The 1,027,459-nt window shown below is 43.6% G+C and overlaps 8 protein-coding genes and 1 pseudogene across 17 annotated transcripts; 4 read left to right on the top strand and 5 right to left on the bottom strand.

The window, feature by feature from the left end:
* The first annotated feature begins 1,999 nt into the window (after positions 1 to 1,999).
* Positions 2,000 to 8,237, top strand: SF3B6 (splicing factor 3b subunit 6). The gene is made up of 4 exons (XM_048499341.1): positions 2,000 to 2,158; positions 3,954 to 4,072; positions 5,580 to 5,718; positions 7,028 to 8,237. Exons 1-4 carry the CDS (start codon positions 2,129 to 2,131, stop codon positions 7,115 to 7,117), a joined length of 378 nt encoding a protein of 125 aa, XP_048355298.1. The 5' UTR covers positions 2,000 to 2,128; the 3' UTR covers positions 7,118 to 8,237.
* Positions 8,238 to 12,912: 4,675 nt separating this feature from the next.
* Positions 12,913 to 53,092, bottom strand: FKBP1B (FKBP prolyl isomerase 1B). The gene is made up of 4 exons (XM_048499327.1): positions 52,936 to 53,092; positions 49,572 to 49,619; positions 17,181 to 17,293; positions 12,913 to 13,615 (listed from the first exon to the last, which is right to left on the bottom strand). The coding sequence occupies exons 1-4, from the start codon at positions 52,970 to 52,972 to the stop codon at positions 13,487 to 13,489; spliced, it is 327 nt and encodes a 108-aa protein (XP_048355284.1). The 5' UTR covers positions 52,973 to 53,092; the 3' UTR covers positions 12,913 to 13,486.
* A 14,554-nt stretch (positions 53,093 to 67,646) lies between these two features.
* Positions 67,647 to 105,000, top strand: LOC125434228 (WD repeat and coiled coil containing). The gene is made up of 3 exons (XM_048499313.1): positions 67,647 to 69,662; positions 101,959 to 102,079; positions 103,935 to 105,000. The coding sequence occupies exons 1-3, from the start codon at positions 67,755 to 67,757 to the stop codon at positions 104,099 to 104,101; spliced, it is 2,196 nt and encodes a 731-aa protein (XP_048355270.1). The 5' UTR covers positions 67,647 to 67,754; the 3' UTR covers positions 104,102 to 105,000.
* A 9,643-nt stretch (positions 105,001 to 114,643) lies between these two features.
* Positions 114,644 to 181,218, bottom strand: MFSD2B (major facilitator superfamily domain containing 2B). 5 transcript variants are annotated; one of them, XM_048499268.1, is made up of 15 exons: positions 181,159 to 181,218; positions 155,116 to 155,241; positions 153,035 to 153,127; positions 152,597 to 152,721; positions 146,737 to 146,860; positions 144,137 to 144,215; positions 140,433 to 140,599; positions 138,786 to 138,876; positions 138,571 to 138,692; positions 137,152 to 137,235; positions 133,307 to 133,387; positions 128,888 to 128,997; positions 126,472 to 126,615; positions 120,214 to 120,390; positions 114,644 to 116,144 (listed from the first exon to the last, which is right to left on the bottom strand). In XM_048499268.1, the coding sequence occupies exons 3-15, from the start codon at positions 153,092 to 153,094 to the stop codon at positions 116,087 to 116,089; spliced, it is 1,422 nt and encodes a 473-aa protein (XP_048355225.1). In that variant the 5' UTR covers positions 153,095 to 153,127; positions 155,116 to 155,241; positions 181,159 to 181,218; the 3' UTR covers positions 114,644 to 116,086. The 5 variants fall into 5 exon arrangements, with proteins under 5 accessions (XP_048355225.1, XP_048355196.1, XP_048355216.1 ...); XM_048499239.1 differs by lacking the exon at positions 181,159 to 181,218 and adding an exon at positions 164,636 to 164,785; XM_048499259.1 differs by lacking the exons at positions 126,472 to 126,615; positions 181,159 to 181,218 and adding an exon at positions 164,636 to 164,785.
* Positions 181,219 to 181,421: 203 nt separating this feature from the next.
* Positions 181,422 to 210,225, bottom strand: UBXN2A (UBX domain protein 2A). Of its 2 annotated transcripts, none has more exons than XM_048499289.1 (7): positions 210,112 to 210,225; positions 200,650 to 200,700; positions 194,896 to 195,034; positions 191,174 to 191,283; positions 185,856 to 185,993; positions 183,314 to 183,469; positions 181,422 to 181,625 (listed from the first exon to the last, which is right to left on the bottom strand). In XM_048499289.1, exons 2-7 carry the CDS (start codon positions 200,688 to 200,690, stop codon positions 181,433 to 181,435), a joined length of 777 nt encoding a protein of 258 aa, XP_048355246.1. In that variant the 5' UTR covers positions 200,691 to 200,700; positions 210,112 to 210,225; the 3' UTR covers positions 181,422 to 181,432. The 2 variants fall into 2 exon arrangements, with proteins under 2 accessions (XP_048355246.1, XP_048355256.1); XM_048499299.1 differs by lacking the exon at positions 210,112 to 210,225 and adding an exon at positions 209,009 to 209,108.
* Positions 210,226 to 220,648: 10,423 nt separating this feature from the next.
* On the bottom strand, positions 220,649 to 257,652 carry LOC125434191 (WD repeat and coiled-coil-containing protein-like). 2 transcript variants are annotated; one of them, XM_048499219.1, is made up of 5 exons: positions 257,498 to 257,629; positions 247,456 to 248,499; positions 229,592 to 231,514; positions 226,972 to 227,089; positions 220,649 to 221,564 (listed from the first exon to the last, which is right to left on the bottom strand). In XM_048499219.1, the coding sequence occupies exons 3-5, from the start codon at positions 231,482 to 231,484 to the stop codon at positions 221,284 to 221,286; spliced, it is 2,292 nt and encodes a 763-aa protein (XP_048355176.1). In that variant the 5' UTR covers positions 231,485 to 231,514; positions 247,456 to 248,499; positions 257,498 to 257,629; the 3' UTR covers positions 220,649 to 221,283. The 2 variants fall into 2 exon arrangements, with proteins under 2 accessions (XP_048355176.1, XP_048355183.1); XM_048499226.1 differs by lacking the exon at positions 247,456 to 248,499 and having other exon boundaries at positions 257,498 to 257,652.
* Positions 257,653 to 271,952: 14,300 nt separating this feature from the next.
* On the top strand, positions 271,953 to 363,095 carry ATAD2B (ATPase family AAA domain containing 2B). The gene is made up of 29 exons (XM_048506088.1): positions 271,953 to 271,966; positions 272,300 to 272,363; positions 288,589 to 288,743; positions 292,622 to 292,668; positions 293,558 to 293,711; positions 295,680 to 295,782; positions 298,185 to 298,293; positions 298,668 to 298,784; positions 299,567 to 299,642; positions 300,438 to 300,536; positions 302,084 to 302,195; positions 302,562 to 302,677; positions 304,496 to 304,670; positions 309,074 to 309,162; positions 310,378 to 310,537; positions 312,009 to 312,099; positions 319,612 to 319,923; positions 326,522 to 326,654; positions 329,395 to 329,581; positions 330,096 to 330,281; positions 332,240 to 332,375; positions 334,001 to 334,197; positions 336,887 to 337,046; positions 339,007 to 339,129; positions 344,630 to 344,764; positions 350,615 to 351,304; positions 351,474 to 351,577; positions 357,726 to 357,854; positions 359,702 to 363,095. The coding sequence occupies exons 1-29, from the start codon at positions 271,953 to 271,955 to the stop codon at positions 359,741 to 359,743; spliced, it is 4,215 nt and encodes a 1,404-aa protein (XP_048362045.1). The 3' UTR covers positions 359,744 to 363,095.
* A 5,323-nt stretch (positions 363,096 to 368,418) lies between these two features.
* Positions 368,419 to 946,014, bottom strand: KLHL29 (kelch like family member 29). Of its 4 annotated transcripts, XM_048499182.1 has the most exons (15): positions 945,751 to 945,882; positions 866,412 to 866,493; positions 772,472 to 772,783; positions 722,057 to 722,176; positions 628,659 to 628,800; positions 626,814 to 627,356; positions 519,209 to 519,347; positions 495,725 to 495,924; positions 488,105 to 488,364; positions 440,059 to 440,257; positions 427,753 to 427,935; positions 425,194 to 425,374; positions 415,801 to 415,994; positions 398,985 to 399,129; positions 368,419 to 371,201 (listed from the first exon to the last, which is right to left on the bottom strand). In XM_048499182.1, the coding sequence occupies exons 3-15, from the start codon at positions 772,730 to 772,732 to the stop codon at positions 371,018 to 371,020; spliced, it is 2,751 nt and encodes a 916-aa protein (XP_048355139.1). In that variant the 5' UTR covers positions 772,733 to 772,783; positions 866,412 to 866,493; positions 945,751 to 945,882; the 3' UTR covers positions 368,419 to 371,017. The 4 variants fall into 4 exon arrangements, with proteins under 4 accessions (XP_048355139.1, XP_048355153.1, XP_048355145.1 ...); XM_048499196.1 differs by lacking the exon at positions 866,412 to 866,493 and having other exon boundaries at positions 945,751 to 946,014; XM_048499188.1 differs by lacking the exon at positions 722,057 to 722,176.
* Positions 946,015 to 1,014,413: 68,399 nt separating this feature from the next.
* Positions 1,014,414 to 1,027,459, top strand: part of LOC125437965 — a 72,966-nt pseudogene continuing 59,920 nt past the window's right edge.

Genomic DNA, 1,027,459 nt, shown 5'->3' with positions numbered 1-1,027,459 from the left:
CAGGAGAGAATGCTGCTAGAACACGGCCATACAGCCCGGAAACCACACAGCACCCTAGTGATTCCGGCCGTGAAAGCCTTCGACAATACATTATATATCTTTGTGTTTTTATGGAAATGTGGAATTAATAAAGCTTTATGATTGAAAAAAATAACTTGTAATTGCTAACCTGAAATGGTTTAAAATTCACCTAAACCCCTCTGATCTTTTATTTATTGATTTAAAAAAATTTCTCCCCCATTCCATCCCTACCTCCCCACTATTTACAGCTTGGAAAGAAAGCGAGCTTTCATCTGGGAGGGACTTTTGACAAATGCTTTATAGTGTACCTTTTTATTTTAAAAAAGTTACAACAGAGGGAGGTTACAACACAAAAAGTTACATCAAAAGTTACAGAAGTTACAACACAACAATGCATCAAAAGTTACAGAAGTTACAACACAACAATGCAGGGTCGGGGAAAGAAGGAAGAGGAATCTTTTTAAAAGGAAAGCAAACCCCCGTTAGCTGTATAGCCCCTTCCATTCCTATGGAGAGAAGATTACCTAAGGAGGGATGCAGAAGGAGAGAGTTAAGAAACTAACTGCGGGAAAGCGGAGAGAGCTATTTTTTCTGCATTTACCTGGAGCAACCATCACCCACTGACCACCATCGCTCTTGCTTGCAGGGCCCGTTGGCCGCTGCTTCTTATCCTGCATGGTCCAGTTGCGGCTCCTGCCTCCTCCAGTAGCTAAAACCCCACCTTCCCGCTCAGCCCTAGAGCAAAAGGCGGGTCCCTCAACAGGAAGAAACCGAGGCAGCGATCCAGGCTTCTGCTTTCGCTACATGAGGTCCAATTTCCAGCCCAAGAGCTCAGTTAGAGCCACTTTTTTTGCAGCCCGCGTCTGAAGTCAGAAGAGGGTAATTTGCAGCATTGAAAAGCGTGGGTGAAATCAGAGCTCCTTGGAAACAGGAAGCGGGGGAGGCGCAAAGTTTCTGACGGTGGGAAAAAAAGAAGGCAAACAAACCTAACGTGGGCATGCTCAGTCTCTCCTCCTGACGCCACTGCCTTTGCTCTGCACGTCTGGCAGTCCAAAAAGGGGATCCCTCTCTGTCCCCAGGACCTGAATCAGGTGAGCAACTGCAAGGGCTTATTACGTGACAGCCAACATTTAGACGTCAGTTCTTTCGAAAGGCGTTTGCGAACTGGATGGAAGAAAAATCTGCGACCTACTTTATGCAGATCCACTTTGGAGGGAGGGAAGAGAATGAGATGCAACTTGGAAGCCCAGGCTGGCTGGGGGGCGCCTTGGCTGGCTCCCGAGGCCCCTCTTGGACCGAAGTTTACATGGAGGGAGAAGTCACAGATCTGTCTTCTACATCATGATTTGGACCTTTCCCGCCAAACTCTAGACTGCTGCAGTCAAACCGTGCTGTATGCAAGCGAGTGCAAAACAAGCACTGAAGTTAGTTATTAGTTCCAGCACATGTCCGAGCAACCAAAGTAAGGAATATATTTTTCACGCCAAATCAAGCCCCTCTACCCTACTACCTGCCCTATTTTGTTTGCATGCATGAAGCTCTAGTAGGATGCAATCTCGGGCATGTCCAGCCAAAAGGTTTCGGCAGCCCGGAAAGTGAAGTCCCAGAGAGCTAACATTAGCCACAATAGACACGGCTGACCCTCACCCCCGAAAAAGTGGTCTGACCGCATAGGCGACAGTGTGCTTGATGGTACCCACCCACCTGCCCTTAAATCTTGCCAGCATCATTGCAAGACGAGGCAATCATGTATTACCTCGGAGGGGAATCGAGGTCACAATTATTTCAAAAGCAGAGAAGAGGGGGAATGCAGAGGAGGGGTCTTTAATATTCCTTGTATTTTTGCCACTCTTGCCACTCATTTGAGGTATTCGACTCGGAACCCGAAGAATGGAGTGTGTGGAACGCCTCCTTTCCTTTATCTCTATGGGCCCAACGAAGCTGGGGAGGAGCGGAAGGGGGTGAATCCCTTTCCGAGGGTGACGTAAAAGAACGCGTGCGCAGTAGAAGCATCACGAGCCCTTTTCTGTCGGTGGTCGCGGCCTTTGCGGAGGTGTCTCCCTGTGTTCCCGAAGACCGACGTGAGGACTCTACCTAGGCTGTCACCATGGCGATGCAAGCGGCTAAACGCGCGAATGTAAGTGCGAGTCGCTCCCCTGCTCCCCTGCGCGGGGACGGCCATTTTGTGGGGGTTCCTGCTCCCTCTGACCCCAGCGTCTCAGTGGCCATGAAGGCAACCTTACTACAGAGGGGTGGGCAAGGGCATTAGATTGACGGGGGCTGATGGTACAGGAGGGCGCTGAAGACTCGTTACATGGGATTATCTTCAGCCAAAGACACGTGTTCTTGTATGGAAATAAGTGTCAGGGGAGGCTTCGTTTCCCCAGTTGTACTTGGGGACGGAGCCCAGTTTAGCTAACATGTTTATATATAGCCCGGGATGTGAAAGGTTTTATAATTGATTTTATATGTAAAAAAATAAAACCATAAACATAATATAATTACAGCTATAACAATATATAAGTAAATAAACTTTCAAGATAAAGATGACAAAATGTGTGTGTGTGTGTGTGTATTGTGAAGGTTTATTCCTGAAGATTTATATATGTCTCTCTCTGTGTGTATGCATACGTGTGTGTGTGTGTATGTGTATATATATATATATATTCATATTCACCCACACACTTATATATACATGCATATGTATATATATAAATTTCATATATACATATAAACGAGTCTTGACATTTATAATTTTCTAAGTTATATAACGCTATTTTTATATATCATTATTTAAATAGTATAACCGTTAAGGTTAGTCTTCTTTTAAAGGTCAGAATAGGTAAAATATGTGCTACACATTAATTATATTAGCTACAAATCAAACAGTTGCCCTTCTAGCTAACATGTGACGGTTGGTGCTTTTACTTTGATTGCACTCTGCAGTGGACGTTTGCTGGGCAGTCATATACTGTTGACCTAACCTACCTCAGAGGGCTGTTGTCCGTATTGGGGGGGAGTCTCTGCTGGGGAGAACGATGAGGTATAAATGAAGGAAATGAATTTGTTACAGGGAACTGTGATACCCAGAGTATACCACTGAATGTAAAACCTGGTTTTCCTGATCATAGCCTGGAACTAATCACCATACAGCACTGTAATTTTTAAAAGGAGATGCATGGTCAAAGTATACCTTTAAACCTGAGTCTGCCTCCTTCATAAATGAAATGATGTATGGGTGTCATTTAAAGGGCCAAGGGGGTTTGTTGGTGGGGAAAACATTGAACTGTCTCCCGCTTGTTTTCCTTTAGAATTCCCTCCTAGTTGTAATCATCTGTTTTCAGAACTCAGCTTAGAGAAAAATATTTGCAGAAATGGATGGGGAGGAGGATAAGAACAGTAGAAAGATGATTTGACAAACACACACACCATGTGGCCCTTAACATTGTACCCCTTTTTGCACATAATCCAGATTTCATAGCCTGGTGTCTGTAAATTGGTGCTCATTTAAACCAGTGAGCCTAAATGTATCTTACCTGTCCATGCAATTGCAATTTTAATGAAGAGCTTTTTTGGGGGGGAGAATCTATTTTAAAACTTATAGCAAGTAGCAAGTATAAGTAGATCAAATTATCCTGTTGCTTCTAAACAGCTGTATTTAGGCCTGCGAGAGTGACACTGTATAACAGGGTGGGGAAAGGAAATGTTGAGATTTGCCTTTGCTTGCCCCTGCACAGTGACCTTGGACTTCTTGGTGGTCTTCCATCTAAATACTTAGGACTGACCCTGTTCAGCTTCTGAATTCTGGCGAGATCATGCTAACCTGGGCCATCCAGATCAGGGCAAGAGTAACCTAGAAATGTTAGAACAGAATACTTGTCTTCCAGAAGCCTATTCTTCTGTTGCTAATTTTCTGTTTCCTCAAATCCTAGATTCGTCTGCCTCCTGAAGTCAACCGAATTTTATACATCAGAAATTTGCCATATAAAATCACAGCGGAAGAAATGTATGATATTTTTGGAAAATACGGACCTATTCGACAAATCAGAGTGTAAGTCTATAGAGCGTTCTGAAACTGAGGTTAACAGTAGAATTGTCAAAGTGATGTACTTCAGCCTGACAGCTTTCTGGGCATTATTTCAGCTTTCTGTGTAAAATAACACAAGGGACAAGCTAAAACCAAATTTGTAAATCAAGGAGGGTATAGAATGACAGAAGAGGAAAATATATCATAAGCTATGCAAGCCTAGAATTTAAGTGAGATATTTCACAATACAGATCTCAGAGTGGAAAGATTGAGGTCACATAAAGAGGCCTTAAGTTAAAAGGAAGCACTAGATCTATAAGCGGGGTTGTACCCTGCTTTTTCCTACTGTAAAAATTTCAAAGTGGCTTACGGTCCGTCCCCCCCCATACATACCTTGTGAGGTAGATGGAGCTGTTCCAAGAGAACTGTGATTGGCCTAACTTTGCCCAGCAGGCTTCATATGGAGGAGTGGGGAAAAACCTGGTTCTCCAGATTAGAGTCTGCCACTCTTAATCACTACACCACATTGGCTGTCCTAGGAAAATCCTATAATGGAAACGATGCTTTAAAATTACGCTGCAAGTATTTCTTAGAAAACAAGAAAATTTGGAAGATGGTAAATTTGGGGTGGAGGGGGGGGGAACAGTTGAAGAAGACTTTGCCATTTAAAGTGACATTGCAGAGCAGCATACCACTATGGTAAATCATTAAGAACTGAGTCAAAGTCATGACGTGTATCATAGAATGACAATATACCAATTTGATATGCTCTTTTATCTGCTTCTAATTGGCAAGAAAATATCATTTTCAGTTGTTAGCCAGCAAAAGCAACCATGCCTTCTGGGACTACCATGCCCAACTCCGTACTCAGGTTGTCCTTCAACAATTGTCCTCTTAACTCAAATGGTAAAATTACAGAATTTGTTGTACTTGGTCTGTAAAGGCATATGGAGCCCTGAAGGCTGATCCTGTTTTCTTCATCCTACCTTTTTAACCTTTTGAGCCTTGTTACTCTTTTTGGCCACATGCTGAAAAAATGTAGTTGTCTCGGTGCAGTTGGTCGCTTCACTGTTAGGCTTTACTTGATGCTTCTTTCTTGATAGACCTTGATAAGAATCTTTGTCTGCGTGTTCAAAGTGGATATACAGTAACTTCCAATTATGTGCAGCTAATTTCAGGCACATTTATTCTAACCAGCTGCCACTGATTTCGATAGTTCTTACTGTCAGGCTACTATTCGAGGGATTGTGGCTCCAATGTTTTTGTTGTTAACTTCATTAACTGTTTGAGACTTAAGGAGAATTGTAAAATACACAACACAAAGACCTCCAGTAAACTGTGCAGTAGGACTAGAATTAAAGAACTGAGGGAAATGCCAAAAGGGCAAGAAAAATTGTCTGAGAAATCCAAGTATCAGCGCTTTAAAGCACTTAATGTTGTACAGTGACACTTTTTCTTCTGTCATTTCTGATTTCAAATGGAATTTGTACTCATGTCCTTAGTAAATATTAAATCTGTGCTTATCCTACAGAGGAAATACTCCCGAGACTAGAGGAACAGCTTACGTTGTCTATGAAGATATCTTTGATGCCAAAAATGCTTGTGATCATCTGTCAGGATTCAACGTGTGCAACAGATATCTTGTGGTCTTGTACTATAACGCAAACAGGGCAAGTATATGAACTCTTCCTTAAATAATTCATCGTTGTTGCCGTATAAGATGATCTTTTAAATTTTGTTTGAACAAAGGCATGGCAAGAACGGTACTGGAATAATTCAGGTTAATAGCGACTCTCCTGTGCTTTCGGTGTAATTCAAATGACTGACAACTGGTTTGGAACATCTCTGTAATGGCATGCCTGCTGGTCCTGATAGAGTGAATCCTGGGCACATGAAATTAGTATTTGTGAGGAATAGTCTATGTTTTGCGTTTGTTCAGGCTTTTTGGAAGGCTGGGAAGCGTTAAGAAGAAGGGAGATTCGATTGGGCCTTTGTTCTAGGCAGCATGTAGAGTTAAAAGAATGAATTCCTGTGCATACAAATTCCAGCTGCTGTAGTTACGTTAGTTGACGAGAAACACGAAAGCAAGTTCCATGTTATCAGAAGCCTCTTTTGTTCTGCAGAGGCAGCATACATAGGATTCCCAAGAGGTCTTGCACACAGGTTCCAAACAGTCTGTGTGCTACTTAACTTAAGCAGGGTTGCTGCATCACATTCTTTTGAACTATGCCCTTAGCCATAATGCTTGTTTCTAACACACTAGGTTCCTTAATTTGTTCAACTATGTAAATGAACATTATACTCCCTGCCCTCCCCTCCCTCCCTCCCCTTGCATGCCACCCCTCCCTCTCCCTCATAAACCGGTCTCTGACCCCCTCAGGAGATCGACAGCAGGTTGCCCCCAAAAGGGAAGTGGTTTGCCTGATACCAGAATGGAAGGAATAAACTTTTCTGCCATCAGGGAAGACTGCTGTGGAGGGTGGAGCGTGGAAAAGATTTGTGATCCTCATTGCAATGCTAGATTCAGTTATTTTTGTCATGCTGACCTGAAAGAGTTTTAAAAAACTTCCCTCCTGGGTTATGTGGAGGTGTTTACTTGCCACATACAGTTGAGATGGTGGCCTTTTACAAGTTGATAACAATTTGTACTCCGCATCCTGTAGACACATTCAAGTTCTCCCCATTGAATGTTGGATCCTACATTAGTTTATTTAATTGTTTTCAATAAATGTTTCTTTCAACAACTGGGACCTAAAGCAATGGCAAAAGGCAGCCATCTTGTACAGTCAACTTCTTGGTGTAGCATCAATCCCTTTCCAAAAGCCCCGATTCACTTCTGAAGAATTAAATACATGTGTTTGTCTTGAGACATAGTGAAGTATAATGCATCTTAGTTTCTTGATGTTCGTAAAGATAATTGGTTAAATGGGAGATTTATTTATTGCAGTTTGTTCACAATATATTTCTGTTTTATTTTAGGCATTCCAAAAAATGGATACAAAGAAAAAGGAAGAACAGCTGAAACTCCTGAAGGAGAAATATGGAATAAACACAGATCCGCCAAAATAAAACCCTCGGCCTTTGTGAGGGACCTGGGTATATGGACAAAGTTATCCTTTGTTATTTTCTGGACAAAAACTTCCCCACAAATATGTGTGTCTGCTTTAAAGCACTGCAGTCTTTAGTGCTTAATTTTCTTTTACACAGAACACAAGACATGATGATCCCAGAGGAATTTATAATTAGCACGTTAACTCCAGTATGTTTTTCTGGTTGGCATTTCAGTATGAAGATTCACCAAGGCATTTCATTTGATGAAATTCCCTGCAAATCAGAGGTTTATACAAAGGTGTTATGTGTCGTGAATACACCAATTAACTGTTATGAGACAAGGAAACATTTTTTTAAATTGTGTTAAATGTCATAAGAGCATATACATATAGGCTGACTGCTGGCTGTTCCCCGCCCTCGCCCCACTCTGGTGTGAAAAGTTGCCCCAGAAGTGCTCTCGCTTTCCCCACAGAAAGCAAGAAGCACGTTCGGGGCAAGAGGAAGCGCGTCAGGTCAAGATGTCTTGCCCCAACATGCTTCCGGTCCCACTGCACACCCCAGCACCAGGAGGTAATCAGCCATATTCTTCAAGTTTGTGTTAGGTTTCTGTCAGAAGGGTATCTGAATACTTTCCTTGACCAGAACGCTTTGTATTACCTTGAGTGATTCAAACAGGATGAGCTTACGTGGGTATGGAATGAGATGTGGGGAGGGGCCCCTGTTCCTCTCATGTCCACTCTTGCTGGTAAAGTACAGCTTAATGATGCTTCCCCTGCAGCTGAGGTTGCCATCTTCCAACCGGCTCAAAACTGTTGTATTTTTAAGATAGGCTGTAGCTGACAGGAGCCAGGTGCCTGTACTTCTTTCCATAATAAGTCTGGCAAAGTGGACCACCCAAGCAGGCTAAAACTGCCCGATACTTCCATTGCAGGCTGTACAGATAGAGGAGCGCCAAGATGGGACCATCATTATAGCTGTTCTTGATTAAGACAGGTTTGGTTAGTCTGTTTGCTTTTCTCACGTGGAAGCCCAGTTCATTTGGGGCTAAGGATTTGTTTTCCGCTTCTGTATACCACCTTCCTTTTTATTTGCTAATTTTGTCATGAACTTGTAATTAAAATTGATTATGTGGTCCTGAGAAATGGATGTTTGTGTGTGTATGTTGGGGGTGGGGGTGCATTCAGGTTGGATTTTTTTTCCTCTTTACCCTCCCATGAACTTCACAGAAGATAGCAATTATACCATATGAAAGGTTAAAAAAAATATTATACAGTGCTATCCTGAACCAGCTCCAATGTGGTTTTAAAAAAAATATATTCTCAGACTGTAATGAATCTTCCCCCTCTTAACATTTTCAAGATAAAAGTGGTGATTTGGGTGGGGTGTGGTTATTTCCCTGCTAGAACAGGGGTCTGCAATTGGAATTGTAGTCCATGAATGTCTGGAGAGCCACAGGTTGCAGACCCCTGTGCTAGAACAATAGTTTTGTGATTTATTTGGGAGCATTAATTCTGAATGCTCCTTTTGGGGTGGGTTTGTTTTTCTTTATCTTTCCAAGCCAGTCAGAGCTCGGAAAGTGTATGTGATATCAAAGGCAACGTATACTTAATAAACGTTGCTGTGTTGAGATGACAGGTAAACCAAGCAGAAGTATCAGCATTCTGTGTGCAATCACATATAGAGACATCCCTCTTCTGAAGGCAACCCAGCTGCTGCTGTTACCTATCAAGTGATACCATTTGTTAAAATTTCTGAAATCTACCATAACTTGAAACATCGTAACTGATTTCCCAAGGGAAAAGTTTGTTAGCTGAGTCTAAGCATTGCCCTCTTTGCTACCATTACAGTCCTTGAGAAAATTACAAAATCTGTTTTTTTTGCACAAATCCACACTTGGCAAAGTTCTCACTGAGGCTTATACAAAGGTGTTATGTTTATATCTCTTGCAATAGCAGAATTTAGAGTGAAATGATATAAAATGAATGAACATTTTATGTTTAGACTACAGTGTTGCCTGTTAACATGGAGGTCCTGATCCCATTCTAGTCGTACACGCCGTCTCAACGACTGCATCAAAAACTTCCAACTTCCACCGTGGGGCTGGGCATTACAATGCAACTGTGAATCCTGCTTGACTCTTGGAGCTCAGTGTCCATAGTAATCTTCTGATCAGTCAGATTTGATTGGGACACATTTGTTTAAAGTAGGTGCTTTCTAAAGTAGGCTTTCTTGCTATCAGCCGTGTCTCCCCCCCTGAAATTATTCACAGAAGATATTGTTAGTAACAGGAGCAATAATTATTTTTGTGAACTGTACTACACTGACTTAAATGGCAGAGACATGAGAGTTGAATAGAGATGCAAACAATTTGTAGTGTGTGGAAGGAATGACAGAACCACAATAAAAGCCGAATTGTGACAACTGATACAAGCTGCGTGTGATTAATAATTATCGATTCATTTAAAATGTAAACGTTTCTGACCTTCACAATACTAGGGGAAACTTGAAACTATACATAGACCACTGATACTCCCCCCACTCCTTCCCCAAGTGCAGTGTCTGCTTAGGGGCTTCCTGGTACCCCCTGATTTCTTGAAAACAACATCCAAGCTTCTTGAATAAACAGGAAAAAAAGTTTGTGAAGCTTAGGGTCATTTCCTGACAGCTAACTGGGTAGTTGAGCAAAGAGGTCAGTCTGAGCAGCTGCATCACAGCTAAGGGCTTTCACATTGGCCACAAGTATACTTATCTCTCTGGGCTTGAAATCTTTCTCAGGGACTGTGGAGAAAGCAAAATTCCTCTCCCCTCAGAAATGAAACCTAAACAGCATTTATTTGTTCAAGCAAGTGTAGGAAGTATTGCAGGAGAGCCCAGGAGGTGTTGCCTTTGTTGATTTTGAAAGCCCCCAATAATTTGTGAAATGCCTTACATGTTATGACTGGCCCTGCCCCTGTGGCAGCTATTTTGTTCTTTGTCAAAACTGTAAATGTGCCCATAACTCAGCAAGATTGAAGACAAGCTGCTGAGTGCTCAGGAAGCAGAGGGCATTTGAGTGCAACTTTAGTCTTTATTTGTTTCGCGCTGCCTTTCCAGGGAACTTGCCCGAGACAGGTCACAAAATAAAATATAACACACCATAAAAATTGTAAATGAAAACCTTGTCCATGAATAAAAACATAAAACATTAAGCAGCTTAAAATGTATTTTAAACAGTTTTCAGACCAAAAATCAGATAACAAAATTGAATTAAAATCTACCCCTTTAATTAAAGAAGAGTTTGGATTTATACCCTATCTTTTTCTCTTATAAAGAGACTCCTTTCCCTTCCTCTCCTCACAAGACACCTTGTGAAGTAGGTTGGGCTGAGAGTTCTGAGAGAACTGTGACTAGCCCAAGGTCACCCAGCAGGAATGTAGAAGTGGGGAACAAATCTGGTTCACCAGATAAGAATCCACCGCACATTTGGGGGAGTGGGGAATCAAACCCGGTTCTCCAGATTAGAGTCCACCTATTCTTAACCACTACACTAAGCTGGCTAAAAATAAATGTTTTTGGCTTGAGCCTAAAAAAGAGTTAGTGTCTGGTGAGCCTCAAAGGGAAGAGCATTCTATAGATGAGGTACCACCATTGAAAAAACCTTAACCCTTGTCACCACCTGACTACACTACAGTGTCACAAGACCAGGAATGGGGGGGATCCACACCTGTTTTATAAATCCTGGGTTCCTTTTTCCAGATACTCAAAAACTGCTGGGTTTTCAAAGATTTTATTGGAAAAAAACCCAGAAAACAAGAAAATATTCTAATTTATTGATTTCTCAGCTAACAGCATGATTCCAGGCAGGTATTGTTTTAGACCTGGCCTCAGGAGGTGCTTTCTCCTGCCCGGTCTGGATTAGAATATTCTTTGTTCCCTCTCCTTGGTTTTCAGGTAAACTCCATTTTCTGGCCATACTGTAAACCACTTCTTTGTTCTGTTTGGCTACTACCTTCCTTTTGGGTAATTTATTCAAAGCCTTTTGGTTTCCTATCTGGAGATCAAAGGCTCTTGTCAGGCTAGTGTGAATTTGCCTGATACTGTAACAAGAGCAACCTCTTCATACACATACAGCAGGATTTGTTAAGAAAACCTTAGCTGGCAGGGTAGACAAGATAGGAGAAGGTGGTCCTTTGTGCCCTGCCCCCAATCCAATTATGTCCTGAAAGGTAAGAACCAAAACTGTGGACTAGGCCCAAAAACAGATTGGTAACCAGCACAGACCTTTCATTTCTAGAGCGATATGGACCCTGTATCCCACCCTCTGATAGTAGATAGTAGTCCAGCTACTGTATTTTGAATCAGCTGAACTTTCTGGACAGTTTTCAAAGGCAATCTCATATACAGTTCATTGCTGTAATATAACCACAATGTGATCAGAGCTGGGACCAGACCATACTTTTCAAAGAAGGGCTGTAGTTGGCATAGGGCCAAAGTTGACACAACATGCTATGTACCACAGACTGAAGCCTCCTGCCATAGGCCCAGACCCCCAAACTATGGACGTGTTCTTTTGGGGGAGTGCAGCCCCCTCTGGAACAAGCTGACTCCTCAATGGCATTAATGGTATGAACTACATGGTATTAAGGTGCATCCAGTGAACTTTTTGCTTGATCTTACCAAATCCCCCTTCTTATTTCATCCTGTCCCATGTGGGTTTTGTCTATGCAGCTCCCTTGATTCCTGCTGCAGCCTTTTGGTGGTCACCAACAGAAAAGTTAGTTGGATGTAACCCTTTGTCTAGCCTTAATGGACAACTGATGTTGGGGTTTTTTATGCCTACTGTTCTTTGCTTCTCCTTGTCATAGATAATTTGACTCTGCCCATTTTCTTCCCATTCATTCCTCAAAACAGTGCCATCAGAATGACTTGGTCCAGAGAAAGGTGTGAGGGCACATAGGGCTATTAGATTAGGCTTTGGTCTGCCTCTAGTAAATATTCAGATAACCTAGTGGTCTCACTCAGCACAAGGCAGTTTCATGTGTTCATGATTTCATCTTAAAATTACTGGTTGCAGAGTTTGCAGAATTCCAGTTAAACTTTATGTTTGATCCAACTGTTAATAGATGAAAAAGAAAACATTGGATTTATAGCCTGCTTTTTTCTCCTGTAAGGAGTCTCAAAGTGGCTTACAAACTCTTTCCCTTCCTCTCCCTGCAAAAGGCTTTGGCCCCTTCCGCACATGCAGAATAATGCACATTCCAGCCACTTCCACAACTGTTTGAAAGTGGATTTTGCTATTCCGCACAGTAAAATGCAGCTTCACAGTGCACTGAAAGTGAATTGAAAGTGTATTATTCTGCATGTGTGGAAAAGGTCTTTGTGAAGTACGTGGGGCTGAGAGAGGTGGGGCTGTGACTAGCCCAAGGTCACCCAGTAGGCTTTGTGCGGAGAAGAAGGGAAACAAATCCAGTTCACCAGATTATAGAGTCCCCCATTCATGTGGAGCAGTGGGGAATTAATCTGGTTCTCCAGAATAGAGTCCACTGCTCTTAACCACTATACCAAGGGTCTGCAACCTGTGGCTCTCCAGATGTTCATGGACTACAATTCCCATCAGCCCCTACCAGCATGGCCAATTGCTGGGGCTGATGGGAATTGTAGTTCATGAACATCTGGAGAGCCGCAGGTTGTAGACCCCTGCACTATACCATGTTACTGAACCATTCCAAAGCCACAAACTGTTCAAGAAAATTCATAAACACTGCGAATTAAGAATGCTTCTGTTTACCTTTATGACTTCTGAAACCCAGAACGAGACAGAGACAAAGCAGAAATAAAGTATCAAGATTTTTATTGTTCTTCTTGGAATTTTTTTTCCATCTGAGATGTTTTATTTAAAACAGCAGCAAGCAGAACATACAAGTTGAGAAAAAGTGGCAGCGCAGGTAACTTGGTTTGGCTAATGCCCATTCATGTACAACCTGTACACTTGATTTCTGAGCACCCCGTGTTTGTGTTCCTTTATTTTTTTTTTAACGTATATAGTAAGGCAGCGGTTTTTCAATAAGTAATTTCTTTATACATTAATAGTCATGAGTGTGTTTATATATAGTTCCAATCACAATTCTGAAGTTTCACATGCAAATTAAAACAAAATTTACAACTTAAGAATGTTACGTCGTTTTTTTCTGTCTCCACAGCAAAAATAAGGCATCTAAACAAGGACAAATACATACACCAACAACATTCTTTAAAAAAATTAAGAAAGTGAGAAAACAACCTCAAATAGAGGCATTGTTGGTATGACTGCGGGAGTGGCAGAAATTCCAGTGGAGATGTTCCCCATTGAAGGAAAGGGGGAAGAGAATGGGACGTTATTGACAGGTGTCTTCAGTCAGTTGCTCTGAGTTACTCTATCCTAAGTAGCTCCACATCAAAAATGAGAGTAGCATTTGGGGGGATAACTCCAGGATGACCTGTGGCTCCATATGCCATGTCAGGTGTGCAAGTCAGTTTTGCTCGTTGTCCCAGGCTCATCTAGAAGAAGAAGAAGAGTTGGATTTATATCCCCCCTTTCTATCCTGTAAGGAGACTCAAAGGGGCTTACAAACTCCTTACCCATTCCCCCTCACAACAAACACCCTGTGAGGTAGGTGGGGCTGAGAGAGCTCAGAAGAACAGTGACTAGCCCAAGGTCACCCAGCTGGCGTGTGTTGGAGTGCACAGACTAATCTGAATTCCCCAAATAAGCCTCCACAGCTCAAGCAGCAGAGGAGATAATCAAACCCAGTTCCTCCAGATTAGAGTACACCTGCTCTTTTAACCACCACGCCACTGCTGCTCCTAGTAGTGAGATATTAGCAATGCAGAGGAAGAAAATGGAAAACTACATCAGAAAACCTGTTTACCATCAGTCCTACACATTTTAATCATTATATCTGATTCTGAAGTGGATCCTAAAGTGTGAATCAAAAAAATACACACATTGGAGTCAGGAACAGACTGGAGTGGGATCAAGGGTTCCACCAACCTGAGTGACCCCCAGGTTTGCATAAACATCTGAAATCTTAAAAAATAAAATAAAAAAAATATAAGCAATACCTATAATTTTACAAAACAAACATTCACTATTTGAACTGAGATTGTTCTGAGATCTCAGTGACCATTTGAGGTTGCTAGGCAACCACAACTATATCGCTGTGCTTTCCAAGCCATGTTTTCTGTCAGCCAAAGGCAGGTTTGGAGAGACAAAATGGGTAAAAGATGAAAGAAAGAGAAGGAATCTTGGAAAGAGAGAAGAGAAGCGGAAGCACAGAGAACAGAAAAGGATAAGAGGGAAGGATGGAAGGTTGATAAATAAGGGCTAGTTGATTTGTTAGAGAGAGAAAAGCAGAAAAGAAGAAGAGGCTGGAGAGACTGGGAAAGAGGAAATAGTGTAGGGATGGGGGAATTGGGGGCAAGAAAATGCCCACTGCAAGTCACAGTAGGTCTTCAACTCATATATGCTTACTTTAAAAGGCGGAACAATTTAATTGAAGGCAGAGGTAAAGACTCTTGTTCTTCAAAGACCACATAAATACAGTAAAAAATACTACTTTTAGAATCTAAAAGTCTTAGGGACGAGGGGTATAACTGAAGTAATGCAATGCAAAAGAGTAGCCTGGCAATATCTGTAGCAAAGTGCCAATAATTTTTAGTAAATAGCATAGTGTGTTGCAGTAATGCAGTGGATATTGGACTGGCACATGTTTATGAATTTCTAATCTTCCATGGAACATGACACTAGATGGAGCCAGTGGATAGTAGTTTGACAAACTGAAGTTTGGGACGTATAAGGAATTGTAGGAAACCTATGAGCAATTCAGTGTTCTGGAAACAATGTAGATGGATAATAATTCATTTCTAAGCAATCACACCCTTCTGATTAGGACTGCAGTGTAACTTTCTCTCTCTCTCTCTCTCTCTCTCTCTCTCTCTCTCTCTCTCTCTCTCTCTCTGTGTGTGTGTGTGTGTGTGTGTGTGTGTGTGTGTGTGTGTGTGTGTGTGTGTGTGTGTGTGTGTGAGTGTGTGTGTGTGTGTGTATAAATTACTGGGGGAAAAACCCTCTTTCAAGGCACTTAGGGTAGCAGACATTGTTCTCAGATTTTATCCTCACAGCAGTCCTGTGAGGTAGGCAGAGGTATCACAGTGTTTGACTCAACATCAATCCACAAGCTTTATGTCAAACTGTGGACCTGAGCCCTGGTCTGCCAGACTTCAGCTTGACACTCTACTTTCTGCATGACACTGGCTCTTCTAACCGTGAAATATTTCTTGGATGTCCTCACTGATTGCATTTGTAATTGCTCCATGTCCGTCAAATCATGCAACAAACCTCTCATTCTATCTGAGGCTCAGAAATCAGAAAATCTACTAAGAGACCTGTTGATCCTTGGGCCTTATTAGCATTTTTATTTCTGAAACATTACAATTCCATTCATTATATTACATACTAGCTTGTAAAATCGGGCCATTTACAATGTGTTGAAACGAATTTGGTTATATGCTAACATTCATTTAGATCAGTGGCAATTTCACAAAAGCTGCAATCCTAAGAACATATTCCTGGGAATAAGCCCCCACACTGAACAAAACCGGATGTACTTTTGAGCAGATTGGTTAGGATTGCTCCCTAAAATGTTCACTGCTTAGAAGCAACCCTTCTAATATTTTTTAAATAAAGAATGATCATTTAGATTTCATGAACAACGACCTTGCAGTCATGTGAAACTAGGGTAGATCCCATCCTCCTTCAAGGGACCTTCCGCCAACCGAAGGATTATTCCTCCAAAGGAAGAGTCACTTAAATTGGCTTAAGCAAAGTCTCCCTGGGCTGGAGGAAGGTTCCAAACTTTGTACAGTGGAATGGTAGCGTAAGAATAGGATTCACGCCATTATTTCTTAGTCTGATATAAAAGCAAGCTTCTTTCAGGCACCAGATCTGGTTTTTATAACCATGATATGATTTTAGGCAATGGCTACAGCTCTCCTGTTGGAGCCATTGTGAACAGGTTGTTGGGTTTCAAAATGGGGAAACCAAAGTGCAAATCTTTCCCAGTCATGAATTTCACTGCGGTGGGCCAGCCACTGTCTCCCAGCCAAATCTTTTTTTGCAGGATTATTGTGAGAATAAAAGAGGGAATCGGAGAACCAACGGACGTTGCCCTGAGCTTTTTGGGCAGAAGTTCTTTGTTTTTTTGTAACGTCATGACAGCCGGAAGCAGAAGATGGGGGTTGGCCCAAGGAATTACCAGTTGCCTTCAAAGGTATTAATCTGCAAGCAGAAATTTCTCCATGTGCAGAAATTGAAGGGGAGGCAGGGGAAGACTCCAAAGAAGCAATCAATGCTTCAAAAGCCCCTTCCGCACATGCAGAATAATGCACTTTCAATCCACTTTCACAATTGTTTGCAAATGGATTTTGCTATTCTGCACAGTCAAATCCAGCTGCAAAGTGGATTGAAAGTATATTATTTTTCATGCATGGAAGGGGCCCAAGGGTACAACAGCAACTCCGAATGTTACTGAACTGATCGTCTTCCTGCAGAAGATATTTCCCTCAGCCGTTGTTCCGTACTGTATTGTTATCAGGGGGTTACCTAGAATATTTAAGTCTTATTCACATGACAGTTTTAGTCCTTCCCGACCATGTAACTAACTGAGTTTGCGACAATTTTTGTCATGCTACAGAAAAGTAATTAGCTAACTAGCCTGAAATGGTGCCATTTGATTTACACTTTTTTAGAATGTTAGAAGTACAGCAAATGCTTATCCACCTGAATTCAATCTATGATGAAAACTATGGTAGTCAAATCCCACCTGACTTAAATCCACAGATCCCCACAGTTAACAGTAGTAATGGATGAAGGCGTGTGCTAAGGTTCAAAGATATACCACACTGATTTTTGCTTATCTTCACACTAACAAGTGTGCATACATATACACAATTAGAACACGCTCCCCAAGAAGGTGATTTTAAATTCCTTCTCATTCATGATGATGATGATAACTTCTCACTATGATTATTCATTCTAGCTGTCCTGAAAAATAAAAATATTTTGTACCTGTGCAGCTCCTTCTTCGAAGCCCTTAATGACTTCTTGCCTGCCGATCTTGAACTTGAAAGGCTTGTTTCGGTCACGGGAAGAATCAAACTTCTTTCCGTTCTGTAACATCCCTGCCAAAGAAACACAAACAGATCTAATTCCAGTTGAATTTAGTACTGCAGTGCAAAAAACAAACAAACAGTGTCTGCTTGGGGCAGGTTACCTGCTTGAGGGTAAATTCTTAAGACAGCAAACTGAAGCCCTAGGACCGTGGTGGCAAACTATGGCACTCCAGATGTTCATGGACTACAATTCCCATCAGCCCCTGCCAGCATAGCCAATTGGCTGATGGGAATTGTAGTCCATGAACATCTGGAGTGCCATAGGTTCGCTACCACTGCCCTAGGACCTTCTAGCTTCAGAGCCCAACACCTGTTGGCTTTCGTAAGACTTCTGAACATGCCTAGGGTTGCCAGCCCCAGATTGGGAAACATCTGGAGATTTTAGGGGTGGAGCCTTAAGAGGGTGGGGTTTGTGGAAGGGAGGTACTTCAGTGGCGTATAATGCCATATAGTCCAATTTCCAATGTGGCCATTTTTTCCAGGTGAACGGATTGCCTGAAGGTCAGCTACAATCCCAGGAGATTTTCAGTCGCCAATTAGAGGTTGGCAACTCTACTGTTAATAGTAACTACCCTTCAGGTAGATCAGAGAGGGCAAGCATCTCAACTACATTTCTATATATAGTGCCCAGTCAATTTTCATCGTTTTGTGATTTTGTGGTGTGATTTGTTCATCACTTCAAAGTCATATGACTAAGACTACACAAATTCACAGATATATTGGTATAATGCTTCATGGTGAGTGGAAACACTACCATTAGTACTGCTATTCAATGTGATATCACCAGGTCTTGACCCATGAGTCTTAGTGGTGAGAGACGGGGAACCAGGCAACCCTATGTCTAAATACAAACAAACAAACAAACAAACCTCCTTGTTTTCGAAAGGTTAGGTTGGGTAAATCTGCCGCCTGAGCTGTGGAGCCCATGAATATTTCCAATGGATGTGCTGTGACACTATAATTATTTTAGTGGCTGGTGGGAAGGCCTACAATTCTCCATCGGACCTGAGCCCATCTAGTACTAAATCTGCACATCTTTGAATGTTGTGCTCTCAGTACTGTACTGTCCTGGCCAAAAAAAGGAACATAAAAATATAACTGCAAATGACTGCTACAGCATAATAGTAGCACTGCTTGGATGTGGCCCAATAGCCCAATAGTAGCAATGCTTGGATGTGGCCCAAGACTCTGTACATAGCAGTTATTATTTGTTTGATTCACTGGTTTAGCTGACCCATTCCAGTCTTTATTTGTTAGCCATAGGCCTTTCAAATTACATAATAAATCTACAGTTTAAGACACAATCCATTTTAAAACCAAATTATATACACAAATGGTAAAACATGACCTAAAAGAATTTACAAATTTTCAGAACTTATATCTTATAATTTGTTGTTTAAACTACAACCTTTCTGTGTTCTAAGTTTGGTAGAAAGAAACATAAATGTAACTACCCTGTGTGTGACTTCCTGAAAAACATCGGCCATCATGAAATACACTTTATTCTCCTCAGTACCAGATAGTTTATCGAGAATATTTTAAAGATATATATTCCTAATATGATTGTACATAGGACAATGCAAAATGTAGTGCTGTACATCTTCTATCTGGTTTGAGCCACAAACACAAATAAGTTGTTCCTTAGGACTCTTGTGGAATCTACCATAGAGATAGTTTGATGGAAAAGTATGAAATCTTAAGCTGGTAAATGCTCTTCTTAAATTTGAGTTCGTTAAATATGAGAAGCAGAGGGTCTGATTACTATTTTTCTTAATTTTGGGGAACCACGGAACAAAATCCGTATTGGCAGCACTCATAATATCCTTTCGAGAGTCTTTGTTAAATAGCCAATCTCTGATTCTACCTGGCTCCCCTATCAAGGTGGATTCCAGAGATGGAATCTCATAGATGTTGAAGTTTAGCTGACCCTCTAGTTCCTACTATGCTATAATAAGAGTGCCCTTACCCTTCAAATCGCAGACTATGAATGAGTGACAAATTTCTTACAATTACGTAACCCTCCCAGCAATGCTGTTGCCTACTCAAGAGTCATCCAGACAACTGGCAGTCCGGCCAGGCGGCACAAGGCTATCTAGTTACAGACAAACAAGTTGCTCGCCATATATTAGAAGAATAAGATGATACAGTAACGGTTTTGCATTTTTAAATTACTGGAGGTAACACAAAATTACTGGAGGTAACACAAAACACAATCACAAATTTAGCAGGGGTTTCAATGTTATGAGGCGGATTTCTACTTTTCAGTGTAAAAAGAGGGAAAATATTAGAATCCCACTACGGTAAGTCATAAAAATATACATATTTCCAAAAAGATGCATAGAAAACAACTATTTCACACAGAACTTCAGAGGTTATTATCTCAAAGCAGTTAACCTTCAGAAGCAATCCTAGTCAATACAAACAACAGCGACTTTCAACTGCTTTTCTGTTCCTAGTCATTTACAAGTCTTATTGTCTCTCTGATAAACAATAAGCTCTATCCAATACAAAACCTGTGTTGTTTATATTAGTGGAAAAGCCAAACTTTACACGTCTTTGCTACTGCACAGAAATGTCATAGTAGCACTAGCAAGTGCGCAATAAGGCTGGTTTCACCACACAACCACTCAATATGGTTGATCATTTCACCACATGAGCACCACTTCCGCACACAGCGAGCGTACTATATAAGCAGCAACCGCCCCAACGTGCCGAGCTATCTGAATCTCTCACGTTTTGTCGTCTTTTTAATGTCGTACTGGTACAAAGTGTTATTAGGACATTAGCCCAGGATAGAGGGCTCTTTCTCGCTCAACAATGTAACAAGGGTGCCATAAACATCATTGTCGTTTAAATTTGAGGAGCACCAATAACATGCAGCGTATCAGTTTTACTATAAATGTTCTATATACCGTACGGTGAGCACTATAATATTGTTGTACAGCAGCAGGGGGAGTTGATGGATCAGACGTCTTTGTCAGAAATTATTTATTTGAGCGGTACGTAATGTAGGTCATTCTGTCATTATTGCCTGCAGTTTTCCATAGAGAATTTCTCTTGCTTAATGGACGTAAGAGGAAAGACTCACAAAAACACTGATTTGGGGACAATGCCCAGGGTAAATAAATCCACACCAGTTTTGTGAGTATTCTAGACAGGGAAGGGGTCATGAACCCCAGTCTTAATATGCAAACGTTTAAATCAAACATTTCTTAAACCCTCTTTTTAAAGCCCTTTATATAATAATCACTGATCATTTCTCGGCTTGAAAACCCATGGTTGAAGTTGGTTGTGACTAAATGGCACGTTCTTTTTCAAGAAGGCATGTTGAAAATGGGGACCTGGCCACCCGCTGAAACAACTCCAGAGCTCTTTCAACCAAGGACATGGAATGGACATAGATCAAATGGCAGCAGTGGCATAGTGGTTAGGAGTAGGTGCATTCTAATCTGGAGGAACCGGGTTTGATTCCCCGCTCTGCCGCCTGAGCTGTGGAGGCTTATCTGGGGAATTCAGATTAGCCTGTGCACTCCCACACAGGCCAGCTGGGTGACCTTGGGCTAGTCACAGTTCTTCTGAGCTCTCTCAGCCCCACCTACCTCTCAAGAGTGTTTGTTGTGGGGGAAAAGGGGAAGGAATTCGTAAGCCCCTTTGAGTCTCCTACAGGAGAGAAAGGTGGAATATAAATCCAACTCTTCTAAAGGTGGGATAATCCTCTGCTATACTATACAAGCATGAAAACACTTTTGTGTATTCTTTTAAAAACAAATGGCCAACACTATCAAAGTTCTCTTCCCCATTCTGAGCAATTTCTGCAGTATGATCTTGCTGTTTCATGAGCCCTTTCTATATTTTTGTTTAAATAATAAGTCATGTGAAGCCTGGCCCCAGTGAACAGTATGGCACTTTCAAAGGTATTGCCGTTTTATTGATGCTGAGTCAGGCTGGACTTCATTGGTAATCTGTATAGGGACCACTGCAGAAGAGTCGGAGTAAATAATTTAAAACAAATTGTCTGAAGCCTTTTTGCAGTGCTGCAAAATACACCTCCCCTATCTTAAAGGGGGGGGGGGGGTCCAGACTAAACTGCAGAGGAAAACAACAGCGAGTGTACTGTATAAGCAGCAGCCAACCCAACATGCCAAGCTATCTGAATCTCTGTCTAATGATTTAAGGCAGGGGTGTCCAACTCTAGCCCTCCAGATGTTCATTACAACCACAATTGTACTCCATGAACATCTGGAGGTCCAGAGTTGGGCACCCCGATTTAAAGTAATTAAAAACCTCCCACCTCCAAAAAATAAAAAATTCCAGGGTAGATACTTATATTACTTGTTACTAATCAAGCCACAAAAGGTACCCACAACACTTACACAACTTACATTCTACACAGCACTAATAATGCCACCAACCTTTTGGATGAATAAAAATCAGATTTTGCCCCATGATTTAAAGGTGAAATTATACCACCGCAACAGAAGTGCTGTCTTAAAGATGGACATCAAGATTCCAGCTAGCAGAAGAAGAATAAGAGCTGTGCATTTCCTATCTTTCAAAGGTAACATGGGGGGGGGGGAGCTTTGTTTATATCAGGGGTTCCCAACTTTACTGAACTTACAGGCATTTCTGGAATTCTGACATGGCATGGTGAGTGTAGCGACAAAATGGCAGCCACAGGAACCAGCCACAAAATGATTGCCATAGCTCACAGGTGTCAAACTCGTGGCCCTCCAGATGTTGTGGACTACAGTTCCCATCATCCCCTGCCAGCATGATGCTGGCAGGGGATGATGGGAACTGTAGTCCATAACATCTGGAGGGCCGCGAGTTTGACACCTATGCCATAGCTTAACTTCAGTAACACAGGGCAGAGCTTTGTACTTTGGTGGTACACAGCCAATCAAATCTTCAATAGTCAATTAGAAGCCTTGCAGGGCAAAAACCCTACGTAGCTCCACCCACTTTCACTCACTTCCTAAAAATGGTGCTGGCGGGGCACATTGGGGACCCTTGATCTTCATAATTCAAAAGTATGTTTCCACTCTTCTCTATTGCAACTCAAAGTGACAGTCACCACAGCTTGATAGAAAAGATCTGGATAGTCAGTCATATCTCCAGTGGCTTGGATCCAAAGAAGATCCCCTTATACAAGTAGACATTACTTGAATTCACACAAGAAGGGGAGTGATTTCTGCCAGTTTCCCATCCACAGCACTCCCCCATCTGACACTGCGCAGCATCAAAAAGATTCCGTGCGGGAAGGCAGAAATGATGAATCCAGGCCATTATATTTTTGTGAAATCAGAGATGCCAACCTCCAGGTGAGACCTAGAGATCCCTTGGAATTGCAGCTTATGTCCAAAATACAGAGATCAGTTTCCCTGGAGAAAATGGCTACTTTCAAGGGTGGGCTCTATGGCATTGTATTTCACTGAGATCCCTTTCTTCCTCAGGCTCCACCCAGAGGTGGGATCCAGCAGGTTCTCACAGGTTCCCGAGAGTAGGTTACTAATTATTTGTGTGTGCCGAGAGGGGGTTACTAATTGGTGATTTTGCCACGTGATTTTTGCCTTAGTTGCGCCCCTCCTCTCAGCAGTAGCGCGCAGAACTTGAAGCAGTCTAGCAGGAGGTGCACCGGCGTGCGTGGCAGCCTGCGCCTGCGTGCATTCGTTTCCCGCCCAAGGACCGGCGCAGCGGCTGCGTCCTTGCCACAGCCCCACCCAGCAATGCCCCGTCCCCGGAATGCCTGGCCACGCCCCCGTCGTGCCCCGCCCATCCCCATTGGCGCTACACCACAGTTTGAATCCCACCACCATGGGAACCTGTTACTAAAATTTTTGGATCCCACCACTGGCTCCACCCCCAGGGGAAGGGAATTGGCTGCAGGGTTGCCAGATCTCTGTTGGAAACTCATGGAGATTTGGAGACAGAACCTGTGGAAAACAGGGTCCACACCACTAATGCCTTAACAAATACTGAATGTGTTATTACAGCCAATGAATATTGAACCTGCAAGTTAAGGCTGAAGCAAAACGTTTGGTTACACTATGAGATGTGGCTGCAGAAGTGACAGACGGACTCATCAGACAAGCAAACTGACAATCCCTGGGGCGGGGGGAATCTTCAAAAGACAGGATGAACATCTGCTGAACTCTGAATATAGCTACCACAGTTTTGAACCACAGTCGTAAGTAATTCTATAATAGTTCTGAGTCTGACTTTATTTTGGGTGCATGTATTACGGAAGTCAATTTGCAAGGGGCAGGGTCCATTCACTATTTTCCCAGTGGAATCCTCATGCCCTAAAGAAGGTCTTGACCGGGCCTTGTATATGAAATGGAGAACATGACATCTTGAGGTTACGAGACTGTCTATTCTGCCACCTGCTATTAATAGCGGTCGCCGTGAGCCAGTCGGGCCTTTTACAACCCAATATGGCTTCAGGCTTGCCTCTCACAGACACTGGGTGCAGGTTTTTGCAGGGGTTGCAATTCAGTGCTCTTTCGTAGGTTCTTATTTGCTCCGAGTAGCACGTAGAGAATTAAGACATTGCTGAGGCTTCAACAAGCTGGCTTTTGAGAGTTCAGCTGCTAGCCCATCTAGCAACCCTGGATAATGCGTCCATAATTAACACCACCAAGGTTCCATGTAAAGGGGGTTTTAGAACTGAAAAAGGGGTGTGATTGGATTAGGTGGCAGCTTTTCAATTACTTCAGATCATGTGCGATAAAGCATAATTCACCACAAGGAGGAGGAGGAGGAGGAGAAGAAAAAGAGGAGGAGTTTGGATTTATATCCACCCTTTCTCTCCTGCAGGAGACTCAAAGGGGCTTACAATCTCCTTGCCCTTCCCCCCTCACAACAAACACCCTGTGAGGTAGGTGAGGCTGAGAGAGCTCCGAAGAACTGTGACTAGCCCAAGGTCACCCAGCTGGCGTGTGTGGGAGTGCAAAGGCTAATCTGAATTCCCCAGATAAGCCTCCACAGCTCAAGCGGCAGAGCAGGGAATCAAATCCAGTTCCTCCAGATTAGAATGCACCTGCTCTTAACCACTATGCCACTATGTCAAAGTATCCGTGACAATTTGAACCATTTAACAGGGTGAACTTCTGAAGCGGTTTTGCACAGGGAGGCTGGTTGAAAACAGTTTCGTATTGCGTGCATCTCTGCATCACTGTAATCGCGCTATGTGGGAGAAATAATGACAGCAGCTTTCTTTGCCTTCAAATTCAGTTTGGCAGAGTTATATTCAAATTATGCCTCCTAAAAGATTTTTTTAAAAAAATCTTCTCCAACTGTAAAACAGAAAGGAGAAAATGTTAAAAAGACAAGAAGAGAAAGAAAGAAGAGGGAGCGGGATGCTGCGGGGCTCATTCACAAAACTGTACTGGGACTCCAGCAGAAAACAAAGTGTCCCAGATGTCTTCCAGTCTACTGATAACTGAGCCATACTTTCGACGCTTTCTGAGCCATTTTTAAAAATTATAGTCCACCTCTCTCCCTGACATTCAAGGCATATTTCAATCTTGAGGACCTGCCTTTTTAATCAGGAACTCCAACTTCTGGTCCAAAGAACTGGGGCTGCATGTTCACCTGCCCATTTAGGTATTATCCCTACTAAAGTCCAAATGGCCTGTTACCTAAGGGTACTATTTGACCCAAAACTAAGATGGGCTTTTACCAGAGCCAGGTGCAATTCCTTCCCATCAGCCCTCCTTCAAGGGCGCTTTTCGAGGATTCCAATACAAGACAGGGTGTGTTCTTGTTGTATTAATACCCCTGAAACGATGTTGCATATTTTGTTTGATTGTCCTAAATATCTTGATTTGAGACCTGATTTCCAATGTGTCATTCCCCCTTCATCAAGGAATTCTACGCCTAACATATGGGCTTGTTTTTTGTTAAATAACAGTTCAACCGAGATCTTGGAGCTCGTTGCTGAATTCCTGGGAAGGGTTTTGGATTGTTGATCCTTTTTGGATTTCAGATGTTTTATACTGCTTCTGGATTTTATATATAGTATTTATAGATGCCTATTAAAGGTTTATGAAATACTGAATCTTGGGGATCACTTACTTATGTCCTGGCTTAGGCCCTTTCCGCACGGGCCAGTAAAAGCTTGGGAAAGGTGGGTTACATGAACCTGCCCTTGCCCCGGCCTGTTGGCATGGCTGGCTATCTCATGGAGGGGCCACGGAAGGGTCCCATGGACAGCTAGTGCGTTGGCCGGGGGGGGCACGCCTTCACATGAAGGCGCATTATTTTTTTCTTCTCTGCCTTCGCGGGAAGGCAGAACTGACCCCCGACATGGCCCGTTTCCCCTGTGTGGCTCTGCAGATGGGAGCCGAGGAAAGGTTTTTCAAGAATCGCAATTTTCGTGATTCTCTTGTTCGAACACACTTCTTGTTTGCTCAGCCGTGGCTGCAAGGCACGTTAGAACAAAATAACCCGGGTTAGGGGGGCAACCTGGAGTGGATCTGCGTTAGGAGCGACATCCATGCAAAGTTCCCCCAACTCAGGTTTTTTACTGGTGTTATCCCAGTGTAATTGGCCCATACGGAAAGTGCCTTAGTTTCTTTTCACTCTGTCTTTCTCAAAATACTGGTTCACATTTTTTCCTTATTGTGCCTATGAAATTTATAAGTTATGAAAAGTGATTATATAAATAGACAAGTATCTAGAAATGTAACCATGATTATTCAGTTCTTTTCCTTTGAGTCCCAAATGCTAACTGAAAAGAAACACTTTACAATACTATCTATAAGTTTGCCAACACAAGTTTAGGCTCCTTTGTGGCCACCACAAAGAAGGTCCAGCTATGAGCTTTAGGTAAACCTCTCTCTCACACACACTAGGCACACCTTAAACAAGGCTTCCATTACAGGTGAAAACGGACCATAAAATTCCTGTGGTGTGATAGAGACATTACTTGGCTGCAAGAGTCAAAGCTGCAATAGGATTGGGCTGTGAAGGCATTTAAAATTGATCAGGTGCATCTGCTAGAAAGGGGTGATATGGTTGTTAAAGTTACGTACCCAAAAACTGTCATTTTTTTAAACACTGCCTTGTTAGTGCAATCATTGTCAGATTGTGGTGTCAGAATGCCAAATTACATCATCCTTCCAGAAGAGGCGCCAAAGTCCTCTGACCAGGTTACTGAATCCGGAGCCAAGAATAAAGCATCCCAAACATGTCCAAAATGAACTGAGAGTTCTGAAAGCAACAGCAGGTTATTGATTAAAGGAGAAAACACTTTGCCATTCCAGGATGTTGCTTCAAGAGACACAATTAATATAAGACATCCAGATCCCAACACTCAATGAATGTGTGTGAACCTCCATGATGGAGCTGAACATCTGGACCATGACATCTATCCGTGATAAGCATTTGAGCCCTCTAGAAGTCTGGCACCAGGCCTTGTTTCAGGAGATGGCCTCTTTGGTCGAATCCCCACTACCGTCTTAGCCAGGTTTCAGAACACAAACTAACCAGGTTTGAAGGACGACCTCCCCATTGCTTGTGTGGCAGATTCCGTTTCTGGCGCTCGTTCTCCCTGTTAATCTGCGTTCCGGCAGGACCTGGTTGCAAGTGGCATAGACCCCATTAACACGGTTCAGAGCTGATCTGAGGGGAGGGATGAGGGTTGAAACCCTGACTCGTTTCCCGCCCTGGAGTGTGACACAGAATTCGGGCAACCAATCAGCACCAAGCGATGGCGCACACGCAGCCTCCTTCCTTGGTTTCTATTTCCACTTTGTGATGTCGGCCAGTGCAGAAGGGGATGCAAACATTAAAACCAGCTTCAAACCACGTAATCCTTTGAACTTATTCATGGGTTTACACAGGTAACGATTAACCTGTTTTGCACAGTTCAACAGTTAAACGTTAAACTTTTACACACTGGTTTTTTTTTTATCACACCCTTACAATGTACGTTTCCGCAGTGGGAAAAGGTCCCGCCCCATCAAGGCACGCCAGCCAATCAGGGGAGACCGGCGAAGCGAGCTTGCCTGGTAGTGGGGATTGCTAAGAGTTCTGCAACCGGGTGTGTCTGCTGTGTGCTCGCTGCAGTGGGGAGGGAGAAACTCCGATGAAGAGGACACAGTTTCACAACGAACAGGTTTGGATCTGCATGCAAATTTCAAGTGGGGATTTGACCTTTGGCTGCTCATTACTCCAGGAATACCCAATGTTGCCCTCCCCCACTGTTGCCCATCAGAGAGACTGTTGCCTGTTTTCCTTTTGGCCAGCAGCAAGTATTGCCCCCCGCAAGCCACCGTACCGGTTATCTGCTTCCTGTTGCACCAGAAAAAGTAACTGCACCATCTGTGACTGTGGCAGAGTAGGGGTGGGTAGGTCTTTTCTATCAGTGCCAGGCCAAAACTCCCCCACCCCTCGTCTTTGTGGTGTTAGTTACCCTCTACTCCCCTTGTTTTCCTGCCTTGCCTGTTGTAGGTATTTTGTTGATTGCTGTCTGGCCTAATAATATGGGGTTTTCAGTGCCGTTGTTGTTTTGAAACTTACTAACAGTGTAATCTCAAGTAGAGTTACCCCTTCTAAGCCCGCTGACTTTAATAGAAGGGTATAATTCCATCTTGTGAGTTTAGTAGGTTTAGGTCGCATGTTTAGATTTTGGCGTTGTTACGTTGGCTTTCTTGATTTTCATTGTTGCAAACTGCTTCTGGCACTCTGACAGAAAAATGAGACAGAACCGGTTAAGTAAATAATGTATATGGCATGCTTAGCACATGCAAAAAGTGCCATGGTTTGGATTGTGCATACATTTTCTGATTTCAGAAGGGGGAAATTTTAGCTGAAGAAGAAGAAGAAGAAGAAGAAGAAGAAGAAGAAGAAGAAGAAGAAGAAGAAGAAGAAGAAGAAGAAGAAGAAGAAGAAGAAGAAGAAGAAGAGGAGGAGGAGGAGTTTGGATTTATATCCCCCCTTTCTCTCCTGTAGGAGACTCAAAGGGGCTTACAATCTCCTGGCCCTTCCCCCCTCACAACAAACACCGTGTGAGGTGGGTGGGGCTCAGAGAGCTCCGAAAAGCTAGGACTAGCCCAAAGTCACCCAGCTGGCGTGTGTTGGCATGCACAGGCTAATCTGAATTCCCCAGATAAACCTCCACAGCTCAAGCGGCAGAGCGGGGGAATCAAACCCGGTTCCTCCAGATTAGAATGCACCTGCTCTTAACCACTACGCCACTGAGGCCCTTCCTCCCTTATAGATCCCTACTTCCATTGACATCTGGAGACAAGGTTTCAGAATCTTGCTGTGGGAGCCTTCTGAGAGCCCATCTCCAAATGTCAACACCCCTGCCCCCCTCCCGTCGCCTTGGCTTGTGGACCAAGAAAGCTTAGGCCGGATCTAATCCCTATATAAATGTGAAGTGTTATTACTGAGCGTTCCTTGTGATATGTTTCCAAATGCCAAGCAGGCCGGTGGCATTCTGTCTCAATGTGAGCTTCATTTTCATTTTTGTGGTTTACTAGCAGCTGTTGTTTGGTAAGCTATTTATCAGCCTAATGAGCTCCCAGATGTGGAGGAGGCAGCTACAATGCCGAGCGATTCATAGCTTTTGGGGATTCCGCATGAAATTTTAGCTTGCGCTCCCAGAGAACACTCCAAACAGGCTAAACATGTTGAGGGACTGCTGTGCTTAACTCTTTTGTTCCTCCCCACCACCCTCCTGAATCAGTCAAAATAGGAAATGCAGCCCTGCTGTTTTATATTTCTGTACTAGGTTGACACCACAGACCAGATTCCTAATGGTACAGTCTGAAACAGAGTTATTCCTTACTAACTCCACTGAAGGGTTAGCAGGGTATTTAGGATTGCACTGTATGAAAAGCACACACCAAATCCAACAGAAGTGATTGTCTTCAGCACAAAATGAAACTCGGAGACTAGTCATAACAGGCTTTTCAGTAGTATCTTTTCCCAACATATGGGTCCCCCCCACCCGCCCACCCATTACAGCCAAGGTGATTTGACAGGGCTTAACAGAGCTTGAGCCAAAAGGGAAGGCAGAGTATTTTATTTTAATAAGTAATAAACAAACATTATATGTCCCAATGCTATATAGATTGGGTTGCCAGCTCTAGATTGGGAAATGCCTGGACATTTTGGGGGTAGAGCCTGGGGAGGGTGGGGTTTGGGGAGAGGAGGGACCTGAGCAGAGTCCGAGAGAGCGGGAACTGTGGCCGGGGCATGCGTAGACTCCCACACCCCACCACGCCCTGGAATGCCCCTGCCACGCCCCCATCTCCCTTCGCACTACGCCACTGGACCTCAGCAGAGTATAATGACACAGAGAAGCTATTTTCTCCAGGGAAATAAATCTTACCTGTCCGGAGATCAATTGTAATAGCAGGGGATCTCCAAATACCCTGTGGAGGTTGCTAACCCTATATATATAAACAGGGACAAACTGATTGTCATTCCAAGGATTAGTGCCTCCGCATGCACGTTATTGCTACCTCTTCTTCACTTTTTGTCCATTTATTCCAGTGGTGGCGAACCTATGGCACTCCAGATGTTCATGGCCTACAATTCCCATCAGCCCTTGCCAGCATAGCCAATTGGCCATGCTGGCAGCGGCTGATGGGAATTATAGTCCATGAACATCGGGAGTGCCATAGGTTCGCTACCTCTGTTCTTTGCTGAGCAGGCATGTTCATATAAGGCATTTAGAGGTGTTTTATGGTCAAGAGCTCCTTGGGCTGAAACAGCAGGATTCTTGAGTAACAGGGCAACCCTAAACACAGTTGGGCTTAGAAGGGTATTAGGCTGCTTAAGGTTGCACTGTAAGACATTTTTGTTCTACTTGGATTATCAAATTATAATTGCCAGCTTTCAACCAATACTCACCCTGCTCTTCCAGAGCAAAATAAATTGTTTCCGGGTTGTTTAGCCAAACAGCCTAGTCATTAACATAGGGTGAAATGTCTAGTAGAATCCCACGGTGTTTCTCCATTAGGACATATTCACAACCTGCCTGAATATCACCATTTTGCAAAGCAGAAAAGGTGCCATCACTACTCCAAAGGTCTGCCAGGAAGTGCAGTACAATCTTAGAGTCAGTCGCAATGTTCCCATTTAATACTGGAGATGTCACTCTCAACACTTCTTCAAACTTGAGGAAATTAGCCATGCAGATGGAGCATTACCAGGTAACAATTTCCAGGAGACAATTGGAGTTTGCAAATTAGAAGGCTTCAAGAATAGTCACCCTAAATATTTGAGGGGAGAAGAGTAAGACAGTATCGATGGAAAGTAATAAAAACACTGTATTGTTGAAAGCTTTCACAGCCGGAATCACTGTTGTGGGGTTTCCGGGCTGCATGGCCAGGTTCCAGTAGCATTTTCTCTTGATGTTTCGCCTGCATCTGTGGCTGGCATCTTCAGAGGATCTATGAAGATGAATGAAGAGGATCCTCTGAAGATGCCAGCCACAGATGCAGGCGAAACGTCAGGAGAAAACGCTACTGGGACACGGCCACGCAGCCCGGAAACCCCACAACACTCTAATAAAAACACTTGTTTTTCTGAATATATCAGTTTCTATTTTAGGATGACACTCAAGCCTGAAATGCACAAGACCAAATGGCTTTGCGGCACTGGTTCCAGCTCTTCAAAATGCCCTCGATTTGAAAAGAATGTGAAATCTAGGGATTTATCCCCTGCGTCCACAATTAAATGCTTGAATCCCAGCTGCCATCCTTCCTGATACATCTAAATCACACACAGTTATGGGGGGGGGGGGAGACTTGTAAATCACAATTTCAAGCTCGGCAGGAGGCTTGGGAGGGTAATTGAGAAGCTCTGAAATTCCACCTGCTAATTACACAGCAGCTATGTATTTGCAAAGGAGCGGCCTCACGCTGCGAAATTTGGCACGGTCGCTGAAGACACTCCACCGGGACAAATCTGCCTTCTGCATTGACTGACCGAGGGAAGGTGAGTTTGGAAGGGAAACTTCCAAAAGAAGCACATGGAACGGGCAGGGGCTAAAATGTCCGTCCCCTGCTGTTCTCTTGAGCCTTGTCATCAGACCATCTGGTAGAAAACTGTCCTCAGGAAATTCCTACCTAGCTTCAAGAAAGGCATCACTTCATACTGAGAGAAAAGAATCCATCCTCAGGCAGTGAAAAAGGCTGACTTGTTTTAGGCTGAGCTTTCCCTGGCGCGGAGCCACACATGCCACGAAAGGTTTAAGAGAACGCCTCAGCTTCTGCCTCTGTGCCAACAATAGATACAAGCAGTAAAAATATTTACAGAACTAAAGTGGGATGGGACCAGAAGGTGGAAAGCTAGGCTGGTGCTTAATATAAACACCAGAACACAATTAGAGAGCCTGGTGTTCTCATATCAGCCCGTGCAGAGCGTCCGCACAGGCAGCCCCTGACAGACAGGGAGGAAGAGTGACTCAGTCCAAAAATCCAGGTCACCTCCTAACACAACGTGTCTTTTCACACATGCTGTTCAGCCCAGTCTTGTCTTCTCCCCAGTGGATATATTAATAGCAACATGTTCATGTGGTACATACTGTAAGAGCACCAGCACTTTCATATCAAGGGTAAAGAAAGAGCTATAAAAAAACAAAGCACAGCCGAATTGGTTTGGCACAGTGTCGGCTTTGAGATGGGCAAAGGATCGCCTCCACCCTGCTTCCCCTGGAACACTATTATGCCGGGATTTTTTAAAAGCTGGTTTTGTGTGAAGAACGGTCTAAACCAGGGGTGGGCAACTATGGCCCTCCAGATGTTTGTGGACCACAATTCCCATCAGCCCCTGCCAGCATGGCCAATTGGCTATTCTGGCAGGGGCTGATGGGAATTGTAGTCCACAAACATCTGGAGGGCCATAGTTGCCCACCCCTGGTCTGGGTTCACCTAGGTTTCATTAGAAGACTCGCTGCTCCTCCAGATAGCTCATTTATCCATAATTCCCATCAGCCCCTGCCAGCAGCCAATGCTCTCATGCTGGTATGGACTCGATGGGGAATCTCTGGTGGGTAGGTTCATGAATATATGGAGGGCCGCGAGTTTGACACCCTTGATCTAGGCCCTTTGTCTGCTTAGGTCTGCTCCGCAATGAGCCTACATTTCCTTCAGGGCAGATTTTTGGTTGCGCACACATTCTTCCCCCGTCCCGGACCCACCGCGCCACAGATCAGAGAAGCCCCACGATGCCTAAAAGTGAGCAAAGTCCCAACTGTTCACCTGCCTATGCAGGGACGGTGAAGCAGAGTTGCTTTGGGTTCTCCGATCTACCCCGACTTCTTCCACCCACGCAGAAGCAGTCCTGCCCACTCCTTTGCCAGCATTTCCTAGATATTGATGGAGTTTTGCTTTCTTTAACAGCGCTTAACAAGGTTACCCACACTGCTTCCCCAAAACTAGGTCTGAGGTTTAATGCTAATAATCGAGCCCAGTGGCCCAGGCCAGCCTAGATTTGTGTGTGTGGGGGGGGGGGTGACTTTGCGCGTGCCCACAGAGAGGGCTCTGAGTTCGCCGCCACTGATGTAGTCACAGAATGCATCCCCATACATTGCAATGTAGCACTTTCCCGTACTTCTTGCTGGTTTTGGTGAAGCACATGCATACCATTGGTCATGAACTATGGGTCACTAAAATACGTGACTATGTTCTTGTGATGCTTGAGCTCCCCTTGTCTTGTCCCACTTGAGTTCTGTAAATGGAGAAGGCCTATATGTACCTCACAAACCATTAGCCCACTCACACTAACTAAGGCCATGGATGCAGACTACACAAAATGGAGAAGCATTTTCTTTCACCAGTGGAGAGCTATGGACTAGTTAGAACTACATGCAAGATTGTAATGTCAGAGGTGGGATCCAACCAGTTCTCACCACTTCTCTAGAAGTGGTTACTAATTTTTTCTGAATGCCAAGAAGGGGTTACTAAAGCAACCTCCATGCCCAATAGGGACTGGAGGTGCGTGTGTGCGGCGGCGCCACTGTTTGAATCCCACCACCATTGGAACCTGTTATTAAAATTTTTGGATCCCACCACTGTGTAACGTGTAATACCTAGTACCTTGCAGACTGCATGCACTTGTCCAAAGAACAGGAAGAAAAACGGAGGGAAAGAACTCCACTGAGCCCCCTAGGAGTCCCTGTCACTATATGCCCAGAAGACAGGTTATGTCCTAGATTTCTGCAGTGTCTGTATAATACACGAAAACAGTGCTTTCATACTCATTGCTCTCACATATCTTCCACAGGTGTACCATTTACTCACTGTCACAAAACTATTTTGCTATATTGCTAATATTTTAAAAAATGTAATTGGACATGTCTTTGGACCATGTAACCTAAGAGCATCACAACAGACAGAGCCAACGTTATGTACTTTGAAGTCACACTGAATTCAAGTGAAAGCTTAAACATGCATTCAGTTCTCGCTTATTGAAATAAACGGGACTGTAATAAAAGGAGCTTAAATTAACCAGGGTATACCCAGCTTAAAAAAAAATCTGGACTGGCTGTTTGCTACATATAAATGCTTACAAACAGCCATGAATTCTATTAAAATATTACACAGTTTCAGGAATGTGACTTTTAACATGCAGATAAATCAACTAAAGTTTTAGTTGATTAATCTACAATCGAAAGACAAAGTCCTCATTCTGATGAGGGTAAATTTTTATTGGTTGGACTGAGAACTAACGGCACCACCTTTTAAAAAATGAGGTTATGGATTCTGATGTTCTGCTGCCGTGAATAAAAAAATGTAAAAGGAAATATGACAGATCAGAGAACTCAACAAAATGACAGAGGATATGGTGGAAAAAGGATTGCAGTATCTCAGTGTTAAGAGTATTGTGAGACATGTTAACAGGAAGAGGAAGCAGTATGAGGTAGACTGCTCTTGTCAGATCTCAAAAGCTAAGGAAGATCAGCACTTAGAAAGGAGACCACCAAGGAAAATTCTGCTGCAGAAGAAGAAGAAGAAGAAGAAGAAGAAGAAGAAGAAGAAGAAGAAGAAGAAGAAGAAGAAGAAGAAGAAGAAGAAGAAGAAGAAGAAGAAGAAGAAGAAGAAGAAGAAGAAGAGGAGGAGTTTGGATTTATATCCCCCCTTTCTCTCCTGCAGGAGACTCAAAGGGGCTTACAATCTCCTTGCCCTTCCCCCCTCACAACAAACACCCTGTGAGGTGGGTGGGGCTGAGAGAGCTCCGAGAAGCTGTGACTAGCCCAAGGTCACCCAGCTGGCGTGTGTGGGAGTACACAGGCTAATCTGAATTCTCCAGATAAGCCTCCACAGCTCAGGCGGCAGAGCTGGGAATCAAACCCGGTTCCTCCAGATTAGATACACAAGCTCTTAACCTCCTACGCCACTGCTGCTCCACAGAAGGCAATGACAAACCACTTCTGTAGCAAGAGGGAAAAGTGCTCGGTGCACTGGTGCATCCTCCGCCCCTACCCCGGAACGCCCCCGCCCCGCCCCTGCCACACACCCACAGGGGCGTGCGTCCGGTGCATCACGCACCCCCCTGCCCACTTGGAGCTACGCCTCTGAAAGTCCCTTGCTGGGGTTGCCATAAGGCAGTTGGGACTTGACGGCATTTTTGTGGAGCTGAGCATGCCGGAGTACTTCCAAGCAGAACATCCAGCGGATCCTATTAAGACACCAAGCATTTGAGCAATTCTCTCACCAGTTCTGGAGCAGTATTCCATTGAAATAACCATATTGGCTTTTAGTGGCATCTGTTACATAATAAAACCCTAATGCAGATATTTTTCCCAGGTACTCAAATATTACACAGCCAACTGGGCACGCTCAACAGACAAAGAAATCAGAGCGTAGTTTTAAAAGGCACTATTTAGAATCAGGTATTCCACAGTGAAAAATTAGTATCAACTAAAAATGAGAACAGCGCAGTTTTCCAAATACACACAGCTACCATTTTTGATGGATAGGGACTCTGTAAAAGCTTGAAGATAAAAACAACCAGAAAAAAAACCCCTCTATGAAAGAAAGCTCTGAATAAGCATAAAGGTAATAAAATCACACCAGCAAAGCACTGTATGAAATGTAATGAAATCCCCAGAGGCTTCCATGGAATATAATTTCAACTAAAATTGCAATATTGCTTTCTATAACTAGTAATTCTGAGAAGCACTCTGGCTTGTTTTTTTTTGAAAATGTGTTGTAATGATTTCCTCGCAGGCTTGATTCCGAGAATGAACAGGACAAAAAGAAGATAAGTGGTTATTGGCGTTTTTATTTTAACGTTCGGTATTGCCAATGGGAAGACCTCTCGTGAATGACTAACCCTCTCCTAAGCCAATTCAAACTGGAATAAAAGAGGCACAGTGCAGTACTTTTACTAAAATACCCCATTATACAAAAAGCAAAGGAAGAAGAAGAAGAAGAAGAAGAAGAAGAAGAAGAAGAAGAAGAAGAAGAAGAAGAAGAAGAGGAGGAGGAGGAGGAGGAGGAGGAGGAGGAGGAGGAGGTTGAATTTATATCCCCCCTTTCTCTCCTGTAGGAGACTCAAAGGGGTTTACAATCTCCTTGCCCTTCCCCCCACAACAAACACCCTGTGAGGTGGGTGGGGCTGAGAGAGCTCAGAAGAACTGTGAGTAGCCCAAGGTCACCCAGCTGGCGTGTGTGGGAATGCACAGGCTAATCTGAATTCCCCAGATAAGCCTCCACAGCTCAGGCGGCAAAGCGGGGAATTAAACCCAGTTCCTCCAGATTAGAATGCACCTGCTCTTAACCACTACGCCACTGCTGTTCCTGAAACAGAAATGGTTGCACCTGGAGTTACAAAATTTATAGATCAGGTTTATTCAGACGTATGTCCAGGCTAGCCTGATCTCATCTAGTCTTGGAAGCTAAGCAGATTCAGATCTAGTTAGCACTTGGATGGGAGACTACCAAGAAAGTGCAGGGTTGCTACGCAGAGGTAGGCAATGGCAAACCACCTCTGAATTCCTCTTGCCTTCAAAACCTCATGAGGGCTCGCCATAATTTAGCCACGACTTTTCAGCACTTTCCACCCCCAAGTCAATGTAGTATAATCTGAGGCAGATGGACAACACGAGGGTTGCCAAATTCAGCTTGGGATGTTTCCAGATATTTGGGAGAGCAGAGTTTGAGATAAGAGGAAACTGCCCTCCTACGCTGCCATTTCCCTCCAAAGAACTGATCCCTGTAGTTTGGATATCAGTTCTAACTCTGGGAGAACTCTAAGCATTCCCTGAAGGTTGGCAGTCCTAGAGGGCGCAAGATGGCGCTGTTAGAAACACTACTTTAAGTGGCACTTTGACTGCAAAATCCCAAGCTTTCCCAAAGCTCAGAACTCTCAGAATTACTGCCAATAGTAAAAGGATACACTACGGACACTAAAAAACTAATTTGCTAGTACTATAGATTATATAGCAGGGAGGACTTTTGAGACCTCCAGATGTTAGGGATTGCTTCCCATCAGCTCCCCGCCACTGGCTGGCAGGGGCTGATGGAATTGTAGTCCATAACACATCCGAGGCCAAAGGTCTGCCAGCACGGCCAATTGGCAGGGGCTGATGGGAATTGTAGTCCATAACATCTGGAGTGCCAAAGGTTCGCCACCACGGTTATATAGCGACCACAGCGGAACTGCTTCCCAAAGAGGTCTCCTTTGAGGTCTTGGAGACAGTAATCTCCCCGGAAAGGTTGTGGGAATGAGTATTCACAACCAGCCCCACTGATCTTCGATGCAGCCTGTTTGGGGAGTCAGTTGCTTGGCAACACACCCAAGAAAGTCTTTTTGGTGTAGATAACAAAGACGTTAGCTGCAGGGTGCCCATGTTACATATAATCAAATAAAACATTTTGCCTGTAATTTATCTCTATAACATTGTCGAAAACTTCACAGACAAGCATGCTGACCATGTGAGGCAACGCTCCAGCAAAGTGTACTTCAGCCTGCGGATTCCCAGTTTTAATCAAGGAGTAGTGGTCTACACATTCCTGATCTGGGGACTGGAGAAAGGTCAAAAGCAAACAGCATGTAACCCAGGCAAACTCCTCATGGTTGACTGACAAAGATCTGTCTTTCATACATTTACCAGCTGCCTGAACAAGATGCAGTTTCCAGATGCAAAGTCCGGTTGCAGGAACTTAGCAGGTACCTGTTCACCATTCATGTAGAGAGCCGTAAAACTGATGTTATAATGCAGTGATGGCGAACCTATGGCACGGGTGCCAGAGGTGGCACTCGGAGCCCTCTCTGTGGGCACGCATGCACAGAGTTCATCATGTAGCGGGTGGAAAATCACCCCCCCACACACACACACATCTAGACTGACCTGGGCCACTGAGAACGTGTGCGCACCACGGTGAACAGGGAGGACTCGGCTGGTGGGCCTGGTACCTGTGCTCCAGGTGGCTGTTGCCTGAAGGGGGGGCGCAGAGGAGGCAGAGATGCTATAGAGACACAGAGCGGTGCGCGTGGGACTTGCTGGAGGCTAGAGCAGGCTGGCCCCTGCTCAAGCGGGTGGGGCGGAGGAAGAGGGAGCAAACCTAGTTTTTCTAAACTAAAACCTCAGCATTCAGGTTAAATTGCTGGGTTGGCACTTTGCGATAAATAAGTGGGGTTTGGGTTGCAATTTGGGCACTTGGTCTCAAAAAGGTTCGCTATCACTGTTATAATGGTTCAAATGAGTTTTTATTATGGGCCCCACCAAAGGAATCATTATCTACTAGTCCAATAACTAGCAGCAAAGGCAACAGCCCCAAAACAAATTATCCTGGTTGCTGACACAGCTTACTGCAGGGATGCCTAATACTTTCATGGCTTTACGGTCCACAGGGTATTTGGCATTAGCTGTAAAGAGCGCCTCTGTGTAACCTTAACGGATACCGGGTCTACTCTTACTGTCGTTATAAAAAAGGGAAGCAGACTAGATTTGTAACCTGCTCTGTTCTGTTCTGATCATCCACCATGAGGCAAAAGGCATCCTCGTTGCATGTCAGTTCACTTTTGATATCCACTCCATTTAGCATCAGCTTTTCTTGGAAAAACTGGTCACTGTGGAGGTGCCCCAGCAAATCTATTTTTCTGCTTTCAGTCACGAGGGCTGCTATTTTAATAAACCCTTCATTATTTCCGTCCAGGGCAGTTGACTCATGTTCTCTAGGTGTGTCTTTGTAAAAACAGGCCTGCAGAAAACTGGGTTGGTGGATAGCATGTCATTGCTATAACTGAGCACTGTTTCTACAAAGGCCCTGTAAGGATAGCAGTTGCTAGATTGGGAAATGAGTCTGTCTCCCAATGTCACATCCAACTGGCTTAAGATGGAGCTGATAGGGTAGTTCACTAGACTCACCCTTGCATTTCTGTTGAGGTTTGTTCCATCTTCTTTCTGTCAAGATACATGAGGTGTAGCCCAGAGGTGTACTGGGCCTAAATGGCGCCCGGGACATGACCGTCTCTTGCGCTGCCCCCCCCCCCCCCGGCCTGGCTCCCAGCGCCCCACTTATGGCAGCCAGCAGGGAGGCCGGGGGGAGGGGTTCGGCAGCGGACAGACCAGGCGGGCAGTTCAGGCACCACAGCGGCAGGCCAGCTCCTTCCCTCCCCAGCCTCCCGGGGGTGAGCTGGCCTGTGGCCACGGGGGCCAGTTTGGCTGGTGAGCTGCACCCCAGCACAGGGGGAGCCACTGGGCACCAGTTTAAGTGGTCACACCACAGGAGAGGCCGGGCACGGGGACCCGGCTGGTGCCCGGTGCCCCCCATGTGATGAAATGGGGTGCATTCAGGGACACGGGATACCTCATGTGTGGTACACCCCTGGCCAAGCCCCTCTTGTGACATTGATGCCTTCTTTTTCTTGTCACACAGCTTAATGTAGGAACAAACACATGATATGTAAGAGACAATGGCAGTTGTGCAAGAGAACTGGTATGGCTTCAAGTGCCACGTTTCGGAGGGCTGCGACATCCATACGCCAGCATATTTCTCGTCTGGTGCCCTGGGGATAGCAAATCCACTAGCGTGGGCCTGCACTCCCTCTGCCTCCACTCCCTCTGGATTGGGTTGTTAGAGTCTTTCAGCAAGAATTTTTCCACAGTGCATCTTATGCTGATGTAAAATGCTGAGCTATTCCGCTGAGCTTTTTCTAAAGGCCAGCTGGACTGACATCAACTTTTACTGGCCTCCTGGGGGTTATTTGGGGTTTTAAGTCACCATTTTGTCTATTTTCAGCTGTTATTATATTATATTTCCTTTTATAGTGTTTTAGCATTTTTTATTGTTGTTTTAACTGAGGTTGTTTTATGCTGTTGTATTGCCGCCCTGAGTCCCTAAGGAATGGGCAGGGCAAAAATTCAATAAATAAATAAATAAATGTCAAGGCGCTGAAATGGCTCAGTTAATATGTTCAACAAGACAGTATTCAGAAGCTAGAGCCAATACGCACGCTGTTCAATTTCCCAAAAACCACCACCTCATTGGCTGAAGGTTTCCAATTAGAAAGGCGCTCTGAGCAAAATCCACATTCATACCTTTTAACAGGACCAAACACTCAACACCCTAAGCTGCCCAGCCTCTCTCAGGTGGCTAAACTAGCTGTACTACGGCAGAGCAACAGACCTACCCTCTGAACCGATTTTAATTACACCAATATTGCCCCCATGTTATCACCTCTGTGGATAATCTCCAAACATACATGATATTTCACACTATTATGTACTATTCAAACATAGGTTGTCCTCATGGGGAGAGACAGTGTGTGACCACAGCTACCAGCCCCCCAGCTAGAGGTGCAGCCTTTCTTATGGAAAGGTTTCTGTGCCTTCATGCAAAAGCACAAATTCAAACATTTTTTCTGCCAGCGAGGAGATGGGATGGAAGACTCTGAAGCTCTTGAATTGCTGCCTCTCCTGCAGCTGTTAAGAGGCACAAGAGCCCTGCAACCTTATCCACGGCATACCCTTCCAAGTATCTCAAGCTTAGTCGCAGCATTAAGGCCCGTTGCTTAACACCATCGCTCTGATTTACAATGGCTGACACAGTACTCTGGTCTAAAATAGAACTTGGACATGGTTAATCAACCGGACACAGCTGCTAAGGAAACTAATTGAAGCCATAGTAAGACTTCAGCCTTCCAGTTCTCCCAGTAGTTGATCACTGTATCTAATGACTATGATGGGGTGCCCCTCCATACTGATCACAAGAACAGTAAAACCAAACCACCTTTGCAGAACGCTTGAGGGACTCCCCAAGAATGTAAAACAACATGGCCCGGTCAAACAAAAAAAACCCTGCCTGAGAAGGCCCACTGCAAAAGGCAAAGACTGTTGGGAGAATCTGGAAGTTAGTTAAACTGAAAGAAAACAGTAAGTCACTGGAAATTGCCCCGCTCAAGCTCCTGAAAACTTTTAAATTCTTCAGGGGAGTTTTTTTTTTGAGCGGAGGGGGTACTTTCCAAATTGTTTTCATTTTCTGCAATTGCTTACCCGACCCCAACTAGTTAGCTTTAATCCACATAAAACAACATTTTTGACGGGTGGTTCACATGGATTCATGTCCTTAGCTGCAAAGCCAAATAATATTGTCTTACTTTTTACCCAGTTTAAATAAATATGTAAACTAAATGCATAAACTAAAAGCCGGTGAGCTTTCTGTGGCAAGTTTTTCTCAGCGCTCTACTCTTTTTTTTCTTCCCGTCAAGTCACAGATGCCTTATGGTGACCCTGTGGGGGTCTCAAGGCAAGAGACGTTTTGGAGGTAGTTTGACATTATTTGCCTCCACGTAACGACTTTGGTGTTCCATGGAGGTCTCCCATCCAGATTTCAGTTAGGAATGTGGCTGAGAGTATGTGACTGGTGCAAGCCAGTTTTCATGATGGCAAAGTGGAGATTTGAACCGGAGTTTCCCATATCGTAGTCCAACACTTATTTACTTCACAACACTTACTCACAACGCTGGCTCTCTAGCAGCTAGCAGGTAATAAACTTACCTACTCTTTGTCCCCTTCCACACATGCAGAATAGTGCACTTTTAATCCACTTTCAATGCACGTTGCAGCTGGACTTTACGGTGCGGAATAGCAAAATCCACTTTCAAACAAGTGTGGAAGTGGATTGAAAGTGCATTATTCTGCAAGTGCGGCAGGATGATGTCATCATTCATGATGTTATCATTCTATGTGTGCTTCCTTGTCCTACATAGTTCAAAGATGATGTACAGGTAAGCACTGAACATAATGACATTAGGACCACTTCTTACAGTCCTGCATATTTCACTTCTGGTAGGTTCTTAGCTGTTACTGCCTGTTTAACAGATTCAGCATTAGTCAGTCTTCCTAGCTGAAATATATGTATTGATTTGCAAAGTTTATAAACTCCTTCACACCCTCTATTGCCTTTTGTCTTTTCTAGAAAGGACTTTACTGAGTAGCTGTAAAAAGCTTTATATTAAATCCTCTACAATTCCATACAATGAATTCACAGAATGGCCTCAGAGCATAATAATAGCTAGCTTGCACTATATGCCTTTTTAATAACATATTTTACTGTACTGGAATTAATGTAGTTCTGTTATAGTTGCAAACAACACAATGAACATAATGAAAAAATAAGAAACATTAATTTATCCTGAAGGATTCTATTGATGCAGCATGTTGCTCAGTACAAAGGTGATTGGTTAAGCACATACAAAGATTTCCAGGAGTCAAATAAAGGTTTGGTTTAGAATTTGAATCACAAGAGATGGAGAACAATGGCACTAACAAAGTATAATCTATACAGGCACATATTTGTTTAAATAAAATATATTGGGAAATTCATTTTTAAATACGGGATTAACAATAAATTCGCCTCTCTGCCTCTTGGGTGGTATTTTCCTCAAGAAGATCCTAGCATTGAAATCATGGAGTACAGAACTATTTAGATCTATACCACCGTTTTCCCCATTGCCACAATGGATAAAGAAACATTATATATATTTCTCAGTGAAGAGTTTATTTTATGCTAGTTTTTGCAATGACCACAGCAGCCATTTTGGATAAGGTTTTATTTGTTTAAAAGTGATCCTGGGTAAGATTTGTTGCATAAAGGATAAACTCAGGTATTATATACCCTAAAAGATAGCTCTGTTCTTTTTAATTTTGTTGTGTCACTCTGTTATTAAGAGATTCTCTATCATCATTTTATTTCGGGATTGTTTTAAATTTGTTTTTTGTATCCTACCTGTATCGTCTTATACTCCACTGCTTTAAGGTGCCACTGGATTTTTACTTTAAAGAACAAGCAGTTCAAGATACTTTCCTCTCACATTCCGACATGGTTTCAATCCAAATTGCAGTGATGTTCTATTTATGGTCCTAAATCTCATTGCTGTATAATACTAGCCACTAAGCTTGCCAATTATCACTAGATGAGTCTTACAACTGTACGCAAACCGACTCTTTAATCTAGGAGAGAAGATGTTAATTTGGCAGCAAAGACCTTTAGATGTGTGTGGGAAAAGTGCCATCAAATTGCAGCCAACTGATGGTGACCCCAGCAAGGGGCTTTCAAGGCACGTGAGAAGCAGCGGTAGTTTGCCACTGCTTTCTTCTGAACAGACTTCCTCAGTGGTTTTGTTGGCTTATTTAACTTAATATTTAGCAGAGTAGCGGAATAAGACACCATGAGACAGTTGCTGGTTTTTATATAAATGAGTTTACTTACTAATAGGAAGGGTTTACACGGAAGAAAATAAAGAACAGCTTTCTATCCTAGCACTAATCCCACATGGTGCCTACCTAGCAAGGCAGAGATTCACCTCTTGTGGTGATCTCAACAATGTGGCATCCTGTATCTCGCGTGTGGGTGAGACAAAGAAACATATTTCACTTTATAACTTCTGTCTATGTGACTTGTCTCACATAGGCAATTTGGGAAGAGGGGGCGGGTTAGCTGACCAATAGCTTAATCAATGAACTGGCCATAAAACTCTGACCTCAGTATCTAATTAGAATGCACATAGTTAACCCCTTCATGTCTGAATTGTGACAGACACTTGCAAATCCCAACAGGTTTCCCTTCCAAGTACCAACCCTGCTTAGCTTCTGAGATCTGACAAGATTGGGTTATGCTGCCTTCTCTACCACCTTAAGACACAGTAGGGACAATAGTTCAGTGGAAGAATACATGCTTTGAAGGTAGATTCATCTCTAGTGAAAAGGCCTTTATATTGGAGGCCACCACTATGGTCCTGGACTCAGCTCCTAATGGAGACCCCCTCTCTCCAGTTTGTAGAGGTTTATCCGTTTTTTAGATTCAATTGTTTTGAGAAGACTTGTTGAATACAACAAATACTCCCATTAACAACTAAGATCCGCTGTTCCCCTCTTAAGGGAGCTGAGGAGTTAATGGCTGAACGCCATCTGTTTTAACTGAGTATGAATTAGGAACGCTGCTTTTAACTGTTATGAATTTTTAGTATTTTATCCTGTTATCCGCTTTTATTGTGATGTAAACCGCCCTGAGCCCTTTGGGGGAGGGCGGTATAAAAGTGGAACCAATAAATAAATAAATAAATAAACAAAAGAGCTCAGGCAGCAGAGCTGGAAAAGACCTCTCCTATAACGTTGGAGGACTACTGTATGAATATATATTTCTGACCTAGGTGGACCAAGGTTATGACTGGACATAATGCGACTTCATATTTTCCACATGGTCCAATAAACGTCCACCATAGCATAATGGAATACAGAATGACAGAATGTGTTAGTTTGCAGCAGTAACAAGATTCTTGTGGCACCTTAAATACTAATAAGATTTTGTTCCAAACTAAGCTTCTGTTGTCTAAAGCAGGGGTCTGCAACCTGCGGCTCTCCAGATGTTCATGAACTACAATTCCCATCAGCCCCTGCCAGCATGGCCAATTGAACATCTGGAGAGCCAATTGGCCATGCTGGCAGGGGCTGATGGAAATTGTAGTTCATGAACATCTGGAGAGCCGCAGGTTGCAGACTCCTGGTCTAAAGCATAACTTTATTGACTAGAGCAGTAGTTCTCAACCTTCCTAATGCCGGGACCCTCTAATACAGTTCCTCATGTTGTGGTGACCCCCAACCCTAACATTTATCCATTTTACAGATGGAGAACTCTGATGCAAAGAGTCTTAGGCGACTCCTGTGAAAGGGTCGTTTGACCCCCAAAGGGGTCCCAACCCACAGGTTGAGAACCACTGGACTAGAGAATACTGTCAGATGCAAATTCAGAGATCCATCTCCAATTGCCAAGTATGAAAAAATCCAGGTTTTTAAGCAGATTAAACCCTTCTCCTCACAACTATGTCCCAGGTAAAACAATATATAGTTGGCGTATGTATATTTTGAGGGGAATGGAGGAGGACCTAATGTCTGCAGATGTGTATGTATCTGTATGCATGCACATTTCTGCTCTATTTCTCACCATGTGATTCAATTATTCAATAAAGTACACGGTGGTGCACATTTCCTATTAAAGTTTTGCTCCCTTTAATTTATTCACAGCAGCCTCTGAATAAAATATGGTCCATTATCTACACTTCTTTTCCCCGTTCGCTAGAAAGTCGGGGGGGGGGGAGGGGGGTTGACAATAAGTTGCTTCCCTTGATAGCATGACCAGACTAGCAAAAGCTTGATTTTCAGTCCTATTATCTGTTCACTATATTTCTCATAAGATACTCCCTGAAAATAATGAACGCATGCTTAGGAAGCCAAATGGGAAATGTTATTGACTTCACTGGAGATTTTTCAAGTCAACCAATTGCTTCTGTGTGGTCTCAAAAGAATGTGTTTCACGCCGAACCATCAAATTGCTTTTCTTTTGCTGCCACGACTGGCTGAAGAAAACAGAAAACAGTCGCGATGTTGTTTTCACTGATGATCAGCTATCACTAAAGTCCTCACAGAAACAGAGGCAGTTCATCTTTCAAGGCACAGCAGTTTAAAGAGATAGATGGCTTAGCAGAAACGAATTGGAAAGCTCTGCCATACAAAGAAAAAAATCCCACCTGGGCTTACAAGATGTCTTGAAACCGTGCTCTGTAAAAACAAAAAAAAACTCAAAAGCAAGTACCTTACAGCTAGGCAGGTTTTAGCTGGCTTGCCTTTTCCAGCACAATGTCTGGGGTTGTGCAATTCTCTTTAATGTTAGCTCCAGTTGTAATTTTCACTGCATATGTCACCCAGACAGCTAAGTCGTGACATAAAAAGTGTATTAACCTCTTAGCATAAGCATTTATTGTCATTGTGCACGCACAACGAAATTTACAGCAGCATTCCTCAATGCACACAATTTCAGACTCATACATCATACTCATACAATTTCATACAATACATCATACTCATTCAATTTCAGACTCATACATCATACTCATACAATTTCATACAATACATCATACTCATTCAATTTCAGACTCATACATCATCCTCACTTTCCCCTTCCTCCACCCATCCCTACACAGCCCCAAACACATCAACGCGAAGCCGCGGAGTTTAACATAGCCACAGCTCTAGAGTAGAAGCTGTCTCTAAGCCTCTTTGTCCTAGTTTTGATAGACCTGTATCGTCTGCCAGATGGTAACAGTTCAAAAAGAGAGTGTGCTGGATGAGACGGGTCCCTCAGAATATTTTGGGCTTTTTTTAGGCTTCGGGAATTATAGAGTTCTTCCAAGGAGGAGAGAGGGCAGCCGATAATCCTTTGTGCAGTATTGATCACCCTAGTGGTGTGTGTGTGTGCGCATTCTTTTCTTGAATGAGACAGGATACACTCTGTGTGGGCCAGGCCCGATCTGCCACGAAGAGTGCAGAACAAATGCATTAACGAGAACCTCAGTGAAAAGGCAGGAAGCATCTTGAGCGCTTCTCTATCACGTCTGGATCCTTCCTCTGGCTTCCAGTTGCCACTGCTAAAGCTTCTGGACAAAGAGAGGCAGCAGCCAGGGACCCCCCTCCCCAAAGCCTCGGCCTGGCGACAACCAAGGACTCTCTCCCCAGCTTTTATTTTTCTCACTGTTATTGTTGTGAATATAAACTGCTCTGAGAGCACTTGTGTTGAAATATGGTACATTAATGCAGTGAGTTACTTAGAGCAAGACTGGTGGACAGCGTTCAAGTCTTTTTAGGCAGTTCCTAAAGACACGTGGTACTTTGGTGGTGGAAAATGCGGTCAAGTCGTGCCCGCCTCAGTGGTGGCCAGAGGGACAGAAAAGCCTTTAAGAGCCTGAAGCCAAGAAGCCTTTCACATCTGTCGTTTCCTAAAATTCATACAAAAAGCTGAAGAGAAAACATAGCAGGATCTACACTGATTCTCCCTTGGAGTTTTACAGTCATTGCTGCTGGCTGCTTTCCTGCCATTCCTTCCTTAATTGGTCCATTGGCTACTGAACAGATTTTCAAAAAGATACATAAAATTCTACACTTCTCTCCTTTTTACAGCTGCCCAGCATTGTGGTCAGGGGGAAAATAAAGCTAAAAAAAGAGAAAGTTTCACATTTGCATCAATGCACAAACACTACGGAACTAAAACTGCACCAACTGTGACACGCTTGTAAATGTTTGCAAAAGCAGATGTGTGCAACACCAGAGAGCCACCCCAGTAATGCCAGCAGGACAAACACACAACTCCCGTTCATTCTGTCCTGCAGAGGACAGCCCAAAAAGAGGCCGGACACATGAACAGGCAGGACTAGTTTGGTGCTCAAGCACAAAATGGCCACCACTGGGTCATTTGGGGCACCAAACTGGTGGGGATGTATCACGAAATTAAGCTGGGGAGGGCCATGCTTGTTTCTACAAAACCTGGGTCCTTTTTTCCAGATACTCTGAAACCAGCTGAGTTCTCAATGATTTCATTGAAATTAAAAACAGAAAATAATAACATGTTAATACGGATATTTCTCAGCTGAATGGCAACATTCCTTCAGGCTTATTTTAGCCCCCTCGAGCTCCGAGATGCACACACGAACTCTGCCTGGAGTAGAACCTTCCAAGTCTTTGTCCCTTACTTTCCAGGAAAACTTGCTTCCTGGCATGAGGCAATCTAGCCTTTGATGTATAGGGCTTCCTTTTGGTTACCACCTTTTGGTCCTCCATCCCGAGAGCAAAGAGCTCGTCAGGCTAGTGTGACTTTTTCTAATACAGTTACAGATACAGTTACAGGACAATTTCATCACAGGGTGACACAAGGCAAGGGAGGCACCCCCCCCCCCTTGTATCACTAGTCTGGCTCCAAGGTGGAATGCAAAGGTGTCGCAGAAGGAGAACACTTGGTGTAGCAATACACCTTGAGGGCCCCCTGCCTGAACATATCCATGAAGGTGTCCCACATTCAGTACAAGGATAGCTCTCCCATTCATGTTTCTTTTATTGGGCAAAGAAAGGCAGGTGGAAAGGTTAGTTTTCATCCAGTGTCATTTTTCCTTAGCCAAAAGGGATCAGGAGGCAAAAGAACATAAGAACATAAGAACAAGCCAGCTGGATCAGACCAGAGTCCATCTAGTCCAGCTCTCTGCTACTCGCAGTGGCCCACCAGGTGCCTTTGGGAGTTCCCATGTAGGATGTGAAAGCAATGGCCTTCTGCGGCTGTTGCTCCCGAGCACCTGGACTGTTAAGGCATTTGCAATCTCAGATCAAAGAGGATCAAGATTGGTAGCCATAAATCGACTTCTCCTCCATAAATCTGTCCAAGCCCCCCCCCTTTTAAAGCTATCCAGTGCTTAGTGGCCTATCACCACCTCCTGTGGCAGCATATTCCAAACACCAATCACACGTTGCGTGAAGAAGTGTTTCCTTTTATTAGTCCTAATTCTTCCCCCCAGCATTTTCAATGAATGCCCCCTGGTTCTAGTATTGTGAGAAAGAGAGAAAAATTTCTGTCAACATTTTCTACCCCATGCATAATTTTATAGACTTCAATCATATCCCCCCTCAGACGTCTCCTCTCCAAACTAAAAGGAAGTCCCACAATTCCCCTCTGCAGCTACCTCTACAGGTACACATATCAGAGCCAGTTCTCCAGCCAAGCTTCTTGGGGAAACATGATAGGGAGGATCTCAATGGACTTGGTTTGCACCCAGCCTTCAGCAACAAGGGAGATAACAGTCATCACCAGTCTCTGCATCGTTGCCATGTGAACCTAGAAAGCAGTGGTGTGGGTCCAGAAAGTGAGGGGTCCCTCTGTTTTATCCACAAAATACCTTAAACAGACCCTCCCTGACACATATGTACTGTCCACGACATTCTGAAACCAACACTGGCATGCTAACCAGAGTCACACCCTTCTAAATCCATTGTGGTCAATAGATATAATTCTGCTCAGGTTTGCACTGCCTCTTCCCATCATCCAGAGCTGTTCCCTGCAAGATGGTTACTTCTTCCCTGGACCTCCACAGCTGTTCAGTAGGGGCACCGTACAGGATGAACAAAGAGCAGCAGTGGAATTGTATGTGCTACACTGAAGAGCATAAACTTCTGCTTTCATTTCAGAGAGGACAATCTCCCCGTGATCCACCTCTTATCAAGAATGATTTGAAGGAATGTGGGGGGGCCCCACGGGGGGGAGGAGGAGGAGGAGGAGTTTGGATTTATATTCCCCCTTTCTCTCCTATAAGGAGACTCAAAGGGCTGACAATCTCCTTGCCCTTCCCCCCTCACAACAGACACTCTGTGAGGTGGGTGGGCCTGACTAGCCCAGCTGGCATGTGTGGGAGTGCACAGGCTAATCTGAATTCCCCAGATAAGCCTCCACAGCTCAAGCGGCAGAGCCGGGAATCAAACCAAGTGATCCACCTCTTATCAAGAATGATTTGAAGGAATGTGGGGGGGCCCCGGGGAGGAGGAGGAGGAGGAGTTTGATCATATCTCCCCTCTCCTCCTATAAGGAGACCTCAAAGGCTGACAATCTCTTGCCCTTCCCTCACAACAACAGACACTCTGTGAGGCAGGCCTGACTCAAGCCCAGCTGGCATGTGTGGGAGTGCACAGGCTAATCTGAATTCCCCAGATAAGCCTCCACAGCTCAAGCGGCAGAGCCGGGAATCAAACCCGGTTCCTCCAGGTTAGAATGCACCTGCTCTTAACCACTACGCCACTGCTGCTCTTGAGGGGGGGTGAATCAAGGTATTTTTCATACCACAGTTATATGAATTCATGTCAATGTAAGTAGTCTCTTTCAACTTATCCAAACATTTGAGACGTTGCCCAACCAACGTGGATACATGAGCAACATAAAGCCATGTTCTAAAACAACAACCAAAAAACAACCACCACCACAACCAGCAGTCCCTTCAAAATGGACCTTACCTGTATAATGTACCACACACGTCTGACCTTTCTTTGGAAATGTCCTTCCTGTAAGCAATACAAAAACATTTATTTTTAAGAATGCATTCCATCAACTGTTTAGAGAACTGAACAACGAGAGGGAGAAACAAATGAGAACAGACTTGAGTTTACTTCTAACTCTGTCCAAGGCAAGACTTTCTCCAAGATGAAAAAAATAAAATAAAACAGCAGTTGAGTAGCTTGGATTTGGTGGCCAAAAGGTAGTTTCTGGAGTAAGAAAACCAAGCTGGAATGAAATGTAGATGAAGCTGAAGCATCACAGCTATTCACCCTCACCTTGTCAGAGTAACTTCTGACATTCAAGGAAGAGATACAAACTACAGATCTACAAACATCATACTACTGGCCTTATTCTTTCACTACTGACGTCAGGTCAGACGTTTTCCAACTTTTTTCCCTCAGGGAACAAATTTCCACCTCAGTCAATCTTCCAAGTAACCCTTGAATTTCTGTTGTGAGTTCTGGGGCAGATTTTAAGATGCACTCTCTGGACATGAGAGGTCTGTTAGGCATCATTTCCCCAGCCAAACTGAAAAGACATCATAGAACATGCTCATAGTTTCCCGCATCTGTACTCTGCAAAGGAACACTGCTTAAAGCAGACAACCTATGAAGCAGAAAGCTTGCTCACCATTACTGATCTTCTCCTGAGGAAGGAAAAGTGGTTCAGTGATGAACCACCTGCCCAGTATGCCAAAGATCCAAATGAGATCCCAGGCATTTTCAACTGAAGGATGTTGGAGAAAGGTCCTTTGCTTGCCTGAGAGCCAGAGTGGGGTAGTGGTTAAGAGCAGGTGGATTCTAATCTGGAGAACCGGGTTTGATTCCCCACTCCACCTGAGTGGCTGAGGCTTATCTGGTGAACCAGATGTGTTTCTGCACTCCTACATTCCTCCTGGGTGACCTTGGGCTAGTTCAGGGGTCTGCAACCTATGGCTCTCCAGATGTCCATGGACTACAATTCCCATCAGACCCTGCCAGCATGGCCAACTGTAGTCCATGAACATCTGGAGAGCTGCAGGTTGCAGACCCCTGGGCTAGTCACCATTCTTCAGAACTCTCTCAGCCCCACCTACCTCACAAGGTGTCTGTTGTGGGGAGAAGGGAAGGGTGCTTGTAAGCCACTTTGAGTCACAGGAGAGAAAGGTGGGGTATAAATCCAAACTCTATTTCTTTTGCTGCTGCCGCCAGGCATGGTACACAATGCTCAGCTAAATGACCTCACTCTATATGGCCTCACTGTCTGTACGGCAGCTACATTATGTTCATCCAAACCCCTGATAAGCTCACTGGTAAAGAGCTCTCAATAAACTCATGAATTCTCTGGAACGTATTTTTTAAACATCACAATTTTACAGAAACAGAATCTGGCAAACAAGGAATTAAAAAACCCTTAGGAAGAAAATGCTACCAACAAGAAGTAGATCAAGCAGAAGAAACATTACTGCTTTGAAATATCTTTATCCATCTATCGTCCTTTTAAATTTTCAAAATATTTTACTGACCTAATCTCATGGAAAATTAAGCAGGGATCCACAAATGTAATTGCCAGGTTGGCAACAGTGACCAGAGATTTTTAATTTTTAGGGACCACTAGGGAAAGTCCCCATGTGTACTCCACCAGGAGAGTAACAACTTGTCAAAAAACTGCCACCAAGGAAGCATAGACACTCCCCCCCCCCCAAATGGCACCAATCTACAGCTTGTGCTGGGATGCATCAAAGAGACATAGGTTCAAGGGGTGAGGCTGCTACCAACACCCTCCCTCCATACACACCTTTTTTCCCTCTTTCTGGATAGACATCAGGTATGAAAGGGATGCACTTACTTTGTCTATACAGGCCAGGATGCAAGAATGTCAAGTCCTTCTGGCTACAATAACTGGCTAACTTAACCAGTCAAAATGTCTGGACCACTGTCCATACATTCATAATTATACTAAAGAATTAGGGGATGATAGACCAGCCAAGATGAACAGCGGGCCCATAAGGAAGTGGAAATCACGTCAAGTTTGTCGGGTCTCGCCTTTGCTCAGCTATTCTCAAGGACCCGTGCGATATCTTCTGGTTCAAACACCTGCAAAGATGTCCTACCGCAAGCTGTGTTCACTGCAAGAATCTACATGTGTGTCAATGTGCGAAGCACAGGTTGTTCTCCTGGCAAAGATCGGGCAACAGGAGTAGCCGTGCATCCTCATGTGGTCGGTTTGCACTACAGCAGCTTTTCAGAGCATCTTCCCAGTCCTTTGCATCGTTTCTCACAGAAGTTAAACGCTTTGCTGCTACTGCAGTAGCAGCAGCAGCAGCTTCCATGAAGGAGAAAAAATCTCCAGGTTGCCACTGAAAAGCGAGCCTCCTCTCTCTCTCTCTCACTCTCTCTCTCTCTGCTGAATGGCGATGGTCACATTTTAAGGGGGGAAGTGCAGCGTACTATAATTTGCTCTTGTTACTAAATTACTTCACCGCGCTCGGATTTATGCAGCTGTCAGCAAATGCCATTTAAATATCCCTAATCGCTGGCGGCGGCTGCCGAAGGAGCACAAGACTGCAGCCTCCTGAGCCCCACAGAGCTCCCAGGGGCTTCTGTCCTTGTCACGTTGCCCCAGACCGAGTCACTCCAGCAGGTTCCAGACCAGGGAAGTCGGCACTCTCCCCTCTGTCTGACAGGAGGGGAGATGTTGCTCTTAAACACACACACACACACACACACACACACACACACACACAGAGAGAGAGAGAGCGAGCAGGGTTGTTTTGGGTTTTTTTTTTGGTATGGTTGCACTTTCCCAGTCCTCTTAGACCCTTCTGCATTTCAGTTCTGACCACCCTCCCTGGGTCTCCCTCCTGACGTCCCCAGAGTGACCCACCTGCTTCATCCTGCTGCACAACCACAACCGTGCAACGTTGACCTGAGGAAACCAGAACCCCCCTCCCCCACAGCTGGAACAGACTTGGCCCAGGTGGCCAAAGCGGACGAGAAGAAGACCCAGAAGGCCCTACTGGCTAGAGAATACTGAGGAGGGCCTTGGTTCCTCACTGTAGGTCTTGTGCAACAGGATCGAGACCCACCGCATCGCCCTCGATTCAGATTATGGTCCACCTTTTTGCAAGCGCGCCCCTTCTCATCGCAAGCCCCCCACCCCCCATTCAACCTCTTCCCCCACATGCCCATGCGTCCCTTTCCTCCTGACCAGAGATTCCCACCCCGCACATTCCCACCTGCAGTGACGGACAGATCCCCCCTCCCTTCGGCGCTTGGATCCCTAAACCAACCCATCTTTCTCCCTAACCCCCAAAGAAAAGGAGGAGGCGGGTAACCGCACCGTCGCCTGGCGAGATGGTCTCCACGTCCACACCCATGGCCTCCGCAGCAGCACTCCCGCCGGGGCGCGCTCCCTCCCCGTCCACCTGCGCCTTGCAAGGACTCTGCCTGCCTCAGTCCCGGCTCAGCCAGACCCTCCGGCGGAGGCATCTCCCCGCCTTTGCCCAGCCGACCGAACGTCCGTCAGCGCATCCAGCCAATGAGAAGGCTGAGGGGGAGGGCCCCGTCTCTCCGCCGTCCAATCTTCCCGCTCACCCGGAGCGAGGGGCGGGAGCAGAACTCTCAGACTCCACTTCGCCGGACCCGGGCTTTGTGGCGCGCGCGAGCGTGTAGAAGTGCTCTCGAGGGGTTGACCCCGAGTAGGTTTCCCTACTGCACAGCCGTGACTCAGCTCTGCTGGGTGCCTTGAGCCTTCCGCACCAGTGAGATGGCACTGCAGACGGTGTTAGGAGGGAGGGCACGGTTGTGGCAACTATCTGGTGCTGCAAAAATAAACAAATCTGTATCTGCCTGCAGCAAACGTTGAATCCCCACGCCCAGCTACCGTGCGAGTCTTGAGGTCATGGATAGGGCCTGTAAGTCGCAGTCAACTTATAGCAACCCAGTAGGGTTTTCAGGGCAAGAGACTGTCAGCACAGACCCTAGATTCCAAACAGTCTCAATGGAAGACAGGAATCTTCTTTTGTTTAAACATTTATTTCAGATTCCAAGCAGTCTTAATAGGAGACAGGACCTAGATTCCAATCAGTCCCCATGTGAGACAGAAAACCCTTTAGTTTCCAATCAGTCTATATGCAAGACAGGAATCCTTCTTTTTTAAATATGCCCTGGTTCAGATTTCACCCAGTCTCAATGGAAGACAATGAAACCTGTTAGCACAGAGAGAGAAGTTCCCTTTTTTACCTCAATGGAAGGCAGGGTCTCCCATTTGCCTTAAGCCAGGATACCAAGTTTAGATCTTCAAAGTAAAAATCGAATTAATTTTATTCAGCTCAAAAGGGTCTGACCAGCACCAAGAGAACATCACACCAAATGACAACTATCAGAGCTTCTTAAAGCATTTTTCAGGATGTGAGCCAAGAGTAAAAATGCCTACTAAGCCAGAACATTAATGGATACTTTCAACATGTCGGAATCTTCATTATTCTCAAACAATGAGAACACACACTTCTATCAGGCTCCTATCTTGCAAACTAATGTTGCCAAAGAAGCGGGTTAGAGAAAGACCTTTGTTATGTTACTTCTATAACTGAATACAATGGAGTTCTCTTTTATTCTGCTTAGTAATGATTTCGTGCTGGCAGCTTACAGCGTTATGGCAGACATGAAAATGATTTTTGCTCAGGTCCTGTTACGTGCTCTGTGACCAGTATAGGGGCTGGTGGTTACAAGACTAACAGAGGTGGCTTTTGCCATTCCATTCCTTGAGAGCCCAGCGCAGTGTAGTGGTTAAGAGCAGGTGCACTCTAATCTGGAGAACCGGGTTTGATTCCCTGCTCTGCCGCTTGAGCTATGGAGGCTTATCTGGTGAACCAGATTAGCTTGTGCACTCCATCACATGCCAGCTGGGTAACCTTGGGCTGGTCACAGTTCTTTGGAGCTCTCTCAGCCCCACCCACCTCACAGGGTGTTTGTGGGGGGGCGGGAGGAGATTGTAAGCCTCTTTGAGTCTCCTTACAAGAGAGAACCAAACTCTTCTTCTTCCTCCTCCTCTGCATAGCAACCTTGAGACTCCTTGGCAGTCTCCCATCCAACTAGGGCCAACCCTACTTAGTTTGTGAGATCTGATAGGATCAGGCTAGCCTGGACCATCCAGGCAACCAAACCAAATTCTTTCTTCAAAAAAATAAAATTAACTCTGTAAGTTAAGGAACAGTAGATGGGATGCTAGGATCACCACAACATGAGGGGAAGGGCAGGCAAAGGTTTTTATGAAACTCAAGCGCCTCTTAGAGATGCTTAACAGAAAAAGTATTGGTAGAGGCTGAACAGTTGCCAGTAATCCAAGTATGAACTATGGTAAGATTTGTGACATTGTGCCTTAACACAATGGTTCAAGCTGTTGCTGTGTATATGGCTTGTGAGAACTGGTGTGTGCCATTTCCTAATGAAGGACTTGTGACAGCAGGCTTTTGGGCTGCAGAAATTTTATGGATTATATATCAACATGTGAATTATCAGTAAACACCAAGCAATATGTATTCAGTTATACAAATTAACTTTCTTATTCTGGCTCTTTATTGCTTTCTCTCTGTAAATTCTGATGGAATATTGCTCTTTTTTTTAAGTTGCAGACCCCTGAGCTAAAGGGAGTGTTTGATCAGCACAGTTGGGTAGGTGAGGTAGCTGGAGTTTGGAGTACTCACTACCAGTGGCAGCATGGACCAAAGTACTAGCTGCCATGAACTTTTTTTTAACAGAATGTTTTTGTTCTAAAATCAAACTTTCCTTCTTTAAATGAAAGATGGAATGTCACTTTGTAAAAACAAACAGTTTTTGCATTCTTAAGCGGAGTTAGTGCTGAAACTAGCCAGTTCAGTCTCTGGCCCAGACTATGGCTATCAATACAATGTAGGGCTTGAAGACAACAGGTTTTACTTTCCACAGGACATAGATAACACATTCCAAGTAATGTCCTCCTGGTACCTGTTTTGGCCAAATAAAGTACTTAGCTTTCAAGATCTGATTAGATCAGGTCACACTACGCCGTGCCCCCCCCCCCCCTCCCACAGTTAATAACTAGGCATATAAAAAGTGGCTTTGAGGACCAAATTGCTAAAAGCATCAAGACAAACATTAATCATTTCTTTAAACATATCCAGAGAAGCAGTCGAGCTAAACAAATTCTTTGCATCTGTATCTAATGTGGAAGGTATGGAGCATGTGCCCAGGACAGAGCTACTGTTGTCAGGAAAGGAATCTGAAATACTGAATTAAACTGAGGTGATGAGAGTTCTAGAGGTAAAAACAACAACACATTTCTGGGTCCTGATGGTATACACCCAAGACTTCCTATGGATCTCAAATGTGAGATTGGCGAACTACTAACCCGAATATATAACTTGTCATTAAAATCAGCTACTGTGCCAAGACTAAAAAGGTAAAGTTTCCCCTTCAGTCATGTCCGACCCTGGGGTACCACTGCGAGCAGTGATTTCATAGGCAAGCCATTTTTGTGGGGTGGTTTGCCATCGCTTTCCACTGCTATTCTTTACCCCCTAGCTATGTGCTAGGTACTCATTTACTGACCAAGGAATGGATGGATGGCTGTGTTGACCATGAGCCAGCTGCCAGGATATCTGACACACAGGGGGCTCAAACTCCTGACCATGTGAGTGGCAGTACAAGCACTTAATCACTACGCCACGCGGCTCCTGTGCCAAGACTAAAGAGTAGCAAAAGTTACACCAGTTTTTAAAAAGAGGTCTAGAGGAGAACCAGGTTATTACAGGACACTTAGTCTAATTTCTGCCCCAGGCAAATGAGTGGAAACTGTAACCAAAGATAGAATTATTACGTGCATAGATGAACAAAGTCTGCTGAGGAAAAATCAAAGGCGATTAGAGAGATTCTTAGAGGATAGATCTTTTAGTGGCTGCCAGCCATGATGACTAAAGAGAATTGCCACATTTAAAGGCAGCAAACCTCTGAATTCCAGTGCCAAGAGACAACATTAGGGGAAGGCCTCAGCCTCTACGCCCTGTTGTTGGACTACCAGAGTAACTGGTTGTCCACTGTGTAAGACAGGATACTGTAGTACAGTGGTGGCGAACCTTTGGCACTCCAGATGTTATGGACTACAATTCCCATCAGCCCCTGCCAGCATGGCCAATTGGCCATGCTAGCAGGGGCTGATGGGAATTGTAGTTCATAACATCTGGAGTGCCAAAGGTTCGCCACCACGGCTGTAGTAGAAGGACCACTGGTCTGATCCAGCAGGGCTTTTGTTACGTTCTCCCCACCTCTGTATTTTATCCCACATTGTTCCCAAGGGCCTCCAAAGTCTTATGAGCTGTTTTTTGGTTGATGTAAGCCAGTGGTTCTCAACCTTCCTAATGCCGCGACCCTTTAATACAGTTCCTCATGTTGTGGTGACCCCCCAACCCTAACATTTATCCATTTTACAGATGGAGAACACTGATGCAGAGAGTCTTAGGCGACCCCTGTGAAAGGGTCGTTTGACCCCAAAGGGGTCCCGACCCCCAGGTTGAGAACCACTGATGTAAGAGGAAGGAGAGATTCTTTCCACAAGCAGAACATTCTGGGTTTTTTTAATCCCACCCAGTATCTTAATTTTAAAATCAGATAACAGGTCAGCAAAATTAGTGTGCACAGAGAAAACTCACAGCTGCTGAAATGAATGTATCAAGAGCCTCTCAAGTTCCAGACTTGGTGGACTGTGACCGTCTGTCTGTCCATCGCAGGGCTGGTGGCAGCACGTTGCTCTGAGATTGGTAGCTTGTTGCAGGGATGTTATTGCCTCTGGTGCAATTGTTATGCTTTATGCACCTTGCTGAGAGGTGATAATGTCACATTTCCCCTCTGTGGGGCAGGTCTAGGAAGGGTGCTGGTACCACACAGGAATCAGAGGTACTCTGGTGTCAGCGCCTTAAGTTTAGGCTGTCAGCATATTAGTTGATTTTTCTTGTGCGATCATGCTGAAGAAAGCTAGAAGTTAATATTGGTGTTCTCTGTATTTAGTCTGGATGTCTTCCAATGAGTCTGGTCTGTAAGACACACACACCCCACATGGGTAAACAAAGAGCTGTTGTGAAAAGAATTTGGACTCGGGAAGTCTCTGAAGTATTGCAGTGGAATATGTGACCTTCTACAGAGTGACCCTGTTTTGATCCCAGATTCCCTACATGGAAATGGGGAGTAGGAATGAACAAAATGTTTTGTTTGTTTTCAAATGTGAGTGCATGGGGTATGCCTGGTACTCTCTGTCCAACTTGAATTTGTTATGTAAAAAATTGTTTGTCCATTCTGTTCTTCAGAAGACTGGCTGTCTGAGTAGTCACGCTGACATCAAGGACCAAGCGTGGAAGGTGCAGTAATCACACCCATGAAGAAGAAGAAGAAGAAGAAGAAGAAGAAGAAGAAGAAGAAGAAGAAGAAGAAGAAGAAGAAGAAGAAGAAGAAGAAGAAGAAGAAGAAGAAGAAGAGGAGGAGGAGGAGGAGGAGGAGGAGGAGGAGGAGGAGGAGAGGAGGAAGAGGAGGAGGAGGAGGAGGAGGAGGAGGAGGAGTTTGGATTTATATCCCCCCTTTCTCTCCTGCAGGAGACTCAAAGGGGCTTACAATCTCCTTGTCCTTCCCCCCTCACAACAAACACCCTGTGAGGTAGGTGGGGCTGAGAGAGCTCTGAGAAGCTGTGACTAGCCCAAAGTCACCCAGCTGGCGTGTGTGGGAGTGCGCAGGCTGATCTGAATTCCCCAGATAAGCCTCCACAGTTCAGGCGGCAGAGCTGGGAAACAAAACCCGGTTCCTCCAGATTAGATACATGAGTGCTTAACCTCCTATGCCACTGCTGCTCCAGAAGAAAGTGTAAAGTTCAAATTTACAAACTGAGGTTACAGTCCTAAGAAAGATTACTAAGAAGTAACCTCATGCTTGGATACAGTCCTTGTTTTCCATATTTCTATAAAAATACAGAAGTCTCTAGTTCCTATTAGTAGTTGAAGTCACAGAGATTTTTATGAGGTCTTAGCTTGGCTTAGGAACTTGACAATGATCTGCCAACACACTTATCACTGGGGTGCTTTGTGGTTTCCGGGTTGTATGGCCATGTTCTGGAAACCACACAGCACCCCAGTGATTCCAGCCGTGAAAGCCTTCGACAATTCACTTATCACTACCACATCTGTAATGAGAGAGAGAGAGATTATCCAGATATCACTGATATATTATTATTATTATTATTATTATTATTATTATTATTATTATTATTATTATTATTATTATTATTATTGATACAAAACAGTTATACACAGCAAACAAGATCAATATGCTGGATTTTGTATTACATCACACATCGGACACTTCCCAAGCATCTAGGACTGTGTGATGTATCGACGAATAATGCGTGCAGAGCCGAGTAGGGTGGCCTTTTGCAGCTGACATATGGTGATTTTGTCAGCGCCAATTGTTTTTAAGTGCCGTTCAAGATCTTTAGGCACTGCACCCAGTGTGCCGATCACCACTGGGACCACCTTTACTGGTTTGTGCCAGAGTCTTTGTAGTTCAATCCTTAAATCCTCGTATCGTGTAAGTTTTTCCAGTTATTATTGTTGTTGTTGTTGTTGTTGTTGTTGTTGTTGTTGTTGTTATTATTATTATTATTATTATTAATTGATTGATTGATTCGATTCGATTCGATAAACCGCCCTACCCCCGAAGGGCTCATATGATGGTTAAAAATAGAGTTTTAATAATTAAAACAGCAGATACTTTATTCTTTGGGGTGAGGTTGCCAACTGGTGGGGGGAAAATTCAGTTCCTTCAAACAGGGCAGGCAGCTCAATCCATGGAGGAAAGGGGGGTGGGAGTGGGGAATTTCATGGCAGCCAGGAAATGAAGCGGCACAGAAACGAGAGGGAATAAACCAAACCCATGACCCCAAAGCTCGCTGCTGTGCATCAATGGGCTACACCTGCATTTTTGCCAGTGTAAGTCACCAGCAGCCAAAGGGGGTGTTCTCAGGCTGAAAGTCCCGAGGAAGCCGACTAACATTGGCTCCATCCCCAGGAACTCCCTTGGAATGCTTCCACCAGCTCCTGTGGTAGAAGAGTGCAAGCATAGCAACAGCACAACAGCAGTGGCGTATCTACCTAGGGTTAGGGTACCACTCTTCTGGTCACCTGGGGGCACAGAATCAGCCCCCCACGTGACCAGGAAGTCCTGCTGCCTCGTAATTTTTGCATGGTTCAGCCCCTTCCCTGCCAGTCGAGGCACGCAAAAACGAGGCAGCAGGACTTCCTGCTGCCTCTAAGTGCCCTCAACCCCACCATGGACACCCTGGGAGCCCAGCCGGCCGAGGGAGTCTGGAGGGGGAGGTGGGCACCCTAGACCTTGCCCATGTCCATGGTGACATGGGCGGGGTTGAGGGCAGTGGGGGTGGAGCCTGGGGCATCAGGGGGGAGCTGGAAGGGCAGAGCCTGGGGGCATCCTGGAGACAATTTGTCTCTGGGCGCCGTTTACCCCCGGTACGCCTCTGCACAACAGAGCCATGCAGTGCCCTGCTACTGCCACAAGTCCCCCTCTCGACAACCGAAGGGCCATTCACACTGCCTGGACTGGCAACCTTGCTTTGCAGATGTGTCATAAAAACAGCACATTCAAAGATAAAGTGACATTTTCAAGATAACTTAACCATTATATCATATAAGGCATTATGACCCAGGTTTAAAAAAAAAACTTTGGAAAGTTTTGATATGCTTTTTTTTCCCTCCAAGAAATCTGGGCTCAGGTGTCAGCACCTTCCGATAATTGAGGGTTTTAGAATGTATAGCTCCCTGGCAATTAAACATAAAAAAACAGCCGGGGTTTAGCAATTTGTATTAGGGTGGACCTATCAGTTGAAACTAAGGTGGTAGCTCAAAATTGCTCAGATTATGTCCTGGTGCTGTTGTTAAAGAGTAACTACGTTCGTTCTTATTTATGTATTATTGTCTACATTCCCCCTAAATTGGCACTGGACTGAGATAAGAGTGTGTTTTGGGCCAACTTATTTACATTGTTTGAAGATCTAACAGCTCAATATTCCAAAGTTCAAGTTATTATATGTGGAGATTTTCACGTGAGAATAGGCCCCAGTAGGTGGACTGCTGAACTGGTTCTTGAGGAGCAAGTTTCAGTGAACAAACCTGGTTTGAAATTTTTAGACTTTCTTTCATTCATTTATATTACACAGAACGAAGTATGACAAATCTTGGGGCCCATTTTCTTTTTTCCCCCACACAGCACACTAGTACTATAGATCATATAGCGATCACGGTTGATCTGCTTCCCAGAGTGGTCTCCTTTGAGATCTTGGAGTCAGTAATCTCTGATTATAATCCTCTGTGAATTATATTTAAATTGGACAAAGACCCTTTTATTCCCACAGATCCTAATTTGAGGGAGGCAGACTTTGGAAGACATGGGAAACCACAGTGGTTGGGACATCTTCAGAACCAAATAGCACAAACTTTGGCCAGTGCGGAAATGACATTGGGTAGTAATGATATTATACAACTGGGATTTGATGCTATTGGGTTCTATGAAAAGGTAGCTGTTTGAAACCATTATTTAATGTTAAGAAGACATAACCTCTCTGAAAATTCATGGTTTGATCTCAAAAAGGATATTGAAGAGAGAGAAAAAATGCAGAGAAGGGCAACGAGGATGATTGAGGGATTGGAGCACCTTCCTTATGAGGAGAGGCTGCAGCATTTGGGACTCTTTAGTTTGAAGAGGAGATGTCTGAGGGGGGATATGATTGAACTCTATAAAATTATGCATGGGGTAGAAAATGTTAACAGAGAAACATTTTTCTCTCTTTCTCACAATACTAGAACCAGGGGGCATTCATTGAAACTGCTGGGGGGAAGAATTAGGACTAATAAAAGGAAACATTTCTTCACGCAACACGTGATTGGTGTTTGGAATATGCTGCCATAGGAGGTGGTGATGGCCACTAACCTGGATAGCTTTAAAAAGGGCTTGGACAGATTTATGGAGAAGTCCATGTATGGCTACCAATCTTGATCCTCCTTGATCTGAGATTGCAAATGCTCGGGAGCAGAAGCAGCAGCAGCAGAAGGCCATTGCTTTCACATCCTGCATGTGAGCTCCCAAAGGCACCTGGTGGGCCACTGTGAGTAGCAGAGTGCTGGACTCACTAGATCAGTGATGGCGAACCTATGGCACGGGTGCCAGAGGTGGCACTCGGAGCCCTCTCTGTGGGCACGCGCACACAGAGTTTGTCATGTGGGGGGCAGAAAATCACACACACCCCACACACACATCTAGGCTGGCCTAGGCCACTGAGCACAACATGTGCGCACCTTGGTGAGCAGGGAGGACTAGGCTGGCAGGCTTGGTGCCTGTGCTCTGGGTGGCTGCTGCCCGAGGGGAGGGGCACAGAGGAGGCAGAGATGCTAGAGAGGCACAGAGTGGTACACGCGGGACTTGCTGGAGGCTAGAGCAGGCTGGCCCCTGGTCGAGCGGGTGGGGCAGAGGAAGAGGGAGCCAACCATTTTTTTTATAAACGAAAACCTCAGCATTCAGGTTAAATTGCCAGGTTGGCACTTTGCAATAAATAAGTGGGTTTGGGCTACAATTTGGGCACTCGGTCTCAAAAAGGTTCGCCATCACTGCACTAGATGGACTCTGGTTTGATCCAGCAGGCTCCTTCTTATGTTCTTATGATAGAGAATGCAAACAGGAAAAAATAAAGCTGCTGAAGTATATCAGGTCTGTCAGGAGGGATAAGGCTAAATTCCAATTAAGTCAGATAAGAAAGGTAAAATCTCAACATAAAGAGCTGTTAAAGAAGGGGGGAAATGCTAACTTCTTCCAGAGGTTGTAGAAAATAAAAATGAAACCCAATTTTGGGAATTCATTAATCTGGGTACCAATAGTCTATCTTGCTGCCCAGGTTCTTCAATTCAAGGAACCACTTGGTTCGATTACCACTCTAAGGTTTTTGGAAGTTCCACAATAAGTTCAGTAACCCAGGAAATTCCCATGACACATTCCAACTGGCATCCTATAATTGGCTTCCAATAACAGAGATTAAATCATTAATAGCATCACATACATCTGGAAAATCACCAGGGGAGGATGATCCTCCCAGAGTATCTTAAAGTTTTTGCCAACTGGTGGGCTCCATTATTGGCAGGAATTTTCACTCAAATAAATGATTCTGGGAAATTACCTAATGGCTGGATTGTTGCCCCAATTTATAAAAAGGGAGATAAAAATTATCCAAAAAAGTATCGACCAACAAATCTTTTAAATATAGCGTTGAAACTGTAGAGTAAAACTCAAACTTGAGGAATGCGTGGAGAATAACAACTGTATTAATCCAAACCAAATTGGATTTTAAAAGGATCGCACAGCCTTAGAGTACTGCTAAGCTCTGTATTTTCCCGCCGCATCTGCCATGAAGGGATATTCAAAAGCTTTGTACGTTGCCTTTGTAGACATGGTGTTGGCTGGCTCTCTTTTGGTAGAAAATGATAAATCTCAATATTGATCAACATCTAGTTTACCTTGTAAGACAACTTCGCCAAAATACTTCTGTAAAAGTGAAGGTAGGAGTCCCTGAAGTGCTGACTAATGAAATACCAGTCTGGAAGGGAATCAAACAAGGTTGTATGTTGGTTCCTATTTTGTTCAGTCTCTTCATTAATAATATTGTGGGGAAACTGGAGGGATTGGAATACATGTCCCCTTCAATTAATCAGTTTAAAATGTCCATTTTGATTTATGCTGATTATATGGTGTTTATTTCAAGAAGCAAAACTGGCCTTGATAGACTTCTTGACAAGCAGACCTGCATTGTAAAGAGGAAGGGCTACGCATAAATTACTCAAAAACCAAGGGGATGGTGTTTAGATGAAGACCCCAAAAAATCGGTTTGGAGTATCTTGGACACACTGATCAAACAATGCAGTACCTGCAAGTATTTAGGAACCAAATGAAAGAAACACATCAAATGAACGTAATTCAAAACTGCCACTTAGTGCATGTTCTAAGAAAAATCACCCCCTGTTGATGAAGTCTGGAAAGAAAAAGAAGAGTTTAGATTTATACCCTGCCTTTCTCTCCTATAAGGAGTCTCAAAGCGGTTTACAAATTCCTCCCCTTTCTCTCCCCCAGAGGCGTTCCTCCCATTGGGCAAAGTGGGCGCCAAAAATGCAGATTCATTGTGGGATTTTTTGTATTTTCATAGCAGTAATAAAACATTTTGAAAGCATTTTGAAAAAATTTTAAAAAAATATTTCTGCTGTGTGGCATGGCTCATTGCTGTGTTCAGATTTGTGAGTTGGGGCATGTTCTATAATGTGATGGCAACTTTGAAATGACCTGGTGGAAAAAAATCATTGTTTGGTCATGGTGGGGGAGGGTGGCTGCCAATGGGGGGGCATCAAACTCAGGTTTTGCCCAGGGCTCCAGTTTGCCTAGGTACGCCACTGCTCTCCCCACAATAGAGGTGGGGCTGAGAGAGTTCTGAGAGAACTGTCATTAGCCCAAGGACACCCAACAGGCTTCATGTGTAGGAGTGGGGAAACAAATTCCATTCACCAGATAAGAGTCTGCCACTCATGGGGAAAAGTGGGGAATCAAACCTGGTTCTCCAGATTAGAGTCCGCCGCTCTTAACCACTACTACACCATGCTGGCTGAACTGGAAGAAATCTCCCCCACATTTTCTAGACATAAGTGTGTCACAAATAACTACACTAAGTAAGTGTGGGCAGACTGATAAAGACTGATAAATCATTTTGTACATTAGTAACTTTTTGTGTGTGTTTATTTGCAAGCCTGCTTTGACTAAGTCCAGTATTTCTTGATTGTTTGCGTAGCTAACAGAAGCACCACCTAGTGGTTGGTTTTATCTCTGCTAACCAACGTATTTGTCAGGTCAAGTTTATATGCATAATTTTGCTGTTGAACACATGCCATATTCTCCTCAGGGGGTGCCGGAGGGGGGAAAAAAGTAGGAAAGTGGCAGACGGCAAGTGGGGAGGGAGGCGGTGGAGCTGGAAAACAACAAGGTGGAATGGAAAGTGGAATTGAAGGCAGAGAGAGAACAGGGGCCAGCATAGCAATGTACAGCATTTCTCCTGTGAATCCTTGCTGGTTCACAATTATCATGTATATATGATGCTGCTTCTGCCTTTGGCTCACCTGCTCTAATGGAACAGAACAGATTGTTAATTCTCACTGCTACTGAAGGATCAGGAGGAGCGATATTTGGCTGAGGGGGAAAAAACCTTGTATGGATGTATAAAGTGCCATAGAATCATGGCTGACTTATGGCGACCCCCAAAAGGGGCTTTCAAGGTAAGTGAGAATGAGAGGTGATTTGCCATTGCCTTCCTTCGCAGAGCCTTCCTTGGTGATCTCCCATCCAAAAACTGATCTGACACGACTGGGCTACACCATGCTGCCTTCCCTCAAAAAAAAAACCCCGTACTTCAATCCTGAGAAAAGTAAAGCCTGGTGAGACTTGGAAACGGACAGTTATTAACAAAGGAGTTAATGATAATGGACATGAAATATATTGCATTTTTCCACAGTGGTTTAGAGATTCTTTGGATACCTTCTGACATCCTTTTCTGCTCATCACAGGTGAGCAGTTGTATCGGAAAACTAATCTCAACCGATCGTAAAACTCTGTAATATCCAAGTGTGTGAGTTGTATTCTACCACATGATAGCGAAGGAAGAGTTTTACTTCACTCAGTTTTGTCTGCACAAGAGCTACTGTAAAATCAAGTGCTAAATTTAATTTGTGATCTGTGTTGCTGAATGCAAAAATCAAACGACTATCAGAGGTTGTGACAGAGTCCCAACACCTTCTTATCTTCTGCAGGCAGGGGACCACTCATTGGATTGTCCTGTCAGTTTTCCCCACCTTTTCCCCTTCAGGGACTGAGGTGCTTCAGAAAATGATAGTGTTTGGTTGAAAGCATTTCCCCTCAGCCCTGTAACACACCCAGAAGGTGAAGAATACCGGTTGACTTTATTTATTTCCAGGCACACTCCTCACTAAAATAAATACTGGAGGCAGATTTAAACTTAAACAGATTAAAGATTTATTAACAGATAAAGGAGATAGTAGAGGAAGAAGATGGATAACTTGGAAAAAAGAATAGATAAGGCAGGATAAATATACATTTATTTTTGGCAGAGTATCAGTATTTAATTGTTAGCTCAGCACAGACACAAGAATACTTGTTCAGTTTCAGTTCTCATTACAATTCACCTTATACATTCCTCAGTTTCTTAGATGTTTCACAGATTGTACCGTTCCCTAAACTTAAATGTTCAGGCTAGTGTTTTGTTCACATACAGGACCCCAGAAGAATTGGTACATATTTCTAATGCCTTCACTCAGCCCTCACAGTACAGTTAGAAGACTCTCAACATAAACATAAAACAAACTACTAACCAAAGCAAAACCCCAGACCTCGGACCAATTGGTATATAAATCCTTCCCTCTCTGGAATATTCCTCACTGGTTTATATGGCCCTTCAGCTTGGCTCCTTAATAAACCTCTCCACCAGTCCTTCCAGTCTATGTATGCTTGCTTTCACCACAGCTCGCAGGCTGATATCAGTAGCAATAAGAGGCATAGCAAGGGGGGAAAGTGCCCAGTGCACTGGTGCGTCCTCTGCCCCGCCCCAGAATTCCCTGCCCCTGCCACACCCCACAGGGGCACGCACCCGGTGTGTTGCACCCTCCCCATCCCATTGGAGCAGTCACACACTTTGACTCAACTACTCCCCTCAGAGTTATTATACTTTTAAACACAGTTAAGGCAGATAGCTCTTAACAGGAGGGACGCTAAAGACCAGAAGCCCCCAGACATTCTTCTGACAAGGGGTTAACCTCCTCCCCCCTCTGCATTATACAGTTACTTGGCCAATCAGAGTGCAGGAGACCACAGCCAATCAAGTGGACCCCCTTCTCCTAGGCCTTTCTGCCTCACTCTGACTATAAACAGTAAATTGTTTTAGACAAAACTACACTTTAAAAAAAATCAGACTTCCTTACAGCCTATCCCAGAGGCAACATGATTTTGACCAAAGAAGGTCATTACTAGGGGGAGGGCGTGCTGAAATAAAGCTTGCGTGCTTCAGCAAGCTGGAACGTGCTGCAAGATCCAACCCAATGTATTAATGAAGTGCTAACACGCGTGGACTACATTCTTTTCAAAAGATCAGAGTAAAGCAGATTTAGGACAGAGCAATTTGTGGATGGATGAAACCCAGGAAAGGGACAATTCGAGAATAACATTGTGTGGATGCTCCCCCCTCCCCAAGTGCTCCATTTTGGAAGCCAAGGTACAGAAAATCCTCCAAGTGGAAGCACCCACAGTGCTGCTTTTGACCAAGCTTGAGGGCCACATTTCCTCTTTTTAGAAAGAAAAAGTTCTTATGCAACATTTCAATTTGAACCAAAGGGATACCACGAGAAGAGAAATAAAGACAAAAGAAGGAAAGCTTGTAATGGGTTGGACGTCATGCAGAGAAGACACCCCCAGTTTATGTTTCTCTTCTGTTTGTTTCCCTGTCATTTCCATTCATATAACGTTGACAGAACTCTTCCCTTTATTCTTCGAGGATTTGTTTAAATCTTCTTAGTCTTCGCTTTGGAAGCTGTCAGAGCAGACGTGTCAGGTCATTATTTCATGCTGCAGTTGGATTACCCTCCAGTATGTAGGAGCCTTCTGTTCAACAGAAGGAAAGACCTTCATTCACGGAGGGTATTAGGCTACTATTTTTAAGTACAGTCCTGGCTGCAGAGTTCAAAATAGGCTCCCAGGCAAATGACATCAAAGAGAACAGTAGTTAGGTAAACCTCATTAGACATCCCATGAGAGAGCTAGCTCCGCCCAGAAAAGGGTTAACGTAAGAACAGCCTGGATGTAGTTCTATACTTAGAGCAGCAGAGTCACGCAGTAGAGGACACCGTCTGCTTCAAAGAAAGAACCGCAACTCTCCATCTTGGAAAGCGTTCTTCAGCCAAAGAGGGTTTCCTTCGTCAAGCTGCTCTAATGAATCCTGTGGAATTTCTACTTTGGAGGAAGCCACACCGCTGTTGAACGATGGAGCTGGGGAAGGCTAAACTTCTGCGAACCGGCCTTAATGCCTTGTACCAAGCCATACACCCTGAGCACGGGATCGCCTGGACAGATGGGAAGCAAGTGGCGCTGACGGCGCTGCGTTTTCACAACAAAGAACTGAGGTTTGGTGACTCGAGTGTAATTGGCCAGTTTGAACACGTTCACGGGCTTTACTGGGGGCCGTGTTATTCGGCCAACGCGCCTGCTTTGCTTGCTGTTCAGCATAAAAAGCACATCAGTGTTTGGCAGCTGAGCCACAATGGCTCAGAGAAGAATAAGCTCTTGATTTCGCAGACCTGTGAAACCGGAGAACCGTTCCAACTGCTCCCCCAGGGCTGCGTGTGGCACCCAAAGAGGGACATCTTGTCCGTACTTACCAAACGGGATGCTTCTGTTTTATATGCGGTTCGTTCGGATAATTCTAGAGTTAAAGCAGATATAAAAAGCAGCGGTCTCATCCACTGTGCCTGTTGGACGAAGGATGGCAATCGCTTAGTTGTTGCTATAGGCAGTGCTCTCCATTCCTATATCTGGGACGACACTCAGAAAACACTGACTGCTTGTTCCTTTTGCCCAATATTTGACGTTGGGGGGTACATCTGTGCTATTGAAGCTACTCTGGATTTCCAAATTGCAGTAGCTACTGAACTTCCTATTGACAAGATCTGTGGCTTAAATGCAGGTATCACGTTTGAAATGCCAGTAGGTGTTGAAACCAGCTCCTTAACTTCACAGTCGACACAAGTGCTGGGGGATGAGGAATATTCTATGGACCACAGAAGGAAGTCTGTAGATTCAGACAAAGCAACAGTCGATTCAGTAGCTTCATCTTCCTCAGGCCCTGTGGATTTAACCCATCTCCTCGCAAACCACCGAAGATCTGATCCCAGTCCCCTCATTCCTTTGAGAAGAAAGGATTACCCTTCAGGATCTGGCCAAGATTCATCGTACTTGATCCTAGTGACTTTTGAAGGAAAGGTGACTACCACCAGAAAAGTAAGCATTCCAGGCATCTTGGTCCCCGATATAATTGCTTTTGACTTTCGAGCTCAGATTGTGGCAATAGCCTCCAATACATGTAATATTGCTTTGGTCTATTCAGTGACATCATCGTGTATGCCCAACATTCAACAAATCCAGCTTGACAAAAATGAACGACCCAAGGGCCTATGCTTTTTGACAGACAAACTCTTGCTAATTTTGATTGGCAAGCAGAAATTCACTGATCCCACACTTATTCCGTCATCTACTTCAGAAAGATATATTATCCGGCTGATGGTCAAAGAGTTAATATTTGAAGAAGAATCATCGGCGAAACCGGATGCCATTCGAAGCCTACCCTTCAGTTGTGAGCCACCTGTGAATATTCCTGGGAAAAGAAAATATTTTGAGAATCTTGCGTCAGAAGATCACGTTGGAGGACGCGCGCTGTTAATACCTCGTAGCACTCTTATGCAGTCTCCTGGCCAAAGAAGACAAATACTGGAAGAAGCAAAGAGTCCCAGTTATGAGCAAAGCTCATCATCCAGCGTGAGTGATTTGGATGATAAAAGACTTGTGGGTGACCCCTCCGTTGCGCTAGAAACTTTGGATGCTGAACCAATTAACCGATCAGTGGCCTTGCTTGGTCTCGGAACACCTACCAGGTTTTCAAACAGGTCAATGTCTGCTAAAGGGTTGCACGAGACTTTAAATTCTCCTAAAAATAACATTTTGTCCTGTGAAAAAGGAACGAGTCACATATCCAGGAATCTGGAAAGATTATGTGGCAGCTTCAGTGACTTACAGCTACGACTTCTTGAACTAATAGACTTCGCTAAAAATGGGAAGAGACTATCTCCAGCCTACCCATCTTCTCAAGAGCCACCCGTTGTGTATATTACCTGCCAGGTAACCATGTTTATTTTAAAACTTTCTCTTAGGTAAACTGGTATTCTTGGAGCTTTTAAGCTGGTTAAGAGGGTCAGTTTAATTAGCTGTTTTTTACATGATTGTTTGGTGGATTTGAACTGAACAATTGTTACGTCTGATATCCTGCAGAGGGAAATCCAGGAATTGTTTTCCTTTACTGTTCAGATTGCCATCAAAGTTTTACATATCAATACATTAGAATGTAACTGCCTTGCTATTCATTGGCTGTTTCCGCACGGCTACGGTAGGGGTCGGGTCGGCGTACATGACGCCGACCCGACCCCTCTGGGACCGTTCGCAGCGCTGCACCATCGTCAGGTCAACCTATCTGCCCTGCAGCCCTCCAGCACGTCGCAGAGGCCAGGAGACACGCCCCCCTGCCCTGCGCGACCGCTCCGGAGTCGCAGGGCAGAGGGGGCGTGTCCCCAGGCCTTGGCGACACGCCGGAGGGCCACAGGGCAGGTAGGTCTACCGGACATGGGGGGAGGGAAGACGCCTTTGAGCCGCTCCTGTTCGCACGGCAGCGGCTCCAAGCCGCCGTTTTCCATAAACCTCGCTTGGGAAGTGAGGTTGGAAAACGGCGGCTTCGCGCTGCTTGGGCGGCGCGGCTGCGAAGCAGCTGCACCCTCTGTGCGAACGGCTCCCTGGGGATGGCGTTTTTGCCATCCCCAGGGCGCTGTATACGGCCCGTGCGGGAAGGGCCATTGTCACAGCTGTTTGACATCCACATGTGTAGCTTTTAAAATTCCCACTTTGTCAGTCTAAAAGATCCAAAGCAAATTATTAGAGCTCTTCATAAGAAGATATAATCTTCAAATCTTTGTGGATTAAGAAATATATGCTTGAGATACATTTTTTCCTTAATAGTTTATATATTTATTTATTCTCCTTATCACCACTATTATGCAAATTGGCATGGATGCTGGCACTTAGGGACTTACCCCAGCAGCCAACCGCCACAGTGCCCAAACCCAGCAGCTGCTGGACCTTGTGGTGGATGCCCACCACTGCAAATACCTGTGACAGTGTGGAGGTGGGCATTCTGGGATTTTTCCCAACAGTGGTGTAGCACCCACGGGACGGGGGCGCAATGCCCTGGGCAGAGGCATGTTGGAGGCATGGCCGGGCAGTGGCAGGGGCGTTCCAGGGTGTGGCAGGGGCTGGTGGTGCCGCAGCAGGAGTGCAGGGCATGTGTGCGCCCCAGTTTCCCCTTGCTCCGCCTCTGGTTCCCAATGCACTTTCAGCCCGGAAATGCCCTCTCCCAGCAGTGCAGACTTATGCCACCAAAAAAGGTGATATAAGTCGTTCAGAAGAATGGGGTACCTGTGGAGAGGTGAGTGTTTTCTCCCTCTCCTCTGGCACCAGTGCTGCTGATCCCCCCTTTGGAGGCAGCATCATGGCACTGTCCCTAGCTGCCGCTCTAATAACCTGCTTTGGATTGGGCTGCCGGTGTGTTCATGTGAAAAAGAGCTTTAAACACCCTTGGATGTATCAGGTTTCTCCATCAACGAATGACCTGACAGAAAGGTTGAGTGACTTTTGTATTCCAGTGCGTGTTTGAGTTTGACCAGATTTTCTGGTTCTTAAACCGTGCGACCTTTCAACATTGTTATGCTCCAAAGTCTGACTCTGCATTATTCTCTTACTTGAATTACCAGACAAGAACTGCAGCGGGTTCTGGTTGGTTTTTGATTAAAGTTTCAGCAGCAGAGTGCATTTCTTTTACTATGTCAGAGTTGATTTGAGTTCATTTTGTTCAAGCCATTTTATCCAAAGAACAAGGAGACATTTGCGCCATGACAGCCGTTGTGTCACTGAGGACATGGCTGCAATTTCTCTGAGGCCCTCCTGCCTGCTATCTCTGCACCTGCTTCTAGGCCAGACATTCTAGGCTTTGCAGGGTCACGTCTTAATCACAGGTATTGTTCTCGCAACATCATATTCTAAGAATGGTAGGAATGGCAGGAAGTGGATGAGAAGGCAATGGAGAGAAGGGGACCCTGGCAGAGTTGAGATAAGCCACAAAGGCCCAGAGCAAGCGGAGCTAGATCTCAATGCCTGTCCCCACTTTGCATCAGGGATGGATATCAGTAGAAGCCCAGTTATGTGAGTCTGTATCAATTATTCTTTGCTGCAGCACTTTGTGTGCTTGCCTGTTTTACACTGACTGTCCCTAAGCTGCTGCATATAAGTTTTCAGTCCAAGTGAGATTCATTTTCATCCACAGTTTTGAGCTATTCTTTGATTAGGTATATTTAAAAAAGAAAGAAAGAAACATGCACAGTCCAATCCAGAGGATGTGAATCCCCCTCTGGAGGCAGTGTGGGCTTACGCCAGTGGATTTGCCCTCTCTGGGTCACTTATGTCAACAGAGGTGCAAATCCGCCAGTGCTCAGCCACTGTGATGCCCTGCAACATCTAGCCACGACACCTGGCCTCACACCGGCTCTCTAACGCCATCCCAAGATATGCTGGTGTAACCTCAGCTTGTGCGTTCTGTGGGGCAGAACTTGGAAGGAGTTTGCAACAACTAAATGTTAAACAAAATTGTTTACTTTCTTTAACATATGACAATTATCAAACATTAACATTTAACTTAACACTCCAAGGTCCTGTTCAAGTTTCATTCCATGTCCTTCTAATTACAGTCTGATAATGCCAAGTCTATTCTTCCTGCTGGTGGTTGGCTCATGGAGGTTTGGTGAACTGGATTCAAGATGCTGAAGGTCCCCAGAAAAACTCTCAGCATTTACATACACAAAAACCCTTAAACAAGGTGTTAAGGGCTTATAAAAACCAATCAAGGTCCCCGCCTGGTAGCCTTGCTTCCTCCAGCCTCATGAGTTCTGCAGCCTTCTGCTTCTTTTTCAGACTCCACCCCTTTCTGCGTCATCCCATTCTTAGCATAGGGGTTACTCTGGCATTCCAGGGGGTAGGGCCAAACTTCGTTTCCAGAGCCCGCTTGGCCCCCTACGCCAGTGGAGTTGCCAGTGGAAATACGCCCCGATTTTCATGGTGTATCTCTCTTTCCTGCTATGGGGGAATTCTCCACTTTTTTTCTTGTTTAACTTCTGGAGGGGGTGTGGTGGCGCTGGAGCGGTGCCATCCACGCCTGCCTGCCAGCTCTGGATTGAGTTGGCAGAGACAAATGTAAATTCCTTTTTTCTTCTTTTTTTTGCTGGGTTAGTAGGGCTTTGTGGAAGAAAATATAAAGCCCTAAGGAGTTGCGGGGAGGGGGAGAGGATGATACTGAAGAAGGTAGAAAAGCTATGAGAAATGGAGGAAAGAGAATTCACTGGGCTGCTGTGTGGTTTCCGGGCTGTATGGCCGTGTTCTAGCAGCATTTTCTCCTGACGTTTCGCCTGCATCTGTGGCTGAAGATGCCAGCCACAGATGCAGGTGAAATGTCAGGAGAGAATGCTGCTAGAACACTGCCATACAGCCCGGAAACCACACAGCAGCCCAGTGATTCCGGCCGTGAAAGCCTTCGACAATACAAAGAGAATTCAGTTTGAAAGGTGTGCAAGATGGTGTTTAGCTGTTTTTAGCTAATTCATAAAAGAATCACTTCCCAGCCATCTCAGGCAAAGTTACAAAGCAATCAATAATATGGCTGTTGTGGGTTTTTTGGGCTGTGAGGCGTGGCCTGACATTTTCCCCCCTTAATAGTTAGCCTGCATCTGTGGCTGGCATCTTCAGAGGCATGTCACAGTGAGATGTGTTTCTCCCTGTAGCACAGTGTAGATTCCAGTTGATTCTGGCCTTGGTAGCCTTCGACAATACATTGATTAATAAAATAATTAAATTAAGACTGCTAAATACAAGATAACCACAACCCCCATTTCAAATTCAGCTGCCTTTACTGCCCAAAAACCTGCTTGCAAAACTACAGTAAAAGAAGAACAATAAGTAAGGAGTTCAAGATAAAATTGTCATTGTATTTCCATAGTTGTCCGTACGTTCAAACAGCATTCCCCATTTGTTCAGAAGCTGTAAACCTTTGGATGGAATAAAGTGTGCTAACTTAATTGTGCATACCAAATCCCAAACTGTTTCTATTCACTCTTCAAGTTGGGGAACAGAAGCTTTTTTAAGGGAACATAAAACACCAGACATGCTCTTTGACATCACGACTACACAGTTCAATAATACCAGTTCTAGATTAAAGGGAAATTCAATTTCCATAATTTCCTCCAATTTTATCCTACACATAAAACAATTTTAGATAGGAGAACTCCAGATTTTACCGATTTCCTTCATTTATACCTAGGGTTGCCAGCAGTGGTGGGATCCAAAAATTTTAGTAACAGGTTCCCATGGTGGTGGGATTCAAACAGTGGCGTAGCGCCAATGGGGCTGGGTGGGGCATGACGGGGGCGTGACCAGGCATTCCAGGGGCAGGGCATTAATAATTTCTCTGTTACTGTAAAAAACTCTTACTGTAAAAAAAAGTTCCTAATTTCCAGCTGGTATCTTTCTGTCCATAATTTAAACTCATTATAGCAAGTCCTATCGTCTACTGCCAACAGCAACAACTACTTCTCCTCTAATTGACTGCCTGTCAAATACTTAATACTTTCAAATACTTAATTTTGTTTCTAGAAATCAAAAGAAGGATACTTTCCTTAAACAAGGAACTTTACCATATTTCTAAAACATGTTTTTAAAACAGCCCAACAGGGAGAATTATCCCGTTTTCTACCTTCGCTAACCAGCCACATAGGAAACAACAGGACTTTATGATTTTTGGACCTAATGGAATTTCTAATGGAAAAGCAGACCCAATTAGTAACCCACTCTCGGCACACACAAATAATTATTAACCTACTCTCGGGAACTGGTGAGAACCTGCTGGATCCCACCTCTGGTTGCCAGCTTTGGGATGGAAAATACCTGGAGAGTTTGGGGTAGAGCCTGAGAAGGGTGGAATTTGGGGAGAGGAAGGACTGTAGTGGGGGTGCAGTGCCAAAGAGTCTACCTTCCACAGTGGCTACTTGCTCCTGGTGAACTGATTTCTGCAGTCTGGAGATCAGTTGTATTCCTACAACATCTCCAGCCACTAGCTAAAGGTCGGCAACCCTATTCATACCTCATCTCTCTCCCCATTGGTGGCACAAGAGGTTTGCATCATTCTCCTTCCTTCAGCTGTATCCTCACAACAACTCAATGAGAGAGATTGGACTGAGAATATGTAACTGGACCAAGATCATCCAGCGAGTTTCCATGGCAGACTGGGGGTCTGCATAGAGGTATCCCAGATTCTAGACCACAGGTATCAAACTCGCAACCTTCCAGATGTTATGCTGGCAAGGGATGATGGGCCTCGAGTTTGTCACCTGTGTTCTAGACCAGGGGTCTGCAACCTGCGGCTCTCCAGATGTTCATGGACTACAAATCCCAGCATGGCAGAGGCTGATGGGAATTGTAGTCCATGAACATCTGGAGAGCCGCAGGTTGCAGACCCCTGTTTTAGACCAGCACTCTAGCCAACATACCACACAAACTCTGTTTTCCCATTTCTGGTAGCTAATAGAGATGCTCATATTTTTTAATGATGTCCCACATCAAAAAAACCCTCATGCTGGTAGTAAACTTGGACATAAGAGAAAAATGTTTGATAGCATCTTCTCCTTGATATACATCATAGGTGGGTAGTACAGTCCCTGTGGGGGCAGGTTTGTGGTGGCCAGGGACGGCGCCATCTCCGAAGGGGTTTCAGGCGGTGCGGGAAACAGAAATTACAGAGAAATCTCCAGTCGCCTGAAAATCCTCATAGAGCCCAAGGGCCCATGCCACACTTTTTGGTGGTGTAAGTCAGTGGCCGGCAGAGGGGTTGTACCCGGACAGAAAGCCCTTTGGAAGCTGACTGTCATGAGCCTGACTAAAGTCAGCTGCACTCATGGACCGCCCCCACCCATGCTAGTTCATGTGCCAGAAGAGCACCGGTGCAGCCACAGCTTCCAGGATCTTGCGCCATAAGGCCACATGTCCCCCCACCGCCAGTGTATTTGTCCCTTACCCCAGTAGATGGGGCACCCACATCAGTGCGCCCTCAGTCCAGTTCCAGGAGTCTATTCCCTCCCCCCACCCAATAAGGCATTTTCTTTCTTTTTAATGTTGGGAAGCATTGAAACGTACGTGCCTACCTGCAGTCTACAGCAGGACAGTCTAGATTTCTATTTTCTCAAGCTGAGTGTAAAAGAGTTCACCCTACCAATTTAAAGAAAGACAGTGAAGTGAAAAGCTGGCTAAGACAACACAAGGTAGCCGTGTTTTTTTCAGATACATATCTTACAAGAACCATTTGGAAAAAGACATGTGTGCAGTATTTTCCAGCATAAGTAACAATCACTGGTAAGCATATCCAGTCTAAGTGTTCAAGGTGAAAGGTCTCCAGCACTCCAGAAACTGGAAGGGTAGGGCCTAGTGATGTCACATTACTTAGTATTACTAATGGAACAGAACCAGAATTGCACCATCTGTGAAAGTGCATTATCCCAATGATACAGTTTTGATGGACTATTATTTATTTATTTATTTATTTACTTACTTACTTACTTACTTACTTACTTACTTACTTACTTATTGTTTAGATTTTTATACCGCCCCATCCCCAAGGGGCTCTGGGCGGTGTACAACATAAAATCTCAGTACAGTTTTAAATATAATTGCTAAAACCTTTAAAAAACAGCGATAAAAACAGTAAGAGGCATCCAACAAAACCCCATATTTAAAATCCTCCCCAAGAGGGAGGGACGGCGAGTCCCATTAGATAAAGAGGGGCCCAGATGTAAAGAGCCAAAAGGGGGGGGGGCACCTTCAGCGGCTGGTCCCTCCAAAGGCCCGGAGGAACAACTCCGTCTTACAGACCCTGCAGAACTCACCAAGATCCCGCAGGGCCCGGACAGCTGGAGGAAGAGTGTTCCACCAGGTCGGGGCCAGAGCCGTAAAGGCCCTGGCCCGCGTGGAGGCCAGCCGCATCATTGAGGGGCCAGGGACCACCAGTAAATTGGCCTCAATCGAACAGAGATTCCATGCAGAGACATATGGGGTGATGTGATCTCGATGATACAAGGGTCCCCGGCCACGTAAGGCCTTAAAGGTCAGCACCAACACCTTGAAGATTTACAAACCCCCCACACACAAAGTGAAAATTAACTGTGACAAATGTAAAATGCAATTGTGCCATTAACGTGAAATTATTGCATCCCATCTCCAATGGACATGCGCAGCAATTATTATAAGCAGACAAGCACAAAACTCTTAAAATAAGACATCAAGTGAATGGCTGGCCTTAGATTTTAACATATTGTCTTGAGAATGAACCTCAAAACCTAAGAGCCAAAGGCTGAAACCTCCCAACCCTGTAAGGCACAGGTGTCAAACTCGCGGCCCTCCAGATGTTATGGACTACAGTTCCCATCATCCTTTGCCAGCATCATGCTGGCAGGGGATGATGGGAACTGTAGTCCATAACATCTGGAGGGCCGCGAGTTTGACACCTGTGCTGTAAGGCGTTATACACTAGCAAAAGGTATCCAACTTACTTTCTTTAGTTTTAGTTTACTTTCTTAGTTCTTTTCTTAAAAATTCAACACACTGTAGCTGTAACCATATTAAGCTCTGCATAAATCCTCTGCACTTTCTAAAATACACCTTTCTAAAAATATATTAAGCTGTCAAGAAAGTGAAGGGTACACGGGATCATTGCACTAAAATGCAATTACCTTCAGCGTAGAAAGTTATCATAATAGAATAGAATAGAATAGAATAGAATAGAATAGAATAGAATAGAATAGAATAGAATAGAATCTTTATTGGCCAAGTGTGATTGGACACACAAGGAATTTGTCTCCGGTGCATATGCTCTCAGTGTACATAAAAGAAAATACATTTGTCAAGAATCATAAGGTACAACACTTAATGATTGTCATATAGGTCTAGTAAGCAATCAGGAAACAATCAATAGTAATAAAAACATAAAATGTAAAATCATAAAATAAAATGAAATGTCAGCACAGGCTATAGTCATACAGTCATAATTGGGAGGAGATGGGTAATAGGAATGATGAAAAAAGTAGTGCAGTAATTATATAATAAATATATAATAAATAGTTTGACATTATCGAGGGAATTATTTGTTTAACAGAGTGATGGCATTCGGGAAAAAACTGTTCTTATGTCTAGTTGTCTTGGTGTGCAGTGCTCTGTAGCGACGTTTAGAGGGTAAGAGTTGAAACAGTTTATGTCCAGGATGCGAGGGGTCAGTAAATATTTTCACAGCCCTTTTTTTGACCCGTTCAGTATACAGGTCCTCAATGGAAGGCAGGTTAGCAGCAATTGTTTTTTCTGCAGTTCTGATTATTCTCTGAAGTCTGTGTCGATCTTGTTGGGTTGCAGAACCAAACCATGTAGAAGAGGTGAAACTGCAGACACCAGAAACTGCAGACACCAGAAAAACTATTAACAACAACCTAGCGACAAGGATAACTAAATAAAACAAACAAGTAAGTTTACAAAACAGCTCAGACCTGGATGGTCCAGGCTAGTCTGACCTTGACACATCCCAGAAAGCTAAGCCGGGTTGGCCCTGGTTAGTATTTGGATGGGTGACTACCAAGGAAGTCCAGGGTTGCTATGAAGAGCCAGGCAATGGCAAATCACCTCTGAATGTCTCTTGCCTTGAAAACTCTACAGGGTTGCCATAAGTTGACTGTATCTTGATGGCATTTTCCATCTCCAAACAAAAACACACTCAAGTGCTTACCTCTCTGCCCCATATGGCTACTAGCAGCAGTGGCGTAGGAGGTTAAGAGCTCATGTATCTAATCTGGAGGAACCGGGTTTGATTCCCCGCTCTGCCGCCTGAGCTGTGGAGGCTTATCTGGGGAATTCAGATTAGCCGGTGCATTCCAACACACGGCAGCTGCGTGACCTTGGGCTAGTCACAGCTTCTCGGAGCTCTCTCAGCCCCACCTACCTCACAGGGTGTTTGTTGTGAGGGGGGAAGGGTAAGGAGATTGTAAGCCCCTTTGAGTCTCCTACAGGAGAGAAAGGGGGGATATAAATCCAAACTCTTCTTCTTCTTCTTCTTCTTCTTCTTCTTCTTCTTCTTCTTCTTCTTCTTCTTCTTCTCGAATAAGCATGTCACAAACGATTAAAGACTTCTGAATCAAGATCTCATCCTGAGGCCTTCTCTGCACCAGTCCACCTGCTGACTTAGAAAATTAGGATCAGTTATTGAATTACCAGCACAGCTTCCTGTAATATCCTTGGGTCCTTTTGCAGAGCTTCCATTTAATTAGTGACCTAATCTAGTCCTAACTTAGCTTTTGAGAATGAACAGGATCACTGTATAAACCAGAGAAATCATGGAAGAGAGGAAGGGTGGGGAAATATGTTTTAATGGAAATGAGATCATCAGAAAAACAGAAACATTTTGCTTTTAAAAATGACATTGATTTGTTCCACAATAAATCTGACAATATTTTAAAGAGTACCAGCTATTACTATTGTACGTATGAGTCCCTGCACTGATACTTCCACTGGGGGAAAAAATAGAAACCAGATAGAATTGAAGTATGTGGGGCAGAGGTGGGATCCAGCAGGTTCTCACAGGTTCCCGAGAGTAGGTTACTAATTATTTGTGTGTGCTGAGAGGGGGTTGCTCGTTTGTGATTTTGCCACGTAATTTTTGCCTTAGTTACGCCCCTCCTCTCAGCAGTAGCGTGCAGAACTTGAAGCAGTCTAGCAGGAGGTGCACCGGCGTGTATGGCAGCCTGCGCCTGCGTGCATTCGTTTCCCGCCCAAGGACCAGCGCAGCGGCTGCGTCCTTGCCATAGCCCTGCCCAGGAATGCCCCACCCCCAGAATGCCCGCCCCCGCCCCCGTCGTGCCCCGCCCAGTCCCATTGGCGCTACGCCACAGTTTGAATACCACCACTATGGGAACCTGTTACTAAAATTTTTGGATCCCACCACTGATGTGGGGGATTTTATGCCTTTGCCTGTTTTGTATGTGACTAGGCCGTCATTGAAACAGATTAGTAGCTTGCTCAAAGCCACAGAAATCTAAACCCCTATCTTCTAGATCCCACTGGCACTCCATATAGACTTTAAAATATAGATATATGGTTATTTTAAAACATATTTTAAATAGTTAAAATTGTAAATTAGTAACAGGTATACTTGATTATGCTAATAATGAAATAGCTAGTAGCCACATGGGGCAGAGAGGTAAGCTGCAGTACTGCAGTCAAAGCTCTGCTCACGACCTGAGTTCGATCTTGACAGAAGTCAGTTTCAGGTAAACGCCTAAAGGTTGACTCAGTCTTCCTTTCTTCCAAGGCTGGTAAGATGAGGTTGATAAGATGAGTACCCAGCTTGCTGGCGTTAAAGTGTAGATTAGGGGTGGCCAAGCTATGGTGCTTCAGATGTTCAATTGGCCATGCTGGCAGAGGCTGATGGGAATTGTAGTCCATGAACATCTGGACCACCATAGGTTGGCCACCACTGGTGTAGATGATTGGGGAAGGCAATGGCGAACCACCCTGCTTACTAAATGTCATGGTATAAGGTCAATACTGACCTGGTGCTTACAGTGTCACCTTTCTAAAATAAAATATGAACATATTTTAAAATAAATGTTATTAAAGGAATTATGGTGCAAAATCAATTTTATTTATTTATTTATTTTTCAAACTTATATACCGCCCAACCCCCGAAGGGCCTGCAGTACTTAACAGACACTCCCTATTCTCTTTACTTTTATGATAATTATATCTCCCACTTGCACAATAATACCAGCTTTTTGAATGCCACCATCGTAGGAATATCTAAACAGTATTAAGGCTTCACACAGAGAAGACTTTTGTAGTCCTAACGGTTAGTTACGTAACAGGGAAACATTTGTCAGGTTTGATTTCTCCTGTCACAATTATGCAGCAACAAGGGAAGTTACACTTGTTATAGAGCAGTGGTTCTCAACCTGTGGGTCGTGACCCCTTTGGGGGTCGAATGACCCTTTCCCAGGGGTTGCCTCTCTGCATCAGTGTTCTCCATCTGTAAAATGGATAAATGTTAGGGTTGGGGGTCACCACAACATGAGGAACTGTATTAAAGGGTCAAATTGAAATAATAAATAAACCACTGTTATAGAGTATGTAGAAAGCATGTGGTGGTATAAAATAGCTGATTTCTGAAGACCATAATGTAGGCTGACCAGACGTCCCGCTTTTGGCGGGACCGTCACGCCTTTAAACAATTTGTCCCACGTCCTGCGGGTTCTGCAAAATGTCCCGATTTTTGGGAGGCTGCCGCACTGCCTTCTGGGACGCAAGGCAGTGCGGCAGCCTCCCACGCGCCCGGCCGCAGGAGCGCCCGGCCTTCTGGGGCAGTGCACTTCTGCAGTTGTGCGCGCACCCAGGCGGCCACTTCCCCGTCCCGGATCACAAAGGTGACCATCACCTTACCATAATGTGTTCTTTCAAGGGACAAAGCAGTAACCAATGCCGAGCCAGCCTTGCTTCTGTGCTTCTCAGACAAACTCAGCGGTGAAGCTCCCAGGGGACAGGGGGTGCGTGACGCACCGGGCGCACAAATTTGGGTCACGTGGGGGGCACAAATCCCCCCGGCCCCTCCCTCTTTCCCCCGCCCCCCATGGCGCCCCCCCACGCAGCACCCCCACCCCCACACACTTGCTTTAGAAAACCAAACAGGTTGGAGAACAGGCCTTCCTGTACTAGTGGGAACTACATTTCCCAGGGTCTCCTGGGAAATGTAGTTCCCACCAGAACAGGAAGGCCTGTTCTCCAGCCTTTTCAGTTTTCTACAGTAAGTGGGGGGTTTGAAAACGCATTATTTTGCATGTGTGGAAGGGGCCACAGAGTACTCCTATCTCCCCCCACTCATTGCTGAGGCAGCACTCCATAGGGAGCAGTATCTGGGAGCCGCTGTGAGCCTGGAGTGGCTCCCAATGTCTGCTGCTACCACAGTTTAGGCAATGAGCAGCTCCCAACATCCACCACTGCACCCAAGCCTGGAGTGGCTTCAGACATCCATCACCAATGTGACCAGGCCTGGAGTGGTGGGGTAGGTTGCTGGGAGCTTCACAAGAGAAGTGGGCAGTTTTTAGCCTGTTCCTCCTTCTGACTACAACTCCTGGAGCAGCATTCCACTCTGCTCCACTGTTTTTTTTGTTTTTTAATTTTTTTTGAAGGAGGAGGATTGCAGTGGAAAGGGAATGGTGGGGAAAATTCCTTTTGCAAACTCACTCAATTTCCAGTTCTACAGGATCCAACCCTACATAAGGGCGGGGGTGGCTGCGGCTGCAAAGGGGTGTGTATTGCGTAATACAGTGTTCTCTCAACCCTTGTGTGAGTTTGAAGAGTGATAGGCTACAGATGAAACCTGACAGTATATCAAGACATAATGCACTGCAAATAATACAGGCTAATCAAATCAGTGAGCACAGAGGATCAAGTGAAAAGCAGCCAGAACAAAATATCCCTTAGGTAAGGCTGATGATAGCTTCTCCTTTGCAATCCAGTCAGGAAAGGAAACGATTTGCAGCAAAGAAGCGAAAGCAAAGGAGGAATATTTAACTCGTTCTTTCCAACTGCTTTTGTCCTGAATCTCATCCTCCCTGCACCAGCTTTGTTTATTTAAATTTTATTAATTTATTTAAAATCTAATCTGGAGAACCGGGTTTGATTCCCCACTCCTCCACCTGAGTGGCAGAGGCTTATCTGGTGAACCAGATGTGTTTCTGCACTCCTACATTCCTGCTGGGTGACCTTGGGCTAATCACAGTTCTTTGGAACTCTCTCAGCCCCGCCTACCTCACAAGGTGTCTGTTGTGGGGATAGGAAGGGAAAGGAGTTTGTAAGCCACCTTGAGTCTCCTTACAGGAGAGAAAAGTGGGGTATAAATCCAAACTCCTCCTCCTCCTCCTCCTCTACCACCACCACCACTACTACTAAAAGGGTTTTATGCTGCCTTTCCACTCAATCAGAGTCCCCAAGGGAAGCATCTGAATAACAAACATTAACATGATACAACAATGTAATAAAAATACATAAACAAACAATACCAGAACCAGGGAGAAGAGCCAAAAAACCATTATTTGGGAAATGCCAAACAAAACAGCCTTCAGCTGTTGGCAGAAGACACCAACAGAGAGAGCCAGACAAACCTCCATGGGGAGGGGGGGATTTCCAAAGTTTTGGTATCATGACCAAGAGAGTCCTTTCTTGGGCTGCCACCCACCTGGGCCTCAGATGGAGAAAGCAACTAAAGCAGGAATGACCGAGAACAACCAGAGTGAGGGGTAGGTTCATATGGAAGAAGGCAGTCCTTAAGGCAGGGCTGTCCAATTATGGTGCTTCAGATGTTCACGGACTACAATCTCCATCAGTCCCTGCTGGAATGGCCAATTGGTCATCAGTCCATGAACATTCTTAACATCTGAAGCGCCAGAGTTGGACACCCCTGCCTTAAGATATGTTGGTCCCAGGCCATACAAAGCTTTATAGGTCAATACCAGCACCCTGAACTGAGCCCAGAAGCAAACCGGAAGCCAGTGTAGATGAAAAAAGAACTGGATTGATGTGGCTCTTAAGATCCACTCCAGACAACACTCGGGCTGCAACATTCTGCACCAACGGCATCTTCTAGACAGTCTTCAAGGGCAGCCCACACATAGCATAATGCAGTAATCTTACGTAGAGATAACCTGGCCATGCATTGCAGTAACAAGCTCTTCTTTGCCCAGGAAGTGCCATAGCTGGCTTACCAGCTGAAGCTAATAAAAGACACTACTACCACTGCTTATCCAATAGGAGGCCCAGGGCAGAAGCACCCCCAAGCTATGAACCTGCTCCTTTAGGAAGAGTGCAACCACATAAAGAACATAGAACAAATAAACCAGTGGTTCTCAACCTTCCTAATGCTGCGACCCTTTAATACAGTTCCTCATGTTGTGGTGACCTCCAATGCTAATTTATCCATTTTACAGATGGAGAACACTGATGCAGAGAGTCTTAGGCGACCCCTGTGAAAGGGTCGTTGGCCCAAAGGGGTCACAACGCACAGGTTGAGAACCGCTGAAATAAACCATTTTGGGGTCAGACCTTTCCCATACACACTCACACACTGGTAGCAACTCTGTTTTGTCAGGATTAAGTTTTAGCTTGTTAGCCCTCATCTATTCCAAAACTGCTCTAGGCATCTGTTCAGTTTCCACAGTTTCCCTGGGATCTGCTGGTAGTGCAACCTAGAATAGAATAGAATAGAATAGAATAGAATAGAATAGAATCTTTATTGGCCAAGTGTGATTGGACACACAAGGAATTTGTCTCCGGTGCATATGCTCTCAGTGTACATAAAAGAAAATACATTTGTCAAGAATCATAAGGTACAGCACTTAATGATTGTCATATCTAGAGCTGAATGTCATCTGCATACTGATGGCAACTCAGGCCAGATCTCCAGATGACCTCTCCCAGCAACTTTATATTTGGTCCAATTCAGATTAGGTGGGGGGGGGGGATGGTGTTTGGGAACGGAGGAAGGCCCTGCCCGCATGTTTGCCCCCTCCACCAGCATAAGGGACACCCATGCTGGTAGAGAGAGCAAACACGCCAGCATCCATGTGTCACATAGCTCCATGGCGGCTAAATCCAGATGTGGGTGCTGCCAGGGAGCTACGTTGTTTGAGCAAACACCAGCACGGGGGGGGGGGGGGCTGAGGGCGTTCCTGGAAGTGGAGATGATTTTAATTGGCTTCCATCGACACTCCATCCCAGGAACGCTGTTCTATGCAGCTGCAGGCTTATGTCCCCTAAAAGTGTGGTATAACCAGAGGTGGGATCCAGCAGGTTCTCACAGGTTCCCGAGAGTAGGTTACTAATTATTTGTGTGTGCCAAGAGGGGGTTACTAATTGGTGATTTACGCCACAGTTTGAATCCCACCACCATGGGAACCTGTTACTAAAATTTTTGGATCCCACCACTGGGTATAACCCTGTTTAGGCTTATGGGGTGATTCAGGAAACAGGAGGATTTGTACAATTCCCTTCTTTCTGTGCCGCTTGAAACCCCTTTGGCAACACCTTCGCCACACTGTTCACAGCAGCAATGCTCCTCCCACATCTGGATTGCGCTGATAAATGTTGAAAAGTATGGGGTTTATGGTTTCAATGCTGATATAGACAAAAGCAATTGAGGACCACTGTAAGAATGTGCACAAAATTAGTATAGAAGGTTCTCTTTGGCTTGAATTGCTATTATGAATGAGCCAACGAAGAAAATTAGTATTCAATGTAGCGTCTTTCACAGACTTTATAGATACTTGGTCCCCGGTATCCAAAGTAAACTAAAGGAAATAGGAAGGTGAATTCAATAAAGCAGGGGTCTTCAAACTATGGCCTTCCTGATGTTCATGGACTACAATTCCCATCAACCTCTGCCAGCATGGCCAAGTGGCAGGGCTGATGGGAATTGTAGTCCATGAACATCTGGAGGGCCATAGTTTGAAGACCCCTGTATCCAGTGAACTCCAGCAAGATTGAGGCAAATTTTTACAAAACAAGGGAGGGCAGTGGGCAGAGAGGAGACTGAGATTGAGACTGAAAGAGTCAATAGACTGGGCCATGGAGCTGATGTATCAAAGTCATCTCATAAATCAACAAATGATTTTTATAATCAGGAATGCAATTTTGAACTGGATTGAAAACATAAAAGAAGTCATGAAAACTGATGAAAGAAGTCATAAAAACTGATGAAAGATGAAGGCACTGTGATTCTGCTTAATAATGTAATAGGCTAGTTGAACAGTTTTCAAAGCTGAGATTTTAAAAAGACCATTTAAAAGGTAGTAACACGGTAGTCAAAGCAGGAGATGATTAATACGCTAGAGTAATTGAAGTCCAAAATAACAAGGTAAAAGAAAGGGTATATTTTGATAATGTTCCAGTGGGGCTGAATCGACACAAGCAAAGATTCTGAGGCCATTTACACATTTGTAGTCTGCTTCGCATTGAGCGTACATTCCCTTTGGGTTGGATTCTCTGTCACACATGTGTTTTTCCCCCTCCCGAATTCACTACACCTCAGATCAGAAAATCTCTGCAGTTTCTAAAACCTCTGAAAGTGTGACTTTTCCTCTCACTTTGCAGGGAAAGCGAAGGGACACAGCATGCATTGGGCTTGCATTAGGGTTTCTCACTTCTTCCTGCCTTCCCCTGTTCCTCCTATAGTTTGGGGCAGTAATTCAGAATGACTGGAAGAGCTTTCTCCTTTTTTTTTGTATTTTAATACTTATAGTCTATCACTGGGGCAACAGACTGGTGAAATCTACAGAAATTTAATGGTCTAGCAAAACAAAGCTAGATCCAAACTAAAGCAGATGCACACAAAAGTAGCAGCCATCTCCCCAGCTGGAGGCTGAACCGAGGGAACAGGTGAATAAAATGGCAGATTGGATCGGCTGGGGAAACTTGGCAGCTGGAAAATCTAATTTTTTAAAAAACTGGGAAAACCCACTACAAAGCTGACGGCCACAGGTGAAGCACTGCATGCATAAAGAGTCTGAATGAAGGCCAACCATCATGGATTTAGAGACATGAAACACAAAAGATTTTTTGTCTGGATGACACATCTTGTCCATTACTAATTCCATAATATTCTATAGGGGTCTCTGTGGTTAGCAATCTGATTAATTAATGCAGTCAGACTCTCTACAGGAGATCGTGGCACGTAATAGATGGGGCTTGGTTTGGTAAAGATCTTTGTTACTTTTGATTTATATATATGGCTTTAACAGTTTGTAACTGCAAAGGAGGAAGAGTTTTATCCTTGAAGCAAAACAGGTAGAGAGAACTCTCTAAAACATCTTACAGAGAACAGATTTGGGTGAGAAGTTGAAGGAGGTGAGTTATTCAGGAAAAAAGGTACATTTAATATGACACAGATGTTTTAGAAGAAATAAAGGAATTAACTACTTAGTCATTCCAGATCACTTAGCACAGGACAGAATAAAAGGCAAGCAAATAAACTAGTAGTGACCAAGTTTTTTTCAGTAACTAGTAGTGACCAAGTTTTTTTCCAGTATGGAATAGTGTCATGATAGTATTTTCCGTAAAGTATTCTACAAATGCACCTTCACACCTTGGAGTATCTTTGCCTCTAGTCAGCTGAGCCAGGAAATATGTGGGCGGGCCAGAGAGGCAAACATGGCTCAGCTGAAGGTTTAAGGTCAAAGATGCTCCCCACCCCACCCCCATGCAAAATGTCACTATTCCTGCCTACTCCAATTGCAAAGACAGAGGCAAGGGGGATGTGTGGTGAGTGTGGTGGCTGTTGACCCAAAACTTTCTGGAGCCTGTCTATCGGTTAGATGTGAGCCCTCCCATTATAAACAGGCCTCTAGGAACCCTCCTACTCCTGTACAAACAGCCACAAATATTTGATGCTTGGTTAACTAATGCACACCTTGTCCGATATAGGAAGACGCAGACACAGATTCTTGGTTGCCGTGGGAGAGAGCTGGCGGCGATTCTGCCGATAGCTCTCCCTGGTCACCTTTTATTACATGCTTATCAGTAGAAAGACAATAGGGGTTGCACTGGCAACATGACTGATGAATGGTGTTTGCTTGTGAGTCTGCCTAGTCAGCGTTCTATAAGGCTGAATCCACATTCTGAGGGTCCCGAGGTGGGGGTCATGCCGTCTCGTGATGGGAACCGCCCTGCCGGGAGCATTCTCAACCAGACCATGACGTTTCCCTTAGAGCTCGCCACCACCCCACATCCGTGCACTTGGTACTTTTTTGCAATTCAGTTTTCGGCAGGATGAACACCTAAGTGTAGTGATCCACAGGATTGGTGCAGGGCAGAGGCGTAGCTCCAAGGGGACGGGGGTGTTGCGCAATGCACTGGGCGCGCACCCCTGTGGGGGCATGACGGGGGTGTTCCAGGGCGGGGCGGAGGACGCACCAGTGCACTGGGCGCTTTTCCCCCTTGCTACGCCTCTGGTGTAGGGTATCAGAATAAGCAGCATGAGACTGTCCCAGGCCCCAATATTTTCACTTTTAAAAGCTATGTTCTAACCTGTAGTCATTCCTCTCAGGAAAATTCAGATTTGCCATGAAATAACCTGAGTAATTTCAGGCAACAGATTCCAGTGAGGCTGCCATTTTGTTATTTGTTTTGTTTTGTCTCTGACTCAGAATAATTAAAAAGAGGTGGTTCACAGTTTTACTTTTCATGTATGAAAATGTCACTATGCTGAAGCTAATTCAGACTGGTAGTTTAGTTGCTCTTATATATACAATACATGAGAATGGAAAAGCAGTGGCGTCTTGCTCTCTCTTGATACAGGGATGGATAACATGCCAGCTTCTGGACTCCTATGAGATGCCCTTAAAACGCTTCGGCTGCAATTCATCAGGGACTAACATTCCTAGCCTGTCGACATACAGAATTTGTTGTGTGCACCCAAGAGAATTGTCAGAAGGCACATGGTGTAGATGCAGCTGTGGGTCTTGTCAGTGTCTGGACAGGAGACCTCCGGGGAATCCTGTGGATACTTCCATGTGTTCCATGATGGTAGAAATAAACAGCGCAGTCAAATTTTGTTCTCTGCATTTTTAATACCGGAACCTTGAAAACTAGTTGCTAGTGCTTCCTTTTTCTTACAGTTCCTGCCCCTCAAAATATTGTGCAGGGATGCATGTGAAATAAGAATCACAAGAAACATGTTAAAAGACCAGAAGATGTAATAAGAAGGCCAATCAGAAAAGGAAGGGCTTTCCTGAGCAGCAGAAATTTTAAATTGCATTGTACAGGCTCAAGAAAATGTGCATCTGTGATTATCATTGTCATATCATACTAATCCAAGAAGCTCAGATCAGCGGATGCAGTGACTCCTTCCTTCATGTTATGCTAACAAAGGACCTGTGATGCGGATTAGGCTGAGAAATAAAAACAGATCCAAGGAGCCTCATGGCAGAGAGGGGCTATGAACCCAGGTCTTCCTGGCTGCAGTTCCATTTAACCACTATAACCGCATTGGCTCATACAACGATAGCAGTGATTTATTTACCAAATGGGTGGGCTACTTTAGCGTATCATTTCCAAGATGCTCACATTAATATTTCATACTAATTTCATATTATTTCATATTAATATGTGGACTAAAAGCTATTGACACAGACTATAAAGCATGATATTTACAGGCAGAATAATACCGTCCATTTTATCAGGAGCCACATTAATAAGTGAGACTGGGTGGAGGCAGTGGTGGGATCCAAAAATTTTAGTAACAGGTTCCCATGGTGGTGGGATTCAAACTGTGGCGTAGCGCCAATGGGGCTGGGTGGGGCGCGACGGGGGCGTGGCCGGGCATTCCTGGGTGGGACTGTGGCAAGGACGCAGCCGCTGCGCCTGTCCTTGGGCGGGAAACGAATGCACGCAGGCGCAGGCTGCCACGCACTCCGGTGCACCTCCTGCTAGACTGCTTCAAGTTCTGCGCGCTGCTGCTGAGAGGAGGGGCGTAACTAAGGCAAAAATCACGTGGCAAAATCACCAATTAGTAACCCCCTCTTGGCACACAGAAATAATTAGTAACCTACTCTCGGGAACCTGTGAGAACCTGCTGGATCCCACCTCTGGGTGGAGTCCAAGGGAAGTGTCCAGTGAAATCAAGACACTCGTATGAAACAAAAATAGGAGGAATTACAAATGTGCAGTCATGGTTTTTACTGGCTATAACAAAGAGTTTGGTCTTGATGGATACAGCAGATTTTTGACTGTGGCTGTTCAGAAGAGCAGCAACAAAATTTCAAAAGAACAACAAACAACTCTGGCAAATGAGTGGCTAAAACCGGCTTTGGATTTCTTTGTTATCAAATTTAACACAATGTACTAAAGGCAGATTCAGAAAGAAAGGTTTTTTGCACGGTACTTGGTCTCTATTTAGTCTGTTTTGGGACTATGGAACTCTCGGTGTAACACAGATAATAGTGTTTAAACTCACACCTTTTTTGTTTGTATATTGGTTTGGAGCCTTTCAAGGGGTGTTTCCTTCTGTCAGAAGACAGAGCCTCCACTAGAACAACTGATCGTCTAGATCAGGGGTCGGGAACCTGCGGCTCGCGAGCCGCAAACGGCTCTTTAGAGCCTGTGGTGCGGCTCCACGCCCCTTCCTGGGCAGCGTGGGATTTCGCCCCCTTCCCCTGCGCAGAGACTGCCGCCGTGCCGCCGTCCCGACCGGGGGGAGAGAAGAAAGCGGCCTCCGCGCCGCCTTCCCAGAAGAAAGCGGCATCCGTTACGCCGCCTCGAGAGAAGAAAGCGGCTCCGCCGCCACCCCCCCCCAGAGAAAAGCGGCTCCGCGCCGCCGCCGCCGCCACCCCCCCGAGAGAAGAAAGCGGCCTCCGCGCCGCCGCCGCCGCCGCCAACCCCCCCAGAGAAGAAAGCGGCTCCGCGCCGCCGCCCCAAGAGAAAAAGCGGCCTCAAGCGCCGCCGCCCAGGGGAAGAGAAAAGCGCCTCGCCATCCGCCACTTCAGGGGAAGAGAAAAGCGCCTCCAGCCACCGCCGCCTCTTTCCACCGCCGGCGGCGAAGTTCCAGTTACCGACTTCTGATAAGCGAAACCCATCAAAAAAATCCCCTGCGTTGCCAACTCCAGGGCTGAGCTGGGGGGATTCTGGACTGTTTCGGGGATTTGGCGAGCTGGTGCTGGCTTTTTTCTCTTCCAGGGGGGCCGTGGAAGAGAAAAAAGCCAGCACCAGCCGTTCGCCCAAAAATCCCCGAAACAGTTGGCAACGCAGGGGATTTTTTGATGGGTTTCGCTTATCAGAAGTCGAACACCGCCAAGGTCGAAGAAGGGAGGGGGAAGGAGCAAGGAGAAGGAGGGAGAGCAGAAGCAGCAGCCGCAACAGCTGTCCGGCCGGTGAAAGTGAAACCTGCCCGAAGGTGGCTTCCTGCACGCCTCGAGAAGAAAGCTGCCTCCGCCTCGTCCGCTTACAGAAGGCGGGTGGGGGAGAGAAGAAAGCGGAATCCGCGGCTCCATGAATTTTCTTTTCCGGGGAAAATGGGCCCAAATGGCTCTTTGAGTCTAAAAGGTTCCCGACCCCTGGTCTAGATCGAGCCCACTGTTTGTGATTTGTAACTGCTTTGATCATTTTATGACAGAAAAGGTTATAATAAATATCTTAACACACATGTTAAGTGGCTGGCAGCTTGCTTCTGAGTATTGGGGACCCATATGCATTAATGACCTCCAAAATGTCCTCTCGTTAACAGCCTTGCTCAGGTGTTGCTAACTGAGGACTGTGGCTTCCTTGACTAAGTCAAACTGTGTTTTATTTGGTCTCCCTCTTTTTCCACTGCCTTCAACTTTTCCTAGCATTATTGTCTTTTCCAGTGACTCTTGTTTTCTCAAGTATGTTGCTTTATTTTCAGTGTCATGCCAAGTTTGCTTTGTATAATCTTTCTATAAATATATAAAAAGAGATGGAAAAATCAAACGATATAACTTCAGCAATTTTCCCCTCAGTTCCACTTAAGATGGTTGAAAACCAGCAGCTTTTGTATATAGTACTAGCAATAAAGCCCATTATGTGAAAAAAAACCACAACGGGCTCTAGAAAATGCTCCCCACCCAATCAGAAGCCTCCTCTAACAAATAATAGAAAGGAATACACAGCTTCCACTCTGGGTTCTGCAGTACCAAAGAAATAGGCCACTAGGCCAATCTCTTCACTGTGAAGGGGGTCAAAAAATACAGACCCAGCCATTAGTCAACACCTTTCATCCTCGTTTCCCCAAATGAAAACCACTGCAGCCAGTCAGGTACAGCCCCTGACAACTCACATCAGAGTTTCTCACATGAAAGGCTGCTGATTGGTCACAATGCCAGGGAACCCTCTCTTTGGCCCCCGGTGCCCAAATAGCTCACGATCACCCCCCTTCAGTCCTCAGCAGAGGATCCACAGTAATGGCCAGTACCTGAACGCCTTGGTTGTACAGCTTGTTGATTACTACAGCAATAAGATAAAGTGAGTCGTTTCTGTCAGCAGCCGCCATCTTAGCTCCTGGCTCCAGTTCTGAAGGGTGTTCAGGGTTCAAACTGACGCCTTGTAGGGGCAGTTCAGATGCCACTGGTTGCCTCAGATATTACTCTCAGCTGCTTATGGACCTCATTGATTCAAAGCTGTTGCTCTGGTCATGCCCTCTGCCTGTATAGTTATTCAAAAAGTGACTCGTCGCCAATATTCCTTGCTTTTTATATAATAGGATGTTGATGTGCAGTATGTATTAACAAACATTTTTCATTTTAACAATGGCAGTGTGCAGCACCCTAAACTTTACTCTCTGAAATGCATGGTCCACTACAAGAAAAATTAGGATCTCATACCTGTCCCTCCTCTCTCTAAATCCATGGTGGCGAACCTTTGGCACTCCAGATGTTATGGACTACAATTCCCATCAGCCCCTGCCAGCATGCCCAATTGGCCATGCTAGCAGGGGCTGGTGGGAATTGTAGTCCATAACATCTGGAGTGCCAAAGGTTTGCCACAACTGCTCTAAATGGTTTTATTCAGATCATACAGTAGTGACTATGGTTAATATATGTGATTTTGTTTGCAAAGTGGCACCCATATATGCAGAGGTGTATCTAGGGAAAATGTAGCCTGGTGCTAAATCTGAGTATTCTGCTGCTGCTGTCCCCCCCCAAAAAATATGGGCAGCCACCCTCCCCCACCACAACCAAACAACGTGGGTTTTTTTGCACCAGGTCATCTCAAAGTCACCATCACATTATAGAACATGCCCCAACTCACAAATCTGAAAAAAGCAACGGTCCATGCGACACATGGAGGAGAGGTGTGGGGGTGATTTTCTGCCCCCCATGTGACTAAATGGCCATAGCCCAGGGACATTTGACCCCATATGTCCCCCTGGGCAGTATGCCCCTGCCCATATCCTTTTCACAATTTTGTAAACCTGTGTCTCAGTCAGACTGCTTCAGACTGGAGAGATCCTACCTAGAACTATTTCCCCAACATATATTTTTGGCATGGTTGACCTTAGGAACATTCAGTCCTGTGCCTTTCCAACTATTGTTTGATGTGATGTATTACAGACATTGGTTGGCCACCTATTTCACTGATTGTGAGTGTCAGGTCATAATAATAGTGTGTATAGGAGAATCCTGGAAATATAACTTCTCCCTGATAAAAGGAAAGATGCTCTTTATGTGAGGATACATATAACTTACAGAGATAAGCAAACCTATCAGAGGCACTGCCATGCGAAGTAGGTGTGAACAGAAAATAGGATTTGAGCCCTAAATGAGATTAGGAGACATTTATTTGTACTGAAGATTAATTAAGATGTTGAACAGATTGCCAAAAAGAGAAACTGAAGAGGCAGCTGTGCCTGTGAGGCTCCTGAAAGACATTTAGAAGTATCCCATATTAAAGTGGAAATACTAATAAAACTAGATCCAGACTGGTAACTGGATAACTTCTCACGGTTTTGTTTTGTTTGCCCAAATTCTCACTGAATTTACAAAACTACAGTTTGTGAAGGGCCAAGCAGGATGTAAACATGATTTACAGATGCTGGTAAAATTCAGAAATGTCGCAAGTACCAATTTCTTGACATAAGAGAACTGGAAAATCCCTTATTTAGAAAGGAAGTAATGAAGCCAGCATCACAGTGATGACAGAAACAGCAAGAAAATATGGGTGAGGCTGACTTTACACCATAAATATAGTAATAAAGACAAAATATTGGGGGGGAAGCTCCTTTTACAGCAGAATAGACATTTTAATATGTTTCTGCCTCTGTTGCATGGCTACTTCTTCTTTCAGTCAATATTATTCTGCCTCTTTTCAGCCCACAGAACTTGCTGTCATTATTAGAAAGGGAACCCAAAGATCTCTCCACCAAATCTAGTCACACTGTAATTCAATACAGACCAGAATTAAATCACAAAACAGAGAGAGTCCTGTGGTCTGAAATGAATGGGGTCTAACTTCATAGAAGCAGGATCTTCCGTGTGCAAACAAAGGCAGTATCACTAAGATTGCAATGTTTTGTATGAAGAGGGCAGGCGAAACAAGCCATTTACAACCTTCGTTACATCTGGGGATTTACGGCAGATGAGCCAAACACCCAATGCCAGCATCATGGGATGCAGTTTGGTTCCAGTGTTTCTGGCCAGATTACAGTTCTAATTTCTCTCCCAGACACCTCTTTTTATTGAAAGTTGTGATGGAATACTACTGTAAAACCTAGCAGCATCACACCTACATGGTAAAAAAGGGTCTTTGATCAAGTGGTCTTTGATCCACCGGATGGGGAAATCAAAAGGCCATGGAAATGTACCCAGGACAGGAAGATGTCCAAATAAGGCACTTCAAAGGTTTTTGGGACCGCATGGCAAGGGGGAAAGTTTTCTTGGTGACTAAGAACAAAGACCTAGGTGACTCTATCATGGGCTAAGCTAAGAGAAGCACCTCTGGGGTGGATGTCCCGAGAGATCCATAAGAATGTATTCAGCTGAGCAATCTGTGTAACTGCATTTTATTTTATTTATTTTATTTCTGTTTTTCAATAAAAATCCTTGAGAACTCAGCTGGTTGGAGTTATTGGAGAAAAGGACCCAGATTTTATTGAAACAAGCTTGGCTCTCCCAGGCTTGGTTTCATGATAAAAGTTCATAAGCATTTTTTACATAAAGACTTTGTGGAGGTTTTAGCACTCAAGTCACAACAGGTACCTGCCTCTGCCTGACACTGTCACAATATCTCATCTACAGTTCAGGCCAGCTCCTAGCTTATCCCAAATTCAAGGCTGTTTACAGCAACAACAGATGTAATAGCAATGTATCAACATTCCAGACATCCAAATATCCCAAATATCAATTAAACTGGATCAGAAACTGAGAGCCAGAGTGATGTAGTGGTTAAGAGCAGCGGACTCTAATCTGGAAAACCAAGTTCAATTCCCGACTCCTCCACATGAAGCTTGTTGGGTAACCTTGGGCCAGTCACAGTTCTCTCAGGACTCTTTCAGCTCCACCTACCTCACAAGGTGCATGTTGGGGGGGAGGAGAATGGAATGAGCTTGTAATCCTTGTTGGGACTCCTTGTGGTGCAGAAAAAGTGAGAGATAAAAAACAACTTTCTAACTCAAAAAACCATTTCAGAGACTCTCTGGAAAGCGGATGATGAAACCTGAGTTTCCTCTGGCAAACTGATGTCTAGTACTGGAGTTGTAACTGAACTGGTATGCATTTTTGCTGAAAATGGCCAAAGGGTACACAGTCAGCAAGGTCTGTTGAGAAGGCTTAGATGGCTTTTAGAGGAGGATGAATACTGTACACTGCTTTGCAGGCACTCTATTCCCATGTTCTCTACCTTCAATGAAGGCAGACTGGGCACTTCCTTCAGCTGGTCTGTCGTCTTCACAATTCTTTTCCCAGGCTGTTTCTCTACCCTGTTATACATCTCCATATATGCCCTCAGTTCCCATTCTTACCCCTTCTCCGTTCATCCCTCTTGGCGATGTGCGTGTATTAAGTGCCATCAAGTTCCTTCTGATTTATGGAGACCCTATGTCTTCCAAAAATGTCCTATTGATTGCAGACTGAGTGAGAGCCGTGGCTTCCTTTATCAAGTAACTCTACCTCAGGTTGAATCTCCCTCTTTTCCTGCTGCCTGCTACTTTTCCTTGCCTTATTATCTTTCCTGTAACTCTTGGCTTGTCATAATGTGCCCAAAGTATGATACTCATTTTAGTCATTTCAGCTTCTAGGGAAACGTTCAAATTTAAAGAGTTAATATCAATTGTATTTTTAAATGATGTAAGCCACCCTGAACTTACAAGGGAAGGGCAGCCTAAAAATGTAATAAGTAAAATCCTTGCTTTATTTGATCTGGAACCCACTGATTTGGGGTTTTTCAAAGCTGTCCACGGTATCAGTAGAACGCTCTTCTAAAACCACATTTCAAAGGAATCAACTATATTCCTGTCAGCTTTCTTCACTGTCCAACTTTCACACCCATACGTAGTGTAACGATGTGTTGCTGGTGGCCATTGTTTCACTTAAGAATCTTTTCTAGCTCTTTCATGGCTGTCCGCCCCGGCCTCAGCTTCTTTCTGGTTTCTGAGTTGCAGTCTTCCTTTTGGCTGATGATGGAGCCAAATAACAGACAATTTTGAACAATTTAAATTTCTTCACCAGCAACCTTAAAACTGTATAATTCTCTTGAATAATTCTCTGATAATTCTTTTGACTTTGTGGTGTTCAGCTGCAATCTTGCTTTGGCACTTTCTGTTTTAACCTTCATTAGTAATCATTCCAAGACTTTGCTTCTTTCTGCCAGTAATGTGGTGTCTTCTGCATGGACGTAGGTAAGGGGGGGGGGGGGGGTTCTCGGGTTTGAAAAAAAACCCCATCCATGTCCGAAGCTCCGCCCCTCCGTTTGTGGGTTTTAAAAACATTTTACTGCTTTTTTTGTCTTCAGCCTGCAGGGGGCGCATTGTTTGGGCTAGCAGCACCAAAATTTCAGGGATTGTTTGGGGGACTCTCCCGATGATACTACCCGGGTTTGGTGAGGTTTGGTTCAGGGGGTCCAAATTTATGGACTCCCAAAGGGAGTGCCCCATCCTCCATTGTTTCCAATGGGAGCTAATAGAAGATGGGGGCTACATCTTTGAGGGTCCATAACTTTGGACCCCCTGAAACAAACTTCACCAAACCTGGGATGTATTATCAGGAGAGTCTCTTATTGATGCCAGCCAGGCTTTGTGAAGTTTGGTCCAGGGGGTCCAAAGCTATGGACTCCCAAAGGGAGTGCCCCATCCTCCATTGTTTTCAATGGGAGCTAATAGAAAATGAAGGCTAAATCTTTGAGGGTCCATAACTTTGGATATCCTGAACCAAACTTCACCAAACCTGGGATTTACTATCAGGAGAGTCTCTTATTGATACCACCCAGGTTTTGTGAAGTTTGGTCCAGGGAGTCCAAAGCTATGGACTCCCAAAGGGGGTGCCCCCGTCCCCCATTGTTTCCAATGGGAGCTAATAGGAGATGGGGGCTACACCTTTGAGGGTCCATAACTTTGGACCCCCTGAACCAAACTGCACCAAACCTGGGTGGTATCATTAGGAGAGACTCCTAAAGATACCCTAAATGTTTGGTGCTGCTAGCTTAACAATTGCACCCCTGACAGCAGGCATCCCCCAAATTTCCCCAAATTTCCCCAGATTCTCCTTTTAAATCCACCCCCTTCGGCATGGATTTAAAGAGAGAATCTGAGGTCCTCAGTTTAGAAGAAGAAGAAGAGTTGGGATTTATATCCCCCCTTTCTCTCCTATAGGAGACTCAAAGGGGCTGACAATCTCCTTGCCCTTCCCCCCTCACAACAAACACCCTGTGGGGTAGGTGGGGCTGAGAGAGCTCCAAAAAGCTGTGACTAGCCCAAGGTCACCCAGCTGGTGTGCGTGGGAGTGTACAGGCTAATCTGAATTCCCCAGATAAGCCTCCACAGCTCAGGCGGCAGAGGAGGGAATCAAACCCGGTTCCTCCAGATTAGAATGCACCTGCTCTTAACCACCACGCCACATTGAAAGTGATCCTGTTTCAGGGTGGGGGATAATCCACCCCAAAACAGCATCACTTTCAATGTTATTTAACTAGGGACCCCAGATTCTCCCTTTAAGGTGGATTTAAAAGGAGAATTTGGGCTCTCTAGTTTAAACACCATTGAAAGTGATGCTGTTTGGGGGTGGATTCCAGCATCACAGTGGCTGCGGGGGGGGGGGGGGCAAAACTCAGATTTTGCACCAGGCTCCATTTTCCCGCTATGCCTCTGCCCAGAGTGGAGGGGCAGGGCAGGGCAGGGCAGGGCAGGGCAGGGCAGGGCAGGGCAGGGCAGGGCAGGGCAGGGCAGGGCAGGGCAGGGGAGCCTGCCATCCCCAACCTCGGAGAGCTGCTTTTATAAGCGCTAGGCGAGGGGCGGGGCTTGGGGAGGCGTGGCCATGCCCTAGGGGTGGGTGGGGGTGGCCCCCCCCGAACCCCCCCCCCATAAAAAATCTATACCCACGTCCCTGGTCTTCTGCATAACTGAGGTTGTTAAATGTTCCTTCCACCAATTTAGCCCATTCTTAACCTCCCCATTCCCCCCTACCTTCTCCTCGCCCCAAACATCAAGCCGGGCTGGGGCCCTCATGGCTGATAGTGAGTCCTGTGTGCCGATTGGTGGGAAGTGCGGCATCAATTCATTCCACCCCTTAGAATTGTGTCTAAGAATTGCTCCTGACTGAATACCCTTATTTCAGCTTTCTCGATCAATACACTATAGGTTGTCCTAGTGCACAGAAAGTTTATGCTTAGCTGTTTGTCCTCACAGCCAGTGGTGGGATCCAAAAATTTTAATAACAGGTTCCGATGGTGGTAGGATTCAAACAGTGGTGCTGCTGCACACACGCACCTCCAGTCCCTATTGGGCAGGGAGGTTTCTTTAGTAACCCCTTCTCGGCAATCAGAAAAAAATTAGTAACTACTTCTAGAGAAGTGGTGAGAACTGGTTGGATCCCACCTCTGCTCACAGCCCTTCACGTTCTTCTACAGTCACTACAGCAATTCATTCTATACAGTGGTGGGATCCAAAAATTTTAGTTACAGGTTCCCATGGTGGTGGGATTCAAACTGTGGTGTAGCGCCAATGGGGCTGGCCGGGGCACGACGGGGGTGGCAGCTGGGCATTCTGGGGGTGGGGCATTCCTGGGTGGGGCTGTGGCAAGGACGCAGGCGCTGCGCCGGTCCTTGGGCAGGAAACGAATGCACGCAGGCGCAGGCTGCCACGCACGCCGGTGCACCTCCTGGTAGACTGCTTCAAGTTCTGCGCGCTACTGCTGAGAGGAGGGGTGTAACTAAGGCAAAAATCAGGTGGCAAAATCACCAACTAGTAAAACCCTCTCGGCACACACAAATAATTAGTAACCTACTCTCGGGAACCTGTGAGAACCTGCTGGATCCCACCTCTGATTCTATAATTGTAGCCTAAAATTTTAGTGAGGTCCGCCCATTACTGGGTAAAAGAGTTGCTTGTAGATGCTTTGCCAGACCCTGCCGGAAAGCCATATGCCAGATGTTTCTATATAATGCTTGACAGTGTAGTTTTCCAAAATAAAAGTCATGTCATACTTTTTTATGAGGAACTTTTTATTAGAAAACATCACCAAACAACACGCAAACTTTTGAGACTGCCGAATGTAAGAGAGAATATGAAAGACATCTAGAGAGAAAACAAGGGAGGCTCCTGAGAGAAAGGGAACTGGACTTCTGTTTATTCTGTTGTTGGTGAGACCTCATTTGGTGCATACCATCAAGATTTTGCGTTTGTCTTTTAAAGAATGTTGAAAAAAGCCAGGCGCATGGTTTCGCACTGATGTTTACTTTCCATGAAACGGTTTCTATGGCTGATTCCGCATGGGCCAAAAACAGTAGTGTGAAAACAGTGTGAAAATGGTGTAAAAGGGTTTAAAACGGTGTAAAAGAGTTTATACTGTTTTCCCACTGTTTTCCCACCGCTGTTTTTGGCCAATGCGGAATCAGCCTATGACATCAAGAAGACATGCTGGCCATTAAAAAAGACCCCCTTTTAAAACAGAAGTATATAACTACAGATTTAGGACAGGGTGAGCGTAAGACTGCAAATAGCAAGCAGCTACTGCAATGAAATTAGAATATGGTTAACAGAATAATACGAGAAGGAAATATCACTTGGTAAGCTAGATTTGAAAGAAGTTTCCTGCCACAGCCACAGTGCAAGTTTTAAGCTTTTTCTGAGGACAAGGGAACTCGCCCCTGGAAGAGAGGCTGCTGGGAAAGGACAGTTTATGCTAAGGTTGCCAACTCCAGGTTGGGAAATTCTTGGAGACTTTGGGTGTGGGGCCTGGGGAGGACAGAGTGTGAGGAGGGGAGAGACCTCAGCAGGTGTAATACTATAGAGTCCACCTTCCAAAGCAGCCATTTTCTCCAGGAGAACTGATATTTGTAGTCTAGAGACCAGTTGTAATTCCGGGAGATCTCCAGGTCCTACCTGGAGGTTGGTAGCTTAGCTCATTGTACCTTCTCTATCAGGCAGGGGGGGAAGTAGAAACAGAGGCATCCTGCTTTTCTCCTGCCTTACAGAAACTGTGATCTTGTGTTTATTCTCATGCTTGCTCAAAAGCGTGGTCTGCCCCCCGCAAAATCCAATACAGTACAATCTTGAGCGATCCCCCTCCTCAACCTGTCCATGGACATTTTAATAAGGATTCACATTCCCAAACTAGGCCGTAGGAGTTTTTATAGGTTTAATTGTTTGCCACTTTATATATTTGTATTAATGATTGGTATAGTTATAACAACCCTTTAGGCATTAGTATGTTTTTAAGCATGTTGTACGCCCCCCTGAAATAAGATAAGAAGCATTTATTGCCATTGTGCATGCACAACGAAATTTACAAGCATTCCCTGATGCACACTATTTCAGATCTCACACCCCATCCTCACATTCCCCTTCCTCCGATCATCCCTACACAGCCCCAACCACATCCGCGTGAAACCATGGAGTTCAGCAAAGTCACAGCTCTAGAATAGAAGCTGTCTCTTAAGCCCATTTGTCCTTGTTTTTATAATCCTACATCGTCTGCCAGATGGTAACACTTCAAAAAGAGAGTATGTCGGATGAGATGGGTCCTTCAAAATATTCTGAACTTTCTGAGCCTGACGCTGTCAAACAAACAAACAAACAAACAAACAAACAAACAAACAAACAAATAATAGCTCGAACTACTCAATTTTCAACAATATCTCCCAACATCCAGCTTTCAAAAGGCAACCTGTCAGCATGCTAATGCTACCATCGCCACAAATTCTTCATCCCTTCGAAAATAGTACCCACTTTCCACGTTCTCTGGAGTACTCAGAGGTAGGATCCAGCAGGTTCTCACCAGTTCCCGAGAGTGGGTTACTAATTATTTGTGTGTGCCGGGAGGGGGTTACTAATTGGGTCCGCTTTTCCATCTCCACGCTCTCGCCTCCCCGAGAGGCATACTGCCTTTGAATGTGAAGGTTCCATATAGCAATTGCAACTAATAATGTAACTCCCTGAACTGGGTTAATCCCTTTCAGGTACTGCAATTCATTGATTCTCAGCCTTTCGTACCTTTTATCTCACCAGTCTCTATCAAAGAACCTGTGTGTTTCACCATTGCTGTGTTCAGATTTGTGAGTTGGGGCATTTCTATAATGTGATGATGATTTAGGAATGACCTGGTGCAAAAAAAATTTGAAAGGTCGTGGTGGGGTGGCTGCCTATGGGGGGGCATCCAACTCAGGTTTTGCCCAGGGCTCAGGTTTGCCTAGGTATGCCTCTGTTCCCTTTGCTGAGGGGGGGCTGGCGAGGGAACTTGTTACTAAAATTTTTGGATCCCACCACTGGGAGTACTGCATGCTTCTCTCATGCACTGTTCTTTCCCAGCTACCCTGCTCTGGCACCCCGTGTTACTTTGCACAACCCTGCAGGATTCTACACCAGATGGGTATGCCACTTCTCTCCTCTTACCCTAGCGTCACTTCATCTCGAGCCCAAAATAACTCCTGGCAGCACTCAGCCTTGCAGCTCCTTTTCTGTAACCCCGTCACTCTTGTAACCAACACTTTGGAAGCTCTGTGACCTTTGGCACAGTGGCTGAAGTGTTGGACTGGAATGCAGGAGACCCAGGTTTGAGTTCCCATGGAAGCGTGCTGGGTGATCTTGGGCCAGTCTCACAATTTAGTCTAACCAAGGACCCTTCTGCACACGCAAAATAATGAATTTTCAAACCACTTTCACAACTGTTTGCAAGTGGATTTTGCCATTCCGCACAGCTTCAAAGAGCATTGAAAGCAGTTTGAAAGTGCATTATTCTGCATGTGCGGAATGAGCCCAAAATCAAAGGGTTGCTGTGGGTTTAAAATGGAGGAACAGTATAAGCTGGTTTGGGTCCCCACTAGGGAGAAACGTAAGACACAAATGAAGTATATAAAACTTGAAAAATGAAGACAGTTTCGTGCCCCTTCCCCTCACAATGTATATTCAAGAATACAGACATCAAAATTAATTACACACTGGATGAGGTTATTTATAGGATGTTTAACAGAAATTAATGGGCAGGAACGTCTCCAGCATTCTAACAAGTTGTTTCTATTTTTTTATGTTATGCGCCTGAAGAAGCATTTTTCACGTGGGGCTGTAGTTGAAGAAACAAGAACTGTTCTCCTTTGTGACGGTAAAGTTCATCTGAATCTAGTCCAGCAACTTTTTGATCTGCCTGTTGTTGAAATGAAACATGGTAGGTTCCCTTTATTGCTCTTTTTTTAGACAAGTGTTTTCACAGTAAGACGTCTTGTTTGTGGAATTTCAGTGATACCATTAAGAGCTCATTTTTCTGTACATTTTCCAATGTTAACTGTGTTTGCTGGAGTTTAGTTTGGCCTAGCTTCAGAGCTGAATATTTCCCCTGAAGACAAGCTTCAGACACACTTTCCTAACACTGATCAAACCTTCCACAGTTGCCCTCTGGGTAGCATAACTGAGCTATGTTCTAGGTCTGTATTGAGTATGCTGAAGATTTCAGGGGGAGACGTGGCACGTAAATTTCATCTCCCCCATATAATTTTTCACAGGCTGTCTCTATTACTGATAAAGATCTGTGCATGCTCTGCCTGACCCGCCCCCATTTCTGCCAAAACTGTCTCACTCGGGGCTAGTGTCAGGGTAGCATTAGCGGGGACACTATTATGACTGTTAAAAAATGGTCACCTGTTCACAGCCTACAGCAGAGCTGTGCAACAATCCCATAACCAAAACAATGATTACTGCCTCCGCTAGCAGACTAACCAACTGGAATAATAAATGTATAGAACATTTTGCACAGATCGTTTTCTAGATGACTTTATGCTCTCCTCTCTCAGGAAAGTACCACACACCTAATACTACAAGCTACAAGTCTTTCAAATTTTTATGCTTCCATAGCTTTGGATTAGTTTAATCCATGCTGAGTACACAAGGAGCTCACTGATCTAATCTTCCAAACTCCTGTCTTTACCACCCACCTGTAATTTACTTGTGAAAGCAGAAAGCATCCAGGAAAGGACATATCTTCCTTTTATACTGGTCCTTAAACAATCGAGTCCATGCTGATGTGTGCTTAATTATTTGCCCACAGGTGTCAAACTCGCAGCCCTCCAGGTGTTATGGACTACAGTTCCCATCATCCCCTGCCAGTGGCATGCTGGCAGGGGATGATGGGAACTGTAGTCCATAACATCTGGAGGGCCACGAGTTTGACACCTATGATTTACCACTTCAGGAACAGGTCATTCTTCATCCTGTTTTCTGTAAACTTTTCTGCAAGTGACTGTTCAGATAAAATAAATGGTGAGTTTTTCAAAGTTCTGTGAGCTGCGTATAGGAGAGCAAAGAACTAAAAAGCAAGGGAAGAAAGAATAAATAAATGGGAAGGCATTCCTGACTGGTAGGATGTAACCTTACTGAATTTGCCCACATTTTTCATTTTAAAAAGGTATTATTTATGTTGTTTACAATCCACTTTCTCACAGAGAGTCAAGGCTGATTACATATAGTTATCAGAATAATCAACAAAAGGGGACATTCAGTAAGCCACTGTCTCTAATTTATCCAAGCAAGTTTGTAATCCATTTTGTATAGTACAACCATCCTACCAGTGACGAAAAGCCCTTTTTCAGTAATTCAGTTTTGCATAGTTTGGAGACAGCCAGGAGAGCGAGAGCTTTCCTAACCCCTCTGACAGGCCATTCCAGAAGGCGGGAGCCACGAAGGAGAAGGCATGTGAATAGTAGACAGTTGTTGATTTTGTCCATTAGCAGGCTGGCACCTGCAGAATTCCCCTGCAAGAGGCAGTCTCACAAATAAGAAGGGGGTGATTGGCTTTGTATGTGACTGCCAATACTTTAAACTGAGCCTGGTAATAAATGGACCACCACTGGGGGGCCTGCAGAACGAACGCAATATGTATGTTCTGTTCAAAATTTCAACCAGAACAATTACTGTTTCAATCAATAAAGCTGTGCAATGCTGTGATATAAAATGGAGTGGGGAAAGAATGGATCTTTGTTGTAGGTTGTACACTTATATCCTGGTGTTTTGTTTTCTTTTTCATTTAGGTTCTTCTTGGATTATTCTTACAGCAGATGGTGAAGGCTTTATTCCACTAACATTTAAAGAAAAGCAAGAAATAACAGTAAGGGACGGGAGTGAGAGTTTGGAATCCTACGGAAGTCAGTCCTGCAAAATAAACATTTCTTCTCAGCCACCAAACAGTGTGACATAAGGAGGAAACTACATTTTAAAACAAGTTCTCCAAAATAAACCTGCATGGTTAGAAAATGCCAGCAACAGGACTTCTGTCTGCATTTTAACTATAGTTGCTGTGCTTTTGTTTCACAGTAGCTAGTTTCTTCCAAGTGCTGCATTCTGCAAGATCAGATTTAGAAAACCTGTCACTCCTGAAACTAAGATGGAACGAAGATACTATTGTTGTCAGCCTGACTGATTGGCACACGGTTTTGTTTTAAAGGCTTTACGGAAATCTGAAATATCGATACATTGGCAAAATAAGTTTTCAAGATTTTCAGATTTGTCGCATGGCATGATTCCCACAACGGCAGCCCAATATACAGAACACCAGAAAGAGAACTATAAGCACAAAAAGCTCCGAAATAACTCTCTGAAGCAAATTTTCATGCACACAGTTCCAAGAAATAATACAAAAAGCACTATGGGAGCTTTAACAATCATTTTATTAAGATCAAAAAGATAAAGCAGAAGAATCATTCCATTTCCTAAACAATTTCTATAGTAACTGGGAGAAGAACGAGATTTAACTGCAGGTGTTGGACCTTCATCATTTCTAAGAAGAGTTCCAGAAAGACATGCTTACATTACAGTTTGCAATATGGAAAAGAAGGCAAACAATAACCTTGTTTGTGTCCCTTTTTTGTACAGATTCATTTTCTTTCAGATTGTTTTAGACCGTTTCACAACTGATTGTTCTCTTCATGGGTGTCACATCTTTTTAGCAAACAAATGTACAATTTATGAGTAATCCACATGAAGAACAAATATGTATTTGTTTTGCCTCAAACTGGATACATATGCATTCTTCACATGGATGGGCAAGTGTATGTATTGTATGTGTTTTTTCCAATGTGGAACTTAGATTATGAAATAGTAAACATTTTTGAAATTATAAATAATTGTCTTTTTGAACATTCCTGACAACCCTCTTTATATTATAAATACATATGATGCAATTCATATTGTAGAATACAATTCATTGCTTCTGAAAGTTCTTCTGTCATTGCAAACTTTCCTGCTACCTAAAACCAAACCAAAACCCAAAACATTTAGCAGTTGTATAGTAAGATTATCATAGCATGGACCTTTAAACCAGAGGAATAGCTGAGCTAAATTGTGCCCAGTGCGCAGTGTGCTTTTTGCACCCCTCCCAGGAGTTTTATCAGTTTCCAGGCCCCACCCCTTTTTGACCTGGATCAGTCATGGTCAAGGTATCTTTGCCCCCTACGTCAGGTAGCCCTTCCTGGTGTTTTTCTAGCATTTTTAAGTCCTCCAAATCAATGATACCTGCTCAGAGAAGGGGAGAAAAAGGGGAGGGGGAGGAAGGAGCCATTTCCTCACAATTACCGAATAAATGATCTAGATGAGCCAATTCTATAAAACCCCTGACATGATTTTAGGGAAATCATTCTCAAGAGATTCATTCATAAGGATTTTTCTTAAGATTTTCTTGTTGTTTTCTTGCTATTCTTCTGCCTTAGGCTGAATAGCCTTGTATTGTATTGTTTTTTATACTTGGAACTGTCTATAGCTGAGAGAAGAATGGTTTTATTATTATTTTTCCTTTCAATGAAATTTAAAAATCTCAGCTGTTTGAGAGTATCTGGAAAAAGAACCCTGGTTTTGGTGCGTTATTGGTAAGGTACCTGGCTTTGGATAATCTTTCACACGAGGTCAATTGCTTCTCCTGGAAGGATGGAAGAACATCAATGATGGCTTCAACACCAAAGGACAGGGAAAAACTCGTATGCCCCTTTGGCCAAGCAATTTTGGAGGCTGGATAGTTGTCATACCACATAGAACAGTTCATACCAGAACTTTTCTGGCTCAAATAGTCATACCTGGATACTGGAGTTAGCTCATTTTAACTAAAAAGTGAGGTAGGTGAAAAGGATTAGAAACAAATATGCTTCTTTTTTTCTCCTACTCCTTCCTTCCTTTTCTGCTTCATTTTATCAGGGCTCCTACTTGTGGGATCTATTCTAAGCACATGTATTTAAAATTCGGCTTGCAGCCTACCGGTTTCTCCATTTTTCTCAATATTTATAATGAATTGATGCTTTAGTTTAAGGTACATCCATCAAACATATCTGTAGTAGCTGCTTGAGCAAAACATATCCACCAAGCCCAGACCAAACTCCACTTATCCTGACCCACAACGTGGACACATGATTACTCTGAACATTTCTGTACATGAAAACTGACCAGCGCATAAAGAGTTCAGCTTGTATTTCTAACAACTTTAAGGTTCTCACCATTAAAAAAGTCAGATACTCTTTGCTTTGTCTTTAACAAGTTTAGGATTAAAAACAATTCAGCATCTCCCCTTTGTAGTAAAAGCTTCCCCTGTATTTCAGACTCTCACACAGCTGAGCGGAAAAAGCATAGAAATGTTGCACGATTCCTTCCTGTCAGAATTCAATACCAAAAGTTGGCCTAGCAGCATCTTCAAAGCTCAACCTGAGAAATCCAGCTTTTCCCTTCCATTTTGTAATTTTTGTAACATCTCCCTGACAAAGAATTCCATAGAACTTGAAAGGTATTGCATAATTTTGTTCCTTTTTCTTTGCTTTGCCTTTAACAGTTGTAAGATTAAAAAACGGTTTATAGTGAAAGCTTCCCCTACTGTATTTTGGACTCTTGCACAACTGAGAGGAAAAAGCATAGAAATGCTGCACGATTCTTTCCTGTCAGAATTCAACACTAAAAGCTGGCCAGCAAGGTCTTCAAATCTGGACCTGAGAAAAGTAGCTTTTTCCCTCCATTTCGTAATTTTTGTAACATCTCCCTGACGAAGGATTCCATAAAACTTGAAAGGGATTACATATTTTTGTTATTTTTCAATAATCAACTGAAAGTTTGGAAAAGGGGGAAAGTAGAAGGTTGGTAGATCGTTAATGGCGATGGAACAATCCTCACAGCGACCACAATCACCTGAAGAGACCTCCATTTCTCCCGACCCCCCTTCATGACAATGTGCTTTTTGAAGAAGAATACGAATCATGGAAGGTGACCAACGTATGCGTGAAGAGGGAGTTTTTGCCGCAAGGGGCGTTTGTTGAATCATAGAGACCAATAGTTAGGTAGAGTGACAGTGACGAAAGACCATAGAAAAAAGTCACCCAGCGTGTCTTGACCCCGCCCCTTGTTGTCGGATACCATCGGTGACGGCGTTCGAAGGAAGGCCTCCGAGGTCCAGCACTCCCTGCCGCGGCCCGGCACAGGGCGTGGTACTGGGACAGCTCCATCACCTCTTCCTCAAAGCAATGCTAGGAGTGGATTGAGCAGTCGGTGGGCTCAAGAAAAGACCAATGTCGTCCTACCCAACAGCCACCAGATCGCGACTCTGTTGAGGTGGAGGGCATGGAGGTATGTGTGAGGAAAAGCCACGTGGGCGGGCGCAGGTAGAGCAGAAAGGCGAAAGGCATTAGGAAGAAGAAGAAGAAGAAGAAGAAGAAGAAGAAGAAGAAGAAGAAGAAGAAGAAGAAGAAGAAGAAGAAGAAGAAGAAGAAGAAGAAGAAGAAGAAGAAGAAGAAGAAGAAGAGGAGGAGGAGGAGGAGGAGGAGGAGGAGGAGGAGGAGTTTGGATTTATGCCTCATCTCAAACATAAGGAGTCTCAAAGCGGCTTACAGCTCCTTTCCTTCCTCTCCCCACAACAGATACCTTGTGAGGTAGGTGGGGCTGAGAGAGTTCTGAGAGAACTGTGAGTAGGCCAAGGTCACCTAGCAGTGGTCATGTTTAGGAATCGGGAAACAAACCTGATTTATATCATTGTTTTATATGACAGCTGTATGAAAAGCAACTGAGAAGACCTCATTTGTGATAGCACCCCGTCCTCCTGCCCCAGCAATAAAGGGTTCTTGTTCATTAAAGTAGCCCGTGTGCATGCAGATCTAGCATATTGGTGAATTATGTCTAAGCAGACGCTGCGCTGGCAGGGAGGTCGCCGTGTGGAAATCCCCTGGCAAACGCAGCAAGATTCTTTGAAATCTTACGGCAGGCATTCGGCGCATTATCATGGGTAAGGGCTTTTCACTACTAATGTGTGCATGAGGTGCCGTGTAGCCGTCAGGCCTCAAAATAAGATCAGCGAATGGCGAACCAGTAAAAAAGGTTCTCTCCTTTGTGCCGTGCATAAAGTAGGGATCCTAATTTGTTTTTGTTACCATGGGTATGGAAGTAAGTTCGTTAGTCTGTGTGTCGCTTGAGGTTAAGTAACGCAAAGGGGATGATCTTGTTATGTGGCGCAGATACATAATAGTATGCGGTCTTCCCAGTTGACTTAGAGCAAACGCAAATCTGTTGCTCAGGTTTCCAGCCACAGTAATCTCCATACAGTTTCCCACAGGGCAGCTTGGTTGCAAGCTTGTGCACTGGGGAGTGGCGTGGCGGGGTACCTTATAATATGCCCCCAAACTTCAGTCGCCTCTGTGGTTCTGTCAGTCAGGTAGGTGGTATTTTCACACTGCAAGAACAGTATATAGAACGCATCAGAAAACACCAAGCACAACAACATGGCAATCCTATGCCGAGTTATTTCAGCCAAAGCCCACTGAAATGAATGGGCTTAGACTGGGTTTAGACCCTCTAGGATTGCACTGCAACTTTACTAATTTCCACTCGTTTGAAGTGTAGCTTTTTTACTTGTCAGCTAACTCACAAGCGCTTTAGATGATTTCCAAATTGGCTGTTGATATTAACGCTATAGACAGCTGCAGAGTCATTCCTTAGGTTTAATTAAGAAAGCAGGTTGCTTGAAAACACAACTTGCTTGGATTAATTTATCGTGGCGTGTCAACATACCGTGTGTTGCTGTCCGGTTTTCAGAAGAGATATTTAGAAAGCCCTGCAGGGTACTGCCCTCAGCTGAAGTTCAAATAAAGAATTAAGCAAAAAAGATTAAAGGTTCACATGATCATAAGCTGCAGTCTTCTGTGGCTTGCAGCGTTGAGTTACATAACTGGTGAATGGAATGGCTCGTAAGAGCTGCGCTTCTCACAGTTTCTGAAATTACTTGCAACGCCTGCACAACAGCTACCACATTGCTGTAAAATATGAGAGGTATCATTGACTGCAAAACAGCTGCCTAGCCTCGTAACCCAATAATAGTTTGACAGTTTGGGGTTTGTGTGTCATTTGGAACGCTAGCAGGACCGCTACGGGAAGCAGGCCTGCCTGTTTTATCTTTGTTAAAAACAGGAGCAGGTCTCCAGTAAAGCTTGGAGCAGATCCAAAGAAACTGTTTACGCTTGACACTGGCATAAAATAACGGCCTAATCGCCTGCCTGCTTTTCTTGAAATGCATTGTCCGTGTGTTTGAGAAGACTTTCAGCTGCATAGGAGCCCCAAAGCTTCCTTCCTCTAAGGCAGTGATGGCGAACCTTTTCGAGGCCGAGTGCCCAAATTGCAACCCAAAACCCACTTATTTATTGCAAAGTGCCAACATGGCAATTTAACATGAATACTGAGGTTTTAGTTTAGAAAAAATGGTTAGCTCCAAGGTACGCGTTACTCAGGAGTAAGCTAGGTGGCTTTTGTAGTCAGTGGCTTTGCTTTGAAGCAACCATGCAACTCTTCCAACGGGTGTATCACGACCCTAGGAAGGTTAACTCAGAAGCAAGCCCTATTGCCGAGCTTGCTCCCAGGTATAGGATTGCGCTTTAGTTCTTTGCATGAAAATCAGTGGGGTTTAACAGCGCTTAACAGGGTTACCTACACTGCTTCCCCAAAATTAGGACTTAGGTTTAATGCTAATAATCAAGCCCAGCGGCCCAGGCCAGCCTAGATGTGTATGTGGGGGGGACTCTGTTTGTGCGTGCCCACAGAGAGGGCTCTGAGTGCCACCTCTATTACCAATGCTATATGTTTGCCATCACTGCTCTAAGGTTTACATAGAGGAAATATTGTTTTCAGCTACTTTAGGGAACTATCACTGTTGGCTATATCAGTAGCTATTGGACCACTTAAGACGGTTTTGAGAAATGAGCGAATATTGCATCCCTCAACTGAAGTAAAAGGCCAAGGAATGCAGGCACAAAGAGATGAGAAACAATGAACACACTTGCTGTCCAGAAACACAAGTGTGTGCCGTCGTAGGACTCAAAACAGGGACACCATCTCAGGCATCTGGTCAAGGAAAAACCAGTGCTTGTTTGTTATGCCACAGCTCATTTTAGGCTACATTTCCATATACCTCTGAGTTTCTCTGCCACAGAGATGGGCTGCAGCTGAAAAGATGAGGGAATCGGTCCTGAGTTAACAGTTCAGCTGAGGCAGCAGATGGGAGATGGATGGAAAGGAGGAGGAGAAAGCAAGGGCCATGGGAAGGAAAGATTGGGGCAGAATCCTACTTGCCTGCAATTATTAAGGGCCCCACATTCCCACCATTTTGTGAGGGTCTTCCTAGTTGTCACTGATACCCTTTTATGAAAGATTGATTCTGTTTAAGATATGACAACTTGGTTTTTTAACTGAGGGGATGCATGCTGCCCCATAAGAGTTTTGGAATCTAGGTCCATTTTGAACTATAAACTTTCCCCTCAGTTTCCAGGTGTTCTACAGGTAGCAATCTGAGAGGCTAGTGTTGCGGAGCACAAGGAGATTATTGAGATGACTGAGGCTGGATTAATATATAAACAACTGAGAAGATTTATTTATTTATTTACAGGTTGGGTTTAAAGGAAGAAACCAGCAGCACAGGTAGACCTGGCTGAGGCTCAAACGTTTAAACTGGTTATGATTTCAAAGAATAGTTAGACTTCAGAGAATAGCTAAATTGGTTATGACTTCAGAGGATAAGCTAGAGAATAGTTGGACTTTCAGGCACAAACAGACTTTTAGGAACTAGCCACAAAGTTGGAGCCTCTCTCTCATACAGGATTCTACCCACACCAGCCTGAAGAAGAAGAGTTTGGATTTATAAACCCCTTTCTCTCCTTTAAGGAGACTCAAAAGGGCTTACAATCTCCTTTCCCTTCTCCCCTTGCCAGCAGATCAGCCCCCATGCGCAACCCACCACAGAGCCAGGCCAGAAGGCAAACCCTTCTCCCGGTTCCCACCAAATGCCTCCTAAGCTTTCAGCCAATCACACAATGCTGTTCTAAGGCTATGCAACCACAAATCTATGCCCTAAGGAGATAAGTGAACCCCGTCCCGTCTATACAAGGGCTCTACCTTAAATGAAATGTCCTGATGTGAAATCTCCCGCCCCCCCAAAACCCTGAACAAAACGTGACACAGCTCAGCAAGTTCTTGCTATGGCTCCATTCACCCGCAGCGGGTCCAAAGCTCCCCTCCAGACGCGCCTCCCCAATAAGTGAGACCAGAAGATCGTAGTTTCCGGAAGCAAGTGGTGAATGGAGTCCAAGTCCAACAACATTGTTTGTAGCAGCTGCACGCTCTTCACTGCAGGGATGTCGTTCTCTCCCAGCTGTAACACCAACGCATGAGGAGGCTTGAAGATTTCCAGCTTGTTCCGCAGGATGTGTAGGAGGTCATGCCAATGCATACCTCTTTTCCCAAACCAGAGCAGTCTGGATTGTTGGTGCAGGCCAAGATCCTGACCCAAACCTGATGAGGCTCCGTGTCTGCCAGCCCAGAAAACGATGCTGTGGCCAACCACCCAAACGACTCTCTGGGACCCTAAAGAATCTGATAAACAATGCAGGTTAGACAGGGCTACCGGGCGCAGAACCTTATTGATGTGAAAATGGCCTGATGTATGTTTTGTAGGCCGAAGAGTGCCATCTCCCTACATCCGTGACTGCTGACTGGGACTCCCAGCCCTGCCACAGTGGACGCCGCCCCAATCCGAAAGGAATGGAGCCCAAATGATTCAGGGGGGAGGTGCAGGGCAGACAGGCAAAGCCTCAGCACTGCAGCTAGCTGGTAGCGTGATAGGCAAGTCCCGTCCACATGCATAACTAAAGGGCCACCTCCTTTCGGGCGGGCTGCCAAGTAGGCTGCCACGTCCTTCACTGGGCAGGGGTCAGGGGCTGTTGAGGCCTTCATGGAGATGCAAGTGCCCCTGGCCTGCTGGTCCGTCTTGGACTGCTTTCTGTTAATAAATTATTTGGCTATGGCCAGTTTTATTACCCACACTATATATATTGTCTGGCGTATTATTCTGTGAATTAAGTTACCGAGCAGGAAGGGCCACACCCCTACCTGCAAACCCCCTCCCCCAACCGCTACATTACATGTTTGATTTATAATTGTTAGTAAGCTTGATGGCTGATGATTCTGAAATGGTGTTATTGTTACTGTACCCTTGTAAGTAGGTGTCTGAGCTGCAGTTTTGGGAGCAAAGCGGGTAAAGGCACAGTTTTGAGGTCGGGGATGAAATGGGTGCTACCATTGGCCTAGGTCACCCTGATTTTCTGGGTTAATATGATCATTTGCATCACAGCTTCATAGCTTGCTTAAATAGAGGCAGTCAATTCCCAAAGCATGTCTCCATAAATGAATAGGAGCCACCGGGGCCTGTTCCCACAGTATCTCTATCAGTGAGTTCCACTGTAATAGGAGAATACTGGAACTGAATGTAGTACAGTCTTCCTTACACAGACCACTAGTCAAAGGTATACTAAATTATTTGTACATGCAGAGTTGGGTGTCTACATGTATCCCCCGCCCCCAAGCTATTTGCATTTTGCTGCGGTGATGACTTCAAAAATTCTCTAAGGGGCTTTCCCCACTGACAGAGTTGAACTGGTTTCTACCTAGGTTCGCCTCAGTGAATCCCCACTGCCACTGAGCTCAACATTGTTTTGTCTCAGCCCCCCCCCCCCTTCCTCAGAACTGCAACATCCTTGTCGCAGTTATGAACTACACTTTTCTGCCGGAACAAGGTCAATACCGCTTCGAAGCTTCGAAGTGGGGAAACATTGAAACGACACCTCATCCATTCAACCAATCACGAGCCACTTTTGTGGCATGCGCAGAATGGGAGAGTCGTGGCGGGCAGAAAGCGCATGTACCTGTAAACTATAAAAACTGTAAAAAAAAAAGAACGCTCCCGTTTCCTGCCATAACACAAGCGCCAATCACGATCGAGGAGCAAAACAGGCACCAAGATGATCCCGCCCACTTAGCTCGGTATTTTTGTTTACTCTTGAGAGAACGGAGTAACTGTTGTTCTGGGTTAAGTCATTGAAAGAATGCCCAAGTTTGGAGCTGCTATATGCTCTTAAATGAAAACACCAGACTGCGCTTGCCCCAAAAGGCGAGGGGGGAAACATGAAAGGCCCAACACAGCTGTTCAATGACTTTATCCAAAAGTCCCAATGCAATGGGCCCCTTAATTATTCTAGTCTTGAAAGCATACAGCAAATAATGCAGGTAATCAGGTAATGCAGGTAATCAGGTAATGCAGAACCTTAACAGTATAGGGATTTTTCTATGCTGCTTCAAGATGTGGAATATGTACTCTGTAGGTGAGCATTTAATTTTTGGGGCACAGACACTTGAGTTCCCCCTCCCAGTTTGCAGTTCAATCTTAAGCAGCTTTGCACCTTCTACATCCATCAAAGTCAGTGGGTTTAGAACTGCATCACTACACAAGATGGCATTGATAGAAAGAGAGGGGGAGACTTTCCGAATTTTCTTAATGTGAAAATCAGCACGGTGAGTCAAAACACTTGCTGCTTTGTTGAACTGCAAAACTCCTAGTTTTTTGGCTTTGGTTCTAGCTCTACTACTTCTTTTTTTCCTTCAATGATCATAAAAGTCTTATAGGGGTAAAGGACCATCTTAGTGATGCAATATCACATTCTGAGAATGTGCATTCTGGGAGAGCAGGCCTTTTTCAATGATATTTGTAGGCTATGATCCACTAGCTTTTTGTACAGCTCACCCCCTACCCCTATTGAGATGAAAATCCTTGAACCTATCATAACTCTCATTTGTTTCAAGTGCAATGGGGTGTTCCTGACAGGTTGTACTCTGAATATGTCAAATGTAAAGGTACTCAACATTAACAGTATTCGACTTTAAAAAACCTTCCGGAAGTCTTGCACAGAGAATTTTTAAAACCGCTCTAACTAAAAAGTGCATAGACGTCAACCAATTAATGGCAACCATCATACAACATTGCATTTTTGTGCAATAAGATCTGTGCCTTTAAGAATCATTTGCTGGGTAGAACTAAGAGAACCAGGCCTGAAGAGTTCTTCACAGAAAAACTCCAGGAAAAGGAGGGTCTCTTTGCATGTAAACAGAGAAAAGTGAGGAGAACCCTCTGCAAGCCCACTGTGTAGAAAAGAGTTCCAAGGTAAGTTATCCATGTGTAATGGGCCAATATATTTCACTATGTGGTATTTAGACATTAGGACAAGTGGCAAAGGGCAAGTCTGTGCCCAACAGAAACTACTTGGAGAACATGATCCTTTAACCTGTAATTTGATCAACAGTTTTTAAGAAGTATCCATTTTCTTAGTTCCAGGTGATATCAGTTAAACAAAATCCAGAGTGATAGCCTTGATGGTCTGCTACAACCCAAAGTAAAAAAGAATCATATATACATAAACCTTTAATAGGCATTAATAAAATACAGAATCAAAAACAAACAAGCAGTGCAAGAATCTGAAATACAGGGAAGGATCAACATACCAGAACCTTTTCCAAGAAATTTGTAACCACCTCCAAAATCATGGATGAGCTATTATTTTACAAGAAACAAGCCCAAAGATTAGGAGTAGAGTACCTTAGCAGAGGAGGAATAATACAATGAAAATCAGGTCTAAAATCAACATATTTGGGACAATCAAATAAAATGTGCATCATCATCTTAGGGGTACTGGTGCAATGAGAGCAAACCCGGTCTTGTGCAGGAGTCCTCAAAAAACGCCCATGAAGAAAGTCTGAAGGGAAAGAGTTGCATCTAGCTCTAATAAGGGCCCACCTTTGTTTGGCATTGAAGAGAACCTTTAAACAGTAGGTCATTTGAACTTTAGTGGGGATAATACTAAAATATATAGGTGAGCATGAGACCCCGGCTTTTTGAATCAAGCGTTGGAGTTCTTGACTAAAGAGATGGGATTTTATTGTTTGCAATATTTTGTTGGAGGCTAACATGAGAAAAGAATCCCAGGAAAGGCCTAGGGCAGGGATGGCCAACCTATGGTGCTTCAGATGTTCATGGACTACAATTCCCAGCACCCCGTCATGGCCATGCTGGCAGGGGCTGGTGGGAATTGTAGTCCATGAACATCTGGGGCGCCATAGATTGGCCACCCCTGGCCTAGGGTAATCAGTTTGTTTTCAATGTGGATCCACCACTCAGAGCGTTGGATCTCAGGAAGGGCCAAATGAAGATAACTATTTGCATCGGTAGAGAAACAGAGTCTGGTCAAGAATCTGAAAGTGAGGAGACAGGCTCTTGTAACTAGTAGATGTTGGTCAGCTTCTAGACATAAAGTTGCATATGTCACGCAACATGGGACTCCGAAAATTTGATAGAGAAAGCTTGAAGTACCTTAAAGGCTAGTCATTATTGTGGCCTAAACTTTTGTCAGTCAGAGTGTGGTCTCCGGCTCATGAAAGTTTAAGGCTACCGTAAATCTGACAGGCCTTTAAGGGACCATAAGACTCTTTTTATTTCAGTATTTTCTGCAACATTCCCTGCCAAGGCTTAGCTTTCCGTCTCTTTGAGGACAAGATGCCTTCCTCAAGATGATACTGTGGTTGTGGCTTAGAATTAAAGATAATCACCTGCTGCATCTTAACTAGCAGCTCCTCCAGAGCCCCATGATACACTGTTTTCATAATAACAAATCCTAAACAATTTTCTTCTAAGCTATTCGCCAAATTATCATGCATTTGGAAGCTGCACAGCGTTGAGAGAAGGTTCCAGTGTTGCTGAGGTAAAGCTTCATTGGGTGTAACACAGAGATTGTTGTCCCGTTAAGCTCTTCTACCAGGCTAGGGTTTTCCTTGCCACAAATGGCTTCTATTCAGGCCTTCAGACCGAAGTGTTTTCTTCAGACTCAGCAAGATTTTCAATGCTTGGATGAGTCTGCCTGTTTAAAAAAGGCAAAGGAATTACTTATGAAGAATCATGACATTAGTTCAGTTGGGTATAATATGGTAGCATTAAGACACCAAGAAAATCCATTTTGACTTTGGGGAAGAGAGGCTTTGGGGACGACGCAAATGGGTGCCAGGGAATCCATTAGCGGTTACCACACTCAAGATCTCTGTACTCTTCGATTATTGTTTCTTGGAAGATATTTTCATTTGATTTGCAAGGCTGAAGTGGTTACAAATGAAAAGGGATATAATTCTTAAAACACTTCCGTTATAAAAGCTATTATGCAAGAGATATGTATTTATTTGCATTTATTCCCCGCCTTTTACCACGGTCTTAAGGCAATAAAAACCATGCAAAATTCAACAATGGTAAAACCACAATAAACCTTCATCCTAAAAACCCTAAAACAGTGATGGCAAACCTTTTCAAGACTGAGTGGCCAAATTGCAACCCCAAACTCATTTATTTATTGCAAAGTGCCAACACAGCAATTTAACCTGAATACTGAGGTTTTAGTTTTGAAAAATGGTTGGCTCCGAGGCGTGCGTTACTCAGGAGGAAGCTTGGTGGTAGTTGGTAGCTTTGCTTTGAAGCAACCGTGCAACTCTTCCAATGGGTGAATCACAACCCTAGGAGCGTTTACTTAGAAGCAGGCTCCATTGCCAGCAACCGAGCTTACTCCCAGGTAAAGGATCACACTTTAGTTCTTCACATGAAAATCAGTGGGGTTTAACAGCGCTTAATAGGGTTACCTACACTGCTTCCCCAAAATTAGGTTTAATGCTAATAATCGAGCCCAGTGGCCCAGGCCAGCCTATAGATGTGTGGAGAGGGGGGACTCTGTGCGTGCCCACAGAGAGGGTTCTGAGCACCACCTCTGGCACCCGTGCCATAGGTTTGCCACCACTGCCCTAAAACAATCAAAAACCTCACCCACTTACTTACCCCACCCACCTACAAAAAGGGCGGGTGCATGAACACCTCAGGAACCCCTCCACACTGGGAGAAGTCAACCAAAAGTTACCGTAACTCGGATTCAAGTCAAGAGGGATAGGCAGCTTAACAGCTTATGATACCCTTATCAAATGACTGACTACCTTATGCGGAGTTTCTACTGAGGAAGACTATTTTTTGTAAAACGTGGAATACACGCAGAGCCGGTTTAAGATGCTCAAACGGAGAGAAATGAGAAGTCTATTTGGATGACCTCCAAGACTTGTGCCTAATTGCAATTTTGTTATGGACAATTGTTTTTGTCTTTATGGTCTAAGAAGAGGAGGAAGCTAATATAATCGGACTACATAAATTGGAAGGGCTAACACCCCCAACCTCCACAGTCTTAATGGGTTCTTGGATGTTTGTATATTTAATTGTATGACTAAATTGTATGTTATGAGTATGAGTAAGAATTGTATGTTTTTGATAACAGGCATTTGTTATGTGTTATGTTATTGTTATTAGGCAATAGTGATAAGTATAGTGATATACTTATCAATATATCTGATATACTAGGTATAGTGATAAGTGGGCAGCAAGCGGGGGACGTTTATAGGAATCACACTAGCACAATAAATGCACTGTGCACTTTATATTGAGGCTTGTGTATCAGCAGGATATATCTTTGTGTTTTGGAACTTATCCACTATACGCCATTGGATATTGGAAGTCGACCAAATGCCCAGGTGAAGAGGATGGTCTTTGCCAGGTGTAGTAATGCACCGCTGACCCAGCAGCACCGTTCCCCACTCTCATCCCCTATGGAGTCACGGGTCATGAACTGTCTGGCTCAGTCATCGGGCGAGGGACAATGGTCTTGCCCCCAGGTGAGGATTAGGCTCAGACGCTTACGCTCCTCTCCGCACGTAGCCAGGTGAGATCATGCATCACATGATGATCTCCAGGTTTCCCGGTCTCCCGCTCATCTCCCTACCCACCTCCTTTACACGCCCACAATGAAACCCTAATAAAAGGTGCCAGAGACCAGCACAGGGAGAGTTGTCGCCTCTGTTGCTGACGCCCACCAGATGGAACCTCCCTATTCCTTAGCTGACGACTCCCAAGTGGGATGACTACAAGCTGGTACGTAAACCCGGGAATCCTCAACTCCACCCTGCTCACCGTCGCCTCGTACGAAGTCCGCTGGATCGGCGCATCCAGGGACCACCGCTTCGGTGACGCCTGTCCTCTGGATCGGCGCATCCAGAGACACGCCCTAGGACACTCTCGTCGGACGGAACACCGGTGGAGTATGGGAGCTTGCAGCAGGGCTTATGACAAGCACGCGAACGAACTGAAAGCATTAGCGAAATGCGGCAGGGTCCCCGTAAAGAAGAGGGAGCTGCGAAAATTGGTTGAGGAGATTGAAGCTCAATGTCCATGGTACCCGAGGGGACATTGAATCTTAAGGACTGGAAAACATCGGGCGCTCTTCGCGACAGAGCCTTGCGCCGATGTCACTCTCCGCTACTGACGTGGAGACACTGTGCCAGGTCGCCATCAGCCTGCAGACCTATGGCTTGCTGTAGGTCAGCCTCCTTCGATCTTTCACCTTCACTTCAACCCCGAATTTTCTATCCGCTAAATTGGCGTCCTCCTTTCTGCCCCTTTGCTCCTCCGCCCATTTCAAATTCTCCGCTGCTCAGCCGCCTCCTGCTCGCCTTGTTTTCGAAACCACCTCCGTAATGGCGCTGGTTTCAAACTCGCGAGCTGCATAGGAGGAGAAACCCCTGGACGGAAGACGATGCCGATATTCTGCATTGTGCCCCGTCCCATTTCACAGATACCGAGGGGATGGCATTGGTTGTCAGTATTACCGCCCTTAAGCTATAACATCCTCACTGAGCTCCACAAGCGATGCGGGGCGAGGAGCCACTAGCCCTACGTGAGAGGCATGCTGGAGGCAATCACAGGAATCACCTAATGGTTCCGACGACTGGAAGACCACCTCGTGATGCTCCTGAGCTCCCTGCACAATTTAGGATCTGGGGTTCCGCCAGCAGTGCTTCAACAGGGTGCCACCTCTGGCGCCCGATGCCTCACCAACCCCAACGATCAGATTGTCCCGTCTGAGGCCACCCTTACGGTCGCCTCTGAGTGCTCCACCAGATGGAACCTCCTCATCTACGCCCTATTCATGTGCGACCCTGCGGGGATGACTACAGCCAGGTACTGAAACTCCAAGACAGTAGGTGCCTGGCGAACCTCAAGAGGGAGAGCATTCCAATGTTAGGGGCTACTGTAGAGAAGGCTCTCCAGGCTGCCCCTACCTCCCTCACTTCCAAAGGGGCAGGACAGCCAGGTGGGCCCCACCCCCTCCGACCTCAGTGCCCAGGCAGAAATATATGGGCAGATGTGCTCTCTCAGGAACCCAGGACTAAAGTCAACATTTAACCAGATATGACTTTCAAAGGTCTTTCTTCCTAAAGTAGTAGAAGTATTGTGGGTAGAAGTATTGTAGTAGAAATATTATTCTCACAATACTAGAACCAGGGGGCATATATTGAAAATGCTGGGGGGAAGAATTAGGACTAATAAAAGGAAACACTTCTTCACACAACGTGTGATTGGTGTTTGGAATATGCTGCCACAGGAGGTGGTGATGGCCACTAACCTGGATAGCTTGAAAAGGGGCTTGGACAGATTTATGGAGGAGAAGTCGATCTATGGCTACCAATCTTGATCCTCCTTGATCTGAGATTGCAAATGCCTTTGCAGACCAGGTGCTCAGAAGCAGCAGCAGCAGCAGGCGGCCATTGCTTTCACCTTCTGCATGCGAGCTCCCAAAGGCACCTGGTGGGGCACTGCGAGTAGCAGAGAGCTGGACTAGATGGTCTCTGGGCTGATCCAGCTGGCTTGTTCTTATGTTCTTAAGTGGGGAATTGGCATTACATATTGGGACAACACAGCAGTATAGCACTTTTACATATTCACACACACAACATGTTTGTGTGTGTCTATATATTAAAAAGGCTAGCCCAAAAACAACTGCAGGCTTCTTACCTAAGAGAGAAAAAAAATGCAGTAAAGAACAGAGGCTTTTTCGCTGATACAAAACCAACCTTAGCATTTCCAGGGCATATTTAGTTTCTTTTCGACTCTTTTCGTTGATTGGATAGAAGATGAGTATGAATAAGCCTAAGAGAACGAGGCCGGCAGGGACTCCTCCAACCAAAACTTTCAGCATGGTAACCACATTGTCGGACTGTCTGCAGATTCCTGATTCATAACCAACAAACCTATTAAAAACACACATGGCTGTTACGGTCTCATCTCCATTTGCCATGAAAGCCCTCTCCCCCTATTTTGAAATACTGCTTTCATTTCTTTCTGCTGTCTCTCACTGGCTCAAGGGAGCAGTCTTGTTTTCTCCCGGGTGGGCCTAACACATGCCAACAAACAACATGCAGTGCAAACGACAAGTAATGCAGAAAGGTAAGTGCTTTCAGATGGAAGTTAGTGAACAAAGGTTGCAGAAAGAGACAGTGCAACTTTCTGGTCTCCGTTCGTGTGGGCACGGTTGGAGGAACAAATCAACCAATATCCACTTCCTGTGGTTGACATTCCTGGCTGCCCGGTTCCACTTCTGCGGAATCAGTTTCAGCCTCCACGTAAAGCTACGAACATGTATACTACTAGCTCCATCAGCTTGCTCTCAATAATTGGCAAGCTATACGCTAAATAATATTGGTCAGCCAGATACCCATTGCTTACATGTTAGTGTAAACAATGACTTCAGCAACTTGTTTACATATGAGCAGTTAACCCTTTTATAACTGAGTTGTGATAGACAAGGGTCTATCAAGCTACAAGGGTCAGTGCTACAAGGGTCAGTGCTACAAGGGTCAGTGCTATCAGTCACAGACCAGGAAAGGTATTTGGGCGTCTTAGTTGATAGTTCCATGGGAATGTCAACTCAGTGCATGGCAGTTGTGAAAAAGGCAAACTCTATGCTGGGGATAATTAGGAAAGGAATTGAGAATAAAACTGCAAAGATTGTCATGCCCTTATATAAAGCAGCGGTGCGACTGTACTTGGAGTACTGTGTCCAGTTCTGGTCGCCGCATCTCAAAAAGGATATCGAAGAGATAGAAAAAGTGCAGAGAAGGGCAACGAGGATGATTGAAGGATTGGAGCACCTTCCTTATGAGGAGAGGCTGCAGCGTTTGGGACTCTTTAGTTTGGAGAGGAGACGTCTGAGGGGGGGAGATGATTGAAGTCTATAAAATTATGCATGGGGTAGAAAATGTTGACAGAGAGAAATTTTTCTCTCTTTCTCACAATACTAGAACCAGGGGGCATTCATTGAAAATGCTGGGGGGAAGAATTAGGACTAATAAAAGGAAACACTTCTTCACGCAACGTGTGATTGGTGTTTGGAATATGCTGCCACAGGAGGTGGTGAATGGCCACTAACCTGGATAGCTTTAAAAGGGGCTTGGACGGATTTATGGAGGAGAAGTCGATTTATGGCTACCAATCTTGATCCTCTTTGATCTGAGATTGCAAATGCCTTAGCAGACCAGGTGCTCGGGAGCAGCAGCCGCAGAAGGCCATTGCTTTCACCTCCTGCCTGTGAGCTCCCAAAGGCACCTGGTGGGCCACTGCGAGTAGCAGAGTGCTGGACTAGATGGACTCTGGTCTGACCCAGCAGGCTAGTTCTTATGTTCTTATGACACTTGCAAAATACCAACCCTCTTAGGTCAAGCTGGCTCAGGGCCATTATGTGCACATCGTATATTGTCAAATATAAGACTCTGCTATTCCTTTAAACACTGGATGGATTTTGTGCTCTGTTTTGTTGTTCAAAGACACCATGAGTATGCAGTTTTTTATTGTAGTGAATGGGTCGGTTTAAATTACAACTGAAAATGGTTGTCTCTCTCACCCCTCAGTCTATTCAATCCAATTCTCTGTTCCTGGTTTCAGTGGCTGCAGACAGAGAATGTAATTCGCAGAATGGCTGGTGGATTAAAGGCTCTATTGCACTCTGGTTAAAGATTCCAGATTCTGGAAAGATTTAATTGAATTGATTTTTTTTAAGCTGGCTAGTAGCAGTGGTGAGATTCAGCCGGTTCACACCAGTTCGCCAGAACCTGCAGCTAATTGTTTGTGGAGTTCAGCAAACCGGTTGTTAAAAGTGGCTTTCAGAGTCCCGGAGCAGTCGGGCGCCTTGTCGCCCGGTAGCTTTGAGGAGCTAAAAGCCCCGTTGCCCCCTCTCCCAGGGGATGGGGAGCAAGGGGGCTATCAGAACCCCAGAGCAGTTGGGTGCTTTGCCGCCTGGCAGCTGTGAGGAGCTGAAAGCCCCACCACCCCCTCTCTCAGGGGAGGGGGAGTGAGGAGGCTTTCAGAACAGTGGCAGCAAGGCCGCATTGCCTCCCTCCACCTCCACAAGAAGTTCCTCTGCAGCAGATAAGTAGGCGACAGGGGGGCGCACAGCGCGGTGGGGAACCAGTTATTAAATTATTGGCATCTCACGACTGGCTAGTAGTAGCAGGAATAGTAGTAGCACCAAGCCTTTATTGACATATAAGATGATGCAGGTAAAATACACAGAAAAAAAACAAAAACTAGATTTAAAACAATCCCCAAAGAGAATGCAGCTTTTCATGTTCTGCTTTAAACGCAATCTGTTAATCGACCCTCTTGGAAGTTCTGCTGGGGTTTGATAACATCTCAGACTATGTGGCAGAATCAGCCAGCTCCTCCATGCAATGAGAGGGGTGTTGCCAGGCAAATTGGAAGCGGAAGGTGGTGAGCTGGGGCTCTCTCAAGGGAAAGGCAAAACCCAAAAACTGGGTTGGTGGCCATGGTTTAACCCAGAGGTTCTCAACCTGTGGGTTGCGACCCCTTTGGGAGGTCGAACGACCCTTTCACAGGGGTCACCTAAGACTCTCTGCATCAGTGTTCTCCATCTGTAAAATGGATACATGTTAGGGTTGGGGGTCACCACAACATGAGGAACTTTATTAAAGGGTCGCGGCATTAGGAAGGTTGAGAACCACTGGTTTAACCTATCTCACCTGGCCAGGGATTACGCAGGATAGGGGAATGGAGACAGAAGGAGGTGAAAAGAACAAACTCTGGCTGATCCATCTCATCATAGGTAGCTTCCCATCCAAAGCTTCCACAACTCATGCACATTTGCAAGTGTCTTAATAGCTATTTCTTTACTTCATGTATACACCACCTTTCTTTCCCATGGGGATGTAAAGTGGCTTACAACATTCTCCTCTTTTCCATTTTCTCTTCACAACAACCCAATAAGGTAGGCTGGGCTGAGAGCATGCAATTGGCCCATGGGAACCCAGCAAGACAGAAGCCCCTTCCACACATACAGAATAATGGACTTTCAATCCACTTTCACAATTGTTTGCAAGTGGATTTTGCTATTCTGCGCAGCTGCAAAGTGGATTGAAAGTGCATTGAAAGTGCATTACTCTGCATGTGCGGAAGGGGCCAGAGAGAGGATTCAAATACTAGTCTAACATTCTAACCACTAAACAACACTGGGCTTATTGATAGCATTGTACAAGCATGTGTGCGGCACTCATTTGACATGTGCATATTCTCTCACAAACACAATGAAGCACATATACATATATAGTTCTCTCTGTGTCTCAAATTCAAGCAGAAGTTTGGCAATAATGAGAAAATGTCTATGCAACAAGGAAGAACAGCAGCAGCAGAGTCATGTAGATTATGTTTGCTTGGCCAGTCCTGAAAAGTTCCCTTTTCTAGAGCAAAATCAGCCTCCCAAAATTGAGCCAAACCGATTTTTACTTATCTTTACATTTTCCAGCTATTAGCTATCTGGAGCACTACTGTCCTATTTTAAGACTTCCACGAGTTATGACATGCTTTAAGCAAAGAAAATCGTCTACTACTTAAAAAAATCTCTCGGGGACATTCTATCCTAGGCAATAAAAGCCGCATCAAACTGGAATGACTTAAAATGCGCACAGAAAGATAAGAGGCAAATAAAAACATTTAAGGTAAAGCTCAGAACGTACAGGAGGGAACTGCTTGTTTGAAAGCATTCCATGGTGTAAACAAAATTCAGAACATCGCAGTTGTATCCGGACTGGCAAGACAGATGCTCCATTGGTAGAACATTTTCAAACATTTCAACATAGTGATACGGATTTACGTTTCTGTATAGTTTATCACTTGAATGATGGGATTTACATAGGTAATGTAGAGAATAAACTTACAGATGGAAAACAGATATATCTTTAAATTCCAAACTGATAGAATAGGGCTTAACAAAGCACTTGAATTCTCATGCCATTTGTAGGATGAAAGACAGCTGTACAGGTGATTTCAATTAGGTTGATTTCAATGGAACTCGGACATGCAGTCAGTAAAGAAACAGGAAGGTGTAAATGGGAATAGGCAGCTCAGGGCAGAGAGCCAGTAAGTAGCGGACTCTAAAAGTTATTTATGTAAAACAATGTACTGGGGTTGTGTGTATATATGTACATGTATGTATACGTGTCTTTAATTTCAGATGTATCCATCAGAAGCCTCCATGATTTAACTGGATGATCAACTACACTGAAGAAGATATGCGAAAAACGTCTTATACGCGCGAAACGTTTTTGTGTATTTATGTGAATGGTGTATTTTTGTGAATGAAATTGTATATACTTGTGAATGAAGCTTTGATTTCGGAATGGACATTTGGTTTGAATGGACTATTGAAAAGTATTGAATACTGATGGAATGAAGTATTGTAATGTGATTAAATGCAGATGTCAAGCTGATTATAAAAATTTATGAAGTATATGAAAAATGAATACATTAATCTGAATGCAGCCTGGGTGCAACGGGTGTTGATGTGTTTATTGTAAACAAAATTCCTACATAGATGAGAAACACTTCAGAGAGAAGGTTTTGAGCTTAGCTTCCTCGATGATAGGAAAGGCTGCCAAACAAATGCAGAGCTTGACGTGTTATAAAGCAGAAGGTGGCATAATAGAGCATCAAACTAGGGCCCTGGAGACTTTGGGTTTGAATCCCCATTTTGCCATGGAAACTTGCTGAGTGACATGAGGCCATTCATACACTCTCAGCCTAATCTACCAGGTATCCAGGATAAAATGGAGGAAGGAAAATTATGCTAGCTGCTTTGTGTTCCTACTGGGGAGAAATGCAGGTTATAAAGGAAGTAATAAATAAATGTACAGCTCATAGGGTGCATGCAGCCCAGCGGACCTTGGTTGTGCAGCCCAGTGGACCTTGGTTGAACAACAGTGGCGTAGTGGTTAAGAGAAGGTGCACTCTAATCTAGAGATCTGGATTTGATTCCCTGCTCTGCCACTTGAGCTGTGGAGGCTTATCTGAGAAACTAGATTAGCCTGTGTACCTTGGGTGACCTTGGGCTAGTCACAGTTCTCTGGAAGTCTCTCAGCCCCACCCACCTCAAAGGTTGTTTTTGGGGGGTGAGGAGAGAAAGGACATTGTAATCCCCTTTGAGTCTCCTTACAGGAGAGAAGGGGTGTGTGAATAAATTCAAACTCTTCTTCAGATGAGAGAACCAGCTCCCAGCTTCAGTTTGGCATTCTGATCCTACCGCACTGAAGAAAAGTCTCGCCTGGTTCCAGCAGAAGAAGGAGGTTTCCCAGGAGGGGAAGAAAGGATCAGAACAGCCGTCAATTCGGCAATCTGATTCCTCACCCCACCAGGGAAACCTCGCACACAGATGAATAGAAACGCTTCCTAAACGAGGGATCAGAACCCCCAAATCGCAACTGGGATATGCCAGCCAGCATGGTGTAGTGGTTAAGAGCAGGTGGACTCTAATCTGGAGAACCAAGTTTGATTCCCCGCTCTTCCACCTGAGCCGCGGACTATTATCTGGTGTACCAGATTTGTTTCCCCACTCCTATACGCGAAGTCTGCTGGGTGACCTTGGGCTAGTCACAGTTCTTCAGAGCTCTCTCAGCCCCACCTACTTCACAAGGTGTTTGTAAGCAGCCTTGAGTCTCCTTACGAGAGAGAAAGGCAGGGGTATAACTCCAAACTCTTCTTCTTCATTTTGATTCCTCCCAAAAATTAACTGGCTGACATCAGAGAAGCCTGAGGTGGGGGTCAAATCACAGTAAGCATTCCAAATTTCTCCCTTGCATCCCAGAAGCTTTAGTCTCATTCACAAACACCTGAGGTGCAATGGGGGAAATTTCTCTACTGCAAGTCCCCACAATTCAATGAGGAAACACATTGAAGGTGAGCATTATGAGCTGCCAAAGGTTCCTATTTTAAGCAAAAGGAAAGGAGAGTTTGAGCAGCATCTTCTTTGGATTAATGGAACTACTCACTCCAGAGAGGATGCAGAAATGCCAAGTCCAATTGCTGCTGACATCTTCGTAAATAAGACGTATGAAGAATAGAAGATGGTTTCATGTCCGGTTGAATGAGGATTCTGCAAGCGAAAGTGGTCAACCACATCAGGCAACATGGACCTTTAATCAACATTTAAGAAAAAAGACATGTCACATATTTCTGTGACATAAGATTTCCGTGACGTTCTGTGCTTGCCTACTTTTTGCCCACATAGACGTTTTAATGGCATAATTAAGAAAGCCTACGTTTTAGTTTTAAACAGAACATCCCTCACCCCCGACCAAGGCATTGCAAACTGGTTTGATGAGGTTATTTGCATCAGAAGTCTTTTTCAAAGACTTCTCTCAAGTTAGTGGGCAGAGATTAGGACTGCTGCTCAAAATTAAGCATAGGTAAACCAGACCGGGACCACGTTCTTAATTCACATCCAATTTAACTGCTTTGGCTGATAGAATCATAGAGTTGGAAGAGACCCCAAGGGCCATCAAGTCCAACCTCCTTAAATGCATTTGGGACTCTTTAGTTTGGAGAGGAGACGTCTGAGGGGGGATATGATTGAAGTCTATAAAATTATGCATGGGGTAGAAAATGTTGACAGAGAGACATTTTTCTCTCTTTCTCACAATACTAGAACCAGGGGGCATCCATTGAAAATGCTGGGGGGAAGAATTAGGACTAATAAAAGGAAACACTTCTTCACGCAACGTGTGATTGGTGTTTGGAATATGCTGCCACAGGAGGTGGTGATGGCTACTAACCTGGATAGCTTTAAAAGGGGCTTGGATAGATTTATGGCTACCAATCTTGATCCTCCTTGATCTGAGATTGCAAATGCCTTAACAGTCCAGGTGCTCGGGACAACAGCTGCAGAAGGCCACTGCTTTCACATCCTGCATGTGAGCTCCCAAAGGCACCTGGTGGGCCACTGCAAGTAGCAGAGTGCTGGACTAGATGGACTCTGGTCTGATCCAGCTGGCTTGTTCTTACGTTCTTATGTTCTTAATGCAGGAACACACAAATAAAGCACTCCTGACAGATGGCCATCCAGCCTCTCCTTAAAAACCTCCAAAGGAGGAGACTCCACACCACATCTGAGGTAGTGCATCCCACTGTCGAGCAGCCCTTACTGTCAGGAAGCTTTTCCTGATGTTTAGGTGGAATCTCTTTTCCTTCACCTTGAACCCATCACTCCTGGTCTTAGTTTCCGCAGCGGCAGAAAACAAGTTTGAGACAGGTTCGAGACAGCCAGAACAATGGGAAATAAAACTGAAACGAAGTACACAAATAGCCTCCCTGGCCATTCGAAAGCCCTCCGAAGGGGAAAACAAAGTCACGCCACCCAAAAGGCATAAGTTCATCCTCACTGCCACTGGCATTCCTGGGGCCAAAGCCCAGTGAGAGACAATTAATGTCAGCTCTGCCTCCGGGAATGTCCCCGGAATGCCCTCCTATAAGTGTTGGCCTATAAGTCAGACTGATGCAACTCTGGAAGCAGCAGAAGCCAGAAACAGGCTGGGCACTGCAGAGCTTGGTGGTTTGCCCTCCTGGCCAGTGTAAAGGTAAAGGTAAAGTGTAAAGTTTTGCCCTCCTGGCCAGTGTAAATGCCACTTGTGCCGACCAGGAGAGCAAACTTATTGGTGCAAGCCTGCATCCCCTCCTACAGCTGTTTAGATCCCCCCCATCTGGATTGGGCTGTTAGATTCTAAGCCCTGCTATAGGTTTGACTCTTTCCTAGTCCTGTTCACATGTCTGTTTTTAATGCTCAAATATGGCCCTGTCTTCCTAATACAAATAATCTGGAGGGAAGCAGACACTCACGCCTGTCACATTTGCCGATCCCCTCCCAATTTTTCCCTAGGGGAAAATACCATGATGGGCACAGATGTTCTCAATGTCAATCAGCTCGCACAGCTGCTTCCCAGTGCCTTGCAGTGAGCCTGAGAAGAAGGATGAGGAGGAGAACGAGTTTGCATTTATACCCACCCTTCTCTCCTGTAAGGACACTTAAAGGGGCTTACAATCTCCTTTCCCTTCCCCCCCCCCCAACAAAACACGCTGTGAGGTGGGTGGGGTTGAGAGAGCTCCAAAGAGCTGTGACGAGCCCAAGGTCACCCAACTGGCATGTGTTGGAGTGCACAGGCTAATCTAGTTCCCCAGATAAGCCTCCACTGCTCAAGTGGCCGAGCAGAGAATCAAACCCGGTTCTCCAGATTAGAATGCACCTACAGAGAAGCAATTTCTGATCCTGTATGCATTCCACCTGGTTGCTCTTTTGTAGACTGAGTGTACTAAGGCTGAGGATTCCGCTTGTTTCTCTTGTTAATTGAGAACTGCTAATATCACCTTGACACCTGCACACAAACAAATACCAGGATGTGCCTCTCCTCCTACCATGGCAACAGCAATGATGCCGCAATGCTCAGTCCAGATACACAAGCCGCTGCGTAAGCTACCGTCAGTTTAGGGACTGTCACCAACATGATCACAAAAGGAATCATCCACTAGAAAAGAAAATGAGAACGACATCGGTTAATTGGACCGTTTTCAACAGATCACCCTGACAGACGCAGAAAGGTTTCATATGACTCAGTCCAACTATCAGATGACATCGATGGCTTCAACTAACATTAAATACCGCAAAACGTGTCTGCTAGCGATCCAGTCCAGAGAAGTTAGCAATCAGAACCAAAGAAAAAAAGGTACCAAGAAGTTATAATTTGTTCCAGCCTGGAAGAATTTTCCATGAAATATTCAGAGCTATAGTCAATTCTTTGTTTATGAACTCATCTTGCAGTGACTTTTAAGGTTTCATCAGTGCTCTCCTAAGCTATCACATTCAGAGCCTTGGACCGTCTTATCTGTGAGACCACCTCTCCTCCTATGTTCTGCCGTGACAGCTTTGCTTACTGGAGCAGGACCTTCTCAGGGGCCAACATGCAAATGGGCAAAATCAACAACTGCCTGTATATGTTCCTTCTCCGTGGTGGCCCCCATCTTGTGGAACAGCCTGCCTGATGATGTCACAAAGGTTCCCCCTCTCCTGGTTTTCCGCAAACAATGCAAAACAGAATTATTCAAGTGGGCTTTTCCACACAGGTAACAGAACTACATTGTACTAAATGATTCACAAAGTTGCTTAGAAAAATTATTAGGAACTGTGATCTATAGCACTGTGTATAATTTGTTGAAACTATGATTCTACTATGGAATTCGGCATCACTTCATAAGCAATTTCTTATATTTTACTTCATTTCTGGTTTTAGACTGCTGGTCAGTCCTACAACCCTAATCCTATTGCACTGTTTACTGAATGTCCTAATTGTTTATTGAATTGACTCAGTATAATGTGCCTTGAGCCCAAGTCAAGAAGGTGGACTATAAATAATGTAAATAATGTCAAGCAGCAGAATCATTTGACACAATTTATTTCACAATTTCACTTGATTGTTAAGTTGATTAAGCATCTGTTGTCAGCAGTTTTTGGTTCAGGGTGGATCCCTCTCAGACACACACACACACACACCCCTTTCCACTATACTGAAACATATTTTCCTCAATTCCTCCTACTTGGGACATTAGCAGCTATACATTATAAAGACAGACATGACCACTCTAGGTACATCATTATTTGCTGCTGAAAAAACATTGTGCCCACTAAGGACAAAGTGGGGATATAATTGAAGTCTATAAAATTATGCATGGGATAGAAAATGTTGACAGAGAGAAATTTTTCTCTCTTTCTCACAATACTAGAACCAGGGGGCATTCATTGAAAATGCTGGGGGGAAGAATTAGGACTAATAAAAGGAAACCCTTTATAACATAAGGGGCTATTAAACTGCGCTGCCACCTATATATATATATTTCAATATAGCCCACTCAATACTGATTTTAAATGGACACCACCTCCCTTTTGTTTGGGGAACACACAGACAGAAAAATAAAGACTGAGACTGGGTTTAAATGGAACAAAAACGTAACACGTTTATTGCTGGCTTTACAAAGGCTTCTCAGGTAAACTGGAGAGGAAACAAGCGTGTTGGTTGCAGAGAAAGTTTGTTTAAGCTTAACGGTTGAAGAGAAATATTGTTTTAACGCTTAATGGTTGCAGGCACTTCACTTAAGTTTCAAAATGAACACTCGCAGGTGTCCCTTTACTTCAGACTTTACTTCAGATGTTACTTCAGATTTTACTTCCTAAAAGATGTTTCTTAAAGATGTTACTTTAGAGGTTTTACACTCTCTTCAAAAATAAAGTTTTCAGTCCGAGGTTCCTTACCACAAAATAAAACACCCAGTCTACGCCCAGTGGGATTCAGGCATAACAGCCTCCCTCTCCCACACTCCCAAAATCTGGCTTCTCTGCCACAGGAACTGGGCCTCCCAAGACTGGTGCTAAATGTGGAGGACAGACCTACAGAATTTTAGAGGTTTCCCTCACAAACACAAAACAAAACACCTGAGGGCGGACACTCTCCTCCAAAACCCAGGGTTTTAGCTGGCTTAATAGCTTCCGTAGCTATTAACAAACAACAGCCGTGAGAGATCTGGCGGATTCACCTCACGCTGCTACAAAAAGTACCCGAGGGCACAGAAGCTCACACAGAGCCAAAAAGTCATAAAGACCAAAAAGCAAGACCCCTTCAGCACTCGCGCTGACAGTATTTATACTATCTCCGTTTTTTTCTCTGGCCAATCAGGGCTGGCCAGGGCTTAACTCTTTCAGGGGCGGCTCCACCCTGTAACCTGAATGCAGGATAAATGCATTCGTCACACCCTTCTTCATGCAACGTGAGTTTGGTGTTTGGAATATGATGCCACAGGAGGTGGTGATGGCCACTAACCTGGATAGCTTTAAAAAGGACTTGGACAGATTTATGGAGGAGAAGTCGATCTATGGCTACCAATCTTGATCCTCCTTGATCTGAGATTGCAAATGCCTTAACAGCCCAGGTGCTCAGGAGCAGCAGCAGCAGAAGGCCATTGCTTTCACATCCTGCATGTGAGCTCCCAAAGGCACCTGGTGGGCCACTGCGAGTATCAGAGTGCTGGACTAGATGGACTCTGGTCTGATCCAGCAGGCTCTTTCTTATGTTCTTATGAGAAAACGATCTGCCAATCATGCCAGATGGCATCAGGTGGCTGAGTGATACAGCATATGCTTTGCATGCAGAAGGTCCCAGGTTCAATCCCTGGCATGTCCAATTTAAAGGATAAGGTGATAGGTGATGGGAAAGACCTACAGTTCTGGACAGCTGCTGCTAGCATGGGTAGAGACAGTATTGACTGTGACAGATCAATGACCTGACCAATTAGAAGGCAGTTTTGTGTGGGCCACGATCAACTCTCCACAATTTAAAATTTTTCTCATTGTTATACATTATACACTGGCCACCCATGCACAGTTCATGCCCTCTCATACTACCCAAGATTAGCAAGAGAAAAGGTAGTTGTGCAGAGCTTGCTTACAACGTCTCATACCTTCCAAGTGGTAGACAATCATCTAGACAATGAGCCCTAAGGAATGAGCATCTATTTCAAGCACTAAAGAGAGACAGCGAACAACAGAGCCCTGGACGGCCAGCAAGGAGCAAGCACCCACGATACTTGTGTTGTCAGCAATGAGCAACAGTCCCAGTTCCACCACAAGAGAGCACTCCAGCAATGCAAGAGCACAATTTGCTTGTGAGCAGATGAATGACGAGACTGGCAGCAAACTGTTTATCTACCGTACGGCCAAAGCACTCGGATGTTTTTTGCTGCAAAAATGGGTCTGGACAATAAGGAGGGAAGCATGGAATAACTGATAACAGGATCAAGCTAATATTCCCACAAGTTCTGCAGACAGAAGTTGTTAAGAAAGGGAAGCCAAGTTGCAGCTGATGTAGTTGATATCTGCAGGAAAATTATCTCAGGAACCATTGTCTGTTAACAAGTAAAGGGTTCTTTCCCCCACCCTGGACACTCCAACAGGTATATATACTCCACTTGCTTTCCTACTATCAAATCCTCTGAAGATGCCAGCCACAGATGCAGGCGAAACGTCAGGAGAGAATGCTGCTAGAACACGGCCATACAGCCGGAAACCACACAGCAGAGGATCCTCTGAAGATGCCAGCCACAGATGCAGGCAAAACGTCAGGAGAGAATGCTGCTAGAACAGGGGTAGGGAACCTGTGGCTCTCCAGATGTTCAGGAACTACAATTCCCATCAGCCTCTGCCAGCATGGCCAATTGGCCATGCTGACAGGGGCTGATGGGAATTGTAGTTCCTGAACATCTGGAGAGCCGCAGGTTCCCTACCCCTGTGCTAGAACATGGCCATACAACCCAGAAACCACACAGCACCCCAGTGATTCTGGCCATGAAAGCCTTTGACAATACATTAAAGTCTGTTTCTTTGTTTGAGCACATTGCACCATGTGAGACAAGGTGCAAACTATGTAGCCAAGTTAGTGCTAGAATAGAAAGTTGTTCTTTGTTTCATGTAATCCTCCCTTAACAGCAAATTCATTTATATAAAACCAGCAACTGTGTATTGGTCTCTTTTATGCTACTCTGCTAATTATATTAAGTTAACATCAGGTAGGTGGTGCCGAGAGAGTCCTGAGAGAACTGTGACTGGCCCAAGATCATCCAGCAGGGTTCATGTGCAGGAGCAGGGAAACAAATCCAGTTCACCAGAGAAGAGTCAGCCGCTCGTGTGGAGGAGTGGGGAATCAGCCCTGGTTCTCCAGATTAGAGTCCATCACTCTTAACCACTGTACCACGCTGGCAAGGTTGCAAGTCGTGTCACAACAGTCTGCTTACCGAGATCCCAACCGCTGCTTCCTTTTTGCCAAAACGCTTCAGGAACCATTGCCAGAAGGGCATACTCAGTACCGCTGACACCTGAATAAAGAAAAAAAACCATGTCAATAGAGATGTGCTTATTTATATAGAGAGGCAAGACTAGCCTGTGATCAAAATGAACGTTATTGGTCTAAAGGGACTGGAGTTGAGTCCGGCAACAAAAAAGGTAACTTCCCTTTAACTGCTGTGGATATTTCCTCAGTGGATGACAGTTGTTCAAAGATGTTTGAGCACATTGTTTGAGCACATTGCACCTGATGTCTCACTGATGGCTTTTTATAAAGGACCCATCAGACCTTGGAGATGATGACCAACCCCCAGAGAAGGACAGATTGTGCAAAAGCTCTCACTTTGAGACTTGCAGAAGGTGGAGATAGAAAGAAGCAGACTGACACAGCTTTAGAGTTTACTGAGGAACTCTGGAAACACACAGGGCCTTTTTTTCTTTGGGATCCTACGTGGGATAATGGATTGGTTGCAGGGATACCTCTTTGCTGCTCTATTTGTATATTAGTAAGTAAAGCAAATATTTATTTCAATGTTTATATCCTGCCTTTCTCCGTAGCTTAAGGCAGCTTGCAATACATAACCGTATATACTCGAGTATAAGCCGACCCAAATATATGCCGAGGCACCTAATTTTACCACAAAAAACTGGGAAACTTACTGACTCGAATATAAGCCTTCAAACTTGACTCAGTGGCAGCTAAAAACAGAAGATTTGGGAGCAAGATGAGATAGAGTTGCTTAACAGAGTTTGTATTAGGGATTTCCAGCATGCTAGGAACACAAATGAACCACTGTTTTCCTCCAAATGTAGAATAATTCTGGGATTCATAGCCATGCCAGCCTAAACTTTGCTCCAAAGAAAGTCTTTGTCTTCGGCAACATCAGTATTTGGCAGTAAAGTACTGTATGAAGAATTGTATTCACCAAGAATGCAATGCACCAATAACCCTTAGGAGAGAAATGCCTCGGTTTCTTTTAACACACACACACACACACACACACACACACACACACACACACACACACACACAACCTAGTTGTAATGCTATGCAGGCTATCCTTACAGCTTTTTTTTATGGCTCTCTGGTGAGTTAGAAAAAAAAGCAGCAACATGCTTACTGGATTCCCACAGCAGCGCCAGCTCTGGCCACCATCTTGGAATTACCGTATATACTCAAGTATAAGCCGAAGGGGGTTTTTCAGTATAAAAATGTGCTGAAAAAGTTGGCTTATACTCAAGTATATACGGTAGTTAAAAACTAAAGAACCTCATATATACTTCTCATAACCAGTATTACAGAAGACATTTCAGTGTTCTTTCCCTTCATCCAAAAACCAGAACAGGTAACAAGAGAGTTGTGGGTTTTCCAGGTTGTATGGCCATGTTCCAGTAGCATTCTCTCCTGACTTTACCCCTGGCTGGCATCTTCAGAGGATCAGGTAACTGTGCAGGTAACTGCTGCCCCTGGAACTTCTTGCCACTTGGGAGAAGCAGGGAGTGTGCAACGCTGGTAATCAAGAGGATCAATCAAGCAGGAATTATGCCAAATAAGGATACTTTTCACCCTTCAGAAGGGAACAGGGCAGATCACTGGGCTGCCTAAGGAAAGTCTCATCACGTCAATTTAATAAACATTGGTCAAGGCAGTAATCAACCGGGCAGCAAATAATTAGGTTCTCTCTTCAAAAATGCTAAGCAAATTTCATGCCTGTCCAACTTCCCAGCCCAAATTTAACTTGCCTTTTTCACTGATTAAATGAAAATGGTCTCTGTGGGATAACGGGTTCACAGGCAATAATGAATGTGCAGAAACACGACGTGAGAAGTGTTATGAATTGCATGGATGAAATTTATGATGGGGTCATCGGGAATTCCCATTCAGTTAAGCATCGAATATCAATCTGTCTTTCTTCCAAGGCAGAATTAGCTTTTGTAAGTACATGAACAGATTAGAGACACATTTAAATGATTATGAATTGGCCACCCGTTTGTCCAGATCATTACCAAATAAGGGAGTAGCAATAGTCTCCATAATGCCACAAAGAGAGTTTTTATCCCGGTAAAAGCTATTTCGCCTTCGAACTAGATTTCAGAGGCTGAGCAGAATTAACACCATTAGCTATGGAAAATTAAATCATCATTGGCTTCCTACACCTTCATGGTTTGCAGAGTAAAATAAAATTTATTGGCTTGGATCAGTGGTGGGATTCAAATAATTTAACAACCAGTTCTTGTTGAGCGGGGGGGGGGTGTGTGTGTGTGTCAGTGTGGTGCCACCCCACCTCGCTCTACTGGAACCGGCTGCCCCCCCACTCGCTCAACCTCCATCAGCAGTGGCACTGGCTGCGGCTTGCCACTGGCTGCTTCCGCCTCCTCCCTCGATCTCCATCGATGGTGGCCTGGTCCCTGGCCACCGTCGATGGAGACTGAGGGAGGAGGCAGGGCTGCAGCAGCTGCGGGGCTGTGGCTTGCCGCTGACTGCTTCCACCTTCTCCTCAGTCTCCATCAGCGGAGGAGGCGGAAGCAGCTGGTGGCAATCTACGGCCCTGCCAGCTGCTGTGCCCCTGGCTGCTGAGCGGGAGGGCACAGTGGTGGGGACGCGGGGCGGGGGGGCACAGTGGTGGGATTAGCTACTGGTTCCACCAAAACAGTGCAAACCAGCTGAATCCCACCACTGGCTTGGATCCTTATCTTTTCCTTCTGTTAGCATAGTGCTCTCCTCCTTTGTGGAGGTGGTGTGCCATTGTGCAGAAATACCCTTCACAACAGAGTATTGGCTTTGCAAAGGAGGATCGCACTGGGCAAGCAGAAAGGACAGGGTCGAAGTCACAGTTTGCCAAGTCTTGATTGCTGTGAATAAGGCTAGCTCCATGGTTTTTAATAGAGACACTTATGATTTGAATCAGGCACTTTTCTTTTTTTTTAAAAAAAGAACCCCAGTGTTAACTGAAATTGGATATTTCCTTAAGTGGTCATTTCACTGGGTTTGGGTCTCAGACTAGTGCTCCACAGGATGTGTTATGTTCACGTATGCCAAACAGACATGGCAAACTGCACCTTTCATAGACTGAGACAAAGGCCCCTTCCGCACACGCAAAATAATGCGTTTTCAAACCACTTTCACAACTGTTTGAAAGTGGATTTTGCTATTCCGCACAGCTTCAAAGAGCACTGGAAGCAGTTTGAAACTGCATTATTCTGCATGTGCGGAATGTGCCAAAGTAAAAGAAGATGAAAGAACAAGAGGAGGAGGAGTTTGGATTTATATCCCGCCTTTCTTCCTGGAAGGAGACTCAAGGGGCTTACAAACTCCTTTTCCTTCCTCTCCCCACAACAGACTCCTTGTGAAGTAGGTGGGGCTGAGAGAGTTCTGAGAGAACTGTGACTAGTCCAGGGTCACCCAGCAGGAGTGGGGAAAGAAATCTGGTTCACCAGATAAGAGTGCACCGCTCAGGTGGAGAAGTGGGGAATCAAACCTGATTCTCCAGATCAGAGTCCCCTGCTCTTAACTACTATACCAGAGAGAAGTACTTAGACAGGGACGGTGACAATTTTAAAACTTGGCTTTCTGACGAAGAGCAAGAATGGCAATAATATTGTGCTTAATGTTCAGAGAGGAAATACTGTTTGTTGCCTTTGGACCAATGGAAGAACTGAGATACTGAGTTTGGGTCCCTTTTGAGAATTAATTCCCCTTAAGAGAGTCACAATACCGCCATGTGGCCCTGTATGTCATATTATGAAAATAGGACAAGACACAAGCAAGAAGATTCTGCTTGGTCCACACACTTACCAAGATGGTCATCACTAAATTCTGGAAGTGGCTGCGAAGATTGACCGCATGGGTACAAAAGAGGACAAAGTTGCCTTGTTTGAGCTTGTGAGTTGATGACAGAAGCAAAACAAAAATGGCGACAAAACATCAATTTAAACAAATGCAGAACCACTCTGATTGATTTGAGTCAAGAGTCCCTCATTTATAATTCATGCACTTCCTCGACAAGAGTGCACACAATGACTGGCTTCCATTAACAATTAAAGCATATTGGTTTGCTACCTCAGTATTACCTCATGAGTATAATCAAAACCTTTAGCCATACAGGACACAAAAGGCTGAGGTGGGGGGAAGAAACAGTGAAATGACTGGCCTTAACCTTCTGTTCTCAGCACATATGTAAGGACAGAGATCACTTGCTAAACAAGAGATAATTTTTTGAAGCCAGAACACAATACAAACTTAGAAGAAGAAGTTTGGATTCATACCCCCTTTTCAAAGGGGCTTTCCTCTCCCTGCCCCCCACAACAAACACCCTGTGAGATGGTGGGCCTGAGAGAGCTTCAAAGAACTGTGACTAGCCCAAGGTTACCCAGCTGGCATGTGTGGGAGTGTACAGGCTAATCTGAATTCCCCAGATAAGCCTCCACAGCTCAAGTGGCAGAGCGGGGAATCAAACCCGGTTCTCCAGATTAGATGGGAACTAAACTTCCCAGGAGACCTGGTGAGCCCCAAGGTCTCCTGGGAACTGTAGTTCCTCAGGCCATTTTTACTGAGAACAGGCCTTTTGCAGCCTGAAAAAGTTCTCAAAAAGGAAAGGAACTAAGGTAAGTGTGGGAAGGGGGGATGCCAGGGGGGGCGCCGCGGGGGCAGGGGGAAAGGGGGAGGGGCCTGGGGGCAATTTTCCACGCTCCCCAGGCGTGCGCCCGGTGCATGGCTCAACCCCCCGCCCCCTTGTAGGTTTGCCACTGTTATTGGTACAGTGAAGTCCTCTAGGCATTCCAGTCCAAGAAATAAAGACAAAAATCAAGGCCTACAGATGTTTGCATCTATTCCTCCACTTCCTCCTTTAGTGAGTCAAATATGTGATGATGAAGGTCAGCCTGGAAGTCCTGCCAATCATTTGTGTTGCTAAAGATTTCAAAAGTCAAGTAGGCATACCACATGGTTTCCATGAGCGTACAGGTACTTAGGTTAGCAGAACAGCACATCGTGGAAGAGGGAGATTTTTGCATACCACATGCCTCTCATGAGCACACAGGTATTTATGCTAGCAGAGTGGCACATCTACAGATGGAAGGGTTTAGAACCATGATTTTGCTGTTTCCAAACTGTGCATTTTGCTCTGTTCACAATGCTTTTGATCCAACCTCCTGGAATTCTCTTAGTTTGGCTACAAGCTAAATTGAGGCAAGTCCTCTTATGAACTACTATTACCTGAACAGCTGTCGAGATCAGCAGAAATGATGCTGTAAGTTTCATGTATGGTCCACACTTCATTGTGAGTCTGAGTCCCTTAAAGAAAGGGACTGTTTTGTCTGAACTTAAGGCATAAGGATCTATAAGGAGTGGAATACGCGTCATAAAATGGTGCCAGGCTTTTAAAATGTATGTATCATAGTGAAATTTGTATAGGGATCAAACATACGTACCATCTTTTTCTTTCACTCCAAAGAAAAGGATAACAATGCCAAAGAGGTAGATTCCTCCTATGACCCCTGCTGCGATCATGTAAACATTTCTCTTTGAAAACATAAAGGGGGGGGGGGGAGCATATTTCAAACAAATGAACCAAGAGGGAAAATTACTTATCACATCATAGTTACAACCACTCCCCCCAACCTCCACACCCCTAATATTTTAAAAGAGGACATGTTAAGCAGAGATATCTAATTTTTTAGCCATAGCCTCAGAGGATGACAGGACTCTCTCCAATATCAGGGCACAGAACCAGATGCATCAGTTGCACTCTACCTGTTCCGCAAACCTCAGAAACAAGATCCAAGTCTCATCTGGTGCTGTTTTCCCAAACACAGGAGAGATTGGCACTGACAACAAGTTTAAAAGCTGTCTGTTGCCTTATAGATGACCAAGTGCTACAGGTTAATGAAGACTGAGAGAAAAATAGTCAAAAGAGAAAGGCTGGAAGAGATGTGTGTGTTAAGAAGAAGAAGAAGAAGAAGAGTTTGGATTTATATCCCCCATTTTTCTCCTGTAAGGATACTCAAAGGGGCTTACAATCTCCTTTCCCATCCCAAGTCCAACAACAAACACCCTGAGAGGTGGGTGGGGATGAGAGAGCTCTGAAGAACTGTGGCTAGCGCAAGGTCACCCAACTGGCATGTGTTGGAGTGCACAAGCTAATCTAGTTCCCCAGATAAGCCTTCACAGCTCAAGTGGCAGAGCGGGGAATCAAACCCAGTTTTCCAGGTTAGAGTACACCTGCTCTTAACCACTACGCCACTGCTGCATAAGCTTTTGTGAGTAAGAGCTCACTTCTTCAGTGACAATGGAATCTGACGCAGGAAAAGCTTATACTAGAACAAATGTTAGCCTTTAAGCAGCCACTAGATGGCTATTTTGTTTTGAAACAACAGACTAATACATCCACCCTGGCTCTCTAAGGGCCAACAAGTCGCTTTTGACTCATGGTGCCAAAACATCCCGTCCTTAACTGCCTTGCTCAGGTATGGAAGACAACCCTAATTTTTCTTTCCTTTTGGAGAAAGCTATGTTTAGATATTTGAAGGGATGTCATGTTGGTGAGGAAGCAAGCTTGTTTTCTGCAGCTCCAGAGACTAGGACCAGGAGTAATGGGTTCAAGGTGAAGAAAAAGAGATTCCGCCTATACATCAGGAAAAACTTCCTGACAGTAAGGGCTGTTCGACAGCGGAATGCACTGCCTTGGAGTGTGGTGGAGCCTTCTTCTCTGGAGGTTTTTAAAGAGAGGCTGGATGGCCATCTGACAGGAGTGCTTTGATTGCAGGGGGTTGGACTTGATGGCCCAGGGGGTCTCTTTATGATTCTATGATTCCAATGGGCAATGGACTTGTCTGCTTTCCTGGAGCATGTGGCAACTGCCACACTAATGTGAAGAATGCTCAGAAGAGGCACAGATCCCATGTCAAAGAGCGACAAATGGCTGCTGAGCCACTGAGTGAGCACCACAGGATTAATGTATCTGTTATAATGTTATTACCGTTAGGAGAAATCACAATAATATTTTATGCAGCAGAAGAAAACAAGTGATACTATTGCAACTTGCTTAGATATTTTCGGCAGTCTGTGTGTATACTTACTCCATGTGTCAGGCTGAGAATGCCAGAACTGTTCTGTTGCAGGCTGGAAGAATTTAAAAAGCCTACACTTGAATTCTGGCTACAGTGCTTTGAGGCATGAGCGCTGGCTACTATCTGTCCCTGAAGCGTAGCTCCAATTAACGTTCCAAGAGCCTCCACTGTAATTCCTAGAAACAGAAAGAAAAAAAACCCACATTCCTCAATACAGGAAAATGATGTTGAGGCTTAACTTATAATGTCACTGTGGTGTTTTGATATGTAAATATTGTGTGTTTTATTTTCTGTGTCTCATCTGGGCTTTTATATGCACGTTTCTGTGGTTTAAAAAGGCAGGCCTCTAGAGCAGCCATTCTCAACCAGTCACCTTGAGTAATTATCCCGATTAAGATTGAAGAATTGTAATCTGAAGAAGAATCTATCGAAAACGGTTACAGTAGCGCAACCTGTTTATCATTGGATATTTAATTGACGGACTTGGCTCAGACCGGTCCGCATTGCCATATAGACCTACTTCTACTGACTGGAATGCAGTATATGCAGCTATTGATAAGTGATTGATTATCTTCAAAGAAGAGGTCCCATCCAAGTACCTATATGGACGAAGACATAGGACCGAGTGAAGAAGACATTGTTTAGTCACCTTGACTATGTTGTAGGGTGATGTGATATGTGTAGTATTGTAAGAAGTCTAGGCTCTGATGTTGTTTGCACTTTTCACTGGTTGCACTTTATGTATTTCACTTTATATGTGGGCTTAACGCAATTGATAAAGTAGCGGTTGATGCAGCGCGTTTGTTGTTTGTGGTGGTGGTGCCGTGAGCATGTCCCAGGGGTACCGCGGCAACACTACCGCCCCCCTCATTTTTGTGGTGTCTCCCACTGGTGCCAGCAAGGACATGGAGCTGGCCCATGGGGCAGGGCCTGCCACAAGGTCAGCAGCCACCCCCACCCCCCGTGCTTCCCTTCACCCTGGGAGGGGAAGGTGGGGTGTGTGGCAGGCAGGGGCACTAGGAGGGGAAGGTGGCGGCAGGGGTACCGTGAGATATGAAGAGTGAGGTCAAGGGTACGCTGACCTCGAAAAGATTGGGAAACACTGCTGTAGAGTAAGAAAGCGGGGGGGGGGGGTGCTGGATGGTGATTGAAGTGTGTTATGACTGTTATGACTGAGCTCCACACCACCTCCAATGAGCTTCCCCAGCGGTGTGGGGAAGGAAGAAACTCAAAAACCCACCCTCGCCCAATGGAGATCTATGTCCTTACACACCCCTTATGTACCCAAAAGGATGGCACAAGTGCAGGACCAGTGCCATGTGTTACGTTGTTGCCAAACCCAGGGTAGAAGCCAATCAACATTGGCTTCACCCCTGGAAACACCCCCGCCACACCAACACAGTTGGGGGCAGTGCAGGAACACCAATGCAAAACTGGGTGCTGCAGCCAAACATTGCAGGGCACCACAAAGGCTGGGCATCAGTGGATTTGCCCCTCCGCTGGGGTAAGTGACCCAGGAGGGCATTTCTGCTGGCATAGGCCCGTGTCACCTACAGAGGGGATTCTTCCCCCTACATTGGACTGCCTGTGGCCAATGAGAAAATAAGCTCTTGTGTCTTGGTCTATTGAAGGAACTTTAGAGAAAGAAGAACTGTATCTATCTGAAACCATTACATTTATGAACTTTACTGAAACAGTTATACTTCTAAGTGAACTCTATTTGTGTTAAAAAGAAAACAACTGTTTTATTTAGAAAAAAAGGATCCCCTTTCATTTTTTTTTAATTTTTACATTTGTATCCCGCCCTTCCCAATAGGGCTCAGGGCGGCAAACATCAATATAAAAACAGGTAAAACAATACAATAAAACCGGTGTGAACAACACCATATCATATAAGGCTTTAAGCAGCAAAACAGTAAAAGATGGTGATAAAACCATCGTCAGAACTACCCTCACATGCTGACTGTTCTGTTTATTCTACCAAATGTAACGAAGCCGTTCTATTTTTTGGGTTCAACTAAGAAGTCTAAGCAAGAGCTTTTGGTGGCAGCAAAAATGAGTAGGGAACTCTAAGGAAGGCAAGGAAGTAGTATAAAACAATTTGCCTTAGAACACTACAAAGAGATGCCTTAATATGTGTTGATATATAGGTGTCTCAAAAAAGGACTAAAACATTACAGGTGCTTTATTAAATTCCAGCTAACACTATGCAGCATTTAGTCCTAAAATTGGGGGGTGGGGGTGGGCGGCACTGGATTACGTATGATAGATGCTTGAGTGTATGTGTAATTTATTTTCTAGACAAAAGCGCTATGACTGCTGAAACTCTATCTTGTGGCAGAAGCTCCACTAGGCAAAAGCAAGGGTTCTAGTGCGTACTTAGCTTCCACGATACATGAATTTTGCTGTTTGTTTAGGATAAGCATAGCTCTTCTCTTCTATGTAGTGTCGAAGTTTCTGGGATTAGTTTTTGCAGAAGTGGGATCCAAAGAAAAGACAATCAGAGGGGTATACAACGATATTTAGGAACAGATTGGAGGCCTGATAGTTGACTGTCTTTCCTTTATTAAAACAAAACAGAAGTCCAGCTCCACTTTAAAGATTAACAGCATTTACTCCTAGAAGAAGAAGAGTTTGGATTTATATCCCCCCTTTCTCTCCTGTAGGAGACTCAAAGGGGCTTACAATCTTCTTGCCCTTCCCCCCTCACAACAAACACCCTGTGAGGTGGGTGGGGCTGAGAGAGCTCCGAAAAGCTGTGACTAGCCCAGGGGTCTGCAACCTGCAGCTCTCCAGATGTTCATGGACTACTGAGATTCCCTGCTGGCAGGGGCAGGCAGATGGAAATTGTGGTCCATGAACATCTGGAAAGCTTCGAGTCTGAACAGACTGGACTAAGGTCACCCAGCTGGTGTGTGTGGGAGTGCACAGGCTAATCTGAATTCCCCAGATAAGCCTCCACAGCTCAGGCGGCAGAGCGGAGAATCAAACCCAGTTCCTCCAGATTAGAATGCAACTGCTCTTAACCACTACGCCACTGCTGCATAAGCTTTTGTGAGTAAGAGCTCACTTCTTCAGTGACAATGGAATCTGACACAGGAAAAGCTTATACTAAAACAAATGTTAGCCTTTAAGCATCCACTAGATGGCTATTTTGTTTTGAAACAACAGACTAATACAGTGATGGCGAACCTTTTCGAGACCGAGTGCCCAAATTGCAACCCAAAACCCACTTATTTATCGCAAAGTGCCAACACGGCAATTTAACCTGAATACTGAGGTTTTAGTTTAGAAAAAACGGTTGGCTCCGAGGCACGCGTTACTCAGGAGTAAGCTTATTGAAGGAACCGTGCAACGCTTCAAATGGGTGGGAATCACGATCCTAGGAGGGTTTACTCAGAAGCAAGCCCCATTGCCAGCAACTGAGTTTACTCCCAGGTAAAGGATCATGCCCAGGCCAGCCTAGATATATGTGTGTGTGTGGGGGGGGGGTGATTTTCCACCCCCCCGCCCATATGATGAACTCTGTGCGCGAGTGCCCACAGAGAGGGCTCTGAGTGCCACCTCTGGCACCCGTGCCATAGGTTCGCCATCACTGGACTAATACATCCACCCTCTTTGGAATTTCCATTATTAACATGAAGAAATGAACACATTTTCATGTCAACACGGTAGGAAGAACCTTTAAGAGGCAGTCCCTCTATAATACTCACGGTATGCTGTTGCTGAATCTCGATTCTTCTGATCTGGAGTGAGAAACATGGTAAGGGCACAATATGGTACCTGGAAAAGCTGTAGACAACAAAACACACATACCAGTCAGGCATGCTCTTGTTCATGGTAACCACAGGACACCTGTACAGTTGGGTGCAAAGATTCAGTTCATTACCAACTTCATTGCTCCTTTCTTTCTCAACCTCCAAATAGTTATTCATTCTTCCCTGAAAGCATAGCACAGTAATCCCTTCCGCATTGCGACTTTCCCCATCGTGGTTTTGATATATCGTGGGTCAGCATATTAAATGGGAATTTTGGGAGAGTTTTGTGGAAGCCGCAGATGACACGCAAATGACAGATGACAGCGGACAACACAGAAATCGTTTAGGAACTCAGAAATGCATATAATGTATGTATAGTATTGTATCATGCCAACATATTTTATCTTTTAATACCATAAATATACACAATTTCTTATTAAAAGGTAAAAGAAAAGAAAAAAAATCAGACTTATTCTCTGGTTCATAGGGAGGGCCAAATTTTTTTACACGGATTTCCAGGATGTGGGGGACACCATGCCCCTAACCCCAGTAATGTGGAAGGGATAGTTGTATAAGCTACCAGGAGGACTACAACTATCTTCTTTTGTTTTAAAGCAAGGGAGATGGAGTAATCAATGGACCAGAAAAATACTGACTTTTTCAAATACAACACTCCTATTTTAAGCCCTCCCGAAAATCCCAACCTTAAATCTTTCAATAGGGCTAAGTCAGAAGAAGGAGAGGCATCATGCAAAGAAACTCAGTCCACTATAAACCACACATGTGGTTTGCTTCTCTGAGATGAAGTGGATTGGCAAAGAAAACAAACAAACGATCCTCTGAAGATGCCAGCCACAGATGCATACAAAACGTCAGGAGAAAATGCTACTAGAACACGGCCAGACAGCCCGGAAACCACACAGCGCCCCAAACAAACGAACAACAATATTTGTACAGAAAAACCAAATCATGTAAGCAAGTTACATGCACCAGATGAGTTAAGAAGGCCATACACATATAAAACTATTCTACATGCTGCCCCCTGCCACTGAAGCCCATATTTTTTTTTGTTAAAGTATAATTAAAGACAAAAAAAACTAGATTTCTGCATTCTTTGTTTTTATTTCCTAGGAATGATTCTGTATTGTTCCATTCTATGCTGCTATTATGGCGGGTATATTTACACTGATAGAATTTTCTTGGGTCTCAAGGATATCCTTATACGGCATATATATTGTCTCTGTAAAGCTGATTTAAAATAATTTCTAGGTGGCCTCCGACAGCAAGAAAATCCAGGCTCAGCAACTCAAGAATGTTATAATAGCACACACTTACAACCCCAATACATATAACACCTGGGTAGAACTCTTTATTGAAGTATACATTAAAAACCCTAAAATACAATAAAACGGTGGACATGCCCGACTTGACTGCTCAGATTATTGATTCCACCACAAGTACAATCTGGTTCTTGTGTCAAATCAAAGAGCATACAAGTATATTAGCTCAAAGTACAAAGGTTATGTGAAACACTGGGGGGAGGCAGGCATTACCGGGGATAAAAAAGCTCTCAGGGAAATCCCAGGAGTCTACCTAAGATAGCACTCTGGCAACAGCATTCACAAAGTCTCCTAGACTTGAACAGGCACAGGGGAGCCATTAAAGGCATGAGCGAAAGCACAAACATGTGTACAGAATGTACATTAGATGGAAATATGCCTGAAAATACATTCGTGAATAGCATTTTACAAGGGCAGGATGCTCCTTCAAAGAATAAGAAATCATTCTAATGCACTGTGGTTTCATGACCTGTTTCTATACAGGTCATACCAATGGAATCATCCAATATAAACAAAGAATATTAAGTCCTGGGGCCATTAAAGAGCACTTACAACTGCACCTCCTCTTAGAAAGATGTAAGCCAGCTGCAGGAGGAGACTGAACAATCGCTGAGAAGTCTTCTGCTTCAGCTCTTTGAGAAATTACTCCACACGTGCACACGAGGGACCAAATGGAACTCAGCAGTGCCATTTGTGACCTTATGAAAACTATCCAGAGATCTTTAAAATGTAATGTCAGATGTGCGACAATTAGAAAATGGTGGGCGCTTTTCATTAAGGGCTGAAACAAAACCTGATGATGCTCCGTCATTCACATTCATTCACGATCATCACAAGTTACTGAAGGGCTCAACTGCACAGTGGGGATCCAAAATCAGATCTCCTGATGTGTAATTTTCACTTCAAAAAGCGTCCATGACAGGAGAGAAGTGGACACTTCCCAGTAGGGGGAAAAAGATACAATACATATGTCTTTTCCCACAACTGTGTCTAAATGTCATGTAGCTGTCGACTGAGGTAAAAATTACATGTTGGGAGATCTGATCCAGGACCCAATATGAAACATCTAAAGGCACCCCAAGATTTAAATTGGCCTATCCACAACCCAAACCCATCATTCTACCTCCTGTGTCAGATACTGTTCATCAAGAATGATCATACAGTGGCCAAACAAGAGCCTTTTATTACAACTGTAGTGAAGATTAATCAACTCACTGTAGTCAAAGCCTGGAAAAGGGAGTAGAAAGCCAGATGCCACACAACTCTTCCGGTTATGAAGGGAGGCAGGTACCACATGAAGAAATAGGACGCCATGATGAAAGGGGTACAGCCCAATATCCTGGAATATAAATAATGTGGCACACATTCAAACACAGATATGAAGCTCTTTGAAAGCCAAAAAAGTTAAACAAAAACAAGGATAGATAGATAAAGTATTTATTCGGTCACTGACCCACAAATAATCATTTTTTGTTACCATCTGTTCAATAGTTCAATCTATAAAAGTAGATATTCCCTAACAACTGCAGTGAGGCTATTGCATAAAATAAGAGCAACCACTGGGGGAAAAAAAACTTTAGGTCTAGCACTGACCATCTTCACCACTTCACAGAATTGTAGTTTAAAGATTATGGAGGGTTTCACAGTTTTCAATTTTTATTAATTCATTTATTTTGGCTATTCTACTATGATTTGGTCGGGAAAATGAAGTGAAAGCACAGTCATCCTGTGTGGTTGTTTTTTTTAAATGTGACTAAAGATTTGCTAGTGCAAAGGAAAAGAAGATTTACTAGTGATTTATATGAGGACAAGAGATCCCATTCAGGGGCAGACTTAAATGCTGTCCACCCTATTATGATGCTGTAAATATCTCTCAGCAGAAGTTGAAGAAGCCTTCAACTTCTTGGGAGAAGGCTAAGCCAAGTGATATCTTTCAGGATTCTTACAAGATTATTGGCGATGAGGACACACATCTGGGTACACGGGCCTTCTGCTCCTCCAAAGGAATTCCTGTCACATAATTTAGCATTTGCATGGACTCCCTTCCAGAAAATATCAGCACCCCAAAATTTTAAGTTTTAAGAACTCAGGTTTAGTGGTAGATACCGGGTTTCCCCAAAAATAAGACAGGGTCTTATATTAATTTTTGCTCCAAAAGATGCATTAGGGCTTATTTTCAGGGGGTGTCTTATTTTCCCCCCATGATTTTGTGCCCCCCCCCCACATGACCAGATCAGCTGCATCGAAAAACCTGTAACTAGGGCTTATTTTTGGAGTAGGGTTTATATTTCAAGCATCCTCCAAAAATCCCGAAAAATCATGCTAGGGCTTATTTTCGGGATAGGTCTTATTTTCAGGGAAACAGGGTAGTTAGAATAACCCCATTCATTGGGACTTCTAGCATCTCTAGTGAGCTCTTCTCATTCTACCTTTTGTGCTTTGTTTCGTTCCTGTTGATCCCACATGCACCAATTCTATTTTGCATCTTTTAATGTAACAAAATTTCCACTCCTACAATCAATCTTAAAAATTGGAGATGGATGGTCTATTACTGTACATGATCTTTGGCTAATGGCACCCAATTAAATACACACACACACACACACACACACACAACAAGCATCCTTGGAACAAAAAAGTACCTGAATACATGAACATGCCAAACCAGAACAAAGTGTGTGTTGGGGGGCAGGGTGGGGTGTGTGTTCTTTTGATGCCAATCACACACTTGAGTACATGAAACTTGTAGTTTACAAAAATTAATTGGAGGCTCTGGGGACAGCCTGCAGATGGAATTGCAAGGGCACCCACCACATCAAAAGCTAAATGTTAAGCCACTTCAGATATCAAACAATGGGACAATTGTTATGACAACTTTCTAATTCCCACCTCCCCTCACTTAATCTTAGCGACTGGGGGAAAAGAAAAACACCTCCACAGTTTGGAAGGCGAATCGTATAGATTTTCATCACAAATGCATGTGTCACTACATGGAGAGAAAGAGTTCTATCGAAAATAGCTTTAGACTTTGGTATAGTGATGAAATTATACAGTCCTTGTGATTATTTCACACAGAGAGAGTAGGGAGTACCTGAAAATCTCCTGATCATGTGAAATTCGGCATCTACCTCATGAGATTCAAACAACTACAGTCTGTTACATTTTTGCCTCTATTCATAGATTCATCTTTTGCACATATTAATGCATTGATAGTCCGCTCTTCTTTGATTCTTTCCCCTCATGCATCCCTAAAACTAGCTCAGTGTTTTCCAACTTTTTCAATGTCATGGTACCCTTGACCTCACTCTTCATATCTCACAGTATCCCTGCCATCCTCCCCCCACCTTCGCCTCCCAGGGTGAAGAGAAGCACGGGGTTGGGGGGGGGGAGTGGCTGCCAACCTTGCAGCAGGCCCTGTGTGTGCCGAGAGGGGGTTACTAATTGGGTCTGCTTTTCCATTAGAAATTCCATTAGGTCCAAAAATCATAAAGTCCTGTTGTTTCCTATGTGACTGGTTAGCGAAGGTAGAAAACGGGATAATTCTCCCTGTTGGGCTGTTTTAAAAACATGTTTCAGAAATATGGTAAAGTTCCTTGTTTAAGGAAAGTATCCTTCTTTTGAGTTCTAGAAACAAAATTAAGTATTTGAAAGTATTAAGTATTCGAGAGACAGTCAATTAGAGGAGAAGTAGTTGTTTCTGTTGGCAGTAGACGATAGGACTTGCTATAATGAGTTTAAATTATGGACAGAAAGATACCAGCTGGAAATTAGGAACTTTTTTTTTTATAGTAAGAGTTTTTTACAGTAACTGAGAAAGTATTAATGCCCCGCCCCCGGAATGCCCGGCCACGCCCCCGTCATACCCCGCCCAGTCCCATTGGCGCTACGCTACTGTTTGAATCCCACCACCATGGGAACCTGTTACTAAAATTTTTGGATCCCACCACTGCGCAGTACCCTTGGGACATGTTCACGGCACCCCAGGGTACCTTGGAACCCTGGTTAGGAAAAGGAATCGCTGAACTAGCCTCTGAGGTAAGTTGGGGAGGGGAAAGAGACAGAGAGACAGGCTAGCTCAGAGTCATCCAATCAGCTTTATGGCTCTTTAGGAGACCTGAATTAATGTACTGTTACTAAGTTTTTAGATGTACAAGAACAACTATGCAAGAGATGAGATCTCTGTACCGCCTTAACCTTAGTATGCCCCTTTTTAGTCCACCCCATGGTTTATGATACTGAGCCCAAATCTGCATTTATCTATGTTAATTACAGTGACTCCAGGAAAACACAAATTAGCTCTTCAGCGTTTAAACATGGCTCTTAAAAATAAAATGATATTTAGAGATGACAAACTGCATTTCAGACAAGCTGGGGGAAAGCCAAGAGCTTTATATTTTAAGCATGATGAACAGATGCAACTAATTCCCCAGAGCATGACCTCTAGCGACAGAATTTTCTAGTGTTCTTGTAAAGCTGCTGCCACACAATGTAATTAGATGACCATGGATACAAAAATTTGAATGAACAGACAACTCAGCTTAATTCCTTCAAAACTCTACTTATCTGCATAATACTTTCCCATCATCCCATTTGCACTCTGTTCCTGTCATTCTTTTTTTTTGTAGTAATGAACTGCAAAACAAAAACAAAAAACCTGGGACCCGCATATCTCCAAAACCGCATTACGCCAAACGTTCCGCAAGTGAATCTGGAGTCAGCAACTGGTGGTCCACGGTCCTGCTAGTATCAGACTGGCCTCGACCAGGGCCAGGGCTTTTTCAGCTCTGGCTCGTACCTGGTGGAATGCTCTGCCACCTAACATCAGGGCCCTGTGGGATTTAATGCAATTCCGCAGGGCCTGCAAGGCAGAGTTGTTCCGCCAGGCTTTTAGCTGAGGGCCGAAACCGAAATCATTATCCTTAATTGCATTGCTGACAGCCCTAAATCACTGAGGGCCCTCCCCAAACCCTGCCTTTCTCAGGCTCCAACACAAAAATCTCCAGGCGTCTCCCAACAGGAAGCTGGTAACCTACTGCCTACTAATTAAGATCTTCCAGCAGAGGGCATTCTCTATCTGTCTCCGCCCACAGAGATGCAGTCTAGGGCAGTGGTGGCGAACCTTTTAGAGACTGAGTGCCAGGGGCAGAGTGAGGGGAAACTGCACCTGGGGCATGAGTGCACCCTGTGCCCCTTCCACGCCCCTGCTGTGCCCTGGAATGCCCCGGAATGTCCCGAAACACCCCTGCCTTGCCCCTGGAACACCCTTGCCACATCCTCGCAGGGGCGCGCGCCCAGTATGTTGCGCACCCCTCACCCCCTTGGCACTATGCCACTGCCAAGTGCCCAAACTGGGGCGACAGCTCAAGTGCCCACAAAGAGGGCTCTGAGTGCCACCTCTGGCACCCGTGCCATAGGTTCGCCACCACTGGTCTAGGGCAAGAGTCAACAGAAAGAGGCTTGTAGAACACATACCTCATGACCCACCACATTACCTCTGGCTCGGCCGAGTGAAAACTTTGAGACATTATTTTTATAATGGACATGCTGTTGGCCACTGCAGCTGATTGTGTCTTATTCCTCATGTACTTTTCATGAATTTAATTGTATATTTGCTTTATAAGATGTCTCATGAACCATGAATTGAGTGGGCTTTTTCCCCACAATACAATTATTTCAAATAAAAAATGAACAAAACAATGAATGAACAGAGTACAAGGAGGATTTCTGTCAGTTTTCTCTTCTGGCTACTGGCTTGCATATCACATCCTACTCCACGTCTGTAAGAGGCAGTGTTTTTGGAATGCTGAGAAATGTAAGGGGACAGAAGAAGAAGCAAAGATCTCTTCTTTGAAACTGAATTCTGAATGAGAAACTTGAATTCTGTCAGCACTATGATTTTATTTTATTTATTTATTTCCTTAAGCTTTAACATATATTGTTTTAGAAAACCATTAAGAAATTAGGACTGGAGAAAAATCAATACTCAGAATTGATGGACGCAGTTGTAACAAAGAATGCTATGGATTCTATGGGTATTTAATTACATTGTTGCAATAGGTTTTGTTCCTGCATACAAATAATGAAATTAGTTAAACGAAGCTGATAATTAAGATAGTCATGATATACAGAGGTGGAAAAAAATCTGATGAATTATCAAGGAACCCTTCCAAATGGAATAATTAATACACACTAGAAGATCTATTGAAGATAAGAGAATATAGAAATAATACATTCTGGAAAAAACCCCAAAAGGTGAAAAGCAAACAACTGGAAAATTGACATTGTGTGCAGGAAGGTTTTATTGAGAAATCGACACACAAGTACACAAAGTGAAACATTTATTTATTTATTGAAAATAGCAACGAACAAAAAATTCAGAAAATGAAATGTATCATCTAACAGAATAGCAGATCATAATGATATTTCCCAGAGAACTTGAATAAAAATGGATTAAATCAAAAAGCAATAGAAATTTCCCTACATATGGCCCCACCGCACAGATTTTTTGATCTGTACTCTGAAACTGTGCTCAGAATTAGCTGTAAAGCTGTACTGCTTTTAGTCTGTGAGACAGAGGTGTAGTGGGGGAAAATGATGCCTGGGGCAAAATCAGTCCCTCCCCCAGCCACACCTCTGCTATGCCTGCAGTAACAGCAGGGGCAGAGGAATGTTGGTGCAACATTCACCCACCCAACAGTCACCCACCAGTGGATCCAGCCCTCTGCCGGGACAAGTGCCCAGGTAGGGCAAATCCACCAAGGTGGCCCTACGTCACCTCCAGTGATGGGTTCAGTCCCTACTTTTCAATCGGGTTGTTATCTGGGAACAAGCCTCACCGAGCAGAGTGTGGGGTTGCACCCACTCCTAACTTTGTGCTAGATCATGACCTCGTTCTTTTAGAGGTCTTAGTTCCTCGGTGTTTTTTCGATGGTTATAAAAAAGCTGCAAAACTCCAAAAAGGGGATTAAAAAGTTGGGGAGAAGTCCTTTTTAGGGAGCACGCATCCTCACTGAACACAAAGAAAATGCAAGCTGTAAGTAAAAAATAAACCAAACCAAAGGGCCATTCTGCTTACCAAGGCATGAGTCGGCCAATTTTGGTCCATTTGCTTTTGCTAATGAAAAAGCCAGCAATGGGATCTGCAATCGCTCCACAGGCTTTCCCGACAGACAGCACCAGAGAGGCATGAAATGGAGTGATCTGAAAGAGCAAAGAGCACAACCCGCTTTATGCAATGCTTCTGTGACAATTAAACGGCACACAATCACTTCCAACGAACCAGATTTCAATGCATTAAAATATGGCAAGAATGTTATTATTGGGTATTGTGAGTAAGTATTTTTTAAAATCAGCTAGTTGATTCCAGGCTATACTTTGGCTCATTTGTTCCTGTTTGACAGCCTTTAATGCCCAGCATGTGTTGTTATATACATATTTATTTAAATTTCTTTCTATTCTTTTCTTAGAATATAATCAAGACAGCTTTCAAACGGATACCTCCCTGATATTCCACCTTATTACAATGGCAAATTAGAAATATATTTGCAGCCAGCTTTGGGGCAGAGACATCCATAAACGGGTTCCCTGTGAAGAACTTGCTGGTGGTCTGTGAAATAACAACAAAATTGGGAGGATAGTTAAAGTCTTTCCAGAAAGAAGTAGAGCAACACATGTAGAATTAAAACCCAGATCCATCCACATTCCTTCGCAGCTTTAAGAGTCGCTTGCTAGCAAGTAGGCATTGCTACTTTTTGCACAGTCTTGTTGCTGAAATATTGCTTGTCAAGAAACTATTATTCAAACCTCTGTTTTCACCAATTATTTGACAGGAACATACAGCTCAGCTAAAGCACTGAAGAAATTTTAATTCTGAAGCCTTTCAGGCAACCTCCCACGCCAACTACACAAATATGGCAATCTGCAAAAGGCAAGCCATCTCAAAGGTTTAAGAATTCCTGGTACATAGTATTTGAGGACTTGACTCATGCATTCATCTCAGCAGCATGATTGCTTCCCACACCACTGTGGTAGGGAGTTGCTGATCTTTGAAGAGAATTTAACAGATTTCCAAACACTTCTGACCACAAGATGCTTTACTTTCCTGTACTTTCATCACCTGAGAGAATACAAATATCCACTGTAGCCATTACGCAGCTTCACAGAAAGTATTCAAATTTATCCTTAATTTAAGCCAGCAAAAAACACATTTTTACACAAGATAACAAGCCCAATTCGGATCAGGGCTGTGTGGGGAAGGGCCTCCTGCCTTTCACCCTGCCTCAAAGTCCTAATCCGAATTGGGCCCTGCCGAGCTTTGAAATGGAGTTCTCACTGGGAACTCACAGTTGCAATACGGCTGCAAATTCCCATGGGGACCCACATACATCATAGCTTGCTGGAAAGCTAGCAAATATTTATTTAAAGAATGAAAGTGTAACCTGCATAATTTAGATATGAAAATATTACCTCAGTGGGTTAGTTATGAATTTTAACATCTTAGGCCCCTTCTGTACATGCAGGATAATGCACTTTCAATCCACTTTCACAATTGTTTGCAAGTGGATTTTGCTATTCCACATAGTAAAATCCAGCTGCAAAGTGCATTGAAAGTGGATTGAAAGTGCATTATTCTGCATGTGCAGAAAGGGCCCTAGAGAAACACTGTAAGCCCCCTGTCTTCCCAATGTGCCAGAGATCCACACATTATTGGATATTGCACTATTGTAACCATTCACGTCTGAGACTTCCCTGTCTAGGCAGGGAAATCCAGGAGGTTAGTGATTTGCAAAAGTGCAACAGGAAATATGGATCCCATCAATCTCCATTTATGTGTTCTTGTACTAGTGTGGTTACTGCTGTTTTATCCATATTTATTCCCATACAAGGAAATGCATGGTAAAATTTCCCACCTATGACATGGGTACCTCAAACACTGTGGCAGGCAACCTCATAGGCAACACAGCTCCCAAGGAACCAGGGAGAATATTTACAGAGAATAGCAGCTACCCCTCATGAGTACATGTGTAACAGAGATTGGAGTTTGCAGCAGAGCACCACAGTCCGTGATACAATGAAAATGATAATGCAACAATTTTATTTCCCATTCCACCCAAAAGAGAAACACCACAAATGACTTACTGAAAAGCAAAAAGTCTCTGTATTGTTGAAGGCTTTCACGGTTGGAATCACTGAGGTATTGTGTGGTTTCCGGGCTATAAGGCCACGTTTCATTAGCATTTTTTCCTGATGATTTCGCCTGCATCTGTGGCTGGCATCTTCAGAGGTTCACATTTGCTGTGGCTGGCATCTTCAGAGGAAACCACACAACACCCCAAAAAGCCTTTGCAATCTGAGCAGCTTGGAAGAAAGGCAGAATCAAAATGTAGTGATTAGACTGGTTAAAAAAGAGGGCTCATAATAACTTCTTCAAGTGTTTCCATGGCTTTTTAAAAAAGATGTTGAAGAACAAAGAAAAATGTTGACAAGTGGAATTATCTGAACAGCAAGCAGAAAGGCAAGAACTGGCAAAAATGTGCTCTATGTAGTGGCTGTAGCATGCTGAGACAGTTCCATGCTTCATGAATTGCAAGTTACCTGAGCAATGTCTAAGAGATAGATTTGCAGGAAAAAGGCTGTGGCGCTGCTGGCAACTTGGTTTGGAGCCCCTCCAATGGCGTAGGACAGCTTGCTGCACACTGAGAGCTTCTCTTCATGTCTCAGCTGGAAAAATAAGAGACAAAATCACATGTGTCAACCAATAATATACTAACATTTTGAAATAATATTATACCCAACATTTCACAAAGCTATGGATATACACAACTCTTTCCTATGGTTTCCCCATTATTGATGCAGTAACCCTGGCAACGAGGCTTCCATATGATGAGTTTTCCCATGATTCTCCTGCCTAGTTTAGGGGCAGTCATTCTTCTTCTAGGAGCAGCAGTGGCGTAGTGGTTAAGAGCAGGTGCACTCTAATCTGGAGGAACCGGGTTTGATTCCCCTTATCTGCCACTTGAACATAAGAGCATAAGATAGATAGACAGATAGACAAGCCTTTATTGGCATTCCAAAATACAATAAAACAATTGTCCATAAAAAACAGATAGATACAGCAGCCATTCAGAGTCTTATCAATGGTTTAGTCCAAATGGACTCATCAAAAGTGCCATTCCTATACACCTCTCCACAGACCAGACTGAAAACCCACCAACAGAGCCCAGGCATCACAACAGCATACAATATCAACACTCCACTATAAAACACAGAGTTTGTTAGAGTGGCACCTAACACAGAACAAGGGATAGGGGGCAAGGAAATGGGCAAACAATTGATTTGACTCCCATAGGTTGTCACAGCCTTCAGTTGTCACTCCATCTGGCAATCAATAACAAAACTACGGCATCTCTCAATGAATCACCCACAGGTTATTTGGGTGACCGTGAACCCAAAGGTTGCTGGCAGAGGTAGGCACTGTATAACTGTAGCAAATAGTTAAAGTGAGCAACATTGTTGTTGTTATGGTGATAGCAATCTAATGCTTAATATCCATCTAGCATTGCGTCTATAGTCTTTAAAAGATATTTTGCTACGCTTTCACAAAAGTAAGGATCAAGATTATCTAAGATTAAAGGAATCCTAAGAGCATCAGTTAAATGATTGTATAGGAGTGAAGCAATGATGGGTTGGGTCATTCTGATCTTGGCAAATCTTGCACAATGAAACAGAGTGTGCATAAGAGCATAAGAAAGAGCCCGCTGGATCATAGTCCATCTAGTCCAGCACTCTGCTACTCGCAGTGGCCCACCAGATGCCTTTGGGAACTCACATGCAGACTGTGAAAGCAATGGCCTTCTGCTGCTGCTGCTGCTGCTCCCGAGCACCTGGTATGGTAAGGCATTTGCACTTGAGCTGTGGAGGCTTATCAGGGGAATTCAAATAAGCCTGTGCACTCCCACACACGCCAGCTGGGTGACCTTGGGCTAGTCACAGTTCTTTGGAGCTCTCTCAGCCCCACCCACCTTACAGGGTGTTTGTTGTGGGGGGGGGGGAGGGAAAGGAGATTGTAAGCCCCTTTGAGTCTCCTTACAGAAGAGAAAGGGGGGTTATAAATCCAAACTCTTCTTCTTCTGCCACACTATTGGGGGTGATTTTTAAAGCATTTTTTACTGGTGATTGATATGTTGATGTACCATTATATCTGCAAACTGATAAGTCAAATGTTGGTGGGAAATGCCATCGAGTTCCAGCTATGGTGATCCACCATGACCTGCTTCTAAATAGCAAATCTGGACTTCCTTGGTAGTCTCCCATTCAAGTACTAACCAGAGCGGACCCTGCTTAGCTCCTGAGATCTGATGACAATAGGCTTGCCTAAATAAACTCAACACCTCCTTGTGGTGTGGGGAGTGACTGGCTGCTAGAGGAACTGGAGTAGGGGAACAAATATGTATGGGACTGAAAAAAAATCTGGACTCTCCCAGCCAAATAGCATTCATGCCAAGACAAGCAAGCCATGTGTTAAGTGGCGATATTTTCAACACATGTTGCAGTTAAACTACTAATATGTTTACCACAAACATGAACCACTGTTTTATTGTGGTTTATTCCATGGACTGCCCTAGATTTTGGGGGGGGGGGGGTTAAACCCTGAAAGTCCAGATCTAAACTTTTTCAATAAATCACTAGAAATGTGGTAAATACACCTTAGCCAATTCCAGCATCTTTTTTTAAAAAGCACATTTATTACAGATGCTGGGTTGTATCCAGCCACACAGAATGGAACTACCCTTTATCTCTTTCCAACCCTACCCCCACTTACTCCCACCCAAATTCAAAGGATCCCTGGAAACGATGAGAGAATCTCAGGTAGGACTGACTCCCCATGAAATTAGAAGGTTGTCACTGTTTAGGTTGTCACGGTAAGCTCCCTCTCTGCTCAAGGTTGAGGGGAAAGAACGATTTTTGCTGATTTCCTTTTCCGATTATGAATAACCACAGAGCCCGGTGGGGTGAGTTCATTGAGGGCTACTGTTTCCCCTCCCTCACCCAGGGCTCTGATTCAGGCCAAGTTCACCCCTACTTGACCTGGAAGTTGGGGTGGGTAGCGTGGTGGCCAAGTTTGCAGATGATACCAAATTATGTAGGGTGGTGAGAACCACAAAGGATTGCGAAGAGCTCCAAGCGGACCTTGATAAATTAGATGAGTGGGCTCAGAAATGGCAAATGCAGTTCAATGTAGCAAAATGTAAAGTGATGCACATAGGGGCAAAAAATCCAAACTTCACATACACGCTACAGGGGTCAGTGCTATCAGTCACAGACCAGGAAAGGGATTTAGGCGTCTTAGTTGATAGTTCCATGGGAATGTCAACTCAATGCATGGCAGCTGTAAAAAAGGCAAACTCTATGCGGGGGTTCATTAGAAAAGGAATTGAGAATAAAATTGCAAAGATTGTCATGCCCTTATATAAAGCAGTGGTGCGACCGCACTTGGAGTACTGTGTCCAGTCTGGTCGCCGCATCTCAAAAAGGATATTGAGGAGATAGAAAAAGTGCAGAGAAGGGCAACAAGGATGATTGAGGGACTGGAGGACCTTCCTTTGAGGAGAGGCTGCAGCGTTTGGGACTCTTTAGTTTGGAGAGGAGGCGGCTGAGCGGGGATATGATTGAAGTCTACAAAATTATGCATGGGGTAGAAAATGTTGACAGAGAGACATTTTTCTCTCTTTCTCACAATACTAGAACCAGGGGACATTCATTGAAAATGCTGGGGGGAAGAATTAGGACTAATAAAAGGAAACACTTCTCCACGCAATGTGTGATTGGTGTTTGGAATATGCTGCCACAGGAGGTGGTGATGGCCACTAACCTGGATAGTTTTAAAAGGGGCTTGGACAGATTTATGGAGAAGTCGATTTATGGCTACCAATCTTGATCCTCTTTGATCTGAGATTGCAAATGCCTTAACAGACCAGGTGATCGGGAGCAACAGCCGCAGAAGGCCATTGCGTTCACATCCTACATGTGAGCTCCCAAAGGCACCTGGTGGGCCACTGCGAGTAGCAGAGAGCTGGACTAGATGGACTTTGGTCTGATCCAGCTGGCTTGTTCTTATGTTCTTATGTTCTTATCTGCTGTTCCTTGAGAAAATCTCTCAGAACTGTAGTCTTAGTTCTGAGAGTTTTTGATAGACCTGGAATTTATCAACATCAGCAATGGAGCAGGGTCTAGTCCCACTCCACCACCTGCATGTCATGGGATAGGGCATAGGCTAGACAGAGAGAGAGCATTCTTGCATCTCATCCTACGTTTATAATACAACCCAAAACTACCCCAGGCCTGCCCTGGCCTACCACCACAGGGATCCCGGACCCCACCCCAGATCCTGACTGGGCGACCGCTCCACATATGAATTAGGAAAACAACTATCTCAAACCCTAAACCAATCAACACAAAAGAAAAGTTAGGGCTAGCTTGTTGCTGTCTGCCACCCAGTTCCAGGCACCCACTTTTTAAATACAAGATCTGAACACCACCCTTTGCCTGGCTGACTGCCACCCCACCAGGCAGTTGTGGATACAGTGCCAGATAGATGGCTGGCTGAAACTCAGGACACCAGTATCTGGTAATCAGACCCACATACATGACCAAACAATCACAAAAGCCAATAGTACCATCACAAATTTCATCAGCAATTGAACAGAATAATCTCAGCGTATTACTCAGTCTACAAAAAACCACGTCACTCAGGTAAACCTAAAGAACTTTAAAAGTCTTAACAAAATTCACAGGCGGCACCAACGATAGCAGGGAGGACCAGCCACTGCCCCCACCAGAAGTCCAACAGAGTTCTCAAGGGAACAGAGCCGAAGCACGGCTGGAGCAGTCAAGGGAGGCAGAGACGGCTTCTGTGCTCCATTTTCTGAAAGCCTGAAAGCTTTCCAGTTCACCCCCGCTATCACTCAGAGTTTACAGACAGAAACAGAAATAATCTGCTTGTTCTCAGTCAGAAAACAGAAGCAGGCGCAGGCAACGAAGGCAAACGAAAACTATTTTCTTTCTACATGTAAAATACTGGGAGCCGCCCTGTTTCAGCTTCTACCACTGCCCACGATTCCTGGAGGCCTGGTAACACACAACCAGAAACACCTAAGTCTACCTACCTCTGCTTTTCACTAACTTGGCTTACTTACTAACTCACTAACTTAGGTCGATTCCCCACCCACCATTAGATACATGCTCCTCACGGCAAATACCGCGGGGTCCTGCAGCACTCCCCACTACACCAGCAGCGACAACGCAGTCACCCCGATTCTGCCGCTCCTCCCACCCCTCAGCGCGCGTCATGTCGGATCCTGGTCGGAAGTACACCTTTTTAAACCACACACCGAACACTGAGCAGGGGTCCCCTCCGCTTTCACTTTTGAAGTGGGGAAAGGGCCTTAATCACTGCACTAAACTAAACTGAACTTTATTTCCCGGAGCTCTGGGCGTTTCCCCACTTACTTTGGTCCAAAGGTTGCTGCGCACAACTCCCAGCGTGCGCCATTCCTAGCGCGCTCCCGGGCTTCCCCACAACCCTGCGCTCTGTGTGGGGTCATCAAAAGGCACCGTTTCAAAAGGCGCCAGGAATTACGCACGCTGAGGGGCCGCGACAGCGGCAGCGTTGGGGCAGCTGTGCTGTTGCAGCCCCTGTAGTGGGGAGTGCTGGGGGACCCCGCGCTACTTGAGGAGAGTAGCACGGGGCTTAAGGTAAGTGGGAAAACGCCCTCAGTCAGTCAGCCTTCTCCATGCGGCAGCCATCTAGAACCGTTCTCCTCAATATTGCAAAATTAAACACGTTAATAAGCACTTAATGGTGAGGAAAGTAATGTAGTGGGGGAAAGTTGTAGAAGCTTCTATGAAGTAAAAAAATTGCAGCTTTTTTGTCAATCCTGAGGCATACTTTGCAGTGTCTAAAAACAAAACAGCATTAATAAGAAAAGCATCCTTATAACAAACGTAAAATGTTATATTTTCAGTAACAGAAAAAATGCTATTAGCTGCCTGCTAAGTATTTGTGCACTTGCATGGTTTTTATCAGCAACGAGCAGCATCACACGAGCGGCCGTTGGAGGAAAGTGGGAAGGAACTTGGTGCTCTGAAGATTAAATTCCAAGCTGCTGAGCTTATCCTGGAGACAATGACGACCCAACAAGACACAAAATTTTCCTTTTGGTATCCGTCTCAAGAAAACCTTTCAAGTTTGCAAAGCACACTTGCATCCCTAAAGAAAGGGATTTGGGGTTTTTAAATTTAATTTCAAACAGTTTCCTTCTATGGTTCTCACCTTGAAAAAAAAAAAACAAATGAGAAGAGGTAATTTCTGACAAAACCTTTGAAATCAGTCGAATGAGTACACATTAATTCACTGCTGCTTTCCTGACCTTTTCACATTCAACCACCTTCAGTTTCCTCTGCATGGGCTCACTGAAACCTACATAACTTCAAATTCCACTTTTCTTCTCTTTAGTCTTTAATACACAAAATGGCTTACTTCTTGGACTAGCTGGACACAAACTGTGGGGATACTTGTGTATGTTTTCCTACATCAACTGCCATTTGTTCCCCACCATGGCTTTTTCAGACCAAAAAAGCAACCCTCTAACCCAGTGGTTCTCAACCTTCCTAATGCCGCGACCCTTTAATACAGTTCCTCATGTTGTGGTGACCCCCAACCCTAACATGTATCCATTTTACAGATGGAGAACACTGATGCAGAGAGTCTTAGGCGACCCCTGTGAAAGGGTCGTTCGACCCCCAAAGGGGTCGTGACCTACAGGTTGCGAACCGCAGCTCTAACCCTTGGCTGCCCCTTACCTGTCCAACATAACATCTACAAAATGCCGCTGGACCTTTTCTAGGGCCCATTTTGACGCTTTTCCATCAACTAATCTAATGGGCAGATTTCAAAAAATCCCACGGTATAGGAGATTATGTATTTGTAACTCACGGGAAGTGGACTCTGTATTACATATTCTATTGCATTGTGAACTCCATAAAAGGGAAAGGGAGGCTTTAATTCATCCATTGTTCATTCAATACAGAAATTTAACTATAGCTAATTCCGATTCAGTTCTTGTGAGAATGTTACTTGAAGACTGAGTTTCTTTTATATCTCGGCAGGTAGCTAAATTCTGTATGCTGGCACATAATAAGCGAAGAATCATGTTAGGACCAAGAGCCAGACCACATGATGGTGACCGCAATAATGCTATAAGCTGATGATATTTTTTGTTTATAGACTTATACCGTGGATTTCTGTACAAATTCGATTTTTCTCTTTTGTTTATTGTTCTTTCTTCTTCTTGTTCTTCTTTTCTCTTTTTTGCTGGCCTAATGGCCGTAATAAAACTGACTGACTGACAGCTCTAACCCTTTTAGCTGTGGCTATAAAGAAGCCAGCATGGTGTAATGGTTATTAACAGCGGCAGACTCTAATGTGGAGAACTGAGTTCGATTCTCCACTACTCCACATGAAGCCTGCTGGGTGACTTTGGGCCAGTCACAGTTCTCTCAGAACTCTCTCATCCTACACAGAGGCAGCCAATGGCAAATTACCACTGTACTTCTCTTGCCTTGAAAACCCTATGAGGTCACAATAAGTCAGCTGTGACTTGGGGGCACTTTCCACCACAAGAGGGCAAAGGTATATCTCCACAACAGAAAGTACCAAAGCCTTATGAAAGGTAGTAAATTGTTGCTGTATATCACTATAGTGTTATAACACTGTAGTACTCAAGATACCTGACCTAGATAGGCCAGGCTAGCCAGATCTTACCAGATCTTGGAAGCTATGCAGGTTTGGCCCTGGTTAGTACCTAGATGAGAGACCACCAAGGAATACCAAGGTGGCTACACAGAGGCAGGCAATGACAAACTACCTCTGCAAATCTCTTGGCTTGAAAATCCCAAGGTGTTGCCATAAATCGGCTGTGAGGGCACATTTCTCCACCACCAATTTAACTACTGAAATTTGTTTTCTAGCCTTAAAAAGGTCTTTGGTTGTGTGGGGCAGAGGAGAGAATAGCTGCTGCAAGTAGGAACGGAAAGATAAGGAAAAAGTCATTGCTGCTGTTGGGATCTTCAAAAACAGGCATCTCGCCATCATCAGACATGCAAACATGATAATTATGTCAAATCAAGCAAACCAGGTGAAAACCCAGAAAGTGGATGATTACAGGACAATGTTGTTCGAATTTCTACCTCCCTCAATGCCCAATCGGATGCCAAACTCCGGGGGTAGGGCGGTTTATCAAATCGAATAAATAAATAAATAAAAATAAATAAACTGGAGCAAAACCTCTGCGTCATTTACACATGCTACCTAAGATGTAGTCGATGTAATTTACTGACATAACGTTATGACCTTTAGTGCCAACCGTACCTTAAAAACCCACAATGGTCCACATTTAGTCTGAGGGAAAAAAATTATCTTTATGGGCACTACAGGCACATGCAGAATAATGCACTTTCAATCCACTTTCAATGCACTTTGCAGATGGATTTTACTGTGCAGAATAGCAAAATCCACTGGCAAACAATTATGGAAATGGGTTGAAAGTGCATTATTCTGTATGTGTGAAAGTGCCCTATGATTCCCCAAGGGGAAAAATATTTCCAGAGAGGGAATCACCTGTCTGTTGCTGTAAAAATAAACAGGAACCCTGGGACATCTTGAAAGTGACAAAAAATTGTTCCGGTATAAATATCCACAAGAGTCCATGTCTTCAGATAATATTGGAGTGGATTCTTGTCCACAAAAGCTTGTGCTAGAATAAAATAGACTTCAAAGTTCCACAAAACTTCTGTTTATAGTGGAAAATGTTAATTTTTATTTCATTTCCCAAATGATCTTGATCTCAATGCTTAACACAGACTGACTGGTTGCAATGGGCTCATGTTGACCCTGTAGGGCGTTAAAGGCAAGGGACAGGTGCTTTGCCATTACCTGACTCTGCATTTCAACTGAGGTCCTCCTTGGTGGCGTCCCACCCAACCAAGGCCAATCCAGTCGTTTGGTGAGATCAGGCTAGCATGGGTCATCCATTTCAAACAATAGGCTGTTTACCACTTTATTATAACTCCAAAGCTTTATTATAACTCCAAAGCACTTTCCAACTCTTTTGGCATACTTTTTATATGCCTGGCAGAGATGTCTAGTTATTCTGAGATCATTTAGTTAGCCTCCCTGGAAACTCTCTACAATGGGGGGGGATGTATTTTAATGTGATTCTTATTGCTGTTTTTATTGTTACATTTTATTCATGAAGTTTTACTGTGGTATTACTTGTTCTTTAACCTTTGTAAACCACTTAGAGATGCTAGTGTGAGACATGGTATAAATATTACAAGAAAATAATGGAGGGAAGAGAAAATTATTTTGGATTAATTCCAAGGAAAAGGTCATTATCTTGAGTATCACACTAATAAGGGAGAGCAAGACTACTTTTAATAAGTGATTCCTGGAGATAAGTTGATAATTTAATGAAATGGTTTCTTGTGAAGTGGAGAGTCGATGGGATTCAGAGTCCTTCCACACATGCAGAATAATGCACTTTCAAACTGCTTTCAATGCTCTTTGAAGCTGTGTGGAATAGCAAAATCCACTTGCAAACAGTTGTGAAAGTGGTTTGAAAACGCATTATTCTGCGTGTGCGGTAGAGGCCATAGAGTCAGACTTCAGAGGGAGAGGCCATTGCCTGAATTGGGATTTATCCAAAATTTACACTACCCCACCCCAAACTGAACAACGATTTAGGATTTTAATCCATTTTTCAAAACCCTACAACACCTCATCCATTACAGGTGCTTAACAAAATTAGTGAACGATCTTGTCACTTAATTTTTTAAAAAAAAAAACCAGCCTTCCATTTAAGATAACCACTTCGCACCCGGTGCTTCCCGCATTTGATGGCCCCTATCGTGTTATTTTTTAAAAGAGCTCTTGCATACAAAGTCTGCATGTGAGGAGCCACTGCACTGCATCTGAAGAAGTGGGTTAATGCTTAGTTTAGGTTGCAAATAAAACACTCGGTGCAAAACTCCAGTTCAATATTGCAACAGGACTCACCCCTTCTGCTGACCCCGCTACCATTTGCTGCTGCTCTGGGGGCAATATGAGCTCCGGGCCGGTCTTGTCCAGGGCTGCGTCCCCCCTTCTTGCAACTCTATCCATATCCGAAGCCGCAGCTGGCCTCCAGCAATTCGCCCCGAGCTTTGCCAGCTCTTGGGCGGGACCCAGATTTCATCTCGCAGCAGTAGCTGCTATATGCGGGGCTGGAGGGCGGGGGGGCGGCGGCTACTGCAGCCAACTCCCAGTCCCCCCCCCCCCCGCCCCTCGCAAAGTACATCTAAGAAACTGTGTGGCATCGTTTGGGAAGTTCAACTTCTGCCTTCTCGTGTGCATTTCTTTCCTTCCCGCAAATGCAAAATACGAGATGTTAAGGGGAATGAGACCCGTTCGCAGAGGAAGCCCAACGCTCTCCCAGGTCTTCAAAGGCAGCCAGTCGCTCTTAACATATTGCCTCACTCCACACCGCCATGCGAAACGTTGCTGTTCCTAATAATGGCGCTTAAAACCGCTGCAAGTTTTTGCCATGCAGGTTTGGGGCGGGGGAGAGGGAGCAGTCTGAGCGTTGAACCCGCGCACGGAAACTGCCTCAGTTCTGCGTATCTGAAGAAGTGGGTGCATGCACACGAAACCTTGCTCTGAGAATAAAACTGCTGGTCTTACAGGTGCCACCAGATTAAAAAAAAAAAGTTTGAGTCTCTGTATCTGCTGCTTTCTCCAGGGCCCTCGGAAGGAGGGCTTCTCAAGCGCGGGAATCCAATTGCAACTCCAGTCGAAACCCCTGCCGAATTAACGCCCCTCAGGCACTGTTCATCCCACTATCCCACTGTTATATAACATACTAGCGGGGCCAGGCCACGCGTTGCTGTGGCAATTGTCCTTCTCATCACAGTCCAACCCACACAGATGTCCATGCAGGTCCAATTATCCCCAGCATAGCCCTTTGGGAGCAGCAGTGGCGGAGTGGCTAAGAGCAGGTGCAGGCTGATCTGGAGGAACCGGGTTTGATTCCCAGCTCTGCCGCTTGAGTTGTGGAGGCTTATCTGGGGAACTCAGATTAGCCTGTGCACTCCCACACACGCCAGCTGGGTGACCTTGGGCTAGTCACAGTTCTTCGGAGCTCTCTCAGCCCCACCCTCTTCACAGGGTGTTTGTTGTGAGGGAGGAAGGGCAAGGAGGTTGTAAGCCCCTTTGAGTCTCCTACAGGAGAGAAAGGAGGGATATAAATCCAAACTACTCCTCCTCCTCCTCCTCCTCTTCTTCTTCTTCGTTTGGGGTGGTCAAATGGAATCCCTCTTTCCCTTTTCAATTCACATTGTTATATGGTGGTGTCTTGTTTTTTTAGTATAAGGTAACCCTTCCCATTCCACAACGGAACTGTCCAGAGTGCAAATCCCGCTGTCCATGAGGCTGGTTGACACGCACAGTCCTGGCTTGGGTAAGGTAGAACTGGGGCAAGGAGGCTATCCCAGTCAGGCAGCAGAGGCAGGGTGGTGAGGCGCTCGGATCGAGGCTGGGTTCTTAAAGGGCCATGTGCAAAAGAAGCGGAGCCAGTAGTGTTGGTTCACCCCCACCCCACAGATTTTCTTAGAAGAAAAAGGCAAACTCCAGCTCGCTTTTAGTGAAAGAGAGCTGTGGCGAATATGGGTGAGGAAGTGGGTAAGGGGTGGTTGGATGTGCATTGGAGGGCAGAGTGAGGTGTGTGAGGATGAGCCGGATGTGCATTGTGTGGTAGCAGTGGGTGAGGCACAGAGAGTGAAAGTTACCTGCGTGTGGGGGGGGGACCCCACCTGACATCTCACATGGCAAAGTGTGTATGTGTTTAACTTCCACTCGTATTACCTAACAGTATTACCTATTTACTGTTTTCACTGCTCATCTCTGCTCATCTGGGCGAACATCCTAAGCCCTCATCCCAAGCCCTCAAGCCACAGACAGACAGGCTGCACGAACATTCTAAGGGTGACAGTTAAACACAGCCAGCTTCATGGCCTGGTGCGCCAGGAAAAAGACGTTTTACCTGGCTCAGGTATGGACTTTTGGCGATTTGAAGGTCTGATTACCTGGCTGCAACAGGGAGAGACGTCATGTGAAAATTTGGGGACGATCCGTCCAGCCGTTTCGGCATTAGGGAGTCACCAACAAACAGATGGTTAGCTTTTTATATAGATAGATAGATAGATAGATAGATAACATTATCCCACAGTTCATGTGCAATGGAGCTGCTGGGAGATGAAAGGCCATAGCGTTTGCAATATTTCCAGGACAGGTTGGAGCAAGTGCTTCTTTAAAACACACATCCAAACAGTATTGGCGGCGTGGCAGGGGCCTGAGAATTTGATATAGTGACAAGATGGGCTGCGGATTTAATTTGTCTTTCTTCAGCCATTGTCACGATTAAAAACCACTGCTTTCCCCACAATATGACTTTCAGAGGGATACCCCTATCTTTGGGATCCTGTTACCCATTACAGAAAATAAGAAATTATAGTGTCTAATAAATAGGTTCCCAGCCTTTAACTAGTGGGCACTTTTGGACTCCTGAGAACATGTAAACTAGTGCCATAACAAAATGGCTTCCACTCAAGTAGGTTGCCAACTCCAAGTTGGGAAATTCCTGGTGATTTGGGGGTGGAACCTATGGAGAGTGAGGTCTGGGAGGGACCTCAGCATGGTGTAATGTTACAGAGCCAATCTGCCCTCTAAAAAACAGCTGTATGGGAATTGATCTCTAGTAGCCTGGAGATCAGTTGTAATTCTTGGAGATCACCAGGCCTCACCTGGAAGTTGGAAATCCTACTGCTTGGTAGGCAACTTAGTGGTTTCCATTAAGGCAATGTCTCCTGGGCTCTTCTGAAGCACCTTCCTATCCTAGTGAAGTGTAGAAAAACCTAGAGTGCTCTTTGGTCTGGAGAACAAGAAGGGGGGCCCCAGGAAGCCCAGTAGCAGGCAGCACAGCTCTAGTGAATCATTGGTTTGTTTCAGAGACTCATTCAGAGTTTCTGAATAGCCATCTGAAACCTTAAGAATTAACAGTAAATTGTTATTTTGTAGGTGATTAGTAGTGATTATTTCCAAACTGCAAACCAGAATACTCTCACCCCAACATTAAGAAATACCCAGAGGAATTACAAACGTATGATATTCTACTGAATTGGGTGTCCTTCCTTGCTTCCGTGGTCTTATTTAACAGAAAAGTGATTTAGGAGACAGAAATGTAGTAGAATTAACATGCTTCAGAATTTTACCGCCGCGACGGGCGGGCGAACGGTGAGGTCCGGGCGATTGCGCCGACCGAAGACACTGGGACCGTCCGCATGGACGGTCCTTGAAGAAGTTAGCAGCCGGGCGCCGCTGAGCCGGGTTTCAGCCGATTAATTCGGCTTCGACGCCACGAGGCCTGGGGACGCTTCCCTGCTCCTGCGCCGCTTCGCTCCAGCGCAGGGTAGGGGCGGTCCCCAGGCCTCGGCGACGCTACCGGAGGCCCAGGGACAAGGTGAGTGCCGGTGGGGAGGTGCATGAAGCCGCTGCCGCTCACCTCGGCAGCAGCTTACGCCGGGCGCTTTCAAAAAGAGCTTGGGAAGCTTGGGGAAACGCCGCTTCAGGTCGCCGGCTGGCGCGAAGGGCTGGGCGCTGCTGCTGCAGCTGCGCCTTCAATGGTAGACATGCCTGAGACGGTGTTTACCGTCTCCAGGCCGCCATGAATTGCCCGTGTGGAAACGGCCTTTGTTTAAATGACAGAAATGTGAGTCGTGATTGAAGACCAAAAGGAGGATATGAAGTGGATAATAATTTTTTGTCAATGTCTTATTTATTGTAATTTTAAACATTCTGAAACTGTGATTAAGACCCTGGCAACATTTTAGCCTCTAGTTTTATTCTTACTGTCTATTTAATAGTTTTGGTGTTGAAGTATCATTACTTTAATATTTATATTGATTTTTATATTTTAGAAGTGTTTTAATGATTGTTATTATAGTTTTATGTTGTGACCCACCCTGAGACACAACATAAAAATATAACAACAATCATAGGCCGGGATAGAAATCAAATAAATAAATAAACAAGTGTTTTTAGGAGCTGGACAGGGTCAAGTAAGGCATTTGCCCAGCAAGGCTTCTGATTGACTTTTGGGGATCTGATTGACTGTGCAGGGTTGCTGTTGTTTTTTAATCCACCACCACATCACAAGGATTTGCACTGTGTTACTGAAATTAAGCTGTGGTAATTTGCACATCACAAGGATTTGCACTGTGTTACTGAAATTAAGCTGTGGCAATCATTTTGTGACTGGATCTGCCTCCCGCAGCAGCCATTTTTGGCAGCCATTTTGTTGCCCCCACTATGCTGTGTCAGAATTCCAAATGTGCCCGTAGGTTCAAAAAGGTCGAGGATCTCTGGTCTAGAGAGAAAAGCCCAGAGCTGGATGCTGCTCCAGAAACGAAGAGATAGAGTAATGAGAACTACAAGAACAAAAAAAAACCCCTACGAGAAACTATGGCTCCTTCTGCACACGCAAAATAATGCGTTTTCAAACCACTTTCACAATCGTTTGCAAGTGGATTTTGCTATTCCGCACAGCTTCAAAGAGCACTGAAAGCAGTTTGAAATTGCATTATTCTGCATGTGCAGAATGAGCCTATGAGAAAATATATTCTACCTGAACATTAGGAAGAACTTCCTGACGATAAGGGCCATTCGACAGTGGAATATGCTGCCTTGGAAGGTGGTGGAGTTTCCTTCCATGGAGGTTTCCAATAGAAGCTGGATGGCCATCTGTTGGGAGTGCTTTGTGTGTTCCTGCATGGCAGGGGGTGGGATTGGACAGCCCTTGTGGTCTTTTCCAACTCTATGATTTTATGATTCAAAAGAACTCTAGTTCAGAGAGAACAGAAAGCCTCTGAGGTCCTAAATATGCTAAGTGATTGTTTACAGAGTTTATATTCCTGGTCTCGTTCTATCAACATTGAGCAGACTGACAGACCCTGGTGTGGAGAGGAACAGGAATGGTGGTGCCAATGGGAAATGGTGCCCGGGTATCTCAGTGCAATCTAATTGGTGAAAAAGATAAAGGTAACTTGTCTGTGCTGGTGGTCGTATCAAAGACGAGATAACTCAAGTATTCAATAGAATCCCTGCTCCCAAGATAGGAATTCCCAGTGGCAAGTGTTTGTGTGTGTGTGTGCGTGTGTGGTTGCTGCTTCCACACTGGATGTTTAGCCTGGAACATCCCTTGTTTGCCCATTCAGTTTTAAGCTACATGTCATGCCATTGCACTCCTGAGATTTCTGTATTGTTATGCCCTTTCTCTGCCAGAAAGCACACTGCTCAAATGCCAGGGGCCTAGGAATGGTCATCACAAGAGGAAGGGCACTTTGGTCTTTGCCACCAGTCAGATGCAGAAGAAAGTTTGGGAATCCCGTAGGCCCTAATAGACTCCTACAGGAACTGTTTAGAAAGCATGTACATGGTGGACCTCTCTCATCCCGTCTCATCCAGCACACTCTCTTTTTAAACTGCTACCATCTGGCAGACGATACAGGGCCCTCAGAACTAGGACAAAGAGGCTTAGAGACAGCTTCTACTCTAGAGCTGTGGCTATGCTAAACTCCGCTGCTTCATATTGATGTATTTGGGGCTATGTAGGGATGGGTGGAGGATGATGATGTATGAGTCTGAAATTGCATGAGTCTGAAATTGTATGAGTCTGAAATTGTGTGCATCGAGGAATGCTGCTGTAAATTTCGTTGTGCGTGCACAATGACAATAAAATGCTTATGCTTATGCTTATGTTATCTTTTTTCTTTTATTGATAAAATGAGAAGAGCAGTAGTAGCAGTTTGGATTTGTACCCAATTTCCTCATTTGTAAGGAGATTCAAAGCAGCTTACAAACTCCTTCCCTTCCTCTCCTCACAACAGAAACCATGTGAGGTAGGTGAGGCTGAGAGAGTTCCACAAGAACTGTGACTAGGCAAAAATCACCCAGAAGGTTTTGAGTAGGAGTGGGGAAACAAAACACCAGATTAGAGTCTGCTGCTCGTGTGCAGGAGTGGGGAATCAAACCTGGCTCTCCAGATTAGAATCCATTGCTCTTTATCACACTGGCTCTCAATTAGCACAGGTTCAATTTTGTGCCATAGAGGAGGTGCCAGGCACCAGCTGGCTGACCCTATGACAAATCCTATGAAGTAGTCTGCCTCTGCTACCTCCTAGTTTGGGCAACCCATGAGCAGAAACTTAACTAGGCTTCTTATATAGGTGTAAAAGCAACCCCTTATTCCTCATCAACCTGACAGTCTCCATTGAAATAATTCAGCCTTTTTTTTTCTAGAACCTGCCTTCATTTTAGGAGTAGGAACGTGGCTTATGCTACCACAGTCCTCTTAGTATCTTAGCAATAATTCATCTTAGGTTACACCCTTCACTTGAATTAACTTCGAAGGGTGTAACTCTTAGTACAGTTCTGAAAATGCCTTATCCACTCTTTCCTTTCTGTCACTATCACTCAAGGACAGAACCTTTTCTGAGCCCAACCTGTCCTTACTTAGGCAGGGGATTATTTCCTGAACGATGTACCAGGAAAAAAAATTTCTGTTAAATGTTCCCATTCAACAACCTGTAGAATGGTGTTGAGGGTAAAATGTCTGTGATGTATCCCTTCAGAACTGGTAGTTCCTTTTTGCCTGGAAAATTTAGCTTTTTCCTTGCTGCTCATGGGCTCCAGCTTACTCTAACTTGAGACCAAGTTCAAGTCGGGATTTTCCTCTTCTAATATTTTCAGCTCCAAATAAAGATATGCCAGAGAAGCAGACAAAGTGCCCCCCACCCCAGAACATATATTCTAGGCACTGGCCTGGATAACCCAATCTCATCAGATCTAAGAATCTAAGCAGGGTCAGACCTGGGCCTCTTCCGCACACGCAGAATAATGTGTTTTCAAACCACTTTCACAACTGTTTGCAAGTGGATTTTGCTATTCCGCACAGCTTCAAAAAGCATTGAAAGCAGTTTGAAAGTGCATTATTCTGCATGTGCGGAAGGAGCCATAGTTAGTACTTGGATGGGAAGACCACCAAGGAATTTCAGAGCTGCTATGCAGAGGCAGGCAATAGTAAACCACCTGTTAGTCTCTTGCCATGAAAACCCTAAGGGGTTGCTAGAACTCAGGTGCAACTTGGTGGCAAAAAAAGAAGAAGAATCCAGAGTATGTATAGTTGCTTAAAAGAATGGCAAAGTAATATTGTTAAGCTAAGATATATAAATGTATGCTGCACTTCTGCAAAAGTGAGTGGGGTCACTCTAATCTGGAGAACCAGGTTTGATTTCCCGCTCTGCCACTTGAGCTGCGAAGGCTTATCTGGGGAACTAGATTAGCTTGTGCACTCCAACACACTCCAGCTGGGTGACCTTGGACTAGTCACAGTTAGCTCTAGGGTCAGGCTGTCTCAGGAATCTGTTCTCTATCAGCTCTTCACCAGCATGGCCAATTGGCCATGCTGACAGAGGCTGATGGGAATTGCAGTTCCTGAACATCTGGAGAGCCGCAGGTTCCCTACCCCTGTTCTAAGTTCTCTCAACCTCACCCACTTCACAGGGTGTTTGTTGTGGGTGGGGGAAGGGAAAGGAGATTGTAAGCCCCTTTGAGAAGGAGGGTGTATATAAATCCAAACTCTTCTTCTTTCTCCATAGTCATTTTTGTATGCCTCTCAATGAAGAGACAACAGCCCTGAATCTCTTCCCTTGGCCCGGTTCCAAATACATCTTCACATTTCAGAGCTATGTTTGAAAGAAAGGTTCTGTTACACTGGAGGCAGGAAAGAAATAGCAATTTGGAAAAACAGATTTTAATATATATATTTTTCTACAAATGTCAACAAATACAAAGATTGCTGCAAACACAACCACTCTCCTTTTGAATACTGTGCCTCAACTTTCTATTTGAGTATTGTCCTGAAACTGCTACAACAAAATTGTGTGCAGATCGTGCTCAAAGAACATGAACAAAGTTTAGTCTTAATCACATCTCATTAAAAAGAACTGAAACAATCCTAATCATTCTATCAGCATAACATCTCTCCATCCAAACCTCAAATATCTGAAAATCATGGCAGGCTTAAGGGCACCTCCTTGGTTGCAGAGAAACATCTCTTTGCTGATCAGTCAGTGCTGTCTTCAGGTGGAATTTATGGTTAGAAATGGGTCTGAAGCCTGTTAGCTAAGACACGGGTGCAGGAGGAATAGTAACGCTAGTTATCTACAAAACCAGAAGGAGGAAGGCAGGGGGTACACATGAGGCCACGAGGGGCACTTTTGCTCACATCCTGAGCTCCATCATATCTTCTCGCACTCTCTCAGGACCATTGTTTTCAAATACTTGAGATGTACATGTATTCCCTATGCTTTTCATTTGAACAGAAATAGTTTCTATCTTTAGCTTTTTTTAACAAGCCTATTCCAACTCTGCTGTATGAGATTAAGGCACTGAATTCAAGCAAGGATTACACTGGCCAAGCATGGTGCAAGGTTTTGGACATAGATGACGATAAGCAAGTTGGTTGTCTTAACAGTTTAAGTCAATGCATAGTTGCATAGAAATCTAGAGGATAGTCGAGGAGGTCCAGTTATCCCTTCCACATCGCTGGGAGAGGGGTGCAGTGCCCCCCCCCCCAATCTGGGAATCCATGTAAAAAAATTTGGCCCTGCCTTTGTACCAGAGAATAAGTCCTAATTTTTTCTTTTCCTTTTAACTTTTAAAAAATTGTGCATATTTATGGTATTAAAAGATAAAATATGTTGATATTATACAATACCATATATATATTATGCATTTCTGAGTTTCTAAACTTTTTCTGTGTTATCTGCTGACCTTTGCATGTTGTCTGCGGCACTGCAAAATTTTCAAAAATTCCCATTTAATTTCTTATGCTGACCCACAATATATCAGAACCACCATGGAGAAAGTCACACTGTGGAAGGGATAATTTCATATAAGATACCTCTCTGTCCATACACGATTCACGTCTAGCAATTTGTTTTGTACAGTCCAATGATCTTAAATACATTCATTCTAATGTCAGAAATATCATTTTTAAGTCTACAGGCTTTCAAAGCAGGAATCTGTATCTCAGCTCTGCAAACAGTTATTAACATGAAATTGCGCTGCCAATTTGGTGGTAAATAACAGCAAAAACTACTGAACTCTTGACACCAAGTATTATCACATAGAAATGGTTCCTTTAAAGTTAAAGTAGGATTCACACTTCCATATTGTTTTCAATACAGGGTGACAGGCTGAGGTGCAGTCTGCTGAAACCAACTGGATTTCCTACACAGAAGGGATCACAATGTGGTCTTGCATATACATGTGCTGTTATCTCCATTAAAGGATTACAAGGATACCTCTCAATGCAAACCAGGCTATGTGTGGATAGAGGAGGGGTTCCCAACCTTTTTTCACTTGTGTACCCCTTGACAACCCATTTCCTTAAAACTGTACCTCCATATTAGAAAACCCATTATGTAATTTTTTTCCACATACCCTTAAACACTCTGGCATGTAACCCTGGGGGTATGCGTACCCCAGGTTAGGAACCACTGGGGTAGAGCATGCAGGAACCATTCCATGATGATTATCCTACCCAGAATATTACCTCGCAACAAAAATAGCTGCTATGTTCAGTCCTGGTAAGTCTAAGACTTATCAGAACAATCCTGTGTACTCGGGAGTCTGGGCAAATCATGGAATTCTAAATACCTTCCTACATCTCTGGCATTTATCACTGAACATCCATAGTTTGAATTTTTTTGCTGGTGGTGCTACTATGCTTCATAATGAGCTGGTGCAGCAAATTCTAAAGTCTGTTTCTGAGTCTGATACCAAACCAGTTTAGTAAATACAGGCTATACCCTTTTCCACTGAAAGTTCTAAGTGTGGTCAGTAGTGAGGAGGTGGAAGAGTAGTGTGTTTCCGCAGTAGAAAATAGTCCCACTGTGCTTGGCTTTTGGGACAAGGGGAGGATACTGCCAGACCCAGCTTGATGTCTGAGACAGTAGGGCACTAGGCACTATGTCCCAATGGGAGCATTCTACAAGAAAGAAGATCCAGGATGAAGCGGCAGATGAATTCACTATTGCACTGAGATCTTTTGGTGGAAAAGAGAATAGTAAAAACAGTCTGTGGAGTGGCTGGATCCAAAGGTAGTTTTCCACTGAGGGAAGTCACTTCCACCAGTAGAAATGAGCATACCTGCTTCTTCCCCCTCCCAATGCATTCTACTGTGCTTTTCCAAACTCTGCTCCTGGGAGTCAGGGTCCTCCAAAAACATGTGATAGGTGAATTGGAGGACTGCGTTGGGGGGGACAAGGGAGATTAATCAGTGGAAATTGTCCTCTCCAGTTGTTGGAAAAGGACCTTTGCATCCAACTCACAAGATCCCATCTTGCTCTTTCTGTATTTCAAAAAGCAAACCCTACTCATGTACAAAGCTTTCCCAATAGCAGGCACTTATTTTTTAGACATCTGTAAAAAGAACAGACAGTGACCAGCAGATTTAAGAAACACACATTTCCAGAACAGTGGAAAGCCAAACACAAAGGAAATTGCTATTTTCTACCTTCTGAAGCTGTCAGTCATTTGAATAATTCTACATATTCTGTGCTTCCTTTTTAGTCAAATATGAAGTTTTCTAAAACCTTACAGTTGTACGCTACTTCATAGTCAATGTAAAAGATCATTGTTCAATATACATGTACATATAATTCAGTATATATACAATGTATACATACACAACTTTGACAATCTATGGCTGTTTAGTGATTTCATGCATATTTTGCTGTACTCCTGTGAAAACATGAACATTTCGGCATGCATAAGGGCCACACAAGATCAAACATTCTGTACAGAAGTAAGAACGTGCTGAGGTTTTGAGCGACGAGTGCAGAGATGTATTTCACTGCGTGTCCATACAATGGGTTGTCATCAATTCATGTCAGTAATTAATATATATTTCATTTTTATACAGATGGACAAAGTGCAAACTGCCAGAAATATTATTACCATACCTAATAATACCTAATAATCAAAGGCTGCTGCCCCTGCAAGTATATATAGATAAATCTATGTAGTAAGGTCAGCCATTTAGTTTGCAAACCCCAGGTTAGCAGAAAAACCTTAGTTAAAACACACACGCATAACATACTAATTTGGGAGTTGCAAAACAAACCAAGTGATATTATAGCATGGGATGTAGAATGTTTAATTGTAGGCTACTAGTATACTGTAGAATTTTTAGTAGAATTTTGTTACAGTGGAACCAATAGTGTTGTGTTGACATTTCCATGTGTATTTTATTTTATTTTTATCTGTAGACATTGCTTTGGGCTAAAGAAAAATGGTTATCTAAAACAAAAAGTGCTCAAAAAGAATGAAAAGAAAAAAAGAAGAAACTTCATTTGTTTTGGATATTAGTCTCAGGGTAAGGGATATTAGTCTCAGGGTAAGTGTTTTGAAACAGGTCAATATTTCTTCGGTAGGCACTTAAGTAATGAGAAGAGATATAGCCAAAGGTTATTATGGCTCCATTTTCAAAATAATTTAAACTAACCTCAAAAATGTATACAATAAAACAAAAAAATAATTTTAATCTTCCATTAATTATTGTAAAGAAATAACCAGTTGACAACAAAAACCTTAACAAATTGCTAACATACATAAATCCTTTTACCAATGTGGCAAATAAATTAATTCATACACAACAATCACTGAGTAACCACATATTCATTGTGTGTTTTGTTTTATCATATCCTTTGGCTAATGTGTGTTAAATTAATCCATACACAGCAATCATAAAGTATCTGCCACATTGGTCAAAGCAATTTATGGATAGTAGAGCAATTTTTCATGGCTTGTACAGTCTACTTGTTATTGAAATTAATGGAAGATAAAATTCATTTTAGTTTTGTGATTTCTCTTTGGCTATTTGATCCCCCCTTTGTTTCTGATTCCATTTTCAAAATGACAGAATACTTAGCGTATATATGGAGCTTATCCAGTTCAATTCTGAAAATTCTCTTCATAGTTCAACTCCTAGAAGCCCAATGTATGAAGTATTGAATTTCATATGGAAGAAAAGTGGGACAGAAATGTACTCAAGCAAAAAATATTGGATGATTCATGCTGTCAACTGTTCAATAAGGAGTCAGGTCAGGTAATAAGGAGTCATGATTATTGTAGTTACAAAACTATCCCCCTTTCACTCAGCCTGAAGAGACTGGGATTATGAAAATAACACTGATCCATTCTGAACAGCACAAATAAGATGTCCTTAGAATGTCTCAAAAAGAACCGTCTGCTTTTTCTTTCTGCATAGAACAAATTTTCTGCATAGAACAAATAAAATGTCCTTTAAAAGTTTTTAAAAGAACCCCTTGGCTTTTTCATTCTGCATAGCGGATGTTTTATTTTCCCCGCCTTCCTCGCCCCTCACATTTTCGCTGCAGTTTGCACCCACCAACTTCTGCAGCTTGAGAATCCTTGCTGCTGCCATTTGCTGCATATGTTTCCCATGCAGGTTTTCTCTGCTTGCAGCTCATCCGATTGTTATTTCCTTGTAAAACGTTCATGAATAAAGTTTGTTTTCCCTAGTGACCCCATGCACGTATCGTTCTTTCCTTTTCGTATGTATGTTTAGAGGGAGCTGTATTTGTAGCTACGAAGACACGGATAAGAGAATTGCAGCCACTCAGAGAACTGCTCTCTCTCTCATTAAGAAGCATTGGGTAGACCTGTCCTCCACGGACTGTGTTAGCTTTTTCTTACTGCTTCTTAATGGAAAGGCAGACTGTCCTCTGTGAGGCTGCGATTCTCTTATCCGTGTTGTCGTAGCTACAAATACAGCTACTTCTAAAAAAAAGGAGGGAAAAAGACATTCACAGGATTGCCAGAGAAAACAAACTTTATTTATGAACATTTTACAAGGAAATAGCGATTGGATGAGATGCAAGCAGAAGAAACCTCCATGGGAAACGAATGCAGAGACTCTCAAACTGCAGAAAATGGCACGAGCAAGCTACTGCAAAAATGAAAGAAAGTGCTCTAATGGTGGGGAGGTAGAAGGCAAGAAAAGGAAAACGTTGTATGTGTTCACACAGCCAAGCAAAAGACATTTTAAAGAGGACTCCTGGGGGAAAAGTCCACCTTTTAGCGACTTTAAAAAAAAGACACTGAGCTGAAATACGGGACATCTTAGGGGAAAAGCTGTGTGGACTTCCTCTCCAAGATGCCTTTTTTTAGTATCCTCAGGATGTCTTATTTGTGTTGTGCAGAATGCTGACTTTTCAGTTTCCTTCTCAAGGAACTATTCTTAGTGCCACTCAAGGATGGAGGAAAGGAAAAACTGGTTTCTCGTCCTGCCAGGAGAACTTATCTAGGAATCACAAAAAGCCCTCCCTTTCAGTTAATCTAGGATGCTTCTAGATAGACATGATTATCCACGTATGGTTCACATTACGGCTGCAAACGCAGAGGCATTCACAATGACAAGGGAGAATCCAGACAAAAGTTTTTCCTGTTCTTTCTTTGCTTCATCCCTCCAAGGCACCATTCCCTGACACTAGAGGGCTTTATGAGGCTTAAAAATTGGTAACAGCTGTACTGGTAATATACTAGTTCACAGCTTTTCAGAAAAAGTCTCTAGCCTTTTTGCTGCACAATTATAAGAAGAAAAATACCAGCTGCAAATTTCGTCTTCTAACTCTGCAACTAAAAAGGCCAGAGACTTAGTAGTGTATTTAGGGGAGGCGAAGGAGTCCTGAGCCATAGGCATCACTTCTGAAGGCGCATTTTGCAGCCACCCCCATTCCCACCCCCCAACTACACCTGATCGGGAACTCCCTGGCTTTAAACCAAGCATGGCTGGAGTCAGGCTTGGATCTAGCTCAAAGCCTGCAGAACTTGCTACCCAAAACAACACACTTCTTCATTTAGGAACTTAATCTGAACATGCACTGAGACAATATACTGAGACTCCACCATCTTACAATGCACATGAAGGATCTACGAGTTTGGAATGTCCCCATATGGAATGGGTGCAGGAGCTCCCCAAAGCTGGACTTCTTAATTAGCTCTTTCAAGCACTAGGGGTATAGAGCACTTCTCTATTCTTCCAACTCGCAATGCTTCAGTCTCAAGCACTTAGAAGCAAGTGCTATTAAGATCAGTGAAGCTTACTCTCAGGGAAACAGTTTAAGAACCAGATAACATGGGACCTTGGATACTTACCAAGAGGGTTCCTTCTTCTCTGAGGTGAGGAGGGCATCTTAAATCTTGGGTGTTTCCCACTAGCCATTCAAGGAGGCAGGACTAAACTTATCACTTCCTGTCTCCTGAGCTCAGTTTAGTTCCCTTCTTGCACAGGGAGAGCAACTAGGAAATAGTTGTTTGCAGCAGCTATTCTTTCAACCTGATTTTTGTTCATTTTCCTCCTCCTTCCAAGGTCTATCCTTGTTGGTGCCAGAGAGATATTAGTCCTTTGTCTTAATCTCTCTCATGCTTCCTTTTTCTTGCTCCTCTCCTCTGCTTGTTACGTCTCCCCCACAGAGGACCCAAGGCTTTGGAGCAGCTCAGTGCAGGCAGCTTTCTTATGAGGACGCAAACCCAGACCTCCTGTCTGCTTCGCTGCTGGGAGACAGAACGGTCTCCAAAAGCCTCAGAGGAGGCAAAGGAGAACAATAATGGCCAAAAAAGCCCTCGCCTCCAAAACAAAAGTGGCAAACCACACTGCAGCAAAACGGCATGAAAAGGGCCTCAATGGAGAAAATGGCCCCAATGGAGAAAATGGCCCCAATGGCTGCCATTTTGGCCCTGAGCTGAAACCTTAAGATAATCTCTCCCCAAACCAGATAAAGTAAATGGAGCACTCATGATGGTGTAGCATATTACTACCGCTCCCTTCTCCTGAGGTTGCGGGAGGGCAGGCATCTTGTTCCAGTGACATTACAAAGACAGTCAAGAGAACCCTAAGGGAAAAACTGCAGCATATTCAGATGTCTTCCCCGCTGTCATCATCCATTCCCATCCATCCTCATCCAGGGTTTCCCACTGCTTCCCCCTAGGATCGCTTCTGAAGACTCCTATTGATTGACATAGGCTCAGGGAGGGACAGATCGAATATTCCTGGCAGTGGCCCACTAAGGCAGCAAGGAAAATCTCATTCTCAGATGTCTACCCCAGCCATTCCCCAAGAAACATTACTCTCTATTCGCTATCAGTCAATGAAAAAGAGGAAAGGGAATTTTCCCCTGAGGATGAGCCAGCAGTGGAAGAGCAACCAACTCCAGGCCAATAGTGAGGGCCTATCCCAATGTTTCCCAACCTTTTCAACGTCATGGTACCCTTGACCTCTCTCTTCATATCTCACGGTACCCCTGCCATCCCCCCTTCCCCTCCTAGTGCCCCTGCTTATCACCCCCTCACCTTCCCCTCCCAGGATGAAGGGAAGCACTGGGGGGTGGGGGCGGGAAGTGGCTGCTGACCTTGCGGCAGGCCCTGCCCCCCTTCCCCCCAGGCCAGCTCCATGCTGGCACCGGCAGGAGAAACCACAAAAGTGAGGGGGGCTGGTAGCGTTGCTGCAGTATCCCTGGGACATGCTCACGGCACCCCAGGGTACCACGGAACCCTGGTTGGGAATCACTGGCCTATCCCTTTCAAAGTGGCACACTGTTTGAAGACCAGATAGAATCATGGTAGAAACCAGAGACAAGAAAAAGACCCTGCCCAGAAATCTATAGAAGGACGGCAGGATACTTTTCGTGCAAACCTCCTTTCATTTCCATCACACTTTTCTTCGGTCAATGCCCTCCTCCTCAGAGCAAGAAGTACAAATATTTTCCTAATGACACAAAAATTAAGCAAAGACACAAGTCTGCAGAAAAATTTCAAGGCAGGCAGCTGCCTCTTTGAAACAATGACCTCAGATACTGCAAACGCTTCTGCAAAGATGGCCATTAAGATTAAATCTCTGTTTTAACCTACCATACATCTTTTAACATGGTGATGAAAGACTGATAAGACATACTGGAACAGAAGGCTAGAATTAAAACCAAAGGATAGTCCTCACCCCAATAAAAGTGCAAAGAAAAATTACAAATAACTTAATATGTAAACAAAAAACTCTTATGATTATTTTCCTTGACTAGAGAAGCACAGCAGCCTGAATACCCCAGAAGCAGCAGCTTGTCAGAATTCAGAAGGTTAGCAGGGTCAGTCATGGTTAGTACTTGGTTGGGAGATTACCAAAGGAGACCTGGTTTGCTATGCAGAGGAAGACAACGGCAAACCACCTCTGCTCATCTTGCCTTCAAAACCCCATGAGTTTGCCTGGAGCTCATTGCAACTTCACGGCACTTAATTATAAATTAACAGACAAGTCCAGCTGGCCAACCAACACAGACCTGTGTTGTTATTTTTTAACACTTATTTACATTCTATTCAAGCCCTTAATGTGAAAATGAATCTGAAAATACCTTAGGATGGAATCGATACAGCCCACACCACCTGCTGATTCCGACAGCATGGCAGGTGATGTACACTACACAGAGATATTGCCATTAATTTCTTTTTTGGGCGTTGCTTAAATATAGCTCAAGTAATAGCTGGCCAGTCGGCAAAGTGAAGCTAACTCAGCTGGGAAACAATTGGGGGAGGGTGCGTCTTGTCCCCTCTTGTCTCCCGAGACTGTTCAGCAGCAGTAGCAGCTCGCTCTTCATGATGTAACGCCAATAATCCTGACAAATGGTGCTAGGACACGCTCCTGAAAGGCTCCGTACTCTTTTTGAGTCTCTGAACGACAACTGCATTTTTCAAATTGGCTTTCTCCAGCGTGAGAGATTCGTCCAGCAACTCTCGAAACGGAAGCGTCGTCGTCATCGTGAACGGACTTCTTCCGCGGGGTCCTTGGTAATTTATGATAAAGTCTCTGATGTGGCTTATTCTGAGGGAGGGGGAAAAAAAGGAAAATACTGTTAAAGAATAAAAGGAGCCAGGAATTGAAATACAAAATGGCATCAAATATATTGAAGCCCTTGAGGCTGGACCAGTGAGCCAGTTCGTGGAGCGATCTGCCTTCCTTTTCTTTTCCTCGTATAAGCCTTCAAGAATCTTCCTAACTGACCTTTTGGTCTCTGCTATGTTTCCTTTAAGCAGAGACTTGGGGTTTGGTCTCCCATCCAAGTACTAACTATGACTGACTCTGCTTAACTTCTGAGTTCTGACAAGTTGCCTCATTTGATCTTAGCTTCTGTTCACAAATCTAGTCCCTGCTTCATACACAAGCAAATGAAGCATTCATGTTTAAAAGCTCTTCAGGCCTTAAAGTCCAAGCCAGTGAGTTCAACAGGCACAAAATACATCTGCTGCTTCTTTGGCTTCCAAACTGAAGTGCTTTTATTTTGGAGCAGTCACATATACACCTCCCTCATTCAAACTATATGTCCACACACAAGCCTCCTATTGCCCTCTGTTGTCATCCTGCAGCCATTGAAGGATGAGAAAAGAGGTGTTAGACTGAACGAAAGCAGCATGAATCCCCCAGACTGGCTTGAAATCATCAGCGTTTGGAAGCTCAGCAAGGTTAGCCATGGTTAGTAGTTGGTTTGAAGACCACCAAGGAAGACCTGGGTTGCTGTGTAAAGAGGGCAATGGCAAACTCCCTCTGCTCATCTCTTGCCTCGAAAACCCAATGAGGAGTTGCCATGAGTTGGTTGTCATTTGGCAGTGCTTTGTTATTATATTATTAAACTGAACAAAACACTGGAATTAGAGTAATCATTAATAAGGCATAGCATGAGCCTTGAAAGTTTGTAAGGCTATGTTCTCACTTACTGTAACTTCTAGGGAACACAGGAGAAACCAGCTGAGGCAACTTCCCTTCAGGAAGTGATGAAAGTTCTGTGCGCCTGAGTGGAATGTAAGAGGCCACAGCAGGCCTGGGAATCCATGTCATCACTTCCTGAAGGGACCAGCAGCAGCCTGAGAAAAAACAGATAGTTGCTGGGAGTCCCTTCAGAAGGAACTTTCCCCCGGGGCTATTGTCAGAATTACACCCTGAGGGGAAGGCAATATCCAGGTTGAGGAATTTGTCTCATCAGCCCCTGAAGAAAGAACCAATGAGATGCACCCATTTTTACTCTTTATCATTTTTGTCCTTCCAAGTATTCAAATTGTAACCCACTTTGAATGTTATCACAGAAAGGCATTGTACAAATAATCAAATAGTAAATTCCTGTTCAAGTAATATAGATTCTGGATTTGAAGTCAAATCCAGATTGTTAACCAGTATTTCTTCTCATGAAGAACAATACTCATGCTGAATGAAGTCTGAAATGGAAGGATGCTGACAGCCCAAAGTTTGATACATTTTTCTTCTGTGTATTGTAAAATTATAAATTATGCTGTTTGCTTTTCTTATTTTGCACTTTTAAAATTTATTTTAAATGCATTTCTAATTTCGTCTAAAATGCACTTTAAAATGCACTTCTAGTTTTGCACTTTTCAGTTCTAACAGAGGCTGAAAATAACAAAAGGCTTATTGGTGTGCTCAAGGTAGCTTGGACTGGAGTCCGATACACATGTCACAGGTACATATTACTGAAAGACTGCATGAACAGGATCAGTGCTTACCTGTGCGTAACATTAAATTTTTGTACTATTCTTGTTCCATCAGCTAACCAAATCTGGACATTAGTGATAGGTTCTGAAGTGTTTAGCACCACTGTTGGTCTTTTTTCAGTTTCGTCAACTCCTTGTTTTGCTTTAGAAATTATTTTTGGTGTGGCACTGAAAGATTTTTTTAAAAGAGTCATATACAGACAAGAAGATAAAACGTCCTCAAATCATGTAACAGCCCTTTCCCTGCCTTGCCTCTCCCCGCCCCCGCCCCACCCATTTTCTGACAAATCAAAAATGCTTTGAATATTGTTGCTCTAAATCCTATTATGGCTTGCTTATGGATAGACTGATCTCAATAGCAGGTAACAAGGAGGCGATCTAAGATTTGGAAAGTTTAAGGAAAAAAATACAAAGTTGGATTGAAAAAGAAATCCCAGTCTATATTTACTCAGTCACTGATTTCTTTTTAAAAAGTTAAGAAAAGCAAAGCAAAGAATCTGAAGAAACTGCAAGATGAAGAGTTTAAAGGGATTGCTAGTTTTGAGGCTTTTCCAGTATAGTCGCCTTGCCAGAATTCATTATTTCAAACTTTTAGCACGTAACTATCATTTGCACTGGTCTCAACATGATGAGTTCCACTATCAAGAGTATGTATCCTTAAATTCCATTTATAACCTTCACATTAAAGGAGGACAAGATTTTATCTAGGCTGCTAACAATCGAGCTGTAAAAAGAATTAGTGTTTTAGTGTTAATATTTGGCACAGAAGAAACTGGGAGTCCTTATGGAAAATGTGCCTTGTACTTTAATGAATATTTTTGTCTGTGAGTTTTGGTGTTGTACAGCTGATTAAGGGCTAATAATAAAAGAAGAAGCAGAGACCAGTGCTACATAATCCAATGGACCACATGAAGCTCCCTTATATTTATTCAAACCATGGGTCCATGCGAACCTTCTCCCTCCCTCTCTCCCCTTGCATGCCACCCCTCAATTCCTCCCTCACTACCCTTCCCTTGCATGCCACCCCTTCCCCTCCCTCCCCTCCCTCCGCTAGGGTGGGTGGACCATGTCCAGATGCCGGACCCCCTCCCTCCTCTCTCTTGCATGCTCTCTCCCTTTCTCCCTCCCCTTCCCTTGCATGCCGCCAATGGCATTTTTAAAAAGGACCACATGAAGCTCCCTTATATTTATTCAAACCACGGGTCCATCACACTCAGTACTGTCTACCTCGACTGGCAGCAATTCGTCCAGGTCTTAGCCAGAGGTCTTTCCCATCACTTACTTCCTGATCGTTTTAACTAGGGATTCCAGGGATTGAACCAGGGATTGAACCTTCTGCGTACCAAGCAAATAGTCTATAACTCGGGGGTCTGCAACCTGTGGCTCTCCAGATGTTCATGGACTACAATTCCCATCAGCCCCTGCCAGCATGGCCAATTGGGATTTGTAGTCCATGAACATCTGGAGAGCCGCAGGTTGCAGACCACTGGGCTAGTCATAGTTCTTCAGAACTCTCTCAGCCCCACCTACCTCACAAGGTGTGGGGAGAGGAAGGGAAAGGAGATGGAAGCCACCTTGTGACTCCTTACAGGAGAGAAAGATGGGATATAAATCCAAACTCTTCTTCTTCAATTGCTATGCCAGATCTTGTGCTTACTGTCCTCCTGACATTACTATGGTGCCAGTGAACTGCTGCTCAACACCCAGATACTGACTATTCTGCACAGCAGTAGCCCAGAACTCAGCTTTAATAATTCAATTAGCAAGGAAGCAAGCAAGCCTTTATTGGCATAGACAACAGTACAACAATAGTAAAAAACTGATTTAAAAAAACATATACAGTACAGGAAATAAATGTTGTGGAGGGAAATCTACTGGCATTTAGTAATTTCCAGGAGAAAGTCTGCCACTATCATACAGAGAGAAGGATCAGGATTGTCCAGCAAGTAGTGTAATCTAAATAGATCGGGGAGATCGGGTAAATGTAAAGGAGTAAGATTCACATACTTGGATCTGATTTCCTTGAATCTGAAACAGTGTAGTAATTGGTGGGCCACAGATTCAACTGAGCCATCATTACATGGGCACAATCTTTTAGCCTTTTCTTGCTTGTTAAATCTGCCATGTAACAAGGCAGAAGGCATAACATTAAACCTGGCGAGCAATATGGCTCTCCTTTGAGCAGGGTTTATTAAACAATACAGGTAGTGTGCCGTGGCCCTGTTCAAATGGGAGAGAAAAATACATGGGGGAGCATGTTTTCTCGGCTACGGTAATTAGGGTAGAGAACTCTATCCAATAGTTGACCTTTTAATTTTCTATAGGCTTCTGAATAGGACAAAGGGCAAAGTGAATCCACTGACAGTCCAATAGAAGCCATTTTTTCTTCGATTATGGAAAACCAGGGGTTGGAATGGGTGTCAGAGAGCATTAATAAATAATTATCTTCTTTCCTCATTACAATCAGAATCTGGATTGGCAAGATAAAGCTAAAAAGCCAACTCAAAAATACAGAAACAGAAAATATTCATTTCCCCAAAACTGAAATGCTCACCTTCCTAACCTGTATCCTTGTCCAGTGAAAGCGTGAAATACTGGTTTCTTCAAAGTGTACACTTCATCCTTCTTATCATCCACTTTCACATCAACCTCTTCTTTATCAAATATCTTCTGCAACTCAAGAGGTATCTCTCTTTGAAAACAAAATCAGGAGGGGGGAGTCACTATGCAGATCAAAACAAGATGGCTGTTTCAGATTTTGAGACAGCATGAAATGCAAATAATTAAAGGATGTGCCACTTCCTTATCATAATTAAAGCCCGAATACAGACACACAGAGAGACCTTTGTTTCTAAATAAGCAAAGGCAAAATCGCCAAAATAAAAGCTCTCCTCAGGATCTAGGTATCTATTGCAAATACACCTTAGGTCAAGTGTAGACAATTGCAGCACACACTGAGATAAGCACCTGAGACTCTGCCCACTCTGAAACTGTCTAGCCAGGGACAACACTCTTATCTCTCTGCCACACATTTGCTTGCCAGCGCACCAATATATTCCCAGATAAATGCTGCAAATTTTTGGCACTTAGGCCAGAAAGATTGTCTATCCCTGCCTCTGGCAAAGGAACAGCTCTGGCAAAGGAAATGTTCAGGATACATTTAACATGGCATTTGCCCCCTCAAATAAAGTTTCTACCTATATAACTGATGATATTCAGTGTAAGCCACTGGGCAGAGAACCTTTAGCTCACCCCCTTACTTATTGTTCAACATCTGTACGAATGGAAAGGATAATCCAAAAATATCACAGGATATTTTATAGTGGTACAGGCAGTCTTCAATAACTTAAAGACATTGGGATATCATGAAGTTGAATGAGATGGAAATATCATCCATCCTGACTCTTCTGGATATTTAAAAAGATCCAAGGTAATACCGTATATACTTGCATATAAGCCGAGTTTTTCAGCCCTGTTTTAAGGCTGAAAAATCCCCCCTTGGCTTATACACAAGTCCTGCTTACCAGCTGGCTCTTCAGGCCTCTGCTGAGGCTGGGGGCATGGCTGGGACGACCTCCCTGCGGCTGCACAAGCCGCTTGTTGCTGCCCTCCTGGGAGGGTGAGGGGGAACCCTGGCTGGCTGGGCTTCCTCAAACCCTGGGAGGCAGAGGGAGCTCCTTATTTGGGCAGTGACTCCCCCTGATGTCATTGCCCAAATAAGGAGCTCCCTCCACCTCTGGGCTAGGTTTGAGGAAGCCCAGCCTGCCAGGTGGAAGGAGCTCCTTATTTGGGCAGTGACTCCCCCTGATGTCATTGGCCAAATAAGGAGCTCCCTCCACCTTCTGGTTGCCTGGGCTTCCTCAAACCCAGCAAGGAGGTGAAGGGAGCTCCTTATTTGGGCAATGACATCAGGGGGAGTCACTGCCCAAATAAGGAGCTCCCTATGCTTCCCACCTTCAGCTTATACACGAGTCAATACCTTTCCCCAGGTTTTGGTAGTAAAATTAGGTGCCTTGGCTTATACACGAGTTGGCTTATATACGAGTTTATACGGTAATTTTCCTGATCTCAATCATTACAATGAGAATCGAGAGCAGCCAAAACCTTAAAGTAATAAACTTACTTTAAGTAAAGCATTGGTAAAATGCTTTACCAATGTAACCAACCAAGAGTGACCGGATCCTACGCAAGCCTATAGCATTCATGTCAATTTTCCTGTACATTGAAGAGGCCTGCAGGTATCTATGTACAACCTCATCCCTGCTGAACGCTCACAAAGGCCAGAAGAGTTCCCTTTCATTTTCCTGAGGTGTCAGCAGTATTTAGAATCTGTGCTCTGGCAGCCAAGAACAATGAAGAAAGAAAGCTGGCATTTGAAACTGGCCTGATTAAAACTACAGGACAGTTAGTTTCTTTGCTAGCATGGCGGGGACCGCACTGGAGAGAAAATGTAACTTTCCACTGTACCCATACACAAATGCGGTCCCTTTTCCTACACAAAAATTAGAAATGGACTTTCAGGGGAACAAAAGATTCTAGGTATCAAAGATCACTCTGAACTGAGATAGGAAGGTGAGTATGGTACCTGAAAAGAGAGGTGTGAGCCAAATAATCCAACAAAGAACAAAACACCCTCCAATGGCCAATGTTGTGATTAATTATAATGTGATATGAAGTGCAACAAAGTAATATGGATATCACCTGTTACAATGATCAACTAAGCCAGCCATTCTCAACCAGGGTTCCGTGGTACCCTGGGGTGCCGTGAGCATGTCCCAGGGGTACCGCGGCAACACTACTTCCCCCCTCATTTTTGTGGTGTCTCCCACCGGCGCCAGCAAGGACATGGAGCTGGCCCATGGGGCAGGGTTTGCCACAAGGTCAGCAGCCACCCTCCCCCAGTGCTTCCCTTCACCCTGGGAGGGGAAGGTGGAGGGTGGCGGCAGGGGTACCGTGAGATATGAAGAGTGAGGTCAAGGGTACCCTGACCTCGAAAAGGTTGGGAAACACTGAACTAAGCACTGAAAATAACTGTTAGAAACACAGTCTTTAAATAGTTACTTAGGAGGGGTGAACACTCCTATTCAACAATTTGTTTCAGACCGCTCAAAAGCATTGTGCTGTATAAAGCCACCACTTTTTACTTGTGTGCTATAAAGTCTGTTCCGATGTTCTTAGAAGGTAGTATTCACTTGTGGTCGCAAGTATCCTCAGAGAGCCTTCACAAGAGTCCTCAAATTGCTTTCCTTGCAACACTGCAATGCTCAAGGACAGGAGCCACCTGTTGCCATCAGACCTGGATCGCAGACCCAGGTTTTGATGTTTCTTCAGTGATGGCAAAACACCTTTGGTTGTATAGGACTTAACCATCCACAGGTACTTAACCCTGTGCAATTAAGTATCTGTGTCTGTTGAGGTGAGTATGTACCCTTACCAAATGACCATTCTGTCTTCAATACATTCCATAGACGAGTTTTGCTTCACACTCTTATGTTCACCAGTGGCCATGCCTGAGGTTTGGAATAATGCCATTTTTAAGTCTCATCTCCCTCCACCCCCATCCCAATGTTGGGTGTACCTGTGGCCTAATCTGCTTCATTCCTCCCTGCTTTTTACTTACAATGCCCCCTAAATCAGGACAAAGTGCACAAATCTTTATAGCAATGTAATGCATCAAGAATTTGGTATGAATGCAATGGCAAACAGCAGCCACAATGCTAGAAGACTTGGAGCAAGGAGGTAATTCGTAACAATATAAATAAGCTGGATTCATTTGGGGAAACACTCTCTTATCCCAATCACAGGAAAGCCTAGTGCAAAAGGGTGAGACACATCTCAAGGGGAAACCATGAAATGAGAAAAGAGAGGCTAGAGAATAGCCATGCAGCACTTCTAGCTAGAAAGGGCTACCGTAAATTATATCCTCGGTAGGAATGATCAACAGCAATCGTGTGAGAAAGAATAAGGTGAGAAAGTTCTAGAACACGAATAAACGGAAACGAAGCAGACTGTGTGGATCATGAAAGATGGCCACTGTCGTAGCTGGTTTTATGCCTTCACTCTGACTGGAATCCTTATTGTATGTGGTTTAATGTCTGTACCAAATGCCTAACAAAGGTTCTATACTGTAAGTGGAAAAACGAGTGAAAAATCCTTACCCAGACGACACTAGCCCTGTTCAAAAGTTATAGTGAATGTATGTAAAATCTGTGTACAGATTTTCCCTACACACACCATGAGTACCGTATATACTCATGTATAAGTCGAATTTTTCAGCACATTTTTAATGCTGAAAAAGCTCCCCTCGACTTATATGCGGGTCATTAAAATTTTGTGCGTGTTTTTACTTTGCCGGCCAGCAGGGGGCGCAGTTTTTATGCTAGCGGCACCAAAATTTCAGGGTACCCTCAGAAGACACTCCTGATGATACCAGTCAAGTTTGGTAAAGTTTGGTTCAGGGGGTCCAAGGTTATGGACCCCCAAAGGAGGTGCCCCCATTCCCCATTGTTTTCAATGGGAGCTATTAGTAGATGGGGCTACCCTTTTGAGGGTCCATAACTTTGGGACCCTCTGGTGCTTACCAAGCTTCACCAGAACCTGGCTGGTATCTCCATCAAGGAAGGAGAGTCTCTTTATGATACCAGCCAGATTTGGTGATGTTTGGGTCAGGGGATCCAAAGTTATTGACCCCCAAAGGGGATGCCCTATCCCCCATTGTTTACAATGGAAGCTAATAGTAGATTTTCCATTTCTGATAATATCCTTCTTAAAATCTAAGTTGGGTTACATTTGGACATACAGATGATGATGAGGAATCCAGTTTTGGAGGATTTTAACTCTTGTGTTTTAGCTTGGTTGCTGGTTGAGCTAAGGTTTTTTGTACTTTTAAAGTTATTGTTGATACCATATTGTTCTTGTTGACCCTCTTTTCCACTTACAGAGCCAGTTTACTGTTTTTCTTTGAAATAAATATTCAAAAACATTTAACCTACTGATGCCTCAATTAATGTAATTTATTGGCCTCTATTTTTATTTTTGAAATTTACCAGCAGCTGCTGCATTTCCCACCCTCGACTTATACGCGAGTCAATAAGTTTTCCCAGTTTTTTGTGGTAAAATTAGGTGCCTCGACTTATATGCGGGTCGACTTATACATGAGTATATACGGTAATTCTCATGTTACATCCAATACATGATTTTAACCCCACATTAATCCAGGTTTCATTTGTTATGTGAAGGTGCATTGGGTCTTTGTTACAAACAGGTGTACACACATACATACAAGCTACATGTGCATTCACTGTAACATATAAACAAGGCTACTTAGCAAATTTTGCAATGCCATCAGTTAATTACTCTTTTGTTCCAGGAACCGTTTGAGCTCCACCGTTAAGTGAACACCTGGTTCTCTACACTGTAGGTGTATTTAACTGAAGCAACCAATTTAAAGAAAGGATATTGATCTGGACAATTCTAAAGGACTGTGGTAATATTGCATCAACAGGCTGCCAAATGTTCTCTTCTACAGCATCAATAGGCAATATGGATAGCAGATGCAATAAACTTAAAGAGGCCAATCCTGCTGCTTTTATTTGCTATTGTGCCTTATGTTTATTATGTTTTAATTTTCCTCTTACTGCTAGCTGCCTAGAAAAGCCTGTTGCGAAGCAGAAAGAGAGCACAAGCATTTGAAAAACATGAACAAATCACCCGGTGTTGTAAATTAGCACAGCAACTGTGCTATTAATTCACAGTATTAAGACATTTTATGATCAAGAAAAACCAAACGCACATAAGGCCTAGAGAACAAAGGCAGTGTACAATTTGCCTTTGCCTTTGTGCAATTTGGTTTGGTTCACAAAGGGTACTTGCCCTTTTTTGATAGATTCCAAGAACTGCTGATTTGCAGCGTCTTTATAACTTCGGAGTTCACCATCGTTCACCGTGAATCCATTTTTCCATAACTTAATAGTGGTATCGGCCTGTAAAACAAGGTCACAAATGAGCAAGAACAAGAAAAGATTCATACAGTTTAAGCAAAGGAGGGATTCTTGTGAAGTCTCTATCAGTCACACAGACTTTGCGGCAACTGGGCGTAGTCCATCATTGGTAGGTGCTGTCAACAACATTGGCAGGTACTTTCAACAAAGAATTCATATGGCAAAATTCCTCTCACATCAGGGTTGGAAAAATACCCAGCAGTATCTAAACCTGCGAATTCCAAGAGTTCTCATGACAACGATGTTGGAATGTATCTTACTATTCCACTGAGCAAAGCCTGAATTTTCCTCTTACTCAAGTGGCCCTTCCCTTAAGTGGGAGGAACTTCCGCCAGCCTAAAACAACATGCATGCCATCAAGAGGATATTTCAACTACCAGCTCATACTTCTCTTCCCCACAGTTGCAGTCTCTTCTAAAATGCAGGAAGCATCATTACCAGTGGCTAAACTGGCAGTACAACTTTGCAACACCCATGTGGTTGCTGCTTCCCTTCCACATCTTTGACATGTTTGTACCCAAGCCTTTCTGGGCTTCATTTATTCTTGGGTATGCTACATGAATTTTGGATCTTGCTTAATGCATTGTTTGTGCACAATAAAGCTATGAGGACACCAGTTTCCACAGGCAAAAAACGAGAGAGAGGACACAGTCAATGTCTCACTAGACTTACCGACACAATTCAACTTATACACGAAGTACAGCGGAGACTGCAGCAATTGAGTTGACACCAGACAAAGGAATAGAGGCCTAGGAAGTTGCACCTTCTCCCTCCCAAATTATTATTTAATTATTATTTATTATTTGTTTAATTTGGTATTCCGCCCCATCCCCGGAGGGCTCTGGGCGGTGTACAACATAATCACATAAAATACAAAGAACAAGAGGAGCAGGTGTATTTAACCGAAGCAACCAATTTAAAGAAAGGATATTGATCTGGACAATTCTAAAGGACTGTAGTAATATTGCATCAACCTATAAACAATACCTAACATTAAGAACTCAATCCCATAACACTAAAATACTAAGTTACAACAGCGATTACTAAATTGTCCTGCAAAAACCCTTACTTAAAAATCCTCCTAACAAAAACAACACTGTACCAAGAAGAATACCATCCCTTTGGGGAGGGGTCATGACTCAATGTTAAAGCATCCGTTTTGTCATGCAGAAGATTCCCGGCAGCTCCAGTTAAAAGATCAGGTAGCAGGTGACATGAAAGACCTCAGTCGGAGACCTCAACCAGTCATTACTGACCCTGACAGATAGATGATTTAATTCAACATGAGGCAACTTCATGAGTATGTGTTCAAGTATGTTTGTCCTGGCCTCAGCCATTAGTCAGAGAAGAAGAGATTGTTTCTACCTTTTCTGTCAGAAATAGCCTGCTGCAGTTGGCAGTTGCCTGACACTGGAAAGGATACTCCAGGCTCTGTCATCAGCCAGAGGGATAATTCTTGCTTTGATTATTCAGCCTGGCCCATTTGTATAGAAACTAACAGTAAAATCTTGGGTGGTGTGTGGTTTCCGGGCTGTATGGCTGTGTTCTAGCAGCATTCTCTCCGGACGTTCCGCCTGCATCTGTGGCTGGCATCAAGATCCTCTGAAGATGCCAGCCACAGATGCAGGCGAAACGTCAGGAGAGAATGCTGCTAGAACACGGCCATACAGCCCGGAAACCACACAGCACCCAAGTGATTCCGGCCATGAAAGCCTTCGACAATACATTTAACAGTAAAATCCATTGTACGAACAAATACAATAGGCTCTCAAAAACTGTTGGTAGGTTAACAGTGCCCTCTAAAGGGCCAACTGCTCCTGCCTGTCCTCACCCCTTGGCCTGAAATCACCAGCTCCCTCCTCTTCCTGGACACCTTAACTGGCACACTAGGATTAAGGGCAGCCACCATGGGGAGGCAACCCCTCCTTCTTTTCCTTCCCCCTCGGCCCCAAGTCATCAACTCCCTCCTCTTCCCGGACACCTGTTTCTCTTCCCAGATGCTCAGTTGCAACCCTCCCACAGACAGAAGCCAACACCTGTGCCTGCTCCTCCTCAGGCAGCTTCAAATGGTACAGTGACTGTAATTATTCAGCATTGGTGAGAAGGGCAAGAGCAAGAATGAGTAACTGCCACATTCTGCTGTTTTGTTTGTGCAGTTTTTTACCCGTTCAGTGAAAGCCCGGCCCCCAAGCGGCGTGTGCATGGCAACTGACGGGAAGTGAGTCGTGCATGGCGATTGGCTGAAAGTGAGTTGTTGCCACCACGGCTAGTCTTTTATATAGTAGGATTCTTTCAAACTGATCTTCCTTTCTTACCATTGTCCTCTTCTCTCCTTCCCTCGAGCATTATGTCTTTCTAGTTGAGAGCAAGGCCTATCACTTTATTAACAAGCTTTGGGAGACGAGAGTTGGGAAATGCAAAAAGAACCAAAAAGAACCTAACCAAAAAGAGGGAGTCTTAGAGTAATCATTAGAAAAATAAGGTCAACCTACATTAAGCAGTTTTTTTCTTCAGCTGGAGGCAATTTGAGAGCTACCTCTATGATGAATGACTACAGATTTATGGCAGTTTACTCATTTCAGGTTCTCCCAAAGTATACAGAGAATGGCATCACTGAGAATTGAATCACCTCTGTTCTCAGGCTTTCCTAAGGAAAGACTCCATTATCAAGTCAGTCTTTTGTTGGAGATATAGACATATCCCTGTGCTGCCTTTTTAAAGTTAACTGTAATGTAATCTGGGTTACAAACTCACAATACATCTACAGTGTACTTGAACTAATAATCCTAGCAAAGCTCACAGGACTGGGGCCTAAAAATCTAGAAAGCTTTCATTCCAGATATGTACATTGACAGGAAAATTTCACTGATATGCAGTCTTTGTGCCTCATGGGCTTCCTTTGGATATTTGACTAAATTATAAGGAGCCACCACAGGAACATAAATCACATCATGAAGGAGCAGTAATTCTAACTGCTCTCACTCTCAAACTATTTCAAATAAATGCTGAAGGGCCCACTTCAAAAATCTAGATAGGAATTTCATTTAAAATCTTCACACAATTAATGTGACTAGGACCAGGAGTGATGGGTTCAAGGTGAAGGAAAAGAGATTCTACCTAAACATCAGGAAAAACTTCCTGACAGCAAGGGCTGCTCGACAGTGGAACGCACTACCTCGGAGTGTGGTGGAGCCTCCTTCTTTGGAGGTTTTTAAAGAGAGGCTGGATGGCCATCTGACAGGAGTGCTTTGATTGTGTGTTCCTGCATTGCAGAGAGTTGAATTTGATGACCCTTGGGGTCTCTTCCAACTCTAGGATTCTATGACTTGAAAACCCATATATATCTTGACTGCAGGCAGCTTAAACAATGAAAAGACATACTGGATCCCCAGAGCAATAGCCAAAGGGACATGACCTTACTTGGATGCTTGCCTGCAAACATCACACCGTTTGGAGACCTTTAGCCCAATACAGATGGCCCCAGCAGATATCATGCCAAATTACCTTCAATGTTTTTCTGATGCATTAACATCCTCTGCTTTTCCCAGAAAAAAACAATTAATGAGTACCTCTTATGAAACTAAACCCACTTACTTGTTTTTTAACATTTGTCTCGGAGCTGCATCGAGCTTCAGCTTTCTGAGCTTCTTCGAAAAGGTTATTGACAAAAATATCACAACCTTTCTGCTCTGTGCCATTAAGAATTTGGTCATCAGTTCTTGGCTTGCAAAGCCTGTAAAATAACAACAAAATCCACTCTAAAGATGCTTGTGAGGCCCCCTGTTTGAACAAAGCTACATGACTAATGGCTAGTCAGCTGCATTAAATCTGAACCAGCCATTCTTATTACAAACAACTGCCAAAAATGCCAGAAAACTGTATTGTTGAAGCCGGAAAACTGTTTGTGTCCCTTGTTCTTAACACCGCTTACTAAGCTATCACAGATCAAGTAAACCATGAAAGAGGATTTCAGTCCCTAAATAACACTAACAGCCAAAAGCCTAAGCATGGGTGCTTGAAAGCAACTTCAATCCATTTCAATAGAATTGGCTTCCAAACTGTGAAGACAGCAGCCAAAAAAAAAATTATAAAAGGTCGGGAAAGCCACAGAGCAGTTTACTCTGACTAGAAAGTTTACTCTGACTAGACGATAGTCGGAGAAATGACAACCTAGGAGCCAGGTGGAATTGCATAAAGGAGGGGAGGATAAATAATCTTGGTTAAGCTAGAACCAAGATCTCATTTTCAATGACCCCTTTTTCCTCTTAGCAAGTCAGTTTCCTCATTAACCAACTCACCTACCCTGTTTCCCCAAATATAAAACATCCCCTGAAAATAAGACGTAGTAGAGGTTTTGCTGAAGTGCAAAATATAAGGCATCCCCTGAAAGTAAGACGTGGCAAAGTTTTTGTTTGGAAGCATGCCCAACGAACAGAACACAGAAAAATAAGACATCCCCTGAAAATAAGACATAGCGCATCTTTGGGAGCAAAAATTAATATAAGACGCTGTCTTATTTTCGGGGAAACACAGTACTTTCATCATGCTGAGGGAAACAAGCATACCTTATGTCTTCCTTAGGCTGCTTTAAGATGCATTTGTTCTTTTGCAAATTAATATTTTGGGTACACCTAGGGAGTCAGCTGAATATCCAGAAATCCCAACATAGGATGTGCCCAGCTCCCATTTAGTGTTTTCATGTCAGGTACTTGCTATGAAGCTTGCGATGAAGAGGAACTCTAACCTCCAAGGAATCATGGAAGTGGGAGCAAGTAGAGGTAAAATGATGGGGGAAATCTCGCTCCAGAATTCAATATGTTCTTATCGGCTTGAGCGAGCCAATCCCTCCAATGTGCTTGAAAACAAACAACAGCACAAATTTTCAAATGCCTCCTGGAGCTAGCCCATTTCTCATCGGGCTGGATTCTGAGGAGCATTCTGGTGGCTAAATTTAGAAAGTTGTTTGCTTCTGAGTATCTGAGGCAATTCTCACATACATTTTTTAAGCATCCGCTTAGTCTGTAGATGGCCAGGTTTTTTACAGGGATAATGTGAAACATATATAGCTCTTTCCTACTATCTATCAATAGGTGGAGATCATTGTCAAAGAATGAGCCTCATTATAAATGCATTCTTCGGCCTCAATTCTCCCCCACCCTCTAATTTTCTTTAAATTGCCCAGGTGGGCTATCTCCTTCACAGTTTAAATACTGGACAGAAAAGCAGGAAGATCTTCTACTCTTAAGAGAGCCAGCATGGTGTAGTGGTTAAGAGCACTCTAATTTGGAGAACCGGGTTTGTTTCCCCACTCTGCCATTTGACCTGTGGAGGTTTTTCTGGTGAACTAGATTAGCTTGTGCACTCCAACACATGCCAGCTGGGTGACCTTGGCCTAGTCACAGTTCTTCTGAGCTCTCTCAGCCCCACCCACCTCACAGGGTGTTTGTTGAGGGGGGAAGGGAAAGGAGTTTGTAAGCCCCTTTGAGTCTCCTTACAGGAGAGAAAGGGGGGATATAAATCCAACTCTTCTTCTTAATACCTTCAAAACAGTTGTTTACACTGTTAAAAGCTGCCACTTCTCAGTTTAAATTATATAAATTGCGGGGGAGGGAGGAGGAATTCATGCTATTATGAAGCGGCCCTATTTTCCATTTAAGCAGCTGTTTTGCAAATATGAATTAGGAAAACAGGGGCTTCATCCAATCCTAATTAATACTTCTTAATAAATGTTTAAGCAGCCCTATATCCCTCTTAAAGGAAATTAATGAAGTGGGGAAGAAAAATCAATGCCAGAGATGTACACATGATCTTCACATCCATTTCTACCACCCAGCTGTCTGACCACACGCAACCAGCCAACCGCTTCACTACTCAAGAAACATCTCAAGGGGAAGGAGAGAGAAGAAAAGGTATTTTCACTCTCCTGTGATTTCATGCAGAGATATATTAAAGGACCCTGTTACATTCTTCATTCAGCATCATTAAGACCAATACTTGTTCACTGTAAAAATGTTACATAAAGAACTTAATACCTGACCAATCTGCCCTGTTGGAGAAGATCTTGGTTTATGTAAAAAGACACACAACATTAATATTCCAAAGTGGAGAAATTAAACTGCTCCATGAAACATTTACACAAGCAAACTCTCAGCCTATCCAGTTCACAGCCCGTTCCCTGAAACTTCTGCTACATCCCAGAATAGGGTCAGAAATTTCCCAAAATGGGATGGGAAATGGGTTTCAGAATGCTACTTCTCTTAACAGGGTGGCAGTACCTCTCAGACCTGAGAATGGATGGTGTGGAAAAATGCATTTTTCTTTGGGGATCTGAACCGGGCCAAACCTCCACTTTGCCTTTTGAAAAAATCTTCTCTGTTGGCTAAGAACAGGCAGAAGGGGGGAAGTCAATTTAATACCTTTCCAGCCTCACCTCAGTCACCCTTTTAGAAATGCTGATCAGTCTAGCTAGAGTCAATGGGAGGTCCAGCTCTTTCCACCTCCAGATGGACAGGGGGACAGAGATTTGGAAGAATGGCAAGAAAGTCTTCAGGAAGACAGTACTGGAAACTGTGGGAAAATTTCTTTGACCGAGCCTGATCTGGTCAGTGGGAAGAGACTGAAGCCTGCAGCTGTATCATTCTAGAGTGGAGGAACCATAAAACAGGAAATATGCTAACCTGGGAAAAACAATTTTGAGGCTGTTCTTGAACAAAGAATTTTTTTGGAAATGATACAGCTAGCAATTAATGACGAAAAACATGTTTTAGCAAGAACTGTGCCCAAGATTACCACCAGCTGTAGGGTACAACTGTAATGGTACTGTCATTCTCATGCCAATGTTGCTGTGTAACATTCTGCCCTAGGGTTGCCAGCCTCCAGGTTGGGACTGGAGTACTTCTGGAATTTCAACTAATTTCAGACTACAGAGATCAGTTTCCCTGGAGGAAATGTCAGCTTCAGAGGGCAGGCTCTTATGACATCACATCCCTCCCCAAACTCTACCCTCCCCTGCTCACCTACCCTACCAGTTACCAGGATTTCTGAAGCCAGAGCTGGCAACCCCCAGGAGGTCAACTGGGTGGACAGAAACTTTGGCCTTTTCCCTAGAACTGCCTACAAATTTCCAAACAAAGACAAAAACCTCTGATCCCATCCAGGAAGCCCCCCCTCTCCTTCCTCCAGGTTCCATCACACAGGCAAACAGCTTTTGCTCCCCCTTTTCAATGGACCTAAGAGGGCCCTTTTCACATTCGTCTCCTTCCCTACTGACCAAGCAGCAACCACTCAGGACACAATTATGCCCCCCCCCCCACATCAGCTAAACACCATTCCAATTCTGAAATCACTATTATCCACCCAGTCAATCCATCTCACCATTTTTTCTACCATCTAGCCATGACTGAGTAAACATTTTCTAGCATTGCATGGAATAGCCTGCTCTTGTCATCAGATGCAGCTGGAAAAGGAGAGAGGGGGGAGGACAGAGAGAGAAAGACATACCCTAGACAACCCGGGTAGGTTTGACCAGCTGACCTATCAAGAAGAAACTTCTAATAAACTGATCAGTCAAATATTAAAGCATTAGTTTATCAGAAAAACTGAGAGATGTTAATCACAGTGGCCCCTTCCGCACACACAAAATAATGTGTTTGCAAACCACTTTCACAACTGTTTGCAAGTGGATTTTGCTATTCCACACAGCTTCAAAGAGCACTGAAAGCAGTTTGAAAGTGCATTATTCTGCATGTGCGGAATGAGCCAATGTCTGATATACTGAATATACAACAGTAGTTAACTGTTACCGTGAAAGAATGAGACGACTTGATTATCTTTTTTTAAGGATCGTTTGGTAAGGTTTTCGTAATGGTGGACTGAATTCACTGAACTGTTCTTCTTGGATTTTACCCTTTATAGCCTGAAGCTATAAAGCACATTTGTAAATCATTCGCTCAAAAGTTAAAAAAAAAAAAAAGGAATCGCAGGAACTTTAAAAAAAGAAAGCAGTTTCTAAAGGTAACTGTGCCAAGCTGGCGGCATGCCAATTCTTCCCCTTTTTGGGATGCCTGCATTTATTACAGAGGGCTACTATGAAAAGCTTCACTACACAGCAAGATCTTCCCTCACTGCTGCCAAACTAGGGGGTAAGCAGCCCTCCCCCCTCCCCTTGCTACCACAGGGAACCATAATGCATTTTTAACAGGTAATCTTAATAAAATATTTGACTAGTTAACTGACTGGTGTTCAAATGCAAAATCCTTTAGTAGAATGGAAAGATACCACAGCTGCACTACGCTTTCAGCCCATCAGATGTGCCACCTTGCTTTGGTTTGCTGATCCCCAGGGCTGTCACAGAGTGTGCACTGCACAGCATCACCAAGTTATTACACTGGGCAACTGCTATGATTACAATTACAAACTGCTGGTAAATTGTCCTTTGAAATGGGCATCAAGATTTTATCTAAGCCCTTTTGTTTTTTATGTATGGTTGCCGCAGCAAGATTATGTGTGCAGAAATGGAAAACTCCAGCTGTTCCTACAACCGAAGAATGGTGGGCGAAGATACTAGAGTCGGCCGAAATGGCCAAATTAACTTCTTAAATTACTAATTTAATTCACTAATCAATTTGCTGATTAAAGAACATAATTAAGTTCATGGACAACTGGAAACCCTTGATAGAATACGTAGATTAAACAGGGAAAAAAAGCAAATTGCTTAGTGGTTTGGAAGGTGGAGGATTGTTAAATTAAGATCAAAAAGTGAGACTTTTTAGTAATAATGATGCTAAAGATTTGATCTGATTTTGATCCTCAATGGCAGTGGTTCTCAACCTGTGGGTCGGGACCCCATTGGGGGTTGAACGACCCTTTCCCAGGGGTCGCCTAAGACTCTCTGCATCAGTGTTCTCCATCTGTAAAATGGACAAATGTTAGGGTTGGAGGTCACCACAACATGAGGAACTGTATTAAAGGATCGTGGCATTAGGAAGGTTGAGAACCACTGCTCAGTGGAAAGTTGCTGAAAGTGTAGGGTTTAAGTGTTAATATTCAATGTAGAAGAAACTGGAGGTCTATATGAAACAAGTACCTTCTGTTTCGATGAATTTCTGTTTCCGTGTATATTTTGAATACAATTTCGATTTTGAATACAAATTTTTAAAACAGGAAAAAAGATTTTATCTAAGCCACAAATGCAGTAATGAGTGGGTACATAGTAAGCAAAACAAAATTACTTTTACAGTGAGATTTATTGTACTTACAGCATTTTAAGTGCATTTTACATACAATAAAACCCATGCTTACAGAACGGAAGCAGCAAAAGCAAATCAACCGAAAACATTTACTGCTTACCATTCTTGTTTCACACTTTCAGTTTTGTTCACTTCTTGCATCTTGTTCTGCCTAACAATGAGAAGAAAAACAATTATAATAACAACTGGCATTTTCAGTAATAGGATGTCATATTGACATTTGCTCTCAGGGCCAAACCAGACAAGACACCACAAGTTTCATATCAGAAGTGTATGTTTAAAAACTTGATTATCAGGCACAAGTGGGCTCAGTTTGGGTTAGGAGAAGAAGAAGAGAAGAAGAGTTTGGATTTATACCCCCCCCCCTTTTCTCTCCTATAGGAGACTCGAAGGGGCTTACAAACGCCTTTCTTTTCCCCCCTCACAACAAACACCCTATGACAGTGGTGGCGAACCTTTGGCACTCCAGATGTTATGGACTACAACTCCCATCAGCCCCTGTTAGCATGGCCAATTGCCCATGCTGGCAGGGGCTGATGGGAATTGTAGTCCATAACATCTGGAGTGCCAAAGGTTCGCCACCACGGCCCTATGAGGTGGGTGGGGCTGAGAGAGCTAGAGCTGAGACTAGCCCAAGGTCACCCAGCTGGCATGTGTTGGAGTGCACAGGCTAATCTAAATTCCCCTAATAAGCCTCCACAGATCAAGCGGCAGAGCAGGGAATCAAACCCGGTTCCTCCAGATTAGAGTATACCTCCTCTTAACCACTACGCCACTGCTGAAGGTAGAGTTGATGAAGCCTTCTTTGGGAAGGGCAGGATGGAGCCAATCACGAAATACTAAAAGGCAGCAACTAAAACATCTTTCTGCAATGAGTGCTAATGGGTGCTTTCTGGAAACACCAACATTATATTTCTTCAGCAGAGTGGATTTGATTTAAATCACAAGCAAGTAGAACTAGAGTGAAATCAATGGCTTCCTGTACCCTTTTACAGCCTGCTGCCATTACAGATTTTCACCTTCAGGGAGATAATATGATAAACCTCATGCTATACACACAAAGATCCCAAGACTTATGGAGCATTCCACTCAAAAGGTTTCAGTTTCATTTTTACTGTTTACCACCACCACCCCTTCACATTTAGCTCCTTTTGCAGAGCTATTCTACTCCAAACCATCTTATACTCAATGTATTGTCGAAGGCTTTCACGGCTGGATTCAGCTGGTTCTGGTGGGTTTTCCAGGCTGTGTGGCTGTGGTCTCATGGATCTTGTCAGACTTTTCTCTGTGATACACCTCTGAAGATTCCAGCCACAGACGCAGGCGAAACGTTAGGAACCAGATCCATGAGACCACAGCCACACAGCCCGGAAAACCCACCAGAACCAATCTTCTAATTGAATTTGTTGAAACTTAGCACTTAAGGGGCAAGGGTTGAGTTTGAGTATATAATTTGCACAGGAATTATGGAATTAGGGTCTTTTTCTTAACTTCGTATATTTTATAACAAGTTTGCTGTAAAGAAGAAGCAAAACTCTTCTCTGAAAACTGCAAAACCAACTATCAATTTGTTCTAAATAGAAAAATTGCCCAAAATAGTCTTACGGAACCCTCTGAAGAGCATGACATTGTGAATGGATCAATGGAATTAATTTACCACACAAATTAAACATTGCATGACAATATGGCCTCATGCATAATTAAAACTAATCCATATTTCATAATGAATAACATTTGCACTATAATGTATCTTAAATAGAACATTATTTAAAATGTTTTCCTCAAAAAGCATTTTTTTTAAATTTGATTGAAATCTAAAAAAATCTGATTTTAAAATGTTTTTAAATCATTGATTTGTATCAACCCAGCTCTTCAGAAGATTCTTCTGAAGCATTACTGGCCCCAATGAGATGTAGAAAAATCAGGATTGGCTATCTGCTTTGCGGAATAAGGAAATGGGTACCATGAATCTTATTGGTACGTGCCATGATAGTAGGGCTGCCAGGCCTTTGTAGAATTTGCAGCTCCTCCCCCCCACCCACCCCCAGCAAACAACATTTTGGGTAGAAGTGATTTTTACTATGGACTTTCCCCAAATACTAGAGCACCCCTGTGGTCATCAGTGATGTGATATGACTTCCAGAACATTCCAGAGGTGATGTTTCAACTTTGCTGACAACAGAGAACTAGGCCTATGTTTATAGGTTTACTGCTGGTAAATTCTTTTTTTAAAAAAATGATTTAAAGTTTATTGATAGTTCATTATCATACAGTTCATCATACAATCATTTATAAGCAATTAAGCAAGAGTTCCCAAGAGGAAAGAAAGAAAGAAAGAAAGAAAGAAAGAAAGAAAGAAAGAAAGAAAGAAAGAAAGAAAGAAAGAAAGAAAGAAAGAAAGAAAGAAAGAAAGAAAGAAAGAAAGAAAGAAAGAGAGAGAGAGAGAGAGAGAGAAAGAAAGAAAGAAAGAAAGAAAGAAAGAAAGAAAGAAAGAAAGAAAGAAAGAAAGAAAGAAAGAAAGAAAGGAAAAGAAACATGAAGGAAGGACTTCTAGCTAGATTTACATATCTCTAAACTCAAAGAAGAAACATTCTAACCTTAACCATCTTAAAGTATGTGTGTGTGTGTGTGTGTGTATGTGTGTGTGTGTATATGTGTGTGTGTGTATATATATGTGTGTGTGTGTATATATATGTGTGCGTATATATATATACACACACACATATATATATACACAAAAACTCAATAATATACAATTTGTTACATTCATGAAATTTCTTATTGCAATTTACTGCTGGTAAATTCCCCCAACAGCTGACCAAATGTCACCAGGGGATCCCTTGCCCCTTGCAGGGATCTGGGAACCCTAGGCCTTCCACTAGGGCAGGTAGCCTCCCTCTGGCAACCCTAAGTTGTCTGCTGCCACTCAGAACAGTGGCAGGATAATATTTTTTTAAGGTAATGTCAACTATACTGTTGTGTCACTTCCAGGAGAAACACAGGATCGGAGTAGCTCTAGGAATCACCATAAACTCCACAGTTTCCCACCAAAGCGATATAGAGGCATAGCCAACATCGTATCTTCCCATGTGCCCACTCTCAACCTTCCTGCTGGTTAAAGACCACTGAACTAAAAAAAGGAAACAGTAATCTCAAAGGCCCTGGAATATTACATGGAACTGCTAAACTTGACCAGCAAAAAACAAACCAAGAAAAATAATGGGTAATCCTCTTCTTTGAACTTTGAGAGGATTGTGGGCAGGGCCCCTTTTAGAATTCTCAGTCAAAGCACAGCTATATTTTTTCCAACAGGAATTCTTTGGCATAAAATGTTTGTGCAGAGCTTCATAGACAGGTTGAAGTACATATATGATAACCAGAGAAATATAAATAAACAGCATTTATTTCGCATTTTAAAGAACTAAAAATGCTTTACATACATTTATTACCCTACTGCAGTTGGTGGGCAACATATAAGACAACGGCTTAGCCATAAACTTTATGGCTGGCTTCAGGAAAAATCCAAAAAAACAAGAGCAAAAACTGTGGTTTTTTTGTCGGCTGGTCCCATATTGCTTTAGTGTATTCTCTGATTTCCATATGCATTTTTATACCTTTAATTCCCCCCCCCCCCCCCTGGGTCTTTTGAGACCACTTTTACCCCGGGGTTTTTCTAAAGCTTATTTTGAGTCAGCTTTTTCCTAGCTCATAATATCTCTATTGGTTTTCTTTGTCCCACTCAGCTCTAGCCTACTTTTCAATGACTGGATTGTCATCTTTGTCAAACCACCCCCGTCTCTCTCCAGACATGCGATTTCATTTTTTTTTTAAAGAAAAGATTTTAAAATAGCAATATAACACTGTAGTGTTGCCATGGTAGGTTAAGCAGGTTCTCTGAATTCCCAGCTTTCATTAAAAAACAAACAAATCTCCAGTCCTTTCCTCACAGAAATATATTGGAAAAACATATTTCCGTAAGGGGAGGGAAAAGAAACTTAGAAATAAGAAAAAAAAACCTTAGAAATAAGAAAAAAAACCTTAGAAATAAGAAAAAAACCCTTAGAAATAAGAAAAAAACTTAGAAATAAGAAAAAAAATGAAAACTGGGAATTGTGACGCTAGAGTGTTACGGTATAATACTATTTTAGGGTCATTTTTTCCCCCAAAATAAGTACCGGTAAGTGCTCTGATGTCACTGATTATGAACACTGCCCTTTGAAAATCCTCATCATTTAAGCCACGTGTGGAAGAAAATAAACTGACTCTACAACTATAAAAATGCACCAGGCCAGAAAGGGGAAGCGGGGAGAAGAATCCTGCCAAAACAGATTCCAATGCTTGTGAATCAACTCCCTATAAAATCAGGAGTAACTCCAGTGTGCAGAAAAGGTGTGCGAAATACCTTTTATTAAGACAAACCCAATGAATTAGAACAAATATCTCATCGGACAGACTAAAAAGGTGCTACATGGATAGTGTTCTTGGCTTTTGGGCTTTTATTTTGGACAGTATGACTATAGGCCACTAGCTTGAGCGAACAGAACACTGTGACCTGAATTTGACTTCCATACTTTGTCACTAGGAATAAAAATGTACACATGAACGGTCTCTATTCTGCACGTGCCAAATCTGCAGAACTTGTCTGTCAACAGAACGAAAGTGGATGCATGCATGGATGTGCCAGTTTTAAATACTGCACAGTTGAACAGTAAGACCTGCTTTGCTTAAGTTGGATATATATTAAGGCTTTAGTCGTTCCACTCTTTGAGGAACAAAAGTCCTTAAAACTACAGGCTTTCTTTAAAGAAGCAAAACAAAAACATTCTAGACTTAAATCCAGGTCTTCTATATCACCTTGTGGGTCTTATCCCATACCCACATGAAGTTAGAACTCTAGTTGCCTATCCAGAGTGACACGTGGATACTCAAGTGCCTAAGGAACATTGTAGGAATGTGTCGTTAGAACTGTGACTCAGTGGCCGCAGCAAACCTCCGGGAAGAAAAAGCGTCACACAAATATGCTCTGCAGCAACGGCATTCTTTAAAGGTGACAAACAAAAGCAGCCCGACAAAAGAAGAACTCCTAAAGCAAATAGAACCCGCCATAACCGTCAAAAATAGGTAAGCTACTACTCTAAGTTGCCCTGTAAGGTTTCAGTACAAACTCCCAAATCAAATAAACTCAGCACAACTGCCTGAAATAGGTTAACTACCACCTCTAAGAAGCTTGGCTGCTAAACAACAAGAAAGCCATCACCACCAAACCAAGAACTCTGCTTCAGTGGTTTGAAAAAATGATGACTGAATTACAAATGCCTAATCGAGCTGTCGATGCTATCTTCCATTGTTCTGCTACCTTTGGTCTATTCCCCACAGGGAAAATATCTTAGGATTGGAACAGAACCATAAAATACAAGTACCTTTTTATCCGGGTCTGTCCCTCCCCACCACAGCCAAGGTCTCGGGTTATTATTCTGCACGTGCGGAAGGGCCCTAAAAGCATCTGGAGGAGATCTCTCCAGAGGTGACTTATACATTTTCCAAATAAATTAATTAAACTAGAGAGCTTCTACAATGGTTTCCGTTTTTGTTGGTTTTTTGCAGTCCAAATTTTGCCCATTTACACCAGAGGCCCGTGGGTAAGATGGCGCCCAGTGACAACTTCCTTGACCCCTACCAAATGTTTTCAGAAAGTGGAGACGTTGCCCAGTAGGGATTCTGAGTGGCTACTGGAGATCTGTGGCTGCCTCCACAGTGTTGGTGTACTACTTTGCCAGCTGCAATCAGGTTACAGCAACCTCCTTCGGTGACCTACCGACATGGAGGCACATTCTTTCAAGGCAGAGGTCAAGTTTCCAGGGGGGGAGGCAAACAAATAGAGTGTTCCAGTCCAGGATTGAGATCCAGAGTTTCAGGCAGAGAAGTGGTAACGGTTTGGCATTGGCTATACTTGTGGCCACGCCCTAGAGCACCCCCCTAGGAACCCTTTATAGCCCTGCTCCTAGTGCTTCAGCCATAGTCCTGCAGCAACTCATAATCAATGTTGGTAGGCAGCTGGTGCTGGGGCAGGAGGCAAGCACTGTGCTGCCTCATTTGTAGCTCCGTTCTCAGCTTCTTTTGGCGCTGCTCCACAGGTGTAGGGAATCTTGGAGGGCTGGGAGAATCTGCCTGCCTTTCATTTGCAGACTCAAGGCTGCGGTGGGCATGATTCTGTTTGCTGCATGGCTGACTTCCTTCTGCTGGCTCAGAACTAGTGGTGCGGGGCCAGAGGTGAGATCCAGCAGGTTCTCACCAGTTCCCAAGAGTGGGTTACTAATTATTTGTGTGTGCAGAGAGGGGGTTACTAATTGGGTCTGCTTTTCCATTAGAAATTCCATTAGGTCCAAAAATCATAAAGTCCTGTTGTTTCCTATGTGGCTGGTTAGCGAAGGTAGAAAACGGGACTTTATGATTTTTGGACCTAATGGAATTTCTAATGGAAAAGCAGACCCAATTAGTAACCCCCTCTCAGCACACACAAATAACTAGTAACCCACTCTCAGGAACTGGTAAGAACCTGCTGGATCCCACCTCTGCCCCAGCCTTAAAAATTATCTGCTTGGTCTATGTAAATTGCAGAAGGTTATGGATAATATAGTATATATGATGCTGGTAAAATATGTGGGTATGCAAAAACTTTGGTGGGATATAAATGATGTCTAGGCTACTAGACAAGGATCTGAAATGGTTGTTTCCAACTATTTTTGTTTCCTGCATGGCGACTTGAGCAGAAAGCAAGTCACTGTAGTATTCAAATGCTAAGCAACTCCTGCAGCTTATCATTTTTGCCACTACCCTGACCATGATGAATAATCAGTAAGGGGTCCATGTGTGTTTGTGTCCGTGTGTGTGTACGAGCATCAGACAGAGAGGATAAAAGGCAAAGTGCTGTCACCCGTCTCTTACAATTTATTGGGCTGCACAATTTCTCACTGCCTGCCACAGTCACATTTTAGCATCTGTCAGAGGGCCTCTGCAAATCCCTTTGGCAGGCAGAAAAGCACAATGGACATGCAAATCACTGAAGAAATCAACTTGCTGTGAGGCTCCCCTCTAATGGCCCCTCCCTGCTTGAAAAATGGTTCTAGAGCCGTGGTGGCGAACCTTTGGCACTCCAGATGTTATGGACTACAATTCCCATCAGCCCCTGCCAGCATGACCAATTGTAGGGGCTGATGGGAATTGTAGTTCATAACATCTGGAGTGCCAAAGGTTCGCCACCACTGTTCTAGAGTCTAGACCAGGGGTAGGGAACCTTTAACACTCAAAGAGCCATTTGGACCCGTTTTCCATGGGAAAAGAAAACACTTGGAGCTGCAAATAATTTTTGACATTTAAAATAAAGATAACACTGTATATATTGGGGGTTTTTACCCTTTACTCCGCTCATTCTGTGAAGTGCATGGATGCGTCCGCCCTGCTGACTGCAGGGCGGGCAAGGATGGGGCCAGCGGCTCGGCTCATGGAGCCGCAGTGCAAGGGCAGAAGAGCCGCATGCGGCTCTCGAGCCGCAGGTTCTCTACCCCTGGTCTAGACATACCCTCCAGCACAGGGCAGAAGCAGGACACGCCTCCTGGAGCAAATTTAAAACCAAATAAACACTCCAGTTAAAAAAGCATCACAAAATCACCAACAGGACTGACATATTGTTGTTCCCCAAACACAGACGAAATCGCCCAGACTAACCCAAGTTGATCAGAGCTCAAAAGTTAAGCAGAGTCAGCCACTGACAGGAGACCGCCCACGAAAACGAGGGCTGCTACACTGAGGAAAACAATGACAAACCACCTCGCTCCTCTCTTGCTTTGGAAACTCTATGCTGCGGGAACTTCATGGGGTCACTGTAAGCTGGCTTCATCTTGACAGCACTTAATCATTATTTTCTCTTCAATGGGGCCTCAAAGCAGCTGACAACACTGGTCGCTCTTCCTCCACTTTATCCTGCTAACAACCCTGTGAGGTAAGCCAGGCTGCATGTGTGTATCTCAGTGTTTTCCAATCTTTTTGATGTCCTCCACTTTATCCTGCTAACAACCCTGTGAGGTAAGCCAGGCTGCATGTGTGTATCTCAGTGTTTTCCAATCTTTTTGATGTCACGGTACTCTTGACCTCACTCTTCATATCTCAAGGTATGCCTGCCATCCTCCCCCCCACCTTCCCCTCCCAGTTCCCCTGCTTGCCACCTCCCCACCTTCCCCTCCCAGGGTGAAGGGAAGCAGGGGGGGGGGGGAGTGGCTGCTGACCTTGTGGCAGGCCCTGCCCCCTGGGCCAGCTCCATATCCTTGCTGGTGCCTGCAGGAGACACCGCAAAAGTGAGGGGGGCCGGTAGCGTTGCTGCGGCACCCCTGGGACATGCTCACGAATTGCTAGCCCAAGATCAAACAGCAAGCTTCCACAAAACAGCGCGGGTTCTAGCTTACCTCTTCCGGATAGCAGTCCAACACTCAGACTGCGATACCCATTGGACACCATAGCTTCTGAAGACATTGTAAAATGGTGCAGTTACGAAAAAGAAGGACATGCGGGTGACCCAGCGGACAGCACACCACAAACAACACTTAATACAGCCATGGGAAATTTACCGGGCGCATCAGGTGCCTATGACGCTCAGGCAGCTGCATTCAACCCAGTTCTCACAAAAGCAGTGTGGGCACATGAAAGAGAGAGAGAGAGAATTCTCGCAGCCGTGAAATATTGCACATCAAGCGCGCTTGGAAAAATGCAATATTCTATCACACAAAGGCGAAAATGCCCACCGCTGAGCAAAAGAAAAGGAGCACTTTTTACACAAAGAAGTTCCTTTGAGTCGTCTTCATAGCAGAGAGTGTGAGGCGAAGAGAAGGAAGGCCTTCTAGGCGTCTACCCCGCAGTACAGCCGCGCCTCCAGATCTACACCGGGAAGAAACCCGCAGGTTTCTGAACGACGAACAACATTTGCGCTTCCACCCATTCCGATCCTAAATCAAGCCGCGCAACCCGAGTTTCCTTGAAACCAAACCTGACGAAAGCAGTGTTCGCGCATGAAAAAAAAGAGAGAGAGAAAATTCTCGCAACTGTAAAATAAACAAAACACTCCCACACAGGACCGGCTTTCCTTCTCAAATGCGCGTACGCAGGGAGCGCGGTTATAAACTTCCGCAACTTCCAACCCGACAAGCAGAGCAAACAAAAACTGCAGGCAAAGACACCCCTCGTCCGTCCGGGCGCGGAGCGGAGGTGCGATCCTGGGAACATCCACCGCTCGCCCGCCGACCAACAAGAGACACAAACAACCCCTTTCCTACTTCGCCAAATGCGTTACGCAGCTGCCGCCCTTCACCGATCCCCTCGCTACCCTCCCCCCGGTCCTGGGCCGACGCGCTGAGCTCCCGAGCTTGCAAGTCATGCCCCCCGCCGGGCGCCAAGGGCGATTGGGGCGCCGCGCCACACTGACCCCGGCACTTTTCGTTTCCCCACTCCCAGGAAACCCTCCAAGCGCCCCTCTTCGGTCCTTTCCCTCCCCGGTTTCCCCGATCTTGCCCACCTGCCCCGGCTGCAGGGAATCCGGACCCGCAGCCGCTGCGCTGGCTGCAACGTGCCCAGACTATTGCGTCCCCGCGCCGGCGAGCCAAGGCGCACACGCCTCCATCCCCCAGGCCGGGCGGCCGCGACAAGAGACGCCCCTTCCGCCTACGAGAGGGAGGCCCCGGCTGGGAAGTTGCAGGCGGGGCCCTGTCGGTCTGCAATGGCTCAGTGTTGTGTTTCAGTAGCCAGAGGCCGCGCGCGGCGCTCGGCAGGAAGGTGCTTCCGGAGAGGCGCATTCCGGAGGGGTTGCTGGTTCAGACTCTAGGGCTGCTTTGCAACATTTATTCCAACCTAAGATGAGCCGGCGTGGCGTAGTGGTTCAGGGGCCTGACTTGTCCTGGTCTTGCAAAAGGAGGAAGGAGAGGCCGATGACCCATGCCCTCACTCTCTGGTGCAAGCAAAAGTCGCACCAGAAGTGCTCTTGCTTTCTGTGCCCCAGAGAGGGAAAATACGCTGACATGGTCCCACACCACTCCCAGCAGCACTCCCAGCATGGGGCTGTCAAGTTTTAAAAACACCTGCCTCTTAGATCAGCCATTGCTTGAATTAACAGCTCTCCATGAGCACTAATGACATTCATTTTTATGAGTTACATCATACATTTCAAGATATTATACCCATGTAATTATCTGAATAATCTCATACCCTGAGATTTCTACCACATTATCCTACTTTTGAAGTTATATAAGCCAATCCTTTTCAGTTTTTTTTACTTCTGTCTCATCTGGATGCTCCAAATGAGTTATAACAACATATTTTTAAAGTACAGTAAGAATATAACACATCAAGAGTAAATGATGTTTACCACGCCCCCCCCCCCGCTTTAGTTAGAACGGTCATAGCGATGTTATACCGATCACTATAACGATCGCTATACCGATCGCTATACCGATCGTTATAGTGATCGTTAAAGCAATCGTTATAGCGATCGTTATTGTGATCGGTATAACGATCGTTATGATGATCGGTGTAACGATCGCTATAGTGATCGGTATAACGATCGGTATAGTGATCGGTATAGCGATCGCTATGGCCGTCCTAACCACAGCAGGCTCAGGGTGGCGTGGTCATTAAAGTGATCGGTATAACGATCGGTATAACGATCGCTGTAACGGGGGCGGGGAAGGGGTCGGCTCTCCCGATTGGCCGACGCGCGGGGCGTGGCGCAGGAAGCCGGTCGGTGCTTGGCTGAGGCGTGCAACGCCCTGCCGGGGCGAGGTGGGCCGGCCGCGGGACCTCAGAAGCAGAAGGGCCGCTGGGGTCGATCGCAGAGCTGAGGAGCCGCTGCTGACCGGGGGCGCGCGAGCTGAGCGGGGCCGAGGGGCTGGCACGCGTGCCCGGGGCTCCCGGCCAGAGCGGGAGGGACGGAGGCCCGTGGCGGCAGCGCCGCGTCCTGGCCGAGCTGAACCTGAACTCTGGCCCCGCCAGAAGGGAGGGCAAAGATCGCCGCCGCTGGCCTCGGGCTGGCGGGATCCTAGCGCCGCCGCTGCAGCTGGCAGGGGGAGAGCCCCCAGGAAGGCTTGCAGAGCGCGAGGGAGGCGGGGGGGGGGGGGCTCGTGAATGGGGGTCAAGGTTGGCAGACGGGTGGGCATTGGGCAAGAGGGAGGGGTCGCCCGGTTTGCAGGAGGCGTGGGGTGAATTAGCCCCAGAGAGTGGGGGAAATGGGCCAAGGGGATGGAGGGGAAACCCTGCCGGCTGTGTGCAAGGGGGCAGCCGGACATTTGGCTTGGTGCAGCGGCTGCTAGAGAGTCTGGCTGGCTAGGATCTGAGTTCAGATGCCCCACCGTGGGGCTTGCAAGGGTGAGTCTGGGCCAGCCCTCCTCTCTTAATCTGACCAGCCCCGCAGAATAAAACAGGAGTCCAGTGGCGCCCGAAAGGCTGGCTGCATTTATTCCAGCATCAGCTGCTGCTGGCTTCCCGAGATGCACTGAATTTTTTAAAAAAGAGGGGGGGTGTAAACTCATTGGGGCCAGCCCAAAACAAGAGCTGATGGAGTCTGTCATTAGCTACCATTGGAAACAATGGGGGATGAAGGCACCCGCTTTGGGAGTACATAACTTTGGACCCCCTGGACCAACCTTCACCAAACTGGGGTGGTATCAGCAGCAAACCATCCTGATGATACTACCTAGGTTTAGTGAAGTTTGATTTAGGGGGTCCAAAGATATGGACCCTCAAATGGGTAGACCCATTTACTATTAGCTCCCATTGGAAACAATGGGGGATGGGGCACCCCTTTTGGGGGTCCATAACTTTGGACCCCCTGAACCAAACTTAACCAAACTGGGGTGGTATCATCAGGAGTGTCACCTGACGATAGTCTGAAATTTTGGTGCCACTAGCCTAAAAACTGCGCCCCCGGCAAGCCAAAAACCAAAAAAACACCTTAAAAATACAAAAACCCACGAACGGGAGGGCGGAGCTTCGGACATGCAATGGGGGGGGGGTCTGAACCCGAGAAACCCCCCCTTACCTACGTCCTTGGGTTAAGAGCAGGTGTTGGCTGGTCCTCCTTACTGTCACAAATATTACACCCATGCGTACTCCAACTCACTAGGTGAGTATCATTTTAACATTATCTTGCTATCACAAATATACAAAAAATGTTTAGTAAGCACACTGTCAGGTATGGCTATAAAACCTCTAGATTAGGTTTTTATTTCGGCAGTCCTTTGTCAAGCCAATAATTGTTGTACAAAGTATTCTTTTTCTTACTCCTCTAGGAGCACAACTGTTTTTTCTTACACTAGATAGTTTCCAAACTGAATTTCAAGTTTCACTTCAAATGGCTCTTCTTTAAATAGTCCTTTAAATAGTTTTTAAAGTGTTTTTTGGTTTTTGGCCTGCCGGGGGCGCAGTTTTTAGGCTAGTGGCACCAAATTTCAGACTATCGTCAGGTGACACTCCTGATGATACCAGCCAAGTTTGGTGAAGTTTGGTTCAGGGGGTCCATAACTTTGCCCCATCCCACTTTGTTTCCAATGGGAGCTAATAGTAGATGGGTCTATCCATTTGAGGGTCCATATCTTTGGACCCCCTGAATCAAACTTCACTAAACCTAGGTGGTATCATCAGGATGGTCTGCTGCTGGTACCACTCCAGTTTGGTGAAGGTTGACCAAGGGGGTCCAAAGTTATGTACTCCCAAAGTGGGTGCCTCCATCCCCCATTGTTTCCAATGGAAGCTAATAGGAGATGGGGGGCTACACCTTTGAGAGTCCATAATTTTGGATCCCCGCACCAAACTTCACCAAATGTGGGTGGTATCATCAGGAGAGTCTCCCAAAGGTACCCTGAAAGTTTGGTGCTGCTAGCTTAACAATTGTACCCCTGACAGCAGGCACCCCCCAAATTTTCCCAGATTCTCTTTTTAAATCCACCCCCTTCGGCATGGATTTAAAGGGAGAATCTGAGGTCCCCAGTTTAAACATTGAAAGTGATGTTGTTTCAAGGTGGGGGATAATCCACCCCAGAACAGCATCACTTTCAATGTTGTTTTATCTGGGGACCTCAGATTCTCCCTTTAAGGTAGATTTAAAAGGAGAATCTGGGCTCCCTAATTTGGGGGTGGATTGGGAGAGGCAGGAAGGGGCGTGGCCTCTCCCCCGAACCCTCCCCCCATAAAAATCTATACCTACATCACTGTCTTAACCACTACACCACGCTGGCTGGCATGCCCTATCCCAGTTTTGATTTGGGGGTTCTGATCCCTCTTTTAAAAAGTGTTTCTATTCATCTGTGTGTGAGGCTTCCAAGGTGGGGTGAGGAATCAGAATGCTGAATTGACGGCTGTTCTGATCCTTTTTCCCCCTCCTGGGAAACCTCCTGCTTCTGCTGGAACCAGGCGAGACTTTTCTTCGGTGGGGTAAGATCAGAATGCCAAACTGAAGCTGGGAGCTGGTTCTCTGATCTGAAGAAGAATTTGAATTTATTCACACACCCCTTCTCTCCTGTCAGGAGACTCAAAGGGGCTTACAATCTCCTTTCTCTCCCTCCTTCCCAACAAACACCCTATGAGGTGGGTGGGGTTGAGAGAGCTCCGGAGAACTGTGACTAGCTCAAGGTAACGTGTGTTGGAGTGCGGGCGTGTGCTGGAGTGCACAGGCTAATCTAGTTTCCCAGATAAGCCTCCACAGCTCAAGTGGCAGAGCGGGGAATCAAATCCGGATCTCCAGATTAGAGTGTACCTTCTCTTAACCACTACGCCACTGCTGTTCAACCAAGGTCCGCTGGGCTGCATGCATCCTGTGAGCTATGTGTTTATTTATTACTTCATTTAAAACCTGCATTTCTCCCCAGTAGGAACACAAATCAGCTAGCATAATTTTCCTCCCCTCCATTTTATCCGGGATACCCGGTAGATTAGGCTGAGAGTGTATGAATGGCCTCATGTCACTCAGCAAGTTTCCATGGCAAAATGGGGATTCAGACGCAGAGTCTCCAGGGCCCTAGCTAGGTGCTCTAACTATTATGCCACCTTCTGCTTTATAACACGTCAAACTCTGCATTTGTTTGGCAGCCTTTCATGTCACAGAGGAAGCTCAAAACCTTCTCTCTGAAGTGCTTCTCATCTACGTAGGAATTTTGTTTACACCATGGAATGCTTTCAAGCAAGCAGTTCCCTCCTATGCATTCCGAGCTTTACCTTAAATGTTTTCATTTGCCTCTTATCTTTCTGTGTGCATTTTAAGTCATTCCAGTTTGATACGGCTTTTATTGCCTCGGATAGAATGTCCCTGAGGGATTTTTTTTTAGTAGTACACGATTTTCTTTGCTTAAAGCGTGTCGTAACTCGTGGAAGTCTTAAAATAGGACAGTACTGCTCCAGATAGCAAACAGCTGGAAAATGTAAAGATCAGTAAAAATCAGTTTGGCTCAATTTTGTGAGGCTGATTTTGTTCTAGAAAAGGGAACTTTTCAGCACTGGCCAAGCAAACATAATCTACATGACTCTGCTGCTGCTGTTCTTTCTTGTTGCGTAGACATATTCTCATTATTGCCAAACTAATGCCTGAATGTGAGACAGAGAGAAACTATGTGTATATATATATGTGCTTCATTGTGTTTGTGAGAGAATATGTTTTTCACTCCCACTCAGTTTCCCTCATCACTGTAGCCCTTGTCTCACCTGCCTTTGTCTATCTACCATGATCCCCTACACAAGCTCAAACTACACAATTTTCACCAGCAGCAAAAGTGGTTGGCTCTTCCATTGTGGTTTATGCAAGATGATGTTTGGGAAATCTAGTAAAAAAAATGGGCAATAGCAACAAATATTTGTTGTGCTTTTCAGATCAGTGGCTCAATTAATTTTTCATTGTTAAAAAAAAAATCTACCTACCTGATATTAACCAGAATCTTTTATCTGTAGGCATACAATACATATGTTAAAAAATACCCCACCACTGAAATACGTTCAACTGCGTTAACAATAGTGGACTTTGACAGGATAGCACTTATGAAACAAAATGGCAGAAAAAAAAATGGGAGCGCTCTCTGGTTTCAGCATCTTCATCCAGCATGGTGTAGTGCATAGGTGTCAAACTCGCGCCCCTCCAGATGTTATGGACTACAGTTCCCATAATCCCCTGCCAGCATGATGCTGGCAGGGGATGATGGGAACTGTAGTCCATGACATCTGGAGGGCCACGCATTTGACACCTGTGGTGTAGTGGTTAGGAGCAGCGAACTCTAATCTGGAGAACTGGATTTGTTTTCCCGCTTCTACACATGATGTCTGCTGGGTGACCTTGGCTACTCACAATTCTATGGAATTCTCTCAGCGCCATCTTCCTCACAAGGTGTCTGTTGTGAGGATAGGAAGGGGAAATGAGTTTGTGAGCTGCCTTGAGTCTCCTTACAGGAGAGAAAGGAAGGGTATAAATCCAAACTCCTCATCCTTTGTCATTTCATTGAAAATGCTGCGGGGTGGGGTGGGGAATTAGGACTAATAAAAGGAAACACTTCTTCACGCAACGTGTGATTGGTGTTTGGAATATGCTGCCACGGGAGGTGGTGATGGCCACTAACCTGGATAGCTTTAAAAAGGGCTCGGACAGATTTATGGAGGAGAAGTCGATCTATGGCTACCAATCTTGATCCTCCTTGATCTGAGATTGCAAATGCCTTCGCAGACCAGGTGCTCGGGAGCAGCAGCAGCAGAAGGCCCTTGCTTTCACATCCTGCATGTGAGCTCCCAATGGCACCTGGTGGGCCACTGCGAGTAGCAGAGTGCTGGACTAGATGGACTCTGGTCTCATCCACAGGCTAGCTCTTATGTTCTTATGTGTGTTCAGTGCTATTCCACATGGGGACTATGCTGACACAGGCCAGCCCCAGAGAACTGACCAGAAGACTTCTGGAAGATTTTGAGGGCTTGGAGGGCCATTCTCACTGCCCTCTAGAGCAGAGAGAGGGCTGGTTTCTTGCCCAATCATGTGAAAGGAAGTGGAGAGAACACTCCCCATCATTTCACTTTTCGCCACCATAGAGACGACTTGCTTCACTGAGTACATCAACTAACCGCAGTACATCAACTTTTTTCTCCAACTATTGTGTCATTCAAGAAGTGTTCCCACTGTGGCAGTAAGATGGTTGAGAACAGTGAGCATGAAGAATGCCACTTCTGTCTTGGCAAAACTCATGTCTCTGATACATGCCCATCTTGCTGCCTTTTCAATCTGAAGGCTACACATGAACTTTGAGGCTTAAGGCCATTCTGTGGAAAAGCCTCTTTAGTGGATATTCCCTCTAGTAAGTCTTCAGGTATATACTCTTGGGCTCTTCGCTATCTAGGATTCTATCTACACCGTCTTCTGATGTGGCTTTAGTGAACACAATGGGCTGCTTCAGAGCCCTCTGTTAAGAAGGTTAAAAAAGTAACTTAGGCCAAGCCACTAATTTCTTAAACCTGGGACACATCACTAATGTGTTCGCAGTGAGATTCCTGTTTGTCCATTGGAAGTCTCTTCTCAACACTGATTGCCATCAAGCCCTATGGCTGCTTTGTCAATCTGATTCTCCAATTCATCAACGTGATATGTCTTGACATCAATTTCTCTTGTCTTCTTGACACCAAGGTTCTCTGTGTCATCCATCACCTTGATGGCTTCCACTGAATTCTTGTTGGAGTTCCCATCAGAGTCATGATCGGAGTCCAGATGTCTGTAGTCAAAGCTATCACTCACCTTACCTTCTTCCATTGTTGTTGTCTCCTATTACGGACTCTGCCGCCCCTGCCAGTCCCCAACGTCTTCGCCATGTGAAGACACCTTCCCCTATGTTCAGCGTCCTCTCCTTGTCGAGAGAGGATGCTTTCAAAGTCCTTCTGTCACCCTTGGATTGAGAGAAAAGGTCCACACTGGGGGGCTTATTGGTCTGATCAACTGCAAGGTTTCCATCATCCCTGTCAGTCTTACTATTGGGGATGTATATGCCCCCATGTGCTCATTTGGACTTGCCCCCTCCATGTCATTTCTCTTCTTGTCATCTGTGATTGTCAGTCCCAACAGTCTTTGCCATTGAAATATGAGGATTCCATCCTTTCCTTGCATCTCCATTAAGATCCTGTCAACACTCATGCTTCCAGCTCTGATGGTGAATCTGAGGACACTTCTACGCCTCCTTCTGAAGCCCCATCTTCAGTTTCTCCAACTCTGTTCAGATCAATTAATTCTAATGGCTAAGGACTTGCACAGTGCATATGTTCAGTGGGATTTGAAAAACTCACATCTGATATGAGTATCTTATACGGTTCTGATCTGCTATATTGCTTTTTCTATAGCAGGGGTAACCAAGACATTCCTGCTGCCCTGAAGGCTTTTGTGGCTAGAATTGGTTCCCTGTTATTGTATGGCTCCCCCATCTGGATTTCCGCAATAAATAAATCACTTAATGTATTACATTCCAAGTTTCTTTGGAAACTAATGGGGCTCCCTAGATGTGTGCCTTACATTGTGCTGTGTATAGAGATGGGTCAAATTGCTCTTGAAACTTTGGTATGGATGAGGGCCATAACATTTTGGCTGCATATACACTTTCAAGCAGGTTCTAATAGCTATATTTCCTCTCTGTTATCAGATCACTTCATTTCAGAGTGGTATACTTTGATTCTCAGCAAGACTGAAGCAATTGGCTTGCCTTTGGAATCACTTCTCATGCTTACGGATGTGGAAGCCTGAAGGTTAGTCAAGAACAATAAATTAAAAAATAAAATAATAAAATAAATAACAACTAAAAGTAATCTCCAGTGATGTTTGGCAGAACCACTGATAACATTTTTGTTGCTTTCTTGCCAGAAGACCAATCTGCCCCAAGCTCCGCCCAGCATCATTTTATCAATGCAAACCTGCTCGGCAGTTCCACAGAGAATGCACACAGCTGCAAACAATCTGAAGGGTATGATTTCAGCAAAGGTTGCAATTTAGTCATCCTCTCCATTGAAGTAATTCAGTTTTCTTCAAAGGATTTTTGCATGGGTTTGCAGATTCTCTCAAAGTGTCATTTGCCCAGATTGGTTTTCCCTTGGCGCTTAATTTGCAGTTCGGAAAACATGAACAATTCTATGTCACTTCAAGAGTGTTTAAAAAAAAAATCTTGGTGAAGGGCAAAAGCATCTTCCCTTTTGAAGCATCGTCCCGGTATTTTTGCTACGTTATGTTTAATGTTTGTATTAACAGGCATGTGTTTGAAAGGTTTTATTCATGCATGCTGAAGGACTTCTTACCCTTCTGAGAAGATGCCAGTGTTGTCCAGGCTATTAACGACACTTAAGAGAACTTTTGACGTCATCACTGCAGCAAAATACAAATGGCTTTTGCGGTGGGTGGGGGTGATACATGTAGACACCTAACTCTGCACCTACAAATAATCTCATATACCTTTGACTAGTGGTGTGTGTAAGCAAGACCGTACTGCATTCAGTTCCAGTATTCTCCTATTATGGTGGAACTCGCTGACAGAGGTACTACTGTGGGAAGAACTTTGGTTCAGTTAAGAGGGTGGCTGCTATGCATTTGTGGAGACCTGTTTTGGGACTTGAATGTCACTATTTAAGCAAGCTATGAACCTGTGATTGCATGACATGGTCGCGGCTTCTGTGCAGCAATATCAGCAGGTGGAAGATGAACTTAATTATTTAAGGCAGTGATGGCGAACCTTTTCGAGACTGAGTGCCCAAATTGCAACCCAAAACCCACTTATTTATCGCAAAGTGCCAAAGCAGCAATTTAACCGAATAACCCCCTGCTGTAGCCTCCAGCAAGTCCCACATGCGCCGTTCTGCACCTCTCTAGCATCTCTGCTGCCTCTGCCCCCTCCCCCCCGGGCAGCAACCACCTGGAGCACAAGCACCAGACCCGCCAGCTGAGTCCTCCCTTCTCGCTGAGGTGCACTCAATCAAGTCCAGCGGCCCATGCCAGCCTAGATAGGGAGGGGGCAATTCCCCCCCCCCACATGACAAACTCTGTGCACGCGTGCCCACAGAGAGGACTCTGAGTGCCACCTCTGGCACCCGTGCCATAGGTTCGCCACCACTGATTTATTATTATTATTATTATTATTATTTTGAACTTATATACCGCCCCATCCCCGGAGGGCTCTTAATTATTTAAGGAGATTGGCTAACGTGAAGGAAGCACCATAACTAGAAATCTTCAAGAGACGCTACAATGCCATTTATTCAACAGGGCTTTTAATGGAGAACAGACTGTCAGAATCTTGGGGGAAAGGTTAATATGGAGTGTTATTCTACTGGTTATAAGTGTGTCCAGGGACGGAACTGCCTCCCAGCACCCAACAGCCCACTCCACCCTCCTTCCAGTCACAGATGCCTGCCCAGGGACTGCAGAGCACCCCACAACTGGTAGCCTGGCCCTTGGGCTTACCAGCAAGAGCAGGGACCTCAAGGAAGCCAGAAGCCGGGAAAAACTGCAGAGAACTGACAGGAGGGGCTGAGCAGCAGGGGCAAGCCTCAGCAGGATGGAGTCAGCACAGCCCTGGCCAAGCTGCAATAGCAGTCTTCAGCAGTCTCAGAGAGTGGGGCAGAGCTGGCACAGCCTCAACCAGGCTGCAATCAGGGGGAAAGGTCAGGGAAACTGAAGGGCCAATCCCAAGCTAGCAGGACTCGACAGACAGCCCACTGGCCACTAGTAAGCTGGAGCGGAAAGCTCCCAGAAAGGAGAAAACCTCCCAAGAGGGATAAAAGAGGAAACTTCCTGAGAGCGATAAAAGGGAGGTTGGAGGTGGGGAGGGATGCCAGGGGGGTTGTTTGCAGACAGGAAAAGGATAAGAGGAATGTCATGTGTGGAGCCTAGGCACAATATAACAGGAGTGACCAGAATTAAAGAGCATGTAAACAGAAGTCAGAGTCATCTTCAATTATCCTGAAGGTAGCCCAGATCTTACATGGTCAGGATGGCCTACCCTGCAGGGATGGAGGGCAAAGGGGATGCTCACAAAGTTGTAATGTTTTAACTATTGACTTGAGTAATGAGGAAATGAGGGATATAAATATTTTAATAAATAAAAGTTACATTCATATAATGATGCAGAACCTTCAGTTGCAGAGTTTCCTGTAACATATGCCTCACACATATGCCTCAGTCCTCAAGATTAACTGAAAGCTACATTAATGTCCTATTTTCAGTGTGGTCTCCACTGAGACTTCTCCTGAGATAAATTCTAAGGGCAAACCCCCCCCCCCCCCCATACCTTACAATTTTGGCAATAACATTTAAATGTGTTCATTAATAGAAAAAACATTTCTAGTGGCGTTCTCCTGTAATCTGGAAATGTACATTTGTTTGAAGCAAGTTTTAGCAAACCAAAAGCAATTTTTTTCTCAGCTGCAGAAAACATGCAAACTTGGTGTAAGAACTCTAGAAGGGGAGTGTTTTAAACGCTTTACCAGCTAAGTTGCTCAGAAGAAAGGCCAGGCTAATAAATATTTTAAATAATCCTCTAGTTTGGAGTAAATTGCAAAATGTGTTAGAACACTCTGACAATACTTGAGAAGATCTAGAAACCGGTCAAATGTCATACACTTGTGAAAGCACAACTCATCCAGTTTTAATTATACGCAGCTGAAGGGCAAACTAACAAATTGTCCTAGATATGAACAGTTTTAGTTCAAGTTATGAATTAGGGCTGGTTTGGTCAGTGGAACTGCTGGTCTCTAGACTCCTGGAAGAATGTTCTCGCAGTACTTCCAAAGAACTGGTGGACTGATCCAGGCTTTGAGAGGAAAGCTTTCTGTAGCTACCGGCTGAGTTGACAATGTCCAGTGATTTGGAAGAATGAATGCTATCTTGGTGAGAGTTGGCACAAGCGTCTCTGACGACTATCTCCTGCAGCGTGCTGAAGGTCAGTGGAATAAAGCCCTCGCTGTCTGCGGTGAGAACAATCCAAGACAAGTCTGTGAAAGACATGACATAAGTGATTTTTCCAACGCAGTTAACATAAAAACTGGGTTTAATTCTTCCTTCTCTGTATTAGGTGAGATGGCTGCTCCGGCCATCGCCATCTCCATCCAAAGTTACATTTTACAACATGTGAACAGCTCAATATGATACACAAGCTGCTGACTGGCACTGAATATCGGTTTCTCAGCTCATTTTGCTTAACATTGCCTGTAAAAACACAGTTAAAAAAAATACATCTCACCATGGCTTCAACTGAGAGTCACACCTTTAAAAAAAATTGTTATTCAGCTTGCAACAAAATCAAACAGAGAAGGTTTCTTGGCTGGACGCACACAAGGCAAGTTTAATCAACAACAGGTAACTATTTTGATACTCGGACCCAAAAGAGGCCTGTCTACCAGAGAAGGTTTAGGGTGCCAGCAAATAAAAGGGAGGAGGAAAATAAGACTAGTACTCGGCCCAAAATACTTGCTTGTATCCTGCCGCTCCGTTCAGAAGAACATAATTCATCCCCCTAAAATGTTCTTCTCTGAAAACCTGAGTTACTATTTAAACAACTACATGAACATCAGAGACAAATCAATTGGCACATTAAAAAGTAAACAAGGTGCCATGTACTCATCACAAGGTGATCAAAACAAATTCACTCACAAAAAGCTGGGGTTTCTGCAGTCTGTATTGACTTCCCAGTTCCAAAGAAGAAAAAATATTTTTATAAATATGCCAAAAGAACCCTTCTTTTCGAGGGCATGAGGGAAATAAACAAGACCCTAGATCAGCCATTCTCAACCAGGGTTCCCTGGTACCCTGGGGTGCTGTGAGCATGTCCCAGGGGTACCGCGGCAACACTACCGCCCCCCCCCTCATTTTTGTGGTGTCTCCCACCGGCGCCAGCAAGGACATGGAGCTGGCCCATGGGGCAGGGCCTGCCACAAGGTCAGCAGCTGCCACCACCCCCAGTGCTTCCCTTCACCCTGGGAGGGGAAGGTGGGGTGTGTGGCAAGCAGGGGCAATGGGAGGGGAAGGTGGAGGGTGGCGGCAGGGGTACTGTGAGATATGAAGAGTGAGGTCAAGGGTACCCTGACCTCGAAAAGGTTGGGAAACACTGCCCTAGATGAACAAAATAGTGAGAGCAGAGTCCATTAAAAGAGGTTGAGGGATGGAAGTAGACCCTAAAAGCTTACAGAATTGTGAAAGGGGAATATTTGCATGGGGACCAATTTCCAAATTATTACTGCCCACACCCAAATTTTCCACAGACCTCCTGTTTGTTTGTTGACTTCTGTGGTGGACAGGAGGCTGCCCTGCCCCTGAATGGAAAACCAGCCCCTCAGATGAGCACACAGGAGTGCTGTGCCAGTATCCAGTCACCTTCGAGAAGGGGTATGATGTTGGAGGGAACACAGAAGGAGATGGAGTAGAGTTCTGCCTCATGGAGAGCTTAGGTCTGGCTCAGGAAAGAAGACAGAGTGAAGGCTAGCTCTTCCTGGTAGCGTGGCAGAGCATTTAGCTCTATCTCTGTGAGAGAAGAGAGTGTTTGATTGTTAGGCCTGTCTCTGGTGATGAGCAGACCCTGTACAGTTTAGTCTGACTCTGGGAAAAGGGCAGGCTGCTGTGCATAGAATCCTTTGTGTGAGAGGATCCAATCTAGTGGCTAGTAAGAAAAAACCTGTTGGTGCCTGAAAGAATTCTGGAACAATCTAACTACACTCTGAAGCCGTGACTAATTTAAATGTATGTGTCTCAGCTGGGTTTCTACTTTGTTCACCTGGAGACGTGAGCTGCTGCTGATCTGGTCCTTTAAACCAACCTGTAACTAAATAAATCTTCTTAGTTATATTCAGATCCTGCCTCAGTGATAGGAGTGCATGATTGTTAGGAATATCTTCGGTGATGAGCAGACCTTGCACAATTTACTCTGACTCTGGGGGAAAGGCTGGAGAGGTGTAGTGGTTAAGAGCAGGCGGACTCTAGTCTGAAGAACCAGGTTTGATTCCCCACTTCTCCACCTGAGCGGTGGACTGGTTTCCCCACTCCTCCACATGAAGCCTGCTGGGTGACCTTGGGCTAGTCACAGTTCTGACAGAACTCTCTACCCCTCAAGGTGTCTGTTGTGGGGAGAGGAAGAGAAAGGAGATTGTAAGCCCTTTTGAGTCTCCTTAAAGGAGAGAAGGGGGGGTGGGTTATAAATCCAAACTCTTCTTCTTCACGCTGGTGTGGGTGGAATCCTGTATGAGAGAGAAGCTCCAACTTTGTGGCTAGTTCCTAAAAGTCTGTTTGTGCCTGAAAGTCCAACTATTCTCTAGCTTATCCTCTGAAGTCATAACCAATTTAGCTATTCTCTGAAGTCTAACTATTCTTTGAAATCGTAACCAGTTTAAACGTTTGTGCCTCAGCCAGGTCTACCTGTGCTGCTGGTTTCTTCCTTTAAACCCAACCTGTAAATAAACAAATATTATCAGATGTTTATATATTAATCCAGCCTCAGTCATCTCAATAATCTCCTTGTGCACCACAACACTAGCCTCTCAGCTTGCTACCTGCAGAACACCTCGAAACTGAGGGGAAAGTTTATAGTTCAAAACTCTTATGGGGCAGCCTGCGTCCCCTCAGTTAAAAAATCAAGTTGTCATATCTTAAACAGAATCAATCTTTCATAAAAGGGTATCACTGACAACTAGGAAGACCCTCACAAAATGGTGGGAATGTGGGGCGCTTAAACAATTGCATGCAAGTAGGATTCTGCCCCAATCTTGCCTTCCCATGGCCCTTGCTTTCTCCTCCCCCTTTCCATCCATCTCCCATCTGCTGCCTCAGCTGAACTGTTAACTCAGGGCCGATTCCCTCATCTTTTCAGCTGCAGCCCATCGCTGTGGCAGAGAAACTCAGAGGTATAGGGAAATGTAGCCTAAAATGAGCTGTGGCATAACAAACAAGCACTGGTTTTTCCTTGACCAGATGCCTGAGACGGTGTACATGTTTTGAGTCCTACGATGGCATTCACTTGTGTTTCTGGACAGCAAATGTGTTCATTTTTCTCATCTCTTTGTGCCTGCATTCCTTAGCCTTTTACTTCAGTTGGGGGATGCATTATTTGCTCATTTCTCAAAACCGTCTTAAGTAAGAGCAGGGATTGGTCCAGTAGCTACTGGTATAGCCAACAGTGATAGTTGTAGTTGAAAGCAATATTTCTTCTATGTAAACCTTAGAGCACAGGTGTCAAACTCGTGGCCCTCCAGATGTTATGGACTACAGTTCCCATCATCCCCTGCCAGCATGATGCTGGCAGGGGATGATGGGAACTGTAGTCCATAACATCTGGAGGGACGCGAGTTTGACATCTGTGCCTTAGAGGAAGGAAGCTTTGGGGTCTTTTCCAGCTGAAAGTCTTCTCAAACACACTGTTGTCTTCCTTTCCCTAAGCCAGTACCTTTTCATCCACACGGACAATGCATTTCAAAAAAAGCAGGCAGATGAGTAGGCTGCTATTTTATGCCAGCGGCAAGCATAAACAGTTTCCTCGGATCCACTCCAAGCTTTAGTGGAGACCAGCTCCTATTTGTAACACAGGCAAAACAGACAGGCCTGCTTTCCGTAGTGGTCCTTTTGGGTTCCAAATGACACACACATACCAAACTGTAAAACTATTATCAGGTTACAAGGGTAGGCAGCTGTTGTGCAGTCAATGATACCTCTCATATTTTACAGCAATGTGGTAGCTGTTGTGCAGGCATTGCAAATAATTTCAGAAACTGTGAGAAGCGCAGTTCTTACGAGCCATTCCATTCACCAGTTATGTAACTCAACGCTGCAAGCCACAGAAGACTGCAGCTTATGATCATGTGAACCTTTAATCTTTTTTGCTTAATTCTTTATTTGAACTTCAGCTGAGGGCAGTACCCTGCAGGGCTTTCTAAATATCTCTTCTGAAAACCGGACAGCAACACACTGTATGTTGACATGCCACGATAAATTAATCCAAGCAAGTTGTGTTTTCAAGCAACCTGCTTTCTTAATTAAAACTAAGCAATGACTCTGCAGCTGTCTATAGCGTTAATATCAACAGCCAATTTGGAAATCATCTAAGGCGCTTGTGAGTTAGCTGACAAGTAAAGAAGCTACACTTCAAACGAGTGGAAATTAGTAAAGTTGCAGTGCAATCCTAGAGGATCTAAACCCAGTCTAAGCCCATTCATTTCAGTGGGCTTAGACTGAAATAACTCGGCATAGGATTGCCGTGTTGTTGTGCTTAGTGTTTTCTGATGCGTTCTATATACTGTTCTTGCAGTGTGAAAATACCACCTACCTTACTGACAGAATCACAGGGGCAACTGAAGTTTGGGGGCATATTATAAGGTACCCCGCCACGCCACTCCCCACTGCACAAGCTTGCAACCAAGCTGCCCTGTGGGAAACTGTATGAAGATTACTGTGGCTGGAAACCTGAGCAACAGATTTGTGTTTGCTTTAAGTCAACTGGGAAGACCACATACTATTATATATCTGCGCCACATAACAAGATCATCCCCTTTGCATTACTTAACCTCAAGCGACACACAGACTAACGAACTTACTTCCATACCCATGGTAACAAAAACAAATTAGGATCCCTACTTCATGCACGGCACAAAGCAGAGAACCTTTTTTATTGGTTTGCCATTCGCTGATCTTGTTTGAGGCCTGATTGCTACACGGCACCTCACGCACACATTAGTAGTGAAAAGCCCTCACCCATGATAATGCGCCGAATGGCTGCCGTAAGATTTCAAAGAATCTTGCCGCATTTGCCGGGGGATTACCATGCAGCTACCAGCGCAGTTTCTGCCTAGACATAATTCGCCAATATGCTGGATCTGCATGCATACGGGCTATTGTAATGAACAGAGCCCTTTGTTGTTATGGCAGGAGAACGGGGTGCTATCACAAATGAGGTCTTCTCAATTTAAATCAATTATATAAATCAGGTTTGTTTCCCCACTCCTAAACATGACCACTGCTGGGTGACCTTGGGCTACTCACAGTTCTCTCAGAACTCTCTCAGCCCCACCTACTTCACAAGGTGTCTGTTGTGGGGAGAGGAAGGGAAGGAATTGTAAGCTACTTTGAGATTCCTTACGATTGAGAAAAGTGAGGTATAAATTCAAACTCTTCTTCTTCTTCTAAAACTTAGCAAGTCCAATATGCTATATTTTTTCTGAGAAGCACAGGATCATTCTAAAAACGAAACCCTGATTTCTGGCACCTTCACACATCTTAATCAAAAATATAAAAGAAATATTTAAATTTGGGAATAGAACAATTGTAAAACTCCAAATAGTAATTTTTGGCAAGGACACACTGCCTGCGTTTCAGACTGATCCAGTCTTTTAAATACCACACCAATGATTCCGAGGCACTTACCGTGCTGCATTTCAACGAGACACAGGTTGAAAATCTGCTGAACTACGTTGAGACGGAGTTTGCCATCACAGAGGATAACAGCTCGCTTTTCAAGTGTCACGGTTCCAGAGGAATCCTTCTGTAAATAAAGGATAAATGTTTCAGGGCTAATTAGCTTTACTTCAATCTGTTTGATGCAACCAGGCTGATCTGCATATTAATCACCTTATTGGGTGACAGTTGTGCAAAGTCAAAAAAACAAAACTGTATGTAAAAACATCACAGCAGCATCCTTGGAGATCCTTGAGGTATTAGATCTACGTGTGCTACCAATCAATCAGTACAGTCAGCTCCAGAGGCGTATCTAGGGAAAATGTAGCCCGGTGCAAAATCTGAGCGCCCTCCCACACCATGACCAAACAACATTTTTTTGCACCAGGTATTGAAGTCAGGGTATGAATTGGGGGGGAAAGGAGGAGAGGTGTTGGGGGTGATTTTCTCCCCCCCCCATGACTAAATGGCTGCAGCCCGGGGACATTTGACCCCATATGTCCCCCTGGGCAGTACACCCCTGGTCAGCTCAGATTTTGCTAAACACGCGGCCAGGTTGGGAGAGAATGGCTTGAATACCAGCTACCTCTGTTCTCCTGACTTCAAGAGGCAACAGGTACAAAACTAACACTGCCTATCATCCGCTGAACTAAAGCATGCCGTCTGCTGCTTTGTGCAGGGATCTGAGGACCAGGGCAATGGATATGCAAGCAGATATGGTCTAGATAGGACTAGAAATATCATTATTTCTGGTAAATAGGATTATTTCAGATGTTGTTATGTACCTAGCATTCCTGTCTGTTACACGAATTAGAGGGTTGTCCCATTTCAGATTGGAGAATTAGAAGGGACAGACCTCGCAATGCGAGAGGACAGGCTACAGGATCTTTCCCACTGATTTATACAGGGGGTTTTAACTTTGGAAAGCTGCAGGAAACCAGTTCTTTGAAGACGTTTTAACAATTTTATTAAAGAACAAAAAAAAAAGACGCACACAGTTTTGGCAAAAATGAGCACGCAAGTAGTTTTTAAAAGCCTAGGATTTAGTTAGGGATTAAAGATAGGTTTGGAATAGCACAAGTCATTGGGGGGGGAGGGGGGAGGTGACATTTGCCTGATTCAGAAGAGGAAGCTCCAAGGAGTCAGAATCCAACGCCTGCGTTGGATACAGAGAAAGAGGCGACATCTGGCACACAGTGCAACAGAACCAAAGGAAGTTCAGAAAACACTGGGCAAGGGGCATTTGTTTGGGTAGGCTAGATATAGGAAATGTTGGCACCCTGGCAATGCTAAGAGAGGCAACCTTCCTAGACAAAGTGGAGTTCCATTCTCAGGAGAGAACAATACAGCAGAAAATGGCTCAGATGAGTCAGAGCCAGGGATAATCGAGCTGTTCGTTAGAGTTTAGGTAGAGTTGATTAATTTACAACTCAGAGTATTCCAATTCATAGTAAGGTTTGGTGGTCCTCTGGTAGTTGTACAGGAAGAGTGCAATTGGATTGGCTAGGGAGGAAAGGACTCAGGAAAGCTGACTGTGTTAAGGCTAGGAGTGTTCACATATCCTTTGTGGTTGAAGAACAGGTGTGTCCTTCCCAGGGCTGCAGCTTTTGTAATCCAGATGGAAGCTGCAGGAAAGGTATTGCTTGCTACTCTGCATAGCTGATTAGGAGGACGGGGTGGAGACACAATGTTGCAACCTGAGGCCCCTCTCTTCATATCAAAATCAAGAATTAAGATCTGGCATCCATCTTAAGTCTAAAACAGGGGTCTGCAACTTGTGGCTCTCCAGATGTTCATGGACTACAATTCCCATCAGCCCCTGCCAGCATGGCCAAGTGGCAGGGCTGGTGGGAGTTGTAGTCCATGAACATCTGGAGAGCCACAGGTTGCAGACCCCTGGTCTAAATTGTCTAGGACACTAATAAGTAGGACACCGCTCAGAAACAGGTACCCCTGCCTTGTCATGGGCTTGTATGCCAATGATGCAGCTGCCTTTGAAAGAGAGTTAAGACAGATTGATGGAGGTACATTGGTGGCTGCCAGCCAAGGGTACTAAAAGAAATCTCCACACTTAACCAAAGTATATAAACTTAAAGAAACATTCACATTCTGAGGCAGTTAATTTCTGAATACCAGAGTTAGAAACATTAGGGGAAGGCCCTGGCCTCTATGCTATTTGTTGGACTCTTTGGGTTAATTGGTTGGCAACTGTGCGAAACAGGTTGGTAGACTAGAAGGACCACTGATCTGCTCCAACCGGACTCTTCTTATGTGCCTCCCCAATGAGAAATTCCCAGATTCAACTTTATGCTTGTCCAGTATCCCTAAGGCTTATACTAGGGATGTCCAACTCTGGCTCCCCAGATATTCATGGACTACGATTCCCATCGGTCCCTGTCAGTATGGCCAATTGGCCCCTGGCTTACACAATCAGTTTTAAATGGTTTCCCACCCTTTCCTCTGTGGCAGGCCAACCTTCTAGACAAAAGCTAACCTTCCCTCTGAAGAAGGGAAGCTAAACTACTAGTTTTTAAAATGCAGCTATAAATGCAAAGTATGTAACCACAGATGCCTTTTGTTTGCAAGTTACCTGGCAAGTGATATTAATGAAAGAAGGTTCACGTGAAGATGGGTACCCTGGCAGAGATTTTTTCCCAGGTTTCAGAAGCTCAGCTAGTTCATAAAGCTGATGCTGCAACTCTGTGAAGCTGCTACACAGTCTTTCGAGATTTTTGGGTAAGTAACCGTCTTCTTTTCCGCTTCGCAAAATGTTATCGTTTGAGGGATTTAAAGTTTCGGGAGATCTCTGCACTTGCTTGTTTGGAGAAGCAGATATGTTGGCTGTTCCTGAAGATGCCTGAATCCCCTGAAGAACCAGTGAACGGTTTGTTGGTTCTGTATCCAAAGTTTCCAGGATTTGGGGGAAATCCTTGGAAGCATTCTTCTCCTTTAAATCAGGTGCGCTCATCAACAGGTTTTGTTCATTAGCAGGACTCTTAATTTCTTCAATGAGGTTTTTTTTACTCCTGGGAGAGTGAATTACTGTGGAGCCTGGCAGTAGCAATCCATCACTCAGAGGGTGAGTGTCCAAATGAGTTTCAAGGGCCTCTCTTTTCACAGACAGGTTTACAGAACCAACTGGGGCAGCGCTGGAAAGCGCGCCAGAACCCTCTTTGCCTACGACTTCTTTGATCATCAAACGGAGAAGGTACTTGTCTGATCGTGAGGACGGAAGGAAAGCGGGATCTGTTAATTTCTGCTTCCCAACCAGAATCAGTAATAGTTTCTCTGTGAGGAAACACAATCCCTTTGGCCTCTCGCTTTTCTCCAGCTGCATTTGTTGAATGTTGGGTAAGTGGGATGAAGTTAATGAGTAAACCAAAATTACATTACAAGTGTTGGACGCAACAGCCACTGCCTGATTTTTGTGGTCAAAGGTCATGATGTCCGGGACCAGGATGCCCGGGATGCTGACTCTTCTGGTAGCCGTCACCCTTTTTTCAAAAGTCACCAAGATCAGGTGCGAAGCGTCTTGGCCACTTCCTGTTAGGTAGTCCTTTGCTCTTAGATGAATGAGAGCAGTGTTGTCCGATCGGGGTTTGCTTGGAAGAATGTGAGTTAGATCTACAGGAGAAGATGTGACGGTTCCAGCAGGCACAGCCTGTTCTTTGTCTGCTATCTTTTTCCCATTGTCCAAAGAGAACTCTTCTTCACAGCTCAGTGAGGTAGTTTGTGAAGGAACGGAGTTAGACACGGCATCAGCTTGGATTTCAAAGGACATCCCTGCATTCAAGCTACATATCTTGTCTAGCGGAAGTTCGGTAGCAACGGCCACCTGAGAAGTTAAAGTAGCTTCAACGGCGCAGACGTAGCCTCCTACATCAAATACTGGGCAAAAAGAGCACGCGTTCAAAGTTTTCTGATCGTCGTCCCAAATGTAGGAGTGGAGGGCGCTGCCTATTCCAATCACCAAGCGGTTGCCTTCTTCGGTCCAGCAAGCACAGTGGATGAGCCCAGTGCCTTTGATGTCTGCTTTTACCCTGGAATTGTTGAGGCGAACCGTGTGCAGGACAAAAGCGTCCCGTGTGGTTAGAACAGCCAGGATTTCTCTCCTGGGATGCCACAGGCAGCCCTGGGGGAGTATAGGAAACAGCTCGCCGATTTCACTGATTTGATAGACCATGAGCTTGTTTCTTTCCGAAGCGCTGTAGCAGAGCTGCCACATCGTGATGTGTTTTTTGTGCTGAATGGCGAGGAGCGCAGGGACATCTTCAGAGCATAGTGGCCCCCAGTAAAGCCCATGGACGTGTTCAAATTGACCCACCACATTTGAGCTGCCAAATTCAGGCTCCCCGTTATGTAGGTAGAAAGAGGTCAGTATCACTTGCTTTCCATCTGTCCACGCAATGCCGTGCATAGGATGGATGGCCTGGCATAAGGCATTGAGGCCTGTTCGCAGTAGCTTCCCTTTGCCTAGCTCCATTGTTTGTTTTCAAACTCCGGTGGGAGAAATCTGTAAAAGAGAACAAAAATTCATTGTTGTACATAGCATTTCCCAACTGCCCTTTGGAAATTTATTTATTTGAGTTAGTTGATTTCTATTCGGCCCTTCAAATGCATCCCAGGGCGGGTTACAACAGATGGCCATGCTAGCAGGGGCTGCTGGGAATTGTAGTCCATGAACATATTAAGGGCCAGAGTTTGACACCTGTGCCTTAAACTGAGCCCATTAGTGAACTGGGAGCCAGTGCAGATCCGGCGTAATATGCGCACGGCCTGGGGTCTATGCAGCCAAGTTGCGGCACACTGCGCCATCTCCAGTTTATGTACAGAATGCACCAGCTCCAGCTTCCTGTATGTACAGAATTCCAAGATCAAACAAATGGATCATATGTTATGGGATAAAGAAGAGTTCATTGTAGCATGGCTGGCATTTTGTTTTACCTACGCCAAGCTTGCCAACTTGCTCCCTGTTTGTCTGGGTTAGACCTTGCCACACTGATCCATACAACGGTCTCTTCCAGACTGGATTACTGCAATTCACTTTACCTAAGGCTACCCTTGAAAACACTTAAGAAACTGCAAGTTGTTTAGAAAGCGGCTGCCAGGCTACTGAGCAGAACATCAATCTCAGCTCATATCACTCCAATTTTGTGGCTGTTACACTGGCTGCCAATTAGTTTCTGGGTGTTGATTTAACTTTCAAAGCCCTTTAAGGTCTGGGATCCTCATACCTACTATCAAGTCCAACCCCCTGAAATGCAGGAACACACAATCAAATAACTCCTGACAGATGGTCATCCAGCCTCTCTTTAAAAAACCTCCAAAGAAGGAGACTCCACCACACTCCGAGGTAGTGCATTCCACTGTCGAGCAGCCCTTACTGTCAGGAAGTTTTTCCTGATTTTGCGTGGAATCTCTTCACCTTGAACCCATTTCTCCTGGTCCTAGTCTCCGTAGCAACAGAAAACAAGCTTGCTCCCTCACCAACATGGCATCCCTTCAAATAACTCAGCATGGCTATCATGTCAATTCTTAACCTTCTCTTCACCAAACTAAACATACCAAGCTCCCTAAGTCTCTCCTCGTAGGGCATGGATTCCAGATCTTTTTCCATTTTGGTTGCCCTCATCTGGACCCGTTCCACCTTGTCAATATCCTTCTTGAATTGCAGTGCCCTGAACTGTTCACAATATGCCAGGTATCTAATACCTATTATCTCATTTATGTTGTGTTTAAACTTATTTATTATGACGTTGTTTAAATTATTGCTGTGAGACACTTTGGGTAAGCAGCAACTAAATAAATATAATTAAGAAAAAATATAATATACTGTCCATGTGCTTCTGTTGCCTTCAAGACCTGCTTGTGAGTTTCCAAGCAACTGGCCGTCGACATCTGAAACAAATGTGGGACTAGATGGATTTTTAGCTTGATCTGGCCAGGATCTTTTTTTTTTTAGCTTTTTTGTTTAGAAATTTGAAAAGTTATAGCTAAAGATCCATAGTATCTAATAGTATCAGCAGGCTACATAATGGTTAATTAGATGAAATCTGTCAACCACTAATGCCTATTGTCATCAAAATATTATCCTAAAAATACAGAAAAAAGTCCCCTTTGGATTAAAAAAAATGAAATTAGGGGGAAAGGGGGAAAATCGGGTACCATATTCTTCTATTTCGAGAAACAACGTTTCATGGCTTTTGCAATGGCCTGTGGTTGATTACATCGGCTTGCGTTGCAATGCGAGATGTGCACATGTAATAACTTTTTCAAGTTGCTTAAGAATTGCTGGCTATTTTTCACTGTAGAAAAATTCTGACTGAGTGCTACCTCCACCAATTATGGCACAAGATTGCTTCTTGAAAGGACTCTGTAGAACTTTTGTATGACTACACCTCTCTCCCTTTTTGCCTCCAAAGGTTTTGGACCAAATTAACACAGCCGCTTCATATGTGGTATATAAAATGCACCTCAGTTGTTTTAAGGATACTACTAAAAATGTGAAGCGTGAATACCACAACCATGAACACACAGGCATCCTACCGACACACTTCTCGGAAAGACAGGAATAAACAGCAACTGCTCCCCTAAGTTCATGTTTGGTGTCTCACCTTCATTTATTCTATATAATATGTAAAATGGTCTTGAAAACCTAAACCCAAGAAAGAAAAAGGAACACTTTCTGTTAGAGTTGCCCACTAGCTGGATAATGACTAGTGTGGATTTACTGCATCTGGATCCCTCTTCCAGAAAGATGGAGAACAGTGGTTCTCTTGATTGTGGTGGGTTTTCCAGGCTGTGTGGCCATGGTCTGGTAGATCTAGTTCCTAACATTTCACCTGCCACTGTGGCTGGCATCTTCAGAGGTGTATCACAGAGGGAAGTCTGTTACACGCTGTGTCCAGTGAGAAGGGAATGTTTTAGTGGGGTATATATTGTCCATGTCCCAAGGTGGGGAACCAATCAGTAAGTGATTGGGTAGAACTTGCTATGCAAGTGGTTCTCTTGTTGGTTTTGGACCTAGATAGCCCTGTCTCATCAGATCTAGGAAGTTAAGCAGGGTCAGGGTTAGCATTTGAGTGGGAGACCACCCAGAAGTCCAGGACAGCTATGCAGATGCAGGCAACAGCAAACCATCGCTTACTGTCTCTTGCCTTGAACACCATACGAAGTCATCGTGATTGGCTGCCCTTGAAACACACATTGGGTTTTCAATTACATTTTAAGTATCATGACTTTTTATATGTATGCAGTATGCCGGATCGCTGATTGTGTGCGTGTATGTGTGCAGCCACACATGCATGCAATCAACAAAAACTCTAAAATAGCTCCCTGCCTTGCATTATGCCTGGATATTGTCTCCTCATCTGGGTCACAATATTGCAATGAGTAACAAGGAGTGCCTTGACCTGGATGACCCAGGCTGATCTGATCTCATCAGATCTCATAAGCTAAGCAGGGTCAGCCCCGGTTAGCACTTGGCTAGGAGACCACCAAAGATGTCCGGACTTGTTATGCAGAGGCAAGCAACGGCAAACTGGTCCTGAAGGACCTGCCTTGAACATTTTGTGGAGTCAGCCTAAGTCAGTGGTGACTTAACAGCTCTTTCCACCACAGCAAGGAGGAGACTTGTTCACTGGTCCAGGTGGCCACAGGAGAAGGGGAAGGTGGATCTGGCGGGTGATTGTGCACAAGGCACACCGCTCTCAAGTGAGCCCCTCTCCATCACCAGTTGAAGCACCTCCTGCTTCTACCAGATGGAAAAAGCCAGGGTTGGACTAATGGAAAAAGCCAGGGTTGGACTATTCCTTCAGGAAAGAAAGAAGCAGATGGGTGCCACCAAGAACAGGATTGGTCTCATTGCACCCAAGTGTTGCCAACTGAAGGTCAGGAAATTCCCGGAAATTTGGAGGTGGAACCTTGGAAGGGCAAGACTTTAGCAGGGGATAGCGGAATAGGGTTGCCAACCATCATTTGGCGCCCAGAGATCTCCCACTATTGCAACTGATCTTCAGACATCCAAGATCTGTTCCCCTGGAGAAAAAAAAGCTGCACTGAAGTTTAGATTCTAAGGCATTAATCTCCACAGAGGTCTTTCCCCAAACCCTAAATCTCCCCAAATCTCCAGGTATTTCCCAACCCAGAGCTGGCAACCCTAGAACACCGCCCAGCCTCCAAAGCAGCCAATTTTCCGTAGTCTGGAGATCAGTGATCATTCCAGGGGTCCCAGGGCATACCTGAATGTGGTTAACCCTTGCTTTATGTGGGTGGTCCCAGGGGTGCATGCACACAAAACCCTGCCTATCCCCCAGTAAGCTACATCCCTTTGATTGGGGCCCACCCCTTCTCAGACCCACTCCCCACATTCCACCAAAAGCACCAGGGCTGGTTACTTGCAAGGCTCTTTGTAATCAGCACACCTTGCTCGCTGCATGCTAAATACCAGGGGGCATGGCTTGGCTCTCCTCACTGACCTCTTCTACCTTGGCATCTATACAGGTTCCACTTAGAATGAAAAAGTGACTTGACGGGGGGGAAGGTTCCACAGGATTGTTTTTCAAGGGAGACAACGTGAAGGCGGCAACTCGGGCGGGAAATATTCTTCCCCTTCCGCTACAGTGGCAGTTCTTAAGGGGCTCGACCGTACCAAATATCCCACCAAACCATCAACCATCACCCTGGCCCCACTTCAAGTTCCTTGGAGCTTTGGCCCCGCCTTCCAATCATCTTAGCCTTTCTGCTTTACCTGCGCCCGCCCGCGTGGCTTTCCCTTACACATACCTCCATGCCCTCCACCTCAACAGAGTTGCAATTCGGTGGCTGTTGGGTAGGACGACATCGGTTTTTTCTTGAGCCCACCAACTGCTCAATCCACTCCTAGCATTGCTTTGAGGAAGAGGTGATGGAGCTGCCCTGGTACCATGCCCTGCACCAGGCTGCCACAGGGGGTGCTGGACCTCGGAGGCCTTTCTTAGAACACCGTCACCAACGGTATCCGACAACAAGGGGCGGGGTCAAGACGAGCTGGGTGACTTTTTTCTATGGTCTTTCGTCATTGACGCTCTACCTAACTATTGGTCTCTATGATTCAACAAACGCCCCTTGCGGCAAAAAAACCTTTCACACGTACATTAGTCACCTTCCATGATGCATATTCGGCGCATGAGTAAAAGGCACTTCGTCATGAAGGGAGGGTGGGAGAAAGGAAGATTTCTTCAGGTGACTGGGGTCGCCATGAGGAATCTTCCATCGCCATTAATGATCTACCAACCTTCTACTTTCCCCTTTTTCCAAACTTTCAGTTGATAATATTTTTTAAAAAAATCTCCAGAAAAATAACAAAAATATGTAATCCCTTTCAAGTTTTATGGAGCCCTTCGTCAGGGACATGTTACAAAAATTATGAAATGGAGGGGAAAAGCTACATTTCTCAGGTCCAGATTTGAAGACCCTGCTGGCCAGCTTTTGGTGTTGAATGTTGACAGGAAGGAATCATGCAACATTTCTATGCTTTTTCCTCTCAGTTGTGTGAGAGTCCAAAATACAGTAGGGGAAACTTTCACTACAAATCGTTTTTTAATCTTACAACTGTTAAAGACAAAGCAAAGAACAAGAAACAAAATTATGCAAGATCTTTCAAGTTCTGTGGAATTCTTTGTCTGGGAGATGTTACAAGAATTACAAAATGGAGGGGAAAAGAGTCCATTGGATACTTACCGTGAAGGGCTTTTCTACTGGAGGGAAGGGAAGACATCTTGCTGGAGAGATATGCTCGTCACCACTTGCAGGAAGGCAGGGACCAATTAGAATTCTTTTTGCCGCCTCTTCCTGTCTGGGTCTCCACCTCTCTTTCCTCAGTATCCCGTCTGACACAGCAGTAGGAATGAGACCCACTCAAACATCCACTCAACATAGAACGGATCAATAAAACTATCACAACATTGAACACAACAATAACTACAGCATGTATTGGCTCCATCCTACCCTCAACCTATTTTACATTGGTGTTCTAAACTTATCATCGGAAAGAAATAGAGACTAGGGAGGGAGCTTAAGATGTCTTCCTTCCCTCCAGCAGAAAAGCCCTTCAATGTAAGTAATCCAATGGACTCCTTTCTACTGGGGAAGACATCTTGCTGGGGACCTCCCCGAGCAGTGTTCCCAATTAGGGTGGGTCTCCTTTAATCTCCCATGATCGCTTTCAGAACTCTCTTGCCAAAGGCCACCTCCTTGTCCTACTGCTAATTGAGCTGGAGCTTATAGTGTCTTAATGTAAGGAGGAGATAGGACGCACCAGGTTGCTGTTTCTTTGCATATCTCCCTCCACTGAAGCCGGTTTCTTAGGAGCTGCATTGGTTGCTGCGCCCTGATTGAGTGTAGCGGACACCTCTGGCGGACTTGGTAGGCCGCTGGCTTTGTATGCGCTCAATTATCAAGCTGCTTTTAAGGCAGAACTGATATGGCTGCCTTTGGACATTGGGGAGTCCCTCCTTTGGGGGGCTGGAATGTTGATAAATAGGGTTTCTGATTTTCTGATTTGCCTTACAGATCTTATCAAGAAGGCTTTAAGCTCTTCTGACATCCAGAGTATGCCATAAGTGTTCTTTCGGGTGCTCTGGGTTTGGCATGAAGTTGGGAATCGTGATGTCTTGTCCCCTATGGAACGAAGAGTTCACTCTTTGGGAATGAACCCCTGGTCTGGTCTCAGGGTAACTCTGTCTTTGTGGGAAGATGCATATAATTTGGAGTTAGCAGACAGAGCTTGGAAGTTCCGAGACCCTCCTGCCTCTATGTGGATGGCTATTAGGAATAAGGTCTTCATTCTTACCCACTTCATGTTTGTGGTTTGGATTGGTTCAAACGGCTGTTTTGTGTGAGGGCTGTTAGCACTGTGTGAAGATTCCAGGATGGGGAATCTATGCACCGTGGGAGGGTTGTAATAAACTTGGACTCCCCTGAGGAAGGCCATAAATGTCTTTTTTTGTGTCGTGGATGGGCTGCAAGCATTTATGGCTGGGCACACTGTTGCTATGCCGCTAGCTGCCTTTTCAAAGTGGAGCTCTTAAGCCCAAGGTCAAATCCACGCTTGGAGGAATTCTAGGAGGTTCTGTACAGATGGGTGTTCCGGATTCACAGCGCGGACATGCGCATCTACTTCACCTAACGCCTTCCATGATGAGTTGTAGATGTTAATTGTGGAACGCGCATTGCTGGCTGCCAAGATGGTGTTAGTTACACCTTGTTGGAAAAAACCCTTTCGATCAATCGCCTCCTCACAAGCCACGTACGTCAGTTGTAGCCATTCTGGCTCTGGGGAAGCTGGATCGGACTCCTGAAATAGAAGATCGGGTTCCGGCACAAGTGCATTGGAGGTGCTATTATCATTTCTGAATCGGAAGAGTACCAGGGTCTCCCTGGGCCAATTTGGTGCTATCAGTATAGCCGCGTTCTCTCTTGTTTTATTTTCCTCAGCACTCTGGGTATTAGCGGAAACGGAGGGAAGGCGTACATCAGCCCTATAGGCCAGGGTGTTGTCAACGCATCCGCAAGCTCTATCGCTTCTGTGGTTGAAGAAGAACCTGGTCATGAACAGCTCCACTTCTGGGTGTTGTTCGAGATGCTAATAGGTCCACTAGTGGTAGTCCTAGTTTGTTTGTGATCCTTCTGAAGATTCGCTTCGGGGTTGAGTTGCCACTTCCCTCCTCTGGATTTGTTGCCTGCTCCAACCAGTCTGCTTTTGTTTCTTCTCTCCCTTGATGTGCTGTGCTTCCAGGGACAACATTATTCTTTCCCTGCCCAGTGGAGGATTTTTGTCGCTTCCTCTGGGTGGAGTAGTTTTGACCTTGGATCCTCCTTGCTTGTTTATAGTACATTTTTGCCGTGACATTCGTTCGTTCCTTGACTATCACGTGCTTTTTTCCTGAGACTGGGTTGGAAGTGTTCCAACGCTTAGGAGAATGGCTCTTTGTTTCCAGTGCAGATTTATGGGCAATCTGGATTCCTTGGTGTTGACCAGGTGTGTCCTCTGTACAAACTGTTCTGTCTAGGGTGGCTCCCCAACCCATGAGGCAGGCGTCTGTGAAGCATCCTTGTGGCCTTGAGTTCGCGGAAGATATTTCTTCCTTTGTTGAGGTTGCTTTGTTTCAGCCACCAGAGGAGGCTGGTTTTGACCCGCCTGTGGGCAGAATCAGCTTTTTTGTCTTTTTTTTCAGGATGATGTCTGTCTGGAACTGTCTCTAGAAAAGTTCTGTTGGCAGAGGTCTTTGCGTGGAGGCGCCACCATTGAGACAAGTCTATATCACCGGCCATATGAATAGGCCCTAGAAGGCTCTTGCCAGTTGCAATAATGAAAGTGCTGTCTTGCTGCAATTACCTTTCTGGTAGCCTGCTTGGATTTTTTGATATTTTTTTTCCCCGGGGATGAATAGGAGCATCTGCTCTGGGTGTCTATCAGGGCCCCTAAGTGATCTTAATCAAGCTATGCTTGGCGGCGGGAGCTTTTTTTTTTCTCTGCTTTATGAGGGAACCCGTGGTTGTTGCAGGACCTGTTGTAATTGTTTCTATAATCCTTGACTCCCCTGTTGGAGTGTTCCTGGATCGGGACCAACATATCGCCTAGGTAGGTATATGTATATGTGAATCCCTCTGTTGTCTGAGCAGAATGATGGGGTGCTAGGTAGGATTTTTGAGAACGCTCGTGCGCGGTCGCTTAAGCCAAATGGAAGGGTTCTGTACTGTAGGTGCCTTTCCTCCCCACCTCGCAAAACCTGGGAGGAACTCTTCTGTGGAGGGGTGGATCATGACATGCAGGTATGCTTTTTCTGCTAAATCCAGAGACGTCTAGAAAGTCTCCGTCGGTTGTAGGGCAAGGGCTATGGACCTTTTAGTGTTTCCATCTTGGAATTTTTGGTGTTTTTTTACAAATTTGTTGAGGTGTCTTAGATTCAACATTGCCTCTGTGGTCCCCTGGATTTTTTGGGGACCGTGAAAGAAGTGTGAATATATCCCTAGTGATTTTTTCCCTGCATCGAACGCTTCTCTATAGCCTGGATATGGACTGTGTAAGTGTCTCATGGTTTGTAGTGTTATTTTTTTGCCTTTTTTGGGATCTTCTTTTTGGACAGTGGGAGTGGACAAAGCGATTCTTGGAAATTGACCAAAGCCTCTATTGTGTAGCCATGGCCTTTGTACCTGGGCTTGTTGTACCCATTTGTCCATCGCAGTGCTGCCTGCCAGTGATGGCTGACTTTTGACAAGGCTTGACTCCCCACTGGGGGTCCAAGGCCATTGCTTGTTAGTTACGATCTGGCTTGGAAGTTCCTTGGCCTTGCTTTATTGAAGGGGCTTAAAGTTAGTTTTGTTCCAAAAGGAACCCTGGCTTTCAGAAAACTGCTCTGACTGTTCCAGCTGGGACGGTGCCTTCCTCTGGGGACCCTAGGTAGGGTTCTTCTGTGGGATCTAAATGTTGTTTTTTTGAAACATTTGGATTTCTTTCTCTTGGTTTGACAGATTTGGGCATTGCCTCTCTTTTTGTCTTCTTTGGTTTCTATGAGCACCTGGTCTAGTTCCCCTACCGGTCATTGCTTCCCAAAATAAGAGTAGGTTGCCACAACATGCTTTTGATTGTGTATCTGTGTTGCCAAGGGCTTAGCCAGGCATTTCAGCGCTGCCTTATGCCACTCATGTTGGAGGCCATAGTCCTAGCTGTTAAGGTGATGGCGCCCATGGTTGCATCTAAGAGAACAATGCTTTTTGCTATTAGCACTCCTCTCTCAACTCCCTTCTCTCAGGGCCGCTTTCAGCCGCTTCGGGAAGCCTTCTAGGATTCTTTTAGCCACTCCATGGCTGCTCTGGGACACTGTGGATGCAGGTGGTGTTAGGGATTTGAGTATAGCTGCTAACCAGTCATATGAGACTCCGCGCAAGAAGCAGCTTCCAGATTCATGGTCAAGAGGGTCTTTAATGGGATCCCTCTCCTTCTTTGGCTACTAGTCCCCCCCTGTGTAGGTATGCTACTGGGGAGTTCACGGGAGGGCTCTTGAGCATAGAGTGAAATGGGAGGGGTAATAAATAGGTCTTTTTGAAGGTGGCTGGTAGTGCTTTCCTACCAGCCGGGTTAAGCCATTCCTTCTTGATACGCTTAACGTAGTATTCTGGCACTGGAAAGAATTTTTCCTTTTTCTTGGGCTGGGGTCCTCTCCTCGCTTCTGCCAGCTGCTTCCTACTCTTTTATGGCTTCTCCCCTTACCGGGCAGTGAAGCTTTCTACCTGTTTCTTGGCTCTGGTCCTTTCTGCCGCTGAGCCTGAGAAAGACTCCTCTGGGGAGCCGAATGAGCCGGAGTTGCTCATGATAAGTTGTCTGCCAGTCAACAAGACACACACACTTCCCAGTATATGGGAAAACAGCACTAACAATTACACATACAAGGTTGTTTGGGAAGGGATTGTCTCACAGACACACACAAAAAACAGTATTGCAAGTGGAGCCTAGCTGTAACGCTGCCAACCCTGCAAAGGCAGGAACAAATACTGAGGAAAGAGAGGTGGAGACCCAGACAGGAAGAGGCGGCAAAAAGAATTCTAATTGGTCCCTGCCTTCCTGCAAGTGGTGACGAGCATATCTCTCCAGCAAGATGTCTTCCCCCCCCAGTAGAAGCTGAATTTCTCAGGTTGAGCTTTGAAGACTCTGTTAGGCCAACTTTTGGTGGTGAATGCTGACAGGAAAGAATCATGCAAAATTTCTATGCTTTTTCCACTCATTTGTGTGAGAGTCTGACATATGACAGGGAAAGCTTTCACTACAAAGGGGAGATGCTGAACTGTTTTTAATCTTCCAATTGTTAAAGACAAAGCAAAGAGAATCTGACTTTCTTTAATGGTGAGAACCTTAAAGTTGTTAGAAACACAAGCTGAACACTTTATGTTGAGCAATGCACTGGTCAGTTTTCATGTACAGAAATGCGCAGAGTAATCATGTTCAGAAGTGTGTCCACGTTGTGGGTCAGGATATGTTCAGTTTGGTCTGGGCTTGGAGGATATGTTTTGCTCAAGCAGCTACCACAGATATGTTTGATGGATGTACCTTAAAGCATCAATTCATTATAATGAAACCATTTCTCTCTCAGCTCTAGACAGTTGCAAGTATAAAAAAACAATACAATACAAGGCTATTCAGCCTAAGGCAGAAGAAAAGCAAGAAGACCACAAGAAAATCTTAAGAAGAATCCTTAGGAATGAATCACCTGAAATCGTGTCGAGTTTTATAGAATTGGCTAATCTAGATCATTTGATCAGTAATTGTGAGGAAATGGCACCTTCCTTCTCCCTCCCCCCCTTTTCTCCCCTTCTCTGAGCAGGTATCATTGATTTGGAGGATTCTAGTGGGTTGTTAGAACAGACCGCAGCCTCAGATGTTTCAGGAATCCGATACTCCCATCAGCCCCTACCAGCATGGCCAATTGGCCATGCTGACAGAGGCTGATGGGAATTGTAGTTCCTGAACATCTGGAGAGCCGCAGGTTCCCTACCCCTGTGCTAGAAGGACATCAGAAAGGCTATCTGACCAAAGGGGAAAAGATACCTTGACTGATCCAGGTCAAAAAGGGGTGGGGCCTGGGAACTGATAAAACTCCTGGGAGCAGAGAGGGAGGTTTCTTCTAGCTGGTCCACTGAAGGAAACAGAGCACGTGCCTAGGCTCTGGAGAGAGCAGCCATTTTGGGACGATGTACTTGCCTGGGGAGCTGACCCAGCCTTCCAGGTAGTGGGAACTTTTGAGGACTGTAACCTTCTAAGCTTAAGAGCTTACCCTATTGTAACAGCTCCTAAGGTATTATAGAGTAGCAGGGACCTGCAGTTTCTAGATTAGCTCAGTTGTTTCCCATCAAGTTTCCCGCCAGCATGGCCAATTGGCCATGCTGACAGGGGCTGATGGGAATTGTAGTTCCTGAACATCTGGAGAGCCGCAGGTTCCCTACCCCTGAAGAGCAAGGGATAGAGTATTTGCATTTATCTCTAAGTTGTTTTTGGAACCCCTTGCTTGATCTGCAGTGCTAAAACAAACTTGTAACATTTTATTTTTAGTAAAAAACTTTTGAACCTTAGATGTGGGGAATGGTTCTCGTTACCACCTAGGCTACTGCCATTGTGGATGCGCTACTGGATTAGGAAGACCCCAGGAGGAGGGCTGGCAGTTGTCAAGCAGCTGTTCCTCCAGGGCCTCCAATCTGCCCTGTGGAACCCAGGAAGTGGGAGAAACATGGGACTGATGGGAATTGCAGTCCATGAACCTCTGGAGTGCCAAAGGTTGGCCACCCCTGTCCTAGTCTGACACCTCAGCCACTACACCACTCTGGCTCCTCGTTTTCCTTATGCTTGGGTTTTAAAAAGGAAACTAACTAGAACACTGAAATTGGGCCAGGTGGCAATCTTATTGTGTGGTGATCATTCTTTGTTTACACTGCCATATTTCCCTTTGTTCCCCTTACTAAATTAGGCTGGACTTTTGACAAACAGTATTCTCCTCCAGGGGTTATGGGTTTTTTTTTAACAGGAAGTCATAATTTTAAGGACCTAACTAGCCCTGGAATTTCATCTCAGGATTTTATGGCAAGTGTGGATGCTGTTGTGTGTGTGAATTCTTACACACAACTTTTGCCTTAACAAAACAAACAAAAAATCCCACTGACAATGGAAGACTGCCAGAGGCCGCCGCAGGGGGTGCTGGACCTCAGAGGCCTTCCTTAGAACGCTGTCACCGACGGTATCCAACAACAAGGGGCGGGGTCAAGACACGCTGGGTGACTTTTTTCTATGGTCTTTCGTCATTGACGCTCTACCTAACTACTGGTCTCTATGATTCAACAAACGCCCCTTGCGGTAAAAAAAACCCTTTCACGTGTACGTTAGTCACCTTCCATGATGCATATTCGGCACATGAGCAAAAGGCACTTCGTCATGAAGGGAGGGGGGGGGGAGAAAGGGAGATTTCTTCAGGTGGAGAGATCCGCCTCCAGGGCTCCGCGTCCTGAATAGGCTCCAATCACTCAGCAACCGGCAAGGAAGGCAGCTGCAAAGTTGCGTGAACCGGCCAAAAAGAAAAGCCACGCCAAAGGCGGCAAGTCAGACGGAGCCGGAGGAAGAGCGGGAAATCACGCTGCAGGCACTAGCAACTCATACAGGGTCACAGGAGGTGCGGATGGGGACAATCGGGCTGAGCATTGCCACCGCGCGGACTCCCCAGGCAGGGGAGAGGAATGTGCCGGCAGCTTGCTGCAGCCAGCAGAAGGCACCAGTATCTCATTCCAGCTCACCCTGGTATAGGTAAAACAATATTGTCATGCTTTTCTAACATACATAATGCACAGCTCTGTTGCGAAAGGATGCAAGCCATCTCTTTGAAAATGAAACGTGGAGGATACATGCTAAGCACATACCGCTTACTGTACATCAGTCTCAGATCTACAGTTTTCGACATACCAATCAAGATAAATGTATAGGATTGTATAGAAATGTGTTTGCTGGCATTTGAAAATTCCGTGGCATCGATTGCACACAGCCAGAAGTGGAAAGAGACGCCAACGTTTCTTGACTGGAAACAGCCGACCATTTACCACTGGAACTAACTATGACTCTTACCTCTCTAACGACAACTCATGCAAATCCTCAACCAAAGCCAATGACTTCCATCCTGGCTCCTTGCACCAAATGGTCTCCTAGGTGCAAACTCGCTTTGGATAATGCAGGGTTCGAAGGGTTGCTGTCAGAGTCCCTCAAAAAATGTCTGATATTTCCTCCTTAGAAGGGTCTCTGCTGGTGTATGAATCCCTATCATCTTGGATAAAGGCCACTCTTCCTACCAAAGTGCCATACTCAGCCGCAGGACAGAAAACATCCACGTGGTTTGATGAAGAGTGCTATCAAATGAAAGCACACCTCAGAGCCCTTCATCGTATCTTCGTAGAAAATGCGACTGCCAGATCATATGATGAATACCAACAATTCAAAAACCAGTTCCAGAAAGCCTTGATTATAAAGAAGAGGCAATTGGTGCAAAAAAACTGGGCCAATCTGATTGCCACAATCAATGCCAAGAACACCAAACAATTTTGGAACCTCGTTTCAAAGGGCAGCTCTTGCAATTCCACCGCATTCACCTCGGCCTCCTCTATCACCTCTTCAACATGGTGGGAGCACTATAACAAAATCTTCTTTGACCCAGAATCCAGTCAACCCAATGTGGAGCTACTTGCTCTTGAAGACCTGCCCAGATGGCCTCGAGTCACTACCACCGATGTATTCCGGCTCATTAGAAAACTCAAACATGGAAAGGCCCCTGGTCCGGATGGCCTATTCCCTGAAATCTTTACCAACTATGCTGGAAATTGGGCTCCTATATTGGCTGAACTTTTTTCATCAATTGATAATAGTGGTCAATTACCCCAAGATTGGACCAAGGCCACCGTTGTTCCAATTTTCAAGAAAGGAAATTATGATACACCTTCAAATTACAGGCCAATCAGCCTGTTATCTATTCCAGGGAAACTGTACGCGGACCACCTCCGCGAGAAACTCCTGGAATGGGCCATTCCTTTACTTGGTCCTGAGCAAATCGGTTTCATCAAGGGCCACTCCACGTACGACCACTGTGTGGTACTGAGGCACCTCGCCGAGAAATATGGAAAAACCAAGAACTCCGGGCTATATGCCGCGTTCCTCGACTTGAGGAGTGCCTTTGATTCAATCCCCAGGCAACTTCTCTGGAACAAGCTAAGTGCGCTGGGGATAGAGAAGCGTCTACTTCTTCTCATCCAAAAACTCTATACTGCCACCACTTGCAGCATTCGTTACAATCCTACTGGCTCATGCACCCCCAAAATAACTTCTAATAAGGGTGTCAAGCAAGGCTGTGTCCTTGCCCCTTTACTTTTCAACCTGTTTCTACAGGACCTCCCAAATTCCCTTCCAATTGCTCGAGCTCACCCTCCCATCCTTGGCAACGCACCCTTGGCCACTCTTCTATATGCCGATGACACGGTTCTACTCTCGCGCACCAAGATAGGCCTGAAACGTCTACTCCACACCTTCGCAGACTACTGCGAATGCAATCAACTCACAATAAACTATGAGAAGACCAAAATTGTGACATTCTCAAAATCGTGGAAGCCATCAGCATGGTCTATCAGTGCGAACAGAATTGACCAAGTCAAAAGTTTCAACTACTTGGGAATCCGTTTCCAATATAATCTGAATTGGACCGAGCAGTACAAGCACATCTCCCTCTCCACCAATCAGTGCACGGCAGCAATTAGGCGGTTCTTCTACTCCCAAGGGGGTCAATGTGTCCCAGCAGCTGTGAGAGCCTTTGATGGCAGACTGATTCCAAAAACCTTGTATGGTGCCCCAATCTGGCTAAATCACAATCTAAAGCCTCTTGAGTCTATACAATCTAGCTTTTTTCGCAAACTACTTGGAATTTCGAACACCGTGTCATATCTCTCTTTATGTTCGAAATTAGGTCTAAATCTTCTCAAAACACGTATATGGCTCTCCTCGCTTCGATACTGGCTGCGCCTCCATTTTCGATCAGAACAGGACAGCCTAACAAAGCGAATGCTTTCGGATTCCTATCTCTCCACTTGGAGTCTTCTGATCAAGAAAAAAATTAATTCGTTAGGCTTCGCTTTAGATTTCTTCATAAACATGGACGAAGCGCAAATAGTCAAACTTCTGTCGCTAAGGCTACTTGACGCCGAAAACCAACTGCTTTCTACTCAGCACATGAAGGGCATTTTACCAGAGGGCTCCTACCTTCCCTCCTTCAGTAAAGGGCTACCAAGGTATTTCTACAATATCTCTTCGCCGTACCTCTGACGTACCTTAATGCTAGCCCGACTGAACGTCCTACCCTCAGCAGTCCTGAGCGGCAGATTTCTCCAGATCCCATACCAACAAAGAACGTGTCCTTGCTCACAAAAAGCCATCGAAACAATCGAGCACATCCTCCTAGATTGCGAACTATATGCTTCATCTAGAAGACAATATATAGACCCATACACTGAGAACTATGCCTACTCATCAGACAAGGTCAAATCTTTCTATCTGCTTTGTGATCAGTCTCCTCAGAGATCCCTAGACGTTGCCAAATTCCTGGCGCCGGCACAACAGATTCGACACAGATTTTAGTTTATTTATTTATTTATTGTTTTAACTGCTGGAAATGTCTTTTACTTATTTTATTTACTTATTTTTACTTGATTCTCCTCAACCTCTCTGTTGTATTTTAAACTCATGCCAATAAAAGGTTGATGATGATGATGATGATGACTGGAAACAGTCGTGCTCGTGCTGCTGCTATCCTGGTCATCTTCATTTTTGCTCTAACCATAACCCTCGTGTGGTGGTCAGCGGACACCGCACAGCCAGCCACGTGCGGCAGAGGGTGGCACGCTTACCTGCAACAGGCTCGTCATCCTCACGCAGGCTTCCCTCCACCTCAATTGAACTCCTGTCCAGCACCATCTGCTCCTCTTTGTCTGCTTTCTCACGTCCACGTCCGAGTGCGCCTTCTGTTATTAGGAAAATAGAGCGTGCACTGTCCAGGTCAACACTGTCATTGCAGAAATAGGGTAGGGGCGCGGAGGGCAAGGGGTTCGTGCACGCGACTCAGGAATCATGGTACATTGGGGCACTCGCCCTCTGTCTTGGTCGCCTGCAGGGCACACCAAATCTGCCTCATGGCAAGGAAGTCTGGCAATCTGCCAGGTGGGGGTGCACCACGCGTCCGTCATGTCGAAGAAATCCATCCTCAGAGAGTGCCACTTAACTTGGAACCTGCATGGCGGTCCTGTGATACCCTCTCTGCCCAAGACCAGGGAGAGAATCTTTCTGCGCTTCCTGACCTGCCACCTCGCATAACGTTTGCCGAGTGATCCCGGTCCCGTGTAGCCTGCAGCAGCAACAGTACTTCAGCTGGTTGCCACAGCGCCCCATTCCTGTCTCCCTCCATACTCACAGACGCTGCTGCTGGCCTCGATCTACAGCCCAAGGGTACCCTTAGGCACACACCGCTGGTTTTGTGTCCATTCGGAACAGATTTGGAACAGATGATCGTGTCCATGTCCTGCTCGCGCGGACGTCTTCATGTCGCCACTATGATCTCTTGTTTGTGGACTTCTGTTTCAAGCGTTTGGCTTTGGATGGCATTATTCAACGGACTGAAGACTTCTGTGCTGCAACGTTTCCCGCAACACTAATGTGAGCACATGCACAAAGTCATTACTGGGTACCGCACATCTGTCTCTGATCATGTGTTGCAATGTCTGAAAAGTAGTCCAACGTGCGTGTGGTGGCCAGAACTCCAGACAAATACCACAGAAGCAACAAGATATTCATGGCAGCTGCTGCGTTGTCAGTACATGCCACCAGCTGTCAACCTGCTGTGATGGTTAGGCGCAAGTCCCCTTCTGCCCGCTTGTGTGCGCCACACGAACTGCAACCTAAACAATGAAAAAGCATAACTGTAAGGTTATGCGGGATCATGCCGACTTCTCTCACATTTGGGGTCAATCTGAACGGTTGTGAGCCTCAAGCAACAGTACATTTGGGGTTTTCAGAAGTCTCTCCCATTCCCATGGTCGGGAACATTCGCTCCTTTTGCTCTGTGCGAAGAAAAACTTCGTCATCAGCTCTGTGACTGTCTCATCCTTGAAAGTATGTGTGCCACAACCATTGATATTTGAAGCAAATATTGCTATGCGAGCTCACATCACAAATTTTTCCTTTCCTTTTTCAGGATCACTTTTGTTCAAGAGTCTGGTTGGCAATGAACACCTTTTCAGAATGGATTTTGCAGATATGTGAACAAAATTTAAAAAGATATGTGAACAAAATCTAAATTATGCAGATTACACTTTCATTCTTTAAATAAATATTTGCTAGCTTTCCAGCAAGCTATGATGTATGTGGGTCCCCACGGGAATTGGCAGCCATATTGCAACTGTGAGTTCCCAGTGAGAACTCCATTTCAAAGCTCGGCAGGGCCCAATTCGGATTAGGACTTTGAGGCACGGTGAAAGGCAGGAGGCCCTTCCCCACACAGTCCTGCTCCGAATTGGGCTTGTTATCTTTTGTAATAATGTGTTTTTTGCTGGGTTAAATTAAGGATAAATTTGAATACTTTCTGTGAAGCTGCGTAATGGCAACAGTGGATATTTGTATTCTCTCAGGTGATGAAAGTACAGGAAAGTAAAGCATCTTGTGGTTAGAAGTGTTTGGAAATTTGTTAAATTCTCTTCAAAGATCAGCAACTCCCTACCACAATGGTGTGGGAAGCAAACATGCTGCTGAGATGAATGCATGAGTCAAGTCCTCAAATACTATGTACCAGGAATTCTTAAACATTTGAGATTGCTTGCCTTTTGCAGATTGCCATAATTGTGTAGTTGGCGTGGGAGGTTGCCTGAAAGGCTTCAGAATTAAAATTTCTTCAGTGCTTTAGCTGAGCTGTATGTTCCTGTCAAATAATTGGTGAAAACAGAGGTTTGAATAATAGTTTCTTGACAAGCAATATTTCAGCAACAAGACTGTGCAAAAAGTAGCAATGCCTACTTGCTAGCAAGCGACTCTTAAAGCTGCGAAGGAATGTGGATGGATCTGGGTTTTAATTCTACATGTGTTGCTCTACTTCTTTCTGGAAAGACTTTAATTATCCTCCCAATTTTGTTGTTATTTCACAGACCGCCAGCAAGTTCTCCATGGGGAACCAGTTTATGGATGTCTCTGCCCCAAAGCTGGCTGCAAATATATTTCTAATTTGCCGTTGTAATAAGGTAGAATATCAGGGAGGTATCCGTTTGAAAGCTGTCTTGATTATATTTTAAGAAAAGAATAGAAAGAAGTTTAAATAAATATGTATATAACAACACATGCTGGTTATTAAAGGCTAGCAAACAGGAAGAAATGATCAAAAGTATAGCCTAGAATCAACTAGCCAATTTTTAAAAATACCTACCAACAATACCCAATAATAAAATTCTTGCCATATTATAAGGCATTGAAATCTGGTTTGTTGGAAGTGATTGTGTGCCGTTTAATTGTCACAGAAGCATTTCATAAAGTGGGCTGTGCTCTTTGCTCTTTCAGATCACTCCATTTCATGCCTCTCTGGTGCTGTCTGTCGGGAAAGCCTGTGGAGCGATTGCAGATCCCATTGCTGGCTTTTTCATTAGCAAAAGCAAATGGACCAAAATTGGCCGACTCATGCCTTGGTAAGCAGAATAGCCCTTTGGTTTGGTTTATTCTTTACTTAACAGCTTGCATTTTCTTTGTGTTCTATGAGCATGCCTGCTCCCTAAAAAGAACTTCCCCCAACTTTTTAATCCTCTTTTTGGAGTTTTGCAGCTTTTTTATAACCATCGAAAAAACGCAGAGGGACTAAGACCTCCAAAAGAACGAAGTCATAATCCAGCACAAAGTTAGGAGTGGGTGCAACCCCACCCTCTGCTTGTTACATAAAGCTCAGTGAGACTTGATCCCAGATAACAACCTAATGAAAAAGTAGGGACTAAACCCATCACTGGAGGTGACATGGGGCCACCTTGGTGGATTTGCCCTGCAGAGGGGTGGATCCGCTGGTTGAATGCAGCGAAGAGTGTTGCACCAACATTCCTTTGCCCCTGCTGTTACTGCAGGTGTAGCAGAAGTGTGGAGGGACTGATTTTGCCCTGGGCACCATTTCCCCCCTGCTAAACCTCTGGCTCACAGACTAAAAACAGTGCAGCTTTATAGCTAATTCTGAGCACAGCTTCAGAGTGCAGATCAAAAAATCTATGCAATGGGGCCATGTATAGGGAAATTTCCATTGCTTTTTGATTTTATCCATTTTTATCCAAGTTCTCTGGGGAAGATCATTATGATCTGCAATTCTGTTATTATATAACATTTCATTTTCTGACTTTTTTGGTCATTGCTATTTTAAGTAAATAAATAAATAAATCGCTGTGTGTACTTGTGTGTTCATTTCTTAACAATCTGTTCAATAAAATCTTCCTGCACACAATGTCAATTTTCCAGTTGTTTGTTTATCACTGTTTGGATTTTTCCAGAATCTGTTATTTCTATATTCTCTTATCTTCAACAGATCTTCTAAAACAGGAGTCTGCAACCTCCGGCTCTCCAGATGTCCATGGACTACAATTCCCATAAACCCCTGCCAGCATGGCCAATTGATCATGCTGCAGAGGCTGATGCGAACTGTAGTCTGTGAACATCTGGAGCACCGCAGGTTGCAGACCCCTGTTCTAGTATGTATTAATTATTCCATTTGGAAGCGTTCCTTGATCATTCATCAGATTTTTTTCCCCACCTCTGTTTACTCATGACTGTCACAATTAAGCTATCAGCTTCGTTTAACTAATTTCATTATTTGTATCCAGGAGCAAAAACAGTGGTGGGATTCAAATAATTTAACAACCAGTTCTGAAAGGACTCAGAGGGATTACAACCAGTTCTCCGAACTGGACAAAAAATTAGCTGCCAGTTCTACCGAACTGGTGCGAATAAGTAGAATCCCACCACTGAACAAAACCTATTGCAACAATGTAATTAAATTTATTTTATTTATGGTTGGTTTTATATACCGCCGGTCCCTCGAAGGGTTCTGGGCGGTGTACAACAACATAGGATACAACAACAGATGGAGCACATAAACAAGATACAAATGATAAATAAATAATATAGGTTCCGTTGACTATAAAATATTAAAACCCATTAAAATACAGCATTTCAGTACAAAGATTACCAGCGTCCACCATAAAATCCACATTAAAACCCTCCCAGGAGGGGAAGCAATGGGTCCCATAGGTGTTAAGGGCCCTTCAAAAGCCTGGTGGAACAACTCGGTTTTACAGGCCCTGCGAAACTCACCAAGATCTTAGCACCACCAACTTCCACCAAGGGGGAAAATTTGAACTATAATCCCCCATAAAATCAGAACATTCAAACTGTACATAAAAGGAAAGGGACGGGGGGGGGGGGGGGTTGAAGGAAAAGAGAGGCCAGGTGGTTGGAACACCATTTAAGTCCTTATGCATAAGACTGACGAAACAACTTTGTCTTACAGGCCCTGTGAAATTGTACTAACTCCCGTAGGGCTCAAGTCTCACTTGACAAAGCATTCCACCAGGCCAGAGCCAAAAAACTCTGATCCTAGTTGAGAACAGCCAGATAACTTTTGGGCCAGGAACCATCAGGAAGTTGTTATTCGCCAAGCGCGAGACTACTTTGGGGGATGTATTGAGAGAGCCGGTCCCCCAGCCACGAAGATCCCAAACCATTTAGGGCTTTGAAGGTTAGTGCCAAAACTTTGAACCTGATTTGGTACTGCACCTGGAGCCAATGAAGCTGGCGGAGCACTGTGTGGATGTTCACCTGCCATGGGGTCTAGTGGCAAAGATGCAATGGGGCAGGGGGCATCGTGCCCCAGGCGTGCGCCATTGGTATCACGTGGGGTGGAAAATAACCCCCTGGACCCCCTCCCAGAGGTGTGGGTGGATCGGGGCAGGGGATGTGCATGGGCAGATCATGCCCAGGTGCAGTTTCCTCTCCCTCCATCCCTGATGGGAACTCAGTAAGGACCCTAGCAGCTGCATTTTGTACCAGATGGAACTACTGGAGCAGGTCAAGGGCAGTTCTGTGTACAGCGAGTTGCTCTAGTCTAGTCTAGAGGAACATGTTTAATTAGAGCATGTTTAACTTAGAACAGTCTTTTAACCATTGCCTGGAGAAAGTATGTTCTTTCTAAACTAGCAGTTTGCCAGACAAACAGCTGGCAAATGGGTCACATTATAACTTTACAGTAAACATTTTGTTAAGATTCTTGAACATCTCTGACAGACTGATTTAATTGGGTTAAAGCCCCTTGAAAATAACACAACATTATTTCTGATCCAGCTATTGCTTTTAAAGGGCCATTCCAATAATGGCCAGATTACCATTTTTCCCTCTTCCCTGTACACAGGAACAAAACATAGATTCTGAGAATCTATGTATTAGAGTAAAAAGTTACAACAGAACGGTTCCCAACCTTAAACTGGTGTTTTCACTGACAATAAACACCCTTTGCTAGTAATCTGGTGGAAAATCAGGCTTGTTTGTCATTTTTAGCATCTGAGGTGCTGTGACATTGCATTGCAATTGTTGATTTCAGCATTGTAGTTATTAATTGACCTGAGGTACCATGAGCCCATGCAACAAGGAAGGGCAGCCTATAAATCAAATAAATAAAGTACACCTCATTAAACAAATAGATCGGAGTCCAATAGCACCCCTTCTGCACATGCAAAATAATGCACTTTCAATCCACTTCCACAATTGTTTGCAAGAAGATTTGCAAGTAAAATCCAGCCGCCAAGTGCCTTAAAATGGATTGAAAGTGAATTATTCTGCATGTGCGGAAGGGGCCCAAGAGTACTATTTCACAAAAAGGGAAAACCAGTTCATTCGTAAGGATTGCAACTTGTTACAAATAGGCTGTGCGGAATCCAATCAAGTTCCCTTCCTCAGAAAGCAGGAGGCATTGAAAACCAGCAAAATATGAAGCAAAACAATCCCCCAGGTAGAAATCGCATCCAAAGACCCATCGAGAACAACCACTCCCTGTCCCGTTCGCTCTGCTTTCCACCCAGTGGCGTACTGCCCATTGGGCAAGATGGACAGTTGCCTTTGGCGCCGAAATGTTTAGTCACGTGGGGGCACCATCTTTTTAAGCCCCGCCCACTCTGGACAGTGGTCCACAAGCGACAAGCCACCAGAGCTTGCACCAGAAGCGGTGTCCCGAGAGCGCCCAGCCTGCACGACCCATGCCCGCTCAGGCAAAGGCCCCTCCTCCTCCTCGCCGTGCACTGCTTCGGCTCCTCCCCGCCATCCTGGCATTCCTGCTTCGCCCGCCCGAGCTGTGCCTTTTGTCTGCGGACCAACTTGCCCCCCGCCTCCTCCTCGGCCAGGCTGCTACGCCCCCCGTCCCCACCCCGCCATCCGCCACCGCCTGTGTCCCGTTTGCCGCCTGACAGGGCTTTGGGGCGGGAGGGTCCTGCGGCTGCACCATGGAGCCATTCACCGCCACCGCCGGGTGAGTGGGCAAGTTCCTGGGGGGTTCCGTCTGGCCGCCTCACCTGGGCGGCCTCCTGCTCGACGGGGCTCCCCAGCCCAGCAACTACAAAATAAAATGCTGCCTGTGAAGTTGGTGCTATTGACAACTGGCAAGTTATTGGAGGACCCAGTCCACCAAGAACACTTCCTGTGATATGCACTACCAAAATGGGTGCAAGATGCACAAGAAACCTCACTCCTAACACTTCAGTTCTAACCACACTTGCTAGGCAAGAACCACTGGACTCTGTGGGATGCTTTGGTAAGTAACCATGCTTAAAGTTTTGAAGTACAGCGCATTCAAAGGGCAATGGGAATTGTGCCCATCATTAGGTACTGCTTAATAATGATTTCTTCCACCAGCAAATTCAAACTTGCCATAATTATCTTGCCAACATGGTTTCTGTTCAGACATAAATAACCATCTAGTGCCATGCTCCTGGGAAAAAAAAATCAGAGGTGCACATGGTTGCTTTTTAACATGAAAGATTTCAGGAACTTTGCATGTATAGTGTGACCATCAGTGTCACATTTGGAGTAGATGGGAAAGATGCACAAGCATTCTAGCCACTAAGCAAGGAAAATAGGGGAGTATATAATATGAGCCTTCAAGAGGCACTTGCCACCACTCAGCTAGGCTTCAGCATCCTTTTTTTGTCTTCGTTCCATCTCTCTGCTCAGAGCATGATCTCCACATACATCCTTAAGTGCACGTATAAAATTTATGTACAGGTTTGTGAAGGTCAGAAAAATAATGTGGAAGGTTGAATGCAATCCAGTGGCCGCACTTTGACCATTCTCAACCCTTCAGTATTATGCTATTTTGATAGTAAGAGTTTACATAATTGTATTATGAGAGCGTTGTAAAATACACCCAATTGAAGATACACCCCTCAAACTTAAGGTAGGAGGACAGCAAAGAGGTTCCAATGGATACTGCCAGAAAACATTCACTGCCGTAGCATGCAAGTTCTCTTTGCGGTGTATCATAGCTTTTAAAAAATCTTACGTTGAATGAAAGTGCATACTGCTTTGGTATTGTGTTAGTAAAGCAGTTTAACTTGTTTAAATAAAAGTGGGCTTTCTGATCATGTATCTTATACGTTTTTTGGGTGAAAACAGCCTAACCCGGTACATGCCAGTTCCTTCTACAAATAAGGAAGTTATATTAATTCCAATATATATAGTATTTCAAATGTAAAAACTTAAAGAGTATGCTATCCTGCTCCAGTAAGCAAAAGAAAAAAGGGAAGATAATTGTTTATTTATATCATTTTCCAGTAATAAACACTGCTGATATAACCTTCTTATGAACCAAATCCATGAAGTCCATATTAATTTCAATCCTAGATTGAATCCTTTCAGTTATCCCAAGGGTTCAGTGTAGAAACATTTTGAACTTTCCAAGTTATAGGCTAAGGTACAGGGAGTCATATGGAGAGTTTTTACAGACATGGTGAATTTTCAGGAAAAAAATCTCTTCAGACCACAACCTTCACAATGTGGAGAATGTTTATACTGTGATTTTTCAGAAAATTTATCTTCAGACTACAACCCATTCAATGCAGCTGGAAAACAACTGGATGAAGGCTTTAGCTGCCTAGTACACTTTTTGGCTATCAGCCCAACTATACTACAAGTATGAAGGGCTATTTCAAATAGTACAACTGAAATGTGTGGAAGAAAATTTTCAGATGCTGCAAAGTACTGTCATTCTCTAGTCCAATTCAACAACAAAGTGACTTGCAATACAGGTCAACACACTCTTATTTTTGACAGGTTGAATGGAAAGGCAGATTCTGCTATCTCAATTTGCTGAGTGGGGAGAGAGGACCTCAAAAGCTCGATTTTAGAGTGTCATACCTGTATTGTGCAGTAAATACAGAAATGTTGTAAAAGAATCCCTAAGATCTGAACTCTTGGTGTTTTTATTAAAATGTTTAATATAGGTTTGTGACATGTTTAATGCAGGTTTGTGACATACCATGGAAGACGACCGCAAACTTATCTTCCAAAAATCTTTGTGTTTTATTCTGAGTATTACAAGTTATTTGCTAAAGACTACATTATTCTAAGTTGTTCTAAGACTAAGTTTTCTAATTTATTGTTATTTCTAAAGACTAAGTTATTGTAAGACTAAGTTTTCTAAGTTATTACGTTATTTTCTAAAGCAGTTTTCATAGCAGTAAAAATTTTTTTTAAAGCATTATATTTATTTATTTATAGTTAAATTTATAGACCGCCCTCCCCCAGAGGGCAACATTTTGAGAACGTTGTCAAAATTTTTGATTTCTGCTGAGTGGCATGGACAATTGCTGTGTTCCGATTTGTGAGTTGGGGCATTTTCTGTAATGTGATGATGGTTTAGAAATGACTTGGTGCAAAAAATCATTGTTTGGTCGTGGTGGGGGCGGGGATCCATCTCACGTTTTGCCCACTGGCTCCAGTTTGCATAAGTACGCCACTGTTTCCACCCCACCCCACTCGTAACCAAACATTTCCCCGTTTTTTAAAGCAAGAAAACGGTGGCCATTCCCCCGTCGAAACTGGGCAAAGTTACTAACATTTTGCAACTCCTAACTCCCCCCTCCCGCCAGCCCCCAACAGCCAAGCAGGTTGCCGCCAGAGGGGGAGCTTCGCCGAATCCTCGCCTGCCTGGCACCAGAAAGCCTGGGCGTCTTGTCTGCGCCTCCTACACAGTCACACACGTAGTACACAGGGAGGGAGGGTGAGGGCAGGCAAGAAGCAGAAAAAAAATAATCATCATCATTAAAAAGACACGTACGAATTCTGTTTCTTTCTCAGCGGCCGTTCCCAAGCGGCGAAGGGCCTTTGCAAGAAGCCTCCTTTGCAAAAAGGTTCCTTAGTCTTTCCAGCTGCAAACCCAGGCAGCTCCCAGCCATCCCACACCTCCCTTTGCGTCGAATTGCAAATCCCAGCCCGCCTCTTCCTTCGCAGCGCAGCAGCAGCCTCCACATTTCTCACATCCTCTTTGCAACCCCCCCCCCCTTTAAAATAAAGGCGCAAAGCGGCGACTCAGTCGAACCCGGTGCGAATCAAAACAAAACACACATACATAACATGCACAACATCCCCCCCCCCGGGGGGGGGTGTGTGTGCCACGCTTGCAACTCCGTGGAATGCCAATAAAGGCTTGTCTATGTCCGCACGCGAACCCCAAACACGGCACCCGAAGCAATGACAGAAAGCAAAACAGAGCGGGCGCGGGAGTTTGCATCGCCTCTCCCCGGCGGCTGCTGCTGCTGTCAGGCTTGCGGGGCTGGGAAGGAGGACAATCCCGGTCCCCGTGCCCGCCACCCCCGGAGAAGCGCTGCTTCGCCTCCTCACCCGGGCCGAGTCCGCATCCTGCCCGGCTGCCGCAGCCGCCGCCGCTGCCGCCGCCTTGGCGCTGGTCCGGGACAAGCGGGTCCGGGAGGAGATGAAATGGCTGCCGGACCCCGGGAGCGCCGCCGCCGCCGCCTTGCCGGAGAGCCGCTGCTGGGAGCTCTTGCGGGTGTTCACCATGGCCCCGCCGCAACCAGGGAAGGAAGGAAGGAGGGAGGGGAAGGCGGCGCTGCCGCGGTCTCCTCGGCCGCCTCCGCTTTGGGGAGCGGCGCCGCGGCTGCTCCCGCCGCCGCCGCCGCCGCCGGGCGAGGAACAAGGGCCCGAAGGCGAGCGGAGCTCCTCCTCCTCCTCCTCCTCGGCTCAGTCACACACACCAACTGGCCGCCATTACTGGCTCCCTCTTCCCTTTCTCTCCTCGGACCGCGGCCGCGACGCTCGCCGCCGCCGCTGGGGGGCGCCCCAGGACGCCTCCGATCCCTCCCTCCCTCCGCCGACACAGGAGGCAGGCCGAGCAGTTGCAGCCTGGACTTCCGGCTGGAGAGAGGGGGGGGTCCAAAACTGCAATTAACCCCCTCTTCTATAATTTCATAGATTTAGTTGAGCATAGGGTGGATTTAGCTGCAAACCTGCACACGCTTAATTTAGGGAGTGAAAAGCGCAGCACGGGTAGATGCTGTTCTGGCTGGTGTGTTGTCGCAAAAATAATTTAAAGCGTCTTGTGTTGCTACAATGTTTTTTACAGGATGAACTTTCATGGACCCATTTTCATCAGGTGCAATAAATGGATCCTCGCTGGACTGTTGTTTTATGCAAGCGTGCACACACACACATATACACACATACCACAAACCATGATGGTTTTTATGCCTAATAAATATCTTTGGATTGGATTGGAATGTCCATCTGGCCTCCATATTTTCTCCCGATCCGCCATTCAAATGGACTGAAGCTGTCGCTCTCCTGTGGCACATCACGATCCGTTGCAAAAGAGTGTTGCCATCTCTGGTTCTGATCCATCTGGTTCTCTGGCACGCAGGTCACAGTCTTCGCATCGACATCTGGAACTGGAACCGCCTCTGGACCTCTCGTGGTGTTTTTGACAGTAGTGATTGTGTAACACTGTACAAGTGGGACAACGGTCTGAGTTCTTTGTTCCCACAAAGCAGAGTCCTTTTCTGGCATCTCTACACAGCTCACTATCCACAACGTTGGAAACCCAAGGACTCTCAGGTGTAGGGTAGGTCAGCTGTCTCCTGCAGTTCTTTCAGGAACTCATCCTGCCTCTGGTCTTCTTGGCACTGCTATCCTCACAACAACCCTAAGAGGTAGGCTAAAAGAGAGTGCGCTTTGTGGCTGCGTGGGAACCAGTTTAGTCCAACACTGTAACCATCACATCATTCTTACCCACTTCCTACCTGGCTTCCTACCTATTTCTTTCAGGATAAGCCTCATTGTATTGAATAGAGTTCTCTATTGTACACAGTTGTAAACAGGGAAGGTATGCCATCTGTTATCTTTGGTTCTCCCAAAATGCAGAAAGTTGTTTCTGTGCCAAAGAAAGGGGATCATTATTTCTCTCCCCCCTCCCCCAACACAGATGTGCCATCCCTGTTACTTATGGATGCCAGCTCTGGGTTGGGAAATTTCTGGAGATCAAGGGTTGTGCCTGGGGAGGGCAGGGTTTGGGAGAGGCAAGGACGTAGGTAAGGGGTTCAGACTCTCCTGATGATATCACCCAAGTTTGGTGAAGTTTGGTTCAGGGAGTCCAAAATTATGGACTCCGTAAGGGAGTGCCCCCATTGTTTCCAATGGGAGCGAATAGAAGATTGGGGCTACACCTTTGAGGGTCCATAACTTTGGACCCCCTGAACCAAACTTCACCAAACCTGGGTGGTATCATTAGTAGGGTCTCATGAAGATACTCTGAAGTTTTAGTGCTGCTATCTTAATAATTGCACCCCTGACAGCAGGCACCCCCTAAATTCCCCCAGATTCTCCTTTTAAATCCACCCCCTTCTTGCCAATGCTTGTTTTCTTTCTTTCTTTTATTCTCTCAGTGCCTAATAAAGGTTATTATTATTATTAAATCCACCCCCATTGGCATAGATTTAAAGGGAGAATCTGAGGTCCCCAGTTTAAACATTGAAAGTGATGCTGTTTCAGGGTGGGGGAGAATCCACCCCAAAATAGCATCACTTTCGATGTTGTTTAAACTGGGGATCCTAAAATCCAGCTACAAAGTGCATTGAAAATGGCTTGAAAATGCATTATTCTGCATGTGAGAAAGTGCCCTTGGCCTCACTTCCAAAACACCTTTAGAAGGTGATTTTGCATCAGTTCAGTAAGCATCATTGTGGACCTTCTGCTCTAGGAAAATGATAAAAACAAGGAAAGTCTACAGTTAACTTTAACATATGCTGATCTTAAGAGGGATATGAAGGGTGATGGACACGCTTGGAAAGACAGCACCCCTTACCTTGTGGTGAAGGTGGTGTATTAAAACATTTTGAAGGCGTTTTGAAAAAGTCAAAAATAATTATTTCCACTGAGTGGCATGAATCATCCCTGTGATCAGATTTGTGAGTTGGGGCATGTTCTATAGTGTGATGATGACTTTGAAATGACCTGGTGGAAAAAATCATTGGTTGTGGTGGGGGAGGGTGGCTGCCAAACTCAGGTTTTGCCCAGGGCTCCAGTTTGTCTGGGTATGCCACTGCCTCAGGGTATAATTCTGACAATAGCCCTGGGGGAAAGTGCCTTCTGAAGGGACTCCCAGCAACTATCTGGTTTTCCTCAGGCTGCTGCTGGTCCCTTCAGGAAGTGATGACATGGGCTCATTCCGCACATGCAGAATAATGCACTTTCAATCTGCTTTCAGTGCTCTTTGAAGCTGTGCGGAATGGCAAAATCCACTTTCAAACAGTTGTGAAAGTGGTTTGAAAATGCATTATTTTGAGTGTGTGGAAGGAGCCATGGATTCCCTGGCCTGCTATGGCCTCTTACTTTCCACTCAAGACACATAGAACTTTCATCACTTCCTGTAGGGAAGTTGCCTCAGCTGGTTTCTCCTGTGTTCCCTAGAAGTTACAGTAAGTGAGAATGTAGCCTTACAAACTTTCAAGGCTCATGCCATGCCTTTTTAATGATTACTCTAATTCCAGTGTTTTGTTCAGTTTAATATAATAATAATTAAGTACTGCCAAATGACAACCGACTCATGGCAACTCCTCATTGGGTTTTCGAGGCAAGAGATGAGCAGAGGGAGCTTGCCATTGTCCTCTTTACACACCAACCCAGGTCTTCCTTGGTGGTCTTCCAACCAACTACTAACCATGGCTAACCTTGCTGAGCTTCCAAACGTTGATGATTTCAAGCTAGTCTGGAGTATTCATGCTGCTTTTGTTCACCTCTTTTCTCATCCTTCAATGGCTGCAGGATGACAACAGAGGGCAATAGGAGGCTTGTGTGTGGACATATAGTTTGAATGAGGGAGGTATATATGTGACTGCTCCAAAATAAAAGCACTTCAGTTTGGAAGCCAAAGAGCAGAAGCAGCAGATGTACTTAAGCCCTGTTGAACTCACTGGCTTGGACTTTAAGGCCTGAAGAGCTTTTAAACATGAATGCTTCATTTGCTTGTGTATGAAGCAGAGACCAGATTTGTGAACAGAAGCTAAGATCAAATGAGGCAACTTGTCAGAACTCAGAAGTTAAGCAGGGTCAGTCATCGTTAGTACTTGGATGGGAGACCAAACCCCAAGTCTCTGCTTAAAGGAAACATAGCAGAGACCAAAAGGTCAGTTAGGAAGATTCTTGAAGGCTTATACGAGGAAAAGAAAAGGAAGGCAGATCGCTCCGTGAACTGGCTCTCTGGTCCAGCCTCATGGGCTTCAATATATTTGATGCCATTTTGTATTTCAATTCCTGTCTCTTATTCTTTAACAGTATTTCCCTTTCCCCAACCCCCCCCCCTCAGAATAAGCCATATCAGAGACTTTATAATAAATTACCAAGGACCCTGCAGAAGACGTCTGTTCATGCTGACAACGTCGCTTCCGTTTCGAGAGTTGCTGGACGAATCTCTCACACTGGAAAAAGCCAATCTAAAAAATGCAGCTGTCGTTCAGAGACTCAAAAAGAGTACGGAGCCTTTCAGGAGAGTGTCCTAGCACCATTTGTCAGGAGTATTGGTGTAACATCATGAAGAGTGAGCTGCTAGTGCTGCTGAACAGTCTCGGGAGACAAGAGGGGACAAGACGCACCCTCCTCCAATTGTTTCCCAGCTGAGTTAGCTTCACTTTGCTGACTGGCCAGCTGCACGTAGTAGGCTATAGGTTTATATTCTTTGTTACTTTCTGCACATGCTCTCTCTAGCAGTTCGTTAGCCATGCAATACCCAAACGGAAGCTAGCTGAAGGGGCTAGCTGTTTAGACAAATATTTCTTGTTTTCTCCCAAGTTACCTTATCCTTCTTTTATAGTTAGTAAACTTTGTTTTAGTAAGCCAGGGGTCCCCAAACTACGGCCCGGGGGCCAAATGTGGCCCCCTGAAGGCATTTATCCGGCCCGCCAGTGTACATGTAAAGCGTGCAATGAGCATCCATTCATGTGCAGTGGGGGCCGAGGGAGAGGAGGAACCGGCCCCAACGCTTGACTGTTGATTACCAGATTACATGATGGCACCCCCAAATCTCCATGAATTTTCTGACCCAGAGTTGGAAACCTTACATGTGGCAATGCCTGCTCCGCCCTTCCCTCTCAGCTACTCCATGTGTTGCTCTCAGGCTTTCTGTTCCGCCTCACTCCCATTGGCATCAGCCAGGCTGGCGAATCGCTCGCTGGCTGCTAGGGAGGAAAGAACCCAGGAAGATACCTGATCCTGGGTTAGATGGAATGTTTCATTGGGAAAGTTCTGCTTTTTTTTTTAACAGGGGAAGGTATTCCACAGCCTCCCCAACAATATTTGGAGCCCACCCTGTACTTGACATACTTTGGTCACTGTTCTAAAAATAGACCATGACAGAAAGGCTGAAAGGTGAAATCAAACATTTTACAATCATTTGTGCATAGGAATTTGTTCATAGTTTTTTTTTTGTCCGGCCCTCCAACAGTCTGAGGGACAGTGAACTGGCCCCCTGTTTAAAAAGTTTGGGGACCCCTGTAGTAAGCAATTGACTCTGCCTCATTATTGCGCTAACTCAGCTCTACAAATACACCTACAGGAAGCTTGTAATCTTCTTGCCAATTTCAAAAATACAATACCAATATTTCTCTCATAGCATGACTCACCATTTTGTGAACTTTTAATTTTCATCTTTCAGTTCCCCTTCTGCATGGGGTGGGGGGGGGTGGGGTACAGCCAACTTCTTTAAAAAGGTTGACAACAAGAGGCACGTCCTCTGTTGTCTGTGTTTTCTGGGATGTGAGATCACACTACTGTAATTGAAATGCCACAAGAAGGCTAAAGAAAGCATATGGGGATTTTTTTTTCCAATGGCTTTGCAAGAAGGCCTTTCACTTTTTATTACCTCATATACAGTTCAGTTGTTCTCAAGGGATCCAGATAGACTTGGCCAAGTTTAGTATAGTTAATCCCTGAGTGACTCCCAAAGGAGCTGGAAAGGTAACTTTCCTCCCTTAAATCACTCTTCACAGATCTCTGAATCATCTGTGAGTGAAATGTACCCAGTGAGTAACTTGCTTTGCAGAGAACAGTGGAAGGTTACTTGGTGTTGCCACAGTAACCAGTTAGATGATATTATCTGGACAAGGCGATATACCCTTTCCATTTATTAGCACATACAGTACAGAAAAGTCAGATGCAACTAATGATACTACAGTCATGTGGTGACTTTAAAAAGAACTCTGCTTTTTTAAATAGCAATGCTATATGCGCAGTGTTTTGAAAGGGGTTTTCTACCTTTTTTTGTTTTTGTAAGTAACTTTTGAACAATTTCATAAACAGATTAGAATACATGCATCAGGAAAAAAATAATTGTGTTGGACGATCAGTAGAACTGTGAGAATGAGACTGGAATCGTCACATAGCTTATTCAAGCACTTTTCTTTACGCCATGTTTGGTTCCTGTTTCATAAGACATATAAGACATTAATATAAACCAGATTAGCTTTTTAAAAAGATAATTTGTTTCTGGGATCTTGTGTGCTTTCCTATGTGCAAGAATCCTCTGATTTTTGGGGTACAAGCTTTCAGTTGTGAAGGGAGTTTTGACTCTTGGAGGCTGATACTCAAAAAATCTTGTTTGCCTATAAGGTGCTACTCAACTTGAATCCATTTGTTCTTTTCACAGATAAATCAGGGGATTCTTGCAGATTCTTAGAAACTGCCCTGAGCCCATAGAGGAAGTGTGGCCAATAAATGAAACAGTCCATCAAACAAACAACAACAGTAATATTTTATTCATGCCAGGCCTTACATGGAGTGATACCAAAGTAGTCATACTGGAGCAGTAATGCCATTTAAGGTCCCTTAGACATGGGGTGTTTGTACTGGCTTGGATGCTATTGGGGGGGATGCTATTGGGAGAGGTTTTTCCCCACTTCCCCACAACTTTGTGTTTCTTCTATGTACCTCTTAGGCCCCGCCCCAAATTTCTTATGATTTTCCCCAAACATGCTTTGTGGTGATGTTTTGTGGAAATTTGCAGTAAAACCAGGGTGGCACCTAAGTAGACAGTAAAGTCCATATCGTCTTGTCCACATTGGTACCATTTCTTCATCTTCTTTCTCCCATTGTGGTTATCATTTTTTAAACAGGCAATTCACATGTCATTACAACAATACTAGCAGGGTACCTGTGCTTTGCTACGTGTTGGTGATCACAGCGTCTGTATGAATTTGTTGAATCACCCTGTAGTGGGTGCAGCAGAAGGAACAGGTTGCTATGTGCTGAGGAGCGTGGTGTTGGATAGCAGGGCCCCCGTGGGTCGCTACGTGTTCATCAGAGGAACTGGGAAGCCAGCTGAAGTGCCTTGGTGCTCAACTGTCACACGTGGAATGTTCGGGCAGATGGGCAAAGATGAATAGGAAAAACAGAAAACAGTTAATAACTCGTGTTGACTTCAATATTTTTGGAAATCATTTCTTATTGAGTGCCTCGGGCACATGAGGAACCGGCGTGCCAAATTTCAAGTGCGTAGGTTTGGCGGTTTCTGAGTTCCGTTGGCGAGTGAGTCAGTGAGTGGAATTCACTGATAGATAGATAGATAGATAGATAGATAGATAGATAGATAGATAGATAGATAGATAGAGAGAGAGAGAGAGAGAGAGAGAGAGAGAGAGAGAGAGAGAGAGAGAGAGAGAGATAGATGTCAGGTTCTTTGAATTCCTAGTTTTCATTTTAAAAAATGAACTCTCCAGCCCGTTTTATTGTGGAGTCTCGCAATTAAAAATGCAAGTAACTTATCCTTTTAAAAACGACAGCCAGAACTTCACAGAACCTGATACACAGCTTGTTAAAAAGCTGTAACAATAAACAACTGCCAACTTAAAGACAATGGAAACCCCCCTGGATGAGGCATGGGGAACATAGACACACTGGAGACCAGGGCAGTGAAAATCAAGGTAAATCTGCTGTGTTGTAGTCCTGTTGTTACAGCATTGCATAACAGCATTTCATCAGTACTAAGGATGCCAGTCTCCAGGTGGGACCTGGAATTACAGCTCCTCTCCAGACTACAGAGATAAGTTTCTCTGGAGAAAATGGATGGTTTGGAAGATGGAGTCTATTGCATTGTACCTCACTGAGGTCCTTGTTCTCCTCCGATTCCATCCCCAAATCTCCAGAAGTTTCCCAACCTGGATCTAGCAATGCTACCCTGCACCCTTGTCCCCCTGGAAACCTTAATCAGCACTCAGGGTGGCAATGGGGAAACCATTGAAAGCCCATCCCAGTGTGAAAAACATCCAATTCCTTGAGTGGTGCTATTGCAGAACCATGTATCTTTCTGCACTTCAAGTAGCAAGGCAGCTGTCTGACTTCAATGTCTGTTCATTAAACTCAGGTTGCCAGTACCTGGAGATTTTGGTGGTGGAGCCTGGACTGTATGGTTTGGAGAAGGAAGGGGGGAAATCTCAGTGGGGTACAATTCAACCTCTGAAGTTGCCAATTTCTCCAGGGGAACTGAACTCTGTAGTCTGGAGGCATGTTATAATTCTGGGAGAACTCTTGGCCCTGCATGGATAAGAAACCTACGTTAAACAGAGTTATTCCTCATCAGAAAAACATAGATGCCAAAGTTGATGTTGCTACTTACTATATGAATTCGACATTTGCTGTTGATATGAAGCTGTCTCACATATATGTTCCAAGTTCTCAAGCAAGCAGAATTCATTGGAGCTATGCCCAGAGGCCCTTTTGGGATCAAGGATCTTTTGTATTACGGCAGCAGAAACATATGGTGAGGGGGAGAAGAAGAAAAAAACCACCATTTCTTTTTTCTGAGCAGCGTGAAAACTAAATTAACTAAAAGACACAGTGACTGTCTGTGTCAGTGTGTCAGTTTATTCTAACACAAATGCATCTTGACTTGAAAATGCATGTTGGAAGATTGGTCCTCTTAACGTGACAAGAATAATAATTTTTTTCCTTGTTGCAGTAAACAAAACCTTAACGATAGTGTAAATCTCAATCGCTCGGTGTGATTCTTTAGCTAATGGTTGCTGGAAAATAGTAGTGTGTAGTTTTTTAACCAGGGTGGCTTCCATTCCTAGCTTCCACTACTAGCACAAAAATTAGTACAGTCCCTGTGTGGTCCATTAGTAAGGTAGTCAACTTTTTTAAACTTTTTAAAAAAGTTTAATAATAATAAATTATAATACAATAAAATAACCCACCCTGCCCTACCCCAAACAGCCCATCTTCCCCCTGCTGGATAAAATAAAGGAAAAACACTAAAAAGAGAGACAAATGACTTTAGCATCAGAGCCTGAAGCCCTTGATTTGGTTTGGGTTGGGGGGTGGGGCGAGAAGGTGAGGGCAGAAAAGTGACTGGAGTGGAACTAGAAGATTTTTGCCTTCCCCTGCAAAAAAAGAATAGAGTAACTACTCAATTCCTATAAAATTCAGCTGGTACCAGAGGGGCTAGGGGTGTTTCAGGAGGGCTGCTTCCTGTCCAACAGGGGCGCTGTCCCTGTTTGTGTCCTGGAATGCTGGTATGAGGAGCATGATTCTGCCCTCAAGAGGCGTCTGGGTTCCTTTTACTGCCCAAAGCAAGGAGCTGGGGCACACCCTCGGCAAGTTAAGTTGCCAACTCTGGGAAATTCTTTGGGGGTCAAGCTTGTAGAGGGCAGTGTATTAGGAGGGGAGGGAGCTCAGCAGGTTTCCCCAGTAGTGGGATCCAAAATTTTTAGTAACAGGTTCCCATGGTGGTGGGATTCAAACTGTGGCGTAGCACCAATGGGGCTGGGCGGGGCACGATGGGGGAGTTGCCGGGCATTCCGGGGGTGGGGCATTCCTGGGCGGGGCTGTGGCAAAGACGCAGCCGCTGCGCCTGTCCTTGGGCGGGAAACGAATGCACACAGGCGCAGGCTGCCACGCACGCCGGTGCACCTCCTGCTAGACTGCTTCAAGTTCTGCGCGCTACTGCTGAGAGGAGGGGCGTAACTAAGGCAAAAATCACGTGGCAAAATCACCAATTAGTAACCCCCTCTCGGCACACACAAATAATTAGTAACCTACTCTCGGGAACCTGTGAGAACCTGCTGGATCCCACCTCTGGGTTTCCCCCCTCCAAAGCAACAATTTCTTCTATGGGGACTGATTTCTGCTGGCTAGAGATCAGCTGTAATTTTGGGAAATTTCCACACCTCACCCAGATGTTGGCAACTCTGCTTGTAAGTTTCAGATGCCCTGGATCCTTGCTGTCACAGAGAGGGATCTGAAGCAGGTCTACTCTGAAGAAAGCTCCATTCTACTCTCAGGAAAGCATCTTCAGGTCTACAGCCACCCTTGCCCCTTTCACCTCCCTCCCAAGGGAGCCAGAGATTATCAAAAGATGGGTTTCAAGCACCATTTTAACAACCGGTTCTGATGAAGTGGTGGGAACCTGCTGAATCCCACCACTGGCTTCACCCAAAGGTACATATTCCTTCAGGAATGAGTACTTGGAAGTCATTGGGCCCAAAGGTTCTTTCCACCACTTAGTAGGGTTGTCAAATTCCAGGTAGGGCCTGGAGATCTTCTGGAATAACAACTGACTTCCAGACTACAGAGGTCAGTTCTCCTGGACAAAAAGGCTGCTTTCAAGAGTGTACTCAAGGGCACTATTCCTGATTTCCCTCCCCTCTCCCAAATCCCTCCCTCTCCTGGTCAACCCTTAATCCCCAGAAATTTCCCAACCCAGAGCTGGCATCCATAAGTTACAGGGAAGGCACATCTGTGTTGGGGGAGGGGGGAGAGAAATAATGACCCCCTTTCTTTGGCATACAAACAACTTTCTGCATTTTGGGGGAACCCAAGATAACAGAAGATAACCAAAGATAACAGCCTTCCCTGTTTACAACTGTGTACAATAGAGGAATTCAGTACAATGAGGCTTATCCTGAATGAAGCAGATAAGAAGCCAGGTAGGAAGTTGGTAAGAATGGTGTAATGTTTACAGTGCTGAACTAGACGGGTCCCCACTCAGCCAGAAAGCTCACTCTCTTTTAGCCTACCTCATAGGGTTGTCGTGAGTGGAGGCATAGCTAGGGAAAATGGAGCCGGGGGCAAAATCTGAGTTTTGCACCCCCCCATATGGGCGGCCTCCCTCCCCCACCACGACCAAACAACATTTTTTTGCACCAGGACACCATCACATTATAGAACATGCCCCAACACACAAATCTGAACACACCCAGGGCTCCCTAGTTTAAACAACATTGAAAGTGATGCTATTTTTTGAAGGGGGGGGATCCACCCTGAAACAGCATCACTTCTAATGTTGTTTAAACTAGAGAGCCCAGATTCTCCTTTTAAATCTGCCTTAAAGGGAGACTCTGGGCTCCCTAGTTTAAACAACATTGAAAGAGATGCTGTTCAAGAGGGGGGGATCCACTCTGGAACAGCATAATTTTCAATGTTGTTTAAACTAGAGAGCCCAGAGTCTCCCTTTAAATCCACTCCAAAGGGGGTGGATTTAAAGAGAGAACCTGGGGAAAATTTGAGGGTGCCTGTCAGGGGAGTAATGTTTAAGCTAACAGTACCAAAATTTTAGGCTATCTTCAGGAGACTCTCCTGATGAAACCACCCAGTTTTAGTGAAGTTTGGTTCAGGGGGTCCAAAGTTATGGACTCTCAAAAAGGTAGCCCCATCTACCATTAGCTCCAATTGGAAACAATGAGGGATGGGGCACCCCTTTTGGGAGTCCATAACTTTGGACCCCCTGAACCAACCTTTACCAAACCTGGGTGGTATCAGCAGGAGACTATCCTTATAATACCACCTAGGTTTAGTGAAGTTTGATTCAGGGGGTCCAAAGTTATAGACCCTCAAAAGGGTAACCCCATCTACCTTTAGCTTCCATTGGAAACAAGGGAGCATGCGGGCACCCCTTTTGGGGGCCCATAACTTTGGACCCCCTGAACCAAACTTTGCCAAACTTGGCTGGTGTCATCAGGAGAGTCTCCCGAAAAATCCCTGAAATTTTGGTGTCGCTAGACAAAAAACTGCACCCCCTGCAGGCCAAAATGGAAAAAACACAACAAAATTTCAAAAAGCCACAAACAAACCTGCAATTTTTGCGCCCCCCCAGAAGGGAGCGCCCTGGGCACAGGTCCCCACATGTTCCCATGGTAGCTACGCCCCTGGTTGTGAGGATATCAGGGAGAAGAAAAGAACCATCTATGCCAACTCTGAGTGCCTTGGTGGAAGAGTGGGATACGAATGCAGTAGATTGCTATACTCTGTCCCACCGAAAGATAAAAGGAGATTTGTATATTCATCCACCACTAACTGGACCTTCTTTGCTGTAGAATGCTCTGCTTGGGTTCTGGACTAGGTTCCACCAAACTGGGACACAAGCGTACCATTCTACAGCAAAGAATGTCACTTGGTGGTGGATTAATATACAGATCTCCTTTTATCTTTCGGTGGGACAGAGTATAGCTGTCTCTGAACTCGCTTGTAACTGCACTTTGAATAAAAGCATAGACAAAGTCACGAGACCAACGTAGTTCCTATGTCTACTTCTGCATTCACGTTCAACTATTTTTCCACTCTAATCACCAGTGCTAATTTGTGATATTTCACTGGGCGCTATAATAATATAGTTATTCTTTCACTTGTGGACCCGCCCCCACCATCATGGCTACATGCTATTCCCTTATCCGCAGAAAGCTTCCTAGCAGAACCCAGGATTCCCTGTAAATTATAGATCTGAAAATGTATAGCTTACAGACATCAATTCTGCATCATTACCTTTCATCCTGCATTTCATCATGTTCCTGACTCCGTGATTCTGTTTTTTTGGTCTTTTCATGTTTCCCATGTAAAATATCTGTCTAGTGAGGAGACCCTAAATTTCATCTGAAGAAGGAGATTTATATTGGGAGTTTAAAACCCCACATAAATGGTTAGAGATGGAAGGGAGCTTGAATGTCTCCTAGTTTACACCCCCCTCCATCCACAAGAATACACCATCCCCAGCAGAGGGCCTCCATCTCCTGAGGCAGCCTGGCCCAGTGCTGAACAGTTGTTAGTTTGGATAGAGCCATCATGGTGTAGTAAGTATGATTTCAGACTCCCGCCATGGAAGCTTGCTGGGTGACCTTCAACCAGCCACACACGTTCAGCCCTGACTAGTATTTGGATGGGAGACCTGCAAGCAAATTCCAGTGTCATGATATGGGGGCAGGCAATGGCAAACTACCTCCAAACACCTCTTGCCTAGAAAAACCCTACCATGAGTCAGCTGTGACTTGACAGCAAAAATGTTTGGATGTTGTAGGGGGGAGGGCTCTTTGGCCTGGGCCCCACATTCAAAGGGGATCTCAAACTTAGGTATTTATTGTATGTTGTTTGTAAAGTTTTGCTTCTTGCTTTGATTCACACTTCTATCAGACACATTATTGTTGTTGTTGTTACTGTTGTTTTTGCTGTTATTATTGTTATTGTTATTAGGGGCTTAAAAACCCAAAAGAAGCCTGGCCCTCTCTGGATCTCTAAGTGCCTTCTAAACAAGGCTACCTAGAGGGGGTTGCCAACTCGGGGTGGGAAATTCTTGGGGAATTTGGTGGCAGAGCTTGAAGAGGGTGGATTTTTGGGAAAGAGAGCAAGCTCAGCAGGGATACGATGGTGTAACCTCTGTCTGTGGGTTCTGTGGGGCAGAACTTGGACAAATTAAAAAAACCCAAAATGGTTTACTTTCTTAACTTATAACATCAAACATCAACATTTAACATCACACTTCAAGGTTCTGTTCAGGTTGCATTTTCAAGTCCTTATATTTACAGTCTACTGATACTGCCAAGTCCAATTCTTCCTGCAAGTGGGTTGGCTCCTGAAGACTCCAAGGGCTTGGTGAACAGGATTTAACATGATGAAGATTTCCAGGAGAACTCTCACCCATTACAAACGCAGGAAAACCCTTAACAATAAACTCCAACGTTTACAACATATCAAAAATAAACAACTACCTTCCCACTAGTTCCCAACAACATTGCAGCCACCTTAACAAGGTGTTAAGGGCTTATACAAATCAAGGTCCGACTCTGGTAGCCTTGTCTCCTCCAAACTACATGAGCTCTGCAGCCTCCTGCTGCTTTGAGTCTCCACCCCTTTCTGGGTCAACCCATTCTGAGCATGGGGGTTACAATGGCACAGAGTCTGCCTTCCTCACTGCCACTTCCTTCCAGGAAAATCACCTCTGTAGCCTAATTCTGGGGGAACCCAAGGGCGCACACCTTAAGATTGGTAACCTTACCAGGGTTTTTTACATTTTGTCTTGTTCTTTCCTTCATCTCATGGCCCCTTGGCCTTGCTGGTGTGTATGTGTGTGTGTGTGTGTGCACTCTTACATAAAACAACAGTCCAGCGAGGATCCATTTATTGCACCTGATGAAAATGGGTCCATGAAAGTTCATCCTGTAAAAAACATTGTAGCAACACAAGACGCTTTAAATTATTTTTGCGACAACACACCAGCCAGAACAGCATCTACCCGTGCTGCGCTTTTCACTCCCTAAATTAAGCGTGTGCAGGTTTAGAGCAGCTAAATCCACCCTCTGCTCAGCTAAATCTTTGAAATTGCAGAAGAGGGGGATAATTGCAGTTTTGGACACACACACCCCCCCCCCACACCCCCCAGCAGCCGGAAGTCCAGGCTGCAACTGCTCGGCCTGCCTCCTGTGTCGGCGGAGGGAGGGAGGGAGGGATCGGAGGCGTCCTGGGGCGCCCCCCAGCGGCGGCGGCGAGCGTCGCGGCCGCGGTCCGAGGAGAGAAAGGGAAGAGGGAGCCAGTAATGGCGGCCAGTTGGTGTGTGTGACTGAGCCGAGGAGGAGGAGGAGGAGGAGCTCCGCTCGCCTTCGGGCCCTTGTTCCTCGCCCGGCGGCGGCGGCGGCGGCGGGAGCAGCCGCGGCGCCGCGCTCCTTCAAAGCGGAAGGCGGCCGAGGGGACCGCGGCAGCCTCGCCTTGACCCCTCCCTCCTTCCTTCACTTCACCTGGTTGCGGCGGACCATGGCGGTGAACACCCGCCAAGAGCTCCCCAGCAGCAGCAGCTCTCTGGCGGCAAAGGCGGCGGCGGCGGCGGTACTCCTGGGGTCCGGCAGCCATTGTTCATCTCTCCCGACCTGCTTGTCCCCGGACCAGCGCTGGGCAGCGGTGGTGCAGCGGCGGCGTTGCGGCAGCCGGGCAGGATGCGGACTCGGCCCGGGTGAGGTTAAGCGAAGCGCAGCGCTTCCCAGGGTGGCGGCGCACGAGGGACCGTGGGATTGCCCTTCCTGCCCCCCCGTAAGCCTTGATAGCAGCAGTGCAGCAGCAGCCGCCGCCGGGGAGAGGCGATGCAAACTCCGCTCGCTCCCGCGCCCTCTCTGTTTTGCTTTCTGTCACTGCTTCGGCTGCCGTGTTTGGGGTTCGCGAGCGGAGTTGCAAGCGTGGCACCCCCCCGGGTTGTGCGTGTGTGTATGTGTGTGTGTTTTGTTTTGCTTCGCACCGGGCTCGACTGAGTCGCCGCTTTGCTCCTTTATTTTGGGGGGGGGGGTTGCAAAGAGGACGTGAGAAATGTGGAGTGTGCTGCTGCTGCTGCGCTGCGGAGGAGGCGGGCTGGGATTTGCAGCTCGATGCAAAGGGAGGTCATTTGAGGTGGGATGCCTGGGAGCTGCCTGGGTTTGCAGCTGAAAAGGCGGCGGGGGAGGTTGCAAAAGAGGGACCTTTTTTTTTTTTTTTTGCAAACGAGGCTTCTTGCAAAGGCCCTTCGCCGCCTGCGCTCGGGAACGGCCGCTGAGAAAGAAACAAAATTCGTACGTGTCTTTTTTAGCATTATTTTTTTTTCTGCTTGCTCGCCTGCCCTCACCCTCCCTCCCCGTGTACGTACGTGACTGCAGAGGGAGGCGCAGACAAGACGCCCAGGCTTTCTGGTGCCAGGCAGGCGAGGATTCGGCGAAGCTCCCCCTCTGGCGACAACCTGCTTTGCAATTAGGAGCGGGGGCTGGCGCGCGCGGGGGAGTTAGGAGTTGCAAAATGTTAGTAACTTTGCCCAGTTTCGACGGGGAAATGGCCACCGTTTTCTTGCTTTAAAAAAATGGGGAAATGTTTGGCTGGGGGGTGGATGGACAACAGAGGGGGTGGATGGACAGCAGAGCGAACGGGACAGGGAGCGGTTTTCGATTAGTCTATGGATGCGATTTCTACCCGGGGAATCGTTTTGCTTCATGTTTTGCTCGTTTTCAATGTCTCCTGGTGTCTGAGGAAGGGAGCTTGGTTGGATTCCGCACAGCCTATTTGTGACGAGTTGCCATCCTTACGAGATGAACTCGTTTTCCCTTTTTTGTAATATCGTAATCTTCCCCAGGAGGGACGTGTAGACAATTCACTTTCTAATCCCTTTTGCAGCTGGATTTTACTGTCAGAATGGCGGTTTGAAAAATCCAATTGCACCAACACAATTGTGGAAGGCGGATTGAAAGTGGACGAAAGTGAATTATTATTTTGCCGAATTCTGGGAGGGCCTTTGAGATGCCACTGGATTCCAATCTACTTGTTTAATGAGGTGAGATTTATAGGCTGCCCTTCCTTGTTGGATGGGCTCATGGTACCTCAGGGCAATTAACAACTACAATACTGAAATCAATGCAATGTCTCAGTGCCCCCAATCCTAAAAATGATACGTAAGCCTGATTTTCAACCAGATTTCTAGCAAAGGATGTTTATTGTCAGTGAATACACCAGTTTAAGGTTGGGAACTGATCTGTTGTAACTTTTTACTCTAATACATGGATTCTCAGAATCTACATTTTGTTCCTGTGTACAGGGAAGAGGGAAAAATGGTAATCTACCCATTATTGGAATGACCCTTTAAAAGCAATAGCTGGATCAGAAATAATACTGTGATATTTTCAAGGGGCTTTAACCCAGTTATATCTGTCTGTCAGAGATGTTCAAGAATCTTAACAAAATGTTTACTGTAAAGGTATAATGTGACCCGTTTGCCAGCTGTTTGTCTGGCAAACTACTAATTTAGAAAGAATGTACTTTCTCCAGGCTATGGCTGAAAGACTGTTCTTAAATATGCTCCAATTAAACATGTTCCTCCAGATTAGACTACAGCAACTCGCTGTACACGGGACTGCCCTTCACCTGCTCCAGTAGTTCCATCTGGTACAAAATGCAGCTGCTTGTGTCCTTACTGGGACCCCATCAGGAACGGATGGAGAGGAAATTGCGCCTGGGGCATGACCTGTCTGTGTGCGCCCCCCACCCTGATCCACCCCTGCCCCTAGGAGGGGGGGGGGTCTGGGGGCGATTTTCCGCCCCAATATTATGCGCTAATGAAACGATGCCTGGCCCGTAGCAGTACCCTCAGCCTGCTGCCGCCTTGGCAATAGACCCCGTGGCAGGTGAACATCCACACAGTGCTCCGCCAGCTTCATTGGCTCCAGGTGCAGTACCAAATCAGGTTCAAAGTTTTGGTACTAACCTTCAAAGCCCTAAATGGTCTGGGATCTTTGTGGCTGGGGGAACCGGCTCTCTCAATACGTTCCCTAAAGAGCTTCGTCCTTAAAGAATAACAACTTCCTGATGGTCCCTGGCCCAAAAGTTATCTGGCTGTTCTCAACTAGGATCAGAGGTTTGTTTGGCTCTGGCCTGGTGGAACGCTTTGTCAAGTGAGACTTGAGCCCTACGGGAGTTAGTACAATTTCACAGGGCCTGTAAGACAATTTCACAGGGCCTGTAAGACAAAGTTGTTTCATCAGGCTTATGCGAAAAGACTTAAATGGTATCCCAACCACTGTATTCTCTTTTCCCCTGTCCCTTCTTCCCCTTTTATTGTACGCAGTTTTGAGTGTTCTGGTTTTATGGGGGATTATAGTTCAATTTTTCCCCCTTGGTGGAAGTTGATGGTGCTGGGATGTGGATAAGCACGTTTTATCTATTTTATAGTTTTGTCCAATTTATTGTTGTAAGCTGTCCAGAGCCCGCATGGGGTAGGGCAGTTGAACGAGCAAATAAATAAATAGATAACATTATTTCTGTACTTAAAAAGCACAAGGGTTTGTTAAACAAGTGGTTCCTTAAAATACCTCATAGTTGTGAAGAGTGGCATTGGCTACTGTAGATGCAAGCAGTGTGTAAACATGGCAAATTTCTCCTTGGGTCATACAGTTTCCACAAGGCTGTTAGGACTGGTTCATGTTTCTGAATTGTCATAAAAAATATGTGTATTTTGTAAGGTATAAAAGGCAACACAAGGATGTGTTCTGCGAATGTACATTAGGTGCCCTGTGTACTTATGTTGGACATCTTGAACGTGCTGCTTTTCATATTTGTGAAATACACTTTTCCCAATTCACAGCTTACTCCCTATGTTGAAAAATGTAGCATATAATGTAGCCCTCACGTTTAAATCCTTTTGTACTATCAATCATTCCTTTTTATACACTGTCTTTTACTTCTGTACTTTAATATTTCTAATTTGTTATCCCAGTTTATTACTTGACCTTTGACACCATTTTTTCTTGCTATTAAAGTATGGTGTACACTACCATAGGGTTAGGGGTTTCAGAGGGTAACCGTGTTAGTCTGCAGTAGAACAGTTAGTCAATACTTGTGTCCAGATATCACCCTGTAGACCCAACAGCATTTTCGCAAGCTGAATAAAACTCATTTATCAGTATCCTGGCAACAGGAAGATTTGACTCTGGAAAGCTTAATGCCCAGAAAATCCCTGTTAGAAATTTCCCTAAGAAAGATGCTACTTTGACTTACATTTGACTATAGGGCTACAGTTTATTTAAAATATTTGTCTCTTTCCACACACTGGGCCCAAGGGGGTTTATAAAAATATGCAGGCGTACATACAGTTGTTGAAAGCCATCAAACCATAAGACTACAGTGATCATGATAAAAACAGCAAATAGACATTACAAGCATTCTTTCCCTATCCAGTTACAACCAACTGATAACAACTTGTTCGGCTTTCAAGGCAAGAGATGTTCAGAGGTGGTTTTCCATTGCCTGCCTTCCCATCCAAAAACTAACCAGGGCTGACTGTGAATAGCTTCTAATATCAGATGAGATTGGACTAACCTGGCGATCTGGGTCAGCGCCAAGCAATATTGTGCTTGTTTAAAGATTGTGAAAAGGCGAAATCTTTTAAGAACCTTCTTTTGGGGAACAGTGAAAAGGAATAACAATAAAATTGTATTTAAGCTCACCATCACATATCTTAGAAATGATGAATGTAGGCAGAAGTTATTATAGTGAAAATTTCAAAGTTAGTTGCATTCGTCAGGAATTCATCAGCTTCCAAAGCATTTCTAATACTGCATTTGGCAGCCATCTGTGATTGATTTTCTGAAGAAAAATCTGTGTGCATCCAACACTGTTTACCTTTTAAAAGATGTGTATTTTCTTAGGACAGTTACCTATTTTTACACTCTGAGTGCCTTCAGTTTTTTTTATAGAGCTTTGACTGTCTTTTTATTCAGTTGTACAGTAAGTAAACTGACTGCTATTTTGGTCTCACATAAATATACGTTTTATTTGACATACCAGAAAAGCTTTGAGAACGGATTCTGGTTGTACACTAAAATGGTCTGTGCTTCACAATACCTTGGGGGTTGAAAGACTTTGGCTGGTAAAATCTTATTTCAGTAGAAGGTCTTGGCTGTGAGACAGCAGTTTCAAGTTGGTGTGGAGTTTTCTACAAGTGTAGAGATTCCCCTGTTCCTACTGTGCAGTTGAAATCATTCATGGGTACATTTTTTAAAAATAAATAGAACAGAATCAAAAAAAATCCTCTATAATGGGAAGCTCTTTTAGGTTAAGTTTTCGCGGGTGTTCTTGTATATAACAAAATTCTTCAATTTGTTACTGTAGTTTAGATTTGTTTTTAGCCGTTTGCTGCTTAGAAACCAGAATTCTGATCTGTTTTGTGGAAGTTACATTATTCTCAGAGATAGAAGTAATGACATGGAAGCGACACCTGTCATATTGGGCTGCAATTAAGCTTCACTTCTGTGTCTCTTGAGTGTGGTTTGGTCGTGGCTACAGGTGAAAAAAACCTATATGTGGATTATTTTTATGATGGTTTATTAAACATTCCTAAATAATGTTTTTGATATTTTCTATACAGGCTTCCAAACAAAATGATGTCGCCCTATGAAACTGTTACCTAGAACTCTCACATATTTAGAAATATGTTTGAAACAAAATATAGTTGAATATTGGTTGGATTGATAATCTCTGCTATTATTATTATTTTATAGAGTTTAATCCAGCAATGTCAAACTGATTTGTAATGAGGCTGGATTTGACATAAATGTGACTTGATCAGGGTAGATTCTGGGAGGTGGAGCTGCCTTAGCTGGTGAACTCCAGCAGACCTGCCAGTCCAGACAAGCACTGGGGTTACGATTGACTGCCTCAGCTGGTGAGCTCACAGTTGGCTTGCCAGTCGAGATCTACACTGGGGTGCGGGGTAACAGCTTCACCAGCCCAGATTAGCATAGTGGGAAGTGGCTGACCCTGGGGGGGCGGGAAGGGTGCCTGGAGTGGCCAGCAGGGGTCTGCAATCTGCTGTTCTCCAGATGTTCATGGACTACAATTCCCATCAGCCCCTGCCAATTGGCCATGCTGGCTGGGGCTGATGGGAATTGTAGTCCATGAACATCTGGAGAACCGCAGGTTGCAGACCCCTGCTGGCCAGCCAATATCAGACTCCCCAGGACCAATCAGGAGAAAGGGGGGTTGCCTGAGCTGGCATATGACCCTGATAAGCCCTCTCCAAGGACTGGATCTGACCCCCGGGCCACATATTTGACACCCCCTGTTTAATCTTTTTTAATTGTGCCTGGTTTTAAATGTAAATCACTTGTTACCTATTCCGAGCCCCACTGTAAGGGAGGAGCAGGATTTAAACCTAAACAAATAAAAGGCATTTTAAATACATGTGCAATCATTACTTTTTGCAAATATTATCTAATTTTAATAACTGCAGCTGCAGTTCTAATCAACTGGAATCAATTAGGATTTATTTCCGCATTAAATACAGTTGGGTCAGGCTCTGAACTATGTGGTGCCGAAACTAAAATGTTGCTTCATTTATTTAAAAGAATTGTTTCGCCATTTGGGGAAGGGGGTTTGGGCTCTGAGGGATTGTTTCAGTACTGGAGAAAATAATGTTTTGCAATTCAGATTAATACATCCCGTCAATAGGCAGATTGCTAATTTAGTAACTGTAGTTGCTACTAAATGGATCAATTAGATTGCTGTTCAGCTGAAGAGGGCATTGTAGCTTTATATTAGTACTCAGTAGAGATAATGATTGTATTTTCTTCATTGATCAGTCAAGTCAGTCATATAAGCAGGGCAATTTGGAAGAGAAGTGTCATTGTGATGTTTTGTAGGGTCACGCAGATATTGACAATATCCTAAATAAGCTGCTTTGTTTCCTGTGATCACTTTCTTTTGGTTCATTATACATTTAGCTAATTTCATAATCTTATGTGATTCTGGTGTAAAAATTATTGTACTAGAGCAGGGGTAGGGAACCTGCGGCTCTCCAGATGTTCAGGAACTACAATTCCCATCAGCCCCTGCCAGCATGGCCAATTGGCCATGCTGGCAGGGGCTGATGGGAATTGTAGTTCCTGAACATCTGGAGAGCCGCAGGTTCCCTACCCCTGTACTAGAGCTTTGTAAATGATGGTCGTTGGAGAACGAGAGAGATGAAAATTCACACTTCTCATTATTATGAGGTTTGCAAAAATCTAGATCATTAAATATGAACAATACAAACATTACAAAGTAATTGTGTAAATTATAACACAGAGAGCCAGCGTGGTGTAGTGGTTGAAGTGGCAGGCTCCAATCTGGAGAACTGGGTTTGATTCTCCACTCCTCCACGTGAAGCCTGCCGGGTGACCTTGGGCCAGTCACAGTTCTCTCAGCCCCACCTACCTCACAAAGTGTCAGTTGCGGGGAGGGGAAAGGAAGGTGCTTGTAAGTCACTTGGAAGCTCCTTAAAGATTAAGGAAAGCTGGGTATAAAAACCAACTCTTCTTCTAAATTTCAGTTTCAGCATTTCCATTAACAAGCGAGGTGACTGAATTTTTGTAAACCACCATAACCATTAGGAAAGGTAGCATGATGAGTTGGGGAGAAAAATCTTGATATGCGACAGAATTTTTGGTGTCTAGAGTCTTCAATTATCCACAGATGCCTGATGCTCTTCTTTTTCAGACATTATTTTTGTAGGTATAGTAGTATAGAGTTGGAAGTGGAAAACTCTTCCAAGGTGCTGATTTAGGACTGCTACGGATCTCTTAAAATACCTTCATGGGTCATCAGCCGGAGTCTTTACCTTAACAGTAGTTGTTCTATGACTAATCTATCCTTAACAGATACCTGTGAAGCGGCTTCTTGAAAAATCCCCAAGAATGAAGTTCCATCACTTACTAGAAATCTTGTTTTGTACCTGATTTCTAATAGTCATTAATCTTTATCTTCCTGCAGCTTAAATCCCTTGCTCCTTCTGTCCTTAGTGGTTGTGATTAACAGTTGTTTTCCCCCCTATTCTTTTTGACATACAGTAGTGTTTAAAACAGTTACTACGTCCCCTGTTCTCTCATTTTCTGTAGACCATGAAGTTCATCTTTAGTCTTCATGTGATGCCCTTTTTATACCTTTTATCATTCTTGTTTTCTTCTGGTCACATCTGAACTATACAGTCTGTGTGGTTTAACATTCTTCTTCCTCTTGGTAATTGATGAAGTTACAAGGTTGTTGGAGTCACCGGTGGAAAAGTTTAATTAGATCACCCTTGCCGAGCTACAAATCCCAAGTTTCTTTGAAGGAAGTTCTGGTACTAGTTTGAGCTTCTAATATAGTTATGTCACCCCTGATTAATTTATAGGACAGTGTTTCAAATAACGTCCGCAGATAAGAGCAAAACCAGACAGATACGCAGGCAATACAAGAACATGAAAACTGCTCAATTGCCAGTTTTTCCTAAAGTTCAACAGACTTTCATCCCACCCCTCTTCAAGCTGTGTCTTTCCTTCTAGGAAAACAGGCATGAATTCCTCATGAATTCCTCTCTGCGAATAGGATATGTTTGGTGGAGAAGCAAGGCAATTTTTTTGTGGATAAATGGCACAGAGGAAGGATGTTCAGTAGTCTATCTTCCCGCTATTTTATTATTTTGCTTCTGACTGCAACCTCTACTGTTGGTTTGCTTTTCGGTATCACCTTTCTCTCCCCCCAAAAAAGAAGAGAGAAATCTTATTGGGAAATAGTTTGCCCATATCGTATCTAGCTTGCTCTTGAGTTATGTCTTACAACATCCTTAGAGGGAGCGATTGTGTTTTTTTTTTCAATGGAGAACTTTTCAGTGTGAATGCAATGATTTATTCTGTGGAATTATGCTTGGAAAGCACAAATATTTATTTTTGTCAAATTATTGAAATGTGTGGATTTGTTAACCTCAGTTTCCAAATGTTTTGGAATGAATTTTTTTTTTTAACGGAACGTTCTTAGTGCCTTCCAAATGCAGTATGTTCATGTTTTGATTTATTCAAAAGGGATTGTTGTGAGAATTCGGGAATACTGTTGCAGCTCAGGAATCCTGTAATGATATTCTGGAAGAGAGGTTGTGTTCATCCACAAGAAACCAGAAAGGTGTTAGAACAGTGAAACTGTTATTTTAAAAAAGCACAAGAAACTGGCCATTGTTATAGTATAATAATTTATAGTGACAGTATATTTGTAGGCTATGAGTTCTAGCTTGCTGAAAATTCCAGTTTTTACAATTATCTAATTATTGGTGCAATAGTTGCTTCATTCAACAAATTCAGTATTGCTTTCGTATCCATTGATTTTCAATCACTTTTTTCCTGCCATTAAATATTTCAGGCCCATGGGCCCAACTTCTTGTGTCTTCCTATGTAAACTTTTTATATGCTCCTAGGTACTGTTTTCAACTTTACTTTATTCTCTCAGCTGGTAGCCAAGAGAGCACAGCAATTTGCAGTTGCCTCTCTTTGATAGTGAATATATTCATAATTTGCAGTTGCAAACCTCTTTGATAGTGAATATATTTATAATTTGCCGTTGCAAACCTCTTTGATAGTGATTATATTCATAATTTGTTTGCAGAAAATCAAAGCTTTTACTCTGACATACCAAGTATATTTTACATGCTGAGCTTATAAATTATAAATTTTCTATTATGAAAAGCAATCAAGCTTAGGATTTGTAAGAAAGTATGGCACATATTTCAGTCCCCTTTCCCTAATTTCTATTCTCTCCCCCAACTTCATAATGTCCAGAAATGTTACATCATCCTGTGTTGTCTAGCCCACATGTTTTAGCATAAGGTTATGTATTCTGAAGAGTCCGTGTGTCTGATGAAGTAGGCTGTGGGTCACAAAAGTTTGAAATACGGCAGGGGTGTATAAGCCCTGGCATGCCAGCCTACAGTGAGAAACCAGGTCATCCTGCTCGGTCCCCAAGGCCAGGTCTCCACCCCAGTATCCAAGGCACTGCCGTCATTCGTGGGCATGGATGAATGCAACTGACGAAGCTTATGTTTGTCATAACCTCCCAGACTAGACCAGCCACAAGCAGAATCTGAGGCAAATCCCGGAGAATAGTGTCGGTAGTTTTGAGGGTTGACATGCTCCAAATGTGTCCGGCCAAGTACAACCTGATGTCCCACCCTGTTTTGCCTGCAGGTGCTAGCCAGGCAGGCCAGAGTCAAGGCAGGCAGCAAGCAAGGTGTAGTCCAACAGTTCAGAGTCAGGGCAGGGGCCAGCAAAGGCGTGGTCAAGGCAAGCCAAAGTCAAGGCACAGGCTGGAGATCAGGCAGGCAGGCTGAGAGCTGGAGGGCAGAGGGAGACGAGGCACATGGAGCGTACCAGGAAGTACACTTGTACCAGGAAGCACCCGGGCAGAGCCAACCCCAAGGTAGGATTTATATAGGAAGTTCTGGCTAATGAGCTTGGGATCCTGCAAGAGCTCAGTCCTCCTCAGATGCAGATGCCTCCATCTCGCACAGCCTTCTGCCATACGTAGCAGCAATGTAAGCCCTTCTCCTTTGGCAGATGTAGCCTCTATCTTTGTCTCCTTTGAGCAGCTGGCTCGTTGCTTGGCTCTCCCAGCTGCATGGCATCAGGCTTTGCCTTGCCTTGCAAGGTTGGGCTTGGATCTGGCGCTGCTGCCTGCATCTTCTCACGAGGAGCCAGCTGTGCCTTCACTGTGTCTTCAGGTTCTACGTCAGAGTCCTCAGTGTCCAGACTTCAGAGACTGGCTCATGACACCCCTTGCATTTGGTTGCCCGGCATGCCAGAGCCTTCTCAGGTAGATGTCACACTTTATTGGTACTTGGCCTAAAAAAGGTTGCTCACCCCATAGAACACTGTGGAAGCAAACTTAAACAGGTCCACTCAGAAGCAAACAATATGATAAAATGGGCTCAAAATCACAATGAAACAATAACATTAGAACAATTGAATAAATACTGGAAAAGCATATATAAATACACCCCAAATACAGACTTAATGGGAAAATAACTTAAAGATGTTGCATAACCCCGCTAGCCTTATCAAAAATAAACAAAAATAATTCACCTTTATGCTGGAAATGCCAGCAGGAATTTGGTACATTTTATCTCACACGGTGGACTTGCAAAAAAAATCAGTAAATACTGGAATCTGATACATTCACCAATTGTAAGTGTAATAGGAATTCATTTTCCAATGCAGTCAATTGCCTACCTCTTATGTCCAGTACTTTCTTCTAGTAATACATTAAAATTTTATACTCATGTACTGTTCCATATGATAACTGCAGCGAGAATAGTTCTGGCTCAACTATGGAAAATGGAACGATTACCAACAATAAAAGATTGGAGGAATAAAGTACAACAGCTATATCCTATAGATAGAATGGCACATCAGATAAGGAAATTACCTTACGAAACCTATAAAGAATATTGGGAACCATGGACGAACTATATTAATAAAAATAATGATGTTTTGATTTCACCGGCTGAATACTAAATGGAAACCTACCTTTAAAAGGTATACTAGAGAAGTACAACTCTGTTAAGAAAACTCTGTTAAGATAAGTTAGTTACATTAGATTAGGAAAAGTTTAGATAAATTAGTTAAGATAAATACTATATGAGTTTGATAAATTTTTGATTTCTACACTAGATAATCTAATCTAATAATCTAAAAAAGATATGCAACGTTTATCAAGATGGATTGGGACAATTATATTGTGATATATGGAGATGAATGTTTTCACCTTTTAAAAATGATTAAATAATTAAATGCGAGTCTAATGTTACTTAGCTATGCTTAGTCCCATACAGCACTTTCAGGACTTTGGACTTCTTTTGCTAGTTGTTAAGATGTTTCAGGACTCTTTGTTGTCTTTGCATTTAAACTAGCTAATGATTCAAAGAAGCAAGCAGTGTGCTGTTGTTAGCATATAGGATACTGTGAGTTCCATCTTATTCCTTGGGCCCATATCTCATCAAGGATGAGATATGTAAATCTGGCTTGTACACACTTTTGCTGAAGTAGATAAAACAGAGCTGCAGTTTGTTCTTCTTCCATTTCTGTCCTGTTGACTCAGACCATATTTGAAGTGGGAATCACCTTTGTATTGTTTGGATATGAAAGGAAGTAATTGTAAAGTTTTTTTAAAAAATACTTCATTTATTGTTTGTTTTTCCTGCTGAGAATCAAGGAGAATTACAAAGTGATTCCAAACAAAACAGCACAGACTTCAATAAACATTGCAGTGGGACTAGGATTACACAGTTGTCTAAGGCACGTCATACCATAATGCAGAAAGACAGTTACAAAAGTAATGTGATAAAAGGACAGTGATATGTATGATAAAGTTGGCAGTGGACTACATTATGAGGTAGATTGGCTCTTTAAAGGAGGGTATGACCCTTACTTTTCAGGATCTGAGTATCAAGCGCTTGGATCCCAGTGTCGCCAGTAATACCCCTCTCCGGGGTCTGAGGAGCCCTTCCTCCAACCTATTCCAGGGCTTCTGGCTGCAGTTGAGCTTTACAGAAACCATGGCATAGGTTGGCAAACTGGTCCTATGTCAGGCCGTAGTTACATGGGTGCATCCTCCTTGACTGTCCAGGCCCTCACCCTTTTTATATCTGCCCAATTGCCCTTCCCCAATCTTTCGCGCCCCCCCCCCCCCTTCATAGAACAAAATTGGTATCTTACAGGCAATGAAAGTGGGAGGAAAGTTGTCTCAAGGGTCCAGATTTTGTGCAATAGGATTAATATAAAAGTTGAACAGGAAGGGGCCAACAAGCAGCCCTGTTTGACACCTGTCCTTAAAGGGATTTTGTTCATAGGTAGACCTCACTCACCTGCTCTAATTTTAACAGTAGTGTTGGAATAAAGTTTCCTCAAAAACCTTAATAACCTATGAATGCTGGCTTTATCTAATTTGAACCTTCGTCCAGAGCAGTCAATACAATGAAAGGTTGAAAAAATGCAGCAAGTAGTTGACTATTCAATTTTTTGGTATACTTCTGAATCAGGACCAGCAAGGTCATGAAGTCATCGACCATACTATGTCCCTTTTGGAAGCTGGCCGGTTCAGGGCCAAAAAGATTAACTTTGTCTGGGCAGTCTTCCAGTTTAATAAGCAGATGATGTGTGTATAATTTGGAATAAATGTCCAGAAATTTTATAGGATGGTAATTGGCTGGGTTGTTACTATCACCTTTTTAAAAAAGGTAGGTGCTATGATGATTTGTTTCCTGTTGGGATGTACTATAAATGAACTGTTGATTTCAGTGAACAGTACAGCTAAAGTGGGGGACTCCCAATGTACATTTGACTTGTATGCCTCTGGCGGAACCCAATTCTCCCCAGGAGATTTACTAGTAGTTAGTGAACCAATCAACTGACACATTTTGTGAATGAAACTGGATCCCAAAATGGGAGAGGTTCCACATCTATTACAGTATATTCAGGTGAGGGCACAAGAGAAGTGGAATTACCGTATATACTCGAGTATATGCCAACCCTAATATAAGCAGAGGCACCTAATTTTACCACAAAAACCTGGGAAACTTATTGACTCGAATATAAGCCTTCGAACTTGACTCAGTAGCAGCTAAAAACAGAAGATTTGGGAGCAAGATGAGATAGAGTTGCTTAACAGAGTTTGCATTAGGGATGAGCAGCTTTCCAGCACTCTAGGAACACAAATGAACCACTGTTTTCCTCCAATTGTAGAATAATTCTGGGATTCATAGCCATACCAGTCTAAACTTTGCTCCAAAGCAAGTCTTTGTCTTCAGCAACATCAGTATTTGGCAGTAAACTACTATATGAAGAATTGTATTCATCAAGAATGCAACACACCAATAACCCTTAGGAGAGAAATGCTTTGGTTTCACCACCACCATCACCTCACCACCACCACATCACTCACTCACTACCCACTCCACCTCACCACCACTCCACCTACCCACTCACCACCACCACCACCTCACTCACTCACACTCTCTCTCTCTCTCACACACACACACACACACACACACACCCACACACCCACCCACCCACCCACCCACACCCCTAGTAGTAATGCTAGGCAGGCTGTTTTTACAGCTTTCTGGTGAGTTAGAAAAAAACAGCAATGTGTGTACCGGATCCCCACAGCTCCAGCCACCATCTTGGAATTACCATATATACTTGAGTATAAGCCGAGGGGGGCTTTTTCGGCATTAAAAATGTGCTGAAAAAGTCGGCTTATACACGAGTATATACGGTATATTGAATTGAAAGGTGATTAATCCAAGATTCTGCAGAAATTGGAGTAATTTATGATAAACAGTTTCAGTTTCTTGAATGATCAGTTGCCGGAGCCTCTTATATTTTGGGTAGATAGTAAAATCCAACTCTTTCCATCAGGACTTAGTAAAAGAAAGTTTTTTTCTTCAAAACTTTTAATGAAAGTGGACAGTAACTGAACATGAGAAACTGTTTTCACTAATCTGACTCTGTATTGAAGTGAGTGGAGGATTTGCCTCATGTGTTTGCACTCATGATCAAACCAGGATTTCTTTAAAGGGACTCGATTAGCAGGTCCGTGAATAGTTATCAGCAATGATAAAAAGATGGGCTTTAATATTATTATCCAATCTGTCGTTCCAGTTAAGCCATAACTATGTGGAAATAAGCTTCTTAACCGTGGTGTACTGATTAAGAGCAGGTGCACTCTAATCTGGAGAACCGGATTTGATTCCCCGCTCTGCCACTTGAGCTGTGGAGGCTTATTTGATGAACCAGGTTAGCTTGTGCACTCCAACACATACCAGCTGGGCTACTCACAGTTCTTCTGAACTCTCTCAGCCCTACCCACCTCACAGAGTGTTTGTTGTGGGGGGCGGGGGGGAAGGGAAAGGAGATTGTAAACCCCTTTGAGTTGTGGCGGGGGAGGGAAAGGAGATTGTTGAGAAAGGAGGGATATAAATCCAAACTCTTCTTCTTAAGTGGTGATTATGTTGTGGAATATGAACCATCACTTTTCTGTCCTGGACAGCCATTGCATTTGTGCAACGTCTTCACCAAAATCAGTTCAGGCTGTTGAGTTCTCATTTAAATTTATTCGGATAGTTTGACGTCTAGTCTCCGCCAAACTATTTCTCAACCTCTGTAGGATAAAAAAAAAGAATTAAAGTTGACCACTGTTCAATAAATTTTTAAAAAATCAGTAGAACTATTTGGTAGAAATACTTTGCTTTCTTGTTGCATAGTTTTTTTAAAAAAAATCCTCTGTATTTAGTTGTCCCTGATTTTAATTCCACTTGGGCGTCGCTTGTTGCTTCATATCTTCAGGCAGTGATGCAATATTTCTATCTTGTCTTCTCCATCCATTTGAGCTTTCACACCCTGCTCAAACAGGTTTCAAACCTGTTGTGTAGGTTCACTTTCTACCTTGCACAGAATTACTGAGTATGTTTAATAATGGATTGACCTGCATCACTCATACTACAGTTTGGGCACACCTTTAATAGTTCACGAAGCATGTATGGACATGGCTGTGGTTTGGAAGTTTATCAGTAGTTTAATGGTTTCACATGCGTGTGTATTTACAGTGAGCTTGAATTACGGATTTTTCTCCACATTAGTTGATTCGAGATGGACCTATCATGTGCATTTATTCTACAGCTCCCGGATTTTTGCTTCCAAGTTCTAATACTTCTGAACAACCTATAAATTATAGGTTTCTAACTGTTTTTGGAGAAATCCTGCTTCTCTAACAAGATTGGTAATCCTGGACAGTCAAGTTTGAAAGACAGCTTGTTAGCTGTTTCTAATGCTGTTCTGCACTGTGCAGCTTGCAAGGTGTATTCATAGAGCATCCTCTTGATTCTCACTGGCTAGAAACTTTTCTGGTGCCTAAGAGGAACAGAATGCGTGTCTTAGAACGCACTCCTATCTTTTCTGTGTCAGACATGCAGGAATATCACAGCAGAATTATCCATATGGAAAGAGTCCTCGAGGTCAGAAAACATTTATTTGGCTGAGAAGAAAAAAATGTTGATGACTCCTCTGAATTTTAATAATTTGATATCTTCATTGCCCATCTTTAATGTTTGAGGTTGCATCTATAATGAGGAAGAAGATCTAAATATTCCTCTGTAGAATGACAGGCGTTCTTTGAACACATGCAAGTTCCACAGCACTTGTGCAAAGCAGTGTGTGATCCTTGATATTCTCGGGAAACTTGCTCTTTGGTTAATGTCTTACCCTCTTCAGCAGGTGTGTCCAACTCTGGCCCTCCAGATATTCATGGACTATGATTCCCATCAGCTCTTGTCACTGGCAGGAACTAATGGGAATTGTAGTCCATGAACATCTGGAAGGCCAGACTACAATTCCCATCAGCTCTTGTCACTGGCAAGAACTAATGGCAAAAGGCCATTTCTTTCGCATCCTGCATGTGAGCTCCCAAAGGCACCTGGTGGGCCACTGTGAGTAGTAGAGTGCTGGACTAGATGGTCTCAGGTCTGATCCAGCAGTCTCGTTCTTATGAATTGTAGTCCTTGAACATCTGGAGGGCCAGAGTTGGACACCCTCTACTTTGTATCCAAATGCTGCAACTTGCCAAGAAAATCTGACACAATTTCTTTAAAAATCTGTGTGAACTCTCAGTTCCCCCATATCTTCTTTCTAGAATTAGTCTTCCAAATTTTGGCTTGGGTGTTGGTTGTCTTTGGCAAAATTTCCCGTGGTTTGATAAAAAGTAGCAGTGGCCTGAGGTTTTCTGAACTGGCATTGATTTCTTTTTCCCGAGAGGGGTAATTGAACACATGTATGTACTGGTAGGAGCCAAATGGCATAAAATGAGATAAACGTTTGCTTTTTCCTCCCCTTCCCTAGAGAGATGAAGGTAGTGACGGCAGCTTGAGTGACAGCCACATATCTCCTCCAGCCAAACGTACCTTAAAACATGCTGATTCGGTATGCAAAGACAAATCAAAATCTCGCAGTACTGGGCAGCGAGAAGAATGGAGCATCTCAGCTGGACAGTCCCGGTAAGAATGCTAAACAGTGTTTAATTTTTTTTACTTGGAAGAGTTATCTGAAACTCTGCTGTAATATGATGGCAAAACTGTCTCGCTTAGTCTTGGAACTTCACATGAAAAACGCATGAAAACACTATCCTTGTGACAGTCTCCCATCTCCCTTTTCTGACTTGTTCTTTTCTGATTGTTCCATAATAAGGGAGACATCCAAAAATGTGGAGAATGATTAGTCTGTAACTATGGGATGGAGGTGGGCACAGGGTACTCTTATTATGGGTGTAGCGGTTAAGAGAGGCGGACTCCAATCTGGAGAACTGAGTTTGATTCCCCACTCCTCCACATGAGTGGCGGACTCTTATCTGGTGAACTGGATTTGTTTCTCTGCTCCTACACATGAAGCCTGCTGGGTGACCTTGGGCCAGTCACAGTTCCCTCAGAAGTCTCTCAGCCCCACCTACCTCACAAGAAGTCTTTTGTGGGCAAAAGAGTTTGTAAGCCACTTAGAGATTTTTTACAGGCGAGAAAGGCTGGGTATAAATCCAAACCCTTCCTCTTCTTCTGGATTAGAGTGTAGGGTGGGGAACTTGGCATGGTGGTACTGTTTTTGTTGACATCTCGTTATTTTTTTACAGCGTGGGATTGTACCATTAAGCACTGGCTTTAGCCAGAGCTTTTTACCTCCATGTACACACATGTGCATGCGCACACATACACACATGTAAAAGTGCACATTCCACAGTTTGTTGCTACTTTGTCCACTGATTAGTTTTTCTTCATGGAAAAATAGCATCTGCATCTTTTACAGTATAGTCCTGAGTGTGTGTGGAGGGTGGAGGGTTAGTTGCATTGGGGATGGCGTAGCCATGGCACAACCATGCACTGTGGCTGACAAGCTGACAGAGATGGTCCCTCACCCCTGTAGAATCGTTCTATGTAACTTCATGGGCGGCACCTATTGTTTTGCTAGCATAAGTCTGCCTCAGCAAATGGGGACATTTCCTGGTCAAAAGGGCTCAGGAAACTGGCTAAAGCCAATCCCGCCCCTGCGAACTGTCCCCTTTGGCACCAGCGTTGGCTCCTGTGCTGGAGGAGTACTGGTGCCATGGCAGGACTGGTGCCCGAGCGTAGTGCTGCCATGTGGATTCCCAACAGCAGCATGCCTCTGTGCTGGTGTAAATACTCCTCAAGCTGGCACAAGCGGCATTTCTGATGGTGTCAGGTTCATGCCGCTTCCTGGGGAGGTTTCAACCCCCCACCCCATGCCAGAATTGCACAGCACTGTAAGTCTTACAGACTGCAAGTCTTTATGCCATCTGCAGTTACTCAAGACTTCAGTGTAATTCTGTTCGTTCACTGTAGTATGGCCAGTTATTAACTCATTTAAAGTTCTCAACGTAGTAGTGGAAATCATGTGATCATCAGCACGTCTGCTTCACATTTCCCTTTCTGTTAACCATGTCTTTGACCTACGAGACTGCTGTATGACTCGGGCCCAAATTGACATAAATTAACTTTTCAAGGCAGTTGGCCATAACCACATATGACTCATGCAATTTATCCTTGACGTGTTCTCCTTGAGAGTCCTTTTGTCCTGCTTTATGCAGAAGGGATGCTGTGTTTTTGCGCTCATACGTAAATGCCGTATGAAATGCAGAAGCCTTCAGAACTGCAGAGATACTCGCCTAATATTTCTCATTTCAAAACTGATATGGGAACTTGGAAGTCACATGAGAGTGTTATCCATGAGTTTCTGGATTTTGTAGTAGGTAATTTGTGTGAGTCCTGCTTCAAAAACTAGTTGCAGGAAATTTGAAGTTCAGCGGACTTGGGAACCTGCAAATTGAACAACCGAACAACCGTTACTAAAGGTGGGAAATAATCCGATACACTGATTGTAATTTCTGGAATCAGCATCTAAACAACCTTGCACTTTGACCTTCTATTACCCAAAAAATCAGTCCAAGTGAAAAGACGATTGTACCTACCAAAAAAGGGGGAAAACGTATCTCAGTAATGGAAGAAGGAATAACTATGATTCCCCTATAATAGTCGCAAGAAAAAACTAATATGTTCATGGCACAAGTACATTGGATTTTTGGGCGAGAGCAGCACTGCTCTCTGGCACTTGTGTGAATAAGATAAATATTTAACCTTTGAGAAGAGACAGAGCTAAGAACTCTTGTTATGCAAGTTCAATATCCTTTTTGTCAGATTGTTTTAAGATCAAACTTTGATCTGAGTAATCACTTCTTCCTTAGTCTGACTGTACAGCTCCTTTTCCAGTTGTCCGCTGATGAGTTTTAAATTGGTTTTCCAAGAGGCATAGTGGGGTCGATTGAGCCCGCCCCTCTGCTTCGCAAAGTTTGAAGCCTTACCCCAATCTGAGGGAGTCTTCCTATCATTGGAGGAGGCTGGGTGGTGTACATCTAAGCTGCAAACTAGCACTCCTACAGGTCATCTGGAGGCAGTTTTGATGACTACGAATCAAGAAGGGCGACCAACATGTGATTTAGGATAGAGCAGGGCTGACGGCGAATACAGTTTTAGGATTTGCTATATCGGGTGTCCAACTCTGGCGCTTCAGATGTTCATGGACTTCAATTCCCATCAGCCCCTGCTGGCACGGCCAATTGACCATGCCAGCAGGGACTGATGGGAATTGTAGTCCATGAACATCTGAAGCGCCAGAGTTGGACACCTCTGTGCTATATGCCAGCTGCAACCATGACACTGATGTCCCCCAACTGTTGTCATTGAGGGCCTAATTACCCATTACAAAGACCGTGTGTCCATCATGTCCTTGTTGACCAGATGTGCTATGGGACATTTGTGCTTGGAACCTCATTCCAAAGCGTATGAAAGGACTGATTTGCTTAGGGCACAGGTGTCAACCTCGCGGCCCTCCAGATGTTATGGACTACATTCCCATCACCCCCTGCCAACATGATCCTGGCAGGGGATGATGGGAACTGTAGTCTATAACATCTGGAGGGCCGCGAGGTTGACACCTATGGCTTAGGGGCTATTATGTAGGAAGAGAGAGGTTATGCCTTCCCATCCCTTTCATTGTCTTGAGGGAGTCATTATTTGTCCCACTGAGTAAACTTGTGTGTCGCTCTTCATACACAAAAATTTCCCCACAGGGGAGAATGTAGATCCTTAGGGCCATTCCAGGTTAGTCAGATGGCATGCAGGAAGTTAAGGTCTGCTGTTCCTGTGCATGCCTGGGAGTTCCGTTTTGAGTGCATCATTCCCAGACCATTTCTCGGGAATGGGATGAGTTGAGGACTATGTAATGTGTTGTTAGATCTTTAGGAGAGTCATTTGTGTCTTTTCTTTTCCGTGTGTTCAAAAGAAGTTATGTCCAAAATAGTAGTCCTGCGTGACTTAAAAAAAAAAATTAGAACAGAACATTAGAGCTTTATCAAGACAGTCGGTTCCAAAGTACTCGACGTCTTGATCAGGCACCAAAATACTCCAGTCTGTGGTGTTCTGAGCTGATTAATAGTATTCTGTTATTAACTTCACTTTTGGCTCAGCTGTTTGCTAGTGTACATTCTTAGTTCTGTATTTTGATTCTAGAAAGGCGGAATGTGCAGTATATTAAGAGAGGTAATGCTTTTTAAAAACTCCCAACTCAGTACGTTCCCTCTTAATTAAACCACTGTAATTCACATAGTTGGATTGCACACACTCTATTGTTTCTTATCGGTAAAGCTACAAATGTGATCTACGTCTCACAGACCCTGTGAGGATGAACAAGGTCAATACTGATGTACTTTGTGTTGGTCCTATATGAAGCTATAGATTATGTTCAGCATTCAACATTTTGGGGGCACTTTTATACAAGTATTGTGTAAACTGAATAATATTTAATTATTTCTTAGGTTAGCTTCTCAGTCTGGTGCTACCTTACCAAATGGGCGTAGTTTATGTAAGTATCTCATATTTGATTGGTGTTGATTATAGTTCTCCTCTATAGATATTTTCGGCATGCTTAATTCCATTGTGTCTGCTGCTGTTCATTGCATGCCATGCTTTATTTTGCTACCGTGTTTCCTCGAATATAAGATAGTGTCTTATATTAATTTTTGCTCCCAAAGATGTGCTATGTCTTATTTTCAGGAGATGTCTTATTTTTCCTGTGTTCTGTTCGTTGGGCATGCTTCCAAACAAAAACTTTGCTATGTCTTACTTTCGGGGGATGCCTTATATTTCGCACTTCAGCAAAACCTCTACTATGTCTTATTTTTCGGGATGTCTTATATTAGGGGAAACAGGGTAGCATGCTCACAGATACAAGAAAGGCCACTAATAGGATTTCCATTTCATATCTTTTGCTTGACTTTTGGGACACTAGTTCACACAAGAATTAGTAGCATCATATACTTTAAGCCTGCATAGGTGTCAAACTCATGGCAGGGGATGATGGGAACTGTAGTCCATAACATCTGGAGGGCCGCGAGTTTGACACCTGTGCTTTAAGGGTAGTAGAGCACTAGGGAAAAATATGTACATATCGAAAAATAGTAATGAAAAAATGAGCGGAAATGTAGGAACTATCCCTGAAAAGATGGATTGTTATTATTATCTTCATTAATTCATTTTGTATACCACCCCTCTCCATATGGGCATAATACTAAGTCATCATGATCTAATGTAAAAGAAACGATTCTGCAAGGAATAAAGACACCTAGCCCTTTGCTTACGTCTGTGGTTATGTTCCTTGTATTTCCCTTTTTATTCCTGCTGAGCAGTACTCCTGTAGAATTCTCATTAAAATGTCTTTTCTGCAAATGAAAATAACAGCCTAAATCTTTCAGCTCTCAAAAGCTGTTCCCTTCGAGGGGAAAAAAAGGGAGACGGGGACCATGCCTGTATAAATGGAGGCAGAGAAATCAGAAAAAGTTGCCGATCCAGAAAAAACAGATTCGAAAGTTTGAATCAGAGCTTATTATTTGACCAGCTGGTAAACAGGTATGTAGCAACACACTAATAATGTGAATAATTTGCAGTTTTGAGCTTTGTTCTGCAAATGTTTTGGTGTTTTCTTGGTGCATTTAATAGTTTAAAATAGTTTAATATTGTTTAACAGGAATTCCTTGAGCTTTTGTATCTTCCTATGGTTGCTTGCCAATCTCTTCAACATATATCCTTTTAACAACCTGTGGACTGAATATTTTTAAAAAAATTACTCAAGGTTTTATTATGCAAGTGTAATGCTAAAAGCAGGTGGTTTATTTTTGTCCCATGTATGGTCTTTAAAGAAGGTACTCATTGTCAACACAAATGACTTCTCTAGTACTGTGTTTCTCCGAAAATAAGACAGTGTCTTATATTAATTTTTGCTCCCAAAGATGTGCTATGTCTTATTTTTCTGCTCCACAGCTGCATGCTCTGGTGTTCTGTTCAACGGGCATGCTTCCAAACAAAAACTTTGCTACGTCTTACTTTCGGGGGATGTTTTATATTTAGCACTTCAGCAAAACCTCTACTATGTCTTATTCTCAGGGGATGTCTTATTTTCAGAGAAACGGGGTAATATGGAGATGTTTGAACCTTCTGAGTTCCACCTGGTAAAGGCCAAAGTCTGTATTTACAACATGAAACCATTCAGGGGGAGTGAGATTGGTCAGGTCAGTACAAGCCAGCAGGTTGTTATAGCCCCTTTTGAAGTTTCTCCATCTTTCTATAGCTATAAGTGGCTGGGTTCTCATAAGGATCCATAAGCTTGCTGTTTTCTGCTGTTGCAGATTTCTACCCTCTAAGACAGGGGTGTCCAACTCTGGCACTTCAGATGTTCATGGATTACCAATTCCCACCAGCCCCTGCTGGCCTGATGGGAATTGTAGTTTATGAACATCTGGAGTACCAGAGTCGGACACCCCTGCTCTAAGATAACTGAGGCTTTAGATAATCCCACCTTTTCCAGGACGTGTGCATTCGTACATGTAGGTTGGCTAGCATTAGCTGCCGCAGCTGGCTTCTGTTTACCAGTGGGGAATCATGGTTTGGATTTTGGCTACGTCCCCATTCTGCCTTGAGTCAGTGGGTGGCCTTGGGTGAATCAGTATTTCTTTGCCTAATCTCCCCTATTGGATGGTTGGTAAAATGAGTGAGAAGAGCTTGTATCATGCTGAGTTCCATGGAGGAAGAAAGGGCAGGGTAAAAATATGATTAATAATAATTACTAAGCATGCGTCTGCCTGCATTTCCATTTTCTTGCTCTTTTTAAAGTCTGTTTTGTTGTATGTTTGGGCAATATCTTAGTGAAAACTTGGGTAGAACAATTTTTATGACAGTTACTTTGACACCCGAGTACCTCGGGGTAATGCACACTTGATCCTGACTGGTACTTGGTTGTCTTCCTATCACTATCACTGCTGTTTACCCTTATTTACCAGAGAGCCAGCGTGGTGTAGTGGTTAAGAGCAGGTGCACTCTAATCTGGAGAACCGTGTTTGATTCCCCGCTCTGCCACTTGAGCTGTGGAGGCTTATCTGGTGAACCAGATTAACTTGTGCACTCCAACACATGCTGGCTGGGTGACCTTGGGCTAGTCACAGGTCTTCGGCGCTCTCTCAGCCCTACCCACCTCACAGGGTGTTTGTTGTGCGGGGGGGAAGGGAAAGGAGATTGTAAGCCCCTTTGAGTCTCCTTCCAGGAGAGAAAGGGGGGATATAAATCCAAACTCCTCCTCCTCATGCTGGATTGCAGTGGGCATTCTGTGAATTGACCTCTGCTTGTTCCAGTTCTTAAGCAGGGGACTTCCGCGATGTCAGAACAAGTTTTGACCGCTTACTTTTTTTCTGCACACCTACGGAGCTCAGTTTCATTAAGCCCTGAATCGTGTCCGTGCTTTGCTGATAAGCACCTTAGCACGGAGCTCTTACGAAATGTGTGCGGTATGCGGTTTTATTTCATACAAAGTCTTAAATGTTTCAGTACTGCTGAAGCGGTTCTCCAGGAAATGGACAATATTAACATCAGACGGAACAGGCGATCTGGAGAAGTGGAACGGTTACGCATGTGGACGGATACAGAATTTGTAAGTTCAGATTGGGCTTTCGCTCTACGCAATACTTAAGGTATTGCTAGTCATAAAACATCAACAAACTTATGTCTAATAATATATTGTGCTTGATACGTTTGTGAATCAAGTATAGCCATAGGTGTCAAACTCGCGACCAGATGTTATGGACTACAGTTCCCATCATCCCCTGCCAGCATCATGTTATGGACTACAGTTCCCATCATGGGAACTGTAGTCCATAACATCTGGAGGCCTGCGAGTTTGACACCTGTGAAGTACACCAATGAGAACAGTTTCAGCAGTGGGATGGAGGACCTTTGACCCAGGCTGGGGTGAAAATAGGATCCCTTTTATAATGGAAATACATGGTACACCATGCAGCAGCACGTCTGCTTACAGGCAGCACCTTTCGGGAACACATCCAGCCTGTGCTGTGGCAGCTGCATTGGCTTCCAGTAGAGTTCCGGATCATCTTCAAGGTGTTGGTGTTGACCTTTAAGGCCATTCACGGCCTGGGGCCATCGTGGATTCGAGACCGTGATCACCCCATATCAAGCCCCTAGGGCGGCCTCTCGGATCTCAAGTGGAGGCCAATTCTATCTGGTGGTCCCTGGCCCTCGGGTAATGTGGTTGGCTCTCCCATGGGTCACAGGGACCTTTTACAGCTCCTGGCCCCGCCTGGTGGGAACGCTCTTCCTCCAGTTGTCCGGCCCCTGCGGGACCTTGGGAGTTCCATCGGGCCTGGGTAAGACGGAGCTGTTCCACTGGGCCTTCTCGGAGGATCCAGCCGGGCTAATAGTGCCCCCTCGCCTTTTAGCTCCCAACAACATCTGGGCTGGGCTACAATTACATCACTGAGACTCGCCATGCCCCCCTCCACCGTGGGGAGGGAGGGTTTTTATATTATTGGACCGCTGGACGCCACTCTATATCTTGAATTTTAACCTAAATCTAACTTTGGGCTTTAATTTGTGAATGCATTGGGAGTTTTTATCGCTGCTTTTAAATGTTATTTAATTATACTGTTTTAAATGCTGTACACCGCCCAGAGCCCCTCGGGGATGGGGCGGTATAAAAATCGAATATAATAATAATAATAATAATAATAATAATAATAATAATAATAATAATAATAAAAAACATTGCCAACTGCAGCAGTGTAACATTTGGCAAAACAAAAATTGGCAGGGATTCTGGCATAGTCTGTTATTAGACTGACCCATCTGTCAAGCTGTGCTGTTTGCAAGGGTGACGCTGGTGTAGATGCCATGAATACAGACAACTAACAATGCCTTGTCTGTTTTTGTGGATAATGAAGTCCCAAAACATACCGTTGTCCTGAATGGTTCCTTAAGGCGACATCAAACATAGAACTTCACATCTAAAGTTCTGTCAGAAGAACTAAAAAGTATTTCTTAGTGTGATCCACTAAGCACGTCTTCAGCAAATTTCAAGCAACTTTTAAAGCATCATGGCAAATGGTGTGGCTAAATAGAAGCCAGCTCTTGAGGCTGTGAGATTTTCTGTATTACAATTTGGTTGTTCTGCAGTCTCTACCCCCACCCCAAGTGATTGTGTGGGTTGCTAGGAGGTGGTGGATCGATGTTACGGAATCTCCCTTTCTCTTGTCTACTTCTATGGCCCTGATCCCTGGGGCAGTGACATTCTGCGCACCACGCTGCCATGTGTTGGCAAGACTGGAGAATATGAACATGCTAATTAGGGGGGGTGTTGCCTGATTGGTTCCTTACTGCTAAATGTGCCCTCTTTGGTGTGGCTGCATACTTACGTTCAGGAGTCATGTTAAGAAGTAAAAGATTTGTTTGATACAAATAAAAGATTTGTATGTCTAGTTAAATAATAACATGTATATATAGATATAGATTCTTAATATTTTGGTTGATTATAATTTGCGTTAGTTGTTAAGACAAGGAAGGGAGGCTGAAATATGCAACACTGCATGTATTTTGCCTGTGGTTTTAGAATCGCTTTGCCTCTTTCTTTCCCCTTACCCCTTTCGCTAGGTATTATCCAGTTATCTATGTACCTGAGAGCCAGCGTGGTGTAGTGGTTAAGAGCAGGTGAATTCTAATCTGGAGAACCGGGTTTGACTCCCTATTCCTCCACATGAGTGGCAGAGGCTTATCTGGTGAACCAGATGCGTTTCCGCACTCCTACATTCCTGCTGGGTGACCTTGGGCTAGTCACAGTTCTTATGAACTCTCTTAGCCCTGCCTACCTCACAAGGTGTCTGCTGTGGGGAGAGGAAGAGACAGGAGCTTGTAAGCCACCTTGACTCTCCTTATAGGAGAGAAAGGTAGGATATAAATCCAAACCCTTCTTCTATCTTGGAAAAGGCCCTGCAGCACGTCCGTCATTCAGGTTGTTGAACGTGATGCAGTTTATTCTTGTTCTAGGAAAACATGGATATGTATTCACGTGTAAAGAGGAGGAGGAAATCATTGAGGAGAAACAGCTATGGAATCCAGAACCACCACGAAGTTTCCACTGAAGGGGAAGAAGAAGGTAATGATGACAGAGGTTAGCTTGTTTTGGTATATGCTGCTGCAAGTAACTGTGCCAAGAAGACAATATATGGGTACTAGATCCTGTCAGCACAGAGGTGCTAAGATTAGATCTGTCCCAAAAAATGAAATCTGTTGCCTAAACATTATGTTAACTTCCTAACGCTTATTGGCTTTTCCAGTTGATTTAAAATCTTATCATCACCCATTGGGAAATTTATGCCGGTAAATTAATGGAGGAATACCATTTGAGCTAGAGTATTACACGTTTTTAAAAAGCAAATCATCAATAAAGTTATGAGCCTTTTAAAAAAAAAGTTATCGAAGAATTGTTTTTGAAATTGGACACCATTTCTTTGGGTCTCTCCTTTCCAGAATCTCAAGAAGAAGATGGAGATATTGAAGCTGAGGAGGCAGAGGGAGAAGAAAATGATCGTCCCTATAATTTGAGACAAAGAAAAACAGTGGAAAGATATCAGGCACCTCCTATAGGTAAGAGAGAAAGGGCTGAAATCTAATTTCAGTCACAATGGATGTAGCCTATTATAGTAATTCTGACATTTAGTCAGCTAACTTTACCGGTATCACATTCTAAGGCCTTCTGTTCGGCTAGATGACTTGTATCTCACACTGTTCACTTTCCTCTGAGGATTATTTTCATTTAGCAGCAGAGAAATCTCAACAGCCCCACCCTTCATCTGACTAGAAAAATACTGCTCATTTCTGTGTTTCGTCAACTGCATGCTTTGTAAGTGTATGGTGGGTAGGATGGTTCTCTTTTCTGTTAGGCAACTCCGTGCAGTTGTGACTTGTTCAGTGAAAACCACATAGGTATGATGCATTTTGGCGTTTACCATTATACGTTTGGAACTATTTTGATGATGCTTCTCCCAGCTTGTGTGCGCCTTGGGATGAGGAGATGGTTTTGGGCTGACTCGATTCTTACCTGTTCCCACTGCAGGGGACTCACAGAACCCTGAACTTCTCTGCAATATTATTTGTAGTAGTCTAAGGACTAAGTTACTGCGTAAACATTTTGGATGCAATCCCATGGGAATGGCGCCTACTTGGCAGTCGTTGGGATTTGAGGCAACAGATGACATTGGAGATAGGAGGAAGATGCTGGGGCTTGACTTTCTTACATAAATAACTGGCTTGTGGGGTTTTTTTCACAATACTTAATAGTAAGGATTTGTTTAGATCTCTAACAGAATTCTATGCAAAATTCTCCAGTGTTGTAAAACAGTCTCTGTGACTCTTGTACTATTATTCAGTGCCAGCCCACCAGAAGAAAAGGGAAAATGCATTGTTTGACATCCACAGGTCTCCTGCTAGAAGAAGCCACATCAGGTAAATGATGCATTTTGCACATACATGTTCACGGTTTATGGGTGTTTTAGAAAGTTTCTGGCCTAGAAAAGCATTTAGCAGCAGTTGGCGTAGTGATTAAGAGCAGGTGTACTCTAATCTGGAGGAACTGGGTTTGATTCCCTGCTCTGCCGATTGAGCTGTGCACTCTAATCTGGAAGTTTGATTCCCCGCTCTGCCACTTGAGCTGTGGAGGCTTATCTGGGGAATTCAGATTAGCCTGTGCACTCCAACACATGCCAGCTGGGTGACCTTGGGCTAGTCACAGTTCTTCTGAGCTCTCTCAGCCCCACCTACCTCACAGAGTGTTTGTTGTGAGGGGGGAAGGGCAAGGAGATTGTAAGTCCCTTTGAGTCTCCTTACAGGAGAGAAATGGGGGATATAAATCCAACTCTTCTTCTTCCGAATTAAGCAACTGTATAAAAATAAAAAGATAAGCCTACGCACTGTGATACTTTAACTTTGTTAGTTAGATATAAAGAGGCTGGAAGTTTTATTGCATGGTAGTAATGCAGAAAGTCTTGCTTTGGTTTTTTCTCCCTGTCATACTTCGCATATTTTCTTTCTCATGTCTAAACTGTTCTAAGAACTATCAGACCTCTCTAAAAAAGAATGTACGAAGGCAAGAATTCTTAGTCTGTTCGCCGCGTTTGTTCTTTATGGAAACTGAAGACAGCATAATCTTAAGATTTGAGTGTTTTACTGGCATTTACTTTTAGCCAGGGACAACAAGAGTACATGCTGTTCCTCACTGAAATGTTTTTGTTGTTTCTGTAGGAGAAAAAAGCATGCCATTCATAGCAGTGATACAACCTCATCAGATGAAGAACGCTTTGAAAGAAGAAAATCTAAGAGCATGGCAAGGGCAAGGAACAGGTACGCTTTTTTTTTCTGCTTTCAAAATTAAATTGGAAAAACAGCTGCGGGGAGGAGTCGATTCTGTAAGCTTGACTGAGTCAAACCTGACTGAGTCAAACTTTTATGATGAGTCAAACAATTGAGCCAATCATCTAGCTCAGTATTATTTAATTTGACCAGAAGCTTTAAGGATAGGACAGCTGACTGGTGTGATTAGAGCCATCTTTTCCCATATGTTCCTGCCCAGGAATTAAGCTCACAGAGAGGGTCCCTCCTGATTTTCCCGTTGACCAAAGAAGTTAAACCAAGGGGGGGGGGGGAGTGCATGAGAAAGGGCCTTTTCGGTGGCGGCCCCACTATTATGGAATTACCTCCCTAGGGAGGTGTGCCTGACCCATTTACTTTAAGCCTTTAGGAGATGGTCAAAGATGGTTTATTCAGGATATCATTGGATTAGTTTCGGGTTTTTCCCCACTATTTATTGTAAATGGTGATTTTAATTTGTGGGTTTTTGGTGTATTTCCTTTTTATTCTGTTTAGGTTATTCATATTGTAAGTTGTCTAGAGTCCCAGAGGGCAGGAAAGGGGACGAATAAACATTTTTAATAAATAAGTGGAATATATCCCCTTTTTATATATATATAGGACCTGCTAATCTTCATTTGCATGCTGTTTTCTCTTTCATGCTGGGGAGGATCCATGACTCACTGGCAGAGCAACTGTTTTGCATTCACAAGGTCCCAAATTCAACACCCCCCACCCCCATCTCCCAGCATTTCCAATTGAAAGACTCAGTAGATGATATGAGAGATCTGGATCTGAGATCCTGGAAGGCTATTGTAAGTCATGGTGGGCAGTCGTAACTTCCGTGGACCAGTGGTCGAACAGAGTATAAGGCAGCATCTCTTGGAGGTGGAGGACATCTTAGTGGGTGATTTCCACCCCATCTCAGGGAGGCAGGAACAAGAATTCCATCACTTCCTGCTGAGTCTTTGTGTCATTTTCCCCCATGAGAACAGATACATTTTTCAGATGTTTGCACATATTGTGCAACCTGTATGTGGCTTAAAAGAAAAATAAAAGTCACTAAGGCAGCAGTAAAAGCAAGGTGACTTGAAACCAGTGGCAGTGTAGTCAGAAAAAAGGTATCGTGAAAGTGACGTTATATTAAAATCAATTTAAAATGAAGAAAATGACCCTGCTTTATTCTAGATCTCAGGATTAAATTGAGACATATAAAAATCATCTGGAAATATTGGGGTATATCCAACCACCTGTGGACTTTGCAGAGTGGGAGTTTAATACTTCCCCCTCCCGTTGTTGTCTACTGTTCTCGCCCCATTCCTAGAAATCAGAAGACCGCAGGAACAAAATTGGGGGTAAAGTGGGAGGAGGAAATAATCAGCAATCACGTCCCCTTTCACAGAGTCTTAAGTACCATTAAGTCCTTGAAACATGCATGCTTGGGTATGTTCCATTTTCTGCACATGTGCATGACTTCCTTCAATTGTAGCCTTGCTCTGCCTCAAACCAAATTAAGCCTTGTTTGGGTTTGTCCCAAGTAGATGTCTGCCTATGAACTTCAGAGCCGAAGACTTGGCCAGTGGAATCCTTCGCGAGCGAGTGAAAGTCGGTGCGAGCTTGGCGGATGTAGACCCGATGATTCTCGACAAATCAGTACGCTCAGTTTGTCTTTCTATCTGTGCGCCTACTAAAGAAAATGAGTTAGAGTATATGAGCAGATTGTAAAACACACAATAAATGTAAGTTAAATAGCATTAATTAAATCAGTTTTTACAAACTGCTTTTTGTACATGAGTCATTGTGTGTCCTAGACCAGATTGGGTAATGTGTGTTTTGCAAGTTGTTTTGAAGGAATAATAGCATGAAATAGACAAAAGAGACAGTGAGATTTCACTTTACAATTGTTAAAAACCAATGCTTGATTATTCTCGTTAATTGGTCTTGTCGTGAGCGGGGCCTCTGGCCCAGTACCAATTGAATGAGACACCAGTACAGCACAAGTTGTTTTCTTTTTCCTAGGTGCGCTTTGACAGCATAGGGGGTTTAAGCAACCACATTCATGCACTTAAGGAAATGGTTATATTTCCTCTTTTATACCCTGAAATCTTTGAGAAATTCAAAATTCAGCCACCGAGGTAGGTGTTTTTTTAATCCTTTGTAATTTGTTTGTATTGTATTTTTTTTTCTGAGGGAAACCTCAATCTTGCTTTATGAAGCAGAAACCAGCAACTGTGAATCTTTTTGCCATGAACAGGCCATAGTGAACGCACCTCCTAGCCCTCACCCAGAGCTGTGAACCTGGAAGTGAAATGAGTGCAGACGGAAGTAAAAAGACTAGCTGGCACACTGAGGAAATCATCCCCCATTCTTTAAGGGAGCCATCTTGGAAAGTTAGTTTCCCAGTTGTTGTAACAAATAGGAAAGAAAATAAAAACAGGAATTGAGTATTTGTTTTCCTGTCTGCATGTGTACATCAGGCTTTTTGTGAAGGGCAAGTTTTTTCCAGATGTGATTTAAAAGCCCATCAGCATTTTGGATTTGTCTTTGAAAGATTGAATTTTTTTTTTAAAAAAAAGGCTGGTGCAAAAAATCAGTAGAAACGAGATGAGATTCTTTTTGGGTCCTTCAAAGCCTTTGACAGAATTTCAAGAGGTTATCAAGAAGCAATACATGGCTTGGTGACCTGACGTTAGATCTCACACCTTCAAGGAATAAACAGACTCTGGATTCTTGATCAGAAGTGTTCCTTGAAAGGCCACGAAGCACACAGCTTGAGAAAGCCAGTTCTGCCAGACCTGGCTCAGCTGGCCCCGAGAGATTCCCCCCTCCTGTTTTCACAAAGAATGTGTGAAAGGAGTTATTTTGGAGCTTAGGCGCCCCAAGGTCGGGGCTAGGGAACAGTACAGCCACCTGGCATGTCTACCTCCATGAGACAACAGGCACATCCTGTTTCCTCTTCGAAGCAACCCATAAAGATCAATAGAAGCTAAAGGAAAGTCCCTTTACATAAAACAGGCTGGTTGCGTATACCCTGTGACAATTCCACTGAAGCGAGAGTATCCTTCCATCACCCAGATACGATCTCTGTCAATGCAAATTGTTACAAACAGCAATGAGCTAGGAAAGCCCCTCAATCACCAGGCACTGTTCCGGACACCTGACATGTTTGTATAGTTGGGAGATAGCCAAGGCAAGAGCTTTTTTTGACAGAAGCGAAATGGTTCAATTTGCTCGGGTGCTGTGTGGTTTCCGGGCTGTATGGCCGTGTTCTAGCAGCATTCTCTCCTGACGTTTCGCCTGCATCTGTGGCTGGCATCTTCAGAGGATCTTCTGAAGATGCCAGCCACAGATGCAGGCGAAACGTCAGGAGAGAATGCTGCTAGAACACGGCCATACAGCCCGGAAACCACACAGCACCCCAGTGATTCCGGCCGTGAAAGCCTTTGACAATACATGGTTCAGTTTAGTTTTGCCAGTCTTGTCATGCATTTGTTGATCTTCTCCCCTCCTCCCCACACCCAGTTTTAGTAAACTGTTGAGGTCCCATTTACGTATAAGTTGAGATATTTTAAGCTTATAATTCAAAGGAGCATTATAATGTTCATCTCCGCAAAACAACCTTTGGCAAATCATCTGATGTAGGTTTTAGTGTATGATTCTTTTATAGTATGAAACAGCCAACTGACCTGATGAATTAGGCACTGGCAACACCTGAAAAGCATGTTTGTTTTGGGTTCAAATTTCCATAGCAAGAATTTTCTTAAGTAGTTTGGAATAAAGAGAATTTATAACTTAAAAAAGAGAACGTTTTCCTTTGTAGATTGTAGTCACTTGCTTTTTCCAAAGCGTTCTGAAAAGATGGATAGTCATTTTCTCTAAGTGGTTGGCAACTATAAATATCATGCAAGACAGCAAAGAAACAGTGATTACAATGTTTGTCCATTTATCTTCAGGGGCTGTTTATTTTATGGTCCTCCTGGAACAGGTAAAACTTTGGTAGCTAGAGCTCTGGCTAACGAATGCACCCAAGGAGAGAGAAAGGTTGCTTTCTTTATGAGGAAAGGAGCAGACTGTCTCAGCAAATGGGTTGGAGAATCTGAACGGCAACTCCGACTCCTGTTTGACCAAGTTAGTACTCAATATTTATGTTCAGTTGTTTCTTTCTGGGCTGAATGTGAACAGGGAGGTGAGCCAACACTTTCAATAATGGCTGAAAACATTCTTCTTGCAGTGCATTGTGGGATGGGGTTGGCAGAAGGGCACGAAGGCTGAACAATAAAAGAAACATGCCACATTTTCCGAACTTGTTGTCATATAACCGAATCAGGTTGGCTACTGTTACGACAGAATATGGAGGAACAGAATGGTTTCTGATAGGAGTATAGTGTCTGGATCGAGGGATGTAATTGTACCTCTCTATTCTGCATTGGTTAGACCTCACCTGGAATATTGTGTACAGTTCTGGGCACCGCATTTCAAGAAGGATATTGACAAGCTGGAATGGGTCCAGAGAAGGGCAACCAAAATGGTAAAAGGTGTGGAATCCATGGCCTAAGTCAAGAGGAGAGACTTAAGGAGCTGGGTATGCTTAGTTTGGTGAAGAGAAGGTTAGCAGGTGACATGATATCCATGTTTAGATATTTGAAGGGATGTCATGTTGGTGAGGGAGCAAGCTTGTTTTCTGCTGCTCCAGAGATTAGGACCAGGAGTAATGGGTTCAAGGTGAAGAAAAAGAGATTCCACCTAAACATCAGGAAACACTTCCTGATAGTAAGGGCTGTTCAACAGTAGAATGCACTACCTCTGAGTGTGGTGGAGTCTCCTTCTTTGGAGGTTTTTAAACAAGCACTGTTTAAGAAGTGCTTTGATTGTGTGTTCCTGCATTGCAGGGGGCTGGCCTTGATGGCCCTTGTGGTCTCTCCCAACTCTAGGATTCTGTGATTCTGTTTTATCTTTCCATCTGTACAGTCTTCTTCACACAACGTGTGATTGGTGTTTGGAATATGCTGCCACAGGAGGTGGTTATGGCCACTAACCTGGATAGCTTTAAAAAGGGCTTGGACAGATTTATGGAGGAGAAGTCGATCTATGGCTACCAATCTTGATCCTCCTTGATCTCAGATTGCAAATGCCTTAGCAGACCAGGTGCTCAGGAGCAGCAGCAGCAGAAGGCCATTGCTTTCACATCCTGCATGTGAGCTCCCAAAGGCACCTGGTGGGCCACTGCGAGTAGCAGAGTGCTGGACTAGATGGACTCTGGTCTGATCCAGCAGGCTAGTTCTTATGTTCTATATATGTCTATATGCAGAACATATAAGAAAAACTGGATTAGATTTAGATTAATTGAGTGAAACTTGCTGGGAGGGACATTAACAATTCGAGATATGCTGATGATAGCACATTATTGGCAGAAAACGTGAAGGCTTTAAATGTGAAGACTGTTACCACGTACGAGTGTGAAAAAAAACCGACAGTAAGAAAGATTCCTTTGAAATGTGGTGCTAGAGGAGAGTTTTACGGACACCACGGATCGTCATGGGTTCTAGATCAGATCAAGTCTGAACCGTTGCTAGAAGCTAAAATGATTAAACTGGTAGCTATCTGACTTTGGTCACATGATGAGAAGACAAGCGTCACTGTAAAGACAATAATGCTGGGGAAAGTTGAAGGCAGAGGAGAAAAAGACAGTCATCCAACATGAGATGGATTGATTCTATGAAGGAAGCCCTCAGTTTGCAAGACTTGAGCAAGGATGTTCATGACGGGACTTTTGGGGGAGAATGTTGATTCGAGTTGGTAGTGACTTGGCTGCGCTTAACAAGCGCACAAAAACGTTATGAGTATCACTTCAAGAAAGAGAATGCATGGAGGTATAGAGTTAGGTTCAGAGAGCAAAAGCAGTGGCTGCAAGTAGTCATTAAAAATCATGGGCATGTAGTGGCTTGTTTCATGTTGTGGAGCCATTCTCCCCACAGCGGTGTATCTGCCAAAAACAAATATTTGATGCAGTTCTAGTTGTATTGTATCTGCATTTAATTGCACAGAGCAAATACATCGGTATGAAGGAAACTGAGTGGTAGCTCTAGAGAGAGGCTAGATTTCTAGTCCAGAGAAATGTGCCAGAAAGGATCGTAACGTTTTTGTATCTGAACATGTGGAAGGTACTTTTGGAGATGCATATTTATTAGAAATGGGTTAAATGTGATAACAAGCTGCTAGAGTTCTTAGAACTCAGGATGTTGCTCTTACAGCAAGAACATTGTTAGTGGGGTCCGAAAAGCATACAAGAGATCAGCATTTTGTAATTTTTCAAACACATTTTATGTAAGGAACGTTGGCCCTTTGGTTTTTGTACGTCATGTCAGAAATCGGATGCCCCGTTCATAGATTATGCAGTCACTGATGTTCATACACAAGTGCTGTTTTGGTCCCCCATCAAGACAGACCATCTGTTGGGGCTTGATGTGATAGCAAGGAATGCGGTGGAAGAAAGGTGCCTTATGTTTTCTTGCATGGATGCTTCGTTCTTATTTGTGCAGCACATGGGATACTGAGAGCAAAGGGAATTGGTGTGCCATAGAAGGATATGTTGGAGATCTGGTTGAGAGCCAGTGTAGTGTGGTGGTTAAGGTATCTGGCTAGCATTTGGGAATCCCAGGTCCAAATTTGCCATGGAAACTTGCTGGGTGATTGTGGGCCAGTTGCACACTCTCAGCATTGATCCCGAAGGTATTAAAGTAGGAGACCTCAACGGAATGAAGAAGAAGTAATAGAAGAGTTTGGATTTATATCCCACCTTGCTCTCCTGTAAGGAGTCTCAATGTGGCTTCCTTTCCCTTCCTCTCCCCACAACAGACACCTTGTGAGGCAAGTGGAGCTTCAGAGAGAACTGTGACTAGCCCAAGGTCACCCAGCAGGAATTTAGGAGTGCAGAAACACACCTGGTCCACCATATAATCCTCTGCCACTCAGGTGGAGGAGTGGGGAATCAAACCCCATTCTCCAGAGTAGAATCCGCCTTCTCTTAACCACGATACCTCCCTGGCTGAATGCCAGAATCACAACAGAGAGGCAGTCAGTGATGAATGAACGTCTCTTACTTTGAAAACCCTATGGGATCACCACAAGTCAGCTGCCACTTGATGGCATGTTAAGCACAAACACATATATATGGAATTATCTTTTTTATAAACATTTGACAATAAGACTGCATTCTTCAGTGGAAGCTTTAGTCAACTTTTGACTCATTTTATTGGTCCTTCTCAAGACCTCTTCTGTTCCTTCTTGCTGTAAATAATATATGTCCTTTTAAAAAGAAAATGTCATTGAATATATATTTTAAATGTACCCAGATTCTGGGCCATGCAAGAGTTGATGGGGTATTAAATATGAAAATGTCCCATTTCTCACGGATGGGAAACCAAACTCCTTCTCTGTTCAGTAACTGTTCCCCTAAACCAGTGATGGCGAACCTTTTCGAGACCGAGTGCCCAAACTGCAACCCAAAACCCACTTACTTATTGCAAAGTGCCAACTGACAATTTAACCTGACTACTGAGGTTTTAGTTTAGAAAAAAACAGTTGGCTCAGGAGTAAGCTTGGTGGTAGTCAGTGGCTTTCCTTTGAAGCAACCATGCAACTCTTCCAATGGGTGAATCACGACCCTAGGAGGGTTTACTCAGAAGCAAGCCCCATTGCCAGCAACCGAGCTTGCTCCTAGGTAAAGGATTGTGCTTTAATTCTTTGCATGAAAATCAGTGGGGTTTAACAGCGCTTAACAGGGTTACCTACACTGCTTCCCCAAAACTAGGTCTTGGGTTTAATGCTAATAATTGAGCCCAGCGGCCCAGGCCAGCCTAGATGTGGGGGGTGGGGACGGGACTCTGCACATGTCCACAGAGAGGGCTCTGAGTGCCACCTCTGGCACCAGTGCCATAGGTTCGCCACCACTGCCCTAAACAGTAATGTTTACATTACTCTCATATGTCTCAACAGATTGTCACAGGTGCGTAGTTCGCAAAGGTCATATGACCTACAATCACATCTAATGTGAGACATGGTTCCTTTCAGAAGCAACTTAAAAAGCCTAATATTGAATGCGTTTTATGCGGTACACAATAAAATATAAAGTCCCCAAGTTTCAAGCATGGTTTTCCTTGAATAGGTTTTAGGTAGGGATGTTAAAGTAGTATTACATATTGATCTATCGAATTTTGCCCCCAGAACACCAGTAAAACTTCAGGTTCCTGACCAGAATTGTCTAGAGATGCTCTAAGGCCCCTTCCGCACATGCAGAATAATGCACTTTCAATCCACTTTCAGTGTACTTTGCAAGTGGATTTTACTGTGCGGAAGAGTAAAATCCACTTGCAAACAATTGTGAAAGTGGATTGAAAGTGCATTATTCTGCATGGGCGGAAGGGGCCATGGTCAAGTTTGTTGTAATTGCTGAAGATGCCAAAGCACCTTGCCTTTGGAGTATAAATAAATATGTTTCATGTTTATGACAAATATTGTTTCCCATTCGCCAGGCATACCTAATGAGGCCATCCATAATCTTTTTTGATGAAATAGATGGCTTGGCTCCAGTCCGTTCAAGCAGACAAGACCAGATTCACAGGTAATAGTGGTGTGTTACTTCTGAATGTATTGTCCACTTAAGCATATAAAAGTGCACATTCTTAATTTAGTCTGGGTTAGGATAAATTTTTTACATATGAATGGGGGATGAAAAAAAATACTGGCATTAAAACCTTACTGCACAATTCTATGTTGTGGAGCCAGTGAACTGTGCCTGGAGCAGCTCTGCTCATGGAATGCATAAATAAATTTAGTACTACTTTTGGACAAATTTTGGGATTTGATGGGTTGTTGCTGAGTGATTTAATCCCTGGTTTCTCCAGGCAAAGGACCTCAGGTGGTAGGTGTTAGAGGAAGACCTTTCTCTGCTTGCTTGCTTGCTTGCTTGCTTGCTTGCTTGCTTGCTTGCTTGCTTGGTTTGTTTGTTTGTTTGTTTGTTTGTTTGTTTGTTTGTTTGTTTGTTAGTTAGTTAGTTAGTTAGTTAGTTAGTTAGTTAGTTAGTTAGTTAGTTAGTTAGTTAGTTAATTTTTATTTGGACTTTTATACCGCCCCATCCCCGAGGGGCTCTGGGCGGTGTACAACATTAAAAAAACAGTTAAAATAAACTAGGTAAAACAATTAAAGCAGCAATAATAATAGGAGGCGTCCAGCGAACCCGATTGGAGACCCTCTGCCAGTCAAAGCAGACAGTACAGAGCTGGATGGACCAATGCTCTGAGTCAGCAGCAGACTCCACTGTTGCATGTTTGTATACTTGTTTGAGTGATGCTCTAGAGCACAGGTGTCAAACTTGCGGCCTTCCAAATGTTATGGACTACAGTTCCCATCATCCCCTGCCAGCATCATGCTGGCAGGGGGATGATGCGAACTGTAGTCCATAACATCTGGAGGGCCGCGAGTTTGACACCTGTGCTCTAGATGAAAAGCTGGATTCAAGTCCAGTAGCACCATATAGACCAGTGAGATTTTTGAGGTAAATAAAGTAGTGGAGCACATAAGAAGGTCTGAAGTATAAAATTCTAGTTCAGCAGTTTTGTGCTGAAATCACTGTTTAAAGTTCTTCCAATGACTAACGGCGCTTTCCAGGTCAGCACCAATTGTGTCTGCGTATGTGTTAATGCGGTTGATAAGCATGGACTAATTAGGTTGCAGTGGGACTGTGTATTTTATGTACTAATGTGCTTTTGGAACTGCTCTATTTACGTGTTTCGTATCTTTCTGTCTAAACTGAATTAATGAGAAAATGTTGTTTCAGCTCAATAGTATCTACTCTTCTTGCTCTCATGGATGGTCTGGACAACAGAGGCGAAATTGTTGTCATTGGTGCTACAAACAGACTTGATTCTATAGACCCAGCACTCAGGAGACCTGGTCGTTTTGACAGGGAATTTCTTTTCAGCTTGCCAGATCAAAAGGTAAAAAAAGAAAAAGGTTAAAGGACGTGTCCAAGCATTTTAAAATCTGTATGAAACAATACATTTCTCAAATCCTGACATTAAAAGAAACATATTGGATATTGGTATTAGCACAGTGCTTAGCACACTTAAAGTGTAAACGCTTTGGTTACAATTCAACATGTACTTGAGGGTACTTAAACTCATTACATTCTGTGATGCTCTGTATAATGAAATACGCCAATATGTAGCAGCAGTTCTCTCCCACCCACCCCCCAACCTTTCTTGTTCTTTGGTCATTTACCTGTGCTGATTTTTGAAATGAAGTGAACTTATTTGTTCCAAAGTAGCCTGTTTGTCTTGTAGTTTTTATGTTTTGCAGAGAAATGACTCTGTGAGTAAGCAGTAGTACAATATTAAATTAACCCTTTTCCATGCTGGCATTCTCACTGCAAATGCCAGCTTTTGTATGAGAGTAATTGATATGTTCATCGATGTATCTCTTCATTGTGATTTGAGGAGACTTGGAACTTGCTGGAAAGTCCTGTGTTAAACTCAACTACAATTTAGGTCAGAATTGAAATACTGTTGCTTGGTCACAGGTACAGCAGCAAACCATAGTTTGATGCTATGTGTACTAGACTTGGGGATTTTCTTGGACTTGCATGCTTTCTTTTACCCTTGTGCATAGTCAAATGATTGAATAGTTCTGGGTTTCTGTGGCAATCCATACTTTGCTGTTATCAGCAAGTTGTGGTTTTATGCTTAACCTGTGCTGCAGATTCCAGGCTGCTATTTTAAACCCTGGTTTCCTAGGGAAGCGCGTATGGCCATGATGGCGAACCTTTGGCACTCCAGATGTTATGGACTACAATTCCCATCAGCCCTGCCAATTGGCCATGCTGGCAGGGGCTGATGGGAATTGTAGTCCATAACATCTGGAGTGCCAAAGGTTCGCCACCACTGGCATATGGTGTCTTGCTGGGGAAAGGGGTCGAGCAAGCATGAATATTCCTGAGGGCTCTTTCACATAGAACTAAACCATGAGTTAACTATTATATTTGAACCATTTCTCTGCGTATTGAAATGTCGGATTCTTAATACTGTGCCAGATATGTTTTACTGTATTGTGATGCATTTACTTATCTGTTGAAATCACTGCTTTAAACTATTTAAATAATGTTCTGTTAGAATGAATTAATGAAGCATTTTGTGCTATTTGTGGTGGTAAATCGAAAGGTGCATATTTGCTTCATATTAAATGGGAAGGCATAAATCGATTGCTACAAAATTCCTCATGCTTTTAAAGCAAAAAAATACATAGAGATTTAACTGGGGTGTTCTTTTAAATTTAATGATAATTGGAGGAGTGAAGCAAAAAAAGTTTTTTTTTAAATAATTTGAAAAGTACAGCAAAGGTAGTTTCTCTGTGTGTATGTGAAATCTTATTGAGGTACAGCTCTTAATTCTAAATTTCTTGTTTCTTTACCAGGCAAGAAAGCACATTTTACAAATTCATACCAGGGACTGGAACCCCAAATTGTCAGATCCATTTTTAGGAGAGTTAGCTGAAAAATGTGTTGGTGAGTGATATGATATTGACATTCTTTAGACATTCCAAATTCCTGCATATTAAGTTCTGTACGTGCATACAATCCTTTGATTAAACAGTTAATTTTAAAAATAAATTAATGCCTAATAGACAGTTTAAATATAACCAATTTATTATTCTCATGCCATCTTTGATCTTTCCTGTCGGCATCATGAATCCTCAATAAAATATGTTGGTAACCTTGGCATGGCCCCTGTTATTCCTTTCTAAGACAGAACATGGAAGGCTACCTAAAAACCCATGGGAATGCAGTTCATCTAGAGGAAAATGGATCGCAACCTTTTAATGCTACAAATAAAATTGGGATAGCATTTTCCTACACATGTGTGAATAAAGTTCTGCTTTTTTTTTTTTTGTTTAACTGAAAGTGGTTTTACAATTGAGAAGACTCGTGAGACTCCAGAAGACGTTAAGATGTGATTTAGGGTATGCTAGTGACTTGCACGGGATAGAAAAATTATCTCGATCTCTCTCTCACTCTAAAGTTTGGCACTGTGAATATCTGAAACCTCCTCCGGAGCACCAGACGTGAAATACTGAATAGCAGATTGGCTGTTGAGAATTAAAAATAGTTGATTTACCTGTAGATCGGAGAAGCTTGACATGTTTTAAACACAGTAAATGAAAACCTAAAAAAAAATGACCGTGGCCTCCTCAAAACCATTTTTCATCTTCTGCCAGTCTCATACTAGTCAACATTTTTTAAAGAGGAACAACGGCTTCAAATTAATTTGGGTCTGCTTCAGAACAGTAAATTTTTAAACTGAACACAGTCCATTCAGTCAGCTACTGTACATCCGAATTATCCTCTTCATCCACAGGGACATCTATCTTGGAAGCAGCATTCCTCCACTTATGATCTTCAAAGACCCCAACGTCTGGTGAGAAGAAAACCAAAATATCCAGCAAATGACAAATTAAACTTTGCCTGGTGTAAGAAAGCATGTGCCAAACCCCATTTCATATAGATTTTTCTAGAGATTTTGCGGAAGTCAGTGGGAGAAAGATAACATTATAATACCCCGTCATTCCTAGTAGTTCACCCTATTTCAGTTTGGAATAATTATAATACTTTCAGATTGCAAAAACATATATTATCAATATTATTAGGAAATGTGCCCTATACTGTGATGTGCCCAGTTGAATTTGCAGAGAAAATGTGTTGGAGGGGAGAAAATACTCAGATTGTCTGCTCTGATATGCCCGCTGAGCATCATTTATATTTCTAAATTGTATCTCAGTGCAGTTTTTCAGATGTGCAGCGCACATCTAGTCCAAGGCAAGTCTAGCTTCCAACACTTACAAAGAAATCGTCTCATTTTTGTTTGAAGAACTTGGAATGTGTAGCCTATTCAACATCTTGAAGTTCATTGAGACATTTTGATCATGGCTATTTCTTTTAGTCCTCTGTTGCAGTTGCTAACTCTTTCCATCACTCCCCTTGTGGGGGAACTCCTTGCTTTGATATGACCGGCCACAGACATTTGGATCTTAAAGAAGAAAATGATGGCTTGATTGTACAGAAATAATTTTGCTCTCTAGAGGCAGCGGTCATCAGTGGACGGAGAGTGGTCACTTGTGTGAAGTTCAATGTTAAGAATTTGAATAGAGGTTCTGTTGTAATTCACGTGTGGTTTTGCAATGCTCATTGACTTTGACAACAATGAGTTGATTTTGTATAAAAAATTACATGCCAAGGGGGTTTAAATAAGTTAATATGCAGAGAAGTAAATCTGCTACTAAAACAAACAACTGTGTGTATGTGGCCGGGGGGAGAGGAAATATTGAGACTCATTTTGTTGGAACTTACGAAAGCAATTGGGAAGTAGTCATATGTATGGAAAAGATTGGAATATGCATAAGACTCTGGGACCTGTGGTATGCCCTGAAAGCCATTTCCTGAATATACCTGCTTGCATGACAACAGGACAAAACTCCCACACTGCAGATGTATCCAAGTGACTTAAACAAGTGAGTCCTGCTATGTATTTCAGTGGAATGGGTAACAAAGATGTCCTGGCTTTATAGCCAATTTAATGCAGAGGAAGATTTCCTGTATCTTGACTTGTCTGCGTCATAACCAGGGTATCAGAACAAAGTTGTAAAATGTTTGTCATAAAAGTATTTGCCTCACTTGAAACCAGAGAATTTCCGTAGGAGCTCGACTGTTCCTGATAGGTTGCTCCAGAATTTTATACCTCGAATAGAAATCTCCGAATGCCCTATTAAAAATGTTAATGGATAATATATGTTCATAGAGAAATGGATAATAGGCACTAGCTTTTGTTTGTCTTCAAAACATCTTTAACCAAAACACTTTTTCACCTTTAGAAAAGAGTAAAATTCCCTCTCCTTTTTTCTTTCCAAAAAGATGGGGAAATTAATTCCTGGGCTAAAAAAGGTTATTTCCTTTCAGTTGCTCAGGTGTCAAACAGAATTGATGGCAAACAATTTATGCAGACGCTTCAAACCACTGACTGTAGACTAATGGAAATCTTAGTTGGCCTTACTTGAAAGGCACAGCAAAATACAGTTAACAGAAATAAGCAAATAGAGGAATCGTGTAGGAAGGAAAGAGGTAGCACAAAAATCCCCAAATGCCTTAGTACTGCTAAACAACTCCATTGGAACCTGATCACTGAAAATTTGATCAAAACGAAGTGGCCTGGAACCGCTTTACATTTAATGTCAGTGTATATTTTCACATGATCTGTACTGTCTTAAGAGACCACCTTGGTTTTTTGCTGCATGCAAAACTGAGGTCTGATCCTTCTGTTCGTCGCTTTGGTAATCGGATCCCTTTTCTTTTAATGTAGAAACTTATCACACCCCTGCCTCGTTTCAGAATATGTATATTGTTCTCCGGTGGTGCACTCATAATTTTGGCTGTTGTGAGGTATAAAAATAAGCCAAATAAATGTTCTGAACATTCACTGCTTTTTAAAAAATAATTTAGTGTTGAGTATATCCAATAAAATTGTCTCAGGTCTCGTCTTTCTCCCTTTCCAATCTACGACAGTTTGTCTGTGTTTAAAATGATCTCCCCCGGGCCCTGTAAGGGAAGGAGTGCAATACACACTCCTTCAAATGTTACTTCTAATAGTGACAGGGTCAAAATAATTTTAAAGTTCCCAGATGTCAGATTCAGTGTTTTTTTGTGAAGTCTTAGTTTTTTTCTTCCTGTAAGCTTACCTATTTTCACCATATGAGCTTTACCAGTATCTAAAATTTAAGATTCCTCTCACTTTGTGGTTTTTGCACGTTATCTGTTAGTAATAAGGGAAAAGAATTCATTTGGGATCAGAACTCCTGAGAATTGTACTGTGATAATGATGCAAAGGCTGTTTTTGTGATATGCTTCCAGTTCAGTGGAGATATAGAATCTATAATTAAGAAAGCACAGAAATTTGGGGTTCGAGTTCTAATTTAAAGTATTTGTTTTCTGGGAAAAGGCAAGCTGGACAGGGGTGTAAATCTCGGCCTGTTGATTCTTACTGAAGATGTTGAACACTGGCATATTTTCTCTGAACAGTAGCTTTTGTTTGGAAATGTACTATGTTAAATCTGCTTCACAAGTATTTACACATCGGTCAAATAATGTTCAAAATTAAAATACAAAGTCTTGACTGGATTCGATGCATTGTGGATTCCTGCATTACACTGCGCTTGCTTTATGCAGAATTAGGCGACGGGTGTTTAGTTCAGGGCTGACACCAGCTTTCCAAAGTCCCAAGTAGAGTAATGTGTTTCTCAGTGCCTACTGCCTGAAAACCTTTAGTGGGACATAACAGAGACTGAGACGGGGACCTTCGTCATGCAAACTATGTGCTCTGCCAGCACCTCCACTCTTGAATTTATCTGCTCAGAATTCTTTGGAACTGGTCATGCATTTCATGAAGTGTCAGATTCAAAGTGTGCTGTGGCAGCAGCAGCATGTCTTCTGTCTTATAACTATTTATCATTCCTGTCACAGGTCCTAGGGTATGGTTGAAGGCACATGTTTCAGACACCTGGCTGAGGCTAAGAAGGGGTGGGCCTTATCAGTGCCTGGTTGGAAAATGATCAGTGTACACATCGAGTTCATTTTTAGAAAGAAAGATGGGCTGCAGATAATAGTATAATTGGAAAGACTTCAGTGTATCCGTGATAATATGTGTAGGTTGTTAAATGCTGTTCATGCCCCTTCAGAGAAATTAAGAGCTGTGTTGCCTTACAGTGCACTTTCAGCCCCATCCACCTCACAGGGTGTCTGTTGTGGGGAGAGGAAGGGAAAGGAGATTGTCAGCCCCTTTGAGTCTCCTTACAGGAGAGAAAGGGGGGATATAAATCCAAACACTTCTTCTTTCAGATGTACTGTTTACAGATCGCATCAAATCTGCTGAGGCAATGCCTCAGTCCATATTTACTTTATTCACGTCCTAATGGACTCTGTGTTTTCAGCGCCTTCCTCCTCATTCAAGCTTACTGTTGTGCCTTTGACAACTTTCACTTTGTGTGGACATTTTCCTCAAATTAGAAGTTTTAACTGTATCAGAAGCGTGAATGCTGTCTCATTGACACCCCATCCTTCCTATAAAGGAGTTCGAGTGGCATTCAAAACATTCTCCCCCCTCTATTTTTCAAAATCCTCTCAGCAATTCTGTAGGGTAGGTTGAGTTGACAGTTGACCGAGTGAGGTCTGTTGTTCGTGTGTAGTCCAGGGCTACACAGACTCTCAGCATTTCAAAATGCACACAGGCAGTTCTAATAGGAGAAAATATTAGTTTGATTCTGAAAGGGAATTGCCAGTTGTCTCCATCTTTTCTCTCTTGCTCCATTGTTTTAAAAAGCGCCAGGGACTTTCAGTATCAAGACTGGCAGGGAAACCTTGTGCAGATTGGAATTGGGTACAATTCATTGGATCCAAGTCAGCGTGGGAGCTGACACCTTCCGTTTTACAAGGAGAAAAAAATTAAGAGTGGCATTTTGAGAGTGCAGAGGAACAACATACACTCGCTAAGCAGAGAAGTAAACAAAAATAGGCGCGTTCAGGGAATTCTGAAAGTGTGACTTTTAAATCAGTCTTGAAGTCTGACTAATACATGAAGGTAGTAGAGTCTGGATTGTGGGAAGCAAGAAAAACAATATATTGTGGCAGGAAAACTGTTAGAACATTTCACCTTCCTTGTTCATCATTGTTTTCACTACTGCCATGGTGTTAAAAAAAGGTTGAAAAACGGGAAGGTGCCCATGAATTTTAAAGGTATGTCTTATAAGGCAGGCTGACTTGGGATCCCTCAAGCTGAAGGCAGCAATTGACCAGGTATGTGAGGTGGCCCAGTAGGGGATCAAAAACATTTGGTTTTGCTGCCAGAGTAGGACTGCAAAAAATGTGGGGATTGTCAGCCACCAGACAGCATGAGAGTTTTGGGTTGCAACTCACCTTGGCAAGTCACAAATTATACAGGTTGGTGTCTTCTGTAATTGCTTAAATCAGGAAAGCTGTGGCCCTCAGATTGCAATGCTAGAACATTTTTGGAGGTCAATAATTCATAGGGTTTCCGAAAGCTGAAAATAACTTGGCGGCATTTAACATACATATACACATATAAAATCTCTCTAAAAACCCCACTATATATTTTAAGGTGCTGCTGAAAACAGGCTCTTAGTCATGGCTTTTCTTTTTGGACTTATGGTCAGACATCTCAAAAAACATGGAACTTTGTTTTTATATATGATGTCAGCAGCAATGATGTTATATGCACAGAAATGGAAAACTTCATCTATAACCTACAATAGAAGAACGGCTTGTGAAGTTGTCGGAGTTGACGGAGATGGCTAAATTAACTTCTTTGATTACAGAAAAGAACTTACTGAGGGAATGGTCCCTCCAGTAATTGATTATGGCCAGGGTGCAAGGATATTTTGCTCCTATGGGAGGGATTTGTTTGTTTTTTTGCAGTATTCATGTGGCACACAAAATTTGTGCCCAGTCTCTAGATGAGGGTAATGAATTGCTTTTAAGATAAATTCTTGTCATTTGCAGAAGATCTCAGACTACTTTGGATCTTCATAGCTTTAGAAAGTCTGTTGAGGCCTTCAGTTGTGTTGCTACATAAACATATATGCTTTCCCCCTATTGCAGAATGTCAGGGTCATTGTATCTGGGTGATTGAGATGCGCTCCTAACTTCATGTAATTGCTACAAGATATATGTAACCAGCCTGATATATGTTACCACTGCCATTCCAGGGCATTCTTTCCTTGATCTTTATGGCTTCACACACTGAGTAGATAACTAGGCTTTCCCCTGACACTTTGGTCTCATGAGAACCGGGATTCTTTCTGTTATCTCATGGGGGCAGGATGCCAGGTGGTTCTCTGTTTCTGTCTGTCACCGACCTCGGGGCACCTCAGCTCCCAACTAACTATTTCTCACATTTCTTGAGAAAATGGGAGGGGGGGCGAACATCGGAATAAAGGGGATAGAAAACGCCAGGTTCACCAGAACCAGCTTTGTCAAGCTGGGTGCTTCGATACCTATCAGTAAGCACTGCTGATCAACAGTATAGTTTCTATTTATTTTTTCAAGGTTTGAGACCTCACACAGGGGAAGGGGAGGCAACTTGAAAAAGGGGAGAAGGTAGGGGAGGATTACAGTGAATGCTCAGCATTTCTTACCGGCTTGTGCTTGATTTAATCGGCAGTGTGTTTAATCCGGAATGGCAGCTATTTTTTTTTTTTTGCAGCAGCAGCCAGAAATTGCAGGTTGAAGATTTAGTGTTTTGCTCAAGCCTTTCTGGGAGAGTAAAAACAGTTCTGCAGAGTATCCAGCCCTCAGATGTTTGAGAAATACATGAAGTAGAGTCACATTAGCTGTGTTTGTTTTTTATTTAGAGAATAAGGCAGGAAGGCCTGTGTCCCAGTGCAGGTTGTTCTTAGTGTGAAAGGACAAAGTTGGGAACTGTGTGGGACACAAAAGCCTTATTCTCTTTTTGTTTTTTGAGCCTCCAATTGATACAACAGGCATAGTTTAAAAACTTGGTGTTAATCAGGACTCAGTGTCGAGTTTTGCTTTTACCAAGCCTATCCTTTGCTGTTGTATTCTAGACTATCAGAGATTTGGTTCTTTGCTTACAATAGTGAGCCAAGTCTTTATGTGGAACAGAGGTAATATTTGAACCGCGATGTTACTTATGCTTGCCTTTCCCTCGTTGGTTCCTTTGTGGTGACATTTTTGCCTGTTTGCAGATAGCCTTGGAGATTCTTCTTGATGATTCGTCATTGATTTAAGAGGGTGTTCTTAACATTTGCCGTTTCAGACAACTCTAGCTTGAGGGTCCATTTAGACTAGAGTTGTACCCATGTTACGCACTTGCTGGAAGCAATTTTTAGTCTGTCAGCGCTGTCAACTTTCAGCTTTGGACGAGTTCTTTCGCCTGCAAAATGTTTGTGCTGCTTCATGGAACATACATGTTTCTCTCTTCTTCTTTTTGCTCCCTAGGGTATTGTGGAGCTGACATAAAAGCACTTTGCACTGAGACGGCCTTGATTGCCCTGCGACGGCGCTACCCTCAGATCTACGCGAGCAGCCAGAAGCTGCAGCTGGACGTTTCTTCAATAGTCCTCAGCGCACAAGATTTTTACCACGCCATGCAGAACATTGTGCCTGCCTCTCAACGTGCCGTCATGTCATCGGGACACTCGCTATCTCCCGTCGTAAGGCCGCTGTTGGAAAGGACCTTCAGTAACATTCTGGCGGTTTTACATAAAGTGTTTCCTCATTCTGAGTTCAGTCAGGGTGACAAAAAAGAAGGTAATTCTATGTTTCCTCCAGTGTATCCTGTTCCTGTTTGGAAAAGAAAAAGCGATCTTTTTTTAAAAAAAACTTCCTATTTAATTACTCCTGTTCTCTTATGAAGCTGAAGTATGTAGTGTTCTTCTCCCCTAAGTAACTGGGCATTTATGACTCTGCTGTTGTTTACCTCAGATATGCCATAGAACCCCATTTGGCTTTTTCACAATGCCTACCTCTACTGCTTTTCTCTGTCAAGAGGTCTGTTATCTCCCAAAGAAAAGAGCAATACAATAAGATCTTGAAGTTCAGGTTTCTGTTTTGTGTTGTCTAATCCTTGTTTGGTTTCTGATAGTGAACCTTAGGGATACATTAACATACCAGCAGCTGGATATTTTTGAGCTCCTGACTTTTTTAACCAAAATTAATCTCGCTAGTGTCTTTTTAATGTAGTGTTGTTGGAAAAAAATCTGTTTTGGCCCCTTTAACTCCTGCACCACCCAAAAGATGCTGAACGAAACTTCTGTCTTGTTGTATCTGACATTGCCAGTCTTTTATTTGAGAACTAATTTGAGTACTCTTCCTCTTAAGAGCCGATAAATGCTGTGCAGCCATCTGTTCATCATTGATACCATAGCTGTGCATAAGGTTCCCTTGTGTGTCTGGTCTCCTTTACTTTGAGTGTACATCCCCTGCAGGTTTGATTTTTCCTTAAGGTACACTGTTCTGCCTCTCCAACACTCACTCCATGGCAGATCTGAGAAGCATGGGGTTTCTGAGAGCTATTTAAGTGCAACTTTTCCTCTCATTTTTCAAGCATAGGAGCTCACAATAGGTTAAGCTTTTTTTTGGGGGGGGGGGTTCTAGCTCCTCCTTGTCCTCCCATTTTACCAAACACCTGTTTAACCAACTACCTGTTCCAGAGGATTGGGAGGTGCTTCCTCTCTTCCCCTCTCTAGTGAAGTTCTATTGCAGGAATAATTGCCTGCAAGACCAAAATAAAACCAAAAGACCTCTCTGCTTGTCTTCCCCCCATGAGCCTCATTTTTAAGAGGGTTTGTGGGAGCCTGCAGGGCAATGAAAAGGGGGGGGATGGCGGATCGGCATGGACACTTTTTAAGTGCTCCCCAAAAGATGTAGGAAACCCCACTTCAAAGGAAAGAGCTGCGGGAGAAGTACTTCATGCATCATTGGCCTGAGTTCAGACCATTAGGCTTAAATTTGAACAGACTGATTCAACATACCAGAAGCCTGCTGCCAATTTGTTCGGACAGACAAAATTGAGCCTTAGTGCCTATAGTATTGTAGAGAACGAGATATTAAATATCAGGAACATGTAATCATTTATTTATTTGATTTGTACGCCGCCCTCCCCATAAGGGCTCAGAGCCCTTTACGAACAAGCTCTGCATATGTACACTTTGTGTAGTACTCATTGCATAGAACTTGCAACTCGGCATGTTGGATGTGTGATTTGTCTCAAGGACACATGTCTACCTGGGAATAAAAAGAGCCCTGCTGGACCAGCCAGGTGACCTATCTAGTTTGGCATCCAGTCTCATGCAGTGGCTAATCAGTTACGGTCTGTTTCACTGCTGTTGGACTCCAGGTCGACATGTTCATTGAACTATCTACTTTCACCGCAGGGTCACTTTCCCTCTCATTCTCAACAAATACAGTCTCCATTAACACATGTTTAAAGTTAGGATTCTGTTTCTGTGTGCATTTGACATTTGCCTGCCTCGAAGTTCATTTGCTACATTATTTTGCACTCACCCATTGTGTGGAGATCTAGAGCTTTTCATGGTGGGCCTTGATTTTTTACTATCCTGAATAATTTTGTGTCCTCTTACAAAATTGGCTACTATACTGCTGATACCCAGTTCCACATCATTTTCAAACAAATTGTCTCTTTACATAATATTGCCTGTAAGTTTTTAGGTTCAGAGTTAGTTAACAAATTAAAAAGGATTATGAATAGTTACATTGGATCAGATCTGACAGGTTTTTTAGTAGGTCATCAAATGACTAGTAACATTAAGAGTTTATAGAATTTGGATAATTATGCAGACAAAAAAAGAGATCCACTGGCAGCTAATATGTTTGTTGATGCTGAAAAAGCATTTGATAGAGTTGACTGGGATTTTTTGATGGATACATTGGCCGATTATGCAGGAGGTCTTATAGGGGAGAACCTCAGGTTCTCTCCAGATGTTCAGGGAATTACACCCTATCAAGCTCTTTCACAGCATGGCCAATTGGCCATGCTGGTAGGGGCTGATGGGAATTGTAGTTCCTGAACATCTGGAGAGCCGCAGGTTCCCTACCCCTGCTATAGGGTGTTGGCAACGGAACCTTAGCATGGCAAATTTCACTGTACCGGCGTACAAGGAAGTTGCTGCATGCTTTCTGTTGCTTTCGGCTTCCTCTGCAGAAAGCAAGGGAACTTGAGAAGTTCTCTTGATGCTGTGGCAGGGCAGAAAGGAGGTAAGCTCCCCTCTCCATAATCAGCCATTGAAAACTTTTGGGTTTGGTGCAGGAATTATAAATTGATTGAGTTGTTTTATTGGGGTCCAAGGACACAGGTCCACATTTTATTTTTTATTTTAAAAGATTAAATTTATGCCTTGCCCATTCCCAACCAAAGTTGAGCTCAGGGCTCAAGTCTTGTTGATGTCATTTTTGGGACTGTGATTAAATATTCAAGGTTATATTTTTTTTCCTATCCAATCCAATCCAAAAACCTTTATTAGGCATAAAACCAGAAGTATGTCTTTCTTTACAATTTTAGTTATGCTGTGGAATATGACAGGACTGTCTTTTGTCACCATTGCTATTTGATTTGTGTTTTGGCTATTAAATTGAGAGAAGAAGAATCAGTCTTTGGGTTTATGATAGGTGAAAGGATGAGGAAAGTATTACTTTATGCAGATGATGTGGTGGTGTTTGTGGTTGAAAATCCAGTCACCTCAGTTGGTCATTTATTAGAAGTAGTGGGTGGATATATGGTCACTCGTACAGAATGCGGCGGCTAGGCTCCTTACGGGGACTTCGTGCAGGGACCAGATTACGCTGGTCCTGTACCAGCTGCACTGGCTGCCGATCGAGTACCGGGTCATGTTTAAAGTGTTGGTCTTGGCCTTTAAGGCCATTCACGGCCTTGGACCTGTATATCTGAAGGACCGCCTCTCCCCATACTGCCCCGCTAGGCCCCTCCGCTCCTTGGAGGAGGACCTATTGGTGATCCCTGGTCCGAAAGTGATTTTTTAAAATAGATTTTTATTGTATAGAATATTTATACATTTGTTACATTCAATATCTTCGTTTCATCTATACATTTTTCCATTCCCCCCCTCCCCCCCTTTTCTGTTGATTGTTTTATGCAAGCAGCAGGAGATTCATTCTTCTTATTCTTTTATTCCATAGTTCTTTGTTAAATCCGGCTTCTTCCATCCATGTTTCATACACTGTCCATAATTTCATAATATCTTTCCATCTTTTCTCTTCCCTATAGTTTATTTTTGTCAGTCTCTCAAAAAATCTCTAGCTGTATTTGTTCCCATATGTATTCCATTTATTTTGACACTGTCCATTTTTTATTATCTTTCCAGCCCAACGCCAACACTGCGTGTGCTGCTCTAATCATTATTTTATACATTGGCTCCAGGCTTCTATTCACTCTTTTTATCGCCTTCATTATCCCCACAATTAATTAATAATCTATTATTTATGTCAATTTTTACGCCTTTTTACTAATTGTTCTACATATTTCCCAAAATATATTCTTTCCTCTAAAACTTTTTCCGCTCATTTTTTTTTTTTTTTTTACATTCAATCCACTATGTGAGTGTAGTATGCTCCCCTTTCTTCTCCACAATGCCAACATTTTGGGCTTAGATCCTTTTATCATATATAGGGCTGAAGGTTGTATTTGGGGGGGTTCTGTACCATTTTAAAGTAAAAAATCTTTCTTTCTAGTCTCCAAGCATACATTTCCTCTCAATCTCTTTAACTTCTTCCATACTCTCCATGATTCTCTTCTATTTTTTCAGCATCTAAGATAATTTCTCTTTCTCCCATTTCTTGATTTTAAAAGTTCTTACCATAAATTCTTTTTTATCCTCTACTCATATACTTTGTATACTTGCTCCTATGGATTTTCCCTTGTGATATTCTCTCTCCTCGTGGGAGTTTTAAATCCATTGAGTTATTATACAATCGCCTTTTTTATTCTAGAATTTCCTTAGTTTTTCCCTGTATAAACCTCTTTTATCGCCAGCCAATTTTCTTTTCCTCTCCCCTCCCAGTTCTATTAAGTTTTGTAGTGGTATAATTTCTCCTCCACTCAACTAAATCAGATACTTTTATGTATTCCTTTTTTCTTTCAAATTCTTTATGATCTTTGCAGCCTTCTATTCCTGGTCACGCTTACTGGGGATCTATCCAGAATGCCAGGCATCCATTTACTTCTCCATTTTCCCCATATATCCATATTCATCTTTTCTTTGGGCCTAGTAGCTCTATGTTTCATGTTTTATAATCATTAGTATAAATTCCATATTTGCCTGTCTCCTTCATTCACTCTCAAGTTTTCAAACTCTTTTAACCATTTTGAGGTATTATTGCTCATTATTATCTAATAAACTCTTTATCTGGAATGCCTCAAAGTATTCCCTGAGTTTCTCGGTATTCCCCATCCTAGAAGGCCATATTTGGCATATATACTCATTTCTTATTCCATTACTCTAGCATTTTTTTTTTTTTTTTTTTATTAAATATCCACGCTTTTATTTTTCTATCCCATTCCTCAAATTGTTTTTTGTTGATTTCCATTGGTAATGTTCTAAATAAACAAGAGAGTTTGGGTAGCAAACACATCTTTACTGCTTTTTACTTTCCCCTGTTAGTAGATAGAGTTCTTTTGCTTCCCAACTTTTTTATCTGATTTCCTTTGCATTTTTTCCATCTGTTTTCATAATTATATTTATACATCCTATCTTTTCTGGTAGTAATTATAATTCCTAAATATTTAATTTTCTTCTTTAATATCTCTTTATTAAACTGTTTCTTTTCTATGTTCACTCCTAATATTTCTGTTTTATCCATGTTCACTGTTAACCCTGAATATTTCTTAAAATCTTCCAAGATTATTTTTAGTTCTTTCATTGTATCCTCTGGATTAGTTGTTATCAATAATACATCATCTGCAAACATGTTTATAGGTCCGAAAGTGATTAGACTGGCCGTAAAAGCCCTGGCCCCTTCCTGGTGGAACAGGCTCCCGAGAGAGACCAGGGCCCTGCGGGACTTGTTGAGTTTCCGCAGGGCCTGTAAGACGGACCTGTTCCGCCAGGCGTTTGGCCAGCCGAGCTGAGTCCATCACACCCAATCCATCTGGCCTCCCGTGGGTGCAAGGGGGAGGGATATCTGATGCCATCAGCTGTTTTATGGTTCCTGGTTTTATTGTATATATGCTGAAATTGTTTTAATTGTTTATATTGTCATTATGTGTACAGTTTTGTTTCCTTCTGTTGTTCACCACCCTGAGCCCTTAGGGCGAGGGCGGGTTATAAATTTAATAATAACAATAACAACAACAACAACAACAACAACAACAACAACAACAACAACAACAACAACAATAATAATAATAATAATAATAATAATAATAATAAAGGGCTATGAATGTATTTCCATCATTAAATGATATTGAGAACATACTGAGTGAGCAGAGGGCTTTTGGCGAAGCATATGCAAATCTTGGAAAGGGGGAAGAAGAATTAAAGTGGAATTGTAAAACCAGGTGGGAAATTGATCTAGGTTTGTCTGCATCGCCGTAGGAATAGGAGAAAGCTTTTCATGGGGTGTCTAAAGAATATGTGGAGAGAATTGTTTAAAAATGCTTTATCATTGGTATTTAACACCTGCATTATTGACTACGGTTTCAGGAGCTGCTGATATTTGTTGAAAGCAAGGAAGCATAAAGAAATCCTTTTTAATGTTAATGATGGACCTGCCAAGTTGTAAAAAAAACTGGAAGAGTGTGCATAAAGAAACCGAAGTTATTTTGCAATGCTCATTTAAATGTTATTGAATGACTGTCCTGTTAGTATGAATTTGCCTCAAAAGTCCTTATTATCCCAGTTGGTTATTGTGGCAAAAATGGCACTGTCTCAGAAATAGAAAGGCCTGTTGATGCCCTTTTTTGGGACTGTGATTAAACAAAGTATGGTTCAAATGGACAGCAAACAAGAAATCATCATATAAATATATATGTACTCAAAAAGGGTTGACCTGTGGCCAGATTTGCAGATACTTGGAAATTATTTGCATTGTACTGGAATAATTGTAAAAATTTATCAAGAGGGGAAGCAATAAATAATGGAATCTGTTTGAATGTTGATTCTGTGTATTTAGGGTAATCTAATTTATGTACGTTATAGGGTAATATAATTTATGTTATAGGGTAATATAATTTATGTATATTAAAGTAAGATTTATAAATGTTAGGCACTGAGCCCATAGTTTTAATGTTTATTTTTCTTTGAATGAAAATTAAATACTTTAATAAAAAAGAATTAATCTTATGCATTTTAAAACCTTTTTTTTAATTGAACAGAGATACCAAGTCTAATTTTGGATGACAGTGAAGATGAAAACGTGTCATCAATATTTGAGACAAGTTGCCAGTCAGGATCACCAAAGAAACAATTATCAGCTGCTGTACATAAATCCTACCTTCATTTTACGATGTAAGTAGATTGACTTTGAGAGCACTTGACAGCCCCGATCAACATTTATATAGACTTACAGTGCTCACATAAACATTATTTATGACATTGAGTTGGGAGTGAAATGTGTAGTGGATTGTAACAGTGGATTCTTTATGGTTGATGCTTGCTTGAAAAGTATATTGATAAACTCCACTGCCCCCCCCCCCTTTTTTTTATCTGTATTTCTGACTGGCCTTGACCAGGGCCAGGGTGTTTTCAGTAGAAAGAATGAACCAGAGGCAGTATGGATATTACAAGAAAAATTACTCTGTCTGGCTCAAAAAATAATTTCTAATAATAGAAATTATTAAAAAGTACTGTATCAAACAGCCCAAATATCAACGATGGAAAATAATACAATACAGGGCTAACATAGAACAGGAAACAGAACATACAGGAAAAATAATGAGTCTCTGTATAAATAATATCCCTTCAGTGAAAATCCTTGCAAATACTGCAGGGTGTTTTCAGCCCTGGCCTCAACCCCATGGAACACTCTGTCCTAGAGAGGCCAGGGCCCGGCAAGACGATGCAATTTTTCTGGACCTGAGCTGTTCCACCAGGCTTATGGTTGAGGGAGCTACAGTTTCCATCATTCAACTGGCTTCCCTCTTCCGCACCCCTCCGTTTCCTGGGTTTTGTATTCTCTTCCTGCGAGATGTTTTTATAGTTCAGGGTTTTAGTATACTTAAGGTGATTGGACTAACCGCCACCTGAGATTTCAATTGTAATTGTAATTTAATGTATGTTTTTATTATGTACAAGAAGGAAGTTTCCTTTAACCCACAAGGGAAAGGGCAATAATGGAATAAATTTTTAAAAAATGTTGAAGCTTCTGTTCCATAATCACATACTTTCACAAAGTGGTGTCTTTTGATGGTAGGACCTTAAGGAAAACTGACTGAAGTTGTACTGTTGAATGCTTTGTGTCAAAGGTTTAGCTTGTTTATCTTATGGGATCAGCTCCCCTCTTTCTCAGTACTCCCATTAATTGCCGTGCTCACCCACTGTTTTTAATTGTATAAGCGTACACAGGTATTTGGTTACTTTAAAAAAATTAATGTGGTCGAAGATCAGCACTTTTTCGTTTTTTCTAATTTTTCTTAAATGCACATACTGTGCTATGTTTCAATTTCCAGAACATTTATATATTTATTTATTTATTTTATTAAATTTCTATACCGCCCTTCCCCGAAGGGCTTAGTATGTACACACACACACACACACACACACACACACACACACACACACACACACACACACACACACACACACACACACACACATTCATTCATTCATTCATTCATTCATTCATTCAATTTCTTAACTGCTCTACCCCCAAAGGGCTCAGAGTGGTGTACATGTAAAGAAAAGAAAAAAAACATAAAACCCAGTGCACAAAGCCAATCGAACAATCATTAAAACCATGGAATCCATTAATTAAAATAACAGCAGTATGACCCATCTACCACTTGGTAGGTGGCGCCCGGTCCCAACCCTGGGAGGGGACCAGCAGATGGTACACGGGCATCGAGAAGGGGCAGGGTTTGTAGGGTTTTCTGTTGCAAGACAGCTGAATAGTTTTAGGATATAGCACTTCAACAATATTATCAGTGTTCAGAGATCCAAATTATTGCTTATTGCCCTCTGTTTACATGGTATTTTGCATGTTATGTTTAAAAAAACACAAAAAAGACAGAGGTCAGTAACCTACAGTTTGAGAGTAGGGAAAGCAGCATGTGTTTAAATGGTTGTGGGTGAACCAGAGCAGCATGGGTTCAAGTGACCCAAACTTGTTATCAAATGCTTACTATTTAGAACCTGCTTTTTTGTACATGCAGTAAAAAAAAAAACCCTGTTAACCAGCATCTATGGGGAACTGGGGTTACTAGTTAATCAGATATGCTGTTTGGCAAAACTTTTACCCAATTTGCCACCAGGGAGTTGAGCAGCTCCCCCCCAAACAGGGGATGGCATGCAGGTAATTTGGCTGGCTCGCTCGTTAAGAAAGGTGCTAGGTTGACCAGGTACTTGTGAACAAAGCTTTTGAGTTATGTGTATCTATATGTATAAAATACATACATATGTATACATTTATATACACACACACATAATGCCAAACCAGAACATATTCAAATACAGCTGAACAGGGGCAGAGCAAGGGGGAACTATGTCCAGGGCGCGCATTTGCGCTGTGCCCCTTTAAGGCCCTGTCTGCCACGTTCCGGAACACCCCCACACTGGTGCAAGCCTGGTGCATCGCGCCCCACCCGACCCCCTGGGCGCTACACCACTGCAGCTGAACTATAACCAACCCATGGCTTGACTCTGCTGGGGAGTTGTGTTTAGGTAGCTTTTAAAAGTCATCAGTCTGACCTGGATAAGCCAAGCTAGCCTGATCTCATCAAACCTTGGAAACTCAGCAGGGCCTTCCCTGGTAAGTACTTGGATGGGAGATCACCCAGAGTCAGACAGTCCAGGAGGACTGCTATGCAAAGGCACGCAATGGCAAAACATCTCTGGATGTCTCTTGTGTTAGAAGCCCTATGGGGTCTTCATCAGCTGAGACTTGATGACAAAAAATGTGCACTTACAACTGAACTGCCAATGTCATGGTGTTAATTTATGTTGTCCTCTATTAAGCACTTGTAGACAGTACACAGTATGATACAGTAATGATCAGTGCACACTAGTCTAAGAAAGATTGCTTTTGTTACAGATCAGCTTACCACCAGCCTACTGCTTACAGGCCAAGATTACTGCTTTCTGGAGAAAGGGATTCAGGTCAGACTTCGCACCTTGCTCCAGCCCTATTGCACTCTTTGGAAAAATTTGCTGTACACAGATTAGATCTGCCTGCACTCTATTCAGTCAGTGCCAAAACACCTGAGGAGTCCTGTGCACAGGTTAGTTGGTGTTTACTATTATATCAATTGTACTTTTATGTTGCTATTGTGTGTAAAGGAGAAGGTGGAATACAAATTTTAAATATATGTTAAACAACCCACAAGACTGGGTGTGTATTTTTTTTGTTGATTAGAGGAACACACCTGCTTTTTCTGAAGGAGTAAGCCATAAATCACATGGGTGGGGCTGTGTCTGCCTGTTTGGTCTTCTGTGGAGAAATGTAAAAGGTCATCGTGGCACAGCCCTTTTTGAGTGGAGTGTTCTAGCTGGGCAAGACATTTATACTGATTTGAAGTCTGAAGACTTTTTGTTTGTCTATAATCACAACCCTTTGTGATTGAGGATAATGTGAAGCCACTATCCAGTCTTTGTGGAAAATGCTTATATTTAGACCTAAACTATAAGGAAAGCACAAAGCATCAGACTACAAAAAGTAACCAAGTATACCTCATGCCAGTAATTTAATGATGTGCTTAGTATCATAATCTTACTATCAGTATCCTCCTTGACTAGATCTTTCGTGAAGCAAGAAGAACACTACCAAGTATTATTTACATGCCTCAGATCGGTGATTGGTGGGAAGCCGTCAGTGAAACTGTGAGAGCTACATTTCTAACTTTGCTGCAAGATATACCATCATTCTCACCTATATTTCTACTCTCTACCTCTGAAACCATGTATAGTGAACTGCCTGAAGAGGTGAGCATGAACCGTGGTTGGTTGACGTGTAGAAAGGCATAATTTAGCTCTTTATGACCTTAACACAGGGAAATCCCCATGTACCCTTTCCAGAACTTGCTTAGATTCCAACATAGTAGCTCAGAAATACTTCTTAGAACCTTTTAAATAAGCTGTTTGTGATACAGGTGTGCAGAGATCATTTCTGAATCTAGAAATGCATGCAGGGGACACTTCTGAATCTAGAAATGCAGGGAAGAAATAGTTTGCATGCATCTCAATATGGAGATATTGGGTTGTATCCTACCACTCTTCTCAGCAAAGGGCAGACCAGAGGAAAAGTATCTTCTGCTGGAGAAAATAGATTCAGAAGGTAGCTGTGTTGGTCTGCAGTAGAACAGCCCAGCTTTGAGCCCAGAGGCATATCTAGGGAAAATGTAGTCCTGTACAAAATCAGATTTCCTTGTGTGGCCTCAGTGTCGCCCTCCCACACGATGGCCAAACAACATTTTTTTGCACCAGGTCTTGAAGTCAGTGTATGGGCCTGGAGAAAAGGAGGAGGGGTCTGGGGGGCGATTTCCCACCCCCATGTGACTAAATGGCCTCTACCCGGGGACATTTGATCCCATGTCCCCCCCTGGATGGTACGCCACTGTTTGAGCCTGGTAATGCTTTAAAAACCAACAAGATTTTGGGGCTATGAGCATGCAAAGGAAGCTTTAATTCTTGAAATCTCATAACCCCCAAAATCGTGTTGGTGTCTGTGATTTTACCAGACATGAAGCTCAGCGTTCTGCCAGAGAAATTCGAAAGTTAATTGAGTGTAATGGTAGAATCCAACCCAATTTTTACTTGAAGCCGAAACTTGACCTTGCCTCTCTGGGGTCCTGCTTGTTTGACCTAGTCATGCTGACATCCCCCTGCTCTGTATTTGCCAAATCAGGAGGCGGATGAATTAACTTCAATAAAGAGGTTCCTGGTTTTCCCCTGAGAATCAGCTGGTGGTGGTTTTCTCTATTATCCCACTGTGGATGTAACCATTAACTTCTGACTGTCTTATCTGTTCCACCATTATAGGTGAAACGCTTTTTAATTCTAGTTTAGAAAAATCTTTGAAGTGTTTCATTTTATATTTAATTGTGCCTGGGATCCAAAGAACAACTCGGTGAGCTTTTTCTTTAAACTGTAAGCTCTCTATTCTTTACCTCCTCCCTTAAACAAAAAGAAAAACATTTCTTCAGCCTCAAAAGCAGTTTGCTGGGGGCAAGTAGCGAGCAATAGATTGCCGAGTGAGTAATAGATGCCTAAGGATTTGTTTGGGTGTCTGGAATTGTTTCTTAAGCAATAGCCCTCCCAGGCGAACTGCTTTGAACAGGAAGATGCTAAAAATATATTAAAAATAAATAAGTGGCAGAGCATAGAGAAGCTGTAGTTGAAATGAAAAATCCCAGTAGTATTCCCAAGCTTTCCTACAGTAGTTAATTGAATTCCATCCGATATTGATTGAATTGATCAATTATTGTACCTATTTTTAGTAATAGCGAAGGTCTAATATTCCAGCAAATGGTACTCCGGTTTTCTGCTGGAGCTCCCTATGCTGTTTGTGAAAGCAATGCTTAGATGCTACCACCAACTCTGAACTCATTTAGATCCCACTGTTCTCATGTGCGTGCCACTAACAAGCCACTGCCCAGCACTTAAATCCTGCTTACCCCTAATATAAAACCTATTGTGCCTCACCAGGGCTGTTGTATCTTTGGCCAGGCACATGCTGTTGAGTATTCAGATGTTACTGCTCCTGTGCAGAACAATGTAAACATTAATTAGGACTTTCGGAGGAAACATGCATCAGGAGTAGTGACCCCTGAGGATGCCTTCAGTTGTCCTGTTCAAAAACTGGCCTTGTGAACGTAATGGCATAATTGTTCACATAGTTTTAAAATAGTTCTTTATGTTTTCATTATGTGTTTTTTGCACAGGTGAAATGTATCTTTAAAATCCAGTACGAAGAGGTTTTTTACATTCAGAGACCCAGTGAAGAAGACAGGCGGAAGTTTTTCCAAGAGCTGGTTCTAAACCAGGCGTCGATGCCTCCTCCGAGAAGAAAGCATACTGGTGGGTTCTCTGTCTCTGATACTCCAAAAATGTGGTTTCTTCTGCCTGAATGGCCCATAAAACTGGGCACCTCAGTAACTGGCCATAACCTTGTGTGGGGTCTGTGCACGCTCGTTGTGTTCATGTCCTCCGTTTAGGCACTGTTGCCCTCCTGCACTGAACAGGCAGAGAGGCAAGTTCTGTGATGCCTGTTAAGGTACTGTTGGAAGAGGAAGGAAGAAGGAGAATCCTATTGGTAGGGCTTGTGGTGTATTCAGGGCACTTTTAAAAGCAAGTCCATGCCATCATATGCCTCTGCAATGTCAGCACAGATATTTTGGAATCTGGCAAATCATTGGGTTGGAGACCGTGACCAGTTGACACACGGATCATGGACCCCTCTCCAGTTTCCTGTTCTCCCAGCCAAACCCCGAGAAAGTTGATTTCCTGGGTTGCAAGACCTGCATGGAGTAATAACCACATGAGTGGGTGGGCTGCAGTGAGAAAGAAGGTGGGGATGAAATTATCAGTGTGGTGTAGTGGTTAAGAGCAGTGGGTTCTAATCTGGAGAACCGGGCTTGTTTCCCCACTCTTCCACATGAAGCCTGCTGGGTGACCTTGGGCCAGTCACAGTTTTCCCCGAATTGTCCGAGTTCCACCTAGCTCACAAGGTGTCTATTGTGGGGGAGGGGAACGGGAAGGCAACTTAGGCCACTTGTAGACTCCTTAAAGGTAGAGAAAAGAAGATATAGAATCATAAGAGTTGGAAGAGACCCCAAGAGCCATCAAGTCCAAACCATAATTCTTCTTCTACATCTACCACCTCCTTCTGGCAGTGCAGCTCTTCCTACAGAAGATGCCAGAAGGGCGATTTCTCCTCCTTTCCCTGCCTCTGAGCCCACTGCCACTACTTGGAAAGAAGAGGGAATTGAGGCAGGAGAAGAAATCAGGGACTGTCACTGTCTTCCACTAATGGATTACTGGATCTATCCTATTAATTTCCTGAGTTTTCCTGAGATTGGAGATGGAGAGAATTTAAAAAAAAACCCAAACTCACTCCCTACTTTTGGCGTTTTAACTTCCCTGTACTAAACAGCCAGCTTGAGCCAAAGGCAATGTTTTAATGCATGTTTTAATTAATAGATGCCAGGAGTAGAGGTGTGTTGGGCTACATAGGGATGGCGTTGGGAACCCACCCTCTGAATCTCCCAGTTCTTTCTGCTTTGGGCTACTAGTGTTGAGTAGGCTGTACACAGGGCGTGTAAAAAAGCAATCACATCATATTGGTATTTCTTGGCCTCTTATAAATGAATGTAGAATGCTTGGTGTTATGTGGAACCTCGGTTTTCGTTGGCAATTCGTCCGGGAAACCTCGGCGAAAACCAAAACTGACGAAAAATGAGGCTCCCATTGTCAACAATAGACAAGCCGGGGGTTGCCAGTTTTCGTTGCTAAATTAGCGGTGCGTGTGTCGACGAAAACCGAGGCAACTTCTCATTGAAAAAACCCAACGAAAACCGAAACCGACGAAACCCGATGGCAACGATAACCGAGGTTCTGCTGTATATTGTTGGGTGGTATAAAATGTTCTGAGGGAAGAGTCTGATTTTTTTCCCCCCTTCTCTCTCCTCCCAAATTATTTTTAGCTCTTTCTGATAGGGAGGTCCTTCCCCTTGCCCTGCCGTCTCCGACCCGCCAGTTGTCAGAGGGGGAAAAGCAGCGTATGGAAGACCAGGAAGAGAACACTCTGCGAGAGCTGCGCCTGTTTCTCAGGGACGTTACCAAGCGGCTGGCCACTGACAAGCGCTTTAACATCTTCAGCAAACCGGTGGATATTGAAGAGGTCTTGTTTCCAGTAACGTGCAAACGATGAAGTTGACCGTATTAACAATTAATTTTTCCTAAAAAAAAAAAAAAAAAGCACAAATGAGTCAGTATCCCAGATGGCCTCGGTTATCTGTGATATTACTCTTGGGTTTTTTCTCTCTCCATATTTTCAGGGAATATTGGCTTAATTGGAACATTTTGAAGCCCCAGCTAACTGGTTCTTGGCTGCAGTACTAACATAATCTAGACCTCTGTATATTCTTTCTGCTGCTTCTTCCACTGTGTGCCTTAATTTGTTTTGCCCATGCCAGGCCGAATGCAAATTGATCTTTGATTGGAGAATCAGCATTGAATGAGCCATCTTAAAGAAATATTGATTAGATGGTAAAATCTGCTCAAGATAACAAATTGACCAATCGTTGTTCCCTTTGCCTGTCTCTGGCCAATATTATTATTATTATTGAGTAGAAATAAGGTCATATAGATGTTATACAAGATGCCATTTGACCGGCCAGCGATAGCAGTCTGCAAAATTTAAAACGACAAAAAAATGAATTTATTACCAGTATTTATAGCCAGCCTTTGCCAAGGGTGGCTTTCAATAAATAATTTAAGCCAGTACGACATCCATTTTTCTATTTGATGGATTTGACCTTTGGAGGGAAATTTGGTTAGACTTTCATTCTAACAGCTATAAGAAATTAAATAGAGAATGACAAAGCTGCTGTAACTGAAATCTGTATTCTAGAAGCTTGCTTTTAGATCATCCTATTTACAAGCTATGTTTGTCTGTCTGGTTTTTGGTCAACTTCAAAACCAACTTTGCACAGATAACTGCTTAACAGCCAGTTGTGATGATGTTCTTAGAAGAATAATGTTTACGTTTCTGGAGTTGATTTTTTTTCCTTTTGCAGGCATAAAAAATTGTGTAGATCTTTTTTTAATGCCTGTGTGTACATTAACTGTAACTTTCGTGGTCTCTGTGAATCCTACACTTGAGATCTGTGCATGTGCAAACTGCAAAATGGTCTTTTTGGAATATGAAGCTCCCTCTTTCCCCTCCCCTGAACTATCGCTTGAAACTATCATTTGAGTCACCATTTAACTTGATACCTTGCATTATCTTGTTGGTGTTGGTTGGGTTATTCCTCCCTATCATTTAAGTTACCATTTAACTTGATATCTTGCATTTATCTTGTTGGGGTTGGTTGGGTTATTCCCCCCTGGTGGTTTGCCTTGGAAAGTGATGTGCGCGTAGCTTCTAAATGTACGGGCACCATCTGCACATCATCAAATTTCATAGAATCATGATTCTGTGATTCTATGAAGTTGGAATGTACATATGGAACGGATTGGCTGTAGATGTGTGACATTCAGTGAAGCTTGTAGCAGAAGTGGGTGGGTAGAACCTTGCTCCCTATTGTGCATAGGCCCGTGGTGGCGAACCTTTGGCACTCCAGATGTTATGGACTACAATTCCCATCAGCCCCTGCCAGCATGGCCAATTGGCCATGCTGGCAGGGGCTGATGGGAATTGTAGTCCATAACATCTGGAGTGCCAAAGGTTCGCCACCACTGGCATAGGCTGTCTTCTTCAAACATAACTTTTGCATAGGACTCCTTTCTTTAGCCTTGTGGTTCCCTGCTGAGAATTTTGAAAGCCTACTAACCTTACTTGTGTGTTCATTTGTCTCGGGATGTGAATTAGCTTTTCTGCCATTGTGATTGGAGGTCTTGGAGGGATCCCACGTTTTTATTTTTATTTTTTTATTTTCTATTCACATCCCCCCCCCCTTCCCAACTGGGCTCGGGGCGGCGAACAACAATAAATTACACTTAAAACAACAATATCATCAGAATTTCAAACATTCAAACATTAAAAACTAACATTAAAACAGCTAAACAGGTGGTGCTAAAAAACCCTCCCCACTACTACACACGTGGGAGGCCAGTGATAGTAATAGTCAGGATGGCTGGCTAGATGGAAATGCCTGGTGAAAATGCTCCGTCTTGCAGGCCCTGTGGAACTCATTCAGGGCCCACAGTCCCTGACCTCATCAGGGAGCTTATTTCACCAGGTAGGGGCCAGGGCTGAAAAAGTCCTGGCCCTCGTGGAAGCCAGCCAGACCTCCTTTGGGCCAGGGATCTCCGGTAGGTTTCCCTCCGACGAACGGAGGGACATGGTGGGGCAGTATGGGGAGAAGTAGTCCCGCAGTGGTGGTTAAGAGCAGGTGTACTCTAATCTGGAGGAACCGGGTTTGATTCCCCCTCTGCTGCCTGAGCTGTGGAGGCTTATCTGGGGAATTCAGATTAGCCTGTGCACTCCCACACACGCCAGCTGGGTGACCTTGGGCTAGTCACAGTTCTTCTGAGCTCTCAGCCACCCACCTTACAGGGTGTTTGTTGTGAGGGGGGAAGGGAAAGGAGTTTATAAGCCCCTTTGAATCTCCTTGCAGGAGAGAAAGGGGGGATATAAAGCCAACTCTTTCTCGTATTTAAAAATGAAAATAATTTCATTTCAGCCAACTTGTGCACAGTTACTTCTGCATGAGGAAGAACCTTGGTACTAGCACGGATTCTGCTCTTTGGTGATTGGAACTGTTTTGCATGAAATGAATCTGAAAATTACTAATAAACCTAGTGTTGGAAATGTGTAAAAACCAGCATAGGTCTCTGTGTCACTTTTCTGTGCTGTACGATTGTAGGTTTCAGACTATCTGGAAGTTATCAAAGAGCCGATGGACCTGTCTACGGTAATAAGTAAAATTGACAAACAGAACTATTTAACAACAAAGGATTTCCTCATCGACATTGATCTCATCTGCAGCAATGCATTGGAATATAATCCTGACAAAGATCCTGGGGGTAAGGAAGTGCTGTTCTACTCTTGCTTTAAGAATGCACGTTTTCTTCTTGCATTTTAATCACTGTTCACAATTTCCCACCTCCCCTCCTACATATAATTTGTTCTGCTGATTGAGGCGTCACTTTGTTCATCTTATGAACTACAGCTCACAGGAGCCTTTTCTCCAATACATTAGCTAGGGCTGGATCTTAATATCTTTTCATTCCACATTTCTGCTGATGCAGTGTGGGAGAATTGCCACTATGTTGCCTCTCAATGTAGTCCACCATAGTCTTCAGAGGTTTATGGACTCTTGGGAGCTATGTGGAGGGTTACAGTAAATTTCTGGGTACAGGGAAGATCTGCTCTGTGAATGCTGGTCTTCATGGTCCCACAGGACTCTTAGTCTTCATGGTCCCACAGGACTCTTTTTTTAGAACAAACTGTGTATTCATTTGCAGATTAGAATTTGTATAAGCTACCTGTCATAAATGCATATTGCTTAGAAGTTTTGCCTGAAGACTTTGACACGAGTCATAGCGCAGTCCTAACTCTATCTGGGGTTGCGTTTTTTTAAACAGTAGTCTCCGTGTTACAGGGCAGTAGTTCTCAAGCTCAAGCAATCCATCTTGGTCTAGTAACTTCTGTGAACCTCCATGCCAGTGGTGGGATTGAGCTGGGTCACACCACTTTGGCAGAACCGGTTGTTAAAGCGGTGCTTGTAAACAACCGGTTGTTAAATTATTTGAATCCCACCACTGCTCCGAGCTCTCCATTTCTTTCTCCCTGTGTACAGCGAACAACTTATGTCCCACAGAGGCCTCTTGGATCCTTAAAACGATACATTGAGAAACACAGCACCTACACTTCAAAAACAAGCTTCACTAAAATGTATCTTAGCCTTGGAGGGCAGCTGATTTTTGTAGGGCCACAACTCAGAAGGCCCTGTTTTAAATTCTAAATTCTGGTTGGAAAGGAATCTGGCCGAAATGGCAAGCAGGTTACTTATTGGTTGATAATCTGCTTCACCTCTGTTTCTAATTGGTGTTGCTCAGGTTCCCCTCTTGAATTATCTAGCATTTATGGTTTCCAGGCTCAGTTGGTGCTGCCCTTTGCATATTTACTCATAAGCAAATTACCACAAGTTCAGCAGGATTTACAGCAAGTCTATGTAGGGGGGTGTGGGATATGAATTTAATAAAATAAATAAACAGAATAGGCTTGCTGGCTATAATTTTTGTTAGTGGCTTTAGTGGCTGGGCCTTGCATTGAGGTTTCCAGTGCTGTAACGCCATTAAATCAAGAGCCTGTAGTTACTTAGCTACGCCATTGCTTCTCTGGCGGAGGATCTTTGCTCCCTCCATTCCAAGAAACCTGAGGGCTCTGTTTTCACATTATCTAATGGACGTTTTGAGTAGGGGCATTTCCACAATTTTTGGAAATATGAATGTTCACAGGCATACCTGTATATGTTTCTTGGTAAATTCCAAAAGCTGTGATCCTATATGGTATAAATCTGCCCAGTATGTGACTCACCAAACTACAGGTGTTTCTTGAGCCATGTATTGGGTTCTGTAAGATGCTTTAAATCTTTTATCAGCCCCCAGAATTTTGCAATATTTGACTGAGACCAAAAAATAATAACCACATCCTTACTGGGCTGGCATGTCCAGGTATACTGTTTGGTTTTGGTAACATCACAAACTGCGGTTGGCTTGGGTAAATGAATACATCTTCTATGAAACCTTCTATTTTCAGGAGGTTGATTAAAATGTATATTTTCCATTAAGAATCTGTATGATCTATGCTATTTTGTCACTTATGTGGGTTTTATTGATTTTTGTCTGGTGGGTTAATTTGGTGGCTCATGTGCCTTTCAGATATTTGTACCATTGCCTTTTGCGTATGAGGTAAGATTATGAATACGTTTTTAAAAAAATGTCTTTGATGATTAAAATGAGAATTATGCTAATTTTGTAGATAAAATAATTAGGCACCGAGCCTGTACTTTGAAGGATACTGCTCATGCTATCATTGCTGCTGAGTTGGATCCAGAGTTCAATAAAATGTGCGAAGAAATCAAGGAAGCAAGGAAAAAAAGAGGTATAATGAATTTTAAAAATGTTTATCATAGATATACTATGACACTTAAAGCTCTAATCAGTTTGAGATTGCTGAATTTAAATTTTGCACTACTTAAAGTAGAGAGGATCCTTTCAATTCATTTGCAATTTGGTACATTAAATGCACAGTGCAACTTTCTGGATTGCTGGTTTCAGAAAGTTATTCAAGCCTTCCTAGAAAGTTATTCAAGCCTTCCTAGAAAGAGGTGTAAGCACATGGGAGAACCTAGCTCTTTGCAACCTACTAGACTTTCAGCCTTCCTGGATCCTCTTCTTATGACATTCACCCAGACAGATTGGCAAAGACTTTAGGTGCTTTAAAACTGAACTTGGTAAGCTTTATGTAAATTAGTCTTTTTGCTGGAGGATTAAGACTATGAATAATTTTCACACATGTCAGCACTTACCTTGTATACTAGTTTCAGAATATGAGAATTAGCTCTCAGGGAATGAATTGAAATTAGGTACGCGAGCTTGCAGGACACAATGATCTTGGAGAGCAGTGCTTAGCAACTGCAAGTAGGAAGCGTTCTGTTTGAGCAAGAAACCTGCACAATGGTATGTGTTCCACCTTGACCAAAGTCGCCTTCACATTTTGGTTTGAGAGTTCTTCTAATGCACTCTAACTAAAAGCAACTTGTTCCGGATAGATTTGTTTCACATGGTGGCTCAGTTTATTCTTTGATCAGTGCTACAACCTGAGGTTCAATTCAGATGTAATGTATAACTTTGGTTTAACTGAACTAACTTTGGTTATTGCTGTTGCCTGAATGTGGCCCATTAAGCCAGTATTAGAAACCACAATCTGGCAGCTTTTTATTGACCGCATTTAGTCTTAACTGTGGTTTCTTATGAATGCAGTAGTCTGGTTTATTCCCTAGCAGTGCTGTCGCATACTCCTCTGGCCACAAAGATGCTTGGCTAGGGGGAAGGCAATGAAATCAGCATTTGTCACAGCAAACCGGGACTACTCTTTGAGAACTGAATCCTGGCTGCACAAACAAAGCATTGTTTAAAATGACCCCATTGTTTAAAATGACCCCTGTTATGTCTGAATGTAACCCGTACAGCCTACAAGGACATGGGGTCTCACCTTTTGGTCGGGTGCCCCCCCCCATGTGATGAAACGGTGTGCACCCCAGCCGCACACTACTGAGCCCCGCCCCCCTGCAGGGAGGTGGGGCTCGGTGGCGTACAGCTGCGGTTCCAGCCCGTGCCAACCCTAACCCTGCCCCCGGCCTCCGTGCAGGCCAACTTTTGCAGAGAGGCAGGGGCGGGGCTCAGTCCAAGCCATGCCCCTGAGCACTGAGCCTCGTCCCCCGACCGAGGGGGGCAGGAGGTGCCCAGAGGAGGAGCTGCCCCCCCGATGCCATTTCCCCTCAGTACGCCTCTGGCAAGCAATGTATAAAGCCATGGCTTATTCTGAATGTGGTTAGTTTATGGAACTAGGATTTGGCTTACAGTCACTCTGTCCTGGTTTATCTCTCTTAATGCTGGGTTCAGAGCTAGCGTGGCGTAGTTGTTAAGAGTATAAGAGTAGCTGACTGTGACATAGTGGTTAAGAGTGGCTGACAGAGCCAGCGTGGCATAGTGGTTCAGAGTGGCTGGCTGTAATCTGGTTGAGCCAAGATTGACTCCTCCACATGAAGCCTGCTGGGTTACCTTGGGCCAGTCAGTTTTCTCAGAACTCTTTCAGCCCATGCCGAGGCAGGCAGTGGCAAAGCATCTCTGAATATCTCTTTCCTTGAAAATCTACAGGGCTCCCATAAGTCATTTGTGACCTGAAGGAAAAAGAAAGCTGGTTGCAGTGCCTTTGCACTTCTCCTGTCTTCTTCACGGTGTTCCCAATTCCAGTAGTTACCAACTATTGGTTAGCAGCTGTGCAAGGGTGGTGAAATTCTTTTCAGGAGAGTGAAGATCTGGTCAAAGGAAACAGCTAGTAAGAGGCAGTGACAGAGGTGTGGTTGTTGGGCTTCTCTTGCCAGACACCTCTGTATTCGGGCAGGGTATGAAGCAGCAGCAGCAGCAATGGGAGGAAACAGTCCTGGATTCAACCAGGGTTCCACATTTGTTATGTGAGGCGAAACCATGGTTAGGAATTGTGGTTAATAAGCCAGCCTGAGATACTGTTTCAGATCCTGGTTTGAAAGACTCTACCCAGTTGTAGTATTACATTCTGTGTTTGAATGATGAGCTAACCATGGTTCAATTAAACCATGGCTCTGCACTTCATTTGAGCCAAACTTGTGTTTCTTTCCAAGAACTTCGGCAAGAATATTTGGAATTTCTCTTAGCTGGCAGCTCCCTTTGTTAAAATAAGTTTTAGGTTAACCAATGGGTTGATCTTTAATGGGCTTGAAACAACTTCCAGGTTTTTCTCCATCAAAACTGACATTTCCAGCTATAAATTATTGGTCTACACATGTTTGCTTAGGTTCACTGGCTTTTTAACATTTTAAGTATAATAATATATGGCAAAAATATTTAAAATGAGATCTAAACCCCATATTTGGCTCAGCAGAAATGCTGAAGGAAACTCATCAGAATGTACTTTGCTGTGGCCATTTTAACATCAGTTCCTTTTGCTGAAACTGAGCGGTCTCAGTTCACTAAGCCAGATAATAGATTAAGAGGTTCATTGATGATAGTTCAAGAATTTCAAAACCAGAAATAAAGAATCAGTCTCCTAAGACTATGGTATGAGACAGGGTTGGCCAGTGATAACAAGCACTGGTGTTCTGCAAAATTGATTTGTAGGCTGTCCTGAAATGTTGAATCACATTTAGAGCAGGATTAAATTGTGTGACAAAGCTCTACTTTGACTGCCCTGCCTAAAGAATATTAGATGGGCCCTACCCTCTTCCAGTAGCTGGCTTGTCTGTCTGGGTCTATGTGAATGGATTTGTGCTATCATGGCAGGAACCTGGAAGCCCATGGGCTAAATGTACTGGTGAATAATTGCTGACTGGGCTGCAAGTCACCTGTGCTCATCTATTGAGCAAAAAGACCCCTGAATCACCATTCATAAAAGCTGACTTCAGGAGGTAAAAGAATTGTCTTACAAAAATATGGCTCTTTTTGTCACATGTGTTCTTCAATTTGCATTGTGCTTGATGTGAAGCACTCCACTTTTTCATAGCAGTTAGATAAATTGGTGATGACTGAAAACTGGTGTTAAGAGAAATTCACTGAATTCCTCTTTACCCAATTTCTCCCTGAATCCAGCAATCCACCCCCACCTTTTTCAGAAATTGAAGTCACTTTATGATCAGTTCTGTTCTGATCAAAGAGAAATTCAAAGAAAGGAGGGGGCAGGTAGGGACGTTCTACGACATGTCAGAAATTTTCTCTGTAGATGCTCAGAGACAGGTCATTTCCTGTCTTCCTCTTACAGCACCACCTTGTGGCGTGTTAACAAAAAAAATTCAGTGACTGAAGTTACAAGGAGACACTTTGGTCTCTCTTCAAAGAGAAATCCTTTATTCAAAAGAGAGAGAAAAATGATGAGGAAATCAACGGTTATCTCTAAAACTGAATTTTTTTGGGGGGGGGGAGGGGAAATCCACCTTTCCTATAACAAACCCTGGAGAAAACGATTTAATTTCTCATCCTTGTGCTCCTCCCAGTGGCCTGAGAGATTAACTACACATTACAAACACACTCAAACAACCAAGACACTTGCTTTTTTAGACCAGGTGTTTCAGGAGGGAAAAATACAGGATGGAAAAACGGAGGGAAAAATGTGTGTTTGTTCAGCAGCTTTTCCTGGGCAAAGGAAGGTTGTTGAATATCAGTTCTATGCACTGCTGGAATGAGCATGCCCTTCACGAGGCTTTCCCCTGAGCGAGTTAGTTCTTCTCTGCCTTCAGTCTGGCTGTGTTCAGGTCCTTTCCCCTTCGGTCCTCAGGTTGTAATGTTATTTGTAATGAGTCACTGAGGTCCAGCTTTTTGTATTTGGTCACAGTGTGAATAGATGCAGTAGTATCAAAATGTATTAAAATCTAGCACAGGTTATGCCGCGTGATGATTTCGAGGCTGGGGTCAAATCCTTGGTCAACTGTACAGTTTCCTCCAGAACTCAGGCACGTTTCTCCCCCTTTTATTTGCCTGACCTCAGGATAGGAGTAAAGTTCTTGCACAGGTAGGCCTGAGGGGAAATTATGAGAGCACATCGTAAAACATACTGTAAACACTACAGAAACGGTACAAGCAAGACATACTTCTTTGCAGTACTTACGGGTAGTAATCGTCCCTTTGTAACTTAGTGACTGATTACCCCCTGCAGCAGTGGTTAAGAGCGGGTGCATTCTAATCTGGAGGATCCGGGTTTGATTCCCTGCTCTGCTGCTTGAGCTGTGGAGGCTTATCTGGGGAATTCAGATTAGCCTGTGCACTCCCACACACGCCAGCTGGGTGACGTTGGGCTAGTCGCAGCTTTTCAGAGCTCTCTCAGTCCCACCTACCTCACAGGGTGTTTGTTGTGAGGGGGGAAGGGCAAGGAGATTGTAAGCCCCTTTGAGTCTCCTACAGGGGAGAAAGGGGGGATATAAATCCCTTCTCCTCTTTCTCCTCTTTCTCCTCTTTCTCCTCCTCTTTCTCCTCCTCTTTCTCCTCCTCTTTCTCCTCCTCCTCCTCCTCCTCCTCCTCCTCCTCCTCCTCCTCCTCTTCTTCTTCTTCTTCTTCTTCTTCTTCTTCTTCTTCTTCTTCTTCTTCTTCTTCTTCTTCTTCTTCTTTAAGAAATCTTGTCGCAAGGTGCTTCCTGTTTGCTGCACACAGAGGGAGGATTTCTTGTCCTGACGTGCTTCCTCATGCTCCGTGTGTGCTTCTCGCATTCCCTGGGGAAAGTGCGAACACTTCTGGCATGACTTTTCATGCCAGAGCGGGGCAGGACTGGGGGATGCCAGCAGTGGGTAATCACCAGTATAAAATAAAAGCCCCTGATAGTTCATAGTAAAAATACTTTTGTTGTAATATTGAATAGCAGCATATATAGTTTCTGGAGGGTATGTGGTTCTTAAACTGGAGTGTTTTCGAAGTTCAGTGGTTAAGAAACAAAAATGTGAGTCAGAATCTTTCCTCTGGCCCAGACAGACAGACAGACAGACAGACAGACAGACAGACACACACACACACACACACACACACACACACACACACACACACACACACACACACACACACACACACACACACACACACACACACACACACACGAGAAGCATTTTGTTCATTCTAAAGCCCTATACAAAGTATTTTTTTAAAGGGGAGGGCATGTGGGTTTTTTAAAATCAAGTTTTAATACTCTTGATGGATTCCTTTGCTGGAAGAAGTAAATATCCTTGATGTAAATCTTTTGTTTTGTTGCGTCCAGCTAAATGTCTTTAATTACTGTCAGGTTTTAATGTAACTTTGTATTGCATACAGATCTGGTTTGTAGTGTGAGGATTATTTGAATAGGTATGCTTATCTTCTGTCCTCAGGCTTATCAGTAGCAGCAGAGCAAATAAATCCTCATGACGCTGTACAGAAAACAGAAACCAGAATTGAAGAGGCTTTTCAGAACAAACAAAAAAATGCAATGTCAGTCTGGCACAACTCCGCAAATAAATGCGCATGTGAGTATTTTTAGTCATTTCATTCAGGTGGTAGTAAGCAAGACATGCATGTATCTGAAGCACATCTTTTTTGTTAACTCAGTCTAAGGCAGTGGTTCTCAACCTGGGGGTGGGGACCCCTTTGGGGGTTGAACAACCCTTTCACAGGGGTCGCCTAAGACTCTCTGCATCAGTGTTCTCCATCTGTAAAATGGATAAATGTTAGGGTTGGGGGTCACCACAACATGAGGAATTGTATTAAAGGGTCGCGGCATTAGGAAGGTTGAGAACCGCTGGTCTATGGTATGTTTTACTTGGCATCTTTTAAAAAATCTCCTTTACATAAGTGGTTCATACGAACTGAAAGATTTTTGTATGGTCAGCTAAACGGAATTTCTCCTCCTAAAATCTTTCAGACAAACTGAAGAGATGGTTTGATCGGTTTCATAGGCCCTTTCTTCACAAGGCACCTAGAATGTTTCCAGAATGTTTACGACACCCCCTGTTTACCACAATGTTTGTCCGCACTCATATTTCCTCCAAACGTTTCATGGCTGCTCTGAGGGTTTCTTTTTTATTTGGGGTTTTTTTCATAGTAACGATGCTTCAGTGATTCTTGGCTACAATTCCCTGTAGCTCTGTTTAATCGATGCTTCGTAGATTCAACCAAACAACAACAAAACCAACAGAAATGACAAAAATTAAGAGGCATGGGGAAAGGAGTGAAGTCAGGGATGGGAAAAAATGGCGCTGAGGAGGAAGTTGGACGATGGCACAGGTGTGGAAAACGGCAGTGGGAAAGATAAAATGTTATAAATGTGTCTGCACAATGAAGGAAGACATTTTGGAAACGTTTCAGCCAAAAGAATAATTGTAAAAAGAGTTTCACCCCCCCCCCCCCCCCCCCGAGAAAAAGCTGCTTGAAAACGTTTTGCAACCAAAGGGGGAAAAACAATATGGAACTCAAGAAGAAATGGGTTTTTTTCCCCAACCTGAAAATGTTGTAAGTTTCTTGTGTGGAAAGGATCATATGTTGCGGATTACTATAGGAAGAAAACCTGTATTTTTACCATTTTCTTGGTCACAGTCTCAAGCATATATATTAATAGGGAATACTATAGCATGAATTAACTTGATGTTGGTTGCTGGTGACTCTATCTTACACGTAAGAATCTTTTATAGCTCCTCCTTGACTGCCTTTCCCAATCTTAATCTCCTGATTTCTTGCTTGCAGTCTCCCTTTTGGTTTCGATGATGGAGTCAAGGAATTAGAAACTTTTGAACAATTTTAATTTCCTCACTGTCAACCTTAGAGTTGAATAATTCCTCAGTAGTCATTACTTTTGTCTTGATGTTCACAGTAGTCCTGCTGTAGCACGTTCCACTTTTAACTTTCACTGGTAGTCATTTCAAGTATTATTTAGAATCCAGTGATTGTGGATCAGAATCACTTTTAAGTGTGAAAATCTTCTGCTTTGTACATTTCCCAAGCAAAGTGGCAGCTTGCAGGTTTCAGATGAGGAACAAGTACTGCCATCTTTCTGACATACTCCCAACACGTCTCTCTCCCCCCCGCCCCAGCCAAGACAGAACCAGGTTTACAACTAATAGCTAAATTAGTATTGCATTTTCCTTCTTAGCTATATCTGACAGGGATCAAGTACAACTATATTGCATATATGGAAACACTATGATTTTCTACTCTCAACTTGTTAGAAAACTTGAGAACCTAATCAATGTTGGAAATTGATATGCGTAACTGACTTCTCCCACAAATCTCACCCTTGCTAATTAATAACAGCAAGTATCTGCAGTTTTCACATGACTCCTCTTTGAGGAAGACGTCTCCATCTAAGTTAATACACGCAGCAGATTAGCCTTTTGGCTGGAACAATTGTTAATGATCGTTTCTTGTGGTAGTGAAGAAATGGCCTGATACTGGCTGAGGCTTCTATTGTTGGTAGTTTTACATAGATTATTTGAGCCTTGAACAATCTTGGATAAGGCATTTAAAAGACTGCTTTATACCGTATGTACCTGGTCAACAATTGGTCATTTGAAGAAGAGAAGAAGAAGAGTTTTGGATTTATATCCCCCCTTTCTCTCCTGCAGGAGACTCAAAGGGGCTTACAATCTCCTTGCCCTTCCCCCCTCACAACAAACACCCTGTGAGGTAGGTGGGGCTGAGAGAGCTCTGAGAAGTTGTGACTAGCCCAACGTCACCCAGCTGGCATGTGTGGGAGTTTACAGGCTAATCTAAATTCCCCAGATAAGCCTCCACAGCTCAGGTGGCAGAGCTGGGAATCAAACCCGGTTCCTCCAGACTAGATACACGAGCTCTTAACCTCCTACGCCACTGCTGCTCCTGTATCTGTTCCCTGTATACACCAGGCCTCAGAAGTTAGTGGATTATTATTAGCAAAAGGACCTTTTATGTCAATAGGTCCTTATTTATGGACTATTCTTGCATTCCTGGAACCTGTAAGACGGAGCTTTTCCACCAGGCCTTTCCATCTACCCTGTTTCCCTGAAAATAAGACAGGGTAGGGCTTATTTTCAGGGAATGTCTTATTTTTTTCCATGATTTTGCGCCCCCCACGTGACCAGATCAGCTGCGCTGCGGAATCTGTAACTAGGGCTTATTTTTGGAGTAGGGCTTGTATTTCAAGCATCCTCCAAAAATCCCCAAAAAATCATGCTAGGGCTTATTTTCGGGGAAACAGAATAGCCAGCCGGCTTGACCATTACTATCATTGGCCTCCCATGGGGGCAGTAAGGGGGGGGGGATTTTTCACCATCTATGGTTGGTTTTACTGTTTTAATTACTGTATTGTTGGTTATTTTATCATGTACTGGATTTTGTGTTGTTGCCTCCCTGAGTTCTGTTGGGGAGGGTGGGATATAAATAAAAATATAAATAAATACAATAAAGCTAATCACCTTTAACTTCTGTCTGCAGATTAAATTCTTACGTTCCCAGGCATATGATTGTTTTATGCCCCCCCCCCCCCCCCCCGGTATTTTTTTTTCTGTTTTATTTGCATAATTGTTTGGGTTGTCCCATTTCTATGCTGTTAAACTTTTGAGAATTTGATTTGATATTCTATTTTTGTCATATATTTACCTTTTTTTTTTGCTTCTTTAGGAATCTGTGACTGAGGGCAGAATACACATTTCTTAAACAATTAAAATAAGTGTGCCATAATAATAACTGGGTAATAAAATAGACATGGCAGCGGGAGACTTGAATGTGTTCCCTGAGATCCTTGCAATTGTTCTCTTTTGATGTCCTACTGAAGGCCCTCCATATGAAGCCAACGAATGGCCACGCAGATTCCATTGTGTGCCATTGGAAGCTAGAGAGTTGTTATCAGCTCAGCCCTAGTTGACTTGATACCATTTATAGTTTAGTTTGTCATAGATTTGAGCCTTGTGCAGCTGGTGTAACACATAGCTAGTGTAACACACACAACCAAAGAAACCCGGTAGGGGCAACTTTTAGACAGCCAGATTTGATTCCTTGAAGACAAAGTTCTTCAATGAATCCCTGGATAAACATTTCTGGAAGTGCTGGTATAGTGTGGTGTGTAACAGAACAAAACAGAGAACTTGGACATCAAGCCATATTTTGGTAGGAGCTAATATGACAGCCAGGAAATGGAACAGTACTTGAGGCATTATGTTTGTTACAACTTTGCTTTGTGGATCTTTAGCAGCATGGATGCTCAGTGAGGGCAGATCATGCTGACATATATGTTATTTTTGTTTTGATTGCTTGTGGCAGAGATATGGCTGTTTTCACACCACTGATCCAGTGCTGTGTATGTCATCCTTGCAAGTTCCATTCTAGGATGCTGGATGTGTTCAACGTGTACTCTCCCACTATCTATAGGAAGTGGACGTATACTGTTCCTTGTTTTTCCCAGTAGGTGGTGTGAGAAGCGTGTTGTTTTGTGTGTTTGAATGAACTACTGAGGAGGCGGGTTCAGTTACTTTTGGAGGGAAAAGATCAAGTGAAATATACTGGTGAAATGTAGGGTCAGATCCTTCAGATCTAACCTGCACCTTCTCCTCCATTGCAAAGAACTTTCTCTGGCCCTCTTTGAAAACCGTGAAGGACCACAGCATACAATTTTAGACGCCCAGTTTTAAGAATACTGTGATGAAATGTATTTATTTAGAATATTTATATGCCACATAATAAATCTAGTTCTTAAGGTGTAACATTTTTAAAAAGAAAGTGCTTCAAAACAGAATAAACGGTACAACTATCAACAGAGGGGAAAAAGACGGCAGGAGAGTTGATTACAAGTCAGGTAAACATCACAGAAAGCTTGGGTAAATAACAGGCCTTTTTTAACCTATCACCTGCACATCATCCTAGGAATAGAAATGTCCCCAGTAAACAGTGTTGGAAAACATACAAAAGCTTTGTGGTTATTTTTATTTGGCTTACTTAAATACCATCCAATCTAATAAGCTTGGGAAGTGCGAGGTAATAAATTCCTGCCCCCGAGATACTAGAAATCCTTGTTAGTGCTCTTTCAGCCTGCCCCCGATTTCCTCCAATATCACCCAATCTCTTTCAATCTTCTGTGTACCACTGTAGACTAGATTGTTCTCATTTTGTAAATGCAAACTGCGATTCTTAGATATAGAGCAATTTTGCCATGCAGTGGAAATATACACAATCCTGCTCCTCTGCCACACTCCTAAAGATAATTATTTGGTATTGTGTGATGCTGATTTGAAACGACGGTGTTCGGAAGGGTGCTCTCAGCTGTCTTGTCACGACTCGAGTCCTCAAATCTTTTGAATCAAAAATAGGTTTGGTTATTTGATTCCCTTATAAATTCCCTGCCTGAGGTTGGAAGAAAAGCCGCTTTTAGTTGCAAATTATTCCTCCTCATTGATGACCAAGAAGACTGTGTCTATATTGGAGAGGCCTGAAAAGGAAATAGTAGACAGCTGAAAAAGTGGCAGGGATTTTCACAAGGTTTTCCGATAGCACATAGCAAGAAATTTAACATGAAACGTTTTAACTTTCTCAAGCTTGTTTTTGAAGGATGCACATTTTCTTTTTAGATAGTCGAGGGGCTGTGAAGGTTAGTATTTCTGTTCAAAAGGACAGTGCGCCATGAATATATTTACATAGGAGTACATCTATAAGTTGCGATCGAAGGGTTTTTTTGTTGCCTACGAACTAGAGTTATGGTTTTTAATAAAGTTAAAGACACTTATTCCTTTGGTTAAGGTGGTTTGAAATGGAAATTAACCGACTTAATATTTCCTTGTTCTTGACAATTAAATTATGTTTTCCTTGAACCTTAGTGCAATGTTGGTTTTACTTTAGATAATGTTGAGAGAAGCTTGTTTTTAGAAGTTGGGTAAAAGTCTACTTTTAATGCTTTTTTCTGATCTTCTTATTCAAGCTCTGGAAGTTTAGAGGTACTAGAAGTATTCAGTATTTGTGTAAATAGCTGTGATGTGACAAAGGCGATGGTGTATTGTGAATAAACACACTAGATTGTTGTATTGTCGAAGGCTTTCACGGTCGGACTCAACTGGTTGTTGTGGGTTTTCTGGGCTGTGTGGCATTGGTCTGGTGGATCTTGTTCATAATGTTTCGCCTGCATCTGTGGCTGGCATCTTCAGAGGTGTGTTACAGAGAGAAGTCTGCTACACACTGTGTCCTTCTCACTGGGCACAGTGTGTAACAGACTTCTCTCTGTGATACACCTCTGAAGATGCCAGCCACAGATGCAGGCGAAACGTTAGGAACACTAGATTGTGTTTACTTACTTAAAGCATTTTCCGACTGTGCAAATGTTTGTACCTCTAATTGCTGTTTCCTGTCTCTTTGCCATTCAGTTCGGTTAAGAAGGAAATCAAGGCGCCGTTCACAGTGGGGCAAAGGCATTATTAAAAAGAGGAAAGTCAATTATCTGAAGAAAGATGAGGATGATGCCAAATTTGCCGATGATGAAAACCAGGGGGAGGACAGCAAGTTGCTGGAGAACGGAGAGCTGGAGGGAAGTACAGACTGCGTCGAGGAGAACGGAGAGGAGACAGGCGATTTCTCTATGACAAACGACGAGTCCTCTTGTGATATCATGGATATACACGCAGTGCAAAGACTCAATAATGGGACAGTAGGGAAAGAAAATAGTATTCAGTCCACAGAGGAGAGTTCAAACGAATCTCTGCTAGTGAGTAACAAGGTTACTGTGAATGCAGGGAAGGACTCGAGAAAGGGGTCATCGTTCAAGAGCGACTGTTTAAATGGAGAGGTCTCTGAGGGCACACCGGCTCCAGCGTGTCAGGATGACAAATGCGATTCGCTGAATGCTGCTTCATCTTCGGGCATCCTCGACGCATCCGCTCCCTTACAAAACACAGCCACTGACGAGCAACAAAAAGAAAACGCAGAAGCTTCCGGTGAGAGCCCGGAAGTCGAACTGATAAAGCAGTCTGGTACTGAGGCACCACAATGCAGCGATAACGAAAAGAGATTGCAGAGCGGTGATACTGAAGCTAAAGAAACTGAATCAGATAAAGAAGGTATACATTTACATTTTGTTTTTAAGCCCTGATAGGAGCTCACTGTCAAAGTACGTGTGTATGTATTTTCCTTGTGGCAGATGATTCTTGATTCAACAGATACGGAGCTTTCAATTCTGTCGCCAGCACCACCGGTCTCTGACTTGCGGTTTTTGCTTTTTAACTGCAGGTACACTGAAAAATAAAAGGCCTCGTAAAGTTTCTTTGGCCCAGGTTCCAGAAGAGCAGTTGGATCCTGCACCTCCTGTAGTTGTTGACCGTGACAGATTAAAGGTACAGTAATTGGACAGGCCCTGTTCTTCATAAGGTATTTTGAATTGTGGGAAATTAAGAGTGTTTGTACCACAGTTCATATTCGTCATGTTTGTGATCTTAAATTCACTTACAAAATTTATATCTTGCCTTTCGGCCTCGTCAGGGCCATTTTGTACAAATTAAACTCTGTTATAAACTTTGTCAGTATATTTATATATCACTTTTCTGTCATGCACTCAGAATGGCTTCCACGGGGTGGGATGGATGCGATTTGAGGGTTGAGGAGACAATGATGTTTCCTTTGCCATAAACAAATTGCTGTTTGCTTAGGTCTAACGTACAAAGGCTTAGGTCTAGATGTACAAAGGTGGGGGTGGAAAATCTATTAATTTGATTTGCCTCTGGAGCCAGATGGATTTGAATGACTTTCTTATGGCTCTGGGATTTTCCTGTTGATGTGGTTGGTGTTCCTGATGCTCTGGTTGACCCCTGGAAGGATGAAATGACCCAGACAGTTGACAGAATCACTTGCAGGTGTTAGAGCACAGGTAGTCCTTTACTGAGGGGTTGCAGGTGATGAAAAGACAAGGGAGATGGCTTAGAGCCATGGTGGTGAACCTTTGGCACTCCAGATGTTATGGACTACAATTCCCATCAGCCCCTGCTAGCATGGGCAATTGGCTCGCCAAAGGTTCGCCACCACTGGCTTAGAGCAACTATGGAGGAAGACTTGATGCACCCAATGAGACATGGGCTAAAGCTCATTTTAAAGTGTACTTTGTGGGGGTGATGGCAGTAAAGAAAAAATAGGCCTGCTGGGGTCTGGACTACAGGAAGAAGATGACTGTTAGGCTGTTCTGTGACCATTTAGCTCAATACTTGGCAGATCAGATCTCTTGTGTCTGTACCAGTTTGGAGTGTACATTAACAGTGATAGAGTCTGATGGGACCAGGATACCAACTTGTCCAGTTGTTTGGGATGCTTTTTATTCATTCAGTCGGAGGATGTGGATAGGATTCTTTGAGATTTGAGGCCTGCCATCTGCTTGTGTGACCTTTGCCCTTCCTGGATACTTACCATTTCCAAGAGGTAGTAAATGAGGGAGCAGGTGGTTGCCCTAGCCTTGAAATAGGCTGTTCTGTGTCCCCTACTAAAGAAGTCTACCAGGAGATTTCGAGAACTAATGATCCACTGTCACATGTTCCATTCTTGAGCAAGTCAATTGAAAGAGTATTGACAGGACAACTTCAAGCATTCATGAATGAATGGGATTGTTAGAATCTTTTCCAATCTGTTTTCAGACCTCCTCGTGAGAACTAACCAGCTCTGGTCACCCTGGCGAATGACCTGTGCCAGGAGATTAACGTGATTTTTGGTTCTCCTCAACCTCTCAGCGGATTTTGATAATGTTGGTCATGGCTTCCTCCTAGGCTGCCTTTCTGGTCTGGGACTGGGAGGCAACCATTTAGTGGTGGTTCTGGTCCTACCTAGAGGGTAGATTTCAGGTGGCAATTCTGGAGGAACAGTTGCTCAGTCCCTTGGCCTTTGGCCTGCAGGGTCCTGCAAGGTTCCACTTTGTCCCCAATAGAATCGAACGGGAAATTGTCCCCTGTAGAATTGAACGGGAAATTGTCCCCTATAGAGTTGAACGGGAAATTTGCAAGCCTTTACAAATACAGTTGGACCTCGGTTTTCGTTGGTAATCCGGCCGAAAAGAATCGATGAAAACTGAGGCAAACTTTTCCATAGGAATCAATGTAAATCCAATTAATCCGTTCTAGGCACTACAAAAAACATACCAAAAACACATTTTTTTGGTGAATGAACATAGTGTTTAATGCTGAAAACAGTAACAAACAATTACACTAGGACCAGCTTCAGAGCCAGTGGACCAATGTCGTACCAGAAAGCTGTCCAAAGAGGTCTGTTTCTGACGCCTCTTTAAGATTTGTCTGAAATGGGGCAAAACATTGTCATTAAACAAGTTGCGGACACGGCCTGCAACAGCTTTGTCTGGGTGATTTTTCTCCACAAACCTCTGCACCTTACTGCAAATTGATGAAAACCGAGGCAAATCGATGAAAACCGAGACAAATTTTCCACTGAGAAAATCGATGAAAACCGAAACCGATGAAAACCAAAGGCAATGAAAACTGAGGTTCCACTGTACCTGTTTATAATCTTGCTGGAGCAGCCTAAGATATAGTTGAGATGACAGTACGTGCATACGGTTAGAGCAGAAGAGAAGAGAATGATTCAAGGAGATTAATTTTTTAATCAGTGGCAGTGCATTTAAACTATCTAAACGTTTTAATCTAGATGTTTGATAAGTACTATGTTAACTTTGTTTGCAAACTTCTGAATCAATCTGCTCGTTCATGTTGCTGGAACAGATTTTAATAGTAGCATGCTGGAATTTTTTTTAGTATTTTCCTTCATAATAAATACGGTGTTTTTTTTTAAAGGATTTCATTTACTATTTCATACCTGGCGAAAGGGTAATAGCAGTGAAACGAGTCAGGCATTAAAATGGGACTTGGCAACATGATTGAATAAAACTGATACTGTGTATTCTGAGGTGCATTTTAAAGAGAAGCTGAGGGGCAGGAGTAGAGAGGCCTGTGAGTTGGGGTATAGGAGTCAGTGAAGTAGTAGTTAAGAGCAGGTGGACTCTAATCTGGAGAGCAAGTTTTATTCCTCGCTCCTCCACATGGAGCCTTCTGGGTGACTTTGGGCTAGTCATAGTTCTCTCAGCCCCACCTACCTCACCAGGTGTCTGTTGTGGGGAGAGGAAGGGAAAGGAGTTTGTAAACCACCTTGAGTCTCCTTAGAGGAGAGAAAGGCAGGATATAAATCCAAACTCATTCTCCTCCTCCTCCATCTTCCTTTTTGAATTTAAATGCGTATTTATTTGGCTCCCCACCCGAATATGAAATGTGCTCTTCCTCCCGCAATTTCATATGCAGCAGGAATGAGAAGGGTGGAGAAGAAGAGGAGGAGGAGGAGGAAGAAGGATTTATATCCCCCTTTCTCCCCTGTAGGAGACTCAAAGGGGCTTTCAATCTCCTTGGCCTTCCCCCCTCACAACAAAAACAAACACCCTGTGAGGTGGGTGGGGCTGAGAGAGCTCAGAAGAACTGTGACTAGCCCAAGGTCACCCAGCTGGTGTGTGTGGGAGTGCACAGGCTAATCTGAATTCCCCAGATAAGCCTCCACAGCTCAAGTGGCAGGGTGGGGAATCAAACCCGGTTCCTCCAGATTAGAATGCACCTGCATTTAACCACTACGCCATTGCTGTGTTATGTGAATGCTGTGACAAGCCCTTTATTCCTTTTTCTGAGGTGGCAAACTCAGCCTCCTAAGATTTTTGGGATCTAGGTTTGTTTTAAACAATAAACCTCCTCCTCAGTTACCAGATGTTCTAAAAGTAGCAAGTACAAAGCCTTCGGGGAATGCTGTGAGGTGCATTTTGTGGTGCACAAGAGGTTTACGGAGGTCACTGAGGCAGGTTCTGAGTATAACCAACAAGGAAGATTTATTTAGGTACAAGCTAGGACCAGATCAACAGCCGCTCAGGTTTCCAGGTGGACAAAGTAGAAACCCGACTGAGGCACATACATTTAAATTAGTCATGGCTTCAGAGTGTAGTTAGATTGTTCTAGAATGCTTTCAGGCACCACAGGTTTTTGCTTTTTGCTTACCAGCCAGTAGGTTGGATCCTCTCACACAAAGGATTGCACCCACACCAACCTGCCCTCTTCCCAGAGTCAGACTAAACTGTACAAGGTCTGCTCATCACCCAAGGCAGGCCTAACAATCGAACACTCTGTTCTCTCCCAGAGATAGAGCCAGTGGTGGGATTCAGCGGGTTCGCACCACTTCGGCCGGTTGTTAAAGTGGTGCTTGTAAACAAACAGTTGTTAAATTATTTGAATCCCACCACTGGATAGAGCTGAATCGCTCTTCCATACTACCATACTTTCCATACTTTGTCTGCTCTTTTTTTTCCTGAGCCAGACCCTGAGGCAGAGCTCTACTCCCTCTCCTTCTGTGTTCCCTCCAACATCTCATCCCCCTTCTCATTTTCCCTTTGGGGCAGGACAGCCTCCTGTCCCTTACAAACACATGTTCAGTTTCTCTCCATCAAATTCCATCTTGCTGGCTTATTATCTGGCATTTAAATAAGAGATGTTCCTGCATCTTTACTCTGCTGCAGCGTTGCCATCATGTCTTTGTTTGAAAACTCGTAACAGGGACATTATCACAAAGCCAGTCAGATTTGGCTGTCTGTTGTGACACCAGTACACATAAAGTTGCCTTGATCCTTGGTCCATCATAATCGGTATTGTCACCTCAGCTTTGCGGTGGCTCTCCAGGGATTTCACATCACCTACTGCCAGTGGTGTAGGGCCCACAGGGAAAGAGGGGGCATCTTGCCCCAGGCGCGCGCGGGGGCGTTTCAGGGCGCGGGCGCAGTTCCCCCTCGCTACAGCTCTACCTACTGCCTGATCCCTTTATCCCAGTGATGGCGAACCTTTTCGAGGCCGAGTGCCCAAATTGCAACCCAAAACCCACTTATTTATTGCAAAGTGCCAACACGGCAATTTAACCTGAATACTGAGGTTTTAGTTTAGAAAAAATGGTTAGCTCCAAGGCATGCGTTACTCAGGAGTAAGCTTGGTGGCTTTACTTTGTAGTCGGTGGCTTTGCTTTGAAGCAACCATGTAACTCTTCCAACAGGTGTATCACGACCATAGGAAGGTTTACTCAGAAGCAAGCCCTATTGCCGAGCTTGCTCCTAGATAAAGGATTGTGCTTTAATTCTTTGCATGAAAATCAGTGGGGTTTAACAGCGCTTAACAGGGTTACCTACACTGCTTCCCCAAAATTAGGACTTAGGTTTAATGCTAATAATCAAGCCCAGCGGCCCCGGCCAGCTTAGAGGTGTGTGTGTGTGTGTGGGGGGGGACTCTGTTTGCACGTGCCCACAGAGAGGGCTCTGAATGCCACCTCTGGCACCCGTGCCATAGGTTCGCCATCACTGCTTTATCTGAAGATTAGTGTCAGGATGGAACCTGATTGTATGAACTTAAGGGGCCAGGACTCACTCCTGCCTATGGGGAGTGAGGAGGCTGTCTTCACCTCTGATATGTTAATTGGACCTTTCGTGCTCTTTCGTTTTCCTTTGGTGCTTGCAACCGTGATCGAAGTAGAGGCAACCCTGGCACCGGCCCGGCCGGGGGAGGTGGCAAGTGGCCGGACACTATCACTGCACTGTCCTTGGGATGTTTGACTCCCAAACAAACCACTTTCCGCTGTAACATTCTCACATTCCATGAGAACCAAGGGAGGGGGGTTTCTGGCGGGAAAGTCACAGGGATAAATGTAACGGTTTTACCACAGCCCACCAGAATTGACTTTGCCACAGCCAGGTACCTGCCATATCCCATAAAGACTCCTGATCCACTATCCAGAGCCTGATTATTGACTTCAGTCTAAGGCCTGACAATTAGGTGGATTGAATCTGGGACCTTCTGCATGCCAAGTAGAGACTCGCCCACTGAGCCACAGCCCCTCCCCTTTGGAGGTAAATTAAGCTAATTCAGAGTAAGGACACTGACATTAAACTGAACTGGCTTCATTTATTCAGTGATGTCACATAACCAAATCTGATTTTGTTGAAGCAGCGGCTTACTTGTGAGTAGGGCACCATGCAGGATGCAATGCAAATGTTCTGACAGATTTGCTCTGTGATGTCACTGTTACTAGGAAGAAGGGCTACTGTACATAACGTTTACTTAAGTAATTTGCTACAATTAAGGTCTAGTATTTTAGTGCCTATGCAGCCTTTGGTGTGTTGTTTATGTTTGATGCAGAATTAACAAAGACCCTCAGTCGATTATCAACATGAACAGAGATCACCAAATACTAAATTGTTTGCATGCAATTGCTGTTTCGTTGTGGTGAACAGAGTTGTCTGCTGTCAAGACAGTTTTTTTCCTTACTGGAGACAGAGATCATGCCAGTTTTCTGTGTGGTCCAGCATTTAGTCCTGCAATGCCACTGCCGAAGGCTTAAAAGTAATTTAGTTTCTGTATTTGGAACAAGTGATGAGTTGGGTTTCGTGAGCAAAACCTTAATCCTGATGTGATCTTTTCTTGATAGAACTTGCTCGATTTGCTGGTTAAAAAAAGTGACAACTTGACTGTCGCTCAGCTTGAGAGGCTGTACTCACTTCTCAATCAGTGTATCTACCGGCATCGTAAGGATTATGACAAGTCACAGCTTGTAGAGGTAAGTTAACACAGCTACTTCTATTGAGCGTTTCTTCAGTGTTAACTTTTGATAACGTTGTCTTGAGTTGTTATTTTAGTTGCTGGCGATTAAAACCAGTTTGAAAAAGTATCATACCCTTTGAGTCCTGATCTTGCCAGCAGTTCTTGTATTTAAAAATTAATTTAGTCCATCATTCCCTGTTCAGGGGCACAGAGAAGGAGTTTGTCAAAAAGGTTGCCTCAAACTTGGAAGCAGCTGTGATGTGTAACAAGCTCCGAAGGTCAAGACTTTTCAAACTAAATAAATATTTGTTTCTTTGAAATAAAACACAGCATCTTTGCTCATGGAATAACATCAGTGCATTGGGATGACCTTTATTGGAAGGCAGCATGTTTTTGTAAGAAATGTGTTTTGTTAGATATATTCAGTGACTATTTAGATGCATAATTTAAATATTTATTAGATTGTAATTATGACCTGATTGAAAAACTAGTGAAAAATCTGTGACACGCAATTTCTTTGACACCCGCTGTGACGCCCCCTTCCGCACTTACCCAGAGCGCCTGGCACCCTCGACACTTCTTTCAGGTTCAGGGTATATGTAGGTTAGGATGTCACAAGCTATGACCCAACGAAGAAAGATCGGATACAGAAGGTCACAGAATATTCGGAAATAGCAAAATAACAACTTCATTAAGGGATACTAAAACTGGAAACCTTTTACGGACTACCTATTGAAAAAATATAGTAGAAGAGAAATAATTGTAGGATTTGAGATTAAAAAGAAAACAGCAGGTTGAAATAGAATTTTAGAAATGATAAAGTGTGTAACTGATAAATTGTTCCATTTAAATAGATGCATGAACCTAGAATGAATTAGAATTTAACAGTGAGATAGCTGGAAGTCATTGTTTGGTGTTATGGTGTGTAGTTGGATAATAATAGGTTGAGTCCAGTTATTGTATGAGTTATGCTTTAATTCTTTTGCATATGTTTTATTTTTTATGCCTAATAAAGGTTTTTGGATTGGATTGATATGTTTTATTTGTAGTCCATGAACATCTGGAGAGCCGCAGGTTGCAGACTCCTGGGGTAGCCCATCCCCCTTCAACAACAGGCTGTCACTTACACAGAGTTACTAGGGTTGGGGGCTCAAACATTTCCATTCACACACTGCCACCATTTCTTCATCTCCTATTTTAGAGAGAGGGAGAGATTAACTAGTGTGTGTATGTGTGTTTCCTTCTCCTAGACGTGCAGTCCGTAAGGTTAAACAAAATGAAGTTAATTTTTATTTATGATAATGAACATAACACTCAAGAAAGTAAGGCAGAAGTTACAACATTTGGTTTCCATTCAACCTTTGAACTGTGTTCTTATTCTGGCAGCTGGGATCCTTCGGTTACAAACTGACTATTTTCAGCCAGCCCCTAAGCATGTCTTCTCGACAGTTTCACTGGGCCCCCCTCCTTTTTCGCTCTACTCCCCAATTGCTATTTTTCATCTGTCCTTCCTTAGCATTCCCTCAAGCTCTCAGTGTCAGGGAAATGTGGAATGTAACCTGTCTGTCACATACATATTTATTCCTATTAATATAACTAGGAACTAAAGCCACTTGAATGCCCAAGAATGGGTTGTAGTAGAACTCTGCTTGATAAGCTACAATATTGCCGTGGCACAAAGATAACTTATAGTTTGAACTGTGATCGTTCGATTTGTGATAGTACCCTGCGTAGAGAATTGTCCTTTCAAGTCCTTATGCTTGCGAGAGTTCTGCGGGACGTTTTTACTTGACTGTTTCCTTCTACCACCACTCTTTATTCGAGTACCTGTGAGTACTTAACTTTTTTGCCGTTTGCTTTCAGGAGATGGAGAGAACTGTTCATACATTTGAAACATTCCTGTGAACTCTTCAAGGCACGAGAGGTTGATCTCTTCATAAGCTGCTTGCAGGAGAGCAGTCTTCTGAGCCATTCGATTTCCAGTCGCACCAAGTATATGCAGAGCCTTGGTCTTCGCATGCTTGCTCTCTTCTCACTTTCTGTTATGAATTTGGTGCTATTGTCTCAGGTACCTGAAACCAGCCAGCCTACAAGAACCAAACGGAACTTCATAAATATTTGTATCTTGATATAAATAAAGAATACAATGCCACAACTTGGGGATATTTTTTGTTTTGGTGCTACAGAAACTGCTGCTCATTTCTGCTGTCTACATGCATTATTTTGTGAGAAGCTTCGGGCAAAATGGAGCCGGCTGAGGAGAAAACAGAAACAAAAACTTACCACACGCAGACTGGATAATGCTGATCTAAAACTGATTGTTTTGAAGTGGGCAACTTCTACAATTTTACTTTCAGTTCCCCCCCCCCCTTTTTTTTGTTATTCTCCGAGGTAACGGACTGAAGTTGGTGGTGAAGAATTGTGGTAACAATGAATTATTAACTTGGTATACAATAATGTGAAGATGAGGCTCTCTAGGGCTGCCTTCAAATGTGCCTTTTTAGTCAGAGGAGGAGGAGGAGAAGGCTATTCAAATAGTTGGGATTGTAGCCAGTGGCAGAGTTAGAAAGTTATTTTCAAAATCCTGTGTTCCCAAAGAACAGCTTTAGGTTCCCACACTGTCAATCAGCAGATTATGTTTCAACATTTCTGTGTTGCTCTGCAGAAGATTAAATTATGGGGAAAAGACCTCTCAAATTGGTTAAAAAAATGCATTTGTTTCACAGGTGTATTTGGTTTTTAAAGCAAATTACCTAGTGAAAAGTTTGCAGTGGTTTAAGGTGGCTGTAGTTAGGTTTTTACATGTTCCATCTTATCTTTTAGATCTTTATTTAAAAACAAAGATTTATTTCCACACTTTCCGTTATGTTGGAAGCTAAGACTAACTCGACGGCTGTACGCAGGAAAGATGGTTTGTTCTGCAAAACCTTTACAGTATGAATTAGACTAGGCTCATGTTCAGTTCAATCCATATTGAAGCATATTGTTCAGTTCAATCCATATTGAAGTATTAGTGAGACAATAACTGAATGGCCATTCTTCGGTTGACTACTGTTTTTTTTGGACCGCTGAATTGGCCCGTAAGGGTTGCAGTTCTCTGGAGAGTAATGATAAGGTGATAGTTCTCAAGCTCTGTTCTGTTTCGGGAAAGTAAAAAAGGTGGCCCACTCTAAACAGCAGGAAGTCCCTTCAACTTGTCTCCAAGACAGATTTCTCTCAGACTACCCCATAGAAAGAGAGGGGAATAGGGGGAACACCTGGTATTAAATGTTGTGACGGGGAGAATCCATTGATAACTTTACCTGAAACTGCAGGAGTGTCTTCTAAAATATGCAACTCAGTAACACTTCGTTGTAAATCAAGCAAAAACAGTCTTGAACTGCCGCAGAGTCCTTCAGCTACCTCAGCTTTTTGTATTTTCGTTACCAACAGTGTTTACAGAAAGCTGTAATTGCTCTGCTGCTGTTCACCTGCTGAAATTAGGGTACATGTCACCCAGGTGTGTTGCTTATTTGCAGTAAGTCACTGCTCAAATTCAGATGCCAGCCTCGGGCTGCTTCAGTGATCCAAAGTGCATTCTTTTGGTTCGAGATTTTGACAGATTCCAGCCAAATCTTCCCCGAGCCCATCCACGCCCAAATACCACTTGTTTAGTTCTTAGTATGCGTTTAGTCAACAGTGTTCAAAACACAACTCCTGTAGAAAATGCTGTATTTTTAGGTGGGAAAGTGCGATTAAAAACAAATACATTTTAACCTAGTACTTTGTTCCTTTTTAGAAATTTGATTGTGGGGGACTTTTTCCATTATTTTTTTTCCATTAGTATTTATTGCCATCAACTCTGTTTAGGATATTTTGCTGACAAATCCATTAGCATTTTGTATTTTGATGGAAATTGTTACGAGACTCTTTAAAGATTTGAAGAAATAAAAAAATGTAGCAGATTTTTTGTAGCAAGTTTCTGGTAAAACAGTTTTTTGCAAGTCTCGGGTTCTTGCAGCATTTTTTAAAATATTGTAGTTAGGAAATTCCTTTGTTCAAGTAGCAGCAGCACTTGTGAAAAGAAAAAAAAAACTGCATACATTTTCTAACAGGTTGCTAAATTTGTACAAGCAGAAATAATTTAAATATAGTAATCAGATAATTTGAAGAGTATCTTGAATTTGTGTCCAGCATTAAAAATGCTTCCGACCAGTCATTTATTAAAAAAAAAAATACAATCTTTAGTAGTTTTTGAATGTTGATAAAGTGAGGAACAGCCTCTAAATGTTTTAGATCTTTCGGAAGAATTAGCTTATATAAATGTATTAGTGGACAACATGAATAAAATTATATATTCTCCCTTTTGGCTCCAAAACTACACTAATACGTATATTGTTTTTCTTTACTAATAGCTTAGTGGTTGTAGGGTAAAACCTGTTTATCTCTCCATGTTGTCAAAGCTGTTTACTATTTGTAATTTTTTTTATTATTGTTTTTGCCACATAAAATTGGCAATAATTTGTACAAATCAATTCCTGTTCCTTGTTATGAATATTACCAATGAACTCCCGGGCAAGGCTTTCTCCTAGGGCCGGATGGAGGTTAAATTGCTGTGGGGCTAATGACGGAACTGCTCTAAGACGAACTTGGCTATGGAGTTTAATTGTGTTTTGCAAGCTTGAATTTCACCTGTGATTAATTTATGTTTTGTGTCCTCTGTATCGTTACTTGAGTTTTCTCATATGCCAATGTATTTATTATAGGATTATTGGTTTTGTTTTTTGCTAATACCTCGTCTTCCCATTCTTTTAAGTTGGAGGGTCAGTTCTGGCTTTGATATTTTGAATGGCAGGTCCTGTAGCTGGTAGTCTCTTCTCTCCCTCCTTCCTTCGCCTCCACACTCTTAATTTTTTTGTAAATTCAACATGAGCTTAGATTTCAGCTTGTACCTGCTTCTCTTCTATATTGTACATTGGTTTGCTTAGGCAATGGGGGTGTCTTGTTTTTGATTTCGTTCTTGTGTGTCTACTTTTGAATTACGTAAGCTTACATCATCAGCTATGGTAAATTTTGGATTCCATATGTTGTACTCAGAATTGTGTTTCACTTGACTTCTTTTTCTTTTCTCTTTTTTTTGCATCTCAACTTTATTTTGCATTAGTTAAGTAAATTATTTAATTTTTTTTTTTGAATTCCTGGATATTTTGAACATTTTACTGTAATTTGTAATATAACTGCTGTGAAATACTTGAATAAAGATGACAAGTAAGATGGGTTCTTGGTGTCTTTTGAAAGCCTTCACGTTGTCTAGGAGCAGCAGTGGCGTAGGAGGTCAAGAGCTCGTGTATCTAATCTGGAGGAACCGGGTTTGATTCCCAGCTCTGCCGCCTGAGCTGTGGAGGCTTATCTGGGGAATTCAGATTAGCCTGTACACTCCCACACACGCCAGCGGGGTGACCTTGGGCTAGTCACAGCTTCTCGGAGCTCTCTCAGCCCCACCCACCTCACAGGGTGTTTGTTGTGAGGGGGGAAGGGCAAGGAGATTGTAAGCCCCTTTGAGTCTTCTACAGGAGAGAAAGGGGGGATATAAATCCAAACTCTTCTTCTTCTTCTATTTGGGTATCCGATACAAAATTATTAAACAGCTTGGGTGGTATCTGCTTAGGAAATGCAAAACTGGACTCTAGATGTGTGAGGGGGTTGGAGCCTATTTTAATATGCCTAATAAAGGTTGTTGTATTGTATATGTGAGGGGAAGACTCTTCTCTAAGCAAACCTACTTTACCTGCTTGCCCTGCCCCAACCCCTCATTTTCCTGTCAAATTCTTATAAACAAAACTAGCAGTTTTGGGAAGTTAATCAGAAATTGCTTTGAGCAGTAAGTTTTGAAGCAAATTTATGCTCCTGAAAGAGTGGGGGAGGGAGGAATTTGACCTTGAATTTCACCCTCTATGTACTTTGTGTACATGCTGTCAAGTCACAGCTGATTTATGGGTAGCTGTAGAGTTTTCAAGACAAGTTGTTTGGAGGGGTGTTGTTGTTACCTGTATCTGCCTGGCCTGAGAGAGTTTTGAGAGAACGGTGACTGTCCAAGGGTCACCCAGCAGACTTCATGTGGTGGAGGGGGGAATCGAACCCTGTTCTCCAGATTAGAGTCCACCACTCTGAACCATTACAGCATGCTGGCTCTCAGAAGTTTCAGGGTGTGTGTCTGGGGGCAGTGGTGTGGGAAGACAGAAATGATCTTGCTTGCCATAAATCTGAATTCAACCAGAGTTTCTGGCTCCATTTCAACAAAACATGGAGAACTTTTCATTCCTTCGGGTCCATTGTGTTTAATGAGATTTTATTTACTTTCCCCTCCTAGACAGCAGTTCCATACTGAAAGCGCCTTCCGACATTCCCTCACGTTTCCGGAGAAATGCTCCATTTGTCCTCTAGGGTACTCTTTAAGAAACACAAGTCCCAAACATATTCGGGCTCACCAAATTAGTTAAGGGATTCCTTTTTGGTCCAGATCGTTAGGTATGGTCAGCTGAACAACTTCACAAAAAGGCAGGCACCACAAGACAAAAACGTGTTTTGCCACTCAATAAGTGGAAGAGATGCCTATTATCACATGTACAGTCCTCAGCTGTACTTTCCTTTTGGCACCCTGGAGGTGTGGTACATTGTTCTCTAATGGGACAGCTGAAAGGATTGCCAGACAATTAACTGTTCACATGTAGGCTATTAGTGGCACAAAGCCTGTTAGGGAGACTCAAACTCCAGAGGGGGTTGACTGTAATTTAACATACATTGTACTCCTCGTATTGTTTGGTTTAATTGTTAATGTGAAATGGCTCGTGTCCATGTGCATTTAACAGATTTCCATCTGAGTCTTTATACCATTATGCTGCACCCAGAATGGAAATCATCATTTAGTTTAAAAAAGCAATTAAATTAAAGCATTTAAAAGAACAGCGTTTTAAAAAATAAAGCCCCAGTGGCAAAACTGTGCACGTGGTTCCAAATTTCTGGTGGTTCCCATCACAACTAAATAGTCAATATTGATTAAGCATATGTTGAATGCAGCCAACTTGTTTAAAGCAAGTAGAGGTCTTATGACTGACATGGTTAACAGAACAGTTAGTCTGACTCAGCAGTAAACTCATGAAAATTTGATCAGTTTGGCCTGGCAAAATAGTTGCCAAAGGCTTTATTAATTAAAATAGCAATTTCTTGCTCAGAGTGAATCTCTGCATGGCCTTTTAATGCTGCTAGAATGGGACTAGCAGTGCGCTGGAAAAAGATGGGCAGCGCAATCCAGAGGGAGGGGGTGAATCCCTCTCTGGATGCGGCATGGGCTTTTGCTGGCGTAAATGCTCTCTTGGGGGCACTTGCACTGATGGAGGGGCAAATCTGAGATTCCCAGCCATGACACTTGGCCTCGTGTAGATAATGGAACCCAGAAACAACATTTCTGCTATGCACTCTATACCTAGGTGGTTCTCTGGGAGGATGAATACGGAGGAAAAACATACCCTGTTTCTCCAAAAATAAGACACCCCCTGAGAATAAGACGTATTAGAGGTTTTGCTGAAGTGCTAAATATAAACATCCCCGGAAAGTAAGACTTAGCAAAGTTTTTGTTTGGAAGCATGCCCGCCAAACAGAACACCAGAGCATGCAGCTGTAGAGCGGGAAACTAAGACATCCCCTGAAAATAAGACATAGTGCATCTTCGGGAGCAAAAATTAATATAAGACACTGTCTTATTTTCGGAGAAACACGGTATCAAAGCTGGGTGAAAATGCACTGCTTTTAGATTCCCATTTTTCAGTTGAAGGTCTGCAAGCTGGACGATGCAAGTTGGATGATGGAAGAATTTGGGAGATTTATCCAACAAAATTAACTAAAAATAAAAGGGGGGGGACCTTCAAATTAGTTAAAATATGCAGCTCTTTGATCTGGAATTTACTATAAAGTCCCAAGAGTTAGAATTCTTGGGTACTCCTCAAGCATGCTTTTATTTGGTAGAAGAGTTTGGATTTCCTTTCCTGTAAGGAGTCTCAAAGCAGTTTACAGTCACCTTCTCTTCTCTTCCCCTCCCCTCCCCACAACAGACACCTTGTGAGGTAGGTAGGGCTCTGAGAGAACTGTTACTAGCCCAAGGCCACCCAGCAGGCTTCATGTGGAGGACCGAGGAAACAAATCCAGTTCACCAAATAAGAGTGTACTGTTTATCTAGAGGAACTGGGAAGCAAACCCAGTTCCCCATCACTGTTAACCACTACACCATGTCTTTGTGTGCCAAATTTGTGTTTTGCAGCATTTACCTCTTACAGCTAGACTATGCACTATTGCTGGGAATGCAATACTCCGATAATATTGTCCCATTTTATTTGTAATTGATTTGGTGGAGAGTTCAACTAGGAATGGTGACCTTGGTTGACTTCTTTCAGAAATTCTTGCACTCTTAATGTTTGCACTTCGATATCATTAAAGGATTGCTCAAAGGTGCACTTGGTGAAAGATATTTGAACTAAATGTACATGGTCTGACTGAAACAGTGAGATTTGGTATGAAATGATACCTTGGATTTGCTGAGAAGTTGTCTTCAATACAGTAGGGCGAAGTTATCCAGCTGGTTAGGTCATACCCTCAATAGTTCAGGAAGGGTATGCAAATTTTTGAACCCTCTTCTGGCTGACGGGGGTGGGGGGAGTCTAGTATAGCAAACCCTACCTGACCCCCTGCTCGGAGAAAAATGATTGTTAACAATAGGTGGGTTCTGGATAATTTCGCCCCACTGTAGGAAAGACACCTTCACAGGTTAAGTCTAAGGTATTGTTCTCCTACTGTAGGGCTTCAAGTATCCTGCTGAATATCCACCAGAACTGAACAGGGGGAGGGACAGTAATCATCAAGCCACATAACACAATAACAGAAAAATAACAGATTACAGTACTCGACCTTAATAGTGCAAAGAAACCTCTGTAGTGTTACAATTTTAATGGCCTATAGATACATGTCAGTTTTCCCTCAAGGCTGCAGTCAAGGTATGCTGAATTTGTTCCTATGGAAAACGCCTTTATCCAGCAGGGTATGACATGTCAATGCATCTTCTTGTTAAAACTTGTCCAGGTACCTTGCAGATATGTATGACAGTAAACATGATGTAAGATGCTAGGTTTCCCTTGTCATAGTGAGGAATGCCTAGCAGCTCACATTTGTGTGTATGCATTCCAGCCCTTTAAAAAACAGCATGCGATTCCCTTAGTAAAGCAAAAACTGGTGTTGTCCAGAGGTGGGTTTTGAATTTCTGAAAGTTTTTAAGGGAGAGATGCTGCATCTCCTAGCAGGTGTGTATATATTATTCTTTTGTCACAGGCTTTCCATCAGTATCCCAGAGGAAACAATTTGTACGTACAAGCAAAATCAAAATATCCCCTGCCTTCCTCATCTTACCAAGTAGTATTGACTTGCATTGCATAATACCTCCTTTCCAATGTTGGTAAGGTTGGTAGCGCCTTCAACTCACCCTGGGTTGTTACAGTTTAGGGCTGTTTCTCACTGACTTGGGAAATCTCTGATGTTCAGCCTCACCCCACAACACAAACGAACATGGTTTAAAATACTGGAGGAAATATCTCAAAGTTGGCCAAGTTGGCCATTAGGTACACTGGCTGAAGCCATATTTTGGCTTTAATTGGTAAACTAGACCTAGTCATATTACGCAATGTTGTATGGCTGAACCAGTTCTTTCAACGAGAGAGGAACTTGGGATCAGGAGCAGCAGTGGCGTAGAAGGTTAAGAGCTCATGTATCTAATCTGGAGGAACTGGGTTTGATTCCCCACTCTGCTGCCTGAGGGAATATCTGGGGAATTCAGATTAGCCTGTACACTCCCACACACGCCAGCTGAGTGACCTTGGGCTAGTCACAGCTTCTCGGAGCTCTCTCAGCCCCACCCACCTCACAGGGTGTTTGTTGTGAGGGGGGAAGGGCAAGGAGATTGTAAGACCCTTTGAGTCTCCTGCAGGAGAGAAAGGGGGGGATATAAATCCAAACTCTTCTTCTTCTTCTTCTTCTTCTTCTTCTTCTTCTTCTTCTTCTTCTTCTTCTTCTTCTTCTTCTTCTTCTTCTTCTTCTTAATTGTACTTGGCCAATCATTTATTCCCTGCTGAGTAGTTATAGCAAGCATGTGACGTCCAATGGAACAGCAGAGGAATTGCAAACCTGTTTTAATGTTCTCAGAGGAAAGTCTGGGCGTTATAAAGCATTTTATCAAAGGATTGATGTGAATTTTGTTCTCATGAATTAAAACATCAAGGTGCACGCGTGTGAGATTGCACCGATGGACTGTTTGTGAGAAACTGATGTGAAAACCAAAGATAATTTTGTGATACTTGATGGAAAACGTTCTAGATGCCTCAAGGAAAAGAATGGCAAAACATCAGCTGGTGGGAAAAATCAATTCTAGATTCCATATTCCCAAAGATTTTTTTATTTAAAAAAGGTTTTGGCAATTGGGCCCGGAAAGGAAGCTTTATTAAGACCAATGATATAATGATGCTCTGGTTTATTTAAAATAAAGTAGTCCAATTAATGCTGGATCTAGATCTAGAAATAGATTTATTTTAACAAGAACTTAACAGTAAACATATATACAATATCATTACAGAAAACCCTGTGTTTTAGTATTCACAGAAACAGCCAGTTTTGCTCCAGTGTGAGAAAAGAAGAAATAAGATAAATTTGGAGATCTTGAATATTTAGCAAGGCTTATAAGCTAGCACCTCCTTTGGAGGTAGACACATTGGTGCTAAGATTTGACCTGCCCCAGGCAGTTAGGAACGTGCATGCCAATCTCTTTGGGTCCATCTTTGCACAATGGTTAATGAACACTTCACTTGACTTTTTTTTCCCTTTGAAGAATAAAGATAAGACTACGCAAGCCTGAATGTTATCGCCCGTAGGTTCTGCCTAACTGAGTATTTCTTTTGAAATATGGCAAGATACAAATTTCCCACTAATAATCTGTTTTGTATAAATTTCTCTTTAACAAAATAACTTCAACGTGATTGGCCAGCCATCTGTCATATGCTTATCCAAAACTTTCCAATTAAAAAAAAAAGCTTATTTGGTATCAAAATCCACTAGCCATTGGCTTCTGCTCTGTGGCTAATTAAGGCTGTGATTCTAGCCACACTTGCTGCGAAGAGACCCGTTTCAAATGGATGGGCCTTGCTTTCAAGTTAATGTGCTTAAGAGTAAGCGCAGATGTCACGCACCCGCGGGAGAGATGCTACTCAAAATAGCACCCCTGTGGTGAGCCCCTCTCTGGCTCTTGTAGTTTTTAGCAGCACTCACCATATTGACACGGTTATCAAGCTGTGATTTGCTTGGCTCTCCCCCCAGCATCACCCAAGGACTGATCTCACAGCATGACAATGCTACGCTGTGCGGTGAGAATCCTAAATGTTACCAAAGGGACACTTTCCAACAGCATCCCCGTGGAGGCACAACAGCTGCTCCCACTAAGTTACTTGCGACTTAATGGATCAAATCCCCTCGTGGGTGTAATCTTGATGTCATTTATTTCCAATGGCAAAGACTTTCAATTAAAGTAGGGCTTACCGGTATGGCTATTGTAGTGGACAATAGTGTACCTCTGATTTGGAAAGGTCTCTTTCTAATGACCATGACGAAGCTCAGTGAAAGATCAAGAGTGCGTGTGTTTGTGTGTGTGTGTCTGCTTCCGTTTTTCTTCCTGGCTGATGCAAAGGAGATCAGCAATAGCTCCTTGGCTTGGGTGGGAGCGGGGTCATCGTAAGATGTTTAAGTTGTTACGACTGCAACCACGTCTGACCTCTTCCATTTACAACTGTATAAAGAAATTTCCACGTCACAATGCGTCTCTGAATATACAATATTTTAATATACATATAAAAATATAGCCCTGCTGTGTATATACTTACAACTCTACATAGTAACCTTTCTCCTCACCCTTTCTCTAATGCCGGCTCTAACCTGATGCATTTTTGAGAAAACCTGTGTTGTGAGAAGCCACAAAAGCACTTTTTTTTTTTTGAAAAACAGCCATTGAAGCCTCTTTAAAAGAAAAAAGGTTTCCTTAAGACTTCTGCATATTCTTGGGAGGGGGAAGGGGCGGAGAAAGAGAGAGAGAGAGTGTGGGTGTGAAAAAATAGATGAGATCTTATAGATTCATTTGTCAAAAATATAGACAGTAACATACATCCTGGCTATGGGACTTTCCCCCCAGTGGTGAACTCAATCCCCCAACACAAGCCAACGCCTCAAGGAACTGGCCCCAAAAATATGGAAACCCAACACAGAATTTTCATTCTAAACTTTGATTAGATAAATAAACGTTTAATAAAAGCTCCTAGATGCCTCTTGCTTTACAGAAACGTAGCTTGTCACTTTGCTCATACAGTAGAAAAACAGTAGAAAGGCAGAAATGAGCCCCTCCCCATGACCACACATTCACATTGGCATACGACGTCAGAAAACCCCTTTTTCGTTTTGTTTTGTTTTGTTAAAAGGACATGGAATGCTAGGAGACAGACAGACACACCTCTATCCTTTATTAGCTCTGCTATAAAGAGCTGGGAGAAAGACGCTTGCTCTGATGGAAGACTGGCTTCACTCTACGCAGTCTGTCACGTAAGTTCTCTCGGTCACTGGTACTGAAAAGCGTGTGTTGGTTTAAAAACAAAGTCGCAATCAAAGTGGTAAGGGCACTTTGACCTTCCTTTCTTAGAGCCCCCTGATGCTTAACGGTGTAATACCAAAACTGAATTGCTGCAATTTTTTTTCAAGAATCACACTTCTTCTCTAGGAAGGTACTGCAGATTTTCTTTCCCTCCCCCCAACTAGTTGATCATATTATGAGAAATGCTATTGCACCTGGGTAGGAAAAAAAATACCCTATGTCAGTAAAGCACCACTATGACATCTAGTGGCACATCTGTGTAAAGTTACACAAGCGTGGACATAGCACAAAGTGCTCTGCTCGTCATTCACCGAAAGGTGAGGATGGATTCCTACATTCGCTGTAGAGATTGTGTCATTTTAGAGCAATATATTTATCATTTGGATTTCCTTGACTTTCCCCCGTTGTGACAGTTTCTCTCCTGGGCTTGCTGTAGGCAGCTGGCAGTTGGTTTGACATCCAAGTCCTTGTGTGCATCAACCACTCTGAATGTATTTTTTGATTACTACGCAGCCATGTCGGAACACAGGACACGGCATGTTGGGTAGAAGCGTCCATGTGTTCGTCTTGGGGTCATAGGCTTCCATGTTTCCTAGAGCAGGCCCTTCGCTACTGACAATTCCACCAGTGGTATAAATTTTTCCATCAAGTACGACCGCGCTGTGTAGAAAAAGAGAGAGAGAAATGATAAGGATAGGTAAGCATATCTCGCTGATCTCTGATGGAAGCTGCTGCTCAGAAGGAATGCGTGAGCGCCAGCACTGCTTCGTTACAGAGGCTGAATATGCACAAGGTCTTTGCGGTGTGGTGGAGGCAAATATCCCCCGCAGCAAGATTTCTTGTACAGACATATTTCCTCTAGCCCTGCTTTCACTTTCCACTCTCTCTGCGGCAAGCAAATCCACTTACAGCACAATTTTAATTTTGCTTTGCTGCCTGAGTGGGACAGATTTGCATGTGGGCACAGCTTTGCCCTGCACCTCTTTCCTCCGCCTATTAAATCAATCAATTACCAATTAAAAAATAGAGTAAGTCATTACCTCATCATCCACACAAATTACCAAAGGTTCTGCTTTGCAAAACTCATGAAACTGTAGTGGTGCTAAATGTGATGCAGAACAACCTGTGGCTGGAGCTTTCAGTGGCTTTTTCAAATAATTAAATTCAAAACACATGCCAACTAACAGAGCAAGGGGCTTAATGCAACCCTCTGCCCCCCCCCCCCCGACAACAGCCAGATTTGCAATTGAATAGCTTGTGGCAAACATGCAAGGTACACAGAAGCGTAGCTGGGCAGGAGTGTGCCCAGGGTGCACTCTGTGTTTTCCATCCCCCTGCGGCCTTGGCCCTTCCGTGGTTTTCAGTTTTCTTAAAACGGGCCAGGCTGGTGGTGCAGAGCCAGGCCTGGCAAGGTGGGGCGAGGGGGACGGGGTCAAGGTGATTTTTGCGCCCCCCAGGCACATGCCCGGTGCAATGTGCCCTCCCCCTTGTAGCTCCACTACTGAAGGTACGTATTAGCTACTGGGTTCTGTTCAGCTAAAGTAACTGGCAAGTTTCTCTTCTTCTAAAAATAAATATGGTATCAGGTTTGGCCATAGCAATGAAAGATCAGAACAATTACAGAGGTACGTGGATGGCAGTCATCCAAAGAAAGAATGCAGAGAGCTTGGTGGCTTGCAGGCTCTTACATTTGCCTACTGGAGGAGTGGCTCTCTCACACATGTCTTAATGGCAGGACAAGAAGACTAGGGACCAATGTCTTCCTGTACCACTGTAGTGCATACCTTAGAAGGAGCTGGAGGTGCGGACAATATTGAAAGCAGAGAAATACAAAACTAAGAAATGCAGATACAATGCAATGAAAAAAAAACCAAGCTCAGTATGTGAAAAATGGGTTCAGCTTGCTTTGTGAACTGCTTGGTATGACTCATATTTGCGACTCTTCATTCTTATCAGGAAGGGAAAACCAGTACAATTAAGCTGCTCATGGAAGCGGCTATTTCGGGCAAGGCAGGATTTGGACTTTGAGGTAAGGTGACCAGGCGTCCGCACTTTTGGCAGGTGGACAGGGTCCCCAACCTTACCCCTAATCTGTCCAGCGCGTCCATGGTTTTGTTACCTGTCCTGATTTCCTTACGCCTTGCATGGGGAAACGCTACGGTTCTCGCCCTCGTCACAAGGCGGGAAACGAAAGGGAATAGCTTCCCCCAGAAGGCTAGCAAGTGTGGCAGCCCTCATCGCAGCATCTTGCGACGCCGTCAGGAGACTCGCATTGCCTTTTGGGGCGCTTCCCGGTTTCCCGCCCTGTCACTTTGGAGCGACTTTCTCACTTCCCCCAGTCAAGCTAAAATCTATATACTGACAAGACATTCACATCTGTAGATTAGTTCTCACTGAATGTCACTAAGTTGGACAGGGGAGCAACAGACCGAGGAGAATAAGGGTTAGGTCCTGTCTAGAATGCCATGGGCACAAAGGGTGGATGATTGTTGCTGGTTCCCCCTCCTGCAGAAGATGTCTGATTCCCCCCACCCAAGCTATTCCTGGGGTGTGTGTGTGTATGGGGGGGGGTCCTTTACCCCTCATGAGCAGCATTTCAGCGTTTGTTTTGTGCTGCACTGGGATGGAGGAATCAGTGAAATAGCCCCCCTGCTCTTGTATCTGTGGAAATCAAGGCGGGATCCAAGACAAAGTCCAGTAGCCTTACTGAGACAAGATTTCTTCCTCTTGAATCCCAGTGACAAAGACAGACCATAAATAAAGTAAATAAATATTAAACAAACAAAAATTAACAAGCTATTCAGAGGCTCTACCACACACCCAGAAAACTTCCCTCATTAGGAAATGAACAGATATTTCATTATTCTCTTAGGCAAGCTGCTATTCAAATATTTTCATTTAACCAGACAGCTGATTTCTAAAATTAAAGCCAGGTAGCAGTTAAAACCAATACCCTACTTACCAGGGGGGAAAAATGCTTAATTTTTTTTTTCTGCACAAGTGCCATCAAGCAACTTTAACTTTATTTTAGATTTATATCCCACTTTATTCCAGCAAGTCAGGTTCAGGGCGACAAACAACAACAACATTACAGGAGATTGTCTTAAATTTGCACACACATTCTATTTGGTAATTTTTTTTGTTTATAACAGGTTTTTTAAGGCAGGATGTGTCATCTAATATTCATGGCTGTCTTTTGTGTAAATACTGGTAGATATTTTAATATGTGATGGACCATGGTCCTAGTGTTATTAAAAGGTATTGTCGAAGGTTTTCACAGCCGGAATCACTGGGGTGTTGTGTAAGGTGACCAGATGGTCACCTTCGCTAACCGGGACAGGCAGGTGGGCGGCCCCGCGTGTGCGTGTGCGCGCGTACACTCGCGCAGCCGCAGGAGCGCACAGCCTTCTGGGGCGCTGCCGTTTCCCACCCTGTCACAGGGCGGGAAAAGGCAGCGCCCCAGAATGCCGTGTGCACCTGCGGCCGCGCGGGAGGCTGCCGCACTGCCTTGCGCCCCAGAAGGCAGTGCGGCAGCCTTCCAAAACCAGGGACTTTGGGGAAAACCCGCGGGACACAGGACAAGTTCGTTAAAGGCGGGAATGTCCCGCCAAAAGCGGGACGGCTGGTCACCATAGTGTTGTGTGATTTCTGGGCTGTATGGCTGTGTTCTAGCAGCATTTTCTCCTACTAGAATGCGGCCATACAGCCTGGAAACCACACAGCACCCCAGTTATTAAAAGGGTTTATTGATTTGTCAAAGGCTTTCATGGCCGGATTCAACTGGTTCGGGTGGGTTTTCCGGGCTGTGTGGTCGTGGTCTGGTGGACAAAGTGTGTAACAGACTCCCCTCCGTGATACACCTCTGAAGATGCCAGCCACAGATGCAGGCGAAACGTCAGGAACAAGATCCACCAGAGCACGGCCACGCAGCCCGGAAAACCCACCAGAACTGGTTTATTGATTGTGTTTTTAAAATGGATGGTGGCTGTTTTTTCCTTTGAGGCTCTGGGTGGCGTCTGTAGGGTTCCCTGGCAGTCTCCTATCTATGCACTATCCAGATCACGTCTGCTTAGCTTCAGTAGGACTGTTTCAGCAAGTGGCTTGCTTCCAAGTACACCTCAAGACAGGTATTCCAAATAAGTGAAGCAATTGCTTCTTAAGTACAAGAGGCCTTCATATCTACTTTATTTTGCAGTTCAGCAGTCTACAGGAGCAGCAGTGGCGGAGGAGGTCAAGAGCTCGTGTATCTAATCTGGAGGAACCGGGTTTGATTCCCAGCTCTGCCGCCCGGGGAATTCAGATTAGCCTGTGCACTCCACACACGCCAGCTGGGTGACCTTGGGCTAGTCACAGCTTCTCGGAGCTCTCTCAGCCCCACTTACCTCACAGGGTGTTTGTTGTGAGGGGGGAAGGGCAAGGAGATTGTAATCCCCTTTGAGTCTCCTGCAGGAGAGAAAGGGGGGATATAAATCCAAACTCCTCCTCCTCCTCCTCCTCCTCCTCCTCCTCCTCCTCCTCCTCCTTCTTCTTCCACTGCAGCTGCTGAAAAATATACAGAAACGGGCAATCCTGTTGGGGTGGGTGAAGGGTTGGAAGCCTTCTTACACCAACATTTGTGCACTAAACTGAAATTTGGTAGGAAGGGAGGGGGAGAAAGCTGCAGGTTTCTCTTCAGGGGGAAACGGCAACTTCACTGCTAGCTGCTTTTGATAGCTACAATTCTTTTTTCTTTTCTTTTTTTGGTCCTCTGTCTTGACATCTATTATGAAGATATTATTGATGGCTGACATGTTAAGATAATTGCAATAATTAGGGCACAGCTTTTGTTGCTTAGATCTATTAATACAAGGAGATTAAATGTGTGCGTGCCACCAGGACCCAGACGGAAAAAGCAATGGCTGAGATTAAGCAGGCCCACACTCAGTGACACAAAAGCAGTGAAGAGAAATCTCAGGAGAGAGGTTTGAGTTTTGCTTAGGACAGATTCAGATCCCCCCCCCATTCTACCATGGAAGCTTGCTGGGTGACAAAGGGCCATTCATACACTCTCAGCCTAAACTACCTCACTAGGTTCTTGTGAGGATAACATGGATGACAGGAGAATGATATAAGTTCTTTTGTGTCTCCATTGAGGAGAAAGCTAGGTATAGAAATGAGTCGAGATATATTTTAAACTGTTTTTATGGTACGCTTCCAGCCCGAGGGCTGTTTCATAGATATTAGTGTAGACTGCCGACACTTTTTTAAGAAGGTGAGGAAGAAGAAGGGTTTGGATTTGTTGGAAGTGAAGGACTTTACACTGTTACGCTGTTTCCTGCCTCAACCTACAGAGGGTTTTTTTACTAGAGAGCTAGTAGCTAGATAGGGACCTTGGGATCCATCACGCACACGCACGCACACGAGGTAAGGCTTCTGCTGTGTTCTAGCCACCCGTGCCGCTCTGCTAACTACGAATAGGGATAATCTCCAACTACAAGGAGCACTTATCCCAACAGGATCTATATCTTGCCTTCTCTCCTGTAAGTCCCAAAGCAGTTTAAAAACTGCTTTCCCTTCCTCTCCCCACTACAGACACCTTCTGAGGTAGGTGTGGCTGAGAGAGTTCTGAGAGAACTGTGACCGGCCCAAGGTCACCCAGCAGGCTTCATGTGTAGGAGTGGGAAAACAAATCCAGTTCACCAGATAAGAGTCTGCAGCTCATGTGGAGAAGTGGGGAATCAAGTCCGGTTGTCCAGATTATGACTACCACTTTTAAGCGCTATACCGTGCTGGCTCGTCTTAATGTTGACTATGTTATGGCTGGTGCTTCTATGTTATCGAGAGTCGACATTATGCAGAGGTTAGAGTTTCAGACTAAGAAGTGGGAAACCCAGATTCAAATCCTTACTTTTACCCCTTCCGCACACGCAAAATAATGCGTTTTCAAACCACTTTCACAACTGTTTGCAAGTGGATTTTGCTATTCCGCACAGCTTCAAAGAGCACTGAAAGCAGTTTGAAAGTGCATTATTCTGCATGTGCGGAATGAGCCTTTGTTATGGAAGCTCACTCGGTGACCGTGGGCCAGTCACTCTCAGCCTAACCTGCCTCACTTTATGTAGGGAAAATGGCCAAAGGGAGACTGCAGGGTATGCTGAGTCCTTTAGAGGCAGGCAGGCAGGATAAATAAGTAAGCTGAAAGAGTAAAACAGGTGCAAAAACTCGAATGGATGCTTTGGTGGGTGTAGAGGGCTTTCTGAGGGAAATAAATGCACTGAGGTAGCACCTCCCCCAATATAAATTATTGGGCACAATCTTTGCTTGGCAACTCTTGAAGGGATGGGGTAGATGACCTTGCTCTGAAACTCCCCCAATCTCCTTCCACTTTCCCAAAGGTGACAGATTTATTTCCTGTTATTTATTACTGCCCTTCCAACCTGTCATCTCGGCCTTGCCATGATTGCTACAATAAAAATCGCAAGCAAAACACCGGCCCAATGTAGTGGCCGGACAGCCTGATTCCCCCGGCCATTTGATCATCCTCTACTTCAAATACTTTCTGAAAGCTCTAAATGGGACAGCATCTTAACAGAAAGGAATAAATGGTCCCGGGAAACGGAAGAGGCAGAACACTGGAAAAGCTTTTCACAGTGAGAACTGGAATGAACAGCCACTCCAGCTGCCTGATTCTTGATAAAAGTCTACCCAATAGAGCAGTGGTTCTCAACCTTCCTAATGCTGCGACCCTTTAATACAGTTCCTCATGTTGTGGTGACCCCCAACCCTAACATATAATCAATCTTACAGATGGAGAACACTGATGCAGAGAGTCTTAGGCGACCCCTGTGAAAGGGCCGTTCGACCCCCAAAGGTATCCTGACGCACAGGTTGAGAACCACTGCAATAGAGACTTCATTAGCAACAGAAATGAATAGGGTTTTGTTGTTGTTATTATTATTATTACTACTACTACTACTTTTATTTATTTATTTATTTATTTATTTATTTATTTATTTATTTAATATACCGCCCCATCCCCGGAGGGCTCTGGGCGGTGTACAACATAAAAACCGTGTATAAAATCATCATAGTCAAACTTCATAAATATAATAAAAACAGTAGTTATATCCCAGGATGGCATCCCACCTAAACCTAATCCTCCTAGAACAGGGGTAGGGAACCTTTAACATGCAAAGAGCCATTTGGACCCGTTTTCCACGGGAAAAGAAAACACTTGGAGCCGCAAATAATTTTTGACATTTAAAATAAAGATAACACTATATATTTTGGGGTTTTTTTTACCTTTTACTTCGCTCATTCTGAGAAGCGCATGGATGCATCTGCCCTGCTGCCTGCAGGGCGGGGAAGGATGAAGCCGGTGGCTCGGCCTCGCCGGCCGCCGGGAAAGCGCCCACCCCGCTCCAACGGGGCGGGCGAGAGGGGAAGCCCGCGGTGCGGCCCAGCTGACTGCAGGCAGTTGGTGCGTCCGCCCTACTGCCTGCAGGGAAGGTAAGGATGGGGCCAGCGGCTCGGCTTGTGGAGCCGCAGTGCAAGGGCAGAAGAGCCGCATGCGGCTCTTGAGCCGCAGGTTCCCTACCCCTGTCCTAGAAGGAGGAGGGAGAGGTAATGGGTCCTGATGGTATTAGGACCTGTAGGTCTCAATAAAGGGTCCCGATGATATTGGGGACCCATGACCTGGGGGAGGGGGCTTTGAAAGATGAACTGGTAAGGCATAACCATGAGGATCGTGAACCACTGCCCTAGGATTGCCTCTGTTGGGTGAGCTCAGCCTTGAGGATGTATTTCCTTTTCCTTTGCTGGACCCCACTGCTCATACGGATGGTGAGGAAGGAGGCTGCTGGGTATTTACAAAAATAGTAATAGGAGCAAAAAATATTAATGTTCCTAACAACTTAGCCTCACTGTAGTTCAGCAGAAGCAGGAAGTTCGTGGTCTCAGTTCAATCTGTCGGTTGTGGAAATGTCCTAAGAAACCAGGCTCACAAAACCCCCAGTGCGAACACGAATAATTTGCACCGCATCTTCAGAAACACAGCAGAGGCATGGCTTATTTGGATGGTGTCAATTTTTGCACTCCTGCGTTGGGTTCTTAAAGGAGAAATAACTCCCATTTTAGTAACATGGGGCCTTTCCCCACTTATGGTAATCCCCCCTAGAGCAGCGCGTGGCATCCCTGGCACGCGCCTAGGCACCTCCATGACCCCGCGCTCTGTGCGGAGTCATCACAAGGCGCCGTTTAAAAGAGCGCCAGGGATGCCACGTGCTGAGGGGGCGCGACAGCGGCAGCGTCGGGGCGGTTGCGCTATCGCTGCCCCTGTTGTGGGGCGTGCTGGGGGACCCCGCACTACTTGAGGAGAGTAGCGCGGGGCTTAAGGTAAGTGGGGAAAGGCCCATGCTAATTTCTGGGAGGGCAGCATTGTTTATGCACCATTGCTTCTGTTGAGCTCATTATATGAGTGCCAAAAAAATTTCTAACCACCTGCATGGAGGAATAGCACTGGTTTATATGTCATCCATATGTCATATGTCAATCCAAGAAGTGAGGTTTATTGTAGGCTGGGTTGTTCTGGAATTGGAGTGGGGATATTGTTATGTTATATTGCTGTTGTTACTGGATTATTATTATTTCATTTGATATACTATGTTACCGTTATTATGTAATTATCATATTGTTATTGTTATGCAATGTTATATTAATGTTGTGAAACGCTATATTAATGCTGGGGATGTTATCATAAGTTGCTTAACTTGCTCTGAGCTGTTAACCTGATAGTATTATTTTGATCTTGAATTGTTGATTTGTGGATCCACTGAAATGGATATTGTCTTTATATGTAGCCTTATGGTTTTGTATTATTATGTTATTGTTATTCCTATTATGTTGTACACCGCCCTGTGCCCTCCAGGGGAGGGCGGTATATAAATTAAATATCCTATCCTATCATGTTCATTGGATAAAATTGATGGGGGCTCCAGATATAATTAGGCCTGGGCTTCTCCTGGAGTCCCCACCAAGCAGATAAACAAATGCGGTGAAACCATGCTGCCTGCCTTCCAGCGTGTCTTCGTGTGTCAGCAGGTTCAGACTGATTTCACTTTTATCTCAATCTGAACCACCAATAATGAACTTCTTCGCATGCAACCTGCATTGATTGTTACAAAGATTATGTTACTTATTGATTGTAGACCTGTGTATACCACTGAACAAGGCCTACAGGCCAAGACGTGTATGGTCTTGATAGTTTTTTATTGTGCAACCAGTTTCGCTGTTTCATGCAATTCCTCATATGTATGAAATTTACTTTTTCAGGTTTATGTTTTTTAACTCTTTTAAAGAGCAACTGCACAATAACCAATATGTATTTGTAATGTTATTTTTAATTGTTGTAGCTCAGCTTTCTATGTTCCTAGCCTGTTTTATTGGTTATCCCTTTATACAATTGGGTCCCCCCCCCCACTACCAACAAAAACAAGTACTCTAATCCAAGAATTATTAGAGGGTATGGATTACAGGGAAGATCTGTGACTGGGAGTAATTCATATATTACTAAGTCCTTGTGCTCCCAGGTAGGCTTTTATTCAGATGTGTGGCAGGAATGGGATGCCTGGGACTTAATTCTCAGGTGTGAACGTGCTTGATTTGGATGGGGACGGAAGTGCATGGAGAGTGTTGGCTTTAGCTTCCCCTGTTCTTTGCCATTTGCCGGACCTGAAACGACCTCAGCGAGTTGATATTTACCCTTTCCACTGGGGACATTTACATGTACTCATGGATAACATGCAATCAGTGAAGCTTTATTACGGTCACAGACCAGCATAAGAAGAGTTTGAAGAGTTTATACCCTGCTTTTCTCAACCATAAGGAGTCTCAGAGAGGCTGACAAGTGGAAAAGTGGGGAATCAAACCTGGTTCTCCAAATCAGAGCCACCTGCTCTTAACCAGTGCACCACGATGGCTCTCTAACGTAGATAAGACACAAATAACTAAAAATATAAATATATCTGAAAGAATCTGCTGGAAAAAGTGAGAACACAAGAAAGAATGTAAATATTAAAAGGAAACAAAAAATTAAAAAACTACAAAAAGGAGTCAGGTATAAGGGAACTACAACATAGGCAAAAGACTGTAACTATGAAATCACAGTATACTCTAATAACATTAATAATTATTAAGCATGATTTGCAGCGCAGACCATCCTATGATGTATTTCAAGCGCTGCTATACAAAACCTGGCAACATAGTATGTTATATCAGGATTGGTATCTGTAAGTAGCAAAGAGGATAAAATTGTTCTGTGTGACCTGGAAATCTATGCAGCAGTGATGAAATAAAACTAGTACATATATTTTTATAGTACTGACATCAGAGAAACATATGTTCATGGTTTCTATGTGTCCAGATTCACAGGGACATTGTCTTTCCTGATAAAGAATCTTTCTATATCAGCCTTCAAGGACAGCTGAAGAGAGGGCATGCACGGTGCCAGAGTAACAGCCCTCCGATATTTAGGTAAGAACATAAGAAGAACATAAGAACAAGCCAGCTGGATCAGACCAGAGTCCATCTAGTCCAGCATTCTGCTACTCACAGTGGCCCACCAGGTGCCTTTGGGAGCTCACATGTAGGATGTGAAAGCAGTGGCCTTCTGCTGCTGTTGCTCCTGAGCACCTGGTCTGTTAAGGCATTTGCAATCTGAGATCAATGAGGATCAAGATTGGTAGCCATAGATTGACTTCTCCTCCATAAATCTGTCCAAGCCCTTTTTAAAGCTATCCAGGTTAGGGGCCATCACCACCTCCTGTGGCAGCATATTCCAAACACCAATCACACATTGCTTGAAAAAATGTTTCCTTTTATTAGTCTTAGTTCCTCCACCCAGCATTTTCAATGTATGCCCACTGGTTGTGAGAAAAAGAGGAAAAATTTCTGTGTCAACATTTTCTATCCCATGCATAATTTTATAGACTTCAATCATATCCCCCCTCAGACGTCTCCTCTCCAAACTAAAGAGTCCCAAACGCTGCAGCCTCTCCTCATAAGGAAGGTGCTCTAGTCCCTCAATCATCCTCGTTGTCCTTCTCTGCACTTTTTTTCTATCATCTGCGATATCCCTTTGAGATGTCGGCGTAATTCAAGAACTGAACATACAGTTACACTCCAAGTCGCGGTCGCTACTCCCACTGCTTTATATAAGAGCATGACAATCTTTGCAGTTTTATTCTCAATTCCTTTCCTAATGATCCCCAGCATAGAGTTTGCCTTTTTCACAGCTGCCCGTGCACTTGAGTTGACATTCCCATGGAACTATCTACTAAGATGCCCAAATCCCTTTCCTGGTCTGTGACTGATAGCACTGACCCCTATAGCGTGTATGTGAAGTTTGGATTCTTTGCCCCTATGTGCATCACTTTACATTTTGCTACATTGAACTGCATTTGCCATTTCTTAGCCCACTCACCTAATTTATCATAGGGTCCGCTTGGAGCTCTTTCACAATCCTTTTGGCTTTGGTTTTCACCACCCTGCTACACTTAATTTTGGTATCATCCCTGCGAAACTTGGTCACCTTACTTGCTGCACCCATCCCTACTTCCAGGTCATTTATGAATAGGTTAAAGAGCACTGGTCCCAAAACGGATCCTTGGGGGACACCATTCCCTACATCTCTCCATTGTGAGAACTTCCCATTTACACCCACCCTTTGCTTTGTGTTCCTCCATAAAAACTTTAATCCATACAAACTTCACGATTAACTAAATATGCTATAGGAGAGACAGACTGGATTCACTAACAATAAAGGTTAGATTCTACTGGTGCTCTATGTCTGCCACATGATGTTTAATGGCATCTTTAACCTTCATTACCCATACTGAGTAAAAGATTTTAGATACCACTGCCTGTTGACATGTAAGTTTCCCCAGTAGGACAAATACTGGTTCACCAGGATAATTTCAGGCTGTGAAAATTGAATTGGTCAGTGGGGGAGAAGGGGCATGGCTTAAGGAGGAGTCCCCTCTCCTCCAAGTCCTGACACAAATCAGGCCTGCGTGCATCTGGGAATTGTTCCAGGCATGAAATTCCCAAGCTACATCTGCTAACAAACCATATGGAGGACATGAGAACTTTGTGACACATAAAATGCTGCTGTAACTCTAACCTTGACTCTAACCATAGGGCTTGAATGTCCCTTTTTGGAGGGATATTTGGCTTTTGAAAATTGAAAGTTATGCAACCAGTCATTGCTAGCTTTGCAAATTCTTGACTTGTGCTTCTAGTGGTGACGGTGACGGAAAGTGGTGTCACATTGCAGTTGACTTACGGAGACACCTTGGGATTTTCAAGGCAAGAGACCTTCAGAGGTAGTTTGCCATTGCCAGTCTTGGTGGTCTCCCATCCAAGTACTAGCTAGGGAGGGCCCTGCTTAGCTTCTGAAATCTGATGATCTCAGCCTGGCCATCAAGGTCTTTTTCTCTCCCATTTGAACGGGGCCACTTGGCACACTACCTGTATTGCTTAATAAACCCTGCTCAAAGGAGAGCCATAATGCTCTCCAGGTTTAATGTTATGCCTTCAGCCTTGTTACATGTCAGATTTAACAAGCAAGAAAAGGCTAAAAGATTGTGCCCATGTAATGATGGCTCAGTTGAATCTCTGGCCCACCAATTACTGCACTGTCTCAGATTCAAGGAAATCAGATCCAAGTATGTGAATCTTACTCCTTTACACTTACCCCATCTCCCCCGATTTAATTAGATTACACTACTTGTTGGACAATCCTGATCCTTCTCTCTGTATGATAGTGGCAGACTTTCTCCTGGAATTTACTAAACGCCAGTAGATTTCCTTCGACCTAACATTTATTTCCTGTATTGTATATGCTTTTTAATCAGTTTTTTTATTATTGTTGTACTGTTGTCTATGCCAATAAAGGCTTGCTTGCTTGCTTGCTTGCCATCAAGGTCAAGGCCTTGCGGTTCGACTGCAAATGAAGGTAGGTGAGATTTCAGCATGGTCTACTTAATGGGGAATACGCCATGGTATGTACATTCTGAGCAGAAGATAAGAGAAATATGGGTACTTAATTGGGCAGACAACAAATTACTAAAAGACAGTTTTGCTTGGGTGCTAGGTTTTAACTGAGTTCTTACAAGCTCTTCCATTAGTGACCACTGAACACATTTCTTCCCTGAGACCAGATGTGATTAAACTAGCATTTCCAGCAGCAGTATGTTCATTAACATCTGGTGAGATATTCTGCTCGGTGCTGAATCATCAATATCACTTTGCTCTGAAGCAGCTATGACTGGATGGTTATGTCTTAGGGGACCCCCATGTGCTGGTCTTTAACAACCATCCCTTATTTAGAAGCGTCTCGCTGCAAGATATTTTACTATCTCTGCTTGGCTCAACCATAAACATCCATCCTTGTCCAGATGCAGCGTTTCAATGAAGAAATATTCTCTCTAGCTGTCCTAGAGGTTATTAAAAACCCCACTTAAATTACTAAATTAACATGTTCATGAGCCTCACATCCTTTCTAATTCTTGCAACCCTTTTTAGTAACTCAGTATGGGCACAGAGCTTTCTATTCAGTTCCCCGGAACTGCCCCAGAAAGCCATTAAAAACAAATCAGCGAACTCCTTTAAAATGACAACAACCACCCAATACAGTATTTACAAGAAAAAAGCCACCCAAAGTTGTCATCCCCACGAAACTTGTCTGCAACGGAAGAAGAAAATCCTGCCTTCAGAATACCTGGTTTCTCTTATTTTCCTTCTGATTCTACAACACCATTATTTTCTGCGCTGTCAATACTTTAAGACAAATATATTCAAGTAGCCTCGCAGAACCCAACAGGGCACTGCTATGAAACCATAGGTACTGCATATTTTAATGTGTAAATACTATTGGAGAAGTCTGGCTGCTGTGTTGATTGCAGTAAATGATAAAAGTCCAAGCATTCAGTAGTGATCTCAGGCCAATGGTTAACAGGGAACAATGCACATCTTGCTTTTCCTCTCTGTTGGCATGCTTAATACCTTTGCCTTAAGCTTACTAGGTTGCTACACCTCTAACCTCTTCAGGTTTTCCCTGCTTTCAGAGTGGGAGAAAATGAGCAAGGACATCACAGATATGGTGACATCACTTCTGGTCGCCAGCACTGTTTCCACACCACCATAGGAATTTTCCCAATCTCTATGTTGGTCTAGTCTGATAAAGTTTACTTGTGCTGGCAGTAATTGTCTTATTATGGCTATCTGTATATCCTTGCTACCAGAGATGTCAGAGACTGAACTACATAGGTACATAAGCGCCATACAGAGGCATACTGGAGGAAAATGGCGCCCCAAGGGGCAGCAGCCGGGAGGGGGGCGGGGCTTGGGGAGCTGGCAGCTGGCAGATGGGAGGGGGACGAGGCTTGGGGGGTCCTCTGACTTCCTTGGCCCCGCCCATGGGTGGGGCCGAGGGTGACAGAAGATGACAAGACAACAGGACTTTCTGGTCATGTCAGGGGCCGATTTTGCGCCCCCATGTGACCAGATCAGTGGCGCCTGGGGACAGAGGGTACCCCCTACTCCTAGACAAATACGCCACTGGTGGCATCAAATCGCAATCAACTTATGGTGACCCCAGCAAGGGGCTTTCAATCGAAGTGAAAGTGGATTGAAAGTGCGTTATTCTGCATGTGCGAAAGTGTAAAGAGTAAGAACAAGAGATTGTTCAGACCAAGGGCACTGATGGAAGCAGGTGAAACGCTGGGAGAAAAACTACCAGACCACGGCCACACAGCCCAGAAAACCCACAACAGCTGGACTGACAAGAACTTGGCAAACTGGTAATGCAGTCAAGCCTTTATGGTAAATATTGAGTTTGATTCCTTGGCCCCTTCCGCACAGGCCAAATAATGTGTTTTCAAACCACTTTCACAACTGTTTGCAAGTGGATTTTGCTATTCCGCACAGCTTCAAAGAGCACTGAAAGCAGTTTGAAAGTGCATTATTCTGCATGTGCGGAAGGAGCCCTTGTTCCCGCTCAACAGCCACTGTTTCAGCAAAGCCACTGTTTCATAAACCACATTTTCTGCAGTGTGTCACATGTGAGTCTCTCCCCCATCCCCTCAGCAGTTCTCCTCCACCCTTTTGATCTCTCAGTTGCACGGCAGAAAGGGGAGGGGTCAGGATTCAGTGGCAGAGCACCTGCCTTGCACGCAGAAGGTTCCAAGTTCAATCCCCAGGATCTCCACATAAGCATCGGATAAGATAGCAGGTGATATGAAAGGCCTCCCCATGAGATCCTGTACAGCTTCTGCCAGTCTGAGTAGACAACACTGACTTTGATAGAGCAGAGGTCGGACTCAATATAAAGCAGCTTTGTATGTGTTCTCATGCCCTGCCTTGTCCAAATAATGTAAAGTACAAGGACTCTGGGTAGCAATCACATCGGCTTGGTACACTAAGATTCATATATCAATGCAACATCAGCGTTGCCCCATCAGAAGCGATGCCGGAAAAGGATCTGAAGTGCCGCACAGGTGAGTTGGGACCAGTCCTCACACGAGACAGCTCCTGTTGCAATATCCTTTCTCTGCACGGTTCCGGTGACATGACCCAGTTTTGTTTGATGCCGCTCTAGCAGGGTTTTGCAACTTACAGCTCCAGGGGCAAATGCGGCTTAGTATGGAACTAAATAGGGCTCTTTTAAAAAAGAAAATCAAACCTTTGAAGTCATGTTACACTGGAGTGGTCGGTGGGATGCTAGAATAACCAGCATATTAAGGGAATGACAGGCGAATATTTTTTTGTAGGAACAAATGGCTTTTATGAAAGGCTTTGCAGAAAGAAAAATGACAAGAGTTGAATAACTGCCAGTAACATGAGTGCAAACTATGCACAAATGTAGTGCATGGTGGTAATAATAATAATAATAATAATAATAATAATAATAATAATAATAATAATAATAATAATAATAATAATAATAATAATCAATAATAAGCAACTGGAAAAACTTACACGATACGAGGATTTAAGGATTGAACTACAAAGACTCTGGCACAAACCAGTAAAGGTGGTCCCAGTGGTGATCGGCACACTGGGTGCAGTGCCTAAAGATCTTGAACGGCACTTAAAAACAATTGGCGCTGACAAAATCACCATATGTCAGCTGCAAAAGGCCACCCTACTCGGCTCTGCACGCATTATTCGTCGATACATCACACAGTCCTAGATGCTTGGGAAGTGTCCGACGTGTGATGTAATACAAAATCCAGCATATTGATCTTGTTTGCTGTGTATAACTGTTTTGTATCAATAATAATAATAATAATAATAATAATAATAATATGAAACTGTAGATCATGTCCTCGGCTGCTGCACAAAGATTGCCCAGACTGAGTACAAACAGAGACACAACTCAGTGGCCAACAAGAATTACAACATAAGAACAGCTAAGAACTGGTGGGAACATTGTCCAGAGAAAGTAATGGAAAATGAGAAGGTCAAGATCCTGTGGGACTTTCGAATCCAAACGGACAAAGTGTTGAAACACAATACACCAGACATCACCGTGATTGAGGACAAGAAAGTGACCATTATCGACACAGCAGTCCCCGGTGACAGCAGGGTCATTGAAAAAGAACAAGAGAAGGTCACTAGATACCGCGATTTGAAAATCGAGCCTCAGCGTCTATGGCACAAACCAGCTGAGGTCGTCACAGTGATAATCGGCATGCACTTGAAACATCTTCGAATTGACAAAATTAACATCTGTCAAATTCAGAAGGCAGCCCTGCTGGGATCCGCACGAATACTACGCCGATACATTACAACTTCCTAGGCCTCTGGGTGAGGCTCGAATTGTAATGAAGGCCAACAACCAGTTAAAGATCTGGCAGCTGTGAAATCTACCACAACAACAAGAACAACAAGAACAACAACAACTTTTTATGCCACTTTCCCACAACATCAAAAGAACTTTTAAACACACACACACACACACCCCAATTACAAACAATTAAAATGCATAAATGAGAAATAGATTATGCTGATGGAAAATACTGATAGAAAGAGGTAGACAAATTTTCTAACTGCACAGGAACATCCTATGTGTATTGATTACTTATTATGAGACCTTGCATGTGCCATTTCCTAATAAAGCACTCACAATAGTCAAGGTTTATACAGCAGAAACTTTATGGATTATTAACTGACATGTCAGTAATCAGCAATATTCAATAATTTATTTTAATTTATGCAAATAGTCTTTCTTATACTGATTCTTTGTTGTCCTCTGGATCTTTGGTTATAAAAAACAGGCAGCCTTTCCATATTACCATATGTCTGACCATGGTAGACTTGGGTAGAATAACATGGGTTATATAACCATGATATATCGCAGTGATGGCGAACCTTTTCGAGACCAAGTGCCCAAACTGCAACCCAACACCCCCTTATTTATCGCAAAGTGCCAAAGTGCCAGGCAATTTAACCTGAATACTGAGGTTTTAGTTTAGAAAAAACGGTTGGCTCCAAGGCGCGTGTTAGGAGAAAGCTTGGTGGTAGGCGGTGGCTTTGCTTTGAAGCTACCGTGCAACTCTTCAAATGGGTGACTCACGACCCTAGGAGGGTTTACTCAGAAGCAAGCCCCATTGCCAGCAACCAAGCTTACTCCCAGGTAAAGGAACATGCTTTAGTTCTTTGCATGAAAATCAGTGGGGTTTAACAGCGCTTAACAGGGTTACCTACACTGCTTCCCCAAAACTAGGTCTTAGGTTTAATGCTAATAATTGAACCCAGCAGCCCAGGCCAGCCTAGATGTGTGTGGGGTGGGTGGGGGAGACTCTGTTTGCACGTGCCCACAGAGAGGGCTCTGAGTGCCACCTCTGGCACCCGTGCCATAAGTTCGCCACCACTGATATATTGCAACTTCACTGACTCTGATACTTGCATTGCTGTGCCCTAGTAACAAAAGTCAATTGGCTGACGAAAGAAGATTTATATCCTGCCTTTCTCTCTTGCAAGGAGTCTCAGAGCAGTTTACAAACTCCTTCTCTTCCTCTCCCAACAACAAACCCCTTTGGAGGTAGGCAACTAGCCCAAGGTAACCTAGCAGGCTTCATATGTAGCAGAGGGAAAGAAATCCAGTTCACCAGGTTAGAGTCTGCTGCTCATGTGGAGGAGTGGGGAATCAAATACAGTTCTCCAGATTAGAGTCCGCGGCTCTCAACTACTACAACCATGCTGGCTCTCAAAGGGTTGATAAAACAATCAGGAAGCTTAATCTTGGGGTTGGTCAACTGAAACACCTGGACATTAGCATCATACTAGTCCCGTGGGGGCGAACCTTTGGCACTCCAGATGTTATGGACTACAATTCCCATCAGCCAATTGGCCATGCTGGAAGGGGCTGATGGGAATTGTAGTCCATAACATCTGGCGTGCCAAAGGTTCGCCACCACGGGACTAGGGTGTGCATACAGAGTTTCCAGCATCATTTGTATTCTTTGACTCTATTTAGCTGTGGCATTTGATGTCTGTTGGCAGTTTCGTTAGCATACCACTTTGAGTTTTTGGAAAAGCAGTATAAAAATTGCCCGTAATGAAATGCATCGTAACATGTCACGCAGTCTTGGGTGGTCCTAACTTCACAGCCGTTGCGAACGTTGACGCACAGTCTTCGAGATTCTGGATGCAACTCACAGACATTTTTACGAGTCGCTACCACGAAAACACGCACAAGCTTAATCTCCATCAACGGCGTGCATTTCTGAAAGCGCTTGCTGCGTTCCTTCCCCTCCCTTTTCCGCTCACTCCCTTTCAACTACCAAAGGACCGGGATTACAGCTGCATGAAGACAAGCAGGTTTTAAATCTGTGAATTCTTGAGCAGCGGGAAACCATTAAAGAATTGGTGTTTCTGAACAGCTCCCTCGTGGGACTACTTCTCTCCTTCTCCCCCAACCCAGACAAGTGATGTGCTCTAACTTGTCTCGGCGCCTTGTGCTTACCTTCCTAGCTCTGTAAGAAGGAAATGAGTTGGTTGGGGATCAGTGGCTCACACTGTGTGCAAGAAGCTCCTATTAGTCAAGCGGAGGAGACACCATGCTTCACTGTTCAGGAACAAACGCTATTTTTCAAAATAAAGGGGAATAAACTTCTGCCTCCTCCTCCTCCGCCCTTTTGTTGTCGTGTAGCATGGCTTGAACTTAAGTTTTATTAAGGGTGTCTGCTTGGCAGGGCTCGACAACAAATCTGACTGCCAAACCGAAGCCAGAGGAAGAAGAAACTGCCGACTGGGAATTGCTGGTTCTAAATTAGCTTCTCTGGAACCACAGCTTCTGCAGGTGCATGGATGTGGATACCCTGTGGATAATCTCTGCAACGCAGGTCTGTTTGCATGCTGCCTGAATTCCAAACAAACTAGGATATGGTATTTTCAATCACACACAGAAGACACATTCAATATTCCTTTGGCTTGAAGGTGAAATAGAAAAGGGCTGCATGGATCCATGTAGCCGTAGCTCCATGATTCTGGGGAGATGCAGATTATAGGAAAAAAGCCTGAAGTACTGGGATCTGTTTGGAAGCCTATTATTATACCAGATATGAAGAAGAGTTGGCCTTTACAGTCCACTTTTCTCTGGCTGTTTCTGCAGAAGTCAATCTATGGCTACCAATCTTGATCCTCCTTGATCTCAGATTGCAAATGCCTTAGCAGACCAGGTGCTCAGGAGCAGCAGCAGCAGAAGGCCATTGCTTTCACATCCTGCACATGAGCTCCCAAAGGCACCTGGTGGGCCACTGCGAGTAGCAGAGTGCTGGACTAGATGGACTCTGGTCTGATCCAGCAGGCTAGTTCTTATGTTCTCATGCATGGCCTCACGAGCAGAGGTGCACCGGCATAGTTGACGCTGGTGCACTCCTCAGGGCTGTTTGCACAGTGCCCTGCGAACGGCCCTGGTGCCCCAGCACCCCACAGGGCCGTGTTTGCACGCCGGGCACACTGGCACAGATCCCTCTTACCTTGTCTCCCAGCCGCCATCGCACTGGAGAGGCCAGGGGACATGCCCCAGGGCCGGAGGCCAGCGGGTGTGTCCCTAGCCTCTCCAGAGTGACGCGGCTGGGGGACAAGGTAAGAGGAATCTGCACTGGCAAGGGAAAAAAATGTCGGCTTCCATCCAGTGGAATGGAAGCCGTCATTTTCTGAAAAATGCTGTTGTGGAGGGGGGGGGGGGGCGCTGCAGCTGCTGCACTACAGCAGTGGTAACTGTGCAATCTCCCCCGCCCTCATAACAGTGTTTTTACTGGTCCCACGCTGGTCTAAATGGGCCGTGCAGAAGCGGCCTCTGCCTTTGTGTCTAAAAGCAGCTTACAATCACCTTCCCTTCCCCACAACAGACACGTGGGGCTGATAGAGTTCTGAAAGAACTATGACTAGCCCAAGGTCACCCAGCAGTCTTTTTTATGTGGAGGAGTGAGGCATCAAACCCAGTTCTTCAGATTGGAGTTTGCCGCTCTTACCCACTACACCACACTGGTGTGGCACCCAATTCCTTTTCCCCTAAAGGAAGGCCTTGGAGCATTCCTTCATTCCTTGGAGCAGGAGGTGCTTCAGAATGCCCCAAGAGGCATCACCTTAGTGTTTGCAGGAAGCAGTCAATCGGAAGCAGCCAACTCCATCATAGGAGGATGCTTGGCTTGGAACGTCCCTTGAAATGTTCTCAAACTTCCAGAAATGCTCACAGGTTCAATAAGGTTGGGATTCTAATTCAGACCTTTTGGTGATGGAGCCCATATAAGTGAGCTATTGCATTGTGTGAGGGGCAGATTTTAACTGGCATGCAGGCTAGTATGGGAGAGGTCAGCCCTTCAGGTTACCCTGGTCTTAAGCTGCTTAGAGTCTTAAAACTACGAATCAGCACTTTTTGTGCCTGGAATCAGATGGGTAACCACTGTGGCTCTTTCAGCATGCCAACAGTCACCAAATACCACAGCTAAATACCACATCATTTCCACCCCTCTGGTGGAACAGGCTCCCTAGAGAGACCAGGCCCCTGTGGGACTTGTTGAGTTTCCGCAGGGCCTGCAAAATGGACCTGTTCCACCAGGCATTTGGCCAGCCAGGCTGAGTGGGATTCCATTGTCCCAGCCTCCGGTGGGCTCAGTGGGGGCATAAGCAGGGGGTGGGGTTTTATCGCCATCTGAGTTTTATTTTGGCTTTATTTTAATACACTGCATTGTGTAGGTTTTAATACTGTTATTATATATTATTACATTATGTTGTGCGCCGCCCTGAGCCCTTCGGGGGAGGGTGGCCAATAAATGAATGAATGAATGAATGAATGAATGAATGAATGAATGAATGAATGAAAGACAGACAGACAGACAGACAGACAGACAGACAGACAGACAGACAGACAGACAGACAGACAGACAGACAGACAGACAGACAGACAGACAGACAGACAGATAAAAGAACACAAATGGGGTTATATGTCCCCGGTAACTAATTTTAGACAGTAGCTTGGCTGCTGTATTTTGAACCAACCAACGTTCCCGAACTGTTTTCAAGGACACTTTAAGAAGGCAGCTGAAACTTCTGCTACATCTGTTCGGCTTTAAAATGGCACAAGACTTCTTTTCGGTTTTGTTTCAACAGATGAACGTGGCTGCCCTTCTGAAATGAACTGCCTGACCTGTGCCAAAGCCTCACGGTTTCTCGACCCATCAATTTGTTTGTAAATTCTAGGGTTGTGTCATATGAAAAATCACCTCTGAGCATGTACAGAAAGTCTTTCTTCATCGTTTCCTGCCTGCCTGCCTGCCACCTCAATGATTCTGGTAGGACCTAAATAAATAGACCTTTCTCCCCCTCCCGTAATACTAGAATTAGGAGGCACTTTGTGAAGTTGATAGACAGTAGATTCCGAACAGACAAAAGGAAGTACTTCAGGCAATTAGTAATTAAATTATAGAATTCACTGCCAGTGGATGTGCAGATGACCTTGAGATGATTTAAAAGGGGATTAAGCAGATTCACAGAAGAGAGGTTGATTAATGCTAACTATAGGGAGTCTTCACATATAGAAAATCCAATGCACCCTGGGCTGCATCAATAGGAGTATAGTGTCTAGATCAGGGGTCTGCAACCTGCGCCTCTCCAGATGTTCATGGACTACAATTCCCATCAGCCCCTGCCAGCATGGCCAATTAGACTTGGACTTCTTGAAAACATAATAAGAGGCCAAAATGGTAAATGGTCTAGTTTCCATGACTTACAAGGAGTGGCTTCGGGAGCTGGGTTTGTTTAGTCTGGAGAAGAGAAGGTTAAGGGTGTGACATGAGAGTCCTGTTTAAATATTTGAAGGGATGTCATGTTGAAGCGGGAGCAAGCTTGTTTTCTGCTGCTCCAGAGACTAGGAGAAGGAGTAATGGATTCAAAATGCAGGAAAAGAGATTCCACCTAAACTTTAGGAAGAACTTCCTGGAGGTAAGCGCTGTTCAACAGTGGAATACACTGCCTTGGAGTGTGGTGGAGTCTCCTTCTTTGGAGGTATTTGAACAGAGGCTGGATGACCATACGTCAGGGATGAATTAATTGCACATTCCTGCATGGCAGGGGATTGGACTTGTTGGCCCTTGTGGATTCCTCCAACTCTGTGATTCTATGAAAACTCTGAGTGTCAGTGCTCAGGGGAAGGTCTTTGCCTCTATTCTCTGCTTGTTGGCTCTCCATATATAAAGGGGACTTTCATACAGAAGGGGAGTCCACAGTCACTTTCTTCCAGAAGCGAAGACAAACACACACACTCCTCTAGCGGTGATGTGTTTCCAGGTACCCCCTGGTCTGTTTCCTGACTCACTGCTCATTTGACTCCTTTCTTCTTCTTTTCCTCCTTTGCCCTGTTCACCCTCTCTCTTTTTCTCCTCTTTTCTCTGCCATCTGTCCCATTCTTTCACCTTTTCTCTCTTCAACTCACTGCTCTTAACCCTTTACCCCTCCCAGCACTTTGAAGTGTGCGAAAAGTGATGAGTGGATGGAAAACTTTTGATGCTGTAACTGACGGGCAGCTGGGTGGAATTTGTGAAATGCCAGATGCCTTCTCCTGTGCTCTGGGTGGCAGCCACATGTTTAGAGGTAAAGTGCCTGAGCTGGAATCTTAGCTTCATTTCTGTTCATGATTGTTAACTTGAAAGTTTGCAACTAGAAGGGAGAAGGAGAGGAACCCTTACTATAATAAGAAGTGAAAAGTAAATATGAGAACAGATAAAGGAATGAGGAAAGGGGGAAGAGAAAGATGGAGGAATTACATATCAGGCATGTTAGCCAGATAAACCCATAGCACCATCCTAGGATCTATCACACCCAGAATATCTTCATTCACACACAAAATTAAACCCATTGTACACAGGCTTATGGAGTCCCCGTACAAGCTTTAATTAGCTTTCCCTATCAGTTTCTAAACCCACAAAGGTTTGTGGCTAAGGTCACTCACAATTTGACTCAGCTGAATAAATACGCTAAAGCTGTTAAGACCTTACTTGAAAACTTTGCTGGCCTTTTCGTTTCCCACCCTGAACATCCCATTTAATTGAAACTTTACATAGGAGTTAGGCCTCCAACACTGCGGCTATTTTGTAGTACTACCCTTTCTCAAAATACCCAATGTGCTGACAGGCTCAGCATGATGGCCTGAAATGCAATCCTGATCCAGGAGTACCAACCTGCACGCAGCATCCCACGCCGAGATAAGGAGATCCCAGCTGGGTGACCATCGAGTTCCGCATGCTGCTTCAAAGAGAGGCCTGCCAGTTGCTCTGGAGGGCCAACAAGCAGTGAACAGAGGCCAAGGTCCCTCCCAGAGCACTGGTACTCAGAGGTTTCCTGAGTCTAAATGGGAAGGCTCCCTATAGTTAGCATCGATCAACCTCTCCTCTGTGAATCTGCTTAATTCTCTTTTAAAGCAATCTATGCTCAAGGCTATCTGTACATCCACTGGCAGTGAATTCTATAATTTAATGGTTGCATAGAAGAAGTACTTCCTTTTGTGTATTGTGAATCTACCGCCCATCAACTCCACTGAGTGCCCCTGAATTCTAGTATTATGGAAAGGAAGATGAAGGTCTGTTTGTTAAGGTCCTACCAGAAATCTGAGAGCAAAAGCACAGAAGTTTAGACAACTGTGCCATTTAAGCAGAGAAAAGAAAAGTAAGCACGAAATAGTCATTTCAAAACACTGGTTCTACACAACCAAGTGAGCTCAAAATCCTGCTAAAACACTCTGAGGATTTGAACAGAAGGAAAGGTAACCTGCACGCCTCAAAGGCCCTAGTCCTTGCTTTCAGACACTCTAAAATTCTGTATAAATACCACTCTCTGTTGTTTCTCAACCCCCATCTTTATTAAAAGGCAATATTGGAATACATAGGAGTTAGGTCTCCACCCCCCCCCTCCCCTTCACTTGCATGCCACCCCTCCCTCCCCTCCCTCTCCCTCCACTAGGGTCGGTGGGCCATGTCCAGATGCCGGGCCCCCTCCCTCCCCTCCCTTGCAAGCCACCCCTTCCTCACTCCCTTCCCTCACTCCTCTTCCCTTGCATGGTATCCCTCCCTCCCTCCCTCCTCTTCCCTTGCATAGCACCCCTCCCTCCCTCCCTCCCTTTCCCTTGCATGGCACCCACATATTATTGCTGTGAAGTGCATATGTTATTTTTATAGACCAAAAAAAAAATCAAATGACTTCTATATGGGAAAGAGCAACAGAAAAATGTGAATAATGCAGAGAGCTTACATCATTTATGGACTGCGACTTTCTAACATCAGAAGAAGTATGCAAGGAAATCTAAATAACACACTTCATAGATTTTGCTTGATGGACTTGAAGTACTAATTTCCTCCGTTCTGAATTAAAAGCCTAACACAGACAGGGAGGTGCTCTATTCCTACAGGTTTTCAAAACAGAAATGAATATAAAATTTTTCTCATCTCTCGGATAAAATCTTCTGTTCAAAGCCAAACTGCAGTCTGATAGGTTCTCTGTGATCTTGGCCAAAGAAACGTCGTATTAATAGCTATTCAGATCAAAGTAATTTTAATGTGGTTAGAGAACGTCCCTTGCTTTTTTAAAACAACAACAACAACAACAACAACATTCCCACATAACAAATGGAATGAATTACCAAGGGAAGCCATGTCTGTAGTGTCACAGTGTTTGCTTCTGGTTTACAGTCTTTAGAGAAAAAACATAATTAACTACTGCCTGGACACAGTGGGGTTCTCCTGCATTCAATTTCACTCTTGTTAACACAGAGGAACAATGAAAATCTGTAATTAGCGTGGAAGCAGCGGGAACACAGTGGCTTTGGCTGGGATTTGGCCTGAAATATTTGTGCAAGCGCTCGCACAGTGCAGCTCCCGGACAAAATTCTCTCAACAGCCGAGAGAGGGCACTCTTTAAATAATAAAAAAAAGAGAGATTTTAACGGGATTTGTGTTGCGTGATGCTTTCCTAGCTATGCTTTTCTTTCCGCAAAACCCCCCAAAAAACAATCCAAAGAGGCTTCCCCCCCCCTTTTAAGCTTTTTTAAAAAAGCGTTTATTGCAGATGCACGTGAACACAGGGCCTGGAATTCAGGTGAAGTTACTAATCCGGATGAAAGGCAGCCGGCCCTTTCAAGGTGGATCTGATGCTGCCCTTCTATGAGAGATGACTGTGTTTTATTTATTTATAACCTTCTGTAGTGCCTCTAACACGGAAGCTGCTTTGGCCTACTGCAATTCATTTACATAATGTTACTTTAAAAAAGAGAACAAACATTGTCAAACATCACACGCTGTGGTAACTGGAAGGCCTCTTCCACACATGCAGAATAATGCACTTTCAATGTACTTTGCAGGTGGATTTCACTGTGTGGAATAGCAAAATCCACTTGCAAACAATTGTGAAAGTGGATTGAAAGTGCATTATTCTGAATGTGCGGAAGGAGCCTAAGATCCATTGTATTTGATTTCAGTTGTGGACTTTCATCACATTCCCTCACAAAACCTTAAATATGTGTGACATCCCCGCCCACAAGACTCTCTGGTCATTTCCGCAAAGGCAAAAAAAGCAGGTAAAAGGACAATAAAAACAGCGTTATGAGCTGAGACTTCGCATGGCCGCCGCCGCAGAAACGACATTGCACCGATGCAGCAACGCTGCTGCGGGCCCACAATGGTGTATTCGAAAACTGCTAAACTAGCGAGTCTTTTCAACAACGACGCTCTGCGGCTGGCGTTGTGAAAAGGAATTGGTGCTGCAGAGCCTGCCCCCACAATGGTGGCCCAACTGGCAGAAAAAAATAATGCTGTTCCACCGACGCGCTATCTGTCCACGGAACGGCCGGCCATGCGGACGCTCTGTTCCTGCAGCGTTGCCAATAACACCGACAGCCCAACGCTGTAATTAGCTGTGCAGAAACGACCCCAATGTTGTCCCCCCTTCAACAATCAAATTGGTCCCTTCTGCATGTGCAGAATAATGCACTTTCAATCCACTTTCAATCTACTTTGCAGCTGGATTTTACTGTGCGGAATAACCCTAGCAAAATCCACTTGCAAACAATTGTGAAAGAGGATTGAGAGTGCATTATTCTGCATGGGCAGAAGGGGCAAAAGTTTTGTTCATGACCGACAATGCAGGCCTTGCATGACTCCCTCTATAACATAAGTGTTTGGCACAACCCATGCGGCACCTAAAAATCAATACATGTATTGAGCATAAGTCTCCGCTGATTACAACCCACTTCAACAGACAGCATGAGTTTTACACAGTGGGGCCGAAATGCCAGAGAAATTGGTGGGTGTTTCTCCTCACTGTGCAGCAGACATGAGACATCTTCATGCAGAAAATTACTCTTGTGCGAACTACCTCTAGAACTGTCTTGTGCACTAACCCGCTCTTCCCCGTGATGGTACAGCAGATGCCGGCTCTCAGCAGGGGGACCCATTGCAAATATAGAGAGATAGTCAACAATCCGTGAGATTAGTTAAGACTGGTGGCTACACTTGTATTCAAGATATATTTGCAGCAGGTTCAAGTATTTCAGCACAGGACAAACAAACAACAACTTAATGGCTTCTTCTGCCTGACTTGTATTTAATGTGACATTTTTCAGAACTCAACAAGATTTCTGCTCAACCAGCAGTTTTCTGCTTTTGAAACCAAGTGTCTTTTTTTGAGTCAGCCGTTCTTTCCTGTTTAGAATGATAAAGCTGTTGTTCGAGTTTTGCGCAACAGACGCTGAGTTGGTCGGAGTTCAACAGGTGGATCCCATGTTATTTGTTCAACAGCAGGTTGATATTGATGCTCTCATTTTCCAAGCATTTGGATTCTCCCAAGCTATTTCATTAAACACAGTTATAATAATATAAGGCACCAGAAGGGAACAAGGTCTAGAAGCCATATGTGGCTGCCAAAGCTTCCAGTCAGCATTTCCAACCTATCTGAGCCTCCTGTTTGGCAACCCACCAGTTGGCTGGTTAGTTTGGGGAAGTGTAAGGTTGCCAGTTCTGGGTTGGGACATACCTGGAGATTTTGGGAGCGGAGCCTGAGGAAAGTAGGGTTTAGGGAGCAGAAGGACTTTGGGTATAATGTCATGGAATCCTTCTTTCATGAGGTCATTTTCTGCAAGTGAACTGATCTCTATCACCTGGAGATACCTGGAAATAGCAGATTTCCAGCTACTACCTGGACGCTGGCACAGAGGCGGAGCACTCACGGGAAAATGTGGGGTCACATGTCCCCGGGCGCATGCCAGCTGGTCATGTGGGGTTAGCATGTCCCTGGGCACATGCCAGCTGGTCACGCTCCCACACCCCTCCCCTCGGCATCACCACGCGAGGCTGCTCCTCCGCCGGCCAAAGGAGCAGCCTGGCACGGCGGGCTGAGGGGCGCCCGGTGGCAGCCCAGCCAGGCTAAGGTAAGAGGTGGGGGGACAGGGGAGGGGTGTGTGTGGCCGGAGCAGGTGTTGCCCCGGGCGCCATTCCCCCCCACACCTCTGGGTTGGCCACTCTAGAAATGGGGCTTATCTGATTACAGAGCAATTTTATAAGGAATCAAACTTGATCAACAACTTACATGGATTGTTCCCGCTTTCTCCCATATTTATTCTCAAAGTTATTCTAGTTCACAATAATGTAGGAACCAGTGTCATATCGGAGACATGCTGTTTAATGACGACGAGAAAGCATTTGGAGTGAAGTCCAGACAATTCATTAACTTGAAGTTCTTATTAGTATACCCCAGAGAACATTACACCCTTAAAGCATATATTCTCAGAATAAGTAAAGAAGAATGCTGCCCGCGACTCTATTCCCGTTGTGCTTCTCAGTCTAATGTGATAATTTTCTCCCGCAGAGAAATATTGAGATGCTGGTAATGCAATGATAATTTATTTTCTCTCACCTGCAGAACTGCCTGGAGTGGTTCATGTTGGGGCCTGCTTTAATATTGCCTTTTTCTGGGTCATAGATGGTAGTTGCTCGTGCGTAGGCTCCTCCGAGAATAAATATGAAACCGTTGAGGGTGACTGCAGGAGCGTATTTGTTATCTGTCAATGGAAAATGACATCGAGATCAGTTGCCAGGCTTGTTGCTAGAATCTTTTTCGTTTGTTTCTTTGGTATTTATAAATTTCCCGTATTTATAGATGTCACATTTCTTGAAACCTCCATTTTGAGAGGGGAAAAACAAAAAAGGCCCTATTGCTGCTTTTTGCTGTTGCTTTTATTCTTCACTTCGAAACTTCTTTTCTAAAAAGTTAATTCGTTTCCCCCTTTCCTCGCACACGGAGGCTCATATCCAATCTCTTTTGCTTCTGCATACCTCCAGTTATGAACTGTCATCTATGAGAACAATGTGGGGCTCTCTGGAAGAGCTCGTTGCAGCAAAAAAAGGGCCCATCAAATTAATTCTTAATTATTTATTAAATTTATAGGCCGCCTCATCCCCGAAGGGCTCGAGGCGGCTCACAGCACGGCTGTTTCCAAACAATAAATCAATACAACATAAAATCTAAACCCTTTAAAACTCAAGCAGCAATTAATAACAATAGATATAGATTATAGAAATGATTTCAAACTAGCAGTAAAGCCCATTTCATGAACAAATGAAATGGGCTCTAGACAACTGTAGGTGAGTTGAGGGGCACCCATTGAGGGGGCAACCCCTCTTGTCTTTCTTCCCCCCTGTTGGCCAATGCTTGATATTTCACTCTCCCTCTCTGCCTGATTCTCTCCACACACACACACACACACACACACACACACACACACACACACACACACACACACATGCACGCACATTCCCATTTCCCAGATCCTCTCCATCTCTCGCTTTCTGAGCACCCTCTTTTTTTTTGCAACTTTCCCCATTTTTACGTACTGGCTGTCAAGTGGATTTATGACTGTAAACATCTCCCTGGGGTGTCAGGCAAGGAAAAGGAAGGGGGAAAATGCACGTTTTCTATTAGCAGGGAATAGTAAGATTGGAGACCTCATTTCTGCGAAGCTGAACCTCCAAAGCCCTGGCTTGGAGGCAGGTGCTGGACTTAAAACAGGGCAGGGGAAGAGGCATCTTCGCACACCCACTGTTTTCTCTTTGTGACAACACCAAACAACTTTGTGACAACACCAAACAACAGCCTCCTTCCCCAAAAATGGATCCAGGCTGATGCTCAAACCACCCAAATAAAACTGTGACGAGCCCTCAGGAGATTGAAACGTACACAGCGTATAACCACAGATCGCTAAGATCAAGGGAGGGAGGGCAGGGGATGTTGGAGACAACTGATGAGACCTGTGGGTGGCAGCCTTTTTAAATGCTGGGGGGTGGGAATAAGAGTCAAGACTCTAGTCAGCATGTCTGCCCGAAAGCCTGTCCACTCCCACCCCCACCCCCACCCAGTCTAGGCGTCCTGATTGGACGACCTTGTTGCTTCTGGGGCCAATTGAGATGCCTCCTTTCTGTTGCAAACAGGAAGGGGAATTTTTATTTATTTATTATTTGTTTGTTTGTTTATAGTTTACATTTAATATACCACCCACCCCCAAAGGGCTCTCCTCCTCCTTTCATTTGCTCACAGTCCTGTGGCTACAAAAGAAGTCCCCCAGGAAAGTCTGCGGGCTTCAGGTTCTTCCTGAATATACACATGAACTCCATTTCTATCAAGACCAAAGGGAAAGCTCAATAGGACGATGCATGGGCATAATTTCAGACTACAAATGGGGGAGGGGGAATTAAAATATTTTAATCCCACCTACTCCAACAAAAACATAATATTTGCACTCAACTGTTTCACCTCTAAATGATAATTCGTAGGTCACATCTATTTAAACGGGAGGCTCATCTACATATTTGCACACATTAAAAAGTATATAGATTTTATGAACATTTCAAGAACGATGTATTGTCAAAGGCTTTCACGGCCGGATTCAACTGGTTCTGGTGGATTTTCCGGGCCGTGTGGCTGTGGTCTGGTGGATCTTGTTCCTAATGTTTTGCCTGCATCTGTGGCTGGCATCTTCAGAGGTGTATCACAGAGGAAGTCTGTTACACACTTGTAACAGACTTCCTCTGTGATACACCTCTGAAGATGCCAGCCATCACAATAAGAGGTTTAGATTGGAATAACTCTGCACAGGCTTGCTCTGTTTGCTTTGGATCTCACCGTGAAGCTATAGGGGGAAAAAATGAGATATGAATGTGTTACTAATTAAAAACATAGGGTTTTAAGGTATTGTATTAAAGCATCCACACACAATGTCTGAGTAACCATATGTGCAATCATAATAGTTTGCTCTGTGCAAATGAATTCTAAACTAGTAACTTATTATTACACAAACACTGTGGACACATTGGCCCACACATCTTTTGGATCACTTTTTGTAGCAACTGAAATTTTCACAAGGCTGAGCTCTAGAAGATAGGCCTGTAATAAATAATGGGTCTGCTAACGTTGCTGGCAGGTTAATAGCTTAATTCCAATAACCTCATTCCAGAATTTCCAGCAGGTATCTACGTTAAAGAGCTTAATGCTAAAACAGTTTCTTAGCCTGCAGATCTGCTCTTACAGCATACACTTGCACGAGAGCGGTAAACTGACCAGTAGAGTTCTCAAACCGTTCATCAAGTTATTCCTTTAATTAATGTGATAGACTTGTACAATTAGACTAGAAACTTTGCCACTCCCTGCTAGATAACAGTGACACACTTTCTGTCGAGAGGCGTACACTTTTATGTTCTGAGAATAGCATTAGATTTTATAGGTTGTCTACAGCAAATGTATGTACCTATGAAGCGGACATATACTAAACTGGACAATTGATCCATCTTGGTTAGTGCTGTCAGTGGTTGTCTATGGTTAGGCTTAGTTCTGTGCGCGGCACCTGGAGCCAAAACCCACTATTAACTTTTTAAAAATCCAAGGAAAGTTAAATTCTGTGCTCAACTTAAGTGACTCAGCATAACAACACTTCATTCACAGAAGCTGCTGCAATTGAAACAAAATCTGATTTAAGAATATACCAAAGGTTTACAAAGATATATATCAGGAAAGAGAAGGAAGTCCAGGTAAGACCATAAAGAAGAAGAAGAAGAGTTTGGATTTATATCCCCCCTTTCTCTCCTTGTAGGTGACTCAAAGGGCTTACAATCTCCTTGCCCTTCCCCTCTCACAACAAACGCCCTGTGAGGTGGGTGGGGCTGAGAGAGCTCCGAGAAGCTGTGACTAGCCCAAGGTCACCCAGCTGGCGTGGGTGGGAGTGTACAGGCTAATCTGAATTCCCCAGATAAGCCTCCACAGCTCAGGCGGCAGAGCTGGGAATCAAACCCGGTTCCTCCAGATTAGATACACGAGCTCTTAATCACAGAGTGGGGCGTGCAGGACAAAGACGTTTTGTCTTGTCAGCACTGCAAAGCCAACCTAAGATCTCTTCCATGTAGCATACATCAGCTACTCATGCTCAAGTTGAACTTTGAAACCTTAAGACTCCTTCTATAAACTACAGATTTTACACCAGATTCCAACTGTGTCTTACACACAGAAGTCACATGAACACATGGAACTGTCTTAAATTGGATCAGACCCCCTTTATTTATTAGCTACTGAGACTGGCAGCAGTTCTCCTGGTCTTATGCACAAGTCTAGCTGCGTCATTCAAAGACAGACCTTTTAACTGCAGATGCTGGGGATGGAACCTATGACCCTCTGCATGCCAAGCGCATGATCTAACACTAAACCACAGCCTTAGTTCTCCCAGTAAAGAAATGCACTGAACCAGGGGGCATTCATTGAAAATGCTGGGGGGAAGTATTAGGACTAATAAAAGGAAACACTTATTCACGCAATGTGTGGTTGGTGTTTGGAATATGCTGCCACAGGAGGTGGTGATGGCCACTAACCTGGATAGCTTTAAAAGGGGCTTGGACAGATTTATGGAGGAGAAGTCGATCTATGGCTACCAATCTTGATCCTCCTTGACCTGAGATTGCAAATGCCTTAGCAGACCAGGTGCTCAGGAGCAGCAGCAGCAGAAGGCCATTGCTTTCACCTCCTGCATGTGAGCTCCCAATGGCACCTGGTGGGCCACTGCGAGTAGCAGAGTGTTGGACTAGATGGACTCTGGTCTGATCCAGCAGGCTAGTTCTTATGTTCTTATGAAGTGAACTGGCTTTACAAAACACACACAAAGGGCTGTTTTCCCTGAACATTTTGATTTATTTTTCTAATCTCAGACTAGGTATACGTGCCAGCACAAGGTACATTGCTTGTATCTGGGGGCTGGGGTGGTGGTGTTTCAGTGCGAACATAAGCACATTACATTCTTCAAAACTCTTTGAACATGATGAGCTTAGAAGAATGTTAACTCTGCTGAGGATGTAACTGCGAAGTCTTTTTCTTTTTCCCCCTTTTCTTATATGATGGTGAACATGGAAGAGTTCAGGATGTGTGATCTATGCTCACTCTCCAATAATTATATAACTAGACTTGGGAAGGGCTGGTTTAGACTTTTCTAATATTGAGTCTCAGGCCCCTTCCACACATGCAGAATAATGCACTTTCAATCCACTTTCACAATTGTTTGCAAGTGGATTTCGCAAGTGAATTTTGCCACACAGCTGTAAAGTGCATTGAAAGTGGATTTAAAGTGCATTATTCTGCATGTGTGGAAGGGGCCTTAGTCTCCAGGAAATCACCATGTGCGTAACAGATGGATAGGGAGAATCTCCCCCGACTCCCTGGATCCCAAAGCGCCAAGCAAGAGTCAGGGTATTAAGGAGGAAATTCTTTTGACAAACAGCAGCCCTCTGTTAGATAATCTACTTATGCAACATGAAAACCAAAAAAGCACAAACACATATATGAGAAAATACCATTTTATGTGAGTGGTTCTTGAGAAGGATAGGAGTGGATTCACTTAAAGCTAAAAAAGCAGCCGTCTGCGTTTTCTCAACTACACCATTACTATAATTTGACAGCGTTCCTGAGCAACCTTCCCCCTTTTATTGCCTGCAAAAGCCAAAACCGTGCACGCCTGTTATTGACACAAAAAGCTCTCTCATATGTGAACACTCCATGTATGCTGATCACATTTTCACAGGGCCTTTTGAGCTAATGTGACTTTGTGGAAGACACATTAATCTAACAAAAGAGATATTGAAACTTAACCTCAAAAGCCCACAGGGACATTCTTCTGGGTTTCCTCAAGGCAGAAACAATAACTCCTCAGGAGGCTAATTCCCTGCCTTCATATTCTTTTGTTGCATCAAAGAAATAACATCTCCCTTTGGTGTTTTAATAGCAGAATTTTGCTTTTATTTCACACAAACAGTTAGCATGGTCTCTCAGATTCCTTTGTACCGGCCTAGCTTTAAACAGGTTTGGGTGCCCTGTAACTGTTTCCAATATTCAGCTTGTCTGCTTTATTTCATAAAGAGGGGAAGGGAATGAGATTTTACTTGCTGGTCGCAGGAAGGAAGAATATTGTATCAAGTGACCTCAGGTCAGGACTTCTAAATTACAAAAACCCGAGGGGAGGGGGGAAGCAGACCGACAGTCAATCAACACATTTTTTTTTTTGGTTACAGGGCTGTGCACTGAAACCCCTCGGGTGCCACAGATGGGAATATTCTCATTATGATTTTAAATTTATTTTATCTTTTTATGGAAATTTTAACATTGAAATTGCTTTGCAAATATCTTCCTTTCTCCCCACCCCCATAACAAGAAATTGATCCGTTATAGCCATTTCTCAAACGGAAATACATTACAGGGAAATTCCCGTAAATTTGGGGGCAGAGCATTGGGAAGGGTGGAGTTTGGAGAAGGAAGGGTGTAATGTGATAGATCCCTGTTCTAAAGGTCAATGATATTTCCAGGAGATCTCAAAGCAGGACATAGAGGTTGGCAACCCTAAAACATAGGAGTCTGAGAACCTGAAAGACTAACAGCTTTATTACAGAATGTTAGTTGTTAAGATGTCGTTAAGAAGAAGAAGAAGAGGAGGAGGAGGAGGAGTTATATCCTACCGTATCCTCTCCTGTAAAGAGACTCAAGGTGGCTTACAAGCTCCTTTCCCTTCCTCTCCACACAACAGACTCCTTGTGAGGTAGGTGGGGCTGAGAGAGTTCCGAAGAACTGTGATTAGCCCAAGGTCACCCAGCAGGAATGTAGGAGTGTGGAAACACATCTGGTTCACCAGATAAGCCTCTGCCACTCAGGTGAAGGAATGGGGAATCAAACTCGGTTCTCCAGATTAGAATCCACCTGCTCTTAACCACTACACCAAGCTGGCTCATTAACACATTTTTTAAGATGCCAGTTTTTAAGGTAGCCTGGATAAGACCTCAGAAGCTAGGCAGGGTTAGGCTAGGCAGGCTAGGCAGGGTGGGCCCTGGTTAGAATTTAGATGGGCAGCCTCCAAAAACTACCAGAGGCATGACACACAGGCAGGCAATGCAAACTACCTCCAAATGATTCTTGCCTTAAAAATCCTATGGGGTTGCCACGAGTCAGCTGTGACTTGACACACCCATGCACATTGTTTTTGCTGCAATAGATCAACATGGCTAACCCCTTGTGAATTTCACCAATGGGTGACACAAGGTCAGAAACAGAATAGTAAACACATTTGTATTTCCTTTTGATTCTTTATTTACCTCTTCTGCCATTTTGATATAAATGGTCAATACCCAAACAGTGCAAATAAAGAAGAGTCTGGCAGCACCTTAAAGACTAACGCGTTATTCATCTTCTTCCTGCGACTGATGAACACAGCTGCTCATCTGGAATCCAAACCAGTAAAGACTCTAAAAGTATTTTTTTTAAAGCCCGTGATGGGCTATTGTTATGACTACCACCCAAACAATAATAAATACAAAAGAAACCCGTGAGCAGAGTCTTGTAATAAGTACAACTATGCACAAATAAAAGGTCTGTAAAAAGAGAACCAATAAATGGAAACAAAATCTGCTTTCAAAAACCAGTGCCTGAAAATCTGCCCGCATATCTCAGGCAGTGCAGAATCCCAACCCAGCCAATTAACATATAGAAATGGGGATAAGAGAACACCAGCTGTCTAGTATGCGACTGTGGATTCCTAGCAGAGCTAAGAGAGGGGTGAACAGCAAATAGGGTAAATTTGTAACCACGTCTAGGATTTCAGGCATCTGGCAAGAGCTCTTACTGCTTCTTGAAACCAATACTCTATGGGAAAGCCTCTGACAAAATAAATGCCCAGCATTATAGTCATGTGATAAGTAAAAGAAATAATAAGTAAATAAGTAAAAGAACCCCCCCCCCCCCGTTAACAATTACTAATAAAAAATTGGCTAGCTTGTGTGAAAAAACTGACCCGCACAGGGCAAGAGAACAGTATGCCTCACCCTACCCACCCAAGAGGGGGGGAAAATTGGCCATCTTTAGAGAAAAGGATAGAGAAAAGATAAAGATTACACTCTGTTTTGTCGATAAAACCTCATACCTATAAAATCATGAAGTGTGCTCATGAAATGGATAGAGAGAACTTTTTGTCTCACTTTAAAATTGTTAGAATTTAGGGGCACCCAATAACAGTGATGGACAGTTGACTCAGGATAAACAAAAGAAGATACTTCCTCACACAACACAGTACCTTGCATGACTGTAAAGGAGATCAGACAAAACCATACTGGACAGGCAGTGGTGGGATCCAAAAATTTTAGTAACAGGTTCCCATGGTGGTGGAATTCAAACTGTGTTGTAGCGCCAATGGGGCTGGGCTGGGCACGACGGGGGCGTGGCCGGGCATTCCGGGGGCGGGGCATTCCTGGGCGGGCCTGTGGCAAGGACGCAGCCACTGCACCGGTCCTTGGGTGGGAAACGAATGCACGCAGGCGCAGGCTGCCACGCATGCCGGTGCACCTCCAGCTAGACTGCTTCAAGTTCTGCACGCTACTGCTGAGAGGAGGGGCGTAACTAAGGCAAAAATCACATGGCAAAATCACCAACTAGTAACCCCCTCTCGGCACACACAAATAATTAGTAACCTACTCTCGGGAACCTGTGAGAACCTGCTGGATCCCACCTCTGTGGACAGGTCCTTAAATGGCTAGTACCCATGGTAGCCAGAGGCATATCTAGGGTAAATGTAGCCCGGTGCAAAATCTGAATTTTCCGCCCTACACCGTATGGGCGGCCACCCTCCCCCACTACAACCAAACAATGTTTTCTTGCACCAGGTCAACTCAAAGAGGGGAACGATTCTCCACCCCCCACATGACTAAATGGTCACAGTCCAGGGACATTTGATCCCATATGTCCCCCTGGGCGGTATGCCCCTTATGGAAGTTGAATGGAACATCAATGTTTGAAGGCAGTAATCCTTGGAAAACCAGTTGATGTGAGAGTTTGGGCTCTATGCTTCTGGACCTTCTAGGGAATTTGGCTAACCACAGTATTCTGGACTGTTATCATTCCATGGTGCTCTATGCCTAATATCTAATTGTAACCGCAGATTCTGTAACATCTTACACACACAGGATGCCTTTCAGAAGTCAAAAGCACATGGAAAAAGTGGAACCAGGCATAACTTTGTCAATATAAAGGAACTGAAAAAGTGGGTCCTCTAATTTTTGGACCACTTCAACCTTTCAACAATTAAAAAAAAAGCTCTCCCCCCTGCTTCAAGTTCTCACTTTCCTGCTGACCTGCTGCAGTCCACGTGGGCTTGGGGGGAACAGGCGGCAGAGACCAAAATGCTGGGCTCGGTCCAGCTGGGTCCCATATTCAGCTCTGCTGCCACTGAAGCCCATGTAGACTTTGGAGGTGGTGCAGAGCTGAACAATGTCCTTGGCCAAGGCAAGCCCTGAATCTGGCTCTGACCTGCTGCCCTTGAAGCCGATGTGGACATTGGAGGCAGCACATAGCCAAACACTGGATTCGAACCCAGCATTAAGCTGTGTACAGCCTGCCGTCTCTGAGACCCACATGAACTTTGGAGGTTTGGAATTTTTCAAGATTGAGTTTAAGAGACCCCAAAATTTTTGAAAAAGACAAAACAGTCAGGAAAAAACCCCATGTCAGTATGGGGGCTCGGCTTTTTATCTTTTTTAAAAAAATTCTGAGTCTTTTAAACCCAAAAAATACCCCCCAAAATTGTGCAAAGCCCCAGAGTGTATACAAACAGCCAGCAGATTCTCTCAGACGCTCATATGAGCTATAATGGGAAACTCGGAAAATATGCTAGCAGAACTCTCCCTGGAATCTCAGCTGCTATTTACCAAGCTTTCTGTATATTCTACCAAATACTGATATCCACTGTGGGAGCAAAAATTGCCAAACACACCCCAGGACCTAGATGCAAATGTCATTGGTTAGTAGCTTCTCTGACCTTTTTGAAGGTTGGGAGTGAGATTAAACAACCCATCATACTTAAGACACCTCTGAGAGGCAAGCTGGAATTGCACACTGGAATGTCATCTGCCCGTTAATGATGTTCTTTATCTGTAATTATCAAAAGATTCACAGCAACAGAGAGTTAATCAAGAAAGGTTTCTACATAATTCCGTGGCATTGAAGTGGTTTAGTAAGGGTAGATCTGACAAGACCTATTTTTCCTGGAGTGGAGCTTCAGGAATCAAGAAATGAGATTCCAGGATTTTGTTTTTAATAATGTGCTTCTAGTCTGCCTGTCTCTTTTTCCCCCTGCAAAGGCACTTTTGCGCGTCTCACTAGAGGTTAGAAAACCTTTCCAGAATAAAACTGGGACAGGCAAATCTATGAGTCACCCAAGCACACATTCAAGGCATTAAAACACTAAATCAAATAAGTGTCTTATTAGTATTTATAGTGTTTACCAGTGTTAGGAAGGCGAGAAATCCCAGGAAAGGATGCTTACTGTACCTTTTTCTTGCCTGTCTGTAATGAAGGCTGGAAAGAAGTTTGGAAATATTACTGTTGTTGCAACATTTGTGATTCCTTAGAAGTTGATTTTGGCCAGGAAGGAGACAAAAGGCAGAAGCCAAATCGACACCCACAAGATGCTTCAAGGTGGGATAAGGAGCTGGCTATTACGTAGAGAATCAATTCCGCAAAACAGTAATAGAAATGCCATTAGATTGCTAATGTATTGAAGGGGTTTCCCCCCCCCCCCCTGCAAGAAATGAGACTGCCTATTCCTTAAAAGATCAAGCAGGCAGATTAGGGCTAGCCTGAATCCAGCCCCACTCAGGCAGTATGGGAGCAGCAGTGGGAAAGACATACAACGGAAGTTGTGGCAATGACAGCTCTAGAATAGATGCGAATGAAATGGTCATTGCCCCCTACAATGCCCACCTCTGGCCCACCTGGTTACTATTGCTGTTGCCTCGCCCTCCAAATAGCACCCTGTGACCAGGTGCTTGAGATGGAACTGACGCCCCTTCTTCCTGTCTGGGCGCTCAGCAACAGGGCACCATGGTTCCAGGTCGAAACAAGAGTCAGCGAAGACAGAAGTAGAGACCAGAAAGGCTACAGAGAGGCAGGACCGCCCTCTGTAAATTACATTGGTCTTTGTCCTACATGTGCCTTTTTACCAGTTACTTTGAAAACTGTGATTCTACCTGAGGGACTGCAGTCTGATTTTTTTGTCATTTGTGCTTTGATCGTCACAATCGATAACCTGCCACAACGTGAAGTCTATGAGCTTCCGTGGAATGTAAAATGCCAGAATGTAGATCACAGGTGTTCTGTGGTTTAAATACCTGGTTACCTGTAAGCAGAGGCGTACTGAGTCAAAATGGTGCCTGGGGCAAGACCCCAGATGTGCCCACACTGAAAAGAAGCCTATTCCCCTGCTGCCTGCCCCCTCCGCTAAAAAAACAAAACAAAAGACAATCTCGCTTCCTCCGGTGGGGGGGGATGGCTGGCTGGGGAGGGCTGCTGCCGGGCGAGCAGAACTCCTAGCTGCCCCTGACCTGTTCTAGCTTTCCTTAAACACTTTGGTGGAAGCCAAAGAGGAATACAGGTTTCCATTTGCAGGTTTCTGTACAGCAGAGGTCCACTTCTTTGTTGATAGTGTGCTGATAGGCAAACGAAGCTTGTATTACTGCTATGCACAAGTAGCAGCACAGTTGAGACCAGACTCTGAGCCCAACCAAATTCCCACAGTTGAGAGCTTTCCCTAGCATCACAATTAAAGCTGGGCCTAACTAAAATACTTGCTATCGTGTGTGTCATGCATTTATCCATTATAGTTACCTCTTAAAAAGTTAGACATTAACTTCATAGGATACCCTTTTCATACTCTGGATTTCCCTGGATCAAAGACGCAGCCAAGATTTCAGCCACCATTTTTTGTGCTGCCACTTTTGATGCAACAAAGAAATCTGCCTCTAGAATGATTTTTGCTCAGTGGGGCATTCCCTAAACCAGAAACCCCAAGCAAAGCACAGGGGCAACTCAAGTTCTGGATCAGGTTCAAGGTGCTTGTTTTGACATTGAAGGCTTGGACCTATATACTGATGGTACTGCCCCTCCCCATACTGCCCCTCAAGACCCCACCATTCGTCGGGGGGTAGGGGGTGGAATTTACTGGAGGTTCCCAGCCCTAGACAGGTCCGGTTGGCTACCACTAGGGCCAGGGCTTTTTCGGCCCTGGTCCCTACCTGGTGGAATGAGCTCCCAGCTGAGATCAGGGCCCTGCAGGACATTGGTGAGCTCCGCAAGGCCGTAAGACCAAGCTCTTCCGCCAGGCTTTTATATCTTGCCAGCCGGCCTGACGGAACATTGTGATCTCCCATGAGTGCCTATTATGGGTTTTTATCGCCATCTGTTTATTTGTTGTTTTACTGGCTGTAGTTTTAATTGATGTGGTTGCTGATATTGTTGGTTTTATATTGTAGTGTTTTATTCAGTTATAGTGATGTTTGCCACCCTGAGCCCTTTTGGGAAGGGCGGGATATAAATCCAAGAAATAAATAAATAAACTAATGTCTCATAATTTTTGACAGAGAGAAGTTCATTTATGTTGTGGTCTAACATGCTACAAAACTACAAATCACCGTTTCCTCAAAAGCTAGCCCAAGATTAAGCTAAGGAAGAACACTGGAGGTTTGGATACTTGTAACGTTAAGGTGACTTTGCACCAAATCAAAACAAAGGAGAGCTCAAGATCCAAAAAGGGTAGGCTGAGAAGTAAGGCCACATTCTGGCCCAGGACCAGAAATCTAAGAAAGAAGAGCTATGCAGTTCCAAATAATGGTTTCGTGCCTCCAAGATGAAGATCCAATACAGGAAAAAGTGTGCCAGAAGAAGTGAATGTACTCTAACTGGATTTACCCAGGTCTCCAACCCTTATTGCCAGTGAACCTAATAGGTACTCTCTCTCTCTTTTATGGCGTACTTAACTAATCTAAATAATGGAGAGCCTTTATAACAGTTAAAATATAATTTACACTCACAACAATTAAACCTTGTAATTTACAGGTTTATAAGATTCCCAAAGAGGGCCAACATCACATCCCTGCTGGCCTTCACCAACCAGGATGGACATGGATACAAGTGGGATGTGGTGGGCTTCACAGCCTGCAGGACTCTGTCCACATCATCTTAGGACAGCTGGCTGAATTGGTCCAACAAGGGACCCAAAGATGGCCTCTAGCTTGATTCCTGCATCAAAATTAGCAGAGATGTCATGGTGGGATAAGATCATATCTATAAAAATGGTTGCAAAATCATCACATCCAATTGGAGCATCTCGGTTAAGGCTGTCAACTGCCGCATTACCCTAAATAGTTGAGCTGGACGCGAGCTCGCAAACACAATATTAGCCCTGAATTATTCTCTCTTCATGGCTTTTACCACCAGCATCCTATATGATGTTCTTACTGCTTTGTCATGAGATTTCCACCACATTTGCTCTAGCAGTCTCAGTTCTCACTTGTTCTTCGTTAGCTTCCTGGTGTATCCATTTGAAGTGGGAACGCAGAGGGTGTCAGGGGGCAATCTCATCCATGGCCTCCAACTGCCAGATATTCCAGCCCTCGACCAGCTCACTCAATGAGTTGCCGGGTGGGTTTGGGTCCCGCAGAGCATTCTGGAATCCTACTGGATCCAGAAGTCCCTGTAGGTGTGCATAAATCAGCTCACCACCCATACGAGGAGGTAACACCACCCATACGAGGCGGTAGCAGCATATTTAGGCCTTTGGGGCATAGTCCAATCACGTTGATCAGACCTATGACTGTAATAAAGATGGAATGCCCCATTCAGCAAACACAGTTAGTGTGCGCATGGGCTGACTTACAGACCAAACAACACTAGGAAGAAGGTCAAAAGAGCCCATCCTTGCTGACATCAAGAAATATTTCAAAACTGGTACAGTAAAAGCCTAGAGAAGATGACAGTCTCAGTGTCAAGCTGAATGCAAACTGGACTTTACTTTATTTATTTATTGTTTGGATTTCATAGACCACCTAATCCCCGAAGGGCTCTAGGAGGTTTACAGAAAAATATCAATTTAATCCAATTACAACAGTTAAAATACAGTTAAAACCCCATTAAAACTCAAGCAGCACATCAAATCCTAAAACAGCCAGCTGAAACCCATAGTACTGGTGCCCGAACCTAAGGCTGGGAGGGGAACGACGTCCAAGATGGCCAAGAAATACGCCGTATCAGGATGGTAACAAATGGCGGGGGCCTCATAATGGGGCAGCCAATCCGCAGCCGGCCTTTCCGAAGGCCCGGTGAAACAGCTCAGTTTTACAGGCCTTGTGGAACTCACCAAGGTCCCGCAGGGCCCAAATAGCTGGTGGAAGAGCGTTCCACCAGGCAGGAGCCAGGGCCGTAAAGGACTGTATTCCACTGCGCTGAACAACTCCTTTTCTTGCATACCTCATGATTCCATTCAACATGGCACCAGTGAGATTTTGAATGAAGGAACCCTTATGCCTTGACCTGACAAAGATCTGAAGTTTCTGAAGTTCACCCCTGAACCAACGTGTTCCATTTCCTTAAACATTTACAAATCAATTGCTTGTTAGCTGTTTTTGAGCAAAAGTCACAGATGACTCCATTGTTCATTTTCACCTTCAGAGAATACCACAGACGGCAACTAATTAGTTATATTCCTCCTTATGAAGCATAAATATCCTTTCATTATCTGCAGTTCTGACATATTTTTTGTTATGGCATGAAGCTGTTTCTTTGCAGATTTCTATTCTACCTCTGGATGGCCAAGGATGATTTTTTTTCCAATCCTGACTCGGTTGACAACCGTTAAGATACCATAACGAGTCTTTGGAAGGAACCGCTGGCTTCTGCAGCGCTTTTATTATTTTGGTAAGGAAGAAGAACGCTTTTTTTCTTTTCTTTTTTTCTTTTTTTGCATAATGTATTCAGATTTGCAGTCTGCTCAGGGAATGGGGAAAAACCTCATAATGTCACTCAGTGGATTATATGAACAGCGGCACTATATGCATGTGACAGAAAGAGCCAAGAAATGGGTTTGTTTGCACCACTGTAATACATAAACATGATTGCCAGTGCTTAAAGTCTTCCTGCTGAGTGTTTCATGCTACATCATATGCATGTCATGTCACGTTAAGCTGAACACCGAGAGCCGCTACAGAACAGGGAAGGGGACTGTTATACCCTCCACAGATGCTACGAAGGAACACGGACTTGCTCCTTCCCTTGCTCCTTCTCCGGATAATAACAACATTTAAAAAAAAAATTGTAGCCCACTAAGCAAAGGACTTCATGCGTTTGCACTTTCCTGCAGGTTGCTTTTGTACAACTGGAGGAGAAAGTCGTGACAACGTGAGTCTTTCACTTCAGTTATTATATGACAGTATAATCTGGTGAAAGCGTGGAAGCAAATTACCATGGAAGAAGAAGAAGAAGAAGAGTTTGGATTTGTATCCCCCCTTTCTCTCCTGTAGGAGACTCAAAGGGGCTTACAATCTCCTTGCCCTTCCCCCCCCCTCACAACAAATACCCTGTGAAGTAGGTGGGGCTGAGAGAGCTCCGAGAAGCTGTGACTAGCCCAAGGTCACCCAGCTGGTGTGTGTGGGAGTGCACAGGCTAATCTGAATTCCCCAGATAAGCCTCCACAGCTCAGGCGGCAGAGCGGGGAATCAAACCCGGTTCCTCCAGATTAGATACACGAGCTCTTAACCTCCTAAGCCACTGCTGCTCCTTAGAAGGAAAAGATCTAAGCATGAATGGTTTTGGATCACAGGGTATATATAAATGAAGGACCCTTCATTTGGATCTTTAATTATATATCTGAGGGAAGACAGGATTTCACTCCCATTCTCACTGTGCCTAATGATGAAAGCAAGATCTAAACAGGCCAAGGGTTTGCGATTTCTGCTGATGTAGGGTTGCCAACCTACGGGTGCAACCTGGAGATCTCCCGGAATTAGAACTCTTCTCCTGATGGCGGATATAAGTTCCCCTGGAGAAAATGTCCGCCTTGGGGAGTGAACATAATCGCATTATACCCCGCTGAGGCCTGCTCCCTCAACCCTGCCCTCCCCAGAGCCCACCCCCAAATATCCAGGAATTTCTCAACCTAGAGTTGCCAACCCTGTGGTCTATTCCTATCATTCATAGTTCCTCCCCCGCACCCTCCACATCCAATCGGAGTGGATGATTAGGAGGAATAACAATTGCACTGACGTTTACAGCGGGTTTAAATCATGTACTGCTAACACAGGAATTCCCAACCTTATTGAGCCTGGGGGCACATTCGGAATTTTTAGTATGGTGGGTGCAGCCACAAAATAACTGTCATAAAGTGGCTGTCACGTCACGCAGAGCCAGCCACACAACGGCTACTGCAGCTGACTTTCAGTCACACAGTGAAGACTCTTGTGCTGTACTGCGAAAGCAACGTTTTAAAAAATCTGCACAGCCTATCAAATCACATAAGAACATGAGAAAATAAGAACAAGCCTGCTGGATCAGACCAGAGTCCATCCAGTCCAGCACGCTGCTACTTCCAGTGGCCCACCAGGTGCCATTGGGAGCTCACATGCAGGATGTGAAAGCAATGGCCTTCTGCTGCTGCTGCTCCTAAGCACCTGGTCTGCTAAGGCATTTGCAATCTCAGATCAAAGAGGATCAAGATTGGTAGCCATACATCGACTTCTCCTCCATAAATCTGCCCAAGCCCCTTTTAAAGCTATCTAGGTTAGTGGCCATCACCATCTCCTGTGGCAGCATATTCCAAACACCAATCACATGTTGTGTGAAGAAGTGTTTCCTTTTATTAGTCCTAATTCTTCCCCCCAGCATTTTCAATGAATGCCCCCTGGTTCTAGTATTGTGAGAAAGAGAGAAAAATTTCTCTCTGTCAACATTTTCTCCAACAGCTTCTCAGAAGCCTTCCTGGACAAAAGTCCTATCTGGCCCCACCCACTTTCTAAAAACACTTGGAGGACATCAGGAAAGGTGGTGGTGGTGCCCTGGTGCCCATGGGCACGATGCTGGGGAGCCCGTACTAGCATTTTTTATTTGCATTGCTAACGCAATACATAAATATTTAAAATAAATAAAAATGTGCATTGTAGCTGCACGGTTGTCCGTCATTGGGCTGGCTGATTAACAATTTCAACTGACTTAATTGTTCTACAACAATGGCTTCTGTTTTCATCCTTATTTTTAACGATCTCATGAGATTCAACGGAGTGACGCTTGTGGCTCTACGGAGGCCTGCTTTGGAAAAATTCACATTTTTGAAATACCGTTTGTTTACCTATCATGGGTGACTCTATGAAACTCCACGCATTAGTCTGAGGGACGTACGATTGCAAAACTCCAGCGGCACGGCCAGCCTCGTTTACGCCCCCAAACACATAGATCTTCCCACCGCAAACGGTAGCAGCTGCGGAATGCACGGCCTTTGGCAAAGGAGCGACCGTCTCCCATTGATTGGTGATGGTGTCATACCTAAAACACAAAGACACATGAATAAACCTAGATGCCGAAGCGACCGGCACACAGCAACTGCCGATTCAGAGGGAAAAAAAACCTTTGCAAACACATCTTCTGACCCTGTCTCAATGTAGCCGCTTAGTCTGCGGACATCATTAACGTCTCTTTCTTGTATTTTAAATCAAACACTGAAAAAAAGGCTCAGCGAGGGAAGGGAGGGGGAGAGAAACCAAAAATCTATTTTCTACGTACGCCTTTCAGACCTAATTATATTGCAGTCTGAAGAAATCCAGGATCCCCTTTACCGTCAAGATTACTTCTGCTAATTAATTTCTGCTAATTAGAATAGAGTGAGATTTCTCCTTGCAAATCAGTGCTGTGGTACGCAACGGCAACTGGAGGCCAACAACTGTTAATGCACTTAAAATTGTTTAGCTTGAAGATCATCTGATCTTCACATAATGCAACATGATAGCTTTCGTTGCCCCAGTTAACTAGCCATTAAATGCCTGGCGCTGTGGATGTGCGACTTGCCTCCGCTTAATTTTCATCATGCGAGCGAAGCCGCCACACTTCCACACAAGAATGCTGCAAACATTAATGGGAAAACTGCTGGAGGAATAAGATTCCGCTGCTGTATCCATTTCCCCCCATGTCGTACAGCAGATAAGGAGATGCATTAGAGCACTAAATTGGTTCTAAGGTCATTGGTATCAGATTTAATTAAGCCGCTGACCATAAAGATGTACAGTTAATAAACCATGGATGAAGATTCATTTTAGACAATGTCATCAGTTCAGACGCCTATTTTTTTTTAAGCTAACATGGCAGCAATCCAAATAAACTCCAGCATAAACGAACCTGGGAGACAGTAAAAAATGATATGGCTGTTAGCCTTCGATATTTCCATGGAAGGGCAGCATTTCCAGCTGAATAGCAGATTCATGAGCATAAAGGCTGGAATGGCAGATTATAAGACTAAATTACTCTTCCTTCTCTTTACGTGCATGCGTGCACATACACTGCCACCTAATGCTGCCAAGAAACTGCAGCTAACAATTGTTTGCATTTGTGATTCTTGAGACAAAACCTTTTATTCCTAGAATAGGCTTTATTAGTGACACATTTTAAATGGGACCTCAGATTACCAGAGTCAAAGAGAAGGATGAAGGAAACGGAGGAAAGATGAAAAAGGAAAGAACACTTATTAACATCCTAAATGATGGCACGATCTCAGCTCAGAATCAGTGAATAGCAAGCAATATGACCATCCAAACTGCAAGTACATTTGAAATAAAATAAGGGACAGGGTGTATAGGAAAGAACGTAGGAAAGGCATTTTCCCCAAGGTGCCAACCTATTCTGTTTTCTTTTCTTGAGAGCATCTTTGTTGGTTAAAAAAACAATAAAAAAGGAAGAAATATAAATTCACTAGCTGGCACATGCTTGGGGCAGGCTGCATTTTTCACCTTGTTTAATTTCACAGCTGCAGCTTATAGATCTGCACCAGGAAGGTAAAATTTGACATGGACAATCAGTTTTGTAAACTTACACTGCAACTTTGTACAAAGATACAGGAGAGCCTGAAAATCTCTTGGAGTTGCAACTTATCTCCATATGACAGAGATCACTTCCTCTGAAGAGCATGGATGAAGGGTGGACTCAATGGCCCTCAGGTCCGTCCCCTTTCCAAACTCTGCTCTCCACAAGCGGTACCCTCCTAACTCCAGAAATTTGCCAATGCAGAATTGGCAACCCTGTTTAATATCTATTCAATTGAATGGTACAAATGGTACAAGCCAAGTGGTATGAATGTAGGATGCCTATGAAACTGGTCAAATGTTTGTCCTGTGCCATAGGCGTCAGGAGGGGGGGCAGAGGAAGCCTTATCCCCGGACACGGCTCCTGCGGGTCATGTGGGAGTGCTCAGCCACCGCTGCCCCCTCCCTCCCCTCCCACAGGAGCAAGGGGAGGAGTTGGGATGCCTTGTTCCCAAGTCAGAGCCCTACTTCCATTAACCCGCCCCTTCACACTGCCTGCCCGCCCAATTACACGGCTTCCAGCACTTTCTTTGGTCTGGTTAGTACTTGCATGGGTTAGGGAGACTACCAAGGAGGTCCAGTATTGCTGTGAAGAAGCAGGCAATGACAAACCACTTCTGATCATTTCCAGCCTTGAAAACCCTATTGTGAATCACCATAAGTTGATTGTAATTTCCACCATTATCCCTCAAGGTTCTTGTGAGCATGACTGAAATAATGTAGCCCTTTTCAGTCATTATGTCCTCAGAGTCTTGATGGGGCAAACCATGAACTATATCGGAGGCGGAGCTACCAGGGGTGGAGGGTGCGTGGTCGCCCCTGCCCCCCCACCCCGACCTTAGTGAAACAGTGCAGGCAGGAGAAGTGGCCTGTTCCCTTCAGGCTGAGAACGGCCTGGTGGGAACGACACTTCCCAGGAGACCTTGCGAGCCTCAAGGTCTCAAGGAAAGTGTAGTTCCCACCAGGCCGTTTTCAGCCTGAAGGGAACAGGCCACTTCTCCAGCCTGCACTGTTTCACTAAGGTAAGTGGGGGATGGTGGTGGTGGAAAACACAGTGTGTGCACCGGGCGCAGTATGGCCCAGCGACGCCTCTACACTATATTGTCTGAATAGGGCTAATGTATGTGATTTGCAAGTACATGCAGCTTCAGTAAGCATGAATTGACTCTTAGATGTTCCAGGGTTCTAGTTGCACCTACCAAAGCTGTACCCACATGTTAAAACACACATGGTGCTTCTGTTCAGACATCAAATTGACCGCGCATATCAGGAGGAGTGTGCTTTTGATACACATGATTGCCAACCTCTTGGTGTCCATGGGAATAACATCTAAAAAAGGCTTACGTAAGGAATGATTTATAATACCTGAAATGTGCTATATAAATTCCAATTAACAGAATAATAAGTCTCCCAATATTATGAAATGATAATTTCTCTCCTTGCAGACCCCTTGTGAGTTAGTTCTCTTTTTCTTCATGCCAGCTTCTTAGCAGTTTGCATTTTCTCTCTTCTCACCATCTCATTATTACTGCAAGAGAAATCTTCTACTCTGCAACTCCTGCTGAGTGGAAAAGGGACTCTGCATTATCAACTCTCTGAATTGTATCTGAACACGTATCATTTTCCCCCCTCCTAGCCTCATCCTCTTAATTTCTCTCTGTCTGGGTTAGCAGTTTTACGAGTGAGTGCTTTAATTTATTTCTCTTATAAAGCCCTTGCACTGTCATTATCTGAGGTTTATATACCATACCTTGGCTAACTTATACATTATTCAGCGAACAGTTTGCAGAAAGGTAGTCGAGGAAAAATAAAGTTGGATTGGGTCAGGCTTTGTCTTCTCGTTGGGTGGCCACAAATGACAATTGACATTTTTAAAGCAACTGTCCTTCCCATATACGTTCACCTTATCCTGAGGATCTTCTGGTGTACAGGTAGAAGCACACATGTGTGCAGGTGACACCCCGTGGCTATGTGTACAATCTTTTAAAGATATCAAGATAGTACAAAATTGTTGGAAGTGCATTTTTAACATTTACAGCCCAATCCAGAATAGGCTAGCAGGGTGAGGATGGTGCCGATAATGCAGGAAGCCCAAAACCCACAAAACAACACCCCCCATGAAAATACCCTATAACAGAGATACACGTATTGCTGAGGATGACATTGGCGCATGGGGGCTGGGCAGGCAGTGGAAGCTGACTAAGGTTGGCTCCACCTCCTCGCCAGTCGCATACCGCTAATGGGGGACATGGGGTATCCCATGTCCCCAGGCACATGCCTTTTGATCACATGGGGGGGGGGCGCCCAGCAGCTCAGGTGGGCTTTGCAGCTGCAAGCCAGCTCCTGCACTCCCTGGCCTCCCTGCTAGCAAGGAGGCCGGCTCCCTGCTAGTTGCGGTGCTCGCCTGAGCTGCCTGCTGCTGAGCCGCAGACGCATGCCGACTCCTGCCTGAGAGCTGGCCTCCCTGTCAGCAGGGAGGCTGAAAAGACAGGAGCTGGCCTCGGGCGCTCGCCTGAGCTGTTAGCCGTGGCCACGGTTACGCCACTGCTCCTTACCCACCTCCAGCTACGCTAGCGCAGCATTCTGCGCCAGGGGGCCTGGGCTAGGAGAGTGCCTGACAGATTGGGTGCTGCATAGTAAACCCCCCCCCCCACTGGCACATTTGCCCCTTGCACTGGAGGGGCGGCATTCGTGCTGGTGCAGGGCCACACTTGCTCCAGAGGGGGCTTTGGCCCCTCTTGCATTGAGTTGACCGAATAACTTGGAAAGCTTTTGTTCAACTGCACATATAATGTGTCAAAACAGTCACAATTCAAAAGGGCTATATAGTCCAGATTCACACTGTTTTGGAGTTCTTGCTTCTCACAAGTTACTCTGAAGAAAGCAGAACAATAATTACAGCAGGCAGTTTAAGCTATTCCCTTCAGAATGACGTTGCCGACCCTGAAGGAGGAGGAATTGAAAATTGTGGAGAAAGACTATTTTCCCGACGGGTAAGCGAAAATGATGAAACTGAGGCTATCGTATGTTGGCCACGTTATGCGGCCAAAGTACAATAGCGAAGAAAAGTCAAAGGCATCAGGAAAAGAGGAAGACCCAACATGAGATGGATCGGCTCAATAAAGGAAGCCACAGCCCTCAGTTTGCAAGACCTGAATAAGCGACGGGATGTTTTGGAGGACATTGATCTATAGGGTTGCCATGAGTCAAAAGCAGCTTGATGCCACTTGACACACACAAGAAGTTATAACAGGCTTTCAGTGAGCTACAATGGTATACTGAAAGAGCCTGAAAGCTATTCTAATGCCAAAGTGTTTTTGTGGTTCTATAATTGGGACAGAACCATCTTATTTGTAGAGCAGTAGTGTAGCACATCAGCAAGACTGCTGATGTGACTGCTTGTTGAATTGAATTGTTTATGATGTTTGCTGTCCACCGCCCAGAGCCCTTAGGGGATGGGGTGGTTAAAAAATATAATAAATAAATAAATAAATAAATAAATAAATACATACATACATACATACATACATACATACATACATACATACATACATACATACATACATACATACATACATACATACGATTCTTGGCTACAAATCACAAAGTTCCCAATTTGACTCTCATGTCTGCCATTAACTTACCAGGCAGACAAAGGGTGCATTCAGACACCCACAGGTGTCATTAAAAAAGGAAAAGTCACACCAACACTGCTGGTTGCCAGGCTCACATGCACACCTCACGGATCAAAGAGTTACTGGATTAGATCCAGGCACTTTTTCATTAAATCTTGCCCAATTCCCAATTTCCCCTCTCACTGTAGTCCCTGTAAATGGCTTTTGTAGATGTGGGATCTGTGATTTCCCAGGACAGCTCGTTCTGGTGGTCCATCCAGCAAAAAACAACAACACGCTCTTTGCTGTTGACTTAAGTTTTTAAAATCTGATACCAGCCACCCCAAAAAAAACATTGTCAGAAAGGGGGAAGATATACTGACAATATGAATGTATTAAAAATAAATACTGCTGACAGTGCATGGAATACCCTTTTTGACTCAAAATTCATGTTACCCGTGACAACCTCTGTCCCCACAGATACAGGGTTACAGGTATGAGGCAGGTATGAGGTAGTCACAGTCACCATTCCTCTTGAATCAAATAGAGAGCCACGGCCATTTCACATACCAAGTCTAGGCTCCACTTCTAAATCTCCAGGAATTCGACAACACATTCTCCAGGAATGTCCAAGACAGAAGCTGGCAACCCTATTTGAACATAACACTGGAGAAAAATCAGGTGGAGTTTCTTATACTATTACATGAGCTCTTATACTATTTTTCTATTTAGGTGTTTGGGATTCTCCATTAGAAGAAGAAGAAGAGTTTGGATTTATATCCCCCCTTTCTCTCCTGCAGGAGACTCAAAGGGGCTTACAACCTCCTTGCCCTTCCCCCCTCACAACAAACACCCTGTGAGGTGGGTGGGGCTGAGAGAGCTCCAAGAAGCTGTGACTAGCCCAAGGTCACCCAGCTGGTGTGTGTGGGAGTGCACAGGCTAATCTGAATTCCCCAGATAAGCCTCCACAGCTCAGGCGGCAGAGCGGGGAATCAAACCCGGTTCCTCCAGATTAGATACACGAGCTCTTAACCTCCTACGCCACTGCTGCTCTCACTACAAGTTCTTCTTTTCCCGATCAGCATTAAACTGTCCTTCTCCATTCTTCAGCCATTCCCACTCCCAAGTGAACCAAGTGCTGTTTTCAAGGGTCTCTCTCACCAGCCTTCTCTCAGCTCCTTTTTGCGGCTCTTAAGGAGTGGTGGGACCTCATTTGTCTGTCACAGCTTGGGGTAACTGTTGCAACCTAATGAGATGTATGGCTTAAGAATGACTTGAAATAGCGCTAGGGAAAGGGGTATCCTCTGCTTTGAACTGGAGCCATGGATGACCAATATTCTTGGGCAGTTTTGCTGACAGCAAAACCACCCCTCCCTTAGCTTCAATTCACCTTGCCGCAGGAAATATAAAAACTGCCCGCAGGAAATATAAAAACTGCCTGGATGCTGCTTGCATAATTATCTTAGCAAAGCAAACAGAAGCTTACTGAGTATGAACTTTTCTGAATTCTCATTTTCCTGACTTGTAAGTTTCTGTTTCTTTTTTTTTTTTTTGGGGGGGGGGGGGGTCTGTTTCACACATGTTTTGCTCCCTCTAGCAGTCAGTTCAATATTGCAGTGGTTTATGTCCAGTATGAAAACCTAATGTTTAAATTGTAGGGACATCTGCCAGACATAAACTGGTGTAATATAAAATTGATCAGAAGAGGGAGCACAACATATGTGGAACACAATCTCCACCTCCCCCCCCCCCCGCTGCCCCGAAGAAACAGCAACTGACAAGCAAAGAAAATGAGAATGCAGAAAAGCCCTATATATGTGTGTGTAAATGGTACAGAGAGGAGAAGGGTTTATTTTTATTTATTTATTATTTATTTATTTATGGGTTTTATATACCGCCCAACCCCCGGAGGGCTCTGGGCGGTGAACAACATAATTACATCTTACAACCCATACAAACAAACCCCATTAAATTCGAATTAAAACACAGCGATAAAATTAACAAAGATGGCGTCACGCAATAAAACCCAATTAAAACCCTCTCAAAGAGGGGAGAAGCAGAACAAAGAAGTGGGTCCCATAGATGGCAAAAGGGAACTGCAAACCGGAGGAATAAAAAGGGGCACTCAATCAGTGACTGGACACTCCAACTCAGTCTTACAGGCCCTGCGGAATTCACCAAGATCCCGCAGGGCCCGGACAGCTGGAGGGAGAGTGTTCCACCAGGCGGGGGCCAGGGCTGAAATCCGGATCAAACGCAAGGGAAGGCCTGTGTAGAGCAAGTTACAATAGTCTAACCTGGAGGTGACCGTTGCATGGATCACAGTGGTTAGATCTGCGTGGGAGAGGAAGGGAGCCAGCCGCCGGGCCTGACGAAGATGGAAGAATGCAACCTGGGTTATATGGGCCACCTGGGTCTCCATTGAAAGAGACGAATCCAGGTGGACCTCCAGGCTGCGGACGGAGGAGGTCGGCGCCAATGAGACCCCCTCCCACACCGGCGATTGGAAATTCCCAACCTCCCCCCCACGGTCAAGCCAAAGGATCTCCGTTTTCGTTGGATTCAGTTAAGACTTATCTTTATTTACCATATTCATGTCAAATATTTCCAACGCAATTTCCAACCCAAGTCCCAAGTCAGGGTCCCCAACATTCCAAGCATTAAAAATAAATGTGTATGAAATACTTCTTGAAATCAAACAAAACACATAAATGCATATAAACACACAGCTAGGGAGGAAAGAATGCCAAATCCTCAACTTCCAAGTCTCCACCTGTTGGCAGAAGACAGTGATAGAGGCAGTTGGACAAATCTAGAGTTCCAGAGTTTTGGGGCCATGATGAAGAAGATCCTGTCTCAAGTTGCAATCTATCTAGCCTCAGATGATGACTGAACCTGAAGCAAGCTCTCCAAAGATGATCAGAGAGGTCGGGCAGATTCATATAGGAACAGGTGGTCCAAATGGTATGCTGATCCCAAGTTATATAGGGTTTCAAAGTACCTTGAATTGGGCCCAGAACCAAATTGGGAGCCAATGTAGATGCAACAAGACTGGAACAATATTGTCCCTACAGCCCAGTCCATTCTGGTCACAGCATTTTGTACCAAATGAAGCTTGTGGTCAGTGTTCAAGGGCAGCCCCACGTACATCACAATGCAGCAATCTAATCTAGATGTTAACAGAGCATGCACCACAGTGGCAAGAACCTCTCTGACCATGAAGAGCTATAGCTGGTGAAAATCTCCCAAGTGTCACTGTTACTTGTTTATCCAACAGGAGACCCAGTAACAGTCTGATCTAGATAGGGAGAGCAATAGCTATTTATCAGGAGCTTAAATTTTCAGATGCACCATTTATCAGGAGCTTAAATTTTCAGATGCACCATGGAAAACAATGTGTTTTTGATAACTTCTACATAACAGCTTGAATCCAGCCATGTACGTGCAGAAACATAAATAGACTTAGAACAGTTCTGCTTTTGCAAGATCTTGTGCAGCATCTAGTGTTCTCCCCCTCCATTTATTACAGTTGTAAGAAGCTGGTTGTGCAAGCTGAAACGCAAGTGGGGATACAGCAATTCTGACATAACAACAGCAGTCACTGCATTTACCTGTATTTCCGCTTGAGCACGAGCTCTATACCCTGTCTCAGAAAAAGATGTTAGTATGGTCAGTTAAGGTGCAGCAGTTGAGAAAATTGTATGCTTCTGCATTAGAATATAGTCCCAAACAAATTTGACAATTATTCATTTTTATGTCTCTGTCAAAATCATGATTTTGCGCGTGATTGAACATGGCCCTTTGATACAAGAGCATTTATAGTTTATTAAACAACTATCACCAATACTTGCCCTTTGAAAATTGTGAGCACTAGGACCCGGGTGGAACATTCTACAACAAAGTAAGTTCTGTGGTAGAGGAATATATAACCCTACTAACATCTTTTTCTGAGCACAAGTGAAAATTTTGCACTGGATCCAGTCCAACGTATTTGAAACAATGCTTGAGGCAAAGGATAGCCTAAATAACCTCCACATCGAGAGAGACAATGTTACCTACCTCTCCACATGATCAACATTTCCTGCTACGCCAAGGCCTCCGATGGTATAAATTTTCCCGTCGTATACCAGGCTGTTGTGCCGACACCTTGGGACTGTCATTCGGGAAACGAGATTCCAGTTGTCAAGTAGAGACATGTAGCACCAAACGTCGGACAGTGTGACTCCAGATTCCATGCCACCTGCCCCCAATATATGGGAAAGAAACACCAAGGTGACTTGAAGGAAAACATTGTTCTTGGGATATATTGCAATGCAAGCCAGTTGTGATATAAGAACCATTTCTAAATGATACTTGGCTAATTAAAATAAATCATCCTCAATAGCAAGCATCTGTTCAGCTGCTGCCGTTCAGAGTCATTTATTCATCCATCCCAAAGGGTACTTTTTTGTAAAAGGCTGTCATGATGTCAGACTAGGCAGGGCATTTACATATGGGAGTGTGCCCGAGCAACATTCATAAATAGCCTAAAGTCTATTCAATTACACGTGCGGCTGGTATGAACACATTGAGCAGCTTGCTCGAACCCCTCTGGTCCAAAATCTTAAAAGCCTCATGCTGCTTAGGCAACAAATGCAAAGTGGTGAGAATTAAAGACAGACACAAGAATCTGAAGATGAATGTGGCAACACAGGTATTTGAAAACACATCCATCAAAAAAAAGTATGCTAGTTAGAGAGTTCAGATTGAAAGCAAAAACAAAGACAGCACGCCTAAGTTTATCGTTATGCAATGTGCGAAATGTAAAGTACTTTACCTTTAAAAGTGGAGCCAACCACAAAATGGCTGTCATTGTATGTTTAAGACATAGTTGTCAAACGCACGGCCCTCCAGATATCATGGACTACAGTTCCCATCATCCACTGCCAGCATCATGCTGGTGGGGATTATGGGAACTGTAGTCCATAACATCTATAGGGCCGCGAGTTTGACACCTGTGGTTTAAGATATCACAACATCATTTGCAAAGGTAAAGTACTTCACATAAACCCACTTCCTGCTTTACAGAGCAGAAGTTCCCCATCTTTTTCAACCTGAGGGCAGCTTGGGAGTTTGGATACAAGTGGCAGGTGCAAGCACGAAACAACAGCCACAGAAAGTGGAGCCAACCACAAAAAGGCTGCCACTGTTTATTTAAAACATGACAGCATTATTTGCAAAAGCAAAGTACTTTTCCTAAAGCCACCTTCTACATTACAGCATAACCATCAAAAACTTTAAAAGCACCTACTTGGCTTCACCCACTTTCTAAAAAGAAGAAGAAAAAAAGAAGAGGGTTTCTATCCTGCCTCTCTCCTGGAAGGAGCCTCAAAGCAGCGTACAAGCTCCTCCCCCTCCTCTCCCCACAAAAGACACCTTGTGAGGGAAGTGGGACTGAGAGAGTTCTGAGAGAACTCTGATTAGCCCCAGACTTCATGTGGAGGAGTGGGGAAACAAATCCAGTTTACCAGGTAAAAGTCTGCCGCTGATGTGAAGGAGTGGGGAATCAAGCCTGGTTCTCCAGATTAGAGTTCACTGTTTTTAACCACTACAGCATGTTGGCTGGGCACTAGCAAAAGTACTGGCAGGAGCTATGGTGCCCACGGACAGCATGCTTGCGATGTCTGTCATAGAGGCAATCATAAAATTATATGAATTCCTAAGGCTACACACTAATAAATGAAGATCACTTTGATAATATTCCAACTGCAAAAACTCGACAGATGTGCTGTTTACCACAGTGGCATCTAAGGGCCTTTCCCCACTTACCTTAAGCCCCGCGCTACTTGAGGAGTGTAGCGCGGGGTCCCCAGCACTCCCCACGAGAGTGGCATCCCTGGCGCTCTTGCAAAGGGCACCTTTTGATGACCCCCCCTATGCCGCAGGCTGTTTTCAGCGTGCGGCATCCCCGCGGGGTTGCGGGGATGCCGCGCGCTGAAAGCAGCGTGTGGCATAGGGGGGAGAGTGGGGAAAGGCCCAGTGGCTCTATTTAGATGCTATATTTTAAGATGCAGTTATCCAGGTACATTTCCAAGGTGTGTGTGTGTGGGGGGGGGGGGGACCCAAGCATTATGTTAGTAGATGGACATTTCTGTACTGCTCCAATGTGGATCAGTCAGAAGAGAGTGTTCAGTTCCACTAAAGCTAGCGAGAGGTTCAAAAAAGCTAGCAAATGCAGTTCATTTCCGCCAAGAGATTTTTCAGAAGTGGACGAGAGGGAACCTTCTTGTAAGCAAATATGGTAAGTGCAGGTCAGATATTCAGCAGCTCAGTCAAACTGAGTCGGACGCGGAAGCCCATCGTTTAGATCCTTCGCTAGCCAATGTTTTACACACTGTGTCGCAGTAGCAAGGGGAAGCTCTTCACACGCTTGATGGGGTGTCGAAACTATCCTTTGCACGTTACAAGCGTCGAATGCACTGGGGAGAAAATCTGAGCTGAAGTGAAATGGAGAGTGATAAAAGGAAGTCTCTCCTCGCCTGGGAAGCTGGCTTACATTCATTCTTGTTTGGCATGTCACACAGAAGCAGTTTTCAAACAGAACAAGGCCGAACCCCTCCCCCGAAACCTTCTGCTCACCTGAGAGATAGACGTTGTCTCCAGCACTCACCACACTAAAAAACTCCCTGTCATAAAAGGGCAGGCTGGCCAATGGGTACCATTTGTTGTTCTGAGGGTTGAAGCAAGTTACAGCTGTTAAGGCTCTTTGATTCATGCCAATCATCTGTCGGCCTCCAACCAGTACGATTACTTCAGCCACACCTAGAATGAAATTTACCAAAACAGGCTTCTTTAAGACAAAAGGAACACAGCCACCATGTTGCACTCATGAATGGAGAACCTCCCCCAAAACACTAATTATCTCAAGCCCTAATTTAATTTTTTTTCCAAGTGTATTTACTCAACATTTGTTTTGAACCTGTTAGGTGTGGGTGCTAATTTTAGCACTGGAGAGTGCTAAAATCAAATTATTTATTACTGTTTTGGGATGTGGAATGGAAGAGTATAGCTAGCTTAAACTCATTAGATTTCAGAGGCTAAGCAATGTTCAGGCAGGAGATCAAACAAGGAAGACTTTGCAGATAAAGGCAATGGCAAACTACCTCTGCTTAATCACTCTCCTTGAAAACCCTATGACAGTGATGGCGAACCTATGGCACGGGTGCCAGAGGTGGCACTCGGAGCCCTCTCTGTGGGCACGCGCACACAGAGTTCGTCATGTGGGGGGCGGAAAATCACCCACCCACCCACACACCCACCCACACATCTAGGCTGGGCCGGGCCACTGAGCACAACGTGCATGCACCGCGGTGAGCAAGAGGACTTGGCTGGTGGCCCTGGGACTTGCTGGAGGCTAGAGCAGGCTGGCCCCTGCTTGAGCGGGTGGGGCGGAGGAAGAGGGAGCCAACCAGTTTTTTCTAAACTAAATCCTCAGCATTCAGGTTAATTGCCGTGTTGGCACTTTGCGATAAATAAGTGGGGTTTGGGTTGCAATTTGGGCACTCGGTCTCAAAAAGGTTCGCCATCACTGCCCTATGAGGTTGCCCTAAGTTGGCTGTGACTTGATGGCACTTTACACACAAACACACACACGCTGCTGGTTATGTGATAGATCATTCATGGAAATATTTTCTAACTAAAACTGAGTAATGAACATGGGGGTTTCCAATCATCCTCCAAGTAGAATTCCCCTAGAGTGTTGCTTTCCCCCAACTTAAGTAGCTCCTCTTTCTATGGAAGATCCGCTTAAGTTGAAGTTGCCTTAGCCTAGAGGAAGTCATTAAACGTTGCTCAGTGGAGTGGCAGGAGAGGGTCTGGATTCTTTCTAGTACAATAAACATGACATGAGTTTGGAGTGGAAATATAATTTCTCATCAGCATTACTTTTTACCCAACAATTATGTCCTTTTTGGTTTCTCTAATCTTGAAAGGTTTGGTAACATGATGAAGGGTTGGGTGGAAGTACAAAGATCGGAAGAGAATGTAGTAAAAGTGGAAAAGGAAACATATGAAGAAATTCAAGAGAGTCCCAAAAAGAAAATAACTTTCTTTCACAAATAAAAAAAACTCCTAAATAAAACAAAGCCATATCTTATTGTTCATTGTGACTGTTGCAACTATAATTATCAAAGGACCCTTCTGCACATGCAGAATAACACACTTACAGTCCACTTTCACAACTGTTCGAAAGTGGATTTTGCTATTCTGCACAGTAAAATCCAGCTTCAAAGTGCATTGAAAGTGGATTGAAAGTGGATTATTCTGCATGTGCGGAAGGGGTCACAAAAGTTTCACCAAAACAAATAAAACTTCCTTTTAGAAATGCAGACCTGATGATTTTGTTTGTCATGCTCAGCTTTACTGCTGCTCTTGTTCTAAGAATCTTTTTGTACTTGAACATAGTTCAATCTAACATTGTACTCAGTTCAAAACCATGTTTTAGAGATTTTTTTTAAAGGATATATGAAGAACCAGATCAAGCAGTGGTCCTTCTAAACCTGCATCCTGTTTCTCAATGGCAAACCAGTTGTCCTGGGAGACCAACAAATAGGGCACAAAGTCCAAGGCCTTCTCCTGATGCTGCCTCCAATCCACTGATATTCAGAGACTTACTATCTCTGAACATAGAGGTTCCTTTTGGTCACCATAGCTAGGAGCCTTTGATGGACCAATGAATCTACCTAATCCCCTTTTACAGCCATTTATATCCATTGCCATCACTAAGACAACTAATAGAGGTCTTCCACAGCTTGAATTCCCAAATGCAATTACTCACTGAGTAAAAAAAGTGTTTTTGTTCATCCTGAATCTACTGCCTATCAACTTCAATGGGCACCTCCAAGTTCTAGTATAATGTGGGAGGGAGAAAAAATTATCTCTGTCCACATTCTCTACCCCAGGGGTCACCAACATGATGCCAATCGGAGCATGGCGCCCACTGACCCATTTTTCTGGCACCTATCAAGTGCTTTTAGGAGGTGGGTGGGGCTATATAGGACTTTTGCCCAGCAAGACTTCTGACTGGCTATCGAGATTTGATTGACTGTGGAGTTTTTTTTTAATGTTGCTTTGGCATTAGTTGCTACCACAGCAAAAGAATCTATACTGTGTTACTGAAGTTACGCTGTGCAATCGTTTGGTAGCTGGCTCCATCTCCTGTGACAGCCATTGTGTTGCTGGGCCCACCATGTCAGGGGACTCCTGCTCTACTCCAAACATAATTGTATATTTATGTCTCCTTTTAGCTGACTTTTTTCTAAATTGAGAAGTCTCTGGAATTTTAAGCCTTTCCTCATAGGAAAGGTGCTCAACCCGTAGGCTACTTTACCCACTTTAGCACTTGCCAGAGAGACAGACTTTATATTACAAAGGCAGTCACTGAAAATGCCTTGCTGCATGAAGAGGGCCCTCAACACCATGGCCACAGTATAAATCAAGTGAATTGCTCAAGACATTCTTACATTCCCACTGCTGCCCTCAAGCAATGTAATGTGCTGGAGTAGGGAATTATCACACACACTGCCCAGTTCATAGCTTAGAAATGCCATTTAGAATTCTCAATAAGCAAAAAGTAGTTTCTCAGTGGCAATAGCTGCTTCACTATGAAGCAAATTTGATTGTGTAAACACAACACACAGTCCATATACAGTCTGCAACAGCCCACTTGGTTTTCACTGCTCACTGAACTGGATGAAGTAACTCTAAGGAAACACCAGGTTCTTTTTTGGGGTACTTCAGATAATCCTATTGTCAGGTCACACTACATTATGTACAACACACTACGTTACATACAACAGCATGATACCAGCCTGCTCAGCCAGTGCAATGGTATCCAGAGCTCCCTGTTAAGGGGCTCAGGATGGTATATGTGGTTCTCCCTTCTCTATTTTACCCTCACAACCATCCTGTGAGGTAAATGATGCTGAAGAGAGTAAGCTGCCCAACAGTAAGCAACCAGTGGGAAATAAGGACTGGGGTGGGGGGGGGGGGGCGGCGGTCCCTTGCCACTGGTGATGCCATGACATCATTTCCAGGAAAAGTCTGAAAGTGACATCAATCCCCTCTGGGAATTGTTGGAAAGTAGGGTTTTTTCTCCCAGAAGGAATGCCATCTTGACCAGCTGATGGCCATTTTTCTTCCACTGCTTCTCAAAGCAGCAGAGGGAAGCAGGAGCGAGGGGGGGTGGCAACCTAGGAAGGTTGCCAACTCCAGCTTAGGGAATTCCTGAAGATTTGTGGGTGGTGCCTGGGGAGGCCAGGATATAGGGAGGGAGTTTGATGGGGATGGGATTCCATAGTGCAGGGGTGTCCAACTCTGGCGCCCCAGATGTTCATGGACTACGATTCCCTTGCCAGCATGGGCTGATGGGAATCGTAGTCCATGAACATCTGGGGCACCAGCGTTGGACACCCCTGCCAAAGAGTCTACCTTCCAAGCTGCCAATTCCTCAAGGGAAACTGATGTCTGTAATTGGAGAACAGTGGTAGTTTCAGAACACCAGATCCCACCCTTGGGTTGGCAGCCTTAGCACTTTGGGCTTCCTAGAAAGATACAGATTTGAACACTGGCCTCCTAGATCCTCGTCTAACCACTACACCACACTGGTTCACAAGTTTTCTTTTTCTGTAGTCAGGTTTCCTCAGCTTGCCAGAGGGTTTGTGACCATTCCAGCTGTTTTCATACAAGGTAATTCTACAGGGATCCCTCCAGGCTAGATTACCGCACACTTCCACTAATTCATTGGAGCAAGTGGAACTGACATTTTCACTTAGAATGTATTAGTTTAGACTATTTGGGAGTAAGTGATGAACTCTGAAAATGATTCAAGCACACTAGTTTCCACTTCAGATATTCCATTTCATTGTTTCAGGGGCTCTACTTCTGCAAGTAGCTTCCTATTGAGTTTTTTGAAAAAAATTAAAACAATGACATGAAGTGAATATTCAAAAAAACTGTATTCTTAGCCTAAGTACTCCAGAATTAATGTTACACATACATTCCGCTTCTCGCCATCTTTAATATGAATTTGAGTAATGACCATACTTAAGGAACTAAAAGGATGAACGATGCGTTCCAAACAATAACTAAACTATGCAAAATGATGTAGTGAACATCTTTAGATACTAATGTGTCATAACACAATATTTGCATCTATTTCTATGAAAACACAAGTCACCTTCTGATCTCCGCTTTGCAAATTCTGTCCCATGTGCATTTCCCTTCAGAAAGTAGACAAAGCAGTTTTTCCTTCCTGTATTAAATTTTTACATATCTAAAGAGATGAGGAATGTTTTCAAAATCCGCAGTAATCTTATGTCCTTGGTGGAAATGACTATTCACTATACATCCCACCCCCCCACCCACGCACATACACGCACACACATATATACACACACTAGCGGGGTCTGGCCACGCGTTGCTGTGGCAATTGTCCTTCTCATCACAGTTCGCAACCCACACAGATGTCCATGCAGGTCCAATGATCCGCAGCATAGCCTTTTGGGGTGGTCAAATGGAATCCCTCTTTCCCTTTTCAGTTCACATTGTTATATGGTGGTGTCTTTTTTTTTCGTATAAGGTAACCCTTTCCATTCCACAACGGAACTGTCCAGAGTGCGAATTCCGCTGTCCATGAGGCTGGTTGACACGCACAGTCCTGGCTTGGGTAAGGCAGAACTGGGGCAAGGAGGCTATCCCAGTCAGGCAGCAGAGGCAGGGTGGTGAGGCGCTCAGATCGAGGCCAGCTTCCTGGGTTCTTACTTCAGCTCGCTTTTAGTAAAAGAGAGCTGTGGCGAATATGGGTGAGGAAGTGGATAAGTGGTGGTTGGATGTGAGGGAGGGCAGAGTGAGGTGTGTGAGGATGAGCTGGATGTATATGAGAGTATGTGTGTTGTGTGGTAGAGTGGGTGAGGTACAGAGAGTGAAAGTTACCTGCGTGTGAGGGGGGGAACCTCACCTGATGTCTCACACGGCAAAGTGTGTATGTGTTTCACTTCCACTCGTATGACCTAACAGTATTACCTATTTACTGTTTTCACTGCTCATCTCTGGCCAACTGTGCGAACATTCTAAGGGCATACCATCCCCTCAGGCCACAGACATGCTGCACGAACATTCTAAGGGTGACAGTTAAACACAGCCAGCTTCATGGCCTGGTGCGCCAGGAAAAAGACGTTTTACCTGGCTCAGGTATGGACTTTCGGTGATTTGAAGGTCCGATTACCTGTCCGCAACAGGGAGGACCGTCATGTGAAAATTTGGGGTGATCCGTCCAGCCCAGGGGTAGGGAACCTGCGGCTCTCCAGATGTTCAGGAACTACAATTCCCATCAGCCTCTGTCAGCATGGCCAATTGGCCATGCTGGTAGGGGCTGATGGGAATTGTAGTTCCTGAACATCTGGAGAGCCGCAGGTTCCCTACCCCTGGTCCAGCCATTTCGGCGTTAGAGCATGACTAACAAAGTCACTGTTAGCTTTTTATATATATCGAAAACATTGCACCAAGGGGGAGATATATATATATATATATATATCTCCCCCTTGGTGCAATGTTTTCGATTTCAAACAAAAATGGCATTAGATGGAGGTGCTTTGTTTGAGGATCCAGCTCAATGCACAATCAGAAATGAAAACATATAGCTAATAAGGGATCGTTGTTTTCATGGGGGGGAAAATAGCAGGGAAATCTCATAACCTGGGCCAGATATAACGCGATAATAATAAATGACCTCAAGAGGGCATTGTGCATATTCCAATATCCACAAAGGATTTAAAGACCCTTTGTGAGTACATGAACAGTTCCACATAATTGGACTTCGACCTATGAAAATAATCACTCCCTTCCCCTGATCCCTGGAAAATTACTTTTCCCTAATCAACAAGCTCCTGAAAATGGTTTTGCATTACACCTACAATTTTATCTGCAAACATTAAATAGGCACTTTTCAGAAATCCTTTTGACCGATAAACCATTAGCCACCCCTCCAGATAAAGAGTCAGAGAGCAGGTTGTTATTGAAAATCCTATGTGCTTCATCTTTCCTGTACATTCCCTGATTAGACACTGTCTCTGCAAACTGAGAAGGATGCGACTTGACATATAATTTTATACACTATATGCATCAGTAGCAATTTCTTGGCTTTCTGATTTGGCTGACTGGGATGAAGCAACGTTGGAAAGCATTCCGTATTCCTTGCACATGCAAGTCTGTCTAAATTTGATACACGAATGCATGCTCTCTTCCAATATAATAGATAGAGAGAAATGCTTTAGCATTGCTACGACGTACACCAGTGGTTCTTAACATTTTGGGCGCTGTGGCTCCTTGCGTTAGCCATCAAAATCGCAACCACCCCACCCTTATTCATGGCAAACATGACACGTTTAATTCTCATCATCTGTCCAATCAACTGGTGAAAAACACTGCCATGGATCCTAAATTTTGTTTATGTGTGAGCCCCCGTTAGCCTGTTGGCTAATTTGATCTCAGTGGTCCTGCATGACCGGTCCTCTGAGTGCAAGAGCAATGTGATTCTCAGCAGACAAGCCAGTGCAAGCAGAAACAAGGCTTAGCATTCAAGCCATGGCAATCGCTTGGCTAAATAAAGTTGAAACACACACACACAAAATCCCAGATAAAAAGTGTGATGGCTAAAATTGCTTCTTCTCGATGAAATGCGAGATGCAAAGGTTTGTCACAGGTCATGAGCAGGATCCAATCTGCCTTGGTTTTAACGATTCCATTATCGAAAAGCCAGCCTCACAGAAATGCATGGAGGCAAATGGAATGGTGACATTTTAGAGCTCTTGGTATTCACCATCAGCTTTACCTCGAAGATTTACTAGGTCAGAATCCCGAGAGTGTTTTCAGCATGTTACTTTCTCTCAAACCAAGGAACTTTACTATTGTTGCAATATCCTCACCCCTAATGACTTCCGCCACTGAAAAGGGTCTCATAATCCATGAATTCATCACTCAGTAGCTATTTATGCACTCGTGGTCTATCTTGCAGTGAGTTCACATTTCCCTCATGTCAGATTTTCAGTTGGCCCCCGATTTCACTGCGCCGTAAATCTGATAACCCCTGCAGTTTGCAAAAGTGGGTAAAGTCCAGCTTTCCCCCTACCTGTGCAGAGAAAGCAAAGCGTATCAATGCGTGTTTGCCTTCCGTCAGGTTTTCTGCTCCTCCCCATTTTCCTCTGCCCCCGCAGGAGCACTTCTACCCACTCCTTCACCAGCAATTCTGGGAGATCAATGGGGCTTCTTCTTTTTTTAATTTGACACTTTTCATCTATCGCAGAAGAGATAGATGGTTGAACTGCCCCCCCCCCCCCAAAGGTGGCAAGCAGCCTCTTGACCTGGACGCAAGGGACAGGCAAAATGGCAGCTAGGCTCAGAGGAATCAGAAGGGTATTTCCTCACATGTAAACTAAGAAACATGGGGAGATCTCACCGTAGAGCAATCAGATTCGGGATAAGTACTGCATGCCTAAAGGGCCTGAGTTTCAGAACATGGAGGTATCCAGTGATGGACTGTGTCATGGAAGGTAAATGCGAAACGGTATCAGCGAATTAACACTTCCTCTTGGGTCACCATAAGTGCAGTAATCAATTCTGAGAATACGGAGACATTATCAGCCTGGATTCCGAAGTGGTAAAGCTGGATCTTGAGAAGGAAGTTGACAACCTTCTATTGAGCTATGAGAATATTCACCATATTTCCCCGGAGTGAGAGGTTTAGATGACTGACTTGTTTTTTAAAAAGTCTGCAAAATAGGCCAGCTTTAGAATGAGTGAATGCTTTATTGTCTAAAATTCTTCCTCCCACTTTCTAGGAACATGGTGGGGCAGGGTGTGTGTGTGTTTCCTATCAGTTCCAATGCTCAGTTTAAGACCTTTGCCCATGATAACCTGCAAATGTCTGTGTGGAACTGGAGTTTGCTGAGCTTGGCTCCAAACTCTCCACGCAATATTTTCAAAATTCTGGCATTTGGTGCACAGCTTCAGATTAGCAAGTTTAATGGCCTCAGAGCAGACATCAGTGAGATTAGAGTGATGTAGTGGTCAGCATGTGGAATCAAGACCTTTGAGACCTGGGTCTGAACACCCACTCGGTAATGGAATCTGTGGGGTGACGTTGGCCCAGTCTCATACTCTCAGCCTCACATGGTTGCTGTGAGGACAAAATGGAAAATGGGCGAATACTGTAAGCTGCATTGGGTCCCCTGGAGTACAAATGACATAAATTGAGTGTCTTCAAAGCCAAAGCTTAGCGTGAATGTTGCATGCGGGGCACGACCCGCATCACAAATGCACGGAACCCAGAATGAATGCCCATCATCAAAAGTGGCCTGTCGGTGCCCGTGCCAATTAACTTCACCTAGCCAAGTTCCTTGCAGGCAATGGAATCCTCCAGCATCCCGAACACATCTTTTCTGTGGCTAATTGTGCTCACTGTTTCAGAAAACAGATAACCTTCCTTACAGGAGGTTACCACAGCCTTTCAACTTCTGTGCATACACAAGAAATTGTACACAAGAGGCAACGTTTGTTGATTCAGCCAACAGAAGCACGAGGACGGCTTGTTTTTGTTTCTGCGTTGACCTGCTCCAAAAAGGTCTTCACTCTGCTCAAAGATTTGGCTTCTTGTGGGTTCCTTGGGAAGCCAGAACAGATTCATTTTTCTTGCTTTCTGCTCCCCAAGTATCAGGCTCACTGCTGCTTCTAGATACAACTTGACATGATCCTCTCCAATTGTATGGGAGGTCTTACATTCAGCAAGGGGTAGGAGCCTCAGAGGACAGCTTCATTTGTCAGAGCAAAGTCTCCGCTCGAATCCTTATGGGAAGATTTCAGAACATCCTCCTTTGTCTTAAAGAACTCAGTATATTTTCTTGCAAACTCTGCTTAACTTTGTTCGAAGTCAGACTTTAACTTGGTGGGTTTTATGCTGCCTGCCCTAAGAACTTTATTGCAAAGAATGCATTGGCTGGTTCCACACAGGCAGCAACGGGTTCACAGCAGCTGCAGGGGCCAGTCGGGATCGCTGGGATCCTGGAGGCAGTGTGGAAATACTGTGTTTTTGTGCGAACCACGCAGCCGAGAATCCCCTGCCACCTACCTGCACAATACGGTGGCTGCCTATTAAAAGTATTCACACCAATGGCGGCTGCTTGGGGAATCCACCATATCGGTGGAAGGCGGGGGGGGGGGGATTGAATGCTTTGAGCTTGCCATAGTTCGCATACGCAAGCAGGAAGTGTTTGCGACCCGTGTTAAAGGAAAAAAAGCCATCAATTTAGCTATTTTCATTTAACCTGGGTTCTGGCCAACAAAACAAGTTAGAGGTGTTGGGGCACGTTCTGTGGGAACCCCTCCCCCCAACGCTTTTAAAAAGGGCCTCAACCCGTTTTACTTGGCTTGTGCCAAATTACCCATCGAGGCTTTTCAACCACACCTCTGAAGACCTGTGCTATTTTGAATGACGGCTTCTTTCCTGAAGCCATGATAGTTATGTCTGCGTGGATAAAGATACCAAATTTTCAGCCCCCTCTGCAATTCTCAACCTCTTGCACAGAGTTTAAGGTTGTGTCCTATGTGAGACTCAAGGTTTAAATTCAGAGAAGGGCCAGGCCTGCCCAGAACTCATAAAAGGAAAAGAGGCAAAGGAATTATTAAGTAATTAATGGACGTGCTTTAACAGCACTCTGCTAGCCATCTCTCTCTCTCTCGCTGTATGTAAAGTGACCTCAAGTTGCAGCCAACGCATGGCAACCTCAGCAAATGGCTTGCTAGGCAAGTAGAGGTGGTTTGCCATTGCCTTCCTCTGCAGAGTCTTCCTTAGAGGTCTACCTTCCAAGTACTGATCTACTTAGGTGCTGTGTGGTTTCCGGGCTGTATGGCCGTGTTCTAGCAGCATTCTCTCCTGACGTTTCGCCTGCATTTGAGGCTGGCATCTTCAGAGGATCTGTGGCTGGCATCTTCTTCAGAAGATGCCAGCCACAGATGCAGGTGAAACGTCAGGAAAGAATGCTGCATTCCTGAAAACCTCTTATCCGAAGCTCCTACACCTAATGCGATTCCGGCCGTGAAAGCCTTCAACAATACACTGATCTACTTAACTTCTGAGATCTGATGAGACTGGGTTATATATCATGCTGCCTTCCCTCCTTGCTAGTCATTCAGGACACTGCAAAAAAAGGGTACACTTATTCAGGGTACAAACAGATTTATATTTCTTCATGGGGGAGAGGCCATTCCTCAGTGGTAGAGCATCTTCTTGGCACGCAGAAGATCCCAGATCGGATCCCTTGCATCTCCAGTGAAAAGGATCAGGTAATATCCTGTTTCTCTGAAAATAAGATATCCTCTGAAAATAAGACGTAGTAGAGGTTTTGCTGAAGTGCTAAATATAAAGCATCCCCCAAAAGTAAGACGTAGCAAAGCTTTTGTTTGGAAGCATGCCCGCCGAACAGAACACCAGAGCATGCAGCTGTGGAATGGAAAAATAAGACATCCCCTGAAAATAAGGCATAGCGCATCTTTGGAAGCACAAATTAATAAAAGACACTGTCTTATTTTCGGGGAAACACGGTAGCTTACCTGCACCTGAGTCTCTGGAGAGGCACAGTCTGAGTGGTACTGACCTTGATAAATCTATGAACTGGCTCAGTATAAGGCAGCTTCATGTGTTTATACTTATTAGACAATAAGCCATGATAAGTAAAAGCACTGTACTGAAAATCTAGGCTACAATCACATGCACGCTCACTTGGACATAAGCAAGCGTGGCGCAGTGGTTAAGAGCAGTGGTAAATCAGGTTTGTTTCCCTGGTCCTACACACGAATCCTGCTGAGCTAGTCACAGTTCTCTCAGAACTCTCTCAGTCCCACCTACCTCATGAGTTATCTGTGGTGGAGAGTGGGAGGGAAGGAATAAGCCATTTTGAGACTCCTTACGGTTGAGAAAGGTAAGGTATAAGTCCCAAATCATCATAATCGTCATGAATTTTGTGTGCTTTACTTTTGAGTAAACATGCACAAGAACAGGATCATGTATATATAAGTGCATATTCACATTAATAGGGACTTGCATTTATTGAATTGTTGAAATGGTAAATATTGGTACAACATAACATGGTCTTCAGGACAATCAAATAATATTTCAGGATACTTCCAAAAGTGTTTTGGTTTCAATTAGAATCAGATACACATGCACAGAACTGTGATCTACTGACTATGCTGGTTCTTTTTTTGGAAAATGTGACCTGTCTGTGACCCTTTCCCCACTTACCTTAAGCCCCGTGCTACTCTCCTAAAGTAGGCCTTGGGGTCCTTCCTCCCTCACTTCAGGGAAGGGCGAGAACGCCCCGCCCTGACACTGCCTCTCTCGCGCCCTCTCAGCGCGCGTAATTCCTGGCACCTTTTCAAATGGTGCCTTTTGATGACCCCGCGCAAAGGCGGGAAGCCGGGGCGCGCGCTAGGAATTGCGCACACTGGGAATAGCGTGCAGCAACCTTCCAACAAGGGTAAGTGGGGAAAGGGCCTGCGATTAAAAAAAAAGTGGGGGAAGGAAATTCTACATCTGTTTTTGGTGATGAATACATTCACGGTCTCTAAAGACTTTGGAACAGGAGGAATTGGCATCAAAAACCCTGAAGTACCTGAATGGGCAATCTGCTACTCTGACTATATCTTGGAAGGGCCACAGAGAAAGAACAAATGAGAGATAGAGAGAGACAGAGAGAGAGAAACAGACAGAGAAACAGAGAAGCTGTTTAATCTTGCATCCATATGCAGACAATAAATATACTGATCCATCCTGTCAACAGCTGCAGAAAATGATAGATCGCAGAGTTTCCTTTTTGAAACAAACTGTGCTTCTACCTGCTGATAGCCTGGGCCGGGTTCTCGGAGTCTGCATCTCTTGTCGGGCGTGCGGCAACATGTGATAACGCTTCGCTTCATTCACTAGATCCCGGCAAGCCTCTGAAGACTTTATCAACTCCTCGTTGTCAACAACGTTTAGCAGATAACTGGGATGGATGAAGGGTAGGCGGACCACTGCCAGCAACTCAGCCGAATACTGGAAAAGAACACAGGGCAACTGTTTCACACTGCTGGACTCTCAGAGACTCTGCATTTCTTACTCCAATTCCAGACTTCTACAGGGTTGACATTTAAATTGACCCAAATCACAATTATTTTCAATAGAACCACAATGTTTCCTAGTTATGTACTCCACCTTCTTCTGCTTCCCATACCAGAGCTTCTGCTCAGCTGTAGACTGCGCCAGAGACAGTCTTAATAGTTCTGGGGTCCGGGGACAAAAGTCCAGGAAGGGACCCCAGAATCACTGCTACCACTTCCTGCCTGCCCCCATATTGTGGCCGAGCAGTGGGTAGACTTTGCCCTATTCAAGGTGGGCAGGAGTCACTGTTGCTGTTAGCCAACTGCCCAGCCCCAGATAGAGTAGACACAAGCAGAAGTAGCAGCCCACACCTCTCCCCCCACCCTTCATGGGAGACAGTGACGTAGGTATAGATTTTTATGGGGGGTTTCGGGGGTGAAGTCACACCCCCACCTGCCCCTGGGGGCATGGCCACACCTCCCCAAGCCACGCCCCTTGCTTCAGTGCTTATAAAAGCAACTCTCCGAGGCCAGAGATGGCAGACTCCCCTGCCCACCCTGCCCCCCACCAGCTGGGCTCCCAGCTGGTAACTGGCAGTTCCTTCTCCCTCCACTCCAGGCAGAGGAGTAGCTAGGGAAAATGGAGCCTGGTGCAAAACCTGAGGTTTGCGCCCCCCCCCCCCATGGCCAGCTGCTGTGATGCTGAAATCCACCCCCAAACAGCATCGCTTTCAATTGTGTTTAAATTAGGCAGCCAGGATTCTCCTTTTAAATCCATCTTAAAGGAAGAATCTGGGGTCCCCAGTTAAAACAACATTGAAAGTGGATTATCCCCCACCCTGAAACAGGATCACTTTCAATGTTTAAACTGGGTACCTCAAATTCTCCCTTTAAATCTATGCGGAAGGGGTTGGATTCAAAAGGAGAATCTGAGGAAATTTGGGGGGTGCCTGCTGTCAGGGGTCAATTGTTAAGCTAGCAGCACCAAACTCTCACGGTATCTTTAGGAGACTTTTCTGATGATACCACCCAGTGTCTGAAATGTCAAAAAAATCTTGTCTATAATGAGGAATGGTGAATAACACAGCATTGGTTTTGTAAAAACATGGGGTTTGTTCAGTGGCAAAACAAATCTGCTCTTTCTAGTTTTTGTTGAAAGTCAAACTCCAGGACCTAATAATCAAATGCAGGTGGCATGTCTCCATCTTTCTGCATAAATAAAATAATCGTTATAGTGAGAAGGATATTTAAATGGCTGAGAACATCCATCACCAGTCAAAGCCAAACAGAAAGCAAATATATACATATATAACCAGAAAGAAAAATGGCAAGTTATAAAAATGAAGGATTTCTGTGATGATTTATTTTTGTAACTGTTCATTCTCTTAAATATCATGGACAGCCTTGAAGCAAAAGAAAAAGGAAAGAAGGAAAGAAAAAAAGCACAACATTTGGAGAATGTGCTGACAGAGTGCAGACAGAAAGAGCAGGTTCGAACAAACGAAGAAAGGTGATTAAGAATAGTCAAGGATATCACTGTGACAATGCATTTATACACCTGAGACTTTTAAAAGCTTCAAAAGCTACCAATTGAGCACCTGTGATCTTTAAACAACTGTGAGCATTCATCCCCATTCATGAGCCCTCCCCTTAGCAAAATGCTCAAGCTTGCATAAAGGCTGATTTTAACAGAGAAAGGAGATTGAAGAATAGAAGAAAGGGAACGGCATCCAAGGAGAGAAAATTAGTACCATATCTAATGCTCTGACATTAATAAGCCTAGTTTTCTAGCTGGTAGTTAAGGGTTTGGAACCGCAAAAGAAGGGTGTTCTGCAGCTACGTGGTTAACCACCCACAGACATGTAATTTGGTGTTATCTTCTTTTTTTTTCAAGAGGTCTGGCCCAGATTCCCAACAATCTAATCACGCAAAACTATGTAAAAGCGCCGACTAGCTCTGAAAGAGCCAGATATCTTAAAAAAAAATGTCTCACTTCATTGAACACATTATTAAGAATGGAAATACTGAGGGATTTTAAAAAGTCTACTTGCAGTAAAGATGGTAACATTTGTTGACTTAACACTTTAACTTCCGCCATTAGAGTTTAATAAAAATTGTTTAACCAGGAACATCAGCTACAATCCAAAAGGTGAGAGCAGGTACAGGAGAGACTCACGACAAGTGAACAAAAACCGCCCACCCCTGACGCGCTCTTGTTCTTCAAACTCAATTCCACCGAGAGCACATTGCAATAGTCCAAATGAGATGTTAGTAAGGATGTGTCACAGAAACCATATTTGATAACTGCAGGAAGGGTTGTAGTTGGTGCACAAGCCAAAGATACTCCTGGCCACTGCCAAAACCTGGTTACCGGGCTCAGCAATGGATCTAGGATCACCCCCAAACTGTGAACCTGTGCCTTCAAGGGGAGTGCCACCTCATCCAACACAGGTGAATTCCCTATACCCGGGTTTGTAATACAATCAACCAGTAACACCTCTGTCTTGTCTGGATTAAGCTTCAGCTTGTTGGGTCTCATCCAGTCCATTACTGATCCCAACCACTGCTTCAGGGTCTCCACAGCCTTCCTAACTTGTGAAAGAAATGAGAAGCACAGCTGGAAATTCAGCATAATGATGACACCAAACTCCATACATCCGGACAACCTCTTCCAGAGGTCTTCTATAGATGTCAAATAGCATGGAAGACAGAACGGAAAGGGACATTACGGGCCAATGGCCAAGGCACTGAACAGACATTCCCTAGCACCGTGGTGGCGAACCTTTGGCACTCCAGATGTTAAGGACTACAATTCCCATCAGCCCCTGCCAGCATGACCAATTGGCCATGCTGGCAGGGGCTGATGGGAATTGTAGTCCATAACATCTGGAGTGCCAAAGGTTCGCCACCACTGCCCTAGCACTACCTTCTGGAAATGGCCTGACAGAAAAGACTGGAGCAACTGGAATACAATAATCCAGTCAGGCAGTACAAATGGATGATGGTGTCAAAAGCCACTGGAAGGTCCAGCAGAACTAGCAGGGATACATTTGTTAGAAAGAGATTAAACAGTGGTGTTTTTTTTTTAAAAAAAGAATAATAACTTAACTTCATAACATTACAGAAACACAATAATAAAACAATAAACAGAAAGGCAGTTAACATCATTTTTTCTGAGGAGAATATGACACTCGGTGACAGGTGAACTGGCACCAGAGGGGAGGGGCTGGTTCTGGAGTGAACGTTTTGAGCAAACAACCCCTCCCTCCATAAACAGTAAATATTCTATGCAAATTAGCCCTCATTGCTTTTTCCAACAGCATTCTCCCTGTCTAGATCCCAATGCAGGCTATCCACTAGAACTGGGGTAGGGAACCTGCGGCTCTCCAGATGTTCAGGAACTACAATCCCATCAGCCCCTACCAGCATGGCCAATTAGCCATGCTGATAGAGGCTGATGGGAATTGTAGTTCCTGAACATCTGGAGAGCCGCAGGTTCCCTACCCCTGCACTAGAACAACCAAGGTTGCTTCTGTCCTGTACCCAGGCCTGAAGCCAGACTGAAATAGATCCAGAGGAAATTTACTAAGACGTAACTGATAAAAGTGGTAGATGCGTTTCAGGCCTAAATCCACAAGTTTTTCTTTAGATGTCATAATTTACCATTCATTGAGAAGTTCTCAAAACAAGAGTACATACATAGTTTATTTACGGTCATTGACCAGCAAGATCCAAAAGAATTAAAATCATAAAATGTACAGATATTACAAATATAGAGATTAAAACAGTTAACAAAATACAGATAATAGACCTCAGTAAAATAGAGTTGTCAAATACTACAAAATCCAATAGGAGTTGTAGCAAAAATAGATACAGTCTAGAGCAGTGGTGGCGAACCTATGGCACGGGTGCCAGAGGTGGCACTCAGAGCCCTCTCTGTGGGCACGTGCAAACAGAGTTTGTCATGTGGGTGAGGAATCGCCCCCCTTACACATCTAGGCTAGCCGGGGCCGCTGGGCTCGATTATTAGCATTAAACCTAAGACCTAGTTTTGGGGAAGCAGTGTGGGTAACCCTGTTAAGCACTGTTAAACCCCACTGATTTTCATGCGAAGAACTAAAGCACGATCCTTTACCTGGGAGTAAGCTCGGTTGCTGGCAATGGGGCTTGCTTCTGAGTAAACCCTCCTAGGGTCGTGATCCACCACCACTGGCTGCCGGCATTCACCACCAAGCTTACTCCTGAGTAACGCACGTCTCGGAGCCAACCATTTTTTCTAAACTAAAACTTCAGTATTCAGGTTAAATTGCCGTGTTGGTACTTTGCGATAAATAAGTGGGTTTTGGGTTGCAATTTGGGCACTCGAGATTGCTTTACGGAGTCCCAATTTGGATTCAAGCTATTAACCACTCCTTGAATTCTCTTCAATCCAAATTTTTTCATAAGATAACTGGACTCCCAAATTGCGTGCCTATGCAGCCCTTTGCCTGGAGTTAGGTCAAAACTCCTTGGAATAAGCCGCTTGGCTGAGGGTTTTTAGATTCTGGCTGCAAATCCATTTTCTCTCGGACTGTAATTCCCTGGTCCACCGTCTGCTCTCTGGCACCCATTCCAACCCCTGGTTTTCCATAATTCGAAGAAAAAATGGCTTCGATTGGACTGTCAGTGGATTCACTTTGCCCTTTGTCCTATTCAGAAGCCTATAGAAAATTAAAAGGTCAACTATTGGATAGAGAGTTCTCTACCCTAATCACCGCAGCCAAGAAAACATGCTCCCCCCTGTATTTTTCTCTCCCATTTGAACAGGGCCACTTGGCACACTACCTGTATTTCCAAGATGCAAGGTTTGACCACAGCGAAAATCTGTGGTAAACTGTGCAGATTGGAAAGCCGAAGATTACTTGAAGCTACTAAGCCACACACCATTTAACCCTGTTGTCTAGAAAAGATTCTACAGGCGAGAAGATCTGTAAATCATACAGATCTAGGGATGGCTTATCGAACAACTTTTACTGTGGACTCCTTTGGCTTAGCTGAACAAAGCCTTCTTTAAATTATTACAGCGTGTTGCCCACACAAAATAATTTCTTAATGTCTCCCTAAACAAACAGGCTGTATATTGCCAGGAATAAACAGTGGTAAAACACTTCTGAAGTAATAAAGCAAAAGCTTGCCCACCTTTTGGTAGTGCAGATTAGCAGGAAAAAAATATTTCATTTCATGTCTCTCAGTGTCACTCATCAGCAAAGAAGCTAGTGTCACTGAAGCGTATGTCACAGTTCTTTCTGATAGCCCTGTCCTCACAACTGTGAAAGGTATTCCAAATTCTGGTTGAGCTGGCGTTGCAGATTTAAATACATCCAAGCAACCAAGGCATTCCACAGTTTATTCTTCACCAGTTCTGATCTGTGTCCACTTTTGAATGTTGCCAGCTATGACTGCATAAAACATCTTGTTAGCATTTTTCTTTTAACTAAATCCTGAAATAAGCACTGTTCTGCATTTCAGCCTTCTTACCATCTGCTATTTCTTCTCTTCCCTTTTCTTTTGCCCTTTTCCATCTCAGTGTATTCTAATGTCATTTCCATTACTACCCTTTTCATTTTTATTCACCAACTCAGAACAACTTGCCTCAAGGGAATTTTGTAGAATTTACAGGGCTGGATTTCCAAAGAGCGTCCCCATTTCCACCTTGGTAGATTCCAATACACTTGTGTGTTTTGTACCTTAGAATTCTACTGCAGCTACATATTTTAATATGCATTCCATTAGTTATTTATATGTAGATGCGAGCTGAGTTCTTAGAGAAGGAAATATTCAGGTTTGTCCTTGCATTTCCTTTTGGGTTGCAAATGGAGAACCAGGGCTCAGCCTTTTGAAATTGTACATTGTTGTTCAGAAAGCAGAACTCTGCTTCAAGGAATGAAGCCATCTGCTTGCAAGAAAGAAAGGTGAATCAGCATTTGTGACTACTGACATGTAAAACTTTCAATAGTGAGTGCACCGTCACAAAAACCAGGGAAATAAAATCATCTTGATTTTTTACTCTCAGCAGCGAAGGCGTTACTCTTCCTGAGTACTGGATACAAAGATTTTTTTTTAGGAGTAGAAAATAGCAAGGTTTTTTCAAGGTCTCAGGCCCCTTCCACACAGCAAATGTATAACGGGTTGCAGTTGTGATAAAGGAATCCATTTTCCTGTTTTTCCATTCACATGTGTCCCATGCAAGCAGCAATTGGAGTCCATGGAAACAATTCAGGTTGCTGTCATACCTTCGTACCTTCTCTCTTTTTAAAAAATTCCTGGCAAAACATGTATAGCTATACAGGCATGCAGAGATGAACCCCCACAGCTGTGTCAATTGTCCAATTATATGACCAGTTGCACCTGTGTAGCTACACAGATGCAACCTGCAAAATGAAAAATAAGGAACAGGGGCCTCCCTGAATGGCCACGCAATAACAGGCAGCTTCTCCCTCCCCATGGAGGGTGTGGGGGAAGGGAGGTAAATAAAGCACCTCCTGCCTGGCCGTTCCCTCAGGAGCGGCTCCAACCCGGGATCTTTCCAAAGAAGTTCTAGTTTAATGATTTTCAAAATCCTGTGTGCGGAAATACAATGGGGCAGACTCATTTGGGAGGCGGAGCCTGTGTGAAATCCCCCCCCCCCATGGGTTTTATAGCATCCTATACCCGTGACTTTTGGTCTGTGTGGAATGGACCTCAGAGACTTCATGTTTGAGACTGGAACCCAGGGGACCTAAATCAAAAGTCACTCTACCCATTGATTCTCAATACAGGTGAAGTGAACTGAATATCTTCATTTATTATCCCTCATGAGCCTTCATACAGTTCTGCAAAGGAGCAAAAATCCAGTATGCAGAATAAAATGCAACATCTTCATATGTGTCGGTGGATTGGATAGAGGGAAGCCATTCCTAGAACTACCCTGCATCACTTCTTCCCCCACCCCCAAGAAGTGATGTAGAAACACAGCTGATAAAGCCCGCCAAAGCTGTCACGGAGATATGACTTTACATTTTAAACAAAGGAAGAAATGAGGCTATGTGTTGAGATAGGTGTTCCAATAATGAGGCACAGCCAGAAATAACAGGATGACCCAGAGGGAAAATCCCCTTATGGATCTCAGAAATGCCTTTGGTTCTTTCATCGTCAATACAACTATTTGGCAGGGCTCTTTTGCTTTTTCTACTGAAGAAAGACCACATTTTGAACAAGATCCAATCAGAAAATAGAATGCAACTGGGCACACTTCTTAGCTCCTAAAGAGAGGAAACTTAAGAAGAGGCATCATGCTCTTTCCATTTTGGAATATTATAAAATGAACCATAAACCCAGGGGTTTGAGGGTCCAAAAAGTGGCCACTCTTTTTCAGGATTCAGATACCTTTAAGACCCGGTGGATTAATATTCTAAATAAATGTAGCTTTGATCTTATGTTAATACTTACTGACAAAGCCACCAAAGAGGAAGAAAAAATAGGATCTGCAGTAGATCAAATTGAAAACATGTTAAGAAACCAAACTAACATGGAATTGTTTGATTTAAAAATACAGGAATTCAACAGTTCTTTAAAAAACATATTAGAGACAAACTCAAGGAGTTTAGACAAAGGAAATTCTTACGTGACAATAAGGATTGTGAAATGGATCATGTTTATCCTTGGAGCTGGGATCGCAGACGATTACAAAAAAGAGTAAGTTGGTTAGATGATATAGCCACTTCATCTGAAGGGGAAACCATGGATGTGGATGATATGTAACTACTTCAGAGGACAAGTCTAGTGAGATAAGTCAATAGAAGGAGATATTTGGATAGGTCAAGCAAAAGGAAAATTAATCAGCCTAATTTTGGGAGGAATTCCAGGAGAGCCAAGAGGAGAACCTAGTGGTTAATCTGTCCTCTCGGATCCTTACTTTGGAAGAACTTAGATGCCTTAATTTAGGTTTAGGCTCTGTACCTACCGCTTCTACAAGGCTTTTCAAATACACATAGATCTCTCTAAACTTATTAGACAGTTGAAACTACATAAGGTCTTGGGGGAGGATACTTTACATAAGCTATCAAATGAATCTCCCTTCCATTCCAAATCCCTTCCATTCCAAATCGTATTTTATTCCCCAAATTCAAGATGACCATATTAACGTCTTTAAAAGATTGGTATTACAAGACATAGCATGTCTGAAGTAACACCCCATTCATTATCTCCACAACTGCTTGGTCAAGGACCTAAAGATTTTACAATCTTTAGCTAATGATCCATCTATCACCATAAAAGAGGCCAATAAAGGCAGCAGCATAGTCATTCTTAACACAGCAGATCATGTTACAAAAATTAAACAACTCAACGAAACCACACACTATTTGAAAATTAAACAGGATCCAACCATATTGCCAAAATCACTAAAGATTACAGTACAAGAACCTCTAGTGTTGGGATATATTTCTAAACAAACTGAAACATTTATGTATTCCCACCTTACGATTCCTACTTTTTATGTTCTTGCCAAGATCCATAAGGGGATTCCTCCTCCAGGTCATCCTATTATCTCTGGCTTTGCCTCATTATTTGAACCCCTATCTCAATACAGAGACTTATTTCTTCACCTCTTTGTTCAAAATATGAAGTCATATCTCCGTGACACCAGAGACTTCATCAAGAAAGTAGAAGAAATGTTCTGCCCTCCTGGAACAACCTTAGTTACATTAGACGTGGGGTCATTATAGTCAAATATTCTCCATGAAGAAGCATGAGCTATTATTAGCACAATATTAGATCAAAGAAATACCACTTTTCCCCCAACTCGTTTTCTAATTGAATTAAGGGAGCTTATGGAAAAGAATTATTCTAGATTCAGGGAACAATTTTTCTTTCAAACTAAAGGGGTTGCCCTAGGGTGCTTTGCAGTCCCAGAAATTGCCAACTTATTCATGGAAGATTTTGAAACTAACTTTATTGACAACATTCTTAACCCCTACAACATATCGATGATTTGTTTCTATTGTTTGATGAAGAACTGGTGGTCAACAATTTTGTTCAATAGCTTAGCTTGGTTCATTCTAGTATTAAATTTACTAGAAAAACGAGTGTCCCTGAAATCAACTATCTTGACACTACAATGTACCTCTCCCAAGATAGACATCAGGTGGTTAGACCATTCTCTTAACCTACAGATATGAATATTACCTTGCATTTTCAATCTCATCATCCACTCGGCTTAGACAAAAGTCTTCCTTTTAGCCAATGGTTAAAGGTTAAATTAGTTTGGATTTTCAAAAAGGAGGAGGAAAAATGATAGAACACTGTCATGATAGGGGATATCCAACACATGTCTTACATGCAGCTTAGAATAGAGCTATCAATTTGGACCGCAACTATTGCACGATGCCAAGAAAGCACAGGGTAAGAGGATCTACCCGGGTTTGGAATATACAGCTTTGGTGGGCATTACCATGAAAGCTATGATATTTTGATATAGAGGATGAATGTTTCGTCCTAAGAAGTTCACTTTACCTACTGAGGAAGATGAGAGAATATATCAGCGAAACAGGGTTAATCATTATCCGGAATACCAGTCTATTTGATTGTGCTGAACTCAGTTCTGTGCAGGCTGTTTCAGTTTGTGACATTTATTAATGCATCTAATCTAATGCGAGTAGTATTTGCATGCACTTGTATTCTTGTCCACTCTATACAAGTTCCATTCATTTGGACACTGAAACTTCTTTGATACCTGCTTATGATATTTACTGATATACTCAATCTCATGCTTATAGGTATCTTGAACCTGTGTGCCATACGGATAATATGCTTATTACTAGATTATATAGTTAGACTTGGATAGTCACATTGTCACACAGTTGCACATTATACTTTATTACATACATTATTGTAGTCTTAGTATAGCGTTCTTGTTCTTTTTTTGCTAGTGGTTCCACTATATCTTTTATGCCGGTGTTCTGGTGGGTCTGAAGACTGTTTGAAGGTTATGTTTCCCCATCAGTTTTCTTATTCGCTTGGTGATTCCTTTGATGTATGGTAGAAATACCTTATCGGGGGGGGGGGGGGGGTTCTCAGCCCTGTGCTTTTCTCTCGATTTTATAGCTCTTCTGATTTTAGTTGTGGAGTAGCCATTTGCCTGCAGAGCTCAGTCTAGGTTTTGTTTCTTTTCAGATAGAGAGCTGAAAAACCAAGACCTTGACTACAAATGGGCAGGTACTGCTGGATGCTATCTCTTCTCTGAGGCTCAATATGAAGTATTCCCCAAAAGCTCTGTGTTGCCCATTATCTGAACCAACTTCCTAACCATAAACTCAGATGGGCATTCTCAAGAGCAAGATGCAATTCCTTTCCATCTTCTTTACTTCAAGCCCGGTTCTGAAACATCCCTCGGCATGATCGACACTGTTCTTTCTGCCCTACTTACACTGACTCCCTGGAACACATCTTGCTCTCCTGCCCTAAGTGTAACAGCTTTAGGCTGGACTTCTCTGCCTTAACCTCGGTTGGATTCTCAGATCTTCCTATCCTGCTCAACAATCCCAAGGCTGAAATAATGGAAATATTAGCCAAATGTTTGCTGCGCATTTTGAACTAGGTTCCCTTGGCTGCTGACCATATTACTTTTACTGTTCCCTACTGGGTTTACTCCTTACTCTCCCTGTGTTGTATATGCCTTTTATGCCAGACGCCTTTTATTGTCATTCATTTTTTGTAGGTTACTGCTGCTATAGTTTTAATAGTTGTAAGGTTTTGTATTGTTTTAATTGGGGCTATTCGATTTGTTTTATTGTCTTGTTATTTGCTGTTGTACACCGCCCTGAGCCCTTCAGGGGTAGGGCGGTTTATCAAATCGAGTAAGTAAGTAAGTAAGTAAGTAAGTAAGTAAGTAAGTAAGTAAGTAAGTAAGTAAGTAAGTAAGTAAGTAAATAAATAAATAAATAAATAAATGTCTCTGAATCTGAAATCTGCTTAGAGGAGGAAGAAACACTGGCTTTTCTATATCCTCTCTGAGGCTCAATATGGGGTAAAATATTGGGAAATCATTGACAGGCTATTCCCGGCTTCTTTTACAGCTGAATTATAGCCATTCACAGTCCTCATTTGGAGCATGGCCATCCAAGGAGGACAGAGAAGTTTTAGCACTCCGGCCTATGTAGTTTCACGGATCGGAAACTAGGTCCTTGTCTTTAAAAGGAAAAATATGCAAAAGATATTTACCCAGATTGTTTCCTGCAAAAAAGACTACAACTGGTTGGTTCAATTGATTAGCAAACCTGCAAAGGGATAGAAGAACTAAATTCCCTCACTACTCTCTGTGCTGCACATGGGAGAAAAGACTTGGGGAGACCCAGAATCTCCATGCTATTCTGTTTGACTCTAAATTATGGAGAAGGCTTTTGGTAGCCTTCAAAGTGTTTGAAGCTGAACTGTTCTAGACTTCTACATGGAAGTAGAATGGTTTCATTCCATTTTGATATCCAAACTTGAGTGGGTTTTTTTTGGGGGGGGGGGAGCATCCACACATTGTCCTCTAGTCATCTTTTTTCTGATTTGATGCACTTTTCCTGCAAACCGGGTTTTATGATCTTTTTGGAAAGATTGCAACCTTTGTAGGTTGTGTAGAAGGGAAGCTGTGTATATTTGAAGGTTGCATCCACACTGGCATCATTTTTCTTGCATCACCCCCCAACAGTCTCCATTCCTCCCATGCCTCTCGAGTGGCTTTACAAAATAGACGATTACTAGACTGCAACCATCCAGCAATACTATAATGAACCATTATTGCAATCTAATATAGATGTTAAGTCCCATCAAGTTGCTTCTAACATGGCAACCATATAAATTGATGATGTCGAATGTTATTAGTACTTGAAACGTTTACAAAACACAAAGAAAAGAAAAAGGTCAGAAATTAGAAGAAAGTACACTTAACATAAGGACTCCCAATTTCATCTACATCAAATGTAAACAGTAAACATTAATATCACTTGCTCTTTAGCCACATACTTAAAGGTCCAACCTAACAACCACTATGGATAATAAAAATACTTTTCTCTGTTAAGTCTTACAATAGCAATCCACTAATTTTCAAAACCACTATCATCGATTTACTTTTTTCAAGTAATCCACCAACGGTTTCCAATTGTCCAAAAAATTCACTAAACTTCTTTCTTTAAATAACAAAGTGAGTTTGGCCATCTCTGTCAACTCCAAAAAACTGATGATCTCCCATCACTTGCTCAGGTCTTGGAAACTGAGGGTAATTGCTTCCTTGATAGAGAGTCAATCTATCCCATGCTGGGTCTTCCTCTTTTCCTGCCGTCTTCAACTTTTCCTAGCATCACTGTTTTTTCCAGTGAATCTTATCTTCTCATGATGTGACCAAAGCATGGTAGCCTCAGTTTAGTCATTTTCGTTTTAGAGAGAGTTCAGACTTGATTTGATCTAGAACCCACATATTTGGGTTTTTTGGTGTCCACAGTACCCGTAAAGCTCTCCTCCAACACCACATTTCAAAGCAACCAGCTTTCTTTCTGCCAGCTTTCTTCACTGTCCAACTTTCACCCTCATACATAACAATAGGAAATGCTATAGTATAAATTATATTGGTCTTGGTCACCAGCAGTGGCGTAGCGCCAAGGGGGGTGCACACGCACCAGGCGTGTGCCCCTGCAGAGGCGTTCTGGGGGCATGGCAGGGGGCGGGATGGGGTGTTTCGAGGGCGGGGCATTCCAGTGGAGGACTGGGGCTTGGAGGGGCACAGGGTGCATGCGCACACCAGGTGCAGTTCCCCCTCACTCTGTCCCTGGTCACCAGTGACACATCCTTACACTTAAGGATCTTTTGTAAATCCTTCATAGTCTCAACCTCCTTCTTTCTCAATTGCAGTCTCCCTTTTGGTTGATGATGCAGCCAAGGAATAGATAATCTTTAACAATTTCAATTTCAAGATTATCGACCTTAAAGTTGTGTAACTTCTCAGTAGTCATTACTTTTGTCCTTGTGATGTTCAGCTGAAATCCTGCTTTAGCAATGTCTGTTTTAACCTTCATCAGCAGTTTGTTTCAAGTCTTCCCTATTTCTTGTCAATAATATGGTGTCATCTACTTATCTCAAATTATAAATGTTCCTTCCGCCTATTTTCACTCCAACTAAATATAACCCAGCTTTCCTTATATGTTCTGCCTATAGACTGAACAGACAGGGAGATAAAATACATCCTTCTCTGACACCTTTGCCAAATGGAAACCATTCTGTTTCTCCATGTACTGTCCTGACCGTAGCCTTTTGAACAGATTACAGGCTGTGCATCAAAACAATCAAATGATATGGCACACCCATTTCCTTTAAAACCAACTATAGCTGTTCATGATCCACTCAGTCAAGCGTTTTGTTGCAATCTATGAAACATAAAATGACCTTCTTCTGAAATCCTCTCACATGCTCCAGCAACCAGTACCTCTTCCTTTCCCAAATCAAGCTTGAACATCTAAGCAGTCTATCGCTGATTGGAAAAAAGCTGAAAAGCCCTATAATGGTGGTTGGGAAATAGCAGTTTTGGGTAGCCGAGGTAAAGAAAATGCAGGGAAAACTGTTGTGCAGTTGTTAAATTGCCACTGTGAATGCATCTACAATTATAGTGGCAACAAGAGCCACGTGAAGAATTGTCACCATGCAGAAGCAGCCTGTGTGAACCATTAGTCTTATCCAGAGCAGCAATTTAACATCTCTGGATGTACTCAGAGGTAAAATTTTAAAAAAAACTTTCACCCTTTTCATTACTTATTGGAATTTTCTTTTAAAGGCAGACACCGCATGATGGAATTTATGTAGAAAAGCACTGAAAATGTCTGGAATGTATCCAGGTTCCTATGGTGTTAAGACTCTCACCAGTAGGATAATTATGGCTGTAAGTCTGCACTAGCAATCTCTCCACCTTAGATCTCATCCAAAAGAAAGCCCTCTGGCAGCTCATCACTCTCACTGCCGTAATGAGATGCTCACTAGTTAAACCATTTTTATAGCATGAAAACTTTCTGGGTTACAGAATGCTACTAACATTTTTAGATACTATCAGAGGGTCAGTGCGGAGTGATTTTTGTAGGAAATATACTGCTTTTGTGAACCCTGGGAATCTCACATATTAATCTAAAAACTGCTTCTGCCTAGGTTGGAGAAAGAGGAGAAAAGGGAGGCATATATAGAAACTTCGGGTAAAACCAGAATGCAGCTTTATTGTCAGTCATTGTTTTTATTAGCCTGTGTAAGCTGCCTATGTAACCCCCATGCCCAGAATGGGTTGGCCCAGAATGGGTTGACCCAGTAAGGGGTGGAGACTCGGAGCAGCAGAGAGGCTGAAAGAGCTCTTTTGCAGAAGAACAAGGCTACCAGACTCGGACCTTGATTTCTATAAGCCCTTAACACCTTGTTAAGGTAATTTCAATATTGTTGGGAACTACTGGGAAGGTAGTTGTTGTTTTTGCTATGTTGTAAATGTTGGAGTTTATTGTTTCAGGGTTTTCTTTTGTGGTTGTAATGGGTGAGAGTTCTCCTGGAGACCTTCATCATGTTGCAACCTGTTCATCAAGCCCTTGGAGTCTTCAGGAGCCAGCCAACTTGCAAAGGAGAATTTGGACTTGGCAATATCAGTAGACTGTAAATAGAAGGACTTGAAATGCAACCTGAACAGGACCTTGAATTGTAACGTTAAATGTTGATGTTTTAAAAGTGTTAATTGTAAAGAAAAGTAAACCATTTTGTTGTTTAAATTTGGTTCTTTGCAACTCCTTCCAAGTACTGCCCCACAGAACCCACAAGCTGAGGTTACACCTACAGGAGCCGCGTGGCATAGTGGTTAAGTGCTTACACTGCCACTCACACGGTCAGGAGTTCGAGCCCCCTGTGGGTGAGATATCCTGGCTGCTGGCTCATGGTCAACTCAGCCATCCATCCATTTCTTGGTCGGTAAATGAGTACCTAGCTCCGTGGTGGCGAACCTTTGGCACTCCAGATGTTATGGACTACAATTCCCATCAGCCCGTGCCAGCATGGCCAATTGGCCATGCTGGCACGGGCTGATGGGAATTGTAGTCCATAACATCTGGAGTGCCAAAGGTTCGCCACCACTGATAGCTCATAGCTAGGGGGTAAAGAATAGCCAGGGAAAGCAATGGCAAACTACCCCACAAAAGAGGCTTGCCTATGAAATCACTGCTTGCAGTGGTACCCCAGGGTCAGACATGACTGAAGGGGAAACTTTAAGCCGCCTAGAGATGCAAGTACGAGGCTGGGTATACATTATTTTATAAATAAATACATTTTAAAAACCCAGCAGCTCTTGGCAAACTGCAGTGATCCACACATTGTAAGATCCCTACTTACGTGCCAGGAATTATAAGGGGAAAAGAACGGCCCATGTCTATACTAGACGAAAAAATTCATGATTGTTTCCCATAATTATTAGTGGGGATGCTCGTGTGACTTTCTCATGCAACTCCCCAAGGCTCTTTAAAATGGTCCTTCCTGAAAGTTTATCAAGGTTTTCTCTCATGTCCCTCACCAATGTCTGTCCAAACAAAAAAAGCAAGAGGCACAAATGGCCACACTTGGCCCACATCAACCTCAAGCAATAATACACCTTTTCCTGGCGGCAGCATTAGTCACAGCAATGGGAATATCATTTGATCTCTCCACTAGCTTTTGTTATGACCTTTCTCAGGGTTGGATTAAGTCCGACTGATGCCATAAACACAACCTAACCTTGGTGCCCCGACTCTTCCATTTGCAAGATTCCTAATTTAGTTTACTTGCAGGTTAGTCTGACCAGATTTCACAATGTATTTTCCGCTTAAATCAAGGCTCCCCAGAATAACAGAACAAAATGACCATATGTTAAGTTACTCTCTCTGTCATATATACTTTATATACTCGCGTATAAGTCTACTTTTTCAGCACATTTTTTGTGCTGGAAAAGCCCCCCTCGACTGATACGCGAGTGAGGGTCCCACTTAATTCTTGCATGGCGTTCCCCCTCTCCCGTCTTTGCTCTCTCCTGCCTTCTTCTCTGCCTCCCCCCTTTCAGCTGCTTTCTCTGGCTCTGTCTTCTTCTCGGTGGTGGCCGGCCCCTGGGTGAGCTGGGCAAGCTGCGGGATGGAGAAGCCGGTGGCAGAGACCTTGGGATTGGTGAAATGGGGAGTCAGTGGCAGAGACCCCCAAATAGCGCTCGATCTATTTTTATTTTTGAAATTTACCAGTAGCTGCTGCATTTCCCACCTTATACTTGAGTCAATAAGTTTCTTCAGTTTTTTGTGGTAAAATTAGGTGCCTCGACTTATATTCGGGTCAACTTATACACAATTATATATGGTACAGATTTCACATACACCCTTGTTTAGACATGGTAAATTTTTTTGTGGTGGTTGTGGTGCCCTTTTTTACTTTCTGTGGTGCCCCCTTTCCCCTTGGTGGTCTAAGCGCATGTTTAATTTGCTCATTAATCCAGGGTTGCCCCTTCTATACTACTGATAAAACAGATACACATTTAGTGAGATACATACCATTCCAAGCTCTCTCTATTATAGATATATTTTTTAATCCCTCAAATTTCTTATTCCATCCCCTCCATAAAGGACTCTACTCAGGACCATTCTATCCACAAAGGACTCAACTTAAGACTCTACTCAGTTACCATTTTGGTTTTTAAATGAAAGTTTTCTAATTTTTTTCCTAGCACCAAATTTCCTTTAGCTTAAACATTATGCTAGAAAGCTATTACATTTGTTTTGACACTTCAGGCAGAAAGGTCAAAATAATGTCTCCCTGTTGTCTGAAACACAGTCTTTCAAAAAATATAGTTACTATTATTACACACACACACACACTCTCTCTCTCTCTCTCTCTTTCTCTCTCTGACCTTTTGTACTGTGGGCTAAGTAAACGTAGTGGTGAAAACACAGAAGTTAAATTGCATTCAAATTTATGAGTTTTCTGTTTTATGTGATCGCTGGGCTCAGCCATCTATGTATAATACTGGAAAGCAGTTAACGAAAAACCAGGCTACGCTGGGAATACACACAATTCATCACAGAGATAAGGAAGATGAATGTCCTACATATTCACGATTTCTAGACCCACTCAAATTCATCCTGACTTTATAAGGTAGTTTTTAAAAATTTAAGCAGCAATTTTAACAGAGACTGATGTATGCTTTAACAATTCCCAGAGTATCTATAGTCAAGGGCAGCACTGATGACACAGCAATAACACAAGGACTGCTTCATACTTTACAAAGAAGACCTAACAGCTGTGTACACCTTAGAGTTTACTGACGTTCATAGCAGCCTAGCTTGTAGCAGATCGGCTGGTGACTTTAGGGACAGAAGAGGAATATGAGGGACACCAGTTCCCCAGATAAGGAATTATCTTTGCTCCAATTGGCCAGAGTTATGGAAGCCCTGTTCATTGGCTTCTACAACTAGATGGTCTTTGTGTTGCTTCCCCTTTATTTGGTCCTCACTTGCACTGGAACTGTTTGATCCTATAGATGTGTCTCTCTTGCATGGGCAAACACTGGAGTACACATAGCAATCAGATTTGTTGTTGAAAAGTATATTCTTATGACCAATAAATGGGTGGTGTTGTGAAACAGAAATCCTGTGCTACCAGATACATTCTCTTACAACAGAACCCTATGAATTTTTATTCAGAAATAAGTTGAGTTGAATGGGACTTACAAGTACATTTGTATAGAGTTGTAGTTTAGAAGAAGAAAAAGAGTTTGGATTTATATCCCCCCTTTCTCTCCTGCAGGAGACTCAAAGGGGCTTACAAACTCCTTGCCCTTCCCCCCTCACAACAAACACCCTGTGAGGTAGGTGGGGCTGAGAGAGCTCCGAGAAGCTGTGACTAGCCCACGGTCACCCAGCTGGCGTGTGTGGGAGTGTACAGGCTAATCTGAATTCCCCAGATAAGCCTCCACAGCTCAAGCGGCAGAGCGGGTAATCAAACCCGGTTCCTCCAGATTGGATACACGAGCTCTTAACCTCCTACGCCACTGCTGCTCACCACTACGCCATTGCTGCTCATGGGCAGTGCTTAGCAGCATGAGTCCTCGCCCCAGCCCGCTTCCAGAAGGCTTCGTTGGAGTGCGGTGGACAGTACCCGGGAGGAGGAAGGAGGAAGTACTAAATACTGTTTAGTACTTCCTTTTCTAGCTGATGACACAAGGATTATCAGCCTTGGGAGATAAAGCATGAGTGTTGAAAGACTAATGGCACACAGTAGCATACACAGACACAGTTTTTAATCTGACTTCAGTTCCAGCGGATTGTTAGAGTAACCACCTCAGTTACCCCATTCTAGGGATACCCTTTATTTTGGCGTCACCCTTCCATTCTAGTGTGTATGAGGAGCAGACAAAACCAAATGGCTCTTGCTAATTTATTGCACCTCCTCATTTAATGTACTATTTATTGGCCTCCAGGGTGATTTCTCAAAATGGAACCAATGTCTCTGAAAGTTCCATGGCATCATAGCAAAAACTACTATGACAGTACAAGATTAATAGTCGGGGTCGGGTCCCATTACCATCACCTTTTTTTTAAGGTGATATAACAGAAGGGTGTTTCGCATATAAATCTTGGCTACCACATCCTGCTCCAATGAAGTCATAATCTGACATCTTCATAGCAGCACAGCTGACTAAATACTGCATTTATACAACAAGAACTGCTATTCTGTTCTTCAGACTAGGCTCACAGAAGCATGGGAGGACATATTTCTAGGGAGAACTTTGGGAAAGGATTTTGCTTTTCATTGCTAGACTACGGAGTCTAGCAATGAGCATTTTAAAAAGTACCATAATTTAATAATTTAGTAGCATTGCTGCCATTTGTCGATTCTGCACAGCAATTATATAATGGGTTGCAGTTGCTATGAAGGAACCCGTTTTCCTTTTTCTGTTCACATGTGTGCCATGCAGGCAACGATTGATGAATAAAGTTTGTTTTGTCTTGTGTCTGGGGGTGGCCCGGAGGCCCTTTCCCGGACTTGATAGGGTGACGATCCCCTCCCCTGTCCGGACGACCCAGGCGGCTCGTCGTGTGGCCCGTCGGAAGATGCAGCGGTGCCCGGCGTGGCCTCCGCCTCGGGGCGATGAACAGGCCACGCAGACGATGGTAGCACGGGTCTCGGCCCCGGCCCCTGTTTCAGGAGGCTGGGTGCGACAGGGGCGGGACACCGAAACGAGGGAGGAGGAAGGACATGTGCGGCAGCTGGCTGGCGGTGGCGCAAAAGTGAGACTGGAGGGCGGTAGCAGGGGCGCCCCAGAAGGCTGTGTGGGGGATTTAAGGAGGGGTGTGGCAGGCAAGCGAGGAGTTGAGCCGAGGGAAGGAGCTGGAGAGGGTGGAAGGGAGAGGGAGAAGAGGAGAATGGAGAGTCAGACAGAAGAGAGCGAGAGGCAGAAAGCAGTAAAGAAAACACAGAGGGAGAGAAAATGGAAGAAAGGACAGAAAGCAGGAGAAAAGGCATAACAAAGGAAGGAGATCAGAGCAAGGAGCAGACAGAGCCAGAGAATTGGTAGAAAATTTCAGAGGGAGGAAAAGCAGGGGAAGTGTCAGCCAACTGGCTGAGGGGAATAGCTGCAGAGGAAAAAGAAAGCTGAGGCCAGGCCACTGAGAAAGGGGAAGTCTGAGGAACGAGGAAGCTTGAACCTGGGGCAGGACTACCAGCACCCTGTGGCTAAAATCTCTAACATTTTCACGGCCCCCTATGACTGGGGCCACAGACGGGGAGAACATCATCCCGGAAAGGAAAGATGGGACGGTTGGCCAGGCCCAGCCCCTGGCAGGGGAGGGAGAATGCCACATCTGGCAATCCCACAGACATATTCTTTCTCCTTTTTTGTTTTGAGGGGGATGTCTGTGAAGCTATTGTGACACAATTAGGGAAGCTGAAATATGCGCATATTTGCGTTGCCATAGCTTCACAGACATCCCTCTCAAAACAAAAAAAGGAAAAGCAATAAGTGTGTGGGATTGCTAGGCAAAAGAAACTTTATTCATATACTTTTTACAGTGAAATGGCATGCAGATGAGCTGCAAGGAGAGGAAAGCCATGGAAAACCTTCACCAACGGCAGAGGGACAGAGGTCTGCGGCAGCACACAAAATGGCGGGCACAACTGTGTAACTGACAAGAGCTCCATGCAGCAGGCAGGGAAAAAAGATCTATTTTGGCTGGCAACGCTTGTGATCTTGGTGCTGTGGGAACACAAAATGCCAAAACGGATCTTTTCTGCTGTGTGAAAATCACCAATGTGAGGACAGTTGAAGTCACACCATATTATAACATTTTGCCCTTCAGTTGCCTCCCTTATTTCATTCTTCATCTTGAAATCAGAAATATGGTTCTGATGGAGACATCCGGGAATATGGCACTTCACTCCGGTTGAGCCTCTGGGAGCTCCTGGCCATTCTTGCTGAAGGAACAATTTTGCTGGCTTTTTCTCAGTTCTTGCCTCCTCAAACTCTGGGCCCCTAAAATTTGACAGGTGGGATAGAAAGGGCTTGATACAGACCCACTAGTTCTGAGATAATCAGGATCAGCAACTCTGTGGGAGCTTTGAGCTTCCAGAGGTAGCCTTCCCCACCCCACCTCCCATTTTTTCTATTTTTCCAGTTCTAGAACATAAGAACAAGCCAGCTGGATCAGACCAAAGTCCATCTAGTCCAGCTCTCTGCTACTCGCAGTGGCCCACCAGGTGCCTTGGGGAGCTCACATGTAGGATGTGAACGCAATGGCCTTCTGCGGCTGTTGCTCCCGAGCACCTGGTCTGTTAAGGCATTTGCAATCTCAGATCAAGGAGGATCAAGATTGGGAGCCATAAATTGACTTCTCCTCCATAAATCTGTCCAAGCCCCTTTTAAAGCTATCCAGGTTAGTGGCCATCACCACCTCCTGTGGCAGCATATTCCAAACACCAATCACACGTTGCGTGAAGAAGTGTTTCCTTTTATTAGGCCTAATTCTTCCCCCCAGCATTTTCAATGAATGCCCCCTGGTTCTAGTATTGTGAGGAAAGAGAAAAAATTTCTCTCTGTCAACATTTTCTACCCCATGCATAATTTTGTAGACTTCAATCCTGTATCCCCTCAGCCGCCTCCTCTCCAAACTAAAGAGTCCCAAGCGCTGCAGCCTCTCTCCTCTGTAGAGGAAGGTGCTCCAGTCCCTCAATCATCCTTGTTGCCCTTCTCTGCACTTTTTTCTATCTCCTCAATATCCTTTTTGAGATGCTGTGACAGAACTGGACACAGTACTCAAGTCGCGGTCCTTTCACTGCTTTATATAAGGGCATGACAATCTTTTGCAGTTTATTATCAATTCCTTTTAATGATCCCCAGCATAGAGTTTGCCTTTTCACAGCTGCCATTACATTGAGTTGTGACATTCCCATGGAACTATCAACTAAGACGCCTAAATCCCTTTCCTGGTCTGTGACTGATAGCACTGACCCCTGTAGCGTGTATGTGAAGTTTGGATTTTTTGCCCCTATGTGCATCACTTTACATTTTGCTACATTGAACTGCATTTGCCATTTCTGAGCCCACTCACCTAATTTATCAAGGTCCGATTGGAGCTCTTCGCAATCCTTTGTGGTTCTCACCACCCTACATAATTTGGTAGTTCTTCTTCTTCTCCTCCTCCTCCTCCTCCTCCTCTTATGTTTATGTTTACTCACTTTTTAATTCCTTTAATCTTTCTTCCTTTTCTGTAAATTTTGTTGGCAAAATAATTTTTAAAAAAAGGAATATGGTTTTGATCAGGTAGAACTTTTTAAACTAACCCTTAGGTATATTATCTCCTAAATTATGGCAAAAACCAGGAACATACCTGTGGTGAAGAAATGTAAGTTAGCGGGGAGAAGCTAAAAAAAAACTTAGTTAGATTTTCATTAGTTCTAAGATGGTACAAAATTATTCCAGCAGGGAAATCTCATTGTTTCTGGGATAAATTTGTAATTCAACTGCTTTGTTGCTCAAGGAAATGATAAAAGGTAATTAAATTTCCTTCGGGGATACCATGTACCAGACTACAGTGACAACGGCCTTAAAGGGCAACTATGAGAGCCAGTAACTTTGAGTTTCTGAAAGAAAAGTGCATCGGGAGGTCTAGGTCAAGTTAATTAAGCGGGTGCCCCTCTGTGTTGCATTGTGCCCACAGCCAATAATAAAGACAGCCCTCTTGTTCGAACTAGCTATGAATTTCATTAGCTTCCTGTTCAAAATCATGACATCTAAATTAATTCTGCATTCTTCATTAAAAAGTAAAAGGAAACCTTTATATCTGCTAGAGATAATGGGGATATAGAACAAATGTTTCTTTGTTAAGGTTGTGTCAAAACTAACTTTAAAATATGAGTTTCAGCATTATAAACTAGTTTACAGTCCTTCTACTTACACTGCACCAGCAAGACCCTCACCATTGACCTGGCTAGACCAGCTGTTCTCTCCAATTTTATACCCTCAACAGTCATTCCGCTTGGCCATTACAGAGCTATTACATAAGTTTTCTACGGATCAATATCTAAGGGGTTTGCTCCTCCCTCTAACAATAATTCAAGTAACATAGGAGCAATAAGCTATGAGAATGTTGTCTGCAGCTACATGAGAGAAAAAAGGTGGGTGCGCTCTCCACAATGGACCTCTTCCATGTGTCGTGTGGCATAAGCCATTCCCAAAAATGGGCCTCCCTGGGAGAGAAAAGTATTTTCTCCTTCCCTCCCAGACCCTGTGCCACCGACTCCCTCTTTGGATTGCCACTCCCAGCTGAAACTCTACTACTGCCCTCCCCGCTTTGGACTGGGCTGATTGTGTAGCTCTAGGGCAGCCATTCTCAACCAGGGTTCCCTGGTACCCTGGGGTGCCGTGAGCATGTCCCAGGGGTACCGCGGCAACTCTACCGCCCCCCCTCATTTTTGTGGTGTCTCCCACCGGCGCCAGCAAGGACATGGAGCTGGCCCATGGGGCAGGGCCTGCCACAAGGTCAGCAGCAACCACCACCCCCAGTGCTACCCTTCACCCTGGGAGGTGAAGGTGGGGTGTGTGGCAAGCGGGGGCAATGGGAGGAGAAGGTGGAGGGTGGCGGCAGGGGTACCGTGAGATATGAAGAGTGAGGTCAAGGGTACCCTGACCTCGAAAAGGTTGGGAAACACTGCTCTAGGGATTGCTGGAAACTCTACACAAGGGTGAACCTACCTAAAATAGCATTCAGGGCAAGCCCAGGTCCTATGCACCCTACCCAGCTGAAGGCCAGCAAGCCGTTCACAATCGTCACACGATCTCCAGCCCCTCACCCAAGCTCCGTGTGGAGGGGCCTTAAAGCTGGATTCAATCCTGGCCCCACCCAGGCTTGCACTACAGTTGCTCTGCAGCCTCTAGCTCAGGGGTGGCGAACCTATGGCACGGGTGCCAGAGGTGGCACTCAGAGCCCTCTCTGTCGGCACGCACAAACAGAGTCCCCCCCACATCTAGTCTGGCCTGGGCCCAGTGGTGGGATCCAAAAATTTTAGTAACAGGTTCCCATGGTGGTGGGATTCAAACAGTAGCGTAGCGCCAATGGGGCTGGGCGGGGCACAACGGGGGCATGGCCGGGCATTCCGGGGGCGGGGCATTAATAATTTCTCTGTTACTGTAAAAAACTCTTACTGTAAAAGAAAGTTCCTAATTTCCAGCTGGTATCTTTCTGTCCATAATTTAAACTCATTATAGCAAGTCCTATCATCTACTGCCAACAGAAACAACTACTTCTCCTCTAATTGACTGCCTGTCAAATACTTAATACTTTCAAATACTTAATTTTGTTTCTAGAAATCAAAAGAAGGATACTTTCCTTAAACAAGGAACTTTACCATATTTCTAAAACATGTTTTAAAAACAGCCCAACAGGGAGAATTATCCCGTTTTCTACCTTCGCTAACCAGCCACATAGGAAACAACAGGACTTTATGATTTTTGGACCTAATGGAATTTCTAATAGAAAAGCAGACCCAATTAGTAACCCCCCCTCGGCACACACAAATAATTAGTAACCCACTCTCGGGAACTGGTGAGAACCTGCTGGATCCCACCTCTGCCTGGGCCTCTGGGCTCGATTACTAGCATTAAACCTAAGACCTAGTTTTAGGGAAGCAGTGTAGGTAACCCTGTTAAGCGCTGTTAAACCCCACTGATTTTCATGCAAAGAACTAAAGTGTGATCCTTTATCTGGGAGTAAGCTTGGTTGCTGGCAATGCGGCTTGCTTCTCAGTAAACCCTCCTAGGGTCGTGATTCACCCGTTGGAAGAGTTGCATGGTTGCTTCAAAGCAAAGCCACCACCTACCACCAAGCTTACTCCCGAGTAACACATGCCTTGGAGCCAACCGTTTTTTCTAAACTAAAACCTCAGTATCCAGGTTAAATTGCCATGTCGGCACTTTGTGATAAATAAGTGGGTTTTGGGTTGCAATTTCGGCACTTGGTCTGGAAAAGGTTTGCTAATCACTGCTCTAGCTTTTATACGGTTGGCTCTTCCCGCAAGCTCCAAGGCTGGCCTTAGCTGGGTTCAAACAGGCTTTTGCTGCTCTCATCTCTACGTGGAGATTGGGTGTGGCACACCTAACCTCCACATGGAGATGGGGGACAGCCAGCCCAGCTGACCCTGTTTGCAGTCTCCACATGGAGATTGTGAAAGGGGTGAGCTGCACTTGCTGGCTTTCAACTGCACTCCTGAACAGGGAGTTCCCGACCAGGATGCAGTTGGGGTGCAGGGCAGGGCAGGGCAGTTGATGTGCCCCCAGAAACAAAATGCGCCCCCAGAAGCAAAATGCGCCCCCAGAAACCCCCTGTAAGTCTGCTACTGAATCTAAAGTTAAACCCATACTCCCACCCATTCTACCCACAGATGTCACCAGTTGCTAGGAACTGCCCTGCAACCCTAACCCTACATCCTGTTCTTCCTTTTTTTTTTTAAAGCCAAGAGATGAATGTGCAGGTCTGATTTGGATCTGTGTAAAGATTTAAAGATCTGCACAGATATCTGAGGTCAACACGCCGTAAAGCAGAACGAATCGCTAAAGAAAGGACTGTGATTTGTACATCTGTATGCGGAACGGGGTTTCATCTGCTTCGATTTTCTTTTCTGAATCACAAAGTTGGCTTTGTACATCAGAAACAAACATTTTAGATGCTATGCGTTTCACAACACGCATTATTTGCAAATTTAAAATTCTCCACGAGTTCACGTTTTCCGGAGTGCCGTCTCCCCCTAAGCTTCTCAATTCTGTTAACAATCTTTCACCACTGACTGTCCCTTAGCCTGCCAGTTTGCACATTATGTTCTACACAACAGTATTTTTGTTAACTTTTTCCCCCTTTTATATCTACAGCTGTTGGATCAGATGGTAAACTACGTTGATTTGATGGTGAAAGAAGATGTTATCTCCAAGGATTCGTTGTGTTACTCCGGAATTATTTCATGAATTTGTTGTGAACCGAATGAGTTTTTACACCCTGTTGGGAAAGACCTAAGCCTTTTTTTTGGGTGGCGAAGGTTCCTTTACACAAATTGAGCACTTCTGCAATAGATTGATTCAACTATCCCTAACACTGATTTTCAAAGGCAGCCAAGAGGCGTTGATACAGTCACTCCAGCAACATATCCATACTTGTAGCTATGCTACAGTTATAATTGTTTGGGAACCACCTTATCAAATAAACATTGGTTTTTTTCTGCACAAGATACTTCAGTGTTTTCAGACTGGAAATAAAATGTTTCCTCCATGGTATTCCACACTGTCCGCTTGGTTTTTGAAACATTTCCAAAACACTTTTTTCTGTTGTTTTTGAAAACCCTTTCACAACGTTTCTTTTCACTGAAACGTTTTGGAGCCACCTTCCCTCATAGTGCAGTCATATTTAAAACGTTTTATCTTTCTTGCTGGCTGTTTTCCACATCTCTGTGTCATTTCCCAATTTCCTCTCAGCGCCATTTTTGGGTGTCCCTGACTTCACTCCTTCCCCCCTTGCCTTTATTTTCATCATTTCACGTTTTTGGATTTTTTTTGCTGTTTGCTTGAATCAACAAAGCATCAATTAAACGGCGCTACAGAACACTGAAGCAATGAATCAATGAAGCCAAGATGGAGGAATGCGCACACGAACCATGTCCCTGGAGAATAGTGGATGACTGTGAAGGTGCTGTCACAATAGGAGCCATTGGAATCAATGATGCATCAATGAATCAACAAATAAGCAAAACACTAAAAATAAAAAATCCCTCATGGTGGCTATGAAACATTTGGAGGAGGTGAGTGTGAACAAACATCATGATAAAGGGCGGGATTGAAAACATTCTGTAAACGTTCTTGATGACTTGAGCGGAAAAGGCCATAGTAATTCTTCTATGAGGATGACAGAAGGGACTTTAAACATTAGCTACGAGGTAGCTTTCCCATGGATAGAATGATATTTAAATAACCCCGCAAAGCTCTTGTTCCCCCCTATACTTTGGGATCACACCCCAGAAATTCAGCCCTGCTGTATATTTAGAACAGCTTGTCAACTATAAGTGTAGATGGGTCATGACCAGAGCAAGGTGCAACTCATTCCCTTCAGTCTACCTTCAAGGTCGTTTCCTTAACATCCCACGAAGTGAGCGTTGTTGTCGGTACTGTCCCTACACTATGGACTCAATTCCTCATATCCTGCTTTACTGTTCATGGTATAATGAACACAGAACACAGAAAAACAAGACATCCCCTGAAAATAAGACATAGCGCATCTTTGGGAGCAAAAATTAATATAAGACACTGTCTTATATTCGGGGAAACACGGTAGGGTCGTGATCCACCACCACCGGCTGCCGGCATTCACCACCAAACTTACTCCCGAGTAACGCACGTCTCAGAGCCAACCATTTTTTCTAAACTAAAACTTCAGTATTCAGATTAAATTGCCGTGTTGGTACTTTGCGATAAATAAGTGGGTTTGGGGTTGCAATTTGGGCACTCTGTCTCAAAAAGGTTCGCCATCACTGGTATATAGGCTGGTGGGAGGGAAGGAGAGAAGTAAGCAGGAAAAAGATAAAGGCTATGGGGCTTTTAGGGAATGGACAAAGGGAACAGGAAAACATGACACCCAGCTGGTTGTGGTGGATTTTCCAGGCTGTGTGGCCGTGGTCTGGTAAATCTTGTTCCTAATGTTTCGCCTGCATCTGTGGCTGGCATCTTCAGAGGTGTATCACAGAGAGAAGTCTGTTACGCACTGTGTGTAGTCCCTTCTCATTAGACATGGTGTGTAACAGACTTCCCTCTGTGGGCTACCTCTGAATACCAACCACAAACTCTGGCAGCAGATGAGGAGTACTAAGATCTACCAGACCACGGCCAGAAAGCCTGGAAAACCCACCACAACCAGTTGAATCCGGATGCAAAAGCCTTCGCCAATACATGACACCCAGCCCTTGCAAGTACTTGTGGGCTCCTACTGGTTCTTTTTCTGTTAATTTTCATGGCAAAAACATGCTTCTGGTAAAGGAATATGGTTCCAAGAGTGGAAAGATACTGAAGATTTTATAGAAGAAGAGGAAGTATGGAAATAAGCACAAAGACTGTAAACACAGAGAGTCAAACATTTTCTTGCATGCCAAATGTATCAAATAATGCTGGTGGGGATTAGAAAAGATTTAGACAGGCATTATAACTGTTTATAACAGTAAGCCAAGCTAATGATCTGTCAGATACATAAGCAGTTTTTCTAAATACTTCTAGGACAGAAGTTATCCATGCTTTCACTAACTTAAGTATGACAAGTAAACACTGACAGTGAGTAACTAGCTACTAGATTTGAAACCTTCAATCCTTATGGAGTTGGTCTTTGTGTAAACAAAGCATGTGTGAGGAGGCCGAACTGCACAAACCCAACTATCATGCACTGGAAATACTATTTCCACAGCAGCCTATGCTTTTAGGATTTGCATATCATCTAGACAATGCAGTGTTCAGACTGAGCATTTGGAGAATAAACAGAGTCAGCAAACTGATTGTGGTGGGTTTTCTGGGCAGCATGGCTGTGGTCTGGTAGATCTTGTTCCTAACATTTTGCCTGCATCAGTGACTGGCATCTTCAGAGATGTATCACAGAGAGAAGCCTGTTACACACTGTGTCTAGCGAGAAGGGATAGTTTAGTGGGGTATATATTGTCCATGTCCCATGGTGGGGAACGGATTAGTAAGTGTTTGGGTGGAACTTGCTATGTAAAGGTGTGGTTGAGTGAACATAAGAACAAGCCAGCTGGATCAGACCAGAGTCCATCTAGTCCAGCACTCTGCTACTCGCAGTGGCCCACCAGGCATTTTAAGTGCATTGTATTGCAGGTGGGGTTATCAGTCCATTTACATTTGTAATCGCATTTGCATTCCCTGCAGCAGCAGCAGTATTGGTGAATGCAAATCCTGTGTTTGGGTAGAGTCCATTGTCCATGATTTTGGCCTTTGATTCTGGTATTTTTAAGTACTGGCAGCCAAGCTTTGTTAATTCTCAGAGTCTCTTCTTTCTTGTTGGAGTTTTGGTGTTTGTGAATTTCAATTGGCTCCCTGTGTAGTCTGTAGTCAGTAAAGATCAGCGTAGATATGATTCCACATGCTCCTGTGATGGACTGCAGAGGAAAAGTTAATTTAAAAGTGCAGATCTGTCAGAGGAATTATTGTTTACGCTTAGGCACCTTCCGCACATGCAGAATAATGCACTCTCAATCCACTTTCACAATTGTTTGCAAGTGGATTTTGCTAGTTCGAACAGTAAAATCCAGCTGCAAAGTGCATTGAAAGTGGATTAAAAGTGCACTATTCTGCATGTGCAGAAGGGACCTCAGAGTGAGGCACAGAAGATCTTAGGAACAGGAGAAGCCACCTGATTAGTTGTTGCATTCTGCACTCTGGCTAGCTATAGGACAGTGGTGGCGAACCTTTGGCACTCCAGATGTTATGGACTACAATTCCCATCAGCCCCTTCCAGCATGGCCAATTGGCCATGCTGGGCGAACTGATAGTGTATGGCAGCTATAAGGAGTGCTCCGCCACCACGCTATAGGACTATGAAGAGCCAGCTTGGTGAAGTGATTTGCGTTGGAATAGGAGCTGTGAGATCAAGGTTCGATTTTCCGCTATGTCGTGGAAGCTTGGTGGGTGCCCTTGGGCCCGTCACTCATGCTCAGCCTATCCTACTTCACAGGGCGGTTGTGAAGGTAACATGGAGGAGAGGAGAACACTGTAAGCTGTTCCAAGGTGGGGTATAAACAAAGCTCACCACCATAGTCAAGTTTTAAAATAAAAACAAGCAGTCTCAAGGGAAAGTGAGATAAAATAAAAGCTTTCCTCTTTCTTAGGTTTTTACTCCTGACATGTGAATTCATTGTAAGACACGGAAAGACACAGAAAGGCCTGGAAGATTTTGCTCTTCATTTTGATGAATATGTGAGTAAGGTAGTTTGAAATGCTTTTTATCAGTATCATTTGTCAATGTTGAACCATATTTTTGTAATTTCCATACTTGACCCCTACAAAACAAGGTATCGGGAGTACCCCTTGAACATTATTTTGAAGTGGTTGTAGTGGGTTTTCCGGGCTGTGTGGCCTTGGTCTGGAGGATCTTGTTCCTAACATTTCGCCTTTGTTTGTGTGTAACAGTGGCGTAGGAGGTTAAGAGCTTGTGTATCTAATCTGGAGGAACCGGGTTTGATTCCCCGCTCTGCCGCCTGAGCTGTGGAGGCTTATCTGGGGAATTTAGATTAGCCTGTACCTCCCACACACGCCAGCTGGGTGACCTTGGGCTAGTCACAGCTTTTTAGAGCTCTCTCAGCCCCACCCACCTCACAGGGTGTTTGTTGTGAGGGGGGAAGGGCAAGGAGATTGTAAGCCCCTTTGATTCTCCTGCAGGAGAGAAAGGGGGGATATAAATCCAAACTCCTCCTCCTCCTCCTCCTCCTCTTCTTCTTCTTCTTCTTCTTCTTCTTCTTCTTCTTCTTCTTCTTCTTCTAACAGACTTTCCTCTGTAATACACCTCTGAAGATGCCAGCCACAGATGCAGGTGAAACGTTAGGAACAAGATCCACCAGACCACGGCCACACAGCCCGGAAAACCCATGACAACCAGTTGAATCCGGCCGTGAAAGCCTTTGACAATACATTATTTTGAAGCTTCAGTTAGTGACATGCACAGGCACATTTTTCTATGAATAAGGGAAAGATGAGTGTTTTGTACCAATATGAGAAAAATGAGTATTTTCTAGCTCCTATATGCATGAACAGAAAACTGGATTTTTGAAGCTATGAATTTGTGTTTAACAAAGCTGCATGGGCACGTAAAATATTCTAATTATAACTGCATGTACTGTGGATAGTGGGCAGTGTATGCTCCCATTATGCGTAGTTGGTGTGCTAAAAATAAATGGCTGAAAATGGCCAACATCTTTATATGTTGTATTATTACATTTTTTGTAAGTGGCCCTGAACATGGGAGTAATGTCATAGAAATACATAAAAAGGAAACGATCTGTGTCCATTTTTGAAAACACAGTGATACGCCCACTCAAAACGGAATAAGGGGCTTGCATGGATCCTTTCTGTTTCTTTTTAAAATCCATGTTAACTCCCAGGGCATTTATGTTCCCTTCTCCATAAACAGTTTGATTTTCTTGTTCTTGTACCTGCTGTTACGCCAAGCCACGCATGTTCAGTTCTTGTCATCTTTCTTTTCACATCATCGTCTCATATCCTTTAATCAATTACTTGGCAGTTCTATAAATCACCTCCAGTTTCTCTGCAAACTTTGGTTTCAGGTGTCATTAAGCTACTGTTTAGAGAGAGCTTTTGTGGAGGTATATGAGAAGGTTATTAATGTTTTTATAGCTGAACCATTCCATTTTACAACTGGCCATTCTGACTTGCAAAGCATTTTAAAAAGGCCAACACCATTGTGTGCGGTGTGTGTAGAAAAGGACAATTTTTGGCCCAGCAGGTTTGTATAACTGCTTATGCACAGACTTTCAATATATTAATATGGAAAATGTGCCACTTATAACGCCAGTAATGGCATATCAAAGAGGACCAGATAAAGGATTTTGCTTATTGCTCAGTATTCTCTCACTTTAGTGTTCCCCCGCCTTATTTGACAGGTACAGATCCATAGCAAAGAAAAAAACTTTGAGTCACAAGAACTGAGCTCCCGCATTTTCTGTGAAGCATTTCTCAGACAGCAGAAGCGAGAAAGTGCTCCACAAGAAATCCCAGGGAACTGACAAGAAGTGCAAGTTGGAGAAGACAGTAGATGGCTGGAAAGACCATGTGTCTGATTTCTTTAAACAAACTTTGCTTCACAATATACTCATTTAGCCTATTTCCCCCTTCAAGTTAGAATAGCCTATTACGCATTTTTCCCCCTTTGGTCTTTTCATTACTAGAATGAGCTTACCATGGGGATACCTAACAGTATAAACATTTCCTACTTGGCTAGGAAGAAATAACAAAAGAAAAAACACCAGCAAATTCAGCTGTTCTTGAAGTTCCAGTCTGCTACAGGCTCTCCATCGCTTGTCAAGTAATCAAAAGAAATGCCTCCAGCCAATACCCTGTTTTCACTGCCACCTGACACCCTGTAACTACCTGGGAATAAAATGCACGGGGCCTCCTGCTTCCTCTCTCTTTTTATATTTTTTATGAAACTGCATTATCAGGAGCGCTTGGAGAACTCCAGAAATGTTACCACACGCAGTTAGCATTTCGTTTCGAAGCATGGGGATATGGTTATTTACAAAGTATTAACTTAATAAACACTCTTATTTATTTTCCTAGAAGCAGACTGATGACATTTGAAAAGCAGCAGCATCCTTCCTTCCCAGCGAGTCACTGCGCTATAAAATACATAAGATATCTTTCACAATAATCCTACCCAACTTGTATAAACATGATCCTCGGGACACAATAAGGCACAAATGTCAAACATAAGGCCCCCAGGACAGAACTGGATCTCAATGTGGTACTGGTGTATATGTAAACAGGGCTCACATATGAAGACTGTTTTCCTCGAGAGCCGGTCATACATATATTCCTGCTTTCACTGCACACTTTCCCACTATATTCCCTACAAGAGCTCCTCCACAAACTCAATGTTTTGTACAGGGTTTTAGATCCTCATAAGTGTACAAAAACACACTTTTTCTACCCTTCCTGAGGTTTATTTATTTTTATTTATTTATTTCTTAGATTTCTATACCGCCCCATCCCCGAAGGGCTCTGGGTGGTGTACAACATAAAATTCATACAATGCACACTTGGAAGAGGCCAGATAATTAGGAGCCATTCAGCTATCAGTCAAGGAACTTTTCCTAGCTGTTGTGAGTTTTCTGGGCTGTGTGGCCATGGTCTGGGAGTTTTAGCTCCTAGCGTTTCCCCTGCATCTATGACTGGGATCTTAAGAAACGCAATTCAACTCAGTTTCAACAAAAAAGAGGAGAGTCTTAAATCAACAAAACCTGGCTACTGGTACTAAAAACACCCAAACCAAAAACCACAGGATTTTTCAAACGCCATTATCAATAATTGACCACATACTACAAACTCCTATTCTCCGCCTCACCCCACTTTTTCTGAGGTGAGTTACATTCGAACCATCAGGGCAGACACATAGAAATGCAACTGAAAATGAACTCCACCTGACATGCACAAATACCCTTCATCTCCTTGCCACCTCAGAGGTAGACAAAACAAATGCCCAACTACACTGTGCCACGGAGAGATACTCCACATTGTGCCACTGAGAGAAACACATCTTAACATGACACGCCTCTGAAGATTCCAGTCATCGACAAGTGTGAAATGTTAGGAGCTAAAACTACTAGCCCATGGCCACCCATAATCCGGAAAACCCCAAACAGCCAATTGATTCTGGCTGTGAAAGCCTTCAACAATACAACTTTTTCCTGGTATCAGTAGTCTTCCAGAGGAGCAGCCATGTCAGTCTGTTGCCATGATAAAAGTACCAACAACTGTGTGGCTTATAGAATGCAAACCACCAATTGTCAAAGAACTCTACAACCCAGCTACAATTAAAGTAACAGTGTACAATTTATAGAAAAATTACAAAAGATGCAAAATAACATACAATAGTTCAATATAATACAAAATCCACATCATTACAGAGAACCCCATTCTCTAATACATGGAATGAAAAATCCATTTTTCATATGCTGTTCATATGCTAATGAAAGTCTAATATAGCAGTGTCTAAGTGCAGAATCCTCACTTGGAATAATATCAAAAGGCACATTATAATGTCCTGACATGGAATAACATCAGAAAATATCTGACACGAAGTACTGTTTGAAAACAGGCGCTCCAGCTCTGCACGCATTTCATTCAATACTTGAAATATTTAATTGACTTTATGTGATCTGTAACATGGAACAGAAATATTTTGGACAGAAGATGTGAACAAATGTAAGTATTAGGCAAGAAATCACGATGCAAGGAATTAGAGCACCTGTCTCCAAATAATACTTCGTGTCTGATAGTAGTATATGCAAATAACTGTAAAAATGGATTTTCATTGGATGTAGTATAGAACAATTTGCCCGTTAATGAAGTGAATTTTGTATTGTATTGAACTATTATATGTAATTCTGCACCTTTCTTAGCTTTTCTATAAATTGTACACGGATGCTTTAATTGTAGTTGGGTTATAGAGTTCTTTCACAAATGTTAGTCTGGTACCTTAAGGCCTAACAAAAACATCTATTTGGAATGAGGTTTTATGGTCTAGAAGCCCACTAGAGCAGTGGTCTTCAAAAGGTAATTTATGAGCAACTCCATTTTCCATTCATTTATTTGGTACTCATAGACCAACCAGTTGCAAGCAAAAGGGAAATGGTACATTTAGAACAGTGGTTCCCAAACTTATTTGGCCTACCGCCCCCTTTCCAGAAAAAATATTACTTAGCGCCCCCGGAAATTAATTTTTTCAAATTTTAATAGCAATTAAACAGAAAGATATATGTATTAATGTTTCTACCTGTGGCCATCACCGCCCCCCTGGATCACTGCAGTACCCACCAGGGGGCGGAGGCGCCCACTTTGAGAATCACTGATTTAGAACAACATCTCTAAAATTCACATATAGCCAGCCTGGCTAAAAACATCGCTGCCATTCATCTGGCCTCCCGTGGGCATAAAGGTAGGGAGCGGGGAGGATGAGATATGAGATATGGTTCCGGTTTTTATTCTTATTATTGTGAATCAGTTTTTATGGTATGTTTTTAAGTTGTTTTATCATTGTTGTTCACCGCCCTGAGCCCCTAGGGGGAGGGCGGTTTAGAAAATAAATAAATAAATAAATAAATAAAAATGAAATACATTGTCGAAGGCTTTCACGGCCGGAATCACTTGGTTGCTGTGTGGTTTCTGGGCTGTATGGCCGTGTTCTAGCAGCATTCTCTCCTGACGTTTCGCCTGCATCTGTGGCTGGCATCTTCAGAGGATCATGAAGTTCCAGTCTGCTACAGGCTCTCCATCGCTTGTCAAGTAATCAAAAGAAATGCCTCCAGCCCATACCCTGTTTTCACTGCAACATGACACCCTGTAACTACCTGGGAATAAAATGCACGGGGCCTCCTGCTTCCTCTCTCTTTTTATATTTTTTATGAAACTGCATTATCAGGAGCGCTTGGAGAACTCCAGAAATGTTACCACATGCAGTTAGCATTTCGTTTTGAAGCATGGGGATATGGTTCAGATCCTCTGAAGATGCCAGCCACAGATGCAGGCGAAACGTCAGGAGAGAATGCTGCTAGAACACGGCCATACAGCCCGGAAACCACACAGCACCCAAAATGAAATACAACTTACATCAAGTTATAGTATGCAGATTACAATTTAAGGAGTGGTGCCATTAAATGGCAGAGACAGGGATTTTGCAATTGCTAAATTCACACTAGGACTGGTATCTGCTAGTAATTTAACTAACATCTCCTGTTTTCATATTAGATATTTTGTGATTATATATTCTTTCTCCATAGACAATGAAGGGTCACTGTTGTGTATTGCTAAGTGTTGGGCTAGGACCTGGAAGATCCAGATTCAGGGTCCCTTCTGCACACGCAAAATAATGCGTTTTCAAACCACTTTCACAACTGTTTGCAAGTGGATTTTGCTATTCCGCACAGCTTTAAAGAGCACTGAAAGCTGTTTGACAGTGCATTATTCTGCATGTGCGGAATGAGCCTTGCCGAGTGATCTTGGACTAATCACACACGCAGGTAAATCCATCACACAAAGTTTTTGTGGAGATGAAATAGAAAAGGGGAGAATAACGATGCGAACTGTTTGGGGCACCCAAACAAGCAGGGCATAAAGAAATAGAAATAAAGACAAGCAGGGCATAAAGAAATAGAAATAAATAAATAGCAAATGACAGTATTCAGGTGAACATCAGGATTTCAGGTTTTGCGTCTTCTGCTTTTCTAACTATAGGTTTCCTTAGGATTATTTAAATTTACCCAGAATTAGGGAATGTCACTTTTGCATCTCTTCTGTATTCCTGTCTGCAGAAGGACTGAAATAATAAGTTGATCTCCATTTCCTTTAAATGCATAATCTTTTAGCGCAAGTGCTAATATTTTAATTTAGACATGCTTGCTTTCATTAAAGCAGCTTCCTCACCTTGTTTTTTGTGCAAATCATATTACGTTACCCGAGGACATCGACACATCATTGCTTTTCATGAAATCATCTTGTAAGAAGTGATCACTCGAAGTGAGCTTTATAATTTCATATTTATACATCTTGTGATCTCCCTCAGGAATATAGAAGGGTTTAAATATTATGAGTGAGCGTACACTCTGCAATGGGAAACATGAGACAGGAGGCTGAATTATTCGGGAAATTACTTTATTGGGTAGGATCTTGATGTAGTCAGGAATCTCTAGAATGGCTGGGGCGGGACAGATTGAAAGGGGGTCCCCACATAGGCTGAATGAGAACATTTGGGTGCTGTGTGGTTTCTGGGCTGTATGGCCGTGTTCTAGCAGCATTCTCTCCCTGGCCCGTTTTCACCCCTGCATCTTCCCAGGCTGGCATCTTCAGAGGATTCTCTGGAAGATGCCAGCCCTGAATACAGGCGTAAACGCCGAGAGAGGCCTGCTAGGATTACGTCATATTGCGCCTTAACTGAGCTCACACAGCACCTGAGATTCCGGCTGTGAAAGCCTTCGACAATACATTGAATGAGAACAGCTGGAGGGGCAGGCCACTGCTATCCCACGCATTGCATAAGTTTTACCACAGAGGTATGCTTGCAGATTCACAAGCAAGAATGTACTGATGTTACTTCTGTTGCCTAACTTTCTCCTAAATGACCCCTTGTTCACTGAATACGTATGGACCAAAGTTGGCATTCCTGAATTCACTCTGGGGACTCGCTGCCATTTTGCTGAGTGAGTTCCCGCCAGGAAACTCCTTTTAGCACTACTTCAAGGATGCAATTCTACTCAGGGTCATTGTGGTGCGGGGTAGAGGCCCTCCCCCTCATGACTTTTTTCCAACCCAAAGTGAAACTGGGCACATATCAATAAAGTCCCCAGTGCCATTTCAGGCTTGGGGGGAGGCAGGTGGTCCCAACCAGAACTGGGCCCACTGGCGGACCTGCCTAGGGACAAAGGGTACCCTTTGTCCCCGGGCGCCTAATTTTTTAAGTCAATGTGTTTGGTCATTAATGGGAACCAACAAACCTTTGCAGAGAAAGCAGTAGATCTTGCAGGAGAAAGCAGTGGACCGAATTGTTTCTCCTGTTTCCTGCCTTAGCCCAGCCCACTTCCGGGCGGTGTAAAATTCCACTGGGCCAGTTCCACCCACCTCTCAGCCCGAAGCAAGCAGAGCAAGCCACCAGAGCAGGACGGGGAGCTCCGTACTCCTTTGACTCCAGCATGCCTTTGCTCGGTCCTCCGCTGACTGCCCCCAGGCAGTAGCACCAGAAGGGAGGGGAAGAGGCGGGCCTGGAAGGGCAGCAACAGCAGGCAGGCTGGCACAGGCGATGCGGGGGCGAAAAGTTTTTTGGCTCCGGCTTTTGCCTCCAAATCCTGCTGCCAGCAGCCCATGTCCCTCGCAGCCTGGCCTGCATGCAAGGAGAGAGAGGTTTGTTTTAGCCGGCCTGCCCGCCAGCTCCCCTTCCCTCCTTGCCCCAGGTTGAGCCATCTCCTGCTCAGTGGCTTGAAAAGTTTTTTAAAGCCCTCCTCACAGGGCAGAGACTCGTGAGTCCCAGTCTCCCTCCATGGCTGTGTCACACTTCGGCTTCTTGAAAGAGTTAAAAGAGGGGGGGGGGGTTCAAGATTTCCTCTTTCCCTAAACAGCTGAAAAGTAAAAAAAACACCAAACCTGAGGCGTCGGGATACTCTCTGCTGCAGCATGAGGCTTGAAAAGGCTTTTTTTTTTTTAAAAAAAAAAAAAGGAAGGAGATCTCCGCTCTGCGTCGATGCAGAGCAGCTTGAAAAAAAGTTTTAAAAGGAGGAACAAAATGAGATCCTAATTCCCAAACACCCCAGCAAAGGGAAAATGAAAAAAAAAACCCACCCCTGAGATTCTTCCTACTCCCTTACCCCCTGGAGTTGCACCTCCCCTTGCATTTCTGTCTCTCTGTTGAGGTGGGGGCTCTGTTGTGATGGGGCTTGGGAAAAGATGTGTAGGAGTAAAGGAAAAAGGACCTTTTGCCCACCTTGGATTTTCCCTGCAGGGATCCAGCGGAGTTCTCTACCTAGTTCCCCGAGTGGGTTACTAATTATTTTGTGTGTGCCGAGAGAGGGGGTTACTAATTGGGTCCTTTTTCCATCTCCATTTTCCTTACTCCCAGGGAGCCATACTGCCTTTGGTGTGGATGAAGGTTCCATATAGCATGTAATTGCGACTAATAAATGTAACTCCCTTGAACTGGGTTAATCCCCTTTCAGGTACTGCCGTTCATTGATTCTCAGCCTTCTGCATTACCTTTTATCCCACCTTGGAAGCTCTCTACCAAAGAACTCTGTGTGTGTTTCACTCATTGCTGTGTTCAGATTTGGTGAGTTGGGGCAATTTCTCATAATGTGATGATGATTTAGGAAATGACCTGGTGCAAAAAAAAATTTTGGGGGGGGTGGAGTGGTGGGGTGACTCCCCATGGGAAGGGCATCCAACTCCAGGTTCTTGCCCAGGGGCTCAGGTTTGTCATAGGTATCGCCTCTGCCGCCCCTTGCTGGGGAGGCTTGGCCGTTAGGGAACCTAAGTTGTTTTTCATTGTAAATTCCTTGGATCCCATACCACTGGTGGGATCTCTTTATATTATTCAATTATTCTTAAAACTAAAAATCCCAGCATTAATCAAAAGAGGGATGTAAAAAAAATTCCTTTAGCTAAGGTATAACTCAGTAGACTTAAAACTAATTCTTCCTGGAACTATGTGTTCACATAACTTCAGAACTTTTCTTATTGCAAAGGAAAAATCCCATTACTCATTGACATCTTATTTTACTAAAAACAAAAATTCTCTTTTGTATTGTCAGTCAGGCTTCCCTGGCTGGATTCAAACTGGGTTGTTGTGGGTTTTCAGGACTGTGTGGCTGTGGTCTGGTAGATCTTGTTCCTAACGCTTCACCTGCATCTGTGGCTGGCATCTTCCAGAGAGAGAGAAGTGTGTTACACACTGCTTCCAGTATTGAGGTTCTCCAAATTTCATTTTACAGTAATTCTCTTCTCTGTTAGTTTAGGTTTTGGAAATTTCTATATATAGGGGGTATCTCCCAGTTTAGTCCCCCCACCCCTGCTCTTGCTTGGCTAGGCTGTTACTCTGCTGAACTCTGTTTTGGTTCTACTTCTTTTAAGTTTGGTTTGTCTTAGCTTTTTTAAAAAAAAGAAAAACAACCTTTTCTTTTAGAAGTGGTTTTGTTCTTCCTGTAGTTCTTAAGGCTGTGTCTCCCTGGGCAGATCTGGTGGAGTCCTCTACTCCCACTTCCAAGTTTTTTTTTTTTTGGGGAGTTGTGTTTTGGGGAGCAGTCTGTAGCTGTGTAGTGCTGTGTGGATTTGGTAGGAGATCTCCAGGGGCTTGCAAATGTGCCCCTTCCCCCTTGATGTGCGTGAAGATTCATTAGGTGTGGTTGTAGGAGTGGCTTCCCATTTTAAAAGAGAGGTGTGTGGAAGGCAGTAGGGGAAGGGTGTGTGTGCCTCTCATGGTCTCCTTCCTGGAGGAGAAAATGCTGCTATTTCTCCTCTATTCTGGAAGCTATGAGGAGGTGTGGGATTGGGTGAGGCTTGCTGTTATGCCAAGCTGTCTCTGTGGTAGAGATTTCAATGGCAGTGCTCTGCTGGGGGGTCTTGTTTCTGGGTAGAGGCAATTCAAATTTCACCTCAGGGCTGCTGCTGAGTGTCCTGAAAGGAACCAGTCAACTTTGCTGAAGTTTGCTTTGGAGGGGCAAATGCTATGGGGGCACCCAGTTGAAGGTAAACTAAATGCTACCAAATCCCCTGGCCCAGATTGCATTCATCCAAGAGTTCTTAAAGAGCTCAAGCATGAAATTGCTGATCTTCTCACTTTAATATGCAACTTATCCCTGGAATCAGGCTCCATCCCACAGAAGACTGGAAGATGGCCAATGTCACACCAATTTTTAAGAAAGGGATCTAGGGGGGGGACCCGGGAAATTACAGGCCAGTCAGTTCTGGACATCTGTTCCTGAGTAAATTCAGTAGAATCTATCATTAAAAGATAAAATTACCTATAAACATGTAGAAAAAAGCAAGACCTGCTGAGGAAAAGAGTCATCAGGCATGTAGCTTTTCTTTGCAGGGAGAGCAAATCCTGGTCTTACAAAACTTACTAGAGAGTTCTTTGAGGGGTATAAAACAGGCTTGTGGATAAGGGGGAACCAGGTGGACATTGTCTACTTGGATTTCCAAAAGTGGTTTTTTTTTTGACAAAAGTTCCCTCACCAGAGACTATTAGAGGAAAAACTCCCAGCAAATGAAAGGAATAAATAAGAGGGGAAGTCCTCCTATGGATTAAAAACTGGTTGAGAAACAGGGAAACAAAAGAGTGGGATTGTAAAATGGGAAGTTCTCAGCAATGGAGATGTCGGGAGTGGGTGTCCCCAAGGATCCGCTTTTGGGGACCAGTGCTCTTTAACCTATTCCATAAATGGGTGGTAGGGGTAGCGTGGTGGCCAAGTTTGCAGATGATACCAAATTATGTAGGGTGGTGAGAACCACAAAGGATTGCGAAGAGCTCCAAGCGGACCTTGATAAATTAGGTGAGTGGGCTAAAAAATGGCACATGCAGTTCAATGTAGCAAAATGTAAAGTGATTCACATAGGGGCAAAAAATCCAAACTTCACATACACGCTACAAGGGTCAGTTGCGCTAATGAATACACAGACCAGGGAGAAGGGATTTGGGCGTCTTAAGTTGTGCTAGTCTCCATGGGAATGCTCGGCCAACTCAATGCATGGCAGCTGTGAAAAGGCAAAATCTCTATGGCGCTGGGGAATAATTAGGGAAAGGAATTCGAGAATAAAACTACATAAGATTGTCATGCCCTTATATAAAGCAGTGGTGCTAATTGCGACTCTGGAGTATCTTGTGGTTCAGTTCTGGTTGCAAAGCATCTCAAAAGGGATATTGAGGAGATAGAAAAAGTGCAGAGAAGGGCAACAAGGATGATTGAGGGACTGGAGCACCTTCCCTATGAGGAGAGGCTGCAGCGTTTGGGACTCTTTAGTTTGGAGAGGAGACAGCTGAGGGGATATGGATTGGAAGTCTATAAAATTATGCATGGGGTAGAAAATGCTGACAGGAGAGAAATTTTTCTCTCTTTCTGCCCTGTCAAATACTAGAACCAGGGGCATCTACATTCCAAAATGCTGGGGGGAAGAATTAGGACTCAATAAAAAGGGAAACACTTCTTCACGCAACGTGTGATTGGTGTTTTGGAATATGCTGCCACACAGGAGGTGAGTGTGATGGCCAGTAACCTGCACTTAGCTTTAAAGGTGGGCTTGGACAGATTTAAGTATGGAGGAGAAGTCGATTTATGGCTACCTAATCTTGATCCTTCTTTGGATCTGAGATTGCAAATGCCTTTAGCAGACCAGGTGCTTTCGGATGCCAAAACAGCCGCAGAAGGCCATTGCTTTCACCTCCTGCATGTGGAGCTCCCAAAAAAGGCACCTTGGTGGAGCCACTTGCAGAGTAAGCAGCAGAGCTGGACTAAGATGGACTTTGAAGTCTGATCCAGCTGGCTTGTTCCTTATGTTCCTTATGTTCTTAAGGTGAAGTTGCTGCCCACTAGAAATGAGTGCCCAGACATCCAAACTTCAGCAAAGCTGGCTGGTTCTATCTTCTACCACAAATGGGAATAGTTCTGAACTGAGCTTCTTAGATAATCTGGGGTGCCTTCTTAGTGTCTAAGGCCCCTTCCGCACACGCAAAATAATGCGTTTTCAAACCACTTTCACAACTGTTTGCAAGTGGATTTTGCCATTCCGCACAGCTTCAAAGAGCATTGAAAGCAGTTTGGAAGTGCATTATTCTGCATGTGCGGGAATGAGCCATAGGATGAGTTTCTTACCTTCTAGGCTTTTAAAACATATTTCAGAGGAAAAAAGCAGTTAGTTCAAGGTTATCTCCAGAGACTATGTTTTCTAAGTTAAGTTATTTTCTAAGTGAAGACTGTGAGTTCATGTCAGTAAGTGCCTTTGTCAAGTATTTAAAATTCAATGTGTGCAACTTACTGTGTGGAAAACATGACTTGAAATTTGTCCCTGTCCTCTCCCTCTCTCTCTTCCTCCCAGCACTGTGCTGTGTTTCCAATGCTGGGGTCAATTGGGGGTGCTGGATATAACACCGTAAACATTTTCACAGCAGTGATAAAACATTTTGAAAGCATTTTGAAAAAATTGCCTAAATGTTTTATTTCTAAGCATGAGAAGGTGGTATGGACTCATTATTGCCATGCGCTTTGGAGGCATTGTTCTATAAATGTGGATGGTGATTAGAAATGACCTGGTGCAAAAAAACCATTGTTTGGTCATGATGGGGGAGGGTGGCTGCCCGTGGGGGGGGGGGGGGCGCCAAACTCAAGTTTTGTCCCCGGGCTACAGTTTGCCTAGGTACGCCCCTGACTGGGCCTCTGGGGCATTGTTAAAAAAGAGTTCTGCAGTGGGAAATTACAAAATAGTGGGGTGTTCTGAGTGCTACCTCAAGGACACCATCTATGTTCCTTGTAAACCTGGATCCTATACAGCACTCATAGATGCACAATGTATTCCAGTGTCACCTTAGCAGAGTGAGAGCAGTGTGCATTTCGGTAACAGTGCCAAGTCATATGACCCAAGTCATATGAAAGGAACCCAGTAATGCAGCACTTATCTGTGTAATTGCTAGCTCAGTTGAGACAGTGCCGAAATGAGAAGGAATCATGTGGGAGGGGTATTCCCAGGTGACCTGCAGGTTCTGGTTCAGCAAAGCACCCTGGGAAAAAATACCCATCTTAGAGGTTCCCAGGAGATAAGACTGGAAGCGATCCTACATTAACTTGAAAAGACAAAGATCCAATAGTAACAAATGACAGTTTAGCAATGGAGACATTCAATGAAAAAAGGAAGGCAGGGCCCTTTGGGATGATTATCAGCAAGTGACACCAAAAAACTCTTTTCAAACTTTTTTTTTTTGCAGAGGGGTAAATTGAGGCTGAGAACCATGGTGAGCCAATGTTATATATTCAAGATGGCAGATTCCCTCCTCCTTCAACTGGGGGCGATTTAAATGTTTAAAAGATGGTTTTTATCACTTTCGCTGTTGCCGCTTCACCTTTTCTTCTCTCCCTTTCAAGAGGCAGTGACTGCTTTTCAACACTGCTTTCAACACTGCTTTCTAGTCTCTCCTCCTCCTGAAATGTGGTTTTCGTTTACGGCGGCAGCTTCATCTGTTTTGCTCGTATATTGGTTTCATTCGTGGCTTTATTTTTGTTGCATGGGTTTTAATTTTTATGTCTTTCTCCAGAACGTAGTGTCTTGCAGTTAAATCGCTGTTTAAAAATTCAGGCACCTGAGCTTCTTTCATGTGCAACTTTACAGATAAATCAGTTTTCAAGGGTGACTGCATTTCTTCTTATTCACCTCTCTGTATCCTGCTGGCTTACAGTAGGCTTCCTAGTTAAACAGATGTGTGTTTTCTAAACACAAAGAGTGTTCGTTTTCACATTTTTTTCCTATGAAAGTACTGCCTTTAAAATTTTATAATGGCATCTTTGGTTCTCAGGAAAAGATTGCTTGGGAGGAGGGGTTGTGTGGAAAGCTGGGATCCATAGCCTTGAGCATGTGTATAAATGAAAAATGCCAAAGCACATGGCTGTATCAATAATGATTCTTTGTGCAAGCAAGAAAAATGAGACACGATCAGGCACTGCCAACTTTGTGAGCCCTTCCTGAACTCTGAATCCAAACCTTTCAGAAGGGGCGAGCGGTGCTTTTTAGAACCGTTCCTGCTGTTTCTGTCTGCAGTATCTCTCCAACAATTGGTGCCAGCGTAATAGCTGGCGCATTCAAAGTATTAGCAGAGAACTCGATGATGAACTGAGGAAGAAAAAGAAAATGTTCAAGAATGAAGGCAAGGACATACCCCTGCAGGAGAATATCTGTGGATTGCTAGGCACTGTAGGTCAACCATCAGAGAGGCGAAAACTCAAGAGTGAGCTAAGGCTGGTTAGGGAGACTCACTTCTTCAGATATGTGAGGAGCAAATGCAAAGTAAAGGAGGTGATAGGCAGAAAACTGTCATAGAAGACAGAGAGAAAACAGAAAGGCTCAATGCCTATTTTGCCTCAGTTTCCCCCCCCCCCCCCCCCCGAAGAAGAGAACAGGCTCATCTAGAGATAGCAGTAGGCAAGGCGTGGCATCTGGTTGACATGGACAGAGAGGTTTTTGAGAAGCACCTGGCTGCATTGGATGAGTATACATCCCCCAGGCCAGATGGCATGCACCCGAGAGTGCTCAGAGAACTTTCTAGAGTGGTTGAAGAGCCTATGTCCATCATCTTCCAGACCTCTTGCAGGATGGGAACTGTGCCACAACACTGGAGGAGGGCGAACGTTATCCCAATTTGGATGAGGGGGTGGAGGGACTCTGTTTGGGTACGACTGCCTCAGGAGTATAAGGACCTCCCCTGGCCCCAAACCTGGAGAACCCCCACATGGAGATAGTCCTCACAGTCACCACCAAAGCAGATCATCCTGCCCATCCCTGCTGCTGCGAAGAAACTGCCAAAACCCCACCATTGCTAGATCTCTTGCATGAACGGGCAGAGGAGAGACGTCCTGTTCCGGCGCAGCCATGATGACATGGCTGTATCAATGATGATTCTTGATGGACCACAGCTACCACACGAGGAGCAGGCCCAGCTTCTGGGCAGGGAGGACCTGAGGACCACAGCCACCACACGAGAGCAGGCCCAGCTTCTGGGCAGGGACTCAGGCCACACCCAATCCTTAAACACGGAAGCAGGCCAAACAGTCGGGCAGCCAGTCAGCAGGCGGGAGAGCTCAATGGATGCCCCATGGAAGATTGGTGGGCAGGGATGGGGAGCACGAAGGGAGGGAGATAAGAAGGGGAGAGACCAGACAGAGTGGGAGAACAGAGACTGAGAGTGAGCCTCAGCGAGAGAGATGAACAAGGAGGGCAGAGGAGCCCAAAGCACCAAAGCGGGGGGAGACCAAGGCAGAGGCAAGGGATGTGCAGAAGAATGGGTGAGGAGAGACCCAGGGCTAGGGTTAGCCCCCTCCCCAATGGCCAACCTGTGTCTGCTTCAGGATGCTAGCCAGCCTTCTCAGCATCCCCGCCCTAGAGGGAAGACGCTGTGTCTTCAGAGGCTCTCCAGTACAAGCCACTCCCAGGAGAATGGGGGCGAGGACAAGAGGAACAGCACTCGTGGAGGGTTAGGGGGGACGGCACAAGCACCCCCCTGGAGAGGGGGTGGAGGAGGCGCAGTGCCACAGACTGCTAGTTAAATCTGCAGGTGCCACCAAAATGGGGGAGCAATGAATGTACAAGATGATAGAGATAGAATTGAACAAGATTGGAACACACTGGGAAAATGGGCAGATGTGAACAAGATGCAATTCTACAAGGATAAGTGTAGAGTTCTAAATATTGATAATAGAAATGAGAAACATGAATACTGGATGGGTGGATACACTTCTGGGTAGCAGTGTGCGTGAACAAGATCTTGGGGTTCAGGAAGACTGTAAATATGAGCAGCCAGTGTGGAGAAACCAGTGTGATGCAGCATCAAAAAAGGCCAATGAGATCTTGGGTGTATTAACAGAGGCATGACATCCAGATCACAAAATATCATACACCTGCTGTATGCCTCATTGGTCAGGCTGCCATCTGGAGTACTGTGTGCAGTTCTGGAGGTCTCACTTCAAAAAGGATGTGGACAGAACGGACTGCAGAGGAGAGCAACAAGGATAATCAGGCCCTATGAGGAAGGGTGATGGACTCGGAAATGATCAGCCTGGAGAAGAGGATGTTGAGGCATAATTGCTATCTGTAAGTATTGGAAGGGGTGTCATTTAGATGAGGGCAGGAAACTTGTTCCTGTTGGCAGCAGGACCCACAACAATGGGTTTAAATAACAGGCAGAAGGCTACTGGCTGGATATCAGGACATTTTTTACAGTAGGAGTCAGTGGCGTATCTGCCTAGGGACAAGAGGTACCCCTTGTCCCCGGGCGCCACTCTTCTGATCACATGGGGGCCCCCCGCAAAATCGCCCCCCACGTGACCAGGAAGTCCTGCTGTCTCGTCGCGTGCCTCAAAAAGATAGCAGGACTTCCTGCTGCCTCCAAGTGCCCTCAACCCCATGGGCAGGGGTTGAGGCAGTAGGAGGCGGAGCCTGGGGGGTGTCCTGGAGACAATTTGTCTCCGGGCGCCATTTATCCCTGGCACGCGTCTGGTAGGAGTAGTTTAGCAGTGGAATCTGAGGGAGGTGGTGGGCTCCCCTCGTTGGCAGTCTTCAAGCAGTGGCTGGATGAACATTTCTCAGCAATGCTTTAGACTGATCCTGCATTGAGCAGTGGGTTGGACTGGATGGCCCCTTCCAACTCTATGATTCTATGATTGATTCACATTGCCTTTTTCTAAGTTCTGTGTTTTTACATGACATCCTGACTATAATCTACAAGAGGGAGAGGAGCAAGTGAAGGGTGGGCTCTCCTAAAGAAGAATTCTTGCAAGTATTCCAGTAAGATGGATATGTGGTGTGGAATTCACTATGATGGGGGGCATTTAAACTCCAACTCAGGAAGCACACTATCCAAACATGGAAAATAGAATAAAAAGTATTTATTCTCAGCCTGTATGCCGTGTTGTCGGACCTACAGAGGAAATGTTGGCCACGGTGTGAGACAAGGCGTTGGATTAATAGAACTATGGATCTTATCCAGCAGGGCTCTTCTTATGTTCTTCTGAACTATCTAAGAATTCCACCCTACAGTTTCCTTCAGGAGTGGTATCCCAAGCAAATATGGTGGCTGTTTAATCAAAGAGTCTGTTCTTACATCTCCAGGTCAATACAGTTCAAAGTTAGCTTGCAACAAATCTTAATCAGCTAAGGCAACTGGCAAATTGATGCCCTGCCGCCGTAATTCTTTAAACCCAAGGACAGCATTTTACTATTGCTGTTCTTAAAACCAGACAGTATTTATAACTCTGTTCCAAAACCTTATCTTGGTTAAGGTCAACTGTGCATCAGAGTAACTGTCTAGAGAAGGTAGCCCCAATAAATATACACTGGCATCAGCACAGATATAGTGTAGTTTCTCTCAATATACCCCATCTACAACAGTGCAATTCTTAGCAGAACTGCACCTTTCTAAATCTATTGACTTCAATGGACAGGGTGTAAGTCTGCCTAAGATAGCACTGTAAATCAGCCATGTTATTAACATCTGGTGTCTAGAGCTTTACTGATGATTCTAGCTTCTTGAGATTCCTAAATACACATTACTTTAAAAAAATCTGTGTTCCATTTTTGATATGTATATTATCACACAGTGGCGTAGCTATAATGGGAACATCTGGGGACAAACGCCCTGGGCGCCCCATGGTGAGTCACGTGGGGGGGGTGGAAAATCACCCCCACACTTTCCCTCCCCGCCCGGCCAAAGCTTTTCAGCTGACTGCTCTTTGCAGCTGGCTGAACTAAGGTAAGTGGGTAGGGGGCAACAGGGCAGGGCACCACAACGGGGTGTGTGACCCCAGACCCCTCCCCCGCCGGGCCCGGCAGAAGCTTTTTAGTCGGCTGCAAAGAGCAGCTGCTGAATTAATGTGTGGGTGGGGGCGGGGCACCATGGGGGGCATAGGGGCAGGGGCCGGGCGCCATTTTGCCCCAGACACCATTTCCCCCTACGCCTCTGTTATCATACAATGCTCAATCATCAAAAAGCTACTTCAAACTAAACTCTTTAGCATAAAACACATGGAGCAAATGTAAATTTTGTAAGTCTAAATCAAAAATTACGATCCAATGGTGAAATTACAGAACATTTCTCTTTGCAGTTATTGCCCCCTTTGTGCTTTTTTCATTTGGGGATAAGCAGGCTGGATTTCAAACAGAATGATATTTTAAGGATAGATGTAGGGAGGGGAAAAACATTTTAGGCTCTCCCCCCGCCCTGCGTACCTGGGCTCTGAGGGCTGCATCTTTTTTAATCCACTTTATCACTGTTTCGTAAACCAGCTCTTCTGTCTTCGTGTTCAGACTGTCGTTGGACATGTAGGAAATGAAGTCGTCTTTTGAGATGTTGAGGATTTCCTCCTGAGTGGCCACCTCAGGAAAGATCTGTAGGGCATAGGCCTTTGCCATGTTGTACAGCTCACTGCACTGCATTGCTTCGGCCATGGCCAATATTCCTAAGCAGTTGCTAGCAGTCAGTTGTTTTTCTAAAAGGAACATGTGAAACACAAAGGTGGGGGGGGGGGAAGGGGAGAAAAGAAAGAAATTTTGAAAAATCAAAGGCACTTTAAATTTTTTTGACAACAAACAACATCATCTGCCACATCATTTGGCAAAGCAGCGTCGGCCATAGTTACTACTTGGGTAGGAGCAGTGGTGGGATCCAAACATTTTAGTAACAGGTTCCCATGGTGGTGGGATTCAAACTGTGGCTTAGCGCCAATGGGGCTGGGCGGGGCACGACGGGGGCATGGCCAGGCATTCCGGGGGCGGGGCATTCCTCTGTGGGGCTGTGGCAAGGACGCAGCCGCTGCGCCGGTCCTTGGGCAGGAAATGAATGCACGCAGGCGCAGGCTGCCACACACGCCGGTGCACCTCCTGCTAAACTCGCTTCCAGAGTTCTGCGTGCTACTGCTGAGAGGGAGGTGTGCTTAACGAAGGCAAAATCACGTGGGCAAAAAATCACCACCACTAGTAACCCTCGGCAATAACACAATTGTATGGAAATAATTAGTAACCTACTCTTGGGAACCTGTGAGAACCTGCTGGATTCCACCTCTGGGTAGGAGACCATCAAGGAATGCAGAGGCAGGCAATGGCAAACCACCGCTGAATGTCTCTTGCCTTGAAAAGACTAAGGCCCCTTCCGCACACGCAAAATAATGCGTTTTCAAACCACTTTCACAACTGTTTGCAAGTGGATTTTGCTATTCTGCACTGCTTTAAAGAGCACTGAAAGCAGTTTGAAAGTGCATTATTCTGCATGTGCGGAATGAGCCTAAGAGATTGCCATAAGTCATCTGTAACTGGATGGCATTCTTCATCGCCACACTAGCATAGTTCACTAAATCTATGCCTTGCCATTAGACACAGCCTTGCAAAACCCGCTCTCGCTCTCTCTTGGGCTATATCCGCACATGGTTGCACACGTTGTTTTCGCTCTGCAGCAGCAATCACTCACAACTAGATGTCTACAGGAAAAATCTAGCTGTAAATTAGCATTACAGCACAATATTCAATGCAGCGAGGATGAAGCTCTAGGTTTGGCTTCTGTACACTGCCATTGAGATCCTGTGAGGGGACTCAGGTAGGAAGGAGGACCTTGTCCCAAGCGTGAAGGGCTGGATCAAGTCGATTTCGATTTCGAATACCTTTAATGGCATATAGATTGTTTAAGATTAGCTTAGCAAGATAATAACAGCCTTTACAACTTTACAATTTCTGACGAGTTAAAATAACACCATTTAAAAATTTAGCCACCGCTTCCAACAGCTCGTAGTTGTGGCTGTTTAAAAGATATATAACCTTCTGTTTATCTGTAATGCCTTCACTTCCATGCAGGAAGGGGATTATGTGCTTCTTCCTACCTATCTCATAAAAGGGACAATCCAACAGCATATGAGATACTTGTTTCATTGAAAGAACCCATGCCACACTGGGCATTTCTCTTTCTTTTATGTGGGATTCCACAGGTGGCGCCCATAGGCTAAAGGAAGAAGGCAGGGCATTACACGAAGCATAAGGTGCATTGCTCTCACGCCACCGTGGGCTCCTCAAATCCAGGAGATAAAAGGTACTTGGGCTGCACCTAGTCTATCCATAGGTATTCCCAGAGAGATCGGGGGGAACAGGTTTTATTAGGCTTCTAGCATCTGTTGAAACTCTCTGTCAAAAAAGTCTCTTCTTGATAGCCCCATAGACCTCCTGGCTCTGTTAGGCATTAGCAGGTCCTCCAAGGAAATGCCCAACTCATTTAAGTCTTGGCTTCGATTTTAACCCACCACTTGGGTTGTGTGGAGGATGGAGCGTCTCCCTGTAGGGATGTAGTAGTCCAGTTCATCCTCGATTAAAAACAAATCCTGGCCCAAAACTTTGAAATGTATCGCACCAGGCCAGAGTTTCCAGGCCGCATTGCTGGCCTTGTTTCTGCTGCTTAAGCACAGGGCCGCGATAGGGAGGGAAATGTGAATGGGGCAAGCCAAGGATTTTATACAGAAAGTATGACTGGACCCTTTCAACCTCTCTGCTCCATGCCCCTATCCAGATGGGGATCCCATAAAGGATTTGTTGACTCCACTTTGGCAATTAAAATAGCTCTCAATCGCTTTGCAGGGATGTAGACCCTCGGCCTTTCCCATAGAGGAAGCGTATAATGGCTGAGGCACTTAATTTAGCGGCGGAGATGGCCCAATTCCTATGTAGTGTCCAGGAGGCCCTATGATGGTAGGTAAGCCCTAGGTATTTATATGACTGCACCTGCTCGAAACTACTGTGGCCTATCCGCCAATTGGTGGCTTTCCATTTATGGGTAAATACCACAATTTTGGATTTATCTAAGTTAAGTTGCAAATCGTTGAGTGGCTGGATCAAGTCACTACAGGCCCATCCAAATACTCGCAACAATATAGGCATAGAAATGAGCACAAAGAACCTTAAATACGATGCCTCTAACGAGAAGGGACGTAGGCTCGCAGGAGCAGAAATGGGGATAAAAGGGAGGACGGAATGAATAATCACTTGGACTCTCTAAATTGAGCCTGCATCTAGCCGATATACATAAGAACATAAGAACTAGCCTGCTGGATCAGACCGGAGTCCATCTAGTCCAGCACTCTGCTACTCGCAGTGGCCCACCAGGTGCCTTTGGGAGCTCCCCTGCAGGATGTGAAAGCAATGGCCTTCTGCTGCTGCTGCTCCTGAGCACCTGGTCTGCTAAGGCATTTGCAATCTGAGATCAAGGAAGATCAAGATGGGTAGGCAAGCCATGATTCCGTGGGACAACAGAAAAAGGTTAAAATGTGTTGGGTGGGAAGAAGTCATGAAACACTCAGTTTCCATGTTTAAAAATGGGTTTATAATCTTTATATTGATGAAAAGCAAGTGGGCGATACCTGCTGGCATCTCAGAACCTTCAGAAGGGAGTAACTCTGCTTATGGTCACGTCGTGGGAATGTTACATAAGTGTTTGCCAAAGGATGGCAGGGCAGAGCCTAAGAATGGGGAAAGATGAACCTCTCAGCCCATTTATGACATTTGGGGAATAGAACAGAAAAGTTTCTTTCTGTTTTCTATGAAATCCAGTACCTGTGATGATTAAAATGTTCAGCTAGGGAAAGGGAGGCCTGAATTCAAATCCTGGCCATGCCATTAAGATCACTAGGTGATTCAGTCACTATTGCTCAGCTCAATCTGCCTCTAGGGTTGCCAGCTCTGGGCTTGGAAACACCTGGGGAATTTACAGGTGGAGCCTGAGGGGGGCGTGGTTTGTGAGGGAGGGACTTCAATCATGTATAATGACATATGGTCCACCTTCCAAAGCGGCCATTTTCTCCAGGTGAACTGATCTCTGTCACGTGGAGATCAGTCGTAATAGCAGAAAATCTCCAGTCACCGCCTGGAAACCCTGTCTACCTCACAGGATGGTTTCAAGGAACAAGGACACAACAACCCTGGACACCATTTTGACTACCTTCAGGAAAGGGCCTGATTAAAAAATGGTACAGGTCGGGGGTCGGCAACCTTTACCACCCAAAGAGCCATTTGGACCTGTTTTCCACGGCCCCGAAGATCTACCGAGCCAGAGAGGTGGCTCTGCACAGAGCCACCTCCGGTTTGGCCCCTCCACTCACCTTTCCTTCCAGCGCTGGGAGGCGGAGGTGCCAGGCAGGGAAACCCCCTCTGCCCGACAGAGCAGGCAGCCACCTGCTCCATGGGGCAGAGGGGGAATGGCGGCTGCGGCCTGCCCGGTGTCGCTGCCTCTCATGCTGCGGGAGGCAGCGACACCGGGTAGGAAAACTCCCTCTGCCCGTCTGCTCTGTGGGGCAGAGGGGGGATGGCGGCTGTGGCCTGCCCAGTGCCACTGCCTCTCACGCTGCAGGAGGCAGCAGTGCCGGGCAGGGAAATCCCCTCTGCCCGACGGAGCAGGCAGCTGCTTGCTCCGTTGGGCAGAGGGGGGATGGCAGCTGCAGGAATGGCAGAGAGGGGATAGCGGCTGCTTTGGAGGGACACGCCCACACTACCCTCCGACCTCCAGGGGTCGGAGGGCAGCATGGGCGAGTCCCTCAAGCCCTCCAGAGCAGTGCTGGAAGGAGAGGTGAGTGGAGGGGACATGAAAAGCAGCGCCCTCCCGCACGGAGCCGCCTCCGGTTTAGCCCTTCCACTCACCTTTCCTTCCAGCATTGCTCTGGAGGGTTGGAGGGACATGCCCACTCTACCCTCTGACCTCCAGGCCACTTGGAACCGAAGTATAAGGCTGAAAGAGCCGCATGCAGCTCCGGAGCCGTGGGTTGCAGACCCCTGGTATAGGTAATATGGAATGGCATGGGGATGCCACAAGGTTGTGTGAGGCCCAGAAAATAATACATGGTGCCTAGTCATAAAGGTTCAGTAGTTAACAGTCTTGTGGTTCCATCCTAAAGTGAGTTAACCCTTCTAACGTAGGACAGAACAGGGACATTAGCATTGTGTTGAAACGAGCACTATTAATTTTTCAATAGTGTTTTCCTGTTCACCAAAGCGTAATATTTATTAATGGTTACTTCAGTTGAATGGCTACATGTTATCTTGTTTTGGTAAACATGTTTCTTTGCATCTGAATTGCAAACTTTCATCAGAATGTCCATAACTTGGAAAATCCACAATTCTAAGAGAGGAATCTTCTATCCATGTCCACGCAGAATCCCACTTAGGTCTATTTAGTGGAGTTCACTGCCAAGAAAAGTGTTCTTAAGATTGCCCTGCAAGGAATGGATTCTTGGAAAAAAGGATTTTTTAAAGAGTTTGGATTTATACCTTGCTTTTCTCAACCATAAGGAGTCTCAAAGTGGCCTTCAAACTCTTTCCCTTCCTCTCCTCACAACAGACATCTTGTGAGGTAGGTGGGGCTGAGAGAGTTCTGAGAGGACGGTGACTAGCCCGAGGTCACCCAGCAGGCTTCACACAGAGGAGTGGAGAATCAAGCCAGATCAGAATCCACCTGCTCTAAACCACTACACCACGCTAGCTCTCTCTTACAGCCATTACAAGAACGTATACAAAGGCAGAATCGTTCTGAACATCCTTTGCAATTTCTAGTTTGCTTAGAACCATTCAAGGGGAGGAAATAGTGGCTGAATGTACCAAATACAAACAATAAACAATCTGCCTCCTTGACATATTGGGAAGAACAAACTAACTTCCCTATTGGTTGCTGTTATAGGAATACTGGAAAGAGTTTATGAGACGCTTAGCTTAGGCAATGCAAAAATGAAAAATGAGGCTAGCCCTAATGCTTTTCTCTAAACTTTTCACAGAGCAAAACCATTCCACTATCTCTGACGCTCAATCCAGCAAGAGCTATAAATAAAAATAAGCAATTATGCTTTATGAATTCTCTAAATGAGAATACAAACCTCTGGTAGTTCCTCATATATAATGAAACTTAACAGCCAGCTCTCCCCTATTTCATAACCGTTAACATGGTTCACTGAATCCAAATATTAAGTATTGGAAAACGAAAAAAAAAAACCCTCACATTGATTTAGTGGAAATAAATGCATTTTGTTATAGTAGCTGAACCTTTAGAGATAATGTGCACGGATATATCTATGGATCATTACAAAAGCCATAAAGTCTATTAATTTAAAACACACTGGAGGGCAGCTTTCAAAGTAAATCCGGTAAAGGAAAATGCCAGGCAATCGCCAGCTGTGTGCAATCTGGGCATGGCAGAAGGGGGGGGGGCAGAGCGGGGAGGAATCGGAAGTACAAGTGCTTTGGGTTTCCTGGTTCTGTGAGTGCGTGTAAAGTGCTGTCAAGTCACAGCTGACATATGGCCAATGAAGTTCTACATCCAGATATTCTGAAGCACTTATTTGTTTTGGACATTAAAATTCAGTCTGAGCTCTTGTATCTGCAGCACTTGCATCTCTTGTATCTGTAGAGCCAGCAGGGTGTAGCGGTTTACAGCAGCAGACTCTAATTTGGAGAACAGGGCTTGAGTCCCCTCTCGACCTCGTGAAGCCTACCTTAGGCCAGTCACAGTTCTCTCAGAACTGCCACAGGCCCACCTACCTCACAAGGAGCTTGTTGTGAGGAGGGAAAGGGAAGGTGATTATAAGCCACTCTGAGAATCCTTACAGGTAGAAAAAAACTGGGCAGAAAAAAATAACTCTTCTTTAATACAGGGATACTAATATTGATCTACTTACACAGTGATTATTAGGGATACAACCAGAGGTGGGATCCAGCAGGTTCTCACAGGTTCCCGAGAGTAGGTTACTAATTATTCGTGTGTGCCGAGAGGGGGTGATTTTGCCACGTGATTTTTGCCTTAATTACGCCCCTCCTCTCAGCAGTAGTGCGCAGAACTTGAAGAAGTCTAGCAGGAGGTGCACCGGTGTGCGTGGCAGCCTGCGCCTGCGTGCATTTGTTTCCCGCCCAAGGACCGGCACAGCGGCTGTGTCCTTGCCACAGCCCTGCCCAGGAATGCCCCGCCCCCGGAATGCCCAGCCCCACCCCTGTTGTGCCCCGCCCAGCCCCATTGGTGCTACACCACAGTTTGAATCCCACCACCATGGGAACCTGTTACTAAAATGTTTGGATCCCACTACTGGATACAACAGAACCCTGGGATGGATCTAAAGAACCATTATCGATACAAAGCTTGTGGATTGGGAGCTGGCCTTCCCCACTGCAACCACTTAGTGCCATGAAGTTCTGCTGCCACTGGGGTGTCAGAACTTCCATGACTGGCACTGGCAGACAAAAAGTGGGAATCTGCGGCGATATGAAGTATTGGTGGTGTTATCACGTCTCCTTTGAGATTTCAGCAGGCATTCCCGGTCACTCTTGAGCATACCTCTGTAACCATGAGGACCAACTGCTTGCTTCCTCTTTTAAAGGAAAGTTGGGATTCTCAGAAATTTGAACTCTGTGCATTGCAGGGGGTTGGACTTGATGGCCCTTGGGGTCTCTTCCAACTCTATGGCTGATTCCACACCTGCAGAATAATGCACTTTCAAACTGCTTTCAGTGCTCTTTGAAGCTGTGCGGAATAGCAAAATCCACTTGCAAACAGTTGTGAAAGTGGTTTGAAAACGCATTATTTTGCGTGTGCGGAAGGGGCCTACGATTCTAATACCAGAGTCTGTTTTCCTCCTCCTGGCCTTGCAGCTTCAATCCTGGGCACAGGCCACGTGAAGTTGGCGGTATTGTTTCAACAGACCTGCACTTCACCAAAAGGTAACATCAAATGATATTTGGTGGTGTTCCAAAGGCTCTTCTGATCTTGATCTCGGAAGCAGGGCTGTTGAAGGACGGAAACTCAAGTTTAGAAGCAGACTTGAGAAAAATAGCATGACTACTTACCTAGAAATGACATGCACACTTTGCAAAAAGTGTGAAACTGGAATTTGCTGGCAGCCTCCAGAAGAGTTTTGGCGTTGGCGGAATCTATCTCTAAGGAACCTGTATAAACAAATTCCAGCAGTAATTCTAGGACGTCCGCTGTGAGATTTGATAATTCCAACTCCAGCTTTTCTCCGCTTCTGCTACTGTCCCGGGGTGACCTAGCAACAGCAGACAATGAAATTCTTACAGGACATTAACAATTCCCCAGTGGCTGTCACTTACTGACGCTAGAAAATCACATTACACATTTTGGGGGTTTAGTTGGTTTAAGAATCGAAAAGAAAATACTGTATTTTAAAACAAATAAACTTAAAAAGACTTTATTACTGGATCTGAAAGAGAAGAGTCTCGCACTCGTACAAAAACAAGTTTATTGCTACTCTGCATATTCATGCAAAAAAAATTGCAAACCAAATTAAACAAAAAAAAAAATTAAGAAGAATGAGCCAACGTTAATGAAAATGTGGAACAGGATTAACTTTCAAAGGGAAGCAATACATTTTAAAGTTTGCATTCCACGTCTTCTCATCACTGAACAGTAAAACTAAGTAAAGGAAAATAAGCCTTCTGCTTCTTAAGAGGAAAAAGGTCATCTTTTTTTTTCTTCCCGTAATGACATCCTTCAAATATTATTCAGAACGATTCTTTAACTTTAAAGAGCTTGGGATGTATTCCAGTTTTTACTGACAAAGAAGTCTGCAGAAGCAATTTTTTTTCCTGTGCCCGAGAACTCCCCTACCAAGCCACTGATGATGATTGAATGAACATCCAGAACAATGCGCCATTGAAGCACAGGAACGGCAGCAAGTGGGCGTTATCAGCCATTCCTTTGATTTTTGTATAAACAGAGCCACGTCAAAGAATTGAGCAAGACGCTCACGACAAGAGAAAGGGAGCAGGGGAGATTGGGGTACTCCCACCTCATGGACATAGGGGTCTCCTTATGCTGTATAGGCAGTGGAGACTCCTAAATCTTATTATTTGGCTTCCACCGCCCCTTTCTTCCTAGAAAAAAAATATTACTTAGCTACTGGAAATTAATTTTTTTAAATTTTTAATAGGCAATTAAAAACAGAAAGATATATGTGTATTATCAATTGTTTCTACTTCCATGTGGGCCATCACCTCACTTCTGATCACAGCAGCACCCACCATTAGGGTGTGTGGCGCCCACTTTGGGAATCACTGCTGTAAGGCATATTACATTTAGACACCTCACCAATGGTATGGGGGATACAGGGGGATTGTTTAAAATTGCTTCTGAAAACTCATTCCATTTGCAGAAACCATGAACCCAATTTTCCATACCCCTTCTTACTAAATGGAGTTGCCAGGTCTCCCGACATAGTAAGAAACCACAGTGTTTCCAGAAATTCCCAGAGTTGCTGTTTTTAATTTCTGGGTTGTACCCGAAAGTGACTCAAGTAATGTTGAAGTTCCCCCATCCCCACCCCTTGTGTTAACAAGTCAACACAATAAGTGACAGTTCTTCACATAACTATCTCAGGCTTACCTGAGATCATCTACCAAGTCTAATAAATTGCACATGGATATTTGTTATTAAAATATATTGTTCCCTTTTTAGGCACTAAAATAAAAAAGGAGAGGGGGAAAAAAAAGAAACGAAGAAAACCCTTCATGGCATTGCGTTGAAAACAGAATACGAGACGAGATAGACAGACAAAATGGTTAGAGCGGAGGAGGGAAAGGGGTGGTGGAAGTGCCACCAGGTCTGCCACAGGAAGCCAGGAGCCATCCTCTGGAACTTTCATGACTGTGGCCTATCGGATTTTCCTGCATGAAGTGCTAAACCGTTTGGTGATCAAAATATCGCCTGCATTTCAAGTGTGCATTAGTGCTTGTGAAACTTATCAGACAAAAAAAAAATTAAATAAATAAAATAGATACGTGGTGGGGGGGGCGGGGAAAAGGGGGGAGGGGAATGGGCCCAGTTCCTAAGGGCTGGCACAAGGCATAGCTGCAAAACACTAAAAGTGGGGTTATACCTGAAAGACAAAAAAACAAAAAAAATATGCATTTGGTAACATCAAGAAAAGGGGAGGAAAGACAGTTAGCGTAGGGAAGCAAATGCCTTTAAATGGTTAGAGCCACCAGCTCCTTCGCACAGACGCGTTAATTGCTGTTGGAAGCCCGGATACACTTTGCCACTGAAACTTGTGTTGGAATTAGCACCAAATTTGTACGTGTCCCAGTAAACCCTTTGTAATAACAGTCACGAAAGACCAAGGCAGCCTGGAAAAGAAGCATGGTATGTGGCAACAGAGCCTCTAAGGTGAAGGTCTATGCTGCCCAGCATCTTTTACCAGCTTATCTCCTTTTAGGTACTGGACCGGATGACAAGAGAATGGAGAACCTTCTGACAGAAATACTATTTCTGATCTCCCTGATCCCGATTCCGTCTGTACTTTTGTCCCTGACTCCCGACACAAAATGGGAAATGTGTGAAGCGTGAAGCCCTTTTCATTCTCTTAAATACAAGTTTGGTAGTTATAATTTTTGGAGTCTCTTAAGTCATTGACCTTGTTGAAGCTTGTGTTTATGCCCAATGTGTCATAATGAGCCCTTCGGGGGAGGGCGGGATATAAATTGAATAAACTAAACTAAACTAAACTAATTATTCCTACTAATTTCATCTACTTGGTAAAGTTCAGTCTTTGTTAGTTCTTGGCTCTTATCTTGTTTTACATTTACACAACTTTTACTCTGAAAGCTATGCCATATTTTGTGGAAAAATTCCAAATGTATATATGGTGGCATCCAGCTGGCCAATCCACGTATTGCACAGTGTTACTCTTTAGGCAACTGTGCTTCATTCTATCCAGATTTTCCACTGGCTATGTGGACCACAACTGACCAAGATCACATTCAGACAAATCTAATTTTTTTCAATACATTCAGGTGTTTCAACCCCTTGATCAGGTAAAAAAATATCTGGTAAAAAACCCTGAATAATCTGTATCATGAAATGTTCTAAATTTGCAAGGTATATAAAAACAAGGACATATGAGATATCTGACCTTGGTACTCACATATGGCACATTCCTTACAAGTGGCTAGTGAGTACATGTACATTCATGTGCAGTGCCTAGCCTATCCCTAATTATTGTGATCTTGTTCTACGGAAAAGCTGAATTCTCCTTGGAGGATGGGTGTTATTTATTGCTGAACAGAAAACTCAAAAGGTACCACCACTACTCCATTCTCAACAAACGGCGTTGTAACTTGAGCTTGATATTTACACTGACTCTTTAACACAGAATTGTTCTTCACAACAAAATACTCTGTGATGAAAGATGGAAAATTGTTTCCTGAATTTTATTCTATCTTAATATTAACTCATCTTTATTCCCAGCAGATTTTTGTGGGCCCGATCACACAAACTGGGGGTGGGTGCAAGAATATAATTATTATTTGGGGCAGTTACAAGCTGCAATCCTGCCTTGATTTGCATACTGAGTTTCCATTCCTGCACAACATTACGTGAATCAAGAATGGAAGGGACAGTCTATACATGTGTCCAAATCCCCAAGAAGTCTAAGGCAGACCAAGAGCTTTGCCAGTACAAGACTGACAGATATTCTACATCAGTGATTCTCAACCTTCCTAATGCCGCGACCCTTTAATACAGTTCCTCATGTTGTGGTGACCCCCAGCCCTAACATTTATCCATTTTACAGATGGAGAACACTGATGCAGAGAGTCTTTGGCGGCCCCTGTGAAAGGGTCGTTTGACCCCCAAAGGGGCTCCGACCCACAAATTAAGAACCGCTGTTCTGCATTGTTAATCTGTCCTTAATGCTGACCAGATTACTAACATGAGTCTGAAAGTGGCTAAGCTTGTTGCCTTCGGAGCCAACAAAATGAAACAGCAGCAAGCGGGTGAAAGCTTTCCTTGCAGCCTCTTAAAGACTAACAACATTTTCCCTAGCACAAACTCTCATGGACTCCCCCGCCCCCCGTTGTCAAGTTATAATGGATTTATGGTAACCTCATAGGGTTTTCAAGGCAGGAGATGTTCAGAGTTGGTTTGCCGCTGCCTGCCTCTGAGCAACCACCCTGATATTTCTTGGTGGTCTCCCATCCAAACACTAACTAGAGCTGACCCTACTCAGCTTCCGAGATCTGATGAGCTCAGGCTAGTATGGGCCATTCAGACCAGAGCCTCATCATCTTGCGTCTACACTTTTGGACCTGAAGAAGTGGGCTTTAGTCCATGAAAGCTTCTGCTGGAATGAAATCTTGTTGGTCTTTCAGGGGAAGACACAAGAGTTGTTCATTTTTTTTTAGCGAGAAAGCTGTTAACAGTGTTAGCTGCCATTAGAATTTCAAAAACATCAGCATTAGAAGCAATTCCACCCAGTTATGGTTCCTCGGAATAATTAAGTGATAATCTCTTCTCCTTTGTAATACATGGAGCTATAAACGGCTGCTGCAATTGATTAAACACCAAAACAAAGCTAAGGTGTTTAATCAATCACATAAGCCTCTTATGGAGAGCATAATACCCAGCAGAGATTATTGATGTTACATGACCCGCCAGAAATAGAAAACAAAATTGTATCCTTTTCTTCTCCTGTGACAGTCTGATATTGGCAAATAGCTGCCACTGGGATATTCAAGCTGCATACAGATCATGCGTATGGTTTAAACGTATCACTTGGATCTGAATAAGTACTCTGAAAGGGTCTAGTGCAGCAAATGAAATAATTTTTAAACACACACACACCCAATGAGTATGTCATCCATGATTAAAAAAAACTGGTTTGAAGGGTCTCAAGTAGACTAGAAGCAAATGGATTATTGGCTCATATAGCTTCTAAGACAGTGGTGGCGAACCTATGGCACGGGTGCCAGAGGTGGCACTCAGAGCCCTCTCTATGGGCACGTGCAAATAGAGTTCCCCCCTCCCCCCCATATCTAGGCTGGCCTGGGCCACTGGGCTTGATTATTAGCATTAAACCTGAGACCTAGTTTTGGGGAAGCAGTGTAGGTAACCCTGTTAAGCGCTGCTAAACACCACTGATTTTCATGCGACAAACTAAAGCATGATCCTTTACCTGGGAGTAAGCTCTTTTGCTGCTGAGTAAACCCTCCTAGGGTCGTGATCTACCCGTTGGAAGACTTGCACGGTTGAATCAAAGCAAAGCCACTGACTACCACCAAACTTACTCCCGAGTAATGCACGCCTCGGAGCCAACCATTGTTTCTATATTAAAACCCCAGTATTCAGGTTAAATTGCCGTGTTGGCACTTTGCAATAAATCAGTTGGTTTTGGGTTGCAATTTGGGCACTTGGTCTTGAAAAGGTTTGCTATCACTGTTCTAAGAGATCTAAGTTGTGTGAACACATATGAATCTGCCTTATACGGAATCAGATCACTGATCTAACAACGTCAGTACTATGTATTGTCGAAGGCTTTCACGGCCAGATTCAACTGGTTGCTGTGTGTTTTCTGGGCTGTGTGGCCGTGGTCTGGTAGAATGGTTTTGGTGTCTCTGCAATGCAGAAGAAAGGACCCTACCAGACCATGGCCACACAGCCCGGAAAACTCACAACAACCACAAGGTCAGTACTGTCTATTGAGACTGGCAGCAGCTCCTTGGAGTCTCAGGCAGTGGTCTTTCCTGTCAACTATTTTTATTTATTTATTTATTGGATTTATATCCCACCCAATCCCCGAAGGGCTCCGGGCGGGTTACAACAAGCTTAGAACATTAAAATATGGCACTCAGCTCAAACTGGCTGAACACATCATTAACAACCAGGGACTCATGATGGAAAATGATGCTCTTCTCACAGTCAATGGGAGGCACACCTTTTCTTGCCCAAAGACAGTCTCCAACCAGGGCCTGCAACAAACCAAGATCTGTCCTCATATCCACTCATTCACTTGTCCACTCATTGCCTGGTCCTTTTAACGGGATATGCCTGGGATTGAACCAGGGACCTTCTGCATGCAAAGCAGAGTTTCTTCTACTGTGCTACAGCCCCTCCCTGTCTCTCTCTGAGTACAGGCAAACTACCATGACAGAAGAAATACAGTGGGCTGGGTCCCATAGAAAGGAGATCAGACCAAGAAGTCATTGCAAGAAGCCCTTGTGCTAAGATAAACGCAGCTGTAACTCATCCTGCATTTCTGTTCGCACAAGACTCAGCACACGGTATATATTTCAGCAAACCCAGTATCTTCCTTCCCTGATCAAACTGTATCACACTTCCAGGCTGGACTGTAATGACAGCATCAAACAGCCTTTTTGCCTTTTCTACAGAGCAACAATAATTGGAAAAGAATGTCTTACTCAAACAGAACAGTATGGCATAGAGGAATTCAATCTAGTGTTACAGCCAGGTAATAGCCTGAAAGTGGAATTAAACTGGAAGCAAATTAACTAGGAGTATTCTTGATCACATCCAAGTATCTACAGCATTTCGGATGTCTTCGTTTAATAGAAGGCACAACCTTTTCAATGGACCTCACAGGAATCCTCTGTAGGGCAGGTTCTCCTGACATAAGCAATGTGTGAATATCAAATAATGGAGAGAGAATTATGGTGGTACCTCTGCTCTGGTGCCACTGCAATATAGAGCTCAGTGATTAGAGTGTCAGACCAGGTTTGGTGAGACCCAAGATCAAATCCCAACTCTGCCATGGAAGCTCTCTGGGTGACCTTGGACCAATCACTCTCTCTTAGACTATAGGTTTGTTGTGAGGTGAAGTGTTGATGAGCTTTCTCCTAAGCCATCCTTGCCACCAGTCATCTCCAGCCAGCCCAGGTCTCATGGAAGAGTCACTGGGCTGCTCCTTGGACATGTTTATCATGGACACTATTGGTGGAGGAGAGATCATTGACTTGACAGTCACCAACAACGGAGAATTCAGATGTGATTTCTCTGACAGCGAAGGCTCCTTCAAAAAGACATGGAACCCCAAATTCACCTTTCAGAGCCATTATGATGGCACCATGAGGAGTCTGCCCTGGTCACTGCCTTGGAAGCTATGGAACCTCCAGAAGACAATTGCTACAAAAAAGAATGCAGCATTGGATGTGGAACCCATCTATGCATGAAGGGCTCAGTCATCATAGACTGCAACAGTGAAAACCGTTACAATGAAGAAGAAGAAGAAGAAGAAGAAGAAGAAGAAGAAGAAGAAGAAGAAGAAGAAGAAGAAGAAGAAGAAGAAGAAGAAGAAGAAGAAGAAGAAGAAGAAGAAGAAGAAGAAGGAAGAAGAAGAAGAAGAAGAGTTGGATTTATATCCTCCCTTTCTCTTCTGCAAGGAGATTCAAAGGGGCTTACAAACTCCTTTCCCTTCCCCACTCACAACAAACACCCTGTGAAGTAGGTGGGGCTGAGAGAGCTCTGAAGAACTGTGACTAGCCCAAGGTCACCCAGCTGGCGTGTGTTGGAGTGTGGAGGAACAGACCTGAGGATCTGTTGCTGGAGGATCCTAGATCTGGGCAATGATCCTACGATTAGTACTTAGAGGCAACATGAGTTAAGGCCTTAGCTTCTAGGCTGTTAGTTGATCCTCCAGGGCAATTATGTGGCCAGGGTATGAAGTAAGATGCTAGACTAGATGGATCATTTGTATTTTCCAGTCATTTCTTTGCTCTTGTATTTTCCAGTATATTCTTTACTCTAGCCCTAAAACCCTCTAAAGCTTTATACAAGCAATGCCAAGGGTTGGGGACTTTAAAAGTCTCTTACTCTTATATATCTAAAGAGTGGTGTAGTGGTTACGAGTGGTGGATCCCAATCTGGAAAACTAGGTTTGATTCTTTACTCCTGCACATAAACGGTGGACTCTAATCTGGTGAACTGGGTTTGATTCCCTGCTCTTCCACATGAAACATGCTGGGTGACCTTGGGCCAGTCACAGTTCTTTCTGAGCTCCACCTATCTCACAAAGTGTCTGTTGAAGGAAGAGGAATGGATGAAGTTTATAAACTACTTTGAGACCCCTTACCATTGAGAAAAGCTGGTCTCAATCTGTCTCTCTACAGATCTGAACCTTGGGTCCTCCTGATTTTATGTGTCTCCATCAGTTCATGAACGTTTTAGAAGCCAGAGGACTCTTAAATGCGAACAAGCTGACCAATTTTGTTCTTTGCCCTAAAAGTTTAAATAGCATGATGTCATTTATTGGCCTTGTAATCACTGCTCACATTATAAAGGTCAAACATTCCACGCTGTGGCAGGAAATCAATAATTTTCCCAACAACCCACGGGAAAAGAAAGTTTTGCTTCTAGAAGAATAAAGTGTAATAATAAACAATTTTAGTGTTCGTTTTTATCAGTCGGCCAATCTCAGAGACAGGCTGCAGTGAAAAATCTGGTGAAGTCTGATAGATAAGCTCATTAAAATTAGGAAGTAATTTAAAATGAGGCTTGGGATTTATCGGGGGTTGAAAAGCAATGAAGTTTGTTTAGGTCAGTGCTGAAACAAGCTAGGAGAGCTTTTTTAACAGCTTGATTTTTATAGAGCTGTTTCAGAACCGCAAAGCTCAAAGCCTATAGCGGGGTGACAGATAGACCTCTGACTTTCCTAGCAGTCTAGAGATAAGTGAAACAGCATTATATTTTTTTTTGCTCTGGGAGCGACAACTTTTTAAATAACTTTGGGCACAATTGATTTAACTAAAAACAAATGTACTCGGATAAGGCCTGTCCACTTAGTTTTGTGGCTGTTTTGATTTTGAGGGAGAATGGAGACAAAAATATGCATAAGCAGTTTCTAGCGCAAAGGAAGGGTCATTTGTAAACCTAATCTGTAAGGCAGAAAACTGGTTCTGCTTTTTCCTTTGTCCTCTTATCAACTAATTTGAAGATAAAAGAACACAGTGTTTCAGAGGAGAAGGGACAAACACATAGAGAAAGAAGATAACGATCTAATGAAGTGTGTTTGCAAATACTCCTAAATTCCTGGCATTAATGTATGTTTGAAACTGCTTTACAGTGCAATCCAAAAGGGGGGGGGACCACTCAGGAGGTGGCATAACCCTGGTGCCATGATAAATGCCACCTGCACTGGCATAAGGGGAACTTATGCTGGTATCGAGGAGCCCCATAGCAGTGCTACACCTGGAGGCTACGCTCATGCAGAAGGGGGAGTCCTCAGGGGCAACACCGGAATTAGTTGGTTTCCTGAGCCGTTTTGGCTTGGTTGGGAATGCCCTCGTTTAGTGGCATGAACTAACACCGGCAAAAACAGGGGAACATCCAGAGGTGGGATCCAGCAGGTTCTCACCAGTTCCCGTGAATGGGTTACTTTTCCATCTCCACACCCTCGCCTCCCCGAGAAGCACACTGCCTTTGAATGTGAAGGTTCCATATAGCAATTGCAACTAATAGTGTAACTCCCTGAACTGGGTTAATCCCTTTCAGGTACTGCAATTCATGGATTCTCAGCCTTTCGTACCTTTTATCTCACCAGTCTCTATCAAAGAACCTGTGTGTTTCACCATTGCTGTGTTCAGATTGGCGAGTTGGGGCATTTTCTATAATGTGATGATGATTTAGAAATGACCTGGTGCAAAAAAATTTTGGGGGGTCGTGGTGGAGTGGCTGCCCATGGGGGGGGGTGGGCATCCAACTCAGGTTTTGCCCAGGGCTCAGGTTTGCCTAGGTATGCCTCTGCCCCCTTTGCTGAGGGGGGGCTGGCGAGGGAACCTGTTACTAAAATTTTTGGATCCCACCATTGGGCACATCCCCTTGTGATGCACAGACCACTTTCATGGGGGAAGGGGGAGTGTCGATGTTAGATTGCTGGCTGCAGTGCAGCAAGTCTCTTCTGAGGCAGTGCAGCTGTGCATGGTGCACCATCCGCAGCTACAGTGCAACTATTCTCTCTGGATTCCACTGCCTGGGACCTAAAACAGACATGAAGCCAACTTTTAATAACTGATGGCTGTAGAACCCTCTTCTGTGTGGGTACAAAAGGTCAGCTTTCTCTCTGTTAGGCTCATGTGTACGCACATGTACACAGATTCAAACAACACTTCCGCACAAAAATACTGCATCAGAGACTCCTTTCTCTGAAACAGAATTATAGCTTTATATAACAAAGTCTCCTCAAGATCAAGGTCACATTTGAAATCTGATGGAAGCGGCTTTTATAAGGAGGTGTGGTCAATTCGTCAACTTATGGACAGGATATTCCACCACTGCTCCTAGCAGGAATTTCTAACAGGGATCCTTTGCCATTGTTCTGCTATATAGGGCCCATCAAACCTGCTCACTGTATTTATTTTGGCTGATTAAATGTCTGATTGTCTTTTGAAGGCTGGCCATATTCTTAGTCAGATTTGCATTACATATGGAAAAGCTACCTATACATATTTTCGACAGCTGTCTGCTATCTAGTTACATGAGTGGCATTAGCAAGTCAAAACAAACTCTTGGATGTTCAAAACGAAGCCATCTGCACAGCAGAATTGTGAATGACGTGAAATGTGTTATAGAAAAGCCCTGTAACTAAGAACAGCTTTCCAGCTTTGTTCTATGCTTCAAAAAGTACCTTACACCTGCAGAATATAGCAGGATAGTCACACAAGGGAACCTCAAAAATAGGACTTTTAAATAAAATCAGGGAATTAGCCTACACATTTCTCTGGCCAAGAGTTTAAAAAACAAAACAAAATGCTTGTTCAAGTCCAAGTTCAACTGCTAATTAAACAATGAGCTTTTGATTGTACATTTTAAAGCTCTTCCATTCCAAATTGTGGTCAATAAGAAGCTCCAATCAGACTCTGACATTTGTTGTTTATACCAATTTACACTGCATACACTATTGAACTACCTGGAACTAATTTAACTTTGTTTGACAATCTCAAGGTGGCCTACAAACTCTTTCCCCTTCTTCTCCCCACAACAAATACCTTGTGAGGTAGGTGGGGCTGAGAGACCTCTGAGCCCAAGGTCATCCAGCTCACCAGATAAGAGTCCACTGCTCACGTTGAGGAGTGGGGAATTAAAACTGGTTCTCCAGATTAGAGTCCACTGCTCTTTACTACTATACCAAGTTGGGTGTAGGTTGTTATTCAGACCTCAGCATTGCAAAGATACTTTCACAAAGAAAATGGGCACAAACGACAGAGCTCTCTATTCACCCATACAGTGGTGGTGGTGGTGGTGGTGGTGAAAAGTGATCAAATTACAGTTGACTTATGATGACACCATAGGGTTTTCAAGGCAAGAGAGAAAGAGAGGTAGTTTGCCATTGCCTGCCTCTGCATAGTGATCTTGGACGTCCTTGGTGGTTTCCCATCCAAGTACTAACCAGGGCCAATCATACCAAGCTTCTGAGAGCTGGCGAGATGGGGCTAGCCATGGACTATCCAAATCAGGGCTCACATAGCTTAGCCTATTATTATTTAATTAATTATTTAATTTTGTTTAATATCACAGCTGCCAGTTCTTTAGCTGGTAGTTGGTCTTTCATTACAATTTGAGCCGCATTCAGATGCCTAGGACATTGTAATGTATCAGCATAGCATTTGTGTCAATTAATCATTGTTAGGATTTACTTACATTAAAAGCCATAATAAAATCTCATACAATGTGACACAGTAAAACCACTACAAAACCAATCCTAAGACTGTAAAACAGTCTAGACTCTAAAACTCCCACCCCAACTACCCCCCAAAGTGGGAGGAGTGTACAAGATACCTTGCGCCCCCACCATCCCAGTAGGGTGAAATCAGCCAAACACCCTGGTGAAGAGGCCAGTCTTCACCAGGTACTGAAACTCCAAGAGAGTAGGCACCTGGAAGGCTTCTGGTAGAAGGGCATTCCACAGTGCAGGGGCCACTGTTGAAAAGGACCCGTGGGCTGACCCCCACCCCTCTTATCTCCAAAGTGGGTAGGACATTTATTATTCATTTAATGGCTATCGGTTTAACCTGAAATTTCATTTTTATTAAAAAAACATAAACTACAGCAATATTGCCAAATAAAGCTATCAAAATGACTAGTCCACAAACGTTTCTACCATTATCTGTGACACGTTAGCAGCCCAAAAGAAACCAAGTCTTCCTCAGTCTGCAAACATCTTCCCTGACTGGTTGCCCAAAGGTGATTTTAACTGGCCATAAGCAGTTAGACCATAGGTAATTAAGAAGCCTGGACTATGGATGCAGCCGGGTCATCCAGGCCAAAATTTTAGGACAGAAGCCATGGCAATGCTTTCAGCCATTCTGATTAAGAGCAAAATACATCTGACAGACAGTCTGAGCCATTTTGGTCCTAGGCCCAAAGCCAGCATCCAATTCTCTATTACAAGGCTTTCCCATCACCTCCAAGTCAAGGGCCTCTGTATAATCCTCCTTTAATCCTGTTGTTGCTGCTGTGTTCCATTAACAGACTACAGGCAGTATATAGCTTCTCAGGAGTCCCGGCTCCCGTGGTTCAAACCTACATTTGCTAATTCAAATTCCAAGCTCCTGCCCCAGCCGCAGAGTGAATCTGTGACATGCTGATCCATTTGGCTCCGCTTCCTGGCAAGACTGAAATATTTAAAGTATAAATATTTGCCTACTAAGAAGAAAAGAAAGAAAAGGAGGTGGTGTTTTTTTTTTGTATCTAGACAAAAAGAATAAATATAAGCCAATAAATTGGTCTCCTTCTCTAGAGGTATTACTTGGATTTGTCAGATACAGAAAATCCAAAACTGGGGGGAAGGGGGGGTTGCAGAATCAGAGGATTTTCTTGAGGAGATGAAACTCTATTTCTGCTTTTTCCATGCATGTTTGTCAATTTTGTTAAGAGCTGCAGTCCTCATGGTCTCAGTGTGTCTGTGTCTCTCTGTGTGAGTTCATGCTCTCATTAAAAGGAACCTGTTCAAGGATACCCAGTTTAGGCTAAGGGGGAAATCCTTATTTCTGAAGGAAGAAGAAGAGTTTGGATTTATACCCACCTTTCTCTCCTGTAAGGAGACTCAAGGTGGCTTACAAGCTCCTTTCCCTTCCTCTCCCCACAACAGACATCTTGTGAGATGAGAGTTCTGAAGAACTGTGGCTAGCCCAAGATCACCCAGCAGGGATATAGGATTGTGGAAACACATCTGGTTCATCACTCTGCCACTCAGGTGGGGAATCAAGCCTGCTTCTTCAGATTAGAATCCACCTGCTCTTAACCACTACTCCATGCTGGAGGTGGGAGTCATAACAGAACCAAATGACTCTTGAGCTGCCCACCCTTTGATTTCATCCTCCAAATTAATAGTTTTCATACCCCAATAGGGCTGTTTATAATGGGGTATAACAAGCAAAGACATAAGGTTCCATCTACAGCATATTCCCAGAATAGATCTACAGAAAATGGCATCCTGTCCCTATGAGTTTTATTTACAGTTCTTTATAATACTTTACAGCTCATGGGATATATACAAAGGAAGCCACGTCACATGCCAAGTGATGGATTTCTGCAGCACACAACATTATATGCAAAGCACATATAATTTAGTGAAGTAGCTTCAGCTGCAAAGCAAATCAGTCAAGTAAATGAGGGCCCTGCTACAGCAGCATCGTTGCAATATGAACGCCATAAGGCATGAATGTCCAATTATAATATCTATATTTTAAAATATGAACTATTATTACTCTTTTAGAATTATATTATGGGCAGTTTTCAAAACAAATGTTGGTTACTATTTGTATCTCTATATGCTTTGGGTTTTCTTTTCAAAAGCCTGGTAAAAAGCATGTTATAAAGGGCTACATACAGTAATAGCTTCATGAATTCGTCTCATAAATTCTAAACACCCAGGCACAAAATCCAATTATCTAGCCTTTTCTGTGCTGCGGATTTTCTTCCCCCTTCACCCAAGAAGTTGGACATATGGGATATCTTGTTTAACATAGATGGTGACACATTTGGCTGACGTTCGTGGCTGTTCAGCCCCACAGATTCTTGTTTCGCTGGAGCAAACTCACATATTCCATATTCTCACTTATAGTCGATGCCACATCAAAGATAATTAGATGACAAGACAGACTACGGGATGTGGCAAGAATTAAACCAGCAGAAACAATAGGAGCAACAATAGGATGTGGCAAGAATTAAACCAGCAGAAACAATATGACATCACTGACATCCCAGTGATGTCATATATAGAACATGATCTATTTATGCTATTTATTAAACGTTTGTTGGTTTGATGGTTTACTGTAAGTTTTGCTGTATATATAAAAATCATTATGTCCCCAATGGTTTACAGACTGTGATTTTCATAATCTTTAACCCTGTATGGATAGAATAGTTCCGCCCTCCAAAGAAGGGATGGTCCATCAAGTGACACCTGACTCCATAGATTTTCAAGGCAAGAGACATTTGGAGGTGGTTTGCCATTGCCCGCCTCCATGTGGGCTGAGAGAGTTCTGAAAGAACTGCGACTGGCCCAAGGTCACACAACAGACTTCATGTGGAGGAGTGGGGAATCGAACCCGGTTCTCCAGATTAGACTCTGCTGCACTTAACCACTGGCTCTTTTTTTTAAAAAAAAAATAGTAGTATGGAAATGAATCAGATAAACAAGCAAGAAATTGGTTATTCAAGTCTATTGGCATGAGCTTATTTTAATAAGGGAAGCATAATGCAATACCACCACAGCTGACATAACAGAAACACAGATCTGTTTCCCTGCTCAGTCTTGTGGGGAGGAAGTCAGTGTCAAGAGTCTGGCTTAAACAAGTAGCCAGAGAATGAGCCAGCTGTTTTCAGAAGACTGTGTTCCTTGACTTGCTGCCCTCCCTCTGAAGACTTAGGATCGAGTGAGCTCCCTGAAGGTCTGTTTCTGAAGGAACAAACAAACCAAGCCACCGTTGGCACAAACCAGCACAAAAGCGTTACCAGAAGCAGGCTTGCCTACTACGCTACACAACAGCCCAGTTGGCTGCAGATCCACATAAAAATTAAAATAGAAAAAAAAATGCTTCCTGGAGCCTAACGACTGCAGAAGACCAAATGCAAAATGCATCGGGAGGGAATGTTGTTTTCTTTCTAGGCACTGAACGGTTTCTTCTTCTTTATTCAGGCCTGATCTCCCTTAATCTCATTTACTGCGCTATCATAAAACAAGAGCCCAGTACACAGCTGGAGTTACACGATGCATTTCACTCTCAAATATGGCACAATGTATAGAAGGTATTCTCTTGCTCTAGATTTATGTAAATCTCCACACACTGGAGTACAGTTAGCTATTTATTCTGTTAACTGGCTCAAATTTTATAGGCTCTTTGTCGCGTGGATATATTGTCAAAGAGTGCTCTCCCCATCATTTGACAAGGATCGGCATGAACCACATTCAAATTGCTGTATGGATATTTTTTTTCTTTTTATAATGTAGAATCATAAAGTTGGAAGATGCCCCAAAGGCCACCAAGTCCAACCCCCCGCAATACAGGAACACATAATCAAAGCACTCCTGACAGAATTATATCCTACCCTTACAGGGATTTCCAAAAGTGCCCAAGGACCCTGGCTTGCTTAGCTTTCAGCAATGCTGCTACATCTGGTGCTCTCAGACCAGTCCTTGGTTCCTGTTGCTTGTATGTTTACCTTTTGCATTAGCGTAAACATAATTCACACTGGTAATGCGATGGGGGAACACAACGTACAACAAAACAGAATCAGATGGGGGGAAGCACAAACAAGTGGGAAGATACATCAAAATAAAGTCAAAACAGGATTAAAGAACAGGTGTGCAGCACTCAAAGAAACGGGGCCAATCTTTTAATGATGGGAAGCCATACTCCAACCACTAGAGCTTCTGATGTGACTCTAATTATGTTTACTGTGGGACAGGAGGAACACAGTTGGCCCCAGAAATAAAGAAACTAAGGACCAGTATGTTAGGATGAATGTTGGAGAACTACACAGTTCGAGCCAAGTCACGAAGCTCACGTGGGCAAATCATTCGCTTTCACAGGATACATACTCCTGGATTATTACAATTGCGAAAATAAACAGCAGCGTGATGTTGTGGCTAAGAGCAGGTGGATTCTAATCTGGAGAACCGGGTTTGATTCCCCACTCCTCCATCTGAGTGGCAGAGGCTTATCTGGTGAACCAGATGTGTTCCCTGCTGGGTGACCTTGGGCTAGTCACAGTTCTTCGGGACTCTCTCAGCCCCACCTACTTCACAAGGTGTCTGTTGTGGGGAGAGGAAGGGAAAGGAGCTTGTAGGCCATCTTGAGTCTCCTTACAGGAGAGGAAGGTTGGATATAAATCCAATCTCTTCTTCTCTTCTTCTACTTCTTCAACATTTTGTATGATGAAAAGTGCCACAGAAGTTATGAATAATAATTCCCTTCATTCAGTATAGTGGTTTTCCACAATTTAATGAAGGGGCTCCGTCAGCAGAATGTTATTTTTAAATAGGATATGTCTGCTGACATTCCACTTGTATAATAATGGCAATAGCACCTATGCCTCAGCAATGTATAACATCAAATGACCTACCTGAAGGTTTCCAGTCTAAAAGACAAACAACAAGGGTATGAAAAAAGACGAATGCAGAAAAGTGTTTTTTAAGCAGCTCTGGAACAAGGGACCCCATGAATGCTAGGAAGGAGAGAAAGTTCCATATAGGGGGAGACAGACAACATGAGAGAAACATATAAGCAGAGTGACAGAGCAGGAAACCCTTTGTTTAAAAATAGGTATACTCCATAAATGTCACCAAGAAGCCAGGAAAGAGACACAAGAGAGAAACAAGAGTAGAAAGGTAAGGGAACACAAGAAAAATAAAAAGGCAGATGCTTGAAGGGAACACATTGAAGACAAGGAAGTCAGAGGTCTAAGAAGAACAAAAGCAGTGTCTGTCCAAAATAAGGAATAGAAGATAAAACCTCAGAATGTAGAAAAGATTTAAAGAGACAGGGATGAGAACTTGAAGGATCAGAAAGATCTGCCCTAGCCTAGAACTGCCCTAGCCTAGATCTGTCCTAGCCTAGAACAGATCTGCCCTAGCCTAGAACAGAAATATGCTAACCCTCCTCAAATTATACTGTACATAACTGAACGGAGCAGAGAGGCACGTGAGGAAAGCCCTGACTGAGCCACTTATCAACTGAAACTATGGAACCTCTGATGATCTGAACTATCTTCAGGAATGCATATACCTTTTATGATATGACATTTTAAGTCATATCAGAAAGTAGCCTTTGATCATTTATACTGTCACTCAGCCTATTTGTTTCTTCTGTTATATGGAACTTCATCCTTCCCAGCATCCATAGGTTCCCTTGTCTGTATGGTGCAGCTTCTGTCCCCTATCCATTTGGAAGCAAGTGTCTCTCGCATTTAGGTAACTATTCTCCTTTGCCTATCAACCCACCCACCCCCTCCCCAAAGCAGCCAGAAGAGGCTGTGAAATGTAATTATTGCTAGGTTGCGCAAATGTAATTATTGCTAGGTTGCGCAAATCACCTGGTTGTTGACAGCAGTGGCGGCTCACACCTGTTTGGCCAAAGAAAATGCAAGAACAGTGACCAGTCTGTCATTTCTTAAGATAAAATTTGCAGTTGTATCAGAACAAAAAAAACCCAGTTCTACACCCATAGCTATAGTACTCAAGAAACAGATGTCTGGTTGACTTGTAGGGCATAGACTTTTCAGAATGGTCCTGTCTGTTTTGACTTGCCGTATTTGTCTGCTGAACAGGTTAAAGTGTTGCCTCTATTACTCAGGCGTCAATATTTGGCGTCAATCTGACAAATCTAGTAATTGCTGTTGGGGATGTCAACCAACTAAGAGGTTATTCTACTCAATTAGAAGCTTTGTTTTTAACTGACTGGATATCTAAAGCAACTAATTAAAATAATCATGACAGCATCTCAGCATAAGGTGCTGTGGTGAAGATATTAGATCAAGTATTTTCAGTGTCTAGGCAACAGAAAATGTTGTTGTTGTTGCTACTAAAGAGGCACCTCAGCCAAATAAATCCTCAAGATCATGAGATATATAAAGGTGTGTCCTGATTCAGCCATACTTTGCATATGCAGGGTCTCCGGCATGCCCACACATTTCCTGCAGGTATGGAAACTTCTCTAAGAGAAAGGTGGATTGCACTGGAGGAGGGTTTTCAATTTCTAAAAAAACCTGAATATTTGTATGGATCTAAGCTGGATGTAAAACCTATTAATGCTTTCAGTCCTACACTGTCAGCACATAGCAAGGGAGACCCAAGGGGAAAAAAGGGGGGGGGGGTTGGACTCCCACCTCATTTTATACAAATTAATGGGAATCTGTACTCTACAGAAAACATGTTTTCCAGGAGTCTCTGGCTGAGGCACATTATCAAACCTAACAGCCAGCTAGAATGTTAAGGTAGGATATATGCCACTGGTTGATAAAACAATGTACTGGTCCTTCCAAAGAGAGCCACCTGTAAGAGCATGGAAATATTTTCCATAATAATAATTCACTGACTTAGGTAGAAGAAAAGGCATCCAAAGCATTCTTTGCACCCCTTTCCTCTGGAGTTATAAGGAATAGCACACGATGTTCTTTCCATCAAGTCATCACATCGCTGCTTAGATTTTCTAAATGGTTTAACAGAGAACGTTCTGGATCCCAACTGATCAACACACAATATAATCTCTCTGCTCTTTTGTAATGGCAAAGGTTGTGTCACCAGGCGTGTCTATCTGCTCGCAACATTATGAATATTCTATCCGGCTTCATCTGAGAGTTAAAGGGAGCCCACTCATAATCTAAAATATTACTGATATGCAGCATGATAGAAACACCCAAGGCAGTGAATTTTCTTGCCTTTGCAGTTGTGGGTCTCTGTTGTCAGTGGGCTTTCAGTAGATAGGAAACTACAGAATCGGAGAATTTGAATTAGAGAGTTCGTTATTATTCCTGTCTTTGGCCGTTTCCGCACGGGCAGAATATGGCGGCCTGGGGACGGCAAAAACGCCGACCCAAGCCCTTCCACCTTCGTGCGGAAAGGGCCTTTGTTTTTCCTACATGCTACAACTCAGTCACAGATAAAGTGCTTTCACAGATAAAATGAATAAGACAAGGAATGTAGTACTCCCCCCCACAAAAAAAACCCCCATTTGGCCTCAAACTTACTTCTAATCTCCTTGCATATGTGGTTTATATGTACATTACTTTTTTAGTCAAATATTTACAGCCCACCAGAGCAAGTAAAACAGAATATAGTAAAACAACAGCAACAACTATCCTAAAAAAAATGTATTGAACCCAGGTAAACCCTAAACAGCCTGAACTGCCTCAGCTCCTCCAAACGCCCTCACAATACAGCTCTGCAAAACTTTCTAAAAATCAGCAATTGGGAACTTCCTTAAGATTGTTAGGAAGGCTATTCCTCTGACTGGGGCCACAGCCAAAAAGGCCCACAACAGGGCAGCGCTAATCACTCTAACACATGGCAGAGAGAAAAGACACAGACTGCAAACCCACAATTAGACCACAAGGTCAACAAAACTGCTGTGATCCCCCCACCCCCCACTCCGCAATCTGGTATTTCCCCACCACTGCCCAAGTCAACATCAAGTTTTTGCTGGCATTTCAGGGCCAGCTGCCAGTGTTTAGTGCCTCAACATTAGGGATTTTTCCATCCAGCTTACCAATGAAATACTATACTAGTACCTAAATATGAAGAGACTTGGAAATAGACATTCCATTACTATGAAATTGTAGACTCTTAAAGGACATGAGTTGGATGTGAGACTTGAATGAAGCTGCCAAATGCATAAGGAAAAGCCTTTGAGAGTTTCAGAAGAAAACAACACAAAACAAAAACTTAGGCATTTGGAGACCTCTCTGGACATGTTTCAGGTTCAGGTTATTTTCTAAGTCTGAATATTTCACAATTTGAAGGGCACTTTAGGATTCTGGGATACATTAGCTAAAGGTCTTGTATAAGAGCTGGCCGACATGATGCATTTTGGAGTTCTGTTTATAAAGTCATCTGATGCTCTCCACCACACACATCTTCCAACCAATCCATGTGGAATTGGTAGGAGGCAAACTAATAACCTGAGCACGTTGAAATAAATTCATGGGGGCCTGTTGGTATACCATTGACTATTCGGCTGTTCATATACCACTGAAAAACTGAAACTGTGCAAATTTGGATTGAAAAACAAGTCCCAAAACAGGTTGCACAAATTGAAGAAGAAGAAGAGGTTAGATTTATATCCCACTTTTCTCTCCTGTAAGAAGTCTCAAAATGGCTTACAAACTCCTTCCCTTCCTCTCCCCACAGCAGACACCTTGTGAGATAGATGGGGCTGAGAGAGTTCTGAGGGAACTGTGACTGGCCCAAGGTCACCCAGCAGGCTTCATGTGTAGGAGCAGAGAAACAAATCCAGTTCACCAGATTTGGAGGAGAGGGGAAATCTCAGATTAAAGTCCACTATTCTTAACCACTACACTACGCTGGCCGAAGATATAAAAACAAGATTCCTAATAATTCTAGAATTCTAGAAAATTCTTATCTTCTAATCCAGAGGTGTCGAACTTGCAGCCCTCCAGATGTTATGGACTACAGTTCCCATCATCCCCTGCCAGCATCATGCAAGTTTGACACCTATGTTCTAATCGTCTAAAATTCCCTCTTGCTCAAATTGAATAAGGTCTGAATCAGTCCTTCTCTGCATCTATTCAAGGCAAATAAAGTCTACATTCATGAATGACTGAGTCTAATGCCTCTCCAGCCTTGGTAAAACAATTCTTTTTCAGTACAAGGTTGCTGTAATAGCTGATCAGAATGAACATACTGACATTTCCAGAGGTAAACTGGTGGGTGGAAGTAAGTAGTGCTTAATTTTTCACACACACACCCTGCCCCAACACTAGCCATTTTGGTTTCTGTTCCCCAACCCTAGCTGGGCACCAAGATCAAAACCAAGCTTGACTGGTATCAATTTTGCCCTGAGCAAGAATATGGAGGGACGGTTTAAGTAGATTTTACCCCATCCACTGCTTCTCTTCAGAAACTATATCCTCCCCTGCACTGCCAGAAAGCATGGAATTGGGAACCTATGCTTGACGATAAAATGGACAGTTCTGTCCTAACAACTACAGTGCAAGTGGTTTTATCTGTTTATGGCTTCAGTTACTAGCTAACATACGTGCAACTTGCACACATGCAACTGATCAGAAAATCTTAGAAGTGAAATATGCTTATTTGTAGATAACTAGAACAAATTAAAAGTATCATTGCAACTGTATGTATTGACACATACATACAATTTAGGTTAAGGGGGTAGCTCAATGGCAGAGCATTGTTACATACAGAAGATCCCGTATTTAGTCCTTGGCATCACTCCTCAAACAATCTCAAATCGCAAGGGAAAAGTTCTGCCTGGCACCTTGGAGAGCTACCACTGCCCAAATCTTCCATATGGCTGATCCTGCTTTCTCTGATTATTGGTGTCATTGCATATTATAACTGGTGCCATTGTATAATTAACTTATCTAATAAAGTGCACTTTCGTAAGCACTGGACTAGGATTTGGTAGACCTAGATTCCAGTTCACACTTTGCCATGGAAGTTTATTGGTTGACCTTGGGCCAGTCAAATATGCTCAGCCTAACCTACCCTACTTGGCTGTCATGGAGACAAAATGGCAGAGAGAACAATGCAAGCCCTATTGGGGAGAAAAAGTGAGATATAAAAGAAGTGAATAAAATATTAATAAAATTCCCAGAGGCCTCTTCTCCTCTTCTACAGTTCTTAGCTTCTATGAGAATTTATGCAAACTACATTTAAAAACAGATGAACAAAGTCCTTAAATCCTACAAGTCCTATTTCTGTGGCAACATTCTAAAAGAAGACCAGTTAGATGTTAAAAAAGACCCCTGGTTATGACAGAAGCAATCTCCATATGACAACTAGCTGCAATAAATAATTGCCACCCCTGATTTCCTCCAGAAACAGACTGATCTGGTGATTTAACTAGCAAGTCGTCACAGCTAAACTCAATGACACTGCATGGCCAGTCAATTACTGGGTTTCTATAAATGGATCCTATGATTCGTTTTCCCTGTAGAATACATATCTCATCTCTGCAAGAGGCATATAATGTAACCTTAACTAGTAAGTGATAATGAGCAGACAGGAGAGCAGAAACAGAGAGCAGCTAAAATCCACTATCATTAGATTTATAGAGAAGGGAGAGACATGTTATCGGGCCAACTTTTTTTTTATGAATAATTGATAAGGCAGTCAGGGCAATTACATGACAGAAGCATCACATTGCCACAATTAGGAAAAAAACACCCCCAAGCTTTATGCAAGAAAGCGGAACACACTGAAAAGGAGATACCCGCAAACATGCCATCCTGGAATAAAATACAGCGGCTACTGTGTTAGTTGGCAACATTTAAATGCAGAATTTGAAAGCAAGCATAATGTCATGTAATCTCTCTTTAAAAAAAAAAAGCACAGTCCAGGTTCAGATTCTGGTCAGGAAAATACTGCAAGGCTAAAAAAAAAATCAGCATCTTCATTAATTTGCTGATGACTGAGAGAAATATGGAAATTATTCTTGCGGGTGTTCCCCACCCCCCCACCCCCATGTGGCTACACTAATACAACAACAACGAGAATTTCTATATGGGTAATATGAAGCATGGAAATTTTAAAAAATCTCCCATGTAATGGAAAATAAAAGATCGTCATGCAATGTTTGGAATCAACTGGCTAGAAACGGAGGGAGAAAAAAATGCAAAGATGGAAACACGATTCTTAGGAAATATAGACTGTATCTGACTCAAAACAAAACTTCTATCCAGTCAAGGGGAAAAAAAGATTCTAACAAACAAATAGAACACAGGGTTTCCTAAAACTTAACATTATCTCAGCTGCACAAGGCTGTTTAAAAACAGCCAAGTTCAATGTTTCCTTAAGAAAAGGCTCCACTGCTACTTGGTTTGATTTACCATTTGGCTTCCAATAGCTATATCTTTATCAGGTAGCCAAAACTGTAGAGATTTAAAGGTTGAACGTACGCTACATATCTCAGCTTTGGTAGCTTCCTGACATCTTTCAGTGACATACTTATTGGTTATCATAGCCTGAAAGAAGAGTTCATGGCATCCCTTGCTACAGCTATTTCTAATAACTTGTGTTTCGTGACCGGTGTCGTTTATGAGTGTAAACGCTTCATGATGGAAGATTATCCTGCAGCCAAAATCCATGTGCAAACTAGTGAGGATCAGAAATTGTACATGGTCAGGATTACGTGTCAACAAACGGAATCTGGGTTTGTACTTTTTTTAAAAAGAATATACATTCAGAGTAAGTGGAAAGAATGGCTACTGGCTCTGTGACAGGAGAGTCAAATCTTCATTAAACCTGAAAGAGAGGGGGAGGAAGAAAAAGCCACACAAATGCGCCCTACAAAAGAACAGACCAGATCACAGCTGGAAGGAAGGCAAACCTTTTAATCAGGTCCTTGAAATACAAGCTGCAGGAAGCTAGAACATTTTGGTGGACTTCAAACTCTTTGCCTTCAACAATAATTTTCAGGTCTGTAAACTCTTTCGCTCTGCGTTGCTGGTTCAACTCCTTCAACATTTCTGCAGAACAGAGAAGACAGACAGTGCCAGGATTCCCATTAAGAGGTTTTTTTAAAAAAAGGTTTTTTGTTTTTTTTAATTAAAAACAAGGAAAGTAGAGAAACAGGAAATGCTTGATATTCTTTTGTTGGTAAGACTGGCTCAATGTTGACAGTCAAAGAAACCACACACAAAATGCATACTAAATATACATTGATAAATACATATGCTTATAAGAACAAGAAACAGTAGGTCTGAATGTAACTAAAAATCCTACTTTTCAAAGAGGGGAAAAAATTTCTTCCATCAACAAAATTAGAAACAACAACAAAACCGTTAATGCAAAATATTGAAACGTTATTTTTTTTTTACTGTAATAGGATCAAAAGCAATTGCTTTACCACCTCCAAACACAAGTGACTTTTAAATATGCTGGGGTTAATACTGAATAAAACATGACATTTATGATGCAGCATGAACTTTACATGTTTCAAAGAAAAAAATGCAAAGCTTGCAAAAATGCTTATCTTAGGTGCTCAACAGAAGGTCTTGAGGTAAATGATTAGCCAAATACAATAATATTAAACTAGAAGAAAGATTATTGGAAAAGCAGGCCTACTAATAATGATGATCGGAAACATTTTCAAAGAAGCACACCCACTTTCAAATATATTAAAGTGTTGGTTAAAACACAGACAACTTATATCAATATAAACATTCGTTTTCCCTCTTTGTCAAGTTTCGAATTTTATAAAGCAGACTCAAGTTTCCAGAATTCACTGAATGGTAGCAATTTATTTTCAACACTTGACAATACAAAATCATCACAAAGAGTATTTCTGTCTTGGAGGAACACACTTACCATGAATCCTGGTTCTTACCTCCTTTACACTCAAGAGAATAGGACCGTACCATGGTACAAATCCTTACATATGAATATAGAAATGGTAAGCAACTCCATGGTGAATGACCTTCTAAACTAAAGGACCAGAATTGCTAGAAAGGCAGATACAATGTACAAGTCTGATCGTGAAATGTCATTTAAAATAGTGGTGGAAGTGTGACCATTTCAGCGTTGTCTACCATTCTGCATTTGCAATAGGTCAAGAGTGTCCTTTTCCTCATAGCCCATTTTTATGCATAGATCCATTCTCCTGAAGATCTTTTAAGCGCAATATTTTCCTTTCGATTTCATTTTTACTGTTGCAGCAGATCTAAAGGTGGCTTTAACGTGTTGCTATCATTTGCATGTTAATGGAAAAACAAATTGGGCCAAAATATTAATGCTTTGTTCCTAACCATTGTTACCATACCGCCCTGGCATAGTTGGGGTGGGTGGGGTGTTTCACAGGTACCCCTGCCCACTTGCCAGCCTAAAAGGTGATGCTGGCGTCACAGAGATGGGGAGCCCATTCTCTGGCAATAGCCAGGTTTACCTACAACAATTGTTTTCCGTTTCTCGTGCTCTCAGCCTACTTGCTATATCAGCACATATTTAGCTGAACAGCCAAGGAAGGATGTGTTCTCAACATGATACAGTTGCCCTGCCAAATGAATACTCATTTCCAATTACAAGAAGACTCCTGATGTCATTGCCTCACCTGATTATCTTAACCCAGATACTCTCTTCTGCAACTAACTTCTTTTGACCACCTTACAGTGCACCCCATTGTTTCTCAAACAATCCACCCGGATACCTCCCAGAGGTTGTTGTGACATTCCCCAAGGGTTGTCCTGACACCCCCCAGAGGTGGTCCTTCCCCCTATAAATATCCTACCCCCCAAGAAACCATTTGTCCAGTGCCATTGACACCTTTCCATGTTTGTTGCTGTGCCCCATGCGTTGCACCCCCCTGGAAACAGACACTGGTTGTTTGGTTCTGAGCCCTGGATCTTCTTCACTTCATGATCAGGTCGTATTACCCATACACCCATACCCTTTTTCTATTTCAAATCTATTTTCCAACCTATCTATATCCTAGGAACTCTGTGTGTGCATGTTTGCTGAATTGAATCAAATGCTTGTGAACCCCTTAGCCCTACAATGAAGATTGTCAAATTTGCATTATGTTCCTCTCTGTGGATTTTCTTCTGAGAGCTGATCTTCGTATACACTGGTACTAAAGATTCCTTACCTGAGCCTCTTGTAACATTAATAAGCAGTCTGCTCTAAGCTAATATTCCCCACATTATTGAGAGGCTGTGTCTCCACCTTAGCTAACACCATGACCGCTCCCAAAAACGTTCACTTGGGGATAAAACAAGCAGGAATAAAATTGACAGCAATTCAAAAACGACAGCAAAAACTTGCAGATGTTGAATATGTACATTGATGTCCAAGCCAAGACAACATGAACAACAAATATATATATTTTTTCCAGGCCTCATCTCCAAATGTCACCTGGCACATTGATAGCTAATTGAATGGAAGCACAATGGAGTCTGAAAGGCTAATTATTTTGTACTGAAATGGGTCACTGTTCTCTGGAGAGAAGGCAGATCATTAGAGATGGTACAGAAATAACAGCAAGCCAATGTCAGATCTATATTAGAGCCAAATAAACTACTCCACCCTATGGGTGCCATCTCAGGAGCTATTTTTAAAGCGTTCATTTCGGTTAAAATGCAGCAACATGCCTCAAAGACACACAAATTTTCCACAGGGTCAGGCGGGTCATTTTCATTCGGAGAAGTTTGAGACCTTTAAATTTGGATTGGGGGGGGGATCCTTTATTCGCCTAAAATCTGACTGGAAATCCCCACTGTGAACAACCCAATCAGTAATGTGACCCACTGCTTAACTACACTGTGAGACTGAAGTCTTTGTAGATCAGACGTTAGTTTAACAGGACCGATATAAAGTCTGAGTTTCCTAATGGTTTGCTCGGCAACAAGTATACATTGCATGTGTTCCACCACAAACGGTGACATCAACTTTCCATTTTGTTTTGCCTCACCTCCATTTTGATGCGATTAGCTCTTTTCTGCCAGCTACATAAGACCGACAAAATGAGGTTGGAGGTAGTTACAATATAAAGGATGGGAGCCAACAGACAAGGAGTATGACTATGTGAAAGGACATACATGCACATGAAGCACATGAATAAGACCATCACTCATAGTGGTAGCATTTCTTTAGGGCAGTGGTGGCGAACCTTTGGCACCCCAGATGTTATGGACTACAATTCCCATCAGCCCCTGCCAGCATGGCCAATTGGCAGGGGCTGATGGGAATTGTAGTCCATAACATCTGGAGTGCCAAAGGTTCGCCATCACGGCTTTAGGGTTTTGGACAGAGGTTTTACATATCACCTATTGCCTGATTTTTTTAACTGAAGATGCTGGGAATTGAACCCGGGACTTTCTACAGGCAGATCAGATGCTCTACCACGGAGCCATGGCCCCTAACACCTGTGAAGACACTGCCATGAAGCGAAAGCTGCCTCAGAGATAAACAAGTATCTCCCCTTGCCTAGCTCCAAAACCATTAAACAGGGGACCTCAGTGATTAATCACTCTGTTAATTAATGTAGACATAAACTATTCTTCTGCATTAACACTCATGCCAGAAAAATTCTAGGCACCCAACAGCATCCTCAATAGCATCTCAAGGAAAATACTGTAATTATGATGTTTTACGGTGTAGAATTAATTGTTGTGAGCTGCTCTGAGCCTGTCTTGATGGGGGAGGGCAGGATATAAAACTAATAAACAAACTTCAAAGTTTTTCTATTCACACTGACCCAATACTAGCCAATTAAAATCTCCTTCAAAATTCCCCCTTCACAGAGATAACTAACACAGTCCTTCTACACACTGAAGTTTCCCCATCTGTCCTTATTAGGAAATATTGGCCGTTTCTACACAGCACAATTATACCAGGTTACAATCGGTATCTTACAATCTGGGTCTATTGTGTCCCGGTTTCTCCCTTGGCCTGGCTGCCTGTTTCTGTGAAGGAACTGAATGAAGACCGGGAGGAAATACTCCAGCTTGTTTTGCACGAGCCTGGATTTCTTGTACAGTGGAACCTTGGTAATCGTAGCCTTCGGTTTTCGTCCGTTTCAGTTTTCACTGGTCGCCCCCAGCCATTTTTTTGCCTCGGTTTTTGCGGGGTGCCTCTGTTTTCGGCTATGTCGTTTGCGTAAATTTATGCTTTTTGCGTAAATTTGCCAGGCCATTTGCGTAAATTTAAACTGTTTGTGTAAATTTGCTACTCAGTTCGCGTAGCGCATGCGCAAACGGCGTAGCTTCGGTTTTTGCCCGTTTCAGTTTTCGCCAAGTGTTGCTGGATTACTGGCGAAAACCGAGGTTCCACTGTATTTATACCGCAAGCGAATCCGTGCATGTGCAAACATCCCCGGTGTCCTGTCTGGATGTTGTTTTTGAGCAGCAGTGGGGAGGGGGGGGGAGAAAGCCCCCCTTCCAGTTCTGGATAGGGCCAGGCACAGGCTTCAACATGGCAAGCGGCGGCAAAAAACAATGGGGAACATCTTCACATCACATTCCCACCCACATTCTCATATTTTTGTGGAAAATGAGAGACTCCCCGCCCCCGTGATATATCCACTAACATTCAGCCCAAAGTGATCATTTCCCTAGCTATGTGCTCCAAGCAACAGTACATGTACAGAAAAGAAAACGGGGACATTTTGGGACTCCACTCCAATTCTCATATTGTGGTGTCCCTTATCTCATAGGGAATGGGAGAAACACATACGCAACCCTCAGCTCTCTGGAGGAATGGCAGGGCCAATATACAATAGACTAGGAAAAAGTGCTGGGTGGGGAAGTCTACCTTAAAATAAAAATGATAGATAGTTCAACTAGCAGAATAAAGAGCAGGTGACTATGGTCAGCATGCCTTCTCGGGGCAAAAATACAGACCCAAATGAAAAAAATATAAAAATCAATAATGTCTTATGTCTACCACTTCTTATTTCTGCACTCATACATCCAACAAAGGAGAAAGAAATGATTCAGTCGCTATGTCATGACCAGCTGTGGATGAGGCAGGATTTCATGCTTGGTGGTAAAAACAGGTTTCCTAAACTGTCGTCAAGGTGCAAAGCAGTGGCAGCGGAGAATCATCTGCAGGGAAGAAGCAGTTGGAGGGGATTTAACCTGTCTCTGCCGACCTGCCCCTTTTCCTTGCAGCTCCTTTCCTCATCCTGATATTCAAGAATCATGGAGCTGGGAACATGTTTGTAAGTGAACAATCCTTTTTGTCACTATTTTTCAACATGGGGACAGCATGCTGCTCATGATCCTTCTGTTGCATACAATCACACTGATTTGAAAGCGGTGAAATATATTTTCAACCTTGATGCATGCATACCAAAGCCAGAGTTCTGGTATGCATGTCCTGAAGCTCAAGATGAATGTCCAGAAACTCAAGAAAATGTAGATCTTTTCACACAAACTGGGGATTGGGGGCATCAGAAGGATCTCATGTAACATGTTCTCCTCGTACATGTGGCTACCCATGATGACTGAAAAGGGCTCACATGTAAAGTCCATTGTTAGTCAAAGGACAGGTTCACTTGTCTGGAACACATCCATAAAATAAGTCACTTAAATGAAGCAATATCTAATGGGAAGCCTTTTCCAATGAGAAGTTGTGAGAACAGCAGTCTTGTTTTTCAGCCCCCCCTCCCCCCCCTCAAATGACTGAAGGGAAGTGACATCTGCATCTTTGGAGACACTGAGTAACGTTCTTCAGTGATGGCATCCCTGAGGTTTCTTCAACTGGAGCCATCTCAAATATCTGAACCCAACACAATTCAATAGTGCTTCAAACACAGCAGGGACAACATTTTAAAGTTGTTTTTTCAAAAACACCAGATATTTCAGCATACTGGCAGCTTCCCACCCACCCCCATTTGCGGTAATGGTAATTAGCATTAATGCTGAAAGGAGACATTTGCTTAACAAGACCACCACAGGATCTGTTACATAACGGGCCTGTGTAATAGATCAGCCAAAGAATCCTACTGGGTATGACTACAGGAAGCTGTTACATGAAATTACCAGGAAAAGCAGACAACCTAGTTCGTTCTTGCAAAAGGTAACTAATAGCTTTATGTCTGTGAAAGAGTCTGTCTCAGACAATAACTCCATCACTTTTGCCTGAAACAGGAATAAAAGACTAATGGAAGGAGGAAAAATGTAATATCTGATCTAAAAAGCAGCAGATGAGCCTGCATCCTAAGGCAAGGGGACAATTGATCAGTGGCAGTTTGTCTCAGAATTCACACATTTATTCAGGTTTATATAAACATTTCTGTTACATATTATTAGAGGTCCTCAACCATCTGACACAGCATGGCGGGAGAAGTAACAAAATGGCTGCCACAAAATGGCTGCTGTGGGAGGAGGAGCCAGCCACAAAATAATTGTCACAGTTTAAATTCATTAATGCAGAATGCATCCTTGTGCTGTAGCGGCAGCTACTGCCAAAGCAACAATTTTACAAAATCAGCATTGCCAATCAAATCTCCAATAGTCAATCAGAAACCTCCCTGGGCAAAACCCCTACCTGGACTTAGTGCGCATGAAACTTGTTATTATAAAATAGTCCTATTCACATAGTTGCGCTTCACAATGAACTTGTATTTCTCTCTCTGCTAAATGCTGTACAGGACTCCTTATTGTTCAACAAATGATGTCAGTTCCAAAATGGGACCTGACCTTTCACTTATGAAATCAGAGTTTCTTGACATTATCCAAATCCAGCAGTGCTGAATCACAGTTAATTTCTCTAAGACAAATATTACGTCTTCAACCCTGTAAATTACTATTTTTCATTTTTTTTTTCAGATTTCCTCTAAAATAAAACAGCTATCCAGGTAACACTAGTTGTGTGCGAGCAGTCACTATAAATGATTTATTACTTACACCATGTTTTTTAGAACTCAATATAAGCCAGGGCTGCTACTGGTGAGGGACAGGAGGTGGCAGCCCACAGAGGGCCTTCTCAGTTGTAGCACCAAATCTCTGGAAATCTCGCCCTGGGGAGCCTAATCTGTCCCCAGGGAGAGCCTCATCTGTTGCTATCTTGTGCCAGTGGGAAGAAAAAGAGTTGGATTTATATCCCCCTTTCTCTCCTGTAAGGAGACTCAAAGAGGCTTACAAACTCCTTTCCCCTCCCCCCCTCACAACAAACACCCTGCGAGGTAGATGGGGCTGAGAGAGCTCCAAAGAACTGTGACTAGTCCAAGGTCACCCAGCTGGCATGTGCTGGAGTGCACAAGCTAATCTAGTTCACCAGATAAGTCTGCATAGCTCAAGTGGCAGAGGAATCAAACCCAGTTCTCCAGATTAGAGTGCACCTGCTCTTAACCACTACACCACGCTGAATCTCTTTGTTTCATCAAAAGTTTCCTCAAAGTTTCCTCCTTCCTGTTCTGTGTTTTAATTGGGGTTTTTTTGTATGTTTTGCGTTTTAGCTTTGGTTTTAATGGTGCTTTTGTTTGATTTTAATGGCTTTAAGATTCGCTTTTATGACGGATTTTTTAATTTGATAGTTGCCTTAATTGTCCTGATTAGGGTAGAAAAACAGGATATAATTTTTTCGAAATTATGTAAATAAAATGTAACATGCTGAATTTTCTTAAAATTTGATTTACATTGAAAACTTGAATGGTCAAATTCGTATAAATGTAGTGCATGTTGAAACTTAGCCTTCATGATATCCAACTAAAAAGTATGGTGCCTGAAATGACCTAGAATTCTTAGATATGTATGTGATTTATCAAGTGTATTTCCCTGGCACATTTTCCTAAGCAATATCCACACTTAATGCAACTTCATCTGAGAGGCCCAGAGGACATCCATTGTAAAGCCAAAAATATAGTGGGAAAGAAAGTAATATTCCTCAAGGTTACTTTGGAAGGGGTTATATGGAACACATGCAATCATTTCTGTTTATTAAAAGTTTTGAGAAATTAAGGATTATTGTTGTTATTGAAATTTCATTTGAGATGCTGAGGACAAAGGGGGAAAAATGCCACCATATAGTTTTAACTACTCAAACATCGTCCAGTTTTAAACAAAAATCTAATTCTGATTGTCGTACTTGCTAGCAGACAGGTCGGGAAAATCTAAGAGATGCTTAGGGGAAAATTAAAATATTTATTACAGGATGATCTGGGTGGAATTCAAATGTATCCTAATTGCTTTTAGCAGAAAACTAGCAGATAGTTTTTAGACCCTTTTGATCTTTTCATGTAGCATAAGGCATTACATTAAATGCTCCGGAGTTCTGAAATCTTTGAACAGTCAGCACCCCATGTGAAAAAGTAATCCACAGGGTTTTCCTCCCCAAATGCTGATCCAACGAGGTGAAACAGAACACAAACACATGGTTTCTGAAGTGTTCGAACAGCAGAAGTCAGCAATGCCTTCCCCTTCAGTAATAACAGTAAGAAGGACTAAAAAATATATATCATGGATAATGTGGGAAAGGACTTAGCAGAAGGTAATGAAATACTACTTGCACAGCCTACAACCATCTTTGGCCGAGTTAGTCTTAAAAGCTCACCTTATCTTTTTAATGGAAAGAAGTGCAAAGGGAACAGGTTAATGGAAGCGGTCTCTCTTGCGTCTCCCTTCCTCCATTAGTGTCCCCACCCCTCCCTGTGTGAATGAAATACAGAGGACCCTTCTTGGGAAGAGAGTAATACAGGGCAGAGGGCAGCAGCCCAGGAGAACATCAGCAGAAATAAATCTCCTTTCCGCTTGCACACGCTCTTCTGCGAGTGGAACGATGGCTCGTGCAAGTGTGCGAGTGTGCGGCATTTCTGCCAATCGCCTCTTCTTGCTGTGATCCTCTGCCAAAGACCATTCTGTTCCCAAAGTTTCGCTGATGCCCAGGAACAGCAAGGCGGGGATGACACTGCCAGCACCTAGCAGACCACCACTCCGCGAACTCACAATCTTCACAGCCTTAGATCTAACCGTCTTACACGGGCACTTTGTATGATTAATTAGGCTGCTGGAGCTGTTAGGGAGAAGATGAAAGAAATCTAGCCAGGGAAGTCTTCTGGAACATTCAAGAGTCAGCTTTCTCTAGGGTTCCTGGAGATTTGCACATTGCTACATCCAAACTATGTGTCAGATATACACATGTTGGTTCCATCTGTGTTGAATGCTGGTAAGGTAGATGTATAGAGGAATGTTGCACAGAAACAGCATGGTGATTCCAAACCTCCAGGAAAACGGGAGCATGCTTAGGGATAGAACCAGTGGTGGGATTCAGCAGGTTTGCAACACTTTGGCAGAACCGGTTGTTAAAATGGTGCCTGTAAACAACCAGTTGTTAAATTATTTGAATCCCAACACCGGAACTGGTTGTTAAATTATTTGAATCCCACCACTGGATAGAACTCCATAATCCATGGGATGGGCATTGTAAAGACCTTCTCCAAGTCCCAACCAGCAAAACTGCAGTTACAGCTTGGCTCCTGGAAGAAGAACCCACACAAGGACCTCAGGTCTGGGGTTTATTTAATGTATTTATAAACTTTTGCAAACATTCATCTCTTAGATGTTGTTGTCCATACAAGAAAATCCAGGAGGCAGTTCAGCCCGGCAACTAGTGAGAGATTGGGAGGGGGGGGGCACATGGAGATGTGGCCATCAATGATGGCAAGATGTCACTTCTAGAAAAAATCCAGAAGTGGTATCATGCCACTCTAGGAATTGCCAGAAACTATGTTAAACTATAGAGTTTTTGGTGATTCCTAGAAAGGTCTGAGATCATGTCCAGGGTTTTTCTGGAAATTACATCACAACATAGGCTGAATGGCCATTTTTTTAAAAAAGTTCTCCTTTTGCCACTCAGAGAAGGAAACAAAATGTGGGGGATTCCTTACCCCTGCTGGGGGACTAGAAACCCTCACCCACAGCCATATAGTCATATTTATAACTTCTGAGCCAAGGGATTCCCACTTTACTAATGGACAATTTGCAACCCTAGATTATACTTTCTGCATTTAGCATGACACCCATAAAAATAAGCTTATCCTGAAAAATGCATCCACCGGCTTAAATCCACCAGAAAGGAGTCTTTTGGGTTGCACCAAGAGCTGCTCGTGGCAGATCCAAGTCAATGATTCAAGATGTTTGGGCATCTTTATCACTGTACAATTTTATTAGCAACTCAAGAATCTTTGGGTATTTTTCAGCTTTACTGTTCTAGCCCCATCATGGTTTCCACGAAGCCATTTCACAATGTAATGTATAACAAGTCTAAATTTAAGGTCTGTTTCACATCCCGTTGCAGACCACCACTGGCATTTCTTCAGAGCTACCTGCCTTGCAGCTTTACAAAACCTCTGAAATATCTGACTTCCTGCAAGCTAAATCATATATAGAAATCTCTTTCATAACAGCTGTCATTATGCACCCAGCTGAAACTCATGTGTATAGACGCAGATATAAGCACTTTTTCTTAATACGTACAACTCAGTGGACACCAAAGAAAATGGCAATTCTTTTCACAAAGTACATTGGGATTTTAAAATGTCTGCATGGAAAACAGAAAAGAGGCAATTTCCAGTTCAAACAACTATTCACAGGATGGCTTTTTAATTCTTCAAGCCATTCAAACAGCACGAGCCTCCTGAAGTGTCGCTTCCAAGCCAACTTAGACATATGTTTTATGCACTTCTCAGACAATGTAATTCATGTGTTCGCTTATTTATACTTGTAGTTTATGATTTTGTGCCTCCGCTATTCAGGAGCTCCCCTCCCCCAGTCTGATAAATTCAAAACAGAGCTATTCATACAAATACAACCTCAAGATTTTACTGCCGCAATGCAAAACTGGAAGCAGGGAGATGTCAAAACACCTGCGTCAAACTTCAGACTGTAAAACTCAGGCAAGGTTAGGGATGAGTATCACAAAGAGCTGTCCTTAAAAACTGATGTGAAACACTTTAGCACGTGTATTAGATTTCCCAGCCAGGTTAATTACTGAAACAATGGTACAGATTGGCCCACAGAGCCTACCAAAATGCAGGACTGCCTCTCCCACTAGGCTCTTCTGCAACAGTTTTCCCCATTTGAGCAAAGCCTTCTAAAAGTGCCAACCTGCAAACGGGGAAGATAGGAAGCTACCCATTCATGCACATTTCCAGTGGTGAATCCCAGCTTGTGGAATGATCTGCTTGAGATCAGGAAGTCCCCCATGCTTCTATCAAGGGATGCCACCCTCAAGATGGGACCTGGATATTGCCTCCAAATCACCAATTGGCCATGCTGGCAGGGGCTGATGGGAATTGTAGTCCATAACATCCGGAGTGCCAAAGGTTCGCCACCACTGCCCTAGAGAAAATGGATACCGTGGCATAATACCTTACTATGGCATAGCACCCTACTGAGATCCCTGTCCTCCGCAGGCTACGTCCCGAAATATCCAGGAAGGACCTATCAATCCAACTTTTATCATTATGCAGAATGTGGAAAACAGTGATGATCAAAAGGGCATTAAAAAGGGATTAGAACTGCAGCAGAATAGGATCATAGGAAGAGCTTGCTAGATCAAAGCTGTGATCCATCTGGTCCAGCACACTGTATCATACAGTGGCTAGACAACTGTCTAGGAGAGCTAAAAAAACAAGCCAACCCCTGATCTTGCCCTGTAGCACTGGTACTCAAAGCTTTGCTGCTTCTGTAGATGGAGGCTCTATTGAGAGACTTTGGGGCTTTCCGCACTTACCATTTGCTGCACGCTACTCTGGGAAAGTAGCGCAGTGTCCAGCAGCGCTCCCCACTTGCAAGGGCGGCAACCACGCAGCCGCCCCGACGCTGCCGCTCTCCCACCCCTTCAGCGCGCGTCATTTTTGGCGCTGAAGGAATGGCACCTTCTGACTGCCCCGTGCACAATGCGGGGCAAGGTGGAAACATACCCCGCGAGCATATATGTTCATCACTTTCGTACGGGGAGCGAGCGGTAAGGGGAAGTAGCTTAGCGCCACAAATGGTAAGTGGGGAAAGCCCGTTCAAGTAACTTTCTAACCACCTTTTAAAGCTGTGCTTATGGTCAACACTATCTTCCACTGGTAGAAAATTATATTGTTTAATTGCTTGTAAAAATAATTGGAACAGTCCCGAATGACACATCTGTAATAGAATAGGACTGAAATCCATGGCAATGATTATTGTAATTGTCACCTACTTTTACTGTTTTTTCATATACCTTATCAACTTTCTGATTTGTTCATAGAATTTCCTTGTCTTACACAGTTTGAGGTTTGCATTGTTCTCTAATTCTGCAGTCCGAGTCCTGTTACATCGTTCCTTGGTTGTATTAGGCTGTCCACAGTTTTATACCCTGCAATCTATGTTGGTCTTAGTGAGAAAGGCAGGCTACAATTGAAAAAAAAAACCAAAGAAAAAATAGTGATTATCAATAGCTACTACTCGAGAATTGACTATGGCTAACATTCTAGTGTCAGTCATAGAAGGAGAAGCGAGCACGGGAATTTGTATGAGTGGAGAAAGCATTTCCTCAGGAAGAAAGGGAGGAGAGGGTTGTGAAGTTGCTAAGCAACCTCAACAGGTGCGTTAACTGACCTGACAAGCAGCACTCTTCAGACTTTTTCTCGTGAAGAGAATCAGAGGCATGCCATATATTACAATTTTAATGGTCACATGGTATCCAGTATCCACAGTATGTACCCCGGCATATCCCCACAAATAGATATGTATGTGTACTTCAAATGTTTCCTTTTGTCTTAATAACCTTATGTACACTGTGAGAAACAAGCTAACTTTGAATGGGAACGACCCCCCCCCCCCATGCTGAGTTTTATTTGTTGGCTTGGGTTGTCACCAATATGTGGATGACATCCAGCTATCTCTGTCAATGGGCAGACATCTGGAGCCCCCCCCCCCCCCGGCTGTTTAGAGGTTGTGGTCGAATGGTTAAAAGGGAGACAGCTGGAGTTAAATTCTCAGATGGAGGATGCCATTTGCCAATTCTTGATGGAGTGCTATTGAACCCTGCACCTATAGTCAGGAGTTTGGGGGTGCTCCTTGATGCCTCCCTGACAAGGGAAGCTCAGGTTGCACAAGTAACTCACCTGGCATTTTATCATATAAGCCAGGTAAGACAACAGGCACCTTAGCTGTCCCAAACTGATCTTGCCACAGTGATCCATGAAACTGTCACCTCTAGACTAGATTACGGCAACTTGTCTCTATGCAGGACTACCCTTGGGCCTTCTCTGGAGCCTTCTCTGGGCCTTCTCTCCAGCTGGTGCAGAATGCAGCAACATGGGTCCTTACAGGGACCTTGTGGTATGCCCCCGTTCAATAGGTGCTTTGCCAGGGGAACTGGCTCATTGTGAAGTACCAGATTAGATTCAAGGTTCTGGTACTTACCTTCAAAGCCCTGGTCTGGGGCCAACCTATGGGACCGTCTCTTCCGATACTATCCCCAAAGAGCATTATGCTCTGCAAGTGAAAACCTACAGGTGTTCCCTGGCAAGAAAGATGTCTGGCTAGTCTCAACCAGGGCCAGGGCTTTTTCAGCCCTGGTCCCAACCTGGTGGAAAGCTCTGCCCAGTGAGACCAGGGTTCTGTGGGACCTGATGCGGTTTCACAGGGTCTGTAAAATAGAGCTGTTCCACCAGGTCTATGGTCGAGGTGGCTACGGTTTTCCATCAGTCTGACTCCGCCCTACCCCGCCTCTGATACTACGGCCCCTTCCACACACGCAGAATAATGCGTTTTCAATTCACTTTCACAACTGTTTGCAAGTAGATTTTGCTATTCCGCACAGCTTCCAAGCACACTGAAAACGGATCGAAAGTGCATTATTCGCATGTGCGGAAGAGGCCTACTTTCTCAGTTCCGTAGAGTTAGAAAGTTTTTAATATTTTTAAATGTTTAAATGGTCTCAATGTTGTAAATGTATCGATACTGTTTTTAAAATGTATTTATATTGGTTATATTTTAAACGACTGGTCACGAATTATGGAAATATGGCGAGTCGCCCCGAGCCCATTGGGGAAGGGCGGCATACCAGACCACAAACAAACAAATAAACAAAGTTTCTATTTTAGCTGAACAGCCAGCTGGTTGCGATTTAATATTCACATCTATCGACACGATTTAAATATGTCGGTTTTTTGGATTTCTTTAACCGCCTCCGCAGGGAAAGGAGGCGATCCTTTGTCCTACTATTTTAGCTAGCCAGCTTGTCAGTGTAGACAATGTGTTAAATCAGACAGATGACTTTGCAAGAACAAATGCTGGCAGTCGGACTTTGCAAGATGAAAAGGTACATGCTAGGTGTAACCGGGAACAGATTCTCACTAACGCAATATGTTCAAAAGCACAGTAGTGCCAAAGTTGAAGTGGAACTGATACCAAAACAAGATTAAGGGGAAAAGCATTGTTTTTGCTGATACTTTTAGGCACTTTGTTGTTGTTGGTGGTGGTGATGTGCCGCTATCAAGTCACCTAAACATGGAATTTCTCCCCCCACGCGCACACACATTAGAAGCGATGCCTTTATTTCACAGCTCACACTTGTGTGCTTGTTAGCTCCTCTTCAGTGTTTTTAAGGCAGTTCCATACCACAGGTGAGCACAATTAGGGTTACGGGGTATGTACATGACAAGTCAGAAACAGAAACTTAATGTGATAGTAGAGGTATAGCCAGAGGTGGGATCCAGCAGGTTCTCACAGTTTCCCGAGATTAGGTTACTAATTATTTGTGCGTGCGGAGAGGGGGTTACTAATTGGTGATTTTGCCACATGATTTTGGCCTTAGTTACGCCCCTCCTCTCAGCAGTAGCGTGCAGAACTTGAAGCAGTCTAGCAGGAGGTGCACCGGGCAAAGCGATGGCAGCCTGTGCCTGTGACTTGCATTCAAGATTTCCGCGTCCAAGGATCACGGGCGCATGGCCAAGGCTGCCGCTTGCCACAGCCCCGCCCAGGAATGCCCCGCCTCGGAATGCCCGGCCATGCCCCCATCGTGCCCTGCCCAGCCCCATTGGTGCTACACCACAGTTTGAATCCCACCACCATGGGAATCTGTTACTAAAATTTTTGGATCCCACCACTGGGTATAGCAGAGGATAGTAAAATCAAAAGCAAAAACTTAATATGTTAGTAGAGGCTGTACCCTCAAGGTTCTGCTGAATCTCCACAACTGGGGCTGCCACTGAAACTGGCATGCCCTGCATTTCATATCAATGGATGCCTTCTGCTAACACAGGTACAAGTCAAAAGCAACAAAATTCACTGTTCCCAATCAAGGAGAGGTATAAGGGCTGACCACAGCCCGAGGGCCAAGAGCCAAAGGGCTCTTAACCCGTTGGCTGTTAGCCTGTGGCTCTTAGCTTGCACCTTCAAATGAGCCAGTCACTGTATGAATCCAGGACAAGCACAATTTATTGGGGTTTTTTTGTTTACTCCTGTACATATATTGTATTGTCTGTTTTTGCTCTTGCTGCTTTGTATGTGCTCTGGGTCCCTTCAGGGAGAAAATTTAAACAAACAAACAAGAAGTCCAAATAGTTCAGTACACTCAACAAACAAAACATGTCATTACGGAGAACCAGCATGACATAGGGGGGTGGGTTTTCGTCGCCAGCTGATATAATTCCTGTTTTATAATGTATATTTCGTTATTGTTTTTATGATTGCTCTTAATGTGTTTTAATGTGTTACGATTGAAGCATTGTCTTCCCCTTTGTTGTTCCCCGCCCTGAGCCCTTCGGGGAGGGGGGGGGCGTCTAAAAGGCTAATTATAGATTAAAAAATATATAAGTTAGCGTATTAGACTAGGATCTGGGAGACCTAGATTCAAATCTCCAGATTGCCAATGAAGCTCATAGGGTGATCCTGAATTGATCACTCTCTCTCAGCCTCCTTTAACTCACAGCGCGGTAAATGTGCAAATACAAGGGAGGACTGGAGAACAATACTGAAGGCCACGCTAGGTTCAGGCTGGGAAGAAAACCAGAGCACAAATATCTAAATAAATAACTAAAATGAACGGGGACAAGTTTAAGAACGAGCTATGGACTAATTTTCCAAATGCTTGATCGGAATGAAAGATATAGGAAGCAATTCTCAGAAAGACCGGTATTGGGATATCCCTGTTAATATCCCTGGAGCAGCAGTGGCGTAGTGGCTAAGAGCAGGTGCACTCTTATCTGGAGGAACCGGGTTTGATTCCCCGCTCTGCCGCCTGAGCTGTGGAGGCTTATCTGGGGAATTCAGATTAGCCTGTGCACTCCCACACACGCCAGCTGGGTGACCTTGGGCTAGTCACAGCTTTTCGGAGCTCTCTCAGCCCCACCCACCTCACAGGGTGTTTGTTGTGAGGGGGGAAGGGCAAGGAGATTGTAAGCCCCTTTGAGTCTCCTATAGGAGAGAAAGGGGGGATATAAATCCAAACTCTTCTTCTTCTTCTTCTTAATCAGAATAAACAATACTGAGCCAATGGTATGCCTGAGTAGAAAGCAGTTTCATGAGGTTTTTTTAAATGGGCCGAAAATGACTGAGAAGAAAGTCAACAAACCCATGTTTCTTCCCACATTTTGAACAATCTTACCACCAAAAGCATGCATCAAGTTAGAAGCAGTAGTGCTGAAGTTAAAGGAACTTTAGCAATGGAATGAGTAAAATAACGTTTTTAAAGAAACTAGACAGAATGTAGACACCTATGAGCTGCTCTGATGTCAGGACTCACTTGGTCAAACATTTGTTTTTTGTTTGCTACTGTTAATACTATGGAGTCCAACCTAGACAATAGTTTGGTCAGGCCATCTTATTCCATAAATGTCAGAAATTAAGGATGTTTTAAAAGGATGAAAATTCTCTTCACAGGAAGTTAAGTACAAGACACTTCTGTCTAAGAGGAACCTTGCTAGAACTGTATTCCTGATATATCTATAGCAGTGATGGCGAACCTTTTTGAGACCGAGTGCCCAAATTGCAACCCAAACTCCACTTATTTATCGCAAAGTGCCAATCCGGCAGTTTAACCTGAATGCTGAAGTTTTAGTTTAGAAAAAACTGGTTGGCTCCCTCTTCCTTCGCCCCACCCGCTCGAGCAGGGGCCAGCCTGCTCTAGCCTCCAGCAAGTCTCACGCACACCGCTCTCTAGCATCTCTGCCTCCTCTGCACACCCCCCCCTCGGGCAGCAGCCACCCGGAGCACAGGAATCAGACCCGCCACCCAAGTCCTCCCTGCTCATCACGGTGCGCACACGTCATGCTCAGTGGCCCAGCCTAGATGTGTGTGTGTGTGTGTGTGTGATTTTCCGCACCCCACATGATGAACTCTGTGCCCACAGAGAGGGCTCCAAGTGCCACCTCTGGCACCCATGCCATAGGTTCGCCATCACTGATCTATAGACACACGGAAACATTCGGTAGCCTAGTACTGAATCAGACCATTGCTTCGTCAAGATGGCTACTAGTCTACACTGGTTAGCAGAGGCTTTAGGGTAGGCTTCTTTTACATCATCTACCAGGTGATCTTTTTAACTGGAGATGTTGGGGATTGAACCTGGGGCCAGCTGTAGGTCCAGTGGATGCTCTGCCACCAAGTCATGGAATAAAGTAGTTCAGGTGTAATCCTGAGGCAAGAAAGGAAGAGCCAATAACGGACCCAAACCCCCAAACAAACTGCAATGACAGTGCAGTGCTTAATGTCTTTGTCACACAAGAAAAAGAGGGCTGCAAGCCAAATATTGACAGGGCTTTTAAATGACAAGTATAAAGAGAGAACACCCTCTGCTCCTTTGGAACTTCCTCAAAGAGACTATTTCTTCCTATAAAAAAACAGAATAGTAAATATGCAGCTGTGGCAGATGTTAGTGCATGAATATTTATATATCGAGAGGCCTTGCGGACATTCTGGGCTACCCCACTAGGCACGTTAATATTTGAACAGATCAATCAAAGTACTGGGTTCATGAAACAATGACAGGCGTAGCCCCCATGTCCCCCACTTCGATAAAGAGGCGGTTCATATTCCAAACAACCCAAGTAACTTTAATGTGCTCAAGAGCAGAAGTTTGTATCTCTCAGGCCTTCCAAAATGAAGCTCTGTGCATGTCAGAAAGTTGAAATAGTCAACTTTGAAATATTCAACTTTGGGAAAAAGGAACAGCAAAAGTTATCTGTATGCGATACTAATGCCTATGGGTAAACTGCAGTATGAAGATTTGTGATTTTTTTGAAAAAAATGAAGAAAACCTATTTTGAGAGAAGTGTTCTTGATTTAGATTGACTGGAGAATATGCATGGATTGCACACATAAAAATTAAAAATGGAGAATGCACACATATTCTGTAGGAGTGGAATAAAAACATGAGGAACAAATACAAGACTGTAGGACATCACATACAGCTTAGTTGTCCGGTTTCTTTCCCTGTCCCTCCCTGTCTGCCTGTCTAAAGCAGTTCTAGGTTACATTTCTAAACAAGTATTCAAAGCTATTCAGATGCAGAGCCTCCAATCAATGCTAGAGCACATGTAAAAGTGCTGAGTAGAGAGATTTCAGTCGAAGATGGCTGCGCGTTACTTGTCAAGTCCTGCTGAGCTCCTGGACAAGTGCTGAGTCAATGCTAGACCACATGTAAAAGTGCTCTAGTCCTGAGTTGACTGGTGCATTTATATATTCTCAGAGCATTTTTAAACCTATTGTCGAAGGCTTTTACGGCCAGATTCAACTGGTTGTGGTGTGTTTTCCGGGCTGTGTGGCCATGGTCCGGTGGATCTTGTTCTTAACATTTCACCTGCATCTGTGGCTGGCATCTTCAGAGGTGTATCACAGAGAGAAGTCTGTTACAGAAGTCTGTTATCTCTCTGTGATACACCTCTGAAGATGCCAGCCACAGATGCAGGCGAAACGTTAGGAACAAGATCCACCAGACCACGGCCACACAGCCCGGAAAACACATCACAACCATTTAAAAACCCTTTAGAGAGCCAACGCTTACAGAGAACATGATAACAAGGTTTCAGAGGCTTATGTCCTTGAATTTAAAACCTAAATATAAGGATGTATAATGAAACTCAAATTCTATTAAATCCCACAGAGGTTATACCAGGATTGTAAACAAAAGCCAAGAATCTGCTTGCATCTTCCTGCAGGCACATGGTGTGCTAGATGGACATATGCTAGTTCAATTCACATGTGAACTAAGACGGACAATGCCACGTATTCTTACTAAAAAGCAGATAAGTAATAGTGTGGCAAGAAAAGTGGCGTAGCAAGGGGGGAAAGCGCCCGGTGCACCCTCTGCCCCATCCTGCCCCCGTCACGTCACAAACCTTCCTTTCCCCTTGGAGCTACACCTCTGGGCAAGAACACCAAAGGCTGAAATGTCATGGAAAAGCTGCTTTAACCAACTATTCATATTTGAGTCCAGTAGAACCTTAGAGACCAATCAGATTTTTGGAGTATAAACGTTCCATAGCCAAAGTTCCTTTTGTCTGATACCAGGTATGGGAATTTGGATGCCAAACTCCTCATTCAAATTGGGAATCTCACAATATTCTAACTGCTACCACTGGAACATAGTAAGACTATTGCCTCTGTACTAGCTATTTTTTATTAAGCAATTCTATAAAATATTGATTTATTGATTTAACTTCACTCATACCCAAATGGGGACCCAAAGCAGCTCATACCGTTATGTTTATTTCCATTTTACCATAATGTATTTGGAAAAATAAATCCATTTTGTTCCCATGTCTCTTTCTCTATGGTTGCAAAATATTTTGGAAATCACCTGAAAGGCTACCTCGAAGTGTTCTTTTCAACAGGGCATACTTCCATAGCCTTGGGTCTTACTTTACTCCATTTAGTCATAAGGATGACAGAAAGAAACTTTATACACGTTAACAAGAAGTCTGACATCTTGAGGTGATAATTCAGAGGGTATTATATTACCTTTGCTTAGCGTTGATTTATGTTTCATCCTTTAGGTAAACTGCTGATATTTATAAACACCAGACTGTGTGCCTGATCAACAGAATTCTCTCCCTCATACACACATGCATTTCTTGATACTGGAAAACTTGTTTTGCTCTCAGCACCGAGTCCAATTTGATCTTCAGCAAATCCTATATTCCATGTTAAGATTCCAACTGCAGACTTTTGACTTTATTTTCTCTCTCTCTCCTCCTCTCATTTTCTCTGCTTTTCAAACTGTTTTAAAATGTTTTGTGATGCGTTGGTTGAAGCTAATTAAAAAAAATATTGCATGACTTTTTGTTTTGGAACCTTTCAAGATACCATTTATGTGGTTTTATATTTTTTTTACCAATTCACAGCGAGCTCTTTAGACACCCCTACGTAATCCAGTTATTTGCCCAGTGCTGAGATAAGTGAGGCTGGGATTTTCTTCTTTCAAAACCTTTGTGGGGTTCAGTTCTGAAAACCTACTGGATGGCACCCCAGCTGGGCTGAGACCCAGTTCTTGAAAACAGCCTGGGGGGAACAGAAGCCCCAGCAGCAGAAGATGTTAGGGACTGTGCTTGCGGGCCGAAGGCAGTGCCCCCATTTCTGCCCCTGGCAACTCCTTACTGTCTGTGAACATTAGTTGACTACCAGGGACTTGTGTCCAGAAGAACGTCTTAAGAATTTTATTGTACCGTATATACTCGTGTATAAGTCGACCCGCATATAAGTCGAGGCACTTAATTTTACCACAAAAAACTGGGAAAACTTATTGACTCGCGTATAAGTCGAGGTTGGGAAATGCAGCAGCTGCTGGTAAATTTCAAAAATAAAAATAGATACCAATAAAATTACATCAATTGAGGCATCAGTAGGTTAAATGTTTTTGAATGTTTATTTCAAAGAAAAACAGTAAACTGGCTCTGTAAGTGGAAAAGAGGGTCAACAAGAACAATATGGTCTCAACAGTAACTTTAAAAGTACAAAAACCTTAGCTTAATCAGCAACCAAGCTAAAACACAGGAGTTAAAATCCTTCAAAACTGGATTCCTCATCATCATCTGTATGTCCAGATGTAACCCAAATTAGATTTTAAGAGGGATATTATCAGAAATGGAAAATCTACTATTAGCTTCCATTGTAAACAATGGGGGATGGGGCACCCTTTTGGGGATCAATAACTTTGGATCCCCTGACCCAAACTTCACCAAACCTGGCTGGTATCATAAAGAGACTCTCCTGATGAGACCAGCCAGGTTTGGTGAAGTTTGGTTTAGAGGGTCCAAAGTTATGGACCCTCAAAAGGGTAGCCTCATCTACTAATAGCTCCCATTGAAAACAATGGGGAATGGGGACACCTCCTTTGGGGGTCCATAACTTTGGACCCCCTGAACCAGACATTACCAAACTTGGCTGATATCATCAGGAGTGTCTTCTGAGGGTACCCTGAAATTTTGGTGTCGCTAGCATAAAAACTGTGCCCCCTGCTGGCCGGCAAAGTAAAAACACACAAAAATTTTTAATGACCCGCATATAAGTCGAGGGGAGCTTTTTCAGCATTAAAAATGTGCTGAAAAATTCGACTTATACATGAGTATATACGGTAATTCTTTTGACGTACAAGGAAAACATGTTTGACAAGTAAACTAGCAGATTCCACAATGGATCCAGCACGAAGGAGGAAGCAAAATATCTTCCTTTTTCTATTTCATCCTAACCTAATGTAAAGCAGCAGCATAACAATAAGAATATCTTCTAATCTGTCTACTGAACAGAATAAATATTGAAACAAAAAATGTCTAGCCAGTTATGGAAAAATATATTTCACCAGCACTGACAAATTAGACTGTTACAAATTTGGGTTCAGAATGGGGTGCCATCAATACAAAAACTGTACACTGCTTTTCTAAATAAAATAGCTGTGAGTTACATTATGAAGACAAGCAAGAAGGCAGTGCAAACAATTTCGGGGATAATATTAGTTTCAGCTATTCTAATAAAACTCCTACCACAGTCTGAGGTGAAAGAACTGAACTGAATTCACTTAACTTCTGGTAAGGAACTGGCAGAAATTAACTTGGCTTACATAAAAAATGAAAAATATTTTTACTTATTACTCTATGTTCTAAGGGTACTGAAGATTTCTTTTGTGAAACAGTTTGCTATCATTGTATTGTCGAAGGCTTGATAGTTTGCTATCATTTTCCAAAATATGCTGATACTAATACTGAATGAAAACCACCTGATCTCAATGGATAGAGTACCAGAGACAGAGACACGGCTTCAAATAAATCCCTGCTCCGGTACATATTCACTCAACAAATCACATTTCCTCAGTTTTTCTTCTTTTTCGTTGTACCATTTTGACCCGCAACCACACGGCTATTATAACGGCTAATGACACGAACACTGAAAAAAACTCATTCACTCTAAAAAGCTGTAGAGAAGGCTATTATTAATCCTGATTCTCATGCAAGTTAGGTCATGAAGCACTAAATACAGAAATTATACGAAATGGGGGCACGGAGAGAGAAGAGCTATGAAATGCAATGCAGTTGAGCACACTGAATTTTCTGTCATAGCTACTACAGTGGAGGTGAGATTAAATTGGGATGCCAGCTCATCTCATCAGAAAGAGAGAAGGAACTTATCTTTTCATTGCAAAATGTAAATCAGTGACACTTCGCAGGCTGAAGCACAAAACCCATCCTAATAAGTTTTGGCAACAAATATTTACTGCTATCTTCTGCTATACTGGTGTTGAACTGGTGGGTCATAATCCCACAATTTACAGTTAGAAGACTGTGCCCCAACAAAAAAAAATAGATTGCAGTAGAATTGCCACCATAACTGTTCTTTTTTGTTTTTTGAAAATGAGAAAGAATGTGAGGTAGAGAACAAGAACAAGAACAAGAGGAGGAAGAGTAGTAGTAGTAGTAGTAGTAGTAGTAGTAGTAGTAGTAGTAGTAGTAGTAGTAGTAGTAGTTTGGATTTATATCCCCCCTTTCTCTCCTGTAGGAGACTCAAAGGGGCTGACAATCTCCTTGCTCTTCCTCCCTCACAACAAATACCCTGTGAGGTGGGTGGGGCTGAGAGAGCTCCAAAAAACTGTGACTAGCCCAAGGTCACCCAGCTGGCATGTGTGAGTTCCCCAGATAAGCCTCCACAACTCAAGCGGCAGAGCGGGAATTCAAACCCAGTTCCTCCAGATTAGAATGCACCTGCTCTTAGCCACTACGCCACTGCTGCAAACATACATGACAATATGCGGTTGTTGTGGGGTGGCCCCATTTCTAAGAAGGCCGAATCACTGCTCTTCTTAGAAGAAGTCCACTTCATTTGGCATTCTATCCATGGCAACAACAGTGTGTGATGCTTAATAAAAAGAAAGAGATTCAAGACTTTAGAAAGTGGCAAATCCAAAGTGATCTCAAAGAGCCCCCTACTGTGGCAAAGGATTAAAAACAATCAAATTGGATAAATGTATGAAATTTATAAACAGAGCATCTCCTTTTAGCCAGTTGGGGGCTAAGAATTCCTAAGCAGGCAAAAGCAGCAACCTGAATCTAGCAAATGAAACACTTTGTTGTTAGATCACTAGATGCTCATTTTATCTCCTCTTTCCCTTTCTCCAGCAAAAGCCTAATACAAACATGAAAACATTTTCAATTAGACCGTAACGCTGACAGGCTTTCTGAAGCTTTTCACAGCCAGCAGAAACAAACTCTCTGCCTCTCTCTGTCTATACGTGTGTACGTTTGTGTAAACACAACTCAGCATTAAATTTAATTAGTTGTAAGCCCCAACAATAAAAGAAGTGGCATGTGCCACAGAAAAGCAGAGCAAGCACGCATGTGTCATTTAAATTAAAGCAATACTCGAACGCCAATCTCAAAGTAGGCCTTTCCCATCTGACTAGGAATAGGTTAAAAAAGAAATTGCCACGAAGCAGAAGTTTGGCATCCTGTCAGAGTCTGAAACAAGTTTCCTCACATGAAATAAAAAATTCTCTCTGGCACATAGTGTGAGATTTAAAGCTATTATGCCTCTTTGTTCCGATGAAACCTTCAGTATGAAGTATTTCTTGCAGACAGCTGTAGAGAACAAGGTGTTGCTGTTTATTCTCTTGTTATTGGTATATAGAAGAAAACACTGGTCTCATTTGATGGCAAGGGTGAATAATGTAGCATAATGCCAATTTCAACTGATTTGCATCTTAGATTGGTGGTAATGGACTGTCTGCAGAAGTCCCTCATGATTTTTCATAACGTCTGCCTGTTGCATTTGCCCTGGTGCTCTGAACATTACTTAAAGCCTTCAAGTCTCCTGGAGTAATTTTTGAGCACAATGATTTATAGGAAAACAGTTCACTAGCTTTTGTAATGCATGAATGCTGTTAGGTCCAACTGGTATCTAACCACATCCACAGAAAGAACATTAAGGCCAGTCAGGGTGGAAAATTAATTTCCTCTCCTAGAAGTCAATATACAATTTTTAGCAGCCTCTAATGTTCCTGTTCTGAAAGCCAGCTGCAAAGCATTTAGAAATCCCCATTTTGGTCCTGTGTATAGAACCCTCTTATTTTTCTTAACACTATCTTGATGAAAAGCTGGCCACTGAGGAAGAGGGGTTTATCAAATTGCTTCTGCTTGCTTCCTGATACCCACAGCTCCTGTTGGGGAGTTGTTGAGTTTTCAAAAAAGAAAGAATTATTCTGATGAAATATTTAGCATTCTTTGCAGGGGAAATGCAGTGTGTGAATCTTTTAACAGCTCTCCCTCAGTCATGTGCTCTTGCAGTTGAAGAGAATTCCAGGTTGGCAGTATAATGCAATGGGGTCACTGGGACAGAGTATTGCCATGTACTTTGAACTACAAAGGTGAGCACAAGTTGCTAGGAAATCAAATACTATTATACGGAACAAATGACATTTCAGAAGAGAGTCAAGACCTTATTTTTTGATTCAGCGTTTGATCCCAATAGAAGAAGCACGAAGCAAAAGTAGAGGCACTGAGACTTTCAAAATGCAGGAAACGGTCTCAAAGCAGTGGGAAAACTGCCACACAGCGTAAGTAGACAACGGCTGAGGAAATTACTTCTTCAGCTGCCACTATATGAGAATTACCAGCAACCCACACAGGCATAAAATTGCCCACCAGAAAAAAACAGATCTATGAATGGCTGTTAGTCAGGACAGCTATTTATAGTCTCCACATACAAAGGTAAATTATCTCCAATTACCAGACTGCAGGGACAACCAGTAGAGGAAGCTACCTGCACATTACTCTGTTTGCAAGCTTCCCAGATGCACTGAGTTGGGTGGACATTGGTGGAGACAGGTCCAGATGGTCTGACCAAACCATGGTCGTTCTTTCATTTTCTCACTCTTTGCAAGAAGATCTATAGTTACTCCGGGCTCAGAGAACATTCTGAAAGCAAAATTCAGGATTTCTGCTCCTTATACTAATGAGAAGCTAAACACTTCTAACACTTTTAAAGATTTCTGGAGGAGTTTAGATACTGGACAACAAGTTTAAAAGCTCTCTTAAGAACTGAGCCCAGAACCATTTCTACATGCTTCCTGTACGCATGTGCTCTCTCTGGGACAGACATATGCATTACAGTTCTACAGAACATTTTCATGGGTCTTCAGATAGAACAGTGGTTCTCAACCTTCCTAATGCCGCGACCCTTTAATACAGTTCCTCATGTTGTGGTGACCCCCCCAACCCTAACATTTATCCATTTTACAGATGGAGAACACTGATGCAGAGAGTCTTAGGCAACCCCTGTGAAAGTGTCGTTCGACCCCCCAAAGGGGTCCCGACCCCCAGGTTGAGAACCACTGAGATAGAATATCACCTGAACAGTATTTGTGACTTCTCAAAACAAAATGAAAAGATGCTCTAATACTTGTCAAGTAACAAGTATCCTTTAACATAATATCTGCATCTATTAGAATGATATGCTTCTGACGGCATGTGGTCAATGATCTGCACATTGTAATTCTGAAAAGCATACATTATACATAAATATCTCCTTCAAGGCTAGCCATCAGCTTATGTTAGTCCAGGCCTCTATCTAGGGCTTCAGGCAGATAGTTTTTCCTCACTACCATATGATATACTTTACATGAACCAGAAACCGCCTCAATGCAAATTATGTGCTACATTGCAGAGTCATGACTTTTTCAGGCCACACTTCTGGTATTGTTCCAGGGTAATATAGTTGAGAAAGGGATAAAATATTGGTAGAAATCATGATAATGTGTATCTGGGTCAATATCAGGCAAAACTGGACAAGTATTCAATAAGAAATGCAAGAACTTATAAGGGGGTGCTTTGAGAGAAGTGATATGTTTTCCCATTTAGATCTTACCCATTGTACTTGGTTGAGTACCCCATATGTCCCGGTTCGACCTCTGCGTTCGGCAGAGGCCAATCTACTGGAGATCCCTGGCCCCTCAATGATGCGGCTGGCCTCTACTCGGGCCAGGGCCTTTACGGCTCTGGCCCCTGCCTGGTGGAACACTCTCCCTCCAGCTGTCTGGGCCCTGCGGGACCTTGGCGATTTCCGCAGGGCCTGTAAGACTGAGTTGTTCCACCAGGACTTTGGAGAGGCCAGCCGCTGAGTGTGCCCCCTCCATTCCATTCCATGGGTTCTCAATACCATCAAGACCTATTGTCTCCCCCCTCCTCCTTTTTTAGGAGGATTAAGTTTAAGTTTAAGTTAAATAAGGTTTCCGTGGGACGCCTATCCTAAGAAGTAATTGCTGTTGTTAACTGTATTTATGGAAGCTACATTATGATGGTTTTATGGTTTTATGTTGTACACCGCCCAGAGCCCTTTGGGGATGGGGCGGTATATTATATTAAATTAATAATAATAATAATAATAATAATAATAATAATAATAATAATAATAATAATAATAATAATAATAATAATAATAAGCAGCTATAACTTTATCTCTTCCTTAAAATTTTCCATCCATTTTACCAAGCACATTTTTTACTTGTTCTGCTTCCGTTTCCATTTTCAATAGAATCTTATATATTCTACCCATCAAGTGTTGCTTCTAGTGTTTTAATCTCTTTTTCAAAGTCTGTTAATTCATATAGTGGTCTTCTCTGAGATATTGGTTCCGTTTCATTTTTCTACCATCTTCTGTTATTGTAGCTATAACTTTATCTTTGCAGTTGGCAGTGATCCTTTTGTTTTTGCTTGTTAACTTCAGAGACCTCAAGAACCCTTAGGGATTTGCAAAAGTAATCAATCATAATGGTTTGGATCCAGAGGTTCTGTTTCACTGGTTGGGGGAAGCTTTCCCCTAATGCAAAGAACTTTTAATCGGTGGAACATTCATCTCTGATTGGTAAATACATGCGTCAGCTGGCAGAGGCTTCCTTTGCTGGAGCAAGAGCTCCATAGGAATGAACCTTTGGATTCAGCCCAAGAACAATTACCCCTTAAAACAAGCTATTACCTAAAACACCCCCCCCCCCCCCCCGATACACTACTGATAAATCCAGTGGTGGTCCTTGTAAGGAATGGAGGGAAATTCTCCAGGATAACTAGCTATACACTAATCCACATACCATTTTTTACATTCCTGATCCTCGTGGCTTGCATAGAGAAAGATTGCTTGGCAAAGACAGGCAGAAAACACTTATGGCAACAGTCACTTCATCTGTTTTATATATGCTTGCCTTTTCTTGCACCTGGAAGTATAGGTGCAGAATGCTGCAATCTGTGGAGGAACAGCCCATTTTGCCAGCTTTGTTTAACATCCTCCACTCTAAGAATGTGCAATAGGCACAAAATATACAGGTTGTTCTTTGCCCCTGGCTATGATATAGCCATGCACAGTTAAACTGCATTGCTTTTAATGAGGCTTACACACACAGCTAAGCGTAGGATTATAGCCTAATCCAAAAAAGCATCACAACTCTTTCCTCTTCAGTGCACATATATATCATGGGTACATAGACTGGTGCAGCTACAGCCTGCCGGATATTGCAATCATCCTTTTTTTTTTTACTTTTGCAGATGGCTTGCATTCTTTGGCCAGCCAATGTTTATGGTTTCTTTCTGAGATAGCTTCTGTCCTTCCAGGCTACCATATGCTGCAGAAATCCTCCTGTCCAGGTCTGAAAAATGAAGGCATTTCTCTTCTCTCTCAAAACACACGCATGATACACACCTCCCAACTGATTTCTGGGACTAAGCTTTTTGAACCTGCATGAGTAGAAAAATAGTTCTACACAGGAAGATGACTGTTTTAGATTTACTTCCTGTAGAGTTAACCATACTGAAATGTAATTTATGCAGGAGATACTATGAGTTTTAATTCTTTAAAAAGAAAAAATGCTGTCAGTGACATCTCTTTCTTATTAAGCTATACCTGATCTCGTGCTCTGGATATTACAATTGACTTTAGTATTGTGCAGGAAGACACTAGCAAATCATACCAATGATTAAATAGTGGCATCTGAATGGCCCAAACATCCTCTCATAAGCATTCTAGAACCAAAGGCAGGCTTATTTCCAAGGGTTGAGTTCACATCCTGTTCACAGGATAAAAAGAAGAGGTGGAAAAGGAGGAGGAGGAGGAGGTTTGGATTTATACCTTGCCTTCCTCTCCTATAAGGAAACTCTAGGCAACTTACAAACTCCCTTCCTTTCCTCACAACATATGACTTGTGAAGTAGGTGGGACTGCGAGAGTTCTGAGGGAACTGTGACTGGCCCAAGGTCACCTGGCAGGAATGAGGAAACAAATCTTGATCACCAGGTAAGAGTCCACCATTCATGTGGAGGGGTGGGACATCAAACCCAGATCATCAGATTAGAGTCCACCTGCTCTTAACCACTACATCACACCGGCTAGGGAGCCAGTTTCTCTGACAGACAGATTTTTTTGACAAATGGACTGTTTCTTCAACAACCCATTTGTCACTTTGCTTCAACTCTTCCTCCATGACGGATCAGCTGTGCTAAAGGAAACAAAAAAAAAGTGGGGGAAAAGAATGATGTAAATGCAAAACCCAACTGTGAAGCAAAGTTAGAGAATCAACTGCTTCGCAGCTGCAGGGTAAATCGTGCATGAATATTTGGCCTATGTTTAAAAAAACATTCAGCGTTAATCTAAGAAGCGGTTAGTAATATCAATGGCAGCTGGTATGCCTGAATCAGCAGTCTTTTCGCACATGCCGAGTTCTGAAAAACCCGGATGCAAACCTGTTTGGAAGGCTCTTGGATTTTGAATTCCAAATTGAACAGACCTGATGATCAGCTCACATCAGACTGCCACTGTTGAACATGGAAAGTTCGGCTGCTCAATATGTTTGTAGCAAAATATGAAACATCCCTGCTTCTTTCGAAACAGAAAGTCAAATCTTGTCTTGAAATCAGATGAATAACGTGAAGATCTATTACCGGTAGTACAAAACTACCTGCACTTAATGTCTGTCTGTCTGTCTGTCTGTCTCTCTCTCTCTCTCTCACACACACACACTCTAATCTATTAAGTTTATTCATTTATCATATTGTAATTAGCTATTGTGGTTTTTAAAAAAAAAACCCAATATTTTTTAGATTTATTGTTTTATTTCCTTTTGATAATCTGTTGCTATTTTGTCAATTGGTTGCTGCCCCTGTTCAATAGTTCCTGGTCATGCTGCATACAACTTTTAACTTAGAAAAATAAGAAAGAAATACCAAGTCCTTACTATATGGCTAACAGGAGCGGCCATAAAATGTTAGATCCCCGGTAGCGAGGAACATGAATGATAGCAGCTAGAATCATCAGGGGTGTCAAACTCGCGGCCCTCCAGATGTTCATGAACTACAATTCCCATCAGTCCCTCTCAACATGAGCATTGGCTATACTGGCAAGGGCTGATGGGAATTGTAGTTCATGAACATCTGGAGGGCCACGAGTTTGACACCTGTGAGCTAGATGTTTCTCTCTGCTTCCCCTGTCCAGATCCTTTGCACTAGAACCAAGAATACATGGTATATGTTGCACAGAGACCCTTCCACCTGTCCATGCTCAGGAGTCTTCCCTGTCAAAAATCAGTCTACAATCAACATCGTAAATTATGCCCACTGCTTCATTTGGCTGATTCAGAGAACTAGTAATTCACTACCTTCCCTCTGGTGAAGGTCCAGATCCACACAGAAATCTCTGCATCTCACCACAGGGTATGACTTTCTCATGTTCCTTCTGCAACTATTTCCCTGAAATTCTTGTGCATTCCTTCACCCTTTTCCTGAAACACCTCAAGCTGTGACAACTACACACAATGCTTCTTTGTACGTTTACCACGACCCTTGTGATATTTCAACACTGTTTTCATGTTCATTGCTCTCCCTGTGCCCCATTAATTATCTTTCACTTGGGTGAAGGCCCAGAGAATGTCTGACTTCCAGCTTTTGCCCTGTCTGTCTATTACTGGCCCAATTACAAACAAACAAACAAACAAATTGGTTTAAAGAAACAACACTCTGCAAAAATAATACCCTCACACTCATTGAATTCCTAATGAAAGACAACCACCGATCTTTTGGTAAAGATGTCAAAACAAAAAAGAGAGTTGGATAATCATGATACTACACTACCTAGATTCGGAGTTCTGCTAATTATTCCATGTATATACAAGAGAGACAAAACGTTTTAAGGTGTGTGTTACTAGGGAGGAGATGATGAATGAGCTGTAAAGCTGAGGAGAATTCACTGCACATCCTGACCAATACAACAGTAAAAGTAATCAATCCATTTAGCTCTATACAGAAAGAAGCGGCAGTGAGATAAGAGGATAATGAGTGCCAAGCAGAAAGCACAAGACCGATAAGAGGAACACTTGAAATGACCATCCTGAATACGTTCTGTGTTTAAGAGTCCTGACAAAAACATTGACAGTGAAATAATTTATTCGGGGAGTAATGGCCTTTGCTGCGTGAATAAAGGTAGCAAGTAAAAGCAAGTTAATTTCCTGACCAGTTACCAAAGAGAAATGGAGTATTAGAATTTGGGTTTCCTTCTGTTCAGATATGTTTATAGATATACACAGTTCTCTCAGTCCTTCAAAAAGTGGTGGTGGAGGGAGGGGAGGAATTCAGCACCACCAAAATGGATACCTATATTGTAGTTTACAAAATGCACACAAAAGAATCTGCTACTCTAGCCGTGGGTAGATCCAATGGACAAATGAAGATTTTCCCCATTACTCCTCTCTCCAAAACAGACCTTTCCAATGCTGTCCGGGCCCTGCGGGCCCTTGGGGATTTCCGCAGGGCCTGTAAGACTGAGTTGTTCCACCGGGCCTTTGGAGAGACCAGCCGCTGAGGGTGCCCCTGCCCCCTCCTCTTTACCCCCATGGGCCCTGATACCATCAGGACCCATTATTTCGTATTAGGAGGGTTTCGTAAGGGCACGGGCGATGTTTTAAGATATGACTGTTGTTTTAATTATATGTATGTTTTTAGCTGATGTTTTATCTGTACACCGCCCTGAGCCCTTTGGGGATAGGGCGGTATACTAAATTTAACTAACTAACTAACTAACTAACTAACTAACTAACTAACTAACTAACTAACTAACTAACTAATAATAATAATAATAATAATAATAATAATAATAATAATAATAATAATAATAATATTATGAAGGTCAATTCATCACCCCCCGCTCTGAGTGTGCACAGCCCTTTGATAACTGATGTAGTCCATGTGGTTCATGTAACCCCAGGAATCAACTTTCAAATAGTCATGAAGGACTGCTAGGGAATGGAAAGCAAGGAAAAGATTCATGATACTTGCACCCACAGAGTCACTGGATCCAACCCACTGTTTTGACTTATCAAACATAAACCAGCAGTAATTTATATTACCAGTGGGGACCCACAAGGAACATGCAGGGAGGGAGCACGCTTCCATCTTTGCTTCCTTCCCTTTTCTCCCCTTCTCTGTCAATGTTCTAACCCTAACCCTCACTCCTTATCAATCAATCAATCTTCCCTTACCCTCACCCCTTCTCTGGCAATCTTCTCACCTCCTCTTGGTCTTCTCACTCTTTGCATGGCAATCTTCCCTCTCTCTTACCCCCACCCCTTCTCAGAAAAATGTCCTCTTCTCCTCTACCCCTTCTCAATCTCTCTTTCTCTTTTTCCTACCCCCCACTCATTCTTAATGTCACCTCTTTGCACCCTCTGACTCTTCTCAACTTCTCCCCTTCTTTCTCCTCACCACAGAAACTGTGGAGGCTGTGGCAGGGCCCCCAGAAGCTCTGCTCATGGCAGCACCCTGATCACGGGGAGCCATTTATGTACTCTGTGCATGATCAGACATTTTTGTTTGGAGGGTGGTGATGGATTAAACACCAATGTTCTTTTTTTAAACAATTTTTTTTGTGAAAGACTGCCGGGGGGGGGGGGAGCCCCCCAAGTTTGGAGAAAAATTGTATTTTTGTCAGTGTGTGCCTGATCTGTAGATTTAGACATCCACAGATTGACATCCTATTAGATCTAGGGACAGACACTTGCAATGTGAAGTTATAAACATTATATTTCAGTTTTTGCACTAGCACCAAAAGCAGCATTGCCCAAGGCACAAATGCAACATAAGTACTGCTTTTTCCCCTCTGCAGTCTGTCTAATCTCCAGGTGTACTTCCTACCGTCACAAGCAGGAATTATATCCACTATCCTGCCAATTTATAGGAGAAGGAGAAGAAGCCTAGCATCTGCCTAATGTGCTCAGCACTTATTTTCAAGGATTCTCTCCACTCAATGCCACTTGATCCAGCCAAGAGTCACTGTGTGTCAAAAGGAGAGAAAGAAGTTGAATAAAACACCAACCATCTCCCAAAGACGTTAAAGCCGATGGGAGTAAGGAGAAGGGGATTCCCCCCCCCCCCCCGATCCAGGAACAATCTGATGATAGATCTGTCTATAACTGCTTTCCCTAGCTTCTGTAAGAGTGATATGCAAAAACGGGCTTTGTTGTGAACTAATGGGAAGACCTTACATATGCTCAAAACAATAAACAATCAGGTGGCTCATTTTGATGAATACCTTAGATTTGCTTTTACTACATTTTGCACATTTGACTATTTGGGAGCCTTAACATTTTCAGAGCCCTGCCTGGATGAATTCTACATCCTGCCTCCCTGAGAATGGGCTGGGAAACACCCATCCAGATGTCCTCCTCCTCCAGTAGAATTGCTTTTACTACATTTTGTGTATTTGACAATTTGGGAGCCTTAACTTTTTCAGAGCCCTGCCTGGATGAATTCTACATCCTGCCTCCCTGAGAATGGGCTGGGAAACACCCATCCAGATGTCCTCCGCCTCCAGTAGAATTGCTTTTACTACATTTTGTATATTTGACAATTTGGGAGCCTTAACTTTTTCAGAGCCCTGCCTGGATGGCCCAGGCTAGACTGGTTTAGTCAGATCTGAGAAGCTAAGCAGGGTCAGCCCCTGGTTATCACTTGGATGGGAGGCCACCACAGAATACCAGGACTGCTACGCAAAGGAAGGCAATGGCAAACAACCTGTTAGTCACTTGCCTTGAAAATCTTACTGGGTTATCGTTAGTCGGCTGCTACTTGATGGCACTTTACACACATACCCAGACACACTTGCAGATGGGCTGTTTCCCAGATACACTAATGAACTCTTGTTCTGAATAATTACAAAAATATGTGATGAACAATTTTTTTCAAAAGAGAGAAAGCGAGAGAGAGAGAGAGGCAGGCAGTGAACCAGCCAGCTTCAAATGAATTTGTTCTGCAATTGATATCCTATCTGGTATTCATGTCCTGTAGGGAATGTGGGATCTGGGTCAGCTGCAAGACAGTTTATTCTTAAGCCTGCAGTTGCTTAACTTCAAGACAGCATATTAATAGAAGAACATTTTATACATTTCCGCATAAGCATTTTCCAGCCTATACGAGCTCAAACATAAAATCACTTCATGCACCTACAACAAGAAAAAAAATGCATTGGTTGCTCCTTTCATAAGAAGAAACTATTCATGTTTACATTATTTGTCCTTTTCTCTAACTATATAACCTGCTTCTTTAAACAATAGAGGATATATTTAACTCCCTCGCTGCGCACCCTCTAATGATGTCTAACAGCAGACTCAATATTCCTCACACTGAATGGCTTTTTATCATAAGAAAGTAGGAATAAACTCTTCCTACCAAAATAAAGATGTCTTCCTTTTTCAATGTGATGCAAAACATGAAAATAAGGTAAACATATTGCACTCAATATGCTTAATTTGATGCAATTGCTAATTTAGATTGGTAGATTGGTCTAATAAGAACTTTGCATTATAACAAAAAGCTAACCTCTTTCCCTTACTTCAATAAGCTTAGTAGTTTTACAGATAATCACCAAGAGGTGCTTACATAAATGACTGCTGAAAACATGAGGTGCCACAATGAAATTTGTAGGCACCCTGCATCTGGGATTTCTCAAGCCCTGGTTTAGGCAGAAGTAATTCTGCTTAGGATCAGTCGCGGAGCTACAAGGGGGGGGGGGAGCCCCGTGCACTGGGCACATGCCTGGGGGGCACGGCAAATTGCTTCCAGGCCCCTCCCCCTTTCTTCTGCTCCCCCGCGGCACCCCTTTCCCACATTTACTTTAGTTCCTTTCCTTTTTCAGAACTTTTTCAGGCTGCAAAAGGCCTGTTTGCAGTAAAAACGGCCTGAGGAACTACAGTTCCCAGGAGACCTTGGGGCTCACAAATTCTGAAAAAGTTCTGGAAAAGGAAAGGAACTAAGGTAAGTGTGGGAAGGGGGAAGCGGGGGCGCTGCGGGGGCCATAGGGGCGGAAAATTAGAATACGCACCGGGCGCAGTTTGGCCCAGCTACGCCTCTGCTTAGGACTCCACTATAAATGTGCATATTTTGAAAACAGACTACAATGAACTTGTCAATAAATGCTTAACCTGTCCCTAGTCTGTTCCGCACAGCCTAAATAAATTGTCCTGGGGATGTTAAATAAGGCATCCTGGGAATGCACTCTGCACAGCTTTCTTCCCAAGATGTCCTCAGGACACCTTATTTTAGCTCAAGGCATCTTTTTTTGAGAACGCTTCAAAGTGCCCCTTTCCCCCCTAAGCAGCCTTCAAGACGCCTCCTGCCTGGATGTGCAGAAGGCAGAGCTCAGGAATTCTTATTTTTCCTGCCCGATCATTTTGTTCTCTGGCCAGTTTCACCCTCAGCTTGTGTCCAACGTTTTGTGTGCAGCAGAAGGGACTGTCCCTGCCGCCATTTACTGAAAGTTGCCCAAGGATGTTTGGGCAACTGGATCCTGGGTGCCTTTTCAGTCCCAAAAGTACATAGTTGTGCTCAGCTGGTCCTGCCGATTCCAACAATATATGGTTTTCCTATTTTTTTAAAAAAAAATTGGAGGAGTTGTCTTTGAAGATACACAGATATGCTTAAGAGAATCTTAGTTGCTCAGAGGACTGCCATTGAAAAGCATTGAGACAGTGGAGGATAAGGCCCAGGCAGTAGACCTGTCCCAATGAATTCCTTCAGCTGCCCACAAAATGGCGGGTGAAGCTGAGGGTGAAACTGATCAGACAGCAAAACTATCTGATGGGAAACAGCTCCTTTTCCCCTCAGGCATTTTTGCTGTCTGGAAAGCCCACCAGAAACCGCCTCTTTTTAAGATGTCCCCCAGACGTCTTATTTTGGGTGTGCGGAGTGAAAAGAGGCAGTCGATTTTTTCGAATACGTCCCACAAGTATCTTTTTTGTGCTGTGCGGAATGGACCTCTGTGTACCCATGAATGTATTCTATTGTCTTTAGCTGTACTTTTCTGCTTATTTGGTAATTCACATCTGCATGAAAGATTTCTGGATTCAGCTGTCATTTCTCATGATGGAAGTGTACGAAATGGATAATGTACAGCCAGGAAGCAAAAGATATCCCCAAGTCCTTTAATTATTCTGGAATCTTTAGAAAAATACTTCATTATCCATGGAAGCCAGTACTAATGGGTGCCCTATGATCCTGCCTTCAAAGACCCCGAGTGCCTTCACCCCTTTTACAAGTCATCCTGTTAAGGAAGTGAAGAACAGAATGTCCTACCTCTCTCCCTAGCCTTTGACCTCCCTGCTGAAAATCTGTAGCTGGTTCAGAGTGAAAAATAAAGTGAGCCCCCTGGGAGATGGGGACATCCAGACTTAAGAATGTCCTCCATAGCTTCATTTGTCATTGCTAACTTTTAGATATGAACTGTGTTTTCACTGAGCTATGAGCCTACCTAAATCTGGTAGAGAGAAGAATTTAAAAATAAATAAACCATTCAAGAACAGCAGCACACTCAGATATGCTGGTTCCAATTCTATTGCATTTTTAATGGCACAATATGATCTTGGAAGAACCTCTACGGAAAGCAAAAACAATTCCTAAGTACCCATCCCAAGGTATTACTTTCCTTCTCTCTAAAACGGACTGTATATTCCGACAAGACAGACCCAGTATGGGTCCCTTTATTCAGACTGAATGATACTTCAAGAGTTATCCATGATGTCATCCAAAGGTATCAGCATTGACCAAAGTGCCTTGCCTCCATTTCTAAGCTCTGGAGAACAGTTGCAAAGATTGGGATTTTATGCACAATGGATGTATATAGCATAATGATGTTGATGCATTTTTAAAACTCTAACTTCCAAATTTATTCTTTCATTTCTTTGGGTGTTTTTATAACCATACATAATAGACTTTAGAGAACAACAAATAACGGTAATTGTGAGCAAAAGGAGGTATGATGACTTTGTGCTACTGCACAGATCTAAACAAGAACATCGTCGGAAGCGCCATTGTTCAAAAAAATTGTCCCGAATGAGAAGCCAGCTTCTTTGTTTAACTATGCCGCTGGAGAGCAGGAAAGATTTTTCGATGTTACCAAATGACACAGATTGCTCATGTGTTTCATGGAATTAAAAAAAACACATTCAAACATATAATAGGGAAAATATAATGTAACAACATAACAAATGACCCATGAGTTGCCCAGACACTCTGATGTAGAAGAAGAAGAAGAAGAAGAAGAAGAAGAAGAAGAAGAAGAAGAAGAAGAAGAAGAAGAAGAAGAAGAAGAAGAAGAAGAAGAAGAAGAAGAAGAAGAAGAAGAAGAAGAAGAAGAAGAAGAAGAAGAAGAAGAAGAAGAAGAAGAAGAAGAAGAAGAAGAAGAAGTTTGGATTTATATCCCCCTTTCTCTCCTGTAGGAGACTCAAAGGGGCTTACCAACTCCTTGCCTTCCCCCCTCACAACAAACATCCTGTGAGGTAGGTGGGACTGAGAGCACACCGGAAAGCTGTGACTAGCCCAAGGTCACCCCGCTGGCGTGTGTGGGAGTGTACAGGCTGATCTGAATTCCCCAGATAAGCCTCCACAGCTCAGGCGGCAGAGCGGGGAATCAAACCCGGTTCCTCCAGATTACAATGCACCTGCTCTTAACCACTATGCCACTGCTGCTCTTAGAAGACAGCTAAGCTGGCATTACTTTTTAATTATAGTCACCTTTGAGCAACTGAAAACATTCAAAACTTCTCACACAAACAACACATGAACGAGATATGAAAGTTCCACTTCTGAGTACCTTAGATGACAACAGTTTGGAAGATGGGGAAAACATGCTTGTCCTTCCAATTCTGATGTTATCCAGGTGAGGGGGGAAAATAAGTTCTCCAGAGACAGCAACCTCTCTCTGGCAGTTATCAACAGTGTTTCTCAGCTGTTAGCAGCAGGAGGAACGTAGATATTAAATATGCGTTCCAAATCCAAGGACCCAACACACCTGTCATAACAAAGAGATCTTCTGACATGCTCCTCTGCTTATCATAATTAAAGTGGCACAAAAATTAGAAATCTGGGTGGGAAGAGGATGGGAGACAGCCGAGGGAACAGATGGATGGAAGCCTAAAAGTAGATCTGGCAGCTTCTCCTTTGTGGTCAGAAAACAACAGAATTGTGCCTTTCTTTCCTTTCACAGCCAAATAATTTCATGTCCTTTTAATTTTTTTCTTTTTGGTAAGGTTGTTGTAACGGGGTTGCTTATATTCAAGGTGAGGGAGAGAGATATTAACCCACTACAAGCCACCAATTGTAACCGGACAGGTGGCCTACAATTAAGGTTTCCACTAAACTGACCAGGGGTGTTTCCTTTGCCACCCAAAATATCCCAGGCTAGTGTTCAGGGATCTTCTTTTTTTTCTCTCTGCTGCCACCATTGAAGGGAAGGAACTAGGAATCCCAAAACTGCGGCTGGCTGCCAAATATATAAAGGATCCAGAGGTGGGATCCAACAGGTTCTCACAGGTTCCCGAGAGTAGGTTACTAATTATTTGTGTGTTCCGAGAGGGGGTTACTAATTGGTGATTTTACCACGTGATTTTTGTCTTAGTTACGCCCCTCCTCCGCTCCTCAGCAGTAGCGCGGAGGACTTGAAGCAGTCTAGCAGGAGGTGCGTGGCAGCCTGCACCTGCGTGCATACGTTTCCCGCCCAAGGACCGGCGCAGCGGCTGCGTCCTTGCCACAGCTCCGCCCAGCAATGCCCCACCCCCGGAATGCCGGGCCACGCCCCCATCATGCCCCGCCCAGCCCCATTGGAGCTACGCCACTGTTTGAATCCTACCACCATGGGAACCTGTTACTAAAATTTTTGGATCCCACCACTGAAAGGATCCCATCTCACATTCACTCTTGGTCTGAGGGGGAATGTCCTTCAGAGTCCCATATACAAAAAATGGAGGGAACTCAAAATTGGCTGGGATTCTAGTCTCTCAGAAAGGCACTCTTCCCCCTCTCACACACAAACGCAGGCTGGCACGAGGGTAACTTGAACACAACGAATGAAATGTATTTTGAAAACAAAAGAAAGGCTTCTTAAACTGGCTCAGAGAGGTATTAACGCTTGGTGGTTTCAGAGAGGTTCTTTTCACTTAGAAGTTACAGAGCTTCAGTTGTTATTTAGGTTTCACACACAAACACAGACACACGCAGGTGTCTCTTCAGAAACGACTTGGCTTTTATACACTTTGCTTTTCCTCACAGACAGACACTAGTCCTTTCTGATCCACAACCCACTGAATACACTCACACACAGTCTATGCCCTGTGAGATTCTGGCCTACAAAGCCTCCCTCTCTCACACTACTCCCAAATTGGCCTCACTGCCTCTGGAACGGGTTTTTCCCAGACTGGTGTTGAACTGGGCAGGACAGACTCCTAGGTCTGGTCAGTGTCTACTGACAAGCCTCTGACCGGCGTTTCACTCTGCACCAAAAAGCCAGTGCCTTCCTTCCTCTCACAAGCTTCCTTCGCTTGAGGAGAGAGGAGAGCTATCTGAGCTGGACCAGAATTCCTTTACACCAGAGTCAGAGCGGGGAGACTTCACTCCACAGACTCTGCTCTCAACTCAACACGAGCTGTCCTCTTCAGAACTCACAACGAAGAACTGTCTGACAGGCTCTCTCTGTCTTTCTGTTTATCTAGCAGCGTTTTAGCACCCCCTCACATTGGCCAGGGGCAACAGTGCCTTCCATCGACCAATCACCTTGCTTTTATTTAAATTAGGGCCTGCTGCCTTACTTTTACTGTCACCCAGGCCTCTTTAAGCAGGCCTGCTTCACACCAGCCCTTCAGGGTGGGGCAAGTCCGTTACAGTTGTCATTTCTTAGTGGCTAAAAATCAAATAAATGTACAAGTCTCTCTCTCTGCGGGGAATTCCCTACCCTTCACATTCATCCGCCAGTGGGTGAAGATTTTTTGTATCATATTGCATTCTCTCAGCGCTCCCTCCTTCCTAACCAATGTTAACTCTTTTATTTTAATAGAGTATATTTGAAGGGGGTCATTTCAATGGTTTTATAATATAATTTTATCAAGTGTGTTTTAGAAAAAGAGGAGGAGGAAGAGGAGTTCGGATTTATATCCCGCCTTTCTCTCTTGTAAGGAGATTCAAAGGGGCTTACAGACTCCTTTCCCTTCCACTCCCCACAACATACACCTTGTGAGGTAGGTGCGGTGAGAGAGTTCTGAATGAACTGTGAGGGGTGGGGGTGGGTGGGGCCTACCTTAGTTGGCCTCCACTGCCCGATTAGCTACCATGTACCACCGGGCGGAGCGGGTGGCAGAGATACACCACAATTTTTACAGTGTATCTCTATTCTGTGCCATAGAGGATTCTTTGAGGTTTCAAAAAGCTCTTTCCCGCATTGTGGGAAAGCCCTGTGGAGCAGCTGGGATGGTGCTAGAGAACCGCCATCCCCACCCACCTGCCAGTTCTTGATTGGACAGTTTCATCTACTCCTATGTGCAGTTTTAAAGTACATACAGGCCAATTATGCACAAAGTTTTTGCTGCGTAGTGGAGGAAAATGTCAGCCACTGCAAGATTTCTTGTACAGATGTATTTCCTCTAGCCCCGCTTACATTTTCCACTCTCTCTGTGGCAAGCAAATCCACTCATAACACAATTTTAATTTTGCTTCGCAGTCAGAGATGGAAAGATTTGCCAGTGGCACAACTTTGCCCTGGGCCTCTTCTCTTTGCCCGCAGCCAGACCACCTAATCTTAACCTCCACTCCCTCGTGCTGCTTTGCATGCTTCCCCCTTGCCCTCCGCCCTGTTGCCAACTACTTCCTGCTTCTCATCAAGCCATATCACTTCTATTGCACATGGCCTCCCCTCTCCTGCACAACAGATCTTTTTTAAAAAATTAAATAACTATATCAATAGATTGCTAAATCGATACTATTACTAAAAAATGTGAAAATAATAAGACTAGTTGATCAGTCCAAACACCTGATTTGCCCCTGCATTTGATCAACAAACTGGTATGTTTCCAGTCTTGTAGTTTGATACCCAAGCAATATCCAATCAGTGATTCCAGTCCACACTGGGAAAAGCCCATTGGTCTTGACGCTTGGGCTTACAGAACATTGGGAGACAGACAATTGTGAACCGGGGAAGCTTAGCAAATGGTAGTTCCCATTGTCCTTTTGTGGCTTTGCAGTTTGCACATCGCCATTACTCCCCCCTCACTTCCCACCATAATGTATTCAAGACTTTTCACCCTTTTAATGTTGATATATCAAACTATTGATAGATTAATAGGTCTATCAATAGACTGCTACATTGATGTAATGACCTACTGGTAAAACTCAAGATAAAAATTAAATATTATATTAAAAATTAAAGCACACATGCGTGACAGAGAACCGGCAAAACATTGCACCCTTCAGATGCAAGCAAAGAGCCAGCTGATGGGTAATACCTACCCGGTCACAAACAGGGCATTGGGTAATAATGCCGAACATGCCCCAAAACAAAGATTGCCCAGCCAGTTCTCTTTGAACTTGTGGGAACCTTGCTGGACGTAATTAGCCACAGGAGAAATAGGCTGAATTCTTCCTACGATCCCCAATTCCGCAGTGGCTTTACCCCCACCACCCTCCAATAGCTAACGCTGTTGTCGGCTGAGTGCTATTTTTCAGTCTATGCCAGGGGTCCCCAAACTTTTTAAACAGGGGGCCAGTTCACTGTCCCTCAGACTGTTGGAGGGCCGGACAAAAAAAAAACTATGAACAAATTCCTATGCACAAATGATTGTAAAATGTTTGATTTCACCTTTCAGCCTTTCTGTCATGGTCTATTTTTAGAACAGTGACCAAAGTATGTCAAGTACAGGGTGGGCTCCAAATATTGTTGGGGAGGCTGTGGAATACCTTCCCCTGTAAAAAAAAGCAGAACTTTCCCAATGAAGCATTCCATCTAACCCAGGATTAGGTATCTTCCTGGGTTCTTCCTCCCTAACAGCCAGCGAGCGATTCACCAGCCTGGCTGATGCCAATGGGAGTGAGGTGGAACAGAAAGCCTGAGAGCAACACATGGGGTAGCAGAGAGGGAAGGGCGGAGCAGGAGTTGCCACGTGTAAGGTTTCCAACTCTGGGTCAGAAAATTCATGGAGATTTGGGGGTGCCATCATGTAATTGCAATCAACAGCTGTTGGGGCTGGTTCCTCCTCTCCCTCGAGCCCCCACTGCACATGAATGGAGCCATCGCCGCCATGCCTGGTGGGCCGGATAAATGCCTTCAGGGGGCCACATTTGGCCCCCGGGGCGTAGTTTGGGGACCCCTGGTCTATGCCATGTACACATGGAAAGCCTTTAATCTGCAGTGTTCTGCCATACAACGAGAAGAATTTTAACCACACATCTACAATGTGGTGAAATTCTCAACACCTGTTGGCCTATTACAAATTAATGAGTTTCTACATATACAATGTAAATCAATGTTGAAGTCTGTACTTACCTTCAGTGAAGACTGCTGTTACTACGGTATTAGAATGCTAGATTTAGGTACAGAAATTCTTTTGTGGATCACATCCTAGCTTTACAGAGATCCTGCCCCCCTCTCCCATTCTTGTTAATTTGCCACCAGAGGCCCACCCACATTCATTCATAGCCAATAAACTGGCACAGCTAAAAATCTGGAAAACTGTGTATCTTATACTTGGAATCTTCTTTTGCAGGCTTTCTAGATGCATAACTCATTTCCCAGCAAATTATGCAAAGTGTATGGTCAGGAACCAAAGGGTTTTTTTCTAACTGCTGGGATAATCACTCCTCTATGGACATTATGAATTCCATTCCTTGCATTTACTGATGAGAGAGACGAATTGATCTGATTGCTTAAATTGGTGGAGTTTAACTTCAAGTACACACCCTCAGTTATTCTCTTCTTTTGCTCTATAATGTACAACATTATAGCACAACAGAGACCATTCAAATCAGCAAATAGTCGTGACAGTATGAACGCCTGATATAAATAATATTTGTTTATTGTCGGTGGGAACCAGACAGTTTTCTTGCAGTATATTATATCAGCCTGCTGAGTGTATATTACCTATGGAAGACGTTTTCAGAAAATTATACTAGTAAATTTGGGGAAACTTTTTTTGGGGGGGGAGTCTCCTAGTTAGAGTCCCTTGTTCTGGGTTGGGAAATACCTGGAGATTTTGGGGGTGGAGCCTGGGGAGGGTGGGGTTTGGGGAGAGGAGGGACATCAGCAGGATATAATTCCATGCAGCCCACCCTTCATGGCAGCCATTTTCTTTAGGAGAACTGATCGCTGTCACCTGGAGATCAGTTCTAATTCCCAGAGATCCCCAGGCCCCACCTGGGGTTGGAAACCCTACCTACACCTTTTTAAATCCATTGAAGTAAATAATTTTAGAAGTGGGTACATCTGTTTAGGATTGTGAACATGTGTATGGTTATAGTGGAAAGCTTACAGTGCAATTGTAAACAGAATTACATTCTTCTAAATCCACTGGCATTCAATTCCACTCTGCTCATGATGGAACTGATAAGTACAATATTAGCATAAGGCTAATAACATATGAGCTCTGGTGGGGGGGGGCTCCAAATACTAGCAAAAAGTCACTGTTTATTTACATTATTTTTAATCGGTCTTAATCAGAATTCAGAATATATTACACTGAAAATTTGAATACATTACATATAGAAAATAAAAGGTTAAAGCTGGCCAGCCAACCACTGCTGCCCCATGTAACTTGGTCCTATTCTCAGCTAAAGGTAGGGTTGCCAGACCCCTGCTGGGAGTGAAGAATCCCCTTTCCCCCCATTTCTGCCCAGGTGTCTAGTGGGGATCTCACCAGACTTAAAAGGAAGGCCTCTATGCTGCCAGAGTGATGACATCACTTCTGGAAGAAACATCATCATAAACAGGACAACAGCAGAGACATTGGTATTTGGGCTAAACTCTATTGGAAAAAAACCACAGCTTCTACTATAGAGTTTTTGACCAAATACCAGGGGTATATTTCACTACCATCAAAGTAATGACATCATTTCCAAAAGTAATGTCATCATGCAGGAGATGTCGAGGCCTGGGCCTCATTTCAGTCCTGGTAAGATCCCCCTCGCCCACGCTGTCCCCTGGCAACCCCAGCTAAAAGGCCGCTGAAATAACTCTGCTTTGCACAAGTTGTGGAAGCATATTAGGAGTGCTGCCAACTGAGGATTGGGAAACTCCTGCAAATTTGAGGGTCATGCTCCAGGAGAGTAGAGTTAGGGGAAGGTATGGAAATCAGTGGAGAAGTGATGTCATAGAGCCTTCCTCCTCCAAAGCTGCCATTTTCTTCAGGGGAACCCATCTCTTTGGTATGGAAGTCACCTCTAATTCTGGGAGAACCACCTTCAGGTTGGTAACTTAATCATCAGAGTGGATATTCCCACTCATATTGTCACAGAAGCCATTCCACAATGTAGTCACTGCCAGTGGTGGGATCCAAAAATTTTAGTAACAGGTTCCCTTGGTGGTGGGATTCAAACAGTGGCATAGTGCCAATGGGGCTGGGCAGGGCACGACGGGGGTGTGGCCGGGCATTTCAGGGGTGGGGCATTAATAATTTCTCTGTTACTGTAAAAAACTCTTACTGTAAAAAAAAGTTCCTAATTTCCAAGCTGGTATCTTTCTGTCCATAATTTAAACTCATTATAGCAGGTCCTATCGTCAACTGCCAACAGAAACAACTACTTCTCCTCTAATTGACTGCCTGTCAAATACTTAATACTTTCAAATACTTAATTTTGTTTCTAGAAATCAAAAGAAGGATACTTTCCTTAAACAAGGAACTTTACCATATTTCTAAAACATGTTTTTAAAACAGCCCAACAGGGAGAATTATCCCGTTTTCTACCTTCGCTAACCAGCCACTTAGGAAACAACAGGACTTTATGATTTTTGGACCTAATGGAATTTCTAACGGAAAAGCAGACCCAATTAGTAACCCCCTCTCGGCACAAACAAATAATTAGTAACCCACTCTCGGGAACTGGTGAGAACCTGCTGGATCCCACCTCTGACTGCCACCAAAACCAAAACCAAATGCATCAGCTGAAGCTGATTCAATAAACCTGTATAATGGAATGGAGAGTGGACTCTGGTTTGATGAACGTAATTGCCACATGGATACCTACTGGGTACCTACCCAAGATGTGCTTGGGGGTTCTGGCCCATGAAGCGCTTTTCTGCTGCTGGGACTTCTACTCTTGCTCTTCATGGACCAATGTGCTTTCATAAAAACGGAAAAGGATTAAGATGTTCCACTATGTATAGGTAAACAGTAGTATTAAAGTGCACTGATGGATATGGGATTGCGTGCATACAGATTTTCTGTTATTTAAAATTTACGAGCCCCACCACCAGGTCACTAGGGAGTGCTTTTTCATAAATACCGGTATAAACAAGTCATACTCCCATTGAGTATAATTATTTATTCTGGTTTTGCACTTTGAATAATAAAACATTTTAAGTGATCCTGTGTGCTATTTAATATAAATGCCACGTTAAATTAAATGTTAAGCAGCTTAAGAAATATGACTGTTAAATTTGGATCTTCCTATCTGATGCTCAGATATATAAAGTTGTATAGGAAGTGCTTTTATTAGGTACATTAAAATGCTTCTGTGTTACAGTGCTAAGTATATAATGATGCTATACTTCCCCACTCTGATATAGGCAACAAACTCCTGGGCCACTGTGAAGAGAAACTATGCAGATCTTAATAATTTATGTTCCGTGTTTTTTTCACCAGAATTATCAATGACAAGCTTTGAGCTTTTTTTTTCTTTTAGTAATATATCATTGTAAAAATGCACAGACAAGCGATGTGTCAGTCTGATTTTTTTCCACCTGATTCAGCAGCCCAAAAGTCAGACGCAGCAATTTAAGCCGAGTTGCACACTGAAGAATTTAAGTCTAAGCATTTAATCTGTTCTTTCCATAAATTTCTGCTGCTTGTGCTATTATAATGATGCTACCAGTGGAGGTTTATTTATATCACAGAATTCTAGCATCAGCACATTTGAGATACAACTGCAATCATTCAGTCAATAGTTAACAGCAATATAATAATATCACAGGCACTCCAAAAATCAAACACACATTAAGACAAAAGGCAACTGATAATAAATTCACCATGAGCCAATCAGGAAGACAAAAGCTAAATATATATACACACATACAGTTGTTTCTCGCTACCTATACACATGCTATAATGGTTCTACGCTATCAATTGCACATGCTGGTGTGAAACAGGCTGCCAATAATGAAGCAAAAATAGTTTCTATTCCTCCTTAGATCATACGACACTTTTACAAATAAATCGTTGTATGAATCCTCTCCTCTTTGACAGCACACACTCACTGCACAAAGCAAGAGATTGCTCACCGTGCACTGTCAATCTGAAGACTTTTAAATAGCCGAACACAGTCTCTCTTCAATTATTGAAAACCTATAGATTGAAAAAGAAAAGATTTCTATGCAGCCAAGAAACAAACAAACAAACTAAACCAAGCTGAAAAGACTTGACCACATCCTGTTTCTTTGAGAGGGCTGGGCAGACATCCCAGGCTGCACTTAAGTATCATTTTGCCATTCAAGGGGTGAAATATTTTATTTTTAGTTCTATTATGACATTGGGAGAAAACATGCAAGACGTACAGTTCTGTTTGGAGCATGCATTTACTGCTACCGGTTATGATCCACGCTCTGCACTCATGAAAGAAGAAAGGCAGGGAAGATAACTGTAAAGAACAAAAGTGCCAGAGGCCATTCAAAGTTATCAGAGACAACCAGCTCCTGCTACTTCTCTTCTTCATAAATATCTTTTTAATGGCAGCCCCTATTATCTCATTTCTACCAGAATTCAGAGTTCTATCTGGTGATTCCATCTGTGATTACCTATGAGACAGGGACTGTTCTAGACCAGTGGTTCTCAACCTTCCTAAAGCTGCGACCCTTTGATACAGTTCCTCATGTTGTGGTAACCCCCAACCCTAACATTTATCCATTTTACAGATGCAGAACACTGATGCAGAGAGTCTTAGGTGAACCCTGTGAGAGGGTCGTTTGACCCCCAAAGGGGTCCTGACCCCCAGGTTGAGAACCACTGTTCTAGACTGATGTATGTCTCAGGTACTCTCATCAACTCTACAGCAGAAGGAAACTTCTTCCACTCTATTTTCAAATATCATTTCAAGGTTATTATTAAATGCAGGGCCAGAGAGGTATAGTTGTCAAGATGTCAGACTAGGGCCTGGGAAACTCAGGTCCAAATCCCGACTCACCCTATGGAAGATTGCTGGGTGACCTTGGACCAGCCAGACACTTTCAGCGCTGACCCGTTAGGATGGGAGACCTCCAAGGAACATCAGGGTCATGACACAAAGGCAGGCAATAGCAAGCCGTCTCTGAAACTGTGTTCCCTTGAAAGCCCTCCGGGGTCATCCTAAGTCAGCTGTGACTTGATGGTAAAAAAATATATATTTTGGCCATTATGAAGTATGCTTTGGGCTGAGGCAGAATGGCCATGTGACTTCCAGGGAAATTTCCTGGTGGGCCACTACTGTAGAAGGTTGCTGGTGGCCATGAGAAGACAGAGCCAAGCCTCAGGAACTCTGCCAATGTTCAGGGGCCACTTTGCTCAGACCCTTCATTATCCATGGCAATTGGCAGCAGCTCAGAAATGGCCTCCAGTGGAAGGATGATATAGTAAGTGAGCAGCAGTGGCATAGTGGTTAAGAGCAGGTGCATTCTAATCTGGAGGAACCGGGTTTGATTCCCCGCTCTGCCGCTTGAGCTGTGAAAGCTTATCTGGGGAATTCAGATTAGCCTGTGCACTCCCGCACATGCCAGCTGGGTGACCTTAGGCTAGTCACAGCTTTTCAGAGCTCTCTCAGCCCCACCCACCTCCCAGGGTGTTTGTTGTGAGTGGGGAAGGGCAAGGAGATTGCCAGCCCCTTTGAGTCTCCTACAGGAGAGAAAGGGGGGATATAAATCCAAACTCTTCTCCTCTTCTAAGTGAGCTAATGTCCACTGTCAGTCTCTTGAAGTCAAGTGGCCCTGCAGCACTGGTTTGTGGCTCTGCGAGGCTGGACTCAGGTTGGCTCGCACCAAAACCATTTTCCTTTCCTCAAGTATTCCTGGCTTTGGGCTTTCCTTTACAGACGTTTCTTGTCTTCAGGGTTTGAGAAACACCCCAAAATTCAAATGCCAGTTCAATACTTTTAAGTCCCGATTAATTTAAAAGAGTAGTTGTATTTCATCATTAAAATCAACAGGACTGTAAAAAGTACTTATCTTTGGCTGGACGGTGCACTTAACATCTGCCCAGCATGAAAAATGGAAGGATATTGTAAGTATAAAATGCAATTTTCTTAAGCAATTACCAGTCCTTCACAGATATTCTAAAGGAACTTTGGTTACTGGGTGACTGCAAACAGCATAAAATGCTTTTTAACACTTCAACCTGCAGAATCCAAACCAAGGGCTGTATTTAGGAGCAGCAGTAGCGAAGGAGGTTAAGAGCTAGTGTATCTAATCTGGAGGAACCAGGTTTGATTCCCCGCTCTGCCACCTGAGTTGTGGAGGCTTATCTGGGGAATTCAGATTAGCCTGTACACTCCCACACACGCCAGCTGGGTGACCTTGGGCTAGTCACAGCTTTCCGGAGCTCTCAGTCCCACCTACCTCACAGGGTGTTTGTTGTGAGGGGGGCAGGGCAAGGAGATTGTAAGCCCCTTTGAGTCTCCTGCAGGAGAGAAAGGGGGGTCCTCCTCCTCCTCCTCCTCCTCCTCCTCCTCCTGGACTAGATGGACTCTGGTCTGATCCAGCTGGCTTGTTCTTATCCTCCTCCTCCTCCTCCTCCTCCCCCTCCCCCTCCCCCTCTTCTTCTTCTTCTTCTTCTTCTTCTTCTTCTTCTTCTTCTTCTTCTTCTTCTTCTTCTTCTTCTTCTTCTTCTTCTTCTTCTTCTTCTTCTTCTTCTTCTTCTTCTCAATTCACAGTCGAAAGAGATAAATACTTCCAAATACCTGACCTGCTTCATCATCTAGCCATTCTTCTTCTTATTTTTAAGTGGCTCTCCTCCTTCTTCTTGAGGGGGTTAGCACTGATGTTTTCTTCACCAAATAGCTCAATTTTGGGCATTTTCAGGGGTAAGGTTGACAGCACGCATGTCTTCAGCAATGCTGTCCACCTACCGTTTCTTTGGTCTTCCACATGGGCGGGGGCCTCCAGGATCAAGGTTTAGGGCCGTTTTTGCAACAGAAGTCTCCTCCTGTCACATAATGTGCCTGTATCACCAGAGCTGTGCTTCCTTCATTTTCTTTGTTTACTCGTTTTTTTTAAGTGGGTGATACCTTGAAACTAGCCAGAAAACAACACTGCTGCTTGTGGAGAATATACACATGAACACACAAGAACGTTCCTTACATTAAACAAGACAATTGATCCATCAAGTCCAGTTAATTGCCTACAGACCACCAGCTAAGAATGAACTTGTCCAGTCAGCTGCATGCAAAATCTAACGAATATTGAACCAAGCTTCAGGGGCGGAGCAAAGGGGAACTGTGCCCGAGGTGCACGTGCGCCCTACGCCCCTGCTGCGGTGTTACCCGTCCCTGAACACCCCCTCCATGCCCCGGCCATGCCCCCTTGCCCTGTGGGTGCTACATTACTGCCAAGCTCACAAACCAGGTGCCATGGACAGTTTGAAATCCATGTGGCCTATGAACTTGGACAGAGAGGGGGTGCAACTATTTTAGAGCTAGAAGAGTGGTGGAAAACTCCCAATATCTCTAAGGTACATCAGCAACTGTAAACAGAGGTTAAGAGTTATAGACTCTAATCTGGAGAACTGGGTTTGATTCCCTACTCCTCCGCATGAGCAGCAGACCGTAATCTGGTGGACCAGGTTGGTTTCCCACTCCTATGCATTAAGCCTAGTGGGTGACCTTGGGCTAGTCACAGTTCTCTCAAACTTTCTCAGCCCCATCTACCTCACAAGGTATCTGTTGTAGGGAGAAGAAGGGAAGGAGTTTCTAAGCCATTTTGAGACTCCTTTCAGTTGAGGAAAGCAGCATATAAATCCAAACTCTTCTTCTTTAACCTTTCTATCACGGCATCAATATATTGTTAAATGTGTGCATTAAAAAAAAAAAGAGTCCCACAAGAAAACTTTTGGGGGGCGGGGTGGGGCAGGGGGAGGTAGCAACATAGCTAATAAATTTAAATTCGACAATATAATAAATTTAAAGTTTGGGTAGGATGCTGTTAAGTATTCTAATGCATAGTGTACAGAGGTATTTCATACAAAGAAGTTCATGCCCCTTTTTCAAAATCAAAATCCATCAAACAGTACTAGTCTCTTAAATGGCAAAACAAAATAAACAAACGTCACGCTAAAGCTTACTGGTAAGGTACAGGGCTAGCAGACCCATAGGGGAAAAAACAGAAACTACCTCATAAAACTAGTAATCTCACAGATGACTCTTCATTACCGTTAAACAAGAATTTTGCCAATGGCAGGAATATATTTTTGGGAGACGACACAGGAAGGGAATGGGGGAGAAGGAGGGGGAAACAGATATAATTTCCTAGGCATCTGGCCTCCCAACCCTAAATGGCAGCTCAATCTGAAAGCAAATATTTCACTTCAGCTGGGAAAATCTAAAGAGGAGTTCAAATGGAATATTGTAGCAGGTGAAATTGAAAACTCTGGCCAGATAAGTGGCTGTATAGAACATACTCCCCTCTGGCACTTTTTAATCAGGAATACAGGACTCTTAGGTGGAAGTAATATCACAAAGTTACATTGGATTATGTGGTGCAAGTATTAACCTTGCATTGGTAATAATTTTTTTTTGTTTAATTTAAAAACACAGGCGTCTGTGCAGAGGGGTACTGGGTATTTCCACATGAAGACACATGCCTAATGCAAACTCTCCGAGCAGCCATAGGCTAAGACAAAGCCTATCTAATAAACCAGCTGTAAATATTCAGAAAGGACAGACAATGCATTAAGCTGGGTGTGAAATTAGCTTAATGAGAGCCTGTGGATTCCAGGATGGTTACTAATGTGAAAAGCATCCTAGAAAGGGGGAAGAAAGGTTGGGAAGGGATCCTTCCATGAACCAGTAAAATACCTGAAAGAGCATTTTATTAATAGGAAAATAGTAAGAAAATGGCCAGTATTTTGTCTTAGGCGAATAGTTTGGACTTATACCTTGCCTTTTCTTTCCTGTAAGGAGACTCAAGGCGGCTTACAAACGCCTTTCCCTTCCTTTCCCCACAACAGACACCTGGTGAGGTAGGTGGGGCTGAGAGAGCTCTGAGAGAACTGTGACAAGGCCAAGATCACCCAGCTGGTATGGAGGAGTGGGGAACAAATCTGATTCACCAGATAAGAGTCCGCTGCTGATGTGGAGAAGTGGGGAATCAAACCTGGTTCTCCAGATTAGAGTTCACCTGCTCTTAACCACTACGCCACACAGAGCCAGATCAACCTAGTCAAATGAATCTAGTCTTGTTTTACCCTCTGAGGTATGAGGGATAGGAGGTGAACTTACCTATCTTGCTTTCAATTCACTCCTACACCCTGCTCTGCAAGTAGCCAACTTCAAGAACAGTAATATCACAGAACTTCACTTGTTTTAAGGATACAAATGCATTCAGTCCCTGTTCAGCTTGGGCTAGTGTGTAAGTAGCTGGACCCCTCCTCTCACTAAGCGGTGCCAAAAAGACCCCGGGGACCAAAGGCTGCCATAACAGCAAGACACTGCTCCACACAAAATAGATACCTCTCAGGCCCCCCCCCCCCCCCCCCCCGCCAGCTCTAAAGTGTGCCTGGCTGGACAATGGGCTACCTAATCTCTATTGTGTCACCTTAAGGTGATTTAATCAGTGCTTCAAGCAGATCATTAATTATCCTATCAGCATCCATCTCAGCAATCAGTCAGTATTCAGGAGAATAGTCCAGGCATTTTCTTGGGTCCTGATGCCTCATCAACCTTTTCCTATCTTATTGTTGCAACCCCAGAAAAGCCGTCAAGTCTTTGTCTCCTAACTTTCCTGCCAGCTTAATTTTCATAGCGTGTTCTGGATTCATGCGTGCATCCTCCATTTGCATGTGAGCTCTTTCCTTAGTTCTTGGAAAGGCTTGTCATTTTCCTCTTCAGTGCAGCTTTTACTGGACATCCCGTCAAGACTGATAATTATCACTCATCCCTGAAACCCTACCCAGTTTCCACCCTTTTACCTCTAACTTAGCCCCTGTATGCTTTGTGTGTGTGTGCGTGCACTTACTGCCTAAAATATATTCCTTCTCCCCCCCCAATGATTATTGTTAATACGATGCAATTTAATCATACAACTGTTTGTTCATTTGAGAGTTTTCACCCAGTATTATCCTGGTATAAGAAGAAGAAGAGTTGGATTTATATCCCCCCTTTCTCTCTTGTATGAGACTCAAAGGGGCTTACAAACTCCTTTCCCTTCCCCTCTCACAACAAACACCCTGTGAGGTGGGTGGGGAAGGTGGAGCTGATAGAGCTTCAAAGAACTGTGACTAGCCCAAGGTCACCCAACTGGCTTGTGTCAGAGTGCACAAGATAATCTAGTTCCCCAGGTAAGCCTCCACAGCTCAAGTGGCAGAGCGGGGAATCAAACCCAGTTCTGCAGATCAGAATGTACCTGCTCTTAACCAACCAGACAGGTTACCAATCCCAGTTACCCGTTCTCGCTCTGTTTCTGCAGCGAATTTTCCCTATTAAAGTGGAGATGGCCTATCTAGGGTAACAAGTGTGGGGAGGAAAGAAAGGATTGAAATGTGCCTTTTTTCTTTAAAATATTAATTATAACAGTGGCTCCCCATTTAAGGACGTAAAAATGTAAAGGGATGGAAAGTTCAAACAAGGTTCAAACAGCCTTCATCTGTTAACCCCTAACAAAGATTTGTGTGTGTGTGTGGGTGGGTGGTTGTGGGTAAAGTCTGGCCAGGGATACTGGCAGGGGCAACATTATGCTACTTCTGGTTGAGCAACACTCTAGGAATTCCCCAAATGAGATATGGGAAATTCTGAGGGCACTTCTGCACATGCAGAATAATGCACTTTCAATCCACTTTCACAATTGTTTGCAAGTGGATTTTGCTATTTCGCACAATAAAATCCAGCTGCAAAGTGCATTGAAAGTGGATTCGAAGTGCATTATTCTGCACATACGGAACTGCTCTTAGAATGCCACACCCTCGCTTCCTCTTCATTTACTTTATTTACTTGCCTTTTTTCTTCCCAGCAGGGCCAGAAGTGGCTTACATCGTTCTCCTCTCCTTCACAAAACCTGTGAGGTAGGTTAGCCTGAGATGCGACACTAATCTGCCCTCAAAAAGGTAAACATTTAACTATATACAACCAACTGCAATGTTGAGGTGGTATTACAGTACAAACATGCAATAAACTATGGCAGCATCCTCTGGCATTTAGGAAGCCACCTGAGTAAAGTCACTCCCATTCATCTTGTTAATCTTCCCCTTAATTTATGTAGCTTTTAAGGAAGTGGAATAGAAAGTTCCTTTGAAATTCTTGGGACACAATCCGGGGGAGACAAAATGGGCTTTGGGTGCAGCGCTGATACGTTTGCCCCTTGTGCTGGTGTAAGGGGCACCCCCACCGGCGGAGACACGGGCGTCACAGTCCTACCTCACAAGTGCCTCACAGTTCTACGGCAGCCAAACCTGGAAATGGGAGCTATCACAGAGCTATGCTGCTGTCCAAGTGGACGCTGGCATGCGGGGGGCAAGGGGGGGGGCGGTGTCTGGGGCATTTTCAGGGGTAGAGTCGACTTTAGTCAGCTTCCATCCAGGCTTTTGAGATAGGAATGCCATGGCCTCTGAATCACGCCACCCAAAAAGGTAGCACAACTCTGTTCAGTCCTATGGACAGCTTTCCAAGCAGCAGGGACGTTTTTGTTCTTACTGTCTCCCTGTGCCGCCTGGAACTCCTCTGTAGACATTGTGGTGCCAGCCCCATCCCTAGCTGTGGATTGGGCAGCCCAACTCACATCAACCTCGTCTAAAATAAAATAGAATAAATAAAGACTAAAACATTTGGGGCCACTTCTATTTAAGAGAGACCGTTATGAACCAAGTGTCAAAAAATGACTACCAAGAGGTTTTCCTCCCTGCCATAGAAAAACTAGAATATTAGGATCAAGTAATTAATGTAATTGATTGTAGGTTCAGGAGAGACAAGAGAAGAATACTTCTTAATAAAAAGAAAAGAGATCAACACTGGAAAGAAATAATAAAGATTTGGAAATGTTTTCAAACATTAGTAGCGGGGCTGAATTTATTCAGGGCAAGAGTGACCAATTTTGAGTTTTTCGTTCTGTTCTGCTGCGTAGAAGCTGGGCTAAGGCTGAATAACTAATGGAGAGAATTTTCTGCACAGAAGACTTCTGTACCAGATCCAGAATTTCTGAGCAGTTCATAATTCAGCTCCCATGTTAAACAAAGAGAGACAGCCGCAATAATGAAAAGAAAAAACCCCCATGGGACACAGGTATGCAATCAGCATGACAGTGGCTACTTTGTATTACAGTCGCTTTACAGTAAGGAAAGACTGAATGCTTTGTTTTAAATTTCTAAGTAAATATTGGTGATTGTACCAGTTATGAATGCAAACTAGACTGGATACTATCAAGTCTGTGTCTATCATCAGCCCAAGGGAACAGGGCAGGAAGCCTGTTTGTGAGCAGATGCCAATACCAATAGTTATCCCCATCATAAAGAAGCCATTTTAAGAACAGATGGTAATCAGCATGGGTTAGCTAAGCAAACAACTTCTAAAAGATTAGTCCATCAGCCCCAAAATGGTGCAGCCCTTCACTCCACACATTTTGTTACAGGATAAATTATTGTTCTGTGATTCAGGGAGAGACTTAAAATCAGGGGGGGGGGGCGTCAGTAGTGCCACTCATAAATTTTCAATCCAAGAAGAAAAAGCAAAAAGCAATTCCTCTAAGGAAAAAAAGTTTCTAACTCATTCTGTGAAATACACATCACTTTCCAATGTGAAAACATACAAAATATAACATGTAGGTCCAGTTTACTAATTACCTTATATACTCGTATATAAGCACATTTTTGAGCTAAAAAAGCCCCCCTCGACTTATACGCGAGTGAACGGGTGGTGAGCGAAAAAAGGCTGGGAGCTGAGGGTTTTTTCTGCACCTGCTCCCTGCTATGTGGATACAAAGGCAGCTCCCAGGTAAGCCTTGGGTTGATGCTTCGCTGCACTACAGGTGGCCAGTAGCTTCATTCAGAGTGAATATTCAGTGAATAGGTGTGAATATTAAATATTAAATTTATATGTTACAGAATTTTTGTTCAGGCCAGGAAGCTCCATGAATGCTAGGGAGCCATACTCATTGGGAAATCCGCACCATTGGAGCCTATGGTGGCAGGAATCCCACACACACACACACACACACACAGGGTGCCCTGGGGTGCAGCCACTGCCAGCACCTTTCTTGGCCCACACCCAGTGTTTTTGGAAAGCAGGTGGGACTTCTGTCCAGCAGAGCTTGCAGACCAGCAAAAAAGACTTGCTTTGGGGCAGCAGCTGCCATCACCACACAAGCATCTTCACTGTGTAATGATAAGCTATCCGTGTTGAAGGAGAACCTGTAGGGACTTTTTTAAAAGAGGGATCTTGTTGAGCATCTTCCCTATGAAACTCTGAAGAGATACTGTCTGTTCAAACCTCAGAGGAGTCATTGGAGCACATTTTATTAGTCTGTCCAAAATTTAACGATTTTAGACCAAACCTGTTTTTAGGGGATTCCTTACTGGTCCATCCAAGCCTTTTTAATCTTAAATTGAACTATCTTCTGAATACGGAGAATCCCAAGCAACTGGACATAGTGGCCAAATTCTTGCTCACTATTACGAAATAATTTCCTCGGTTCCTCTTTCGCTCTGAAGTATGCACTTTATGAAACAGGAGTACCTGTTTTATGTCGTTAAACTGTATTTGGATTACTTAGTTCTGCAATGTTTTAATGCCTAATACAGGTCTTTGAACTTTGAGAGATACTGTCTGTGAGAGTTATATATTCCACTTCAGAACTTTTAAAGTTATTGTTGATACCATACTGTTTTTCTTTGAAATAAATATGTTAAAACATTTTTATTGGTATCTATTTTTATTTTTGAAATTTACCAGTAGCTGCTGCATTTCCCACCCTAGACTTATACACGAGCCTTTCCCAGTTTTTTGTGGTAAAATTAGGTGCCTTGACTTATATGCAGGTTGACTTATACACGAGTATATACGGTAGCTTGCAAATGTGGCAACCATGCCTAAAAAGCCAGGGTATACTTAGAGCCATAGATGCTACTGATACTATGGCTGCAGGTGGAATCAAAAGCCACTACAAGAACAAGAAAGCTTTTGTTCATATTTGAAGGACTGTCTTAATCTGACAGTAAATTGGTACATAAATCAGCTGTGAATGAAGAAAGAAACCCATGGAACAAATAATACCAGGAATCCTTATTCTGGAGAGTTACATGTCTAAACACAGGAATATTTAACACAGGAATATTTAACACTCTAAAATCAACTGTATTATCTGGTAGAGGCATATCTATGGAAAACAGTGCCTTTGGTGTTGGCGTGCCCCTCAATATCCGTGCATCCCTCAAAGTTGGTGCGCCCCTCAGGTATTCAGCTTGGGGATCAGTCCTTCTACTGGACAGCCATGTGCCTTGTTACAGGCTCAGGGCAGTGGCAGCCTTTCACTGAAGCTTGGCTTGGTGTGGAGGGGGTGTAATGTGTACAAGCTCTTAGGCTAATACAGTCAGTGGAATGTTCAGAGTCTGAGGGGTTAATTTAGAACTCCACGGGATTGGCTGTGACAGCAGCACAGCATTATAAAGCCTGAAGACAGGGAGTTTTGAAAAAAGAGAAAGAGTTCTGTTGTAAGATCCAGAGTGAACAGTAGCTCTGAGGTAACTCTGTTCTCTGGAAGCCGAGGGCCAGCTCAGTGTGGACTGTGTTTCTCTGAATTAAGTGTCAGGAAGAACAGAGTTCAGTAAAATAATTTGTACCAGTGTTCCTGTAGTTAAACATAACACAGTAACGCTGATTAATCACACTGATGGTTTGGTTATCTTTTTTTCTCAGAGGAGTCTACATTTAATTCTAAATATTATCGTACTATAGTAGTGCAATCCTAAACAGCTACACTTTTCTTTATCTACTGAAGTCAGTGGGGTTAAAAGGCTTACGACGGCACTGTTATTTTCTCAGATGTTTTCCTTCTTTTCTTTCCCCAGAAGGCTTACGGAATTTAACTGGTTGCAAAACAAACCAAGGGTTAACGGCTAATAACTTCCAGTGTGGCCCAAAAACAATTTCAGTTCTGTTTGCAAGCAGCGGAGACTAGCAATTTAGCTGCCACAGAAAGGAAGAGTGGGTCACAGTGACCATTTCAGTCAAAGGGTATGCTTCCCTACCTAATTAGTAATAAAACAACTTTGAAGTTTCACACTAAGAAAAGGTTAGCTCTATGTAAATACTATAAAGATAATTAAGAAAACTTTCTCAACATGGAAAATACAGATGTTTTATTTAAATAATAAAAGATGAACTAAACTTGTACAGTAGCAGAAGAATTATTTCTACCTTGCAATATAATTGACTCCAATGCCCTTCTAGTGACAATATTCTCACAGTAAAATGTGGGAAATGGCTTATTATGATAATAGACAAAATGATACAGGGGGTGGCGGCGGCAGAGGTTTCAGTATAACTCAGTAAGCCTGCATGTATATTTCTTCAATTTTTCTAATCATTTAAATGGTTTGTTAATAATGTTTCAATGATTTTTCATTTTTTTTATCTTGCGAGCCTTCTCAAGCAGGTTTCTGAAGAGGCAGCATGTAAACTTCCTAGACCAGTGGTGGCGAACCTTTGGCACGCCAGATGTTATGGACTACAATTCCCATCAGCCCCTGCCAGCGTGGCAAATTGTAGGGGCTGATGGGAATTGTAGTCCATAACATCTGGAGTGCCAAAAGTTCGCCACCACTGTCCTAGACAAATAAATAAACCTAGTACACTGATGGTAACGCAGACACGTTACCACCTCCTATAGCAAAAAAAAATACAAGTGGAATTGACCTGATCACAGGGAAACAAGTGGAATTGACCTGATCACAGGGAAACAAAAATTAAATGGCTCTACTAAACAAACAGTGGGATAGATGTAGCAACCCTTGGTATTCATTTTCAATATGAGGTAACCATAATAGCCATAATATTTCCTCTCTACATCAGATTTTAATCTTGGAATAACTTCCGCTTCCCACTCTGTTGCTGCTACTATTCTGTAGGTCTCTTTTCTTTCTCTCCCTACTTCTCTCTCCTTTTGGCAGCCATGGTGACTGTCATGGCAACTCTCTCTTTCCCAGGCAACTGTAACATGTATCTTCCCCAGGGCACAATGTTACACCAACGCCCTGGGAAAAGTCTGTGTTCCATCTCTCCTGGAACTGACAGAAGTTCTTCAGATATTAGGGAGGGGATAAGGAAAGAAACAGAGGCTCATTCCGCACATGCAGAATAATGAACTTTCAAACTGCTTTCAGTGCTCTTTGAAGCTGTACGGAATGGCAAAATCGACTTGCAAACAGTTGTGAAAGTGGTTTGAAAACGCATTATTTTGCGTGTGCAGAAGGGACCAGAGAGGCAAGAAAGGATGGCCCATGGCCGCTACCTATAAGGAAGAAAGAGAAAGTGGGCAGACAGAGAGCAGCTACCTCGATTACAGAGGAACTAGACAGATGGAAAGAGATCACCAAAACAACGAGGATAAGTGGGTTGGGGGTTTCCGAAGAAGGAGACTAGAAGATTCACCTACTGGATACATCAATTATGAGTGAGTTTTAAATTGTTGGGTGGGGGAAGATCCTAGAGGAGTGTGAACTGTTTTTTTTTTTTTGAGAGAGAGGATAATATAGATGAGGTTAAGAACTTAAGAAGAGCCTGTTGGATTAGATCAGTGGTCTATATAGGACAGCATATTGTTTCACACAGTGGGCAACCAGGAGGGCCAAACAAACAGGCCATAGAGAGAGAGGCCCATCTCTTCTGCTGCCTCTCAGCAACTGAATTCAGAGGTTTGCTGATTCTTTATATCATGGATGTTATGGACTATAGTTATGGACTATAGTTCCCATGGGAACTGTAGTCCATAACATCTGGAGGGCCATGAGTTTGATACTTGTCTGTGCTTTATACAGAGACTCCCTTTAGGCACCATGGCTAGCAGCCATTGATGGACCTCTCCTGCATGAATCTTTGTCACCTCTCTGAAAGCTATCTGTGTTCCTGTTCTCACTACCTCCAGTGAATTCCAGTTTAATTACTCATGGAGTAAAGAAGTTGTCAGGTTGGCTGATTTTTGGGGGATGGCATTTCTGTCTGCTGTGCTTTTCCTGTGTGAAACTATGTTCCTGCTACTCTCAGTCTCTGCTTATCTCTTCTCGCTCCTAGTGAAGGCCAAACAGCCTAACGGTTTGGTTCTTAGTAATGCCGCTGGGAATCTGGATAGGGGGCAGGGAGGGAGTACTGTCTGAGTTTATGATCCAGGCTTTCTGGCTGAATAAGCCAGTAACGTCTTGGACCGTGTTCAGGATTCGTCTGACCTACAATAAAAAGATAATTGTTCATCGCAACTGTTTCAATTGTTTGGTTCATGGTGGTTCTGACAGAAGTATTTCTTCTTGTCTGTCTTGGACCTTCCTCTTATCTCATGACTGCTAAGCTTATTCAAGAGATACCTTGTCAACAATGGCCCACCTAAGGGGGGGGGCATCAGGGGACTTGAGCCCAAGGCACCACTTCCAGGGGGTGCATTTCAGGCACCCTCCCACTGCACCCTGGTTATCTGCTGTCTGCTGCTCACTCGCCCGTCCGCCAGCAGATCAGGAGGAGAGGCAGGACTCAGAAGCCATTCTGATTTTCCCTGAGCAGAGTTTATTAAAAAGTGCATGAAGAACTAAGTCAAATGGAGCTGACACTTCTGAAAACACTCGAAAGTTTAGATGTTTACACTGCAGTTAAGTTCCTCTTTGCTCAAGAGAATTTTGTAGCTCTAAAATCGTAGCATATAATCGTAGCTTTAGTCCAACTCTTTCCCAAAATGTAGAGTTGCTGGCTGAAAAAGTCATGAAGTATATCAGCAGAATCTTTGCTACTGCACTGCCCACTTTGGTAGATATATAACAAAAATTGTAGTTAGTTACTTCATTTATACCCCATTTTTTCTTTGCCCCAACGCAGATTACATAAATCTCCACCTCTCTATTTTATTCTTTCAAGATGGTGAGGTAGGATCGTGGCTGGCCCATGGTCTTCCAGCAAGATTCCACAACAGAGCGGGAATTTGAACTTGAGTCTCCCAGGCCTTAGCCCGATATTTACACCACTCTACCAAACTGTATGGTTGGGCATCAACTGACTGGCCATTTACATGGAAACTTTTTATATCAGTTAAGGTTGTACCATAAATCTCAGGGACCAGACTCCCTTTGTTCTGCCAGGTGAATCTTTTCCAACCAAGGCTTCTTGAGAGCCAGCATGGTATAGCGGTTAACTGGCAGACTCTAATCTGGAGAATTAGATTCCCCACTCCTACACATAAGTGGCAGACTCTAAATTGTTGGACTGGGTTTGTTTCCCCATTCCTACACATGAAGCCTGTTGGGTGACCTTAGCTAGCCACAATTCTCTCAGAACTCTCTCGGCCCCAGCTACCTCACAAGGTGTCTGTTTTGGGGACTGGAAGAAAAGGCAATTGTGAGCCATTTTGAGACTTCTTAAAGGTAGAGAAAAAGCAGGATATAAAAACCAACTCTTTTTCTTCTTACTGGCCAGTGGAGGTTTGATTAGCTGTGGAGATTTTTAAAAATGTTTCGGCAGCAGCTGCCACCACAGCACAAGGATCTTCACTGTGAATTGGAAGGTAAATTGTGGCAGCCATTCTATGACTGACTCCACCTCCTCTGGTGGTGTCAATCTAACAGTGCCCACGTGCTCAAAAAAGTTGGGGACCTCTGTAGTGGAACATCAGTGCAATCCTACACAGAGTTAAACCCTTCTGAGGTAATCAGCTAAGAAGAATGGAATTTTACTTAAGACTGTATTTTAACAGCACTGGCATATCTTACAGGGTTGTTTAAAGATGATTGAGAATTAACTTGAGGAATTTAGGTGGAGATAGAACATTTTTGTAACATTATTGTTCATTTTGCACAATGTCTGCACAGTTTAAAAGCAAATTCTCCTCCATCAAAGAAACCCCATTTCCGAAATCAGTCAGAAAGCCAGACTCACATTATAACTGGAATATTCTGAATCAATTTAGGTTTGGAAATTGAATTTGGGGCAGTGTATATCATTTCCTGATAACTTTAGTATATCTTGGAATTAAAAATAGTGGACAAACGGAATCTCGCTTCTGACTTAACTATGTATGCCATGGATCCATTGTGTTATGCCAGTACATGTTTTTGCTATGGACCAAATGGCATTTTGTTATAAAGAAACATGCTACTATAATACTAAAATGGTGGAATCCAAATTTATATTAAAGAACACAGTAGACAACTGAAAACAGAAAGGATGGGTAGCTTCCAGCAAGCAAAAAATGTCTCACCAAAAAGTCACAACCTATTTAATTATATTTTCTTTCACAATCTTGGTTTCAGTCCTATTCATGGTTCTGTACAGCTCCCAGTTCTAGTATACTTGTTTGTATATAAACTTACATAGGCATAAGATGAAGAGAAGTAGAATGCGCTGCAAAAATATTAAGCTAATGCATAGTACAAATGGGCTTTTATGTATACCTGATTCTAAAGCTTTGTTTAAGAGTTTTTTAAGATCTATTTTTCTGTGGCCCTAAATACTTTCCAGCACTGTTCCCAGTACTTTACAGTGCTTCACTTCCTAATAAACGTATCTGGAGAATTAGGAAGTCACATTATTTCAAGATTTTCTTCTTACAAGTGCATTTGTAATGATGGAAGGGCATGCTCAACTGTCATGTTTGTAGAATGGAAATAACATGGGTTGTTCATCTGCAAGTTCTTGACAAATCTTCAGTCATGACTACCTGGTCTCTACAGCCAAATATTTCCAGATAGGGACCCATCTATGATTTGTTATAAAAAGCTATTCTCACCCCTCCCCCCCCCAATTTTCTCAGTAATCTTCAAGTTACAAAAATCTTCTCCTGCTCAATTTCTGTGCATGAGGCGACTCTATTGAAAGCTCATGTATCTGTGAACAATCATGGTATAATGGCTGTAGCATTAGAGTGTGCTGGAAAACCCAGGTTGAAATCCCCTCCGTGCTTTGATGCTCTCTGGTGGCTTTTTAGACAATCATTCACTCTCAGCCTAACTTACTTCACACTGTTGAAAGAACTATGAGATAAACATAAAATATGTAGAGATGATAGATAGGAACAGAGCCAGAAAGAAGTGCTAATGTTTTCAAGAACTTACAGCCCGATCCCCCAGATTATTTACTCAGAAGTGCTATGAACTCTTTGAATCTTACTCCCAAATCAGTATGTCCTATAATACCATCTTAAGCACCACTGCACTCTTTTAAATTCACTGAAGTTAGCTTAGAAGGATGCAACTTTGCTGAACTATGCTGTGAATTCTAACAAATGACTACTGTTGATTATAGTGCTGCTCATACCTTTCTGTCTCTTCTTATCCATTTAGTCTCTTAGTGCTTCTGAGAACTGGAATACTCATAAACATTCCATAACAACTTGCCACCGAACCAATGACTAACAGTGGCCGTTTCCGCCCCGCGAGAATCGCGGGAAAGCGGCGAGATCGGCTATGCCAGACGCCCGACCGGCAGACGCTGGGACCGTCATGCGACGGATGGTCCCAGAAAGAACCGGAGAGACGAGCGCCGCTGAGTGCCGTCGCCCGGTCGCGCCTTCCCTGCTCTCCGGACCTCTGGTAAGCCAGGGCCTGGGGACATGCCTACCCTGCCTTGGCGCGCCGCTTCGCTTCTGGAGTTGCAGAGCAGAGGGCGTGTCTGAGTCCCCGCCACGGCGGCAACTGGCGGGCTTTAGAGCAGGTAACGGAAGCGAGAAGCGCCGGGAAGCCGCTGCGGTTACGCATCGGCAGCGGCTTCTGCAGTCGCATTTCCCCAACAAGAGCGCTTCCCAGTAAGCTCTGGGAAAATGCCGGCATGTAGAAGGGCCGGTAGGCGGCGAAAGGCGACGCGGCTGCGCGATGCTGCTGCGCCCTGTCAGCGAATGAAAGCGGCCTGGGGGCCAGCGTTTTTGCCGTCTCTGAGGCCGCCATTCTCTTCCACGTCGCGAGCTGGCCAGTAACATTTCAATAAACTGAAGCCAGAACACTTACGGCCAATATTGATAGAGCTCTCACAAAAAGACTGCATCCTTATTTACCACCAATGCATATCAAAAATAGCTCCTTTTAACTGCGAGTGGGTTGATTCACACAGTTTTGGAACTGAAAAGGCTACTATGCATTTTCTTATTAAAAAGCCACTGTACTGTACAATCACAAACATCATTGTTTAAGATGCAGAAGAGCTCATCAGGCATGCAACAATGCTTGGATAAAATGACTTTATTCAAATCGCTTTTTTAAAAAGTTGCCTCACGCTCTTCGTGTAATAATCATGTAAAGTAGTCCTTTCTTGGAGTTCTAAGTACCGAGCTGTTCCCTTTCAATGTGCAAAGTCCATGAAGAGGCTGATAGAAGAGCAGAGCAGAGCCATTCAACCTTCAACCATATAATCCTTTGCTGGGGATAATTAGGAAAGGAATTGAGAATAAAACTGCAAAGATTGTCATGCCCTTATATAAAGCTGTGGTGCGACCCGCGCTTTGAGGTACTGTGTTCGAGTTCACAGGTAAAGCCCGCATCTCAAAAAGGATATTGAAGATAGATAGAGAGAAAGTGCAGAGAAGGCGCTTACTGAGGATGATTGATTGAGGACTGCAGCACCTTCCTCTTATGAGGAAGAGCTGCAGCGCTTTGGGACTCTTTAGATTTGGAGAGGAGGCGTCTGAGGGGGGGGGATATGATTGAAGTCTATAAAATTATGCATGGGGTAGAAAATGTTGACAGAGAGAAATTTTTTCTCTCTTTCTCACAATACTAGAACCAGGGGCATTCATTGAAAATGCTGGGGGAAGAATTGCAAGAACTAATAAAAGGAAACACTTCTTCACGCAACGTGTGATTGGTGTTTGGAATATGCTGCCACAGGAGGTGGTGATGGCCACTAACCTGGATAGCTTTAAAAGGGGCTTGGACAGATTTATGGAGGAGAAGTGGGATTTCATGGCTGCACCAATCTTGATCCTCTTTGATCTTCGAGATTGCAAATGCCTTAACAGTCCAGGTGCTCGGGAGCAACAGCCACAGAAGGCCATTGCTTTCACATCCTACATGTGAACTCCCAAAGGCACCTGGTGGGCCACTGCGAGTAGCAGAGAGCTGGACTAGATGGACTCTGGTCTGATCCAGCTGGCTTGTTCTTATGTTCTTATGTTCTTAATCCAATGTAATATGAGATTCATTATGGGAATTAATATGGCTGGATTCCATTTTGCACTCTATTCCCCTGCCTAGTATGCCTGGTCTACTTACGCAATTTCAAATAAATTGGTTCTAACTGTCCCTCAACCCTTCTGAGTATTAAAATAGTGGATGTGCAAACAGTAAACTACGTTTTTAAATACTTTTGAGATAAAATACTCCCAAAATTAATCTTAAACACAGAATTTCTTTGTATTTTTCTGCAGCTGAAGTTGTGTAGTATATTTTTGAGTGAAGACAGCTCTACTGAAAGCTTATTATATGAAAAAACACACACACACATCAGGGTTCAGGTTAGTGAGAGGGATTTAGTAGGATTGTACCCCGTATATACCGGCGTATAAGACGACTGGGTGTATAAGACGACCCTCCACTTTCCCAGTTAAAATATAGAGTTTGGGTTATACTCGCCATATAAGACTACGTACCCGGCGTATAAGACGACCCCAGACTTTACAGATGATTTCCCAGGGTTCAAAAGTAGTCTTATACGCCAGTATATACGGTAATTATTTCTTTAACGGGTGGATTTTGGTTGCACAGGCTGTACAATTAAGAGGAGGTTCCTGTCTATGTTTTTCTCTTGTACTCATGGAGAAATCAATAAGAAATAAAGCTCCTTGTTATTTAGTGACCTTTAATTGTCCTGAAAGTAGCCACCACCAGCAGTTTACATTTCAAAGCATTCTTATGAAGTTTATTAAACTGGCCTAAAAGAAGGCATCTGGAGATGAGGACATTAATAGGTAAAGGTAGGAAACAGAAGGATGGAAAGACCAGACAATGAGAGAACTGGACAACTGCGCTTTCGTTTAGAAGTTTACAGACTTGGTTAGCTATTTTTACCTCACGTTTTCAAAAGACGCACATGCAGTTGGGGGGGGGGGAATACAGGGTCCTGTAAACAGTCAGTGAAGATTGCAGAGTGAAAAGATGTAGATCTGAGACATATTTTTACATCTGAATGACACAGGCCCAAAGAAAGGGCAGCATCACTAGTTCCTGGTTGAAGTTGCGTCACTTACAAGGCAGAGATGAAGAAGAAGAAGAAGAAGAAGAAGAAGAAGGAGGAGGAGGAGGAGGAGGAGGAGGAGGAGGAGGAGAAGAAGAAGAGGAGGAGGAGGAGGAGGAGGAGGAGGAGGAGGAGTTTGGATTTATATCCCCCCTTTCTCTCCCGCAGGAGACTCAAAGGGGATCTGTAATGTATGTCAGGAAATTCATCAGAAGATACTGTTAACATATAGAAAGGCAGGCAATTCTGCTGCCTGTAATAAGTTGAAAAAGGTTGGCAGACCAATCCAAAAGGGCGGAGGGGCAGAAATCTGCAGCTGCTGGGCATGGCACTGCCACCCCGCCTCCAAAGAGGAATTAGGGGCATGGACGCAGAGAAAAGAAACTGAAAAACCTGTTGGCATGTGAAAAGTCCCCTTTTTGGTGGCACTAGTCTGTGCCTGGAAAAGGGAGTGTTCCCAGTCTGACAGGGAACTGTAAGCCAACTAAGGTTGGCTCCTCCTACAGAACACGACCATCAACGCCTGAGCTGCTGTGATGGAGGAGTACCAGCGCATGGAGCAGCTTCCAGGTTCAGGTGCTGGACAGTTGCATAGTCCTTCACCTCCAGCGTAACAGCCCCTCCACTGGTGTATTTGCGCCTTACGCTGGTAGAGTGGGCAAATGCATCAGTGCAACCCCGTGCTGCTACCAAGGTTCCATCTTCCCCCCTTGGACAGCTTTCTTAATCACTCAGTTGTACCATACACAATTGAGATGTAATTTACTTGAGAGGATGATCCCTCCAAAGGATTTCTTAGATTTAATATAGAGATTGAAAAAGATGCTGGATAGGACTTTAACTTTCAGGAGGAGGATAATATGCATCTTTTAAATACGTAGTACTTCATAAAAACCCCTTTCGGAAAGTGAAGCATTTTGCTTTGCACATTTGTTAGCACAAAAAAGAGCATGAAACTCATAATTCAGAAAACAAGCCTACTTACAAATGATTGTCCCAAGTTTTAATTAGTTGCTACAACTTACAAAACTTGCACGCTATCCAGTTGCCTTGAATAAACTGGGAATGGCAAATCCCAATCCAGACTTTCAGATATTTTATCTGTCACTAGCTTTAGCCCCAGGGATGCCTTTGAACTGAAGATAAAGTCAAACCATGCTGAGAAAGCCAAGTAAATTATGGAAACTTCTTAAAGCCAGTGCTTGATCAAGCCAGAAGTAATTCCCCAAATATTCTAAAAATTAAATCTGTTTTATATGCCCAGAGGGGTGCTGCAGTCTATTAAGATGAAACGTGATGGAACAGAAACCATCACAATTTGGCTATCATTTAAACACATGCTCGGTCAACTCCAGCAATGGTGATTCATGACCAGATAACCTTCCAGGCAGAAAATATAGAGAATGGCACACATTGATGGATCTACAACCAAAAGAAAAGGGCGAGGGGAACCCCACCCCACCGGGAAAACAAGCTAGGAACCAAAAAGGTTGAGAAGTCTAAAAATGGTTCGTCAATATGTATGAAATATGTGTTTTATTGGACTGTGCTATATTCTAAGCCAGGGGTAGGGAACCTTTAACACGCAAAGAGCCATTTGGACCCGTTTTCCACGGGAAAAGAAAACACTTGGAGCCGCAAATAATTTTTGACATTTAAAATAAAGATAACACTATATATAGAGGGTTTTTTTAACCTTTTACTCTGCTCATTCTGAGAAGCGCATGGATGCGCCCGCCCTGCTGCCTGCAGGGTGGGCAAGGATGAAGCCGGCGGACTGGTCGTCCTGGCGGCCACCCGAGGAAAGTGCCGCCCCGCTCCAGGTACGGTGAGAGAACCCGCGGGGTGGCCCAGCCGACCGTGGGCAGTTGGTGCGCCCGCCCTGCTGCCTGCAGGGCAGGCAAGGATGGGGTCGGCGGCTCGGCTCGTGGAGCCACAGTGCAAGGGTAGAAGAGCCGCATGCGGCTCTTGAGCCACAGGTTCCCTACCCCTGTTCTAAGCAATAAACACTTTACATAAAAACTTCAACAAAAATATAAATTCATATGTAAGAATACATATAATACCATAATATCATAAAATGTATTATGAACAACCACAATGCCTTAATTTTAATAATCAAACATACAGTATTTCAGGGCGTAACACATAAAAGACGTATAAAGACCCAAAACGTTTCGATCCAATTGGATCTTCTTCAGAGGTAACTGAAACAACCCATACATACACAGAACTACTCACAATCCACAAAACTTATTTATAGCCCAGTATGAGTTATACAGGTCAAAGAAACAATAAATGGTGTTCCCATAGGTATCGTATATATTGCGAATCTTACAGGTTTTAATCCACCAGGTAACTTTTTAACAGAACACCACTAAGAAGAAAAAACAGCTGGTGTTTTCCCACTCTCCACGATCCCCCCTATGCCGTGCGCTGCTCTCAGCGCGTGGCATCCCTGGCGCGCGCCTGAGTGTCCCCACAACCCCGCGCAGTAAAAAGGCGCCGTTTTCTCCAGCGCCAGGGATGCCACGCGCTGAGGGGGCGTGACAGCGGCAGCGTCGGGGCGGCTGCACTGTCGCCGCCCCTGTCATGGGGAGTGCCTGGGGACCCCGCGCTACTTGAGGAGAGTAGCGCGGGGCTTAAGGTAAGTGGGGAAAGGCCCAGCAAATGGTGTTCCCACGGTTATCTATGGTTTATGTTATGAATCTTATAGGTTTCTATTCACCAGGTAATTTTTTCATAGAACACCACTTGGCAGACCTGCCTGGGACTGTACTGAAATCAACTATGTGTGCTCAAGAATATATCAAGGAGGCAGCCTGATGGGTCCCCACATCAGACACCCAGGGCATTCAGCAAGATTCATCTGGCTGAATTAAAGCTATGCATGCACCATCTAATGTAGGGGATAATGCAGAGGTGAATGTCTTTGAAGAAGGACTGAATACTCACACAAATAAACATTAAAATTAGCCTCAAAAAAGGCAATGCTGATCATTTGCTATGATAATGCCCAACAAATGCCATGTATGAAGATAGCTGGGTCAGTCTTTGGCTCATTCCGCACATGCAGAATAATGCACTTTCAAACTGCTTTCAGTGCTCTTTGAAGCTGTGCGGAATAGCAAAATCCACTTGCAAACAGTTGTGAAAGTGGTTTGAAAACACATTATTTTGCGTGTGCGGAAGGGACCTTTGTCTATAATATAAATATAAAATCAGTATACTGGGTGACAATACATGTAACAAAAATAACCTATGATCCCCTTGGAAATGCCCCCTCTTCTTACTTTTGCTATCATTCATTCATTTCTTTGTTTTAAAAAAATTTCTCTGTCTCCTTTCCATCCAAACAGGGTCTCCAAGGTGGTGAACATCAAAACATTAAAACATTTGAGGCATCAAAACGGCATTTAAAACAAACTATGGCCGTTTCCGCACGGGCGGAATATGGTGGCCTGGGGACGGCAAAAACGCCGTCCCCAGGCTGCCATTCGCACAGGGGATGCAGCTGCATCACCAACCCAGCAGCTGCCGACGCTCCTGCCGGAAGCGGTGTTTCTAGGCATTTCGGAAGCGCTCTTGTTGGGGAAACGCCACCTCGAAGCCGCTGCCGAGCGAATGGCAGTGGCTTCGAGACGCCTCCCCCCCTCCTTGTTCCCGGCACTTACCTTGTCCCCTGCTGGAGCAGGCGCGCAGGGCCAGGGGGGCGTGTCCCCAGGCCTCGGCGACGCGCCGGAGGCCCGGGGACACGCCGGGTCAGCCGGGCGCCGGCACTCCACGGCGCCGGCTGCCCAGCTCTTTCTAGGACCATCTGTGCGAACGGTCCTAGCGTCGTCGGGTTGGCGTCAAGTACGCCGACCCGGCCGCTTCCGCATTCGTGCAGAAACGGCCTATATGTAAGTATATTTATAATTCATCAAAACTACCATATTTTACAACACTTCCAATAACAGTATATGGGGCCAATAACAGTTAGTGGGGGAATGTCAAACAAAACAAAAGATTCTTTATCCAAGGCAGGAGACAACAGTAGAGGACAGTAGATGAGATTCCCCAGGAAGGGCATTCTAAAATGTTGCTGACATGAGTAAGAAGGCCTTCTCTCAGGCTGCTACCTTTCTAGCCTCAGATGGTGAAGGCACCCAAAACAGGCAGTCCAAAAATGACTAGAGTGAATGGTAGGTTCATATGAGAGTAGAAAGTCCTTCAGGTATATCAGCCGCAATAATTACAGGGCTTTAAAGGTCAACAGCAGCTCCGTGAATTAGGCCTGGAATCAAATTAGCAGTCATTGTAGATGGACCCGGAGTGATATTATTTATTTGCAAAATTTATATCATGCTTTTCTGCTCTTACAAAGGTCACGAAGGTGGCCAACAATTTAAAACACACATGATAAGGTTACGTTATAAAACCTTTAAAAAAACCCTTCAAACATTTTTTTTGTTAAAAGAAAGGGTTTTTTAAAAGTTTAAATACATACAAACCAGTTTAAATACATACAAACGTAGGTTAGGAATCACTGAGGAAATGCCAAATGTAAGTCTTCACTCATTGGCAGAAGATGGCAATAGAAAGAGACAGGTGAATCTCCCTGGGGAAAGAGTTCTAGAGCTTTAATGCCTTCAATGAGAAGGTTCTCTCTTGGGTTGCCACCCGCCTAATTTCAGAAGGCAGGGGCATCCGAAGCAAGGTCTCCGAAGATGACTGTAATTATATAGTTCCCACAACCATATTTCTGGTCTCAGCATTCTGTACTAACTCTAGCTTCTGGACAGACTCCAAAGACAGCCCGACATAGAATCAGTGCCAGAGTGAGTGGGAACTGTGCCCGGGGCACGCATGTGCTCCGCGCCCCTGCCACACCGCCACCACGGCTTGCCCGGGGCGTCGCACCCCCTTCCCCGTTGGCGCTATGCCACTGAATAGAACACACTGCAGTAATCTACATGTTATCAGAGCATACACCACAGTGACGAGCTCTTTTTTGCTCAGGAAGGACCGCAGCTAGCTTATCAGTCAAAGCTGATGAAAGGCATCCCTGACCACCACTGCACCTGGAGGAGCACCCCCAAGCTATGAATCTGCTCCTTTAGATTGAGTGCAACCCCTTCCAGAACAGAAGATATCCCAATTCTCGTGTCAAACACATATCATTAATTTTTTTTGCATTAAAAAAAGTCTAAACCTTTTCCCCGTCAGTCAAACCTTTCCCCCATCAGCAGCACTTCCATTTTATTGGGATTAATGTTCAGCTTATTAGCCTTCCTCCATTCCCTCCAGGCTACATTTCCCACAGCTTCCCAGGGATCTGCTGGAATTGGAAGGTAGAGCTCTGCTTTTTAGCATTTCATGTTTGTAAGCTATAAATAGTCAGATGTTATGCATAGAAGAATTCTGTGATGAGAATATGGCTATCCTAAACCCGGTGTGTTTCATCAATGTGTTTTTTAGTTAAACATTACCCTCATTTATTTTGATCAACCAACTGCATAGAATTCCACTATCCAGGTAATTTAGACTGCAATACTGTCGGCTGGAAAAAGATCACAGAATCTATGGCTTTGGGGGAAATGTCTTTAGATATGTGTATTCATTTAGTGCTTGTAAATACCTAGAAAAACTTGGTATACGAAATCAGTTCTCAACAGAGATCCTGAAAAATGTGCAGGCTACAATTTCTAAAATAAAGTACTTGGAAGCTTCTGCCATGACAAAAAATATCCACAAAAAGTCATATTTTTGAGAGAAAAAACCACTGTAAAAGCACTAACAAGAGCCTTAGACTGACCAACGTTACAAAATCTGCAATACCTTTCCAACAGATTCTGAGCAATGCAATGACATACCTAACCTTATGCCTAAATTAGATGGAGGGAAAAGAGCACTGAAATATCTCCCTCTTTTATGTGAAGGAATTTGAAGAAGAATATTTTAAAGGTATATAGAATCCAGACTGGGAATGACTCAGCTTCATGTATTTTTCAACTTGACATCTCATCAATAATACCCAATAATACTGGTAAACTGGAGAGCCAACATGGTATAGTGTAGTGGTGGCGAACCTATGGCATGGGTGCCAGAGGTGGCACTCAGAGCCCTCTCTGTGGGCACGCGCAAACAGAGCGCCCCCAAACACATCTAGGCTAACCTGGGCCACTGGGCTCGATTATTAGCATTAAACCTAAGACCTAGTTTTGTGGAAGCAGTGTAGGTAACCCTGTTAAGCGCTGTTAAACCCCACTGATTTTCATGCGAAGAACTAAAGCACGATCCTTTACCTGGAAGTAAGCTTGGATGCTGGCAATGGGGTTTGCTTCTGAGTAAACCCTCCTAGGGTCGTGATGCACCCATTGGAAGAGTTGCATGGTTGCTTCAAAGCAAAGCCACCGACTACTACCAAGCTTACTCCTAACGCACGCCTGGAGCCACCCGTTTTTTCTAAACTAAAACCTCAGTATTCAGGTTAAATTGCCATGTTGGCACTTTGCGATAAATAAGTGGGTTTTGGGTTGCCATTTGGGCACTCGGTCTTGAAAAGGTTCGCCATCACTGGTATAGTGGTTAAGAGTGGTGGACTCTAATCCCGGAGAACCGAGTTGGATTCCCTACTCCTCCACATGAGGGTGGACTCTTATCTGGTGAACTGGATTTGTTTTCCCCCTCCTACAAATGAAGACTGATGGGTGACCTAGGCCAAGTCACAGTTCTCTCAGAACTCTCTCAGAACTCCTGACTACCTCACAAGGTGTCTGTTGTGGGGAATGGAAGGGAAGGAGTTTGCAAGTCTCTTTGGGACTCTTTACTGTTGTTTTTAATTGTATTTATGATACTAATACTGTAATGATTTTATGTATGATGTTTTTATGCTGCACACCGCCCTGAGCCCCTCGGGGATAGGGCGGTATATTAAACAAACAAACAAACAAACAAACAAACAAACAAACAAACAAACACAACAACAACAATAATAATAATACAGGAGAGAAAGGCGGGGTATAAATTCAAACTCTTTCTCTTCTAAACAAATGATAAACCAACTAATCAGATTAACATCAGGGTTTCCTTTCCAACCAATCTAAAACCAATCAACTAGACACAGTGTGTAACAGACTTCCCTCTGAAGATGCCAGCCACAGATGCAGGCGAAACATTAGGAAAAAGATCCACCAGACCACGGCCAAACAGTCCGGAATACCCACCACAACCAGCAATCAATTAGAGTTCGTAGTGTCCTCGGTAAAATAAGACTGATGTAGATATTTGGTTAAAGTTACAGCATTGGTTGCGGTTGTACTTTTTAGAACTCTCCCCCCCCTTTCCACCCCTGGGCTGTCTGAGGTAAAGTACTGATACACACAGGGAGCATGATGACAGCTTATGATGAGAAAAATAAAGCAAAGACAGTGACTAATACTTTTGGGCTCATGATTTCAAATGTATTTTAAAATGAAATGTGTGCACCTTTCCTAAGTGGCATGATGCATTTGCGTTCTGTCCTCAGGCAGCTTTCCTAGAGTACAGACTGTTATTACTACTGCTGATTGCTTATACTGTACCATCAATACACCGAGTACTTCACACAGGAACGTATAAAGCAATGCAAGTCCCTGCACTGATGAATAAGTTCTGAAAGCCGGTGGAGACACCTCAGAAAGATGAGAACTGTGCTTTTCTTCCACAGTGTGTGTGTCTGACTGCTGAAGACCCAGTACATATATCTGAATGAGAACTCAGTTCATAAAACCAAAGACATGGGAGAGAGATTATGGTCAACAGTGTTAAACTCAACAAAGACTTTATGTTCTTAAAGACCATCTCTTACCTAAGTGGTCGAAAGATCAGGTTTAATTAGCAGGAGATCAAGCTGGTTTTCTGGATGACTTTTATTAATTTTGCACTCTGATCCTGGGAGCTAATTATTGGGCTTTGAGGGCCATTTTAAAATACAATTTGCATCAAAGTCATACTGAAATTGGCCTTTTTCAATCCGTACTATATCAATAAGTATATAATGAAAGCAAAATTACCACAAATGTCACAGAACTGACCATATAAGTGGGCTTGTTAAAAAATTTTTTAATATGACTTTGATTTGAATTGACTGTTGTGGGTTTTCTGGGCTGTGTGGTCATGGTAGTTTTCGCTCCTAATGTTTCGCCTGCATCTATCACTGGCATCTTCAGATGTGTCACGGAGAGAAGCACATCTTACAGCGACATGCCTCTGAAGATGCTAGCCATAGATGCAGGCAGAACATTAGGAGCAAAAACTACCAAACCATATCCACAAAGCCCAGAACACCCACAAGAACCGGATGATTCTGGCCATGAAAGCCTTTGACAACATATTGTGTAATTTCAACTACATGCTTATGCTTCAAGAGTTCCACTGAGAATCTGACACTGCCTACATGGCATTTCGGGACATGCAAGGTGGACAGATACAGTTGCTATTTTCTAGGGGTGGCCTGACCCATAGGGGCGAGCATCAAAGTTGCAGGTGCGCTTGTCTGAGAAATGCAAATAACTTAGGAGAGGATGCCACTGCCTCAATTTTAGGAGGAAGCACCCAGAGGAATCTTAACAGCAGAGAGCAGCAGTGGCACAGTGGTTAAGAGCAGGTGCATTCTAATCTGGAGGAACCGGGTTTGATTCCCCGCTCTGCCGCTTGGGCTGTGGAGGCTTATCTGGAAAATTCAGATTAGCTTGTGCACTCCCACACACGCCAGCTGAGTGACCTTGGGCTAGTCACAGTTCTTCGGAGCTCTCTCAGCCCCACCCACCTCACAAGGTGTTTGTTGTGAGGGGACAAGGGAAAGGAGATTGTAAATCCCTTTGAGTCTCCTACAGGAGAGAAAGGGGGAATATAAATCCAAACTCTTCTTCTTCTCCTCTTCTTATCCAGGCAATGTGTGTCCTCTGTATGTGACCTGTGATTTCCAATGTGTGTTCAGAACACAGGCACAGTTGTAAAGAGGAGGAAATGAAGACGTGAACAACCATATAAAAAACGGTAAACGAGAAAATAGTGCTCCCAGCTAGCTCTTGATTGTTTGATGTTCTATTGTATAACCCAGGAGGCATCTACCTGGATCCTGCATGTGCATACACAAAATTTTAGTTTGCCTTGAGCACCAAATAAATAAATATCCTCGAGCCCATCCGTCCCCTTCTTTCCTCTGCTGCCTTGTTTGGGTTTTCTCCCCCTTCCCCAATTTCTCCTCTTTGTGTAATTGATTCTAAGCCCGACTAGCTTTGGAATTAATTAAAACTGCATGGTATCATCATCGTAACTAGCATGACAGGCGAAGACAGCATGAACAGCCTTGGCCCAGCGTGAGCGGGAGCTGACGGGGTGAGACGAGAGCACAACAGCCAGATGTCATTGTAAGATGGACTGGAAGCTGAAGCACACCCAAGTTCACCCTGCGCACCATCCTCTTCTCTGCGTACCATTATCCAGCACAGCCTATGAACGAAGCAGACAGACACCAGCTGAACAGAAATCTTCCTCCTAACATTGAATCACAGCTTTCTTTTATTTGTGTTTGCCTAAGCAAAGGAGTATTCTTTACATCGACACCTTTAGATGACTTTCTACTACACTGCTTTTATCCCCGCCCCCCTTACCACTATCAAGGTCCAGGATGATAAACCTGGTGGTAATCCACCAATGTCAGAGAATACCATATAAACTCGTGTATAAGCCGACTTGTGTATAAGCCGAGGCACCTAATTTTACTACCACAACCTGGGGAAACATATTGACTCCCGTATAAGCCGAAGGTGGGAAGCTGGGAGGCAGAGGGACCTCCTTATTTGGGCAGTGACTCCCCCTGATGTCATTGCCCAAATAAGGAGATCCCTCTGCCTCCCAGGGTTTGAGGAAGCCCAGCCAGCCAGGGTTCCCCTTCACCCGGCAAGAAGGGCAGCAACAAGCGGTTTGTGCAGCCGCAGGGAGGTCGTCCCGGCCACGCCCCCAGCCTCGGCAGAGGCCTGAAGAGCCAGGACTCGTGTATAAGCCGAGGGGACATTTTTCAGCCTTAAAACAGGGCTGAAAAACTCGGCTTATATACGGTATTCCCTTTTCAAATAGTCTAGACATAGGCTCATTATGCATGGAACAGTTATGCAGACCCTGTTCCCTGCGCAGTGGGCTCTCCTTGCATTTCTCTGCTCTCACACAAGGAGGCAGTCCTCAGCCTGAAGTACTTTGTCTGCTGAACTCTGCTGGGCCTCTGCTTCTATCCCTTCTCTTAACTCCGCCCATTAACATCCTTAAAGGCACAGAGCTGATATTCTCTCCCCCCTCCCTTCCCCTCCACACACACATGCGCACATGCACTCTCTGCTGCCATCGCAAGAGGAAAGAGACTTTTCTCTCTAGGCCAAAAAGATGCCTGCTTGTACTGTTCCTTTCAAAAGCCCTATTACTTTGTATTGAACGACTGACCTCTCGATCTCCCAATACGTACACTTTAGAGAAGCAGGAAGGAGCTGGCAGCATGGAGAGGGAGGTGAGGGGGAAGGCTCCAGGGCACCTGGTAACTGAGGCTGTGCTGGTGGAAGAAAGACTGAACTCAGAACTTAGACAGAGATGGGGGGGTTCTCCCCCCCCACTATACATATGAGCTAGCGATCTGTCAATCTCTTGATCAGTGCACTCAGGGAAGCAGGAAGCAGCTGACGGCATAAGGGAGTGAGGCGGAAGGGGTGCAAACCATTGTGAGGGTGTGGGAAGGCTGGCCATGGGCGGGGGGAAGAGGTCTGTGGCAAAGCTGTGCCCACTGGCAAATCTGGCACACTCTGGCAGCACGGCAAGATTTAAATCATGCTACAAGTGGCTTCGCTTGTTGCGAAGAGAGTGGAAAGTGAAAGTGGGGCTCCAAAAAATATGTCCGTACAAGAAATCTTACTGCAACAAACACTGGACGCTACACAGCAAAGACTTTGGCCATAGAAACAATGAGAGGTAGTATAGCGAAAGGGAATATTCATTAGTCAGAAAACTTACATCACGTTTTTAAGGTGATGGTGGGGGAAATTACATTTTTCATTCAAAAAGCAAAAGCCAAGTACTTAATAAAAAGAAAATCCAATATCTGGTTTGAAGATTTTTACATACCAAATAAGAGAAGGAGGTATTCAGTCTGATCAGTGGCATAGCACCAAGGGGGAGGGGAGGTGCACGATGCACCGGGCGCATGCCCCTACGTGGGCATGACAAGGGCATTCTGGGGTGGATGGGGGTGCACGGCGTATGCGTGCCCTGTGCGCAGTTCTCCCTGGTTCCGCCCCTGAATCTGATTTCCTGTTGAAGTTTCTTAGAATTCTTGTTTTAAAAAGGCTACTTAGAAAAAATACCCAAGGTAGCTTTCTAAAGTGGTCTTGCTTGGATCTTGTTTGCAAGATCACCTACTGAAGCAACAACCTCTTCAAAACCTACACACCATCCAAAAGCAAATCAGAGATTGAGTTAGGTGAAAAGAAGCAAGCCTCAAGATTCCTTTGCATCTCTTTGCCTCTGCAAATGGGAAACTACTAAGACGAGGAGTATTTCATAACAAAAGTCTACTATGGAAAAGCAAAGGTTTGAAACACAAAGACTGTAGGTGCTGAGGCGGCTAATATTAGTGTTAATTTGCCTGTTTCAGGTCAAGGATTCTGTTCTCAACCATTACATTTCATTCATTTCATGTATTAGATTTTAAAACTCCAGTTTCCACAAATTTACAAATGTAGCAATTCCAAAGTACATTAATTTACAAGCTAACTCAAGGTGGCGCTACAGATTAGAAAAAGAAGAGTTTAGATTTATATCCCCCCCCCCCTTCTCTCCTGTAAGGAGACTCCAAGGGGCTTACAAACCCCTTTTTCTTCCTCTCCACACAGCAGACATCTTGTGAAGCAGGTGGGGCTGACAGAGTTCTGAAGAACTGTGACTAGCCCAGGGATAGGGAACCTGCGGCTCTCCAGATGTTCAGGAACTACAATTCCCATCAGCCTCTGTCAGCATGGCCAATTGGCCATGCTGGTAAGAAGGCTGATAAGAATTGAATCAGGGTGTCTGGAAACAGAGTTCCTGAACCTTAAAGGTCACCCAGCAGGCTTTTTTTTTTTTTTTTTTTTTTTTTTTTTTTTTTTTTTTTTTTTTTTTTTTTTTTGTGTGGAGATGTGTGGAAACAAATCCAGTCCACCAGATAAGAGTTCACTGCTCATATAGAGGAATGGGGAATCAAATCTGGTTCTCCAGATCAGAGTCCATCGCAACTAGCCACTACACCATGCTGGTTCTACCACTACCAAGGTCAAGGATAATAATCCTGATGATAGTTCAATAATGTGAGAAAAGATTTGCTTTTCAAATAGTCTAGACATAGAAACAATGAGAGGTAGTATAGCAAAAAAAAGGAATATTCATAAGTCAGAAAACTTAAATCGTGTTTTTAAGGCATGTGGGAGGAAGAATAAAATTTCTGAACCATTACATAGCATGACGCATTAATGCATGCCCTTCAAATAATAATGGTCACATCATAGATACTTTCTTAATACTAAATTCATTTGTAGCATTTGAATGTATTTGGTCAACCCAGAATGTATAGCAGATACATGTGGCCGACTTTTCACACAGAACATTAACCAGAGATACCCAGCCACTGAAATAAAAATACTAAACTTCTTTTGTAGATACTGCTAAATCTTCTTCATTTTTGCTAGGAGCTTGAGGAGTTGGTGACAGGCACATTTTTTCCCCCGAACTCTTTCACAATCTGATGTTACGAAGAACACAAAAGACGCATTTTTTCAGTTGTTGCTCTCCTATGCGAACTACTGAATGTTATATTCAGCACAGCCTTGTGTCTCACATTTCCTTTGATACTTTTAAATGGCAACATGAGAACAAATGATAAAGATGTCACTGAAATCTTACGCCGTTCTGCAGAGCAGCATCTGCCAAAGACAGCTCTAATCTACACATTATCGGACAAGATAATGGCTTCATTAGTGCACACTTCAGGGCCCTTAATACATTTATTGGTGACAGTTTGGGACTAGAATAGTAGAAGTGTGTTATTTCTAACTGAGGACGGCTAAAATCAGTGGGCACCTAAATGTACAATAACTGTCAGCTACATGCCCTCTTGATTATATAATGAAAGAAAAAAGGGATTTGATGAGAACAGAAAAGGTTTCTTTACGAGGAGGAAAGTTTTAGATCTTCTGCTTCCTGCTGCTCCAGTCTAGTCTGAACAATCTTTCATTTAAGCTTAGACAATTCATATTCCTGACTAACACATGTCTTCCTTTCAGAGGAAATTATATATGCACACATTTATGGAGAATCCTTCTATTAAGGTGGCAGAATATAGAAAAAGCAACTCTCCAATGGGTGAGGGAGAAACCCCCTGAACAGTATTACATGTACCTTTGGAGAGTTTCCAACACATAAGAGAGAGTTTCCAACATTTTTCAGAAGCATGTGGATGTGAAGCATAAAGAAGGTTGGTTTATCTTTAGGACAAACAGTAATAAGTATGGGGGTGCTGTGTTGTTTCCGGGTTGTATGGCCGCGTTCTAGCAGCATTCTCTCCTGACGTTTCGCCTGCATCTGTGGCTGGCATCTTCAGAGGATCTGATAATAGGAAAGGAAAGCAAGTGGAGTATATATACCTGTGAGTAAAGGTCAATAGGTGAGGGCATCTGAATAGAAGTAGCCTGGCAAGTGAGTAACAATTAAGTGTAGCATGTGAATAACAATGGAGATAGCAAGGTCAATAGGTGAGGCATCTGAATAGAAGTAGTCTGGCCTTTGTTCCTTTTGATTGTTTATTGTCTATAGTCATCCTGTGTTTGTGTGGAGCTGATTAGTCACCGTGTTGACTCTAGTGTTTTTCAAAACTGGCAGCAAAATTCTGTTCATTTTCATGGTTTCTTCCTTTCTGTTGAAATTTTTCCACAGGAAACGTCAGGAGAGAATGCTGCTAGAACACGGCCATACAGCCTGGAAACCCCAGTGATTCCGGCCGTGAAAGCCTTCGACAGTAATAAGTATTGCTACACTCAAAGAACAATTGGCTGTGGAAATGACTGCCATGGGATGTGGTGAAAATCTTTAATTTAGTTGGCTTTCAGTGGACTAGACAACTTCAGAAATGGCAAGTCCATCAATGGTCCATGATGACAATAGGGAATCTCCATGTTCAGAGGCAACAATCTTCTAAAGACCAGTGCCCATAGGCAAAAACAGGAAGAGCCTTGTATGCTACTTGAGGGCCTCCAAGGATTATATGGTTAGCAACTGTGTGAAACAGGATGTTGGACTAGATGGACCATTGGTTTGATCTATGGCTGCTTTCATGTTCTCTTATAATGTGCATGCATACCATTCCCCTATGTGATCAATAGACTCACAGGAGTTTATTTATGTAACTGACGCCACACACATTGATATATCCATACATATCTCCCAGCAGTATGCAATAATAAAGACACCTTTGAGCCTGTAATTTATGGTGCCCACAGACAGAGCTAATTTCAGAGACAGAGCTCATTCTTAATTCTCTTCACCAATGCAGATGTGAAAATTTTTCATTATATCTGTGAAGTAGAAGACTGAGGTATAAATCCACCACAGAAGTCATTAAGGTTGTCCTCACACCCACACTAGAGCTTCATCCAGACATTGTTGGATATTGCATTAGAAGAGTTTCATTCCAGTAATCATTGGAAGATATGATGACCATGTGTAAATATTTGAAGAGAGGTTACATTGAAGAGGGAGCAAGCTTGTTTTCTGATGCTCCAGAGACTAGGACAAGGAATAATAGATTCTAACTGTGAGAAAAGAGATTTCACCTAAACAATAGGAAGAACTTTCTGACAGTAAGTTAGGCGGTTCGTTCGACTGTGCTGCCTCAGAGGATGGTTGAGGTTTTCAAACAGAGGCTGCACAGCCATCTGTCGGGAGCACTTTGATTGTGTGTTCCTGTAAAGCTGGGGGTTGCGCTGTATGCCCTTGTGGTCTCTTCCAAATCTATGATTCTATGAGTAGAGTTCATTAGCCTGCAACATTTCTCTGAATATCCTCATTTCCTTAAAAGAGCTCCATTAGTTAGATTATATTTATTAGACATTTTATAAACACCTTAAGTCATAGAAGCAGTTATTTAAAAGATGGTTGGTTCGCTTTGACTGCAAACGCCCCTTCCTTTAAACTATATTTTTTTAAAAGGGAACGCCTCATATCACCAAGTCCGTAACATGTCGCAAACGCACAGCAGAAATTCATTAAAATAGCAACCAATTCAAAGTGCCGGCACTCTGCGTCTCTCACAAAATATTTAAGTACAAGATTAAAAATGGTGTCATGCTATGACCAATCCATTCATGCCAACATTATTACTCTGTGTACTTCAAACAAACAAACAAACAAAGAACCTTTATTGGCATAACAACATTATATACACAGATCCACTTAGCCAAGTAGAGGGAAGCTAAAATAAATGGACAGGTAGAGAAGGCTGATGTGTACTTGAAAACACAAGGACTCCTACACCACTGAGAAAGATTTCATCCCCCTAAACGACAACCATGATTCAGTCAAAACAGTCTACTTCATTGTGTGCTGTGCTTTGATTTCAGTCGGAGTTAAACTTCCATGCAAGACAACTTGCCCACCACTATCAGTCTTCAATACGCAAGTACAGAAGAGTGCACAATGCACAAGTGCAGAAGAGTGAATATACACTCGACACATTGGCTCATTCCGCACATGCAGAATAATGCACTTTCAAATTGCTTTCAGTGCTCTTTGAAGCTGTGCGGAATGGCAAAATCCACTTGCAAACAGTTGTGAAAGTGGTTTGAAAACGCATTATTTTGCGTATGCGGAAGGGGCCATTTCGTCCATAGAAGTAACCCAGAGAACATGTCCTGGGGTTCTTCGAAACACAAAGGGCTTCTTAGCTGGTGATACTCTGACAAGCAAGTCAGTAAGGAAATTCTTCTCTAAAAGTATAAAGTTCAAGAACATAAACACCAGAGACAATAATAAACCGGTCACAGTTTTCCAGCTATTTCAGTACTTTTGCAATATGACAATGCCTAGTTTTGTTTTGTTTTTAAATAAGAGAGTTATTTCTTCATAGTATGCTGGCTAGAGGCAGCATCAGACAGATGCAATGCAATCATTATTTCCAAAAACAGAAATGATACTAATTATATCATCTGTCTTCATTATAAAAGCTAAACCAAACTTTTCATTCACAGAGAGCTGCCATTTAGTCAATTAACAGGTAATGACCCATAATTCAAAGAAGATTGAAATTGGGAATTACTTTCATGTCACTTTGGTTCTGTGGCTCCCCTCAGTTTTGTTCCTCTGGTAAGTGGGAAGAACAGGCTCTCTCTAATTCTTTTCCATTAATGGCTTCTCACAGCCCTTGGCAGTTGGTCCAAAAAAAAAACACCCCAGTACAACTCAAATGAGAACAAAATTGACTTTTAAAAAGATCATTCAGTCCAATGATGTAAACAGCTTACTAAATCAATCTGCCATCCAGGCAAGACTTAACTTAGCAGCAGAACAGAAATGACATATTTCAAAGTTCAGCATCTCAAACTGCACAAATACACAAAGTACAAAACTGCAAGATGGCCACATCTGCGTCATGAACACGGGGCCATGTTTACTCAATCATTAAGCCTCCATGCTCGCATTAGGCATCTCTTTCTAATGAAGGTGAATCGCTAACAGAACACACCTACTATTGAAATGTGGTCCTTGTGCAGGTATAAGTCTCTTTAATCCCCTAACTATTAAAGCAAATTGAAGCTGTCACTTCAATAAACACTGGAACAAAGAAAAAAACGTTAAAGGAACTCCAAATGCTTGTGGAAAGATGGCTAGCCACTCATTAGCAATTGCCACGTTTGAATCAAAGGGAACCACCTCCTAAGAACAATTCCACAGAAGATTATGAACAACATGTTCAACTGAGATAAAAATCACCAAAATCCCATTAATTACCCCCTGGAAAGTACTATTCTTCCATTAAGGCATGAACTTTGGTTGACCGGGCCATATATAAGTTCTGGTTGGTTTATCCATTTGTCCGTCCCCATATGCACACCTCACTCTTTTCTTTAAAAAATTTCTTTTCTAAATCTTTTTTACATTGGTACGCAGGGTTCTCACATTCCATCTAATTCATATCTTGAACTCATCATTTGGAAAGAATGACGTCGGTTTTAATGGGGATTTTCTTTCATGCAATGTGACGTCAAACCACTTACTAGTTCCATTGACTCCATGTCAAAGTTAATACACTCAGAGGCATAAAGGTCACATCCAGAACACTGATGTTGTCTATACTCAATTTTTACAGTCATTCTTTTAATTTGCTGGCCAATGATATTATCTGGAGTAAGCAAACAAAATCAACCAGAGTGAAATTACTGCCACTATGCACCACTCTTCTCCTTAGTTATATCATCTCTAATTGTCAGGTTTTGATGTTTTGGTCTAGGAAAAGGAAAATCACTGTACAACAGTTAAATTTGAATCCAATCGCACTTTACAGACCAACAAGATTTTCAGGATATAAGCACCCTTTGTCAGGTGTCCGGATTCAAATCTAACTTCTACTGCAGATGTAAATGACAGAACTATGCCTCAACTTTATGAGCCAAGAACAGAACCTTTAACTCAATGGTAAGATTCAAAAACCAGACAAAAAAACAAATCACCTCAGGATTACCAAACGTTTTTCAGCACATCAGATAAACCTGGTACCATCTATCTTAGGCCCCTTCTGCACAGGCAAAATAATGCATTTTCAAGCCACTTTCACAACTGTTTGCAAGTGGATTTTGCTGTTCCACACTGCTTCAAAGAGCACTGAAAGCAGTTTGAAAGTGCATTATTCTGCATGTGTGGAATGAGCCTTAGATAGCTTGCATCACCTCAAATTTGCACCCTTCTATACCACACGATTTGTCACGTATTTGTTATAAGCAGTTTTGTGCCTTTGCAGTAAATACCTTTCACATTCCTTGCCCGCCTTTATTCCCTTAGACTAAGTGTACACTTACATTCAAAATTAAATATATCAATTTGAATAGCACTTCTTTCAACAGCTCTGGCTTGTAAGCTAGTCCCTTTAGACTGCCAGCCTAGGCCTACTTTTTTTAAATTGTATCATTTGAATTTTACAGTTTATAGTATTTTCCTTCTTCATACATTTTCAAACGATACTTTCCTCCCCTTTTCTCCCTCCCCCTATTACTTCTTCTTCATAGTTTTGTCACACAAACAGCAGTAAGTTCATTCTCTGTAGCCTCTTCTCCCATATTTCTTCATCGACTCGAGCTTCTTTCATCCAATCCACGTATATTATCCATATCTTCAAAAATTTCATTCTGTTTATCTTGCCACGTCTTATTTTTGGATAATATATCGAAAATATCAAGTGTCACTGGTTCCCAGATATATTCTAGCCATTTCTGAAATGTCCATTTTTCCTTTTCTTTCCAGCCCAAGGCTATTGTTGCATGTGCTGCTTTAATCATTATTTTATACATATAACTATATTTTTTAAGCCTAGGCCTACTGACCTATGGTACTGAAACCTCCAAATTGAACTACAGTAATGTGCTGGGTGTGGGACGGTCTTTGAGGACATCTTGAAAGCTTGATTGGTGCAGAATGCTGCAGCAGGCCGCATGTCTTGGGTCAGCCACTCGGATCATATGACTATCCAGCATAAACTCCCATGGTTGTCTGCTTGTTTCTGGGCCCAATTCAAATTGATGGCTATCACTGTTAAAGCCCTTCATGACCTGGAACCATCACATCTCTTAATTTGCATTTTCCAGTAGATTCCCATGCACCAGTTGCAATCTTCAGAAAGCCTCCTCCTGGTGATATCCTCGCCTAGGATTGACTATTAAGCAACAGTCCATTCAGAGGTTTTATATGGGTAGAATCATTGCTCTGGGATCAACTACCAGAGAGGCTTCTTCTTTTGTGCATTCAAGAAAGAGTGTAAGACTGTACTGTTCTAGAGTACCTTTGGTGGACGATAAATTAGTTTTAGACCTTCTTGCCCCAAGTTGTTTACAACATACCTTGCTGCCAAATTCTACATTTTTTCCTTGAAATTCCTCTCTTTGGTACTGGAAACGTTTTCCCTACATTTTTCTTGTTGCTTTCCCAAGCACTTTAACTGCACTGGGTTTTTGACCCATTTCTGAGCTAGCTTCCCATGAACACGCAGACATGAACATGCAATCATGTAGAAATGATCTATTTTTCCGCCCGATTAAACACCTGTCCCATATCCATGCCCTCTATAGTTTCCTAATCTCCTCTTCACCCACTCTGTTTGTCAAATCAAACCAGTGATGTAACATTGAAGTTACAAAGAAGTGGGGGTGATTGGATCAGCTTTGTCAATTTCACATAGAACTAGCAATTTAACATTAGAGCAAAGAGCAATTTTGAAACTGGAGACAATTGAAAAGAGTACTACGAGTCATTGCTGCAGGCGATCGGGGACAGCTTTGGTAACAATTGTGCATTGCTGCAGATCAAATTTGGCTAGAAAATGTGATTCTTTGTAGGGGGTCGGTAGACTACAGTTTCTGTTCCTTCAGGTAATGGCATCTGCTGCAGGAGTTGTTTTGACTTCTATTTTGGGCGGATACCTCTCAATAGTAGAAATGGATGCTGAGACATTTTTGAATTGTTGCTTCAAAATATAAATGTGCAGTAACACTAGAGCGCCTGCACAAAAGAAAAAAAGGGGGGGAGTGTTTTTCTTTTGCATCACAGATGACATCCCATCACCATCAGAAGTAATACATTTTCAGCAGTAGCACGTGGAAAAAATGCAACTGACGAGACAAAGGGGGAACAATCCCAAAAAACGATGGGGGGAAAGGAGGTATGTGGAATTATTTCACAGGAAACATTTCTAAGGCACAAGGTTTGACCATTGGGAAAACTGAACATGTTGAAAAGGCCTCAGTTGTACGAACTTTGTGTATTAAATTTTAACCCAGTGCTTTAATTCTGTACTGGTTTTAAGTTGTTGGGCACTTGCCATGTCTGTGTCCCACAGATTCTTCTGTTTTTGTTAGCTACCTTGAGCTTGCAGAGATAAGGTGAGGCATACATATTTTAAATAAATAAATTGGTTTTTAAAACATCCTTGTTCTGTGACCTGTAATTTCAATCATCAGTTCTTATTTTACTTCTGGATACAGGAATATTCCCCAGATGGTAGATATCGGTCTCCACAATTTCTTTGGCGCCATCCTTAATTGAGCACATTAAGGAGCCTTTAACTCTGGTTCAGATTTAAATTAACACATTCTTTACACCTGTTTGCATCAACTGACCTTTCAACCTGATCTTCCATCCCATCCTTACTTATGCAGTGCTAAATCTATTTTCTCCTTTGTGCACAACAACCCCAGTACTTTTAGAACGTCTTACAGTAGGATCTAACACAGAAAACAGGGTTGTGATCACATCAGATACACTCTCTCTTTTACAGATACATATGTAAGACAGAAGCACATGTGAGGTCTGTGTTTTTAATATGATCTTTCTACATCTGGAAAGGGAGGGAAGGTGGCACGGTATAACCTGATCTCATCAGATCTTGGAAGCGAAGTAGGATCAGTACTTGGATGGGAGACCGCCAAAGAAGGCTCTGCAGAGGAAGGCAATGACAAACTACCTAAGCTTCTAACTTGTCTTAAAAGCCCCTTCCTGGGGTTGTTGTAAGTCAGCTGAGACTTGAATCAGAATCTTTATTACAGTCGTAGACCAGTATAAACCAGCATAAGGCAAATATAATATACACAATTAAGGGAAAGTAGAAGACTTAAAGCTAAAAAAGAATAGGCACAAGGGGATAATAAAATTAAAATTAAGTACTGTAACTATAACATTCAAATCTAAGCTGCGACTTCGTTCCATAGATGTGAAAATCTGACAGAATGGGATGGATCCCATTTTCAGTTATGCAAGAGCCCTCACATGAAGAAAAATCACTGCAAGTAGCACTTGTACTAAGTCACAATCACAATCAGAATAGACCTTTATCGGCATAAGCTATACAAACGTGAATATAAACTGTTATTTGTACTAAGTCAACTGGACTACATTTAAACTTTACATTCTACTTGAGCCAGCATAGTGTAGTGGTTAAGAGCAGGTGCATTCTAATCTGGAGGAACTGGGTTTGATTCTCTGCTCTGCCGCTTGAGCTGTGGAGGCTTATCTGGGGAATTCAGATTAGCCTGTGCACTGCAACACACACCAGCTGGGTGACCTTGGGCTAGCCACAGCTTTTTGGAGCTCTCTCAGCCCCACCCACCTCACAGGGTGTTTGTTGTGAGGGAGGAAGGGAAAGGAGATTGTAAGCCCTTTTGAGTCTCCTACAGGAGAGAAAGGGAGGATACAAATCAAACTCTTCTTCTTCTACTACTAGTAGAAGGTATATATGAGCAAATGCCCCTTGACTTTTTTCAACCAAATCGTATCTCACTGCAAAATTGGACTGTAATGAGTGCATCAATCAGCCTTATGATTTTTGCACACAGCAACATTAATAAGAAAACCGCCCCAGTGCTTGATTATATAGTGGCTACGCCCTCTCTTCACACTGGTTACACCATGTCTATATTGAGTTTGGCACAATAAGAAAGGGGATGCTTGAGCACTTCTTGCAACACATCAGATATAAGCCAATAAAACTTCTGTAATCACATGGAGGAAGCCAACACTTTGCCTTTAAAAATATTAACGCTTGAGTGTACCTGCCACCAACACACACATCACGTCCCAGGGTCAACCCTGGCATGAATTTGGATGGGAGACCTCCCAGGAATACTGAAACTGTGAAGCAAAGACAGGCAATGACAAACCACCTCTTGCCTTGAAAACTCCATCAGGGGTTGTCATAAATCAGATATGACCTGATTTACACATGCCAAGTTCTTCACAGACTCTTTTGTTGTCCATGTTCAGATACAGAAAGTAGAAGGTGAAAGTAGAATCAAAGTAGATCTTATCTGATTATAAACAATTAGGATTGCTACCCTGAAACAGATGTTTCCTAGAAGTAATTTTAGTGATTCCCTTGATAGTAAGAAAGTGACTGAGGATGCTGTAATGAGATCTTGCTCCAGAAAGTCTGCACGAATGAAATCATTAAATCTGCTAGCCTCTGAGTTTTAAAGCCCCATCCAACGGGCCAGGCACCTGGCCACAGCTCCACGACCGCACTGGCTTGGAGTTGTCAAGGAGGCTTCCTGGCAGCATTGGAAGACTGAAAATGCAAACGAGCCTCCCCGTTGCCAGAAAGTCCCCACTGAGTTTAATGGACTTATGCCACCAAAAAGGTGGCATAAGTCCAAAGCTCCAGCCACCGGCGCAATGGCTGGGAAGAATCCACCTAGGTTCAGCTCCTCCCCTAACCATGTCCCCACTACGCCAGAGTTGGGGGTGCACGGACACTGGCACAGTGTTCTGCATCATGGCACACTGTTATGGTGGCCTACAGCAGCCAAGCATAGGTGGATTTGCCTCTCTGCTGGGACAAGTGCCCCAGGGAGGGCAAATCCACCAGTATGGCCCCATGCCACTCCCAATGGAACACTCATCTTGGGATGGGGCCATTAGTTTATCATTGAATTAAATTCACCAAGTACTCTCAGTACTCTCTCTCTTCATTCTGGTTATACAATATCTATACTGAGTCTGGCACAATAAGAAAGGACTTGAGAACTTCTTCCAACACATGAGATATAAGAAAAACTGCTGACAAACAACTGACATTGGAAATCTAACAGTCTAACAGACTTTGTGCCCCCGTTGTATTTGAACTATAGGTTTTCAGAATAAAATTTGAGAACAGTTATTACTCTATGCAGCAGAGCATCTGATAGCCTCAGTCTCTCAGAGTTCATAGCAGACTGGGTCTGAATTTGAATTTACTGTATAGCTAAATGCATCTAACTTAAAATCAATAATGTCTGTCTCTCCAGACGAAGGTTATTTTCAGCTTCCTGTTCTTGAAAACATCCCATGGATTTTTGTACAACAGAATTTTCAGCGTTAATAACTTTCAATGTACATTACCAATTATGATGTTCTGTTTAAAAGCGATATTGTACAGATGCTTGATTTGAAGAATTACGGAAACAATTGCTTCTGAAATATGATGGATTTCATTAATTAGCAATAGGCCTTTCCTTTTTTAAAATTCTTTCCAGACCCCTTGAGTAGGAAAACAGGAGCTCCAATGGAGGATTCGTTGAATTCCTCAAGTTGTTACTACAGTTACAAACCTGGAAACATAAATACAGTTTGCTGAAGTAGCTATAACCAGCAGATAATGATGTCTTGGCAGCAGTATCGTGACAACACACAGAAACACACTGGGCCAAATACATTCCTTTCACAAGTACTCTTAAATTAATCGCTCTCATACAACACATTTCAGACTCCGTAATAAATTAACTTTAATGAGCATCTCAAGTATATAACTCAAGATGTTTATTATCTAATATGTTACATGGGAATGTCAAGCAAACAAACATTAAAACATTTGAATATAGCCGCCCCCCCACCCCGCCCACCACTCACAAACAAGGCTGTATAGGTTACTTCTTGAGCTTCCAAGAAACTATCCCTTTCCTTTTGTTTACAAAACTTTACCACTTATCATTGGCTGAACGGTTATTTTCAAAAATCAAAAAAAGAAATGCCCTAAAGACATAAAGTAAAGGTTGTCCTCTGTGCAAGCACTGGGTCAAATCATGACATTCACTAAGTATACTATGTTTACAGGGTGGTTTGTCATTGCCTTCTCCAGTCTTTTAGGCTTAACCCCAGCAAACTGGGTATGCATTTTACCAACATCAGAAGGATGGAAGGCTGAGTCAACCTTGAGTTGGCTACCTGAAACTTGACTTCTGGCGGGATTGAAAAGACATAAAGCTGTGAACTATGGTAAACAAGGCATCTGAAATAACATTCTTGAATTATTGCTCAAAGTCCTCAAGTCATGGAAGTATTGCATTCTGTTCTACAATAAGAAACAATGGATTTTTTTGCAAATATTTTTTAAAGAATCGTTAGCCTGCTTTGTTCTTCCTCCTAAAGTGATATAGCATCACTTTGAAATGTTTGGTGCTATGCCATTTTGAGGAAGAAAAAGCAGGTTGAATTTTCATTAAAAATATGGACTATGAATTCCCTCGCCTCAGTCCAGCAGCAAGGAGAGCAATTTAGTGTTTATACGGAAGCAAAATATCTACATATGAGCATATGCCCGTTGCTGCCATATCTGTCAGGACTTCCACAGTCGCTGCTTTTTGAAAAACAGCAACAGTTGGACCCTCACATTTTCTCCCTGAGCCCAAGAGGAAAATTGCATCCAAATAATTATTGGAGAGAAACAATATTTTTAAGCTGTACTCTTCCAAGACTAATTATGAATCACGAGGGAAGGGCCCACAGCAAATAACCTATTCTTCTAATTTCCCAAGGCTGCGTTTGATAGTTTTTCAACTAATTTTCCAGGCCTCAAGTTTGATCAGATCTGTTTGTAAACTTGCCTTTGCCGCATAGAAAGCAGCTTTGATGCGACTCGGAATGTAATTTGTTTACATAGCAATAACTTTTCTTTGCAAGAGGGAGAAGACAGCAAATACTGAGTAGCAGCGTCTATGGCTGTCTCAAAAGCAGACCATGACAGAATTAAAAAGGAAGGTTGGTGTCAGTTATAAAAGCTTTTGCTCTCCCATGCATCTTTTCCCTAAGAAGCAAACGTATCATACCAGTGTATTGTCAAAGGCTTTCTCGGCTGGATTCAACTGGTTGTGGTGGGTTTTCCGGGCTGTGTGGCCGTGGTCTGGTAGATCTTGTTCTTAATGTTTCGCCTGCATCTGTGGCTGGCATCTTCAGAGGTGTATCACAGAGAGAAGTCTGTTACACACTGTGTCTAGTAAAGTTTAGTGGGACACGGACAATATATTCCCCACTAAACTTTCCCTTCTCACTAGACACAGACTTCTCTCTGTGATACACCTCTGAAGATGCCAGCCACAGATGCAGACAAAACGTTAGGAACAAGATCTACCAGACCACGGCCACACAGCCCCGAAAACCCACCACAACCAGTATCATACCAGCTTCCCTCCCCTCCTTAACATATATGGATTCTTTTGTGACACTTCAGACAGGGTCACGTTGCCACTCAACTACCCTGTTTCCCCTAATATAAGACATCCCCCAAAAATAAGACATAGTAGAGGTTTTGCTGAAGTGTGAAATATAAGGCATCCCCCAAAAGTAAGACATAGCAAAGTTTTTGTTTGGAAGCATGCCCGACGAACAGAACACAGAAAAATAAGACACCCCCTGAAAATAAGACATAGCGCATCTTTGGGAGCAAAAATTAATATAAGACACTGTCTTATATTCGGGGAAACACGGTACCACTGCTCTGTACATAAAAACAGAGCAATACAGAAAGGGGACAAGGGAGCATCAGCGGCATCACACAAGCCAAGAGCACTCTATCTGCTTCCAAATCCTGCTCTTTGCCATTGGATTTTAAGGGAGTCACTGCACATTCCATGTAGCCAGTTCCATAAAACAAGTTTAGGGCTTCTTTGTCAGAGTGAAGTGGTTGGTTAATTAACACGAATTGCTTTGAATCATCGAATAGCTGGTGGTTAAAACTAGCCCAATATCTCCCAATGAGTAATTTCAGGTTCTGAACACTAGAACCATGACTTGCTGTAAGTTACACAGCCACATACTTTCATTTTTCCTAGAGTTTATGGCACCTAAGAGCGGGTAGGTACAGAACTGTGAAAAACTGGCAACCACCCAAAGATGGGATGCTACAGAGTTCATTCATTCATACTTTCCCTTTGTGACCAAACATTTTAAGCTGCCCCATATTTAAAACGTATTTGGTAGGGGCACCTGGATTTTTGTATATAGTTGGCCAGTCACATACATACTACTAGCAGCAAATATATACTACTAGCAGCAGAAGTCCACAGGGAGGGGGATGTAATCGGCTCTAGCAACCATTTCCCCCTTGCAGTGGTCTGAACTGTTGGTGCCCTTTCCCCCGCATAGCACTGACTTTTTCAGAGGCCAGTATGGGCTCAGGATTGAGGTAAGTTTCGGAGGTGGGGGAATATGAGGAGGCCCGCTCCAGCCCGCTCACTGGCTGCGGGTTCGTCATTGGGACCTTCCATCCCTTAGCAGATTACTGTTTAAAATGAATTTTATATGTGACTTTTCAAAGTGTCCAGTTGTCCTCAGCTAGAGCCAGCGCTTTCTTGGCCCTGGTCCCAACCTGGTGGAAGGCTCCGTCAAATGAGATCTGGGTCTTGCAGAAGACATCCCAATTCTGCAAGGTCTGTAAGACAGAGCTATTCCACCAGGAGAGAAATGGAGTTGAGATGTCCAGCTGGCTGGCCTCTCTCCCTCTTGCCATCCCTCTTTCCCCAAATTAAAATGAAGGGGTGGTGGTGTATTAGTCTACCCTGAACATTTCTAGCGCCATCTTTATATGAGTTTTATCATTGTATTTTATGATTTTTATAAATTGCATTTTATTTATATTGTTAACAACTTTGAGCTCGTTTCTGTAGGAAGAGCAGGATATTAAACTGAATAACAACAACAACAATAGGTATGGAAACATGGCTTTGATTGACAGCTATGATTGACAGGGGAGCAGCAGTGGCGTAGTGGCTAAGAGCAGGTGCACTCTGATCTGGAGGAACCGGGTTTGATTCCCAGCTCTGCCGCCTGAGCTGTGGAGGTTTATCCGGGGAATTCAGATTAGCCTGTGCACTCCCACACACGCTAGCTGGGTGACCTTGGGCTAGTCACAGCTTCTTGGAGCTCTCTCAGCCCCACCCACCTCACAGGGTGTTTGTTGTGAGGGGGGAAGGGCAAGGAGATTGTAAGCCCCTTTGAGTCTCCTACAGGAGAGAAAGGGGGGATATAAATCCAAACTCTTCTCTTCTTCTTCTATGCTTTTCACATGCTGATGCTTTACATCAAAGTTTTAAACACACGTGTTGATAAAACAGACTCTTGTGTACCAAGCACGAGCTCCATAAAGGTTTCCCCATTCACTGTAATGCTGGGAAATACTCCATATCCTCAGCATTATGAAAGCCCGCCGTAAATGCAAAGAATCAGCACACAACCATTCTTATGAGGCTCCTGATTCAATTTGTAGGTACAATCTAGAGAAATGTAAGTATGCATAAATCTTACTGAAATCAATGTGACCTGTGAACTGAAATCCAATTGATTTCAATTAGAGTTGCTTGCTTTATGGATTAATGAACTGTAGACTGGAGAGCAGCTTTGGAAATATTAACTATCTTTTCAGTGGCCACAGAATATGCTAGTGTTCAAGACACAAGGTTGATAGAGCTGGTGAAAAGTCAGTGGTCACGTTGCATGGTGACACCAATAACACTGGGAAATGTAGTCCTGTGGTCTTGAAGGAAAAAAATTAGGTCACCTGATGGAAAGTTAAAGATCAAGACCTCACAGGTAGCATCCTCAGAATTGCTCCTAATTCTACGTGCAAGGCCAGCTAGACATGCACAGATTAGGGGACTAAAGTGGTGTCTCTGATTATCAGCACCAGGAGGCAATATTAAGGAAGGCCAGGAAGCAATATTGAGGAAGGCCTCTATGCCATGTTGTTGGGCTGCCACAGTAACTAATTGCCTACTTGGTAAGAAAGGAAGCTGAACTAGATGGACTAGTGGTCTGATCCAGCAGGGCTGCTCTTATATTCTTAAAGCATACTGGGGATGGGGGGGTGTCCTGAATATTCAGAAATAATCTATCATTAAATTTCTCATCTGCATGTGGCTGGCTGGTCACTTTCCTCAGTAGCAGACTCCTGTGCTGTGCGGAACCCACACTAGAGGGACCCCCATCTCTTAAGGTAGCTTGCTGGGTGACTTTGGACAAATTATTCTCTCTGTCAGCCTAATCTAGGCTATGGGGCTGCAGTAAGGGTAAAATGGAGCAAAGGACACCAATGAACATTGCCCTGAATTCCTTGAAAAAAGGATGGGGTAAAAATTTACTGAGTGAGTGAGTGAGTGAGTGAGTGAGTGAGTGAGTGAGTGAGTGAGTGAGTGAGTGAGTGAGTAATGTCAGTACTTGGAGTTTTCACAATACAGACCAGTCATGATACGGAATCACAGTCTGTATTTCACGGACTGGGAAAATGTATTATCTCTACAATAGAAATGTACATTTTGGAAAATGCACAGCGGCAACTTACTGTGGCCATTGTTGCAGCCCAGGAGCACGGGTGCCTCTGCACTGGCCACATGGTGCCTGGTGGGCAGGGCTGTGGTTGTTCATGGACAACGTTGGGCAGAGTGGCGGCCACCGGACATATAAGGCTGGGTGTGGGTAGCCCTAGCCTCTCTTCTGGTCGCACTCAGCCAACTTTACCTTGCATGCTCACTGCTCCTTTGAACCACACGGCCTGGCTTCAGGGTCCTCCTTCACTGCGGCACGGGCTCACACATATGTTTTCAGCCGGCATTAGGAGCAGAGCGAAATGGTGGGGAGCCAGGACCGTTTTGAGCCCCTGGTGAGGGAGTCGTGCTCTTGGGCCTGCGCCAGTAGGCCCAGTGGTAATCAGGTCCTGGTTTTGGAGGGTGCCCAGGGGCACATCCAAGCCAGTGGGGGAAAGGCTCTCCAGGTTTGAAGGGGGGTTGGCAGAGGCAGCCACCTCTACTCTGCAAGGCCTTTTGTACCACCAGAGTTGCCAGGGCTCTCCATGCCTAGGCCAAGCACTCATCCACACAGCTGGACAGACAGCAGTGGCCTCATGGCTGAGGGGGGGGGGTCCAAACTGCAGGAACTTCCTCCAGCAGCCAGCAACGGCAGTAGCACCCATTTCAGTCAGAACAGGGCCTGCACCCAGGCAAGAATGAGATCTTCCAAGAGGGCCCTGGGGTCCCAGATGTAAGGGGGGGAAGAGGGCTTCTGTGGGGCAGGGTGCAGATATCCTGGCAATAGCTCCCAGGGTTGCCAGAACATGTGGGGCCCCACTAGGATAACTGGTGAGCAGGGGGTGGGAAGACTGGCTTGAGCAGGCCCCCCAGCCGACAACTGGTTATTTTTTGAGAAAATGCTTGGAAACAGAAATCATGGCTTCAATCTTGGGGACATTTTCTCGAGAGTAAGTCACGCTGAATAAAGTGGCACCTACTTTTGAGTAGACCTGCTTAGGACTGCTCTCTAAGTGCTGGGGACTTGGCGAGTACAAAAGCCCCTGCAGCTGCCAGTCGAATAGGTTTGCTGAAAGGTTTGGCTGTTCCTTTTTCATTACGGAAGGGAATTTAATTCTGTGCACATAGCTTAAGTAATACAGGTCACTAAGTTAATTGGAAATTATGATCAGTATAACTCTTGCAAATTCACTAAGAAAATGATTTAGGACATTATTTTCTTAATTATTACCCAAGCAGTCACCATCTATTCCTTAAGAAAACACAATATTTGTAATGTTAGCTTCTTAAAAGCTATTTTGACTATCTCCTCACAACTAAATATAGCATAATAATTTCTGCTATCATCTTCTACTGTTCATTTTGCTGCTTGAGCTTATTTAAGTCACGGTGTTGACAAATGGAATATTCCACAAAAGCACTAGCAGCCATTGGTTTGCAGTTTCATTTGAAACATGATAAGACTTACTTGACACCAGTAAGTGGCAGACAATAATAACAATAACAGTATTTAAATAAAGGCCCAGCTTCTTAAAACACTTTTCTGTATGCGCTACAACTGGTGAGAAATCCAAGACTACTTTTAGATTCGTGAACATAATTGTTGCCATTTTGAAACAAACTGTTTCTGTGTAAACGTCTATTAAAGTACCTCATCCGGCATGGCCGGCTGTACCCGAATAGGCCCTCCTCACTATGTGGCTTGTCATACTTAAACAAATTAATATTCAAAGAAAAGTACTGAACTCAGTAAACTCAACAACCACAGCAAACATTTCAAGGTATTATCAGCGAGATGCTGGTCAGTTCAACCTTCCTTCTCATTTTTAGAATTAAGACTGTTTATACTTTTATTGTCTAGATTATTTGAGAAGCAGATATGCAACTTAAATTTCTGGAAGATCACACCAACTCTATCCCAGTGATTCACACTTTAAAAAAAAATAAGCTTGTCCATAACATCTTCTAAACATTTTTTTTTAAAGTTGCTTTTTGTTACATCGCTCATTTGTACGATCTAGCAATGGTATTAGTTCCAGAGTGGGAAAGGATTATAACAGACATCTGATAAGTTATTTGCAGACTTCATGTTTTTCTTTACACTGTGCTGACATTCAGCTTTTGAGAAAGAGGAAACATACCAGCTTTCCAGCCTGTCAGAGGCTTTGCGGGCATCCAGAGCTACTAAAGCACCTTTTAATTGGCGACGTTCGACGTGTTTCAAGCAAAATTGAAGAGCTTTCTATTAGTTGTCAAGTTTTATGGTTGGAAAAGCTGCTGTCTGGTCACAACTGATATACTGGCAGCTACAGCATTTTATTTAGTAGGGTCTTCAGGTCATGGATCTTATTTATCAGTCAGTTTCTCAAAAACATTACGTAACATTCAGCGGTAACACCATCCAACCTCGGTGCCTCATTTGATAGTAGCTTCCTTCCACATTAGCTACGTCACCTGTTGTCATAAATTCATCTTCCATCTCTTGGCGCTGCCAGCCCCGCTTGGCCTTTTATATGGGGTGCCTCTAATCCATTCATGCATTGTACTGTTGCGATGAAGTTATCTGCTGCATTGAATTTTAATTAATTTATTATTGTTTTTAGATGGTTATGTTTCACTGAATTGTTATGTGGTTGTTTGGGATGGTCGTGAGCCGCCTAGAGGCCTTTGGGGACGAGGCGGCCTATAAAATCGAACAAATAAATAAATAAATATTGGTATCCTCAGATGGTACGCAAGGAATATGTTTGTTTGTTTATTTGATTTTCCCCTGGCACGGGGAATCACAAGTATGCAAATCAGTGGAAGGGTGATAAATTCTTGCAGCGTGTCATCACTACAAGTGATTGAGGAGCCATCTTATTTCCTCACATTAAAACGTTTCCCTTCACCTTTCTTTCCCCCTTCCTGTTAGCTCTAGCTGCCAACAGTTTCCCACCAGGTCAAATATTTTGCTCCATAAACAATATATTCCCTTTCAATACCTAGGGCCTCCAGCTGTTACCTAGCCTTTATGTCTAATTCATATAGGTGAGCTTTGATCTGAACTGGTGTTTTCAGAGAACCTAACTTCGCTCCATGTTCAATGCCAAGGGGCGCCCGCCACATGACTATGTTTCTGGTATAGGCTTTGAAGCCTCCCAAACCAATTATGGAGAGACTTTGATAATTGTATGTGTACGATACATTAAAAAAAGGAAGAAAACAAAATTCTCTACTTCTTGCCCAATCTTATCTTTACTTGCACGTTTTCCACAGGCTTCGCTTTCTCTCCTGCTCTGCTTCATGTTTTGTGATCGGGGTACAGCAATACGGCATTATTAGGCTAAGATACCTTAAGGAGGATTTTTCTAGTTTTGTTTTAAACTCTACCAAAACAATCTCTCCACAGAATTCCCCCATCCTCCACAAGTAGAGGATATGGAGATATCCACACACAGGCATCCTTACGGCTTGACTCTTTGGCACACACAGAAAACAACAAAGGATGTAAAAGTTCTTGTTAATTCAAATTTGCAGTCACAACTCCTTTTCCTACACAGGAATCCAATTTATCACATGTCTATATAGGTCAACAAGGCAGGATTTCCTGGGCATGGGTTTTCTTAGGGCATGAGTATGGCCTGTTAGGGACATGCATATGCTTTTCTGGTGCAACAACCGGTCTGTTATCTGCGCATTTAACCAACAATCTTCACACTCCTAGTGAGTTATATGTTGGGTCCGTCCAGTGGTGGGATCCAAAAATTTTAGTAACAGGTTCCCATGGGGCTGGGCGGGGCACGACAGGGGCGTGGCCAGGCATTCCGGGGCAGGGCATTGCTGGGCGGGGCTGTGGCAAGGACGCAGCTGCTGCACCGGTCCTTGGGCGGGAAACGAATGCACGCAGGTGCAGGCTGCCATGCACACCGGTGCACCTCCTGCTAGACTGCTTCAAGTTCTGCGCGCTACTGCTGAGAGGAGGGGAGTAACTAAGGCAAAAATCACGTGGCAAAATCACCAATTAGTAACCCCCTCTCGGCACACACAAATAATTACTCTCGGGAACCTGTGAGAACCTGCTGGATCCCACCGCTGGGTCTGTCACTTTGTGGTCGTTAACTTGGTGTAAGGTCTCTTTCTCAGACCCTAGTCTTGCTCCCAGGCTGTGAGGTTCTGTTCCTTGGCACTAAAAGCAAACCAGCACTCTGAGGAATTCCCCAGGACCTCTGGAGTTTTGTCAGTAACTGATCACACCAGGAGTCTTCTGCTCCGGCACCACAATGAGGCGCATGAGCAGGCAATTGCAGCCTTCTTGGTCTGCGGTCCTCAGCCCTGACAATGCAGCGGACATAGGAGCAAACTGATGTGGCCTTCTCGACTCCTTTTCACAAATCCTTGCACCAACATGGTGCCATAGCCTTCAGTGGGCATAATCAGCTTTGCATGTTTATTCAGCTAGAAGATTCTTGCATGCGCAATGGGTATAAATAAGCTGGCCATCACCCGGACCAGAATTCTAAAGAGAGACTCGTGGGAGATTATCCCGTCACCCTTCTCCACAACCAATGAGGATGGGGTAATATTGTCAGGCCCATTCAGATAGGTTTCAGTCAAGCAAGCCAGGTTTATGAATTCCTCAAGACATAAACCACATTAAATGAGACAGTAAAATCAATTGTGTAGCTGGTAATACTATTAAAGAGTTGCTAAGCCAAGCAGGTAACTTTAAACGTAATTCAGAACCTCATGGAGAACATTTTGTAAGAAGCTTAAGGAAATGATTGTATTGTTGAAGGTTTTTGCAGACAGAATCAACTGGCTGTTGTGGTTTTGCCAGGCTGTGTGACCGGGGTCTTTTGCTCCTAATATTTCGATTGCATCTATGGCAGGAGTCTGCAACCTGCGGCTCTCCAGATGTCCATGGACTACAAATCCCATCAGCCCCTGCCAACATGGCCAATTGGCCATGCTGGCAGGGGCTGATGGGATTTGTAGTCCATGAACATCTGGAGAGCCGCAGGTTGCAGACCCCTGATCTATGGCTAGTATCTTCAGAAGCATGTCACGGTAAGATGTGTTCCTCTCTATGGCATAGTGTGCAGTGACTGTGTGGTGGAGTATTTGTCACAGGTGAGAGGGTAGGGGTGAGATGCATTTGCATGTGTCCGGGTGGAGTTCATTTGCAGCTGCATTTGCATCACAAGGAAATGAGTTGGTAGAACTATAGGCTTGATAAAGGTGATTACGGTTTCAACAGCTGAGAAAAGCAACACACTGGCATTGCCACATTTTTATCTGACAATCTGATAAGGGGACTAAAGATAAGGCTTGTTGTCACTGTTGGAATATTATCTGCTACACGGTACTTTGGTCAAGCATTTGAAGGAGAACAAGCTAAAACTGAATCCAGACAAGGGTCGGTGATGTCTTTTAACAAGGGCACACAAATAGGAACAGTTGTTCTCAAAAACTTTCACTGGTTGTCTATTATTTTTTGAGGCTTAATGTACGGTACTGGTTCTTACCATTGATGTCCTTGACAACATGGAATCCACATACCTGAAGAACAATCTCTCTCGGTGTTAACCAGGCTCATTCCTCTCACTAACTTTTTCTTGCTGTACCATCTCATAAGATTGCACAATCGTCCTTGGCTTGGCTGTGGGCCTTTCAAGTCTTCACCATGGTCCTTTGGTTTTGGCCATTTATGCATGCGGGGTTTACCTTGCAGCTGCGTGTTTTGCAGTGGGTTTTCTGTTTCAGCGGGCTACTCCTGCTGTGAAGTGAACACAGCTAAGCTGATACTCTTTTTTATCCACTTTCCACTCAGTTGTTCTATCTGCATGGGGAGGAACTGCCATTGTGTGAGCAGGAAAAGCCAGGAGGAGCAAGGAAACCTGAAGAAAGCAAAATGAATGCTACTTCCCTTTGTTTCCCCTGCAAATGGAGAGGGGTGGGTGGGTGGGGGTGGAATCATGTTTTGTCAGATTTCAAAAACCACGGGACTTCTTTGATCTGTCACATGGTGAGTGGGGGGGGGGAATATATGTGCATAACCAGGAAATCTAATATGTTCACTGCGGAGCAGACCACAAATGCATAAATGGCCAGACTTTACTGCAGAAAATCACGAGGACGCCTTCTCTGTTGGCTTTTAGAAAGTGGTGTAAAAAATTTGCTCCAGGAGGTGTTTTGCTGAGTTGCATAAATGAGTACATCTGCTGTTGCTTGTCTTTTTGAGCTCCAGATGTTTTTTGTTTACTTCTCCGCTGTTTTATAAGCAGTTATAGGATTGTTATTCTATTTTTATTGTTCTTATATGCTTATGAATTTATTATATCAGACACACTGGGCTTATATATTGCAATCTGAATTGCAATCTAGTCTGGACATAGCCCACTGGTTCTAGTGACACTTAAGATGGAAACATGTAGCAGCTACTAAGCAGTACCTGAAACATGTGGGCAAGAAGTACTCTACATACTGTCTTCATGCTATTGACAGTGTTGTCGTCTCTTGATTTCCTAGACTGCATGTGCCTGAAAAAAGTGGTAATACTGGGCATAACCATGTGGGAAAGCTAAATCCCTTTCATTCATACTACAAGCACCACATGGTCATGGGAATCCACCTAGTAGAATCTTCTAATGCTGAACCCAGTCAAATGTTAACAGCACTGGAATGGGCTCTGAAGCAATGGATTCATATTGCAATACAAGACAACACAGTTATTTACAATAATCAGCACATGATATCAGCTCTTCACTATCTGTCAATATAAAATCAGCAGGTTGGATTCTACGACTCCCTTCCAGCAAGTTTTCCATCAACAAAGAATGAGCTGGGGGTGGTGTAGCCAAAGCACCACCAGAGAGGCGCCCTAGGCTGCGGCCAGAATGGGATCCTCCCCTAACCACCATGAAATTGCTCTATGTAGATTCATGGGCTGCACTTAACTGTTTGCCGGCATAAGTCTACGCAGGCAAATGGGTCATTCCTGGGTCAAGAGGGCTCAGAAAGCTGGCCCTGCCCCCTAGAATGCCTCCTCTGATGCAGGCTACTGCACCAGAGTAGACCTGTTGCCGCAACAGTGCTGGTGCCCAAGCGTTGCACCACTGCACGGCTCCCCCTCACCAACTTGACTACCTCTGTGCCAGCATAAATGCCCTTTGCACCAATGCAAGAGTCATGTATTCCAATGCCAGGGTCATCCTGAGAGGTTCTGCCACCCCCCCACCCCCACGACTGAATTGCTGGTGGAACAGAATCATCGTATCCAACTTGGAGTCAATACAATAACACAGCAGATATTTTGGATAGCTAAAAATTTATAAAAATCTCTTTACATTTCTCTTGTGTACCACCACAATCAGACATAAAAGTCCCCAAATACAATTAAATATACACGTCATGAAGTTGTATAGAAATAAAGGAGTATCTTCAGTGAGAATGATCCCTTGTTAAATCTGCAATATATAACCACTGTGTACAATTTAAATTATATTAATTAAACCATATGAAAGACGTAATTTCAGTCACACACTGGAAAGTACAATTGACCTATTGCAAATGGAGAACCGTCTCCAAATAACCTTTTATGTTTTGAAGGTTTGTTTTGCCATGCATTTGTTTACTTATAAAACACAGAAATAGGCTATTAAGAACAGAACATTTGAGCAAATGCATTCAAAGGCAGACCCTGCAGGAATACAGCTCAGCCAAATGAAACACAATTAGGGAGAACAAAATGTAAAAAATTTAAATCAGTTCACTAATGATGCATTTTTTAAAAAAACAAACAGTATCCCTTATCAGTTTGACTGGCGAGATATATTCTTTTCATTTAAGGGAACTGCAAAATAATTACTCAGCGCAAGGCGAGATTGTCAGGTGGAAACAATAAAATGGGTGGTGGGGGAAATAATGACTGGAATGTAATGAAACAGATCTCAAAGCAGCACAACTCTCTCGCAATGCTGGTCAAGGAACACACAAATGAAACAGAGACTGTATGCACTGGACTTTGTGGTCTTTGAAATTGAGATGAAGCTGCCTGTCATGTTAAGAGTTTCAAATTAGTCAGTCTTTAAAGAGTCAGAAGGAAATTAAAACAAAAAAAAACACTCTTTTTATAAACTCGAGACAGTTTACATTAGGGATCTCATTCCTAAACATGGCAAAAGTTTACGTCCCGGGTGCGGAATTGAAGGTTTCTTCTATTTAAATGGATTATAGGCATGCTTGTTTGACATTACATCTGACAAGCAAAATTACAGCTCTGTAGCAAAGGCTTTTAAAAATGAAAAAAAATTCCCCCCCCCCCCCCTTTTGGTTTTGATTCGTCAGGCATTTGTATATGGATTCTTCACTATCTCTCTCTACTATTAAATGAGAGGGAATAAATCAGATGCTGATGACTATAAATAGAGAAGCTTGTAAAATCTAATTCACAGGATAACAGCTGCCTGCCCTGCAATTTATGAAAAAATTGTAAAGCTAATACGTTGACAGCTGTCATCAGTTAAAGCCAGTATCTGCCTCACTACTCCACATGAGATGCGTGCATTCGACGTTCCTCTCATCTCCTGGACTATCAGTACTGTTCACTTGGCCTGGAGGCTTTGAAAATTCTGTGGAGGAAAGCCCATAACATGTAAATGGGAAAAAGGGTAAAGTTTCCCCTTCAGTCGTATCCGACCCTGGGGTACAACTGCAAGCAGTGATTTCATAGGCAAGCCGTTTTTGTGGGGTAGTTTGCCACTGCTTTTCCCGGCTATTCTTTACCCCCTAGCTATGAGCTAGGTACTCATTTACCGACCAAGGAACGGATGGATGGCTGAGTTGACCATGAGCCAGCTGCCAGGATATCTGACCCACAGGGGGCTTGAACTCCTGACCGTGTGAGTGGCAGTGCAAGCACTTAACCACTACGCCACGCGGCTCCTGTAAATGGAAAACTGGCTTTAAAAACACATGTGCACAACCATTACATGTACACAGGATGGGAATGCCCAAAAGTTCATGGTGTCCACAGGGAGGTCATGTGGTAAATTTGCCACTTTGCAAAATCTATCCAGCAACGAACTGAAGAACACTGATCTGCAATATACAGAGAGGTCTTTAGCATCTCTCTGATAAGCTCTGGAAAAGTACTTATCCCTTCCTTTTTAATCTTTAGAAATTAATGGCAGAAGACAATAGCAATTATTATAGTGCTCCCTCCTTCCAAGTGTTCATGTAGTGGCAAGACTGGTATTTGGAGTTACGTTCAGCAAGGAATTTAAATGTCTGGAAGATGTTCTCTAAGAACTGTTAATGTGTTCACCATTCACTCAGCAGCTTATTGGGTAAACCAATCTAGATTACAATTAAAAACTGTTGAAAAATAGTACTCTTCCTTGATGGTAAATATTTCACCCAATTTTGGCTGCAATAGTAATTCTCCCAACATAAAATTTCAGAATTATAAAGCTATTCAGCAACCCACAGTTATCATGTTTTTTAAAAGGGGGGAGAATAACTTGCAATTTTAATGTGCTTGAAATTTTAAGAAATGTAACATATCTTGTTGACTAATAGCCTCAAATGATGTCTCATATTGTTAAGAAGAAAAAGACTGAAAATAGTGAAACAACTTTCTTTATAAAGTGATGTGCAAAGCAACAAATGGAAAGTAGTTTAGTTAATACCACAATTAAATGTCATAGTAATGAAGTATCTTTCATAACAAGCAACATATAACATAAATGTGGGCCCTGTACTTGGGTACAAATAATGTAGCAGACTTGATGGAGCCTTTTGTGGTCTTTATAATTATTTAATAGATTTTTCTTAAGTTCCATTCTGTTCAGTTCCACATGTATAGCATTAATAGTTTTCAAAGAGAGGAAGGCTAAATGGAAAAATAAAACAGAACACACACAGATTGAATTAAAAAAAAACTCTAATGTCAAACCTAACACTTTGTTGTATTTAACTCTTCCAACATGTATAATGAGCTGTGTGTGTGTGTGTTTCTGTAGAAGCAACAGGAATCAAAGGACTGTTCGCTTATCTTCCAGGAAAAAATCTCAAGTTCAGTTCTGCATTTACCAGTGGATACATTTTGGGGAGCGAATAACAAATTGTGTGAGGTGTTCTGTACTCATATGAATATTGTATTTCTCTGATAATCTAATTTGGCTCCAGAAAGCAGAGAAGTTTTCAAGAGAGACACTAGAATCTCAGTAAACCAAGGCGATATTGGATTGGATCCTACTGGTCTGGTCTGTTGGCTCTCACACATTCCTCCAGTGCAAGGACATTCTTACTGATCTATCTACCTTGTGCCGGAAGAATGCGCAAGAGTCAACTGAATAGAACAGTAGCACAGTATGTTCATAAAAAGAAAAGGGTATGTACACCCCAGAATATAACAATGGTACAATTTGCCCCCTCCCTCACTGCTGTGTGCACGCACACGAGCTTTACTTTTTCCAAACATGAATCAGAAGTTAGTCTGATGCACTTGATTTATTTATTTTACCTAAAATAAATAAGCCCCTCGGGGATAGGGCAGTATATTAAATTAAATAAATAATAAATAATAATAATAATAAGCATAAGCATTTTTATTGTCATTGTGCACGCACAACGAAATTTACAGCAGCATTCCTCGATGCACACAATTTCAGACTCATACATCATCATCCTCCACCCATCCCTACACAGCCCCAAATACATCAATATGAAGCAGTGGAGTTTAGCATAGCCACAGCTCTAGAGTAGAAGCTGTCTCTAAGCCTCCTTGTCCTAGTTCTGAGGGCCCTGTATCGTCTGCCAGATGGTAGCAGTTTAAAAAGAGAGTGTGCTGGATGAGACGGATCCCTTAGAATATTTTGGGCTTTATTTAGGCTTCGGCATTATAGATTCTTCCAAGGAGGGAGAGGCAGCCGATAATCCTTTGTGCAGTATTGATCACCCTTTGAGCCTCTTTTCCCATTCGGCCATTGTGCAACTGGAGAACCATACACAGATGCAGTAGGTTAGGACACTTTATAGCAATAAGGCTTTGCTGCAAAAGGACACCAGTTTTCCATCTAGTTGTTGCTTCCTTAAAAGTCTCAGAGTACAGTCTTTGCTGGGCTTTCTTTAATCACCGCTGCAGTCTGTACTCCCCCAGGTCAAACTTCTTTAATCATAACGCTTCCAGAAATTTAAAATCCAGCCACCCTTCCACTTGATCTCCATTTATAATCAAGGGCTGAATTTCTGAGCTATTCCTTCTATAGTCCACTATGAGCTCCTTTGTCTTGTTAGTGTTAACCAGGTTATTTTCCCCAAAACATGAGAGCAGTCGGTCCACTTCATTCGATAGGCAGACTCATCCCTCCAGAGACGAGCCCCACCACCGCTGTGTCATCAGCAAATTTGATAACGGGTGTTGGCTATGATAGACAGGAGTGACAATCATGTATAAAGGGTGAACAGTAAGGCTCACACAGCCCTGTATGCTCCCATATTTAGAGGTTCGAGGAACCCCATTTCCCAGTCTAACCTCCTCTGGGAACGCCCAGACAAGCAAGTCCCTAATCCACAAACAGATTGAATGTGAGAGTCCAAGATCCAATGCCTTTGTCACCAGTCTTGTGGCGCAGATTGTATTAAATGCCAACTAAAGTCCCAAAGAGCATTCTCGCATTACAATTCTGCTGTTCCAGATGCCAAAGCTGTGTGGAGGCTAATGGCAATGGCGCCCTCCAGATCTATTAGTCCGAATATGAACTGACAAGTATCAAATGTATCTGAAGGCAAGAACTAATATGCCTATGGACCAGTTTTCAAACACATGATGATGTGTGAGTGCCACTGGTCTATAATACCAGAGTAGAAGCTGTTCTAGTTCTTGTCCAGTTCTGAGGGCCCTGTATCGCCTGCCAGATGGTAAGCAGTTTGAAAGAGTGCTGGATGAGACGGATCCCCAGAATATTTTGGGGTTTTATTTAGGCTGGCATTATAGATTTCTTCCTTAAGGAGGGAGAGGGCAGCCGATAATCCGGTATATTGATCACCCCTTGAGCCTTTCCATTCACTGTTAACCGGAGAACCATACGATGCAGGTTAGACACCTCTATAGCACAGCGACACCAGAAGCCTCCATCCAGCTTGTTGCTTCCCAAAAGTCCAGAAAGTACAGTCTTTGTTGGCTTTCAACCAATCACAAGGTCTGGTGTTCTGAGGTCAAAATCCTTAATCATAACGAAATTTAAAACTAGCCACCGGCCCACTTCGATTCCATTTACAGTCATGGAAGGAATTTCTGAGCTATTCCTTCTATAGTCCACTATATCTTTGTCTTGTTGATAGTGTTAAGAACCATATTTTCCCTGCAACCATGCATATATCGTCCACCATTCCGATAGGCAGACTCCATATCCTCCAGAGATGAGCCCCACCACCGCGGTCATCAGCAAATTTGATGATCTGAGGTTACTATGATAGACAGAGTACAATCATATGTATAGCAGTGAACAGTAAAGGGCTCAACATTGGGGCCCTGTATGCTTCCCATATTTAGAGTAAGAACTGAGGAAACCCATTTCAGTCTAACCCTTCTGAACGTCTGTGACAAGAAGTCCCTAATCCACAAACAGATTGAATGAGAGTCCAAGATCCACAAGTTTGTCACCAGTCTTTTGGCGTAGATTGTATTAAATGTCATAACTAAGTCCTATATTAATACCTTCTGTTGTTCCAGATGCGATTAAAGCTGTGGGAGGCTAATGGCAATGGCGCCCTCGAGAGATCTATTATTAGTCCGACATGCTTAACTGATGTTTATCAAATGTATCTGGAAGGCAAGAACTAATATGCCTATGGACCAGTTTTCAAACACTTACGATGATGGGGTGAGCGCCACTGGCTCCATAAATAATGAAGATTGTAATAATAATAATAATAAATAATATAATGTTATTATGCTGCCTTTCGTCCCAATTAGGGTCTACCAGGTGGCAAACATAAAAACACTGAAACAAAAATTCAGAAACACTTAAAATTTTCTGGAGCAAATGGTTATTTTCTACTGTGCTAACAACTGACCCCCATGCAAAAAAAAAATTCAGGGGCTCCAATCAGGTGTGAATAATTCTATCCAGAGCTGAATGGAACTCGTGAGTCCAAGTCTTCCCTACACATTAAATGGAAGGAAATTCTCTAGAGCCATTCAAACCACTGAAACCAAAAACCACGATTCAGAAAGAACACGGTGTGACTTACAAGTAGATGTTCCTCAAAAGAAGTAAAAAGAAACGGTAAGGCTTAGACAACAGCTGTCTCATGCGCTTTGAGCAGTGAATCTCTGATTACTTGAGGTACCCTATAAAGTGTCAGTCAGTGCCAAAAAGGAGTTTTCTTTTCTCTTCTCATAGGAACTAGGCTGTCATCTTTAATTCACGAAGAGCTACCACAGAACACAAGACAGGAAGCCGATGCTGGAATACTGGTCCAGGAACGTCGACACTGTAGATGCTTTAATGGACAAAGCTGCCCCTTATGCAGCTTCCTAGAAGAACCCAAATTCTGCAGCCCCGTGCGCTCCCAAGACAACACATAAGCCCCTTCAGTATCAAGCACCAAAAAAAAAAAAGGAAGAGCCCTAGCCTAACTTACCTTTCGGGTGCCATGGGTCTGTGAACTCGTACTTCCCGACACCAACTGTCCGTAGCATCTGTACCCCATTAGTGTTGTCCTGACTGCCCGTCTGGTTGGGAGGAAGCTGAGGGGCAGCCTGCCCATTGGTAGCTGGAACGTTATTAGGTAGGGCAGCCGAAGGCAAAGCAGGTGACGGCGGAGGCAAGATAGGACAAGTCATGTGACCGTTCCCTACTGTATTGTGGCCCGGGTGAGTCACCTGACCCACCCCAGTCATAGAAGACATGGTGATGGAGTGGCTGTTAGTGTACAAAGGCTGGCTTTGCAGGTTCACAACCATGTTACTCAGAGGCTGTGAAGGCTGCTGCTGAAGCTGGTAATGAGCTGGCATTAATGGAAGCTGGGGGGTGACGTGTGGAGGGAGTGAGGGTGTAACTCCAATGACAGGGGCTTGGACGTTCACTGCTGGGCTGAAGGCTGGAGGCTGAGTCATCCCGTATGAGTGAGTGATAAGAGCTGGCTGGTTACCTGCTGCAACAGTTGTAACCCATGGAGCTGTACCTGGAAAAAGGAAAGCTAGCAATAAGAACAATTTGGGTAGGAAGGGAAGAGCTAGAACAGTGGAGCCAAACCTATGGCACGGTTGCCAAAGGTGGCACTCAGAACCCTCTCTGTGGGCACGCGCAAACAGAGTTGCCCCCCCCCCCCACATCTAGGCTGGCCTGGGCCACTGGGCTCAATTATTAGCATTAAACCTAAGACCAAATTTTGGGGAAGAAGCGTAGGTAACCCTGTTAAGCGCTGTTAAACCCCACTGATTTTCATGCAAAGAACCAAAACCCAATCCTTTACCTGGGAGTAAGCTTGGTTGCTGGAAATGGGCCTTGCTTCTGAGTAAACCCTCCTAGGGTCGTGATTCACCCATTGGAAGAGATGCACGGTTGCTTCAAAGCAAAGCCACCGACTACCACCAAGCTTACTCCCGAGTAACGCACGCCTCGGAGCCAACCATGTTTTCCTAAACTAAAACCTCAGAATTCAGGTTCAATTGCCGTGTTGGCACTTTGCGATAAATAAGTGGGCTTTGGGTTGCAGTTTGGGCACTCAGCCTCAAAAAGGTTGGCCATCACTGAGCTAGAGTAACCGTAGTTCCTACAAGTGCTGCTCACATTTTTCAGAACGTTTCCTGTTATCACTGTAGAGGTCTCCTCCCTCCCCATCCCTTTTATATCCCAGAGACTGGTGAAGGGGGTCTGGAACCATTCCAGACTAGTAAGTGCCTGAAAACATCACAAAATGACAGCGCAAATTTTTTTTTTTAAAAAACCCAATCAGCTAGCAACATGGCATGTTTACAGCATTATGCATTTTCAAGCTTTCTTCAGCTTAAGTACAGGCTTCCAAGAAAATTAACCTCTTTCCTCCAATGTGTTTTCATGGCTTCCTGACAAACACTTGGCGTGTATAATAACGGTGTTCCAGCCACTACAAAGAGATTGTAATTAGGAATCTGGTACTGCTGCACACTGTACGATATCTGTCTGGAAGGTGCAAACCGTTTCAAATGGAAATAAAGGTCTTCGACAATATCTCCTTTTAAAATTTTTAAAACATCCTAGCTGAGACACAGAAAGGGTGGAAAAGGCAGCTTTGGCAAACTTGTGGGAATCTCAATACATTGATATTAGCCTTGACACAAGAATAACCTGAGGGGGTCTTTACAACTAGGAAGGCAAGGCGGCTGCGGTGTTAAGGAAAGGACTCGTGATAAAGTCTTATTTAGAGAGGTAATTGGAGAGGGCATATTAAATTTGCTTTGAACAATTTCCCACTGCAGAATTACAAATAAGACTGAAAGCATACCTGGATTTTCAGTCTCCCTCATCTGTTTAGATGGCGGCTCATCTGTGTCCCAGGGTGTAGACTGATTGATGGGCGTCTGTCCCCATCTTATACTGGTTGCTAATCCTTGAGGCTGATTCTCCGTCTTGGAAATGCAAGGTGTCTGCAGAGAAGGAGACAAAAACTCATATTTATGGAATCCTTTATGGCATTTTGCAGGTTTTTGTAGAAGTTTGTAGCTTTATATTGCATTTATGCAATAAGATTCAAAGAGGAGTCAATTGTAATGTTTGTATTTTACAGACATCTGTTAGATCTAGCATGAGAACAAAAATCCATTGTAAACCAATGATTAAAAAACACAACTTCTTTCACTCCCAATCTAAACACAGGGCCACAATTTTTCAGATCACAATGCGACTTTAAAGTCCTCTGTGACTCTGGTTTGACATTTCACATTAAGGTGTCTAATGTTCACTCAACACATTTTACTCTCTTTTAGAAATCAATTGCTCTCCACTTACAACTGTCGAGCATGTTCACCTGTTTGGATTTTCTTTACATTGGACTGGGACAAATTACACTAAAAGAAGCTCTCGTTATTCACCAGTCAACAATCCTAAACACTGAATCATTAAAATAAGACTGCGCTATAAAACCCTGATGCAAAAATGCTTATACTGGCAATACTTCAGAGAAGTGGAAATGACTGTAAAGTGCCAAAAAAAATGCAAGGATCACTAATCATAATGTGGAGGAATAATCAGAAAGTCAGTTTTGTACAAACTATTATACAAAATAAATTATTCAACAAGACAATCCTTTGGTTCTTCAGCTCCTCCTTATGTTTTTGTGGGTGGGGTGAGGTGAAAGAGGATATCAGAACTGTAAAAGAATACAACCTCTTTTAATTTAAGTATAACTTAATTACTGAGGAAATGACAGTTTTATTTCTTTCTTAGGCTACAACTAGATATTATGGGAGCCTCCTAGCAACCTCTAAAAGTAACAATCTGTGACTTTTGCTCCCTTAACACATGATAAACAAACAGTGGACATTGTCACACTGACAGAATCCCGTCTTCTGCAAGCATCAGCCAATTATGTGGACAGAAACAAGGAAGCTCACAATAGGCAGATGTCACAGTACAAGTTTTGTTTTATTACAGACTATCCGTACCCGGCTACGCATTGCTGTGGCCCAGTCTGGTGAAATGGGAAACATTGAGAAAATGAGAAAATCCCCTCCCTCCCCTCCGTTGCATGCCACCCCTCCCTCCCCTCCTCCTCCCTCCGTTAGGGTGGGTGTTCCATGTCCAGATGGCGGGCCCCCTCCCCCTCCCTCCCTTGCATGCTCCTCCCCCCCTTCCCTCCGTTAGGGTGGGTGGGCCATGTGCAGATGCTGGGCCCCCTCCCTCCCCTTCCTTGCATGCCACCCCTCCCTTCCCTCCTGGCCAGTCTGGTGAATTGGAAACAGTGGGCCAGTCTGGTGAAATCGGAAACATTGAGATGGAATCGTAAATTAGCAAGTATAGTGTGTGTTGTTGTTATGTCCACCAGATGGCGCTGTTTGCAAAAAACATGGTTTTACCTGTCACAGGTCTGACACCAGTCTCATACTGTAATAGTAGGTATTTAAAAACACGCGCGTATTTGAATGCAACGTTGTGTCAAAATTTCAAACCAATCGGTGAAGAGCTTTTGGAGATTTAAGATTTTGAACAAATGGACATTTACATTTTTATTTATATAGATTATGGCAGGTGGGAGAGTCAGTCAATTTTATTACGGCCATTAGGCCAGCAAAAGGCAGGTGGGAGAGATGGTGCTGGAACACAGTTGCTACATAACATATTATTGATAGAGACCCATAAGCAAAAAAGATAGATTTTTGCTCCCAAAGAGATTACAATCAAAATTTGAAATTCCTGATCCAGCAAAGGGCCCAATTCTGTACGGAGATTTATTATTTATATTTATTTATTTATTATTCTTATATCATGCTCTCCCCTGTCTAGCAGGGCTCAGGGCAACTAACAACACATACAGATACAACGATAATAAACTTTAAACATTGTATTTGTGTATAAAGCCTTAAATGGTCTGGGATCCACACTCCTACGAGACCATCTCTCCTGGTATGTTCCCCAACAATCGCTTTGAGCTGTGAACAGTAATTTACTGGTGGTCCCTAGCCTAGTTTGGTGGAACGCTCTGTCCAATGAGACCAGGGCCCTGTGGGAGGTTATGCAATTCTGCAATGCCTATAAGACAGAGCTGTTCTATCAGGTGAACGGTTGAGGCAGCTATGGTGTCATCAGGACTTCCCCTTTGTGTCTCATTTCCAACAAGTCCACCGCCAACCCACAAGAGTTTTGGATACTGTTTCATCACCATCTGGTGATAATTATAACTGTAATTTATGGGAGTGTTTTAACGTTTTTAAACACTTTAATTTGTTATATAAAATGTTGTGAGCTTCCTGAGCCTGGAAGCAGAGGCACAGCCTAGTAAATCCAATAAAACAAACAAACAAACAAATAAATAATAAAACCACAACAATAAAATGAGTAGGTTATATCTAAAACTGTAAAAGATGGCTCTTAATAATTAAAATATCAGAAGTTAGTAGTACAAAGGACTCCTGGGAATGATGCAACAGCTAACAGCAGGTTAGGTTGGATCTAGCCAGTTTTTCATTCAATCTCATCCAGTTCTTCTCCTTATTATTGCCCCATTCCATGAAGCTTTTGCCCATATAGTTAGTGGAAAGTGCTGTCAAGTCACAGACCACTTATGCAGTCCCCATGGAGTTTTCAAGGCCAGAGATATTCAAAGGTAAATGTTTTCCATTGACTGCCTCTGCATAGTGACTAAAAGTTCCTTGGTGGTCTCCCATCGAAGTAGTAATCATGGGTGACTCTGCTTAGCTTCTGATGAGATCCAACTAGCCTGGGTCATCCAGGTCAAGAGTCATTATCCCTAGCATACACTTTTTTGTGGTCAAAGGTCTCTTATCCTTCTCTTACTAGGAGAAATAATTGTTTGACTTAACCTTTATATATTAGCAGAGGAATAGCTCCAAGGGGGAGGGGGGGTACGACGCACCGGGTGTGTGCCCCTGTGGGAGTGTGGCAGGGGTGTTCTGGGGCGGGGCGGGGCGGAGGACACACCAGTGCACCGGGCGCTTTCCCCCCTTGCTCCATCCCTGTTTATTAGTATGATTTTATTCCACCTATCTTCCGTGGGCAGACTTCCCTCCTCTATTTTACCCCTACAACAACCCATTTAGGTAGGTTATGCTAAATGAGAGTGACTTTCGCAAGGCTTCACAGTGAGCTTCATGGCAGAGTAGGGATTTGGACATGGGTTTCCCAATTCCTAGTCAGAAGTTCTGAACCTCTCTACTCACTACACTTATGCTAACCACTACATCAACAAACAGGATCTAAATAAGCACATTCCGCATCAACAAAATAATCATTCTTATTTCAGGCATGAATTTGCACAGGACAGGCTCATGAATCCCAGTATTTAATGAACATAAGAACATAAGAACATAAGAACAAGCCAGCTGGATCAGACCAGAGTCCATCTAGTCCAGCTCTCTGCTACTCGCAGTGGCCCACCAGGTGCCTTTGGGAGTTCACATGTAGGATGTGAAAGCAATGGCCTTCTGTGGCTGTTGCTCCCGAGCACCTGGACTGTTACAAGTATCGGTAATCCCAGATCAAAGAGGATCAAGATCAGTAGCCATAACACCACTTCTCCTCCATAAATCTGTCCAAGCCCCTTTCAGAGCTATCCATGTTACTGGTCATCACCACCTCCTGTGGCAGCATAATCTTCCAAAACACCAATCACACGCCATGAAGAAGTGTTTCCTTTCATTAGTTCTAATTCTTCCCCTGTTATAATGAATGCCCCTAATTTATATTGTGGAGAAAGAGAGAAAAATTTCTCTGTCAACATTTTCTACCCCATGCATAATTTTATAGACTTCAATCATATCCCCCCTCAGACGTCTCCTCTCCAAACTAAAGAGTCCCAAACGCTGCAGCCTTTCCTCATAAGGAAGGTGCTGCAGTCCCTCAATCATCCTCGTCGCCCTTCTCTGCATGGCTCACTAGAACTTAGTGCACACATCTAACATATCATGATTAAGTTGTATTTATCTGAACAGAAAAAAGCTGTACCTTAAGACAGAATAAAATCACAAAACTTAATAAGGATGCTACACAATACAACATTTATTATATTTTTAAGTCTGAATGTAAAAAATCATGACTAGAGTAGGGTTTTTTTTATGAAAAACAAAATGATATTTAATATTATTTAGGGTCTGTGGCCTTGGTGATAAAATCAGCTGTTTTACATATTCAGCAAGTTATTTGAGGCTATAAGATAAAAAGGAGTGGAGAATATGAACACAGAAGCATCCATTTTCAATTCTAAATGATTTGTGATGTTCACTGGCCATTGCTAAGAGAAGGCTTCATAGAAACCACCACAAACTCGACAGAAACTAATTGATTCTTCGACATTTTTCCCCTCTAGTTTTCAAGTTATATGCTTGTTTTAATTAAATAAGGAACACATGGAGGTCATGAATTGCTTGCTTGTAAGTACTACCAGGTGTCCATTAAAAAAAAAACTGGTCAGATGACTACAGAGGCAGAGCTACCAGGGGGCAGGATATGTGTGCACTGCACCGGGTGCAGCCTGGGAAGCCAGAAAATCGCCCCCTGTGGCTCCCCCACCCCCTGCCACCGTACACTTACCTTTGTTCATCCTGAAAATGCAGCCTGGAAAAGTGGCCTGTTCACTTGAGTGTAAAAACGGCTTGATGGGAACTACATGTCACGGGCTGGCCACAAAGGTCTCCTGGGAAGTGTAGTTCCCACCAGGCCATTTTCAGCCTTAAGTGAACAGGCCAATTTTTCCAGCCTGCACTTTCAGGATGAACTAAGGTAAGAGTATGTGTGTGTTTGGGGTGGGGTGGGGTCTCGGGTTGGGGTGGAAAAAGCAGAGTGTGCACCGGGCAGAGTATGGCCCAGCTATGCCTCTAGATGACTATTTGGTATGAGAATACAACCTCTCAAAGGTTGGAATTCGAGGGGGTTTGAAGTGGTTTAGTTATTGATAAAGGGAAAGACAAGGAATGCCCAATAGACCAAAGGTGACTTGACAGCTAAAGAATCCTCCTAGGTATGCTCCAGAAAGGGAAACAGAGAAGAAATCGAACAATATCAGGGAAAACAGGATGTGTTATTTTGGGTTTCTGTATCTTTCCTTGTGTCTGGTTGGCTTCTAGAAAATCCAAGTGGCTCCTAGGTCTTGGAAACACACCTGCCTTTTCTAATATCAGTGCAGCCTAGTCATGTATCCCTTATATCAGCGGTCTACAACCTGTGGCTCTCCAGGTGTTCATGGACTACAATTCCCATCAGCCCATCAATTGGCCATGCTGACAGGGGCTGATGGGAATTGTAGTCCATGAATAATGCAGACCCCTGCATTATTCAAACAACAAGAAAAATGGTTCTCAAAGATAAGGTCTGAACATTTTGAGTCACCTTTCTTCAAAATCTTAATCATTCAGGATTGGGAAAAGGGCATCCATTGTCCACCCATCTATTGTGACATGAATCAATAAGTGGCTTACCGGCAATAAGAGACAGTAAGAGGACCAGTTTCTGAGTAGCCAATCACATAAGCCTATTCTAAGCACCATTCCACACACAGGATTATTTGAATCAAGTGTCCTTAGCATGCAATCACTAGTCAAAACAGGATGGATACAATTATTGTGTGGTATCTCCGACCAGTTCCCAATAGTTACATAGACATAGCAAGGAAGTAATTAGCTTTGCAGTCTCCCCAAAAGTAGTCAAGTACTTAAAAAGGGTAATACCTGGATCAAGTAGGTAAGGTCGCCATATATGCATCTCAGGCTGGAATTTTGACCAAACTGACTTGTTATATTACTGCTAATATGAAACAATGCTGCTAGGAGAAGGGAATCACTGGGAAGGATGATTCCTGAGATTTCCTCTTTCTAGGCAGCCAAGTCGATATAAAAATTTCACAGTTCAGCTCACTTTTTTTCTGAAGACATAAAAACCTGTTTTCCCTTCACCATCACACATGAGATTATATCTGCCCATTTATGACTCTCTGCTCACTTATGGCCACATGACACTTCAAAATCTGTTCTCCTGGAGATATGGTATTCATTTCCACAGGGAGTGTATTGACAGCATTGAGGAGGTATAAAGTTTTCAAGATGCTGTCTGGTAAAAATTAAAAATAACCTTTGCCAGCAAATCTAATTTTGCTTTATCCCATATAGAACATTTTAATATACCTGAGCTTAGCACATGGAGTGTAACCAGCACCTAGCAAGCATAAAAACAAGAACGACTGAAATCTTCCTAAATGCTCCACCGCGTTTATCTGAACAAAAATATACATAACAATATGCCATTATCCTTTAACGAACAGCAAGTATCACAAATGTCTTTTCTGAATAAAATGTTGTCCATTTCCCTACATTCAGTCATTACTCTGACTCTTTATCTACAGGGACTCCGTATGTGGATTTTTTCACACAAAATTAATTAGGTGTGGCTGTTGCTCTGCCATTATGGACTAATTTTAATTATTTTGAAAATGACTTAGAAGGACACTCAGTCTAAACCATGCGGAACTCCTGAGAAAAGGCAGAGATGCCGCAGAAACCACAGTCCTGGCAGCACACACTGAATTTTCCTGGAAATGGGGGGGAAGAAACCACACAAAGGAGAAAAGAAGGATGCAGCAAAAGGCACAGATAATGGCTGGCCCCTGGAGAGGTGTTCACTGTGCACAAGAAACAGGAAGATGGAATGAGCAGAGCTGCTGCCTGCAGGTAGGAAACATCTGGCAAGTGCTTTACAGCTGCAACAAGCACGCTGATTTCTTCATCCTGGGCAGAGCAACATATCCATGCCAGGGTTGAGAAGCAGTTTGTGAGGGATGAGGCAAAAGATACAACCCAGTGACTTCAGCTTCCAAATACATAGTAAACGTTCCTGAGCAGCGGTAGCAAGAAAATCCCACCCTGGGACTTCTGTAGGAACCAGCATGGCGTAGCAGTTAAGAGTGGCAGATTCTAATCTGAAGAATCGGGTTCTGTTTCCCACATGAGGCGTGCTGGGTGAGGTTGAGTCAATCTCTCAGAACACTTTCAGTCCATGTGGCTCATGCAATGGCTAGCTATCTCCAAATGTCTCTTGCTGTAAGTCAGCTGTGACTTGATGGCACTTTCCAACATCGCCAGGGATTCTGCCAGACTGCAGAAGCAAAATAGTGCCATGATCATCAAGACACAGACAGTGCTTCACTTCCCTCCTTACGAAAGGAACATTTAAGTATTGGCAGAAGGGACGGAGCGAGGGGGGAAAGCGCCCGGTGCACTGGTGCATCCTCCGTACCGCCACTAATTCTCGTCCTTCCACACGCCTACCACGCTCACTTTCCAGCGCATGTCCGGTGACGTTGTGCCTCAGCTAATGCTTTTGTGATCAGCAGTGAAATCTTTCAAGTAAGAAGAGGAAGGTCACTTTCAACCTGCAACTGGGGCATGCCTATGTAAGGACTGAGTCTGTGCCATGTGTGCCTACCTGGTGAGAGACATAAAAAAGGTAGTGAAAGATGTCTGACTAAAGACAATCTACTTGTCTACTTGTGCGGTGCAGATGGAGGAGGCATCTCCTCAGCTTCAGGCCACATATGGTCACATTACCAAACTTATTGAGAGTTACAGTTATACAGAAGAATAAACAATAAGAAGAAACCAACTGAAACAATACTGGCTGAAATAATTACATATAGCCAGACAGGACCTGTGGCAGATTGTTTTGGATCACAGAGAGTCTTCTGGGCTGGTATTTAAACCTAAGAGCACTAAAAAAATGTTCTGAGGAAGTGTTTTCTACAGGAAAGTCTGCACTCAATAGCAAGCTTATGGTGTGATTTGTCTTTGGGTTTGCAAGTCGCAAGTCATTTCTGACTACAAGCTCTGGGATACAAGATTACTTTAAGCTAATTGTGTGTAAAATGTTGCTCGTCATAACTTAGTTTGAGCTTTTGTCGATAAAAAAGTTGTAAGTCGTTACTGACTACAAGCCTCTCAGATGAAATTGTTATCAGCTCATTTTGTACAAAACGTTGTTCCTGTGACCTCATTCCATTTGGGTTGTTTGTAACTGTGATTAGTGGTGCAGGGGTTTAATTAAATGAATATGTAATTATTTTGGCCAGTATTGTTACAGTTGGTTTCTTCTTATTGTTTATATGCATATGGTCATATGCCAAACACATAAGCGCACTAGCACACGTGATTGATTTGATCTAACACATACCATTGGATTATTAAGGGTAATATTATCTAACTGTCTTGGGTCATCCCCTGCAGAGTGATGAGTTCTCAGGGGATGAGCAGAGCCCAATAACCGCAGACCAGGTTGGGAACCAACAAGGGCTGGGCTTGGAGCAGCATGGCCCCTGCAGGCTTTACAAGGTGAACAACAGGCAGGTCAAAACTCAGAGCCAGAAGTGCATCCAGCCCTGCTCCAGTTGAAGAGACTCAAGCACCTAGCTCACCTGAGCCCATGTGCCAACAAAAGCAGAGGCGCTGGGATTGGTTGCAAATTAAATGGAAAAGGGCATGTCTGCTAGCTCAGGGAAGGCACCTTCTGCAGCAGGAGGAGGCAGAGGCATAGCTGGGCCAAACTGCACCCAGTGCGCAGTCTATATTTTACGCCCCTGCCCCTCGGCAGCAGCTTTGCCGCTTCACGGCGTTTCTTCCCACATCTTAATTTAAAGGGTTCCTTTCTTTTTCCTAGAACCTTTTCAGGCTGAAAAAAAAGGCCTATTCACAGTTCAGGCTTAAAAACGGCCTCATGGGAACTATACTTCCCAGGAGACCTTGTGAGCCTCAAGGTCTCCTGGGAAATGTAGTTTCTCAGGCTGTTTTTAGCCTGTACTGTGAACAGGCATTTTTTCAGCCTGAAAAAATTATAGGAAAAGGAAAGGAACTAAGGTAAGTGTGAGAAGAGGGAGAGGCACCGCAGGGGGGCGGGGGGAGGGGTCTGGGGGCGATTTTCCACACCCCCAGGCGTGTGCCCGGTGAACTGCACGCACACCCGTCCCCTTGTAGCTCCATCACTGGGAGGAGGCAGAGTCTCCTAGCATGAATGATGAAGCCTAGCATGCTGGAAGACCCTATATCGGCAGGTTCACAGAGCATACCGGCCTGGACACAACAAAGCATGTGACTGCTGCAGCGCTTCCTCTGACTTGTCGATTCTGTGCATTCTGACCTGGCTTTTGGACTGGACTCAGCTCTTTGCAGTAACCTGATACCTCTGCCTGGCAGCTCAAGTCCGGACACTAACCTGACTGGCAGAAGCTCTTGAAGGTCTTCAGACGTTTCACGCTAACTGATCCTTTTGAAGTGGAAATGCTGCAGTTATAACGCGGGATCTTCTGCATGCAAAGCAGTTACTTTAACACTGGGCCAGAGCCCTCCCTAACAAATAACATTTCATGGAGCTGCCTTATATTGAGTCAGACTATCGGTATGTAAAGGTCAATACCATCTACTGGCAGCAGCTCTCCAGGGCCTCACGTGGAGGTCATTACATCACCTCCTGTCTGATCCTTTATAAACTGCAGAATCTGGGGAATGAACCTGGGACCTTCTGCATGCAAAGCAGACGAACCGCCACTGTTTTCCTTTGAAGGAACAAAAGGCGTGTGTGTGATTGATGCTCAAAACATGATTTCGGTTATCCTGAAGTATAAAAAAAAGCAATTAGAACAATGTTCTTAAAATATACATTTTTATGGCGAGGAAGCAGGAATGGCTTCTTGATTGTATCCTTTAAATCCCACAAGTGGGGACCTTTTCAGATCCACTTTCCGAATATTTTAGATGAGAAGTGCTCGACAGTAGCAAGAGGAAAAAACCACAGTAACCCGTGTGGTTTCAATGGGGTTATTGGAGAAGGAAATAAGAAAAAAAGACGCTTTTGCTTAGAACTGCAGGGATACTTGCACAGCTTTTTACTGCAGAATTAACAAAAAAAAATGTGCCACATGTTGCCTTTGATCTTGGAAAGTTTTTGAAAACAAAATAAGCTTTAAAATGAGCTTTTAAGATTATCTGTGTGGTGCATGGGGTGGCAATTGTCCTGAAAGGCTAGGGTTAGATCCATTCAGTGGCGAAGCCACCAGGGGACTGCGGGTGCGCAACACACCGGGCGCACCGATTCTGGTCACGTGGGGGGCGGAAAAATCCCCCCAGGCCCCACCGCCCCCCTACCGTGGCACCCACCGCCCCCCCACGGTGGCGCCCCACTTACCTTTAGGAATGGAACATCCCAGAGAAGAAGCCTGTCTGCGTTGCAGGGGCTCCTGGGAAATGTAGTTCCCATCAGGCACAGGCAACGCAGGCAGGCTTCTTCGGCCTGCTCCTTTCCTAAAAGTAAGTGAAATAAAGTGCCACAAGGGAGGGGGCTGCCGCAGGGGGGGCACTGCAGGGGGAGGCAGGGGTGCCATGGGGGGAAGGCGAAAAAGACAGAGTGTGACCGGGTGCACTCTGGCCTAGCTACACCTCTGGATCCATTCCTTGGAAATATATTAGTAATATGCTTTTAGCCAGGACCCCTCAAATAAGCTCTCCTTCCCCAAGAGGTTATACCTGCTATGACAGGGGACTTTCTGCTGGCAGCCCCCTGACCCCTGCTACCGCTTGGTAGGCCATTGGGCAGCAGGGGCAAATAAGGCATAAACTGCTGTAATGGTGACAGAGTTGCAAGGCACAGTCTGGCAACTGGTGGGATGGGGGACTCCAGACTGAGGGGGGATTGGTGTCCCAAGAGCAATGACATCAGAAGTGACATCACTGTGCCAGGGGAGATAGTCTAGCATTCACCCCAACCCTATGGCTTAATAATAGTACTGGAACTGACATCGTTACACTGGGAAAGCTGTTTATGCTCCCCCTCCACTTTGTGGGCATTTCCTCCCACTACCCAGCTCAGTGATAGCAAGCAACAGGAGCTCCCTTCCCCCAAACAGGTAGATGGTAAGCCTACATCACCAATGTGACATCAATTCAGAGGAAAACCCAGAACTGACATCACACCACTCTAGGATTCACATCACTTCCAATTTACCTTGGCAAAAATGTTACGCCATTGCCATGACAACCCTCCCCATGTCCCCACCACAGTTTCCTACCTCTCCCCCAAGAAGCTTCCAGTCAGTAACCCATAAATAGAGGTTATTCAGTCCTTGAGGCAATGTCCTTTTGATTGGAAGGATTAAGAGATAAAACCCCCAATGCTAAAAGCAGTGGCAACCTCCACCACACAACACAGAAAGCATCCTTAAGGTATAACTTTGACAAATGAGTCAGAGGTGGGATAATCCTCTCATTTGTCCAGAGGACTCAGATGGTCCATTTGAACTTCCCTACATGTTTTAAAGATTTTATAAATGTTTATACCAAGGACATTTATTTAATAAGGCAGGAGAATTGTTGTGAAAATCTACACGAAGCCACTAGAAGCTTTTGTTACCTACGGTTGCTTGCTCACTCTGACCAAGTTAGCAGCGTAGCAACTGTGTCTTTGTTTGCTAGATCTTGAAAAATTTAGACTGATGGGATTCACACAGCATAAACTTACTTCCCTATAAAAGCTGCACATTTCTGAGAATAGTTTCCCTCATTGTCACAGCCTCTGCTGCCTTCAAATTTCGGTTTTTTTTAACAGTTCCCCTTGTGTAGCACAGCACAGAAAGCCTTTGCGTCGCTTCTGAATATGGCTCTGTCTCCGCCTCGAGGGAGTTTATAAATCATACATGCTAAACAAGATATACTCCCTTCTGTGCACAGTATCTGAATTTCAAATTTGCTCGGAGCCCTGAGTCGGAACAGATCACAACATTTTCCGTTTCAATTCCATGATCAGCTCTATCACGTACCCTATGCCCCCAAATAAAGTTTTGCAGACACTAGGCCTACTTCACAGTGAGGTAACTAATGTGCGCATAGGCTACACACCGCTTCGGACTGCATTACTTAATGTTGCCAGGGCCGTTTCAGTTTGGGAAAACGTGAGGGAAAACGTAGCAAGGAGTCAGCGAGAACTAAATTGTAGCTGAAGTAATATAACTAGAACTAGATTATTCTGGAAAGCCATCTTTTACACTGCAAAGGACTCTCGGCAGCCACTGTGGAATTCTGATTTCCATTCATTCTCCCTGTCCCATGTATGGTAAGACACTCAATCTGATGTCCAGAGTCTACATGCACCAATTAGTTATTTATTCTGTACAAATTCTTTCCACTAGTCTTCTTAATGATTTGACTGTACCATTTCCAACCAAGTACCCCGTAGAGCAGACTAGTCGTGACATAATGGAAGTTCTTATGACATAACCTGAATCTTAATTATCATCTCTACAATTTATTATAGTACACAGCTACACTTTCTACACCAGGGGTCCCCATCATGGTGCCACAGGCGCCATGGTGCCTGCTGACCCTTTGTCTGGTGCCCGCCAAATATTATTAGGAAGCGGGTAAGACCAGGTAGGGCAAGGCTTCTGATTGAATACTGGAGATTTGATTAGTAGTGCAAAGATTTTTAAATGTTGCTTTGGCAGCAGCTGTCACCAAACCACAAAGATCTGTACTGTGTTACCAAAGTTAAGTTGTGGCAATCATTTTGTGGCTGGCTCTGCCACCTGTAGAAGCCATTCTGTGGTGGTCATTTTGTTCCCGTGCCCACCATGCTGTGTCAGAATTCCAAATGTGCCTGCAGGCTCAAAAATGTTGGGAACTCCTGTTCTACACCATGCTATAAATACAAGTAACAAAAGTCTGTACATCATTGTGTCTGCCAATAAAAATACTTAGGGACATAGGTTGCAGATGGAGCTCTTTAGGGGATAAGTCATGGGATTCTGTTTACATCAAGGGATTCATGGATGCAATTTCCCTCAGTTGAGGGGCCCACTAAACCCAACATGGCAGATTCTTATATGGAAATTATATGGATATTGTTCTCTCATGGCCCACTAGCCTTGTGGCTTTTTGTGCATCAAATCATCTGGCCTAGAGAGGCACAGAAGCATACATCCATCTTTTGATATAAAAGCCATAGGCTCGTGATTTAGGCATGGATTTCATCAGGAAGTTTTGAGAGGAAGTAATTTGGCTACCATAAGAATTCAAGGGGCACATTAATCAGGGTTCTGTGTGATGGAAGATCACACAGAACCCTGATTAATGTGCCCCTTGAATTCTTATGGTAGCCAAATTACTTCCTCTCAAAACTTCCTGATGAAATCCATGCCTAAATCACGAGCCTATGGCTTTTATAGGTCCAGGCTATTTTATAGGCTTTTATAACTCCTCAGGTCCAGGCAATGTATAACAACCCATGTTTTCAGGTTAATAACCCCCTTTTGGTACCTTCTTCACAATGAAGACTTCTTTGGAAATCTAATGAAGTACCAAGGAAAGGCAATGAGCCCTACTCCTAGCCACTGTCAACTGGTCTGAGTCATGCTGGCAACCCATGTTAAATCAATTCTATGCAGCTGGACACCAGCGCTCTTCACCATTATACGATCTATGTATTCCGTATCAGTCCCTCTTACAATAGGAAGCTTGCGTCAGTAAATGATAGGCCAATGTCTGCCTCGATCACCAATGGAGTCTAAGAGCCTAACGTTCCACCAAATGTACTGAAATGCAAATTTCACAACTAGACATCTGGATCTTGAATGTTGGACCATTGCCATTGTTCATCTTAGTTCTGCACCAATTTGGACCAATAGCACTGGATCTCTTTATGGACCCACTTAAATTTAGGTGCACAAAAGTGCTTACCAAACTCTCAGTTTTTGCATGCTGTGCTCCTCAATCTTCTTCCACCACTGCTAACACTTCTATCCACTCCTGTCTTTTATATTCATCATTCATTATTAGTCAGATGTACAGTCACTCAGACATCCCTCATGCCATCCTCACCTGGTTAGGGACACCTTCTCTTTCCATCCCCTAAAGTGATCCCTCTGCATTTTATGGTCCCTTTTGGCAACTTCTGCATAGTTGTATTTTCTCCAGATGAGTTTCTCTCGACAAATACAATTTAGCTCAAAAGTATGAGTATTAGCTTAAAGTAATGCAACTAAACATAAGAACTGTGCAAGAGTTAATTTTTTTATTGCCACATGCAAATTGCTATTGTATTGCAATAACTGAATATTACTGTTTAGAATCAGTTTTGTAGCGCTGCCATTTTGTTCCCCCTTTTCTATTCTGTATCTTGATTAATAAAAGTTATTTTCCAGTTAAGTATCTATCCCCTTCTTTCATTCCATGAGAGACTGAAGAACTTTGGGAGCTGAGTATAAGATTAAAACAATCCCTACCTTGGAAACCCATTGTGACAGACAGCAGCTTTCTGATGAGTTGTCCTGGTCACAGAACCCTTTGATTGACAGAGAGTTCAAATGGAATTCTAAAGATGGCAGTTATAGAGCTCACAGTTGGAAATGGACAGTTATAAGATGGCAGTTGACAGAGTGGGAGATACAACAGAGAGATGCAAGCAGTCTGTAGAGCATTGTCCTCTGGAGTGATAGGAATGCACTGTGGTTTAGGATCAGGAAGGATCCATAACCAGTGATAAAGGGCAACAGCTTTAGTGTTGAGAGGGTAATTCCTAAGCATCTAATGGGAAATAGCTCTAGGGGGAAAAAGTGATCCCAGACTAGTTTAAAAAAGAAAGCTGCAAAATTGTTCATATGTTCCTAACTTCTCCAACAAAAGAACTACTTTTTAAAGAAGCTTATGTTTTGTGAAACAAAGCAGTGACTGCCAAGAGAAATCAATTTCAGTATTTAATAAACGTATCAACACTTGTCTTAGTTATCTCTGGTGTATCTTTACATTCTCCTCAAAGCAGACAAATAAAACCATTTTAAGCTTTAAAAAAAAGCCCTTTTAAGTGTCCAATATTTCTGAACGTTACATAAACAAAAGTAGTCCTATATGTGTAAAGAACACTGTTAATGTGACTGCCCTGTCATGGGGCTGTCACGAGATTAGACTGGAGAGGTCCAATCTAGCATCTCTTACTGGGTTCTTCTCCAACCAAACACTCCAAACTGCCAAGTTTCAAAGGCTTTATGTCAAACAAAAATAATAAAAATATCCTTTTACATAGATTTCTTAGCATAGCACGTTCCTTTTGATTCCCTCGTCTTTATCTCGGGAGCCCATGGCCCAGAGATGGTTCTCTGGCCAAGTCCCGAGGTGGAATCTCCCAAGTCTTTGTCCTCACTTCCCAGGAAAACTACCCTCCCTGCCATGAGGCAATCTAGGCTTTGATGTTTTGACCATTTGCTTACTGGTAAATTTGCATAGGCTTTCTGGTTCTCCACCCAGGAGATCAAAGCTATCTATCATGCTGGTGTGAGTTTGCCTGTTGGGAGTTACAAGGTACAACTTCCTCACAGGGACCAATCTGGATAACAACATTGTTGGATGGATTGAGGTAAGAGTATGAAGCCGTAGGTGCGCCATCTCATTTAGCCATTAGCAAACCCCCACCGAAGTTGAGGAAAGTGAATAAAATACAACTCTTGCATGGAGAACAGGATCACTTGAAGCATGCTGAATATTTGAGCTACTCCTGTGAAATAAGAAAGCTTCTGTCTAAGGGGTTACCTTAACCATGGAGCACTTTCACAGAAGATTACTCACAACCCCAAAACTTACCACAGAGCCACACACAGCATCAGAGACTCCCCCACTTTATTTTCCCAAGCTCACAGGGGCTCATTGCCTTTCCTTGGTACTTCATTAGATTTCCAAATTTACAGTAGAGTGCAAAGAAATTTTGAACCAAAACATTACAATCCACGAATTATCTCAAGTCATAAAGGGATTGAAAAAGAGAAACCCCAGGGCCAGATGGTCTGACAGCAGAATACTATAAATGTTTAGAAGAGAAGCTAATTTTACCTGATGTGATGAATTAAATAAGTAAAGACCAACATGGCAAAGAAGCGTACATTACTATGATTCTCAAAGAAGGGAATGACCCAGAATTACCATAGTCATATAGACCTATATCGCGGCTGTTTGTGCATTACAAACTGTTCACAACTATTATGGTGACCAGAATAAGAAGATGTCTATACATGTTAATTCACAAAGATTAGACAGGATTACAAATTGAAAAAGAAACATGTTAAGGTGATCCATTATCTCCATTGCTGTTCATTTTTGGATTAGAAGTTTTGGCAAGAGAGATAAAAAAAGATTAAAAAATCAAAGATTTGAGTGTCGATGGGGAAGCATGCAGATGATATAATATTAACCATTACTAATCCACAAATATTTGATGAAGTAAGTAGAACAATTTGGCTTTTTTCAGGTTGTAAAATTAATAGAAAGAAAACAAAAAATTATTTTGAAATTCGTAACAAAACAGGAAGGCATTGGTAAAATTGTAGGATGCAATATTACTTCAAATTGTGGCAAGAGGTGAAAGATGAAAGAAAGGAAATACAATGGTTATTATACTTCCAAATAGCTTCAAGATTAAGAAGAGAACTGAAGTAACAGACAGGGTACTAAAGGAGTTGACAGAATTTGACATAGAAATTACATAACAAAAACAGCATTTGTAGGAAGACTATATAAGCGTCTACTAAAATATGATACTGAAACAGAATAAGTGAAAGAATGTGAAATGGATGTAAAATTTCAAGAAGAAATATCTTTCCAACAATGGAAATCCTTGTGGATGAAATATATAAATTCAAACTTGCCAAACTTTGATGGAAAACTGGTATAAGATGTTTTACAGCTGGAACATTACTCCAAAAGATACTCAGAAGATGAATAAAATTTTTAGAAGAAGCTGTTGAAAATATCAAGAAGAAAATGGATTGTTTTACCATATGTGGGAGATGCGTAAAAGAGTGAATTTTTTGGGGAAAGAAATACATGCAGAATTCCCCCCCCCCACACCATTTTTTAAAATTTCTACCACATTTTTTTACCAGAAATTCTAACAAAAAAAATTATCAGCAAAATTGCAAGAACTATTTTTGTATTTGTTAACAGCAGCCAGGGTGATATTGGCATTTGAGATGTAAAGCAGAAAACTGTCCTGACCCTGGAATGTGGGGAGATAAGTGAACACGCTACCGCGGCAAAGCTTACCAGCCTTGTAAACAGATGACTGGAACAGGAGTTTTATGAGAAATGGAAGTTATATTTTATGTATTGTGCTGATATGCCTTAATGATATCTCTTGTAAATTAGAAAATCAAATGGTTAATTAAAATGTAAGGGATACAGGGCTTTATACTAATATTGATGGTAAAATAATTTAATGGTGGAATTAGTGTAACTTATGGCTCCATCCAAAGGGGGTGGGGCCGGATCTGCTTGTGGAAGCAGTGTGCACCTGCACAAGTGGATTCACCCTCCCTGGGGCACTTGCCCTGATGGGGAATATGATTGAAGTCTATAAAATTATGCATGGGGTAGAAAATGTTGACAGAGAGAAATTTTTCTCTCTTTCTCACAATACTAGAACCAGGGGGCATCCATTGAAAATGCTGGGGGGAAGAATTAGGACTAATAAAAGGAAACACTTCTTCACGCAACGTGTGATTGGTGTTTGGAATATGCTGCCACAGGAGGTGGTGATGGCCACTAACCTGGATAGCTTTAAAAGGGGCTTGGATGGATTTATGGAGAAGTCGATTTATGGCTACCAATCTTGATCCTCTTTGATCTGAGATTGCAAATGCCTTAACAGACCAGGTGCTCGGGAGCAACAGCCGCAGAAGGCCATTGCGTTCACATCCTGCATGTGAGCTCCCAAAGGCACCTGGTGGGCCACTGCGAGTAGCAGAGAGCTGGACTAGATGGACTCTGGTCTGATCCAGCTGGCTTGTTCTTATGTTCTTATGAGGGCTGATTCCACTGGTGTGCGGTGGCAGCGGCCCTCCCCAGGGATGCAGCGCTGGACGCTGTCAGCATCCCAGGCCCTTTGCTGCCACTGCCAGCATAGCAGGGGTGGGCTCGGGGAGTGACCAGGGTGCTACACTGGTGGGGGTGTTCGGTCGGTGGCCAAAAGGCGACATAAGTCCATTCAGCCCAATGGAGATTTTTGGGCAGTGGGGAGACATTTTTAAAGTTCAAACCTCCCCACACCGCTGAGAAGCCTCCAATGGGAACAGTGGGGTGATGCCACATCGGTGCCACAGCTCACTGCTTCTGAGTTTGGAGGGGGCTGCCTGGCTTTTTTATTGCTGTCACTGTATGTACTATAGTTATTATATATAATAATTAGTAGGTATTCTTAAAGAAAGCTACATTTAATAGAATTGATGATTGATACTGAAGGTGTCCTCAAATTTGGAATTTAACAAATATCCATTCTATATCTGGATGTAAACTGTCTTGCTGTTTTTATCTGTAAAGGTTTATCCATTTATTTCTATATTTTATTAACTGTTTAATATAAACTTAATTTTTAAAAAACACACAAAACTCTCAAGTTGCAGATGACATGGCAACCCAGTTTTCAAGGTACGAGACTAACAGTGGTGGTTTGGCCTCGCCTGCTTCTGCGTAGTGATCCTAGACTTCCTTGGCAGTGTCCCATCCAACCACTAACCAGAGCTGACCCTGTGCAGCTTCTCAGAGCTGATGGGATTGGCTTAGCCCTGTGGTGGCGAACCTTTGGCACTCCAGATGTTATGGACTACAATTCCCATCAGCCCCTGCCAGTATGGTCAATTGGTCATGCTGGCTGGGGCTGATGGGAATTGTAGTCCATAACATCTGGAGTGCCAAAGGTTCGCCACCACGAAAGCAGAATTACACCCTTGTAGATCAGGTAGTCTCCAGTTCTGCTTAGGATGGAACTGTTACAGAGCAATCCTAAGCGGATATACCCACAAATTAGACTGTGGTTATACAACTCTGGTTAAAAGAACTCCAATTATAAGACTGTGTCTAGCACAAAGCATGATTTGGAATAATGTCTGAAATGGGCCACAGGTTCTCGCAATGCTACCACAAGACATGATTAGTAACACTATCATTGTAACAAGGAAAAGAATTACAGGAATGTTATTTAATGAAGTTAGTGTCAGGGGGGTTATATCTATGTGATTGAGATGCATTCCTAACTCAATGTAACTGCTTAAAGCTACCAATCAATGCTGCTAAAAGGTATATGTAACCAGCCTGCTATATGTTACCACTGCAACCTGGAGCATTCTTTCCTTGATCTTTACTTTATGTCTTCACATACTTTGTAGATAACTAGGCTTCCCCTGACATCCTGGTCCAATGGGAAACAGAGTTGCATTCGTTATCTCATGGGGGCAGGAAGCCAGGTGACTCTCTCTTACTATCTGCTGCCAACCTTGGGGTGCCTCAGCTTCGGGGACTGTTTTTCACAACATCTTGGGAAAGGGGGAGGGGGGACTTGCAATGGGATAAAAGGGATGGCAAAAGCCAGGTTTGTCAGAACTGGCTTTGGTGCTTCGATGCCTCATCAATAAACACTACTGAGCAACACTACAGAGCTCGTTTATTGGCTTAAGGTTCGAGACCCAACAGTTAGTATGTGATGGTCATTTTGTGGGAGGTTGGCCTATAAAGCAGAACTTGAAATAAATGCAACCATATTAAGAAGCTAAAAATAACTACAATTCATCACAGATGTTTTAAATATGAAAAATAATTAGTTTGATTTTTGCAGCAATGGATAAAGATACAGTGAGAAAGAAGGGCCTATAATAATTGAAACAAATTTGTCCCCAGAGCCCCAGAAAAACCACATACCAAACAATTACCTTCATTTACTATGCAATCCTAAAATGGAGCGGGGGACGAAGCCGATTGGAAGTGGGGGAAGGGTTGTGCTGGTGCCTGTGACACCAAAGCTATGCAAAGTGGCACAGATGCCGGCGCAGAGAGGGACTTACCTCGGTGGCCAGCCACTGCAGCATCCAAACCCAGTAGTTCAGCCCTGTGGCGGCAGGCCTCTGCTAGAACAACTTCCACCGGCGTGGAGGGAGGTGCTTCCAGAGGTGGAGTTGACTCTAGTGAGCTCCCGAAAGTATTTCAGCCCGCGAATGACTCCCATGCCGGCAGATGACTTACGCCATTAAAAAGATTGATGTAAGTCGATGTTCCCAATGGGATTTTTCAGGGGGCTGGGGTTTTAAAATTGCTCCCCCCTTCTTGCACTGCCTGAATCGCCATTGGATATGGGTGTGGGTGTATTGTAGCTGCTTACTACCTCCACCCTTTGGATTGGGCTGCCTGTCTCTATCTGGACCATTCTAAACAGAGTTATACCCAGTGGCGTACCTAGGCAAACTGGAGCCCTGGGCAAAACCTAAGAAAGAAAGAAAACAAACATTGGCAGGAAGGAGGTGGATTTAAAAGGAAAATCTGGGGAAATGCCTGCGGTCAGGGGGTGCCTGCTGTCAGGGATGCAATTATTAAGATAGCAGCACCAAAATTTCAGAGTATCTTCGTGAGACCCTACTGATGATACCACCCAGGTTTGGTGAAGTTTGGTTCAGGGGATCCAAAGTTATGGACCCTCAAAGGTGTAGCCCCCATCTCCTATTAGCTCCGATTGGAAACAATGGGGGATGGGGGCACTCCCTTTGGGAGTCCATAACTTTGGACTCCCTGAACCAAACCTCACCAAACCTGGGTGATATCATCAGGACAGTCTCCCAAAAAACCCCTGAAATTTTGGTGCTGCTATCCTAAAAACTGCTCTCTCTGCAGGCCAAAAACGGAAAAACACTGAAAATATAAAAAAATCCCACAAATGAACTTGCAGTTTTTGCGCCCCCCTCAAGGCGGTGCCCAGGGCAACTGCCCACTTTGCCCAATGAGAGGAACGCCTCTGGTTATACCCCTCTAAGCCCATTCTGAAGTTAATGGGCTTAGAAGGATTTAACTATGCTCAGGACTGCACTGTAGAAAGGATCTTTTAAGCAAGGATTAAAAGCAAGGATCTTTTTTCAGCATCCACATATAATTTTTTGACGACAACTTTATTTTTGCTGCTGTTCATGATTGTTTAGGGCTTATAAAGCTGGTATACAAAACTGCAGTGCAACCTAATTGCTGGCAGAAAAAGCTAGGCACATGCAGGAAAACATGTACATTATGTTGCTGCTTAATTCATCTCTAAACTTTATTTTCTCTGCTGCCCCATTGCAGTGTACATCTCCCCTAATTTACAGTATTCAAAAAAAGAAAAGAAAATTCTAGCACACTATCTTCTGAAGCAAAGCCCCTGCCCCTGGAGATCCACTGTTAATGCTGGTATATATAACCAAGACTTTATTCTATTAATATTTTATTAAATTGCATGCATTTTGGGGGAGGAAGATGTCGTACGCCACAAGGGCCAGAATTCATTGTACAGATTTCAATTGCTGTACGCTGCTATTCAAAAACATAAACACGTAAAGTACACATAAATAATAATGAACATACTTAAATACTTTGACGCCAAACTATTCAACCACAAATCTGAAGACTAAACTATCCAACAATTAAAATGTCTACAACCTCTAGCATGAACCATGAGAATCACAGAGGACCACATAATGTCCAGCCTGCCCCAGAAGATCTTCATGAGCCTGTCTTTCTGTACCCCCACCTGTAGAAGTGAGATGGGTGGTGACCAGAAACAGGGTTTTCCAAAGTACCAACCATGAAATCATGTATGCAATTCTCCCTGATCTTGAGAACAGACCACAAAGGTTCTTGCTGAATGTTGTTTATTCAGTTTATGCTGGTTCCACTGGTTTAAGAAAAGAACAAAATTTGGATTTATTTTTCCCAATGACACCACACCAAATCTGATGACAAAGTGTAACAAACTCAAACTTTCAAGCGGCCATAAGTGCCTGTCAGCCCCATCTAAAAGACCGGGTGCCTGGCTGCGGCAGCGCCATTCCTCTGTTGCCAGGAAGGTTTTCCGGGGGCATGGGGAGGCTAAAAACACAAAAAAGCCTCCTTGCCGCCAAAAAGTCCTCATTGGTCTTAATGGACTTATGCCACTGAAAAGATGGAGTAAGTCTGAAGCCCCAACTGCCAGCACAACAGGGTCAATAGCCGGGTAAAAGCCAACTAGCGTTGGTTCCTCCAGCTACATACCACAACTGCCCCTGTAGGTGCAGAAGGCATAAGAGGAATATACTCTGAAAAAGCAAAGGTTTTCTTTTTGCCCCCCATTACTTTCTTTCTGTAATGGGTAGTTGGCAACTATGATGCAGCTGAACAAAGAAAAATGTACGCTTGAAAATCTATCCTTTTTCTGTTACTAGGCAAGCTTGATAGCCCAGCAGAATGCCCCTTGTTCAGAGTTATACAGAATGTGAAAATTCAACTGTTTTTAAGGTCTTACTGCTCCCAGACAGATACCTTGGATTTGCCCTTCTTCTAGTGACAGAAGAGAGAAACATAAAAATGTTTAGGCTCTTTGTCTAAGGAGAAGGGCAACAAAAGACAATATAGATTAGAAAGAAACAGGGCTCTAGTTCATCTTGCGTCAAAGAACCAGGTGCTGACATCTTCCAATAAGGGTCTTGGACAACTCCAAATGTTTTGGGGAAAGGGAAAATCTCCACCTTTCTTTATGATTGATTGATTGATGATGAACTTTGGGGTGTATTCTTTTTACTGCTATTCTGATGTAACCTATAAAAGTAAGAACACACTGTCATTTTGCGTGGTTCCCCTGATGCTGTCTTGCCCATCTGTTGGCGTGAATAAAATATTTATCTGATTTTATTCCTTTGTTGGCTTAAGCTTTTTGGCTTAAATATTTTGAACCCGTTACCCTGCTGTAATGCTGCTAGTAGTGGCTGGGGCACAGGGATGTTGACACAGCATTCAACACTGAGCAATAGCAGCCACCCACCAGTGGATTTGCTGCTCTGCTAGGGCAAGTGCCCTGGGGAAGGCAAATCACCTGGCGTGGCCTTGCGCTGTTCCCAGCAGTGGACCCCCCCCCCCTTTGGATAGGGCCACTAGTCTATGCTGGAGAGGCAAAGCTAACTCTCTAGCAAAGCCTAGCACAATTTACTATATAAAAATAATGTCTACAAAAGTCAGCAACCAACACTTTCAGTGACATGAAGGCACAAAGCAGACCCTTCTCTGTACCCACCAACGTACAGGAGCGTGCCACCGGCATTCAAATCCAACCAAATAGCACATTAAGCATTGCTCCCTTTTTTTGATCTGATCCCGGTCTTTCACTACACAGGCTATCAGGAGCAGAACTGTGGAAGACTGAATGCTGTTATAAATAGCATAATGGCCACATTATCACCATTACCAACCTGGCTTACCACGAGACTGGCTTTCAGGCTCAGTGAGACAGTGTCATAATTTGGCTATTTTGTAGTTGAAATGGAATTTTTCACATATGGCATCAACAATCTGGCTTGTTAACGACACACACAAAGGACAGTGGATGTAGCTAAATGTTGTAAGCAAGAAACTTGCTGTGCCTCTCCTGTGAATCTGAGAGGTTATTAAGGATCCGTGCTCACATTTCAATGCTTCCAATTTTTGCAAATATTCATGTTCATTCATCTTATTGTGCTAATATCTAGATTACAAATAGTTCAGCTTTCTTAGGTGTAACCAGAAGGATTTTCTTAGCAAGCAAAGCTTTAAGCTATATGAATCCTCTTTTATAGATAAGCACATTACGTTGTCTTAGTATTTGCAATAAACCTCAATCGCCTTCCTCTTCTGGTCCATCCTATTCTTGCTACCCTGTTTCCCCGAAAATAAGACCTGCCCCCAAAATAAACCCTAGCATGATTTTTTGGGATTTTTGGAGGATGCTTGAAATATAAGTCCTATTCCAAAAATAGGCCCTAGTTACAGATTTCCCAGCACAGCTGATCTAGTCACGTGGTGGGGGGGGGGGGGGCAAAATCGTGGGGAAAAACTGTCATCCCCTAAAAATAAGCCCTAACGCATCTTTTGGAGCAACAATTAATATAAGACCCTGTCTTATTTTCGGAGAAACACAGTAGTATTACTGTTTAATTTATCCCCCCCCCCCAGCCCTCCTTCCAATTAGCTGTCGGTTAGGAGATCTCAGTCAAGATAGTTGAAATATACTCATTCATTCCTACAGATACAGATTTCATAAAAATGTTTCAAGAACATTAACTATGTCAAGGCCATGACAAATTATCTCAAAAATGTGAATAGGTATTTTGCATTCATATAGGTTCGTGGATCATTTGTCAAACGTAACAGAAATACAACAAGATCAGAATGGCAAACCTGTTTCTATCCAAAATGTCTATATTAGCAGTATCTAAGTCATAAAAGTGCTTAAGAACTCCGGTGATGGCTATGAACACAATTGCATTAGCTACTTGACAAGCACCTAACAAAGAGAATTAATGAAAGAACAGCCTTATGTAAAGACAGAAGTCAAAGAGCCCTTCCAGATTATATTTGGTTTTGTTAAACAAGGACTGGCAGAATTAAAGTGTGTTATTATAGGAAAGATGGAATGCAGCACCTGATGAGGCAATTTAGTTGGCGCCTGCAAGCTAAGCAGAGCTGAACCAGGTGTAACTAAGCACCTGGCCCCAAAACAAGAAGAGATGTCACCAGTGGGGCAGCGCACCACTCAATTACCTCCAAGCATGTAGTAAAGCAGACCTTGTACAGCACAGCAGCTATAGAAAACCACATCTCTTATTGTATGTTTATTGAAATTGCTCTCGTATAAGACAAGGAAAGGCAGAAGGGGAAGAATTCACGAGACAGGCAGACACTGTTCCAAAAATGAAAGCACACCTTCTGTCTTAAGTATGACTTAAGTCAGTTCAAAGGATGCAGACTTTGATGATGGCTAAATTATTGAAGACTGTGACAAAGGAGATTAAAAGATACTTCCCTGCATGAGAAGCTTTCGGGCTTCACAAGAAGCATGGCTAGTTCAGTGTGATAGATTAACTTTTCCATAGGTGCACCGTCTCCGGTCTGATAGTACCAATAATCTATAAATGAAGGACCAGAAGCTTTTCCACAGTTGACCAGTTTTCGATTGGGTGGCAGTAAGAAGTTATGGCCTACATTTTACATTAAGCAAGTCTGTCAACCTTTCAGGAAAAGCACTTAAGAAAGTCATTTTGGGACCTGGATTGATTTTTAATCCATAATTTTGTTTCTCGTTTATGACAGGTGTGCTTACAGGATCTGGTTGTGACCTCAAAGGTCCACCGCATACGATATATTTATTTTATTTATACCCCAGCCAAGGTCATCATGTCATAACCTTTCCACAACTGTGAAAATGGCCCTGAGTAGATATAACAGAAAGTTTCGGTGATGTATGAGCATTAGGGTAGCTTCTATGGCAGTGATTCCCAGCCAGGGTTCCGTGGTACCCTGGGGTGCAGTGAGCATATCCCAAGGGTACCGCGGCAATGCTACCAGGCCCCCTTACTTTTGCGGTGTCTTCCGCCGGTGCCAGCAAGGACATGGAGCTGGCCCAGGGGGCAGGACCTGCCGCAAGGTCAGCAGCCACTTCCCGCCCAACAGTGCTTCCCTTCACGGAGAAGGGATTGGGGGGTGGGGGGTGGCAAGCAGGGGCACTGGGAGGGGAAGGTGGAGGGGATGGCAAGGGTACCGTGAGATATGAAGAGTGAGGTCAAGGGTACTGTGACGTTGAAAATGTTGGGAAACACTGTTCTATGGCTTTCTAAAAGACAGTTTAATGGCACCACAGAAGTTCTTCCACTGATGCAAGAGAGAGAAGAAGCCATCTCATCCAATCCCCTGCGTTATTTCAGCTCTGGTCTATATAGTTGTTTGTTGTTGTTCTCATGGGTCTCACCCCCCCACAAAAACCCCCATAGTATTCAGCAAAGGGGTCTCCTCCTTCCTCTTAGATTCAATGCAACGAGTGATTTATATCAAACAAAGGATTGAAGTTCAAAGGTTGTTCAGTAGCTTCCTGATAGTAGTTATTGTGTATTGGTAAGCATAATACTTCCCTCACCACAGGACTGCATTCAACATCCAATGATCTGCAATTAGACAGAAAGGGCAGCCAGTCTGATGCAGGCCTGCCCGCCCTCAACCTGCCCCCCTCGCTTGCTTGCTTCCCAATGACTTGCTTCCTCGCTTCCTTGCTGCCCCCCTCGCTTGCTTGCTTCCCAATGGGCGGCATAATTAAAATGGGGGGGGGGGGCATGAGCTGCATGGGGCCCACAACAATATCACTGCTGTGGTGACTGGAAGTGCCATTATCTAATCCAGTGATGGCGAACCTTTTTGAGACCAAGTGCTCAAATTGCAACCCAAACCCCACTTATTTATCGCAAAGTGCCAACATGGCAATTTAACCTGAATGCTGAGGGTTTCGTTTAGAAAAAAACGGTTGGCTCCCTCTTCCTCCACCCCACCCGCTCGAGCAGGGGCCAGCCTGCTCTAGCCTCCAGCAAGTCCCACGCACACTGCTCTGTGCCTCTCTAGCATCTCTGCTTCCTCTGTGCCTCCCCCCCCTGGGCAGCAGCCACCCGTAACACAGGCACCAGGCCCACCAGCTGAGTCCTCCCTGCTCACCGTGGTGCGCGCACATCGTGCTCAGTGGCCCAGGCCAGCCTAGATGTGTGTGTGTGTGGGGGGTGATTTTCCACCCCCCACATGACGAACTCTGTGTGCATGTGCCCACAGAGAGGGCTCCGAGTGCCACCTCTGGCACCTGTGCCATAGGTTCGCCATCACTGATCTAGTCGCTCCGGCATTTGGCTAAAACTGAATTCTAGAGCATTCTTGATGTCACTTTCACTAACCCTACAAGGGATAGCACCAGCAACATCATTACATCACCAGCAAGGCTATCCCAGTACGAGTAAGTCTCCCACTGGCTGGCAGCATGGGCGCAATTTCCAGCATCTTGTTTAGATGAAGGTAAAATGGGGAACCTGGAGAGCAATATTTTTGTATTCATGAATGGGGCTAGGGGAGAAACATGACTTATTTAGGTCACTGTGACAAAAACATTAATTACTATATTTGTATCCGCATGAGCTATGTGGGAGTAAGACCACTGGAAACACAGCAACAAAACAGAATCTTATTTTCCTTAAGTGTTTATAATTTAGGTTTATATTGTTCTGAATAAATAATTTACATGTAATTGTTTTCGTTGGGCTTAACTCATCCCACATGCAGTCCTGAGTCTTTTGGGAAGGCTTTTGATTAGATAAATGTTTTACTGCATATAAATACCTGTAAGAGCTATCCTTGGAATGGGTTACAGTGGTCAACTGGCCATGCCGGCAGGGGCTGATGGGAATTGTAGTCCATGAACATCTGGAGTGCCATGGGGTTAGAAACATAGAACTGGAAGGGACCTCAAAGATCATCTTGTTCAATCCCTTACACAATGCAGGAGCTTTTTCAACTTTCTCTCCACCCCCACCCCCACTAGCCCAGTGATCCCTACTCTACACCCAGAGGAAGACATCTCCGGGAGCTTTGGTAAATCTTGTCTGGGAGCTTTGGTAAATCTTGTCTGGATGAAAATTCCTACCCAATAAAGAAAAGTCATGGGAGCCAACAACTGACTCATTCCTTCCTGCCCTCCCTGTCAGGATCTGCCTAAATTAGAACATAAGAACATAAGAACAAGCCAGCTGGATCAGACCAGAGTCCATCTAGTCCAGCTCTCTGCTACTCGCAGTGGCCCACCAGGTGCCTTTGGGAGTTCACATGTAGGATGTGAAAGCAATGGCCTTCTGCGGCTGTTGCTCCCGAGCACCTGGACTGTTAAGGCATTTGCAATCTCAGATCAAAGAGGATCAAGATTGGTAGCCATAAATTGACTTCTCCTCCATAAATCTGTCCAAGCCCCTTTTAAAGCTATCCAGGTTAGTGGCCATCACCACCTCCTGTGGCAGCATATTCCAAACACCAATCACACGTTGCGTGAAGAAGTGTTTCCTTTTATTAGTTCTAATTCTTCCCCCCATCATTTTCAATGAATGCCCCCTGGTTCTAGTATTGTGAGAAAGAGAGAAAAATTTCTCTCTGTCAACATTTTCTACCCCATGCATAATTTTATAGACTTCAATCATATCCCCGCTCAGACGTCTCCTCTCCAAACTAAAGAGTCCCAAACGCTGCAGCCTTTCCTCATAAGGAAGGTGCTCCAGTCCCTCAATCATCCTCGTTGCCCTTCTCTGCACTTTTTCTATCTCTTCAATATCCTTTTTGAGATGTGGTGACCAGAACTGAACACAGTACTCCAAGTGTGGTCGCGCATCTCACGGGGTTTTATATAAGGGCATGACAATCTCTTTTGCAGTTTTATTATCAATTCCTTCTCCTGGATTATCCCCAGCATAGAGTTTGCCTTTTTCACAGCTGCCATACATTGAGTTGACATTCCCATGGAACTATCAATTAAGACGCCCAAATCCCTTTCCTGGTCTGTGACTGATAGCACTGACCCCTGTAGCGTGTATGCGAAGTTTAAATTCACAGAATTAGCCTTGCTGTCAGACAGTCACCTAAGTCTCTGCTTAAAACCTTCAAAGAAGAAGAGCAGACCTCCACACAAGATAGCCTGTCAACCAGTTATAGATCTACCTAAGAGGCATAGGATCCAAACCACATTTTACCAATAATAGGTTATAAATTGGCAGGTGACTCTGTGTCAGTCCAAGAACGGGGTAGATATTCCTAGAGTACCTAAGGTGGCCAGGCCAAGCCTGAAATCCAGCAAGAAGATTGGGGGGCAAGAACACGGGGGACAGGTCATGGTGACACCAGCTCTATGTAATTTCTGAATACAACCCAGCAGTGGATACCTCTAGGAATTGCTAGGAGATCTATGGTAAAATCATATAGTAGCTGGAAGTGACGTATTGGTGCAGAGGTCGTCAGCATTTTAACCCTCCCGTGGAAGTACACAACAATAATGACTGGCAGGAGGCCTCTCATCCTAGTGGCAAGCTTAAGAGTACCCCCCAGTACATCATAGGCATATTTATGAGGAGATTTTCTTGGGAAAGTGATACAGTAAGATGGGGGAGAGAAATGGAGCTGAGGGAACCCAGATAGACCATCCAACTCTGCACAAGAGGGAGGTCCTCTCTGATCTGTTTTGCCCTGCAACAAAGCAAGGAGCTGCTCTACGGGCTTCACTTCAACCAACAGAAGCTAAAATATGCCTTATCCATATTCTCAGTTTCTATGAACTCAGATCTATACTTATCAGGGTGCTCACAACTTAGACTGCCGCCCTCACCAACTAATGGCAGAGTAACCAATGTATTTCTATTGGAATGAAGGAGGAAAAACAGACCACTGGCAGCTGCAGAGAACCACAATTCCAGGAGGAACTGCACACATGACTCTCTAAATAGCCAGCCCTATCCTTAGAAACATGCTCTCTTTATTTCTGGGCAGTGTGAAAGAGGTCTTCTTGCAGAAATACAAAATAAGGAAGAGAAGTGGCAAGATTTCCTTTTTTGGTTTGTTCGTTAAAGCTGCAGGCAACGGTTTAAGCAGATCTGTTGAACTGGGATAAAATATCCGCCGCATACATCTGGGATGCTACTTTTATATAACGTATTAGTAAAAAGAGAAGTCAAATAGAAGAACAAGCCACTTAGGTGGGTCTTCAACAGGTTCACCTGAAAATCATGTAAAATATGTTTTATGGACCTTACATTTTATAAAGATTCTTGTAACTCTTTGTTTCTGGGTTTGTTTACATTTCTGTACTAAAATGCAGACACCAGTTCTGTACAGGAAAGAATGGACTTCAGGCTTAATGAGCGGATGTGTATTTGGAATTCTGCCACAATATTTATTTATGTCTATCGTATTCTTCTCTTTGCAATCATCTTTGATAATTGAAATTTTATTTCATATTGTTTTTTAACACTGGGCCAGAAACTTAGAATTTTTATTTGCAAATGCAATACGTCTGGCTTAAAGTAAACAAATGCTTGATGTTTATTTATTTTATTTATTTATTTCTTGGATTTTTGTATTGCCCATCCCCGAAGGGCTCTGGGCGATGTACAACATATAAAAACACTGTAAGACAATTTAAACCTTAAAAATGTTAAGGCAGCGGTAAAACCATAAAATGAATTCTAACAATTATACAACAAATCACAGTAAAATAAAGTATAAGTGGCTAGATGTTGATGATAGATGTTGCTAGTGTGTGTGTGTGTGTGTGGGGGGGGAGGTAATGCTTTACTATTTCTCTCCTTTTCCACAGGTTGCTAGTACTCATTTCTTTATGACTATTTTCCAGTTTCAGCTGAACTTCCCCTTCTGCTTTATGTTAGCACTTGTCTCACTAATGAAGTTCCCTAACAACACCATTTTATGGTGTCTTGATACAATCAAAGAAGGGTCAATGGTGGAATTTACTTTTAAAACATGTCAAAATGCTCCTTTAGCAAAGGTCTACACTTTCTAAAAATTACTTAATTGTTCATCCTTCAAGCAGAAGTTGGCTGCGCCTCAGATTTTGATGATGTTACCACACAGGTACATGATGCACTTGAAGTAGATTCAGTGGTCACTTGAGAGCAACAGGGTGAAGTTAAAGTGTACATGTGATGTGAATGCTTAATGGAATGTTGGAACTAGTGTCTGACTTCTGATTACATTAGCTTCATACTTTAGTTAGATTGCATATGGTGAAAATATCTAAATACTGTAAGTACGCTACAGAAATAGAATGATTACTTTGCTATAATTTTGACTCAAAGACAATATCCTAAAAAAACCCTTTCCTTTCCATAAAATGGTTGACTTCCATAAGGGTGCCCATAAAGGTGCCCATGGAGTTCCGGGTCATGTTCAAGGTGTTGGTTTTAACCTTCAAGGCTATAAGCGGCCTTGGGCCTGCATACTTGAGGGACCCTGTCTCCCCATATTGCCCCATCTGGTCCCTCCGATCTTCAGAGGAGAACCTATTGGAGGTCCCAAGTCCAAAACACATCTGGCTGGCCTCCACCAGGGCAAGGGCTTTTATGGCCCTGGCCCCCCCTCTGGTGGAACAGGCTCCCTAGAGAGACCAGGGCCCTGCGGGACTTGCAAAGCTTCCGTAGGGCGTGTAAAACGAACCTGTTCCACCAGACATTTGGCCAGCCGGGTTGACTATAACACCATTACATTTAGGCCTCCTGTGGGTTCGGTAGGGGGGTGGGGTGGGGGGTTATCGCCATCTGCTGCTATATAGTTCCTATTTATTCTGGTTTTATTGTTTTAATTGTGAATAGGTTTTAATGTGAATAATATTCTTAAATTATTGTATTTTATGTTGTTCACTGCCCTGAGCCCTTCGGGGGAGGGTGGTCTAAAAATCTAAAGATAAAAATAAATAAATAAAGTTAAATCTTCTCCAGTACAAAAGAGACAAGGATGGTAGTTGCTTTGCTAAAATTAAGCAAAGAAGAATGCCCCGTACTGCCCTATTAGGTCCCTCCGCTCCTCGAAGGGAAACCTCCTGGAGGTCCCTGGCCCGAGAGTTATCCGGCTGGCCTCGACGGACCTGTTCCACCAGGACCTGTTCCGCCAGGAATTTGGCCAGCCGGGTTGATTGGTAGACCCCATAACATCTAGACCTCCCGTGGGTACAGGGAGGGGGGAATTATCGCCATCTGAATTAGCTTATTTTAATAATTGTTATACTGAATTTTAAACTGTATTTTAAATTGTGTATTATTGCTTATTGTTGTAACCCACCCCGAGCCCTTTGGGGGAGGGTGGTCTAAAAATTTAATAAATAAACCAATATAATGAAATAAAAGGAAATGAAGGTTTAAATGGGAGAATTTTTATCGGGAGTTACAAATCAATAAATAGAATTTGATTTGCTTTATCAGGAGCTTTTATTGGATATGTGCACTAATCCTGAATGTCTTCCTCTCAAACACAAAGCAGGTGAAACAATGCAAGCCAGAACAAACAAACCAGAAATACGCATTCCCAGAATGCTGTCTTACTTCTACAAAACCCTATAAAAAGAAAGAAAAATACCTCTACAAGACCTTATAAAAGAAAGAGAAATAACACATTTGAGACAACCAATTGATAACACTTCCATTATTCATTTGAAACACTGTCAGCAAAATGGAATTAAATATAAAAAGTATGTAAAAATCTTGGTAATACTTGACTTAATTTAAATTCATTCAAGATGATGCATCTGAATGTAGATAGTGTGGGTTGAGTCCAGTAATCTGTCAGCAGGAGGCAATGGCACTTGAGAAAGTTGGTTCCAGGGGTCAAAGACGTGCATGACTGAATTATAGAGTAGGAGGAAGCAAAATCTCCCTCCCTACATGTAGAGGAGGTGGGCATTTGAATGAACTGTGAAAAAGATTCTGCTCATAGAATACTAGGAGGTGACAAAGGAACACAATCCAGGAAAGACTGCACCATATGATACTGATGTATAGGTAGATCAGCTTTTTCTTGGAAACAAAGGGTGTGTTTTTTTGCATGAGTTGTTTACAATGAATCTTGAAGACAAATGCTACCTTTTCTTTTTGAATTCTGCATGTTTTCTCCTCAGTATGGTTCCCTTCATTTTTCTCCATTGTTTTCCTGAGCACTTTTACCACAATGTTTTTGAGCCAGATTCCCTTGATCGTGCAATCATGTGGAAATGGCCTTTATTTCTCTGCCCCACCAGACAACTAGCCCTTATCCATGCACCCGATTAGTCACTCAGCCTCCCCTTTCCTCATCCCCCTCATTCTCTACTTTTGAAAGGATTTTCAATTTTTTGTCATATCAAAATGTGATGTAACACTGAGACAGAGATAAGAAGGGGGGCAATTAGATAAGCTCTTCTTGAGCTGTGGGTGCCTATGGAATTCTGTCACAGTATGGTGAACACAGCCATAAGATGGCGGCTGGAGTTAGTGGAACCAGCAAACAATGGCTGATGCAGCTTATCTTCCATCCCACTGAAGATCTCTGTGCTGTAGAGGCAGCTTCTGCTGAAGCAACGTTTTAAAACAATCAGACCTCTAGAGGCGAATCAGAGGTCTTGCTGGGCAAAATCCCCACCTGGCCCCACCCACTTAAAGAAAAGCTTGGTGGGCACAAAGAAAGGTGTTGGTGGGTGCCAGGATACCCATAAGTACCCTGTTTCCCCGAATATAAGACATCCTCTGAAAATAAGATGTAGTAGAGGTTTTGCTGAAGTGCGAAATATAAGGCATCCCCCGAAAGCAATAGCAAAGTTTTTGTTTGGAAGCATGCCTGACGAACAGAACACAGAAAAATAAGACATCCTCTGAAAATAAGACATAGCACATCTTTGGGAGCAAAAATTAATATAAGACACTGTCTTATTTTCGGGGAAACACGGTAACATGTTAGGAACCCCTAGTCTAATCAGACCCTTACACACAAATCCCTATCCACATAGAGAGAATCACATTCGTAATCCAATCTTCACTACTTCTATGACAATTGTATGAATAGTACTTTCTGTTTGTATGCTATATCACAGCTATTACTTACTGCCTGAGGAATTCATGAAACACATTTCCAAAACAGGCATATTTGTCTAGACGTGACTTAATTTGCCATAAGTTAAAGCTACCACTGAAGGATTTTCAACACTAATAAAATAAAGATAAAGCTCAGTTAGTTGGCCTGCCAAACTGCAAGAGCTCGACAAAAAACTTTCCTCCCCCAAAACAAAACCAAAATGTCAGCTTTTGTAAGCCCATCCCTCAGGGCAGGAAACAGAAGAAAGCACTCTACAGATTAGAAGGAAGCTCCCTCCCCCCCCCCCCCTTAAAATATGTCTTTGGACAAATGTTTGACATTGACACCCTCTTTACTTTGGCAAGATTGATGACCTTAATGGGGTTCAGCCCGGGAGTACTGGCAATTATTCAAGTGCTCAAGCAACTACTGTGCCTCTGGCTTATTTCAGACTTCACAGAGAACCTCTAAACCTTTAAACGATGCTTTAATTCTGCTAACTGGCAGCATAATATAGGAAAACAAATTTGTAATGACATGAGTCTTATTTCCCCTTTTAAGAATACAGCAATTTGTCCATTTGTTGTTTTTTAAATGCTCATAGCAGCAAATGCGATCCAGAAGTACTAATACAGGAATCTATTAGCTACCTCCTTCCCAAGTGCATGTCAGAACCTATTGTTGGCCCTTTTCTTTTCACTGCAAACTTTCAGTACCCAACAGTAAACTGCTACAGAGAACTGAGTGTTCTACAGTATTCACATGGCAAAAGAAATTTAATTCAATTACCTCTCCTATGCTTCTTGAACAATTAGTTGTGCAATGAGCTGGCAGCGCATTAACTTCTCTACAGAAATCCCAGGACTTTAACTTTGCCATAGATGCATTTATCCTGACATTATCTATAGACAACTCCACGCCATCAACTGTCCTAGTTCCTGAACCCTCCACACACCCAATACATGCGCTGCGCCGCACGCACGCACGCACGCACGCAAGCCGAATGCACACACGCACACAGAGCATTAAATGCGCTACAGCAGAAACAAAACAACAACAAAAATCATTTTTAAAATAGCAACATTTCTCCCCAATCCCTCTGTCATCTATCTTATCCAACACTGTGCCCTTCAGGCAGAAACTGTCACAAGGATTCAAATAATAAGAACAAATGTAGCTGGGAACAGAATAAAATTATTTATTCAATATATTCAATAACAGATTTGGGGGGGGGGGGGAATCTCTCAAAAGCACTCTGTGTACTCAGGAAACTAAAATTCTGTTCCCAGAACTATGCATATTAACTAAATCTGCATACATCTGCTAAATTTTACAGAAGATATACTGCTTCTAAAAATAAGGTTTTACAAGAATTTAGAGTTCAGCCTTTTCCGCATAAGTTGTTTACAACGTCATCTTACTGCCAAATGCTATATTTTTTCATTCAATTCTGCACTTTTCTCCCACCATTTAGTTCCGGAAAAGTTTTGCCTTCATTTTTCCTCTGCTGTTTTCCTGAGCACTTTTACCATGCTGTTTTTTTTTTCCAATTCATTTAAGAACATAAGAATATAAGAAAGAGCCTGCTGGATCAACCCAGAATCCATCTAGTCCAGCCCTCTGCTACTCACAGTGGCTCACCAGATGCCTTTGGGAGCTCACATGCAGGATGTGAAAGCAATGGCCTCCTGCTCCCGAGCACCTGGTCTGCTAAGCCATTTGCAATCTCAGATTAAGGAGGATCAAGATTGGTAGCCATAGATCGACTTCTCCTCTATAAATCTGTCCAAGCCCTTTTTAAAGCTGTCCAGGTTAGTTTCCATCACCACCTCCTGTGGCAGTATATTCCAAATACCAATCATGTGTTGTGTTAAGAAATGTTTCCTTTTATTAGTCCTAATTCTTCCCCCCCACCCCAGCATTTTCAATGTATGCCCCCAGGTTCTAGTATTGTGAGAAAGAGAGAAAAATTTCTCTGTCGACATTTTCTATCCCATGAATCACTGTATAGACTTCAATCATATCCCCCCTCAGGTGTCTCCTCTCCAAACTAGAGAGTCCCAAACAATGCAGCCTCTCCTAATAAGGAAGGTGCTCCGGTCCCTCAATCATCCCTGTTGTCCTTCTCTGCACTTTTTCTATCTCTTCGATATTCCTTTTGAGATGTGGCGACCAGAACTGAACACAGTACTCCAAGTGAGGTCACACCATGGCTTTATATAAGGGCATGACAATCCTTGCAGTTTTATTATCAACTCCTTTCCTAATTATCCCCAGCATAGAGTTTGCCTTTTTCACAACTGCCATGCACTGAGTTGACATTCCCATGGAACTATCAACTAAGATGCCCAAATCCCTTTCCTGGTCTGTGACTGATAGCACTGACCCCTGTAAAAAATTTCTGAGCCAACTTCCCTTGTGCATTCAATCATGTTGAAACAGTCTTTATTTCTCCACCCATCAAATACCTGTTCCTTATCCATGCCCCATGCAGTCATACAACCTCCCCTTCAGCCATTTTATCCTCCCCCCACATCCTCCATTCTCAAAAGGAATTTTAAAATATTTTTCTCTATCACATTAATGATGTAACATAAAGGCAAGTCAGGTCAATTGTATCAGCTTTGTCAATTTCATCCTGCATGATCAATGTCACATTAAGGTGAAGATGCAAGTGAAATTGATAATGGATAATGTCTGACAGTGAGGATGATGGCCTGTCATGCTGGTCTTTTGACTCCAACGAAGGTGAGACCCCCAAAGCCAGACCTGGCAGCAGTGACTCATTGGAGGATGAGGAACCAGCTGCGGCCACACCAGCCTCTGATGGCCTTACAGAACCAGGGCCAGCTCAGCAAGCACCCCCAGAACAGTCCCAGTGCTCACCTCCAGCCCCCCCAGCTTGCAGCCCTCCTGGTTTCCCTACCCCGCTGGAGCAGCGCCAGCTGCGGCAGGACCTGACAGAGCAGTTGCGATCAGCCAGACTGGCTGCTCGCAAGATGTGAGTGCTCAGAGACTTGGCTCCCTAAGCAAGATGTGAGTGCTCACAGACTCAGCTCTCTGAAGCATGGCAATCAGTCCCACATGGATAAAAAGGGCTGGTTGCTGCTTCATTCCTTTGCAGGTAACAACAGCTCACGTTGATGGCTGCCCTGCTCTGAACTTCTGGATTACAACCCTGTTCATGGACCCTGCTGAACTGGTTCCTTGTGGACTTCCTTGAGTGACCTTTGCTGAACTTGTGGACATGCTCTGTATGGACTTTGCTGCACTGGGGATGGACTTAGTTTGAGTGAACCCACCTGCACCAACAGAGCGGTGAGCTTCTGTGTGTTTCTTTACCTATCTTATATAAAGTAAAGCTGTAAGCGTTCAATACACCTTGCCTCGTGCCTCCTTTGTGGCCAGCCAGCCTGTGACATAAAAGCCTACTGAAGTCCCGTCTGTCCCACATTCAGTTTCACAACATCCTTTAGATACTGCCTAAAGAATTCCAGCTTCTTCCCGGAGGACTAGAAATCTGTTTAACAGAGGAAATGGAGACTGCCATCTTCAGCTTTGGAAATTCCTGGAGATTTGGACAATGAAGACTAGGATGGGTGGGATATAGGGAGGGATCTCAGCAGCATATAGTTTCACACAACCCACTCTCCAATCTAACCCAGGGGAACGGATCTCTATAATATGGGAGACAAATTGGACTTCTGGGAGATCTCCAGATCCCAAATGGAGGTTGTCAACTCTACTCAGGATGCAAAATACACCGTGCAGTAAATGTTCAGGGGCAAATGGGATTATATAACCCTCACTATGAATAATTCCAATATATTATGCAATGAATATCATTCAACTATCTACAGTGTTGTTTCAATATGACAAAAAAAAAACACCACCCCTCCTGAATTATTTATTTGATGGGCATCAGCATTACCATATTCAAATGCATTATTCAATCAAAGTGTTCAACCGTCACTAATTAAAACCGTAAAGAGATTTTTTTTCTCCATTTGGACTGTGGCTTTGCCTCTGTCGTAACAGATGTTATTTGACTTGATAGTGCTTCAGAGCACAAGCATTTTTTTCCCATTCCTGTCCTCGGGCATCTTAATGCAAGTTATTATAAAACGGTCATTACTAGCATTGGTGCTTCGCAAAATATCACAACTGTGAGGGGTGTCTTCATCCTTCGCATGTAGCGAAATGGCGTCAAGATGGGAAAGAACTGTTTGGGGGCCACCATGAACTTGGAAAACACAGCAGAGGTTTGCAGGAGAGATGTTATAGATGAGACTCTCCCTCCGTCATCGTTTCTTCTGAGAGCGCCCACTCCTCGGTTCCCCACCCCCAACAAAGGTTCATACAAGCCCTCATCCCACTCATTTCTTCTCCATTGGAGTAACCTGCCCCTCCCCAGTTGTCATTTTGCATCTTTGGACAAACTACTGCAACACGGTCCCGGCCTTAGTGCTGGAGCATGCTGGAACCCTCCCAGCTCATCTTGAATAGCAAGAAAGTCACTGATGATTTTTCCACTGGAATAAGATGTAGCTTGTTAGCCAGAACAACGTGTTGTGTATTGCATTTTGTTTTTCTTCATTGTCTACATATGTCAGACGAGTATGCCAAGAGTTTATGGTTCGCTACCCAGATGGTTACCTTCTTAAGAAGAGATGTGTAAACATCAGATGTAGCACAGAGAAAGAACAAATGCAGAGTCGGATCCAGATTCCAACCTCTGCCAACAGTTCTTTAGAGCCAACCCGTATTTTCTAGCAATGGAATCTGTTCGCAAAAATGGATCCAGGCTCTGAGGGGAATAAAAGTCCTCATTATGCAGAATCCCGTTAAAGCACCATTTTCTCATCTCCTGCAGCAACCTGAAATGCCCCTTCCCCAACCCTGTTTCCAGGAATAGAACTGAGTTCTGCAGAAAGGCAAAGGTAGGAGAGCTCTGCCTCGTGGGTGGAAATCCTTGAACCCACAAAAATGCTTGTCTGGATTCAAGCCTATGTCCAGAAGGGTATCAAGTTTCTTCCTAAGAATTCAAAAAATAGGCTAGTCAAACTGAGTGCAATCTTGGGAGTTTTAAAAGTTTCACTTGTTTCACCTAATAGATCTATTGAGTGGGTGTAAGCCATGGAGGAAGCAAAGAAAAACAGCACTAAATTAATTATCACTGCTCTTCATAGTTGAGATTGAAAGTCTACGCCCTTCCGGTTGTTTTGCTTAGTAAAATCTGGCAGCTCAGGACTGAGTCCTAGGACAGTGGTGGCGAACCTATGGCACAGGTGCCAGAGGTGGCACTCAGAGCCCTCTCTGTGGGCACGCGCAGAGTTGCCCCCTACCCCCCACACATCTAGGCTGGCCTGGGCTGCTGGGCTTTATTATTAGCATTAAACCTAAGGTCTAGTTTTGGGGAAGCAGTGTAGGTAACCCTGTTAAGCGTTGTTAAACCCTACTGATTTTCATGTGAAGAACTAAAGCGTGATCCTTTACCTGGGAGTAAGCTCAGTTGCTGGCAATGGGGCTTGCTTCTGACTAAACCTTCCTAGGGTTGTGATTTACCCGTTGGAAGAGTTGCACGGTTACTTCAAAGCAAAGCCACCGACTACCAGCAAGCTTACTCCCGAGTAACACACGCCTCAGAGCCAACCGTTTTTCTAAACTAAAACCTCAGTATTCAAGTTAAATTGCTGTGTTGGCACTTTACGATAAATAAGCGGGTTTTGGGTTGCAATTTGGGCACTCGGTCTCAAAAAGGTTCGCCATCACTGTCCTAGGAGAACTGTGAATGTTTAGAAGTACTATGAAAGTTAGACCTACAGTTTATACGACGAATGCCCGATGCGGTTTTGTTTTGATTCCCAAGTGAACGCCACTTAATTCACAAGGTAGTTTCAGAGTACTTGTGGCAACGGCAGTCGAACACCTACAACAGCTGACGAAGGAACTTTGAGTCTCAAAAGTTTATAACTCAACAATCTTGTTAGCCTTTAAGGCCCTACTGGACTCCGATCTAATGGATTTCACGGGTTCCTTTGCTTCACAGCTATCTACAGACAGGACCTATCAGCACAGAACGTCACTTATTTTTAATTTTGCTGTGGCAATGTCTGCTTTGGTTACTTGGGTGAATATTCATTTCATTTAAATGCCTGTATTATCCAATGAGTATCATACAATGCCTTTATTGCCCTTCCAGCAATGAAGTCAAGATTACTGCTGGAAGCGGACAGAGTCTATCAAATTTTAATCCCCTGGAATTTAGAAATTATTTTCAGCATGCTTTCATTTTCTTAATAGACAGTATTTCTATCTATCTTTGGCAGATCGTGTCGGGAGGAGGGAAATCAAATGCTTGAACCGTTTTCAGACAATATAGGTCACAAGAATAAAATGTGGAGGTCAGTGCATCTCCAGTGTGCTAAATGCTAACTGGAACAACTTCTCCCTTTTAATTTGTGTTACTAAACTAAGCGTGTATTTTAACAATTCAGCTCACTCTTTTGACTCTAATCCTCTATTCATGTTTAGCAGGGGATGAATTAGCGTGATGAAATGCAATGCAGACAGTAAATTTACACCACTTGAGAAGTAGCAGGTGACATTTGCCAGCCTCTGACTTCCCTTGTCATGATTGATATAGAGCTATAAAATCAGCAACTGAGCACTGCTGGAAAAATCTGACTGAACTGTGACGAGTCGGGCATTAGAGTGTGCTTGCTAGGCAACGATTGGTGTTTGAGAAACTCGGCCAGTGGAGAAGTCTTCTCTAGCCCACGGATTTCCGTCTTGCGGCATAACGATCATACGCCTTGCGATCCAATAAAATGTCTAATATTACTCACCAATCGTGTGTTAAATCGAGAAAAGCCTAAATGCCAAAAACTTCACTTTGATTAAATGGTCTGTGCTCATGCCTCCCCGTCACATCTCCATTAATTTGTTTTTGGAACAACTTGCCAAATGAAGAGGGTTATTACATTTTTAATGATGTCAGCTTTGTCATTTTAAAATCTAAAAACGAGTATTCAGATTCCACTTGATTTCCTCAATATAAACACAGAAATCTGAAATGGGTAATGAATTAACTCTGTGACATTCAAGGAGATATAAGCAAGGATGAATTGGCTGATAAAAACATCAAGGAATACGGAGTAGCAGAAGCTGACTGAGGCATCAGAGACAAAGAAGATCTCTCTTGCTTGTCTATCACCTATAATCAGTTTCAAAGCTACTAAAACGCCTTAAAATAGAAGTACTGGCAATATCCTGTATTCAAATAAACGTTCTGGTTAGTCCCTTGGCATAGTCTAAAAATATGTTATGCCGTCAAGAAGGCATCAACAGTTATTCGCAAACAATTCAAAAGTTTAATGGATTACCCAATTACGATTTAGATCCACATGATAGAGGAAATTTGATAGCTACATACTCAACAAAGGGTGGAATTGGCCACTACTACCAATTGTCCTATTAAATAAATCACAACTGTTTGGGCTGCATTTGCTACTTTATCTGCCAATTCTCTTCTCTTACTGGTTTTGCTAACCTTCTCTAGTCTATATGTCTGTATTTATGGGTCAGCCCAAGATGGATGAGTCATAGCCATAATCTATAGTTACCTGCTTGCTAAGTCCTTTCCCATTAACAATCAATTGCTATGGTACCATTCACAGTTAAAGAACAGAGTAATAAATGCAGCACACTGTCCAAAATAGGAAGAAAATGTCTATAGGAAGAAAATGTCTATAAAGATAGTTCAGAATCAGAGCTTAGACTAGTATTTTCTGACAGGATTTTTCTGCTCGTGGTTTGGTATCCTGCATCTTTTTGATGTACGCAGTAATTTAACAACATTTTAAAGGTATGCAAGTATTTGCTGCTAAACCTCATGACACATTTATGTAGCTATGAATATAAACATCAGTTACCAGAGCCTTGTGGGTATAAGGAGAAGCTGGACGATGTGAATTTAAGGACCTAAAGGAAGACATTTTAAAATATGCTTTGTGATTAATGCCCCATTTAGCTCAGATGTTTGCAGCTTTCAGCCAATCAAAATACATCAAGCTCATTAGGACTATTTTTGCAATATTTGCGGTTTTGGAGCCATGGGCCCTAAAATAGTCTCAGTCCTGCCAGCAACCAAACAAACTTGAGGCAGTTGAATATAAGTTACAGTCAGTGACGATACAAAATGCTACTTCAAGAAAGGGCGGCTCCTTAAGATTGTAGAGACACTGGGCTTGATCCAAAGTTTAGAATCAGTATCTTTCATTCACTTAAGGGCTGGATGGAAGGCATGGTCTGGACTCATTCCATTGTTTTGTACTGGACTTTTTGAGGGTAACCTACTGAAAGGTGCAGCGCAAAGAAGAAGGCTAAGGCCACTTAAGAAGGAAGGCCACTTAAAAAGGAAGGATTACAAACAGTTGTGGGGAACACATATACATACACACTTCAACCTTAAACACTTCAAAGTCTCTCTTTGCTTGGAGGCAGAGACGTAGCTGGAGAAAATGGAGCTGGGGCAAACTTCGAGTTTTCGCCCCCCCAATGGGCCCCCACGCCATGCCCACTGCGCCACACCACACCCCACTTACCTCCTGGGCCCGGGGTGCTGCCTTACCTCCTCCTGGGCCCAGCAGCAGCCCAGCCAGACTCCCAGACTAGGGAAAGCCCCTCCCTGCCTCCCTCCCTGGCCCAGGGACTGCAGCCTCAGTGCCTTTTTTTTAAGCCGAGGTCTCTCTTGGCTTGAAAAACAACAACGCCGAGGCTGGAGCTTCCTCTCAGAGAGGGAGGGATGCTCCAGAGTGGGAAGTGGCACTCCAGCCACGACTGCGCTGCTTCCTGCATCCAAGCTCAATTGATGTGCACCTGGGGCACGTGTCCGCACATGTCCCCGTGGAAATTACATCACTCCTTAGAGGACAGACTGCTGTCTATGGAATAGGGAGGTCAGGATTTACATTCCAAGTTAATGAAGATTAACTCCTTGCAGAATGCCAGCCCCTTGGACAAGGGGACAACCCCTCTCTCTATAAGCCGTGCTATGAGCTTGCTTCCGCCTGGGTGCAACAAGTGTGTTTCCTGTTGCCTCCATGTGCCTGGTCTACTGCTGATTCCCATTCTGTTTACCTGATCTCCTGTGCCGTGACCTGTTGAACTGACCTGTGACTACTCCTTTGCCTGCCTTGACCCATTGGACTGTCTTCTGACTATACTCCTGTTTGCCATCTGTTCTGTCCCGTGAGACTGGCCCTGACCACGCCCTGCCTGACTGAAGCACACCCTGCTTTATCTACCTACAATTAAAAATAACTAAATATTCCTCTAAAAAGTTTGTGTTCATGCTCATTCTCAAACACTGATCATGTCACAATACATGGCTGGCAAGTTCCATTCAGGGAATAGACTTGAGTATCCAAACTAACGCCCTGACCTGGATGGTCCAGTTGGTCTGATCTTGTCAAATCTCAAAGACTAAGCAGAATTGGCCCTGGTTAGTACTTGGATGGGAGACCAAGGAGGTCCAGGGTTGCTCTACAGAGGCAGGCAGTGACAAACTACTTGTTTGTCTCTTGTCTTGAAAACCCCATGAGGGTTGGCCACAAGTTAACAGCACTTTACACACACATCTGTCTAAATACATAGCTTGATATAGCAGCAGTGGCATAGTGGCTAAGAGCAGGTGCACTCTTATCTGGAGGAACCGGGTTTGATTTCCAGCTCTGCCGCTTGAGTTGTGGAGGCTTATCTGCGGAATTCAGATTGGCCTGTGCACTCCCACACATGCCAGCTGGGTGACCTTGGGCTAGTCACAGTTCTTCTGAGCTCTCTCAGCCCCACCCACCTCACAGGGTGTTTGTTGTGAGGGGGGAAGGGCAAGGAGATTGTAAGCCCCTTTGAGTCTCCTATAGGAGAGAAAGGGGGGGGGGGGATATAAATCCAAACTCTTCTTCTACATACAGCACGTAAAATGCCATGTAGCCACTACCTTGCAAATAGCACTTTTAATGTATTTCGCTTCAGCCCATTTCTACTAGTTTCAATACATGTTTCTGCTGACTGTACAGTATTTATTATTCTACTAATCTCTCTTTGGAAATGCAGTATGGTAAACAGGAGGAATTAGAATTCACAACAAATCATTAATCACCTACAAAAAACCCTGGAGTGCTGGCACTAATTTTTTTTTAAGTATTTGAAGACTCACTACAAATGTAGATAATTTGCCCCTTTAGCTGACTGAATGGAAATGTTCCGGCCTTTAGTAGAAATGTAAAGCCCTTTTTAAACAGGCAATATTCCTATAATCATATTTATCTGTGTTTGTAAAAAAAAGGTATTTTAGAATAAATCTCGGTCACAGCTGTCTGGGGATCATGCTATACATTAAATTCACAAAAGCTAACTTTAAGAAAAACAATGCCACAAATTCAATAGTCCTGCTGTGTTTTTTTTAAACTTCTCATTTCCAAAGCATCTTTCATACATCATAAAACTCCATGATTTCAAAGAGGCTTTGAAATAATATCAGTTCAAGAGTAAAATAAAATCTAAGCATTCTTTTGAGTTAGAAAAAAGTCTTCGTATTTTTTTTTGGATCTTTTCACACATTTATTCTTTTCTTTCCTGTGAAGCTATCACAGAAACATGGATGTCTCCCTCTGCAACAATTCCTGTGATGTAGAAGAGACAGGACACCTTACGCTTAAGCTGAGATATCTTGTAACGTTCCTTTGAAGATGCCACACGGCTTCAGTCAAAAACAATCTCTCCCTCACCATCCAAATTTGCCAAATAACCTTCTATTTCTTGGAAGTGGCATAGACATTTATGGCCAGTGAGAAATATCCTTGACCTTCTTTTCAATATGCCCGAGGATGTCTTGAAGACCAGTTGCTATTCTTTAAAAAATGGAGGAGGGGTATGTCAGAGCACTGTCAAACTGGTGTCTGATCAGCAAAATCTAGTTGACAGTTGTCAGATGACTCAGCCTCATTCTGGGCTTAATTGAAGCTGCAACATGATTGGACAGAGAAATGTATATAAGACTGAACTGTATTTGCCTCTGTGAGACTTCGATCTCTGCACTGCCTGGCGGAGCACTTTGTGAGAACAACATTGTGAACAATAAAAGTAGGACTGCTTCTGTGAAGCTGAGCTGCTGTGTGTGTCCGAGTTCCTACTGCGTTCCAGTGTGTTGTGCAACTCTGCTACTTGGGGATATTCCCCATCCTTCACAGAGTACTGGGGGGGGGGGGGTCATTTTTTCTACACATATAGAAATGACCACTATTTCTTTGATGTACCAATTAGGGCTGCCAATCTTTCAGGCGAACTTGTTACAACTGATCGACAGCGTGCAGAGAACTGTTCCTCTGGAGAAGATAACTACTTCAGAGGGTGGACTTTAGGACACTATACCTTCTTGAGACCCCGTCCTTCCCTCCTCAAACTCTACCATCCTCAGGCTGTGCCCCAAATCACCAGGGATTCCTTAACTCAGGGCTGGCAACCCTAGCACAAATTCCAGACATTTGCACGGCTAGCACCCTGCAGAATTACACTCACCCATGTCAGTACTGTTTCCAGTCACATTGTTGAACACAGTCTCAAAGCATGAATCCACTGAAGAGAACAGTACTGCCAGGCATGTTGTGCTTGTTTATTTGAAATGATTCTTTCCTAAGCCATTTTGCAAGCCAAGGAGTGCCGTGCCAAGGCTACTTAAAACTGTTCCATACAGTAGTTGTTACTGTGCAGTGAACTGTTTGTGCAAGTCTCCCAATGACCTCAGAAGCTCCGCTCCCCCACCCCGCCCACAGTAATTTGGGTGGAAATTCTGAAGCACTGCAGGGGGAGGGGGAATCACCAAAATCTGCAGCTTGCACTGTAGCTTCTGATGTGTATTTCCTTTAATACCATTCCTATTTAAGATTAGTATTAGCTGCTTTGGACTACAATACCAAATTACACAGGGAACCGAAGAGTTCAAACGTGCCATTATAAATTCTCCAGTTACAGTAAAGGTAACTTTACAGCCTCATTTCTCCAAACAGCTTAAGAAGCTTCTGAATATGAGAAAATGGGAATGGAGATATAAACAGAGCTATACTGCAATATAGATACTACTCAGGCAACACGACATTACTGGGAGGTGCCACCTGAAATATCCGGGCTATGTCCTGTTTTTAACACATGAGAAACTCACCACTCAATAATCAAAGCTAGCTTCCAAGAAGGGGTGCCTGGGGGAGAGGGCAAACTCCTGGAGGGCCCAGGTACTCTCAGATATTCATGGAGCTGGGCAAATTTCTGACCAATGTTTATGTGATTTGGAGGTTGGGGGTGGATGGTGTGAAGAAAGGAGCAAGGAGAAATTGTGAGCTCTAGTTCTTGGCAGCCTTTCTTCAGCTGACAGTATTTTCTTTTCAGCAGAAACATAAACTTGTTTTAATACAACTTGTTTTAATACAAAAAAGAACCTGATTTTAGGCAATTATCAGCCACCATTTATTTGAAAATGCTAGGCTAGTTTGTTAGAATTTAGATTCAACGACCTATTTATAAGGCTGCCCAAATTGTTCAGATTGACAGAATGTTCTTAATGAAGAAGAAGAAGAAGAAGAAGACGATTTATTTATTTATATCCTCCATTTCTCTCCTGTAAGGAGACTCAAAGCGGCTTACAATCTCCTTTCCCTTCCTCTCCCCACAACAAACACCCTATGAGGTGGATGGGGCTGAGAGAGCTCAGAAGAACTGTGACTAGCCCAAGGTCACCCAGCTGGCGTGTGCTGGAGTGCACAGGCTAATCTAGTTCACCAGATAAGCCTCCACAGCTCAAGTGAAAGCGGGGAATCAAACCCGGTTCTCCAGATTAGAGTGCACCTGCTCTTAACAACTATGCCACTGCTGCTCCATTGCTGCCCCATTACAATGTGCATCAGGCAACATTACAGCAGAGCAGCTACTGAGCTCACAATAAACTATGATCTTTTGGTAAACAAAGCAACTAAGCAGAAACAAATTAGGCATATTACAAAGCTTCAAAAGACCCAACCAAACAATAACCTAAAAACCTCATCCTGAAACATAAGAGCTTATGGCATGCATTGAAGAGATGACCCAATGGGATGAATTTCTCCCAGGTGCTCTTCCAATTATTCTGAGAGGGCAATTTGGCCAAATGTATTATGAGAATATTTTTAGCTCAATAATACTGTTACCTTGCTAGGATTAATTCAGACAGATGTTTCAGCAATTATGAATCACTTAACTAATTATCCCAAATACTTTTCTGGCCACCGCTGACTGGTGTGATAAACACCTCAAGCCAAATTACACTGAGCAACGCACACTGAAATTGTAAATATTCTTGGCTTTGGGAAAAGACATGCTAGTATTTAGGATCTGACAATTACTTTAATCAGCATTATAATGATTCTGCTGGAGTATATATAATTTTTTGTTGCTGACATTACATTATTAGATAATTAAGGTAATTTAAGTAATTTCGTGCTAAAAAGACTAATTTTGCTCATCATAAAAGGTCTCGGAGCACAGCAATAGAAAGGAATTAAGACTTCAATATGGCAATTTTGGGGGAATTAAAATATCTGAAATGCACATTGAAAAAACTGGCTATTAAAATAGTTAGAAAACTATTTCTTGGTTAAACTGGGAGATAATCCCTTTTCTATCATACACACTCCATACACTTGCTTATTATGGACAAATATTTATTTTTGCAAAATGATTAAAAGACTCTCAGATGCACACTCTGATTAGCTAAAAATGAGAAAATAAGCTAACGACAAAGAAGATATCCTCTCATGAACCATATCCAACTATGTCAATAAATGAAATACACACATACATAAAAAGATACACAAAGAAGAAGAAGAGGAGGAGTAGGAGGAGTAGGAGGAGTGGCAGAACAGGGAATCAAACCTGGTTCTTCAGATTAGAGTGCACCTGCTCTTAACCACTACGCCACTGCTGCACATGCACACGAAAATTAAAATTTGAGGGGTGTTTTTACTTATGAGCCTAAGACAATTAAAATTGTATAATACAGAACCATGAATGCTTTTTTCTTTTCATAATATCTTCGCAAGACTGTTCATAACGTAACACTATCTGGATAAACAGATTGCTCTCTCTCTCTCTCTCTCTCTCTAGCACAGCAGAACTCTGACTTTCTACTTGAAGTATCATGAGCCTTAACTATAACAAGTTACATTAAAGAGAGAAATTTCAAGACAAGTCTCTAATGCTTGCACGCCCCCTCATCCTGTATCACAGACATAAACATGAATAAACTCACTGTACGGCATTTGCTTCAATCCAATATCCCACTGATAATCTAGACAAAATTGCATTCTTCGGAGGGCAAAGAAGGTGGCCAAGAAGATGCAATAGACTGGTTTGCTCATCACCTTCCCATGGGAAGAAGCTTATAAACAGCACTAAGGTTTAGTTGGGCTGGATTTTCCTCTAGGGAATGCAACTAAGTGAAGAGCTACAAAGATTCTGAGTAGGCTGGTAAGAAGAGAAAAATTACACACCCTGACACACACAACAAAATAAACTACTGAAGGTTGCAGTAGTTTGAGACAGGCTTGCTGAACCTGTGACTTCCCACGCAGGACACAACACGTATCAGCCATACGATGTGGCCCACCAAACGTTCTTCCATGCCATGTGCCTCTTTTGACTGCCCAAAACTACAAAAACAGGTTGATCGTCAAGGCCTACATGTCGGTTGGCTTAACTAATAGTAAAGGTGACAAAGCCTGTATATGGCACATAATTTTAGTTCATTCTGAAGAATTCTCTGCAGAATTTATCTGCAGAAATAGAAGTAGTTTTTTTCTGACATACTCTTCAAAGTAGTACTTAAAAGAATATCGGATAGTTATAAATAATTTTCTGGCGTCACTAATGCAATGTACAGAACAATAGAACTGACTGCTCCCATTTAGAGAACTCTGGCTTGATTTCATGAAGGATATATAAATAATATGCTCTACTTTGAAATGGTGCCAAGCTGTTCTGATAAGCCGGGACTCTCTCTATTTTGAACAATCAAATAAATTAAAGAGTGCTGGAAATGAAGTGAACAAATATACTTTCCCTAAAGCAAAACCTTTATGTGTGAGCAATGAGAAAGTCTATATAATTATCCCCCCACCCCACCCGCCCCCCAAAATCCCCAAACAATACTCTGGCCAGATGTTTTAAGGGGAAATACATCCAAGGTGGTTATATTTCAGCTACATCTGTACTGTACCAAAACCAGCTGATGTCCAACCCCAGAGAAGATCCAAATCCTGTGAAAGAAAACACAGCTCCAAGTTATCCAATGTCTAGGGAAGAGGAATGTGGAGCCATTACAGAGTATTCAGAGCAAAAGAGGGAAGAAACAAGGAACTAGACCAGGGGTCTTCAAACTATGGCCCTCCAGATGTTCATAGACTACAATTCCCATGAGCCCTACCACTTGGCCATGCTGGCAGGGGCTGATGGGAATTGTAGTCCATGAACATCTGGAGGGCCATAGTTTGAAGACCCCTGAACTAGACCAACAAGTAGTTGAGGTCAGCAAGTTAATGTTCACATCAGGAGAAAATGTCTAGGCTATGAGTTATGCTTGGCTTGAGATGGCAGTCTAAAGATAGCAGCACAACACCTTATTAAATGTATCTTTTCCATCCAGCCAGTTGCCATGCTGGTAGATGTGTCTTTTACAAATTACAGTGCTTCATCAAACAGTAAACCTAGGTTGTCATGAGTAAGGGGGTGGAGAAGAATTGCCAACTCTGTGGAATCACTGGAGATTTGGGTTGGTGTCCTCTGACACAGACATTTTATCCAGAGGAACAGAACTATGAAGTCTGGAGATGACGTGCAAATCCAAAAGAACTCCAGGACATGCCTAAAGATAACAAACCCTTGGGGTCAGCTTAGCCAACTGATACCCTCCCCCTGAAACCTGAGGTTCTTAGCCTCAGCAACTGAGGATTTTCTATTAACAGCATTGGTTTACTCTATCAAGAACCACTGTAAGTCTTGAGTTTGTGCCAACTCAAAGCCTCATTTTCATAGGGCTACACTCCAACTCTCATGGACAAGACCAAGGCTACAATGTGGGCTTTCTCCCCCACTCCACATAAATCCAGTGACTTCTGAAATATAAATGTCATTTGTGCTTACCACAGGCAAAACAATTATAGGGTGATATCCTGTAGCTCGGGGGTCAGCAACCCGCGACTCGCGAGCCGCAAATGGTGTGGCTCCTGGCCCCTTCCTGGGCAACGTGGGGAATCTGCCCCCCCCCCCCCAGCGGCAGGGGGAGAGAAGAAAGTGGTGTTGGCTGCCGCCGGGCCGCCGCCGGCTGCCCGCTCCCCCAAGGGTGCGGCTCCATGAGTTTTCTTTTCTGGGGAAAATGGGTCCAAATGGCTCTTTGAGTGTAAAAGGTTGCCGACCCCTGTAGCTATTTAGAAAATAAGAGAGCCAGCGTGATGCAGCGGTTAGGAATGGCAAACAGACCTGGGTACAATTCCACCCTCCTGCAGATGAAGCCCGCTGGGTGACCTTGGGCCACTCACAGTTCTCTCAGAACTCTCTCAGCCCACACAGATGCAGGCAATGGCAAACCACCTCAGAACATCTCTTGCCCTGAAAGCCCCACTGAGTTGCCATTAGATTGGCTGTCATTTGACAGCACACATACATATTTAAGAAATATCAAATAAAAGATGCTAACATTTTGAGGCCAACAATTCCCCCACATGTTGGGAAACCAAAGGGTATGGAATACCTTTTATTAAAACTAACCAAAATGACCCAAAATTTTATGACAGCATTCATGTTCTTCATCAAGCTAGATGCGGGGAGAAAAAACACCTTTCAAGCTGTGGTGTTGAAACCTCTTGGTCTGCACCTTGTATAATTTCTGTGGGATTCTTACAATTTGCTGGAATTGGATTGTATCCCTGGTATGATGGGAAGAACAACCCTACATATAAAACTAAAGCATACATTTTTGCTCTCCCCCTAAAAAACAACCCTGTCTGGAGCCACAAACATATTTGAGCCTTATAATAAAGGCAACACAGACTATTAAGTCTAAATTAGCCTATGAACATTATCAATAGGTCTAACTGAGTATTCATTAATACGGTTTACCCTATGTGGCTCTATACTCTGCAAAGCCCAAAAGGAAGGATCCAACTGAAATCACAAAGATCATCGGTTGGTTGCTGTAACACCAGAAAAGACAGATCCTTCAGAAGGCTGACAGAAAGGGAAGTACATGGAAGTCACTGTATTAAAAATGTTGGTGATTAAATTTAGTTAGATTAAATTAAACAATTATGGCAGCATGTACCTAAGCCACTGCCAGGGGCTAAGTTTTGGTTTTGGAATGTATTTTATTGGAGTGGTGAAAGATAATTGTAACTAGAGTTTTATGGAAAAGCTTTTCATTTTAAGTGCAAAGCAGCAAAAGCTTGTCAAAGGACTGCAAAAGCATTTCATTCAAACACACTTAATTGTTAATAATCCTCCCATTTTTAAGCAAATTGGGTAGCTGAAAGATCAGCTATTTAGGTAGATAGATAGATATTCTAGGTTTAATACATTACTTGGAAGCAGTCCATTTATTTTAACGAAACTCCACCATAAGTGCGCTTAGGATCATATTTTTATGACTTATATACACAATAAGTTACACTGGGACAATACCCCATAAATGATCTTTGATCACCAAATTGTTTCCACATCCAAGAATTCAGAGGCTGAATTCTGTTAAAAGAGAGAGTAACAAAAACCCTAGAGATTAGGGCCTCTGGAATAATTTATCTTTTGTTGCCAAGCTATGATAATAGGAACAGTAAGATACTTCAGGTTTACATAAAAGGCTGTCCCTTGCTGCTTTCTAAGGGTCAAAGTGCACATTACAATGTGTGCAACTCCATCATGGGGACTCACAGCTATAGTGCAGTTGCAAGTTTTTGGGGGAAAGTTGTGGCCGTGTGGGGGCAATTTTCCACCCCTCCCCCATGTGACTGAACAGTAGCCACCTGGGGTGTTTGTCCCCAGGCCGCCCCGACCCGAGGAAGCTCCGCCTCAGTCAGTAAGGAGAATTGGTTTTATTTACATGTTAAGTACCAGCATAGTTTAGGGTGCCACATGCATTAGAATTGCATTTATGATTTTAATTATACTGTTTTAATCTTGTATTTCATTATCTATTGATTGCTGGCTTTAAGTCACTCTGAGGCCAGCCATGCTGGGAAAGGGTGGGACATCAATCAATCAATCAATCAATCAATCAATCAATCAATCAATCAATCAATCAATCAATCAATCAATCAATCAATCAATCAGTCAGTCAGTCAATCAATCAATCAATCAATCAATCAATCAATCAATCAATCAATCAATCAATCAATCAATCAATCTTTTGTTGTTGGGCCCGAAGTTGCTTTTTAAGTTGCATCTTAACAAGGAGATATGGCAGAAAACCTTTTGAATTCTTAGTCCGTATGTGTAGCCTCAAAATAAAAACAGTGTACCAACTAACTCTGAAAATCGCCTCATGTCAACCAGCCTTGGGGTGTTATGTTACCAAGGACTTCAATTAAACCCGACAGCCAATTACATTAAATTTTGCAAAGTCCACTTGGAGCTTCTATTATTTGCCTTGAAATAAACCAAATAAGATTTAGCTAACAAGTTGCTAGTGAAAAACAGTGCCCTGTTCTTTGAACATTTCCCTGGTAATTAGAAGTGATTTTTCTAATCAATTAGTGTTATAGCTTGCTTAGGGGAAGTAGAGTTCCTGCCTTTTTAAGATACACACTTAGAGAGGATTCATGTTTGAAGCAATGCTGTTTTATTAGTAGTAGTTTTCTTAGATATAATATGTTGCTGGTAGAAAGATGCAGGCATTCCTCACTTCCAGTGATCTGAACGGCATCTCTTTAACATACAAATAGTCCCTAATAGCATGTTTAAACAGTTATTAATAGGTTTATCCCCTTATTCAAACTAAGACAAAGGATATATGGGGTGAAACACCCCTTCTGAAGCACCCCTCCTGGCTTTGGACCTACAAACAGTCAGAAGAATGAGAATGCTAAGAGTCTTCAAGGGCATTGGTGGTATTCTTTGAGGGAAGTCTCTAGGCTAGGCAATGTATTCCAGTGCATTAAATTTGGGCTACATCAAGCTGGTACCTAGCTTGCTCAATACTACAGTAGTATACACTGGGTACAAGCTATTTTAACCACTGTTGAGATTTGCATGGGAGAACACAGAACATATTTATATATTTTAGGAGAATCATTTTACATTGGTAGCCAAATGATCTTGAACAGCTAGGAATAACTAGAGAATCAAACGGGAGTTTGCATGCTGGGTTACTTCAGTCGTCCAAGCAGCATTAAGAATATCTGTATTGCTGTGTGCTTCTCTGATTTAACTCACCCCTTCAGATGTGAAAATAATTCACCAAAGAGCAGGAACGAAAACATTCATAAGTTTTGTATTCCCTTTTCAAAGCATCACTAACAAATATCTTCTCTAATGTGACACTTCTGTTGTGCTTTAACGAGGAATTTAAACAGTGTTTACCTAAGCAGCAGTGGCGTAGGAGGTTAAGAGCTCGTGTATCGAATCTGGAGGAACCGGGTTTGATTCTCTGCTCTGCCGCCTGAGCTGTGGAGGCTTATCTGGGGAATACAGATTAGCCTGTACACTCCCACACATGCCAGCTGGGTGACCTTGGGCTAGTCACAGCTTCTCGGAGCTCTCTCAGCCCCACCTACCTCACAGGGTGTTTGTTGTGAGGGGGGAAGGGCAAGGAGATTGTAAGCCCCTTTAAGTCTCCTACAGGAGAGAAAGGGGGATATAAATCCAAACTCTTCTTCTTCTTCTCTTCTAAAACAACCAACGCAATAAAACCCCTCAGATTATCCTCAAATCTACAGTTTTTATAGCTTATCATTTCACAACAAGCTGCACAAGGAACTGTCATACAAGCAGCAGAACATACAGCCAGTGATGTACAGTAGCACAATAACACACACACATCTCTACACACACAAGGACTTTTGTTTGAATATATTTAGGTACTTTTCAAACATAATGAAACTAATGACTGTCTAGGAAAAGGTATATACAGCCATCTCAGAGAAAGTATGTCAACCATCCCATACCACAAATGTACATACTGGGGACCAGCATTCAATCAATTCTTATTCTCACTGTATGTATTTTATTTTGTTATCCCCATTTCTCCATTATTTGAGCTTCACTTTTGAACAAACAAATGGGATTAAGGCCGCCTCTTGTTCAAATATGCCAGGTCGTTTAGGCATAACTGGACTTATCACTTACTGATGCATCATTATGTAGATCAAAATATCTAAGGAAGAAGATCCAGTCAAGAAGGATCTTTGCGCTTATGTCTCCCAAGAATGAATTTGCCTTGTTTTAAAGAGAAAATTGGAGGAACTGGAGGGAGAAACTGCTTCACTTGATCTGGCTACTTAATAGTTTTTCCAGCTAAGTAAGGAAGACATTTATCTGGTATTCAAGCAAACTATCTATGAAGAAGGAATGTGATGATAGTAAGAAGGGCTAAATGAGCCACATCATGGTTTGGCATTTCATATGAGCTTCAATTCATGTAGGATTGCTAATGTAGGATTGCTACTGGGTGTATTGGGAGGGTAAAGACTGACAAAAACAACATTGTATGATGTAGTGGAAATTCTCTAATCTCTATGGTGATAGCCATAGAGCATAAAGCCATAGCATTTTGGGGGAATTCCTAGAGCACTACATGACCTCATGAGGGAACTCACCTGGAAGTCATATCACGGCACAGCAGAATGCTACTCACCCAGTTTTGCTCCCATTACTCCACAGAGTGAGCGGTCTGGCAATTCTAGGCTCATGTATATCACCTTTTCTCCCATGGTCTGATTCACTGAATTAGTCCCTGTTTCTTGCCACCCACAGTTTGCAGTTATATCCAAATCATCAAACTATGACTTATGCCCACGAAACCAGGATGGTGGCCATGGTTGGAAATTGGTTTGCAACTCTGGCTTGAAGTGGAAGTGCAAACTATAATTCACCAGTAGGAATATAACCTATGACTTTTGTTAAACAGGAGTAACTGAATTGAATTGAGATGTGAGGAGGAATCACCTTACTATGGTTTGCTGTTTCAACTCAACCAATTTTGAATGGACGAGAGGAAACAGGAAGGTGCAGAACATTATCATATTGATCATATTGGAAAGAGATAACAAATGCTTAGTTAATCTATATTTTGAAGATTCAGAGAATAAGGAATTTTTAAAATTTTCCATATACAGATATTTGCAAACTATGTAAAAGAGCCCCCAGGAAACTTGCATTCACATCCAATAAGTGATCAAAGTAGCAAATGGGAAAGCTGCCTTCATATATCAGTCTGAAGTTTGCTTACAATAAGTCCTTTATCCAGGTGTCTGGGAGCACTACTCCAGATTCCCACTCCCCCACCCCCACCCCCAGAATGCTCCCCTGGCTGCCAGGAGTATTCACCTGTAAGGGCTGGAATGGCAGAGGCCAGAACAAGGATGGTGGGGAGCCACAGCTGTGGGAAGCCACACCATGAGAGCCTGGGATGTCCCCAGGGGCAGGGCAGAGGACAGGGCCCACTCGCAGTCAGACGAGGCCAGCAGGGGAAGGAGGAGGCTGGTGTCAGACAGCAGTGCAGGCTGTGGGATCAAGAGGACCTTGAGGACCTGCAGAGGCCAGAGATGGCCTGGATGGCAAGCTGCCTGGCAGGCAGAGGACCAATGCTGGCAGAGTCCAGGGTGAGCAGACTGGCCACAAAGCGGGCAGGCAAGGAGGCAACAACCTGGTCTAAAAAGAGGCCACCAGGTGTGCAGGTTCCTGAAAAAACATATCTGAGGGAAGGGAGGGCCTGTGGGAGCGGGAAGTATTTATGGGTAATTGGCAGGGAGGTGCGGTTCAGGATGATGAGGGGATAAAAGGCCATTGGCCTTGGATGGCTGGGGAGGAGAAGGGTGGGTCTGTCAGGAGGTGTCTGGCAGCCAGGAACGGGCGGGGGGGGAGGTCTGTGTCAGGACCCAGCCCATATCTGAGGCCCGATGGCCATGGCAGAAGTGGCCTGGGAGGGGGCTGCACCTGAGAGTGGCGATTCCCAAGTCTACACAAAGAATGCCGTTTAATTAAAACTGTTCCTGCACTGTACGATTGCAGGTTGAGACGCCAAAACAAAACACAAACCAAACAACATAATTACAAGGAAAAGCTAGACCTCTCCCGAACAACTTCAAAGTTTTTTTGGGGAAGGGAATATCCAGATATAAGATTTGTCCCCTGTTCCAAAGACATATACATGTAGCATAAGGTGGCACAGTTCAGGAAATGTTTTATGCCAGAATCTGATATTTGTGTAGACTAGACCCTCTGTCACCTATTTCCTTGCAATCTCGACTTTTTTTTAAAAAAAGAAGTTCAACTGTAGGACAGTCATGACATAAACACTTTGACAGGAAGAAATTAAAGGAAAAGAATTTTCAAACAAAATGTTTCTGGAAGAATCAGGTCAAAGCTCTTCCCTACATTTTTACTACGTGGAAAACTTGAAAGAGCCTTTGTTTTAGAAATGTAGTGTCTGTACACAATATTGATAATTGTTTTCTTCTGTTGTTGCTGTTGCATTGATTTTAACCTAAGATATGGGAATGCATCAAAGAAAGGTTTATATGTGTTCCTTTGAAGCAAAGGTAGTTTGACTTTTTTCTCCCTTCAAGCCTGAAAAACAGCCTGGAGGAGCTGTATCTAGAAAAAGAATCAACTATGGCTGAGTATAAACAGCAGAATGTGAAATGCCAAAAGAAAACTAAGCAACTTTCCTCTCAGGTGCATTCAGTTAGGAAATTGGATCAAGGAGAATTGAGAGAGCATTGTGTATTACTGGTATAAAGTGTTTTCTTTTTGAATTAAGCGTCACCGAAATGTTGGTGTCTATCTCTGTATGCCAGCGTCGTATTTCAAGAAATCAATAGCGCCAATAAGAAAAGCTCTCAGGGAGATCCTTCAGAGCATCTGGTATTTACAAATCAGAGGTTTTGCATCGTCATCTGGTTAGCGAAAGCATTATGGGCTTACCACTTTCAATGAAAAATATAAAGGAAAAACAAAACACATCAACTGCTGGAGAATGTTGAAATCAAGCAATAGCAACTGTAAAGACACTGGGTTAACACAAATGACCCACTCACACTGAGCAAAGTATGGGGGAATATATGGACAGGTCATCTGGTACGCTTCCTATGGAGAACCAGAGAAACAAATCCAGTTCACCAAATGACAAGTCTGCTGTTCTTGTTGAGCAGTGGGGAATCAAACCCTGTTCTCCAGATTAAAGTCTGCCATTCTTAACCACTTTACCATGTTGGCTCTCTCTCTATGTTGCTGGAGACCATGGCAGAGGGGGATGAAAGGCTCCTGCCTCTCTCCCATTTTTAAGACCTGAAACAGTATCATCAAGTTTTGTCTTTAGTCACGACTTCCTGCTCATTGCATGGAGAGTAATCGTGAGCCCTTTGTGGAAAAAACAAGTTGAAATAAGAGCACATCCATCGGGATCAAATTCAGGTTGTGAACAGCGCTCTTGACTGCAGCTTACTACTCTGTGTTACGGGGCTATGCCATTACTTATATAGAATCAAAAATACTTGAAGCAATCGGAAAAGCTGTAGCAAGGAACAATGTCTGTTTGATTATGGTTTGATTATGAAGCTGAGAAGTTTCTCTATCACTTTTGTTCTCTCTTGACTTTCTACCTCCCTTTCAAGTCCAGCTTGAATGCTCTAAACCAGATAGCAGCAGAGGTGGGATCCAGCAGGTTCTCACAGGTTCCGGAGAGTAGGTTACTAATTATTTGTGTGTGCCGAGAGGGGGTTACTAATTGGTGATTTTGCCACGTGATTTTTGCCTTAGTTATGCCCTCCTCTCAGCAGTAGCGCGCAGAACTTGAAGCAGTCTAGCAGGAGGTGCACCGGCGTACGTGGCAGCCTGCGCCGGCATGCATTCGTTTCCCGCCCAAGGACTGGCACAGCGGCTGCGTCCTTGCCACAGCCCCACCCCGGAATGCCCGGCCACGCCTCCGTTGTGCCCCGCCCAGCCCCATTGGCGCTATGCCACAGTTTGAATCCCACCACCATGGGAACCTGTTACTAAAATTTTTGGATCCCACCACTGGATAGCAGGCATCACATTAATATACATCAGTGAAATATTCCTGTACCCTTGAAATCCAGTGTGGTGGACTGGACAAGAGTGTTGGACCAGGATCTGCAAGATACAAATTTGAATCTTCACTTTGTAAGGTTGACAGCTCCAAGTTGGAAAATTCCTGGAGATTTCGGGTAGAGCTTTGGGGGGAAAATGCTACAGAATTCAGTGGAGCTCTACCCCATAAAGTTCATTGGAGTATAGTGCCATAGAGTTCATGCTCCAAAGCAGCCGTTTTCTCCATGGGAACTCATCTCTGTAGTTTGGAGATCAGTGGCAACTTTGGGAGATCTCGGCCCCACCTGGAGATTTAAATTCTATTTCCTTCTGCTTGTTTTCTGTCCCAACCAGAGCCGTTTTCTCCTTGTTTTGCTCAATGCCTTATTCAAGGAAAAACAATAGCATTAGGAAGACTACTGTGTCTCTAGATAGCTAGTTCCCAGGTAAGATTATATGTTATCAATGTATGGAAATTCCAAACTATATATCAGATAGTAGTGGTGAACCTTTGGCACTCCAGATGTATGGACTACAATTCCTATCAGCCTCTGCCAGCGTGGCCAATTGGCCATACTGGCAGGGGCTGATGGGAATTGTAGTCCATAACATCTGGAGTGCCAAAGGTTCGCCACCATGGAATAGAGCATTATAAGCATTGATAGTAAACAAGATCAACTGTGACCTTCATTTAGAAATACAAGTTAGAGGAAAATAAGGACAGATTACAAGTCTCTTGAACAAGCCATTGAGAGAAACAAGGAGAAACCGGCTCCTGTCAGGACAGAAAACAAGCAGAAAGAAACAGAATTTAAAGTGACAGCACACAGCCTATTTAGAAGATTCATGTTTAGATTTATGTTTATTCTGACAGAAGCGTAAATATGGCAAATGTGCCTTTGGTTGCGCTTCTTCTGTTTTTTTCCTTAGATCCACCTGGATCTCTATAACTTTGCCATGGATGCTTGCGGAGTGACTCTGAGACCCGTTCCACACTCTCAGCCTAACCTACTTCACAGGGTTGTCATGAGGATGAAAAAGAGAATGATGTAAACTGCTCTGGATCCCCATCGGGGAGAAAGGCAGGGTATAAATGGAGCAAATAAATAAATGAAGTACTAAATAATGTGTCGGTGTTTTTCATTATAATAATCCTAATGATAGAGATTTTTTCATGAGTTAATAAACAAATGCATACAATTATACAGAAGTGAAAACAAGATTAAAAGCAAACATGTTAAATGCAGCTATAGTCAAACCCTACCCTGACATATTGTATTACAAATATTACTTATAGTGAACTGAGCAAAGAGACAGTTCCGGCTTTAAGCCTTTTTAGAACTATACTGCTCCAGACAGGCTATTTTCTAGCAGATGAGCCTCGGCATCAGCAAGCTTTAAAGGGATTTGAAGGAAGGCACAGTACAGAAGTCACAAGATATAAGGCAGTACAACTGGAAGATTTTAATTCACATACTATTTTTATGACCATCCTACAATCAATCAGCAGGTTTAACGCAGGAACTATTTGTTGTTCTCCCCATCTAATACTTCTATCAATTGTTGGGAAAGGTGTTCTGTAAGGGACATGCCACTGGAGGGCCAGCTCTCCTTCTTTACAGAAGAATCGACCCGCATTCCCTGCCATCACTTTCCTAGTTGGTGGAGGGAAAATCAGGAGAAGGGTTCACCTGTGTAGCAGCATGACATAACTTCTGGCACAAAACTGGAAATGATGTCACTGAGTCAGGGCATTATTCTAGGATTCCCCCAAAACTCTATAGTTTAACCATACAGTTTGGAGTGAATCCTAGAGCATCACCTAAGAATCATGATGTCACTTTCAGTTTTGTGACAGCAGTGACATTCTGTTTGGTGCAACACAAGAATGATTGCTCCTGTCTCCCCAGTATCTCCTGCAGCTGGAAACCCTAGGTGCTACTTTGAAGAAAATCCTGTCATCTGCCACACTGATGCTGCGGAGGGCCTCCAAGGATTATAAATGTTACTGGTCCTTTACAGTGCAATCCTAAGCATAGTTACAGTGTTCTAAGTCTACTGAAGTCCAGTGGACTTAGAAGACTGTAACTCTGCTTAAGATTGCACTGTACATACTCTAGTCCTCTCCTGTTTTTGAGATTTTTTTTAGATATTAACAACACTTAAGATTTTTATGAGATTCTCTTTAAACTGCTCAAAGTTTTATACTGGCCCCTTCCACACATGCAAAATAATGCGTTTTCAAACCACTTTCACAACTGTTTGCAAGTGGATTTTGCCATTCCACACAGCTTCAAAGAGCACTGAAAGCAGTTTGAAAGTGCATTATTCTGCATGTGCGGAATGAGCCACTATGTTTAAGTCTTGGATTGGTTTTAATGCTGTTTTAATTGTTAGCAACTCTTACCGTGCTGTGTTTTGATTACATTTTACTCTGTAATCCGCTTTAAGCAGGTTATCTAGAGAGGCAGCACAGAAATGTTTTAAATTAAAAAAAATAACAAACCTTTTTTCTTACTTGCTGGATTAGTCAGTAAAGGAACCTGGACTGGGAGGGGTTATTACTTGAATTAAAACGTTTATACCGGGACGTTTTGCCTGGGGTGGTGGGAAGAGATGGAAACAAGAAACTCTGACAGAGCCATTTTGACTCAGCCTAGCAGCCAGCAAACAGCAAAGGAGGGAGCGTTGAAGAAATGCAAAGGACGCAGGCTCACTCTGATTTCCCCCCTGTGTGCCTTGACTGACTCAGGAGAAACAGTGCCAACCACACTCCTGCATCTTCCTTCACAACGCAACTGAGAAAGCAGCGTTCCTTGCCTCCTGTTTCAATTTGCTAAAAATCAAACGAGGTTTCCTTTGTTAGCACAATTTCTCCTTTGTGATAGCCACCTGCTAAGGCACCTTTCTATAACCCCAAAATGATTGCTAAGAACACTACATGCCTTTGTTTTGTTGCAGTTACTTGGAGAGGCTTGAAAAGTTTTTAAAGATTTATTCACCATGGGGTTCATAGTAACAGAATTTGAGAACTCAGAATAGGCCTCCTACAGGCATACTGGAATAACCCTGGTGAAAATTGCCCTTGGGTAGACTTTTTGTAGATGTAAGCCTTTTCCATTGTGTGAAGATAAGCAAGACTGGGAGATTCTGTTTGAAGCTGTGGTGTTGGTAAGCATGCTGACAGAAAGCTTTGGTCTGATGTCTGAATGCTTAATTTTATTTTTCCCAACTGTTTTCCCTGAGATACAGTTTCCATTACAGTGGTATTTTCTGCTCAATGCTTTCTAGAGCATTTGTCTTAGGAAGATCCTTTATGCCCCTAGGTGAACGGCCATTGTTATGGCTCATTTTAATTTCCTTTAAAGCTTTTGGTCGTTCCTGAGATGAAGTGCAGCTGGTTCTGTGAAGTTCTTTCCTGTGCTGCTTTCTAAGGCTTTTCTGTGCTGGTATATGAAGCTCCTAGCTTTGTGTTCAAACAAGCAAGAACTAAAAATTAATCCATCTCTCTCAAAAGTAAGGAAAGTTTTTGTTTGCTCTGCTGGTGAACATTAATGCAATGGCTGCACTCAATACGTGAATAAGCCTCAACAGTCTTAGGCTCACATGCTTCCCCTACTTTTCACCCTCGTCTGACTCACAGCTCAGTGGTCTGCAACAAACCACAGTTTGCTATTATGTTCAAACTGCAGTTTGTTTCTTGCTTACAAGCCAAGATTCATCACTGGAATGACAAACCAAAGTTTGCCATTACATTTGAAGTCTCAGTTTAAACAATTCTCCAATAGGGAGGTTTCCCATGAGACAGACTGCATGGAAGAGCTCAAGGTGAGGGAAGAATTTGTAAGTAAAGTTGTGCTTAAAATATTCAGAAGAAACTCTTGAGCAAAAAGGAGTGTAACAATGGTCTCTCAAAGCCCAGAACAGTGGCAGAACTGCGGCGGGGGCAGGGAAGGTGAATAGAGTCTGCTTCCACCTCTCATGGAATGTAAGCCACGGGTGGGAGGAACTATTTCTTGAAAAAAGGGCTGGAAGGCAGTTCATCTCATTAACTCTTATAGACTGTTAATAATTAAATTCTGAGACTGTACTCACTGAGAACAGGTGGTTGCTTGCTATAGGTGAGAACCCCTTCACATTCCGGGGAGAAAACTCCACCCTAAATTCTGAAATGTTAAGCAGGAGCTTTGCAGCAGAAGACATAAGTAAGGACTCAAACAACAGAAAATATATTTCTATTCTTCTATTATGAATATTGTCTTTAAATTTGACTGAGAATGCTTGGTAACGATATTAGCATACTATCGTGGAATGTGAACAGTTTAAATGAACCATGTAAGAGAAGGAAAGTTTCTCACTTTTTTAAAAAAATGAATATCATATTGTTTGTTTACAAGACACACACATAAATAATGAGGGCAAAAACACCGCACTAATGCCCAAATATGAAAGGAATCCGTGGCAACTTATGAGAAAAATGAGAAAAACTGAGTTGATTTCTACATTAAGGATAGTTTGAAACCCAGATTGCTTTTGTCAGATAAAATGGGTAGATTTTTGCTGACTGAAATTTTATTTAATGATATTAAAGTTTTGTTGATTGAGGTCTATGCACTAAATAGGGGAAAAGATGAGTTTTTCAAGGCTTAAAAAACCCAAAGAATTTACTTATAGGGAAGCAATAATGATTGGAGATGTGAATGCAGTGACAGACCAAATGGTAGGCAGAAAAAATGGAAGGGGAAAATAAACAGGTACAATGCAAGGGAAATTACTATGTGTGTTTTTTGAATTAGTTGAACACAAGAATCTTGTACGTATATGGAGAAACAGAAATAAAGGAACACACAAATTTATTTTTATTTCAGACACAAATCATGGTCTAGGATTGATTCTATATCGGTCTCAGGGCAAATTAAACTAATGACTACAAATGTTGAAATTTTGCCAGGCATAAACCAGTATTATTAAAGATTAAAATGGCAAAGACTGAACAGAAATTTAGATGGTCATTAAATAGTGGTTTGCCACAAGATAAAGAAATAGTGAATAGTCAGTTAAAATTGAAGGAATTTTTAAAAGTTGAATATGGATAATGAAATTGAAGATAAGGTGGTTTAGGATGCTAGCAAAGCCTTTATAAGGGGAGTCCTGATAGCCTGCAATGCCCATCAAAATAGATCAAAGGACAAAAATTAGGAGAAGTTCAAGAAGAGATTAAGAAAAAAAGAAGCAGAATTAAACCACACAACACCCCAACAAATATTTCTTTTGAAATTTCCTTGTTTGACAATTAGCATTCTAAGGTTAGCAGTAGAATGACTGCTGATATTTGATGGCGTGTGTGTGTGTGTGTGTGTGTGTGTGTGTGTGTATAGGTGTTATTTATGTATATGTGTATATATATATGTGTTTTGCCATTGTTGTTATCTTATGGAATATATATATATATATGCCATCAATGATGGCATAAAACGCTTTAATGGCATAATTAAAACAACAACAGCAAGATAACAACAATGGCAACACCAATATGACAAATATGATCTCCAATACAGTTATGACTGTTTGCTAATAACACAGCACAAACATTTAGCCAACGCTTCCAATACTCTTGCAGATCCACAATCCAACATGGGTACCACAATTGATAGATCAGTATAATCAATGGGGATTCTTAGCCTCGGATCTACATATTTATTTCTAGCTAAGCTATGTAATGGGCAATATATTATCACGTGGTGGATCGATTCTTGATAGGCTGAGCTACAGGAACAAAGTCTTTCGTTAAAGGGCACTTTCTGTATTCTACCCTGAGTGGTAGCTGAAGGGAGAATATTGCACCTGGCAACAGTTAGACTCGTCACAATTCGGGTTCTAAAACCAAATGGAAATATCTGGCCATGGCATACAGTTTTAACGGTATGCCCAAGTGCAAGGGTGAGCAACGTTTATTTGCCTGCTGCATCAGGTAGCTATCCTCGAGATCAAATAGTCTCTTTTCGATGGTCAGCTTTAACTCATTGGCATTCAGTAGGGCCAGTGCGTCCAATGATAGACCCAGTTCATGAATTTTCGCCTCAACAAAGGACCATCATTCAGTTTTGGTTATGAAGGAGCCTGATAAGTGAAACTCTTATCGCAGTTGTTAAAGTACAATCGTATCCAAAATTGGAAAGTCATGCACCATGCCCTTGTATGGAGTAAGTGTTGCCCCACCTCCAAACAAACCTCAGCATATGGGACTGAATGAAGTAAGCCAAGTATGCTGTAGAGGAAGCGTGATTGAACTCTTTCCATGCCACAGCTCCATCCTTGTATCCACAATGGGATGATGGCATATATAATGTTGGAAGATGAAATATATAATGTTGGAAAAAGAAAAATGAATGAACCTCAGATGGTGTGGCAGGCATTAGGAGACAAACCTTTTCTTGCCCTCAGATAGTCTCCTAACCATAAACAACTTCTCACCCACAATAATACCCTTCCAAACATGAACACACACTCTGGGACCAGGGCCTGGAACAAACCAAGTTGTCAGCTCTGTCCATCTGACAGCTTGTCCATCTGACAACACAATAATAGAATCTAAGAATACCTGCTATACTATCTCAGGAACAAAATATAACTTAATGCTCAAAATATTTCTGCTTGTGACCTGCCTTGGAAACCATGATGTACTCAGCAACAGGGAACTGTTTGGCTAAGGAGGAATTAGAATTTGCATCACCTACGTTCAACCCTAAAACTGTACTGTTGTTTCATCAATGACATGCCATTCCTCTGACAACTACGATGATAAATGCTATCAAGACATAACTGATTTATGATGACCCACTGGTTTTCAAGGCAAGAGACATTCAGAGGTGGTTTGCCATTGCCTGCCTCTATGTGGGCTGAGAGAGTTCTGAGAGTACTGTGATTGGCCCAAGGTCACTCAGCAGGCTTCATGTGGAGGAGTGGGGAATCAAACCTGGTCCTCCAGATTAGAGTCTTCCTCACTTAACGACTACACCACGGTGGCTAGGCTCTCCTCTGACAACTCAACAAAATAACCAGTATTAGAAGTCAAGATGTGTAAAATAAAAAAAATCTAAAAAGGAATAGTGAAGAAATTATCCTGTTGGATCAATAACAGTTCATCTCACTTCTAATTCAAAAAGAAGTCCTTTGTACTTGCTGAACGATCTTGCCACAAATACAAATCTGAGCAATACTAATACAAATGCTTACATGGGAGTAGCCCTAAACTGGTCTACTCTGAAACAAGTCCCATTTTATACAGTGAGGTGAATGCCTACGGAAGTGTCCTTAGGACTACAATCCAGACCTCTGTCTACTTAAGATGGTGTTTTGCTCACATTCTAAGATCTAATATAAGTGACATGTGCGATACAATCACTGGACTTGAACTGAAATAAACTTATATGTTAAAAGCCAGCATGGTGTAGTGATTGTGATGGACTCTAATCTCGAGAACGGGATTTAATTCCCTGCTCCTACACATGAACCCTGCTGAGTGACTTTGGGCCAGTCACATTTGTATCAGCACTTGGTGCACACAGAGGCAGGAAAAGGCAAACCACCTCTGAACATCTCTTACCTTGAAAACCCTACAGCTGTGGTGGCAAACCTTTGGCACTCCAGATGTTATGGACTACAATTCCCATCAGCCCCTGCCAATTGGTCCATAACATCTGGAGTGCCAAAGGTTCACCACCACTGCCCTACAGGGTCACCATAAATCAGCTGAGCTTGAGCTTGAGCACACACACGTTATACATACAACCACTCTGTGGGATATTCTATATCAGTATCTCTAATACTCTTATTTTTCATATAAACAAGGTAAATTAGCTTGTTAGTGAAAACAGTTGCTAAGTCACAGAAAATGTCAGAAATGCAGCAGGTGTTGTCAAATTGAACAACTAGTCTTAAACTACTGGTTATGAACATGCCAATGACTGAAGAAGGCAGAATGAAAGAGCCATGAATGTATTATATTGCCCCTCTGGATTTCGTGATCTTTCTATTGGCCTTCAAGAAGATCTAGTTGATATTTCAGCCTCCTCTGCACCTGCACTTGGTCAAAGAAACTTCATTAAATCAACAGCTCAAGTCCACCACTATGACATCATCCCGAATAACGGCTCAACTTCGCAAAACACCGGAACAATTTCCAGAGTACCCATATCAGTCACACACCCAGACATGAACTCTACAGTTAACAGAATTTCATCTAATGGATGTGTACAGTACTCTCAGTCACAGATCACACCACTGGACGGTACAGCCTGACGCCAGAAATGTCCTGCACTATCGATACTTTCCTGGAACATATCAGGGTGGTGCCGCCACATAGGGGATTCTGATTTAATGAAATTTCTAGCCAGTTTTAATATTATCTCATTACAAGAGACTTGGACCAGTAGCGACATTCATCTTGCAGGTTATGCCTCCTTCTCAATTCCAGCATTCAGGTTAAAAGCCAGAGGGAGGATGAGAGCAGGCACTTGTATCCTAGTCTCTCTCAACGCAGAAATCAATGCAGTAGCACTAAACTCGTGCCCACCTTTGGCCCAAGCCCTATTGATTTTGCAGCTCAATCTGAAATTTTTACTAGTAAATGTTTATTTGCCACCCGCAGAAGAGGCAAGCATTCTTGTAGAGAACTGGTCACGATTCCATCAATACATACTTTCGCTTGAGCAAGAACATCCTCTGACACCCGTCGTCATTGCTGGTGATCTAAACACCAGGATCGGAGAAAATGATTCAGCCCTAAGTCAAAGATGTGGCTTAAATTTGGATGAAATTCAATCTGACACCATATCTCAATGCAGGTTGTCCAGCGATCACACCATAAATCAAGCAGCTCCCCATTTGATAGACCTTTGCCTATCAGCAAATAGGGTAATTTTAAATGGTCTTCCTCCCTTTGATTACCCTGGAAAGTTCACGTTTAGATCTGCACGTGGGGTGAGTGTGATTGATTATGTAATAATATCGCCTGAACTAACAAACCACATTGATCACTTTGCAATTATGGCTCGAACGGAAAGTGAGCACTCTCCCCTTCTTCTTAGACTAATAAACAAATCCCTTCAAAGCAAATCAGCTCAGGAAGAAGGGTCTTCCTGTCATGTCCGGCTTCGCTGGACGCAAGAAACTGAACTAAACATCGCTCATTCTATTTCTGATGATCGGATGGCTAACTTTCTTCAACAGTTAACTGCTGCAAGGACAGCAGAGGAGGTTTGTCAAATCTATAATGAACTGGTTTCCTATCTAACCATTCAGGGTTCCAGTAATCAATCACATCATAAATTTTCACATTCAGTGAATCCCTCCACCTGGTTTGACGGAGAATGTATGAGCAGCAAGTCCCAACTCCGGAAGTTATTTCATCATTGTGAACTTAGAGGAAAAGTGTCGCTATCAAAAGAGTACCTCGCAGCTAGAAAGTCCTATCATGATCTTTTAAAGACCAAAAAGAAATTACATCTTACAAAGATTTGGAACAATCTCCATCAAGCCTTTAACTCCAGAGACAGCAAAAGCTTTTGGCGCATAATTAATTCAAGTGCCGGCGAGCCCTATACAGCCATCAGTTCTCAGATTTCAGTGGAAGCATGGAGGACACATTTTACAGCCATTTTCTGCAATCCAGAACTTTTGGATACTCCATGTGCAACTGGAGCAGCAAAGCATTTACCTGAATGGCCTCCTGTCAGCTGCGACGAGGTGATCACCCTTATATCTGACCTAAAACAAGGGAAAGCGCCAGGCCCTGATGGCCTGCCACCTGAACTCTTTAGAAGATTCCCGGAGTTCTGGGCCCCTATTTTGGCTACCCTGTTTACCAAAATTAACAACAGTGGCTGTATCCCTAAGCATTGGACTGAAGCTATCATTGTACCTCTACATAAAAAAGGCGATCCATCAAATCCATCTAACTATCGCCCCATAAGCTTGCTTTCAGTGGCTAGTAAGCTTTACGCAAGGTACCTTATGATACGTCTCACTGCCTGGTCCTCTTCAGTGCTAGGCCCGGAACAGATAGGATATGCCACAGGTAAATCCACCCTTGACCATTGTCTGGTTTTAAACCATTTGGTGGAGAAATATTGCCACCCCAAGGGTGGGAAACTCCTTGCGGCTTTCCTAGATTTGAAATGCGCATTCGACTCTATCCCCAGGAATCAGCTGTGGGAAAAATTGACTGTGTTGGGAATAGACCAGAGATTACTGTTTCTTATTCGCCAGTTGTATTCCTCAACTACCTGTCAAGTTCGTTGTGATCGTGCGGGCCGCCTAACTTCACCTATAGTTTCTAACAAGGGAGTCAAGCAGGGTTGTATTCTTGCTCCTCTCCTGTTCAATCTTTATTTAAACGACCTTGCTCCTCATTTATCTCAGACTGAAAGTCACGCACCCATTTTGGGACAAAGACCCACATGTGCACTTCTCTATGCAGACGACACTGTGTTACTGTCTCGGTCCAAGGTGGGCCTGCAAAGACTACTTCAAGCCTTTGCGACGTACTGCACAAACAGTGCCCTGTCGATTAATTATAACAAATCCAAAGTGCTGATCTTTTCGAATTCAAAAAAACTCAGCACGTGGAAAATAAACGGTACATTGATTGAACAGGTCCATTCATACAGATATTTAGGAATCACCTTCCATCATTCCTTAACCTGGACCTCTCATATCCACCAGACTCTCAATACAAGTAAAATCAAAGTGTTGGCAATATCCAGATTTTTTCACACCAGAGGCGGTCAATTTTTTCCTGCCGCAATGGAAGTTTTTCAGTTAAAACTACTGCCACAATTACTTTACGGAGCTCCAATCTGGGGAGCAAAAACCGCTGAGAAATTAGAGAGTGTTCAATCTTTGTTTCTTCGTCGTTTATTGGGTCTTCCAAACTCAGTCACGTATCAAGTTCTTTGTTTAGAAACCGGAGCCAAGACAATTTTTTCCCGGGTTTGGCTCTCTTTGTTTAAATACTGGCTTCGCCTTCATTATAGAGCCCTCCCGGGCAGTCTCACATATTTTCTGTTAAGCGACCACTTCCACTCCACCTGGCACACCAAAATTATCAAGCAAATAAACAACATAGGTGTATCTTTTGACCAACTCCTACTGATGGACGAAAGACAGGAAAACTTTCGGAGTTTTGAAACAAGCGATACTCTTGACATTGAAGGGCAGCTTCTCACAGCTGGAGCCTGCAGAACTTGTTCTCCCACATTTTATGGCATTTCACCACCATTGCCGGGTTTTATGGCTAAATATATGAGTAATTTAATCAATCCACATCTCCGCAGATATTTTATGCTTGCACCATTCAATGTGTTACCGACTACCCAAACAAGAGGCAGATATCATGGCATCCCACAGAGGAGCACAGGACTTGTTCCTGTGCAGCGAATTTACCCAAGGCTGCTGAACAACGTGCTCCTTCATTGCAAAAGGTTGGCTTGATCTATCGGTTGCTTTTTCTCGAGGCCATCTTGAAGAAATTTTCAGTGAGATCAGACAAGGAAATAGTTTCACACCTGCTTAGTGACCATCATCCCCACACTACTGAATCAGTTGCCAGGTTTTTAACAAAGGCACTTGGATCAAGAGTGAAACCTTTGTGTAAATTTTAGTCAATTGGTTTTAACATAATCTGTATTTTACCACTCTTTATATGCCATTAAAGGTTTTGTATTTGTATTTGTAACTACTGGTTATGAACATGCCAATGACTGAAGAAGGCAGAATGAAAGAGCCATGAATGTAAGTAATAAGATGGAGATGGTGTATGTGTGGGTGTCTGGAGATCAAGAAGGATCATGACAAAATACCACACCAGTTATACTGGAAATGAATGAGATGATTTCACAGATTCTAGACTTGTTGATGCTGAATAAGTGTCCTGTTCTATTTTGTAGCAATGTAATTCCAGGGTTAAGTATATTCAACGTCCTTTATAATCAAGTTGTCAATATATGGTCTTGATGTTATACATTGATTTCCTGCCAAAATAAGAGGAAGTTATCCTTGTGTGTTCAGCAGCTCAGCTGCAAGTTAATATTTTTTAGACCATAATCTCCTCTATCACCACACAGCGCAGGGGCTCTCTTGTCCCACACGCATTTTAACTGCATTTGGGGGGAAAAAAACACGTTCACACTGAGCAAACATAAGTGCCTCTTAAAGCAGAAGCTAGACATTTATATGGCTGTATTCCCATTTTGCATCCTAACCTTGGCAAAGGACAGACTGTTCAACAAAAGTGAAAACTTTGGATTTGCAACCTGCAGCCATTACCAGAAGACTTGCACTGGATGAGTATCCAGCTTGTGAAAATGATTCACTAAGGAAGGGCAGAAAAGCATTTCCTGAGGCATCAGAAACCACATTAATTAAAAAATGTTTACATGAGCAGCAACATCGGAAAAAAAGCAGAGGTTTCCAGACCTGTGCCATCTTATAAACATTTTATCTCTATGCTAATGTAGACGATTTCTATATCAGCCCTTTGCTTCATAAACTGAGAGGGTTCCCAGAGAAGGCTATTTTTTTTTTTTTGGTCTGACCAGAATCTACACACGGTCAGCTTGGTTGCTAGATTTCTCCTAATAACCACGAGCAGTGGCGTTTCTCCATAGGGGCCGAAATTTACCCCTTGTCCCTTTAATGGCGGTCACGTGGGGGGCGCCAAAATGTCGGGCGGCGGGCCCCTCCCCCGCCTCCCCAGACTGCACCAGATCATGTGAAGCCAAGCACATAGCAGTCGGCAGCCTGCCTTAGCCATGCCCACCCTGGACGGTAGCCTCTCTGGGCCAGTCCCACCATTCAGACAAGCCACCAGAGTCGAAGGGCGGGGAAGCTCCGCCTCCCTTTGACCCAGCGTGCCTTGCCTCCTTCTCCTTCTCTCAGCGCATGTGGTCGGAGGTTGCACAAAGCCTCCTCCCCTGCTGAGTGACTGTAGCAGCGCGCCAAGGGAAGGAGAGGTGAGAGAAGGCCGGGGAGGAAGCAAGCTTAGCGGCAGCGGCAGGCAGCACGGGCGCGTGGCAAAAGCCGGGCTCGGGCTTTTGCCTTCCCGAGGTCTGCCAGTGCCGAATTCAGCAGCCTGTATCCCGCAAGTGCCCAGCCACAGGAAGCAGGTTTGTTTTTCATCCGTCGGCCCATTGCTCCCCCCTCCCCCTGGCATAACAACTGGCCTGCAGAAGAGGCTTAGGAAGGGAGTGAGGGAGAAAGAAGGGGGTTGCTGCTGGCTGGAGTGCTGGAGAAGCCATTCGACCTCGATGCACTTGCGGGGGGGGGGGAGGGGGATCTTGATGGCTTCACACAGCCTCCCGTTCTGAGCAGAGAACAGAGGCGCCCGAGGCTGCGGCTCATCTGGAGCCGTCGGTCTTGGCGCTTTCCAGCTCCTTTCCTGTGTTTAGAAGCCTGAATGGCGGGCATGGAGAGTGGACTCAGTCGCCTTGCAGGGCTTGTTGCTTCTCTCGAGGAGGTTTGTTTAGTTTTCCCTGCGGGCCTGCTCCCCCCTCCCCCCTGGCATAGCGACTCACTAAGGCCTTAGAAGAGGCTGAGGGAGGGAGAAAGAAGAGGGGTTGCTGCTGGCTGGGCGGACTCTGTTCGACATGCCTTTCGCGGGGGGGAGGGGAGGATCGCGGCTGCTTCACCACGGCCTCCTGTTCTGAGCAGAGAGCGAGCGGAGGCGGCAGCTCAGCTGGAGCCCGTCGGTCGCCTTTGCAGCTAGCCGAGGCTCTGGCTGGGAGAGTAGTGGCAAGCAGGCGGCTTCGGTATAGACAGCCTGAGTCGCTCCCTCCCTGTATTAGAAACCCTGAATAGGTGGGCATGGAGGGACTCCAGTCCTTGCAGGGCTTGTTGCTTCTCCACCAGGAAGGTTTGTTTAGTTTGCTCCCCCCCCTCCCTGGCATAACAACTGGCCCAGAAGAGGGGAGGCAGGAAGGGAGTGAGGAGAAAGGGGGGGTTGCTGCTGGCTGGGTGCTGGAGGCGCCATTAGGCCTGTACGCTAGCGGGGGGGGGGGATCACGTGACCTCACCACCACCCGACCTCCTGTTCGAGCAGAGAGCGGCTGACAGCGCCGAAGGGCGCTCTGGCTGGGAGAGGACTGGTGGAGTAAACCGGCAAGCCTGCACGCTCACGGAAGTGCGCAGTGCATGCAAATGGCCCCGGGGGGGGGAGAGGAGCAAGGCGGCCTGCGTCCAGCTCCCTCCCTTTATTTTAGAAGCGCCCAAATAAGGCGGGAATGGGAGGGGGACTCCAGTCCCTAGCGGCAGCTTGTTGGTTCTCCACCAGGAAGGGTTTGTTTGGATTTTCCTCAAACGTGGGCCGTCGCTCCTCCCACCCCAACTTAGACGGTTTCGATTCCTTCCCTGTAGCTGGTGCCAGGCACTTGTGAAGCAGTAGTGGTTTGAGCGGGTGCAGGTAGTGATGCAGAACACCAAGGAAAACTTCAGGGGTGATGGGGATGCCAGCTCGGCGCCTTATGATGAGGGGGGCTGGGACAAGGGAAGGACCAAAGTCCTGGCAGGGAAGTTGTAGCGGGAATCCCTGAGAAGCGGGACACAGGCTAACCAGGTTCCCACCCTGTACCAAACTAGAGGTCTTCCTAGGGGGGCACTTTGTAGGGGGGGACACCGTGCTAGGAGGGGGCTCAGACAGGCACAGGAGATAGCCGCAGATTGCCTTTATTACTGATCCCCAACATATCCTGTTTAAAAATTCAAATAGTGAAGTGCTTAAAAATTACGTGGATGGGTGTGGTTGCCCTCTTCACCTCACCACAGCCAACCTCTTCCCCAGCCCTCCTTGTAGGAGAGAAGGCCCAGCAGCCCCCAGGTGAGGGTTGCTGGCTTGAGCTGCTCTCCTTTCAAAGGAGGCTGCTTAGCACAGTTAGGGAAAGATCCAGCTGTTAAAAAATTAGAATCCCACCACTGCTTCTTCCCATCCCCAGCCTCTGTGAGGGTTTAGGAGGGTCAGAGAAAGTGTGTACTACCAAAGATCTACCAGCATGATTTCTGAATTTCTAGCTTTATAACTCTGCAAAGAATAAGTCTATTGAGGGGGGGGGGGGGGTTAATGAAAGCTGAGAATTCAGAGATCATGAGCCAAGGATTTTTAGAACTTCAAGTGCACACTTTTGGAATACAAATTAAAGAGAACATTCCATTGAGTTTGCAACTGACTCATGACAATCCTTTGCATAGAGCATTCCAGGCAAGAAACAGAGGTGGTTAGCTATTGCTTTCCTCTGCATAGCAACCTGGTCTTCCTTGGTAGTCTCCTCCTATCCAAGTAGTGACCATGGGTGACCCTGCTTAACCTCTAAGTCCTGACAACCTTGAACCCAACTGGGCTAATCAGGATGGTGTGATGGCAATAGCAACAGCCAATGTTTTTAAAAAGCACTCTAGTGATACTGCACCAGAGGCCGGGAATGCTGGGGAAATAATGGGTGACTCTCTCTGGGATGCAGTCTGATAATGGTAAATCTCAGATTAATCAGTTACCAATAAATGCTGTATGTGTGTGTGTCTGTGGGGGGGGGGCGACTCTGTGCATGCCTACAGAGAGGGCTCCCAGGGTGCCACCTCTGGCACCCGTGCCATAGGTTAGCCACCACTGCTATACAGAGTTCTCCAATCTAAGCCCATGGACCACTGTATACGAGCCTGGCAAAGGAAGGGGGTGGTGGTGACACCCACTCATCGCTGACAGCTGGAGAAAAACTGTCTGGGATGATTTTTGAGGGATTTGCATGCTTAATACCCACTTGCACTGGCTGGGAGCTGTTTCTCAGGCTAACAACCTACCTCATAGGGTTGGTGTGAGGACAAAATTAGGAAAGACATTTGATTGGGGAGAGAGCCATGTATGTTATGCTGGCGCTGGGAGGTGTTTTGTGAAAGGAAATGGCGCTGACATTCGTTTTGGCAAATGTTTTGCTGGGGGGGTGATTTGTGAGAGATTTACATGCTTACTTGCACTGCATGGCTTGGAGGAATGTGGCAGCTACTTTCCCTTCTGCCTAGGGACGACTGCTGTAGTAAAACATTTTGAAAGCATTTTGAAAAAATTGTCTAAATGTTTGATTTTTGCTGAGTGGTATAGACTATTGCTGTGTTGGGGCATGTTCTATGGTGATTTAGAAATGACCTGGTGCAAAAAATCATTGTTTGGTTGTGGGGGGGGGGGGGAAATGGCCACCCACACCCGGGGGGGGGGGGGGCGCCAAACTCAAGTTTTGTCCCCGGGCTCCAGTCTACCTAGCTACACCTCTGACCACGAGGAGAAGCCCATAGGACAGAAAACTTTTCTATCTCTTCAAAGTTTTGAACTTGACTTATGCCAATAAAAGTTGACTGACTGATAAACATGTTAAGATCACATTTCTGAGGGGAATCAATGAGGGGAAAATATTATTATAAAAATTTTAACATCAAACATTTAATTAATCAAACATTTAATTAATGCTAATGTAGACGATTTCTATATCAGCCCTTTGCTTCATAAACTGAGAGTGCTCCCTGAGAAGGCTATTCTCTTTTTGGTTTGACCAGAATCCATACACGGTCAGCTTGGTTGCTAGAATTCTCCTCATAACCACAGGACAGAAAATTTATTTATATATAAAACTTTGAAGAGATATTCTATTTTCTATCTCTTCAAAATGTTGTACTTGATTTGTGCCAGTAGAAATTGACTGACTGATAAACATTTTAACATCAAATTTTAACATCAAATTTCTGAGGGGAATTAATGAGGGGGAAATGTGTTTAAAGAAGACTGAAAGATTTCTGAAACTGAACTTTAGCACCTCAAGTTGCACATCTGGGTCATGACTCATGTCCCTTTACTAGGGTAGTGGCAACAAATTAAACAGTTTTTACAATGCAATCCTCTGCCAAGTACTCAGAAGGAAACTTCACAGTAAGCATACAGAGAATTGTACCTGTAGCTGCCCACCCTCAGGCATATTATATCCCAAGGCTCTGACCAATTTATTTAAAGCTAGAGCAAACGCAGCACAGTGACTTGCAATTTAAAGGCAGATGACATTATCCTGTGGTCACCCTTTACAATTTTCTTTCCTTCCCTACTGCCATGAACAGCGAGAATGGTAACAGACTCAAAAATAAAAGTATGGTGTCAGATCAAAGTCCCACCCATTAAGCTACGCCTTGAGGTAAGTATTAGTTGAAGTTGATTAATATGGCAACTCTAGAATGCTTTTGTGGGAGCAAGCCCCATTGCATAGGATTTTGAGGAGACTTGCTTAGGTTGGCACTACAACTCCTCAGCCCCATGAATAACAATGAAACTGCCCACTACATATTCTCCTGCAGGGTCTTGGTGAAGCAAGCCTTTCAATTCTTTCAGTGTTAAAAAAACAACAACTTCTCCTGCCCTTTGGTGGACTGTAATGCTCAGGGTGCACCCACTGTCTAATGCAGCCGGCCCTTGTAAACCAGTTGGGGCTGCGGCGGGTTCCCCTGCCCTGCCCCATTCTGTCTGAGCAGATGGATGCGGCCACCTTGGGGGGTGCACCGGCCACGCATCAGACAGTGTCGGTCCTGACCCAATGCTGGGGACACTGGGAGGAGCGGCAGTTCATCATCGCGAAGGTGGCCAACTATTCCCTGGTGCTGGGGGTGCCTTGGCCCTCCAACTCGTTTCGAGTGGTTGACCCCCCTTGCGGTGACCATATGTCTGGGTCCCCGCAGATGCAGGCGGGGGTCTCCCCGCGAGAGGCAGGCCTGGGCGCACTGGTAAAAGTCTCAGCCAATCCCCAGCCCCTACCGAGGCTCCGGAGGAGGTATTTGGCGAAGGCAGTGACAGGAGAGGCTGACAAGCCGAAAACGAACAGCATCCATATCACGGTTTTAGACCTGGAAGCAGAGTGGGTGTTCAATGTGTTGGGGTGGAGGAAGGAAATCGCATCCAGCCCGAAGTGTTTCCCGGCATGTGTGACTTCGCTAGGAGCCAGCGGTTCAAATGGGCTCCATGGCAGTCATCGAGGCGGACAGAGAAGTCGGCCGAGGAAGGATGCCATTCCCCAGGGACAGAGACTCTGGGCTGGGGAATGGGAGGTAATAGCCGTGGAGTCGGGAGACAACCCATTCAAGTGGGTGGCTCAATAGGGGACAGCATCGGATCTACCCCCCCATCGACATGTGGAACTTCTGAGGAAGGAACCCTATATATATACAAACATTCACTTGGGCAGATGTATGTTAAATTGCCTTGTGAAGTTGATGTAAAATTAATGGATTTGGTGGGATTACATGTAAGTTTTAAAAGTGTAATGGGAAAATTGCGTGTTTTGACCCATGAGAGAAGGTAATAAGGATTTCATACTTGGTACTGGCTTACTCTTTAGAAATGCGCAAATGAATGTTTCCACTAACCCCCCCAGGAAAGTGGTTTTGTGATGGAGGGGTTGGGGAAGATGACTTATTGTGTGAACAGAGAGAGGAGAAAGAGGGTCAACTCCGGCCGCCAGCCCTCCAGAGGAGCAGCGAGAGGGATGTGTGAAACAACTTTGCCAGAAGGGAGTCCCTGAACAGAAGTTAGATGCTCTCAGTGGAGTGCCTTTGCCCAATTGTAGTGAGCTAGTAAGGGGGAGGGCAATGTTACTGAAGGATGGAGGATCTGCACCATTCCCAGGGACTTGACAGTGATTTTGGCAACAGGAGCCAGAAGTTAAGCGAAAAGCCGAGCACAGCACGGATACCTGGGGATGCAAGCGGGCCCCTTGAAGGAGAGTGTGGACTTTCCACAAGGTGATGCAATTGTGACTACACAACCAGTCAAAGCAGTCTGTATTGACTTGGCGGATCCTGTCACTGCCAAAAGCAGCAGCATTCCACTTCAAGCTAAGGGGGATGGAGATAAAGTGCACAGAGATTTCTTTTGGCCGGACATGCACAAAGATTTGCTAGAATTTTGCGAAAATTGTGATGTGTGTGAGAAGGTGGATTTTCCACAAGGTGATACAACTGTAATTACTCATCTAGTTGCATCAGTATGTGTAAATGCAGAGGGAGAGAAATTCTCTGTGGATGCAGACTATCGGTATGCTGTGGGTTGGTCTGATGTACGGAAGCTGCAGCAGCATCAGTTCAATGTAATTTGCTCAGATTTCAAAGATGTGTTTTACTTTGACACGAGGAAAGCAAAAGTGAAGAGCAAAATTAATTGGGTAGGGACGTATTCACGGATGTTGCATCTTGGAGCTACCAGGAAGAAAACTTCGAAATGGAGAGATGCTACAGTGGTTTCTCCAGAGAAGAAGGTATCTGACTATGGTCGAAAGGAGCATGAGTCTTGTAGTTCAATGCTCAAGAGTATTGCATTGCTTATTAGTCTGAAAGTATGTATTAGTCTGAAATTGTGTTTTTGTATTAACATGATTTTCTTCATTCTGTATTGTGATGCTATCATACAAGGACTATTTTATCCATGAAAGGAATTTTTAGTTAAGCTCCAACTCTGTATTAGAGATGTGGCGGAGGTGAATGTAAAACATGTAATCTTGTCTATATGGACCTGGAGTTATTACTGTGTAGTCCTTAGCCTGCAGATTCCCTCTCCTGAAAAGTGTGATGGAAAATAGTTAGCTGAACTATGTATTAGCTAGCAACACATGACACCATGCCAACAGTATTATTTGGCCCCGGAAGTTGTGGAATGTGATCATAGGAGCTTACAGACTTCTACCATCTCACCAAGGGCAATTCAACTGTGCTTACACAACCAATAGCCAGCGTCCATCGATGTGGCGATCCGGTACCTGTTGAAAGCAGCAGCATCGTTTCACGCTAGCTAGGGGCATGGGAAAAGGTGCTCTTGGGGAGAGTAAGCTACTCTTGGGGGGGTAGCTTGTTTCTTAAACTAGGTAGTGTTTTAGGTTGGTGCAGCCGTTTTAGTTTTGATGAGGGTAGTCTCAGTGATTGTTATTAATTTCATTGCATTGTTTCATGTATGGCTTGTGGAGTTCATGTATGGCATGTACTGTCTCAAAATATTGGGGGCGAGTGGTGTTATGTAGGCTGTTATGCTGATGTTTTTTGGCTATTACTCTGTAGTTATGTCTCTCTACGTTTTATTGAGCTTATGATTAATGTTGTGGTGAGTCAGCTGGATTTAGGGACACCAGTAAGTAGCAGGTCTCTGTATTAGAGTAGAACTCACCATTGGGGGGTAATTTTGTAATCTCCTCTTCAAGATCAAATGGGAAAGGTCTTAAGAAGTGAGAATGTCAGGATTATGCTGACTGTGTTTGATGTTTTCTGTGAGTGAAATGCAAATGTTATTGCTATTGCAATTTCCCTCTCTTCCTTCCTCTCAACAACCTCCGGGCACCGGTCTACCTCTTCAAAGAGGTGCGAAAGGTTCCCAAGTCCTTTGATGTTTTGTAGTATTGTCGCAGTGACCATTTGGTGTGGCCTGCAACGGGGGGAGGGGGCTAGTGAAATAAAGTAGCGAGATCTGAGCGTCCCGCTCAGATCCAACTTTAGTATGTTACTCTTCGTATCTAGAATAAACGCTGTAGAACCTTTTCACGGTCTCCGTTATTTCTATGCTCGAGAGCCTGACACAGGGAATCCTTGCTTTATGCACTCTGAATCAAGTTGCTGGGGTTGCTTTGCCTCTGGAACCCACTCAGTTCTCGCACGACAGGAGAGATCTAAGAGCTAGCTGCTTATCCTTGCTTGACTTTCTTGGATGACTCAGGCATGTATCTTTCAAGTCAAGGTCTGACCATTGTAAGCCAGGCAAATAAAGAATACATTTGCAGTACAAAGAAATAGCTGCAAAAAAAATATTAACGGCAGTTTTCCTAAACAACCAGAGGGAACATGTTTTTCCCCTTGCACTCTTGCTCAAACAAAGGGAAGGAAGGTAGAAGAAAAGCAGACCACTACATCTTTTTCTTCCATTGTTTGCCTTTTTTGATAGGGAAAAGAAAAACATTTTAATTCTCGCATCTGTCAAGGTTAACATGTGGCCTAGGAGGAAAATTGTTGTGCTGCAATGAAAGTAACAGATGAAGCACAGCTACAAATGGCCACGTAACAAAGGTGATGACGATCAATACTGGTACTTGAGAGTTATCATCATTATTTTTACTGTTCCCATAAGTAATTCTGTCATTCTAATTCTGTCTGGGATATGAACCTGGAAAGCAAAGCAAATAATTAATGGAGAAGGTCTGAGATAATTGAAACACTTGACCTGCTAAAAGTAGAATGCAACTCACCATAGTAACTGAAAATTGTAATTACCATTATTCCTGAAGTAAGAGAAGAAACAGATATTATGCATTCAAGTGTAATGAGTACCAGCAGTAGTCTGCAAAGTTAAAGGTACAAAGGCTGTTGGTGATCAATGAACAAGGCCTTGATGTTGCAAAACCTTTAAGAGAAGGTACTGCACATCTGTGGCAGAGACCTTAGGCTCCTAGCTCACTACCATGGGGGTGCAGGAGGTTGCCAACTGCAGATTGGGAAATTCCTGGCTATTTTGGTTGTGAAGCCTAGGAAGTGTGGGATATGGCAAGGGGAGGGATCTTGGCAGGGTATAATGCCATAGCGTCTACCCTTCAAAGCAGCCATTTTCTTCCGGGGAACTAATCTCTCATCTGGAGATCAGTTATACTTCCAGGAGAACTCTGACCCTATCTGGACATTGGCACCACTACCATGCTTTACTGCTATGTGACTAGTATTACCCTGTAATCCACGACATCAGTGGACTGAACTAGGAACTACCAGCCACTCAATAGTTGAGCCTAGCAAGATGCTAAGGTCTCTCCATCGTGGCTTCAATAAGAGCACCAGGTCCTTTTCCCTCCATGGAGCTGCACTTTGTGGTGCGAACTGCTGGCTATCAGTGAACAGTCTCAGAAGATTCATGACCTCCAAAACATCCTATCTTTAACAGCCTTGTCCAAGTTTTGCAAACTAAGGATAGTGGCTTCAATCCACCCATCTCAGGTTGGCCTTTCCTCTTTGCCTGCTGCCTTCAGTTTTTCCTAACATTGTCTTTCCCAATGACACTTGTCTTCTCATAATGTGACCAAAGTACGATAGCCTCAGTTTAGTCCTTTTGGAGACAGTTTGATCATTTTAGGACAGTTCAGGCTTAAATTGATCTAGAACCCACAAATTCGTCTTTTTGGTGATCCATGGTATCTGTAAAACTCACCGCTATAACGCCACATTTCAAAGGAATCAACTTCCTGTCAGCTTTTGTCACTGTTAAACTTTCATACCTATACATAGTAATGGGGAATACTATGGTATGTATTACCTTGACACATCCTTACCCTTGATAATCTGTCTAGCTCTTTCATGGCTGCCTTTCCCAGTCTCAATCTCCTTTCTGATTTCTTAATTGCTGCCTTCTTTTGGTTGATGATGGAACCAAGGAATAGAAAATCTTGAACAATTTCAATTTCCTCATTGTCCACTGCAACAGACCCCCTCACCTTTCTAATTTCTTCAAGCAGGGAAACCACTCACTGACCCCTCTTGTCAGATTTCTCCTGCCTTTTTCCCTTCAGGTACTGAGGTGCTTCAAATAATGGTAGCATAAGGCAAACAAGAAGCACTTTCCCTCAGCCCTGTAACTATCCCAGAAGGTGAAGAATGTTCATTGTTATAACCTTTCTAGGTAAATCCCATGTTAAAGCACACAAAATAATAGTGAGGCAGATTTTAAACTTAACCAGAATCAAAGATTTATTTAACAGAAAGGAGATGGGAAAGGGAGGTAAATAACTTGGAGAGAAGGAATGGATAAGACAAGTGAAAAATATATACAAACGAACTTTGGCAGAGATTCAGTATTTGGTTTTCAGACACAGGCTTAATAAGTTTATTCAGTTTCAGTTCTCACCTTCGATATTATTCAGTTTCATAGATGGTACAGTGACTTAAGATGTTGCTGGCTAATGGATTGTTCACACACAGGGTCCTAACAGGCTTGGTACATTTACTAAATACCCTTACACAGCCCTCACAGTTAGAACCCAAACCTAAACATAAATAACTCTCTTCCAAGTAAAAACCCAATACATCAGAATAACTGGTACCCAGGAATTCTTCCCTCACTAGAGGATATATTCCTCTCTGGTTTATATATATGGCCCCTCAATAAACCATACTACCAGTTCTCTCAGTCTGTGTATATTATTGATTTCTCACAGCTCACCGGCTGGTATCTGTAGAACCAGTCATACGCATTGATTGAACTACTCTCCTCACAGTTGATTTAGCACAGCTAAGGCAGATAGTTCTTTACACCAGGAACTCTAAAATCCAAAAGCCCCTCAGATTGTTCTTCACTCACAGTTCTATGCATCATCAAGGGTTTTTTAGCCAATCAGAGTGCAAGACAATCAGGTGCCACAACCAATCAGGTGGCTTCCCTGTTCCTAGGTCCGTGGTGGCGAACCTATGGCACTCCAGATTTTCATGGACTACAATTCCCATCAGTCCCTGCCAGCATGGCCAATTGGAGTGCCATAGATTCGCCACCACTATCCTAGGCCTTTATGCCTCACACTGAATGTAAACATGCTCTGCTTGAGACAGACCTGCACTTATTAAACTCACATTTCCTGTGCAGTCCATCACATCCAACTTATAGTTATGTAATTCCTCAGTAGTCAATACTTTGTTTTCTTGATAATGAGTTGTAACCCTGCTCTGACGCTTTCTGCTTCAACCTTCATCAGTATTCACTATTGTCTTCCAGTAATGTGATATTATCTGTAGATCTTAAATAGTTAATGTTTGTCCACCCATTTTTACTCTACCTTGCTCTAAATCTAATCCAGGTTTTCTTATGAGACATTCTGAATGGTGCTGGGAAAGAAGGGGGGTATTTGTGTGGAAAGAACACATGGCTAACACATGGCTCACAAGACAGTGGGGAACTCCTAGTCTAGCTCAAATTGGGGGGGGGGGGAAATGCTGTTAGAAACTAAAATGGCTTTCCCTTGTTATCAATGGTTTTCCTTTTTATAGTCAATGGCTTCCCAATGTTTAATCATACCTTCTGGTGGCCTCTATTAATACAGACAACCACTTAAATCCATCATAACTAGAACTTAAAACACTTTGCCCCACAAGAGTGGAAAAAACATAAACGGAAGGCAGTGAATAGGAAAAAGCAAAGCAAAAACAAGTGCAGAAATCTGGGGGAGCAAGAACAATTTTTCTAGGTATTGTGGAGAGTCTGCAAATAATAAAGGGGAAATGCAGAACTCAAATCTTTTTATATCAATATATCTCTGTAGCATCTAATAAGCCGCCTTTCTCTAGAAGGAAACTACTGAACTTCCCACAATACAGTATCAAATCGACAGTGTGTTGGGCAGAGGCAGAAAGGGGTTATGGCATCATTAGAATTTCTAAGATCCTATGAAACATTTTCCAAATGTAATGATAAAGCCACAGAAAGCAAATGTACTGTACTTCCCTAGTTAGATATCCTTTTGTGTTCCCAAAGGACAAGAAGAATGGATAAAATGGCTTCTGTTCCTATCAGCTCATTGCACATTAAATTGAAAAGCTAATGAAGGCACAGCTGCTGCTGTCCGATCTGCGTTTGTATCGCAGCTGCTCCAGCAATCTAATCGGCAAACTTCAGATTGGTACATCTACTATCCATCCAGCCCCACTGATAGAAACAAACCAGGGTTCCTCTTATCTGAGTTCAGAAGACAACACTGTGATGTCACTAATCGACTGCTTGTTTGCCTCTAAACCAGATTAAACTGTGGAGAAATCAGTAAATTTTAAACCAGTTTTCTAATTAAGAGCTTTATAAAAGAAGTCCCAAAATCATCATTCTTATCTAGTAGGGGCAATTCCCAGGGTTAACCAGAGCTCATTATCATAGCTTTGTACAGAGCTCTTTCCAGTGTTAGTCCCCACGAAGGACAGCTATTGGACAGCCTGAATTTTGTGGGCACCATGGAATACATCCACTCCACTGGTTTCCATTAACCGCGTCAGCTGCACCAGAAGGTGTCTGAAAACCAGTATTTAATGAATTAGTGCTCTGAACAGACCTACCCTTCTTTTGCATTTTATTGGTATAATGGTTCAGAGGAAGAGGACTTTCTAAATCAGGCAGTGGTCCCAACATGAAGAATCTCGTCACAAACGTACGGTATTCCGAAAAATCTCACCTTTCTGTTGTTTTACAACTCAAATGCATTGTATAGATAACTTCGACATGCAATTTAAATTCTGACAGTAGGTGGTGCAGGGCACGGTGCCATTTAATTTGGTCATCTGAACTCCAATCCCAAATATTTGAAAAGGCTGTGTTACGAAATAAATATTTACTAATCAGATTATCTGGCCAGAACAGCCAGCTTTTGTTAGCAGAATGCCATTTAGTATGCATTCATTCAACCCCCACGGCTTCTAAACGAGCTGTATTTCCATGTCGTACTTCATATAGAACGGCCTGTCATTCACTGGTGCACAATGTGCTCTTTGTAGAGACATAAATGCTCAGTGGCAAGGAAAAGCCTGATAATGGCACCATAAAGTCCACCACTGTTCTTAGTAGACCCTTTTGTGCAAGATGGGGAGCAAATGTGGCATGGTATCATCCCTGTGCTCGCCTTTGGACTGAAATGCAGAATAGAGAACTTCTTTTCCAGAGGGTCAAACCACCCTAGAAAAAAACAGTCCAGCGAAAAATCTGTCATGCTACAAAACAAAAGTGTGAGGGAGGAAATGGTTGATGTAAAACCCTGTTTTGGTAATGCAAACCGCAGTCTCCACTACACAGTCTTTTATTTTAAGGTGTTGCAGCAGACACAATGGGTAAGAGCAAAAGATTAATTTTTGAAAGGCTGCATTCTCCGTTTTCTCTGTTTAAACCAGTATCTGGATCACCCAAAGTAGAAGAAGACTTTATTTACAGTCAATGACCATATATATTACAAATCTCCAAAATATCTACAACAAAACAAGAATGCACCCAAAGTATGGACCAGAAGGTTTCCTCTCCCAGTTCCCAAAGCTAATTTTTTTAAATGGGTGGGTGTGGGGGAGTGGGTGGGTTACATCATTATTGATAAGGGCAATGAAACTGTGTGAATTCATACACTGGGAATTAGGCTAGCAGCTATGCACCTCAACAGTTGCTTCTGATAGATCACAAATGTTCATTCATGGGGGGTTGGGGAAGCAGGGAGGAAAACTATATCTTATCACTTGTGTAGGAAAAAAAGAGAACATTCCTTCTATTTAACAGAAAAAGACTTAATAAATAAAAGCAAAATAAAAACAAGATTAGAGTCCGAAACAAATCAGCACTTAATCCAGTCTTAGAACAAGGATCCCCAACACGGTGCCTGCGTGGGTCCCAGTGTGCACCAACACCCAAAGTATTTTTTTAAAGGAAGCAGGGCCAGTTGGGGTTTTTGTCCATTAGAGCTTTTGACTGGCCACTGAAACCCTGAGCAGATTTTTCAAAGCAGTTTTGGCAGCAGCTGCGATTAAACCACAAGAATATTGTGTGACTAAAAGTAAGCTGTGTTTATGCAAGAAATGAATTTGAAGCAATATGTTCACTTTACAATCCTGTCAAAAAGAGCTTCTGCCTGAAATGCATGTGCTAGCCTCCTAGCCTCCGGCTTGTTCGCATTATCAAGGTGATGAAGTACACAGTAATCCAAAATACCACCTGATTTATTTATTTATTTAAACACATTTATTAGGATCCCCCCCCTTTTTTTTGCTTACAGGGCTCAGGAGGCTTAAAACATAAATACAACATGTAAAATAAAATAAATTAAAAACATAAAAGCTAAAATTTAAAATCACTGCTCAGGACTGCTAATGAACTTAATCAAATCCAGCCTTAAATGAAACCAAATGCTTCCTAAAGACCGAAAGTGAGGGAGCCAGACACACTTCCCTGGGGAGGCTGTCACTGAAAATGCCCTGTCTTGTGTACTCCCCAAACGAGTTCCTCTGATTGATAGGATGTTCAAGAGGGCTTGTCCCTGTGATTGTAATTTCCAGGCAGGAGTATATAGGAGAAGATGGCCCTTTGGATATCTAGATCTCAAGCCATGTAGGACTCTAAACATAATGGCCAGTACAAAAAGAAAGAGGGAGACAGAGAGAAAAGTGAGGAAGCAGTGAGGAAGCAGTGAGGAAGCTGACAATGTGGTAGCTGAGGGGGACAAAAGAGCAAATGGTTGGGAGAAGCACTCATGGGGAGGGAAGTCTAAGTGGATAATTGGATGACCGGCCACGGAAGAAGAAATACTGTGCATAATGATTGGATGGATTGAGAGGAAGTGAAGGCAGAGGAAAAGTGAGGTTCACCAAGAGTAGTAGCTTGCTTCATGTAAGTGTCACAGCATGTGGAAAACCCAGTTTCAGATCTCCTGCATGTCATAAAGTTCACTGGGTGACCTTGGGCAAGCCTGAACTACACCCCAGAGTTGTAGGACTACACTGCAGAGTTGTAGGATAAGCCTGAACTACACCGCAGAATTGTAGGACAAAATGAAAGAAAGATGGGAGGGAGGGTGGGTGGGATAACATTAATATATTATAATAAATTTATATTATGTATATTATATTATATAATTAATATATTATAATAAAATACATTAAAATTAATATATATGTAACAGGGGAGGGGAAACCTTTGGGCCCCTCTCTATTTTATATTAGCCAACATGGCACGAGGGCCCATTGTGCATGGAATGATTACCTCAGGGCATTTCGTAGCACAGTGAGCTCGTAGTGGGGTCTCCTCATGTTTCTCTGTTTACACGTGGGGAGGCACTCACTCCATGCTGTGTCTTTTCAAACTGCTAAACTTGTTGGCTGAACTCTTTCAGGCCTGCTTTTCCAGGTTCTCTCAACTCCATGCTGTAGGAAGCAGGAAGAAACCGGCAACATGGAAGTGGGGGGCAAGGTGTGGATGGCAGTGGGAGGGAGTGGGAGGGGTGAAGTTAGGTAGGCTGGTCTATGGGTGGAGGGAAGATATCTGAGGTAAAGTCGTGCTCCTGGCAAATCTGCCCCCCTCTGGCAGCAAAGCAAATTAAAGTTGTGCTAGAAGTGGTGTCACTTGCCACAGACAGAATGGAAAATGAAAAAGGGGCCCAAGGAAATAAGTCCATACAAGAAATCTTGTTGCAACCAACATTTGCCCCTGCAGTGAATATTCAGCCTTACTCAAATTAATTTGTATAATTCAAGTTCTCTGTGAAATAACAGGGAAACATTTTCTCCCATCTTTTCTACTTTTCCCTTTCCCTCTTAACAGTGTAGCTAGTGGTTTTCAAGTGTAAAAATAACAAACCAGTCTTGAGACACTGTGACAATAATTCAGGATTTGGAAATTGTGAGCAGATGATTAATATGCATTTTTTTAGCAGTTCAGGAGAAACTGTCCACATACAGTAGAATTTTTTCACTATTTTCTCTGCTGGTTCCTGAACATCAATACTAACTGAGGAGGCTGTTTCCTCACACACATAGGAGGCAACCTTCGAATTTCGTGAAGACAGGACTGCCTCCCTTCACACAAATCTATTTTGTGTGTCACCATGTGTATCTGCCACCATGTGTAGCACTCATCACATTATAAATCAAGTGTTGACTCAGGCTTTGGAGAACAGTCCAAATCACAACCTGGATCAGGGAGTTGCTGAATGAATACAGCATTCCCCTACCCCCTCCATATGCCAGATAATTGAACTCCAAAGAACTCCTGATGGCCACAGGTTATTTCTAGGTCAGCTGGAGGCAATACAATTTACACTGCTGTTTCCAGCTGATCTCGAGCTAGTCAGGAGCTTTATTCTGAGGCAATTAACAACTTATAGCCACTGCGGTACTCTTTCGGATTGGGACAAAGGTCAGGTGGACCCAACTCACAATGGTGCTCTTAACAGACATTTGAGAGAGAGAGAGATGTGTGAAACGAGCCTCCAAAGATTTATGCCAGAATGACATAACTGCCATCTGACTAAGGCTCTGTGGGACAGAGAAATGTTCAGGATCCAACTCAGTAAATAAGATCAGGGAATAAGATGTATCTCTTGCTTCTCTCAGACTTGGCCCCCTCTCATCGTTGATGTGGTACATGTGGAAAAACCATAGTCCTCTTTTCAGATAAACAGGATAAAGATAAACAGGATAATTAGCCTTTGAAAGCGGGCAAGCTGCAACCAAGCGAACATCTAAGTATACTAGTTTATAACTCCCCTTTGATTTTCTACACTTTCTCTTAAATTGTTAGCGACAATAAAACCATAGGCCAGCACCTGATGAGCAAAAATCGTGCGAAAACAAAAAATACGACACAATACTTTTGGCAATTCATTTCCCCCCTCTGTATAGAAACTACATAGGAATGCCTAACACAGACATCCTTGATTGTTTCACAGCAGAACTCGGTTTAGAATAAATGGTCTCCAAGGAATATGCTGACCGTAACACTGTCATCTTGACACAGGAAGGCTTTCAGCCTCCAGTGTCTGCTGGCAACAACATACATTATGAGACAATAAAGGAACAATGACGAGCAGAGTCCTGCTGAGGGTCCAAAGGTCCTCTAGCATTAGCAACTGAATTTTTAAGTCCCTGACATCCTTCAGTCATTTTCCCCACTTCACATTTGTGACAATGATGCCATTTAACTCACGCCATTAGGAGTAACTTTACTCTTCCCCCTGATCTGCTTTTAGAAAGGAGGCTGTGTTACCCCGGTTGCCTGTAGTTTATTAAGACGAATTCCCTTCATCTGCCAGAGGCTTACACAGTTGTGGAAAAGCTGTCAGTACAAGCTATTGTCACCAAAACCTTTTATGAACCAACCTACATTTTCATGTCAAAATACATTTCAACACTCTCACAGTATGTACTTTCAACTATTTCTTGCGCCATCAGATTTTGAGCACTGCAGGACCTGAGACCGTGAACTGGAGATAAAAATTATTTGTCCTCCCATACCAATCCTATATGCAAACCTTACTGGAACTTTAATGGAAGCTGGGTAGGCAAGGGGTTGGCGCAGCTCAAGATATATACATAAAAACCAATGCTAGTTATTGGTTTGAAGTCCAGAAAGTGAAGAATCCTAAGAAAACCTAATTGCAGAAATTACCTCTTTCAATTACAGAGATGAAGAACGGAAAACTATGATCTTTACTCTGTTTTAAACACAAATAACAGTATTATTCAAGAACGACTTGAAGAAAGTGTATGAAGAGAAAAAATTATGGAAACCAAAATTAATGTCTGAATAACTGAGAAATCTATTAGCTGCTCCCCTCCTTTCTTCACATCACGTTTGTAGTTTGTCTCTCATTTAAACTGTACGCTGGTAACCGCAGGCATGTAAAAAATTAAGGAAATTAAAAGTTAATTGCTAAATTGCTTAGAAATCTACTAACCAGTCTCCTCACTTCTCCTCATCATGTTTGTGATCTGCTCTCAATTAAACCATGGGCTGGTAACAGAAATGTCAAACTAACACATTCGCATGGCTGTCCTGTTGTGCCACAACTGGTTTTGTCAGCTTCTAGCCACAAGTGTGCTGTACGGCTTCTAGCCATCAGTGTGTTGTGCAGAAACTGCCAGTGTTTGCAATCTTTCAAGTTCCTTCCAGTATCTCTTTTGTCAATTGTTATACAGTTTAAAGATAAAACACACACTGTAATAATCTTTTGTAATAATTAGCTTTAAAGATGAGCTTCGTGACCAAAAAACCACACGCTTCCAAGGGTGTGTGCATCCTTCAAGAAAATTGCCTCAAACATATCTGTGGTTGAGAGGGAAAGAACAAGGAGCCAGGAACTGGGAGAAGGCGGTGTGTGAACTGACAAATTAAACAGCCGCCATATAAATGAAAATGAAGGGAAAAATCCAGGATTGTTAATGAATAGAACTATTGCAACATATTAAATGCAGCCATTTCTAAAATTTGAGTCTTTGTGAGGGAGGGGGATCACTAAAAGCTAAGTCTAAATTTGTTTTCAATGAAGAACATGCTTTAGGGAAAACTTTCTCTGCTCTCAAAGAAAATCCTGTTTTTCCGGCAAATGAAATCCAGTGGAGTGCAGATATAAAGCTGAGCTCCTGCAAATCATGGCTTGAATTGCATGCTACCTTATTCCATGGGAGGACTTTCATCTTCCCTTCTTAGAGTTATCCAGGCTTTTGTATTGCATATGGATAGATGCAAACTATCATAACATAAACAGAATTCCCATACACCTAGGATTTGAACACTCACATCAAACTATAGTTACATTTTGTGATTTACAAGAGAACCGTGATTCGAGCTAAGGTTAGAAGGAAAAAATGCAAAAGTCATATTAATGACCATGGCTTTTGATTTGCAAACCATGACTTGCCAGGGGACCCGATAAACTCCTCACCAAAGCTCTGCATTCCTTGGTCAAAGATACAAATAGTTCCATGGAAATTTTAGCCAAATCAATGCATATATAAACAATTAAGCTACGGCAGTAATCTCCAGACCTATGAAACCCACCAGAATGGTGGCATGGTACTTACTGCCGTTGGAAGCATGCCAATATAGGAAACCATGTGACATTTCATCATTGATACTGACCAAAAGAACTTGTCACCATCACAGAGAGAGAACGAACATTCACTCCCTCACCCAATGCATGTGTGATTGTACTGTTTGCTCCCTGAACTGTCCTCTCTTATATTTGGTTTAGATCCTGCCTTTATTCACCTTTCCAAGCGCTCACTTCTCATAATCTTTCTCCTGCCACCTTAGGCTGTTTTCAGGTGGCCCGATCTATGAGTCCAGGCAGCTCGCTTCACCACTACTGCCCTGCCACTCCCAAAGGGACTTCCCAGCTGTGTGGGGAGGCTTCAAAAGCATGAAAGCCTGCCCGTCGCCAAGAAGCCCCCACTGGGCTTAACAGACTTACACCACCCAAAAGTGTAGCTTAAGTCTCAACTCATGGTTGCTGGCATAAAGTGCCAAATGGTTGGGAGGGAGTGAACGAATGTTGGCTCCTCCCCTGCCCTAGCTACGGCAGCGGTGCTGGGACACTGGAACTACATCCCAGCACTGGGGAGGGCCGGGGTAGTCACACGTCGGAGGACTCACCCCTATGCCAGGGTAAGTGCCCTAGGGATGGTGAATCTACCGGACTGCCTGTGTGCTGCTCTCTCTCTCTCTCACACACATACACACGCATACACACACACACACACTCGATGGGCTCTTATGCTTTCCTTCTTCCATTTTCTTTTATACCACTTCATAACTATCTCTATGTCACTATGTGTTTCTGTCATGGTTGTTTTCTTGCTATGGCACCTCATCCCTGACTTTTTTAGATTGGTCTCCACTAATGCACAAAGCATTTATTCTGGGTTATAAAAGCATTTATGTATACATTAATTCCTATAAATAACACCACTCATGATGTTTTACAGATAAAATGTGTCTTCAGGAAACAGCTTAGAAAAAAAGGCATGATAGCAAAGGGAAGGCAAAGGCAGCAACAAAGAAGTGGAATCTTGGTGCATATCTATTCAGAACTAAGCCCCATGGAGTTTAATCGGATTTACTCCAAGGTTTATGCACAGGAGTTATGCACAGGAATTCTGGAGTCTGGGGACGTGTAATGTGAGGTGGGGAAGATATTGTTTTGGGATGCAGCTCACCCAAGTGTCTGCATTTGTCTTAGGAGCACCCAACTTTGGAACTATTACCATAAGAACTGAGCTTTGGATCAGGAACCAGAATAGGTCCACTTGGAGGAAGAATCCAATGAATGTGGGGGTAAATGATATTTGGTGGTCCAAACCTGATTTTTGGATTTTAGAGTGCCTACAGTTGCTCCAGTTCCTCATTCAAGTCTTCTTTGCAATAGAGGCTTCTTGATGGAAACCCGAATTTGAAGCTTGTGGTGCCAGAACCGGTGTTTGGACTGGGCATCAGAGCATGTATTCTTGTCAGGGAGTCTCCAGGGTTTGGAGATGCGTGTTTTGGGATGGTCCAAAGATTATTTTGCCCACTTTCCGCATGTGCATTTGTCCAAGGGATATCCCACTTCAGAGTAATTAGAACAAGAACTGTGTTTTTGGATCAGTAAGCTGGACAGATCTACTTGAAGGGTAGAGTCCCATGAATGTGGTGGTGTATGATATTTGGTGGTCCAGGGCTGATTTGGGAGTTTTAAATTATCCTCAGTATTTATGTTTGGGTTCACTAGTAAGGAAATAGGAAACCTGGCTAAGGAACTAGAAAAAGGAAACTAACTTCAGCCTACTCATAGCCTGATCCTATGCCATTTTATTTATTTTATTTATTTACAGTCCACCTTTCTCATTGAAACTCATAAATCAATGCGATCAATGAGATGAGACATCTAACCTACAACATTGTAAGACTAGGATTACAACAATTTGAAACAGAGCAAAATCATTAGACAGGATATATCAAACAATGCAAAAATGATATCACAAAGGTAGAAAGTAATGCAGCAAGAGCAGAACAATGTATTCAGCAAACAGATAATATATATATACCATTAAGTGATACAATCTATAAACCTGTTTCTTAAGAACATAAGAGAACATAAGAACATAAGAACAAGCCAGCTGGATCAGACCAAAGTCCATCTAGTCCAGCTCTCTGCTACTCGCAGTGGCCCACCAGGTGCCTTTGGGAGCTCACATGTAGGATGTGAACGCAATGGCCTTCTGCGGCTGTTGCTCCCGATCACCTGGTCTGTTAAGGCATTTGCAATCTCAGATCAAAGAGGATCAAGATTGGTAGCCATAAATCGACTTCTCCTCCATAAATCTGTCCAAGCCCCTTTTAAAGCTATCCAGGTTAGTGGCCATCACCACCTCCTGTGGCAGCATATTCCAAACACCAATCACCGCGTTCGTGAAGTGAAGTGTTTCCTTTTATTAGTCCTAATTCTTCCCCCAGCATTTTTCAATGAATGCCCTGGTTCTAGTATTGTGAGAAAGAGAGAAAAATTTCTCTCCTGTCAACATTTTTCTACCCATGCATAATTTTATAGACTTCAATCATATCCCCCCCTTCCAGCCGCCTCCTCTCCAAACTAAAGAGTCCCAAAGCGGCTGCAGCCTCTCCTCATAGGGAAGGTGCTCCAGTCCCTCAATCATCCTTGTTGCCCTTCTCTGCACTTTTTTTCTATCTCCTCAATATCCTTTTTTTGAGATGCTGGCGACCAGAACTGGACACTCAGATACTCCGAGTGCGGTAGCACCACTGCTTTACTATCAGGGCATGACAAATCTACTTGCAGTTTTATTATCAATTCCTTTTCCTAATGATCCCCAGCAGCATAGAGTTTGCCTTTTTCACAGCTGCCATGCATTGAGTTGAACATTCCCATGGAACTATCAACTAAAAGATGCCTAAATCCCTTTCCTGGTCTGTATGACTGATAGCACTGACCCCTGTAAGCGTGTATGTGAAGTTTGGATTTTTTGCCCCTGTGTGCATCACTTTACATTTTGCTACATTGAACTGCATTTGCCATTTCTGAGCCCACTCACCTAATTTATCCAAGGTCCGCTTGGAGCTCCTTAGCTTAATCCTTTGTGGTTCTCCACCACCCTACATAATTTGGTATCATCTGCAAACTTGGCCACCACGCTACCCACCCCTACTTCCAGGTCATTTATGAATAGGTTAAAGAGCACTGGTCCCAAAACGGATCCTTGGGGGACACCCCTCCCGACATCTCTCCATTGTGAGAACTTCCCATTTACACCCACTCTTTGTTTCCTGTTTCTCAACCAGTTTTTAATCCATAGGAGGACTTCCCCTCTTATTCCTTCATTGCTGAGTTTTCTCAACAGTCTCTGGTGAGGAACTTTGTCAAAAGCCTTTTGGAAATCCAAGTAGACAATGTCCACTGGTTCACCCCTGTCCACATGCCTGTTTACACCCTCAAAGAACTCTAGTAAGTTTGTAAGACAGGATTTGCCTCTGCAAAAGCCATGCTGACTCTTTCTCAGCAGGTCTTGCTTTTCTACATGTTTTATAATGTTATCTTGTTATCTTCTTTTATAAAAGCTCCTTCGTGAACCATATTGGACTATTATTTTTATCAAAATACCCTCGTGAACCACTCCATTTTACATAATTTGCAGAATGACAAAAATGCAAGATGACAGTAGAAATCAATCTGCCTGTGTGAGAACATGCATGCCTTTCCATCTGGTCACCACTATTTGAGCCATTTCAGGCCTCCAATGCTGCTTCTTTATATTAGCTATTTTATTTTTACATATATATAGGAACTGGGCCCGCTGAGAAGAAATTGACACAATCAAACCTCACCTGGTGGTTGATCAGCCCAGCCTTATGTGCACAATTGAGAATCTTTATTCTGTGCTGAGGTGTTGTATTAAAGTCGATTTGAGTGACTCTGGATGCTCCAATGTTAACTTGTTGATGTTGCTATGAATGAACAGATAGGAGAAATGTGTTTGTACTCTGATTTCTTTTGTATTGTAACTGTCTTATTCGAAATACATTCTGTTATAAAATTTACAATAATTTTGTACTTCTGGCCACTAAGGCTCATCATGGTATTTTGATTGTACTCCAATACTTCATGGCAGGTCCATAGCCAGAACATTGTTATTGGGGAGGAGGGGAGAGTACAGTGATGGCCGGCCCATGATTACTAACTTACTTTATCTGGTGACCGGTTTTCTGCTTGAGAATCAAGATGGGATTATATAGTATAAAATAATGAAAGCAGATAGCCTGAGAGATCTAATAATGCAAAAGGACTAGGATTACAAAATTTAGAAAAGTTCAAAAAAGGTATCAGAGATGCTGTATCGAGCAATGCAAAAAAAAGGAAAACAATACTGTAAGAGAATGATAAATTATACAACAAATAGTTATATAAAGCATACACTATGGCATGGATCACACGCAGGGGTATGTGTGTGAGAGAGAGGGGGGAGGGGGAGGAAGAGGGCAGAGAGAGAGGGAGAGAAGTGCTACTGCTGTTTAACTCACGGTGACCCTATGAATCTATGTCCTCCAAAATGTCCTAACAGCAGCAGCTTTGCTCAGGGTTTTCACTAATGAAACATGCTGATTAATTTGAAATACTAATACATTTGAATGGATTCAGAAAGTAATTCTCTGTTATCTGGAAACCACTGGCTTTCTTTCACCAACAGAGAATGGTCTAGATACAATTTGAAGCCAGTGATAGTTTTCACATGATCTTCTTTGGATATACTAAAATCTTGCCTTCCCCTACCCTTCACCGAATCATACCAATTCCAAAGGGCAAGAGAATTAACAGATGAAGTCCGACAATCACTTCCTAGTTTGTTTCCTGACTGATGGGGGCTCGTTTTTATCAATGGATTCTACCATTTCTTATACTAGCCACACTGAAGACAGTATAAAACGCAAAGTCAATTCGAAGCTCATATAATTTAAAAGGAAATCCTTTAGAATTGATATGAGTCTTCAAATCACAGCACCTCAGTAGAATACCTATCTTCAGAACAGAATCATAAGCACAAGTTTCTGAAAGGTTTTTTTTTAATTGTGGCTTTAAAAAGATTCTCACAGAGTGCTGTTAGTCTGCTGACACGGACAATAAGAAACAATTTTCTATAAGTAGAATAGTGCTTTGGGGTCCCAAAGGTTTTCCAAATAACTACATATGCTCTGAATTTGTTTCACATAAAAGTATGCATATACACTGCTAATGCATTTCCTGAAGGCTAGGTGGTATACAATGGCACTATCCTTAAAGTCATTTATTTTAATTGCAATGTGTCCATTTTCAAAATTAAGTGCCAATACTGCACATATCATATCTACATGGTGCAGACAAATGTTCATAATCTAAAAGAGCAGACATATCTTAATGATTAATAGGAAAGGAGCTGGATGGGAAAGAAACGATAAACATAAATCACTTGCTTTACTATCTCTTCATTTACTGGCAGACTCACTAAAAGGACCACTGACTACAGTTAATTCTATTAAAAGTCAATACAATCTTTATTGCTGGAAATTATTTGGAGGTAATGCACTATGAGTTCAGGAAAAAAAAAGAACCATTTGTGTTCTACTTTTATAAAAGAAAAATAACACTAGGAAATAGGAAAAAGTGCACCGGGTTATTACCAACCCATGGGGTGATATCACATCATGAAGTTCACTAGTCAGAATTTGTTTATGAGGTGGTTTGCCACTGCCATCCCCAGTTGTTCACACTTGACCCCCAGTAAGCTGGGTGCTCATTTTACTGACCTCGGAAGGATGGAAGGTTGAGTCAACGTTCAGCCAGCTACATGAAACAAAATTCCATGGAGAGCAAACTCAGGTTGTCAACAGGGCTTTGACTGCAGTACTGCAGCTTACCACTCTGAGCCATGGGTGACAATAGAAAATAAAGGATTGCTAAGTGGTTGGATTATGTCCTACAGTCTCGTATTCTGTTGGTTATGCTGCATGGCACAGAGGGATGCTCTCTAAAAACTAAAGGTCTGCATTCACTTCCATAAACAACTTGTGAACATTAGCACATCTCAGTGCAGTCTGGATAAATATTACCACCACCAGAATAGTAGGCAGAGGCGTGGGGGGGGGGGGGGAGAGAGAGATGGTGCCCACAGACAGCCATTCTCCGGGGCCCCCCCAGCTATGCCTAGGGGTGGGCCCCCCATGGCTCGCCCCCCCCAGCTCCCGGCTTCTAGCCGACAATCCCTTCTGCCCTCCCCTCTGGGGAGAGCAGAAGCAACTGGAAGGCTCCACCCTCGGCTCCTTTGCTTTTATAAGCACGGGGCGGGGCTTGGGGGTGGGTTTTAAACAGAGGCGGGAGTGCCTTTATTGTGTGTTCCTGCATTGCAGGGGGTTGGACTTGATGTCAATTGGGGTCTCTTCCAACTCTATGATTCTAATAAGCCTTTTGCTGACTTTAAAATACTTGCCTGCCATTTTTTTCACTTACTAATTATTCTTGCATCCTACCTACTCTCTCTGACCTACTACAACCTTTGAATCTTCTTCCTCCTGCTCCTCCTCTTCTTCTATCATCCCTAAAAGTCCTTTCTGTTGCAGAGACATGAGGGAGGTTCTCTGTGACAGGCCCTTTCAATCAACAAAAGGGACCCACAAGACTCCCAAGATTTTGGGAAACCAGGTTTATTATAAATGGTAAACCTTCTCCTCAGAAGATATTCTTAGGGAGCAGGTGTAAAGGCCTTGGGTTTGTTGCTGTGAGGTAAATTTTGTGGTAATAAGAACACAGAAAACACTGAGAGAGTTGTATGAAAATAGCAAAGAAGATTTACTTATTTACCAGGTGCAGCACAGGTCTCTAGACAGTCAAAGGAGAAACTTGGAGGAGGCACATTAATATAAACCAGCTACAGCTTCAGAGTGTGATTTAAATTCTGTTTAATTCTTGCAGGTATGAACAGGTTTTCATTGACTAGAAAGGATTCAACTAGATTGGATCCTTTCACACACTCAGGGTTCGATCCACACAGGCCTGCCCTTTCCCAAGAGTCAGACTGAACAGTAGAAGGTCTGTTCACTCCCAGGCAGAGGTGGGATCCAGCAGGTTCTCACAGCTTCCCGAGAGTAGGTTACTAATTATTTGTGTGTACTGAGAGGGGGTTACTAATTGGTGATTTTGCCACGTGATTTTTGCCTTAGTTACGCCCCTCCTCTCAGCAGTGTAGCCAGAGGAGCAGAAGTAGTCTAGCAGGAGGTTAGCCATGGCGTGGCGTGGCAGCCTAGCCTGCATGCATTTGTTTCCGCCCAAGGACGGTAGCAGCAGCTCGTCGCTTGCCACAGCCCATACAAAGAATGTCCCGCCCCCCCAGAGATGCCGGTGCACATTGCGCCCTGTCGTGCCCCGCCCAGTCCCATTGGCGCTACGCCACAGTTTGAATCCCACCACCATGGGAACCTGTTACTAAAATGTTTGGATCCCACCACTGCTCCCAGGCCTCACACCTGGGTACTTTGACCTCTCCTAGAGATACAGCTAAACCACTCTGCCACACTACAGGACAGACATACCCTTCAAACTATCTGCATTATCCCTGGGGTAGATTTCATTCCCTCTCTGAAAGGAGACTGGATGCTGAAGCAGCACTGTCTATCACATCTCCTTTTTAATCAGGGCTCATTCCGCACATGCAGAATAATGCACTTTCAAACTGCTTTCAGTGCTCTTTGAAACACTGCGGAATGGCAAAATCCACTTGCAAACAGTTGTGAAAGTGGTTTGAAAACGCATTATTTTGCGTGTGTGGAAGGGGCCCAAGGGTGGGGATTCAGACAAAGTAGTCAACTGTCATGAAACTAGATTGATAATTTCATTATGCTTTAGTGATATGCTGGTTATTTTAAAAGCCATATGGAGCCCTCCAGTGGTGGTCATGGAGGGGAATCATGGCCACTGAGGAGTAGAGCCGAGGCAAGAAAAATGTTGCCGATATGGGCAGGACCAGAAAAATTCACAGCTTCACACCCAGACAGTGGAGCAAAATATCATAAAAGCAGGATGAAAAGAGGGTGATGTCATGCAAACATTCATCAAAAATTGGACTCCAGTATCAACTGCTAAACTGGAACAATACCGCCATGTGGAAGTTGCCCCCTAGACTATATCACTTCAAAATGCAATAAGTTATGAAACCACATGATGCAACCTAGAACCTGAAATAAAAGTATTAGAATCCAACAGGGATCCTACAAGAAGGGCCCACAGGGAAATGCAAAATTATTAACTTCATCTGGGCTCCTCAGATTCAAAAATCCATTGATGACACCCTGAGAGAGCTGATATGATAAAGTGGTTAAGAGTGGGGGACTCTAACCAGGTTTTATTCCCCTCTTCTCCTCGTGAAGCCTGCTGGTGACCTGGGGCTAGTCACAGTTCTCTCAGAACTCTCTCAGCTCCACCTATCTCCCAAGAGTCCTGTTGCAGGCAACAAGAAGGGAAGACAGTTGCAATCCACTTTGAGACTCCTTATGATAAAGAAAAGCAGGGTATAAAATCCAACTCTTCGTCTGATTGATTCCATGCTGAGCTACCAAACTGCCTCTTTGAGTTACTATTCACCTGCATCCCCAGTACCAACCCTGAGGCAGGAGATTAGAATTATTTAATCAAGCAAAGTGATCAGAGGCTTATTAAGACAACTACGACATCATCATCAGGAGACTTACAATTCCTCTATGATATGAAAGGGTAGATTTTTAAACGTAAAAAAAAAATAGCAAACCACAATGGGGAAATTTAAAATTAAGACTATGGGAAAACCTTTTAGAAAGCTCCGTATCTATTATGAATTATTATTTTAATTTCCCCAGCATAGCTAGTGCAAATCTTTATGAAATTAAAAACAATGCCCATTATTAATATGAACAAAAACATAATAGTTCAGTAGCTGGAAGCTAGAGACAGGTGTACAGGTAGCAGAAAAAGCAATTAAAACCACTTAGTGTTTCAATGCTAATAAATTCACGTTATGAAGAACAGCATTAAAATGCATTTTGGTGTAGAAAGCTGCTGCAATGATAGCAAGGTATATTGGAGCAAACATGGACTAGAATATATTTGCAACACAAAAGAGATGTCAAAAGAGTAGGTTTGCTTCAACTTGTTTTTCCTCGTTTAATTTTTATCTAACTTCGTGAAAAGCTCCATAGGCCTGGTTCATTAGCTTTTGCTGCTCTGGAAATTCCTAATGGAGAATTACATGGGAGAACCACAATCCTAAACCACAATTGGCTTCATAAACCAAAGGGAATGTGGCAAAAACGATAAAATCGAGGCTGAAATGTATTCCAGATGTCTCTCATTCAACAAAACATGCCAGTGTTTTTTAACCACCACTCTTGTTTATTTCTAGGAGGGATGAAGGGGAAAAAAATAATCTAGAGAGATTTAAAAGTAACAAATCTATTGACCAAGATGGCAGCTACCCCAAGATTTCAGAGAACATCAAGAAAAAAAGGTTTTTTGACTACTGGTAGAAATAATACAAAAAGTCTGAGGAAATCTATGTAGGATTTTTTTTTAAAGTCAGGTTATATTTACCAGATTAATGTGAAATGATGATTTTAAAAGGAATATTTTGCTGGCAGCACTTAACAAACTTGCATCCTGATTTACCTAGCTGGTTCCTCTGTTATTTACCAATGGTTTTAAACAAAGGGTTTCATTTGAAAATATTTGTCTCTCTTAACGTGTGAGTTTTCTAGGACATGGAACATCTCATAATACTGAAGTACACATTCACTATAAATCAACAGAAGAGCCCACTTGATCAATAGTAGAAGATACTATATTTTTTAAATTAAAAAATTCTGTAATTTTCAATATTAGCATTAATAGAACAAGATAAAATAACCGAAACCAACCTCAACGTGGGACAATTCTCCTTCATTCCCGTCAGATGTAGCCTGTGAAAGGGAGAATTTGAATCCCAAAGCAAAAATCTTTATTTGCAGAATGCCAGCTGTATCAGAGAGACTGCACTAACAAATCACAGATTTATTGAGCCAACAAAATGAGGGGACTAGTGGACAAACTAGCATAATTCTGCAGATCTGCCGGATATACAGATGAGAACTGAAGATACTCATTGCCTTCCAGGAGGTGTGAAATGATAAGGGCAGCTCAGCATAAATTAAAGGGGTGGAAAAGACAGAAGGAAACAGAGCAAAGCAGGGGACAACCAGTTTGCTCAGCTCTCCACTTATGGGGAGCTGGAGGGCATCAGAGGTGCACAGACATACCCCTCTTGTGTAACGTAAGGAGAAAGTGAGATAAAAATACAGTGCTTAGAAGTTATCATTTAGGTTTTGGAAGATATTTTCTAGCACCAAACTGCACTAGAGTGCCTGACTTCTATTAACCTATGCTGAGAAGACCGCAGTCTGACACTATAGTGCTGAAATCGAAGGGACCCCCCCCCCTCAGTTTAATTTGTTCAATCCTTACACATACCAAAATTTTACCTACATAAATTAATTTCTTGAAAGGTGGGAAGGAAAAATCAAAGGCCATAAACACTGCAGTCTCTACTGTTACCAAACCACTCCCCAAAAGGGGAACCGTTTGTTATTTTCCAGAAAAATCTATCTTCTTTATAAACCAAGAATAAAATGCAGGATTTCTAAATGCAGTCAACAATACCTTGTCAGATTTTGGTGCCACCCTTCAAGTCAACATTTTCTGTTCTCTAGAAAGTACAATCAGGTCATATGAAAGTGCACTGATTGGAATAGGAAGAGTTTGGCAGCCAGTCAGAGAAATAATGGAAAGATCACTGCCAGTAGAAGACAATACCCAATAGGGCTACAACTCAACAGAGGCAGAGCCCAGTGCCCCAGCCACAGCGGTGTCCGCCCCCTCCACCCAAGGCATCGCGCGCGCCCCCCAGCCTTGTGGGCGCTATGCCACTGCAACTCAGTACTTCTTTTCACTGCTCTAGGCAAACCCATGACCAGTACTCACCATGCATATTTTAAGGAAATCTCAAGTTATCTGGACCTCTGCATTGTATGTGTATGTGAGTGTAAAGTACCATCAAGTCACAGCCAACTCATGGCTACTCCAGCAAGGGGCTTTCAAGACAAGTAAGAAGCAGAGGTGGTTTGCTATTGCCTTCCTCTGCAGAGCCTTTCTTGGTAGCCTCCCTTCCAAGTTCTAACCCAGGTTAGTTTCCAAGACTTGATAAGAGTGGGCTATACCATGTTGCCTTCCCTCTCTGACTCCCACAAAAAAGAAACTTAAAGGTAGCCCAATGCTGTGCACACTGTTTTTGCTTCAGGGGCTGTATAGCAATAGCATAGCTATGTTAGATCACATCTCCATGTTCACTTAGGTGTGGGATGGAAAGCACAAGCCTTGCTACTTAACCAGGGTTGTAAGAATCATGCATGACAGGAAACAGGAAGGAAACTTATCTTGACCCAGTCCATTAATCGAGTCATCAAGTTCCTGGAGATTTGGGGGTAGAGCCAGAGGAAGGAGCTCAGGACTGTATATGATGCTGAAATATCCACCCTCCTAAGGATGCCAATCTCTAGCTGGGACCTAGGGATCCCCTGGAATTATAACTCATCTCCAGACTGCAGAGATCGGTTCCCCTGGAGAAAATGGATGCTTTAGAGAGTAGATGCTATGGAATTGTAGCCCACTGAGGTCCAGGTTCAATCTCAAATGTCCAGGAGTTTCCCAACTCGGACCTGGCAACTCTACCACCACCATAGCTGTGGCGAGGGGAGACTTGGAAACCCTATACCCTCTGAACCTGCCAATTCCCCCAGAGGAACTGGTCTTTGTTGTCTGGAGACCAGTAATCATTTTAGGAGCACTCTAAGCCCTAGAGCTTCCAGAGGTTGGCAACCTTAACCCTGGAACAGAGACCACAGCTGTGCTCAGTCTTCCCAACTGGTTACATCATGCATCCTAATCCAACCTCTGGCACTACTGTATTGCACATAAGTAATTTCTTGCCATAATTATTATACTTAATATAAAAAGAATCTCGATGGAATTGGCGTGCATGGGGGGAGGGGGACACAGGGTAGTCAGAAATGAATTATGCTCCAAAGAGATTAATTTAAATCATATTAAATGAGTGAAATGTTAAAAAATACATCACAATCTATATAGACACAAGCACTTGGCAACAAAACAAACCCACAACAACCCCCAATCAGTGAGTTTTTGGCTTGAAATGGCACCCTGAAATGGGAATGGGGCCTCTATGATATCATTCACAAATAAATAAATAAATAAATAAATAGACATAGACAAAGAAAAGATATCAGTTGAAGAAGCTTAATTTATATAGCTAAGAAAATACTCGGGGGACAGGTGAATCTACTTAGTAGGAGTAGTGTTCAACAATGTTACTGAAGAATTCCCTCAGGCTTGGTGATATTAGATAAAATTGAGGTTAATGTAAAACCACTTGAAACTAAAAATGGTTGTCATGGAGATCCAGAACTGTTTTGGTGCAGTTTTTCCATGTGACTATTTATATGTGTACAAAATGGCCACTGCAGGGGTGCAAAGTTTTTCATGTATTAGGAGTCTCCAACAGGTAGTTTGTGATATGTCAGCTGCTGAAGAGTACCTTGTGATCTTCTACAACAGTGGTTTTGACCTCACCAATCACTATCAAAGAACCTGGGTTCCACCATGGTAAAAATGAAGTACCCACTTTCCCCCTATCTTGAAAACAGCCCCCCACCAGACGCCCCCAAATTTCCCATACCCTTTAATGGAGCCAAACTTTTTTTGGATATCGGGGGCGGGGGCACATCAGAAACAAACCATTTACTAGTACGGGTATTAGACTTTTTTGGTTTTTCTGAAAATGTTTGGGTCCACTAAACCAGAATCCAAAAAATACCTTTAAAATGGTTCCTATCCCTATTCAGGATATTTTTCATTGCTCAAAAGTAACTATTGTTAATGAAAAGGTTGGTTTATCTTTACTTCTAACGCTCTCAATTTTCTCACTACCCCTTCTTCATTTACAGTGCCAAAGACTCCACAGCCTTAAATTCACATACTGGTGACAAAACATGCAGCCTTTGCTCCCACCAAGATTAAGAAGTAAAAATTGAGCAATTTTCCCCTCGTTCTTAACAATAAATCTGACCATCCAACAGCATACAGCAACCATATTAAAAGCAACTATTTCCTCTTGGATATTTTTAAACTTTCCAATCTGTCCTTAATTTTTAAGTAAGGAAAAAAAACCCCAGGCTGAAAAAAGATGAGCCCAGTCACATATGGAATCTGAATAAATAGTTAACCCAATTAACATCAAACTTTATTTGCTTCACAGTGAAGAAGTACACAATGTTCTTAATGCTGATGCCAGCCACTTGGAATCTCTGAGAGATATTTTCAAACCTATGTTCAAAGGCCTTAATGGTTTCTTACCTCTTCATTTTTAACACATGAATTTTCCTGTGTTTGTTCTTTTACCACAAAGGGCTGCAGACAGCTTAATAATTCAGTTTTGCCCTGCCACCCTTCTTGCCACAGCTCCGTCCTCTATGGCTTTTGTCCATGGTAATCCCATGATCCTCAGCATAGTCCTTTTCGAATGACTTTGATCTGAAGCTGGAGCAGAGCTTTGTGTTGTTGCTTTGTTTTAGAAAAATTCTTACCATCCCGCCCAAATATTACCTTAACAAGGTGTGTGTTGAACAGCTATGGGACTGAGAAGTATGTTCTCCCACAGCTCCATATCAATTCTGAGATTTTCTTCATGAAAACTAATTTATATGAGTGAACAGCATGGAGTGGCGGTTAAGAGCAGGTGGGTTCTAATTTGGAGAACCAGGTTTGATGCCCCATTCCTCCACGTGAATGGCAGACTCCAATCTGGTGAACTGGGATTGTTCCCCTACTCCTCCACATGAAGCTTGCTGGGTGACCTTGGGCTAGTCACAGTTCTCTCAGAACATTCTCAGATCCACATACCTCACAAGGTGTTTGCTGTGGGAAGTGGAAGAGAAAGTGATTGTAAGCCATTTTGAGACTCCTTATCGGTAGAGAAAAGGGTGGTATAAATCTAATGTACTAAGAATCATTAAGTAGACTATGGGCCCCTCCGCACTGTAGGATTCGACCTTAGTTCGCCGTAGGTCTGACCCAGGTACTCTGCACAGCCGTAGCGTTGGACTTGTGTCTGTCTCGCTCACCCCCCTCTCACCGTTAAATTTTTGAGCTTGACTGGGAGGTGCAACTTCCTGGCGAACTCGGGTTGCACTCAAGCTGAAGCCGGTGGAGTGCGTAATCTCCCTCGCCTCGACTCTGCCAGCCAGCCAATCACAGTGCAGTATTTCGGCCATGTGCAGACGGGAGACTCGTGGCGGTAGCGAGAAGTGCGACTTTTAAAAAATCCTCCTACGTAGCTCCTACGTCGGTAAACGGAAAAAAAAGGAACGCGCACGCATGTTTCCTGCCATAGAAAGGCAGCCAATTGGGAATGAGGAGCGGAGAAGACGCGAGGAGGTAATCCCGCCCTCTGAACTCAGCTCCGGAGACACGAGTCAGCTGCTGTGCGGAGTAACAGAGGAGTCGAGCTCAGGTAATGATTTCCAAAGACATGAGTTGAACCCTAGTTGCTTCTGCTGTGCAGAGGGGCTCTATATAACAGTGGTTCTCAACCTTCCTAATGCCGCAACCCTTTAATACAGTTCCTCATGTTGTGGTGACCCCCAACCATAAAATTATTTGTGTCTCAGTTCCTAAGACCATCGGAAATATGTGTTTTCCAATAGTCTTAGGCAACCCCTGTGAAAGGGTTGTCGACCCCCAAAGGGGTCGTGACCCACAGGTTGAGAAACGCTGCTATATAAGGAACACTGTGTGTCTTCCATCCTCCTTGCTGTATCTCAAGAATGTACAGTTCAAGAGAGCAACCTTACAACCTTTTCTTTTTCAAGGTCTCCAGGCACCTTGACTGGAGTCTGGCATAGATCTCCTAAGGGGGCCCTTGTACAAACCACAGTGCAAACCCTTCACTTTTCACTGATTCTCTCCTTTTTTTTACTACAGACCCACCCCACATCCCTTGCAGTGTTATGGAGAATACCATGACTCTTCACTGAAGCTTTTACAGGGCATGGGGAGGCAAAGCAGCCACATTCTGTGAAGAGAATCTCATTCATAATTCACACTACAGAGTGTTGCATGGGGTATTTTTCCTAGCTCCTTCCTAGATATACAGCGTTACTAAACAAACCCATACAGTAAAATGGTGAACAAAGTGAAACTGAGTCTGCCTGTGGTATGATCTTAGAAAACCAGTGGTATGATCTTAGAAAACCAGAACCACTTTGCACAACACCTGGTTACATATGGCTCCTACAAGGCAGAGAGGACATTGTTTTTCTTCTTGGGTAGCAGAATGTACAGTCAGGGTCACAGACATTCATCAAGGACTGTGTTCCCAAAATACAAAGGAGGCACAAGGATTTTTTGCAATATTTTAACTTGCAAGCAAGATTCAGAAATTACTTTGCTGCAAGCAGACAAAGGCTGCAACCACCTTAATTAGTACATTTAGTTATGACACTGGGGAATAGACCAGCTTTGTTTATCCCTGAAACTCCTATCTTGGGGTCTTGACTCTGGCTGGCTTGCATCCCTTCAACTGGGTAAAAAGCGTTAAAGGTTCTGCCTAGCTCACATACATCTTTGGCTGACAGCTCTGTTGCGCAGGGTTGCTTTAAATGCAAGTTAACTGTCAACAGTGAAGCATCCAACTCTCTCACACTAAGCATGAGATGAAAACTTAAATAGCACTAAGCTTCTCGTTTTTTAAAACATTTTATTGGGGATATTTACTTTTGAGCTCCACTTTCGTTCTCATAACTGCTCGAGAACTGCCTACCATGGACCTTCAGAAGTAGGTGAATAGTTTGATGAAGAAGAAGAAGAAGAAGAAGAAGAAGAAGAAGAAGAAGGAGGAGGAGGAGGAGGAGGAGGAGGAGGAGGAGGAGGAGGAGGAGGAGGAGTTTGGATTTATATCCCCCCTTTCTCTCCTACAGGAGACTCAAAGGGGCTTACAATCTCCTTGCCCTTCCCCCCTCACAACAAACACCCTGTGAGGTAGGTAGGGCTCAGAGAGTTCCAAAGAACTGTGACTAGCCCAGGGGTCTGCAACCTGCGGCTCTCCAGATGTTCATGGACTACAATTCCCATCAGCCCCTGCCAGCATGGCCAATATTTTTCTTTTGTATAACAAAACCCATCATTAACCATGGATAAATGCCACTATTCTGTGAGAAGGACTGAGTCTCAGAAGAAGAGTTGGATTTATAGCTCCCCCTTTCTCTCCTCTAAGGAGACTCAAAGGGCTTACAAACTCTTCTCCCCTCACAACAAACACCTTGTGGGGTAGGTGGGGCTGTGAGAGCTCAGAAGAACTGTGACTAGCCCAAGGTCACCCAGCTGGCGTGTGTGGGAATGCACAGGCTAATCTGAATTCCCCAGATAAGTCTTCACAGCTCAGGCGGCCGAGCTCGGAATCAAACCCGGTTCCTCCAGATTAGATACACGCGCTCTTAACCTCCTACGCCACTGCTGCTTTACATAGAGATGTGGGTATTAAACTGTCCTATCCTTGATTGGCCCAACCTAGCTTGATCTCATCAGATCATCAGATCTCAGAAGCTAAGCAGAGTCGGTCCTGGTTAGTATTTAGATAGGAGACCACTTTAAAAAATCAGGGTTGCCACAGAGAGGCAGGCAATGGCAACCCACCTCTGTCCTACTCTTGCCTTGAAAACTCCATGAGGGCCCTGCATTAGTCAGGTGTGACTTGACAGCTCTTCTTACACACACATGCATACACGCACGCATGCACACACACCCTTTACATTTGAATAAAATGGAAGTATTCATCCAACAATCATTTTCATTTCAAACTTACTTGCTTGTACCACAGCAGATCGGCATGTATGAACAGCTATAAAATTAAGCTGATTGCCTAATCTTCTGGTTGAACGTTTCTGGAAAAGTTCACAGGATACATGCATATAAAGAGCTTTAAAAAACCCAAACAGCCTCACAGAGAAGTTAAAATCTATTGTTTCGGAAAGATTCCAAAAGCATTCACTGAGTGTTTGTAAAGGCTTAAATCAAAACACATCTTGGAAGCAGAAATATTTGAACAAAAAATCCTTTTTGATTTGTCAAACACTAACTTCAAAGTTCTTGGGTTGTGGGATTTTTTTTTTTTTAGTCCTGCTGTTGCTGATAAATCGCAAACGCCAATGGCCATGTAAGGTATGCGCTTCCCATTTTGATGTCAGGTTTTTGGTGATTTATCAGAAATAGCTGGGGAAATAAAAGAGCCCGAACCTTGATATTGGCAGACAGTAAGTAGTCCAATAGAAGTTACAGAATAAAAACATTTGGATGGGGGTGGGGGCAGAATAACAGGACACAGACACTGCCACAATGCATAAAGAGGGGATTATTTTGAACTACATAGATGGGTCTGCATCTAAGGGCAGGTTCACTTTGAATATTCCTCACTCCAAGACTGTAGCAGATGGTGAATGATATATGTGAACGAGTCACCACAGATCAGACACCACAGAGAACTTTCATATTACCTCACATTACCTCAAGCTATGGAAACAGTTCACATATTCAGCTGCAAGTCAACCAGTGCCAAGTAACTGCAATCTACGGGTACGTACAAAGAAGCCTTTGAGATTGCTTCAGCCTCTCATCGTCTTTTTATTTTATCTGGTTGTTCAAAATGTTGATTCTTTCTCCCATTTCAACTGAACCGATTCTTAAATGGCTTACGAGCGTGCATGTGCTATCAAGCCACAGCTGACCTATGTCGACCCAGTAGGATTTCCACTGCAAGAGACTTTTCGCCATTGTCTTCCTCTGAATAGTGACCCTGATATTCCATGCGGGCCCCCCATTCAAGTACTAACCAAGGCCAATCTAGCTTAGCTTTTGAGATCTGAGGAGATCATGCCAGCCTGGGCCATCCAGTTCAAGGCTCAAAGTGGTGTACCTTAGCATATGAATCAATCAATCTTTATTATGGTCACAGACCAGCATAAAGTAAACAAAATAAAACTGAAAGAAGAAGATGCATTAAAACAAGTCAATATATATCTAAAAAGAAAAAGAAAACTACCAGTGGCGTAGTGATTAAGAACAGGTGGATTCTAATCTGGAGAACTGGGTTTGATTCCCCACTCCTCCACCTGAGTGGCAGAGGCTTATCTGGTGAACCAGATGTGTTTCCGCACTCCAACATTCCTGCTCGATGACCCTGGGAACTCCCTCAACCCCACCTCCCTCACAAGGTGTCTGTTGTGGGGAGAGGAAGGGAAAGCAGCTTGTAAGCCACCTTGAGTCTCCTTACAGGAGTGAAAGGTGGGATATAAATCCAAAATCATCTTCTAAAAGGAAATAGGGAACACAAAAAGGTATGGGAACATAAAGGATACTGTGAGATGACATGGAAACAGTTGCTAGTTCTGTGATGGTTTACTGATAGAGGTACTGGTCTGTAGGTGACTTTATGGCTAGCTATTCTGACCTGTACAGCAATCATCAGTTGGTTTACATTGGTTTCAGTTGGTTTATAATGATGAATTATTGTTGTATACTTCTTACCTTGGTACCAACCTTGGATTCCAGCGTTGTAATTATTTTAAACAATATGCAAATATAATCCAACAGCAATTAACCTAACACTTAGACAAAAAGCTTACCCTCCAAAAGAATGTCATAATTGCCTGTCCATCCTGTAAAAACCCCAAGCCTTTTTTTTGCCATCAACTCACAGCTGAGTTATGGCAATCCCATGGGGTATCTATCTATCTATCTATCTATCTATCTATCTATCTATCTATCTATCTATCTATCTATCTATCTATCTATCTATCTATCTATCTATCTATCTATCTATCTATCTATCTATCTATCTATCTATCTATCTATCTACCTATCTACCTATCTACCTACCTACCTACCTACCTACCTACCTACCTACCTACCTACCTACCTACCTACCTACCTACCTACCATATTTATATACTGCCCTCCCCCAAAGGCTCAAGGCAAGAAACGTTCCAAGGTGGTTGTTTGATATTGCCTGCCTTCCCATTCCTTGGAGCTATTCCTTGGAGGTCTCCAATGTAAATACCAAGCAGGGTTGACCCTACTTCTGTGGTGTACTGCCTATGGAGACATGGGGCCACCCATGTTGCTGGGCGCACGCCTGTGGGGGTGCCCAGCAGGCTCCTGCCCACCCATCCACCCACCCACACTGTTATCGGGTTCACTCCTCATCACTCTTCTCTCTTTCAAGCAGACTTTGAGCTCAAGCTTCAGGGAACCTAGCCTTCATAGCTTGTCTCTATGATTTTTTTAAAAGGGCAATGCTCCAAATGCTTAAGCAATCTTTGGAGAACTGCCCTTTTTAAAGAAAATCATAGAGACAAGCTGCCTGAGAGGCAGCTTCCCTGAAGCCAAGCCTCAGAGCCTGCGGGGAAAGGAAAGAGTAAGTGAGTGAGGAGGCGCTGTGTGAGTAAGCGGGGCTCCACGGGGGAGGGGGCGCCCAGAGGTTTTTTTTTGTCTCTGGGTGCCATTTGGACCCTGTTCGCCACTGCCCTACTTAGCTTCTGAGATCCAATGAATCAGTCTAGATGCACTTACTCTGATCACATGTGTGGGAGGGAACTGTGGCTCAGTAACAGAGCATCCTCTTTGCATGCAGAAGAGCCCAGGTTCAATCCTCAGCGTCTCCACTTAAAAGGAACAGGTAGCAGGTGGTGTGAAAGACGTCTGCCTGAGATCCTGGTCTGAAGTTACCTGACAAACCAGGAAATACTAGTCCTGATAGACTAACAGCCTGAATCAGTATAAAGCAGCTTCATCTTTCTTTGCTCCGTAATCTGTCTTGAGTCATAGTGAGAAAGGTAGGCTATAAATAAACTAAATAATTAAATAAAGTGTGTCTCTGTGTATATCTGGGCAGACTGTTGGATCTTAATGCAGCTATCTGCTAAGCATATATGCGGTCGAAAACAAAGGCCTTTACATTATGCTCTTTAAAATTAAACGAAATTGGTCTGCTTTTTATGTATTATTTACTATAACCTAAAAAAAGAAGACTTGGAAAAAAATAACTATGTTGGCAGCAAAGACATTAAAAAACAGAATAAGAGCAATTTAAGTATTTTTTCTTTTCTGCATACTGAGGGGGGGAAAGACATCAGCCACGCACTATTACAAATCATCCTGGCTGCATTAATTATGGGATTTCACCTCTCTCTATTTTTTCCTTTGGCATTCTGAAAACAGTTTGATGAAATAACCTATTGTGAGTAATCAACATTGCTCAAGCAGGCCATAAATAATAATGAAATGAGCATCACAGGGATAATATTGGCAGCCATAGAGAGGGAAAAACAACCAGGTTTAAAAAAAACATCATATCTGGTAACCCAAGAACAGAAGACAGAGATGCAGGAATGAAAGAGCAACACAGAGATTTATTTTTTGAAGGATTTTATAAAAGTTCTACAAATAAGATCTGGCATGGAAAAAGCCAGCCAGTTAATACAAAGCAGGTGGTACAGTGTACAATGCCAAATGTATTGGATTACTTCACTTTATACCCCAACTTTACCCTTCAGCAAGACTAGTACATACTGATGAAGCACTAGAATCATTTGCCAAATAAATCAACAGTTTTGACTACATTTTCCTCAAAAAATCAACTGATAGGCACACTGACTAATCTCAACACCAGGAGATCCATATACCATGGTTGTGGTGGATTTTATGGGCTGTGTGGCCGTGACCTGGTAGATCTTGTTCCTCAAGTTTCCCCTGCATCTGTGGTTGGCATCTTCAGAGGTGTATCACAGAAAGAAGTCTGTTACACACTGTGCCTACAAGATCTACCTGACCACGGCCACGCAGCCTGGAAAAACCACCACAACCAGTCGAATCCGGCTGTGAAAGCCTTCGACAATACGTATACCATTCATTCATTATTTTGGTACAGCTTACCATCTTACTCCTCACCCCATTTAAAATAACACATGTACGTCAGAATCATTATTGTTTATCCAAACATTCATGGACTTTGCAAAGTAGGACTTAACTGTTAGCTTCCTCTCTCGCAGCCTAGTGAGACTCCCAAAAATTTGTTGCTGGGGGTCAGTGGATTCTCATGTGTGAAGTTGCCTTACACTAAATCAGGCCATCAGTTGGTCAATTGCGGTCAGTATTGTCTATTAAAACTAGCAGAGGGGTCTCAGGTGCAGGTATGTCACATGATCCACTACCTGGTCCTTACAACTAGAGATTCCGGGGTTTGAACCAGGGACCTTTGGCGTGCCCAACAGATGCTCTCCCAATGACCCACAGCCACCGCCCTATAGCACCCCCTTTTTCCTTTGAGGGATGCTGTTCCAAAAGACAACAAAAGAAGGTAAATACCAGCTGGGGAGGTGTGGCAACTTAAACAGTAATACATTTATTGTGCCACACATTTGAGTGGCTTTGGCTCATAAAAGGCTGTACTGCAACGAATTTGTTCCTCTTTATTGTGATACAAGGTGCATTGTTTCGAACGCAATAAATTAATAAATCTCAGAAGAAGTTGATCCTTCTAAAAAGTTGAAGAGAAAAAGAAGAAGAAAAAGGAGAAGGGGGAGAGAGGAGGATTTTGAATTTATACCCCACCTTTCTCTCCTGTAAGGAGACTCAAGGTGGCTTACAAATTACTTTCCCTTCCTGTCCCCACAACAGACACCTTGTGAGGTAGGTGGGGCTGAGAGAGTTCCGAAGAACTGTGACTAGCCCAAGGTCACCCAGGAGGAATATAGGTGTGTGGAAACAAATCTGGTTCACCAGATAAGCCTCCGCCACTCAGGTGGAGGAGTGGGGAATCCAACCCGGTTCTCCAGATTAGAATCCACCTGCTCTTAACCACTGCGCCACGCTGGCTAAACCACTACACAGGAATAAAAACTGTAATAGCTCAAGAATGGACTCTTACTTCACAAGTTAATTCCTACAGATTCACATTCCTGAAAACTTAATTTGAGGTTCCCCCCTTTGAATCTCCTGTCAGGCAAGCGCCGATCAGTTATGCGTGCACTTATGCACAACACAGCCTTCTGCACACGAAGCATCCCAATTATAAATGCTCAGGTGTGAAAGTAACATAGGACATTTTCCATACCGAACAGAGTTCTGCCAGAAAACATTTTAAAATATTTATGAAACATTGGAGTAGTGCTGGACTGTAAACACCGCAAGCAGCACACTCCAATGAGTGACAAATGAAAGCCAAGTAATGTCATCTGTTCCAGCTGATCTTTCCAAGCACCAAAACACGCTGAAGGGTAAAAAAAAGAACGGCGAAGGAGAAATACGGGATGCAGAACATCCCTCTCCACCACAACCCCCACGACTACTGAACTATTTTTTTCACCATCACTTGACGTTAGATAAGGATACAAGGGTAGAAAACAAACTCCCCATCACACACCATCTACAACAAAGAGTCCCAAGAATACATATACAGCTCTAACACTTTTTCCTGGATGCGGGGACCACCGCGCAGCATCAAAATCAGAGGTATCGTTAGCCATGCAGAGACAAGAAAGCCCACAGAATTCCAAAGAGTTAGATGAGTAAGCAACTGATCTGATAACTTTCCCACCGGCTGTGTTTTCACATAATACTCTTTAAAATGCGTTCCAGGGTTTAGGTGCTGTAATTCCAACATGAACAACTTGAAGTGAGAATGCTGGTTTCCCGGCCCTAAATGTTGTGAAATGTGAATACTGGGGGTGGGATGAGGAAGATGTACCTTTACATTATTGGCATAGCAAAGTTTTGCTCAGAAACTGATGAAACTTCCAACTTGGTGTATAACAACAATGGGTTTCAAAGTCAAAGGATAATTACCCTTCAGGGATCAAAATGGAACAGGCATGGAATTAGTAGTCATCTTAGAAAGATATGCTGAGTCGGACAGGTAGAGCCCTAGACCCAATCAGTTGCACCATTAGAGTAAATAACTGTTACTTGTTCTGTAAGTTATTATACACAGGCCTGCACAACATCTATAACTAATGCATGCAGAAATGCAAGATGCATAATAAAACCTGGAATATTGTGTACAGTTCTGGGCACTGCAATTCAAGAAGGATATTGACAAGCTGGAACAGGTCCAGAGGAGGGCAACCAAAATGATAAAAGGTCTGGAATCCTTGCCCTACAAGGAGAGACTTAGGGAGCTGGGTATGTTTAGTTTGCAAGAAAGCAAAGCCTTTATTGGCATAAAGTATGTTTAGTTTGATGAAGAGAAGGTTAAGAGGGGACATGATAGCCATGTTTAGATACCTGAAGAGATGACATGTTGGTGAGGGAGCAAGCTTGTTTTCTGCTGCTCCAGAGACTAGGACCAGGAGTAATGGGTTCAAGGTGAAGGAAGAGATTCCACCTAATCATCAGGAAAAACTTCCAGACAGTAAGGACTGTTTGACAGTGGAATGCACTACCTTGGAGTGTGGTGGAGTCTCCTTCTTTGGAGGTTTTTAAAGAGAGGCTGGATGACCATTTGTCAGGAGTGCTTTGATTGTGTGTTCCTGTATTGCAGGGGTTGGACTTGATGGCCCTTGGCATCTCTTCCAACTCTCTGATTCTATAAAAGTTATTTACAGACCATTCTAGTCACATTGGCACATGAAGGTGCCTTATAGGGACCATTGGTCCATCAAGCTCAGCATTCTCTGCTGAGAATGTAGCTCTCCAGGGTCTCAGGCCTTTCACATCTCCTATCACTTGATCTTCTGAACTGAACTGGAGATGCTGGTGATTGAATTAAGGATCTGACATATGACCAGCCAGATACTCTATCACTGAGTCACAGCACATTCCTATTGAATATATATGTGTGTGTGTGTGTGTGCAATTTTGCCATCAAGTCTTGGCTGACTTGGGGCAACCCCATGGGGTTTTCAAGGCTAGAGACGTTCTGAGGTAATTTGCCATTGCCTTCCTCCGAGTGGGCTGAGAGAACTCTGGGAGAAATTGTGACTGGCCCAAGGTCACCCAGCAGACTTCATGTGGAAGAAGTTGCACGAAATAACGGATAACAACTGCCATGTGATTTCTAGCCACCAAAAGTTTCAACCATACCCACTGAACATCTATTCAAACATTATCCTTATTAAATTATCACCGGCAGGTTTAATGCTCCCCATTTCCATTTCTCAACTAGAAAAGTCTGTATCTCTCAACTCCCACCACTCCAGTAGATCATAAGGAACAACAGTCTCTGAACAGGTGGCTTACAAAAAATATTTATGAATATTTTATGTACCTTTGTTTTCTTCCATTAAAAAGTCTCTTAGCTGCAACACAGCAACTAGGACTTTTATTTATTTGTTTCAAAAATGTATATGCTGCCTCTCCAGTTAACCCTATCGAGGCAGCTCACAATGTAGAGCACAAGAAAAATATAAATTAACACATTGTTAATACTCCAGCCATTAAAAAAACCCAGTTTGGTCCATCCTTACGTTGACTTAAGACCAGTCCGATTATTACCGACACCATTACCATCAGCTTACTTGCAGCAAACATATGGCAGACGTAAATTAGGGCCAAAGATGTTTCAGGGAATTATGGGTTACCAAATAGAGTTGTGCCAAAGCTGGCTAAAACAAATTATCCCTAACATTTAACGAAGTCCATCACCATCTTCTACTACTGCTTGAACAAAGTATCAATCAATCAACATTAATTAGGATCAAAAGATCATTCAACATCAATTTAACAGCACAATTTACATACAAATATGAAATGAATAGACAAGAGATTAAAATTCATCATCTTTTGTGCGGTAATTAATTATACATAAACATTATTAACACTTCTGGAATGTCTGCTTTCTTACAGACAAGGTGTTGACACAGAACCTGGCCACTTTTGATGTGGTCTCACTGGACAGTATTTGAGGTGGTGAGACATCCTCCAGTAACTAAAAACGCCCAACACAACACATCGGCTTTTCAAAATTTGCAAGGTGGGCGAATCTAGGTATGTTTGTAAATGCCTTCAAATATAAAACCTTTTAGATTCAAATGTTTTCCCCCCCATAACAATATCAAGGGAATTTTTTCTACACTAATGAAAGCTGAGATTTTCAGAAGTGTAATGAGATCCAGAGGGGCACCTCTGTCCCAGAAACACTAAAAGCAGAAAACCCAACGCAAAAAGTTTGTTAGCTTCTTGGTGAGCAGTGCACTATCCACCTCATTCCAAGATTTATTCAACAATGGATTCCTTCTCTTTTCTAACAATGTTTGTAGTCACACATGACTCACTTAGGAACCTGACAAGACATACTACTCAGAAATATTGAAGTCTGTTTTTTTTCTGCAGCGCTGGAACATCATTAGCTGCCAACCTTCTATTTCTGGTTGCATTTCCAATCTTCTTTTTTTTTCTCATTTCCCTTCACAAACAGTCAGGAAAAAAACAAAATGAAGATGGCTCGCACTGTGAAGGAGTATTCTGGAAACTAGTCATTATTCAGAAATTGCACTATATTACAATAAAGTGATGAGAGGGCCATTCACCATGTGTGGTTTCCTTCAGATGACAGACCAATGGAGCTTTCACATGGCTTTTGAATATTCCTTACAGTTATGGAAAGACAAGTAGGACATACGTAGAGGCAAAGAGGCACTCCCACAAGGTAGTGGCATCCACAAATCCCTAGCAACCCCAAATGGTGCATGTCTTTTTCCTATCTTCTCTCGCTTGAAACTTGTTCTAGCCTAGTGGTTTTCCTCCTGTGGTCATGTCAGCTGGCAAGGTTTTCACAACAGTAAAAAATTCACTCTCCTTCAATCCCCATGTCTACTTGCGAGTGCAACAGGCCATTTCCTGCTGATCCCACCTGCAACAGATAATTTATTTGTAACTTTGGGGCATGCTAGAAGTAATAATAGAATCCCCCTGTAAAAAATGTAAATGTGCTTCTTCGGAAAAATGGGCACTTTGTTGCTATCGCAGAAGGGCCCAGGTTCTTTGATAGAGTTGTTGGTGAGATGTAAGATATGAAAAGTTGACCACTGCTGTCTGTGTATATGCATGTAAAGTACAGTCAAGTTGTAGTCCTATGGTTACCTGGTAGGATTTTCAAGGCAAGAGGTTAACAGAGGTGGTTTCCCATTGCCTTCCTCCGTTTGGCAACCCTGGAATTTCTTGCCTTTGTTTGGCAACCCTGGAATTGCCTTCCTCTGTTTGGCAACCCTGGAATTTCTTGCCTCTGTTTGGCAACCCTGGAACATCCAAATAATAAGAGTCCCATGGCACAGAGTGGTAAACTGAAGTATTGAAGTCAACGCTCTACTCGGGACCTGGTTTTGATCCTGACTGAAGTCAGGTTCAGGTAGCCACTCAAGGCTGTTTCAGGTAGCCACTCAAGCGTTCTATAAATAAGTACCCACCTTGCTGGGGGTAAAGTGTAGATGACTGAGAAGGCAATGGCAAACCACCCCATAAATATAGTCTGTTTAGAAAATATCATGAAATGACATCACCACGTGATAATGATCAATGCGTGCCCAAGGGACTACTTTTACCTCCCATCCAAATATTCACCAGAGCCAGCCCGGCTTAGCTTCAAGTTTCAATGAGATTGGGCTAGCCTAGGCCAGTTGTGGCGAACCTTTGGCACTCCAGATGTTATGGACTACAATTCCCATCAGCTGTAAGGAAGTCAATTGGCCATGCTGGCAGGGGCTGATGGGAATTGTAGTCTATAACATCTGGAGTGCCAAAGGTTCGCCGCCACTGGCCTAGGCCCTCCAGGTCAGAGACCACTGATGTCTATTTGTACAAGTTAGTGTTTAATGAGCCACAGAACCCTGCTGTTTTTTCCTGGAACAGATAAACAGAGCTGCCCCCCTCTGGAGTTTCTTCCTCCACTGCTTGCCACATCTGGTTACACTTCTGCAGAAGTCAAGCATACAGCTCCAATTCATTTCGTAGGCGGCATTTGTGCTGGCACCGGAGCGGTGGTTTTGCCCACTCTGATGTGCATACTTTCCAGAAGCAAATTATGTGTCAAGTTCACTTAGGTGATGCTGTAAGGAAGCATGACAGCTTTTGTGCATGGCCTTGATTCAGGCTGATGTTGAGTGGGTTGCCTCTGAAATATTTGCCGCAAAACCCTCACTGTAATTTTTGCTCATCGCTCCTCAAATCATTATTAGCAAGTTGTATAATGGAAACTGTAATAGCGGTGCAGACAGACAGCACAGAATCAGTCGTTAGATAGCGTAGTCAAGGAAGCTATACAAGTCAAGATGTCTTCCATTTTAAAAAAAGCAAAAGAAAATCTTGACCAAATGAGGAGGAAAAAAAAGAGTACACGCTTGAGGCAAAGCACATTGAAATCAACAGTAAGACAAATAAAAGAACGTCAAGAGTATCTTGCTGCAAATATTAAAACAAACAACAGTTTATTTAAATACACAGGAAGCAGAAAGCTGATCAGGGATATTCTGGCTGCTTAGAAAACACAGGTGACTGACCAAATATATAGAGACTGCAGAAAAGCTAACTGGATGCTTTGTGTTTTCCAGTCACTATGGAACACATTAGATAAAAAAGACGTTGGGGAACAGCAGCAGAAAAACTAAGTCAAATTACGGCAACAAAAGCAGACGTTTCAGGTCTATTCACAGGGTCTGGGCAGCAGTAACTCTAGAATTGAAACAGGAAATGCTTAAAAATTGAACAAAGTATTAGTCTGGAGCAGCAGTGGCGTAGGAGGTTAAGAGCTCGTGTATCTAATCTGGAGGAACTGGGTTTGATTCCCAGCTCTGCCACCTGAGCTGTGGAGGCTTATCTGGGGAATTCAGATTAGCCTGTGCACTCCCACAAATGCCAGCTGGGTGACCTTGGGCTAGTCACAGCTTCCCGGAGCTCTCTCAGCCTCATCTACCTCACAGGGTGTTTGTTGTGAGGGGGGAAGGGAAAGGAGATTGTAAGCCCCTTTGAGTCTCCTGCAGGAGAGAAAGGGGGGATATAAATCCAAACTCTTCTTCTTCTTCTTCTTCTCTGTCCCGAACAGAAGGCTTTCTTAGTAGAGAAGGCACCCATGGCTGTTTCTATATCTAAAATCCTTCAGGAATAGGCAGTGGTGGGATCCAAAAATTTTAATAACAGGTTCCGATGGTGGTGGGATTCAAACAGTGGCGCCGCCGCACACACGTACTTCCAGTCCCTATCGGGCAGGGAGGTTGCTTTAGTAACCCCTTCTTGGCACTCAGAAAAAATTAGCTGGATCCCACCTCTGGGAATAGGGAAGGTGCTTGGTGTGTTTGCTTACCCTATATTTAGAATATTACTTGAATAAAATCGGATTGCTACCAGCAGAGGTTAAGTTGGATGGTGTTCCTATTGGTGCCCAAAGCCTAAAGTAACTGCAGAGGAAGACTCAGATGAATCTGATAGGTCGGACATGGGCAAAAGCTTATTTTAAAGCATAGTCCATGGCAGTTATGGTGGCAAAGAAACAACACTTTCCCACCACCATGTGTCTGTGCAGTGTAGGCCAGTGCAGCTGTTCCAGGTGGTCAGAGGCCGGTTGAGAACTGGTCTGTAAGAGGAGGTGGACTGCTTCAACCGTCTTACTTAGCACTTTGCAGATAAAATTGCCTACTTCTGTTCCACCTTGGCTCTATGTAAGAAGTGACAGGGTTGGATGTTGCCAGAATTCCAACTTGTCCAGTTATGTGGGATACTTTTCGGTTTATTCAGTCTGAGGATGTGGACAAGATCCTTGGAAGTTTGAGGCCTGCCATCTGCTTCCATGACCCTTGCCCTTCCTAGTTACTTACCGGGGGGGGGGGGGGGGGGCTGACTGGGTTCAAGAAGCAGTGAATGCTTCCTTAAAAGAGGTGGTCACCCAAGTCTTGAAACAGGCTATGGTGGATCCACTTCTAAAGAAGCCTACCGCTGAACTAGGAGATCTCAATAAGTATCGTCCAGTCTCAAACGTTCTATACTTGAGCAAGGTGATTTAACCAGTGTCGGCTGGACAACTCCAAGTCTTCCTGGATGAGGCAAATTGTCTAGAACCCTTCCACTCTGTTTTCTGGCCTGGTTATGGGACTGAAATAGCCTTGTGTCCTGACAGATGACCTGCCCCAGGAGGTGGACAGAGGGAATGCCATTCTGTTCATTCTCCTAGACCTGTCAGTGGATTTCAGTGCCATTGATCATGGTATCCTTCTGGACTGCCTATCTGAACTGAGACTGGGGGCACCTTTCTGCAGTGGCTCTGGTCCTACCTGAAAAGTAAGTTTCCAAAGGTAATACTGAGGGACTAATGTTCAGTCCCCTGGCCTGTGGACTATGAGGTCCTACAAAGTTTCATCTTGTCCCCTATGTTCTTTAATATCTACATGAAAATGCTGGGTGAAGTCATCTGGTGGTTTAGTCTGAATTGTCATCAATAGGGGGATGACACACTGCTCTATCCCGCACTTCTAGCTGATCCCAGGGAAGGTGTAAAGATTCTGAACCCTGGAAGCAGTTTTGGAGGGGATGCAGGCTATTAAATTGAAGCTTAATCCCAACAAGATGGAACTGCCAGCATGGTGTAGTGATTAAGAGCAGGAGACTCTGATGTAGGAACTGGGTTTGATTCCCCACTCCTCCACATGAGCAGCAGACTCTTATCTGGTGAACTGAATTTGTGTCCCACCTACACATGAAGTCTGCTGGGTGACCTTGGGCTAGTCACAGTTCTTTGGAACATTCTCAGCTTGTCCAGTTATGTGGGATACTTTTCGGTTTATTCAGTCTAAGGATGTGGACAAGATCCTCAGCCCCATTTATATCACAAGGAATCTGTTGTGAGGAAAGAAAGGGATCGGAGTTTGTAAGCTTTAACTCTGCAAGTCTCTCCCCAGAGAGATGTCTGTCTCTTTTTGTTGCTGTCTCCTACCTTTTTATTTCATTTTGCATTGCCCTAAATGATCCCTGCTTCTTAACCAATGTTGTATGATCTGTATGCATTTCAACTGTCCTATACATATTTTAACTCCTTTAAAACTGTTCCATAAGTATTTTAACTCTTTTTAAAACCTTTTTAGACGTTATTTAATTAGATGTATTTGGAAGGTGTGTTTGGAATTAGGTGTACTGGACTTTATTTTTACGTTTTCAGAATGTATTGTATTATGTAGGTTTTACATTGTTTTATATGACACACAAAAACAATCCAGTAAAGTGCAAACAGGTCAAGCCACAAACAAACAAAGGAAAACTATATGTACTACTGCTCACTGAAGCAACACTTTGGCTGCATTGCTGCCCAGATGTAACGGGACATGGCGACACTTTGATGTTTGGCTTGAAGCTTGCAAAGGTTGATCCCTGAAGTTATTTCAGGCAAGACAGCATTTCAACTCTTTTGGCTGAGGAAGTGGGAGCTTTTGCCCTACAAAACAAGGAAGAAATGCCAGACAACCTGCCTTCTTCTTTTGGGATATTTTCCCCAGTTGAATGAGAGCTCTGGTGGAATCCATATTTGCCTAAGTTTCTAGAGGACATTTCAGATTGCTTGCATTCTTGAATGTGTTGTTATTCCTGCTTGGTTGTTTATTGTATTTTGCATTAAATTATTGCCCATGTTTATTATATAGTTTGCAAGGATATAATTATTTCTTTGCAACCAGTTGTGCGGAGCTCCCTGTTTTAAATTGTTGGGAGGTCCTTGCGAGGGCTGAAAGGTGGGATTTAAACTTTGTAAATATTAAAATAAATAAGTTGTGAGGACATAAATTGGGACTTTCAGGTCAGGATGATAAGGTGATTAGTCTAAATTTGTATAATGTGAACTTTCACATTTAGCAGGGATAGCTGAAGGAAAGGAGGGCATCTGTTTAGACCTGTAAACCCACTCAATGCAAAAAAGCTTGGCTACAATATACCTTAGTACCTTTCAAGTCTGTCAAGAGCAATAAGAGCACAAACTAGAAGAATGATATATGCAATTACCAGACTTTCCCTTATCTCCAGTTTCAGCTTAAGAGACGAAGCCAGCCTCCCCGCCCCCCCTTTCCCAATTTTCTTTTCAACTGAACATAATTATTAGTGCCAATGTCACATTCATTTCTTGGGCATGATAACAATTGAATTAAATCTGGCACTTGACCAAGGATCATGCAGTTACTTTTCCCAATGATAACTCGCAGTATATCAATGCGTAGAGGAGAGCAGGGGAGGGGGGAAAAATCCATACCGCATGAATACAAAATGCAGATTTCATGTCTAACCTTTGCCACTGAACACCCTGACAAGCTCAATATCAGTCAGTAGGGCCCTTTTCCAGTGGCTGCCTCCTTCTCGTTCATCCAAATGGAAACTCATCTGCCTCTCCAGTGAACCTGACAGGAAACTTAAAGAAGAATTTGAACTAGGTCACAGACACTTAGAGATCATAAATTATAAGTTGGGAACTGTGACTTAAGTACTGGGAGAGGCACGTTACTGGACTGTTGCAGGACTGTGCAGAAAACCCCATGGTATTCATAAGCTTCTTTTGTGCAAACTACATTGACAATTCACTCTAGTCACAGTTGCTCTTCATGACTAATTGTAGCATCCTTTAATGCATTTTCATGTAGCTCTTTCAACATTTTTTAAAAATTAACTAAATGGATAAATACCACCCTTTAAGGCAAGCCAGGGAGGAGTAAAGGGATATTCAATATATGAAGAATTCAGCCCCCTCCCCCCTAATAACATAAGAACTAGCCTGCTGGATCAGACCAGAGTCCATCTACTCCAGCACTCTGCTACTCGCAGTGGCCCACCAGGTAGGTGCCTTTGGGAGCTCACGTGCAGGATGTGAAAGCAATGGCCTCCTGCTGCTGCTGCTCCTGAGCACCTGGTCTGCTAAGGCATTTGCAATCTCAGATCAAGGAGGATCAAGATTGGTAGCCATAGATCGACTTCTCCTCCATAAATCTGTCCAAGCCCTTTTTAAAGCTATCCAGGTTAGTGGCCATCACCACCTCCTGTGGCAGCATATTCCAAACACCAATCACACGTTGTGTGAAGAAGTGTTTCCTTTTATTAGTCCTAATTCTTCCCCCCAGCATTTTTAATGAATGCCCCCTGGTTCTAGTATTGTGAATCCCCCTCCCCCCAAACATTTAATTTCAAAGAGCTTTCCTGAATCCACCCCTGCACCCCTAGGATTTCAGACTGTAGCCGAGAACCCCTTTCTTCAGAACACTGGTTGAGGAGGCACTACCCATTTCTGTCACATTTGGATCCAACATTCATGCCTTCCTAACCTTATGGCTGAGTTATTGTTGAGTGCTCCATGCCGAGCTGTCCTTGAAGAACATTTGGTCATTCAGCTGGAGGAGGCTGCCTATTTACAGGGATAAATTGCCAAAAAACCGTATTAGATCACTGCTCCAACACCTGCACCAGTTACTCAATATCCAGGCACAGTTCCAGGGGATTGGCTCAGAACTAAAGAGCCCTGCATGGGTTATACAAGCTGCCTGCTCCCTTAGATATTTAAGACAGACCAAGTTCATGCCCTTAATTGTATCGTAGATGTGGCACATTTAAACAAGCCAGGTGACACAGAGGCATTTTGGAAGCCACATTTTGGGAGCAGCAGCGGCGTAGGAAGTTAAGAGCTCGTGTATCTAATCTGGAGGAACCGGGTTTGATTCCCAGCTCTGCCGCCTGAGCTGTGGAGGCTTATCTGGGGAATTCAGATTAGCCTGTACACTCCCACACACACCAGCTGGGTGACCTTGGGCTAGTCACAGCTTCTCGGAGCTCTCTCAGCCCCACCCACCTCACAGGGTGTTTGTTGTGAGGGGGGAAGGGCAAGGAGATTGTAAGTCTCCTACAGAGTCTCCTACAGGAGAGAAAGGAGGGATATAAATCCAAACTCTTCTTCTTCTTCTTCACATCGCAATGGTAGAAGTTTTTGTCCTGTTGGCAAATCTGTCCACATTTATTCTTCTCACAAGCCTTGGTTATTCGGGGTGATTTTTAGCAGCTGATATCAGTCAAGGAGAAAACAATCCATTTTTATACAGCCTCCTTTTAATTTAGTATTTTATTCAGACGGTTTTATTATTATTATTGTGGTGGTGGTTCGCAGTTTTAAACGGTTGCCACCCCTCCCAAGCAGGGGGTGGAACCGCAATTGAAATAAATAGTCAAATAAGGTTTAAGAGCACAGCTGATGGCTGGTAAATCAAAATAGTCATAAATGAAATATGGGCATTCATTACAATGCAAAACAAAGTCACATACATTCTGAAAAGCACAATAACTTTTCACGGGAAAATGAGGCAAAAATATTACAGCGCAATGATTAAAAGCCATAGTATTTCATTTCGGTTTGAAGGAAACGCTTTCCCCAAGTACTACATACATTGTTTAAAAACACAGACTGAATAACTTTATTAAATTAGACGGCCGTGGCATTTATGAAATCCATAAATCAGATCAATGGTGCACAGTCAGCTGTAGAAGGTAACTGCTGGGCCTCTAAAAATGGACAATCCAAAAGACTTCTCGGCCCAGCTTCTCTCTAAATTATTTATATGGAACACAATATGGTTTTGAGATAGAACGTAATTTGTAATGCCTTTTTAATGCTTTTATCGCACAACATCTGCACTCATTTCTAATCTCAATAGATGACAGGTTGCTATTATTGAATTTCCATTAATATGAATTATAGGCACAATATATTTTACCCAATATCATTCACCCCAGGCTGAGCATGAATCTACAATAAAATATCACAAAGTCAGCACATTTTCAAAACAAAACATATTAAACAGCCACTGTAAATTAGTTTTGATATACAATACGGTACAATTGACCTTGACCTTCTAAGTGTCGGATTTCGCAAAGTTGCTCACAAGAGCTGCATTCACACATCACAAACAATGGTAATGGGGGCAAACTTTGTTGTCATTCTTGCTGCCCTCCCCCCCCCCCCCCCCGCCTTCTTCTTCCACTCACGCATGCAGTGCAACTGAAACCATCTTTGTTTCGGAAACCTCGAGGCAAGTTAAGAATCTGAATGACAGACAAATGCATGTGCTTGGCAAACTGCACTTTGTTCCCTCCGCACAAATGGAGATTCCCCAGTAGAATTAAACCTGAAATTCAGCTGCCTACATCTGGACTGCACAGCAAACCAAAGGTCTGATTTCAGTGGTTCTGAAGCCAGGAAGTAGGGTTCTCAGCTCTGGGCTGGGAAATACGTGGAGGTTTTGGGGGTGGAGCCAAAGGAGAGTGAGGTTTGGGGAGGGGAGGGACTTCAGTGGAGTATAATGCCATAGAGTCCACCTTCCAAAGTAGCCATTATCTCCAGATGAATTGATCTCTGTCACCTGGAGATCAGCCCCAGGTGACAGCAGGAAAACTCCAGTCATAAACTGGAGGTTGGCAACCATAGGAAGCCTTCGGTCATGCTATGCATACAGAAAAGGATGATGGAATCACAACAACCAGCCATGGTTGGGTCAGTCACATACAAACTGAGGTTTGTTTGAATGGAGTTGACAGGGCAGCCAATGTCCAGGTGGAGCCTGAAGATAACCTGGAACGACAAACTGATTATCAGCCAACAGAGATCAATTCCACTGCAGAAAATGGCTATGTTGGTAGAGGGTTGACTTTATGGCATTATATCCTGCTGAGCTTCCTCTCCAACCCCACTTCCCTAGGCTCCCAAATCCCCAGGAATTTCTCAACCCACAGTTGGCACTAGATGTTAATTAATCACACCTATGCATACTGCTGTTAAATGTTGGCATTTACCACCCCTGCCACTCAGTGGTATTTGACAATCATAGCCAGGTTGGCTATCTCCTATCCAGCAAAGTAACCAAGTTCTACTTTTTAACAATCGGAGCATCACTGACCTCAGTGGAATTAAATATGGATTTCAGAGGTCAAATTAAGAATTTGGGCACCATCAACACTTGGCACAGAGTGTGAGATACATACTTTATCTGGCTGGTCCCATGAGACAAGTAATTTACACAGTAATCCTGTGCGTATGCTCTCTGAAGTAAATCCACTAAATTTAACAAGGCTTCTGAGTAAATGGTCAAAGGATTCCAACCATAGTCTGTGTAAAGACTCCTGTCCTAATAATAGAAAACCAATAGTACTTTAGTGTTGTTATCAGGTCACAGTAAAGAGAACATTTTCAAAAAGAAAATTAAAAGCAGGTGACTCTACGCAGGCTGCCATTTTTAAAACACACGTTTAAACGCACTACTGCCATTTAAGGTTGAATTTTTGTATTGCAGTCTAACATTTGAATGGCTTGCCATATACTAGGCAAAATGTGATTTGAAAGGAAAAATCTCCCTTCCTCCCTCTAAACATTAGATAACTCAGCCCAGTTAGTATTAGGATGGTGTTTTTAAGTTTTCAAATAGATTTCTATGTTACACCTTTGGAATTAATATATTATAGAACACAACAATTGAAAGATGCAAATATATGTTAAAATGACTGAAGAAGAAGAAGAAGAAGAGGAGGAGGAGGAGGAGGAGGAGGAGGAGGAGGGCCTTACAATCTCTGTTCCCTTCCCTGCTCACAACAAACACCCTGTGAGGTGGGTGGGGCTGAGAGAGCTCCGAAAAGCTGTGACTAGCCCAAGGTCACCCAGCTGGCTTGTGTGGAAGTGCACAGGCTAATCTGAATTCCCCAGATAAGCCTTGGCAGAGCGGGGAATCAAATCTGGTTCCTCCAGATTAGAAAGCACCTGCTCTTAACCACTACACCACTGCTGCGTATCTTAAAGTCTAAGGTAACGTTCAAAGTGCTTGAGGTACCACAGAATCATTCAAACCAAGTTTTAACAGTGCTCAATTGATGATTTTTAGCCACTTCAGTGATATAACATGGGCTCCTTCTGCACATGCAGAACAATGCACTTTCAATCCACTTTCAATGTACTTTGCAAATGTGTGGAATAGCAAAATCCACTTGCAAACAGTTGTGAAAGTGGTTTGAAAGTGCATTATTCTGCATGTGCAGAAGGGGCCGTAGAGTTTCAGTGTAGCCTATTCTACTTAATCCAGTGGAGGGTTATGTATTTGTTCACTGCAAAAAACTTTTCAAGCTACAGTTCCTTTGTAGCACTGCTCCACATGTACTGACCCACCACAAGAACCTCATGCTGAAAGAGAGCAGGAGAAAGAGGGACATTCAAATAATTTACTAATTTCTTAAGGGAGAAGGGCTAGAATTCTAAAAATCTTCAGCATATGTAAAACTCATGCTGCTAAAATGAGTGCCCATTATGTGAACATAAATCTCATTCATAATTCCATTAATCTACCATGTTTCCCCGAATATAAGACAGTGTCATATATTAATTTTTGCTCCCCAAGATGCGCTATGTCTTATTTTCAGGGGATGTCTTATTTTTCTGTGTTCTGTTCGTCGGGCATGCTTCCAAACAAAAACTTTGCTATGTCTTACTTTCAGGGGATGCCTTATATTTCGCACTTCAGCAAAACCTCTACTACGTCTTATTTTTAGGGGATGTCTTATATTCGGGGAAACAGGGTACCATTTCACTTCATCATTTTAGCTATTCCCACTTTACTATATTCACTGTCAACATCTCCTGCTTCTCTTGAGAAAGAGACAGCAGGGACTGCACAAGCTTCTGCACTCTGAGCAGGCAAACAGCAGTGATAGAAAGGCCATTACACCCTCAGCCAAAGCAAAATGCATCGTCTGACAGCAAACCGGACGCCGTCCCAGGATACGTTATCGAGCATTCCTACCTGAATTCAAATTTACTAATTATCAGAGAGATTCCGTATGGTCTGTAAATGCTTATGAAGTAGAAACTTAGAAACGATTCAAGTTATACTTTCATGCAAGCGACCTGAAAAAGACTCAAGAAATGTATGATCATATATTAACTGTTTTAGCAAGTAAAGGATAATCTATAACCCCCTTTCTCCACAAAAGTGTGGGAAAAAAGAATTAAACTTAGATTATGTTGATATGATTACTGAGGAAGAGTGAAGAAGGGATATGAAGGGGGAATATGATTGAAGTCTATAAAATTATGCATGGGGTAGAAAATGTTGACAGAGAGAAATTTTTCTCTCTTTCTCACAAATTTTTCTCTCTTTCTCTTTCTCACCAGGGGGCATTCATTGAAAATGCTGGGGGGAAGAATTAGGACTAATAAAAGGAAACACTTCTTCACGCAACGTGTGATTGGTGTTTGGAATATGCTGCCACAGGAGGTGGTGATGGCCACTAACCTGGATAGCTTTAAAAGGGGCTTGGACAGATTTATGGAGGAGAAGTCGATCTATGGCTCCCAATCTTGATCCTCTTTGATGTGAGATTGCAAATGCCTTAACAGACCAGGTGATCGGGAGCAACAGCCGCAGAAGGCCATTGCTTTCACATCCTGCATGTGAGCTCCCAAAGGCACCTGGTGGGCCACTGCGAGTAGCAGAGTGCTGGACTAGATGGACTCTGGCCTGATCCAGCTGGCTTGTTCTTATGTTCTTATGAAGAAGCCATAAAGAACCAGAAGAACCAAAGCAGAGGAGGGTACCATGTCACGCACAAGGCGAGGAAAGAGGAAAAGACCCATTCCCACAATGAGAAGTCATGCGTTGTGCCTTCCACTAACTTCATTCTACAGAGAAGGCTTCCAGAGTCTTATACCAATAGTTATCACTTGCACAAGAAACTGTGTTTCATTTAACAAATGTGGTATAGCAAATTGGAACTCAAGAGACCAGTCTTCTAGTGGCAATTAATCTTTGGTCTGGAAAGGTAGGGTACAAGGAAACCAGAACAACCAAACGATTAGTCGAAAGTTCTAAAAGTGGCATGATGGGTTACACAGGAAGTGATGTATTTTTGAACTGTTCTGGCTGCTATAATCACAGTACAAGGAAGCTGACGAAACTATACATCACATACTCAGCTGCTGCAAAACAACTGCCTAGAGGCCCTAGACTGAATACAAACAGAGGTACAACTTGGTGGCCAAGACAATCTACTGGAATTTATGCAAGAATTACAACATCAGGACAGCTAAAAACTGGTGGGAACATTGTCCAAAGAAAGTCACAGAAAATGAGAAGGTCAAGATCTTGTGGGACTTTCAAATCCAAATGGACATACACCAGATATCACTGTGATGGAGGACAAGAAAGTGACCATCATCAACAAAGAAATACCTGGGTCGATGAAAAAGAACATGAGAAGGTCGCTAAATAGCATGATTTGAAAAGCGAGATACAGCGACAATGGCACAATCCAGCTGAGGTCATCCCCGTGGTAATAGGCACCCTGGGTACCATTCCAAGGACACTAAGGCAGCACTGGAAACATCTTCAAATCAACAAAATCAACATCTGTCAGATTCAAAAGGCAGCCCTGCTGGGATCCTCACGAATACTACACTGATACATTACAACGTCCTAGCAACAACAACAACAACAACGACAACGACAACGACAACGACAACAACAACAACAACAACAACAACAACAACAACAACAACAACAACGATTTCAGCTATTTTAAAATATTTGATGTTTATTTTGAGAGTTGCCTTGAGTCCTATATTAGGAGGAAAAGAACCTCTAATCAATATGAATAAATGAACAGAAGAGGCCAAGTAGCTATAACTGTCCAGTTGCCACTTTGGGGTCTCAAACATTTGAAAGACAAAGAAGAGAACCGAATCACAGAAGATGTACAGTTTGGACCAGGCCATCCCAAAGTGTTATGAAGTTGCCTAGTGTTATGAAGCCTAGTGTTATGAAGTTGCCAGGTTTTCTAGCCAGGTTTTCTAGGTTTGGTCTTCATCCCATATTTTTCTTTTGTATAACAAAACCCATCATTAATCATGGATAAATGCCACTATTCTGTGAGAAGGACTGAGTCTTAGAAGAAGAGTTGGATTTATATCTCCCTCTTTCTCTCCTCTAAGGAGTCTCAAAGGGCTTACAAACTCTTCTCCCCTCACAACAAACACCTTGTGAGGTAGGAGGGGCTGTGAGAGCTCAGAAGAACTGTGACTAGCCCAAGGTCACCCAGCTGGTGTGTGGTGGAGTGCACAGGCTAATCTGAATTCCCCAGATAAGCCCCCAAGCTCAAGCGACAGAGCGGGGAATCAAACCCAGTTCCTCCAGATTACAGTACACCTGCTCTTAACCACTACACCACTGCTGCTCCTCAGGAGGAGGAAGGAGCCATCCTGCGTCCTCTGGGAGATTTGGTGGGGCACAAATTTAATAAGTAAGTAAGTAAGTAAGTAAGTAAGTAAGTAAGTAAGTAAGTAAGTAAGTAAGTAAGTAAGTAAGACTTGCTTTCACTTTGTTCCAGATTTCAAGAGATCAGAGGCAGTGATAATTCATCTCGCAGATACAGAATGTCTCTAAATTGGATACAAAGTGTTAGGTTTGCTCCATTTCTCCTGAGCTCTTTGTCCTCAAGCAAGAGGACTCAAGGACGAGGGCAGGAAAGCTACAAGTAAAGGCTGAATGTGAAGGCCAATCAAAATCGATGGACCTCCAATAGAGAGGTTTTGCCAATTTGACTCAGTGCTCAAGCGATATCACATAGCTTTTAGAACCTGTTGACTCTCAGATTGAAACTGGCTATTTGTTGGCTTTTCCAGACTTACAGAATGGCCAGCCTGACCATAGCATTCATCAGGAGCGACCACCAGTGTCACACTACTGCTGGCTTTGTGCCAGGAGAACTTCAGAAGTTTAATAATGGAAGAAAAGTGGAATAATTTTTGGGACCTGCTACGCAACAATTTGCAGCATTCTAATTTTCTCCCCTCCAGCTAGAACAGAGTCCTGTTGGGAAAAAGCCAAATGTAAAAAGTGCTTGCAACAGCAGCAGAAGGAATTTCAGTCCTCCTGTTGAATAACCTCTTCAGGTTGATAGGGCTCAGGAGGCTTAATTACAGGAGGTGGAAAGAAATTAGCGGGAATCACAGAACCCGTTACCTAGCAACTGCCAAAGCATCCCCCATTGGTTATAACAGGGAGCAGCAGGAAATATTTGGGTGGCTCCTTGGCAACCAGTCATATGACACTTTAACCCTCCCAACCTTCCGTAAAACTTCAAGACCTGCTAGGTGGTATGTTGCTTTTCTGATTATTATTAATACTTCACACAGGGGGGGGACTATAAACCCTATAATGGATGAATGGTGGAATTAACAAAGTTGGCAAAAGGCCAGACTTTTGCAGGCTCAGCAGAATTTTACTTTTTTTGGTTGGTTGCCAGAATCAGAGGACAAAAGGGCAGAAAATAATCCTGCTGAGCTTGTTGGTGCATATGTACACTGCCACAGTACATATATGGACAACAAGACATCACACAGAAGTTGTGGCTGCTTGTGTTGCATGGCATTCCTTTCTCCGTGTCTTGTGCGTGCAAACCAAATCACACTGGCTCCTAGAGCTCAAATGAAAGATTATGGAGGCTGCTTTCTATGACAGAAGCATGTTCCTTTCCCAGCTTTCATCATACAGATTAGCCAGTCAGCCTACAGCAAAGACCAAGCTACTTCGGTCATTTCAGTAGTGGCGATGGGTCCACCACCATTTTACAAACAAGGAACAGGATACTAGAATTTGTGTTATATCAGGACAGTGGATGGATACTGACAAATGTGTCAAACCTGAGATAAAACTCTTTCTACTGCTTAGAATTATGATACCCTTAGAATTATGATACCCTTAAGAAACCCCAGAGTTGGAGAATTCACCCCATAGACATTTTATGAACTTTGCCAACCAATAACAACAAATGTTTTTGTTTATTGCTGCTCTGGGTACACAATGGGAAAATGATGTCTGTACTGTCTTCCAAACACAACCACTCATCATCACACGTTACGGAAGCACATATTCTGAGTTAACATACTTCATTTATGGTCTCAATATCATTAATGTGAAAAGTGCCCTCAAATGAAAATTGCTGGCTGCTCTTTGCCTATGGAACAATGGTCACATGTTTGTTGAGATCTGTAATTTATCCAATTCATAAAGCTTTGCATTTGAGTAAGTCCTAGACTGCTTAAGGTTAACCCGGTATTTAGAGTCTTTTGCCTACAACTTCGCGTACGAAGCTGCCGTATGCTGAGTGGACAGGACTGAATTTGAAAGACCAATGATTTGACTAACAGTGGCTCCCAGAGGTTCTAGCTAGAGGTCTTTCACATTACCGACTGTGTGACTCTTAGCTGGGGCAATATTTCAGTAGCACTTTAAAGACCAACAAGATTCACAGGGCAGAAGCTTTTCAGAGTCCACGTTCCTTATCTAACCAAGGGAACTTTGACTCTTAAAAGCTTAAACCCTAGAAATACTGTTGGTCTTTACGGTGCTACTAGACTTACATCTTACTCTTCTGCTACTGGCTAACTACCTAAAACTGCCTTTTAACTGGAGATGTCAAGAACTGAATCTGGGATCTTCAGGTCTCCAAACAGATGCTCTACGGATGTTGCACACCTTGTCCTCAGCAGAAGGTCAAACAATCCAGTTCAGAAACTCTTCATAAAACAATTATGGTTATCATGCCAACATTTGCAAATGCAGAAATCTATAGATCTACATCTAAAAGTACGAGAGGTGTAATTTCAACCTCGGGAGCACAAGGATGGGAGAACCGAGGGGACTTCCAGAGAAAATAAAACACAAGTCTATCACTGCTCAATGAGGCATTGGTGAAGGCAAAAGAAGTAGCTTTTTTTATTCAAAGCCGTAGCAGAAGAGACAACGAATAGACAATCTGCTAAGTGAAAAATCAATTGTGCAGGTAGTGAGAGTTCCACTTCAACACTTAATGGATAATGGACATTCTTTTATGGTAGGGATGTGTCAACACTCATTTGATAGCCAACTTGCTCCCTTCATTTTCAGTGCCACCAATTTCATTTCCAGGATCCAAAAAAATCTATAATAATCCACACATCGTTTTAGCCCTAAGCTGAGAAAGGTGAAACTGGCGAGGATGTGCAGCGCAATGAAGGTTGCTGACAAGAGGATGAAACAGATTCCCAAAGGCTTTGTACTGTGACTTATTAGGTTGCATTTAAGAAGGAAATTACTTCATGGTTCTTGGTTGCAGAACTCAGTGCTCAATGTTTTTTGTTCATTGCTGCTCGGATCACAACGGCAAACCCATGACTCTTGTTCAATCAGCAGCGCAAAAAACGTACAACTCAGAACACCTCTTTCACATGCCCAGATCACTTTGGGTGGGCATACTGCAAAACTAAACCTAAAAGTGCTCCCAAACTGTAAAGACAGGCTCAGGGCCAGAACTGATGGACAAACTGGGGGAAAAACTGACAAAAAATACAAAATAGGGGGAGGGGAGTGCATAGTTCGTGATTCACCTCCCAAAGCTGCAATTCCATGTACTGTGACTTGTGCTGTTTAAACGTGCTCTATTTTTGAGGTACGTGTTACAGCAGTCAGGAGCAGTAATTGATTCACAGTGACTGGCCTACATAAAATGACTGTCATTAGGTGACCCCTTTTAAAACTTCAAACTTTGTTAGCAAAAGGGTTTTTTCCAGTTAAATCATTCCTAGAATGGACAAGACTGAGAAAGGATGCCAATTACAGAACAGGCAAGACACAGCGATGAATCTCCTGTCATACAGACCTATCAATTATCTGCCAGTTCCTACATATAACTCTCCCACCGATTCCATTGCTGGTGTTTTTGGGCAACGTGTTTTCACTGGGCGCTCTCATCTTTATTGATTTGATTTATACCCCTGCCTTTTCTCAGCAAGGCTGGACTCAGGGCGGCTTACAACAACCACCAGCAATCAATAAATAATAAAATTCAAGTCTAAAACATTATAATTAAACTCATAAATTCCAATATAATATGTATAGCACCCTAAACTGTGTTGCCACCTCTCATATGATTAAAACCAATGTTCTCCACTGATACAAAGGGAGTCATCATTAATATGATGATACTGGACTGGACCAGGGGATACTAATGACGGGAAGATCAGAAGAGACAGGGGAGATCCAACAAATCCCAAAGGGGGGGGGGGGCTGAGGAGGACAAAGAAGAAAAGAAAAAGGGAGGAAAGAGACCAGGGAGGCCTGCTAATATGTAAAACTGCCCTTCCAAGACAGCAATCTTCCTAGACAGTGTTGCCCACATTTGGAGAGGAGAAAAATCTCATTACAGAAACTGAAGTCTACATTCCATTCATACATCCCACGGACCTTAAGTATCAATGCAGTAATCATTTGGAGAACTTACACATCCATGGATCCTACAGAACTCAGAATACCATGCTAGAAGGTCACTAAGAACTGGTGGTGTTATTCTTTCTACAGTTTCCAACCATCAGCTGGTCTTCTAGCAAAAATCGCTTCCTATCATCTACCTGGCTTCCTTTTCCTGTCCATCTCTTAAATAATAGGCCAGGGAGCAGATAATCTAGATCAGTGATTCCCAAAGTGGGCGCCACTGCCCCCTGGTGGGTGCTGCAGCGATCCAGGGGGGCAGTGATGGCCACAGGTAGAAACATTAATACATATATCTTTCTGTTTAATTGCTATTAAAATTTAAAAAAAATTAATTTCCAGGGAGCGCTAAGTAATATTTTTTCTGGAAAGGGGGTGGTAGGCCAAATAAGTTTGGGAACCACTGATCTAGATGGATAAAACACCATGAGGAATGTTTGAAATGTATAGGAAAGAATGGAATGGAACAGAAAGGGATCCTCATCATGGATTCCTGCATCACATCTAGAATGACCCACAGTTACTATCAAAAGAGAACAAAAATTGTTTAACAGTTGGTACAGTCTTTTTCTCAATCTTTTTACAACAGTGGACATTGTTGTGCCTGGTCACAGTTGAGGTTAAAGTTCAGATGAGATATGTGGAAAGGAAATCCTGTTTTGTTTGTTTGCTTCAGTTGTTTAGTTCAACTAAATCAGTGATGGCAAACCTTTTTGAGACCGAGTGCCCAAACTGCAACCCAAAACCCACTTATTTATCACAAAGTGCCAAGACGGCAATTTAACCTGAATACTGAGGTTTTAGTTTAGAAAAAATGGTTGGCTCTGAGGCATGCATTACTCGGGAGTAAGCTTGATGGTAGTTGTTGGCTTTGCTTTGAAGCAACCATGCAACTCTTAGAACGGGTGAATCACGACCCTAGGAGGGTTTACTCAGAAGCAAGCCACATTGCCAGCAACCGAGCTTACACCCAGGTAAAGGATCGTGTTTTAGTTCTTTGCATGAAAATCAGTGGGCTTTAACAGCGCTTAACAGGATTACCTATACTGCTTCCCCAAAACTATGTCTTAGGTTTAATGCTAATAATCAAGCCCAGCAGCCCAGGCCAGCCTAGATGTGGTTGGGGGGGGGGGGGGCAATTTCCCTTTCACATGATGAACTCTGTGTGTGCCCACAGAGAGGGCTCTGAGTGCCACCTCTGGCACCCGTGCCATAGGTTCGCCATCACTGAACTAAATATAGCCAGTAAAGTTTATTAGAAAGCGCTGTTAGCATCTATGTGCACACAGAGGTTGCGAAAATGGAACTCTAGAGTGAAGGAAGTTAAACCTTTTTACAAATGCAATTCCCTCTTCATAAGCAGGGGGGAAAAGATTTCCAGTTTCTCTGGAATCAGAGAAATGTAGATGACAGCAGTACCTTTTATATGTAAAAGATTTCTTGTTTCATTTGGATCAACAGATAGATTAAAGCAAACTTTAAAGGAAAATTGAAGATACACGCCGGAAAGAAAATGAAACGATTGTAAAAAAAACACTCAAAGTAAATAGCTCCTGGCTAACACTCACTTTGACTGACTTGCTGGATACTCCAGATTCTTTTCCCTTCTGAAGTCAAAGTGAGTTTTGATCCAAGTGCCAAAGACTGGAAACACCCCTTTGTATACCAAAATATGTTGCATTTGTGATCTTCTAAGTGCTTCGTGATGTGAATTAGTGCTTGAAACTCAGTGGCTTTCATCTTCAAATGGGGCTGGAACCGAAGCCTGGTCAGACCTCTTAGTTCTTTCAAGGGATGATAAACACATTGCAAGTCAATAAAACAAGCATTTGTATTGGCTGCCTGTATAGATTAATTGGGATGTCAGTTCTTTCTAGAGTTAATCATCTGAACAAAACAACCCTGAGCTGCAGGGGAAAGTTTAATTTATCAAACATCGGCACACATTTACAGATACTTTCCTTAATTTCATTTTTAAAATGTGTTTTAAGCAGCTTTGCCCAGTTTAGAAAAATGAATAAAGTAGTGTCATCTACTATGAAATATACTGATGCAATTCGACTTAAATCTCCCTAACATTTATAGAGACATAGAATTTGCAGACTTGCCATCCTTGGGAGATACCCAGAGGCATGGCTTTCTGCTCTTCTTGACTTGACCCCTTCAGGAACTGAAGAAGAGAAGACGAGTTTGGATTTATATCCTACCTTTTTCTCTCCTCCAAGGAGACTCAAGGTGGCTTACAAGCTCCTTTCCCTTCCTCTCCCCACAACAGATACTTTGTGAGGCAGGTGGGGCTCAGAGAGTTCCGAAGAACTGTGACTAGCCCAGGGGTCTGCAACCTGCGGCTCTCCAGATGTTCATGGACTACAATTCCCATCAGCCCCTGCCACCATGGCCAATTGGGGCTGATGGGAATTGTAATCCATGAACATCTGGAGAGCCGCAGGTTGCAGACCCATGAACTAGCCCAAGGTCACACAGCAGGAATATAGGAACGTGGAAACATATCTTGGTTCCTATTTAGGATAAGCCTCCCTTGCCACTCCTAGGGTGGAGGAGTGGGTAATCAAACCCGGTTCTCCAGATTAGAATCCACCTGCTCTTAACCACTACACCACACTGGCTTCCGCACTGGCATACTGCATGACAGGCTGAAGGTACTGGTTTCCAGAATACTACTACCAGCAATATGGTTTTGGATACTGAAACGGCATCAGTGAAGAATATAACAGTAGTAAACATTATAAGATAGAACCAATATGTGCAGATTATACAGTATATTTCCACATATCTGTTAATTTTGATTTATGAAACGTGCTAAAGTCCAGGAGAGAAGTCTTCTGGAATAAGACGTGATAAGAACGAAACCCCCAATCTTGGGGAGATAACTCCAATTTCTTTTTTTAATTAATTGGAAATGGAATGTAACAAACTGGAAATGGAATGTATGAGGTTAAAATACGAATGTACAAATTGTACTTTTATTACTTTCTAATAAAGTTTATTAAAAAAAAGAAAGAAATCCATACAACGTTTTGTGCTAAAATAGTAGGGAACAGGTGTTAGCATAATTACTTGGGAATTAAAATTAGAGAAGGAGGTTAAGAACTATATACAGTGGAACCTCGGTTTTCATTGCCTTCAGTTTTCATCGGTTTCATAGTTTTCTTACTCACCGATTTTTCTTCTTTCAGTGAAAAATTTGTCTCCGTTTTCAATCGATTTGCCTAGGGTTTTCATCAATTTGCAGGTAAGGTGCAGGGGTTTGTGGAGAAAAATCACCCTGGACAAAGTTTTCGTTGCAGGCAGTGCTCTGTAACTTAGTGTTTCTTAATGACAATGTTCCTTGGCCCCATTTCAGACACAAATCTTTAAAGAGAAGGCCAGAAACAGACCTCTTTGGACAGCTTCTGGTGCGACATTGGTCCACTGGCTCTGAAGCTGGTCCTAGTGTTATTGTTTGTTACTGTTTTGGCCACTGAAATTCACAAACACCAGGACAACTTCAATAAGAAAGAAGAGACGTTAAAAATTAGCAAAGCGTGGCTCCCAGTACTTAAAAAATGGACTGATAATCCCACCCGCAATACAATGCACTCAACCACACCTTTGCATAGCAAGTTCTACCCAAACACTTAATGACTGGTTCACCACCCTGGGACATGGACTAATATGTACCACACTCAAACTTTCCTCTTTCTCACCTAGACACAGTGTGGAAATCAGACTTTTCTCTTGTGATACACCTCTGAAGATGCTGCATTTCCACAGATGCAGGCAAACGTGCTAGGAACAACAAAATCACCTCACTCAGACCACTGGCCAATAACAGCCTGGAAAACCCAATTTCACAGAACCAATACTTAAACACTATGTTTATTCACCACCAAAAAAAAAATGTGTTTTTGGTATGCTCTTTTTTGGAGCGCCTAGAACGGATTTCAATTTTGGATTTCTACATTGATTCCTAAGTGGAAAAAGTTTGGTTCTCGGTTTTAATTGGTTTCGGTTTTCATAGATTCTTTTCGGATGGTTTACCAACGAAAACCGAGGTTCCACTGTAGTTATGGTAATATTTTATAATGAAAGATCACATGTAAGACCCCCATACAGTATCTTTCCTGGCAAGATTTCATTTTTAAAGAATCTCAATTTGTACATTATTGTCTTCTTCTTTTTTACAAACAAGGGCAGAATTTATTATCACAGATCAACCTCAAATGGACTCAAACATCTGGAGAAAAGGAAGATCATCAACAGCTAACAGATGGACTCAGCACAAAACATACAGGAGCAAGAGGTCAAGACAAATGAAACCACTATGCTGGCTTCAGAACTTGATTTCTAATCCTCTCCAGCCTAAACATATCCAAACAGCAACTACATAATGTCGCACTTTAGTGAATTATTACTTCTGCTTGACTGTTAACAAATGGAAACAGTTTCAAAATATTGTAGACATTTTTGGAAAGATGTTCACGGCATAAACCTTAGCCAATTTTTTTCGCTGCACTACTGACGGTGTTGCTTTACCGTGGGCAGTTAAACCAATGGGGTATATGGAAATACTGTAAATCTCTAAGCTTGCCGTTGGCTTTCTTTAAATAACTTTATTATCGCCCTTTCCCCTTTCTGCATCTGTTTTGTTTGGCTCATGTAGCTATTACAGAAAGTTGGAAGGTACATTTGGAGACCCTTTCTGTTGCCACAAACTCTTCTAAAACTGCTTAATTTCCTACTATTATCCAGCATGCTTACCCAGTCATTTTTATAAACTAGAAAAGGACAATAAACAGCCATCTACTAATTTTAAAAGTTTTGATTTACAAAAAGGTAAGGAAATGAGAAATACCTAATAAAGGAATTTAAAAAGGTAATAAATGTTTTTCTTTCTATTTCAATGTCCCCTAATTTCTTCAAATGCATTTAGATGCTGGCACCATTCTGATCTAATGACAGAGGATGCTGGGAAGCAGTTGTCTGAGGAATTCTCATGGATGTTTGTGATAGATAAACCTTTATTGTCATTGTGCACGCACAACAAAATTATGCACATTCCCCGATGCACATTACTTCAATCCTCACACCCCATCTTCCACACTCCCCTTCCAACCATCCTCATATAGGTACTGTTAGATTAAGGAGTTAATAGCTTAGTAGGCATTCTTCTCTCTGATGGCTAGTTGAGCATCTGTGGCTGGCATCTTCAGAGGATCTCTGAAGATCCTCTGAAGATGCCAGCCACAGATGCAGGCGAACCGTCAGGAGAGAATGCTGCTAGAACACGGCCATACAGCCCGGAAACTACACAGCACCCCAGTGATTCCGGCCGTGAAAGCCTTCGACAATACATCCCAATACAGCCCCAGTCACGTCAACGCGACACCATGGAGTTCAGCATAGCCGTGGCTCTAGAATAGAAGCTGTCTCTGAGCCTATTTGTCCTTGTTTTTATGGTCCTATATCGTCTGCCAGATGGTAACTTTTCAAAAAAAGAGTATGCAGGGTGAGACGGGTCTTTCAGAATATTCTGAACTTTCTTTAAGCAGCAAGTATTACAGTGTTCCTCCAAAGAGGGGAGAGGGCAGCCAATAATTCTCTGGGCAGTAGTGATCACCCTTTGGAGCACCTTCCTATCTGCCACTGCGCAGCTGGCAAACCATGCACAGATGCAGTATGTTAGAACACTCTCTTTGGCATTTTATTCCATAAGGAGCTTTAAAAATACTCTTCTCCATCACTGACACCAACATTTTAGTGATGGCTAATTTCATGGCCTGCCCACCAGGAGCCTCAGCCAATCACTTTTAAACAGTTGATTGGAGCGTTAAAAAGAAAAGGGGGGGAAAGGGTGGTTTTTTTTTTGGCAGTTTCTTAGTTATTTTCATCAAGCCTGTTTTCATCATATGGTTCTTTCAAGTCTATGATACTCTCATGATAGGCCAAGTGAATGCAGGTGGCACCCAGAGGCCAAACATTGTCCTGGTTGAGGAAGACAACATTAAGCAGTCACAACAGTATGTAGGGTGTGAAATTTAAGTACTAAAATTTAAAGTCTGGAGATAGGGTGTCATCACAGAGGAAAAGATGGGTTGTTTTCAGATATATGCCATTATTATTCTAGGTTGCAGTGGTGGCAATCCTTTATCTCCAGACAGACTGGATTACACTCCCATCAGCCCCTGCCAATTGGCCATGATGGCAGGGGGTGATGGGAATTGTAGTCCATAACATCTGGAGTGCCAAAGGTTCGCCACCACTGCTCTATAGGTATACACATTATCTATGTAAATTTCTAGAATTCTAGTTAAGGAGGTAGACCACTGTGCGCTCCTCAGGTAGATAGCTCTGTCATCTCTGTGCATGCTGAAAGGATTGGGTGAGCACCTTCCAACTCAACCCCTTCTGCCCTAGGAATGAAAGAGACATCAGGGAAGATAAAGAGTTCTGGGATTGTGCAGATGACTATTTGGAGATAAATAGTTATTGGTAAGCAACCCACACACCTCCTCCGTGGTCTCTGCGCAGTCTCATATATGAGATACAACATTCTTTGAGAATATTACTGAAAGATATCAGGAAAGGAGAACTGGATAAACAATCCTGATCTCCTTTGAGGAAAGCTGAGATTTAAAAAAATATCTTAGGATGGGCCCAATGGTGCCAGTGTAACTGGTTATCTTTTGGTTTCATCATCACTTCAGTCTCAGTTATGGCATTCTGATATTCATAAAACATCAGAAGGTGATCACTTGCCCTTGATTTTATTCCTTTCTGTTCTTAAAATATCCTCACTCATGAAGGATGGCTGATGACGGGAGATTTGACTATCGAAAATTCTGTTGGTCTCTAAGGTGTACTGCTTGACTCAAATTTGGAAGCGGCGAACGCAGTTACAATTTTACTTTTCTCTTTTGGTGAGACAAAATATAGAAGAGCCAAATAAACTCTCAATTTTGTACCTTGTTCTCCTTTGTCTTCTCCTGTCCACGTGTGCGGTCTTATTTTTTCTTCTACTGCAGACCAAGATGGCTACTCTCTGAAACTTAAGTATGACTGCTAGTTTCTGATGCCTTTGGGCATTTTATAATAAGCCACCCTGGGCCTTATAAACATTTTAAACCAGTGAACAAATAAACTCATCTGTTCTTATGTCCAAGTTCTTGGCTAGGACAGCCACTGGCTGATGTCAGCAGTTGCAACGTGGATTGCAATTTCCATGATACAGTACAGTACACTACTACCTGTATGACCATTACCTGTACAGTCTGTCCTTCCTTGTTCACATACTATTTAGCAGGTGAACATTGTTTGTAGTTATCTATGAAAGTTTCCCCTTGAAGATATTCATGAGATCAGTACTCTGAGCACTTCAGTGTATTCTGTAGAATTTATGTAAGTGATCTGGTTCCAGTATGTAATCTAAACGCTGTGGAAGAATCCAACCATTCTTCAAGAAGTTGTCTTGCAGTCGAAGGAACCTCCAAACTATCACTCTTCCTTCAATGGAAAAGTCACAACTTGGAAGAAGGCTTCTTGGGTTACAGGAAGACCCCAAGCTTTGTTTAACAGAATGAGAAGATAGGGGTAGGAGGACCTACACCATATGCCCCCGATCTCCACAGGGGTGTATCTATTAGTGGAGAAAGGAAAGGAAATGTGATCCCTTTTCTAAAGTTGTCCCATCAACACTATGAATCCAGTGCACAACTCACAGGAACTGTGGCTTTGGCTGGCTATTCACCTAGCTCAATCGAAGCCAAGAACCCTTTAATGGGAAGTAGTAATGCGGGCATAGTTTATTTCTATGGCAGACTACTAGCACAGAAAATTCCTTTGTGGCTAAGTACCCTGATTAATTGGTGAGAGGCCATAACTATTGATCCAATGGTTAAGTACTGCGCAACGCTCAGTGTCTGTCTTGAATGGCTGCTGTGATCTATAAATGTAATGAGATGTTATGAGATACTAGCTCTTTTGAGAAGCTTTGGCCAGAAAACTCCCCTTTTTTGGTCTCAGGTAACTAGTATACACATGTAAAAATTTTAGAAATTTTGAAGCCATGGAAAAATCCCATTTTTCTCCTTCAAGTTTGAAATAAATAAGCATAATTTACTTATAAGCATCATTGACTTATATGCGTGCATGCATACACATACATACACACACACACTTTTACATACTTATATGAAATATATGAATCATTTACTTTCTAATCAAGCGTTAACAATATAAACAGCATCATGCATAACTCAGTTAGCACATAAAATCACACTATTTGGCAAATTTATCAATTTTAAAATATAAATCTTTCAGTTTTCTACAAACAAAATTGTCAGTATGCCCAATACTAAAGAAAGAGAAATCTGCAAACTGCTGCACCTTATGTTATCTTCACACATGTATCTTAGAGGTAGGAGAAAATAAAAGTTGAAAACAGAAAAAAGTGCGTTATTTGGACAGAAACAATCTTGTACTGTCATCATATGGCTAGCAGCATATTTGTACACCAAGTTAAATTTTATCATATTGAAAACTCTGAACTATGCAATATTCAATTTACACATTATGGCATATTATGGTAATTGAAGACCACATTAATCACATTTAGCTACTAAATCTGCATTGACCATACATTGTTTATGCCTACAGTATATGTAGGGCTGATTCACCAGCCTTCCCAGTGCCAAAGGAGGGGTGGGGTGTCCCTGCTTGGACCAAAACAACAAAGGCAATGGCAGCAGGGGCTTTGTAATTCTGAGACAAGGTGATGGATGCAGGAGGCACAGCCAATCACAAAAGTGCAGCTACAGGAAGTGGAGCTACCCACAAATATTAGTGAGGTTATGCATAACTCTAATAGTAACTTCAACATTTCAGGACAAAGTTAACAGGACACCTTTAAAATGAACATATTTTATAGAATAGGCTTTTATACCGCCCCCGGAGCCCTTTGGGGATGGGGCGGTATAAAAGCCTAAAATATAAATAAATAAATAAATATAAATAAATATTTCCTTACATACACATAGCTTACCTTCATTCACATTGTGAGGATCCTTACACTGTGGTGGCAGACAATGAGTTCTCCAAGGGCCAATTAGAAGCCCTGCTAAGCAAAAACCCCACCTTTCTAAAAAAACACTTGGTGGACACCAGGAACGGTGGTCCCAGGAACCAATGCAAACCACCTCATAAACATCGTCTGCCTAATGTCATCATCATGGGTCAACAATTACTGGGTGCTTACACAGGGGACTACTTTTACCTTTTATGCTGCAGGTTATCTTACATTTTAAAAAAATCTTCACACTATACCAGTGATGGCGAACCTTTTTGAGACCGAGTGCCCAAATGGCAACCCAAAACCCACTTATTTATCGCAAAGTGCCAGCACAGCAATTTAACCTGAATACTGAGGTTTTAGTTTAGAAAGAGGCTCTGAGGCGTGTTACTTGGGAGTAAGCTTGGTGAAGCAACCATGCAACGCTTCAAATGGATGAATCACAACCCTAGGAGAGTTTACTCAGAAGCAAGCCCCACTGCCAGCAATTGAGCTTACTCCCAGGTAAAGGATCATGCTTTAGTTCTTCCCATGAAAATCAGTGGGGTTTTCCACCACCCCCCACGACAAACTCTGTTCGCGCGTGCCCACAGAGAGGGCTCTGAGTGCCACCTCTGGCACTCATGCCATAGTTTCGCCACCACTATACTATACATTCTGAGTAAGTATGATCTTGCCTTGCCCTGACCTAGATGGCCCAAGGTATTGGATCTTATTGGGTCTTGAAAGCTGTAAAGGGAGGAAACTGGTTAGTACTTGGATGGGAAACCACCAAGTAAGTCTAGGGTTCCTGTGCAGATGCAATAAGTGGCAAGCCACCCCTGTTGGTCTCTTGCATTGAAAATCCTACGGGGTCTCTGTTAGTGGCTGCAACCTGACAGCACTTTCCACCTAAATAACCTAGCCTTGAAAGTCATTTCAAAGTTTGCATTTTTTTCCTTAGAAAAGTCAAAAAGAAACTTTTTCAGGACCTCCACCCTGACTCCCCCCCCCCCCCCCAGTTTTATCCAAGTCATTTCTTGACTAGACAGATGATGGTCAATGGAAGTGAAGAGATAGTTGATAGAAGGGGGGAGGGGCGACAATCGAAATAGTTTAAATGTGACATCATCAGAATATGGTGTGGCAACACCAGTTAATACAGAAAGGAAAAGAAAATGCAGAAAGGAAAAGAAAGATAGCAGTTGAAGACACAAGTTGGAAGCTTGAGAGACTGTGTAATGGCAGCATCCTTAAAAGCGGCATAAAAGAGTAAAAGTTTACTGTTGACAAGCTTAGTTCTGGTTGAAAGGAAATATTGGTAACTCATTTTCACAAATAATGTACCAGTCTCTGAAGGTATTCAAACCTTAATAAGATCCACTGGACCATCACTGGTGAAGTCATTCTGTGACACAAAGTATTTGCAGGCAAGCAAAAATAACATTGATATGGAGGTAGCAAATGACTGCATCCTCAAGGTTATTTTAATCCAGAAGTACCAAGATTGGTAATATTTGTGTTGCTTGAAGTTAGAAATGCACAGTAATTCTTATTCAGATTGATTTTTTTTTAAAAGTTCATGTTGAAAGTATAATGTAGTAAGATCTAAGGAGCTGTCAGCATCTATGCTGTTTATCACAACACAAACTGCCAGTGGGCTTTTCAGGCAACAACATAATCTAACGGGGCAAAGTGACACCGCCTCCTATGGAGATTTTCCTTAACTAGTCCTTAATACAGAATATATAAAATCTGTTTCTTACTTTGGTTGTTGAGGCTGCCGAAGAGTTGGCCGCAAGGGTAGTTATCACATCACTGTTGACAGTGGTACAAGTAACTGTGGCCGGAGCATGTAGCCGTGAGGGTACAATTGGCACAGGCAGAAGCCCTGGTCTATTGTTGCTATTGCTGTTGACCGTGCTGTTACAGTTACTGCTGTTCACGTGGTTCCCGTTGGCACTCCATTCTCGGCGGTCCCATCCTGTGCGATAATCTCTTTCAAATCGGCTATGGTGCCGTGACATCTCGGCCAAAGGCAGCGTCTGCCTTTTCTCAGAGGGAACCTCGGAGGCTGCCTGGAAATAACAAAAGAAAGAAACACAGAGGTGTTATTTAATCTCAATTCAATCTCTCTCTCTCTCTTGCCTCCATTCTCCCCCGCCCCCCCCCCCAAAAGGACATCTGTATCTTTTTGTTCTACAGCTCTCTTCAAAAATTGCACTTCAAGAAGTCCTAATCCAAGAGACTGAGGAGAAAGTAATCTGTGATGAAGAAGAAAAGATTCGGATTCCCAAGCAGCCACCCCAATTTACCTCAGGAGATACCAGATAATGTCTTCAGTGGTGGTAAACATGAAACCTGAAGTAATCTACCACTTGACTTTTCAGTGTGGAATATATTTCCAACAGTTTCCCAAAAAATATTCTGTTAGGGTCTTGTATCACAGAAAACATACTGACACTTGCGTTTTACAAGAGTGCTCCATAAAAACAAAACATAGCACACAGTTCACTACAGAGATTGCTTCACTCGCAACTCGCATAAACTACAAAAGCAAAGTGAGAAAAATCCAATTTCCATTCATCATTAAGAATGAATTAAAATGGAACAGAAATAATCTGAATTTAATTACGCAAAATTGCTATTTTTTCCCTATTAAACAGTATATTTCTTATGACAAAAATATTTGCATGGACCTATTTATAATCTATTTTTCAGCACTCACAGATGGACCAAGTTTCCGAGGATTAAAGAACAAAACAAAAATAAAATTTGCTCAAGTAGATTTTGTTTCGAAGGCAATTATTTTCTATTTCAGTAACAAACAATGGTGCTCATTTCCTTAGGGTATGTTTTTAAAAGCAGTTTTAGTAGGGTTTTTTAAAATTTACATTAAAAAGCTTTTTAAGTTATATAAAATTATATGTTAGTCAAGTGGGTACTCAAACAGACGTGCTGGAGGAAACTCATTTTCCCCTCCCCAACGATGTTCTCTTTCCCTTGCCCGAAAGCCCCCATAGCCTCTCTCTTCTGCTTCTTTCTCTCTGACTAGTGTTGCCAACATAATGATGGGACTCAGAGATCTCCTGGAATAAAAGTGGGTCTCCCAACTACAGAAATCCCTCTCAGGGTTGCCAGCTCCAGGTTGGGAAATTCATGACTCCACCCTCCTCCAAATCTTTAGGAATTTCCAAACCTGGTGTGGCAACCCTATCTCCTTCCCGCTCAACAGCCAACCTACCTTTATTTGACCTGCTGTCTTAAGCTTTCCGTCTTCCCGCTGTCACTCTCTACCTAGGCAAACTGTGGCCTAGTTGTGTGGTGTAGCAACTGGGCCATGATTACTTGCATGGTAGGGAACCCTCAAGGATTTGTGAGATGGTACCTCACTTCTTCAGATGACACAGATCTCCGCGCCCCCCCGGAAAAAAAGGCACCTTTGGAGGGGAACTCTATGGCATTATATCCAGCTGAGGCCTCTCCCTACAAATCTGCCTTCCTCAGATTCCACCACAAAATCTCCAGGAATTTACCAGCTTGGAGCTGACAATCCCAGCCAGACCCAAGCTAACTAACCTAAGAAATAAGAAATAGCTATCACAAAAACCAGCTAGATGAGTGGAGCTAAATCAATAGTGACCTGCTGAACAACAGGACTATCAAAACTGGATAGGGAAGCTCCTTACAGTCCAGAAGAGTTGCAAAAAATTTGCATAGCCCTACCTGAACAGTTGGAGGCATGACCCAACCAGCTTGGATGACAAAGATCCACTGAAGAAGAAGGAGTGTATCTCTGCTCAGGATTGCACTGTTAGTAGTTCTGATATCCCACCATCAAAATCCTGCTCATGGGGTTCTCTCTCACTGCCTTTTTATATGAACTCACATCTTTGCTTTCCTCCGTGGCACTAAAAGAACAGATATGTGCATAGCAACTACAGTGTTGGACACTGTATTAAGGGGAATGCTGCTCCTATTTTTTTCTAGAGAAAAATGACCTTCTGTAACAAGCTCTTTGCATGATGGATGTAGTTTGCTGATAAATTTGAGTTTCAAGCTACTGTTCTCGTTCTACACTTGCCCAAACAAGGTTGTAGCTTTTCATAAAATGACATAACAGATGCTAAGTGCACACATTTTAAAGACACAATGGCAACATAAGCAGTACTGGGAACTGCATCATATGGAGAATGACACACCATTAAATAAACTGAATAAAATTTATCCCTTAATATTTTTGTTCATTCTTCACAATCCCTTCCTTTCTCATCAAAAAGTTGTAGAAGTTCTATCCCTCGTCTTCCTTTACTATCAGTCACTTAGAGAAGATTTCTCCACACTTTTTAAAGTATCTGCCTTCTGGGTTATAAATTTCTCATCTTTAATCTGGAGAGGATATGACTGAGAAGTGATATGATAACCATCTTCAAGTACTTGAGCGGTTGTCATACAGAGTTGTTTTCTGTTACCCCAGAAGGCTGGAAAAGAACCAAGAGTTTGAAATTAAATCACAAGAGTTTTCGGTGAAACATCAGAAAGGGCTTCCTGACAGAGAAGTTCTTCAGTGGAGAAGGCTTCTTCAGGAGGTGGTGGTCTGTCCTACTTGGAGGTTTTTAAGCACAGATCTGATGGCCATCTGACAGCAATGCTGATTCTGTGAACTTCGGCAGATCATGAGAGAGACGGTAGAAAGAGTTGTGTCAGTGCCTGGCTCTCGTGGCCCTTTCAGACATCCCTAGGATAATGTCGATCACCACTTTGGAGTCAGGAAGAAATTTTCCTCCAGCCAGATTGACCAAGAATCCTGAAGGGGTTGGGTTTTTGGGGTTTTTTTGCTATCTTCTAGGCATAGATCAATTGCACAAGGAGTTGGACGACATGCACTGGTGGTTCTTTCCAACTCAATGTTTCTATGATTTCTATGAAAAGCAAATGGTCAGCCAATCTAAACCCACATACCTATATTTCTTCTGCTAACAGAGATTCAACTTCGTTAAGCAACTTCAAAACCAAATGTCACTCTTTCCTTATTTTTTCCTTAATAAAATAGGTTTATATTTATTTCTGTTCATGAATGAGAACACAATACTAGCACATATAGGTATATGTGTAAAGTGCCGTCATGGCGCAGCTGAATTACGGCTACCTCACCAAGGGCCTTACCAGATAAGTGAGAAATAGAGGTGGTTTGACATTTCTTTCTTCTGCAGTCTTCCTTGGTGGTCTCCCTTACCAGTATGGTATAATGGTTAAGAATCAGCTGGTGTAGCATTTAAGAGTCGTGGACTCTAACCTGGAGAACTGAGTTTGTTTCCCCACTCCTCCATACGAAGCCTACTGGGTTACCTTGGGCTAGTCACAGTTCTCTCAGAACTCCCTTAGTCCCATCTTCCTCAAAAGGTGTCTTTCATGGGGATAGGAAGGGAAGAAGTGGAGCTGCATCAGTATGAGTATAATGTCTAGATCAAGGGAAGTAATAGTACCACTCTATTCTGTGTTGGTCAGATCTCCCTGGAATACTGTGTTAGTTCTGGGCACTACAATTCAGGAAGGATACTGACAAACTGGAGTGTGTCCAGAGGATGGTGACCAAAATGGTAAAAGGTCTGGAATCCATGCTCTATGAAGAGAGACTTAGGAAGCTGGGTTTGTTTAGTCTGGAGAAGGGGTGACATGATAGCTATGTTTTAATACTTGAAGGGATGTCATGTTAAAAATGGAGCAAGCTTGTTTCCTGCTGCTCCAGAAACTAGGACAGAGTAATGGATTCAAACAATGGGAAAAGAGAATCCACCTACAATTAGGAAGAACTTCCTGACGGTAAGGGCTGTTCAACAGTGGAATGCGCTCTCTTGGAGGGTGATGGAGTATCCTACTTTGGAGGTTTTTAACAGAGGTTGGATGGCCATATGTCAGGAGTGCTTATATGAACTCTTTGACAGAGCAAGAAGCTGTGTAAAAGGGGGTTCCAAAAATTTCCCCTCAAACTGCAGCCATCACACATGGCATCCCATTCTCTTCCCAAGAGTCCTCTAACCTCAGATAAGCTTGGAAGAATGGTACAGGAGACTGTCAGGGGAAGGTCTGTTCCATGTACACTTTCCATCCCCAATTCAACCCAGAATCATTCACATTTTAACTGACATTTTCTGCAATAAAGGGGGTGGGGGAAATTCAAACATGCCTGGAACAATCCTAATGTAAGAACATAAGAACAAGCCTGCTGGATCAGACCAGAGTCCATCTAGTCCAGCACTCTGCTACTCGCAGTGGCCCACCAGGTGCCTTTGGGAGCTCACCTGCAAGATGTGAAAGCAATGGCCTCCTCCTGCTGCTGCTCCCGAGGACCTGGTCTGTTAAGGTATTTGCAATCTCAGATCAAGGAGGATCAAGATTGGTAGCCATAGATCGACTTCTCCATAAATCTGTCCAAGCCCTTTTTAAAGCTATCCAGGTTAGTGGCCATCACCACCTCCTGTGGCAGCATATTCAATGTCAAGAAGTACGTCTGATAACTCTAAAAAATCTGCATAGTAGAGCCTTCATAATTTTTGAAAAATATAAAAATAAAAAATGGAGAATACCAAGGCAACTTAAATGGATTGGTTTTTTTTAAGACAAAGATGCTGTCCACATACCCAAATGTATTAGCATGGAAACTACTATTAAAGCCAAAGAATTCTTTTGCATAATTAGAAACATTAATGTGGCATACAAAGAAGTTGTACTTTGGTTAGTAATTTTAGCTTAGGGTAACAATATGCTCAGCTTTAAACATCTTACTGCTAAAAAGAGGGCACTTTGCTAACATTTCTAAAAGTTTGTTTATTTAACTGCCGATGCTGCCTTTCTTACAGCTTTCCAGTATTTGCTTTGTACTTTACCGTGCAAAAATGTTTTCACATGCATTCTTCATTATCAACATTTTTAAATAACAAAACTTTTCTAGATTAATCCCCAACACTGTTTAACTTTATCACTTTACATTCATCTTCTCTGAAAGTTTTATTAGAAGGTTCCTTTGATAAACTGCTATAGTCCTTGTCTGCTGCACCAAGGCAAGATCTATTAACAATAACGGGGTGAGGGGTGGGGGGAAGCTGCATGCTTATCTGGCATTTATAGGGCCCTTTGAAGATTGGGCACAACACATTGCACTGGTTCAGTTAAGAGATTCTGAAACAGCTGAACACACTTTATTGCTCTTGTAACTAAATTCAGTCCAACACATGAGCAACATGTTAGAAAAAAAACAGCAGTGCACTTACCTGTAACTGTTGTTCATCAAGTGGTCATCTATTTTATTTATTTATTTATTTATTTATTTATTTATTTATTTATTTATTATTACATTTTTATACCGCCCTCCCCCGGAGGGCTCAGGGCGGTGTACAACACTAAACAGACAATAAAACAAATAAAATTAAATTAAGACTTAAAATGCAGCAGCGTTCAACTATCGAACCCGATTTAAATTTAAGTTTAAAATAGATGGCATCCGACTATTAAAACTCCTCTTAAGAGTTGCAAACATGCAAACATCTATGCAAACATACATGAGTGTACAGAAGGCTCAAACACCAAAGTGTAGAAAGAAGTGTGCAGAAAAATAGAAGTCTACTTATCAAAGAATACTTAACATCCCAAGCTTGAAATGTCAAGCCAAAATCTAATCTAAGCAATACAGTCTTACATTTCATCTTACATTATTTTGGAATTGCATAACTATAGGCCATCAATCAAGACCACTTCATCAGACCTGTTCCTCCATGTTGGGTCCGGCTGCTGCCACCCGAGAGCTCTGCAAAGATTTCTCACAGGGTTTAATGGATCCGAAAATGTTTGGATATTTGGGAAAAAAATGAAAAAAGCCCATAGCTGTATAGGGATTTGACACTTTAAAAAAATTCTAAAAACCTAAAACTGAAAAAAAAAAGGTACACTCAGGAGGATGATACACAAAATGGAATCGTGGGTTCCATTTGAATTGTCTTTTCTTTCCCAGATTTTACACATACACCTTGCATGTATGTAGGTAGGGAAGAAACAACACAGGTCGTTTCCCCACTTACCTCAAACAAAGGTTGCTGCGCGCTACTCCCAGCGCGTGTCATTTCTGGCGCACTCCTGGGCTTCCCCATCTAATCCCCAGCTGCTGCCTGCAGCCGCCCCTTAACGCTGCCCCAGCCAATATGCAGTCGTTTCATCCAGCGCTGCTGCTGTCCACTGCGCCCCCCCTCAGCAGCATCATTCCTGGCGCTCCTTGAAATGGCGCCTTTTGGCCAACCCTCTCGCTCTGCTGGGTTGGCATCAAAAGGCGCCATATTCTGGAGAGCCAGAGAATGTCTTGCTGCTGAGGGGGCGTGACAGCAGCAGCGTTGGGGCGGCTGCATTGTCGCCACCCCTGTAGTGGGGAGTGCCGGGGGACCCCGCGCTACTTGGGGAGAGTAGCGCGCAGCAGCAGGTAAGTGGGGAAACGACCTTATATTCACTTTTCAAGTGTAAACAGGAGCCATTACCTGGGTAAATGTGGAGTTTGACATTTCATGCCTTCAACTGTGTGTGCACTGAATGTGACATGAGAACTATTCAATGCATGTATGAACAAAATCACGGTACACAGATTGTACATACATCCTCTATAACCTCGGAACTGGGTCATGAACCTGACCAAATAAGTCTCTAAGACATCCCTTACGGCAATTAGCTGGAAGATTGTAAAAGAATTCTTTTAAAAATGCAGCCTAGTTCTTACCAGAAGAGACGAAGGGTTAACTGTAGGAACTGCTGGAAATTTTATGATTTTTTTTTTTTGCCTCCACTTGGACCATATGCAGGCAACTAGACCTGAAAGTGGAGGAATTACCCACTGGGGGCTTGGCAGCCCTAGCTGTCCCCATAATTTTCCAGCACAAAAGCTTTCAGGAAGGCAAGAAACTGAATGGAGTACGAAAGCACACAGGCTGGAAAGAACAGCTCAGCTCGTGGAAAATACAAGGGTTTTTCTCAAAACCTGAAAGGTTGACGATCCTGATCAGTCTGCCCTCTTTTTTTTGTGTGGTTGCTGGCATTGCCTCAGGCTCGAGTATTTCTACGGGCAACGTTCCAAGGCTTAGGCTGGCATTTACAGGGGCCTTTAAAGAGAATAAATTATACACAGAAACCTGGGATTTCAGCATGTCAGACTGACACTACGCTAGACTCAAGATGAAAGAAACTGCTCATGGGATCAATAAATCTAGATAGACAGTGTCCTGTTGAAACAAATTAGCCCATATGTCCTAATCTCCTTCCCAATAACGTAGCCAGGAAAGTTCCCCCAGAAATTCTTCATGGCCACAAATAAGTTAAAATTAAAATATTCTTGCACTATGGATTGATTTATTAAGCTTTTCCTGCCTCTGGCAAGGTGTCCTATAATTCAGCTACACTGTCGACTGCTCTAATTCAGCGGAAATGCACTGTGTGGTTCTTGCCTGCCTTTACTTCATGGCTTGCCATTTCTCTGCTGCATTACAAACATAATATGGCCTTACTTGATCATCCTTTTTGAGAAATTTCAGTCTGCATAGTTATAGTTCTGAGCTTGTGCCAACCCATCCATTAAAAGTAACAAATGTGACTTGCCTTTTCTTTCAAAGATTCATCTCACAAGATCCGGCCAAGGATTAAGTAGCCCTGGCAATCCTATCTTTACAGTGTCCAACCAAAGTTTTCAGGAAATCCAGATGATGAGAAGAAGAGTTTGGATTTATATCCCACCTTCCTCTCGTGTAAGGAGACTCAAGGTGGCTTACAAGCTTGTTTCCCTTCCTCTCTCCACGACAGACACCTTGTGAAGTATGTGGAGCTGAGAGGCCCCTTCCGCACATGTGGAATTATGCACTTTCAATGCACCTTGCAGTTGGATTTTACTGTGTGGAACAGCAAAATCCACTTGCAAACAACTGTGAAAATGGATTGAAACTGCATTATTATTCTGCATGTGTGGAAGGGGCCAGAGAGTTCTGAAGAGTTGTGACTAGCTCAAGGTCACCCAGCAGGAACGTAGGAGTGCAGAAACACATCTGGGTCACCAGATAAGCCTCTGCCACTCAGGTGGAGGAGTGGAGAATCAAATCCGGTTCTCCAGATTGGAATCCACCTGCTCTTAACCACCACACCATGCTGGCTCTATGAAGCACATAGGAGCACCAAAGCTGCAACCATAGAGATTCTAAGAAGTTATCCTGGCTCATAGCTATTGATATAGCGACCCTACATTAATTTGTCTAATCTTTTAAAGCTATCGGCACATGTACTATTAACTATGGAGTAGCAAAGTAACATCATTTTTGTCTGTTGTGGTTCTTCTGTTGATCAAATTCAACAGGTGATTCTCATTTGAATTATTTTTGTCTTTTCTGGTTCTCTCATCAATTTTATCAGGTGTTTCTGAGTCTTTGTCTTATGAAAAACAGGAGAAAAGGCATGTTTAAAAGAAAAAATAAAAAGCAAACTCCAGCGGTTCAGAGTTTTCTGAATCTCCATAAAGAATTTTCTTCACAGGTAAATTTTGCTAACACAAGAGTACTACTATTTGGTCCTGTATTTTAACAATAATCTATGAAATATACAAACAGATGACATTAAAATTTTTTCAAGATATTGTTTCCAAAAGTTTCTTTTGCTTTTATTATTTTCAAAAAGGTCCTACGTTCACACAAACATTCAAACTTGGGAGATTTCTCTACAGGGAAAAGTCATAATTACAGAGAAAAGCCACATACTCCTTATGTTTTTATCTTCCCTGTACACTGCATACTTCGGGTCCCCTTCTATTCTTCCAGTGCTTAATAGGACAAGAAAATGATCTACTTTCAGAAAACCAAACCTACAGATAACTCAAAGGACAGAATTAAACATTTAATATAAAACCCTGTTAAGGGATATTCTAAGCACACTGGGAAAGCAAGTGTGGTCAAAAACAAGTTTAATAATACATAAAATATATTTACCACTGAAAGAACAAACAGAACTGTATTTTGTTTTTGTTTTTTTGGTTAGTGGACTGAAGCTGGCAGCTTTAACATCTACAGCCATCATAAGTTTTATTCCTGGATCTGTGTCAATTTGCTGTTAACTACAGATATTCATCCACAGATAATTACCTTTTTATTGATCTTGCTACCCTGTTATTTTTTAGTCAAAAACACAGATAAAAATATAGCATTGATTTTGTTTTTTGGTTATTTCTGCTTTCCCCTGAAAGATGATGCCTGAAGAAAAACAGGGTCAATGCCAACCACGTTAATGAGTTAATACCGGAGCTCAATTGCAAAATTAAGCCTAATTCAACGCATTCTTCCAGCGCAATCATGCCTGCCTGCTGCCCCACTTCTCTAACTTTAAAGGTCAACACTATTCCTACGCCTTTCTTTTGAAATAGTTACTAACATAGGCACTTTATAAAAATAAAGTTAATCCAGACCCGGGGGTGGGGGTGGGGGACCTGGGGCGTTTCACCTTAAAGGTTTCTGTAGGAGTCATCTAAGAAGACATAACTAAAAGCCGCCAGCTTTTCATCTTTCAACACTTTCCACTGGATGTAAGGGTCCTCAACCACTTTAATAGTCTTGTAGTCTTTATTCAGGAGCTCAAATGATACAACACTGCAGTTTTCCTGAACGAGTTTAACTTTCTTGGGAGGTGAAGAAGAAGAAGAGTTTGGGCTTATATTTCCCCTTTCCCTCCTGCAAGGAGACTCAAAGGGGCTTACAATCTCCTTTCCCTCCCCCCACCCCACAACAAATACCCTGTGAGGTGGGTAGTGCTGAGAGAGCTCCAAAGGACCGTGACTAGCCCAAGGTCACACAACTGACATGTGTTGGAGTGAAACAAGCCGATCTGGTTCCCCAGATAAGCCTCCTCAAATGGTAGAGTGGGGAATCAAACCCGGTTCTCGAGATTAGAGTGCACCTGCTCTTAACCACTATGACGCGCTGGCTGGACCAAGCAAGACATTCAAAGAACTGCTAAGTAGGCCACAGTGGGGTGGATACAACCACCTTGTAAGTACACGTCTTTCATCCTAAGGAGTCCTCCCAACTTAAGTGGCTCTTCTTCCTTCTTTCAAACTGGCGCCAAAAGGAAAAATGAGGTATAAATATTTTAATCTATCTATCTATCTGTCTGTCTGTCTGTCTGTCTGTCTGTCTGCCTGCCTGCCTGCCTGCCTGCCTGCCTGCCTACCTACCTACCTACCTATCTTGCTTGCTTGCTCAGCGGAGTGGCAGGACAGACATAGGGGCTTACAATCTCCTTTCCCTCCCCCCACCCCACAACAAACACCCTGTGAGGTGGGTAGTGCTGAGAGAGCTGAGAGGGGGGATATAAATCCAAACTCTTCATTCCACACAGTATATTTACAACGAGATGTAATAGTTATAAATGAACTCGTTTCCCTTTTTTATCAACAGAAAATGAATTCATTTACAACAATTGCAACTCGTTATAAATATGCTGTGTGGAATGAGCCATAGGACAGTTAGAAATACACTGTGCGGAATGAGCCACAACAGGGGGGTACTGTCTTCAGCATATCCCCTAGGCCCCTTCCGCACACGCAAAATAATGCGTTTTCAAACCACTTTCACAACCATTTGCAAGTGGATTTTGCCATTCCGCACAGCTTCAAAGAACACTGAAAGCAGTTTGAAAGTGCATTATTCTGCATGTGCGGAATGAGCCCTAGAATTTGTAGCCTCAAGGACACACTCACTGAACAGGCACAATACCAAAACATGCACAATACCAAACATATTCCATTTCTCCTGTACCCCAAACCCAGGGTGTTAGTTTTCTATTCCCTGTCTCTGCTACACAACATCACTAGGACTGTCAGGCATCTGATAGGAGGCAATAATCTACAATGTTGTTATTCTAGGAACTCAATTTATTCAACAAGGTTTTACCATAATCCTTCCCTATTCTCCACAGGTTTTCTAGTAACAGTCACTGAGAATAAGAAGAAATAATTTGCACTTAGATGGTACAAAGCACCATACAAGTGAAAAAGCACTTAAGTTCAAAGCACTTCATACACTCCTTCATTAATCCTTAAAACAATCAAGAAAAGGGGGATGGAATATTATCCCAATATTGCAAACAAGGCATGAAAGTTGAGATTTTGTGCTACCCTAGTAAATTCAGAAACAATGCAACATTTAAACAGGATGTTTCCTTGTTTTCAGAGCACCTCTGAAGAGGTACGCTATACCACCTCCCCCTTACCTGTACTTCAGATTGTAAAGTAAGGTATTTCCCCACTTACTTACAGAGTTAACTGGTAAAGGCTTACAATTCTCTTCCAGCAATGCTAAGAGCTTCCAAAAAACTACAACCAATATTAAAATGTGTCTTTGCTGAAATAAGTGCTTGTCAAATTGATTCTTTTGATTGTCTTGAAGATTTACATGCAAAATGACTAAATCTGGTGTACCGAACACCTTTTTAAGACTAGAGACGGGACAAATGAAAGTTGTTGATAGAATGTTCTTGTTATCAATTTATCAATGGCTTAAAGTTTACTCAAACTGCAAAGGACTCTGACCTCTAATAGTACAAGACTCTTTTCAACCTAGATGGATGTGTAAGGTTAGGGAAGGTACCATTTTTCTGGCCTCCGAGGAATGCGCCATGAAAAGGCTACTAGAAGATGCTAACCCTACTATTACCAGGGTGGTGGCAAAGTTCAGCGCTTATGTTGTCAAAAGGCATAGACAAATAGGGTAATAAGGGTTTGGAGTCTGGATTACTAATTTTATACCTTGTTTAAATACTCAGGATGCACGTGAGGCCAGGGAGAGTGCATAAGCTTGAGGACTTCCAAGGCTTATCTTTGTAATAAACTACCATAGCTTGTCATGAAGTCTGAATGTTTGCCAGTGCACTCATGACTTGAAGTGGTGTCTGAATTGTGCTTGCACATCATGTACACTACTAGCAGTAAATCCCATTGTACAAATAAATACAATGGGCTCTAGATGTTGCTGGAGGGTAAACAGCACCCACCGAGGGGGCAAACCTCTCCTACCTTTCCTCCTCCTCTGGCCCTGTGTCACCAGCTCCCTCCTTATCCTCCTCCTCTTCCCAGATGCTTGCACTGGCATGCAAGGGTTAATGCCGGCCAGTGAGGAAGTGAACCCTCCTGTCTTTCCTCCCCCCTCAGCCCCGTGTCATCAGCTCCTTCCTCCTCCTCCTCCTCCTCCTCTTCTCAGACGCTTGTATCGTTACACAACACTTAATTGTGCAGTTGCAGCCGCCAGCAGTCATGACTGTCCAAAAGGGAGCGGCTGATGTTGGTGCCTGCTCCTCCTGAGGCAACTGTAGATGGTACAGTAATTGTAATTATTCAGCAGTGGGGGAGAAGGGTGAGGGCGCCAGACAGTGAGTAACTGCCACGTTCTTCTGTCAGGTTTGTGTTGATTTTTACCCTTCTTTATAAGCCTTTCCCCTAAATCGTGTGGGCATGCCGATTGGCTGGAAGTGCTAGAAGTGAGTCACCGCCACCAGGGCTAGCCTTTTATAGAATAGGATATGTCTACATTTTAAAAACTGCATCAACTTTTTGTTTTGTATATTTTTCTTGAGTTTTTTCCCGTGATTTTACCAACTCCTTTCTAACAGCAATACTACCAAAATAATACCAGCTATTGTAACACATAAATCATAATTTACACACCTGCATCTGGAACGTATTAATGCCAGTAAAATGAAGAGAAACATCTACACTCAGATGAATTCTATTACGCAGTGTAGGTTACTTACTTACTCTAACATTAAGCTGAGTAGAGGTGATACACAAAAGTATTCTTTTTTTTGGCGATATGCAAAGTTTTGCATCAAAATGCCACAGAACTTTTTACCAGCCAAATGTAATGTAGATAGGTATAATATAGCTTTATCTATATTTGCACTCTCAACCAGTCACCTCCCTCAGGGGTACAATGTAATTTAAAGCTCACTTCATGGGTCTTGCTCCTGATCGGTCAATTATTCCAAATCAGGCAGAATTAAATGTGGCATTTTTGGGATGTGGGATGATGTTAGCCAGTGACCAAGTGAAACTAATAAACCAATTTCACTCATCGCCCTGGGCTGTTCTCAAAAATTGAAGTCTCGGAGAAGAAAGACGGCTTTATCTGTTTGTTGCCCAAACTCTCTTGCAATTTATTATCTTTTAATTCAATTTTTTTAATTCAGGGAATAATTCTGGCAGGGGCTCTGAAGAGAATAAAGATGGCGCCATAGTATACACCATTCTCTATGGCTGAAAGCCCCAGAGAGCATAAATTTCTCTGAGATGAAAAGAACAGCTAGTTCCTTCCGCCATTAAATGCCCATTGCTCATCCGAGCTGTTGCAAATTTATCTAGTGGATGTCAATGCAGCCCAAGCTGTGTTTTAAAATCAACCTTAAACATCAACAGCAGCCACTTCAATTTCCAAGAGAAGATCAGCGTAGTTTAATCTTGGGTGACATTAAATATTTATTGCCACTGTTCTATGCTTTGGTGTGGAGCACAGGACTTGGAAGAATTAAATCATGGAGAACTTAGTCCCCTCTTTTTGCATTCAAGCGGACATCATTCTGGCTTGCTATGGCAATCTTCATATAAACAAAAATAAATAAATAAACAGGATATGAGAATTGTTGGATACTGCTAAAAGTTAAGCAGTTAAAAGTTAGTTATTGCTGCAGCTAAATGTAAGCAGATATCAGTTTACTTCCACTCTTTCATAAGGCCATGGTTAAATAATACAAAGGATCATGGATTTATCCTTTTTTCAAAAACAAGTTCATCAGCCTAGAATTTCTGACCTGTGACTCCCCACTTGATAGACCCCTGCCCCCCCTTTTTTTTGGGGGGGGGCACATCTTCCCTTCCTCCAAAGTTAATTGGTCAAAAACCTTTTAGAGTTATTGTTAACATTCAAGATATAAAATTCCTCTGCCATATAAAACAAGGCCATTTCTGTTGACATACACTCTTCATTCTAGCATTATGCCTAGCTGTTTGAACAGCTTGTGTGTGGAAAATTAAGCATAGATTTCTGTTTCCTTTTTGTTTATTTTCAGCTAAGCCACGTATTTCTGTTCATTAGTGTTTGTATTTGCTTGTGAGAATGGAGGTGCTGCATCTTTTATACACACTGTTCAGAGGATTTGCACTTCTACAGTCTACTAGACCTGTTTCCCCACACAAATAAATTACTTTAAACAATCATGTTGTAATCTGTTAAACCCCTTCCTGTTTGACTTGTCCCTGACCCCACCCAAAAGCTTTATCCCAAATGATTTATACAGTGAATGAGTTTACAGAAACTAACGGGAAAGCAATTTTGCAATCGTTCATTTATGCTTGTTCTGTGCCCGACTCTCTTCTCTGCTACGGATCAAAAAAGAGTGATTTGGAATGTAAAAAATTAAAAATGGTGTAAAGATAACCAAAATGTGGTTTTGTGATTAACTTAAAAGAGAGGAAAGCAAAGAACCCAAAGAGACAAACAGACATTCCTGGCTACTGGGATTATTGGTTCAGTCTTTATTCTAGGAGTTTCAGTCTAATGGTGTTCTGCTGAAATACAACAAAACTGAGGAGAATCCACTTCTCCCTGCTTCACCAAAGATAGGGGGGACTCCTTCAAACAGAATCCCCTGTATGCCAATAAGCTTATAACATATTTTTTTCACATGCAAAAGGCTAGTTTTGAATGGGTTCCATATTTGTCTCTGTCTGTGGTATGCACAAATACAGCTGCACTCCTCTGAAATGCAGAGGGGGGAAAACCCATCACAACTTCCTGGTGTGCTGAAAAACTAAGAAGCTTAGAAAATGCTTTCAGCACACAAAGATCTCGTTTTGAAGGTGTTATCGTCTGTCTTTCTATAGCAACACCAGAGACGTGAAGATGGGTGAGTGTGTGTGTAAACATTCAGATTTTTTTTTAAAGCCCAACGCCCAAGAAGTTTAAAAAAATTTCCAGTGGAAAAATTGGGGAACAGAAGAGAGGAAATGCTCCTGTGAAATATTTTCTTCTTTGGAATTAGTGAAAACTTTTAAAGACAAGTTCTTATTCAATCAAAATTTTAAATGTAAAATAATCCACAGTATTTTAAATGTAAATTTAAATGTAAAATAATCCACAGTATCAGATAATGACAAATTCCTGAATATATTGTATATATTTTTATTTATTTAAAACATTTCTATGTTCCCTTTCCATCCAAATAGGGTCTCCAAGGTGGCAAACATGAAAATATTTCAACATGAAAAACATTTAAAAACATATAAAGAGGTTCAGCACCAAAACCAGGCAGGAGGCCAATATAAGTTATTAAGAGTATGCCAGATAGAACAAAAAAGTCTTCACAACTGGTAGAAGCAACAATAGAGGCAGCCAAATGAATCTCCCTAAGGAAACAGTTCCAAAGATTTGGAACTACAGCCGAGACAGCCCTTTCTTGGGTTGTTACCTCTCAAATCTCAGATGACAAATGGCATGCAGCACGGCCTCCAAAGATAACCAGAGAAGACAAGTACCGTATATACTCGTGTATAAGTCAACCCGCATATAAGTCGAGGCACCTAATTTTACCGCAAAAAACTGGGAAAACTTATTGACTCACGTGTAAATCGAGGGTGGGAAATGCAGCAGCTACTGGTAAAGTTCAAAAATAAAAATAGATACCAATAACATTACATTAATTGAGGCAAAAGTAGGTTAAATGTTTTTGAATATTTATTTCAAAGAAAAACAGTAAACTAGCTCTATAAGTGGAAAAGGGAGTCAACAAAAACAATATGATCTCAACAATAACTTTAAAAGTACAAAAACCTTAGCTTTTTTGTAAGGAAGGGTTTTAAACAATGGATCTTAGAATAAAAACTGGAATGAACATGCCTGTTCACTGTGACTCAAAACTACCCTGCTTTTTAAAAGAATAGTTCATTATTTTTAGTGTACATATTTCTAAAATTGCACATGGCAGGTGTCATTTTTAGAAGGAACATTCACACAACCTGTCAGGGGAGGAATGTTTATGTTAGCAGTACCAACATTTCAGAGTAGCTTTAGGAGATCCTCCTGATGATACCACCCAGGTTTAGTGAAGTTTGGCTCAAAGGGTCCAAAGTTAGCCCCATCTACTATTCGCTCCCATTGGAAACAATGGGGGATGGGGCACCCCCTTTGGGGGTCCATAACTTTGGACCCCCTGAACCAAACTTTACCAAACTTGGCTGGTATCATCAGGAGTGTGACCTGATGATACCCTGAAATTTTGGTGCCACTAGCCTAAAAACTGTGCCCCCCGGCAGCCAACAAAGTAAAAACCCTAAAATATTTTTTTTAAATACACCTGACTCGTGAATAAGTTGAGGGGGTTTTTTTCAGCATAAAAAATGTATATACATGAGTATATACTGGGGAGAAGGCAGCCCCAAGCCATATGAGGTTTGAAGGGTCAACTGGGATCCTAAACTGGGCCTGGGAACAAATTGGGAATCAGTGTAGATGAAACAATACTGGAGTGATATGGTCCCTACAACCTACTTCGGGCCAAAACATTCTATTGCAACTGGAACTTCTGGACTATCTTCAAAGGCAGCCATATGCATAGAACACTGCAGTAAATCTAATCTAGATGTTACCACAGCATGCTCCACCATATTGTTTAATGTTGTCCATAATTATTTCGCTAGGAGCAGCAGTGGCGTAGGCGTATCTGGGGAATTCAGATTAGCCTGTGCGCTCCAACACACACCAGCTGGGTGACCTTGGGCTAGTCACAGCTTTTTGGAGCTCTCTCAGCCCCACCCACCTCATAAGGTGTTTGTTGTGAGGGGGGAAGGGCAAGGAGATTGTAAGCCCCTTTGAGTCTCCTACAGGAGAGAAGGGGGGGGGGGATATAAATCCAAACTCTTCTTCTTCTTCTACACTAGGATGACATTGCACAAATGATAAATCCAGTGTTTTCGGGTTTATAAATTTGTATCCAAAAATGTGGCTGTCCTATTGTGACTATTCTGTCACAATAATACAGCTGCTGCAGCGTACTAAACAAGATTCTGCTTTGTGTTTTTAATGTTTATTTTTTCCTTTCTCTTGGATTAAAAAAAATCAAAGACGCATGTACTAAGGTAGGATAGGGCAGCAGTTGCCAATCTTTTTGATAGGGTGACCAACTTTAAAAAGAGCACCCACAGATCATTAAAACTGAAAAACCTGGGACCTGGCTTCGCAGGATTCAAAACATGTTCATAGGATAAAGCAGTTCATCTCTCTCTCTCTCTCTCTCTCTCTCTCTCTCTTTCTCCCTCTGGTATTAAATATATTCACAAGTTTGCTCATAGAAAAATAAGGCATTTATACTGGCCAAACAGTAGAATTTTACATGTCAAGTTATAAATGATGCATTTTGTGTTGTTAAAACTGTAGAGTTAGGTTTGATAAGAAAGAACATGTTGCATATATTTCAACTGCCTCCAAAATGTCCACTTTCCAGAAAACTCATCGTCATCAGGTTCTGCATTTTATACAAAACAGAATCTACAAACCAGATTGGACATTTCAGCCCTTCGGGGATTGGGCGGTATAGAAGCCTAAAAAATAAATAAATAAATAAATAAATTGTTTGCAGACCTGTGCTGCTCAAAAACACACATGGTGCAATCAAGACTTTCACCATGTGAGTTATCAGTGGCAGTGGGTTTGGTGTTCAAAAGTCCTACAAGTAAGAGTTAAACCATATGTAGCTAATTGGGTACTAGAGGGAATATCACAACTTGCCACCACACATACACATGAGGGGTAAAGGAAGACATATGCCTCAAAGGTGAACGTCAAACACCAGTGGAACTCTTGTGTAACAAGTATTTAGTATTAAACAATGTAAAGAATGGGCCTTTGGCTACTTGTGAATTATTCGATCAAGCAGCACTAGCAACAGTGGCTGAATGCAAGAATAACTACAGATTCTATTATGCAAAGTTGTTATATTTTTATGGTGATTTTCTTCTCAATAACTCATTTAAAATCAGTTCCAGATGGTGAACAAATGTTCAGAGATAGGATTTGCCTTATGCTGCACAATCAATCAATTACAAAGGCAGGACAAAGCCCATATCCTAATATGCCCCCTTATGTCCAGGGTTGCTATGCAAAGGCATGCAATGGCAAACCACCTGTGGGCCGGTCCCTTCGCCCTGCCTAGCCCAGCCCTGTCTGCCAGCCCTCCTTTCCATGTACCGAGTAGTGGTCAGACCATTTTGGCTCCTGGTGGCTGGCCAATGGATGGTTTTTCAGCCAGGGACCCTGACCCGGGTCCTGACGGATGGCTTGCAACAGGCATCAGCCCAGCGGGCATTAGCAGGCTGGGCCCGAGGCACGCGCCTTCTTCCTCTCTCTGCTGATTCTCTGTCTCTCTCCTCATGCCAGCCATGACACTCTACCCTGCTTGTGTCTTTCCCTTTACCCCCTCCCTTTACCCATTTCCACTCCAAGCCCCCATGGGTCTGCAGACTGCTTGCCAGTCCCGGCAGGCTCACTGATTGGCTCTATCACTGGCAAGCCCACCTCCCCTTTTAGACCAGGGAAAAGTGGGGCTGCCATCACTCTCCCCAGCTGCTTCTGTGGCGCTGCCAGGTCCAACCATGTGGAGGGTGCCCACTCTGGGTTGGCCCACCTAGATCTCCTGCCTCCCTCTGAGCCGTGGTAATGCCACAGCCATTCTTCTGGTGGTCTCTCCCAGATTCCACCAGCCTCCTGGCTCTATTCCTCTGTCTTTTGCCAGCAGAGGTGTCCTCTGGCTTGTCGTTTCCCGGTGGGTCTGCCTTGGGCTTCCCAGTAAGTGAGGTGGGGATGGGGGAGCCTGTGGTAACAGCAAGGAAGCCCATGGCAGTGGTAGGTGAGTCCAGTCTGGCAGGGGAGTCGGTTCCTGGACAGCACCTCTAAATGTCTCTTGCTTTGAAAACTCTATGTGGTTGCCATGTTGGCTGCAACTTGATGGGGAAAAGGGGGCATCAGAAGGAGGGGGGGGGGGTCGTTGGAAGCACTAGTATTACATGTGTTACAATATCACTTCCAGAGAATACCAGAAGTGATGTCACGCTGCTCTAAGAACTGACAAACTCTATGGTAAAACCACAGAGGTTTCCAGTGATTCCTAGAGCATTGCAATGTCATTTTAAGCTTCCCCTTGGAACTGACATGCCAGGCATGATGACAGCATGTTTTTTTAAATTTCCCACAGTTGCCCAGAATGTGGCTGCACTATACAAGGACTGTAGGGGTGGCTGCAGGAGGTCTCCCACTGTAAGAACTTTATACTCTTCCCTTTGGTTCAAAATGGACAACTTCAACCATTAAAAGTATTCAGGCACGTATCCATTTTTGTACCATCCTTGAAACTCACCAAAATCCAAGCTTCTATACACTTTGACAGGCTCTGTGATGCCTTAAAGGAGTTGCTCATTAGTGAACAACCATGGCTCGTGCTTGGTGCAATAAACCTGTAATGCAACTACCCAGGACAAATCAAATCAGAAAAAAAACCATACAAGCATCCATAAGCTAAACTCTAGTATTTATATTCCCTGGACCGACATCTCTTTTGATCATGGATCAGGGCTCAGATATATAAACGATGCCATAGCCATTACACATGTAGCCAAATGCTAACTCCTAGGGTCTAAACATAATTTTCTTGGCTCTGGTACCAATTTCATACCCTCTTCCTGATTCCAAAATCAACTGAAGAAAAATAAGAGCAGAACTGAGAAAAATAAGACCAGAACATATAATCTGGGATATATTATTGGAATTCTGGCACAAGAACTGGTTAATATTACCCAAATGAAGAGAGGTAAGTGGCCACATTTAAGGAAAGAATCTGAAAAGTGATCAGGTTTAGAGCCTTGTTCATATTCAAATTGGGCACACGTGGGAGTTGGCACAGAAAGGAGAATATTTGAGAAGAATTTAGCTACAAAGCCTGCATTTCAAGTAGCATTTAATTATTGAGATGTGGGGTCTTGTTTCTGCTCCATCACTAATTGAAGAAAAATTCTATTTGTAAATTTGCTACCTAGGATTGCTAACATTGCTTCAGGTCACATGTGACAAACTTCAGACCCTTTGTTGTCTATTTTAATAAGGCCACTGAGTTATCTACTGCATATTATTATGGTGGCAGCGATGGATGAGTGTGGTACTCATTCCAAACCAACTATGTAATGATGCAGATTAACTTAATGACTCTCTTGTAGAGATGTGAAGAATGGACAAGGTGATATTTGTTACCATTAAGACTCATTAGCCAGCAACTCTTTTCTAGATACTTGACATTATGGAGCACAGAGTGCTCAACAAAAGGAAAGGGAGAAAGTCTACCTTTGAAAAGAGTACTAGATTTATACCGATGCTCCCTTTTTTTATGTAGTTATTCTTCCTGGAAAATTCAATTTGCTCTTCAGGACTCCGCTGTAATAAGTACTGTGCTGGCTAACAAAAGATGAGGGCCAGAAAATGTATGGCACAATAGCAACCCCAAAGAGTAAAAACCAGGAAGAGTTTCCTACCTAACTTTTAAGACTTAGGGTTTTTCTTTTGCTTTTCTAAGGCTCCGTGACCTCTAATTATTCAGGTTTCCAAGACAATCCATTAAGCTGCGTTTTATATAATCAGGACTGCATAAAAGATACAAGCTATGCTTGCCAAGAGACACAAAGAATCAGCAATCTACTGCAAGTTTTCAGGCGATAAAACTGAGCTGTGACTTTTGGATCGACAGCTTAAATTATGGCAGTCTTAAAATGCAAGAAGAAAGAGACCGGGTGCGGGAGGGAGAGGAGGCGACTCAGCAGGAGGGACTGACAGCCTTAGACCCAATCATTCTAAAGTAGAAAGTATAATGGAGTGAGCTCTTTGAAGTTTTTGCCATACTTGTGCTTCCTTTGTCAAAAGAACAGCACTTTTCCATAAGCATTTGAGAAAGCCTGTTTTTTACAGTACTAACCAATCCCGAAGAAAAAATATGTTATATATGCAAGATGGCAATCGATACATCATACTTTTCATACATTTCTCTACACGTTCAATACCCTATGCATCATCACACATCTTTCTAATTATATGTGTCCGTGTGAGGAACACATATTCTTGTGTCACCATTAAAAATTAATCTCGCAAGTAATTAGAATCAAAGCCCCAACAGCTTTTTCAACTCCACCCCCTAGGAAGTTTAAAGTCAAGTCAGCCCAGGATCTCAAGAGGATGGAGTTATTTCAAACACCATCGAAATTATCAAGCCTGTGAATTACGATAAACCCTCCGAATTGTGAACAAACTGACAGCTTTGAATTCTAAGTGATCTTTCGGTATACATTCTGGTCAGTTCCTTGTTGCTAATTCCACATGGTTTAAAGGCGACCCTTAATACATAAACCATCATTATAACAAAAACCATCTCCATTTCTGGTAGAAAAGGGGGGGATGGTTTGCAATCGATTTTTATTTATTAGGCAATAATTTATTCAGATTTACAGTACAATACATTACCACAGAGGACTTAACTATATATTTTACTGTCTCTAGGTCCTAGGTCCTATGAAGTCTGTATACACTGGAAGTTCCTAGCTGAAACAGTCGCAGGCATGTGGGGACCCAATTTAGATCAGGACAATGGGGACAGGCAGCTTAAGCATCCCCCCCCCCTACACTATTTTCCCAACCTGAAAAGTCCTGGGGAGTCACTATTTGGCCTGTTGGTGAGACTTACATGTAACTCACTGGTACATTTGTAGTTCACCAATAGACATAAATGACCCTGGAGTTGCCTTAGGTCAAGAAAACAGAATGGGAGAAAACTCTCAAGGCCCTCCCCTCTGCATCAAGATTCCAACCGGAATCGAGCTCCTAAAGAATCTGAGAATCCATGTTTCAATAAGGAATCTGCAGCACATATCTACTTGATGGGACAGGATGGACTGAGGAACAGCACTGTTTACCTGCTTTCGGAAGCTATGGGGATCTTCTGATCTGTGGTGCAATGAGTTTGGGAGTAGGGAAAAAGTGTATGTATTCAGGAATCTGACCCTAGGGGAATGAATGCTCAATGTGAGGCAAACTACAAGCGCCTGAATGGCCAGTATATGATACCTGACATTTGGCATTGGGAATATACATGGTAATCTGTCAATCAGTCACAAAAAGTTAGTTTCACTGCCTCGCCCTTGACTTAGTGTGCGCGCGCGCGCGCGTGCGCGCACACACACACACACACACACACTTTTTGCTCATTGATAATACACCTTGGATTTATTTATTTATTTATTTATTTAACTATATCCCATCTTTATTCTTGGCTTAAGACATCTTACACTAATAATCAAATTCATCCCCAGCTAAAACAAAAAATAAAATAGCAAGCCCCAAATCTCTCCTTCACTCTGCTTAAATTATTAACCCTTGGCAGGGCAATAAACTAACTTCTGCCTTTTGGGTTTTCAAGGATAACCAGTTTTCCTACTTTTTAAGTTTGCTCCTGAAGAGAGAAATCTCTCCAGGTTTTACATACATTCCTTAGAATCATAAAACTTCCCTTTTCCCAGTTTGAAATGTTAAAACATGATTTTAAAAATGATTTTAACAATTATACCATTTGATTCTATACCATGGATTATAGTGGAATACAATATAAATCTCTCATTATCATTTCTGTGTTCATTAACAAATACATATATATAGAAAAACACTTTTTCCATTTAACTAATCACATTCATTTCTATTCTAACCTCTGATATCTTATTTCCCTTAGGCAACCCATATAGCTAGTTCTCTAGCCTAGAACTGAATTAACCCTAGAACTGAAATAACCCTAGAACTGAATTAACAATCTCAGACAACTTTGGTTTGCTAAGCAAGCTCTTTGAAAGCAACAACAGCAACCTATTTACAAAACAACTGCAGCGGACCGAGCTTATCAGACAGTGTACCTTGCGGATTTGAAACTCTGCCATATGAGTAACCCCTTTTACCTCTGGAAACTCAACTTGTTCATTTCACTGCTGAAAAGCAATGTTAACACTAAGTGGTTTAATGCAGTTTCTTGTACAGTGATTGTTTTCTGGAATTACAGAATTTATGAAATATGAAGGCCTCAAAGCACAGGTGGAATCTCACACACAAAAATATTAAACCCTTTTCTCGCCTGCAATCTAAAGGAAAACACAGCTGCTACTGGGAGTTACTAGTATCAGGACAAAAAGTCTTGGGGAATTTAATCTGTCTGGATTATGAGCCACCTGGTAAAGGTTGTCTGATTTTCTTTTCTAAGATACCCAGTAAACATCGGGCATGACACAATCAATTCTGACTGTAAAGAATGGCCCTCACCAATCTTGATTTCTACTGCTGACCAGGTATAAAGAAAGACTCTGCCTTACTGCTTTAGAGTTCCTTACGGTAGGAAGTACCTAATAAACTGTTCCCTCCCTTATAACCTTCCAAAGATGTATTTTACAGCCAACTTAGCTCTGATTTTTGTCTGATTTAACCTGATTCAGTTTGCATGCACATCAGTGGTTTTAAAAACAGTCACTGATGCCTCAAATTAATATCTCTTCTGTTACACACCTACATATTTCATCGTGACTGGAGATAGCTTTATTGTGCCACAATTATATATTAAGATGCTGTGTCATCTTAGCCTCTACTGCATCTTCTCCTCCAAAAAAAATATTAAAACTTAAAGAAACTTAAAGCTTTTTTTTTTTAATGTCAAGACTTAAAACAAAATTAAAACTTTTTAAAAAATGTCAAGACTTTGAGTGAGCAATGTGCCCAGGTTGGACACAGATCCTGAAGCAGCGGTTTCTTGCCCAGACCTGGGTCAAATCGTTCCAGTTCTCCCCCCGCCCCAATGATAGGTTGTGTAGAGGCCAAGTAGCCTTTCAGACACCATCACTGAAGCAGTGAGGTGGCTCCTTCCCCTAGCCTACCACTCCATTGATGCAATCCCCGCCCCCGCCCCCCGTTCATGTGTTCCTAAAACATGAATAATCCCTCTCCCCCTTCGCAGCTCATACTTTTGTATTGCTAAACTCCTATCATGTATATGGAGAATGACCATTGGTACTTACGCATAAAGGGTCCTTCTCAGTGGTGGGATTCAAATCATTCAACAACAGGTTCTGATGGTGGGATTTAAATAATTTAGCAACTGTTTGTTTACAAGCCCCATTTTAACAACCGGTTCTGCTGAAGCGGTGTGAACCTGCTGAATCCCACCACCGGTCCTTCTCCTTTGAGTGGAAGAAAGGCTGAGTCAATCTTGAGCGGCTACCTGAAACCAACTTCCATCTAGATCAAACACACATCATAAGCAGAGCTTTGACTTGAAGTTCTGCAGCTTACCATTCTGTATCACAGGGCTCCCTATCCACCTTACCTCCTTCCAAAGAGGACTGGGCCCTTAATTATCCTAGATAACATACACAAACCTGGGCCCCTTCCGCACACGCAAAATAATGCGTTTTCAAACCACTTTCACAACTGTTTGCAAATGGATTTTGCTATTCCGCACAGCTTCAAAGAGCACTGAAAGCAGTTTGAAAGTGCATTATTCTGCATGTGCGGAATGAGCCCTGGTTAGGTGTAAGATTTAGAGAACAGTGCAGATCCTTGCATTATTTTAAAAGCAGTTCCTAGCTAGAAGTGCACACAAAGAGACTCACATGAACCGTATATGTCCTTCTCATCGAATTAGGACAAGGTGCCTTATGACTGTAATCTGCAAGATCCATGGGAATTCTCAGTTGATTTTCCAAGAAGATTCAGCTTCCAAGAAGATTTAACCCTCACCCCTCAAACAATAATATCTTTGTGGGAAAAAAAGTTCCCCATGCTAATTAATGATTATATAACTTCTCACAATCTTGTTGTCCTGACCAAATTTTATTTTTAAAAATGCACTGAGATTTCCTCTGTAATTCTGAATGGCTAAAGACCTCACTCTGGCCTAGATAGGCCAGGCGACAAGGAATACCAGGGGCGCTATGCAGAGGAAGATAATGGCAAACCACCTCTGTGAATCTTCGCCTTGAAAACCCTACTATGTCACCATAAGCTGGCTGTGTTTTGGTAGCCCTTTACCCGCACAGACATAGCAGACGCCTTTTAAATAACGACACAAAATGATTCCTGGGCAACTCTGAAAATACTTCTTTCCATTTCTGCAACGCACCAAGCCAAAGGATTTTTCTCTCTTTCACTCATGCCACAGATGAAAAGCTAACACAAGCTAGAGTGTTCTGTAACACAACTGACTGCCTGTAAGGTTCCCCCACACAGCTCTTGCTCTTTCTATTTGACTCTGGGATCCAGCCACATGGATCTCAAAAGAAGAATGGCTTAAACAATAGGCAGGGATGAGGTAAAGAGCTGGCATAATCTGACCTGCAGACTGATTATGTAAACAGAAATTCAAGGCAGGGAACAAATCTTATCAGTAGTGACATCTGAAAAGAACTCTGTACCAGAGACTTGTGGAAAGGAATGCTGGATTCTGCCCTATTACAAGGAGATCCACCCTGTTCTACTTTCATCAATGACCACGGCCAGCACCCAGGGCGTTTTGTTTTCCCATAACTATGCAATGCAGACTGGCCTTGACTTTTCGAAAGAGGCATCTAGCACTGAAGAATGCCTGACAAAACAGCATCAACAGAACAAACATAATTATAGCATTATACTACTTTTATAAACATGCCAAGTAATGTTAGAAGAGAATAAAGTTCAGCTTTGAACAATGCAATTCCTACGCATTCCAGTCTAATCCCAACGAAACCAATGGGCTTGAACGGGAATAACTCTTTACAGGAAGACACCCAGAAGCATAAGATCTATCTAGCAGGTACTTCTCTCTTTTAGTTCTCTGAATTCTGTGAAACTGCAGATCCAGTGAAATGTATTAGTAGTAGTCATCAGAAATGGGGAAAACAGCTAAAAAAACCTCTTTAAATTCTTAATATTCTTAACATACAGAATACTTTATAGTATTCCCCATTACAATGTACGGGTGTGGAAGTTGGGCAATGAAGAAAGTTTACAAGAAGAAAGTTGGTGTTGGAAGACAGTGTTACTGATACTGTGGAGAGCCAAAATGAAAAATATGGGGGTTCTAGGTCAATTCAAACCTGAACTCTCCCTAGAAGTTAAAATGACTAAACTGAGGCTATCATACTTTGGTTATATTATGAGAAGCCAAGAATCACTAGAAAAGACAATAATACTAGGAAAAGTTGAAAGCAGCAGGAAAAGAAGAATGATGCTCAGTTTGCAAGAGCAGAGAAAAGATGTTAAGGATAGTTTTAAAGGTCATAAGTTGCCATGTTGGAGGCAATCTGAAAGTCTTGTTAACACTGATGTCTTGTTATTTCTTTGTTACCAGAATCTGAAACAGTATTACACCTAGAACCTTGTTATGCTATATCGGTCTAGAAAAGAAATACTGAAAAATAGTACATTCATAACCTTTTAGAAATGGCTGCACATTTATCATAATTGCATGTAATAACAATTCAGCAGACACATAGTTTTCCACGACTGCCCTGTGGAGTGCCAACTGAACAGTTCCCTCCAGCTCTGGTAGCTGGTCAGGACTAATTAGTCTGGTGATATACTGCAAATTCAAATTGTATAGGCTGTTCTTGTTTCCCATTTGCCATGCTTCAGAGAATAAAGTGCCCACAACTGAAGAGGTGTCAGATGTTGCTTCCATAGTATGTGGCCTAACCATCTGAGCTGTTGTTTCTGCAATCTATCAGCTAGAAGAATGGGACTTGCCATTTGGTAAATAGCGAAATTTGATACTCAATCATAAACCCTGGAATACTGCAGAAGACCTTGGCTGAAAAACAGAATTCACTGCTGTTTAAGGATAGCTTCTGGCTTCAGCCCCATAAAGTCTCATGTATTTAATATTACAGGCTCAGCTACCTGGGGTGACAATCAAGATGGCAGCTGTTTTGCTTGGGCATGAATATGAGAGGAAGCTGTTATTAACTGAGATTATTTTGAAACTTTGGGCACGTTTATGGAAAAAGGAGTTACATTTTTAGAAGGAGTTACATTTTGCCTTCCTGTCTCCAAATATATTTATTTATCACTAGTGGGGCCCGGCCACGCGTTGCTGTGGCTTACTGTGGTGAAATGGGAAAGGAACAGTAGCAGCAAATCAATTGCAGAGGCCAGTAGTACGTGCTCATGCAAACACGCAGCCTGATACTGTGCGATGTCATTGATGTGTGTGACCACATTCCTTGGGGGGGGGGGGAATGGAAAGGCACCCCTCCCACACATCTAGGCTGGCTGGTCACGATCCTTTACCTGGGAGTAAGTTGGGGTGGTGGCAATGGGTGTCGCTTCTGAGTAAACCCTCTGAGGGGTGCGACTCAGCCATTCAAAGTATGTCACGGTTGCTTTACCAAGCTTACTCCTGAGTAACGTGTGCCTCGGAGGCAACCTGGTTTTCTGAACTGTAACCTCAGTATTCAGGGAATCTAGGCTAGCTGGGCCCTCCCTCCTCTCCTTTGCATGCCACCCCTCACTCTCTCCCCTCCCTCACTTCTCTTCCCTTGCATGCCTCCCCCTCCCTCCCTTCCGTCTCCCTCTGCTAGGGTGGGTGGGTCATATCCAGATGCTGGGCCCCCTCCTTCCCCTCCCTTGCATGCCACCCCTCACTCTCTCCCCTCCTTAACTTCTCTTTCCTTGCATGCCTCCTCCTCCATCCCTTCCCTCTCCCACCCTCTCTTCTCCTGCATGCCCCCTCTCCCCCTCCCTCCTTTCTGTCTCCCTCTGCTAGGGTGGGCGGGTCATATCCAGATGCTGCTGGGCCTGCTGCCTCTCCTCCCTTGCATGCCACCCCTCACTCTCTGTTCCCTCCCTCACTTCTCTTCCCTTGCATGCCTCCCCCTCCATCCCTTCCCTCTCCCTCCGCTGAATGTGTATGACAGTAGGTGTGTTGTGTGGTAGCAGTGGGTGAGGCACAGAGAGTGAAAGGTACCTGCGTGTGGGGGCGGGGGAACCCCACCTGACGTCTCACACGGCAACGGGTGTATGTGTTCCACTCGAATTATTGCCTATGTACTGTTTTCACTGCTCATATCTGGCCATCTGAGCGAACATTCTAAAGGCATGAACATTCTAAGGGTGACAGTTACACACAGGCAGCTTCATGGCCTGGTGTGCCAGGAAAAAGATGTTTTACCTGGCTCAGGTGTGTTGTCTGACAGCAGGAGGTATGTAAGAACACAGTCGGGGGAATGAGTAAGTGTCTGTGAAATTTGGGCCAGCAGGTGTGGGGTTATTCTCGAAGCAACAAACGCATGGTTCCATTTATATAGAGAGAGATTTTGGTATTAAGAAGAAGGCTAGTAGAGTAAAACACACGAAAACACTTCCGGAGGCAAAATAGGACTTCCTTCTGCTGCGTCTGCCTCAAAGCCCATTCCCTAAAGGGCTTTTCCATTTATATCCTGCCACCTACAGACACTCACAGAATCTTAAAAACATTCAATGCAGTTGTGGGGGGAAAAAAACATTTTCCAGAACAAAGTGTTACTATTCATTAGGAGCAGAACTGTTTGCGGTGTGAACAATTCGCTTTCGTTAAGTACCATATGGCTACCCCTAGGAAAATGCCAACATGTTTCAATTCTACAGCTGGGCCAGGGTTCCTTTTATTCATTGTGCAGATGGTTGCAATTGACACCACTACTAAAACAGGTCTCAAGCACTTCTGTAGGATCATTAGAATAATTAGTTATTAAATGCAGTTACCACTCTTAGAAAACTGGTTAAAACCTTGGTGAGTGAAATGTAACATGTAATATTAATGTAATATTATTTAGCTACAGCGGGATAGATGGATTAAAACTGTGAAGGGAGAAAAGATGGACAACCTTAGGTAAACTTAGTGCTTAATCTAGAAGGAAGAAGAATATGCCATCAAGACATAATCGACCCATGGCAGCCCCATCATTGGGACTTTCCAGGCAAGAGATGAGCAAAAGTAGTTTGCCATTGTCTTCCTTTGAGAAGCAATCTGTCTTTCATATTGGTATCTCATCCAAGTACTGATTGCAACCAAACAGCTTAACATCCAAGCTCTGATGTTACTGCAGGAAATGCACAGTTGCAGCTTTTAGAGGAGTCATTAGAACACAACTGTCTGAAACCAAACTTAGCATTTGGGCAAAAATGTGTTCTAAGTGTCCTCACAGTCATTTAAGAACATGACCAAACAAATAACATGCAGAAAGATATTGCTACAATAAATTTTTAAACCATTGATGAATTTATAACTGCCTTAATTTTTTAGATAGTATATATCGTGAAACCTCTGCAGAGGACCTCCTTGAGATAGCTTACAAAATGAAACATGACAAAAGCATAAAGTTTTTTGATACAAAACGTGAGCCCAACACGGTATGGCATATATTATGCCGGCTCTGTCCCCACATATACTTGGATAATATTAATACAGGATCTAAGAATGTTAGCTTAACTGATTTGGGCTCATCTACTTGTTCACTGTCCACTATGATATATCTTATCATGTGTCAAGAACACCCATTTCCCTCTAAGTTGGACAACTAAGAATGTCCCTATGGAAATGAACATACAGATACAAGTCTCACTTTAAATATCACAATATTCAGAAACTCACAGTAGGACATTTTAATTTCTTAGGACATACTACAGCTGATCTAAAATTTATTGTTCTTCAAAAGGACTTCACAATGGAAGACTGCTGAAATAGAATTCATTCACAAATTCAAGAGAATGCATGTAACTGATACACCTTAACAGGGACTTTGGATTCCTAGCTTGCTATAGGAATTAACATCTTGCCGATCCCACCTTTTATGATAAAGTTCCACTATCTTATTCTTCCTGCATTAGATTTGATGGTAATTCTACTCTGTTGTTGCTAGCTGAAAGTATCTTACATCTATTCTAGTGAACTGATTTCTGGTGAACCAGATGTGTTTCCGCACTCTTACATTCCTGCTGGGTGACCTTGGGCTAGTCTCAGTTCTTCGGAACTCTCTCAGCCCCACCTACCTCACAAGAGATCTGCTGTGGGGAGAGGAAGAGAAAGGAGCTTGTAAGCCACCTTGAGTCTCCTTACAGGAGAGAAAGGTGGGGTATAAATCCAAACTCATCTTCTTCTTCTACTACTGCGGCCAGAACTGTGACTTTTGCAGCAGTGGGGCTGAAGAGTATCTAGCCGCCCACATATCGGCCCCTTCGCCAGCATATTTCCCCTTGCACCTGTGGGATGGGTACCCATGCTGGCGCAATACTGTGTCAAAACAGCAGATAGGTCCGTCCGTCCGTCCATCCGTCCGTCCGTCCCTCCCTCCCTCAGAATTGGGCTGCCCACCACTTACAATGGACAAGGCTCAGGCTCAGGTTGATACCAGACAAGCCATCCTATGTGGTCCTGATGACCATAATTGGCACACAGGGACATACAGAAGGAGACTGTCTTTAACCACTTCCAATTTCCATTGGAAGGTAGAGCAGGTTTTAATGAGTAAATTAAAAATACAGTTTTAGCTTCCATACTATAAAAACAAGACACGTGTACAAGTGCTGCACATTACAAGCATTTGGAAACGCAGCTCCATACATCTGTACTTCACCCTCGTTTTTACGCTCACCATTGAGTTTAGGGGAGGTATATATGTAGCAGTTCAAAAGATACAAGTTTAACCATCGCTGTGTTCAAAACCTGGGCCACGATTCCATCACTGAGACTCGCCATGCCTCCCTTCATCGTGGGGAGGGAGGGATTTTATGCTGTTGAAACGCTGGACGCCACCTTACATCTTGGATTTTAATTTAATTTATATTTAAACTTGGATCGCTGCTTTTAAATGTTATTAATTATACTGTTTTTAAATGTTGTACACCGCCCAGAGCCCTCCGGGGATGGGGCGGTATAAAAATCCAATAAAATAAATAAATAAATAATAAAACTAATGAACAGGTTAATGAACAAATGGGTTATATTATATAGCACACAGAGGGTTACCAGCTCCAGGATGGAAATTTTGGGATGTAGCCTGGGGAGGGTGGGTTTTGAGGAGGGGAGAATCTTAGTAGGTCAAAATGCAATAGAGTCCATTCTCCAAAGAACCCCCTTTCTCTGGGGGAACAGATCTCTGCAGTCTGGGCATCAGTTATAATTCTGAGAGATCTTTGGGTTCCATCTGAATTTTGGTGATGCTAGTGCCAGTAAAGGCACTGCAACGCCATGGACATCTTTTACTGTATGTTAATAGGAAACAGGGGTAGCCATCATAAACTGGACTAAAGTAGTACCTGGAACAAAGCATTTGCAGACTACGGCCCTTTCCGCACGGGCGGAATAGAGCGCCCCAGGGACAGCAAAAACACCATCCCTGGGAAAGCGTTTGCACAGGAAGCATTCGTCCTGGCCACCCTGGAGCGGCGTGAAGCCAGCGCTTTAAACCTCTCTCATTGAGCGAGGTTTTTGAAAAGCGCCGTCTTCCCGCTGGGAACCGCACCGCTGGGAAGATGCCGTTTCCCCCCTCCCCTCCCCTCCCTGTACCATCCAGCGTCGCTCTGGAGGGCTGGGGAACACACCCATGCTGCCCTCCGACCTCCAGGGGTCAGAGACAGTGTGGGCATGTCCTTTCAACCCTCCAGAGCAGCGCTGGACGGGACGGTGAGTGGAGGGGGCTGATGGAGAGGCGGCTCCGTGCGGAGCCACCTCTCCGTCTGGGGAGAAAGTCGGGGCTGCTTGCACGCTGCTGTGCGAGCAGTCCTTGAGCCTCCATCGGCACAATTCATGCCGGTGGAGGGGCGTTTCTGTGTGTGTGCGAAAACAGCCTAGGTTTTGTTGGTTCTGGTTCCACACAGCTTCTGTTTATCCTCTGGTTCCCACACCTCTAGCCTACTTTATGATGATTGGGTTGTCATCGTTATCAAATTACTCCCTCTTCTCCCCCCCAAAAGACAAGCGGTTTTATTTTTTACTGTTAAAAAGGCATGACAATATTGATATATGGATATGCGGCTGTAATGACAGGTCAAGAATGTTTTCTGAATTCCCAGTTTCCATTATTTTAAAAAGTGTGCCTCAAGCCTTTGCAGAAATTGGCCTCTAGGAAAAAGGCATATCTCCACAAGTGACAGGGACAGAGACTTACTTTTTAACAGAGATACACAATTGACACTAAGCGACTAGGAGGAAGCCACAGAGGAGAAGCTGACCTTCCAAATACATCTGATCAAGGGAAGGATAAATCTAACCGATTTATATTTGTAGAGAAGTATATGTAGAGAAGTATATTGCTTGTAGATATATGTAGAGAACTATATTGGTTGTAGGAATGACAGAAAAGGACAATGCAGACCTACTGGCCCAACCTGGTTTCACTGAAGTACCTTTGTTTCATGTCACATACATTATCAGTCAGTAAGAACCTTGCTTAGTGTCTTTTGTGTTGTGTATTTTATTCCTACTGCCCACTAATATCTGTTGTCTGTATTCAATTGAGGTTGTTAATAGATCTACTGTATATACTTTACAAGTTGCAACTGTAAAGAATGATGGGACAACAGAAAACACACCATTACTTTTAGATGTCTGGAATCAAGTGTTTACCAAAAGTTCTCCAGACTGCTTCAGAATGCCATTCCTCTTTCCAAAGGGGAACAGATTTGCCACGCAGAAGTGTCTGAAGTATGTGCAAATGAAAGAGAGAAGAAAGCAGTGAAGTCCAGTCCGTGCTCAAAGTATGTTTTATTAATTTCATTAAACAGATGGAAGAGCAATATGAATGGATTTTGTTCTTTTATTTAAATATTTATATTCCATATTCTCTCCAAAGGGAGATAAAGCAACTCTGAACAACCTAAAAACACCACACAATAGAAATAAACGTATTAAATTGTTGTTGACTGAGCTATTGACCATAATAAATGTTGGGTATAAATAAACCAACAAACAAAGAAAGCTAACTATGCTGTGATATACTTAGTTTTTATATGGAATGTTATGTTTGAAGTTATATCCCCCTACTAAAGATCATGCAAAATGTGTAGGGATTTATACACAATACATATTTTCCCTCAAGCACCGGGGAGAGGGGGGGGCTTTTAGTTTGCACTTGGTGCAGCCCCCTACCATGTATATTCTCTATGCCGCATGTCAGATATCACACAGGCCTATTATGTACTTGTGGTCTGCCCTGTGGTGAACATATATTTCCTTCAGGGCAGAGATTCCTTTATGGAGAACTCTTTCCCCCCTTCCAAACTTACTGAGCCACAGATTCAATAAGCCCCATGGTTTTCAAGAGCGAGCCAACTATGAATTTTTCCCTGCCAGTGCAGGGAAAGCAAAAGAGATAACTGGTCCATTTTGCTTGTTTTGCCCATTCTGGCTCCTCCCTGCCTTCCCCCAGACAACAGCACAGTACTTCCTCAAACTCTACCAGCAGCCATTTCAGGTGCTTTTCTTTCTTTTTAAATTGTTTTCACCATGATATCATATATCTAATGGTGGACACGCTCCTCAACTCTTGTGGATCAAAAACATCAACAAGGGGAAACATTCGAACAAATGAAAGTAAGGGGGAAAGGTAAGTTTAATAAAGAAATTGTTGGAAGGAATGCTACAGGCTTGACGGGAAAGGGATGGCAAGAAGAGGTGTAGGTGTGAAAGAGGTGCATAAATGATGAGAGAAGGAAGGAGAAGGCATCGGCAGTAACAATAAATAGAAGGAGAAAGAAATAGTAGTGATGATGGGAATGGGAGAACATCGTCAGTGGGTGAGGGCTCATCAAGACCTGCAAAAGCAGGGGCCAGCAGGGAGGGTGAGATTTCTCCTCACCTACTTATAACTTCAGTGGTCCAACTAACACCAACTAACATGAACGGAACACGAGTGGAATCTTCTCTTAGCCATCCCAGTCACAAGTTTAAAAGAACTTTACTAGCTACCTATAAATAATAGATATCACAGACATTTGAGGCCAATCCATAGGAAAGCAGAATTAAGTCTGAACACCCAAACCAAAAGATTGTTGCCAGCTAATCTCTATTTTCAAATCATACACATTCCCCTTCGTGGGAATTGGTCCAACATTGACGACTATTAAGAGATCAGACATCCCTTCTGCCTCACGACACAGAACTGCAGGAACCTTCCCCCAGTGCCACAATTCTGACATAGAACTTTACCTCAGGTTACCTTATTTATGAACTTATCCTAGTTTGAGACTTCCCTTACCTCTCAAAATTTGGAGAACAGTTCAAGTTCCCCCTCCAAGAGAGTTCTTGACCAATTACCTCAAATGTCTAGATTAAAACAGCAAAGGAATTTTGTGCACAAAAGGGAACAGGCCAGGAGTAATCACATCACAATTGATAGCCTAGCATAAACAGTGAGATTTGGTCTAGTGGTTCACGTTCTTTCCCAGCGCGTTCACCACCATAAACATGTCTCTCCCCTCTGGATTCTAATTTAGGGATGCTACCAAAATCCCAACACATAACCCTGTGTTACTTTCCTACTAACAGTGCTTCATTCAACATATGAACAGAGCATTACTGACGACATTTCCTGAATGAAACTGCTGTTGTGCAAACACTGGTTTTGAGCGAGCAGAACTAAAAGTTAAAAGTTTGAAACCTGCAGTATTCTCATTAAATCAGAGTTGTCATGTAGAAGCCAAGTGGGTGAGCCAGGAATTCAAAGTTCAAATCTCACATTAGCCATCGGCTCGTTATGAATTTAATGTCAAGGTCTAGCCAACCAATTGCAATGTTTGAAGCAGCAGTTTGAATGTGCTGATAAAGCACGTGCTTTGGATGCCGAAGGTCTCAGAGATTCCACCCCTGGCATCTCAAATTACAGAATCTCAAAAAAGTAGGTGCTGGGAAAAGACACTGCTTTTCTTGAGATTCTGAAATGAACAGATAAACAGGGGACTAATAGGATAATCCCAAGTATTTATTTGTATTCGTATTTATGATAATTGCATTTATTGCATTTATGATTATTTTATATATGATGCTTTTATGTTGTACACCGCCCTGAGCCCTTCGGGGATAGGGTGGTATATCAAATAAATAAAAAAAAATAAGTAGAGTTACATCCTTCTTTCAAAGTACATCAACCCTGGTGGACTTAGAAGGATGCAAACTCTTGCTTAGGATAGAACTACAAATGGACGAAATGCTCACATATGATCACGAAGAAGGATGCTTTTATTTAAAAGACTGGAACAATAATATTTGCAGGACAGTTATATGCATGGCTAAAACAATATATCTGACGCATGCTGTGAACACTCCAAAGCTCTATATAAATGATAAGAACGATTTTTGATCATACCCTAGGCCAGGGGTAGGGAACCTGCGGCTCTCCAGATGTTCAGGAACTACAATTCCCATCATGGGGGGGGTGGGGGGGGGCGGGGGTGTGTGGGGGGGGGGAGCGGGGGTGTGTGGGGGTGGGGGGGGGGGGGGTTGGTGGGGGGGGGGGGTGGGGGGTGGGGGGGGTGGGGGGGGGGGGGGGTGGGGGGGGGGGGGGGTGGGGGGGGGGGGGGGTGGGGGGGGGGGGGGGTGGGGGGGGGGGGGGGTGGGGGGGGGGGGGGGTGGGGGGGGGGGGGGGTGGGGGGGGGGGGGGGTGGGGGGGGGGGGGGGTGGGGGGGGGGGGGGGTGGGGGGGGGGGGGGGTGGGGGGGGGGGGGGGTGGGGGGGGGGGGGGGTGGGGGGGGGGGGGGGTGGGGGGGGGGGGGGGTGGGGGGGGGGGGGGGTGGGGGGGGGGGGGGGTGGGGGGGGGGGGGGGTGGGGGGGGGGGGGGGTGGGGGGGGGGGGGGGTGGGGGGGGGGGGGGGTGGGGGGGGGGGGGGGTGGGGGGGGGGGGGGGTGGGGGGGGGGGGGGGTGGGGGGGGGGGGGGGTGGGGGGGGGGGGGGGTGGGGGGGGGGGGGGGTGGGGGGGGGGGGGGGTGGGGGGGGGGGGGGGTGGGGGGGGGGGGGGGTGGGGGGGGGGGGGGGTGGGGGGGGGGGGGGGTGGGGGGGGGGGGGGGTGGGGGGGGGGGGGGGTGGGGGGGGGGGGGGGTGGGGGGGGGGGGGGGTGGGGGGGGGGGGGGGTGGGGGGGGGGGGGGGTGGGGGGGGGGGGGGGTGGGGGGGGGGGGGGGTGGGGGGGGGGGGGGGTGGGGGGGGGGGGGGGTGGGGGGGGGGGGGGGTGGGGGGGGGGGGGGGTGGGGGGGGGGGGGGGTGGGGGGGGGGGGGGGTGGGGGGGGGGGGGGGTGGGGGGGGGGGGGGGTGGGGGGGGGGGGGGGTGGGGGGGGGGGGGGGTGGGGGGGGGGGGGGGTGGGGGGGGGGGGGGGTGGGGGGGGGGGGGGGTGGGGGGGGGGGGGGGTGGGGGGGGGGGGGGGTGGGGGGGGGGGGGGGTGGGGGGGGGGGGGGGTGGGGGGGGGGGGGGGTGGGGGGGGGGGGGGGTGGGGGGGGGGGGGGGTGGGGGGGGGGGGGGGTGGGGGGGGGGGGGGGTGGGGGGGGGGGGGGGTGGGGGGGGGGGGGGGTGGGGGGGGGGGGGGGTGGGGGGGGGGGGGGGTGGGGGGGGGGGGGGGTGGGGGGGGGGGGGGGTGGGGGGGGGGGGGGGTGGGGGGGGGGGGGGGTGGGGGGGGGGGGGGGTGGGGGGGGGGGGGGGTGGGGGGGGGGGGGGGTGGGGGGGGGGGGGGGTGGGGGGGGGGGGGGGTGGGGGGGGGGGGGGGTGGGGGGGGGGGGGGGTGGGGGGGGGGGGGGGTGGGGGGGGGGGGGGGTGGGGGGGGGGGGGGGTGGGGGGGGGGGGGGGTGGGGGGGGGGGGGGGTGGGGGGGGGGGGGGGTGGGGGGGGGGGGGGGTGGGGGGGGGGGGGGGTGGGGGGGGGGGGGGGTGGGGGGGGGGGGGGGTGGGGGGGGGGGGGGGTGGGGGGGGGGGGGGGTGGGGGGGGGGGGGGGTGGGGGGGGGGGGGGGTGGGGGGGGGGGGGGGTGGGGGGGGGGGGGGGTGGGGGGGGGGGGGGGTGGGGGGGGGGGGGGGTGGGGGGGGGGGGGGGTGGGGGGGGGGGGGGGTGGGGGGGGGGGGGGGTGGGGGGGGGGGGGGGTGGGGGGGGGGGGGGGTGGGGGGGGGGGGGGGTGGGGGGGGGGGGGGGTGGGGGGGGGGGGGGGTGGGGGGGGGGGGGGGTGGGGGGGGGGGGGGGTGGGGGGGGGGGGGGGTGGGGGGGGGGGGGGGTGGGGGGGGGGGGGGGTGGGGGGGGGGGGGGGTGGGGGGGGGGGGGGGTGGGGGGGGGGGGGGGTGGGGGGGGGGGGGGGTGGGGGGGGGGGGGGGTGGGGGGGGGGGGGGGTGGGGGGGGGGGGGGGTGGGGGGGGGGGGGGGTGGGGGGGGGGGGGGGTGGGGGGGGGGGGGGGTGGGGGGGGGGGGGGGTGGGGGGGGGGGGGGGTGGGGGGGGGGGGGGGTGGGGGGGGGGGGGGGTGGGGGGGGGGGGGGGTGGGGGGGGGGGGGGGTGGGGGGGGGGGGGGGTGGGGGGGGGGGGGGGTGGGGGGGGGGGGGGGTGGGGGGGGGGGGGGGTGGGGGGGGGGGGGGGTGGGGGGGGGGGGGGGTGGGGGGGGGGGGGGGTGGGGGGGGGGGGGGGTGGGGGGGGGGGGGGGTGGGGGGGGGGGGGGGTGGGGGGGGGGGGGGGTGGGGGGGGGGGGGGGTGGGGGGGGGGGGGGGTGGGGGGGGGGGGGGGTGGGGGGGGGGGGGGGTGGGGGGGGGGGGGGGTGGGGGGGGGGGGGGGTGGGGGGGGGGGGGGGTGGGGGGGGGGGGGGGTGGGGGGGGGGGGGGGTGGGGGGGGGGGGGGGTGGGGGGGGGGGGGGGTGGGGGGGGGGGGGGGTGGGGGGGGGGGGGGGTGGGGGGGGGGGGGGGTGGGGGGGGGGGGGGGTGGGGGGGGGGGGGGGTGGGGGGGGGGGGGGGTGGGGGGGGGGGGGGGTGGGGGGGGGGGGGGGTGGGGGGGGGGGGGGGTGGGGGGGGGGGGGGGTGGGGGGGGGGGGGGGTGGGGGGGGGGGGGGGTGGGGGGGGGGGGGGGTGGGGGGGGGGGGGGGTGGGGGGGGGGGGGGGTGGGGGGGGGGGGGGGTGGGGGGGGGGGGGGGTGGGGGGGGGGGGGGGTGGGGGGGGGGGGGGGTGGGGGGGGGGGGGGGTGGGGGGGGGGGGGGGTGGGGGGGGGGGGGGGTGGGGGGGGGGGGGGGTGGGGGGGGGGGGGGGTGGGGGGGGGGGGGGGTGGGGGGGGGGGGGGGTGGGGGGGGGGGGGGGTGGGGGGGGGGGGGGGTGGGGGGGGGGGGGGGTGGGGGGGGGGGGGGGTGGGGGGGGGGGGGGGTGGGGGGGGGGGGGGGTGGGGGGGGGGGGGGGTGGGGGGGGGGGGGGGTGGGGGGGGGGGGGGGTGGGGGGGGGGGGGGGTGGGGGGGGGGGGGGGTGGGGGGGGGGGGGGGTGGGGGGGGGGGGGGGTGGGGGGGGGGGGGGGTGGGGGGGGGGGGGGGTGGGGGGGGGGGGGGGTGGGGGGGGGGGGGGGTGGGGGGGGGGGGGGGTGGGGGGGGGGGGGGGTGGGGGGGGGGGGGGGTGGGGGGGGGGGGGGGTGGGGGGGGGGGGGGGTGGGGGGGGGGGGGGGTGGGGGGGGGGGGGGGTGGGGGGGGGGGGGGGTGGGGGGGGGGGGGGGTGGGGGGGGGGGGGGGTGGGGGGGGGGGGGGGTGGGGGGGGGGGGGGGTGGGGGGGGGGGGGGGTGGGGGGGGGGGGGGGTGGGGGGGGGGGGGGGTGGGGGGGGGGGGGGGTGGGGGGGGGGGGGGGTGGGGGGGGGGGGGGGTGGGGGGGGGGGGGGGTGGGGGGGGGGGGGGGTGGGGGGGGGGGGGGGTGGGGGGGGGGGGGGGTGGGGGGGGGGGGGGGTGGGGGGGGGGGGGGGTGGGGGGGGGGGGGGGTGGGGGGGGGGGGGGGTGGGGGGGGGGGGGGGTGGGGGGGGGGGGGGGTGGGGGGGGGGGGGGGTGGGGGGGGGGGGGGGTGGGGGGGGGGGGGGGTGGGGGGGGGGGGGGGTGGGGGGGGGGGGGGGTGGGGGGGGGGGGGGGTGGGGGGGGGGGGGGGTGGGGGGGGGGGGGGGTGGGGGGGGGGGGGGGTGGGGGGGGGGGGGGGTGGGGGGGGGGGGGGGTGGGGGGGGGGGGGGGTGGGGGGGGGGGGGGGTGGGGGGGGGGGGGGGTGGGGGGGGGGGGGGGTGGGGGGGGGGGGGGGTGGGGGGGGGGGGGGGTGGGGGGGGGGGGGGGTGGGGGGGGGGGGGGGTGGGGGGGGGGGGGGGTGGGGGGGGGGGGGGGTGGGGGGGGGGGGGGGTGGGGGGGGGGGGGGGTGGGGGGGGGGGGGGGTGGGGGGGGGGGGGGGTGGGGGGGGGGGGGGGTGGGGGGGGGGGGGGGTGGGGGGGGGGGGGGGTGGGGGGGGGGGGGGGTGGGGGGGGGGGGGGGTGGGGGGGGGGGGGGGTGGGGGGGGGGGGGGGTGGGGGGGGGGGGGGGTGGGGGGGGGGGGGGGTGGGGGGGGGGGGGGGTGGGGGGGGGGGGGGGTGGGGGGGGGGGGGGGTGGGGGGGGGGGGGGGTGGGGGGGGGGGGGGGTGGGGGGGGGGGGGGGTGGGGGGGGGGGGGGGTGGGGGGGGGGGGGGGTGGGGGGGGGGGGGGGTGGGGGGGGGGGGGGGTGGGGGGGGGGGGGGGTGGGGGGGGGGGGGGGTGGGGGGGGGGGGGGGTGGGGGGGGGGGGGGGTGGGGGGGGGGGGGGGTGGGGGGGGGGGGGGGTGGGGGGGGGGGGGGGTGGGGGGGGGGGGGGGTGGGGGGGGGGGGGGGTGGGGGGGGGGGGGGGTGGGGGGGGGGGGGGGTGGGGGGGGGGGGGGGTGGGGGGGGGGGGGGGTGGGGGGGGGGGGGGGTGGGGGGGGGGGGGGGTGGGGGGGGGGGGGGGTGGGGGGGGGGGGGGGTGGGGGGGGGGGGGGGTGGGGGGGGGGGGGGGTGGGGGGGGGGGGGGGTGGGGGGGGGGGGGGGTGGGGGGGGGGGGGGGTGGGGGGGGGGGGGGGTGGGGGGGGGGGGGGGTGGGGGGGGGGGGGGGTGGGGGGGGGGGGGGGTGGGGGGGGGGGGGGGTGGGGGGGGGGGGGGGTGGGGGGGGGGGGGGGTGGGGGGGGGGGGGGGTGGGGGGGGGGGGGGGGGGGGGGGGGGGGGGGTGGGGGGGGGGGGGGGTGGGGGGGGGGGGGGGTGGGGGGGGGGGGGGGAGGGGGGGGGGGGGGGAGGGGGGGGGGGGGGAGGTGGGGGGAAGGGAGGTGGGGGGGGCGGGGAGGGGGGGGGGGGGGGGGGGGGAGGGGAGGAGGGCGGGCCGGGGCGAGGGGGGGGGGGGGGGGGGGGGGCGGGCAAAGGGGGGGGGGTGGGGGGGGGGGGGGGGCCAATTGGCCATGCTGACAGAGGCTGATGGGAATTGTAGTTCCTGAACATCTGGAGAACCGCAGGTTCCCTACCCCTGGGTTAGTAGGTCGCCTCTTATTGTATTATTTATTGTATTTGATATTAATATGCTGCTTTTAATGGGGTTTTAATGATTCAAAGACTAAAGAGCCATTTACTATGATTATTTGATGATTTGAGATTTGTTGATTTTATTTTGTGCTCTATTTGTTTGTTCATGTTCACCGCCCTGAGCCCTTTGGGGGAGGGCGGTATATAAATGTAATAAACAAACAAACAAACAAACCACTGCCCTACTGGAAGGCATTCAAGGAGTATATACTGTCAGGGCAGTTCTTACCAAGTGGTTATATATAAGCCTGACAAGAAAACATGGTGACCGGAACTACAGACAGTATTCCAAATAAGGTTTATATTTATACATTAAAAATTATTGTACCTGAACAATCAGGAAATAAAAGTCCAGAAGAGGTATGAATTCAATCTTTAATGGATTTCCTCCCAAGTTAGAAAATATTAATATATTACTGATTTACTGCAGATGTAGTAACTGAATTTCCGCTTGCAAACCAGATGCAGCAAAATCAGGGGTAGCACTTCATAAATAATTTTTAAAAGATGTAGCATGCTTGGTGTAATTTAGGCCAAGACAAGTATCTCCCACACACAAATGTAGAAAGCAAATGGGAATTTATAATTTTCTCTACTGCAGCTCATAGCTTTTAAAGGTTATAAAATTCCACTTCAGTGTTGTTTTGAATTCTCTTTTTAGATGCAGTGGAAAGAAAGCATTCTTTGAAACAGTACATATAATCCCCTTTTAAAGGCTAAAAAGTAACCAACGGACAGATATGCCAGGAGTGGTGACCAAAAGCATTAGGTTTTGGGCAACTCCCCTTGAAGTTCTTTTTACGAAGCAAAAGCATCGTTTTTACATTGCTCCCCAAGCACTCTTCTGGATATTTTTCCACCGTGGGCCAGAAAAACAATTCCTATTCATCAGAAATCATCTTTTGAAAGACATCAACAAGCTGGTTTAGAATGCATCTGTCTCAGTGTCAACATTAGAAACTCCAGTTACTTTATGGAGAAAATATGAAATGGCAGAGACCCAATGTGGCTAACGCCCAAGGTGAAAGAGCGGCAAAGAAATGGATCTGCAAGTTAACGGTCAATTAGAGAAGGCTACCCAAATCAAGTAGGGATAATTGTGGGTATTCTACCTGAGCAGCACTGAAGTAGTAAATGTATATTTTAGGGGTGGTAGATCATTGAAGGAAGCATTCAGGCCAAAACAAAAACAGGATATAAAGACTGAACAGCAATATTGATAGAATGGAAAATACCAAGGTAACCATGACATCACAGAAATATACACACAAGTCTGTGCATTTCTTCTGCCTAGAGTCATCTATTGAGAAGATTCTTCCATTCCATTTGATCATTCAGAGAGATATAAAACGGCTCCACAGTTAAGGTTGCCAGCCTTCTCTTGAGGGGCTGACATTTAGAATAAGAAAATATTTAATAATCTATATCAGTTGTACCACCTGTTCGGTTCTGCCAACTTCCTGTCGTCAGTGGGAAATACAGCCCTATAAAACAAACAAACTATAGGAGTTCTGTCTAGATTCTGTTTCTTTAACTTGTGTTCCCTCATGAATAGTGCATGAAGAAGTTTCAGTGAAACAGTCCGCATATTGCCCCACTTTAACAATGAAGCAAGTTAATTATATCAACTTATTTGTGCAAGTGAACAAGACTAAACTTCAGTGTCCACATTTGATCTACTGGTCTGAATGAAATCAAAAGAACAGGAAGGTTATACACAATTTCTTAGGGCAGCAAATGCTTACAAAATGACATAAACTCAGCAAAGAATCCACAACAAATGACATGGGACTGCAAAGGAATGGGAATATAAATGCTTTCTTACATCTCACAGGTTTCTTAAGCACATGGAATTAACCGAAGTGGAAAGAGCTACAGCGGCACAAAGGACAGCTTCGTTCAAATCATTTTTAAACACGAACAAATTCAGTTGCTTATAAAGGCATACTTCAGTTCAGACTAAGAGCCCCCTTTTACCGCTATCGGCATAAAATACCACAAGCGATGCACAGCTGACCTCTACAGTATATTTGAGAACAACTAAGCTCCGAGGGAACTTCTAAAGATAGCACACCTGAGTCCACTCCTGGTAAGACCTTCAACGCCTACCAAAGAAGTGAAAAACAACATTGTTCCAAAGAGATGCATTAAAAATGATGCAAGACACTCAGAATAAAGAACAGGCAATTTTACTTTACGTCTCTATGAAGCTCTCAGGCTCAGTATCAATATAGATGCTTTAGTACTTAGAAATCTTCTCACACACTTTATGAAGGGAATGGAATTTTTGGTTGTCCAAAATGACAAAAGGCTGTAATGCACAAAAGCAATAAACATAGGTTCTACTGGCAATCAGATAACACTCACTGTAATAAAATTGCTTAAACCACTGTTTACATTTGAAATAGGTTAGTGCTACCTCTTTAAAAAAAAGATTTGGTTGTTCTTTTTTAGACACTGAGTTTGCAGATGCTGACTGGGCTAAAATTATTTAAGCAGAGTAATTTCTGCTACTTGCAAAACTGATATGGAATACCAATATTTTCAACAGAGTGATTTGAAGTTTTTTATTTTTATTTGGAGAAACCCCACCCTGAACTCTGCAGCTTTAGTTCTCTCACGTAGACAGTGGCTTGAGATAATTCTGCAGACAATTGCAGGATCCAAGAGTTCTGGAGCAAAGAAACTTTGCTTCTTGAATTGCAACACCCAGAAGAGAATGAATGTATAGAACAAATCCCCTAAGCAAGAAGCAGAATCCTAGCTACTGTGACGCATGCCTTAGTCACATCTCGTTCAGACGACTGTAATGGACTCTACTAGGGGCTGCCATTGAAGGGTGTTTCAACTGGTACAAAATGCAGCAGCTAGACTGCTGACAAGGTGTAGTTAAAGGGACCATGTGGTCCCTCTATGGCAGTGGTGGCGAACCTATGGCATGTGTGCCAGAGGTGGCACTCAGAGCCCTCTCTGTGGGCACGCACGCACAGAGTTCGTCATGGTGAACCCCCCCCCACACACGTCATGGTGAACTCCCCCACATACACATCTAGACTGGCCTGGGCCAATGGGCACGATATGTGCGTGCCACGGTGAGCAGGGAGGACTCGGCTGGCAGGCCTGGTGTCTGTGCTCCAGGTGGCTGCTGCCCAAGGGGGGGACAGAGGCAGAGGAGGCAGAGATGCTAGAGAGGTACAGAGTGGTGCGCATGGGACTTGCTGGAGGCTAGAGCAGGCTGGCCCCTGCTCGAGCAGGTGAGGCAGAGGCGAGGGATGGGGCGGAGGCACTGGAGCAGTGCTGGGCAGAGCAGCGGGTGCACACAGGATCTGCTGGAGGCTGGAGCAGGCTGGCTGCTGCTGCTCGAGGGGCTAAACAAACAAAACATGTGCCTTTCAAAACACCAAGGAAATGTTCAGACCCAAGTTTTTTGCCAATCGCCTGGGCAGATCAAGCCTAGGGGGGAGGAACCGAGATGCATTTAGGATTTTTAAAAAAGCACACCAAGGTCTTTGCTAGAACTGCTTTTATTTTTCTGTTCCTGTTGCATTTTTGTGGGAAGTCAAGTGCTGTGATGACATGTGAAGGAAAAAAAGCAGATCAGATGGCTGCTTCACCAATTTAGCTTTCCTGAAGTTATCCCACCCCTCGCACAGCATTGTTGCTTAGGATTGCCTCCCTTGACTGCCTTTTTACTTCTATTTTGTGGTGGGGGGAGTTATTGGGTTTCGGAAAGCGAAAGGTTTACTTCCCTCTCCCCCCACGCCCCTACCCCTTCCCCCGCTAGCCCCCAGTGTGATAATAGTGTAATTATTTCAGGGAGATTATTAACATTAAACCTAAGACCTAGTTTTGGGGAAGCAGTGTAGGTAACCCCATTAAGTGCTGTTAAACCCCACTGATTTTCATGAGAAGAAGTAAAGCGCGATTCTTTACCTGGGAGTAAGCTTGGTTGCTGGCAATCGGGCTTGCTTCTGAGTAAACCCTCCTAGAGCCGTGATTCACTGTTGCTTCACAAGCTTACTCCTGAGTAATGCGCGCCTTGGAGCCAACCGTTTTTTCTAAACTAAAACCTCAGTATTCAGGTTAAATTGCCATGTTGGCACTTTGTGATAAATAAGTGGGTTTTGGGTTGCAATTTGGGCACTCGGTCTCGAAAAGGTTCGCCATCATTGCTCTATGGCAACAACTACAGTGGCTTTCAGTGTTCTTACAAACCCAATTCAGAGTGCTGGTTATAACCTATAAGGCACTTCATAGCACTGGGGAAGGATATTTGAAGGACTGCCTACTCCCATACAAACTTGCCCATTTAATGAGGCCATCTGGGAAGGGATTCCTTTCCTGTACATTTGGAAGGGACTCGAGAGAGAGCCTTTCCAATGCCTGCGCTCAGGGTCTGAAATGCTCCTTCCCTCATTGCCTTTCGTTGCCGAGCCAAGACTTTCTTTTTATTTCAAGCAGTTTTAAACATCTGAGTACATTAATAACTGAGATCTTAATAAGTGAGATATTTTAGGTTATTACCGTGTAAATGGAATATTAATGTTTGCTGCTAATAACTGTTTTATTCTAAATAGTTGTTTTGTTGTTAGTATGCTGTTCTAAATTGTTATATACATTTATTGTAATTTTATTGTGATTTTTGTAAGCTGCCTTGGATATAGATTATAGACATGCGAGATATAAATATTTTGATCCATCAATCATTAAATACCCAATCTAAGACCCCATGTGAAATGCTCCCAGCCTTGAACCATATTATTATTATTATTATTATTATTATTATTATTATTATTATTATTATTATTATTATTATTATTATTATTATTATTATTATTATTATTATTATTATTATTAATTAAATGTACAGATCCCCAAAACCTTCCATTAAAACTGTTATTGCAGATCACTTCAGCATTAAATCACATTTGTATGATTCTATTCTCCCAGGTTTCGTGGAAAGAAATGTGTGCGCACACGTGTACTCTGATGAGCACAGAGCCATCAGAGGCTCAGTTCGAGATTATAACTATAACTACTTCAAAGTTATCTTTATAACTATCAACTACAAAGCCCTAAATGGTCTTGGACCCAAGTGTCTACAGGACCATCTCCCCTGCTATGTGCACCTGTAACAACTCCACTCCTCAGAGCAAAGTCTGAAAATGCCACCCTGCAAACAGGTGAAACTGGCAAGTGTCCGCTTACTCAGATTCCCTGAGGTGACTCCCACACTACTGAATGGTTGGCCTGAGGAAACTGGGAAGGTACCCACACTTCTATCATTTCACAAAATAGTATGAGGCTGAATTATTCAGGAGAGCATTCTTGGTGAGGAGAAAACTGTGCTGTAATATAATGGTTCCACTCAGGAGATGTTCTCTATTAGGGATAATCTTCTTCTTCCTGTTCATCAATCCCAGTTGTACTGAATTGTGTTGATTTACTAGGATTCTTTGCCATTAGGTCAGGGTCCCCAATGTTGAGCCTGTGGACACGTTTGGAATTCTGACACAGCATGGGAGGGGCAGTAACAAAATGGCTGCCACATAATAGCTGTCCCAAGAGGCAGGGCCAGCCACTAAAGGATTGCCATAGCTTCACTTCAGTAACACAATGTAGTCCTTGCGCTGTGGTGGCAGTTGCTGCCAAAACAACAAAAAATCTGTACAGAAAATCAAACTTCCAATAGTTAATCAGAAGTCTTGCTGGGCAAACTTTACCTGGCCCCACCAACTTCCTAAAAAACGATGGGCACCAGAAAAGGTATTTGCGGACACCATGGCACCCAACAACTAGCACTATGTTGAGGACCATTGCATTAGACTAGGATGTTTTGTAGTTTTTGTAATGTTTTGTAATCTGCTTGCTGATTGGATAGATTTGTTTTTACTAGGAATGTTTGCTCCAAACACTGCAATCACTGAAATATCCTCATATTTTGTAATCAGTCCTCTGATGAACTGAATAGTTCTATCATACTTTGTTAATCCACCTTGACTCCCACTGAAAAAGGCAACTAGCCATAAAAATAAATAAATTTAATTCAACTAAAATGTCTTGTCCAAAAAGCTTAGTTATGGGAAAAGCTGTAAAATCTGTCATGTTCTCTTCATCTATTGTGTTAGTCTACATAACAGCTCGTATATCCTGGATTTTCAACTGGCTGAAACTGTTGAATGGGCTGTGTCTGACATGCTCTCTTGGCTAGATCATTTCTTTCTGAAGAGATAGTCATAGATACATTACAATATCAGCTTTCATATCCAATATCTGCTTTCCTCCTCCCCCGTGTCAGGTAACATGTGATACGATTTCCCCACCCTGCCCTCTACTTACTATCTTCTTGCAGGAATGGGAAAGCAAAGACTGATGATGCCATACGACATGGTTTGTATTACTAGCTATTATTGGTAGGAAGAAGGAAGAAGGCTAAAACATGGGGCAGCCATTGCCTATAAAGTCTAGTTCCACCCTCATCCAGGAGATGACTCACACAACTGTTTTTCACCCACAAGCAAGAGTCAAGTCAAGTAGCACATTAAAGATCAACCTGACTTCCAGGGCACATGCTTTCCAGAATCTAACCTCCCTTGTCAAACTTGCTATTTGTAGCTGATGAAGAGAGCTTTGACTCTCAAGAGCTCATACCTTAGACATCTTGTTGATTTTTAAGGTGCTACTGGACTCAAATGTTGTTCTTCTACTGCAGACCAACGTGCTGATTCGTCAAAAACAAGCAGGCAGACATGTATGGGTGTACATTCTTGTGGACAGGACACAGATTGATCATACCATCTGAACGTACCATCTGTGTGTGTTTTTACTCAACCTTGTTGTTTAATCTGTATTTATTGTTTTAATTGCTGCTGAATTTTAATGAGTTAGATTTTATGTTATATTGATTTACTGTTCTGGAAACAGTTATGTTGTGAGCCGCCTCGAGCCCTTCGGGGATGAGGCAGCCTATAAATTTAATAAACAAACAAACAAACAAACAAACAAACAAACACACACACACACACACACACGAGGCTGCCTTATAGGCTCCTTCCACACATGCAGAATAATGCACTTTCAATCCACTTTCAGAACTGTTTGCAAGTGGATTTGGCTATTCCGCACAGCTTCAAAGTGCATTGAAAGTGGATTGAAAGTGAATTATTCTTTATATGCGGAAGGGGCCACACGGAATCAGACCCTTAGTGCATTGAAGCTAGTATTGTCTGTTCAGACTACAAGCAACTCTCTAGGGCTTTATGGAGAGATGCTCCCTCATCCCCTGCTGCCAGAGTACAGTGGTACCTCGGCGTTTGCTGGTAATCCGTCTGGCAATGGTTGGCAAACACCAAAAACGGTGAATACCGAGGTACTGCGTTTGCGCATGCGCAAACGCCATTTGTGTAGCCTCGGAAGTCAGTGGAAACCGAGGCTACTGACGACTTCGGAGTGCGGAACACAGCGGCTGGCGCTCGGCGAACATCGAAACTGGCGAAACCCAAAAGTAAAAAACACCGAGGTACACTGTATTTAACTTGAGGTGCTGGGAATTGAATCTGGCACCATTTGCATCCCAAGCAGGTTCTCTATCAATCAGCCACGGCCCTTCCCCAATACAGACTGGTCATGCTAAGCTCAGAGGAAATTCATGAGCGGAGAGAGTGGCAAACTGTTTGAAGGAAGGACAAAAGGAATATTTCGGGTAAGCTTAATTATTATTATTCCTTTTGTCATTAAAATCCAGTGCTGCACTCTGGCCTTCACAGCAACAACTAGAGTTACAGTGACATTTTACGAACACTTTCCTGACAGCTAGCTCCAATGAATAGACCTGAGTAGGATTCTCATCAGATTTTCTTAAGATTGCATTATTAATTGTATAACCAACATGTGCATTCAGAAAGTATGAGTTGTTTTGTAATAAAAACCTCATCTAATAAAAACAGAGAAATCCCACGTAAAAACAAATTAATGAAAGGCTCAGTCTAACAATCTGAATGCACTAACCAAGAGACAAAAAGCTATAACTCATGACAATTATAATTCAGCCTTCCCTGGCCGACGCAAGTCTTTGCATTGTAGTACTTGCTGTGAAATTTATCCCTTAGTATGTGTGTTAGAATGACAGAGTTACAGTTACTTGGGGATCTATAACTTCCAATTTGACAACTTTTACATTAATTTTTGTGTGTGCATTCAATTCCCCTTAGCTTAAACATAACAGAATAAAGACAGCCAATGATTATACCTATACAGTGAAATAAATACCCATGAATCTTACCAAGCTTTACTTTGGGACTTTGGCAACTTGTATATTTATCCAGATCTCCAATGAACATTTACCTTTAGAAGGATAGGTACACTTAACCAGTGTTGATTCTTAACATGCATGGAACAAATTATAGCTCTAATGTGTCCATTCTGCACAAAGAATTTAAAGCATTTAGCAGATGTTTTAAAAAAAATAACTGTTTTGGCTTTTCTTCCCTCCCAACACAGCACTGGAGAAATAAAGCATTGACAGCCAAAATTGTTATTTATCCTGCCTTCCCACTCCCCACTCCAGTTCGTACTTTGATTTTTTGTTGTGCCTGCCATTTTGTTTCTGCAGAGATTCTCCATGTCTGTTGCCATTTGCTGAAGAGGTTTTTTTCTGCTAGCAGCTCATCCGCTTTCTATTTCCATTTAAAAAGTACATGAATAAAGTTAGTTCTCCCTGGTGATTTCACATATATGTCTTTTTTTGTTTTTTGTTTTGTTTAGAATTCTATGTAAACTCAATCCCTGACCAATGTATTGTCGAAGGCTTTCACGGCTTTCATGGGATGCGGTGTGGTTTCCGGGCTGTATGGCCGTGTTCTTTGAAAACACAGAAATTCTGGACCACTCTGACAACCACTAGGTCAGACTACACAGAGAAGACATTAAAATCCACAAGCACATGGACAATTTCAACAGAAAGGAAGAAACCATGAAAATGAACAAAATTTGGCTGCCAGTTTTGAAAAACACTAGAGTCAAGACAGTGACTAATCAGCTCCACACAAACACAGGAGGACTATAGACAATAAACAATCAAAGGGAACAAAGGGCAGGCTACTTCTATTCAGATGCCTCACCTATTGACCTTGCTATCTCCATTCAACTAACTCACATGCTACACTTCATTGTTACTCACTTGCCAGGCCACTCCTATTCAGATGCCCTCACCTACTGACCTTTACTCACAGGTATATATACTCCACTTGCTTTCCTTTCCTACTATCAGATCCTCTGAAGATGCCAGCCACAGATGCAGGCGATATGTCAGGAGAGAATGCTGCTAGAACACGGCCATACAGCCCGGAAACCACACAGCATCCCAGTCAATCCCTGACCATTTGTGGTTGCCACTTTGTTACTGTTCTACCCTCTCATGTATGAATCCCCACCCTCCAGCCCAGCCACAATAAATTGTAACCTAAGTTGTGGAAACAGGGTTTGTAGTCTGGCTACAAATCCTACTTTTAGAGTATTCTCTACTTAGTGTTAAGCAGAGTTAACCTGAGTAGAAAAAAATGAAGGCCAAACTTAAAAGCAGCAGAGGGAAGAATAAGTGAACAAATCTGTGGGGACCACAAAATTGCTGTATGGGCTGGAGGGAATATACATATAATAATACATACGTTTATGGCATGCAGGAACCCTGAAAGCCTCCCAGAGCAAAAACAGCTTATACAACTAGCTTTAGAAAGGATGCACCATTTGAAATTTAATGATTTCTAGAAAGCCAGGGGGATGGATCCAACAACTTCCTTTGGCTAAGTAAAGGAGTTCTTCCTCTGGTAGAAGAAGCCTTGTATCAACAGATATGGACTTCCTTAATCACAGAAAGACATCCTCGCTGTCAAAAAAGGGAGGAATTGCATCCAACAAAGAAAGTGCAACTCCTACCACCTCCTATTTGTCCTTAAATGAAGGTGCAACTTTCTCCAAGCTTCTTTTGCTTGTCAAAGTTTATCTGTCTTCTAACGTCACAGCCAGTGTGGTATAGTAGTTATGAGCAGTGGACTTTAATGCAGAGAACTGGCTTTGCTTCCCAACTCCGCCACATGAAGAAGAAGAAGAAGAAGAGGAGGAAGAAGAAGAGGAAGAAGAAGAAGAAGAGGAGGAGGAGGAGGAGGAGGAGTTTGGATTTATATCCCCCCCTTTCTCTCCTGCAGGAGACTCAAAGGGGCTTACAAGCTCCTTGCCCTTCCCCCCTCACAACAAACACCCTGAGAGCTCCAAGAAGCTGTGACTAGCCCAAGGTCACCCAGCTGGCGTGTGTGGGAGTGCACAGGCTAATCTGAATTCCCCAGATAAGCCTCCACAGCTCAGGCGGCAGAGCGGGGAATCAAACCCGGTTCCTCCAGATTAGATACACGAGCTCTTAACCTCCTACGCCACTGCTGGATGACCTTGGGCCAGTCACAGCCCTCTCTCTCAGTCCATGTGGAGGCAGGCAATGGCAAACTACCTCTGAACATCTCTTGCCTTGAAAACCCTATGGGGTCACACACATATATAACCTCGCTTACCAAACTTAATCATCCTATTTTTAAACAACTGTGTTAAAAATTTTTTAAAATAAATTATTACAATATCTCCATTATTATTCAATGCTAACATATCTTGGGTCAAATCAAAACTAAGGCCGTTTTCACACAAACCAAAAAAGCCAGTAAAAGGACAGTAAAAACAGTGTTGTAGGCGGGGATTTCGCACGGCTGTCACTGCAGAAATGATGCTGCAGTGATGCGGCAATGCTTTAGTGGGCCCACAACAGTGTATTCAAAAATCGCTCACTGAGCGTGTCTTTTCAACAACGGTGCTCTGCATTCGGCATTGTGCAAAGCACTCGCCAGGAATCAGTGCTGCAGAGCCCACCTCCACAACGGCGGCCCACACTGGCCAATCCTGGTGGCAAACGCCCGTGACGTCTACCCTGGGGGAAAAAAGAATGCCATTTGCAAAGTGCAGTTGTGCGAAGCGCCGCGGTTCAGCTGATCCGCTACTTGTCTAAGGAGCACCCACCCGTGCGAACGCTCTGCTGTTGCAGCGTTGCCAATAACACCAATGGCACAATGCTGTAATTGGATGTGCAGAAACGGCCTTAGTTAGCAGTTCCTCCTTCCCGCTGCATTTCTCAAGGTCCCTTGTCCACCAGGAGGAGTATTTCATGGAGACCCAGTGGGCTGCAGTGAGAATAAGGAGGCAGGAAAGGAAAATTTTGTCTGGATGCATAGTAGCTTTTCAAACACAGCAATGTATTTCAAGAACAAGTCATACTGTTGCCTTTTTTTTTTAAAAAACAACCCTATCCTGTAAACATTTTGGCTGAGAAAATGGTAGTTTCAGGCCAAATTACAATATAGAATTTACTATCTCCATTAAAAGGCTACTGTGGGGATAAAAACTTTTTTTTTCTCCTGCACTATCAAAAGAGTCAGTCAATAACTCTGGAAATAAAATATGCAATGAAGCAAAACTGTAAAACTGAGCTGGGGATTCATTCATCACATGGTATGCAATATTACCTGGAAGACATAGCGACAAACCGAGGCATGCCACAAACGTGGAAAGCTTGGTTCAGACCCAACATAAACTAATGTTTATTTGTAATTTGCAAAAACAGAACTCAGTTCATGAGGAAGTTAAGAGTAGGAAACTAATCCAACAAGCTTCAATGACAGAGGGAAGATTCAAACTGCCTCCCACATCCTAGGCTGAAGCCGTTAACCACTACACCACTGTGGATTACATATCCCTTGGCTCCCCGTGGTGATTTTGAAGCTATAATGTTTTAACTGTTTAAATGGCTCCAGATACACTGAAAGCGAAAGTCATCTCACTCACATATTACAGTCCTTTAAGATGGTGGGGCCCTAGCCTGGATGGCCCGCAGCTCAATCTTAATCGGGTTGTGAGGCTTCATGAGTCCGTACAATTTACTTGTACGGATGGGAGACCACAAAGATGAGAAACAGACATTCATTTGTTGGGATAAAAAGCTAGGCCAACTTCCTGTGTATTTTCCTACTCTCATGAGGAACCCTGAAAATGATAATTAGAACAGTCACTAAAACACATTTTATTCTTACTAAATAGGAGCATTAACAGAGGACAGTTTGTTTTCCAGTTGGAAACCAGGATTATAACTGCACAACTAGACAGTACATCATCACCAGGCATGACCCAGAGACATCAACACCATTTTAGAGCCAAATGGGAGCAGTTTTAAGGGGCTGATCCTGACTGGATGTGCAAGGCAGGGGGAACCAAGAACTGCTTCCCCTCCTCATATGACGTTTTCAAGTGCTGAAACAGTTGCACCCCTTCCCCGGTTCAATTCTGAATTGTAAAAGCGAAACGAACAGTGAAAGCTCCCAATCAGAACATCACAACAAACTGAAGTTGTTTGCCCAGATATTTGGAATGACCCAAGAGGAGAGCCAATGCACTGTAGTGGTTAAGGGCAATGGACTCTAATCTGGAGAACTGGGTTCAATTACCCACTCTCCACATGAAACCTAGGGATGGGGAGGGCAGGGGGTTCGCCATCTGGTTGTGCCCATCGCCTTGGAGAGGAGGGGGAGAGATGAGGTGTCCATCATTTGGTTGTAGTCCACTCAGGGTCAGTGGGCCACAACCAGAAGCCAGGGGCTATGAATAGATGCCAGGGAGCCCTCCCCACCAGGGTGGGTGGACCACAACCAGATGACATGCCCCTTCCCCTCTCTCCCTCCCTTCACGGCCAGTTACAGTTCTCTCAAAATTCTCAATCCATGTGAATGCAGGCAAAGGCAAACCACCTTGGAATGTCTCTTGCCTAAGGGGTCGCCATCAGTCAGTTGTGACTTGATGACACTTTCCTTCACCTCCACTGGCAGGAGAGGAAGGCACACATAAGCCAGAAATTCTTATTATCTCTTGTCACAAACTAAAGATGGGGAGATGGGTTAACATCTGAATGTAATTTTATTTAATATCATTTTTATGTATGTGTTTTCAGTTATCAAAAGTTAACAAAACTGACAGGAAAAGTTGTTCAGATGAGCATTCCAGCCAAAATGCAGCAGTGTAGGAAATAGTAGAATATGGATTTGCAAAGAATTTGCTCTAGAGTTGAGTGATCCAATTTCCTATTATAATGCAAATAACTGGAAAAAAGGGATATTTTTAAACAACTGTTGAAATACACGTTTTACATAGTTGCAAAAAATTTACAGAAATGGGGAAAAAGAGCAATGAATTGCTTGTTGCAAAGTGGTGGTAAATAGTAGCTTTGTGACTTGCTTCTGATAGTAAACCTAATTCACCTCTAGAAATGTAGAAGATTTTAAAAAATGTTTTCAGTTATAGACAGAAGATTCGCCTTCGGGGGAGGGCGGTATAAAAGTAGAATAATAAATAAATAAATAAATAAAATAAAACTAATGACTCTGTCAGACATCATACATGTGTATGTGTTAAGTGCTGTCAAGTCGCCTCTGACCTAATGGCAGGGGTCGAGTGAGGGGAAACTGCACCTGGGGTACACGCGCACTCTGTGCCCCCGCCGCAGCACCACCCGCCACGGAACACCCCCGCCACACCCCTGTCATGCCTTGCGCCCCTCCAACCCATTGGTGCTATGCCACTGCCTCATGGCGACCCTATGAATCAAAGTCCTCCAAAGCATCCCATCAGTAACAGCCTTGCTCAGATCTTGCAAACTGAGGGCCATGTACATTATACTTACTGTGTGTCAAAAGGCATGGCTATAACTCTAGATACAGCTGATTCATAGTTTTCATGCTGTATCTCAGAGATCTAGCAGACTTGTGAAGTAGGTGAAAAGTATGTTTTTTTAAAAAAGAGATTTGAAACCAGCAATTATTATGTAGTAATAGGAAATTATTTTCTAGAGTGCTTTGTGAAACTGCAAAGTGCTTTCAGACAGCATCTTTATTTCCCACAGTATCACAACATAAGCCTAAAATGACAACCCTCTTGTTCCACTATTAAACTTTAGAATGTAACTGGTTGTAGTGGGTTTTCCGGGCTGTGTGGCCATGGTCTGGTGGATCTTGTTCCTAACGTTTCGCCTGCATCTGTGGCTGGCATCTTCAGAGGTCCCACAGAGGGTCCCAGGGGGTCCCACAGAGGGTCCCACATAGCCCGGAAAACTCTTCACAACCAGTTCAATCCAGCCGTGAAAGCCTTCGACAATACATTTAGAATTTAAATTTGCCAATATTTGTTGTTCTGCACTGTAAGGAATTTCTGCCTTCCTTTAACACAAGACCTTTATTTCTGCCTTACTTCAACACAAGACCTTTATCTAAAATGTGAGTTTCCAGCATGCTGAGTGGTTTTCCTTGTGTAGGCCATCTGTATTGACGTTTCAAGTGATAAGTTCTAAATACAAAGTCACATTTTATTTTCCCTCCTTTACTAAGAATAGCAATATGACAGAAATGGCAGAAAAAGCAGGAAGGGAGACAGAAAGAAATTGCCTCAAGTCACATTCTTACATATGGTTGGCATGCATCCAGTTTGTGGTCCTGATAAGAAATATGTAATCCTATTATGCGAAGTAGACTCAGAATGTACAACTAGTTCTTGGAAATGGAACTTCTCGTGTAAGATTATTCCTTTTTTTAAAAAAAATACTAGTTCTGCAAGTAGAGTTTGGCTAAAATTCTTCTGACAGTTGACTGTCAGACCCATTCACCACCCAGAACTATGATGCCTTTCCTAACTACAAAGAATGGTGGAAGTATTGCAACTGCTTGACCCTCAGTTTTCAGCCAATGATTCCCTTCTAGCAAGAGCCCCATCATGGGGGAGGGGGCAGAATCTACTGGTGGAAGCGGCGTGGGCTTCCGCTGGCAGAAATGCCCTCTCTGGGACACTTACTTCTGCAGAGGAGCAAAACTGTTAATGTACGGCCGCTTCCCCAATGCTGGGATGCAGCGTGGGATGCGGCACTGGCATCCCAGCCCCCCCTTAACACCACAGCCAGGGTGGTCGGGAGGCGTGGCTAGGGGAGGAGCTGACATTAGTCGGCTTCCACCCAGCCATTCACCAGTTTATGCAGGTGGTGGGGGAATTTGGACTTAGCATTCCATTTATTCAGCACCATAGAGGGTTCTCAATAGTGGGGAGATTGTTTCATATTGCAAGCCTCCTTGCACCGCCAGGAAGACTCTCTGGAAGTGGCGGGGCGGTACAGTTATGGCACTACCATTGCCTGCAGTTTTAACTACATTTCTTAACCTTGTTTTGTTTTAAAAATTTGTCCTGTTTTATATGCCAATAAAGCATTGTGGTGTTGTTGTTGTAACTACAATTGCCTGCCTCACTGATTGGTTGGGGCTGTTAGTCTTCCTCCAACCAAGTCTTAATTCAGCAAAAATGTATTTTCATCTTAAAAAGTCAAACTTAGTTGGACAAATTATTTCTACCTTGAAGGAAGACTTACAGCCCCATCCTGGGGGGGTGGAATCGCCATGGGGGGGACGACTTGCTATTGGGAGGTGGCGTGGGCCTATGCCAGCATATTCACCCTCCCCAGGGCACCTCCCAATGGAGGAGAGGGTAAATCCATTGATGGGCAGTCGCTGCCGTGGCATAGCAGATGGGTTCCCATGGCCTGGCGAGGTGTGGAGCCTGCGTTAGTTTGCCTCCAGATACATGGCAGCCTGGGGATTGGATTTACACAGCTCTTTTGGATGGTGTAAGTCCACTGAGCCCAATAAAGAGCTTTTCAATGGCAGGAAGGTTCAGCTTTGTATTTTGCCTCCCCGTGCTGCTGAGAAGCCCTCTGGAAAGCTGCCTGGGTAAGAAAGTCACAGGATCCAATCCTTAGCTTTTAAAGCAGAAAACTAATTATCTCAGTGAGAGGGAGCCAAAACTGTGGCAGTGGACAAAGACCTTAACTGGTGACACGGCGATTCTCTTCCCCACAGCCATTAGGCTTCGCATATTTTTGGGGGCAACCCACTACCTTGTACACTAGCCTACCCCGCAGGAGAATTTTCAGGATAAAATGAGACATTGCTATTTATGCTAACCTGAACCTGTTGCAGGAATGGAAAGGTACAATATGTGAAGCAGTGTTTCTTTCTCAAAGCCTGCCTGGTGGCTATGTATAAGACTAGGTTGTAAAAAAAGGCATCACCTGGAACAAATCAACATCATCTTTTAATAGCCTAAAAGCAAATATTGATCGCCATAGGTTCTCTGAAATCTATTTAGACTTGCTATGACTTCTGTGTATTTGTTTGTTTTGCTGTCAAGCCACACTTGACTTATGATGTTCCCCGGTAGGGTTTCCAAGTCAAGAGACACTCCGAGTTTGTTTGCCATTGCCTGCCTCCATGTCAAATCTCTGGCATTTCTTGGAGGTCTCCCCATCCAAGAAGAGTAGGTTTTTATCCCCCAGTTTCCTCTACTTTAAGAAGCCTTAAATACTTGCCAGGGTCGACCCTGCTTCACTACTGATATCTGATGAAATCAGGCTAACCTGGGCTATATGATGCACAGAAGCTAAATTCCAGATTCAGAAAAGGATGTACAATGTGACAAGGTACACAACAATACAGGGGAAAATTCCAGCATCTCCACTTATGCTCTGAAAAAGCTGTCTTTTGGAAGAGATGAACTGTAAACTTAGGACTTTTACTTCATGAGAACATAAGAAAAAGCCTGCTGGATCAGACCAGAGTCCATCTAGTCCAATTGGCTATGGTGGGAGGGGCTGATGGGAATTGTAGTCCATGAACATCTGGAGAGCCGCAGGTTGCAGACCCCTGATCTAGTCCAGCACTCTGCTACTCGCAGTGGCCCACCAGATACCTTTGGGAGCTCACATGCAGACTGTGAAAGCAATGGCCTTCTGCTGCTGTTGCTCCCGAGCACCTGGTCTGCTAAGGCATTTGCAATCTCAAATCAAGGAGGATCAAGATTGGTAGCCATAGATCAACTTCTCCTCCATAAATCTGTCCAAGCCCTTTTTAAAGCTATCCAGGTTAGTGGCCATCACCACCTCCTGTGGCAGCATATTCCAAATACCAATCACGCGTTGTGTGAAGAAATGTTTCCTTTTATTAGTCCTAATTCTTCTCCCCAGCATTTTCAATGTATGCCCCCTGGTTTTAGTATTGTGAGAAAGAGAGAAAAATGTCTCTCTGTCAACATTTTCTATCCCATGCATAATTTTACAGACTTCAATCATATGCCCCCTCAGACATCTCCTCTCCAAACTAAAGAGTCCCAAACGTTGCAGCCTCTCCTCATAAGGAAGGTGCTCCAATCCCTCAATCATCCTCGTTGCCCTTCTCTGCAACTTCAGACACGAGGTATAGTGGAAGATGGCTGCATGACTACCAGAAAAGAAAACTGTGGCTCAATTTATACCTAACACCAAACCATAGACAACTCATAGTGGTCACTTTGTCCCCACTTACACACAAGTTCTCTTTCCCACTTCCTTGGTTTTTTCTAGCCATAACTTGTCCTAGTGTCAAAGTCTGCATCTTATGACTATCTTACAAAAGCACTAAAGCAACTCTCCTTCAAATTCTTCAAAACTCATTAGATTAAATCCAGTCCAGTGCTCAAATATGAAGGACGCATCTAAGTGCATAACAAAGCCATCCTTTGTTATATGCAAATAATGCAGTAAGCCATTACAGGGAATGGGAAACCACTGCTCTCTTCTCCTGTCTCTACTTGGTCAGGGAATACAACGAGATATCTGTTTCAGGACTCTGGTACTTGTGTCCGACAAGGTGAGTGGGGAGAAGAGGTATCTATTATAACCTAAAATAATCCTGTTGTGTATTGGTGGTGAGCCTGTGATACTCAACTCTAAATTTGTCTCTCACAGCAAGGTAGTAGCGCTAGAGTTATTTTCTTCCTTCATCAAAATCAATCCAATCTAAAGCAGTAATTCTGAGACCAGAAGAATTGGTACAGAATTCATATAAACGGTATGGTCGACAAACCATACAAATGTCCACTCACAGTTCAATTGTAAAATCAACAGAGCAATACCTTCCCATTCGAATGAACCAATTCGTCATAATGCAAGGAAGGAACTTTCAAGTTATTTCAAACTCTTCATCAAGGTAGCTGGGGAACTATACTGTTTGCTCATTATTTTCTAACATTTTGATTGGTCATAATAAAAATATAATGCCATACAGTCCACCCACCAAAGTAGCCATTTTTCTCCTGGAAAACTGATCTCGGTCATCTGGAGATCATCTATATTTTCTCATGTGGAGGCTGGCAACCCTATGTCCAGTTTCAACAGATTTATGCTTTTTCTTAAGCTCAAAATCCACAGAGAGATTTCTGATAGCAGACCTCGTGTCTTACAGCGAGAATCAACAGATTAAACAGCAGCAGCTAGCCTATCAACCACATTACAAGCTTTGCAAATCCAGATTTTAAAAGTTTCATAATCTGGATGATGTTTCTGATGGGTAACTAGCAAAGATTATTTTCTTGAGAGCACTTTCTAATGGCAGGCATTCAGGGTGGATGAAAAAAAATTGGATGTTTTTAATTTCGCGGGTGCAAGAATCCTATCTATGAAATGAGGAAAAATCTATCCTAAAAGTAGCCATGGTCGAAGGCTTTCATGGCCGGATTCAACTGGTTGTGGTGGGTTTTCCAGGCTGTGTGGCCATGGTCTGGTAGATCTTGTTCCACCCAATCACTTACTGTTTGGTTCCCCACCCCGGGACATGGACAATATATACCCACTAAAACATTCCCTTCTCACTGGACACAGTGTGTAACAGACTTCCCTCTGTGATACACCTCTAAAGATGCCAGCCACAAGTGCAGGCAAAACATTAGGAACAAGATCTACCAAACCACGGCCACACAGCCCGGAAAACCCACCACAACCACTATCTAAAGAAAATTTTCTATTTCAGAGACATCATAGCCCAAAGGTTATTTCATCATGGCGAAAATTTGGTTTTAATTGCAAAGTAGAAAGGGGCTGTATATTCATGCCGTGATAAATGATAGTTCCATTGTCCATTCACGTAATAAAGGTCTTCCAGAGGTTTGTTAAGATTATTTTGGGCAGTTTTTTCTATCTAGAAGATATTATCACAGATGCTTTGTTTTGCAGTTCTTAAAACTGTGAATTTGTGTCTGCAGAGATAATATCTGAGTACTTCTTTAATCACTTAAAATGTTGCACAGAAAACAATATGCAGAGCTGAGAAAAAGACTTCAGTCTCATTGTTTCTTGGAATATCGATGCACCTGGAAACAACCCCTTACCTCTTAAGTGCTAAGTTTCAAGACATTCAATGAATAGAAGATTGTTTGGAGTGGAATAGCTCTGCACAAGGAACTTAATATGAGGACAGAGAGGCAAGAAGTAAGATTGAAAGTGAACCTTTTTGAGGAGAACACTCCCTATGTCTCGGGATTTTTGTGTTCATAGCCTGAGGTTTATCTTATTACTTTTCCTCTGGTGGAGAAAATCTATAATAGCAGCAGGCTGTACTAGAGGCCCAGTGTGGAAATATTTTAAAGAAAGTAAGCATGCATGCAAAATACATACAAAATGAAAGGTCTGGTGATCCAAATGAAACTGGAAATAGTTCACTGTGCAATAATTTCACAATTATCTACCTATGCATTTCTACAAGTATAACAGGAAGAACACCCCATCTCAACAAACGGGATAGGTATCACACAAACAGGATAGGTATCACACAAATCTGAAAATTATTTACATTTCTGATATAGTAAAATGCCCTCATAAAATTAAATTTTTGAAGACACTTCAAGTCTAAATTAAATATGACACAGGCATGTTAAATTAGTTATGCCAATTTGGGAAGATTCTGCAGGGTGAAGGATATAAATATTTTACATGAATAAACAGCCTACAATTTGCTCTTAAATATAATCCATGACCTTTCAGCCAAACGTGCCAAGTGAAAGAATGCTTTTACACAAAAGAACAAACCACATTCACCTTCTGACCACATTTGTACAGCCTGCAGAGGAAGGAAAGTTTCCTCTCAAAAGAAAGGAAGAAAGAAAAAGGATAATGCCAGACAGGAACTGAAAAGTGAAAGGAAAGACGATACTACTATTGTTTTAAGACAGGCACAAAATTCGTTTGAGAGGGAAGCGCTCTTCTTAGGAAGATTCTTTAAAATATATCGGGGAAGAAGAATGTAAGAGATATTTTAATCTACACAGCCTGTTCTTTCTCTGATAGTCAATCAGACACTCTACTGAGCAAGTGTCCCACCTGGTTACCCCACATTCTAAAAACACTTGGTGGAAGCCAGTGGGCTCCATGGCACGATGGTGGAAATCCCTGCTCTAAAAAGGTTCTGAGGAGGAACAAGTCAAACAAACGGGCCAGAACTGATAGGACTGTATCAGCATATTATGAGATTGGGCAGCTGCCAGGACCCAGGGTTCTGATGGAGCCCATTGCCACCAATGTCTTGCTCACATATCTCCCTGCACAACCTTTTTTCACCTATTCATGAGTTTCGCCACCCATGCTCCTATCTGTGCATGTTAGCCAGAGCCACCAAGAAAGGGTGTGCAAGTGGTTCAGTACAGCCAGGAAGGGGAGAAGGGCTCCATGGCTTTTTGTCCTTCAGGCCTTCTCAAAGCCTTGAACTGGTCCCTTGCACAGAAACCATTAAAGAGTACTTGACTGTTCAGATAAAACATTATGGATTTGCAGCATGGATTATATTCAGTGGTGGGATTCAAAAATTTTAATAACAGGTTACCATGATGGTGGGATTCAAACTGTGGCGTAGTGCCAATGCGGCTGGGTGGGGCACAACGGGGGCATGGCTGGGCATTCCGGGGGCGGGGCTGTGGCAAGGATGCAGCCACTGCGCTGGTCCTTGGGCGGGAAACGAATGCACGCAGGCGCACCTCCTGCTAGACTGTTTCAAATTCTGCGCGCTACTGCTGAGAGGAGGGGCGTAACTAAGGCAAAAATCACGTGGCAAAATCACTAATTAGTAACCCCCTCTTGGCACACACAAATAATTAGTAACCTACTCTCGGGAACCTGTGAGAACCTGCTGGATCCCACCTCTGATTATATTTCTAACTGCAGGCTTTCTCATGGACTGAGGCACTGGCAACCATCATACCTGCCAACATCTAAAGAATGCCACCTATATATTTTACAAGGATCATTCACCAAACCTAGCTCAACGATCCTGAACTTTTCACAGTAGTATTTTATGCTGAGCTCTGCAACACATTAATTTTTTACACTATAAATCTTTATGACTCTAAGAATGTAACAGACTGGACATTTACTCTTCATCTTATGGAGAAAGTCTCTTGCCCAGCAAGTACCAGACGTTATTCCCGGAAAAGTCTGTACACTAAGAAGCCTATCCTAATCAGATTTAGTGGAAATTAAAATTAAGAACTTGATACCTAATAAATGCCAAACTAACAAGACAGATAAACTTATCCAGTGTTTCTTGAGAAAGTACATGGGGGGAGGGAGGGCACCTCTAGTTTAAAAAATAGCAGGTGATATCAAATACCTTGAACTGAGACCCTGAAGAGCTACTGCCTGTCAGAGTAGACAATACTGACTTTGACAGACCAATGGTCTGACTCCATATAAGGAAGTTGCATGTGTTCTACAGTGGGCGCCCCGATTCTTGCCGCTGTCATGGTAAAGCAAAGAATGGGTTAGATTTTCTCCCAAATAAGGTTTCAGTAACCATAACCAACCATCCTATGCAGTTATTAAAGAAGATTATAACAATACCAAACAAGCAAAGAAAGGGTGGAGGTGGTGGAAAGTGCCATTAAGTCATGGCCAACATATGATGGCCCCATGGGGGTTTTCAAGGAAAGAGACGTACAGAGGTGGTTTGCTACTGCCTACCTCGGTGGTCCTCCTTCTAAGTACTAACCAGGACCAACTCTACTTAGCTTACAGAATCTGATGAGAGTAGACTAGTCTGGGACGTCCAGGGATCAACAGCAGTATAGGAATCTCAGCTTCAATTTGCAACACTGCACAAAGTTGGAGTTGAACTTCTGTTTCCCTCACAGTTCCATTTCCAATTAAGCCTGCCTTTAATTTTCATTGTTTTTTTTTTGCTTTAATTTTCATTATAACTGTCTTTAATTTGCATTTAAAAATGCGGTAGAGATCTGTTCAAGGAACATCCAACCTCTCACCTAGTTTGATCCTCAATGGGTTTGGGTTAACAGTCCCTAGTTTTCTGGTAAGTGATTTGTTTAAAGTCCTTACATGCATATGGACAAAGAGTCAAACAAAATCTTTAAGCTTCTCAGCGGCTCTCCTTGTCTAACCAGATATAATTCCGTGGTGAACAAGATATACAAGCAGCATGACCAAAGATTTTGAAATATGCTGTTTAACTGCAAGCCAATATGTTTTAGTAACCAAATCAGTGTGCATGTTTGTTCAGTGGGTATCTTAATTACCAGTGGGAATCTTTAGTTTAAATAGAGAGGGTGTGTGTGTTTTGTGCTTTATGACTTAACATAGCAATACAAATTGCACTGGTTTGAATTCAAACCATTCTGCTTCTGAAATATTTTTGCATAAGCTTAAGGTGCAATGAACAGATTGTTAATTTGACAAAGGAAGATACCACTCATTCCAAAGTTGGCAAGTTATCAAAATTTCCATGATTTATTGAAGAAGAAGGAGGAGGAAGAGTTGGATTACAAGCTCCTTTCCCTTCCTCTCCCCACAACAAACACCCTGTGAGGTAGGTGGGGCTGAGAGAGCTCAGAAGAATTGTGACTAAAAAGAAAAAGAAAAGGAACTAAGGTAAGTGTGGGAAGGGGGCAGGGGGCCACGGGGGCCACGGGGGGGGGGGGCGGAAAAAACACACTGCACACCCGGCGCAGTTTGGCCCAGCTACGCCTCTGGCATGATTTTGGATAATCAATCTCAGGTGAGTTTATCAGCTCCACTTTGACAACTGGAAAGCTGCTCACGAATATTATGGGTCAACCTCACACAAGTTTACAGCTTCCAAATAAAAATGCTAACAGATCATTTACATAAGCCACGTATTTGCACGAGACGCCCATTCAACAGATATGGACCCTGATGAATATAGTTTGGTTTCTAACCTTTACCTTTTGTGACTGAACTAAAGAACTCTGCCAATTGAGAACCAACGTCTGCCTCCGAATTCCAGTAAGCAGCAGAATTCTTCATACTGAAATCTCATCAATAAAGTAGCTCACTTTGGTTTGGCAATTTAATGTAAAGCACAATCTTCCAGCTATTCTGTATTGGCTTTCCCTGTTGCTCAGACTAGCTGCATTCCCCAGTCCAGTGACCTTCGTAAAGGTAAAATTCCTGGAGAATCTTCATCAGGCTAACTGTAGATACAAGCGACCTTAGGATACAAACTCGTACAATTTTAGTTCATAAAGCCATTTTTTAAAAGAATAAAAAATACAAATATGTATGTTACAGAAGAAAGTTTCTGAAGAGTGTAGTGATGGTTTGAATAAACCTAGAAGTATTGGAAATACAGAGAGCCGCGTGGCGTAGTGGTTAAGTGCTTGCACTGCCACTCACACGGTCAGGAGTTCGAGCCCCCCGTGGGTCAGATATCCTGGCAGCTGGCTCATGGTCAACCATCCATCCATCCATTTCTTGGTTTGTATATGAGTACCTGGCTCATCGCTAGGGGGTAAAGAATAGCTGGGGAAAGCAATGGCAAACTACCCCACAAAAACGGCTTGCCTATAAAATCACTGCTTGCAGTGGTACCCCAGGGTCGAACACGACTGAAGGGGAAACTTTACTTTTATTGGAAATACAATAAATTCAACAACTGTTCCACACACAAGTCGTATATTCAACTTTGACATCAAAACTGTATTTTCCCCCTTTATATATTTTGTAAAGGGCCCTGTCCATCATTTTACAACCTGACCTTTATGTCCTTTTACTAAAGCAAAACCAGCAGGTGCAGAAAGATTAGTGATTACAGAGCAACAATCAAGAAAAAGAAAGGGACCTTTATGTGTAAAATTGCACCTATATTTGAGATGTCAAATCAAATCTAAGTGTTATGCAGAAAAAATAGGATTTTCAGATTAAAAACCAACAAAATTTCTTACTAATCAGGTTTTCGCTTTCCTACCTGCATGTAAGAACAACAGATGGAGAAATTACAATAGCTGACAAATGCAAGAAATAGAAAGGCAATTGTTCCTTTAATCTTTCCAAAGGCACAAAAAGCCCACTGAAAGATTCTGCTTCGTATCACAGAAAATCAGACTTGGGCAGATGGGAAACACACACACGCAAAGGAAAATTGGCTTTCAGTACCACTATTCAGGTTTCATCAGAGCAAGTGTCTGTCAGTGATTTTGCCTTCAGAGTTCCCACATCTATCCCTTGTTTATTGTTTTGACTAATTGAATAATTAGGATTATTATACTGTCAGACAGATATTGTCTACAGATAATTGCCATGGCAAGTTGCCAGCAGTCTTTGTGGTCACCGTGTCCCATCTCTCCTTGAAGATGAAACTCTCAGTGGGGAAGGAAGTGGGTTAAAAACAAACTTTGTACAACAGCTGTCATTTCAAAGCAAACACTTTTCATCCCTTTCTGCTCCACAGCACCCAAATAGCTTGCCTGCGTTTCATGTCAGAGAAACTGCTGGAAAACACAGGCCCCAGAAAGAGCAGACTAACAATTTCCTAATAAACAACCACATGGCCATTTTGACAAGTGGGGCTTACCTTCATCAGACTAGGCCACTGGAAGATGCTCACAATATAACATAAAAGGAACTGAATAAACCTAAATTGTTCGACACATCATTGGGCCTCTGGCACTTTTAGTAAACTGAGCAATCAGAGCAACGTTTTGTGCGTTTCAGCACAAAATGCCACACTGCCAATCAATACCAGCATCCAATTGTGGCACTGACCCACTAACTACCTCTGTGGCCCAGAGTGTACCTCAGAGAATGAGAAAAGGGAACGAGAGTACACTGAGAAGAGAAAGAAGATGTATGTGTGTATGTTTATCTTGTCTGCGGTTTATATTGTCAGAATTCTCTGATGTGTATTCTAATGTAAACTGGATTTACGTGGCCTCTGGGGTTTTAACTGGTTGTATATTTATCGTTTTGATGTTTATAATTGTACTTTGATACGCTGGGAGCCAACCTGAGCCCATAAAGGGAAGGGAGGCATACAAATAAAATAAATAAACGTGTAATACCCCTGGGGTGACTTAGTTCTGTTGGTCCTCAGACTGGCGCACTGGTTATGCCTTGGGCCAGGGATAAGTACTTGGCATAGGACCCAAGAGGCAATAAATCCAAAGAAGGCATGAGTCTCTTGCATGCTTGATAGCCATGAACCCTACAAAATTTAAAATTTCTGATGATTGACATGCAAGAGATGGAGTGTAGTTGCCGCTCCTCTGATCCTAAGGGAGTAGGAGAGGAGAGATGAGGAATCAGGAGAGCAGGGTTGAGTAGAATCCATTTTGAAGGGGATTTGGTAGCAAAGAATGTGATCAGTCCACTTGAACTGGCTGCAAAGAATCAGATTGTATTATTTGAACTAATTAGGACCATAAGAGTTCTCAGTTCAACATGCAGAAACAGAGCTCAAAGCTTTGGTTGGAAACAGAAGGAGGTGGAATGCTTGTTTCACAGCATTCAATTCTCAATATGATTCAGCTGTACTTTTTTTAAAAAAATTTGTTTCCATTCACCTAAAGAAATGGGGGGGGGGGTGCTTATTTTTCTCCATCTTCAGAATCCTGGCATATATTTTTTATCATTCTCTATAGGTGCCATTTTAAGGGCCAAGTTATTAAAACATTTTGTAACATTTGTTACCTCAATGTCTCATTTATTTTAGGTTTGGCCTAAAGTATGGAACAAACCAGGCCTAAATTCCTGGGTGGTTAACTCTTCCAATGTCTCTTTGACTCTTTAAATGGGGGGGGGGGGGGGGGGAGAGAGATGTGCTATACTGCTATACATTCACATTGTACACATTAATACAATATTGTATGCATTAATAACTACTGTGTGTTTTCAGCCACAAGAAAAGCTCATGGGATTATTTCCGTGTTGTTTTTATATCTATTCTTAATACATTAAGTAATCGCTGGTGAAGCTCTTAAACTGTGAAGCTCCCCTCCCATTGCTAGAAAAAAATGCTGGTAAATACGATCTCACTTTCTCCTCCTCCGTTCCATCAAGTGCTGTACATAAACAAGTCTTCCCAAGATGTAAAATTAGAACCAGGATCACAGTCTCTAGAGTTCCTCTAGATCAGCTCTCATTTCATCTTCCCCTCCCAAAACCCAAGGTGCTTGCTGTTCAGAATAGCACAAGTGCTCACAGCTGCCTGCAGGGGTCCTACAGACAGCCCAACAGGTGGACTAGCTTTCCTCGGTATGCAAGCCGTTATCTGATCTCCGGCTGCTGGAGACAAAAACTTCTCAATCTCTGAAAGACGAGGAGGCACGAGAGAGAGTGCAAATGTGAAGAAAGTGACCACCTAAAACAAATCCTCTGATGAACTGTTCAGGCCAATTTTATTAGTTTGCTGCGGGAGGGGGAGACCTAAGGATTTCAAGGTGTTATATTGGCTCATCAGCCTCACATTTTAGATTTTTTTCACTAAGTTTTTATTTTTACAAAGCTAACGCTGCATCGAAATAAGAGCTTCCAAGAACATATCCGGCTGCCTGGTTATAAAGATAGCTAACCCAAAGAATTTCTAGCAAACAGACCTTCACTTGCAATGTTTAAAATATAACAGGGCAATTATATTCAGAAATCCACCAGTCCAGGTTCATTTATTTCAATGGGGTTAGACTGGGGAAATGTTCATCTATATTTATTTAGGATATTTCAACCAGTTTTTCTCCGTACATGAATTTAAAGTGGCTTACAAGGTTAAAAAAATACACAAAAGGCAAATTTCAGAGAAACACAGAATATACCAGTTCCACAATTTCTACTTGCTGTTTAAATTGTTCATAAGGAAGAGTAGGAAGAAATAGCTCTGCTCTTGATGAACAGCCTTTCCCCAAATCAGTGTTGCCAGGTTCAGGTCTAGAACATTCTTGAAGATTGGGGATGAGCTCTTTAGTATGGAGATCGATTATAATTCTGGGAGATCTCTAAGGCCTACATGATTGGCAATTTAAGAATAAAATCCAAGATGTCCCCATTTGCCCCCCCCCCCCCGTTCTGAATAGACCCCCAAATTCATATACCTGTCTCATATTGTGCCTCTAACCCTAAACCCCAGGAGAGATATGGCCCCCCCAAAATAGCTACATTTACAAAAAATAAAAATGAGTGGAATTGATTTGTAAATTAAAGCATGTTCTGATTTAAAAATACGAGCTGTGAGTTGACATTTTTCTAAAGCTGCACTGAGTAATATAAAGTATAGGAGGTGACGTGCTTATGAAAAGGAACCGAACAATAAGAGCATGACTCCTACACAAAATATTATTTCTTTCATGTCCTCATCCTCCTATAGTAATAAGTAGTTCCATGCATATTTCAGGGCACACGGAATGTTATGCATTTACATCTCACTTAAAATACACAACTTGAGTTTGTGGGACACATGAACATGGGCACTAACAGAAGGAGATAAAAGGAGATGGGCGTGGAACTGGTACAAGGGGCAGGTAGGAGGTAAATTGGTATATTCTGCTTGTGGCTGTGTGGTTCTAAAGTTGTTTGGGGTTTATCTCTATTTCTGAAGTGTGTTTCTTGAACATGGTCTCGGTGCCGGGGCTTCTTATTGTCGGAGATAAGTCATATGATACAGTCTGCTACTGTACGAGGCTTGAGGGAGGAGCCACAGAACAAGGCTGTAGGAAATCGGACAGCAACTAGTGAAGCAAGTGAACACTGGCACTAAAAGAGGGAGTTCAACATGGGAAGCAAGTTAGGGAGGCTGTGGGGCAGGGACAACCACAGAGACAAATCTTACCTAAACAAAAGCTCCGGTCACCAACAATAAACATGTATTAAATCAATTATCACCAACATTATTAACATAGATCTTTTCAAAATGTTTATGCCTACAGTGCACATAGGAATTATTGTTAGCTAATGCCACAGACAGTCTTGCATACAAAATTTTATACTACCTATTTTAAGTAAAAGCTAGCATTACAAACACTTGCTCTGAGAAGCATTTCACTCATTCTAAAAGAAAATATCCATATGATTTTTTACTCCATATGATATTTCCCATATCTTTTTCCCACGACATTTCCCATATCCATATGCTATTTTCAGAGGTGGGATCCAACCAGTTCTCACCACTTCTCTAGAAGTGGTTGCTAATTTTTTCTGAGTGCCACGAAGGGGTTACTAAAGCAACCTCCCTGCCCAATAGGGACTGGAGGTGCGTGTGTGTGGCGGCGCCACTGTTTGAATCCCACCATCATCAGAACCTGTTATTGAAATTTTTGGATCCTACCACTGGCTATTTCCCATATCTTTTGTTGTGTTGGAAGGGAGGAAAAATGTCTCCATCCAGGATTTCACATCTCTAGTTGGTCACTGGCCATGACACAATATACCAGACTAGGTGGACCACTGGTCTAATGCAGGATGGCTCTTCTTATGCTCTTAAAATAGATGAAAGATGACTCTGTACATAAAATCTGACTTTCTATGAACTACCCACACAGTCTGGCCCCAGATTATCAAGACCCTGATGAGCTGTACCTTAGGTAGTTACCAGTAATATTTTTGTACATTCCTTAACTGGGGTCCCAGCTGTCACTCTTCTTTGCCTTGATCTGAATTGTTGTTGACAGCATACCAGTGAAGACTTCAGTGGTCAGGATCAAGTGTCTTGTAGCACCGCACGTCTGGTATTTGTGCTACCTCCTCCAAGATATATCATATCCACAGTTATTTGCAATAGTGTGCACTAAAGCCAATATGCTGTATTTTTTTAAAAAAGTTGTCTCCTTAAACATGGAGTCTTTACACATTTAAACATGGAGTCTTTACACATTTCAGCATACATAGTTCTACTCGCTTCCATAGTTCTACTCCACGTTCTTCTTAAAAAATTTCAAATTCTTAAAATTCTTTAAGAACAAATTCTTAAGGAGACTTTTGCTGCATTAGTATATCTTTAGACACTTTTTGATCAGCTGACTCAATTCTAGCACTGTTAAAACAATAATAATTCTGTTTACTTTTGCAATATCCAAAATGTAACACAAGTAATACATTATTAACTTGGACAGGAAAGGCAAAATTTGATGTTGGAAAAGACCTTCAGATATGGCATGTATGTACTGGGTCCAAGCATGCTATATGGAAATCTACCAAACCACCCACAATATGTCCTCCAGCCCAAGGGAGAACTACCAAACATATGTTTCCATAGTATAGATGACAGTGTCTTCCATGTCGTTGCTTTGTGAATCTAGAAATGTTTTCAGAGAAATTTGGTTGGATCTGGACAGCTTTTTAATTAAATCTCTTTTAACGCCCCCTTCCTTCTATATCCCTCATCCTCCACAGCTTTTGTCCATGCTGATCCCATGATTGCTAGTCTTTTTTGTTGTAGTCCCTTATTCACAAGTGAAAAGGGGGCTGGATACTACCCATATTTATTTTGGTAAAGTCTCTGCTTAATTAACCCACATCAAGAACAGCCCTAGGAGCCAAGTACCAGATCTTCAAATCAATTTTACTTGGCCTCATGTAAAAGTTCAGCCTCTAGTTTCACTTCCAAATAAGAAAGGGATGATAGTCCATAGTTTACTGTTATGACTCTATTTTAATATCAGCTATTTGATGTCAGTGTACATATATGCAATGCAGCACATGCTTACTCTAGAACTGTGGAGTCCTACAAAGTAGTAAATATTTGAAGTAGCTTACATATAGTTGAAGGATTATTTCCTTCCATATGTCCCTGTGAACCCACCACAGGCTTCATTTGTTGGCTATTCCACCATTTAGGCCGCCTTCTGCACATGCAGAATAATGCATTTTCAACCCACTTTTAATGCACTTTGCTGCTGGATTTTACTGTGTGTACCAGCAAAATCCACTGGTACAAACAATTGTGAAAGTGGATTGAAAGTGCATTATTCTGCATGTGCAGAGCGGGCCTTACAGTGGTCCATCTGAAATTCATCAGAGCCTGCGCCATACAAAAGGTAGCTATCCCTCATCTAGAGATCAGCAAAGACTACATTGCACTGGGTGTTTATATTAGTGCAGAGACAGAATATTCTCACATTCCTTTCGGAGAATCAGATTAAGTTTGCTTCTAAACCTGTCAAACCCAAACAACTCCTGGCATGCATGCGACGGTATTAACTTTCTTCAGCCAGACTGTCAAACTGCCTCATCAGACCAAGATTAAGTCAACAAGACCTTCCCTCTCCAAGCAATGCTGTATTGGGACTGCACTCTTAATATACTAGGCAAAGCCTCAACAAACTGAAAAAAATAAGCTCAGCAAAAACAGAATATAAAGAAGTCCACTGGTGGGGAGACACCAAAGGAAGTCTTAATGTACATATTGTTAATTTGAGAAATGGGATTCAGACAGATAGACAGATCTGCTGCCATACTATACTGCTGACAGCCTAGCAGAAGTAAATATAATATCGTTCCACATGGCTAGAAGGATTAGAATTTAACTGCACTTCCTGTTTTACAGCTAACAGTTGCTGTTATGGTCTGGTGTTAGCATTACTCAGCAGCAGAAAGGCGCATGTAAAAAAAAATTCAGATGATCCTGGTTGCTAGTTAGAGCTTCCAAGAACAGCTTTCATATTAAAGTAATGCACAACAAAATAACTGGATGCTCATTAATACAGCAAATGTCCCCCAAGTTTTAAAAACTTGCATTAGTATGCTGGACTCAAAAGTCTCTGTTCTAACACGGAATAGTATCATAGCTTAAAGCAGTGATGGCGAACCTTTTTGAGACCATGCGCCCAAATTGCAACCCAAACCCCACTTATTTATCGCAAAGTGCCAACCCAGCAATTTAACCTGAATGCTGAGATTTTGGTTTAGAAAAAACTGGTTGGCTCCCTCTTCCTCCGCCCCACCCGCTCGAGCAGGGGCCAGCCTGCTGTAGCCTCCAGCAAGTCCCATGCACACCACTCTGTGCCTCTCTAGCATCTCTGTCTCCTCTGCATCCCCCCCACCCTTGGGCAGCAGCCACCCGGAGCACAGGCACCAGGCCCACCAGCCGAGTCCTCCCTGCTCACTGCGGTGCGCGCACATCGTGCTCAGTGGCCCAGGCCAGCCTAGATGTGCGTGTGTGTGTGGGGGGTGATTTACCGCCCCCCACATGACGAACTCTGTGTGCACGTGCCCACAGAGAGGGCTCCGAGTGCCACCTCTGGCACCCATGCCATAGGTTCACCATCACTGGCTTAAAGGAAGCAATGTAGACAAAATAAAAAAAGTTATGTTTCTGAACAAAAAATATGTGGGTTAATATCAGCTGAAGGTAGAAGGCATATGGAGAGCCTTTAAGATCAAGCTTTTCCTCCAAGCGTGATAACACGCAAGCCAGCTGCCCTGGGAGGCTACTCTCTCCTCCATGAAGCAGGATCCAGACCTGGCCAGGCTACTGAGACGTGATCACTTCACTTCTGGTCAAAGGGTCCACACAGCTGGCACAACTTTGATGGCACTGGTGCCAAAGGGCAAAGTCAATTATTGTTAGTAGCAAATAAGGATTACGAAAATCTAAGCTGTCTGCTGTAGATTTAGTAAGAGAGCTAAGGTCGGAGCTCAGGATTTGAACATCGTGTTGACTATGTGTTCTTTGGTGGATCAGCAGGATGAGATGATGGGGGCGAGCTCTGGGAAGACATGAAAATATGCTTTGGGAACCGGACCTGACAGGTAACGTGTCAAGGAACCGCAGTTGGAGCTCATCTTTGTTTCCGGCCCTCTGCTCTTCTAGGGATTCTGGCTCTGGCATCAATGCAGGAAAGATTCTGAACCAGTGTCAGGTAGGTGCAAATTAAAAACACTACATCAAATCAAGTGCCTTGACCTGGACAGCCCCAGGCTAGTCTGATCTCTTCAGATCACCTCTTCAGATCTTAGAAGCCAAGCTGGGTCAGCCCTGTCTTGTATTTGGATGGGAGACCTCCAAGGAATAGCAAAATCAGGACATGGAGACAGAAAATGGCAAACCATCTCTGAACGTCTCTTGCCTTGAAAACCTCACCAAGGGTAGCCATAAATCAGATGTGATTTGATGGCAAAATAAATAAATAAAAATAAAATGAAGTACACTCAGTTGGATGAGGAACTGGTCCTATTTTGGCTCAACTAACTCTGGCTGGGTTTTCAGTACAGTTCTCTCCCATTGAATTTTAACCATAGTTGCCCACTTCTCCACTCTTTAGCCATCAAAACCACTAATAAATGTGGAACTGATTCAACAACTATCAGACGAATAAGGAGCAGCAGTGGCGTAGTGGCTAAGAGCAGTGGCTAAGAGCAGGTACACTCTGATCTGGAGGAACCGGGTTTGATTCCCAGCTCTGCTGCTTGAGTTGTGGAGGCTTATCTGGGGAATTCAGATTAGCCTGTGCACTCCCACACACGCCAGCTGGGTGACCTTGGGCTAGTCACAGCTTTCCGGAACTCTCTCAGCCCCACCCACCTCACAAGGTGTTTGTTGTGAGGAGGGAAGGGAAAGGAGATTGTAAGCCCCTTTGAGTCTCCTCCAGGAGAGAAAGGGGGGGATATAAATCCAAACTCTTCTTCTTCTTCTGGCCATTTTCAAATCCTTCGCTTATAATGAGAAATTATTTCCCCCAGCAACTTTTTTACGTTTAAAAAAATTGGGGAAAGGACACATGCAATTGTGTGATGTGTGTTACTCGGACCTAAGGCGACAAAAGCATCAGAGCAGCAGAACAATCCACATAAGCAGAAATAGCCTGTATGATGAGAAAGTAAAGATGTGAATTTTCAATAATTTTTCAGTGTCACTCTGAAGAGAAGAGATGAACACAGTTCTGCCAGTCAACCTTGTTCATTATTGCTTTGTTTTTATTTAAGACCAATATTGAATCACGAGAGATTTGGGAAGCTTTTCTTCATGGACAGGTTGCATACCTCACTCATACTGACTAAATCTCCAGTAACATCACAGATAGTTCATGTATGCGACAGTTATTTTCTTAAAACTATATTTTAAAAGCTGTGATTGGATACTGCAAACGTTTGGAATGTCTAAGCTGGAAAAGACTTTTTAATCCTTTAAAGCAGATGGCACTTGCAGCTTTCCACGCAATGTTTGGAACTGTGGCTGTGTGGTTCTAACGTTGTTTGGGATTTATCTGTATTTCTGAAGCGTGTTTGGGTTGAAAGGAAGGATTTTGGAAGGAAGCTTTTAGACTTCTTTTTGCCACAAGTTATTTATATCCACTCTTGCCTGGGAAGCTTGCCTTATGTTAGATGGCTCTCAATAACATGAGTCACTAGTTAGTATTACTGAACAACATGATACATTATCTTTGTTCGCCTACAGCAACTACACAAGTCACTTAGTTTACCGCCAAGTGAGAGGTGAAATGTAGGCAGGGCTATTTATAATTGCAACCTAGGACTCAGAGCAGGTTAGATTAACTGTGAGGTAGGACACTACTAGGCAAGCCCAGCCTGATTTCATCAGAGCTTGGAAGCTAAGCAAGGTCAGCTACAGTTAGTCCTGGGATGGGAAACCCCAGGAAAGACTGTGGTTGCTATGCAGACGAAGGTAACAGGAAGTCACTTTGGTTTATCTCTTGCCTTGGAAACTCCGTGTTCCTGCAGCTGCAATGGGTTAGTTGTGAACTGACTGCACACAATTATCATTAGGATGCTACTGCTGCCATACTGCAGCTACTGAGCCGGACTGAACCTAGGAACACCAGATCCATGCTAGTATTCAAATAGCTTATGAATTTATTAGGTGTGGGACTTCCCTTCTGCATTCGATATAAATAATGCAGTTATGCACATTCAAGGCTTAAGACCCAGCTGTGGCTTTTCTGAGCATTGTTCAACAGTGTATCAACTGCCCCATGTTTCAGGAAAGCGAGTTAGGCCCTTGCCTAGGGGAGATTGTGATTGGCAAACTCATTTAGCCTACAGGCCTTGAGCACTGTTACACTAATTCGCACTGTGAACTAGCCACTGCTGGAAGAATGGGTTAAGCTGGAAGCAGTGATGGGATTCAGCAGGTTTGCACCACTTCTGCAGAACTGGTTGTTAAAATGGTGCTTGAAAACAACCAGTTGTTAATCCTACCACCGGAACCGGTTGTTAAATCATTTGAATCCCACCACTGGCTAGAACAGGGGTCCCCAAACTATGGCCCGGGGGCCAAATGTGGCCCCCTGAAGGCATTTATCCGGCCCGCCAGGCATGGCGGCAATGGCTCCATTCATGTGCGCGAGGTGGGGGCTTTCGAGGGGAGAGGAAGGAACCCATTGCTGGACTGTTGATTACCAATTACATGATGGCACCCCCAATCTCCATGAATTTTCTGACCCAGAGTTGGAAACCTTGCATGTGGCAACGCCTGTTCCGCCCTTCCCTCTCAGCTACTCCATGTTTTGCTCTCAGGCTTTCTGTTCTGCCCCACTCCCATTGGCATCAGCCAGCCTGGCGAATCGCTCGCTGGCTGCTAGGGAGGAAAGAACCCAGGAAGATACCTGATCCTGGGTTAGATGGAATGCTTCATTGGGAAAGTTCTGCTTTTACAGGGGAAGGTATTCCACAGCCTCCCCAACAATATTTGGAGCCCACCCTGTACTTGACATACTTTGGTTACTGTTCTAAAAATAGACCATGACAGAAAGGCTGAAAGGTGAAATCAAACATTTTACAATCATTTGTGCATAGGAATTTGTTCATAGTTTTTTTTAGTCCGGCCCTCCAACAGTCTGAGGGACAGTGAACTGGCCCCGTTTAAAAAGTTTGGGGACCCCTGGGCTAGAAGCCTCCCGGGGGTGCTGGGTTCATGCCAGAGATGGAAGTAAACATGCCTTTTTAGGTTGATTGTAACTGCCCTCAGCAAGCTTTGGACCGAGTACTATTGACTTAGCACACCAAACAGGACTGGACCATTCTAAGTCCACTGACTCCAAAGGGTTTAGTTACAGGGGTAGGGAACCTGTGGCTCTCCAGATGTTCAGGAACTACAATTCCCATCAGCCTCTGTCAGCATGGCCAATTGGCCATGCTGGTAGGGGCTGATGGGAATTGTAGTTCCTGAACATCTGGAGAGCCGCAGGTTCCCTTCCCCTAGTTTAGAAGGACATGGCTCATTCCACACATGCAGAATAATGCACTTTCAAACTGCTTTTAGTGCTCTTTGAAACTGTGCAGAATAGCAAAATCCACTTGCAAACAGTTGTGAAAGTGGTTTGAAAACGCATTATTTTGCGTGTGCAGAAGGGGCCTCTGTTAGAATTATGCTGTCAAATCACTCTATGTATTTTGTATCTGCTGCCTCAAGCTGTAATCTGGCGAAAATCAAACCCATAGCAGAGCTGGAACACTATTTACTGAAAGTATTTGGATTTCAAGATATTGTGCTGTTATCACACACATATCAGGGAATCTTTATGGTAGACAGTTTTAAAACTCGGTTTCTAGTCTCACAAGCGCAAAGGACTTCTAACATTGGTGACATGATGTATCTACTGGTGAATGCATCCGGACTAATTACTTCAACTTGTTCCATAATCACAGATCTGAATTCCCCCTTTGCCAATAACTCGGCAACAGAAGGATGGAATATAATGCACCCTTTACAACCCTGACTATGAGCGCGATGAAAACCTGTCAAGGGATACACTATGTGATAAACGATGTCAAGGGATGCACAGCAATACGTGATGAATGATCCTGAGTATTTTCTGTAAGTTTTTTGTGCATGTTAAGATGGGAAAATACTAGATAGGACCAACATGGATAAGCAGGTGGGAACGAGCCTGAAAAATTAACTGAATGTGTACTGATCCAATTATATAAAAATATTCATATAAAATATTCATATTCATTAAAAAAACCCTTCCCAGCATGCTCAGATACAAGCTCCATAGTTAGAAAAAAAAATCAAGATATAGGTAAGAAAGGAGAATTTCAACTGCTAGGCAACATGTTGTAAGTCAAATAAAGAAGATCTTTACAGAACAACAAGTTGAGGTGCCTCAACTTACATTAGAATGTTAGAAAATAAACTAATTCTTCACTGGGAACGAAGAAAAAGGCTGAAAGGCACACCATTTCTTCCCGTTCAGTACTAAATAATGCAGCAATGGATAGTTAAGTAAAAACAGAGAGGTTCCAAGGACCATAAACTAAAAACCTACACACACATACACAGAGCACAACTGTTTACAGCAGCATAAACACATCATTTTACCCACTTACAAAAAAAAAATCAACATTCTATCAAACTGCGATAGGTTCTCTCTCGGAAGATTACAAGCATAAATATCCCATCAGGCGATGTGCTTCGCCAATTCCCACGCTGCTAAATTAAATATACAACCAATAAGGCACTTATGTTGTGTATTAGTGGCAATACCAGATGCAAATGCAGCTTGTGAAGATTTTCGTTTGGGTAAGAATGAAAAAAAAAAAGTCCTGAGTGGGCTTAGGCAGTAGAGAATTATAATCGTCGTAAGATCCTCCTCCCATCAACAGTACTGCTGCCAAAAGGGGAGAAAATCTGTCTTTCTCATATATGCTGTGTGATTGTGTTGGGGTTTTTAAAAAGCTATATAATCAGTTTAAAATACTTTTGCATGCCTGCCTTGAGAAAATGTAGCTTTGTGTGTATCCAGAACTTGTCAATTATCATAAAACTGCATCAAAATTTCAGTGTTGTTTTTCTAAACAATTCTTTCTTTTAGTACAGTGGCAGAGCGCCAAGGGGACAGGGGGGTGCATCGTGCACTGGGCGCATGCCTGGGGGCAAGGAAATTCACCCCCGGGCCCTCCCCTTTTCCCGTGCCCCCCCACAGCCCCCCCTTTGCGGCACACACACACCCTGCCCCCCTTTCCACACTTACCTACATTCCTTTTCCTTTTTTTAGTACTTTTTGAGGCTGAAAAAAAGCGGCCTATTTACAGTGCAGGGAAAAAAATGCCTGAGGAACTACAGTTCCCATGAGACCTTGGGGCTCACAAGGTCTCCTGGGAAGTATAGTTTGTCAGGCAGTTTTTTCCCTGAACTGTGAAGAGGCCGCTTTTTTCAGCCTCAAAAAGTACTAAAAAAAGAAAAGAAACTTAGGTAAGTGTGGGAAGGGGGGCAGGGTGTGTGTGCCGCGGCGTGTGTGGGCCACAGGGAGCAGGGGCGCCGCGGGGGGCCATGGGGGGCAGAAAAAACACACTGCACACGGGCGCAGTTTGGCCCAGCTACGCCTCTGCTTTAGTATCAATTCCCTTTAATCACTCTTAAAATCTCTCCCCCCCCCAACCCCACCCCATCTTGAAGTAGAAATTTCACTCCCAAGACAAGGAGAGATGAATTCGAGAGCTAAAAAAGGGAAGGTAATGTGCTTAAGATTCATTATGAACGCGAATCTGTCCTGCTGAAGCTTTCAACTCTTCCTTTTTCAGACAGTATAGGAACAGAGTGACTAAAAACAATTTGGTTTAATAATTCACGCCTTCACAGTCACATCTTTTGCAAAGTTCAATCACAGTGCAGGTCCGATTCAAGAAACATTTTTAAAACTCTCCTTTGAAAAAGAGCTGGTCACAGAAAGTTTACGGTTAACATTGGAGCGCCAGTGTTTATAGGTCAGCTTTTGAGATGCATCATCTTGTGTCAAAACTGCTCCCAACCTTAAAAGTTATGGCTGAACAGATACATTACCAGGCATCTCCCATGAGTTAAGTTGCACATTTATTAACTAAAATGCTTCAGCACAAGAAAAGATTCCAATTTTTATGTTGTACACTGATGCGCAGGAACATTCTCATAAGCAGAAGTGCTTGTGCAAAATTTGCACTCAAAAAGATGGATGGCACCATCTCTAAAAGGCTGCTGTTGCCAACTCAGTTCATGATGTTTTTCAGCAAGACAAACCTTACCAAGAGTAATGCTATAAAACTAACCTGTCTTTATATTTCAAATGGCCAAACAAGACTCAGCTTGGAATTCAACAAAAATGAAAGAATAATTGTTAGTGTTTATTTACCAAACAGATACATATTGTTAGTGTCTATTTACCAAACAGATACATCAACTTTATAGATCCATATTTAAATAGATGGCCTTCCCCAAAATAATTCACAGTCTTGGTAGGGAGAAGATTGGTAAATATAAGGAAACCACTGGTAACAAGATATTGACACATGACATCTGAAAGCCTATACCAGTGGAAGCCTAAATTAACTAACAGGTCTGAAAAGGGTAAAAATAGTTAATGTCGAATGTTTTCATTTTTAAATACTACTGATATCTGTTGAAATTGTCCACTGTCGCAGCAGTGGACAAGGCAACTGGCCAGGAAGAGCAGAGTGACCTGCTGGTGTTCATTTTGGAGGGCTTTTCTCAAAGCCACATCTTTTAAAACAGTGTATTTTTAACAGGGGTTTGCAGGGGTTTTCTCTTTTTCTCTCCTTTGTTAAAGGTTGCTACAGAGCTGAGACTGCTACTTACTGGAGGTGGGCTTAACAGAAGGGGTTAACAGAGGAGTCACTCTTTTGTCCTGGGCTGCTAAAGGTGCGGGGCTCCTGGGAGGTGGAAGTCCCATTCCAGTCTCTTAGATTCCAGTCTCTTGAAGGACCAAGCTTGAAGCGCTACAATGCATGGCGCAGCATATAATTTCTTCTTCTTCTTTTTAAAATAAATAAATAATCTGGAGGGTAAAATTGTATGTAGTTAATAAGGACATTTTTTGAGGGATAGTAGGTACAGATAGCTCAAAGGGGCACTGACTAAAAGTTTAATATCTAAATATATAAACAAAGAGAGAAACCAGATATGAAGCGCAGTGTGAAGCCAGCAGGGGATGGGGACATTCCCAGTGTTTTGTTGCACTGAGTGTCACATGTATGTCTATCTGCCACTCAGGCCAGGAAGTCGTGGGTGTATTGCCCTCGCTGTAATGAGCTCCCTGGCAGCATACAAGCGAACGCGTGGTCCGGTTTCCTCTTGAAGCCAAGGTGGCATGACCTGGAGGAAGCTGAGAGGGGGAGGCCAGAGGGCAACAAACAAGCAGCTTTCCAGGGACCCAGCAGCCGGGTCCCACTTCCCAAGCGTGACATCTCTTCAGATGTCATCATGGAGAGATGAGAGTCTGGGTGACAGAGGGTGCCAGTTCATGCGGTGGGGAAGATGTTCCCCTTAGATGGGACCCCTTCCTTTAGTTGGTGGAGTCAGATATCCTCTCGCTACTCGAGTGATACCCTCGGGAGGTGGGGGGGGGCTCCTTGTGAAGGTGGGTGATTCGATCATCAGGAATATGTCTCTAGAGAGTTGCTGGGTCTTTGTGACAGAGCAAAAAAAAAGGATGACCGCGATGGTGACTTGCCTGCACCTGGAGTCACAGCGAAGGTTGGGCATGGATGTCACGCTCACGTCTAGATAGGCTGTTAGACAGTGCACTGCAGGGTGGGAGTCAGCAGGATTGTGGTCCACATTGGGTACCAATGACAGTATTTGGGAAATGTAGCCGGGAGGTTCTGGAAGCTAAATTTAGGCTAAGCAAGCTGCTAGGAAAAAGGTTAAAAATCCAGGACCCCAAGGTGTGGAATACCTCTTCTAAGAAATGCTACCTGTCTCCATCGCAAGAAGAGGGCGAGCTAGAAGGCAAGCCGGAGATACAGGGTCTCAATGTCGATGGATAGAGAAGGTGGTGGGTGTTGCAAGGGGCCCAGAGGGTTTACTTAGATTTGCTCAGGAACTGGGGAACCTTTTGGGATAAGGCAAGAGGCCCAGCCTGTACCAAAAGGGACGGGCTTCTACATCTGTAACCAAAGAGGGAAACCAGGCTGCTGGCATGCTCAGCACTTATTAAAAAAAAAAAGGTGGCAGAACAGCTTTTAGAAGCTGGATCCCTGGGGAAAGCCGACAGGGAGACTGGGAGGTGACTTCGGTTCGGAATGCACCAGAGTCCATGGGGATGGTGACAGAGAAGGAGGTTTTTTTTAAATCCAACCACATACAAGTGAAAGAGCACAGCAATGCTGATAAGTGATGAGTAATGTCTGCAAAAGGCTAGAGGGCAAAACACATAAATCCCAGGTTAGGGACAGAGACAGAGTATACAAGCAAGTCTCTATGCTAATAGTAGGGGAAGCATTCGAGGCCTAAAATGGGGGAGCTTGAGTTACCTGCAGAGTTTTGAAGCGAGGGACATTGATATAGTGGGCATCCACAGGAGACATGAGTGGAATGAAGGAGAGACCAATTGTTGGGATGCTGTGCTTATCCCAGGTTACAGGCTCTACAGGAAGGATAGGACAGGGCGTATTGACAGGGGTTGGAGGTGGCTCCTCTACATCAAAGAGAGCATAGTGTCACATAAAATAGACAATGCAGGGGAGCTGATTCCCCTACAGCAGAGCACTGTGGATATCAATACCAGGGGTGAAGCATATAGATTTAACATTAGGAATATATTATCGTCCCCCTGGACCAAAGCGCTGCAAGAGAGGAGTTCTGAGATGGAAAAGAGAATTAGAGAGGCCAACAAAAGCAAAATATGTCGTGAGGTAATGGGCGCATTTTCAACTATCCCCATATAAACTGGAAAAAAATGCATGTTCTAGGTCTCATAGAGTAAAGGAGAGAACATTCCTGGATATGCCTAAATGACTGTGGCTTAGGAGCAGATGGTTTGTGTAGAACCAACCAGGGGAGATGTGATCCTAGGATCTAATTCTATATAGGACCCAGGACCTGGAAAGGGGAAGTCAATTGTGTGTGTGTGTGTGTTGAGCCCGATAAAGGGAACAGCGACCACAATGCTGTCAGGATTCTTGAGTATCTCTGCATCTGCTAACAAGTGACAACTACTAAAAAGTGTAAGTTACATTTGCCTTCAGAAAAAAAGGGAAATTTCTCTCAAGAGATGAGGGGGATAGTGCGCATGGGAAGCTGAAGAGGGGAAAAAATCAAGAGAGTCAAAATGTCCAAGATGCTTGGAGGTTATTTAAAAACACAGTCACAAAAAAGCTCAGCTGGAATGTGTTCTGCGAGGTTAGGTAAAGGCAGCTTCAGTCCAAAAGAAAGCCACCATGGTTAACAAGGGACGCTATGAGGAAATTATTAGGAAAAAAAAGATGTCTCTTTAGAAAAATGGAAGTCCAACTTAACTGAAGTAAAAGGAATACCAGAGAGAGACACAAATGGTGGCAAAAGAGAAGCAAGTTAGCTGTAAGGGAGGCAAAAAGGATTATATAGAGGAACACATGGCTGCTGAGACATCAAAACCAGCTAACAAACAGTCTTCTTCAGAAGTACATCAAAAGCAGGAAGCCAGCAAGGGAATGGCTGAAGGCCCGATTTAGGATGACTAAAGGAACAAGAGGGTGTGCTGCTAAAAGATGACATGTGCGGGAGATTGGTGCAGAAGAAGCTGAATGAATTCTTTTGCATCTGTCTTCAATTCCAAGAGGAGGTGAGGAAAATTCCTGCACCTGAATAATCAAAGCTTCTATAGGAGTTTAACCGAGGAACTATAACAAAGATAATAAGGTGGTAGACAAGGAAGAAGTTCTGGCAGCCATTGATAAACTAAATCTTACCAAATCCCCTGGCCCAGATTGCATTCACCCAAGAGTTCTTAAAGAGCTCAAGCATGAAATTGCTGATCTTCTCACTTTAATATGCAACTTATCCTTGAAATCAGGCTCCATCCCTGAAGACTGGAAGATGGCCAATGTCACACCAATCTTTAAGAAAGGATCTGTAGGGGACCCGGGAAATTACAGGCCAGTCAGTTTGACATCTGTTCCTGGTAAATTAGTAGAATCTGTCATTAAAGATAAAATTATAAAACATGTAGAAAAGCAAGACCTGCTGAGAAAGAGTCAGCATGGCTTTTGCAGAGGCAAATCCTGTCTTACAAACTTACTAGAGTTCTTTGAGGATGTAAACAGGCATGTGGATAGGGGGAACCAGTGGACATTGTCTACTTGGATTTCCAAAAGGCTTTTGACAAAGTTCCTCACCAGAGACTATTGAGAAAACTCAGCAATGAAGGAATAAGAGGGGAAGTCCTCCTATGGATTAAAAACTGGTTGAGAAACAGGAAGCAAAGAGTGGGTGTAAATGGGAAATTCTCACAATGGAGAGATGTAGGGAGTAGTGTCCCCCAAGGATCCGTATTGGGACCAGTGCTCTTTAACCTATTCATAAATGACCTGGAAGTAGGGGTGGGTAGCGTGGTGGCCAAGTTTGCAGATGATACCAAATTATGTAGGGTGGTGAGAACCACAAAGGATTGCGAGGAGCTCCAAGCGGACCTTGATAAATTAGGTGAGTGGGCTAAGAAATGGCAAATGCAGTTCAATGTAGCAAAATGCAAAGTGATGCACTTAGGGGCAAAAAATCCAAACTTCACATACATGCTACAGGGGTCAGTGCTATCAGTCACAGACCAGGAAAGGGATTTGGGCGTCTTAGTTGATAGTTCCATGGGAATGTCAACTCAATGTATGGCAGCTGTGAAAAAAGGCAAACTCTATGCTGGGGATAATTAGGAAAGGAATTGAGAATAAAACTGCAAAGATTGTCATGCCCATATATATAAAGCTGTAGGTGCACCGCACTACAGGAGTACTTGTGTTTCAGTTCTTGGTCGCCACATCCTCAAAAAAGGATATTGAAGAAGAGATAGAAAAAGTGCAGAGAAGGGCTGATCGAGGATCGATTGAGGGACTGCAGCAATCTCTTCCTTATGAGGAAAGCAAGCTGCAAGCGTTTGGGACTCTTTAGTTTGGAGAGGAGACGTCTGAGGGGGATATGATTGAAGTCTATAAAATTATGCATGGGGTAGAAAATGTTGACAGAGAGAAATTTTTCTCTCTTTCTCACAATACTAGAACCAGGGGGCATTCATTGAAAATGCTGGGGGGAAGAATTAGAACTAATAAAAGTGGAAACCTTACTTCTTCACTAACTGATGTAGCAGATTGGGTGTTTGGAGATATACTGCCACAGAGGAGGAGGTGAGTGGATGGCCCTTACCTAACCTGGATAGCTTTAAAAGGGGCTTGGACAGATTTATGGAGGAGAAGTCGATTTATGGCTACCAATCTTGATCTTCTTTGATCTGAGATTGCAAATCGTCTGCCTTTAACTCTAGTCCAGAGGTGCATGCAGGAGCAACAGCCATTTCAGAAGAGCCATTGCTTTCCACATCCTACATGTAGCAGACTCCCCAAAAGGCACCTTCCGGTGGAGCCACTGCGCATACTTGCAGCGCAGAGAGCTGGACTAGATGGACTCTGGTCTGATCCAGCTGGCTTGTTCTTATGTTCTTATGTTCTTAATTTAGACTCAGAAATTTCTTGATCCTTCTGAAAACTTAAAATGCTTTCCTTTTCCCTTGGATTAAGCTGTTAACCCAATTATTTTGTTCCGACTAGACTGTAAAAATATATTTGAGCAGTGTCATTTTTATAATTTAATTTTACAAAATAATATGTGAATCGTTTGTTGTGCTGGAAGAGTTTTACTGACATCTGGAAAGATTAAACTTTCTTGATTTTCAGTGGGAGTTTTGTGGCATCTTTGTAAAAGACTTAACAGATTTATTGTGTCATATACTTTCTTAGCCTACAGCTCTTATAAATACCTATATAAGAAAAAGGAAAAAAGGTAAATTAGGTACCAAAACCCTGTGAAATGCAAGGAGGTACAGTCTGTGACATTTCTGTTCAAAGCTCAAACACATACAAGATAATTAGCAACCACTCCATCTTTCTAGCCTTGCTATGTTAATTTAGCACCTTTTGTGAGAAAGGTGTACAGTCAAGGTGTTCCAGTACTAGATTCAAGTTCAGCAATTTTCCTATTATTGAAACTGAATAAATGGTGATGCTCAAGTCAACAGTACAATGTTCTGGGATGTTAAAACATTTGCCCACCAATTTTTGAATGGGGAGTTTGTCTAGTGCAGGGGTGTCAAACGCGCAGCCCTCCAGATGTTCATGAACTACAATTCCCATCAGTCCCTCCCAACATGAGCACTGGCTATACCGACAACAGCTGATGGGAACTGTGGTTCATGAACATCTGGAGGGAAGTGAGTTTGACACTTGTGGTCTAGTGTATGTCTGTCTATTGTCTTATGTACACACTAAGTCACAGAAGACTATTGCTGGCAGATGATACTGTATATCATAGGTGCCAAACTTGCAGCCCTCCAGATGTTATGGACTACAGTTCCCATCATCCCCTGCCAGCATCATGCTGGCAGGGGATGGTGGGAACTGTAGTCCATAACATCTGGAGGGCTGCGAGTTTGACACCTGTGCCGTATATTAAGTTTGTGAACGAATCCCTGAAGATATGGCAAATCTTTTTAGACGTTCTAACAGTGCTGCCAGTGTGGGTACAGGGCCATAATTGGCATCAAACTCCAATTATGACCTCATCCACCCCAACTTGGTTTAATTACTCAGAAGTATCAAGTACTCCAAAAATATGACCTCTCCCCTCCCAGGAGGAAACTGACGAATTCTCAGCTCACAGAGTCAAGTTACAACTTTCCCACTTATCTTACCCTTTAGGACTCTGAGTTATCTCAAACTGGCACAAATTATTAATCTGAATCAATTAGCATATGTTGCTCATGATTCTGACAAAAATGCAACCGTAAACAAAACTATGTCCACTCAACTCAATTTGTTTCAAGAACCTTCAGAGAAAAACTCTATTTATTCCTAGAAAATCAGAGGTTCTCCCTGTTCTGTTAACAACAGAATGCTCCAGTCATGAAGGTCCTCTAGTCTTGCCCAGAATGCAACTAATAAATGGATATAGTCATCTTCTTTCGGCCTCCAGGGCTGGGGGAGGGGAGAGAAGGATGACTTGGAAGAGATTTGTTTCACCATCTGTTTTTTGTATCAACTTTTGTATAACTATCATTAAGTGTTTATACCATTGTTGTTTTAATTTTTGTATGGTTCTGTTTTAAATATTTTAATGATTTGTACTGACTTATTGTGACCCGGCCTGAGCCCTGCAGGGACAGGGCGGGACATACACACACACACACACACACAAATTTTTCACTGAAAAAATCAATGAAAACCAAAACCGATGAAAACCGAAGGCAATGAAAACCGAGGTTCCACTGTCTCCCTCCCTGTTATCAGGAATACTGCTTTATCAAACATTCCCTATATTAGAGAAGAAGCACAGATCTCTACCCTTCCTACATATGAAGATGTCATTCTCATGAACCAGTGACCACATATAAGCTGGAGGCAGGGACAGTTCACTTCTGTCTGTTCCAACTCCACACATGCTGGTTTCAATTAGCATAGTGTTTTGTCCAGGTGCCTACTCTGGCAGATTACTGGCCAATCAAGGTCAGTGTTGTCTACTCTCACAGGTAGTGGCCATCCAAGTTGTTAAGTAGAGGGTTTTTTTACATGACCTTTTTAACTGGAGATGCCAGGAATTGAACCAGAAACCTTTTGTACGCAAAGCAGATGTTCTACTACTAAAACCATCGTCTGCACCGTAGACGGTGATACAAACGCAGAGTACTGTTCCCACCACATACATTGTTCTCATTGGTAAGCCAGTGACAACAATCAATTTTAAATCCCAAAAGAACAAAACAATTTCAATCATGGATTATGGGAGCAATAATCTGTTTCAGTCCTATGAGCAGAATATATCTTTTCTAATGCCTTCAAGTTGAAGGCACAATTTCACAGCTATCTCATAAACAAACAGAGGTCCTAAAAGATGGACATTACAATCTGGAGGGGACGGAGTGCTGCAGAGGCTGGAGGTGGCAAAGGTGGCACCATACCGCCTTTAAAGGGGCTTCAGGTGGTGTAGAAAGGAGGAAAATTAAAAAAAAACCCTCCTGGTGTCTGAATTGCCCTGTTGCCTAAACGGCTTCACCACACAGCCACAGAGAATGGTGTTCCTGAGCTAGAAAACCAGGGGAAACCAACCAAAGTCAGCTCCACCCCTGGGAGTGCCTCCCCTCCCAAATAAATAAATAAATAAATAAATAAATAAATAAATAAATAAATAAATAAATAAATAAATAAATAAATAAATAAATAGCCACTTCAAAGTAATCAAATACAAATACAAATACAAAACCTTTAATGGCATATAAAGAGTGGTAAAATACAGATTATGTTAAAACCAATTGACTAAAATTTACACAAAGGTTTCACTCTTGATCCAAGTGCCTTTGTTAAAAACCTGGCAACTGATTCAGTAGTGTGGGGATGATGGTCACTAAGCAGGTGTGAAACTATTTCCTTGTCTGATCTCACTGAAAATTTCTTCAAGATGGCCTCGAGAAAAAGCAACCGATAGACTGCCAAATCTTTGCAATGAAGGAGCACGTGTTCAGTTGTTTCGGGTAGGCCCGCTGCACAGGAACAAGTCCTGTTCTCCTGTGGGATGCCATGATATCTGCCTCTTGTTTGGGCAGTCGGTAACACATTTAGCCGAGCAAGCATAAAATATCTGCGGAGATGTGGATTGGTTAAATTACTCATATATTTAGCCATAAAACCCGGCAACGGTGGTGAAATGCCATAAAATGTGGGAGAACAAGTTCTGCAGGCTCCAGCTGTGAGAAGCTGCCCTTCAATGTCAAGAGTACGTTGTTTCAAAACTCCGAAAGCCTGTCTTTCGTCCATCAGTAGGAGTTGGTCAAAAGATACACCTATGTTGTTTATTTGCTTGATAATTTTGGTGTGCCAGGTGGAGTGGAAGTGGTCGCTTAACAGAAAATATGTGAGACTGCCAGGGAGGGCTCTATAATGAAGGCGAAGCCAGTATTTAAACAAAGAGAGCCAAACCCGGGAAAAAATTGTCTTGGCTCCGGTTTCTAAACAAAGAACTTGATACGTGACTGAGTTTGGAAGACCCAATAAACGACGAAGAAACAAAGATTGAACACTCTCTAATTTCTCAGCGGTTTTTGCTCCCCAGATTGGAGCTCCCCAGATTGGAGCTTACTTTCGAATTCAAAGTAATCTATGTTTTATGATGAGTTTTAAAAATCTGTTTATGTTGTCTGTCATAGTGGTTAGTTTGACCTCCCCTAGCGTCCCTCCCCCAGAGAACAGGCACTATTAGAAAGAGAACAGGCACTATCCATAAAATTATGGGGGGGGAGGGTTACATCATAATTTATCTTCTTGCAACATGAGAGAATTTGGAAAGGAACAGAGATATGCTCCAGCAAAAAAACTGAACTCTAATCAATAATGTTTTATAAACTCTGATCAAAATAATTTATCAATATGCTAAACTAAAATTATTAAATGAGTGCCACAAACTAATCCAACGGAAATCTTTCCACAGTATTTTCAAACGCCTGTCAGTTGCCTTTACCAGTAACTTAACAGTTCAAATGAAAAAAGAAACTATTGATTGGTTCACAAACACAATATGGAAACTTCAGCCCTATTCATGCTAGCGAACTCGTGTACATCCTGCCTGTAAATCTCTGTTTGTAAGAAAAAGTGAACATGTGTTCACTTTGCAACTGAAATGTGGGTGGGGTTTAAATCACACATTCAGCTACAGACACACTGAATTAAGAAAACAACAACAACAACTACTCAGGGCACTCTACACTGTACATAGACTATATACATGGTCAGTGTAACCTGTGAACAACACGCGAGTGTTCATATGGTGCAAAAATGAGTGGGGGGCTTTCCTGCATAAGATCACAAGAGTTCCAAACATATATATGTAAGGCTCAATCCTCAATCTCACATACTCCTTGTTGACATTGGAAAACGAATGGATGATGTAAATTATAAGAACTGTAATATGAATCATTAATCAGTACATGCAAGGAGTTCAACAATATAGATGGATATACTTTCTTCATAGGGTTCAGCTGGGTTTGATTAGCACCGTATCAAAGTGCAGCCTCTCAGGTTTGTTTCGAACTTCTTTTGTTACACTATGGTCATACTGAAAGCTCCTGGAGCAACAAGTTACAAGTTGAGGAATTTGCTCACTTGTTTGTTGTAATCCTTGAACGTGTCATCATTTGCTTCTTGTTATTTGAATTTATTATGCAGAAAATGATCATTGTACTATTACACTTGCATTGTAGACTGTTACACAGGCAAAGATTAACTTCAAAACAGGATTTCACTGGATTCCTGTAATTTCTTGGAGTCAACAGTCTACTTTGACTAAACCTTTTTTCCAGATATATAAAACTGGACTTAGTAACAACTATTGGATGCATGAATTGTTGACCACGTGGAACTGTGACTTAAATTGTTTACCTGGGACTGGTCTATGTACATGCATTAATGTCCATCTGGATTTAATTTAATTATTAGGTACTTGTTATTTATAAACACTGTGGACAGAAACTTAATACATGAATTAGAATCTAAGAATTGAAACGTATGATATCACTTTAATTGTGCAATACCACTTCAACTGAGCTTGTACATAATTTCCATACATGACATTTGCTGTTGAGACCTTGTGGTCTTCTGTGGTACCTCATTGGTTTTTGCAGCAGCATAGCTCAGAAAATGCAGTGCATGGCTGGGTGTCTGGGGATTTTTCTCTGCACCAAACTTCCATGTGACACTTTGAAGGACAGGGATCCTGCAGATTTCAGACCACTTCGACAACTGTAGGTCCTACCTCCTGAAGAAGGCTCTGTTCTGGGTCTTATGGGATCAACGGTTCTCAGAGTTCTTGCTATACCTGCCCATCTTGATAATGCCTGTGAGAAGTTCTACTTACCTTGGATGCCAGCAAGACAGCTGGCTTTTGAACTGGCTTTTGAATTGACAGGTGGTTTTGCCCGAGAACTTAAATCCCTGCCCTGCTTCTTTTCTTCCTCCCACAGCACAGCTACTGCAGCTGTGATCTTCTCAAGGGATATGTTACTCAGAAAAAATTGGTATGCCTTTTTAACACCTGTAATATTAGCATTAAATTACCACCACTTCTACCAACATCCTTTGAGATACAGGCAAGACAATTCTTCCTCTGTCTACATGGAACAGTTGTAGGAGTGTCGTGAAGGAAACCAGACTAAAACAAAACAGCAAGTTGCTAAGAAAATACATAAATACTGAACACCGAGAAGTACTGATGATCTTTTAAAGGAAAAGCATTAGACATTACCCAATAATCCCCACATCACTGTAGTCCTTTGACAAAAATGTTACAGATAAATCAGCGCTCAAGCCTTATTGAGAACAATGGGGCAAGGACAAAGATAAAACCTTGAACCCTACTGAGGACAACAGGGCTTCTATATATTACCTCCCCCCCCCCCACCCCAGGGCATCATTTATGGTTAAATGTGTCATGTTTTTTAAGATTAACCCAGAAAACAGCTTGGCAAAATGCCTGTACAAGAAGGTAATAAACAAGAACCTCTTGTTGATGATCTGAAAATGGCACCTTACAGTAGGGGCAGCACATCAAAGAGCTCTGAAAAGAAAGAGTTATTTTCTTAAACAAAGATTTATGGGGGAGAGTGGTTATTAACATTACAGGTTTTATGGGGAGGAGGGGGAAATGACTTTTTAAAGGTTTGAGAAAGTCTAAAATCATAGCACCATTAAGTTCTTGAAAGCTTCTGTTCCACTCATTGTTATTCTCAGCAACTTTTGAAAAAGGAAGTTACATTTGTAAATAATGATGGTGCTCCTAACATCTGTTCTCAAGATCTGCTTCGAGTCCCAAAGCGTGACTGTATAAGATCAAGGCATCCTAGCAACCCTACTGTATCTCAACTTTGATTTTTAAGAAGCAATTTAGATTTTTACAAGTAATTTAGATAAAAGCATCTAATTTTGTTGCAAGGTATTGGAAACTCTTTAATCTAATTTTTAAAAGAAGTAGCTTTCAAGAAGATAAAGATAACATGCGTCCCAACCAAATAAAAAAAGAGAGAGAAAGGATGTTGTATGAACTATCCAAGAATACAAAGTGGAAATTGAAAAGCAGGCACTTCATTTTTCAAATCTGGAAGCTTTTTTGCAACAATCTCCAAGCATCTTGCTAAGATATAATGCCCAAAGGAAAGGACTCCTCGATTAAAAGTTCCTTTCAATGTGCTTTTCATAACCTTTCTGATCCATGGAACAATATATGACTAACTACTTCTAGGGGATTCTGTCCTGCATAACTTCCCCAAGGTTACAGCTATAACTATTTTAATGTATTGTCAAATAATAAAAAATAAAACTATTTTGTTTACAAGCCAAATGCAGAGCCCCGTTTCCTAACACTTGTTTGCTCCTATTCTACACTACGCAGGATTTCCCTAAACACATGAGGCCCGTTTCCGATGTGGGCCCTCTATGCGCCCTCCACGCCGGCATTAAAGAATTCTGCCGGCGTGGGGGTGGGAAAAGGACTCCGATTGGCACATAGCAGCGTCTTGAAGCGAGCTGGCCCAGCAGAGGCCGCCGCAGGAGAGGCGGCTCCGCATGGAGCCGCCTCTTCCCCCTTCCCTGTCCCACTTAGCTCTCGCTGTCGTCGTCCTGCTGGCCGCCTAAGCCCCGCCCACGCTGCCCTCCGACCTCCAGGGGTCGGAGGACAGTGAGGGAGGGACTTAGGAGGCCAGCAGGGCGACGACAGCGAGAGATAAGTGGGACAGGGAAGGGGAAACAGCGTGTTCCCGGCGGTGCTGTTCGCACCGCGCCGCCGGGAAGACGCTGTTCCCTCAAAAACAACCCTTTAAAGGGTTGTTTTTTAGGACGGCCTGAGGCCACCCTGAGGGAGGGGAAGGGCAGCCAGGTCGGCGCTGCTGCGTTTCAGCAGCGCCGCCTGTGCGAACGGCGGCCTGGGGGCGGCGTTTTTACCACCCCCAGGCCGCCGTTTTTGGCCCATGCGGAAACGGCCATAGAAATTAAAGTCTGCTACAGAAAAGGAGAGTCCATTGTTCTATATTTCTATATAAAAGAGAGCCCGTTATTCTATATTTCATCGGCACAAGTATCCACTTTCAAAACTACAGTCATTCTATACATATACACACTATACAATAAGATTCATGAGTCAATAAACAGGTACTTGTACTTTATTTAAGGAAAAGAGGGGAAAGGAGATGAAAACACACTAAAATGAATCTCTCTCATCTTTTCTTAAGTTTGGGATGTGTTTCAGGAATACCCTGTTTCCCCTAATATAAGACATCCCCGAAAAATAAGACATAGTAGAGGTTTTGCTGAAGTGTGAAATATAAGGCATCCCCCGAAAGTAAGACATAGCAAAGTTTTTGTTTGGAAGCATGCCCGACGAACAGAACACAGGAAAAATAAGACATCCCCTAAAAATAAGACATAGCACATCTTTGGGAGCAAAAATTAATATAAGACACTGTCTTATATTCGGGGAAACACGGTAGTTATTAGGAATCAAAAACAGGCACATTCCAGGACATGATCCATATCCATTTTCAGTAGTAGATAAGCAGAGGTGACTAGAGGATCAATGTGTGTCACAGAATTCCATTTTAAATAAAGGCACAGAAAGGAACTGGGGTAATTTTCCTTCCACCTCGCACAAATAAAATCTTTGCCAATCACCAGAAGTCATTACAGTATAACGGAGTTACAACTGAGGTATTCCTTCCTGCAGTCAATAGCAACCAAGTTCTCTACTGTAGGCTGCAACGTTTGTGTTAGTAGAAAACAAGGCTGAAAATGGAGTTGACCTCGACACTGGAGAAAAACCACAATTTTTGTCTTGGTTACGCTTTCTAAGCAATGTTAGGAATGCCAGAGGTTTCTAGAAGAGCTCAACATCTCTGAGCTTATTATGCCAGGTTTCTTTTACAGAGGCAGTCATAGCAAGCACACTGTAAACTGTGAAGGTACTTAACATGCTTGAAAAATAAAGCTGTTTATTGAAGAGCATTTCTCTCCCCTTTACAGGGAAAGGAAATCAATGGTAACTATTCCAGAAAAGACTAACTGCATATTTTAAACTGTACAAAAGAAGCAATATATATTCTAGGCTAACAGTAAAATCCTAGGGAGGCGGGGGCGCTAAGGAAGTGATGTGACCTCAGCAGTGGCATAAATGCCATTTATGGGGCATATGGTCCAGCGCATGGGTACTGGGTTGGTGCTAGGGAGATACACGGCAGCGCAATGCCCGGTGCCAATGCTACTGTGGCGCCAGTGCTCCTCTGGGGCAGGTGTCCACACTAGCGTTAAAGAGGGGTGTTCCTGGGGGCAGAGTCAGCTTTAGTCAGCTTCCTAAGCCCTTTCAGGCCAGAAATCCCCCACCCCTTTTCGCTGGTGCCAACTTAAGCCAGCAAAATCAGTGGCGTAGCCCATTGAGCTGCAAATGCCACTTGCATGGAGAAAGAGGCAACCTCACTTTTTGCTTGCTAGCCTCAACTACCTCCCTCCTTAGGACTGTTCTGCACACCTAGTTGCAACAGAATGTCTAGCACTTCACAGCCACTGCAAAAATGACTACATCTTCTCATGGGACAAGAATAAAAATACAACAAAAGTCAATGGTATGTGAATTTAGACAATGGTTTAAATTACTCCAAATATGCAGCAAAACATTTAGGTGAACAGCTTACCTATCAAAAGGGGAGTCCTTCTTACATTCAAAAGACCCCCCCTCCTTTTTTTTTAAACTAGTAGTGGTTATGAACACTGGCTTTGAGAAGAGAACGAAGTCACCAATTTAAAAGCTGGCCTGAGTTCACTAGAACTTTTACAAAAAAAAGAAAAAAGAGACTGTTAAATATGTTTAAACCCACCTTAGTTTCCAGAATCAATATATAATTCAATGTCTTGCAATGTAACCAAAGGACTCCAAGTCATTACACTGAAGAAGAACACCTAGAAATAAAAGAAAAGAAAAATAGGTAAGTTTCTTACAAGAAGATAAAATAATGAGAACAGTGCAATCCTAAAAAGAATTACACTTGAATGTTTTCAGTAAAAGGTCTTAGGAGGGTTATAATTCTACATAGGCCTCCACTGCAAATTACTGGTTCAGAAGGGCAGGAGGCAAAGAGAAAGGAGTCTTTAAAAAAGAAGGCGGGGGTGTGTCTGTTAAGTGCTATCAAATCACTTCTGACTTATGGAGACCCTTAGCAACTGTGCTCAGGGCTTGCAAGTTGAGAACTGTGGTTTCCTTGAATGAGTCAATCAACCTCTTTTTTCTCTGCAGCCTTCAACTTTTCCTTGGGGGGGGGGAGGATTTTTTATGTTATTTTATTAAGACTCACCAAAGAATGCAACAAAACCAACATTCAAAAACATGCCTTCAACTTTTCCTAGCATTACTATCTTTTCCGGTGACTCTTAACTTCTCAAGGGACAAGAATAAAAATAATTATGAGGACTCAAGTTTCATGCACCAATTATTTAAAGAACTTTTGATCTCTTCTTCAAGAAGCACAAAGAGCTGCCACAAGAGTGAAAAACAAATAACTTCAAGCTTCTACCAGGTTAAACTATCACTACAGCTTTGAACGGATTTAGTTAAGTAAACAGTTAGGGTCTCTTTGGAGGGTTGGAGGTTGGCAGTTGGGTGCTTGAAATATCCACCAATGAAAGAAAAAACAACCACCCACCCTTTATATGCAGAAAAACCAGAGCATCAGGGAAGCCAAGTCAACATGTTAGGTTTTCCAAACACAAGCCATGTTAATGTTACTGGCAGATCTTTAAACATGTAGCTCTTCAGCTGCAGGCCAAAATATTGCAAGACAACTTTTAGCACCCCATATTCCAGAGCGAATAGGTTTGTTTCTAATGCACTAGGTCACCCTCAAAACAGCATCTATTACAAAAGATATCAATAATGAAAGTTTTTCTTTTAAAGAGAGTCAGCGTGGTGTAGTGGTTAACAGCAAGTGCACTCTAATCTGGAGAACCGGGTTTGATTCTCCACTCTTGCCACTGGAGTTGTGGAGAATTATCTGGTGAACTAGATTAGCCTGTGCACTCCAACACACGCCAGCTGGGTGATCTTGACCTAGTCACAGTTCTTCAGAGATTTCTCAGCCCACCCACCTCACAGGGTTTTTGTTGTGAGGGGGAAGGGAAAGGAGCTTGTAAGCCCCTTTGAGTCTCCTACAGGAGAGAAGCAAAAGGAGGCAACTAGAGAAATCACAGGAAGTAGTCTTTATTCTTGGCAAAGCATGACCAAGGAACAAAATTAATCTATACTTTTAGAATACTTTGTGCCAAGATTGCTTTATATTCCTGCTCCTCCCCCACCCCGATTTAATAAATGTGAAAATAATCCTTGTGACAGAAGGTAACATCCATTCCGACAAAATGAACTGAGGTCATTACCAAAGAATCCATATGATTTTTTTTCTTTTAAAGTGAATGTAACACCACATATTGATTTTGTATTTTGAGTACATTGCATTTCAGTCAGGGTAAGAAAGACTTTGGAAAGAACAGAGAGGGGAGGGAGGGTGCTGCAAAGGTAAACAAGTAGCTAAGTTCATTTCTAGAAATGTAGTGCCGTTTCATGCTTATGCTGTTTCATGCTTATGCTTTCCCCACTTAGAAATCATTGGCTGATTATGGACAGGGGAATCTTACCTACCCTCTGCCCTGCCATGGCACCAGGTATGCACCTGAAGTGCTCTTGCTTTCCACAGGGAAAGCAGAGAGCAAGAGCAGTAGGCACGTGGCAGCTTCCATGTACGCCAGTGCAAGGAAGTTTGCCGCACCGGGGTTCAGTTGCCAACACGCTGCGGGGACTTCCTGCATAATTGGCCATAGAACATAGATCTGGAAGGGGCCTCTAGGGTCATCCAGTCCAACTCCCCGCACAATGCAGGAAATGCACAAATACCTCCCCACTCCCAGGGATCCTTGCTCCATGCCCAGAAGATGGCAAAAACTGCTCCAGGATTCCTGGTCAATCTGGCCTGGAGGAAAATTGCCTCCTGACATCAAAGTGGTGATCGGCAGCCTAGGGCACACGTGTCAAACTCGTGGCCCTCCAGATGTTATGGACTACAGTTCCCATCATGATGGGAACTGTAGTCCATAACATCTGGAGGGCCACGAGTTTGACACCTATGCCATGCCATTTGACACCAATCGGCCATGCTGGCAGGGGCTGATGGGAATTGTAGTCTATAACATCTGGAGTGCCAAAGGTTCACCATGGCCCTAGGGTTATAAGAAAGGGCCATGAGAGCCAAGCACTGATCAACCCTTCCTACCCTCTCTCTCTCTCATGATCTGCCTAAGTTCACAGATTCAGCATTGTTGTCTGATGGCCTTTTAACCTCCACTTAAAAACCTACCTGCGTTGGAAGCGAAAAGAGAAATCCTCACACGTACAATTATACAAGCTGTGTATTTCACTGCAAGCATAGGAATAGTGAACTGCGTATGTTCAGACAGTAAATACATCTAGGGTTAGATCTGGCAAAGTGTGAGCAAAAATAAAAATGTACTTCGCAACTGCACAAGATCTAGTGTAACCTACAGAACTTCCATCTCAGCACTGACCTGATAAAAAAAAATTGTGCTATTTTATTTCTTGCAGCACACAAAACACAAAGTCTGGATCGAGCAGTTTTAGAGTTTTAATACGAGCAGTCTACAAAGTTTAATTTTAAAGCCTGCACAAAGGCTACTGTGTGTGCAGACATGGTTTGCAGAATTCAACCACTGGCATTAAAAACTGTCATAGGCACATGTCATTTCCATACTTTTTCTCCATGCAAGAGCTTTGCTCAGGAAGAGTTTTTCCTTCAAGGCAGTCAGTGTTCCTGTGAGATTTCTCCACATATTCTACTGCCCAGTTTTACAACATGGTGTCTTGGTCATACAAACGAGAGAATGCCTGTATCAAAAACCAGGACCAACTACTACTGATATATATCTCATTTCGATAAAAGTGCTCTATCACAACACCTACATTCAGGTGTGCAGATCCTCAAAAGGCCATATGGGAGATTCAATTAACCTCCAATGTAACCATAAATACTTTGTCTATTGTAACTACGACAAACTATTACAATAAAAAGTGCTAGTGGTACTCTCAATAAGGAGAAGCTATTTTAAAATGAAGTTCCAGAGGACCAAACTTGCTTAATTGGTTTTGTAATACTGGTTGTGGTGGGTTTTCCGGGTTGTGGTCTGGTAGATCTTGTTCCTAACGTTTCGCCTGCATCTGTGGCTGGCATCTTCAGAGGTGTATCACAGAGAAAAGTCTGTTTCACATTGTGTCTAGTGAGAAAGGAAAGTTTAGTGGGGTATATTGTCCATGTCCCAGGGTGGGGAACCAATCAGTAAGTGTTTGGGTGGAACTTGCTATGCAAAGGTGTGGTTGAGTGCATTGTATTGCGGGTGGGGTTATTAGTCCATTTTTTAAGTACTGGTAGCCGAGGTTTGTTAATTTTCAGAGTCTCTTCTTTCTTGTGGAAGTTTTGTAATACTTCAAGGACAAAAACCTTTGGAATCCTCTTTGGTCAGATTCAGTCACAAAAAAACAGAAGTAAAAAGGAAAGAATATACTAGATTAATCCTTGACAGTGTATATCTGACACTTGAAAGCTTATGCCCTGAAAATCTGGTTACTCTCTAAGGTGCTACTGGGCTCAAATCTAACGCTGCGAATGGTTCTCTCACCATCTGCTTTTCCCGGAGATCTAACTGGACAAGAATCACAGTGAAGTGGGTGTTTCATGTCAAACTTGACAGCAGAAAACCAGCCACAGACTAAGCTGAGGTTTCAGGCACACAGAAAACTATTCTGTACATTAAAAGAAAAAACAACAACACACCCACACCACAAACCCCAAAAGAAACCTTAAATTAGGACCAAGAATATTTCTTGCCTCCAAATATTAAGAACGAGTAAAGGGGGAGGGGGGAGAGAAACAACAGGATCATAGGCTTGCTCAGATGGTTACGAATGTCAGAACAAAAAATACTAAGAAGCACTACATACATACAGTGTGTATATAATTCTGCCCCATCTCATTTTACAAATGTAGAAGGGGCAGAAATGTCTCTCCATCCCCATGTAGTATTCCAAGCACTAGTGAAGAATTTCTGCACAGTCCAGAAAAAAGCATGCCAAGTTGGGGGGGAGGGGGGGGGGATGAATAATTCAAGGGCAAAACTGGAGTTTTTTATTGAGAAAAAGCTCCAAATAATTTGGGTTTCTCTGCCACAGAATACATATGGTCACAGAATGATGAATTCTATCCAAGTTTAAGCCTCTTTTTTTTCCATCACACAAAACTGTCTGCAGCTTACCATCTGAATACCCAACTTCAGTAAAAATATTAGACCACCCTGACGAGGATCTGGAGAGCATGAGAAAAAAACATCAGCAATTAAGTGTGAAGTACACATGCTGTTTTTTTTAAGTATTTCCATACAAGAGAATGTGCAGAGACACAATAAAAACATTTATTGTACATTTAATGGCTAGTTTATATAAAAAGAGTTGTTTCAGCAGAAATATAAACTGACTTTATCTAAGGCTCTCCATATCAACCTCATTTTCTGGAGAAGATAATAAGGCTTTGTAAAAATAAGGCTTTCGTAGCTGGGAATATGCTCAGTTATATTTTGTTTAATAAACACACACACAGAAAATGAGAAATCTCTCCACACTTTTGTAGCCATAAAAACCCAAAATCAAGGGATCAAGATTTAAAGGGCAATACTAAGGGGTGAACACAAAGTCTGGTGCACAAAAAGATGTCTTCTGCTCAGTGCTCAGTGTGTGAAAGAGAGCTACATTCAAAGATGCTTGCACAAGTGGAAGTACGAGAACTGCCACCATTCCTACCTTCCAGAGAAATTACCAAATTCTTCTATCAGTGCTTGTGGCTTCTTTCCTTCCACTTAGTTCTTGGGAATCAACCCAGATTTATAGGATGGGTTACCAAATTCACATATCCAGCTAGAGTTGGCAACTCTGGGTTGAGGGGGAGCCTAGGGAGTGCAGAGTTTGGGGAAGGGAGCAATGGTGGGATTCAGCCGGTTCGCACCACTTCGGCAGAACCGGTTGTTAAAATGGTGCTTGTAAACAACCAGTTGTTAAATTATTTGAATCCCACTAACTGCGGTTGTTAAATTATTTGAATCCCACCAGTGGAAGGGAGGGACCTTGATAGAGTATAATGTAGGATCCACCCTAAAAAGGAGAGTAGGTTGCAAAAGGTTTCTTACAAGGATAACATTTTTTTCAAAAAAATGAGAATTTATGTATCAACAAGTTTAAACTCTGTTGGAATAATTTTGATCCAATTATTGTAATGTTAAAAATAAGATGTAATTTTGGGTCTTCTTCAACGTTAACCTTCTGTGATTGGTAGAGAAAGCGTTACCAAAAGTTGATTTTTCTTCTATGAAATTCTCCAGTATTTTTCACAATGTGATGGGGAAAAATGGCAGAGATTATTACTGGATTATACTTGGGATAAAAAATACCAAGAATTGATTGGCATCAATACCAAGATAAATGGAGGCAATAGTGATTCTTAATGTGTATCATCATCTGACTGCTAGTATCCCACCGGTTCAATATCTACATATGAAAAGCTTTATTATGAAAAAGCTGCATATGAGAAAGTTGTAGGTTGCCAGATAAAATAAGTAAATTAGTATGTTGTATCTTAGACAAAAATACTAATACTTGGACAATTTTTTTTTCTTTTTCTTAATAGAGATAAATAGTAATGTGACCTGAGACATATTAAGAAATGGAGGAAATCATGATTTAAATGGTGGCTATGATATAATAGGCTACAATATAAACCCAAAGTTTTGGTCTTTTTAGTATCATATGGCCCACCTTCTCCTTTTAGTGTATGCTTTAAAGAAAATATATTTAAACTGTTACACCAGTGGCATTTAACACCAGTGAGACTTGCTAGAATCTATAAAAATTACATTAGTAATAGTTGGTTCTATAGTTAAGTTAGAACTGACTTTCCACAGATATCATGGTACTGCATAAAGGCAAAATGTTTATGGGAAATGGTTGTGGGTTTTGGTCTCAAGATGCAAGATACAACTGAAATTATTTGGCTAAATTATATACTATCGGTATCTTGAGAATATTACTATATAAATCTTTGTTGCTAACAGCCCGGTTAACATTTGTCAAGGTCCAGAAATCTAACTTGCAACCTTGGAAACATAATTGGTTTAACAGGTTCAAAGAAATACAAGTTTTATTAAAATCAAGTTTTGCAAAAAAACAAAAAAAACCCCACCTCAGAATTCAAAAGAAATGTCAAAACATGGAATAGTGTTTCATAGAATGGAAAACTTAGAGAGATTTGAACATTTAATCATTTTTATAGTAAATAGTGGTTTAATGGGAAATAACGATCAAGATTTTTCTTCTATTCTTAAGTTTGACAGAGTATTAAAAAACGATTAAGACAGGAATTTAGCCAAACAGACAATATTATGCAACAGAATGTATATGATGTTATAAAGAAAGAGAACTCAAAAATAAAGAAATGGACACCTTGGAAGAATTTCATCAAAGATAAATGTAAGATATAAGAATAAACAGTATAGAATCAATATAAAGAGGATACAGGTGAATAAAAAAGGAGAGCAAAGGAGGGGAAAAAATAAGATAAAAGGGAAATGGAAAAGTAACTATTTGAAGTAAGGTAAAGTCAAGAAAAACTTGATTCTCCAGAAATAATAATGTAAAATGGAAAGTAAGGGTATGAGTCTAAGGGGAAGTCAAATGTGTATGTGTATGCTTTAGTTGTCTTAGTCAGAGCCGTAGCTAGACCAGAGTGCGCCCGGTGCAAACTCTGACTTTTGCCCCCCCCCCCCACAGCGCCCCCCATGCACCCCACCCCAATTACTTTTAGGAAAGGAGCAGGCCGGAGAAGAAGGCCGGAAGCCTACCTGCGTTTGCCTTTGCCTGGTGGAAACTACATTTCCCAGAAGCCCCTGGGAAATGTAGTTCCCACCAGGCCCAGGCAACGCAGGCAGGCTTCTGGCCTGCTCAATTCCTAAAAGTAAGTGGGGTGGTGTGCCGCAAGGGAGGCGCTGTGGGGGGCCGCGGGAGGGGGGATTTTTCCCCGCCCCACATGACTAGAAATGGTGCGCCAAGTGCGTCGCGTACCCCCCGCCTTCTGGTGGCTTCACCACTGGTCTTAGTTGTAATAGAGATGTTAGTTGTAAAGTTTTTAGTTAAAAACTTATCATAGTTAACTGATAACTGTTGCAATAGAATGTATTAAGAGAAGGATATCAAGTTATGTATGTATATATGTTTTGATGAAACCATACAAATAAAGGCATTTTTTAAAAAAGATTAAGACAGTAAATGATGAGTCATTGCAGGATGGCTGTGGATTCAGTTTCTACCTAACCCTGCAAATGATGCCTATTCACCAGTTGAGAACTTGTTTCCTGAGCACTAAGTTGAAATAGCCTTGAGGAACCAGCATCCTCTCTCGAACATAATAAGCAGTTCTAGAACAGGCTGAGAATCTGTGAAGGTCATCTGTGTCCTTTTACATGGCAATATTTTTTTATTGCTCATATTTTCTGTCTTTGTCTGGTGGTTTCATAAACTAACCTTTACTGCCAATAAAGCTTTACAATGCAGTCATCTAAGCACTTCCATCAGACTTCTCGGTTCTTAAAAATAAAAGAAAGAACTATGTTTCCAAAACGGACGTGGCTCTTTAAACTGTTTCCTGCATATGAGATGCAATTATGAACCTAGATGGCCAGCATGGATTGAACAAACAAACAAACTAAATCCTTAACTCCATTAACACTGTGATCATTTTCATCAGGCATGGATTCCACCTAATGTACCAGTAACCATTATTTTCTCACCTAGTTTCCTCAATAGCGACAGATAATAGATGAACCCATTACAAATATATTTGACACTGCATCCACAAAGATGTGAAAATTGGAGTCTCTCATCATGATTTAAAATATGTACTTGCTCGCTCAAATGAGGTGGAAAAAGCTAGGGTGGAAATAAAGCAAGCCAAATTGCTGGAAAGACTCGTTCTCTGTCATTCAGGTTAATGTGCGTACATTGTGTCTTCATAGAACCTATCCGAGGGTAACTTAGATTGACTCTGTGCTTGATCAAAAGACTCTTGTGGCCATGCTGCTCCTATGGTGTGAAACACTTAATCACAGAGGTAATTTATTCTGTGGTTACTTAATGTAAGGTGGGATAGGAATGACTACTAAACATCTTGCCTGTGACCTTGGAAATGGAATTAACAGTGTGCTCATGATAAAATCTGTTAACTTTTCCTGGTATTTCTTGTGTCTTTATGTGTTTAGCACATATGTATGAGTTCCCAGAAATTCAATTCAATTCAAAGGAACACAAAAATGCATAGTATTGGCAGTTCAGTAGTGATTCACCTTGAATAAACAGAATTGCTCAGAATTTTAAAACATTCAGAAAAAGAATAATGAAAGAGATCCATGTAACCCTTGTATTGGAACAAAGATTGAGTTCAAGGTCTAGGGTCTTGTTTCCTAAAGTCTCTCTTTTCTACTCATATATCTCAGTTAAATAAAACTATTTATTTTAACAGAGAGAAATATAGTTTGCACTGTGGGATCTGCAACTCCAATTTTTTTTTTCAAATCCGGATATCAGGAAGTGGGAAAATATTGGTATTCCCAGGTTCCATGTATCAGTTTGGTATACAGATTCAGGTTCCCATTCCCCACCCCCCGAATACTGATATTTTTCAGCTCCATTATTTTCTGTGACTAATCTTTCTGGCAGGTTGTAAGAGCCGTTTTTAAAGCTACTGGCACCAAAATTGCACCAGAATTGTTGGTGCCTGTCCTTTAAATAACTCCCCAAATTTCAAGAGGATTGGGCTAAGAGATCCAACTCTACCTACTCCCTGAACAAGGTTCCCCCAGCCATCTTCCATTGATTCTTATAGAGAAAAATTGAAAAAAGGAGTATAATTGAAGAATCCATTTCAGTGTACAACCCAAGAATCACCCAAAACAAAACATGCGTGCTGCATGCCAAGCAAATGCAAAATCAGATAATCCAGCCAGTATATAATAACCAGAAAATCTACATCACTGTCAAACCCAGAATCCATTGCAAAAAGCAAATCTGACTCAAAGCAACTTGAGTAAAGAACACAACTTCATAAAGTCAACCAAAACCATGAAAAAGGGCATGATTTAAGACAAATCTATGTGGCAAGTCAGTAAGTCCAAGAACTGAGGCTGAATCCAACTTGGTCTGAAGAAATTTGTGGTGACATCCAAATCAGATGTCTTAACACACTTATGATTTGTTTCTTGACCACAGTCTGGGACAATAAAAACAGAGTTCAACTGCAACTTAGGTCTAGTCTATGAATGCAACAGACTGAAATAACATAGAACGACCCATTGGATACTCACCGTGAAGGGGTCTTCTCTTGGGTGGTGAAGGCCATCTTGTCGGGTTGTTCTTCTTTACCACTTGCTAGTGAGGCAGGAAGAGCTTTTTGGTCATATCCTGTTGGCGCCAAAATTGCCCCAGTATCTGACGAGCCGAGCTGCAGTAAGTAGAAACAATCCAGAAAGGAACAGGGGCAGCATGCCCCGCTGCTGAAAAGTCAACTGGAACAATGGTCAAAACACGGAAAAAGTCAAAAAATCTCCAACAGGGAGGACCAAAAAACTGACTATAATAAACAAACTAGAAATTTAGAATTACCAGGAGCATATTATCAGAGGAGAACGAGAACAGGGAGGGCCAAGATGGCCTTCACCACCCAAGAGAACACCCCTTCATGGTGAGTATCCAATGGGTCGTTCTCTAGGGTGGTTACGGCCATCTTGTCGGGACTCCCCAAGCAGTACCCCCAAGAGGGTGGGTTCCGTTAATCTCCAATAATATGCTCCAGGACCCTTCTGCCGAAGGATGCCTGGACTGCATCCAGGGAGGTCAGCCTGTAGTGTCTGACGAAAGAGGAGGGAGAGGCCCATGTAGCCGCCCTACAGATCTGTTCTAACGGGACGTGCTTGTAGAGTGCAGCATTTGCTGCTGCGCTCCGAGTGGAATGGGCCGTGATCCCACTAGGCACAGGTAGATTGCTTGCCTTGTGTGCCTCTATGATGCAAGCTCTGATGTTAGAGCTAATGGCAGCAGAGGACATGGCCTCCCCCAGCCGGGGGGGAACTATGTTGATAAAGAGGGACTCAGACCTTCTGATTTCCTCAGTACGTATGAGGAAGGCTTTAAGAGCCCTGCGTACATCTAGACAATGCCAAAGCCTCTCTCTAGGGTGAGACGGCTTGGGACAGAAGTTGGGCAGTACTAACTCCTGACCTAAATGGAAGCTGGAAGCCACCTTAGGCTTGAAGGACGGGTCTGGCCTGAGTACTACTCTGTCCGGAAAAAATTGGCAAAGGTTAGGGTTTGCAGACAGCGCCCTGAGCTCAGACACCCGCCTGGCGGAGGTAATGGCTACCAAAAAGAGGAGCTTCATACGCAACCATCGAAGGTGGATCGATTGGACCGGCTCAAAGGGTGACTTGGTGAGCGCGTCCAAGACCGCGTGTAAGCGCCAGGAGGGAAAACGATGGACCACCGGAGCCTGGGACTGCTGCACACCCTTGAGGAACTGCAGGACATCTGGATGTCTGGTGACGGAGAGCGACCCTATAGGAGGAAGAACAGTGGCAAGCGCCGCCAGTTGACGTCGAAGGGTGGAACATCGGAGACCCGCCACGAAGCCGTCCTGCAGGAAGGCGAGAATGGAGGCGATGGTCGGACTCTCTGGATCAACCTGCTTCCTCCTGCACCATCTGGCGAAGGCCTTCCAAGACGAGTTGTAAATACCGATTGTCGATCTCCGCCTAGCTGCGATCATGGTGTCCACGACTGCCTCTGAGTAGCCCCTGTCCCTTAGACCTCTCCGCTCAAGAGCCACGCGGTCAGCCTGAGCCACCCTGGGTCCGGATGAAGTAACGGTCCCTGGGACAGGAGATCCGGGGTGACCGGGAGAAGAAGCGGCGGGACCATGGAAAGCTGCTGGAGGACGGAGTACCACGACCGCCGTGGCCAGTTGGGAGCCACGAGGATGATCTGCCTCTTCTGCTCCTGGATCCTTCTGAGCAACCTGTGGAGGAGAGGAAGGGGGGGAAGGCATAGAGAAGTCCCGGGGGCCACCGAGCTGATAGGGCATCGACTGCAGTTGCCTGTGGATGGAAGAAGCGCGCCATGAATTTGGGGGTCTGAGTGTTGAGATGGTTGGCGAATAGATCGATCACCGGCTCTCCGAATTCTTCCGCAATCAGACGGAACACCGTGGGATTTAGCTTCCACTCTGCGTTGGAAATGCTGGTGCGGCTTAGCCAATCTGCCTCGATGTTCAGGGAGCCCTGGATGTGTTCCGCTCTCAGGGATGCTAGGTTGGCCTCCGCCCAGGTGAGAACCTGAAAGGCCTCTCTGTGCAGTTGGGAGGACCGAGACCCCCCTGGTGGTTTATGTAGCACTTTGCGGAGATATTGTCCGTGTGGACTACTACGTGCCTCCTCAGGAGCCGACTCCGGAAGGATCGGAGGCCCAGCAGTATGGCCCTTACCTCGAGTACGTTGATGGGCAGAGACGCCAGACGAGGAGACCAGAGGCCCTGAGCGAAATGCCTTCCTAGCTTTGCTCCCCACCCTGTGAGGCTTGCGTCCGAGAAGAGGTGTATCTGGCCTTGAGGCGCAAAGGTCTTCCCTCCCTTTAGGTGGCTGGGAGACGTCCACCAGCGGAGGCTGCAGCGTACTGAGGGAGGAATGGGAAGTACTCGGTCCCTCCGGTGGATGATGGAGATCGCGTGGGGCCGCAGAAGAGACTGGAGTGGGCGCGCGTGAAGCCTGCCCCATTGTATGAGGTCGATAGTGGACATCAGAAGGCCCAGCAGGCTGGCAAGTTGAAGCAGGGTGGTGGTGCGAGCCCGTAGCAACCTGTGGCACACTGTTTGAATTTTCTCTATCTTTGCTGGAGGCACGAAGAGGGTGCAGGTTGCCGTATCTATCATTGCACCTAGATGCTCCATCCTCTGGGAGGGCCTCAGGGAACTCTTGTCCAGGTTGATGACAAACCCGTGCTCTGACAAGGTCCGCTGGACTGTGCGGACATCCCTGGTCGCAAGCTCTCTGGACCTTGACCTTATCAGGAGATCGTCCAGGTAGGGGTGGACGTGGATCCCCTGGCTGCGAAGAAGGGCAATCGGAGCTACCAGCACTTTCGTAAAGACCCGGGGGGCGGTGGCAAGCCCAAATGGAAGGGCGACGTACTGGAAGTGGCGGTCCCCCAGGGCAAAGCGTAGGAAACGATAGTGCGCAGGATTGATGGGAATGTGCAGGTAGGCGTCCCTCAGGTCGAGAGATGTGAGGAAATCCCCCTGTTGGATAGCTGCAACTGTCGACCTGAGAGTCTCCATCCGAAAGCGAAATTTGCAGAGGAAGCGATTCACATGGCGGAGGTTCAGGATGGCTCTGGTGTCCCCGTTCTTTTTGGGGACAGTAAAAAAGTGGGAGTAGACTCCCGTTGAGACTTCCTCCACGGGCACTGGCTCGATGGCTCGGATGGACGTCAGGTGAGCAATCGCCTGGCGCAGTATTGCTGCCTTCTCTGGCTTTGCACTGATGGGTGATGGGAGGAAGCGGTCCCGTGGCCAGCAGTGGAACTCTAAGGAGTAGCCGGAGGAAACGATCTCTTGGATCCATTGATCTGCAAAGGGGGGTAGCCACAGGTGCTGGAAGTGTAGGAGACGGCCTCCGATTTGCTCCTTTGAGTAGTCAGGCTTTGTTTCCCTGAGACGAATCAGGGTGAAAGGACTTCCCTCCGCTCGGTGGACCGCGGAAGTCCTGTCTCTTCCGGAAGGAGCTCTGGCCCTGCCAGGTAGGCCGCCGGTTGTCTCGCTGGGGACGAAAGGAAGGTCGAAAGGACCGAAAGGAAGGCTTGCTCCTGGGCACCAATGACCCTTTAGGACAGTTACCCACAGGAGAAGTTCCCTCCAAGATAACTGACCAGTCTGCTGTAGGCAAGAAGATCCTGTTGCTGTAACTACCACACCTTCTTTAGGCTGAGTCTGAACCCTGAAGCTTCCAGTTGCTGATCAGAACCAAGATAAATGCACTCCATGCAAGCTACACTCAGAGTTTTGCCTTTGCCTCACCTCCCAGTGAGAAAATCGGGGCTTGTCTGGCCTCACTGACCGCGGCATGGCCTTCTTGTGGTCCTTGGTCTCAATTAAGACCTTGTCCAGCTCGGAACCGAATAGAATGCCCGCTTGGTAATCGTAGCTGGCAACCACCGTCTTAGACAGGGTGTCGGCCTGCCACGGCTTGAGCCAGATGAGGCGCCGAGTCACCGCAGCTGTGGCCATGATGCGAGACAAGGTGAGAAAAGCGTCGAAGGTGGAGTCGGCCAGGAAGGAAACTGCCATGATGACTCTTTCCACGCCCTCTCTGACCCCCTGGTCCTGGGGGGGGATGATGGTGAGAAGTCGCTGGAGCCAGACCAGAGCGGCTCTGGCTACTGTGGCTGAAGGTGCTAGTATTCTAGCGGCCATAGGTGATCCCTCGTGTACTCTGCGGAGGTTGGATTCGGCCTTCCTATCTATGGGGTCCTTAATGTTTCCCTCACCGTCCCTGTGGACTAGGCCTCCTGAATGGAGGGCGGAAATGGGGCCATCCACCAGCGGGGTCTTGACAAGGCTGTGGAGGTGGTCAGGGGCCAAATACAGCTTTTTGAATAGTGGAGGGAAGCCCTTATTATTGGCTGGATTAATCCACTCCTTTCTAAATTTTCGCTCAAAATATTGTGGGAGAGGGAAAAAGTGGGAAACCTCATCCTCCGCAGGGAAAATGTTTGTGAGGCCCTCTGGGCAACCCTTAATGGGCTTAGACGGTTGCGTGGAATTAGGGTCCTCTGCCTCTGCTGAATCATGCAGAGCTAAGGCGGAGATGGTTTTGGCCAGTAGGACTGGCAGCTGCTCTATCTTAAATAGCCGGTGAGTCTGGTCCCCGAATTTGGGGATAGGGGTGTCGTTGTCTGAGAAGTGATCAGAATCGGAACCTAGTTCCCCCTCACTGACGTCGCTAATGTCGGAGCCATAGGTCAGTGCCAACCAGTCCCTATCTGCTCTATGGGGGCGAGGGGACCTGGATCGGGCCCTGGCCCTGCGGCGGGATTTATCCCTGCTGGAACTAGAGGGGGGGATCTGTTGAGAAACTTCCTCCCTAATGGAGGACCGCATCAAGGTGACAAGCTGGTGGGGAGAGAAGCGACTCCAGTCGTTGGGGATTTCTTCCTGTAGGCTAGATGGGCCGGGAACTGCCACCTCCTGCCTGCTCGGCAGGGAAAGGCCTCTCTCTGAGGCGCGATCAGGGTAGAAGGCCGCTGAGGCCCTGGCGCCCTGCTGGGCAAGCGCTGCATTGGATCCGTGGCGCCGCTTCGGCGGGTCCCCTCCTTCCCGTGCTTTTTTCTCTGCCGCGGCCGTCGGCAGGGAGTTCTCGGTGGCCCGTACACGGGCCGGCTGAACTCGCGCGCCTCCCTCTTCCTTCTCCCGGAGATCGGGAGGCGTCGCGCTCGCGGGCCCGTTGGCCGGCTGAGGGGGTGATCCGCTCCGCCCGCTCGGTTCCCCGGCTCCGCGGGGGCGAGCGGGATGCCCTGGCCGCCGCCCTGGTGTTCTCCGCGGCGGAGCGGCAGAATCCCTCCCGGGGGGGAGAAAGGGGCCGTGGCCATGCTCCCAGACGAGCGCGGCAAGAGGAGGGGAAACGAAGAATCAACGACGCGGGAGACTCACGAATCAGCAATCGCGAAGATGAAGCGAAGAAAAGGAAACAAAAATGAAAGCTCTTGTGAAGAAAAGGCGTGCTCTGACAAAAATTTTCAGGAGCCTGTCGAAGTTGTTGCACTCACTAGCGAGGCAGGAAGATACTGGGGCAATTTTGGCGCCAACAGGATATGACCAAAAAGCTCTTCCTGCCTCACTAGCAAGTGGTAAAGAAGAACAACCCGACAAGATGGCCGTAACCACCCTAGAGAATGAACCGTACCATTTCAGACTGTAGTTGAGGAGTCACATTTTTATACTCTCCCTTGTAGAAACTTCCTGCAAATTAAGAATTAGCACATCAGGGGAAGGAATTTAGCTAAGGTTTTCACATGCTGTTCGTTTCCATTTATGGAGCTTGGTTAATATAGGGGAGCTGTGAACAGTGTAGACTCTCCCCTGCTGCAGTTTGAAGTGGTACAGACTGTTCAGTCATTTCATTACTCCCTCATCCTTTTCTAGACCAGGTTTTAGAGCCAAACAGGTCCAGGTCTCCCAATCTCAACTGGCTTCTCCAAAAGCCACACAGCAGCTTGAGGGAATGTCATTTTGAAACTTGTTGGAAGTTTGCTTTGGCTCTGAAATGGGTTGCAGCATGCACTTCTTTGGGTAACTGGTACTGCATGCTTGAAGTACTCTGCTTGCAGCTCCAAAGTTATATATGACTGTGTGGAACATAAGCCAGGTTCAAGGAACCCAGACCAGAGTTGTCAAAAAATGGATTGTGAAGTTTGGTCCTTAGAATTCTAGATTTGTAGGAAAGGAACAAACTGCAGAATCTTAAAACACCTGATCAGGATGTTGTAACAAATGGATTTCCTTCAGTTCAGGAAGCTGTCAATCTCCATTTCATTGTGTGAAGAAATGCCATGATGTCATGGATTCCCCGCTTTGTTTCTGCCACTGTCAAACTGCAATTTGTTTCTCAAAAAGGAACGTTTTCTTATATTTATAAATAAAATAAGCAATCAATATTATTCTGATCCTTAGGCTCATTCCGCACATGCAGAATAATGCACTTTCAAACTGCTTTCAGTGCTCTTTGAAGCTATGCGGAATGGCAAAATCCACTTGCAAACAGTTGTGAAAGTGGTTTGAAAACGCATTATTTTGTGTGTGCGGAAGGGGCCTAGATTAGATCTGCATATACATTTCAGACACTGAAGAAAACTATTTGCAATTGTTGCCAGATGCCAGTGCTTCCCAGTGTATAAAGTACTATACTGATTTTTGGTTTTGATTTGTTTTCTTTTTTTTAAAAAAAACTCTTCCCCCATTGCTTTCCATCAAGTCATCTTATTGTTCTTTAGTTGTAAATTCTTAAGAAAAATTTAGATGATATAAACATTATAGAGCTATCTTGACAGTGTGTTGCTTTTGTTGACAATATTTGTGGGGAAGCTTAGCTGTTTGCAAAAAAAGGCTGCTCTGTTAAAATAAGATTTGGAACAAACAGTGGCTTGGATTCAGTGATGAGCATGCACAAACATAAAGAGGCATACCTTAGTTCTGCATACACAGCCCTGCTTCTAATACCTAGTGCTTCCCTCTCAATATATTATAATGACACAAATCTGGTTGCACAATGTCTTGCACAAGCAAAACACACGTAGGAAAACAATAAGTTTGAGTTACCACAAGTGGCCACCACAGTCTTTCTCTAGCATTCCACTTTTGCAAGAATTCTACTGTGTTTCCCCGAATATAAGACAGTGTCTTACATTAATTTTTGCTCCCAAAGATGTGCTATGTCTTATTTTCAGGGGATGTCTTATTTTTCCTGTGTTCTGTTCGTCGGGCATGCTTCCAAACAAAAACTTTGCTATGTCTTACTTTTGGGGGATGCCTTATATTTCGCACTTCAGCAAAACCTCTACTATGTCTTATTTTTCGGGGATGTCTTATATTAGGGGAAACAGGGTAGTATAAGTGAATGTTTGGCACTGGCTCCAGCACAATATAATGTGGCACGATGCAGAGCACGCAAAATTCTATTAATGGGGGGGTGGTACCTTTACAAGAGAGGGCTGAGGGCCACCACATGAGGCCTCTGAGTTAATATCCTTTCTACCACATCTTGAACTTGCACCTTAGTTCCCCAGAAGCAAAACTATGCTACTAGTCAAGGGGATGGGGGGAGCTGTCCCTTGCCTTTACCAGCATGTTTTGCAAGTTTGGGCAGCTGAGCCAATAACTAGTTTGAGCGAGTTTCTCGAGTCTGCAAGGAAACTAGTTCAGCCAGACTCCTCCTTCACCTGTAGCTGGACAAGGCAGCCAAGCAGTCTTTTCCTCATAATTATTAATGATGGAGAGGCCATGAAATTAGTCATTAGGAGTCTGGCTGAACTAAATGATTTTCATCCGTTTCCAGAGCACTCTGGGGGTGGATGGTATAGAAGTCGCAGAAATAAATAAATAAGTGAGTGAGTGAGTGAGTGAGTGAGTGAGTAAACAAACAAACAAACTACAGATCAGAATCAGGCATACCAGTATGAAAGCCAGAAGCTGTAGCAATTAGCTTCACTTTTTTCCAATTTCTCACCACCACCAAACCTATATTTAAAGACATGGGGCTAGACTGTGTTAGTTTCCCACCTCCCTCCTGCCCAGTTGACCACTCTACTACCATAACATTATCCTTACATGAAAATATTTTCTCCCAGATCTCTGCCCATAGTACTTAATCAAAAGCAGTGCTAAGGTTCAGGGGCAGAGCAACTGTTTTGTATACAGATAGTCAGGCTCAGTCCTCAGCATCTCCAGTTAAACGAATTCGGTAGCAGGTAATACAAACAGATCTCTAGTTGAAACTCTGGATAGTTGCTGCCTGTCAGAGTAGGGAATACTGACCTTTATAGACCAACTGCTTGATGAAGTGTACGTCAGCTTCATGGGTTGAAGTTGTGTGAGACTATGTATGACTGAGGGATATTGTGGACCTCCCACCCTACCCATTGTTTAAGAGTTAAACATCATTCCATTAAAATTCTTAAACTTTTCAGATGAATCCAGAGTTTCCTGCATACAGTGTGATTTTAAGACTCTTGGAAATACATAGTTTGCAATAATGTCAAAAGTGTTGGCAGCAGCATGAAAGCTTTGGGAAAGCTCTAAAACAGCCACAAACTTACTAGTATCTAATTTCCTATCTAAATATGTCATACAAACCTGTGTTTTATGCTTTACATCTATCACAACATCAATTTCCATTCAGTGTTTGTTGGGAAATTTTAAGAAAAATAAGAGCAGCTAATTTTTCCCTCTAATTTCTGAGCAGTCATCTAGAAGTAGTTGCCATGACAGTTTTGAGAAAATTATCTGGCTAATGTATTGTGCCTTAACCTCGAAGGGGATGGGAGAAAAATTGCTGCCCACTTATGCAAACATAGTATGTTTCTAGAATTAGTAGTGTAAATAATCCATAAATTATTTGTTAACTGACCCAGAATAGAAGGTGGTGCTCATGCTACTATGAGAAACACTGAATTATCAGGACAGGAATTGCCATTCTCTACTTAGAAATATTAGCTAACTAGGTGTCTGATTAGGGAAGGGATAAGGAACTAGATAGAAATGTGATGGTCTGAATGTATAGTGCTGTATTAAACTGAATATTGGTGTTGGAAAGTGCCATCAAGTTGTGGCTGACTTATGGCACACCCATGGGGTTTTCAAGGCAAGATACAAACAGAGGTGGTTTGCCATTACCTGCCTCTCCATAGCAAGCCTGGACCTGATAGTGTCCCATCCAAGTGCTAACCAGGGCCAACCCCACTTAGATTCCAAGATCTGATAAGACTGGGCTAGCATGGGCCATCTAGGTATGGGCAGAGTTGGACATTAACAAGCTGCAAACAAGCAAAACTGATTCTGACTTTTCACGGACAGCATAACTTTCTGTTGTGTAATGGCTCCTGGCATGTATTGTTCTCTTTGGGACAGCAGTTTTCTTCATGTTCCTTTAAATTTGAAAATAGTATATGTCTGTTCTCCATTTTCCAATTTAAAATAACCTACTTAAAGAAATTCTTGATCACACAGCTTTAGGTTTATCTATTAATTAGTGTCTGTGAAAAATGCTCAGCAAACCTCTGGGAACTCCCCATACAGAGTTGGGTATAGCTAGAGCAGTGGTTCTCAACCTTCCTAATGGAGCCGCCTCTTCTGCACCCCCCCCCCCACTCACCTCGTCCTCCAGCGTCGGTCTGGAGGGCTGCTGAGACCCACCCACGCTGCCCCCTGACCCCTGGAGGAAAGCGGCGGCAAAGGGAAGGCGGCACTTTCCAAAAACCTCCCTCAGGAAGGGAGGTGGAAAGCAGCGCCTTCATGCCACTCAGGGCTGTGCAGGACAGCGCTGCTGCTGTGCGAACAGCTGCCCAGGGATGGCGTTTTTGCCATCCCTGGGCCACTGTAAATGGCCTGTGCGGAAAGGGCCTTAGAGTGGGAACCATTTAACCCAGTTAATCCATTTAACCTTCAGGTATTTACAAGGACTGAAATATTGAAATTGTCAGGTTCGATTATCATAGGCATTGTCCTCACCTTCGGAACTACTGGATCCGGCCAAGTTCCTATTAGATTTTAATCTTTGCTACCAACTGTTCTGTTCAAGCCTGAAAAGAGCTCAGGTTTCTGGTTCTTAAAGCACCTAAATAAGAAACGGTTGAATAGGAGTAATTTTTATAGGTTTTTGAATGATGGAAGCCACCCTGAGTCCACGAGAGGAAGGGCAACATACAAGCCAAATAAAATAATTAACAATAATAAATGTTTACTATCTTACTTGCAGAAAAATGCCATCAAAACACAGTCAGGCCTAATTTCAAAACAAACCTATACTGGATCAGGGTTTATGACAAAGCCTTTTGCACTGAAGGGTTCCAAAAGCCATCAGAATACATGAGGAATACTTGAGAATTATAAAAAGTTGCAACCTTGAAGACATAAGGACATGAGCCACTGATTTACTGAAGGCGATGTTGTTCTTTAAGATGGTCTTCAAACCTAGAACTGTGAAGGCTTCTTCACCAATTACTTACTAAGTCTTAGTAAGTCTTACTAAGATCAGCTCTTAAGGAGTTACAGGCTCCATTGCAAAGAAGAACAAAACCTTTCTTTTTTTTTGCATGTTCAAATAATGTGCAGGACACAGTTTCCAATAATGTTTTTCACAGTTTGTTTATTCATCTTATGTATAAACTATGATTCCTATTTTAGAGGGGACTGAGAAAGGGGGCCTGTCTAGGTCTGAGATCGAATTTTGAATGCAAATGGGCACAAAGTCCTGCTCTCCACCCCTTTCATTACTGAAGACAGGAGATGCCTAAAAATACTTAGAGTTGTACCCGAATCACAGGTACTCTCCACTAAGCAGCCTTGCTAATCATAGCCAAGATAATGGGATAATGCGGAACAGATATATATTTAATGCATTGCATCTCTGATGGATGAATAAAAGTGCATAGCTTTATTTTTCAAGTTAACATGAATGTTTAATATTCTGGAAAGAAGTGCTTCACAGAGTCCTACATTATTCAGTAACTTCAGCAATTATAAAAGGGACTTTGCACATTGCTATTGTTCAAGACAATCCATTTCCTAATTCAATCTGTTGTTTAAGAAGCTCTGTTCCTCAACAGGTAATGGACACTTTACCGCATAAAAGTGAAGGGCTCCTACTAATCAACTGTCACTTTGAGAGACCTCCCACGCACCCACAAAGAGACAACACAAATTATCTGTGCTGACCTCTGCTTAATTTATAATACACCTCTATGTCATAACCCAGTCATAAGCATTGGACAGAATCAGCGCCCACTAGGTTGAAAAGCAATTAAAATTTCTGAGCTGTCTCTTATCATAAACAATCATAGGAGTAGTGCTACTTTTCAGCCCATCACCCCAATTCTGCCTCCATCATTCAAACTAGGCCTCGGCGAACTGCAGAGCTGCAGTCTAAGGACAGCAACGTTTATGGCGTACAACTGTTGGAATTTACCATTAACTGCAAAAACAGATAAATTAACATTCTTCATTCTTTCAGTGTCATTAACAGATGTACCCAGAGCCTAAATAAGTGACTTGGAAGGCCATCCTAAGCTGAGTTACGCCCTTTCAAGTGTACTAAAGTCAATGAGCTTAGGAAAGATATAACTCAGGCCCCTTCCGCACACACAAAATAATGCATTTTCAAACCACTTTCACAACTGTTTGCAAGTGGATTTTGCCATTCCGCACAGCTTCAAAGAGCATTGAAAGCAGTTTGAAAGTGCATTATTCTGCATGTGCGGAATGAGCCTCTGTTTAGGACTACGCTGTTAGAACAAGAGAGTCCTCTACCATTCTTTACCACCACACCATGGAATGGGATGTTAATCAGAGCCACCACGTGAATTAAACTCTAGAAAGAGAAAATTATACTATCGAAAATAGATTCAATGAAGGCACTGTGACCTATTTTGAATTTTATATTTTTTAAAGAAGAACTACATTAAGGGTATTCCTCTGTTGTAGTTCAAACAACAATCTATTCCATACAATCAAGAGTTCTATCCTATCATTTTCATCCACAAATTTATCTTGATAGGAGCAAGGAAAGAGAGAGACTTAAGAATTAGCTAATCACTTAGCTCCTTAGAGAATGCATTCCCTAAACCTTGCTTGTTCACAAGCTTTTCTCTGAAAGAAAAAAATTGCAGCAGCTGGTTGTACCGAAAAAATGTACAACAGCATTTAATCTCTTGGATCAGCAAAAGTTAATTTAGTCAACTGAACCCTGCAATTTTTAAGTCTCGTGTAACTGGAGGTTTAAGAGGTCAGGGAAACTGTTAATAATGTACATCCATTTGGGGCCTGAAAGCACAGCATGCTAAATTGTCATTTATAAATCACACGTACAGGCAAGGCAAAGTTTATGCAAGCCTCCCACAGGTAGGGCCGTTTCTTATCAAAGATGCAGGATCTCTCAAACATGCGACTCCCTCAACAGCACAGGGTTGCTAACTCTACACTAGGAAATTCCTAGAGATTTGAGGGTGGAACACGGAAAGGTTGTTCAGCAAAGTAAAGTGTCATCGATTCTACCTTCCAAACCAGCTGTTTTCTCCAAAAGAACTGATCTCTGTGTCATCTGGAGATCAATGCTCATGCCGGGAGATCTCCAAGGGCCATCTGGATATTGACAAGCCCACATCAGAAAGTTGGAATGGTACTTGGGAGGGTTGGACAATTTGCTTGTCTGAGTATGCAAGTCAGATCCTGCTTTCAAAATAACAGCAACAAAGAACACAAACACACACAGAATCTGCTGTTCCGACAAAGCAGCCACCGCAGCAGGGATGGAGAAACCGAACTCACGCAGGTAAAAACATAATTTATTTTTTGAACGATGCAACAAAAAGTTGTTTCTTCCTGGCCTTCTAAATTTATCGTATGCTTGTAGCATTATCAACACGATGCAGAAAGAACAACAGAGTGGCCAGCTTATCTAAAGCTAGATTAAGCACATGAATGCCTTCAGTGTTTTGGGGTTTTACTTTCCAGTCCCCGTGAAACTCAAATCTCTGAACTGCTTTAAGCTGTCTGGTTCTGATTCACAAGTACCTGCCACAAACCCTACACACTACTGCCCTCGAACCTCACACAAATAGAAACCTTCTCTGAATTTACGGCCAATCTGACTATCTAGAAAGCTCTGGATGGAACTGGTTCTGGTGGGTTTTCCGGGCTGTGTGGCCGTGGTCTGGTGATACACCACGGTGATACCCTCTGTGATACAACTCTGAAGATGCCAGCCACAGAGGCAGGCAAAATGTTAGGAACAAGATCCACCAGACCACGGCCACACAGCCCAGAAAACCCACCAGAACCAGTTGAATCCGGCTGTGAAAGTCTTTGACAATACATCTCTCATGAAACTTTCCCACCAATAGCAAACATGAGCCACTGCACATATTTCACTTTTTCAGAATGCCATGCACACTGCGTTGTTAAACTGTGGCACTGATACTGGTACAGTAACACCATTCCAAATGCTTCAACATAGCTTCTCCAGTCACAATTTATAACGTGTAGAACTGTCCCTGAATGCACCTTTTCCAGTACACATAAAACAACATCAGAAGACATGGGTCACTGCCAGTTCAGCTGTGGGTCAGGCCTGGGGCTGGTACATGAGTACTTTCACTCTGATTTGGGTAAATAAGCTTGATTTCTAAGAAGTGCTATGTCTAAGCTGGTTGCGTGCCCAAGCTGCTAAGAGGGAGACTCCCTCTAATGGCTACTGGATACATGCTTTTTACTGATAAAAACTAAAAAAAATAAACACCAGGTGAAAGGCAGTGTGTTGATCTATAAACAGTACAGCTGGCTGGAGAAGAGAGAAAGAGCAAGGCCTGCTGAGACCAATTGCATTTTATAGTACTTCTGATAGTGGTCTAAATAATAAATAAAAGTGTATCGAACCATGCGTGGTCAAGACTTGGTTTTGGAGGCTCCAAAAAGTTCATTCTGTTTGACAGCATATAGGAGGTGCTTTAAAAGCAAAACAATTCCAAACAGTCCAGAGCAAATACTTGACTACACATCTGGAGAAGGGAAGGAGCTAAAAGGGTCCATTGCTTCCCATTTTCCACAGTGTAGAGAAATTCCTGACTTGCCAAATTCATACTGAAGGATAGTGCCTGCCACACCACAATATAAAAACTCACAAGATGTCTGGGGGGGGGGGGGGGGGGGAAGGAAAAGGAGTTTGTGAGCTGCTCTGAGACTCCTTAAAGGTGGAGAACAGTGGAGTATGAAAACTACCTTTTCTTCATGCAGAAGTTTAAACTTCACATCTGTCACAAATCATAATGCAGAGTCCACTAACAGTAGATTCTTGGAGAATGAAGGCAGTTTTGCAGCCACATGAATGACTACTCTCTGCACCGAATCCTGTTAGCACCTTCCTGTGAATCTGCAGAATTTTCATTAGCAAAAGCAGGTGCAAAAATCATTACCTCCTGTTTCATGTGATCTACACCTGTACCAACATCAAAACGGTCCAGTCCTAATGGAGTTCTTCCAACATTTCTGGATAGTTCACAGCTTGAACCCAACTGCCCATCCCCACAAGCTTTGCTGGTGAGTATGAGGGATGCTGGTTTAAATTCCAAACAAGCCACCACAGCAGTGCCATTTACTTTGTCTTCCTAGGCTCAAAAATTGACTGTAATGGAGAAGTAACTCCTGAGATAAAGCGGAGAAGAGCATTAGAACGTAGCGCAATGCTGAGCATGGATAAAATTTGGAAAAGTAGAGACATCAGTATCAAAACCAAGCACAGGCTAGTCCAGGGGTCTGCAACCTGTGGCTCTCCAGATGTTCATAGACTACAATTCCCATCAGCCCTTGCCAGCATGGCCCACTGGCCATGATGGCAGGGGCTGATGGGAACTGTAATTCATGAACATCTGGAGAGCCGTAAGTTGCAGACCCCTGGGCTAGTCCAAGCCATCATCTTCCCCATAACCATGTATGGGTGTGAAAGCTGGACTATAAAGAAAGCCGACAGAAGAAGAATAGACGCGTTCGAGTTGTGGTGTTGGCGAAAACTACTGCACATACCATGGACAGCGAGGGTGACAAATGCAGGAGTCTTGAGCCGCATAAAACCAGATACATCACAAGAAGGGAAAATAACCAGGCTCAGACATACATACTTCGGTCATGTGATGCAATCAAATTTGCTAGAAAAATCTATGATGCTCGGACTTGTCAATGGCGGGAAAAGACCTGGATGCCAAAGAATACGATGGCTAGATATCCTAAAAGCTGATTCAGGCATGAGCATCAACCAGCTGAACCCGATGCATATCGGGTCGCCAAGGGTCGAGAATGACTGAATGGATAATATCATAATCATCATGAGGGATGCCGGTTTAAATTCCAAACAAGGCAACCCAGCAATGCCATTTACTAAAAAAAAAAAAGTGGAATTGCAACTATTGGAACTTAATGCCCAACAAAAATTTTCTTATTAGTTCTTATGCACAGAATATAGTTTTCTCAGCACCTGCTCTATCTTCTATGTACATTAAGAACAGAGAACTGGAAGCTTTTCTAACATTCACTTAGAAGTGAGGTTTTCTTATATAAACTAAATTGAAAAGTAAGTGCTTGAATTATTAATAGGCATTAAATTATGCTGTCAGACTTTTGTAGGTCCTTTGGCTGCAAAGAGGATGTCTTTCGCATACAACTGCTTTCCTTATTACAAATACCCCCATACATGTGTTTCCTGTGTCTCTCACATTATGATCTCTCAGAGCACAGAACCTCAGCTCAACCCAAACAGTTTACAGCAGTCCAATTCTGGCGCTTCAGATGTTCAAGGACTACACTTCCCATGGCCAGTGCCATGCCAGCAGTGGCTGATGGGAATTGCAGTCCATGAACATCTGAAACACCAGAGTTGGAGGCTCATTCCGCACATTCAGAATAATGCACTTTCAAACTGCTTTCAGTGATCTTTGATGCTGTGCGGAATAGCAAAATCCACTGTTGTGAAAGTGGTTTGAAAATGCATTATTTTGCGTGTGCGGAAGGGGCCGGACACTCCTGGTTTGCAGCATTAATGCTAACAGGCTCTTGCAGAAACCAGGAATGCTACTTATGCAAAAGTACAGATGAAATGGCTATCTGATAAGGTATCTGATATTGCCCAGGAGATATAGCTGATATGCACAAAAATATTTCCTTCACCTGGTACAAATTAATGATGAGGGGGGAGGCATTCTGTGAGAACCACACATGGGAGCCACTAAAAATTACCACCTTTTTTGCACTTAAAGAGTCAAGGCTGAGAGGAATAGCAAAATATGATACATAGAACAAAACTGTAAGAAAAACAGTACTTACTTGTAACTGTTGTTTATTGAGTGTCCTTCTGTGCAGGCACACATGGGACTGCGCACGTGCAGGCCTGCCATGGAAAATAATAGCAAGCTTTTCTTCAGGTATTCCTGTAGCAACAGAGTACTCCCTCCCCTTTGGAGCCATGGGCAGGAAGATTTCCCGCCAAAATGGTCACAAGGTTGAAGGAGGAGGGAGCAATCCGCTCTGTTCTCCAACAGCCACCACAGACCAGCTCCTAAGAGAAGTAATTGTACCCATACAGGTAAGTACTGGTGTGGTGAAGTAGCAGTCCAGTGGGGAAGGAGGGAGGGATGTGTGCCTGCATAAAAGATCACTCAATGAACAACAGTTACAGGTTCAGTGCAATATCGTTTTTCTCCTTCGTGGTCTTGTGTGCGGTTCGACATGCAGTCCGACCTTGGGAGGTGAGGGGAGCCTGTGAATGAAACTACTCTCACTGCAAAATAGCCCCTGCAAGGTCAAAAACAGAATTAGTCTATGAGTGAGAATCCCCACCAATTGAAAAACATACCATGTAGTACATTAACAGACAATTCTGGTTTATTACTATGTTTACTTAAACAGCCTCTGTAATATTGTTCTCCCAACAGCTGCATCGCCTCTGGAGTCCACATTGACAGCACAGGGCTGGATAAATGTCAATGGACTGAACTATGTTGCTGCCCGGCAGATGTCTCCAATGCCCACATGAGCGGAGAATGCAGCAGATTAAGACTGTGCTCTTGTGTACTGAACATGAACAGAGGTGGAGCAGTCCACATGAGCTTTGGCATAAGCCTTTTGGATGGCATTGATCACCCATTTGGACCGAGGCAAAAGGGTCCCACAAAATGATTGAATGAATTCTGGTCTACCCGAAATTCTCTTGTCTTTTCCAAATACAACAAAAACACTACGCAAATCCAAAGAGTGGGAGGTTTTTCCAGCTTCCGATGAAGGATGGGGAAAAAGACCCTAAAGACTATGTCCCAACTTAAATGAAATGAAGACATAACCTTTGGCAGGTGATCCACGCAAGGGTGGAGTACAACTTTGAGTGGAACTTTGTGAAAAGAGGGTAACTCACTAATGTCCTCAGGTCCCCAATCCTCCATGCTAATGTAATGGCAGCTAGAAATGCCACTTCATATGAATGGTCAGTCAAATCATACAACCCCATAGGCTCAAATTATTTATTAGTAAGGTAGGACAGCACCAGGGTTAGATTCCATTGAGGAAGTGGATGTCTCTGCAGGGGGGCAGAAGTTGGCTAAATCCTTAAGAAACTTTTCATAATAAGGATGAGAAAAAGAGGCAGACTCAAAAGCCCAAATGATATGCGGAAATGGCCGCTAGTGGACCTTAACAGAAGTGCTAAGTTTGGCAAAATCCTAAAGTCCCAACTGTCCCTATGGTAGAAGTCCCAACATCGAGATGAGGAGCAGCAGATTTGAGGACTGGATGACTCAACTCGACATTTGTGGCAACTGGGTGAGTCTCGGCATTGAGGGTAGGCAGACTGAAGTTCTCAATGGTGGCAGCACAGGCTGAGTGATATATGGCATTGAGGTGAACTACAGCGCCGATGACTGATCAAGAAAGAATCCCTCCAGTGAAGAAAGAAGTACAGACAGAGCTCTGCCTGATTGGTCTGAGGTGGTTGGCTGAGAGGTCAGAGTCGAGGTGACCAAGGAGTTTTTGAAAACTTATCCCCCAACTGGACGATGGGGTCTAGTTTCAAAGACCTCTCATATAGGATCACCTTCAATCTTGGCGTGTGAACCTGCCAAGCCTTCAGGGTGAGCTAGGCACAGGCATTACATGTGTTTGGAATATGCCCCTTGCTGAGGCAAAGACGGTCTACATGGAAATCTTCTTTACCATCTTCACTACCCATTTAGAGAACTTCTTGAAAAGAGTTGAGCCATTCTTTTGCATGTCAACGCTGAAGGGAAAAACTCCACTAGGCAGACATGAACAGGAACGTCAAATCACATGTCCTAAAAGAGAACTGAGAGGATTGCTCCCTCCCTTCTCAGCTTGGCTTAACTGGTATTTCCAAAATGCCCATATTGTAAATATGCTCGTTTCAATTGACTGAAACACTGCCAATGGTAACTAGCATCAACTCCATTACAAGGTCTGTAAAGAGATAATGGGATTTTATTGAGGCTTGAATTCACATTGAGGATTCCTCAACTAAGAAAACAACAGGAACACTGGCATCCCAATGCCTAATATTCTGTTTCTGTCATCAAAAGGTTTGTCATCTGTCCACCTGTAGTGGATGGTTTCCTGACACAGGCTAACACCACCACCAAAGGTCTTAGCAGAAGAAAAGGAGTGGGGAATGCCAACCAAGATTGGAGGTGATGTTGTGTTTGAATGGCGTTCTTAGAAACCCACCCAAATCTCTATGGTTTATACTACAGAGACCTGGGTGGAAGTTCTAGATCAGGGGTCTGCAACCTGCAGCTCTCCAGATGTTCAAGAACTACAATTTCCATCAGCCCCTGCCAGCATGGCCAATTGGCTATGCTGGCAGGGGCTGATGGGAATTGTAGTTCATGAAAATCTGGAGAGCCGCAGGTTGCAGACCCTTGTTCTAGATTGAACATAAGCCAGAAACTATGTTACTTCTGGCATCAGACAGCCATGCCCCAAAATTTTGGGGGAGATTGCAGACAACCCTAGTTACAAATGAGATATAAGAGTTCATACCCATTTCTTCAAAAGGGCATGGTAAAGCAGGACAGCAGACTGCATACAAAAACAAAATGTCAAATGGATACAATGCAGGCGTTTGACAGGACAGTGAATTAAGTGTACAATTGGTCTGAGAGAGAGAGAGAGAGCGCCTTCAAACTATTTTTAATAAACTTATGCTCCAAAGCAAGCTCATTTCAACAAATTTTAGGTGCAGAACGCTGTTGGGATCTGAAAATAAAGCAATTATTCCGGACATATTTTTTTACTTGTTCCTGGGTTTGCCAGCCATGAAAAACTGCTGTTTTTGACATTATTGCTTTATACAATTTGTTTTGCACAGATTTAGTACTGAGTAGGACGCTTAAAATTCTAGTCCAGTATTCAACACTGTGATGGAAGAAGGAAGCTACAACTATGCATTCTTTTACTGTGACTCAAAGAGTCTATTTTACAAAATGAATTTGCCTCTACCATAATCATCTCCCTGCTTAAATAATTTTCTATATACGTGGGGGAGGGGGGAAAGAACATATACACAGAATCTTGAAATTTGTCTCAATTTTATTGAGATTATGTCTAAATTAATTTATCACTCATCTTCTGAGCTTCCCTTGTTTTTATTTTCAAACATATACAGGAAAGCGGGGGGGGGGGCTCAACTAAGCAATCGTTCAGCCAGACTGAAGAGCTGCAATGGATGCATTTATGAGGGGAACCTGTATCAGCCGGTTGGTATATGCAGGGCCACAATACATCTTTTTTAGGAATACAGAAACCTGCCTATTTGTGGTAGGTTTTGCCCATTCTGCTTTGAACTGGATTTCAAAGAATTTGGGAAAGGGAAAAATCTTTTCATTGGGAGTTACCTGGGGGAAGAATTCTTGGTCCCCTGGATGAGTGGGCAATAGGTCTGGGTCCTGCACCACCTGTGTCTCACTATCAGAGGATTTCAGATTCAAGGCTGTAAGGGACTTGCTGAGCAAGTATTGAAAATCTTCCGGTTTGAAAATCGGAGCCATCAGGATTTCCTCCTCTGCCTCATCTTGCGGCATGAACTCCCCCTCCTCCCTGGAGTCAGAGTCACTTTCGGAGCAGGAAGAATAGTCTTGGCTTAAGAATAGTCTTAAGTGGCTTATTTTTGCCTTTTTCCTGGCTGCCTTGGTTGCCAAGGGGGCTTTAATCTTATGCCTTGCTCCCCTCCCTTGCCTTATGGCTGAGAATATCCAGAGGGCGACACCACCCCCTTTATTCCAGCAGGGAGACTACGTTGTTGCTCATGGAGGCCCTGAAGGCTTCCAAAAGCTGTAGAACATTTGGGTCTATGCACGGGATTTGGGGGTTACTTTGCACCGCAGGGTTGGGTTGGGGGCTCTCTGCCCACGACTGGAGCTGCTGTGGGGCCCCAGGCACATTTTCGCATCTAACCAGGGTTTCTGCGGTAACCGCTGCCATCTTGGGAGCCTCCCCGCCCTTCCGCGTCTTCAGCCGCAGCATGGGAAATGGCTGCCGCCACATGGGCAGCTGGAGCAGGAGCATCCCTCTCCGGGGATGTGCTAACACAACCTGAAAGGCGGGCCTCGGGGGGAAGGCTTCCAGGTCCCGGGCTCTTCCTCCAAGAGAAAATTCTCTTCGGAACCACTTTGAGTCATTTTGCTCCCCACCCCACCCTCTGCCAAAGAAAGCCTGCCAGCGATGCTACTTGGCAAGCCAAGATTGAGCTACTCAAATCCCGGAGAGGCTACAAAGCCACAGGCAACTGGAGCTGCGTATCCGGATGCCCCCTTGCGTGACCGGACGCCCACCTATGAGTCCGGACACCCCCCTGCGTGTCCAAATGACCCCCCTGCGTGTCCGGAATACCCCTGCGTGTAAGAACTCCCCCTTGAGTGGCCGGACGCCCCCTGCATGTCCAGATGGCCCCCCTGCGTGTCCGGAATACCCCTGCGTGTAATAACTCCCCCTTGAGTGGCCAGACGCCCCCTGCGTGTCCAGACAGCCCCACTTTGTGTCCGGACGCCCCCCCTGTGTGTCCGGACACTTGTCCTGCATGACTGGACGGCCCCCCGTGTGTCCTTACGCCCCCATGCGTGTCCGGACAAACCCCTGAGTGTCCAGACTCCCCCATGCATGTCCGGATGCCCCTTGCGTGTCCGGACGCCCTCCTGCATGCCTGGACTGCCCCCCTGCTTGCTAACTAACTAACTAACTCAGTTTCTTCCATTTCACCCATGAACATGAAGTCATTATTTAAATCAATATTTATCTTCACCAGTTTCTCGATATATAACAATACAATTGTCCAAAAATTTTTTACTTCTGCACATTCTATCCACATATGGCTATAATATGCCTCTTGGTCTCCACAGTGGTTTGACATACTATCAATACAGTTCATGCTGCCCGTGTCACACATTAATGTTTCTATTTTTAAATAAACTGAAGACCATACTGTAAGGGGAGGCAGCAAACTCGTACATTTATATTACCGTTTGACAATTCTCCCTCTGCTCACGTTTCCAAATGTTTCCTGGTTTCAGTCAGGAGATTTCAAGAACTGAAAGAACGTGCACGAGCTACTACAAGGTGCAACTAGAAGTCCGCCTCTGAGCATCTCCTTCAGAGGAACTATATCTGCTCACTGTGCAAGTATGATCACAACTGGTGCTTCATTTGTCTTGTAAGTCTGTGTCGCCTGGCAAGAAAATCTCACTTTGCTTCCACTGACAACAGCTCGTTTAACCAAAGCCAGATGAAGCGCAGTCAGAATGGACAGAAGAGCAATTGGTATGACAAGTACCACTTTGAACAATGGAAAACATAACCACAGAGACTGCCAGAACAAGAGAGTAGCCTCAGAAGCAAGTTGTATTTCACTGCTGAGTTTTTATTATGTTGTACTGAATGTTAACTGCATGCTGCTTTGGAACACGTTGGCAACAGCAGGTTATAAACTGCAGACATTGTAATGTACATAATTTGCTGGACATTTGCTGTCTGTGTCCTCTGACAACTTGAATGTTAGTTGAAACTGCAGTACTATTATAAGCCATGCTGCCTTTGATGAAAAGCATCCTCAAACTTCAGCATGGCTTTTGCACTAACAAGGAAAAGCAATCGGCCAAATTCAGGCAGTCACTGAGGATAGACGAAGTAGAATATTCTACAAAAGTTGATTTGTTGTTCTGGCAGAGGGTGTGTGCTAAGACCCATGAAAACTTAGCAGTTCTGAATTAACAGAGTGAGGCAAAAAAGTAGCTCTTAAAGCTTTGGAAGAGATGTTGTTTTGAAGCAACAACGGCCTGCCTATATGCCTGCTTGCTGGCTAGCTCTGAAATAAATGAACAGAACAGAACACCCCAAGTTTTTACTACTCCAGGTCATCTTCAGAATTAAAGCTAAGATGCCCTAGGACTTTCCTGATTGCTGAAGGAGAGTAACACCACTCACAAGAGAAATCATCTTGATTTCCAGGATTAACGAGGCTTCCCAAATTCATTATCATGGGTCCCCAACCTTTCTGAGTCTGCAGACACCTTTAGAATTCTGACATGGTATGGTGGGCAGAGCTACCATAAAATGGTTGAAGAAGAAGGCAGAGGTCTTGCAGTACAGTCTACAAGCTAAGTAGCTGATATAATTATACAGAACAATACAAAGTCAAGGAACTCTTCCTATTCATATCCTCTTTTTCCAGTCTATCCCTTGCAGCCAAGTTGGTACTACTAAAGTTACTGGTTCTGGCTGGAACACCTTTCAGAAGACATTTCTTAAACTGGCTAAGTTTAGGCTATGATCAAAGCAGAGGTGGGATCCAGCAGGTTCTCACAGGTTCCCGAGAGTAGGTTACTAATTATTTGTGTGTGCCGAGAGGGGGTCACTAATTGGTGATTTTGCCACGTGATTTTTGCCTTAGTTATGCCCCTCCTCTCAGCAGTAGCACGCAGAACTTGAAGCAGTCTAGCAGGAGGTGCACCAGCGTGCGTGGCAGCCTGCGCCTGCATGCATTCGTTTCCCGCCCAAGGACCGGCACAGCGACTGCGTCCTTGCCACAGTCCCGCCCAGGAATGCCCCGCCCCAGAATGCCCCGCCCAGCCCCATTGACGCTACCCACATCATGGGAACCTGCTACTAAAATTTTTGGATCCCATCACTGGATCAAAGTTACTGAAAGACTATATCCTCTATTCACATCTAAAATGTAATACAGGTTATCCTAGTGAATACAACTTAAAATTTATTGATCAGTAAATTCTAATTAAGTTTCATCACATAATTTAAAACAGAGCACAGTGTTCTTTATATTTCAGTTAACAGTGTGGCCAAGTCATTTTCCTTTTCCTATTTTTTTAAAAACCCATTGCTATGATATTTGCAGTATACCTAAATCAAGCCGCCAAGAGCATTCTTCCTGTGACCTAAATATTCTCCTTTTTGATAAAAAAAAATTCTAGCAACTGGTTCACTGAGAATAGCTTTAGGGGAAAATCTTTACTCAAGTAAAAAAGGAATGTAGCCCAGACATCACATTAGAACAATTCTTTGCAGCTGAGGGATCACTGCTAGAAATTTATCAGAAGAAAATGGACTTGTGTTCTCGTTCAGAACTCTATAGGACATTTTCAACTTGGTTTTGTTCAGAAATACTTTCCTTCCAGTATTCTTTAGAACAACAACATTTACAACTAAATGTATAAGAGTTATCTCCTCAAAAAGACTCAGTAATTACCAACACAGATAAATATTCCATGTTGCCTACTTTGATATCACCAATGATTTCTCGTGCTCTGTTAAAGCACAGTCTTCTTCCATGGACAGCTATGTAATCATCAATGGAAATTTTAAGAAGGAACATGATTACTTCCAACAGAAAGGATACTTTACAAGAAAGTGAGTTAGTGCTTCGACTATCTTCAAACCCGCTACTACTCCTGCAGAACAACAGGTGACCCATAGATCGGTCTAGTCAGCATTATACCCTGTTTCCCTGAATATAAGAAATCCCTGGAAAATAAGACGTAGTAGAGGTTTTGCTGAAGTGCGAAATATAAGGCATCCCCCGAAAGTAAGAAGTAGCAAAGTTTTTGTTTGGAAGCATGCCCCATGAACAGAACACAGAAAAATAAGACATCCCCTGAAAATAAGACATAGCACATCTTTGGGAGCAAAAATTAATATAAGACACTGTCTTATTTTCGGGGAAACACGGTAGGTATCGTATCTGTTGGGACGGGACACTAAACCCTGGAGTCCAAGGCAACCAACAAACAAAAGCTATTTTGGGTAGAGATAGAAGGATTAGGGTGCACCCCATGTGGCCACCAAAGTAGCAGCTACATGTGAATCAGTTCAACTTATGAATGAGATTTCAGTGCTGCATGACTGCTAAGAGTATAGATTACTGTTCACATCTTGGATAATTGAGAACACAGCTTCTGATTATTCCTAAATCACTGTTGGTTTTTCTGACATTTTCATAACCACAGAAGAGTCACCATCAATCACAGCAAAGAGATAAAGATCATGGGCATCCTGGCCAGATCACAGCAAAATTCAAAAGCTAAAATTATACAACACTTTTTACCAGGACCAAGCAACCCCTTGTAAAGCATTGTGCAAGCTTTCAAGGTCTGCAGAATTCTTAGTCAGATTTGGATGTTAAAAAGAAGGCAGAGAAGAAGAGATATTTCAGGCCATGTTGTCAAGACTTCCAACCTGCATCTTAGACAGGCTGTGCTGCAGTCAATGGGGTCAGTATGGTTACTGGTTTGAGTGTCAAACTAGGACCCCCACTCTGCTACAGAAGCTGGGCGAATCTGATCCAGTGAAGTACACTCCGGCCCCTTCTGCACATGCAGAATAATGCACTTTCAATGTACTTTGCAGTTGCGTGGTATAGCAAAATCCACTTGCAAACAATTGTGAAAGTGGATTGAAAGTGCTGCATGTGTGGAAGGGGCCTCAGACTAACTTGTCTCACAGGGTTATTGTAAAGATAAAATGAAGGAGAGGATGTCAATATAAGTCACTTAAGCTCACCATCAAAAAGAAAGGAAAGGTATAAATGAAGTAACGAAAGACCGTTATTTCGTTCTCAAAAGGGGAGAAGGGTTGGTACTGGTGGTGTTATCCCTTGTTCCCCTGATTACCTTTGTTAACATGAGGAACCAATTCCCCAATTTTAATGAACCAGCTTCTGCAAGATAAACCTGCAGGTTTTGAAGGAGGCTAAATGAACATGTTTCTTTTCCTCTTCAGGCTGTGTCATCTGACACTTTGGTACTCAAATGTTTCTATTCAACGCAGTGTGTTGCTAATCTAATCTAATGCAGAACTGAGAACACTGCTGTGCTAGGGGTGTGTTTTACAATGAAAATTTCATTAGCCACGTAGAAGTGGGAGTTCATATGCATGCGACTGTTTTAGGAGCAACACTTGTCAGTACAGTGACTGACAGGCCATCTCAATCAAATTTACACTATCACCACTTAAGCATCTATTGCAGGTTGCTTAATACTGAAGATTTCGTTTGTTTTCTTGTCAAAAAGAAAGCGAGCGTTACACTAACGGTGGCAGTTTATGGAAGACTATTTCAAGTTACTTCTCTGGGTTTTTTTCTGGGTGGTTTTTTCCTATGTTCATAATAAAATGAATGTTATTACTGCAGTGATTGTATTAATGCTATATCATTTAATTAAAAATGGTGAGGTTTTAAACATGCAATGTGCACCAGTGATACCAAAGCCTTTCCTCTTTCAATACGTTTATAGTAAGTATTATAACACAAATACAGGGGGCATGCAGAACAATGTGGGGGGGGGGGGGCAGATCGACAGGACAATTTCAAGCCTTTTATACTAATTTACTTCAGTGGACTTAAAAGGATGTAACTAGGGTTGCCTTGCAGCGCCTTGACAAATACAGGAGAATTTTGTGCATTGGAAGAGTAGCATTTTTTTTTAACTTGGACCACAAAGTTTGACAAATTGTTCAAAAACTGTTACTTGTAGAGGAATATGAGAGAAAGAAGATTCCAGTATTAATGCTATATAAAAATGATTTTAAAGCATTATTTACAAGTCTTAAGTTTATATTAAAGCAACAAGCATTGTTTAAGGACCCAGAAACATCTGTGGTCTAAGACTGAAGAGACAGCTTCTTTGAAGTGAATGCCTACTGAAGATCAGCTACTGTAAGAGTGTGCCAACTTTCGAGAGGTGGGGCAGTCTTAAACATTTTCAGCCCAAGCCCAATTCCACCTTATCTGGATCACGAATGTTTCAACTACATTTAAAACAAGCCCCAATTATTGCAAAGCAATATTATGATCAAAAGCAGAAAACAAAACAGATAACCACCAGTTCCTGTGCCAGAGGAGAAACACATGACTTCCCGAGCCACTCTGGTATTATTTTTCAGCCTGAAGGATCACAAACGAATGCAAGCGAAGCGCCATCAAGTCGCTTCTGATTTACAGCAATCCTACAAATTAATGACCTCCAAAACTTCCTATCTCTAACAATCCTGCTCAAGTCTTGCAAACTGAGGACTGTGGCCCTATCACAGTAGTCACCAAGTAATCAGGTGTCAGCCCCTGGAGGGAAGGATTTGTATTTCCACATTGTAGGAGCATTTAAAGCTTCACTTTACTCACAGACTTTGCTACAATAACATCTATGTGACACTCCTGGATCCAGCTTCTGCCTTGACTCCCAGACCCTGGCTTTGCAAAGAACAGCTTCCAATTTTCAAATTCATGTATCTCCCCTCCCACTGAAAAAAAATTATATAGGAACTCCTTTAATAATTAGAGCAGTGTTTCCCAACCTTTTCGGGTTCAGGGTACCCTTGACCTCACTCTTCATATCTCACAGTACCCCTGCCGCCACCCTCCACCTTCCCCTCCCATTGCCCCTGCTTGCCACACACCCCACCTTCCCCTCCCAGGGTGAAGGGTAGCACTGGGGGTGGGGGTGGCTGCTAATCTTGTGGCAGGCCCTGCCCCATGGGCCAGCTCCATGTCCTTGCTGGCACTGGTGGGAGACACCACAAAAATGAGGGGGGGGCGGTAGTGTTGCTGCGGTACCCCTGGGACATGCTCACGGCACCCCAGGGTACCAGGGAACCCTGGTTAAGAATGGCTGAATTAGAGTATTACTGGTTTGTGACTAAATAGAAACTCCAGGCTACACAAATCATGTGATTCCTTGCACCACGTGTTAGTGATCAGACTACTCCTATGATCCTGAGGGGCAGTTATGAGAATGTTAACACCCCTCTATGTGTTTGTATAGTGAGGATTTGGTTCAACAAGGCAAAAATGGGACAAAATTGAGTCCAAGAGAAAGACAACTGGCATCAAAGGAGGGCTGACTCAAACATTAACCATTTAATTCCTCCCCACACCCTTAGTGGAATGCAAACTGTAGCACAACGGGTCTCCTGTCAGAAACTTGTCAGGACTGATGTCATCTTTTCCCACTAAAAGTAACCCCTGAATAGAGCTATTACTAACATACCCTTACATCATCCATCCCTCACTAAATAAGACCATCAATATTTTGCCTCATCTTGAAACCATTTCCTAAGGAGTTGCATTCATACCCAGCTGTTTAATCTATCTTTTTGTTAAGACTGGAAAACGCTATTCAGAAGTCTCTGGAAATATGCAGCATACTCTCCTCTGGCCACCCCAAAACCACCCCCTTTCCCCCATGGATTGAGCTGCTAGGTTTATTACCATTCAACATATTGGGTTATCAGGTATGAAAAGCTAGATCACTACTATCTCTCAATATGTTGTGTGAAAAACTCGCAGGTACTCTTGTGGAAAAAAGTCTTATTAGCAGTGGTCTAAATGAGAAACCAAGGAATTCACATGGAATCCATGACACACAACTTTTATACTCTAGGTCGCTAAACCTAAGTACCAATAATACTAGAGTATAAGCCAACTTTTTCAGCACATTTTTAATGTTGAAAAAGTCCTCCTTGGCTTATACTCGAGTATATACGGTAATTCCAAGATGGTGGCCAGAACTGGGGCTGCTGTGGGGATCTGATAAGCATGTTGGTGCTTTTCTTCTAACTCACCAAAGAGTTGTAAAAATAAGCTGTAAGGACAGCCTGCATAGCATTACAATTAGTTTGTGCTGTGTGTGTGTGTGTGTGTGTGTGTGTGTGTGTGTGTGTGTGTGTTAAAAGAAACCGAGGCATTTCTCTCCTACGGGTTATTGGTGTGTTGCATTCTAGATGAATACAATTCTTCATACAGTAGTTTACTGCCAAATACTGATGTTGCTGAAGACAAAGACTTTCTTTGCAGCAAAGTTTAGGCTGGCATGGCTATGAATCCCAGAATTATTCTACATTTGGAGGAAAACAGTGGTTCATTTGTGTTCCTAGAGTGCTGGAAAGCTGCTCATCCCTAATGCAAACTCTGTTAAGCAACTCTATCTCATCTTGCTCCCAAATCCTCTGTTTTTAGCTGCTACTGAGTCAAGTTCAAAGGCTTATACTCGAGTCAATAAGTTTCCCAGTTTTTTGTGGTAAAATTAGATGCCTCGGCTTATATTCAGGTTGGCTTATACTCGAGTATATACGATAAGTGGTGTATGTATCTATAAACGGCCATATTGTTCCACCACTAACCTTCAAAAGGTGAGGCACATTAGCTACAGTTCTCTACAACTCCACTGAGCTACCTATAGTATGTTTTAACTGAAGCTTTGAGGACTTGCTCATTCCTTCTTAATCTGAAATGTCCTTTACATATAGCCCTTCAACATACTTGCTGTTCTCGCCAAGGATTTCTCTTTTGCCTTTAGACTGATCCTTCCTTGTGCTACCATAGTTGACTAACTGATCTTTACCCTAATTCTTCATATGCTTTTAGAGTTTCTGCAGTTCATCTGTCTTCTTTTGCCTTATGTATTCCACCAACCATAGAAAGAGCCAGAGGCAAAATTCTAATACTCCTTAATCCTCTTGGCTGGTTGCCACAAAACGGTGACCCTCAGCTATAAGGATCTAGCATTATTTGGTGATAATGCCAGCAGACAACCCTGTCATATCATTTTTTTTTTAAAAAAAGGTCTATCTTACTTTTTAAAAGGCATTTAGAGGCAGATTGGTGAATTATATTGGCACCAGAATACAGCGGGGTAACAATATATAATTTTTTCAGCCAATGGGAGAGACGATGCTCTTCAGAATAGGTAGGTTTACCACTGAAAAACAATTCTCCTGGAAATGATACCACTTCATTAAAAAAAATAATACACACTGTTTTTCTCTGGTCCAACACTGACAAATGCCTAAAGACACCCCCCCCTTTTTATGCCTGCACAATTGCTAGAATTCTCATACACCACAGTGTAAACAGCAACAAGTTCAACTCATTTTGCATTCTTTTAAACAAACAGGTACCTGTTTTTGCCTGATGATAATCAGGAAAAACAAATTCCTTAGTATATTGAGATTACCATCGCTGTGAAGGGGAGGGTCAAGGTTTACTCATTGATACAAAGCATGTATTCACTAGGAGCTGAATAAAATTGTTGAACACTGTTTTGCAACTGCTTTGAAACTTTGGCACTTTGTCTGGTATGCTATGTATCTACTGAGTACTGGTATTTTTAAACAATGCTCCGTATTCTTCCCTCCCCTTCACTTGCAGTTTGCCTTCAATTTCAGTTTGCCATGCTGGCTGCTGGTGAAATATGAAGAGTAGGGATAGAACTTTACCTCCAAAACAGAATCTGAAACACACTTTGAAACATGCATCCCAATTCTGGTTCAAAGAGAAAGTGCTACTCGCCATTTTCTCATTTTGAAATTATGAGAAACTGTGATTTGTGGTAGATGGAGAACTGAAAGAAAGCAGCAACAGAAAATCCATGACCTTTTTTGTACCCTGGAGTTACTGTATATGCTCGTGTATAAGTCGACCCGCATATAAGTCAAGGTACCTAATTTTACCACAAAAAAACTGGGAAAACTTGTTGACTCGTGTATAAGTCGAGGGTGGGAAATGCAGCTGGAGGTGGGTGGGACAAAGAAAACCGACTGAAATGTTACACACCAGGAAAAAGGTGACTCAAAATCTGCTTCCAGAAAAACACTGGTGTAAAAGTGGTCCCAAAACTGGAATAACACTCTACAAATGCTAGATTTTTCAGAATTGATTGCTCTCTTGTTTATTAAAATATTTATACCCAACTTTTCTTTTCTGGCTCCTGGTGGCTTACAAATCAAAATATAAAACATACAGAGTACAATATAATCCCAAATAACCATCTCCCTGCAAATGTCTACAGTATTTACCCCGTTAAAAGAACCAGCAATTAAAATGGCTGTTCACTGTCCCCAGAGGCATGAAGCAACCGCACTCCCTTCAACCACAACCTCCTCAGTGAACCTATTCCACATAGTAGGGAAAAAGCAGAGGTTCTTGTAGATGCCATGTGGCATGTTTCCTGTGGGAGGAGGAAACAACAAATGATCAGGTAGGTGCCATTTCATTTATAATTATATTTCAAAATGAGACCTATTTCCACAGAAAAAGATGATGTTTCAGATTAATCGATCAATGAACCAAAGCCAGAAGAATGGGTCCATTGCCAACATCTTCTGTTGTGTTCTTAGCACTTTTAAAAATACAGTTGCTACAAGTTATTCCCTGTAATATATCAAACAAATTCAGAATTACCAAGCTTTATTCAGGCTGAGCCATAGACCAATTAATCACACAAGGAGACTGAGAACCCTCTCAAGTCAACACATTTAATGGAATATTTATTTGAAATGTTATCAATAGCAAGAGGAATTACTACATGCAGGGTTTCAGGCCGTGGTGGGATTCAAATAATTTAACAACCGGTTCTGGTGGTGAGATTCAAATAATTTAACAACGGGTTGTTTAGAAGCACCATTTTAACAACTGGTTCTGCCGAAGTGGTGCGAACCGGCTGAATCCCACCACTCGTTTCAGGAAGAATGAAGAAGTAACATTTCTACCTCGTGGCTTGCTCTATGAGGTTCCGTCTCTCTGTCTCTGTCTCTCTCTAAATATACATAATTGAATATTTTTGGTAGGAATCACATATCCCTAGCTGGTATGATGGAACAGCAGGCAATACTGGGAAATGCTTTTGATCATTAACAAGAAGAAAATCTTTCCTGGCAAACCAAGTTCAGGAACAGATGAGCAAAACAATAAATCAAAAACAAAACAAATGCATTTCTGCAAAACAAAACCTTCCAAAAGAAGGAAGGTTGTTTAAGGAAGTAATCATGCATATGTTCCAGGGCAATGCTTTCCTCTTAAATATACAAGAATCTCTTTCCCATTTCCAAGGTCATTCTTTGGTTCTCAGGCAGAAGAGTAAAACTGACACCAGTTTGATCTTTTTTCCCAACTGCTCCTAATCCTGATTTTGTGCAGTGTGGCGACTGTATTGTTATATATTGAGAAACTGGTGACGGTTAATATTGTTTTAAATAATGATTTAATGTTCATGGGTGTAATGGAGGATAGAAGGGTGGATAAAAAATATAGTTATATGTATAAAATAATGATTAAAGCAGGCCATGCAACAATAGCTTTGGGCTGGAAAGAAAAGAAAAATGGACAATGGTTGGAATATATCTGGGAACAAGTGACACTAGATATTTTCGATATAATAACAAAAAATAAATTGTGGCAAGATAAACAGAAATTTTTTTTGAAGATATGGGCAACATATGTGGACTGGATGAAAGAAGCTCGAGTCAATGAAGAAAAATGGGAGAAGAGGCTACAGAGAATGAACTTACTGCTGTTTGTGTGATAAAATTATGAAGAATATGTAACGGGGGGAGGGAAAAAGGGGGGGAAATGTATTGTTTGTAAAAGTATGACGAAGGATACTTATATAAAATGTAAAATTCAAATGATACAATAAAAATAATAAAAAAAGATTTTGTGCAGTGTGGAAATGTAGCAAAACACCCACCAGCTTCACTGTACTTTTTACTATACCCTGTTCCTTATAAAGACCTAAGTAAAATTGTAACTTCTCCTGCCATTTCCTCATCCCCCACCTTTCATGTGCTCCGTATACTCTACTTGTAATCTATTCTGGCTCACGATGTAACGAGTTTGGGGGGGGGGGGGAGTAGAGCACATGAAGGGACAGGAGGAAATGGCAGATGAAGTGAAAATTTTACATAGGTCTTTGCGTGGAACAGAGTATAGGAATTCAGCTAGAAACAAACACCAATACGATCAACTAAAGAAAAATGAGAAATCAAGTACCACCCCTTCTTTTCCCTTCCTTCCAAATGCTCAAAACGTACAGATACTCTCTCCATCTGTCATTCTTGCCTAATGCACATTATTTATGGCATATGCAGACCTAAACTTACACGCAACAAACTGGACTGCATTTTCAGGATGAAATCACAGCGAGAGACATTATATAATCTCAGGACAGTTGGAAGCTATGAGACTAATGAACCCATCAGGTCAAGGACATCCTGAATTAATCCATTCTTTTAAATTTAAAGGAAAAGTAAAGATGTTTACTCAAAATTTAGGTTTAAGTCTGTATAAATAAAAATTAGGAAGGTTTCCAGAATGAGGTGAAAACAATGATCCGGGGACAAAATGTTTTACAACAAAAATTTTTGCAATTATCTCTAATGACCTGCTACAAAAAAACAGAGCTGTGATTGAGCAAGGAAAATTGAACGAACAGATGATATGACAAACTGACAACAGTAGCTTTAAATTAGAAATAATTCATTATTTATATAAATACAGAAATACACCTGGAGTTATGTTGATTTATGCACAGTTTTAAAGTAAGAGAGAGAAAAATTACAACCGAAAGCATCAACAGAATTAGCCAAAATCCAAACACATTCTGTCTTGGTTGTGGCTACAGAAAAAGGAAAACCTTTTTATTGCATCAACAATATATCCAATATAAATGAATGCTATTTCAAGCTTTATCAGACAAATGGCATAGATGGTAAAAAGGAAGGGAATATTTATATTTGAAACAAATGCTGTCATTCTGCCTACTAGACGTGAGGATTAAAAAAAAGACTCCTGTGTTATCTCAAATGAGGATTAAAAACCTTCATGTACCACTGCAGAACAGAATTATTATGTTTTTGTACAAATAAGTAAATAATGAGGTCAGGCATCCTCATTTTCTAACCCACTGTAGAAGAATTTTGGCAAACTGCACTGCCACTAGCGTATTTAGAAGAACAGGAAAGACAATGAAATACATAAAAGGACTAACATCTAGCCATTTTATGTAACCTTTGAAACGAGATCCTGTATGATGAAGGAATTCTGTTAAGCAAGCACACACAATTTTTTTTAGTGTACTGCACTATTAAAAGGGGTCAGCTGACCATACAATAAAATACAATTTATGAACACATTTGTGTCCAGCTTGTTGCAGTACACAAACACAGCTTTAAATATGTGTTTAATCTGAGCGGCTGTTATTTGCCTTGAGCTCAACAAGGAAAGATAATATACACTTTTTTAAAAAAAGAAGACTGAAAATAAAACGGGTCAGGCAAATGCCTTAGCAGACCAGGTGCTCAGGAGCAGCAGCAGCAGAAGGCCATTGCTTTCACATCCTGCATGTGAGCTCCCAAAGGCACCTGGTGGGCCACTGCGAGTAGCAGAGTGCTGGACTAGATGGACTCTGGTCTGATCCAGCAGGCTAGTTCTTATGTTCTTATGTAATACCAAGACTAATACCAATGCCAGGTCAAATGTATGTAGAGGGTCTGATGGGTAAAAAGAGCAGGCACGTTAGGGCAGCAGCAAGACTTACCTAGGTGAAGCAGGTGAAGATCAAGGACAGCCTTTGCAATCTGGCCCAGGAAAGATCAAAAGGTGTGGCAAGAGAGGGCAAACATGGCTGAAAGAACAGTCATTCTCTGGACCCAGGTGTGTTGAAGCAAGGCAGGGCACAGAGGAGAAGAGAGTGGGGCTTAACTGAAGGTGTGAAGCTGGGACTATAAAAAGGACAGAAAGGGAATTGAGAGGAGGCTTCTGACAGGTGAAGAAGGCAGAAGGAGACAAGTTGCAGTTGGTCTCCTATAGAACAGTGTGATCCTAAGTTGGATGAGATGAACCACACTTTTGGGGGTCTGTATAGCTGAGTAATGAACCTGTCTCAAAGAAACAGTGAATGGGCATGTAATAGCAAGACACCATGGGCTCCAGGTACAGTTTTCCTCTGCCCCCAGAGAGTAGTACAGGGCTTCATCTAAATTGTTAAATGTGTGAGTCCTAGATGTACACTCCATATAACATATATAAAACACAATTTTAAAAATCAACCACAAAGCAATAGTATAATTATACTTTCAATAAAAAACATCACTTATTTGAGTTTCTTATTGGGATCTGGGATTATTTCAGTTCATGGGAACCCAATCCAATGGACATGCTCCACAGCATCCCTCGCTGCTCCCCTCCTTCCCCGCCACGTACGACCTATTCCCTCAGAGATTAGAACCAGAGTAGTATAAGAGGCCCCTTCCGCACTGTAGGATTCGACCTTAGATCGACTTGGGTCCGACCCGGGTACTCCGCACAGCCATAGCGTCGGACTCGTGTCTGACTCAACTCATCCCGCTCTCGCCGTTAAAATTTCGAGCTCAACTGGGAAGCCGAGTTGACTGGCGAACTCAGGTTGCACTCAAGCCGAAGCCGGCGGAGTGCGGAATCTCCCTCGCCTCGCCTCGACTCTGCCAGCCACGTACGACCTATTCCCTCAGAGATTAGAACCAGAGTAGTATAAGAGGCCCCTTCCACACTGTAGGATTCGACCTTAGATCGACTTGGGTCCGACCCGGGTACTCCGCACAGCCATAGCATCGGACTCGTGTCTGACTCGACGCACCCCGCTCTCGCCGTTAAAATTTCGAGCTCAACTGGGAAGCCGAGTTGACTGGCGAACTCAGGTTGCACTCAAGCCGAAGCCGGCGGAGTGCGGAATCTCCCTCGCCTTGCCTCGACTCTGCCAGCCAGCCAATCACAGTGCAGTCTTTTCGGCCATGCGCAGAACGGAAGACTCGTGGTGGCAGCAAGAAGCGCACCTTTTAAAAATCCTCCTCCGTAGCTCCTACGTAGGTAAACGGGGGGGGGGGGAAGGGACGCGCACTCACATTTCCCGCCATAGAACGGCAGCCAATCGGGAATGAGGAGCGGAAGATGCAAGGAGGTGGTCCCGCCCTCTGAACTCGGCTCCGGAGACACGAGTCAGCTGCTGTGCGGAGAAACAGAGGAGTCGAGTTCAGGTAACAATTTCCGTGGACACAAATCAAACCTGAGTCGCCTTGTGTGTGCGGAAGGGCCCAAAGTGTCACAATGAGAGGAGAGACCTAATTTCCAGTTCTCATTCAGTCATGAAACTCACTGGATGATCTATTAGCCTAATTCTCTTTACCGATCATTCATAAGGGTAAAGGAGAGAAAGGGAGAACCCTAAGACTTCCTCTCTGGAGGAAGAGCAAGAGAAATGTATAGTAATAAAATAAGCCAGCCAGATAGGAAGGAGTTGCAAGAGAAAAGTTAAGGACCTGCCTGTTAAGTCTTACCTGCAAATGCCCTCTTGGCTTTATAATACCAGCAAACACAGGAGTAGGAACAGCCTGCTAATTAAAACGTTAAAAGCTCTACTTTCTGTATGTCCACCTGAAGAAGTGAAACAGGTGGCAACCAGAGACAGGACTTTTTCAGTAGCGGCACCTCATCTGTGGAATGCCCCTCCCCCTTAAGGCTCATATTGAGTCTTCCCTGTTAGTTTTACGCACTTCGCAAAAACGTTTCTTTGTATCAACAGTTGAACTTTTTAAATTGTTTTTACTATCTGCTGCTAGCCTGTGAACTAATTTATGGGACTCAATTTAAGCTGCTAAAGGTTCTGAGCTGGTTTTTTTGCTCCAGCATGAGTCCACCAATGCTATGTCAGCTGCACTGACTCCAGGCGAAGTACTGGATCAGGTTCAAGGTATTGGGATCAGCCTTTAAAGCCCTAAACCAGGGGTGTCAAACATGCAACCTCTCGAGTGGACTTATCAAGCCCAAAAGTCAGCTGAGACAACCCTCGGCCTGCTCCCGATCTTACCTGGCAAGCCTGCTGAGGGCTTGTCAGTCAAGGCGCCCAACCACGGAAGATGCAAGGAGCCAGATCTGCCTGGCAAGTCTGTTGCGGGCTGGCTGGTCCAGACCCTCACCTAACTGTGCTGCTGCTCTGTCCTAGTTAGTCCTCCCCTCCTGAGTGCTGATCTGGGCTAGTGAGCCTGCTGTGGACTCTCCAACTGAGCCAGCCACTCTCCCCCAGGGTAGATCTGGGCTGGGAAGCCTGCTGTAGGATTACCAGCTGCAGCAGCCACCCCACCCATGCCAACCCCCCCCCCCCTTAGTGCCACCCTGGTTATTGAGCCCACTGTTGAGCCCACTTTAGAATGCTATCAAGACTTTCTGGCTATTTTTTTTTTTACATGAACACCAATTTTACCTTTCCTATGCTTGAATGCAACAAGACTGCCAGTGTCCCTCCTAAATAATCTCCTGCATATGCAGCAAACACCCCCCCCCCCAATGCTCCTTTTCTGATCATTACAAAATAATTTCCTTCATTGTCAGAACAGGTACCTAAAGATAACCCCCTTTGAGAACTTACATTTGTAGACCAGTAGATTTCTAAAAATCTAAATCCATGGATTTTCTAAAAATCCAAAATGCATAAACATTCAGACTAAAGAAAGTTAAAAACTGATTTTTCTTCGCCTCTGCACAGAAAAGACAAAGTGGCATCTAGAATTTTCTGTGTAGCCACAGGGGGTATTAATTTCAGTTTCTTTCTCCGTACAAATTCTCCAACTCAATTTACAAAAGGTTTATTTAGTATTACACAAGGCTCTTCAGGAGTTTTGTAGATTAAAGGGACATCCTGGTGTGAGCTTATGACACTGGTCAATGCAAAAGCAAGACGCTTGAATTTGAACAAAAATGTAGCTAAGTCAGCCACTAGAGGGGGCACAGTTACATACGCTAGACCTCTACACTAGTCCTGATTTCAATCTAGGACCAATTGACTGCAGTCTTGTTATCACAATCATTGTTTTAAACCATATGTGATGCTTTCTTGTTGAGTGTTTTAACTGCAAGACTGGATATAAGTTCTAACAGACATCAACAATGAGAGATGAATGGCTTGTCTTCGAAATAAGTTATTCGGGAAACCACAATTCCAAGATAGATTAGTATCCCATCCTCCAATGTCAAAGATTCCAAAAGAGTGAAATTTACCACCATCTCCTACTCCTCACAAACACTATGATAGTTCTTGGTATTGCCAGGAATTTAAAAAGACTTTATCCTACAAAGCTAAAAACAAATATCAGCCCATTTCATCTAATATGATCAAGTACACAGAACAAGGGAGCATGTTATTCTCCTAGAATGCTACTTGTCCAAGTTAGAGTTGCATAAGGCGATAAGTTTATGGATGTTGGAATGGTTTAAAATAATCCATGACATAATTGCAAATATTTCCTGATTGAATACATCCACAGATAATTCTGTCCATGCAGGGAAACATACAGGGGAACATTCATCAAGGCGTAGTGTATCATGGGGTGCCTGTAATATATTATTGTATTCAATCAATTATTCTGTATTTGCTTCCAAGCAACCAAGAAGGTGCACATATATACACACACATACACATATCCTACCACAAGTACAGGGTAATTGCCATGGTGGTCTGGATTCAACATTTACAATACTGCTTTCATACACTTGTTAGAGAATGAAACCCAATGATATACATATCCTTAAAGTCCTTCGTGTCTATGTTGTGTTCTTCTTGCTTTTATAATAGCCACCTAACACATTTCCACATCACATTCTAAGCTTTTGTTCTCAAGGTGGCTACCAATACTCTGGTGTAAGAAACTGTATACCTTACAAATATACAATTCTAGCAAAAAATAAACAAGAAAGGTTCGTTTTTATACTCTGCTTTTCACTACCACCACAAGTTTCAAAGCAATTTACAAACTTATTCTGCTCCCCTCCCAACAACAGACACCTTGTGAGGTAGGTGAGGCTGAGAGAGTTCAGACAGAACTGCGACTAGTCCAAGATCACCCAGCATGCTTCATGCATAGGAGAGGTGAATCAAACCCAGTTCTCTAGCTTAGAGTCTGCTGCTCTTAACCACTACAATACAACTGGTGGGGTTCTTGGGATCTTCCTGGAAGGGGTGCTGTCTCTGACAGCCCAGATGGTAGCAGTGACCAGGATGGTCCATCAACACCTCTGGCAGGTGTACCAGTTTCACTTTTTCCTGAACCAGGATCACCTGGCCACAGTTATCCATGCCCTGGCAACCAACAGATTGGATTATTGTAAGCTATGCGTGGGGCTGCCTTGGAGGACAGTCTGGAAGCTTGAGCTATTACAGAATATGGCAGCTTGTCTATATGGCAGCTGACAGGTGCTTCATACTGGGACTACATCACCCTAATTTTGAGGAGTCTGCACTGCTTTCAATGCACTACCAGGCCCAATCGAAAGTGCTGGTACTAACCTATAAAACACTAAATGGCTTCGATCCTGGATATTTGAGAGAGAGCATCCACTCATATATTCCTGCCCGGACATTGAGGTCAGAGGAGGAGGCCCACCAGGCTGTTCTGCACCCTTCGGTGGTAAGGCGGTGGGAGCAGCCCAGAGGGCCTTCTCAACAGTGGTCCCTACACTGTAGAATGCCCTCCCATCAGAGTCAGGCGCCTACTCTCTTGGAGTTCTGGCACCTAATGAAAACCGGTCTCTTCACCCAGGCATTTGGCTGATTCCCCCTACTGGGATGGGGAACCCCTGAAATATCCTGTATACTTCTCCTACTTTTGAGGGTGGTTGTGGTGGAAGTTATAGAGCAGTGATGGCGAACCTTTTCGAGACCAAGTGCCCAAACTGCAACCCAAAACCCACTTATTTATCGCAAAGTGCCAACATTGCAATTTAACCTGAATACTGAGGTTTTAGTATAGAAAAAAACGGTTGGCTCCGAGGCACGCGTTACTCGGGAGTAAGCTTGGTGGTAGTCAGTGGCATTGCTTTGAAGCAACTGTGCAACGCTTCGAACAGGTGAATCACGACCCTAGGAGGGTTTACTCAGAAGCAAATCCCATTGCCAGCAACCAATCTTACTACCAAGCTTTAGTTCTTCACATGAAAATCAGTAGGGTTTAACAGCGCTTAACAGGGTTACCTACACTACTTTCCCAAAACTAGGTCTTAGGTTTAATGCTAATAATCTACCTGAAATAATTACACTATTATCACATGATGAACTCTGTGCACGTGTGCCCACAGAGAGGGCTCTGAGTGCCACCTCTGGCACCCGTGCCATAGGTTCACCACCACTGTTATAGAGTCTAGAATATTTTGTGGATTTAGGATTGGTTTTATATTAGTTTTACTGTCATACTGTATGGGATTTTATTATGGCTTTTATTGTAAACCCCCCTGGTTTACAATAAATATTGTTGTTGTTGTTGTTGTTGTTGTTATTATTATTATTATTATTATTATTATTATTATTATTATTATTATTATTAGTAGTAGTAGTAGTAGTAGTAGTAGTAGTAGTAGTAGTAGTAGTAGTAGTAGTATAAAGCACATAAAACAGCATAAACCACAAAACAGCTTTAAAATTCTTTTCAATAAGCAAAATATATAAAGATCAAAGTAAGAAGAGATGGGAAATACTCAATAGAAGGAATAGGATAATGAATATGTTTTCACCTGCTGCCTACACACTTGCAGGTGACTCAACATGGGGAGGAAGTTCCATAACTGAGGTTCCCCAACTGAGAAAGCCCCATCTTTGGTACCTACTCACCTTGCCTCTGCAAACAAGGTAACCCTTTAATTGGGTCTCCAGAATGGATCCTGAACTGTTGGGAGGGCTTGTATAATTAATCTTTCAAGCAATAGAAGAAGAAGAATTTGGATTATACCCCACCTTTCTCCCCTGTAAGATGTCTCAAAGTGGTTCACAAACTCCTTTTCCTTTCTCTCCTCACAACAGCTACCTTGTAACGTAGGTGGGGCTGAGAGAGTTCTGAAGAACTGTGACTAGCCCAAGGTCACCTATTGGACTTTGTGTGTAGAGTCGGAGAACAAATCCAGTTCACCAGATAAGAGTCCATCATTCATGTAGAGCAGTGGGGAATCAAACCTTGTTCTCTAGATTTGAGTCCACTGTTTTAACCCCTACATGCTGGCTCACGTCCAGTACTCTGAATTGTCCCTAGAAGCATGCAGACCATCAGTCTAGTCTTGTCATACTGCCAAGACACATTTGCTGTAAACCATACCAATGATCTCGCTGTTGCATTTCATACAAGTTGAAGTTTCTAAATAGCTTTCAGCTTTACAAAATCTTGTCTAACCTCAATAGGATGGATCCATCCATCCTTTAAGGATCCTTCCTCCAGTGGAAGAGTCACTTAAGTTGGAGGAAGGCTTCAAATTTTCCTCCATGGAGTGACAGGATAGGGGTAGGATCTCTCCCAACATGACCAGAGAATGGCCCAATCGTTTCTCTCAAAGCAGGGATACAAGTAATACACCACACAGAAGACCTCAAGAACCACCTGAAGGAACGGATCTCAGCAACACCAAATTACAAAGGTGCTTTTTGGGGAGGGGTTATGTACAAGGCAAGCTAAAAGCTCAGCTCAATCGGCCATATTGCCCACTAATACCATCTCGTTTTAAGTTTAATTTTGCTGGCCCTTATCCAGGTCATTACTTTTCCAAGGCACTGACTTAGGACATCTAAGTTGAGTTAGATAACTGAGGCATCATCTGTTCACCATAAATTTCCAAATGGTTTCCCAATATTGCAATGTTTTAGTGGGGACACAGGTGGAATATCAAATGTCTATCAAGAAAAACATTGAACTTTTCACATGCTTCGACTGATTATGAGATGATAAATCCAGAAGTTCCTTCTGGGTATGGAAATTATTTAACTATTGTAATTTCTTTGTAGAAAAGGAGAGCATAAGATGCTATGCCCATTAGCAAAGTATTTTCCCCCACTAATTACCGTATAAACTCGTGTATAAGTCGAGTTTTTCAGCACATTTTTGTTCTGAAAAAGCCCCCCTCGACTTATACACGAGTGAGGGGTATTTTTACAAATATTTAGGGTTTTTATTTTGTTGGCCGCCAGGGGGGGGAGGTTTTTAGGCTAGCTGCAGCAAAAATTCAGGGTATCATCAGGTGACACTCCTGATGATACCAGCCAAGTTTGGTAAAGTTTGGTTCAGGGGGTCCAAAGTTATGGACCCCCAAAGCGGGTGCCCCATCCCCCATTGTTTCCAATGGGAGCTAATAGTAGATGGGGCTACATTTTGAGGATCCATAACTTTGGACCCCGTGAACCAAACTTCACTAAACCTGGGTGGTATCATCAGGATAATCTCTTGCTGATACCACCCAGGTTTGGTGATGTTTGGTTCAGGGGGTTCAAAGTTATGGATCCCCAAAGTGGGTGCTCCCGTCCCCCATTGTTTCCAATGGAATCTAATAGTAGATGGGGCTACCCTTTTGAGGGTCCATAACTTTGGACCCCCTGAACCAAACTTCACCAAACCTGGGTGGCATCATCAGGAGGGTCTCCTAAAGATACTCTGAAATGTTGGTACTGCTAACATAAACAATCCTCCCCTGACAGGTTGTGTGAATGTCCCTTCTAAAATGACACCTGCCATGTGCAATTTTTAAAATATGTACGCTAAAAATAATGAACTATTCTTTTAAAAAGCAGGATAGTTTTGTATCACAGTGAACAGGCATGTTCATTCCAGTTTTTATTGTAAGGTCCATTGTTTAAAACCCTTCCTTACAAAAAAGCTAAGGTTTTTGTACTTTTAAAGTTATTGTTGATACCATATTGTTCTGGTTGACCCTCTTTTCCACTTACAGAGCTAGTTTACTGTTTTTCTTTGAAATAAATATTCAAAAACATTTAACCTACTGATGCCTCAATTAATGTAATTTTATTGGTATCTATTTTTATTTTTGAAATTTACCAGTAGCTGCTGCATTTCCCACCCTCAATTTATACGTGAGTCAAAAAGTTTTCCCAAGTTTTTAATGGTAAAATTAGGTGCCTCGATTTATATGCGAGTTGACTTATACACGAGTATATACGGTAGATGAAACAGTTGGAATTATAAACTCTAGTAAATAATGGCTCTTTTCTCATACATCTCCTTGTCTCAAAAGGTGGGGAAGGTGAGAGAAAAAGTAGAAAAAAACAAGGATTAAGACTGGGCTAAAATGTGCTTTGTGGAAGGATTGGGAGTTTTTCATTTATTACACAATTAGGACAAGTCCCTAAAGAGTTAACACCGACAGGTTAACTATAAACTATCCTATTCCACAAAATGGAAGCATATATAATTATTACACTGCATTAAAAGGTCCCGGACCCAATGCAGTCATTGCTTCTAACATGCTCACTTGACTTGAAGCGTTTCAAATTGTAGGAGTCATGCTGGGACTAACAGTATTACATAAAATTTTACTGGCCAATACTGTTTTGGATCTGAATCATCTGGGATTTGGGGGGATGCAATAAACTGCTCTAAAGACTCTAAAGACTCTAATTAACACTACAAATGAACTGGATTCTTTGATTTAGGCATCTTGCATACAATCCTGCACACAATAATTGTAAGATCAAATGCAGCATGCATGTCATGGTCCTGCCCACATATCTCTGTACTCTGGAATGAAATATTATCATATATAATATATTCCAACATTCATTATTATAATGAATTTCCTCAGATTTCCGCTATTAAAATATCATTATAGTCCACTTAATTACAGGTTATTTGCTTCCTAGATGGGTACCATATCTTGCTCAGGGATGGAAGATACCCACCATGCTGTAATAACCAGGTTGCTTGATTTTTGCTTCAAGCATAATTTAGAATACTGTTTGTTAATCTTGATGATGCTACTGGACTCCTGTTTAATTTTGCTCCAACAAGCTGCAAAGTACTATTTGGTCTGCTATGAATCATGACACTTTTAGAGATCAGTATCAATGCTGTTACTATACCCTTTCAATATAAAGACTTAAGTAAAGTTGTAACTTCATCTGCCATTTTCCCTGCCCCATCCTCCACATCTTCCCCGTTCCCCACGTTGTCTAGTTCAGACCAGACTGTCACAAGAAGGTGTCATGGAGCACAAGAGGGGGGAAGAGGAAATGGTGAATGAAGTTACAACTTTACTTAGGTCTTTATGTGGAATAGGGTGTACCAGGTGATAATTCTCTGTGCACCAACCCTGTTGGCAGGTGCTTTTACTTTATTGTTTAGCTACCTTTTCTGTTTCCTCCCTTTCTCTTCTCCTCATCTTATTCTTCATTCTATTTTGAGGAGAGGAAGAGAGGGGATAAGTAACTGGGTCAATTACGAGTGGAGGTTCATGAGGAATTTTGTTGTTTAAAGTATATTTGGAAGCAGGAATAAAAATTACACTGGAAACAAAACAGCCAAATTCCAAGCAAAAAGATAACACCCAAATTCAAGTGTACTGAAATGCATATTAGAACTAACAGCCCCCACCCCCAAATTATCAATTCAGTCTCTTGTAACATTTTTAAAGGTAAACTGAGGCAATGAAGATAAAGACTGGTAGTTTGGAATATGGCATGAAGCAGTAGTCATCTCAAAAAGTGCTGGAAAAGGTAAAGGAGGGGCCAACTCAGATGATGTGGGAATAAAGCGTCAAGAAACCTTGGAACTTTTTAGTTGGTGGGGAAAGGGGGAAGAAAAAGCCTAAAGGCAAAGTCTAGCCCATCAATTGTTAATGCTGAATATTCTTAACACAGAGATCAGACAAAACAAGGCGTTTTCTCTGCCGCCATCATTTCGAAGCATCCACTGAAGTCAGCTCAAGCCATTTTACTAAAGAGAGATTTTGTTGGTTAACCCACAAATAATTCTGGAGATAATTTAGGGCCTCTGAATTATTGAACAGAAAACCTCTAGAGTACAGGAAATTGCCAAGATTTTCAGAAATTAAGGAGCTAATCAACTCCACGCTTTTATCACCATCTTGATTGTCCCATGGGAAGGGGGGGGGGCAGGCGAATAAACATGCATAAAGAGGGGGGGGGTCATTATTTTGAAAAAGCTTCACTTGGAAATGCCTTCCTCTCACAGATTTATATTCACAATTATCAGTCACTCTGATGCTGAACTTCAAAATGTCACAGTCAATCAGCTTTTCATTTAAACTGCTGATTTGTTATTTTTTTTAAAAAAAAAACTTAATGATAATGAAAACAAAAGGTTTTAGTTGAAAAGTACTTCTGGAAAAAATCAGGTAGTAACAGTTTTTAAAAAAAAACTGCTGAAAATATTTGAAATCGTTACTTTAAGCAAAGCATAGATGTAAGCAAAGCATAGAAAATTACGAAGAAATGAAAGTAGCTATTTATAATGTTAGAGCCGTTCTTTAAAAAAACCCAGAGAGATGGACATAGTAGGCTGAAATGAGGTCTTAATTGCTACCATTTCCCAGTAATTTAGGAAAAAAATATTTTAGATCCTCCCTCCTCTGTGGCAGTCCCACAAAGTAAAACTTTTTTTAAAAAGGCGCAACTAACAACTCTTTAGCCAATGCTTCTTTACACCTCCATACATTTTACCTCTTCCAGCTGTGAGCAGGCCTTATTAAGGTAAAGTTTGGCTGTTCGTCTTTCCACTATATCCTGCAGACCCTGTGGAAAATAAGGCCCATTGAAATAAATGGGGCTTATTTCAAAGAGCTTTATTTCAATGCAATACTTTCAGGATTAGGCTGCCATAGTGATGCTCTCAAAACACTTATCCATTGAGAAGTAGTGGGTTCTGAGGAAGCCAGGCTGTAGCATTATCTCTCATTAACAGACCCATTATGCAAGCATTATAGCTACCTAGACAGAAAGAAGCAGGCAAAAAGCCATCCACAGCATGAGCAAGTATTCAAGTTTGTGTATGGGAAGGAAAGGAATAGAGAATGAAAGTGTTTTGTTTCCACAAAATTCACCTAAGAACTCTAAGCATCCCTGCCTTATCCAAAGACAGCAGATACACAAAAATAAAGCAGGAGTTCAGTGGCACTTTAGAGACTTAACAATATTCATTCTAGTGTAAGTTTTTTTGCGAATCACAGCTCACTTCAAAGGCATGAAGTATACTGCTATAAGATGAGGTGAAAATGTTTCATTTCCCCAGTTCTAACTTTTTTTTACACTGGAAGCATTGTGCTTCATAGTGTTCCCCTAGATCCGTGGTAGCGAACCTTTGGCACTCCAGATGTTATGGACTACAATTCCCATCAACCCTTTCCAGCATGGCCAATTGACCATGCTAGCAGGGGCTGATGAGAATTGTAGTCCATAACATCTGGAGTGCCAAAGGTTCGCCACCACTGCCCTAGATACTGGCATCAAGGTTTCCCAACCCAGTATATATTCAAGAGGTGCCAGCATAGGGAATTGTACACCACAGTACAACAGAAAGGGCGGTTATTACAAAGAGAGGCCAGTTTAAAACAAAATCTAATCAAAAGGGTAATCAGTCCCCTCAGAGTTGATGAAAACCATTTCCAGCTGTTGACCCTTTGAGAGCTTCTGCCACATTAAAGGTAGTTAGTTGCCACCAGACCCCAGTTTTATTTCGCTGCTATAGCCCAACACCACTGCCCATATGGATACACAGAGAGGCCGATTTAACTAGCTGATTTCAGTCCACTCCTAGAAGTATCTCTACTAGATTGGTAATTTAGGTTTTTTGACATTACTGAAACAATTTTATCCCTTTACAAACAGTGAAAATGGGAGCAATGTGCAGCAATAATATCAAATTTTCTCCATCAAAAAACTCAAAAGTAGATTGACTCCGTTGTAAAGATCGCATGAAGAAATTTTCGGCATATGGCAGACACTTCTACTCTTCTACTAGTAGAGGAGGCGGAGTCTGGATTTATATCCCACTTTTCTCAACCATAAGGAGTCTCAAAGAAGCTTACAAACTCCTTCCCTTACTTTTCCCATAGCAGACACTTTGTGAGGTAGGTGGGGCTGAGAGAGTTTTGAGAGAACTGTGACTAGCCAAGGACACCCAGCAGGCTTCGTGTGTAGGAACACGGAAACAAATCCAGTTTGTGAGATAAGAGTCTATCACTCTTAACCATTATACCATGCTTGCTCCAGTAGAAGTTAACAGGAGAAAATATTATTTCCCCCTGCTCAGTTTTCTGAAAATAAATTTGTGCAGCTGAGATCTGAAGAGCTATGCTTTAGAGCCAGTGTGGTAGTGGTTATAGTGTCAGACTAGAATCTGGGAGACTAGAATCTGCTTTATTCCCTACTCCGTCATGGAAAGTTGCTGAGTGACCTTGGGCCAATCACACACTCTCAGCCTTACCCACATCCCAAATTTGTTATGAGGGGAAAATGAAGGAAAAGAGAAGGATGAAAGGGTTCCTGTTAGGGAGAAAAACATGGTAAAAAATGAAGCAAATACATTAAAAATAAATATAGATGTACAGTACACAGCAAATTAAAGCACAACCCAACTTTTCATAGAACTATCCATCTATAAACAATAATCACCAGACTATAAAAACCTGTCTGGCAGATTCCAAACAATATAAACACAAGCCAGCTTGTTAAACAGCAAGGCTCCATGGCGGAGCACATACTTTGCATGCCAAGGATCAAACGTGGGCCTTCTGTATCTTCAGAGTAGCAGGTGTTCGGGAAGACCTCTCTCTGCCTGAGACCCCAGAGAGCTGCTACCAGTCAGAGTAGACCAAGTTAGACAGCTTCATATGTTCAGCAAGGTTTTAACTCCTACACAGCTGAAACTGGAAAGGATTTTTTAAAGTTACGTCATTAGAGAACATGTAGGCCACTATTTTATTTTGTAAAGGTCCCCAAATAAATTAAATTCCAAAGTATATATATTTATAGATCGACACAAGCAAACTGCTTGTTTCTTGGAACCATTCAAGGCAATGGTTTTGTCCCTTAAAGCTCTCAATGACTTAGGATCAGAATGCCCCAAATACTACCTTTTCTCTTGCCTAAAATTATGTCATATATTAATATATATATTCAGATATCTCTGTGTAGATTAAGGAGACGGCAACCAGAGAGAAGTCATAGCATTCCTTACCAGACAAATTTGGGAGGCAAAATTATCTATTTTTTGCCAGATCAAAAAACTGTGAAGAATTTTTAAAAAGTTCATGTCCCATTGGTTCTTCATGAGTGTGTTTAAAATCCTTTTGAAAATAAAATACAGAGCTGACTTCTTAAGACTTTTGGGGAGGAAGTGCCACAGAAGATAGACAAAGTTCTATACTTCTTATCAGTCCAGCTTCCACCAAGGTTGGTACTTGGAAAATAGATTCCTTAGGTTACGTATGTTTACAAGTTCTAAGGGGACACTGCAGACTCAGTCAGAAATTACAAAGTCCTCTTGACTCCCATTAGCTGATGTGTTCTAGGATTTTTATGCTCATAACTAATCTGCCAGGAAACCATGAGCTCAATCTAGAACAGAACCAATATGCAAAGTTGGGGTGTGGGGGTACACTGTTCACACTGCTTTCCTGGCCTGAAATGGCCCCAGAAAGTGGCTGTTTGCCCTAACAGGGAAAGATATGTCTACTATGAACTACACATAAATGTCCCCAACAGAGCAAAAAGTAGCTTCCAGGGCCATTTCATAGCTCTCTTGGCACAACAGGACCTGTGGAAGGCATGCGTTGAAAATATGGACAAGGAGATGATGGCTACTTCAGAACACTTTACTGGGCCAGTATTAGCATGCTCTGAAGCAAGGCAACTGCTGGTGACAGGGCCCACTGTTGCTGACCCCCTCTACACTTATACTACGCCAGCCATCTGACTCTGTGCTCTTCCTTGCTCATGCCTTAACAGTCCAGGTGCTCGGGAGCAACAGCTGCAGAAGGCCATTGCTTTCACATCCTGCATGTGAGCTCCCAAAGGCACCTGGTGGGCCACTGCGAGTAGCAGAGAGCTGGACTAGATGGACTCTGGTCTGATCCAGCTGGCTTGTTCTTATGTTCTTATTCATTTCCAAGGTTACAGAAGTAAGCGCCATGGTAGCTAGGTGAACATTTTTTATGTGCTATCACCAAACAGAACTTTCAAGAACAGAGCAGTTTGAAAATATCAACAAACCAAATTAAGAAGATAAGCCCTACTTTTCCTTTGATAAGCTTACCCATTTTTAATTTATTAGGCAAATTCCCATAATATGGAAAGCTGCTTAAGGTAAAATCCACATCTACTGTGTGTGGTTTCAGTGCATACATTCAAACATGCCATTACCTTGTTTGCCATAACCCAAAAATGTTACATACAGAAGTATGCTGCATGAATACTGGTCTGCCCCACAGGGCATCCCACCACTGAACAGATGGTGGGCACTATCAACAAGGAGAGAGATGTTGTCACCTATGGAGAATAAGGGTGTTGTGAGGGGTGACAGGTTCAGTGCTAAAAAAAGAAGCAGTTGCCATCTGTTCTTCAGCAAAAGGACATGTGGTACAGAAATAATGTGTTCAGCTCCCAGGTACCCACATCCAGTATTTCCCAGCACATTTGCTAACATTATCTAGAAAGGTAGAAGCTGCATTCTGTACATAACTTTAATTTGCAAAAGCAGGGCACTGGTAGAGATCACAGAACCAATTACAAACACAGATTTCAACGCGAAATCTTTTTTTGTGGTAAGTGCCAGTCTGTTTTCTCTTGGAAGCTGCAGCTGAATAAGACCATAAAGAACTGTCTTGCTGGAGAAGTTCCTGTAGCCAAGAAATCTAATTCCAACAGAAGCTGGCCAGATACTCCATGGAAGTTCACAAGGTGAGAAGTATGGCATGGTTCTGTCTGCCTAAATTCTTCCTCCCCTCTCCCCCACATATCATCTAATCCAGCAGCAAATTACATCCGATGCTGGTTTGCACTACCAGTTTTTGGTTGGTGAGATAGTAATTTGCAAGGGAAGGGACCCTGATGACTTGGGTCACAGTCAACAGCTTTGCCACTTTTTTTTAAAAAAAAGAGACAGATAATGTTTATAAGCGGAGAACAGGTATGCAGAAAAGAGAATTTCAGCAAGGAAAGCAATTTTCCTAGACCTGTACAGCAATATCTTGCACAGGGACAGCTGTTTACCTGAACAAGAAACTTCATAACCTAAAATATGAGTACCAAGTTACAGAGGAGCCTGTAGCAAGCAACTAGACAAACTATCACATATACAGTGGGAAAGTACACAAAGCTTTCCTGAATGAGTTTCCAAAGAAGTTTGGTTAGCATCGACCAGGGTCAGGTATTTTTCGGACCTTGCCGCAACCTGGTGCAACACTGTCTAGTGCCGGGGTAGGGAACCTGCGGCTCTCCAGATGTTCAGGAACTACAATTCCCATCAGCCCCTACCAGCATGGCCAATTGGCCATGCTGACAGAGGCTGATGGGAATTGTAGTTCCTGAACATCTGGAGAGCCGCAGGTTCCCTACCCCTGGTCTAGTGAGATCAGGGCCCTGTGGGATATTATGCAACTCTGCAGGGCCTGTAAGACAGAGATGTTCCACCAGGCTTGTGGTTGAGGCAACCATGGTACCATCTGGTCTCCCCCTCCCTCTTCTCTCCCTTTTTCTTTTCTTGTCCTTCCTTTCCTTCCCCCCTCCCTTCTCCTGGAGGCGATCTCAGGCATCTTGGATGGGTGATTTCCAACCTATACTCAGGGAGGCAGGACTAAATGATGTCACTTCCTGTGTTGGGTTGGTGTCGATCCTAGATCCCCAGTATCTGATTGACGTAGCAGTGTAGCAGGACTTAGAAACTCAGAAAATAAACAGGAAGTAATGACAACAACACGAAGAAACAACACAAAAACGTGAACACTATGTAAATGTAATGAACTCCAAGTCTAACTTAACTATTAGCTATAAATTCTAACAAGGTGAGCTGTGGTGTTTTGTATTGGAGACTATGACGCCAGGGAGGGCCAAGATGCCCTCATCGCCGTCCAGGAGAAGGCCCCTTCAGGGTAAGTACCAATGGACCGTTTTCCGACCTCTCCTTGGTTCCTTTGTTCTCACACTTGCTGGGATACAGATATATGCAATACCTCAGTAGGACTGTGACATCTGCCTCTTGGATCTGTTGAAATGGTTGAATTACTGGAATGTTCTGATATTTGTAGATGTTTGTATGTATTTTAAACTATGCTGTAAGCTTCCCTGAGCCTGAAAGGGAGGGGCAGCCTACTAAGTCTAATAAACAAAATTAAAAATTAAATGAGATGAAAAGCTTGTCTTGTCTGCCTCACAAGGTTGTTGTCATTATAAATGGGAAAGAAACATGCTCTCTGCTCCTTGTAGGACAGCCATGGGGGGAAAAAACCCAGAGAGACCTGTAGTCTCTTTCATTTGGTTGCTCTACAAAGAAAAACTGGAACAATACCCATGCATGGTTGAAAAATTAGCAGCTGGATCCATGTTGGAGTAAGTAAAGATATGCCTGAGGTCTTTAAAAAGAGTTGAAAACACATGCGTATCATCACAAATAATTAAAAGGGAACAATATTTAACTAGAGTCCTCATTATCAATATCTATACTCCACATCTCCCGTCTAGCCCAAATTCACTGCGTAACCTCCACAGAACTCCCTTTGGAATGCTAGAGGAGAAATTCTGTTCCCGTAAGCAGTTAATTATCCAAACTTTGACTGTCCCCTAGGCAATGAGATTTTCTGATGCTAATCTACTTTAGTCATTTTATAGGTGCCAGGTACATTATAAAAGCAAAAATAAAATTTAACTGGGCTTGCTGCCGGGTCCTTTCCCTTTAGCATATAAAACACATGTTTTTACATTAGAAAACATTTCCTTCTATCTAGAAATTATGAGGAACAGGATAAATAAGATCTGATGACACGAAGGAGAGCTAGTGCCTTTTCCCTGCAGCTCGGATTCAGATGTGAGGTTCCAAAATGCAATTCTGCCACTTATACATTTTCAGAACACTTTTATCTGTTTCCTGCATATACCATTGTTTCACTTCTATAAAATAATGGTTCAGACAGTCATCAGCTGTAACTTCTCTTTTTTGGCTTCGGCTCACAGAAAGATAAGACTGCAGAGCTCTGACTGCCAACCAGGAATTTAATCAAAAACTGCATGTTTAAAAAGGCAAGAAATGTACCAGGAAATAGACTAACTTTGGAGGATTTGAGAAATATGAGGCCTGCTTCTTAAGATTATCTAGCACCAAAAGGAACTCCATTTGCCTTAATAGATTTTATTCCGGAATTTATTTCGGGCAATGCATATATATCAGACAAAGCCCCAAATATTAGAATTATTAGCAGTTGCTAGCACACTTTAAGGGCAACAAATACAGCTGAAGCCTTCCATGGATAGAAGATAGGTCCATTGGGCATTAAAAGTCTTGGGAATTTTCAGTATTGTGTCATCCTCGTTTCCTCATCCTCAAAGAAGACAAACACAGGATGTGATTTTGAATTTGTTTGCCTTTCTATAAACACTAACAGAACCATGCACTGTAAAACCTGCTATCACAACCAGTGGTGGGATCCAAAAATTTTAGTAACAGGTTCCCATGGTGGTGAGATTCAAACTGTGGCGTAGCGCCAATGGGGCTGGGTGGGGCACAGAGGGGGCGTGACCAGGCATTCCAGGGGCGGGGCATTCCTGGGCGGGACTGTGGTAAGGACGCAGCTGCTGCGCCAGTCCTTGGGCGGGAAACAAATGCACGCAGGCGCAGGCGGCCATGCACGCCTGTGCACCTCCTGCTAGACTGCTTCAAGTTCTGCACGCGCCTGCTGAGAGGAGGGGCGCAACGAAGGCAAAAATCACGTGGCAAAATCACCAATTAGTAACCCCCTCTCGGCACACACAAATAATTAGTAACCTACTCTCAAGAACCTGTGAGAACCTGCTGGATCCCACCTCTGATCACAATCCTATTTAATTGCTGGCCAAAACCTAGGGTGGCCAATTCCAGTATAGGAAATTTCTGGAGATGTGGGAATTGAGCCTTGAGAGGACAGGTATAATGTCATGGAGTCCATCCTCCAAAGCAGCCATTTTCTCTAGGGGCGCTCTAATTCCTGGATGGCCCACGTGAAAGTTGACAGGCCTACCACACCCACATAGAAGCCCACTTGCAGTACGAAAAGGTACCTGAGCATCTTGACTTCTCAGCAGCAACCACGTCATGAAAGTACTTCTTTAAGCCTTCTAGGGGCAACTTTAAAAGTTCTATACATATTAAAAGAACGCTAAACTCCAGACTGAAAATTAAAAGCAGCACGAATTGTTGGCGTTCATGCTGTCTACTCTTTCATTTACTCTCCTCTTCTACGGCTTGGTACAGGTTCAGAGACCCCAGTCCACCAAAGCAATGTCAGACAGACAATATATTCTTGCATATTTCAGTGAGTGCTGAGATTGCTGTAGAGCACTCAGGCAACATCAGGGCTTTAAGACGTACTGATTAGCTAGCTGCATTAGAAGCCACTAAACAAATATTTAGGCTTTAAAATGGATGACATGAGAGACATGCCGAGAGACAGAAGGAAGTCTCCGCAAGTGATTACAGTTGTTCCTAAGTACAAAGAGAGGCTTAAAATGTTAAGTATAATAGAAGTGATTTGATTGCTGACCTGGAAAATAATGTGTTTTCAAGGCAGTGAATGTCCACTCCAATCTCTCAAGACACACTAAAAAAAATAGGGCCTACCTCTACTTTCTTCATAGCAGATGGGAAGCAGAGCATGCCTGATGGATTTTAACAATGTTTCAAATTAAAAAGATCCTCCTATGCCTACACCAGTGTTTCCCAACCTTTTCGAGGTCAGGGTACCCTTGACCTCACTCTTCATATCTCACGGTACCCCTGCCGCCACCCTCCACCTTCCCCTCCCATTGCCCCTGCTTGCCACACACCCCTCCTTCCCCTCCCAGGGTGAAGGGAAGCACTGGGGGGGGGGGTGTGTGTGGCTGCTGACCTTGTGGCAGGCCCTGCCCCATGGGCCAGCTCCATGTCCTTGCTGGCGCCGGTGGGGAACACCACAAAAATGAGGGTGGTGGTGGTAGTGTTGCCGCGGTACCCCTGGGACATGCTCACGGCACCCCAGGGTACCACGGAACCCTGGTTGAGAATGGCTGGCCTACACAGTACATGAATTATTTTCATCATTAAAAGCAAAGGTGGTGCCAGTAAAAAAAAAAAAAACCACATAAAACATCAGGAAAGGGAAGTACAGTCCTCAGTGTTTTAGGAAGCAGTACTAGAAGTTTCTGATGTGAGTACAGGTTTAATACTTCCACGATTAATGACAAAACTTGCTCCCTTTCTTGAAAATCAGACATTATTCCTTATATCTCCCAGATTTACTGCTCCTTTAAAAAATAAGTTAAAGAGTTTTGCAAGCACCTAGATTTACTAAAGCAAAATGAGGCACATTATACAGGAGATCCAAAAATTATTTCCCACCCCTCAATCCACTAAGACAGTGATGGCGAACCTTTTTGAGACCGAGTGCCCAAATGGCAACCCAAAACCCACTTATTTATCGCAAAGTGCCAACACAGCAATTTAACCTGAATACTGAGGTTTTAGTTTAGAAAGAGGCTCCAAGGCGCGTTACTTGGGAGTAAGCTTGGTGAAGCAACCGTGCAACGCTTCGAATGGATGAATCACAACCCTAGGAGGGTTTACTCAGAAGCAAGCCCCATTGCCAGCAACTGAGCTTACTCCCAGGTAAAGGATCATGCTTTAGTTCTTCCCATGAAAATCAGTGGGGTTTTCCACCACCACCACCCACGACAAACTCTGTTCACGTGTGCCCACAGAGAGGGCTCTGAGTGCCACCTCTGGCACCCGTGACATAGGTTGGCCACCACTGCACAAAGACATACAATATTTTATGCAGAAAGTTCAAATTTATTATTTGTTTGTTTGTTTTATGATGTGGTTGACTTATATGTTGCCATTCCCCTTACAGGTCCAGGGCGGCTTCTAATCTTTCATGGCAACACAGTACACTCGAAACAGAAAAATAAATACAATTTAAAATTTAACTTTAAAGTCTAATCTAAACTGATGGTGGCACACTCATAAATAAGTTTCAAGATGCCATCAAAAGTTTGCTTGCCATTTTTTGTAGTCTCTCGGAATAAAAATGGAAACTCAGAAGTGTGATACCATACAACGGATGTTATGAAAAACTCACAATGAAACCTGGGATAGCCTGGTTGGCAAAGATGCTGATCCCCATTCATATCAGTTTAACTTTCTCAACTGGAATTTTTTATTCAAACCAGGACCCCTTACCCCCTAAAAGTGCATAATATTAAGCTGGTAAAAAGCTGATTACGTTAAAATGTAGGGTTGACTTCAGCATACATTGAGGGGGTCATCTCCTATGGCCCGAAATTCTGGTAAGGCCCACATACACTGATCCCCACCTGCAGACCTCTGCCTACATGTCCTTCCTTCCTTCACCCACTCACGTACAAGCATTCTAGCTGTTGTCTACTATTCTACCCAGCATTACCTAGGAAAAGTGTACAGGTGTTACAAAAAGTGCTCCTTACAATCACAGCACCACAGTGGTGCCCCTGACATAAATACTGTCCAGTGCTATTGAGGAAAGGACATGCAGGCAACAGTCAACATGTGAGGTGGAAGGAGATGTGAGCAGGCAGAATACACAGGTAGTTGTGAGGTATGTGAATGGGGGCCGAAAAGGAGGTGTGAGCCGGTGTCCTGGTAGAGGGCACAGGCGAAGGGATGTATACTCTCTTCCCAAGACCCCTTAAAACCTGAAATCAGCCCTGTTAAAATAGACAAACTGGTGTCAAAAAAATAAGTAAAAATAAATTCCACCACCTGCACTATCAACACTGCTCCACTGAATGGGGTTTCAACTAATCTAACGGGACCATAGCATGAAGTGCACTTCATGTTGTGTCAGTGGTGTAACTAGGCAAACTGGAGCCCTGGGCAAAACCTGAGTTTGATGCCCCCCCAGGTGCGTGCCCAATGCAACGCGTACCCCCCCTTGTAGCTATGCCCAGTTGCGTATCTAGGCAAACTGGAGTTTGGCGCCCCCCATGGGCAGCCACCCTCCCCCACTGTGACCAAGCAATGATTTTTTACACCAGGTTGTTTCAAAGTCACCATCACATTTTAGAACATGCCCCAACTCACAACTCTGAGCACAGCAATAAGCCATGCCACACAGCAGAAATAATTTTTGGAAAACATTTTCAAAATGCTTTCAAAATGTTTTATTACTGCTATGAAAACATTTTATGGTGTTGTATCCAGTACCCCCAAGTGGGGGAAACAGTATCACTTTCAATGTTTCAAAGGAGAATCTGGGCTCCCTAGTTTAAACAAGTGATGCTGGAATCCACCCCCAAACAGCATCATTTTCAATGGTGTTTAAACTAGGGAGCCCAGATTCTCCTTTTAAATCCACCTTAAAGGGAGAATCTGGGGCTCCCAGTTTAAACAACATTGGAAGTGATGCTATTTTGGGGTTGATTCTCCCCCACCCTGAAACAGCATCACTTGCAATGTTTAAACTGGGGACCTCAGATTCTCCCTTTAAATCCATGTCAAAGGCGGGGGGAATTTAAAAGGAAAATCTGGGGAAATTTGGGAGGTGCCTGCTGGCAGGGGTGCAATTGTTAAGCTAGCAGCACAAAACTTTCAGGGTATCTTTAGGAGACTCCCCTAATGGTACCACCCAGGTTTGGTGAAGTTTGGTTCAGGGGGTCCAAAGTTATGGACCCTCAAATGTGTAGCCCCCATCTTCTGTTAGCTCCCATTGGAAACAATGGATGATGGGGCACCCCCTTTGGGAGTCCATAGCTTTGGACCCCCTGGACCAAACTTCACAAAACCTGGGTGGTATCAGTAAAAGATTCTCCTGATGATACCTCCCAGGTTTGGTGAAGTTTGGTTCAGGGGGTCCAAAGTTATCGAGCCTCAAAGGTGTAGCCTCCTCTCCTATTAGCTCCCATTGGAAACAATGGGGGATGGGGCACCCCCTTAGGGAGTCCATAACTTTGGACTCCCTGAACCAAACCTCACCAAACCTGGGTGATAGCATCAGGAGAGTCTCCCAAAACATCCCTGAAATTTTGGTGCTGCTAGCCTAAAAACTGCGCCCTCTGCAGGCCAAAAATGGAAAAACACTGAAAATACAAAAAATCCCACAAACAAACCTGTGCCCCCCACAGGGCTGCGCCCAGGGCAACTGCCCACTTTGCCCAATGGGAGGAACGCCTCTGTGTTGTGTAGATAGTGGGGACTTCTAACAGTGTGCCTACAACACTATCCCTCATCGGCTTTTCAATCCTGCATGAAGGTAGGAGGAGGAGACCAGACAAGGCCCAGGGTGCCTGTGCTGTGGTGCGAGTGACGAACAAAAGCCTCCTATCACCAACCTGATGGTTGGCTCTTCCTACTGCTGCTGGGGCCCACCCCCGCTGGAGAATGAGGTTCGCCTACCCTGAGAGCCACCCATTGGGTGGGAAGAAAGGAGCACAATAGGCAGGTGGCAAAAGACGGGTAATGGGCCCAAAATGGAAGATGAGGTAAAAAAGGAGGGGAAGAGGGGAAGGGTAGGGCAGATGAGAGCAGTACCGTGACACAGAGATGAGCTCTTATGATTAAAATCTCTGGTCGTGCAAACAGGTTGGAGGGATGAGTCATTAAGACACAGACCGACTTCTCCCATCCTCCTCTTCCCCAACAGAGAATTTGTCTCAGAAAGGCATACTTGGCTGGAGAGGGAATGGGGGAGTCCTCTGTCTCTAAGGAGTTCAAAACACTTCCCAAAGCTAGGAAGGATGCATCCAAATGCTTTTGACACTTCTCACATCACACAGTTGGCAAAACCTAGGCAAGGCTGGCAGTGCCAACCCATGAAAGTTTATTGCAGTCTAAACCCATTGAAATAATTGGGCCTAGACTGGAGTAACTTTGCACAAGCGGGCACTGGGGGTTCTAGTTCAGAGGCTGGATGGGAGGGTCCTGCATTAAGCTACCTTATGTTCATGGACCAAAAAACAGAAAAAGTAGCAGAGAAATTCCTTAAAATCACTACTTAAGCACAGAAAGAAAATAATGAGAGAGTACGGATACCTTCCAAGGAAGTAAGGCTCTTTCTGGGTGCTAAATGCTGCTGCATTTTTGGGGATGCTGGAGTGTGTGTGGAGAGGGGATGTATAAGAGGGAGAAGATAGCTGCCAAACGTGTTAATGGACTTTTCCTCACACAGTTTAAAATGTTTTCAGGAAATAAAACATTTCCTCCGCGGAATTCCACAACTGATCTACCCCAAAATGTTTTACTGGCAGCCTCAAAATGTTTTAAATGAATGCCCTTCTAAAACAAATCTTCAGTTGAAACCTTTTCAAAATGGCTTCATTTACCTGTGAGGTCTCTTGTTTCCCATGGCACTCTGCCTTCCCTAAAAGTCCTCCTTGCCATTTTGTGAGCTCACTCTCTGTTCCTTCTTGCCTGTTTTCCCCAGAATTTCAACAGAGTTTCTTCAAAGGGGTGGGAGGCACTAATCTTCAATGGATGGACTGTAAGAGATGCAGAGGATCACACCGCCCTGCTGTAAAGCATGAATTGGATAATGTACTCAAACAAAAAGAGAGAAATCAAAAAATGGGGGCCAGGAATAGTTTTGAGGAGGTAAATGCACATACACATCATGGTAAAGGGGAGGGAGAGATTGAAAATGTTTCAGAAATGATTTTGGGAATTTGTGCAGAAAAGGCCAATGTTTACCATTTGTCAATGGTCTTTAGAACTGGAAGTGTTTGACCCTTCTGAAACATTGGTGGAAGAGTGACACGGGGCCTTGGGGGGAGGAAAGTAAAGAGGGATTGGCTCCTTCAGTGGGTGCTATTAACAGATTAACAGTTTTCTAGAGCCCATTGCATTTTGTCTTTAAACATGCTAGCATCCATATAAAAAAGGAACCTTTACTTTGAGGGGTATCTATTTTCTGGAGACATCTGACCCAGGAAAGGGGAGGGGACAAGCTCTTAATTTTCATAATTCCCATGTTATGCCACCTGAGGGGTGACAGATATGAAGGGTCTGCTGGCCTAATAAACAGCAGACAAAAGCAACCAAGCTAATGAATATAGAGAAGACAAGGCTGAGAGGCAGAGGCGGAGCTACAAGGCAGAAGGGGGGTGCGCGTTGCACTGGGCGCACACCTGGGGGGGGGCGGGCAGCAAAAATTTCAGGTTTGGTTTTTGTCTCTTTTAGTGTTTTCTAGTTTTTGGCCTGCAGGGGGCGCAGTTTTTAGGCTAGCAGCACCAAAATTTCAGGGAGTTTTCGGGGGACTCTCCTCATGATGCCACCAAAGTTAGGTGAGGTTTGGTTCAGGGAGTCCAAAGTTATGGACTCCCAGAGGGGATGCCCCATCCTGCATTGTTTCCAATGGGAGCTAATAGGAGATGGGGGCTACACCTGTCTGAGTCCATTACTTTGGACCCCTGAACTAAACTTCACCAAACCTGGGTGGTATCATCAGGAGAGTCTCCTAAAGATACCCTGAAAGTTTGATGCTACTAGCCTAAAAACTGCATCCCGTGCAGGCCAAAAACTGAAAAAACACTAAAAATACAAAAAACACAAACAAACATTGGGGGGGGGGGAAGCAAAACTCAGATTTTGCACCGGGCTCCATTTTCCCTAGCTACGCCTCTGCCGAGAGAAGGCCCACCTAGAAGGGTGTAAAGGAACCATCACCACTCACTGTCAGAGCCTGCTGTATATTGCTGATTTTCATCATCAGGGCAAGTGGAGGATTCCATATATCCCTCAATTTATCTTCCTGTTTGGCCTAGAACTAAACGGATTAAAAGTTGTTTGTAGCAAACAAAATGTTGGTTCCAGTCCTTTCTGTGTTTGCGGCTATGCAAAGATAAGTTCTGCCTTTATTCTCAATAGCGTGGCAGGCTCTATACCCTATTTCTCAACAATGCTTTCTCCTACTAAGCCACTGAAGAAGAAGAGGGAACTGTTTTATGTAACTGGGCTGTTGCATCTTTCCTGCTTACTTGTTAATATATCTTTACACAGCCTTATGAAAGATTTCTTCCTCGGCTATTATTTCCAAACCAAAGATTCAGGTTCCGACAGAGGGAGACCATGGATCTGTTCTACAGGGTCTCACTGCCAACACCAACTGTTCCTTCCACACGTTCTTCGGTGAAATATTGTGGGTTTTACTGTCATTATATTAATGATGTATAATTATAATGTAACCTGTCCTGACAGAGTGGGTAATAAATGTAAATAAATAGGGGAGGGGGGAGAGTGTGGTTGTCTGACAATCTTGTATGGAAAAGTAGCTTTGATGCTTTGCTAGCCATGAAACTACAGGATGAGCTGTTTTTCCCAAATGCTTTAAAAATAACATAATTGCTTCCATCATATTTAGCATCGCTAAAAGATCGTCTCATCCCGACTTGGCATTTCTCGTTTGAGCAAGACTGACAACTTTTAATGGAGAACCACATTCACAGCCTCTATGCTTTTAAATTTTCACATACAATTGTTAAACATATTATCCTTTCCCTCCGCCACGAGAAAAACGCAGCTGCGTTTGTTTCAACACGTGAGCATTTTAACAAATGGATATACTATAACTTTTTTTTACAAAAAATCAATTAAACCTTTGTGGAACACTTCTTTTCTTTTGATGTGCAGTGCAGCTATGCCTGTTAAGGTACAATATGATAGCATTTGAATTTTATGCATTTTTTAATCACTAAGGAACCAGCATGTTGAAATACTGGGCTGAAACAAAGATTTCCTTTCAGCTCTTTCACCCTGCTGAGATATCAAATCCACTCCTGGAGCCTCATCCAATTCAAAAATAAAAACCTTATAGCAAGGTGTGAAAAGGCACATCTGCTTGGAAATCAGACCAAATTCCTCTGTTAATTAGTCATCACTACGGATCTGAGAGGAAAGCTCTTAAATTACACTTTAAGTCCAGGGTGTTTTTTAAAAAACTATCTGAATTATGATGCACATCAAGTTTGTTAGAATGAGCACCAATAAGTCTCTTGCAAGGTTCAGATATCATTGGTGTATGATTAAAATCCGGCACAACAAAATTAGGTGCATCTTAGACTTCACAAGTCTCACGCTCCAAAAAGCGACGTGCCTGTCTGTTAACTTCAGAACTCTTGTAATATTTCAGAGATGCTTATATGGACTTGACCTCCAATACCACACATCTCCCATTTTACGGCAGGTAAGCTTGTTTTCTGCATATTACTTTGTGGAGCTGCTCCAGGACATATTGGCAAAAAGAATAGAATTTGCCATGTTTTATTCACCAATATTTAATACAGAATGAGCTTGTTACGTGTTAGAGAAAGATCTCGCATCTGGTGTACACTAACACTGATACAGAGAAATGCTAGAATTTTTTTCCCACTCTATCACTTGTTTATTATTTTACAACTGGACATTAGGTTACTTTTCCCACTTTTTTCCAGGACTAACTGCAAAATGCATCAAACGTCTCTCAAAGGATTCATTACACACATACAAATTTAAACCACAGTCTGTTGGACACTTTGTGCCTTTCCCTTTTGTTCTTTCTTTTTTTAAAGCCTGCAGAATTCACTCAGCAGAAAATAGATTCATTTAACAGCATTTATAGCCTGTCTTTTGCAAAGACTCAAGGCAGATCACAAATTCTAGTAATCAAATGTAGTGTCCATATGCGCTTGGGCATACTGTGATTTAATAAGCAGAACTGGATGAACTAAATGAAAAGAACACTTTTTAGCACACGTACATTCACTGCTGGAATTCTTCACTCCAGAACAGGCAACTTAGCAAGTTCCGTGACTTAAGAGAAAGTACTCTGAAGCCAAAGAGACAAAGGACTGTGTCTATACATTATCTCCTGGAAAGCAGGTCCAGACCAGCCTCTATTTCAGTTTTTTTTCAGAACCACCTCATATTTTCAAGGATTTTCCCTAAGCAGTAGGAAAACTGTGAGCAGCAGTGGCGTAGGAGGTTAAGAGCTCGTGTATCTAATCTGAAGGAACCGGGTTTGATTCCCAGCTCTGCCACGTGAGGAACTCAGATTAGCCTGTGAACTCCCACACACGCCAGCTGGGTGACCTTGGCCTAGTCACAGCTTCTCGGAGCTCTCTCAGCCCCACCTACCTCACAGGGTGTTTGTTGTGAGGGGGGAAGGGCAAGGAGATTGTAAGCCCCTTTGAGTCTCCTGCAGGAGAGAAAGGGGGATATAAATCCAAACTCCTCTTCTTCTTCTTTTTAGTAAGAATGAAAACACTTTGTTCAGAATTCTGACTATAGCATCCAGGGAGGGACCATGACTCAGTCATACAGCATCCACTTAGCATACAGAAAATTCCAGGTTCTATTCCAGGCAGCTGCGGTTAAAAGGATCAGGTAGCAGGCGATGCAAAAGGCCTCTGCCTGACATAGAGAGCCACTATCAGTCTTACTAGACAATACCAAGGTCTGATTCACTATAAAGCAGTGTGTGTGCATGTGTGTGTTCTGTGAAATATAATCACAATAAGTCAGATAAGAAAGAAAGCAAAGTCTGGTTCAGTAGACATATTTAAAGAGGCTATTATACATACAATGTAGAAAGAATGTGTTCTAAGTATTATCAGTCACTCAGTACCATAACTGAATCAATTAAAAATGGCTATTTTAAAGTCAGTTTGTTCATTTTCCATTTTTCAGAGCAAACTGAAGCCGTTGCCCATCTTATCTTTGCCTTATAATCTGAGCTGCCCTCTTTGCTTCAAAACATACTGCGTGAAGAATGGCCTCTCTTATGCCAACTGAACAACTGAAAATCTGTGAACCAGTCCCATACAGTTAGGTATTCCCCTCACAGATTTAAACATGTTTTCTTATAGCTCAGTGAAAACACGGTTGGCCACAAAAAAAAGTGATATATTCAGAAGCAGCAGGGAAGCTATTTACTGTCAACATACACTTGAAATAAGCTATTTGGCAAGCCCATTGTTTTCATCAGTAATACCTAGCAAATATCAATGATAAAGTTTGTCCATTAAAAAATCACTATGACAAAACAAGGTTTTTTAAAAGATCTCTGAAACAAGACCTCATGCTTTAGAATAAGAATACAAAAGTAAAGGTAGTACAAGGTTGTACAAGCATCAGGTCACTGCTCACTCATGGGGTGTTGTCACATCACAACATTTACTAGACAGTGTTTACAGGGTGGTTTGCCACTGCCTTCCCCAGTCATCTAAACTTTACCCCCAGCAAGCTGGGTATTCATTTTACCAACCGTAGATGGTAAAATGCTGAGTCAACCTTGAGCCAGAAACCTGAAACTGACTGCCGTCGGGATTGAACTCATGTCATGAACAAAGCTTTTGACTGCAGTATTGTAGCTTACTACTCTACATCACAGAGCTCAGATACAGAATAAGACCATAGGACAATCTTTAATCTATTTTGCAGACCTGGGAAATACTATTAATGATCAGTAATTCAAATACCATTTCCAATTGCCTCAGGACTATTTTACAATCATCATCCACTACACATAGTATTTTGATTTGGAGCCTGACGTTTATGTTCTGCCCAGTCTCTTTAATATGGTAATTATGAAGTTATAAACTTAGTTTTACAAGAGATCAGATATCAACAGATGGGGCTTTACCACCATTTACTACATCTTTCCTCCAAGGAGTCGAGGGTGGTCTTCATTGTTATCTCTTCCTCAATAAAATATAATGCTTTGAAATCTGGATGGGCAGGGATGGTAAAGAATCCAGTTATTCCACACCGCGCACCTTGTCTTGATTTGGAAAATGTTCTACTTCATCCCTGCCCACACAACTATGGCTCCCAAAAGTCCAAAGACTCTTCTTTAAAGGACTGTATGGACAGGTATCAACAGTGCAATATCTCTATATACCTGTTGAATACCTTGGCAGCGTGGAACACCAAGATAAGAACAGGCATTCAATTCATACACCTTCATCGATATCTGTCTAATTTTCAGTAATGACCCACCCGTACCAGAAGCCTCTTTAAATACAGAACACAACAGTAGAGTTCTGAATGTCATTCCACAACAAATCAGGAACCCATGACAGCTACCATCATGTGTTTATTGCTTAGGGCAACGGCAAGGGGTTATGTGAAGGATGAATGGGTGGGAGGGAAGCTTTCCAAAAGAAGGAATGAGAGATGGAGGGTTGGTATAAAGTTTTTGACAGTTCAACAGATAAATGTTTCTTCTCTTGAGACTGCAAAATTATTTCCTCTAGCCAAGCAGGCTCACGGGGTCTTGCATGTCCGCTCCCTTTCATTTCACTTTAATAAACAGCCTTTTGTGTTTAGGAAAAGAATCAGGAAGTGGGTACAGTATACCACAACCATGACAACTTCTTTGTGTGAATGCTGAGACATGCCTGTACCTGCTGACAATAATACACAGGAGTTTTGTGGAACTATTTTTTTTAATTCTATCTTAAACCATCATGGGATTGAACCAGCTTCATTCAGATTCACTTTGTCAATTCACTGTATCTGACAAAGTGAGCTCAAGTTTAGAACAGAAACTAAGGTGCCATAAGAACCCTGTTTATTCTTGCTGCAACAGCTCTCTCAGATGTCTTCCCTCACATTTCGTACTGATTTCACTGGCTAACAGAGACCCCAAGAGGCAGATGAAGTGGGAGAGAAAAATAAGTAGATCTTGAGTGATGCTCAACTTGCGATGCCACCAAGTGCATAAGCATTGAATTTCATAAAAATATTGTGCTGTAACAGATGAAATTCAATCACAGCAAACATAATCAAAGAGTTTTTGGTTTAATATCTATCCTCTTATCATTTTCAAATGGAACCGTTCTCTGTCCGTTATGAGAATTTGCAGCCTCAATCATCCTCTGTTAGTTCAAATCTATACACAGAAGAATGACAGCAGCAACTAGCGCACTTAGATTTAGTTCAAATCTGGTAAGCTTAAGTCAGTCAAAAGAGGCTGGAGCCTTGTCAGCTACAATAATTGCTGGTTTGTTGAAGTGGTGCTGAATGACCACAAACCATCAGATGTATGCTCAACTACTACTCAAAAGCAAAGCACAAAATGTGGATTCCACCAATAGTTATGTCATCACATCCAAACTTCTATTTGCGGACAGGGTGGTTTTAGACTTCAGCCATTCAGGCTTTTGGGCAGGAAAGCTAGTCTTGCCACTTCAAGTACTCTTGACCATGAACTTTTGACTGTCGTGGCCGCATTACCTGGCAAGTAACTGTAAGATTGCTCAAGCAGTGCCACTGGTGGGGAGATACAAATACAGTCTTTCTCAGAGCCCCTTTACCTTTCAATCAGAATCTGCAGAGTTCTTTGTTTCTCCTCCATTCAGATGGTTTAGAATCTTACCGATTGAGATGGAGGAACGGAACAAGTAAATTTTCACAGTAGCAATCTAGAAATTTAATTTCCCTCCAAACTAAAGTTCTTCAGTAGGGGGTTACTTAGAGCCTGCCTGGCCAGTGACCAAATAAAGACAAAATAAATGCTACAATTCAAGTTGTAATTGGTCACACATCACTTGACATATCTGTCTGATACTTTTTGGCACTGCCTTCTAGTCCTGTTCCTTTGCTTCTGAGATCTCACATGCCATTTGACTGCATTGGATTGACACCATGTAATTCACTTTGAGTCTCAACAAGAAAGACAGGCTTAAAAAGTAAATAAACAAACAAACAATAACGAAAAAAATTGGTCTGTTTCCCTTGGACTCTCTGCTTCACGTGGGATTCTCCCAAATCCATCACTGTCTGGGCAAATCAAGTTACCATAGCAGCCAGCATTAGGCACATCTGGCAAAGACTACAACTGTTATTGTCAAGAGCCAGACCTGACTGCAGGCAGCTATATGCCTTACTGTGATACTCAGTAGGCACTGCAGATTTTATGTGAAGCATATGGGCCACCTCGGATGCGGTTAAGGCTTTCAGGTCTTATTTCACCAGAATTTGTGCTGGTTTTTATTTCATGATTCATGCAGAAGGTCCCAAATTGTTTGTCCCCTACATACCTAGAGACATTTCTTACATCTGTCCACAACTATCTAACTGGAAGTACTTGGTAGCACCTTGGTATTATAAATGCATAAACAGAATTATTAAGGAAATTCTCTCAGTGATTGCCACATGACTGTATGCACCTTTGGGGCAGGCTCTATGAAGAGTCTATTTGTGGCTAATGCTGTAATATTTTTTGTAAACACAGTGGCTCATCTAGAATAGAGCTTTAATACTTTCTTCTTAGCCTGTTCCTCACCAAGATTTTTTTTTTTTGGGGGGGGGGAGATTTAAGAAGAAGAAGAGTTGGATTTATACCCCCCTTTCTCTCCTATAGGAGACTCAAAGGGGCTTACAAACTCCTTTCCCTTCCCCCCTCACAACAAACACCCTGTGAGGTAGGTGGGGCTGAGAGAGCTCAGAAGGTTTAAAGCTAAAACAATAATAATAATTTAGAGTGACTGAACATACTGGAAAACTTATGAGATTTATTTATTTAGAACATTTTTATGCCACTTTTCAATCCAAATATAGATCTCAAGGCAGTGAACATGAGGCATTAAAAGGGCTATTCAGCCTATATGAATAGGTTTCTGCTCCCAGACATTTTCTCTTCACATCTAGCAGTTCAGATAGTTACGTAAAACTTACTATGTTTTCTGATCTGCTGAAGTATAATGTTATTATACAACTGCTTGATATACTTAATGGAAATGGTTTTGGGTTTTTTTTAGAAAAAAGGATCTTTGCTTCGTATCAAGTCAAATCACAATCTTGTAATTAATTCAAAACTAGAATCAGATAAAAACACTAAGCAGAAACTAACAGGATGTTTGTGAAGGGTTGAATCCAATAAGATATCAAACCAAGTTCAACTTACTTCAAAACCTCCTGCCTCTACAGGAGACAATTCTATACAAGAACTATTTTTCAGCATAATTCAAAAGATGGTTCTTTCCTGACATACCATACAAGAACAGATTATTATTTTACCCTATCTCTTAAAAGGGAATAAATTCAAGAAACATTTAAGACCGAACCTTACAGCCCAGTCCTATGTATAGCACCGGGCTGTAAACTTCACATCTGGAAATATGGAAAATGTAAGAATTTTGCTTATGTTGGAAATAACAATGAAGAGTATATTTATCTGGTAAGGAACAGCTGCCTCTTTAATTTCCAGTTTCCTTTAGGAACATTCCTTATGAGCTATAAGAAAATTAAGATGAAGGAGGAAAGCAAAATGAGCCAGAAGACCAAATACATTCCAAGAGGAGGGACAGGTACAAATAACAGAAAGATTCAGTACACAAAAAACAAATGCCCTAATTACGTTCAGCAGCAAAGCACTAAGGACAAAAAATAAAGACTTCAAGCAAGTTCTAAACAGCTTGCAGGTAGCTGAGAACAGATGGTAGTAATGCTACCGAACTCTAGACAGGTACTGAAGTCACTGGCAGTGTTCTGCCCTACAACCATCTTGTGATTTTTATTTCACCTGCTTTTTCTTGTAGCACATGTCAGCTGTACGCTGGAGAACATGGGCTAAAATGTAGGATGCTGATGATTCTTCCTTAGGGCAGAAGGCAGGACCGGATGGTCTTTTGTTTCCCTCTGACTCTACCCTTCTACCACTTCCCAGAACACATTTAGCAACACGCAGAAGATTTTTTACCCTTCCTTAGTTTTGCGGGACCAATCTTTTAAAAACAACAACTGAATTCACTGTTCCATATGTGTACACCTGACGTTTGCCTCCAATGTCTAATGTTCATCAGAAACATAATTAAAAGTAACAAAGAACTTGAATGCTAACCCAGTACCTCCACTGCATTTAGGTGAAACCCAATAACCATTGCTCTATTTGTAGTCATGACAACCATAAAATATTCTACTCTGGCAATAATTCACATTGAACGTTTGTTCATAGGGTCTGGTTGTGAAGAGAAAGCTCAAAATATCATAAGCATGCTTCCTAAGATAAAGAAGACCAACTCACAAAGATAACTTGGTACCCTGGAAAACTTGTAAGTATGTGGCTCCAGTCAGTTCTACCTACAAACGAAGGAAGTTCTCCAGTAGTAGCACATCAAATGCTTGTGTTTGTTAAAGCTATATCAAATAAGGTTCTAATATTCATTGATTCAACAGATAAGCAGTTTATTTTTAGGTGGAAAGTTCTAACAAATAAACCATCCTTCTGCTTTTACCAGGTTGGCCGCTGTGTTCAACAAGGCATGTGTTGAAGTAGCCGTTCCGGAGAAGCACACTCAGCCTTTTAAAAAGATCCCATAATTACTGTTCTAGTTACATGAACATTCAGTGATTGTTCACCCTACATTCGCCAATAGCCCAGTGGTGCGTTTTGTTACAAACTGAGAAAAACCTTTCCACAGACAGCCACAGTAAGGGGCAGGTTAGAGAAGAATAAAATGCCTGTTACAGCATCAAATTAGACCAGGTAACCCACTGTGCATAACTGAAGTTTCAGATTGCTGAATAAAGGTAAAATATAGTTGGACTTCGTTTTTATAAAGAAAATACAATTACCATTTCAGTCATAACAGAAACTACATTGGGCTGATTATTTTAAAAAAGGAACGAGTCAGAGGAAGAAAATGTGATACTGCTTCTGTCACACAGATCATAACACCTATCAAGGAGAATGTAAAGTTTCAGCAGACTGCTAGTCGTAAGAGACAAGCAAGGCTGGTAACTTGCCATTTTAAACCCACCGCAGATTACTCTGAGAAGCCCCCAAAACTCTCTAGTGAGAAATAAAACATTTAACAAATTTGCCACGGGGGGGGGGGGGGGATGTATTTTACAAGATTCTAAAGCTTTATTGAAAGAAAGTTCCTAAAGATTTTTTTTTAATTATGAATTCATCCATAAATTAAAGGCTCCTGTAAGTGTTGTATGTGCTCCCTGACAAATCTATTGCTCTTCTCAGGCACATTACAAAGCCAGAGGCCACATTTTCATAACACAGAACAACTCCTGGGTTGCATGTCACCCTGGAATTTCTTTAAATATGAAAATGCTACCAACCCCCCCCCCCAAAAAAACCCTCTCCTGTACTGTCCAAGAACACACATTGCTAAGTATCACTCGAGTCCCACAACCAGTTAGAGGTGCATTGGGATGAGAAGAAACAACATGGCTTTTGAAAAGCCAGCAACCTTTACGCCCCTGTCAACAGAAATGTGCTGCCCAGCGATGTTTACTAAGAAACAAGTCCAACCAAGTTCAACAAAACTCACTCTGAAATAAGGGGTGTAAAAGGATTCCACTCTTGAGAGAAATTCTCCAGTGCACAGATGTACACGCAACCACCCTTCTTTTAACTTTGACAATGCTGCCCAACGTCTCCAAGGTACCCTGCAAAATACAGAAGCAATCTGATCCCTCGACAACCTACACCAGACAGGGCGGAAGGACGAGAAAGGGAGACAGGAGGAAGCCTTGAGAAAGAACAACAGAGGCAGGCAGGTTGAAGGAGTTGGACAGCGGCGGAAAGCGACCGCATATTTCAAAGTTGCACGCCCTCCGCAAATCCAGTTTTTACATAAACCCGACGCTTTCAAAATAAACTTAGAACCGCGAGCAATGACAGACACGGCCCACAAAAGACTGGGCGAATTTAATTCTGCGAGAGAGCCGGTCGTTTTTTATTCCTTTCAAGACAGTTTTAATTAAAGATAGCCTCTGCCTTCTGGTGATGATGGATGATTTTGCAGTGGCGTGTGCGTCTCATGCGCCCCCCCCCCGTTTTCAGAAGAAGACATCTACAGAACGGATCCCTTCCAAACAACACATCTGCCTGCACAAAAAGGAACGAAGATGCTTTCACAAAAAGGAAAGAAGATGTGCAGGCTCCGGTGTGCAGGCAGTAGCCCCCTATGCTTGCATATATGCATGCATGCACATCCATGGGGTGAGGTGTCCCCCCACACCAACTTGCAAGGCATGGTAAAAAGAGGGGCTGAATTGGGGACCGGGGAAGGGTGGCAGCCTCCTCCCCCCCCTCCTGTTACCTCAGAGCACCCCCCTGCTACTGCTTCTGGTCTTGCACCTCCCCAGCAGCCAAGCAGGAAGTTTTTTCCACGCCAGGCGGCGAGCGCAGGCGCACGGGATTCATTAGCCAGCCGCTCAAGCCACTGGAGGCCACTTACCCCGAAGCCGCCAGTTCAACAACAAGGGAGCCCCGCGCAAGGTGCGTGGAGAGCCTTCTCCGGACGAATTCCTGCCTGAGGAGGGGATGCGAGGGGGGGCTCATCACCCAAGGAAGGAGCGCAAGGAAACCCCCCCCCCCTTCACATGCACACATATAGATGCACATACCGCCTATCCTTCCCGGCTGGCTCCTTACCTTTCTCCACAGGCTGGTGCGCGCAGCAGGGGGTGGGGGACGCGCGCAAGGCTGCGCCCGTGTCCTTGGCGGGCGAGACGCGGGTCCCGCTGCCGTTCCTCCAACCCGCCCCCCACCCCGGCAGCTTCCCTCTTCTTCTCTTTTTTCCCCCCCTTCTTCTTTTTTTCTTTCAGGCGGGCGGAGAAGGAGGATGCACGGAAGCGGCGAGGAAGGGAGGAGGCGACGGCGGAGGAGGCGGCGGCGGCGGCTTATGCATTGCAGCCTCTCTTCCCTGCCGCCTTAGCGCAAAGCCCCGCACCGCCGGGGCTGCCTCGCAACTCCTCCGGCGCGGCCGGGAGGGCAAGGCGGCGGCGAGCAGGCTGGCTACGCAGGAGCAGAGCCGCAGGAAGCTGCTGCGGAGCGGCGACCATGCTCCCTTCTGGCGCCCTCCGAGTCACAGACTGGCCGCTTTAGCTGGCGAGGGAGGCGGCCCGGGCGCACGGGCGAGGGGCGGGCAAAACCAATCGCGGCCGCGGGAGGGAGGGACCAGGCGGGGAAGGCGGGGCGAGCTCCCCCCGACATACACCGATGTGTCAACCCAACCTTTCCCCCCCCCACACCCATGGGGAGGGGTTTGCAGCGGGCAATTTGCACGCCGGAGCGCGCAGCCGGCCCGGGTGGCTTGGCCTCCGGCGACCCCGAGACCACCTTTTCGTGCTGCTGTGCGGGGGGTTTTTTTGGCTCTCGTTTCCCCCTCCTTGCAGGCAGCCGGCTCTGCCCTCCATCCATCCATGCATGCATCCATCCTTCCTGCAGGAAAGCCAGCCAGCCTGCGCGCGGGGAGGTTTGTTCTCTTCCCGCTGGAGGGGATGCAGAGCTGGGCAGGGGTGGGGGGAAACCGGGGTGAAGTTGATGCCCGCCAGAGAGAGGGGAAAACGGAGCAGCCTCTGAGTTGGGGGTGGGGGTGTTGCGAGGAGAGGAGAAAAGCCGCCACCTGATCCCACTGGGTCGGCTTGCAGGTCTCCATCGCGGGCTGATGCATGCATGCTTGTGCAGTGCTTCCCGTGGACTTTCTAACCCAGGGGGGAGACTGCACGTGTCTGGCTTTGTGAAGCTGCTAGATCTGCATCTCTCTCTCTCTCCCCCCCCCCCTTTCCCTGCCGTGCGTCCTCACGATCCAGGTGTCCCCGAATCGTGAACCCCGGGCTACCGTCGCTGGGCCCCCTGTTGGAGATCCCTAGCGCCCCGGCGGGAAGGCGACGTTTCCTCGTCGCGTCAGTGATGGCTGAGGGTGGGATCCTGGGCGTCTTTCCTCGGAGAATCGGTTCCCTGGGGCTTACTCCCGAGTAACCGAGCTTGGTCACTTTGCGGGAAGAAAAAAAGAACTTGGAAGATTTCGGACCCCAATCGAAGTCAGCAGGGGCTTTTTGACCACCTATTTCCTCTCCCCACACTATTTATCCCATTAATTCCATTTTTGTACCACAACAATTGATAATATCCTCTAGAACTTCACTGTGTATCCAAATATTTTTAAAAATCACCTATGGAGTGTTAAACGTGACCCTTGCCTATACTGGACACAATCCAAATGCAGAGATGAAAGTCCAATGAAATTAACTGGCTTGCCCACTTCACTCTTGCTTGGATCGGATCGGGGCCCTTGTTTAACTCCCAACATTTTTGTTTGTGGTTTTTGTCAGCTCCTCTGATGCCGACCCACTCAGTGGAGTGCTTGGGAGCGAGGAATATATTTTGCAAAGGAGTACAATCTAGCTGTTCAATAAGAGCAGTTTAATTGACTTCCATGGATCTTCTCCAGTGTAAGTGGCTTGTAGATTGCAGCCCTTGATTTAAGCTTTATCAAATCATACTTTCCAAAGGTGTGGGGGGGAAAGAATTTCCACTTGCTTCAGTTGCCTAGTGCAGACAGATGTGCTCGAACATACTGAAAGTCAGTCTGAATAACAGTCATAATAGCAATCAGCGATGATGAGGGAAAGGAAAGTATGGAAATCAGCAGCTTGTACAAATGGGTAATGAAAGAAAAAGAGAGAGGTTTAAATAAAGGACAAACACTTTTTTTTTTTATGGCTGGAAGGAAACAAGGAGATGGCATTGAGTGGGTAATTTCCCCCTCCTCTCTACATTTGCAGACATACATTGTCATTATGGCTGTTATTACTATTGAAATTATTTTAGCTTGAATGCTGCTGCCCCGCCTGGAAAGGGGAAACGTGATCCCGTTCCTGTAGACAATACGTTTGAAGTGTCTTGACATTGAACTCGTCGGGGCTGCAACGCTGCAGTGTGATGTGTGGGATCAGAAGTTCAGAGCTGTTTGCATGTGAATTATTTAATGAACATACACACAGAAACACTCTCCCGAGTCCCATGCCATTTTTAGCGTAGGCCCTTTTAGTGAGAGAGAGAAAGATCAGTTGAAACACTATTTGGCCTAGCAGTCAGTTACTTACCCATTGCACACACTTGACCTGGAATCGGATGAGAAACCACAGTGGGGTTGTTGACCTGGTAAGTACTATGGCAGTCTCTCTGCGGCATCCAAATGTTCACAGAGTGACTTCAAAGCGATAGAGGACGTGGAATGAAAATTCTTGGGAATCCATGTACAGTTTATGTTGAGAGACAAGGGCTCTTAGAGAAAACAGTTTGCTTTACTGGCAATACGTAGGTTACCTGGACTTCAGGACACAGATTGAGGATTCCAGACAACCGTGTTTACCAGGCAAAACAGAACAGTTTTTAAACAGATTTATCGCATTTTAAAATGCTCAGATCTTTTGACCAGCATCATGAAGTCTGATGAATATTTACATACGGTGAAAACATTCCCAGCAACCATATTTTCCAATTCTAGCTTGTGTGATACTGAATAGACTCACATTTGTTTAAATCCGTTGAACACTTCAAAGAGTGTAACTCTGCTTAGGATTGTGCTATTGGATGCACACAAAATGTTCATAAGATCATGACCTGAAATTTTTTTTTTACTTCCCTATCTACATCCTTAAAAAAAATAAATAACCAGCCTGATGAACAGTTTTGGAGAGGTCAAAAATTTGAACAGTTATGTCATTCTGATAAATTTATTAAAAGGTATCTCATGACTTAGGCTCATTCCGCAAATGCAGAATAATGCACTTTCAAACTGCTTTCAGTACTCTTTGAAGCTGTGCGGAATAGCAAAATCCACTTGCAAACAGTTGTGAAAGTGGTTTGAAAATGCATTATTTTGCGTGTGCGGAAGGGGCCCTAGTTTCACAATTTACCTTCATCTTAAATTGCAAAAATCAGACTTCTGATCCTTGTCACGCATACCGGGGGGGGGGGGAGGGGGTGTCTATTATCTGACACATTCAAAGAGACCATGGTGCTATAGGTGCATGGTGCCTTAAAATAATCTGAACAATTTGAACCTACCATAATTTAATTAACTACTTTTATCTATCTATTTAATGCTGCAGGGTTTTTTTAGCCCAGTTCCAAGCTCCCCTCAAGACTGGTTACAGTGATGATGAAAATAGTATACAATACAAACCCATATCAACTAACAATATATGTGTAGTTAAAAATTAAGAGGCAGTTTCAAAAGCCCTTCTGAATAATCATACCTTAAATGATTTATGGAAATTCAAGTAGAAGCCTCCCAAACAACTCTAGAAAAGCTGGTCTGTGAACACCCTGTTATCTAGCCATCACGACTACCCTACAGAGGGGACTAATTCATGGATCAAGGAGCAAAGCTGTTGGGCAAGATGATATGAGAAGAAGCAGACTTACATATATGTGGGCCCTGGGGCCTTCATCTCAATTTCCAATGAAAAATCATCTGATTACAACGAAGATACCAGGATTCTATGACAGGGGTTGGCAACCCACAGCTCTGGAGCCGCATTTGGCTCTTTTGTCCTCGTACTGCGGCTCCGCACCGGCGACGCCAATGAATCAAGTTGCACTTGGGATGTGGCAAGCACGCCTCCTTCCCTGCCCCTTCCTTCCTTCCTTCCTTCCTTCCTTCCTTCCTTCCTTCCTTCCTTCCTTCCTTCCTTCCTTCCTTCCTTCCTTCCTTCCTTCCTTCCTTCCCCTCCTTTCCTCGTCTGGCACCTGGGAAGGAGAGGAAAGGACACCGAAGGAAGGAAGGAAGGAAGGAAGGAAGGAAGGAGGCCCGCTTGACGCGTCCCAAGTGCAACTTGCCGTCATTGGCATTGCCGCTGCTGTCTATCCCGCCCGCTTGGCTGAAGGCAGGGCTTGGAGAGGGCGGGGGCAGGGCTTGGGGAGGGCGGGGCCAATGCATGCTAAAGGTTGCCGACCCCTGTTCTATGAAATAAAAGTGGAAATAGCCTTAAAGATGCAAATTATGACTCAACTGGGCATGACTTTTTCCTTGAGGCAGCTTGAACCACTGGTTTACTTCTTTTTAATTAGAGGGACAGGACTTCTTCCTTCAGACTTGCAGATAGCCACAAATGATTGTGAAGAGTATTATAAAGTAGCAATATGGTCAGAACAGAGAGGTCTGAAATAATTAGAGCTTAACTATTTAATCTTCCAATATTCATGTTTTCCTTGCTGAAGCAAATCTCTTCCCCTGTCCCATGTTTGCTTCCTTGCTTCATTTATCATCTTGACCTATAGGTAAAAAGATTTGGGGCTATGGGCAGATTGCTCCTTTGAAAAACAGCCCACCAAGCACCTGACGTTGGATCCAAAGTCTCCTTTCCAATATTGGTGAAGTCTCCATTATGGCCATGGTGCCATCCACTCAAGAAATGATCCTCCTCTGCCAAAGTGTGCTTCCTTGTGTTGGAGGAAGGTTCCAGAAGTTCAAAATCTGAACCTTGGATGCAGTCACTAATAAAACTGAAGATTTAAAGATAATTGCTGCATTTTAATTTGGAAAAGATAGGTTTTTTTAAAAAAAGTTCAACAGTTATGAATTCATTTCATAGCTCCATCAGGACAAGTGAATATAGATTTCATTTCTCTCACAAGCAGCAGTATGTTTCTTCCTTCCAGCTTCTCAGTGTAATGAACGTACAAAAGGTTGACTCATGTTATTGAGTTATCCCACATGTCATGCTCCAGGATCCAAGGTAGCTGCAAGAAAGCTCAGGCAGTGCTCCCTCTGCATTCTTCAAACTCAGGTGGCACTGATAGCAATGGTCACAATTTATACCTGTTGCCTCATCTCACACTGTTGTCCTCCAATAGTTTGATGTTCCAAAATGGCCACTTGAATGGTGAACTGGTCCTGACCACAAGAGGTAAGAACCCACAAGGGGACCTCCTTTCCCCCATTCAAGCTTCAAAGTAAAAGCACTATCACATGTTGTACCATGAACTCTTCTGTCCTGTCCATGGTTTCGCAGCTGAGGTGATTGTTTTCTCTTCTACCCAGGTCCTAGACATAGTAAAATGGCAGTTGATGCCATTGTATTGTTTTAAATACGAATATTTGGAAACAAAGTAGTTCATTAGTGTCACTGTGCTAAAGAACAATCTTTGAAAATGCCCAACCTCCTCTGTAAAGAAGTTTGTATATTAAATAAGACCAAGGAAGAAGCCTGTTGAATTTAAATTTCCTAAATGAATTGAGGGCGTGTGACTAGGAGACAAGGTTGACTGAGGAAATCCATCTCTAAGCATCTTCCAATGATTGTTGGTGAAGGCTTTTCAATAACTTCTCAAAATGAGAGATATTGTGGTTTGTTGCAATAGACCCTTGTAAGATCATACCTACTCAGTTGGACTGGTTCAGAGGTCTGCAACCTGCGGCTCTCCAATTGTCCATGCTGGCAGGGGCTGATGGGATTTGTAGTCCATGAATATGTAGAGAGCCGCAGGTTGCAGACCCCTGGACTGGTTGACACACTTTTTTCTTATGTGATTTGCATCATATGGTGATTACTGGCTGAACCTACACCAATTAAGTACCACCAACACCACTCTTATATAACAATGGCCCCTCCCGCACAAGAAGCTGAAACGTTTTGCAAAAATCCCCGGTTGTCTGCACTCATTCTCGAAAATGCTTCCTGGCTGCCATTTTGTGGTAATTCTATTTTTAAAAACTTATTCCTAGATTTATAGCTGACATTTTAAACCTTTAAAAAAAAGATGGAAAAACAGTGTGCGACCGCCAGTGCGAGCTCAGAAAATGGCACCAGCGAGAAAGTCCGGGGACTGCAGAGAAGCATGGAAAATGTTTTAAAGAGATTGCACAGCAAGTGAAAACATTTTCCAAAAATAATAGCTAGGAAAAGCATGCTAATAAAATGTTTTCAGGCAGGAAACAAAACTTTCTGGGTTAAAAACCACACAGAATTCCTTGGAGGAAATATTTTATTTCCTGCCTGAAAATGTTTTATTTCTGTTGCGCGGGAAGGGACAACGTTTTGCAATTGTGGCACTTCACATGCTCAACTATGAGTCATAAAATATTGTGCAAACAAATGATTCAGAAACCATTTGGGCAAACATAATTTGGTCAGGCAGAGTTTAAGGAAGAATAAGACGCTCCCCTGGAGTTTTAAGGGAATCTGACAGCAACCGAGATTTTAAAATGTGCAGTGTGCATGCCTAAGAAAGATCAAGTGTGGTCTTGAAGCATCTGTCCTTCCTTTACACTGAAGAAGAATATACAGAAGTAATTAGCGTAAAAGGTTTTGATGTAACCAGTGGGATTCAGGATGGAGAATCTGCAGAGGCAGCTGCTCCCCAAGAAGAAAACTCCATGCCAACGGGATACCATAATGAAAATTTACACAACCCATTGAGGAGGAAAAATTTTTGTTGGAACTGGCGAAGAGAGACTGTTTACTAATTATTTTTGCACAAATTATTTCAGCCTACACTGTAAGCTGAAGACACGGGTGCCTCCTTCCACTGTCTGAAGTCTGTGGAGATCCGAGGGAAAATCAAAACCGCAGAGCTTTCAGTTACAAGAATTGCATTTTTTGGACTTAGACCTGATTTTGGAAGTAGATCTTGCATTATGCCTCAGCAGCTCTCTGCAGAGTATCGCAGAATGGATATGCTTAAAAGAAAGGACCTTGAAGTTTAGTGAAAGATTTTCCTCCAGACACTCCTTGCAGATTGGAAAACTGCAAGGTGTCAACTTTGAGGGGAGGGTTGTTGTTGTTGTTTTTTTTTAAAAAAGAACATATGTAAAGAATGAAAAAAAAGCCATCTCTAGTCTAACAACTGTTATTCACAAGCTTATGCTTTTAAAAATGTTTGGTCTGTTTTCTTTTTAATTAGGCAAGAATAGATGCTTGTGGGAGGTTAGCAGAGTTGCTCTCCTGCTGAGTCGTGTACAGTGTTTCCAGGCTCTTGTAAAGAGTGTTTGTGCGATTCTAAGGTGGATTCCGCACAGGCCCGGGAAGTGGCGGGGCACTGGTGTACATGACACCGATGCAGGCCTGCGGCCGTGTTATGGAGTATTTTCCAATATTCCCAATTAATACTCACAAACGCAGCAGTAGCAGTAAACAGTTTATTCATCTCTGCAGAAGATGGAGGGAGCCAGGGTGTGGCTCCCTCAAGTCTGCATCGCAGTGCAGCTCAATTTATACACATCCTCACTGGCTCGCGTGTCAATCAAAAAGTACCACATGGTATCTTCCAGGCTGACCCACGCCTCCCATTCTTCCTAATATGGCAGTATCACACATCTTTCACATGCACGGATATTCTTTAAAAGGCTATATCATGCCCTTATCACATGTTTGACATCCCACCCCAAAAAGTCCCTTACACGTGTTTTTCCATTATCTTATACCTACACGAGTTTATTCTCACTTCTCCTTTCCATTACATGTTACACTTAGCTGCCCTTTTCCCTCCCCCGCTTCTAAGCGTTACTTCTCCTTTTAGTCAAGCGTTTGCTATTACAAATATTTCTAAGGTGTGCAAAGAGCCAGCAATTAAAAAATCCTTTAACTAGGCTTGAAACCCTCACAACTATGGGTTTTACCCATAACAGCCGTTCGCACACTTGTGTGCAAGCAGCCCAGGCGCTGCCGCAGCCTATAGCAGCACTTCTGCATGGAGGCATGCTACTTTAAAAAAAAACTTCCCTCCTCTTCCCTGTGTAGCTCCGCTGGGATGAGGGAACACGCCCTTGTGGCCCTGGCAACGGCCTGGGGTTAGAGGCGGGGGTGTGTCCCCTCCTCCCGACGGAGCAATGCAGGGAACAGGAGGTAAGTTTTTTTTAAGTGATGCGCCGAAAAATGACGCCTTCTACCTGGTGCTGTTCGCTTGGCACCGAGTGGATGCTGCCGCTTTTCAAAAGACCCACTTGTTTAGCAAGTCACAAAAATGCTGTTGCGGGGGGAATAGGCTGTTTTGATCTTTGCTCCAGCTGCGGCAGCTGTGCAAAGTCCTCCCCCACAATGACGTTTTTAACAGCCGCACACCCAGTGGTAGGATTCAAATAATTTAACAACCGGTTCCGAAAGGACTCAGTGGTGGGATTACAACCATTCTCTGAACTTGACAAAAAAGTTAGCTACCGGTTCTACCGAATAGGCGCGAATAGGCTGAATCGCTCACTGCTCTTTATGGCCCGAGCGGAATCTGCCCCATGGAGTCGAACCCTTCCAAATCCACTAAAGTCTATGGGCTTAGAAGTGTGTAACTTTGCTTGGAATGGCACTGCGTGTAGTCCACTTCAAACGAGGGAAGGGATGTGTTGTGAAAAGGCACCTCACCCTACAGGTACCTGGGTAAAAATCACAACCTTGGAAGTTAAATGTTTAGTTTCTCTTCTTCTCCAGTTAAGCCTTTGATCTTCCTGCAAAGGGTATTTCATCCTTAAGCACCTTCACTTTACTTCTTCTGTCTGTATCAGATATTACTTAAAATGTGGGAAAAGGAGGGTCTTCTGTCCTGTGAATGTAATATATATTTTTTCATTTCATTTCAATTATATTTGTACCCCGCCCTATCCCCGAAGGGCTTAGAGTGGCTAACAACATGATTAACATTTCAACAATATAGCAGTAACAAACAGTAACAGTAATAAAATACATACAACTAAATAGAACCAATTTCAGATGGCGACTAAGCATTTCAGGCTATACAAATTATAAGAACAAAAACAGCAGCATTAACAGACAATTCAGGTAACAACGAAATCCATATAATATCTAATACATCAATATAAATCAATACATTAGCAACATCAGAGTAGCAATACACAACGATCAAGTAGAAATATATTGATACATTTCCAACCAAATGTTTCCAACGCATCAATATATAAACTTCATAATAATACATAACCAATAAACTAATTTAAGCAACAAGGCAAAACAATAACAGTACAATATGCACTATAAAACATTACAAATAAACTAAAACTACCCTGTATGACTAAACTACCCTTCACTATAACTGCTGCAAGAATAACCTAGTAGAGCTACCTAGCTCCTACTCTACTCCTGACAACATATAAGAGAAACTACAATCTCTAGCTAAATACAAGACACAAATTTAAGACACAAATAAACACAATTTCATTTACTGCTTGCTGGCCAATTTTTATTCAGTTTTTATATACATCAAACTAAATACAAATACAATCGTCCCACATCATAGGGGTTAGGGCTGAGGTTCAAAATGCATAAAACTATCGCTGCGAGCCACTGTCTTCCCTCAGAGCCTTGAGGCTACCTGCATTTTCTGTCCCCGGGTGGGCCCTATCTTCACCGGCCAATCCTGGGGCCATCTATCCCCACCTCCATTCTCCTCTGCAGTGAGTTGGGGCTAGTTGCCCCAAAGTTGGACCTGTGGGGCTTGGTGGGGGCTCACAGTTCCTGTTTGGGCTGGCGCAGGACAGGCAGTGACTTTCCACCCTCACTCTAGAAAAATGGGATGTGGAAAGTCGCAGTGTGTGAGGGATGTCTGTACAATCACAAATGAATGGGAAAGCCCCAACCTTATAGCAATCTGACCTCTAAAATTGTTATACGGTTGGGGCCTTCCTCAGGAAGCCTATTCCTCAGCACAGGTGTGTCCAGTGAGAGGACCCAACCAGAGGCAATTCTTATGGAATTAAATGGAGGGATGATGAATAATCGTTGCTCTGGTGATATTTGGGTGAATGCAAGAATCTTCTGGGGAGCCTTCCTACAGTTTAAGGAGCCTTCCTGAAACTTAATTGGCGCAATTGGAGAAGCCTCATTGGGCTGGAGAAAGGCTTTGTACTTTGATCAGTGAAGTCTAGGGTTGCCTTGTTCCCCTTGGTCACCAGTGGTGGGTGAGGGGGTGAGTTGCCAGATCCAAGTTAGGAAACACCTGGAAGAGTTGGATTTATACCCCATTTTTCTCAATGGTATTTCAAAGTGGCTTACAAACCTGTTCCTTTCCTCTCCCCGCAGCAGGCACCTTGTGAGGTAGGTGGGGCTGTGAGAGTTTGGAGAGAAGTGTGACTGGCTGGTCACCCAGCAGGCTTTGTGTGTAGGAGCAGGGAAACAAATCTAGTTTGTGAGATAAGAGTCCACCCCTCATGTGAAAGAGTGGGAATTCAAACCCGGTTGTCAAGATTAGAGTCCACCTACATTTAACCACTACACCATGCTGGAGATCTGGGGATGGAGCCTGGGAAGGACAGGGACCTCAGCTGGGGACAAGCATCAATTTTCTCCAGGGAAACTGATCTCTGGGCCTTTCCCCACTCTCCCCTATCCCCCCTATGCCGCACGCCCCGGCGTCCCCACAACCCCTTGCTCTGCGTGGGGTCATCAAAAGGCGCCCTTTGCAAGAGCGCCAGGGTGCTGTTGCCGCCCCTCTCATGGGGAGTGCCGGGGGACCCCGCGCTACTCTTCTCAAGTAGCGCGGGGCTTAAGGTAAGTGGGGAAAGGCCCTTTGTTGTCTGGAAATGAGCTGTAAATTCAGGGGAATCCCCAGTTCTCACCTGAAAGCTGGCATCCTTAGAAAGGACAGGCCTAGGATCTATTCCTACATGCTTTTCCTGGTTGTAAATAATTATTTTAATTACTTGTGAGGTTACAACTTTCTCTTTATTAATTTGGAATTAAGACAATCCCTTTCACATCCAGGACAATTTGAAGTAGGTGGTCATGGGAGGGATCTTAATGTAAAGGAGCCTTTAAAGAAACAAAGCCTATTGTTCTGTTCCCTAAGCAAACTAAAAATCAGGTGCCTTACACTTGGCCAAAACAGAGTGAACGCCACAGACAAATAAGTCACAGTTCAAAAACTGTTTAATAATATTGAAAGCTTAGGACTCTGACTCCTCCCATGAAGTCTATCTAAATAAAGAATACTTGCAATGCTGAAAATGTTTGGAGATGGTTTAAAGAACTTGCAGACATCAACTCTTTCCTGAACTGCTGTGCTGCTTGTACTGCTTCTGAGATCTCCCAGTGTCCTTTACTTGGACTCTGTTTCCTTGCAATTCTGTTGAAACTGGATTACTTAAAATATTATGGATCTTTTACACCCTAAACATCTGAGATACTTCTGTCTCTAGCCTTCTCCACACACCTGAACTAAAAACAAAACTGTAAAATAGGAACTGCTAACCAATAAGAATGTTATAGTGCTTTGCCTCTAGAGGGCTTCTTAAAGGGACAGGGTCTAAGGTTTCCTCCCACAGAATCTGTATCTATAAACGCGAAATACCACTGACTGACTCACTGACTGACTCATCAAAAGAACTCAAAAACCACCGAACCTACAAAGTTGAAATTTGGCACACCGGTTCATTATGTGGTTTAGATGCTCACTAAGAAAGGATTTTTCAAAATATTCAGTTTTACTCGAGTTATTACACATTTACTGTTTTAACTGCTCATCTCTGGCCATCTGCACGAACATTCTAAGGGCAAACCAGCCCCTCAGTCCACAGACATGCTGCAAGAACATTCTAAGGGTGACAGTTAAACACCACCAGCTTCAACAAACAGGCTGCAAAAAAACATGCTGAATGTCACCCCGAAGTTAACAGAAAGGCTGTGAAAAAGTACTCCTCCACCCACCCTCATGTTAACAACACCACTACAGCCAAATACAATCAAAACAGATTACAAACCACACTATCACCTTGGACTACTAAACGTTTGTCGGGTTTTGCATATGGACATCAGATTGATTACTGTGCAGACAAGTTTACTGCTCTCGGCCTCCGATCACCCTGTGCTTGGTGTCGTGCTCTGAAGTGGCAGGATGAGTCCTCAGGAATGTGCTGCAGTGGCAGTACAGTCCAGCTCCCTGCCCTTCAACCCTACCCCGAACCTCTTCACAGCCTTCCCACTCATCAGCATCCAATGGCAGAACACTTCCTTTCTGCATCTCGAAAATACAATGGCTGCTTCCACATGACGTCTTTTGGAGCCCACCAGGTGAAAGAGAGCAATAACACATTGGATTAGAAAAAGACAACTACAGGAAGCTACTGCAAAATATGCGAAACCCATCATTCCACAGACAGGCTGTGAGGAAATATGCTGCATATCACCCCAAAGTTCACAAACAGGCTGTAAAGAAGTATGTTGAATGTCACCCCGAAATTCATAGAGAGCCTGTGATGAAGTATGCGTAGCGAAGCATGGGTGCCCTGCTAGTGCTGTATAAACGGCAATTAAACCCATTCTGACTAAGGGTACAACTGAGGCTTAAATAAGGAAAATAGTGAGGGTGCCTCTGGGGGCATGACACCTATTTTGAAAAGGCTCCAGTTGTGGCAGTAGTAAATTGAATCTTCTGGGGGAGGGGTGAGAAACAAAGCTGGAGAGTTAAACTCCTGGTCACTTGAGACCTGGTTATATATTATGGCACACTGAGGGCTTGCAGGGTTTTTGCCACAATTAAGTCATTATCGTGTTGACAAACAATATGATTTTTGGGGATGACTATATCCCATAGTAAGAGAGTCAGAGAGGATCTATACACTGCTGTAATTATTCACCATCTAGATTTTTCTGTGTAAGAAAATCCAAGAGGCGAATGATTACAACAGCACAATATTCAGCAATGTGTGGATTCCATGAAAAAAAGACAAAACAACTTATTCCAGTGAATGTCCGAACATGGATTTAAATAGATGTTTTCAATGGGTTTTGAAGAGAAAAGTGCTTTAAATGGTTTAAAAATACATAAAAGTTATAAATATGTTCCTAGTATATTGCTAGAGGGCACTGGAGAGGAAGGTATGCAAATCTGAGATTGGTCAGTGCTTAGATGGGAAACTTGCTCAGATTCTGACATAAACTACTATAGTTACCATGAAAGGGAGGATTTAAATGTAATAAATAAATTGCTACTTTTAAAATCAATCAAATAAAAATGTAATTCTTGAAATCCTAATATTCTGGACCATCTCTCTCTTTATTAAATTGTGTCTTCTCTGTTCTCTCTCTCTCTTTTGACTACATCTGTGTTCTCAAAGGAGCTTAGCATGGCATTCGAACCTCAGAGTGATTCAAGAAGATACTAATGCCCAAGACTTAATTTTGTGCTCCTATATGTTAGATTTGAAGAGCGAAAAACCAAAATCCCTACACAAGCCCTGAAGCTAATCTATAGTTTCAATAAGTTTTCATTTCAACAGACTTAGGCTCATTCAGCACATGCAGAATAATGTACTTTCAAACTGCTTTCAGTGCTCTTTGAAGCTGTGCGTAATAGCAAAATCCACTTGCAAACAGTTGTGAAAGTGGTTTGAAAACGCATTATTTTGCGTGTGCGGAAGGAGCCTTAGACTGGGGTCACTATGCATGGGGATGCAGTGTAGATGACCTTAGGCCAGTCATTATCTTTTGCCCAATCTCATCTCACCAGAACATTCTGAGGTAAAATAGTGATGGACAACCATGACTACTGCCCTCAGCTTTTTGTGGGGTGAAGTGGTGAGAAAAAAAGAGGAATCAATGATGTAGAGAAAATAATACCACAGCACTGAATGCTGAAAGCAACAGAAGAAAAATGCCCCAAACTGTAGGTGTTTCTCAACCTCCCAAACACAAAATGAAATAAGTCGTTTCCACCAATTCCAACTATAATTGCCTCAGACTTTTAATTTGATAGTCTCTTGGCAGTACACGGAGCAACTTCTTTTAGCTGCATGTTTTGTTCCAGCCTTCAAAACACCTGATGACACCGCTGCCAGATAACTATTGGCAGCACAAAACAGGTTTCAGTAGAGTGATAAGCTGTGGTATTTTAACAAGACTTCCACAAACACTTCCCCATATGTCGTGTAGTAATAAACCCTTTGGCTTAGGTCTCTGTGTGCTAGGAGAAAATAGTAAAGTAGGACTCTTTCTATCCCCTCGATCTCAAAATATCTGGTCATGGAATTGGCCCAATTTTGTATTAAGATAAAGCCACATTTTTATATGTTGATAGACTGTTTTTGAGCAGATAAGCAAGCTTCTGGAAATACGTTTCAAATCTTGCTTTTGAGGGGGAAAAAACACAAAACGGAGGTCCAAGGAAGCCTACTAATTGTTGTGTTGGATTTTTTTCCCCTCCTCATATTTCAGAAATAATAAAACCTTGGAATCATCTCTCTTTTTATTATTTTGATAATTGTACCCTGATAATTTGTGTATACTATGTCAGGTTACCATGTTCATAGGCAGCAGTTATAATGACCGGGTCCCTAGCTCATACTAGTCTGTTATTCTACTGACATGCTGTTGCCAACGCTTCACTCACTAACTATCTTCACAACACTCACTCACTAATTATGCCCAGCATAGCTTCCTAACTATGCTGGGCAAGTTTTCCCACCTTTTCTATGACTGAGCTGTTTTGATGGTAGCGTTTGAAGTGTTTTATGTTTGACTGCTCAACCTTACTACCCCATCCATAGCTCCAGGTGGCTGGCCATGGCATTGCAGCCATGCTGACCCATTGCTCCTAAAAGGGTTTGTGCAGGGAGGCTGCACAAGCACAGCAGCCTCCCCACTTCCGAGAAGCTCCCACAGTGCCCAATACACTTACACCACCCAAAGGGGTGGTCTAAGTGTCAACCTGCAGCTGTCAATGTAATACACCAGATGGCCGAAAGGGAGCCTACTAATGTCAGCTCCTCCCCCAGCCACACCCCTGCCTACCCCTGTTACACTGGTGGCAGCTGGAGGCACAGGGATGCTGCCACAGCATCCTGCACTATGTTCTACCAACCAAGAGGACAGTGGGTGCCTCATGGTGGCATTTTCGCCCCTCTGCTGGGATAATTGCCCTGGAGAGAGTGAATCCACTGGCCCAGCCACCCCACTGCTCCCACAAGTGGATTCATCTCCGACTATGGATGGGGCTTTTAGAAACTCCAGAAAAGTGAAGGGAGCCTTTCCCCCTTTGGCAAATCCTCCGTTTCAAGGCACCAGAGAACTAAGGCAATTTAAACGAACAAAAGTAAAATTTATTGAACAAACTAGATGGGATCAGGAAATATTTCAATAGATGGAAATTAGGCAGGAATTAACTATATACAAACATCAGTTTTGGCACTGGCACAGTTCTTAATTCAAGCTTTATAGATTTTGCAGTTGCTTAGATGTTATGAGATGTTATTTAAACTAGTACAGTTAGATGGTACCGGCTAATGGATTCATGATGACTTTGGGTTCTAATAGGATGATACTCTTTCATACAGTACACATACAGCCTTGGGACAATTAGTTACCCATTTCACATACATCTGTCTCCTGAGGTAACAATAGGAGAACTCATTGTTAACATTCAGAGTAAAACAGGAAAGGCCTAGGAACAGAGGAGTCATTTGGCAGCCTGCACTCTAATTGGGCAAGTAACAGAATGATGCAGAGAAGGGGAGGAAGATACCTCCCTGTCACAAACATTCTGTGAGGCTTTTGGTTGAAATGGTTTCTACTGATAATTGCTGTTAAGAGCTGCTTGCCTTAACAGTGAAAACTAAACATCTCTGAGGGGATAGTTCTGTCACAGTGTGTGACAAGAACTATTGATATCAGCCTATGTGCTGGATGGAAGCAATCACATGCATGAAGTGGAAAAAGTTTATTAATAGGATAGCTGAAGAGTCTTTATAAACTAGTGGGATTATCTTCTAGGGAGATAAGAGTTTCAGTGTGCCTGTAGATTCACTTTGGTTACCTCAGTAGACTGTTTTATGTTTATTTTGAAGCTTATCCAACTGTCCGAGGCTTGTGAGGGCACAGTGTTAAGTGTAAGCCTGAGGGACTCTGAGTGTGAGGGAAATCCATTAGCCAGAACCATCTGTAAACTTAAAGGAACTGTACCATCTTATGAAACAACATTTCTGAAACAAACATCTAAGCTAAACTGAACCAAGTAATCTTAAGTGCTGCGCTGAAGAAACCAAAAACTATAAGTCTCTGTGCCAAGCTCTCTTGTGTAATTAGTATAAATATATTTCTCTTGCCTTATTTGCCTCATCCAAATATATTTCCAAGTTTGATATTCTAACTACCATCTTTTCTGTCTGTTAAAAAAAAAATCTGTGTTCTTGTTTAAGTTTACTTCTGCCTCAGTATATTCATTTTAGTGTGCCTGAGAGAGGAAAGTGCATGGAAGGGGAAAAATAAAAGTCTTTGGGCATCTTTTGTCTTCTGGGGTATGACAACAGGGCTGATGGAAAGTGCCTTTTACCTTATGCTATCATTTTTAGAGGCACCTCAGTCCCTGAAGGGAGAAAAGGCGGGAAAAATAAAAGTGTTTCCCAGCCTTGATGATATAGGAGGCTGAAAGGCGTGTCCATCACAATATGCATTTTCTATTATACTTGCACATCAATTGATCAGTGTTTACATATATTTGATGTCTTACAACACAATCCTATGCAGAATTAGTCCAGCTGAATCCCACTGAGATTTCCAGTCTAGGACCATCACACTGCAAATGATACACATAAATATGTCATAAAATGCATCAGAGGAACAGATCATCAATAGCAACAATGAAAGGACCAAAGAGCCAAGAAACAGTATTCGCTTGGTGAGCAAAAAACCCACATTAATTTTTCTCTAACTTTCTCACAATTACCACTAGAACCAGGGGCATTCAAATTTAGAGAAATGCTGGGGGGAAGAATTGAGGACTAAACTAAAAGGAAACACTTCTTCCTTTGCAACATGTGATGGGTCGTTTGGAATCATATTGCTGCCACAGGAGGTGAGTGCAGTTGGCCAGCTAACCTGGATGAAAGACACTTTGGGAAAAAGGGACTTGGACAGATTTATGGAGGGAGAAGTGATCTATGGCTACCATAATCCTTGATCCTCCTTGATCTGAAGGGATTGCCAAAGTGCCTGTCATGCTCAACCGACCAGGTGCTCCTCGGACCAGCAGCAGCAGAAGGCCATTGCTTCTCACCATCCCTGCACGTGGAGCTCCCAAAGGCACCTGAGGTGGGCCACTCACAGGTAAGCGAACAAGTCTGCTGAACTAGATGGACTCTGGTCTGATCCAGCAGGCTAGTTCTTATGTTCTTAAATTAAAAAAGAAAGCTAAAAAAGGAGGGATCCTATTATCTTTGGGGGGCGGGAGGAATAGTAATCCAAGAAAGTTCTTCTGTTGTTGAGTTGAATTTTCCCCTTCTCATATTTCAGATACCATATAACACTGAAATCTCCCCTCCTGTTTTCATTTTGACTGTAGGACCTTGAAATCAACTGTAGGACTATATCAAAGATGCATATGGCTCATGGAGACAAAGGCCTTCTTGTAAGCCCAAACAACCATAACAACTATACTTTAGGCTTGCAACTATGTTAGGAAATTCCTGGTGATTTGTGAGATGGAGACCAGGGGAAGTGGGGTTAAGGAAATGGAGGGATCTCGGCGGGGTATAATGCTACTGAGTCTACTCTCTAAAGCAGCCATTTTCACCAAGCAAACTAATCAGTGTTGTCCAGAGGTCAGTTGTAATTCTGGGAGATTCCACCTGGAGGTTAGTAACTCAAGCAATACTTTATTAACAATTTTTAAAGTAAAATGTTTACATTTTCAAATAGATGTAAACTTTCTTGCCTAATCTAGATATATGAGAGGATTTGCCCTTTGTCCTTGCAAAGGACTCACAATTGCCCTGAAGTACTCTCATAGACCCCCAGGGGTCTCTGCACTCCTGTTTGACAAATGCTGAAATAAGTTCACAAATCACAATTTTTTTGTTTCTTGGGGTTTGTGGTAGAATACTACTAGGATAGCTTTAAGATAGTTTCATAAATTCACACTTCATACATACTACAGCTCAGGAGTAAAAGGCCTTTTTATTTGTATGAATCTGCCTTTACAAAAAGTGAATCCTTATTTAAATTTTTGTCAATTGCCTCTGATGCTTTTTATATTGCAGGTTACAGTTAATGTAGGATAGCCTCCTTTGCTCAATTTAGAAGTACAGCATGATTGGTATTTAATTTTAGGCTTTCCCCCATTGCACTTAGTGTCATTGTTCTTGATATGGTGAAAATACTATATCATGGTTTACATTATTAGCATTTTCTGAAGGTATGCACTGCCCAGTTTTCCACCTGGATCAAATACTATAAAATAAATGGTTGAACTTATAAAAATCCATGCTAAGAATATGGCAGGTCAGTCTGCCAAAGCTCTTCCCCAACATTATGTGCCTAAATCCATAAATCACTCACCTCGCTATGCTTTCCTGACTTTGTTACAACTCAGCAAAAAAAAAAAGAAGTCCTTTTTGCTCACTGCCTGAGATCAGCTGGTTTGTTTTAGATTTATTTTTTGCAAATCTCTCCAATCAAATCAGGGGGTTCCCAGCTTGTTATCCGTTCTGATAAAACAATGTGATACACTGATAAAGATACTCTGTGGTTCACATTGCTGGCAACTATAAAGATCTGTGTGCCAAGAACTAGGAAAAATTATTCAGCTGTGAATTTTTAAAAAGAGAAGAATGGAGCAAATTTAATCTTTTATAGCTTGTCAGGATCTATACTATTTGAATTATATTACTAAAGATATTTTATTTCTAAATGCTTCTCATAAATCTATCAAGAAATAGCAAGATGGTGAGCTGATAGGGAAAACTGTGTTATCTTCTTTTAAATGCCCAACCAATAAAAGAGGGCTATGATTGATTTTTCTTTACCCTATGATGCATCATAGATTAGAAACATCTTTGTATACATATAGAAACAGCCTAGGAGTCAAAGATTAAACACAGATCAAAGATATGATGGAGAGTATACAGTGGAGAAGATTTTGGTGAAGGGGAATGGCCAACCTCAATTTAAAAAAATAACCCATTTAAAGACACTCTTGAAATTGAAAATAATGGTGAAAAAATTGATGCCAGTGATATCTCCAGTAACCACTTTTTAAAATGTGACTCTTAGGAGGAGATTTTGTGGTATTGAAGTGCAATATTATCATTGATTCTGTGTTATAGTAAAAAACAAAAACAAAATATTGCTTAAGTGAACCAAGATAGATTCATTACTATTTCAATTCCCTCATGCCAATATTTGCAAATGCAAAGTTTCATCGGAGGCCCTGAAATTAATGGTAAAGTAGGACAAACCTTACCTGCTTAAAACTTCAGATAGCCTACTGCTATCTCTAGACTTTATCAAACACTAGTTCAAAACTTGTGGTCCATAGATCCCCCCTATGTAAAATTCTAGCATAAATATTGAGATAATTTTAGAAACTGAAAAATGGAATAAGGTGATATGGACTCTTCCTCTTAAAACTATCCCCATAACTATAAGATAACAGACAAAAAGTTTACATGGGAGAAAATATAGAATATCTCTTACCTACACTGATGGTGTGATGGATTGCAACGGAAAGGTTAATTTAAAAGTGCAGGTCTACTTAAAGCAGTATTGTTTACATTCAGAGTGAGGCATAAAGGCCTAGGAATAGGAAAGTCACCTGATCGGTTGTGGTATCCTGCACTCAGATTGGGTAAGCAATTTGATGATGCACAGAGGAAGGAAGCTATCTCCCTTCGAAGGAAAATTGAGGTATGCTTTTGGACTTCAGAGTTCCTGGAGTTAAGAGCTATCTATCTTTGTGTTTAATAACTCGCATCCTGGACATAAACTGTTTCAACTCTTACCCTCTAAACGTCGCTACAGAGCACTGCACACCAAGACAACTAGACATAAGAACAGTTTTTTCCCGAATGCCATCACTCTGTTAAACAAATAATTCCCTCGATAATGTTAAACTATTTATTATATACTTATTATATAATTACTGCACTACTTTTTTCATCATTCCTATTACCCATCTCCTCCCACTTATGACTGTATGACTATAGCCTGTGCTGACATTTTATTTTACATTTTATTTTATTTTATTTTATTTTATGATTTTACATTTTATGTTTTCATTACTACTGATTGTTTCCTGATTGCTTACTAGACCTATATGACAATCATTAAGTGCTGTACCTTATGATTCTTGACAAATGTATTTTTCTTTTATGTACACTGAGAGCATATGCACCGGAGACAAATTCCTTGTGTGTCCAATCACACTTGGCCAATAAAGATTCTATTCTATAACATAACATCTTTGAGGATGGTAGCTCAGTCAAAGTGTGTGACTGGTTCTACTTAAATCAGCCTGTGAGCTGTGTGAAAGTAATAATATACACAGACTGAGAGAACTGGTGGAAGGTTTATTGAGGGGCCAAGCTGAAGGGTCATAATATAAACCAGTGAGGGATATATCTTCAAGGCCCTTTCCGCACGGGCCATTAACAGCGCCCTGGGGATGGCAAAAATGCCGTCCCCAGGGAGCTGTTCACACAGGGGGCGCAGCTGCTGCGCAGCCGCGCCGCCCTCGCGCCTCCCGAGTGGCGTGCAGCCGTTGTTTTCCGACCTCGCTTCCCCAGCGAGGTTTACGGAAAACGGTGGCTTTGAGCTGCTGCCATGCGAACGGCAGCGGCTCAAAGGCGCCCTCCCTCCCCCCTTTTAACTGTTGACCTACCGTCGCTGCGGCCGTCCAGCGTGTCACCGAGGCCTAGGGACACGCCCCCCCTGCCCTGTGATGCCGGAGTGGTCGCGCAGGGCAGGGGGGCGTGTCCCCAGGCCTCGGCGATGCTCCGGACGGCCGCAGCGGCTTTGTTAGGTCGGCTTGAAGCGACAGCTGGCTCCATGGCGCCAATGCTTCCCGGTTGTTTCTGGGACCGTTGACGATGCGAGCGGTCAGAAGTTGGGTTGGCATCGTGTACGCCGACCCAACCCCAATCGTGGCCATGCGGAAATGGCCCAAGTGAGGAAAGAAGAATCCCTAGGACCAGTAGTCTGGTGTATGAGGCTTTGCTTTGGTTTTCCTCAGGAGAGTATTTTATGTTTTAGTTTATGTGGGTTTTCTAACTGTGAGTGCTGAGTGAGGGTACTCAGTATATGTACCAAACCTGTTAGGACCCTGTGTATGAACAATCCATTAGCTAGCAACATCTTAAATATAAGCAACTGTGCTATCTAGGGAACATCTGGACAACATCCCAGCTAAACTATATGAAATGAAACTGAACAAACTTTTTAAGTCTGTGCCTGAAAAAAAATTGAATCTCTGTGCCATAGCTCTTGTGTATATATTTATACACAATATATATAGTTATACACAAGAAGTTATTTATCTCTCTTTCCGATCTCCTCCCTGTTAATAAACCTGTTATTCTGTTTGAGTTTAAAATCTGCCTCAGTATTTACTGTTGTGTGGCTTATCAAGGAGTGTCTAAAAAGGTTTTAAACAATGGGCATCCTTCACCTTCTATGATAATTACAGGGCTGAGGGGAAAGTGCTTTTGTTTTACCACACACTACCATTACCTGAAGCAACTCGGTCCCTGAAAGGAAAAAGGTGGGAAAAATCTGACAAGACAGGTCAGTGAGTGGTTTCCCTGCCTGAAGTAGTTAAAAAGATGTGGGGGTCCATCACACATGGTCTTGTTTTAAGATGCAGTATGATAATTAGATCACATTAGAAAAAATAACATTTAAGATACGCAGATTATCAGCTACAATTATTTTGGGGCATAGAAAAAAAATCAACAAACCAAGATTCCAAACAAACCAAGATTCCAAAACTTCACTAAGAATTGAGGGGCTTCTCATTTTTAGGAGTAAACACAAACATCTTACATACTCTGGGGGAAAATAAGGTTGCGTATGATACAATATTGGAAAATCTAATAGCTGACAACATTTCCTCCCAGATTAAAGCCATGTAATACTCTTATATTATATAAACAATTACATTAAAATAGTTTTTTAGCATTGGGCTCAAATGAGGAGCAACTGAAATCTGAAACAGTATTGTATAATTTCAATAATGCAACTAAGTTTGAGGGCAGCCTGATGCAAATGTGGGTGGAGCAGAATTTGCAGAGGAAACAGCGGAGGGCCACACCAATGCATTTGCTGCGTAAGGAGCAGCCCTGCTGGTGCAGGAGGCAAATGCACTGGTGGCTGGCCACCCATCTGCTCCATGGTGCACAAACCTGGAAGTCTGGGAGCTGCAGAATGGTGTCAGTGTCCTGAGCGGACAGCAGCATTGGGGAGGGCATAGTGTGGCAGTCCTGGGGATGGAATGGAACCTATATTAGTCAGCTTCCACCAGCATTCTAGCATGAGAACATTGCCACCCAGGGTCTTGGACTTACACCACATTTTTGTGCGGCTTAAGCCACTGTGGCCAATGTGATAATTTGGTGGGTGGGAGGGATTTCAGATTTTCCTCCCAGCTGACTGCCCGAACACTTCTTTGGAGGCCTCTGGCCACCACAGTGCAGATCCATGAACTGGACTGTGCTGTCAAACTTTTATTACTAAAAAGGCGTATAAATTCCCAGAACTTGCAGAATTTTTGTTCAGTGTTTCTTCTGACTGACAGAGAAACAATTCTACTCCTCTCGATTCAGCACAGCATTCTGAATGGTTAACATGGGATAAGCATCTCTTTCATCAGTTAGTAATGGGAAAAATGGGAAATAGCATATCTAAAAAGGCAGCTCAGAACACAGGGGTTGTTTTTGTTGTTGCTGCTGTTATTTTATGAAATCACTGCTGCCAGATCTTCAGCTAGTGTTGGCCTTCGTACACATCAGGTTCTTCCTAAGAACCTAGGCCCTAGGACAGTGGTGGTGAACCTTTGGCACTCCAGATGTTATGGACTACAGTTCCCATCAGCCCCTTCTAGCATGGCCAATTGGCCATGCTGGAAGGGGCTGATGGGAATTGTAGTTCATAACATCTGGAGTGCCAAAGGTTCACCACCACGGCCCTAGGATGTCATAATATATTGGCATAGTCTGCATGCGGATCCAAGTAATGTGATGTTTTGTAATTTTATCAATACGTTGATGGAGATTTTATCAATATGTTGATGGTTCAAGTTCTGTCCATGGTTTTTTGGTATGGCTCCCAGTGTGCCAATGATGATGATGAAAAAGATGATGATTTGTAGATAGGCAAAGCCAGCTTGATTCTCAGTGGTAGAGACCAAGAGATGCGGGGAATGGGTTTCATCCCCATTGTGTTCAAGCATATGGAACATGGATCAATCTTGTGGTTAGGGAAAAACCACCCCTGATTCAGATTGGCCCAGCCTATGCTGAATAGAATCCTGCAACTCAACATACCTTGATAGAACCTACAGAAATGGGTTGCATTCCCCAACACACACTGTGACATTGGTTGATTCCGCACTTGCGTTATCAACCTAAGTTCGAGCTGCGTTTGACCTAAGTGCTCCGCACAACCACTGGGATCGATGTGGTTTTGTACCAGCTTTGCCCCGTGTAACAGTCAAATTTCCGACTCCAGTTGGGAACTACTACTTTTTCAGGGAACCACGCTCGAACTCAGCTCGATTCCAGTAAAGTGTGGAATCTCTGGTGCCAGGAGTCCCCCATTCAGCCAATCACAGCTGGCCAATAAAAAAAATGCCACCTTCATCCCTCCATTCCTGTGGCAGTTTTTTTAATAACGTGTGTGGGGATAGACGGAACATGGCCATAGAACAGTAGCCAATCGGAATGGAGCGGCGAAGAGGCACAGGATGATCCCACCCTCCTAGCTGGGATCAAGCTGGTTGCAGTGGGGAACAACAATGGCTTCGATCTAGGTTAGTACCCTTCTCAGGGAACTGGGTCGAACCTATTTTACTCGTGTGCGGAATCGCCCATTGACAGGTATTTGTACAGGGTTACTAACTTGGGAAATTCCTGGATGTTTGAGTATAGTGTCTGGGGAGGTGAGGAAGCACAGCATATATGTGATGCCAGATTCTACCCTCCAAAGCTTTCATTTCCTCCAGAGGAACTGATCTATAGTCTGTAAAGCTGGTGTACTCTGTTTGCCCAAAAATAAGACCTACCCTGAAAATAAGCCCTAGCATGATTTTTTGGGATTTTTGGAGGATGCTTGAAATATAAGCCTACTCCAAAAATAAGCCCTAGTTACAGATTCCCCGGCGCAGCTGATCTGGTCCTGTGGGGGATGCAAAATCATGGGGAAAAAATAAGACTTAGGTTAGTACCCAAAGGCTTTTGACAAAGTTCCTCACCAGAGACTGTTGAGAAAACTCAGCAATGAAGGAATAAGAGGGGAAGTCCTCCTATGGATTAAAAACTGGTTGAGAAACAGGAAACAAAAAGTGAGTGTAAATGGGAAGTTCTCACAATGGAGAGATGTAGGGAGTGGTGTCCCCCAAGGATCCGTATTGGGACCAGTGCTCTTTAACCTATTCATAAATGACCTGGAAGTAGGGGTGGGTAGCGTGGTGGCCAAGTTTGCAGATGATACCAAATTATGTAGGGTGGTGAGAACCGCAAAGGATTGCAAAGAGCTCCAAGCGGACCTTGATAAATTAGGTGAGCGGGCTCAGAAATGGCAAATGCAGTTCAATGTAGCAAAATGTAAAGTGATGCACATAGGGGCAAAAAATCCAAACTTCACATACACGCTACAGGGGTCAGTGCTATCAGTCACAGACCAGGAAAGGGATTTAGGTGTCTTAGTTGATAGTTCCATGGGAATGTCAACTCAATGCATGGCAGCTGTAAAAAAGGCAAACTCTATGCCGGGGATCATTAGAAAAGGAATTGATAATAAAAATGCAAAGATTGTCATGCTCTTATATAAAGCAGTGGTGCGACCGCACTTGGAGTACTGTGTCCAGTTCTGGTCGCCGCATCTCAAAAAGGATATTGAGGAGATAGAAAAAGTGCAGAGAAGGGCAACAAGGATGATTGAGGGACTGGAGCACCTTCCCTATGAGGAGAGGCTGCAGCGTTTGGGACTCTTTAGTCTGGAGAGGAGGCGGCTGAGGGGGGATATGATTGAAGTCTACAAAATTATGCATGGGGTAGAAAATGTTGACAGAGAGACATTTTTCTCTCTTTCTCACAATACTAGAACCAGGGGGCATTCATTGAAAATGCTGGGGGGAAGAATTAGAACTAATAAAAGGAAACACTTCTTCACGCAACGTGTGATTGGTGTTTGGAATATGCTGCCACAGGAGGTGGTGATGGCCACTAACCTGGATAGCTTTAAAAGGGGCTTGGACAGATTTATGGAGGAGAAGTCGATTTATGGCTACCAATCTTGATCCTCCTTGATCTGAGATTGCAAATGCCTCAACAGACCAGGTAATCGGGAGCAACAGCTGCAGAAGGCCATTGCGTTCACATCCTACATGTGATCTCCCCAAGGCACCTGGTGGGCCACTGCGAGTAGCAGAGAGCTGGACTAGATGGACTTTGGTCTGATCCAGCTGGCTTGTTCTTATGTTCTTATGTTCTTAAGACATCCCCCGAAAATAAGCCCTAACGCATCTTTTGGAGCAAAAATTAATATAAGACCCTGTCTTATTTTTGGGGAAACACGGGTAGTTCGAGAACTTCAGGCCCCTCTGGGTACATCTATAATATTTAATACCTGGCTGCAAGATATTGGTTACGATCTAGTGACAGGTCCATTTGGGTACGTACAATTGCCCTCCCCCCCCCCCCTTGATGTTTCAGGATGAACTATTATTGTACTCCCTGTTCTTGATAGATATGTATAGTTCAAATAAATGTAACTTATATAAAGATTCAGTTCGTTAGCCTATAATAATTTACACGAGTGTTGGCTCATTAAGTCTGCTGAAGCAAACTTCCAAAGATTTTTTTAAAAGATCACAGTTCTAAGTAGTATAATAATAAGTGCATTGTTTGGCATGAGTCTTTTATAAGACACATGCCAAACAATGCTCTATATATAGTCCTCATTTTATTTAAAGAAGAACCAGGAAGTGACATTAAAATACATCTTGTTGTGGGAGGCTAGAAGTTAAAATTAGCTTTGCAAATTGAATAAAAATACAGTGGTTCAGTACTATTCTAACAAGTTCATGACTGCACATAGCAGACTATTAACAAACTTCCTCTGTCATCTGAACAGAACTTTATCTGAAAATGAACATATTGTTGTTATTCACCTTGACATCACCTGGTTTCTGTTTATCTCCATATTACTGGATATATAACATTTTGATTTCAAAATGACTTTTGATTTCAAACAAATGAACACATGAAGTTGCCTTATGCTGACTCTTCCCATTGGTCTATCAAGGGCTGTTTCCGCACACACACGGAAAAGCCCCTCCACCGGCATGAATTGTGCTGGTGGAGGCTCAAGGACTGCTCGCACAGCAGCTTGTGAGCAGCCCTGACTTTCTCCCCAGACGGAGAGGTAGCTCCACACAGAGCCACCTCTCCGTCGGCCCCCTCTACTCACCATCCTGTCCAGCGCTGCTCTGGAGGGCTGGAGGAACATGCCCACGCTGCCTCCAACCCCTGGAGGTCGGAGGGCAGCATGGGCATGTTCCCCAGTCCTCCAGATGACGCTGGACGGGACAGTGAGTGGAGGGAAGGGGAAAAATGCGTCTTCCCAGTGGTGTGGTTCGTACCGTGCCGGTGGGAAGATGGCACTTTTCAAAAACCTAGCTCGACGAGTGAGGTTTAAAGCGGTGGCTTCACACCGCTCCGGGGCAGCCAGGACGGCAGCACCTCCTGTGTGAAGGCTTCCCCAGGGATGGCTTTTTTGCCGTCCCTGGGGCACTCTATTCCGCCCGTGCAGAAAGGGCCAAGGTATTGTCAACTCAAACTGGCAGCAGCTCTCCAGACTCTCAGACAGAGGTCTTTCTCATCACCTGCCACTTGATACTTTTTGTCTGGAGATGCCAGGGAGATTGAACCTGTGACCTTCTGCAAGCAAAACAGATGCTTTGCTACTGAGTATTTGATTTGGGCTAGGAAGATTTGGATTCAGATCCCTGCTCAGGCCGGAATTCGATATGATGCATAACAACCGAAGTCGGCTATCTCTCTCCATTCCCTTGATATTACTGCAAAATGACTAAATGGAAGCTACTGTATTTCAGTCACCTGGAAAGACTTACTAGAAAAGATAATGATGCTAAGAAACACTGATGTCAGAAGGAAAAGAGGAAGACTATGACATGGATTGACTCAATAAAGGGAGCCATGACTCTCAGTTTCTGTGACCTGAACCAGCTGTTAATTCAAGGATTTTTGGAGGTCATTGATTCATAAGTCAGAAACACCTTGATGGCAGTTAACACATATGTACAGGCCTTCTGTTCTGGTTCCCACCCCTTTCTCAAAGTGTAAATCAGGTTGTTTAGGAAAGGCCAGGCCTATCAGATGAGGGGGGCTTTGGCAAAGTCAAGCATAACACAGTTCCCAGTTATAAAGTTAGGTGGGGGAAGATGAGAAGAGCCCATTTTCTTCCTCTCTGCCCCATTTGAATCCAGACTACTCCATAGCTTGTAGAGTCTCAGCAGAGCACAAGGCAGGGAGGCAGGAAAGAGAGAGGCATCAAGAGGATATTGCTGCAAAATATTTAATAACACATCCTCACACTATGAATTTCCGTGGCCCACAAATGGTAGCCAACATAAGTAAACTCACAGCCTGTTTGTTGTGGGTTTTCCAGGCTGTGTGGCCGTGGCCTGGTACATCTTGTTCCTAATGTTCTGTGTCCAGTGAGAAAGGAATGTTTTTAGTGGGGTATATATTGTCCATGTCCCAGGGTCCCAGGGTAGGGAACCAGTCAATACGTGTTAGTTACAGTAAGCCTGTGTTTTGCGGTACTGGACATTACCAAGGAAAGAGGGTGAGATGGCTGAGGTTTTCAGTAACAACCAGGTGTCTCCCATGATCATATCTAGTTCTGGCCACAGTCACAAAGTTCACTGGAGATTCAGTACAATTCAAGTATTAGACTTTGGTCCAGTGTCTTCCTCAGTCTTGAAACTTGATGGATCACTCACTATCTGTCAGCCTAAGTGACCTCACAGGATTCTTGCAGTATAAAAAGTGTATAATTCCATTTATGCGGTCCAGAACTTCTTGGAAGACAAGATACAAGTGTAATAAATACAACTTCATGTGGCAAACATAATTTTTACATGTGCATCTGTATTTTCTGTGCAAACTTGTAAAACACAAATGGCGTGCATTCCTGCATTGAGACACTTAGATAAACCCAGGGACAGACTGCCCATTTCATTACAAGGAAATTTCTTAGTTGATCGCTGCAGTAGAGGTCTACTGGTAGACCAGAGAAAGTAGAGTCAAGCCTTAGCACCATTACTAGCACATGCAGGACTGCTTCGCTTGAACCCTTCTGTGGCAACAAAATTCAAGGTCACCTAATTGATTACCTCCTCCTGCACTGCATCCACTTTGCAAAAGAGAGCAATAGAAGAGTCAATAGTCCATTGTTAACACTGTTGGCAGGGTCTGCTCTGAGTGGCTCCTGCAGTGCTACATGTTCCACTTTGTTTGGCAATTTGAACTACTGGATTATTTTTACTTCCCAGTCTGCCCCTAGTTGAGTCAGGATTCCAAGGCCCATGAATAGGAGCTTTCGAAGACACAGGTACATTACTATCTACCATCCACACTTTACCCAGAAACACAGCAGATGTGTTGTAATTTTGTTTCCCAAACATAATTTGGAAATCAGTTGGAATGGGTCATCCACACAGCTAATTCAAAGATGGTCTGTCAACCCAAGTGCTTGAGCTCTGTTAGATTCGGGTCAGTGTCAAACTGAGCCAGAATTCCTTTGAAGCGCTGCAAAGAAATAAATTTCTTTTCCACTAGTGATTTTCCCCTAATTTTGGCTGTCCAAATCCTCCAAGCACTAAAGGGAGAGCAGACCTGTTCATGTTCAATCTAAAAATGGATCCGTGATTTACACAGTCATCTTACTCTAGGGAAGACTGACACTGAAGTAAATGATGAGAACAGTGAAGGGGAAAAATGTTTAGACTGCACTCTCTAAATATGGATTCCGTTAGTGCCCAAGGCTATGAAAGCCCTTAGGTAATGGCTGAGTATAGATATATTTTTTCCTCATTGTGAGAGGGGGAAAAATGACAGTTTTCGTATGTGTTAGCCCTAGGCTTCTTCGCAGAAGTTGATACTGATTGTTGATGTTGATTTTGTGTTTCATGAACAGCCAAGTCATGTTCAAGAAGTTGGAAACTGGCCTCAGACATGACAAAACCACTAGAGAGAAGGAGAATATGACAGAATCACCTCAGTTTGACAGCAAACAGAAAAGGGCACATTTTCTTGAAGTCTGTCAGCAACTTCTAAGGCCTGTGGGCTAGCTGTATTACGAAAAGAGCTTGCCTTTATACAAATATTTTAATGTGGATCTGAGCTAACACTGCTTTGATAATTTAAGACAAAATATTTAGTGAGATTTGTTGCTGTCCCATCCCCTTACTTTAAACTGGCCTCATTCTTATCTACCTGGCATTGGTTGAGCCATTCTGCCTTTCTCCTAAGGAATTCAGGGAGGCATATATGGTCATCTGTTTCTCTTTTTAGCCTCACAACAACCCTGTAAATTAAGTCTGGCTAAGAGAGACAGGTTGGCCCAAGGTCAAGGAAGCTTCAAGTATCACTGAAAATGTGAACTTAAATCTCCAGTAGCTCAATCCTAAACCAACTTTCCTGGGAATGAGCCCGATTGAATAGACCTTAATAGGATCCTTCATAAACTAGTTTAGGATTGCTTCATAGATCCTAGTCCCACTCTCTAGCCTCTGTGGATCCTTTTATGCATCAGGGTATCAGAAATTTCTGTATGAAATAAATCCATAACTTAGCGTACAAAAAGAGAGGTGCTAGTACCGCTGTCCAGAACTCCTGGCTTATGCATCAAGATGGATGGAAATTCAATAGTTAAAGGAAGGCCTGCTGCTTCTATCCAATCTGATCAGCCAGCCAGTCCCCAAAGTTATGGTCTTACCAGCTGCAATTCAAAGTTTAAGCAGTGGCGTAGTGGTTAAGAGCAGGTGCATTCTAATCTGGAGAAACTGGGTTTGATTCCCAGCTCTGCCACCTGAGCTGTGGAGGCTTATCTGGGGAATTCAGATTAGCCTGTGCACTCCCACACACGCCAGCTGGGTGACCTTGGGCTAGTCACAGCTTTCCGGAGCTCTCTCAGCCCCACCTACCTCACAGGGTGTTTGTTGTGAGGGGCGAAGGGCAAGGAGCTTGTAAGCCCCTTTGAGTCTCCGACAGGAGAGAAAGGGGGGATATAAATCTAAACTCTTCTTCTTCTTCTTCTTCTTCTTCTTCTTCTTCTTCTTCTTCTTCTTCTTCTTCTTCTTCTTCTTCTTCTTCTTCTCTTCTAAGCCTTGACCTCATCAGTGTGATGATGTCACTTTTGGAGGTGACGTCATCAACAATAACGAGAGCATCTTCCACATCACTGGTGACATGATGATATCACTTCCAGAAGTGACATCATTGCACAGACAGGGCCAAGGCCCAGGTCTTGATTTGCAGCTGGTAAGACTCTGCCCCCACCCCCACCCGCCACTAACTGTCAGTTGTCAGGGCATACCTGGGAATCCTAGTTTCAGATGAGAAATTTCTGATCCAGAAGTTAACAGGGAATTTTGGGCACTGTGTCAGTTCAGAAACATCTGAATGCATGCCCTGAATAGTAACTCCACAATGCTGCCAGGTCCAGCCTGGCGACCCGTGTGAGACTAGGGAGAGTGAGGAAATGGGAAGCATTGATCTGGCATCATTCCCAAGTTTTCCATGGAAGTCATGTCAGTCTTGCCTGGAATTGCTGAAAAGTTACGGTTTTACCCTAGAATTTCCAGCAATTTCAAGAGAGACATAATGTCACTGACGGTGTTTTTGTTTTTCTCCTTCCAGCCGCTGGAGTGCCAATGTGCATGCGGTGAGGCTATCATAGTGCAATTACTGTAATGCAACAACCTCACAATGTGGCAGCAAAATTATTGTCAGGAACAGATCTCATCTCTTTTAAAACTGGCTACCAGTTTGTTTCTGACTTCAATTCAAACTACCAGTTATGATTAGAAAGGCTTGAACTATGGTGTTCAAGTTGCTACCTACTGATTGTCCCCACCCACCAAAGAAGCCTGTGAGGCATCTAGGAGGGCCCAAGGCTTTTTGTATAGTAGTAGAAGAAGAAGAGTTTGGATTTATACCCCCACTTTCTCTCCTGTAGGAGACTCAAAGGGGCTGACAATCTCCTTGCCCTTCCCCCTCACAACAAACACCCTGGGGGTGGGGCGGGGCTGAGAGAGCTCCTTAGAACTGTGACTAGCCCAGGGTCACCCAGCTGGCATGTGCTGGAGTGCACGGGCTAATCTAGTTCCTCAGATAAGCCTCCATAGTTCAACTGGCAGAGCAGGGAATCAAATCCAGTTCTCCAGATTAGAGTACACCTGCTCTTAACCCAGAGGTGGGATCCAGCAGGTTCTCACAGGTTCCCGAGAGTAGGTTACTAATTATTTGTGTGTGCCGAGAGGGGTTACTAATTGGTGATTTTGCCACGTGATTTTTGCCTTAGTTATGCCCCTCCTCTCAGCAGTAGCGCGCAGAACTTGAAGCAGTCTAGCAGGAGGTGCACCGGCGTGCATGGCAGCCTGTGCCTGCGTGCATTCATTTCCTGCCCAAGGACCAGCGCAGCGGCTACGTCCTTGCCACAGCCCCGCCCAGGAATGCCCCGCCCCTGGAATGCCTGGCCGTGCCCCGCCCAGCCCCATTGGCGCTACGCCACAGTTTAAATCCCACCACCATCAGAACCTGTTACTAAAATTTTTGGATCCCACCACTGTCTTAACCACTAAGCCACTGCTGCTCCTAGTACTTCTCACCCTCTGGAATGGTTTCCCTGAGAAGACAAGGGACGCACTGCATTTACATATTTTAAGGTGGCACTGCAAGGCTATTTCATTCATTAAGGTATTTAATGGGCTCTGAGCTGCAGGCATTTTCTTCAGGAGAGGAATTCAGGTTCTACTGTACCTTTTTGTTTTTAGTTATGGAATATTTAAAAGAGAGGAGGACACCTAGGGAATGACTTTTCATGTTGATGGTTAGTATTGCCACAATTTCTCTGCTTACTGTTAAACTGTTATCTTCGAAATCTTCAGAATGCAATAGCCCGTATTCTAGTCCCCAGGGTATTTAACTTAGGAAGAAAATGATATGACTGATGCAGTATCAAGAGAAATCCACAATAGTAAGAATCACACTTCAGTGAAACTTTCTTTAATAAAATGTTTTCCCTACTTTTCAAGGTCTTGTAATTACAAGGAAGGCAGAAGATGGTTTGCCCAGGCATCTTTAATGGGGACGAGGGAATCTGGGATTTATTGTTTTTTTCTGATTCTAATTGGAAATGGTTTTAACTATGGTAAGTTGCCTGGAAACCATGAGGAAAGAACAGATACAAAATTAACAAATAAATGTATTTTTATATTTATTCAAAATATTTATTAGCTGCCTTTCTTCCTCACAGAGCTCAAGGCACCATACAATGTACATAAAATATTTAGGAGAATATGATTTAAATCTTGCACACCTGCAGAACTGAGCTACTGAGGGATAGATGTTTATATAACGCACCCAGATCATTACATAGAGACAGAATCCCTGTACATACTATTGTGTTCGGAAAATGAGATTCAATTATTTTTCTAGAGAATATATTTTTCTACTTTGCTGGTGCTGGGTATTTTTGGAGTCACAGAGATATTTTTATGTCTAGCACAATTTCCTCTAAAAAGTAGTTTTCCTGCCAATTTAGCCATTTCAGAGAAGGTGTTTCGTGTAGTTCTATCTTTTCATGTCTAATAATGTGTCATTTTCTACAAGGTCTTTTAAAATATATATTATTTCCCCCCAGAAATTGCTTACTTGTAAACAGCCATCTTGATTTCAGGCACAGCCAGGTCCTTAGAAGGTACTGAGCAACTTCCGGTGGGAGGCTGAACGCAACCACAGGGTCAGCTCTGTCATTAGGATGAACAAAGGAAAGTTTCCGTACCCAATTTGCATTCAGTTTCTCACATCATTTTAGTATGATAATGTACCAGAAGAGGGATTCTATTATTCTATGCACTAATTTTTTAAAAAAATCTGACATGGTATAATAAATGCATAATTTATTATCCCTTCACAATTGAAATAATTTCTGGATGGCATTTGGTGCAAGTATTTCAATAAGACAGAAAGTGGGATGGGAATGAATCCAATTACATGTTTCATATGAGAATGAGGATTTGAAAATTCTTTATACAGTAAAAGCTTTGTTATCCAGTGCTTATGGGAAGTGGGGTTTCCTCCTAATCAAATGTGCTAGGGGCTCAAGTTTATTGATCTTCCCCACTCCCTACCCAGAGGAATTATCAGTTTCTATTGATCTTCCCCACTCCCTACCCAGAGGAATCATCATCAAACACTGCCCTATTGGGAATGCCATGGTAACAGGTTCTACATCTGGCAGGACCCTTCCTCCCAAACCAGAGACTTGTTCTACACAGCAGGCCAGCTGACTAAGAGCACTCTAACTAGGTTTGCACTGACAACCCTCATTACCCACCACTGCATGGAGGGGCAGCAGAAGAACTTTTTTACAAACCTGCGGAATGTTTTTTTTGTGCAGTGACATGGCCCTTTACGCACAGGCCATTTACAGCACCCTAGGGATGGCAAAAACGCCATCCCTGGGGAGCTGCTCGCATGAGGGGGCGCAGCTGCATCACAGCTGCACCACCCTCGCTCCCCCCCAGTGGTGTGAAGCCGCCATTTTCCCACCTCACTTCCTGAGCGAGGTTTTTGGAAAACAGTGGCTGGAAGGCACCATCCCCCCCTTTCCTGATCGACGTACCTTCCCTGTGACCTTCCGGCGTGTTGCCCAGGCCTGGGGACATGCCCCCCCTGCCCTGCGACTCCAGAGCGGTAATAGTAAAACTATAGCAATATGATGTCACTTCTGGTTGTTCCTGGAAGTGAAGTCATGATACATGTGACACCATCACTGTTCTCATGTCCCTTCTTTCCAAATTCACAGAGTTTGCCTGGCAATCCTACATCCAACAGAACTGTCTTCAACCAGCTTGAGGCAGGGAGGAGGCACCCAGGGATGGTGTTAGCAAGCAGCATGAGCTGGCAACAGCTGAGGACATCAAATGAACCAGCTGGAGAAGTGGGAAGAGGACAAGTGCATACCTAAAGACATGGGGGCATGATGCAGGGAGGGTCTGCTTTCCAGGCAATTCTGGTTAACTGAGCATTTTAGCTATTGAAAGGCTGAATAATGTGGTATAAAACTGGACATGGGGTAAAATTTAACCTTTCTACAGCACTTTTAAGTGTTTAAAAGTATTTGTTACTCTTACAAACAGCCCTGGCACATACCTTAGCATTATAATCTACATATTACAAGTTGTGTGGTTGAGGCCTAAGGCCACCAAGCCAGTTAATGGAGGTGATCTTTAAACTGGGGTCTTGCTGTCTCTTAGTTTTTACATAACACCATCTTTCAGTGGGAAGGTCATTTCTCCCCTCTTTCTCAGTTTCTATGTGCAAATTGAAAGTGGGTTTAGCTACAATAGCCAAACTGATTTGAATGTGGCACAGAGTTGCCATCTTCCCACTGGGTGTGGGGAATTCCCCACCCACAGTTTTCATTTCCTGCCAGCACTCCTGCGATTGGAGGAAAAATAACCCCACAAATTTGTCAGCTCTGGGAATTGCCAGAAACTCTATGGTATTACCACAGAGTTTCTACTGGTTCTCAGAGAGGTGTATCATCACTGCTAAGTTTTCCGTGGAAGTTATGTCATGATGTTGCCTGACAATGTCTTGTTGGAAGAGAAGGACTTTATGTTGTTTCCTGCCTCAACCACAGAGGGGTTTTTACTAGTAAGCCAGAGGCTAGATAGGGACCCAGGGATTGACACCTTACTCTATCATGCTGGTACTATCCCTTTGATATTAGACTGATACTCTCAGGGACCTCCTTACTTCTGGCTCACTCTTCTTTTTGCTCTCTAACCTTCTACAGCACCATGTGCGTAGAGAGGATGGATGCTGAGTGCATCCATCCCCACCCAGCTAGATTGGATTAGATTAGTGAATTTATCTATCTACCTTTCTATCCAGAATGGAGTTTACTGATAAATACTCTTTTTTATTAGATTAGAAACTACAGACGACTCTGACTTTTCTTTGTGCCAAAGCTCACATGCATGTTTGGGAGATGCTTCTGCTGTGCTGCAGCCTCCAGTGCACTCTGCTTGTAATGCAAAGGTATAATCTCTCCGAGGAGATTATCCAATAGGTTATGGGCCCAGCACGCTGTCCCACCACATCCCTATCCCCTCAGACTCCCATGCTTGGCATATCTCTCTCTCTCTCTCTCTCATACATACTTACATACAAACAAACACACACTATTATTGCTAACCAATGTTCATATGCCAGGCAACCTGCTACTTTATCATCTAAACTGAATTGCAGTTCTTCTTACCCTTAATGCCACTGGAACAGGAGCTCTGCTGTTCCACTCCATGCTAAGATACATCAGTAATTCCTATCTGAAAAGCCCTGTGAAAACATTATTCTTTTATTTTCTGGGCTACTGATGAAATCTTTCCATCAGGTCAGATTTTTTTGGTTCAGATATGCAGGAAAGCCTTCGCCCAGAGTTTCTTCCTTTCTCTAAAAGAAACCTACTGTAATATACATAAATTACCATTTAAATACTGCAGAACTGCTCAACAATAACTCTTCTTGGGAATGTAGGTTGATTGCAGATGCATAGCAGCTTCAAACTTAAAGGGACAGCCTAAGGACTGTTAATTAAAAGAAAACCCTCCTACCTTGACATTTGTCCTACATAGCAAGTTTATTCCTAGAGGTGCCATCTCTCTGCTTTGTCTCTGTCTCACATGCAAACACACAATTTTCCTGATTCACATTTGCCCCAAGCTCCATTGTGTAACAATTTAATGATGAAAACAAGTAGTTGATAGCTTCAGCACTATTAGGCACGGGTGAGTGTTGTGAATTTCCAAACTAGCCTTGAGACTCCTGGGGTCAAATATTATTCCCATTTGCAACATCCATTCTCAAAATACAGATTTGTCTCCTGCACAAAATGCTGGGGAGGTAGGAGACGATGGGGGACAGAAGATGGTTGGCCTCATTCTCTTTCGTCCCCCACTCATTTTACTTTTTTCTCCTACTCTGCCTGTTCAGAAGTCAATCATTTTGGCTATGCCTGGCAAGCCAGGACAGCAGCTTCCTTCTTCTGTTCAGTACAGTTTCATTCTGACTGCAATCTGCAGTCTGCGCTGCGGTGCAGTGTGCATTATTATCATTTCCACATGCCTGGGGGGATCTGGGAAGTACCTTATTCAAGAGGCTCACATCTTCTAGTTCTTATTCTCTGTTCAAGTTTTCCGTGTTTTCACAAATCAGCTCATTTGTTACCAGAAATGGGAAGAATTTCAATTATCGCTTTGAACTTAAAACACACACACACACACTCAAGAAAAATACTGATAAGTTTGGAGAAAGAAGACATGGGGCTGGGCAGCATGCACATGTGATCACACTGATCCATTCTGCCCTTGCATGTGAATGTGCAGCTGAGTTTTCCATGCCTTGGTTTTGTAGGTATACCACAGATAAAAATGATCTATTATGCTCTGAACCCAGACCATACCAAAGGGGATCCATTGAGGTGCAGCCTTCTTAACAGTGCAGTTGAGGTGTGTGTGTGACAGCAAACAGGGACCCAACAAGGCACTCTGCCAGCATATCACTGACACTAATATCAGCACAAGCTGCTGTTCCAGCTAGGAAAGGGATGGATCTAGAGGTGTGGATCTAGAGGTATTAGTCAGCTCCCTAGATTTATTTATTGAAAATATGCATATAGTTGGGGTGCTGTGTGGTTTCCGGGCTGTATGGCCGTGTTCTAGCAGCATTCTCTCCTGACGTTTCGCCTGAATCTGTGGCTGGCATCTTCAGAGGATCAGTGGCATCTTCAGAGGATCAGTGGCATCTGTGGCTGGCATCTGTGGCTGGCATCTTCAGAGGATCAGTGGCATCTGTGGCTGGCATCAGTGGCATCTGTGGCTGGCATCAGTGGCATCTGTGGCTGGCATCTTCAGTTTCGCCTGCATCTTCAGTTTCGCCTGCATCTTCAGTTTCGCCTGCATCTGTGGCTGGCATCTTCAGAGGATCAGATCCTCTGAAGATGCCAGCCACAGATGCAGGCGAAACATTAGGAGAAAATGCTGCTAGAACACGGCCATACAGCCCAGAAACCACACAGCACCCCAGTGATTCCAGCCGTGAAAGCCTTCGACAATACATATGCATATAGTTCTTCCTTCTAATTTTCAGGCTCCTTAAACAGTAAGAAAATACAATTAGGAATTAAAATACAATGATAACTGGTAAAACAACTCACTCTACATCAACAGAGGCACAGACCTCAAATCCTATTCCATTGTTCTGTATTTCTACTGTATTTTTCTGAAAGGAAGACTAGTTTTTCCCCCCAGATTATCCATAAAGAAAAAGAGGAGACTGCCTTCCTCCTTTTCATCTGTAAATTACAAGTATGGACAATAATAAACCTTTTTACACTCTATAGGACACTGTCAGGCTCTGATCTGGATGGTTAAGGTTACCTGGATGGTCTCATCAGACCTCAGAAGCTAAGCAGAATTGGCTCTTGCTAGTATTTGGATGGGAGACTACCAAGGAATACCAGGGTCACTATGGAGAGGCAAGCAATGGCAAACCACCTATGTTAGTCTCCTGCCTCGAAAACCCTACTGGGTTGTCCTAAGTCTGCTGTGACTTGACTGCACTTAACAAGCACACATACATGCACTCGTACCACACAGAACGTTTCCAGGGGGATTGTCTCATATTCAGGGTCATTCTCCTTTCAGATAAATGTGGTAGTTATCTAAGAGCCAAAGAGCACAACATGTTTTGGGGTGAGCCAAGTCCAACCCAACTCCCTTTCCCTGCAGCCACATAGCAGCTGCAAGGAATGCCAGTGAGAATCAGAGAACCTGGACTCACCAAAAGGCGTGTGTAGTGTCATTCGGCTTTATGCTGGGAGAGAGAACGACATGAGGACAAAACAATAATATTGACTCACCCTTTCCCCTACCCACAACAATCAACCTCTGTGCCCAGTCCATCCAAAGTTGACTGCAGGTCTCTATCAGTTTGCAATCTTTCCAGACAGCCATGTGACTCTTGAGGGATCAAGTAACACTGCTAGTTGTGTGGGCAGAAACTCATAATCTGCCGGACAGTTCACTGAAGAGCACACTCATCTCGTTTCTTCTTTGGCTTGGCTGAATTACCTTCATTTTCACTTAAGAACGGAATAATTTCCTATCAGTGGGAGTCCATTAGAAGGGAGGCTATCAAGCATAAACTCCAAGGAACCATCTCAGGATCTTGCACCGTAGCTAAATCTCATTTCAAGGGTTACCCTTTTATGTGAATTTCACGAATTACATTGAATTACTTTAGATATAGAACTAATTGTGTAGAGGAATCCAAAAAGTCAATGTGAATTTCATATGGGGAGGAGTAATTAGAGCACTAGGGGCTCCAAGACTCACTTTTGTTATTACTGTATAATTGGAGAATTTAATGATAGTTGTTCAGTATATTTTTAGCCGAGGCAACCTTGGCCTTCACCAAATGAGAAAACAACTTAGCATTTTCCCTGTTGCATAAAGACATTATACATATATTTAGATAGAGAGGCCAATTAAAACAGGAGTTTACTGGCACCTTATAGAGTAACAAAATTTATGCCAACTTAAGCATTTGTGCTTCAACATTCACTTCATCTTGTGTACCAGTCTGTACATCCATATATCCATTAGACCCAGTTTGTATGCGCAACAAAAAAGGGAATGTTGGGGAATGTTACAAAGAGAGACCATTTCAACACCAGATTCCTTGACATCAGTTTTCTCAGTATGGATGTGAGACACTTCTAATTGATTATTACACTATAAAACCTAGAGCAGAATGAAATGAGGCAGAAACTATAGCTAGATTTGAGTCTGGTAGTATCTGAGAGACAAACAAGATTTTTGGGATATAAAGCGTCATCCGTCAAATTTCATTTTTTCAGAATGTTGACTCTTCAAAGTTTACACTCTGAAAATCTTGTAAGCCTCTAAGGTTTGACCGAACTCAAATCTAGTTCATCTACTGTAGTTCAGCATGGCTCCCTTCAGAAACAATCTTCTTGGTAGATTCAGTAGGAAGTTACAGAGGTATATTGGAAGTGATCAGCATCTGCAAGCTATACCCGTAGATGTCAGTGAGATCATCTTCAAAACAAGGTCATTGGATGACTTTGTCACTATAGAATTAAGATCCAAACTGTTGACAAACATTCACTGTCCTTACTATGAAGAGCTGTTGAAATTTAACCAAGTATTTTCTTGTCAGAATCAGAGAGAAGGAATACAATGCAATGTGTTATTGCAATATATCCTCCTATTTTTTAAAATAAATATCTATCCATCTCTTTCTCATTGATAAAAAAAATCATTTGTAATGTGTTTGCCACATTACTGTGAATGTGAGAGGGTCTGGGAAGCAGGGCTGTATAATAAAGTAGAAACATGGTCTAGTAATTGTATCTGTACTATGAAATGCCCTCTTTAATTAGGCAATAGGAAATGAAAGGCTGTATATTTCCGTGTGATTATAGCATACCTCATGTTGTTTTACAAGGCTTGAAATCTAATTCAAAGTGACCACTCGAGAATTGTAGCAATTGCTCTAAAAACACATCCAGGAAAATTGAGTTCTGGTTGGCATGAGGAAGAAAAAATGAGCCAGAATGGGGCAGCAACTAGGCCAGAGAGACCCCGGGTTCAAAATCCTGTTAAATTGATAGGCTTAGAGGTCTAATTCAGGGCCAGACACGATTCCTCAGTTTGATTCTCCTTTACAAGGTTGTTGTGAGTGAAGAGCAGGGCATGATGCAATATAATCAGCTTTGAGCTCCTTGGGGAAAAATTGAAATAGAAAAAGAATATAATTATAAAATGATATTTAAGCAAGAGTGAGGCCTTGTAAACATTGGTATAAACCTACTAGAGGAATACTGAGTAAATTTGAATTCCCTTCAGGAAAGTCCTTTGGGTCTTAAAGGAACATTCTTTCTAGTTATGAGTGCAATATTACAATAATTACAACAATTTTATCTGATTTATTGTCGATCCTCTGAAGATGCCAGCCACACATGCAGGTGAAACATCAGAAGAAAATGCTACTGGAACATGGCTATACAGCCTGGAAACCCCACAACACCCCATTTTATCTGATTATTTAGCTGAAAAGAAAATCTTAAATCCGTCCCTTTCCCCCTTACAGCTTTCTGTAATTTCATGTACATTAAACCAGGTAAGTCAATAGATGGATCAAACATGTGTGAAGGATATAATATTTCGGTGACTGATTTGCATAATGCCAATAGGGTTGCCAACCTCCCAGAATTAAAACTGATCTCCAGACTACAGGTATTAGTTTTCCTGGAGAAATCAGCAGCTTTGGAGAATTAACTCTATGATGTTAAACCCTGGTGAGGTCTTTCTTATCCACAAACCCCACCACCCCTGTGTGTTCCTCCCCAATCTTCAGGGCTTTACCAACCTGGAAAGCCTAGATGTCTATCTAATGCTGCATTTGGACACCCTTTTAGTTATGCCTTCTCTCACAAGTGAGTTGGAATCCCACAGCAATTATACACTGATTTTATGAAACAGCATGCATTAAGAAGTTATAGCGGCCAAAGGAAAGGGCTAGGACAGAGGAGGGACTGCATCTTATGCCCATTCCGCACGGGATAATAAACACAGGTTTAAGACGGTAAAACCCCGGGGGGAGGGACTTTGTACAGATCCTTTAAAATGAGTCTCCCCCTTGTTATTCCCCCCAAACCAGGTTTTTTGAGAATCACGCAATAGCAAGTCTCTAAAAAAATCCCAGGTTGCAGCCGAGATGCTTTATTCGCCTTCATTTTCCTTTTGAAAATGTTTTGCTGCTCACATCTGCATAGTTACACAGGTGCAGATGGTCATACAGTGTGTGTGGGAGTTCATTTGTGCATACCTGCATAGCTATGCATCGGTGAGAAGTAAATTTTAAAAAAAGAGATGTGTCTTGGTGCAAAGGTGCAAGAGCAACCTGAATTGTTTCCGTGGGCTCCAATCGCTGCTTGCACGGATGCATGTGAACGCGAAAACAGGAAAACAGGTTACTTTATCCCTACTGCAATCTGTTATACATTTGCTGTGTGGAAGGGGCAGAACCTCTGACTGGCATGTAGAAGGTTTTAAGGTCAATCTGTGGTATCGCCACTTGAAAAGATCATATAGTAGGATATGCAAAAGAATTCTTTCAGAGATCCTGGAGAGCTGCAACCTTTCAGAGTGCTAAGATCTGTATTGTCTAATGGTTCCATCCAAAGGAGGGGGGGAATCTGTTCCTGGGAGTGGCCGCACTGGAAGATTTGCCCTCCCTGAAGCACTTGTACAAGCTGAGCGGCGATTCCGCTGGTGTGTGGCTGCCACGGCCCTTCCTGATGCTCTGATGCTGTATTGGACACCGTGCCAGTGTCCCACGGCCCCTGCCACCATAGGCGTAGTAAGGGAGTGCAGGGGGCATGGTTGTGGGATTCAAATAATTTAACAACTGGTTTGGGTAGTGGGAATTCAAATAATTTAACAACGGATTGTTTACAAGCACCATTTTAACAACCAGTTCTGCCGAAGTGGTGTATACCTTCTGAATCCCAGCACTGGGCATGGCCCTCCAGGCCTTTGTTGGTGTTACACTGGTGCCTGGGCCTCAAACTTACACTGCCAAAAAGGCGGCACAAGTCCAATGGGGGCTTCTGGGAGGCGGGGAGGCCTTTTTACTGTTCAAGCCTCCCCAAACCAGGAAGCCTCCATGGGAGTGGTGCATTGGCTTTGTGGCCTGCCGCTGCCGAATTTGGATAGGGATGCCCAGCAGTGTTTTGTGTTGATGCCTGTTTACCTTTGTCTATGTTCACTTTATCTCCATTTAAAGTCGGATGTTGCTCACCCTGGGTGCACTGCTTCACTTCCTTCATTAACAGGAAGACCTTCACAAAAGCTTCTGCGAATGTGTTCCTTTTTTATTAAGAAATGCATATATCATTGTTTAGTAGGAGCTCCGTTCAACAGTCACACTTTTCTAATTCACTTTTATCTGGGTACTTGTATGCAAAATTTAAATGTTTATTATTATTATTATTATTATTATTATTATTATTATTATTATTATTATTATTATTATTATTATTATTATTATTATCTCCTTTCAATCTAAATGGGGAAGTAATTGAATTTAAGCAGGAGATGCCCTCAATTTAAAGCCACATGGGGAAATGATTCAATTTAAGGAAAGGCAAGTTCCCTAAGCAGAGGCATGCTGAAGGTGCTACTGAGTTTGGAAAGAGAAAGTTCCAATCTGGTAAAGGGAGCTTTAACTCTGTAAAACTCTGTAAAACTCAGAGCAGCAGTGGCGCAGTGGTTAAGAGCAGGTGAATTCTAAGCTGGAGGAACTGGATTTGATTCCCCGCTCTTCCGCTTGAGCTGTGGAGGCTTATCTGGGGAATTCAGATTAGCCTATGCATTCCCACACATGCCAGCTGGGTGACCTTGGGCTAGTCACAGCTTTTTGGAGCTCTCTCAGCTCCACCCACCTTACAGGGTGTTTGTTGGAGGGGGGAAGGGCAAGGAGATTGTAAGCCCCTTTGAGTCTCCTACAGGAGAGAAAGGGGGATATAAATCCAAACTCCTCCTCCTCCTCCTCCTCCTCCTCCTCCTCCTCCTCCTCCTCTTCTTCTTCTTCTTCTTCTTCTTCTTCTTCTTCTTCTTCTTCTTCTTCTTCTTCTTCTTCTTCTTCTTCTTCTTCTTCATACCCTGGAAATCTTGCTGGTCTTTTAGGTGCCATTGGACTCTTACCTTGTACCCATAGGTGACTGTGGCTTGGGAAACAGTGCATGGGAGAAATGAGTGAATGTTTATGTAACAAAGGATGCTTACTGGGGCGGCCAGTTGTGATCAGGTAACACCGGCTTTGAAATAACTGCACTGGCTGCCGGTCGACTTCCGGATCATCTTCAAAGTTTTGGAATTGACCTGTAAGGCCTTGAGCGGTGTTGGACCCATGTATCTCTGAGACCGCATCTCCCTGTATTGCTCTCCAGGGCCCCTCCAGTCATCCGGGGGAACCTTTTATCAATCCCTGGCCTGAAGGATATCTAGCTGGCTTCAACAAGAGGCAGGGCCTTTTTGGCCCTGGCTCCAGCCTGGTGGAACAAGCTTCCGGGAAATATCAGAGCCCTGCAGGAAGTTTCGCAGTTCCGCAGGGCCTGCTAGACCTGGCTGTTCCACCAGGGCTTTCCCATCTTGCCAGCCGAATTAAACTGAATATAGTCATCTTCTTTTGGTCTCCGGGGGAGGGGGGAAAGAAGGAGAATTAGGATGATTTGGAATGGATGATGTTTTGCCATCTGCTTTTGTAGTAATTCTGTGTGGACGTTGTTATCTGGCGTTCTTGTATTATTGTTTTCATTGTTTTTAAATTTTTGTATGGCTCTATTTTAACTGTTTTTATAGAAGAAAAAGAAGAAGAAGAAGAAGAAGAAGAAGAAGAAGAAGAAGAAGAAGAAGAAGAAGAAGAAGAAGAAGAAGAAGAAGAAGAAGAAGAAGAGTTTGGATTTACATCCCCCCTTTCTCTCCTGCAGGAGACTCAAAGGGGCTTACAATCTCCTTGCCCTTCCCCCCTCACAACAAACACCCTGTGAGGTAGGTGGGGCTGAGAGAGCTCCGAAAAGCTGTGACTAGCCCAAGGTCACCCAGCTGGCGTGTGTGGGAGTGTACAGGCTAATCTGAATTCCCTAGATAAGCCTCCACAGCTCAGGTGGCAGAGCTGGGAATCAAACCCGGTTCCTCCAGATTAGATACATGAGCTCTTAACCTCCTATACCACTGCTGCTCCTGGATTGCTCCTGGATTGCTGTAACTCGCCCTGAGCCCTGTGGGGATAGGGCAGGATATAAATTTGAAAAATAAATATACCGGTAAATAAATAAATATAAATAAATAAATAAGAAGCACACCCAGCAAAGTGTTAAAGAAACCCAACCACATGCACTGGGGCGAGGCAAGATTGTTTCCACTCTCTGTCTTTGAAACAATTCATGTTCTCGTTTAGAGTTTTGTTCATGTGATCTCCAGATTTAGTTGTTATTGCTCTGGGCACAGCATCCTTCAAGCAACCTTTCTTTTTTTTGGGGGGGGGGGTAAACAATTACTTGTATTTGTATTTCAGAATGTAAAAGTCAGATGAATCAAGACATCTTAATTTACACCTCCTTAGATGGTCTCTCTGGTGCTTGTGTTTGTCGACGCCTGTGTTTATTCACTTGCCTTGATTCTTTATCTCCTCCTTTCATGCCATACAGCTGCCATTCCTGCGTCTCTGCGTTAGTTCCTTGGGTTCTCCTGTGTACACAGCTCTCTATACAAATTTTGGAACACGTTTTAAAGAAATGAACTAACCTCATCAAAGTCACCGGCATGCATACAAATGGGAATAACGTTTTGTTTAATTTAGCAGCTTCAACAGACACATGATGGGTGTCTGGTACAGGATTGTGGAAAGGTTTTATATTTTCTCAGGGTTGGGGGGACGATAGAAAGAGATTGACTGATGGATTGATTCATTTATTTTGTATTAGTCACATTCTTTGCAGCAGTAGCGCTCCAAACAATGTGCTAACTTCAGAAAAGCACTCATCAAGCATCATAAACAATGTCCAAGGTCATTCAGTGGAAAGAGGTTAACAGCGAAGTTAAACAGGAATCCAGCAGTGCACCTTAAAGACCAACAACGTTTATTCCAGCATGCATTTGCATGAGTCAGAGCTCACTTCATCCGATGCATTGCACAATAAAAACCAAACCACTGTTGTTTCTGGCAAGTGGCTAAAGATCCAGCGTGTTGTAGTAGTTAAGAGCAGGTGGATTCTAATCTGGAGAACCGGGTTTGATTCCCCACTCCTCCGCCGGAGTGGCAGAGGCTTATCTGGTGAACCAGATGTGTTTCCGCACTCCTACATTCCTGCTGTGTGATCTTGAGCTAATCGCAGTTCTTTCTGAACCTACCTCGTGTCTGTTGTGGGGAGAGGAAGGGAAAGGAGTTTGTAAGCCACCTTCAGTTTCCTTACAGGAGAGAAAGGTGGGGTATAAATCCAAACTCTCCTTCTTCTCTCATCCAATAAATGTAATATCTTGGCAAAGCCTTTCTAGCTAGAAAAAGGACTTAGTTTCCAAAGATATCAGAATTGCAGATGCAACGGATTGTATTTGAGGAAGAAGGGGGAGCTTCGTTATTGGGAATTTGCTGATCTCGAATCATGGCCACTAGAAGAAGACTTTTTTTTCTGTCATGGAAGGGACCTGCATTTTAACTATCGTTATCCTCTATACAGTGCCTTAGTAATTTTAATAAAAGATGCAAGTATCTCTTAAAATTCAAATTTAGTTTGCACGTTTTGAAAGGGAACTAGACAAAATCAGGGACAAATGGAACCTCCATGGGCAGGGGCAGTAATACTCTGAGTAATCGAATGAAGTAAGATCATCATCGGATCAAATGAAGTAAGATCATCTTCTTCTGGTCTTTGGGGGAGGTGGTGGAAGGGATTATTTATTTGCCATCCATTAAAACATCTATTTAATAATCTTGGCATTATAGTAGCATTGTTTTAATGTTTGTATTGTATTATATGTTTTATAATGTTTTAATGACTGTAATTTTATGTTGTGATCTGCCCTGAGCTCTGCGGGGATGGGGGGGTGGGTTCAAATAAAATAAATAAATAAATAATATTGCTGGAATCCCTAAAACAAAGATGACCCACGTGCCCTGAATGTAGGTTTTCCAAGGGCACTGACTGGCCACTTTATGAAGCAGGATTTTTCTGTTCTTTTTAATCTTATTTAAATATTTATGTCACACTTTACCTGCCCAGTAGTGAACCAAAGTGGTTTACAACAGTGTTCTCTCTTTGATCCTCTCAGAAACTCTGTGAGATGGGTTAGATCAAGAAAGAGTGAGCAGCCCATCACCCCCTATCAAGCTTCCATAGCAGCCTGGGTCTCCCCGATCCTAGGCCCATGACACTCAAACCCTGAGATAATACTGAACTGGATGACCCATTGGTCCGATCCGACCTGCTCTTACATTCCAACAGGCCAGAGAGCCATGGAAACTCTCATCTTACATCAATTCTCCTTTACTGTGTTACCCTCATGCGCTAGCACATATAGTGCTTTGCCATTAGCTACAACTCCTTGAGCACGCACACAAAAAAAGAAGTAGAATAAAAGGATGCCAGTCTAAAGGCCAAGATAAAAGAGGAAAACTGAAGTTATTACAGCCCAGGCTTTTAGATCTTTGTCACAGTGAGCTTCCTTAATTCCAAATGAAAACTGTTCAAGCCTCCCCAAGTGCATCTGAGGCTACTGCCCAAAGAACACTTACATGTCATCAACTTCCATTAAATCAATGGGGCTTACTTCCAAATAATGTGTCTATGATCAAGCTGAAAGGGAAAGGGGGAAAAATCCTTAAGTTGCATTCAAGGGTTGGCCTGCTTTCTGTGAGGTCCTGATAGATACGCTGTCATTTAAAATTGTTAATACAGCTGATTACCATGGTTACCACACAGATGCATTATTCACCTTGTTTGTAATTTCCAGTGCGTACTTAGCTGGGGGGAAAAAAGGAGAAAGTCGGGAAGCACATTGGAGAATTTCAGACTGTACTTACTTACTGACCTCGCAGGGGACCGCCAGGGTTAAATTAGCTAATGTTTTTATGGAGCTTTGGAGATGTAAAGAGCCATTTAAGTGTCATGTATTAGCATTATTATGGCTATTACATAGCGGAAACGTGCTATTTTGAAACTGTCAGATTTCTTGAAAATATTACATTTGTTGACCTTAATCAGAAATATTGTGTGGCTCTTTGTTCAGAAAGGAAGGAGAAAGAGATGAAAGATGTCTGAGTGATGAACGCCGCAGGTGCAATTCCAGCGGCTGGGGTTCCAGTCGATGTCTTCAGTTATTTGTGAGTTATTTCATAATTCAAAGTCATTTTGATGGCATGGTGACTACAGTGTCTCACAAGTCATCCGCATTATTTTATCTGGATGACCCATCTTGGGGTGCCCTATTAGGAAAGATTTGTGTTGCTGGAGAACCTGGATAGCCGCCATCAACCAGGATATACCCATGGAATCTTCTGACTTTTTGTCTATGGTGATCAACATCCTGTTTGTAGAAGAAGACTGCTTTTAGGTGACATGTTGGAGGAGGGGGGAAAGGAAGCAGATTTTGTTTGCCAGGTTTCCTTATATTCCCTAATTCTGAGGCTTAGTTTATACAATTATTGGACTACCAAGTCTTTTCTTGTGTTGAATATGTTGATCTTCCCTTACATGAAAGATTTTCCATGATGTTTGATGTGGCTTAGTGTGCAACACCACATACACAGTGGTTCAGGCGGCGGAGGGCAATTCCATCCTCTTGAAAGTACACACAGATGTATACGGAAAGACAGCACAAACTGTGATGTCATGGATACATGCCTTTGCATGGAACTACACAATATGAGAAGAGAAGGACAAGTGGAGGGATGTATACTCACTCTATCATCAGGAAGGTCTTAAGGGCCTGGTAGTTGATGAAGTGAACCAGGTTCATAACAGGAGAATCCAGATTCTATATGTGCAAAATAGTATTGAATTTATGGAACTGGATATTCTAGTCTGGTCTAGCCATGCTGGTTGGGAATGCTGGTCTTGAAGCCCCACTTTCGATGAAGTTCAGCTGATCTTTGCTCAGTTAAGAGCGGTAGGGTTATACTGGACACAGCAGTATTGCTGGAGAGTTCAGTTAATGCAGTTACCCAAAAAAGGGCTTTCTTCCAACTCAGTCTAGCTTGAAAAATGGCTCCTTACCTTGATACAGTTGATCTGGCCAGCTGGATCCATGCCATGGTGACATTGAAACTAGACTACTGTAATGCACTGTACATTGGTCTCACCTCAAAATTAATTCAGAAACTCCAACTGGGGCAGGATGCCTAGCTTGGCTATTATCGGGAGCTAGATAGACCATGCATATTGCTCCATTCTGCAGAAATTCCACAGGTTGCTCATTGGTTACTGGACTCAATTTAAGGCAGGGGTCTCCAACCATGAGCCTTCCAAATGTTCATGAACTGCAGTTCCCATCAGCTCTGCTGAGGCTGCAGCGTTTGGTACTCTTTAGTTTGGAGAGAAGACGTCTAAGGGGGGATATGATTGAAGTCTATAAAATTATGCATGGGATAGAAAATGTTAACAGAGAGAAATTTTTCTCTCTTTCTCACAATACTAAAACCAGGGGGCATCCATTGAAAATGCTGGGGGGGGGGGGGAAGAATTAGGATTAATAAAAGGAAACATTTCTTCACGCAACGTGATTGATGTTTGGAATATGCTGCCACAGGAGGTGGTGATGGCCACTAGCCTGGATAGCTTTAAAAGGGGCTTGGACAGATTTATGGAGGAGAAGTCGATCTCTGGCTACCAATCTTGATCCTCCTTGATCTGAGATTGCAAATGCCTTAGCAGACCAGGTGCTTGGGAGCAGCAGCAGCAGAAGGCCATTGCTTTCACATCCTGCAGCAGAAGGCCATTGCTTTCACATCACATCCAAAGGTATCTGGTGGGCCACTGCAAGTAGCAGAGTGCTGGACTAGATGGACCCTGGTCTGATCCAGCAGGCTCTTTCTTATGTTCTTATGTTCTTATGCTGGCAGGGGCTGATGGAAATCGTAGTACATGAACTTCTGTGTCAAGCTTATAAACCAATGCAGACTCGGTAACTGTAGACTAGAAACCTTTATTGAGATACATCGGCTGGCCAGAGGAAAAAAACCAGTTCTGAAGAGAATTGGTTAGAGTATCCGAGATATAGCAACCCCCCCTATTACCTCCCCCCATCCATTTTCACACTTCTACCCCAAACTAACCAAAGCAATTCAAAAAGGAATGTAAGACAGACGCAGGGCTGGGAAAGGGGAGATAAGGCACCACCTGGCCCTGGGCACTTTTATTTCACTACTCTATGCAAACTCGAAAGGGATCATCCACCACCATAACCTGTCCCCCGCGTTCCTCAGATCTGTCTTGTTTGATGTCAAGTCGTGACCTGATAGTCTGGAGGTCCATAGGTTGGAGACCCCTGATTTAAGGCATTAACTATCACATACAAAGCCTGAAATGGTTTTAGACCCTCATATCGGTGAGACCATCTTGCCCCCTGTGCATGACAGCTTTATTCATCTAAGCAGGACCTTTTGCAGGTGCCAACCTGCAGGTGCCAACCTGCAAATAAGCAACATGAACAACCACATGTACACATGCCTTCTCTGTTGTGGCCCCAACTTTGTGGAAAGGTCTGCCAGAGGAAGTCGGGAAGGCATCTACTCTCCTATGACAAACTGAGTTGTTCAAGAGGGCTTTTAACACAGGCAATAGAGTAGGATTGTACAAAATGATTCACAAAAATGAACTGGACAAATTGTGGTCTATACAGCTGTGTATCGTTTGCTATGGGTTGAATCCTGTTGTATAATTTTGCATGCTTTGCTTCAGCTCTGTTTTTTAGAGTTCTGGTTGGTTCCATGACCCACATCGCATTAAACTGTTTAATGTCCCATCCTATTGATTGACTCACTCTATATAATTTACCTTAAGTCCTAGTGAGAAAGATGGACTTTATTCCACTACAGAGCACGTATGGCATGAATTCTGATCTTGGCATCTCTCAAGTGCAATGAATGCCATATAATATCAGCTTCAAAAATGTATGAAGCATTTTATGCTCTCTCTGCTGCCAAATATAACAACTTGGTTGTTATATTCCTTTACTTAATTTTTGACATTTCAGTAAAAGATAAGTAAATATTTACATGTAGAAACAATAACCTTATGTTTGATTCATCTTGAGGCTTTGCAGATGAAATGCTCAATCGCTGAGACTTAGCTTCCCTCACAGTACATCTTTCTCGCCAGCCTTTTAGTAAGTCTGCTTTTACAAAGCCTTGTTGTTTAAAACTTGGGTTTATGAACAAAACAGGGGGTTCCAGAACTTCTGCTTCAGAATTTATCCTCAGCATGGCAGTAGTTAAAACTACAAAATTCTCATAAAGGCATCAATGCTCACCACTTTTTAACCCATTTTCGATACAATATATCAAGAACATTATTAATAATTAATGTATACTCATTTTTAAAGAAATAATACAAATAGTACGCTTTTCAATTTATCTTGAAATTCTTTAATTGATCTTTTGTTCACCCAGGAGCCACCCCTTGTCTTCCAGTCACAGTTCCAGGAGCTACTTTAGCCTGATTGTACATTGGCCCCCACTTTGTTCAATATATTCCTTAGTGATCTAGTGCCAACCCTCCAGAAGGCCAATGGGCATGTTCCCAAACTAAGCGCTAAACACGTGCCCGCGTTACTTTATGCTGACGACACCGTTCTTCTTTCCCACACTAAAGTTGGTCTCACTCGTCTCTTAAATTGCTGTGCTGAATATTGTAAGAGGAACGAACTGGTAATTAACTATGAAAAAACCAAAATAATGGTCTTCGCTAGAAGACCCCCCTAGTCATACATGGACCATCAATAACAGACCCATAGAACAAGTCAACCAGTTCAAATATTTGGGCATAACTCTTACCAGCAACCTTAATTGGGCAGTACATAGGAAATTAGCACTCGCTGCAGCTAACAACAGTGCCCTAGCAATTCAGCGTTTCTTTTTCACTGTGGGCCACCAGTATATACCATCCGCATTGAAGGTGTTCAATGCTAAATGCGGCTCTCAGCTCCTCTATGGAGCACCAATTTGGATCGGAGCTATAAATAAAAATATAAACACAGCCCAGTCCCGCTTCTTCCATAAAATTATGGGCTTACCAAATTGTGCTTCATATGCAGCCCTATGTTTAGAACTCGGGCAAATATCATATGCCACAATGGCCTGGCTGAGAACTGTCAGATACTGGCTACGTATCCACTATTTGCAGGATCACTCCAGTTTGCTACACCTCATGCTTTCCGACTATGCAAATTCTAGGTGGCTGAAACTAGTTGAGGGAAAAATCAACACTCTTGACTTTTCATTAGAGTCGTTAGTCCCTCTTTCCCTATCAGAAGCATATAGCTGCTTGAAAACTAAGCTATTAGAACAAGAGTATCGGGATATGATAACAGCTGCGAGGAAAACGTGTTCCCCCCTGACCCTGCTTATTCCAATTGAACAAGGACACATGGCCAATTATTTACATTGGATCACCAACCCTAAATTAAGAAGAGCTTTAACACTGGCCAGATTCAATCTAATGCCTTCTGTGCTGCTCTATGGCAGATATCAACAAATTGATAAACAGAGGAGGCTATGTCCATGCAATATGGGTCAGGTGGAGACACTCGATCATACCCTCTTTCATTGTGTAAGGTTTGCAAAAATCAGAATGTCGCAATCTGCACTTATCCCATTTCTGTATAACAATCTAACCGATGCTCTTAAGATACCTATGCTTTTGAACAACATGGATCCACGGTGTGTGCGAGAATGTAGCAAAATTTCTGCTAACGATAATAGACGTAAGTCTAGATGAATACCAATCAACGTCTATGTATTATGACCACATATAGCCAGCAGTAATTTTTCTAGCTTCTGTCAGCATCCGAGGACGTTTAAGTGAGTCAACTTAGCTGAAGGAATGTCCTATAGTTACAGAAGGACCATGTATATATTTTAGTATTTAGTATTTTAGTACCAGTGTCTATAATTGTGAGCAATAATGGGCAAATTTTGTATGCTTATTTTGTATGTTTATTTTATGCCAATAAAGGCTTGTTACTACTACTTTAGCCTGATGGACAGCAGCACCATCCTGCATGAAGAAGAAGAAGAGTTTGGATTTATACCCCCCTTTCTCTCCTGCAGGAGACTCAAAGGGGCTTACAATCTCCTTGCCCTTCCCCCCTCACAACAAACACCCTGTGAGGTAGGTGGGGCTGAGAGAGCTCCAAGAAGCTGTGACTAGCCCAAGGTCACCCAGCTGGCGTGTGTGGGAGTGTACAGGCTAATCTGAACTCCCCAGATAAGCCTCCACAGCTCAGGTGGCAAAGCTGGGAATCAAACCCGGTTCTTCCAGATTAGATACACAAGCTCTTAACCTCCTACGCCACTGTTGGAATGATTCATTCTGCCAGGACAGAAAGAAGGTGCAGAATCTATTGACTGTGGGGGGAATACTACAAGTGGGCCCTCAGGGAGCGGTTGTCCTGACATGATGTGAAGTGTCATCCCTGCTTTGGTGGATGGTGAATAAGAAGAAGAAGAAGAAGAAGAAGAGTTTGGATTTATATCCCCCCTTTCTCTCCTATAGGAGACTCAAAGGGGCTTACAATCTCCTTGCCCTTCCCCCCTCACAACAAACACCCTGTGAGGTAGGTGAGGCTGAGAGAGCTCCGAGGAACTGTGACTAGCCCAAGGTCACCCAGCTGGTGTGTGTGGGAGTGTACAGGCTAATCTGAATTCCCCAGATAAGCCTCCACAGCTCAAACGGCAGAGCGGGGAATCAAACCTGGTTCCTCCAGATCAGAGTGCACCTGCTCTTAGCCACTGCTCTTAGCCACTATGCCACTGCTGTTCTCCTTGAGGTCCTCAGCTGGGTGGAGCCAATGGAGATCTCAGCCACTGAAAGCCCAACGGTGCCACTGCTATGGCTTCTGGCACTTTGGCTGGTATGGGCTAGCATGGGAATGAGGGATGGGAGGTGGGGAGCTTGATGGGTCTGGGGACTCAGCCATGGCCACCTTGTTACAGCCCCTCCCTCTGTTGCAGGCGGAGCTCCCATTTCATTGGCATTAGACCTCAATATCATAGAGAACCTGCAGACCCTGGCTCCAGTCTAGCACTGTGTGATCGCCAGAGCCATGGTCCTTTGGTCACTCAGCATTGGTGGGTCACTGCAGTCCACTGGAGGAACTAACCCAGCATTGCATGTAGATTCCATGTCATTGAATGGTGGTCCTCTTCCACCATGAATAATGACAGTGGGTGGAAGGGAGGGAAATAAAGCGCCTCCTGCCTGGCCATTCGCACAGGAGTGGCTTCAATCTGGGATATTTCAAAAGGATTGCTTGTTCACTGATTTACAAAAAACCTGGGTTGGGGAAAATAAAACAGGGCAAACACATTTTGGGGGGGGGGACGTGTGTGAAGTGCCCCCCCGGTTATATAGCATCCTACACCCATATTTCTTGGCCCACGAGTAGTTCACACTGGCTGGGCCCATAACCTGATAGCAGAATTGAGCGGTGCTACTCAGAGTAGAACAAGTGGTCTTGTACAGCAAACTCCCACCTTCATGAAGAAACACTCCACACAGCTGTTTCATTCAAAAGAAGGTTTTTACCATTGAGTTGCTCTATGTACAAGAAACTATATACAACGTAGAATAAGCAGGAATATCAAACAGTCCAACAAAGTGCTTCGCCATGCACTTGTTTCCCTAAGGAACACAGACACAGTACAATACAGTTGCTTATATACATGGCTCAACCAATCATTGTAAAGGTCACTTGAAACTGGTTAGAACCAGTTTGTTAACTGTCAGATCATTCCTTTCTTGCTGAATCATACCTCTGCTGGATAGGATATGATCACCATGATCTAACTGTCATGACAGGGCCTTCGTCCAGCAGCTCTCAGAAGCCATGGTTCTTTATCCTTGTCAAGAAGATAAAAGATCTTATGTGCTCTTCTTGTCACGCAACCCATCTTAAATGGAGTGTGATCCTATTATGGGCTGTGACCTACTAATGGGGGACCCATATGTTAGAATAATTAATGTGAAGTTCAAATGTAAGATCTTATGTGTGTGTGTGTATGTTTGTTCCTTATTGAGACGCCAACTCTCAAATGACTTAATACACCTCTCCCCTCCATACCCCCATCCTCATGACAAAAGATGCTGCTGTAATACCCCAAACAATTTTGCTTGCTCCATGCATATAAGCACTAAACAGATACAAAGTTGAACTGAACAGGAAGGGGAAAAACATGAATGAGTTTGAAAAGGACAAATAAAACAGCAGAGACATTTATATTGGCCTCCCCTACTGCTCTGAACAAAACAATTATGAGATAAGAGAGGCTCGAATGGGAGGAAATTCTTTCATTTTTCACTGTGGAAGCTAGTAAGATCCAACAGCCTGTTTATGAACCACAATAAAGAAGATACATGAAGTTGGTAAATGGTTTGTTACAAATATACGGGACCATTTTGAAAGGGCAGCAGTTGGGCGTGGAGTGGGGGGGGGGTTAGAGTTTTGTTTTGTGGGGGGGAAATGTTGTGAGCTGCATTTTAAGGGTATTTCCTCCTTGCCCAAATACAATTGGCAGAAAGGCACATTTGCTTTTCATTTAGACTTTCAAAATACAATAAAAAGGCAGATGGGAGCTTGAATTAAACGAAGGTTAAATATTGAAAGAATATCTTTTACCTTTTACAAGTCCACCAATCACACTATCAGAATTTCCTCCTCCTGGCTAATCTGAAGCTGTATAAAAAAATAAAAATGCAATGCTGTTACAAGGAAAGGTTGCAGTCTGGCATGCTGTTGAGCTCATTTAAGTCCCCATTAATTTCACTGGGGTTTAAACACACTTAACTGCTCGTTGGGTATAGGCCAAAATATAGAATTAGATGTTCTGTAGAATCACCGATTATTGTAAAACACATAAAAATAACACTGTAGTATCTGTTTATTAATATTTTCACACAATTCCGTAGCATTTTATAATATTTATGGCAGATCTTGCTAAACTTGAGGATATTTTCATATATAGAAATAGAAAATCAGCCTGGGGAAGGAATTTTCTTGGGCTTGGATCCAGCAGAATGTTTCCTTGGAAGAAAATTTCCACCTATGGAGTACAATGTTCTCTCCTTCCCTTCTTCCTGCAGTTCAAAATGCTCTTCCCAATGCTGCTTTTGTGGGAAGGTCCTCTGTCCTCAAGAAGTATTTGCTTAGCACAGGGGTCTGCAACCTCTCCAGATGTTCATGGACTACAATTCCCATCAGCCCCTCCCAGCATGTAGTCCATGAACATCTGGAGAGCCGCAGGTTGAAGACCCCTGGCTTAGCAGGAAGCGGGGAGACAGAAATATTCCAGCGGGTTCCAGCCTCTTCAGATTACTGCTTTTAAAAATTCACACAGCCTTCCCTAACCAGCTGTCTGATCTGGTACAAATTCTGTAAATAGTGACAACTGTCCTTTTTTCTGGATATTGTACAGAAATGATAATTAATTATTGCCAATGTATAGACTTGAGTATTACCTAACAGAGAAATGCCACATCGATGAAATGTACAATCCAGTCCTTTGCACTCTTACTGGGGAATAAGCCCCCCACAACATAGAGGCGTTTTCCCCACGGCCAAAACATCCTGGGGGAAAACTGGGATCATACATACCAAGATGTTGCCATCTTGTTTCCTCCCTTCACATGGCAGCCCGTCAGTGCGTTCAGGCCAGGAGGAAGAACTCCAGGTGATTACGCATGGCTCCTGATTTACTTTCATTTTCCTCGCCAACGTTGCTGTGCTGTTTTTCCGCTGTTCTGATTGGCTGCAGCCAGTGAGGTGGAAAAAATAAACCTGTCCATCTCCCACGGTGTTTGCATGGGAGTGGGAGCCGCACAGTTTTTTTAAAAAAGAACCCCCAATTTCATCATTTTTGAAAGGTGTGGGATAAGGGAAATCTCGCAGGGCAGGCCTGAGTTAGACCTGGAAGCCATGTGGAATTCATGCCCAAACCAGGATGGTTTGTTTCCTTATCCCAGGATATATTGGCCATGGGGAAAATGCCAGAGAGTTATTTCTGTGACAACATGAAAAGGCCGGGCCCACAACAAAATTCTTGACTTTGGCTGGTTTGTCCCCGTACATTCTAGAACAATCTAGAAACAATAGAAGGAATGATCTAGAAAATAATATAGGATACTCGGGGAAAGGGATTAAAAACCTTCATTCAGATAGTAGCTTGAAGTTTGGTTTATATGTTTGTGCAAGTACAGCTGCATATACTTCTACAGGTGATATCAATTTGACAGCAGAACCAGTTTCCTGGGAGCAACACGGCTGTCCCTCGCCAGAGGTTTTTAAGCAGAGACTTGACAAGTACTGTAGCTTTTGGACTTTTGGCAGATGTGATCTGAGAGTTTCCTGCTTGGAACTTAATTTTCAGGCATTCAAGGTGTCGATTTGGATCTGGACTGTGACATGAAGGGTAGAAGCAAAGGTTTTCTTTTTCCATTCCTTTTCTGTTTACCCTGCCAGAAATGGTCCAAGGACTCTGCTGCTTCCTCACTGGGGAAACTTAAATATACTGGATGACTACACATCCCAGAGGGCTTAATGACAGCCACCAGGGATCATTTCAGGTCAGTGAAGGAAGATGGCTTACCCACCTTTATCCTCATGACTGCAGTAGAGATCTGAACTGGGCCTCCACAATGGGAATTGAGCTATCAGAATAGAACTCCCGGTGCACATTTGATCTGAATTCCGTGTGGCAGCTTTGCCCACCTCATGGACTTTGTGATACGTGAACTGTCCCTAGGACTCTGACATTCCATATACTTATCCACATATGAAAGAATAATTTATAATATTAAAAAAAACACATTCTGGGAAGAAGAATTTGGATTTATACCGTGCTTTTCTCGACAGTAAGGAGCAGCAGTGGCGTAGTGGTTAAGAGCAGGTACATTCTAATCTGGAGGAACCGAATTTGATTCCCAGCTCTGCCGCCTGAGCTGTGGAGGCTTATCTGGGGAATTCAGATTAGCCTGTGTACTCCCACACACGCCAGCTGGGTGACCTTGGGCTAGTCACAGCTTTTCGGAGCTCTCTCAGCCCCACCTACCTCACAGGGTGTTTGTTGTGAGGGGGGAAGGGCAAGGAAATTGTAAGCCCCTTTGAGTCTCCTACAAGAGAGAAAGGGGGGATATAAATCCAAACTCCTCCTCCTCTTCCTCCCCTCTTCCTCCCTCCCTCCCTCTTTCCTCCCTCCCTCCTCTTTCCTCCCTCCCTCCCTCCCTCCCTCTCTCTCCCTCCTCTGCTTCTTCTTCTTCTCCTTCCTCTTCTTCCTCTTCTCCTTCTTCCTCTTCTTCTCCTTCTTCTTCTTCTTCTTCTTCTTCTTCTTCTTCTTCTTCTTCTTCTTCTTCTTCTTCTTCTTCTTCTTCTTCTTCTTCTTCTTCTTCAGTGGCATACAAACTCCTTCCCTTCCTCTCCCCAAAACAGACACCCTGTGAGGTAGGTGTGACTGAAAGAATTCTGAAAAAACTGTGACTAGATAAAGATAACCCAGCAGGTTTCATGTGGAGAAGTGAGAAATCAAACCTAATTCACCAGATTAGAGTCCACCACTTTTAATCTCCGCATCACACTGGATTCACTTCTGATTCAGTTTCATCCAAGCAGCAAATACCAGTTTGTTCTTTGTGTATGTATGGGCAAATACATGGCCCAGAAGACATAGAACTTTTATCCCTTTTTTTTGTTGAATTCCAAGTGCAGGAACAATATTTTTAAAAGTGCAGCTCTGCATAAAGAGGGTTACATTGCCATGAAGTGACAGTAGAAGAATTAATGCTCCCCCAGGGCCCTTTTTCTCTAGCAATGATTGACAAAATAATTTTCTTCTTGTACTTTAATAAAAGTGTATACATTATATTACAGGGCCAATTACATGTCACGTGACTTATCTTGTCACAGCCCTTCGATCCAAACAATACACTAAAAGACATTCTTTCTCTGCAGATTTGCATTTGAGTTTTTCCTCCTAGCTTCTTGATTCAGGAGTCTTTGATGCAGGAAAATTTATAATCTTAATGTGGGTCTTCCTTGAGCTCTGAGCAGACATTTTTCTCTATTAGTGGGGGCTGAATTGTGCTGCCATTGTCTCCTTTACATGCAGTGACCATGTGTATATTTGAATGTTTGCACAGTGGTCCTCACATGGGATTCATGTGCAAAATGAGAACACACTTTTGCAGAGACAAAAGTCAGATGTTATCTTGTATTAGGACCAGCTAAATATCACAGGACAATGTCCAAGTTTTTGAGGTCTCTAGAACTCTTCTGCATATATTATGACCCCTCCTCACCCGAAATGGGAAGGAGATAAAAGATGCTTCAGACAATGTCCAAATGTTGTAGGTTTCATTGAATTAGGTGTTGCCGCCTGCAAAACGGGTTTCAAGCGTCATCAAAAGTTACTGAATCAAAGAAGAAAAAAATTGAATTATCTGTTTGAAAATGAGAAAGCTAGCAGTTAATCAAATATCTTTTCAGCACTAAACAAAAACACATGGGCTTCCTAAGGCAGAGAGTGGAGGGGAAAATATGGTAGTCCTAAAGTTTAAAAAGCTGAAGATAAATTTTAGATGGGAGTTAATGGAAGCAAAATCAGACAATAATAATCAAGCAATATTAACTGAGTGGTTCGAGGGCAAACAACACTCCCCCCACCCCCAAGAAAAATCCCATTCAAAAATCTTCTTGGGGGATTGCTATCTTTGACAATTACAGTTGGTATCTCCCAAAACAGGCAAAGGTTGTAAGTAGCTATGAACAACTGCCTACCAATTTTTATCAATTGATAGGTTGGATCCAGTCAGGTTTGTTATGCAATCTTACTCAGTTCTCCTCCTTACTACAGCCTCCTGCCCAATTAGAAGCATTATAGATTAGAAATGCATTATCTTTATACTGGATGGGAATGCGTGAGGTCTACCAAACTAATATGCCTATTTAAGAAATCTCCAGATAGGACATGCCACTAGTCACTTAAAGTGATCAAGACTCAGAATTTTAGCAAAACAGACAGTTTATCCAGAACCCCTGTCTTCAGGATTTTCAATACTTCTTTAGATTATACAATAGTACATGTGGATATACAGAGAGGAAACTTGGTTAATTATACTATACATATCAATGCACAATATTTACCTGAAGGGCAAGGATGTCTGTTTTGGGGTGCTGTGTGTTTTCCGGGCTGTATGGCCGTGTTCTAGCAGCATTCTCTCCTGATGTTTCACCTGCATCTGTGGCTGGCATCTTCAGGTGAAACGTCAGGAGAGAATGCTGCTAGAACACGGCCATACCGCCCGGAAACCACACAGCACCCCAGTGATTCCGGCTGTGAAAGCCTTCCACAATACGATGTCTGTTTTTCTGTGTATGATATGTGCCACATGTATTTGCTGTTCTGTGTTTGAGAGCCAGATGTGGTTCTCATGTTAGTATTGATGTGTTGTTGACAGTTGTTATATGCTGTAATAATATTTGCTAGTATACTTTGTCACATTGTTAAATAATCTTGTACTTGTTTATTCTCATGCCAATAGCCATGGCATAGTAGGTTTTTTGCTCTCATTTCACTCTAGTCCCGTAGTCTCCATTATAGGCTTTTTGGTAGTCAAAGGGCCTCTCTCTCTTTTTTTTCACCAGAGGAAAAACAAGATGAATCTAGCCGCATGCATCTTTCATTACATGTTGCAAGTGGAAAAGTATTATAGAGCTGTTCCTCATTCATTCATGATTTTTTTAGCACTTAACTCTCCAAGTGTCATGAACGTTGGACTTATGGGCTAAAGGGGTTCATATGTTTATCAGTAATTTTTTAGCAAAGTTGCATCTGAGTGAAAAGATATTCAGTTCTACATTTTACTCGGCCTCAGTCCCCCACTCTCTGCCTTAGGAACCCCATGTGTTTTTTGTTTTGTGCTGAAAAGATATTTGATTAATTGCTGGCTTTCCTATTTTCAAACAGAGAATGCAATTTTTTTTGCTTCTTTGATTTGCTTTGCACCTATACACAAGGAATCTCTATGTGAAGGTTCTTGACCAGGTTTTCTACTCCATGTCTGGACATCAGAAAAGTTATGTGGGCAAAATCTGCTGTCCCATCCATTATTCCCCCTCTAATTAACAGTCTAGAGATGATTTTATGAAAAAAGTCAAGTATATCTATGCATACACTTCATATATTGTTAGTGCTGATGAGACTAGAATTATAGAACACATAAAGCAGAAGAAGAATCAAAATCCAGGCATGCTAAAATGTATAGCAGAATAACTACAAAAACAGCCAAGGGGGAAATTGCCCCCAGACCTCCCACGGTGCCCCCCCATGGTGACCCCCCACTTACCTTATTGAAACAGTGCAGGCTGGAGAAGTGGCCTGTTCCCTTCAGGCTGAAAATGGCCTGGTGAGAACTACACTTCCCTGGAGACCTTGTGAGCCCCAAGGTCTCATGGGAAGTGTAGTTCCCACAAGGCCGTTTTCAACCTGAAGGGAACAGGCTGCTTCTCCAGCCTGCACTGTTTCAATAAGGTAAGTGGGGGGGGGGGCAGGGCACTGTGGAGGGGGCAGCGGAAAACACAGAATGTGCACCAGGCGCGCTCTGGCCCATAGGAATGAGCCATAATGCATCAAAAACAAGCAAATTATTGTGTCTGCACCTAATCCTTGTAAACGTGTTGCTTCCTGGAGATGTGATCCTGTAACTGCTCTGAGTCCGCCCTGAGTCCTTCGGAAGATTGGCAGAGTATAAATGCAATAAATAAACCTGGAATGGAAATATGTGGGATTCCAGTAATACTTTCTTGGAACATTGCAGGATGGGATAAAAAATGTACAGATCCAGATTTTCTGAATTATGTGAAATCACTCGATTGTTTACTGCTGCAAGAAACATGGGCAACAAGGGATATAAAACTCAATGGCTATACTACTCAGAACCGACCCAGAAAAATGCGGTCAGGGGACGCCCCAGTGGGGGACTAGCCATTCTTTACAGACACTATATACATGTATCCTCAATCCCTCCTTCAAATCCTTTAGCTCAAGCTATTTCAATTCAACTGCAAGATTATAATTTGATTATCATAAATGTATATTTGCCTTTCCTCTCTAACTCTCGTATGTTGTACCAGTGGGAAAAACTAACTATCTGATTGCCTTAAGATCAAAATATCACCTTTCTCAAATTCTTCTTTTAGGTGACTTTAATGCCAGAATAGGTTCCAGCAATCTGTCGCTGATCTCCCAGTTGAATTTTGATAAAAATGATCAGTTACCTGCTGTTTTATCTCACCTAAGGAACTCAAATGATTGTAAAATAAATAAGGCGGGAATCAGGCTAATTAAATTTTGTATGGCCAATAATTTAGTAATTTTGAGTGGCTTAACCAAATTTCCTCTCTAAAGAATATACATTTGACTCCCCACAAGGTTGCAGTGTAATTGACTATGATCTCTGTAGCTGTGATACCTTTAAAACAATAGACATGCTCACTATCAGAAATAGAACTGAAAGTGATCACATCCCAATTGAAGTTTCTCTTCTGTGTAAATCCAATACCCGAGAGCCAGTTATTCAAGACCAGTCTTGTCTGGAATCTAATATCCTAAAAAGGATCATTTGGACTGTGGAAACTGGGGGAAAATTGTCACATTTGCATTCCCTGCAGCAGCTTCAACTTCAGCTTCAACAGACAACTTCAACAAGAAAGAAGAGACTCTGAGAATTAACAAAACTTGGCTACCAGCACTTCAAAACACCAGAATCAAAGGCCAAGGGCATGCTAAATTCATGGACAATGGATTCCACTCAAATTTGCAGGATTTGCATTCACCAATACTGCTGCTGCTGCAGGAAATGCAAATGCGACTACAAATGTATGACTGATAACCCCACCTGCAATACAATACTATCAACCACACCTTTGCATAGCAAGTTCCACCCAAACACTTACTGATTGGTTCCCCACCCTGGGACAAGGACAATATATACCCCACTAAACATTCCCTTCTCACTAGACACAGTGTGTAACAGGCTTCTCTCTGTGATACACCTCTGAAGATGCCAGCCACAGATGGAGGTGAAACGTTTGGAACAAGATCTACCAGACCACAGCCACACAGCCCGGAAAACCCACCACAACCAATCAATTAGTTGTTTTTACTTAGCACTTCTCAAAACTACTGGGTTCTTACTTCAGTACCCTGAACCTGCCTTCCATTAGAAATCCAATTTACAATCTCACCCCTGAGGTAACCTTTGCAGGTCTCAAATACAACAGACCCAGGAATTCTCCTCAGAACACAATTCCCGTTCTGTTTTTGGTTCTCAGTGGAGAGTTATTCCACAACCCCACTTCAATCTTCCCCCAAAACAATCCCCCAGCCCACATTGTCTATCAGCATAAGCTGACACTTAAAATACTTCAGTCTAGACTCTGTTTCCTCCGACTGAATGTTCTCTCAGAGCAGATCTCTCATTCAGCTAAGGCTTTCCACGTTCACAGGCAGGAGACCAAAAATGGTTTCCTCTCTCCCTCACAGAATACAGCTTCCTTTCGTTTTCTGTCAGCTCAGCCATTCAGTACATAGAACAGCTTACCACTTGGAGCTATCCAGCTCCTCACTCTCTGGCTTGTGATTTCTGGCTGTGCTCTGAATCTAATTTATATGTACTGTCCATCACACCCGCTCCTATGGATTTGGAGGAACTCCTACCAACGTGGCATACCATTCCAGAGGCAGCAGAACAACTTCGAGATTTATATAAGGTCCAGCTAACATGCCCTTCACAGTACTATCACATGGCTAGTGAGATCAGCCCCCCCCCCCCCCCCCCCCAGACCCCATTCAAATACATGGTGCTTTACTGGCACTGGTGGGACCTGCTCAGGTTGTTTAGAAATGTGGGGCTTCTCTTGGGTTAGTGATCCTAGGGAGTGATCCTAGGTGGTAGCTGGAGATCTTCTGGGATTGCCACTGGTCTCCAGGTGACAGAGATTGGTTCACCTAGAAAAAAATGACTGCTTTGAAAGATAGACTTTATGTCATTATACTCCTCTGAAGTCTCTCCTCTTCCCAAATCCTGCCCCCTCCTCTTCCCAAACCCTCCACCACCAAAATTTCCAGGTTTTCCCCAGCCTGGAGCTGGCAACACTGGGAGCTTATGATGGTCGAGAAGGGTTAAGTTTATTTAAGTACACTTTAATCCTGCTTTTCGTCCATGGTGCCTTACATTATTTTCCCTGCCTTCATTCCATCCTCACAACTGTGTTTCCTGGCATAAAATAAGTCCAGTTGGCTAGGCAACCCAAAAAAAGTGTGGAGGTTAGCCATGCTCTAGAACAGATAGCCACCATCAACAATGATTGGTTATTTACAGCTTTCCTTGTTCTACTGTTAAGGGATTCAGAGGGGGAACTTCTCAGCAATAACAAGTTGAAAGCTGTAGGGATAATAAGCAAATCCAACAATGTGGTTTGTTTAAAGGTTTGAAAAAAGTTATAAAACTCAAGGCAATCTTTTATCTTTATACTTCCTTCATGCTTAGTGAGGCTGCTGTTCTGAGTTATAACCTTGATTATAGGATGTTAGGACTCAGGAGAGAGACTCCGGTGAAAGCAGGTATTTAGTATTTTAGGGAAGTATGATTTAATGCTGGTTTAAAGCTTTCTTTCTGTGTATTGCCTTTGGTGCAATTTGCATGATAATTGACTGATTTCTAATCCAGTATCCTCATTCAGCATCCTTATTACTTTTATCCTCCTTTAAGTAACTGAAGAAACTTTCCCCCTTTAAGCTGAAGCAGTGATGTTTTTCTGCCCTCTGCACATGCTCTGGCACATAATTAGCAAGTCTCTCCAGACAAAGCAAAAGTTAACTTTTCCCCGTAGAATCCTCTTTTGGAGAACTTATGCAGTTTTCTTTCTTAAGTTTTGACAAAGCCAGATTGTTTCTATACTCAACCTGTGTGATTAATGGTCTAATATGGATTGTGACTGAATACTGAGACCCTAAAACCCTTCGGACATCCCCTCCTCATTTCCTTTGATTGGGGGGCCAGAGGACATTATGGGAGCAGGGAAGGAGGCTCTTTACCCAATTAAGCAACTAGCCAAGTAGCTAATGAGATATGGAATAGTCAAATGAGGTGTTGATACTAGATACAGAGAAGAATTATTTTCCACTAACGCACCTGAGAAGTGGTCAAGAATTAAAGCAGATCTTTTGCACTTTGTGGAGTAATCTGGCCAGATGGGTACAATAGTTTACAACATTTATCACACCACTTAAACAAGGAAGAAATGCACACCTTGACCATAAGGAGTTGCAAATGAATTTTCAAATTCACATATAAATCAAGGCAGATTTAAACTAGAATAGAAGGATGGGAAGGCACTGTCTTCCGGACAAAATGGAGATAGATCAAACTGACCAAATTAAAATGGCAGCCAATACAGGCCTGGGTTTCTGATATCCCTCTCCACCAAAGAAAACAGATCCATGATTTTATTCACATATAAATGGAGAGTATGTACTTTGACTTCCTTGAGTCAAAGAATATTTTCTGTTACCATCCCATCTCGTTTACAATTTAGACAGCAGTATGAACCACTGATGTTTGGGTTGGTTTATAGTTGAATTGATTGTAGTTGGTATTTGCTATGAGATTGTTGGTATTTTTAATGCCGCGTTTAATGACTGATTAGTGTTTTAAGTGGTTTGATATCACTTTATGTTGGAAACCAATTTGAACCTTGTGGAAAAGCAGTAGAGGTATATATTAACTGAACACATACATAAATAAGAGTTCTATCCTACTCTGTTCTCTCCCTCTCTACAGCACATCATAGGATTGTTAGGAGGAGAGAGTGAGAAGACAGGTAGAATAGCCACTTCTCCTTGCAAGAAAGGCAGCATACAAATGTAGAGTGAGCTAATATACCAGACTTACAAGGCTTGTAGCAGCATTATTAGCCCCAAGATTCAGAAATGAAAAATCACAGAGCAGTTGAAAGAACTTTTCAGTATTTAAAAAAGTGTTGGTTAGGGGCTGAGTAGCAAAATAAATAACAAAGCACAAGATATAGAGTAACCAGTTTCCCCAACTAAAATCAAATTTTTCCTCAGTCAGAAGCAGACTCAAACTAGAAAAATCAATAAGAAGTAAACATCGTAATACTCCTGTGCATAAGACCCCTATTATATTATTAAGTTCACAAGGCTTAATAGCTCACAAGTTTTTAATAAAATTGTCTAGGGAAGCATTTTTTTTAAAAAGAAACTTTTTTGCTTTTATACAAACAAACAAGATTACACATCCCTGTGATAGATATGGCAATATTTTAAAAAGTTTGCTTATTACTTGAGAAGCAAAATTAAGTACTATGTTTAATAGCAGGAAAAACAAGATCAAAGGAAAGACCTATTAGTATACTAGGAATGATATTGAGATTTGGTTCCTGCCTATAATTTCCATGGGTGTAAGGAGGGAAGGGGACATGGTGTAGCCTAATCTTGTTGGATTTTGGAAGCTAAGCAGGGTTGGTACTTGAATGGAAGATAAGAAAGGGCTTGTCAGAGCTCGGAAGCTAAGCAGGGTTGGTGGTTAGATGGGAGACTACAAAGAAAGAGCTTGATGGATCTCAGAAGCTAAGCAGGGTTGGTGCTTCGATGGGAGACCATCAAGGAAGAGGTCATCAGATCTCGGAGACTAAGCAACAGTGGTGGGATTCTAATAATTCAACAACCAGTTCTCTCCCCTCCTTCCACACGCCCCCCCTCCGCTGCAACCCCTCCTCGCTGCCCACTTACCTGCTGCAGAGGAACTTCTTGTGGGGGTGGAGGGGGGGCAACGGGGCTTTGTTGCCACAGCTCTGAAAGTCCCCCTGCTCCCCAGGGAGAGGGTGCTCTGGAGCTTTTAGCGCCTCAAAGCAGCCAGGCGGCAAGGTGCCCGGCTGCTCCGGGGCTCTGAAAGCTGCTTTTAACAACTGGTTCTCCAAACTCAACAAAAAAATTAGGTACCGGTTCTACCGAACTAGTGCGAACCGGCTGAATCCCACCACTGCTAAGCAGTGTTGGTACTTAGATGGGAGATCACCAAGGAAGGCCTTATCAGATCTCAAAAGCTAAGCAGGGCTGAACTTGGATGGGAGACAACCAAGGAAACGTTCAACAAATCTTGGAAGCTAAGTAGGGTTGGTACTTGGATAGAAGACCAACAAGAAAGACAGATGAAGGCAGTGACCCATTCCGTGTAACACAACATAGCCTGGGGGGAAAAAGAATTCCAGGGGAAAGCGGTTCTTTTCTCTGCTCGTTCCCACCTCTCACTTTCAGTTTGTGCCTGCCACTTTCTGCTGCTTCAGGCTTGTGGCCATCTAAAAGAGACTAGTCTTCAGTCTCTTTCATCTGGTAAAGTGTCACAGGGCAAAACAACGTTTTTATTCATCCTTTCATGCAAGTTTTATTGAGAAGTGCAAACTACGAATCATGCAATTTCGCATTGACTTACATCCTCTGCTGCTCTCAAAGCAGCCCTGCCTTCTTTAAATGAATGCATAGGTTTATTTGGTGGCTTTACTTCTATTTATGAAAAAGGAGAATCAACCCACGTCTGTTCTCTCTCTCCAAGTCAGGTCTTCTGCAACAAAGGGTCATAAGACCCTCTTTCCCGGACTCCACAGCTAGCCAATCGTATGCTAAAGGTTACCCACATGCCCCTAGATAACACTTCCCACAATGCTACATCTTAGAGGCAAAGCTTCTTCTACCTATATATATCATTAACACATAGATACTGGTTCTCTAATAACTAAGGCCCCTTCCGCACACGCAAAATAATGCGTTTTCAAACCACTTTCACAACTGTTTGCAAGTGGATTTTGCCATTCTGCACAGCTTCAAAGAGCACTGAAAGCAGTTTGAAAGTGCATTATTCTGCATGTGCAGAATGAGCCTATGTTTTTGTAAAGGAGAACAAGGCAACGGCACAGCTACAGCCGAGGGGGGTGGGGCTCTGCCCCAGGTGCATGCCATTGGCATCATGTGGGGGTGGAAAATTGCCCCCACACCCCTTCCCCTTGTCCGGCTTCCCCAGGCCAGCAGAAGCCTGGAGCAGCCTGGCGGGCCCAGTCAGGCTACTTTTTCAGCCGGCTGAACAAAGGCGTCGCTTCCGCGACGCTCCATTAATCCACGGCTCAGCGCTTAAATTAAGCGTCAGCTTCCAGGCGCTTCAGCGTTGCAGACTTTAGGCCGCTGCTGCCGCAACGCAGCAGCGGCTTAATTCGACTCCGCTCTTCCCCAGGGCTGACCTCCAGGCCACACCTAAACAACAACAACAACCCTTTGTTGTTAGGAGGAAAGCCTCTTCCCGGGGCGGGCGCTGCGCGAACCAAGGCCGCTGGGGAAGACTTTATCTCCCTGCTAAGCCCCACTTCCGCGATGTCATCGTGATGCGTTGTCACCTTCGTTGCTGGCGTCAGAGCCCGCCACACCGTCCTCCCCACCTCCAGGGTCGGAGGCGCAGCGCGGCGAAGGCTTCGACGCCCAGCAGGCTAACGCAACGACAACGGGAACATCGTCTGGAGTGCGGGGCGCAGGAAGGGAGAAAGAGAAGCGGCTTCGTCTTGGCATGGAGCCGCCTGTCGGCCTCTGCTATCCGTTACAGCATGCTTGCATGCGAACGGGCTTCCGCCCCCACGCTGCCAGAACTCTTGGAGGCGTGGGGGCGAATGGAGGGCGTGTGGAAACGGCCTAAGTTAAGTGGGGGTTCCAGGGGGGCAGGGCGGTCCACAGGGGCAGGGCCCACTCGGGGAGCATGGCCCGAGCGCCATTTTTCCCTGGGAGCCATTTGCCCCTCTACCACTGGCACAAGACTTCTGCGTTCCTCCTGCCATTTTGCAGAAGGTTTCCACAGATGTTTGCTTTGTTTGCAGCTCATCGGACCATCATTTTTATTTGTAAAGTATATGAATAAAGTTAGTTTTTTCTGCCAATTCCTTAAACGTACCATTGTTCCTCTTTTTTTGTTTTCAATGAAATGTCTTCAAAGCTATGAACTTTGAAGACATCTCATTGAAATCAAACAAAAAATGAAGAACATGTGCACAGAATTGACAGTGAAAACGAACTTTATTCATGTAATTTACAAATGGAAATGGTGAGTGGATGAGCTGCAAGCAGAGCAAATGTCCTTGAAAACCTGCCAATGGCAGGCGGCACGGAGAAGCCTGAAGAGGCAGAAAATGGCTGGCGTGAGCTGCACAAAGCGAAAGTGAGAGCTGTCGCAGATCAGGTGGGCAAAAAATGTTTCTTGCCCTGTGCAAAACAAGCAGGAAACGTCTTCAAAGCGACTTCAAGAAAAAAGTTGCTAGTTAAGTGGTTTTGGAAAAGTTCTGAGGGAATTAAAATGTCTTCCAAACGTTTTGAGGAAAAAATCTACGTAATTCCACCCCAAAATGCTTTTTAAAATGTCCTGAAGATGTTTTATTTGTGTTGCGTGGAATGTGCCATAGGCAAACCACTTCTGCTTCTCACGGACTTTCAAGTCTCCGTGCTAGGATTGCAATAAGTCAGTTGCAACCTACACATGTACGTAAGGAAGGGAAACAATTTTTGTTAATTGTCCCCTTTGGTGGCACCCTGCCTCTTCTGAAATGCTGCATTTGGGGGTTGGAAGACTCCTTTGGGTGGAACCAAAGGCCTCCTGTGGCAGGAAGAAATCAGTACAAATTGCCTGTGCCCTTGTGCCCACAGAGTTCTAGGTGGGATCCCAGCCACATTCTCTTTTTTTAAAAAGAAGAAAAATACTATCATTCTTTTCTTCACATGTCTTGACAAAAAAAATAATCAGATAATTTGTATTTGTTCTGCTTTAAAGGTACTAAAAGCTCCATAATTCAGACACTGAAGTTTATTAAAACAGAGGTAAATAGAGGGTAAAATTCCAGAACTGGACATTTGGAAAAATTGGAACATTTGTGAGATGCACTATGTACAATGCATTATATTTGGCAAAAGTAATGTGTCTTTCAACATTGTGTGAACCCTGCAAGATTTATGACGTTTCAAGCCATGGGGTTTCATGCTATTTCACAGTCGACTTTGTAAAACAACACCTGACAGACAAGTACGCTACCATCACTTAGCAACTTTTAAGAAGACAGTCCAGGGTAGTTTCACAATATCCATGATTTTATATATACTGTGCTGCTTAATAGTGCTGTGACGGCTAACAATGGAAATCAAATTTGTATTTCCCTAGGAGCACCGCAACTGATATTGGAAAAACTGTCAACGTAAATCCAATGTGTACAAGTGATGCATCACCTCAGTGTATTTGAACTGAAGGTGATCAATGACAACATAACTGGAACAGGTAAAATACATTGTCGGACAACTTCACTCGAGGTTACTTCCATTCCTACATGATAGTCGCTCAGTTCCTCTCCATGTGTTCATCTTGGCTTGTGAAGAGTTCAGATGTGAGGCTGTTGGAACTCATGTACTTAGTAAATGTGTTATGGAAAGCTATGGTAAGTCATGGAGCACATAACCACATAGCAAAATCTACGTGCAAGATCATCCAATCACAATAATATGAAATTCACATTAATTCATACTCAGGAGAATCTATCTAGTAGGAATAATGTCATCTATAAAGCAGTTGTTATCCTGTAGCAAGTAGATCCAAGTTCCCTGTAGTGCCTGAATTTGAACAAACATGGTGATATTAATGAAATTTTAAGAAAGGAATTTCCAATTAGCAGTTTGCATTTATTCCAGTCAAATAAGGGATACAAGAAAGGGTGGGGAATGTGGGAGTAGCATATTGACACTGTAGTCCCAAATATTTATCCCAGTGTATCAAGGTCTTTTATACTACCAGAATAAGTTCAAAGGGACTTTCTACATGGAATGCTCAGGGGAAATGCTACATTTACCATTTTATATATTTTCACCAAAGTTCGTCATTCTGTCTATATGAATTCATGCCATATTTCACTTCCTAGTCCAAGATATTCTCATTCAAGTTGAGCTTTCCTTTATGGAACAGAAAGAATTCATATTCAAATTTTAAGGGCCCCAAGTGAATCTTGTACACCCAAATAATTAAAAAAATGGCAGAACGTAGTGAAGCGTACATTACAAAGTTTCTTGAGCCTTTCTGGTTGCTGAGTTTACCAATCTGAGCCCAGCTGTTGAAGGCCTAACGATCCCTAAGGGATTTTATTTGCCACAGCAGCTTCCTTGTGTGCACTGAGTATGCGCCATTATAGTATATGCACTTCCTCTCACTTCCTGGGACTTAGACGGCCCTATAAATATTTCTTCTGCATTCATCACCAAGGTTACATTTCTGTTCATCTCTTTGTATATGGTGAGTTGCATCTTTTTTGGTTTAAGAGGGAACTTTTGCAGATAAGAATGCTCTGTATATACACTGGAGCCCTAAGTATGCAAAAATGTGTAGATCTGGACAATTATGTTTTTATAAGAATGTATGGATGCAATTGGTGTGCAGTGTCTCAAACATTTATCTTCTAGCATAGCAAGTCTGATAAAATTGTCTTTCTTTGCTTAATTTGCCAAAGTGGATGGGGAATTTAATTATGAATAAATTTTAAAAGCACCTTACTGTTCAAGAATGCTATTTGAATAACATAATGTATATATTTTACATGCTGTCCTTGAAGTCTTAGTGAGTACATACTTAATGCACACATCTTTTAATTTCTTCAGTTAAGAAAAATAAAAGGCCAAGGAGTTACATATTAATTATTCATAGCTCATTTGAGAAAAATGTTCATAAGTTGGAGAAAGTAGAGCTATGTTATCTGTCATAGGGAAAAAAAAGAATAGATTAAAATTCCACTTTATAAACTATTCAGTAATATGTACACTTCAGCTTTCATTAGTAACTATAGTGTGTGAAGAAATATATGTCTGAGAAGAACTACCCATTTGGCTACTGGAATGTAAAATCGCTTGAATTGAGCTTCATCACTTTAATTCATCTCTGTAAAGTCCTAACTAAGCTGGAAACTCCTAAAGGGACCACATGTACATTTGATTAGAAATTACATAGAAATGCTCTGTACCTCTATTACTTTGAAAATGTAACTGATGCTGAGATGTCAATATATTTAAATTTTCTTTGTGTGTTTTTCTAGCCTCATTAGATTGAGTTTAGGCAAGAGATTTTCTTAGTTCCTTGTCAGTATACCCTGGTGGAACTAGGAGGGACAGGAGGGCATACAATCCAGGGGCCATTCACCTGCGTCATGTGGGGGTGCATTTTGGCCCCTAGCCCCCTCTTCCCCACACGACCAGCCCTCAGCTGAACTCCCCCCACCCCTGCTGTCAAACTCTCCCTGCCACTGCCGTGCTGCCACCCCACAACCCTTCCCCACACACACCTTTTCCTCTTCTGAGCGGTTCTGGCCAGCAACACACTGGAGGCAGGGTTAAGGCCAGGGAAGGAGCGCACGCTCCCTGGCCTTAACCCTGCCACACTGTGTTCCTGGCTGGCCCCACAGAAGAGGAAAAGGCTTGTTGGCTTTTTTTTGCAGAGGCGATGGCAGTGCGGCAGCAGTGGTGGGTGTGGGAGTGGAGTGGTTGTGGTGGTGCTACCATATCACCCTGGCATAGTGGAGGAGTGCTTATTCACAGGTATCCCTGCCCGTATGCCAGTCTAAAGGGTAATGCTGGCGTTGAAGAGATGGGGAGCCCATTCTCTAGCAATAGCCAGGTCTACCTACATTAAAATTCCAGGAATTTTTTTTTCTTTCTGTTCTCCTGTTCTCAGCTTGCTTGCCACAGCTGCACATTTTCAGCCCCACAGTCAAAGAAGAATGTGTTCTCAACACGATACAGTAGCCCTGCTGAATGGATACTGATTTTCAACCACAAGAGGACCTCTGATAACATTGCCTTCCCTGATTATCTTAACCCAGATACTCCCTTCTGTAACTTCTCCTTACCACCTTACAATGTACTATATAAACTCGTGTATAAGTCGACCCACATATAAGTCGACGCACCTAATTTTACCACAAAAAACTGGAAAAACTTATTGACTTGTGTATAAGTCTAGGGTGGGAAATTTCAAAAATAAAAATAGATACAGTAACAGTAAAACAGTAAAAGAAAAACAGTAAACTAGCTCTGTAAGTGGAAAAGAAGGTCAACAAGAACAATATGGTCTCAACAATAACTTTAAAAGTACAAAAACCTTAGCTCAATCAGCAACCAAGCTAAAACACAACAATTAAAACCCTTCAAAACTGGATTCCTCCTCCTCATCTGTATGTCCAAATATAACCCAACTCAGATTTTAAGAGGGATATTATCAGAAATGGAAAAGGAGTTCAAGTCTTTGACAATGTGATCCCACCTTGTGACCCTTAACATTCACCAAACTGACAACAAAAGAAATATAAACACAATATCCCCTTCTCAACAATTAATACAAACATACCTGAAATACAGGCCTCTTAACAATTGGGAATGGAGCCTTTCCTTTCCTGAAATACAGGCCTCTTAACAATTGAAATGGAGCCTTTCCTTCCTTATGAGGAAAATCTGAGCTCTTTCGCTTCCCCTAATGGCACATACAGCAAATACCGTATAATACAATAGAAGACTCGCATATAAGACGAGGAAGGCTTTTTCAGAATTAAAAATGTGCTGAAAAAGTAGACTTATACACGAGTATATATGGTACTTTATTGTTTCTCAAATAATCCATCTGGACACCTCCCGGAGGTTATCTTAGCAGAAATGGCCTCAGAGACTGATATCTTCCCAGGAGAATCATGGAGTCCCGACAGATGTTTCTGCTCACCAGATACTTTACTGTGTATGGGGTTTAAAAACTCATTAATTTATTGTATTGTACAGTATGAACTAGTTACTAGTAGGACATATATTTGAGCATCTTCTGTTTCATTTAGTAGATATTTCTCTGCATTGTGATTTCATCGTTTATTTCACTTAGCCCTTTGGTTATTCCCTGCACATGAGCTATTATTAAAGCACTTAACACTTGACGCATGTGTTGTAGATATTCAAGAGCATGATTTACACTGTATCTCCCGATCTTTGTTTATTCCAACATGTAAATAAAACTAGTCAGAAGCTGAAAGAATTATGACTTAAATCAAAATGTCTGCAATTAATTAACCTTGACATGTAGTGTAATTTTATACATAGGCAAATGTTCTCACATTTCCCCCCCAAAAGCATGGGGTGAAAGACAACTACTCAGGATTTCTGTTTTTTTTTTAAATAATCTTTTTATTGAAAATCAAATTAAATTTAATGTATGTTTCATTTTGATTGCATGGGGAGTCAGTTTCCTTCTCCTCTTGGGTTTTGGAAATGTATTCATTATTCTTATGTTTTATTACTGTGTTGTTTTTCTAAATGGGAATGTATTTGATCTTATATGTTTTCATAGATTTCTCAGCAGATGATTGTTGAAATATGTGGGGATGTTGTATTAAAAAATAAAGATTCATTACACCTTTTTAGGCTTGGCCTTTGTCTTCTTCCCTTCTACCTTGTCTCTATTTTCTCATTCCACTTTCTGTTCTGTTTGTTTTCTTCTCAATTTGTTCTATGTTTTTGTGTAGTTTTGGCAGTAGAGGACGGGTGGGCTTGGGCTTTCTCGTCATACTAACTCTGACATTTATTTTAAAAACTTGAATAAAAATATTCATAATTTTAAAAAAGAGGTTATATCTCGGTTCACAATTCAACAAAAAGGGTTTTGTTTGCTGAGGCCTCAGGAACCCAGTCAGGACAAACATATTAGTACTGAACTGATGAAAATATCACCACAATTGAGAATATCAACTGAATTAGATCTGCTTCTTTCTTCTATTACTTTTTTAAAAGACAAAGAAACACAATCTCCACATTTCTATCCACTATGGGGAAGAAACAAACTCAAGAGAACAATAAGTTTTTGCTGCTTTGTGTTCAGTGTTTAGCTTTATATCCACAAGTCCAACTCTTCCATTCTGGAATTGGAAAAAACTGGAATGAAATCCTAGACACTTTGGGACAAATTGGAATCTTAAGTAGATAAAGACAATTCAGATTCCCAGTTCCAATTCACTTGAACCATGTCTTTAATACTTAAAAATACAACCCAAGTGAATTGGAATTGTTGTCTGTAAATAATGTACCATCCATGACACATCACCTGTAACTGTATTTGAGGGAACAACAAATTAAAAAAACCAGTTAATGCTCAGTAATACTATCAAACACAGAAGAAGTGATTAGACACAGTAGAATTTTAAAATTTTTGTCAGCAGTAGGGACGACTTTTCCTTAGTGGGAAATGTATTTATTGTATACTTAAATGCAAATGAAATAATTTACAAACACTGTGGACAATGGATAATATGTATTGAAAGACTTCTCTACATATAGTCCTTCTCTACATAAATGTCCGTGTCAGAAGCTACATAGGGAGAAACACTGAAAATATTTTTTTTAAAAAAATGGGACACACAAAAATAATATTTACCTGAAGATAATTGGTGTCCTTTCAGTGGAACAGTCTCTTGATAATAATCATTAATACAGAGACATCATAGTTATACAATGAACTGATAGTCCTAATGATAAGCACTAATGAGAAAAAAAGAAGCATAACCCATTGAAAAATTACAAACCATGAACCTGAAGGAGTAAAATGAAGATCTTAAATTATCACAATTGATTTAGATGCCCCATTCATATTTGAAAGCCAGCGTGGTTATAGTAATTAAGAGCAGCGGATTCTAATCTGCAGAACCAAGTTCGTTCCCTCCTGCTACTCATGAAGCCTGCTGGGTGGCCTTGGGCCAGTCACAGAACTCTTTCAATCTACACCAACGGTTCTCAACCTGTGGGTTGTGACCCCTTTGGGGGTCGAACGACCCTTTCACAGGGGTCGCCTAAGACCATCAGAAAACACATTTTTCCGATGGTCTTAGGAGCTGAGACACAAATAATTTTATGGTTGGGAGTCACCACAACATGAGGAACTGTCTTAAAGGGTCACGGCATTAGGAAGGTCGAGAACCACTGACCTACATGGAGGCAGGCAACAGCAAACTACCTCCATAGTTCTCCATAATTTAGCTGTATCTTGATGGTACTCCCTGTCTTATATTGTCTAAGTCAGTGATTCTCAACTTTCCTAATGCTGCAACCCTTTAATACAGTTCCTCATGTTGTGGTGACCCCCAACCCTAACATTTATCCGTTCTACAGATGGAGAACACTGATGCAGAGACTCTTAGGCGACCCCTGTGAAAGGGTCGTTCGACCCCCAAAGGGGTCACGACACACAGGTTGAGAACCACTGGTCTAAGTAGAGTTACGCCCTTCTAAGGCCATTGATCTGTGTGGCACTGTGACACAAGAACATTACTTAATCCAAATAAGTGCATCATTTGAATTAATATACCTTATATTATCTTCTGCTATTGTTAATCCCATTTTAATGTTTTCTTGATATATTCTTTTAAAACATGTTTTAATTTGTGTTTCATTCTGATTGCACTGGGAGTAATTTTTATGCCCTCTTTTAAGATATGTACCCTTTATTCTTATGTTATTAGTTTGATGTTTTTAAAAAATTTATTTTGTTAAATATTTTTAGCAATTCCCGAGGAAGATACGCAAAATGCCTTGGGGATTTGTTTTATGTGTTTTTGATTACAAAAAGCTTTTTATGTTGAAAGTTATTTTTTCATATCTTTTCTGGGTTGTTATTGTCTTTTTCTCTTGAACGAGACCTCCCTTTCAGGATCTGACTGATTTAGCCCTGCTGATCCATCCTTTTATTATGTAAGGCAGCATTGTTATAATATTCCATATGGCAGTGGCCCTGAAAGTAGATTGGAAACATTGGTTAATACAAACGTAGTGGCTTATCTACTGATGGGCATGAGTTATCATGAATACCAATTGGGAAGCAACTTCATTAGCTACTTATTGGTTTCTAGGTTAAAAATCAAGGTGTGAGTGGTTGTTTTTAAAATTGTTTCTTGACTTGGCAACACAATACTTGAAGGATTGCTTCTTTCTATATCAACCATTACATCAGTTACAAACTTCCTAAGAACTATTGCTCTTTTATCTATCTCATCGCCATGTTTGGTCTACTTTAGTAAGGTCATACTCCATCTTGGTGGTGGCATCAGTTCTTTGGAACAGCCTTCCTGAAGAAGTTTGTGGCCCTTCTAGGTTCAATATGTTCTGTATTATTTTAAAGATCTTTTTGGCATTAATTGTTGCTGAGGATTTTAATCTCAGTAGTTTTAGCTAGGAATTTAGAGTTTCATTCACCCTTTCTACACAAACTTTTAAAAACATTTTGAGGTAGGAAATAAAACATTTCCTCCATGGAGTTCAGAATTACCCACAAATGTTTTATTTTCAACCTCAAGACATTTTAAGTGAATCCCCTTTTAAAATGATTCCCTGGCTGAATTTTTTTGACAATGTGTTCAGTTGCTTGTGCGATCTATTTACTAAATTTCCCACACTTCTCTGCTTCCCTGAACTTCCTCCTTGGCGCCATTTTCTCAGTTCACTCAGTTCCACCTTGCCTGTTTATTTGTAGCATTTCTCTGTTCTTTTATTTTGTGAAGGGGTGGAATCTTTGAAGCATTGAGTACACAAGGAGCATAGAATGCAGCACAAGGCTGTGAAGCATTTACACACTGATTCAATACAGAACTCCAAAACTGGGGTGGGGGGAGAACATAATGGCAACCAGAAATCATTTCATGGGGGTGAGTGCAGATATATATTACTGTAAAGTGGGGTTGTGGGGTGGAGGTTGAAAGCATTTTAGAAATGTTTTAGGGGATTTATGTGGAAAGGACCATTGTGACTTTACAGTTGTATTTTAATTTTGTCTGTTGCTTTGAACATAAAAATGAAGCAGGGTATAATTTTTTTAAACAAATCAAATCAACATTCCTGCTTCTCGGTGTTCCTCAAAGGCCACACATGGCTTTGTTCAGTATGCAAAACTCTGCCACAGTGAATCATTTGAGAGAGGGATTTGGTCATCATTGTGGCATCTGCAAACATCCTCCACTATGGGGAATGCTCAGCCGTCTTCTGTCATCTTTAGGAAACAGTTTTCTATTTTCTATCTTCTGCTTAAATGTCATCAGGGCCAGCTGAGACCCTTCCATCCCTCTCTCTCAGCCCTTCCACTTTCTCACCTCACCCCCTTTGTGATCTGGGCTTAATGCTAGCTGATGCGTGTCATTTCACACCTACAAATATTTCGCAACCCGAGTATTACAATTGGTGTAAAATTACATGAAAAAAAATACAAGTAAAGCTCAGACATGCCCAATTGAGGTCAAGTCACTAATGGCAACTGTGCTTGAAACAGAAACACTAACCAGGAAATGAGATATTCACACATCCCTAGTATGAAGTGGCCTGCCATTCATGTTGTGTTATGGAGATTACTTTATGATACTGATGGTCTTCTTAATTATGCAATAGAACTACAAACTAATTAAAATGGACTTTACAATTTTTCAGAGTATTTTTGTGGTGATAGAACAAAGCACTTGGATGACCTTTATTGTTTTTGCTGTTATTTCGTTATTTATAGTCCGCCTATTTGAGTGAGACTTGAGGTGTATTACATAGTGTAAGTCAAGTACAAGCAACACAATGGACATCCAACGAACAGTACAATAGAAATTGGACTACAGAAATCTGAAAACAAGTAGAAATCTTAAACGGAGCTGAAATAAAGAATGAGCTTGTGAATGTGATACACTGAGTAGAGTGATGGAAACTGTAGAACATGTTCCTTTTAGATGCAGTTTTCATAGTGATGCTCTTTCTGGGACCCTTATTGAACAAGAATTCTGGTTATTCTGAGTCAACTAAAATTAATATTCTCTTTACTGATGAAGACTTGTGGCCAAGTTCTTTGTAATAGTGTATAAATTTTACAGCATCTAGCAGAACTGATTCCAGGTAGTAATTCTCTGGGAAATTTTGTTGTAAATTTTATGATTTTAATCAATTTTATTCATTCATTTTTATCAGTTTTATAATGACTTACGTATGATTATTAGTATTTTATTTTCTTAGGCCAAATGTCACTATTATTTGTTATTACTGGTCATTTACAGTAAATGAAGTACCTGTCTACCTAAGTCAGCAAGTGTTAGTTGACCCCCATCAAAAAGCATAAAGTCTTTCCAGACCTCCACCTTTCCAACTAGCATAACTTCTGTCTTGTCTGTTTAGCTTCAATTTATTCAACCCCAGTGGTACCAGCAGCAGCCCAGGACCTCTACTGCATCACCAAGGGATTTTGAAGGAGTGTCATCCACATATTGAGCGTCATCCACATATTGATACCATCCAGTTCGAAAGATGCAAAAGATTTATGTAGAGCCGTGGTGGCGAACCTTTGACACTCCAGATGTTATGGACTACAATTCCCATCAGCCCCTTCCAGCATGGCCAATTGGCCATGCTGGAAGGGGCTGATGGGATTGGGGGGGGGGGGGGGCGGGGGGGGGGGGGGGGGGGGGGGGGGGGGGGTGGGGGGGGGGGGGGGGGGGGGGGGGGGGGGGTGGGGGGGGGGGGGGGTGGGGGGGGGGGGGGGTGGGGGGGGGGGGGGGTGGGGGGGGGGGGGGGTGGGGGGGGGGGGGGGTGGGGGGGGGGGGGGGTGGGGGGGGGGGGGGGTGGGGGGGGGGGGGGGTGGGGGGGGGGGGGGGTGGGGGGGGGGGGGGGTGGGGGGGGGGGGGGGTGGGGGGGGGGGGGGGTGGGGGGGGGGGGGGGTGGGGGGGGGGGGGGGTGGGGGGGGGGGGGGGTGGGGGGGGGGGGGGGTGGGGGGGGGGGGGGGTGGGGGGGGGGGGGGGTGGGGGGGGGGGGGGGTGGGGGGGGGGGGGGGTGGGGGGGGGGGGGGGTGGGGGGGGGGGGGGGTGGGGGGGGGGGGGGGTGGGGGGGGGGGGGGGTGGGGGGGGGGGGGGGTGGGGGGGGGGGGGGGTGGGGGGGGGGGGGGGTGGGGGGGGGGGGGGGTGGGGGGGGGGGGGGGTGGGGGGGGGGGGGGGTGGGGGGGGGGGGGGGTGGGGGGGGGGGGGGGTGGGGGGGGGGGGGGGTGGGGGGGGGGGGGGGTGGGGGGGGGGGGGGGTGGGGGGGGGGGGGGGTGGGGGGGGGGGGGGGTGGGGGGGGGGGGGGGTGGGGGGGGGGGGGGGTGGGGGGGGGGGGGGGTGGGGGGGGGGGGGGGTGGGGGGGGGGGGGGGTGGGGGGGGGGGGGGGTGGGGGGGGGGGGGGGTGGGGGGGGGGGGGGGTGGGGGGGGGGGGGGGTGGGGGGGGGGGGGGGTGGGGGGGGGGGGGGGTGGGGGGGGGGGGGGGTGGGGGGGGGGGGGGGTGGGGGGGGGGGGGGGTGGGGGGGGGGGGGGGTGGGGGGGGGGGGGGGTGGGGGGGGGGGGGGGTGGGGGGGGGGGGGGGTGGGGGGGGGGGGGGGTGGGGGGGGGGGGGGGTGGGGGGGGGGGGGGGTGGGGGGGGGGGGGGGTGGGGGGGGGGGGGGGTGGGGGGGGGGGGGGGTGGGGGGGGGGGGGGGTGGGGGGGGGGGGGGGTGGGGGGGGGGGGGGGTGGGGGGGGGGGGGGGTGGGGGGGGGGGGGGGTGGGGGGGGGGGGGGGTGGGGGGGGGGGGGGGTGGGGGGGGGGGGGGGTGGGGGGGGGGGGGGGTGGGGGGGGGGGGGGGTGGGGGGGGGGGGGGGTGGGGGGGGGGGGGGGTGGGGGGGGGGGGGGGTGGGGGGGGGGGGGGGTGGGGGGGGGGGGGGGTGGGGGGGGGGGGGGGTGGGGGGGGGGGGGGGTGGGGGGGGGGGGGGGTGGGGGGGGGGGGGGGTGGGGGGGGGGGGGGGTGGGGGGGGGGGGGGGTGGGGGGGGGGGGGGGTGGGGGGGGGGGGGGGTGGGGGGGGGGGGGGGTGGGGGGGGGGGGGGGTGGGGGGGGGGGGGGGTGGGGGGGGGGGGGGGTGGGGGGGGGGGGGGGTGGGGGGGGGGGGGGGTGGGGGGGGGGGGGGGTGGGGGGGGGGGGGGGTGGGGGGGGGGGGGGGTGGGGGGGGGGGGGGGTGGGGGGGGGGGGGGGTGGGGGGGGGGGGGGGTGGGGGGGGGGGGGGGTGGGGGGGGGGGGGGGTGGGGGGGGGGGGGGGTGGGGGGGGGGGGGGGTGGGGGGGGGGGGGGGTGGGGGGGGGGGGGGGTGGGGGGGGGGGGGGGTGGGGGGGGGGGGGGGTGGGGGGGGGGGGGGGTGGGGGGGGGGGGGGGTGGGGGGGGGGGGGGGTGGGGGGGGGGGGGGGTGGGGGGGGGGGGGGGTGGGGGGGGGGGGGGGTGGGGGGGGGGGGGGGTGGGGGGGGGGGGGGGTGGGGGGGGGGGGGGGTGGGGGGGGGGGGGGGTGGGGGGGGGGGGGGGTGGGGGGGGGGGGGGGTGGGGGGGGGGGGGGGTGGGGGGGGGGGGGGGTGGGGGGGGGGGGGGGTGGGGGGGGGGGGGGGTGGGGGGGGGGGGGGGTGGGGGGGGGGGGGGGTGGGGGGGGGGGGGGGTGGGGGGGGGGGGGGGTGGGGGGGGGGGGGGGTGGGGGGGGGGGGGGGTGGGGGGGGGGGGGGGTGGGGGGGGGGGGGGGTGGGGGGGGGGGGGGGTGGGGGGGGGGGGGGGTGGGGGGGGGGGGGGGTGGGGGGGGGGGGGGGTGGGGGGGGGGGGGGGTGGGGGGGGGGGGGGGTGGGGGGGGGGGGGGGTGGGGGGGGGGGGGGGTGGGGGGGGGGGGGGGTGGGGGGGGGGGGGGGTGGGGGGGGGGGGGGGTGGGGGGGGGGGGGGGTGGGGGGGGGGGGGGGTGGGGGGGGGGGGGGGTGGGGGGGGGGGGGGGTGGGGGGGGGGGGGGGTGGGGGGGGGGGGGGGTGGGGGGGGGGGGGGGTGGGGGGGGGGGGGGGTGGGGGGGGGGGGGGGTGGGGGGGGGGGGGGGTGGGGGGGGGGGGGGGTGGGGGGGGGGGGGGGTGGGGGGGGGGGGGGGTGGGGGGGGGGGGGGGTGGGGGGGGGGGGGGGTGGGGGGGGGGGGGGGTGGGGGGGGGGGGGGGTGGGGGGGGGGGGGGGTGGGGGGGGGGGGGGGTGGGGGGGGGGGGGGGTGGGGGGGGGGGGGGGTGGGGGGGGGGGGGGGTGGGGGGGGGGGGGGGTGGGGGGGGGGGGGGGTGGGGGGGGGGGGGGGTG

This window comes from Sphaerodactylus townsendi, linkage group LG01, assembly GCF_021028975.2.
Source record: "Sphaerodactylus townsendi isolate TG3544 linkage group LG01, MPM_Stown_v2.3, whole genome shotgun sequence".
Taxonomy (NCBI): Eukaryota; Metazoa; Chordata; class Lepidosauria; order Squamata; family Sphaerodactylidae; genus Sphaerodactylus; species Sphaerodactylus townsendi.
This window is presented reverse-complemented; position numbering and strand designations above follow the sequence as displayed.

Bases quoted from the DNA above. Each gene is read 5' to 3' on its own strand.
- SF3B6 (XM_048499341.1), top strand. From the start codon at position 2,129: ATGGCGATGCAAGCGGCTAAACGCGCGAAT. The intron at 2,159-3,953 runs GTAAGTGCGAGT...CTCAAATCCTAG, and splicing joins AAGCGGCTAAACGCGCGAAT to ATTCGTCTGCCTCCTGAAGT. The intron at 4,073-5,579 runs GTAAGTCTATAG...CTTATCCTACAG, and splicing joins CCTATTCGACAAATCAGAGT to AGGAAATACTCCCGAGACTA.
- FKBP1B (XM_048499327.1), bottom strand. From the start codon at position 52,972: ATGGGTGTGGACGTGGAGACCATCTCGCCAGGCGACG. The intron at 49,620-52,935 runs GTGCGGTTACCC...TATTGCTTACAG, and splicing joins GACCATCTCGCCAGGCGACG to GAAGGACATTTCCAAAGAAA. The intron at 17,294-49,571 runs GTAAGGTCCATT...TTTCTTTGGCAG, and splicing joins GTGTGTGGTACATTATACAG to GGATGTTACAGAACGGAAAG.
- LOC125434228 (XM_048499313.1), top strand. From the start codon at position 67,755: ATGGAGCTGGGGAAGGCTAAACTTCTGCGAACCGGCCTTAATGCCTTG. The intron at 69,663-101,958 runs GTAACCATGTTT...ATGCGCCTGAAG, and splicing joins TTGTGTATATTACCTGCCAG to AAGCATTTTTCACGTGGGGC. The intron at 102,080-103,934 runs GTAGGTTCCCTT...TTTTTCATTTAG, and splicing joins TGTTGTTGAAATGAAACATG to GTTCTTCTTGGATTATTCTT.
- MFSD2B (XM_048499239.1), bottom strand. From the start codon at position 164,740: ATGGATAGAGTTGCAAGAAGGGGGGACGCAGCCCTGGACAAGACCGGC. The intron at 155,242-164,635 runs GTGAGTCCTGTT...TTATTTTTCCAG, and splicing joins TAGCGGGGTCAGCAGAAGGG to CTGAGACATGAAGAGAAGCT. The intron at 152,722-153,034 runs GTGGAATATCAG...TTGCTCTTTCAG, and splicing joins TAATTTGCCATTGTAATAAG to ATCACTCCATTTCATGCCTC.
- UBXN2A (XM_048499289.1), bottom strand. From the start codon at position 200,690: ATGCAAGAAGTGAACAAAACTGAAAGTGTGAAACAAGAATG. The intron at 183,470-185,855 runs GTGAGCATTTCA...AAAATCTTTCAG, and splicing joins CAAGGATACAGGTTAGGAAG to TGCCACACCAAAAATAATTT. The intron at 181,626-183,313 runs GTAAGCACTGAT...CCCCTCCCTCAG, and splicing joins AAATTTAATGTTACGCACAG to AATAAGCCACATCAGAGACT.
- LOC125434191 (XM_048499226.1), bottom strand. From the start codon at position 231,484: ATGGAGCTAGGCAAAGGGAAGCTACTGCGAACAGGCCTCAATGCCTTA. The intron at 227,090-229,591 runs GTAACTTGCAAA...CTTTATTTACAG, and splicing joins TCATTAATATCACTTGCCAG to AAGGATTCCTCTGGAACCGT. The intron at 221,565-226,971 runs GTAAGTGCCTCG...TGTCTTTCACAG, and splicing joins TCTCGTTGAAATGCAGCACG to ACTTGTCTTGGATTGTTCTC.
- ATAD2B (XM_048506088.1), top strand. The intron at 312,100-319,611 runs GTGAGTGATATG...TTTGCTCCCTAG, and splicing joins GTTAGCTGAAAAATGTGTTG to GGTATTGTGGAGCTGACATA. The intron at 330,282-332,239 runs GTGAGCATGAAC...TTTTTTGCACAG, and splicing joins ATAGTGAACTGCCTGAAGAG to GTGAAATGTATCTTTAAAAT.
- KLHL29 (XM_048499196.1), bottom strand. From the start codon at position 772,732: ATGTCACGGCACCATAGCCGATTTGAAAGAGATTATCGCACAGGATGG. The intron at 722,177-772,471 runs GTAAGAAACAGA...GTTCATTCATAG, and splicing joins CGGCAGCCTCAACAACCAAA to CAACATCAACAAGTTAACAT. The intron at 488,365-495,724 runs GTAAGTAGTCAT...TGTTCCTTTTAG, and splicing joins AGTGTGCATGTCATTTCTAG to AAAAACAACTGACTGCTAGC.